This window comes from Lissotriton helveticus, chromosome 3_1 (assembly GCF_964261635.1).
Source record: "Lissotriton helveticus chromosome 3_1, aLisHel1.1, whole genome shotgun sequence".
NCBI lineage: Eukaryota > Metazoa > Chordata > Amphibia > Caudata > Salamandridae > Lissotriton > Lissotriton helveticus.
In genome coordinates, this window is record NC_136061.1 from 1,906,418,243 (window position 1) to 1,907,571,675 (window position 1,153,433).

The window sequence follows — 1,153,433 nt, forward strand, 5'->3', positions numbered from 1 at the left end:
CAACCTGTGCACGCACCTACTGTGAGTGAACACCGTGAACCATACTGTGAAAGTGCACAACCAGTGCACCGTTGGCAGATCGCACACACGCATAAAGTGGCCTGCGAACACCTTGCCATGCTGTGTATACACCGTGCCCTGCAGTACAATTGCAGGATGCACCCACTGTGACATTCAACAACCTGTGTCCTACTGTAAAGCTGCACAGCATGCGAGCTGCTGCCCTCGGCTCTGCAGCAAACTTGGAAACCTGTGCCCTTCCCATAGCCAGCACGAATAATGGCCAGCCGCTGTAACACACTGTCTGGACACTCTCTGCAGCAAAGGAATAACAAGTGGATAATACTAGTCCTCGATGATGAAAAACGATGCTTTCCCAATGGCACAAAATCGCGATAAGCCTGGCATCTGCCTTCAATTACCGGCACAAGCATTTGCAATGTAATATGAGATAAGATGTATTTTAGTATTTGCAAATCAGTGCCCATATTGCTTCTGTTGTTGGTCTGCACGTATGGCGCCAGCATGTCTTTGTGCACGGATACTAGTTATAAAGAGTTTTGATAAGCATCAATATGCCTGTCCGTATTTTACTGTTTGTCCAACTATTTTTCCTCGAGTGCCTAGCTGCACCCACCTCCAATGAGTTGTGAGATTTAACGGAAAGCAAACATGAGAGTACCCAGAGAAAAAGCATTGTGTGTGTGCGTCATGACGTGAATATTTGAGCTGTGTGTGCGGAGGGGTACTGTGTGAGAGTTGGCAAAGTAATTAAAGTGCTAGAGTGCCAGTCCAAGGAGTAGGGAAAGTATGTATGGTTTGCTAGATGAACAGTGGTAATTCTACCAAAGAAGTGCAAAACTATGTACTGTTAAAGTGCCGATTTGTAAAACATGACTGCTGTTTTAAGCAAATTTTGCCTTAGTATATTGGAAGGAGAAAACAGACAAGATCAATGCTGTATCAACATTTGACGTGATGTTGAGGACATTAAAGAGTTTCCGTGGCTTTAAGTGCAATTCATCAATCCATCTGTCTATTGTTTAGTACCCATTGTGAAGAATTCTAGCACTGCTAATGCTTTCAGGCGGTGGAATGGCAGTGATGCAAGGTTTGTGGGGTGCCCAAATAAAGCTTCCACGTTCTAAGTATCCCAGTCTGACTGGTGTTCAGGTGTTCAAGCCTTACTCTGTCAATTCTGTTGTTCATCCTGCATTGCTACACCCTTTGAGGTCATGGCGGAGTGGCCTCATTTCCATCCTTAAGCTTCATGGCTTGTTGTAGTAGAACATGGATCTGGCGTAGTATAACGTAGTGGCCTAGCAGTGCTGCATTCATGGTGATGGACTGCGGATCGGAAGTATGAGCTGCTCCATTCAACCTGTGAGTACTTCGGCTGTGCATTGCTGTGTATCTCAGTCTGGCCCAGTGTACAGTGTAGGTGTGTTTGTGCATTTTTTCAGAATTAAACAGTACGTGAAATGGGTTTTTAGACATTGCTGTGTTGTTCTGATATGATTTGGAGGTGTTTGGCATATTTTCCCTAAATCCCTACAATTTTGGGAACGCTTTACACCTGTTTGTGACTAGGGGTATTTTTAGCTGATATATTCCACTGGTTTTCAATGATCACTCATAGCATGTGTGGACTTGTAACCGGAGGGGATTGGCCAGGCATACAGTGAGACATGACTTGCAGATTAATATAAGATAGGAGACAGCAGCTGGGGGTGGGATGGGACCGAACCTGGCAGATGCGGGGGCTGAAAGTTCAGGCATTAAAAAAAGGTGAGCAGTTGAGGATGGTATCTATGATGTTTATTAACCTTCTTGCTTTCTAGAATTTGCTTGAAAATGCACCATATTCCCGCTGTCCTTTCAAAATTTTCTCGGACCCCCTTATGTTGTTTGGGCTCGCTCACTCGCTCCGCTCGCTCCCTGTTGTGCAGTCAAGCACACATTTTACGCCATACCACTTTCAAATGTCACCAGCCGCCACTGGACAATAGGCTGTGCACAGTGTAACATGATTAGGGAGTGGAGCTAGCAGTCAAGGGTGCAATAAACTAAAAAAAAAGAAAGGCCTCCCAGTAGTTCAGGTGCTTAAGATCAAGACAGACCAGAGTAGCCCCTCGGAGGTTCAGAACGAGGGTCCGCAAACAGAAACAAATTAAGAAATTACAACAAGAAAGGGTGTAGAGAGGACCAGAAAAAGAGAGCACGGGTAAAAAGAAATGTGGAAAAAATGCAGTATTATAAATTATATAAAATCTCACACTAGCTGTCCTGTTTTACGTTTGGCAGTGCATTGAATCTAGAGCTCAGAAGTAGTCTTCAGCAGTGCCCATCAGTAGAGCTGAAACAACTTTGAGTGGGGGTGATGGCCGTTGGTGTGGGCTTACTCCTATCAGAGTTGTTTAGAAACGGTCATTGTTCTAAGTATGGCTGAGCATCATTTTGACTGCAGCTATTTAAAAATATTTTAATAGAAGAGAGAAATAGGGGGGGGGGGGACAGAAGTTGGGAGGAAGAATTTGCTCTTATAATACGCTTGAGGTTCTCAGTCCAGTGAGCAGCCACGATTCACCCGTGACAAGGACATGGTCAAATTCCGTTTGGTATGGTGGGTGGAAAAGAAAAACGCACAACTTGGGTAGACCAGTCTGCAGTAAGTCTTGTCTCTAAATATTAGAAGCATGCAGAAAGGTGAGGTGTCAATGAACGAACAATAGTGGAGAAAAGAACTGTGATTACCACTGTAATCTCTCAAACATATCAAGCGATGTTGCATGCCACCAAGGTTATCATACTGTGCGTGCAATCTAAAGCTAGCCACTTTACCAAATGCAAGATGCACAGTGCGATACTGCCACATAAATGGAAGGCCGGGTACCAAATTTGGAAGAGAAAACCACTTCAAATGAGGGCTTTTCAAAGGGGTTTTACTACTATAAGTATCCAATCGCCTAAAGACCAGGGGATCAGCCTTCTCATTCGAAGGGCTTCAAAATCAGATTACTGAAAACTTAATCAATTAGCCAGTACGTGTGTAATCAAGATATTATTGGAAGCTCCTAGGCAAATGGGACAATTAGGCCCAGCATAGACAATGCAGGTGGCTGCCAGAGCCCAAACACCAACCTTAAGCATACCCGATGGCTACATATGGCAACCAGTCATGGTCAATGAATGTACAAAGAATGATGTCCAGGATAAAAGGCCAGGGACACGCAGAATCTTTGCAAACAACCAAAATGAAGAAATCAATAAGGAGCTACATAAAAAGGTATAAACAACCAAAATAAGAAATCAAAAAGGAGCTATATAAAAAGGCATAACATTGCTACTCCCGTCCAAAGTATTAGGGCGAAATCTTAGCCATCAGTGCTGTCAAGAGCACATAGGCTCTATATAGGCAAAGGAAGGGAGGAACTTGGGGTAAATCAAAAGGAGGACAATTCTAGCTGCCAACCTTGGAGCTGGGAGACCAGGTTTAAGTCTTGGCATCCACCCACACTCCTGTGAGTCTGAGCAAATCACCTGGGGGCATATGTAGGTAATTTACATTTTGCGATTCTCAAATTGCGATTTTTAAGGAATCGATATTTGAGAATTGCAAAATGGAATCGCAATCGCAATTTTTTTGCGAATCTCTAAAATTCCTTAATTGCGATTTAGCAAATTGCGAATCGCAATTAAGGAATGACTGTCCCATTCATTCCTATGTGCCAAGAGGCCCATAGGAATGAATGGGGATGCATTCTCAAATTGCGATTTTCTCATAGAAAATTGCAATTTAAGAATAGCAATTCCAAGGGTGCCAGGGTGTCCAAAGGACACCTGTTGCACCCCTGGAATGTGCCTGTAAGTACATGTGGCGCACATACATGCCCTGAGGGCATGTCTGTGCGCCACATGGCACTTTGAATAAAAAAAAAAAATGCATTTTGACAGGAAATCGCAAAATACCATCTACTTGGAGTAGGTGGTATTTTGCGATTCCTTAAGCTAAAATCGCAATTTAAAAGGCACCCCTACATAGCATTTAAGGAATCGCAAAATTGTGATTCCTTAAATGCTTGAGCAAAGTAAGGAATCACTATTTTTGCGATTCCACCTTTTGCAATGTGGCACCTACATACGAAAAGGCCGTTTGCGATTCGCAAACGCCTTCCGACATATACCCCTACATCTCTCCATGCCTACCAAAAATTATTGGGTTCTTGTGCAGTGCAACTGACGCTCATGTAAAGCGCTCCAATACCTTTGGGTCATGTTCACGTTATATAAAACTACAAAAAAGAAAAAGTATAAACACAAAAAAGGTGCGCCTATTAGGGCGACTACATGCCAAGGTATGGTACACAATGTAGAAGGTTGCTACATCGTACCGTGTCGAAAGCTACTACTGCACCATGGTAAAAATCAAAGGAGAAGAAAATAGAATCAATAAGTGGGGCCGATATAGTGCTGTATGAGACAATTACAAAGAAATGCTGCACCTGCACAATGTAAGCCAAAGGTATTGCATACAATTATTAATGTCGGTACTGCATATTATGTCCCAAACAATTACCTTGTCCTAGGAATGACAGGGGTAAATGAAGGTATGCCCTACACAAAACAAACAAGAGGGCTAGTGGCCATTCTTAAGGAACAGCCCACAGGACTATGTATGTAGTGGCTGGCAATAAAGCTTACGATTTGCACCATGCGGGAACTGGGTGAGCAAGCATTCAACCAATATGAGGGTACCATGAACATAGAGAGGTATGGAAATCGACGAGGGACGTAAATGGGAAGGTCCCCAAGGCTATCCCAGTAAGTGCAAATTTCAATGGGGAAACTATAAGCAGAAAGTCTAGTATCGTGTATCGTGGAATACATAATTGTGTGCTGCACGGGAGAGTTTTGCTCAGGCATTCTCTTTGGGCGGACACTGTTGTGTTGCACTGCTCGTGAGGTGAAAGGGTGTCAGACAGCTTGCTTGAAAACCGCTCACGACGCTGTATCGGCATCAGCTGAGCAGCACAGTGGGTGAGTGAGTCAGTGCAGATTACCTGAGTCTGATGCGCAGTGCCGGGGTCGAGTTAAGAGCCCCTTTCCAGCAGTTTCCCCCTGCGGCGTCTGGGTGTGCCTAATTACGAGCCTCGTTGTTCCATTAGTCGACACTGAAGGACTCTTCAATAATAATAAGGACAAATGCGTCTCACTCTCGGCGGGTGAGGGAAGTGCGGCCGAGAGCATGGACACGCAGTGTTTACCTTGAGGGAGCGAGCGCGATTATTGCTAAAAGATGGCGCCGCTCGCTTCCGCAAGGGAAACGCCAAACGTGCACGTGTTGCAATTGAAAGCAATGCACGTTTTTGGGCAAAAAAGCTGATCGTTTACAAGAGGTCCCCTCCTAAGCTGGCGCTGTGCAGGCGAGACCTAAAAAGGGGGGGGGTGCAGTTTGTCTATGCAATATCAACACAGCTTTACAGCTAAAATGGCTGAACAGAATTACACCTAATGTAGAAGAAAGCTAGACGTGTACAGTGTTCATTTTGTGATTTGGTGTAAATCTGTTCAATAGTTTTTGAGAAATTATGCTTCAAAATGTATAGGTATCTGGATGGTGGAGCTCACTTAAAGCTTGCAGTAGTCCCACGGGCACGCAGCTTGAGAAACAGACCAATTTGATCGGCAGACAGGGCTTTTTTTCGCATCAACTACCTCACTCTCACATGTTCAAGAGGCTCCTGCGAGTCCTGAGGGAGTTTGCGGTCTAATTGGCCGGCCACAACCTGGGCAAAAATGTTGCGGTCCCCATTACATGGCTTGGGGATTCGGTCCCAGTGTCCTGAAAATAAAAATAATATGAAGTGGAAAGGGGCATGGTAGGGGTACCCGGACACTCTGGACCTTGTAGGAATAGGTTAGGGTTACCTGGATGGGGTATGATTTGTGATTTATTCGTACTGGTTTGAGAAGAGGCACTTTAGGGACAAACCCTTTATGACTTTGCAGACCAGGATCATTGACAAACAGACCTATAGCTGATACTGACCTAGCCTAGTGATGATGGTTTGTGGTAGGAGTGTGTTTGGCAATATTATAAAGGTTCCTTGTGGTCAAGTGTAATAGTTTGTGTAATGGGGGTGTGGCCAACTGCTAGAGAAGATGGCGCACAATAACGCGGCTCCAGCTCCGAATCCCTAAACCTTGACAATCCAACAACAAATTTGTGCCTGTGAGTCACCATATGACCCAAAACAGTGCCGTAGACCTCGCCGGCCAAGATTGCCCAGAAGGAACGGGCCAAATACCTGCCCAGACCCCACCAGTGCCCACGGTCTGAGTGCAACGGCGAGCCGCGGACTTGCGTGAATGTGCAGCCAAAGCAAGCAGCGCAGCATGAGAGCGGAAACAGCAAAAGTTTGGCTGGTGGGGCATGCCTGTTGGTCATCGAGGGCCCGCGGCCGCTGCTGGGATCTTGCGGCTGGGACCCAAGCTGTGGTAGAGAGTGGCCCCTGTCTGACTACAATCTGCTGTGACGTCTGCCCTGGGCTGAAGGTGAAGCATGCGAAGGAAGGCGAAGTGGACCATCAGCTGCCACGTGGAGATGACAGCAGGGACCTAATGGTGACTGGCGGCACGGCTCAACATTGACTTTGTGGTGGGAGCAGCACATGAGGCTACACTGTATTGGCAGAGGGTGCCAGTGGGAGAGCTCCCTGGACCCAGTGGTGAGTGGCGGTTAACACGCCATGTCACCAGCCATAATGACATTTCACTATTAACAGCTCACAGCGACCTTGTGCTGAGCCTTGCAGAAATCGTCGCAGCATAAATGGTCAATATACCGGTGACAACCCAGAGGTGGAGGTGAGCCAAGAGGGAGTAAGCCAACAGGTCGGTGGGGACGCTTTCCTGGGCAGGCGGCAGTGATACCCTTAGGCCCCTCCCCTCGGATAGTAACACAGCGCGGCAACATCACTGCAAGCTGTGCCATGTCGGGAAGCAAAGGAGGACGTGGCTCGCACCAACCCAAACTGGACAAGTTCTCCTTGCTTAAGACCCAGGAGGTGCAAGTGCTCAACCTTACAGACTACAGGAAACACAGCGCGCGCCGGCAGAACAAGGCACCCCCACCGTACAAGACCTACTAGAAGCGGTCACCGCTGTGCATATGTTGCTCGAATCCTGCATAGACACGTTATCCAAAGAAATCTCCCTTATCCGTGCTGACCGTAGAAAAATGAATGATCGAGTGAAAGAGGTGGAGGAAGTAACCCAAGGCCTCAACACCAACACTGATGCCCTGGAAAAATAGGTTTGTGAGCTGCAAACCACTAGCAAGGCCCTGGCGGACCAATTGGATGACTACGAAGGTAGGGCCAGAAGGAACAATGTCAGAATTCTGGGGGTTCCTGAGAGAGGTTGATTGCTGCCTAAAAACCTCTCCCAACTACTACTCCATTGAAGGGGAATCACCGAGTCCGGGGTGGAAAACCTAAACCTTGACAACTACCCAGGCCAATACTAGCACGTGTCGTTAACTTTCGAGACCGGGATGTGATCATACAAATCGCACGTTGTGCCCCTCCTCTCAAAATGTAACATTATATTGTCACATTCGTCCCAGACTTCACTAAAAAAGTACAGAGACAGCGAAGAAGTTTTCTCGTAGTCAAAAAAGCCCTTCGAGACAATGTGCTGACTTACGCATTGCTGTTTCTTGCAAAAATCAGGGTGGGGGCTGAGGGTAAAATGTGGTTCTTCAGAGCCAGAGGCGGACGGGGAGTGGTTGGACAAATGTCTGCAGGTAGGAGACCCAAACAAACCCGAAAGGCGCAGGAGACAAATGGGGAGAAAACAAGAAGCAAAAGATCTCTGCGATAAAGATCCACTGTTGGGGTAGATAGTTTGCCCCACCATAAACTGCCTCACTCAGGCAGCTTTCTCAGAGACCCAACAGGATGCAAATTCGCACTTCCCAAGGACAAATCAATTAATCGAAGGGTCTGACAAAGCAGGTACAGGCTGCAACTGAAGTGATGAGACTGTACTGTGGTGAAGTGTGACGGGGCAGGAGGCCCTGCAGCAACAATGGCTGAGTATATGCACAACAAATTCATTTACATAGACTCCAGGCTACATGGTTAATTATTGACAATGGGGTTGTGAGGGTGGAACTAAGGGTCTACATCTCCCCTGAAACCGGGAAGGGAAGCCGATGGGCACTCTGCAGTGTTGGGGTGGCGGGTAGTTCAAAGTCTGTCTTGCAGGGTGGTGGGTTCAAGTTATTGGGGTTTTACTTTGGTTTTGTTACATTCTTATTGTGGGTATCAGCGAGCAGCTCACACTATTACACGGCTTCAGTACCTTCCATTGGGATTCTAGACAATACAGGTCACAAACATTGCAACTACTACAAATGCAGTTATGACACAACCACCCAGAGAAATTGTCCTTGACAATATTGCCCCAACACCTGTGAGACAAACAGCACCAGCATTGGTCTATACCACTGGGACGGAATGTCAGTGGGTTAGGGGATAAACTCAAAAGGGGGGTGGTGCTCTAATACATTAAACAGCAGGCACTAGATATCGTCTTGTTGCAAGAAACACATCTAGTCAGAAATACGTGTAAGGCGCTTGACAGATGGGGATTTAAATTAGTAGTGCACTCTGGCTTCACGACTGTGTCCCGAGAGGTGGGGATACTAATGCGGGAAACCTTCCATTCATTGTAACACACTCACGTACTAACAAGTATGGCCACTTCGCTGCCTTGTCGGGCAGGTGCATGTACATCATGTCGGTATATATACCTGCCGCACTACACAATATGGCCTTACCAGACATGAGCAAGAGGATACTGGACTTGTGAGAGGGTGACCTAGTGATCGGAGGGGACCTCAACATGACACTGCGCGAACAACTAGATAGATACCCACCCAGGAGCAATCTGCGATCTAAACACTATGGCCGAAATTCTTACATCTCTGGGCTTGGCAGATATATGGCGTGAGGCACACTCACAAACACAACAATACACCTTTTACTCAGCAGTACATAATAGCAGAACCCCATTCAACCATATCCTAACGCTGACAAACAAAACACATTATTTCATGGCGGTCAGGCATCTAGTGAGGGGCATTTCAGACCAAGCCCTCATATTGGCCCGGTATGCGATAGGTGCTGCCCCTACTCGCAGAACAATTTTTATCAATCCCCATGACCACATATAAAAACTACTCTTTTGAAACCCAAAGAGCTACTTTTCGGAGAATGTGGGATCGGTCCATTCATCTCGAGCCATTTGGGAGGCCTACAAGGCTGTGGTGAAGAGTCAGGCCCTCTTCCTTGCAGTGGAACACAAGAAAGAGACGTGTAAAAAACTGGAAGAGTTGGAGCGCAACATTCTAATCAGGAAGCAGGCAGCCATGCATACCCAAGACAAGACTGCTTACCATGTACTGAAACTTAAGAGGCAGGAATATAGAGTTAGCAACTGAGGCAGCCAGAGAAAAACACAGGGCACAACTACATAGAGTATATGAACAGGGAGATCGCGCAAGCAAACTGCTTGCATGGCTAGATAGGCGAGACAGGGCTGACCGTTGGGTCAAGGCGATATGCGGGCAGGATGGAGTTTGGAAGAGAGATCTGCAAGACATTGCAGAGGACTTTGCTGACTATTTTACACAACTATATTCCCCCGTGGCCTCAGCCACAATAGATGAGTCAAGGGAACTAATAGCCGACATACAGATGCCAATGTTAACCTCAGAAGACCAACAATCACTTGATGCAGATCTCACGACAGAGGAAATTGTAGCGGCGATACTCGGCATACAAGCTGGGAGAGCCGTGGGCCGAATGGCCTCCCAATAGAACTCCTCAAAATGACGGCCACAAAGGTGGCACCCCACCTGCTCATTAGGTACCTTGAGAGTAAACAAGAGGGAATATTGACCAGAGACCAACTATTGGCCTCTATAGCAGTGAGTCACAAGAAAGGAAAGCCTGCGGAGGACTTCACCTTATACCGCCCCATATCTTTACTCAATGTAGAGGTCGAAATTCTGGCCAAAATATTAGTGACAAGGCTTCTCCCAGTTGTAACAAAGCTTTTGCACCCGGATCAGTCCAGATTTATACCGGGCCGAAACACTGCATTAAATCTGGGGGACTGAACGGGGTGCTCGATAGGAAAGATACAATTCAGGAAAGCGCCACCATAATGTCCTTGGATGCTCCTATGGCCTTTGACACCTTAGAATGGCCCTATATGTTTGTTGTCTTGGAGCTTATGGGTCTGGGTCGAGTGGATCCAACTTTTATATGCAGAACCACTCGCGCAAGTGGTGGTGAATGGGCATACGTCAAAGACCTTTGCTTTGCACCTAGGGACAAGACAGAGTTGCCCTTTGTCCCCAATAATATTTGCACTAATTCTCGAGCCTTTGGAGAGCTGGATATGATGGGACCCTTTGATACATGGGTTAAAGTGGGCAAATTAGTGGAAAGATAAAAGCTCGCTTTACGCTGACATTTTGTTGTATGTGACGTCCCCTCCAGCCTCAATTAGCCAGATACTCCAGATCTGTTCCAACTTTGGGAGGTACTCGGGATACACCATCAATTGGTCTACATCAGTAATATATTTGCTCCTCAGACCAGCACCGGTCTTTCTGGTGGAATTCAGGGCAACTATAGTGACGGACAGGTTTCGATATTTAGGAATATTTGTGACGTCTAATCCCAAACTTTTCTATGAACAAAATCTTCAAGGCCCTCTAACTCATCTACAAGGCGATGTCTGGCATTGGTGTGCATTACTACTATCCCTGCTGGGGCGAGCGGCATTATACAAAATGATGGCCTTACCCCATTTCCTATATGCTCTGCAAAATATGCAGTACAGCGTCCCTGAAACTTACTACAAATCGATAGATGCAAAAGTCTAAACACTGCTCTGGGACGGGAAGCCACCATGAATTGCAGCCCTCCAGCTGGTTCGGCGATGGTATGTTGGGGGGGATAGCCTTACCAGATATGCGAGTCTTCTATTGGGCAGCACACCCGTCAATCATTAATAAATGGATATACGGTGCGCAGCAGGAACCAGCTTGCTGCATGAATAAGTGGCTGATGGGCAATTGGGGATTCAGAGAAGCCATACAAAGCCAAATAGGCAGCAACTCACCGGCCTCACAGTTGCCCTATAGCACACCACTACAAAAAAATTAGGTTTGTATAATAAAGTGACGCAAAAAACACCCCTATGGCCTTCAGAGATATTGGGCAATTTAAGCAGATATCAAGGGTTCTACAAATGGGATACCATTGGCCTATCACAAGTAGGTAGGAGACTTGGTTTAAAAAAGGGCAAATACTCGCATTTGCCGACTTACAACAAGAATACCAGTTGCCGCATGGGAAGCGTTCAGATACTTGCAAATACAACGCGCATTGCAGGCGGCGCTCCGAGAGGAAGGTGAAATACTGTAGACCTCACCATTTAGGGATAGGCTGCTCACGGAACACACAGACCACGAGATAATATCACTCACATATTGGAAATAACTAGCAATTCTCCTGACCCGTTTAGGTGCCCATATGAGCGCTGGCAGACGGATCTGGCGGACCTAGAGCAAGAGGACTGGCGCGACACGCTATCTTCCCAGCGAGAAGTTACTATTTCGTCACTGTTGAGGCTAATCCAACTAAAGGTTCTCCACAGAACATATATTGGATGTACATCACTGGTCAATATGGGTGGAAGTAGCGACGCAGAGTATAGAAGGAGATGTGGGGGGATTGGCACCTTTTTATAACACTCTGGTAATGCCCGGCTATCCAGACATACTGGAACACAGTAACTGCAGTAGTGAGCGGGCTGAGTGGCGATACGCTGCCTCTGTCACCCAAATTGTGTCTGCTCAATGTGTGGGAGGCCACTGACATGATCCGCATGGATCAACTCTGGATTGCTATTAGTTTTATAATCGCTAAGCGAAACTTTGCCCGTAAGTGGGTGTGCCTGAGCCGCCAACCCAAAAGGAGTGGGAGCGGAATATGGACTGGTGCATGTTTGAAGAAAAGGTGGTCTACATGAATACAGGATGCCCTAAGAAGTGGCACTGAGTATGGGGGGAAATGGAACACATATAGGGGCAACATGTGTACTTCCCCCCTCTGCTCCAGGAATGGCCCACCATGGTTAATACATTTTGCAGATGCCATCGCTGATGAATAGGGAGGGGGGTAAGACCGCCGGGTGGCCAATGGGTATGAGAAGCATAGCTGTTTTATCTGATGTGAGCTGTTGTGTCTAAATTGATATATGCTGTACTGACAACTTCAATAAAAAAGTTTACCAAAAAAAAAACAGGAACAGTCCAGCCCGAACTGCCAAGCGATGCCTTCCCTGGACCGGAAACAAGCTTCCGAGGACCGGTTTCTGCCATTCCAGCCGTCTTCAGCCCGGCTTGCTTGAATCCAGTGGCAAAGTGAGCAAGGGCCTCACGTCTGAGCATACCCTGCCACACTTATGGCGGCCAAAGCGGTACAAAAGGGGGTGGTGATGGACGGAGCATCTGAACCAATCAAACACTCACACCCAGTCAAAAGATCTGGGTTTGATTCATCACCGTTCTTTAGCCCACTCTGCCACACCAGATCTCATGACTGGGTGTGAGTCTTCTTAGTCAGTGTTTACTTCCGTTGAGGGCATTCCCAGTTGCCACTTTGATTTTACATCCTCACCTGGTCTATGGTGTTTTCAAATTGCAACAAACCATATTAATACGCTCTACACCAGGCCCCATAATTCCAATCAGCAGAGTTTCACTCAATGCCACACAGTTCATGCCACATAATTAAACTACACACATTTACATTTGACAACAAAATATGTAATTTGACTGGACACAATTACACAACACACCACATATATCCAACCCACACCACAGAATTCCATATCATGCCACAAAATGCAAATGTACATCACATAATTAAACTCCACTGCATACCACTTCACAACGCAAAATACCATTCCGTGTTATTACAATCCCATTAGGACACACAATCCCACTCCACATAATCCCAGTACACTCAACAACACATAATTACTATCCACTTAATTCCACTGCACACCATGCCACATAATTTCACTACACAAATCCACTCCACTCCACACCACACTATTCCATGCCACACAATTACACAGCTAACCGTTACAATACAACCCACATATGTCCACTCCACACACGTTCAATCCACTCCATAACACAAGGGTAAATGACATTTCCATTTACAACGCCAATAGCTCTAACACTTGCAAAAGCGAGACCTATTGGCTTTGCCAATACTTGTTAATCTAAGGCCCCAATTAGGAGTTGCATGCAACTGGGGTAAAGATAAAATCGCATGTGATTTTCCAATTACCATCAATAATTTGCAACAGCTCCATGCAGTTACTAGTAAAATTCCATGGAGTGGCGATTTACCATGTAAGGCAGTTTCATAAAACCATATGGAAGTTGCCATTCCATGGGGTTTTATCACATACATTTAAGTGTATGCCTGATCCTGGATCTGGGATGAGGGGAGAGGATGGGGCGAGTAGGGCAGGTAAGGCGTTAGTATTTTCTGGTGCATTGAATTCTCCCCCCTTGTCAGAAAAAAGAAATGAGACTTGGCTGCTACTACAACCACAGTTTCATGCGATTTTTCTCTCCTGTTTTACCAGCTAAAAAAACGGAGTCAGGTTCCCTCACATCCGGAAAAAAACGTAACTGACTCATAATCATATCCAAAACATCAGGGCAACTACTCATCTAGTATCCCTTGGACTGGCCCTCCTCTCTGGTCACTGCTTGAGTTTGATGGCTTAACAGCGCTTTCTTTCAATGTATCTCTGTTAGTCTTGCCCCATTTGTTGTGCTACTAACTCACCCTCTCCTTCTCTCTGCTTCTTTTCTGAAGTCCAACTGGCTCTCACCAGACTATGAACAGTTACAAGGGTACAAGTGAGAAAAGACAAACCAAATCACTGTAAACCTCTATCGCACATCATTGAAAATAACAAACCCTGCCGTAGAGGGAGTTGTTTTCAGAGCCCAAATACAGAGGTATTGTTTTTCTTAACATAGCACATTAAATCATATTTTGGGGCATTCTGTTAGATGACACACTTTGTATTAGATCGCCATCTAGTGTTGGGATCAGATGGTTGCACCTTGTTGTCTTGGAAGAAGTCTTGGTAGTCACGAGATAGGTGACTCCTCACTTGGACGACAGTGCGCATGGGCATCGACTCCATCCTCAGATTGTTTTTTTCCGCCATTGGGTTCGGATGCAACTTTTGCGCACCGGTTCGAAAACTTTATTTTAAAACTTTTTCAACACGCACAACTCCTATAACTCTTCAAATTCAAACTTTGACACTACCTTACTTGATCCGATTCCAGTCGCCGCCGCGGGGCCTATCGACGCCGCTGGGGCCTATGGCTCATGGAAAGGACGCCATTCAAAAAATTCCCCCAGTGTGGAGCAAAATTCCCACACAGTGACCATCATAAGGTTTGTAACCTGTGTCTCTCGCCAGAACACGACAAATCCAGCTGCCAAGCATGCACCTCTTTTCGATCGAAAAAGACTATCCGAGATCGTCGGGCTCGACGTCACATCATGGCGCAGAGATAAGCTCCGGAACCAGTGGACATCTTTGATGAAGTCCCAGATGTCCCAGAAGAAGATTCAGAAGATCTGGAAATCGTGTCGGAGGCAGAAGACTCAGATGACCCCATCTCTCCTGGTCAACGAATGAGTACTACTGCCCCGGCCCCAACTCCACCACCAAAGCAAAATACACTGGTCCAGACTTCGCCTGCTGGCCTCAGTCGCAACCGAAAGCACGCTTCAGAAGCCCCCGCCTTCGAGCCCAGCTCTGAAGAAAAAAATACAAGCATTCCGGTAGCTCGGGACCAAGCAAACCAAATAGTTCCACAGGCGCCTTCGATACTGAAGCCAAAAGAACACTCTGCTCCAAAATCTATTCCGATTCCTTCCGCGGCGAAATATAAACCGGCCCAAACACCTAAAAACGATAAAATGGCTTCGAACACTTCCAAGCCTAAATATCCGGCTCCGAAACCCAAGTCTTCAGGAACCGAAAATCAAGCCAAAGGATTCTACGACACCTCCTAAGGCCAAAGAGCACAAGACTCAACCACGCTCGGAACTAAAATAAACGGCCCCGAAAGCGGTTATCGAGGAAGAGGAACTGTTTCATCCGGATCCTGCCTATCCCAAATAGAAAAAAGATCCTCATTGATCCCGAAACAGGACATGTCATAGCTGTGCCATCCAACAGCAAGAACTCACATACTCCAGTGCCTGTTAAGGACTGTGCCACTTCACCTATGCCTCCTTTTTCTCCTGTTCTTCCTTCCAATCCCCTTCCTCTCCCTAAACCAGTTACACCACAACCTGTAACTTCTCCATCACATACACCACCACAAGATGATGATGATGATTTAGGGGGGGAGGGACACCCTATGGACCCGTTCACAGATCCACATCCTATACCAAAGGATGACTGAGATTTCGACGACCTAATAGATCCAATCAACCTCCCAAGCCCACAGCCAAACACAACAAAACCATCTCCCCCTGACAACAGTTTTGGTTTTGGTCAACTCATTAATAGGGCTGCTGTTTTTCATGGTGTGATTATGCACTCAGACACACCAGAGGAGTATTTCCTTTTAGATACATTTGAACAGTCTCAGAAATCGGTACAAATATTACCAATGATCAAAGGGGTCATTAAACATGCCCCTGATGTATTCAAAGATCCTGTAAGAGCCAGGATTTTAAATCCTAGAATTGATAAAAAAATATAGACCTGCCCCTGACAACCCTGCCTATATCAAAGGACAGCTACCTGTGGATTCACTAGTTGAGTCCAACGGTAGAGCTAGCGTGGGAAGCGCGCCAATTAACAAACCTCAGGGGATGCACCCCCTCCCCCCCTGATAGAGAGTCCAAATCACTATAGGCATCGGGCAAAAGGGTAGCTGAGCAGGCAACCAATCACTGGTGCATAACCAATACTCGAGCACTACTGGCTAGATATGATGGGTCCCACTATGACCAGTTGGCAACCCTATTACAGCATTTGCCTGAACAATACAAAACTCAAGCAAAAGACCTCATTCAAGAAGGAAAATGAATAACAAATGCCTCAATTAAATGTCCCCTTGATGCAGCAGACACCGCTTCAAGATCCATTAGATCCATTAATACTTGTGTACTGCTCAGATGACATGCCTGGCTATGCATTTCAGGCTTTAAGCAATAGGTCCAGACAACCATTCTAAATCAGCCGTTCAATCAAGAACACCTTTGTGGACCGGCTGCAAAGTCCATGGGAGCATTACAGTCTCCACAAACATGTGGCTCCTTTCGTCGCTCCTTTTAAAGAGGAGCCTCTAAAAAATATCAGTACTGATACCTCATCTTCATTCAAAACCACAACCCAAACATCTCCCAACAGAGGATATTTTAGAGGTTACAAGGGAATAACAACAAAGGAAGAGGACGAGGTAACAATAACACTCGTACCTCCCCTGCTTCTAAACAGTGATTTCCCTCCACTCCCCCCAGGCCATTCTACACCGGTCGGGGGAAGATTATCACAGTTCCTACCTGTCTGGAACTCCATCACAACAGACAAGTGGGTAAGACAAATGATCCAATATGGTTACTGCCTGGAACTTACAGCAACTTCCCCTAAACATACCACCCAAGCAGCGTCCAATGTCTACAGAACATCTTACACTTTTAAAACAAGAAGTTCTCTCACTGCTTCAAAAGCAAGCCATAGAGCCAGTCCCCTTACTACATCAGGGAACAGGAGTTTACTCCCTATATTTCCTAATCCCCAAAAAGGATGGTACCCTAAGGTCAATACTCGACCTCAGACCCCTCAATCGGTTTATACACTCGGATCACTTTCACATGATCACTCTCCAACAAGTGCTTTCACTGCTCCAACAAGGAGACTTCCTTGCCACACTAGATCTCAAGGACGCCTACTTCCACATTCCCATACATCCTTCCCACAGGAAGTACCTAAGGTTTGTGGTGGACGGACAACACTATCAGTTCAAAGTCCTTCCTTTCGGAGTCACCACCGCACCCAGGGTGTTTACCAAATGCCTAGCAGTGGTAGCAGCACACCTAAGAAGACAACAAATTCATGGCTTCCCATATCTGGCTAATAAAAGCCAAGTTATTCAACCAGTGTGTTCAACACACTCCTCAAACCGTACAAACATTGCACGACTTGGGATTCACAATCAACTACACTAAGTCCCACCTTCAGCCCTCTGATGTGCATCAATATCTAGGGGCCACCATAAACACTTTCACAGCTCTAGCGTATCACAGTCCAGCCAGGATAGCCAGCATACAAGCTCTCATTACCAAATTTCAAACACAACACTCTCTCCCAGCCAGAGTGTTCATGCAACTAATAGGCATGATGGCATCTTGCATTTTTATTGTACCCTATACAAGACTTCAAATGCGTCCCTTACAGGAATGCCTAGCACATCAGTGGAACCAGGCTCAAGGACAACTTACAGATCTGGTGGTGGTGGACAGCCGCGCACAATGCTCTCTGGAGTCGTGAAACACAACAAACTTATCCAAGGGGCGGCTGTTCCTCGAGCCCATTCCACATATAGTTCTAACAGACGCATCATTAACAGGATGGGGAGCCCATCTCCTCAATCACACCACTCAAGGCAAATGGACCACTCAACAGAAAGTGCTCAATATCAATCATCTGGAACTATTAACAATATTCCTAGCACTGAAATAATTCCAACTCCATGTACAAAACCAGGCTGTCCTAATCCGGACGGACAACATGACAGCCATATATTACATACAAAAACAAGGGGGCACGCATTCTATGCAACTGTCCCAGCTCGCACATAACATTTGGAGGTGGGCCATTCCACAAAACATATACCTCCTTGCAGAGCATCTTCCAGGAGTTCACAATCAGATTGCAGATCTGTTAAGTCGACAGACACAACAGATTCACGAATGGGAAATACATTCACAAGTTCTTCTACCATTTTTCCAAATGTTGGGCCAACCAGACATAGATCTGTTTGCCACACACGAGAACGCAAAATGCCCAGCCTTCGCCGCCAGGTTTCCACACCCGCTGTCCAAGGGCAATTCTATATGGATTAACTGGTCAGGCAGATTTGCGTACGCTTTTCCACCACTCCCACTGTTTCCACTAGTGGTACGCAAGCTCCGACAACAGTCTCTAAAATTGATCCTAGTTGCTCCCACATGAGCACGTCAACCGTGGTTCACCACACTGTTGGAACTCTCACTAGTCCCACACCAAAAACTGCACCTCTCCCCATCACTACTAATGCAGAATCATGGAGAGATAAGGCACCCCGATCCAACTCAGCTGAATCTTGCAATCTGAGTTCGGTTTCCTTAACCTTCACCTGACTGTATGAACATCATTAAAGAAGTCAGGCGACCTACCACCAGAGCTTGCTATGCAGCAAAATGGGAGAGATTTGCAATTTACTGCACTAACAATCACTTCAATCTACTGGAAGCGTCCATCCAGAATATCATTAGCTATTTACTCCATTTGCAAAGATGTCATTTAACATATTCATCCATACGTCTACATTTAGCAGCGCTTGCCGCATACTTACAAAACCGACAACTCTTGTCAGAGTCCCAGCAATTAAAGCCTTTATGGAGGGCCTTAAAAGAATCATCCCTACTAGATTTCCACCTTCTCCAGTGTGGAATCTCAACATTGTACTTACTAGGCTCATGGGACCCCCATTTGAACCCTTACATAAATGTGAACTTCAGTTCCTCACATGGAAAGTAGCTTTCCTTATCGCAATCACCTCTCTTAGAAGAGTAAGTGAGATCCAAGCTTTAACCACACAAGAACCTTTCTTACAAATACACCGTAACAAGGTAGTTCTCAGAACAAATCCAAAATTCCTTCCTAAAGTCATCACTACGTTTCATCTTAACCAATCGGTAGAGTTACCGGTGTTTTTTCAAAACCCAGATTCTGTAGCAGAGAGAGCTCTTCACACACTAGACGTCAAAATAGCTCTACTTCATTACATTGACTGGACTAAATCCTTTAGAAAAACAAAACAATTGTTTGTAGCCACCTCTAAAGCTGGAATTGCAAGGTGGATTGTTAAATGTACACAAATATGCTACCAATAAGTTAAACGCACATTGACAATTCCCCCTAGGGTGCATTCAACACACAAACTAGGGGCTTCTATGGCATTCTTAGGGAACATTCCCCTAGAAGACATTTGTAAGGCAGCAACAATGGTCTACAACACACACCTTCACTAAACACTATTGTGTTGACGTGCAGGCCAAGAAACAAGCTTCTGTGGGTCAAGCTATTCTTAAAACACTCTTTCAAACTACTGCAACCGATATAGGTGACCACCGCTAGGGGAGATACTGCAGTATATGCAAAGTGTGTGACAGCTCATATACTTCAAACGGAAAATGCTACTTACCAGTATGCATCTGTTCTTGGCATGTAGAGCTACAGATCCACACAAACCCACCCACCTCCCCGGGACCTGTATCTGTTCAAGTACTATCTTACCTAGATATACACACATGGACATCTTTTACTTTTCTACTAACTCTATCATTTCCCATCATGGCGAAAAACAATCTGAGGATGGAGTCGATGCCCATGCACAGTGTCCAAGGGAGGAGTCACCTATCTCGTGACTACAAAGACTTCTTCCAAGAGAACAACAAGGTGCAACCATCCGAGCCCAACACCAGATGGCGATCTAATGCAAAGTGTGTGGATCTGCAGCTCTACATGCCAAGAACAGATGCATACTGGTAAGTAGCATTTTCCTTACCACCTTTTGGTATTGAAAGCTTTCACAAGGTCGAGTGAAGGTACTGCATAGTCTAAACCTTGTGTGCGTTGATAATGCTCTACCTGCACCAACCTGTGGAGGTTGAAGATAGTGCTTCTGTTGCATATGAACCCTGTTTGAGCCTTGTGTATTAATGGTGACAGCCGATGGCCCTGGAGCTTGCTAATAATTTTAGTGTCTGTACTAATCATGGATCAAGGGTGATATGAACCTATCTCCACAGGGTCCCTCCCTGCTATGGGGATCACCACAATTCACTCCTCACTCATCCTTCCTGACAGGGCTTTTCGCCCACCTCTTGGAATTTGTGCATGTGGTGAGTGGGGGAATCCAGGTGCCGGCCGTTTTCTCATTTATCATGGGGCAAATGTAGATATATTCTCATCCAAAGGTGCCTGCCCCAGGACGGTAGTAAGAACAGAAATCAAAATCAACCTGTCATCCGATATACGTTGTAGGCCCTAAACTTTGCCGTGTCCTCTGCATAGCACTGTGAGGCACCTTTGAGTTAACAATAGGTCGCTCATACTTCTATGCCCATTCTTTGTTTGGTCCATAGTGGTGTCACTTTCTAGTACAGCACTGTTCACAAGTATTCCATTTTCATGCAGGTCTACTACCTCACTCGAGAGGTGAGGGAACTGGAGATGACCAGAGGTTCATTTGACAGTATGTACATACAGAATTGCATTGCATTGGCTAAATGGACACAATGAGAAATGCAATAAAAAACTTCACATTTTCAAACTAAAAATAAAGTTAAACATATACTCCGTGAATTGTATAGGAAGAATGTATTGAAAAATAATTGACAAAAACACTCATCAAACATAGTGAAAAATATAGTGCTCTTCTGTAAATCAATTTCACTGGTAAGCAATCAAGGTGTTACATATATGCTAATATAAAATGAACTGATTGCATAAATCTCTCACTTAACATGACTAAATGAATGGGAACATAGTAAGAGGCTATTCACAAATTGTATTTTGTAGTACATTTAGCAGTACTCGAATAGTACAGCTAAAGCACTACAAAATACTAGTCACAAACCTACCAGTGTAAATTCCACCCCTACTCCTATCTTTTTTATGGTGAGATGCTCACACATGCAAGTTTACTACTTTGTAGTAAATGTGGAAGGGACCAGGGGAGTGACTGGAATAAAGGGGCATGCCTACTACTGAATGGAAGGAGTTTGAGGAGGAATAAGGAGGGGTTTAAGGAGTGCTAGGGAGGGATTTAGGAAAGAACCTGCTCCTCCCACAAAAATGGAAGCCGATTGCTTTTTACAAACTACATGTCTAAGGTTACTACAGCCACAAAGGGGCCCAAAACAGTAGTAAATTGCTCCATCTCAGAAGTGGAGTAAGTCCAGCACCACACACTAGTACTACAACATCCTTGCTTAGAAAATAATGGAGGTTGCGTCTTAAAATAATGTTAAATTAATAATAATAAAATAATTAAAATATAAATACGTATAAGTTACTGTTACAAAAAATCTATAAACAAAACATGTATTACTTATTTATAAAATCTTTTTACAAACATTTTTGTAGTTTTTTTCTTTCTTTTTCACTTTTCCCTATACTTCTCCATAGGGTGACTCTACAGTCAAGATGGAGAGCCCCCTATGGTAAAGTATATGGAAAAATACATTTTTTTTATCAAACTTTGTGGTAAATTAGTACAAATATGTAAATGTTAAATATTATTGTCAAATCGTTTTAAATATTAAATGTAGTACAAAAGAAAAAATATTATAGAACTATTCAGTATGAATTAAATATTTAAATAATGTGAGTATATTAAATTAATATTATTTTTCATAAGTTTAAATTAAAAATTAAATTGTCAAAAAAGTAAACAACATAATTGTTTTTATTATGCATGGAAAATGATTAAAAGTAATGTATAGAAATAATTAAAAGTAGTTTTATTCTTTAATAAAAAAAAGTCCCTATCTCCATTATTTTGAAAGCAGCATGTTGCAATATCAATCAGTGGTTGACAACGTGCAGCGCTGGACTTACAATTTCATTTTGTCAGGAAGAAGTTACACTTTAGTAGGGGTGGTGTGTAAATCTACCCTTTTGAGTAACTTTACACTCAGAATTTGTGAATAGACAAAAGTAATAATGTTACTCAAAAGTGGAAGAGTAACATATATTTGTAAATTGCTCACAAGTGTAAGTTACCTTTGTGAATAGCCCTTTTAGTCTGTACTGTGAAAAAGCATGGTCATCAATTTTTCAAAATAGCAGGGGTGGCTGAAGTGACATCGCTCTCCCTTTGACTTTCAAATTGCATCTCGGGGAAACCCGTGTCCTAGATGTACCCCCTCAATAGCCACCTATTTGCACCTGCTGCCGGTTTACTTAAGGAAAGGAGATAACAGAAAGTAAATAGGGGTTTTGAACCCAGTTTACTTTTCCATTCTTTCCAACTCGCTATCTTTAGGACCCCTGAGAATAGGGGAAGAAAGGCAGTGGAAGGGGTAGCAGATGCTACACCTTAAAAACTAAAAATGCCGTCCATGTGTAAGAGAATCTGATGGAGCCATATTCACTTTTTTAAAACACGTTGTTCCTATAAATAATGCCCTGACTAGCATTCTGTATTACGTTTCACGTACAAAAAAGTGCTACAGCTGTTCTTCGTGAAATGTGTTGCACTGCTGTTTGAGGGATTGTCATACATGGCTGAAAAAACAACACTTTGTAGGGCGCAGAAATGACATATAAGCGCAATCGCAAACGATCCTTTTGTACATTATTGTTTTTTCAAGTGCTTCTTCTGGTCAGTGTCTTTGCTTCTTTCTTGAGAGCTCGTTTGGTTCCGGTCCTTATCCTTGAAACCTAACAGTAGAAGAGAAAAAAAATTAGAGAAAAATCACTGCCATTGTTATCAGGTTTGCATTGTATAGTATTTTACTGACCAGAGTAACACAAAGGTAAGTAGCATTTCTGGCAATGACTGACACACTCCATTGGGAATTATTTACCTGTCAAGAAACTACAGGAATACCTTATCCTCTGCAGCTTTGTGAATAAGCATTATTGCAGAATAGGCAAGGGAGGTGTGCGGAAGGAGGGGAAGTGGTGGTTACAGATACCATCTACCTTGTTATATTACAGTAGAATTGTTTACCTCATTAAAATGATGCAGCAGAACAAAACTAATATAAATGTGCAATCAAAACGAACTAGACCATATGGCATGAGCCGAGCAGAACGTCAATTGCTGTATCATATGAGCAGAACAGTAATAGTTTTAATATATAGCATTTCAGAAAGAACATGCGTTCATGGCCACTGACTGCCACATTATTTGTTTTTGCCGGTTAAAAGACATCACAATGAGGCAAACTGCAGCACGTGGCCCTCACCACTGCTGCCTGTCCTCCCCTACTTATCTCAGGCAGAGACCTAAGGAACATTCCACCAGGGCTTAGCCCTGTGTGACCCACTCATGAGTGACCAAGTGCTTGCCCTGTTCTTAGATTGCCCACCGCCTTGTAAGGTCCCACAGGCCTTTAGCTGGTTGTTTGTCAAAAACTAAGGACCAACATTTCGTGGGACCAAAATATCGGGGCCTAAATATAGAGGACCAGATTAATGTAAAGGTAAGTATAAGTAGGAAAGTATAGGTGTTCTACTCCTATCTTCTCATATCTTTTAAGATCTATATCACCAATGTGTTGAGTTATGTATAGTAAACCTATGCTTACATATATACTTACCTTCACAATATTTTGGTCCACATTATTTGGGTGCCACTCTATTCTGTAGTCTACATTCTATTGGAATACCCAATCACCTGTAGCATCGCGCAGCCCAACTGCCCTTACATTGAATTTAAGATTACAAACGAATGACAACTAAGAATTATTGAAATTGTGACCAGACACTAGGAATGACCTATTATAAAGTGGCCTTATGCATTACATGGTCATTAGCATTGTGTTTGCTCTATCAGTAGCAGCCAGTTCCATCGAATGATATCCTGCAAGGGAACAAGCTGCAGCACCCCTCATTGATGCCTGGTTAGAAGTGGCCAACAATGGCTTCAGACGAACGAGGGGTGGTACGTACCAGAGTCAAGTTAGATCTTCTTGTCGCTCCATTACACTGGAGGTGCAAAGCAGAATACTGGCTATGCTGTTTAATGGTGAAGTGATGCCAGTTACCATGTGGGCAACAACACAAGGAAGCACATCAAGATGGATACTGAAACTGGTAGATGTCGAAAGAGCACAGCTATGTCGGCACCAGCAATAGTTTTAGGGTACTTAAAGCTATGGTTCACATTTTTTCACAGGGGCTAACAGCCCTTGAACTAAAACAAAGCATAATAATCACAAAAGCATTATATGGAGTGTAAGGATCACCATCTGTCTCAGCAAAGATACACTCTTAGATCATTGAACTCTGGGCACTCTGCTAGAAGAAAAGGCACTGGCCATTCTAATCCTCTGGACACAAACCACCATACCCTCATTCCCACAGCCCACCGGTGGGTATGAATGGAAGATTTCTGCCTAAGCCCTGGGCTGATGTTCCATCACATTGGGTCATACCCTTACATTTCTTCAAAGGTCTTCTCAGACAGAAAACAAACCAGCAACATCCTCCTCTGCTGCATGCCAAAATGCTCTCAATGCAACAGAAAGGGGCTCTGAAGTTCATCCTCAAATCGCGGTAAAACCAGGTTTTCCATTCAATGTTGTTTATTGTCCGAAAAAGGGAGACTGGTGTTCACTTTCAAGTTAATGTCAGTTGAATTCGTCACCCCCCAGTTGGTCTTCCAATTGCTTCAAGAAGAATTCTTGATGTCATTGAACTTTTATAACATCTCATGTTCCTATAATGTGGGGAAGCTGGCTGCTTCAATTCAAAATTTCACCCTCCAGGCTAAAATCTGTGCTATGAATCTTCATAAAGAGTATGGCACCGATGACCGTCTTCCCGAGACAGGAGGGTGATTAAGTCTACCCTTACCTCAATGACTGGCTTCTCAAAGCAGTGGCCTCCAAAAATGCCACCCGTTGGCTCTGCAACAGGTTGGGTCTCACGCAGAATGAGGACGACTCATCGTTCACTGCAGCCAGTGCCTGGGTGGCATCCTAAATATGACAATGAGGGAACACCCTCTGTTAAGAAGGACGCATCCACTGAATTCAGTCCAAGGATCACCAGTTTCAAAAACTGCACTCTACAACAGTATATTGGACAAATTGCTTCTGAAGATTGTAATTCAGCATTCCGCTTTTCCCTTACTGATGCCTCCAGGTGCGACAAATGTAGGAGGAATTGGATACCCAATGAACACTGGTTCCTTCAATGACCAGATCGTGTCATGCCTCAAATGAAAAACCTTTTTGGTTGTCTATGATGCAACATTTGGGTGGGTCTGCGGTTCTGGCTGCAGGGCACTCCTTTGGTAATGAAAACACCCTGGTCAATGGAAGACTGGGAAACCCACCTGCAGGAGCTGTCTGCAAAAACGGCTGGTGGACATTTCAAGGAAAGCATCTGCACATCAAAGTTCTGGAGCTGAGAGCCATCCAAAGAGGACTACAGTCACTCTTCCTCCGGATTCAGTGTTCGTCGGTGCAAATCATCACTAACATGTACATCCTAAAATGAAACAAGGTAACCTGTTCTAATGGAGGAGGTCCAGCATCTCTGGAATTAGATCATTCAGCCCAAAATCACACTGAAGGTAGAGAACCTGTCAGGTAAAAAGGGTGATTGGGCTGAGGTACCCAGCATTTCAACAAGAGTGTCAAAAATAGGAACTGGACAAATGCAACTGGGGCAAGCCCGAACTAGATCTCTTTACCAGTGAAATTAACACACAATGTCAGTTTAATGCTAGCTGGCATTGGCAACCCTGGTGGAAGGGGGAACATTTCGAATGCATCAATCAATCGGGTTTATATAGAGCGCTACTCACCAATGAGGGTCTCTAGGTGCTGTGTGTGTGGGGGGGGGGGGGGATGAGAGCGGCTGCTCCGGGTCACTCGAAGAGCCAGGTCTTGAGGTCTCTCCTGAATGTGTGCAGGGTTGGTGAGCGTCTGATGTTCACAGGGAGCTCGTTCCAGGTTTTTGCTATTATGTAGGAGATAGCTCTCCCGCCAGTTTTGTTTCTACGGATGCGGGGAACATCTGCCAGGGCGAGGTCCGCGGAGCTGAGGTTCCTCTTGGGGATGTGGAAGGATAATCTCTCATTGATGTATTTGGGTCCGACGTTGTTGAGGGATTTGTAGGTGTGGAGTTGAAGGTGATCTTCTTTTTCGACGGGGAGCCAGTAGAGGCCTCGTAAGTGTTGGGTCATGTGCTTGTGGCGCGGTGTCCCGAGGACGAGTCAGGCTGCGGTGTTCTGGATGGTTTGGAGCTTGTGGTGAACAGTTTTGTTGATTCAGGCGTAGAGGGCGTTTCACAAGACCTTTGCACATGCCTTCCCACCACTTCCCTTCATCCCGAATAGCATTAGCAAGATCAAGCTGGAACCATGTTACCTCGTCCTTATACCATGAGTGTGTCTCAGCCACACAAATATTACCAAACTTACTGCATGTAGCCCAAATTTGGCTCAAGTACAGTTCAGTGTCGGTCCATGTGTCAGCTATTGACAGATATTGCAGTTCATGGAGACCTTTCTGCCAGTGAAACGGGAGCTAAAAATGGCCCTGTCCCAACCTGTCAAAAGCCCATGTGAATCCAGCCACTAGAAAATACTTTTCTGTGAAAGTATCACAACCTCCGTGAGGAGAGTCAGTGAATTAAAGGAGTTTACAACCAGAACCCGTCCACAGGATTTCTGAAGGAGAGAGTGGTTCTATGAACCAACCTATAAAAGCTTCACTTTTGATAAACAAGAATGAGCAGAAACATTTTATGGACGTCTACCTATTTATAGAAAAAGGAGAAACCATAAATTCTGCATACAATAAAACCAAACACTATAAGAGACGTATTAACTACCGGTTTTCACCCAAAACCTCTCCATTAACACATACCACAGATTCAGCTTTTGGAGGCTAAACAAATAGTACCTACCCTCAACGAGTACAAGGAGAAAGAACACATGATTCGCAATATATATAAAGAGAATACGCCAACGAAGCGCTAGAAAAAGCAAAACAGAGTAGCCACACATATAAGAGAAGTGTTTTAGGGACGAAGAAACCCAAACCTGAAAACCCAGGAGCGGCATCATCTAAATGAAGTAAACACTGTTGGGAAAGCAGTCCTAGGGCCCTGAAAATTTCATAACACTGTACCAGATTTCAAATGCATATTGGAACAACTTCCTTTATTTGCATACTAACGGCCTAAACATTTAAACACAGTGTGCTGCAATCCCAGAACTACCATTATGGAACAATAGAAAGTCAAGTCAAGTCAAGTCAAATAACTTTATTCGGTTGTTCGATTTGACAACCATAAAAGTATTTACATTACAAATAATAACATGACATACACATAATCTTAAAAAAAAACGTAATCAATTACAAATAAAAAACACAGAGTTAAAAATACAACACTATATCAAGATATTGAAGACCGTTTAAAGATAGTGTTCCTTTAACAACAGTTATAAATAACAGTAACAGTATTATTATCCTTCCATACTGTTTCTAAATTTGATCGCCATTCTTAAAAAACTACATATAAACAAAGTGTAATCACAATTTAGCAGCTGTAAAAAATGTTGTGCAGGACGGAATTGTTGGAAGTTCAATTTTTTCAAACAGGGTTTCAAGCATAGCTTCCTTGGTACAGCATAAAAGGGGCAAAAAAACAAAAAGTGTGCCAGATCTTGCGGAGACTTATCGTCGCAGCCGCAAGCCGGCAACACTTGACCTCGATGAGAACCCCTAGGTACCGCCAGCAAAAAATGAAACAGGTTGAACCTGAACCTTGTTAACAGGAAACGGTCGTAACTCGACATTTGCCATGTCAGGTAGGGTTCCATAAGCAAAGTGCTTTTAATTAGTATGTGATTGCGTACACTTTCTTTTTTTAGTTCACATGATTCCCTTTCCTGTTGTCTAGAGTCAATAAAAGCATTTTTGACCGTAATAAGATCCATTTTAGTGATGGATTCCGGACATAAAAAGAGTTCAGGACGGCCTAAATCAGTAAAACATTTAGATAAATATTTAAGCCAGGGAACCTCCAACCTGTTATCCCATGTAAGAGCTTCTCTTAAAATAAGCTTGGTCATGGGGATATTGTCATTTAACCAGCTGTTCATCCAGCATAAAATGGGATTCAATGCAATTTTATCGCTAACATACGGAACCCCCAGTTCTTCATGCACAGAATAGTTTGCTGTACCCCTTGGGACCCTTAAAATCTGTTTTAAAAAATTATTTTCAATTACCTGGAGTACGTCCGAGGGAACGTATCCCCATATTTCACTGCCGTAACAAGCTGTGGTTACACTTTTGGCCCTATATAGTTGGAGTAGAGCGGCAACTGGGCTATTTCCCAGCTTTTTTGAGAAATCCAATATAGCCGCGTTTACCCTTGAAACGTCTCCCTTCTTTTTCTGGATCACGGGTCCCCATTTAAGTTGACTGTCAAAGAGGACCCCGAGATAGGAGAATGTGTGTGTTACAGGTATTTCCACTCCAGCTACATTTAGGTGGTTTGGTTTTTTAAAACCATAACCTACCTTCATTATGTAGGATTTAGTGTTATTAATACTTAAATCTCTGGTCTTCATAAATGTGTAAAAGGAATCTAATAAAATTTGGAGTCCATTGGCCGTTCTAGATAAAAGGACTGCGTCGTCCGCATATAATAAAACCGGCAGACCTTTTCGACCAATGTATGGATAGTCTATGTTGGTACTTAAAAGGGTCTCTTCCAGGTCGTTAATATATAGATTGAAGAGGAACGGGGCCAGAATACATCCTTGCCGGACGCCCCGAAACACTCCAAAATCTTTGGTCACTTTTAGGTCCTCGGTGTATCTGACATTCGCTTTGGTATCTGAATGCATGTCTTCTAGAAAGTTTACTAGGTTTTTGTCCACGCCCATTTTTTCCATGGCGCCCCAGAGCTTCCCACGGTTCACACAATCGAAGGCCGAAGAGAGATCCATAAACGCCATATGAATCGTTCCTCTTCGAGCCTTGGTGTACTTCCCGACAATAAGATACAAATTCAGACATTGGGAAATGGTAGAATGTCCAGGCCTAAAACCATACTGGATTGGAGATAATATATTATTTTCCTCTGACCAACTAGTCAATCTATTTAAAATGACTCCACCTATCACTTTTGCCACAGAATTTATTAGCGATATCGGTCTGTAGCAGGCCGGGCTGCTACGGTCTCCTTTCTTGAATATAGGGACTATTGTAGATACCCCCCATGATTTTGGGCATCCACATAACACCGCTGCATTAAGTACTGCCGTGAGTACCGGCGCCCATAGTGCTTCGCGTGACTTAAAGAGGTCAGGCGGAAGTCCATCGGGACCCGGGGCCTTGTTATTTGACAAACCTTTAATTCCTTTAACTATTTCCTCATTTGTGAAACATAGAGAGATATCTCTACCTGTACCTGAGTTGTATTCTGCCTGTGATTCATTATTTATAAAAATAGAACTGAAATGGTCTATCCATTCGTCCTCTGATATGTTTGTGCCCACATTTGGGATGGTAGGACAATCAAATATTGGATTATTGATTATCTCCCAAAACTTCGAGCTATTTTTTAAAGTCTCGGGTTCTAGAAGTGACTCCCATACACTTTTTTTAACTGCTCGCTTGCGAGTAGCCAATGATTTCTTATAATCATTCCGCAAACCCCTAATGATCAATGGATCTCTCGGTTTTGTTTTTAAGGCTTTCTTCAGCTCGCGACTAGCCTTTGAACAATCACTGTCAAACCATTTTGGATTGCAATTTGAATTTATTCTCCCCTTATTGGGTACCATTAGAAAAGACTCCACCTTGTTAGCAATCTCCTTAAATGAAGTCAAGATTTGCAACGGAGCTGATGTAGGAGATGTACATATCATTAATTCTTTATTACAAACTGCACTAATAGAGGTATAAAATTGATCGCAATCCACCATTGCCCATTTTAAACGACGCTTCCCATTAATGCATTTTAAAAGGCCTCGGTCCTCTCGAGGATTGCATTTCTCAAGTAGGCTCATGCCCATAGTGATGCATAAAGGGTTGTGGTCGCTGTAAATACTCATGAGGATCCTAAAATCCTCGATGATATTAACAAAGTCAGCTGAAATGAGAATGTGGTCTATATATGTACCTGTGGCATGACCTTTAAAAGTAGGGATTGGGAATACAGTTTGATCAGGTACTGTCGACATTGCCGTGGATAGATTGTTTTCATTCATTAACTCATTTAACCCTGTACCCCTCCGCGAGTGTTCAAAGTGTATTCCTTCCATGCTGTTACAACCCAATTGTCCAACAGGTCCCACGCTAGGGTTCCCACATAAATGTGTGTTAAAATCACCTACTAGAATTTTAGAGCATGGCAGAGAACTATCAATTGCCCCTAGCAGATCACGTAAGATTTCTATATTGCAATCTCAGCCTGGTTCACAGAATTATAAAAATTAATCAGTGCAAAATTAGTTTTACCCCTTCTGAATTCCAAAATCTGTAAGTTATTGTTACCAGATTTGTGTTCAATTTTGTGACATATAAGCGACAAACTGACAAAGATGGCCAAACCCCCTTTAGCTCTTCCACTTGCAGATGGTATTGCCGGGATTATGAAGCTCTGATATCCCTCAATGTACAGGTTTTTCCCCACTACCCAGGTTTCTTGAAGACATATCATGGGATATTTTTTAACATAGTGCAGCCAGTCTTTATCTTGCATTTTATCAGAAAGTCCAGCTATATTCCATGATAACAATGAAAGTCCCTCCACACATTTTTGACGTTCACATTGTGTTCTATTCAAATTCTCTCTTGCAGGTGGATTAGTAGGGATTACAGTACTATAAGCATTCACATTCACTATGCCTACGTCTTCTGGTAGTCATTCTACCCCATCCAGCCCACCCTCCGCAGAGAAAATATCATACCTATTGGAAGTGGGGATATTAAAGTAATGGGGATCTGTATGATATGGTCGTGGAGGTTGGTCATATCCGTCCCTGCTATAACCCCAGTTATTTACTGGTACATCAAAGCCCCAACCATTTGTTTTTTCTGGCCATAATGGTCTAATGTAGGTATGATTAGGCTTAGGGTATGTCATACTCCTTTGTTTTTTACCAAAAAATTCCAGAGTGAGAGGGATGATAGTACCTCTCCTTCGTTGTGGTGGTAGAATGTTTGGAAGGATATTTGGTAAGACTGCAGAGTTTACAAAGGTAATAATTATGCAGTCGCCTTTAAATTTTTTGGGGTTTTGGCCTATCCAAGTGGCCCTTCTGGCTGATTTAATATCTCTGGCTAGCTGTTGCTTCCCCCATGGGGCCAACCGCATATTGCCCGATAGCCAGTGCAGGGCTTTACTTGTTAGCGCCGTGGGTGATTCAGTTTGGTCCGGTGTTAGAGGAGGAGCATTTGCTAAAACCAGCACTAAAGGGGCTGCGTCCTCAATGAAGTGTAGTGTGTCTTCTTCTGCTCTTGGAAGGGTTATTTCTGGTGGTTGTGGAGGGTGGATGTCCCTTGACGGTGACTGGTTGGATGCGGTATTTGGCGTCTGATCTGAGTAATTTAACCTTGCGATGTTAGGAATTGTGCCTGTATCCGGCTGGAGGCCAAATACCTCTTTTACAGGCATGGCCAGATTTTTAACTGTACCGGATATGTTAGACACTTCTTCCATTAACTTCTTTTGATCTACTCCCAACTTTTTCACATCTGCGGATAACTTATCCAGTTTGGCCACTACCGGTTTAATTAAGGCTCTAAATTTGGTGTCAATTAAATCTGCTATCCTGGATATAAGCTCTTCATCCGTATTTAATTTTTCGTCCTCTTCTAATTTCCTCCTACCTTTTTCCCTGCTTCTCAGTGGTGACGCGGCCCTCTTCCTCCCTGTACATACTCCACCACGAAGTAATTGGGTTTTCCTACACTTTCTAATCGCTCGAGGAGCTGGGGCTTGAACAGGAGGATCGGCTTCTATGGTTGTCTGCTCACTGTCTTGTACAGTATGGTTTTCTTCAGGGTCAACTATCTGCGAGTCTGAGACATTGATCGTAGCTATATCTTGATCCTGAGCTATACTGAAACTCAAGTTTGATGGGCCATTTTCGGGTGTCTCGGAGTCTAAAATTACACTTCCCTCAGCCTGAGATGGAATATCTAACCATGGTGAGTCTGGTGAAGGGCTTAAGGGAGATAAAATTGGGGAGTGACTAAGACCTAGGGATTGTCTCCTATCGTTATTGATCTTTGACACTACTTGTACCATATAGTTTTCAATGGAATTACCCCCCACCACAGCATTCTTCTTTGGCATTTTGAATGAGGTTGGTGTTAAGTCCTAATATTTAGCCAACTGCCAAGACAGACAAATTCACGGTAATACGGTACAAATTAACAAAGGTTGAACAAGTATTTCAGGGATTAATAGTCTTACTGTATGGTAAAAAAGTCAGGTTCGACAAAGGCAGAGTGACGTGCCCAGTCCAGTCTCAGCCTGTCTCGGACTGTCTAAGACTGTCCGCCCTTTGTCCGGGCTTCGTCCGGCGTCCCGCACACGCGTCCCGCTATGCGTCAGAGGCACGTTGTTATAGGAGGGGTAGGGGCGGGAAGAGACTCCAGGTGCGCTGCGTTGATCCTGCGCGGAACCCTGGGTCTCGCAGTCCCGGCCCCTGTTAAAGACGCCTCACACTCTCCTTGATGAAGGTAAAAGATCGAATACTCCACTCCACCGCTTCTGCAGGCAAACAGGCAGGGTTTCAAAGGCAAATACACAAACTCAGCAACCAGCTGCGAGCGGCACCCGCGAAGCGGGGGCCGCGAGCTGTTATGAAGGCACAGGTCAGGCTAGGCAAACGGGGAGGAGCAGGGGCGGGAAGAGACTCCAGGTGCGCTGCGTTGATCCTGCGCGGAACCCTGGGTCTCGCAGTCCCGGCCCCTGTTAAAGACGCCTCACACTCTCCTTGATGAAGGTAAAAGATCGAATACTCCACTCCACCGCTTCTGCAGGCAAACAGGCAGGGTTTCAAAGGCAAATACACGAACTCAGCAACCAGCTGCGAGCGGCTCCCGCGAAGCGGGGGCCGCGAGCTGTTATGAAGGCACAGGTCAGGCTAGGCAAACGGGGAGGAGCAGGGGCGGGAAGAGACTCCAGGTGCGCTGCGTTGATCCTGCGCGGAACCCTGGGTCTCGCAGTCCCGGCCCCTGTTAAAGACGCCTCACACTCTCCTTGATGAAGGTAAAAGATCGAATACTCCACTCCACCGCTTCTGCAGGCAAACAGGCAGGGTTTCAAAGGCAAATACACGAACTCAGCAACCAGCTGCGAGCGGCACCCACGAAGCGGGGGCCGCGAGCTGTTATGAAGGCACAGGTCAGGCTAGGCAAACGGGGAGGAGCAGGGGCGGGAAGAGACTCCAGGTGCGCTGCGTTGATCCTGCGCGGAACCCTGGGTCTCGCAGTCCCGGCCCCTGTTAAAGACGCCTCACACTCTCCTTGATGAAGGTAAAAGATCGAATACTCCACTCCACCGCTTCTGCAGGCAAACAGGCAGGGTTTCAAAGGCAAATACACGAACTCAGCAACCAGCTGCGAGCGGCACCCGCGAAGCGGGGGCCGCGAGCTGTTATGAAGGCACAGGTCAGGCTAGGCAAACGGGGAAGAGCAGGGGCGGGAAGAGACTCCAGGTGCGCTGCGTTGATCCTGCGCGGAACCCTGGGTCTCGCAGTCCCGGCCCCTGTTAAAGACGCCTCACACTCTCCTTGATGAAGGTAAAAGATCGAATACTCCACTCCACCGCTTCTGCAGGCAAACAGGCAGGGTTGCAAAGGCAAATACACGAACTCAGCAACCAGCTGCGAGCGGCTCCCGCGAAGCGGGGGCCGCGAGCTGTTATGAAGGCACAGGTCAGGCTAGGCAAACGGGGAGGAGCAGGGGCGGGAAGAGACTCCAGGTGCGCTGCGTTGATCCTGCGCGGAACCCTGGGTCTCGCAGTCCCGGCCCCTGTTAAAGACGCCTCACACTCTCCTTGATGAAGGTAAAAGATCGAATACTCCACTCCACCGCTTCTGCAGGCAAACAGGCAGGGTTTCAAAGGCAAATACACGAACTCAGCAACCAGCTGCGAGCGGCTCCCGCGAAGCGGGGGCCGTGAGCTGTTATGAAGGCACAGGTCAGGCTAGGCAAACGGGGAAGAGCAGGGGCGGGAAGAGACTCCAGGTGCGCTGCGTTGATCCTGCGCGGAACCCTGGGTCTCGCAGTCCCGGCCCCTGTTAAAGACGCCTCACACTCTCCTTGATGAAGGTAAAAGATCGAATACTCCACTCCACCGCTTCTGCAGGCAAACAGGCAGGGTTTCAAAGGCAAATACACGAACTCAGCAACCAGCTGCGAGCGGCTCCCGCGAAGCGGGGGCCGCGAGCTGTTATGAAGGCACAGGTCAGGCTAGGCAAACGGGGAGGAGCAGGGGCGGGAAGAGACTCCAGGTGCGCTGCGTTGATCCTGCGCGGAACCCTGGGTCTCGCAGTCCCGGCCCCTGTTAAAGACGCCTCACACTCTCCTTGATGAAGGTAAAAGATCGAATACTCCACTCCACCGCTTCTGCAGGCAAACAGGCAGGGTTTCAAAGGCAAATACACGAACTCAGCAACCAGCTGAAGTCAAAACGGAACGGTTCTGTTTTATAACTAGACGTTGAAATAACATAATTCTTGCAGAGGCCACATCACATGCATGTAGCAGAAAAACATAAAAGACATCAGCTATCTACATGAACCCACTACTTGTAATATAGGTTTAAATGCCCATGCGGACTGATTACTTTTTTTTTTTCCTTTTTTTTTTATTGATATTGCACGAGAGAGTTTGAGCACCAACATTACAGAGGTATAACGTAAATGACTGTAAATCGTTCCGCCATAACAATAACAGAGGAAAGCAATACATACTTAAAGAATAGAAGAGAGACAAAGCATTTAAAAAGAGAAAAAACAAATTGATATTGATCTGGTCTCGTAAATTCAGTAAATCAGGTCACATAAACGTTCCCCATATCTTTTCCCTTCTTATCAATGACCTACATCCTCTTAACCACTTGGACGCTAGCGGTTTTCCCGCTGTGCGCTGAGATTTCCAAATCAACATGTTGAGTGACGAGTTCACCTTGTCATCCGCACAGGGTAGGTAAAGCTGATGACGAGCTGAGCTTGTCATCAGCATGGAAGGGGACTAGCTAATGCAATTTCCATAGTGTGGATTTCCCTGACCAGTGCCCACCATTCCATAACGTGTGGAGGCTGGGTAGTAATCCAAGATCTAGCTATAACCAGCCTAGCACAGGCATATAGTATGGATATCAGATCTTTGTGTGTACTGTTAGTGTCCTGTATATCTAGTAAAATCAAATGAGCGGAAGGCGGCGGTGATGCGATTTGTTTCGTCCTTAAAGCCTTAGTTATTCCTTCCCAAAACGGGGTAAGTGCAGGACAAGAGAAAAGCATGTGTTCTATACCAGCCGCTTCCAGATTGCATTTAGGGCACTTAGTATGCTCATTAGGTTGATTGCCTAATGACCAGCTAAAGATTCTTTGGGGAGTATAGTATAGTTGGCAAATGGTTCTATATAGTTGTAACCTTAAGTTGGAAGATTGGACTACCTTATTAATTTGGCAGAGAGAAGCAGAGATCTGATTTGAGCTAATATTAATTCCCAATCTATCGGACTATTTAATTGCCATTTTCCCACAGTCCTCAATCTTACCTAGAATTAGATGTCGATAGCTCTCACTTATGAGTGACTTTGTACGATCTGAGTACAAGCATTTTAGTGATTCATTTCATTTTCTGAACTAAAAAGTCCCTAATTTGGATATATTTGAAGTACATACCATCATTTAGATTGTACAGAAGCTTCAGTGAGGTAAATCCTAGTAGACCATCAGACCCGTAGAGGTCGCCCAGAGTGTTAATGCCATGCCCTGCCCAAACAATCCCCACTCCGTCTGAAAAAATTCCAGGCAATCCGGGATTACCCCATATTTGTAATTCAGAGTTAAAAAAAGATATCTTATCCAATATCATAATTTGGTTCCAGATCTTTATAATGTGTTTTGCGGTCTTGAACTTTACTCGTTTGAAGTAGTTTGGGTCATGGACACGCAACAGAAATTGCTTGCAATCTGGTCCCAACATAAATTGATGAAAGAATAACGAGCTTTCACTTTTAATAAGGCTACGTATTCTACGGAAAAAAGTTGCGAATAAATACAACTTGAAATCTGGAAAATTTAAACCTCCTTTTTCAATAGGCAATTTCAAAAGCTTGATTGATCTACGTGCCTTTTTGTAACCCCATATAAAACGACAAATACCGTCTAATTTTAAAAAAAAGAGAATTTTAGGTTGCAATGGAATAGCTCTAAATAGATAGAGAAATTTAGGCCCAATTTTCATTTTAATCAGATTAATGCGCCCTTCCAGGCTAAGTGGTATCTTATGCCAGTTTTTTAGATAGAGCGTTACTTCCTTTAACAGCGAGTCATAATTCAGTGTTAGTATTTCCTCGATATTCGCTGTCATTTTTATTCCTAAATAAACCGCATTTAAGCATAAACCAGGAACCGGGCCCGCCGGTTTATAATTAACAATAACTTGAGTTTTATTTGTATTTAATTTATAGCCTGAAATGTCCCCGAATTTTGTTGCTTCCTCAATAATCCCAGGAATAGCCTTAGCTACATCAATGGTATAAATTGCGATATCATCCGCGAATGCGGTTATTTTTAGACTTTTCCCTCCATGTTGCATAGGGATGATGTAATCTTGAGCAACCAGTGATTTTAAAAAGGGCTCCATAGAAAAGGCGAATAGGAAGGGTGATAAGGGGCAGCCCTGCCTAGTTCCCCTTTCTGCCGGAAAATTAGAAGAATTGGTGCCTGCATAGCTAATCTTAGCCGTTGGTTGATCATAGAGCGAGCGAATCCATCCTAAATATTGTCCATGCAAGCCATAAGTCCTTAGTACTGCCCATAAATATTCCCACCCCACTCGGTCAAATGCTTTTTCAACATCGAGCATAATCATTCCGAGTGGGGTGGAATTAGTTGAAGCTACATCAAACGCTGTAATAGCCATGTTGATATGGGCAGTAGTGTCTCTCCCTGTTACAAAGCCATGCTGTTGATTACTAACCAATTCAGGCATAAGAGGAGCTAATCGATTAGCCAAGATTTTTTAGAAGACTTTTGCGTCTGAGTTTATCAGCGAAATTGGTCTGTATGACCCACATTCTTCCGGCGGTTTATTTTTTTTAAGAAAAAATACGATTTTCGCAGTTTTCCATGACAGAGGGGCCTTACCAGTTTCTCCAATAGAATATATTACTAGCTCAAGAAGAGTCAACAATTCCTGGGTAAATATCTTATATAGTTCTATGGGTAGTAGGTCGTCCCCAGCCGCCTTACCCGGGGGCAAAGAGAGAATAGCAGTCTTTTTTTCAGTAGGTGTTATCTTTAAGCTAAATTGTCTGATTGCTTCATTGTTCCGTTGATTAGGCTTATGTAAGTTAAGATATTGAGAGATATTCTCCTTGGTAGGGTTGTTTTCCGAAGTATATAAATTGCGATAATATTTAGCAAATTGGTCTAAAATTTGATCAGTCTGGTTATACATAAGGGAATCAGAGCCTTTAATTGTTTTTATGTTGGTTCTAGCTTTTTTATCTGCCACTTTGTAAGCTAGCACTTTGCCTATTCTGTCTCCACCTTCATATTATGACAGTTGATATTTATGGATTTTTGCACTATATCTCTCCCTTAACGTCTTCTTAACTTCCGATTGCAGCTTCACTAACTCAAATCTTAGTTCCTCAATTTGATTTCCTTGGGTGACAGCCTCTGCTAATTGTAGCTCCACCATTAAGATATTAGAGGTTATTAATTTAGTATCTTTCCTACTCTCAGTGTTCTTTTTTAAGACATATTGTTGGGCAAAACCTCTTATGCTGCATTTACAGGCATCCCAAACAGAAATAATTGCTGCGGAGTTCAGGTTAATTTCAATAAATTCCTTGATATGTTCTTTTAGTTGCAAAATGAACAATGGATCTGTGAACAAGTATCTAGGAAATGTAAATTGCCTGGCCATTTGTTTCTTGTCAGAGATGTTAAATTCTAACAAAATGGGGTTGTGGTCCGATGTTATTCTCGGGCAAAGTTCTATATTGCAGTTGCCCAGAATTCGATTTGATGCCCAGATCATATCTATCCTGGAACATACTTTGTGAGGCGCTGAGTAGTACGTGAAACCTGCTATATTAGGGTGTTTGGAACGCCAGACATCCTTCAAGCTATGGACTCGGCTTAGTTCTAATATGGCGGCTCTGACTTTACGCATCCTTAAAAATGTACCGTGCCTAGTTGAATCCAACTTGTAATTCATAATACAGTTGAAGTCCCCCATAATGAGCAATTCGCCATCCCATTCCAATAATTCTGTATTTAACTGGTAATACATCATGGGTTCATCGATATTAGGCCCATGCAATAGACAAAATACATAATTACTATATTCAAGTTGAACTTGAGTAATCACCCATCTCCCCCTGGGGTCTGCCGCAGTTCTAGTGATTGCCATCGCTAAATGTTTCTGTTTCAGTATTGCCACCCCCCAGATAGAAGCATTAAGTCGAACAAACAATAAGCTCATAGCCTAGTTGCCTCCAGAGTTTTCTGTCCTGGAACCCTATGTGAGTTTCTGAAATTAAAGCTAAATGGGGTTTATACATGTTTAATTCTTCCTGCACAAGTCTCCTTTTATGTTTGCTATTGAGACCAGCTATGTTCCAGACTAAACATCGAAACATAGACATATCTTATGATTCGTATACTTAGCTTTCCTCTGTATGCTAATACTAAAAAAACGCTTCATTTCGTTTCTATTGACAATATCTTCCTCTTGCAATACATTTTTCCCCCTTAACCCCTTCGACGCTCATGACGAGCTGGGCTCGTCATGCAGTAGCCTCCTCGCACGCTCATGACGAGCCCAGCTCGTCATGAATAATGGTGTTCATGATTTCCCAGCACAGGGGAAAAATCCCCATAGCATTCAAGGTGTTAAAGTCCCTCCCAGCTCCAACACACCCACCCCCCCCCCCCTTAAGTCCCTGTAGGGAGAACACCCCTCTAGACCCTGCTGCCGCTGAAGTGGCAGCGTCATGAAGTAACAGACAAGGAGGCTTCCACCGACTACCCCCAAAAAGAAAATCATTATTTAACCCTCATAAGGAGAAAGTGTACAGACAGCAATATCAAATCGTACGTCAAGCATTTCTTTTGGTATTCATTATTTACTGAAAAGTAAGCATATTCCCCCAAAGAAAATACGAAAAAAATAGCAGGTTATAGACCTCATTATCTCCAGCACCTATTTAGGAACTAAATTTAACTAGTGCCTGTTCAGCTTCTTTTATATCCGTAAAGAAATGTACTTGGCCATTTTTAATCACCTTAAGTCAAGCTGGCTCCTGCAAATATACAATACATCCTATGTCTTTAAAGGAGTTGATTATCTGGCGTAGCTGCCAACGCCTACCCATAGTTTTTTTACTCAAATCTGAGCACAAAAAGAAAGTTACATTATCAACTGTGACAGGCTTATTAGGTCTAGCTTTTAAAGACACAGCCTGCCTCAGCAAAAAGTTCCCAAAGTTTATCAATAGAGGCCGTGGAAATTTGCTTTCTTTGTTTCTCTGGTAAAGAGGCAGTCTATGTACTCGTTGCAATTGTGAGTCCCAGTCCCAGTCTGACAAATCCACACATGCTTTCTGGACAGTTTCACTACATAGGACCGGGGATCTGCACCTTCGGACCCCTCAGGTATTCCAAAAAGACAGAGATTGCATCTTCTTGCCCGATTTTCCATGTCCTCTACTTTAGCTTCTAGCTTAGTTATTCGTTCTGTGTGTGAATGGGTTAGAGATTCGGTTCAAATAGCCCCTTCTTCCACTTCCACTACTCTTTGCTTAAGTTCTTCGATTTCCTGGGTTACCCCCCCCCCCCCAATTTGCTAGATACTTCCAACATGAAAGACTGCAATTTAGAATTATCTTCCCGAAGCTGGAGCAAGTATTGTTGCCCCTCTTGCCGTTGAGCCATTAGAGTCCGCATGATTAAGTCAGTGGAGGAGGCGTTTGGATAATCTTTACCCCTAGCTTCTTCCTCATGTAGCGACTCGTTGGTATCTAAAACAGAAGAGATAGTGGCGGCATTGATAGTGTTGGCACTAATGACTGTAGCCGCAGTACCTGCTGCAAGAGTGTCCAACGGCCTGGTATCTAAGGTTGTATCTATATCCCCAGCTCTTTCCTCCACAGCCATTAATAATAGGAGATGGGCTGATCTGAGCGATGTTGGTAGCATCTGTAGTGGTAGCTGTGACTGTGGCTGTGGCTGTAGCTGGTAAATAGGGAATAGCCCGAGCAGGGGTGTTAGCTTTGTCTGTATCAATACTAGTCCCAGCAGTGGGAGTTATAGATATATCGGGGTGGGTCACATCGGGCATCAACACTAAGGAACATGAAGATCTTAGAGATGAATTTGTTTGGCCCTTTAGGTTAATATTTTCTTCCGGACTTGTACCTGATAGTCTCAGAGCCATATTCTTGACCCCTCATTTCACCTTTATCCATTTCCTTAAGGGGCTCTCATCCCCGTTTATTTTTTTTACCCAAGATGGATACATCCTTAGCCATAGAATTACTGATGACTTTCTTCAGTTTAGCTTTGGCTTTCATTTTACCTTTCTTCAAACCAGGCGACTTGGTAGTATTTGCCTTGTTGTTTATAGTTCCTATATCTTCTTCGTCAGAAATCTATTCGTATTCAATGTTTGGGCTCTCTTCTACAGCCTCTGTTTCTTCAGAGAAAGCTCCATTAATGTCTGAAGCCTCAGTTGTTACACTATCCCTAAGAGTGTCTAAGTTTAATGGCGTCATGGTGTCTTTCACTTGATCTAGACAGAGTTCTGTCCTGCCTGCAGCGCGTGGAGACACTTGCTCTGTCAGGGCGGGGCCCTCATTGCCTCTGTCCTCCTTATCCCCACTTTCGCTTGTTTTATCGTTATTCAAATCTCCAAGCGGTTCGTGGGCGATGAATGTATCTTTATCTCCTTCATTACTAAGAAGGCTCTCAGGCAGCATCAAAGTTTCTTTGGCTTGCAGAGTCGAGCTAGTATTCGCCGCATCTTATATACAATAGACCTCAGAAACATTGTTGCTATCATTTCTGTTGCTATTCTTAGGATCTGAAACAAACGTGGGAGGTCGTATCAGCAGTTTTGAGACAGCCTTAGATACTGCCTCGGCTGTGGGCTGGGCTGTTTCCACATTACCCCCCGGCTGAGCCAGAAGTCTCCCTGCTTGTTACCTTTGCTGATGCTACAGCCGTTGGGGAGTCTGCTTTGATGGTCTTCCCGGCCCGAGTTGAACGGGTGTTCAGTTTTGGAGCCATTGTCCCGCTCCTACGTTGCGCTTCCAGTCCCCCGTTATGCGCTGCCTTCTCCTGTGCACGGACGCCAGACTGTGCCGGGAGCAGAGCAAGGACCACCCACCGAGCCCAGCGACCTACGAGCGACCGAGTTAGTGAGAGCCTCCACACCGGCAGCGTCCGCAGCCCCCACCGGCTGGAAAATCGAAGCATCTACGTGAGTGTCAGCGTCGGTGTCTCAGCATGCAGTCTCGGCAACCTCCACAGTAAAAAACGACACTCGTGATTGCAAGTACTTCTATTCTCTTATTTTCACCGTTTTCTTTCGTTCAATATTCCTCTCTCCTCATTAACCGCATTGGAGAAGTCAAGAGCCTCCCTGCACTGCTTCCTTCGCTTGGCGGCGTTAATCCGCCATCTTGATTCTCACGCCGCCCATGCGGACTGATTACATAGAAAGGACTAAAATAAAACTGAAAATCCATATGTATGAACATGGAAGTAACATTACAAGAGAAGTACATTGGAAAAGAAACCTGGAAAGTCAATAGCCCAGGAAATTTCATGAAAAAAGTATGTAACTTGTTTCCTTTGACGAATGCCAGGGTGGGTATAATGTATGTTCTTTGTATTACAGTAAAACAACTCGTTGATACGCAATGGCTTACCAACACATGCAATGTATTAGTTGTAAGGATTATTTTGAGAAAAGTAATTAAGATTCTCCAAAACATGATTTTCTTATGGCTACAATGGGTCTGAATGCGCTATCTCCACCCAAAATACCGAAGCGATCAGGCATTATCTACTTTCTTCATATAGTAGTGGTTAACACTTTTGTTTACTCCTTCAATTTAAGTCTCACTGTAATCCCCAAGAGCATAAATATGGCTATTATGTTGCATTTCCCATGTGCCTAGCAGAAGCAGTTCCCTTTCCTATATTTCTCTTCTGTCCTCTAATATGCACATGCTTCAAATACACCAGCAATAGGTGTCTCCAATATGGTGCTCTTTGAGTTGTTAGCATCTCAACTCCGAGGCCATTCTGACTCGCACCACTGCCATGTCCTTTCATGGCTGCCTTGTTTACATCTAACTTTTCTCATAAACCAGATGTGCAGGTTATCCCTCTGACCTTGACAGAATGCAGATTTTCAGAATTACAAATAAAAAACGTTTTGTCACTACCATTGTGTTAAGTTTCATTTTAGGTCTCGATCACAATACTTGAGGATAATGTAAGGAACATGTTATCCTGTATGTGTGTAAGTCTGTGTTAGTAATAACTTAGTAGTGTGGCTGTAAAGTCAAATGCTCTGCATACTGCTACCATCTAGTGTTAGGCTAGGACATTACAACTCTTTTTTTCATTCTCAGAAGTTTTAATTCACTCCTCTCTTCGTCCACAATATGCATGGGCACCGACTTCATCCCAGGTTGTTTTTTGCTCAGTTGGTGATAGCTGGAAGTGGAATGTAGAGGAAGACTACTGTGTTGTACCGTGTGCAGTGCAAGTTATTAAAGAAGTAAAGTGTGAGAGAAAATATAAAACATGTTCCGTTATTTCCGTCTTCCACTGAGGAAGGTGGGCAAATATGGATCTACAACACTACATGCTACAAATATATGCTTACGTGCTCTGTATTGACTTATAGTACATGTTTAGACTTGAAGTAGCAAGTTTGGTTACATTTTACAATCCATTATCGACCTAGCAATGCCTGCTTTAGAAATGGGTTGAACATTGTGGGGTTTGGCAAAAGCTACATAGAGCTGTTTAGTTTTTCTGAACAACATAGTCCTGTCAGTAGAGTACATGTATGCTAGTTTCATGTATAGGGTGTTTAATGCTCTTTCCACTTGAGTCATGTTGTGGAAAGAATATAGCTAGCTTAATAATCTGGTTGATGTGGAAAGTTCTAAGGACTACACTGTCATTGTGAATCAGAATGAATATGTCTCGAATAGTGAGTGCTTTTAACTATCTGATGTACCTCAGTCAGGTTATGGCCACCGGAAAGGACATATCACAGGAAAGAAACTGAAGGTTGCAAGATTGGGGGTGTTCTACAGGCAGACCAATAATTCTTGTGAGAACTACATTATGTTTCTACACTGGGGTGGGAGTATTTATGGAAGTATTACCCTTTTAAGTTCCTCCATCAATGCCTTAACCACAAGAATCAATGTTACCTGTGCTGCATGTATGCTGCAACAGCAGACAAGTCAAGGTTTATAGAGGTATACACAAGACCTGCGTTTTAAAGTTATAGAAGGTAACATATGATGTCTTGAAATCTAAATTTTAAGGGGTCTAGTTACTTAGAGCTATAGTAGTGGGTAAATATCTTCCATGTGGATGCATAACGTGCATTTATGGGTCTAGGTGTCTCACACTATATGGCCATACACTAATCAGGGAAGTTTAGGTAGCCAAACTCTAAGAACTCAGTTGCTAGATAGCTAGGTTGAGCTGCCGGGATCGGTGTGCCTTATCTGGCCATGTTGTTGTATGAGAAGGTCATTCCTCATCAGGAGCTTCAAATGGGGACTGCTGGACATCTCAAGGAACACTGAGTACCAGAGCTGTCTGGCCAAAGTTTGGACCACCAGGGTCATTGACACCTGCCTCATCCTCTTCACCACATATGAGATGAATGAAAGAGGATGAAAAGTGTACACAAATATGCTGGACCAGTTCATCCAGTGCATTGCACATGGACTGTGGGTAACTAGAGGTGAGGATTAGGCATTTTGCAATTTTTTGGGTGGTGAAGAGGTCGATGTCTGGAGTTCCCCACTGGTGGAAGTACCTCTGCCAGGCATGTGGGTGGAGTTCTAATTCATGGACTTGTTAATGTGTTCTGTTTTACAGGTCCACAAAGTTGTTGTCCACCCCTGGTAGATTTTCTGCTAGAAAGTGGAACCTGTTGAATTGCAGAGTGCCAGATGTCCTGGCTGAGCAGCAGGGTGGCTGCTCCTGGTGGGGCATCACCTGGACTTTACATCTTCCAGTAACGTATCTGAAGCTGTTATCTTATCAATAAATCTACAACATACTTATATACCACTAGGCTACCAAAGATCTTTTATTTACAACACTGGCGATGATTTAAAAAAACTTGCGTGTTGCTGAAGGAATACCCTGCCTCTGGAACTAAGGATTTGACTATCCACAGGAACTCATGAACTGGAATCCCCAAGAAAAAGGATTACAATAATTACGCTCTGGTAAGCCCCACCAGTGTCCTTTGTGAACAGGACAGCCTGCAGACCAGGGCGTTTGACTTTCTTTTGACTTTCCTGGGACCTGTTTAACAGAAGTGTCTGCTCTGCCCGTGTGCAACCTAATAATCGGCCCTGTTTGTTATTGTCATACAGTGATTTAATTGAGAACTGTGCCGGGACTGTGTTTTGCCACATCCTGTTGTGTTTTGTCAGTGAGGATCTCCCACCTCAAGCTTTACAGAGACGCAGCTGGCATGATCACTCTGCTGTGTTTCTCTGCTCTGTTTGGACTCAGACGGCATGTTTTTCTAAATCCCCTGTGGGACAGGTGTGAACTTTCTACAGTGTGGGCTACTGTGTTTGTCATGACATTAACAAGAAATGGCTACAATTTGTGGCAGTTGGACTCTCTGGAAGTTTTGGGTGTCTGGGCCTGTGACCAGTATTTAATTGTTCAATGCTCTGTTATGAGTGAAAAAGTTGGACATTGAGACTTTGGACATTAGCCAACCCCTGTTTAAAAGACTGAGGCGGGAGTTACAAACAGCACACGCAGCTCTACCTGAACTTGATTGTCCTGCGATGTTTTCAAGGATTCCATCTGATGCTCCAAACTGCTCGCGGTGTCTACCTGCTTCTGGACGCCAGCATGCACAGGCGAGCTGTAAGATTTCCGGCCCAGCGTCACTTACGTGCCGCCATTTTAGGGATGGCTACCACTTCCACGCATTGTATAGCTGGTTCTTGTTCGCCTGCGGCCACCCATGTGTGGTAATGAACGTCGTGGGATCCTTGGACAACTGTCTGCGGCCAATGGTGTGTGAACTTTCTTCACGTCGTGGATCCTCGTGCAACCATTTTCTCAAGATCTAGTTTTTGTTTTTGCAGGCATGATTTGCGCTCCACGGGCAGTTGGAAGGATTTTAAGCAAGTTTTTTTCAGTGTATTTGCTTTAATACAGAGTGACGTTCGGGTCCAAGTTTGGTTTCACAACCAAAAGGATTTATGGGGGCATATTGTAACAACTCTACAGTAAGACTGTTCTTGTGCTTCTGTGCTCATATAGAAGTTGTGGATGCAACAGTCAATATCTTTTTGCTATTTTCCTGCATTACTCATTAACCAGGATGAATTCTCCGCATTAGATGTTAACAACTGAGTGGAGCTTTTGACCCTCGACACTGGACTTTGCTAGCTGATGGTGTGCCATTAACTAAGACTTCATGGCTGGGATATTTGGGTGGTGGTGTTTTGACCTGCTCTGTTATGCATATCAACTATTTATAGTTAAGTGTTTTTATAGTACTGTAATCGGGGCATGTTGCAGTTGTTGCAGTTTAGTGAAATTGGTAACTCCTTGGTTTTATTTATCTGCTTATTGAATCTACATGGAATGAGAGGAGGTGAGTATGTTATGGCCCTGTTTATATACACAGTATGGTGTTTATTTCCTCTAGGGGTTGTGATGTTACTTGTCATTATTTGGTTCTATCTATCTGCATATTGAATCTGCATGGAATGAGAGGAGGTGAGTGTGTAGTGTTGTGTCCCTGATCACTCTGGTCATCCTAGTGTGCGTTGATGTGTTTTGCACTCTTAGTTTAACGGTATAGTATTTACCCTTAGTGTTTCTCTTAGCCTTTGACTTACCACTTAATTGTGGATATTGGATAACATTAGTTTGTCGGTTTCCCTCACTGTTTGCATTGTGTTGGTGAATGGTTTTTCTTGTTTGGACTGCGATAGGAGAAGACACCTTATTACGTAGCTTCTCCATGTGTACCCTCACTGTTTGGATTGTGTGAGTGAAAGGTTTTCCCTGTTTGGACTGCGTAGGAGAAGACACCTTCTTATGAAGCTTCTCTGTGTTTACCTTGATATGAGTTTTATGAGGCTTCTCAGGTTTTAGCTTGATATGAGTCTTATGAGGCTTCTCTGGGTTTACTTTTGAAATGTTTGACTTGAATTTTAGTATTGGCTAAGCCTGATGCTTTTCATGAAACCTTTTGATTCTTGATGTGTGAATTCATTGGCTTAATGAATTGTCATGCATTTCATGTATTTGATATGTTCCTTGATTCATTTCCTCAATGACTTTTCATGCATCTTTTATAATCTAATGTATTTTCTAATTTGATTGCCTTCTGTACTTTCATTGTGTTTTGGTTTCCTTAGGAAGGGGGGGATGTGTTATGATCTACTGTTTGCCTTTCCCCTTTGCCTATGTATCTCTTCCCTACTGCTCAGCCAGAATGAGTGTTGGAGTGCTTGGAGATGTCTGGAATGTTGGATGATTGATGATGTTGTGGAATGCATGGGTGCCTGGTGAGGTTGGGAGTCAGTTGGTGTGAGCAGGCTGAGCAGCAGGGAGGCTGCTCCTGGTGGGGCATCAACTGGACTTTACATCTTCCAGTAACTTATCAATAAATCTACAACATACTTATATACCACTTGGGTACCAAAGATCTTTTATTTACAACATAATGCAGACAGCTGGGGGAAGTAAGTGCCCCTGTTTCTGTACCTAATACATGGCTGTCATGTTGTCCATCATTATGAGGATCACTTTGCCCTGAACACATCCGTAGAAGGCTTTGAGGGCTAGGTGGATGACCAAGAGCTCTAGGTTGTTGATGTGTCCACTCTGGTGGTAGGGTGTCCAAGTCCCTTGCACAGACATGTTGCTAAGATGTGCACCCCACCCAGTGAGCAATGAATAAGTGATGATGGTCACCTATGGGAGAGGGTACATGAAGGGCCTGCAGAACAAAAGGTGATTGCTGTTCCACCATTGCAAAGAGTGCTGGCCTTAACACTAGGTATTCCAAATGTACATACGCTTGTGTCCTCGCAAGTAACTGTTGGAGTGAGCACGTATGTATTCTAGCAAGCAGTGCAATTGCTATGCTGGTAGCCTTCCTACCCAAGATTTTCAGTAGAGTTCTTGCAGTAATTAGATTAGAGTAATGAAAAACAGGCAGCAACTCCTGTAATGCCATCACCCTTTGCTGTTTAGGGTATTCTTTCTCTGTGACATCATTCAACACTGAACCTAGGAAAGGCAGAATCGATTGGGGTTGGAGGTGGGACTTCTTTGCATTTATGGTGAACCCTAAACTTTGAAGCTGGGCTACAGTAGTTTGAGTGTGAGCTAGGCATTGTTGCCTGTTGTTGGTCTTGATCAGCAAGTCGTTGTGGTAAAGGAAGATGTGGATACCACCTCTGGAAGATAAGTGCCCCCACTGCCAAGCAAATGGTAAAAACACTGGGAGCTGTAGTGATTACCCAGAGTAGAACTTTGAATTGGTAGTGTTGTCCAGTTACCACAAACAAAACGTCCTGGTGATGGGTGGATATGGATGCAGAAGTTGGCACCCTTCAGGACTAGTGTCATCATGAAGTCCCATTGGTGGAGCAGAGAGATAACGTTGTTCAAGGTAGTCAAATGAAAGTGCCCAACAAGATATGCTGATTTAGTGGCCTCAGGTTTAATATGGGCCAGAGGGAGCCATGCTCTTCGGGATGAGGAGCCAGAAAGTAGAAGTCTATGCCTCGTTAGTGCAGGGTCATGAGCTGTTTTGTACCATTTTGAAGAAGCTTTTGAACTTCTTCCCTAAGAAGAGTGTGGTGGTCTCGACTGAGGATCTGGTGGTATGTTGGGTGGTTAGTGTGGAGAACTGAGCTCTGCTTAACCAGAGCAAAAACCCATTGATATGAGATGACTTTCTGCCAATAGGGGTGGACATTCTTACCAGGCAGTTGTTTGGGAGCAAGACTCTTTTGCTAAATTCGCCTCTACCCCTGCCTTGCTGTTTTTACTCCAGTAACCACTCTCGTGTGTATTCTCTGCCTGCCTGAAATTCGGGAAAGGCCTGCTGTTGCTACTGGTAGGTTTGTGCCTGGTCAGGGGTGTTTGGTCTTGGTCCTACAACTGGGTTATTGTTTATAAAAGGTGCCCCTCTGAGTGGCACACTGCAATACACCCATGGACTTGGTGACCTCAGTGACCTACTTTATCTTTTTAGCTTATGGCCCAAAATAGTGTTCCACATTGAATGGGATGTAGAGGAGGTGTTGTAGGAACTGCAGCTTGAACCTCTTGACACCTTCCCATGCTTGGCAGTGGAACTGGATGCTTGAGTTTACACTGTGGGAGGTGTTTACCATAGATCAAGTGTACGTCGCATATGCACATTGGAAATGATCTCCCCTTCAGCAACTAGTTCTTTCACCTGCTTTCTGTAGATCTCAATGAGCTGCTGTACCAGGGCCTCCAACTCCTCCCAGTGAAAGCTATCATGCTCTGACATCAAGCCTACAGAATAAGCAATACACCATTGGGTGGTTGCTCCAAACTCCATGCCCTTGCTAACTTCATCAAAGCGCTTACTATCCTTGTCTAGCGAGGGAGTGTCCTCAGTGGCTGAGGGCCAATTCCGTGCTGTGTATACCACCAGGGAGTCCAGGAGCACCAGACCAATGATGTAAAGTGAGCCATCAGAAGAAGCTGTGAACTTCTTCTCAACCTGTGGGGTGACCATAGTTGCCTTGACAGGTTCTCTGGGGCTGACTTCCACAAGCCTTTGATTATGGAGAAGAAATTAAAGATATGTTCAGTTTTGATGGTCTTGACTAAAAAGTTATTCTCCTCCTGTAAGACATGCATGTTGACTTTATGACTGTGGGCTGGGTGCTGAATCAGCGTGGATAGCTAAGCCGGTATGGTCCCAGATCAGGGGTCGCCTGCAGGGTCGACATTATAATCATACCAGGGAGGAGAAGTGTGGCTCACCGGTTAGATGCGGCAGACCCAGAAGCAGAGGTCGGCCCGGGACCAGGGTTCAATTCCCGACGCGGCAGGGTACGGAACCACTGTCAGCGGGCTCGATAAATCTCGCCTCGGTGCCTCTCTAACCATGGGTCCCACGCTGCAACTCTGGGCAATAGCTTGCTTAATCTCCACAACGGCCCCCTCGCTGCTGGGGATGCCTGGCTTCGCCTTGGGGATGCCCAACAGGGACCATCTCACAGGGAAAGCCAGGACGGGTTCCCCAGCGGCACACAGCGCCAAGAAACCATGCGGCGAACGTGCGCTCTACAAATTCGGACTAACATAACATAACTAACAGGGTTCAAACCCTGCCCCAAGGGGCTAGTCATAAAGATCTTCCTCCCTGCAAGGGCTACCAGGGTCTGACTATGAGAGAGAGCACTGACCAGTCAGGGTACTGTGGTGGTGGAGGTGAGTATGAGTATGAGTGTGGCGGAGGTGTCCTTTGGTTGAGTGATTCGACCACTTCTGTAGCCTCAAGCCCTTTGCTGTGAGCAAGCTCAGCTATAAAGCCTTTTCTCAGAGCAAATCAGAGCTCAAGGGAGGTGCTGGGTCAGAAGCTGAAAGTTTCTTTCTTTCCTGCTTGGGGCTCAACTTCCAACTCCCATTGCTAAGGAGCACTTAACGGAGCAGGATATAATCCTCTGACTTTACTGAGCTGGAGTCATACTCCTTTCCCTCTAGCTCTTCTTGGCCCTGCTCATTTAAACACTGAGGGCATGCTGCCTTGGTCTTCTCTCTCTGAAGCACTCAAGAACATTGTCTCGGGACTGGGTGTCAGTACTGTCTCTGGGATCCGAGAGGGACGAGCTTCATTATCCTCCTCCTCAAAACTTGAAGCATTTTGTTTGCTAAAAATGTTGGGGTCTCAGAAGATGACTGCTGCTGCAATTTGGAATGTGGTCAACACTGTACCCTTCAGTGCTTTAAGGTATTTTTGCACAGGAAGGCGAGGCACAAATCACAGGAGGGATGTGCTGTGGGTGGGGGGGAAATAAATATTGAAAGCACCATGCTAGTCAGCCTAGTGATATTTTGCATTGCACCTTGAACAAAATTGAAAAGGTGTGAGCTGCATCACCCCATTCCTATATACAGCGGTTGGTAGAGATACAGTGTTTTTCCCATCGGGAGAGCTTCAGACTAGACACCCACTGCTCTCTGATTGTTACCCGGTTGTTACCTGAATGGAGCAGTTTGAGCCGAAAAAACTACGAAGGTCGAATTCGTCTCAGTGATTGGTCTGCTGAGCAAGTTTGAAACTGATGGCAGAGAAAACAATCTAGGGTGGAGTCAGTATCCATGTGCATTGTGGACTAAGAGAGAAGTCACAGAACATCCCATGACTCAAAACTTCTTTGAAGAAAAACAAGTTATAATGCCCAAGCCCAACACAAGCTGGAGTAAGCAGAGCATGGGTATCTACAGCCATACGTGCTACAAGCATATTTCTGTGAACTGAAAAACGAGTGGAAACTTATACTGTAGGACACAGTGGAACACGAACTTGTCTGGTGAAGGAACATCACAAAAAACTCCAAAAGCCTACCCTACACAACAGGGTCGGACTGGGACAGAAAATAGTCCTGGGCATCAAGGTAAAAGTAGCCCCATAAGTGAATTAGAAAGCTAAAAAAGAGGACCATGATTACAAATTGGGGCATTTTTGAACTTGTAAAGATATGATGAACAAGTGCTTTGCATCGTTTTAAGCTTTTTACTGGTCTGTTTGTTTTATTATCAGGGAAATTAACAGTAAATAATGGCCAAGCAGACCATAATACAGGACCACAAACCGCCCCAAAAAAGTCCCTCAGACTACCGGCTGGACTGGTGGTTGCGGGTACTGGGTGTTTCTCCTGTGGGCCTCCAGGGAGGGGGCCAGTTTTGTTACCGGGGACAAGTTTTGCAGTGCCCAGCAACAAAAGTGGCACAACGCGTTCCTTCTGCTAGCACCCTCCTGTCCCCTGCCCCACCCTCTGATTCCCGCCCCCCCCCCCCCCACCACAAACTGGCCGAGCTCTTTGCCTGGCCCGGTTACAGTTTCCATACCGGTCCTGCTCAGACTGACCTATCAGACTAGCCCGTCGGGCACTGCCTGATTGCCCTTTCCAAGCGGTAGCACATAGTTAATGTACCTCTTCTGGGTGGTTTTTGAGATGGGACATGTACGGTCCATCGAACAGCATAATTATGATGATGAAGGGATTAAGATGGATAGCAGAGGTGGGGCGGTGCAGTTAGATGGTTGCGAAGCTAGGATTTGTGGGCAAAGGTGATAGCCATAGGTATCCTACCACAAAGGAAGATCTATGTTATCAGACCAGTACTGTAGTGGACAACATCATTTTCACTAGGAGCATAAATATGACTATGTAGTGAGCAACAAGAGAATTATGGGCTGTAATGGAGGGGTGGGATAAAAGATTCAGCAAGGAAGGCCAGCATGGCGTTGAGCGGCTGTGGGTCATATTGTGCAATGGTATGAAAAAGGACAAAAGCAGGTCAACAGGAATTTGTAGTCACCCATTCATGTTGATGATGAAGCATGATCGGTTTTAAAACATTTACTATGCTTCAGAAGAGAGAGCAATGCTAAACAGCCAAATCTATTGGCATTTTGGGGAGAGCAATGCTGCAGTTAATAAAGAGAATTGCTTTGCCAATGCTTCTTTTTCACAGATGGACACTGTACATGTGCACACAGAGGAAACCATCTTGAAACGGTGTTTCTTTTGATTTAAGAAAGTCATTTTAACACTGCTGTGTGAATATCTTTGAATGATTTCTCTTAAACCGAAAGAAAACTATTCCAAGATGGAAGTTGCGCATGCCTGCTGGATAGCATCATGGATGTACATTTTTTTTACGAAAAGCATTCCAAAATGGTTACCATCCCTGTATCTGCAAGCACAGAGGACGTCTAGGGATCTAACATGCATTGGTAAAGCCAGTAGGTGCACAGGTGAGACCCATTGTCTTTGCTAATTCTTGTTTCCTCTGGCACTGAGTTATAAACTTTGTATGCCTAGGACACAGGGTGGGGTAGCCAGGGGAGCTGCTGCTATTTCTGTCACCGGCAGAGGGGAGTCGGAAGAGGGATGAGGGTGATGCATGGTGTGCTTTCAAAATATTTGAGTCTCTGATGCAGATAAATCAATCAATGGAGTCGAAGTCTTCAACAGGTAAGTGTGGATTTATTGTAGAGCATAAGAAACAGCAACCATCTTACCCCTTTCAATTGAAAACAAAAAGAAAAGAAAACAATATAAAAAATAACACAAATGAACAATAAAAAAAAAAACAAGGAATATGCAAGAATTAGATTAGCGTAGATAATCATTCAAATACATAAGAGGTCTGCGAGACCTTACACTTCTAGTTTCAAAAGACGTGGAACTTCCTTGCAGGACTTCACCAGAACTACTTTGAAAAGCATCACCACCACCTTCTACCCCTCGAGAAATTGAAAACGAAGATGGAGTGACCTCAACAGAAGTGTGACAACATATACCCAGTGGTAGGAATAGGTTCTTGATTCTCTTGAGTAGGAGTAATGGAAGAAGGTTTTTGATACAAAGCAACCCTCCTAAAATTCCATTTCTCCCCATTATCAAGCACCACATAATTATGAAAACAGTCTCTCACAGTAGAAGGACCCCTGAACTTATTAAGTCCTTTGGTCACCCTGCCAGGTTTGACTTTTACTAAATCACCAGGAGAAATAGACTTGGAGGCAGAAGGAGAAGAACAAGAATCAAAACATGTGGTACAATGAAGATTATTTTTGATCCAAGAAGGAGTTAATTTGGTACCAGGGCGTCTGCCCGCATCAATTCAAATTGAGACTTACCATCTTGTACATGGGAAGTAGTGTGATAAGCCCATACCATGTCTTTCACCATCTCATTAACAAAACCACCAGAAGAACAGGACATTTGTATAATGCCTTTAACTACTCTATTAGCCCTCTCACAAACACCATTACCTTGAGGGTTGTAGAGAGTCGTACATTGGTGTGTGACCCCGCAACCAGACAAAAATGTGCGCATTTTGTGTGATGTGAGCTGAGTACCATTGTCTGTTATAATAATAGAAGGACAACTCTCATCTTGAAATAAATCTTTTAGAAATTGGATAGTACATTTGGTGGTAATATCCTTTACAAATCTAACAGTAAGCCATTTGGAAAACAAATCCAAGACCACAATGGCAAAACGTTGGTCTAAAGGTAATTCGGACATGGAACCAATGAAATCAAGGCATATACTGTGCCAAGGTTGTGGAGAAGAAATAATACTACTTCTAGTTTGAGTATCAGCTAACTTAAGTCTTTTCTCACTATGCTTGCAAACTGAGCAATTCTGAACAGAAGAAGAAACTCGAGCATCCAAAGCTGGCCACCAAAAATCTGCCTTAATTCTACGTTGCCCTAAATCTCCTTCTTGGGCTAATTTCAACAATTTAGGACTCGAAGAAGATGGAGGAATAAACCTGTCCCCTCTCATGAGAATATGTTCCCCAGAAATAAATAGTTCATCCAAAATCTTAATAAAAGGACGTACAGAAGGTTGAACACAGCTCTCAGGTTTAGCTCCTAATCTAACCGTATCCATGACACTCAATAAAACACTGTCTTTAGACATTGCAGAACACCACTCATCCTTGTAAAAAGTACCACATCTTGAATAAAGGCAATTGCCACATGGTCATGAACTTCAAATAGGTTGATCTTACAACTACCGTTCTTAATAGACAATCTTGACAAACACTCGACTTGTACATTACGCCAACCTTGGATGTGCAAAATATCATATGGTATTCTTGCAGTCTAGATGCAAATCTTGCAAGCCTAGGAGAACCTTTCCCAGCACCACCAGGACATAGAATACGAATCAAAGGTTTATAATCAGTCATAAGTTTGAACTTGGTACCCCAAAGGTATGTCCTGAAATATTGCACACCCCATGCAGCCGCCGAAGCTTCCTTCTCTATTACAGAACAGTTAAGTTCAGAAGTAGACAGAGTGCGGGATGCAAATGCAACAGTTTTGTTACCCTCATCGTGCTTCTGTAAAAGGACAGCCCCAAGATCAGTTGCGCTAGCATCAACCATAAGCACAGAGGAACATTTAATGTCAAAAGGTGCTAATACTTTAGCTTCGCATAATTCTGTTTTTATGGCATTAGAACAGTCAGTATGATTAAGCCCCCAAGAAAATTTCACACCCTTTTTTAACAGTAATCTTAATGTTAAAGTTTTGTCAGAATTTTTTTTCACAAACTTTGAATAAAATTCAATGAGCCCCAGGAAAGACCGGAGTTGATCCTTGTCTTCGGGACAAGGTGCAAACTGCATGGCTTCTAATAAGTTTCTTTTGGGTTTAACGCCTTGTGCCGAGATTTCATAACCAAGGTATTCAATCTGTTGCACTAAAAATGAACACTTTTTTTTACGTAGAGTTAGGCCAGTTTTTTCAATTCTATGTAAGACCTCCTTAAGATCATCAATGGTTTCCCAATAACTAAGATGTTGTCCTGAAAGAACATAGCCTTATCAATACCTTTAAACAATTCAGTAACCATCCGCTGAAAGACACTGGCAGCGAAGGTTAACCCAAATGGTAGCCTAGTGAATTGAAAGGTACCCTCTGTTGTGATCAATGCTGTGAGACTCTTAGATTCATCATGGAGATGAATCTGGTGGTATGCACTCTTAAGATCTAACTTGGAAAAATATTTTACACCTTTCAACGTGGAAACTAATTCTCCAATATTCGGGAGAGGAAAGGTATCAGCTACCACACTCTCATTGGCAGACCTGAAGTCAACACAGAATCGGATGTTTCCGTCAGATTTACGAGAAATCACGACCGGAGATATCCAGGTGGATGCTTCTACTGGTTCAATAATCCCTCCTTGTTGCATTTCATTAATTAAAGAACTCATCTCTAACCACTAGGGGAACTCTCCTGAGTTTGTGTTGCACTGGAACAGAATTATCCTTTAATAACATTTTATGAACATACCCATTCAACTCACCTAACTCATTTCTGAAAACACTACTTGCCTCTTGTAAAATGGTATTAAGTGAAGGCTCTTCCACTACCATCACTTGGCAAGGTGCTCTAGGATTAACAATTATGTGAAGATCGTACTGGTGAATCCAACCAAGGATTGGAGGACCATCTACAGCAACATTTACTTTACCTTTGGTAGACCTGCCAGAAAAGGAAATGTCCGCATCAAAGTACCCCAACATATCGATATGTTCCCCCTGGTAACCCGTAGGACTAATATCACTAGGAGAAAGTGGTTTATCAAACCATTCTTTTTTAAACATTGGTTCAGGAATATTAGTGTATCTCGAACCAGTGTCTACCATTAAAGTTATCCTATGACCTTTAATATCAAAATCCGCTTTAGGCGTTTCTCTCTCTTCTCATTAACAACATTCACATCAGTAAGAGATCCGACTACAATTAAGATTTTATCTCTCTCTCTTAATTTCAACATGATCATCATCTACAACAGCTACCCTTGGTTTCCCTTTTTATCCACACATTTTTTTTAAATGACCCATCTTGCAGCGTTTCAAACACTCCTTGTTATTAGCAAAGCAAAATTTTGCATCAGATGCCTGCATGTTACTCCCACATCTAGCTCAAACCTTTGAAGTAGTTTTTACAAAGGTTCTTTGTTTGTTGAAGAATTTTCCTTTAGATTTGAGCACAGCAATAGATTCCTGATCAGCGTAATCACCCTCTTGTGAACTTTTTTCAGAAACTTCAGTTATCTGCACTTGGGCACTTGACTTTTGTAACTCTTTCATACGTATTTCAGGATTGCTCTGTCATGTTTCGAGGCGCCGGACGATTACGGCCGCCTCGAACTACACTTCCCGAGGCGCCGGAAGATTACGGCCGCCTCGAACTACATTTCCCGGCATGCTGTGCGTACGCCACGCACGAACGTGAGTGGCGCGCGCATACCAGGAAATAAAGGGCTGAGTCGGACGGCGGTTAGACGCCGATAATTCCGTTTTCGTGTTGGCGTGTTCCTGGATTACAAGGCTGGTAGCGGTAAGGGTGGAGGACGTTCACTGAAGCGCCAGAACTGTGAGTAATCAAGAGCTGTGAGGTGTGGGGCGTTGGTAGTGTCGATCCCAACAACACACCCACAGTTTGCCTGGTTCCTGGGAGCATCACTCGGAGAGTGTTGCTAGGAAGTTCACGAACTTCAAGGATAGAGTTTGAACTAGGGGGAGTTTGGTGTGGTCGATCCGGAAACAAGTCCTGTGACTTGTGTAGCCCCACGGAAACCCCTAGTCACCTCTTGTACATATTGTATATAAGCGCCTTCAGGCATAGTAACGAAAGGACTCACGTGAACCCTATTGAGCCTCGTTACTGGTATCCCTCACATAAACTGTACTTCCTATAAATGTGGGGAGTGTTTACCAAGGAAGAGAGAGTCACAGAGTGAGTTAACACTGTGACCCAGTTACGAAGATTGTGCTGCCGGTGTGCAGAGTTCATACTTGTTTTCTTTATTCCCGAAATAACAGGAGACAGGAGGGGTAGAGGACGCAAATAAAGGGAACTGTGGTATCCTATGTAAAGTCTTTCAAGCATTGTTCTGGGTAGGTGTGTAATCTCTATAGCGCACTAATCACGAATCTGTACAAACACACTGAACCAGAGAGATTGATACTTGTGTATGTTTGTTTTCACAGTCAGGCACAGTTCTGCAATCCATACCCTACCCCTGTCTCCATTGGACTAAGGCATTGTGTATTTTCCTTTACAGGTAATGAGTAGGGGCAGTGGAAGGGTTGTGGGTGGAGAAAAGTAGAACACTGGTGTAGGTCAGGGAGGTAGGGTGTTCTAATAGCGTGTTCTTTGTCGTTACAGATCTCCCTCCCTGCTGTCCCCTTCCTTTCCCGCGCCCCGCTGTATCACCTTAGTCGTTCGTGTTTTATCTCGGAGCACTGGGGTTGTTCAGTGGGGCCGGGATTAGGACTCTCATCACAGCCCCGAGGAAGAAGAGAGCCGAGCCTGATAGAATTATCGGCCCAAGGATTTTACCTCCTCTTGGCTGTGTTGGGAATCAACCATGACCACCTTAGAGGACGTCATGGCTGCTTTGGCCTTAGTACAGGTAGAGCTGGCAGCTTCCAATAGAGAGGTAGCGGCTGCAAGGGCTGAAAACGCCCAGATGCGAGCCCGGTTTGACAGATTGCCATCTACTACCACCTCAACAGGGGCTTCTAGTAGCACTTCCCCTACCACGTCTGTGGTGGTTGAAATGCCCGCACAGATCCCTCTGGCACCACCAGAACGATATTACGGGGACATAAAAAAGATTCAAGTGTTTATGACACAAGTACAGATGCACTTTATGTGCAAACCCAAGATGTTTGCTACACACCAAGCGAGAGTAGCTTTCCTTATCTCGTATCTAGGGGGGGAAGCAGCTCAGTGGGCGGTGCCCATAGTAAAAAGGGATGACCCTCTTCTGTACCAATGGGACAATTTTAAAGAGGAGTTCGAAAAAACCTTCGACAGGAGGGCAGAAACCCTCACAGCAGACAGAGAGTTGTTGAAGCTAAGACAGGGAGATGCAGATCTGGTCACATATCTCAACAACTTCCGGAGACTCGTGGCCGAAACTGATTGGCCAGAAGCAAAAAGAACAGCCTTGTTCTATCAAGGACTGAACGAAGACATGAAAGACGTTTTAGCCCAAATAGATCCCCAGCCTCGCACATGTTCTGCTTTAATTGATCTTACCTTACGCTTAGACCATCGCATGAAGGAAAGAAAAGGAGAGTCTAAGAAAAAGGATAAAGCAGTGATGCCGTATGAGCAAGCCGGTAGCAGTGACAAACCGGCTCCTGCTTCCGAAGCAATGGAAATAGGGGCAGTGAGAGCCTCACTAACCAACAGCGAAAGAGAACACAGACGCAAACAAGGACTGTGTCTTTATTGTGGGAAAAAAGGCCATTTTCTACGCGAGTGCCCGGTGAAGCCAAAACTCAACCGGACTCGGGGAGGACAGAGTCTTGCTGGAGTGGCCGCAAAAGAGTCGGAAAACTACATGGCTTGAAGGTGAAGGAAGGGAAACCCTCAAGCGTCCACATTATCCCTTCCCTTACTCCGAGTACGATGGACGAGCGGAACCACCTTTTTTTGAATATGTTTTTGCACATAAACGACATACCTCAAGAAGTGCAAGTAATGGTTGATTCTGGGGCTACAGGCTGCTTTATGGACTGTGCTATGGCTCGTCGTTTGGGAGTGAAACTGGTCGCTAAAGACAGACCTGAAACAGTCTACGCCGTGGATGGCAACGTACTGCAAGCAGGCCCTATTATCTACCAAACGAGAGAGTATGAAGCCGTTTGTGCTCCGTCCCATCATGAACGTCTGGCATTCAACATCATAGAAGCCCCACAATATGGAATCATCCTGGGTCTCCCATGGTTGCAAAAACATGACCCTGACATACGGTGGAAAACAAAAACGATCCAGTTCCTTTCGAGTTATTGTCACGACCACTGTTTTCCAAGGATAAGCAATCCGACTCCAACAGCAAAGACTAATTACGCTATAGCTACGGCAGCAGAAAAAGAAGTCACGCTGCCTTCCTGTTATGATGAGTATAGGGCTGTGTTCAGTGATAAAGAGGCAGAGGTACTACCACCACACCGAACATATGATTGCCGCATTGACCTCATCCCTGGTTCGGAGATCCCCAACGGAAGAATTTATGCCCTAACACTCCCCGAAACAGCCACGTTACGTGAATATTTGGACAAATACCTGGCCTTAGGTTATATTCGCCCATCCAGATCTCCTGCAGCATCTCCTCTATTCTTTATTCCCAAGGCAAACGGGGAAAAAAGGTGTTGCATAGACTACAGGGCGTTAAACGCCATCACCGTGAAAAACCAGTATCCTTTGCCTCTAATCCCGGTGTTGCTGGAACAGGTCCGGGCAGCACGCATCTACACAAAGCTGGATTTACGCGGAGCCTATCACCTCGTCCGCATCAGACGAGGTGATGAGTGGAAAACCGCTTTTAAAACGCGGTACGGGCTCTATGAATACCTGGTGATGCCCTTTGGGCTCTGCAATGCCCCAGCAGCTTTTCAGTTTTTTTTGAATGAAGTCCTTCGGGAATACCTGGATCGACATGTGGTCGTATATATAGACGACATCCTCATTTATTCAAATTCAACGGAAGAACACATCACGCACGTAAAAAAGGTGTTAAGGGCACTACAAGACCATCACCTCTTTTGCAAAATCACCAAATGTGAATTTCACGTCACAACAGTGGAGTTCCTTGGAGTTATGCTTACTCCTTCAGGACAAGTGATGGCGGAAAGGAAGGTCCAAGCAATTGTAGAGTGGCCCCGCCCCTCTAACGTCAAAGACATTCAGAGCCTGTTGGGGTTCGCCAATTTCTACAGAAGATTTATATCGGGCTTCTCTGGAATGGTGTCACCACTCACGAAGCTTACAAGAAAGAACACCCCGTTTGTGTGGGACGAAAAAGCCCAACAAGCCTTGGACGCCCTCAAAACTGCTTTCTCCTCCGCTCCTGTACTGACGCATGCCGATCCGGACATCCCGTTCGTAGTAGAGGCAGATGCCTCTGAAATAGCCCTGGGGGCCGTGTTATCTCAAAAAGACGAAGCAACCGGCACCCTACACCCGATTGCATACATGTCCCGGAAACTCAGCCCTGCGGAAATCAATTACACCATCGCGGAGAAAGAGCTACTTGCCATTCGTGATGCTTTCATGGAATGGCGACACTGGTTGATGGGGGCTCGACACCAGATCACGGTTTATACAGACCATCGAAACCTTCAGTTTCTACGAGCCGCGAGACATTTGTCTCCCAGACAACTAAGATGGATGATGTTTTTTGAGGAGTTTCGTTTTGTGGTTACGTTCCGGCCTGGTACCAACAACAGGAAGGCGGATGCTCTAACACGGAGAGAGAATCTCTTGATACCATCGGAGAAACCCGTGCGGTCCATCATTGAACCTGCAAAAGTCATAGGAGTCACCCAGACTGATGACTTTTTGTTTCGTGTGAGGAGGGGAGTGCAGACATGTGTGTGGCGCACTTGGCTCAGGCATCACCCAGAGTGGAAACCAAGACACGGCGTGCCGATGAGAGGAACACAGATACTGGTACCCACGATCGTTCTACGAAAGACAGTGTTCTCTTGGTGTCATGAGGTGCCGTGTGCAGGTCACATGGGGTTCGTCAAAACGTTAGAAAAAACCCAGAGGCAATTCTGGTGGCCTTCCATGAGATTGGATTTGCGCAGATGGGTAACGGAGTGTGCCACTTGTAGTCAAATGAAATCAGACAGACAGAAACCGCAAGGATTGTTGCAACCTCTGCCCACTCCAGAGAATCCGTGGGAGAGGTTCTCTGTTGACTTCATTGTGGGGCTTCCGAAAGACCAGGGCAAGACGGCCATTATAGTGGTTGTGGATTTTTTAACAAAAATGGGCCATTTCATAGCCTGTGCCCAGGTACCCACAGCAGGACAATTGGCACATCTACTTCTGGTGAACATAGTACGAATACATGGTCTTCCTCGGGACATCGTGTCCGATCGCGGGGCACAGTTCACTGCGAGATTTTGGAAAACTTGGTGTACAGCATTACACATAACCTCGTCTGTGTCCACCAGTTTCCATCCACAAACGGACGGACAGACGGAGAGATTAAACCAATCTTTAAAACAGTACCTCAGATGTTATGTGCAAGAAAGCAGCGACTCCTGGGTTGATTGGTTGTGGGTGGCAGAAATAGCCTATAACAACACTCGACATGCATCCACTCAACACACCCCTTTCTTTTGTTCATATGGACACCATCCCAGGTTTACCCCTATGTTGTTGCCTTCTGATAACGTGAAGCTGCCGGAGGTGAGGGAACGGATGTTGCGGGTGCGCAGAATCCTTCTGAATGCACGCAAGAACCTTGTGAAGGCCAAAGCTGGTTACAAACGCCATGCCGATATGCACCGTCGACCAAATCCGGTGTATCAGAAGGGTGATCTAGTATGGTTATCCACCAAACACATTAGGTTTAAGAAGCATAGTGTGTTTAACCCGCGGTTCATTGGACCCTATCGGGTGGTTGAGCATGTGAATCCGGTGGCGGTGCGCCTGCGCTTGCCTGCACACATGCGCATCCATCCTGTGTTCCACGTCTCCCTCCTAAAACCCTCCAGGAGTCCGGTTCGTAGGTCCCCTTTGCCTCTCTGGGTGCAACAGGATCAGGAGTATGAGGTGAGGTGCATTCGGGACGCTAGGAGGGTGAGGGGTCGTTTGCAATACCTTCTCTCCTGGAAGGGGTTTGGTCCGGAGGAGGATTCTTGGGAACCGGCGTCGGCTGTTCGTGCCCCACGGTTGGTGGCCCGTTTTCATCGTTTGTTTCCTACCAAGCCGGGGGGGGTGAGGGCCCCTTTGTGAGGGGGGGTGTACTGTCATGTTTCGAGGCGCCGGACGATTACGGCCGCCTCGAACTACACTTCCCGAGGCGCCGGAAGATTACGGCCGCCTCGAACTACATTTCCCGGCATGCTGTGCGTACGCCACGCACGAACGTGAGTGGCGCGCGCATACCAGGAAATAAAGGGCTGAGTCGGACGGCGGTTAGACGCCGATAATTCCGTTTTCGTGTTGGCGTGTTCCTGGATTACAAGGCTGGTAGCGGTAAGGGTGGAGGACGTTCACTGAAGCGCCAGAACTGTGAGTAATCAAGAGCTGTGAGGTGTGGGGCGTTGGTAGTGTCGATCCCAACAACACACCCACAGTTTGCCTGGTTCCTGGGAGCATCACTCGGAGAGTGTTGCTAGGAAGTTCACGAACTTCAAGGATAGAGTTTGAACTAGGGGGAGTTTGGTGTGGTCGATCCGGAAACAAGTCCTGTGACTTGTGTAGCCCCACGGAAACCCCTAGTCACCTCTTGTACATATTGTATATAAGCGCCTTCAGGCATAGTAACGAAAGGACTCACGTGAACCCTATTGAGCCTCGTTACTGGTATCCCTCACATAAACTGTACTTCCTATAAATGTGGGGAGTGTTTACCAAGGAAGAGAGAGTCACAGAGTGAGTTAACACTGTGACCCAGTTACGAAGATTGTGCTGCCGGTGTGCAGAGTTCATACTTGTTTTCTTTATTCCCGAAATAACAGGAGACAGGAGGGGTAGAGGACGCAAATAAAGGGAACTGTGGTATCCTATGTAAAGTCTTTCAAGCATTGTTCTGGGTAGGTGTGTAATCTCTATAGCGCACTAATCACGAATCTGTACAAACACACTGAACCAGAGAGATTGATACTTGTGTATGTTTGTTTTCACAGTCAGGCACAGTTCTGCAATCCATACCCTACCCCTGTCTCCATTGGACTAAGGCATTGTGTATTTTCCTTTACAGGTAATGAGTAGGGGCAGTGGAAGGGTTGTGGGTGGAGAAAAGTAGAACACTGGTGTAGGTCAGGGAGGTAGGGTGTTCTAATAGCGTGTTCTTTGTCGTTACAGATCTCCCTCCCTGCTGTCCCCTTCCTTTCCCGCGCCCCGCTGTATCACCTTAGTCGTTCGTGTTTTATCTCGGAGCACTGGGGTTGTTCAGTGGGGCCGGGATTAGGACTCTCATCACAGCCCCGAGGAAGAAGAGAGCCGAGCCTGATATGCTCTACAACTTTAGCCAAGTCCACGGCAACATTCAATGATAGATTCTTGGCTGCCCAGAGTCTTTCCTGTATTTTCTTGTTATTACACTGTACAATCAATTGGTCACATAATAATTCATCAGCCGTAGAACCAAAATTGCACTTAACAGACAGCTCCCTTAAGCGTGCAACAAAATCATCTATAGACTCCTCAACACACTGTTTGTGCGTATAAAATTTGTATCGGTTCATGACCAAATTTTCTTCCTTCGCAAACCTTACTTCTAATCTAGACACAGCATCTTTATATTCATCAGGTGAAGACTGACCGCTAGATTGCAAAGCATGAGGGAGGTATTTAAAAATAAGTTGCGCTTCTTTTCCAAGGGCACTTAATAATAAAGCTTTCTTGCGTTTGGCGGAAAATTCTTGTCCGTCTAAAACATCTAGATAATTATCGAAGATAACTATCCAGTCTTCCCAAGGGATTTCAGGTGTGCTCGGTTCACATAAGAAGGGTGGGGGAAGAGCAACTGTGACTTGCTGTGCCATGTTGAAAACACTGGAATGACATACAGTGGAATTATCTATAGTAGAATTACCGCTAAATAATTTTAGAAATGCTAATAAATACAGTAATCGTTAATGAACAAATAGTCACCCAGTATCCAATGTGTGACAAAGGAAAATGCCACAGGACAAGTGCAGAAAAACGTTGGTCCAGGTCCGCTCGTACCGCAGCTAGCATCGGGGGGAAGTTAGCCGAGAATAATGATCCTACGGTAGGAGTCAGTTGAACTCCCAGGTATAGCAGAGAGGCAGACGCCCACGGCAACTCCGTGAGCAAGCGTACCCGCTCCACTTCCGCTGGAGGAAGAGTCAGGTTCAGTATGTATGATTTGTCAAAGTTAACCTTGAACCCAGCCACCGCCTCGAATTCGGAGAGCACCGTTTGAATATGCGGCAATGATTGAGCCGGTTCCCCCACTGACAACAGCACATCGTCTGCAAAGAGGGAAATTTTGTACTGTTCACCCGTGAACGGAAGACCCCTGATCTGCTCCCTCTCCCGTATCGCAAGTGCCAGAGGTTCGATACCCAAGGCAAAGAGGAGAGGGGAGAGAGGGCATCCCTGCCTCGTGCCTCGTGAGTGAGGGAAACAGGCAGACCGATGCCCGTTAATCACCACCCTCGAGCTGGGGCTGCTGTAATTTGGCCGAATCATTGTTATGAACTGGTGCGAAAAGCCAAAGGCGGCCAGGGTGCGAAACAGGAACTCCCAGTCGACTCGATCAAAAGCTTTCTCCGCATCCAGCCCCACCAGTATTGCCGGGATGCGGAACCTGGTAGCCTTCTCTATCAGGTGGATCACCCGCCTCAAGCTATCATGTGTCTGCCGCCCCTTAATGAACCCGGATTGGTCCGGGTGGATGATGGCCGGCATCAGGTCCTGGAGCCTGCGGGCAATGATAGAGGAGTACAATTTAGCATCCACATTAAGGAGTGCTATCGGGCGATATGACGAGCATTTGGAGAGATCCTTCCCTGGCTTGGGTATCACGGTTGTCATGGCCTCGGCCATAGTCCCAGAGGTCTTCCCAGTAACTGCCATTTCATTGAAAAGGGAGACCAGATGATCACTCAATTCCGTCGCAAACGATTTGTAAAAGAGAGCAGTATAACCGTCCGGGCCCGGCGCCTTGTGAAGCTTCAGGGCCTTAATAGCCTCCAATACCTCTGGTCTGGAAATGGGGGCTGCCAAAAGCTCATTCCACTCCCTAGAGACCTGTGGTATGGGAAGGTCTGCCAGGAACTCGTCCTGGGCGCCCTGATCTAAAGAGTCGCCCTTGTAAAGCGCAGCATAGAATCGGCCAAAGATGTCCGCCTTATCCTCGTCTCGATGCTGCAAGGATCCCCCAGAGTCCTGGATCCCTCCAATGTATTCCTTCTCCCTCTTTTCTCGGAGCTGACGGGCCAAGTGCCTTCCCACCTTGTTCCCTTGCGAGTATGATACTCGCCGCAGCTGCAGGAGGGTGAATTCAGCTCGATTGGTGTAGTGAGCCTTTAATTTCCCCCGGACAGCCGTCAGGGGTCGGAGGGTTACCCGCGATGGGTTCGACTTGTGCGCCTGCTCCAAGACGGCAAGTTCAGCCTCCAGATCCTCCCGTTCCCTCCTCCGCAATCTATTGAGGTTTGCATTGAGGCCTATGCAAGTGCCCCTCAGCGAGGCTTTGCAAGCATCCCACGTATTGAACACTGACGTGTCCGATGCCGGGTTAAGAGTCAGGAATTCCCTGATAGCCTTCCGCAGCTCCTTACAGGAGGTATCGTCCCTGATAAGCGCAGCTGGAAAGTACCATTTCCTCATGCCATCTCCCTTCACCGACCAGTGCAGCACGAGGACCAGTAAGCTATGGTCTGATACGGAGAGCGGAAAAACCCTGGAATCACGGACATCTCCCCTGAGGGCTTGGTTCAAAAAGATATGGTCTATGCGGGAATAGGACTGGTGGACGTGGGAAAAGTAAGTATAATCTCGAGCCTGAGGGTGCATGGAGCACCAGCCGTCAATCAATCCCAAATCGCTCATCTGGCATTTCGTTTCGGCGGAGAAGACACCGGAGTCCGCCCTCTGAGCGCGGGAGCTATCTAAGTCTTTGTCCCAGACCATGTTGAAATCACCCAATAAGAACAAATTCCCCTTGACAAATTGCCCCACTTTATCCAACAGGCCCTGGAGAAAGCCATTCTGCTGAGCATTGGGAACATACACCACCACAAACGTGCATTATTGACCGTATAACAACCCCTTCACCATCAACCATCGACCCTCCTTATCACAACACACCCCCACAGGTTGGAAGTGGAGGGACGCCCGAAAGAGAAGAGCCACCCCCCTGTGTTTGGTAGAGGCAGAAGACCTGTAGATGAGGGGAAAGTGTTTATGTCGGAGCCGGAGCTCATCCCTGCGCGCCAGATGGGTCTCCTGGAGACCCACCACATCTAAGTGGTGGTCCGACAGGTATTTCCAGAGCTTTTGGCGTTTCTGTGGGGAGTTGAGACCATTCACATTCCATGTGCCGATGCGAAGAGGCATGAGGAATCATCATCAGGCGCCACCGCTTTGCATTCACAATGTCAACACACCCTCGTCCCATATCCGCCAAACACATCCCTACCTCCCCTCTCGCCCCAGACCCTTTCGCCGCGGACCCCAGCCAACTCCTCCCCCTTCCACTCCCTCCTCCCGCCCCAGGCCCCATGAACCCCAAAGCTCCGACCCCACAGCAGTAAAAGGGAGTATCTAGTCAAAGTATAACACCTTAGGTTGCATCCGTTCAAGAACTCGGTATACAAATGCCCATGGAACGCTCCTCCACAGGAAATCAGACTCGCAGCAATCATCCATTGGTCACCACCACCACCCAACCCACCCCCTCCCATCCCCCAACTGCCCCCCCCCCGGTTCCCCCCCCAAGCCCCCCAACCCCCACCCCCCCACAACAAACAAACAAACCATATACTCAACAGTCCCAGAGGATAGTAGTCCGAAGAGACCTCCTCTGGATGGGGTCGGGAAACCACTGACGGGTCTCGGTCCGGGGTGTCTTCTCGAAAAGTACAAATATACCCACGGCACCTGAGTTCACATGCCCCTCCAGCGCCATCAGCCATCGGCCCAAGGATTAAGCTGCTCCGGAGCTCTGCTGAGAAGATGCCAACGTCACCGAGGCTACAGAGGCCACCGCCTCACCTCTCTCCTGCAAGCTAAGCGTGCAATCAGGCCTCCTGCGATCCGTCTCCGAACCCACTCTGTGCCACGAGGAGGACCGCCGCCGCCTCCGCGATGGTGAAGTGCCAGCCGACGGCGAGGGAGTCGAGTCATCAAGGCCCAGAAGCTCTTTCGCCACTTGGAGGGAACGGATTTGTGCCAGCCTGTTCTGCCACCGAAAGATGATGCGGTAGGGGTGCCCCAGGAATAGGAAATGTTGCGCTCGCGCAGAAAGGTGGTCACTGGGCGGAACTCTCATCTCTTCTGGAGTGTCGAAGCTGCTAAGTCCTGATATAGTTGAGGACGGTGCTCTCGGAATTGCAGGGACGGAATGTCCCGCGCCTTCCACAGGATTCGCTCCTTTAGCTGGAAGTCATGCACAGAGACCAAGATGTCAGGGGGCGGCCCTCCCCCCCGTCTGGGCAGACCTACTCTGTGGACTGGACTCTGTCCATCTTGACTTCATGCAAGTCCTCCTCGCCGAGTATCTGCAAGAAAAGTGCCTGCACATAGCCTCTTAAGTCACCCGCCTCTCCGTCCCACGGCGCAGCACGAATACGGATGTTGTTCCGGCGGGAACGGTTCTCCAGATCTTCCGCGTGGGCCTGGAGGTCTAAGTCCTGCTCCGTGAGTCGAATCACATCCTGTTGCAATTGGTGGACATCGTTTGCCATGCTTAGGTCATGGTCCTCCAGGGTGGCCACGCGTTCCCCGACACTGTCCACATCCCTGCGCACCTCGCGGAGGTCCGACGCCAGTTGGGCCCGGAGTTCAGAGATATCCTCCTTTATAGATGCCAACAGTTCCGACATAAAGGCCTTGGTAGCCGGGGCTTCACTGTCTCCCTGCCCGGAGGACGCGCTGGTACCAGGCGACGCCGGCTGCTGGGGACCCTTGGGCTGGCCATCCTTGCCGGGTTTCCCCTTGCGCAATGAAGAAGACATCGTCACACCTCTGTTCTGTCGGAAACCCAGATCAAAGCAGGGATTCACCTTTCAAAAGTAAGCAGCCTCTCCAAAGCACCAGTACTCCGTCCCAAACCAGGACACGTCCTCCTTGCTCACCGTCTCTTCCACGGAACCTACGGTGGTGTCGGCCGCCCAGGCCCTGTGTGAGCTACCGCGCCAGATCCCAGCTGAGACAGATCAAAGTCCTCACATGCCGACCCAGGCCTCAGCCGCACCGCCGCCCTCGTGCCCGCTGTGCCTCAGTGCAGGGATGGGTTCTATGGCCAGGCGTCCTCCACACCATGCAGCACTCCTAGTCAGATCCGTACTGCCGTGAGTCACGGAGCCAGCTCCGAAGCCTGTAGAGCGGACTCTCCCAGTGGAATGCAGCTCAACAGCGATCGTCTCCTCCGAAGTGCTGTGTCCCCTAGGGCGGGGCCGACCCACCTTGCTCAGCGAGAGGTAGGCACACTCCGTAACGGCCCATCAGCCCATCAACTGTCCGTCGCGTGGTGCAGGGGCGTCACAGCAGGGAGCAGACGTGGCCCCAGTCCATCCAGCCACGCTGTGCCCAGCTGCGCACTGTACCCAAGGACCGCTCCTAAATCTCTGTGTGCGCAGGGAGCTCAGCAGTCGGGGGGCCGCTGCGCCCGCCCCGTGCCTTCGTGGGGACCAGGCCGCAATCCGCGGACTCGCGTAGTTTGTATGGCCAGGAGGCCCGGACCGCACCGCTCCCGGTCCTGCCCCCCCTGCTCCGGCCAGGAGCCGTCGAGACGTCCGGGGCCAGTATCCGCCACCCCGGGCAGACAGTAGAGCCTCTTTTCGCCCCACAGCATGCTCCGGTCTGCCTCCGCTGCTAGGCCTCAAGCCCCGGGGTCGCGTACTCCGCAGGCCGGAAGGCGCGGTCCCACAGCAGTCCGGGCCCCGGCCCCCCTTCGCAGCCGGGATCCGCAGCTGTGGGCCGCCCGCAGGCGCGACCGGGGCTCCCGCTAGACGCTCCGGACGACCCCACTCAGCTCTCCAGGGCGGTCGCGGCCCTCAGCTCCCTCCTACCAGGCCGCGGACCCCCGGGGCTTTCAGCGCCGCTGCCGGACCTTGTGGTGCGCCCGCTACAGATCCAGCGCCGTTCCCAGGGCACCTCCGCTGCAGACTCGGATCCGGCGGTCGGACACGGCCCCCAGTGGCCTCAGGTGCGTCCAAAGAGCCGTGAATGAGCCCGGGGCCAGTTGTTATTCAAGGCTATAGAAGGCCCGGCGCCGGAGGGGACTCAAAGCACGTCCTACTCCGCCGCCATCTTGGCCACGCCCCCGTGAAATCAGTTTTTAATGAACATTTAGGAAAAAGTAACTTTTAAAAGCTCCAGATCGATAATTAGTATTGTGGGCCCTATTAGTGCTTTCCCAAATGAGGTGTGAAACTTCTCTCAGAGAAGATACAATGGCTTTGGCCTTTTGACAGGAAGATCTCTGTGCATTATATGTGACTGTTATCAGCTCAAGAAGGGCAACTGCAAAGGGTTCAGAAACTTCATTAAGTTGAAAGGGGTCAGGGTGAGGCCTACTCATTAATTGTTAAATGTGAAGGGAAACCTGGGGAGCCTTTGTTCACTGAGCCATCTGCAGCCAGCTTGTCACCAGCCCTGTGGGTGAGAGAGCTCGTCCCAGAACCAATGTGTGTAGTTGAGGAGAAGAGTACTGCGCATTTCCCTAAAAACGCACCTGGCTCACACATCAGCAAACTCAAAGGGCAGAAGGGTGCTACCATATTGCCTATTAGAGGGATAATCTGCAGTAAGGTCAAGCAAAAAGTGCTGCAAAAGTGCGATGGGTTGTCCATGGGAACTTTTTTCTCATTGGTTAGGGAGTGTTAAGGAGTCATCCCAACCACTGGCTAGGGAAACCAACAAAATTGGCACCTCATCCACAGCTCAGCAGAACATATTTTGACCTGCAGAAGATAAGAAGAGGACTGGACATGTTGTATGTAACCTATGTGGAGACCTGATGGGCAGGATCTGCACTAAGGGTGGGCATAACTGACGTAATGATCTCTAGCGTACGTACAGCAAAATTAATTGTAATTATGTGAGATGCGTAAATTAGCATTTAGCTCTATTTACTTAGTGAAAAATTTAACCTTGAATCCAAAATGGTCCCAGTGATGCATTTTGTGTCAACAGGACACGAACATTAGTAGTCAATAGTGAGAAACCTCTTGCTCACTCTTTGATTGTTGTTCCTTTGCTCCTGCAGTAGTATTCTTGCTCCAAATTTCTCATAATCAGTCAAGCTGGTGTAATCCCGTAATTGTGGAATTTCACTGTGCAAGAGTAATGTCTAATTACTGAAATGACTCCAAAGACTCTGGCATAATTAAAATTGCACCCAGGCCTTATCTCCACCCACTTGTACTCGTGAATTGAGAAGTGGACTCAAAAGGATCCATTGACTGACTTGTGGGCAAAAGTGTAAGAAGCATTTTTTCCAGAAGTGACCAATTGACCATTAACAACTGAACCGGGACTGTGCCCTGCTGGTGAACTCTGCTGTAGTGAACCATGGCCCATACAGGCTGCCCCTGAGGCCCTGAGTGCCTTAGAAGTGATCATGAGGAGCTGTTCTAGAAAGACTGACAGATTTAGACACTTTTTAGACATTCAAGACCTCAGAGGATCAACAGAACCTTGCAGCAAAAGTGTTCGATGTTGAGAGAATTTCGCTGGCTACAGCTTAAGGCTTGTCCTGTTGGAGGACTTTGAGCTCCATAAAAAAAGTCTGCGGTCTGATTTAGTGTTTGGCAGACAAGGTGCTCTGTTGCATGCTAAATTGAATACCCTGGTCGCCAAACTCTTGGTCTGCTCGCCTCATTTACAGACGGGCGTTCCATAGAAATGACCCTAGGCTGGTGGTCCTCTCTAAAACTAGCAGATGGTGGTCAGCCAGCGATGTAGAAGGAGTGTCCTCTGCCACCCTGATGGATTGATTATCGATAGATTGATTATCGTTCGCCAAAGCTTAAATCAAGCCCTAAGTTTAAAATTAGGAATCTTTGGCGAAGGAGCAAAAAGTATCTGCCCCAATGAGAGGACTTCAGCGACCATGAAATTAGAATTTTCCTGCTCCGGCTTTTTCCTGCCAGAACCAAGGGCTTCAGTGGGACCTCGTTGCTGGACCTGGCACTTTCTGGTTGGCTGGGGTAGTACTCCAGCCAGAGAGATCCTACTACTCCGGTCAGGGGTGGGTGATTGCCCACACAGTATAACCTGCGCTCACCCTTGGGTAGCTTGGCACTGAGAAGTCAGGCTTACCACAGAGGCAATGTGTTAAGCACTGGTACTGCACTCACTCACAATAAATACTTTGAGCATCACAAAAGAGACTTCACACGTGATGTATGTAAATAACGTTTATATTCAACACACATAATAATCAACACAACTTGCACATGCATTTCTGGGCATAAATCACATTTGGAATTAGCAGTACTAGGCCCATCCATGTTCAAATGACTCCAGCAATATGCACACTTGGGAAAGATCTTATTCTACACCCCCCCCCAACATCCTTATGCAATGCAACAAGTTGTCAAACCCAGGCCCACCCTAGCAATTCTTATAATTGAATACCAGACAGTTACAGGGTGCACCGTGGGTCACAATGATATCAGAAATATGTACATACACAGAATTATATCACTTTTTAGAAGCAAGGAGAGCCCAGGCTATGTAGGGAAAAACCAATGTCAAATGCGGTGCTCATTTGACAAGAAATCAACGTATCAGGCAAATCGCGTTGTGTCGTGAATTAAGGGCAGTTCCCCACTTTCACTCCCCCCCCTACACACACGCTTACTCTGCACCGCTATGCGGTGCTACGGTAATCAAACAAGTCCACATGGAAGCGCTCACACACACATATGCACTGAGCACCCTAAAGCTGTGCAACTGATACCCACCTGGTCAATTAGGCACACACTGCAGATCCCGTGGCCGCAAGCCTCCCTCCAGATCACTCGGACTATCTTTCACCCACGGATTGGAGACACAAGTCCTCACCCCCCGCCCCGGCACTAGGCAGCACAAGGCTGAAGTCCCTCTTAGTCAGGATTCCAGTAAAGCAGGTAGGGGTAGGCAGCAAGGGCAATTAGGAGGTACTAGTCAGCAAAAAAGATCTGGCAGCCACTTGATTTGATTTAAAAAATGTAAAGCACTCAAATGTCCTGGGGCGTCTTGGTGCTGCTTTCAGCACAGAGAGGTCATACATGTACATTGACTAGTTCATAAAGAGTCAAGTTTTTAGTGACTCCCTCAAAGAGGGCTGTCTCTGATTTTAATGGAAAGGGAGTTCCAGAGTCTCACTGTTCCTGTAATGAAACTTCGTCAACCCCACTGAGCTATTTTATTTTTGTTGAGAGGTTTACCCACAGGATGCAGAGTAAACAAGGGCTGAGGGCAATAGACGGTCACACCAACGGGGTCCCTAAGGGCCTTCTAGCACAAGCCCAGTTCTGCAAAGCACAGGGTGGTCACGCAGTCTCTTGACCTGCTTCTGGTAGCTCTCAGAAAAGCTCCTCCAGCCCAGTTAGTCACTCTCACCACGCAGCCCCGAGCCGGGCAATACTACCTTGCAACACGGTATCATCTTGGAGGGCCAGATGAGGAAAGGACAGTTGGTCCAAAGAGCTGAGGGCCAAGTAATTGTTGATGAATAGAGAATGAAGTGGGAGGGGGCTCTTGGAAGGAGGCACGCCTTCAGATACACGATGATCTGACTCGCACCCAGGCAATCCAGATGCAACGTCAGGTGCGTGATGATACAGATCGCGCCAGACCATTACTAAGAGTTGCACAAACTGTGTAACCTTGTAAATGAGGCACAACGTCTGGTGCATGTCAATTTTGGCTGCACCAGACAGCTCTGGTCACACACACAACTAAGAGTTACAAATTCTGTGGCTCCCTGGAAATGAGGCACAACGTCTGGTGCACATTGATATTGGTCGCACCAGACAGTTCTGGTCAAACACACAGGTGCAAGTTCAGCAATGCCTCTCGAAGTATAATGAGGCACTACTACGACTACGCTCCCACCTCTGAGGATCACAACCTGTGAATCGACACCGCTCACAATGAGCATGCAGTCAGAGTATAGCACGAGAGAGCTGTGGCACAATCGACGAAGCGGGCCACACTGGATCCAGCAACCAGTGATCTGCTCACCACTAACAAGATGCTTATGCATGCCAAAGTCCTCAAGATGCTGGTGCCACATGCCTTGGATGCGGGCCATCGTTCGGGGCAACACACAAGACAATCCGGTATTCAGGCACAATTCTTAGTTCCACGCCCAGGCTGCATTACCAGTTGGAATCCAGCAGATGATGTGGGCACTTGAGAAGGCACCGTGCTGCAGGTGTCAGAGGTAAATGGGGTGGGTCCTTCTTAAAAGATCTTTGAGATCCCTGAGACCGCCGAAAGAACAGGAGACAAGCTCAACAAGCCCTTAAAGAGCACACTTCAGGGTGCCACACTGCAGCAGGTAATCAACCCAAGCCAGCTCCTATTCAGGAAGGGCAAGCAGTCCCTTTCAATGGAAGTAATCTCCCACGTGCACAACAGAGTCCTCTGGCAATGTGCACAAAGTAGTTCCAGGTTCTCTGTTAAAGTTAGGAGTACTAACTTTACTACTCCTAAACTGAGAAAAATCCTAACTTTAAGACTTTCGGTATTCACAGAAGGCATTTAGGAGTCCTAAAGTTAGGAGTCCTAACTTTACTACTCCTAAACTGAGAAAAATCCTAACTTTAAGACTTTCGGTATTCACAGAAGGCATTTAGGAGTCCTAAAGTGAGGACTTCTAACTTTACTACTCCTAAACTGAGAAAAATCCTAACTTTAAGATTTCGGTATTCACAGAAGCCATTTAGGACTCCTAACTTCTGTGAATACCAAAATGAGTAAGTGCCTTCTGTAAGTACCAAAATTGTAGTAAGTTTAGGATTTTGTCTTAAGTTAGTTCTGTGAATCGGGCCCTAAGTGTCAATGTACCTTGCGATGCGTTACGCTTCCACAACAAAAGTGTTGCAGCGATGGAAATGCAGCAAAGTTCCGGTGCAAAGAACTAAAGACGTGAAGTTCCTCCAGATGCGGCACGCTTCTCTGACGATGCGAGAAGTCAGCTGCAGTGAGGACACCCTTGTTCCGTGATGCAACAACAACAGCTTTGGTGGCGACACTCTTCCCTGACGTTGCGAGACGCTTCCGCACAATGCGCCAACTGCAGCGGTGACACCCTTGTTCCGTGATGCGACGACAGCAGCTCCGACGGCGGTACGCTTCTCCGTGGACGCGAGGTGCTTTTCTTGATGAGGTGCAATACGACAGCTACAGCTACAGCAGTGACATCCAGGATGCAACGGCAGCAGCAGCGATGGGCGATACGCTCCTCCTTTGTTGCAAGACATTTCTCTCGAGGCGGTGCAATACGACGGCTACAGCGGCGACATCCAAGATGCGACGGCAGCGACGGCAACACGCTTCCTCTTCATTTCAAGATGCTTCTCTCGATGCAGTGCAATACGACAGCGGCGACATCCAAGATGCGATGGCAGCAGCAGCTACGGCAACACGCTTCTCCTCTTCTCTTGAGTCGCGCTTCCAGCTCCTTGCGACACGCATTCCCTCAGAAGGCCCAAAACAGCAGCAGGCACTTCCCAAGGAACTCTGGGAAGCTGGGGGGGTTAAAGTCTGTTGTCCATGAGACTTCAGCAGCAGGCAAACTCTTTTCTCAAGCCCTTGGAGATCCTTACAAGTCGATGAAAGTACACAAAGTCCCTTTCTCCTCCCTTTGGCTGTTAGGCAAACCACTGCAGGCCAATCCCCTATGCAGCACTTCAGCTTAGGGTTAGTCTCTCCTCAGTTTCTTCTGGTTCCGCTCCTCAGCAAAGGTTTCTTCTTCTTTGTCCAAAAGTGATCTAATTTCTTGGGATCAGGGTCCCAATATTTATACCCCAAAACACTTTGTCCTCTGAAGGCAGAGGTGCCTTTGCCTAGTCCAAACCAGTTCTGGAGCACTCTGTTTACATGACTCCTTCTTTCCTTTCACAGTGCAGGGCAGAAAAATCAGACACCCCACAGGAGGTGGAGCCAGCATTGTGGAGGGAAAGCACAGCCCTGGAGCACTTTGTTGACATGATTCCTTCTCTTCTTTCACAGTGCAGGGCAGAGATATCAGACGCACCACATGGTGTGGAGCCAGCACTGTGGGGGGGCAGGCACAGTCCTATTCAACTCCCCCCTCCTATCTAGATGCAGATCTCTCTATTCACCACTGGGCGGTCTCACCCTGTCTCCTGGAATCCCCCGGCCCTGTCACTCAAACTCCAGACAAGGAATACACAACCTAGCAGAGGCAGGCTTGGATAGTTAGACAAGAAAATACCTACTTTTACAAGTGGTATTTTCAAACACAGAATGTTAAAATCAACTTCACTGAAAGATGTATTTTATCATTCTGAGTTCAGGCATAGTAAACTAGAATTTCTACCATGTTCCCTGAGTCAGTTAGGATTATAAGATGTAATAATCTAACTGCCCATTCTGGCCTATGGAGAACAGATAGCCTTGCAATAGTGTAAAATGAAAATGGCTGTAATTCACTATTAGGACATGCCAAACACATCAGGGCTTGTCCTACCTTATACTTACAATGCACCCTGCCCTTGGGCCTACCATAGGGGTGTCTGATATGAAGAAAAGGGAAGGTTTAGGGACTGGCAAGTGGGTGCACGTGCTCGGTCAACATGGCAGTACCAGACCGCACACAGGCTCTGCAATGGCAGACCTTAGACACACTTTTATAGGCTTCTTGTGAGTGGCACAACCAGTGCTGCAAGCTCACCATCAGCATTTGGATTTACAAGCCCAGGGCACACTCAGTGCACTGTACTAGGGTCTGCCAAGTAAACTAAATCAGCCAATCATGAAGTCACTAATCCATACATCAATTTATAATAGGGAGAGCATATGCACTTTAGCACTGATCAGCAGTGGTAAAGTGCCCAGAGTCATAAAATAGCCAACAACAGGTCAGAAAAAAATATAGAAGGAAGGCAAAAAGTTCAGGGATGACCCTGCAAAAAGGACCAAGTCCAACAGAGCCCATCTAGCCCAGGCGCGCCACCCAACCTCATCGAACTTAATGCTACCAGTACCTCGTGGGGATCTAAAGATTTCATTAAATATTCCCTATCTTCATCAGTTAGCCAGGGAAATTGTAAATGCTCGAAATATTCCGAGATTGCTGTCGCTTCCAAACTCTCTCTTGTGCGGTATGACTCCGTGTAATATTGGCTAAATCTACCTGCAGTCTCCGTAGCAACAGTGAGGAGCTCCCCATTCGCAGCTCGCAGCTCCATCACGTTTCCCTTCTCTGTTTTATCTTGCAGTAAGGCAGCTAGCACCACCACCGGGCGCTCACCTTCTCCATACATCTTAGCTACAGCATACTTACCCAAGTACTTTATTTCACTGTCTACAGTTTCATGATTCTCTGTTAGCGTCTCTTTGAGGTTGTCGGCTACCTTAGGGTAGTTGCCTTCTAGGACTTCCTTCTCTAACATTGCCAGTCACCATTTCAATTGTACCAGGTGCTGTCCTATCGAGTGTAGGACCTCGGAGTGTTTGGACATGGCCACCCCCTGATGTATACTTTGAACGTTTCCCAGACTGTGGAAAACCTTTGAATTGAACCAATTTTGGTATCAAATAAACCTTCCACTGCTTCGGCTAATTCAGAGAGAAACACACTATCCATCAAAGAGTATGGGGGTAGCACCATGCGAATGGCGCCGCCTTTTTTCTCGAGCTTTCTATATCTAACATTATTGGGGAGTGGTCAGATAGAGATAGAGATCGGGGGAGTACCCTGCAGTCTTATACCTTGAGGACCTTGAGACAAACCAATATTCAATGCTGGTATGTAAGTTGTGTGGGGCTGAATAGTGTGTGAATCCCTCTGCTCCCGAGGAGCGCTCCTCCCAGGCATCCAGTAGCTCCAGCTGCATCACAATATCACATATAGCTCTGGCAGCACCCAACGGTCACCACGCCAATTCTCCAGAGCGATCTAACGAGGGCTCAAGTACGCAATTTAGATCCGCCCCCAAATACTCTGCAAGCCAACCTTTGTTTTCATGTGGTCTAGTAACCCTTGATAAAACTGTTGCCAATACTAGTTGGGTGTGTACATGTACTAATCAATGTCCTTCCCAGTACATCTAGAAATCCTATATCTACCTCCGCTGTCAGCTGTGAGCGCTTTTAACGTGATATCCGATTTGGGGTTGACCCAGGTGAGCACCCCTCTGGCATGGGACGTGATCCCTGCTGCATGGTATTGGCCACGTAGACGTCTATGTGTAAGCATGTTACAATTCATCGAGAGGTGGGACTCTTGTAGCAGCGCTATGTCTATCTCGTGTCTTACTAAGTATGCAACCGCCCTTCGCAGCTTCCTAAAATTGTTCAGGCCTCTAATAGTCCAAGTGTGCTGATGAATTCTGCTGCAGCTAAACTCCATCCTGGCTTTATATCTCTGTCATAGCTATGCCGACCAAATCTATCCTGCTCAACAATTTTTCTTTTAGGCGGTCGTCAACTCTTGAATGCCGATTACACACTGTGCACATATCACATAATCACAGAGAACAACAACATATCCCCCCACATCATGCTGACCCAAACTAGGCATGAGCCATAATATCCCTCCCTCTCAAACCCCCTTTGCATTCTAGCATCAATTACAAAATTCAAAGAACTATCACGGTCTAATATCATGTGGTGGGCAACACACAAGGACTGATGTTGCCAACCAAACCCTTAAGTGCGTTTGCAACAGAATGTATACCCTTAGCCATGTACCTCCATTATACACTCCCTAGAAAGTCAACATAATGGGTGCCTTTAATATAGGGCCGGATATCACCAGCGGTCCCATAAGTCCCACATCTGGTTCAGAGTATGTCTACTGCAATTATCAACAACAATTATGTCCCAGGAAATGTCCCAGCTTCTAGCAGTAACAACTGTAAATAGTCGCCGTTGGGACGCCAGTGCAAATACTCTCCGCTTGGCAACTACTCTCTCCTTTTAGGCAAACCAGTCAAAGCTTATTATATGACATACTTGCTTGTGGAAACTGTAAGCAGGCCATCTCACCAGACCAGTCTGTCTATTCCTTCAAGTCACCTCTTGATGCCTCCAGCTGCTCCTGCTTCCTTGTCCGCCTCTGGTTTTTTACAATCCTTGAGGGCCTTCTGTGGTGACATAGGATCCATGTAGATTCTTGAAGTTCGGTTCATCGTGACCCTAAGTCTGGCCGGGTACAACATGGCGTAGTCGAACCTAAGGTCTTGCAGCTGACATTGTAGGGGTGCAAACTGTCTCCTCGCTTCCTGAACTTTCCCAGTGAAATCGGGGAATAGTGAGAGTGAAGATCCCTCATATTACAGTTCCCGTAAATCCCTAGCTCACTTCAGTGCAGTATCTTGCTCTCCATAATTCAATAACTCAGCAATTACCGGTCGGGGAGGGGCACCAGGTGGGGGCATAGACCCCAAGGAACGATGAGCTCGTTCGGCAATTAACATGTCCGAGAAAGTGTTCCAGCCCAGTAGAGTTACTAGCAACTTTTCAATGAAGACCTCCATATTTCCCATCTTCGTTGTTTCAAGCAGCCCTGTAATGCGAATGTTGCTCCGCCCTCGACCTCGCCTCCAAAACCTCTGCTTTGTCCTGCAAGGTTGTGAGCAGTTTCCCCGTCTTTTTTTGTGCATTATCGGTCTCCATTTGGGTGTCTTTAAACTTAGATACTCGCTGTTCCGCCATGTCAAGACGCTCCACGTGCTTATTGATGTGCTCCGACATCCGATCCATCCTGTAGGCTAAAGAATAAATGTTTCCATCTATAGTTGATAGGCTCTTCTGATGAATGTCTTCCTGCGGCTCTTCAATGTAGTTGCGCTGGTCCGCAGCGGCCTAAGAGGCATCAGCATCTCTGTGTCACGTTTTCCGCTGTTCGAACTGCGTCTTAGACTGCAACTTGTCAACCTCACACCCATAATTGCAGTGGGTCCGGCCACCAGATTCCTCAGGGCACTGCGATAGAGCCTCATCATACCTGCCATTCAGGAAAGCCACACACCACAGTCAGTAGTGCCTAACACCTCTACGGTCGTATTCAGCAGGCCGTACACTGGGAGCACTTACATAATCTCAAACTGCTATTCTGACCTCCGCATCTGTCTGAGGAGAAATGCAGATGCCTCGCCGACCTTCCAGTGAAAGAAGCCATGTGATCACGTGTGTAGCCCCGCCACACCCGATCACTGAGAGGCCCAGCAGTCTCTCTGGTAACTTATGACCTGCAGAGCTCTCCACTGGTCGCTACTTGAATAGGTCGAGTGCATCCTCTGCGCCAGTCTCACTAAGGGCCCGGGACTCCCCTCTGCTTTCCAATCGTTCAATGACAATTGCAGAGTCCTCTTCGGGCCTTACCTTCAGCCAGTCTCACTCCCAAGCTGCGAGTGGGAACCAGCCCTTAAGATTTGCCAGGTCTCCAGTCTCAGTCCACCTGAGGCTTGCCTGTATGCACTGCGGTACTTCTACGACCTGGATTCGCTACAGCTCACCGCTCTTATCTAGCCGATCTGCCACATTTTCCACAACTGTACAGCTCTTTGTGTCAAGCCCCGGAGTCCGTCTGCTTTCCCCTAATGCTGGCCAGTTCTCCACAACAGAGGGCCTTACAGCAGTCCAGCTGTAGGCCACTGGTCTTTGCTATTCAGTGACTCGTGCAGCCCTCAGAGTGTGACCCAATGAAGGGCGCAGACGCAATTACCCCCCCCCCCCTGGATTCACCAGGCTCACCCGGGGAAGGGCAGGCAGTCAACCACACGTGCTGCTGTAGTGCCGTGCAGTCTTGGTAGACCCCTAAGTATCCGCCCTTCGCTCTGGGCTACAGAGACTCTCTGCTTTGGTAGGCCTCAGCACGCTTTCCTAGCAGGCCGCGATGTCCTCTGTGTCATTATGTCACTTTAAATCCTTAGTTCACTTCGATACTGGCCGCGTGTGAAAGCACACCCTCGCTCTCTGCACCTGCCAGAAAGGAGCAACTAGTGTAGTGCACGGAAGAGTCAGGATTCCTGCCGGATAGCCTGGATGGCTTGAGGAGCTTGCTGAGGCTGTGGCCATCTCGAAGCCAGGCAAGCTCCACCCTCCACCCCTCCCCCCCCCCCACACAACGAGTTTAGAGCATAGAACTGCCACATTTCTAGTAGTGGGTTTTAGGGGAGAGGTGTGGCGCCGCGGCCAGGGCGACTGACGCTGGAATCTGGGGAGCAGGGTTCGATCCCCGGCTCCGGCGGCAGGTTAGCCCAACACCATGTGACTCTGGGCAATAGCTTGCTTAATCTTCCCGACGGCCCCCAGCGCCTAGAGACCCTTACGGGTGATTGTGCGCTTTACAAATGTGGATTATTAAGGGAATTACGACAAAGCCGCCTTTACAACTGGGAAGGGGTTGGCACTGCAAATCCAGTGATAGGAAACATCATGAGGCTGCTCCACTGCAATCCACTATTTCAGCCGAAGTGATTTCAACCATTTCCCCATGTTAGCCTATGGGAAGAGCAAACCTCATAGGTAGTGGAAACACGCATGGGTATTCCTCACTACCTGCCCTGCCTTTCACCTATCACTCGCTTTGCCCCTTAAGACGTACCCACGGTATACTTGTGTGGAAGTGAAAGGGTTTTCTCAGGAAGGCTAGTGACTCAAATAGGCCAGTCCATTTAAGAGAAGCATCATCTCAAAGTGCAGCCCAGCCTGCAATGGCAGTTAGATACGTATTTACGAGCATCATCAGTGCACAGTGCATACCAGCCTGCAATGGCAGGCTGGGCAGTTATTTAAGAGCGCCATCTGTGCACAGTGCACACCAGCCTGCAATGGCAGGCTAGAAACATACTTAGCATATCCTGGGTGCTGAGCGCACACCAGCCTGCATTGGCAGGCTGGATACGTATTCAATGACACCATCGGTGCAGATGCACATACCAGCCTGCACTGGCAGGCTGGACACAGGTCTTAAAATATCATACTGGCCGCCCTGCCATGGAAGACCTGACCGACACTTTAGAACCCTCAGGTGAGCACAACTTCCTAAAGTATTTATGAAGGGTACCTGCACTTTCACACCACTTATATTGGGAAAGTATCCCAGGCCCTCAGGTCCTAACAAGAGAATCAGCCACACCCAGGAAGTGTTCATTAGGGTGAACCGAACCCCTAGGTAGCGAAAACCCACATAGGGGTTCATCCCTACCTGGGCAGTTCACACACAGATGTACCAACCCGGCAACTCACCTACCCCGGTTTGGTGGTAGTGAACGGCCCCCTCAGGGTTGGCTGTGGAGTGAGACTGGCCAACCCGAGTATGAGACAGTTTTGACAGGCTATTCAGAAGGGTGGCAGAATCAGTGTGGTGTCCCCCTATTAGCCAGTGTTGCATCCACCCTGGTATATGGTGTACTTCTTTGCAGGACACTCACAGGTATAACACCTAAACCAATCAAGTAAGTACCCTATCCTGACATATGAAGGAAGGGCGCACGCACTTTTCCACTGCAGTAAAGTGGGAAAGTGCCCGCAGTCCCAAGGTCAGGAAAAGAGAGTTGGCAAAAACCAGGAAGACAAATAAGCAAAACGTTTAAAGGAAATCCATCTAAGAAGGGCCATGTCCAACACTCGTCCAATGGCTAACTGACTCTGTGAGGACTTTGCCACACAGAACCTGCAGTCTTGCCTCATTAGAGGATTTCAACTCCCATTTTAGAGACTAAATCAGGAGGTAAAATCTTTGACTTGGTTGACCTGCTTGTGGTATCCGACCTTGGCTCCACCATGGTCAGGCTGGTCCCACTAAACTTCAAAGTGTGAATTCTGATAGATACTTTACTTTTTCTTGGTGCTTTTTGCCCTTAGACTTTTAAAAGAAATCATATCTTCTGTTCCCCTTATTGGATTTTAGTAATTTTGGTGTGATTTTTCTCATTAAATTATTCTGGTTTTATAAATTTACTTTAAGATATTTATTGTGCTGTGTTTTGATTGTAATTGTTTTGACCCAGCTAAATACTTTGCACACTGTTCAGTAGCCAGTGCCGTCTTAGCACATGAGTACACTGGGCAGTAGCCTGGGGGGTCCCGCGAGCAAAGAGGCACCATACAGAACAGAATTTACCACTAATTTTCCGCTTGTGTAGGTAGGTGCGGTGCACTGCTTTGCACAGGGGCCTAAAATGCTGTCAATATGTCCCTGATGGGAAGGACTCACATTCTCCCCAACTAAGAAGCCATTTATTAACACTGTATAATGAAGGTCCAGTGACAGATTTATAAAACTTTGAAGCAGCGCAACAAAGCAAGACAACTTGCTGAGTTGTGCTGTGTCAAATGGAGAGGGACAGGAATGTGCCATATCTGTAAAGATATGGCTCATTCTTGCTCTCTCCTTGTGCTGACACACTTGTGCCTGCCTAGCGTCAATGCAGGCCCCCCTGTGCCATGGTGCAAGGGTGCTTGCGTTTCAGGCAGGATTGGTTTTGTCAAAGAAGGTACTTGTTCCTGCACAAACACATTCCTTGGAGGCTTTTTCCTCTTTCTAAGTGTGCTGCATAATGCAGTACACCCTGAAAGAGGAAACGAGGAGGAGGAATAAAGATATTTCTCCTCGTTTCGCCTCTATAGTGAAGGCGTACAGTTTTGATGCATTCTCAGGTTTACCAGTCTTGATCAATCTGGAAATGTGCATGGGTTAATGCATGTGAACACTAACACTCAATTCATGTGATGCCTTTCCGATGCAGAAAAATGGAAGGCTGCAACTTGTGATGCTTTGCGTTACTCCAGATTTACCAAGCAACGCAGGCCTATGTAAGGTGGCCTTGCGTGGCTTGGTCTGTCTGACTTAAGGATTGAGTTGCCCTTGTGATGATTGCATGATGCAAGGGCAAGACAATCCAATGATAAATCTGGCACCCAGTTGTTAATGGTATCTATACAGCTTTCTAGGGGGCCCATAGATCAATACTATAACAGAACCGATTCAAACATACACCACTTCCTCTGAAGCTTAACAAATGGAGAGTTGACAAGGAAGATTATCAAGATGAAAACATAAATCTGGTGCACTGGCAAAGTTCAGTGTTTGCAGGAGCCATCCAGTGTAGAGCAATAGCAATTCTCTTTACCCAGCCTGGCCTGCTTCCAATCACCAGCAATAGACATTCTACAAAGATGCATTGTTTGACGATATCTGCTTGAATTCTGAGATGTGTTGGTAGGTTATTCACTGGATATACCTTTAAAAATGTATGTTTTTCCTGAGCTTCCATCAATGGCATCACAGAATCTAAACCTAAAATTCACCCCTTTGGACCATAAATAAAGGTTTGGTCCAGGGATCACTGCTATAATGGTATACTAGGAAGGCCCCAATAACTCATACCATCACAAAAGCTGATCTCTTGTTACCATATTAATAATGGACATTATTTCAGACATCTGTAGATAGGCATTTTGATACACTGTTTAAAGCTCAAGACATGACAGCGCAATTGGTTTGTTATATCTTAATTGTTTAATACTGATTTTTTAAAGTAAGGCCGTACACAGACATTTCCAACAGAATATTACTACTTACTTGAATATGTTGGTGCTGGTCTGTTGTGCAGGAGGTTGTTTTTTGTTAACATATCTGCCAACCAGGAAATAACTGCAGAGCAATAGTCAATCTGTAAAGAAACAATTGATACTTGCAATTACTTATGCCCTGTGATGAGCATTTAGAATATACTGTGAAACTGTATTTGTGAAAGTTCCAAATCAGGCATCATTCTCTCAACTTCACTTTTATAAACCGGGAAAGCTAATCTCAATATTTGCAGACAAGGAAAATCAGGTTTGGTGCTATATGAAAAGGACACGTACTAAAACAGATATTATAATGTGAGTGAGGCAGTGGTGCGGTGGTTTGTTTTTACCTTTGCAGTCAATGAGAGGTGAGTGGTATTTGTGTGTGATACACCCTTAAAATCTCACCAAAATATTGCACCTAGTGCCTCATTACATATGAAAACAGTCCGACTGACTGAATGTTGTATAATACCTCTAGACATTAAACCCTGTGAGCACGTAAATATCTCCTATAGCTTTAAGCATTACTAATGACAAAAGCTGCCAGGAGCTTCATACATAAAACTGTATTTATACAGTGGCACGCAGACATAGGTGCTGGAAAAAAAGAAATGAGAACATGAGGCCTTAGCTGACATATTGGTCAGATACTTTCAGTTTAATGAATAATGTAAAACCATGCACAATGAGTTCATGGTTGCCTTAAATGTGTTTAGTTTAGATTTGACCTCACTGTAGAATGCAGATTTAATTAGCAACACGGGTTTTGAACTCGCAAAGTAGCATGTATATTTGTACTGAATTAACATGCATTTTAAAGTATAGAAAAGCTGAAATATAGCTGTGATTTAGTTTGCTTGAAAGCCTCAGCACTGTCCTTGAGATAAGAATGGAATGTCACCTTTTCCTGCTCTCCTTGAAAGAAAGAAGCTTCCTATTACTTACAGCCTGTAGCTTGCTTTTATCAGTTTTCAGTGGTTTAAACAAAGCCCCATTCATATTATAACTAGACTGAAACTGGAAAGCACACTTTTTCTTCTTATTATTGTAAACTGTATTCACAGTTTCCGGCGTAATTGGAGTTGTTGGATAAATGTTTTCTGTTTAGTTGAAAAATGAATGCTTCTTTAGCAGGATGTTAGGAGGTGAAATCATTTAGAGCAAGATTCAAATGTATTACAAGAACTCGCCTGATTGATGACGTGAGCATTCAGCCCAGGGGTTTCGCTGTTTTCTGCACTTCAATTGGAAGACCAAAGTCACATGTTTTTGAAACAATTTTGCTTAAGTATATACGTGTTGCTAGCTGAAAGGTTTGGGCCTTTTTCTCTCTCTTTTTTTATAGAGGAAGGAGGGTGCAGTTGGCAGCCTCTGGGGGTGGGGGGGGGGGGGAGAAACAGAGAGGCTCAGACAGAGATGTAGCTCAGTGAGAGGAGAGGAAATCAGCTGTAAGAGAACGAGGGCAGATTTAGTTGTAGGCTTTTTGCTGAAAACCCCCAAGCTTTATGCATTAACTTACTGGCTTTACCAAGGCTTATTTGTTTTATGCTAATTTTCTCTTTATGGGAGATTTTGCAATTATTTATTATTGATTTAGCTTCATGCTGAGCTCACTTTTGCTTTGTATTTCTTGAACTCTTCATGAGTTCTGACTGACATCATGTATGCCTAATTTTTCCATAGAATAGGGATTTCTTCCTTTATGGAACGCTCTAAATTGCAATTTATGATATACCCTGTATTGATTCTACTTTTTCTATTTTCAATTCTGTAACCTGATTGAAATCTGACTAATGAATGATGAGTCAGAGAAACTTTACATTTTGATTGGAAAATTAATCCCTTTAAAACTACTCACAACTCTCATTATTGACTTAACATATATTTGCGTTTGACATGCTCATGTTTATGTAGGAGTCCTCTTGGTCATCACACGGTGGAAAAGGTCCATCGCCTTGAGAGGAAAATAAAGGTAGTGGTACTTTTGCAATGAGAGATCACCATGAGACTTTTCCGCTCCATCAGTTTGTGGCAGAGGATGGTTATACACCTTAACTAAAAGGAGCAGAGTTTAGGTTAATGCCCTGAATGGAGCTACAAAATAATTGCCAAAGTTAGATAAAAGTACAAATCCTCAAAATGTCCTGATTCCTGATTCCAATGCCCAGAACTTAAAGACTGGCAGAGTGGCACTGGAGGGTAATGCGAGAAGGTGATTGCTGGATGCAGTGTGAGTATCAATAGGGTTGTGAAATATTGTTAATGTGCAGAAAAAAGTTTAAGTGTTTTATGTAGACTAGGGTTGTTGTTGTATTGAAATTGAGTATTGAGTCAGTCGAGGCCTAATTGAGTACAGGTCCATCGTGGCCTAAGATCACAGGATAAGCCTACGGGCAGTCTTAGTGTGGCATACAAAAAGTGTGTTTGTCTGCTGTTATGTGGGTGCTGTACATGAGACTTTGTTGCCAGTGCCTAGGAAGGGAACTTTTAAAACTGGGATGAGTTACATTTATTGAGGTTTCTTCTAGCGCACCAGCAGGAATTCTAAAGTTTTTACTCAAAGGGTGAAATTGTGCTGGTCGAGTATTTACTGGGATTGATTGAAATTTTCTGATTGTGAAAGGAACTATAATTCTTTTGGTTGAGCAGACAAAGTTGTTTTGTGTTTTTTGTTGCTCTGTGTTAAGTCGTGTTGAGAAAGGGGAAGAAACTGAAATTGTAAGTGAGGGGCAGTTTTTGCAGGGAGTTGAATAACATCAGAGTGTGATGTACTGTAAAAGTTCTATTGTGTGTTACTGTATTGAGGTTGGTTGAAAGTTTTCCAGAATTTTAAAACTGTGACAGGATTGAAGGGAAGAAATGTTGGCAGTTAAAGATTGAATTGAAAAACATTGCATTTGAATTATTGCAGAAATGAAATTGTTTAAAGGCTTTAAGAAACTGTTGGGAGGTAATGTGAAAAATGTGACTTTGATTGGTGATGCTCCTGAGAGAACACCTGTGCATATTATATATACAAATTTGGGACAAATTTCATGTTTGTCGGTTCACCAATGGTGCACGGTTACTGAGAAAGAGCGTCCTTTGAGTTTTACAAAATATGGTACTTTTGAATTGCAAATTATTGCTAGATTAAGGGAAATGTTAAGTGAAATAAATAATTAAAACCTCTTAACTTGAGCTGGCCTCATCGCTTAGTTGGCGATACGGCACAAGATAAGTGGTTTTATTTATTTAATTAATTTCATTCCACTTTCCCGTCATATCTCGTACTCCACTAACCCCCACCCCACTCGGCCCGCCCGCCTCACCGCCCCACAGCTTTACCTGTGCGAGCCGCCACTGTTTTAGTTTTAGAGAAGGTTGCACCGAAAATAGGTTCATGTGAGAAATGTTACCAATTTGTTGTTTGTGACTCAAGCACTGTAGGCCTGACAGGAAAACATTTCTATTGCAAATTAAATAGCACAGTTTACTGTACACTGGATGATATTAAATGTCAGATTCCTGATGAGATGTACAGTTTAAAATTGCCCAACAAAAGAAAGCTATAGCAAAACATTTCTATTGCAAATTAAATAGCACAGTTTACTGTACACTGGATGATATTAAATGTCAGATTCCTGATGAGATGTACAGTTTAAAATTGCCCAACAAAAGAAAGCTATAGGATTGTTTTCAGAAATGACAGTTGAAAAAGTACCCTCTGATTTGAAAGAAATAGTAAACTCAGAAGAAAGATGACAGAATATTAAAATGTGCAGAACCAGTTTTAGTCAAATTAAAACCAGAGGACATGTATACAAGAACACCATCATACAATTTAATACAAGAGGCAGTTGCAGGAATTTCACACATAATTGAAAATAAACAGAGCAAAGGATTTTTGAGGCAAATGATTGGAATTCCATGTAACTTTCTGATTACAGGTTTACAGATATTAAATGAGAAGAACAGAATTGTGCAGGAGATTAACAGCATTATTGTTCCATGTTGCCCTATGATACCGAATCCAGGCACATATTTTTTCACTTTCCTTGTACTGAAGAATGGCTTACTGCTATGTATTTTTGTCAGGTTTATAGCACAGTGCCATTGCATGAGGATAGTCAGGACTACTGTCAAAAAGAAGATCAATATCTGGGACACATAATTGGAAAAGGTGCTAGAAAGATGTAACCAGAGAGAGTGGAAGCAATTCACAAGATGAATCCATCTCAAATTCAGAAAGAATTCAGGATGCTTTTAGGAATTGTTGGCTGCTGCAGAGGAAGGAGGGTGCCGTGGTAGAGACAGAGAGGCTCAGACAGAGATGTAGCTCAGCGAGAGGAGAGGGAATCCACTGTAAGAGAATGAGGGCAGATTTAGATGCAGACTTTTTGCTGAAAAACCTCGAGCTTTATCTAACTGGCTTTGCCAAGACTTATTTGTTTTATTCTAATTTTCTCTTTATGGGAGATTTTGCAATTTATTATTATTTATTTAGCTTCATGCTAAGCTTACTCCTGCTTTGTATTTCTTGAACTCTTCACAAGTTCTGACTGACATCATTTATGCCTCATTGTTCCATAGAATAGGGATTTCTTCCTTTATGGAATGCTCTAAATGGCAATTTATGATATGCTCTGTATTTGATTCTATTTTTTCTTTTTTCAATTCTGTGCGCTGATTGAAATCTGAATAATGAATGACGAGTAAGAGAAACTTTACATTTTGATTGGAAATAAATCCCTTTAAAACTACTCACTACTCATTATTGACTAAATATTTGTTTCCATTTGACATGCTCATTTTTATGTAGGTGTCCTCTTGGTCATCACACAGTGGAAAAGGTCCATCGCCTTGAGCGGAAAATAAAGGTAGTGGTGCTTTTGAAATGAGAGATTGCAGTGAGATTTTTCTGCCCCATTAACCCTGTGCAAACTAGATTAACAGAAAGTAATCAGTACTTAACTTGTAAAGAAAAAAATGCCAGGGCCCTCATTAGGAGGCCGCTACCGCTTGCACCACCCATTGCTCTTTACGTATCATTGTTAAAGTATATTGAATTAAGTAACAACTTTTGCTATGCTGATCTTTAAAGTAGACAAACAGCTCCACCATCTGGCAGACTGTCATCAGTGCTGGTATTGCCAATTAAGTGCCGGTGTTGAGCATCGGAAATCACAGCTCAAATTAAGCATTGAAAGAAATATGCAGGGTAATAGACTAGTCGGCCTTCTCTGTTGTTCCCACTGCACTCTGGTGATTCCTTCTTTGGAAATGTCTGTACTGGATGGACGGGGCTGTGCATCGTGGGCAGCGAGCCTATTCACAGAACGCGGTACACAGTACATACCTGCCAACTTGAAGAACAATCTCACAGTATGAGAAGAAGGTGGTGTGTTTGAGGTAGCAGGCCTCGTGCTGAGAAGTACTTATGAGGAACCTTTGAACCTCCCCACCACCAAAAAGCCTCCTCCCAAAAAAAAGAAAAAACCTTGCTAGTTCTGGTGTTGATGTCCTGGGGTGTTTTCACACCCCTTAATGGACATCAGCAATTCAAAGCCCCAGAAAATGAGCTGGAAACTCGCTATTTACAGTGTTTTTTAGCTCTTTTGCCAACCACGGTGTGATATCGGCTCATCACCACGAGACCCTGTGATGAGAGCTGATATTGTGTGTCACACTGTGGCACTGTGTGAGTTGCCAGGTATGTCAGTGAAACCCAGAGTTCTGCCAATGAACACTGATCAGAAAAATCTTGATCTAATTCTAGCTGATGTGCATCTTTCCACTGTGGGCTTTTAATGCAGATTAAGCAATCAACACTGATGTTCAGAGTAGGTACTCATCTGCAAGCAATTCCATTTGCCATTTCATGCAAATGCAACCTACTCTTTTCTCCAGAAAGTGGTGAATAGTTGCTAGTAGGGTCCTTGCTAGCTGCCTGTCATACTCGGTATACTGTAACAGGAGGTACACGTATCTATCATCTAGGTTACTCTCGTGGGTAAGTTGTTCATTTTGCCATGCCCTAAAAAATTCTCTGTCATCTGATGCCTTTCATTTTTAGTGTCATCACTGCCTATTCTTGACTCAGCGCAAGCAGAAGGGGCACTACTAGACCCTGTTTGAGTCCTGTTTGTGACAGGAAAATCAGACACTCAGAATGCAGTATTTCCAGTGACAGACCTGTAATAATGCTGGAGAAAGGCTATTCAGAGTAGACCAAGGGCCATTTCTGACATTGAACAATCTGGCTGCTTCCGTCCGTTAGCACAATTCTAATGCTAAAATGGAGCACCTGTGTTCTATTTCTCATTGTGTACCACTTTGATTCGAGGGAAGCTATCATGCTAAACATAAGAAACCTTTCACTTCCTTAGCACAGAGAGGGTTTTGGAGCACAGAGACAGTCAATCAATCAATCATATAATTTGTAAAGTGCACTACTCACCCGTGAGGGTCTCAAGGCGCTGGGGTGGGGAATGCTGCTACTGCTCGAAAAGCCAGGTCTTGAGGAGTTTTCTGAAGGTCAGCAGGTCTTCCGTCTGCTGTAGGTGGATGGGGAAGGTGTTCCAGGTCTTGGAGGCGAGGTGGGAGAATGATCTGCCACCGGAGGTCGCTCTTCGAAAGCGGGGGACTGTGGCGAGGGCGAGGTCGGTGGAGCAGAGCTAGAGGGTGTAGAGCGGTTCCCAGTGCGGTCAGCCACCAGCTGTCGTCCCAGGCCGAAGGAGTGGATCCCAGAATGAGGACTTCCGTCTTGTCAGAGTTCAGCTTCAATCGGCTGTTCCTCATCCATTCAGCGACTGCCTTCATTCCTTCATGAATGTTGGTTTTGGCAGTGTGGGGGTCCTTGGTGAGGGAGAGGATAAGCTGGGTGTCATCGGTGTAGGAGATGATGTTGAGGTCCTGCCAAGGGGCGACGTGAGCGAGCGGTGCCATGTAGATGTTAAACAGAGTTGGGCTGAGGAATGAGCCCTGGGGTACCTCGCAGATGATCTGGGTGGGTTCGGAGCGGAAGGGGGCAAGGCGTACACTCTGTGTACTGCCGGAGAGGAAGGAGGTGGTCCAGTCCAGGGCCTTCTCTTGGATCCCGGCGTTGTGGCTAAATCTGGGGCTAGTGGACAGAATGAGGTGTGTTTGACATATGGGCAAGGCAGTGTGAGGAGCTGCGGTATAGACAGAGTGAAGTGCTTCAGGCGCATGGCCAGTTAGAAAAGGAGGTGCTTTGTATCCATTAGCAATGTGAGTAGCGAAAGGTACATAGTTCGTGAGGACTTGGGGGTACATAGATGGCCAGTGCATGGAGTGTGATGCTTATGAACTGTGTTAAAAGATTAGGGCACATGGATCCACAGCCTAAATGGCAAGGGGCAGAATGAGGGACCTGGCCTCAATGGCAAGAAGCGTGATCCACTGCAAGAGCTCTTGGAACTCAAACTATAGAGGGAAAGGAGCTAGGGACATTAGCCGACTGTATGAATAGTTTAAACTTAGAACAGTCTGTATGAACAGCTGAGGGAACATACCTTGATGCTTGCAAACCTGCATAGTGTGTGGGGCATAAACACACAGTCACTGTGCCATACATGACTGACTTACAAGATGATTGCTAGGAGATGTGTGGTTGTTAAATAGGAGATCACCACTTTACACCTACTAAATAGTCCTATGCACATCCAGTACATGTGCAACCCACTTTATTATTTCCCATGTATCTCTTTTGTAGGTGATAGTGTGTATGCCATGTGACCATGGATCATGACCCCAAACCTGAGCCCACACACGCAGAGTGAACTGAGGAATAACACTGCAGACAAACAGACCAGATATGTGGTGGAGCAAGTGGTGGGCACAGTAAAATGCAGATTCCTCTGATTTGCACAAAAGGGGAGCACTAGTGTGTGACTCAGAGAAATGGTACAAATTCATACTTAAATGTGCAATGTTGTGTAACATTGCATCCAGGAAAAGTCTGATGATTCTGAAGATGAGGACCCCATCACACACCACACCTGGACTAAGATATAGAGTGATCAGCAGGGGGTATGGCATGAATGAAGGATGTGACCAACAACTATTTTTAATATTAGCAAACAAAAAGTGATTTAATAAAAAATGACATGTATCAAGTTTATGTTTGCAAATACATGTCCCTTATTAGTCACAGGGTTCTAAAAACATATTAAAAGGTGTCACTTCTGACCAGTACTCAGATGACAATAGGTGAGCTCACAAGACAGATGAAATACTGCAGCTGAGAAAACCCTTACACAGTCATCATATGACAAGAAGAGTATGTTTACCTCCTCTGTCCACATTTGACCCCCTTACCCTCAGCCAGTAGTAGCTCTGGTAATTGTGCCTGCACCGTCCCCACTACGGTTCTTAGTATGTTGTACAGTTTGACCCTCCTACACAGACATGCTGCTAACCCTTCAGTTGTCCTCATCTTCAGCAATGACAGTGTTGATATGTTCTGCATTAGTACCCGAGAGGCAACACCACGGTTTTGCACCCTTTTGATTTTACGTCTGGATAGTGATTGCTTTGAACAGCCAGTTCCTAGACCAAGCAATGCTCTCAAGTTGCAGATCGAGCAGCAGACACGTCTGTGCTCTGATTTCTGCCTTATCTTCTCGTAAGTCTTCCTCGCCACATCATTTAATCAGTGAGCTTCAGCTACCCAACAGAACCCGCCAAGCAATTTTACGCTCTAGTCCTCGCATCCCTCCCAAACATGGCCAACCTCCTTCACCCTTTACCCAGTACAAGAGATGGAACAACCCCCCACTTCCTTTTTTTTTTGTTCTGCGCTGCTGGCTCTCTGAGCACGATATTCATTTAAGTGAGGCGAGTTTGTGCTGTAGCCAGCCCTGATGCCAGAAATGGAGGCCCTGTGAAGCGTGCTCTTGCTTGCGCCTTTACCTTTTCTGATGGGGCTTTTTATGCGAGGCTCAGCAGAGCGAGCTGTTCATTGGTGGTGGAGGTCCTGCTTCAGTGGGCTCATTCTGGGGGGTGCAGCCGTTTATCGTTGCCACTGTTCCAGTGTGGCTCTGCCCCTACTCCCGCCACCATTTCGCAAAGGCACGTCTGAGAGTGTGCTGCTGGTCCGGCTCTACTGCAGGATGGAGCGTGCCTTCTGCTTTGGATGTATGACGTTACAACGCATACTTTTACAACGCCTACCTTTACATCGCAAGTTTTACAACACATACCATTACAACGCATAATGCTTTTGGGCGCTGGATAGTGAATAGTTTAATTTACTATTCCAACTCCAGTCCCCGTGGATAGTAGGGAAGGTGTTGGATAGTACATTAAACCTATTCCCTATCCTAGAGCGCCCCCCAGCGCTATGCGCTGTAATGGTTTGCGTTGTAAAAGTTGCATTGTAATGGTAGTTCGTTGTAAAAGTTTCGTTGTAAAGGCTGTATACCTTCTGCTTTTGTTTGCTGGGCTGTGGTAGGGTGGTTGGCTGTTTTACGACATGATGCGTCACGCTCTCCTGCCATACTGCCGATTAGTCTGGCAATGTGGACATGGCGTCCCGGTGTCACCAAGCCTGCTGCTGTTGGTGTGGGGTTGCTTGGCAACCGGCAGGATTTTGGGGTGTGTGTGTTTCGTTTTTTTTTTATGACATGATGTACTTCTTATTCCTGGTCAATGGGGGAGTTTTCTTTTCCTCTCAGGGTGTGGCAGGATGGGGCCTGGTGAGGGGCCTCACATGGAGACAGGTCCTAACATGCAGGATCCAGCAGATGATTCAGGCTGCTGTTGCTGCAGCATTTATGGTTTAAATATTTTTATTGATACAATGCAAGAGATAAGAGTGCATCAGAACGGGCCACGCAGAGCCCCACCGCGTATACTAGCAGTTGCATTGATACAACAAATAAACAGTAGATAACTGAAACATTCCCACCCCTCTCCCAGAGAAAATGAAAGAGAAGGAAAACCTCGAAGAGAGTCCCATCTCGACCCCCTCCTCCCGTGGTCCACTGCCCTCTGTGTGCTGCTGTGTGGTGCTAGGTGTTGTTCCTGAAACCAGTCCTACCTATGTGGAGGGGTCCGATGTGTTAAGCCGCAAGAGGCATAAATACCTGGGGCAAGTAATCTCCTGGAAAACCTGAGCAAATTGGGTTAGGAATGGCTGCCAAAGGTTGCTAAAAGCTGGGCCCTTCCCAGCCACAGTAAGGGAAATCTTTTCCATGCCCAGGACATGCCACAGCCGCTGAAGCCACCCTGTGTGTGCTGGAATTCGGGGGGATCTCCAGTGTATCAGTATGTTCTTGAGACCGTTGCCCAGTGCTATTGCAATCTGCGTCCCTCTCCTAGATTTCATAGGGTAAGTGAGCAGATTTGGTACCCCCAGGAGAACATATGCAGGGAGCCGGGGGAGCTCCGTGTCAAGATGCTTGTCGGCATCGTCATGTATTTGCATCCAGTAAGTCCGTAAGTGTTCACATTCCCATAAAAGGTTGACCAATGTGCCCCTCTTCCCACATCCCCTCCAGCAATCAGATGTTGTGTAGTGTCAGCTTGTCCAGAGTCTCTCTGGGTTATAGTACCAATAGTATACAAGCTTGGTAAGTGTTTCGGTAAGGCCTAGGTGATTCGCTGTGCGGCGTGCACTATAGCTGGCTGCAGCATTTAAGGAGCGTGACGGCCCCCCATCCCCTAAAAACCAGCGCCTTGAGCCTTCCACCAGTGAAGAGGTTGGGGAGGATGAGCTCTGAGGCAGACATGTGCAGGGAAAGGAGTTGAAGGAGGACCTGCAGCACATTAAGGATTACCTGGCTTTTTCAGTACCTCTGGCTCAGAAGGTTGCAGATGATTTTTCATGCAGTACCAGCAGCGTGAGCCTGAGTCTCTGCCTTTGCACTCATCTATCAGGAAGGCGATTGGCAATGAGTGGCAGGAGGTGGACAAAAAGTCTTTCCTGTGCTATCTCTCTGAACGCTATGCTATTCAGGGTTTCGCTAGGGACATTCCTGATGCTGTGAAGGTAGATTCTCTGATGGCTGAGTTTTCTCCTTATGGGTCCATAATTTCAGAGGATGCTTCTCCTTCAGACACAGTGGGCAAAAGGGCGAAGGCGGCAGTGAAGAGTTCTTATGCCACATCCACCTTCTCCATTAGGGCATCTGCTTACCTCTCCTACACTGTTCAGTCTCTTTTGATGGACAATCAGTCTCTCCCCAAACTTATGTAGCAGGTGGCTGATGTCATGCCTACCCTGGCAGTCATGGAGCAGCAGACAAGACTGTTGTCAGACATTTCTTTTGAAAACTTGGGGGCACTGCTGCTTTGAGGGGGCGCTGCTATTTAGGCATGGTGCCAGGTCTGGTTGCGCCATAAGTCCTTTCTGACGAAGATTCCTTTTTCTGGGGCTAAACTGTTTGGCACTTCCCTGGAGGAGATGGTAAAGATATCGGCGGAGGATAGGAAGCTGTTGGCTCACATCCTCTCTTCTAGGGGGAAATTCTTTGGCACCAACAGGACTTTCAGTCCTTCTTCTGCTCCTAGGTGGAGCTTGCCCTTTTGGGGGAGGGGTTGCAGCCGGGGCACCCCTTTCTTTCACAAATCCCAGTCTCAGCAGTTGGATGGTGGTTGCGTTCCTTGTTCGAAGTCCTGACTATTTGTGGGGCCCTGCTGGTGGGTTCCCGGTGGTGGGGGGGGGGGGTTGTCGATTGATTACTTTCATGGAGACTTGGGAAAGGTCGGTCTCCGACCAGTGGGTCCTGCAAATTGTCAGGGAGGGTTACTCAATGGACTTCCATTCTTCGGCTCCAGAATTTTTTGTTTTCACTCCCTTGCCATCATCTGCGCCAAACAGAGAGGTGCTTCTGGCATATGTGCAGGATCTTCTCGCAAAAGGGACCATTTGAACTATTTTGACCTGTCAAAGGGGTCATGAGGTATACTCCATTGTTTTCCTGGTAAGGAAGGTTTCAGGGGACTTCCGTCCTATGCTGGATTTGAAAAGGGTGAACTCGTTTGTCCCTCATATTAAGTTTAAGATGCTGTCTTTGCAGAAGATCATTCCCTAACTGGTTCAGGGAGATGTGGTGGCTTCCTTGGATCTGCTCGATGCCTAACTCCACTTGCCCATTCACACCTGCATCCCAGCAGTTCCTGAGGTTCTGGGTGTGGACTGAGCATTTCCATTTCCAGGTCTTGCCTTTTTGTTTGTTCTCTGTCAAAAAACACAGATATATCCTGAGCTTGCAGCAACAATAAGTAAAGTCCTTAATAAGTCACAGTCGAGACGGTCTTCTTATCTTCTTTTATTGTTTAGTAGTTCTTCATAAAAAATCCTAGCCGCCAACACGTGTTTTGTCTTTAGTGGCATAAGCCACAGACTTCCTCAGGGCTAGAATATCATAATACATATAATCAGAAAAAACAGAGGACAACAATGTCAAACAAAAGACATCACGTAAACAGATCCGTTTGTCTCATCAAGGTGAAATAAACCCAAAATGGCTGAAATCCTTCTTGAAGAAGATCAACACATTCAAACAGGCCAAGAGCAAACAATTTAAACCAGAAGCGAATCTGCTAACCAGTGCCAGATGTTAAGTTAAGGTTTGTTAACAGTGTGTGTATATTAATATTAAAAAAGATTGTGAATAAATCACGTTTCCATCACCAATCACCACGTTGTTTTGTGCTCCAAATAAGGAAAAATTGTGAACATAAAAAGATGCTCAATTAAGCAAAAAAGTGATACACCTTAAAAGCATGTGTGAGAGAAAGGAAAAACAGTAGGATGCCATAGCCAAACACTCACCTATTGCTAATGATATGTTTCTATATTGAAGCAGAAGTCTCTAAATATCAGTGTGATGAGATATCAATATCTAAAACCGGAAATACCAAACACAACATAAGTGTGGTATTGGAGATATGAATTCAAGAAAAACCATAAAGCGATTCCAAGATAACTCACTAGTAATTCGGGAGGCTCGTGGTACGGTAAATCAACCAAATGAAAAAGTATTCAAAGTGACGATAATGCCCCAACGAACCTAAAGTTAAATGACAAAGGGAAAGCCATCAGTCTGGATATGTATATCATGTGTACTTAATGAAACACTGTAGCAACTGAAAACTCAATGTATAGATTCCATTATCATTAAGATTACTCTGCTATCTACTCAAAACCTATTACGCATCCATGTTGCATAGCAAAATGAGAGCCGATCCCCAAGGTATTAGTGTATATGTAACATCGTACATTTAAAATTTAAGAAAGGAAATAAAGCTAATTCACAAAGGATGATTGTCAAACTCGTATTAAACCCCAAGTGTCGGATACATACGTTACTGGTAATCTTAAGCGACACGTTTGTTAATTAAAACTATATGGTATTGGAATGAACTCGTCTTTATCCGAACTTTTCAGAAAAAGTGAATGCCTATACATGAGCCATATAATAGGGATTATAAGGTACCATTGTTTATCCGGGATACCTTAAAAACATAACGAAAATCAGCGTACTTAACAGAGTCAACAATGAAGTACACGATTCCGATGATACTCACAAGTCAAAACAAAACTAAATATCGATATCAAAAACCGGAGGCTTGTCAGAAAGTTTACCTTTAAAATGTAAAATACAAAAAGGCTCACCTTGGACGCAGTGTAGTCCAGCACGAGTGTTTGGGAAGTAGCGTGTTGCGTCTACGCCATATTGGAGCGTGAATATGTAGCGTGAGAAGATGTGTAGCATTAAAAGTAGGACTAATTGGAGGAGCCGAGAATCGACCTCCATATTGAAGACTGTCGTTATCATCAAAATAAACAAATATTCTGTGTAAATAATGTCACAGAAAGGCAAACTACAAAAAAGAGTAATCCAAAGCCGAAATTGAAAATACAAAGTAGTTCCGCCCATAAGAAACACACTGTCGTTATATCCAGAGAAGGTGCAGGTCGACGGAGGAAACTACTCGCCATTTTAAAATGGGAGAAATATCACTTCAAAGTCCATTGATGACCGTATCTTTCATATGAGCATTGTATGTTGATCAGGGGGAACTCTGCAGCAAATTATTTAGAAAGAATACTTTGTGCAACTCTGTTTTACACTCTTAGAGTGCACACCCGAGGTCACAAGTTAATGCAATTTTGGTGAACTCTATAGAGCATGCTGCAACTGTAGTGAGGAAGCAGCCGGACTCTGTGTGAGAGACATAGAGAATAGATTTCTATCAAGAGGATATGGGCAAGAAGTTGTGACCAAAGCTAAAGCGAGAGTATTAAGACTAGACAGAAAAGACACTCTCCAATCTGAGAAGATTACTAGTCAAGATCATTACCACCCAGGAGTTGATGCTTATCGGGGGTCACCTGGAGCTCGTTCAATTTCCGGGAACTGAAGGCGGTTCAGATGCCTTGTCTGGAGTTTCCATCGGCCCTTCGGGGGCATTCTGTTCTGGATGGACAATCAGGTTGTGATAGGTTACCTCAATTACCAGGGGGCTGCAGGGTTCAGTCCTTGTAGCTCCTTGTTGGACCCGGTCCTTTGGGCAGGTTCATCCCGAGACTTTTTGCTTTTTCCTAGCCTGTTTCTGGAACCTGGATTGGTGATTTTAGGCCTCTGCGCACTTTTTCACTGTGGTACAGTGTAAAGTGCGTGCGCTCTCTGTGTATGTGTGGTGAGCGACCTGCCCTCCCATAGGAATGAATGGGGAATATGTATGCCCATGGTAGATTCCTGATGCGTGGGGAGTGCAGGGTCGAGTTTGATATGTGTGAACTCGTGAGAATGAGTGCTGCATAATGGTATATGCGGCATGGCTGTGTCTAGTCTAGAAGCGCCACTTTTAGAAGTTGGCATATTTGTGTAGTGAGTCTGCTGGCACGTGATTGGCTGTTGAGCCTGGCCCAGGAGTGCCTGGGCCTGCTGGTGGATGGACTGTCTGGTTTGAGTAGGACAGGGTCTGCAGGGCCCCAGAGGAGGGGGTCTGAGTCAGCCGTAGATGAAAGGCCCCCATCTGCTGTCAGGGATGGGAGGAAAAAGCGTCTGGTGGTGCCGGGCTGTGCCTGTCGACCCACCATGCTGGCTCTCCCTCCTGATGGCCCCCTGTCACCTCTGACCTGAGGCTGACAGGAGAGGGAAACCAGATACACCCCGGGATCAGGGCCTGCTTAAACAAAGACTTCAAAGGGCTTCAAAGGCTTTTCTGTGTATAAGAAGGGGCTGTGTCCCCTTCCAAAATGTTCTTGTCTTCTTCTTGTTTCTGACTTGAATCTACCAGGGGCGGGCGCTGCCCAGCCCCTGGATGCCTGGAGGACTCATGATGGACTCTCCTGGATCCCTGGACTCCTGGGGGACCCCTCTGCCCTGCCTGGGCTGATGGGGGGACTTGGCTTTGCCCCCCCCTGGGAAGCTCTGGGACCTTTGCAGCATGGAGGAGCTGCATTTTTCTGTGGAGAGCGCTGGAACTGTATTTCTAGCGCCTGGAGGCGCTGAGCTTCCCCCTGAGCGCCTGGGAGCACTCTATTTGCTAGCGCTTTGGAGCGCTTGATTTCCCCCTAGCGCGTAGGAGCGCTTTATCCTTGGCCATATCGCTTAGGAGCGCTTTATTGTGTTCTAGCGCTGGAGGGCGCTTTGTGGGCTTTGGCCGGTGCCCACCCGGCATCTTATTACCCCGTTTATTTGATTGATTGGGCCGATCGAGTGTCCACCTCGATTTATTCTTTTTTTAAAGAAGCCGGTGCCCACCCGGCATTTGCCTCCCATTCACTGCCGCCGCCCGGGCTGGGAATCGCCTGAAGAACCGAAGGCGCCGCGCTCTCATTGGCTGAGAGAGCCGAGCCCCCTCACCAACGCCGCGACGGGATAGGCCCGCGCGGCGCAGCGTCATGGCCCTTGTCGTGCCGTGATTGGAGGAAGAGAGGAGGCTCGTCATCGGAACCGCGACGGGATTGGCTGGTCGGCGCGGCCCCGGGAAGAGGAGAAGATGCGTGGCCTGCTGCTGGGGCTCCCGTGTGCGGAGGAAGCTCCGGCGGCGAGAGAGAGAGAAGGCCGGCGCGAGGCTCCCCGCATGGAGGGAGAGCCTCGAGTGAACAGAGACCTGCCGTTGCCCCGCCCGCGATGGGCTGCCGGTGAGTCTGGGCTGGGCCGGGCAGAAGAGAAGGGAGGGGCGCCGGGACACATTGTCGGTGTCCGCCCCCCCCAGTAGCGCGAGCACGCGCTAATTGGCAATAGGAAGCCATGAGGGCTTCAAGGGCGGCCCCGGTTGGCAGTGGGTCGCCCCAACTTGTTTCGCGAGCCCCGAGAGGCTCGTAGGGGCATATTTAACTTTGGTGCGTTTAAGGGCGGCCCCGGTTGGCAGCGGGTCGCCCCAACGTTGTCCACAGCCATGAGAAGGCTCGAGGGGCCATTGTTTGCAGAGCCTGAGGGCTCCCACGGCCATAGATAGTTTTTCAGAGCCTGGGTGGCTCCGTGTGGCGCAGTTGATGTTCAAGGGCTACTGAGAGCCCATGCCACAGTTTTGAAATTCTCCAGCTGCCCAGCAATTAGTGGGCAGCTGCACCGTTTAGGTTTTGTGTGATTCCCAGGTGCCCAGCAAGTAGTGGGCACCTGCTACGTTTAGGCTTATGCTGAGACTGACGCTGCATGGCAGCGCACCCTGACATTGAGACTCAGGGCACCTTTGCCCCTACAAGGCCAGTTGGCCTAGGGACTGCCACAGGTGGTGGCTTATGTGAGGTGTTGCGCAATTGTATGGTTATTTGCACCTCTGAATGTGATTTCTTGCATCATGTTTTATTCCAGCACCTCTGAATGTTATTAGACATCATGTGACTTTTGCGCTAATGTATTATTCTGGTACCTCTGAATGTATCTTTATTGCATCATGTGCTTTATTCTTAACACCGCTGAATGTGTAGGTTTATACATTAGGTGTTTCTCTTTACTACTCCTCTGAATGTATATTTATGCATCATGGGTAATGTGTTCTTTCTTAGACCCCTAAATGCTGTGTGATACTTAGGTGGTTTTCCTTTACTACTCCTCTGAATGTATATTTATGCATCATGGGTAATGTGTTCTTTCTTAGACCCCTAAATGCTGTGTGATACTTAGGTGGTTGTTCTTTTTAGTACAGGTGGTCCTAGTGAGGTCCTGGTCCCCTGCGTGACAGTCTCCTAAGGGGTTAGGGTTGCGTAGGTGGTACTTACCTGTTCCCATTAGTTACTGGATGTGATCTATAACTGTTACTTTGTGTTACAGTGAAGTTTATATACTTTTATTCTAATTTCTGACAATTATTTCTATATCTGCGAAGTGTTGATTCTGACAGTGGCCCATGTGGCCCTGTCTTGTAAATAATCCCTTGTGAATATTGCTGTGCCAGTTGGCACAATGTACATGTGTGATTTCTATCTGATATGTTTTGACAATACAAAAGTTATTTTAATATAACCTTGTGTGGAGTCTCTTTTGTGGTGTGCCTAGTATGTTGTGGCTGTTGTGCGCTGGCGCAAATGCTTTACACATCGCCTCCGAGTTTAGCCTAGACTGCTCGTGCCAAGCTACCTAGAGGGTGAGCAGGGGTTATCTTGGCGTGTGACTTCCTTGCCCTGACTAGAATGGTGGTTTCTGCCTGGCTTTGGCGTCAGCCTTAGCCTACCAGAAATAGCCGGTTCTAACATTGTTGGTCAGCGGTGCGGATTTGGACTTGTGTTTGCGCAGTGCCACAGCGACAGCTGGCTACATTACAAATACTCTGCGTTTTTCAGATAGTCACATATTTGGGATTATTGTTGTTGATTTTGTTTTTCCTCAAGAATGTCATTTTCAGATGGTGTTCCTGCGCTTTATGTTTAGTGGCAGATGAGAGAAAATGACAGGGCGGGACACCAGTAGAGAGGGGAGGTTCCCATAGATCAGGAATCCCTTGCTGGGTCCAGTGTCCAATTCCTGTTCCTGTCCCTGTGTGGGTAGATGGAAAAGAGGGAGGTTGGAGGAGAAATTGCTTGCTCAGGAGGGTGGTTATTCCATGAGTGTAGTGTGTGTGTCTGGATTCCCCAGAATGGTAGGATCCAGTGGTGGCAGCTTAAATGTGTCCAGTGCGTGAATTCCCATTCCCAGTTCCCAGAGTATGGTGCCTGGTGCTCAGTAAGAGGGTGACAGGTTGAGAGTCAGCGGCAGTGAGGAACTGTCTCACCAGTCTGGAGGGGGAGTGTGTGGATGAGTGGTGTCTTGAACTAGAGGAGTTGGTGTGAGTTTTTTTTAAGGAGCTTGCACGTGAGGTGTACCTCTGGTGGTGTGCAGGACGTCCTGCAGAGGCATTGGACAAGAAGGTGGATGTCTGGCGGTGTGCTAGATGTCTTACAGAGACATTAGGGAGTGATTCTAATAGTAGTGGCTTGTGTATCTGATGATCCTGTGTAGGTGAAGAGGTTCATGTGTAGCCCAGCTAGGTCCCATTAGTATGGTAGGGGTGTAGGGGCTCACGCCCTGTCTCAGTGGAGGCGGAGTGAGTGTGGGACGGTGTGTCCCACGGTGGCCCGAAACCCTGTCTCAGGGCCTGAAGGGTTCCTTAAGGGAGCGCCAGGTCAGGGGCCTAGGCTGTACTTACAGGTCATTTGAGGAGGATCTTCCTGTGTCTAGAGGACGGGGAGTGTCTGTAACCAGAACTCCGGCGGTCCTAGTGTTGGGCAGTACCGCTCCTAAGTGGAGGGTGGACAAGTCCTGGTTCGCTGGGCATTTGACCGTCTAGAGTGCTTGACCATTTTTTTTTTTTTTGGGCCTCTGGAGGTTGTTCCCCGAGGAGGGGGGAGGCCAGGTTCAGGTTCAGCCTGACCTGGAGGGAAGGGCATCTGTAATCAGTGTCCTGACAGGTTGTTGGCTTCCAGGGGTACCGCTCCAAGGTGGGAGGGTGCATAACTCTGGAGGGGGGTGCAAAGGGACGGTGTCCTTACTTCTGACCCCGGGGGGAGGAAAGTGTGTTGCTGATACGCCGCTGGCGTGTGCTCTGTCTAGCCTGGAACATACTGAGAATCACCCTGTGATAGGGAGTACTGGAGGAGAGTGTGTCGCTGATACGCCGCTGGCGTGTGCTCTATCTAGCCTGAGACATACTGGGCCTGTAATCATGGAACTGGAAGGGGGTGCAGAAGGACGGTGTACTTCTGACCCCGGTGCAACCTGAGGGTTTAGATCCTAGGTTGGGAGATTAGGAAACTTCTAGGTCAAGAGGAATCTCTACCAAATTGGATCAGCTGAAGAGACTGAGCGGGCTGCCCTTGCTGTGTGTTCTGGGGCCCACCTGCAGTTGTTGTTTCCACTAAGGTAGAGGAAAGGGGGCTTTGCTGTGTGCTGTGCCCCCCACCTGCTTGAAGAGGGACTGTGCTGTGTGCTTTGTACCTCAGAAGTGGAATAGTGTCCAGGTGGTAGACCAGTGACGGAGTGAGGTCCTGATCTGGTAGGAGAGTTGTGTTCTGGTGAGTGCTTCCCTGTGAGGGTTCCCTACTTGGTCTAAGGTACTTACCTCTGCCAACTAGAGACCCCCAGTTCTAACATTGGTGGAGTAGAGGTAGGATGGGGCATTCTTGCCGTGACCTCTGGTCAACCTGAGGGTGTGGTCCCAAGGTTGTTGGATCAGTGGTAGTTGTAGCTACCCTGAGAGAGAGAGTAGAGATTGGCTATTGTGTGCCAGGGGCTACTGCCCCCACTCTGTGGATTGGTTAGGACCTGTGATATTTGGATGGCCTAGGGCCTGGTCCTGGCTGTGGATGACTAGTGTGTACCCGTGGGGTATCCTAGTTGTGCCAGAGAGCTTTTGTTGAGGGAAATCAATGTGGGTTAAGAGTGGCGAAAAACTGGAAGGTGTCCCTGCCGTGCAGGCCCGTGTCTGTGGTTTTGTCGCCCAAAGCAGTGAAGTCCATCAGTGGTGTGATTGGTCTACCCTGCGTTTTGGCTGGAAGGGGGTCGTGTTGGACCCGGTCATTTGGGCAGGTTCACCCCGAGACTTTTTGCTTTTTCCTAGCCTGTTTCTGGAACCTGGATTGGTGATTTTAGGCCTCTGCGCACTTTTTCACTGTGGTACAGTGTAAAGTGCGTGTGCTCTCTTTGTATGTGTGGCGAGCGACCTGCCCTCCCATAGGAATGAATGGGGAATATGTATGCCCATGGTAGATTCCTGATGCGTGGGGAGTGCAGGGTCGAGTTTGATATGTGTGTACTCGTGAGAATGAGTGCTGCATAATGGTATATGCGGCATGGCTGTGTCTAGTCTAGAAGCGCCACTTTTAGAAGTTGGCATATTTGTGTAGTGAGTCTGCTGGCACGTGATTGGCTGATGAGCCTGGCCCAGGAGTGCCTGGGCCTGCTGGTGGATGGACTGTCTGGTTTGAGTAGGACAGGGTCTGCAGGGCCCCGGAGGAGGGGGTCTGAGTCAGCCGTAGATGAAAGGCCCCCATCTGCTGTCAGGGATGGGAGGAAAGAGCGTCTGGTGGTGCCGGGCTGTGCCTGTCGGCCCACCATGCTGGCTCTCCCTCCTGATGGCCCCCTGTCACCTCTGACCTGAGGCTGACAGGAGAGGGAAACCAGATACACCCCGGGATCAGGGCCTGCTTACACAAAGACTTCAAAGGGCTTCAAAGGCTTTTCTGTGTATAAGAAGGGGCTGTGTCCCCTTCCAAAATGTTCTTGTCTTCTTCTTGTTTCTGACTTGAATCTACCAGGGGCGGGTCTACCAGGGGCGGGCGCTGCCCAGCCCCTGGATGCCTGGAGGACTCCTGATGGACTCTCCTGGATCCCTGGACTCCTGGGGGACCCCTCTGCCCTGCCTGGGCTGATGGGGGGACTTGGCTTTGCCCCCCCTGGGAAGCTCTGGGACCTTTGCAGCATGGAGGAGCTGCATTTTCTGTGGAGAGCGCTGGAACTGTATTTCTAGCGCCTGGAGGCGCTGAGCTTCCCCCTGAGCGCCTGGGAGCACTCTGCCTGTTTGCTAGCGCTTTGGAGCGCTTGATTTCCCCCTAGCGCGTAGGAGCGCTTTATCCTTGGCCATAGCGCTTAGGAGCGCTTTATTGTGTTCTAGCGCTGGAGGGCGCTTTGTGGGCTTTGGCCGGTGCCCACCCGGCATCTTATTACCCCGTTTATTTGATTGATTGGTCCGATCGAGTGTCCACCTCGATTTATTCTTTTTTTGAAAGAAGCCGGTGCCCACCCGTCATTTGCCTCCCGTTCACCGCCACCGCCCGGGCTGGGAATCGCCTGAAGAACCGAAGGCGCCGTGCTCTCATTGGCTGAGAGAGCCGAGCCCCCTCACCAACGCCGCGACGGGATAGGCCCGTGCGGCGCAGCGTCATGGCCCTTGTCGTGCCGTGATTGGAGGAAGAGAGGAGGCTCGTCATCGGAGCCGCGACGGGATTGGCTGGTCGGCGCGGCCCCGGGAAGAGGAGAAGACGCGTGGCCTGCTGCTGGGGCTCCCGTGTGCGGAGGGAGCCCCGGCGAGAGAGAGAGAAGGCCGGCGCGAGGCTCCCCGCATGGAGGGAGAGCCTCGAGTGAACAGAGACCTGCCGTCGCCCCGCCCGCGATGGGCTGCCGGTGAGTCTGGGCTGGGCCGGGCAGAAGAGAAGGGAGGGGCGCCGGGACACATTGTCGGTGTCCGCCCCCCCCCCAGTAGCGAGAGCACGCGCTAATTGGCAATAGGAAGCCATGAGGGCTTCAAGGGCGGCCCCGGTTGGCAGTGGGTCGCCCCAACTTGTTTCGCGAGCCCCGAGAGGCTCGTAGGGGCATATTTAACTTTGGTGCGTTTAAGGGCGGCCCCGGTTGGCAGCAGGTCGCCCCAACGTTGTCCACAGCCATGAGAAGGCTCGAGGGGCCATTGTTTGCAGAGCCTGAGGGCTCCCACGGCCATAGATAGTTTTTCAGAGCCTGGGTGGCTCCGTGTGGCGCAGTTGATGTTCAAGGGCTACTGAGAGCCCATGCCACAGTTTTGAGATTCTCCAGCTGCCCAGCAATTAGTGGGCAGCTGCACCGTTTAGGTTTTGTGTGATTCCCAGGTGCCCAGCAAGTAGTGGGCACCTGCTACGTTTAGGCTTATGCTGAGACTGACGCTGCATGGCAGCGCACCCTGACATTGAGACTCAGGGCACCTTTGCCCCTACAGGGCCAGTTGGCCTAGGGACTGCCACAGGTGGTGGCTTATGTGAGGTCTTGCGCAATTGTATGGTTATTTGCACCTCTGAATGTGATTTCTTGCATCATGTTTTATTCCTGCACCTCTGAATGTTTTTAGACATCATGTGACTTTTGCGCTACTGTATTATTCTGGTACCTCTGAATGTATCTTTATTGCATCATGTGCTTTATTCTTAACACCGCTGAATGTGTAGGTTTATACATTAGGTGTTTCTCTTTACTACTCCTCTGAATGTATATTTATGCATCATGGGTAATGTGTTCTCTCTTAGACCCCTAAATGCTGTGTGATACTTAGGTGGTTTTCCTTTACTACTCATCTGAATGTATATTTATGCATCATGGGTAATGTGTTCTTTCTTAGACCCCTAAATGCTGTGTGATACTTAGGTGGTTTTCCTTTACTACTCATCTGAATGTATATTTATGCATCATGGGTAATGTGTTCTTTCTTAGACCCCTAAATGCTGTGTGATACTTAGGTGGTTGTTCTTTTTAGTACAGGTGGTCCTAGTGAGGTCCTGGTCCCTTGCGTGACAGTCTCCTAAGGGGTTAGGGTTGCGTAGGTGGTACTTACCTGTTCCCAGTAGTTACTGGATGTGATCTATAACTGTTACTTTGTGTTACAGTGAAGTTTATATACTTTTATTCTAATTTCTGACAAGTATTTCTATATCTGCGAAGTGTTGATTCTGACAGTGGCCCATGTGGCCCTGTCTTGTAAATAATCCCTTGTGAATATTGCCGTGCCAGTTGGCACAATGTACATGTGTGATTTCTATCTGATATGTTTTGACAATACAAAAGTTATTTTAATATAACCTTGTGTGGAGTCTCTTTTGTGGTGTGCCTAGTATGTTGTGGCTGTTGTGCGCTGGCGCAAATGCTTTACACATCGCCTCCGAGTTTAGCCTAGACTGCTCGTGCCAAGCTACCTAGAGGGTGAGCAGGGGTTATCTTGGCGTGCTATCAGCCTTCATCAGCCTAGATAGATTGACTCCAGTGGTGTGGAGAGCCTGGGACTCACGTCTGAGCATACCCAGCCCACTCGGGGTGAAAATTGCAAAAAACACAGTTGATGGACAGAATGTAGAACAATGTCATACATTCACCCCAGTACAAGGATCTGGGCCTAAATCCATCGTTTTTTTGCACTCCACACCACCCTGGGTTAGACACTGGCTATATGCAAATCAGTCTGACCCTGTGCCTCATGGGAACAGTCCAGTCCGAACTACCAAGCCATGTCTTTCCCAGACCAGAATCAAGCATCCAAGGACCGGTTTCTGGCTATCAGCCTTTATCAGCCTAGATAGATTGACTCCAGTGGTGTGGAGAGCCTGGCCTCACATCTGAGCATACCCAGCCCACTCGGGGTGAAAATTGCAAAAAACACAGTTGATGGACAGAATGTAGAACAATGTCATTGTTCTACATTCTGGACCGGTAGCTTGTTTCCGGTCCAGGGAAGGCATGGCTTGGCAGTTCGGGCTGGACTGTTCCCATGAGGCACAGGGTCAGACTGATTTGCATATAGCCATGTCTGAACTGGGGTGGCAGAGTGGGCTAAAGAACGGTGATGGATCAAACCCAGATCTTTTGACGGGGTGTGAGTGTTTGATTGGTTCTGATGCTCCGTCCATCACCACCCCCTTTCGTACCGCTTTTGGCCGCGATAAGTGTGACAGGGTATGCTCAGACGAGAGTCCCTTGCTCACTTTGCCACTGGATTCAAGCAAGCCGGGCTGAAGACGGCTGGAATGCCAGAAACCGGTCCTCGGAAGCTTGTTTTCGGTCCAGGGAAGGCATGGCTTGGCAGTTCGGGCTGGACTGTTCCCATGAGGCACAGGGTCAGACTGATTTGCATATAGCCATGTCTGAACTGGGGTGGCAGAGTGGGCTAAAGAACGGTGATGGATCAAACCCAGATCTTTTGACTGGGTGTGAGTGTTTGATTGGTTCTGATGCTCCGTCCATCACCACCCCCTTTTGTACCGCTTTTGGCCGCCATAAGTGTGGCAGGGTATGCTCAGACGTGAGTCCCTTGCTCACTTTGCCACTGGATTCAAGCAAGCCGGGCTGAAGACGGCTGGAATGCCAGAAACCGGTCCTCGGAAGCTTGTTTCCGGTCCAGGGAAGGCATGGCTTGGCAGTTCGGGCTGGACTGTTCCCATGAGGCACAGGGTCAGACTGATTTGCATATAGCCATGTCTGAACTGGGGTGGCAGAGTGGGCTAAAGAACGGTGATGGATCAAACCCAGATATTTTGACTGGGTGTGAGTGTTTGATTGGTTCTGATGCTCCGTCCATCACCACCCCCTTTTGTACCGCTTTTGGCCGCCATAAGTGTGGCAGGGTATGCTCAGACGTGAGTCCCTTGCTCACTTTGCCACTGGATTCAAGCAAGCCGGGCTGAAGACGGCTGGAATGCCAGAAACCGGTCCTCGGAAGCTTGTTTCCGGTCCAGGGAAGGCATGGTTTGGCAGTTCGGGCTGGACTGTTCCCATGAGGCACAGGGTCAGACTGATTTGCATATAGCCATGTCTGAACTGGGGTGGCAGAGTGGGCTAAAGAACGATGATGGATCAAACCCAGATCTTTTGACTGGGTGTGAGTGTTTGATTGGTTCTGATGCTCCGTCCATCACCACCCCCTTTTGTACCGCTGGGCTATGTAAAGCAGGAAAAGGTTTGCCAAGGCAGCTAAAGGATAGGCCAGTGAGGCTTCAAATTGGTTGGAAGAAAAACCTGGTGCCATTTTGTGCATGGCTTTGTGAGCAACTAAAAAGTGCTTTAAGTAACATCCTGGGGTGTATTGGTATTCAAGGGTGGGCATCAAGTTTTGACAAAACATGTTCATGTCTCTATGTTCCTCAGTGGTGTTGCCCGGCCTTTAACCACTGAAGCAATCTTTATGACATTGCTAGATATATGATACAGAAAAGGGGGTGGTGATGAACAGAGTGTCTGAATTAAGCAGACCACTCTTACCCAGTCCAAAGATCAGGGCTTGATCCATCACCGTTATTTATCTCACTGCCCCATCCCAGCTCAGAACCCTTTTCTGAATCATTTTGTCCACCATAAGCGTGGAAGGGTATACTCAGATGTGAGTCCCTTGCTCATTGCACCATCAGGATTCAAGCAAGCCGGGCCGAAGACGCCTGAAATGGCAGAAACCGGTCCCCGGAAGCTTGTTTCCTTCCCAGTACAAGAATTGGCTTGGTAGTTTGGTTTGCCCTGTTCCCATCATGCACTGGGACAGGAACAGACTAATTTGCATATAGCCAAGTTCTGAGCTGGGATGGTGCAGTGAGCTAAAAAACGGTGATGGATCAAGCCCTGATCTTTGGACTGGGTAAGAGTGGTCTGCTTAATTCAGGCACTCTGTTCATCACCACCCCCTTTTCTGAATCATTTTGTCCACCATAAGCGTGGAAGGGTATACTCAGATGTGAGTCCCTTGCTCATTGCACCATCAGGATTCAAGCAAGCCGGGCCGAAGACGCCTGAAATGGCAGAAACCGGTCCCCGGAAGCTTGTTTCCTTCCCAGTACAAGAATTGGCTTGGTAGTTTGGTTTGCCCTGTTCCCATCATGCACTGGGACAGGAACAGACTAATTTGCATATAGCCAAGTTCTGAGCTGGGATGGTGCAGTGAGCTAAAAAACGGTGATGGATCAAGCCCTGATCTTTGGACTGGGTAAGAGTGGTCTGCTTAATTCAGGCACTCTGTTCATCACCACCCCCTTTTCTGAATCATTTTGTCCACCATAAGCGTGGAAGGGTATACTCAGATGTGAGTCCCTTGCTCATTGCACCATCAGGATTCAAGCAAGCCGGGCCGAAGACGCCTGAAATGGCAGAAACCGGTCCCCGGAAGCTTGTTTCCTTCCCAGTACAAGAATTGGCTTGGTAGTTTGGTTTGCCCTGTTCCCATCATGCACTGGGACAGGAACAGACTAATTTGCATATAGCCAAGTTCTGAGCTGGGATGGTGCAGTGAGCTAAAAAACGGTGATGGATCAAGCCCTGATCTTTGGACTGGGTAAGAGTGGTCTGCTTAATTCAGGCACTCTGTTCATCACCACCCCCTTTTCTGAATCATTGCTAGATATATGGCATTAGTATGATCCAATTTGGATTGCATCAGAGTATCCATTACTGGCCCTTGAAGGGTAAATCATTGTATGGAAGGATTTTCCTCAGAGGTTCATAATTGGACTTAGCAGACATTCAAGTCATTCAACTTGCAAATTCAGAGAAAAGTCTGAGCCTATGAAGAATCCGATGTTGAAAAAATTCCCTTGCTGGGGATAGCTGCGGATCCATTACTGGAGGTACTTCGCATATCAGCCAAATGGTAGTGATGTCAGGAGGATCTCGGATTTGGCTGGAATTTAATTCAGATAGTCAATGGTCATTCATCAGCACACTGACGGAGACCCTTGTTCTGCTGTGATGACACTGTGTCACTGAAGTGTGAGGATCCAAAAACTGAGTTGTGCATCATCAGTGTGCATGTAAAACCAAGTGCCTATTTTCTGATGAGGCAACGAGGTGGAAATTAAGATTGGACAGGAATGGCAACAAGATGGAATCCTGTTAAACTCCACAAGTCAGGGCTGTCTCTTCAGAAGTCAACGATGGCATTGCCACGGATTCCAACCCTTCTTACATGGACAATTTGATCCACCTGTGGGCCATCCTGGATATTGCATCTCCTCTTTGGGTTTGGGGTAGAATATCATGATCGAGGATGTTGAAAACCACTGAAAGGTCTAACAAGATCATCGCCCTGACACCACCATCATCGATAAGCTTTCTCAGTTATCATAAGTTGGAGAGCACTACCAGTTCGGTCCTATGTACTGGCCAAAAGCTTGCAACTGTGATAGAAGAAGCAGTTTCTCAGAATAAAAATGTAGCCCAGAAGTGCTACGGAAAATGTGGGACGGAAAATGAAATCAGGAGGATTTAGCAAAGTTTTTGTTTTTGCAAAGGTTTGACTACTGTCCCCTTCCATATTTGTGGGAAGATCCCCTCCACTAGAAATGCCCAGAATGCACTCTGAGAGATCCACTTATACACGGTAATGGACCTGATGGTGCCAGTGCTGTGTCTGAGCATGCTGCCTGTGACATTCCTGTATTGGACATGTTTCCATCAGAGGTGTAAAGTGAATATTCTGACTTCTGTTCTCATTGCTTCTGACAAATGGGAGCACTTACTGCGACTCTGGGTTCCCCAGCAAAGCTCTCACTGAGCTCCTCCTAGGGGCAGAGAGTGATTGTGTGCTGGAGCCTGTACCTGTTTCTGAAGCTCCCCATCTTCTGGTGGTTACTTTTTCCTTGGTGAGTGACTGCAGGCTGTACCACCTCTTCCGCATCTGTACAACGCGAGCCTAGAATCTCATCCACAGCCCTGTCTGGAATTCCAGCGGCAACGACCAATCGCTGGATGTTGGCGCGATTTATTTGTTGTGGCCTCTGGCACAGCTTGAGGGGCTTTGCAAAGCACGTGTCATTTTCACTGACGCATTCCTCAACTAGTATTTCCAGTTTATTGTCAGTGAACCTTGTCTTTATTTTTTTTCCTCTCGTTATCTGGCTTGTCATCCATTGCCTGTGCTTTTTGCAGGACCTGTGCATGTCTCATGCACTGCAGTTTGCAGCTCTGTGTCTGCTTCCTGGGATTTGGTGACTGTGCCACAGCTGCAATGTGAAGTGTAATCCAATCTGCAAACAGCAGTTTCTTATTTTGCAATGGCGATTCATACTGAGTCAGTCACATATCATGACCAGGGCTAATACTTATATTTTATGAAGTTCACATTTGGTAGTCATTTAGATTCATAAATTGAGGGACATACAGTCTGCTTCCTCTTCCACAACGTACATACATATCTCTGCGCGCCCTCAAACCTGGACATATATGCGCTTTCCGTGAAAACGGCATTGATTATATTTTAGCAAGTCTAAAAAGTAGGGTCAGAGCTGTCTTAGCGTCTCGGCACGCTGGGCAGTTGCCCATTTCAGTTTGTAGTCAACCCTTCTTCAGGGGTATTCTGTGACAACAAGGTAGTGAAGATGTCTCAAAAAGCGTCAGCATTAATACATTTCAAAGTACTTACAATAGGATTTGCACTCAAAAAGGTGAAGGTACATTCACCTTTTTGAGTGCAAATCCTACGCTTTTTGAGACATCTTTATTTTTGTTGTAGTTCCATATGGAGGAATTCCTTAAAACTACATCATCTTCACTACCTTGTTGTTACAGAATACCCCTGAAGAAGGGTTGACTACAACCCGAAATGCATTGGGATTTATTTGCAAAGTTGCATTTTTCGTTGTGTAATAGTGACACATTGTGTTTACATGACATTGCATCATGGAGCTATGAGGATGTAATGTAATAATGTGTAATGCATATTGTATTATCAGAATGATGATGAATACATGGTTATGATGTTAAACCAGCATTTAACTTGTGTTTGAGTTTGTTAAATTTGATAATAATATCGGAAATTGAATGAGACCTTAGTGTCACAAGCAGTGCATCCCGCAGGTTTGGGGCATCCCAAGCCTTGTATTTACTCAGGGAGACAGGGCTGCCAGCACACTTCAGGGAGATGCAGGGAGGTGCGGAGGCCCCCCAGAAAGGGCAGAAGAGACTACGAGGGAATGCAGGGCCGGAGCTGGATGCAAACCTACAGGCCATGCTGGAGAAAGCCAATGCTTTGGTGGCCCTGTAAGGGAAGTCGTGGATGGAGCAGGACAGTTGGGGTGGACCCAACAGAAAGGGGAAGAAGCCAAGGCGGGTCTCCCCTCCCTCGCCACCCCCAAGCGACCAGGAGGCAAGGGGCATGCAGCCAAAACGGCAGCCCCCACGAAGCCGATCAAGACAGGAGCAAGGGGTACAGTGGGTGAAAAGGCAAAAAACACCAGGCACAGGAACAGAGCCCGGGTCAGAGACAGAGCAACATCATCCCCAGAGGTGCTATCCGGCTCGGACATGGACGGGAGCAGCAGCGATGAGGGATTTGTGGCCAGCATGGCGGCCCCTCCAGAACCACACAACAGGTAGTGCATAGAGATGGACAATTATAATGGTACGCGCCATGCAGAAAGCGCAAGAGGAAGGTGCAAGGGGAAGTAGCGCGCTAGTCCAGTATAGGAGGGTCTGTGAGCTTTGGGACACACCTAGGGGGAAACAATCTAGCAATGCGGGGACCATGGCCTCTCCAACCCCCCTGGTTAGCAGGCCAGGGAGGGGACCAACAGGAATTCCAGGGCATGTCTTGGGGTCAGAGACCAGGTCACCCAGCAGCATAGGTGGCATGGTGGCAATGGCTGGGGTCACGATCCCCATTTGGGGGGGCCCAGTGGAATGCGGAGTGCTGTGGGAAGAGCCAGGGGTCAGAGCAGAGATCAAAGAAAAAAGGGGACCCAAAGGGAGCACCGGTGGGGGCAGGAGAACTCCCTGCTGGAGAAATGGAATATAGAGATGGGGAATGAGGATACCACGCAGGGGTGGGCAGCTCCTGAGGGCAACAACGCAGGAAAAAGCGGAGCAGGGGAGGGCTCGGACCCAAGGGGAAAACTGGCCAGCGAATACATACTCCCCCCCCCCCCCCGGGGGACCCCCCCCTACCACCACGAAACTCTTAGGCCTGGCCAACCTCATCCCACTGACGGTAAAGGAAAATATTTGGAGAAAAGAGTTTATATATATGCGCAAGCTAGGCTTGGACCTGACAACGCAGGATAAAAAAGACGAGGACAGGAGGGACAGACACAAGCCCAGGGTGGAAAGGTCATTTGAGAATTGGCTAAGAGCGTTCAGGACCATAGCATGTGTGTTCATAGAGAAGTTCCCCCAGAGTGCAGCAGCACTGATTTTATAAGAGCAGACGCTGCACGATGCACAACTAAATACCAGGGTGACGCTTGTTTAAAGTATGGCAAAGGTTTTAAGGAAAAGATGCAGACATAGCAATTGATCGCATGGGACTACCAAGATATGGACGGGTTCACAACATACATGGTAGCAGCCAGAGAAGGGCTCAGCACGCGGGAGCCCAATTTTCGTCCCCATGGGGCCAAAGGAAAATACGAAGGTCAGGGACAGTCTTTCAAGGGAAACAACCAATACAGTAGCAAGTCAGGAAAGTCATGTTGGAAATACGATAAGGGTGAATGTAAGTGGGGGACCGCCTGCAGGTCTGTGGGACCTGCGGAGGAAACCATCCTGCTGTACGCTGCAGACAGGCCCCAGGGGTGGAGGCCAGCAAGGAAAAGGGCAGCGCGAAGAAATAATGGACAGGTTGCAACAGACAGGGGCAAAGGGGGGTGGGCGGGGGACATCTACTACCCACCCCCATAAAAACAAGCAGACTACTATATTTATTAAGCCATTATACCAAAACATCAGACAGACAAACATTACATGGGCTTCCCCATCCTATACAAAGGACCTGTGGGTGCACGAGAAAGCTGAAACCTGAAAACACGAGACAACCCGGGGGTGGCAACGCAGAAGGTGGACAAGGAAGTACAGCTGGGGAGAGTAGCTGGCCCATTCGCGTTCCCCCGCTAAAACATTTGATGGTATCTCCATTGGGCGTGGTACCCAAGAAGGAGGCAGGCAAGTTCAGGTTAATACACCATCCGTCACCCCCTTCCCCATCCCCACTCCCCAGGGGCACTCCATCAACGACTGGCTGGGGCAAGGAAGTTACTCAATAGCAAATGCATCAGTGGATGACACAGTTGAACTAATAAGACAAGCAGGGAAGGGGGCCCTGTTGGCTAAGACAGACATAGAATCGGCCTTCTGACTCTTGCCAGTACACCCAGATAGCTGCCACCTGCTATGTTTACAGCTAGAAGGCCAATACTACTACAACAAATGCCTGCCAATGGGCTGCTTTATATCCTGTGCATACTTTGAGGCCTTTAGTGGGTTCTTGGAATGGGAACTGGGGGTACGCTGTCCGGCAGCGGGGAGGGTCTACTTCTTGGATGACTTCCTCATCATTGGTAGGGTGGGCACAGGGGAAAGTGCAAACCTCCTCCGCCTTTTCATGGACTTAGTGCAGGAATTGGGGGTCCCTCTAGCTCAGGACAAAATGGAGGGCCCAACCACGAAACTATTCTTCCTCGGGATAGAGCTGGACTCTGTAGCCGAGACATGCAAACTGCCGCCGAGAAGGTGGCTGAGTTGCAGCAAATCATTGGAAGGCTAAGGCAACACTAGGTGAGGTACAGCAGCTGCTGGGAAAGTTGAAATTCGCTACTAGAGTAGACCCTGCAGGACGCCCTTTCGCCAGACATTTGGCCTGGCTAACTAGGGGCATGACACAGAAACACCACAGGGTTCGCCTGACGCAAGGAGTAAAAGAGGACCTGAGGCAGTGGGAGGCCTTCCTGACCAAGTTCAATGGCACCCTCATGTGGCAAGAGCCATGAGTACATGCTAACCAACTCAAGCTTTTCATGGACTCGGCAGGAGGCTATGGCTTCGGGCCATCCTAGGGACAGCATGGCCGGCAGGGGCATGGCCAGCATCTCCCTACTGGAGTTATTCCCCATTGGGGTGGCATTCCACATATGGGGACACAGGCTGGCCAACAAACAAATAATTCTCTGGTCCGACAACCACGAGCTAGTGCAGGCAATCAACACAGGAACAGCTAAATGCCCGGCATTGGTCAGCCTACTGCAGAGACTAGTCGACCGCCAGCTAAAATCAAATATTGCGCTTAGGGTACGGCACATCCCGGGAGTAGACAACTCAATTGCGGATGCCATTTGTCGTTTTCAGTGGGGCTCGCCACGGACACGGACCAAGTGATGACCCCGGCCCCAGAAGAAGCATGGGCATGGGTGGAACCGGGTTGAAAAAAGATGCTGGATAACGCTCTAGCCCCCACGATGGAGAACCACTACCGTAAGTGCTGGGCTATGTTTGCCAACATAATGGGTGTCGTGGGGCGCCGTTGTGGGGCGCCGGCTGGCAGGGCAGGAAGAGGTTTTAGGTTTCCTAGAATGGGCATTCCTGAAGGGAAAAACGAGATTGAGGGCCCACACACTTGAACGCTGTAGCATACTCCAAAAGATGGCAGCAGGGAGGGATCCAACAAGGTCCTTCTGGTGCAGGATGGCTTTAAAAGGCTGGGGTAGGTTGCAGCAAACTAAAGGGGATAGACGGCGGCCCATTGATTTTGCAGTACTATGGAAAATAATATGGACACTGGACGAGGTATGCAGGGATGAAATGGGACCCACTGCCCTCCGCAGTGCGGGAGGTGCTGGGGCGAGGTGGTAGGCCGGATGCAGTGCTGGTCCATCTGGGAGGGAATGACCTGGCAACGGTTGGGAGGAGGGGCCTATTGTAGAAAATGTACGCCGGACTCACAGCTATAGCAAAACTAGTCCGCCCAGCTGAAGTGATTTTTTTCAGAGGTCATAGTGTGCAAAGAGTGCGGGGGGTGTTGATTTGGGGGCTGTGGAAAAATCCAGACGCAAGGTAAATATCTCCATGGCAAAAATATGCAGGGCCAACGGCTGGGGTTTCGTGAGACACAGTTTCATCAACTTAAGGTCCCCGGGTTATCATTTGGATGACTGGGTAAACCTGACAGGGGTGGGGATGGACATGTTCTTGCTTGACATCGTAGGCCTTCTAGAGCAAATGGGTTTCTCGTGGGGAAGGAGGAGAAGGGAGAACAGGGGGAGCTCCCTCCGATCGTCAAACCGTAGGTAGAATGGCGAAAGAAACCTAGGAAAGATACACAAAAGAGAGAAAAATTACTAGAGGCAGATGGAAGGCTCACACAGTATCCCTGGGATGCCTCATGGCAGGGGCACTGAGGGAGCTAATGAAAGCACACAGGCACAGACAAAGTAGATGGGATGCTCCCACAGGACCCTTTGGATGCCTCACGGCAGGGGTACTGAGGGATCTAAATGACAGGACGCAGCCACAGGCAGAGTAGATGAAATGCTCACACAGGGTCCTTGGGATGCCGCACAGCAGGGGCCCTGAGGAGCAGGCGAGTGGCCAATGAAGGGTTCAGGGCAAATGGAATGGCACTTGCAGCCCGGGTAGGTCCTGATGGACTCCCACAGAATTCGATAGCAAGGTGAATCCTGGAACCGCAGACACAAAGGCCCAGCAAAAGGGCCAACCTTGCAAAATATACTCTCTGGGAGCAAACAATGGCAATGAATGTACAAAGACAATGAAGGTATACAATAACATGGATGTTTATGAATGACCATATAAATTGTGAAATGTACAACCATGTTATGTTTGAATAAACTACGAACTTTTAAGGCACCAGATCACGTTGTCAGTGGAGTAATTAAAAGGGACGCAGTTATGTAGGCAGGAGGAGTGAGGATGACTCGCTCCCGGGAGGGGTTTAAGAAAACCTCTGGCCTCTACGCACCAAAAAGTAGTGTCATCTAAAGTTTGATGTGACCTTTCACCCCTATCCTCGCCCCAGGCAAGCTCTGGAGAATATATACCCTGCAGGTCTTTTCAAAGACAGATGCAATATTTTGCTTTTCAAATCATCTTTAGACAGAAACACCCACAAATGAAACAAGCATTTGCAATGCAATAGGTCTCGCATTATTAAAGTTAGAGCTATTGGCATTGTAAAGGGCAATGCCTTTTATTTATGTTTTTGCTTTTAAAACATGAATAAAAGGCATTGTCATTCTATGCCAATAGCCTAAACTTTCGCAAAAGTGAGAGCTATTGCATTGCAAATGCTTGTTTAAAGGATGCCCCAGACACTTCTTCCCCAACCTACCAACCTTGAACTGCACAAAGCATCAGCAATGCATGCATCCGCATTCAAGCACACAATGTGGTACAGCACCAAGCATCAGGGCTGCATGAGTCTTCCCAGAGACATAATTGGTCCTGCAAGAGGCGTCGCATACGCATCTTGTGCTGCAAAGGACATCAGAACTCCAAACGTCCTCACACAGACACAAGTACAAGCACACGCGAAGCGCTAGCAAGATTCCCAAAAACATGTGGCATTGTGGTCACTTCTGGGAGATTAATGGAAACAAGATTAGCAGAGATTGGTAACATCATATTAGATTCCGTGCACATGCCATGGCGTAGAAAGAGTGACGCGGGCCGTCATACAATCAAGGGAAATGGATCACCTGGTCACAATTTAGTAATGAGAGTTAGCCTTAATGAAAGTTAGCCTTAATGAGAGTCCATACGGCCTTTAGCACCCCTGGGCCATGGTGACACGGTACCTGCTGCACTTCCTATAGCCAGGCCCCTAGCACGTACGCGCCCTGGTTACGTTTTTTTAAGTACGGCTCGGACTAAACCCCTAGGAGAGCCGACCCTGGCCCTGCCGGGGAGAGGGTGGTCTGTATCACAGACAGCGCGAGCAGTGCCAGCGACGGGCTGCATATCAAGGCCAGCAGGTGCAGTTGCACCTGACCAGCGGTAGTGAGGAACCCATTGCATAGCGCTTGATGCTGTCATTTGCTACCCAACCTGGACAAAGGGGTGCCATTTCCTTGTTGCCATTCGATGGCTCCACTGCCAGGCTGCTGCCCAGCGCCCATGACACTGAACATCGAAGGATGGCGGAAGGACACATTTGCTTAACTCGCATACAAAACATGTGCGGCGGGTGGAGCATGAGTGCAAGCTTAATTTACACAAACACAAGGAACAGTGTGCCCGCACGCGCACCACAGTAAGGTTGCACAGCCGAGAACAGCAGCAAAACGACTGCCCCATATAACTCCTCGTCAGGGGCAAGTAGCGCTATGTGAATGGAATCACAATGCAAGTCATACACAAGGGTGTATGTGTCCTCCATACACAACATCTACAGCACAGCTGCTTTGCAAGCCTCCTCACACGCGGGGCGCAGTACTACAGCACAGACAGCAGTGAGTGACGCAAGTTTCCCTTTAATAAGAAAAATAGGGGTACCCCCCCCCGAACGTACTCACACGCCCCTCCCTCTAGCTGTATTGAAATGCCCCTTTGTACTCACACACCCCTCTGGCTGTACTCATATGCCCCCTTGTACTCACAGGCACCCTGCGTGTACACTCACATGTACCTCTGGCTGTACTCACATGCAGTTCTCGGTGTACTCACAAGCTTCCTAGCTGTACTGGCATGGCATGCCCCTTTTACTCGCACGCCCCTCCGGCTGTAGTCATTTCAGCCCATGTACTCACACACACCTATGCCGGTTGTACTCACATGCACCCCTGGGATACTCACACACCTCTCCGGCTGTACACACATGCCCCTTATACTCACACGCCCGTATCCCCATTGTACTCACATGCCCCTCTGGCTGTACACACAAGTCCCTTATACTCATACGCCCCTTTGGTGGTACTCACACGCCCCTTTGATGGTACCCACACGCCCCCTTTTGTGGTACCCACACGCCCTTCTGGCTGTATTCATATCCCGTCTAGTTGCCCTGACACGCACCTTGTACTCACACGCACCTGGGATACTCACACACCTCTCCGGCTGTACTCACATGTCCCTTATACTCACACGCCCCTTTGGTTGTACCCATACGGCCTTCTGGCTGAATTCCTATGCCCGTCTAGCTGCACTGACACGCCCCTTGTACTCACAGGCACCACTGGCTTTACTCACATGCCCGCTGGGTGTATTCTTGCCACCTTGCACTCACACACCCATCGCAGGTACATGTCATGACCTTGGCCCCCTCGGCCTCGTACACATATGTCCTTGGCGGGCAGGTTCTTCCCCTCCACGATCCGGATGGTGAGGGAGCTTCTCTTTGCCATGCTCCGGCGGGTCGGCGCGGCGCGGCCCCCCGGCTGCTGTCTGGGGCGAGCTCGGCGTGTGCGGCCTGTGCCTGCCGATGACTGCTGACGCGTAAATGCCTGGTGAAACCCTGCTACTGACGAAGGGGGGCGTGTGAGCCTGCGGGGGGCGCCGTCTCCTGCTTGCTGTGCATCAGGGGCTAACCCTTCAGGTGTGCTTGTTGTCTCTCCTGTTCTTATGCACCTGCTACACACTTATAAACTGCTTGCTCTGGTGGATTCGGGTCCTTGTGTGCTCATGCTTTATCTGCAGGTGTCTTTCGTTTTTGTGTGTTTGTTGTGGACTCTGGGGCTAGTTGTTTCCGTGGCCGCCGGCGGCCAGCGTGTCCTCTTTCAGTACGTGTCTCCTCGGGCTCTTTCCCTGTTTGCTGTGCCTGTGGGTGCTTGTTATGTCCACGCCTGCTTAATTTGTGGTTGTCGTGCCTGCAGGTGTTTGTCGTTCTGTGCTTTCTATGCCCGTTAGCTGTTTCAGTGCTTTCTATGTCCGATAGCTGTTCAGTGATTGCTCTGCCTGTGTCTATTTGTCGGTTCTTGTGTGGCTACCATCTCAGGTGATTGGTTTGTCTATGCTTGTTGCTTCTGTGCTGGCGGTCATCTCAGAACCCTGTTGTTCCTGTACTTACTCTGGGCAGATAACATTTTCTTTTTTCTTTTTTTCAATTCATATAAATACCGTTATCAATCAGAGATCACAACAATAATATATCAGTTTGTATCAAAAAGTCAGAAGTAATACAGTTAAATCATGAATATAAGCAACAAAAATAATGTGTAAAAATTACCCCTTGGTAACAACCATATCCATCAACATACTCACGTGCTCACAATCATACCACAATCAAACCTCATACTAAGATGGAGAAAGGAACTGAATTTGTGATTAGCAGAATGACAATGCTAAAAGTGTGGGCCACACGGTGTAACTTTTGGCCCTCGCAGCAGGTCTACGCGCGTTTCGGCAGCTTTAGGCCACCTTCATCAGGACCTCTTTCATCGTAATTGTGCAGATACCAGGGGATCTGAAAAATATATATACAAAAAACCATTTTGTCACCACCATAATAATTCAAAGCAGATTCATTCACTGTATTGTTCAACAACAGGAGCTCATCAACGTGACCACAGTGCAAAGAAAACATAAATGCATAATACTGGCTGGACCCTTAAAGATAAGTAACAGTGCCAATAAATTAACAGGAGATCCTGGTTTCAATGGTAATGTCATGAATAAGCGATAAACAGCGGACATTATTATGTTTTACAACAGAAAAAAAGAAAGAAGGGGGGGGAGAATACTAATTAAGAGGGGTATGCAGTATCTAAGTCTCAGAAGACTCATAGTTTGACCTCAAGGGGTCACATAGAGTCAACGGAGGAACAGGAGAGACTCATAGTGACTGCATGGGCGGGTTAATAGTAGTTTTGGATTGACTAGATTAAAGAACAATTATAAAGATCACATGCATTCCAAAAGCCAAGTAGCTTACCAATGGCACCGAATGTGGTGCAGTCACAAAAAACGTCTTCAATAAGTATCAGAGGGCGGGACGTCCTATGTTTCCTAAAAATGACTGTAAGAGAGAATTTTTTCTTATTTTCTACCATATAGTCACTCAAGGTAAGGCTAATTAGGGATAATAGACTCAAGTCTATATCCAAAATAGATCTTCAATGGATATATACCTTTTGAAACGCTGATCAGCGTGCCAAGGTGATGATCAAATACTCAATTTCACAGCTAACTCCTTGGTGCTTGTAGTCAAGAGGAAGCTAAGACACGGACGGTCAGCGGGGAATCTGAATTAAATTATTCCATAATCTATCGTCATAAAGAGATAAAAAATCTAATTAGGTCAGCAAGATATATGAAAATAATTTTATCAAAACATAAACGATGTATACATCCTAAAATAAGACATGATCTTACTTAGATATGCGAGGAAGGTCCCGTATATAAATAAAATTGCTTCAAAGTCCAGTGACCCTGCAATATGAAAGAGGACATATTAATGCAGGCGGCAGCAAGGGACGAATCAAAAGCGCAAAATCACCCTAGAAAGGCAGAATTTGAAGCTGGGGATGGCGTCAACTTTTTTGTTAACATCAGCATGTATGTCTTTGGCTTCCCGGGTTTAAATCACCTTCATGAAACCGGAATAGATCCACCTTAAATTCCTATGGCATCTTCGTACTTTGTGACATAGGGGGATGGCTTCAAATTCTGCCTTTCTAGGGTGATTTCGCGCTTTTGATTCGTCCCTTGCTGCCGCCTGCATTAATATGTCCTCTTTCATATTGCAGGGTCACTGGACTTTGAAGCAATTTTATTTATATACGGGACCTTCCTCGCATATCTAAGTAAGATCATGTCCTATTTTAGGATGTATACATCGTTTATGTTTTGATAAAATTATTTTCATATATCTTGCTGACCTAATTAGATTTTTTATCTCTTTATGACGATAGATTATGGAATAATTTAATTCAGATTCCCCGCTGACCGTCCGTGTCTTAGCTTCCTCTTGACTACAAGCACCAAGGAGTTAGCTGTGAAATTGAGTATTTGATCATCACCTTGGCACGCTGATCAGCGTTTCAAAAGGTATATATCCATTGAAGATCTATTTTGGATATAGACTTGAGTCTATTATCCCTAATTAGCCTTACCTTGAGTGACTATATGGTAGAAAATAAGAAAAAATTCTCTCTTACAGTCATTTTTAGGAAACATAGGACGTCCCGCCCTCTGATACTTATTGAAGACGTTTTTTGTGACTGCACCACATTCGGTGCCATTGGTAAGCTACTTGGCTTTTGGAATGCATGTGATCTTTATAATTGTTCTTTAATCTAGTCAATCCAAAACTACTATTAACCCGCCCATGCAGTCACTATGAGTCTCTCCTGTTCCTCCGTTGACTCTATGTAACCCCTTGAGGTCAAACTATGAGTCTTCTGAGACTTAGATACTGCATACCCCTCTTAATTAGTATTCTCCCCCCCCTTCTTTCTTTTTTTCTGTTGTAAAACATAATAATGTCCGCTGTTTATCGCTTATTCATGACATTACCATTGAAACCAGGATCTCCTGTTAATTTATTGGCACTGTTACTTATCTTTAAGGGTCCAGCCAGTATTATGCATTTATGTTTTCTTTGCACTGTGGTCACGTTGATGAGCTCCTGTTGTTGAACAATACAGTGAATGAATCTGCTTTGAATTATTATGGTGGTGACAAAATGGTTTTTTGTATATATATTTTTCAGATCCCCTGGTATCTGCACAATTACGATGAAAGAGGTCCTGATGAAGGTGGCCTAAAGCTGCCGAAACGCGCGTAGACCTGATGCGAGGGCCAAAAGTTACACCGTGTGGCCCACACTTTTAGCATTGTCATTCTGCTAATCACAAATTCAGTTCCTTTCTCCATCTTAGTATGAGGTTTGATTGTGGTATGATTGTGAGCACGTGAGTATGTTGATGGATATGGTTGTTACCAAGGGGTAATTTTTACACATTATTTTTGTTGCTTATATTCATGATTTAACTGTATTACTTCTGACTTTTTGATACAAACTGATATATTCTTGTTGTGATCTCTGATTGATAACGGTATTTATATGAATTGAAAAAAAGAAAAAAAGAAAATTTTATATGTTTTTGAATAATTCCAGTGCATATCTCGTTTTTGTCACCTGTTTGGGAGATTTACAGATGTATTTACACAATTGAATTACAGGGCCATCGTAGGAACAACCCCATACATTTCAGGGTTTTTTGCTCCCCTCTGTTCCTTGGCCATAATTAGTTCTCTTGAGGGGGTCCCATTGTACATGTTGCTTACTCTGGGCAGATGCCTGTTGTTCCCTCGCCTGCTCTATGCCCAGGTGCTTGTTCTCCCCTATATCTATGCTTGATGTTCCTCTACTTACAGGTGCATGTTTTTTGTTGTTGGTCCGTATTTAAGTGCACGCCCTGCCCGTGTTTGCTAGTTACTTCTTAAGTGGCCACGTCCATGGGCGTTTGTTATTTCTATCTACCTCTGCCCCCACTGAGTTATTCAATTAAGTGATTTTTTTGTATTAATCTGTCTTTGCGCTAGCGGTACGTGTCGCTAGCTGTAGGTGTATACGCCGGGTATTCGAGCTTTTCTACCCATAACTGGAGATGGCCTGAACTTGAACTGGAGATGGACAGCCAAGGTTAAATCCCAAATTGGGAGATTATCGCGATCACACTGTAGTTTGAGGACTCCAAAGCTCAGCTTCAGCCACAGCTCGGCGCCCGGTGCAGACGATCGCTGCCCAGGCGGTGGGCTTCACTGCCTCAGTTCAAACTTCCACAGCTTCAGTTCTGGCATCACTACCTGGTCTGGATTCAGATCAACGAGTGCCTTGCTCAGAACTTCACAGCCTCCTATCAGTTTTTACTCTGCACGGCTAACGCAGCACGGTCGTGCTCTTCCTCGTCTGTTTGAACAGGACTTCCGCAGCTTTAGACTCCCGGGCGCAGGCTCCTCACAACTCCAGCACACAGACTAGGCTGGACCGGGGCACCCACCGCTGGAGGTAGCAGACAGATCACCACTCCAGGCACCCGCAGCCAGGGGAAAACAAAGAGCACTCAAACGATTGTCCAATCACAGCCCAGGGTTCTACAGAGGGTGTGACGGACGTCTCTGCTGGCGCTGTGGTTGGTCAGTGCCTGGATCCGTCAGCCGACAGTCACGTGCAGCCGTCCCCGGGCAGGGTTCACGGTTATCTCTCTGACTGAGCGCGCGCGCGAGAGCCCCGCGGAGGCTGCAAGTAATGGCGGTAAGTGGGGCTTGGGGGGTGGGGGGGGCGCTTGTATGTATGCGGGGGGGCGCTTGTATGTATGCGGCGGTGTCGTTGGCCGGGGGGGTCTCTGTATGTGTGTGTGCGTGCTTTCGCAAGAATGACACCTTCAATCGCGCACTGAAAAGAAGGAACGAAACACTTTAACGCCTTTAAGTAAAGTCCGCGCTATATAAAAATGCCTAAAGACGCATTCGTGCAAAGTCTGTGCTATATAAAAATGCCCATATAATAAAATGAGTACTTCATTAAAGCCTAAAAAGCGAAAGCAATGAACGAAAGCGATCGCGCTCTAAGAAACGAAACAGAAAGCACGCTCACACAGACAAAGAAACATGCTGAAGGAAAAGCGCGTGCACGCAGTGAAATCCAGCCGAAGAGAAGCGCGTGGCACTTTCTTGTCCTTCATTCCCCCGAGTCAGACAGCTATAAGTCTCCACCTGGACGCATCCTTCGGATGCTAATTCAAGGCTCGACCTAAAAACTGTCACACAGTGCTGAGGTGCGTTTTAAAGTGGGCAGGCATGGAACAAAAATGTCATGAGTTTTTAAAAGATTTCATCTACTTTTAGCTTTCCTGCAGCCGACATTGCTAGCTGTGAAGGAGAAGATAACACTTTTACCAGTGTTACATGTATGGAGCAGGTGTAACAAAGAAAGGTACTGCTCCACTGTGCAAAGGTAAGCATAACTTTGATCTGTTTTTGGGACACTTGTCCTTGAACTGCACTGCTGTGATCCTGACCCTTAGCCCTAATGGGAGTTCCACTTCTGGGGTTTGATCTACCCTAATCCAATGTGCTTTGGAGCTTGCATTTGAGCATGCATGTATGTTCATTTGTGTATGTTTATGGATTTCTTTATGTGCTTTCCTGTATGCTGGCTATATGGTGTGTGTGGGTGTGTGGACATGCATGCCTGCATGCTTCGTTTTTTGTGAATAAACTATACATGAGAAAGCCCTTGTAGCTTTGCCAGTACCCAGTGATAAACGGACCTGTGCAGGAACAGGTGGGATTTCCTCTTTTGCATCCAGAATTCCCCCTCTCGAATAGGGCCATTTCTTACCAAGAATACACGAGTAGAGGATCTATTTTGACATAGTCTCATTTTGCCTGCCACACAAAAGTGGCACAAATATAGGTTCACACTACTTTGTGTGCCAGCCATGTGTGTTATAATGCCACTAGAGATTTAAAACATAATTCAACTGCTCAATAAGACTCTTTGGGGACCGTTTATGCAGACACTAGGAACAAATGAGTTTATGCAATGACATTTATGCACACTATCCAAATGTCTCTTGACATGGATCATCAGAAGTCACCAAAATAAGTAGGTCATGAGGGGTTTCTTAAAGGAAGTTAAGCCATTTATAGTCTGACACGGATCATCGGAAGTCACCTAAATAAGCAGGTCTTGAGGGCTAACTTAAAGGAAGTCAGGTATACGTCTGACACGGATCATCAGAAGTCACCTAAATAAGCAATCATTGAGGAATGTCTTAAAGGACGTTAAGTCAGCTATACCTCGGAGTTTAAATGAAGAGTATCGGATTGAGGGTTGACTTTCCTGAGTACGTGAAGTCGTATAGAGGGAGCAGAAAAACAGGTGTGTGTGGGAAAGGCAGCCCGTGCACTTACCATTCACCTTTCTGAAAGTCCCCAAAGTATCAAACAGGTGTATGTATGACACTCGCGCTCTGTATTTCTGCAGATTCAGGATTCTTGCTGACTCGGCAACCCTTATCTTTCCCTAGTGGATCCGTGCGAGGCCCTCAGACATATACCTGATGTGTCAAAGAATCTCCAATGCCTAACTTTAATTTTACAAAGCAGTGTCAGTGGTTTGAGCCTGAGGGCAATGCCTAGTAAATGCCTACCTATGTGAGGAAAGGACGTTACCGCTCTGAAGCACCGGTTCCATCTCGGCGCAAACAGAAATGAATAACGCAGCAAATTAAAAAAAAATGGGAGTGGACAGGATTTTCTGTATTGACATAGAGAATGGCATTTCCAACTATTTTAATCGCTAGGTGGAGGAAAATGTTTGAGGAAAATCCTCGCCTTACTGTTGTATACTTTGGAGTAACAAACACCCATGCAGAGGTTTTATTTAATGAGGCGAAACTTCGAAATCGGAAAACTTGTCATAAGCTAACAGTAGCAGTAAAGCCGGATACAGGCATAAGCAAGCATGTACTTGAAGCCGAAGTGACTTACCTCAGTCAACTAACTACAGACACATGACGTGAAGCACAGGCTATAAAAAAATATTCATATTGAGAGGTAAATTTGCTGGACAATCCGGAATATTTGTTTTCTGAGTATAATAAACTTGATAACGCGTATTATTATGAATATGACTTGGTTAAAGATCACAAACAGAAGTGCCAGTGGTGAGAAAATCCCCAATTACTCTAGAGGCGAAAATTGAACTTCCTTCTCCACAGAATGTCAGAGGGCCCACAGCTTAAGACGCTGAAGCACTATAATATAACTTCACTAAATATAATTTCTCTTCATTCATACGTGGTGGGCGCAATCATTCCACTTTATTCTTGTTGTTTATTTCAAAGCCATTTACATTGGGTCCCCAAGACATCCTTTGAAAAAAGTTGTGAATCTAGAGAATCCCACCAAAGTTGCTGAGTTCTATCGAACTTCTGCACATAGATATTATTTCTAGGAAAATCCTAACTTTAATTGGCCTGATGCAGGGATGCGTCTTAGCATCCCTGCTTTTCTATCTGTACATCTATATTATAGTTAGTGCACATTAACCAAAACTAGGGAATAGACAGATAGCCAACCTATTAAACGCTGATGATCTGGGTATGTTTCACGAATACACTGTGCAAATATATTAGTGATTAACCCAGTGGCGGCTGACATCTAGGGGAGGGCAGGGGCAGGTGTAAATGCAATTCAAATATTAAACACCTTCAACACAACATCCTACGGCCGGATCTCTTCTTTCGGACACTGAACAGGAATTGGATGCTACAACTCCCTTGACCAATCCTGGCACTGTTCAAAGCATGATAGCAGCACCCTGATTGGAGTAAGCGGCATGTCCCGGCGCTCCACAGCCCACTGGAAGACCACACTTGCTCTCAACCCAGCTGTCTTAATACAGCTGGGTTGAGAGGTTCAAAGTGCACATGTCAGGGTAACCATCACAAGATGGCAGGCCAAAGAGAGATGTGCACTTTGAAAAGTGCCCAGGCAGCCCACCCCTCACCCTGCTGCTGTCATTCAGCAGGCCCCACCCCGTCCTGATGCTCTGCTCAGGACGGGTGTATGACAAATAACATAGTAATAAATTAACATTTTATTTTTCATCTCTGGGGCTTTGCTTGGGGGGCAATTAAGTAGGGTGACATTCCTCTGCTCCAATGGAGGAGCTGCCCCAGGATTAACCATTACAAAACCAAATTGTAATATTAGGTAAGAAAACCAAAAAATGTGGAACCTGGTCAATCAACGTTAAAGACAGAAATAAAACTACAAGAATATAAGTACCCTGGCATCTGGGATGACTCAATTGTCTTTTATGTTTCTCAAAAAGAAATATCAAAGGCATAGCCCATGCCTCAATCTCTGCATTCATAACATTGTCCAAAAATATTTTTTGACCCATTTTGGATCCATTGCTTACAGTAATGGGGTTGAAACTGTTTCCACCGATAACATATGGCAGTGAAATCCTGCTAGGAAGGCATTGCCAAGCATTTAGACACAATGGTGGCAAGAGCCTATGAGTTAACTTTCTTCCTACGAAAGATGGCCTCATTGGCCTAGACAAGGTTTGTTTCAGAAGCCGTGTCTTTGGCCTAGACATGGACTCCTAAAACGAACCGTACCAAGGCAGGGCACCCTTATCTAGACCTACCATACAATGAGAGCTTCAAATTAAGGCACGTTAGATAAACTGCTATGGCCCATGGCTCCTCCCCTTCGTGGCCAAAGTCACAGAGAAAATCGTCAATGCCCAGCTAACAATATTCATCGAAGAAAACTGCATCCTTGACCCCTCGCAATCTGAATTCCGAAGCAATCACAGCACCAAGACTGCTCTACTCGCCGCCACAGACGACATCCGCGCCCTCCTAGAACAAGGACACACCACAGCCCTAATACTACTCGACCTCTCGGCAGCGTTCAACATCGTCTCCCACCGCACACTCACCGCCAGACTTCCCAACGCCGGCATACAGGGAAGTGCCCTCTAATGGATCTTCTCCTTCCTCACCGGCACAACCCAAAGAATCAGACTGCCACCCTTCCCCACCGAACCCACGGAAATCAACTGCAGAGTGCCCCAAGGATCATCGCTCAGCCTCATGCTCTTCAACATCTACATGGCCCCCCTCGCCGCCATCGTCAGACAGCAAGGACTCAGGAAAGTATCCTACGCTGATGATACCCAGCTCATCCCCTCCCTCACCAAGGACCCCGTCACCACCAGACTCAACTTCCAGGAAAGAATGAAGGATGGCACATCCTGGATGAGCAGCAGCTGCTTGAAGCTCAACTCGGAGAAGACAGAGGTCCTCATCCACAGACCCTCCCGCTCTGCATGGGACAATAGCTGGTGGCCCACTGCCCTCGGCAGCCCTCCTACCCCCACGGACCACGCTTGATAACCATCAGACTGGACTACGGAAACGCCCTCTACACTGGGATCAACAAGTCTCTGCTCCACAAACTCCAGACCATACAGAACACCGCAGCCAGACTCATCCTCGGCACCCCTCGACACGAACACATCACCCAACACCTGCGCAACCTCCACTGGCTCCCCGTAGAGACGAGAGTCACTTTCAAGATACCCACCCACGCCTGCAAATGCCTCCACAACACCAGACCCCAATACCTCAACGAGAGGATCTCCTACCACGTACCCAAGAGAAACTTCCAATCCGCCAACCTCGCCCAACCTCGCCCTCGCTGAAACCCCACGCATCAGCAAAGCCAGGATAGGTGGAAGAGCCTTCTCCTACATCGCGGCCAAGACCTGGCTCTGAACATCTTCAGGAAGACAGACAAGACCTGGCTCTTTGACTGAACGGAGCTGCCTCCAGCGCCTTGAGACCCCCACGGGTAAATAGCGCGCTTACAATTCCCCTGATTGATGGCAAAACAGCCTCTCATTGACTTTACTTGGAAGAATCCAGTGTTTTAGCACACACATTGAAGTCTGCCTTTGATTTTGCCACAGAGGAAGTAAAGTAGCTTCAAGCTGAATACATATATAGGGCTCATGAAAATACTACAAATTCGATTTCTGAAATGGTTGATAAATAGATTTAAATAACTATAATGTCAGTAACAGACATAAATGACGAAGTCAAAAGCACCACATGGTTTAATCATAGTTAATGGGTCTCAAGAGACCAGGAGCAGTTGTAAAGAATGAATGAAAACATAGGCGTGGAAGGATTGATGGTACTGAAGAAAAGCGAAGAATATAAGTCAGACCTGCTCCCTGTACTTGGTGATGAAAAGACAGTGGCTACTTAGGCTTGGAATGGCTGAACCAGAGATATTCAACAACGCATTCTTTTCTTTTGTTCAGAGTACTGAATTTTTAGAAATAATTGCAATTGGCCATTTGGAATGTTGAACTTGGAAGAAATATAAATACAGTGTGCAAATGTCATCCTGAGACTGAAAAGGCCATAAACCTTACAATATGTATATTCCTCAATGCAGAAGCCTATTTGCTGTTGTAGAAGGAATGCTAGTTAAAGCGCTATTGCCTGCTCATCCACTTCCTCATTACAGCCATTACAGCTATGAGGTAAGTCCACCTCTCCATACAGGCACTTATGTGCCTTATTTTCCTTTCTACAAGAAAAATAGATCCACCCAAATCTTCTAGTAGGTGAAGGTAAGGAGCTCCACTCCAGAAGACATGCTGTATGATGGATGCAAAACAGTTGTTTGTCTTAGATTTCCTGGACTGAGTTGAGTGCTTCAGCTTGGCTGGCAGTTGCATTCAGCAGGTGTGCAGATATGCAGAAGATATTCACAGGCTCACCTATCTCCAAATGGCTATGTAGATTGTAGGTAGCGCGGTTTTTGAGATACTATTCTGTTTTCATTCTGGTTATTTGGGACACATTGACATCAACAGTAAAGCCATTAATACTTCTGGTGTATTGCAGTTCTGTGGGTTTTGTAGTTATTTACAGGTATGGGGATTTCAGTCTGAACGTTCTGGGAGGTTTCTGTCTCAGTTTCCTTTCATGTGCCACTTTTGGTAATGAATGGTGTGCCACCAACCACCAAAAGTAATTTCACCAGCCTCCTTTATGAGAGTCTCCTTTGAGACTTGGATTTCGGTTCAGTAGGGTCTTACATTTTGACAAAAGATTTAGCTGTCAATCCCAGCCCCCAGCCTTTTGTTCTCTGACCTGTATCCATATTTAGGGCCAGATTGCTATGTTAGCGGAGAGGGAACTCCATCGCTAACACAGTGGTCCTCCCGCCTGTTTTTGATGTGGGCAGACCTTGAGTTTAGCCACTGCGGTGATACCCTGTACCAAACAAAAACATTTATTGACAGGAAGCATAGTGACACAGATTCCCTCTAATGCTTTATAAATGACGCAAGCTTGGTATTCTTTTATAAATCTGGCATGCGGTCCCTCCACCAGTCGCCTTCTGTTGCCTGGTGGAGGAACAGGCCGTCCACCAGAAAATAAAACGCCCCCTTAATGTCAAAATAGAAACTTATGGATTGTGTAGTCCTGGTCCAGTTTGGGGCATTGCATCCTGCATCAAGGGACCCTGCAGTGGCTCTCCACTGACTCATCCAGGAAAGATTTTGAGCCCACTAGGTTTCCAGGTTGTTTTCCATCCTATCTCTGCACAGGGTCTTTCATGGCTTTTTGGGCAATTCTTGAGGTTTGTTTGTGCGCACGTTTTTACCTTTAGTAACTATTTTATCTTTGGGTTCCATTAGGCTCCTTGTGGTATGTTATGGATTAGGGCTTTTCTGAAGGCTGTATTTTATTGTCCCTTCTTGGACAAGAAACTGTTCGGTCGACTAGGCTTGAGTACAGGTTGTCTCCAGCTCAGGTAGGGGCCATTCTTGGAATTAGATTCTGCTCAGTCAACTCATCTTGAGCACGTGGGGGTATGACCACCAGTTCACATTTCACTTTCCTACTGCATTTGAGTTTTTCTTGCCCCTCCTAGTCAGACTTGTCAAGGTGATTTTTTCCATCCCTGCCTTGAGTATTGCTTACTACATTCAGCAGTTACTTCTTTGGTTCACATACGTTCCTTTACATGCTTCTCTGCTTCCTGGTTAGAAACTCATGGTATTTCTGTTTGGGTATTGGTGAGATGACTACTTGGATTGTTTTCTATGTTTGTTATCCTACTGCTTTCCAGTTACAGGGGATCTGATCTGGCCATATTGGAATGGTGGTTCTTTCTGGCGCATGCAGGTACATTCTCAGATGATGTGCTTTGCTGTAGATGGTGTACATGACTGCCATTAGATCGCTCTCTTTTGACATTGGTTTAGTCACATAGTGGGTCTAGTCAGCTAGTCTTAGGAATTGCTTTGGTAACCCTCTTGGCATAGCTGCAATGACCGTAAAGAGGACGTTGATGAAGAGGAAATGTTTCATTATTTACCAGTAATGTTATCACTCCATTCTTCTTCATTTCACTCTACACTCACATTAAGTCCCTCTCTTCCTCTCACTTGTTCGTTGATCTGGCAGTTCTGGGGGTTTGGGGAAAATTACAGGATGTCTTACATTTACCTATTGGAAGGTGAGGATGAAGCTATTTTTTCTTGTGGAAGGAGGAGTAGGGCAACAGAGTGCCTATCTACATCACAACTGTAATTACAGTACAAGAAAGAATGGACTCAGAATTCTGGAACTATCTGTAAAGTAATTGAGATGTATTTAGAAGTTTTGGACACTTTTTTAAATGCCTGGTAGAAGCAGAGGGCATCAGGTGGAGCACATTCCTCACTTACACTCACAGTGGAGATATTCCTGGTGAAAAATCTGCCAGGGATACCTAGTTGATACTTCCAACAGATAGTGTGGTGTAGAGGATTGTTGGCTATAGGTGTAGTTCATACTGAATTCTTTAACATACTGGGCATGGAGCAGTTCCTAAAGTCTGTCAAAAATGTGGTTCGATTGCTGGGATGCTCTTTGGCCAGAGTGGTGGAGATGGCATCACGCTGAACATGTGATAGTGGAGGCTGGGTTGAGCTGTGTCTGGAAGTGAATGGGGTGGTTGGTGCAATGCTGACAAGTGAGAGGAAGCTTTGTAAAGTCAAGCAGAGTGTTCTATGTTTATTTGAATCATCTTAATCCTAGATCCTAAATCTTGGATTTAGGATAAGTAGACATTTCTTTTGCCAAGATTAAAGCCTTTTGTCACAATGCCTTGTCTTTTCAAGATAGGTGAAGGCATGGTCTTCTTTAGAGTCGCAACTGATTATTTCAGTTTTAAGACATGCCCACTTCAGTTGTTTTAGGCTAGAGTGGGCCCATTTCAATTTGAATCTGAAGAAAAATATGAGTTCTCTCAAGGGAGGGATTCCTGTTACTACTGTAAAGTTGTTTTTAAATCCTATCTAATTGTGATCAATGTTATTGGTTTAGCATTTAGAATTCCTATGGAAGTGCACTATATGTCACCCCAGGTTCTAGAAACTTTTATTTAATACCTACACAGTTTTAACCAACAATATGCCTGAAATGCCCCTTTCACCAGGAGTTTTCCTAACACAGTTTTTGAGAGAACCCCTCATTTCGCCCGGAATACATAGCTGACAAGTAACTCCATGTCATGTGTGACTCTGCAAAGTTTTTAAACAACCACACTTTATATTCTGCCATCCTTAAGCACATACATTTAATGAAAAATAAACAAATCAAACAATATCATTGGTGCAATAGTTGACTGAAATGGCAGGACTGCCTGAAGGTGTCACACATGACACTGGGTCTGCAGGAATTGCAGCTCTGCGAAATGATGCTGGTAATTTCTGTCAGGCTAGAGAAAATGTCTGCCTTTGCTTCCTAACCAAATTCTGTCACAGCCCAATCAGTCATAAACTCCTTCCTAAGCCCCTGACAGCAGTGTAGAGGAGGCTCTGAACTCGGATAAAGTTCTTCAGGATGAATGTGGACTTCTGGTCCCGCATAAAGTAGAGGGTGCATATGCCTGTTTGTGCCACAGTGCAGACAGAAGCAGTGCACTCTAGTACAGATAATATGCTGTCCTAGGGAAGCCACAAACATGCAGCTGTTGTGGGGGCAGTGCATTCGTGAATGACAGAGCAGCTGGAGTGAACAACTGTAGAGTACATATACGCCAGCTCTGTGTGTTGGCTGCAAAGTTACAGGCGTCATAGTCAAGAGACCAGGGTTTTCAGAGAAGGTGGACGCTTGACTCTTCTGTCAGCAGAACCTTACAGGAGGCATGTTCCTGACTGGCAAGTAAGAGGCATGCAGACAGCAGGGACCAATGCTGGCTCCAAAGGGCCAGGAGTCACCACCAGGGGAACAGCATATGTTAAAATGACAGGAGACTGAAGGCCAACAGAGCATTTTATTGAACTCAAGCAGACACATCACAATACAATCCAACTGCCTCAAGTGTCAGAAAAAGAATATTTGTAATCAATATTGTACAGGTAAGCTTTCAGATTGACAATAAAATTAGGGGGTGTTGAAGTAATATATACTCATATGTATTAACACATCTTCTACTTTTAAATGACAAACAATTAGTAACAAAGTGGGTAGGGAAAGAGGGAAGGAAAAGGCAGAAGAGAAGCAAAAACAAAAAATAGTCTAGTACTGATTTATTCTCCAAGAAGTTGTCCTTACATTCACAGAGAATTTTACACATTCAGCCACAGATTCATCCCTTGAGGAGTTGTGCAATGAATTTTACCACTTACTGTAACTCGAGCGGAAGTACCTATGGCCAAACCTACGACTGCCCTTACCCCCTCGGATCTTTTAAGGTATATGGCAAAGACGTAATATCCTCCATCGCTGACATTCTGAAGTTCTGCCTGGCTCTAAACGAGGCAGGTGGAACTTCAATTTGGTGGAGAGCGTACTCTGTCAAATGTGCGACGGAGTCCCCTCTCCACCACACTCTAAATATGAGCCTTAGTCTTGTGTGCATTATCCTAGCATCATTTGGTCTTATCCTCTTGAGATTTCAACCTGCTACTGACTTCACCTACGTCAACCAGCCTGCTACTGACTGGAACTCTTCTTTTCAGAAGCAGAAAAGGGCTTACTCCAGTCACCAAGTTAGGGGAGATCATATATTACGCTAATCCTTCCTTGATGGTTAGGGCCACAGGCTTATAGTTTGATAGGGCAAGGTGGACGATGTTCTTAAGATAACAATTGAACCGCTTAACCTGGTCATTACACTGGGAGTCATAAAGTGCTGTGGTAATATGTTCAACACCACGTACCACCAGGAAATCGGAGATATCACTGGATGTGAATTGCATACAATTGATGGTGACAAGTAATACAGGAAAACTGTTCTTACTAGACACCTCCATAAGAAAATCTAGCACTTCAGAAGTAGTAGCACTTAATGCGAACTTGACTTCTAGCCATTTAGAAGGTTAGTCTATCAAAACCAGGGCAAAATAGGCAGACATATCATTGCTGACCATTTTGAAGCCGACCATGTGCATGGGGAAACCTGGGGGTATATTACCAACAACTAGCGATAATTTTTGTCTCTAACTTGTTTAGAGACAAAAATTATCGCCGCACATCGGCGATTTTTATCGCAGATAAACCTTGCTATTAGCAAGGTTTATCGCAAATGCGATAAAAAACGGCCGCAATGCATGAATATCGCTGAAAAGTCAGCGATATTCATGCATTATCGAGCAAATGCTCTTAGCCATGTTATCCACCTCCCATTGGATAACATGGTGAAGAACTGCTCAGGGCAGGTGTTAGCTTTTGGAGATATTCGCGCCTAGCGCGAATATCTCCAAAAGTTGGTAATAGGAGATAGCGATGTTAGCGACTGTTTCCAGTCGCTAACATCTTGGCACGCCCACTTTGCATGTCATTAGTGATAAATATCACTGACATGCAAAGCGGGGCCCAAGATGGTCGCTATCTCCTATTAGCTGTCACTAACTGGTGTTAGCGACAGCTTGGTAATAGGGAGATAATTTTATCTCCGCTTTCTTGGCTTTTAAAGCCAAAAAAGCGGAGATAAACCCCTTGATAATATACCCCCTTGTTTCTAAAATTCTTGTCACATTTAGCATTCACATCATATTCCGTAACAAAACGTTCAGCCTCTGCATCCAAAACCGGGGCACCATAAATGAGTTCTCAACAAATTCTTCAATGCAGGCATGTACAGTTGTCAATGATGGCACACCTTTAATATTCGGTCCTACACACCTTTTAAAGGGACACATTCATCCTTGTGGAAAACAATGTTATCAGCCACACTCAGTTATGAGAATACTTGGGAAAGTGAATGCAGGGCTACTACAAGAATCTTTTCTGGTTGCCAATTTTTCACAAACATGTTTCATATCCTGATTGAGTACTTCCTCTTTCATGTCTTCCGTTCACTAATGTACTACTTGGTAGAGTACAAACATACTCAACACAACCTCCAACTCATCTGAACAAAACCCATCCATGTCATCTTTCGAACAGGGAAATCGAGACAAACACTCTGCAGTATGGTTTTTATTTCCAGGAACACATAAGACATCAATGGAAGTCTCTAGGCAATTTGGATCACAATCTTGTTATGCAGGCAGTTGAAGGCAAACCTTCTCCAGGGGATAACGTATGGACAAGAGAATTGTCATCAGTTTGTAAAGTAAACGTATTGCCCTAAATGAATTGTCTAAAATAATTGATAATCTACACACAGACTAGAAGTTTTATTCTATTATGTCAATAAAAAAACGTCAAAAAGAGTTTATTGTTTCAGTTAATTAATCCCATAACAATACGTTTACTAAAAACAAATGCTGTGAATGAAAGAAGTTATTATTTTCCCCTTTTTTCTCTCTTGTTCTATTGTGGCATATTGTCTTTCTGTATCACTCAGTGTCAAAGAGAAATATGCTACTACCCACTCATCACTTACAGATCTTCGGGAAGGGACCAACCTCAACCCATAAGAACTCACATCTACTGAAATGAGACAAGTTTCTACTCTAGAATTTTTTTTTAAGGTGGGAGCAATACCAATCTGTTTCTTAATGTTGAGAAGTGCTTCATTTTGTTCCATGTCCAAATATATTCACCCTCTTGCATAAAAGTTTTCTTACGAGTTCTATTACAGTAGCAACGTCTCTCACAAAGTAAGACAAATACTCACACAGGCCTATAATGGACACACATTTATTTCTTACTGTCTGTGGATGGTGTGTCCCTTAGGGCATGGACCAAGGATTCTTTGGGAGCGAGCCCGTGCTTGGAGATGGTGTCCCCTAAATACTCGACTTGTGTTTTGAACAAGTTACAATTCTCGACCGTTCACCTGGAACGTACAACATCTAGCACATCAGAACCTTCCTTCATGTTTTTCTGAACACCAGAATATAATCTGGAAACAGTGGGTCTTGTCATGCAAGACTCTATGCAAATGGTCCATTGCCCATTGATAGAGGGATGTCGCCAATGTCAAGCCAAATGGCATTCTCTTGTACCTAAAGAACCCAAAAGGTGTTATGAAAGCAGTGCGTGGTCTGGGCTCTTCAGCTAATACAATCTGATGCTAAGCATGTATGCAATATATAACAGCATGGTCAAATGAGTTGAACGTTTTACCTTAGCAATATGGATTTCTTCAGGTAGATTATGACTCATATCACTGTGTACGGGGCACCACTTGGTCAGTTTGCAGGCATTAAGGAGATACACATGTATTCTAAAATATAATAAACTATGGCTTTTTCTACATTGATTGATTGCACAATACATTATATCAACCCCAACAGCATACTCTCCAATCTCACCTTATTAAAGATTGCTCAAAGGGTTAGACACTTCCTAATTGATATGTGGTGTGAAATGTTTGCTCTGTGTTCAAGTTCCACTAAAGGCCATTTTAGTCGTTTATCCTTTACATGCTTGATAAACTGAGTACCATCAAATTGGGTAATACAAATCATAATTATTCAGTACATTAATTCATCCATGCTTAGAAATTGGACTAAAATACAATTAATACATACATGAAATGCTGATACCAAAATACATTTCTCTTACCTGTGATTGCAAAGATACAAGCTGTTTTTCCTCCTCTTTTAGACCTTTGAAGTATTTTAGCAGGCAATCAACCCTATTTAAACATGAAATAGAGTTCAGTTTTGGTGCTTGATATACATCACTCGTTTCACTAAATAACTCTCAGGACTACATTACTAATTACTGTTTATCCTTGTTGTTCTAGATCTAGTCACTCTCTGCATTCTCGTAACGTAAGAATAACGTAAAGCCAGTACTCCTGCTAACCCCGGGTCCAAACAAAATTCCACTACCATGTATATTTCCTTTCTCCAACAGCTAGACAAGTGAGAACCCTGCTGTTGAACTGTTCACCAGAGTCTGTGTTTTTTGTTCCTGCCTACTCTTCCCCATTTTGCTATCCCCTCAAGCTATATACTGGCAGATGCATCAACGTAGCCTTTTGCTATTCCTAAATAGCGATTTTTAAGGAATCGCTATTTAGGAATAGCAAAAGCCTATGCATGTAGGAATCGCTATTAAAATAGAGATTCCTAAACATTCCTTAATTGCTACTCGCAAATTGCTAGTCGCAATTAAGGAATGCTGTCCCATTCATTCCTATCAGCCTACAGGTCCATAGGAATGTATTGGAGATTGCATGAGCAATTTGCGAGTACCAGCAGGTACTCGCAAATTGCTCATCCAATTTCAAGGGTGCAAGGGTGTCAAAATGACACCCTGTTGCACCCCTGAAATAGATCTATGCACATATGTTGCACACACACACATGCCCTAAGGGCATGTGTGTGCACAACATGAAACTTCGAAAAATGCACAAAAGTGCTTTTTTCAAAGTTTTAGCAAATTACCATGAAGTGCAACTTCATGGTAATTTGCTCCCCCTATTAGCGAATTCGCTATTTTTTTGACTTTCATGCATTGCATTTAAGGAATCTCAATTTGGGATTCCTTAAATGCAGTCACAATTTAAGGAATCTCAATTTAGAGATTCCTTAAATTGCGATTTTTGCATTTGGGATGATGCATCCCAAATGCAAAAATACCGGGAGCAAAGGGGCAGATTCTCAGAATCTGCCCATTTGCTCCCGGTATTTACTTTGATGCATATGCCTGATAGTTGTTTCTTTAAGGGGTTTTGGCATATAAAGTGAATCTTTTACAAAATGCACAAGTGACTCGCTTCATAAAAGTATATTTAATCCTAAATGTCGAATCATGACAGAATTGACCTTTTCATGTCTGCCAGGAATCGCCACAGGGAATTTCTGGCAGGTGTGAACCTATCTAAGTGTGTGGAGATCTCTGTGCACATGTAAATCCCACTCAAGGGATGGGAAAATGGGCTTTCGAAGGCATGTTTAGATTCCACGTATATGAACACAGACAATGATGCATGTTTGTGAGGATTCACAAACTTCTCTCATTGCTGTTTCCTTCTTGAAACGGTAGGATCTTTAATCCAGCTAGCAGTGGTGGCTGGTGACATTTGAAAGTGGTAGGGCGTAAAAGTTGGGTATGAGTGTTCCGTCTCGAGCTTACGAAGCGTGCAAGCAAAACCAACAGAAAGGGTGTTTGGGCATTCTCCTCCAAAGAAGGTTTTGAAGAAAACAGTGACAAATTGTGCATTTTAAAGGAATTTTGAAAAAAGGAAGGAGGTTTATAAAGCAATTGTGAACTATAGTGTGAAAATTGTACATTACACTGAAACTATGGAATTGTTTCACATAAGCAATCTGAATATCCACATTAGACAAATGTGTTTCAAATATGAATTTCACCATCCACCCTGGACATAACTACCAATTAACAAATAAAAAACCACAGACGGCCAATTCGGTTGATTGAAATGTGAATGTCACCATCAACAATTCTGACTAGCTTTCCCTTCTTCAAGACTGTGTGGCATTATTTATGTTTACTATCACTCTACACACTAAAGCAGGCAACAGTAAACACTCACTAGGAGAAAACATTTCAACTTAAATTGTATGTCTTCACAACTATAAAAACACTAATTTAGAGTGCTTTAGATCAGATTTGTTAGCGCTCCATACCTCAGGGGTGGAGGAGGAAGAGCCACCTCAGGGGTCCTATACTTAAAAGATACACTGACTGCCTCCATCTATCGCCCCTACCCCACATCTGTCAGTATGAAGGACCCCCAAGCACATTTACCAATGGAATAAACCGCCCTCCTATGCATGCCATTAACAGCAAACTCTGTCCATGCACATAATCTGTTATAATGGAGCCAATGCCCATTCACGCTTCATGCACACGATATGTTCACACCAGGGCAGTGGGCACACATGCACACTTCACGAGGACACAGGACAGAGGCCCACCCCCACACGCACACATATTTACAAGCACAGACTGTGTCAGAAACATGCATACATTAATTGTTTAAAAGACGCCTCGCAGATTGAGTTTTTTTTTTTTTACTGAGGAATGTGGTCATTCGTGGCTTCTTTTTGTTTAACTACATATTCTGCTTAGGAGGACAGATTTACCATACAGTTAAACTTCTACATCACGTCAAAAAACCTTTTGCAGTTACATTCATCCACAGTACCTTTATCCTGCTCTTGCCCAGTGGCTCACGGGGACTGCTCTCACTTACTACCACCTTCAAAGGTTGATCAGGGCTCCTTGGGTTTATCTCGCGTCGGAGCCAGTTCTTCAGCTTTGCTGCCGGTGCTGGTTTGGTGGCAGGTTTCCCCGAGGGTTTCCTGACTCGCAAGTTCATTCTTCTTCGTTGGTGCCTTGGTGCCGAACGTGAGCTGCGTCACAAACTAAAGTGAGGTGCACAGTGCTCTGCTGTCCTCCAGCTGTCTCTGAGTACCGCAGCCTTGGGTTCCAGCAGCGTCAATGCCAACTGCCTCGCACGGTCATGCTGCCATTGCCAGTCCCGGCAAAGATAGTGGGAAGCCACTGGCCAGTCACCGCACAAGGCCCAGGGGGAGGCCCTCGGGGCTTGCTCCATTTCTCAGGGGCACCCACTAACCACTATAGCGCTTCGGCAATGGGTCAGAGGAGATTCCTCGCACCAGGCAGGCACCAGCAGACTGTCCAGTTACGGTAACGCAGCAGCAGACAACAGCATTTTCTGACTCTACTGTAGTCAGTATTGGAGAGAACGTCACCTACTACACTACAGCCAGCCAGCGTGAGCGCGCGTCCCAAAATGGCCAATCACTGCATCGCTTCACATAAAGTCACACAGTGATTGGCCATATGAGGCTTTGTCAGAAACATGCATACATTAATTGTTTAAAAGACGCCTCGCAGATTGAGTTTTTTTTTACTGAGGAATGTGGTCATTCGTGGCTTCTTTTTGTTTAACTACATATTCTGCTTAGGAGGACAGATTTACCATACAGTGAAACTTCTACATCACGTCAAAAAACCTTTGCAGTTACATTCATCCACAGTACCTTTATCCTGCTCCTGCCCAGTGGCTCACGGGGACTGCTCTCACTTACTACCACCTTCAAAGGTTGATCAGGGCTCCTTGGGTTTATCTCGCGTCGGAGCCAGTTCTTCAGCTTTGCTGCCGGTGCTGGTTTGGTGGCAGGTTTCCCCGAGGGTTTCTTGACTCGCAAGTTCATTCTTCTTCGTTGGTGCCTTGGTGCCGAACGTGAGCTGCGTCACAAACTAAAGTGAGGTGCACAGTGCTCTGCTGTCCTCCAGCTGTCTCTGAGTACCGCAGCCTTGGGTTCCAGCAGCGTCAATGCCAACTGCCTCGCACGGTCATGCTGCCATTGCCAGTCCCGGCAAAGATAGTGGGAAGCCACTGGCCAGTCACTGCACAAGGCCCAGGGGGAGGCCCTCGGGGCTTGCTCCATTTCTCAGGGGCACCCACTAACCACTACAGCGCTTCGGCAATGGGTCAGAGGAGATTCCTCGCACCAGGCAGGCACCAGCAGACTGTCGAGTTACGGTAACGCAGCAGCAGACAACAGCACTCTCTGACTCTACTGTAGTCAGTATTGGAGAGAACGTCACCTACTACACTACAGCCAGCCAGCATGAGCGCGCGTCCCAAAATGGCCAATCACTGCATCGCTTCACATAAAGTCACACAGTGATTGGCCATATGAGGCTGAGGCAGTGTGACACCACCCACACGCGGCATCCAATAATGGATTGTCTGCCCATCTGCGTGGTGGACCAGCCAATCCTGGCGCTGCATGCAGCGCTAGGGTTGGCTAGGGGGGCACAGTTACTACTCGCCCTTTTCAATCCCAGGGGATATGGCCCGGCTGCTGTAGGAAGCAGCACCCCCTTGGTTCCTCTCTAAGGGAAGGAAGTGGAAGGTAGTACCGCGCATGTTCGGGCAGGTTAGAACCCAAAAATGCACATGTACAGTACAGCTGCGGCTGAGTATGGACTGTCACTCAAGCTGCAGCAGCCCAGCCCCACCCCCTTACGCGCGCACTCCGGATTGAGTCGGGTGTGTCCCAGATTCCCGGCCGGTAGCACTGCGGCGCTTCTAACATTCTTGAGGACGTTAGGATTGCCAAAAATATTTGTAGCGTGCTCACTGTGCTTGACGGTGCGTCCATGTGGCTTGGTGGGGCTACGCCCCTATCCCTATGCCCCAATGGGGGGAGTCGATGTAGTTCCTTCACTTTTGGGTTGATATGGTCAAAATGTTCAACCATTTGATGAGACATGCTGCAGCTTGTAGGGTGCCTTTCAGAGGTGCCAGTGTGGAACTGGTGAAGACATTGAGCAGTGTTGCCACTATCTTGGTGGCATCAAGGCTTACAGTGTTGTTTATATGTCATTTTCAGGAAGGGAACCGCCATATTGTAACTATTTATTATGGGTGAACAAACCTCGCAGGACAAATATGATCATCTCTTCATGCTTTCCACTTGAAAAAATGCCTTGTATTATCTTATGGGTATATTCACAAGGAGCTATCCCGAATTAGCTGCACTTTATCGCATCTAAAGTCATGATAAATTTACCCCACCATTCACAAGCTGGTGCTAACAGCCCACAGCACCAGTTTTCCCTCGATAGCAGCTGCCAAAAACATCGCCACAGAGGACCCCTCCAATTATCGCTAATGAGATGCAGAGTGGGCGTTCCCGAGCAAAAAGCCGCAACAACACCACACCTCAACATTCACAACGACCAGCCAGATCTGCGATGAGAACACAAAACACGCAATAAGGCGCGTTAGCAGCAGGAAATTAACACCTGCTCTGACCTGGTGTAAAGTCGGACGGCAGCCTGCACCACAAAAGGGAGCCCGGCCCAGGGCATCATCGGAAGGGCAACAGATGCCATGGAGCCACTCATCTTGCAGCCAGACACCCAAGAGGGCCACTACACCCACCTGGCACCCCCCTCCCTTTCCAGGGAAAGCCTTACTAAGAGCAAGGGCAAACGCTGAGCAAACTTTCTGCGCTGGAAGCGCATAGGTAAGTAATCCAAAAGTAACGTGGGTTGAGAATATACTTTTATTTGTATGTTACATCTTCCTTAAATCATTTAAAGGGTAGTTGCATTGTCTGTCATATTTCTTCATATGATAGTGATTAATCCGGGTAAAGTATACATTCATTGCAAAATGTTTGGCGAAATTCTAATATTCCATAGCTTGAAAAGCGTGAAATAATCCCCTATGCATTTCGTGCAAACGCACTTCATCAGGGGGAGTCTGTAAATGGAAATATAAAGAAGACATAGTGTGTCGCTGATAACAGGGGGTCAGAAAACTATGTAAAAAAACACGTAGAGAAAACTATGTTGTGAAAAGCTGAGTGTGACAGAGACAAGATAAAACTACCACAAGGTGCATGCTGGGTGAGTAAATGCGTGATATGGATAATTAAAAGGATAATTAAAAGAATAAGAGTGCCAGAAGCTGTATCAAAACGTGTCAAGAAAAGATGCAAAGATATTGGACCACCGCGAATCTCGTGAAGAAAACAAACGTGAAAAAACTAACCAAATTGCTTATAAGTGATTGGGAAAATGAAAGTTAAGACGAGGTGACTGAAAGTATAAAGTTTCGAAGTGACCCGTTATGAGTGAACTAGCGATATATGCCAAGCGGTTTCGGTTTCAAGTGAAATGAGATTAAAGATCCAAACCAAGCTGCCGTAATTAAATGTGTAAAAAAGATCTTACCCATGAAGACGGTATTACTCGCTCTGGTAGTCAAAATGCTGTTAATCCATTTGCGGGCAAACCCGGAAGACGCGAAAGGTTTAGCGCGTGCGTATTAGGTGAAGGTTTAAGTGAACAGTGAAAAAGGACCAGTGTTACCGAAGTATGTAGAGAGTAAACACAAAAATGGGACTGAGAGTGGTTTACGTGAATCATAGAAACGTGTATGAAATGTAAGGCAGCATCTTCATATAGTAAAAAAATGCATAGAACCACTATAACATTTAAGGCGTTATCAGTACCGAATGAAAAAATCCAAGTCGGTGACAAAATTAATAAACACCATCCTGCAGAACAATATGAAAAGGATCGGATTGAAAGTAGTAGTGAAAATGGTACAGTAAAAATAAAAAAGGTGGAATAGTAAAAAAAGCTAAAAGGCTGAAAAAAAGGAAGAAAAAGAAAAAGAAAAGATAGGAAAAAGAAAAAAGGAAAAAAGGAAAAGAAAAAATGGAAAAAAGAGGAAAAGGAGGAGGAAGAAAGCCAACAGATAGCTGACAGCTTTAAGAGAGATCATGATCATGAAGTGTTACAACATGGAACAAACGTTACAGATGACAACTAAATTCCAGTCTTTCATTAAGTCCTTTGGACTGTAAGGCATTCAAACGGTGTATCCAAACTAATTCCCTCTGGAGCAAGTACTTGTTGTTGTCCCTATGTGGCAATTTTTCAATAGTTTCAAGAATCTGGTACCAAATTTGACTAGGATTGTGAGCATGTTGGATGTAATGTGCAGCTATACATGATTTCAAATTTCTTGTCCGAATATTACTGCGATGTTCTGTTAGTCTTGTTTTGATATTGCGTTCAGTTTTTCCCACATATGGGAGTCCACATGGACACTTGAGAAGATACACAACAAAACTGGTATCACATGTAGCATTCACATGAAGTTGTATGGGAGTACCTTCAGAAGGATGAAGTTTCAGTGTTTCCTTTTATTATACTGTTGCAGTGACTACAGTTGTGACATGGCAAAGTGCCCTTCAAATTGGTACTACTTGGCGTCGAAGGTTTTTTTCAATAATGCTTGAATGTTTTTGGAACGCTGGTAAGCGAATATGGGAAAGTTGTCGAATATGTTGTTGAAATCCGTTTCAAGTTGCAAGAGGGGCCAGTGTTTGCGAATCGTCTCTTTGATTTTAGAGCTGTGCGTTGAATATTAGGACACAAAAACTAGACGAGAAACCTGAACTGTGGGTTTTTCTTTGGGTTTTAGTAATTTGTTCCTATTTTTCTTGGCTACCCGGTTTTCTGGCATTTGAGTTATGTGTCTAGGGTAACTACGCTGATGAAATTTGTCAATAATTTTCAAACTGTTTTCTTGGAAGAGTGCTTCCGTAGATGCAATCCTTTTTGCACGTAAAAGTTGTGAATATGCTAAATGGCGTTTGAGACTGGGTTGGTGGAAACTGTTGAAGTGTAAATAGTTGTTGCGGTCAGTAGCCTTAGTGAAAATGGATGTGACCAAACGGTTATTGATTAAGTTGATTTTGACATCCAGAAAAGAAATTTCGGATTTACTGTAAGAATGGGTAAATTGAATGCGATCATTTACTTGGTTGAGCTTGTCAATTGCTGAAAGTAGTTGGATTTCACTGCCTTTCAATAGTACAAAGATGTCATCGATGTAAAGATAATATGCGCACAAAAATGGTTGCCAATTCTGATTATCCAAAATGTGTTGTTTCTCATAATAATACATGAAAAGGTTAGCATATGCCGGGGCGGCACAGTTTCCCATTGCCACACCGGACAATTGTAGGTAGTAGTTGGTGTTGGGAGTTTTGAAGTAGCTATGGTGTAGCGTGAATTGCATAAGTTCTATGATGAAAATTTGTAAATCCAAAGGTTTATTGGTATGAACCAGAGATGACTCCAAGGCCTCAAGGCCCAAGTTGTGAGGTATCGATGTATATAGCGAGTTCACGTCGATGGTGCACTGAATGATGGGTTGGTTTGAGGGAATTTCAATACGATTAAGTTTGGTAAGAAAATCCGTAGTGTCCTGTAAAAATGTACACATCTCTTTCACAGGGACTGCAAGTGTTTGTCGATGTATAGACCTGTAGGTTCATGGATTGAATTTTGAGTACTCACAATCGGGTGAAAAGGAGGTTTGCTGGCATGTTTGTGGATTTTTGGCACCAAATATATGTAGGGCACCTGTGGGTGTTCTTTAATTAAGAATCTTCTGTCTTTTTCAGTGATGGTGTAGACTTAAATGTGATAGTGGAGTCAGTGTCCATTATCATGTATAGGTCTAGATTGTTTAAATGGGCTGTTAGGTTGTCTAAATAGTATGTGGTATCCAAAATAACTAAGGCACCTCCCTTGTCTGCTTTACAGATGGTTATGTCCTCTTTATCAGCCAGTTGACGCAAAGCTTGTAGTTCGTTTATTGTCAAATTAGGTTTAGAATTTCTTCTAGTCTGAAAGATCATATGCAAATCCTTTTGAACTAAAGTTTCAAACATATCCAGCACTTTATGGCTGGCTGGTGGTACAAAAGAGCTTTTAGGCCGTAAACCCATTAGAGTGCTTTCATCAGGTTTTGTCTGGGGTTCACAAATGTTATTGAAAAAATGTCTCAATCTGAGGGTTCTCATAAATTTGTAAAAAGATACTACTGTATCTAATTCGTTGGTATGATAGGTAGGCACAAAATTCATCCCCTTTTGAAGAACTTTTTCTTGTGCGTCAGGGAGAGGCGTTTTAGATATGTTCATGACTAGACTCTGTGGCTTCTGGTCGATTTGGCCGGTGGTAATAACGTCATTTTTTCGGAGGGACCTCCTGGTTCTACGACTGGTGTAGGGCCTGCCTCTAAAAAAGGCTCTGGAATCGCAGTAATTTCAGGTGAAGATCTTGAGTCACTAGGGGGTTGTCTGAGTGGTTGTTGATCAGTCGCCCTGGTACCAGATGTTGTAGGTTGTTGTCGAGGTCTACCCCTAGGAAGATCTTTACGAGTTGAGTCGTCCGAGGATGAAGTGTCGCCTTCCGTTGATCGATTGTTGTATGGGCGATTTTGTCTCCTTGCTGCGTATATTTCTGCCCAATTGTACACCTCTCCAAGTTTGTAATCGACCATGTCGCATTTGAATTTTCTGAGTTTTCTTTCGTTTATCTCTTTGACGTATTTATCTAGTTGATTGTTAATATCCTCTAGAGCTGTTTTTAGTTCCTCAGGGGTGAGCTTGACCCCTCCCTTGACCACCACAGAGGCTGCGCAGACAAAGACAGCAGCCCCCCAGGAAACGCACCTGCCTCACAGGCCCAACATCTGACAATGTCACTGTCCACTACAGGCTCAAAGGGACAACCATCCTATGCATCCTGGCCATCATCACTTAATAGGCCTACAGCACCAACACAGCGGACGACCAAAATCCCACCCCACACCAAGCTGCTGGCTGTGCTGCTTGTGTTGGCCCCTGGCACACCCCAAACAACACTGGCCAGAGTCGGCGGAGTCTCACCGCCAGCCACATCCAAGTCCCCCACACATGTCCATCACCCTGGCACCCCAGTCCCCATATGTCCAATACAATGGGCAGAAACCGATGGAGACCAAGCAAGGACCATACGCCATAGCCGGAAGCATGCACATGTTGTGGGCAATCCACTGCACACATGTCCCACCTGTGCCCCCTTGTTGTATGGCGTTTTAGATTCCGAATGAATTTTCTCGATTCATGCTCTTATATAGGTACAATCCACGTTGCCCTTATATAGGCATAGAAATCAAGCCCTTATTTAGGCATAGCCCATGCTACCCAAATACAGGCATGGCTACTTCCATCTGTTCATCAAACATCACAACGATTTCTTGGAAAAGCAGAAGGGACTTCCCCTAGCCTGGATATTGATTTCTCCAAGAAACTCATTATTATGCATGAACAACTATTCCTTAGGGGTTTATCCATGACGTTCATATGCCCGACTTTACGTCAAAGCTGGCATTCCTAAACACCTTCAAGGTATAAATATACCTTCAGTTGCTATAGCAAAGCACGGTGTAGTTCAGTGAAGTTTCGACGACCTACGTGCCCGACCCAGCTCGCTACAGCAAGTGCCGAAGGAAGCCGACTCTCCAGCTGACGCACTGACAAGAAGCTGTCCTCCTCTGCCAAGAATCCAACTCCAGTGTTTCTGACTCCCCTTGCGGGGTGTTGGGAAATCGAGTCCCGAGACAGAGATACCAACCTCCTTCATTCTAAGGTATGGAGCTGTTTAGAACCTAGAGAAACCTTTGGCAATTCTTGGCAGAACTAAAACCTATGCTAAACAATACTTACTTCTTCCCTCGTACTAGACCTATGTTAGGTACATTGGGGTAGGCATATTTTAGAAGCACCAGTTGAGTATTTTAGCCTGTGTTATTTATGTATGTATTCTTATATAGCTTAGAAACCATACAATGCTATTACAGTATTATTTTATAATACTATTCTCGCTGTATGCATTATACTTTGCATTCTGTCTAACAATTGTAGCAGTTCACCTCTCTTGCATGAGAAAGAAGACTGTTCAATAAACCTTTTATTGAAAACGCCCGTCGCACTATTTCTCTGCAACTCTGTAGAAACGAAGCATGCACGATTGACTGAGTAAAATAGTTATCTATTGTTTCCACAACTCTGAAGATATTTTCCAGTCCTATGGAAATAAAGTTGTCATGTTTATGCGGTTGTCAGAAACTAATCCCTTCTTGTGTATTCGAGAAAGTTTCTAGTGACCTCTGAGCTAGCTGGCACTCACAATTAAGTTTAGTATATTCGATAGAGATTTACTGACCTAAGTCCTACGTCATATCTATAGGATATATTACTCTAATGCGCAGAGCCTATTGGGAATATAGGAACTACACTACATGGCGCCCAACGTTTGGTAAGGCACTAATTTAACGCTAGATACTAAAGAAACTCAGTTTTGCTTTTCTCAGAGACCCCTTTTACGTAATACTCTAATAGACGTCTGGAGTGGGTAAGGGATAATATCTGCCATAGCTGAGTAGGACAAAAATCCTATGTATTAGATTTTTGGTTTGTTTAACGTTGAAGGATACAGTGTTCCAAAATATTTGTTTCCTTGAAGCTTGCTCTGCATACTTTCAGTCAACAAAATGGCCAACAAAGATAATCCCGGGGCCAGTGGAGCTGGAGGCGAAAACGCTGTACCAGCTCTTAACTTTTCAGGTTTCCAAGAAACCGACGAGGATGCTATAGCAATCCCTCTAAATTTAAGGAAAACCATCACTATAAAACTTATAGAAAATTGCCTTACATCGAGAAGTGGTAGGATAGTTTTTGTGATAGAGGATCGTGAATATCACGAGACAGAGGTATTCTATTCGTGGATAGTCTTCCCTGAAGCAAATTCAGTAACACATGTGTTTCACTTCTACAAAGAAGATAAACCACCGGAGGAATACATTCCTTTTGTGGATATTGAAATTCCACTAACTTACCAGGAGCATGCGCTCTGGTTTAAAGGCGCCCTAAAACATATAAATCACATTACCAGGCTCGGTCCACTAGGTAGACCAGGAACAACATGGCCGGTTTTAGCCAGCTATACACCACACCCTGGCATTAATGAAATGTCAGGTGCGGAATTACTAACTCAATTTAAAGAGTTAATCAAAATCTATAGACAATTGGTTCAATATGTCATGCGGACTCTTACAGTCAAACCTGCAATAATAATTCCACAACACTCCCCTCACCAGGGGAATACAAATAAAATTACACCACAGACTTTACACTCAGTCATTGGTAAGTTACCTGCAAAAAGGGAACAAATTCCATTCTGGATAGCTCAAAAAATTACTCAAATCGAAGCAGTATTTCCTAATACTGCCCCTCATGAGAAACACGGAATTTTAACAATCTGTTTACCAATGGGGATCGCACCACATCTGGAGGCCTGCAACACTTGGGGTATAGTCTTCGCTGCTATCTACACAAAAACACATGGTGTTCCATCTATGGCGGTAATACCTGATGTCCTGAAACAGATCCAAAATGAATAAGGGCCGAGCCTGCTTTAAATTTAGGTATGAAATTACTGAATGATTTCAAACAGGTCTCAGCAATAATATTAGCTAATATTAAAGGTGAAGCAGCATCGGTGGCGATCCACCAGAAACAAAGGAAATTTGATGTCACTGAGCAACCACAAGAACTGGCCAGAATAATCGAAAAATCCTATGAAGAATTAGGGAGAGACAGCCTGGGTGGAAAACCAGTTAAACCCCAGCTGTCTGAAAGTCCTGAAAAGGTCTTTTCTAAAAACACTCCTACTCCTTCTAAAAAGAATTGGGAAAACACTAAATAAACTTCTAAAGTGAAGCGTTCCCCATTCCGAGGTAGGTCTCCTCCAAAGGAGCCCTCTGACAGGAGGTATAACCTCAGGAATAGGGATAATTTGAGAAAACCTGATAGATATCAAGATACTGATACACGTTCCTCTCGTACCTTTCAGACTTCGTCACAGAAATCCGAAAGATGAGGATGGTCAGAAAACAAGGAAGAACGCGTGAAGTCCAAAGACGATCAACACGTTCACAAAAAAAGAAAACTCAATTCACCATAAAAGAAAGTAGCAGGTCTAAAAATCAGACATGCCGAGGATCTTGAGGACACAACTCAGGACCGGGGAATGGGCTCAGACAATGTTGGACAGCGCAGAAGAAGTCACCATAGCTCGCAAGAACTTGAAGGATCATCTGGAGACAGTGGACTTGAATAAATTCATTCAAGTTGAAACTGCATATAACTGGGTTAGTTCTCCACATAGGTTATATGAAATAACACACTGGATGGAGGGAGACATACCAAGTAAAGTGAGAGCACTCTTTTGGGAGCGACTCTCTAAGGAATATGACATTATTCTAGCTAAAAAAGACTGCCACCAGAATTTGTCAGGGAGTGCCTACATGGCGAAGACATCATACATGTTATTGGATTTTAATCCTACTAGAGAAATCAAGGATACTCTGTACAAGGTAGTACAGAACGCTATGGATAAAGGTATTGTAAATGAAAAAAATGAAGAAATACCTCATCACTAACTTCCCCAAAGGCCCACGATTCTACATGATACCTAAGATACATAAAAATCCATTGAGACCACCTTGTCGTCCAATAGTATCCACATGTGGAAGTCTCCATGAGCCAGTTGGTAAATTGCTGGACAGGTATCTCCAACCGTTTGTTCAAACCATGGGTTCATATGTAAAGGATACGACCGATTTTCTCAATAAACTCGCCGAAGCACAAGTGGAAGAAGGAGAGAAAATACTAATGTATAGCATTGATGTACAAGCGTTATGTACCTCTATACCACACCATCTAGGTATAGAGGCAGTGGAAAAGGCTTTATTGGAGATGGAATATAATGTAAGTACACTGCTCCAATAGTATTTGTGGAAGATAAGCTTTATTGGTCTTCAAACATCCAGTCCAGTCAGGTCACAACTGCCCCACTTGAACCACAACATCCCCCCAATGACCAACTCTGCATTCTAAACACAGAATGCTGCATTTAAAGGAGCAAATACAACACATCTCCCTTATTATAATAAAACAAATGAAATGACCAGAAAAAACCCAAAAACGACTGCATTAACTACCAAGAAAAGAAAAAGGAAAGAATAAAAACAAACGTACACAACAAAAATAAAAGCACAGATAAAAATGCTAAACAATGAATCATTTAGAACAATAATCTTGTAAATACACAGGAGATCTTCTGATTCTAGTGCTGCGAGAAGAAATGTTTGGAGGCAAGTTGTTAAAACATTCCCTTTTTAAATCTTCCTTACAACCCCCCTTACCGTCCCCCCTCGCACAATGCGATAAGCGAGACATGTTCCATACATCACCCCCTTCAAGCCTAACAACATTTTTCATCACTTCAACAATTATTCTTGGTCCAAAATATTTTGATTCATCCTTAGGTGACCATACCGCTTTATTTACAAAAACAGAATCACCAACCTTCCATGGAACTTTTATCACACCTTTTTTAAAATCAAATCTCCTTTTGTAATTATCTTGATAATTTTTAACTCTCCAATTATTCACTACACATCCTCTGTCTTTCACACTCAACCATAAAGGGTTCAATTTTGAACCAGCCACCCTCCCCTTTAAACTTTTAAAGGGTGAAATACCCGTAACGCCGTTAGGAGTATTCCTGTGTGCCCAAAGTTTTTCTCTAAGAATGGGTTTGAGGGCAACCTTTAATTCAAAAGCATTCTGAGCACAAGCTGTAATCAGTCAATTCGTGCTCTCAACCAAACCATTGGCCTGGGGAGCATAAAGGGCAGTTCTGTGATGAGTAATAGCCAAATCTTTCAAACAATTGACCATCTCTTGCGACGTAAATTGCACACCGTTGTCAGACACAAGAATATCGGGAACACCTTCACACGTAAAAGCATCTTTCAAAAACTCAATAACATTCTTGCTTAACACAGAACCCATACAACACGCAGATAACCATTTGGACGTATAATCCACCAAAACCACCACAAATCTCTCAGAAGGTGCCAAATTATCAAATGGGCTAACAATGTCCACCGCCAGTTTCGACCAAGGACGTTCTGGAATAGCAACAGGAAAAAGTGGAGTGACTCTCACCTTCTTTGACTTATCATTTCCAGCACAAATATTACAATCTTTAACAACAATCTCCACCTCACGATCTAATTCAGGCCACCAATAAGACTCTCTAGTTCTAGCTTTGGTAAGGCTGCGTCCCAAATGTCCCTCATGGGCCAAATTAATTATCTTCTCTCTCATTAATAAAGGAGGAATCAACCTATCCCCACAAAACAACTCTCCTTGAGTAATGTGCAATTCATCCCTGACATTCCAATAACCTCTCGCCAGATCACTAACATCTTTTAACATTGGCCAACCATGTATGGTGAAATCCATGACTTCCCCTCTAACTGGATCGTTAGAAAAACAATTCTTCCACTCTTCTTCATTTAACGCTGATTCTTTCACCCATGAAACATTAAGTTGTCCACAATCCGAATCATGGACCATAATATTATCTAAAGGTAACCTTGATAGAAAATCTGCAGGTATATTCTTGAGACCTGGTAAATGTTCCACACAAAAATTGCAATCCATAAGACCCTCAACCCACCTCTTGATCCTCGGGGTTGTGCACTCCACATTCCGACAAGAAAATAATTGTACAAGAGGCTTATGATCAGACCTTACAATAAATGGTAGGCCCCATAAATAAAACTTAAAGTGTTTAATGGCCCAAAAACAAGCAAGAGCCTCTCTCTCTACAACAGAATACCGCTCTTCAGCCCCCTTAAGCGATCTAGAAGCAAAACCTATGACTTTTTCATTGCCATCAACAGTCTGGGAAAGTACAGCACCTAAACCCCGTAAACTTGCATCCGTAGTCAAAATTGTCTTCTTATTCACATCAAAATGCCCTAAAGTTGGCATTTTTGAAATCTCTGATTTGACAAGCTCAAATGCCTTATCACATTCACTGTCCCATTTAAAGAGGACACCTTTCTTTAAAAGAAATCTAATAGGTTGCATGACACTTGCAAAATTACAAATACATTTTGAGTAATATTCTGCCAAACCATTAAAAGATTTTACCTGATCTTTATTACAAGGAGTTGGGGCTTGCAAAATAGCTTCAGCCAAATCAATTTTGGGACTAATACCCTCCCCCGAAATTGAATGACCAAGATAAGATACCGAGCTAAGTCTAAACTTGCATTTCTCACGACTCACAGTCAAACCACACTCATCTAATTTTGATAAAACTTTGAACAAAATGTCATCATGCTTGCTCATATCTTTACCGTATACCAAAATATCATCTTGAAAAAAGAGGACAGAATCAATGCCAGATAACACATTTTTCATAACTCTCTAGAAACAAGCAGCAGCACTCGCTAAAAGGGCATTCTGATGAATCTGTAAGCACCAATTGGAGTAACAAAAGATGTAAGGTGCCTACAGTCCTCGTGAAGCATTACCTGATGATATGCAGCAGATAAATCCATGACACTGAAAACATTTGCACCACCCAATTTTGAGAGAGTCTCATTAATATTGGGCAAAGGTTGTCTATCCACCCATATCAAGTTATTAAGACTCCTCAGGTCCACACACATCCTAATTTTGCTTCCTTTGTCCTTGGGTAACAAAACAATCGGGGCGAGCCATTCCGAAGATTCTATCTCTTCTATTACGCCCAATTTCAATAGTCTCTCTATTTCTACCTGAAGTGGTTGTAACATGAGATTAGGAACCTTCCTTATTTTGTGCACAACTGCTTTTGCATTATTCTTCAAAATTATTTTATGTTTGAAACCTTTTAAAAGTCCAAGTTTTCCACTGAAAACTTCTGGAAACTTTCCAAAAATATCATGTGCATCACAACCCTGAGAGATTAACATAAGCTGTTCACTTGCGTTTGGGTTCAAAGTGATACCAAGGTTCCTTTGATGGCGCCAACCCAGAAGATTATCCCCTCTTTTCGCAACATAGACTTTCCCAGTTGTTTCTCTATCTTAAAAAACAATGGTTTGAATGGAGTAGCCAACTAAATCAATCTTTTTGCGTCCATAACCAACTGGATTGATGTCAGGAGGCAAAAGTTCAATTGTGTCTATTCCAAAAGTTGAGAACCAAAATTCATCACTTATTAAGGTGAACAAGGAACCAGAATCAGCTAGAACTGGTACAACCTTGCCTGCCACATATATACTACATGTGGGCATAGACACAACATCAGAATCAACTGACTTAACATCATTAACTGTGGAAAAATCAGTGATACTATGAATAGCATTCTGAAAACAATTTTCTTCTTCATCTAAGAAATTCACTTTTGCATTCTTGCTCATCCTTGCGAAGTGCCCCTTTTTTCCACAGTTCCTGCATGTAGTGGACCTTGCAAAACAATTTGGGTAATTCGGGCCATGTCTCTCACTTCCACATCTGTTGCACCTGAATATACTGTCCTTGTTAAAATTAAAACCTTGCTTCGGTTTAAAAATATGATTCTCCTGTTTGAGAGGAACTTTACCTACAGCAGCCACATTTATTTCGGGTTGAAAAATATCCTTATTCTCATCATTAATACATGAAACTGGGTCAGTTTGATTGGGAACTTTCCTTATCTCTTTCACCCAAGTAGAAGTATGTTCCTCACTTTCAACAATAAGTATGGCTTCCTTCAAATTAGGATTTTTAGAAAGTAACTTCTTCTGGATGTTCTGATCATTTGTGCATCGTACCAGCTGATCACGGATAAGAGAATCAGTTAATTGTTTAAAATCACAAGTTTGTGCAAGAGACTTAAGTGCAGCTAAATAGCACGCATGAAAAAGTTATGTCTTTCCATGACCACATTAATGCGTGCATCAAAATGATTTTTTAAAAGCATGACACTCATTTCATAAACATCACTGGGTTCACCTGCTCCTCTCCCTATGGGTATAGGATCTAAACTATCATAAATCTTCCTTCCTTCAATACCCAGATTATTTAGTAAAACTGCCTGTTTTCTGACAGCCGAAAATTTACCCCCAATTGCTAGTAAATAAGAGTCGAAAATTGGTTTCCATTTTTTCCAGGGCAACATTGGTTCACCCTGTTCGCTCAAGAATTGCGGAGGTTGATTCATCCCTGTCGCTGTTGACATCCTGTAAGTAAATACAACTAAAACAAGCTAATATAACAATCTAAAATAAATAATTAAAATAGGAAGATAAATAAAATTATGAAAATTGAAAATAATAAAACAAACATTCCCAATAATGGCTTCCAAATTTAGGAATGTCTCTTCTTATTTCAAAAGAGCTCTAGTTTAAGCAATGTCAGTTTGAAGCACTGTCATTTACTGTAATGCTTCGGAATTCATAGAAAAGTATTCCCTCGAAATTCCAATTCCAGTCTTCTTTGGAAGGAGAAATAAAATAAAGAATAGTCAGACTTGCCTCTATACTTGAAATGCGCTTAAATGATGCTAGAAAATGACGGCTGAGCAACCGCAGACAGAAATATGCTAAAAACGCCTTTCCAAATAATCTCCTCCGTCAACCCTTAACGATTCAAAAACCTGCTCGGCTTCCGTGACCTTCGCGTAATGATGTCATACGCTCCACAAAGCGATGCTCCACTGTACGGCAGCAGGAAGAAACATTCCAGGAAAGAATAATGTTGCGCAGCACTCGAAGGATGTCGGTGACTCTCACGAGCGGGTGGTCTCACGAGCAGAAAGGTAACGTCACAAGCTTGTTTTCAAAAGATGCCGCAACATAATCCGAATGCAACTTTACAAGCTTTTAAAACAAAAATGCCACCAGACAATACAAGTGCAACTTCAGGATAAGTCTTAAAAAAAAAAATTGAAGTTTCCTCGCTTCTAACAACAATAACATCTTTTAAGTTCAATCCAAAATGGCAAATACCTTGTATTCCGCACAACGATAACAAAGTCCAAATTGGTCCGCACGCTGGGTCCAAAAAAGATTCCTGGTGGGTCAATCGATCGTCGCCAGTAATGTAAGTACACTGCTCCAATAGTATTTGTGGAAGATAAGCTTTATTGTTGTTCCCACCAGGGAGGCAAGTCTTCAAACATCCAGTCCAGTCAGGTCCCAGGTTACAACTGCCCCACTTGAACCACAACATTCCCCCAATGATCAACCCTGCATTCTAAACACAGAATGCTGCATTTAAAGGAGCAAAAACAACAGAATACGAAGAAGCTATGAAGATATTCCTGTTAGAACTTCTCAATTTCACCTTAATGCACAGCTACTTTAAATGGGAAGACCAGTGGTACCTCCAGAAGAGTGGGACATCAATGGGTAATTGTGCGGCACCCACATATGCAAATATCTTCATGCATGAATATGAGAATCAACATATATTGCAGTGCCAAAAGTGGAAGAACAACTTGCGTCTATATGTTCGATATATAGTAGACATTTTATCTTATGGAAAGGTACAGAGGATGATTTGAGAAACAATATACTGGATTTGAACAAAGTGGATGAGCGTATACAATTTACCTTTGAAATTCAACAAAACACGATTAACTACCTGGATGTCACTATTAAAAAGCTAGATAAAGGTTTCGAAACCACATTATTCATAAAAAAAACTGATCGTAACAACATGTTAACATACCAGAGTTTTCACCCACAGACGTTGAAACACCATTTACCTTTCTCGCAACTCTTGCGAGTTAAAAGAATAGTCTCGGACCCCGAGGAATATAAAAATCAATCACAGAACATGATCCAACGGTTTAAAGACAGAGGCTATCCTGAAGGTATTTTAAATCAATCTCTGGAGCGAGCCAACTTCTGTCAGTTCACAGTTCCCGGAAAGAACCTAAAATTACATGTGTAAGTAAATTTTCCACAGTAAGTGCCCAATATAAAAGCATCATCAAGAAGCATTGGATCCTTCTTCAAGTTGAACCAGATTTTAATAACATTTTCCATGAGACTCCGGTATTTGCATTCAGCAGAGGTAAAAACATTGGTGAAATCATTAAACAACCCCTAATTGAATTGAATAATGGAAACCGTGCTGGAACTGTAGTAATTGTAACAACATCCTACAGGGAAATAGCATTACACATCCCATGAGGGGCAATAAAATTGGGTTACGTGTGAACACAACATGTGACACTACTAACATCATCTACATGATAAAATGCCCATGTGGAAAAGTCTACATTGGCCAAACTGAAAGAAAACTCAAAGTGAGACTCAACGAGCATAAAAGTAACATCAGGACTAAAGCCCTTAAATCAGTAGTAGCCGCACATTTCATTGAAGCCAACCACCAAGTGATTCAAATAAAATCATGCATTCTAGAGGTTATAGAAAAATGCGAAGACAGAGATAATAAAAAAATGCTCCTAAAACGAGAGAATTACTGGATATACCATCTGCAGACATTGAAACCAAAAGGAATGAACGAAAGGACAGAATTTGGATGTTACCTGTGATTGATATTGACATTTTGTTTCAAACATCCAAATTGACTAACAGATACTTGATCTACGATAGACGTTGGGGTTGGCATTTCACTTGATTTATATTTTATTAGCAAACATTCATATGTCAGGTTCACCGTTTGTTTTATATATGAGCAGAAGTTTTAATGCTTTTAATTTTTGTGTAATTTTTATTACGGAACATGCATGGAAATAGACCTGCAAGTGTTATATAACCAGCGTTTTCAACGTCTTTTAGCTTTATTTAGACTAACACGATTTGCTTTAACTTGCGAAACGCGCGCTTGATAGAAGCACATTTAACCACACCCCGTGGCACACGTCACACGCTGGCGTTTTGGAGTTCACAGAGAGTGTAATGGCGACCCGCCCGCGAACTATTGAAGAGATCTAACTGAGCACATACGCTTTTCCTGTCTCAGTCACAGTGGAAATTGTTAAGTGAGGTATATATCATGCGTACCACTTGCATGAATCCACGCTGTTTGGCTAATACCAGACCGCGCACTAACTGAGCACGAACTCGAGAGCCACTAGCTGCACTGTCTATTGTTAAGAACAAAACTAACATTTTTTATGTTTAAGCGTTTGCACATACGTTTTACCGATTTTTGAAGTCACGAACTTCACTACTTTACTAGCATGCACCCGCCACTCACAAGTCGCCTTATACCTAATTGAATAAAAAGCGACCGCATTGTAGGATCTTAAATACCGTATTTTCAATACTACAGTACTGAGTGCATGGATCTATTCATTTTTTTCGTTCACTTTTGTTTTGATGTTTGCTGACACATTAACCTGATGCTGGATATGATTTAGTAATGGAAACAGATTAGTACAACCAGTTATTTGATTCTTTCTAACAGATTACCCCTGATGATGGCAAATGCCGAAATGCATTGGGAACGCGTAATTGATGTTACTTACGTTGGATAAACATTAAACATTGAAGTTATTTCACCTGAGAGTCAAGAAACACTGTAACTCTTATGGGATGAAAGTAATTCATATTAAAATTAACCAATACATTTGGAATTTTTGGTTTTGAATATTTTGGAAATCCTGCTGTTGTAGAACAGCCCACAATCATCAGTGCCCTTGGAGACACCCACACATCTGTGTTGGTGCTACTTTTATGAAGACATCATTAGGCCAGCCTTCTCCAACCACATTCCAATTCATTTAAAATATACCTATGCCAGGAAATGGGCAGTTGCCCAGGCTCCTGCTTATATAAAAATCATGTAGGATGGGATGAGGATTCGCCTCACCATAAAATACAGTTAACAAATCAACAAACTGCACAAAGGCAGAACCCAGTTAAGCAAAAAGCTAAAAAAAACAGGTCAGGGAGATATTTGATCAACTTGAATACCAGGGGGTGATTGAAACATGCACCTCGTCCATGTTGCAAAACTTTTGAAGTACAAAATACACACAGTGCAGCATTAATGAATAACATTGTGCGTAAAAAATATAAAACTACATTAGATATTTCTAACGGTTTCTTCTGTCAAAACATTGCACCAGAAAGTAGGTATTTGACCACTTTCTCAATTATGGGGACATAGCGTCACTTCTGTCGTCTCCCACAGGGATTCAAGAATAGTCCTTGGTTATTCTCAGCAAGGATAACAGAGTTACTACAAACCTATGATTATGAAGCATTGTCATATGCGGATGACATCTATCTGACAGATTATGACTTGGATAGGCACTTGAATAGAGTGAATACAATTATACTTGGATTGTCTCTGAAGGGTACAAATTCAATTTAAAAAACAACTAGAATTGCCTATTTAAACGTCCTCTTTCTAGGATATGAATTATCAAGTGAAGGCAAAAGCCTGGCAGCCAACTTTCTAGAGAAATGTGCGCTGCTCCAACCTCCAAAAACGATTCTAGGATTCTTACATTTCGGAAAAACTTACATTCTGAACTACACAGAAAGGGGTTAACCTCTCTACGAATTAATCAAACCAGGTTTCAAAACAGTTAATTGGACTCAAAAACACACAGAAATTTTGCGTTCATTGCAAACAGACACGTTGGCAACTAAACATTTGCAAACACGTGTAAACGTATGCAACTTAGTGATCCGAATCGTTCCAGGACAATGCGGATTCACGTACTTAAGTTTTAATGAAGGTGAAAAAGTACCAATAGCTTACAAATCACACTTGTACACACAAATTGAAATGAAATTCACTTCAACAGAAAAAATTCTGACAGCGGTTTAAACTGCAGTAGCAAAAGAGGAGCCCTCGCACAGGGCAAACGAAATATGGTCATTACACCTGTACCTGCCTTAAAAGCAGTGACAAAATCGAGTATTCCAAATGCTAAAGCTTTACATCCCAGATAGATACAATGGGTTAATTCTCTTGTTGCAACAAACGTTGAATACGTTTTTGACCCATATTTGAAGACACAAGCATTTCTACAATACGAACAAGAATGTCCTCTGCCTACTGTAATTCTGTCTCTAGAGCAGTATGAATGTATAATTTATACTGATGGATCAGCTCAATCCGCTACAGGGGGGAGGAAACAAGCCTATAGTGCGGCGAGCGCGAACGTCAAAGGTCGCTGGCGCGATGGCAAATTCCGACCAATGGTCACTAAAAGTCAATCTCTAGGAGATTGTACAGCTCAGCGAGCTGAACTACAAGCATTCAAGATGGCAACGAGTAGTCCTCTGCCTACTGTAATTCTGCCTCTAGAGCAGTATGAATGTATAACTTATACTGACGGATCAGCTCAATCCGCTACGGGGGGGAGGAAACAAGCCTATAGTGCGGCGAGCGCGATCGTCAAAGGTCGCTGGCGCGATGGCAAATTCCGACCAATGGTCACTAAAACTCAATCTCTAGGAGATTGTACAGCTCAGCGAGCTGAACTACAAGCATTCAAGATGGCACTTGAAAATACAGATTGCAAATTCCCCACACTCATAGTGTGCGATTCGTATTATTGTGTTAAATCTTACAATGAATACTTGCAAACCTGGATTCAGAACAGTTACAAAGATGCAAAAGGTGGCACAATCAAGCATAAACTGCTTTGGGAACAAGTAGTTCAGTTACGACAAGGACTACAAAACACTCATGTGATACACACGCTGAGTCATCAACGTGATGTCGTTCACGTTGAAGGGAATTCATTGGCTGATGAAGCCGCGAAGGCAGCTGTGCAAATTTAAAGAGTTAATCAAAATCTATAGACAATTGGTTCAATATGTCATGCGGACTCTTACAGTCAAACCTGCAATAATAATTCCACAACACTCCCCTCACCAGGGGAATACAAATAAAATTACACCACAGACTTTACACTCAGTCATTGGTAAGTTACCTGCAAAAAGGGAACAAATTCCATTCTGGATAGCTCAAAAAATTACTCAAATCGAAGCAGTATTTCCTAATACTGCCCCTCATGAGAAACACGGAATTTTAACAATCTGTTTACCAATGGGGATCGCACCACATCTGGAGGCCTGCAACACTTGGGGTATAGTCTTCGCTGCTATCTACACAAAAACACATGGTGTTCCATCTATGGCGGTAATACCTGATGTCCTGAAACAGATCCAAAATGAATAAGGGCCGAGCCTGCTTTAAATTTAGGTATGAAATTACTGAATGATTTCAAACAGGTCTCAGCAATAATATTAGCTAATATTAAAGGTGAAGCAGCATCGGTGGCGATCCACCAGAAACAAAGGAAATTTGATGTCACTGAGCAACCACAAGAACTGGCCAGAATAATCGAAAAATCCTATGAAGAATTAGGGAGAGACAGCCTGGGTGGAAAACCAGTTAAACCCCAGCTGTCTGAAAGTCCTGAAAAGGTCTTTTCTAAAAACACTCCTACTCCTTCTAAAAAGAATTGGGAAAACACTAAATAAACTTCTAAAGTGAAGCGTTCCCCATTCCGAGGTAGGTCTCCTCCAAAGGAGCCCTCTGACAGGAGGTATAACCTCAGGAATAGGGATAATTTGAGAAAACCTGATAGATATCAAGATACTGATACACGTTCCTCTCGTACCTTTCAGACTTCGTCACAGAAATCCGAAAGATGAGGATGGTCAGAAAACAAGGAAGAACGCGTGAAGTCCAAAGACGATCAACACGTTCACAAAAAAAGAAAACTCAATTCACCATAAAAGAAAGTAGCAGGTCTAAAAATCAGACATGCCGAGGATCTTGAGGACACAACTCAGGACCGGGGAATGGGCTCAGACAATGTTGGACAGCGCAGAAGAAGTCACCATAGCTCGCAAGAACTTGAAGGATCATCTGGAGACAGTGGACTTGAATAAATTCATTCAAGTTGAAACTGCATATAACTGGGTTAGTTCTCCACATAGGTTATATGAAATAACACACTGGATGGAGGGAGACATACCAAGTAAAGTGAGAGCACTCTTTTGGGAGCGACTCTCTAAGGAATATGACATTATTCTAGCTAAAAAAGACTGCCACCAGAATTTGTCAGGGAGTGCCTACATGGCGAAGACATCATACATGTTATTGGATTTTAATCCTACTAGAGAAATCAAGGATACTCTGTACAAGGTAGTACAGAACGCTATGGATAAAGGTATTGTAAATGAAAAAAATGAAGAAATACCTCATCACTAACTTCCCCAAAGGCCCACGATTCTACATGATACCTAAGATACATAAAAATCCATTGAGACCACCTTGTCGTCCAATAGTATCCACATGTGGAAGTCTCCATGAGCCAGTTGGTAAATTGCTGGACAGGTATCTCCAACCGTTTGTTCAAACCATGGGTTCATATGTAAAGGATACGACCGATTTTCTCAATAAACTCGCCGAAGCACAAGTGGAAGAAGGAGAGAAAATACTAATGTATAGCATTGATGTACAAGCGTTATGTACCTCTATACCACACCATCTAGGTATAGAGGCAGTGGAAAAGGCTTTATTGGAGATGGAATATAATGTAAGTACACTGCTCCAATAGTATTTGTGGAAGATAAGCTTTATTGGTCTTCAAACATCCAGTCCAGTCAGGTCACAACTGCCCCACTTGAACCACAACATCCCCCCAATGACCAACTCTGCATTCTAAACACAGAATGCTGCATTTAAAGGAGCAAATACAACACATCTCCCTTATTATAATAAAACAAATGAAATGACCAGAAAAAACCCAAAAACGACTGCATTAACTACCAAGAAAAGAAAAAGGAAAGAATAAAAACAAACGTACACAACAAAAATAAAAGCACAGATAAAAATGCTAAACAATGAATCATTTAGAACAATAATCTTGTAAATACACAGGAGATCTTCTGATTCTAGTGCTGCGAGAAGAAATGTTTGGAGGCAAGTTGTTAAAACATTCCCTTTTTAAATCTTCCTTACAACCCCCCTTACCGTCCCCCCTCGCACAATGCGATAAGCGAGACATGTTCCATACATCACCCCCTTCAAGCCTAACAACATTTTTCATCACTTCAACAATTATTCTTGGTCCAAAATATTTTGATTCATCCTTAGGTGACCATACCGCTTTATTTACAAAAACAGAATCACCAACCTTCCATGGAACTTTTATCACACCTTTTTTAAAATCAAATCTCCTTTTGTAATTATCTTGATAATTTTTAACTCTCCAATTATTCACTACACATCCTCTGTCTTTCACACTCAACCATAAAGGGTTCAATTTTGAACCAGCCACCCTCCCCTTTAAACTTTTAAAGGGTGAAATACCCGTAACGCCGTTAGGAGTATTCCTGTGTGCCCAAAGTTTTTCTCTAAGAATGGGTTTGAGGGCAACCTTTAATTCAAAAGCATTCTGAGCACAAGCTGTAATCAGTCAATTCGTGCTCTCAACCAAACCATTGGCCTGGGGAGCATAAAGGGCAGTTCTGTGATGAGTAATAGCCAAATCTTTCAAACAATTGACCATCTCTTGCGACGTAAATTGCACACCGTTGTCAGACACAAGAATATCGGGAACACCTTCACACGTAAAAGCATCTTTCAAAAACTCAATAACATTCTTGCTTAACACAGAACCCATACAACACGCAGATAACCATTTGGACGTATAATCCACCAAAACCACCACAAATCTCTCAGAAGGTGCCAAATTATCAAATGGGCTAACAATGTCCACCGCCAGTTTCGACCAAGGACGTTCTGGAATAGCAACAGGAAAAAGTGGAGTGACTCTCACCTTCTTTGACTTATCATTTCCAGCACAAATATTACAATCTTTAACAACAATCTCCACCTCACGATCTAATTCAGGCCACCAATAAGACTCTCTAGTTCTAGCTTTGGTAAGGCTGCGTCCCAAATGTCCCTCATGGGCCAAATTAATTATCTTCTCTCTCATTAATAAAGGAGGAATCAACCTATCCCCACAAAACAACTCTCCTTGAGTAATGTGCAATTCATCCCTGACATTCCAATAACCTCTCGCCAGATCACTAACATCTTTTAACATTGGCCAACCATGTATGGTGAAATCCATGACTTCCCCTCTAACTGGATCGTTAGAAAAACAATTCTTCCACTCTTCTTCATTTAACGCTGATTCTTTCACCCATGAAACATTAAGTTGTCCACAATCCGAATCATGGACCATAATATTATCTAAAGGTAACCTTGATAGAAAATCTGCAGGTATATTCTTGAGACCTGGTAAATGTTCCACACAAAAATTGCAATCCATAAGACCCTCAACCCACCTCTTGATCCTCGGGGTTGTGCACTCCACATTCCGACAAGAAAATAATTGTACAAGAGGCTTATGATCAGACCTTACAATAAATGGTAGGCCCCATAAATAAAACTTAAAGTGTTTAATGGCCCAAAAACAAGCAAGAGCCTCTCTCTCTACAACAGAATACCGCTCTTCAGCCCCCTTAAGCGATCTAGAAGCAAAACCTATGACTTTTTCATTGCCATCAACAGTCTGGGAAAGTACAGCACCTAAACCCCGTAAACTTGCATCCGTAGTCAAAATTGTCTTCTTATTCACATCAAAATGCCCTAAAGTTGGCATTTTTGAAATCTCTGATTTGACAAGCTCAAATGCCTTATCACATTCACTGTCCCATTTAAAGAGGACACCTTTCTTTAAAAGAAATCTAATAGGTTGCATGACACTTGCAAAATTACAAATACATTTTGAGTAATATTCTGCCAAACCATTAAAAGATTTTACCTGATCTTTATTACAAGGAGTTGGGGCTTGCAAAATAGCTTCAGCCAAATCAATTTTGGGACTAATACCCTCCCCCGAAATTGAATGACCAAGATAAGATACCGAGCTAAGTCTAAACTTGCATTTCTCACGACTCACAGTCAAACCACACTCATCTAATTTTGATAAAACTTTGAACAAAATGTCATCATGCTTGCTCATATCTTTACCGTATACCAAAATATCATCTTGAAAAAAGAGGACAGAATCAATGCCAGATAACACATTTTTCATAACTCTCTAGAAACAAGCAGCAGCACTCGCTAAAAGGGCATTCTGATGAATCTGTAAGCACCAATTGGAGTAACAAAAGATGTAAGGTGCCTACAGTCCTCGTGAAGCATTACCTGATGATATGCAGCAGATAAATCCATGACACTGAAAACATTTGCACCACCCAATTTTGAGAGAGTCTCATTAATATTGGGCAAAGGTTGTCTATCCACCCATATCAAGTTATTAAGACTCCTCAGGTCCACACACATCCTAATTTTGCTTCCTTTGTCCTTGGGTAACAAAACAATCGGGGCGAGCCATTCCGAAGATTCTATCTCTTCTATTACGCCCAATTTCAATAGTCTCTCTATTTCTACCTGAAGTGGTTGTAACATGAGATTAGGAACCTTCCTTATTTTGTGCACAACTGCTTTTGCATTATTCTTCAAAATTATTTTATGTTTGAAACCTTTTAAAAGTCCAAGTTTTCCACTGAAAACTTCTGGAAACTTTCCAAAAATATCATGTGCATCACAACCCTGAGAGATTAACATAAGCTGTTCACTTGCGTTTGGGTTCAAAGTGATACCAAGGTTCCTTTGATGGCGCCAACCCAGAAGATTATCCCCTCTTTTCGCAACATAGACTTTCCCAGTTGTTTCTCTATCTTAAAAAACAATGGTTTGAATGGAGTAGCCAACTAAATCAATCTTTTTGCGTCCATAACCAACTGGATTGATGTCAGGAGGCAAAAGTTCAATTGTGTCTATTCCAAAAGTTGAGAACCAAAATTCATCACTTATTAAGGTGAACAAGGAACCAGAATCAGCTAGAACTGGTACAACCTTGCCTGCCACATATATACTACATGTGGGCATAGACACAACATCAGAATCAACTGACTTAACATCATTAACTGTGGAAAAATCAGTGATACTATGAATAGCATTCTGAAAACAATTTTCTTCTTCATCTAAGAAATTCACTTTTGCATTCTTGCTCATCCTTGCGAAGTGCCCCTTTTTTCCACAGTTCCTGCATGTAGTGGACCTTGCAAAACAATTTGGGTAATTCGGGCCATGTCTCTCACTTCCACATCTGTTGCACCTGAATATACTGTCCTTGTTAAAATTAAAACCTTGCTTCGGTTTAAAAATATGATTCTCCTGTTTGAGAGGAACTTTACCTACAGCAGCCACATTTATTTCGGGTTGAAAAATATCCTTATTCTCATCATTAATACATGAAACTGGGTCAGTTTGATTGGGAACTTTCCTTATCTCTTTCACCCAAGTAGAAGTATGTTCCTCACTTTCAACAATAAGTATGGCTTCCTTCAAATTAGGATTTTTAGAAAGTAACTTCTTCTGGATGTTCTGATCATTTGTGCATCGTACCAGCTGATCACGGATAAGAGAATCAGTTAATTGTTTAAAATCACAAGTTTGTGCAAGAGACTTAAGTGCAGCTAAATAGCACGCATGAAAAAGTTATGTCTTTCCATGACCACATTAATGCGTGCATCAAAATGATTTTTTAAAAGCATGACACTCATTTCATAAACATCACTGGGTTCACCTGCTCCTCTCCCTATGGGTATAGGATCTAAACTATCATAAATCTTCCTTCCTTCAATACCCAGATTATTTAGTAAAACTGCCTGTTTTCTGACAGCCGAAAATTTACCCCCAATTGCTAGTAAATAAGAGTCGAAAATTGGTTTCCATTTTTTCCAGGGCAACATTGGTTCACCCTGTTCGCTCAAGAATTGCGGAGGTTGATTCATCCCTGTCGCTGTTGACATCCTGTAAGTAAATACAACTAAAACAAGCTAATATAACAATCTAAAATAAATAATTAAAATAGGAAGATAAATAAAATTATGAAAATTGAAAATAATAAAACAAACATTCCCAATAATGGCTTCCAAATTTAGGAATGTCTCTTCTTATTTCAAAAGAGCTCTAGTTTAAGCAATGTCAGTTTGAAGCACTGTCATTTACTGTAATGCTTCGGAATTCATAGAAAAGTATTCCCTCGAAATTCCAATTCCAGTCTTCTTTGGAAGGAGAAATAAAATAAAGAATAGTCAGACTTGCCTCTATACTTGAAATGCGCTTAAATGATGCTAGAAAATGACGGCTGAGCAACCGCAGACAGAAATATGCTAAAAACGCCTTTCCAAATAATCTCCTCCGTCAACCCTTAACGATTCAAAAACCTGCTCGGCTTCCGTGACCTTCGCGTAATGATGTCATACGCTCCACAAAGCGATGCTCCACTGTACGGCAGCAGGAAGAAACATTCCAGGAAAGAATAATGTTGCGCAGCACTCGAAGGATGTCGGTGACTCTCACGAGCGGGTGGTCTCACGAGCAGAAAGGTAACGTCACAAGCTTGTTTTCAAAAGATGCCGCAACATAATCCGAATGCAACTTTACAAGCTTTTAAAACAAAAATGCCACCAGACAATACAAGTGCAACTTCAGGATAAGTCTTAAAAAAAAAAATTGAAGTTTCCTCGCTTCTAACAACAATAACATCTTTTAAGTTCAATCCAAAATGGCAAATACCTTGTATTCCGCACAACGATAACAAAGTCCAAATTGGTCCGCACGCTGGGTCCAAAAAAGATTCCTGGTGGGTCAATCGATCGTCGCCAGTAATGTAAGTACACTGCTCCAATAGTATTTGTGGAAGATAAGCTTTATTGTTGTTCCCACCAGGGAGGCAAGTCTTCAAACATCCAGTCCAGTCAGGTCCCAGGTTACAACTGCCCCACTTGAACCACAACATTCCCCCAATGATCAACCCTGCATTCTAAACACAGAATGCTGCATTTAAAGGAGCAAAAACAACAGAATACGAAGAAGCTATGAAGATATTCCTGTTAGAACTTCTCAATTTCACCTTAATGCACAGCTACTTTAAATGGGAAGACCAGTGGTACCTCCAGAAGAGTGGGACATCAATGGGTAATTGTGCGGCACCCACATATGCAAATATCTTCATGCATGAATATGAGAATCAACATATATTGCAGTGCCAAAAGTGGAAGAACAACTTGCGTCTATATGTTCGATATATAGTAGACATTTTATCTTATGGAAAGGTACAGAGGATGATTTGAGAAACAATATACTGGATTTGAACAAAGTGGATGAGCGTATACAATTTACCTTTGAAATTCAACAAAACACGATTAACTACCTGGATGTCACTATTAAAAAGCTAGATAAAGGTTTCGAAACCACATTATTCATAAAAAAAACTGATCGTAACAACATGTTAACATACCAGAGTTTTCACCCACAGACGTTGAAACACCATTTACCTTTCTCGCAACTCTTGCGAGTTAAAAGAATAGTCTCGGACCCCGAGGAATATAAAAATCAATCACAGAACATGATCCAACGGTTTAAAGACAGAGGCTATCCTGAAGGTATTTTAAATCAATCTCTGGAGCGAGCCAACTTCTGTCAGTTCACAGTTCCCGGAAAGAACCTAAAATTACATGTGTAAGTAAATTTTCCACAGTAAGTGCCCAATATAAAAGCATCATCAAGAAGCATTGGATCCTTCTTCAAGTTGAACCAGATTTTAATAACATTTTCCATGAGACTCCGGTATTTGCATTCAGCAGAGGTAAAAACATTGGTGAAATCATTAAACAACCCCTAATTGAATTGAATAATGGAAACCGTGCTGGAACTGTAGTAATTGTAACAACATCCTACAGGGAAATAGCATTACACATCCCATGAGGGGCAATAAAATTGGGTTACGTGTGAACACAACATGTGACACTACTAACATCATCTACATGATAAAATGCCCATGTGGAAAAGTCTACATTGGCCAAACTGAAAGAAAACTCAAAGTGAGACTCAACGAGCATAAAAGTAACATCAGGACTAAAGCCCTTAAATCAGTAGTAGCCGCACATTTCATTGAAGCCAACCACCAAGTGATTCAAATAAAATCATGCATTCTAGAGGTTATAGAAAAATGCGAAGACAGAGATAATAAAAAAATGCTCCTAAAACGAGAGAATTACTGGATATACCATCTGCAGACATTGAAACCAAAAGGAATGAACGAAAGGACAGAATTTGGATGTTACCTGTGATTGATATTGACATTTTGTTTCAAACATCCAAATTGACTAACAGATACTTGATCTACGATAGACGTTGGGGTTGGCATTTCACTTGATTTATATTTTATTAGCAAACATTCATATGTCAGGTTCACCGTTTGTTTTATATATGAGCAGAAGTTTTAATGCTTTTAATTTTTGTGTAATTTTTATTACGGAACATGCATGGAAATAGACCTGCAAGTGTTATATAACCAGCGTTTTCAACGTCTTTTAGCTTTATTTAGACTAACACGATTTGCTTTAACTTGCGAAACGCGCGCTTGATAGAAGCACATTTAACCACACCCCGTGGCACACGTCACACGCTGGCGTTTTGGAGTTCACAGAGAGTGTAATGGCGACCCGCCCGCGAACTATTGAAGAGATCTAACTGAGCACATACGCTTTTCCTGTCTCAGTCACAGTGGAAATTGTTAAGTGAGGTATATATCATGCGTACCACTTGCATGAATCCACGCTGTTTGGCTAATACCAGACCGCGCACTAACTGAGCACGAACTCGAGAGCCACTAGCTGCACTGTCTATTGTTAAGAACAAAACTAACATTTTTTATGTTTAAGCGTTTGCACATACGTTTTACCGATTTTTGAAGTCACGAACTTCACTACTTTACTAGCATGCACCCGCCACTCACAAGTCGCCTTATACCTAATTGAATAAAAAGCGACCGCATTGTAGGATCTTAAATACCGTATTTTCAATACTACAGTACTGAGTGCATGGATCTATTCATTTTTTTCGTTCACTTTTGTTTTGATGTTTGCTGACACATTAACCTGATGCTGGATATGATTTAGTAATGGAAACAGATTAGTACAACCAGTTATTTGATTCTTTCTAACAGATTACCCCTGATGATGGCAAATGCCGAAATGCATTGGGAACGCGTAATTGATGTTACTTACGTTGGATAAACATTAAACATTGAAGTTATTTCACCTGAGAGTCAAGAAACACTGTAACTCTTATGGGATGAAAGTAATTCATATTAAAATTAACCAATACATTTGGAATTTTTGGTTTTGAATATTTTGGAAATCCTGCTGTTGTAGAACAGCCCACAATCATCAGTGCCCTTGGAGACACCCACACATCTGTGTTGGTGCTACTTTTATGAAGACATCATTAGGCCAGCCTTCTCCAACCACATTCCAATTCATTTAAAATATACCTATGCCAGGAAATGGGCAGTTGCCCAGGCTCCTGCTTATATAAAAATCATGTAGGATGGGATGAGGATTCGCCTCACCATAAAATACAGTTAACAAATCAACAAACTGCACAAAGGCAGAACCCAGTTAAGCAAAAAGCTAAAAAAAACAGGTCAGGGAGATATTTGATCAACTTGAATACCAGGGGGTGATTGAAACATGCACCTCGTCCATGTTGCAAAACTTTTGAAGTACAAAATACACACAGTGCAGCATTAATGAATAACATTGTGCGTAAAAAATATAAAACTACATTAGATATTTCTAACGGTTTCTTCTGTCAAAACATTGCACCAGAAAGTAGGTATTTGACCACTTTCTCAATTATGGGGACATAGCGTCACTTCTGTCGTCTCCCACAGGGATTCAAGAATAGTCCTTGGTTATTCTCAGCAAGGATAACAGAGTTACTACAAACCTATGATTATGAAGCATTGTCATATGCGGATGACATCTATCTGACAGATTATGACTTGGATAGGCACTTGAATAGAGTGAATACAATTATACTTGGATTGTCTCTGAAGGGTACAAATTCAATTTAAAAAACAACTAGAATTGCCTATTTAAACGTCCTCTTTCTAGGATATGAATTATCAAGTGAAGGCAAAAGCCTGGCAGCCAACTTTCTAGAGAAATGTGCGCTGCTCCAACCTCCAAAAACGATTCTAGGATTCTTACATTTCGGAAAAACTTACATTCTGAACTACACAGAAAGGGGTTAACCTCTCTACGAATTAATCAAACCAGGTTTCAAAACAGTTAATTGGACTCAAAAACACACAGAAATTTTGCGTTCATTGCAAACAGACACGTTGGCAACTAAACATTTGCAAACACGTGTAAACGTATGCAACTTAGTGATCCGAATCGTTCCAGGACAATGCGGATTCACGTACTTAAGTTTTAATGAAGGTGAAAAAGTACCAATAGCTTACAAATCACACTTGTACACACAAATTGAAATGAAATTCACTTCAACAGAAAAAATTCTGACAGCGGTTTAAACTGCAGTAGCAAAAGAGGAGCCCTCGCACAGGGCAAACGAAATATGGTCATTACACCTGTACCTGCCTTAAAAGCAGTGACAAAATCGAGTATTCCAAATGCTAAAGCTTTACATCCCAGATAGATACAATGGGTTAATTCTCTTGTTGCAACAAACGTTGAATACGTTTTTGACCCATATTTGAAGACACAAGCATTTCTACAATACGAACAAGAATGTCCTCTGCCTACTGTAATTCTGTCTCTAGAGCAGTATGAATGTATAATTTATACTGATGGATCAGCTCAATCCGCTACAGGGGGGAGGAAACAAGCCTATAGTGCGGCGAGCGCGAACGTCAAAGGTCGCTGGCGCGATGGCAAATTCCGACCAATGGTCACTAAAAGTCAATCTCTAGGAGATTGTACAGCTCAGCGAGCTGAACTACAAGCATTCAAGATGGCAACGAGTAGTCCTCTGCCTACTGTAATTCTGCCTCTAGAGCAGTATGAATGTATAACTTATACTGACGGATCAGCTCAATCCGCTACGGGGGGGAGGAAACAAGCCTATAGTGCGGCGAGCGCGATCGTCAAAGGTCGCTGGCGCGATGGCAAATTCCGACCAATGGTCACTAAAACTCAATCTCTAGGAGATTGTACAGCTCAGCGAGCTGAACTACAAGCATTCAAGATGGCACTTGAAAATACAGATTGCAAATTCCCCACACTCATAGTGTGCGATTCGTATTATTGTGTTAAATCTTACAATGAATACTTGCAAACCTGGATTCAGAACAGTTACAAAGATGCAAAAGGTGGCACAATCAAGCATAAACTGCTTTGGGAACAAGTAGTTCAGTTACGACAAGGACTACAAAACACTCATGTGATACACACGCTGAGTCATCAACGTGATGTCGTTCACGTTGAAGGGAATTCATTGGCTGATGAAGCCGCGAAGGCAGCTGTGCAAACGGCTTCTGTTGCTGCAATCACTCGTTCTAAAATGGAAATAGGCGGCAAAATAATGCAAGCTGTCAATGCCACAAGCAAAGACAGTGGTAAAACGTTACCTAAAGGGTTTCCACTCAAATACTCATATATAACTGATGCGAATAATGTTCTGTTTGCTCGAATCCCTAGAGAGGTGGATAGGGTAATTCCAAACATGGAACATCGATTAGAACTAATCTTAGCAGCACATGAAGGGCTTGCCTCTGCACATGCAGGTGTTTCCGCCACAGTATCATTATTAAAACAGAGAAACTGGTGGCCGCGCATGAGGAAACAAACCAGAAACTATGTTCTGGAATGTGAAATATGCCAAAGGATGAAAGTCTCTACAGTGAAACGTCCTGCGCAGACGCCCCTGTTAATTTCAGATAAACCATTAGCTTGCGTTTACCTAGATCACTGCGGTCCCTTACAGAGGGATGGTAACTATAAATATATCATGGTCGCAGTGGATTCATGCTCAAGGTTCATTTGGATGTGGCCTCAGCGCTCGGCTGCCGCTCAAACTGTTATAAAAGATTTGCGAGTCTTTATCAGCACATACGCAGTTGGCACTCTACATTCTGACCAGTGTCCTGCGTTTAGCTCTCAAGCTTACAAGGAGGCCATGGCCAAATTGGGCGTTCCATTGCGGTGCTCTAGTCCATTCCATCCTGAGGGAAATTTGGTTGTGGAGAGAAAAAAACAGGAGATAAAGCAATCTATAACAGCTAGGGTATTAGGTTCGGGTGATGAGTGGGTCAAACATCTAATAAGTGTCTAACATAGTCTTAATAGTCTGCCAAGTAGTTCTCTAGGGGGTATCCCTCCATATGAAGTCCTTTTTGGGACCAGAATGTTAGTATCGGACCTCGATTGTCAGACTTCAGTGGTAGACCAAAAACCCTTTGATATCAAAGACTGTTTGGCTGTTTTACTTAAATGAAAAAAGAACGAAACAAAGTAACGTGTTCCTGAAGCCAACCACCACTGATGAGAAACCGACCGTCTCAGCAAGGCCTGTCTAGATTCCTAAGCTTGAGGATCTAGTCAGAGAAAAGATCGGGGACAAGAAGGACTTTGGGCCTTTTTACAGACAACCAGTATCTGTCCTAGCAATCCATGGATCAAGAACAGTATTACTGCCGCCCCTTGCTGGTAAAAAGGAGAACAGGTTTGTGTCAATCGACCTGGTCAAACCTCATCATGTGGCAAATCTTAAGCAGTAGGCCAAGTGGACTCCAACCAAGTAGCAGACGCCCTAATCTGGCTACTATCCAAGAGGTTCAAACTGAGAGACTCATCACCTTTGAAGAATCTGCAGTGCGAAAAGAAGGACTATGAAACAAAGCTATGGAACTTGTACCTCTTGAAACCCAAATAACAGTTTGTCAAGAAACACCTGTCTACAATGAAGTAACAAGTGATCAAGTAGTTCCAGCAATTTCAATGAATCCTGATGCAATCCCTTCAATTGACAGAACTGCCTCTGGCTATTTCATTAACATTGATACGTTTTCTGAGAATCCCAGCAAACCTGAAATGATGCCAGCAAAAGAACTTCCAAAGAACAAGCAACAGACCTTTTTCATCACCTGGAAGACTTATCTGGTTTCACCATGGATTGAGCTTTGGTTCTTGTTAGGTGTGCTTTTTCTTCTACTTTGGTTGACTCTGGTGATAACTTTGGGAATGCTGATAAATGGAAGATATGTAAAAAAGGACACAGCAAGTAAAAACATCAACTTACTCCTTAAACCACACAAATCATCTCATTGTGAACAAAGAGACTTGGTAACAGTGAACATCACAGCCGTTCCTATACCTGGTGGTATAGCTTGGGACAGAACTGACTATGACATTTTTGGCCCGTCAGAGCTGTTGTAGATTCCACACCAGTTCAAGATTTCCTTGAATGATTTTATTTCATCTAGTATCTTTTCTGATGATAGGGACTTCGAGACTGTTAATAATATGATGTCAGACTTAGAAATGTCTGCAGTATTCACAAATCATGAATCATGGTCAACTAAAATGTCCACTAACAGACGCAAATCAGCTCCTTGGTTTAGTGAAGAGTTATGAACCACTAAATCTACCTGTAAACACCTAGAAACGCGCTGGAAAAAAGATTTCTCAGCCCACTTGGAAGTAGAATATAAAATTATCCTCAAGAACTACCATTCGCTCATTAGGAAGGCGAAGGCAGCTTATTTTAATGGAAGGATCCAAACAGCGGAGAACTCTACAAAAGAGCTGTTCAAGGTCTTTAAAGAAATTTCCTCCTTGGCATCCGTTGCACTGCCTATCGTTGACTCTGAGGAGTCATGCAATCGAGTTGCTGAGTACTTTGCAGATAAGGTCGAGAAGATCTATTCTTCTTTTCCTGATTCTGCTCACGATGGTAAGAGAGTGGAGAAGGAATCTGTGGGTGCTTCTGAAATGCAGGGTCTTTATGAATTTACTGTGCCCCCTCAGGACACTCTTGAAAAGATTGCCACTAGCATCAAGTCGGGTTCACCCAGGGACCCGGCTACCCACAGGGTGCTCAGAGGTAGTATTGACCCACTTGAGCCTTTTATGAGACATCTTTTAGAGTTGTCTTTTATCTCAAGAGTGGTCCTGGAAATGTGGAAGGAGGCTGTGGTACTTCCCTTACAGAAGAAACCTCATATTAGCGCTGACCAGCTTGACGACTTGCGCCCTATCTCCCTGCTTCCGTATTTTTCTAGGGTTCCGGAAAAGATTGTGAATACTCAACTTACTGCACATATTTGTAACAACAACCTTCTTCATCCCTCCCAGTCTGGCTTCCGGGCTTTTCATTCCACTGAATCTGCCCTGTTGTACTCCACCGAAACCATCCGGAAGTATGTGGACGAAGGACAGACACCGGCCTTAATTCTTTTAGACTTAAGTGCTGCTTTCGACACTGTTGCCTACCATACCCTGCTTCATGATCTAGAGAGAGGGGGTGTAGCTGGCGGAGCATTAAAGTGGATGGAATCCTTTTTATCTTAGCGTAGCTTTCAAGTCATGCTGGGCAGTTATTATTCTAGAAATATCAAGCTGACCCAGGGGGTGCCTCAGGGCTCTATCTTGAGCCCAACATTGTTCAATCTTTATGTCGCCCCCTTGGCTAAAATCTCGGATACATTTGGAATTAATGCCCTGTCCTATGCTGATGACACCCAGCTGGTGTTCTCTCTGACCCAAGCCCGGCAGGAGCTGCCCCCAACTTTGTATCCTGCCTTCAAGAACTGTCTGTATGGATGGCAAATAACTGCCTAAAGTTGAATGGCAGCAAGACCGAGGTGTTGGTGATAGGGAAGGCTCCATCAGTATGGTCTTCGGCATGGTGGCCGCAGTCATTGGGTCCTACTCCTACACCTTGCGAGCAAGCTAAGAACCTTGGGGTTCGGCTGGACAACAAGTTGTCTTTCGATTACCACACCAGGAGGGTGCCAGGCGCCTGTTTTGGCATCTTGAGGGAACAATGGAAAACCCTTGATGCCCTCCCCACTGCATCTAGAAAAATCCTTGTTCATGCTCTGGTAACCTCTCGCCTAGATTATGGCAATCTTCTGTATCTGGGGCAACTGTTAGATGCTTGCAGCATTTGCAGTGCATCCAGAATGCAGCAGCAAGACTAGTTCTCATGCTCCCGAAGAGTGCCTCAGCTACTGGTGCGCTGGCTTCTCTACACTGGCTTCCTATCAGGGAAAGAGTAAAGTTCAAGGTCTTGTGTGTGAGTCACCGGATTTTACAAAGAAATGGGCCCATATATCTGCATGATTTTCTAACTCCCTATGTACCGATTAGACTGTTAGGGTCCAGCGGGAAAGGTAAGGTGCATGTCCCCAAAATCAAGAGATCCAGGATGGGTGGGCGCTCGTTTCGTTACTTGGCTGCCCAGCTGTCGAACTCGCTCCCTCAGGCACTCCGGCTGGAGTGTTCTAAATCTATCTTCTGGAAAGGTCTGAAGACTCATCTATTTCCTGTTTCTTAAATTGTTTTGTTTAGTTGGTTGCTGCTGCTTCTTTACTGCTACCTTAGCGTGGGGGACACACTGGCCTCAGTGTAACCAGGTGCTTTACAAATGTAAATATTATTATTATTATTATTAGAAGGTTCATCAGACTATGAACAAATGTATTGTTTTAATCATTATGGTCACCATTTTTTGCACAAATCTGCAAATCCTAGAAATGTATTAATGTATGGGAACATTGTCCTACACCACCAAAGGGTAGTTAAAAAACATTTGCAAGAACATTTCCGTCCTTTCAGGGTTCAATGTATCCAATGCTGAAACATTTTACTATAAAAATGTAAACACAACAGGAATGAAAAGTATGTTGACAAATGCAAAACAGATTTAACTCCAGCCTTTTATGCCCAGCTGTCTAAACTAGGTTTCGACTTTTTGAAAGACAACACTGACACGAAAACTGTCTGGGGCACAAAAGATTGGCAGGTCCAGGGTGTGGAAGCTTTGTTGAGAGCCTGTATCATACCTGAGCAAATTATGTTTTTGAATGACACTGTACAACAGACGTCTTGTCTTGGGTTAGCCAAGGTCAAAGACATGAACAATACGTCCATACCTACACCTGATAGTAACACTTCACAGGGGGAGGTCGATGTACATACTATTTTGCATTACAACAGAACGGATCAGATTGAAAAAATGGTTAATCTGGCCCACAGACACAAACACTGTCAGGCTAGATTCCTGAACAAAACAAGGGGTTTCACATTCACTAGGCCAGACCCAAGCTATGTTCAAGATATGTTCAAAGACAGCATCCAGGAATAGTAACAGCATACAGTGTAGGGAAACTGTGCCTTGAATGGTTACATAGATCTACACTCAAGGATGTAAAGCAACACTTATCTTTACTTAAAGATGACGCTGATCTTAGGGAATTCTTGCCAGGACCAAGAACACCGCGTCATAAACATTTTATATATGCCGGTATCTATGCTGATTATAATGAAGCATGGACGATTACGCAAGCAGAGACTGCAGAAAGAATACGAGAAATGGGAAACATCCTTTACAACGCAACTTTTACCATGCAGTGCTATTACAACGCAGGTTTTACAACGAAAACCATTACAACGCATTGCGCTGGGGGGCGCTCTAGGATAGGGAATAGATTTAATTTACTATCCAACACCTTCCCTAGTGTCCACGGGGACTGGAGTTGGAATAGTAAATTAAACTATTCACTATCCAGCACCCCAAAGCGCTATGCGTTGTAATGGTATGCGTTGTAAAAACTGCGTTGTAACAGCATGCGTGGTAAAAGCATGCGTTGTAACATCATACATCCACGAGAAATTGATTGTATTAATTTAGAGAAAACTCTCTCTGTGGTTGACAATGGGTTAACGACTCTGTCATCCAGGATATATTCATTGGACAGCATAGTGTCTTCTGCCATAGACATCATGGAACAGGCCTTGGTCATGTTGCAATATGGTCAGTCGCAATTACGTTCTATCATGCTATTAGGCTGGACGTTACAAAACCTACGTTCAGGCTATGTGCCTTGGCGTTTAATCAATACCACGTCACTGTTTTCAGAATTCAATCTCACTGATAAACAGATCAAATTGGCACAAAGGGGAGCAGACTATACGGTGCTGAGCATTGAAAAACCGGAAAGATTGCCATATACATCCACTGAATGGATTATACATGGAACAATCACTCTGCCTGTTACAATTTTCCATTTTCAGTATTGCCTAAAACATATACCAGCAGGCACATATGAAAGGTTGGGTAAAGAATACATCAAGACATCCTGGGAATTACCGTACACACACAGATGTTGGAGTGGGGGAAGAGAAGTGTTTCGTAGTGGTAGAAAATTTGAAAACGCACTAAGCGGTTCTCTCCTTTTCAGGGTATTAATTTACACGGGGCCTGCGATGGTTCCTCTACCAACTTATCCTGCCACCTGCAAGGCTCACCAGCTGCAGTGATTGATCCAATTTTTGGACAACTTTCTAATGGAAGTTACCGCATGTTGAACAATCACAGCTGCTGTAGCATGTTGCCAGGTTTACCCTATCTAGTAACTGAGTCAGCCAGGGTCACTTGCTGTATGCAAGTATTGTTTCCAAAGACCAAGACAGACAGGGAGTCGCCTTTATGGCCTTCACTGAACATCTCTTCTATAAAAATTGATACTTTAAGCAGAATGAAAGCCATTCTTTTGCAAAAAACTGTGCCACTGACCTCGGCAAAAGAGACCTATGATCTGCAAGTCGCAAGGACTTCTGCCGAGATACATGCCCTATTAACTACAAACTGCCCTGTACATTTCTCAGAAATGTTAAATCGTATCTTAAACATGTCTGATACGAGCAGTATTGTACATGTATTTAAGACCGTATTTTCTGGACTGTTAGCACCTTTTGAAGCAGTCTTAGGAATATTTCCAAACTTCGTGCCCTCAGTGTTTGGCGGACTGCCTCTCATTTTGGGACTCGCTGCAGGGATACTATTTTTGCTCCTGCTACTGCAATATGGCAAACCAATTCACCAGCAACAACCAGTTCTCCATGGAGACAACTCTACTGGCGATGAAGTGTCGTGAGCGCATCGTCCAAATTTTGGGATTGACTCGCTTACGAGAATTAAATACCACATGGTTTCTGTCATTCAGACCAATCTGGCAAGATTGCATTTTACCTGTTCTACGCTGCCTACTATGCGGAGAAGAATGCGTGTTAGACTTATGTCTCACACTCCCATCTGTCATGCCAATTGCGGCTGCCAATTCTGATGACGGCATTCATTGAGATCTCACAGATGCAAAATGCTGACAGTGAGGTACGAGATGAAACAGGCGCACAGGTATCATCCACTACGAACATTGCTAATGAGACCAATGCTGACGGCGACGTTTCACATCTATGTGACGACTTTTTTACAGACTTAGAAGGCTTGATGTTTTCTCCAATCAATAACACTGACTTTTGATTTGAGCACACAGTGTTCTGAGAGACTTTGAATCTGACCTTCATTTTTCAAAAACAAAGTTCTAACTTTGGGACTCTTTTTTCCATGATTAACTTTTTTCTTTTTCCAAATTTTTATTTTTACCCTTTTTTGGCACAAAGTAATCTGCTTAAAGTAGAACTATTCATAGAAAACAAGAATTCTTTGAAAAACTTCCAGAAGACAATATTTGACCTTGTCCACATACACATACAGTTTATGTAGTCTGACATGAAATGGCTTCGGCCTTTTTTCTTCTGTATTTAGGAGCCATTTTATAAATGTATATTTTCATGATTCATTCAGATAGCATTTACTAATGTCAACATATATGCTTAGAATGAAACATTGCTTTAAATGCATACAGCACAAATGCATCTTTTATGTGTACAACCAGTTCAAATGCATTTTTATGTATTTTTGGGTGGGTTTTAACACATCATGTTTAGATATGGTTAACGTGTTTAGAACTTAGTAATGTCGTACATAAGAAAGTGGAGTGGGTGTTGTATGGCGTTTTAGATTCCGAATGAATTTTCCCGATTCATGCCCTTATATAGGTACAATCCACATTGCCCTTATATAGGCATATAAATCAAGCCCTTATTTAGGCATAGCCCATGCTACCCAAATACAGGCATGGCTACTTCCATCCGTTCATCAAACGTCACAACGATTTCTTGGAAAACCAGACTCTTAAGCAGAAGGGACTTCCCCTAGCCTGGATATTGATTTCTCTAGGAAACTCATTATTATGCATGAACAACTATTACTTAGGGGTTCATCCATGATGTTCATATGCCCGACTTTACGCCAAAGCTGGCAATCCTAAACACCTTCAAGGTATAAATATACCTTCACTTGCTATAGCAAAGCATGTTGTGGTTCGTTGCAGTTCAACGACCTACTTGCCCGACCCATCTCGCTACAGCAAGTGCAGAAGGAAGCTGACGCACTGACAAGAAGCTGTCCTCCTCTGCCGAGAATCCAACTCCAGTGTTTCTGACTCCCCTTGCGGGGTGTTGGGAAATCGAGTCCCGAGACAGAGATACCAACCTCCTTAATTATAAGGTATGGAGCTGATTAGAACCTAGAGAAACCTTTGGCAATTCTTGGCAGAACTAAAACTTATGCTAAACAACACTTACTTCTTCCCTCGTACTAGACCTAGGTTAGGTACATTGGGCTAGGCGTATTTTAGAAGCACCAGTTGAGTATTTTAGCCTGTGTTATTTATGTATGTATTCTTATATGGCTTAGAAACCAAACAGTGCTATTACAGTATTATTTTATAATACTATTCTCGCTGTACGCATTTGTGACGGGCGGCGGGTCACCCCTGTGAAGTTCAGGATAAGGAACCCGTGTATAGTGACTGGCGGTCAGCTGTCCCTATCTCGCCCTTTTCTCTTCCCCCCCTGCAGCCGTCATACATACCGGCAGAGGAGTGGCCCGACCCGGACTCTGTTTACCCTTGGGGATGCGAGGTAGAACCTGAGCAGTGCACCTTTAAGACTGGATGCTTCGAAGACGAGACTCCGCCCCTCGCGACGTCAAAAGAAGGAAGAACCCGGAAGACACCGGAAGACCTTCCCCTGGAGGACGAGAGCGCCGAGGAGTGGAGACCGAGTACGGAGCAGAGCACGAACAGCCCAGCTGAAGTCAACAAGCCAGGAGGCCCACGGTTCCGCGAAGCGCCCCGCCACGCTCCCACGGGAGGGGCGTGGCTTACAAAGGTACGGGGCAAAGTTGCGGGGTGGGCGGGTACCACTGTGTACATACCGCCTAGACGACCCCCTGTCCCCCTACCTCACGAGCACTACGTCACTACCGACTTGTGGATAATCACTGAGCACCAGGTTTCCCTCACTCCCGGTCCCTAAGCAGAATGTACTAGACGCTCCCCTGATACCTTGTTTTCTGTTCCTTTCCTTTTGGCCGGTGCTACCCGGACTTCGCCTGGAGGTCGCTGTGACGTCATCATTCTGGCTGCAACACCCCCGGGACAACGCCGCAACACCCTGGAACTGCCATGTTTCCCTAGAGGCGTCAGAACGGAGCCTGACGAGATAGCACGCATAAGACTGTCCAATCGCAGAAAGAAAGCATACTTAAAAATAAAACCCTCTCTAAAAGCACTTTTCCAGCCTACTGACTCCGTTCCTTCCCCTGCCGTCCCTGACCCGGTAACAGTGGTGTCAGAAGTGGGATCTCCATCCAAGTCCATCTGTGATACCGAGATGGACGCCCTAAATCAGCACTTAATCAAGGGGCAGGAAAAACTGGAGTGGGCCATTGAGAGGCAATTGTCGGCGGCTCAGGCAGACCGTGACCTCTTTAAGAATACCGTCACAGCCCAACTGGAATGTATGCAAAAGACAGTGCCAACCCCAACAGGCGTAGTGCATGTAGAGAGTAGAAGCCATATGTCTAACCCCTCAGGAATTGCACTCCAGAAATACGTGCGCGGCGAAGACCCAGACGCGTTCCTTATGAATTTTGAAAGAGCAGCGAGAGCCCTGGGTTGGCCAGAAGAGAAATGGCCCTTTTTCCTGGCACCTTTGTTAACAGGAGAGGCTCAGTTTGCGTACCAGGTAGCTAATCCTGCAGGCAACGCTCCCTACCCTCTTATTAAAAATGTGATCCTGGACCACTTGGGGTTGGACTCCGAAGCGTACCGTGTACGTTTCCGAAAGGAGAAGGGTGCCGTAGGAGAAAACCCCAAAACTCTATTTTTCAGACTTAAGATGATGGCAGACAAGTGGCTTAAGTCAGAAACCAGCTCCAAAGAGGAAATACTGGCAAAAATCTATTTGGAGCAAATCATGGAGGCCCTCCCATATGGGTCGCAGAGATGGTTGAGGCAACATTCGGGGCTCACCGTAGAGCAGGCCATAGAAATGGCTGCTAATTATGCCCGAGCACAACCCCGTGAATCCCCAAGCACGTCATACCATCTAGAAACGAGAAGAAAACAAAGATGGTAACGGAACCAGTGAGACCCAGACCATTGAGACTAGAATCCCCAATGACTCGTGGTCCTCAATGTTTTGATTGTGGGGAATGGGACCACATTGCCCGGATGTGTCCTCGGAAACATCAGGCGGATGAACCTATGGAAGTGGGCTATCTACCAAAGGCAGTCCTATACTCCGCCGAGATGGGGACTTCTTTCTACGTGAGTATTTCCATTAACAACAAGGAGGTGAGAGCATTATTAGATTCAGGCTGTAGACAATCAGTGGTGCAAGAACGCCTGGTTCTCCCCAAACAGTACGTCCCCAACACCCTAGTTCATATACGTTGTGTTCATGGAGACGTCAAGCCATACCCCTTAGCCCAGGTCACCATCCGACCAAAAGACAAACCGGCCTGTCTAGTGAAAGTGGGGGTAGTGGACTCTCTCCCCGAGGATGTGATTTTAGGGGTAGACAACCCCGAGTTTCTTGCCCTGTTTAAGAAGAAATTGAATGACCAGTCACCAAAAGTGGTGAGCCCTCAGCCGGCTCTCATACTCCCTGAACCTTGGATCATGGATCGCAATTTCAAGTTTGCTCAGGCTGAGGACAGAACCCTGTACAACGCATGGGAAGCCGCTCATGCTACCCAAGACAAACCTGATACTCCTTTTCCCAGGTTTGTAATAAGAAAAGATCTCCTATATCGGGAAGCAGACGCGGAAAGTACACCTCAACTCTTGGTACCTGCCTCCTTCAGGGAACAAGTGTTATTCTTTGCCCATGCACACTTGACAGCAGGTCACGCCGGTAAAGAAAAGACCACCGAAAGCATAGTTCGGCATTTTTTTTGGCCAGGTATCTACAAAGAAGTCCAGGAGTACTGCAAAAAGTGTGACATTTGTCAAAGAAGGAACACTCAGAGACCTCCGGCTGCGCCGTTACAGCCCATGCCCATCGTAGGAGTGCCCTTTGAGAGGGTAGGGATGGACATGATCGGGCCCCTGCCAAAGTCAACCCGGGGTCACCAGTACGCCCTAGTGCTTGTTGACTATGCCACCAGGTTCATAGAGGCCTTTCCCTTACGAGCCCCTACCACTGCCAATGTCTCAGAGAAGCTGGTAGAACTCTTTGCCAGGGTAGGATTTCCAAGAGAGGTCCTTACGGATCAAGGAACGCCATTTACATCCCGCATGATGAGGAAGGTGTGCAAGACCTTCAGTATACGTCATATAAAGACTTCGGTTTATCATCCCCAGACCGATGGCCTGGTGGAACGATATAACCAATCTTTGAAGTACACCTTGAAGAAAATGTTGTCCACAGAAGGACCCTCGTGGGACCGTTTGCTTCCCCAGGCTTTATATGTACTTAGAGCGTAAAAGCAGAGCAGTCTAGGATGTTCCGCTTTCGAACTACTCTATGGACGCCTCCCCAGATCGTTGTTGGAAATAACTAAAGAGGCATGGGAAACCCAAGAGGCCGAAGAACAGAAGTCGCTCCTGGAATACACGACGCAGTTGAGAGCAAAACTGGGGAAACTCCGAGGACTTGCCGAGGCGAATCTGGAACAACAAAGACAGAAACACAAACGATATTATGATCAAGGAACCAAATTGAGAAGTCTCAGAATCGGAGACTGGGCACTAGTGCTCCTTCCCACTCTTGCCAACAAAAAGGAATGGATGGGACCCTACGAAGTGGTGGAAACCATAGGGAACACCACTTATAAGTTAAGACTCTCGCCAGCAAAAACACAAAGCTACCACATCAACTTGTTGAAAAAGTGGATAGGCCCCGTTCCACGGGGCAACAACCTGGCGCACCGTATGACGGAAACGTCCACCTTAGAGCACCTAGTGATCAATCCTGATCTATCCGATGAGATGAGAAAAGGCCTCTTTGATGTCCTACGACCCATTTCCCCCGTTTTTTCGGATCTCCCTGGAAGAACCACGCTGGTGGAGCATTGTATCGAGACAGTCCCGGGTAAAACTGTGAAGCAACGGCCATACTGGATCCCAGCGGCCAGGCGTGAAGATGTGAGGAAGGAGGTCTTGGACATGCTGAACCTGGGTGTTATCCAGCCATCGAAAAGTGAGTGAGCCTCTCCTATCGTGATGGTTCCCAAACCTGATGGGTCCAAACGATTTTGCATGGATTTTAGGGCCCCAAACGCAATATCTACATTTGACGCATATCCCATTCCCCGGGTGGACGAACTGGTGGAAAAGCTTGGCGATGCTGTATACATCACCACGCTCGACCTCACCAAGGGATATTGGCAGGTGCCCCTCCGTGAACAGGACCGGAAGAAGACTGCCTTTTGCACAGATGAAGGTCTCTATGAGTTTACGGTCCTCCCGTTTGGGCTCCATGGCGCCCCTGCCACATTTCAGAGGCTCATGAATTGTGTGTTGAACCCCTATTCGTCATTTAGCTCAGCCTATCTAGACGACATTTTTATATACAGTAGGACGTGGGAGGAGCACCTGACACACATCCGCACCATATTGTCCGCTTTACAGCAGGCCGGATTACATGTAAACTCGAAGAAGTCCCGGGCAGGTTTTACTCGAGTCAACTATCTGGGATACGTCCTGGGAGAGGGCACCATCGCGCCACAAGCCGAGAAGATCAAAGCCATCAAAAACACTGGTTTCCCGAGCAACAAAAGAGATGTAAGGGCATTCCTCGGTTTGATCGGATATTATAGGCGTTTTATACCAAACTTTGCGGAAATCGCCTCCCCTCTCACGAACCTTCTACGGAAGGATGTAAGGCCGAAGGAAATACAACAACCTTCGCAGGAGGCTCAGGATGCCTTTGTACGATTGAAAACCATCATAACAAGCGCCCCTGTCTTGGAGTCACCCGACTTCAAGAAAACCTTCATCCTAGCCACTGATGCGTCTAATGTGGGCTTAGGAGCCGTACTGTCACAACGCGGAACGGACTGAGTAGAACATCCCATCCTGTATGCCAGTCGAAAGCTGTTTCCGAGGGAATGCAAATATTCCACAGTAGAACGAGAGTGTCTCGCCATTAAATGGGCCATCGAGAAATTACAATACTATCTAGAAGGTAAACCCTTCATTCTCCAAACGGACCATGCCCCCCTGAAATGGATGTACCAGAACCGGACAGTGAATACAAGGGTCCTTCGATGGTTCCTTTCCCTTCAACCGTATTCTTTTGAGGTTCAGCACAAACGGGGCACGGACAATGGCAATGCTGACTATCTCTCTCGTGCCTTTCCTCTCCCTGATCGGGAGATGCCAGGGGGGGAGGTGTGTGACGGGTCGGCGGGTCACCCCTGTGAAGTTCAGGATAAGGAACCCGTGTATAGTGACTTGTGGTCAGCTGTCCCTATCTCGCCCTTTTCTCTTCCCCCCCTGCAGCCGTCATACATACCGGCAGAGGAGTGGGACTCTGTTTACCCTTGGGGATGCGAGGTAGAACCTGAGCAGTGCACCTTTAAGACTGGATGCTTCGAAGACGAGACTCCGCCCCTCGTGACGTCAAAATAAGGAAGAACCCGGAAGACGCCGAAAGACCTTCCCCTGGAGGACGAGAGCGCCGAGGAGTGGAGACCGAGTACGGAGCAGAGCACGAACAGCCCAGCTGAAGTCAACAAGCCAGGAGGCACACGGTTCCGCGAAGCGCCCCGCCACGCTCCCACGGGAGGGGCGTGGCTTACAAAGGTACGGGGCAAAGTTGCGGGGTGGGCGGGTTGGAGTGGTTAAAACCACTGTGTACATACCGCCTAGACGACCCCCTGTCCCCCTACCTCAAGAGCACTACGTCACTACCGACTTGTGGATAATCACTGAGCACCAGCTTTTCCTCACTCCCGGCCCCTAAGCAGAATGTACTAGACGCTCCCCTGATACCTTGTTTTCTGTTCCTTTCCTTTTGGCCGGTGCTACCCGGACTTCGCCTGGAGGTCGCTGTGACGTCATCATTCTGGCTGCAACACCCCCGGGACAACGCCGCAACACCCTGGAACTACCGTGTTTCCCTAGAGGTGTCAGAACGGAGCCTGACGAGATAACACGCATAAGACTGTCCAATCGCAGAAAGAAAGCATACTTAAAAATAAAACCCTGTCTACAAGCACTTTTCCAGCCTACTGACTCCGTTCCTTCCCCTGCCGTCCCTGACCCGGTAACAGCATTATACTTTGCATTCTGTCTAACGATTGTAGCAGTTCACCTCTCTTGCATGAGAAAGAAAACTGTTCAATAAACCTTTTATTGAAAACGCCAGTCTCACTATTTCTCTGCAACTCTGTCGAAATGAAGCATGCACGATTGACTGAGTAAAATAGTTATCTATTGTTTCCACGACTCTGAAGATATTTTCCAGTCCTAGGGAAACAAAGTTGTTATGTTTATGCGGTTGTCAGAAACGAATCCATTCTTGTGTATTCGAGAAAGTTTCTAGTGACCTCTGAGCTAGCTGGCACTCACAATTAAGTTTAGTATATTCGATAGAGACCTACTGACCTAAGTCCTACGTCATATCTATAGGATATATTATTCCAATGCGCAGAACCTATTGGGAATATAGGAACTACACTACACCCTGGTGACACAGCACACAATCAGCGCAACAGGAAGCACACGTCACACATCAATGTGCAGGCAATATCCGAACACCGTGGGACCTTCACCAATGTCGCCTCCAAATACACATCCAGTGTGCATGATTCCTACATCCTCCGACAGTACATCAGCAACCAGCGTTCCTAGGATGGCACAAAGCAAATTGCACAGCCCCTTGGAAAGTTCCCAAGTAACACCCCACTCATCTCAACTCCACAACCATGCAATCCACAACTCAGGCAATGCACACCGTACAAATTGACAACCAACATGCACAACAACATGCTCACCCACCAGACAAGATAGAACAACTTACAATGGTAACTTGGGAAAGCCGTGAACAAGACCAATCAACTACAAGGCACCTCAGCCACCCCATATCCGAATGTGGGCAGAGGTGGCAACCAGGCATGTGTGAAGGATGCAGTAGAACCATGATGGGGAAAGTACACAATGCCAAGAGTGGCAGCGATGTGCTGGACAGACCGCAGTATGCAGAACACACCCATATCCACGGCGACATACACCTCTGGTGTATGGAGTGTAGTGGACATAGGACGCAACCATGTCACCTCAGCCAGTGGGGGTCCTCTCGGTAAATGTTGCCTGTTACACCCCCCGTAAGCATGAGTAGAGTTGGAAGGCTCGGCGTACGCCAGGCCAGCGTAAGGGTGTGAAAAAAAAGCACGTAGCCCTGGACGTGGTCCTCTTCCGGAAAGCCCAAAGTCTCTGCCAGGGTGGCGACTCCCACCCCACCACGAGGCTGACACAATCCTCGTTAGTGGAGTTGCCTGAAATCCTGTGTGCCTGCCATACCCCGGGCCACTGGACCACAAACCAGTCAGGCTCGACCCTGCACAACCAGGCCACACTGATCAGCAGCCAACACCAGCATGTGTCAAGGAGGGCCCACCACGTGCCTGTGTAAGCTCCAAGCCCGAGGCCCGCTAGCCTGCCAGCCTTTCAGACCATCGCTGGCCCCCCGATGCTGGCCTACATTACTCCTTCCTCGTTGACATATTCTACTGTGGTCCTGTGCGGCCCAGGGGGTCCCATATGTGAACCTGTGTCCTATCTCCTGAATGGCAGTGACACCAAATCTATGCCAGCAGCCACAGCACCAGACTCCCTTCCATCCGTGAGGCATAGTTCCATATGGGCATCTTGCGACATGTGATACCACAAACCCTGTTCAACGCCAGCTGGCGAAACGTGCTGCCACAAACCCTGTTTAACACCAGTCAGCGATACGTGCTGCCACACACCCTGTTCAATGCCAGTTGTCGACTCGTGCTGCCACAAACCCTATTCAATGCCAGCCAGCGATAAGTGGAAGAGGGGCCAGGACTACCCTGCGGACCAGTAGGTCTCACATCCAGCACCTAGTCGTGAATAACGAACGACACCAAATCTATGCCAGCAGCCACAGCACCAGACTCCCTTCCATCCGTGAGGCATAGTTCCATATGGGCATCTTGCGACATGTGGTACCACAAACCCTGTTCAACGCCAGCCGGCGAAACGTGCTGCCACAAACCCTGTTTAACGCCAGTCAGCGATACGTGCTGCCACAAACCCTGTTCAATGCCAGTTGGTGACTCGTGCTGCCACAAACCCTGTTCAATGCCAGCCAGCGATAAGTGGAAGAGGGGCCAGGACTACCCTGCGGACCAGTAGGTCTCACATCCAGCACCTAGTCGTGAATAAGGAATGGCAGAGTCCACACTAGTGGTCGCATGGAGAGGAGCAAGAGGAAGATGCGGCTCAGTCCGGATGAAAGCTGGGTCACAGTCATGGAGGTGACCGGACAAGTGGTGCCACTAAACCTGAACTACGCAGACCGGTGGGGTCCCCAACCTATGCCGGCGACACTTGGTGAATGGCCCTTGCTGACCACTGCCTCCGCCCTACCCTGCTCACAGCCTAGGTTGCGCTCGAGTAGGTCACAGATTTGGAACTGAACATTGAGTGTGCAAAGGCAGATTACATATTATTGCACGCAAGGAGAGGCATAAGAGGACGATGCCTTGCATCTTGGCAGAGAGAAAAGGATCATTGTTACGGAGGTGTTCGTACACTACCGACAACTGCCCTGGTGTCACTAGCACTGTGCATCATGAGCCAACGACATGTGGCTGTGGGCCACTGTTGACCGCTGCCTCAGGCCTACACTGTGGTCGAGTAGGTCACAGAGTCATGATTTTGCAATGGTGGCGTTCATATCAGTGTACCGGCATCATCGCAGACTGCATCCACACTCAACCCTGGTGCCACTAAGTTTGTTCCCCGACATTCATGGACACTCTCTACTTGGCCTTTGGTGGCTTCTGAGTCTATGGACTAGGAGGCAGTTTTCATGCTCATGTAGCTGATACCGAATCGGTGGTGGCAACGAGGCTGTCGCATTCCACTCCTCCATTTGCTTTTTCCGGATAAAATGAAACCTTTCGGCATCATGCCCTGGAGGACACCTTCCACTGTCCTGCGAATCCCTCCGCAACATACACCTCAGACATTGATGGTGACCTGCTCAGATTGCATGGCCCATTTGACTGCACCGCAAGTCACCGTCCTGTGGCTGGGTGCCTGTGCCGGCCGCAGTGCATCCTGGGCCACTAATTCTGTGCTGGTCAGGTCCGGGACCCCTTCTCCGAATAAATCGGATGGCCTCTGAAGCGTAGGCCTTGGGGTCATCAACGCCATTTCTCTGTGGTCTTGCGCTGTACGCAGCCTCCGGGCCCAAATGCGTCCCACCAGGGCTCACACACCAAAGCAAGTCCAGACCGGGCTGGACGTCGCATCACTGCAGGAGGCACACACCACCACCACAAGGACCACCTCCAACCGCCATCTGTCAAAGTTAAATCGGTGGTCCTGACAGACTTACGGAGTTGCTCAGACCTGTCCTAGATGCCATCATCGGCCTGATAGTTTGCTCTGCACTCCAGGTGCCAGTGACTCAGTGCACCGCAAGCCATTATCAGTTGCTGATTGTGTTTTGTGCTGTGGAGCGGTTGCGCAGCTATGTCACCTCAGACAGTGTTGGGGCCCTGAGGCATTGATGGTGAAGATGATGCAGGTCTAACACACCCCACTGCATCTGCACCAGGGTTATATCGAAGGGAAACAATCCAAGACTTTTTCTTCACATGAGCGCGCTCATCTCTAGTGTCCCAACACCAGTGCACTGCAACTCATGGACACTTTTTTTTTCCCAAGACCTTTATTACAGCAAATGAAATATACACAGCCAGTAGCCTACAACCCTGGGGCCGGCTGCAACATCAAACATATCACAGTATTGTGTCGTTATTACACAGCCCATTAGCCGACAACATGTGGTCCGGCGGCGTAAAACATACAATTGTGTCTCGTTTTTAGGTTTTGGCGGTGCACATAAGCGAACATAAAACAACCATATATAACTATTTAACTGAGACCATCTTACTCTGTTAGACAAATCAGTGAAGTTCGAATCATACAGATCACGACTGCAGAGCTAGAGTCATGAGGCGTAGAGCTCCTAGTAATTGTGTCTTACTCGTGCTGCCCATCGTCTGCAGGACATTCGTTGGACCCAACCAGCAAGGTGTTTAAATAGTCGGTTAGGTAACACCAGAAATCTTTGGGTCTGGATTTCGCCGGAAGTTCCTCTTCATACGTTAGGAGTCTATCCCTACAGCTGGCCATGTCTCTTAACCATCGTGATGTGGTCGGTCTTTTAGTACTATGCCATCATTGTGCAATTTGTCTCTTAGCCAGTAGTAATGCCACTACACAAAATTTGCGTTTGGCGGCTTTGAATTGTGGTGTTATGCCCAACAAACCCACCCGTATTGTGCATGCAATTTCCGTCTTTAGCATGGTAGACAGTTTGGTGAGTACCTCTATCCAATATGCATGAATACTAGAACAGAACCAGGCTAAATGCATAAAGTCCGCCCTTCCCTGCCACATCTTTTGCATCTGTCTTTTGCTTGTAGCCCATATTTACACATATGTGCAGGCGTATAGTATGCCTGATGAAGGAATTTGTAGTGTATTATTCTAAGATTTCCATTAGGCGTGAGGACTTGAATTAAAGCGCAAGTCTGCTGCCATTCTTGCTCCGATAATGGGATTTCTAGCGCCGAGTTCCATCTCTCCATGGCTTTCTCTGTTGTGTATGGTATTTCTGCCTGTGCCGTCGTGTACAGTCTAGAAACTAGGTGTGATGTGTTTTGCGAAGTAATGATCAGCTGTAGTGTGTCTAGACTTTCCGGTTCCTTAGTGAAGGTGGGGTAATGTTCCTTCATAGCACGTTTCAGTCTGTAATACGTGAAGTAAAACATAGGAGACTTGTTTTGTATGTAAGTTAATTCTTCAATGTCTATAAAGTTGCCCTCGTTAAATAAATTCCCCGAACGTTCCATGCCTATCTGCTGCAACAATGTCATACCCACTTTTTCTCCCGTGACCGACAACGCTTGATGGTGTGACAAAGGCAGTGCTGGAGCGTATATCGGTGTTTTATGAGCCAGGAGCCCCAATTTACGCCATGCCCTAACTGTAGTGTCTATCGGGTTTATGTCTTGAGCATGAAGAGGTTGTCGGTTATGTGTCAGAATGGAATTGAGAGGGATGGGATCCGCGTCACCTTCTTCTATTGCCGTGTGGGTAAGATAAGGCACTTCGTGGTACCAATAAGCAGCATATTGAGCTTGTGCGCACAGGTAGTATAAAAGAAAATCTGGTACACCGAATCCGCCCCTGCTATATGGTAGTGTCAAAGTCTGAAGCTCTATACGCGCTTGTTTACCCGCCCAAATGAGCTTTAGGAATAGTGACTTAATTCGTCGGAACACCTCACTCGGCGGGGTGATTAGAATATTATTAAAGAGGTATAATAGTTTGGGTAATATATTCATTTTGACTATCGCGATGCGATCCGCCAAAGATAGAGGCAGCTGTATCCATCGTCGTACTTTGTCTTCCAATTTTGAAATTGTAGTACCATAATTCGCTCTGATCACTATCTCCGGATCCCTGTGGAACATCACACCTAAATAACGTATTGGATCAGTCTGCCATTCTAGTGGGTAATCTGTGGTCAGGGGAGTGGCCAGGTCAGTCAGAGGAATGATGTAGGATTTGGACCAGTTTATTTCCAGACCAGAGTGTCCCTCGAATTTTACGTATTCTCTCATAAGTGGATTCAGGTGGACAGCCGGTTCACGTACATACACTAACATATCATCCGCATACAGAGATATATGAAGCGGTCTGGAAGGAAATTGCAGGGCAGATGACTTATACTTCTGTCTAATCCTGCAGGCCAGAGGTTCCAAAGCTAGGGCAAATAGGAGGGGCGATAATGGGCATCCTTGCCTAGTACCCCGATCAATAGCAAAGCTATTTGACATGTATCCGTTCACACGGACCCTAGCACGCGGATTTGTGTAAATCAGCGACACCCATTGTACGAATCTTTTGGGGAAACCCATTCTATGAAGGATAGTTATCAAATACCTCCACTCAATGGAGTCAAACGCTTTGGCGGCATCAAGCATGACCGCCACTGCCTTTGTTGAGGGCTGTGGGTAGTGCGAGAGGGCGAATAGCGTTCTGGTGTTATGCGCCGTTGAGCGTGTAGGGATAAAACCCGCTGGGTCGGGGAGAACCAAGTTGGTCATCAGGGGTGTTAACCTGACCGCCAGAAATTTTGCCAGTATCTTGGAATCAACATTAATAAGCGACAGTGGCCTGTAGGAGTCGCATAAGTCTGTGTCTTTGTGCGGTTTCAGCAGAGCGATTATTACCGCTTCTCTCAGAGTGGGGGGTAATTCTCCTTGATCGAAGGCTGTACCGTACATTGCGACCAGCCGGGGGGCCAATATATCTGCATATTGTTTGTAGAATTCATTCGTGAACCCATCAGGGCCAGGCGCTTTGTTATTAGGTAATGACTTAATCACATCCGTGATCTCTTCTACCGATATGGGTGCTGCCAAGTATTCCCTCTGCCCCTCTGACAACCACGCTATTATTACATCATCCAGATAGCTTAAAATCTCCTCGGTGGGTGCAATGGGGTGTGATTTATATAGTGTCCTGTATGTGTCAACAAAGCAATTAAGAATGTCTGATGCTTGTGTCATAAAATCGCTCTCCCCCGATTTGACCCGCAGAATGGATGTCTGTCTCCTACCATCACAAATTTTAGCCGCCAGGATTCTGCCTGTTCTACCACCCTCACCGTAAGCCCTGGCCGTGTGTTTTTTATCGAGATATTTTATCTCATCCTCTACAAAAGTCTGGTGTTCTGTGTGTGTTTGACGTAACTCCCCTAGTAGGGTGATGTCCTGTGTGACCTCAAAGGTTCTTTCTAGTTCGCTCATGCGTGTTTCGCAGCGCTTTATTTGTCGCCTTATGTCACGCAAAATGCCCACAGTAGTGCTCATGCATACACCCCGAAGCGTCGCTTTGAAAGCTTCCCATAGAAGACCAGGATCCTCCACTACCGGCTCGTTTATTTGAAAATATTCCTGGATCGCTGTATGAATAGTGTGGGCATAGATAGTGTCTGTGAGGGCGCAGGAGTTGAACCTCCAATGAAAGGGGGGCGGAAACTCATGAACACTTTGGTTTGCATGTTGGCTGTCCTCTGGACTTTCTATGGCTCACTCCATGTTGCTCAGCAGTTGACTCTGTAATGCATGTGTTTTCTTTTTCCGTTGCACTGGTGTCCAATGTTCAAGTAGTTGCCAGCACCAGACATTCTGTGTGGAATGGCTTTCACTCACCCCACACACATCCAGCACAGGTGTCACTGTACATGTGGCCGTACCAATAAAGGGGCCAGGCGCATGTGCCCGTAGCCATTTCATCATGATATCTGCATGTGTCCCTGTGGTCTTGTAGTATGCATGTGGGCCCTGGGCCCTACGACATTACATTGTGCTGTATACATCGGATGTAGACATGTCACCTTAGACAACGGGTTGGAGCTTGGACATGTAGCTTAGTCGTCACCCACTCAATTCGTAAGGGGAGTGGCCACGGCCATCATACGCAGAGCCACGTGGGTGAATGACTGCTATTTGAGCGCCCCTGGGTGTGGTTCTGTGCTGTGAATGGGCAACTGCGTGTGTCTCTATGGCAGTGTGGGTCTCTTTAGTGGGGTGTGGGTGGGCCTAAGGGGGTGATGGACCCCTAAGTATGTAACCTGGTTCGCATTCCATGGGTTCGGCCCCCAAACACACCTTTTGGGCCACCTACTGTCGCCGTTGCTGCCTTCCTGTTGGCAGCGTGTTGGTGACTGGTTTAGGTAGTCAGGTCATGCCGGTGCCTATTGGCCTCCTGGATTGCCCTCCTTGGCACTCCGACTGCAATCCAGGTGGTCTGCTAATGGGTCAGTTGCTGGTAGTGTTCTGTCACCTCCGTGACGCTGGTCTTGTTTTCCTGCGGTCTGCTCTCCGTCTTCCTCTCCCTCTTCTCCTTGGCCTTCCCAGACCCTGTTGTTCCTTGCCGGTGGTCTGTGGGGGTTGTGGGGTTTGAATTGGCTTTTACACTGGGTCAGGGTGCATCCATGTTGCTACGTGCTTTGGCTTGTTTCTGGTGTATTTTTTCTGTGGTTTTTATGGTGCATTGTCCCGCCAGACGTGAGGGATTTGCAGACCTGTAGCTGGTTTTTTCTGATGTTTGTCCTGTGATTTGCCTCATCACATGTTCTTTGCATTCGCATATCACATTTTTGCGGCATGTCGTTGATTTTCACATGGACATTTGCCGCGTTGTCTGGTGTCTATCGCATGCTATTGCTGCGTTGTGAATTCCAGGTTGACACTGGGCTATTTTCCCGCGATAAGCTGCAATGTTGAAAGTTGCGTTACGCTACTCTTGCGGTAGTTATCACACGTTCTTGCGAATATACCACTTAGTCTCTTGGGTGCATAGTTTTCTTGCTAAAAAGGTGAATGTTATTTCTTGATAGGATTGTAATTCAAAAACATGTACATGAAAAAATATTGCACTCATATTTACTACTAAAATATCAGAATTAAATATATAATTCTTATAAACATAACTATTACAAACATATAATAATTAACAACATATAATAATTACAAATATATTCTACAAAATGATATAGTATTTAAAAATAATAATACATGTACAAAAATGTCTACTATACAAATACAGTGTTGGAAAACCTAAAATAAATTCAACAAAAAATAGTCTATACAAATATAAAAACGAACTAGATTTACATTTTGTTAAAAAATATAACAAGTAAATATCTTTCATAAATAAAAAATATATTAAAAATTACATTTATTTAGCAAACATGTGCATTTATTTTAACACATTTGTTTGACTTTACAATATTAACAACATTACGTAAAAAGAAAATAACATGATCGTAACATTTCTAAAAATAAAACCAACATTAAATCATCTTAATGTTTTAAATATATCTTACAACACAAATTCAATGATCATTTAGAAATTAAAAAATTTAATAATTTATTAAATATCAAACGTTCTTTCATCAATAATATTGACATCCATAAAATAATTATAAAAGTCAAAGAACAACAACAATTGAACAAATCAAAGAGAAATATTCTGAAATATTTTTTATTCTTTACTATCCTTAAAATAATTAATGGGGGATGGTGAATGTTACTATTGTAACTCCAATCCAATTCACACTGGGGAATTTACATAAGTAAAAGAGTTGAAATTTGATCTTCTAACAAGGGCCTTGCGCGAACTGGAGGAAATGCCTACATTTATGGAGGTGAGATATACTATTTAGGTTCAGCCTCAAAAACTTTATGAATTGCATTAATCAATGGAGTTATATTTACTATTCTAACTCCAATCTAACCCAAATTGAGGACAAGTACATAATAAAAATTGATTAGATTCACTATTCTAAATCAATCCTATGAAATCAGGGAACGTGCATAAATCAAAGGGGTGAGCTTTGCCAATCTAACTCCAGTGCAACAATAACTTAAGAAGTTGTATAAATTAAAGGGAGACATTTACTATTCTAACTCCAAGCCAAATAGAACGTGGAATGTGCACAAAGGAAAAGGGTAAGATTTATATTCTAAATTCAGTCCTACAAATATGTGGTAAAGTGCATAGACTAGAGGGCATGGCAGGAGAGGATATTTACTATTCCAACTCCAATCAATGTAAAATAGGGGAAAGTGTACAAATAAAAGAGAGCCCAATTTACCATTCTAGCTCCACGCCAACATTAATTGGAGAAAGTGCATACATGAGAGTGGGTGAGATGTACTATTCTAGTTCTATTCTTCCAAACAATGGGGAATGCTCATTGATCAGAGGGCTGAGATTTCCTATTCTAATTGCAATCTAACTAACATTGAAGAAGACTGCATAAACAAAAGGGGTGTGATTTACTATTCTAAGGCAAATCCAACTATGTTTGGAGAAAGTTAAAACTCAAAAACAACTGTCACAAGCCATGTTTAGTACACAAGGTTGTGGCAAAGACCGTCACAATCAATCGGCCACCCTCTGCCTGAAGAGAAAACTGATGCTAAAATAGGGAGACTCTAGGAGCAGCCCTCATCCCAGGGGGAAATGTGGGTAAGGAGAGACAGCAAAAGAAGCCTGGCCCCACTGGTTTAGCCTTAACACAGTGTTCATCCATTAAAATCCTCTGTAAGTCAGGCTCATTTAGGTTATTGGCTCCAGGCAAGAGAGTAGCCAAAAAATGTAAATACCCACACCCTATGTACCAAACCTCTTCTGGCACAAATAAAGCAAAACAAGTTATAGCGACCCTCCCCAGAAGAGCACTCTTGTTGCTTCCACCCAAGAATATATCCATTCAGCCTTTCATCCTTCCATCCACTTGCTGATATCACCATTTCACCTTTACATTACATCATCCTTTCATTCTTTCATCCATCATTCAATCTTTCACCAAGTCATCCGTCTGCCCATCGCCCACACATCCATCTCTAAACCTATCATCCATCTCCAAACTTATCTAATCCATCCCTCCATTAACCATTCACCTTCTCACTCATACCTCCACCCTTCCACTCATCCATCCATCCATCATTTTTCTCACCCATCCACCCTTTCACTCCATTCATTCTACTTTTTTATTTAGTCCTCCCATCCACCCAGCCTTAACTCCATCCATCCACCCATCCAGCCACTGTGCCTTTCACTCATCTATCTAGTCTTTCACTCATCCAGCCTTACATCCATCTTTTCATCCATCCATCCTTTTGCTTATCCATCCATCCATCCACTCCATCCATCAATCAACCCTTTCAATCATCCATCAATCCATCCTCCACTCATCCATCTATCGACTCTTTTGCTCAGCCATCCATCATTGCACTCATCCATCCACCTTATCACCCATCCATCCATCTATTTATGCTTAACTCATCCACCCATCCATACAAATATACTTTCACTCACTCCTTCATCCATTCTTCCTCTCAATATGCATCCACCCTTTCAATTAACCATCTATCTGTTCACCTGTTCACTTATCTATCTATCTACTTCTTCATCCATTCATCCACCCTCTATTTCACTTATCCATCCATTCTTTTAGTCACCCCTCTGTACATCCACCCTTTCACACATTCATTCATCCATCTTTCCATCCACCCTTTCACGCACCCATCCATCCATGCTTTCACTCACACATTCATCCATCCTTCCTTTCACTCACTTCCCCACACTTCCCTCTTTCACGTTAATTATGAGAGTTTGTCTGCCGATTTGCAGACAGGAGAGACCTATCAAGAACTCCACCCTGTTGTAGCTGCTAAAGTGGGGGTTCACAACACCCTTGGCTCTAGGGAGCCCAGCCACCCTTCCCAGCATGTCTTCAGTCCCTGCCTTAGATCAGGTGAATTAATAACCAGTTTCTAATAGATCTGGAGTATCACCCCTTTTCCCCAGTCCAGAATTATTTTTTCCGCTGAGTGGCCTGTTTTCAGGGTATGTTAGCAAGAGGCTCCTATAACTAACACCTTTGTATTTAAAAGTTAAGAACTAAGAAAAATAAAAAAGGAAACACATTATTAAAGAAATATTAGTAAACATTACAAGTACAACATTATGGGGCCAGATGTACGACGGTTTTTAGCGTACTCAAATGGGTTTTAGACCCATTTGCGCACGCTAAAAACCTTGGGCCCATGTACAAAACCTATTTTGCATCTCGCTAATCAATTAGAGACTTTGCTAAATAGGTTTTGCGACTCACTATTAGGAAGGTGAGAGGAGTTGACCTAACGGCTAGGGCAGTCGACCTCGAATCTGAGGAACTGTGTTCAAGTCTCGGCAATGACACTGAACATCCTGTGATTCTGTGTAACCCTGGGGGTAGTTCGTGTAGTAGCAGTACACCTAGCAACGCGAAGTGCACTTTGCACTATGCAAGCTACGCGTAGCTACACAAACTACGTAGTGCGGTAGGGAAAATGCAGTTCGCACTGATTTCACAGTGCCGGATGCTTGTCCGCACTGTGCAGTCATTGCAAACCGCATATTGCACAGTGCAAGCGGTAGTTTTCTGTCGCTCGAGTAGATTTGTACTCGAGTGTCAACTTTCTCAACGCGGACTGGTAGTTTCTTATCGTGAGTGGTCGCAAGCATACGCGACCACTCGCAATGAGAAACCTGACCTCCCGGCATTGACAATCTCGCCGGAAGGTTTATTTTCCACGCTCGCGAACGGCAACTTGATGTTGCTGGCCGCTAACAAGGGAAAAGTCTTGCCGGGATGTTATATTGCTCGCTCGCGGTCATTAACTTGACGTTGAGGACCGCGAGCAAGGAAAAAATGCCCGCTATGGGTTTTTGCACTGTACTACGTGTAATTCGCATACCACGTAGTTGCGCAAACTGCGCAAACTATGCATGTCTGCGAGCGTAGCGTAGTCCTACGCCCATGGGTAATTCTGGGCAAATCACTTAATCTCCCCGTGCCTACCAAGAAATGAATGTGTCCTCATGTAATGCAACTGGTGCTATGTAAAGCGATCTGATACCCGATTCGGGTCAAGTTTGCGCTATATAAAACTCTGTAAAAAATAAAAGGGGGCGTACCCTTCCTAATAGCGACTCAAGAGGCATGTATGAATATTTTGCGATTGCAAATGCAGTCGTAAAACACTCGGGAAGGGATCCTAGGGGACCCCTTCCCCTTTGCAAATGCATGAGAAAATATTTTTTAGGGGCAAGCAGAGGTTGCCCTTAAAAAATGATACGAAAACATTTCATTCAGATTTTTTTAAATGCATCCCGTTTTCCTATAACGAAAACAGGCAGCATTTAAGAAAAAAACTGCTTTATTTAAAAGCAGTCCCAGACATGGTGGTCTGCTGAGCCCAGCAGGCCACCATCCCTGGGAGGGCCAACCATTCCAAATGAGGTCGCAAAATGTGAATGCCTCATTAATAATAATGAGCCTTGCATTTTGCGACCCCATTGGGAATCGCAATCAGTGTCTCTGACACAGTAGTACATAGTAAATTGCGACTCACAATCGAGCGCAAACTCCGAATCGCAATTTACTATGGTTGTACATCTGGTCCTATAAGTATACCATACGCAACAAATATATATATATACCTATCTTTAATACTTATCTTTAATAACATGTCCCTTTATATTGTCATAGTAATGATATTTTGAACACAACATCAATATTTTGTGGGTTGATATTCAGGTATCATAGTCCTGATAATCTGAAGGATGACACTAAAACACCAACTTTAAAAAAAAGTTCAACATGAACCCAGGAGACTGTAGCAATTATCATCCAGATGCTGGCCAGCAATGGCTGTGAAAAATGGTTGCAAAAACAGTCTACATTTAATTGTAGGCCTTCCTAAAGGAGCATGCAATCTTAGATCAGTTTTGATCCTGTTGAAGACCAACACTTGGTCCCCAAACAGCTCTTGTGGATGTTTCTGATAGCTTGACGGCTGCATCAGATGGGATGGGTCTGTCTGATAATGTTGGATCTCCCTGCTGCTTTAGACATCATCCACTTGCTACCCTTAGAGAGATCGAAGGCCCTTATGATAATCTTTGAACAGTCACTGCGTTTGTTTGCATATTTCCTCAGGGATACATCCGTCCATTAATGGTCATTGTTCGTCTTTATTTCTGAGTCCTCAGGTTAGGTGTTGTCACCCATTCTTTCCAATATTTCCCTAAGACCATTTCTCTATGAAATTTGGTGTGACGGCCAAAAAACAGCATTATTGGAGGATATCCATATTTTCCTTTGGTTTGCTGGGCTCTTGGATAACTTTCACACCACAAACTTAAGCCCCACAAATATTGCTAAAAGCTGAACTCCAATTATAAAAAGCTCAATGTGTCCAAATCAGAGCTGGTGTTAATGGGGCTAAAACATGTATGTGCATTTTAGCTGTTCTGACCTTAACTCCTAGGTGGGGATCTCCATCTGGATGGTATTCCTCAATTTAGGAGAGAAATCATCACCTAGTCGTAAGATGTACGAGCCCCATCCGCTCAATCAAGGTGTAGAGCCTTAAATGACAGAAATGACTACCTTAAAGTTAGTATTGCTAACTAAAATGAGATCCCAATTGGAAAGGCTCATGCCTTCCCTTAAATCCACATAAAACCCGACACCTGGTGCAGCTTTCCATGCAGATTCCTGACATTTTGTGAATGCCAGAAAGTAGTTAATCTACACTAAGATGTAAATGTAAATTTTCAAGTGTAAATATACCACTTTCTTTGTCAATTAGCTCCATGATATGGTGTGATGTTGCCTTCCTCAGCAGGTTTAGGTTGTGGTAAGGTAAAGCTATATATTAACAATGTACATTTATTATAAGGTCCAATTGTTACAGTACATTACATATACTTCGAGTGGGCTTTGGGTTAGTCCCTTCCAAATGATTGGATGACTTTGCAGTCTAGCTCAAGGGCTTGCGCTTGATTTGATAGCTTTCCTTGCTGTTCTTTTATATATCATGCCCAGGAGCTTCAGATTGATCGAATTGGATGAGTTTTTATCCTTCCACTGCTTCCCTCAGAGGACTAATTTTTGCTTTATTATTTAGCACTCCCTCAGAATGGATGTCACACATATTAGTCTTATCTTGTATGAGCCTTTAAACTGAGGCAAGATCACAATTCAGGAAGTCAAGAGTTATCCAATATCTATGCATTAAGAAAGGAAGCAGGTAAATAACATCTACTTAATACCTCCATTACGGTTTACTTTTAGCTAGTCAGTTTACTGATGGCTGTGTAATTCCTCTCACTGGCAGCATCTTCTGCTTCCTTGGCTCTGGAGGCAATGTTGCAGTAATGGGAGTGATCTGTCTGGAGTAGACATTTTCACGCAGTGTGCAGAGGACGCCATTTTGAGAACTAGGCCCTAGGTTACCAGAGAATGAGTTCTCTGTGACTCCGAATCCTTAAACCTTGTAAGTTCCAATACCTGTCTGGATACTTAGGGGCATATTATCAAGAATGGCGTTAAAATTATCGCCGCTTTAGCGGCAGGAAACTGGCGCTAAAGCAGCGATAATGGGCTTGTTAATATGCCCTTGTGAATTCCCATAGAAGCCCATGTTCTGGTGTGAACATGGGTTTCTATGGGAATTCACAAGGGCATATTATGAAGCCCATTATTGCGGCTTTAGCGGCAGTTTACTGCCGCTAAAGCGGCGATAATTTCAACGCCGTTCTTGATAATATGCCCCTTAGTTCTGAAATTGGATTGGGTATATTTTGTCTGTTTTATGTCAGTTCTTTCTACCAAGGTGTAATGGTGAAATAGCATTGCCTGTTGCATGTTACTACAAATTCCACTTCGATTATACCATCAGCATATATAAGCCGGCAGTATCATTAGTATGGACTGTCACAACGTTTATTTTTCCAGATTTTTCCTTGCTCCTGTAATTCAGGCAGCTTCTATTCTTCTGCTACTATTCCAGTTCCAGAATGTTTGTCACGGGGCTGTTCCAGCTCTTCTTGGTCTGCCTAATACTAATAGGCTTTTATCTGAGAATTCATTTTTTACCTCTACGTTCAGACCTTTTCAGCTGTCTGCTTTTTTAGTAACTCATTGGCCTATGACCAAAGTGGATGCTGGCATGGCTCCTGAAAGCACCAGGTCTTATCTGAATTTTAAGAAGAGCCATCCCGCTTCATTAAAGCGACCTGCACCTTTACAGGTTGCCCCTCTGCTGAATTTTACCCACAAATTAAATCAAGTTCAAGACCTTCTTACTGCAGTAACTAATCTAACTGTTCCTTGCATTAGTCATCAGCAATTATGCCTGAAAGAATTTGTGGATCCTCCTTTAGTCAATTTGATGGAACATAAATTTGATTGGAGTTCAAGAAAGCCAAAAGCATTCTTAGGGGCATATTTACGAGCCCCTTGCGCCACCGGGTTGTCACTTTTTCTGATGCTCCTGCGGCGCACACTACAAAATCATATTCATGAGGTCACACAAAGCCACTTTATGTGACTTTAAATAGCCCAATAGATATGTAGTGAGGCAAAGCAGCACAAATCCTTGCTTTGCCTTACTCTGCTCTAGGGAGGCATTCCACTGGCATTGTGGCGGGTGTTGCCAAGCAACACCCATGGATTTTGATGCTTCCCTAGATTTACAAACCATGTAAACTTGGGAATGCACCAAAACCTTGTGCCTCTGCAGAGGAGGCACAACTAGGAGAAATAACTTTATTTCTCCTCGTTGTTTACTCTTTCCATGTGTCCTACATTCTGCAGAACACATGGAAAGAGGAAAATGCCTCCCAGGATTGTTTTTGTGCAGGAAGGTGCTCCTTCCTGCACAAAATAAATCCTACAGACAACACAGGCACCCTTGCACCATGGTGCAAGAGTGCCTGCGTTGGCGCTAGGCTGCCAAAATGGCACGAGCATAGGGGGAAAGGACAGGAATACACTGTATTGAACAAATACGGTGCATTCCTGCCTGCTCACTTTGATGTAGTGCAGTGCAGCAAGGTGACATGCTGCTCAGTCCTATGCCAAATCCACATAAATGAAGAAGACGAGGTGACAGAACACTTTACATTGCTTAAAAATGAGTAATAGCTTTACATAGGTTATGCTCTTCAAATACTTCATCAAAGTAAAAGTAACCAAACAAAACATGACCAAATTCATGGCCAAAATAAACAGTAAGTTCAAATGTTTCAATTAACAGCTATATAAGTGGGCAGAATGGGTGGGCAACAGTCACCATTCTTGTGAGTCTTTCTTCATTCGAATTGTCAGAAGGTCCTTTTATGGAGAAGTTGTGTTGGGACGGTAGCAACTCTAGTTCCTTTTAGAAAGATTCAGGCTTGGGCAGCATTCTGACTTAGGGTAGTACGGAGGTCCAAATATTAGGCTAATTTCTTGAAAATTATTGTCTGATAGTTTTTAGTTTCTTAATGGCTGGTGTTTTGAGTAAAAGAGTACCCACACCTCTTATTGCCCTATTCAGATGTGCAATGGGCAAGCAAGATATCCTAGTATTCGCATGTGTAGAGTTTAGTAGATCACACAAGATAGTTTGAACTAGTTTTTGTTTTGATTGGCATCCATTTGTGGTTTATCACAAGGGAAGTAATGTGAGCAAAATTTCTCACCCCAAAGATTAGTCTAGTTGCTGCATGGATAGATCTCTCCTAGCAGGGAGTTGCCATAGCCAAATCATGAGTGAGAGTAAGCCATTTGTTTGAAACTTTCTGCAAATCTAAGATAGTTATTTCCACTTAGTAGTTTCTGTTGCACATGGACCCCGTAAGCTCGTGTACTTATGTGGGATTGTAGGTGAGGTATTTTCAGATGGAAGCCAAGCGATTTTGCGCAATTTACTATTTACACATTTTGGTGTATTTTTCTAAAGGTGTTGAGCTATTGTTGGGCCAGAATGGTGCTATTCCTGGGAGAAATCAGCAGAAATTCCACTCAGAGGTAGTTCAGATTAAGGTGATTTTGTGTTGTCCATGCTTGAATTTCCCTCAGTGTTTGCAATAGTGACAAGATGTTGTTCAATGATGATATTTTCATGCAGCTGGTTATCATGAGCATAGAAAAGGTATGAACATTTTGAGTTGGTGAGTATTTTAGCTAAGGTTCCATATATAGGTTACAACCTGTTGGTGACAGTATGGGGCCTTCGGGGTACTCCTTGATTTACCCAAGAGATGTTTGAAAGAGAGTTCAAGCTTTTAACTCTTTGCCCTCTGTTGTCTAGGTAATAAATGAACCAGTTTAGAACAGTGCCTTCTAAAGCTATTCTTTCTTGTTTACTGTGCTTAAAGCTTCTGACAGGTGCTTGGGTATAATACGGCATAACTCATCATATTCTAGCATGTGAAGTGAATCATCAAATATTTGGAAAACAACTGATTCTGTGCTGCAACCTTCTCTGAAGCCTGATAGACATTCATCCAGTAAGTGTTGTCTCCAATGAATTGTTTGCTACAGGTTGAAGATTTTCACAAAAAATGTCTTGCTAAATTTGCAAAGCTATATGCAAGACATCACCATCCTTTCAGTAGTTCATTGTGAATTTAAGGAAGGCTGCTCAACAATCGTTTATTCTAATTCTTTAGTGATCTTCTAACTGATTGAAGGCACATGGGCATGGAGTCTAAGTCCTGGAAAAGCAGCATACTAACCCGCATTTACAAAAGCAAAGGTATGAAACCCTACAAGCTACAACTCTGTTACCTTCTCACTCCTACCATTTTTAACGTGGGATAAATCAGAATTGCCACCTCGTTCCTACTTGAGGTGATGAAAATCCTTCCCTTTACTTTAATATTTCTCTGGTCTTAGCCAGAGCACCCAATGCTCTGAAGAAACCCCTCATCTCAGTTGCTACCTACTGCAAGGCCCGAACGAATGTGGTATAAGCAAATAGGAATTCTGTTATATGGTAAATGTTTGGTGCCCACATTGCCCCAAGAGCTGATTTTCAATCAAAGGAAGCTGCACATAGGCTGTATGGGGCCATAGTACATATACTCATGCTTGGCATTATAGAGCAACGCTTTTGGAAGAGTCCCTTGAGATTATCAAAGAACAGAAATAAATCCTAGAGGAGTGTGTGTATAACCCAATATCCATTCAAGGAAGAAAACTTCAATGTCACACATTCTGAAAAAAAAAAGCTGATCATTGGGTAAGAGTCTATGATTCATCTGCTGATGGAGATGCTGATGAAAAACATGGTTCTTCTTTCAACCAATCCTTCAACTGCTGGATGATGTAGGTTTGTGCTTCTGCAAATGTATTAATCAACCCTGAAGACCACCACCATCAAACCTGATAACACGCTCTGCTTCAAAATGTTGTTCGTTAGCTAAACAACTTTTATTCATACTTAGGGTCCAAGTTTGATGCCATGATCAGGATACCCTTGAAAAGTAACGTTCTCAAATAACCATAGTCATTACCTCTTGACTTAAAGATGTACGCTTGCATAAAACAGGGCTACAAATAATCTCTAGTGCTGGATCGTTCACTGTAATCTAGTTCCCACACTGCTTTCCTTTCAAAATTAGTCTACTCCCACCAACCTTGTATTATAGTATCAATCTTGTAATCATTCCAATCATTTTAATTATGTGAATGGCTCTACTACAAATAAAACAAAGTAAAAATACAATTAAACATTCAACTCCTGCAAATCCTAAATTGGCCTTTTCAAGTGTACTATGGAAATTGCATTGTAATAATGTGTTGCTGGTTTACTTAATTCTTTCCCTTATGCTTATCTACGTTGTGAGGCATGGTGTGTAAAATGCCTGCATTAGTTCTTTAAAATGACGTTGATGCTAAGAAATGAAATCCATGGCATTTGCAACCCCTTTATAAACTTACAATTACGCAAAACATCAGACTTACTTGTAAGATGTTTTCTTAAGTCTTTCTTCATTACTTTCATTTTTCTTTTTTTCCAGATTTGCAAGATATATTTCTTTCTGTACTGCTTCCCATGCAATGATCTTTTTATCAAGGTCCTCGGGCAAATCCCTTTCTGTGAAATTCAAAAAGGGCTAATTAGATGTGCAGAATTTTGAAGTGTGACCACATTTCCTATAAGAAGAACATTATTCTTCATAAATTAATCCAGTAGCGGTAATTCACGGTTGTTACTTTAGTTTGTCTCCTTCTCAAACTGTCTTTATTAGTTTCTTGGGCATACAAAGCAAGCATTACAACATGACATCTCAGAAAACCATAAAGAGCATTGCCATAATACAGATCTGCGTCATACATAGTGGTTACATACATCGGTAATAACTGTACGTTTCCTTCAAACAACGTTGTCTTGCTGTTCATTACAAAAGGACTATGATGGAGCCCAATATATAACCCCTCCCCCGACTTCCCTGAAACAGGGTGAGAACTTCAAGTACAAACAAAAAATCCTTGCATGTACAGAGCAATAAAGATATTGACTAATATGTGGTAGACAGGTGAGGGCCATGAACTGTCTTTGCTGGACAGCCCAAAAAGCTGGAGTTATGGGGCATCAGTGAGGGGGAGGACTCAAGTATGGAACAGGTGGAGTGCCCTTGTGCGTGTGGGGCAGGAGAATAGGGAGAGACCTTTGGACAGATACCTCACCAGAGGCTTCTATGTGTAGTGAAATCTATTTTGGGAGTCTGTGAGGTGGCTGGCGGCTTCCTCCAGGTGGCTGCCAGGGCCGTCTTGGCTGCCCCTAAACAGAGTCATATAATGGATCTATCCCCTACTTTTTGGTGTTTAAGCGAAGGGTCATGTAGCCCCAGCTGGGTGAAGTCAGGCATTTGAGTGGGGGTAACCCAGGATGTCCTTCATCTGAGTTCCAATCTCGTTCCAATAGGGTCTAATCGTGGCGCAATCCCACCATATGTGGCGAAAATTGCCCAGGAGATCACAACCCCTCCAGCATCTGTTAGATGTTTCCGGCTATGTATTTTGTGGAGCTTAGCAGGGTGCAGATACCAGTCATATAATATTTTATAGTGGGCTACTCTTAGGCCTAGCCATCAGTTAAACCTCAGGATGTCACTCCATAATTTCTGCGATTGTTCTACTGTAATGGGTATACCCTAGATCTGGCCCCAGAGGTCATTTGTGCTGTGGAGTAGGAACATCGGCCGATGAGGTCAGGAGAGAATATAGGAACGAGATACTCCGCCTGGAGTCCTCAAGTTTACTCACAAATTTCTCTATGGGGATCAAGTCTCTTGTGGCTGCCTGCCTTATCTCAGGTTGTGTGACCCAGTGTTTGAGTTGGGTTAAATGGAACATCTCTGTAGTAGGTGGATTGAAGTCATTATGGCAATTGTCAAATGTATGTCCCAGCCGTGAAACAAATCAGAGTTAGTGAGACAACCCCCCCTTCCACTAAAAGTCAACGGGGCCCAGGGCCAGTGCAGTTGGGAAAGCCTTGTGGAAGTGAATAGGGGTGTATGAGCAAGGAGACGTCCTCAGGCCATGCTGGCGGGTTGCCTTATCCCATGCTTTCAGTGTAGTGCTAGTTGGCATACTTAGATAGGCGTTGGTGGGGCAAGTAGCTTTGGGTTTCTGTAAGACAACCCAAATTGTTCTCCCATGATCGCTCAATCCATGTAGAACCATTTTTTCACCGACTCCCTCATGGACCCCTCCATGATTACTCGGAGTTGTGCCAATATATAATAGTGGGGCAAGTTTGGAAGAGCCAAACTTCATTCCGTTTTGGGAAGGATCAAGATTTTGTTTGGAAGGCGAGCTCTGTGGTTCTGCCATATGAAGGTGGTGAGGAAGGAGCACAGGGAAATGAAGAACTGCCTCTCAAATTTGAGAGGAAGTCCCTGAAAGAGATATCAAATTTGTGGCAGAACAGTCATCTTTATGGCATTTATATAACCTACCCAGGCCAAGTAGAGCGGGACCCATTTCTTGAGGTCTTGTTGCAGCTGGTGGAGAAGTGGGGGATCGTTAGCTTTGTATAAGTCATCCACCCTAGGTGTGATTTTGATGTCCATATATGTAATCTCCTTTCTTCACCAGCCAGCAGGGTGTAGTGGAAGCTAATCCCTCCCTCTCTCCAAACGGTACGGTCAGATTGAGTAGGAAAGATTTAGGAAGATTGACCTTAAATCCTAACATTGGTTTGAACTCCAGGAGTTCTGTCTGTAGGGCCGTCAGCGATGCTTGAAGGGAAAGTCAGGATTAAGGACATTGTCCGCAAATAATGAAATTTTGTGATTGACCGATCCAAAGGGAATTCCCTTGTTAAGGAGTGAGGTCTATATTCTGGCTGCCAGGGTTCGATACTTAGGGCTAATAAAAGGGGGACAGAGGGCACTTCTGACACGTACCCCACTCCAGCGACAATTAGTCAGAGGCCTTTCCATTATTCAGGACTCTCGAGCAAGGGTAGGCATAGTTGGCTTGAATCTATGTAATCAATTTATCCCCAAAACCAAACTGGAGCAGTGTGTGGTAAAGAAAGATCGAGTTCAACTGGTTGAGTGCCTTCTTGGCGCCTAATGCCAACAGCACTGAGGGTATCCTTTTCTTGGTGGCTTTTTTCTATTAAGTGGACCACACATCAAAGATTAATATGCATCTGTTGCCCTTTACTGAAGCCAGGCTGATCTGGGTGGATCAAATCTGGCATGACATCCTCCAGTTGACTAGCTCGTATTTGAGTGTACCGCTTTGCATCAAGATGTAACAGTCCAATCGTCCGGTATGACTGATATTTACTAGGGTCTTTCCCTGGCTTTGGGATTACCATGGTGAAGGCTTCTCCCATGAAAGGGGTTACAGCTCGTGTCTCATCAAAGGAATTAAAGTGAGTGGTCAGATGGGGAGTCAGGTTGGTGCCAAATGTTTTGTAGAACTGAACTGTGAGCCAGTCCGGGCCTGGGCATTTGTGTAGTTTTAGGGAGTCAATCACTTCATGGAGCTCTTCTGCTTGAATGGGCTCATATAGGAGAACATTTTGGGTTGGCAAAATTTGAGGGAGCATGGTATCCGCCAAATAATCCTGTTACATGTGGATGTGCACTGGGTCTTTTGTGTATACAGTTTTATAAAAAGCTCAGAAGGTGCACACATTCCCTTCCTTCGTATAGGTCAAAGCCCTATTTGATTCCTGAATTGGGCGTATATGGTCTTTTTCCTGTTTCACCTTTAACTGTCGGGCCAAATGAGTGCCCACCTTATTCCCCCTGTCATACGTGGTCTGTCTGAGGCACAAAATGGTGAGTTCTGCTCTGTTGGAATACATGGCTGCGAGTTTACACCTCAGCGCAGTCATTTTCCATTGGAGAATAAGTGTGGGTGATTCTTTGTGAGTTCTTTCCACTGGGAGAAGTTCTTTTTCCCATGCCAAGAGCTCCTTGGTCCTCTATCTCATGAGAGTTGGCATTAGCGATATGCATATTCTGTTAACACCACCTTGAAGATGTCCCAAGTTGTGGCATATCTAGTGCCAATGCGTTTGGAAAAAAACATCTACGTAAGGAGGAATTCAGAACCGGACAGTCTAAAGTAACCTCCACCATAGCACAGTCAGAAACCATTATGGGGTGAATACTAGCAGATACAATGGCCGGCTGTAGTGTTTGGCTCACAAAGACTGTGAATGTGAAAAAATGGTTAATCTTTGGTGGGGGGGGGGTGTGGAATGAATGCCATGCGTCTAGAGCCAAAGTTGTGTTAATTCTTGCTTCGTGAGTTAGGAAAAGGGGCCTGTGTTTGTGTAATCTCCCAAATGAGATTAAAATCTCCCAGTACCTTTATCTCGCCTTCTGCAAAACCCCCTAGATGGCTGAAAAAGGAGAGGAGAAATCTGTCAGATTCGAGTTCGGTGCATAGACCGTGGCTATTGTGCATTTGCGACCATGTAGGAAACCAGCATCCTCCCTTCCCTGTTGGTTTTAATGTTGGTTGTTTCAAATTAAAGAGAAGAGTGAAATAGCAGGGCCACCACATTATGTTTAGCACTTGCCGACTATCTGTAATCAGTGGATAGGATTTGTGTTTTAACCTGTGTTCCTCAGTGCGTTTTAGCTGGGTTTCCTGCAGCGCCACTATCCCAAACCTATGGTCTAAAATATATTTCTTGAATTTGCACCATTTGTGTGGGAAATTAAGGCCTTTAATATTCCAGGTGCCTAGGTTGACTGCCATGGGTTTACTTGGCTTTGCACTGCTCCATGCGGTCAATTAGTCTGTTATGTGTGCCGAAGCCTAAAGGTACCTCTGCGAGCCCCCCCATACCCACCCTACCCCTAGCACATCCTGTCCTCCCCTCCCACCTCATCTATTATCTCTGGACATGCAATAAAAAACAAAACATAGCTCATTAATACTATAGAACTTAGGAGCCGAAGATTATGTTGATACTTTACTGGAGAATTTGGTCCATTTTCGCAGATGCACTGTGCAGGGCCAGTTAGTGAGCTGAAGATCATAAGCTCTTGTTGAAAACAAGCATTAGCATAGCCAATAGGTCTCGCTTTTGGGCCCTTATAAGTATTTAGTTATGCAGCACAATATCCTTGGTGCAACAACAACTATTGCATGGCAAAACACTGATAAGGTCCCAAAGGCGAGACCTATTGGCTATGCCAATGCTTGTTTAAACATATGCTGATACAATTTTGTACAATATCAAGCATACACACATTCAAATACACTGGTGAAGGCTCGCAAACACACAGAAACAATATGTACATGCTCTCAGACATACACATCAGGTGAAACTTACCCGAGGCAGTCCTTGAAATGCACTTGTGTGTGAGGTTTTGTTGGTGTTTGGTTGCACCTAGCTCCGGGATGTAGTTGAAGGAGAACAGTGTACAGAATATGGGCGTTGGGGCAGAATGAAGAGGCAGGACAAAATCGACGGGGTGAAAGTGAAGAGAGGGCAAAGAAGGGGGAATGGATTGAGATGCAGATAGAGAACAGAATAAGGAGGGTGAAAAGAAGGAGAGAAGTAAATTCGAATAGGTAGAGGGGAAGAATAAGAGAAAGAGATACGTTGGGTGGAGGAGATTAAATAGAAAACCCGGGAGAACAAAGAGGGCAGAGTTAGGGGAGAAGGCAACAATGAAACAGAAGAGGACAGGAAGCGTAACCGAATGGGAGAAGAAATCTGAACAGAGAGCTAAGGCAGAATTTGAATTGGGGTCAGAAGCTAAAGAAAGAAATGGCAGAATGAAAGAGAGACAGAATACATGGTGAGTGGTGGAAACAGAATGGAGAACTGGGGAGACATCAGGCCTCGAGGCCACAGAAGACAAAAGGAGAGATGGCAGAATACGAGCTGGGGCAGGATGGAGAGGAAAGGCAGAATGAGAGGGGGAAGAAGGCTGGGTGGAGGGGTCAGATTGGAGAGAATGGGGGAGGGAGCACAGATAGGGGAGAGAGGCAGGAGGAAGAGAGAGGAGAGAGGCAGGAGGAAGAGAAGGGAGACTGAGGAACAAGAGGGGAGAGATGACAACGACGACATAGAAAATAGGGACAGCTGGTAGTATACTCGTTGAGGTTAGAATGGAGGAAGGGGATAATGCAGTGGAAAGGGAGAGACTGGGGAGTAAAGACAGAGAGGGGGGAGTAAAGACAGAGAGGGGAGAGAAAAGACAGAGAGGAGAGGGAAGAGCGAGAGAGGGAGAAAAGGGCCAGAGAAGACAAAGAGACATAGATGGGAGAGGTGGTAGAATACGAGCTAGGGTCAAAGGGCCGGATGAGAGGGAGAGAATTCAAGTTGGATGGAGGGAACAGAATGGGTAAATGACAGCAAGGAAGTAAAGCAGTGATTTAAATAGGCAGGCAGTGTCCGGAACTCAGTACCCGCACTTCTGTAACAGTGGTTAGCACATTGGTGCTCTCCTCTTTGGACTACTGCAACGGCTTATTCGCCAATGCACAGTCCAGGGTAATTTCCAAACTTCAAATGATCCAAAATGCGGCCGCCAGACTACTATCAAGGACTCCAAAATTCAAATCAGTTAGCCACATAATTAGGAGCTACCACTGGCTAACAATAAAAAACCGCATTAAATTCAAATCACTCTGTCTAACTTTTAAAGCTACTCATAATTTGGGCCCAAGATTCCTGCAAGAGCAGCTTTCCATCTACCGCCCGACCAGACAGCTGAGATCGATGCAGTTACAACAGCTGGTAGTACCCCGCACCAGAACAGTTACCTGGGGAGACAGGCGCTTCACAGTGTCTGCAGCCAGACTCTGGAATTCGCTCCCATTAACCATTCGAATGGTACACTCCCTGTTTCAGTTTAGGAAACTGGTGAAGACATGGTTGTTTAACCAGTAAGTACTTTCTCGCCTTATCGCTTTATCACCCAGAGACTCGTCATAGTAATCCTAGAGCCAAGACGCCCACGGGCAAACGTATGTGCTTTACAAGTCGTATTAATAAATAATAAATAAATAAATTTAATTTGAAAGAAGTTCGGGTACTGCCTTTCTCAGTACTGCTGCAATACATTTGACGGGAAAGTACCAGCCCTTCTCTGAAGCAAACAGGTATTTTAAATCATGAGTACCTGCAAGTCTGTATTTCCATTTTAAGCACTGGAGTAATGGAAGGCTGGAAAGAAAGCGGCAGGCAGATAAACAAGGGAGTGGCTGCAGATACTATGGTGAAGACTTGGTACATTGTGAGATTTAAAAGCATCACAAAATAGCAAGAGCATGATCATCTCTGAAAAGGCGTGGGGGAAGGACATGAGCGGTGGCGCCAAGAGCAACAGAGCAGACAACTGCACGCCGGGCTGTGTCCCGCAGCAACCCAGGCAGGAAGCGACAGCCCCGGAGTCGGAATCCGCACTAACTGGTTCCTGTTTATTTTACCAACACTACATTTGTGTCACACGGTGTGTGCGCCATCGGGTGAACGGTCACCTGAGGGGCCTCGATTGTGACGCACTACTTTGTAAGTTGGAAGGCAAAGGGCAGGAGGAGGGACGGATAGGGATGAAAAAGGAGCTGCTGTAGGGAGTCTAAGGGGAGATGGAAAGAGTTGGAGAGGGGGGAGAGTAGAGACACAAGGGAATGGACCAAGGAGCACGATGGGTAGCAAGGGAAGAGAAACAGCAAATCAACAAGTGAGAAGGGGCAGCGGGGCACCTAAAAGTGAGGATAGGGGAAGGGAGAGAGATTAAAGAAGATAAAAGGAGCAGGGGGATCTTGCCTGCGTGTGCAGATCTCTGCCCTCCGTCCATAGCATGCACCGGCCTCTGACCAGCACCGGCACACAATGGAGGGAGGAGGGGCTGACGGGGGTAGGGAGCGAGCGAGCGAGGGGCAGATGGGCGAGGGGCAGACGGGCTACGCATCTCAAAGAGAGGATTCTGTGTCAGTGTTTCTTCAGCAGCAACACAAAGAATCCGTGTCTCAAGGTGCCACAATCAATAACCGGCGGTACCACTGTCCCTGGCTGCGCTCCATGACAGCGGGCACCCAAGCATAAGGGCAGAGTGGCAAACAAGGGGCGCGAGACTCAGGATAGGAGAATACCACATAAAAAGAGGGTTTAAGAGGGTAACGAGAGAGGGAGCCAGAAGACGTTTATAGAAGTGTTCTAGAACACTGATTCTGACAAACGGAGTGTAAAGTAGAAGAAACGTTTGTACATGTTAGGGACAGTCATTATCGCGATGGGTTTGTGCATACAGAGAGTACAGTAAACGAGCACTGAGCGCCGCAAAAGTGAAAGTGATAGCGAGTGCGCCTGCAAGCAATGCGGCTGCGTGGCGGCGCAGGGGCGCCCCGAAAGTGAAAATGATCAAGAGGGTGCCCGCGAGCGATGCTCTTGAGCGATGCCCTTAATGAGGAAAAGATAGGAATGCCAGATGGCAGCTGAGCGCGTGCACGCGCGCATAACCGCAAGCTTGAGGCCAGCAAAAGCCTTCGGTAGCACTTTGAAAACGCACTTACTAAATGTCTCGCAGATCAGCGCATGCGCTGGTTCAGGCGAGACCTAAAAATGAATGTCCAGCATATCCCACGGGCGCCTGCCTCAGAGTGCAATGACTCAATCAATCCTCCATGCTGGAGTGGCCATTCAACCTGGATCGTGCTCCTGGAAAGACAGGGTACCCGGTCCGGATCAAGGCCAGTGAGTCTCTTACTACCAGGCACCCACACGGGGAGTAGGCAGCCAAGTTCTAAGTGGGGTTTGTCATTGTCTCCTCATTTGCTAGAGCGCTGTCCTCTGCGCTGCTGTTGCAAGTGTCCACCTGCCTTGGCGGGAGCCAGTCCGAGAAAGATTCTCTCTGTGCTCCATTCTTCTCCTGTGGGACAGAGATATCCAAAACTAGCAATGCCACAACTCCCTCCAACTCTTGAAGTGACGTGATTTATTTTTAAATTCAAAGGCTTTGACAAACATATATGTCCATATTTATTTGACATGTTGATTTCAGAGATGATCAGTGATCAGTTTAACTTGTATTCTTCTTGCCAGGGTGGCGTCGCCACATCCTGGAACAGGGAACAGGATGCTCCCTGAAACAGTACCGCATCTAGTTTGCGGGGCCTCCGGAAGAATCTTCTCCTTAGTCTTGAAGGTGTGTAGCTTGGCTAAAATGTCTCTGGGTGGTTACCATCTCAGGATGGTCATCATTCAGGATATTATAGAACGCGGTCACCATAAATGCTTCTAAATCAGGTGCCTCGCCCCCTCCTCCAGCCCTCGCCTGGCATATAAACTAACTTTAATAGCTGCTCAGTGCACCTGGGGCACCACTACTCTAAAATACAAAATGAGAAAGTTACAATTTAAATGAGCCTTTTTAAAATACCAAGTCAAACTTTCAACATCCCAGCAATAGAGGGTTTTTAAATGTTTGGTAGGACCAATTAACCAAAAGAAATAGTTTGTGCTACTTACATTTTAGTACAAAGATGTGTCATAAAGGACATTTGCAAAAAAAAATCAAAACAATTTCTTTCAACTGGACTAAAGAAATTCTTTATTTCAGGAGCTTAAACTGCAGCAATTAGTATACGAGGAATAATTACTATTTAAACATTTAGGCCCTCATTTAGGCCCTTATTTACAAGAAGTGATGCATCACTGACACAACGCAGCGATGCCTCAAAAAGAAACGCGCCACCATTCCACAACGCAAAAAGCCATGTTTGCGCCATATTTACAATTTGGCAGACCGTAGCGCAATGTGGTATCTTGCATCAAAAAAACAAAGGTACGACAAAATAGCCGCAAGTCAACATGATGCAATTGCCGGAAAAGTGACGGAAGGCAGAATTGCATCACGTAACGCAAGTACAAACACCCCGCGACTGTCTCCACTGTGTCAAGCAGCAAAAAATGCCAGAAAAAAACTACGCATCTCCCAAAAAAAAAACATTTGAGGGACCTTAGAGGAGTCTGCAGTGGAGCAGGAAACACGCTGCAGTAGTCAAGAGACCCAACCAACCAACCCCAACAACAGTCCAGATGCACACCCAGACAGCCAGAGAAAGAGGAAGTCAAACTTCAGTGATGAGGAAAACGAGATACTGGTCACTGAGGTGACCAATCATCAACATCAGCTGTTAGTGATCTCAAAGTTGACATAATGGAAAAAAGAGACAGTCCATTGTGCAGAAAATAAACTGTGTCCTCTAAGCAAAGAGGGCAGTTACCGACTGCAAAAAGCGCTGGCACGATTGTAAGTGTAGAACAAAGGCCAAATTAGCGTCAAACCTCAAGCAGCATTGCAGACTGGAGAAGGAAGCCGAGCAGACCAGGAGTTGTTGGATGCCCTGCAGGTGCGGGTATCAGTTGTCATCTAAGCAGAGTTGTTGACTCAATTCTCAGGACAGCACAGCACATAAGAAACAACAAGTGCAAATGTGTGTGTGATGGGGTTGAATACAGCCAGATATGTAATTGTGCCCCAGTGTGCTGTGTGAATCTTGATGTTTTGAGTTCAGGCACTTGTTCCATTTATCCACACATAATGTAAATGACACAGGCCAATTTCACATTGCACAGGCCAAATCAGCTCCGTCATGCCCCTACTGGCCAAGTCCAAAGTTCCTCCTGTCATTAAATGTACAACATGGAAACCATTTATACAAGTATCTGACTACAATAGACTGAATTTCAAAGAAAGCTACGCAGCGCCATGCTGCGTTACTGCAAAAGCAAGGCGATGCATCATCTTCCCAACAATATTACGTCCTCCTGACCTCTTCCCTGCACCTATACACAATTTAATGCTATGCGCCACAGCAGGCACACTTGCACCATGGTGCGAAGGTGCCTGCGTTGGCACTTGGCAGCCCATTGTGCCCCAGAGTAGGGGTAAAGGTCATGAATGCATAATATCAGAGAGATATGGGGCAGTCCTTCCCTTTTCTCATGCCGTAGGGCAGCACAGCCGGAAGGCGTGTGGTTGTAGCATCATGCTACAATAAACACAGACACTAGTGCTTATGGTTCCAGAGCTCTTTATTCTGCCTCTGATCTCTTCCCTGTCCCTACTCTATCTGCCCTCATCCTGTCCCTGCTCCTCCTCTTCCTTTCCCTGACCACCTAGCTCCTCCCACCCAGCTACTAGACTGCTAACACAACATCTCCCCCCTTTTTAACAAACTGAAACAATATGTGTGATTAAATCTCTTCTATGAGTCTCTTTGGTCGCTGAACGGTGCGGCGGGGCCTCGCGTCCGTTTCACCAAATCCTTCCTCCATCGAGTGTGCATCCGGTGGGTTTGTCTCATTCACAATGTCCCGTTCAGAGTCAACTGGGTTTGGTGCCACTTTGTGATCAGATACAAGTTCAGGGTTATCTCGTGAATACTTCTTAAAGTGAGACACGTTTCTTGTGATTTTGCGAGAGTCTGATTCTGCTGTCAGCATGGTGCCTTTCTGCCGAGTGATCAGTAACGGTTCATCTCGGAACCGACAGTCCGTCTTTCTCAGCTGGTCTTGTTTCACCAGTACATGGTCTCCTTCATGTACTGAGGGAGATCTAGCTCTTCGCTTGGCGTCTGCATACGCCTTCATCTTGTCTTTGTGACGTTGGTCCATCTCTGCCATCTCTAGATGAACGCGAGCAGGTGATATCGCCCGCAGGGCACCATCCCAAGTCGGGATCCGGTTTCTCATGGGGCGGCCCAACATTAGGGTGGCAGGGCACTTGCCAGTAGTCGAATGAGGAGTTGTCCTGTACGCACGGAGGACCTCATTCAGGGCGACTTGTAGGTCCTTTTTTTCTGCGCAGGCTTGTTGAAAGGTTTTCTTAATTGTGGCCATGAAGCGTTCCACCGTGCCATTTGCTTGTGGCCAAAGGGGTGTAACTTTTCTGTGATGAAAGTCAAAGTGGTGGGCATATTCATCAAATTCATGGCCGTTGAAAGGAGGGCCATTATCAGTCTTTACCACTCTCGGAACACCCCAAGTTGCAAATAGTTCATCCAGTATCTTGAGGGTGCTGGCAGCCCCAGTGGAGGGCACGAACTGGGCAAATGGGAAGCGAGAATACTCATCAATGATGGCAATCACATATTTGCTGGATGATAAGGGTCCGTAGAAATCCACAGCGATTTCTTGCCACACTCCGGCCGGCAAAGGGGTCATCTGCAGAGGGGCTGGTGGGTCGCCTTTGCTTGTCAATTGGCACGGGTGACAGTCTTTCAGGGTGGACTCAACCATCTGGTCGAGCAGAGGAAACCACACACGTTCCCTGAGAGCTCGTTTAGTGGACACAACTCCCCGGTGACCTTCATGAGCAAGGTCAATGACGCCTTGCTGGAGACTGCCGGGGATCACGATCCGCTGTCCACGCAAAATGAGTCCGTCCGATGTCACAGACAGTTCATCATGGACATGTCGGAATGCTTGTAGTTCCTGCTTGAGATTTAGTTCGCTGTCGTCATCCGAAGGATCATGTCTCCACCTGTTGGTTCTGATCTTGTGGAGAATCTTCTGGAGGACGGCATCCTGCACGGTGGTGTCGCGGATGGCATTCAGGGGGATGGCCGGAGGCAGCGCTTGTCCAACCACGAAGTGGATGTATTCCTCTGCAATGGAAGGGCGAGAATCCGTTGATGCAGGTGGATGTCGAGACATGTAGTCTGCCGGGTTTTCAGACTTTCCGGGCTTGTGGACGATTGTGAAGGTATATTCCTGGAGCCTTAAGCCCCACCTTTCGATCCTGGGGGGCATCTTTGACCGTGGGTTGCCATAGATGGTGACCAGCGCCTGGTGATCCGTGATTAGGGTAAAGTGTTTTCCGTAGAGGAAGACATGAAAGTGTTCACATGCCCAGACCACGGCAAGGCTTTCCTTCTCAGGCTGAGAGTATGCTTTTTCGGTATCGGATAGGCTCCGGCTGGCATAGGCAACTATCCTTCTCTGGTCTGAGTCGCGATCGTATTGCGCCAGAATGGCTCCCAACCCCACAGGGCTGGCATCAACAGTGACTTCAGTCATGCGCCGTGGGTTGAAGTAGGAAAGATTTTCGGCCGACTCCACGGCTCGCTTGATCTGATTGAATGCATGCTCACACTGAGGTGTCCATTCAAATGGTTGTCCTTGCTTTGTCAGAGTGCGGAGCGGGTGGCTGATGGTTGCATAGTCCCGAATGTACCGGGCACAATAGCTGGCCATTCCCAGAAATGAGCGCAGGTCGCTGACGTCCTGAGGACACTTCGCATTGTTCAGGGACGCTATCTTTTCTGGGTCAGGCTTCATTCCCGCCCCCGAAAATATGTGACCAAAGAACTTTAGCGTCGACTGGTGAAATTCGCATTTGTCTTTGTTCAGGGTCAGATTGGCATCAAGTAGGGCGTGACAGACACGGTTGAGAGCGATGTCGTGCTCACGGGTGTCAGAGCCGTAAACAAGGATGTCGTCGCTATAATTAAGTGTGTTGGGGATGTGGTGGATAGTCTGCCGGATGGCCTCCTGGAAAATTTCGGCAGCCGAGGACACACCGAAGCTCAGCCGCTTGTACCGGAAGAGTCCCAGGTGCGTAGCGAAGGTCGTGATGGGGCGAGATTGAGTGTCCAGCTCCAATTGGTGATAGCCCTTATTGAGGTCCAGCTTGGAGAAAACCGTGGCACCATTGAGAGCTGAGATCATGTCACACAGCAGTGGCCCGGGATGGCGTTCGCGTTCTATTGCGGTGTTGGGTACCCTCATGTCAACACAGAGTCTGACTTTGCCGGCAGTGCCCTTTTTGGGTACAACTACCACCGGTGAGACCCATGGAGTGGGGCCTTCAGTGCGTTCAATGATGTCCGCCGCCAGGAGGTCATTGATTTCCTCCTCAACAGCCTTTTGGAGGTGGAACGGGACTCGCCTTGGGTGTTGAGCAACGGGCTTGATCAGTTTGTTGATGTGCAGGTGAATCTGCCGGTCTTTCAACTTCCCCAGGCCGAGGAATAGGCGAGGGAAACGGTCGTCAATGTTCTGGTAGTCGCACACTTTGAAAAGGATCTCCACAAGGCGGAGACGCTCTGCAGTCGGCAAGCTCAGTAGACAGTCAGCTTCAGGGCCCTTGATCACGTGAATGACTGCGTCAATGGTAACATTGTCCTGCGCAAGAGTCGTCGAGAATTTGCCAAGACACTGCAGAGGTTTCCTCGACATCCAGGTGAAGACCCGCACAGGGGCGTGAGTGAGGGTTGGCTTGGGGCGCATCCTTTCATACTCAGTGACAGGGATGTAGTTCAGTGAGGCCCCACTGTCCATGACGAACTTCGTGTCGTGATTGCCCACTTTGATGTGTAGCCGAGGGTATTTTTTCAGCTGATCTGGGTCAGCGATCATATAAGCGCGATGAGTTGTATATTCAGATTCCGGAGAGGAGGACCTGGAGCCTCGGGATGGAGATCTGCGCTCCCAGTGTGATTTGTGTGACTCCCGGCTCGAATGAGTCGAGCTGGAGGATCCTGTGTCTTTGTCGTTGACAGCTCTGATGTGGTGTTTCTTGGTGCTTGATCGAGGTGACCTGCCAGTGCCGCCGTGCCTCTCTTTGTTGTACTCGCTGCACATGGCCTCGAAATGGTTCGTCCGGCCGCATTTCCGGCACCGCTGGCCCATGGCAGGACAGGCATCCACATGAGGGTAGTCATATCCGCATCTATAGCACCTTCTCGCTCTCTCTGGTCTCCTTTCTCTCCGGCCAGTGTCTCGCCGTCTGTGGTCCGTGCGCCTCGAGCGGGAGGACGGTCGCGATGTCCAGCGTGTGTCTCTTGAGGATTTACGCCAGCTACCTCGATCTTGAACACGGTGTGCTCGTTCATCGCTCACTTTGCACCCGGATTCAATTGTGGCAGCGTGTTCCTCCGCTTGATCATAGACGCGGGTGAGCTCCTCAATGTCGTCCAGTTCCTGCGGTTTCCTTAGCAGCCGTCGTCTGAGAGATTCAGAGTGGCACCCCTCGATGATCTGCGATTTGATGGCGGCGTCGGTGGAAAAGTTGTCGAAGTCGCAGTGTCTTGACAGTCGCCGCAGTCGAGTAATGAATGTGCACATGGTCTCATCTTTCCCTTGGCGTGCCTGATGGAAGGCATGGCGTTCGTAGTCCACATTCCTCTTGTGAAGGAATCTTTTGTTCAGCGCGTCGCGCACTTTGTCGTATGTCCCAGTATCCGCAGCCGGGAGGTCTTTGATGAGCTTACTAATCTCACGTCCTGCCAGATTTCGGAGGGCAATTAGCTTGTCTTTGTCGGTCGTCACCTTGGACCCTTCAAGGTAATCTTCAAAGTCCTCGAGCCACTCTTGCCACTTGGGGCCCATACTTCCTCCGGTGGACAGTGTGACTGGCTCCGGGGCCCTGAGGTGCGACCCTCCCGCAAGGAGGGGCTTGGCTTCAGCCCGTTGAGGTGATGTGGCCATCGTGGGCGTGATTCAGTGCCCACTCGGGGGCTGGCTGGTTTAGCGTGGTAGTGTGCCCTTGTCGAGATGTGTGCGTGTCCTCTCGACAGTGCTTAGTTGGTGTTGTTCGCCAAGCTCTTGTTTGGGTAGGTGCGCCAATGCTTGTTTGCTGGTTTAGGCACTGCTTGTTTCTTTCATAAGACCACTGTTCGTTTGGTTGTAGCAGTCAATGCTTGTTTGTTGCTGCTGCCAATGCTTGTTTAATTGTGAGATGCCTGACTTCAAAATGGCCGCCGTGAAAAAAAAAAAAACCTCAAGGTTCAGTCCTAAGGCTTGCCTGACTTCAAGATGGCCGCCGTCCCTGCACCACACGAGGCTTGCTCTCCAGGCTCAATCACTCCAGGCCACTCAGGACTCACCAGCGGCTGGCTCTGCGGGTGGCTACTCCAGACTTCGTCTCTCTTCGGCCACTGCGGTCATCAGGTGAGGTTGGGGTGGGCTCCCAGCTCACTTTCGCTCTTCCGCTTTTCCCGCGCCGATAGACTGCTAAACCTCACGCATCGGGCGTGAGGTTTTCCGATTCAGGACAGCGTCCTGATTGAAATCGGGGCGCACTTGGCAGCGCTTGAAGGCTGCACGTCGCGGACGACGTCCGCGGTCTTGGGGCACTTCTCTCTTGCTTTTTTTTTTGGGCATACAGCAGGGTCGGAGTGGGCTCCCGATCCCTGTGGGCAGGCAGCTCACCCAGGGCTCACGCTTCCGGCGTGAGACGCGTTCCGACGCGATTATCTTCCGGGTGGTCGGGCGATCCAGCGCTCGTTCCTGCGACACTTCTTGGCTCCCTCCCGATCTCCAGAGGGGCAGTTCTTGCAGCTGCTGGCCTCGTCTCTCAGGCGGCAGCGCGACCCCAGTCAGCAGCGTTTTCTTTTTCCCCGGTGCTGCGTGGGGTTTGGGACAGGGTGACTCAGGCAGTGGGTTTAGGATCCCACTCTCGTCGCCAGTTGTAGCATCGTGCTACAATAAACACAGACACTAGTGCTTATGGTTCCAGAGCTCTTTATTCTGCCTCTGATCTCTTCCCTGTCCCTACTCTATCTGCCCTCATCCTGTCCCTGCTCCTCCTCTTCCTTTCCCTGACCACCTAGCTCCTCCCACCCAGCTACTAGACTGCTAACACAACAGTGGTGATGACCACAACAAAGACTCATAAATGAGGCCCATACAAATTATAAGATAACAAAGTATCACTCCTCATTGCGCCTCCTTACACCTCCTTTGTGGAGGTTCATGTTTTGAATGCACTCCTATGTTCACGAAACGTTGAAAACAAGTGAATGCCGATGAATACATGTATGTTGCGTGTGAACATCCACAGCAACATCCATGAAACTTCCCTTTCATGCAAAGTGCTGAGTCAAAAGGCACTGTGGACTTCAATTAGGACCTTTTGCCATAGCGCAGGACAGCGCCACAAGTAATCCAGATGCACTGCCCTATGTCAAAGAAAAGGGTAGGAATGCGCCATATTTATGTGAAACAGGATATTCCGGTCCTTTGCGCCAGCACACTATGGGCTGCTGTGCACCAATGCATGCGTCCTTGCACTATGGTGTAAGGGTGCCTGGGAAGTGGACAGATTGATTTAGTGCAGAAAGGGACACCTTCCTGCACAAGAAAAATCACTAGAGGTGTTTCCCTCTTCCTATGTGTGGTGCAGAAGTCAGGATGCATAGAATGAGAAAACAACTAGGGGAAACACAAAAAAATCTCCTAGTTGTGCATCCATACGCCTCCCCTCAGGAGGCGCAGCCTACTGACACATTCCCAGCTTTCGATTTCTTGTAAATCTGCAAATGCTGCAGAACCCGTGGCTGTTGCGTGTTGTCTGTAGTGGGGTCATATTTTCAAGGACATAAAAAGCCACGCAGTGTGGCTTAACGTGTCCTTGAAAATATAGGGCACAACACTGCGCCACTGGTGCATCACAAAAAGTGACGCACTGCTGGCGCAAGGGGTTAGAAGTCTTGCCACTAGGTTTGCATCACAGTAATGATTTCTGGGTTGGCCCACAGCACTCACCATTGAAAATACACTTGTAAAGTAGTAGTGCAAATTCTAGCCTAAATTACTCTGCAAACAGCAGTACCACATCTCTGTCTCTTTGCAGAGGATGCACCTAAACCATCTGTCCAGGTGGATGATCCACTGGAATTTTCTGACATGGATGAGAGTCTGTCCACCATTGATTAGGATACCCTCCATACAGTCACCTTCTCCGGTTGCTGTGAGGGACACCAATGTAGTGGGTTCTCAAGATTATCCCCAACCAAGTGCACCCACTGCATCTGGCAGCACACATCCCCCCAGGACTCTGAGGATACAAACGTTTTTTCCAACAGAGTGCTGTTGGACTCCAGCATGAGCTTGTCCAAGAGGTGCATGTGGGGATGGATACCATGGTAGGTAGCCTATGGGCCATCCATGGATGCCTCAACTCTAATAATGATAACCTTGAGGATGCACGAGGTAACTACCCTCCACGCCCTGGCCTTGTTCAATCCCTGGCTACCATCGCTGGTGTCATAAGTAACCATGGGCGGAGTATGCGTAGTGCTGCTCCGCATAGTTCCACGGAGTAAAAAGAAACTATGAGGGACTGCGCGGAGCTCCGATCCTCCCCAGCACCACAAAGCAGGATACAAAACAGCACTTACCTTGCTTCTGCCTGCCCTGCTCCTCGCTGCAGTGTCCCCCTTCTTCCCGCGTCGTCCTCCTTGCATCCGTGTACGAATTACGTCTTCCATAAACAGCGCGCACTGCGCATGTGCAGTGTTCACGCATGATGTAATACCGACAGGGACGCAACGAGAATGGAGGTAAGAGGAAACTGCCTCTAAAACGGAGATAATGGGCTTGCTAATATGCGTTATAGAATTCCAATAGAAGCCCAAGTTAGATGTGCAGGATATCTAACCTGGGCTTCTATTGGAATTCTATAAACACAGCGCCGTGATATCCTTTGGGATGAGTGTCGCGCTTTATAAATACCGAAATAAATACCGAAATAAATAAAGCATATTAGCAAGCCCATGCCACTAAAACGGCAATAATTTTAACGAGCTTCTTGCTAATATCCCCCTCAGTGTTTTAAAAAAATATAATTATGGGGCTGGCCTCCTGCTCCGCTCCACCATGGAGGTGGAGTTTTGCCCAACTTCGCATACCCAGCGGAGCACGTAGTTGGTAAAACTCTGCAAGCTCCGCTGGCGCAGCTGAGTACGATGCCCGGGATTAGTCATGAGACAAATTTATGAACAAATGCCCTGCCAAAGTGGCACCCGTGAGGTGGGGAAACATTTTGTGGAAATATGTGACATCCATAGACCATGCAGGGGAAGCAGGATACCTACCTCGCCACAATGGCTGCATACCACAGGGATGTAGTAGCTGTCCTAAATGCACTGATGCCTCACCTGTTGTCACAGGGAAATGCTGCTGCAGCAACGGCTTCAACATCCTCAGTCCCTGCTGTTGGTGTAACTTGTCCAACCCAGTCACCTACTACAGCCCCCACAGAGTAGCCAACAGACACATGCATCTGAGGAGGAGGATTTGTCTGAGGCACAATTACAGCGTAAGACTGCCCACTAATATTTCCCTGTGCCACATGTGATGTGAAACATTTGAACTTTGTTCATAAATGTGCCTGTATGAAATCAGGAGATACTGTCCTCCTCTTGTTTTTTTCACATGTTACACTCCACTATTGTTGTCCCATTGTTGTGGAATAAAATCACATTGTGCTACTTCCATTCACATCCTCACTAGAACACTACTTGACCACATGGGTTTTCACATATCTCCACCCTGGAAACTTGACTGCACTACCAAAGTCTTGCTCCCAGATTCATGTATGATTGTTTTGAGTACTGTCACTTACCCTTTGGGTTCTGTGAGACATGTAAATAAAGATGAACACCTGTGCCAGTGTTTGGAAGAACTGATACACTATGCATGTAGCGACACTATGTACAAAAGCCATCAGAAGCAACGTTCTTACTATGTTCATTAAGCAACATAGCCACAGTGGGAGTAAGCAGTCATATCAGAACCCACGATGCATGCTAAGTAGTTCCGTTGAACACCAGGTTCCATTCCTGCTAGTCAACATGTTTTCTTTGCAGCTATTGTGATGAGCAGGTAATTGACCTTTTGTTGTGCACTATCATGTTGATCATGCAGCAAAAAAAGGTAAAACAAGACCTAACGTGCCAATGTGAAGTGTGTGTGTGGTTACCATCAGTGTATGAACCAACACAGGGGCGGCTCCTCCATGTGGGCGGAGAAGCGTTGCCCCACTGCTTTCTCACAGTGCGAGAAGCAGCCTACAGGGAGAAAATTGCCTCCTCATGGACGCCTGGCTGGTCGACGCCCCGGCCAATCAATGCTGCCATTGCAGCATTGTGAATGGCTTAGGGAGGGGAGGGAGGCTGCCTGCTTCTTGTTGAGGAGAGAAGCAGAGATGACGCGGGTCCGGGCCAGCAAAGGTAAGTTAACATTTCTTTTTAAATTACCCCCCTCGCAACCCCCTACCCCTGCGACCCTCCTACCCCCGCGACTGAACCAACACCTGATGATATGAATCTAATAGCTGCAAATTAATCTCCCAAAATATTTTGCTGCCACATGCCCATGCACTTAGAACTTCAAGGTGCCAAAAGATATGATCAGTTAGGACAACTCCCACCAGTGTATGTGTAAGACTGTTGTGTCACAAGTGTGGAAATCACATGTAATATGTCAGACAAGTGACGATGCTCCATAACAAATGTGCTATACACATTCACACATTCAAATGACATTGCATGGGCACAATCATCCAAAAGCATATATTTTAACTTTAATGCTGCCCAACAATGAACAAGAGTATATATAGTACAACTATTTTTTTATTAACTATAAAGTATAAAGATGAATTTCAAAAGAAATGCATAAAACGTACTTATCCTAATTAAATTGACCTGGACCTAAAATATCTATCAAAAACGAACCTATTCTAATTTGCTAAAAAACTACCTAACTAACTTTAACTTATTCTATGGTACACAAGTATCGCATAATACCACGATACCATCTGCCCCCACCCCCTTAACATATCAATGCACAATGGACATACATATAGTTAAGCTATAAACAAACTAACTAAACATTTAAGCCTACACAATCATTTATATATAATATATATGTTTTCTTTATACAAGAATGAAACATAAATCTGAGCTCACCCGCCACCCTCCCTAAATCTAATAACACAGAAAGGTAAGTTTTTTAAATGTATTATTAAACTACACCCCCCTTCCCGCGCGACTCCCCCTCACTGAGTGACCCCCTCCTCCTCCACCCTTGAGACATGCCGGCCGTGACTGTACATCAGTTTATGTAAAAATCAAGTATTTAATAAATCCTTTTCACAGGCAATTATTTTTGTTCAGCATTGTGTGAATGTAAGTATGTATGTATGTGGTATCTGTATATTGTAAACCTAGATGAAAGGCAGTGGGGCAGTGTGCAGAATATAGAAGGCAGAGATATAATGACAGAGAATCTGGGCATAGGGTGCGGGATTCTGAGAGGCAAAGTGGAGTGACTAATGTAAAGCGATGCAGTATTCTTTAAAGAGCTGTGTCTTCAGCTCTTTCCTAAATGAAAAGCCTAAATTAAACGATGAATCCCAGTGGATACAGGAAAGTCATTGCAGAACATGCATACGTGGGCAGAAACATTTTTAAAACAACTGGGTTCAATAAATCTACTGGTACGAACACATCTGTAAAGGAATTTTTGATCAGTGTTCTCTCGGGCTGCAGAAATTCAAGAAGTGCTTGAAATGTTTACTCTAGTGCATTTTTAGAAGCTATTGTCATGGATTGCAAAGACATTAAAGCCAAGGATGGAACGCCAGACTGAGGTTGAGATGCTTACTCCTAAGCAGGTGACAAAATATTGGGGAACAATATGTATCCATGTGCACCCATATACTCAGTTTGAATGTTCCTGATCTTGATTGCTGTGATTTCAAACCTCTATTCTAGCTAATTGCAGCTGTCTTTAACTGTGACACCCTCCTTCCTTTACTTTTCAGGCATAGCAGAGGGGAATGTTACAGGTTTAATCTTGACACTTTGGCTAGTTATATACCATTATTTGACAGGGTTTTCACAAAGAACGTATCTCCTTGGTGGTATATATATATATGTATATATATATATACATATATATGAGACAAGCTGGCATTTTAATGATTTGAACCTTATGAATCTAAATGTTAGGATTTGTATGGAGATAACCTAGACATAACACAACTGAGTGCTGGACAGCGACACGTGCAAAATACTGGATGGTAACTAAATATGGAGAACAGGAGTTGAATTCCCACAATTCTAACCAATCTATTTCCTAGAGATTACAAGCAGGGTTCAATGGGAATCGTAGGCTTACCTGTGATTCAAAGCAATAGACTTCCCTCCCACAAGATGCATGTAAAATATTTTGCCAGCACCAAAACATCATTAACGTTAAGAAATAAAACAGATACAATTCCCATACCAATTTAGTGAAATACAAACGAATATGAGGATTCAGATCACACCAAAACAACAGCAATGGAAGGGAGTCGATCAGGAATTATCAAACTTTAAAGAAAAAAGCACTCAGAGAAGTGAATTGGGATCTTAGAAGTTTACCATTGTCTATAATCTATTGAGCGCAGGCGACTACATTATAAGCACCCCTTTTTAAGACAATGACAATGACACATTTTTAACTTCAGATTTAGCTCATGAAACGGAAGCTGCAATACTCCACAGCCAAAATACAGGATCCTGTGGTAAGTAGGGTTCAATACAAGGACAGACCCGTGAATTCAGTACCTACTGAGGCCTTAAATTTAGGCAAAAAACATATCCGAGTGTGACAATATTGAAATCTGTTGCCACTTTAGCTGCTAAAGTCACTTTGCTGCTTTTTATCGTCTCTTTTTCTTAAAGAGGCTAGCTTCTCTGACCATTGAGAATCATTCTCAAGTTTGGGTTCAAGAGAAAGCACGATAGATGTTCTGAGTTCTTCCTCAGGCAGACAGGACTACTTTGGTTGTGGTCTTTTTGAACTTTTCTTCTCTTTATCCAGAGTATTCTGATTTCGAGGTGGGATCCCCAAGTTATGGGGTATCACAGTGGATGTTGATGGAAATCCCTGCCCCTATTCTTGGGAATTCCCATCCTGCACCTCACAAAGTTTTCTTCACTTCCTATTCCTAATTGCTAAAACCATCACAGAAAGCACTGTTCTTAGTTTTTCCAAGATGGCAGAAAGCTAACCCATCTGTATGAACTCCTCAACCCTGCTGGGATGTTTGCGTAATAAAATAGCACTCTACCCACTCCTCACCAGAGGAAAGCCTCACAAGCCGGTCCTCTCACTATTGTCACCACATGGGCGTGCCTATAGGAAGGCCTGCTTCGAAGGCATGTGAATGAATATACTATATGGCCCTGCTTATCTGTGTGTGGACTGTGGGCCACTTCTTTCAAATTCCTTTCTTCACCCCAAACCTGATAACATTAGGACAGTGCTTCCTAAGGTAGTACCCTCCATGCAGAGCATATTACTGACTTGTGATGCATGAGTAGATAAACATTTGCATCTAATTTTAAAGAGTGAGGAAGTGAGTAATGGTTCTGGTAACCCATAAGGGCAATCTCTCATTGCCAGTCTTCTTTAAACTGGACATTGTGTGGGTGGGCAGTCATATTTGGAAAACGATGTTCAGTTTAGAAAAACGTAATTTAATTATTTGCTGAGCAAGCCTCCTCTATAATATCTCGGATAACACTACCCCGGGGACAAATCATTGGTATCGGCAACAAAGAGGTACATTTTGAGGACAGTAAGAGAATGTGTTGGTGCACATTTTTTTCTGTTGGATCACAAGCAGCTTTTCAGCTTTGGCATATTCAGCACTTCGAGAGAAGTAATTGCTTGAATTGTTTTCTTTGGTCGGATTGTATTTGCTGGGTACATTACTGCTTTTAACTTAAGCCAAGGATGGAAAATGTATGAGTGTAGCAAGTTGAGAGAAACAGAAAGATTAGATTATGGACTCTCTCACATTAGAGTGAAAACAATGGAATCATTCACAGTGCCATCAGAAATCGCTTCTTATTTGTGACTGGTAAAAATAGTCAGAGATTAAACACAATACACACGTAGATATGGCATGGTTTGAGGAGGCACATGTGCCCAGTCCCATGTCCGATGTTGTTTGCTGTATATAAATACTCCAAGATCAGTGCTGAGACAAATCTTGACCTATTCTCCAAAGAGGCACCAATAAGAACCCACCAACCTCCAAGTGAAAGTGTGATATATGAAGCCAAAGTGATAGCACACGTTCTGATCACCTTGGGTTGGAAATAGGTTCAGACTAGTCCGCTCATGGTCTTCATGTGCTGTGGTGGGTGTGACTTCTATTTGTGGGTGGAAGTCATGCGGCAGAGTCCGAGAAATATCGTAGCCCCATGAAGGATTGCAGACGCAGTCCCAGATACAGCGGTTAGCCACTTCACACACGCAACTCATTTTTTGGGCAAAAGACCTACTGCTAAAATGTCACCAAGTGAAGCCAGGTCAGCGTGACATTCCAGTGTCGGAGGGTGATGGACAAGACACCACAATATAGCTTTCAAACACTTCCCAAATGAAACATAGGAAATAGGATATAGCCTTACTTTACTGCTGTATTTCAACGCATCTACATCAGTGCTTGATTTGTTAAAAATTAAGTGCCAGGGCCTTTGACCGAGTTTCAGGAACTACTTGCCACACTAGCAGTTAATAATTCCTCTGTGTTAGTTCTTGGCGATTTTAACTTCTGGCCATCTGACCCTGCGGAAGATGCAGCATCTAGGGACTTTACAGACCTCCTCCTTAGTCTAAATTTTACCTCCCACGTGTCCGCTCCCACTCACATCAAGGGTCACACCTTAGACCAAATCTGGTCATTGAACATCCCGGTCTCTCCCCCTACCATCACACCCTGCCTTTGGTCAGACCACTTTTTGATTTCGTTCACCTTAGACCTCCACCGGCCCAAGCGCCCTACCCTTCCCAGGAATGTCTGGGCCCGCAACTGGAACAAGGCTGACATTCCTGCCCTCTGCCTTTCTCTCCAAAGCTCCTACCCGGTCCTGGAGGAACTTTCCCCCTCTTCCCAGGCCACCGCTATCAATGTCTGGCTATCCAGGTCTTGCAGCCAGGTGGCTCCCTTGAAACGTGTTGCTGTGAAACGTGCCCATAATGTTAACAAATGGTTCACCGACGAACTCAAGGGAAAGAAGTTAGCTGCCCGCCAGGCAGAACGCGCATGGAGGCGTGCTTACTGCCCAATTCTAAAAGCTCACTATTCGTCTATGCTTAATACATATAAAAGCGCAATTCTTTTAGCCAAGACTAAATATTTCTCTGACAAAATACTTTCAGCTGGAAATCAGTCTAGAGAAATTTTCTCTACCGTCCATGAGTTGGCCTTGTCAGACAGAACTTCCCTAAAACCTTCCCCCTCCCAAGCCCTCTGTGACTCCCTAAACAATTTCTTTGTTGAGAAAATTGCAGCTATTAAGGCCAACATACCCCTTCCTTCCCCTCTCCCCCCGGCCCCCGAATCCCCACCTAACAGGTTTCATCTAGATCACATCCCTCCACTGACCAGAGATACGTTAGCTTCTCTGGCGGTGCGAGTTAAATCAGGTTCCCCCTCAGATGTTTGCCCAGCGCCTATCCTGAGAGAAATCTTTCAGGCCTGCCCCACTCCTCCCTTGGTATTCCTGAACGATTCCCTCAGGAACGGTACAGTCCCTGACCTTCATAAATCAGCCATAATCATCCCCTTACTGAAAAAACCCAGTGCCGACCCTGCTTCCCTCACTAATTACCACCCCATTTCCCTTCTCCCTTACCTGGGAAAAATTTTGGAATGTCACGTCGCCTCTGTCCTCAGCTCCTTTGGAGGACAGCGGATACTTGGCCTCCTGTCAGGCTGGATTTCGCCCCCGCCACTCTACCGAGAGGGTTGTGGTCTCTGTCTTAGACAGCCTCAGGGAGGGAATGGATATGGGCCGCTCCCAGGCTTTGGTCCTCTTAGATTTGTCCGCTGCCTTTGACACGGTTGATCATCCCATCCTTCTAACCCGTGTCAGGGCAGCGGGCAACAGTGGCCCCCCAGGCTTGGCTTACCTCCTTCCTGAGGGACCGCACCCAGGCTGTCCATCTAGAAGGGTTCTCTGCTCCCCCACGTAAGGTGCAGTGTGGTGTCCCCCAAGGTTCCTCCCTTTCTCCTCTTCTATTCAACCTCTACATTTTCCCTCTTATTTCTGCTCTACAACAACTGGAGGTCACTGTCTTCAATTACGCAGACGACCTCCAGTTGATCTTCAACCTTTTGCATTCTCCTGAATCTATCTATAATTTTCAATCAATTATGATTTTTATCAGGGACTGGATGAACTTCAACCACCTCAAACTCAACCCAGATAAAACTGAGCTGGTTTTGACGGGTGGTGCACCCAGTCCCTGGACCCCTATGTTTTGGCCCCCTTCACTTGGTCCCCCCCCTCACCTTCTTACTCAGTTAAAACACTTGGGATCACGTTAAACCAAAATCTTACCCTGCATTCTCAGATCTGTATGGTGGTATCTTCTTGCTTTTTCACTCTTCGTACCATCCGTTTTTCCCCTTCTGCCCTCAAACTCATCATGATGGCAATGGTATTATCACGGCTGGACTATGGTAATATCCTGTATAACGGCGTTCCGGCTTATGCCCTCCGACGCCTACAGCTGGTTCAGAATCAAGCTGCCCGTCTCATCTACGGTCTCCCTAAACTCCATCATGCTACCCCTGTATTGAAGAACTTACATTGGTTGCCCATTAGGGAGCGGGCCCTCTTCAAACTTGGCTGTACTGCGTTCCAGGCCCGAGCTGGAACCGCCCCAGCCTTTATAAACTCGGCAATCTCCAGCTACATCCCGGCAAGAGAGCTCCGCTCCTCCTCCCAGTCCCTTCTCTCAGTCCCTCGCTTTAGGAAGAAGAGGATGGGGGGGGGTGAAATTTGCTGTCCTTGGTCCCACTTTTTGGAACTCCCCCCCACCATCCGATCCATCTCGCTCTACCCTGACTTTCGTAAGGCCTTAACAACCCATCTCTTTCTGCAAGCTTTCTCAGCCTAGCCCCTCACAGTTCCCACCCAGGTTTTAAAGTCCGTCAGCGCCAAGAAACCGCCAGGTATATGCGCGCTTTATAAGTGCTTTTAAATTCAAATTTTAAATTCAAATTAAGGTAGTCCTCCGCAGCTGCTTCAATCCACGTCTCTTTTTAACTGCAGGTTTAAGTTCAAGTTTTATCTTTTTTTAAAGCAATATTTAAATAGTTTAATGCTCCACTAATGAAAGTTGCTTAAAAATACACACATAGCACCACCATGTGGTAGTTTCTCATAAATATGTACCGGTGCTTACAAATAAGTGTCAGTGCTGAGCACCAGAAAACACTGGAACAAAATAAGCACTAGTCTACATCTTCATTCAGTTCAACAAAATATGGCTTCACCCAACTGAGTTGAAAAGGTGAGTGTCAATTTCATATGATGTGCATGCCAATATCCCTGTTTCAATCTGTCAACAACTTACCCAAATGCTCTTTCTTGTGTTCCATCTTTTTAAAGATTTTCCTCAGGATCAGGTTCAAATGACTGATGATGATAAATGGTGGGGCTAATGCTGGGCGGCTATGATATTCGACAATCAGATTGTAACGCTGAAATTTCCAGAAGATATCCGCATTTCCCTGAACAACCTGAAATGTATAACTAAAATAACACAAGGTAACTTTGTAGCATGGCTCCTGACAAGAAGTCTTTCAATGACAGATAGTGTTTCACACATAACAATACATTTTAGAAATAATGAACAAAAGAGTTTTTAAAATAATAAATATTAAATTAAAATCATCTCCAAGTCCTAAACGCATCTCACAGAATGCATTTTTTTTTAAACAAGAGGTTTATTTTATTAAACACAACAGACCAAACAAATATCAAATGCTTCTCGTTAATAACAATACAGAAACAAGCACTGGAAATGCCAATATGTCTGGCTTTAAAGACATGTTGTATTGTGATGTGAAGCATTACAAGTAGAAGGCATAGGACTGGATATATATTTGTGTGGAAGAAAATAACTGCAGAATAATATTACTGCGGGTTAAAAGGTCAGGTGACAGTTGCACTGTTAAGCTAGAACTAAAAATCCATGTAGGTGAATGACTGCCCACCTCTTACCTTTCATGCTGCCAGAGAAAAACAAAATAAACTATCTAGTTATCTAAGACACATAGCATTACAATGTCATGTGTGTGCACCTAAAAGTTCAAGTTCAGGCAACTGGATAAATAAAATAAAAATGATCACAGCCAGGCCTGTAGCCAGAAGTATAAGCTTTGGGGGCCACATAATGACAAGAGGTGGTTCTGGCGGGATATAATGGTTTCTATCAGCAGACCCTGTTTCAAAAAAGTATTTAATTTTGGTGATATTTGAAAACAGTTTATGTTTATTTTTTATATTTAGCTACAGTATGGTCCCCGTAGGTGTTTGGACGAAATAAGTGACAAATTGTAAACAGTGGGCTCTGGATATTCCAAAATATTTTTTTTAAACTGTTTTTATTGTTTTTTGTCACAATGAGGTAATACAGTCACATTATCAAATATGTATACGCAGGCATGTGATTACCAAAATACAAATACACTACTTTCCTCACAGGCGTAATTCATGGCATAGGGAAAGAGCGTCCAAGTCCATAATGCGATTGTAACCTTCCCTCTATTGCCACAGTGCATTACAACATCTTTTACAGTGCTAGGTCACCTGGAAGTCATTCACATCTGCACGTTTGTTACAAGTGCCAGCTACGTTACACTTTCGGGCGACAGCACCTAGGTACTAATGCTTAGCCCTTAGTCACAATGTTGTAGCGTAATGGAGGATGGGGTGAGGCGGAGGCTCAAGATGTAAGGTGTGTGCATCGCTTGGGTTGCTGAAGGCTATGTAGCTATAGTGTCGATACCGACAGGGCGGTCTCAGCCGCATGTAGAGGATGTATGAGGAGGTCATTTTTTAGAGGGTCCCATATATCCCTGGGATGTGAGGCCCTGGGAAGTAATTCTGCATAATTAGTTAGTTGCTCCTGACAATATATTAAATAGGCGAGCCAATCTATGAATTTCGGTGCTCGCCCTCTGCCCCACCAACAGGCAACTTGGCGCTTGGCCATTAGTAAGGCAATGGCGAGGTATCTGTGATACGGTTTAGCAATAGGTTGTGTGTAACCAAGCAAGGCAACCAGGGGAGTACCCTACACTTGTTCCCGGTATGCGGACACTCCGGGGCATTCCCAGGCTAAGTGGAGGAAATCGGCCTTCAGGTGCCGCATCTTGAGCAACTATCAGTATCCCTAAACTTGTACTTGTACATTTTGACTGGAGTGTAATACAAGCAGTGCAAAAATTTAAAGTGTGTGATACGCAATCCATTGCTCGCTGAGATTTGCTCCATTTGCAAACAACAATACGTCCATTGTTCATCTGTGAGCTCGTAGCCCAACTCCAAGTCCCAGTGCGCTCGGGAGGGAATGGCATGGTGGTGCCTCTTGTGTTGTATATATGGTGTGGTAGAGTGTGGAGACCATATGCCCTAGGGAAAGCGTCTGTAGCACCAGCTGCGGAGGGGCCAGAGTAGGGGGTTTATGGGGAAATTCCGGAGTGATGGAGCGGAGGCCCTGTCGTAGTCGTAGTCGTACATAGAGGAATACGTCGAGAGGGGATGGCGGGGTCTCCTGGAATATTTGGTTTAGTGTCCAATACTGCCCGTTGTGGTAAAGATCACCCCACGTTGTGATTGTAGTCCATTATGGGAGCTTGTGGAATCCCTTTTCATGTAGAAGCTGCCGTCTGGGGATGATATGATAATGGGAGTAGTGGACAGCAGAGCATGGGGCATTGCAATAAGTAGGGAGAACTCACCAAGTAGAATATACTTGTGTTTCCCTATTAAAGAGAGGTCAACATGTTTCTGCCCGTGGTATGTGTGACTTTACAGGGCTTTCTTCAGGACCAGTTTGTGAGTGTCACCTTAACAGGTGTGGGCGCGCTAAGGCCCACCCTGCCAAAGGCGGTGAAAGTTAAAAATAGCACTATGTATAAAAAAGGTGCATTAAAAGAAACAAACTAATAAGTCTGGGGAATTACCTCTGTTATGAGGAACCTAGAAGTTTGTACAAGAAGTGAACCACGCCCCATAGAACTCAGGAGGGGGGTGGGAGCGACAATGGCACACCGCCCGCAACGCTCTGCACCCTCTCGGTACCTAGCTGTTCCCTCGCTGGATCTCGTGGATCAAACACCTGTTAAGGTGTCTGGCCCGTCCCCGTCCTTCTCGTGCCGCTGAGGGCCGCAGAGGGCCCGCCCTTGTCCCGGGCTTCTCCCGGTCGCTCCCGCGCGCGTCTCGCGGGGCGAGAGGGGTGTCAGGCTTTTTCTAGCGCCTCCGGGCGCTCCTGGCGCGTCACAGGCGCGCTGCCGCCCCAGAGGCTGCTGGGGAGTGTGGTTCCGTCCCTCCGTGTGCCTCCCGGCGTCTGGTGCAGAAGAGCGCTGCTGCCGTTTCCCTCACGGCTCGCCCGATGGCGAAATGGCAAAGGTATGTGACCTCCTGGTGTTCTCATAAAAGTGGGTTTATGTTTGTCTGCGGGTCACAGACATATAGGGTGATGTCATCTGCATAAAGAGATAGCAATAATTGATGCAGATTACAGCGCAGTGCTTTGTCCTGATGGTGTTGTCATAATTTGGCTGCCACTGGCTCTACCGCTAGAGAAAAGAGCAGGGGTGATAGTGGGCACCTCTGTCGGGTGCCCCTGGAGATGAGAAAGTCTGGCGATAAATGACCAATAATTAGGACTTTGGCTGTAGGAAGTCAAGAAACCAACCTGATCCAGGAGAGAAACAATGGAGGAAAGCCCAATTGTTGCAGAATTCCTATTAAGTAGTCCCATTCGACAGAATCGAACACCTTAGTGGCATCCAAGAATAAAGCAGCAAGCGGCAGGACAGGGTCAACATTATGGAGGATTGAAAAAAACGTGCGAAGATTATGTGTGGTCGCTCTGCCGGGGATGAAGCCCGCTTGGTCAGGGAGAGCCAGCTTGTTCATAAGCAAATTCAGTCTATTGGCTATAACTTTAGCCAGGATTTTAGTGTCGCAATTAATGAGAGAAAGCGGTCTCTAAGAGTCACAGTGGAGAGCGGGTTTACCATGTTTAAGCAGGGATGTGATGAGTGCCTTCCTCATGGACGGGGGAAGTGTGCCATTTACTAGATTGTCCTCATATACCTCTCTAAGGATATGGGCAAAGTAGTCTATGTATGTTTTATAGAATTCTATAGGGAGCCCGTCTAGACCTGGGGCCTTGCCTGATTTAGTGCTCATTATGGCTTCCCGTATATCGTCGAGCTCGAAGGGAGCACTTAGGAAGTCCCGTTGTGCGTCACCCAGCCATCCCAATGCTACGTCCTCCAGATAGTTGTCCAGATCGAGACTGTCATGTCTATGTGATGTCTATGTGATGTGTACAGTGAGAGGTAGTGTGCTGAGAAGATGCGGAGTATTTCAGTGGTATCCCTGTAAGTGACGTCTCCAGGCCCTATAATTTCCAGTCCGTGATTGGAAAGGCGGGGACTTCGTATTGTTTCAGCCAGCGCTTTCTCAGGACGTTCCTCTTTGCCATATCGTCTGGCAACCCAGTGTTTACCCCTGAATTTTGCTTCACGGTTAGCATTTGTGGTAGACTCAGTTAGTTTGTCACGGAGCTCATGTTGGGCTTGTTCATCAGTACTGGCAGGGAGCAGTGTCTGGAGTATCCTGAGCTCAGTTTCCAACTTTTTCAGTGTGCCCTGTATATGGATGTGTGTTTCCGATGTCAGGTGTCGCTGCGTCATAATGATGTCTTCAGCGTCTCGGCGGCCGGCCCTGCCCTGCCCCCAGTGCCCTGCCCTGCCCCCAGTGGCCGGGGATCTTGATCTAGGTGATGAGGTCAGCATGGCAGAGGGTTTGTGATGACGTTTGAGTTGTTTTAAAATGTCTTCCACTTGGTGCGGCTTAGTAAAGAATTTCCGTTTGCCTTGGTGGGTGACTCACAGACGCGCCGGGTAGTCAATTTGAGCCTCTCGAAATTTCTTTTTAGCAGGCATGAACTTGCGTTGTTCTTACTGAACAGTTGCTGTGAAGTACGGGTAGATGGTAAAGTGAGTTCCTTCAAAAGTCAGTTAGCGCTTTTTCCTAGCTGCCTTGAGAGAAGTGTCCCAGTCCCGGTAATTCAGTAGCTGGGCGATGAGGGGGTGAGGTGTACTTCCTGGGGAGGTCTGTGTCTGAGTGACCTGGGTGCCCTTTCAACAATAAACTGGGACGAGAAAGATTCAGTACCGATTGTGCCGCGCAGGAGCTTTTCTATATATTCTTCCATCTTCCCAGTGTTGGTACTCTCGGGAATACCAAGGACCCGTATGTTATTGCTTCTAAGTATTCATTTTTCGCTGCGATGATCTTCAGCAATTTGTCCATGTGTGCCACATTTGCCTGGAGATGGGTTGTGGTGTCATCGGTGTCAGAGATGGGCCGCTCCGCTTCTTTGATGCGTCCTTCATGGCTCTCCAGCTTATGCACGATAGCTTCCATATGGTTATTCATTGCATCCATTTTTTCGATGTAAGGCATCGGCGTACCTCCAGGAGTATGGTTTTCATTTCATCATCGGGTGCAGGAGATGACCCCGGTGCAGGTGCGTTGTCAGCCGCGTTGTCGGCCGCGTCAGGTTTATCATGCTGCGTGCGGCTGTTCTTCCTGGTCTCAAACACCAGTCGTGACTGTTTCATGTCTGCCTTCCCCATGCTTGGTGTGTTGTGGCTACAGGGGCGCTGTCAGTCAAGGGGTATTCAGTGCCCGGTCTCCTCCTCCACTCCACATAACAGCTAGGGGCAATGGCTAGAGCCCTCAACATCCTGATGTAGTGTGAGAAGCTGCGGCCTCTGCCGCCAACTCCAGCTAGGGTGTGCCGCAGGGTACTAAAGTGGAGGCAATGATGGATCCCTGGCCAGCCTTCGTGCAGAATGGCACCTTCCTATGCAGGGGCCTTGGTGGTGTAATGTTAACATCAGGTGGCAGGGCGCAGCAGTAGTCCCTGCTGTACTCTTCATAAGATCTGTAGGCCCCCACTCTGCCTGTCTCGATGTCGGCATGCCTGGGGTGGATGGACTAAGCAACCTCCAGCAGCGTCTCCGGCGGTTTACCGGGCGCACCTATTGTGGGGTACAGTAGTACGCTGTTTCTGGCTGTGTGCGCCCCTTCACTACGCTGAGGTATCACCACTGGGCAGGGAGCCAAGTGCCGGTAAGTTACGGCACTGGCAACGCCGAGGGCCGCCAGCGCTCTCTCCGTGCAGCCGCGTTTCACTCCCAGGTAGCTGCGCGAGGAAGAACATGGAAGGTTGTAGCAACAGCAGGATGTCTTAATCTTTGGGGGTTCTATCGTTGCAGGCTTATGTGGGGTTCAGCACAGTGGTATGCTCTAGGGATGAGTTGCTTGCAAACTCACCGCAGTCGTCAGTTGTGCCAGGGTTGCAGGCTGATGCCGATATGAAGCCCAGCCGCAATGTGGGCGCCGCTGTGCTTGCGTGGTGAATCCTGCCCGGCAGCAGCTCCAGGAGCTCAGGTCTCCAGAAGCGGGGGTTTCACAGCATCGCCGCGGCAGCAGTTGGGAGCGCGCCCCGTGCACCAAACTTTCAGGAGCAAGAAACAAGTGGACAGTCATTCCATCGCTTTGGTTAGTTACTGATGAGGACCATCTGGGCAGGACTTTTGATTAGATTATAGCGCCAAGCTGCAGGAGCCTCACTCCAGTGTGGCCATTCTGCTTGTGTGCCACCTAGCGCCCCCGCATATTCCAAAAGATTTCGGCAAATACTTGCACCCAATCTCACAACTTAAGCTCATTAGCTAACAACCGTACACAAAACTGAATAAGATTTAAAGCCAGTTTTACAGGAGAACTGAGGCTCCCTCACAAGGGATTTTTGTGATAGTTTGTGTGCATATTGCATAAAACATATTAGAAGGATCATATTAATCAAAATGGGATCTAATTTAAATATAGTTTCTCAGTAGATTTGGGTCATTTCCATTAATTTTTTTGTGAAATAATGGCAAATGACATGTGGTTCAATTATATATGATTTAAGTATTTTATTAAAGATAACTTTGTAGGGAGGTTTGCTTATGGATTACTAAGCAATGATAAGGGTTTTGCCAGATAATCTCTCTGAAGAGTGGAGGTAATACATTTAAAGCTATTCTGGCCAAAATCATCAGTGCACTGTAATTGGAGTTTAATGTTACACAATAAAACAATTAAACTTAATAAACATAAATGGTTTCAACTGAAACATATTGGTGTCATCACTGTAGGACCTAGTGGATATGATTATACTCAAAAGTTGTCCACCAATAATCCTCAGAAAATCCGGCCATGACAAATTACTTCAGTCCTCAATCAGCTCCATAAATCATTGCCAATATGTTCCAATTACCAGAATTTTAAGCCTGAAAAAGATGTATCTTAGCAATAAATAACAACCCTAAGTTTACAAAACACACACACACACACAGTAACACACCCGTCCCCCTGTACTGAAATGGGCACACATTGTAGACTGATTATTTATATGCTTCCAGAACACTGTGTCCTTAATTTTAGGTCACTGACGCTCTTACAGATTTGAAAGATCACAAAAAAAGTACTCCCTCCCAAACACATCCCCTTTGTGCTCCAGATATAATAAGCAGACATCAATGCAGAATGCGTGAGATAGACCAGAAGGCGGCAGTCTTTATGAAAGCAGGGAAAACAGCAAATGGTTAAACCCAGAGCAGTGGTGTCTGGTGATGTTTTAGGTGCCTGAGCATTGCACTAAGCAAGCAAAGTTTGCAAACCTCACTTCCTCCATAGCATTTGGAGAGTTGAGGGGTTATGCCAGATAATGTCTCTGAAGAGTGGGAATCTAAAAATGTCAGGCTTCTCGCAATTTCATGCATACATAACATACACAGCAGAGATATGTGTTTTACAGGCTCATACACAGTGCTACTAATTTACATAGCTCCTACAGGTTTGGAAAACACATTGTCAACAAAATACAAGACCAGCTGATGTCAGCTCTTGCTTCTGAAGAAACTGTTTCTTCTGGAATGTGACCTAATACTCTTGCACCTGGACAGTACTAATGCTCTGCTCCATTAATTCCAAGATCCCACACTGGCACTCCTTACGGACATTCTATATTCGTCAGCACATCTCATCCACAGCCTGAAGAAATATGATAGCATCACCTACAACATGATAGAACTCCATTCATTGGCTCCATTGGCAGGCCTGCGTCATCTTTATAACTAGTTGCATCATTTACAAAGTCATCACGACCAACACCCCCACTAATATTGCAGACCACCTCACCATCTCAGGTGGTTCTCACTCACTGGCAGCCCAGACATGGCCAGACAGCAGACAAAGAAGTGTAAAAAAGAATAGCAGCAGGGATTTTCCATCAATGCACCCAGGATCTGGAAAAAGGGTGTCTTATCCTCCCGAACCTCTGCAACACTGCTTCAATTTAGGAACGAGTTGAAGACTCACCTCTTAAAAGAACATTACATCAGAATGCATTACCCATCCCCAACCCACCGACGACTCCTATTACTCTTTGACTTTATACTTGTCTTTGGTCCCCAACAGTGCTTTGCTGCTATTGGCTAGGTTCACGCTACAGAAATATCATACACATACATATATAAAGGTTACATCAATCATTCAGCCTCTGTTCTTAGACTACAGTAGTGATTGTTATTTAAACAGTAGCGTTAAATAACTCATTGACAATGCTAACATTTTGTCCCCAAACCTCAATTTGACAGTTTATAAAAATATGCACACTTTTACTATTAAATACATGCTTTTCATTGTAGGAAAATATAGTGACTGAATGAAGAAAGAAAAGTAACTAAAAACATAAAGACAGAGAGAAAAAAGTAGATAATAGATGCGGTAGTGAGAGATGTATGAAAAGTTGCAAGGTAGAGAGAGCGGTGTGAAAAAGAGAGGGGCTAATGAGAAGATGCATATGGAAAGACAGGTCATGTAAAGAGAGCTGTGAGCCAGTGAAGAGAAGTAAGAAAAAGAGTGGAGGGCAGAAAGTAAGACGAGCTGTTGAGATAAAAGAGTTAAAGTAAGGAGACATAGGTGAGGCACAGAAAGAGAGGAGAGGTTGATACAGTGATAGGAAAAGAGACAGAGAAAAACAGAAGGGGAGGAATAGAGTTTATATATAGATACATAAGATGGTGAGAGGGATGTGGAAGAAAGAAATACAGTAGAGTAATAAGGGTGGGAAAGTAGGAGGGTTAGGAGTGAGGTCAAAAGAAGTTTCATATATAGTTTTGTATATAGAGACTGAGAAAGCGACAGAGGTGAGGTAAAGAGAATGATATGGTTGAGAGAGACTTCAAGTAAACTGAAGAGAGGCACAGGCTGTCAGATGGAAACAGCAAAGTATGTGCAGAGAGCAGGTTGTGATAGAAAGTTGAGTACGATAGAGGGGTAAGGCGGAAGAGAAATAGAGGTAGGAATAGAGATTGGTGGAGAGATAGAGGTGAGGTTATAAGTAAGAGTTAGACAGATGTGGGGGTGAGAGAGCTGTACTGATGATGAGGTTGGGTAAATCTAGGTGATGGGGAGAGTTCAAATAGGGTGAGAACTGCGAAACAGACATAAAGTTGTAGAGATTGACATAGAGTTAAAGAGAGAGTGATGAGACAGAAGGGGTGAAGTGATGATCAAATGAGACATAAAGTTCTTCCTTTTAATTCAATTATCATAAAATGCCTCAGAACATGAAGATTAAGGTTGGGCAGAACTGTTTGTCTGTTTGCCTGTGTGCAGGAATGTTTGTATGTTTGTTGCTCAACGGCAAGCATAATAAACCCCTCTCATTGACATCAAAGACTGCACTTCCCATCCATAACATTTGTTGGATTTTAACAGAGAAGACAATTTAGCTCTAGGTGTTTGTGAGATCTAAATCCATAGATTAGCAGAGGGATCTTTAACTGTAAACCAACATTTCCCTTCACCAGTAGGCTATTTTTTCAAAACAATGAATACTGTAAAAGTTTGAAAATACCACTTCCAGTCTAGGAAGTGCCCTAAAGGAAGACATCATACACCTGGTTTGCAAATGTCCTGCTCTAAAGGAACCCCACATTTTATTGCTCAAGTGCATTTGCATTTTTTATGAACGGGGGTCCGACCTGCCAGACGGACATAATGAAAAGTCTAGACTCCACCGACCACCAGAACAACTGTAAACTCTTGAAACTTTTGATGCTACACAGCCCACTCAAAACAGTTAGATCTCTTCGGGCACACCACAAACTGTGGGATATCCTGGTGAAATCCACGGCAAAGAGACATTTATGATCAATGAACTGGATGACCACGATTTTTCAGCATTTTAAGAACTTTTAAGTGGTTTTAGACTTGCTAGTTGATATTTGATATGTAGCATTTTGCATGATTTGAAGTAATGTATCAAATGCACAATGGCATTTCATTTACTTTTTAGTAGTCAGAGAGACAATATTTTAATTCCAAGCACCCAATATAAAAACTGAGGAATTTGTTCTTCATTTAAGTATTTGTATTTTAGATTGCTTAGGCCCACTGCAGTTCCAGGAGTGATTGCCAGATATTATTATTACCATAAATCAATGAACAGTAGTAGAAATTGAAAGTTTTAGGATAATTGGCAAAAACATATAATCAATTTAGTTTTAAACGTTTTATGAAATCATAAGCACTTGGAAATATTCTGTTGCTATTTATGAACTTAAAACAATCACATTGAATTCAATTCAATTCAATTGACTTCCAGGTCCAGAAAGAATTGACTTTGTATAGGGATTACAAACAGAGGCACACAACATAAGCAACCACACAGGCACACATTGATCATAGTGTAAGCAGGTGTGCATGGGTGCCTGTATATGTTAGTCCATCTGCACGAGTGGTAATGGTGACTATATATACTGCATGTCAGGTTAAGTGCATGGATGCCTTTATGTTCGACGTTCTGTCTGGATAGGTGTCTGTATGTCTGCGTGCATGGTTGTCCATATGTCCATTTTTCTGTGTGTGTGTGTGAGGGCTGTATTAACTTGTGTCGCTAGAGATGTAATTGTCTGTATGCAGTTTTGTGGGCTCTGTATGTGTATAGGTTCCCATATACTGTGTTTTACTATGCACATTTGTTATGCAAGCTGGGCCTCGTGGTTTTGTCACGCTTTTAATGTTATGGGAAGAGAACAGTTGCAACTGGTGCAACTGTCGTATTCTTCTTTCTTACACATTTAAAAAACAAATGCAAAAACAAAAAGCAGAAGCATTGTTCATGGTACGCTCACTTCCATGATTTCATCAAGGCCTGAATTCATCCTGAGATAACGGGCAGCAGACTGAAATAAAAGTGCTGTGGAAGAAGCATCAGGAAAGGCAACATGGAAAGGCCATCAGGATATGTTGGGAACGCAGAGAGATTATGAGAAAGAAGGCCAATTCACAGAATGAGATCTTCTTCTCTTCTTCCTCCATATAATTGTTTTAAATGATCACTTATCGACAGACATTGCGTCAAATGTTTACGGAGGCTCCATGCGAGATAAGGAGGTAGAATTAAGAGATGTTTGATGCGTCTCTTAGTCAAGCTGGCATAGCATGTTAAGCCGAGGCCTGGGCCCCTACCCACCAGCCTGACTGGGACCCTACTGATGCTCAACGATGCCCTGACTCACTATTTTATGGTAGGGCAGTCAGAATTATACTACTAGAAGGATAGTGCACATGCCCAGCCCAATCTGTTAACCCTTACAAAGCTCTTGCAACAAAGCAAGGCTGTGGGACTCAAGTGGCCTAGGAAGGAATGGGCTCCATTATGCCCATGCCTGAAAACCTCTCTGAAATACCTACCATTCGTGTCTTTGCAGTCGGTACTTCTGTCCTCAGATATTCTTGAGGAGAGCCCATAGCAGTGTGTTCACGCTTCATGTCATCTTGCTGCAGAGCCTTCATTAATGGTAGCAAGGTTCCAGCTTGCAGCTATCGATTCCGACCTCAGGTACCCTTGAGTCATATTAGTATCATTCAGTGAGCCCACATGTGCATGGCAACGTCAGCTCAGCACCCTTCCCCGGGCTCTCTCCCTGCCTCGTTCTCTTCTCTTACTTTGACGACGATCAAAGGTTCTTTCGGTTTCACAATTGGTAATGCAGGAAGGGCTGAGGCAGCAGATCACAGATTTTAGATATCTTGCTGTGGCTACGGCACTGATCACAGCTGGAGAAGGCAAGTCGTTTTTTGTGTGGAAGAACACAACTTCTTCTCAATAAAACCATGTACTACTCATAAAATCATGTACTCCATGCTCCTAACACATGGGCGGAGCCATAGCCCCTGTGTCAGATATGTAACATAAGAATCACTGGCAAGCCTAGATCAACATCTGGGATCTGCACTATTTTAGGTAGGATTCTGTCAATCGTCATGACCCACAAATCTCTTGAGGATTTGGTTCCAGTCCCTCTATCTTCCCTCAGAGTATCGTCAAAGCAACTCCATTCTGAGTTCCTCAGCTACTGCCCATTCACCTACATCTCCAAAACATTTTGCGAAGATGGGTCCATCTCATTGCAGCCAGTATATTGAGATCCTTATCTTGCAAAGACAGACATAGCACAGTACATTTATATTTCAACTCTGATTTCTAAAGCTTAGGATATAATCTTAGAAGACATTGTCTTATAGTGCTTTCAAACAGATTCCCAATACTTAATAATATTTTATCCACCACTACTCCCTAGACTGGTTATTTTGACAACTCCACACCATATGCAACAGGTGCACATGGTCGGTGTCTGAGCTGTGTGGGTAAATTTGAAGTTTTATCACAGGAGTGTAAGGTAGCTCCATTACATGAGGTCACAGCAGGTATTATACTATTATATTCAGCAGCTCATTTACTTGTTGAGACTCATTAGGAATTCAGACAGTAGAAAATCCAATTTTTTGCACTCGGGAGAAACCCAATGATTGTAGCTTCAGCGAAGTGTTTGGAATGTCTGGCACAGGTGACAAGAGCGAACGTGGATTGTAGCATCAAAAGACACCGGTGGTTCTTGACCGTGCAATGATCTTAGAACAACATCAAACTCAACTTCACTTAGACCCCGCAGAGTAAAACAAGGGCGTAGATGACCAGTGCTACAGTCAAAAGCCTTTAATAGGATTCAAAGTTATTACAGCCTGCCAGTCCAAAGTCCAAAACACACTGTAGGTCTGCCCCTTCTGCTGTAGCTCTGTAACATGAATTGGCAATCAGAGCTCTGGGGTGTGAGCATAAAACTGCCATCAACGGAAGGTGCTGTTTATATTTTTATAGCACTAAAATGGAGGATGATGAGGTGCAGTGATGCTTTATGCCACAATTTGTAGACGCTGGACAAATAAAGTCACTGCCTGCAGTTGATATACAAAATGCACATACCAGGTTGAATAAAATAACATATGAAATGAAATATCTGCCTATATTAGCATTCCATTATTGCAGGGTTTCACAACTTTTACACAAACTAAAATTAACCATCACAGCATTTTTTTCAGTATTATATCTCTGCTCAGTGACATAGCACACATTACTTGAGCGACTCCAGCACTGATCTCTCCTTCTGTGATACTCCTTTAAACTGGTCACTGTCATAACTCTGTTAACGTTCGAAGGTCGGTAAACAGTGACACGCTTTAGTAAAGGCTATTTAATGCTGGTCGCCCATTTGTGAGCTTTCATGCATGCACATGCACGTGCAGCTATCTTTGAATGGTTTTAAATCCCTTTCAAAGATGTGGCACACTGCAAGGACGGCGGAGTGCAGAACCATTTTTTGGTGAACCTCCGGGCCCAGGAGCTTTGTCTAGTGAGATGATATGCCCATTAAAAAATGATTTAATAAAATGGTGGCATTAGCACACGAGTAGCACTGCTGACTCAAGATACAGTGACCTCCACCGAGAAAAACCAAAGGGGATGATGAACGGAGCGTTGACAATACAAACACTCACCCCCAGTCAACTGATCTGGGTTTAATCCATCACCGTTCTTTAGCTCACTCCGCCACCCCAGTTCAGACATGGCCATATGCAAATCAGTTTGACCCTGTGCCTCATGGGAACAGTCCAGCCCGAACTGCCGAGCCATGTCTTCCCTGGACCGGAATCAAGCTTCCCAGGACCGGTTTCTGGCATTGCAGCCGTCTTCAGCCGGGCTTGCTTGACTCCAGTGGCAAAGTGAGCAAGGGACTCACGTCTGAGCATACCCTGCCAACTTAGGGCGAACAAAGAAAAACCAAAGGTGATGATGGATGGAGCGTTGACAATACAAACACTCTCCCCCAGTCAACTGATCTGGGTTTAATCCATCACCGTTCTTTAGCTCACTCCTCCACCCCCATGTACGTGAGGCACACAATGTAACACCAGTTTCTCCTGCGGAATTTTTTCAAACGTATGTACCTTGTTAGAGATCTCCCCACTGATTGGCTTTCTTCCTCAGGTTCAGTAGAAGATGGGGGGTGTCTATCCAATTGATACGGTACTGGCAGTCTGGTCAGGGTCGGACTGGGAACCCAAAGCAGCCCTGACAATTTTGTCTGGCCAGCCCCCTCCTCCTCTCCTCCCTCCCCCCCCCACCCTCGGGGCTGTTGGGGTGTAAGTGTGAAGCACTGCTGCTATTGTTACTGGAAGGCGATATTGATGCACTGCTGAAAAACTTGACCTCAATAACACAACCAGTCCCCACCACTGAAAACCGTCCCCCACCCTTCCAGCCTCCCAGGGAGACGCCCAATGCCTGCTACAGCCTGTCCAGCCTGAATCTGGTATACCTCACCCTGTGCACCCAAATGAAGCCCTTAAATGCACTTGCTATTGCTCGCTTGGGAGAGATATTGTACACAAAAAGGCTTCCAGACGGTCCACAGCTTAACATTTATTGGCTTCACTGTCACTATTTTTTGATGCTTTCTACTTGGCCAGCGCTTGCTGCCTTCACTTCCTCTTTTTTCGGCAACAGCATGGACCAAGTACTGTTTGTATTAGCTTGATTGCTGTCCTTCTGCTGATCACGCTGTGATTGAGGTACTACTTTTCTTTTTTCTTCTTTCCTGTCATCCTTGTTGAACCTCTTGCCATTTGTAGCCATGTTTTTCTATGCCACGACTACTTCAAAAGAAGCTCTTTTGTTCTTTGAAATGGATGTTTATTGGGACAACAGATGTTATCTGCTTTTACTCTAGCAACAGATATTTTCTGCTTTCAAATGTATTTTCACTAAGAGATAGAGGTACGCTCAATTGCCTTCTTTATGTGATAGGATTCTTTGTACAGTGTCATATTTTGTTTTCAAGTCTTGGGGCATAACTTGTTTGCTCAGAATCACATGGATGTTGTGCTGAGACCTGACAAGCATTGGCAAAGCTAGTATGTCTCATCTTTGAGACTACTGTCTCAGTCATTGCATTTTGGTCCTACTGTACAGCACGGGCATTGCTGACTTTAACAGTGATCTGTTGCCATGCTGTATAGCAGTATGGCTAAAAACAATCATAAAAAACTACTAAAGGACTATAATGCCTCAAGCATTAATGCACTTAAAAATACACACACATTAGTCCTGGCTGCATCATAGTGCTTAGTTAAATCACTGTTAGCCACACTGCAAAGCATTGTCGTTGCTGTACAACAGGGCTACAAAACATTGCCAAAGCCAATATTAAACGAGACCTATTGGCTCGGACAATGCCTTTTATTTCTGTTCTGGGACTTTTAATCACATTTATCACATTAAAAATTCAGAGCTACAAGACCTGGCATGCAAATACAACAGGATCTATGAAACTGTTCATGCATGGGCCTGGGAAACTTGGCAGCTGTGTACAAATAAGGGGCAGATCTTCAAGGCACTTGTATTATGGGAGCGTAGAGTTATGGGGCTCTTTTCTGGACTGTGGGAGCAGTGTCTCCAGACGACACTTGCTCAGCATATCACCCTTCCATTAAACTATCTCCACACACTTTCAGGCTGACTGCCACTTGTTATACCACATCACACTCAGCATTCAGTGACCTAAAACAAAAACTTAGGGCCCCCCGTAAGGTGAGGTGAGGGGGGCCGCAACTACCCATTCCCTAACTGCCTTGATGTTTCTTAGTGTTTTATATGTTTGCAGCTGCCCAGCTCAGCCTCCGTTATGCCTCTGCTAGCATTATACTCTCACGATCACTCTCTGCCATCACACCAACACCATGACTCTTATTGCAATCATACCACATTGTACTCACCATCATACTTTTAAAGCCCCACCATCACACTTACTGTCTTCACATTGACACATCACACACACTGCATTCATACGGACACCTGCTAAAAGAACAATTGATGTATGGAAAGCTGAAAAATGCCAAACATTTACTCCAAGACAGAGATCTTGACCTATATCCATCATTGTATTTGCTCACCATGCCATTCCAGTTTGGATCCAGCCATATGCAAATCAGTCTTGACCTTGCTCCCCTGGGAACTGTCCAGCTGGAGCTGCCAGGTCAGGTCCTCCCTGGACTGGAAACAAGCATTTTGGGACCAGTCTCGGGGTATCACCCCTCATTAGCCAGGCTAGCTTGACTCCAGTGGCATGGAGAGCACGGGACCCACGTCTGGGCATGCCCGTCCCATTTATGGTGACAAATGCAGAAGGAACAATTGATGGAGGGAATTTTGAACAATGTCAAACATTCACCCCAGTACAGAGATCTGGGCCTAAGTCTATTGTTTTGTTGCTCATCTTGCCATTCCAGTTTGGACCCAGCCATATGCAAATCAGTCTTGACCCTTCAGGGAGGATGCTACACTCCGTGAGGTTGTTGACAAGAAGGTGGAGGGAGCTCTAAAAACAACTTTTTACTGCATCCAACTAGTTAGTCTCTGTATTCCATTGCTTGTACATGTCTCAGGCCCTTTCAGGCACTGTTTGACTGTTTGCAAAGCGGTTCTCACCATGTTTCAGTATTGGCAATTCTGAAACATATTGGCTAGTCTCTATCAGATGTCTATTTTGATTCCCTTTGGTCAGCAGCCATAGCTGCAGGGGCAGCGATCCAAGGGAACAGACGTCTTTGGATGAGATTTTGGACGTTGAATGGCGCTTTAAAGACCTTTCATCCAAAAATTGCCTTTTCTGGGTTCTAAATTATTCAGAGAAGAGATTAACACTATGGTGCATAAATCGGCAGAAGAGAAGAAGATACTCAGACCATTTAAATTTCTCCTGGGTAAGAAATATTTTCGTGAAAAGTGAGTCCCACAGTCCCAAAGAGACACTAAGCCACCTTTGGTGGTAAATCCTGGCTCCTGCTCTCCAATCAGAAGCCCAGCAGAAAACCAAACGATGGTAGAAGGATGCCTCAAACATTTCTTTCTTCAATAGTCATAGATAGTGCAAGATCTTTGGGTCGTTTTAGTATTTAAAGAGGGGTATCAAATGCAGTTCGAAGAAGTTCCGCTGGCAGCCCATTTCAGATGTACTCCATTACCACGTGATATGTCAAAGAGGGACGCTATGCTGCAAGGAATACAACTTTTATGCAAAGGAGCAATAATGAGTGTTCCTCCAGCTTAAAGAACCCCTGGTTATTAAACATTCTTTTGCTGTTTAAACCGGATGATTCTTTTTGCCTGTTCCTTGACCTAAAAGATCTGAACAACTTCCTCAGAGAGGAGTAATTTCAAATGGTATCAGTCCAGTCTATTGTTCCTCTGCTCTCCAAGAAAGATTTTCTAGTGACTTGAAAGATGCTTACATCCATGTACCCATACATGTCAACAGCCTGAAGTACCTCAGGAACACTGTGAGAAGGGACCATTTGAGTTCCAAGCTCTACCTTTTGGCATTGCGACTTCCTCAAGGGTATTGGCACCTGTAGCAGCTGCAACGCACATATGTGATATTTTTGTGTTTCCACATCTTGATGAATGGTTTTTATGTGCTTCTTTTTCTTTTTTTCAAGAACATCATCAAGTGGAATCAGTGTACAATCTTCTCCAAAACATGGGGCTGATCATCAACCTGAAGAAGTCCAATCCGCTTCCTCAACAACAAGTGACTTTTATATGGGCAGTGTTCGATACACAAGAGTGTTGAGTGGTCCTACCTCACTGGAGAATTTCTACACAGCAGTCAAATCTCTGCAGCTTATTATGAGCCAATCAGTTCCATTCAATACATGGTTTAATGTCCGTGGGTCCATGGGCACGGCTCAATTTGAAACTCATTCTCAATCACCCTACGCACTCATAACAAACAGGCTGGACTACGGAAATACCTTCTACACTGGAATCAACAAATCCCTGCTACGCAAACTCCAGACCATCCAGAACAGTGCTGCCAGACTCGTCCCTGGTATCCCACAACATAATTATTATTAAACAATCTTTATTCGGTAGTAAACACAGACATAAAAGATCCCAAACATTAAAACGAAATAAAGTACATTAAAAAGCATATTTCATTATTCTGCACAACTCTACGATACCATCACAAAAGTCCACTAACTTATACACGACTAAAAGTGCTGTTATCCCCACCAATCTGTAAAGCAATGGGGTAACCCAGTATCCCTCAGAACCTGGGCATATTCGTTATCAAAAACAATTGGTTCTGTCGGGCAAAAAAATTCTTTGCAATATTTGAAATTTCTAAGTGCAAGTAACACATGAACACACCAAAGAGAACAAACAACATATGTTATTCACAAGAAAATGTGTATTATGCTTTATATTTAGACAAGGTTAAAAATTACCACAACAAAACACCAAAAGTCTGTCGGATAGTTTAATTAATAAAACAGGGCATGTGAATGTGATTAAAGTGACATAGTGAATGTGGTGACACAGTGACAAAGTCGGTGTGTTGGACACAGAGGTGACATAATACTGTACATATATTTAATATGAGAGTTTTTTTAGGAAAGCAGCTCCAATTTCAAAGAACAATGTTGCTAGCTTGATAATTGAATTATATAGGTTTGTGCGCTAGCTGGCTTGTTGGAGCATGGATGGAAAGAAAAAACGTAGATGTTTCGACCCTGACAATCAGTATGCGTTAAGGATGTCACAGGCGGTTCTTCATCAGGACAAGGTGATGTGTGGGGGCAGACCCAACGATGATAATACAAAAATAAAGTCAATGGTAGTAGCGCAGCCCCTTCCTTTATAGGTAGAGGGAGGAGACTATTAGGGGGCATTGCTTCGTTTTGCAAGGTAAACGTTGTCATAGGTGTTTAAGAGAGCATTCATTTTGCGGCCATCTACAGAGTGTTCCATATGCCAATCTTCTGCTGCCATGCACTTAGAAGTAGCCCTCGTACTTTGTCCAATTTCTGGGCATAGATGACAATTAAAATCACCTAACAGGATAAGATTACCCTATGGTAAATTGTCCCCTTGTATCTGATCTAAGAGACCGGCTAGCTCCTTTAAACTTTTTAGGCCATATTCCTATTTTTAGCATTATAAAAGTTGACTGTTGTTAACCGTAGCGTTCTAACTATCACCAACTTTAAAGCTTGTGCCACTGCAGAGTTCCAATTCAGTTGTTTCACGGACCTGCAGAGCTCAAGTGTGGTAAATGAATTCGATCCAATTATCATCTTTGAATTTTGAAGCTTATCCTGCCATGTTCCAGGAGATTAGGTTGACCTCTCTCCCTCCCTGAGAGCTAAGTAAAATAACTGATGTTATCTCGTCCCCCTGGTAACCTGACTGACTGTTCTGGCTGGATCGATTTGTGGGGTGGCCTGCATTCTCGCTCTGCTGATCCTCCCTAGGCCTAACCTCCTGTGTTTGAGGGCCTGTTGTTGCCGTATGTACTAAGCTGTATCTCACGACATGAGCACATCACCCAACACCTGCGAGACCTCCACCGGCTCCCGGTCGAGAAGAAACTAACCTTAAAGCTACTAACCCATGCCTACAAATCCCTCCACAACACCGGACCCAAATACCTCAGCGAAAGAGTCTCCTTTTACGTACCCAAAAGAAACCTCTGCTCCGCCGACCTAACCCTAGCAGAAACCCCGCACCCGCAGAACCAGAGCGGGTGGAAGAGCCTTCTCCTACATCACGGCCAAGACCTAGAACGAGCTCCCAGTCAACATCAGACACTCCCCTACTCTGCACACCATCAGGAAGAGTGTGCTTTAAAAATCCCTGATTGATGGATTGATTGAACCATCTTCTACAGCATAGGACAACAGGCATCCAAGGACTTTGATGTCTTAATCCCTGTCAGTCCTCAGATGTTTCAGGATCTCCAATGGTGGTTGTTGGAGGAGAACCTAATGAAGGACATTCCTTTTTACCTGCCCACTCCACTGCTTCTCACTACAGATGCAAGCTTTTGGGGATGGGGAGCAGTTTTCCAACGTCAGGAGGTGAGGGGTCAGTGAATCGAAGAGTAGAGGTCGCACTCTTCCAATTGGAGAGAACTGGTGGCGATTTGGAAGGCCTATCAAACTTTCCACACTCAGTTAGAAGGGACAAATCTATTGGTGATGACAGAGAATATCATGGCCAGATGTTAGCTAAACCAGCAAGGTGGGACAAAGAATTGAAAGCTAAACGAATTGTCAAAGGTAATTTTCTGCTGGGCAGAGAGACATCTCTCATTTTTTTTTTTTTGCAGAGTTTTATAGAGCGCGAACTAGACCCGAACTGAATCAGGTATAAGAGCGCTTTACATATTACCAGTTACGTTACATGAGGACACACATTCATTTTAGGCACGGGGAGATTACGTGATTTGCCCAGAATCACAGGAGGTTTTGGCGTCGTTACCGAGACTCGAACCCAGATCACCAGGTCCGAGGTCGAGCGCCCTAGCCGTTAGGCCAACTCCTCTCCCCTATCCTCTCATCTGTGAAAGCAGTGAAATTCGAGGAGAGCTCAATCATCAGGCGAATGCTCTCAGACGAGGTCTACCACCATCAGTCAAATATCACATTTCACAGTTTCACTTCAATCTAGTCTGTGCTCATTTCAGGAATCCTGAAATCTATCTCTTTGCATCATCATAGAATGCAAAGCATCCACGTTTTTGTTTGGCGATTCCAACCCCTCAGGCTCTGGCAGTAGAGGCATTTTCTTTTCCATGGCCCAAGGCCACTCTGTATTTATTTTCCTTACATTCCTCTTGTTAGAAATGGGGATTTTTGGTTGGCTAAGGCTTGCGCCAAAACCAGGCAGAAACCACCACTCTAGTCAGGGCAAGGAAGTCACCCGCCAAGATTACCCTTGCTCACCACTTTGGTAGCTTAGCACGAGCAGTCAGGCTTAACCCGGAGGCGATGTGTAAAGCGTTAGCGCACGCACCCACCAGCAACAACATCCCAGGCCTCCCCACAAAAGGAACTCCACACAAGGTTATATATAAAAATAGCCTTTGTATTATACCAAACACATTAGATAATAAACACACAATTTGCACTGTGCCACTGGCACGGGCGGATTTTACAGGGGATTATATACATGGGACAGGGCCACATGGACCACTGTCAGGAATAGCACTTGGTAGAAATTAGCAGTTTGTAGAAATAGCACTTTGTAGGAATAGCACTTAGAACATAGAATTTTTGTAGCACCAAATAACAAATGTAGCACCAAATAACAAATGTAGCGCGCAACCAGTAGCCACTGGTAAACGGTAAGTACACCAGGAGTCACGGGTGAGGCTCTCCTCCCCCTACCTCTCCTTCTAGGGTTCCGCCCTCTCCTCCTTCGAGGGGTACCCATAGAACACCACTCTCCCAACCTAGGGTTTAACCCCTCAGGTTGCACCGGGGTCAGAGGCGGGGACTCCCAGCCTCTGCACCCCCTTCCAGAGTTCTGCACCCTCCAGAACACAACTCTCCCACCAGTTCGGGACCTCACTCCCTCAGCAGCAGTGACCGCGGTCAGACCAGCACAAGATGGTGTAGCGAGGTGTTGCACGTCGCGGTGCCCTGCCAGTTGCGGTGCAGGCTACGGCTCGTTGACAGCGTCGAGACGGAGTCGGTGAGCGCAGAGGCTGCGTTGCTCGAGGCGGACGTTGCTCAGTGCGGTGCCTACAGGACACCAGGGTGGTCATGACGGATTCGTCACAGCTCCCTCAACTGGTCTACCACCTGGGATCCAAATTCACCGGACGCACAGGGGTCAGACTCCCTCTGACCCCCTTCCAGAGTTCTGCACCCTCCCAACTGGAGTGGTACCCCTAGAAGACAAACCGGCCAGGACACTGGCTACAGTCGCCCTGCCGTCCAGGACAGGCAAACACCTGAACCTGGCTCCCCAACCTAGGGACGCTACCCTTTGGTTAGATGCCTGGCGTACCAGGACTTCTACAAGTTGAAAACAAAGTCTAAGTCTTTCTCTTCTCCTTCAGCAGCAAGGCAACCACTGCAGGCCAATCCCCCAGGTCAGGGACAGTACTCCTCCATACAGCTTACCCAGTTCCTTCTCTTTAGGCAGAAGTTTCTTCTTGTAATTGCAGGACACTACTTACAGTGTCCCTTACGTCCAGATCTGGAACCACCGGCTACTGGCTCCCCAACCGAGGGACGTACCCTTTGGTCAGATGCCTGGCACACCAGGACTTCCTTGAGGGTGACACACAACTAATGTGTCGTGTAACAAGTCTGCCTGTCATCCAGGACAGAAGTGGCGTCACCATGGTCACTCCCCGGCGACACAACCCTTCTGGCTGTGTCGACCCACTGGTTTTTCCACTGGGGAGCCTATCCCCCTCACACCCCTCCATCTGGACTTCTGCACCCTCCCAACTGGAGTGGTACTGCCAGACACCAGAACTACTGGAACCCTGCTTACAGAGGTTCCACGTTCTCCAGACACTGGGAGATCCTCCTTAAATGGCCTATTAGTACAGCCTAGGCCCGACCTGATGTTCCCTAAAGAAACAATCCAGGCCCTAAGACTGGGTTTCGGGCACCTGGAGACACGCAGTCCCACCCACTCCTTCTCCTCTGAGACATCACGTGAGCCCCTACACCGGGACCTAGCTGAGCTACTCTGAACCTCTTCCATGAAGCTGGGCTGGAAGACACCTCAGCCACTCCTTTTAGAATCACTTCCTCCTCTATGTCTCTCTCTTCACAGAACCTTACCAACTCTAACATACTGTATCTTAGCGAACCACAGAAATCAAAAGCAGGCTCCACTTTTGCGGACGTTCTCGAGAAAAGTTTAACACAAGGAACCCAGGCGTCTGAGCTAAAACAGTAGTACACACCAAAGTACTCAGCAAGCTCCCTATCTCAGAGAACTCACACCCATTTGTTCAGTACAACACACCATTCATCCAAACACACACCCCCAGGCCGGTGAGACAGTATCTACTGTCCCTGAATCTCAACCTGCACCCATCTTACTGAGCACCAGGTACCATACTCTGGGAATGGGACGGGGAACACATGCACTGGACACACTTATGCTGCCACCACTGGCTCCCACCCATCCTGGGGAATCCAGAAAACTCACACTGCACTTAGGGGATGATCTACCCTCCCGAGCTAGTGACACCTAACTCACAGTGCACAAGAAACACATTTCCAAAGAAATGACATTTAGAACAAACTTTAAAAAAAATCCCTTTTCATGTGACTATCTAAAATGCAGAGGGGCAGATTTATGTTGGTAATGCCCCACGTTTGCGTCACGCAACTGCGGCGTAAACGTGGCGCATCCCTACGACCCATTTACAACGTGACGCATCTAGGCAGATGCGTCACGTTGTAAAGCCCTGCGCCACATGTGGGCGTTCCGGCGCAGGGTGGGCATTCCGGGGCAGGTGCGCCTCGCAAAAGTGGCTGAGTGAAATCTATAAGATTTCACTCAGTCACTTTCAGGCCAATGCTGCGTCAAAATGCTGTGCCTGCTTGAAGCAGGCGTAGGTCTTGACGCAGCATTGATCAGATAGGGCACCCCCGAGCCTTGCTGGAGCTGGGTCGCGCTTGCGACGCAACTCCAGCAATGCGCCACCTTTGCGGCACAGATGCGTCACGCATCTGTCCCGTTTTTGCCACATGGTGCGCCGCATTGTAAATGCGGCGCACCATGGGTGGCGGAGCAGCGGCGCAAAATAACTGGCGCATCCCTGGGGATGCGCCAGTTATCATAAACCTGCCCCAGAGTTTTGTAGTGAAGCCAGCCAGCAGAAACCACCACTCTAGTCAGGCCAAGGAAGTCACCTGCCAAGATAACTGCTGCTCACCCCTTTGGTAGCTTGGCACGAGCAGTCAGGCTTATCCCGAAGGCGATGTGTAAAGCGTTTGCGCACGCACCAACCAGCAACAACATCCCAGGCCCCCCCCACAAAAGGAACTCCACACAAGGTTATATATAAAAATTGCCTTTGTATTATACCAAACTCATTAGATAATAAACATACAATTTACACTGTGCCACTGGCACAGGCGGATTTTACAGGGGATTATATACATGGAACAGGGCCACATGGACCACTGTCAGGAATAACACTTGGTAGAAATTAGCACTTTGCAGAAATAGCACTTTGTAGGAATAGCACTTAGAACATAGAATATTTGTAGCACCAAATAACAAATGTAGCACCAAATAACAAATGTAACGCGCAACCAGTAACCACTGGTAAAAGGTAAGTACACCCTAGGCAATCCTAAACACCTTAGGCATATATCACGCAGGGAACCATGAACTCACTAGCATAACCTATACTAGGAAACACAACCTCCTAAGCATAAAAGTACATTTAGAGGTATAGGCAAAAGGCATTACACATGATGCATAAATCACATTAGGTAGGTCATCACATTTGCGCAGAAAATCACAGATCTGACCCCAGGCCAACCTGGCCTCTCAGGGGCTCACAGGCCCAATGTCCAGAATGTCTTGGCTGGCTGCGCAGGCAGCCAAAGAAGAATGCGTAACAGTTCTCAGGGCCCAAACGTAGCAGCTGCCCACTAGGTGCTAGGCAGCCTTGGAACTGAGCCTGGCACTAGCGTGCCTCCTGGCTCTCCTCTGGGCTCTCAAGCTAAACGACAGGGCCCAAGACCACGTGGGAGCCTCGTGGGCTCTGACTCCGAAAATGCCCCACAAGTTGGAGTCCCTTGGGCTCTGAATCCACAGTGCCTGTTGGAGCCTCGTGGGCTCGAGACCAAGTATGGGGCCACACTGGGGGAGCGGCCCTCTGCCAACCGGGGCCAGTCTACCCCTCCAGAAACTGCCTCCAAAAACGCAGCTAGCACCACTGAGGGAAAGGGGGGCGAGCAACGGCAATGTGCCCCGACGCCCCTCCTCTTCACACAGGGACACAGGGGCCACATTTAACTGCAGTCCAGACCCGGTGCCTTGATCACGCACCAACAGGACACACCCGGAGCCCCCCCCCAGCCCGCCTTCACTCACCGGGCGGCTGGTTCCTGGCGAGGGCTCCTCCTCTTTGGGCGGCAGTAGCGCTTGGTGGGGCTTTCTCTCCTCATGGGAGCCCCGCCTTCTCAATGCGCCCGCTTCGCCCGGTCTTCGCCCGGTCTTCGCCCGGTCCCCCATCTCGGGAACGGGACTTCGTGTGTGGAGCTTTCGTGGCTCCGGGGCAGCAGTCTCTTCTTCCGGCCGAGCGCTGGCCAATCCCTGCGCGGCGGCGGTTGGGACTTCCTTTGAAAACCGGAAGTCCCACCCATCGTCAGGCACTACGGTGCCTGACTTCCTGTTTGCGGTGCGAGGGCCGTGGCGGTGACTTCTCGGGGACAATAACGAGGGGTGGGCACCCTCGAAATTAAAAATAAATGTAGAGGCAGGGTGCGCACCTGCCAAATGAACATAAAACGAGGGCATAACGTAGGGTGAGCACCTGCTTGCAAATCTCAGAATAAGCGGGGTGGGCACCCGCAATTGCGGCAAATTCGGGGGGAATCCCTACACCGGGGATTCCCTCAGGGTGAAGGGCAGCTCAGCGCTGCCAGGCGACATTTTAAAAATAAGATACAGCGCCTACAGGCTGCCAGAGGTGCTGGAAAGAAAGATGAAGCCAAAAAGTGTTCCAGCAACAAAGTCCTCATAGGTGAGAGGGCAGGAGGGTCCCAGGAAGAAGTCCTCCAGCAATCCAGGAGCTGGGCAGGGCTCAGGGAGGCAAGCCTTCCCCTGGGCCCCAACAGCAGCACGCCCCTGGTAGATTCAAGTCAGGAAACAAGAACATTTTACATGTGGTCACAGCCTCTTTTTATACACACAAATCCTTTGTCTGAGGCTGCAGGGTTAAGGGAAAACCAGACACAGCTGGTTTTGGAGCACTCTGTTGTGCTCAGCCCCTCTCCCCATTCAGAGGACAGGCTAGGGTCATCAGTTGCACCACAGGGGGCGGAGCCAGCATTCTCAGTGGTTCTATATTTAATTATATTTTTAAATATCTTATGCTACTAACACTACAACTATACTGGCACCTGTTTTCATATATTATTACCCTACAGGATGTTGCAGTGAGTTGAACGCTTACCACTTACTACATCATGTCATGAGCTCGAATCTTAGCAAGGCTGACTCAACCTTCGATCCTCGTTGGTGCAATAACCTGTCTAACAGAATTGTGTGTTACTTACAGCACCCATTAGCGTCAGAAATGCTGTATGAATTTCTATAATATAGGTAATAATGATAGGTGCCGAACACAGGCGTCAAATACCACCTGTGGTACCGCTACAAAGGCCTCCATGCACAACATGCAGTGCTTATTAACACCAAGAGTTGCTTTGCCTCAGTGGTGGACCCTGGCAGCTGGCTAGTGCTAGGCTCCCTGGCGAGCATGCTGCTGGTTTGGGTAAGCTCCCCACTATAGGAACTATCGACCTTCATGGCTGATCGGGCCAAGCCTTACATGTTCATTACAGCAGAGTTTAGCAACAGATCTTGGAGGGTCTTTGTTTTTCACTTGGGTGGGTTGAAGCAGAAGTGTTCCTTTCATCCCCTCTGTTGTCACCATCTGCTTTGAGTTCTGCACAGTCTGTTATCACAAGGCAAATGTAACTAGTCCATGGGGTTTGTGTACAAGGTAACACTCCCTTTTCACAGCTCAGGAGTGTGCTGTATTTTCACCAGAACTGCCCTTACCTCTAGAAGGACCGTCTTTCACTGGCATCAGGTATCTCACTCCCAACTCACTCACACACCAATGCATTACTGTTAGACTTGTCATCTTTAGGGTGGTCTTTCCCCAGACTTTTTGCCTATTAGCTCCCATGTTTGCTGATTCTTTTTGTTGGCCTTAGGACTCTAAGCACTTTACCACTGCTAACCGGTGCTAAAGTTCATGTGCTTCTCTCTTAAAACATTATGACATTGGTGTATACCTGCTTAGCATATTTTTTGTACTGGCCCAGTATGGACAGGGATACACTTCGCTACCAACCATCCCAATGCAGACACATCCCTGATATCCTGGATGACCAATGGAGAATCCACCAAACCCGGACTTCCCCCCGACATCCCTCCCAGCCCACCTACAGTTGAGCTATCATGCAAAGCGCCCCATGACTGGCCATCTACCCAGATCCTTGACTGGCCTCTAACACTATCGATACTCTCCCCGCTCATCCAAGCTCACCACTCTTCAACCATACCCCGGTTACAAGCATCAGCCCCTATTATGCTATCACCCCCCAAGTCCATCCCCCACACTCATACTGACCCACCAACAATCCTCCCTGATCAACTAACCCCATTGGAACCTAATAACAATATCCACATGCAACCAAAGAACGTTAACCATCTGCCTTGCCCAACTCAAGGACGAAATGCAAAACCTATCAACCATCACCAAAGAACTCCTAAACTCACACAGAGCCACTAGTGCCACTGTGAACCGAAATAACTACCAAACTAGCAGATACATTACCAAGAATTCACATCCTGAGTACTCTAGACTGAGTAAGATACCTTCCCCCAATGACCCGTCTCGTCCTAGGAGGGTCATTGCTGAACTATCTGGCAATGACATATATGACCTCCTCATATCCTATGGCAGTCCTACAGACAACAGTAAGTCTCAATGTGGCATTATCCAAACCATTCAAACCAACCTTGACAAAGAACCTACTCACAACTACAGATCTATAAATAGAGAAATCTTCACAAATATCAACATAATGCAGACCGCTCGCACCCATTCAACTCGCAAGCTGAAGTGTGAACTCATCAACTGCAGATCTGCTGGCAAACATGCTCCTGACATTTACGATCTCATACTCTCGAATGATCTGGACATTATCTTCCTTACCGAAACATGGATAAATAGTTCCTCCTCACCCATCCTAGATCTACTGCTCCCTCCTAGTCATGATATAAACTGCATCGACAGAACCAACAATCTCAGTCACTCAAGCAGACTCCATCTCTTTATCCTCCTGTGAATACCTTTGTATCAACATCTCAGATGTCAAGTGCCTCACCAGCAAACTTCACATAATATACCATCCCCCGGGTGATAATATGTCGCTCATCGATAAGTTAATGGAAGTCATTGCATCCAATGACAACTCACAAGTGCTGCAGATTTTTCTGGGAGACTTCAATTTCCATTGGAACAACACAGGAGATCATGCTGTAAGCTTCCTTAAATCCTTTCTGTCAGATCAAGACCTGTCCCAATTCTGTGACAATCCAACCCACAACAAGGGAGAGACATTAGACCTCATCATAGCGAAAACAAACATTGTCTTACTAGAATCCATTATCACATGTGACTGGATTGACCAGTACAGCATCTTCTTCTCCATCAATATCGAGGTAATTCCAAAAAGATGCCAACCTACAAAAACAAAACGAAGGAAAAGGAATATCCAAAATATTAACCCTATCGCCCTGGTAAACCCTTGCATATCTGCCCTGATCCCCAGAACTGGCATGGTTGACGTCCATGACCTCACAGACATTTTACAATGCTACTATGCTTGAAATTATTGACTCTACAGGGCCCCTTCAAGAAAAAAACGTTAATGAGAACCTGAACTCTGATCGGCGCAAGCTAAGATCAGCTGAGCAATTATGGAAATCAGCACCCTCCACTGATCACCTATATCACCTTAGAGCGCTGGGGAATACATACAACAGTAAAATCCTAAAGGCTAAGGCAGACTTCTTTAAAACCCAGCTGAGCCAAGCCATTAACCGTCCCCTAAAACATTTTGAAATCGTCAAACGACACTCCAAATGGATCTCAACAACTACCGCCCTATAGCCAACATCCCCACTCTGGCGAAATGGCTGGAAAAATGTGTACAAATTAAATTATGCAGCCACATCGAGAACTACAACCTCCTAGACAAAAACCCTTCTGGTTTCCGTCAAGATCACAGCAGTGAATCAGCACTCATCCACATAATGGATGACATACTGAAAATGTTAGACCATAACAAATCATGTCTTTTGATACTTCTTGATCTATCCTCCGGTTTCAACCGGTTAAGCATGACAACCTACTGTCCCTACTCAACAAAGGATGGGCCTAACTGGCCCAGTGTTACAATGGTTCACCTCCTTCCTAAATAATAGAACCCAAAGAATCAAGATGAAGCAATCACTTACTCAACCCTCCATGGTCATCAGGGCTCAGCACTATCACCCATTTTTTAAAATCTACTCATGGAACCCCTGGCAAACGCGCTGAACTCTACTAACATTCTATATCACCCGTATGCGGATAACAAACAAGTGTATATGAAAATATCCTCTCCAGATGACTTCATCTCCATCAATGCTATTCTAAATAACACTCAAAGTTGGCTCACTGGCAACCACCTCATGCTGAACACAAAAAAACTGAATTCCTTCTCATCTCACCCCCCCAATCATACACCCAAGATAGACGTATGGCTGAAGCATCTAACTGCCTTTGACTGTGCTCACCTCATCATTGACTCTGCAAAATCCTTTGGAGTCACCCTAGACAAACACTTAAATACGCAGGCGCAAATCAATAATGCCACCAAGTTAGCTAACCATCAGATGAGTACTCTAAGGAAACTTAAATCCTTCATCCCACAGACTGACTTAAAAATGGCGGTACAAGCCCTAGTGTTACCAAGATTGGACTATGGAAGCACCACTCTATGCAGTCTTCCCAAATACAAGCTGGCCCCGTCGAGGGCATCACTTAACGCTGCAGCCAGACTGGTCTCTGGAACTAAAAGAAATAGCCACATTTCTCCGACCTTAAAAGTTCTGAACCGGCTACCATACGAAGCTAGAATTCAACTAAAGATCGCCTGCATGACCCATAAAGCCCCACATAGCAATACCCCCAGTTACTTAGCACGAAAGCTAGAGTGGTCGGGAGGATGCAGACAATCACGAAGTGCGAGTTCACTACTACTAAAACCACAATCTTTCCACAAAAGAGAACTGGTTGCAGAGCATTTTCAGATATCGCTCCGAAGATTTGGAAATCCTTACCTCCAGATGTATGCAGAATCTCTTCCTTTACCTCCTTCAGAAAAGAAGTAAAAACGGCTTCTAATGAACAAATTCGCATCCTAAGACTTTAATTCTTTGATGACTATTAGCCACCTATGCTATCCAAAATACCACTGTCTACCTCTTTTGTATTGAATGAAGATTTGCGAATGTATGTATATATTACCCCAATCATCTATTGTCTATAAACAGTGTATTGTAAAGCGCTCTGATACCCTCGTGGGTCATGTTCGAACTATATAAAACTTTATAAACAAAATAAGTTTACCATATACCCAGGGCCTATACTTCAAATGCTACTTACTAGTGGGCTGCAGCACTGATTGTGTCACCCGAAGAAGTAGCCTTTCAAACAAGTCTCAAACATGCCACTGCAGTGCCAGTGTGTGTAGTTTACAGCTACTTCGACATGGCATTTAAAACTACTTGCCAGGCCTTAAACTTTTTTACATATAAGGCCCCCCTAAGGCAGGCCCTAAGTAACCCTAAGGACATGTAAGTAAAAGGTAGGACATTTACTTTTTACAGCCTATTTCATTTTTCGCTACTGTGAGGACTACACCTCTTGTAGGCTAGGATTGGGAATTTCTTAATACACTTTTAAGCTATCATTCCTGATCAGAGAGGAGAGCATTTTCATGTTTCATAGCTTTGGAATGGCAATAATAAATTCTACTTATTTGTGAAGTTATTTTTAACATTACTGTTTTAGAAATGCAACATTTCACTGCTCTTACTGCTCTATGTGCCTGAAGCCTGTCTCCAATACGCGTCTGGGGTGGGTGACAGCTAGAAATTGTGCATTCCCTCTCCTCGAGACAGCCATAAATAAAACAAGGTGTGGCTCCTCTGCATTGGGTGAATTCATCTGCATTCGGATGGGTCTTCCTAGGCAGGAAGGAATGGGAGAGGCTGACACCTACACTTCCATATGTAGTGTCCTGTCCACATACAAAGCACTGATTTACACCCCACAGATAGCCTGGCAGACAGGACTGGGTTGAAAGGGATTCTTGTGCACTTCCGAAAGCTGCTTTGAAGTCACCCCCTACACCAAAGGCTCTTTTGGGTGTTAGTACTGGGTCATTGACCCCTGAGATCAGACATTTCTGGATCTTGAACTGAACCTCTGTCAGACGGACTTCTGTGTTGCTTAAAGGACTCAACTGGACTGCCTTGCTGGAAGGACTGCTTTTTGGCTTGTTTGCCCAGCTGCCTGCTATTCCCTGACCCTGCTGAAGAACAGCTGTACTCTGCTATCCCTCCAACTAATCTCCAAGGGCTTGCAGACTGTTTTCTGAAGTTTCAGGGACACAAATGACTTACTACAATTCTGCTGGTGATGCTGGACTCTGCCTTCTGGGAGTCCTACCCTTGCTTTGGGTACCCTCTCCATGACCTGGGCCTCAGAAGCCGGCTCTTGCAGCTTTTTCCACATTGCCGTAACAGTGACATTGAGCCGATCAGAACCGTCGCATCACCTTCAATGCTGAAGCAGCGGCCACCTGACAACAGCAATTCTACAGCTTGTGGGGCTCAATGCCAATGGACAGCGTGGCTCAACACCAACACAGCGCCAGCATTGCAAAGGGATTCAACACCAAATCTTCCATCAATGGCGCAGATTGGCACCAACTCACGCCTCCATCCCAGGATCCACGACGATGCAGCACCTCCTCGACTCGAGCTTTCCATGTTGACACTTTGCTCCATTAAAGGTACTTTGTTAGTGGGAACTTTGGATATACTCCGGTCTAGCGCAACCGCAAGTAACCATTTAGCTCTAGTGACTTCTAAGCACTGTTTTTGCATTTAATCTTCAAAAATTCATATATTGACTTCTACAAAATGGATTTTTGTTGTTTTGGTCTTACTTTGCTTGGATAAATATTCATCTTTTTTTTAAATCTGTGTAGAGTCTTTTTGTGGTGTATTTATTATGTTACTATGTGTTTGTGTGTGTGCATACCTCCACCAACCAGGAATCCCATTTCTAACAATTACCTACTGCCTGTGTGTGAAAGTCAACCTGCCCACATATGGTCCATGGCTGTATTTTTATTCCATGTGCAGACTATTTTTGCCTTTCTATGAAAATAGTTATGTGTAAATGCTACGTGTGCATGCTTCAGAGTTGTAGGTGGTTTTGTGTGTGTGTGTCTATGCATGGTTGCCTGTATTTTGTGTCTGTGTGTTTTTGCTGTATAGAAGGGCCAGCCTTATTGAATTTGACAGTGGCTGTTAGCTATAGTGCCAAGAGTCGTTTTTAGTTAATAAAATAAATACATTTAATAAATAAATGAATAAAAACAAAGAGGTCATATGTTTGTCTATGAAAGTACACAATTACACACAGGCGGGTTGCTTTTTATTTCACATACCTGAACATGGCAATCAGAAGGTTCATGAGGAGGACATTGGTGACCAATAGGAATATCACCAATAAAAGAATAACAAGCCAGTTGGCATATATGTTGGGACATGATGGGACGTCCTCCAGCAGAATCTTGAATGGGTTGGTCGTGCAGTTAGTATATTGCATACGAGACGCTAAAAGACACAATACAATTAAAAGAGGCTGAATTCTATGTGGATTTTCTTTTGCCAAACTAACCGAGATGTGAAAAGACAATTTCAGATATCCAACTGATTAGCTCAAGACCATCCTGTCTTCATACTAAACAGGCTGCACTCTTTAAGCTCAGACTGCAGTCAGAACCTGTTTTTCCTGACACAATTGTGCTTGCCCCATAAGGAGCAACTACTTTATTGATAGCACCAGCAGTGCTTAATTTGAGCAGGTGGTTGTAGGTGAGGCCGGTCCAGAGCAAGAGAGAGAACAACACAAATGTTTAATGGAAGAGGAAGAGAAACTGTGAAAAACAGTGACAAAGGAAGAAAGCAGGGATGAAAAAGAACCAGCAAGAGTGAAATAAAGGTGCAGAAAGTGTATGGTCTGTTACGAAACCGTCATGAGTGGATTCAAGACTACGCATCTTGTGTATACTGCAATCCCGACATTCGTCAGCATCTGCTTGAGGCTTCTGACAAAACAAGCACTGGTAAAACCAATCCGTTTTTGCTATGCAAGATCTATTGGCGTTGTCAATGTTCTTTAGGCATGCTGTGCAATAATGACTTAAAGTAAATAAAAACAAAGTGCTGTGGTGGGGCCAGCATTTACTGCATCATAGTGCCTTTTTTGTTTACTTGAAGCCATGTTGCATAGCAGCCTGCACTGCTGTGCAACATCTGTAAAAGACATCTAAAAAGTCAAATAGCTCTGCGAGAGCAGAAAGCGACAACTGACAGTACCGGGGAGTGGGGTTTATGTGGGAACACCAACAATGGACAGTGGGAGGAGGAAAGGTGGGGAAAGCTACACGGGGCAGCAGGGGAAGGGCAGTACATGCATTTCAGACACATGTAGTACTTTTCAAGAGTGCATGTCCAAAACTTTAAAAAAGTACCTGCAGGAGCCTGTGGCAGGTGGAAAGACACTTGCCACAGACAGGAAACTGTAGTTGGTCTATAATGCTTCAGAGCAGGGTCTAAATCTTGAAACCCAAAAGGAAGCAGCAAGCCCAGGAAGCCGCTGACCAATAAGAAGCAAGGAAACAAGATCAACGTGCATGCCAGCCAATGCTTAGTCATAAAAAGTACGAGGCAGGCTCTAAGCCCCTTTTAAGTTTTTTGTTTGTTTACAAGGGATTTCGCAACAACAGCGCATGTGCTGCATGCACTGTTCAGAAGAAACCTAAACACTGTACACCAACAGTTATCGTTTTTCATATTAAGCACTGAGCTTTAGTAAATGAAATGAGCTCCCGTTTCCACAACAACCGATGTAAATTTTCTAAATAAGTATTATACAAAACTTTGACACTTACAGTACTACACAGCAGGTGCTCCTATCTCTGAGCCACTGTAATTGTACTCGCCCCTTCTTGTTTCTTATGTTTGCCAACATTTATTCCTCTTGTCACATTTAAAGTTAAAAGCATGAAGATAACAGAATGACCCACAGAGATAGTTGGAGGTGCTCAAGGCTTCACCAATGGCACTGCCCACTTTCACTACTGGTGCCACTCTACCTGCAAGTCAACACCTAAGGACTTTGGTGGTGTCACTACGCACGCCCGGCAAGCTGTTCGGCTGGAGGAGGTGATACCAAGGGTGTGTGTCCAGAGGGAGGCTTTAATTGTTTTCTCAGACTTGAATTTTATGCTGCTAGGTTAAAGAACAGATCGTATCTTTACATAACTGACAAGCAGTACTGACTTATGAAAGTGGTCAGACGCAATACCTGGTCCACATTACATAAAGTGAGCGAAACCAACAAGCTCTACTTCCTCAAAGGACGTTCGGGTGGGCTGGCGGGTTTTCCCCAAATTGTTTTTGAATAAATTATATTCAGATAGTCTTTCTTCCAGCAAATGTTTTACATAAGTTTGCTAAAAAGGCTTTATGTCTGAAAGGGACAGCAAACCCCTGTTCAGGCACGATTCAGTGTTTTACCAAGAAAGAGGTTTACAACAATATTGTACCCCTGATGCAAAATGGAGCTCCGTGTGGCCTCCTCAAAGGTATGAAGCACTACACTAATGCTACAACATAATAGATTTTTAGGTAAGGTGCACTCTCAAAATGTAACCGATTTTTGATATACCCCAGGGGAATGAACATAATCTCTCCTGGAAAGGCGCCTGTTCAACTCTGATCAAAAGTGAAACTACAGTGACCACCTTAGGGTAGTTTTTTTATCCAAGCATATTTTATTCCATTTTACATACATAAGGATTGCATTTAGATACAGGATATATCTTACACTGTGGCTTATCCAGAAGAGCTGCATGTATTATAATGCCATTTAGAAGATGAGTGTAGTGTGTTCATCAACAAGTTGTATTCAGCATACAATGCAATGGAAAGTATAAACAGTAAAACAGTAACCATTTCCCAAACAGCTTCTTACCCACCCAACCCTGCCTCCAAGGTAGTCTAGCCTAAAACACACAGGCATGTAATTTATCGTTAGAGAAGTGTGAAGTGTCCTATTGCAGTATACACTTATGTAGTCAGTTGTTAACGAATTCTTCAAAGGTTGTCGGAATCGCAAACGCCAGAGCGTAAGGGTTGAGGAATCTGCTACTATATGTCGGTCATGAGTCAGAGTCATCTAATTGTGCCTTAAATCATTCCAGCAAAGTGACCAGTGCTTTTCTCTGGTAGGTTAAGGAACATTTAATTCTGCGAAGCTAGTGTGAAAAGGTGTAAATGTTGTGGCCTTTTACCTGTAATATTTCAGCTCTTATCACCCACCTCCCCAGCAGTAATCACCCCAGATTCAACCGACCAGCATATCTATAAATGAGGTATTAGTGTCCTTTATAACAAACAATTGTGGGTATTGAGTTCTCTTTACATCACTGTAAAGTTAATACAAGGAGAGAAATAGTGAACACATAAACAGTATATTAAAGTTTTCTGTACATCGTCTCGATTTACATTTATGTCCGGTAAGAACCACCAGCCGCAGCTCTGACCTGCCATGTTGTCATTAGTGACCTTGTGCTCTTTGCTTACCTGGCCTCAGTGCCATCATAGTAAACATGAGACATAGAGTAATGTAAGGAATTGGATTATTAATTGGGGTGGGTGACTATCCACCTGAAGGAATAATCACAACCCTTGTAGGATGAAGCCTTAATGTCACTAAATTAACCTCAGCTCAACTCCCTTGTAGCTGTAGCCAGAGCAGACAGGCTTAACTTAGAGCAATGTGTAAAATATTTATGGTCTACCAAACCAGTAATAAAGTCGAAATGCAAACCAATAAAAAAAAAACTAAATTAGAAAAATAAAGTGAAACTTAATAAACAAAATGACAACAAAGTGAACAAAATCCAAAAATGGGAACTAACGAGATTCATTTTGTAAGTTTTAAGTATGAATAGTGCAATGAAGCACAAAGTGCCAGTAAAAGTATATGGCTGCACTAGACCGGGACCTAGGCACAATTTGACACTGGCCACAATGGAGCAGTTTGGAAACACCAACCAGGTTCATCCTGGTCACAGATTTTACCTTCTGACTTTGGTCCTTTAAGTCCCAACCCACCAGAGGAATACACTTCTAAAGCCTCCTAGGACCTCAGCAAAGGCACTTAAAAACTCACAGGGTGTCAAGCAGAGCCCAACGGCAGGATCTAGTCGAGGTCCAAGTGCCACTGATCAGCTGGGCAGTTGCTGAAAACTGCCTTTTGTAGCTTGTTGTATCCCTGTAGCTTTAACAGGCGCCCACTTACTAGTCATAGGTTCAAAATGAAGCAGATCCAGTCCTTTAGGACTCCTCTCAGGTGACAGACAGCAGGTGCAGCCCTCTTCTGTTCTTCCACGGATCTGAGCGTGAACTTAAGTGGGTGCTTGGAGGTGCCACAGTTATGCCTAGCACTAGCGGATGTATGACGTTACAACGCATGCTTTTACCACGCATGCTGTTACAACGCGGTTTTTACATCGCATACCATTACAACGCATAGCGCTTTTGGGTGATGGATAGTGAATAGTTTAATTTACTATTCCAGCTCCAGTCCCCGTGGACACTAGGGAAGGTTATTGGATAGTAAATTAACCTATTCCCTATCCTAGAGCGCCCCCCAGCGCAATGCGTTGTAATAGTTTGCGTAGTAATGACCGCGTTGTAATGGTAGTGCGTTGTAAAAGTTTCGTTGTAAGTGATGTTTCCCGCACTAGCTAGTGGGTGGGAATGAGTCTGGGGCATGCCCTTACCAATGGGATAAATGTTACCGGATCAGTCCTACCCACTTTGGGCATTTTCAAGAAGGAGAAACTCTTCAGCCACAAGAAAGTTGGGTTCTGATTGCTGGTGGTGTTTGTGGACAGTATACTATGGCAGTGCTAGTGTCCCTTCACATCTTACAATAAAATCCATTTTGGGGAAGCCACAGTACACAGAATAAACCTTGAGACAGACATCTGATACAACAAAAGTAGAGCTTTCAATCAACCAGACTGTGGATACATAGGAATTGTTTAGGCATCTGGTGTGCCTTCCTTTGAAGTGCCCGCCAAACTATTATATGTAAAGCCTAGAGAAAGAAGTTTGGTAGAACAAACATGGGGTTTTCCGGCAACCAGATAGTAGATACACAAGACTTACTTTGGCATCCTGTTTCTGTTCCTTTCAAGTGCTCCCCAAAGCGTATACATAAACCCAGCAGACCTGTCAAGGAGGGTTTGACATTCAATCAGGACTTAATCCTGTAATGTCTAAAAGGATGCTCACAGCCCCCATTCAGGGAGGTTCTGAGAAGTTGTTTCTGACCATTCGGCCACACTTTTGTTTTTTCCTGATAGGCTCTTCACGTCTACTCAATCAGTGGCTGGGAGAAATTTCAGAGCCAATACAAATTAGCCTGCAGGAACTTCAGGCAGTGAAAAGATAACTTCCTAAAAGTTAGTTTTCCTCAATATTCAATCCAATCTGACTTCACCATTGAATTGGATTTTAAATAACTAGTAAAAATGCTTGCAAGTCGGTCCCATTCCCGAGATACAGAATTAGGATTTTTAATTTGTACTCTTGTTTTCTACATAGGACAACTAGGGATGCAGCAGTGAAAAATAGCTTTTGGGTGCTGTTTACTTTAAGGAAATGTTAACATTACATTTCTACATGTCATACTTTTAATTCATGCACCTTGCCTTGTAGGTGATAACGCCTGCATCGGGATGACTTACTAATACGACTTATTAATAATTGAAGGGAGGTTTTGTCCTGTCAAAAGGGTTTATTTTGAAATGCAGTTTTTACACTGCTACAGTTAGGTTACTCAGGGCAAACCTGAAGCCATGTTTTACACTGTCACTATAGTAGATGGCACAATAGGAGCTGCAGCCCACTTGTTACATTTAACTTATAAGTACTGGGTAAATGTTGAGCCACATACTAGGGGCTTGTAAGTTGGTTAAATATACCTATTAGGAATTTATCAATTTGACCATGTTAATAATAGGAGCGTTGGCATTTTTCAACTGATTAGTAAGGCTAAAGTGCAGAGAGGTCTAACAACAGCAAACATATGGGATCCAGCAACAGGTGAAAAATACAGAGTGACCATTCAGATAAGGATAATTAAAGCTGTGTCTCTGACTTGGTGTCTCTCGAACACAGAAGTCTTTATTATGTACTATTTCAGTGTTCTTGGGTGCATTAGTAATAAAGGATCAGGAAGTCTGGACATAGCTAATGACTCATGCTTTCTCCTAACTTAGTCATTGCGTTTTGGGAAAAGAGGTTTGTCTGTCCTTATGCAGAATCTTTATAAGACTGATGTGTTGAGAGATGGAATTGGAGGGCCAAGCCTAGTAAATATATGTCTGGGCTCTCTATACCTTGATATTGGAATACTCAACTTAATGGTACAGGCTGCATTCAAACTCAAATTTTCATAAGGGAATACAGGGCTAGTGATCCATGCATGTTCCATGCTCCTGCTGTCTTGATCTAAAATGGCTGGGCTTAATGGTTTAGATTCTGTGCTCACTAAACCTTCATATGACAGAACTCTGACTAGAATTCTGGGCTTATGCTCATTAAGCTTTGTGGCACCATTCAGAATAGTGGTATACTTGCCAAAGGTAAAAAGACAGGATTGTCATGTATCAATGACACAGGTTGTGTAAAAAGTTAACACCGCATCAAGTATCTTCGTTATTAAAGGTTACAAAATCATCATCGGATAATGTAAATGATGGACGGAAAGAAGTAATCTCTCACTGTTGTAATTCTTGTAATCATAGTCCACGGTCGCAGTCATCTCCAGAAACTGGGGATATAACATAGAAGCACTGGAAAATACCTTGCAGGGTGCAAGAGATGCAGTTTTGGGAGCAGGGTTTTACCACCTTACTTGAATTTACTGATCGGCTGCAAGAGTAGGAAATCTTGTAAGACAATCACATTACACCCGAAGATACCTCTGGGTAATGTGATTTAGATATAGCAGCATTGGGGATAAGCTGTTTGATGTCTTGCGAGTGAATGGACCCGGTAAGCCCCTGGTGGGCTGCACAAGCACCACAACCCCTGTGTGCCCCCGATCTATCCCTCCAATCCCAGTCTATATGTCAGAACTGTGAAACCATGCCAACATGGTCCTGTGAAGGCCCAATTTCACAACATATAAAAGTTACATCTCCTGATATTGTCAGAGTATTTTTGAGGTCCAAATTTTTTGTGTGACAAATAATATTGAGTATTGATGATTACTATGTTGGATCCAGGACGTAAATAATAAATTAGTATGTATACCGTTAAAACAAGTTTAATATGAGGTTTAGAAGTGTGTTTATCAACATGATTTAGTTATGCCACATTTTGGTGAAAACACCAAGTTAAATAAAATGGATGCTGTTTCTGTCTCTGTTTTTAACTCCTGCATAGCCGTAATGAAATTAAATGTTTTTCTAAGAGTTATGAAGACAAATGCTTATTATTGAAATATTTAGTGTACTTGATAGGTTGAAAAAATTCTAGTTTTATTCTGCTGTTTTTCCGTTTTGCACATTCATGAATTGCCTTTGTTTCATATTGAATATTTTGTTCAAAACCTCTCCAGATGACAGAATCAAAGAAAACAGGATGCTTTTTTAGAAACTGGGATAGTGTTAACGTATAATGTAATTGATGTGAATTACTCTGATTCACCAAAGAATTGTTACATGGGATCATGCCTTGCTAAATCAATGCTTTTAGCTAATTTTCTTTGCAAGAGTTGTATACAAGAGCCCTAGGCCCCAATTCACAAAGCAAAACTTAGAGGAAAGTCAAACTTTACGACTTTCGGTATTCACAAAGGGCACTTACAAGTAGTAAATGCCCTTTGTGAATACCGAAAGTTGTAAAATTAGACTTTAGTCTCACTTTAACTTTCTGAATCAGACCCCTTGATTCTGGGGATGAGACAGGTTTTCCATCCCAGTCTTTTAGGGATGCTGTCTGACCTATTCTTGATTTTTCTGCATATTTGGGACTTAGTTTGATTTATTATTTTTATGACTACTCTGTATTAAGTTTGCACTTTGAGCTTTCATGGCATTTAGTATATCACTTGATTTTGAGATTTCTGTAATAACGCCCTTTAACTTTCCTCTGTTCTAGAACTCAATTATTGAGTAGTCTGAGTTATTCATTATGATGCTCTCCTAAACTGATGTTAGGTGAGGTGCCTTTTCACACATTTATTTCCAGTGGGAGAACCGTATGAGGTAAAAGTTTGGGGTAAGGTTTTTGCTCCAACAATATAATCATGGGTGCAATCCGAGCAGTCTCCAAAGATGGTGAAAGTCTGCAGTGACACAAGGACAAGGTGCCCTTACATCAGAGGTGTTCAAACTTTTTTGCTCTGAGGCCCCTTAAGGAAAATATTTTGAAGTCGGGCCCCCCTCCAAAACTTCATGGCAAGACTTGGGCGAGCGGGAGTGGTACTGCTGAGCGCAGGGTGCTAGGGGTATGAGATAATTTCAAGGGTACTTTTCTGTAGCTCAGACTGATCGGCTTTGTCCATGCTTGTTTTCGAGGTTAAATAGATTTTATTAGAAGTGAAACTTCTGTACAATATATCCTAAGATCAGAGTGCAACAAAGGATTTGTTCACAAAAATTTCACAGCGTACACCAAAAACGCAATCACAGTCATCACACAAATTAAAGCAATCTACAACACTGCAAAGCACGGATGGCTTATTAATACTGAAAATTGAAAAATGTAATCATATGTGACCAGTAAGTTATTCAACACTTTTAACAACAATTTTTGAAGACTATGAAAAGTTGTTCCAGACTTGCCCGGACGAAATCTGTTTTATCATTCTATCACCCAATTATTCACGGAAATCTTCATTGTAAATTTCCAGTTTTTGAGAAGTATAAATATGGATATCATCACAGCTTTTACCAGCTACAATTTTTCAGAGCAATTTAATACTTTTGCATTGCTTCCTTCTGGAAAACCATGACAAGTTTCATCCTACCTTGCAGGACTACATTAACAGGTCGACGTTTGTCAAACATTATTGCAGGTGTATTTAAGACCTGTTAGCACCACTGCACTACAGAAGAGTGGAAGGCGAAGATACGTCATGTGCCACTCATCAAACATGTCCACAATTTAACCTATTAAAGGTTTGCGGTACTTACCATCTATTTCATCCAGTGGGATCTGTCCAAATATCTGAAGATAGGGACGGTAGAGAACTCTACGGAATATCCACTCCACTCGAGAGTCATGAGGATGAAGCAAGGCTTGAGTCGTCACACCGTAGGCAATGAGCCACACACTCAGGAAGAACAGGAAGAAGAACACATCCTTCATCTAGAAAAAAAAAGTTCCTAGTCATTGAAATCAGCTGCCCAGGAACACGACATCACTACTTAAGGAAGCAGAATGTTTAAGGATTTTTCTGCATTGATATTTGCATTTTTCCTTCTTTTTTGGATGTGACAAAATACTTTATCTTGACAAGGTCTACTGAGCTGGTGAGGTAAGAAGCATGTAAATTACCTGTGATGCAGATCATATAATACGAATGATTAAGACTCACAGTGCACCGACATGAGGTCTGTTTATTCTTAGCATTTGTTTCCAATCAGACCAATAAGTTCCTGTTTGATCACGTTTGTCAGAATGGGTAAAGGAAGTAAAAACTATGGCCCAAATGTAGGTATCTTTAGAATAACGACCCCAAATAGCAATTGTTTCAAAATTGCTATTTGGTAATCGGTATTATAAATGTATGACATGTTTATTTCTTAATTTGCGATTCCTAGTAGGTCACAAATTGACCGAGCTCATGCTTTTAATAATGTAGGTTGCAATTTGGGACCCATCCCAGGGATGGTGGGCTGCTGAGGTCAGCAGGCCACCATGTCAGTGGTTGCTCTTAATAAAGCAATCATTTTTTTTTTATAAATGCAGCCCTTAAATGAAAGCTGGATGCATTAAAAAAGAAATTGAACCTTGAAAGTTTCATTTTTCAAGAGCAGGCAGTGGCCCATAAGACCATTGCCTGCTCTTAAAAATATTTTTGTCAACATTCTCAAAGGGGAAGGGGTCTCAAGGGGATCCCTCTTCATTTGCGAATGGGTTACCACCACTTTTAAAATGGTGGTAAATTATAACTATTTTGCGACCAGAACTCAGTTGCAAAACATACAATAATAATTCGATATTTGGATTGGATGACCAAAACATGCAAATTCTAAATACCGGATCGTAAATGCAATTGCAATCCGGTAAGAAGTTACCAAATTGCATTTTGTATTTTGTACATTAGAAAAAGCAAACAGCCCGATTATGTCCTCACAGACATTGACTGCCCCACCAAACATTACTATTACTTTTTCACGTCTATCCTAAAAACCTTTTATGGCCTCACTAGCCTCATTAAATTCATGACTAAAAAATACGTACCTATATACAGAACTTTGGGTCAGCCTTCTTCATCCACTGATCTGCACAAATATCATTCTCATTTTGCTTCTGTCACTCTCACTACATGGCTTGTGGCAAGGTTCCTCGCTCAGCCCTACCCTCTTCAACATCTACATGAGCCCCCTCGTAGCCATCGCACGCCAACACAACCTAAACATCATTTCCTATGCTGACGACACCCAGCTGATCCTCTCCCTCACCAACGACCCCACCACCGCCAGAGCCAGCCTCCAGGAAGGAATGAAAGACGTCGCGGAATGGATGAAGCTCAGCCGTCTGAAACTGAACTCAGACAAGACGGAAGTCCTCATCCTGGGACCATCTCCCTCTGCCTGGGACGACTCCTGGTGGCCCCCTGCCCTGGGCACCGCCCCCAAGCCAATGGACCATGCACGCAACCTGGGCTTCATCCTGGACTCCTCCCTCGCGATGACCAAGCAAGTCAACGCCGTCTCGTCATCCTGTTTCAACACCCTGCGCATGCTCCGAAAGATCTTCCGATCTTCCGGTGGATCCCCACCAAAACCAGGAAGACGATCACCCAGGCCCTCGTCACCAGCCGACTGGACTACGGGAACACCCTCTGCGCTGGTACCACAGCCAAACTCCAGAAAAGACTACAACGGATACAGAAGGCTTCTGCACGACTCATCCTGGACATCCCCCATCACGGCCACATCTCTGCCCATCTGAGAGACCTGAACTGGCTCCCCGTCAGCAAGAGGATCACGTTCAGACTTCTCACCCACGCACACAAGGCTCTCCACGACATGGGGCCCAAATATCTCAACAGCCGCCTCACATTCTACACACCCATCCGCCAGTTCCGTTCCGCCAGCCTTGCCCTCGCCACCGTCCCACGAATTCGCAGAACCACCGCCGGAGGAAGATCCTTCTCCTACCTGGCGGCCAAGACATGGAACTCCCTCCCCACCCACCTACGGCGGACCCAGGACCATCTCTCCTTCAGGAAACAACTCAAGACCTGGCTGTTCGAGCAGTAGCAACTCCCCCTCCCCCCAGCGCCTTGAGACCCTAGCGGGTGAGTTGAGCGCTATACAAATTCACTGATTGATTGATTAATTGATTGATTGGGTCAGCCCACGTCTCTTGTTGCACTGTGAGTGACAACATTTTGCCTGATCACATTTGGGGGCATATGTATCAAGCCCATTCCCGTTCTCAGAATCGGCCCGTTTGCGAACGGGAAAAGGCCTTTTGAGATGTATCATCCCAAAGGGCCCTCGCAAAATTAGGGAATCGCAAAATTTGTGATTCCCTATTTTGCAAATGCATTTAGAAATCGCAAATTGCGATTGCTTAAATGCAATGTAGGAAGCACCTAAGTTGTGTCATTTTAGCTTAAGGAATCGCAAATTACCGCTAACTTTAGTTTGGTGGCAATTTGCGATTTCTTTGAAAAATTAACTTTTTTGCATTTTTCAAAGTGCCATGTGGCACACATACATGTCCTTGGGGCATGTATGTGCGCCACATGTGCACACATGCACATTTCAGGTGTGCAACAGGGTGTCCTTCAGGCACCCTCGCTCCCTTGAAATTGCATACACAATTTGCAAGTATCTATTGGGTACTCGCAGATTGCGCACGCATTTTTCATTCATTCCTATGGGCCTCTTGGCCCATAGAAATGAATGGGAAGTCATTCCTTAATTGCGACTCGCAATTTGCGACTCGCAATTAAGGAATGTCAGGAAATCACATAATATTTTCAATTTTTCATTACATCTTGTTTTGCGATTCCATTGTTTGATACATATGCCCTTTGGACACATTCCTATAAAGTAGTGCACTTCAGTGCTAGAGCTCGTGTGGTACATTTTTACCAATTTATTTATTTATGTTTCATTAAGTATCCCTTTTTTAGACATCCTTCTGGAAGTAAGCATTGTCCTGCCTTTATAGTAATTCAAAGCTGAATACACCTTTTCTTTGCACAAATAAAATTCATGGAGGGAGACTAATTTCTAATGCAATGCAGCACAACAACCAATGTTGCTGTTTTGTGTTGCCTGAAAGGGAGAGAACTAAACAGTGCCATATCTGCTAAGATATGGTGCTGTTTTTGTCTCTCGCCATCTGCTGGTGCACTTAAGGCAGCTTATTCACAATAACCTGGTCCTGATCTGAATAGGCAATGTATTCCTTAACCTCCTTTGTTGACTCGTCAGTGTGGTTATACTTAACCTTACACCCACTCTAGGAGTTACAACAAGGTGTGCCTACCTTTAAAATATCCTCGTACATTCTATGTGTGTCTCCTCATATGTGTCTATATTCCCTTCTCTCAGTCAAAACTCAAGCTGGTCCATGCAAGGTAAGAGAGAGAAATAAGTCAGGAAAAAATGTGTGGGTGGCGGGAAGGAACCTCACTGGAGCAACCACCAGGGAACTGCTGACAGGTTCTCGTCAGTGTGTTCCACTTCTCATCATTGGCTCGTTTCCATAAAAAATACAAGAACACCTCAGCACGCTGAGAGCCGGGCGACTGACGACCAAGCTGGTGAAACATCAACCGAAAGAGATACGATGGGTGATCCTAGAAAAAATCAAGGGGGACCCAAGGACCATAGAAACCAGGCTCATGACAAAGGAAGCAGGCTGGATTTATCAGGAGAGGGCGGATAAAAGTGGCCTCAATGACCTCATTGAATGGAATAAAATATCTGTGAGATGAATGAACACTGACAGGAGGGTCCTCTGAGTAACATCAGTCATACGAGGATGCGATATACTGAGGGAATCTAATATGTGTAATGTAATCATAATGAGCTGAGACTTATCTATATGACACAACCCCAGAAAACAACCGTCTATTGCGATTGTAAAAAAGAATAGGGTTTGTGAATTAACTTTCCACATAGATAAATGCAGCATAATGAGAAACCACCGTGTAAAATGAAAAATATAGCCTTCCTAAAAAGACAGCACACTGGGCAGCGCTCCTTCAATCATCCCAGGCAGTAATTGCATAAAAGTTGTTAAAATCCAGAAGATTACGCATATTTTCATACACGGGATGGGACCTTGATAGGGAAACATCGGGAGACTACCCATTCCAAGATGGCCGCCGCGTCCTACCGGGTCATGTGATGCGCCACGCCACACGCCAGCTTTTAACAAGCCGGTACGAAGTTTGATGGCGGGAGCGGGAGCGGGAGCCCGAGTAGGAACAGCGTCTGCAGACACGGACGGTAAGGAGTGGGACCTGGGTGATGATTGCACTTCAAGTATCCACATCTCGGGGGGTAGTATACGGGAGATGATGACACTCTAGTCAGCATCATGCCTCACGTATTTCAAACGGCCATGCATACATATGGTAGATACCGTGGGGACAAGGGCGGCAGTAACCCCCGTGGGGTCGGGTAATAGCTGTGTATAATCACGCCGTAAACCCAAATACAAGCTGGGAAAACTGGTCATAGCTAGAATGTGGATGGATGTATAAATTGTGCACATGATTGCAGGTCGACGAGAAGCGACCACCACACGTAAATAAAAGGTGGACCAGAGGAGCATACGAGGGTATGAAGAACTACAGGTATGCCGGTAGGCAACGTTGTGAAGGTAATACTGCAACACATGTCCCTGAAACAGTTGGATTTTAAGTACATTTAGAGGATGTGGGCACCAAACTAATGAGTGTCACTCTATGTTTTTATGTTTTTGTTTGTGTGGATGTACCTATGTGTCTACAGATTTGAACGCTGGCAGTGTCCAGGTTTGTGTGGCAAAGAAAATACCCCCAGCCCTGAAGAAGTTGCCGACCAACTTAGATAGGCAACGAAACATGTTGGCTTCATATAATACAAAACGAAGCACAACGGCCGAGTTTTGGTTTTAATGGGAGTAGATACCCAGCATGGAATAAAGTAGTTCAAGTAGCTAGGGTTATCTAACTCCATTTTTAAATAGGGGTCCACACTGAGTAGCGGTGTTGACTCCTTAGGGGTAGATGCACATGAGTGCGATAGGGATACACACCTTTGAGTTGATTAGGATTTACTTTTACAATTTTCCTACTTTACGATTTTGTTTATTTTTGGTGGAAAGGAGCCAATGATGAGAAGTGGAACAAACTGACGAGAACCTGTCAGCAGTTCCCTGGTGGATGCTCCCGTGAGGTTCCTTCCCGCCACCCACACATTTTTTCCTGACTTATTTCTCTCTCTTACCTTGCATGGACCAGCTTGAGTTTTGACTGAGAGAAGGGAATATAGACACATATGAGGAGACACACATAGAATGTACGAGGAGATTTTAAAGGTAGGCACACCTTGTTATAACTCCTAGAGTGGGTGTAAGGTTAAGTATAACCACACTGACAAGTCAACAAAGGATGTTAAGGAATACATTGCCTATTCAGATCAGGACCAGGTTATTGTGAATAAGATGATATGAGTGGAGGGTACCTGAGTTCGAAGTTTCCCTCTGAGCTTCAATTTTGAGAGAAGCACTTAAGGCAGCACCAAAGTCTCTTGCGCCAAAGTTCAGGGGTACCTGTGTGATGTCAAGTATAGGTTTTGTACTGAAAGAATGTGATTCCAATACAAAATACCTTGAAAACATTACTCCAAGTTAAGGTCAGCTCTGTCTATAAATGTTAGTAGATAGAGGTTTGTGCGAAAAGCCATATGTGATTGCATGGGAACAACCGTGTACCATTCATAGTATTCCTCCTTGATGCAAAGTAATGCAAAGCAGTTCTAACACTATTTTGCATTATTCTAAAGTTTTTTTCCATTTTTGGTCAGGAAAGTAAATCCCACATCAACAGTTTGTGAGGGTTTGCATGCTATGATTCTATTGCTGTGGAGCATTATACGTGGACCAACTACAGCCTGGAAATCACCACAAAAACTTCTCCAAAGTTCCTGTATGGTGTCTGCCCACTTTCCACATCAATCTTGCACAAGGTTATAAACTACTTTGCTACCATGTGCTACACGCTTTATGTTGAACTGCCAAATTGTCAATAGGATCCACATCCACTGCATATTTCTTTCAATGTGAGTAGTCCTGATGTTCCTCAGCACTGGATTCTTTCCTCCAGGACTTGTGAAAGCAGGGAATTGCACAAAGCTGTGACTAGTTTTGTGGTGCTCAATAATAACAATAATGTGACTCTCTCCTGGGCTTGCTTATATGCTCCCATTGCCTGAAGTTTGAGCCTCCATGTATGGGACTTCTCTGCCCAGTTCCTGCTTTGCTTTAACAAGAGCATTTGTCCTTTTCCTGTGCAGCTTGCCGCAGATTTCTCCCAGCCCTGCATTGCTTTCAGGGTGTCTATCTGTAAGAGTAAAGCTGCACAAAGACAGTGAGTTTTCTTGTTGCTTTGAGAAGTTCTGAGTCTTACTCCTCCGTAGGAACCTAGTGTATTTGTCCCTTCGTTGGTTTGTTTCACTGTTTGTTCACATTAAGGTTGCTTTGCGTTCTCTATCCTGTTCATTTGCTGTATGCTATTCATGTCTGTTGTTTTCTGGCATATACCTCTGCCTGCTCCTCTGCATCAGTACACCTTTTCCATAGGCATATATTCCTTGACTTTCAGTGGTGCTCCACCCGGAGTCCTTGACAGACTGCATAGTTCGAAGTTTCAAGCTCCACTGGACGGAAAAGCACACACAGACCCAAAATGTTTTCCTACTGTGTTAAGGCACCCCTCTCCAAAACTAAGCATCCTCTGAAAGCCTCTAAAGCAGAGGTCTTCAATCTGTGGGGCGCGACCCACAGGGGAGTCGTGGAGTCCTTGGAAGGGGGTCGCAGAATCTGTCAGAGCATGCAGTTCCTGGCGTCGGGCTGATCGAGGGTGCTCACGGCGGAGGCCTAATTCACACCGAGGTGTGAAAAACATCAAAGCCTCATTAACAAGTAAAAGGTCTTTTAAAGACCTGTCAAGTACTCTGGTGTGGCTGTGTGTGTGTCCCTGAAGCTGTTTCAGCCAGGCTCACATACACGAGCAGGGTGGGGGGGGCCTTGTGGGGGCCTGGGGGAGCAGGCTGTAGTGTAGCCCTTTGAGTTCAATGAATGTTGCAGGCCTGGAGCTGTGGGTCCCATGACACGTCCCCCCCTCCCGCCCCCAGCAAGGAGGCACATAGATGCCCTCCCATGAGCAGGAAAGAAGGAAGAAGACCAGAGAGATACTGACCCCCCCACCCCCATGAGAGAGGCACAGAAAAGGTGGGTGGATGAATGATGGGTGGATGGATGGATGTAAGGATGAAGGATGGATGAATGTGTGAAAAGGTGGGTGGATGAATGATGGGTGGATGGATGGAAGGGTGTATGGGTAAAGGATGGATGTATGGATGGAAGGATGAAAGGGTGGATGGATGAAGGATGGATGTATGGATGGAAGGATGGATGTGTGAAAGTGTGGGTGGATGAATGATGGATGGATGTGATGAGGTCTAACAGGCGCATTTATGGTTGTCAAAAGTTGATGATGAGGAGTACCAGTTTCTAGAAACTTTTGTCGGAAGGGGGTCCTTACGCCTAAAAAGGTTTTACAAGGGGGTCTCGGCATCAAAAAGTTTGAAGACCTCTGCTCTAAAGGAACCCTTAGTCTAATAAAATGGCTCTCTGACCCATCAATATTAAACTTTTATGAGATTTTTTATTTTAAGGATAACAGGTTTTTGCAGATTTTATTAGCTCAACCAAAGGAGGATTTCCAAGACTCTGGTAGTGCTTTTGCTAGCTCTGTATATTCTTATTTTTATTATATGGATTTGTAGAGTGCAAGCCGGCTACTCAAAAGGGTTTCCCAGCACCACGCTCCTCCTGACACCACACAATAGCCAAGTTTTTAACAATTTGTGGAAGACCGAGAGAGAATGACATGCTCTTATAGATGGGGGTAAAGAGATCCACAACGTAGGACCTAAATTGAAAAAAGCTCGGACTCCTTGACGGGATTTCCTTACTGTGGGCATAACTGCAGATCGAGATTACTTGAGCACAGAGAACGATTAGATTAATACAGTGACACCAAGGATATGGGATAGATGGGGCCAGAATTATATAAACATTTATGCATGTAGTATAGCGCTTTAAATTACATTTGTCCTTCAATTGGTAGCCAATGAAGTTTATGGAGAAGGCTAGCTTTGGACGTAAATTTGGGGAGCTGTATTAAAAGTCTTGCAGTGGCATTTTGCAATATCTGAAGCCATTTAAGCAGGATCTTCGAAATGCTTGGGTAGAGAATATTACCATAGTCCAGCTTGGAGATAATCGAGGCCGCATTACAGTTCTTTGGGCTTAGACAGAGAGACATCCAAAAATCTTCCTGAGCTATTTTAGAATGCCAAAACAGGTGGAAGCAACCTTAGTAATATAATGACTCATAGAAAACCTCTCATCAGGCCAAACACCAAGATTCTTAACACAGGTACTGAAGTAGGAGAATTTCCCATAGCCGCAGGCCACAGATGGAGCCCCCAGAGGTGGGGGAGGTTGCCCACCAGCAGAGCCTTAGTCTTATCCCCATTCAGCTGAAGGGAGTTAGCATTCATCCAAGATAAAACTTGAGTCAGGCAGATGTTCAAAGAGAAAACACAATCTGGGTGTTGTCATCGTATCAAATGAGTGTGAGACCACAGCTTTCCACAATATCTGCAAGTGGCCTTACATAAAGATTGAAAAGACTAGTCTAGGAAAAAGACAGCCGGGTTAAGGAGGATTGCACTATAAAGTCAAGTCACGTAGGTTCCATAACATTGTCCACCTCAGATGGCCAGCTGCCACATGACCACAACGTTAAACATTCATCCAAGGGGTATGAGAGACAATTTGTAAACAAAGTAAATCCACAAAATCTGTGTACAGAAAAAAATAATAAGTCGATGTTGCTGTTTATCGCCTTAATGAATCTTTAATATAGATGTGCCTGATTTTCATAGGTGAACAGACAATGCGTTTCGCCCAAACATGGGCTTCTTCAGGGCTGCAATATCATACACTATATAAACATATCAGAATCCAAATATTAACCAAATATTTAGTACAAGGTAAAAGTGACCTATTGTTTAAGGTACTCCGGGTGGAAGAAACACAGGAAAAATGAGGAAGAGTACTCCAAGTGAAAAAAATCCATTTAGTTAGTAAGTAGAGAAACCAATGCTGTTTCACAACCGGTATGCAAGTTCGAGTTTGAAAGAATATGAGGTAGGGGTGAATCAAACCCTAGGGTGAAGAGTGTCCGATAAGAACGGTGCACCTAAGCAAATGAGGAAGAGTGGAAAGTTAACCCAACTGGTGAGTCAGCCTGATTGTGTGTACAGAAAGGTGAGTTTTTTAAAAAACCGCGAGCGACCTCAGCATAAGAGGATATACACCACTATGACCCGATGAAAAGTTGAGAATATGCAGATAAAATGATTACTGTCGTGTCCTAGAATCGGCTTACCGATTTAGGAGTGCTATTATCTTGCCAGAGGAGCTTAGGTAGGTCTGCAAGGTGTGTGTGTCCGTGTTGGGATGTAGATAAGGAAGAGTTTACCTAGGCAATGGAAAATTATATAAATAAAGAAAAATCCCATTGCATTCACAAAGTGTGATTCATGAGAATAATTCATCCAACCAACCTCTAGTTGTGAATGGCTACCTATTGGTCCATTCGGGGGAGACGCCAGGTCTCTCCCTCCATCGTGTGGGTCCATGTCAGAGGTGAGAAGTATCTATGGAAAAAGGGACCTGCGATGAATCATTGTACTTAAGTTAAGCAAAAGAATAGAGGGGGCTACACAGTAGTATATCCATATGGGATCCCAAGTGAAAAATTAAATGTGTTGAAGAAATCCGTAACTGACTTAGGGTTATCCATTTGAAGAAAACCTAGCCTAAGTAGTGGCATGTAGTACGCAGTATTCCTGAACTGCAATGCGCTCCTGATTACGTGACTGGTGCGAAAGAACCAGCGGTAGTGAGCGTTCAGCCCTGTATCAGGTTACAGCAACCATAAAGCAATCTAGAAAATATGGCAGCGCCCGTAAACTACAAATGATGTGCGTTCAACCCTCAGTATAATGCGGGGCATCAATGATGCCAAGAAACCTTATTCCCAGCTCAGACTATGCGCCCACAAGATGTAATAAAACATAAAAATTAGCAGAAATAATGATCTTATAAGTCATAAAAACACTTCTTCATATCGGGATATCGGACCAGCCACTATATCTGCGGCTCATGATAAGCCCACGTGCTCACCGCTGCTAAATGCTTGATGACGCGTCATGAGCATGGCTCGCCCCCTGCTTACTTGGGTCAGGTAAATTGTGTGAGAGACGTGTCCGGTGGCGTCTGGTCCTCGCAGGAGGGAGTAATCTCTCCTAGTCATTCCGATTCACGTTTTAGTTAGGAACCCGTGTGGTACTTCCGGGTTAGTGTCACTTCCTGTGCACGTCTAGCCAGACAACCCGGCGTCAGGAGACGGCCATATTACCAGCAGGCAAGACCAATAGTAGAGGTTGAAAACATTGGTCTGAAGGTGAGCGGTATAAAAACCAACAATAAATGGGAAACGTTGCTAATTCAGAAAGAGCTTACAAGTAGGCAAGTAGTGAGACTGTCAGTTGTTATAGTCATACAGAGTAATAACACTGTTACAATATTACAGTGGCCTAAAGGAATCAGTGAGTAAAAGGTGCATGTGGATTTTGATGGAAAGTGAATCTGACAAGAGAGTAGTCGTCAGGTGTAAAGGGTAATTGACAGGAGAATCATGTTATAATTTGTACATCTAACCGTACGGCAGAAAGAGTCATGATTGGAGAAGTACATGAATGCAGTTTGACCATCTTGTGGTCCATCATATTCCAATACATTATTGGTGAGCAGTAACACGAGAACTAGGGAGGTTCGAAATTTGTACGGGTGCATATATATTTTAAAACGACCGTCATGTGGTCCATTCCTGGCTATTACAAAAAACGGAAAAGGATCATGCAAGTATCTCAAAGGGTATGCGATTCAGACAATAAAAATATTATGCAATTACTTTTTCAGGGGTAAAAGGCAAAACATTAAGAGGCAAGTTCGTCGGTTAACAGATTGTCCTGGAGACTTGTCAGAGAGTGGTGTTCATCAGCTCCTAGGCGGGGACATAGCCCAGGAACACAAAGATGGTATATAATCCATATGTAGAGTAATGTGTCACGCTGTTGCTAAGAAACATTGTTGGTAACCAGAAAGCCCAGTGCTAATACATCATGGTGAGCCAGACCCCTAGCAGTGACATCCGACTACACAATGGTTAATTTTCATCTGTGTGTCATTTATCCTTGGGTATCTGAACAGAGCACATTCATATAAGACTCCCAGTGTGGTACAATGGTGACAAATTATAGGAAGTAGTGCATTTCAATGTCACTGTTGAGACCCAATGTGGAAGAGCGTAGGGTGCAGATCCACCTGGCTTCCACTTATCTGAGAGTCAGTTCCCTGTCACCCCCTCTCCTGTTAGGCATCACAACATCAATGCCATGGAAGTGAAACTTCATCCTGTCAACCCTACTATTGCAATTGTGTGAGACTAATCCATATGACGTGTCCCCATTTAGGACTGCTCTGCTGTGTTCTTGGATGCGTGTTTTGAGCTGTCTTACAGTGCTTCCAAGTTATATCTTTCTGCAACCACAAATTAGTATGTAGATCACAAAACTGGTAAGGCAATTGATAAATTGACGTATTCTGTGTTGCGTGCCTGTGTTGTACCTAAAGGTGGTGGTGTTGTTACACCCCAGCCTGCAAATGTTGCACAAGCTGCAGGTATAGAATCCTAATGAGTTGTGCAGCCAGCTTTGTAGTTGTGGTGTTTTGCAGAGTGTATAGCTGGGGCACAGTGAGTCCCTGATAGTGCTACTCTTGCCGAACGTCATAGATGGTCTTCGGGTGATAATGTTGTTGACTACCCCTAGTGCTGTCTAGCATTGTCAATGAGCTAAACAGGGCGATTAGCGATCTAAATGCTAGTTTATTTATTTATTTATTTATTTATTTTTAGAATTTATATAGCGCGGCTGATACCTTGCAGGCTTCCTGGCGCTGTAGAATACTTCAACTGAGGATAACTGGTAACGGGTAACAGGCGGAGTGAAAATTAAGGAAACAACCAGGTCTTGATCCGTTTCCGAAAGGGGAGGAGTTGAGAGGTTTGGCGTATGTCAATAGGCAGACTGTTCCATAATTTGGCCGCTGCGACCCTGAATGATCTTCCCCCCGTTCTAGCTTTGTAACATCTGGGCACTATTACCAGATATGCTGAGGAAGAACGTAGCGTTCTGGTGGGAGTATACCATGAGAACATGTCTTGCATCGGTCTGGGTCCAAGTCCATGCAGCGCTTTAAAGACAATGCAGAGGGACTTGAACGCCACCCGCTGCTTCAAAGGTAGCCAGTGTAACTCGGCTAGTGCTGCCGAGGCCGATGATCTCCTCGTCCAGCCAAGAGCTAGCTTAGCGGCGGCAGACTGAATTCTTTGAAGCCGGTCTAACAGCGTAATTGGGGACTCAAGAAGCAGAGCGTTGCAATAGTCCAGGCGACTAAGTATAGTACACCTGACTATCATCGCCCGAGCTTGTGAGGGAAGGAGTGGCATGATTTTACGCAGAGAGCGTAAAAGAGCCGAGCATGTCCCCACTGTTTTGGCGACCTGGGTGTCCATATTCAGTTTGTTATTGAGCGTAGCTCCCAGGTTACGGACCGAGGTAACTGGCAGTGGTTTGTCCCTAAATTCCGGAGGCCAGAAATCACTCGGGAACTGACGAGAAATATATGTATCCAATTTGCCCAATTTGCCCGATCGCAAATTACCAACTACAATACATAATGATTTTTTGGGGCACTTGCGTATGCACTTTGTAACAAATAGTAAACCCAAAAGGTATTTACCCCTAAAGTACAGGAATGGTATAGTACCGACTGCAAAAGGAAAAGGAACAGGGAGAGCAAAAGGTGGGATGATTTGAAGGAGGCCTGTGATAATAGGAATCCAAAGCAAAATTGGAATATCTATAAATGGAACAGAGGGGGGAAGGCTGCTGAGCCCCATAACCATTTCTCACAATTAGTGTGGGTTAACCACTTTAAACCACAATATGCGGCTAGTGAGCTAGTGAGCATGATAGTGAAGTCAGTATTGCTAATCAGTTTTTTATTGAGGAAGCATTTAGTAGGGCGGATGTTGAGGTGGCCTTAAAATCTATCATGGCAGAAAAAGCCCCGGGTTTGGATGGAATACCGGGGGATGTATTTCTTGCCAATAAGGCAAGGTGGAGCTTATATATTTTCCTATTGTCAAATGCTATAGCTCAGGGGTCGCCGATTCCAGATTCCTGGAAAGGCGCGGAGATCATCCCCGTCTTTAAAAAAGGAGACAAAGCATGCCGAGTGAACTACAGGCCCATCAGCCTCATTGACTCACTCCAAAAAGTAATGGGCAGGTTGGTTTAAAATAAAGTGCAGGATTGGGTCGATGAAAACGGTATCTTATCCCCCCTCCAAGCAGGATTTCGTGCTTTTACTAGCAGTATAGATCAAGTATTCAGGTTCACTCTTTTGCATTGGAAAATAGAGACCCTGTTTAAGGGGAGTTTATATGCCATTTTTGTTGACCTTCGGGCAGCATTCAATCTCGTGCCACGTGGGAAACTCTGGTTGACACTAAAAGATATGGGGCTACCACTTGATTTGTTGTCTCTTATCATCAGACTGCACGAAAGCAATAAGGCCAGGATTCGTTGGGGCAAACAGGGAGAAGTAACAGATTTTTTTTCATTGGATAAAGGAGTACGCCAGGGATGTGTTCTGGCCCGACCCTATTTTCATTGTATATAAACGGGATAGTGAACAGCATGAAATTAACTAACACTGATGCACCGACTCTGGCAGGCAAAAAGGTCCCCATACTGATGTTTGCGGACGACACGTTGATCCTCTCTAAAACATCGAATGGGCTTCAGAGGGGCCTCTCAATCTTTGAAGAGTTTTGTTCTCGCCGGGTATTGGAGGTCAACGTATCCAAAACAAAACTGATGGCCTTTAACCCACCTCGGGCGTTTAAAGGAGGCATCAGACTAAATAACATCAAGCTTGATCAGGTCAAGGAGTTCACATCGAGGAGGGTTCATATCCAGGAGGGGCTACGATGGTCACATCAAGTTGATCTAGCATCATTGAAACATAGGCAAATGGTAGGGGTATTGTTAAAAGAATATAACACCTCTTTTACTAAGATAATCAGCCCTGCCATGGAGATATATAGTATGAAGGTAATCAGCTCTGCCTTATATGGTCTGAACTTTGGGGCGACGAGAACCTAGCAAAATTAACCATCTCAGAAAATAAGTTCCTTAGAAATATAGCGAGATTGCCCCAGAGCACCCCGATGCGCCCACTGCTGATTGACCTTGGGCAGAAGCCAATCGCAGAAATTGCTAAAATGCATCCTTTGTTGTCCTGCCGGAGACTATGGTCTACCCCAGAGCTAGCAGAGTATGCGGCTGGTTTCCTAGATGTAATCAGGGTGGATAGTTCACTTAAAATAAGATGGCTAGGACAGCTTAGAGCCACATTATTTTGTATGGGTATGAACTCCCTGTTGGATGACCCAGAGAACTCTATCTTCTCCCCAAAGCAGATCCTGAAAGCTAGATACTGGGAAATGGCCCACACGGATCTGGTGAGGAACTGTGAGTCAGCCTACCTTACTGACCGTTTCTTATGCGGCAAATCGGTACCTGAGTTAGATCGTTATTGGGACATTATCACAAAGCCCTTCGAGCGGAAATTATATTTCCAGTTCAGGGTTGGTACACTGCCCATAAGAACCTTCACTAGCAAATGGTCCGCATCTTTTGATGATTTGTGCTTGGTGTGCCAGTCTGGAAAGGAATCTTTATCCCATGTACAATTTGAATGCAACGGCTATAGAGCTCCGCAGCATATCTGGTTGTCCCCAATATGCAAACTTTTAGGAACAAGAAGGGCACAGGAGGCAGAAAGAATCCTAAGAAGCGACACATCTGAAGTGATAGTTGTTGCCATGGCAACATTCTTGGGGTGGGTATGGGCAATCAGAGCATGGTCCCTCAAGGAGAGAATAGCACACTAAATACATCTGTCTCGCTGTAGCACATGTTTGAGTAGCCATTCGCCTCCCACTTAACTGGATAGTTTGTTTTAAAGTAACTATGACATTTTAATTAACTCATTTTTATATAAATGTTTTTATTGTATATAGTGTTTCTTAAAAGATTTTATAATTCCATCCTAGAAAGTGTACATTGATTTTATAATGATTTTTTTATTAATTCAATCTGGAAATCATGTGTAATTGTTTTATATGTATATTGTGTGCTTTGATTACCTAATAAATCAAATGAAGCTTTTCTGATTGGATTGGATTGGATTGGATTGGATTGGATTGGATTGGATAATGTTGTTGATTCCTGGTGCCCCCTTCAATAGTGACCAGTGTTTGCCTAGTAATTTGAACACCTCATGGTTGAGTGTAGAGTGTGTTGTGATGAATGAGAGTCTGTCCTTTCCCTTTCTGGTATCCTTAGCCTTGCTCGTTAGTATGTCACTCCTCTTAAGGTTCCTTGCCCTGTCCTTAGCTATGTTCAACACACTTTGTTCGTAGCCTCTTCTACTGAATCTGACCGTAGCCAATTTAGCTTGTACCTCAAAGTTGGCATACTCACTACAGTTTCTACGGATACATACCAATTCCCCATATGGCATAGCCTTCTTAGTTGATGCTGGGTGAGAAATGGTGAAATGTAATATGCTGTTGACTGCAGGGTCTTTCCTGTACAATGTACTGTGTATTCTGTTGTTCCGGATATACAGCTTGAGATCTAGAAAATGTATTCTGGACTGGGACATCTCAAGGATGAAGGTGACATTGAGTGTGTTGGTGCTGAGGAAGTTAAAATATTCCGTCAGCTCATGTCCTGTGCCCGTCCATATGATGATGATATCAGAACTGGATGTGTCCAGTTCAGTCCGAGGCTGCTCTTGACCATGCATGCGTATGCTCCACCTACCTCATGAAGAGGTTCGCTTACAAGAGAGCAAATTTAGAACCCATCGTGGTCCCCTGTTCTTGGTTTTACCAGGTCTGATTGAACAAGAAACAGTTGTTGTCCAAGATAAGATCAATCATTGTCAACAGCATTTGATTGTGATCAAAAAGGGTCACCTGTCTTTTTGAAAGAAAGAGGTCAATAGCTATCCTCCCAAGGTCTCTCCTAATGCAGGTGTCTAGTGATTCCACGTCAAGCATAGCAAACCACATTTTGTCATTCCATTCAATGTCCTCCAATTTGTTAAGTATGTCATGCTCTCTCTGACAGATGACGGCAGGTTGATCACTAAGGGCTGTAAAGGCAGGACAGGTTGTAACTGACAACGTTTAGAGTCAAGAGTAGAGGAAGTAGAAGCATGAATGTTCACAACCCTTTTTTTAGACAAAGCTACCTAATTCGTCACACTGAGGTTGCGATGGGGGGCAACAATGTTTTCACATCTTGAAAAGTGTTTTAAGGCAATTTTGACCGAAAGTAATTTTTTCAGAATAAAACGTGTCTCTAGTTGAGCAGCACTTTTTATGATAGTTCTTTAAAGCTGATTTATGCTTCTGTTTGTCTTCTTCACTGTAGGACTTACAACAGAATCTTTCCATGAATTTACAGATATTTTTATTTTCGCGCAAGGCATCATGAAATTATGGTGCTACGGGAAGGGTTCTGCGATGATTCCTGTGCTTAATTTTAATATGAATTAAAGAGTCAAGTAAGATCTAAAGCCAATTATCAATGATGGGTGAGTCGGATTTCACTGAGTTGCTCATGGTTGAGCAATTTGACTCTAAGGTGGAATTCAAAGCAGAAACATTGAGTTTTGACCAGCCCCTACCAAAGGAGACTCCACTTTCTTCCACGTCTGGGGCTCCAAAGAGATATAGAGGGCAAAAGGTACAGCGCAATGATCGGATCAAGATAAAGGAATTGACTGATTTGCATGCAGGCTCTTCAAGTTGGAAAATATGGGGTCAAGCAGATGTCCAGCTTCATGAGTGGGAGTGTTGTAATGAGCTGGGCATCCGGGTCATAAACCCCTCTATCAAAAAGGAGGCAGTTTTAAAGGGCAGAATGTCAAAGTGAATGTTAAAACCACCAAGAATGGTAAAGGTGGCATATTTTAAGATAAACAGGGAGAAAACCTCTGAAATGAAGACACTCCAATTACCTGCAGGATGGCGATAAATCAGGGTCCCAGACATGGTGAAATTCTTACTTAAGGACAGGGAGAACAACAAGGCCTCACAATTTAGTATCATGAGTCCATTTTGCACACCTATTATTTAAAAAAAATTGCAATAAGTATGCGATATTTAAAGGACAGTGCAGCAACGATGTCTTGCACTTAGGCCTCATCAAGTCAGGTTTAAGTTAAGAAAATGGCGCCAGGACCGTGGTCAATTAAAAAATGTAAAATATTTAATGATGTTGTAGCGAGTGACAGCTGATATTAAAAAAGTGAAAGCAGTCAATGTAAAACTCCAGCCTTAGTATAAACCAGCAAATTCCTTGCCTCTAGCTAGTATACCCAGTGTTCAGTTCCAAGACTCAGGTACGACAACAAACACTCCACACATACAAGAATACACAGCCCAAGTTAACATAACAGGTATTCCTTGGTGTTCTGTTGTGTACTCTAGGCGTGCTTGATTAGCTGATAAGTACCCCCAGTCGATTCGATTCGATTAGCTTTATTCGATTTTAGTTAAAATCATAAAAGCAGCAACAATACAAAAAAAAATACATACCCTAACATTTCATTACAAAGTTAATATCAACTATTAAAAAACAGAATTAAATAGATATGACGGATCAGCTAATCAATAACAGCTCTAAAAGAAACAAGAAGGGTTATGCATAAAGAGCAACAAAATAACTAATGTACAGGGGAAAAACAACGGGCGAACCTAAGTCGGCACTTTACTTGTTATTTGCAATTTGGTTATCAGAAAATACAATTTGTAAGCCATGGTTCAAATTTGTAAAGGCTAGATGATTAGTGGCACTAGGTGCACGGGGTCCCCTACCCCAGGGGTGATATTTCTTATCCATTAATCTGGGTATCGGATTGTATGGGATACTTGGGTAAAAGTCATGCAAGTCACAAATACAAATGGGGCCATCTCCTTCGTTGGGCAGGCAGGATCGTAAGTATGGGGTGGTGTTCTGGTTCTTGAATTTGATTAACACCAGGTCCCCAGAGGTACTTTTGGGCAACATACCTAACCACCCCACCCTCCTGACGCTCAGGATACCACCGTCTAAATCAGGTGGCAAGGGTCTATTGTTCTGTAACCAAAAAATAGCCTTATTTAGCAGGTCCTGGTATGTTTCGTGTTTTCCCTGGCTAAGTGAGGGAACCCCAGAGAGGACAGTCACATATGGGGCGGCTTCAGGAGGTAAGCTAATATGTGGCAGTTTTACTGGAACGGCTCTGGCCACTGTGTAATTAATTAGCGGAGGTTTCGGTGCCACTTTTGCACCTGTTGCGGTTGGCAGATTAAGAGGCAATATGTTGGTTTGGGCATTCTTACGTGTAGTTGACTTAGACTTTACAGGGGTAATGGGAGGATTAGGATACGCGGGTATTGCCGACATAATGGTTGGTGAGGAATTCCTTTTGATTTGTTTCTCAATGGTAGTCAGCCTGTCCCCCAGGTCATTAAGTTTTGTTACCAAAGGTGATAAGACAGATAAAAACAGTTGCTCGAGCTGTGCCAGCAAAGTCAGTTGGAGGGGCGGTACTGGTTCAACAATTTTGGCCGGGTCCATATCCGCCATTGGTGTGGTTGGATTAGAGGGGGAAGAAGTGGGGCTGGTGCATAACTTTAGAGTTTTTGGTTGATTCTCGTAGACATTTGCCCCATCATGCTTCCTTTTAATATTGGGAGCCGGAGACAGTGCAAAAGAGTCAATTTTGTCTTTGTTTAGAGGTAAAGGTAGCTCCCGCGAAGTGCCATTTAAATAATCAGATTTATTGCTCATAGTTGGGTGGGGTGATGCAACCAGAACATAGTTGGTGCCGCACAGGGCATTGAGCTCCTCCCAAACGGACATATTTAGTATTCAAAACCCCCGGAAAAGCGACAATAAGCAGTACAGCGCAAGTCAGTACAAAAAGTGCGTCTCTATACCATGTCCAGCGGGAAGGTCAGGTGGAGTGGCCCGTCCCGGCCTCTGAGGGCCTTAAAGGGCCTGCCCTTTGCCCGGGCTTCGCCCGGCGCCGCCCGCGCACGTCCCGCATTGCGGTAAAAGGGCGATGGATAAATACACAAGGTGGGAGGGGCGGGATGTCAAGAGAGCTGCCCCCTCAGGCTTCTGGGCTCTGTAGTCTTTCCCAGCAAGGATGCGCTGCCCCAGCTGCCAGCACACAGCACCGGCGATGGGTCTCCCGCGAAGCGAGAGGCGCGAGAGGTAATTATCTTCCTGGTGGGAGGGCGGGATGTCAAGAGCTGCCCCCTCAGGCTTCTGGGCTCCGTAGTCTTTCCCAGCGAGGATGCGCTGCCCCAGCTGCCAGCACACAGCACCGGCGATGCGTCTCCCGCGAAGCGGGAGGCGCGAGAGGTAATTATCTTCCTGGTGGGAGGGCGGGATGTCAAGAGCTGCCCCCTCAGGCTTCTGGGCTCCGTAGTCTTTCCCAGCGAGGATGCGCTGCCCCAGCTGCCAGCACACAGCACCGGCGATGCGTCTCCCGCGAAGCGGGAGGCGCGAGAGGTAATTATCTTCCTGGTGGGAGGGCGGGATGTCAAGAGCTGCCCCCTCAGGCTTCTGGGCTCCGTAGTGTTTCCCAGCGAGGATGCGCTGCCCCAGCTGCCAGCACACAGCACCGGCGATGCGTACCCCCGGTCTGTTACTGCCTCTTCTAAAACCTTACAAGTCATTCAGAGCTCTCACTTCAGCATGATAGATTCTGTCTGAGGGATCAGTAAACTCTATGGGAATCATTAGCTTCACCATGACTGATGTCCCTATCGATCTGAAAAAGAGTACTCCAGTCTCAACACCTACGAGCCCTGTTAACCCAGTTTCTGATGTGTAGTTTTATAAACAATAATAAATACACACTTTAAATGAGCAATCCTGGCAACAAATTTTGCTCCTGCATGAGCCTCTAATAATGCCCCTCCAAAGACCACAAAAGATCAGCGTTTTCCTCCTAGTGATAATGGTCAAGAGGCTGCTCCACTTTCTAATATACTGGCCACTATTTCTGCCTCTATCACAGCTGTTAGTCCATAGAACTAGACCTTGACTCAGCTTGCAGATCCAGTCTCCTCGTAGAATTTGGCACAAATGCAAAAACTGATTTTGATTTCATTCTAGCTTCTACTGTGCTTCCTATTTCCATCTCTGATTTTGTTCAAAAACATTTCTGGACATGCCAGTCATTGATCCTGATTGGAAGCTGGCCTACCCTATGACACCTGCCTGTCTGAAATTTAGGACACTTTTGATAGACAGCAATCTAAGGCAGTACAGCTCCTTGACATACTAGTCTATGATTCTTAATTGAAACTGGCTACACCGATTGCAACTTCAGTTTAACTGAAACCAAATGCTTCATGAAATAAAAAATGGTGTGTCTTCTCCAACCAAAGCAGAAGACTCTAAATAATGTACCTTTTATTTGATTCAGACCTCAACTGAGGTCAACAAATAAAAAAACATAAATATAGACCAGTTATATTTGTACTTTTAAAATCGACTTTAAAAACTCATTGTAAGCTTAAACAGGTTATAGCAATTTGGGGTCGGCAAGTACAAAATACATGAGTTTGAGACTGCTAAATTTGTGCACTTTTAAAGCAGTTTTAAAAAAAAACTCTTAAAAAACTTAAACAAGTTATTGCAGACAAATTCATTTGGGGAAGACTTACACACCATAATTAAATCTTGAGTTAAAATAGCATTGTATCTTAAGCAAATAGGCTTTATAATTTATCACCAAGCCTCTACTAAAATCGGATTTGGACAACTTAGTAATACGTGAAAAAGAACTTGTGTTCCACCATTACACAAATCACAATTACCTGAGGGATTTTCAGTGGAGTTCCATATGTGTTATAAAGTTAGCACGCTAGTAGCTGGGAGTGGGAGGAGCTAGGGGGGCGAGAGGAAGAGGAGGAGTGAACACAGGAAAGGGTCAGTTAGAGTAGGGACGAGGTAGGAGTGAGATACATAGAATAAAGCTCCTGTGAATACCATAATTAATTGTTGTGTTTATTGTAGCTGGATGCTACAACTGGCGACGAGGGTGGGATTGAGCAAACCCCACTGTGCAGAGCCTCGAACGCCTTGTCCCTAGCAGCTGTCGCGCTGCAAACGCACTGCACACTGGAAGCGTGTGTCCAGAGTGCAAGCCTAAAAGAAAGCAGGAATCGGGAGCCCACTCCGACCCTGTGGAGTGCCCCAGAGGTGTGGACGACGCCCACGACGTGCCGCCAGTAAGCGCTGCTGCGAGCGCTAAGATCTGTGTCCAAGCGAGATTGGACGTCGGAAAACCTCACGCCCGATGCGTGAGGTTTAGGAGGCCATCGGCGGAAGAACGCGGGAACTGCGGAGGCAAGTCGGGAGCCCACCCCGATCTCACCTGATGTCCATGGTGTTGGTGGAGAAGTAAATCCTGGCGTGGACTGCCCCAAAAGCCGACCGCCGGTGAGTGCTGAGTGCCCCCGAGTGAATGAGCCTGGAGAGCCAGCCTCGTGTGTGCCTGCAAGGACGGCGGCCATCTTGAAGTCAGGCGCTGGAGTGAAGATAGTAAGGACAACCCTATACAAGGCAACGGCGGCCATTTTGAAGTCAGGCGCTGGAGCAAATAAGCATTGGCACAGTAAACAAGCATTGGCGTCTATGAGAAACAAGCATTGGCAAAATAAACAAGCATTGGCGACTGAAAGAAACAAGCATTGGTAAAGCAAACAAGCATTGGCGACTACAAGAAAACAAGCATTGGCAAAATAAACAAGCATTGGCGACTACAAGAAAACAAGCATTGGCAAACTAAAACAAGCATTGGCAACTGAAAGAAACAAGCGGTGGCATAGCAAATAAGCATTGGCAAAGACGAGTGAGATCGTTGCAGAATGTCCGAAGAAGATGCTCAACCTCCACCCAGTGGATCGCTGTTGCGAGCACCCGCTCCTATCAAGGTAACAACGGAAGGGAGCATGGGCCCCAAATGGCAAGAGTGGCTGGAAGAGTTTGAAGATTATGTTGAAGGTTCAGACATCACTGATGAGAAAAAGAAACTGATTGCTCTGCGCAACCTGGCGGGGCGAGAAATAGTCAAGATACTCAAAGACCTGCCCGCTGCTGACGTCGACACTTATGTTAAAGCGTGTGAGGTCCTGAACAAGAAGTTTCTTCACAAGAGAAATGTGGACTATGAACGACACACATTTCACTCTGCCAGGCAAGGGAAGGATGAGCCCATGAGTGCCTTCATGGTGCGTCTGCGGAGACTAGCCAAGTACTGTGAATTCGATTCTTTCTCTACTGACGCTGCCATCAAATCCCAGATAATAGACGGATGTCATTCGGATCAACTAAGGAGACGACTACTGAGGAAACCGCATGGATTGGATGAAATAGAGGAGATGACACGAGCGTATGATCAGGCGGAGAAGTACGCCGCCGTCATGGAAACGGAACATAAAGGGAGTCATGAACAGGCGCGACGCGTGCACGCCAGAAGTGACAGTCGAAGAAGCTCCAGAGATAAACAAGGGAGATCACACACATCCTCCCGTCAAGAGCAATCAGGCTATCAACGTCGAGAACCATGGAGGAAGGAGAGACGACAAGAAAGAGTGAGAAAGTGCTACCGATGCGGGTATGATTACCCTCATGTGGACAGCTGCCCGGCCATGGGCCAGAGATGTCGAAAGTGTGGTCGCACTAACCACTTTGAAGCGATGTGCGGGGACTACAACAAAGAGAAGCGAAGTGGCCCCTCAGGTACCACACGATATGACACACGAAGCAGAGCTACAAGAGTGTCGCGGTCCGACACTCGAAGACACCATGCGCGAGCTGTCCAAGATCAGACGGAGCGGTCCCCTGTATCGTCACATTCGAGCAGAGAGTCACGTCGGTCTCGGTGGGAAAGGAGGTCACCTTCCAGAGAATCCAGACCTTCGTCCCGTGACTCTGTTTACACCATTGAATATCTGAATTTGGCAGCAGACCCGGACCAGCTTAAGAGATACCCTCGGCTGGACATCAAAGTTGGAAATCACGAATCAAAGTTTGTATTAGACTCTGGTGCCTCCTTGAATTACATTCCAGTGACTGAATATGAAAGGATGAATCCACGACCTCCCCTGATATTCGCACCTGTAAGAGTCTTCACGTGGATGGCTAAGAAGCCTCTTCCCTGCCTAAGGAAATTCTCGACGACACTTACACACGACAACACAACCATTTCAGCAGTCATCCATGTTATCAAGGGCCCTGAAGCAGACTGTCTTTTGAGCCTACCAACTGCTGAACGACTCCACCTGGTGGAAATTCTCTTCAGAGTGAGCGACATCCGAGACGTGACTCGCCTGTTTCCCAAGTTGTTTCAAGGCCTGGGCAAATTGAAAAACTGTCAAGTGCGATTGCACATCAACGAACAAGTCAGGCCTGTCGCCCAACACCCTAGGCGAGTACCATTTCACCTACAGGCCGCTGTTGAGGAAGAGCTCCAAGATTTGTTGACTGCGGACATCATTGAACGCACTGATGGCCCGACCCCATGGGTTTCACCGGTCGTCATTGTTCCCAAAAAGGGCACGGCCAACAAAGTCAGACTCTGTGTGGACATGCACTTGCCCAACACTGCGATAGAACGAGAGCGGCACCCGGGGCCACACTTGAGCGACATGATCGCAGCACTCAACGGAGCCACTGTGTTTTCCAAATTGGATTTAAATAAAGGTTACCATCAATTGGAATTGGAAGCAGGGTCCAGATATATCACTACTTTTGCAACTCACCTGGGGTTGTTCAGATATAAAAGACTGAGTTTCGGTGTGTCCTCGGCGGCCGAGATATTTCAGGAAATGATCCGACAGGTCATTCAAAATATTCCAAACACGCTCAACTATAGCGATGACATCCTTGTCTATGGTTCTGATGTCAGAGAGCACGACATTGCGCTCAATCGTGTCTGCCATGCCCTATTGGCAGCCAATTTGACTTTGAACAAGGAGAAATGCGAGTTTCACCAGAACACGCTGAAGTTTTTCGGTCACATCTTTTCTGGTGCTGGCATGAAACCTGATCCCGACAAAATCATGACATTGAACAACACCAAGAGTCCCCGGGATGTTGGCGACCTCAGGTCGTTCCTGGGAATGGCCAGTTATTGTGCTCGCTACATTAAAGACTACGCTACAATCAGCCACCCCCTCCGCATGCTAACCAAGCAGGGTCAGCCGTTTGAATGGACTCCCCAATGTGAGCAGGCATTCAAAGAAATAAAGAAGGCGGTGGAATCAGCGAATCACTTGTCATATTTCAACCCAAAGCGAAAAACCGAAATAACTGTAGACGCAAGTCCAGTAGGTCTGGGAGCGATCCTGGCACAATATGAAAATGACACAGATCAACGCCGCATCATTGCCTACGCGAGTCGTAGTCTGACTGAGCCGGAACGAGCCTACTCCCAACCTGAAAAGGAAAGCTTGGCCGTGGTATGGGCCTGTGAACACTTTCATGTCTTTATTTACGGAAAGCATTTCACCCTGATCACAGATCATCAAGCCCTCATCACCATCTACGGAAATCCAAGATCCAAGATGCCACCGAGGATCGAAAGGTGGGGCCTACGATTACAAGAATATACCTTCACTATACTTCACAAACCTGGGAAATCTGAAAATCCTGCGGACTACATGTCCCGGCATCCTCTCCCGTCATCAGCTTCCCGAACTTCCATTGCGGAAGAGTACATTCATTTTGTAACGGATCAAGCTCTTCCCCCAGCTATCCCTCTGGAGACTATTCGGGAGATGACGGCACAGGATGTCATCTTGCAGAGAGTCCTTCACAAAATCCGCAACAATAGATGGAGGCATGATCCTCAAGACGATGAAGCTGATTCTTTGACTCAACGTGAACTACAAGCCTTCCGGCATGTGAGTGGTGAACTTTCTGTCACGACTGATGGCATATTGTTGCGTGATCAGAGGATTGTAATCCCTACACAACTGAGACAGGGAGTGGTTGCTCTTGCACATGAAGGACATCGAGGAATAGTGTCGACCAAACGAGCACTAAGGGAACGAGTGTGGTTTCCGTTCCTTGATCAACTAGTGGAAGTCACCTTAAAAGATTGCCATCTCTGCCAACTCACCAGCAAGGGTGACCCTCCAGCTCCTTTACATATGACCAGCCTGCCCAGTGGTGTGTGGCAAGAAATCGCCATAGACTTTTATGGACCCCTGTCATCGGGCAAATATGTGCTGGCCATCATTGATGAGTATTCCAGGTATCCCTTTGCCTGTTTTGTGTCATCTACGAACACTGCCAGTACCCTCAAGGTCCTCGATGAAGTCTTTGCAGCGTGGGGAGTTCCCAAGATCGTTAAATCAGACAACGGACCTCCTTTCAACGGAAATGACTTTGCTGCTTTTGCGAAACACCTTGACTTTCATCACCGCAGGATCACGCCTCTCTGGCCACAGGCGAATGGGACAATTGAGAGGTTCATGGCCACCCTCAAAAAGACCTTCCAGCATGCTACCGTGGAAGGGAAAGACTTACAAACAGCACTCAATGAAGTTCTTCGAGCTTATCGTACAACTCCTCATGCTACGACTGGCAAATGCCCGGCGACTCTCATGCTGGGACGTCCCATGAGGAATCGCATTCCCACGTGGGATGGAGCCCTGGAAGTATCATCATCTGAGAAGGACTCGCGGGAAATGAGAGCCACTGATGACCGCAACAAAAGAAAAATGAAGGCCTATGCCGACAACCGGAGGAGAGCACGGTCATTATCATTAAATGAAGGGGACAGTGTCATCGTCAAGCAAGATATGCAGAAAAAGACTGACTGTACATTCAAGGATGAACCACTGGTGGTCACCAGAAGGCAAGGGACTATGGTAACTGCGGAGTCCGAGCAGCGGCGAGTTACGAGAAACATCTCGCACTTCAAGAAATTGCCAACTGATACCTCAAGAACCATGGTGAGTGACACACATAATCCCCTAGTTGAAGAACCACAGTCAAATGGTTGTGAGAACATTGCTCCGATCCATGAGACATTGAATACTGATGGTCTGAGGGCCAGGTCGCCAAGACCTCAGCGTGACATACGTCCACCCAAGAGACTGATTGAGGAGATGGACTAAGAAGTCAGTATGCTCTGTTTGTTTTGTTACAAAGGGGGGAGATGTTATAAAGTTAGCACGCTAGTAGCTGGGAGTGGGAGGAGCTAGGGGGGCGAGAGGAAGAGGAGGAGTGAACACAGGAAAGGGTCAGTTAGAGTAGGGACGAGGTAGGAGTGAGATACATAGAATAAAGCTCCTGTGAATACCATAATTAATTGTTGTGTTTATTGTAGCTGGATGCTACAATATGCAGGAATATACTTTTAAAGGGAGAATTCCTAAACGGTGAAGAAGGATGCAGTGTATATTCAATGCTCTAACTGGAACTGTAGATAGTGCTGGGGTGTTTTATAACCTATGTTTTCCACAATTTTGTTAAAATATTGAATTGGATACAATATTCCTTATCTAATTCAAAACTTATTCATAGCTTCATATGTTTTAAAAAGAGCTTCAGATGCGCTGGAGACCAAGCCTACAAAAGTGCTACGGGCTATTTTAGGGTTCCTATTGAAAGTATGCTGTGCCGATTCAACTCTAAAAGTCTGCAATTTTAAAATGCATCTGGGGGTGCCAGGGACTGAGTGTAACATGTTAAAGGCACATCTTATAATGTTGGAGACGGCTCGAGCATATATGCACGTTAAAGAAAGCTTGAGAGGTAAGGCCTGTACAGGGACTGATTGGGTTACTTTTAGCAGTATCCGTAGAATAATCCCTTCTTTCATTTTTAAACAAGGATTTAAAATGTCTATTCCCAGTTCAGCAATGAAATCTCTGTAATGCCCCGGCATGGGAGTCTACCTTTCGCCCAAGATATTGAAGATGGGGAGCATTTTGTAAGTTGTACGAAAAGATTAATGTATTCTTTCACTATCTCGATAGGGTTACCTCCCAGTGACCATGTGAGAGGCAGAGATTTCCTTCTTCCTCTAAATGGTAAAACTTAGCTGTTAGATATCTTAGAAACCATGAAATTTTCTTTTGCGTATCGATTTAATTAGTTTAGGTTTCTTTGTAGGCCAATTGGGGTACGATCGAGTATAACAATGTCATCAGCATACATTAAGCTATGGATATCGCTTTGTGCTAATTTTGGTGGTAAATTATGAAATTGGGAAAAGTACCCCGGTAGGTCACTTATGTAAATGTAAAATAACATGGGGCAAGAAGGCAACCTTGTTTCAGTCCATTCATCGTGGGGATTGGACCGGTTAAGCCCTTTTCTCCTCCCATTTGAACTCTACACCATGTAGCTGTATGCAAATAAATGATTATTGTAAGGAGATCATGGGGAATCCCTAGACTCTCTAGTTTTTTCCATAATGTTGGTCTATCCACGCTGTCAAAAGCGGTCAAAAAATAAATAAAAGCGCAGGAAACTATTTGTGTTTTTAACATTACATACTTATCAAGGACAGTCTGGAGGATAGCAATATTGTCCGAAACTGAATGTTTCAACAGGAAGCCAGCCTGTGTCATAGGAATCACATAATTCAAGAATGCCCAATCTTTTAGATGGTCCAACACGCATGCTGCGAAGATCTTTCCAGTGGTATCTAGGAGGGCGATTTGTCTGTATTTGGTTGGATTCGATCTTGAGCCTTTTTTGAAAAGGGGGACCACTATGCTCCCGCACCAGGAATTTGTTATTTTCCCAGTTTCAAAACAATATTGGAAAAGAGGTGTTAAAATTTTACTCCAGGCTTCAGGGTTTGATTGTAGAACTTTGATTAGGGTGTTGTCTAGACCCATTGCTGCATATATCTGGCAGATGATTGGCCCTTTCGAAAGGGGCACTGGCTGGGAGAGACTTGATTTTGAATGTTAGAATTATATAATTTGAGGATGTGTTTTTCCCATTCGGATGATGAAACTGTTGACGCTTGAAATGATTTCCTTATCCCCATTTGCGCAGCTACAACGCTCCAGAATGCCTTCCTATTTCTGCGTTTTACTGCAGTTTTGCTATTGACCCAGTTTCTATCTTTTTGGTCTTGCTTTTCTTTCTCTTTTTTTCGTTGGCAACGTTTTTTAACTTTCTTATTTCTCTTTGTCTTGTGACACAGAAAGATTGAAATTGCATTCTGGTCAGATTATTTAAGTGTAGTGACAGATGATCTGTTCGCTTTCTGTTTTGATGGATTTTGCCTTTATCTTGGCTAGTTATATTTGCCTGAAGGTTAGCCACAACAGATTGTACTATATCTCCGTATCTGAATATGGGATCACCTTCTCCACTTAGAAGGACTGGCAAAAAGGAAGAATTTGCAGTATTTATTTTATTGATTGCTTTGGAATTCCAGTGGATCCTGCCTGATTTTTGGTTTACATCTGCCCGACCATTTAAGGAAAATAAAGACCATGGGGAAGTAGACTGTGTTAAAATGTCAATTCCCATAGTCAAATATTCATGATCACTTTCGTGTGTCTACTGAATGATTAATAATTGAACTTTCGCAAAAAGATCTATACTACAAATTACATAATCTAAAATAGAAGAACTACAAGTACCCATTCTAGTGAATGCGGCCAAGATATCTCCTTCTGCTCTTCTATTTAGAATAAAGCTATTATTTGCCGCAATATGAGACAGAAGCAGTTTCCCCCGTTTGTCTGCTCTTATCTTATGAAGGCATATAGGGGTTGGAATTGAACAGGCTGCCTCTTGTGCTGACTCCCCCGTTATTTAATAAGGCGCTCTAGATGTTTCCATTGAAGTCCCCAGCTATTATCATCGGAGAAAATCCCTTGGATTCTAGAGTTTGATTGTTTTCGTGAAGGATTTTTCCAAGAGGGGATCATTTGAAGAACAGGGTGGTATATATTTATTAAAGAGAAGTAGATCTAGGGAAGGCTCCGTACTTTCTTTCCGGCACTTGATGTTGGCACATTGCACGTTCGGGAGAGAGAGCTCTATTTCTTCAGGATCCCAACCGATTTTTTCCTTTAGTAGAACTGCGAGGCCTCCTTTTGCATGTCCTCTTCTTGTGGCCTCTGCTGCAGTAATAAACACAAAGTAATCTTTTTGAAAGAAAGGGGCCAGGGACCAAGTTTCTTGCAGCAACATAATGGAAGGCGAATTTTCCAAAATAAAAGATAACTTTTTCCAGCTATATTCCATGATACCATTTTTAAGTTACTCCTAAAAAGAGAGTTTTAAGTCTTTGCCTGTTTTATTGCTATTTAAAGATCCAGCAATCCACGTCCACGTATTTTCATCAGGATGGGGCGATTTTTTTGTATCAGAGTGATTCCAGTTCCAGTGCCCTCCGTCTTTAAGTGGGATCATCATCAGAGCGCCATCCTGAATGTTCTTCGATGTTTTGCGGGCCATGAGTTGCTGGCTATTATTATTGGGGGGTCCTCATCCCCTTCCGTCTCTTTTGGATATTTATAAAGAGCGTTGATTCCTTTAACTATGGATATATCAAATCTGTTTTTTTGAAGTGTGTCTCTTTCTTTAATAATTATAGAAGAAATTACATTGGACCAAAACTTGACAACTGCCACCGAAAAGAGGAGTTTATTTGGGAAAGAGACAAATTTGATGTAATAGGTCTACTATTCTCCAGCCGTTTAGTGTAATATTGTCGCTGGGAAATAAATCTGTTAATTCCAGGGCACTTGATACTGGTTGTTCCCCACTGACCTGCGTGTTCCGATTGGCCAAGTGTTTTACAGTATCAGGGTTAGCATGCTTTACAATTTTTGTCACAAAATTTGGTGCAAGAGACTTTATAGTTATCTTGGGTTTCAAGCGGAGCTGGCTACAGGACTATGATTTGAGTTGCATTTAGAGCTTTCATGTCCAAACTAATTTCTTTGTCTGCCTGCTCTGTGGAGCAGAATTTAGGAAACATTACTTTTCTCGAGGATCTTCTTGATATTCTTCACTTGGCTCTTTTCTTCTTGTCATTATTTTTGTTAATTTTCCCCTGATTGTTTTTTCCTTTTTTAATTAGCCGTGTTGTAAGCTCTGTTCGGTAAGACCTTTTCATCTTTTTGAGGAGGGATGTTAAAACTTCCTTGAAGATCTTTTTGAGCAAAAATTGGGAACAAAGGGGTGGTAATTTGGGGAGTACTCAGGGGAGTACTCTCTGGCAGGGGTTCCTTGAATAATTTTCGAGGGAATAGATTTTTTTGCAATTAAGACTGTTAGTTTTCTGTTTAAATTGAGAGCACCCTGTCTTTTGAATAGAAGAATTACTAGACGCTGGAGGAATATAGAGACACTGGTCTTCTCTGCCTTTGTCAGTGTCTGAGTTTGTGAGTAGGATTTGGACATCTTGAGTAGATAGTTTTTTCCTTTTTGTCCATGAGGTATTGCAATATTCCTGTTTGAGTTTCCAATATCTGGTCTATATTTTCATTGTGATAATATAGATTCCATGATTCTCTGCAGAGACAAGGTGGTGCTTGAAATGGGGTCTTGCCTATTCGAAGATTGTTGCATGATGAATGACTGGAATTAAGAAGATTGTGAGAGACTTTGCACGGCATCAATAAGATTACTCGGTGTGTTAGAGAGCAAGTGTAGAGGATCTTTTAAAGATTTTATAGAGTCAGGGTGGAGAGGCAGCAACTGGTCTATATCCAGGACAGTGAAGTCGGTACCTGGAATTTGTGGAGGCTCCTCCAGCGGTTCTGTTACGATGATTTGAGGGCACTGACATAAATTCCATGGACTCGAAGGGCGCCAAAGACTCTAAAACGTTTGTAAGGTCAAGCATCTGTTTACTTTCGTAAGCTACTTCCTCTTATAGGTCAGTGTAAGCCATTGAGTTCTCCATCCCTATGGCTGCTTTATCAATAGCGTAAATTGATTCTTGGAAGCCCCCCTACTTAATTGGAGCTGATAAATTCCCTAGTAATTGTGAAGAAAGTTGTAATTGCAATTTTCCCTGTTGTTCCAAAGTAAGCCACTTTACGAATGCTTTTATTGATGTTTGTGCCGTGCCCACCTTTTTCATATGTACTGTGCGGGACTGTAACATTTTGTAAACCATACTGTTTTGTGGGTGGATAGGTATCTGGTTTTGTTTCGTTTAGCAGCGCTAGTGTGGCAGCGTAACAGAACTTAGTTAGACCAAAGTTAGCCACAACACTGACTGTCTTAAACGTTTGTAGAGAATTACTTTGGTCCTACCATAGTAAATGATAAGGAGGTGGTAAACAGTGGTTATTTCTTTCTTCTTGAGGAGATTCCTGATTGTATCTTCTACTCCAGATTAAAAACAGTGCACCCTTCTGTTCATCAATTGCATGACCTATGTGTTTGAAGATATAATTAAAAACACTATATTCTGTGTTTTGTTGCAAGAGGTCTTCCTTGATTGGAAAACTAGAACTGAGATTTCAGTCAAGAAAGAAAGTACAGAGAGTGTGGCCTGATTTGCAATGGTGGAGGTTCCGCAGTTTTAAGCTCCGCAGCAGTGAGACCTACAGGTGCAGTAATCCTGTTGTGCTCCATTCCAGAGGGGGCTTGATAGAGTCCCTGGGGGCACTGGGAGGTACCGGCAGCAGGTAGGATCTGTCTGGAGGAGACCCCCTGAACATCGGAAAGGAGGAGTCCACGCCGCCAGTGGAGCATTAGATGGTGGCAACCAGCCTGTGGGGAATGTCAGCAACAGAGGAATTTGCAGCATGCTGGCCCGACTGGGCTTATTTGAGCCCCTGGGGTAGTTGAAGACTCCAGTGGCAACACCCTGGCCACCAGTAAGCCCAAGGTGGTGGCATACCAGCCCTAAAGACCATTGGTCAGCAGACAACAATTGGAAGGTAGGGGTGGTAGTGTAGTGGTAGAGACCAAAGACCACAGAGCAAGGGATGGCATGCCATCTAACTCCCATGGTAGGTGAAATGAGAGCTGCCACATAGAACAAGCCCAGGGGTTTGAGAGATCGAAACAGAGGAGTTTGCAGCTGGTGCTGGGACGGCACCTGGGTGAGCAGGCCCTTGTCAACACTCTGGGCAGAGGGTGGGGCCCCCAAAGACACCTCAGTACCACCCCCTGAGGAAACAACTGACTGGGGTTTCCAGAAGAGAGTACATCACAGCCTGCAAGGAAGTGCAAGGGGGAACCCCAAATAAGGATCAAAGAGCAACAGGGACACTTCGCCCTAAGACCCCACGGTTAGCCACTGAGTATGTGGAGAGGGAACACCTGGACAAGTGGGCAGCCCACATGGCACTCCCAAAAGCCATAAGGACTGAGAGCATAGAGCCCTGTGGCTTGCGCCCGGTCCGCACACAGGGCTCAGAGAGCTAAAGGCCTGCTGAAGCCTGGTGATGAAGAGTCCACAAGGGAGAAGTGAAAAATACATAGCTCATGGCCCACAACCCAGCGAGGCATGAGCGGGCAGCCACACCAATCTGTGGCCGAGGCCTCTTTTGGAGACTGAGATAGTTACTTAGGCCTTGGGAGAGTCAGGGGAGATGGGGCGGCTAAAGCAAGTCAAAATAGTCCAGGAAAGTGGGACACTTGGTCCACAAAGCAACTGCCGCACCACAGTATAATGGAGCAGAGTACTCATGGGGAAAAGCAACTGCTGCACCACAGTAAAATGGAGCAGAGAACTCATGGGGAGAAGCGCAGTAGATTTTTGTGAAAATCAGGGATACGAAAATGGTGTAGGAGCAAAGGATAGAGGCTGTAGCGCTCAACATAGGCATAATGCATTCCTGAAGGGTGTCGAAGAGGGAGAGAGCAATGACCCAGACCATGGCAGTAGTAACATCATTGCCACCAAACTGCAGCACCTGTGGTGGAAATGATGACCCAAAAAGGTTGGCCGGACGATGTGGAAGGCCACTTCAGGCATAGCAATGCACATCTGATCGGAGTCCCTCAGAAAGCTACGGCCCTAGTGCAGAGCTGTTTGTGGAAAATGGCTTCTAAATACTGTGCTGGAAGGACAGGCATCGAATCTCTACACTGTGAAGCATGCCCACAGGGTTCTAAAGAGGCTGCCGGGCTAGGGGTGCCACCACGCCTGATTACAGCCAGGTTGCTTACATTTAGGGACTGCAAACACATTTTACAAGTGGCAGGATCACCTGGGTCCTGGAAAATTGAAGGCAGTCTCTACCCAGACTATACAAATGCTGTACAGTGGCATTGACAGTCTTTTCTGCTGCTAAAACAGCACCTGCGCAGTTTGGATCCGAAAAATGCCCTGCTCTTTGCAGCCAAGCTAAGGGTGTATACTTGAGATGGATTTTTTGCTGAGGTGACTGAGGTTTGGGATTGGCGGGAGAATAAAGTCTACCCAATGTCAGACTCATGGGACTGATTTCAACTGACAGGATGGCAAGAGCAGAAGCCAAATCGCTGGACATGTCGGAGAATGCGAAAAACTCCTGAAAAAGACCAGGTACATTTGCAGAGGACAAGACTGGTGCTGGAGAAACAAAAGGGTCACCCATGGATGATGGACAACAGATGGTCTAAAGGAAGGCTTGGCCGAGTACGGCGATAGCACAGTTGCCTCAGTCATGAGACAGAAGACAATGCATTGCTAGTGCTCACTGCAATGACTGAGAACAAAGCAGTGTAAAAATTGAAGGCTGGGCTGAGAGAACGTTAGTGACAATGACTGCGGGGACCCGAGGGCGGAAGGTGTATCCCTGCAATAACGACTGCAAGAAATATGGCCTGCAGAGCCAGGGGCCCATGTCTCAATATGAAATCATTATTTTTGTTGGGTGATATATAACATGTTTATGTGTGGACTACAGGCATTTCGGACATTGGGGAGCCAAGAAGTTAGAAGCTCGGCACATAAGGTAACACTGAGGAGGGGTTATGGTTGACAGACCTTGCTCAGTCCACACATTTCATCGAAACAGAGCATAGTTGGAAAGACATGTTACTGACTGTTTTCTCCTGTAATGTGAACAGGCTGGGTAGTAAAATAAAGAAAAGGGTGGTACTGAAGTACCTAACCCTCCATGCCTCTGACCCCATTCGTTTACAAGAAACCAATGCGCTGGGTGATAACTTTGGGTTTTTAGGCATAGATAAATTTACAATGCATGTGCATGCAGTCTTTTTGAGAGGGCATGCATTCTGGCCTGTAAGTCCTTGCCATTCCAGGTGTCCAGGAAATGGGTGGACCCCCTGTGCAATAAGGGCACCTGGCACAGGGAAGAATTGAATGTGGCCTCCCAGCACTTTTCCACCCCAGGATTGCAGTCGGCTAAGCTGAAATCTATGAGGGAGTGGATCAAGAAAGTGCCCAAGGTGCTCCTAGTGGTGGGGGCTGCCTCAATTGGACCTCAACAGAGTGAGTAGGAGGGGGAGTCACACCAGGGAAGAACCACAGGTGTATACATTTCCGACTGGCCTGGGGCTTGTAGCCCACTGGGAGTCCGACTATCATGGAGAGTGAAGGTATTCCTATGCTGTCAATTTGATGGCCTCCCGTTCTTGGCTTGACTACTTCTTGATCCCGGCTTGCCTCCTAGGAAGGTGCTCAAATACACACTATTTTTTTAAGGTGATTTCAGGTCACTCCCCACTGTCTGACACAGCCCAATCCTTGCACTGCCCGGGTTGGAACCTAGACCCCTGGGTATTGACAAATTGCCCAAACAAACGGCTTACCCAGGAGGACATGAAGATTTACTTTCAGGTGAATGGGGGCTTGGTGTCATCAGAGGTGACCATCTGGGAGGCATTTCAAATTGTGGTGAGGGGTCAGCCGATAGCACTCATGTTTGGGGAAAAAAGGAGCGGGACAGAGAGCGCAGGAGCTGTAGGAGAGGTTGCTAGCCTGTGAGGCACAATATGTGGTGCACCTAGATGTGGCACTAGCTGCCTAAACAGAGAATATGAGAGAGGACTACCAAAGCCTAATGCTCCAGGAGGGCAAAGCACTCTATTGGTCCAAATAATGTAAACTATACGAGGAAAGCAACAAGACAAGAGACATGCTGACTGGCTTGCATGGAGAGATAAGAGTCAAAGGTGGATACAAAATGTTTACACAATGAAAAGGCTCGTGCAGGGGGGGTGAGACCTGGACAGAACTACCAGCCCCTATGCTGATTAGGTTAGGGAGTGGAGAGGGGCCCTCAAAATGGTTGGATGGCAGGCCGTCTGTACCTTGGAGACCCCGCTATGGGATGCATTTACAGATGCCAGAAAGAGACCTGTGTTGCCGCATGACAGCACAGATTTTTGAATGAGAGACAGTTAAACTGCCTTATGCTCGGTATGGTTTCTGCCTCTCAACAAGGAAATTGCTGAAAGTGATTTTCATCTGTATGATAATAGGTGCACAGCTGGGATCCACTGTGGGCCCTCCTGGTCTTTTTGGGAGATGCTAGACAATTTTTGGTGAAATCAAAGGATTGGGACACACCGCCCGCTTTGATGGTCTTAGGAAGAGAAATAGGGTCTTCAATTGTGGCATTCCTGAAGAAGGTGCTATGAGCCGAAACGCCCATTGAAAAGATTGAATGTAAGCTACAAGCCTAACAGATCAAAAAAAGAATATCATTTTAAAAAGGTTTGAATTACGACTGATAAAGTGAGGTTTTGCCATCACAATTCTTTATTCCAAAGGAGACCTAATGGATTCAAATAAGAATATAATTGCACACAGTATTGAATTATGATTGAAATGTTTGTAAAGATGTAAGAACGATGGTATTGTAGATAATAGAAAATGTTTTAGTATGTGGATATATGTATCTATGAACATGTGGATGTATGTGTGTATGAACAACTGTTGTGATACATGAGGTTTGGATGAGATTTGGTTTCAGTGAAATGTTTTAAAGTAAACAACGTGTGTTTCGAATGTTGACCTGTTTTTAAGTTTCTTATGAGATGCGTATATGTTGATGTAAATAGGATAATTTACAACTGGCTGTATGCAAATTAGTCTGTCCCTGGCCCAGTGCATCATGGGAACAGGGGTGACCAGACTACAAAAGCCAATTCTTACACTGGGAAGGAAACAAGCTTCCGGGGACCGGTTTCTGCCATTTCAGGCGTCTTCGGCCCGGCTTGCTTGAATCCTGATGGTGCAATGAGCAAGGGACTCACATCTGAGTATACCCTTCCACGCTTAGGGTGGACAAAATAATTTACAACAAGGGGTGGTGATGGACAGAGTCTCTGAATTAAGCAGAGTACTCTCACCCAGTCAAGAGATCAGGGCTAGATCCAACACCGTTTTTTAGCTCATTGCACCATCCCAGTTTCAGAACCTGGCTGTATGCAAATTAGTCTGTCCCTGGCCCAGTGCATCATGGGAACAGGGCAGACCAGACTACAAAAGCCAATTCTTACACTGGGAAGGAAACAAGCTCCCGGGGACCTAAATAGGATATGCATATTGCAAAATTATTGATGAGATTATGAAACAGTTGTTGTGTAGGAAAATGAAAAATACTAAATATAATACATAATTTTTTGGCCCGCGCATAGAGGTTTGAATGAGAGACTGAAGAGTGTGGCTTAGAGAAAAGAAAAAATGTGCTGGGAAAAATAGCTTCTATGATATTAGTGTAGCCCTAGCCCAGGAACCGATAATTATAAGCAAGTGGTCCTGTTTTCAATATTGACTCCGCTATGGGGTGCAGCAGCATTGGCCCCGCTACAGGGGATGGAAGGACATAGGAAATGGGGTGTGCTGGGTATTTGAAACTGGGGACATTTAGACGGATAAGAGAATTATGACATTTGCAGACTTCCAGGCACAATATGAGCTGACTGGGAGCCAATACTTACGCTATGTCCAGATTAGATACATACAGTGGGACTATGTAGACCCGGAGGTGGAGGTACCAAACGAGAGTCCAAAGGCATATAGAGTACCTTGGGCCCCATTACATTGTCACACTATCTCTGTGATTTATGACATACTGCTTGCCAATAGTGTCCCCACTGATAAATGGGAGGCATATTAGAAGATGTCGATTGGGGGGCAGCATTCTAATACCCGTTAGAGGTGGCGATCAAAGCTGGATTCAGACTCATCCAGCTCCAAATCCTACACTGGGCATACTATACCAGATCGAGGCTGTTTCCCACATGTAGGAGTAAGGGAATGCATGCAGCGAAGTACACTCATGCACAACTATGGGAATGCTGTCAGATACATCCATTCCGTAGAGGGGTCCAACGCAGGGTGTCTCAGGCACTAGGGGAATAGCTAGAACTAGACTTCCATGCAGTTATGCTTGAAATATGCGGGGCCAAATGCTGGATAAGTAAGCGCTCCTTTTATGCAACTAGGCCCTAATGGTAGCCAGAGTAGAGATTATACAGAGGTGGAGGAGTGCTAGCCCCACAACAGTGGGCCAATGGGAAGCCAACATGGATTTGAGCATGAGGGCAGAGAAACATATATATAAAACTCAAGCATGCCCCAGTAATTTTATGGGGTTTGTGGTAAGCAGTGGCAGCTGTTGAATTTTAAAAGTGGTGAGGCAGAAAGCTGCGAGTTGAATATAAAGTGTGAGCAAGCTGGAATCAAACATTGGTCAGGGCTTTGGAGGAGGGGGGAGGAGGTATCCCCTTGCAAGAAAATTCTGAATTTTTCAGAAGAAAATGCAAATGTATTCACAATCAAATCTTATCGCAATCCTTGCAATCACACAGACACATTACTCACCCTACACTCAAAGACACATCACCCTGCTCACCCTGCAGTAACAGACACATATTGCTTCGCTCATTTTACATTCATGCCTGCCTACTGGACACCCGACACCCACGCAGGCAAACCCTGCACTCATACAGCATCCCCAATAACACAGTGGATTCTCGTTACTCACCCTGCACTCATAGACATACCACTCGCCCTGCACTTATACGGGCATACTGCTCGCCCTGCACTCATACAGGCACACTTCTCACCCTGCACTTATAAAGGTACACCACTCACCCTGCACTCATACAGGGACACCGTTCCAACTGCAATGATACATGTACATCACTCACCCGGGACTCATTCAGGCACATCAGTAAACAAGTAGACTCTCATAACACCTTGCCATCATGCAGGCACACTGTTCATACTGCATTCATACATGCACACCGCTCACCCTGCACTCATAGAGACACACCACACGCATCCCTGACCTACCCCCACATCTGGTTGTGGAAGTTTCTTCACCATCCCTTGCCAAGACTCCAAACTGTCTGGGTGGAAAAATGGCAGGGCTGGCCATATGTTAGGTTCCTTTGTGTGCACAGGAGGCAAAGCCCTCTGAACTGTAAGTGAGGCCGGGTATAGCCCCTCCCCAATCACTTTGCCAGGGTGGCCACTTTCCAGATATTGTCTGAGAAAGCACCACTAGAGGAAATTCTCCTCTTCCACATATCACACCTTAGCGCATGTGTCACATATATGGTCTTTTAATAACTGGGTTTTAGACCACTCACTTTGCACTACACATAGGTCCTGAAGAAAGCCTTACTACTAAGAGAGCATGGCTGAAACATGTTGACTGACTAGGATATTGGAGTTACCTTAAGATCTTCTTAAATATCTGACTCTCGTTTTTATTAACTGCCAAGGCCCCACTCATTAAAATAGTCATTTTTTATCCCAGGGACCCATCAGGACAGCTTTTTTAACATTCACTCATTTCCTTTTACTGCACTCTCACGGCACAATATCAGCTCTGCTGTATCCAGCAGTCGTAGCACACCTGAGGTGCACTCAGTGTCTTGGGTGGGGCCAGATGATGAAGCATGTCACCAACTAGGTTGGTGAGTGAGGGCGTTACTATAAACATAATGTGTTTCCTTTCCAAACAAACATACGCTAGGAGCACCCACTCCAGAGCTAGTTCTCTTTGATAAAACATAAGATCTACACTAATCATTAACTCTAATAAAGTGGCCGCATCTGGGTCTGCGTGTGCCTCCAGATGGAAATTAAAGTCACCCAGTATAGTATAGGAGCTGGCACAGAGTCCCTTTTCCAACAAATTTCCCAACAATGTTACAAATGAGCTCCTAAGGCCAGGTGGCCTGTAAAGGAGAGTGCCCTTGAAGGTGACATGATGGGAGTAATAGAGGCTAAAGTCCAGTGCCTCACAATCCATATTTGATTCTGTACCAACGGTCACATTTATTGTAGTATGATAAATGACTGCTAGTCAGCCCCCTTTTCTATATGGCCTATTTAGAGTATGACTGAATAACTTGTGGGCGTAGCCTGGACTAAGTCTGCACCAGAAGCCTCATCTGTCCATGTTTCTGTAATAAAAGCAACTTTTATTTCCTCTTCCTCAATTAATCTAGCACACTCAACACTGTGCTTCACCAAGGATCTAGCATTCAGCAAAATACACTTCAACCCCTGTGATTGTGATGTGCCTTTTCTGTTCATACTAGGTTGTTCTCAAGGATTCATTGATTGATCCAATAGTTTCGGTAGCATAGAGTTACTCTTAGGGCATGATACCCGGCTGGAAGAAGGCCTAGGGCCAGGACTAATGCTTAGGCACCCATCTATTCTACCAGTTCCATTAAGACTATGTAGCAATTCACTGGTGTAACGTAGGGCTCTCTGGGCACTTGCACTTTAAATCCCACCTGGTCAACCCTGAGCAGCGGATTCTAGCGCTGCCGCGGGTGGGGATATTGATTCTTCGGCGCCATTACTCGATCAGCCCACAGGCCACGCCCACTAACACGAGGCCACGCCCCTTTTTACTTCTTAAGCCGCGCTGAGTACAAGCCTGCGCTTAGGATCTCGACACTCCTGAGGCGGAAGCCGGGAGACACTCTAATGATTTTAAAACTGTAAAATTTATATTGTTTTTACCTTGCTCCTTACGCTCGAAGCTCTCTGGGCACTTGCACTTTAAATCCCACCTGGTCAACCCCGCGCAGCGGATTCTAGCGCTGCCGCGGGTGGGGATATTGATTCTTCGGCGCCATTACTCGATCAGCCCACAGGCCACGCCCAGCGGACGAGCGCAGCGAGCGCGCGTAATGCAAGCCCGTCTACCCCCCTGCCGGTTTTACTCAATACACTTCGATAGACCTGATCCGACTATGTCCCCATGGGCCTACCCCCCCCCCCCGACTCAGTCAAGCTTTGAATCACTGGGGTTTCTCTGTGCCAGAGACACATTTCCCGAGTTAGTAACTTCTCCGCCCTCAACCCCTCCTTCTGCCATCAACCCTCCTTCCAACAAAAGGACTCCATACCCCAATCTCACAGTGACCTATCTTAATACACGCTCACTGGCAAAACATCAGCTAGAAATCTTTGCACTGTTAGACTCTGAGAAACCGGATATATTGCTGTTAACGGAGACATGGCTTAATGAGGAATCTGCCCCTGACATACTTGCTGCCATCCCCGCCGGCTACTACATCCTCCAGGCGAACAGAGCTTCTGGTAGGCCGGGAGGTGGGGTAGCAGCGATTATAAAAAATTCCACCCGATCCTCCGCCCTGACCTCAGTCGACATCCCCTCGGTTGACTATCTTGTGCTGAGACTGGAATCCTCAGTGACTCCCTTTATCTGTGTCCTAGTCTACCGTCCCCCCCAGTCCATGCCCAACTTTCCTACGATGTTTGGGGACATGCTTTCCCAACTTATCATTAATAATTCTAAAATCTTACTCTTAGGCGATTTTAATTACTGGCCCTCTGATGTAAAGGAGAGTGCTTGCTCTGTTACATTCACTGATCTTTTATCTAGTATGAATTGCCTGTCACACATAAAATCAGCAACCCACATCAAGGGCCACATCTTGGACCAGGTCTGGACATCCAACCTGGACATATCTGCCCCTCTCATCTCACCGTGCTTATGGTCAGACCATTTTATAATTTCATTTTCTCTTTAGGCTGCCCTGTGCTTTAGCAGACCCTTGGAAGGTAACCTTTCTGCCCGGAATTGGAATAGGGCCGATCTCAGTAAATTTGTCACCCTACTTAAAACCTTCACCCCCTCTAATCTTGGCTCCATCGATACCCAAGCCTCTGCCCTCACACACTGGTTGGCGTCAGCCAGTGACATCGTGGCTCCGCTCAGACAGATTAAGCTTCAGCGTCTGCACGACGCCCAAAGGTGGTTCACTGAGGACCTCAAAGTCCTGAAGCTGGGGCTTAGACAGGCCGACCGCCGGTGGCGTTGTGGCTACGCCCCCGACACGAAACTGCGGTTTACAACCCTACTTAAAGAATATAAAATAGCGGTCCTACAATCTAAGACCACCTATTTCTCAAAAAAGATTGCTGACTCCGCCACCAAAACCAAAGACATCTTTTCCATTGTGGAGGAGCTGTCAAACCCAGACAGGGTCACCGCTGAACCTCTCCCTTCCCGTGCACTCTGTGACTCCCTAAATCTCTTCTTCGTGGAGAAAATTGCTAATATTAAAAACTGTATTCTATCCTCAGCCCCGTTCACCCCCTTAGGCCCGACTTCTCCTTGCCCACTCCCAACTCCATACAGTTGACCCAGATCCCTCCAATCTCGGAGACAGAGCTCCCTGCCCTCTTAAAGAAGGCTGTCTCTGGATCCCCTACTGACTGTTGCCCTCCCTTGATTCTCCGTGAGGTTTTCACAGCCTGCCCTTCTCCACCTCTGGCACTATTGAATAATTCTCTCTCCTCTGGCACAGTCCCCGGGTCATTTAAATGCGCCGAGGTTGTGCCTATCCTTAAAAACCCACAGCAGACCCTACGGTCTGGAGTAACTTCCGCCCCATCTCCCTTCTCCCCTACCTCAGCAAAGTTCTCGAGTCCCATGTTACTAACATCTTGAGTACTTTTATTGAAGACTCCCTTTTTCTCGACTCCCAACAGGCCGGCTTCAGACCTAACCATTCTACGAAATCCGTTATACTCTCAGTTATGGAGGAACTGCGGAGAGGGGCGGACTCCAACATCAGTCAGGTTCTGGTGCTCCTGGATCTGTCGGCCGCCTTTGACACGGTCGACCATGATATCCTGGTCGGCCGTGTCGGGGAGGCTGGCATCCGGGGCACCGCCCTTGACTGGGTCCGCTCCTTTTTAAGCAACCGGTTCGGCTCTCTCAGTTTTCTGCTGACGAGGTCGAGCTAACCTGTGGCGTCCCGCAGGGCTCCTCCTTATCCCCTCTTCTTTTTAATTTATACCTGACCCCGCTTATCCGGTCCCTTCGAGGCAGCCGTGTCACCGCGTTTAATTACGCGGATGACATCCAGCTGGTCTTCGACATTAACTCTACGGACCAGTCCATCGATAACTTCCAATCTACTCTCTGTCACATTAGCTACTGGATGGGGGTGAATCACCTGAAACTCAACCCCGACAAGACAGAGCTGGTGCTTGTCGGGGGGGCTGCCAACCCCTGGAAATCCATCTTTTGGCCCACGAGGCTGGGTCCTCCCCCCAACCCTGTCAGCTCAGTAAAAAGCCTTGGGGTTATCATCAGTAATGACCTCACGATGAAACCCCAGATTAAAGCAGTAGTTTCCTCTAGCTTCTTTCAGTTAAGAAAAATTCGAAAGATTGCCCACTTCCTGACCACCGAGGCCCTTACCTTGGTCCTGCTGGCCTTAGTCATCTCTAGGATAGACTATGCCAACTCCCTTTATGTTGGTATACCGGCATACCAACTAAAGAGGTTACAACTTGTCCAGAACCAGGCCGCACGGCTGATCTATCATCAGCCCAAACACCAACACGTCCGCCCTTTGTTGAAATCTCTCCACTGGCTCCCTGTCTCTGAGCGTTGTAAGTGCAAACTGGGCTGCATCATTTTTAAGTCCCTTGCCGCTATAGGTCCTTCATTTATTTCTTCACTATTGCACTCATACGTCCCTTCCCGCAATCTCCGTTCCTCCCATTTGGCCTTACTTCAGGTCCCAACCTTTAAACGCAAAAAACAGGGAGGACTGAGGTTCTCATTTCTTGCCCCGTCTTTCTGGAACGCCCTCCCTTTAGGTCTAAGATTAGCTTCTCCTTTCACCCATTTTAGGTCCCTCCTTAAAACCCACCTGTTTTGTAATGCCTACAATTAACGCTTCTTGCCTCATGGACTGTCTGTCTTCCTTATGCTTTAGCGCCAAGAAACCGCTGGGTGTTAGTTGCGCTTTATAAGTTCCTTTTACATTACATTACAATATGCTTGGCTTACCTGCTCCAAAACGGGCAGGGGTGCTGGCGCTGAGCGTGGAACGAGCGCTGACGGGCGCAGACAGGCTTGCCTTCGGTGCGCTACCAGTAAATATACAGTCTGGGGCGAAAACACTAGCACGCTGACCGTACTTCTGAGGTTCTGTAAATTACGAATTCGTTCGTGCTCAGCCTCCATTTTATAATCGCCGCCATCTTGTGTTGCCCTCACTCAGGCAGCGCGGCGAACGCGATGTTTTTGTCGTTTTCCTGCACCTTCACGTGTCAGGTGGCTTCTTTGCTTATGTTTACTTATGAGTGTCAGGGTCTGGCCGAGTACACTAATTCCTGTCTGAGCTGATAAAATCCCCGTCCGGACTATTTGTTGGCTCACACCATTCTTTCCTCCAGGTTATTTTATCTGCTGTCCTTCGCTACATGTCTCATGTATTCTACTGTTTCACGACTGTTCTTCTAACACATACAGCTGTGTTTTCTCTGCTTGTAAATTGAATTGTGTGGATTCACTCGATAATTTACACAAGGGGTCGAGTAACAAACACAACCGGGAAATTTGAGTTACTTTGGGCTTAGGGCATTGTTTGTAACATTTGTTTATGTCTCCTGCTCTTGTGTGATCGTATTTTGCATTGTATTGTACCATATATAAACCAGTGCGCCACGGAGTTAAGTGGCAGTCTCTTTTGAACCTCGTTATACTGACGACTTCTAAGACCACTGTACTAGCTGCAGCTAATAAATACCATCTTCTACGCCAGACGAAGAGTCCGTGTCTCTGTATTTGACAAGGCAGGTGAATCCCGGGGATTTTAGGCGGACCCTGCGCCACCGGGCCTTAAGGCTGCGGTTCTCCAACTGGCGCCCACCGTGGGGCGACTTCAGAGGTAGCGGTTAAGCCCGAGGGTCGTGAGGAGCCCCGCAAGAAAATTCTGGAGGACGCGCACCACGTGATCGACCCCTGTATTTTGCAAGTAGACCGAAAGTCTTTGACAGCGCGGCTACTCCTTTCCGACGGCTACTGAAGACTGCTGCCCTGACTGTCGCACTGCCTTGGACCCTTCTGATGATGTTTGGTAAAGCTAGACGATAGACAGACCTTTGTTGGTGTGGGACGATCCTTAGTTAAGTATTTGGTGGGTCGCTCCCACAATCCTTTGTTTTGTTTTGTTTTTTGGGTTTTGATTCAGTTATTGCAATTACTGAAGCCAAGGGGTGAGTACGTTTGTACTGTTTTGTTGAATTATACCCCTTGTTGTTTGTGAATAGCCTAGAGAAGTAACAATGCCTGGGTTAAGTTAGTTCAGAAGAATTTGTTGTTTAGGTTGTATGAGGGATTCCCAGTAGGAAGATTCGTGTCCGATTCCTCCAGTTGGAACTCCCACTTATGAGCTCTATTCTAAACATGGTATTGGTCCCATTACTTTCAATGAGATGTGGGTCCGATACACGAAAAATAGTGGAGTTTTGAGATGGCCCCCAAATGGTAGTTTTGACTCCGCTATACTAGATAATTTGGAAACAATCCTGTTTATCCGAAAAGCCCGGCCGGCAATGTTTGACTCTTTTCGCCTCTGGCGTAAAGAAGCCAAACAGAAAGAAATTAAGCAAGCAAAAAAGGATAAGAAAGCACAGAATATGTCTAATATAGAGGCCGCTCAACAGTTCAAGAATAATGAAACAGATGGTGCGAATGAAATATCAGAGAGACAGCATCGTATGGCGATAGATAGATGCTATCCGGTGTTGCCTACTTCCCCTTCAGTTAAAGATAAGGAATTAGAAGAAGATTCTCTGATGTCTTGTTTAATGAATTCACCTCCGCCCTATGCTCAAAATCCTACAGCACCTTTGTTGCTCCCTCCTATTGCTCAACCAGTGGCTGCTCACTTGCCGATTATTCAGCAACAGGTTCAACCCGTTAATGCTTCCCTGCCTGTTTCTGCTCCGTCTTCCCAGCCTACGATTCAGTTCCCACCTCTACCGATTTCCACTTTTGTTACTCAGCCATCTACATTTCAGTCTCCATTACCTTCTGCATCTGTATTGCCTCCCATTCTCTCAAGGGATTCCCCTACGTCACGAAGGAGATTAGCTGATGCTGTCTCCAATTACTTTTCTCCTCTTCTCGGATCTTTGAATCTGTCTCCGGCTTTTTCTAGACGACAATCCCGTTGTCAACTTCCTCTTCTGGATGAGAAAGTAGTTTTGGGTTCCCTCGCTCGTACATGGATTGAGAGAGGATTAGATTATAGTGCAGACGATATTATGAGTTCTTTCCATCAGTGGGTAGAGCCCACACAGAGATATGTTTTTAATGTTATGTGTCAGACTCTTATTATAGGTTGGGAGGATATGGGGTTAGATACAGTCCCTTCGGAGCTATTGCAATTACAAGCCGACTTTGATAAAGGTTTTATCGTAGGGCCACAAGTCGCAGACGCGGTGAATGCACTCATTGAGTTTCGGACAATGTTTATGTCTTTGTCCCTTTCCGAGACCGATCCTACCAAAACCAAAGGCATTAAGAACAATCCGATGCGTGAAGTTCCCCCGGTATGGAGGGACACGGTGGTTGGTCCGCCTCCTGTCCCTGCTCATTTTCAGCGTATATGGGTCCACGAACCCTGGAAGAGGTCTGAGGTATTGGCGCTTAAACAAACTCTTCCAGATCCGCGTAAAAATCCAGCTGGATATTATAAGGAATTGTCCCAAACAGTTGACGCCTGTATTATGAATTTGGCCGATATTGATATGTTGTTCGGGAATATTGTTCCACAAGCATTATGGGCATGGATTCGTAAGGAAAATCATAATGCTGAATTAGGTGGTGATTGGGCTGCTATTAGAGCTGCTGATGCAGGTCAAGTGGGTGGTGCGAAACCCGACGATCTGATTACGGCCCTACCAGGCAGAATAATTGAATTGATGAAAACTATGATGCCCGCGGTGCGAGTTAATTGGGATAAGCTAGCCCCATGCAAGCAAAAGAAAGATGAGAGCGTTTCGGATTTCTTCACCCGTTTTGAAGAAACGTTTATCGACCATAGTGGTCAGGATTTGAGTACAGAGGGTGGCCAGCGGTTGTTTGTGGATACGTTTGTATACAACTTACTTCCTGAATTGTCCAATAAAGTAAAGAGTTCTGAAAGTGCATGGGCTGTCTCTTCCCCGCCTGAAATACTGGCTACCGCACAGTATTATGAGAATAGAGATAAGGAGAAGAAAGAAAAACATGAGAAGAAAAATAAAGATTTGAAAACGAAGGTTCTTTTATAGCAAGCTTATCCTCCGCGTTCTGCACAGCCTCAGTGTTCTCAACCTCCACAGTTTCAGAAAGTGTTTCAGAAACCTGAGTATTTCACGCCACGTCTTCCGTTGGGTCCTAATCAATGTGCGTACTGTAGGGAAGAGGGACATTTCAAGAATAGTTGTCCGGTTTTATTACAGCGTAATAATGGGATGTCTGCTCCACGAGGACGCGGGAATTCTCAGTCAGGATCTAGAGGTAGAGGACGAGGAGTGTCCTCTCAGGAACAGCGTTCTGCTGTTCCCTCTACTACGAATTATTTCGATCAACAGAGAGTTCAGTCCATGCAGTATTATAATGACGATTATTGCGATGATAGAACTGATGACTTTCAGACAGAATAGGACAGCCAGGGACGAAGTGAGGGAGTTGTGTCGATTCCAGTAGATCAAAATGGGCCATATGTCACGATCAATACTATGGGTGTTTCGGAACCGTTTCTTTTGGATACTGGTGCGATGAGAAGTTCTATTATGCATGCTAAACTCCCTGGGGCACCTTTGTCTGGCTTAATAAATACTTCTGTAGGATTTTCTGGCGCCCCAGTTCGTAATCCGGTTTCTTGTCCCTTGCCTGTTTCAATTGGTCCCTATGATTTGAATGCTCCAGTTATTCTGACAACTGGTTGCGGTGAGAATTTGCTAGGTTTGGATTTGTTAAAAAGGCTACATGCAACGTTGTATTGTTCTCCTTCTGGTGTACATTTAACGTTGGGTAAGAAATTGACGTCTTCCATGTATCTATCTCGAGATCAATTCCCACCCGAATTGCTTTCTCTTCCTGAAAGTCTTTGGGCTACAGGCCCCAATGACGTAGGTTGTCTTGCGATCCCACCGTACGTTGTTACAGTGAAGGAAAATGTAAAACTACCGCGCATTCCACAATATCGTATATCTAATGATGGAGAGAGAGCACTTTTGGCTATTGTTGATGATTTCATTCAGAAAGGTGTGGTTGAAGAAACAAGAGGAAATGTTTGTAATAGTCCTGTTCTTCCGATCCTTAAAAGAACTGATCCTTCACAGCCTCCTGTCTATCGATTTGTTATTGACCTTAGCGAAGTCAAAAAAATTGTGGTGCCACAGTTTCCTGTTGTTCCGGACATTACAGCTTTGTTGACAATGATTCCTGCTTCGGCAGCCTGGCTTTCGGTTATTGATCTCAAAAATGCTTTCTTTAGTATTCCTATTGCAGAAGAAAGAAGGGATATCTTTGGTTTCTCTCTCGGAGGCCGAAGTTTTAGATTTAAGAGAGCTCCCCAAGGCTATTGTGAAAGCCCCTCTATCTATAGCAAGGCTCTTAAATCACAACGTGATGCTCTTTCTTTGCCTCATGGCACTACACTTATTCAGTATGTGGATGATTTGCTGGTGGCTGCTGATACGGAAGATGTGTGTAAGGAAGTGACTGTTGCATTGCTGCATCATTTGTCTGCTCTACAACATAAGGTGTCTCCCTCTAAGTTGCAATATGCCCGCCAAGAGGTTACCTATCTCGGTCATCTCTTGTCGAAGAAGGGAAGGCGATTGACCCCCAGAACGCATTCAGGCTATTTCACAGATGTCTGTACCCACCACGCATAGAGAAGTGCGTGCCTTTTTGGGTATCACTTCCTACTGTAGACAATGGATTCCTAATTTTTCACTTTTGGCTAAACCATTGTTGGCATTAACATTGAAGGATACGCCACATCCACTCCCTTGGACGGATGAATGTCAGAAAAGCTTTGTTGACCTACGTACTGCTCTATGTTCTGCTCCTGTGTTGGGTACCCCAGATTATAGCAAGTCCTTTACATTGTATGTTCACGAGAGAGAGGGTTGCGCATTATCAGTTTTGACACAATTATTTGGAGATAAACAGAGGCCATGTGCCTATTTCTCTGCTACATTAGACCCAGTAGCTAAAGCTGTGCCTAGTTGTCTCAGAGCTACAGCAGCTGCAGCAATTTCTATCAGACAATCTGCCGGATTAGTGTTGGATAACACACTCATTGTTATGGTTCCACATACAATGGATACCTTGTTGAACAGAACCAGAACACAGCTTCTTACGAGTGCTCGTTTGTCTGGATATGAGCTGACACTCCTAGCGAGTCATGTGTACATCAAAAGATGTAACACGTTAAATCCAGCTACACTGTTGCCACTGCCAGATGAGAAAGATGTTCAAGAAAAACATGATTGTTTTCTCCGAACGGAAGAAGAGACGAAGGGTAGGATTGATTTGAAGGACACTCCGCTCAAGGATCCGGATGGGACCCTATGGGTGGACGGTTCTTGTTTTAAGCTCCCAAATGGTGAAACTACTTCGGCTTACGCTGTTACTACCTTGTGCACTATTGTTGAGACGGCACGCATTGGACATAATTCAGCCCAAGCAGCCGAATTGATAGCCTTGACTAGAGCATGTGTGTTGGCAAAGGGAAAGAGAGTGAATGTGTACACGGACAGCCAGTATGCTTTTGGCGTCGCTCATAGTTTTGGCAGGTTATGGAGGGAGAGAGGATTCTTTACCTCTCACGGGACAAAAATCCAGCATGGTCAATTAGTGACCGAACTTCTTGAGTCACTTACCTTACCTGCACAGATAACAATTGTAAAGTGCAGCGCACATAAGAAAATTACAGATGATGTGGGTCGTGGAAATGCGTTTGCAGATGAAGTAGCAAGAACTACAGCTAGAAATACAGCTAGTCGAATGTATGTGGCAGGTCCTGCAAATTGGATTAGGGAAGTTGGAATGTGTGAAGACACGATTGAGAGTGTGAAAACAATTCAGGGAGAAGCAACTGAGAAAGAATTAAGAACGTGGAAAGAGTGTACGGGAATGTTGGACTTGTTGGGTTGTTGGACGGAATTGTCAGAACATCAGCGATGGTTATTACCGGACGCTTATGTATTGCCAGTTGTAACTATGGCTCATGGTCCAGCCCACATTAGTGCAAAAGGCATTTGTAAACTTTTGGCTCCTGTGTGGTAGAATGAAGGAATTCCAAAATGTGCAGAGAACGTGGTTAAGCATTGTATTGTTTGTCTAATGCATAACCCAGGAAAGGGTACCCCAACTCCAGCAGGTCATTTTGCTCCCCCGTCATATCCTTTTGAAGTGTTGCAGATCGATTACATTCATATGGATCGATGCAACAACCTTAAGTATGTTCTGGTGGTGGTATGTGCCTATTCCCGCTGGATAGAGGCCTACCCCATGAAAGATAACACTGCTTTGTCAACTGCTAAAGTATTGATTAAACAGTTCTTCCCCAGATTTGGTTTGCCGCGAATTGTCTGGAGTGACAATGGAAGTGAATTTGCGGGTCAAATTATGCAGAAAGTATGCTCTGGTCTTGGAATCAGGCAAAAATTACACGCGGCAAACCATCCACAGTCAGCAGGTTTGGTTGAGTGTTATAATGGTACACTCAAGCTTAAACTAGCTAAGATTCAAGCCAGTACGGGTCTTGCTTAGCCAGATGCTTTGCTCCTAGCTCTTTTGTCAACCAGAACTACTGTACACTCTCGTATGGGACTTAGCCCATATGAAGTGGTATTTGAACGCCCAGCTAATGTTTGGGGTGTCCCTCGCCCCAAGAAATATTCTGACATACCATACCCTCTGTTAATCGATTATTTGCATGATTTGACTACTAAATTAAGTATCATTCGTCAACAGGTACAAAGTACTCTGCCAGAGGCCTCCACGGACCCAGGTCACACCATCTTGCCCGGTGACTGGGTTTGCATCAAGAATGTCCAACGGACAAGGAACTTGGAGCCTCGTTGGTCTACACCTACGCAAGTTTTGCTCGTCACCCGCACGGCTGTGAAAGTGGTCGGCAAACGAAACTGGGTGCATGGCGTGCACTGTACAAAAGTGCCGTTACCATTACCCTTTGATCAGTGGATTCGCAGTGGTAGGAGAGAATCGGATACTGCAGCCGTCCCTTGTTTTGTGCCCTTCAGTAATGCTCAAATCTATGGAACTCAATCTGAAAAAGCAGATGACGACATTCTTCAAGCTGCTGTGCCTGCGCACCTTCGAATAGACACTACAGATCCAAAGACATTGTTTAAGGATCAGACAGTGCCGAGCAAAACTCGCTACAACTTAAGGTCGAGAGCTGACAAGAAGAATTGAATATTTTGAACACTTTTTTTTATTCAAAGGACATTTTTATATGTATTGATCTCTTGCCTCCTTGTTTTTGTGCGATATTTTAGTATTAGATGTGCCATCCGTCTCCGTCACAGGGTCACGGTGGGAGACTCAGACTGTAACCTGGTTTTTGTTCTTTTAGTAAGTGGCTAGCACCTCAGGATATACAGAAGTACATAGCTGAGTGATTGAAGAAGATTGCCGTGAGCGACATTTTTTTTAGATAAAGATGGATGGTACAACAACCATAGGTAGGGAAAATAGAAAACAAGAAATGAGATTGAAATATTGCAAATCATTGCGTAGTCAATTTGGCGTAACTATATGTATTTTTATGTTTTTGTGTATTTTATTAGCCTGCATAGGTTGGATCGTTCATATTTTACACCCGAGAAATGCTGTTAATTCTACTACTTCTTTGCCCTCTCGTCTTTCTGTCTTTTCACATAAAATGCATACTCTACCCCCTCATGAACAGATAAGGAGAGCTGAATATATGAATAATACGTTTATCCAGTTATTGCACCAACACCAGTTGGCCATTAATATGACAGACTGTTGGGTGTGCGGTCTTATGCCACATAATACACAGAAGGGAATGCCTTATCTGGTCCTCCCTTTTTCATATGAAGGTTCAGCTTGGGCTTACCTGACTGTTTTCGGCTGCATACCACAACAGACTTAGAAATCCTGTAAAAACTTCCGGGACTGGATTGGATTTTAGCCACAGCTCTTTGATCAAAGGTATAGTGGTGATGGCTAAAATCGTAGAAAAGGGCAAAATTCCGCTGGATGAGAAGAGAGCCTATGAAGGATGGAATGTTACCCATTATGTCTCTGGTCTTGGTGACAAAACTAAAAAGGGTGAGTCCTCCCCAGTATGGACTGTAGCCCATCAAGGTAATCTTTGTCTCCAAGTCAACAGTAAGAAAACTGATAACAAGCAGAATTGTTTACACACCTACATTTTCTCGTCCCCTGATTTCCCTCCATTGGTTCCGTCTCAGGGAACATATTTTGTGTGTAAGGACAGAGCTTATACCTGGCTCCCTTCCAAATTTTCTGGAACTTGTTATGTAGCCTTCCTTCTTCCCCCTACGTATTCGGCTCCATCAGACCACCATAAAATTAGATAGAGCCGAGGGATATTTGATGCCAAGGACACTGCAGCCCAGGAAGGAGGGGATTTCCTCAAGGGATTTCTTCCCTTCTGGGGCCCGATTATAAACAGCAGACACATCAGGCAATTGGTTCGAGTGGTCGAGACCACTATTAATGTTACTACAGGCGCAATAGGTAACATTACAGCAGAGCTTCAGGCTGATCGTCTTATGACGTTGCAAAATCGAATTGCGTTAGATGTGATCCTGGCAGACCGAGGAGGTGTCTGTAGATTGATTGGATCTAGTTGCTGCATTTATATTCCAGATGATGCTCCGGCAGTATACCAAGCCATTTCCAAATTGCATACCATCTCCGAGTCGATTCATCAGGACGAAGGAGATTGGTCTTTTATGGGATGGTTTTGGAGAATACTGTCGACATGGGGATGGAAGATTTTGACATTCCTGGGAGCAATTATGGCCATCATATGTTCTTGCTGTCTCTGTGTTCAATGTGGTCCCGCAGTATGTGGCCTATTGGCTACTTTATGCGTCCCACATCTTGTAACTCAGAGAACAGAGAACATTAGGATGATGGTGCAGCAACAGCTTGAGGACTTTATGAACATCGATGCTGATTCCGACTCAGATTAGCGTGAGTTGGTTTGTTTTTGCCTGAGTAATGGCAAAAGGAGGGTCTGAGGTTCTGTAAATTACGAATTCGTTCGTGCTCAGCCTCCATTTTGTAATCGCCGCCATCTTGTGTTGCCCTCACTCAGGAAGCGCGGCGAACGCGATGTTTTTGTCGTTTTCCTGCACCTTCACGTGTCAGGTGGCTTCTTTGCTTATGTTTACTTATGAGTGTCAGGGTCTGGCCGAGTACACTAATTCCTGTCTGAGCTGATAAAATCCCCGTCCGGACTATTTGTTGGCTCACACCATTCTTTCCTCCAGGTTATCTTATCTGCTGTACTTCGCTACATGTCTCATGTATTCTCCTGTTTCACGACTGTTCTTCTAACACATACAGCTGTGTTTTCTCTGCTTGTAAATTGAATTGTGTGGATTCACTCGATAATTTACACAAGGGGTCGAGTAACAAACACAACCGGGAAATTTGAGTTACTTTGGGCTTAAGGCATTGTTTGTAACATTTGTTTATGTCTCCTGCTCTTGTGTGATCGTATTTTGCATTGTATTGTACCATATTTAAACCTGTGCCCCACGGAGTTAAGTGGCAGTCTCTTTTGAACCTTGTTATACTGACGACTTCTAAGACCACTGTACTAGCTGCAGCTAATAAATACCATCTTCTACGCCAGACGAAGAGTCCGTGTCTCTGTATTTGACAAGGCAGGTGAATCCCGGGGATTTTAGGCGTACCCTGCGCCGCCGGGCCTTAAGGCTGCGGTTCTCCACTTCCCCCAAAATGGCGGCCCCGCTATTCCCTGTGCGGGCCCCCACTCTTGGCGGGAATATAACTCCAGGTAGTGCAATTTTTAAAAAGATTAAAATGCAACAAGCAGCTCATGTGCAAAATGGGAGATTTAGCAGCATTCAGAAACGTCACTCCCGGCTCAAACCTCAGGAGGATGTAGAATTACGCGCTTGAGCCAGCCTCTCTAAATGTACAGTCAGGGGCGGAAACACTAGCACGCTGTACTTCCCCGAAATGGTGCCCCCCCTATGCCTGGTGCGGACCCCCAGTCATGGCGGGAATATAACTCTAGGTAGTACAAAGTGCACCTAGCTACACAATTTTAAAATCATATAACAAATTAAAAAAAGATTAAAACGCAACAAGCAGATGCCTGGCTTCAGGGCGAGAGTTTTGCTAAACTACTAATTCAAGTTAATGCACAATTATACAACATTGCAATTTATACACTTTTCCAATTGAATTAATGAATTTAAAATTTTAGTCATGCAACACGTTTGATATAAACACTAATATTTGGGTTTTGAACAATATCCAATTAATTTCAAAGGATGATATTCAATATTTCCTGATTGTGATCTTGTTACAACTTTCTTCTATAAGTCCTGCCCAATGCATTTCGGGATATAAAATCCCTTCTTGAGGGGCCTCTGTAATTATAAACAAATGTAAAATGCAATCAATAAATGATACTCCATGTAATACAGGGACAAGAACCATCACACAAAGGTGTATGGGAAAAACGAATGACAGACTATGAGATGAAAGATGAAACCATAAGTGAAAAGACATACCCTTAGAAAAAATGAGGGGAACTGAAGCTCCAAAAATGACCATGCATGTAACCTTGCGCTCGTGCTTATTAAAGACTGACTTGGAAGCTATGCGAATATTGTTAAAGAATGTGAATTGTGGTGAAAATGTGTGCTGAAACAGCGAGAGTCATGCATCGTGCTAGACGATAACAATGTTCTGCTTCCGTCACATATCATGCCAACTGCCCCATAAACACTCATGAATACCTGGATCTTCAATGTGTGCCACAATCAGGCAGCCGTTTCTACTACAGGAATCCAATGTTGTAACCCAATCAATTCTGTAAAGCATAAACATAAGATCCTCAAAGGTTCACAATGTCTCAATTAATCTCAATGTATTGTAAACAACACGCGTTCGCCAACCTACTGACGTTTCCGATGCTCTTGCTTGTCCAACAACGGTGTAATTGTGTGAACCAAACGGGTGGTTTGACCGACGTCTAAAAGAACGAGAATTGTAACAGAAAACAGGCTATTCATGTAACTGCCCCGCGGTCTCCATATTAGAGTGTAGTAGTGAGAGCAAAGTGGAAACTGAGCTCGGACGATCAGTGAACAACACTCCAGGTCAAGCCCCGAAACGCAAGACCCCAGAGAAGCTATTTGATGTGCACACATACCATTATCCTTCCTGTCCAACAAATCATGATTTTAATGGTGAAGGGGACAACTGACACAATGAAATTGAAAGCAATACAACCGAACACACAGTGCGAAAACCAAATTAACCTAGTTCCAACGTGAAACCTATGATCAGAATCATGAAAGCCAATAAGTAAGAAAAAAAATTAAAAATGTAAAAGCTACCCTCATTATCGTGTCAGGATGTTGCCAGTTGTAACCAACAGACACAAAAAAAACTCAGATTCGTAAAAAACTCACTCACTCTGTAAATAAGAATTAGATAGATGAAAAGTGACCCTTAAAACCAAGATAGAAATATCTCATACTGCCATTAAGTACAAGTGTAACATATGGTATGGGGCAAGAATATAAATAAACCAATACAAACAGTACTCTTATTCATCAAAGATGTCAGATACATAGTTCTGTTCCCTCCATGGTATGGATGAACCGGGATATCCTACTGTGTTCAAAGGCACCGAAAGTGAAACATCCATGTGGATTAGCCTGTGTTCCTTATGTTGTACGTGCTTGTTTTAGAAGAACACATACCAAGATGAAAGACAGGCTGTGCCTGGTGCCAAATTCAATGGATGTAAAACGTCAGCTCACATGAATACATAAAATGATTTCACAATGAATAGCTCATGTCAGGTAAATCTGTACCAATATAACTGTACATTCCTATTTGTGAAAGACATTGTAAGATGACAATCCAACACAGCATGTACACAATACTGTCACGGTCATGATCAAAATCACCCACTAAAGTAAACAAATCATCTCGATTTTATCATTTAACCCATTCGGGGTCATGGTGTTTAACTGTTTAATCCACCAGATCTCACGTTGGGATAACAGTCTTGAGTTATCTGTCTCAATGTTTCTATGTAGCATCTGTACAATAGTAAATCTAAGTTGTGCTATATTGTACTTTTGTTCCACCCAATGTACTGCTAGATTTGATTTGGGATTCTTGGTGCGAATCATGCTTTTATGTTCAATTATTCTCACTTTTATCTTACATTCTGTCTTGTCGTTATGAACATGGCCGCATGGGCATTTAATGCTGTAAATCACAAAAGATTAGTTACTATTTCCTGAAAAATTTTGTCTGATGACTTTGCCCAACAGCGGATGCCTGATTGTATTCCCAGTGATTACGTTGTTGCAATTATGCAATTTTGACATTTGCGCATGCCTGTTTCCATAATCCTTTATTTAGTTTTGGGTTGAGTTAACATTTCTTTGATGTTTAGACTTCGTATATGTGCGAATACTGGTGGTTCATCAAACAAATTCTTAAAATCAGATTCATTCTGTAGAAGTTCCCATCATTTCCTAATGATCTTTTCAATTGCCGCCGACTTCGTTGAATACTTAGAACGAAAACCGTGCGGCTTTTTGGTGGTTTAGCCATTGTCGTCAGCAAATCTTGTCTCTGAATGAGGGAAAGTCTTGTTTGTGCTTCAGTGAGTATAGATGCTGGGTACTCCTTCTCTTAAAAATTACTAACTTGAGTGTCTATAGCTGATTTATAAGCCTCTGGAGTAGATGAGATCCTCTTAATTCTTAGCATTTGAGAATATGGTAGAATGTGAATGAGGCCGGGGGGATGAAAACAGGAAAATGGTAACAAACTGTTTGTATCTGTTTCCTTCCTGTAAATGAAAGTATCCAAATTGGTGACAGCTTTAGTAATCAGCACGTCCAGGAAAGATACATTGGTAATATTGATAGAGTGCGTAAACTGAATACGTGCATTCTTTTGATTCAATTAATGTATTTTTAACTCCAATGCCCCTGAGAGCTATTCTAAATGATGAAGATATCGTCAATAAATCTCCCATAGTAAATGACATTGGAATTCCATTTTGTGCCCATAACAATTTGATCCTGTTCGAATGTAGACGTGAAAATATTCGCAAAGACAGGTGACACGGGAAAAACCATTGAGGTGCAGCTGACTTGTACTGTGTTGTAAGAAAAATTGCAGGATTTCTAAGAGGAAAACTTTGTTGGCTTCAATTGTTGGCAGCTGTAAAAGAGCCCATTCACATGCATCAATACCTTCCTCCAGCGGAAAAGATGTGTATAAAGCTCTTACATCAATGGAACACAGTAACCACTCTTCATGTGTGCTGACTTCCAGGTTATCCATTGGTTGTAAAAAATGTGTGGTGTCTTTGATGTATGTTTTCCAATTCTGAACAAAAGTTGGGAAAAAATTGTCAATATACTGTCCAAAGGGTTCGAAGACCGAACCACATCCAGAAACAATAGGTCTAAATGGGAGGATTGTGGATGCTTTTATGCACCTTCGGCAACATGTACAGACGTGGAAGTTTGGGATATTGCACTATCAAGGGGTGTGTGTTTGTCGAGATCCAATTCATATCCATTGCCATATCCAAGATGTTCACCAAGTTAGCCATGATGTCTTGAGTAGGATCATAATCAAGCTTCACATATGTTGTTACATCCACCAGATGTTCAGTAACCTTATTTTCATAAAAGCTTGTATCCATGACAACAAGTGCTCCGCCTTTGTCAGCCAGTTGAAAAGTAAGCTGATGATCATTGGCCAAATGGCTTAAAATCTGCTTTTTATTCCTGGATAAATTAGATCTAGTATTGGATTGTAGATTAAGTAATGACAATAGTTTCAAATGTGTTAATCAATTTGAGTGATATCGGTGCCACGTATGTGGTTTGAATTCCTTATATGGAATCTCACCTCAAACAGGTGCATTTGAACCATCTTGAGTTGAAGGCAACACATTCGTAAAGAAATGTCTTAATCATAGATGCCGCATGAATTTAAACACAGATATCTCTAGTTCCATGTTGTTCTCGTCATACGTAGGCACAAAGGATCTTCTCTTGTTTACTATTCGTTTTTGTTGTGCTGTTAAAGTCTTAGATGACATGTTGATAATCAAGTCATCTTAGTTTTCCTCCGTAGATTCCATCCATCTTGATCTTTTTCTTTGCCCCCTGCGTGTTTTTTAGAGCACTGTGGTCGGGAAGTCACCCTGACCCTTGGGCCCTCCCTAAAAAAATGTAGCTTCCCATGCCATGAGTGCACTTTAGGCACCATTTACAATGGTCTTTTAGGTAAGTTAAATAGGACAAATAGTAAGTTCCGAAGTACAGCACATTTTTTTGAGGCGCAGCACAGGTACTTTGCTACTGTTTAGCAGTGGTAAAAGGTACTGAGTTATAAAGCCAACACAAATAGGGCCCAGAAAATGGTGACAATCTGGAGTAACAATGCAGAAAAGGTGGATTTGCTAGAGGTACATGTATGATCATCACGTTGGCCTCCAGTTTAACCAATCCATATGGAGAATATTTCCTAGAAAATGCATTAACAGTGAGATCTAACCAGTGTTTGCTAATAGTAAAGAATAAACTCAATGTATATATGCTATGTGTTACACCTGATTGAGACCGGTATCCAAGTTATAGGAAGTTGGAATCACTGTAACTGGATCACAGTATTTGACGTAAATTTGAAATCTACACTGATTTAAAAATTGGGGGGACGTCTGACTACATCACAGAGACTGAACATGCTGTTGATTTGTAGATCAAACCTTTTTTACTGAGTAAAAGCAGCTATTCACCAATCGTAGGAAAAAACTCATATTTACCAGAAATTGGTGTGGGGATACCAGCCAGAATCTTAAAATCCAGAACCCTAGTACCCCCATATCAAATTCCGCAAAACTGATAATGAAGGCCTAAAATGAATATGCACAGTATGAATCATTTTTTTAAAGCATAGAGAATAATTTTGAAAGGAGCCCACTGATTTAAAATCAGGGATGCTTGTTTTAGTGTGATGCTTTAGGAGTCACTGTCCTTAAGGTGCTTTGCTTATATGGTTTCAGTCAACTCATTGCTATTGTGTTTACTATTCCTGTTTTGGGAGTATGCTCTATTTAACAGCATTTCAGAACTAATAAAACGAGTCTGAACAGTTCCACTTTTAGGATTTTCCTAAATATCAAGCTATTACATTTGGATCTGACTTTCGGGTTAGAGTTGTTAACTGGGCTGGGGCCCTAAAAACACCCAGAGATCTGCCTCCATGTTTCATACTCTTGAACGATAATTGGTTAATAAGATGTGCATCAAAAACCACAAAACCCTGTCCTGTGGACGTAAAATATATCAGTATTCCTTGCAACAGATAAGTCTCATATCAATAATTACTGTTGCACTCCCCTGTCCACTATTGTTTTCTCGGGGGAATATTATTGCAATACGTCCAATATCTTAAAAAATTCTTCAAAAATATATATTGGCTAACGTCTCTTGACAGTCACTTAGAACCACACAGGATGTCTGAAACATTAATATACACAGTGCATCCGTACTCAAAATGAAAGTGAGAATTTGCAAAGAATTGCAAAAAAATTGCAAAAAAAGTGTAACGAAACAGAATGGCGCCTCACAGGAACACCACCATCGGGGTAACTGGTAGGTACTCACCAGATTGGGCCCCTTTTCTCATCATTGGTCATCATTCAGTTCGAAAAAAGAAACAAGACTGTGTCCAAACCAAAACAACAGAAATGTGAAAAGTGCGCAATAGCAGAAACTTTCACTTTGCTCGTGACAAAAAGTGATTAAAATCAACAGGCACACCACTTTACAACTTTATTCCTAATTATCAGGCGTGATACGTTGAATTAAAAAGGCTGGTAGGTACCATCGCATACCATTACCTATCGCCAACATGTTTCTCTGCCTCAAAAGTATCGGCAAATTCGTCAGAGCTACACACCTTGTCACTGCACCACTGTTGGGCACTTCGTTCCATTTTGACTGCCAAGTAGAGGAAAGCACAGTAATTACGAGATTAAAAACACCCACTGCACCACTCTCCAAATACGTATTTGAGTTGCCATATTCATAATATCTACCCTCTAACAGCCCCCTTAACTGGTACCAGCTGCAGAAGGAAATAATCATATCGTAGGACTCCTGAAGTGAGTTTTCCTTTTGTTCAATGTTTGCCCATGCGACTGTGATCATCAATCTAAGGGACTCATATAAAACGATACAGCATAGTTAACAACATCTCTTAGTTTTTACTTGTAGACAAATGTTAACACACGTGCGTTCTTATTAAAACCTTAAGGAATTCCCCAGTCTCTCATAGTTCGCTAGTGTATCTCTTTCCCATACGTCCACATAAATGCAAACACATGGGACTCATAGGGCACCATAAAACTCCTTCATCACATTGAGTTAATAGATGTTCATACGCTGCTTTCACCATGTGTCTGTTTACCACCCGAGTATATACTGTCAGCGATCTTATCATCATGTCGTATTAAAAAGCGAGAGCCTGTTTTCTTATACAACTTAATTATGGGAGCCCATCTACCACTCTCACGTAGCCACTAGTGTACCACTATTTTCATATAAAACTCCAGGGTAACCAACGGCCACCATAAGCCCTTTAAACTGAAGAGGTAGGACGTAGTCTTTACGCTGCTTGCACCATGAGTTTAACAAAAGTGTGTTATCGGTGATTTTTATATCAAGTTTTCAATTCCAGACTCCCTTCTCACAATGGTCCCCCACTAGCATATCACCAACGTTGGAAAGTGACACCAAAGTCGGTGCCTCGTGAACTTCAAACAAACGCTCGAAATCAACATTAGCGTCTGTTCCTCATAGCCCGACTACCCTACTCCTCACCGTATGCGGCCTCGCGGAGCACGTCGTCTCCTCCTACTCAAGGGCGTGCTCCGCCCTACACAATAAAGCTTCCAGGACGCGGAGTCGCTCAGTCACAGCATTCACCTGACCCGCGTCAGCGTCGTCGGCCAGATTGTTGGAATGGTGTGCCATTTACATGTTTAAACTGCAATAGGCTTGTTATCGGAGCCATGCTCAGTTTTTTGTGTACAAATACTCAAAACGCCTACCTATAAGCCCGATGGGCTTAAAATAGATGATGTCTATTAATCAATTTGCCATGAAAAAATTTCAAAGTATATATATATAGAGCCAGGTTAGGTGGACGCACTTTCTCGGCCAATGTGGCGACATTATGGAACTCGCTGCTCTCCAACAGGCCCCATCCGAAGCATGTTTCAAGCGTTTGCTGAAAACCTGGCTGTTTGCCCAACCACGTTAGACACCACGTTAGACTCCAGCTTTCTACCTCACGGTCACAACACTGTTCCTATAGCGCCGGGACACCTCCTCGTGAGGTAGCTGATCGCGCTCTATAAAACGCTGTATTATTATTATTATTATATAATATAATTATGTGGTTAATTATATTATCTCAGCAGTGTGTAAAAAAACACACACAAAAGCAACTGGCATTTAGCAGGACAGTCCGCCGGAGCCCCGGCGAACACCAAAGAGCAATTGGCCAATGAATGAGGACCTATAACTTAATCCTGTTCCACTCTATAATTTCATTGAGCCCATGCTGGTCGCTTTTCTCTTTGTATATCCAGCGTGCTTCCTTTGATATCAACACGTTCTCAATGTTCGGTGTGGTACCCTTGACTCTTTCTAAAACCGTCCAGGTGAAACTATGCTTTTTGCTGAAACAGTGCTGCACTAATTTGGTTGTGAGCTTGCCTGCCCTTATGGTGCTCAAATGTCCTTGCACTCTGATCTTTATTTTACGCGAGGTAAGCCCAATGTATTGCAGGCCGCACTGACACAGCAATCGATACACCACGTGGGTGGTATTACAATTACTGAAATGGTTCAAGAACCATTCTTTGCCTGATGACAACATCACACTGGTGCTTTTCTTGGTTAACGGGCACACAAACATGAGCCACATGGATAGTGCCCATTAGGAATAGTGGTGGTACTCAAAGATCTATCCATTGGCTCACGTGTGTGTACGAGTTTATCCTTGAGATTGCTTGCTCTCCTGAATGACATTTGACCACATGGCGACCAAAATTAGACAGTCAATCCGTAAACATTGGTCCCTTCTTTCTAATAAGGATTTCTGTATGCCACCGCCCAGGTTTGCATTCAGGAGGAAACGGGGCCCAATCTGGTGAGTACCTACCAGTTACCCCAATGGTGGTGTTCCCGTGAGGCGTCATTCTGTTTCGTTACACTTTTTTGGAATTTATTTGCAATTTTTTACAAATTCTCACTTTCATTTTGAGTACGGATGCACTGTGTAGATTAATGTTTCAGACATCCTGTGTGGTTCTATGTGACTGTCAAGAGACGTTAGCCAATATATATTTTTTAAGAATTTTTTAAGATATGGACGTATTGCAGTAATATACCCCCGAAAAAACAATAGTGGACAGGGGAGTGCAACAGTAAGTATTGATATGAGACTTATCTGTTGCAAGGAATACTGACATATTTTACGTCCACAGGACAGGGTTTTGTGGTTTTTGATGACTATATGAGTGGAGGGCGACCCTGGTCTTTTTCTTCCCTCTTGGCTCCTCTTTGAGATATAATAAGATGTGCAGAAAATGAAAATGGCGATTGAGATTTCTAACTAGGGTGCTGTGTGCAACTCATATCTGCAGGTGTTGAGGGGTTTTACCCCAGTAGACTTTCTGGATGGTGCAGAGAACCTCGAATTTGATCCTGGCTTTTACTTGAAGCCAGTGACATATGGGCAATCAACCAATAAGAGAAGGTAATTTGTAGTAAGCCAAACTGTAAAATGCACTGTCATTCCTATGGGACATTTTCACTTGTTTGGTACACCATGGAGACATTTTCGTTGGTTTAGAAATACACTTTGTGGCCTGATTCATAATGAAATATAGAACATTTACATCTGCAGACATAATTCTAGGCGCAAGTGGAATCATACAACCTTTGGTAATCCACAAACATTCCCAAAAGTATGCCAGCCACAGCTTTCCAAGAGTACTACTGAGGTTTTCACATGACATCTACTATTTCCCCAGTGTGGAAGTATATGCATGGAGTAAGACAGGCCAATGTGAAGATGCACATTTCGCCTTTTCTTATTTCTCTACTGCATTCCCCATCTGAAATCTGGAGGTGTTCCATTTCACTTCTTTGTCCTGAATAAAATTTATTCCAGCTCTTTTCTGGTCTAAACTTCTGCCCATCACAGGGTCAGTAGGGGTTTGAGAAGATTTTGCCACAGCCAATAAACACACAAGTTATTCACGAACTCTTAAGACAATGTACTACTGTGTAATCATACACATTCATAGAAAATGATTACACAGCATTAACATCATGTTCACTGGACAGTAATTAAGAAATAGGTTAATCCACTCTTACCATTCTTTCAACAATGATAATTTTCGGTCCAAGTTGTTTGTGAATAGCAAAGATGTGTATGAGTCTAAGGGTAAACACCATGAAATCAACAGCGAGTATTGTACGGCCGGCTTCAAATGTGTAGTCAAACATTCTGAAAAGCAAATCAAAGATTAGGAAAAAAATCATGGCTTCGATTCAAAAGCTGGCAGGGCAAGTACTTCCAAGAAAACCAATAGCTCTCACTTGCTTTAAACAAGAATTGCTAAACCCAATATGTCTGGCTTAAAAAGTGAAAGTGCCTGGATTGTCTCACCCAGACAGCCATTCATCCTTCCATCCATGCATCAGTTCATCCACAAATTAACTCATTGTTGCATTTACCCCCTCGCCCATCCATTATCCCTTTAAGCATGGGAGTCTGTGTATTGTCCTCTCACTCATTACCCTCTCTGACATCTCATTACCTCTTAAACTTACCCTGTCATGTCTGTCTGGGTACAGACGTATTAGTAGATTATAGACCCAACCTATTGCCTTTGATGTAAGCTTGTGAACGATGCAAGAATGCTTCCCATAGTGCGACTGCAAGCATTTGATAGGTGGAAGTGCCTGTGGTAGTTTATGACTATCACTCTGATAGGAGTGGAAGTGGTGTAAGTAGTCAATTAGTCAAGAGTCTGTAATGGGTGTAAGAATGTTTCTAGTGGTGTGACTGGTACTCTCTAAAGGATATAAGAATGCTATCAGTAGTGTCAAACTGGTAGTTGGTGAAAGGAATGTTAGAAGTGCTCGACTGTTTCTTCGTGAGATGTGTGTGAGTGATGTAACATTATGATTTTGAAGTGGATAGAGTCACGATTTTACTAGGATAATGTGCTGTGTAGCTGTAGTTATGGAGGGTACAGAAGTGGAATTCCATCTGCTTGAAGTTCTATATAACTCTAAGTAGAGAGTAGAGAGAAGCACATTTGTAACTCTGAAACACTACATAGCTGGTGTAGGTGTGGTTTAAGTCTTGATACACCCTACATAGCATGCTTATTTGGTTTTGCTCAGAAGCAAAATTCACATATGTTGCATGAAAATGCATGGTTAAGTGACGTATTAGTAGGCTATCCTGTTTTAGGATTACACCTATAAATTAAACACTGATAAACTCCTGCACAACCACAAACTAAAATGGCGTTCAAAGAAAGGAAAGTGAAAGAGAACATGTCATATTTATTTCATTTTTAAGGGGTCAACACATAGTAACCCACTTTTCTAACAAGTCAGTATTCATAGCAGGTTACCTGCCAAACACCTCAAGATTTAAACATTCAACTCAAGGCATAGTGACAGGTATCTGTGAAAAGAGTGCTGTCGCCATATACATGGGCTAGTGGTGAAAACATGACACAAGTCTTTCCACAATCCAAAAGAAATCATAGTTGCAAGGTGTCCCTTTGTTATGTATGATACCTTCAGCTAATCCTCCCTTTTCAACTGGGAGGTTTGAACCTATCTTTCCAATGTTAAGAGCAAAATTTCAAGTTCGAGATTACAATGTAATTTCATTTAAAAGGTCAAGACTGGCTTAACGTTAGGAATTTTCCTAGGGTACATTTGGAAGTCATGAATATCCACTGCAAAACAGCACCATTTTAATGTAGGCCTGAAAGAGTGCAGAAAAGCACTGGTACTATGCTGTTGGCAGGGCAGGCCACCAATACAATATCTATTCAGTAGTGAGTAGGTGAATGACTTTCAACTATGTAAAGGAATGTGTTTATTAAAATATTTGAACATAGTTACTAACTTTACTCCATTATTAGTCCTGTAAACCAGACAGAGTCCTGACAGAGTGAGTGTAAGAGGTAATGGGCTGTGAGAGAGGTTAATGAGATGTGAGTGTGAGTGAGAGTGCAATACTTTCTATGCCTAAAAAAGTCTAATATAAGTCCATTGGGCATTATGCCAATGGAGGACACTACATACCTGCATTACTTGTAAGCCTGAAAAACACAGTTTTGACCTATTTTGAGTCTAAGGCAGCTGAATGAACACTGATAAGCACTGATTTCAAAATGTTTGGACAACACTGAGAAAACCCCACTGAAATCCACAAAAGATAAATACTGAAAACAGGATAGTCTAATTATTAGACTTGTTTTGATGACCACAATAAATGTTTACATATGTTTAGCTCTCAGAATCAGACATGGGCAAAATAATTATACCCAGACAACTATTAAAATTATCATTAACCGTGGAATCATGTTTATATTCTCGATGCAAGGTGTTCTGGGGAACAGTAGGGGATATCGGCTGATGGAGCTGGGCTCTGCAGATGATGTGAAAGGATGAAATATGACTGAAGTGGCCCAGGCTCCTGATTTCTTTGTGGGTAGTAGTGTACAGTTGAACTCCTCAGATTAGTGTGACTACTAGGGACTAATGACCATGAAGGTAAATCATATGGATCAAGAACCCATTCTTCCATTACTTCCTGATGCACCTGTACGTCTTATTCCTCGGAAGTGCGAGAACCAGTACTATTGGTCATGGGTTCACTTAGGGCTTCTCAGCAAACATTAAGACTAGCTTGCCATAAGTAACAAATAGCTGAAGCACACTGGATTGGATAACAGCTTTGAGCAACTCCACAGAAGAGGGTTTTCTGATTTACACCCAATGGGTGTCATAACTACTGTCAGGTTAGCGCTCTGATTGACGCACAATTGATCAAACTGGCACCTGTGAACTCTTCAAAGTGAAAAGTGCACTTTAGCAGCAGCAGCAAGAGAGCTTTGAGAACTGCCAGTCACTCTGAGTCGGGAGCAGCCTGATGAGAGTAACCCAGGAAGGGGAAGGATGAGGAGTGGGCAGGGGGCAGAAGGGAGGAAAGGGGGGCAACAGAGACATAAGCCATGACAGGGAGGGAGGTTGGAGTATGAGGGACAAAAGACAATGCACTTCGCTGGGGGCACGGCAGAGAAGCCACCAAGAGATTAAAAATGACTAATGCAGGAGAATGGCAGACAATGAAAATAAAAGGCAGTGAAGCAGACCTGCAATCCTAATGACAGCACCACTATCAAGTACCAGAGGATGACAGGGAGCCAGGTAGTAAAACACTCATTTTGAAGTCTTAGGACAATTTAAGTGTTGTAAATAACTATCCCATAACCCCAGGTTTTTGCCCTATTTCTCTTTGTTGGCTGTAGAACCAACCAGTAGTAAAGTGTTGGTACTCCCCCTTTTAACATGGTTGAAATGATATACTTCCATTTGCCATGTTTAACTTGCCTAAAACTGTCTAGTATATCGTACAAAGTATACTCAGTGCCTGGATGTTAAATGCCACTAGTGGACTGCAGCACCTATTGCACCAATTACTACAATGCCAGTACAAACATGGCTTCAGGCCGACAATTGAGGCTGACTGGGACAGTATAAAAACTGCAGTGGGACCACACAAAAATAAACCCTTGTGACAGATCTGAACCTTCCTTTTAAAAATTAATAAGTCATCCCTAAGTAGGCTTTGTTGTCCACATGGCAAGGAGAATGGTATTTTAAGGTAGGACATGTAAAGACTTTATGTGAACATGTTTTTACAGTGAGTAGCACCCATCTCAATGCTATTTTCACTGTAGGAAGGCTGGCTGGTCCATAGAGAAAAAACTGGGAAGCAATAGTAAATATGAATTCTGCAGTCTCAGTGTGGGGATCAGCTAGAAATGTGAGTCAGCAACTCTTTTTAATATTTATCAAAATCCCAATTTAATGGTGAATTTGTAAATATTAAAGAAACATATCTTTTAAAAATGTACCTTTTCATTGGATGAAACAGCCTTCCAACTGTCACCCAGCTGCTGAATGGCCCTCAATGAGGTGTGAAACCTGCTCTCACAGCAGAGACAAAGGCCTAGGTATTGGGAGGTTGTTTTGTTCCTCTGGCAGGATGACCATTTGAAAATTAATTTACTTCTAAGTGGCCTCCCTTATCACAGGGTGATGTCAGATGACACCTGAACAGGTCCCTTCCTTGGTTCCTCCAGTCCAGCATGCATTAGTCCCAGTGGGAGCAGAGCTGCATTCATAGCTAGTTTGGAGTGACAACAGAGGTTGTGCTGTGCAACCCTGGCACACCTCTGGGTGAGCACACAGGTTCTGCGAAAGGGGAGAAGGGTTCACCATTTTGGATTTTAGGAGTGAGGGGTACTGTGGGATTGTTTGCAGGAACTGCCTCAAAAGTGAATAGGGTTAACCCTAGAAACATTTACCTAATGGGTTAAGGAAAGGCAAGGAGATTCCCCCCCGCAAGCTAATGGCAGGCATAAAGTGCACCCTCTTCAGAACACTGCTAAAACTGAGGAAGATCGGAGGATGACTAAACATGCTTTCTGAGAACTGACAGGAGTGCTGAAGGACTAGACCTGCTCATTTCTGTACCCAAGACAGTGAAGTGGACTCCAGGGGTCATAAGGCTGACCTTCTGTTCAAGCTACAGGGAAACAGCAAGCTAGGTGGAAGGTCCTTTTCGGTAAGAATAGCAAAACTCTTAAATACTCTGCTGGTCCACCTACACCAGATTGAGAGAGAACTAGCATTCAGTAAGGCTTTAAAAACCTGGCTCTGTACTCAGGCATAGTCTTCTGGTTGATATTTTGTTAGTTTGCTGCTAGCACCAGGACAGCTCTTCTGAGGTAGCTGTGTGCTATATAAATGTCTATTAATATTACTATAAAAGAGGCCTTTTCCTTCAACTGTCCAGCTGACAAGTTCCAGCTGGGCATGCCCTAGATCCTGCTGTTGGCCTCTGCTGGAGTAAGCTCTGATCCCCAAGTGCTGTTCCTGAGGTTCTGGAACCCTTGGCTCTGTCTGGCTGGACTTCTCCTACCAGCCCTGAAAACCTCAGCCTAAAAAACATTTTCAGCTTCAAGACCACTGGAGGACTGGAATCATCCTGCCAATCAACCTGCCAAGCCAAACTGCCCAAGGAGCATTGTAACTGGACCAAAGATTCAGGCTTCTCCAACTCTGACCTTCTCTGCAGAAGCAAATTCGATTCAGCGGGACTTGCATATAAGGTATCTAGCCTTCTGGAGCCCTCAATGGCTACAGCCTTGCCCCGCTGAAGGACTCCGAGCTCCGAAAAAGTGACTATGTGTAAACATAGAAAGGTTGACCAGGCAAAGACACCAAAAGTATCCAAGTGGTGAGAGGGTTTCTCTGGGTTTAAAATTTGAATTTCTCGAGCTCAGAGCTTCTCCCGTCAAAACCTATGGCTTTACTCGGATCATTTCCAACAGTGATACAACATCGTGGAGCCCTCTTGGGCTACAGCATGCTTCTTTGCCCCACTGAAAGAATTATACTTCCATTTTTGAGAAAGGTCAGAAGGTAAAAACCTCCAACCGGATCGGATCTGGTTTCTGAATCCAAGCTGCGCTCCATTGGGATTGGTCCCAAATCATGTTTAGGTGCAGTTGACTGCAGTTGACACTTAACACTTTTTGTTCATATTTCTGGTTCCCCTTATTGGATTTTTGTCATTTTGGGGTTATGTTATTTATTAAAATGTTCTCAGTTTTCAAGATTTTTCTCGTTTTGTGTTTTGAGTTTATTACTGCTTTGGAACTAAGAAATGCTTCACACATTGCCCAACCTGAAATCTGACTGCTCTGTGCCAATGGCTCCAGAAGATTGTCTCAGGTTAATTTAGTGATCTTGAGGATCCACCATGACAAGGATTACAACTTGAGGTGAATAGTCACCCCCTCAATTTATAACCCAATTTCTTACAGTTACCCTCCACGAACTGCCATGACCTTTAAAGATAGCCCATCCAAGCAAAGACGAACCACTAAAAAACACTTGAAAGTCAATAGCTGACGAGGGCGGACTCAAAGCCCATTCTTCTTGTAATACTACTTACATGAATACTCTGTTTAAAGTATTGGTATGCGCTTTATGTTCAGGTTCTTACACAATCACTAGTTTGTATTTTTTAACTACGGACGCTTCAAGAGATGTGGCTAATATGACTTTTTCCTGACCCTCAGATAATTCAATTTCAACCTTTTTATCATGAAACATTTTAAGAAAGGGTCCAGATTTATGCTATTTAGTTGAATGTTTATTGATTTGTATATATTTATCCATGAATATTGGCTGGCAATGGGTTTCAAAGACTGCCTAGTAAATTGTTCAGAATGCCAAATTATACATTAAGATAAGTTTGAAGTGGGGGCGGTATTGGTGAAGTTGGAGAAGAGGGGATGTGTTGGGATGATATGTGCAAAAAAAGGATGAAGACCTAAAATAATCAGTCACAAAATAGTTCTATTTAAAAAATGTAAAAGATGATATTAATCGTTGAGCCTTCAGTCTCATGTTGCTAAAAAGATTGGAATTTTGGTTTCCGGATCTGGTGACTTAGTGAACTAATACGTCCACTGCAGGGGCCTGAGTTTGACCTCACGGTCACAGGTTCAAATCCTTGTGGGTCCACACAGTCTTTCATCCTTCTGAGGTCGATAAAATGAGTACCATTGAGTTGGGCAACAATAAATATCTGTCATTCAGCGCCAAGATACCCTTCATGGTGAACATGCACTTTACAAATACACATGTTATGTTATGGTTTTGGGCTGTCTTAATTAGTTCTGAATAAGCCATGGTTGCCTCTGAAATTTTGGATTTTGGTAAAACTGAATCTGAAAAACAAAACATAGTGCTTTTCATTAGAAATAATAGCTTTCCTAATGCATAATACACTCTGAACGCGTTCAACTGCAGATTACAATATTTGTTATTCTTAATTGTTGCCTGTCCATGGAAAATACCCTAGGGAAACAATCAATAATGTTGAAAGGTTCTAGAACAGGATTAACCTTGGCGTCCACTAACTGCCAGAAATGTGTTCAAACAAGAGGCTTTACTTATGAGGTGCAGTCAGCCAATTAACAGAGTCAGCAGTGGTAATTGGGGCATCTTATTGACAGATTATGGTTCAAAACTGTAGGTGCAGCACCTAAGCAAGGCTCCACACAAGAGGCTTTAGTAAAATGATAAAACATTTCATGTATGCTACAATAGTACAATTTTTCAGCTGTTCCTCTCTGCCCTACTGCAACAATGCCACAATGCACTTTACTCCTAAACTTCAAGATAAGGAAACCCTTTCTCCCTTGGGCACAGTGGCGGTTCCTCCGTTATGGTAGGAGAGCATCATCCGCCCAGCTGAAAACCAGCAGAGGCAAGGCCAAATAAAATGATAATTGAACGTTTTTATTATAATTTTATTTTGCGTCCTGCCAGCCAAGCGGAGGGAGGGTTGGACAGCCCAAGTGACGCTGCAGCTGCAGCACCAGGGAGGGGGAGAGAGTTGTGGGCACTGTTAAATGCGCATGATGGTTTGGCCGGCCCTTGCGGGCCCGCCAAACCGTCAAGAGCTCTTAGCCTTTCTTCACCTAGGGGCCGATTAGGATTGTGGTTTTCCCGCATCCTCCGGGCCGGCGGAAGCCACCGCCGGCCCGGAGGATGTGGGAAAACCGCTGGGGAGGCACAAAAGACCCACCGCCAAATTAGGATGGCGGTGGGTCTCAAAATCGGTCCGCCGCTTTTCCGCCGCAGTCGCCTTCTGACCGTGGCGGAAAAGCTCTAACATGGCTGGCGGTGTCTGTCAGACACCGCCAGCCATATTAGGATGGGGGTGAACAGATGCCTTTCCGCGGCGGATTCTCCGCCGTGGAAAGGCATACGGTGATTTCTTTGGGGGCCCGTTGCGGGCCACTAGGGTGAGTGGGGGTGCACATGGGGGGTACCTATGGTACCCCCCTGCATTTGCGTGCACGAAGGGGCAGGCACCGCGCGGTGCCTGCCGCTTTGCGCATGCAAATGCACTGTTGTCATTTTTTACATTGCGGCGGGTGCTGCTTCAAGCAGCACCCGCCGCAATGTAAAAAATACAGGATGTGACCGCCAGGGTGGCGGTCACATCCTAATTGCCATGGAGGGACCGCCGCTGCCCATGCGGACGGTCCCTCATACTCAGTGGTGGCGGACGGACGCAAGTCCGTCCGCCATCATAATCGACCCCCTAGTTGTGTTTCACAGCTGGGTGGAGAAACCAACACAGGCTCCCACTCTAAAAAAAAGAGTGCCGAACGGAGGCGCTCAGACTAATCCCAGGGCTGCAATCCTGCAATCTCAGGAATAGGATCCCCAGCATATTAGCATCGCTGAGATTGGGAGCTGGGAGCTTGCGCAGTGTGCACCAGGTTCCTGACGTGGGCGTGAGGATCGGGAGGAAGGCGGTGGACGTCAATGCAGGTAATTGCCATTTCATTTCTTTTTTTGCGTTTCCCCTCCCCCACTCCACCACTTCACAGTACCAGTGGCCGCTCCTGCTTGTGCAGTGTCTGTGTGCCCGCCTGGAGGTGTGCACACAGACTCTGCACATCTCCATCCTACTTACTCCTGACACAAGCAGTATTAAATCCCTATCAAGGGTGGAAAGGGAGTGGAAACATCACTACAATTTGCTAGTTTACAATACTGTTCCCGTGAAGTCATACAGTTTACCGAATATGTAATCTCTTTGAAACGCTATCAATCAGATTTCAGTCTTGATTGTGGTAATACTAATTCCAAATCTTACATCATTTTACAGAATCTTGCATTCCGATGCAAATTCCACAAAACTCTTCCCAATCTGAATCTAACAAACATCTGGCTACTATTCGTTCTGAGAATGAGCAAACACCAGACTTTTGCATCCAGAATTAATAGAGATCTTTTGAGTTGATAAACAATTTAGAAAAATGTAGACTACACTGACTTCGCTGGTCTAGAAATTAATTTGCTTCCTTCATCAGGACAAATATTGGAAACATAGGACCTCATTTATGAGAAGTGGCGCATCGCTGCGTGAAAGCAGCGATGCGCCACTTCTAAGTGCGCCCCCCATGCGACATTAATGATGCGTCATATTTACAGTATGACACATCATCTCGCAAGGAATGACAGAGACGTCAGTATTACTGGCGTATTTGTCAGCGCAAAAGTGGCGCATTGCTGGAGTTGTGTCAGAAGCATGACGCAACTCCAGCAATGCTCCTTTTACATAGGGCAAGCCGCATGTGAAAGGGCCTGCTTCACCCTTACGCCTACCATGAGGCAGGCGTAAGGTTTTGATGCATTGGCATCCTAGAAGTGGTGCAGCGACATCTCATAGATGTCGCTGCACCACTCCAACAACCCTTTCTTGTGGGGGAACGCCCAGCCTGCATACATTACACCTGACGCAGGTATAATGTAGCGCATGAGGTTTACGAAGTGACGCATCTGCCTAGATGCGTCACTTTGTAAATATGGCGCAACATGGCAAATTATTTACGCCGCCACAGCGTCACAAAAAGTGACGCAACAGCAGCGTAAATGTGACGCAAGTCTTCATAAATAAGGCCCATAATGTGTTTTATTTTTAGGTAACCGTTTTGGATAGCCCACTTGCCCAAGAGGGAGCATTAGGGTGTTTCACATAGAACCTACTTGAAAAACATTATAACGGACTGGGCTAAATATAGGGCCAGATAATTGTGCAAAAAGATTAGACGCGTTTCTTAGGGCAGGTAGACAGCCAGATGGTACTTGGGTGGGATCAGGAGAATAAAAGGAAACCCTTTCCCACGGATACCTCCTCTTATCAAGAGGGTAAGTGGGATCTAACAAGGGACCCCATCCACCAGCAACAATGTACTAATCTAACTAAAAGCAAGGTCATGCCACATCATCACTCCAACTCAATTGGTCATGTCATAAGAAGAACAATTTGAATAAAAATAATTTCATAGCAACAAAGGGGTTCTCATATTGTCACAGCAAAACCCATGGGTCAAGCAATGGAAGTCAAAATTAGGAGGAACCCCCCTATGGCCTTGTCATTTATTCATCATAAACCACTAGATCCAACTATTTGGTGCCTCAATATTTGCATAAGATTTTCAGCGGTGCGTCATTACTTTATCAAGGAATCAGCTGTATTGTTGTCTTGACAAACTGGTAATGCTTTATTTTCGTTATTTAATGGCTCACTGATTAAGTAAACTTTGTTGCATATTAAAGTTGGAGATTTTATCCTAAGCTATACACTGCCTGATAGGAAAGAAATGTTTGCTTAACAAAGATACAATTTCCCGGTGAAAATAGTATAGATATATCATTTTCTTTTTTAATGGGGTTGTCCTCCACCTCTTCACTTTACCATTTCTCCTAGTTGGTATACACCCGTTACGACGCAACTTTTACTCCGCACTACCATTACAACGCGGGCATTACAACGCATGACATTACAACGCATTGCGCTGGGGGGCGCTCTAGGATAAGAGGTAAGTTTAATTTACTATCCAACACCTTCCCTAGGGTCCACGGGGACTGGAGTTAGAATAGTAAATTATACTTACCACTATCCAGCACCCCAAAGCGCTATGCGTTGTAACGGTATTCGTTGTAAATACCGCGTTGTAATGGTATGCGGAGTAAAAGTATGCGTTGTAACGTCATACATCCCTCCTAGTTGCCTCCATTTTTTCTTCATCAGAATTTCCTTAAAGTCTTCCCTGTGCTGTTCTCCATTTTTATTGCTTATTCCCACCGGCCCCCTTACATATTTTGCAATTAAAACACACATTGCAGAAATGCATTATTTTAGTGCATTCAAAGAATCAAAATTATGATTTTTCTTTTTTTGTGTTTTGAATCCTTTTGATTTTTATTTTGTCTATCACGTGATCACAAACTGTCTTTTCTTTTGGAAACCACGACTAATATGAAGTTTTGGGAAATTGGACAACATATAAATTCTAGAGAAAGCAGAGCTACTGACCTGCAAGACAGCCCAAATGTAAATAGGAGGATGGCCACCAAATCACACTGATTCCAGGAATCCTCCATGTACAGTTTCAATTTTTTTATTAAATTGGTTCCTCCATCAGTGAAAAAACCCTAAGTAAGCAAATACAAATTAGTGTGGTTTGCACGATGAAACAGCTCCAATAACTGCGCATATACAAAACAACAACGTTTACTATTAATCTTCATATACAATACATTGAGTGGGCACCCAGGGGGTCCAGCTGGGGGCCCCCAAAGACAGTCTCCCAATGCCTTTCTGTGTCGAAAAGGGCGGCACAGATAGGCAGTGGGAAACCGTCATCGTAATCCCTCGGCCGAAAGAGAGATTGCTGAAGGCCTACTGAATGGCTCTTGGGCTCTCCCAGCCCTTTGTAAGCCATTCGGAACTCCTGTTTGGAGTAATTTCCAACTGAATCCACCTAAATGGGTCAGTCGGATGTCGGAAATCATTCCAAACAGGAGATTACGGTGTGGTAAGAATGGCTCTGACCGACGGTCTGAGCCATTTCTTACTGCATCGTAATTGGGCCCTTAGTTGGAATTCACAAGCTATTCGCTTTTTTTCTGGAGGTTGCCCGTTTCAGACATGATGTGATTAACTAAAGTATAATCACCATTAAGAAGAGTGCAGAGTTAACATCTCTGCATCCTAATTAGCTAGTATGACTTGATTTTAATTTACACAAATGTGTGCTTAACATTAGGAACATTTGTGCATTAACACTCCAGGCTCATACACTAAAATTGTAGGTTTACATAATGGTTATGCAGACTATGGTCAATCTCTGAGCATGCAAGCACTCACTGACACATGTTGATATATTTCCATTTGTTTAAATTACGTAATTATACAGAGAGAAAACATACTGGGTAACTGTGTAATATAAGTCTATATTGCCATTGATGTGTTCTGGGTACATTGGTTTATACATGCCACTGGAACCACAAGATGGAAATATAGGACCATATTACACGTAAGTCATTACGTAATTTTTTATGTGATATGCAGGCACATGCATCAACGGAAATTCCATTCGCAAATGGTGTGAATCGCAAAATTCGGCCGTTTGCGAATGCAATTTCCATTTTTGGGATGCATTATCTTTTTTGGTATTTTCGCAATTTAAGAAATCGCAAAATTGCGATTTGTTAAATTGCGATTGCATTTAAGGAATCTCAAATTGAGATTCCTTAAATGCAATGCATCAAACTTTAAAAATTTGCGAATTCGCAAATAAGCGGTGCAAATTACCATGAAGTTGACCCTCATGGTAATTTGAGAAAACTTTAAAAAATGCACAAAAGAGCATTTTTCAAAGTTTCATTTTGCACACACACATACCCTTGGGGCATGTGTGTGTGCAAAATTTACTTATGGGCAGATTTCAGGGGTGCAACAGGGTGTCCTTTGGACACCCCTGCACCCTTGAAATTGCATTCCTAATTTGCGAATTTGTAATGGTGAATTGCAAATTAAGAATGTCATTCCCATTCATTCCTATGGGCCTCTAGGCCCATAGGAATGAATGGGGTGGTATTCCTTAATTGCGATTCTCACTTAGAGAACGCAATTAAGGAATTGTAGGGAATCGCTATTTTTTTAGCGATTTTTTGATGCATTACATTTTGCAATTCCTTAATTGCGATTCCTTATTTTTCGCAATTAAGGAATCGCAAAATGCAATATTGATGCATGAGGCTGTAAATGTATTAACTGGTTTTATACTTTTTCTAAAGATTTGGACCATATGAGCTTCATAAGTTTAGCATTTATTGTTTGGGACTGCAGACAAGGCTGTCAACGTTTTGAGTAATTAATGTTTTTGTTTGGGATAATGTGGTAACATATAAAATGTGTTTTGTGCCACAATGTATCTAATTATGTCTGATTCTAAATGCCAGGCACATTGTAAGGAAATTAAAACATATTCTGAAAGGTATTTTTCTTTTGTAGTACATTGAAATTTTATAGCAGGCTTAACACGAAATATAAAGAAAGAAAATAAAGTGCAAGCGTAATATTCAGCAGATATGGTTCTGAGCTTTACAAAGTTTATTTTCATAGACTGATGAGGATGCTTGAATCAAGGATTTGCCTATAAAGGCGAGCTCCTCAGGTCTGCTGATAAGTACTCTAAGACAGGGTTTCCCAAACAGTGGGCCACAAGCTTATTTTTGGTGGGTCATGAAATTCCAACAAATAAATGAAGATGTCTTTAAATTATGTATTTATCTTGTCACATTTGCTAAACTTCAAAGACAGAAGTCAAATGCCAGGCTCTGTCTTCTGACAAATTGCTCCTTATATTTTTTAACATGAGGATTGGTGTTCATAAACTCCTCTCACTTTGCAGTCAGAAAAAGAATGCATTAAAATCCATAGGTATTGCGTGGCAACACCGAGGGAACACCTTTTTGATGCAGAGTAAGGCAAAGCAGCCACTTGCACTGCTTTGCCTTCTCCATATTTAAGAGGCCATGAAAAGCCACACAAAGAGGCATTGCGTAGCCTCGTAGATATGGGTCTGCATTCTGCGCCCGAATGCGTCAAAAAAAGGGACGCACCAGCGGTGCAATGGGGTTGTAAATAAGCATCCTAGTATCTACTAGGTAAAATCTTTGCCCTGTTGGATACTTTTTCTGCAGAACCAAAAGAAATGTTTGGAAAATACTGGACACAAGTCATCACCTGTATGGCCTCCCACCCTAGCCTATTCTGTCCCTAGGGGCCCCGGAGCCTACATTTCATGTAAGTGGATTCCCTGGTGCCCACCCAGGACACCCACCATGATCCTCGATGGGAGCCACAAGGGGAGCCCCAGGGCCCCTGTAGCTCCAGCGAGATTACAGCATGCTTTGGAACCGGCATTGCTCCCGCCTGGAGGGAGCAGCTATTTATACTGCTCTCTCTGGCAGGAGCAATTGCTTGATCTGGTTTCCTACCTGCATCAGTGTGGGCAGGTAAACAGATAAAAAGTCTGTTCCCAGCTTGAGACAGCATTTTCAAAGCTCCAGCCCGCTGGGAGCAGAGTCAGTGTTTGCTCCCGTTTGGCAGGAGTTTTGAAAATGCGACCACCAGTAGGGAGCAACACAAGTTTCCCTGCCACAAATTGCTGTGTCCCGGGTGTGGGTTTCCCGGGACACAGCAAGTGAGTTGGCCTTGAGGATGGGCTCCCCAGGGCCACAGAAAGCTCAGAGAGGGGGGCGGGTGGACTCCCTTCCTTAATTAACGTAATCGGTTCTGCGAATGTGGTCCTCGGGGCCTTTGAAGGCTCAGAGAGGGGGTCATGCGGCCATCACAACTTTTCAGCCCTGGGGGTAGGCAATCCTTGGCCTATAATTGCTCAGGAAGTGTCTTCGCGGGCCCACTCCCTATGGGAATCACGTCGGATCGTTGCAAAAAATGCAGATTTTTTTTATTTTGCCCCAGGGAGAGGGTCTTTCTGGGTCCCCCTGATGGGTAATAGGGGGGCAAGGTATCCCTACCCTTCCCCCTTATGTTATTTTTTTTAACATCAGGACAGTGGACTAAGTCCCTGAGTCCAGTAATAGCTGCCAGCAACATTTTTCTCATGTAGCTGGCAGTCAATCTGAGTACTAGCTCCAGCATGAGTCTGACTCCTGTGGGAGAAAATTGGTCTATGGGGAAAAAAAGGTCCCTGGGCCAATCAGAATGCTCTATTTTTTTTTTTTTGGTTTCAAGTGACTCTCGCATGAGTCCCTCAAACCCATCCATCCAGATATCTATATATCGTGCCCTAACGTAACTATAACTCACACCCTCTTCAAGCACAGTTTTCTCATTAATACGTTTACAGCAAATGTTGTACTGATATTGTCAGTTATGTCATAGAAGATGTAATGAGTGATGTAATATGTGGGGAATTAGCAGTGCATGGCTAGGGCACAAGTTATAGTTACCTTACAGCACTAAATATAACTACAACTGTTGAATTTCAATGGTTTTGAAGCTAACTATAACGTCCCAGAAACCTTTGTTTTTTTGTGAATTTCTAAGGTTTATTACATTTTATTACCAAACTATACCGTCCCTGTAACCTTCAGTTTTTTTGAGTGAATTTTTAAGTTTTTTTAACATAAAGTAGTATTGAATTACATACGTTAATCCAACCTCTGATGTGCACGGCCTTTGGCTGTGTACTTTGGAGGAACCGGCTGCAGGGCCTACCCTGCAGCTAGGACCTGCCGTTAACCACCTGCATGCATCCAACCACACGCCGTGCACGTTCTTTGGTTGGGCGCAGTGCTGGGTTGGCCACAGGGCTATGGCCAGGCCCTGTGGCCGTGTGGCGAAATCCACAAAGTTAGTCAACCTGGGTGGGGAGCATTGAGGCCCACTCCCCAGGCATATTTGGGCCCAGAGAAACCCATCCCCGTGCCCTGCCACCATTTCTTAGGGGGGGTAAGTGTCCCTCCTCCCCGGGCTGATTTTGTCCCCAGGGACCCCATTCCTTAGGGCCCATTAATTTAATTATGGGAGAGGGGGGCATGCAGCCCCCAATTTCAACCCTGAGGACACTATCTCCTGGGGCCTGGTCTTATTATAAAAGGGGGCACGTAGACCCAATTCCTGGGCCCTCTCTCTGTAGGCCTATAACAGCCCTGGGGACCAACTCTTCCCGGAGGCAAGGCTGATTGAACATAAAGGGCAGGGGGCCATGCACCACCCCAGGCCATTTATGGCCCCGGAGACCACAACCTCCCTGGGGTTGGCCATCATTTGAAATGGGAGGAGGACCATGTGGCCTCCCTCCCGGGCTGTTTTCCATTCCCGGGACCACACAAGGGCCCCTCTCCTGGAAGCATTAAAGGCCCTAGAGACAGCCACCCCCCTGGGCCAACTCCCTATGTGCTGGGGTGCCCCCCCCCAGGACATAGCTGTTTGCTTTACCTTGACAGCCCCTCCCAAGTGAGAGCAAACAGTAAGTCCACTCCCTGCAGGCGGGAGCAGAAAAATGGCTCCCCCCCAACAGAAGCAGACTGTTCATCTGTTTTCCTGTCCACTGTTAAGGGGGAGGAAAACAGATGAAAACATTGATTCCACATCCACGGAGCAGCATTTTAGGCTGGACCCTGCATGCAAGAGCAATGCTGGAGGCAGGGAGCCAGTAGGAACCACAGGGGCATTATGGCTCCCACTGCAGCCACCAACACTGCACACTGGGTGCTCTGGGTGGGGCCAGGGCACTCAGCATCAAGCAGCCTGGCCTGGGGGATGGTGTTCCCGGGGCCAAAATCAGCCTGGGAAGGGGGACGCATGGCCATCCTGCCGCATGCATGTAGCTTGATCCATTAGCTTGCAATCTTTAGTGACTGTGACGAGTGGGTTCTTTCCTGCCACCTCCTGGTGAGAGCAGAGTCCATGTTTTGTTAAATTATTATGAGTATGCAAATGTGCCAAATAACTTGAAAGCCTCGCCCGGTTGACCCCGCCCAATCCACCTTAATAGTATGCAAATGTCTTCACGCCTTTTGCCAGGATGATGGACAGCTTACCAAAAGGTCCCCAATTCAATAAATCCTTATATCAGGCTTAGATAGTATTGCTACTCTAAAACAAGAAATAAACCTAACTACCCCCTGGTTTACAAAGGAGATGAGACAGGAAAAATCCTCCTCAAAACCTTTATTAGGATCACTATACTGCATGCATGAGGAAGGGCGGCCATGCATCCCCCTTCCCAGGCCGATTTTGGCTCTGGGATCCCCAACCCCGAAGCTGGGTTGCTTGATTCTGGAACCCTGGCCTCACCCAGGACACCAAGTGTGCTGTGTTGGGAACCACAGGGGGTGCCCTGATGCTCTGTGGTACCTGATGGCTCATACACGAAACCACTCATGCACCCATACACACGCACATAACCACTCACACATCAACACAATGACTCACACACCCACAAAACCACTCACACAACCACTCACACACCCGCTCGCAAACCCATAAAACCCCTCGCACCCTCATGCAACCACTCACACAGCCACTCACATACCCACATAGCTACTCACCTATGCATACTTCCATACAACCTCTCACACACCAATACAGCTACTCACACACCGACTCCCACACCCATACATCCACTTACACATCCAATTACACACCCTTACAACCATTCACATAGCCACTCACACACCCAGAAAACCACTCCCAACCCCATTCACAGACCCATGCAACCACTCACACGCTCACTGACATATCCATAGAGCCACTCACACACACATGCACCCACTCACACACTGATACAGACAGTCACACAGCCGCACAGAATACATATATTAGAAAGAGTATCACTCATTAGTAGTACAGAAAGAATAGCAATGTAACATATGCAGTAGCTTAGTATCTATCTTTAAGTCTCAGAAATATTTACAAAACACTTACACTCACTGGATAATGTCATCAGTGATGTCATTTGAGATATCATCAGTGATATGTCATGAGTGATGTAATATGTAAGGTTATAAGCAGTGCATTGTGGAGGTGTAATTTATACTTATGTCAGGTAACCGTAACTGCTGAATTTCTATGGTTTTGTATGTGTGAAATCTGAGCCTAACTATAATGTCGCTGTAACCCTTGTTTTTTTCAGTGAATATAGATATAGATATAGTTATGGGTATATAAATGGTATTATGGAGGGTCCGGCAGCTACCATTTGTGCCAATCAGCTCTGTCTTGTTTATCACTCCAAGTGGCATCTCGGATTAGCAAGTGAAAAATAAAGAAAATGTTGCTCACAAAAAACAGTAGGCACATGCATGCCTGGTGACGCATGTGTGCGCATTAATCATCACACATGCATGTGCCTACTCAATGAAATGATGTTTATGCACGTGTCGCATCAGCACACATGTTTTGAAAAGCAATTGCTGAGCCTATAAGTCAAAAAGGCAAGAATTATTGGCTTTGCCAATACTTGTTTATGCATACTTTTTCTTTTTGTAACTAGTTCCATAGCTTTCGCTCCATTCTTTCGCCCATTTCTGCTTTTCCCTATATTTTATGGTTTAAAGTGTAATGATGTAAAATAAGTTCTAGTTCCAAAATTCGTGCTTGTGCCCACCAGCAACAACAATAGAAACATAAAGACAGGAGTAAACCCGTTAACCCAGTAGAGACCCGGGTACAGTATGTATACAAAAACAAAGTCTCAACTGGAAAATATTTCACATGGCAAATTCAGAAATAGATTTAATCATAAGGAGAAATGGAAATAAGGCATCCCCTAATTTCCATTTCTCCTTATGATTAAATCTGTTTCTGAATTTGCCATGTGAAATATTTTCCAGTTGAGACTTTGTTTTTTGTATACACCAGCAACGACCAAGCTCAAACTATGGAGTTCTACTATACAGAGAAAAAAAGGAATAAGATAGTATATTTATCAAATCTGAAATACCTTGTACATGTGTTCTGTTCCTCCATGAATTATTTTTTATGATTATTGTTACAAAGGCCATAATTAAAATTGCAGAAGAGTAAATATTAAAGTGAAATAATGTTTTTAATATAGATATTGTAGATGGTTACAGCAGAACTTTTTAAAGTGGGGCCTCAGAACACTGATGATACCGGTTTCTATGGACCCTGAGTACTGACAGAAACTAATCTGTATCTGAATTTCTTTTCGTATTTTAGAGTTTGCTTCGTGTTCGTTCTATCCATGCTCCTTGTTGATATTCAAAGAAAGAATAAACATATAATATGTGGAAATAACTCACCTGACGTATTTCTTCCAGGACTAATGTGAACACCCAAAAGTAAAGGATAACTTCCTTGACAGAAGGCCCCTCTGGTGGAGGTGGCTTGAAGTCCAGCAAAAGGACAAAAGCAAACAGGAATAAAAATGCAAAATACATTATAACGTTTCCTAAAAATACGGTCACTGGGGCGGTCCAAAACTTCTGCCATCTTGGAAGTATAAATTGTCCGCATAAGTTGTTTTCAGATGGTCTTTGCTTTCCTGTTTTATTTTCATCCCTTTAAAAATATAATGTGATTGGTAAAGTTATTATTTGCCTCATTTGGGCAACATCTTGTAATAGCTTTTAAGAAATTGCAGCATAATTTTAATTCTGTTGTGGGTGATGCAGTAGTTCATCAAATTGTGCTACTATCTTCCAGACTACGCATATTAAGTCATCTCATCTTTCTTCGGGCAATGGTGCAAAGATTATTAAAACCACATGCAAAAATTCATTAGGCTAAGGCACTTCCTTCTGTGGCAAAATAACCATATTTGCAAGTACCAGCTGCAATACAGTACTTTTTGCTTTCCCCAGCTGGTAATCTTGTAAAATGGCTCTCTAACCTCTCCTATGGATACTCAAGCCTTGGACACTTCCTAATTTTTCCACAGTCACCTTCACACACACACACACTCATACACGCACGCACTCATGCATGTGCGCACACACATACACGCATGCAAACACACACCCAATTTTTCCACAGTCACCTTCACACACACACACACACACACTCTCCTCTCTCCACCCTTCATCCTCTCCACTGTACCAACCTTCCCCAGTGGTGGTTGGTGATCTTTGGAAGTGGTGGAGCATAATATTGGCCAAATTCAAGTGACTAAAGATAGCAAGCCCAAATTACTCTAGAACGGTTAAGGGAGGGTTGGGGTTTTCCCTGAGGAAAATTTTAATTCATGTGGTCAAATAGGGCATTTAAAAACCCATTTTTATATAAATTCACTCATTAACATAATCTCTGAAAGAGCAGACATTAAATATTCAAGTCCTTTACTGGTGTGTTAAACCAGTAAACACATACAGGCACATGCATCAACGGAAATTCCATTGCGGAATTGCGGAATTTCGCAATTTAAGAAATCGCGAAATTGCGATTTCTTAAATTGCGATTGCATTTAAGGAATCTCAAATTGAGATTCCTTAAATGCAATGCATCAAACTTTAAAAATTTGCGAATTCCCAAATAAGGGGTGCAAATTACCATGAAGTTGACCATCATGGTAATTTGCGAAAACTTTAAAAAATGCACAAAAGTGCATTTTTCAAAGTTTCATTTTACACACACATATGCCCTTGGGGCATGTGTGTGTGCAAAATGTACTTATGGGCAGATTTCAGGGGTGCAACAGGGTGTCCTTTGGACACCCCTGCACCCTTGAAATTGCATTCTTAATTTGCGAATTTGTAATGGTGAATCGCAAATTAAGAATGTCATTTCTAGGCCCATAGGAATGAATGGGGTGGTATTCCTTAATTGCGATTCTCACTTAGAGAATCGCAATTAAGGAATTTTTGGGGATTCGCTATTTTTTTAGCGATTTTTTGATGCATTGCATTTTGCAATTCCTTAATTGCGATTCCTTATTTTTCGTAATTAAGGAATCACAAAATGCAATATTGATGCATGAGGCTGTAAGGCTCCCCAGGAATTTACCCCCATTTTTTGTATATGCTATGGGCACCCTCATATGTCAATAATTACCTTCATTGTGCCAGGGCCAGCATTTTGCAAGAGTGCCTAATATGCTATGGGTAGCCCCTTATGCCAAAAATATAAACAATATGCCAGTGCCAGAGGTTTTCCTTTGATGCTGTCCATCGACCATGACAAAAAGTACCTATGCTATATCAAGACCACCATTTAACATGACGGGCTCCATTCCAATTGTAATAGTTTCCTTCCATTTGCCAAGAATGGCCTCTAATTTGTTGGTACTAGCAATTTGCCACAAGTGCCCCATATACCATGAACTGTCTTCAGTATGTTAGCCTAAGCATTTTTTCACAGGTGTACCATATGCCAAGAATTACGTCTGGTGTGTCAGTATTTTGCCTGGGTTGGCTGTTGTTCCAAGAATTACTTTCAGAGATTACCTCTAGCATGGCAGGACCGCATATAAACTCTGCAAGTGCCAAGTATTGCCTCTACTATTCTAGTACCAAGTATTATTTCTAGTTCGTCAGTGCCAAGTATTACTTTTAGTATGTCAGTGCCAGTATGTGGTCAGTTGTGCGGTTATACAAGAAATTACTTACAGGATGCCAGCACCAGCATTTTGACATGGGTGTCCCATATACCAAGATTACCTTTAATATCTCATTGCCAAGAATTGCCATTACTATACTAGTACCAAGCATTACCTCTAGTATGGAAGTATCATCTACTACCTCAAATATGGCAGTGCCGATATTTGGTCAATTGTACTGTTCGGCTAAGAATTGCCTCCATTGGCATCAGCATTTTTCCCCTGGGGGCTAGGTATGTCAAGAATTACATTCAGGATGCCAGCAACAATTACAGACTTATAGGTACATCACATTCTCACTCATCTTTCATTCACTCACTAACACTCTGACTCACTCATTCTCATTCTCCTGACTTTTACTCTTCTTCCACTTATTCATTCACTGTCCCTTGATTGCACTGACTCACTCTCTCACTCATCTGCACTCATTTTTTCATTCCTGCTCATTCAGTTTTACTCACCTACACTCTTAATCACACTTTTTTACTCACACTCACTTGAACTCATTCTTACACTTACTCAGTCTCACTTGCACTCTCTTACACTCATTCTCACTCACTCTCACTTGCACTTCCTCTTCTTTACACTTATTCTCACTCTGACTCACTTGCACATGATCTTACTTGCCACCGAGCACAGCACATCCCATAACTTGGTTCAAACGCTATGCTTAAAACTCCAATTTGCAAAAGGTACCAAAACAAAAGAGCAAACAGGGGCACAACAGGGCTAGTCGCACAAGTTATGGAATATGTTGTGTGTGTAAGTAACCATAACTGGCAAATTCTAGTAGTTTGTCATGTTTGAGCAAGAACTATAACTCAGTTTTTAACTGTATTTATTTCAGTTTGTTAGCATATGTATTTGTTTGAAAAAAATATATGTAACCAAAACAAGGATGCAAAGTGCTAAGTTGGTGTTACAAGATAAATAGCATTGAAGAAGCCTTCTGTCTAGTAGGAGAGCTGTTTCCCTGTATAAAGTATTTCACTATTTATTACCATTGCTGGAAGGTGTCATGAGTAATGACTAATGTGACGCAATGCCTAGTAAAATCACGTTGAAGAGACCTGATGAGCATTAGAAGAGTTGTATCCACACGTTAAGTAATATTTCCATGCAGTCTGTCAGATAATATTTAGTGTTTTTTCCTGTCAATTGTGGGGTACTGTGGTGATAGATAGATAGATAGATAGATAGATAGATAGATAGATAGATAGATAGATAGATAGATAGATTGATTGATTGATTGATGTAAAAATGGAACCAGGGAACTCTGGGCAGTTCCCAAGAGTAGGTGGAGAGCAGCTCCCACACAAAGCAGCCTACAACATCAGTGACACTCTAAATCTGCTCATCTCGAATGTGTTTTCCTAGCAAAGCCTTTTGCATTTTTACAGCAACGCCTTTAAACATAGGATTAGCTCAGTGCTCTCAACACCGAGCTGAAAAATGACAAAGGCCTTTTACCACTCCAGGCACAGTATTACAGCTTTGGATATATATGCTTACTCACCTGCTTGTACTACTGAAAAGCAAATCTTTTTCTGTGTCCAGGCTGTCAAGTTCTTCAAACGTATTGGGTGCTCCTTTCGAGTGTTCTCCGCTAGAAGGAAGAATAAAGAAAAGTGTATTACTGCTCATTCTTAACAATTTTCTTTCAGTAGGTGAACTAAGATTACACACATATCATTTAAAAACGTACATTACATACAAAAACCTTGGTTACTTGCTGTTGCCATTGTATGTAATTGCATATCCATCTACTCCTCATATTACTATTCCTTTTTTGCTAATCTCCTGTATGCCTTAATTAGTTCCATAGGCAAGTCAGTTCATAAATCAATTAGTTCTCAAACGGGTTGCAACCATTTGCTCTTGCAACTGAAACCCTACTATTTTTATATGTATCTATTGCTATGAATGAAACAACAACCACAGGATACACAATTACATGAAAGCAATATCGGTTACCACTGAGGGACTTTGCACCACTTCTGTCACCAGTATTTCTCTTAGGAACAGAAGGATTTCATGATCAGGACCACCTGATCTAGGTGCGATTTGGAATTAGAGATGACAGATCAGCATGTATAATATGATGCTTCCAATTTTAAAAATCCATACCAAATCTTTAAAGAGAGGGCCCATGAATCGTTCGAGCGGCGAACAGAAGGCCTCTCACACAAACTTCTCTTATCAATGAAGTTTACTCTTTGGATAGACACATCAACCCCTGCATGCTCAAACCTTCATCTTCATCCTATGGAATACCACTGTTTGTAGATCCCATACACATTGCCGCACAAATGTTGGATCCAACCCTGGTTAATAGGTTAGAATTATGTTCTCATAGTTTTACCAAGCGCCTATCAGATAATTACCTACGATTTCATAACTCACATCAACACCTCACACAAAAGCTCCACTAGCAATGTTCAGTGTCGGGTCAGCAGAAGATTTCAGAACTGTTTAGGGATTAATCAACATCCATTACCTTCAGCCAAAGCCTATTTCCTACTCCAATACCAATAACATTGAGTAGGCACACACATAGTGATCAAGTCTCTGTCTTGTAGCAAAAAGCAACACAATAGTGTGCTCGAGAATTGAAGAACTTAGAAAATAAATACAGTGTGTTGGAAAACAAAATGTAAAAAAATCTGATACATCACAAGGTAAGCTGTGTATACGCAAATAGGATACAGAAAAGCTAGTTATAGAAAAAAAAGTACATTAAATAATGGGAACGTAATAATACTTGTAAAGACAACCTCCAAGACATGTCCAATATTGTTTTCTCATAACACCCATCAGATCGAATGAAGCTGTCAATGGCTATTTCAAATATTCTTTTCCCAAATGGACACTTCTCAGCTCAGGGGACCTTAAGGCTTAAGCTATATTTTCTTAGCCCAAAAAGGATAGTGCTAGACGTACTTATTGTACTTAACATTAATTCCTTGGGATATAAACATTGCACAATCAGAGCTTCTCAGTAGGGAATCCCTACCCCTGATACCATTGGGAAACTCATCATCAACAGATCAACCATATCAAAAATATCGGTTACTCATATTATAAATGAATAATTAGAACAAGAACTGCTCCAAAACCCCTGAGAACATGCCTTGTCAACCCATTGTATAAAGCACACCATGGTGGATGTTTTTCTTCCCACAACATTAAGGGGCTTTCAAATTCCACTTTCACTGAAAAAATTGCATGAAATACTGAAGTCAGAGAGGATAATTTTAGGGAAGGTTATAGCTGTAGGAATGGTGTGAGAGGACATAAAATCTATGATGAAGAAAAGAGAACTGCATTACTATCAAAACACTACTTCCTGTTCCTTTTCCTTTTCAAAGAAATCCATTTACAATGGTCTAAATCTCTAAGACATACCCCCAAGAATTGACTAACCTGAAAAAATGATCTGTTTATGAATTGGCAATCCACCTGGTATGTCTTAAAGAGCATGGAGATGGGCCTCTGTCCTTACTCGAGGTTGGAAGATAGAGCAGTCAAGGGACTGTCTATGTCCTACTCTATTTGTGTATGGAAACTTTGTTCATCTTATTGTCCATTATCATGACTACTGTATGGATTGGAGCGCTGGGCTACACAAAACTGACAGCCAAGACCACCACCAGAAGCTGCTTTCAAAATTGTTCAGCCTATAACATGTCATCAGTTTAATAATGGCACCGGAAGTATTGTTATCTTAGTAGGCCACCTTTCCCTACACCCCCATGTATATCAGAGGTGCTCTTTCAATATCCCCCATCTTGGAAACTGTCGTGGACTGCATATTAAGAAGGTCTATTTAGTCCCCTTCTTGAATGCCTAAGGAAAGCATAACTCCTCCAAGTAGCCACAATGCCACCCTGCACAGAATAGTGTATGCGAAAGGTTACACATGTCTATGATAATTTTCCTTCCTTACATTCACGGCTTTGGAAATATATTTGTTGTATGTGAGTGGAAGCAAGAGGGTATGAAATTATAATGGTGAGAATTGTGACTAGCAAACGTGTTCTAAAACAGTCTATACTCATTTGTACAGCATGATTACTATGTGATAAGTATACGTAGCAGGTACATGCATCAATAGCATTCAAATCAACAGTGTGCCCTGCTATCTGGAATGATATTAGTGATCAAATTCTCCCTATATAGCATGCATTGATACTATAACTTGCCAACCCAAAACAGATTATGTCAACTATATACACAGTAAAACATGTGTACATTACAAAAAAGTAGTTAGTACATACTGAAGGCACAACGAGAAAAGGGGATATTTATGAAAAGATGGGTGACAATCTAATAATGGATCAAGTAAAACAAAATATACATATCAAATACCAAATAAATTAAATATGATTCCAGCTCCAAAACTGTCCACTCTGTACCCATTTTAAATATCATAGCCTAAATTTAAGAGCACATTGAAGAATTTGAAGACTTTTCTGTAGGGGAAAAAAAGTGGCCACCACTGCCAGAAGCTTACAACTGAACATGCCCAGTTACTGGGGGAGTTAGACCAAAGCTATTCTACTTGAACTCAAATCTAGATACCACTGCATGCTGATTGCCAGGGCCGTTTCTGTTAGCTGTACAGCCAGCTGTGTTGACAGCTCCAGGAACAGGCCTTGACAAAAGAGTAGAAGGACAGAATAGGAACTTCTGTACAAGCATTGGCTTTCGATACCTTTTTCCTTCAATTGACTTCTAACTGCGAGTAACAGTGCAATTAGACAGTGTTTAATTGAACCGGTGATAGCCGGTGGGGGCCACCGGCACTCATATTTGGGGATTGGAACTTATGTTTTCTTATTAGACTTTCACCCAGAGCAAGAGAGAAAAACACAAAAGAAAGAATGTAAAAGGATGATAGAAGCAGAGAAACAGGGACAACGGGAGAAAGAAGAAATGAAACAGAACCAGCAAGAGGGAGGTAACGGCAGGGAGTGTCTGATGGTGAATAGAAGATGCAGGAGGCAGTATCAATACTTTGCAGCCAGGGGCGTGTCCAGGCAAGATGGCAGACTAAACGGTCTCCCGGTGCTCCCACTGACCCAGTCCTTATCCTTCCATATCCTGTGCTTTACTGCTATGGATTTGTTCCCGGATAGCCATCCGATATAATGGCCGTGCCCCAGGGTGAACTACGAAGCCTTATCCTGCCACCTGGAGTGGTTAGGCCACAGGACTATCAGCGCGGCCCTGAGGAAGTGGACAGGTGCCAATTTCCATGCAGAGGTTGGGGATGTCCGCAGACTGATTGAGATACCTACTGACAACCCTGGAGGTGTCCAGTAAGAGAGCTGGGGACCTAACCTGCTTGACTCACCTGAGAGGCATTCTACTGGAGGTGGAGGAGAAGCAGATCACCTTCCCAAGCTGTGCTGCAGGTCTGTGACTAGAGGGCCTACCGGCGAGGTACGGACGCCGTGACAAGTGTGCGCGCCTCCTTGTGCGGTGGAGAGGAGTTTGCCGCCAGCCTCTGGTCGGATTGGCGAAGGTCCTGGGAGGCCCTGCTGAATGGAGGCCGGGTGGGGCCATACAGAGAGGAGGCCTGAATTGGCGAAGGGTCCTGGGCCTGGGAGGCCTTGCTGCGTGGAGGCCGGGTGGAGCCATACAATGAGGAGGCCTAGTTGGGGCTGACCTCGGGGACGCGGTAGATGCCTAAGTGGATCCTGCTGAGTTTCGGTAGGAGATCGCTGGGACGTGGAGGCAGTGTTTCACTGGTTTTCTTGAGGTGAGGAGACTGCATTGGGTGGTGGGGACGGTGGAGGACTGTGGTGGAAGAGTCTGCCAAGGGAACTGGTGCCAACTCTGTGGACCTTAGTAGTGGGGACCCCTAAAGGATATGAAGGTGGAGGCTCATGGAGTCCCATGGTGGCTAGAACAGGAGACACTCATATGTGAGTAGACCTCCGACCTTGGTCTTCTGAGGGTGAGTCACAGAAATGACTTAAATAGGGAGGAACTGTTGCATTGGCTCTAAGGTTTTTGCGGGAGGAATCGTCTGGGCTTTTGAGCGATGTTACCTTATTGCAAGCTGATCTACGAATAGTATCAGAATATGTGACCACTATAAAACAAAATGTGAGTGTCTTAGAGAGGGAGGACAAAACCCTCTGCGATACTGCTATTTGTTTCCAAAAACAGGCCATTCACTAGGATGATAATATGGAGGACTCTGAGGGAAGGTCTTGCAGGAATAATGTACGCTTTGTGGGATTCCTTAAGAAGGTGGAGGGGCAATCTGCTGAACTCTTCTTGGAAGACTAGATAACTACCACTCTGGCACCCAAAAGGCTATCTAAATTCTTTACTACTGAACTAGCGTAGAGGGCTCTTGCATCTCTGCCCAAACCAGGTGCACCACCCCGAGCAATTATAGCACAACCGTTCAGCTTCCGAGATAGAGATGCAATACTATAAACCACTCGAATAAGGGGGCCTTTGTTGTTTGAGGGTCATTCCATATCCATCTAGCCTGACTACACATGAAGGGTGCAAGATCAAAGGAAAACCTTCCTATCTGTGAAAAGAGCATCTTCAGGACCTTAATCTTAAATACAGCCTCCTCTTCCTTGCCAAACTAAGGGTTGAACACCAAGGAAAAGGTTTTTTTTCAGCTGAAGTGGACATTGACTGGGTTAACCTTAGAGGAAACTCCTGCAACTTGAAGAAATCTGAACTCCTTCTCAGGGGTCTCACTGATACTTAGCCCATTCAAACCAATAATAAAGAATTTGGGCATGAAGCTGAAATATAAAAGAACATTTTTATTAACCTTAAATGAGGTGAGACTACGTCACACAGAAGCCTTAGCAACTGAATGAGGCAGTCTGCTAGAATGGTCTTACTTCACGTCTTATATACTCTTTATCCTGCCCCAGGCATGTAAGGGAGTTGTACCAATTACATTCCTAAACAAATGGAAAATCTGGAGGGTCAGCAGGTGAGTAGCCTTTGGAGTTTTAGCAGGATATGGGCAAAACATTATAATTACATAGTTCACAAAGGTTAATCTGATTTAGATGGCACTGCAGGGCATGGCATGATTACATGTACAGTATCCCAACCCAAAAGTTAATCATTAGGAATGTCCCAAATTCAATCTCCAAAAGCCGGACAAACCTATAATTGAAAGCATAACCCATGTAATGAAGAAACATAAAAAAGAAACAGTAACAGATGATGAACAAGATAAGGCATGTGTAGGGAAACTAAAAGTTAACGATATCCTGAACATTGATTGGCAATCTCAGACAAAGATCGATCAGGGAAATTGGCTTTGCGAGGTCAGTTTCAGGTGAAGAGGTCAGTTTCCTACAGTTCATTCCAAAGTCAGAAAGAAACCTAGTTAATGTATACATGGATTCAGAAGGCCAGGCCACTTGTTCGCCGGGCCTCTTTCACAGGCCTACGTGAGGGCAACACAAAATGGAGTCAAGCTCGAGAATTACAGAACCTCAGACCATCCTTTTGCCATTACGTAGGCAATAACCTAAGACTCATGTTAATCTGAATCTAGGTCTATATCGATATTTATTAGGTCGTCAAGGTGTTGATGTAACATTATCTTATAATTCTCTACTTCTCTCGGGGCAGGTCTCCGAACACACATAGTAGCACAAAGACTCACTTCTGGTGGAGCATTTTTGGATGCTAGAGCCACTTCCTCTTCCATGGCAATTCAGTCAAATGAGAACTTAATTAACATTTACTTTATACAATTGCACTGGAACCGCTTGTGCAACTGTGCCCAAAGTCCGTTCAAAGCCTCTCTGGCAGGCTTCTATCGTCCATCAAATCTGCTTCCATTGTCTTCTTCCGCATTGGGCCTCTCGATTCAGGCCTCTTCATGAAAATAGTACTGCTTAGTTGGAGTGCCCTCCTGGCAAACACCCACAGCTCACTCGAAAGTCTCAATGTCTCAAGGCAGTGCACCAGTGTCTCTCCTCTGCGGCAGACACTACAAATAATGTGCTCTTCATTGGTCATGGGCACAGATCATCTCGTGCAGACCCGGGTATACATTCTCAGGCTCAAACACTCATTATTCAGTGTCAGAGGACGCTCAGGCTGCTCTTTCATGGGCACCATAATGTAGTGCCTTTTGTCAATCTTGGATCCTCCGGTGCACTGCCTTTCCATTGGAGCAAAGGAAAGAAAGGGGAATGGACAAAACTCAGGCTAAGGGGCTCAAGGGACTGCACACTGTCAGAGGTTACCAGCACATGACAGGTAGAAAACTGAAGCCTCAAAACAACAGGGATCCTTCTCTTTCGCTCTTTTGCACTGAAACTCTGGTTCTGTGATATCCAATGCCGTCTGATGGAGCAAGTACGATGCTTTGGAGATACCATTGAAGGCGCGCTGGCGATCGCTGTCCAGCCTTGCTACTTTCTGGGTGCTGGGACTGTAGGGCCAAAACGTCTGCCATTCATCTGTTATTGTTATTGTTATTGTTATTTTTGATTTGTATCGCGCCCAATCACCTGCAGGTCTCTAGGCGCTCGGAAATCGATGGTAAGAACAATAGCTTGGCAGTCACAGAATAGAAGGCATCCACTAGCCTATGTAGCACTCATAGTTCTTCTAAACAGCAGTGTTTTTTGCACCTTTCTGAACCGTAGGAGATTCCCTTCCCTGCGCAGCGTCTCAGGTAGTGTGTTCCATAACTGAGGAACTAACACAGAGAAGGCTCTTCCTCCCTTGGTTACAAGTTTGTACCGGGGACAGACCAATAGCTGAGAATCTGAGGATCTAAGAGTTCTCATTGGACTGTACACCACCAAGCGATCTTTAATGTAGGCGGGTGCCAGACCGTAGATTGCCTTGTGAGCTGTGCACAGATTTTTAAATTCCACTCACTCTTTGATAGGGAGCCAGTGTAAGCTCTGTAACAGGGGAGATGCTTTAGTTCGTCTTGGGAGCCTGAAGATGAGACGTGTTGCATCGTTCATGACGACCTGTAGTCTGTTTGTCAGGGTTTTCGGCAGGCCGAGATAGAGGGCATTCCCATAATCAATCCTCGAGATGACAGTAGCTGCTACAATTGAGCGCATCATGGATTGGGAGAGGACGGGGGCTAGCTTCCGTAGCTGTCTGATGATATTAGTGCAGCTTCCTACCACAGAAGAGATCTGACTGGCCATTGATAGATCACAGTCCAGTTTGATCCCCAGGCTCTTTACATTCAAGCTAGGTTTTGGAGCCGGGCCTAACTCCGCCGGCCAATATAGGTCACACCATGGTGAGGTGGCAGATGGAATCACCAAAACCTCAGTCTTATCTGGGTTGATTTTCAAGAGATTTTCCGTCATCCATTGTACAGTATACCTCAAGATGTTCTGGGCTTGGAGTTGTGCGGGGCTTGTGTTATCGACACTCAGCAACAGCTGCGTGTCGTCCGCATAATTAAATGCTGTACAGCCCATGCACGCCAAGGAAGCAATCAGAGGTTGCAGGTAGAGATTAAATAGAAGTGGGGACAGGGCAGAGCCCTGAGGCACCCCACATTCTAGAATCCCCACCTCAGAGATTTCGTCCCCAAGTTGTATCCTTTGGGTCCTTCCCAAAAGGAAGGATTGCAAGGCCAGGCCTTTAATCCCGAAGTCACTCAATCTCTCCAGGAGCAGGGCATGGCTGACGGTATCGAACGCCGCTGAAAGATCTAACAAAATCAGGGCGCTCGGTTTCTTACCGTCAGCCATGCCTCTCAATTCATCCAGCACCGAGAGCATCACCAACTCGGTGCTGTGGTGAGCTCGAAACCCTGCCTGTCGTTCATGAAGCAGATGGTAAGACTCCAGGTACTTGGACAGGGATTTTAATACATGCTGTTCCAGTATTTTTGAAAGAAATGGCAACTGAGAGATAGGCCTGTAGTTCTTCAACACTGCGGGATCTGCGCCTGGTTTCTTTAATAGGGGTCTTACACGTGCTTCCTTAAGTTCAGCTGGTATATACCCTGTTTACAAGGATCTGTTAAGGAGAGAGATGATGCATTCCTCCAATAAGGGGCAAGCTATCTGAAAGACCCTAGGTGGACACGGGTCTGCTGGCGATCCGGATTTGATTCTGCCCATCAACTGCTCCAGACTCAGTGTATCAATCTCTGGAAACAGTGCGATAGTGCAGTCAACCGGTTTATGAGAGGCTGTAGGCATATCCATCCCATTTGCCAAGCCACTCTTTATTTCCTGGATAATAGTTCTCACTTTCTCCAAGAAGTATCCCTGGAAGGCATTACAATTTATGGGAGACTGAGAGCTTTCGGGTTTTTTACTCAGCTCCGACAAGATCTTAAAAGTCTCTTTCTGGACGTTAACTGCCTTACTTAGGCGGAACTCATAGTATTCAGCTTTAGCTAAAGCAATAGATTTTTTATATAGATTAAGGGAGTTTCGGTAGAGGTTCCTAGCTGTGTCCTGTTTGGTTTTCCTCCATCCTCTTTCCAGCGCTCTAAGCTTCCTTTTATGGTCCCTCAATGATGGCGTAAACCATGGAGCCCCTTTACCAGGTCCTTTTATTAGCTGTGTTCTTATGGGTGCTATCTGGTCAATAGCCTGAGTCAGGCTCCGCGTTAGATCAGCGTATTCCTGGTCCAGACTACGACCCGGACTCAAAGACTGATCCATTGACGAGAACCCCTTGGTCAAGGTTATCAAATCAACCTCTGCCCATTTACGGATTCTCCTAACTTCCGGTGGTAAGTTATTTATGTGGCCGTTAATGCGTACCTCGCAGGATACTAAATAATGGTCAGACCTTATGCATGGGGCAACGTCTTTAAGGGCCACATTTGGATCTGAGGTCCACACAAGGTCAAGAACATGACCTTTGATGTGTGTGGGAACCTCCACAAGTTGTTTGAAGCTTAGAGCTGACATCATGGTGTCCAATTGGCGCATAGGCAGGTCCCAGTGTGACTTGTCCCAATGTAGATTAAAATATCCTGTTACTAAGATTTTCGTATATCGGGTGCATAAGTCCGACATAATGGGACCAAAAAAATCATAGACCAGTGGGGTTGCATTGGGTGGGCGATAGACTGCTAGCACCACCCAACAGGAGTTATTCAGGGTGACTTTTACCCCAAGCAAATCAGCTAGATCGACTGTCTCTGACAGCAGTCTTTCCACTAACAGAGTCTTTTTAAAAAGGACCGCTACCCCTACCCCCCGTACACTTCCTGGGCGGTTATGCCATATAGCATCATAGCCGCTCGGAAGAGCGGCAAGGATGTCAGGCATCGAGTTATCGCCCATCCAGGTCTCTGAAAGGGTCAATATATCTATGTCCTTGTCCTGAAGCAGATTGTAGACTTCCACGTGGTGGCAGTGGAGCGATCGGGTATTTAAACTAGCTATTTTCAGTAAAGAGTGCAACCCTGGGGGGGTCACAATATGGGGGAGAGATATCGCGTGCTTCCTGAGTTTCATCAGGGTTACATGATCTAGGCGTAGCTCACCTTTATCCAAGTTACACAACTCCTCCGAGGAGTAAGTGCGCCATTGGCCAGAGGTCCCCGCCCCCGGGCCCGTCCGTGCGCGGACGGGCGCAGACGAGCTGGACTCTGGCGTGACTCCGACGATAATCTGGCGAGCCCGCAGCGCGTGACCGCTGCGCGTGCACATGGTCGGCTTAAGTACCGGTCTAGCGTCCTTGTGACGACTAGACCGTGCAGAGCCTCCCCCCCACCTGTAGCTGTCACTGATGGAAATTAGGCTCAAATAAATGTTCTGCAGGTTATTATGACTTGATACCGCAGAACCTAGTGATGTAGGAAATGTGACACAGTTGTTAGTTTTCTTCAATTTAGTACAAAAACAGTTCATTGTATTTAACAAGGGGACTGCAAGCAGGTGGCCTGCAATCTTCAAAGGAGTGGCCATACAACATGGGACTATTGTGATCTAAAATACACTGTCATTCTCATAGAATACAAAGACAAAGGCAGTAGGCAAAACAGTGCCTCTAGCCTCTTCAATTGGGTTCTCTTCATTATTCTCTGCCATCTAAGGGTACATAACTACATGGGAATTATATCTGAATGGATGTCCTCACACATAGTGGCATGGTCTAATGGGGTAAAAAAAAAAATTCCTCAATTATTACCTCTAGGTGTTCCTAAATTCCTTATCTAAAACACCTCAAAAGAGAAATCACATGATACAGATTATCAGGGACATGTAGATACCTCCCTTTAATAATTGTGCATCAAGTGGACTATGCAATACAAAGGCTAATGATCAAAATGTAGAAACAAAAGACAAGAACTAGAGAGTCCTAGTATTTCCATGATTAGAACACATCTGATCCCACCACAAATTAAAGCAGCAGGAACAAAAGGGAACTGAAAACCAAATTAAAATAGGCATTGAATTTGTCATGTTCAAAAAATAAACTTAAGGTATCTCCTATTGAGGTGGAAAACTTGTCTTACTATAGTATCAAGTCAGTTAACCAGTCCATCACTACCCTGACAGTCAGACTGGAAAACATCAAAGTAGGCCTGAAGAAAATTCTTGAAAACCAGTCTGGTCATACAAAAGGGAATTATACCTAATATGGGGGTCCCTGGTACATTACTGCAGTCTGGAAGTGTGAACCTGAACAATACACCAATAATAATAATAAATGGGCTGACTAGTGAAAGGAATATGGAAAAAGGGAAATGGGACTAGGACACAGCTAAAATCCCCAATAACTAGACACAATGCGACATTGATCAAGGGGAGAAGCGGCAAAATAAAAATCTATAGGAAGAACAAGAAATTACTCGGGTGATAGTCAAGTTTGTGACATAATACCAAGAGTATGGGTGATGCACAAAAGTCAAAATAGTACACAAATTTTAACTCTACCGCTGGCCGCTACACCATATACGGTAATCTCAGTTAATGTTCCAGTTCCTTTTTCAGGGGAAAAATGAAGCTTGGTTCCCTTTGAAGAACAAAGCCATACACTATTTAGGAAGCAGAACATGATTAACTAATGCAATATATAAATTAGGTCACCTTGTACAAGAGTCACAGATCTATAATTTCATCCTTAGGTCCAATCAAGGAAACATAAATCTAGGGCTGCCTGTTCCTTAAGGGAAGAGGCAGTATCGTGACTAATTGCAGGTGACACACTTTGATCCTGTATATCTCTTTTATTTTACTTCAATACTTATGGCCAAATTTGACATACACTGGTGAAGTGCTGTCTGTCTTGTTCACAGCATGAAAATATCATATCTGTGAAATTTAGTGTCATAGCAAATTCACCCAACTGCTGTGCAGCGATATACATCGTCATGTAGAACCCCTCACAACACAGGTGAACTTGTAATACTATCAAAAGCAGCAACATAAAACAAAAACATGCATAAAAATAAAAAACGCACATATCAAGCCATCAGATATACGTGCTGTATACCAAGCACAAAAAGCATAGACAAATTACAATAGCACATGTAAATGAGCGGTGACGCACGCACTTCATGCACTGTGAACCTGCAGCGCAAAACCCAATATTCGGGCCTGCTTAATTTGTCAGGCTTAAAATCAAAATTACACCAAAATTACACTTTCTTTTACTTTCCCTCCTTTTGACAGCAGATCACCAGTTAGTGGAGATCGGCTGTCAAATACAACTTACTGTGTCGCTTCTGACACACAGGACCAGCAGGAACTATTCAGAAAGGATAACATGCAAAAACATGAAAAACGCACAAACATTTCTTTTAAAAAAAGTGATAATAAAAACACATCTGTTTTCAACATACTGCTGACACTGCACATAACACACAAAATCTCAACTGTAACCAACCATCTTATGTAAACATGCTAAACCACCTTAATTTTAACTTTCCAAAAGTAAAACTCATTCACAGACACTCTGCGTGTCCCGTGGGCCAACCCCCATTGAGGCCATGCCTTTTTTTTTCTTGCAAGGCCGGTCAGGAATGCACTTCTCGGAGACAAAGCCCTAATTTATTAGGATGCAGATGTGGACGTGGAAGCCTCACACAGTCCTTCAAGAGCAAAGAATAACACCTCAGCAGAACATCTGTTTCCATTTACTCCTAAACCCCCACCGTACAGACCTTAAGGTCAAAATCTGCCTTGCGAGCTCCACGCTCCTCAACCCCCCTCTCTCTTCCTCACTCTGAAGTTGACAAAGACAAAAAGCCTTCCTAACGCTTTCTAACCTGGAATAATAAACCCTATTTAAAAACACATGTTATATGTATTACTTATTTTAGGGGCAACAATTTATTATTCTTAGATTATTAAAACATTTACTGTGAAGAATTCGCAGAGCACAACAACACAACAACACAACATACCAGCTTTAGAACATCTTGCTTGTTACCACCCTATGCAATGGTACTCATTTCAGCAACCTTAAATGGATGAACGTCTCAGTAGGTCCAGCTAGAGTTAGAACCTTCAACCCTGATATCAAACTCAAACCTCTGCACCGGGCACATTGGCTCACTGAGTCATTAAAAGCAACCCCAAATAAGAACAACCTGGAAACTTGTATTATACCTAAATGTATGCATTTACTGAAGCTTAAGGCACCTTAAAAGCTACTCTAAATGGCAAGAATGCTGTTTAAATAGTCTATTTTACCAATTTTCGACTTTGGTATTTGGGGCACTTAAAAAATAATATCCTATGATTGTGTTACATATTAATCATCCTCAGAATGTTCTTTACACATTGCAGAGATTGGACATTGGCTATCTCTCAAGTAAATCCTTAGAAAAATGAGTTTTTTACGCCTGCGCCAAGTGAAATTCCATGTGCAAATGTTCTCATTTTTGCTGTTCAACACAACTTAAATTAAATTTTAATGCTAGGAGGTCATAGTATGAGTAGTAAGCTTCATGAATATTAAAAAACGATTTTAGAAGCACTTATTATTTTTTTATTTTTTTTATTTTTTTTATAATTAATAATAATTCCTTCTTCTTCAATAAAACCAATCATTTTTGATAATTCCACATGAAAAGCAAGCTGCATCCCTTGCCTATCATTTTTAGACGCATTCATTCACAAGCCTAAGCACAGAAGTCTAACTTAAAACATGGCAAATGTTTGCGCCACTTTTTTTTTAAAGGACATTTATTTTAACATTAAAACCGAGAATATGCTTACAGAAAATGCTTAAAGAGAAGAAAACCGCACATGAAATGTCTTCCTGTGATACAAAATAATGAACCTTATTTTTGTAACCTTTTTCAAAACAGCATTCTGAAATGCAAAGGTTCACCCGTGTTTAACTGGGAAAGTCCTTACTGAGTAAACATTCCTGTCTATTCGTAATTGCTTCATGTTGCTTACTTAGCGGCAGCAACAGCTGTTTCTTAGTGTTGAAAACGTGGGCGCGTGGCAGTCTTATTTAAAACAGCTACAAAACACACAATTTTCCTATTGAGACCTTTCATTCCTAGTGAATGTGAATTCTAACTTATTATTTTTTTTTTTAAGCATTGAACAGTTTTGTACCTGTGCGCAATTTCTACTCTATAAATGAAATAACAACATATAGCTATTGTAGCATATAATATGGTTAATTTCTGAATTTTATTTCATTTCTAATTAATATTAATTAACTAACATTTTGCATAACAGACTGAAGACAACAAGAAAGACCACAAACACATATTGAGCACATATCAGACATATATAGAAAGGGGTGCAAACACTCAGGACGCACAATACAGCGCACTTAACAACAACATTTCATAAATAGCGCCATCGCTATTCACGTACAGAAGTTGCACTAATGGGAAAATCACATAAACATTTAAACACACATTTAACCCACAGATCAACACTCAGAACGGAAACAAAGGACAGCCCACAGACTGTAATTAAACCAAACCATTTGTAAATACTAGTTGTAAGTCATATTTACAAGAAACGCTTCTCAACAGTGTTCCAAAAGACTGCAAAAACAGTCCAACAGACTGCTGTATGTCCAAGAAGCCAAAATACACCCAATTCACTAGCTTTGGCTGGCAGAACACCAAAAATCGCTCTGCATATCTCCATTCATAAAATTGCACAGAACAGAGGATCCTTGCATGTATTATGTCCATATTTTAATTCCCTGGGGATACAGAATCACCAAGGAAGAAATATGTTTTTATACCTAAACCTATTTAGGTATTCCCTCTAGGGGAGCCGGCTAATTTACTTCACATCACACTATGGCACCTTCCAAAAAGCAACACATTCTCTGATGTGAGCTTGAAAACAGGTATGCCAAAAATACTGCAGAATATGCAAATATTATAATCAAAATAGTGCTTAAGGTACTCTCCGTACGTTGCACCGTTCAAATCTTATACAAAGTATTGAAAAGTCTCCTCATTACCTGCCTACACGAATTGCAATTCGCATATACAAACCTATACAAATCCAAAGTTGCCAACACAAATTCCAAAATTTCAAAGCTATACCAAACAAATAGTTGTCCAAATTTTAACTGCCAAGTTCTAAATGACCTAACGGTCTTTTTTTTAAAATACTCACGCCAAAAAGGTTCTCAGTCAGGAGTGACATCATGTGGAGGATCAAAATCAGGAAGATCAGAAATATACTGGGCTGCAGAAACAAAGAATCCCCAGAACCTCCGTGCACAGAGTACCTCCTTAGTAGAGTCCTGTCCTGTCCTCCTCAGTAGATTTCTGTCTTCTGACAAGATCACTCCCTCAGATAGCCACTTCTCTGATGAGGCCCGCGTTGGCCGCGCCATTTGAAGAAATCTGAACTCCTTCTCAGGGGTCTCACTGATACTTAGTCCATTCAAACCAATAAAAAAGAATTTGGGCATGAAGCTGAAATATAAAAGAATATTTTCATTAACCTTAAATGGGGTGAGACTACGTCACACAGAAGCCTTAGCAACTGAATGAGGCAGTCTGCTAGAATGGTCTTACTTCACGTCTTATATACTCTTTATCCTGCCCCAGGCATGTAAGGGAGTTGTACCAATTACATTCCTAAACAAATGGAAATCTGGAGGGTCAGCAGGTGAGTAGCCTTTGGGGTTTTAGCAGGATATGGGCAAAACATTATAATTACATAGTTCACAAAGGTTAATCTGATTTAGATGGCACCGCAGGGCATGGCATGATTACATGTACAGTATCCCAACCCAAAAGTTAATCATTAGGAATGTCTCAAATTCAATCTCCAAAAGCCGGACAAACCTATAATTGAAAGCATAACCCATGTAATGAAGAAACATAAAAAAGAAACAGTAACAGATGATGAACAAGATAAGGCATGTGCAAGGAAACTAAAAGTTAACGATGTCCTGAACATTGATTGGCAATCTCAGACAAAGATCGATCAGGGAAATTGGCTTTGCGAGGTCAGTTTCAGGTGAAGAGGTCAGTTTCTTACAGGTCATTCCAGAGTCAGAAAGAAACATAGTTAATGTATCCATGGACTCAGAAGGCCAGGCCACTTGTTCGCCGGGCCTCTTTCACAGGCCTACGTAAGGGCAACACAAAATGGAGTCAGGCTCTAGAATTACAGAACCTCAAACTGGCTGGTGTCCAAGACAGAGTCCGCTCAACAGTCAATATCGGGCTGGTCCGGACATGGCCAAAGACAACAGAGCTAGAGGATGAATCAAGAGGCTAATGCGGGATCAGAGATGATCTAGGTTTGTCCACATGGTACTTTTCAAGCCACTGATGTGGTCCTGTATTCAGATGTGGCCTCCCAAGAACGGCTGGAGGACCGGGAACAAACAGAACAAGTCGGTCCGAGGCTGTGGTCCAGCTTTGGTGAACTTTGGAGTGATTCGGCAGGCTCCATCGGACCCAGACTCGAGATGCTACGAAGAAGATGGCTGAGGAGACTAGGATGGTTTGAGGGTGAGGCAAAGTAAGCCTGTGTACATGACAAATAATGAGTTATGCTTTCCATAGTTTTGCAGATGCTAAAACAAAACTGTTTGCACACATGGGGGAAAGAAGGGGATACCCCCTCATAGATATGTGACCTATGTTGGTGGGAGGGCTTTACCCCCTAGAGGTGGATGGCCTCAAGAAGGGAGCTGGAGTTCGCAAGACTTGTGCCGTTTCTGGCTATCTAACCTCTTGCAAAGCACAAGTTTGCATAGTGGAGAGATGAGGGAATATTGTTTTGGTATTTTCTTTAACTGCTCTTTTTCTTATTGACACTGAGGTATGGGGCAGTATTTGCTGACTCCCTACTTGTCTGAGTGAGGAGCGGGTGGGATGGTGGTACTGCCCATGGGGATGGGGGAGTTGTGGGTGGGGTATGCTTTATAAGTTCTTGTTTGAAATGGGATATTAGTTCTGCTACTGTGCCAAATGGCCATGCCAGGAGCACTGACTGGTTTTCCGTGCTGGTGCTGTGTGAACGACAAAGTTACATGAGGAATGGCTGGCTCCATGAACAAATTGATCTCTTAGAATGTCTGAGGTATAACCACCTTTGTGAAATGTAGGAGCGTGTTTGCCTATCTGAAGCGCTATAGAGTGGCTGTGGAATTCCTGCAAGAATCGCACATCTGGGGCGACTGCATCCCATGCCTGAGGAAGCGATGGAAGGGACAAATTTATGCAACTTCCTATTCTGGGTTTGCCTGAGGAACACTTATTTAATTGGCTCCAGGGGTCCCTTTTAAGCATCTGAATCATGTTGTAGATCCGTAGGGATGGTATGTTGTTGCACATGGGACACTTGAGGGTTGGGAGATTTATGCTATTAATGTCTATGTCCCCCATGATGTTGATCTATATACACGGTGACAGAGTGGGAGGGACGAGGGAAGCTTATAGATGGGCTCCTTGTGCTATAAATATGCTCTACATTGTCAATGTGATATCCTTATGCCAATAAAGTTATTTTTTTAAAAATCAAGACTTTGCAGCGTTGGTATTTAGCACCCCCAATATTTGTAGTACCGGCTGCAAGACTTTGGGCACTGGGTCAAATTAAGCACTGCACATATTAAAGTCACTAACACATGTGACTTTGGCGTACTGCATCCTATCGGCTTGCACTGTGAAAACTACACACAAGAACGTGCCACGTGGGGATGTGCTAGCAGAAAACCATTTGCCATGGCTTCAACATAAGTGGTGTTCTTTCAGTTCATTCTCGAGTGTAGTGTGTAGCACTGGATTTCACTGTGAAAGAGGATTAAGTGCAATGAGTTCTACCATTATGTGAGCTGGAACAGAGGACAAAAAGGGCCTGATTTGGAGTTCACCAGATAGGTTTATTAGTCACAAACGTGACTGATATCTGTTTTATATATATACAACTGCATTATACTCAATTGCATTTGTAATATGGCAAATGTGATATCTGTCACTTTTGTGACGTAGTAACCTGTACTTCGGACTCTAAAGTAGGCCCAGGCCCAAAGTTTTCCCCAGACTGTGCCATGCTCTTTTCCAGTCATGCAGCATTACATTTAGAAGTTGCTTCACTGGGCATTCACTGGCACTTTATATTTGAATAAAGGCCCATTGACCAATCTATTTATAATTACATCTAAATCTAAAGACATATTTTTGTGGCTCTTTGTAGGCACCCACATAATAAACAACTTGGACAGGTAACTCTAGATTGCAGTCCCATGCATTTCAACAATTTCAATTTCTTTCACTCACCCATGCAACCCACCTCATACTATTCAGGTTTGGTTTGGTAGTTACAATACATAGATGCACACTTCCACCTTAAATCCCATCTTTAGCATTTCAAAAGGTTCATTTTTCCATAAAAATAGAAACGTGTTCATACCTGAATACTATTAAATTAGTGTAGATTAACAATGGACACCAGAATCCACAAATTAGCTTCAGTATGCGGGTATCTTTTGACATGTCTCCCCACCAAATCTTTGTCAGAAAGGCCTGGAAAGAATTCAGAAATCATTGTCTACAGCAGAAGAAACACACATTGTGACATTCTTAAGAAGTTCCATGCCATGCCCACTATGCCACTCTAGACAGAGATTAGCCAATTCAATGCAACTTTGGTCCAGCTCCAATAGGGAGACTTAAGCCCAAAGAGCCAGGCCAGGTCCCCTCTAAATGGGATCATAAGCAACCCATAAAATTATCGGCTTATTTAATATCAATATTAAAAACCAAGCCAAATAATGAACTTTAAAATGTTACTGTGATTCATCATAACCCCTCTTTGGAACAGATTAATTTTCTATTCCTACTTTGTTTGTCTTTCTCATCTGCCAAGAAATAAATGGCCTATCAGTAAAGATGGCAGTTCCTTTCAAGGTACAAAAGTATGGGTGAACGGCCCCCATTGGTTTTGACGGATGTCCACCAAAATATTTCAATGCATTTTTTTTCAAATTCAGACTTCTAAAGCGGGATTTTGTTTCTGAAAATCAAAAAATGAATGACCCCAACAACCTGGGTGTTTCCTCACAGCGTGTGGAGGGCATTAATGTTTTTTCTGTCCCTCACCGCCAGGTTTTTCATTACAATGAGGAAAAGAAAAAATACATTACACTGTCCATCCTAAATAGGACTGGCAGTATAATGTTCTTCCTCCAACTACCCCAACTCTGTTGAGCTTTCAGAATAAGCTTTTCATCAACAGATCTAATGGGGTCTCATTCGGTAGAAACCTTACAGTCCACCTGTTTCTAAATGAGGCAGGAAAACTGAGGGTTTGGCAAACAAGGTACTCTGCTGCATTTATGATGGAATACCCTAGCCCACCCTAGCCATTAGTCTTAGTTTATACCATTGTGAATCTCAATCGTTTGAAGCTTGACTTCTTGCAGCATTCCCAGATTTGAGTTGCCTTCATCCTGAGATGATGGCATGCCTAAAATTTAGAATATATCTTGAGCTTTAATAGGAAGCTTCCTTTGTATGCAACTACTTCTTATTATGAGAATGATATTGTCAATCATGTGTAAAACATTTTCCACAGGGTATTTTGTGGTACATCCAGAAGGGTAGTGATCTTCTATTCTAGGGAGATTAGATATGGGCACCTTATTTCTCTATTGAGGCTCTCGTCCTTCACTTTGACTGAACAAAAATGTTCCTGAAATTTTGACAATATCCTTTAAATCTCACCCAACAGTATGTCTGATTTGTTGGGTGCCTGCAGCAATGTATTATAAAAACGTTTCCTAAAATGGGGTTTCAGATATTGTACTCCAATGTTCTTGGGTATTCCTCTAATGGAGAAATTGCTCTTCTTGGACATGTTTTAGTGTTCTCTAACTTTTCAGACGAGTACCTCTGTTATGCTTTTAACTCCTCAGTATTGGACATCATTTCTTCCTGTACTTTTCCATATTCCAGCTACAGATGCGTCCCTATATCACCAAGACTGTATTAAGAACAAACACCAGTCCTTTGGAAAAGCCCGGCCTAAATTTTAACATCTTTTAAAAAAAATGTGTTTTCAATTACCACAACAGAGCCAACATACCCCGCCTTGTGTTGCTGACACTTGATTATTCAGTTCATCTTCTGCTGCCTTTGATTTTAGATCTCATTTTTCGATCACGGTGAGCAAGGTTTGTTTCATGGAACCCCCAGGAAATACATAGTTCCCTGGTGCTTTCTAAATTTGATTAATATTATTTAGCCTGAGGGGCATCAGGGATCTGGAGGGCATCTAGGATATGCTCCTACCAGGCACATTGCATAGCCACACCCCACCACAAAATACCCTTTTGTAGGTATGTTGCTTTTAGCCTCCTGAGATCTGACTGGTCAATATGTGCTGTCTCTGAGCACAAAAAATGACTCCTGCCTATTTTAGTAATGTCCTACAAATGTGTATACATTTATTGAGAAAACAAAAAGGACCATAGTCCCTTGTGATGTACCTTTGCTGGCCCTTAATGCAGAGATATGAAGCAGCATTTTAGTACCCCAAAGTGTTATGATTCATATAGGTACCCCAATATAGACTCATGTAGTAACTAAACCTTTCATCTATATTTACCCTGCCATTACACTACATAACAGTTCTTAGTACTGACCTTTTACCTAGTTATGGTTATGCTTAAAATGACATGTGGTTTTCTCTGAAAAACTACATGCATTCATTATGCATGAGGATTCTTGGAATCACAGCATGACTACCAACTCCTGCAACATAACTATGTATGAGGATAATTTCTTCCGTCATCCTAGTTCAACATGGCACAGCAAGGTATATCCCCTGGGAGTACCGCTTTGGATATATAAACACCATATCGTTGCTGAGGCGGGAGAGGAGAAAAGGACTTCCATGCTGACACAAGCTGTGGTTACCGCATGCGGACACTCCAGCTCGCAGTGGTCTGACATCCCTTGTGGGGTGTCCATCTCGAGACGAAGATGGGGTCCCACAGTCTATCACATCAGGTAATGGGGTTGACTTTATCCTAGAGGGATTCTTGGCTCTACACCTACATACATGCTAGGTACACTTTGATACATCTAGTTAGGGTTGCATCGTAGGAGTTCCCCTTTTCTTATTGCCATATATTTTATATACCTGTCTGTATTCATTGTTTTAGCACTATGGTAGGAATCTACCATCCTATTACTTTGTTGGCGCTTACAATCATTTATATCTGTTTCATGGTTGTTTCAGCACACCTAATTTACCTTAGAATGACGATGGATCAATAAATGCTTATTGAAAAACGTCCCCACTGTTTATTCTGAGTATTTCTCTAAGACAAAGTGAGCACGAGTGACTGAGTGAAAAGTACTGTTCTGTTTCCATGATCCCTGACGGGACAGAGTTGTCAAGTTCGATAGTTGCCAAGAACTATTCTCTCCTTGGTAAGAGGGGTTTACAGTGGTACAGTGAGCTAGCTGGTATACAGGCTAACATACTCGGTGGGGAGTGTCGCGAATCAGTCTGGATACCAATCCCGCAGTGTATGTTGTCTAAACGTTCAGATCCTATATAGGTTTATAGGCACTAAACGTAAAAATGCTCTTGATTAAGCATCATGCCTAGATGGCACCCAGCTACATTTCCTCCCTTCCTCTGTTCCCTGTGGCAGGATTTTAGTAGGGAGGCATCAACCATGGCTTCAACTGATGTGTCATCTAAGTGCTTGCTGGCGTAAGAGAATGTCAATGTTGTACAACTGTGGAGAGACAGTGTAGGACTTACCTATTGGGGCACAGATATTAATCGATATTTCCATGTTCAGGACATTTATCATAAGCACTGAACCACAGGTTGGGCATCACATGCCAAATCGATTTGGATTCTTGAGCATTCTGTATGGTTGTATTAGGAAAATGGATGGGTGGCGACCTTCGTGTTAGTGAGCTGGGTGCGACCAATAGTAGCATTTATTAGGAGCAGCCACTAATACATAAGTCTTTGGCTTGTCTGTCTTTATCTAGTGTTAAAGGAAAAGATACATAGTTCACCACACGTGTGTGACTGTGTCTACGGCTTGACAGATTAGCTGACTGATCTATCAATATGAAATGCTTAGGATGGAGTCTGTATCATCCCATCAGACTGCATCTACCAGCTCCCCTATGTGAAGAATTTTTCTCAGAAATATGTAGCGCCTGCCAACATGTATGCTACGTTCAAGGGTACTCAAGTAAAGACTGCAAAACATTGCTGTACTGCAAATGTGTCGTCGTTGGATTATTCACGTTTATTTTATGAACGTTGAAATCAAATAAAGGACAGGCTTAGGTTTTCATTTAGGGTTGGGCGGAGCAGAAGCTGTTAAATCTGTTTAATCACCTCAGTTAGAGGTGGAGGAACTACTATGTTTCCAAAAGTGATGTCACAGCTAAGTCCAACTTTGGAATCCTATGCCCTCACAGCACATCTGCCACAGACTGCCAGGGCAGTACGCTGAAAGGCGCATCCTATCTAGGGTGCATTTTCTAATGTACATTTTTCCAGCTCGGTACCGAGCTGGGCAAAAGGCCGCCAAGTGAGGAAGAATGCTCCCTGCACGTCGGGGGTAATTTTTTTGTTTATTATAGAAGCAACTCCCACTTTGAGTATTTGTTACTAATACAAAAAAGATACTAACCAGCCGCCATGACATGTCACTTTTGATGTAAACATTCCGTCGGAATGGTTGGCACACTGGCACAGCTTCACTAAAATGTATCCATTACTACTGATAATGGCATTACTCCTAGTCCTACTCCCTCGCCTTCCATCCATTCATCAAGCCATATTCCTCTCTCTGAGACGGTGGAGGAGGGCGGGGTTTTTATCAAGCTGGGTGGTTTACGTGGTCTCCATAGTCTTCAAGCCACAATAAAAAGTGTTCTAAATCCCGGATACTTTTTGCAGCAAAAGAGCAAAAGAATGATGGATTTAACCCAGATCTCTTGACTGGGGGTGAATGTTTTGATTTGTTCTGCATTCCGTCCATCAATTGTGCGTCTTTTGCTTTCTCACCCTAAGTGCGCCAGGTATGCTCAGATATGGGTCCTGGGCTCACTGTGCCACTGGAATCAAGCTATCCTGGCTGAAGAGGGGTGAATCCCCGAAACCGGCCCTAGGATGCTTGTTTCCGGTCCAGGGAGGACCTGTTCCCATGAGGCACAGGATCAAGACTGATTTGCATATGGCCAGGTCTAAACTGGGGTGGCATGGTGAGCAAAAGAACGATGGATTTAACCCAGATCTCCTGACTGGGGGGTGAATGTTTTGATTTGTTCTGCATTCCGTCCATCAATTGTGTGTCTTTTACTTTTTGCAGCAAAACATATTTTTACAAAGTTGGAACAATGGCACTTGGTATTTTTTTTAAGTAAAATCGTACACAGATAATAATTCAAGCTCTGAATTGAGGTAAACGTGTCATAATGCTTACCTGGACACCATCGTGTGCAAAGAATGATTTGGCATCTGCTTCGGTGGCCAGCTGCAGACATGTGGATTTGCCCCAGTACTTGGTCCTTCTAACGATCAAAGCAAAAGCTCTGTCCTCGCTGTTGCTATAGCACTCACTGAACAAATCTAACAACAAAACAGGTACCACAGTCAGGCGTCATTAAGAGGCATGCTTTCCTGTCCAGTACTTTACAATGCCTTAACAATTAGAGATCCATCATTGGAAACCTGTTGCTATAGACTAACTTCTGAATCAAGCAATGTCCCGAAACAGCACCTCCCACTACCATTGAGGTAAGGAAAGTGAAAATCTTGTATATTTGGCTCCATCATCATTTCTCTAGTTAGTCACTCAGTTTAGTGAGAAAGTGAATGAGGCTAGTTATGTCCTGTTACTAAAGTAATTTGGGGTGGTGCATTCTTTTAGTGTTATGCTCTTTCCTCATTTAAATTCCTTTTCACTCAGATCCTTTTTTCTTTTTCACTCCAACTGCTCAACTTGTGATGAACATCATATAAATCGTTCTAATTAGTACTGCTTACAAAAAAAAATCTCAACATAAGTATATTTATATTACTATTTATGAATCAGCCACACACTTACTTATATTCCAAGACTCCCTAAATGAAATTCCAAGAGGGAGCCCCACTTATCCCTCCCTAGCATCTTCAACCGAACCTGCCTGAAGCAGTCCAGTGTTGCTGCTCAGAAATGGAAGATTGAAATGGTTGCCCTCCTGGTACCGGAATGTGAGATTCATGAATCAATTTGTTTAACGAAACCAATGTCCGCAAAGCAAAAGCCCTTTATGGTGTTACCCTTTTTGATGTTTCGTCGACAGTAAGGGCTGCAACCAGATGGTAAAAGGAGAGCTTTCTCTTGAAAGATTCCTGGTTCCAGGTCCGAAGTCCAAGTTCAGAAATACTTATATAGCGCCTACACCAATGCTGGTTTCCAGGCACTATATAAGTATAGGCAGTATCCAGGTCACCAAAGGTAGGAGTCAGCAGTTTTATAGCATCTCTTCTGTTGCCATATGAGCTACCTTCCATGGCACTTAAGCTTCCCTAGGTGGTTTCTGTAGGTAGATATGTTGGTTGGAGCTAAATAACGCCCATGGTACGGCTCTGACTGCAAAATGGACCACTCCAGATGTTTGAGGGTACTAAATTTCATGCTTATTGCAACTCGTGGGAGCGCCAGTAATGCCTGGCAGTCTGCCATGCTCCCGCAAAGGACCTCATCCTCCAGTGAGTGGAACACATGGACAACTCTCCGGCAGGCGCTTCAGTCCCTTCGATGCTTCACTGATACAATAGTGAATGAATGAATGAAAAGGGGTTTATAAGGTGCTCTTAACCCACATGTATCAAGGTGCTGCACCTAAGGAATTCCAAAGGCCTGGGTCCTACTCAGCAGTGTAACAAACAAGCTCTTTACCTTTTTTATGTATTTTTAGGATTAACGTTGTTTTTTTTAAATTATTAATGAGGACTTAATGGGAATTTTTTAAGGAGAGTGCTTTGTGTGTGTACTGAATATGTCGTCCATGGCATCCATGTATGTGACAAAAAAAACTAATTTAATTTGTTATTGTTCTAAACACAGCTGATAAACAGAAATTATACCACTGGATGATATAGCAAGATATTTAGGCTCATGTAAAAGTTGACATTTAATGCACAGTATTCTATAGGTACTTTAAAACATTATTCAAACCTATAGATGTCAAATAACACATATCTTGCAAATGATTAGATCTGCAGCTGAAAATAAAAACATATTTGATCTCATTTTAAAAGATCAGCTAATCTTTGTAGGATTTCCGGCAGCGAAGGAAGATATCCTCACTTTGGTTAAGTGGGAAACAGAGTCCTAGGCCTTTAACAAGTGATATCACAACAATCTATTTTAAAGCTTGCTATTTGTCAGAAAACGTGTTTTAAAATTAGGACTGACACCAGTAATAACAAGGCGAGGTTGGTAGAGACATCAAATGTCAGTATGGTCCTGCATCTAAGTAGGCCTGGGCGTGAAATTGCGCATAGCTCACAGATTTTTAACAGTTCGCGTACTGCGTGGAATTCCGTGTACTCCGCCCAGGCGTACTGTTAAGGACGGACAATTAAGGCGCAGGCCGTGGTTTCACGGGATCGTGGCCTCATCCATACACAACCTCTGGTAAATTCAACTCTTGCGTTGGCAACTCTGTCATTCACCTCCCACCCTAATATCTCCTACTTCAGTCTTTATTTTCCTGGGGCATTCCTTTCCGTACGTATGGCTAATGTGGGTTTCTTGGCTCTGCGGGATGTGTCATGCAACGTCATCATTGTGTCCAGGGTGGCCCGATTTTGGTACTTGTTTTGCCTTATTCTTAGGTAGCTGAATTTCCTTGAACATATTTATTTTTAGGTCTCGCATAGGCAGCGCATGCGTTGCATCTACGAGGCATCAAGTAATCCGTATTACTACTGAAACTCCACTCATTGCATGTCACTTTGTTTTGTCGCTTGCCATTGGTGGATTCTGGCATTGCTGTTCTTATCTTGCTCATTATTGGCTGGTGGTCTGATACATCACTTCCTTTTTCTTCAGTTTTTGGAGGAAGCAGTATGGACCAACTACAGCTAACTTACGCTGCTGGCTGTTATCTTTTTGTTTAGGGACTACTTCATTTCTTTGCTGCTTGCAATTCCACATGTGGCAGCTTCCAGCCCTTACCCGAGGCTGTTTATTTATTTACATTTAATTTATTATTAAATCACACTTAAATGATGCAGCCCACACCAAGGATCGAACCCTGTTTTCCTGTTCCAAAGTCGGCAGCATTATCTGTTGAGCCACCTTGTCAACCAATCAGAGAGCCAACTGGCGCATGTCAACTCGCTGTCCCAAGGGCATGTCGATGTTCAGCCTTGTCCCTGATTGCGTGTCGACACCCAGCTGGTGCCTAGCGTAAGGTCTGTGTCTCCTAAAGTGTGAGCTGCCCCTGGAGGTCGTCCCTTTACCCTTGTGCGCAAGTCGGCGCCGCCGGAAATCTGTGGGGCACCTACACTTCCCCAGAACATTGCCTGCATTCAGCGATGCGGAGGAGGCATCTGCCCAGATCGTAGGAGAAGTCACGCTGCCACCGGACAAGCTGTGAGGCATTGTGTGGGTGGAGGCCACGCCACAACATGATCGGCTGGGAAGTGTTGCCTGGCAACGGAAGACTCCGCGAAGCCGTGGGGAGGGGCTGTCTCGCTCCTCACCCGGGCAGAGCCAGACAAGATCAACTCACCTTGCATTGATGGAGTAGTGCGAGCTGGAACAATTAGATGTGTTCACCATTGTTCGTGCCTGGAATGAGGTAAATTGTCAGAACTAGGGTGGCTCGCGATTAGCTCTTTGGCATTTTCATTACTGCCCTTGCGCCTTTTGGGCCGTCCCAAATGAAAATCCTGGTAATGCACTCCCCTCTCGCTATGATGAAACTTCTAAGGGCGTGTACACATTCTTGGCACAAGACATACGTGTCCGCACATGCTATCCTGCACGAAATGTGCATGGAATGACGTGCATTGAATGGCTAGTCCAGTGGCGCACTTTCTTTGGGGGGGAGGGGGAGGACATGCAGTCGCTCCAGCGGGAGATGTGCTTGAGACGCACGTGGCCGTGCATGATGTTCTGCATGATCACTGGATCACTACGTGCAGCGAGCGTATGAGAATCCAGTGACGTGCGTGGGAGCTGCATGGGCTGGTTGGGCGTAGGTGGCTTGGATGATGCAAGGAACTGGGACATCCTCCAAGCCTCTCCCTGCAGGGACCTGTGGCATTGGTAATGTAGGGACCGGCAGGAGGTTGCACCCGGCATGGGTTGGGGGCTGCACTCTCCTTTTGAGGGGTGCCATACATGCACAATGTACCAACCTGCACCCATTCCCTAGGAGGGCATGTGGAATGTACCAACCTGCACCCACTCCCTAGGATGCGAGTGAGTATATGAAGCTGCAATGAGTGTGTATGGCACGAGGTGCTGCCTCGCGCCCACAGGGCATGCATACCTAAGGAAGATGTGCTGATGTGTCCAGGCACCGTTCCCTGGCACTGTACAGGGGTGGCGGCCACCGTTCCCTGGCACTGTACGGGGGTGGCGGCGGCCTTGTGTAGTAGATACCCTATTGGGCTGTATATGTCTCGCCCGCCCCACTCCTTCCTGTGCATCCCCAGTGTGCTTGAATGAATGATTGATTAATTGTGTGAAATGAAGTTTGTGCGGTCTGTGGAGGCACAGGCGCTCTCCTCCTCCCCGGGAACACCTGATACCCGTTTGCATAGGATCACAGTGTTGCAAACTTCAAATTTAAACATAAGGATTGAAACTCCAGTCTGTTGGTTACACAGTGACAGTTATTAACAAAAACATTGCTTAGGAAAGGGTAACGTTAAGGTGCAGCGCATGCACTGCTCGCCTGCGAGAGTCCAGGCGTGTATTATACTGTCATTCAAAGCTTGGCTCATGACTGTCTGCCCAGGGCGAGTAAGGTGCCCCCCGCTACAGAAGTAAGCAAGTCTGTTATTAAGTTTAACTGCAGAAAGTAACACTTGGCTTTAACCGGGACCTATAAATCTGCGCCTGCAACTCGTTACGATATGTGCCCTTTGGTTTATGGATCTAATACTGCACGGAGGTGAGTATACATGGGCAGTCTATAAGAGGAATCTACCCTCACCACCTCCATCCTCCTCTCTGGAATGACCCGCCCCCTCCTAGGTGTGATTACTGTCGTCTGAAGCTGCTTACACTTCTGTTAATGGTACCGCTCTTACTTGTTTTGAATGCCAATAAAATGCATACTGTGAATATATATATAAGCAGGTGACATTAATCATCGCTTTGAGGGCGGAAACCAGTATAACTAGCCTTGTTGGGGCAGGACTTTCTGGCAGCACACTCACCTCCTGTTTCATTCTGGGCGCTGAAGAGGCTACTCAGCCGAAATGCATACGCCCATCTGCTAATGAGGAATAAAGAGACTCCATTGTGTTCCCCTACTTGTGGCCTCTGCCTTTCTTTTGGAGGGTGTTTCTTTGGATACAGTTCGCACTGCTTGCCAGCGGCGTGCTACAGGGGTCCCTGCACTCAAGCTGGCCTGGTCTTCACTGGCGCTGTTTTTTGCCTCGGCAGGAACATTTTTGTAGTCCGAGGTATCGGATAAAGACCAGGTCCACCACTGTGCTCAGGAGGACAGTAAGCGGTGTCAGAGTTATGGAACTCTGCGCTGGGCGAGGCGCACTGCCGCACAAGCCCCCGCTGATTACTCACCTGATTGCGGTGGTTGTGCAGTCAGGGGACCCAAGGAGCCACAATATTCCTGCAGGCATCACAGGACATTGGGAGAGAGCTGCTCGAATGACCCTGCAGTCCCCACAACGTTGTTGCCGTCCCTTCCTGGCAAACCATTGCATGCTGGGAGTTGCAGTCCCTTTGACCATCGGGAAACGGAAGCAGGTGACATTAATCATCTCTTTGAGGGCGGAAACCAGTATAACTAGCCTTGTTGGGGCAGGACTTTCTGGCAGCACACTCACCTCCTGTTTCATTCTGGGCGCTGAAGAGGCTACTCAGCCGAAATGCATACGCCCATCTGCTAATGAGGAATAAAGAGACTCCATTGTGTTCCCCTACTTGTGGCCTCTGCCTTTCTTTTGGAGGGTGTTTCTTTGGATATATATAGGAGAATGGAGTTGTGGATATTAATTGGGTTGTTTGAACCCCCGCTGAACCAGCGCTTGGTGTCGGAAGGCGCGGACTAGTCAAGCCTGGGGTGCTCCGTTCATAGGAGGGTCACCCACAAGCGTCTGCGTTTGGTGTCATCAGCGGGAAGCGAGGGGAACCTGCTCAAACCCGACAAGAAAGCAAAGGACTTCATTCGAGCAAAGCGACAGGAAAATGCTCAAATTATAAACAACAAGAACGAAAAACAATTACTGGTGCATCACGGAACATGGAGTTCACACCGTCTTCGTTCTTGTTTCCCATAGGAGGAACTGCCGCTTTGAACTGAGTGAAGCTCCGCCAATGAGGTGATTAGAAGTATTTAAATTTGGGGGCTGAGCAGAGGACTAACTAGAGGCTTGGCACTGAAGAAGGTACAAATAACCGAAATGCATTTGCCGAAATAAAGCCATCATGTTGACTTGTCCCGAAGTGCTCCGTGTGTTTACTGTGCTAGCGAGGCAAGAAGGTTTCACCCACCCGACGGAGGCACCCGCTGCTGTGTTCGAACGACCAGGTGAATGGAGTTGTGGATATTAATTGGGTTGTTTGAACCCCCGCTGAACCAGCGCTTGGTGTCGGAAGGCGCGGACTAGTCAAGCCTGGGGTGCTCCGTTCATAGGAGGGTCACCCACAAGCGTCTGCGTTTGGTGTCATCAGCGGGAAGCGAGGGGAACCTGCTCAAACCCGACAAGAAAGCAAAGGACTTCATTCGAGCAAAGCGACAGGAAAATGCTCAAATTATAAACAACAAGAACGAAAAACAATTACTGGTGCATCACGGAACATGGAGTTCACACCGTCTTCGTTCTTGTTTCCCATAGGAGGAACTGCCGCTTTGAACTGAGTGAAGCCCCGCCAATGAGGTGATTAGAAGTATGTTAAATTTGGGGGCTGAGCAGAGGACTAACTAGAGGCTTGGCACTGAAGAAGGTACAAATAACCGAAATGCATTTGCCGAAATAAAGCCATCATGTTGACTTGTCCCGAAGTGCTCCGTGTGTTTACTGTGCTAGCGAGGCAAGAAGGTTTCACCCACCCGACGGAGGCACCCGCTGCTGTGTTCGAACGACCAGGTGAATGGAGTTGTGGATATATATATATATATATATATGTATATATATCACAAGGAACACCTCCGCTTTGCTGGGGGCCACCGGTCCTGCAGGGCGGGCTCTGAACCAGGAACGGAGATCCTGGAGAACTGCGGGTTAGACCACGAACAACAAAAGAGCCCCACAGTGACTGATGATGCAGCTGACTTTATTCGTCATTTCATGTGCAACTTACGCTCCTACTCCTTACACGTTTCGACGTCACTGACGTCTTGTTCACAGGTGAGGGTGAAATAAAACCAAGTGGTATATGCCTGCGCAAATTACTTCAGGTCCCAGAATGCACCAACAATGTCTTTAGGAACGTGCATGTTGATTCAATTACTGCTTAATAGCGTGATTTACAAACATTTTGCAATATTGTCCCAAGTTGGTGCCTTCATTATGTTGCTGCTTAGTACTAGTTGTTGCCCCCTGATTTTGAAGTAATTGCCGCATCCGCACTGTTCCAAAGAGAGGAATCGCCCTCTCTCTTGACCCTTTCTCCTTCGTCCTTGCCAAATTACTGCGGTGCGTCCATTTGAGCTGGCAAGCGGCGAGGAGCGGTCCATGCCCCCTCACTAAACATCACAAGGAACACCTCCGCTTTGCTGGGGGCCACCGGTCCTGCAGGGCGGGCTCTGAACCAGGAACGGAGATCCTGGAGAACTGCGGGTTCGACCACGAACAACAAAAGAGCCCCACAGTGACTGATGATGCAGCAGACTTTATTCGTCATTTCATGTGCAACTTACGCTCCTACTCCTTACGCGTTTCGACGTCACTGACGTCTTGTTCACAGGTGAGCGTGAAATAAAACCAAGTGGTATATGCCTGCGCAAATTACTTCAGGTCCCAGAATGCACCAACAAAGTCTTTAGGAGCGTGCATGTTGATTCAATTACTGCTTAATAGCATGATTTACAAACATTTTGCAATATTGTCCCAAGTTGGTGCCTTCATTATGTTGCTGCTTAGTGCTAGTTGTTGCCCCCTGATTTTGAAGTAATTGCCGCACCCGCACTGTTCCAAAGAGAGGAATCGCCCTCTCTCTTCACCCTTTCTCCTTCGTCCTGTTCTCAGGACACCCCCGCGCCGCACATCCCCCCAGCTGTGTGTGTGCCCCTCGCTGCTGCTCACTGTCACGATAAGCCGTTTTTGCCTGTAATCCCTCGCTTGTTTTTCCTGGTACTGCCTGCTGTCTCATTGTAATATTTGTGCTTTAATATTTGTGCTTTGTATCCTGTATTACCTGTTTCCCCTGGTGTTAGCCCCGCTCCCCCGCTTCCCGCCCCCGCGATCTCGTGGCCCCGCCCCCTTTTCTCCGTGTCCTCCCCGCTCCCGCCTCCCAGCTGCTCCTCCCTCCCACTTGTCCTTTAATGGAGACCGCGCGTACGCGCAGCGGTCACGCGCAGCGGGCGCGCCGATTGTGTGCCGAAGTCGCGCCAAAGGCAAGCCCGTCTGCGCCCGTCCGTGCGTGGACCACACCCAGCGCCAGGACCCCTGGCCCCCGAAGATGCCAGCCCACACGACGGACTTACGACTCCACCACCCTCAACGCACTCAACGCCGGCCGAAACCCCGCCTGTTACCGAGCCACCCCGAAACGCACCCACGGACCCTTCACCTGCCATGTCTGCAAGTTCACCTGCCTCCGGACCTGCACCGCTCCTGCCAAACAGAGCCCCAGTAACAACCACCTGAAGTGCATAATGCTCAACACCCGCTCCGTCCACAGGCACGCCATCGAACTCTGGAACCTGCTCGACACAACAGCACCAGACGTCGCCTTCCTCACGGAAACCTGGATGAACGCCTCCTCAGCGCCCGACATCGCCATCGCAATCCCGGACGGATACAAGATCACCCGGAGGGACCGCGTCAACCAGACGGGAGGCGGCATCGCCATCGTACACAAGAACACCATCCGCATCTCGACCAACTCCGACAACACCTTCACCGCCGCCGAACACCTCCACTTCCAGATACACACCGACCCCAAGACGACCCTCAGAGGCACTCTCATCTACAGACCCCCGGGACCTCGCACGCAATTCAGCGAAGACCTCGCGGACTTTATCAGCCCGCACGCCCTCTCCTCCGCTGACTACATCCTCCTAGGGGACCTCAACTTACACCTGGAGAACAACAATGACAACAGCACCACCACCCTGCTGGACAACCTCGCCAACCTCGGACTCAAGCAACTGGTGAACACCCCGACCCACTACCCAGGCCACACGCTTGACCCCGTCTTCTCATCCAGCAAGCACATCTCCTTCAGCCGCTCCACCGGACTTCATTGGACTGACCACAGCTGCGTCCACTTCAGCTTTAGAAGAACCACGACCCACCACCACCCGCAACAGGTTCCTCGCCGGAGCTGGAGCAAGATCACCGCAGAGCAGCTCACCGCCTCCCTCGACCAGAACCCTCCCACCAGCACAACGGACCCCAACGAAGCAGCCAGCAACCTCACACAGTGGCTGACTGCCTGCGCCGATGACCTCGCACCACTCAAGAACCCTCCCAGCAGACTCGGCTGCAAGAAAACCCCCTGGTTCACCAACAAACTCAAGGACTCCCAAGAAGAACTGCCGCACCCTCGAGAAAGCCTGGCGCCAAGACCAGACCACAGACAACAGGACCGCCCTCAAGCACGCCACCCGCAAGCACCACCAGCTGATCCGCGCCACCAAGAAGAAAGCACTCAAAGAACGCCTGGACAACAACGCCCACGACAGCAAGGAACTCTTCAGCATCGTCAAAGAGTTCTCCAACCCCAGCGCCGGAAACAACGACATCACCCCCTCGCAAGACCTCTGCGACTCACTCGCCTCCTTCTTCCACCGCAAGATCGCCGACATACACAACAGCTTCGGCGCACTGACCACGCACCCGACCACCGAACCAACGCCCGCCACCACCACCCTCTGCAACTGGACCCCGGTCAGCACCGAAGACACCACCCGCACGATGAACTCCATCCACTCCAGATCCCCCACCGACCCCTGCCCCCACCACGTCTTCAACAAGGCCGACGCCATCATCGCACCCCATCTTCGGGACATCATCAACGCCTCCTTCCTCACCGCCACCTTCCCGGAGAGCTAGAAGCACGCCGAGCTCAGCGCCCTCCTAAAGAAACCCACAGCGGACCCCATCGACCTCAAGAACTTCCGCCCCATCTCGCTCCTCCCTTTTCCTGCCAAAGTCATCGAGAAGACCGTCAACAGACAGCTCGCCGCCTTCCTCGAGACGAACGGATCCCTCGACCCCTCACAGTCCGGTTTCCGAGCCAACCACAGCACCGAGACCGCCCTGATCGCAGCCACCAATGACATCAGATCCCTGCTCGACAACGGGGAAACAGCGGCCCTCATCCTCCTGGACCTCTCCGCAGCGTTCAACAATGTCTGCCACCGGACCCTAGTGCAGCACCTCAGAAACATCGGAATCCAAGAGAAAGCACTGGAGTGGATCATCTCGTTCCTCGCCGGAAGAACCCAGAGAGTCCGCCTCCCCCCGTTCAGATCCGAAGCCACCCAAGTCATCTGCGGCGTACCACAAGGATCATCACTCAGCCCAACCCTCTTCAACGTCTACATGAGCCCCCTCGCGGCCATCGCACGCCAACACAACCTCAACATCATCTCCTACGCCGACGATACCCAGCTGATCCTCTCCCTCACCAACGACCCCGCCACCGCCAGAGCTAGTCTACACGAGGGGATGAAAGACGTCGCCGAGTGGATGAAGAACAGCCGCCTGAAACTGAACTCAGACAAGACGGAAGTCCTCATCCTGGGATCATCGCCCTCCACCTGGGACGATTCCTGGTGGCCCCCTGCCCTGGGCACCACTCCCAAACCAACGGACCATGCACGCAACCTCGGCTTCATCCTGGACTCCTCCCTCTCGATGACCAGACAAGTCAACGCCGTCTCCTCATCATGCTTCAACACCCTGCGCATGCTCCGCAAGATCTTCCGATGGATCCCCACCGAAACCAGGAAGACCGTCACCCAGGCACTCGTCACCAGCCGACTGGACTACGGGAACACCCTCTACGCCGGAACCACAGCCAAACTTCAAAAAAGACTCCAACGCATCCAGAACGCCTCCGCACGACTCATCCTGGACATCCCATGACACAGCCACATCTACGGGCACCTGAAAGACCTTCACTGGCTCCCCATCAGCAAGAGAATCACGTTCAGGCTCCTCACCCACGCACACAAGGCTCTCCATGACCTGGGCCCAAAGTACCTCAACGACCGCCTGACCTTCTACACGCCCACCCGCCAGCTACGATCAACCAGCCACGCCCTCGCATCCGTACCACGCATCCGCCGAGCCACCGCTGGAGGAAGATCCTTCTCCTACCTTGCAGCCAAGACTTGGAACTCCCTCCCCATCCACCTTCGGCTGACCCAGGAACACCTCTCCTTCAGGAAGCAGCTCAAGACCTGGCTGTTCGAGCAGTGACGTAACCCTCTCTCCCAGCGCCTTGAGACCCTCCCGGGTGAGTAGCGTGCTATACAAATGCCGTGATTGATTGATTGATTGATTGGTCCATGCCAAATGACTGCGGTGCGTCCATTTGAGCTGGCAAGCGGCGAGGAGCGGTCCATGCCCCTTCACTAAACATCACAAGAAACACCCCCACTTTGCTGGCAGCCACCGGTCCTGCAGGGCGGGCTCTGAACCAGGAACGGAGATCCTGGAGAACTGCGGGTTAGACCACGAACAACAAAAGAGCCCCACAGTGACTGATGATGCAGCTGACTTTATTCGTCATTTCATGTGCAACTTACGCTCCTACTCCTTATGCGTTTCGACGTCACTGACGTCTTGTTCACAGGTGAGCGTGAAATAAAACCAAGTGGTATATGCCTGCGCAAATTACTTCAGGTCCCAGAATGCACCAACAATGTCTTTAGGAACGTGCATGTTGATTCAATTACTGCTTAATAGCGTGGTTTACAAACATTTTGCAATATTGTCCAAAGTTGGTGCCTTCATTATGTTGCTGCTTAGTGCTAGTTGTTGCCCCATGATTTTGAAGTAATTGCCGCATCCGCACTGTTCCAAAGAGAGGAATCGCCCTCTCTCTTCACTCTTTCTCCTTCGTCCTTGCCAAATATATATATATAGATATATATATATATATATATATATATGTGTGTGTATTTTCAGTACACGACTTTCCCTCGTTATGCGTTGCTGTCCTTGCTGGCAGCAGTGGCTTGTGGGGAGGGAGAAATCTGTGTGTGAGGTGTGTAGGTTGTGCATTCTGTTGAGATGGGGATAATTTCAGTTGTATTTGAATCAGTCACATTTTTCTTTTCGCCTCTTTCTTACTCTCTGTTCACTCCTCCCTTCCTATCTCCATCCTTTCCCTCTTTCTTGGACTTCTCGCTTCACATCACACCTACTAGATAACTTTTGTTACTTCAGTGTTTTCTTCTCTTTTTTTTTTGCCCTGCTTGTTCCTCCCTACTTTCTGTGTTTTGCCTTCTCTCTCCCATGCTCTCTTCCCTAGTTTCTTTTGTGCAGTCTTCCTATAACTGTCTCTCTTTCCTATCATTACTTTTAAGCTCCTTTCTCTTTCTTTCTCTTTTTTCCGCAGTTTTTTTTCATTTATTTTTTCTTTAATCCTACTTTCTTTTTCTACCCATCTTTTTAATAATTGAAACAAGCAAATTTCCTTTGATAACATAACATTTTGACGGTGTTTACAAATCTGCACCAGATCCGTGGAATATTAAGCACATTTTTCAAAAACGATGTGTGAATTGTGTCTTCTGTGATTTTTTTACTCTGCTCCACATATACTCAATTCAATAAAATGTGCGGTACTGGACAGATCACTACATTTCATTGTGCCTCGTGTGCACTACCTGTGAAAAATAGATGCAGTTCGAAGCCCTCCTACGCCACTGTTAAGCACCATATCAATTAACTGTCTGACAGGACTTGTTTATTTGGGTGTTTCTTTTTTAGTTTAAAAGTTACATGGGAATTACTTTACCTAATAAGCACTTCACGTTTAAATGATACTCTCCGAAGGCCGAAGTAGGGGTAGAGTTGCACCTATTAGGAGCAAGAGGTATGTTTTTTCTGCTCTGGTTTGTGTCTCTGTGTAGCAGAGTTATGTGTACAGCGTTGACAAGCTCAGTGGTAGGTTACATGAAAAGCGCATTAATCTGCAGAGCTGCCAGTGTTTTGTTCCAAGGTGTTCCTTCCCGCAGTGGCCTCAACTTAGATGCTGTGACCAGGTAATAATATATGACAGGGTAGCTTCAATAACGTAGTGTGACATCACCTATCCAAAAGTGAGGTTATAGCATGAAATAAATAACACAGCATCATACCACTACACGCAACATCATTCAACTGCACATAATTATACTCTACTCAATACCAAATAAAATACAGCCCACATAAAACCACTGTCACATAGCAAAAATCCACATAGATACTCCAGACTATGTCACATAATTCCAATCAGCATAATTCTACTCAACGCTACAGTTTCCCCCCACACAATTGAACTCCACACCTTTCCATTTCACACCACATAATTGGACACCAAACCACATCATTCAACTAACAACACAATTACACAACACACCACATATATCCAATCCATACCACAGAATTCCACATCATGCCACAAGATTCAACACACCAAATAATCAAACTCCACGACATACCACACCACAACACAAAATACCATTCAACATAATTACACTTCATAACGCACAATCCCATTCCATATTATTCCAGTACGCTCAATACCACATAATTAATATCCACACAATCCCACTGCAAACAATCCCACTGAATTCCACTACACAGATCCACTCCACACCACACAATTCCACAACTAACAATACCACTTCAACCCACATAATTCCACTTCACACGACATGTATTCAGCCACTCCAAACAAAAATAAATGGGTAAAAGACATTGTCATTTACAAAGCCAATAGCTCTAACTCTCACAAATGCGAGACCTATTGCAATGCAAATGCTTATTTATAAATATATATTCTTTAAACAGAGGGCTGCCAAGGGAGGGGAACAACCAGGGCCTGCTCTCTTCAGTGGCCCACACCGCCCCTGCTAAATGTGCTTTTTAAATATCAAAGCAGCTTGCTTTAATTATATATTCATGATGAGGCAGTTAATGCCAGGCACCACTAGATGGCGCTATATGCTGGTGCACACGGGCATTGCTTTCCTTTTGAGGGAGGGCCTTGTGCACCAGGGTCGGGCCCCACAAGGACCTAACACATGATGCTGGGGATCCGGGCCCCTCAAAACTGCTGGTATGTTTGAGCAACACTGTAAAATTAAGCCCTAATATTAATACATTACATATCTGAACCACAGCTCAGTCCCTAGAAGGCTTAATAATGTCTACTCCTATTCTGAAGTGCCCTATGGAGGGATATTCCAATTGCTTACCTAAAGCGAGGTGTTCATACTGAGCTTCCTTCATGCTCCGCGCAGTCTCCGTCTCGGTTTCAAGCCGCACCATCTCCTTGACAATTTTGCTGGCTGCCAGCGCGGCAGCGACGCCTTCCTGTCCCTGAAAACGTCGGAAGTTTTAGAGTTCACGAAACCGTATTCAGAGAAGCCCTGTCTCCAAAAAATGTACAGAAGAAAGTGCCCCAAAATCACAGTCAAGGTATCTCTTGCGCATGTCTGGACCAATATGTGCTACATTTTATACTACACATGCTTCAATTAGACTCAAAAAACGGGATTGAAGTGTGTAGACAGGTGTAAATACATTGTATATAGAATGTTATGCTTCTACTACATAACCTCTGAACCTTGGCACTGCAACCTTTCGACCTATAATGTGAAATCTGATATTATTTACTTTTCCTGTGGAAAACATGGTTAGTGAGAGTGCTCTGCCCCCTCCCTCACCCCTGCTAAGATCCATCACTAAGTGCTGCCCCCTGAGCCCCCTAAACTCTGTTGCAGGGTGTTCGAGGCCCTCCTTCACCCACAGGCTCCTGCCTGCGCCTCATCCCTGGTGGGCCAGTGGGAGAGCACGCTGCTCTTCTGCTGCTCTGCCTCTGCCTCTCTGGCCTCTTTCCTTTCGTGCCCCTTTTCTTCTTTCCTTTGTTCTGCCCTTCTGTAACCTTTCTTCTTTTCACTTCTCAGTCTTTCTCCTGCTGCCCCTACAGTCCCTCCCCCCTCCAGTGTGTCCTTCCTGCTAAGCCTCCCAGCTGACCCGCCCTCCCCCGATCCCTACTTAATGGCGGCCACTGAAGGCATGCCAAAGGCAAGCCAGTCTGCGCCCATCTACGACCCGACCGTGACCATCGCCAGGGACCCATGTCCCCTGACCTGCCTCCGATACATTTCCAGCACCCTCCATAATCTCAACCCCGGATGCAACAACAACTGCCAGCTCTCGCCACCGACCAACAACCATGGCTCTCTCTCCTGTCTACACTGCCGCTGCACCTTCACCCACCTCGGTACCCCAGCAGCATCGTCCAGCCTACCGGACATCACGCTCACAAACCACTCAACTGCATCCTCCTCAACGTAAGTTCCCTACACAAGCCCACCACAGAAATCTGAGACCTCTTCAGCACCTACTCGCCTGATGTCTCCTTCCTTACGGAAAGCTGGACCAATGCCAACTCTGCACCTGACATCGCCACCGCCATTCCCGACAGATAGAAGATCTTGCGCAAGGACCACCCAATCCATCTAGGAGGTGGCACCGCCGTTGTTCACAAAAGCACCCTCTGCATGACCACCCTCCCAGTCAATTCAACGACCCTCATAGAGCACCTTCACTTCCAGATCCAGACCAACCCCAAAACGACTCTCTGCGGAACCCTCATCTACAGGCCACCCGGCCACTGCACTCCCTTTACCAAAGCCCTAACCGACATCATCGCACCCCATGTCCTCGCATCCACAGACTACATCCTACTCGGAGACCTAAACTTCCACCTGGAAAACCACGACGACTCAAACACTGCTTCCCTCCTAGAGAACCTCGCCAACATAGGACTGAAACAACTAGTCACCACCCCCACACACACAGCGGGACACAAACTCAACCCTGTATTCACCGGAGGAAACAAAATTTCCTACACCCACACCACTGAACGCCTCTGGACAGATCACTACTACATCCACTTCTCCTTAAAGAAAAATACTGTGCACAAGCACGCCCACTGTCTCCCCTGCAGAAGCAGGAACAAAGTCACCGAAGACCATCTCACCTCCGCCGTTGTCAGCACCCCACCATCGAGTATGTCAGACACAAGCACTGCAGAACACAACCTCCACTGCTGGATCACAAACTGTGCTGACACACTCGCCCCCTCCAGAAAGCCACCAGAAGACACATCGTGAAAGCAAGCTGGTTCACCCCTGCCCTCCAAGAATCCAGACGACATGGATGAGCAACAAAACCCTGAAAACATGCGCCGCCTACAAAGCATCCACCACCACACACCACCAACTCATCAAATCCACAAGGAAGAAATCACTCAAGACAGAATCCTCACCAATGCACAAAACACCAATGAGCTCTTCTCCATTATGAAGGAATTTGCCAAACCCTGCAGTGAAACAAGAGACGTCCCACCCTCCCAAGAACTCTGCAACAGACTCAGCACCATCTTCCACCACAAGATAAAGATATTCTATGACAACTTCGACAACTAAGATCACCTCACCGCTCCATCTCCCCCCACTTGCGATGCCACCCAACCTACCCTGCTCAAACGGATCCCGCTCATAACAGAAAACACCTTGAAGACCATGAAAATCATCCACTCTGGAGAAACCTCCGACCCCAGCCCACACCACATCTTCCACAGAGCCGCCTCTGCCATTGCATCCAAACTACGTCGGATGATCAACTGCTCCTTTGAGACTGCCACCTTCCCTGACGACTGGAAAGATGCCAAAGACAACCCCCTCCTGAAGAAATCTTTAGTGGACCAAACGGACCTCAAGAACTTCAGACCCATCTCCCTGCTTCCATTCACAGACCAAGGTAATCTAAAAGGCCTTAAACACCCAGCTGGCAAACTTCATCAAAGCTAACAATGTCCTGGACATCTACCAATCCGGATTCCGAAGCAACCACAGCACTGAGACCACCCTATTTGCCGTCACCGATGACATCTGCTCCCTCCTCGATCAGGGCGAAATGGCAGCCCTAATCCTCCTGGACCTCTCAGCTGCATTTGACACCGATTCCCATGGCACCCTAGCCACCAGACTCCATGACACTGGCATCCGTGGCAAGGCCCTTGACTGGATATGCTTCTTCTTCACGGGCAGAACTCAGCAGGTCAGACTTCCTCCCTACCTCTCGGGACCGCCAGAGACCAACTGTGGAGTGCCCCTGGGCCCCTCCCTCAGTCCCACCCTCTTCAGCATCTACTTGCCCCCCTCGCAACCATTGACAGGAACCACGGGCACAACATCATCTCTTACGCCGACAAACCCAGCTGATCCTCTCCCTCACCAACGAACCCAACATCACCAAACACAACTTCCAAGAACGGATGAACGCTGTCACCACCTGGATGAAGAACAGCTGTCTGAAACTCAACTCAGAAAAGACAGAAGTCCTCATGCTTGGTTCCACCCTCTCCACATGGAATGACTCCTGGTGGTCCTACACCCTTGGAAATCCTCCCACCCTACGGACCATGCACAAAACCTCAGCATCATGCAAGACTCATTGCTCACAATGAACCACCAGATCAATGCCATATCCTCAACCTGCTTCAACACCCTCTGCATCTTTCAAAAGACTTTCAGATGGATCCTAACCGAATCCAGAAAAAGTGTCATCCACGCACTCAACAGCAGCAGACTGGACTACAGCAATGCTTTCTACACCGGAACCAAAAAGAAACTCCTTCACAAACTCCAGACTGTCCAGAACGCCGCAGCCAGATTAATCCCCGACATCCCTCGTCGCAGTCACTTCACCAAGCACCTTGGCAATCTCCACTGGCTTCCAGTCGAAAGAAGAAAAACCTTCAAACTCCTCACCCACAAATTCAAGGCCCTTCACAACACAGGACCCACACACCTGAAATGCACCCAACAGACACCTCTGATTAGCCCAGCTCTCTCCGGCCACCGTCCCACGTATCAACAAGACCAGAACGGGAGGAAAGTCCTTCTCCTACCTTGCAGCCAAAGCCTGGAACACCCTCCTCCTCCTCCTCCTCCTCCTACAATCTCCCACATTGCCCCAGTTCAGAAAGGACCTCAACACCTGCCTCTTCGGATGGCCCCAGCACTCAACAGAGCCACAACCCCCCCAGCACCTTGAGACCATCACGGGTGAGTTGTTGCTCTTTACCAACCCTGATTGATTGAAAAAACCTTTCACCCAGTAGAGGAGCATTTTAAGAATTAATGAATATTTTCTTCCTTGAGGTACCTTGTAGCCATTTCGAATAAGTGGTGATAGTGGGGACCTTTTGTGACAGTAATAAGCCTAGGGTAGAAAGAATTGCGCCTATTTTGATAGTTTGAGATTGGCTACCAAGGTCATTACTGAAGCGCTGTGAGGTGATCTCCTTGGCACGGGCAGCTTCTTTTAGGATCGGAGGAAGGACAGCATCAAAAGTTGTAAATAAGCTGAGAAGGACCAATATGTCTTCACGTCAATTACTAAATGTCCAATATATACAATTATAAATAAACAGCAGAGCCGACTCCGCCCCACTACTGCCCTAAATATAGGAAGACAAAACTGTGGTTTTGGAGCTCAAAAATGTGACCCTGGTAGGCAACAGGTTTGTCAGTACCTTTTGGTGGAACATGTGCACCACTATGCAATTAGGATTTCAATGACCAGTTCTTAAACAGGTGGATACGAGAGTTCCTTCTTAAGGCAGGTTCATACTAGTCCACCTCAAGTGATATAACAATGGGGGTTGTCATAAGTGGTGCAAAACCATCTTATTAGGATGTTGAAACAAGCTTGAACTGGAATACAGACAAGTAGTAAGAAATTTAGAAGGGCATGAGAACACATTGATATACAGGTAATGAAAGTAACAGGCAAGTATGCTAACAAACACACTGACTGACAGGCATAATGGCAGAAAGACAGGCACATTGACAGGCAGAGAGAGATAGGGAGCTGGAACAGCGTAACACTTACTAAAATTGCTTTGCAAAAAATGTAATTTATAATGCTCACCATAGTCCAAAAGTAAGTGGCCATTTTCTGTCGATTTTGAAGAACTGCCCATAAAAACAGGTCTCTCCAAGGATTATCGCTTCTCTGGTTCATATCCAAAATCCATTTCTGTCCACTTAATCTCTTTTTATTGATTTTATCCTGCCAAAAACGCACAACAATCACCTAAAGTCTAATTGGTTTTGAAAAGCTTTTCAATTAAATTGAAAGTGCAGAATTAGAAATCAACACTGACCAACAGTTTAAATCTGGTACCTCCAGATCCATAACAGTGTGTGTGTGTGAGAGAGAGAAAGAGAGACCGAAAGAGAAAGAGAGACAGTAGGTGTGTGTGTTGCACCACAGAGAGTGTTGAGTGAATGCACCCTCAGCACTGGCACAGTCCAATCCAACCCGCCTTCTCTCTTGATTATTGGAACTTTGTAGGCTTAGGGTCAGATATACAACCATCAGGTTTTGTGACTCACAAATTGGGATTTTTAGCAACTCACAATTTGCAAATCACAAAACCTGATTTACAACAGTGTCTGAGACACTGTTTGCAATTTCCAAATGGGTTGTGTTAGAAATGGGGATCTCTAGTTGGCAATGGTTTGCACCTTTTTCGAAGTAGGAACACTTCTTCATTGTCAGGGTAAGGCGGATACACTTGTGAAATAACCCCTGCTCACACCTTTGGTATATTGGCACGAGCAGACAGGCTTATCCCAGAGGCAGTGTGTAAAGCAATTGTGCACACATACAGTAATACAGCGAAAACACAAAAAATAGACAACACACCAGTTTAGACAAATAGGTAATCTTCATCTAAACCAAACAAGACCAAAATGACAAAAAAGTCAACAATACAGTAATCAAAATGTAATCCTTGGAAGGCAAAAACAGTTCTGTCCATAGCAAACTATAAATGCGACACTTTCAATACAAAGTATCTTGGATGTGTCACAATCATAAAGAAAAACAGTCACAGGGAAGGTGATGCATCGGTTCCTTATGCCCAGAGAAGGTGATGTTTTGGTTCCTTACTCCAGGGGAGGTGGTATGTCGATTCCTTACTGCCATGCAGGGGAGGTGATGCGTCGGTTTCTCACTGCAACCCTGGTGTTCTTGTAGATTTGGTCCCTGGTGCGATGCGTGAGGGTCAGGGATTCATTGGTTCTCAATGCTCCAGCGGCAGCAACTGCGCTTCGTTGGTCTCCCCAACCGTGGTCCCATGATGCATTGGTTCTTGCAGCCGCACACCAGGGCCTGCTTCAGAATCAGTGCAGTGATCTCAGACTTCTGAGATCAGGGCACAGGATTAGACGTGCAGCTATTTCTCCAGACGCTGGCAGGTGCTTCATTGGTTTCTTCATCAGCACAGCGGTGATGCGTCAGTAACGGGTGCTGATGCATCGCGCTTCTTCGTTGTGTCTCTTTTCCAGCTCACAACTGCAGGAAATACCTCCAGAGGCCCAACACAGCAACAGGCACCTCTTGGCAGGTCAGAACTCTCAGCAAGGAAGTTCAGGGGAGCTGGTGGTGAAGTCTTTGTTTCCCTGAGACTTCAGAACAGGAGGCAAGCTCTACTTCAGGCCCTTAAAGTTCTTCTTCAAGCAGGACACACAGCACACAGCAAAGTCTTTCTCCTTACCTTGGCAGAAACAGTCCAACCCCAGTCAGTAAACAGCAAAGGGGCAGTACTTCTCCTTCAGCTTTCCCAGCTCGTCTCCTTGGCAGAGGTTCCTCTTGAGTCCGGAAGTATTCTAAAGTTCTGGGGTCTGTGCCCCCATATTTAAGTTCCATTTCTCTTTGTTCGTCTTGTGGAAGAGAGGGTCTGAGCTCAGTCAAAACCAATTCTGTCCTCTCTGGTCGAACGTCCCGGCAGTGTGTCCTGACTGAGGCAGGAGAGGCAGGACACACCTCAATCCCCCCCAGTAGCTGTCTATAGTGAATTCACACTCCTAGCCCCTGTCGCTCCAAAGCCAGACAGTCAATCTACAAACCAACAGAGGCAGCTAGGATGGCTAAGCAATAAAATGGCAATTTTTTAAAAGTGTTTTTTTCAAACAGACAATATAAAAATCCTTATTAATAAAAGATGCATTTCTATATTCTGAGTTCAGGCATACAAAACTCCACCTTTCTATCTTGTCCCAATGGAAAGTTCTACTTATAAGATGTTCTAAATAAACTCCCATTCTCTCCTATGGGACAGATAGCCTTTCAATTGTGAAAAACAAAATTCACTGTAGTTCACTATCAGGACATGTTGCATACATCAGGACATGTCCTAACTTTCACATACACTGTACCCTGCCCCCAGGGGTACCTTGGGCCTACCTTAGGGGTGACTCAGGTAAGAAAAGGGAAGGTTGGGGGCTGGCAAGTGGGTGCACTTGTCAGATCGACATGGCAGTTCCAAACTGCACACAGACACTGCAGTGGCAGGTCTGAGAACCTTTTGCATAGCTGCTTGTGTGGGTGGCACAGTCAGTGCTGCAGGCTCAAAAGCAGCATTTGACTTACAGGCCCTGGGTTCACACAGTGCACTGAACTAGGGACTAAGTAGTAAGTCAAACAAGCCAATCATGGAAACACCAATCCATACTCACAATTTACAACACAGTTCATATGCACTTTAGCTAAGCCTGGGCGGTGAACTCCGCTCGCGGTGTTTGCAGGGTTTTCCCCACTCCACGCTACTCAGAGCTCGCAGAGTTAAAAAAAATGCAGAGCTGAGTTTTTTTCCTCACTCGCATTTGTCAATATCAAGTTGGCGAGCGCAAGTGAGGAAAATCCACCTCCCAGCGAGATTTCTCAACGCGGGTGGTCGGATTTCTCATTAAGAATGGTCGCGTATGATCGCGACTGCTCATGCACCATCCATTGGAAATCAGAAAGCAGCAACTCGAGTAAAAAATCAACTCGAGTGGCAGAAAGGAAGCAGCGCCCGCTTGCGCTGTGCGTGGTGCCATTCGTAATGATTGCACAGTGCGGAGAAACACCTGGTGCTGAAAATCACAGCGAACAGCATTTATCTAACGCACTCCGCCGCTCGCGGAGCTCCGCGTATCGGGTGGAGTTTTTTTCCATTTCATGGACTTCTGCGTAACTCCACAAACTCTGCCCAGGCTTAACTTTAGCACCGATCAGCAGTGGTAAAAAGCCAAAAGTCTGGGGATAAACCCGCTGAAAAAGCCAGATCTAACAGGTCGCAAGGAACCTGCCTCAATAATATTCACGAGGCCGGTCGCAAGTTGTAACCCATTGGGAATGGCCGGTGCTCACAGGGACCAACATGCATGTGACTGCTTTTTGAAATAAAGCAGTTTTTTTCCCGTTTTTTTAAATGCAGCCTGCTTTCCTTAAAGGAAAACTGGATGCTTTTCAAAAATAAAAATGAAAAGATTTCTTTTCCTTTTTTCAGGGCGGTGGTCGCGCTGAAAAAATTTTGGCACCCCCATTTACAAAGGGGTATGGGGCCTCCAGGACACCTTCACATTTCCGAATAGCTGACCACCAATTTGAAATTGGTGGTAAACTGCGAATGTTTTGCGGCCGCTTTCATGGTCATGAAACATTCCTACATACATTGTGACTCGCTATAAGGAAGGGACACCCTTGGCACGCCCCTCCCTAATAGCGACTCATAAACCCTATTTTGTGGGTCGGTAATAGATTACTGACTCACAAAATAGGGATGGTACATTGAAAAAAGTATTTTACAGGTGGGCTGTTTGTGACAGGTAAAATGCATCGTACATCTTGCCCTGAGCCACTGAAGAGATGAGGCAGTGACGAGGAGGTAGACGCAGTCATTCAGCTGGTGCCTCTCCCTTCTGCCTGTACCTCCTCACAGTCCTCGTGCTGAAGGTGGGTCTTGCTGCAAGTCCAGAAGTTGGAGAGCAGCATCCCATGATCGCAAAGCAATACCAGTGACAGGGCATATGTCTCTTAACATTACTAAAACGCAGTGGAAGAGAGGCAGATCCCCACCAACATTAGAGAGGAATGAAGTGCGCAATTGTGTTTGTGCACATGTGTATATGAGCCTGGGTGCATCTAGATGCGTGTGTGTGTGTAGAGGCGCATGTTAATGAGCATGTATGTCTATGTGTATCTGTACATGTGCACATATGTAATTAGGATTCCCTGCACTTGGTGGCATACATTGGATTGTTGACATGGAAAGCTAGGACCTGTACTGGTGTTTATAACATGTCCTGATATTGAAATATTGTGCATTTTGTTTTTCACTATTGCAAGGCTATCTGCGCTATAGGCTACATGGGAGTTGCTTTGCAACATCTTACAAGCATAACTTTCCACTGGGACAAGATGGAGAAATAGAGTTTAGGCTTCCTGAATTCAAAATTTAAAGATAGGTCTTTTAGTAAAGATGATTCTTATATTATGTGTTTGAAAATGCCAGTTTTAGAAAATTGGCATTTTCTTGCTTAACCATTATGTGTGCCTCTGCTTTCTGTGTATTCCCTGTCTGGGTTTAGAGTGACAAGAGCATGGCACTAGGCAGACAAAAGGGGCGTTCCTGCCTTTCCTGGGTGACTCATAGCCAGGCTGAATAGACCTGGCTGTATTTAGAGTAGTAAGAGGAGTTGTTGCTTGTACCTGAATAGACTGTGATTGCATTACACCAAGCTCTCTCCATCTCCTTCGGTGAGCCTGGCCTGAGACAGGCTATACTAGTTTATGTGCACCAGAGGAACTTTGTTTGTACCAACTTCAAAGGAAAATGTGGTATACATATTGGGGCCCTGACCCCAGAAGTTTACATTACTGCTGGACTAAGGAACCTGCCAGAGTTGGAAGAGCAGCCAGGAGGAATACTGTCCCTTTGTTGTTGTGCTTTGTTGTATTGGCCTGAAGTTGCTGCTTCTGTCTTGGGCAGGGAAAGGACTGGACTGTGCTTTTTTGCATACTAAGTATCTTCAAGGCCTTTATGTAGAGCTTGCCTCCTATTGGAAGTCTCAGGGAAATCAAAGACTTCAACATCTTCTTGGTACCAGCTTCTGGAACTGGATGTTTCACCTGGCACAGAGGAGAAAAGGTAACATGACACCATCAACGACGCCACTGCCGGCTCTGAGCCCTGAAGGCACTGCAGAGGGCATCGCCGCACTTTGCACTGCAACCCTGGTCTCACTAACAAGACTGTATGCCTCAGCCACCAAGCTGCTGCTTTGACCATGACCTGTGGGCAGCACACTCCGCACCGCTTCACACTGCTGCAGTGCCATCACCGAAGCCGCTGACTATACTGTGACCTGTGGACACTGCTCGTGGAGAACAGGGAGCATTGTCCCACTTCACACTGCAGCCCTGGTGTCACCGACGACGACGATCCAAGTTGACATCGATGCCGCTGCCTGCACCATAGTTGGGGGCACTACTCATAAGTTACACAATGCACTGCCCTATCCCACGCCGCAGCCTTGACCCACTGCCGCCAGCGCCATCGGCTCCAGTTTGTCAACTGACACTGCTACCTGCACCTCAGCCTGTGGGCCCCGCACACTGCATTGCCCCGTCTCACACTGCAGCCTTGGGTCTACTGCCAAGAGCACTTCAGCAACTATGCCACCGCTGCCTGCGCCGTGACCTCTCAGCACCGCAACGAGCACTTCCTGCTTTGCCCCACAGTCCTGGTCTCACCAACGTTGCAGGATGACCGCCACTGAGCCGCTGCTTGCTCCGAGACCTGATGGCACCGCACGTCACACCACTCTGCTTCACACCCCAGCCCCGATGCCTGCCTACGCGTTCGCTCCTGACTTAAAAATCACGGAGTACAACTTGCAACGTGTATGACTTCAAGTGCCCAGGGACTCCTGAAATTACTTTCGGTATCAACGACCTGCATCTCCAAAGCTATTGTTTTACGGGTCTCCTGACACTGTAGCTGGCCCGTGACTGGCCGGAACAGTTTTTTTTTTTTTGTTCACGATGGCGTGATAGCCCCAGATGGAGCTATCGACTTCAAGGAACTGTATATAAAACCTATTTTTGCATTATTCGTATTTTGATCACTGTATGTTGGATTTTTTTTTATTGTTTTGGGTCTTGTTTTACAAAGATAGATATTTTTCTAAAACTGGTGTGGTGTCCTTTTGTAGTGTTTTCACTGTATTACTCTTTGTTATGTGCAAATGTTTTACACATTGGCTCTGAGATTATCCTGACTGCTTGTGCCAAGCTAATAACGGGGTGAGCAGGGGTTATTTTAGACATGTAATCCCATTATCATGACTAGAGTGGTGGATTCTGCCTGGTTTAGGTGCATAACCTAGCCAACCCATTTCTAACAGGAGGTTACCTCGGGCACTACATGACAATGACAATACCTCGAGAATGCTAGGGGCAGATGATGGCAGCGAATGGTATATTTGGTACCCTTGAGTACATGGCAGCACAGACTGGTGTATTGGGGATATGTGCACTTAATGTCAGTAGCGTGCATATTATGAAAAGCACCTAGGTACATAGTGGCATTAACTGAAATAGGGGGTATACCTCGTTACATGTTGGTACTGTCTAGTGGATGGGAAGACCTAAGCACATTATGATTGTAACTGACATATGGAGGATACATGCTTTCGCAACATACTAATTGGCATTTGGCGGATACCTGGACATGTCAAGATATTTACCAGCGAACTATAGGGGACTCAATTTCTCATGATACTATTGAGTGGACTACAGTATGCGATACCTGGGCACATATTGGCAATTTATCCAAGAACATGTTGGTAATTTCTGGCATACATGTTTTATTATATATATATATATATATATATATATATATATATATATATATATATATATATATATATATATATATATATATATATATATATATATATATATATATATATATTACTTCAACTTGCCTTCTGCTTAAGGACGCCACTCCACGAGAAATAGGTTCACAAAACCATTTATTCTTGAAACCGCCTTTAAAGGGATATGGGTCTGCAAGGTTGGAACTGTGCTTAACCTGTCTGCATCACGAGAAATGCAATAAGGCGTACCGGCATGGCTTTCTGAGGCCCACTGGAGGGCTTGAACAGAAATCGAAAAATTAACACTGTTTTAAATTGTAACTGCAAGCAAAACGCGGACCCCACTGGTGGGGGAGAATTGGCACAGCACAAAGACTTCCAGTACCAGAAAGCATATGAATTTAATCACCTGAAAGTGCGAGGCCTCCTGAGAGGTTAATTGATGAAAAAATACTTTTAAGGCTGGAAAATGTGCTGCACAGATCTGTGGCTGACAGTTTGTGTTTTTCCCTTTGAAAAAGAAGCAAGATGCTTTGAAACGCGTCAGGGATATTAATTAATTATTGGAAAGCTGAGTCGGTTTCAAGAATAAATGGTTTTGTGAACTTATTTCTCGTGGAGTGGCGTCCTTAAGCAGAAGGCAAGTTGAAGTAATATATATATATATATATATATATATATATATATATATATATATATATATATATATAGAGAGAGAGATAGAGAGAGAGAGAGAGAGAGACATTTTGTGATAGTACATACAATGTTGTAATCAATTACAGTCAATGCCCTTTATGTGAAGTGCAAAAGTAAATTAGTAAGAAAAGGTACAAGCATCGGCATAGCCAATAGGTCTCGCCTTTGGGACTGAATGTGTTTAGCGAGAACTTTTGGCTATGCTGTGTAGAGCAATTGTGGCTGCTGTGCATTATGTTGAAAAGCTATATTAAAAAGTGTTAAGCATTTTTGTTATTACCTTTATACAAATGAAGTCGACATTATATACAACTGAAAAACCTGATAAAAAAATGTTTTAACATAAAAAATGTCTTTTAGTTTTTTTGTACTTGCACTGCTGGCAACTTCTTCCTGCCTGCTCTCATGCTTGTTTGTTATAATTGTTTTAGTTATGGGGGAGCGGGACATAAATAACGGGGGAGTGGAGGTTGGAAAACAGTAATTTAATTAGAACGCAAGCAGCGGACTGACACTAGGGGAGAATCAACAGATGCCAAATTCCAAGGGCAGACTGACGTGATGCTTAGGTGGTGCGCTGATGCAAAATGGTGGTTGTGAATGATGTTTGGTGGATTGTGGAGTTGAAATATGTTGTGTGGTGTTTAATTATGTGGTGTGTATTGGAAATGTGTGGAGTTGGATTGTGTGGCCTGGAACTGTGGTGTTGAGTGAAATTATGTTTAGTGAAATTGTGTCATGGTGTGGAGTGCATTTATGTTGATTGGTGGTATTATGGGGAGTGCATGTTGTATTCAGTAGAGTGTAATTATGTGGCGTGTAATTATGTGGCACTGAGTGGTATTATTTGGAGTTTATGTTGCATTGAGTGCAGTGTAATTATATAGCATATAATTATGTGGCCCTGAGTGGTAGCATGTGGAGTGTATGTTGCATTCAGTATAGTGTAATTATGTGGCATGTAATTATGTGGGACTGAGTGGTATTATGTTTAGTGTATGTTGCATTGAGTGCAGTGTAATTATGTTGCATCTAATTATGTGGCACTGAGTGGTATTGTGTGGAGTGTATGTTTCATTCAGTAGAGTGTTTTTATGTTTTTATGGCATTACCATTGTAATGCCAATGGTTGAACATCTGGCCCTGAACCCAAAAGCACCGGGGCACTCTACCTGAAGACCACATTACACAAGATCAGATTCTGATGCATCTGCCCAGAATGTCAGTGTGTCAAGCCGACTCCTAAACTCCCACCAGGTTCCCCAGATGGCAGCTCAGGCCGATAGACCACTCTACATTACAATCAAGCGAGCAGTGAGAATTCTTAAAAAGTGGCAGGCCACATCGTAGGTAAAATCCCAAGGACATTCTCTGTGTGTTATTTTTATTTTACATATGTGTGCTCCTCTCGGACTCTGCTTCACGTTCTTGGAGTGCCTGTAAATAAGCCCGGGCACCCCCAGCCCATTGAAGCTGTGTGTAAAAAGAACGCCTGAAGGGGTGACGTTGTGGAGGGAGGCATTTGAAGCTGTATTTTCCCCTCTTGGCCCTGCTCTTTGAAGAGTAGGAAGAAGAATGATAATGAGGGCCAGGGGCCTTGACCACAGCTGGCTGCACGAGGGCCTCAGGCGTGGGGTGATTGGAATGTCTGAACCCATAGCTCAGTGCATTAATTAGCTTTCCCGCTCTCTTTCAGTTGGCAGCTGGAGCTTTGTGCACCCACGTTTTGTGTTACTCATTTGCACAATAAGTCCACCCAATGGATTATGCTGAGTTGGCTTTGTAATGGCAAACCCAGTGCATGCGGCTTCATCAATACAATACAGTTGACACTTCAAATAAGTGTCCTCGAGTATATGTAAATGGCTGCTCGAGGGCCGGGTGCAATACGGCTGTAGTTGTGTTTAACAAACAGGGGAACCTAGGGACAGAAAACGTGCTAGCTATGTCATTAGTTTCCAACACAGAGAAATTGATCAGCTCCTACAACCACTTAGATACACTGGGTGATCATCGGCAAATCCCCCCAATTCAGTTGCAAAGTGAGGCTGGTTAGAAGCTTTGGTGAACTGTATTGAAATTAGCAAAGGGGAATGGCGGAAAGTTGCATATTGTCTGTTGACATATGATTTTATCATGTAATCAGGATTCTGTCATACTCGTCTGCTCTAAAAGAGAACTGCCGAATGATGGCGCGGGATAGGTTTGCCTTAAGAGTGGAATTTTTAAAATAAGGCGAGGCGCTTGTCATCGAAGATCTGCTATTGTATTGCTCTATTAAAATAAGCCTGGGAGTGGTGCTCCCGTGTGCCCGCCACTGTAGGTGAAAAACCAGTGTGACCAGCGCTGACCGACATCGCGCCATCTGTTTCCAATTAACGCGAACGCGATAATTGGAAACAGATGGCATTAATGCTCGCTCCGGAGCACCCTAGGCCAGGGAACGAAGAAGTCGGGACAATCACCCGCCTTGGACCAATTGCGTGCTGTTTATCTTAGAAAGACGTATGCAACAACCAATTGCGGGTGATTAAAAAAAAAGCGCATGCGCGCTACCTCAGGCGAGACCTAAAAAGGTAAGGTACACAAGTAAATGAGAAAGAAACACCGATGAGAAGATGCTTTGTTATGCATTAGACATGAGTCCTGGGTCACACAACCATCTTTGATAATATCACATTGGTTCATTGTAATGCACGCCAACTGAAATGCTGGCATAACGTTAATTACCAAAAAATTAAAAAAATTATTTGGGGGGTGTTAGAACTGGGATTTCTGGTTGGCTAAGGCTTACGCCAAAGCCAGGCAGAAACCACCATTCTAGTCAGGGCAAGGGGGTCACACGCCAAGATAACCCCTGCTCACCCCCTTGGTAGCTTGGCACGAGCAGGCAGGCTTATCCCGGAGGCAATGTGTAAAGCATTTGCGCACGCACACAACAACAACAACATCCTAGGCACACCACAAAAGGAACTCCACACAAGGTTATATAAAAATGACTTTTGTATTGTCAAAACACATCAGATAGTAATCACACAATATACATTGTGCCAACTGGCACGGCAATATTCACAAGGGAATATTTACACCAGGACAGGGCCACGTGGGCCACTGTCAGAATCAGCACTTAGCAGAAATAGCACTTCTAGAACTTATATAAGTGTAGCACAAAATAACAATTATAGGTCACAACCAGTAACTACTGGTAAAGGTAGGTACATACTACGCAATACTAATAACCATAGGCCTAGATCACGCATGGACACATAACCTCTCTAGTATAACATACTAGGCAAAGTAAACTCCTAAGCATTAACACATTTAGAAGTAACACAAGCATAAAGGCAAAGCACATTACGCAGTAATCATAATTAGGCCTAAACAGTATAACTACAGTAGGCAATCTCTCACTAGTCTAAACACATTAGACCCTCCCCCTAAGCAGAACTCACATTTAGGGGTGTAACTCACAGTGAAGTAAAACTATCACTACATAAACCTACATAGGTAAAATAACCTCACAATCATATTAACTTCACATTGCGCAAAAATCACATTAGGCAATTACCATTATAAACATAGTAAAACCACATTGCGCCGAAATCACATTAGGGCCTTGCGCCCTACCCACATACCAGCCCCCTGGCCGACTGGCCATCCAAGAAGGACTCAAATGCCCTGTGTCCAAAATGTCAGGGCGCGCTGCCATGCAGCAACAGTCAGGGGTGCGCCACCGGCGCAAACCTAAACGTGGCAGCTGCCCACTAATTGCTGGGCAGCTGGGAACACCAACAGGGCCTAAACATTGCAGCTGGCACTAAGTGCTGCACAGCTGTAGAAGGCCTGGCACCTCTGTGCCATCTCTGTCCCACACAGGGACTCTCTCTCTCTTGGCGCCTAAACGGTGCAGCTGCCCACTAATTGCTGGGCAGCTGGAGACAAAACTGCGACAGGGGCTCTCACTAGCCCCTAGGAGCAAACTGCACCCATGTTAGAGCCACACGGGCTCGGACAAAGCTGAGGGGCGTTGGAGCAATCTGGGCTCGGAAAACACCTGGCTCACGGGAGCACTCTGACCCCCTCAAACACTGGAGCCCTCTGCACTCTGAAAGTGCTCATGAGGCCTCGGGACCCCCACGGGGTCCTTTTAAAACTACGCCCACGTTGGAGCAGCCCACTGGCACACGGGGCCGCTCTGACACAGTGCCTCAAACCGGCACCAACAGCAGCCTCACGGAGCCCCCCCCCAGCCCTTTCTACTCACCGGGCTGTTCCTCGGCGGGGCTCCTCTGCTATGGGAGGCGGCAGCGTTGCTCCTGCGGGGCTTCCCGGGACTCCTGGGAGCCCCGCACTGCCGTCGGCGGCCTCAGCCGCCATCTTCACCTCACCCGGGCCCCCTCCTGGGGTCCAGGGCTCTCTCTCTCCACCGGCCGCGACCGAGGGAGTCAGCCAATCCTAGCGCGGCTCCCGGACGAGCCCCTCTCGACTCAGCAGCTTCTTCTTGGGAATCCACCAATCGGGGCGCGGCTCCACGAGACAAGCCTCCACCAACGGCCCAATCGGAGTGCGGCCCCTACGGTTCTTTGTCCGCGGCCCTAGGCGGAGAACGGCAACTTTTTGGTCGATTTCAGCCCCCTGGGCAGCGGCGGTGATCTCCCGGCAAACGAGGGGTAGGCTCCCTTTCAAATTTAAATTTAACGCGAGGTGGCACTCGCTACGATCGGCAATCCTAGGCAATTGCCGGGTGGGCACCGGCTTTTCCCCACGCAAAATGCAGGGCGAAGAAACGCTCCAAATAAAGCAAAAAGTGCTCCCAAGCACTATCAGGCAAAAGAAGGTCTCTGTCAAAAATAAAGTGCTCCCAGGCGCTAGGGTGAATCAGAAAAAGTCCAGCAACAAAGTCCTTCAGGATTCCAGGACCTCAGCAGTCCAGGACATAAGGTGGAGCACTGCAGCTTCCAGAAAAGGAAAGTCCATCAGGTATCCAGGGGCTGGGCAGGGCCCAGGGAGGCAAGCCTTCCCCTGGGCCCAAGCAGCAGCACGCCCCTGGTAGGATTCAAGTCAGAAACAAGAACATTTTGTAAGGGGACACCGCCCCTTTTTATACAGCAAAAACCTTTGTCTAAAGGTGCAGGGTGGGGGAGAAACCAGTCGCAGCTGGTTTTGGAGTACTTTGTTTTCCCCAGCCACCCTTTCCATTCACTAGTCAGGACAGGGTCCTCAGTCGCACCACAGGGGTTGGAGCCAGCATTGTGTGGGGAAAGCCCAGCCCTATTCAGGACCCAGGTGCACCCCTCCCCTCACATCAGCATGCAAATCTCAACACTCACCACTGGGCAGACCCATCCAGACTTCCTGGAGCCAGGCTCCAGCCAATCACGTGCCAGCAGACTCACTACACATGCACACCCATGTCTAGAAGTGTCACTTCCACACTAGACACATTCATGCCACATACATCATTACGCAGCATTCAATCTCACGAGTTCGCACATACCAAACTCGACCCTGCACTCCCCACACATCAGGAACTACCATGGTCACACATATTCCCCATGCATTCCTATGGGAGGGCAGGTCACTCACCACACATACACAGAGAGCTCACGCACTTTACACTGTACCACAGTGAAAAAGTGCACAAAGGCCTAAAATCACCAACACCAGGTCACAGAAACAGGCTAGGAAAAAGCAAAAAGTTTCGGGGTGAACCTGCCAGAAAAGGGCCAGGTCCAACAGGGGGCAGTAAGGCTTTATTTACTTAAAATGTCTGTCTAATATTTGGTGATTACATGAATATATATGTCCTGATATTGACAAGAATTACAATTAATGTATTTACAAGTAATAACAAGCTGATGTTTGGACTATGGATAAATCAGCATATTTCCAGAAAATACAAAGTTCATAGTTTGTGACAGATCGATAGCATTTACAAAATGTTTCAAATTAAAAGTGAAACTATGATTTTGGCCGCAGAGAGCAATTTCTTTCTTTTGCAACTAATTTCACACCTGTGTATCAGCATTTCATGTTTCATATTAATAGTTTTTATATCTTATTTCGTCTGTCTGTGCCTGTAACTAGTGAATTTTGACAAATAAGTCTGCCGTCTAAAAACATAAAATGGCAAGATCTATGCAAATTAAATGTTTTCATTCCTCACAGTTAAAGGACATTCTTATTCATATTAAATAAACTAGAGCGGATTGGTGCTTTACAGGAAATGGAAGTTAGAAGACAAGAGAGAAGACATAATGTGTTGGTCTGCATGACAAAAGTGTTTAAACTGTCTGCAAAACCTATACATCTTAATCACGTTTTATTGGAAATTCTGGTGTAAAATGAATGCAATAGTTTAAGTTTAAGTTTAAAATTATTTATAGAGCGCACGTCTACCAACGGTTTCTTGGCGCTAATGCTAACATGGTCCAGGGCTAGAAAGCAAGGGGGGGTGATGGCGTGTTACTCAAGGAACTTCTTGAACAAGAAGGTCTTGAGATGTTTTCGAAATTGGGGGTACAGAGTGATGGAGCGGAGTTCGAGGGGAAGGGAATTCCAGAGGATCGGGGCAAGAGTGGCAAATTTTGAGCCTCCCCACTTCTTTCTCCGGTAGCGTGGGACAGTGAGGAGGGACTGGGAGGACGAGCGGAGTTCCCTGGTGGGAACGTAGGGAGTGATCTCAGAAGAGATAAATGCAGGTGCCACGTCCTGGCGTGCCAAAAAGGTGATAGAGGCGAGCTTAAATTGGACCCTGGCCAGCACAGGGAGCCAATGTAGCGTTTTTAGAAGAGGGGTAGAGTGGTGAAATTTTGGAAGTTTGAAGGCCAGGCGGGCCGCCTGGTTCTGTATCAGTTGTAGGCGGCGCAAGCTATATGCGGGGATGCCAGCATATAGGGCGTTGCCGTAGTCCAGGCGGGATACTACCATGGCCAAAATAATAAGTTTGAGAGCGGAAAAAGTAAAGAAACGGGACACCCTGCGTATAGTGCGCAGTGCAAGAAAAGAAGAAGACACCACAGAGCTAACCTGGGAGTGAAGGGTGAGTTGAGAGTTGAGTTTTATGCCCAGGGTTTTAACAGAGGAAGAGGGTACAGGAGAAGGGCCAAGGGAGGGGGGCCAGAAGAGGGGAGACCAGGGGCTGGATGAACCACCCGTCAACACCAGTTCGGTCTTGTCGGGGTTGAGTTTGAGGTGATTGTGGTTCATCCAGTCCCTGATGTGGAGCATAACAGATTGAAAGTTTAAGATAGAGGAGGGAGAAGAGGATAGATTGAAAACCAGCTGGAGGTCGTCCGCGTAATTAAAAACGGCGACCTCCATCTGTTGAAGAGAAAAGATAAGCGGGGCAACGTACAGATTGAATAAGAGGGGGGAAAGGGAAGAACCTTGGGGGACCCCGCATTGAACTTTCCGGACGTCCGCTGTAAAGTCGCCCAGGCGGACGGCCTGGGTGCGGTCCCTCAGGAAGGAGGAAAGCCAGACCAGAGCGGTACCCCCGATCCCCGCCGCCTTGATACGGGACAGCAGAATGGTATGATCCACAGTATCAAAGGCGGCAGAGAGGTCGAGGAGCACTAGGGCCTGGCGCTGGTTGGTATCCATACCCTCCCTGAGGTTGTCCAGGACCGAGATGACAACGGACTCCGTAGAGTGTGCGGGGCGGAAGCCGGCCTGGCGGGGGGCAAGAGCCCAATGTTTTGGCCCATTTGTCTCAGGTGTGTTCTGAGATATCCCCCACCTCCCACCACGCAAACATATCTGGGAAGGCCTTGGCTTGCTTTGCAGATTGTGAAGAACACAAATAATTCATGAGTATCCCTACCGAACTTCATGTACAACCAATCACTTTTTAGCAATTTTGTTGGGAAACTGTGTTGGAAAGTGATGCATTCTTTGGCTTCATATTCCAAATATTTCTCAGGGGAAGAATATCTCCAGATTCTGGTGGGATAGGACTGCTTGCTGCCATTACTGTTGCACTGCATGGAGTTTGGGCTTTGAGTTAATTTTCTCAATGTGTTACCGATCCCCTACTGCCTCAGTGTCCATCACTCTGAGTCCCCCTTTTCTGAATCGTTTTGGCCACTATAGGAGTGGCAGGGTATGCTCAGATGTGAGTCCCTTGCTCACTGCACCATCAGGATTCAAGCAAGCCGGGCCGAAGACGGCTGTAATGCCAGAAACCGGTCCCCGGAAGCTTGTTTCCTTTCCAGTAAAGAATTGGCTTGGTAGTTTGGTCTGCCCTGTTCCCATGATGCACTGGGCCAGGGTCAGACTAATTTGCATATAGCCAGGTTCTGAGCTGGGATGGTGCAGTGAGCTAAAAAACGGTGATGGATCAAGCCCTGATCTTTTGACTGGGTATGAGTGTTCTGTTTAACTCAGATGCTCTGTCCATCACCACCCCCTTTTCTGAATAGTTTTGGCCACTATAGGAGTGGCAGGGTATGCTCAGATGTGAGTCCCTTGCTCACTGCACCATCAGGATTCAAGCAAGCCGGGCCGAAGACGGCTGTAATGCCAGAAACCGGTCCCCGGAAGCTTGTTTCCTTTCCAGTAAAGAATTGGCTTGGTAGTTTGGTCTGCCCTGTTCCCATGATGCACTGGGCCAGGGTCAGACTAATTTGCATATAGCCAGGTTCTAAGCTGGGATGGTGCAGTGAGCTAAAAAAAGGTGATGGATCAAGCCCTGATCTTTTGACTGGGTATGAGTGTTCTGTTTAATTCAGATGCTCTGTCCATCACCACCCCCTTTTCTGAATCGTTTTGGCCACTATAGGAGTGGCAGGGTATGCTCAGATGTGAGTCCCTTGCTCAGTGCACCATCAGGATTCAAGCAAGCCGGGCCGAAGACGGCTGTAATGGCAGAAACCGGTCCCCGGAAGCTTGTTTCCTTTCCAGTAAAGAATTGGCTTGGTAGTTTGGTCTGCCCTGTTCCCATGATGCACTGGGCCAGGGTCAGACTAATTTGCATATAGCCAGGTTCTGAGCTGGGATGGTGCAGTGAGCTAAAAAACAGTGATGGATCAAGCCCTGATCTTTTGACTGGGTATGAGTGTTCTGTTTAACTCAGATGCTCTGTCCATCACCACCCCCTTTTCTGAATCCTTTTCCTTCCAGCAGCATCTTTCCCCTTATCCTGTGAGGCCATGGTGCAGTTTCTCTGTTTCACCTGGGTGGTGGCTGTGCAGCTCCTCTGCTCTTGGTCCTGCTCCCTGTCTCTCCAACAGCTACAGATTCAGTGCACCTGCATGGGTGTGGCCACTTCCTGGGTGGGAGGTCATGTGGATGCTCAGGATTGGCTGATTCGACAATTACAGATTTTTTAAATTACTTATTCGTTAATTGCCGAATCGGTATTACAGAATCGATAATGGATAATCAGTACATTTTTTACCGATTTATAGGCAATGGCTAATTTTTAGCGAATATTACCGAATCTGTACTTTTTACCTACATCGGAAATACCGAGTCCTAAATAGCGATTTGGTAAAAACTGCTGTTAAGGACTCGGTATTTCGAACTTGCCTACATCTGGCCCTTAATTAGTTCTTCATTTTCATTTTGCAAGTTCATATCTTCATGTAGTACGTACCACTACTTTCAAAATTTTGTGTTTCTAGTTTAAATGTTATTGATATAGTACAGTTAAACAATTTCAAATTTCAAGACAGTCACTTTTTATTCATATCAAGTGCAATAATTGGTTTCTTTGATGTTGTACCACCAACATGCATTTCGTGGCTTAAAGTGAACTGCTGCTTATTCAGGGATTAATCTCCTTAATCTCCTCATGGATTAACTCATTAGGAATAGCCTTAAAACAACCTGCACATTTTCTCTTTTAGTTCCAACATCACATTAATCTTCCAAAAAGTACTGATTATAAAAAGACTCTATATACCACTTTTCACAGAATCTGATGCTATGTCAAAGCTTTATTCACCAATCATCTTAAAGATCCAAAATTCACTAATTCATGATCCTGAATTTCAATATCGGCTCACGAGCGGCTGGCGGGATAATGAACATATGGAGGCAATCAGGAAGATGAAAATAATGAATTATTTGTCATTGAAGAGATGCGAGGCATTTCATCTGATATGGAAATTCAGGATCAGGAATTGGGGAATTTTGTGTGTGAGTAGCTGTATCAGTGAGTGTGTGGCTGTACGGGTGGGTGACTGATTGTATAAGTGGCTCTATGGGTGAGTGAATGGTTGTATGAATGGCTGTAAGAGTGAGTGAGTGGGTGTGTGAAAGCCTCTATGGAGGAGTGAGTGGGTATATGAGTACTGGTATGGGTTTGTGAATAGGTATGAGTGGTTGTGTGGGTATGTGAGTGGGCGTACGCGTGGTTGTATGGGGTATGAGTGGGTGTGTGAGTGGTTCTGTGGATGATGTCATCAGTGATGTCATTTGAGATGACCTCAGTGACGTCACTGACCATGTCATGACTGATGTAATATGTGAGTTCATAAGCAGTGCATTACAGGGTAAGTTATAGTTAGCTCAGGTAACTATAACTGCTGAATTTCACTTGTTATGTACGAGGGAAACCCAAGCCTAACTATAATGTCCCTGTAACCTTTGTTCTTTTCAGTGTTTTTTTTTTAACTAGTAGTCGCATTTGCAGAGTGGGGGAACAAGGGGGCAGGGACTCCGACCAGCTCTCAGGATTCATGCTGTATGTGACTTACTGGAGGTAACAGGAGGGCTTCTTGGCTCCCAAGGTCCCTTATCATCCAAGTGGACTTCATCACACAACCAGTAGTGTGCCAGAAGGCATGTTTGCAGAGTGGTAGAGAAAGGGGGAGTAGACTATGAATACCTCTCAGTAATCCCACTGTGTGGGACTTACTGGATGTAACAGGAGGGATAGTTGACCCCCAAGGACCCTTAAGAGCCACGGGGACCTCATCCCCCAACAAGCAGTGCACCAGGAGGAACATTTGCAGAGTGGCGGGCAAAGAGGTGTGGCCCCTAACAACCTCTCAACAATCCGGCTGGACTTACTGGAGGTAACAGGAGGGGTAGTTGGCTCCCAAGGCCCTTCAGGAGTAAAGTAGACTTCGGGCAATAGTTGTAACTCACTCACTAACCTTGTTGTCGATGTTAGAGGGGTGGCCCGTCCCGTCCTTGACCGTGCTATAACGGGCTAAAACGGGCCCGCCCTTGGCCCGGGCTTAGCCCGGCTTGGCCTGTGCGCGGTCCCGCGACGTGGGGGGTGAGCGATATTTAAAGCGCCTCCAGGCACGCAGGTGACGGTGGCGGCTTCGCCGCAAGGAATCCTGGGGGATAGAGTTCTCCGCTCAGTGACTGCAAGAGTGTAGGGCTGCGGCGGCGGGAGGACAAGCTGCGGTGGGACAGGCACCAGAGGTCAGCAGGTAGGTCCAAAATGCCCCCAGAAGTGTGGCATTATTATTTTTAAAGGACCACCATACTCCAAAAAAGAATCCACTGTCTCACAGGACTTTTGGGGACCCCTGATTTTCTAGGCCCCTCCACTTGACAAATCAGCCCAAAACATGCCAAGCAGGACTCAATGTAGTTGTTTTTTATTTTGGAAAGAGGATTTGTTGTGCACAGCCAAAGTTAGCAGGAAAACAAAACTTGCCATTCCTGTGTTAACTCTGACCTAACCACAGACACAAGTTTGGGGTGATTAATGATTGTGTAACTGAATTTGAGCTTCAACTCGGGCACCTGCTTTACTATCTATTAGTGCTTCCTGTTGAAGCTGACTTTTGTAACTATTTTAGAATGGCTCTGGCAGCTTGCTGGCAGCTTGCCGGCGCCATTCTAAAATAGTTACAAACGTCAGATTCAACTTTTGACCCAATCCGTTCCGCTTGCGGATTTTGCGGGAAATTCGCGAATCTCGCGGATTGCGAATTTGCCGAAAATCCGCAAAATCCGCGAGCGGAACGGATTTTCCGCCCATGCTTATGTGAGAGTCCTCATGCTCCTACTGTGTCTCCTTAAATATGTTTGATCAGGCCTGCACCTGTGGCTAGTTTGAAAATTTTTTTTTTTTCCTTCATGGTTACCACCTGGTTTTGGTTCTCCTTATATTGCGCCTCGCAAATTGCGATTTTCTGCTTTTTCGCAATTTGCGAGTTTTCATGAATTGCGTTACCGAATATTTTGCTATTTCCGATTCGCTATAGGGGTTCCTCCTAGATTCTGCGATTTATTTTGCGAATTTGCTAATTTATTTTTGCGATTTCGCAATTTCTGTGTTTTTAACATCATGAATTGCTTTTCTGTTAATTGCGATCGCAATAGCTAATTCGCAGCTATTGCGATCGCAATTTTGCTTGATGAATCTGGCTGAAAAACTCGTGCCCTAAGGTAACTATTACTTGCACCCCCGTTATGCACAATCAATTTTCTCATCAAGAATTGAATTTCAAATGTTGCAGTGATATTATCAGTGATGCCATAGAAGATGTTATGAGTGATGAAATATGTGAGGTAATTAGCAGTGCATGGCCAGGCCCTGCCACCAACCCAATGCTTGTAGCCAACCCCACACTGCTCACACCCTTTGACTGTGCATGGGGTGGGGTTGGCTTGTGGCCAACCTCTCAAAGGCAATCAACCCCACCCTGTGCAGGACCTTTCGGTTGTGCATGGAGGGGGTTGGCCACCGGGCCTAACCCCAGCCAAACATCGCATGCAGCCAACCCAACGCTGCCCACAGACTTTGGCCATGCACCTGGGTTTGGCCAAAGGACCGTGGCCAACCCCCCGCAGACATCCATCTCCACGCTGCGCATGGCCTCCTTCCATCCGCAGCGGGGGTTGATAGAATTGGCCTTGGTCCCCAGGGACCCCATCCCTGGGACCAAATACAATTAAACAGGGTAAGGAGTATTAGCCCCCCTCCCCGTCCCTTCTTGGGCCTGAGGACCCCATCCCCCCAGTGGCCCCATGCATTTTACAGGGGAGGGGGGATACATGATCCCCTCCCCTAGCCGTATTAGGCCCAAGAGACACCATCCTTAGGGTGTTTTTTTTAAAGGGGAGGAGGCACGTGGCCCCCCTTCCCGAGCCTCTAGGCTCCGTGGACTCCATCACCCATGTCCATATATATTGGCCCCCCTCCCGAGCCTTTTTGGGCCCTGGGGGCCACATAGCACAAGGAACTATTTTTGTTAAATGGGCTCAGTGGTTCCCTCATGAGCCTCTTTAGGCTCTGGGGACTCTATCCCCAGGGGCATGATTTTATTTTAAAGGGGAGGGAGGCCATGTGGCACATCCCCAGCGCCATACATATATATAGGGGAGGGGGGCAGTGTCAACCACCACCCTGAGCCTATTATGGCCCTGGAGACCCCATCCCCCAGTGCCTTTTTATTTTAAAGGGGAGGGGGAGCAGTTGGCCCCCTTCCCATAGCCTTATTGGGCCTTGAGGACCCCATCCCACAGCACCATTTTTATTAAAGGAGGGGGGCATGTGGCCCCCCGCCTCCTCAAGCCTTTTTAGGCCTCGAGGGACCCCCTCCCCCAGGGCTACTACTAAAAATAGAGAGGAAGGAGACATGTGACACCCCCTCCTCAAGTTGTTCTCAGCCCCAAAGACCCCGTCCCCCAGGGCCTACATTAATTTGAGGTGGGTTCCCTGCTGCTCACCCAGGGCACCCACCATTGATACCCTTGTTGGGGTCCAAGGGCAGAGTCTGAGGTACCCCACAGCCCCAGCGCCCCCCCCCCCCCCGGAGCATGCTGTGGGAGCCGTCCTTGCCTCAGCATGCAGGGAGCAGCTACTTATGATGCTCCCTCTGGTTGGGAGCAATATTTAGATTTACTTCCCTGCCTGCATCAGTGCGGAGGATCCACAAATCTGGGGAAACATTTTTTTTTTTTAAAGAAAGAAAAGAAGCACAGTGTTGGAAAATGGCTCTCTTTGAAGGATCACCCCAAACTTTATGCCTTCCTCCTCTTTTTCTGACCTTTTTGTTGGCTTTCGGATTCTGCGCACTTTACCACTGCTGACCAGTGCTAAACTGTATGTTCTCTCTCCTCTAAACATGGCATAATTGGTTTACACCTGTTTGGCATATTTGATTTACTTTACTGATTGTTCCAACCACACAAGTAGCCTTTCAAACCTGTCTCACTCCTGCCATGGCAGGGACTGTGTGTGCAGTTTAATGCCACGTTGACTTGGCATTTATTACTAATTGCCAAGCTTGAAACTCACCTTTCACTACATATAAGTCACCACTAAGCTAGGCCCTAGGTAGACCTAAGGGAAGGGGGTCTTTTAAATAAAAGGTATGACGTACTTTTATGTTTTGCCTGTCCTGGTAGTGACAAACAGCCTATTCAGTTTTTCATTATTCTGAAGCCTACTTCTCTCCTAGGCTAGCATTGTGAATTTCTTAATACGCTTTTACACTCTCATTCCTGATCAGGGAAGTGTAGCTTTTTCATGTTTCATAAGTTTGAAAGGGTAATGACAAATCCTCCTTAATAGTGATGTTGGATTTAACATTACTGTTTTAGAAAGTGGAAATTTCTCTGTGCTTATAACACTGTGTGCTTGACAGACTCTCTCCAAACCTGTCTCCAACACACTTGAATAGGCTGTGTCCATGTTCCCACTCAAAGGACTGATAACACCCCACAGATAGCCTGGCAGACAGGACTGGGTGGAATGGAATTCTTGTGAACTTCAGAGAGCTGCTTTATAGTACCCCTCCCCCCCCACATCAAAGGCACTTTTGGGTATAAGTACCGGATCTCTGACGCCATAAAATCAGAAACTTCTGGATCTTGAACTGAACTTTTGTCAGATAGACTGCTGTGCTACTTGAAGGACTCAACTGGACTGCTGATTTGGAGAGCATAAATTTCAGTTTGTTGCCCTGCTCTCTGCTGCTCTCTGACTCTGCCGAAAGAGAACTGGACTCTGCATTCACTCCAGGTGATCTTCAAGGGCTTGTTTGCTTGCCTTCTGTTACTTGAGACTCAAAGACATCAAAGGCACTACCCATGCTCCTGTGCCTGGCCAACTGTGCAAGTGGCCCAGATTCTTGCAACATGGATTTTGACGCTTCTCCTGTCTGCATGTAGCAGAACAGGTACATCAGTATCTAAATCATTGTTTACCTTGCAAAATATCCTGGAATCAGTTCTCATCCATCTAGGCAACATATTAGAGAACTCTGACCAAATGCTGGACACACAACTAGGAATTTTACAATTCCTAGTTGAGAAAAAAAAAGAAAAAAGACCAAATACAATCATCAAAAATATGAGGAGTTTGTGGTAAATGTCAAGGGGAAAACTGTGACAGCTCAAAAGCTGAAACAAAAAAAGAAATTGCAACACAAACCGGGAAGAAACCAACTGTTGAAAATAAGGGCAAGCAGGAAGACATCAAAACATATTCACTTAGAAACCTTTTTAAGGATGAAACCAAATCAGTATCGCATCATCATCCTGTGGCCTACTATCCAATATTCACAAAAAGCAAAATCAATTCCAATTTGAATAGTCCTGTAATATCTCACCCCAAAGTAAATGCCGATATTGGCCTAACTAACGATGACGTACAGGACCCAGAAAATTTAAATAAGAAGCAAAATCAAAGGAAGATCAAACTGAAAAAGAGAAAGGCGATAAGAAGATTCAAGAAGAAGAAGGCCAACAAAATTAAATTTCAGAACAATACTCTGCCACCAAGTGGTGTGTCAGGTAACGAAGGAAGAGCAGATCTGCCCCAGATCCCGAAGATAAAGGACCAGAAGTCGCCGGCAAAAACCCAAAGCAAAAACCCTAATCAACAGAGTATATTAAATCCAATGGCAACAAATTTCATACACGGCCCTGTAACTCCGGCACTAAGTGGGATCCCCAAAAGATTTTTAAATACCCAGAAAAAAGAACCACAAGCAGCCGAGATTAGATCTAATTTCTTACAATTCACAGAATTATTCCCTACTAACGAAGCTCCACTCAACCGCGACCGAATCATCAGTCTACTCCAAAAGATTCAGCCGCTGCAATTACTAGCGCGAAATGAAATTAAATTAGTTGTGTTCCCGGATATTGCAAAAACAAAGACTGCAATTGTAGAATTCTGGTCTCCAGTCTTACCAGGAATTATATTGATGGAGAGTGAGACTCTCCACAAACATGGCTATGATTTGATCCCAGTACTACACCATGAAGTTCAAGATGTGAGATATACAACAAAAGGATCTCAAAAAACGCATCAACTGACAAACACAAAGATCCATTCCTTAGACCGTGCTACAGATAATATATTTATCTCCATAAAGAATGGCGAAAGAGAAATTTGGAGTAAAAACACCCTCAACAAGGAAATAGCAAAGAGGGATCAGTCATGGGATTGGATTTCTGAGACTTTGAATAGTAACAAACAAATTAAGGATACCAAATCTCCTATTTAGCACAGGCTTAACGATCTCCTCCTGGAACATAGCGGGAAAAACGAAAGAAAAAATGGAGGAACTAGTAAAAGACAATCCAGCTATAGTGGCCCTACAAGAAACATGGACTACACAAAATTTTAACCAAGAGAATTATTTTGTATATGATATCTCTGCAGCACGGGTCGAACGGGGTCATGCGAAAGGTGGGATAGCGATTTTATTAAATGAAGAATTCAACTGGGCCCAAGAAATAATACCAACTAAATCAAATAATTACCAATGTATTAAGATCAAGTGTGGGTCAAATTTTTCAGAATCCTTAGAAAACCTATTAATTTATAATGTTTATATCCGACCTGGAGTAAAAATGGATGCACTTGCAATAGAAATACTTGAGGACATTGAACAAATAATTGAAAATCAAGGCTATCCATCGTTTCTCATTATGGGTGACTTTAATGGGAAACTATCCAACGAGGAATTACAAAAATGGGCAAATTTTTACAAAGAAGAGGAGCTGGAACTTTCTGTACCACTATTTCCTAAAAGAAATAAGGTGGATAAAAGAGTAAAAATCCTAATAGCTTCGCTCCCAATGTTAAATGGAATCATATTAAATGGCAATGTGGAAGGAGACATTCCTGCCTCAAATACGAGACAGGGAAATAGTAGCTCCTCATTGCTGGACTATATGATTTGCAGCCTTGACTTGTTTGGGTCCGTCTCACAACTCAAAATTAATTTTGTCCATGGTAGCGACTATGCTATTCTTCAACTACGCACAGAATGGAAAACACATCTATGCTCGTCTAGTCAAATTATGTACAGGTATAGCACGGTTACGGTAAACCCAAAACAAAGGCGGATCCATTGGAATTCAGTTATGCTTAATAAGATAACTTCCATAATCGATTCAACGCAACTTCTTCAAGTAATGCACTCCACAAACCCAATAATACATTTTGAATTGGTTATAAAAAAATTAACACAAACACTGCAGGAAAAATTGATGCAAACGAGATCATCAAATATCCAAAACAAAAATCCAAAGTTAGCTTTCAATACTAAATTACTAAATAAACTGATAAGAGCACAGTTCCTAGAAAATTCACCGTCCAAACAGGTAGAAATTAATAAATTGAAGAACCAACGCAGGAGAGAAAAAGAAAAACAAAAGAGAATAACCCAAGACAAAAACTGGGTGGACCTGCAGATAGCAGCGCAACAAAACAATCAACGTGCATATTGGAGTATAATTGCCAAAGAATCTGGCACGAAAAAAGCATTACAAGCTACTCCGGTGCCTCCAAAAGAATGGGAACTCTACCTTGCAAATTTATATAAAATAAATACCAACTCAAAAATGGACCATAATTACGATAGGAACTCAGAAATAAAATCATCAAACAACGTAACATCTACCCCTTTTTCTATCGAGATACATATAAGGAAGGCAAGAACAACAGGAGCAACTGGTCCTGACCAAATTCCAATCATGGTCCTCCAGTCCAACCCCAAAGAATGGAGCAAGATTCTATCCCCCCTCTTTAACTACATTTTTAAAACTGGGGAAATCCCCAAATCTTGGAAAGGGAGCATCATCATACCTATACACAAAAAGGGATCAAGGCTGCAACCTGGTAATTATAGACAGTTAGCCCTTCTGGACGCCACAGGAAAGATCTTTACGGCAGCGGTATTAAATCATCTTAAAAACTGGGCCTTTTCATCTGGACTAATCCCTCTATACCAGGCCGGATTTAAACCAAAGCATTCGGTCACTGATAATATTGAAGTGTTGCATACCATACCAGACAAATACGTGACAATGAAATCCCAGCCAGTATATGTTGCTTTCATCGATTTTTTCACCGCGTTCGATAGAGTGGATAGAGGAACACTCTGGAAAAACTTAACAAAATGGGCATCCTGGATCAGCTATTACGTATATTAATCTCACTGCATTCAGATACCTGGTGCCAGGTCCAAATGGGAAGAGAAAATGGATTAACTAGCCCCATCCCGACCCCAAACGGCCTTAGACAAGGATGCCTTCTTGCTCCCCTATTGTTTTCCCTTTACCTCAGTGATATGTCTCAATGTCTTCAGCAGGTACCCAACTTTCCACCAAAAATAGCCTTCGACAATATACATACTATGTTATATGCAGATGATATAATTATACTAGATCTAACTCCATTCGGTTTACAAAGAAGCCTTCATGCACTGCATAACTACACGGAGGAAAATTATCTAATACCTAACATCACAAAAACAAAAATAGTTTCATTTTCAGGAAGGAAAAAGAGCACAAAATACAGCTGGACCCTAGGGGGGGAAAAGGTGGAAGAGGTAAACGAATATACCTATTTGGGCAGAATTTTTACTAAGTCTCTTCAAAATCGGTCACACACTCTGAATCTGACCCGGAAATCTGATGTACACGTGGGAGCTCTTTCCAGGTTATATGCAGCATCAGGACAAAAGCATTTCTCTTCTCTGCTTACGGTATATAGCGCCAAGATCCCGCCAGTATTGTCCTATGCTCTGGAATATATTCCAATAAACCAATAAAGTGGAGCTTCTTGGATTTAAAAGAAGGAAAAATCCTACGGAAGTTAACGAAGGTGTCTCAGGCTGTACCAGTACAAGCTCTCCGCCTTGAGTATTCACTAACCAGTTCCTACTCCCGAGGAATCGCCAATATCATCAGGTGGGTGTATAATCTCCTTCACGCGGAAGAAGGAACGCTCCGATCTCTGCTTAAAAAAGAAACATTTGACTGCGACTCCTCCAAACATTTATTCTCAAAAAATGTGTTAGCTGCTTTTAAGTTATCAGAGACTAACATCAACTTGTTATTAGCTTGGACACCAGCCCAGTTGAAACTCTTTTTAAAGCACTTCACTCCAAGACTTAGTTTCGACCTCGACTCTCTGTATTACTCTAAACTGTCTTTATATAAGAATCTTACTGAAACTATAGTTTTCAAGAAACCTCAGCAATATATCACTTTTAATCTAAATCATGGGGTCAGGAGATCGATTGTTCTGCTTCGGTTTGGGATACTACCTATAAAAACCGTAACATCCAAATGGCACTTAAAAGAAAGCTCTATGTGTAATTTGCGTGAAGGCGGGGAGCAGGATTTGGAGCACTTGATATTTATTTGCCCAAACACGAAAGTGGTAATGGCAAGAAAGAGGTTTTTACAACCAATTTATACCAAATGTGGAATTAACTCAGCAAAGGAACTAATTATTTTATGTAAAGCTCCGCCTAACGAATTTGTTTGTTACAATTTTTATAAATTTTTTAAATCATTTTTAACTTTGTATTAGAATGACAATTTTAACAAAATGGTGTAAATAATGGATTATTGTGTATGAAATATTTGTGGTTCTCAGTGGAGAACCAAATCAAATAAATAAATAAACTTCAAACTTCAAGCAGAATGGTTGGCTTCAATAAAATCTATGGTTTTGCTAGGTACATCAACCCATTTGCGGGAGTAAAATCAGCACATTGCTTGGAACCAGCACTTTGTCTCCAGTGATCGACACATCAGACAGCGTATCGCTGGAGCTTGGTGAAATCGACACATCCCCGCGGCTGCATGGCAGAATCCAGTGCTCGACACCTTCGGAACTCATCATCTTCGACTGCGTGGAGAAGAATAATGCATCCTGTGACTGCGGGTCTCAACATCGAAGCAACTCCCTGTTTGCAATCAGGAAAGGTACTTTGTTCACCGGGGCCTGCGTGGATCCTGTAGCTGGCTGGTACTCCATCGATGTGGGCCCAAACTTTGACTTCGGCCAGGTCCAGCGTGACATAAAGTAACCTTTTAGCGCTATTTGCTTCTAAGCGCTTTACTGCATTTATTCCCTTAAAATTCAATACCTCAACTTATATACATTCGATTTTTGCAGTTTCCGTCTTGTTTTGTTTATAATATAATAATCTATATTTATAAATCGTGTGGAGTCTTTTGTGGTGTATTCATTGTGTTACTGTGTGTGCACAAATACTTTACACATTACTTCTTTAGATAAGCCTGACTGCTCTGTGCCAAGCTACCAGAGGGTGAGCACAAGTTATTTTTTAGTGAATATCTAGCTTACCCTGACCGTAGTGGTGGTTCCTGCCTGGCCTGGGTGCATACCTCAGTCAACCAGGAATCCCATTTGTAACTCTTGCACTTCGTTTTTTTTTCTTAAACCCGGGCTTGGCCAGGGCACAGGGTGGGCGATTCATGTTTTTCAGGGGACGGGATGGGGTAGGTGGGTGCTTGGCTGCTCTCCCCAAGCTGTTTTTGGCCCCCGGGGACCCCATCCCATGGAGCTCAAAGTATTTTAAAGGGGAGGAGGGCACACAGCCCCTTTCTCCCAGCCATTTTTGGACCCTGGGACCTCATCCCCTAGGACCCGATTATATTTAAAGGGGGACTCCATCCCCAGGATACAGCAGTTTTCCTGCCCGCACCGACACGGGCAGGGAAACTTGTGTTTCCCACCAAAAGGAAGCAAACACAAGGTCTGCTCCCACCGGGCAGAAGCTTTAATAATGCTTCCACCAGCTGGGAGCACACTTGTATTCTATTTTCCTTCCCACATTGATGCGGGCAGGGAAACAGAAAAAGTATATTGCTCACACCTGGAGGAAGCAGCAAAATAGCCAGGAACAATATGTTGGGAGCTGCTGGGGCCACATGGGCCCTGGGACTGCCCCTGTGGCCCCTGTGGCCCCCAATAAGTGTATGGTAGGTGTAGATCCGTCAAGGTTTTCCCAAAGAAACTAACTGTTGAAATAAAGCAATACTGAAAATGAGTAGGAAAAACGGTCATTTGTGATACATTTTTCATCTGTAACTTTTTGTCACAATGGCTTATTTTCAAGAGCACTATACCATTAAGTCCACTAGACTCTTCTATTTGCGAGGATTTATAAGGTTTGTAGATGTTCCAAGTACATAAGGTTCCCAGAGCCAAAAACGGAACTGCACCTTACAATGTTTTTTCATTGTGTACCGAGTATAGACCAAATCATAAGGTGAAATATGTAGAGTGAAAAATGGGTATCAAGGATGCCTACGTATTTCTGAAATTCGCACAAAATATGGAGTTCAGGAGCAGTTGTTATTTGTACATCTCTGAATATGTGGGTACCCGAATTAGAGAGTATTTTTCAAAAGGTCTTCTTTCTTACACAATGGCTTACATTTGGGAGGCACAAATGCAGCGAAATCCGATTGATAATAACAAATGTTCCAGTATTCTATGCTCCCACATCTTCCAATAAAAATAATACCTAACTTGTGTGGGTAGGCCTAGTGCCCGTGAAGGGGAACAAACTAAAATGCAACATGGATGCATCACATTTTTCCACTCAAAATGAACCCTTTTTGTGCGAAGTGGGTGCTGTGGATTTTTGGACCTAGCTCACCCGGCACCTAGAGGAACCTAGCAAACTTGTACATTTTTTAAACTAGACACTGAGGGGGAATCAAGGATAGGGAGAATTGCATGACTCTCACAAGGTTTTGCTAGCCAGAATTGTATTTATCTCACATTTCTGTGATGGGAAGTTCTGGAATGGGTGGGGAGTTGGCCCGATTAGGATAACCCGGGTCACTAATGACCACCTCTCAGCCATCCATACCAAATGAAGAGTCGGTCAGACAGTAGAGAAGACAAACCCATAACTGTTTATTCAAAGTACACTCAGAGCGAAGCCCTGTCTACCCAGTCGCTAGGAGTGCTGCAGAGGGACTGACATCAGCAAGCATAGAGATACATTATGTACATTTCAGAACCAATGAAGGCACGCCCACAATGGAATTTTCCAAGCAGATGCAGCTAAACAATGAGGTACAGAGAATATGTTTCGATTCTGATGCCAGGTACACAGTTTCTACTACACAAGGTCGTTCTGCCCGTGCCCGCCACTAGACTAGTCAGAGAAGTCCTCTATCTAGTGAGAAAGCTATGTGCTAATAAGGACAGTGTATTCATTAGTGAAGCAAAACTCAACCTTGGAGAAACGCAACTCCGCAAAGGCCTTTTCTCAGAAATGTCAAAGGATTAGTTTCGATCATGATTCAAAAATGGTGCCCAAATATAAAATGGTGCCCCGAATGCTAACTTACATTTAATAATACATAAACAAAGTAATTTCTATTTTAACAGAGTCACAAATTTCCTTCTACCCAGCATTCCCCCAAGTTTTCTGATAAAAATGGTACCTCACTTTTGTTGGTAGGCCAAGTGCTCATGACAAGTAACGGCCCAAAAAACAATATGGATAAATCAAATTTTCCACTCAAAATTGACCCTATTTTGCAAAGTGGGTAGCTGTGGATTTTGGGCCCTTGCTCAGCCGGCACCTGAGGAATCCTAGCAAGCCTGTGCATTTTTGAAAACTAGACACCTAGTAGAATCTAGGGAGGGGTGACTTATATGGCTCTCTCCAGGTTTTGTTACCCAGTATTCCTTGCAAACTTCAAACTTTGACTAAAATATATATTTTCCTCACATTTCTGTGAACTAAAGTTCTGGAATCTGTGGGGATCCACAAATGTCCTTCCACCCAGCATTCCCCCAAGTCACCAAATGAAAAATGGTGCCCCACTTGCGTGGGTAGGCCTAGTGCCCGCGACAAGAAATGGCCCAAAACGCAGCATGGACACGTCACATTTTTTCACTAAAAACTAATCCTTTTTTTTTTCAAGGTGGGTAGCTGTGGATTTTAGGCCCTAGCTCAGCCAGCACCTAAGAAAGCCTAGCACACCTGATTATTTTTTAAAACAAGACAGCAAGCAAAGTCCTGCATAGTGAGCCTTGCATGAATCCTAAGAGGCTTTATTACCCACAATGCCATGTAAACCTCAAACTTTGCTTGAAATCATGTTTTCCTTACATTTGTGTGATTGAAACTTCTGGAATCCACAATATTCCTACCACCAGGCCTTTCCCCACTTGTGCTGGAAAAAATGCTGAGCCACTTGTGTGGCTGGGCCTAGTGCCTGCGGCAGGAACGGATAAAATCAAGGTCAATGGATGCCCTTTGAAGGGCCGCTCGCCCTCTCCCTGGTGTCTAATGGGTAAATCCCTGCTTGGGGATCACTCTCCTACAGTGATTCCCAAGCAGGGAATCACTGGGCAAAATTGCCATTGGAAAAGTGAGATTCTCCACTTTCTAGTGATACTTCTCTCATTAGAACCGAGTCACAAGAAAAAAGGTCAAGAAACATTACAAATCAAGAAAAGGGGTTAGGGTAGAACACCCTGAACCCCTAGGCCTGCTCAGCAGTCCCACAGGGACCCCAGGGTCCAAAAAAGCATTTTTTTAAAAATTTCTGTCTGGATTTGCACTGGATCCACGTATGCGGCTGAATTTCTTTTTTTAAACAAAACAAGGGCTCCCTGGGGCTTATACATCCAATACAGGGTGGGCTACGAGGCCCCTGGCAACCCTGGCCCGCCACCTCCCCGAGGGTCCCTGGGGGCCAACTAGCCTTACTGTTACCTCTAGTTAGCCCCACATAGCTGTATTGCTTAGAGGTGCTTAGAGGCCACGCCCCTTTTCCCACCACTCTGCAAACGAACCGTCAGCACAATGCTGGTAGGGCTATGAGGTCCTTTTACATCCTGAGGGTCTTAGGACTAAAGTGGATTTCATCCTCCAAGCAGGAGTGCACCACGAGGCGTGTTTTCAGAGTAGTGGAGAAAGGGGGTGTGGCCTCTGACCACCTCTCAGCAATACAGCTATTTGGGGCTAACTAGAGGCAGCAGTAGAGCTATTTGACCCCCAGGGACCCTCAAGAGGCAAGGGGACTTCCTGCCCCAACCAAGAGTGTGCCACAAGGTGCGTTTGCAGAGTGGTGAAAATAGGGGGCGTGGCTTGTGACCACCTCTCAGCAATCCCACTGTGTGGTGCTTAATGGAGGTAACAGGTAGGGTAGTTGGCCCCTAAGGACCCCCAGCAGCGAACGTGACTTCATCCCCCAACCAAGAGCGTGAATGGAGGTGCGTTTGCAGACTGGTGGAGAAAGGGGTGTGGCTTGCTATCAAAACCCAGCAATCCCATGCACACCAGAAAAGCCCTATTGCATTGTGGGGCATGCAGTCTGACCACAATTGCCATCTAGCACCATACAGCCAGACATGTCAAGTGAGAGTCAATCTTACAGCCAGTCAGGGAATGGTAGCCTGCATGCATGTAGCAACCTTCCATGTGCAAGATACATGTCATTAATCAACGTCCACTTTACATCACAGGTGGCGCTGAAGTACCCAGCACGGATAGCGATGCCCTGCAAATTGATGAAATTCCTGAGGACACAGAGGGAGACGTCCATCCATCCCCTCAACCAGGACCATCAGGGCAACCTGCAGCACCAGCGGTAGTACCACTACCTGCCCCTGTGGACAGTGCCACCTCAGCGCCAACAGGCGCCCAACAACCGCGTGTGACTCACATGCCAGTGGGGCTGACAACAACAGCTGCAGCACGTAAACAAACCCGGCGCACTGCCGCTGTGAGACGCCAGTCCAGTGGACAGGGGAGGGAGCCGCACAACTCAACACCACGCGCTGGCAGGGGGGTGAATGTGCGTGCACCTGGGCTCTCTATTGAGCGCCGTATGCTCCGCATACACCAGACACAAGCCCGTCAACTCGCAGCAATACACCTACAGCTGCACAAGACCGCTATGAATGTGGGACAGCTGTCAGACAGGATGGAGAGGATGACCACTGCAGTGGCGGACAACACCCAGGCCATGTTGAGCCAGCGGGACGTCAACCGGCACCGCCACCGCCAGTAGCTGAGCCGCCTGTCTGCGTACACGCGGTCAAATTACATCATAGGGAATTCCACCTCCCAACTCTCACGACGCTCGTTGGCCATGCAAGTGCAAATGGTCCAGTGCTGCCAGGATGTCGCAAGGGCACTGGAACAAGTTTGAGATAATCAAAGGAGAGAGTAAGGGTTTGTCCACAGAACCGGTTCTGGACCAGGGTTACTCCTATTCCCCTAGGGCAAGTATTTTAGAAACAAAACAAGGAGTATCCCCTGCAGATTATAAAGTCAATAGTCTGGAGGGTAGACTGAATGGCATAAAAGGAAAAAATCTCCTTTTATTTAAAACCCCTCACTCACCAACCTGGTGGTGACATGCTTCATCATCGGGGTCCACCCTGGTGGCCTAGCGTCACCAGGGTGTGCTTCGACACCTGAACTACAGTGGAGCGGGTTGTGTCTGTAGGTGCAAAAAATGAATTATGTTAAAAATTGTCCTGGTTTAACTCAAAGAATAACTTTATTGTAGAGTAACTGAACAATGTTAAAAAATAATAATTGCGAGATGATAGTGGGCAAGTTACGACCGACTCATCTCTATATGTGTTGGTATGTGTTGGTCGACATGTTTCTACCAATGGGACAGTGCCCGGTTTCTTCAGGACCAAAAAACAGGTGGACGGGAGGTGTGGGCCCCCTAAAAGGCTCACCCTACCCTGATCCCCTGTTTGACCCACCAGCAAAATTGCTAGGGGTATGAACGCTCATCTGAATAAGTGAGCATGCAAAAGAAAAAAGAAAAAGAGACCTGTGGAGAAAAAGGATAAAAGCAAGTATCAATTGTGAACATTTTTACTCTCCTGTTACGTCGTGGAGTGTCTCTATTTAAGTGGAATATTATGCCAATTAGATATCAAGTTAACCCTCCGGGTGAGAAAGTGTGGCATCCAGAGATGCTGGGCATAAACGATTGATCAATATGGACGTGCATTGTTGCATGTGTTATGCTAGTCGTGGTTATAAGTCACCTGGGTGGCGCCCTTATCGTTTGTGAGTAACACAGCAGTTTGGGGTGATGGGGCTGTGCTGTTGTAAGGCAAATCACTTAGGTGCGTGAAGTAAACGTGACTATTTAGGGAATTAATGCTTTGCCAATGTGCGCATAATTCTTAATTCGTCGTTTTACTTCGTGAAAATGACTGTAGTACATTAACATACAAGACTAACATACAATTAACATATAAAAGAGTACACATGGGCTTGGTGGCGTGAGTTTGGGCTTACTTAATTGAGAGCTCTATTCCGCTTCATCGGACAGGGCGTAGGCTCTTCGCATTAGGCGAACATATTCTGCATTTGCGCAATATATGGGGAGAAAGAATAGGCGCGTTTTAGTCAAAGAGGCGGAGAGTAGGGCGCAAGGAAGAACCCAATCCGAAATGGGGTTACGGATGGTTCAGCGCCTCCGCTTGTGGGGTCGTTACTTACAGTTTGCAGGCGAAGCGATTAGCCAGTGACCTACTGCCTTGGTTCCCTGTGCGGCTAGTGGAGTCGCTTGCTGAGAGCCGAGTATGTAGGCGTCGGCCGCTTCCGGGATGCGGTCGAGGGCTCGTCTGGAGGCGTGGTCACGTTAGCAAGCGTGGTGACGCTGCTAGGACCTGGCACGCCCCGTCTAAAAGTAAACACACGTTCGTGTGCGCTAAGCTTCAGGGCACCTACCCGTTGTAAGGCAGTGGGGATCAAATTAATTAAAAGCAAGGTGTGCTGGCCCTGCTTGTGCTGGAAAATATTGCGAGGGACGAAATGAGGGCTAATTATGTCGGCGCTCGCCGCATGTACACAATATAAGACGGGGAGGAAAGCCCCTGAGGGTGGTGGACTCAGTGGGATGGGGCAGTGCATGGGCACAGACTCCCAGGGGTTATCTCAGGTTGGTTAGGTGAGCTCAAACCCAAAAATGGGATTAGGAGCCAAATAGAGATAGTTTCCCAGGCAGTAGGGGTAAATGGAATGGGAGTACAAAAAGGGTAGGGTGAGCCTTTTAGGGGGCCCACACCTCCCGTCCACCTGTTTTTTGGTCCTGAAGAAACCGGGCACTGTCCCATTGGTAGAAACATGTCGACCAACACATACCAACACATATAGAGATGAGTCGGTCGTAACTTGCCCACTATCATCTCGCAATTATTATTTTTTAACATTGTTCAGTTACTCTACAATAAAGTTATTCTTTGAGTTAAACCAGGACAATTTTTAACATAATTCATTTTTTGCACCTACAGACACAACCCGCTCCACTGTAGTTCAGGTGTCGAAGCACACCCTGGTGACGCTAGGCCACCAGGGTGGACCCCGATGATGAAGCATGTCACCACCAGGTTGGTGAGTGAGGGGTTTTAAATAAAAGGAGATTTTTTCCTTTTATGCCATTCAGTCTACCCTCCAGACTATTGACTTTATAATCTGCAGGGGATACTCCTTGTTTTGTTTCTAAAATACTTGCCCTAGGGGAATAGGAGTAACCCTGGTCCAGAACCGGTTCTGTGGACAAACCCTTACTCTCTCCTTTGATTATCTCATTTCCTGGCAGCGCACAGCTGCGAGAGCATATCTTTTTACCAGTTGAACTTACCAAGTACACATCACAGCCACCATGGCTGAGAATCCGGGCCTAACTTATTCCACGGAGGAAATAGACGCAATCATGGGTGACCTCAGTGTTTTTGCTGATGCCAACATCAGCAACACCATCTCCCAAACATCTGACTGGGAGAAACTAACGGAGATGAAGCGGAACCGAATTAGAACCATCCTACATGGCACGATATTGAAGGAGTACTTCACAAACAGCATAGCCCCTAAGGGCTTACTAGTCACTAACGCCCCACGCATTTTCCTGGATGATGCTGAATTTAGAAAAGACTGGGCCCACATTGCGTGGCACTGCACGCATGATTGGATTGTATTGATCCTAAAAACAGCTGTACGATTATCCGAGAAAATTCAGATAGAGATCCAACTAACAGAAAGCCAAATAAAGACCACCATCACAGGCTACAAGAAAAAACTGGATGATCTGAATAAAGAAATAAACGAGTATCGGGAAAATCTCACACAACAGAAGGTACAAAAATTTCAAAAAGACCTCAAGAAATTCTCGTTTGTGAAGGTCTACCCCTATTCTGACCCGGAGTACAAAACCACAGGAACCCCGGATCAGGGCTCGGATGCATCAAGCAACAACTCCAATAGCTCCGGCAGCAGCGTTGGATCCAACAATGGAACTCCACGACAAAGACAGCAAGGTACATACAGAGGGCACTACCAGTGGCCACAGTATAACCATCCTATGCAGCATCCTTTTCAACATCCCCAAATGAACCCATTCCAACAACCACCACAATTCCCCATGTACGGATGGCAACCACCCTTCCAACAATTCCCGTTTCCACAAAACCAATTCCGTCCTCCTTTTCAGAACAGAGGCAGGCGCGGAAGAGGACGCAACAAACGAGGGAACAATGTACATTGGGAGGAGGAAGACACAACAGGAAGCACCACCAGGAGCAAGTCGGCAGCGAACAAAGCAGGCCCCAGCAATGCGAGGAGTTAGTGACCAACTTATCCTCACGCACACTAACTGCCATAGAAACGGAGGTCCTCAACAAAGGACTAGGTTTTGTACCTACAGCAGCTCTTGACAAGTTCAAGCTACATTGCGAACTAGCAGGCTTCTTTCGCAAAATCAAACTCAAAGCATTCTTTGAGAAAAATACCCCGGGGGAACCCAGTGAAACCATCAATGAAACTGGTCTCAGACCGAGATCAACCTTCACTCCACCCCCACACAGCATCCCGGTGGAAATCAGTACCTTCGAACAGGCTGTGTTCAACGATATTGAAGCTCTTACACAAACTACTCAGTATAAGAACAACAGTAGGGCCCAGAACCAAGCACTATCCGATCTGAAGAAAGATACCAGCATAGCCCTTCCTGTCTAAAGTACTCGAACAGCATGTACTTAAATCTCTGTCAAGCTATCTGGAGTCTAACCATCTACTCCATGAGAGGCAGGCAGGCTTTCGTGCACACCACAGCACCGAGTTGGTCATGCTCTCGGTGCTGGATGAGCTCAGAAGGATGGCTGACAGTAAAAGACCGAGCGCCCTGATTTTGTTAGACCTATCGGCGGCGTTCGATACTGTCAGCCATCCCATCCTGCTGAACAGGCTGGCTGGGTTCGGGATCCAGGGTCTAGCCCTTCGGTGGCTGGAATCATTTCTATCTGGGAGAACGCAGAGAATTCAGATGGGAGATAGTGTATCAGGAGTGGGAAGCCTGACTTGTGGCGTCCCCCAGGGCTCAGCACTATCCCCACTCCTGTTTAACATATATCTACAGCCCCTGATTAACACACTAGCGGGAATGGGCTGTCGAGTATTCAATTATGCTGATGACACACAGCTGCTGCTGGGCATAGATGATACAACACATGCCCAGTTGCACGCGCAAGATATACTCAGATACACGGTCCACTGGATGTCCATCAACCAGCTCAAAATCAACCCGGAAAAGACAGAGGTGCTGATAATACCATCTAAGTGCTCCTCCTGGAGCGATATGTACTGGCCCCAGGAGCTGGGCCCAACCCCACAGCCAGCAGCCACGGTCAAAAGTCTGGGCATTAAATTGGACAGTGGCCTCTCAATGACCAACCAGGTTTCCACCGTGGTTGGCACTTGTACAGGTCTTCTAAGACAGCTGCGTAAACTAGTCCCTCTTCTCTCCCAGTCGATGCTACGCACAGTGGTCTCGGCCACTATAGTGTCAAGACTCGATTACGGCAATGCGCTCTACCTAGGCCTGCCAAAAATATTAACAAACAGACTTCAGGTAGTCTTAAATGACGCCGCGAGACTTATCTTCAATCTCCCGCGGAGAACGCATGCCTCTCCACTATTAAAAAATCTACATTGGCTACCAACTGGACAGAGGTCTGTTTTCAAGGGCCTCTGCATAGCCCACAAAGCCATTTACGGGAAGGCCCCGACCTACATCAAGGAACGGATCGAGATATATAGACCGGAAAGAAATCTCAGGTCCTCTGATGCCAAACTCCTTGTATGTCCTCGTTTTAAGCTGGCCACAATGGGAGGGAGATCTTTTTCGGTTTTATTACCGAAGCTTTGGAATGCCCTGCCTGAAACACTCCGAAAGGAGGAGAATCTACTCCGCTTCAGGAAAGCCTTGAAGACCAACTTGTTCCGAACAGCACTCAGTCCAGCTTAGGCACTCCACCCTTTCTTTTTCTCGGATGTTATGTTCTGTGGTCAAAGCGCCCTGAGACCTGTAGGTGACCCGGCGCTATATAAACCCATAATAACAATAACAATAACAATAGTTATCAAACCAGCCGAAAAAGGCAGAGGCCTAGTGGTCATGAATGCAAATGACTACGATACAGAGTGCAAACGTCTACTGAGTGATACCAACAATTATCAGGTCCTACAAAAGGACCCAACGGAAGATCTACGCATCGTAATTACCAATATGGTAGAAACAGCAGAGACCGCTGGTGACATCTCTAAACAAGAAGCTGACTACCTGAGTACGACTGAGGGCAAAATCCCTTATTTCTATGTGGTGCCTAAGATGCACAAAGGAAAACTCCCACCACCTGGAAGGCCTATTGTTTCAGGAATAGGGTCATTACTAGAACCACTGTCCAGATTTTGCGACTTCTTTTTGAAAACTATTGTACAGGGCACAAGTACATACCTAAGGGACACCAAAAGCTTACTGACCCTTCTGGATAACATCAAAATGGAAGAAGACTATGTTCTGGTAAGCTTTGACATAGAAAGCCTGTACACTAACATTCCACAAGATGCGACAATTGAGGTACTGAGACAAACACTTGACAATTGTGAGTGGAACTATCGCACTCCCAGGGAGTTCATTGTCAATTGCGCCATTCTGGCCCTAAAAAGGAACTTTTTCGAATATCAGGGTACCCTGTACCTCCAAACAGGGGGGACTTCCATGGGCAGTGTTTTTGCCCCCTGCGTAGCGGGGCTCTACGTCTACGACTTCGAGCAGAAATTCGTCCTGTCAGTGAACAATCCTTTTGGCTCTCACATCAAATTCTGGCGGCGCTACATAGACGACGTCTTCACCATATGGCAAGGGTCACGAGAAACACTCATGTCATTCATCTCCTGGCTGAACACCTGTGATCCGAACTTACGATTCACACACAGCATAGACACTAACAAGATGGTCTTTCTGGACATTGTCATCCAAAAAGAAAATGAGAGCTTGATCACCAAAACGCATTTTAAGCCTACCGCGAAAAACGACCTCTTGAGATTTGACAGTTTCCATCCCCGTCCCCTCAGGGAAAACTTGCCCTATGGACAGTACTTACGATTGAGAAGGAACTGCAGCAAAACATCTGATTACAAGGAACAGGCGCAAGATCTCACCATCAAACTCACCAATCGAGGATACCCCCAGACAATCATCAACAGATGTCAGAAACGAGCAAGGAACCAACCGCGAGAAGCTCTACTCGAGGACACACCCAAAAACACTGAAAATATTCCACTCACATGTGTCACAACGTACAACGCAGTATCAAACCAAGTGAGCAAAAGTATATGAAAACACTGGTCTATACTCTGCACAGGCAAATACAACTGGGAAAAACCCCTTTTTTCGTACAAAAAAGCGCGCAGCCTAAAAGACAGCTTGGTCAACACTCGGCCAAAGACCAACAACGACATGAACCCCACTATCACTGCAATTTGGGGTCTCCCACCAGTGACTGGACACTCGAGATGTGGAGATTGCAGCGTCTGCCACCTCACTGCCAACACAAAAACCCTGGATCTGGAACCCGGGAGAACATGGGAACAGAGATCACACACAAACTGCAACAGCTCCAATGTGATCTACATGATCAGATGCACCTGCGGAATTCCTTACATAGGAATGACGACCCGGAAAGTGAAGCTGCGTATATCAGAACACCGCAGTACAGTGAGATGCAAGAAGAACAACACCAAACTCACTGACCACTTCTTGACAGTACATCACACCCCTAACGACATGCGATGGACTGTGATAGAACAAATCCAACAAGGTCCCAATGTCCAAGCACGACTGTTTGAGAAGGAACAGCGTTGGATTTACAGACTTTCCAGCCATAAGACGGGCCTGAATGATAATATTCCATGGGCCTCCGTCCTAAGATAATTCCTGACCTCTCATAGGCCCTCAGCGCCCTTTTTGTACTCCCATTCCATTTACCCCTACTGCCTGGGAAACTATCCCTATTTGGCTCCTAATCCCATTTTTGGGTTTGAGCTCACCTAACCAACCTGAGATAACCCCTGGGAGTCTGTGCCCATGCACTGTCCCATCCCACTGAGTCCACCACCCTCAGGGGCTTTCCTCCCCGTCTTATATTGTGTACATGCGGCGAGCGCCGCCATAATTAGCCCTCATTTCGTCCCTCGCAATATTTTCCAGCACAAGCAGGGCCAGCACACCTTGCTTTTAATTAATTTGATCCCCACTGCCTTACAACGGGTAGGTGCCCTCAAGCTTAGCGCACACGAACGTGTGTTTACTTTTAGACGGGGCGTGCCAGGTCCTAGCAGCGTCACCACGCTTGCTAACGTGACCACGCCTCCAGACGAGCCCTCGACCGCATCCCGGAAGCGGCCGACGCCTAGATACTTGGCTCTCAGCAAGCGACTCCACTAGCCGCACAGGGAACCAAGGCAGTAGGTCACTGGCTAATCGCTTCGCCTGCAAACTGTAAGTAACGACCCCACAAGCGGAGGCGCTGAACCATCCGTAACCCCATTTCGGATTGGGTTCTTCCTTGCGCCCTACTCTCCGCCTCTTTGACTAAAACGCGCCTATTCTTTCTCCCCATATATTGCGCAAATGCAGAATATGTTCGCCTAATGCGAAGAGCCTACGCCCTGTCCGATGAAGCGGAATAGAGCTCTCAATTAAGTAAGCCCAAAATCACGCCACCAAGCCCATGTGTACTCTTTTATATGTTAATTGTATGTTAGTCTTGTATGTTAAGGTACTACAGTCATTTTCACGAAGTAAAACGACGAATTAAGAATTATGCGCACATTGGCAAAGCATTAATTCCCTAAATAGTCACGTTTACTTCACGCACCTAAGTGATTTGCCTTACAACAGCACAGCCCCATCACCCCAAACTGCTGTGTTACTCACAAACGATAAGGGCGCCACCCAGGTGACTTATAACCACGACTAGCATAACGCATGCAACAATGCACGTCCATATTGATCAATCGTTTATGCCCAGCATCTCTGGATGCCACACTTTCTCACCCGGAGGGTTAACTTGATATCTAATTGGCATAATATTCCACTTAAATAGAGACACTCCACGACGTAACAGGAGAGTAAAAATGTTCACAATTGATACTTGCTTTTATCCTTTTTCTCCACAGGTCTCTTTTTCTTTTTTCTTTTGCATGCTCACTTATTCAGATGAGCGTTCATACCCCTAGCAATTTTGCTGGTGGGTCAAACAGGGGATCAGGGTAGGGTGAGCCTTTTAGGGGGCCCACACCTCCCGTCCACCTGTTTTTTGGTCCTGAAGAAACCGGGCACTGTCCCATTGGTAGAAACATGTCGACCAACACATACCAACACATATAGAGATGAGTCGGTCGTAACTTGCCCACTATCATCTCGCAATTATTATTTTTTGACATTGTTCAGTTACTCTACAATAAAGTTATTCTTTGAGTTAAACCAGGACAATTTTTAACATAATTCATTTTTTGCACCTACAGACACAACCCGCTCCACTGTAGTTCAGGTGTCGAAGCACACCCTGGTGACGCTAGGCCACCAGGGTGGACCCCGATGATGAAACATGTCACCACCAGGTTGGTGAGTGAGGGGTTTTAAATAAAAGGAGATTTTTTCCTTTTATGCCATTCAGTCTACCCTCCAGACTATTGACTTTATAATCTGCAGGGGATACTCCTTGTTTTGTTTCTAAAATACTTGCCCTAGGGGAATAGGAGTAACCCTGGTCCAGAACCGGTTCTGTGGACAAACCCTTACTCTCTCCTTTGATTATCTCATTTCCTGGCAGCGCACAGCTGCGAGAGCATATCTTTTTACCAGTTGAACTTACCAAGTACACATCACAGCCACCATGGCTGAGAATCCGGGCCTAACTTATTCCACGGAGGAAATAGACGCAATCATGGGTGACCTCAGTGTTTTTGCTGATGCCAACATCAGCAACACCATCTCCCAAACATCTGACTGGGAGAAACTAACGGAGATGAAGCGGAACCGAATTAGAACCATCCTACATGGCACGATATTGAAGGAGTACTTCACAAACAGCATAGCCCCTAAGGGCTTACTAGTCACTAACGCCCCACGCATTTTCCTGGATGATGCTGAATTTAGAAAAGACTGGGCCCACATTGCGTGGCACTGCACGCATGATTGGATTGTATTGATCCTAAAAACAGCTGTACGATTATCCGAGAAAATTCAGATAGAGATCCAACTAACAGAAAGCCAAATAAAGACCACCATCACAGGCTACAAGAAAAAACTGGATGATCTGAATAAAGAAATAAACGAGTATCGGGAAAATCTCACACAACAGAAGGTACAAAAATTTCAAAAAGACCTCAAGAAATTCTCGTTTGTGAAGGTCTACCCCTATTCTGACCCGGAGTACAAAACCACAGGAACCCCGGATCAGGACTCGGATACATCAAGCAACAACTCCAATAGCTCCGGCAGCAGCGTTGGATCCAACAATGGAACTCCACGACAAAGACAGCAAGGTACATACAGAGGGCACTACCAGTGGCCACAGTATAACCATCCTATGCAGCATCCTTTTCAACATCCCCAAATGAACCCATTCCAACAACCACCACAATTCCCCATGTACGGATGGCAACCACCCTTCCAACAATTCCCGTTTCCACAAAACCAATTCCATCCTCCTTTTCAGAACAGAGGCAGGCGCGGAAGAGGACGCAACAAACGAGGGAACAATGTACATTGGGAGGAGGAAGACACAACCGGAAGCACCACCAGGAGCAAGTCGGCAGCGAACAAAGCAGGCCCCAGCAATGCGAGGAGTTAGTGACCAACTTATCCTCACGCACACTAACTGCCATAGAAACGGAGGTCCTCAACAAAGGACTAGGTTTTGTACCTACAGCAGCTCTTGACAAGTTCAAGCTACATTGCGAACTAGCAGGCTTCTTTCGCAAAATCAAACTCAAAGCATTCTTTGAGAAAAATACCCCGGGGGAACCCAGTGAAACCATCAATGAAACTGGTCTCAGACCGAGATCAACCTTCACTCCACCCCCACACAGCATCCCGGTGGAAATCAGTACCTTCGAACAGGCTGTGTTCAACGATATTGAAGCTCTTACACAAACTACTCAGTATAAGAACAACAGTAGGGCCCAGAACCAAGCACTATCAGATCTGAAGAAAGATACCAGCATAGTTATCAAACCAGCCGACAAAGGCGGAGGCCTAGTGGTCATGAATGCAAATGACTACGATACAGAGTGCAAACGTCTACTGAGTGATACCAACAATTATCAGGTCCTACAAAAGGACCCAACGGAAGATCTACGCATCGTAATTACCAATATGGTAGAAACAGCAGAGACCGCTGGTGACATCTCTAAACAAGAAGCTGACTACCTGAGTACGACTGAGGGCAAAATCCCTTATTTCTATGTGGTGCCTAAGATGCACAAAGGAAAACTCCCACCACCTGGAAGGCCTATTGTTTCAGGAATAGGGTCATTACTAGAACCACTGTCCAGATTTTGCGACTTCTTTTTGAAAACTATTGTACAGGGCACAAGTACATACCTAAGGGACACCAAAAGCTTACTGACCCTTCTGGATAACATCAAAATGGAAGAAGACTATGTTCTGGTAAGCTTTGACATAGAAAGCCTGTACACTAACATTCCACAAGATGCGACAATTGAGGTACTGAGACAAACACTTGACAATTGTGAGTGGAACTATCGCACTCCCAGGGAGTTCATTGTCAATTGCGCCATTCTGGCCCTAAAAAGGAACTTTTTCGAATAGCAGGGTACCCTGTACCTCCAAACAGGGGGGACTTCCATGGGCAGTGTTTTTGCCCCCAGCGTAGCGGGACTCTACGTCTACGACTTCGAGCAGAAATTCGTCCTGTCAGTGAACAATCCTTTTGGCTCTCACATCAAATTCTGGCGGCGCTACATAGACGACGTCTTCACCATATGGCAAGGGTCACGAGAAACACTCATGTCATTCATCTCCTGGCTGAACACCTGTGATCCGAACTTACGATTCACACACAGCATAGACACTAACAAGATGGTCTTTCTGGACATTGTCATCCAAAAAGAAAATGAGAGCTTGATCACCAAAACGCATTTTAAGCCTACCGCGAAAAACGACCTCCTGAGATTTGACAGTTTCCATCCCCGTCCCCTCAGGGAAAACTTGCCCTATGGACAGTACTTACGATTGAGAAGGAACTGCAGCAAAACATCTGATTACAAGGAACAGGCGCAAGATCTCACCATCAAACTCACCAATCGAGGATACCCCCAGACAATCATCAACAGATGTCAGAAACGAGCAAGGAACCAACCGCGAGATGCTCTACTCGAGGACACACCCAAAAACACGGAAAATATTCCACTCACATGTGTCACAACGTACAACGCAGTATCAAACCAAGTGAGCAAAAGTATACGAAAACACTGGTCTATACTCTGCACAGGCAAATACAACTGGGAAAAACCCCTTTTTTCGTACAAAAAAACGCGCAGCCTAAAAGACAGCTTGGTCAACACTCGGCCAAAGACCAACAACGACATGAACCCCACTATCACTGCAATTTGGGGTCTCCCACCAGTGACTGGACACTCGAGATGTGGAGATTGCAGCGTCTGCCACCTCACTGCCAACACAAAAACCCTGGATCTGGAACCCGGGAGAACATGGGAACAGAGATCACACACAAACTGCAACAGCTCCAATGTGATCTACATGATCAGATGCACCTGCGGAATTCCTTACATAGGAATGATGACCCGGAAAGTGAAGCTGCGTATATCAGAACACCGCAGTACAGTGAGATGCAAGAAGAACAACACCAAACTCACTGACCACTTCTTGACAGTACATCACACCCCCAACGACATGCGATGGACTGTGATAGAACAAATCCAACAAGGTCCCAATGTCCAAGCACGACTGTTTGAGAAGGAACAGCGTTGGATTTACAGACTTTCCAGCCATAAGACGGGCCTGAATGATAATATTCCATGGGCCTCCGTCCTAAGATAATTCCTGACCTCTCATAGGCCCTCAGCGCCCTTTTTGTACTCCCATTCCATTTACCCCGACTGCCTGGGAAACTATCCCTATTTGGCTCCTAATCCCATTTTTGGGTTTGAGCTCACCTAACCAACCTGAGATAACCCCTGGGAGTCTGTGCCCATGCACTGCCCCATCCCACTGAGTCCACCACCCTCAGGGGCTTTCCTCCCCGTCTTATATTGTGTACATGCGGCGAGCGCCGACATAATTAGCCCTCATTTCGTCCCTCGCAATATTTTCCAGCACAAGCAGGGCCAGCACACCTTGCTTTTTATTAATTTGATCCCCACTGCCTTACAACGGGTAGGTGCCCTCAAGCTTAGCGCACACGAACGTGTGTTTACTTTTAGACGGGGCGTGCCAGGTCCTAGCAGCGTCACCACGCTTGCTAACGTGACCACACCTCCAGACGAGCCCTCGACCGCATCCCGGAAGCGGCCGACGCCTACATACTCGGCTCTCAGCAAGCGACTCCACTAGCCGCACAGGGAACCAAGGCAGTAGGTCACTGGCTAATCGCTTCGCCTGCAAACTGTAAGTAACGACCCCACAAGCGGAGGCGCTGAACCATCCGTAACCCCATTTCGGATTGGGTTCTTCCTTGCGCCCTACTCTCCGCCTCTTTGACTAAAACGCGCCTATTCTTTCTCCCCATATATTGCGCAAATGCAGAATATGTTCGCCTAATGCGAAGAGCCTACGCCCTGTCCGATGAAGCGGAATAGAGCTCTCAATTAGGTAAGCCCAAACTCACGCCATCAAGCCCATGTGTACTCTTTTATATGTTAATTGTATGTTAGTCTTGTATGTTAATGTACTACAGTCATTTTCACGAAGTAAAACGACGAATTAAGAATTATGCGCACATTGGCAAAGCATTAATTCCCTAAATAGTCACGTTTACTTCACGCACCTAAGTGATTTGCCTTACAACAGCACAGCCCCATCACCCCAAACTGCTGTGTTACTCACAAACGATAAGGGCGCCACCCAGGTGACTTATAACCACGACTAGCATAACGCATGCAACAATGCACGTCCATATTGATCAATCGTTTATGCCCAGCATCTCTGGATGCCACACTTTCTCACCCGGAGGGTTAACTTGATATCTAATTGGCATAATATTCCACTTAAATAGAGACACTCCACGACGTAACAGGAGAGTAAAAATGTTCACAATTGATACTTGCTTTTATCCTTTTTCTCCACAGGTCTCTTTTTCTTTTTTCTTTTGCATGCTCACTTATTCAGATGAGCGTTCATACCCCTAGCAATTTTGCTGGTGGGTCAAACAGGGGATCAGGGTAGGGTGAGCCTTTTAGGGGGCCCACACCTCCCATCCACCTGTTTTTTGGTCCTGAAGAAACCGGGCACTGTCCCATTGGTAGAAACATGTCGACCAACACATACCAACACATATAGAGATGAGTCGGTCGTAACTTGCCCACTATCATCTCGCAATTATTATTTTTTAACATTGTTCAGTTACTCTACAATAAAGTTATTCTTTGAGTTAAACCAGGACAATTTTTAACATAATTCATTTTTTGCACCTACAGACACAACCCGCTCCACTGTAGTTCAGGTGTCGAAGCACACCCTGGTGACGCTAGGCCACCAGGGTGGACCCCGATGATGAAGCATGTCACCACCAGGTTGGTGAGTGAGGGGTTTTAAATAAAAGGAGATTTTTTCCTTTTATGCCATTCAGTCTACCCTCCAGACTATTGACTTTATAATCTGCAGGGGATACTCCTTGTTTTGTTTCTAAAACACTGGAACAAGTTACCACTGCAGTGCAGGGTCTGCAGGCAACTGGCTATGGCGAGGAGGGTCGGGGGGATGACACTAGTGAGGCAAATTCAAGCCACAGCAGCCAATCGGTGCCACTGGTGATAGTACCCCGCCGCAGCACCAGGCCCACTGCTGCCTCAGGGGCAAATCCTGAGGAAGAGCTGGAAAGACGACTGGGAGCGTCCGCCCGGAGGCGCCATTGACCTTTTCTTCAGTACCATGAAGGGCCATGCTGCTGACACAAGCATGCCCTCCTCAAATACATGGGACATATGACTTACAATAGCTCTCATGTAACTGTGTGAGAAATTCCCAATTTATTGTGAACAAAACAATGACAAATATTCAGTTCCAGTTAATCTGACTCATGTCATTATTTCAATTGTCATGCATGAGTGAGGTGTTGGGTGAGGGGAGTGGGTGCACTAGAAACAGTTAATAGTTATTTGGTTGCGGCGCCTGTGTCCTTCTGCAGGATTCTCCCCGCCTGCATGACGCACGTGTGCAGGTGGGCGGTTGTCCCCTTCCGACTCACTGCCAGAGATCTCTACAGGTATCCCGCGCTTGGTAGCAATGTTGTGGAGTATTGCACACACGGCCACGATGCGGCAGTAGACCTCAGGCTCGTATTTGAGGGCACCACCAGTCTTGTGGAGTATGTGGAATCGGCTCTTCAAAAGGCCAAATGTCCTCTCAATGCAATTTCTTGTGCGTATGTGTGCGGCATTTTAATGCGGTTGCTGTGGTGTTGCAGGGTTGAGGTATGGGGTGAGGAGGTACTCACGGAGACCGTAGGCGCTGTCACATGAATGAAAGGAGCAGAGGGTGAGTGTCTGTTATGCGCAGCTACATGGTCACAGTGTACTGTTTGTTGGACCACCAGCAGCGAACGTGACTTCATCCCCCAACCAAGAGCGTAACTGGGGGTGCGTTTGAAGACTGGTGGAGAAAGGGGTGTGGCTTGCTATCAAAACTCAGCAATCCTGCTCTGTGGGACTTACTGGAGGTAAAACGAGGGGTAATTGGCCCACAAGGACGTCCTCAGGGCCAACTACCCCTCTTTTTACCTCCAGCAAGTCCCACACAGTGGCATTGCTAAGAAGTCTTCAGAGGCCACACACCCACACCCCCCCTTTCTCCACCACTCTGCAATTGCCCATCCTGCGCACTACTGGTTGGGCGATAACGTCCACTTTACTCCAGAGGGACCTTGGGGGCCAAGAAGCCCTCCTGGTAGCTTCTGTAAATACAACGCAGCAGAATTTCTGAGAGCTGGTTGGAGGCCCAGACCCTTCTCTCCACCACTCTGCAAACATGAGTGCTAGTTAAAAAACTTTGAAGTTCACTAAAAATACCAAAGGTTACAGGGACGTTTTAGTTAGGAATTATCATCTAAAAAACCTTAGAAATGCAATGAAAACAACACAGGTTTCAGGGACCATTAGTTAGGAATTAGCCTTTAAAAAACCTTAGAAATTCACGAAAACCACAGGTGACAGGAACGTTAAAGATAGGCTGACATTTCACTTGTACAAATCCAGTGAAATTCAGCCGTTATAGTTAGCTGACCTAACTATAACTCGTGCCCCGCAATGCACTGCTGATGATGTCACATATGACATCACCCATGACATGGTTAGTGACATCACTGATGACATTACTGATGACATCTCAAATACCAGTTTGTACATAGCCACTCACTGATTCATAGGTCTACACACACATTCACTCACTCACCCATACAGCCACTCACACACCAAGTCACTCTCCAAACAGCCACTTATTTATCCACTCAAACACCCGTACAGACACTCACACACCGCCACTCACCCATAGAGCGACTTACACACATAGCTAAGACACAAGTTTGAATTCAACAGAACTGTGGTCATATTGTGGCTTGACTAGTGAACCATAATCAGCTCCTCTGCAGCACACACAAAGAAAAACGTCAAACTCCAGAGGATACACAACTAAGCAGCTGGTTCATATCTGAACCGAAGTAAACCTGACTACATCACTCCAACTGTAATAAAAAATTCACTGGCAGCCCAATGCCCTGAGCATTTAATTGTAACTTCCCTGTACTGTTGTCAATGCGGCTGGTTCTGAACTAACTTCAAATGCTAATTCCACTCTACTTTGCCAGCCACAATCAGAAGATCAAGAGGATCTGATTGCTCAAATTCGATTGCTTATAAAACAGAGCTATGGAACTCGCTGAGTGGGAACATGAGTAGCCGTCCAGGTTTGGGATTATTTAATAAAAACAACTCAATGCAGGCCTTTTCAATGAAGTTCCCCGCCTTCTGGATGCATCAGGAAACACATCCACCCCTCATTATAGAGGATAGGGTACCACAAAGGACAATATGTTCTCTCCTGCAGCCCGGTAATTAGATTGCACAGGCGAAACATCCGGAACTTGTCGATGCTTTGCTTGGCAACTGCTGAGGCAGTGAAAGAAGTCATAAAAATGTGAAACTATGACTTTGGAAAGCTCTAACCCCAGATTCATCAATCCCAAAATCTGTGATTCCTAAATTGCGAGAAATACCGAATCGCAATTTAGAAATCGCAGAATGGGATTCATGAAAATTTGCGGTAAAAAAAAGCGATTCGCAATCGGCCGCAATTGCCGATCGCGAGTTACAAAAAATCGCTAAAAAAATCGCAGAATCGGCCGTTTTCCTTGTTGAAATTGCGATCTCGCAATTACCGAAATCGCAAATTGCGATCTAGCTAATTGCGAGATCGCAAAAACGGGAAGTCGCATTTTGAGCACAGTGATGACATCACAACCAGGAAGTAGGCAGTCTCCACCCTCATTCTGCATACTGAGCCTGAAGTGGAAGCAGCATTGTTCTGAGCACCACTCCAGACTACCTCCAGCTCAAAACCAGGAGACACCCCACTGCAGAAAATGTCCCAGGAAGCAGCAGGGGACAGTTCCTCTGGAAGGAAACAGAAAATTAAATTTTCCGAACAAGAACTGGAATACCTCATAGAGGGAGTGTGCAGGGACCACGACCGGCTCTCCGGGAGGACTCAAGGAGGGTGCCTGATGCCGACAAAAGGAGGATTTGGGTGCGCATCCGCGCCAAAGTAAATTCTGTGGGAGTGAGCCAGTGCTCCATAGATGAAATTAAGAAGAGGTGGTACGACCTCAGAGGGCGTGCCAAGGAGAGGATCGCAGAGAGGCTGGGGGAGCGTGTCGCAACAGGAGGAGGAGAGCCGACTGTCCCACCCAACACCGCACTTGAGGACCTTGTAGAGGACACCCTGAATCCCCAGGCATGTGTGGGGGTAACCCAGCTGGACTCCTCCCGACCCACCCAAGATTTACAAGGTAAGTGTCATGCGACTGCGACCCTGTTCCCTAACAATGGCCATGACCCCAGATCAACCCATTAGAAACCCCAGTCATGCAGCCCATGCACACCAGAAAAGCCCTATTGCATTGTGGGACATGTAGTCTGACCACAATTGCCATCTAGCACCATACAGCCAGACCTGTCCAGTGAGAGTCGATCTTACAGCCAGTCAGGGAATGGTAGCCTGCATGCATGTAGCAACCTTCCATGTGCAAGATACATGTCATTAATCAACGTCCACTTTACATCACAGGTGGCGCTGAAGTACCCAGCACGGATAGCGATGCCCTGCAAATTGATGAAATTCCTGAGGACACCGAGGGAGACGTCCATTCATCCCCTCAACCAGTACCATCAGGGCAAGCTGCAGCACCAGCGGTAGTACCACTACCTGCCCCTGTGGACAGTGCCACCTAAGCGCCAACAGGCGCGCAACAACCGCGTGTGACTCACATGCCAGTGGGGCTGACAACAACAGCTGCAGCACGTAAACAAACCCGGCGCACTGCCACTGTGAGAAGCCAGTCCAGCGGACGGGGGAGGGAGCCGCACAACTCAACTCCACGCGCTGGCAGGGGGGTGAATGTGCGTGCACCTGGGCTCTCTATTGAGCGCCGTATGCTCCGCATACACCAGACACAAGCCCGTCATCTCGCAGCAATACACCTACAGCTGCACAAGACCGCTATGAATGTGGGACAGCTGTCAGACAGGATGGAGAGGATGACCACTGCAGTGGAGGACAACACCCAGGCCATGTTGAGCCAGCGGGACGTCAACCGGCACCGCCACCGCCAGTTGCTGACCCGCCTGTCTGCGTACACGCGGTCAAATTACATTATAGGGAATGCCACCTCCCAACTCTCACGACGCTCGTTGGCCATGCAAGTGCAAATGGTCCAGTGCTGTCAGGATGTCGCAAGGGCACTGGAACAAGTTACCACTGCAGTGCAGGGTCTGCAGGCAACTGGCCATGGCGAGGCGGGTGGGGGGGATGACACTAGTGAGGCAAATTCAAGCCACAGCAGCCAATCGGTGCCACTGGTGATAGTACCCCGCCCCAGCACCAGGCCCACTGCTGCCTCAGGGGCAAATCCTGAGGAAGAGCTGGAAAGACGACTGGAAGCGTCCGCCCGGAGGCGCCATTGACCTTTTCTTCAGTACCACGAAGGGCCATGCTGCTGACACAAGCATGCCCTCCTCAAATACATGGGACATATGACTTACAATAGCTCTCTTGTAACTGTGTGAGAAATTCCCAATTTATTGTGAACAAAACAATGACAAATATTCAGTTCCAGTTAATCTGACTCATGTCATTATTTCAATTGTCATGCATGAGTGAGGTGTTGGGTGAGGGGAGTGGGTGCACTAGAAACAGTTAATAGTTATTTGGTTGCGGCGCCTGTGTCCTTCTGCAGGATTCTCCCCGCCTGCATGACGCACGTGTGTAGGTGGGCGGTTGTCCCCTTCCGACTCACTGCCAGAGATCTCTACAGGTATCCTGCGCTTGGTAGCAATGTTGTGGAGTATTGCACACACGGCCACGATGCGGCAGCAGACCTCAGGCTCGTATTTGAGGGCACCACCAGTCTTGTGGAGTATGTGGAATCGGCTCTTCAAAAGGCCAAATGCCCTCTGAATGCAATTTCTTGTGCGTATGTGTGCAGCATTGTAATGCCGTTGCTGTGGTGTTGCAGGGTTGCGGTATGGGGTGAGGAGGTACTCACGGAGACCGTAGGCGCTGTCACATGAATGAAAGGAGCAGAGGGTGAGTGTCTGTTATGCGCAGCTACATGGTCACAGTGTACTATTTGTTGGCATGTGTACTTACCGAGTAGGTGTCCTTCGCCAAAGTCTCCCCTGGCTATTCGTGTGTGCATGCCGCTGTGCCGGAATATGAAGGAGTCATGTGTGCTCCCCGGGTATTGTGCCACTATGTCCGTGATGAATGTCTTAGCGTTGCACACCATCTGGCTATTCAGGGAGTGGTAGGACTTGCGGTTCCGGTACATGTACTCTGTTTGTGCAGGTGGGCAGATGTGGATGTGGGTACAGTAAATGCATCCTATTACATGTGGAAATTGCGCAATGTTGTAGAAATGAAGCTTGGTTTCCTTTAAGTCCTCTTGGGTTGTCGGGAATGAGATATAATTGTGTAGCCGGGTCAGCATTGCCTCCAGGAAACTCCTTAGGCAGCGGGACATGGTGCTCTGGGATATCCCACCAGCAACAGCAACTAGCTTCCGGAGGCCAGTAGGTGCAGGCTGCACAGGACCTGGACATGGGTGGGCACCGCTTTGGTCCTCCTTGTTGAGTGCTGCATCAGGGGGTCTAGGTCCCGGACCAGCTTAATAATCATTGCCCCATTCAGGCGGCACTTTGAGTAAATTTGCTCTGCAGTTTGGCCCAGAAGGGTGATCCGCTGGCGGAATATTCGCTCCTGGATCCTGCGTCTGTTCCGTGCTGCAGCCTGGAGCCTTCCAGCCTAACCACCATGTAGAGTCCTGGCATTGTGAGAGTCCTCATGCTCCTACTGTGTCTCCTTAAATATGTTTGATCAGGCCTGCACCTGTGGCTAGTTTGAATTTTCTTTTTTTTCCTTCATGGTTACCACCTGGTTTTGGTTCTCCTTATATTGCGCCTCGCAAATTGCGATTTTCTGCTTTTTTGCAATTTGCGAGTTTTCATGAGTTGTGTTACCAAATATTTTGCGAGTTCGCAAGATAATTAGCAGAATCCATGGATTCTCGCTATTCCCGATTCGCTATAGGGGTTCCTCCTAGATTCTGCAATTTATTTTGTGAATTCGCAAATTTATTTTTGCGATTTCACAATTTCTGTGTTTTTAACATCATGAATTGCTTTTCTGTTAACTGCGATCGCAATAGCTAATTCGCAGCTATTGCGATTGCAATTTTGCTTGATGAATCTGGCCGTATCAACCTAGTGCTATTGAAAAACAATAAAATAAATACAATTGCAAATATTACCATCAACGTATCTCCCACCTCAATGCACTCACTTAACCTTAACGTACACCCGTCCCTTGCCTTTGGTGAAGGTAGGAACGAAATGTGAATAAACGGAATGCACTGTTAAGTCGGCTCTACTGGCTCCGTGAACTAATGCTTTTATTTCTGGAAACTTTTAACTCATGGTCGCTGGTTCACGTTCTGGTGGGTCTGCTCAGGCTTTCATAGTTCTGAAGTTGTTAAAATGTATTTACAAAAGGGCATGTTATATTATGTTGATGTCTGTGAAGGGGTTTGTCTGATTCGATCATTAAGTAGATATAGCAGCACTGAATTTAATGGTAATTGCTTAATATTATTCTTTGTATGGGAATGAATTGCCTTTTGGTGAAGCCTTCGGCACTGAGTAAAAGGCTCATTTGCTTGTTGCTATGGACACATGGGGCCTCATTTATGAGAAGTGACGCATCGCTGCGTGAAAGCAGTGATGTGTCACTTTTCAGTGCGCCCTCCTTGTGACACCAATGATGCGTCTTATTTACTGTATGACGCATCATGTCGTCAATATTTCTGACGTATCTGTAGGTGCAAAAGTGACGCATTGCTGGAGTGTGTCACAAAAGTGACGCAACTCCATAAATAGGTCATTTCACAAGGGGCAATCTCCATGTGAAAGGGCCTGCTTCAGTCTTATGCCTGCTGTGAAGCAGGCGTAAGATTTTGACGCATTCGCACTTAAGAAGTGGCGCAGTGAAATCTCGTAGATTTCACTGCGTCACTTCTGCAAGGCATACTTACGTGGGAACGCCCACCCTGCATACATTAAAGCTGACGCAGGTATAATGTAGCGCAGGGGTTTACAAAGTGAAGCATCTGCTTAGATGCGTCACTTTGTAAATAGGGTGCACCAGGAGGCATGTTTTACGCCGCCGATGCATCCCAAAAATTGACGCAACGGAATTGCAAAACTGTCGCAAGTCCTCATAAATAAGGCCCAAGGTGTTATCATATATCATAACATGTTCCTTCTAATTATGTCAGTTTTCGATACTACTTTGAGAGGTGCATTGTGTTGCTATGCATTTTTACCCCATAAAATATGAATTCCGTCTATGTGTTATTATTGCGTGTGTAATTCCTGACATTGTACAAGCACTCTCTGGATGCAACATTTGCGCACTTTGGTACAGGGCGTTTTGAGCTTTTCCCACAGAAAGTACCCTGTGCCAATTTTGCTGTTTCATAGAAAAGCCCATTTTTTGAGGGCTCTTATGATGTTTGAACTCTTTGACCAACCTGCCCGAAACTTAACACCCTAAAATAAATTCAGAGGACAACAGAGCATTTTCCAATTTTCACCCAACTCAAAACTGCCCCCTTAAGGTTCAACGCAACGCTAACGTATTAACTTATAACACGTTTTTCTACATATTTCGGATATTAGAACATTTTCGTATTACAATATCAATATATTCAAACTTTTCCTTTCATTGTGTCCAATCTTTTCATTCTCTCTGTGTACAAGCATGGGTTTGTATTATATACTATTTAACTGTAAAATTAAGAATATTTTAGCTTAGTATTTTGGTCATAGCATGCACGTTTATAAAGAGACGAACTTCTGGATTGGAATAAACAGTTGTTAATGCAAACACAATATACAATTCAATTGATCTAAAAAACTATATACATTAAAGGCACTCGCTCTAACCTTACAGAGGAAAATATAAACACAATAATTTCAAATAAATCAAATTTCGGTCATAAGTGTGACAGAGAAGAGATAAAATAATCTTCATATCTTACATGCTTGCCTCCTGGCTTAATTTCATGATAAAAGCCTTTGCAGGCATCGTGTAGAAAATCCTTGAGAACTCTTGATACCTCATAAAGAGTGAAGATTGGCTGAACCCCCGTGGAGTCCTTGTGCTGGTTACAGAGACCTCCTATGGTTGGTTTATGTTCTTCGTGTTTCTTTAATAAGAGCTCATAGAGGAGCGACTTCTGGGACACAGAGCAGTAGAGATCTTGCAGTCGGCCATACGTTAGAAAGTCGTACATGTTTGCACCATTATCGATGAATAGCTTGACAAATTCAGGTTTATCATTCACCAGAGCATCCATCAGAACTTCCTCTAGATCGCAGGGCTGTAGTCACAGAGGATAACAATTAGCATTCATTTCCTTTACAAATTGCAAAAATACAATGTAATGGGTTCCCCTTTCCAGCCTACATATGATTCCAAATATAGAGTAATCCTCGACAGCACATATGAAAAATACAATACCACAACGTTTTAATTAGCTGCTTATCAATTGCTTTTATGATTGAGAGATTTGTGGTCAATTGATATTATATTATTATTAGGACCAAGTTTATCCTGTCCCATCTGGAACCCTTATGCAGGCAGAACTAGATCCCAAGTACCTCTCCTCTGGGTGGCCATCAAGCCAGTGTATGTCCTCAGACAAGTCGCAAAAGGCCTAAGGGGTTAAAAAGATACTTATCTTTAATCTGCACTCTCAAATGAAGCAAATAGCAATGACATCAATCTATTGCTGTTCATTCAAAAGAATTCTCCTGCTTCTGCAAACTGATCACTCTGTGGATTCGAAAGGAGCTGTGTGTATGAGTGTCTTATTTTTCTGAACTGTGATTCATTGTTGATGGAGAGGAGGAGATTGGAAAAATTATTAGTGCAGTCAGAGACAGAGGAATTGTAGGACGCAGTAGAGGGAGATTGCTGTCCCACATTGTAGATTCTAACATTTTGAGAGGTGCGTTGGGATCTGCAAACTCCTCGAAAGTGCCCTGTCTTTTTACATTTCGTGCATTTTCTTCCAAAGGCACGGCAAGAAGGAAAATTACCAGTGTGGTTTCTAAATCCACAGCTATAGCAAATGCATTTAGTTCCTTCTTTGTTAACACCTTCCTTGTTAACTCTGATGGCAGAAATAGGAGTAGAAAAATCGGAATTTTCCGAAACATAGGATATAGGAGAATGGCCTTCTTGACCTGATAATTCTTGGGAAGAAATGATAGAACGTTCGATACTCTTTCCAATATTAACGACTTCTGAAAGAGAAGGGTTATGACAAGTAAGAAGACGTTCTTACATTTTTTAAGAAGAGCAGTTAAAGACGAATTGGTCTCTGATGCAAATTTCTGTAGAATTCATGAAATCGCAGGTAGAAGCAAGAACACGTAGAGCAGCAACATATTTTTCGACTGATTCGTTGCTGCCCTGTTTCCGTTTGAAGAAACTGTGTCTTTCCAAAAGGACTTTTGGTTTTTCAGAGAATTGTTTTTTAAGTCTTTATTTGGCTTCAAGATAAACATTCCCAGTGCCATCACCAGCGGGTCATGGAAAAGTAGGTAAGTTATCAAAGATCTTTTGTGCAGCAACACCCAGATGATTGTAGAGAAGAGCATTCTTTCTTGCTGGAGAATATTCTAAACCATCAATACCTATAAGGTAGTTTTCGAAAAGATGGATCCATTGTTTCCAAAGAATCTCAGGCTTGCCTGGTTTTGGCAGGAATGATGGAGGATGCTGAGCATTGTCGGTAGACGACATGACGAAAAAGTAGAGAAGCTCTCACAAAGAGGATGTCAAATGAAGCAGGAGGAAGCAAAGGTGTAGTTGGAGCGAAGCTTCCACAACCACCTAGATACAAAGTTCACTGTTGTACAGGGGATGTACAAGTAGATAAAGTAGTTGGAGTGGAACTCACACAAGTACTTTGAAATGCAAACACTTTGTAAGAAGCGGTAAAACACAGCTGGAGCAAAGCTCCCACAGCCCAAAGATAATGGCAGAATGCAGCAAAGAGGAATGTCTCTTTAGAGCTTTAGTGATAATCAGCATAGAATAGCTGACGGAGACAATAGGAATCCACTTTGCTAGACTGACTGTTATTGACTTTATGACTAATAAAGTAGATTTATGAGCAGCATGGGCTCCAGGAAGAGTGAAGGCAACAATAAATGTGTCACAGTGAGGAGAGTTCAAGAGAGATTCCTTAGGATACAAGGAATGTGGGCAGCGTCACAATGAAAGAAACGTCACAATGAAGAGTGGGAAGTAGTGCCTGTCAGAAGGTTGCCATGGAAGCAGGGCCACGCTGGTTGCCGTGGAGACGCCGGGCCGCGCTGGTTGCCTTGGAGACGCTGACACAGGCAAGGCTGAAGCGTCATAATACAAGTCACGAGCAGAGATTGAAAAAATGCACTGGCTCGAGCAAGTAGGCAAAGATGGTTGAGGCTTGCGGAGAAGGCTATAAGAATGACAGTTGAAATAAAGTAAACACACCTGAACTCTTGTGGATTCTTATGAAGAAAGATGCGGCAGAGTCCAGAAAACCGGTTTGGGAGGAAAGTCACTGGCATTGCAGGAGGTTGGCGGTTAGGAGGCGAAACAGAGGGATTTTCTTCTTTTCTTAACCCCACTTCTGGTACCAAAATATGTAGCAATGAAGGAGAGGCTGGGCAGACTGGGTGGATGTCCCGTTGTTTCTTTATTCAGGCAGGACACAAACAGGTTACAAAGTAACAGGACCCACAGCGAAGTCAGCTGCTCAGGGCGAAGCGCAGGAATAGAATGAATCAGAGCGGAGCAAGATTCTAGAAGATAGAATGACAGAGGTAGAGTAGAAATAAACAAAGGGCAAAGGAAAGCTAGAGAAAGAGGAAGAAGAGGAAAACGAATATTACAGCAGCATGTTCCAAAGTTTGGGGATGAGATATGAAAAGGACATACCGCCCTATCTCACTGTGAGAATTATAGGTACCTTCAAGAATTGATCTGTGGAGGATCTTAAAGCCTTACTGTGGGAGTAGGGGGTCAAGAGTGCTCTTATCATAGTGGGTCCTTGGTGTTAAGCCCGCTATGTGCCAGAAAGAGTATTATAAATGTTATCCTTGTCTCAATGGGAAGCCAGTTCAGAGTAGCTAAAGCACGGTTTGCTGAAGCAAATTTTGGGACCTTGTATAGGATCCTTGCTGCTGCATTTTGTACTGCCTGGAGCCTACTGATGATATATACAGAGAGTTCCAGTAGTCCAACCAGGAGAGAACAAGGGATTAGACCACAATTCTTCTGGCCCTCCTGGGATAATGTATAGGATTTTACGGAGTGCCCTGAGGTTTCCAAAACAATCTGATGCATGTTTTTTTGGCCTGTGTATCCATGGAAAGGCATTTGTCCTGCCACATCCCAAGGCTTTTGATAAGGGAGGAGGGAATGGGTGCATTGCCCAAACTATCTGGCCAGTCAATCTGTGTCTGTTCCCCAGACTCATCAGCTTAGCTTTCTCCCTGTTCAGTGTTAAGCAGCAGTTCACCATCCACTTAGATAGTTTTTCCAAGCAGGGAGACAGCTGAAGGGACTGTGAGCATAATCCAGGGACGAGGGAGATGATCAACCGTGTGTCGTCAGCATGTGATACTATTGACAGCACAAACTCCTGAACAATATCTGCCAATGGGCAAAAGTACAGATTAAAAGGTGTGGGGCTGAGGGTCGAACCCTGTGGGGTTCAAGGGAAGGATGGCAGAATTCAACTCACACAACAGAGAAGGGATACAAATTACGCTCTCATCTGTACAAATGTCAGGCAACAGACTGGGACTATAGATCCTATAATGATCTATACAGGAACAGTAAGTAGCATATCTACTTGAACCTAGGACAACAGATGGGAAGACAACAGCAACTTAATACTTCCCTCACACACTTTGCAGTGTCATGCTTCATCATTGGGCCGCATCATACATCCAAAGAAAAGAAAAGAAAAAGGAAGAAGGGATGTCTAATCCACCAATATGGGGGCCTAATATTGGCAGAAACATGTTGGTAATTGCAGTGGGGCTATAGGGATCGTTATCTTCCCTTGAGACCCCGATACATATACATTTTCAACCCTTCCAGGGTCTACAGACAGGATAAAAGTAACTATGTTGACTCCTAGGTTGTTTTAATATTCAAGTACTGCACAGTTTTGATGCCGTTGCAGAAGGGATTAGACCTCCCTTCTTCTTTTTTCTTTTCTTTTGTTCTGTCACATTGCTTTACGTGTTATATGTGCACTATCACATTTTCCTTTCTCTCTCTACCCTCACCACTGTTCTTCATCTAAAAAAGATTGCGCTCCATCCAGTGTGTTGGTCTGCACCTGGATGTATGATGCGGACCAATGATGAAGCATGACACTGCAAAGTGTGTGAGGGCAGTATTAAGACATGTGTTGTCTTCCTGTATGTTGTCCTAGGTTCAAGTAGATATGCTATTTTGTATCACTTCTCTGTTGTGTGAGTTGAATTTGACAGTTAGGGAGCAAGGGAAGTCTAAGTCTCTTGTCTCTCCTGGTGTGTTTTTCAAGGATGGCAGAATAGCATGAATTCTCATGAATTTGGAAAGCAAAACTCTTTATTCGAACTTCACCCATTCTGTACGTAAGTCTCTCATAGTCAACTGTGTCAAACGCTGCACTGAGTTCCATGAGGATGAAAGCAGCTGTTCCTCCTTGGTTTACTAGCATCTTAAATTCATCTGTTACTGCGAGGAGGGCAGTTTCCATACTGTGTTGTGTATGGAATCCCATTTCGAAGAGTGCAGTAGATGATTTTCTTCATGGTATGTAGACAGTGCTGGGTTGACATGTTTCTCTCGCACCTTGCCTATGACTGGAAGCAGGGAGATTGGCCTATAGTTCCCCGGATCTATTGGTTCAAGATTGTGCTTTTTTTAGCAAGGGTTTGACCACCGCAAGTTTTCACTTTGATGGCACTCTTTTAGTGAATAGGGACAAGTTAAGGAGTTCTAATACAATGGAGAAGGTGGGTGGTGATTCTTCTGACAGTGTGTGTGTGGGTACGGGGTCAAGTGGGATCCTTATTTATCCTTGCAGAGAAGAGCGGGACGTTCAGTGATGGGGGGAGAGAAGCTGTTCAATATGGGATGTGTTGGGCATACAATTCTATGACGTGAGGATATTTAAAAATTCTGTTCTTTTGTAGAGACAGGTAAATATTGGGGGGCAGATTTACAAGTCCCTTGTGACAACTTTACGCCGCAGTTGCCTCACATCTGTGATGCAGCGGCATTGTAAACAATGCACCACGTTGCAACATATTTATAACGTGACGCATCTAGGGAGATGCGTTGTGTTGTAAAGCCCTGCGCTATGTTATACCTGCATCAGGTATAATGTTTGCAGGGTGGGTGTCCCGACGTGAGAAAGCAACGTAAAAGTGACACCGTGAAATCTACAAGATTTCACGGAGTCACTTTTACAACGCCACTTCGTCAAAACCTTACACCTGCTTAAAGCAGGCATAAGGAGTGACGCAGCATGATAGGAATACGCATTCCTGACCATTGCTGGAGGTGCATCATGCTTGCACCATGACTCCAGCAATGCGCTGCCTTTTCGCCAGAAGATGCATCACCCATCTGTCTATCCTTGCGCTACATTGTAAATGTGACGCATCCATGGTGGCGCAAGGGTGTGTCTCCATGACGCAAATGTACTGGCTCATCTCTGCTAATATGCAGAGATGCGCCAGTTCTTGTAAATCTGCTCCTGGCTATTTTGTTCTGAAAGAACGGTGTCAATTTGTTCCAGCATGCTATTGAGTGGGTGGGGAGAATGATTCCGGTTTTTGGAGTGGTCAAGGATTTCACAGCTTTAAAAAGCTCCCTTGGGTCATTCGATGCCTAGCTTATTTTGGATTCTTAGTAGGACGCTTGGGCCTTTTCTAATTTCTGTATGATAGTCCTAATTGCAGTTCAATGGGCTGTGATAAGGTGATCCTCATGGTTTTGTCTCAATTTCCTTTCAAGTTTTTTTACATTATTTTTCAAGGAAACAAGATGGGAGGTAAACCAGGGTGCATTTTGTTTCCTTTTGACCTCTTTTGATCTTTGTTACTGAGATATTTCCATCAGGGACATTGTGATCCATTCTTCGAATTTTGTGTTGGCGGAATTAGTGTTTTCTCTTAGTATAGATGTGGTCAAGTCTAGGGACAAAGTCCATTCCACTGTATTCAGCTTAGACCATCTACAGTCGATCCTTGAAGTCTATTTAATCCCAGTCGTGGGTGCATACTTACCAAGCATGAAAGGCATTTAATAATAGTCTTAATAATAGTGTGTCCAGGGCATAGGACAGGGACCTTTTTCTTTTTTTTTTTAAATTTTTTTTTATTGAGCAATCATATAAAATACAAGGATGGGCCCACAACCACACGGGCTGGCCGCTAAGTCACATAGCAGTACACATGAATGAAACAATCATTTCCGAGGCCAGGCCAAATCATAGAATGAATTTGCTCCAGACAGAGAACCGGATACAACAATTTTCTATATAAAACATAAAATGAACGAACACAAAAGACAAGGCGAGTGCAATAATCAAGTCAGCCCAAAAAGCAGCGGGGAAGGTCACTAAACAGGAGAACAGACGTAAATCAATGAGATTCGGGAAGGCCGTGAGGGGGGGGGGAAGCAGGGAGGACAGGAAGATCCTAGAACAGAGTGAAAGATTACGGGAATGTCGGCCTAAGGAGACAGGGTAACATCGGAGGTGGCAACCAAGGGAGGGGTACAAATTTCTCCACGGTATGCATTCCATTGACCCCAAATTTTCGTCCACGCCCCTGGCCTGCCCCTAGCCACGTAGACTGTCTTCTCTCGGAACATGGACCAGTCCATGTTGTCCTCCCACACCGAAACGTCAGGAGGTCGGGATGCGCCCCAGAGTTGCGCAATGTCGCTCTTCGCGACCATGTAACCCAGGGTCGCCCATCTAGTCTGGGCCACAGAATAATCGGAGGGTTCCCACACATTCAGCAGGCATCGTCGGGCCTCAGGTCGCAAGGCAACACCCGTCACTACAGTCATTATCGCAAGCACATCCACCCAATAGGCCGCCACCACAGGACACTCCCAAAGTATGTGCAAAAAAGTAGCGCTCATCCCACAGCCACGCTTACACAAACCATCTGGGGAAAAACCCATCACGACTAGACGCGGACCGGTCACATACACCCGGTGGAGGATCTTAAGTTGCACCAAACGAAGACGGGCGGGAATGGCAACCTCCTTTGGGGAGGAGAGTGCCGACTGCCAGTCCTCGTCATCCAGTTCCAATCCATCACCGACCCACATCTCCCGGAGTCGGACCAACAAATCTGCGCGATTATGAATCAGTTTCTTGTAGATGAGCGAGATAGTGCTGTCGGGCAAGTGTCCATCTAGTACACGATCTTCAAGGGGGGAAGACCCGGGTAGGGTCACATCAGGAGTCAAAACCGAGGCCAAGGCATGCCGGACTTGCAGATACCGGAAAAACTCTCTATCACTCAAGTCGTATTCCGCCTTAAGGGCCTGGAATGACTTCACGCGACCATTCACACAAACGTCACCCACCTTACAAATCCCAATCACATCCCAGCGTTCAAAACCCTTAGTAGACCAGAGACATCCCAAACGTTCAGAAGCATAAAGCGGAGTCGCCAGCGTCAGTCGATTCTCCCACCCCAAACTCACATTCGCAGCACGCCACGCTTTGACCGCAGCCCTGGACGGGCCCACAAGATGGCTCCCGGCTGATCTAGAGTATAGCGCTCTATTAAAGTCCCCACCCGGCAACTGGAGCCTATCCATCTCAAAAGCCGGATCGCGACCCGGCAAGTACATCGCGTGATTAATGGCCGATAGCTGGGCAGCCCAGTAGTATCTCTTGATGTCGGGGAGCGCCATGCCCCCGTCATACCAAGGGATAGTAAGTTTCGCAAGGGCTATACGTGGGCGCCCGTCCCAAATCAATTGTCTTTGCAGACTCTCGATTTCTCTGAAATAAGTAGCGGGAATGTCGTCGAAGGAGTTCTGAAGGGCGTAGAGGAACCGCGGCAAGGACATCATTTTAAATAGAGCCGCCCGACCCAGAGGAGACAGGGGTAGCTTACGCCAACGGGCCACATCCAGTCGTAATCGAAGAAGCGGGGGGAGGAGATTACGCTCAAACCGGAGGGAGGGATCCAGGGTAATAAAAATCCCTAAATACTTGAAGCCAGACTGGACCACCTGGATAGGGAACCTGTCCGGCAAAGGGGGCAAAACACCCGAGAGAACATACACGCAGGACTTAGCCCAATTAATAATAAGGCCCGAATTAGCACCGAACGAAGTAAGAACATCAAATAAGACGTTCAAGGATTTACGCGGGGATGTAAGATATAGAAGAATGTCGTCCGCGTAAAGAGAGACACGGTCTTCAAAGTCCGGTGACCAACGGATCCCTTTGAGTGAAGGCTCCCATCGAAGCCACGCAGCCAACGGTTCCAGGGCCAGCGCGAAAAGCAATGTAGATAAGGGACAACCCTGACGGGTCCCTCTACCAAGGCCGAAGGGGACAGAAACTCTACCGTTCACCACAACTTGCGCTAAGGGTTCAACATACAACAACTTCACCCATCCGATAAATTCAGGTCCAAAACCAAATTTTTCGAGAGCTGCCCAACGATAGGGCCACTCGACCGTGTCAAAAGCCATCGAGGCATCCAACGAGGCCAAAATGGCCGGCTCCGTCAGATGCCCCGCCCTCGCAACAGCACCGTGGAGACGACGTAGGTTAAGAGCCGTGTTGCGATGCGGGATAAATCTGGACTGATCCGGATGAACCAAGTCGCTAATGACCGTCAGTAGTCGAGTCGCAAGGAGCTTAGCCAGGACCTTAGGCTCAACATTTAACAGGGAAATGGGCCTATAAGACGAACAAAGGTCTCGCGGTTTCCCGTCCTTGGGAATTACCACTATCGTAGCAAGACGCTGGTCATACGGGAGAATACCCCGTTCCCGGGACTCCAAAAACATAGCACGAAGATGGGGCGCTACCTTGTCAGGGCGTAGCTTGTACAACTCAATTGGCAACCCGTTCGGGCCCAAGGCCTTGCCCGAACGGAGCGAACGAATGGCAGTCGCTATTTCATCCGTAGTAAAAGGGGACTCTAACGAGGCACGGTCCAAATCGGAAACACTGGGCAAAGCTATATCGCGCAACAAAAGGCGAGAGTCAGCCACATCCCGTCCAGACACAGGGGTATAAACCACATGAAAATATTCTGCAAAACATTCCACTATTCCAACCGGGTCCGTCACTTCGACACTATTAGACGACTGAATCACAGGCACCACACGATTCGCTCTTTCTTTCTTATCCAACCACGCCAGCAATTTACCCGCTTTGTCCCCCACATCATACAGACGACCCTGCTGTTCACGAAACATCAGTCTAGCCGCATCCGTGACCAAGGATTTATAAGCAAATTGTTTCAGACCCAGGGCGTGGAGTTTATCAGAGGTGACTTCAGACTCTAAGTCGGCCTCCCTCTTCGCAATCTCTGTCTCAAGGTCCACAACCTCCCGATTCCTAGCCTTCTTGGATTTAGCAATAAGGGAAAGGGCCTGCCCACGTAGCACTGTTTTAAAGGCCTCCCACAGGGACACAGCCGAGGAAACCGACCCCTCGTTGTCCAAAAAATAGGCATCTAAAGACTTAGTCAAAAGGTTCCGGGTCTCAGGGGAGGCAATATACCAGGGGTTAATAGGAGCCACTCGGCCCGCCGCCTCAACCCCAAACTCAAAACAAAGCCAGAGCGGAGAATGATCGGAGATGCCCTGGGGGAGGTGTTTGATCTCACGCACCGCCGGCGTCTGCGCCGCGGGCATCAGGAAATAATCCAGTCTAGACAGACTCCCATGGGCCCCCGAATGGAAGGTGTATTGGAGCTGGGCAGGATGCATGAGCCTCCAGCAATCCACCAGACCAAATGTGTCCAAAAACCCACCTAGCCATTGTTGGGCCGAAGGAGTATCTCTAGGGGGGTAGCGATCCTGCAGACCGGATATAACAGAATTAAAATCGCCTGCAAGAAAAAGAGTACAGTCAGGAAGGTTCAGCAACACACGGCCCAAATCGGAAAAGGTGGAAGTCTGTAGGCCGGGGGGCACATAAACAGTAAACAAGGAGAGGGTACGACCCTCATAGCGACCCACGAGGACAGCATAACGCCCCCGATCATCAAGGATCACATCATCAATGGATAGGGGGAGGGAAGCCCGAACAAGGATACCCACCCCCCTGGAACCAGTGGTAAACCCCGAATGTGCAGCAAGGCGATATCCCCACCTATTCATCGCACGACAAGAATTGCCCACCAAATGAGTTTCCTGCAAAAAAACAATATCTGGAGATAAACGGCGTAGACATTTTAACACCACGCTCCCCTTAATGCGGTCTCCCAGACCATTAACATTCCACGAAACCAGCCTCAACCCGCTACCCCCCATCCCACACAGTAACGTCGAAACCCCCCCGCAATGAGCATGACATAAAAAATATCAGAAACAAGATGGATTCGCCTTGAAAACATAACACTAAAACCTCAAACAACCCAATCACCCACCCCCAACAATGAAGAAAACACCCCCCACCCTGCACCCCTGCAAAATGCTAAATAGCCACCCCAACATGCAGTGTGCCTGTCGCCCAAGAATCCCTATTCTACAAAAAGAACCCCGGAGGAGGAAAGGCTCTGGCCCACCCGCCACCCCGAGTAGGACAGATAATGAGGAGAACACACAAACAGTAGAGGCACTGAGGCATTAAATCCCCAAAGAGTTTACTCTATTCGAGGGCCCTGGTGTAGGCGGATTGTTCAGCTCTCCACGCCACCCTCAGCACCACCCGGGTGGGCAGCGGACTCAGTCCCAGGAGGTCGGTCAGGCAGAGAGTCCATCCAGTCATTTACAGAATCAGGCCGATCAAAGAAGTAGGTTCGGTCGTTGTACTCGACGCGCAGCCTGGTCGGAAAAAGCATGGCGTAGCGAAGCCCCATGTCTCGGAGACGTTTCTTGACATCACGGAAGCCCATACGCTGTCTCTGGACCTGTTGAGAAAAGTCCGGATAGAAGTTCACCGTGGCGTTCTCAAAGGCCACCGGGCCCTTCACACGCGATGCTTGCAGGATAGCGTCTCGATCCCTATAATGGAAGAGTTTCGCAACAATAGGCCTCGGCGGGGCACCCGGCTTACCCTTGCCCCCCGGAACACGATGGGCACGCTCCACTGCGAAAAACTTAGTCAAACCAGATGGAGAGAGGTGGTTCTGGATCAAGTCCTCAACAAGGAGATCAACAGAGTGAGGTTCTGGATTTTCCGGAACTCCGACCACGCGCACGTTACAGCGACGGGCCCTGTTCTCAAAGTCCTCCAGGCGCCGGGTCACGACGTCGTTCACCTTACGAAGGTTGCCGATCTCCGTCTGTATCTCCGAAACGTCCTCCATGAGAGTGGACGACTTGAGATCCAATGATTTCACCTTCTCATTGGTTTTCGACAGGTCAGCGCGAATCAAGTTCACGTCAATGGCCACGGTGTCAATTTTGTGGGCCAAAGCTTCATATTGTTGGCCTATTGTCTCCTTCATGGCAGAAATGGCGCCCATGACGTCCTGTAAGGATGGCTCCGTTGACGCATCCACAGTGTGATCACCGGTACTCGATCCGGGCAGGGCGGCTCCGGGAGACCCTTTGGAATGGGTGTAGCGGTCCATAACGTTGGACTGGACCGGTCCCCCACGCAGGGGCGTCTTGGTCTTCCGAGTCTCTCGGTCCCCTCTCCCAGCCATAATAGAACTGCGTCACCAGGAGATCAACCAGGCTCGATGGAATGGCCACCGGAAAGCAGTGCCTCGGGACCAAAGAACCGCAGCCAGGGTACCACTATTAGGAGGGCCAACAGATAGGAGAAGAAACCAGCCAAAGGCCCGACAGCCGTTCCGTGCCCCGACTTCAGCCCAGGCCAGGCTCCTCTGCCAGATGTATCAGTCTGAGGCAGAAACGAAACCGAAACCTAAGAGGGGGGCCCACAAGTCGAATCCCCCTGCCGTTGTTGTTCAACTGCAAGACGGCCACTGAGACTCACCCAGTCCCGGGCGGACTTCGGGGGCGGAGCCCGAAAGTTCGAATCGATGTAACTCCGGCACCCCGGGTCCAAATCAAATGCCAAAAAGTCCAGGGCAATCAGCCCAGTGTCCTCTACACAAATCCTCGTAAAAAGTCAGGATTAATTCAGGATATCATGCCGGGAGTGGCGGGGGTCCGGGGAGCGCTGTGCTCACGCGGCCATCTCGGATGCCCGCCAAGCTCCTCCTCCTACAGGGACCTTTTTCAATGATTTTGTCGTCAATACTAAAAACCGAATCAAGGAGGTGTTCTTTGATGTGTGTATGGCTTTCAACTCTTTGAGAGAGTTGAATAGCATCATTTCTAAAACAAGGGTACCACTGCATGCCAACCAAGAATCTACTGCTAGATAGTATACATTCAATGTTTTTAAGTGACAAAAACTTGGGAGGAACCCTTTGGGTATTTCAGCTTCTGGAATACCCCTAATCATACTTTGAAAGTTAAGTAAAAGTCTGAGCTGCAGGAAACGCATAGTAGCCAATCAGGAATTCTCCCAGGAGGTTAGGGATGGAGAAGATCCTAATCTCTTGATCAAGGCCATGTTCGATCTCATTTTATCAGAGATTAAAGAGCTATGGTTAACACAATCACAAAAGATTGCCTTGTTGCAGATAAGACTATCACAAATAGAAGATGAAATGGGAAAAGTCCCAAAACGACTAGCTGAAGCTGAGCAAAGAGTCTCCAGTCTAGAGGATACGGTGATCATTTGTGAGCAGGAAGTAGTACAAATCAGACAAAAGATGGAGACATTATAATCAAAGCTGCAGGACATGGAAAACTATAATAGACTGCCAAATCTACGCCTTGTAAGGATCCCCGAAGCAGTAGAGGGATCTCAGGTCCGGGACTGGGTTGAACCTCTATTAAAAAAAAGTCATTCTAGGAACTATCAGGAGATCTAACGATCACAAGAGCTCACCGGGTACCTTTCCATCAGTCCAACAAGGCGAAAAATCCTCGTACTATTCTAGAAAATTTGACTGACTTTATTAAGGGAAAAATTCTCTCCAAGGCTATTGCAAATAGAAATTTATCAACACAAGAAATTCCACAATTCAAGATTTTTTCAGACATGTTAGCAATAGCAGCTAAAAGGTGGAAAGAATTTATCTGGATGATTGATTTGTTCAAATCAAAGGGGGTGCAGCTAACTATTGTCCAGTTATCAAAGTTGAAGGGTCTCAAAAATGGCAAATCCATCTACTGGACAATGTTGCAAAGGTGCAATAACTGCTTCAGCTAATTTCAAAGTGATTATGTTTTTCTCTTTCTTCTTTTTCTCTATTATTCTTTTTTCCTTTCATGGAGGGGTGGCCGGGCACCAGGCAACATGATCGCCTGCTGGAAGGGAGGTGCACCAAGGGGTGCAACACTATGGCACCCAGCACACCAGGCCATTTACCACATTTTCCACAGGGGAGTCTCACCGGGGATTCTAGGGTAGGGGGTATTGGGATTGTGTGGGGAAGGGGGGTTTGCAAGATAAAAAAAGGGAATAGTTCTTCTGAACATCAATATGTTGTTATGTCTTCTTATCCTTGAACTCTTTTTTGAGAACACTCTCTATGTAATATGTGATGCTGCATGGAATATTCATCATGTAATGCATGATGTGGTTAGTGTTCTACTTCTGTTGGGTTGGCATTTTATGAACTACCACTCCGGCAGTTTGAAGCTGGATTGCACTTGTGAGGGTTGTATTTTACCTTACTGAAATAAATCTACTTATTTCAACTCAAGATTCTTGAAACTTCTTTAAAACATTGGCGATGAGGTAAAGAGGCGATCAGAGTGAAGATTAAACAACCCTACACGGAAATTTTTAAAGAAGAACCCACGCGCATATCAAGACGTTTCCTTTCTATTTCCTCACCGCGAGCAAGCTGAGGCGACGAAGGGAGGTGATCTTCACAGAGTTGAAAAGCGAACTGAGACTCGGTACCACTTGCAGGTATTTGTTTTCGTGGTGTATCGCCACTGTCCAGACTTCGTGCGAGGCATGTGGACAGTTCGCTTTCTTTCAAAGGAATGATGAAGTATCCTTGACTCAACAGTCACGCACGTCTTGAGCATCAACAAACAACTAGACTGTCAACCTTGTTTTCCGAAGGGGTCAAGAACGTCAGTAGCGTCATGACGTATTGACGCGACCAACGTAGCGGCCATTTTAACTATTCTGTGTATTTTCTTCACTGTTACCGATCGAGTGGGACAATGAGGTAACAGTTTTGATTTTTATTTATATTCTCAACTAGATCTGATTCATGCGCAAACTAATTGGTATGCACTCATCTTGTGAAACGTGTCAGTGACTCTGCTGTGCAAAAAAAATTCTTTTTTTTACGAGTCGTTCCGGAAATCGAAACTTTTAAATACATTTTTTTTTTCAACGAACAGTTCTTAACTTTTTACAAACAATTGACTGATTTTTTTTTTGTTCTAACTTCGAAAGGATTGTTGACATGTCACAAGCTATAAAGTTATAAAGGAAATCGACTTTTGTATATACAATGTGATACATACACAATCTAAGGTGTTCTTCTTAGAGCATATGTTAACTCATATTAACTCATATTTACCAACATATTATTTTTTCATGTATTTGCACTTATAGGGTTTATTTTTGATTTTGTTAACCTTTAAGTAATAACAATGTCGACATCTTCTGAACCCCCACATTTTTTATCTGAGAAGGGTGAGCCTGTGTTACCGTGGAAGAGATTTAGTATAGTACTTTCCCCTGAGGCGGAAGCCGGGGGCTAGGCTGCTTGTAAAATTTTAAAAAACTTACGATCTTTACTTGTGACTGCAACATTTTTACTTTTTACTTTTTTTGAAAGTAACCGCTGTCCCTCGCCGCAATTCGAACCCCGCTCCCCGATCAGACGAGTAGGCTCTGACGCGGGCAGAGATAGGGCTGGACGCCATCTTAGGGGTGAAACCAGGCTAGTGCACCAGTGGTTGGCTGCCTCCCGCCCTCCCTAAGTACTTAAGTCGCGCTGACACGCGCGTGCTTAGAATTAGTATAGTACTTTCCCCTGAGGCGGAAGCCGGCGGCTAGGCTGCTTGTAAAATTTTAAAAAACTTACGATCTTTATTTGTGATTGCAACATTTTTACTTTTTTTTAAAGTAACCGCTGTCCCTCGACGCAATTCGAAACCCGCTCCCCGATCAGACGAGTAGGCTCTGACGCGGGCGGAGATAGGGCTGGACGCCATCTTAGGGGTGAAACCAGGCTAGCGCACCAGCGGTTGGCTGCCTCCCACCCTCCTCTGCCCTTATAAAATGAATCCCGATCTCCGTCCGTGCAGTGGGCGGGCGCAGGGGGCGCGCCAAAGGCAAGCCCGTCTGCGCCCGTCCGCGGCAGACCGAGGCCAGGGGCCATGACCCCTGCCCCTTTATTGGTATCAAGGAAGCACTACAGCATAGGGTCTCTCTATAAACTACGGACCCCTGTTACAACAAGCTGCTGTCACTCCTTCCACCCCCTGGAGGTCCCCCATTCCTGCCCTTACTGTAATATAGAGCTCGTTACCCCGCCGAGCAAGGATGAATCGCTGGATTATAAAATGCTTCTTTTAAACTGCAGGTTCTTGCCCAAACATAGTCTGGAAATGTCATTGCTGTTGGATGAATATATGCCTGACGCAGTCTTCTTGACTGAAACATGGTTGACTCAAGACTCTGAGCCTGACCTGGTGCAAGCCCTCACACCAGGCTACCAGATAGCTGGCACTGACCGCGCTTAGGGAAAAGGCGGGGGGCTCGCAATCATCTATAAGGACTTATATACGTGTTGTTGTTCCTTGGAGACCATTGCTGACTGCGAAAGCATGCCTTTTGTTATTGAATTCTCCCCTAATGACAGTTTCACTTGCCTCCTTATTTATCGCCCCCCCGGCCCAGTTAAACAATTCCTCACAGCTCTACCCTCTGCTGTGGCCGAACTGGTCACCTCCCCGTCAAACTTCACGCTACTTGGCGACCTTAATATACATTTTGACAATACTATGGACAATCTCGCCGTAGAGATGACGGCGAGCTTAGCCGCAGTCCAGCTGGAACAACTTGTCCCTTCTCCTACTCATGTCAAAGGCCACCTTCTAGATCCTGTATTCAGCAACTGCACGCACCTCAAAGTGGGCACCATCACTCGCCTTTCCTGGACTGATCACTTTCTGATTCCTCTCACTTGGACCACACACAATTTCCTTTCCACTACCCCTACCCTGCGAAGAATGAGAAACTGGTACAGACTACGTCTGGACCAGTGGACCAGCATTCTTACAACCTCTAGACCTTCACTCACCGGTGATCCCCTTTTAGATAATAATGAATACGACAACTGGATCATGAAATCACTTGACCCTATACTTCCCTTTCGTACCACCAGCTTAAAAAGGCAGCGGAAAACAGCGCCCTGGTACTCGGAGGAACTTAGAGGCAAAAAGCGCCTATGTCAGAGGCTGGAAAGGAAATGGCGCTTGGGCTATGCTGCTACGGACAAAGCTACTTATAGGGAGGCTATTAGAGCCTATAAATCTGAAATAAAACTAACACAATCAGCTTATTACAGTGAGAAAATTATGTCGGCCAGATCCAAGCCCAAAGAGATGTATCAAATATTAAAAGGTCTGACTACGCTTCCACCACCCTTGGCCGCTGACTACAACCCACTCTCCCGATGCAATGACCTGGCAGAATTATTTTTTCATAAAGTAAATAAAATTTACTCATCTTTTCCAGATATGGATTCAGATACCCCCATCCAAGGACCACATCCCGCTACAGAGGCCGGGGAATTCAATCAAAATACTTTAGATCATTTTCCCTAGTTAGATTTAGAAATACTTGAGCCTCTGATGAATCAAATAAAGTCTGTCTCCCCATGTGACCCCCCCCCCCCGAGCACGCTGGTTTCAGTCGGCCATGTCATTTTTCCCATGGTACGAGCACTCCTTAAGAAACCCACCTTTGACCCCGGCAACCTCAACAACTACCGCCCGATTTCCTTGCTCCCCTGGGTAAGCAAAATCCTCGAAAAACATATTAATATCTATCTAACTAGGTTTTTCGAGAGTAACCATCTGCTTGACGTTACCCAGACGGGCTTCCGCCCCAAACATGGGACGGAGACTGCTCTGATGGCGGTCATAGAGGAAGCCATGCGAATCTTGGGTCAGTGACAGTGATCCTCCTTGATCTGAACGCAGCTTTTGATACGGTGAACCACAAAATCCTCTTGCGCCGTCTCTATAGTGTGGGAGTATCAGGAGAAGCTTTGTCCTGGTTTAAGTCCTTTCTAAGTGACAGGACTTTTCAAGTCTTTGAAGGAGCCTCTGTCTCCGCAAGCAAGCCTCTTGGCTGTGATCATCCTTGAGCCCCACGCTATTTAATGCGTACATGAGACCGCTGGCTGAGATCGTTTGTCCATATGGTATCAAGATCATTACATATGCGGACGATACTCAGCTAGTGGTCTCCCTTGTGCAAAAGAACTGCCACCAACCACAGACCAGTCTGACAACTTGCTTGAAACAGGTCAAGTGTTGGATGACGAAGTCGTGCCTCAAGCTTAACGGTGATAAAACCGAGCTTATGCTTCTTGGTCCATCAGCTCCCTCCACCTTGGAGCTGTTATGGCCCGTTAGCTTGGGCGCACCCCCCACACCCAGAGACAAAATAAAAAGTCTTGGGGTGTGGTTGGACAAATCCCTGACCTTCAACACCCAAGCAACCAAGCTGTCTGCGACTTGCTTCGGTCTCATCAGGATGATGAAAAAAATCCTTCCGCTTCTACCTTTTGAAGCCAAGCAGGTAGTCATGCAGGGTCTAATCCAGTCCCACCTTGATTTCAGTAACGCCCTGTATATAGGGGCGCCTGAATACTGTCTGTAAAAACTTCAGCGGACTCAGAATTGTGCAGCACGCACATTGCTTGGTCTGCGACGCAGAATCTCGGTGAAGCCTGGGCTGAAAGCCCTGCACTGGCTCCCTGTCAGGGAGAGAATTGAGTTCAAGTCCATGTGCATCTCTCATCAAGCATACTGGAAATCTGGTCCAGCAATCAATCACTCTCTGATTACCCCTTATCGGCCCAACAAACAGCTTCGCTCCTCCCACGCCTTTTTGGCGGCAGTTCCCCGGATCCGGAGATCCAGAGCTGGAGGTCGGTCATTTTCCCACAACGCAGCCAAGTTATGGAACTCACTCCCTCTTCAGTTAAGATCTAATCCTAACTTGATGACCTTCCGCAAACAGCTCAAAACTTTTCTCTTCAATAAATCAGACTAACCCCTGGGCCAATCACACTGGAGGGTACTAACCTAGTTCTCTAGCGCCGGGACGCCTCAGGGCAGCAATTTCGCTTAACAAAACCCCATTTCATTTCATTTCATTTCATTTCAGAGATGGAAGCAGATCTTTGACTCTTATCTTATTTCAATTGGTGGTGAGAAATTCTCTGCATGTCGCAAACAGGCATTCCTTTTGCATAACTTAGGCATTGAAGGGAGGTGCATCTATGAGAGTCTTGACTTGATTGAGATCGGAAATGAAGCTGGTGAACCTGGGAATTTATATGACATGTCAGTTTTAATGCTCGAAAAACACTTTGGATCACATATTAATGTGGTTTTAGAATGACATAAATTCTTTTCAAGAGTCCAGGGAAAGTCTGAAAAAATTTCCAGTTATGTGGCTGCCCTTAAGACTTTAGCTAGAACTTGTGAGTTTGAACATTTAACGGATTCTCTTATCAGAGATCAAATTGTTAGATGTACAAATAATAAAAAGGTACAAGAGAAACTGCTAAGCAAAAATCCTAATTTAAAAGATGCAGTTGCCATTATTGAGGGGATGGAAAACACTAATATGTGGGTACAAGAAATTCGTAATGACAAAGGTAAAGATGATTCAGGTAAAGAGAATTTCACTTCTCGTGAAGCATCAATTAATGAAGTTTCCAGAGCTGACAAACTTGGTAAAAAAGAAAGTGACAAAAATTCCAATACTGTAAATAATGAAATGGAGAAAGGGAATGAAAAAAAAAGTATCCTCAAAATGATAGTAGGAGTAGCAAACCTAAATGCTTCAGATGTGGTAGTGAAGGACATTGGACAAACAGTCCGGGATGCTTTGCAAGATATGCTATCTGCAAGAATTGTGGTAAAAAGGGTCATTATGCCTGGGTTTGTCGTGCACCAAAACAGCAAAATGTAAATTGTTTATCTGAGGAAACAAGGATTGTTTCCAGTATACGTAAGGATGGAAGTGTGGATACTGATCCTTTAGAAATGCCAGAATGTGAGATAACTGTGGGTGGAAAGAGAATATCTGTTCTAGCAGATTCGGGATCACCTTACATTATGATCGGTGATAAAAATTGGGAAGCAACATTTGGAGGAGAGAACATTAACTTATTACCTCCAGACATTAATCCTGTGGGGTATGGAGGAGTGAAAATTGATGTACTAGGTTACTGTGTCAAAAAGATTCAATTTGATGACCGTGAAACTGTGGGCAAAATGTATGTGGCTAGGAGAGGAGACAATCTCCTTGGGTGGAGACACCAGAGAGATATGGGAATTACACTTAATCCAAGTGGCACACAAAAAGTTTTGATAATGAACATGGAAAAATTACCTGTGGATATTTGTGAGAATTGTCCTAATGTATTTAGAGATGATCTGGGTTTACTAAAAATTTTTGAATATAAAATCATCCTAAAGCATGGAGCCACACCTTGTGTAGCGAAAGTCAGGAAAGTTCCAATTATGATGATGGAGCCTTTGGAACGTGAAATTAAGAAACTCATAGATAGAGGTGTTATTGAGGAGATTGAAAGCTCGGAGTAAATGGCTCCAATAGTTTTGGCACCAAAGGATGGCGGAACGGAGATTCGTCTTTGTGCTGATTTGAGAGGGCTAAATACGTTTATTTGGGTTGACAGGCAGCCTTTACCCAATATAAATGAGACCTTAGCTCTTATCAAGGATGCTTAAATTTTTAGTGTAATGGATTTGTCCTCCGCTTACCACCAGGTTAAGTTGCATCCGGAGTCAAAGCATTTGATCTTGTTTGTTACACCTATTGGGGCATTTCAATTTGTGAGAATGCCGTTTGGGCTTGCATCGGCAGCTGCATGTTTCCAAAGGGTAATGAAACAAGTGTTGAATGGTCTAAATAAAGTTCTGTTTTTTAGGGTGATATATTGGTGCATGGAAAGGATATGGATGAACATGACGAAATCTTTTGGAAAGTTTTGAGTAGATTAGAATCTTCTGGTCTTGTGATAAAGAAGTAAAAGTGTAAATTCAGGGTCACGTCAGTAACGTATCTTGGTCATACTATATCCGGAGAAGGTATCAGCCCTAAGTTGGAATTAGCAAATATGAAGCCCCCAAACTGTGTAATAAGGATCAGATTCGTTCTTTTCTTGGATTAGCAGAATTCTGTTCAAAATTTTTACAAAATTTTGCTTCTATTACTCTGGCCTTGAGATCCTTGTTAAAAAAAGGCACTGAATTTGATTGGTCAGATGATTGTGACAAATCTTTCAGGCATGTTAAGGATTGAATTGCAAGGCTGCCAACTTTAGGAAACTTTGATGTCAATAAAAAAAACATTTTATATACAGATGCCAGTATTTCTGGATTAGGTGCTGTCCTTTCTCAATTTGACAATCATGAATTGAAAGTTGTTGCATTTGCCTCACGAGCTTTAAGAGGTGCAGAGGAAAGATACTCCGTAATTGAAAGGGAAGCGTTGGCTGTGTTTTGGGGGATTCTCCATTTAAACTTTTTCTTATGGGGTATACCTTTCACAGTGAGATCTGACCATAAGCCTCTCTCTAAGATTTTTACTACTAGGGAAATGGATAATCTTTCTCCTAGGATCTTTCGTTGGGTTGATGGGTTTTCTAATTACAATTTTGTTGTGGAATACATACCTGGTCCTAAGAATTGGTTAGCGGATTGTATGTCAAGATTGTCCATACAGACAGATGTGATAAATACTGATTCGTCAACAGTAAATTGGATTTGTGAATCAGCATTAGATGACAAAGAGTGGACTGAATCTAATGAGAGTGATCAGGATTTTCAAATCTTGAGGGATTTCATAGTTAAGGGGTGGCCTGACAAGAAGATGTTGTCTTCCTCTATGTCCTGTTATTATGGAGTGAAGGATGAACTGAGTATCTTGAATGGGAAAATACTTAGGGCCAAAGGTTTAATTGCTCCTTCAAGTTTAAGAGAAAAATTGATTAATTTGGCACATGAAGGCCATTTGGGTCGTAACAAGACAAAATCTCGCCTCCGTGAATGGTACTGGTGGCCAAGCATGGATCATGAGGTGGAGAATGTAGTGAAAGATTGTTGGCAGTGTGCAAACAATGATAAATCTAAAAAACCTTCACTGCACCAATTTCTCCCATAGAAGTACCTCTTGAGCCATGGACAAAATTAGGATTAGACATTGCAGGACCATTTGAATTACTTTCTCATGAGGAACGTTTTGTGATTTTGCTTGTGGACCACACTTCTAAATGGGTGGTGACAAGGTGTGTTCCAGTGGCCAATACTAAGAATGTTATTGAATTTCTTAGTGAAGAATTCTCGAGTGAAGGCATACCAAAAATTATTATAACGGATAATGGTACACAATTTGTGTCCTCAGAAACGGAACAATTCTTCTCTAGTTTGGCTATCAACCATTACAAAACTGCACTTTATTCTCCTCAAGCAAATGGTCTTGCGGAGAGTATGAACAAAATTGTCAAAAGTTGTGTACAAAGAGCAATTCAGAATAAATTATCTCTGAAGGTAACTCTTAGAGAAACATGGTGGGCACATAGGGTAACGCCAAATTCTGTGACATCTATGACTCCGTTTTCTGTTCTCAGAGGTAGAAAACATCATTGTAAGTTAAATCCTGTTTGGGTGGGATTGGATACATCCATTCTTGGTCAACCTTCTTCTTCTGATTTGGATGTACGGAGAAAGTCTTATCAAGATAAATATAAGATTAATTTTGATAATAGACATAACACAAAACACACAGTGTGGTGTGTAGGTTATACTGTACTAGTAAGAAAACCTGGTTTTATAAGAAAAGGTTTATCTAAATTTATGGGTCCTTTTGTAATTTCTGCTGTCAAGAAAAATGTGGTTGAACTAGACTCTGGTGATGTTTGGAGCATGTCATGTCTTGTGAAAACTTCTAGCAATTTTTCACGGTTATCTAATCGTGTTGGATTGTCCCATTCTTCTCAAAGTTTGAGAAGTGACTCAGTAAGATCCAGATTTAAACCTGCATGGCACAAAGATTATGTAATGCATTTCCATTAATTACAATTATTGTTGGGTGTATTTGACATTAATATGTTAATACAAGATATGTATGTTTCATGTTTCATATATTAATATGTAGCTTAGTTTTCTTTTTACTTGTTTTTTTTAGGAGGGAAGATGTGTTATGTCTTCTTATCCTTGAACTCTTTTTTGAGAACACTCTCTATGTAATATGTGATGCTGCATGGAATATTCACCATGTAATGCATGATGTGGTTAGTGTCCTACTTCTGTTGGGTTGGCATTTTATGAACTACCACTCCGGCAGTTTGAAGCTGGATTGCACTTGTGAGGGTTGTATTTTACCTTACTGAAATAAATCTACTTATTTCAACTCACGATGCTTGAAACTTCTTTAAAAAATATGTCCACATGATATTGGGAACCAATACAATACAAATAAGATCTATGAATGAAAAGATCGTGTTAGGGCTCTATGCATTACTGTTACATCATTGTGCACTTTATATGCCAATTGTACCATACTGTCACTTTAGCTGGCTTATACGCAAAGACACTTTAACAAGCTATGTAATTTATAGGGGTTAATCGTACTGTATTGTCACTTTATTGGGTCTATATGCACAGAAAACTGACCTTTGAATTAGGACCCACAATAAAAAGGGCAATGACTATTACCCGTTAGGTCCCTCTACAATACATCCGGTTAATTAACTACCCTCAACATACTTGTCTGTACTTTTTTTTAACTTTCCAGCACTCTTTTTGTAATATTGTTTTATGTGCTATAGTGATGTGTTTATGCAAGTGTTTAATTGCCTTTCCTGTATAGAATGGGGAAAAACGACTTCTTACTCTAGTCCATCTAAATCTTTTAAATATTAAAAAACGTTTTTTCTAGAGACCTTAACATACTGAAACCTCTCCTCAGTAAGGCAAACGGAACGATTTGTATTTGTGAAAAACAGCAGCAGCTGGAAAAGAATACAGATATGTTCTCCATTCTCCTTGAGCTCCAATCACTCAATGTAGGGAAACAATCCATAGGCCACTTCTGGGTCTAATAGGAAACTGAAGAGTTCCTTGCAAATAAAATCCAAACTGTCAGAGAAACAATTTGCTATAACAAAATATTGTTGCTTAAATCTGTTTTGCAATGAAGATCTGCCACTCCCATGCCTTATAACTGGGACTCTGAATAGGTATCCCCCAATGTTCATCTCTGTCCTATCAATGAAGATGATAATTTGTAAATCTGTAAATTCCTCATAATAATTACTGAGCCCCTGCCTAACCACCATTGTTAAAGAATTGGGTGGTGACATGCAGGAGGGGAGTGTTGAGCACTGCCTTCACTGCCCATGTGGGTGTGGCCAGCTGTCACCGGCCAGCCAAACCCACATGTGCAGTGAAGCTCTCCCCAACCGCAGATGCATTGCTGGATTGGAGAGATGAGACACAAGCTCTCAGTCTGCGTGGGAGAACAAAACATCGACACTCAGGCCAATCCTGACGCTGCTTTCAGCAGCATGGAAGCAGCATCATGATTGGCTGCAGTGCACTTTGGAGCCTGTGCTTGGAGAAGTGAGGAGCTCCCCTGTCCCTGTTCCCCACCTCCCCGTCCCCATCTCCATTCCCCACCTCCCCACCTCCCCCCTACCCCGCCACTATGTCAACCTGCCGGCCACTACTGCCCATATATATGATTTGTAATCGCTGATTTTAGAGAACATCAGATATCTTTCCAAAGATTGTCATTTCTTGGGATCAGCATTTCATGTCAGAGTCTGCAAGGTACTGTATTAGGGTACAAGGATGATACACTAAGATGGCCACTTAGTATATTGCAGACAGGCCCACAAACTGGGCATGAAGGCTGTGCCTCTGCCACGCTGCAGCATCACACCTGTCATATGTCTTGCTTACCACTTCCGCAGGCGGAGCAGGCCAGAGCATTTAAGATGAAAGTGGTTTCACCAACATGGCAGGAGCAGTTTAATAAAAGATGAATTTCCAGGTAGGTGCCAGAGTCGAGGTGGCCCACTCAGCATTTCTTTTTTGTTTCACAGAAGCAACCCACCTCCCCCCAAGCAGGGTGTTTGTTTCTTAGGACAAATAACAAGGGACCTGACACTCTAGAGTTTTCTCACAACATGTGATGTCTATTTCACTGTTGTGCTTTCTATACCCACGCTCAAAACAATAAACATCAGAAGGCTTGGCCTAAATACAGAAGGTCTTCCAACACTCACTAGCTCGTGGACCGCCGGCTCAACGTTGGGTGCAGCCTGATGAGTGTCTGCCTTCCTAAAACGGGCAGTGACCCCACCTCTGGGGGGCCACGTTCTTTGCTTCTCCTGCTCCACCAACCTCAGATGATGCCCTAATACCTTTATTGCCAGTGCTTTTCAGGGTAAGTTAACTCATTTGCATCCAACCTTGAATTGTTTCGAAGGCATCCAATCATGATGTTTGATTAGTAGTGGGAAACCCTTCCCACTCCATTGTTTCTAGAGACACACAGACCTGCATATCAAGAGATATGACTGCACCCTATAAAGCTGAATAGCTGCAGCTATATGGTGCATGTAAATACTCATTTTATTAATATGGACCCTTGCCGCCTAGTTTGTGCACATCTGAAATCCCCATGTGTGGCCCGTGGATACATAGGCTGCCAGCCTTTATTTCCCTATAACTGGCTAGGAGATGAGGTGTCCGTAATGAGCAAGACTTTAAATCAAATATTGACGTTTACATCATATTAATGTCCATAAGAGTGTAACTGAAGGCTATACTTTAAAGAATGTTGTTTTTTGCTACTTGACAAGGATTGTAATAAATTGATGTATGCATAAAGAAATGTACTTTACTTACTTTCCACTCTACATCTCCATTGAAAATTTCACTTTTTGCAATGTCCACTCTGTTCCAAGCCACTGCAAGTTTAAGTTCATCAAGATATTCCTGAGCTTCCTGGCTTTGACTCCTGCAAGCTATTGAAAATAAAAGTCCAATATATTTAATAAGCAAATAGTGTATTGATCAAGTGAAATTACACTATTGAAATCTATTAAATAAAGGTAGTAATCTCAGTATCTTGGAGAAAGGTATGTTGTAGAAATTGTAATCACGAGTATGCTCAGTTTATGCACTTTTTAATTTGCTAACGGGTTGTGTGTATTGAAGGTGCCAACGGTGTAGTCCATGTGCTAAACTAAGAGCCCCGTCAGCTACACCATCAGTCTTTCAGACATACAAAAGTATACCCGAGATGTTCCCTTGTTATCGAAGAAGGATGCACACACAACCTCGTAGGAATTAGACATGTGCACGTGCCAAAGATTGCTCCCATCAACAGTCGTATCCTTGGCCAGTTCACAAAATGTTTTTGCCTTTTCATACCTTCGCGTAATAAAAACATTTCTTCCCCACTACAGGGTATAATGTCACACCCATATTCTGTTTTATTCTTATTATTATTGTAACCCTTCATATGGCACAAAATATATGTTGAACACATGGAGGGGCTGAGGGTCAAATTTACAAAACCACATAACGGTCCCAAAGCCTGCGAGCCACTAAATGACAGGCGTTGTACGAATGTACTTTACTCATATTGTGATTCGGCAACTGGTTACTAAATTGCAAAATGGGTTTAGAAATGCATTGCGAATTGCAATTTGGAAGGGTGTGTTTAGGACGTTCCTTCCCAATTCTTAGTCCTAATGTTATGTATCAATGCTTTGCGACTCAATTTCGATCACAAAACCAGTAGGTTTTATGAAAGGTTACTGACTCCTCTATGGAGGTTGTAACTAATTTGCAAAGGGGAAGTGGTCCCTCTGAGATTCTTTCCCATTTGTCAAAGAAAAAAAGTTTGGAGGGATTAAATAGGGAGTGATATATATTCTTATTTTTACACAATTTATATATGTATTTATTTAAATCCATCGAAATTAAAACTCCATTGAAATTATATATGTATGGTGTTTTAATAAAGACAAACTTTCAGCTATTTGTAGTTTCAATCACATGATTTCACAATGTGGCATTTCACATGTAGCAGAAAACATGAAAGTACACTCATACACATTGTGCAGAAATGCTAATCCTCAGAGGTGTCAACAGGACAGAAATCGTTGGATGAGAGAAAGAACATTGAGCTAAAAGGGTAAAATAGAGATATCATAAAACTGAGAACACCGCCTCCTTCCTGCATTCCCTTTTGCTGGCCCAGAAGCAATTTTGTAAGCTCCACTGATTTTGCTACAGTGAAATATTGAATGGTCTGTTGAGATAACAAATCACATAAGTGAGTAAAAGCTGCAATTTGCAGCTTAGATGGTCCAACATAATTCTTCTATAAATGCACTTGCAAATAGTAGACATCAAACAGGTAGTTTGTTAAACCCTGCTAACCATGTATTGGGCCACACTCTAGAATGCTAAGCTGCAAAAGATCCAATGGTATCAGGATCACTTGAGCCTCTGAAGGATGCTGAAAACTGAGCTCCTTAACAGTGCATTTTAGATACCTACTACAAAGATATAATTTCTACTCCATCTTTTTGTTAGGCATTAATTTACATGCCCCTTAAATTAACCATTAGAGTGCCGACTGTGTGATATACACATTGACTATAGCATTATCTGGGGCAAAATGCTTCTGAGCTTCTTGATAATTTAGAAATAGGGTAGTAGCACATGCATTAAATAGGTTCAGTAGTACATCATGGAAGTAGAATTGTGTCGTTTGGGTCTGAGAATGTTATTGACACGTGTCAGGATCCATTTGAACGTTAAAAAAGTCTCTGAAAGTGAGCAACAATGAAAGGAAACATCCATATTAGACCTGAAAGCCTTATGGTGGTCTTCCTCAAACATTTTGCCTGCTTACCTCCACCTTTTTGCTGTATTCATTTTGTTGGCCTTAGAAACTGAACATTTTACCAATGCTAACCAGTGCTAAAGTGCATGTGTTTCTACCCTAAACATGGTTTCATTGACTTACCACAATTAGTATGTTTGATTTATCTCTATGTCCCTGGTAGAGTGCACTACCTGTGCCCAGGGCCTGTAAATTAAATGCTACTAGTGAGCCTGTAGCACTGATTGCGCCACCCACATAAGTAGCCTTTTAAACATGTCTCAGGCCTGCCACTGCAAAGCCTGTGAGGGCAGTTTACACCGCCATGTCGTTGTTGCATTTAAAACCCCTTACCAAGACTTAAACTCCACATTTATTATATATGTCACCCCTAAGATAGGCCCTAGGTAGCCCATATGGCCGGGTGCTGTATGACTAAAAGGTAGGACATGTGCTTTTAAGTTTCACATGTTCTGGTAGGGAAAAACACCTACATTTATTTTTCAGTAGTGTGTGATCCAGCGGTAATTCCAGTCATTTAAAAACAAAATACATATATACATATATATATATATTTTTTAAATTTGTATTACTCAGGTCGAAAAAATTGATTACAAATATGTTTCAGGAATTTACAAATATCTTAAGGCAAAAAGTTTTACATATATTCAGCAGAAATACACACAAAAAAGATACCTTCCCATTAAAGGTTAATTATCAAAAAATTATACGCTGGATTTATACACCTGCACAGCTAAGATCACAGTTAAATGCATGTTGTTGTGGCTCAGCCAGAATGTTGCACCATATCGCCCGAAATGTTTTAACAGCACCTTTTCTTTGCGCTTGCAGATCTTCAAATTGTTTAACCCGCTTCATAGGTTAAAGAGGATCTACATTTTTTCAAAAGTAGAGATTTGCCAATCAGCGTGGCAATAAAATGAAATTGTTGCTGTCGTAGAGTAATTAGCCTATGTGTAACACACATGCCAAATATGGCCCCAAAGGGAATCCGGACTGATGTGAACCTGCAACTTCTTGTTCATAAACTGAAATATCTTTTCCCAAAAGCAGTGAAGAGCTGGGCATGCAAAATAAATATGTGACCAGTCACCCTTAACGCGACCACTACTAAAACACGCTACTGAATTGGTGGAATGCATTTTCTGTATTCGATAGGAGACTAATGCAGCATTTATTTGGAACAAAAAGCCATTGATTTGTAATTTGCTCAACGAATTGCTTTATGGACCATTTGATTATACAAAGCCCATGAGCGTGGGTCAGTCTTACATTCTGTGGAGGCCATAACTTTAATAATAAATGAGTAAACCAGTACCTAATGTAATGGCTGATGTCATAGACGATGCCAATTGCCTATTCCTATGAGATAAGTCACGAGGTAAGCTTTGCTAATAATACCCATGGTAAATGTCGTAAATGCTTGTTGATGGCTTCTTTAAAAAATTACTAATTTGCAAATAGGAGAATGGCAATTCAGAGGTTGGGGGTATTGGCAGTCAGTTGTTCCCAAAACTTCACTGCCCCAGTCAGCAAAAAATCACATAGCCTGTGAAATACCGCCCTTCCCCATCCAGTGCTAGCTGCGGTTTCTAATTGTAGTCCTAACCGAAAGCACTCTTCTGTAGATACGGGGATGCAAATGGGGAATCAGAAATTCATCTTTTAGTTTCGCATAACTAAAAGTCAATATGTGAGGTATCTTGTATCTGGTACGTTTAGGCAGTTTTGGTACTTTTAAAGAACATAGAAAGATGGATGTCTGCCTCTCGCAACATCTGCTGAAGATAAAAACAACCCGAATGATTGTTCATTGTTGACGCACAGACAAGCCAACCAAGGAAGGCTGTTTAACGGTTGTACGACGGTAGAACTCAGGCAATTACTTGGCATGCCTTTGCCACGTATTTTTTTAGCGCGCATGTTTTTACCACGAATATGCATTTAAAATGCATGCCAATTCCACGCTTTGTTTTTAGATATAAAAACAATGTATTTGCGGGCGGAGACCCCCCACCAACTTACCTTAAATGCGTGGTATTGGCATGCAACATAAATGCATATTCGTGGTAAAAATATGTGTGCTAAAAAATGCGTAGTAATGGCACAACGAGGTAAAAACCTTGTAAGGCTGTTTTCCCCATTTGACAGTACATTTTAATGTACAGTAGGGCTAACCCGCTGTCTTCGGCATTTAACTGTGGTATCAACGAATGAGTGCAAGCCTTCTTCCCTTGCCATAAAAAAAATGACGTAGCATTTGGTCTATTTCATTAAAGAAAGATTGATGAACTTTGATCAGGATAGTTGAACAAATAAATACAAATAGTGGAAGAATAGCCGTCTTAACTAATGCTCTATGTTCTATATTTGTAAGAGGCAAGGAATGCCATTGAGTAGTAACACACACCTTGTTATGAGGGGTGGTGTAGTTTAATCTAAATAGGTCTGTGAAATGTTGTGAGAAGTAAATCCCAAGGTATCTAACGGGACAGGTATTGGAGTAATGTAGTCTCATTTATATCCATGTGTTTCACCTGCACCGTTCACTGTTCCTTCACAAGCACTCTATGTTCACCATGCACATAATATACAGTCTTGAATTAGTTATGATGCTGCATATAAGCTCTTGTGAAATATTTTAAAAATATATTTGGATAAGCAATTTCCAGTGCCAAATTGTCTTTTTTCATTATAAGTAAGTTGTTCCTAATGAATTAATTGTGTTAATGTTACCACGTGAGACAGTGTTGTATGATATCGCAGGCATATTAGTGGCATTTAATTTACAGTTCCTGGGTAAATGTAGTACCCCTTTAATGGGGACTTACAAGTAAATTAAATATGCTAATTGGGTACAAGCCAATCCTACCACGTTTAAAACACTTAAGCACTAGTTAGCAGTCGAAAAGTGTGCTGAGTCTGAAAGTCAGAAAAACAGTACAGTTGAAGGCAAAATGTTAGATGAGAACACACCAAGGATTCCAGGTCTAACAACTGCTATGTGCTTCTTTGTAATACTTCCTATTAACTTGTCTATTATCAATAGCAGACTGCATCTTGTGCCAAAAAATTACCTTTTTGAGAGTTGCGTTATCTTGGGAAATGCTTTTATTTCTCCAAACTTTTCAAACTTTGCAAGTGTTCTGCACTATACAGCCTAACTACAAAATGATAATGTTTGTCCAGGCATGATATTGTGTACTGGAAGGGTGCCATTCCATTACAAAACCTATACTAGACATCCAGTACACATCATTGTACAGTTGTGTGTGCATGCCAGTAGGCAGCCTAGTTGTGCATCAGTGTAATTGAGAGAACAAGAGTGTCATATTTTAGTAGATATGGCACTTTTCCTGCTCTCTCCTTCTTACGCAAAGCAGCACAGCAAATAAGCTGAAGCCACTTCCTGTCAGCACCACTCTATCACTCACTGTAACACTTTTCATTCCTGAATTCCAGCCCTGCCCACACCTGCTCTATTAGAGAACTTCCCTGATTTACATCTAGGCTTCCTTATCGGGGCCGGACTGGCCGTTGCGGGCACCGGGCAATCCCCCGGTGCGCCGCAAGGGTGGGGGCCGGTTTCGGGCCCCTGGGGGCCGTTTTTGTTACAGGGCCGTTTATGCAGCATAGCTGCAAAATCGGCCCTGCAACAAAATCAGCCGAAAACCGGTCCCAGCAAAGAGCTCGGTCGCACCCCCAACCTCACCCAGGGGGGGCAGCCGAGCACTTTGCCGGGACCGGTTTTGGTTCCAAGTCCGGCCCTGTTCCTTATCCCCTTGGCAGGGACCCACAGGTTAAACCATATTAGTTCTCCATCTTCACCATGAATCATCCTTTGTTACCAGGAAACCTATTTCTCCCTTGAGGAGCTTCATCAGCAGCAGCCACCTTATGGTCAGGCAATGTGGAATGAACTCAAATCAGCGCGTTGTCCGTCCCTACTGCACCCTCACCTCTTTCAGAAGAAGGGAAGAGGCAAAGAGGCTAGGAGACGTGGCGAGGGAGCTTGGTGGTTAACAAAGGCTTAATCCTTTTTCAACCAGTTGTTTTCTTTATCTCATGCACCCCAAGTCGGCAATATGTTAATCATCGGGTTTTGCTTCATTCTTAACCTAAAACACCATATTCACCCCTCTACTCCTAAACATAACGATTCAGACTCCGTTCTCCACTTTCCAGATAGAAAATATAACACAAAATAATTGTACGTGAAATAATAGGCATATTATCAACATTTATTCTCCTAACATGTTCCTATAACAAATGTTTTTGAGGGTGATGTACAAATAAACACACATACAATTCTTTCCACCACAGCTCGTAAAGAATAATATTATTATTTTAACAGTGTGTAACACTTTTAAGTCACAATTAGGATTTTGACATAAAAAGTGAATATATTCATTTTTATAAACTAAGCTAAATCCTACCTTTGACAAGAGCTTTCAGAATAACTGTGCTTAATTCCTCCGAACTTTCTTGCTCAAAATCATGTAACGTTAGCAAGTGCTGTTGAGAAATTATGCTATGAATCTAGAAAACACAAACATGCAATTGATTATATCGTACGTTTTTATTAATATCTCTAAAATATGACAATAAATTTTGGATAAATATTAACATCTTTATAAAATGGAATAACAATATGCATCAAAACATTTTTCAAAAAAAGAAGGTGTGCTTAAGTGTGTTTTTTATGATTTTGTTACTGCCGTTGCCAGGGGTTTCATGTTAAGAATGCTAAAAATATTTGCTGTCTCGTATTAATGAGGAGCTGTAATATTGTACGATAAGTTTTATTCTAATTAAAATACTGCTGCACTACCTTTAGATTTGTATCCACATATTTCTGCTTTAAAATCGACTTTTTTATAAGCTTTGTTATGTACTTCACATTTGATGGTCACACTCTCCCCTCGTCGTTCTTATGGCTTAAATGACCTAGCAGAACACGGATGCTAAGTCTGAGGACTCTTTCAAGCCCTTTACATTGACCAGAAAGGTTGAATGTTAGCGAACAGGTAGGTCGAAAAACAGAGAAGTCATGGGTTCAGAATTTTAGAGGAATAACTGATGTCAGGATTAACTTGAAAGTTATTTGAAATTAAGGGGGGGGGGGATCTAAAGCATAGTAGGCGGCCAACTGGCCTGCCAGATCAGCAGAGTCTATGGCCTGTGCTTGTTGGGCAGTGCACTGACCTCCCGCTTTAGAGACCTCTACCTCCCGAGCTGGGATATCTGAAACCTTCAATACAACTGCTGGTGAGGCAGCTGCACTTAAGAGCTTGACCGAGCGGATGCCATGTTTGCTTCGCTCACTCTGGAAAACTGTTTGTTTTACTATAATAATCACCCAAAGTGGGAGCTTAATAATGATAAAACATAATTGTCCCTGACACTCAGGGAGTTTTCTCTTGCATTGTGAGGCTATTACTTGAGTTCCCTACTTGAGGCTGTGTTTCAGACCAGGAAATTCTGGGATAGTCACACCACCAGCACTATTAACTTTTAGCAGGGGGGCAGATAGTCTGCCAGGTCAAGAGTTTATGATAGTAATGCCAGCTGATGCTCAACCTTCTGAAAACACATTGTATCACCGACTTTAAATGGGGTGTCAGAACTGGATGATTGGCAGGATTCCCTTTTTCAACCAAAATATAAATGACCCCCAAGACATAAATTGTGGGATGTGAATAGTATAATGGAATTGGTGCATCTCAGTACTGTGGAGTGTAGCACATCTGTTATTATACTCTTTGCTTCTTTTTCGTCTTCTGATATTTTTATACATACATACATAAAGTCCAGCCGTGGAGTCGACGCATCGCCCAGAAAGAAAGGGTCCGTGTTTTTGGACTTTTGACAAATTAACTAAGGAGAAGCAGGTATTTCAAATCGGATGGAAGCAGGACTTTCAGTCTGGAAACCCACTGGAGGGCTGGTTCCTCTTGAATAAATTGTGAAAACCACAGAAACCCACTTGAGCGTAAAAAGCAATTGAAATACAAGTACCTTAATGCCTTGCAAGAAGAGAGTGGAGTACCAATTAATTATGCACAGCAGTATGCCTTGCAAGAGCACACCGGAAGGTGAAATCATTGAAATAGAGCAAAAGCGACAACGGTGTAGCGAGAATGCTGGGTTTTCAAGCGTCTTTGAAAAAGGAGATATGGATCTCGGAAATGCGTCAGACAGTTACAGGAACAAGACCTGAACAAAATTGCTTGCTACATCCGCGTAAATACATGTTGTTGAGTAACTTACCTGGTTGTGAGCGCAGACACATTTGTATGGCAAAACTTGGGATATATATTCTAGTTGGGCTCAGATTTCACTTGTATAAAACCATCCTATTCATGATCTAACTATAACTTACACCCCCACAATGCCCTGCTTAGCTTATGACCTCACATATTACATCACTCATTACATGGTCAGTGAAATCACTGATTCCATCACTGATGACATCTCAAATGACATCACTGATGACATCATCCGGTGAGTGTTTCTAAAAAGTTACAGAGACGTTATAGTTAGGATGAGACTTACCGTGTACAAAACCATTGAAATTCAGCAGTAATAGTTACCTGAGCTAACCAAAACTTACACCTCCACAATGCACTACTTATGACCTCACATATTACATCACTCATGACATGCTCAATGACATCACTGATGCCATCTCAAATGACATCACTCACTACATCATCAAGTGACTGCAGGTGTTTTTAAGAGTTTATGGGTTCTAAACATATGTACTAACCTACCACAAAAGTAAGATTAATATACTTAAAAAAGAGTGGGCGTGTGAGTGATTAGGTTGCAGAGTGATTGGGTGTGTCAGTGACTGTGTGAGTGCATGGCTGTGTGAGTTAATGTATGGGTGAGTGTGTGTCTGAATGGCTGTATGAGTGAGTGACTGGGTGTATATGTGGCTGTAAGGGTGAGTTAGTGGCTGTTTGAATGAGTGTTTGGTTAAGTTAGTTGGTGTGTGAATGGTTGCATTGGAGAGGGAGTGTCTGTATGAATGCCTCTATGGGTGAGTGAGCAGATATGGAAGTGCTTGTATGGATGTGTGAATGGGTATGTAAATGGTGGTGTGAGTGAGTGTATGAGTCCCTATATGGATGAGAGGATGGCTGTGTTAAGAGGATGTAGACTGTGTGAGTGGGTGTGTGAGCGGCTGTATAGGTGAATATGGCTGTGTGTAAGTAGATGTATGGGTGAGTGCATGGCTGTGTGGGTGGGTGACTAGTTATAGAGTGGCTGTATGGGTAAGTAAATGGTGTGTGAGTGGCTGTGTGAGTGAATGAGCGGGTGTGTGAGTGGTTCTATGGATGAGTAAGTAGATGTATGAGCAGTTTTGATTGGTTCTGTGAATGGGTATGTGACTGGGTGGCTGGGGGACTAAGTGAAGGTAAGAGAGGCTGTATGGCGTTGTGAGTGGGTATATGAGTGGGTCTGTGGATGATGTCATCATAAATGTCATTTGAGATGTCATCGAATGTCACCAGTGATGTCATGATCATGTCATGAATGATGTAATATGTAAGGTCATAAGCAATGCATTGTAGTGACCAAAGTTATAGTTAGCTCAGGTAACTATAAATGCTGAATTTCACTGGTTTTGTACAAGTGAAACCTCATCCTAACTATAATGTCCCCGTAACTGTTGTTTTTTAGTGAAAGGGCCCTCAGCAGCCAAAAGGATATCATCCCCCAACCAGTTCTACACTAGGAGGCACATTTACAGAGTGGTGGAGAAATTGGTAAGTGCCTCCCTCGACTTCTCCCACGTCAGCCTTTTCAAAAAGAAATATGCTTTATTAGGGAAGTGGGGCCATGTGGTCCCCCTTCCCTGGGCCAATTTCGGCATCAGGGACCCATTCCCCCTGAGCCAGGCCTTTTATGGGAGGAGCCTGAAGGCCTCCAGAGTCGCTACCAGCTCCCCACCTCTTGCAGGAGCCAGCATTTTTTGTAGACATAGGGAGCTGCTGAATATGCATCTCCCTCTGCCTGAAAGTAATAGTAGAGCATTCGCTGTGACTTGGCAGAAGCCATTAAACTCCTGCCAAGCCACAGCAAACAGCTATATCCTTGAGGTGAGCACCCTGGGACTAAAGCCCTGGCAGTGAACTCCGCTCAGTTAACAGAGTTTGAAGGGTTTACCGCACTCCATGCTCCGTGGAGCACAAATAGCTCCAGAAAACTCTGTGCGTAGCCGAGTTTTTTTCCCTGCTCGCGTACCCCAATGTCAAGTTGGTGAGCGCGAGCTAGGAAATTCCACCTCCCGCCAAGATTTTTCCTCACTTGTGCTCCCCAATGTCAATTTGGCGAGCACGAGTGTGTAAAATCCACCTCCCGGCAAGATTTCTCAATGCTGGCGGTTGGATTTCTCAATGCGGGCGGGTGCAGGTGGTCATGACCGTTGCCATTGAGAAACAATCTGTTTGCGTTGTTAAAGTTGCTGCTCAAGTAGAACATCTAATCAAGCAGCAGAAAAGAATCAGTGCCCTCTTGGAATGGGCATGGTGCCATTCGCGTTGATTTTCCAGCGCAGAACAAACACCCAGCTCTGAAAATCAATGCGAACATGTATGACAAAGTGCACTCCACTGCTTGAGGACCTCTGCGTAGCGTGCCAGAGTTTTGGTAGTCCCCGGAGCCAGGGGGGACCGACAGTAGATTTGGAGTTAGTAATGTAAAAAGATTAATAGATATCTAGAAACATGGAGGGTCCGTGTATCCCCGAGATCTCAAAATGAGATCTGACTGGCTGTCACCACTTCAACCATGAAGTTTACCAGTGAAATGCAACCGCAACACCACTTTGCTGATGGCTTTCATATTCTTCAGCACATGCCATTTCTTTTTCTCAATCCCACATCAATAGGTTAGCATAGCTGGGTGAAAATGAAAATCTCAGTGCTCTTCTATGTTTTGGTCTGAATATTTTCCTGTTGACTAAGCGGACGTAATTGTATCGACACATTTCTATCAATTCCATCAGCTTATTGTTATGTTGACAAAAAAGGATGATTTTTGTATCCCCAAAATATTTCTATGCTTTTATATTAATTTCAAGCCCTATGCTGGCATACCATGGAACTATGTCTAGTGTTATCAGTTTGTAACTTTGATTCCCTGGAGTATTTTAGAGGTGTTTGTGGAGATTCCCTGAGTGTAACAAACATCAGCAAGGTCTAATGGAGCTAGCATATGGTCAACATAAGAAGACTTTAGTTCAAATATAGATCCTTTGGCTGAAATAATTGATTTTGCTGGTGGTTTATGAATATATTTAAGTACCTTTGGCATGAATCACACAGTGGGCTTCATAAGGTGATTTACAGTGAGGAAATTGTGTTATTCATTGTCTATTAGATCTAAGTCTTCCCGATTCATCAGTGTTGTTTCATGGTTTTTCATGATTTCCTTCACTGGGTTCACTGTTCATTTTTGATAATATTTTGTGTCTAGTAGTTGCCTTTGCGCCTCTGATATACAGTCCACTTTTTCCATAAGGACAATGTTACCTCCTTTGGCAGATGTTTGTATGTCTATGACGTTGTCATCTTGTGGCAATTTCATAGCAATTTTTTCTTTACCCTCTTTTGCCACATGTATGTGTTCTTTTCCTTTTTCTCAGATCTCTTATCACCAGTTGAAGGTACATGTTTATTTTGTTAACCAGTCGAAGAACAGGGCAGTACTGTGATTTGTTTCTTTTCCCACTAAGTCTTGCACTCACATTTGTTATCTATGAATAATAAAATAGTAGTTGGCCCTGTAGTTCTACTGCAACAGATGTGCTGTCTTTCAAACTTTTTATTGTGGCTAGGGTGAATATGTCATCTACTGATATGTTCAGTTTTGATACCAGTATGACTTTTGTCCTCATTTTTTTTTGTCTATTGCTGAAAAAACTTGCTTGGAATGAGGCTGATAAAATGTACACATAGAATCTGAGGCTGTCATTCTTTTTATATGGAATTTTGATTAAAATATATCTACTTCACATTGGACAGTTTAACAAGTTCAACCAGTATACCAAGTAGTAATGTACCTAGGAAAATTTCAAATTTCCAACCCCAAGGGACAACAAACCCAGTATGTCATGTGTGGATGCTGAAGATTTTGTGCTGTAGCTATCTTAATATGGAATTCAGTTCCACTTTTCTAAGTATTTAGAGAATTCATTTAGTGTTTCGAAAGACACAAAGGCATTTTTGTTTTGTTGATTCAGAGCAAGTTTCACATCTGGTAGAAGCACAAGAAACAATCTTTTTGACAATGTATACTTGATAACACCTACTAAATAGATCATTCAATTTGAACTCAGATTCATGTTTTTATTTGGCATCAGGTTTTTAAAGCCAAAATTGATTACCAGGTATTTTAAATGATGTGATGTTGTTAGAGATAATCTGAACTGTTCTATTCTACCTAGGACTCTGCTATTTAATAGGCACCAGATGCAAACTGGATAGATTACAGCACAGAAGAGCTGGGCATGTTTGGCAGGTAAGCCTTTGAATCAACGTTATTGGCATCTCCTTTCGAGTTGTATTCTGTTTAAGACCAAGTCTAAGTCAAAAGAAGGGGCTCTGATGCATAGCACTCTACTTCATTTCCGTAAAGTTATTCACTTTAAAGGCTGGTTGTTAGCTACAGAGCAGCCAATAGCTATAGTGAGATAATCTGTGAAAAAGACAACATACAAAAGGTGTTGGTCCCCACACAGATAAGGGCTTCAGCTCCATTTATGTTTCTTGCAGATTGGCAGATTGACGGTGTAGCAAGAAAACTTTATTTGTGAATGTAAGGTCCATTCATTTAACAAATAACAATAGATCATGGTGGTGTTCTGTCAATTTAAATACAAGCATAGATGACACAAATCATGTCTAAATCAGCATACCTTTTGCTTTGGAGAAGAGGGAATAACATATGTCCGCACACATACATTTCCCATGTCCAAGCACTTCATTCAGCTTGTAAATATCTCTTCAAAGGTACCCAGCTGCTTTCAAATTAAGTTGTGGTGTTCTATATCCTCACAGAGCTGCACTACTCTTACTTTTCACGTATTTGGGTCATTAATAAAAAAAAAAAGATTTGCCTACTTCTCTAAGATGTGGTGTATCTGATAATAGTGCCATCATGCAACGGTAGGTGCTTTGTCATCTATTATAAAACATTTCCTATTAGTCTATCCTTCCCCAGTTTCACTTCCTTTTCTATCTCACTGCTTCTTTTGGTGAATTGCTGAGATCAGATCAGGGTAATCCTTTGCAGGGAGCATGTTATATATCTGCCTAGGTAATTCAGCATCTAGTGTCATTGCTCTGGTGTTAGGATTTTTTCAGATATGATCATTGTAATCTATTACATGTTTTCCCCCACAAACTAGCCCATATCAGGTTGACTATGGTTCCTACTGCACCAAAATCCAAATGTTTATGTGTTTTCAAGGAAATTTCCCTCAGCAGGTATACTTGTCTTTGATCAGCAGCAATTTGTCTCAAGGATGCAGATTTTATTGCACCTGGTATTTACTGCGCCATGCATTGACTATCTTTAGAGACATTTGGTCATTGACTTCGCCGCACAGATGACTGGCTGCCCTTTTTTACCAGGAACATGTAATTCATGTAATCTTCTCTTTCTTCTTCTCCCCTGTTTCACCTTTGATCTGTCACTGTGACAAATTGGGTGATCACCCTTTGTGTACTTCATCTCCTTACTAGTCGAGTTGCTGTACTTTGAAGCTTTTATCTGTTCCGCCATTGGCATATGTGCTATGACTTAGAATTTGTAAAAAAATATTTTGAATTTCTTGTTTTTGTATTGTAAATCTTGACACCTTTGAAGAAGTCACTTGTGTGACAAAACTCGTATTGGCTGTGCATCATGAGGTCACTTATCTGATGCTGTTGAAGACTGTATTTTGTAGACAATAAACCAAATTGGATTGAATTTACTGGAATCGTTACTTAATGGATTAATAGACTGCTCATGGGACTGCATTCTGATTGCTGTGATATCTTTTGAGTAACTTTACTGTGTCTTTGATCCAGTGTCATTCACACCGTTGGTAGTAGGGTGTTTTGATATTGAGATATAGCACCAACTACGCTACTTTCCTACAGCAGTGACTCAACCACTAAATTGTGTTTTAATAGAAGTTGTGATTTCATATTCCACTACTACCGTCTTATACTTATACAATGTGTGATCGAATGCTCGCAACTCACAATTCCAATATGTGAGGTACCAGGAGTTACCACACATATCAGAACTATACAGAGCACTCGCAATGAGGTCGGAAATGTCTATTTTGTAATTTTGCTCCTAGTGCAGTTTGATCAAATGTAAAGTCACTGCAAAATTGGTTCACATTTGAATGTTTTAAAACTTTGATTTGAACTACTCTGACTTCAAGGGAGAAAATTTATGTGTCAATTGATAGTATTTAGTTCTGCTATTTGCGTCTGTAGGCGAATGTAAATATATATATATATATTTAATTATGAATGGAATTTACGGATCAGTGTACCAAAGATAAATGCTAAATTAAAATCAGCAGAACATTTGGCTTGACCAGCTTGTAATTAATACGATCCCAGAAATATCTTACTATTGCAGTCCACCTGAGAATGTCGTCCCAGAAAAAGCTTTCCTTTGGGAACTTTTCCTTCAACTGTTTTTCAACGACGTCTGGGAGAGCGAGGTGAGATTCATTCATCAGGGCTGCTAGAATGTCCGCTGTGCCGCCTGACCCTTCCACGATCAGCAACGGAGCTGAGTTTTCCAAGCCCTTATAGATGCGCTGTAAGAATAAGGAAAAGGAGCAAAGCTAATGAATGTTAATCATACCTAAAAGGTAAATCAAGCTTTTCCCCTTGTTTAGTCATGTTGGCTTCTCCTGTATGTACTTGTTGAACCTTACACATTTTAAAAGTGTACAAATTAATAGTTAACATGTTTTTTCATCATCACAGACATGTACAATAAAAAGCGAAGGTACAACACACAGCAATTCTTAGCACACTGCAAACATTTGTGAAAGGGTTTGCAAAGACAACTTGATATTTAATTAATTAAATAATCAATTGTTTATACATTCATTTAACATAAAGATGCATGCCAGATGGGTATAAAGTGCTCAGACATGTGATAAAACACATATTCTGATTCTCAAATTTCAGTCAGTCAGTCAGTAACTTTATTTCGGCCAACTAGGACCATAAAAGTGCATCGTTACAATCATCATAGCCAAATGAAGAAAAATAAATAACAAATTAACTGTACAGTCATATATCTACAATCATTACAGTATAAAAATAATGGTGGACCATTATCATAAAATCAGATAAAAACAGTTGATTTTCAAATTTATTATAATTATTTTGAGATTCGTAGCTTAATTCACAAAGAATAACTCCAAACTTGTATCAGAGAACATTAAGGTTAGGTCACATGAAGCACACCTAATGTCTATGAATACTCACCAGTTATGGTTATCTTCAACACTGAAAATATAAAGCTTTGCAGTCAAAATCTATTGAAAAGAAGTTTGAATTTATTTAACCCTTTCCCTCCTAGGCATTCCTCCCCTTGTGCTAAACCTTTTTTTGCTATTTGGGGTAGTTCACGCTTAGGCCCCCGTAGATTTTTGACCACATAAGGTATCCATGCCACATTTGCATCCTTTTCTTCCAACATCATGGGGATTTTAAAGGTTCCCAGGGCTTATTGATTCCCCTGAACCCAGAAATAAGCCAAAATACAGCAACATTTTGTTTTTGGGGGGAAAAAAGTGCTGCAGATAAAAGCATCTGTTTTTTCCCTGCAAATGTTATCAACAAAGGGTTTGTGGTGCTGAAATCACCACCTTCTCAGCTTTCAGAGTCTGATATATTTTTACACAGTTTTGGCATTTTACTGGGACATAGCCAATTTTTGCTAATTTTTGTGCTTTCAGCCTCCTTCCAGTTAATGGTACAAATGAGTATGAAAGCGGGACGCGCCATTAACCCACCGTTGTTTTTGACCCTCGTTGCTGCCACTTGCCTTGCCCTTTACACTACCAAAGCCCCAGGACATTGCCAGCTTGATCGAGGGGGACTGCTGCTCTCTGAGCGCGCTGGGACTACAATATCCAGAGTCCACGGGGCGCGCTCGGACTGGATCATCAGCAGCAGCGCCAGGAGGCCGGGAGGCACATAAATTCACAGCGGCCCTCCCGCAGCACCAGGAAAAGGCAGGGCAGGGCGACATCCCCTTCATTTGGACATCAGTCTCCTTGCCATCGATCAGTGACATTGGAAAGTGGTTGGTGACTGTCATTTGTAGCCCAGGCGGTGCATATACACCGACCATTGTGTCTTATCCTTTGCTATTTATTTGTTGGCAGCTACCGGTGACTATGAGTAAAAGCAGTGATAAAGGGGCGGGGAGCTTACGGGTAGTGGGGACTCTTGATTCCTTCCTGATAAGAGCAGAGTCTGTTTTATGCCGGGAAATCGAGTTAACTCAAAGACGCCTTTCTCTGGAACATCGCCGTTCCTCCATCGGTGTTCCTGCTATTGGCCCAGTGGCGTTGTTAGAGCCAGATGTATCCGTGGCCAATAGAGAGGCCCAGGTGGTTGTATTATCACCTCAGGGCCCAGCAATGCCCTCACTGGAGCCACCTGAAGTAGACCTTTCTGAAGAAGGGGACACACCCCTTACTCCCCCCCCCCTAAAATATGGACTCTCCAACAACGCATGAGTAAAGCGAATATAGGAGAAACCATGGTAAACGTAACCTCAGTTAAGAGGAAAGCGGGCAGTATCCCGACCACTTTACAACAGGCTAGTAAAGTGTCTAAAAAGGGGGGTGGTTCACGGGGAAAGAAGGGGCGTGCACGTGATGCAGATGGCTCAAACGCACACAGTTTGTTGGACATTAGCTCTCAGGTAGAAACAGAGCAGATGTTGTTTAACCTAGAGGAACGAATTGTCTTAAAAATCGAGGAGAAGTTATTAGAATTATTGAGACCCATCTCCTGTAAACTCTCCAAAATAAACTCCAGGCTGGACAAGATTGAACATCAGTTGTTTTCCCCTGCAGGTAACCGCCAGAGTGGAGGCCCTGGCAAACCTATTGCCCCGTCTGGGCCTATGGGGGCTGAGCCCACGCAGATCCCTACAGTGACTGACGCGGGGGCGTTGTAACATCGGTGGCTCCCACGCTGAACCTAGTCGGTAAGCTGAATCCACCTCCTAATGTAAGATCAAGGGAGGGTTCCCGGGTTGATATAACTGAGGTACCGGGTCGGGAGATTCATGTACATCAGTCTACAACAGATAGGATAAATCTTCCCCCCCGAGGCAACTCCATATACTGTCATTTTGACAAACGTCCCCCCTCTACAGAGTGGTGTGGAAGAACATTGGCCGTCACTGCGCAATATGGCGCTACATCACGTAAATAATTTGACTGGTTTGGGAGGCTGTTTATTCAAAGAATTCAAAATGGCACGTACGATCCCTTGGGCACTGTTTTGTTTATTAATTTTTATAACTCATTTGACAGAGCCACTACTATAGAACATCTTGTTAATTTAAAACATTTCCTCAAAAACTATAGAGAAGCCCACACAGACTCCTGTGCGGTCATTGTTTTAGGAGATTTTAATATTCACGACTGCCCTGAGAATGTCAGGTTATGGATTGTTTAGGCCCCATGGATCGGGGAGATATCCATTTTGAGCATTCTGCTCAAGGAGAATTTCTGGAAGCTTTAATGGCCGATAATGGATTAATACTCCCCTGTATGTGGAAGGAGGCTGTACCTACTTTCAAAGGGAACGGAACACCATCAAACATTGATTACATTTTTATTAGTTCTATGCTGGGTGCAAAGGTTTGTGGCTATTCAGCTATCTGGTCTGTATTTAGCGACCATAACCCAGTGGTCTTGATCATGGCGGACCTGGTCGATAACGGGAGGACGGATAAATTAGATATCCGGCCGGTAGATCAGGCCCGTAGAATCAGATGGTGTGGAGTAGTACCTGGAGATTTAAAAACCAACCTATTAACTAAGATTGGAACAGAGATGCACATCTGCATGAACATGCAAGCTGGGTACAAGGAGGTCCTAGAGGCATACATTAAAATTTGTTCCCAGGTTGCGGATGATCTCAAACGGCCTGGCAAGGTGAACGATTTTGCCGGGGCGGGTTGGTTTGATCATAATTGCTCGCTAGCACATCGAAGACTGATGGAGGCCCTGAAATATAATCCAGTGGATAAGCCCATTGTGGAGGCTTTAAGGAAAGCCTACAAAGTTGCCCTGGAAAATAGAAGGCGAGAAATCAGAGGCGAGGCATGGGAAGAGCTAACATCTATTGATGTTCTCAAAAATAGCTCCAAATTCTGGGCAGTGGTCAATAAACCTTTTTTTGATGACACCTGTAATGGCCAACTAGATTGTGGCATACAGGAACAGGTGTGGTGTTCCCATTTTAAAACAGTCTACAAAGGGTATGACTTTGGAGGGGTGGTTATATCCCTACCCTTGCAGGATCCCATATCGGTATCTGAGACAGAGGTGGCAGAGGCCATCGGTAAGATGACAAGTAACAAGGCTCTCGGACCTGATGGCGTCCCAGCCGACCTCTTTAAATCGGATGTCAAGACATGGTCAAAGGTTTTATGTAATGTTTTTAATAGGGTGTGCAAATCAGGTTTGCCGGGAACCTGGTCTGAATCTGTTATAGTGCCCATTTTTAAAAAGGGAAATAGAGGGGAACCCAGCTGCTACCGCCCCATTTCCCTTATTGATTCTGCTGTCAAATTCCTTGGTCGGGTGGTTTTAGGTAAACTTACAGGGTGGCTGGCAGACACAAATACCCTTTTGGGTCTGCAATTCGGGTTCAGGAAAGGGCGAGGCACAATCGATCAAAGTCTCAACCTCCAATTATTAATTGGAAAGTACACAATCGCCAAAATGGGTACCCTATATTTAGCCTTTATGGACCTTTCCTCTGCCTTTGACCGTGTGAATAGGTCCAAATTATGGATGATGCTTCTCCATTTAGGCGTGGATAAAAATATTGTGTACTTCCTTGCTGACCTCTATAGGGACCTATCTGCCACAGTAAGATACGACCGCAAGGGTAATTGTACAGGGAAGATTTGTATTGCCAATGGTGTCAGGCAGGGGTGCATTTTGCCCCCCCTGCTCTTCACCTTATACATTAATGACTTAGGCACTGTTTTAACAGAGGCCTGCAAGGACATACCAAGGGTAGGCAAGCGATCCATCCCGGCATTGTTTTATGCGGATGATGCCGCTCTTCTAGCACGCACAGCAGTAGGGTTGCAAAGCCTTTTAAATTCATGTTCTGTTTTTATGAAAGCGTTAGATCTCAGTGTCAATTTTTCGAAATCTCATGTTATGATGGTGGGCACTAAAGTGAAAGGGGTAAAAACCTTGCATTGTGAAGGGAATGTCCTGTCCAGGGTATCCACTTTTCCATACTTAGGCGTCATCTTTGATGATAAGTGCACATGGTTACCCCAGATAGTAGCTAAACGTAATGTTTTTGCTAGATCCATCTTGGCTGTTCTGGGCTTTGCCCGAAAACTGGGTGTTAAACTGTTGCAAGTTTTGTTAAAAATATGCGACGCCAAATGCATCTCGCTTGCTATGTATGGGGCGAAGCTCTGGGGTTTTAAGAATGTAAAGGCCATTCAAGTTGCGGAGGACAAGTTTCTGAAAACTATTCTGTCTGTCCCCCAATCCACATCTGGCTACATAGTTCACCAGGAGTGTGGGGTAGGTTTCCTGGAAGACCAAATAGCCATAGCTCCTCTCTTAAAATGGATTTCCACCTGGCTGAACCCCGAGCTGGAGCTGAACCAAGAAATACTCATAGATTGCCTAGCACTCGATTATGGCCATCGTATCCCTTGGCTGAGTTATGTCCACAAATTAGCTGTCAAACTGGGCCGACCTGAACTGTTTAACTCGCCTGATAAGCTAGTGAAGGGGGATATTAAGTGGGTCAAGGACTCCTATAAGTTTGTGGCGTGTTCGGCCAGAGAGGATAAAGAGCTGGGTAAACTGACAGTAAGGGCTCAACAGCTATTAAAAACTTCAGGAACAATTGAGCCATACCTTAAAATCATAAATAATGTGAATCATCGTTTTTTACTGACGAGATTCAGGTTGAATAAATTTCATCTCCTTTTTACTGATTCTCCTGGGTGGACAAGGGAGGAAGATTTGGGGATCTGTTCATGCAATGGCTTTTCCATAAAGGACACTGCGCAATTTATTTTCTTCTGTGACCATTTTTACCCCATTCGTAAACGCTTCATCATCCCACTTATTAAAGATAAGGGTTTTACGCAGGTTAAACCGGCCCTCCTTTACTTGCAGCTACTTTCTAATGTGTGGGAGATTTTCAATATAGCCAATTTCCTTACCGTGGCTGTAAGATTAAAGAAAAAAATTGAATGGAATTAGTTATTATAACGATATTTGATGAAATGAACTGTGACTGAGTATTCTCTTTTTTATTTAAATGGTTTTAAAGGTTTTAAAGGATGTTTTTATTTGAAATGACAATCTGTACTGTATATATTACTAGTTTGCAGTTTCTCAATTGTATTTTTAAATTTTTAGCTAATTCTGGTCTTGACATAAAATGTTTAGTATACTTTTATGGTTTTTGTTATGAACCGAATAAAGTATTTTGACTGACTGGGTATGAAAGCAATAATGGATCCTGGACAGCTTTACATTTCAGAAAAGTAGGCAGAATTCTGAATTCAGCAGCGGATCAGTTGTGTAGATCCTTTAAGGGTTTGTTATAGAAACTAACAGTTGAAAATAGGAAAAATTGAAAATTAGTTGGAAAAAACACCCATTTGTGCCAACGTTTTCACCTGTAACTTCTTCTAAGTATGACAGATTTTTTAAAGCAATATACTGTTACATTTGCTGGACCCGTCTGATTGTGGGGATATATAGGACTTGTAGATGCACCAAGAACCCGTCAAACCCAGAGCCATAAAAGAGCAGTGTCTTGCAATGGTTTTTTATTGTGTACCGGGTATATAGCAATTCATTTGGGAAATATAAACAGGTATGAAAGACGCCCATATATTTCTAAAATGGGAACAAAATATAGGGGCATATTATCAAGAAAGAGAGTTACATTATCGCCGCTTTTATCGGCAGGAAACTGCCGATAAAGCGGCGATAATGGGCTTGATAATATGCTCTATGAATTCCAATCAAAGCCCATGTCAGATGTTTTCACATCTAACATGGGCTTCAATTGGAACTCATAGAGCATATTATCAAGCCCATTATCGCCGCTTTATCGGCAGTTTCCTGCCGACAAAAGCGGCGATAATGTAACTCCCTTTCTTGATAATATGCCCCATAGAGTTTATAAACAGTAGCTATTTGCACATCCCTGAAACTGTAGGTACCCACACTAGGGTGTGAATTTAAGGACTTTTTTTCAAAGTGACTTCTTTTTTACACATTGTCTTACATTTGGAAGGCAGAAATGCATCAAAAATCAATAGGTAATAACAGTTGCTCTACAATTCTGTATTTCCTTACGTCTCCCGATAAAAATGGTACCTCACTTGTGTGGGTAGGCCTAGTGCCCACAAAAGGAAATGGCCCAAAACACAACGTGGACACTTCATATTTTTAAAGTGAAAACTGACCCTTTTTTGCAACGTGCCTAGCTGTAGATTTTGAACCCTAGCTCTGCCGGCACCTAAGGAAACCTAGCAAACCTATACATTTCTCTCACCAGGTTGTTACCCAAAATCCATAGCAAACCTCAAACTTTGTAAAAAAAAAAATTTCCTCACATTTCTGTGATGGAAAGTTCTGGAATCTGCATGGATCCACAAAACTCCACCCACCCCACATCGCCCAAAGTCTTCAGATAAAAATGGCACCTCACTTGTGTGGATAGACATAGTGTCCACGACAGGAAACGGCTCAAAACGCAACGTGGACACACCCAGTTTTTACAGTGAAAACTGACACTTTTTTTTGCAAAGTGCCTAGCTGTAGGTTTTGAACCCTAGCTCTGTCGGCACCTAAAAAACCTAGTAAACATTTTTTTAAACTAGACACCCAGGGGAATCTAGGATGGGGTCACTTGTCTAGCTTGCACCACGTTATGTTACCCAGAATCCCTTGCATACCTCAAACTTTGTCAAACAAAATACATGTTTTCCTCACATTTCTGTGGTGGAAAGTTCTGGAACCTGCGTGGATCCATAACATTCCACCCATCCATATTACTGTCCCCATTTGCCTCCTGGGGGGTGGCAGAAAGATTGTGGCATTTTTTGGGAGGGGAACTTAAAAATCCCTGGTGCCTAGTGGGCTTTCTTCCCTATTGCCCCATCTGCCTCTGGGAGGGCTAAAAGTCTTTTGTCTTCTTTTGGAGGGTAGGGGGGGAATCATTGGCATGCCCATTTTGGGCAGCCAAACCCATGGACAATAAAAAAAATTCTTGGCATCTAGGGAGCTTTCTGCCCCCACCCAGGTGGCAGATTTGGGGCTACTGCCCAAATCGTTCCATCATAAGCACACTTGCACTTGGGCTCATGACGGAACCATTTCATCATGAGCACAGAAGGGGTTAAATTACGTAACCATAACATTGCTTAATGTATGTTTGTGCCACTGGGTAGTTATAGTTAGGTCAGTTCCGTAGGAAAAGTGTTTTTTGTGTTGCTAATAACTTTGGCCCCATTTGACAAATCTCCACAAAACTTTCATAAAAGGTGCTACTTTTTGTGCATGGAAAGTTTCAGGATAATCGATCAAGCAAGGGCAGATATTGAAGGGGTCCCAAAACGCTCAATCCCCATGCATTTTCCATAGACTTCTTTAGGCAGGGCTGCAGCAAAGACTGCTGAACAGAAATTGGGAATGAAGTCAGATCTTAGTCAGCAGACTATGCTTTTTGTGATTTGGTATAAATCGTTTAGTCGTTTTTTTAGAAACTAAAGGTTAACAATATTTGTATATCTGGACGTTTGGGTCTGCAAGAGCCTACATTGACTCTCGCGGGAGAACAACTTTGAAAATAGAGTGCTCTGATTGGCCAATGGATCTTTATTTGCTTCCACGGGAGTCAAACTCCTGTGCAAGCGAGTGCTTGGATGGGCTGACAGCAACAACAGACAAATGTTGATTGCAGCCATTACAGGACTCGAGGACTTATTCCCCTGTCCTGATGTTTGATAAAAATAAAAATATAAGGTGGTGGGGTAGGGGTACCCTGATCCCACTAGGTCCCATGGGTGGGACGCCGTTCCCCCGGGATCAAATTGAAAACAAAATGTCAATATTTGCCACAATGTCATCAATGATGTCATTTGAGATGTCATCAGTGATTTCACTAATTATGTCATAGAACATGTCATGAGCGATGTAATATGTGAGGTCATAAGCAGTGCATGGCAGGGTTGTAAGTTATAGTTAGCTCTGCTAACTTTAACTGGTGAATTTCTGTAGTTCAAAACATTAATGTTGTCACTGACATTCACCTAACTGTTTTAACCTTTGGATTTCTCAGGGTACATTCAGTAAAAAGACAAGGGATAATTCACCAGTTATAGTTATAGCAAGTAACATAGGGCCAGATGTAGGTGGCTAAATACCGGTTGGTAAAGCCAAAATAAGTTACATTTCAGCGTTATCGACCAGTATTTACCCATGTGCGATGTAGGTATTACCGAACGCCATCGGTAATAAGGAATCAGTAAAAATAAGAGAAACCAGTTACCGATTCCTTATTTACCGATTGGAATAAGAAATCGGTAATTAATCGCAAATGCGATGTACCAGAATTCGGTACTATCGAATTTGCCAAAAATTGGTATTTAAGAATCGGTAATTACCACTGACTCAAAGCAGGTGGTAATCAGGTGCACTGCATATAAACTGCCCCAAAATGCAACATTGTGAACACAATGGCGGCCCTCTACGTCATAGCAAGGAGGCTATGTTTGCGAGCAGCAGGACTGAGGGTCTGGAGACGGCAGGAGTGTGTGTACAGACTGCGTGTCACACTGTTCCAAATGACTGAGGCAGAAATACATGAGAGGTCACACTACACCCACAAACTCTCCTAGACCTGATATGATCATGCACCCATTCCTGGAGCATCAGACACCAAGGGCGCACGCCATACCAACACAAGTGCAGATGCTCTGTAGCCTGCACCTACTTGCATCAGGAAGTTACCAGGGTGTGATAGCTGTGGCAGGTGGGGTGTCACAGAGTTGCCTGTCCCGTTTCTTCCACTCCTTCTTGGATGCCATGATGCAGAGAATGTGTCACTACATACACTTTCCCAGCACACAGGCGGAACTGCAGAAGACAAATCTGGATTTCTACCAAAAGGCACAGTTCCCACATGTAATAGGGTGCATAGATGGGACCCACATACCAATCTGCCCACCTGCTGCTACAGAATACATATACCGCAACCGCAAATCCATGCATTCCATCAATGTGCAGGTGATATGTGAAGCAGACAACATCATCACTGAAATCGTGGCCAAATTTCCAGGGAGTACCCATGACTCCTACATATTCAGGAACAGTGGGATCTACACACGTCTGGCAGGTAGTGAATTTAGAGAAAGATACCTGCTAGGTAAATCAATGTGACACACCCTGATGTATACATTGGATGAACGTATTGGTGACTACAATTAATGGCACTTCCTTTCCCATTTAGGTGACCGCACTTACCTCAACCCCTCAACCCCAAGTGAGAAAAGATACAATGTGGTAAATAAAAGCATGCGCAACATTGTGGAGCGCACCTTTGGACTACTGAAAAGCAGGTTCTGTTGCCTCCACAAAAGTGGAGGTGCACATCAGTACCGCCCCATTATCTGATGCAAAATAATAGCAACATGTGCAATGTTGCATAACCTTGACACAAAGAAAGGAACAGCAGTGGCAATAACTGACTTTGAGGACGAGGGTGAGGACTGTACACAACCAGAGCACAGTGCAGCAGGTGTGGCAGAAGCACCAGATGGAAGACACAGACGGGCTGAGATCACAAGCAACTATTTCTGAGTAAGTAAGGAGACATAGCCAGTTACTGTATGTGAGTGATGGAGTTTAATGATCATAGCACAGCACCACAAATTGAAGTGCGTCACATGTTAAGCCTAAATCAAATGCAGTGTCCATACAAAAAATGCGTTACATCACCCACTTGAGTAAAACCATGATATGGCTGGCTCTACTTCCTGTGCCCACCTGCTGCCCTGCTGTACTCCTTGGCCCCACTATCCTCACTGCCAGCCTGTCCTGTGGCAGCGCTGTGGCGTTCACTGTGCCTCCTTGACTCTGTGGGAGGGAGCGTGATGATACTATGGCTAGTAGCCTCTTCACTGTCACCCACATCACCTGCAGTGGCTACCTTGTCAGTTTGTATCACTTCTAGTGCAATGGTCACTGTGACCAGCCCCCTTGCCACATCACGGCTGCAGTGGACCATCTCCTCCTGCATGGCCACCGAGCGCCTGCAGAGCAGAGAGGTGGCAGTGGAGAGGCGGTTCACCGCCTTGGTGTAATTGTCAAGTTTCTGCCTCTCCCTGTGCCTTGACAAACGGTCCTCATCTAATTCGCTGCACAGCAGCCTCACTGCCTCGGACACGTCCCTCCTGCCCTCAGCCACAGTAGTGTTCTTGGAACAGATGCCCCTCTCTATACGCTGCATGTAGCCATTCATCTGTCCCAACTGCCGCTGCACTGACCTAATGGCCTTTCCTTGCAGGTGCTGGACCTTCAACTTCAACATATTCCCCTCAAGGCCAGCAAACACACTCTCATCTTCACCCTGAGAAGGAGGACTGGCTTCCCTTGCCCTGTGGCATCTGGAACGTGTGTGGGCATGCTCTGTGGGGGACTGTGAGCCTGCCCCGTTGGCATCCTCAGCCACCGTGGACTGTTGTCCTCCTGTGCTGTCCTCCTCAGACACCTCCATCTGCTGGAGGGTGGCCACTGCATGCCTCCTGCCTCTCGGTGCTGGTGGCGTTAATGGTGGTGGTGGTGATGGTGATGGTGATGGTGGTTGTGGTGGTGATGGTGATGGTGGCAGTGGTGGTGGTGGGGTGGTGTGCCCTGCAGGCGACTGGACCTCCTCCTGTTGAGTCCTCTCTGTCCTGGGTACCTTTCCTTTGCTCCCCTCTGCTGCCCTGCGAGATGGCTCGCCAGTGAAGACATAATGTACATTTGCTCACTTATCTGGCAGCATTTGCATTGTAATAAATGTCATGCCTGCCAATCACACTGACTATCCTCTGCTTGCTAATTGGTGTCACATGGCTTTGGGTTCAGTGGACTGGCTGTTCTGACATGTGTTACTTCTGACTACATCTCCCATAATGCATTGCAGGTTTTAAGTAAAACATGTACTGGAGTGGGAGTCCCTATTCCTCTTTAGGTAATGGGGGTAGGGAGTGGGGTGCAAAACATGCTGTGAATGCATCTTATTGGCAGCTCTGGCTGAGGTGTCTGCATTCCCAATCCCACTCACACTCTCCGGCTGGAGGGTGGACTCGACCAGGAGATCCAGGGCAGTGGTGCAGGTGCTGTGTTTCTCCCTCCACCTGTGTGGTTGGCTTGCTTCTGCCTCTCAGCCAGCCTCACCTTAGCAGACTTCCTCAGATCATACCATCTTTTTTTAAGGTCCCCAATGGAGCGCTGGGTGACTCCAATGGCATTTATTTTTTCTTGAATTGTAAGCCAAATATGCCTTTTCTGTGACTCAGGCAGGGACTGTTTGCCAAACAATTTGTCGTGGTCCTTGGTAACATCCTCAATTAGGACCTCCAGCTCCCTCTCACTGAATTTGTGCTTCCTTTTTCATTCATTTCCCTCCTTCTCCCTCTCCTGGTTGTCCATTTTGCACAGTTTTCTCTCAAAAATTCATTTCAGTTGTCCCTGGCTTATCTGCTCAGCTGCCTGCCTCACAATCAGCTCCAGGTTCAGTGCACCTGCATGGGTGTGGCCACTTCCTGTTTGGGAGGTAATGAGGATGCACACGATTGGGTGATATGACAATTATCGATTTTTTAAATTACCGAATCGCTAATTACCGAATCAGTATTAAGGATTCGGTGATAACCATTCGGTATTGGGGAATCGGTATTTTTTTTACCGATTCATTCCGAATCGCTATTTTTTAACGATTATTACCGAATTGGTAAATTTTACCGATTCATTACATACATCTGAAATACCGAGTTCTTAATAACGAATTGGTAAAATTCGCTATTAAGGACTCGGTATTTCGGGATTACCTACATCTGGCCCTAGATTTGTTAAGGGCCGAACTATGATGAGATGTGGGGCTGTGTGCTACCAACCCCCATTCTGTTTAAAAGGTTCTCTTGAATCAGCAAGCTGACTAGCTTTGGAGATACACCTGTGTGCCTGTGAGTGGTACTATGACCTGAGAGAAACTTGGCAGCATTTCCAGCAACCGCAGATGATTCTTTGCTCTCTAATACTGCAGCTCCCTATTAATGATAGGCTTAACCCAGAACACGTGTCTAGAGATATACAGCAATGTCAGCACCAACTTTGGTGAAAATCTCCAGCTAATATTGAAGTAAGCATGAACTGTGTACTGCATTGTAAAGGGGCGAACTCTGCTGGGATGTGAGGCAGTGTGCTCCTATATATATAAAACCTATTGGCGGTTGCCAGTGGGTAGTTATAGGTGGGACCTAGTTTCCATAGAAAAGCGTTTTTGTGTTGCCAATAACTTTAGTGCCATTTGATGAATCTTCACAAATTTTTCAAAATTAGTATGACAGTCGGGTCAGCTGCTGTGTTGAAAGTTTCGGGGTGATTTTTCAAGTGGGGACCTGGAAAAAGTGGGGGTTTCCCCAATGCAAATTTTCATAGGGATTTTGGACCCACCAGCAGCCCAAACCGCTTAACGGAATTACACCAAATTTGGTCCAAAAGTAGCTCTTAGTCCAGAAAATGATCTTTCTGTGTGTAAATTCACAGTAAGAACAAGGGGCCCCCTGAAAGAACAAATATGGGGCAGGGTGGCAGGGGAGAGGAGAACAATTCAATACAGAAGAATAACCTGCCCCAACTGATATGGCGATGGGCTTAGTTAGAGTCAGATATCAGTTGGGGCAGGTTATTCTTCTGTATTGAAAGTGACGTGTAAAGAGGCCACGCCCCTTTTTACACCTCTCTGCAACGCAGCCCCCTGTCGCATACTGGAGGTTCCTGGTGGACTAGTTGTCCCCCAGGGACCCCCAGTATTCAAGGGGAATTACTTCCCCCTCTGCAAACACGCCAGGGGGCTGCCTTGCATAGACGTGTAAAGAGGCCACGCCCATTTTACACCTCTCTGCAAGGCAGCCCCCTGGCGCATACTGGAGGTTCCTGATCCCCTAGGCCTGCTCAGGGAGTTCCACAAGGACCCCCAAGGCCCCAAAAAATTCTTTTTTTAAAAAAAATCCTGGGATACCTTAGGGTACGCGCACCCTGCCGATCCCCCCCAAAACAATTAAGGCACCACTCTGCAAACGCGCCCCCTGCCACGTTTGCAGAGGGGGAACTAATTCCCCTTGAATACTGGGGTCCCTGGGGGCTAAGTAGCTCACCAGGAACCTCCAGTATGTGCCGGGGGGCTGCCTTGTAGAGACGTGTAAAGAGGCCACGCCCCTTTTTACACCTCTCTGCAACGCAGCCCCCTGGCACATACTGGAGGTTCCTGGTTGGCTAGTTGGCCCCGGGGACCCCCAATATTCAAGGGGAATTAGTTACCCCTCTACAAACCCGCCAGGGGACTGCCTTGAGGAGACGTGTAAAGAGGCCACTCCCCTTTTTACACCTCTCTGCAAGGCAGCCCCCCGGCGCATACTGGAGGTTCCTGGTGGGCTAGTTGGCCCCCGGGGACCCCCAGTATTCAAGGGGAATAACTTCCCCCTCTGCAAACGCGCCAGGGGGCGCCTTTGTAGAGTGGTGCAATTCGTCACCTCAAGCCCCACCCCCTCCCTGCACCACTCTGCACACGCGCCCCCTGGCGCGTTTGCAGAGGGGGAAGTAATTCTGCTTGAATACTGGGGGTTCCTGGGGGCCAACTAGCCCACCAGGTACCTCCAGTAAGCGCCACAGAGCTGCGTTGCAGAGTGTTGTAAAAGGGGGCGTGGCATCATTACACCTCTCTGCAATGCAGCCCCCTGGCACATGCTGGAGGTTGCTGGTGGGCTAGTTGGCCGCCAGGGACCCCCAATATGCAAGGAGAATTAGTCCCCCCTCTGCAAACGCGCCTGGGGGCTGCGTTGCAGAGAGGTGTAAAAAGGGGCGTGGCCTCAGAACACCTTTCTGCAACACAGCCCCCTGGTGCATCCTGGAGGTTCCTGGTGGGCAAGTTGGCCCCCAGGTACCCCCAGTATGCAAGGGTAAGTAGTTCCCCCTCTGCAAACGCGCCAGGGGGCTGCCTTGCAGAGAGGTGTAAAAAGGACCGTGGCCTCATTACACCTCTCTGCAACGCAGCCCCCGGCGCATAATGGAAGTTCCTGGCGGGATAGTTGGCCACCAGGGACCACCAGTATGCAAGGGGAATTAGTTTCCCTTTGCAAATGTGCCAGGGGGCTGCCTCGCAGAGATGTGTAAAGAGGCCACGCCCCTTTTTACACCTCTCTGCAACGCAGCCCCCGGGCGCATACTGGAGGTTCCTGGTGGGCTAGTTGGCGCCCAGGGACCCCAGTATTCAAGGGTAATTAGTTCTCCCTCTGCAAATGTGCCAGGGGGCTGCCTTGCAGAGACGTGTAAAGAGGCCACACCCCTGTTTACACCTCTCTGCAACGCAGCTCCCTGGCGAATACTGGAGGTTCCTGGTGGGCTAGTTGGCCCCCAGGGACCCCAGTATTCAAGGGGAATTAGTTCCCCCTCTGCAAACGCGCCAGGGGGCTGCATTGCAGAGACGTGTAAAGAGGCCATGCCCCTTTTTACACCTCTCTGCAACGCAGCCCCCTGTCGCATACTGGAAGTTCCTGGTGGACTAGTTGGCCCCCAGGGACCCCCAGTATTCAAGGGGAATTAGTTCCCCCTCTGCAAACGTGCCAGGGGGCTGCGTTGCAGAGAGGTGTAATGAGGCCACGCCTCTTTTTACACCTCTCTGCAACGCAGCCCCCTGGCGCATACTGGAGGTTCCTGGTGGGCTAGTTGGCTCCCAGGGACCCCCAGTATGCAAGGGGACTTAATCCCCCAACTTAGAACGCGCTACAGGGCGTGTTTGCACAGTTTTGAAGGTAGGGGCGGGGCTTGAGGTGGTATGTGTGCAAACATGCCCTGTGGCGCGTTTAAAGTTGGGGAATTAATTCCTCTTCAATCCATAGGTCCCCTTGGGGCCAACTAGTCCAACAGGTACCTCCAGTAAGCACCACGGAGCTGCATTGCAGAGTGTTGTAAAAAGGGAGCGGGCCCTCTGAACACCTCTCTGCAACGCAGCTCCCTGGCGCATACTGGAGGTACCTGGTGGGCTAGTTTGCTCACAGGGGACCTCAAGATTGAAGAGGAATTAATTCCCCAACCTAAAACGCACCACAGGGCGTGTTTGCACACATGTCACCTCAGGTCCCGTCCCCTTCCTTCACTATTGGGCACAATATTCCTCTAAAATCAGCGGAACTACGAATTCCGATTTACTCACCTGTTATCACGAGAGACTTCAGTGCTGCATCTTTGAGCCCAGTACAGACCCTGAAAAGTAAATCTAAACGTACTTACCAGTAACTTGTATTTCCTTCTATAGGAATCTATTGTGTGGTTTTCACCAGAAAAGTTTCTAGGTGTCTATTTTTGAAACGTACAAATATTCCTGTAAAATCAGCCGAACTATGAATTCTGATTTACTCACCTGTTATCAGGAGAGACCTCAGTGCTGCATCTTTCAGCCCACTACTGATCCTGAAAAGTAATTCTAACCATTCTTACAGTAACTTGAATTTCCTTCCATAGGCTAACATTGACTGGTTTGACTTGGAACTTTTTCTAAGTGTGGAGTTTTGGAACTTTAAAAAATCCCTTTAAAATCAGCCGAACGATGAATTCCGATTTACTCACCTGTTATCAGGAGAGACCTCAGTGCTGCATCTTTCAGCCCACTACTGTTCTTGAAAAGTAATTCTAATCTTAGTTACAGTAACTTGAATTTCCTTACATAGGCTAACATTGACGGGTTTCACTTGGAAATTTTTCTAAGTGTGGAGTTTTGGAACTTAAAAAATTCCTCAAAAATCAACCGAACTATGAATTCCGATTTACTCACCTGTTATCAGGAGAGACCTCAGTGCTGCATCTTTCAGCTCACTACTATTCCTGAAAAGTAAATTTAACTGTACTTACCAGTAACTTGAATTTCCTTCCATAGGATATCAATGCCTGCTTTATAAAATATATATAAATAAAAAAAAAGATATATATATATTACAATTTCAATATTTTTAAAAACATTTTTTTTCAATTCATATCAAAAATATGTAATGCAATTTAAAAAATAAAATATCTAAAAATAAATACTTTAAAACAATGTGGTAAATTAGTATTAAAAAAAATAACAATTTATAAATTTAAAAATTATCATTTACAACACCTTTGAAATTCACTGAAAAAACCATAGGTTTCAGCCACGTTATAGTTAGGAATTATCATTTAAAAAACCTTGGAAATTCACTGAAAAAACCATAGGTTTCACCCACATTATAGTTAGGAATTAGCATTTAAAAAACCTTAGAAATTCACTGAAAAAAAACATAGGTTTCACACATGTTATAGTTAGCTGGACATTTCACTCATACAAAACCATTGAAATTCCCCCGTTATAGTTAGTTCAGCTAACTACAACTCACGCGCCCGCAGTGCACTGCTGATGACGTCACATATTACATCACTCATGATATGGTCAGTGACATCACTCATGACATCACTAATGACATCTCAAATGACATCACTGATGACATCATCCTTGTGAAAGAGTGGCAGACCTCCTCTCAGCGTAATATAACCTTTGATACACACATTGAAAAATAGAAACTAAAAAATTCAAAACAATGGAGATACCAACACCAGTTACAACAACCTATTCAGTCATTCCAAAATCTACATACACATCCGCTCATTCACCAACAGTTCTATATAGTCACTCATACATGTACTCACTCATCATATGTACTCATACACCTATACATCCTGTTACACACCGACACTCATCCATAAAGTTACTCACACACATACTCACACATTCAAATAAACTATAAAACATCCATTTACTTGCATATACAGCTATACACACACTACTACTCTTACTTCTACAGAAACGTACACATACTTACTCTCTTAAACAATCACTTATAGAAACACATACTTATTTATAAAGGAACTCTTCCAATCTCTCACTCTCACATATACTCACTTATATACATCAATACTCACATATACTAGTTTAAAACATATGTAGTTACTCATAAATAGATGATTGAGACAATTATTCACTCACTAACACACCCATACACACACTCATCCACCCATACAGTCCTGCACACATGCTGTCTTCAAAACACATACAAACAGTAAGTCACTCATTCATGCATCCAGCAAAAGCAGCGTGCAGATCAGCCAATCCCTGGCATGTGATAATGGCTCAAAATGGAGGCGGGACGACATGGTGTCTCATGGACTGTATGCCGCCGAGGAAGGGAGATGCCCGAAACGCGTCCGGATGAAACAGCCCACTACTGGAAAAAGCAAGTGTTTGAACCTGAATAAAGCTTGTTGGGGAAAGCATTTGTGGTGCTCGAGTGCTTCTTACCTGTTTTGACACTCCCCAAAGAGCGTGAATATATATATATATATATATATATATATATATATATATATATATATATACATATATATATATATATATATAATTTAGGACTCTGTGAACTTTACTTTTGCTAACTAAGGTAAAGTGCCTGTATTCTCCCTTCTACACATGGGAAAATTGGCATACACCGCGCATATCTTCGACCTAATTACAGAAAAAAAGCTAGATTGTCTTTTTATGACGGAAACTTGGTTGACACTCAATAGCAACCCCGATATAACTAACTCCCTCCCCCAAGGATACCTAATCACTAGAGAGGACAGACCTACTCAGAGGGGTGGAGGCATTGCCATTGCCTACCGTGACACCCTGGACTGCCAAACTTTCCATATACCAGGCCTTAAGGGAGCAGAAAATGTTGGCTTCGCGCTAAAAAATCATGACTCCTTCACCTTCTCAGGGGCTCTGATTTACCGACCACCTGGCACACATACTGACTTCACGAACAGCATCGGTGAGCTATAGGCAACTTAGCCCTTAAATCAGCCAATTGTACCATCCTGGGAGATATCAACATACATCTTGATGTTCACTTAGACCAGGCCACAATCTGCTTCACTGACACTATGAATGTACTTGGCCTAAAAACCCTTACCACCTCTGCCACTCACAAGGCGGGACATACACTTGACTGTATATGCTCCAATATCGAAGGACTCAAGGTAGACACTCCGCAAATACTAACCTGGACAGACCATAGCTATATCCCGTTCGATTTCCCTGTAATATTCCACTCTTTGACTAAAAAAGCCAATTTCTCATCAGGGCCTGCCATGGTAGTACCCTGCTGGAAAGATCTGATTGGGCAATCAGACTTCCTAACAAGAGCAGACAAATCCAGACCGACTCCGTCAGGAGCTCCAGACAAGGACAGCCAGGCCTTTAGGGAATGGATCAACACTTTCATAAAGGGCCAGGAGTCTATCCCTCCCTGTCTAAGGGCCAGGAGAAAACAAAGACCCACTGCCCCGTGGTTCTCTCCCACCCTAAAACAGGAACAAAGAAAGGTTAGGGCGCTCGAACGAAAGTGGAGACTTAACTACACAGACACTGACCAAGATATGTATAAAATCGCCCGTCGTCAATATCACGGCTTGATCAACACGGCCCAAAAAGATTACTATGCGGAAGCCATTAATAAAAGCAATAACAAGCAAAAGGAAATTTTTAACATTGTAAATACATTCACCAATCCTAAAACCATGCAGAAAGACATCCCCCCCTCACAGACCCTCTGCAACACCATTGCAGACTTCTTTGAGGGTAAAATCTTAACGCTGATCATAGATTTCTCGCAATCGCATAACCATGAGGAGAGCAAGGCAATCAATTCCAGCTTAATAACTCATACCCTGACCTCCTTTCAACCTATAAGCCTAGAAGAATCTCAAATAGAGATCCTCAAAACTAAATCGGGTTCCCCCTACGACCCCTGTCCCCCGCTGGTGCTCCACTCACTAATAGAGATTGCCAACCCACTCATCAACAGCATCATAAATTCCTCACTCAATCACGGTTTGGTCCCCGAAGAATGGAAACTCGCCGCAGTCAAACCCTTGCAAAAAAAACCACTACCGGACCCTTCTACCCTCACAAATCTTCGCCCCATTTCCTTACTGCCAGCTTTTTGCAAACTTACTGAGAAAGCTGTCAATAAACAACTTACTGCATTCTTGGAAGCCAATAACATCTGGCATCCCAACCAAGCTGGTTTCAGAGCTCAGCATTCTACAGAATCAGCCCTAATCTTCTCTTCTGAAACCCTCCGTGCAGCACTAGATCAGGGAAAGAAAGCAGTCCTGGTTCTGCTAGACCTGTTCGCAGCTTTTGATACGGTGTCCCATACCATTCTCTTGGACCGTATAGCCGCGGCAGGAATTACTGGAACGGCACTGTGCTGGATAAAAAGTTTCCTTGCAAATAGAAGACAAGTGGTGGTCCTAGGAAAGTATAGGTCAGAAGAAAAGTTAGTAGGCTCTGGAGTCCCCCAAGGCTCATGTCTGAGCCCTACACTTTTCAATCTATATATGGCTCCACTTATCACCCTCATCTCTTCCTTTGGCATAGATACCATCGCATACGCTGATGACACGCAGCTCATTCTGGTGCTAGAGAATGACACCCGTGAAGCCGAGACAAAGCTCCAAAATTGCCTTACTGCCACGTTTAAATGGATGCATCTAAATCATCTTAAGTGCAATACTGAGAAAACCGAAATTCTATCCTTCGGCAAAGGAAACCCTTTTAACCCTACATCCTGGTGGCCTGAGGATGCCATTGCCCCCCACAGTACTGCTTCCTCAGTCCGTAATCTAGGGATCAGATTTGACCCCTCGCTGAGCTTCAAACAACAAGCCATTGCCGTAGCAGGGACCTGCTTCGGAATTATTAAAGGGCTCATGAAATTCTTCGACCTCATTCCCATCTCAGCAAGGAAAACAGTCGCTGTAGCCCTCATTACCTCCCGCATCGACTACTGTAATAGTCTTTATGCAGGGACAAACAAAGAAGTCTGCCAAAAATTACAAATTGTACAACATGCTGCAGCTAGACTAGTGCTAGGATGGAAAAAGAGAACCTCAGCCACAGCAGCAATGAACATTCTGCACTGGCTGCCCATCCATAAAAGGGTGCTCTTTAAAATATTATTGATCACTTTCAGGGCTTTCAATGGAAATGGACCAATCTACATAATGAAAATATTCAAGCACTACAGCCCCACACGATACCTCAGGTCCCAAGGGGCTAATTTTCTCACTATCCCCAAATTTAGACTTAAAACGAAAGGAGGAAAATCCCTGGCGGTACTAGGCTCGAAAGCCTGGGACCTTCTCCCCTCTCATCTCCGTCAGATCCCCATAGAAACAACTTTCAGAAAGGCTCTCAAAACCTGGATTTTCACTCTCTCTGAACAGCAATGTAAAAGCCTAGTCTAGATACCCCTCTATCTCCCCAACTACCAGGGTCACTAAATCTCTTCTATAGCGCAAAGATGCTCCTTGGAGTGCAATCTGCGCTTTATAAAAAACCCATCACATCACATACACCTGATTTGTATAGTCTGTTTACTTATAAGTTGCTAGTTGGTACTACAGGTACACAGGGCCTGTAAATTAAATGCTACGAGTGATTTGCATATAGCCATGTCGGAACTGGGGTGGCAGAGTGGGCTAAAGAACGGTGATGGATCAAACCCAGATCTTTTGACTGGGTGTGAGTGTTGATTGGTTCAGTTGCTCTGTCCATCACCACCCCCTTTTGTACCGCTTTGGCCGCCATAAGTGTGGCAGGGTATGCTCAGACGTGAATCCCTTGCTCACTTTGCCACTGGATTCAAGCAAGCCGGGCTGAAGACGCTGTAATGCCAGAAACCGGTCCTCGGAAGCTTTTTTCCGGTCCAGGGAAGGCATGGCTTGGCAGTTCGGGCTGGACTGTTCCCATGAGGCACAGGGTCAGACTGATTTGCATATAGCCATGTCTGAACTGGGGTGGCAGAGTGGGCTAAAGAACGGTGATGGATCAAACCCAGATCTTTTGACTGGGTGTGAGTGTTTGATTGATTCAGATGCTCCGTCCATCACCACCCCCTTTTGTACCGCTTTGGCCGCCATAAGTGTGGCAGGGTATGCTCAGACGTGAGTTCCTTGCTCACTTTGCCACTGGATTCAAGCAAGCCGGGCTGAAGACGGCTGTAATGCCAGAAACCGGTCCTCAGAAGCTTGTTTCCGGTCAAGGGAAGGCATGGCTTGGCAGTTCGGGCTGGACTGTTCCCATGAGGGTCAGACTGATTTGCATATAGCCATGTCTGAACTGGGGTGGCAGAGTGGGCTAAAGAACGGTGATGGATCAAACCCAGATCTTTTGACTGGGTGTGAGTGTTTGATTGGTTCAGATGCTCCGTCCATCACCACCCCCTTTTGTACCACTAGTGGTCTGCATCACTTATTGTGACACCCACTAAAGTAGCACTGTAACACATCTCTCAGGCCTGCCACTGTGCTTGTTGTGCAGTTTTAAACTGCCATTTAGACCTGGCAAAATAAACCTTTTGCCTGGCCTAAATATTCATTTTTTATACTTATAAGTCACCTCTAATGTCGGAAAAAAAAGAGTGCATAGTAGTTAAAAAGTATGACACGTTTGCTTAAGTTTTACATATCCTCGTGGTGAAAAACGTCCAAAGTCATTTTTCACTATAGCAGTGAAAACTTCATTTTGGGAGCTGATAGAGAAATACCTCTTCCATTCAATTGAATTGTGCTTTAAAATCACCATTACTGGTAAAGGTGGATTTTAGATTACTATTCTGAAAATGCCACTTTTAGAAAGTTGGCATTTTCCTGCTTCAACCAAATGTACCTTTCTGTCAGTGTCTAAAGTCACATGACTTTTAATAGCTCTCCAATGATGGGCTGTGTAATCCTTTCAGACAGCTGACAAAATGGCCCTTAGTCTGGGGAAGGGTGTTCCTCTCCTGAGTAGGATGGCCTGGGGAGGTTGTACTCAGCCCTTCCTGAGCTTCAAAGGCTAGCTTGAGGGCTAAGCACACCTCCTTTCTGGCTTCTGAAGCTGCCCTGCCACGGGCAAATACAGCCCACACATGGGCCTGCCTGCCCTCTCGTACGCTAGAAGGATTGGAGTCAGACCACTGGGTATGGGAGAAACTGACTAGAACCAGTTAGAGTTAGACAAACAGGGTAACCCCCACATATAGGTTAGCACTGGGTATACATGTTTAACCCTTAGATCCTCTCATCAAGAAGATTTAGAAGGAAGACTGGCCTAAAGTCTGAAGAAGGAAGACTGGACCTGCTTGTCTTGAACCCATGATCTCAGAAGTGACTCTAAGGGTCCATTGCCTGACCTCCTGTTTGAGCTACAGGGACGAATCAAGCTTCCAGAGGCATCCCCTATAACTGTCCAGCTGACCAGCACCAACTGGACCTGCTTAGACCCTGCTTCTGGCCCGTGCTTGAGTGAGTCCTGACCCAAAACAGGTGTATCTCCATGTTCTGGACTTTTGACTCATTTCAGAATGTACTCCTCCAACCTACAAACTGCATGAACAGGACTCAGGTGACAATCTAGAGGTTCTGGGCTCTTTGCATTGAAAAAGAACCACCCACGTCTCTTCATGGGCAAACTACACTGAGTCAAACGTGGGACCTGCACCTGGCTTCTGATGCAACCTTCCTTGCCACATACTATGGACTTCACCCACATGGTGCTCTTTGCATTAATAATGACTGTCTTGTGTTTCCTACCAATGTGAAGCTCTGACCAGCAACCATCTCTTTGTGCTAACAATAATCTCCTTGTAGTTTCTTACCAACACAAAGCTCTGACAGAGTCTCCTAGCATGGAACTGGACTGAGTTTGAAAGTAAACATTTTACCTGGATCCCTCTGGTACCTGTATGCAACCGGCACTCTATCACGGTTGGTCGCCCTGAACTTTTTTTTAAAACATATTTTATTGAGTTTTGTGTACCACATAAGTGAGGGCCCAACACCTTTTCATATATATAAACCAATTAGCAGAGGATTACAATAGGCAGAGTTGTCCATGTGCACACTTTGCATATATAACAAAAGAAAACACATTGAAAACTGTATGACGACTTCCCCACCCCATCCATATTGGCAAGCATATGTTAACACTTTTATGAACCCATGAAGATACAGTAATGCATTGTGGATAACAAACCGTGCACACCCCATTGAGTCACCACTATGGGGATTGCACCCTGAACTTTTGACTTTGACTCAATCCAGTGCACAAAAATAACTGCGATTGGAACTTTGTGCTTCTTTGCGCTAAGTTTAACTAAAACTTCGAAAATTCATGACTCAATTTCTACATAATGGAATCATTAAATTTTGGTGTCATTGTATTTTTTAAAAAGTTGCTCTTTTGTTTTACGTTGGTTTAAGATTTTTCATGATTTGGGTTTTCACTTTATTGTGGTTTGAGTTCTGCATAATTACTTTACACATTGCCTCTATGTTAGGCCTGACTGCTTTGTGCCAAGCTACTGGAGTGTAATTACTGGCTTGATTAGTGGTGACTTTTGTGGTTCACCCGGGAGACCCATTTTCTATATATATATATATCCTCACAGTGAAATCAATGTCAGAAACTATTTCACTGTACAGGCCTAGCTAGGCTTTTTGCTAAGTAAGTTTAGATTAAAATCTAAACTCCCTTTTTCCATTTATGAAACTGCTCTGAAAATGCTTTACCATTATTTCCTGCTTGGATTTTAAAATCTGATTTAATTCTGAAATCATATTATTGATAACTTAATCAGAAAAGATACTTAAAAAAATGTACTTTAGGCTGCCTGAGCCAGAACTGGGAGTGAGGCTTAGGAGCTGAAGAAAGGCATGCTTAGTGACAGCTGGGGTTTGCCATCTGGAAACAAGGACTCCTGGGTAATTTTATAGTAAGGCAAAGAGGAAGTGATAGAAAAGGTGATGGTAAACTGCAAGTAAATAGTGAGGATTAGGTGGAAGAATTTCTCCAGTCACCTTGTTAGCGCACAGGATAATTCTGACAAATCCACCACCATCTCTACAAAACATTTCTGGACCTGGAAACCTTTCACCTGAAGAAGAAGGCACTGCTGGAATAAGACTCCTGAATTCTGAATCTTACTGAAACAATGAGACTCACAAGGACACAAGGATTCCTTACTCCTGCTGGCACCCACGGACTGAAAATGCTCTACAATGGTCAAGTAGTTAGCCTCCTGTTTTCCCGCTTCAGGGGCAAAAATAATATTCAGAAGAACTCCTAATCCTAAAAAGTTCCAGATGGCTCTGCTGAGGACCAGACCCTAAAGGAGAACTGGCTTAAGAAAGACCTGGTACCTAGAAGTCTGTCATGAGCAACTGAGGGTACTAGGATTCAGTAGGTAGAATATTCCAAGAACTTTATAAAAGTTGGGAGATAGTAATTTTTTGACCTCTGGAGGACTGGGACAAGGTGCTAAAGTGTTCCCATGGAGGTCACACTAAAGCAGTCAAGAAAATCAGGTTTGTCATTCTGAAAACTGGTTCAGTGAGGCATCAATTCAAAGGTATCTGGCCTAGTGGAACCCTGACCGGCCTTACAGCCTAGCAAAAACAGTCACTAAGTCCGAAGATAAAGCTTTGGCCCTGGGTGAGCTGGCATTACTTTCTGACCCCTGAAGAATCCTCGCCCTTGACAAAACTGAAGTCCCACTTGGAACTTTTGGCACAAATGCCTTTAGCATGAACTCAATGATGACATATCAGAGATCCTTGCTGGCCACAACCTTGCACCATGCCCTGCTGGAAGATTTCAACTTCCATTAAAAAAACTATGGGCCTGATTAGATTATGACCGATGGGTGCTCCAAGAAAAGCATGACGGATATTCCGTCCACCTTATAATAAGTGCATTAATACTAATGCACTTGTAATGAGGCAAACAAGCTATCCGTCTCTCCGGTGACAGACTACCCTTCCGCTATACTCAACATGATTTTGACCACCACATCCATGAACCTACATCATCAAGGTATATATATTTAAGTTGTCAGAGTCTACAAATCTTGACCATATCCCTGCTTGGCTTGTCTGACCTCTGCTTGGCCTGAACTTGCACCTAGGTTCCACTCAACTGTGAACAGTAACTGGAGCTTCACTTTTTCTTTCCGTTCTTTGCCCTAAAACGTTAAAAATTCTTATCTCTTGTTCCTCTTTACACATTATGATGACTGTAGTATGATGTTGCTAATTAAATCTTTCTCTGTTTGTCTACATTGGTTTGGGAATTTTATTTTTAAATTATTGGGAAGGCTTAAACTTAGCACCCACTTCTCTGTGAATTGACTGCTGCATGTGCCATAGATACGGGGTTAAGCAGAGACTATCTCAGAACTTTGTTTTGACCTAAGTAGAGTGAGGTTGGTACGTTCGTAGGGGTACCCTCTCCCAAATTAATACCAACATTTCTGGTGTGTTTTATAGGGTGTTGTTCCAGCCAGCAAATCCTGTTTTAATATTACACTGTGGAGCCAGCTCATCTCTCATCCACATACAAGGGCACAATTAACAAATTCAATTAGATGGATCCAAGAAAATAACCATTAATGTGTGCAGAATCCTCAGGGCTTTTATGTACAATACAGAAGCCTCTTGATATGCAGGGTTTACATTAAACGGTTATGCATATGCATCACTGGAGCAGGTGAGGAATTTTTAAGAAAGAGCAGAGAGAGGGAAAGAGAGATGAATGTAGGCTGATGCCCTTTGGGCTACCCTGTGAAAGGCTGATTGGTCTAGGGCAGCGTTAGCTGTGCTGTATGCTTACCTCTGTGTTTGCCACATACCTAGCACGTCTGTATTTATAAAGCATAAAGTATAGGGGTAGAACCAGTGGTGTCAGTTTTACCCCCTACTGGCCAGCAGGGATGGTACAATGTCTGTCATTAGACTTACTGGTGTATCTGGATGGCTGCGAATGCTGTCAGAGCTAATTAAATGATGCACTGATGTTTCAGAAAGGCCACAAGGGCAGAGGGTTGGTCATAACAACACCTCTAAAATTATATTAAAATTGTAAATCTAGATCAGTCAGTGTGCCTCAAAATTACTAAAAGATATAGGAAGTGGATTTAATGTAGTGTAACACATGTGACACTTAGGGGTCGTGAAAGAAGGCAGTTCTGTATGTAAACAGTGCTTCACGAATGTTGGTGAGGGGGCTAGGGCAGTAATTCACATGTCAGACCAATGTATGTGTGGGCCAGCACGGCCATTCCCATGTTGGACTGGTGCCTCTGGAAGGTTGGAAAGCTTGGACTTGAATGAGTTACATGCCCAATCTGTGTCTCTGCAAGGCTAGCCAACCTGAACCGTAGCCTATGATAGGTTATGTTGACATCACAAGAAGGTTAAAAGGGCAAGAGAAGACTAAATATAATGTAGCACAATTCTTTCATAATGGTGCTCAGGGTGAATACAGATAGGCACACATCAAGCCTCTGATTCCCGACAGCACTTGGGGTAAGAATTGAACTGGTTACTAGTCTAGCCCTTGTCTCTGTAAGCATATGAAAAAAGGGGACGTGGGCACAGTTAATTACATGTTAGGACTCTGACTCTGGTTGGTTGAAAACCTGTCGTCCAACCAGTTGCATGCTGTGCAAATTGTCTCTGGAAGATCAGTAAACTTAAAGCCTAGTGGAGCCATTCACAGTGGTGTAGGAAATGGGATCCCCGGCCGACCAGAGCTTGCGCCAGTCAGTCAGAGACCACCACTCCCCCGTCAGGGCCAGGGGGTCACCCACCAAGAAAACCCCTACTCGCCCTCTAGGTAACGTGGCGCGAGCAGCCAGGCCTATCTCGGAGGTCATGTGTAAAGCATTTGCGCACGCACCCCCAGCAACAACCTTCCGGGGCCCCCACAAAAGGACTCCACACCAGATATATATGAAAATAGCTTTTGTATTGAAGAACACACTCAGACAGGAATACGCAACTTACAAGGTGCCAGGGGCACGGGCAGGGTTTACAAGGGACTATATACAGGGCAGCGCCATGGGGCCACTGCCAGGAATATGCACATGATGGAACTGGCATTTGAACACATAACCCCTGGGAGCTTCCTCGAACTAGCACTAGAACGCATTACACCCAGGAGCTTCATGGAACTAGCGGTAGAACTCACTCTAACCAGGATTAGCATACAGGGGACATCGGATATTCAGGAGGGAAGGAAGGACAAGATACATAGCACAACAGAGGCATCATCAGAAGGGCAACATGTAATAACTCTCAAAATCACATTACTATTAACCAATAGCGTTCACGGGCCAGCTGGCCTTCCTGGGGCTAGGACGCCCAATGTCACGATGTTCAGGGCAGGCTGCAGGGAGCCAGGGACCAACCTACACGTGGCAGCTGCCCACGAAGTGCTGGGCAGCTGAGGGGCATTGTGGGAGCCTCGCAGGCTCAGGTGAATAATAGCGCCATGATGGAGCCTCTGGGGCTCTAGAAGACAGATGCTGGGCGGAGCCTCTCAAGGCTCGAAGAGGACAAGGGACCAAGGCGGAGCCTCTCGGGGCTCAGGACACGTGGGAGCCTTCTCGGGGCTCGTGGGGCAAAGAGGGCCCCTGGTGGAGCCTCTCGGGGCTCATGGGACGATGGGGCCACTGGAGGAGCCTCACGGGGCTCATGGGACGATGGGGCCACTGGAGGAGCCTCACGGGGCTCATGAAGCAAGATGAGGGGAGGTGGAGCCTCTCAGGGCTCGAAGAGGTAGGGCCTCGTCGGAGTCCTTCCCGGACTCGTGGATACAAGGGGAGGGGGCCCTGGAGGGCCTCGCAGGCACCCGGCACTCAGCCAGGCCGAGGAGCGCCCCGGAGCCCGCCCGCACTCACCGATTGCAATGGCGGCGGCTCCTCGTGGCGTCCACTCCTTCCGGCTGCTACTCGGCATGTCGGTGGTGGGGCTCTCTCCTCGGGGGGAGTCCCGCCGCAGGACAGCGCTCCCCTCTCGGCAAAACAGGCGGCAGAGCTCCCCGGACCTCCGAGGGCGCGTGGGGAAGCCCAGCGAGACGGGCCAATCCCTGCGCGGCCCAGCTGTGACGTCACAGGGGTCCCGGCAGTCAGGACCAATGAGCGCACGGCAATGCTCTCTCCGGGGCCGCCAATGGCAGCGCGGCCCTGGGGAGGAAGGCGGGTGCAGCGCCTCACAAGCTAACTCCGGGCTGCGGCGGTGACGATCTCAGGCAATGCCGGGTGGGCACCGGTTAGTTGAAAAAGGGGTCCATAAGTCGAGGTGGCCACTCGATGGGACAGGGCAGAATCCCTGGGCAAGATATGCCCCGGTCCGGGGGTGTTCATGATCGGCAAGCAGCGGTGAGGACAGCTGCGAGGGGGGAAATAAAGCGCTTCCCAAGCGCTAGGCAGCAAGTAGCAGGAAATACAGCGCTTCCAGGCGCTAGGGTATTAGAAAGCAGCAGAGTCTTGGTAGGGTCCAGGACAGCAGTAGTTCAGGAGCAGGGCAGGGCTCAGGGAGGCAAGCCTTTCCCCTGAGCCCTAGCAGCAGCACGCCCCTGGCAGGAGTCAGTCAGGACAAAACAGGCAAGAAAGAGAGAAGAGGGCACACCCTCCTTTTATACAGGAGACCCCTTTGTCTAAAAAGGGGCAGGCAGGATGAGAACCAGCTAGAACTGGTTATAAGGAATTTCTTGTTACTGGCCAGGCTAGGACACCAGACGCACCCCAGGTGGGTGGAGCCAGCATTGTGGGGGACAGCCCAGACCCATACAGGACACAGGCACAGCCCCTCCCTCACATCAGCATGTTAACCTCTCCATTCACAACCGGGGCAGACCCACACAGACTCCTGGAGTCAGGCTCCCCAGCTGGCTTCAGCCAATCACGCGCCAGCATACTTACTGCACACACACACCGATGTCTAGAAGTGCACTTCCCTTCTAGACACACACACGCCACTTACATCATCTTGCAGCATTCAATCACACGAGTCCACACATACCAGACTCGAGCCTGTACCCCCCACGCACCAGGAACAATCAGGGACACACCCATTCCCCATGCAGTCCTATGGCAGGGCAGGCTTCTCTCATCTACACGCACTCAGAGTGGGAATCACCATCCCCAGGTCACATATAACAAGCACAACTTCAGGGGTGGACCTGCCAGAAGGGCCCAGTCCAACACGGCCCCCTTCCAGCCAAAACGCAGGGTAGGCCAATCACCACCGTGATGGACTTCCCTGCTTTGGGCGAAAAAACATGGACGCAGGCCCGCACTGCAGGGCCCCCCTCCAGTTCTACGCCACCTTGATCTTTTCGACACACACAGACTTAAAAATAAAAAAAAATACAGAAAAAAAATAAAAAAACATAGGCCCAACTAGGCTACCCCACTGGTACTCCTTAGATGACCACGGCTGGGACCAGGCCCTAGGCCACCCAGATACCACTGGTCCATGCCAACCCGGAGTGGGGGGTGGTAACCCCTGGCCCACGACAGCCACTCTCCACTCCCCTTCTTCGTGTAGTTCCACTTTACCACTTTCTCTCCCACCTAGGGTCCGCACCCTCAGGCTGGCCAGAGGTCACGGGCAAGGATGCCCCACCCTACCTCTACTTCTGAGGTTCCGCGCTCTCCCAGGAGAAGCACCCTCAGAACACGCTCTCCTACCAGTTTCGGAACTCCCTCCTTCCACTGGTCTACCACCTGGGAACTAAGTTCACCGGATGCCCAGGGGTCAGACTCCCTCTGACCCCCATCCAGTTTCGCACCTAACATTCATTCAGCAAGATGAGCCGCGGCAGCGCCAGCAGGTCTTCCTTGTCCGGGATACAACTTAACATATTCCACAAGATGAGCCGCGGCAGCGCCAGCAGGTCTCAGTGTTCAGCTCTCCCCAAGGCAAGCCGCGGCAGCGCCAGCAGGTCTTCCTTGTCCGGGATACAACTTAACAGTCACTCAATAATAATAATAATAATAATAATAATAAAGGGGTTTATAAAGCGCCTGGTGATGCCATCCCGGCGTATCCCCGCGCTGTGGAGAGAGTAGCAGAAAAAGCAAAAGCAGAAGACCTAGAGGGTAAACAGATGTGTTTTTAAAAGCTTCCTGAACGTTGTTTCAGTCTTAGCTAGTCTAATCTCAATTGGCAGGATGTTCCATTGGGTGGCTGCCAACACACGGAAGGAGCGCCCTCCCATCCTGGCCCTTCTTACACGAGGAACTGTAAGAAGACCCATACCCATAGAGCGAAGTGCTCTTTGGGGCAGATAGGGGATAGCTAGATCCTTCAAGTATTCCGGGGCTTTTGCAGATGTTATCCTATAACAGAATAAGAGAGCTTTAAACAAAATCCTTTTCTTTATAGGAAGCCAGTGAAGGGCAGCCAAAGTGGGCTTAGATGCCGTTCTTTTGGGGAGTCTGAGAACTAGTCGGGCTGCCGTATTTTGCAGCACCTGCAACCTTCTTAAGTTCTTCTCAGTAGTCCCTAGCAACAACACATTAGCGTAGTCAATGCGGGACGTGACCAGCGCTTGGGTCATAATGCGTCTGGCCTCTAGAGGCAATAGGTCCAGAGTGCGATTTAGGGTCTTCATAACCCCAAAGCATTTCCCCACGAGTTTGTCAACATGACTCTCAAAAGAGAGTTTGGGATCAACCCAGACCCCCAAGTTCTTAGCCTCCTTGCAAGGGATGGGCAGAGAGCCAAGACAAGGAGGCCACCATTCCTGAGTCCAGCTCGCCCCATTACCCCCTATCACTAAAACCTCCGTTTTAGAGCCATTGAGCTTCAGGCAGTGTTGGTTCATCCAGCCAGCAAGCTCCTGCATGCAGGTTTTAAAATTGGCCGCTGCTAACGTGGGTGTCTGTGACAGGGAGATGAGCAGCTGCGTGTCATCGGCATAAGATACTAAATCTATGCCGTATGACTGGACCACCGCTGCCAACGGAGCCATATACAGGTTGAACAGGGTGGGACTCAGGGCCGAGCCCTGAGGCACCCCCTGTTCTAAGACTATACTGTTGGAGAGAAACATACCTCTCTGAACCTGAAAACTCCGGTCCGAGAGGAAGGCTTTAAGCCATCCCAATGCCGCCTTGGTAACCCCAGCACTGCTCAGACACTGTAGCAAGGTGGAATGTGCCACAGTGTCAAATGCAGCGCTGAGGTCCAGCATAATGAGTGCCATTATGTTACCTTCATCAGCTCCGATCCGCAGAGTTTCGGTCGCTCTCAGCAGGGCAGTCTCAGTCGAATAGTTCTTACGAAAGCCAACAAGGCAGCGCCAGCAGGTCTCAGTGTTCAGCTCTCCCCAAGGCAAGCCGCGGCAGCGCCAGCAGGTCTTCCTTGTCCGGGATACAACTTAACATTCATTCAACAAGATGAGCCGCGGCAGCGCCAGCAGGTCTCAGTGTTCAGCTCTCCCCAAGGCAAGCCGCGGCAGCGCCAGCAGGTCTTCCTTGTCCGGGATACAACTTAACATTCATTCAACAAGATGAGCCGCGGCAGCGCCAGCAGGTCTCAGTGTTCAGCTCTCCCCAAGGCAAGCCGCGGCCGAGCCAGCAGGTCTTCCTTGTCCGGGATACAACTCAACATATATTCAACAAGGGGGACACCTGACGTATAAAACACATTCAGCGGTGTACGGAACACATGATGCATCAAACACATTCAGCGGGGTAGGTAGGACACCTGACGCATAAAACACATTCAGCGGTGTACGGAACACATGATGCATCAAACACATTCAGCGGGGTAGGTAGGATACAATTATCGTTGCTTCAGCAAGCTCCCCATCCCAGAGAACTTACACTTCATTATTCAGCAAGCTCCTCCTCTCAGAGAACTTACACTCCATTATTCAGCAAGCTCCCCGTCTCAGAGAACCTACACTCCATTAATCAGCACACCTCAACATTCATCCACACACCCTCCCCTGGACTGGTAAGACAGTTTCCACCGCCCCTGATTCCTCAACCTGACCCATGTGGCACAGGTACCATTACTCATGGGAAGGGACAAGGACCGCACATATTGGACACAATTTCGCTGCCACCACTGGATCCCACCCTTCTGGTGAATCCAGAAAACACATTGCACTTAGGGGGATGATCTACTCTCCCGAGCTAGGGACACCTAACTCACAGTGCACCAGAACCACCTTTTCCACAAGAACAGACATTTTTAGCAAAGTGCACCAGAACCACATTTTTCACAAAAACAAATATTTTTAGCAACGTGCACCAGAACCACATTTTCCACAAGAACAGACATTTTTAGCACAGTGCACCAGAACTACATTTTCCACCAGAACAGATATTTTTAGCAACGCGCACCAATAGTTTCTTTTCTTTGCGACCATCTAAACTGCAGAGTGTTGTAGTGGGGCCGGTTATCACTGTGGTACTGCGCAAACACAAGTCCGGATCCCACCGCTAGCCGCCAATGTAGGAAATGGGATCCCCGGCCGACCAGAGCTTGCGCCAGTCAGTCAGAAACCACCACTCCCCCGTCAGGGCCAGGGGGTCACCCACCAAGAAAACCCCTACTCGCCCTCTAGGTAACGTGGCGCGAGCAGCCAGGCCTATCTCGGAGGTCATGTGTAAAGCATTTGCGCACGCACCCCCAGCAACAACCTTCCGGGGCCCCCACAAAAGGACTCCACACCAGATATATATGAAAATAGCTTTTGTATTGAAGAACACACTCAGACAGGAATACGCAACTTACAAGGTGCCAGGGGCACGGGCAGGGTTTACAAGGGACTATATACAGGGCAGCGCCATGGGGCCACTGCCAGGAATATGCACATGATGGAACTGGCATTTGAACACATAACCCCTGGGAGCTTCCTCGAACTAGCACTAGAACGCATTACACCCAGGAGCTTCATGGAACTAGCGGTAGAACTCACTCTAACCAGGATTAGCATACAGGGGACATCGGATATTCAGGAGGGAAGGAAGGACAAGGTACATAGCACAACAGAGGCATCATCATAAGGGCAACATGTAATAACTCTCAAAATCACATTAATATTAACCAATAGCGTTCACGGGCCAGCTGGCCTTCCTGGGGCTAGGACGCCCAATGTCACGATGTTCAGGGCAGGCTGCAGGGAGCCAGGGACCAACCTACACGTGGCAGCTGCCCACCAAGTGCTGGGCAGCTGAGGGGCATTGTGGGAGCCTCGCAGGCTCAGTTGAATAATAGCGCCATGATGGAGCCTCTGGGGCTCAAGAAGACAGATGCTGGGCGGAGCCTCTCAAGGCTCGAAGAGGACAAGGGACCAAGGCGGAGCCTCTCGGGGCTCGGGACACGTGGGAGCCTTCTCGGGGCTCGTGGGGCAAAGAGGGCCTCTGGTGGAGCCTCTGGGGGCTCATGGGACGATGGGGCCACTGGAGGAGCCTCACGGGGCTCATGAAGCAAGATGAGGGGTGGTGGATCCTCTCAGGGCTCGAAGAGGTAGGGCCTCGTTGGAGTCCTTCCCGGACTCGTGGATACAAGGGGAGGGGGCCCTGGAGGGCCTCGCAGGCACCCGGCACTCAGCCGGGCCGAGGAGCGCCCCGGAGCCCGCCCGCACTCACCGATTGCAATGGCGGCGGCTCCTCGTGGCGTCCACTCCTTCCGGCTGCTACTCGGCATGTCGGTGGTGGGGCTCTCTCCTCGGGGGGAGTCCTGCCGCAGGACAGCGCTCCCCTCTCGGCAAAACAGGCGGCAGAGCTCCCCGGACCTCTGAGGGCGCGTGGGGAAGCCCAGCGAGACGGGCCAATCCCTGCGCGGCCCAGCTGTGACGTCACAGGGGTCCCGGCGGCCAGGACCAATGAGCGCACGGCAATGCTCTCTCCGGGGCCGCCAATGGCAGCGCGGCCCTGGGGAGGAAGGCGGGTGCAGCACCTCACAAGCTAACTCCGGGCTGCGGCGGTGACGATCTCAGGCAATGCCGGGTGGGCACCGGTTAGTTGAAAAAGGGGTCCATAAGTCGAGGTGGCCACTCGATGGGACAGGGCAGAATCCCTGGGCAAGATATGCCCCGGTCCGGGGTTGTTCACGATCGGCAAGCAGCGGTGAGGACAGCTGCGAGGGGGGAAATAAAGCGCTTCCCAAGCGCTAGGCAGAAAGTAGCAGGAAATACAGCGCTTCCAGGCGCTAGGGTATTAGAAAGCAGCAGAATCTTGGTAGGGTCCAGGACAGCAGTAGTTCAGGAGCAGGGCAGGGCTCAGGGAGGCAAGCCTTTCCCCTGAGCCCTAGCAGCAGCACGCCCCTGGCAGGAGTCAGTCAGGACAAAACAGGCAAGAGAGAGAGAAGAGGGCACACCCTCCTTTTATACAGGAGACCCCTTTGTCTAAAAAGGGGCAGGCAGGATGAGAACCAGCTAGAACTGGTTATAAGGAATTTCTTGTTACTGGCCAGGCTAGGACACCAGACGCACCCCAGGTGGGTGGAGCCAGCATTGTGGGGGACAGCCCAGACCCATACAGGACACAGGCACAGCCCCTCCCTCACATCAGCATGTTAACCTCTCCATTCACAACCGGGGCAGACCCACACAGACTCCTGGAGTCAGGCTCCCCAGCTGGCTTCAGCCAATCACGCGCCAGCATACTTACTGCACACACACACCGATGTCTAGAAGTGGCACTTCCCTTCTAGACACACACACGCCACTTACATCATCTTGCAGCATTCAATCACACAAGTCCACACATACCAGACTCGAGCCTGTACCCCCCACGCACCAGGAACTATCAGGGACACACCCATTTCCCATGCAGTCCTATGGGAGGGCAGGCTTCTCTCATCTACACGCACTCAGAGTGGGAATCACCATCCCCAGGTCACATATAACAAGCACAACTTCAGGGGTGGACCTGCCAGAAGGGCCCAGTCCAACAAGTGGTATGAACAGGCAATGTGCTTCTGATAATAAACCCATTCAGATTGAATGGCTGGTTTAATGCAGGGGGTGTCTATTTCTTTAAGTATTTCTTTCTGTTGCAGAAGAGGTTGCAAATTCTTAGCAATGTTCCCTATGCATGAGTGTGTTTGCGTGCCTATGCATGTATTCTGGATGATGTCTTGCAATGTTTCATCCTGATGCAGAATAGGTTGCAAATCCTTGGCCATCTTACACATGCCATTCGATTGAATGTGTCAGTCAGTGGGATATGGAGCCTGTTTTGCTCTGTATTACAAGAGCTTGCTTCTGGGATTCTGGTAGCCCAGTAGTCCCTTTTGTCCACAATTCTTTGGTTGCATTCATTATTTACAATTTGTGCTATTACGGCCTTCATCTTTCCATGTCTTATGCGAAGGCCATATGTAGTTGAATTGTATAACCTGGCGGAGCACTGTGACCTGCTACTTTTAGACTGGGTGCAAACTACTTTTCCTTAGATAGCCAGTTCATCTCGCATTGCATATTGACTACTTTGATAAAATAATAAATTCATGTCAGCTAACCAGATTACGTTTGTGAGCCTGTGTAGACGATTTGTGAAGCCCACTGATCAGATTTCAAGTCAATAAAAATCTGAGGTTATGGGGTTGGGGGGTGATAAATGGAATGGCAATACCCATGCTTTGTGCCTAGTACTAGCTGGACACAGGCACATGTTGCGCCCTGTGGTCATCTGGCATTGTGGGCCAATGGCCTGCACTGTCTCGAGTGTCTATTTGCACAGCAACAGAAATTTGGAACAATAAAAGAGCCCGTCTGCCTCATGTACTGAGCTAATCAGCAATTATTACTGAAACAGACATGGCTATCACTTTTTATCTGAAAAAAATGTTTACATTAGTTTATCATTTAAAGCATTCATTCTATAATTACGTAATATCCTCGTGTATATATAAAGGGCATATTCGTATTCCTAACCTAGCCACTATTCTAAACATTAATTGTCTCGGCTATGTACCTGAAAGAAACATCACTCAGTTGAAAAATCATTTTTCTGTGAGACATTCAAGGTTGCATCACATCTTTTCTAACGCTAAGCGTAAAGTAAGCCATGTCATCAGCCCAGCTCCATTGTGATGGTGTCTGTCTATTAGCACAGCAGCAGACAATGTCATGCGTGTATAATTATTGTTTTCTGAAACTCCTCTAAAAAGGCCAAATGGCAACCATTTTTATTTATCCTACATTTGCTTGCAACCTTCAGAGATTTCAGGAAACTAATGAGTTACACAGGAACACATATTTAGAAAATGCTGCTTAAGTTGAAAATGGGACAAAAGTGTTACATGGGAGGTTTACAAAAAGTAATCCCTCAAGTTAAAAAAATGACCATGCATCCAGAGTTGTAGAACATTGGGAACTATGATAAATGAGGCTGCCGTGAGATAATGCAACAGTAGAAAGCCCATCAATATTGGACATGCCCCTTCAATCCACTAGACTACTAAGGCCCTCATTACAAGCGGCATCTTAATTCTGATGAAGTAGGTAACAACAGTTACTGACCCCATAGAAACTATGAGATCTGCAGGAATACTGTGGATCACTTAACTTTCAAATAGAGATTTTGAATACTAATGAGTGAAAGTACTGGGGAAAATGAGAAAATCAATGGATTTACTGATTGTAAGGAATTGGGTTATTGATTGAGGAGGGTGGAAATCCCACTAAGGCAACAGCCACAATTCTTGCCAGTGTGAACCATTAATGTCATTGAACTAACCTGTGCATAACCCTCTCGTAGCTTGGCACAAAAGCAGTCAAGCTTAACTTAGAAACAAAGGGGGTCCTTAGTATGGCGGGCGGATCGCCACCGCCCGTATGGCGGTGCGCACGCCATAAACCACCGCCCGCTCTCCATTTACCCCCACCACATTACCACGGTGGGGGGACCCCGGCGGACGGAAAGACCACTGTGGTGGGCGCATCCTAATGTCCCCCATGGGACCCCCCCTTATGGTGGGTGGTCCCTTTTTGCGATGGGATGGCGGGCGGACTAAGTCCGCCCGTCATCCTAATGACCACCAAAGTGTCAAGTATTTATGCAGAACTCAAACAGTAATAAAGCGGAAACAATAGCAATGAAAATCCCGAAACAATCTAGAAAAATAATGTAAATTTTAATAAATAAAATGATACCAGAATGACAACAACCCAATCAGTATGACTGGAGATATCCAATTGTAATGTTTTTAGTAGAAATAGCTCATAAAAGTACAAATCACCACTTGAGTTATGGTAGATTGGGGAAAATCACAAGTTCAGGCCAACCACAATGGGGCACAGATCGGATACATTTACAAGGTTAGTACTCAGTCGCATGCAGTTGTGTAGCTTTGCCCTGGTTGTTGTCGTGGGCTGTCGCTGCTGTACCATGAAGTGCAGGTCTCAGCAGAATTTGCATTGCCAGTCGTCATGGGTGGCAGAGTCTAGGTGTGAACGGGCCCATTTGGGGACTTGGGGAGCCCAAACATCCGGATTTTCACCTTTTCTTCTTTGAAGAAGCTCTTACTGATACTAACGGAGGGTCCAGGACCTGGGGTCACCTCTTGGGGATCAAGACTCACTTCAGCAGAGGCCAGACGCAGGGCTCAGGCTGGTCCAGTTGCAGAACTAGGCAGGTTCAGTAGCAGCAGGTCAGCTGGGTAGTTGCAGGGAGACCTCTGAAGCTTGTTGTATACCTTTAGCTCACTCAGGAGGTCATCCAACAGACCATTGGAGCCACTCTCGGCACCTTGGGATGAAGGTAAGCAGGTCCAATCATCCTTATCAGACAGCAAGGCAGCCCTTCAGGAGCAGGGCAGTTCTTCTGTATCCTGAAAAGGTCCAAGACAGTTTTGATGAGGGGTTCTGGAGATCCAATATTTATACCTGGTGCTAGCCATCGTGTGGACACCCCCAAAACTGGTTCTGGTCAGTTCTTCCCCTTGTTAAGGTTCCAAACTGTCTGGGGTGACAAAAAACACGTCATGTCTGGTATCAAGTTCCTTTGTGCGAGCTGTAGGTAAAGCTCTTTGAATATAAGTGAGGCTGAGACAAGCTTCTCCCCAGCCATCCTGCCAGAATTTTCTATCCTAGTTCCCTTTGTCAGCTAGTCTGGTACCACTACAGAGGAGCCATTCACAGTCATGTAACCCAAAGCATTGGCAGAAAGGCACTTTAGGTTTAGGCGGGAAAATGCCAACTTCTAAACGTGTCAAATGTAACGGGGAGTGATCCTGTTAAGTGAGTAGGGGGCAGGATCCGTAAACAGTTGATATACAAAAGGGACCCCCATAGCATGAATTTATTCAAATGTCACTCAGGCTGTGGTACCATTCCGTGCCTCCTCTTACACACACGTTACCTATTATTCAAAAGGTTATTTCGCTGTCCTCACACATCTGTGCCTGCACTAAAATATTTACAGAATATATTTAGGTCAAGATATATGAGATAAAACACGATCAAAACAAAAAAAGCATTGTAGACAAGAGGTGTTCTATTGGGAAACAGTCTTTATAACACAGATTTTTCCACGTAGTGCCTTTACCGCACAAGTTTTACCATGTTTATTCATTTACCACGCAATTAAAGTAAGTATAAATGGTTGTGTGCATGTGTGTGTATACGTTTATATATATATAAATATATATATATGTCAATATATATAATTCACTGAAAAAACCATAGGTTTCAGGCACGTTATAGTTAGCATTTAAAAAACCTTACAAATTCACTGAAAAAAATATTCACGGATTATGCCTTGTGGGACCCCCTAAGCATGTCTAGGGGGTCAGGGTGTTTCTACCCTTCCCCCTTTTCGCGTTTTGTGCATTTCTTTTACTGATTTCTTGTGCCTCGGTCCTACCGAGGCACAAGATGTCTGCCAACACTTCCTGATTTGGAGTGTTGACAGCCAATTAGCATGAAGCTCGTGATCAGGAGGGTGCCACGGCCATAGATATAGAAACTTTTTTGCTTTTGATTTTCCCAGCAACTACTGAATGGATTTACACCATTTAACAAAAAGGGATCTTTCTGAACCAAGGGCTACCTTTTTGCCAAATTTGGTGTAATCCCGTTCAGCAGTTCGGGCTGTAACCGTGTCTACAAGTTCATATGGGAAATTGCATGGGGAAAACACATTTTGGGACCCCCTTTTTTCTCGGTCCCCCACTTGACAAATCACCCTGAAACTTTCACGATAGGAAGGGACCGAAGCGCCCCGCAAGTTTTGAAAATTTCACGAAGATTCGTCATCAGGTGCCAAAGTTATTGGGAATAGAATGTTGCAAATTTCCTATGGAAAATAGGCAATAACTATAACTATCTGCTGGCGACCGGCAGTAGATAATGTTAATATACATTTATACACATACACACACAAAACATTTTTTTTATTTATACTTACTTTAATTGTGTAAAGTTCTGAGAGGAGGGATTCCCCTCCTCCTCTAACCTATCCCATACCTGTTCTCTTTCCATCCCTTTTAAAGTCTTTATAAACTTGGATCATTGTGGTGAATACTGTTACACCTAGGAACTGCGTACCTATTTGTGTTTCACTGTGTAAGAGCAAGCACACAATGGTAACTATTGAATACATTCATGGTATAGGGAGTCCCTTTTGTATATTAACTTCCTAAAAGTGGCATTTTCAGAATAGGAACTTTACTATCTGACTTTACTATTTAAGAGGATTTTAAATTGCAATTCCTTTGAGTGCAAACAGCATATATCTACCTGCTCCCAATCTGAAGATAGCACTTATTAAAATGTAGTAATTTATCCCAGTGTTAGCCTTTGGGAGAAATAGATAGCCTTATAACAGTGAAAAACGACAGCAAGTGCTTTTCACTGCCATTACATGCAAAAATTAAACCTACATGTCCTACTCTTTAAATACCATTTAACCTGTCCTATGAACTACTAGGGCCTACCTTAGGGGTGACTTTTACATATTGCAAAGGAAGGTTTAAGGCCTAGGAAAAGATTTATTTTGCCATGTTGACATAGCAGTTTAAAACTGCACACACAGGTCGTAGTGGTAGGCCTGTAGGCATGTTTTACAAGGCTTTTCTAGTGGGTGGCACAATGAGCAGAGGCGTAGCTAGAGCTTGTGGCGCCCGGGGCTATCCCTCAGATTGCCGCCCCCTAGGGGGAAGGACGGCGAGCACTTGAAAGAGGTCCGAGAGACATGTAGTATCGCCGCTAATAGTTACCTTGATCATGCAAGTTACATGAACATACATGACATGGTCCAAGGCTACACAGTTGAATACACCGGTGACTGGCAGTACAAAGGAGAATACACAGACTGCATGATCTATCTGGGGACTCAGAAAAAACGCATGTGACATCCATCAGAGAGCTGCGTGAACAATTACCTGGTAATCCCCTCAGCACAATGCAAACATGCACATACATGACACTGTTCAGGGATCCATCATCTACAGCTGAAATTAAATGACCATTCATCATGGTCCCCCCATTAAAGCAATGCACTTTGTGATCTGCATGGTACATGTTCTTTACAGCAGGCACATCAACCCTCTGGGCTACCTTTCAAGGAGTCAACCCTTCCACTATACAAAACTCCGATCTCTCTCTAGGAAGAACATTAATCACCATTAATCACCGAAGTTATCATGACATTTTTATTGTTTCTGAATTTGCTGGAGGCCAGGAAGGAGGCAGCAAGTTTTTTTAAACCATAATAAACTTGCAAACACCACGCACCCACCCGAAATAGCTATCTAGTGCGGTCAGACCGTTCGCACCGCCCTAACCTGCTTAAGGTTCATGTGACCTCAGTGACAGAGTCACAGTGACTGGATCACTGTTGCTCTAGGGTGTGCTGCTTCGTAGGCCCGCCCGCAAGACTGGAGATGAACTTCAGTATGGATTGTGGTGGACAGGCCTTCAAGGTTAACCCACAATTGACACCACTAGGGTACACCTGCTTGTACTACGACATCAAGCCTTCTAAGGTCTAGTGGGGCCTTCTAAGGTTTAGCATGGGAATATGCTCCCTCAGTAGAGTGGTCTGTTGGTCCGGTCATGAAGGCTGAACCCGGTTCCCCAGTTCCAAATTCGACAGCTCTGGCCATAGGTACACAGCTATGCTCTCGCAACTACAATAAGGTATCACATAAACAGTACAATGACTGATGAGTATCAAAGAAACAGAAGCAGATTCTTTAGTGTGTTCTTAGTCACAGCAAGAAGATGGTTTATTCTCTCCAGACTTGAGGAATGTCATACAAAGCCGACACGTGTTTCGTCGTGTACAGTTGAGTCAACACGACTCTTCAGGGCTTAGGGCTCAGCACAATCGTATAAATCGAAATTAAGTCTGGACTTTATGTTCATGTTCTATATAGGTAGATAGGAGAGAGACACTAGTTTCTCCGTTAGTGACTAATTAGGAAGGGTGTATTCAAAAGAGTCACGTCAAAAACACTTTTTTCTTTGTGTTCTGCCTTATTGGTTTGGAGAAAATCTTCGAGTGTAAGCACTCTGAATACTGGTGTGTATCAGGTGGTAGCCGGGAGGGGATCCATCCCTAGAAAGGCTCGCAAGAAACGGGTGCGTTTCCTATGTAGCGGTGCGCCGTGGTAAGGTATCCCTCCTCCTGTAGTTCCCGGTCGTCGTCTCTCGGGTAAAGTGTTTTTGACGTGACTCTTTTGAATACACCCTTCCTAATTAGTCACTAACGGAGAAACTAGTGTCTCTCTCCTATCTACCTATATAGAACATGAACATAAAGTCCAGACTTAATTTCGATTTATACGATTGTGCTGAGCCCTAAGCCCTAAGCCCTGAAGAGTCGTGTTGACTCAACTGTACACGACGAAACACGTGTCGGCTTTGTATGACATTCCTCAAGTCTGGAGAGAATAAACCATCTTCTTGCTGTGACTAAGAACACACTAAAGAATCTGCTTCTGTTTCTTTGATACTCATCAGTCATTGTACTGTTTATGTGATACCTTATTGTAGTTGCGAGAGCATAGCTGTGTACATATGTTTAGTCTTCTGACTATTTCAGACGGTTAAGGGTGTTTTTCCGCCTGCTCTTCACGCACTACACACAAACCATTCACATCACACACTGTAACGTAAAAACTGAGGCAGTGCGCCCTAGAGATCTGAATTTCCTAAAAACCCCTTTCCAGTGTAGCTCTGGCCATAGTGCCATATTCTCTCCCCCACTGAACACCATACTACCCCACTGAAACTCGCACTGCCTTCAGCTAGAACCTAATTGTGCCGGCTATAAACACTTGGATGTGGCTGAATTTAGATTATGCACTTGATAAGAGTAATATGCTGCTTAAAAAAAGAAGTAAAAGCAAACACTGATAGGGAATGCAGGATTAAGTAAAGCATGTGAAATGTGAGCAGAAACAACATGGTTACCTTAACGATCTCTCACTCACTATTCAAAAATCAGCGAGTGGTTTTACCTAAAAAGTTAAGGACATGACTACAGGGCCATGAAGGGAACCGTTTCAATGTCCATTACTTATATGCTAAGCAGTATGGTTTTAAAAAAAAAACACATCCATAAACACAGAGCCATGGTACACATTTTGTTTTTCAATCCACCCATCAACCAGGTATTGCAGTACCACCAGGAATGGTACACTTCCCCTCCTGGGGACAACAATGCTGTTCAAAGAAAGATGAGAAACCAAAGGTAGCGCTTCACTGGCAAACTCTGTGAAGTGAAGCTGATGCGTTTGGATGTGAATAAAACCAATCTGGCCACTTTACAACCACTCTGTCTTGCTTCATTTAGTTATGCATTTATTTTTCATATTTAAAACCTTCTATTTCTCTCCATTCCACTGCACTTTGCAATAGAAAAAAGTCAGAAAAAGGGCAATTCCCGCAAGTGTTTTCCTTTTTTGGATCCATTTCACAGGGAAGAAACTAAATGAAAGAAGGAAAGAGAGGTTGTGAACCGTTTCTTCAAGTCACGGTTTTCAGTAAGGGAGGAGCAAGACAGAAAGAGAGGGAATAATAAGAAGAGAGTGGGGCATCTGCCAGCACAGAAAAGAAGAGGATATTGTCCGAGTCCTATTCCTTCTCTGCCCGTCCCGAAACGTCCACAAAAGCAAGACAAGCTTGTTGCACTTTTCAAACGGGGCCGCGCGGCACTGGTGGCCCGTTGCGGCGGCCTTTATCATTTATTTAGGGACACTGACACACTACTGTGACTAACAGTAATGTCAGTGAGTGTCCCCCCAAAAATTATAAAGGCCCCCGCAACAGGCCACCAGTGCCTTGCGGGAGCCCCCAAAAGAGTGCCGCCTGGGGCGGACCACCCCCACCGCCTCCCCCTAGCCACGCCACTGACAATGAGTAAGTTGAATCCCCACTAGTACCATTTAATTTACATGCCCTGGGTACATGTACTATAATATACTAGGGATGTACAAATACATTAAATGCACCAATCAGGGCTTACCTATTTATACCATGTTTAAAACAGAGAGCACTTTATAACTGGTTAGCAAGGAAAAAGTGCCAACAGCTAACACAAGTGAGTTCAGCAAAGGAAAGCAATTATTTTGGGCTGACCCTGCAAAAAGGGCCATGTCCAACACTGATTCCCCTGATAATTCATCATTTCTTACTGGGTCCTTACAGCCCAAATGGCAATGGGTTGGATTTTCCCCATCCCCGGATTTACAGCTAACCCCAGTTTCAGTAACTCCGGAGGTGGCATATTTACCATGTCACTAGCAATGAGGGCTTTAGTGTTCCTAAGTCTGGCCTTGTGATATATATAAGCATTATAGAAGGACCCCCCACCCCTCCATATTTGTGGTCAGATCGCCCAAATTCCAACAGCACACAGGCATGCATATGCATGACACATGAACACACATATTGACACATAGGCATAGACATTGCTTGAACCTATGTTTGCCATGATGAACTTTAGATGTTTTCATACCTCAAGAGTTTTCGGTCCTCCATTCATCAGTAAGCAAAGAACAGGAATTTCAATACTGCCTGTACCTGTAGAAAAACGATGTACAAATCATGAACTACATTTATCTACTTCATTAAATCAGGAATTACTAGATGCTGCATTAAAGTGTACTAGGTATTACATTGAAATTGGCCAAGGGTGAGGGTATATTTTTGCCTATGGCTTGGCAAGACATGGGGGGGGGGATTTCCAATGCTGATGGTGCCCAAAGGTGGGGATGAAGAGCAGTTGCAGCATTTTTTACACACCCTTGTTCAAAGGTGTTCCAAAAGTGGTGAGTCATTTTCTTGCACACACATGCCTTTACACACACGTGGAGTGTTGTGCAGTCCTCCACTTTGCCAAATAGTGATTGATATATTTATCTCCCTTTTCTGCTCAAGGGCTGGGGGTATATTTTCCACCCTTCGACTTTTGCCATATTTTGCCTCCAACCCTGTCCAAGAGTATGGGATAGTTTACAAACATTCAACTCTTCCAACAGTAGAAGGTCGTGGGTAGTCCTTCCTTGCCGAAAGTACATTACTAAGGGTATGGGGCTTTGTTAAATTACCCGACCCCAGTTTGCCACTCTGGGTGGGGACGGAGAGGAGCAAAATATTCAACCCAATCTATAGGCAAGAAGGGGGATAAACAAAATACTCTGACGATTACAGAAACGATAGTGGTTATTCAGGGGACAAATATTCCCCCTGTCCTTTCACAATATTGGAGTTGTAATGAAATATCTCCAGTACCTGGGAAATTGTGAGTTGCCTCGTGAATTGTGCTTCTTAATCCCTCTAATCCTTGAGTAAGGCATGGGTGAGAGTATACACGTTGCCCATTCTTACTTAAGGGCTCCAGAATGGTATTCTAAAGGCTCTATTATCGTTTTACTGTTCTAAGATGCCCGCCATATTTGTAATTGGTTGTCGCATGATAGCACCAGGAAGCAAGTGTTGAGATGTGCATCTGAAAAACGGATGCTCCAGAAAAGAGCTCAAATGTTCTGTATCATTCTTTTGTCTGCGCTAGATCCCAGTGCACAAACACAGGCTCAAGCAAGCAGCTCAAATGCCAAACATATTGGCTTTGCCAATGTCTGTTTAACATAGGTTGCATGGTACTTGAATCAGTTTATTTACTAATCCATAAAGGAGCTGGGAGAATAGCTTGTCACACCTCAATTTCAACCAAGTTTGCAAAATGTATAGCACCGGAAGCCGATTTATGTGTGGTTTCGCCCTTTCTTGCGGTTAGCGATACAGCAGCTGACTCTGAAATGTAAATTATGAGTAGTCAGGTTACTACTTTCTTTGCTAAAGTAAAAGATACGACAAAACAGCACCTCAACTCTGTTTCTACAGAGAATGTGTTCAAATGTTTCTGCTGAACATTGCCAGGAAACATTCAGCCTATCCATACCTTTACCAGTGAGAGGTTGCAAAAACAGCAGTGAGAGGTGTACTTTAAAATGTGATCTATTAATAAGAAGACAGAATAATGTTATCTGGCAATGTACTTAAATGTGTCCTAGACCTTCATTGAGGTTGTCATTTCTCTGTGTTGCTATGGTCTGGGGATATGGAGATGAGTGAGTCTAGGGATATGAAGGTGAGTGAGTCTGGGGATATGAAGGCGAGGGAGTCTGGGGATATGAAGGTGAGTGAGTCTGGGGCTATGGAGATGAGTGGGTCTGAGGATTTGAAGGTGAGTGAGTCTGGGGATATGAAGGCGAGGGAGTCTGGGGATATGAAGGTGAGTGAGTCTGGGGATATGAAGGCGAGGGAGTCTGGGGATATGAAGGTGAGTGAGTCTGGGGATATGAAGGCGAGGGAGTCTGGGGATATGAAGGTGAGTGAGTCTGGGGCTATGGAGATGAGTGGGTCTGAGGATTTGAAGGTGAGTGAGTCTGGGGATATGAAGGCGAGGGAGTCTGGGGATATGAAGGTGAGTGAGTCTGGGGATATGAAGGCGAGGGAGTCTGGGGATATGAAGGTGAGTGAGTCTGGGGCTATGGAGATGAGTGGGTCTGAGGATTTGAAGGTGAGTGAGTCTGGGGATATGAAGGCGAGGGAGTCTGGGGATATGAAGGTGAGTGAGTCTGGGGATATGAAGGCGAGGGAGTCTGGGGATTTGAAGGTGAGTGAGTCTGGGGATATGAAGGCGAGGGAGTCTGGGGATATGAAGGTGAGTGAGTCTGGGGCTATGGAGATGAGTGGGTCTGAGGATTTGAAGGTGAGTGAGTCTGGGGATATGAAGGCGAGGGAGTCTGGGGATATGAAGGTGAGTGAGTCTGGGGCTATGGAGATGAGTGGGTCTGAGGATTTGAAGGTGAGTGAGTCTGGGGATATGAAGGCGAGGGAGTCTGGGGATATGAAGGTGAGTGAGTCTGGGGCTATGGAGATGAGTGGGTCTGAGGATTTGAAGGTGAGTGAGTCTGGGGATATGAAGGCGAGGGAGTCTGGGGATATGAAGGTGAGTGAGTCTGGGGCTATGGAGATGAGTGGGTCTGAGGATTTGAAGGTGAGTGAGTCTGGGGATATGAAGGCGAGGGAGTCTGGGGATATGAAGGTGAGTGAGTCTGGGGATATGAAGGCGAGGGAGTCTGGGGATATGAAGGTGAGTGAGTCTGGGGCTATGGAGATGAGTGGGTCTGAGGATTTGAAGGTGAGTGAGTCTGGGGATATGAAGGCGAGGGAGTCTGGGGATATGAAGGTGAGTGAGTCTGGGGCTATGGAGATGAGTGGGTCTGAGGATTTGAAGGTGAGTGAGTCTGGGGATATGAAGGCGAGGGAGTCTGGGGATATGAAGGTGAGTGAGTCTGGGGCTATGGAGATGAGTGGGTCTGAGGATTTGAAGGTGAGTGAGTCTGGGGACATGAAGGCGAGGGAGTCTGGGGATATGAAGGTGAGTGAGTCTGGGGCTATGGAGATGAGTGGGTCTGAGGATTTGAAGGTGAGTGAGTCTGGGGATATGAAGGCGAGGGAGTCTGGGGATATGAAGGTGAGTGAGTCTGGGGCTATGGAGATGAGTGGGTCTGAGGATTTGAAGGTGAGTGAGTCTGGGGATATGAAGGCGAGGGAGTCTGGGGATATGAAGGTGAGTGAGTCTGGGGCTATGGAGATGAGTGGGTCTGAGGATTTGAAGGTGAGTGAGTCTGGGGATATGAAGGCGAGGGAGTCTGGGGATATGAAGGTGAGTGAGGCTGGGGCTATGGAGATGAGTGGGTCTGAGGATTTGAAGGTGAGTGAGCCTGGGGATATGAAGGCGAGGGAGTCTGGGGATATGAAGGTGAGTGAGTCTGCGGCTATGGAGATGAGTGGGTCTGAGGATTTGAAGGTGAGTGAGTCTGGGGATATGAAGGCAAGGGAGTCTGGGGATATGAAGGTGAGTGAGTCTGGGGCTATGGAGATGAGTGGGTCTGGGGATTTGAAGGTGAGTGAGTCTGTGGATATGAAGGTGAGGGAGTCTGGGGATATGAAGGTGAGTGAGTCTGGGGATATGAAAGTGAGTGAATATAGGGACATGAAGGTGAGTGAGCATGTGGAACTTGAAAAATCTGGTTCTTTTAAGGGGCACCGATTGTACAATCTGGCAAAGTATACTGTCACAAACAGCAGAGAACTACTCATACATGCAAAGCATTTCTACTTTCTTAAGTGCCTACCTCCATAACCAGTACGTTGTTCTGATATGTGCTTTTCTAAGGTCAACCTCAGCCTGGTGGTTTCATTTGATTTATCGTCATTAGAATGATCCACCAAAATAAAGTGAGTGTGATTATTGTCCAAGGCAGGTAGAGGACACAGTGAAGGCTCTTCGTTTCTGTAGTAGACAAGATCGTCATTCTAGGGGAAAAGACATTAAAACGTAAGCAACATTGGCACATTAAACATTCCTAATTAAAAAAAACACTGAAAGGTGCATGTTAAAAGATCCCTCATATAAAGAAAACGTTGTCATGAATTCGAGTCGATTTAAAAGGCATTATTAAATATTGCTGGAGATTAGGGCTTTGGCGTATAGATGTGGAAGACTTGCTTACTGATCTCCTCGATTTTGCAATTCTTGATTAGGATCTAAACTATGTTGTTGCTACTGTATTATAATGACCACCTCTTGAGTAGGGGTGGGCGATAAATTCTGCTCTGACAGCGGATTTGGCAGAGTTTTGGCCACTCCGCATTATACATGTCAGAAGGAGTTCCTGTCAAATTCTGCCAACCGTGTGGTGGAGTTATTTCTCAAGCGTGCCTCACCAATGGTAAATTTGTGAGGGAGAGCGAGATTTGGTGTCCTATAACATGATTTTCGGTCGCTAGGAGGGCACCAAGTAAGATTTCCTTAACACGAGCAGTCACTGGATGTCCTGACCGTTCTTGGTCAGAAAGTTGCTGCTCGAGTGGAGAAATCTGCTTGAGCTGCAGCAAAATCAATTAGAGAAGCAGAGCTCTCTGGCACGCAACCTGGTGCCATTCGTGCTTATTTTTCAGCACTGAACGAGCTCCCAGCGCTAAACATCAGCATGAGCAGCGTGCTGTGTCTAATTCCACCTGCTTCCGGAACTCCGTAGAACTCCGTGGATTCTCGCTGAGTTTTCATGTAAGTCTGCGGAATTCTACTGAGTGAAACTCTGCGAGTTCCACCCACGCCTGCTCTTAAGCGGCCTAGTCAGGTATATAAGAGCTTTGGTCCAAATTAGATATAGTCCAGGCCATCCCCAGGTCAGTAGAATGAGGTCAGAATGTAAAAATGGTATCTCTCAAAACAAGGGATACCTAAACCTCAAAACTGACTGAAAAAGTATTGTTTACATAAATTGGGGCCCATTCACAAACTAGTTTGTAGTACCACAACACTACTGCTTGCGTACTCACAATGCTGTTCAAAAACCTACATGCAGAGGTCTCCACCTCCGTATCTTTTATGTGCGGACGTCTCTGCCCAGACTGTAGGGATATTTATGGATATATTTTTACAGTAAATACGTGAGAGGCAGGAAAGGAGTGGCAGTAAAATGGTGAATACTTATTACTAAAGAGGTGAGGTTTAGTAAGGACTAAGGAGGGGTTAATAGAGGGCCAGTGGGAAGTTTAGATAGGGGGTTGCACCCATGTAGTAGTAAATATAATTCAGCTCTGACCTGGAGTCATTGCAACACCAAGCATAGCCAATCAGTGAAACTGCAAAATCATCACCTAGAAAACAATGGAGGCAGCCCACAGAAACGAATTGTTGAAAACAAATCATTTATTTCATTTTTTTTATGAATAGAAGAATGTAATTTAAAGCAAAAAATATATGAATACAAATTAATATTGTTTTATTTTAAACTGTTTTAATATTTAATAATTAAAACATTAATCTACCTTTTTTAGTAAAAAATAAAATGTATTTCAATTAATTCGCTATGTAACCTTCAGGTATTTCAGTACATAATACTTAAATATGAACATTTTATTTAGGTAGGATTTCTTTTTCTAAATACATCTTTAAAAATCATTTTAATTTAATGTAATTCTTTCATTCAATTTATCAAGGTCTAATATTATTTCTTTTTTCTACGTTTAAACTAAATATAAAATTAATTTACATTACTATTTAACCTAAAAATATGATTAGTTCTATTTTTTAAAGTTTAATCTACTTATTAAAAGGTTCCTATATTTCAACATAGGGATAACTCCACCCCGGTGGAAAGTTACTAAGAGCAACAATAACAAATATTGCCTCCATCCTCAGGTTTCACTGGGTGGGGACATGCAACTCTGCAATTTGGAGTAAAGGTATACTGGGAAATAGTGAATAGTCAAAATGAGTACATTTACTACAAAAGAGTAAGAGTACATTTACATGTGTGTAGATTTACGTGGGCATACATTTATCTTTGTGAAGAAGCCCCATTGTGTTTTGGATAAGGTCAGTCTTATGCAAGAAGAAATGGTGAAAGTCTGTGCATGAAATTATCACAAGGAGGAAATTTGACAAGTGTGGAGTCTGCAGAAATTTGGGTTTCAACCATATTGAATAGATTAAAAGATCAGTTTCTTACACTGTCATTCTTTATGCAAACGAAAGCTTCCTTTGCCACAAATGTTGCCTACATCTACTCCCAGTCAGGAGAAAACAGTTCACCAGAAAATATGTATCTATGTATTCATATGAAAATGAGATACCTTTAGATTTTCAAAAATGTCCCCTTGTTGAATCATGCCAAGCGATGCAATGCCTATGGCTACCACTCTTACTTTGGAGGATGTGCTAGCCAAAGAGTGATCTCGCACCGCTTCACCAACATGTCTTGTAATTCCATCACGAAGACCACTGGTAAAGATCCAAGCACCTATTAAAAAAAAGATTGTACATTATCCATAATAACAAAACTGCTTTATCTAATAAAACTGTGCTTTATCTCATCTGTAGAAGCAGCTTCAGCAAAATTAACTCTTATTTATTATCATTATCTTACTCATCATATTACATCATTTTTATGAAATGCCATTGATACATTTGCCAATAATTTCTTCTTAGGGTATAATCATCACCATATTAAGGTTTTTTGAAAGCAGATAACCACTGCTGGCTTTATAGCGTTTGTTTTTTGGAAAGAGAATGTATACAACAGGACATTGGTTGTCAAAAGATTTAGGACTTTGAGTAGATTCTACAGTGACAGGTAAAAGATGCAGCCTCAATTGCGATGTAAAGAGAAAAACATTCTATATAATACTTTGCTACTCTTATGTGACACTTCACTGAAATATTTTATCATAGTATTGCAAGCAAATCCTTGTCTCATGCACATTGAGTTTCCAAAACACTTCTAACAAGAAAGGCCACCTAGACTAGCTAATATTTTATGCAGTAGAGGAGCTAAGATAGATAAGGGAGACTCGCATTGTGAATATGCTATTATTCAACTAAATTTTATATTTTTTTCAGACGGAAAGCCGTAAAAACCTTGAAACATATTTAAACACTACAACGCATTTATAATTCAAATTTACTGATAAAGTTCTAATGCAATGTCTCAGGGCAAAGCAATTATGATAATCCTCTGAAATTCTGTTCCGTTTGGGATAAAACAGAGCATCTTCCTTAGTGCTGTCTAGGCTCCCCATCTTGTCAATCCTACCTACAAATAGGGGATGTACAGAGAGATGAGGAAGTGATACCCTTCCAGGAACTTCAGAAACAATATGATATGGGGGTAGCCAAGTCTTTCATTTCATCCAATGAACCTTATATTGAGGGCCCGCATAGAAAACATGTTCGATATAGTGGGGCACCCCTACACAAACACGCTGTGTCACAGATCTATGCCTCACTGCTTAGCAACTGTCTGCCTCCGTTCATGGTGCTCAAGGACAAATGGGAATGGGACCTTGGAAAACTTGAAGATGATGCCTAGGAGGAGGAATGTGGATACCCAAGGGAAGTGGCCATAAGGGCGGGGTTAGGATGGTAAAGATAAAGATATTCCATAGAGCGTATTATACTAGAACAGATTTGTTGGCAATGGGCAGGATTGACAATGATAGATTCTTCAGGGTTGAGGGCAGCGAGGCACATTAGTACCTACTTTGTGGGAATGCTCATGTCTACTAGGTCATTGGTACACGGTTGACGAGACATTGTCGAGAGGGCTGAGAATTCCCGTGAACCTTTCTCCCGCTCTAGTAATGCTGAGTATATGTAGAGAACAGTCACTAGACAAATATGCATATCTGTGTTGCAATGTGACACTTGCAGTGGCCAAGAGGTAAAAAGGTACCTGGACAAGTATTAATATTCATGAAAGTTCAATCATCTTCATTCCAAGACTAGTAAAAATGAAGTTAAAAACTCGTAGTTTCTCCATATTTATTTGGGGTCATTTGTGATTACTACAGGGAAATGTTGTAAGGCACCGCAAACGTGTTTCTCTCCTTGTGGCCCATAGGCAGGGGCTTTCACAAGGCTGAGGTGCAAAAAACACAGTAGGCAATACAAAACACCCCCATTCCCAAAATGTCATATATGCAACATAACATTTGTCGAGCAGCACAAAGAAAATCATGAAAGTGTTAAAAAAATGATACAGAGCAAAGGTAAACAAAGGAAACAATTAAGAAAGAAAGAGGATGCAGAAAAAAAAATGAAGAGGGAAAAAGCAGCACAAGAATTGGGGAAAGGGTAAAAGTGAAAAAAAGATACAATGTAGAGAGTACGAAAAGGGTGAAAGGGCAAGGGCAGGAAGTCATTTGTAATAAATGAATATATATTAAACTCAAGCAAAAGAAATGTGAGAAATCACCATTGGATAACAGACATTTGTAAAAATTATCCGATTCAATACAGTGGTTATAATATTGTCTAAATTCTCAGCATTATAATTCAAATAAGGCATAGCAACACGAGTTTCCAACAATATAATGGCCACAGTGACAGTTTTTGATTAAGGTGCAGCTATTATAGTTCATTCATACAGCAAATCAGGTACAGTGATAATGTACATATGTTCAGTGATGCGGTTCAGGTATCACCAGCCATCCGCGATTCAGGAGAAGTTAATAGTAAGGAATAGTAAGAAATAGGGCAAGAGCAGAAAGACAAGTATGGACAGAGTACTTTAGTGAATCCTTAGAAAAATTAATTAGAATTAACTTTCCCATCACTGTCAACACCCTTCTGCGGTGTGAATGGGATACGGTATCTAATGTAGAGGGTTTGGTGGTGAAATCGTAACATGCGATTACTTCTTACAGTCAGGTAGGTTTTGCAGGGAGTTTATTACTGAAAATTATATCTAGGTCCGTTAAATCAGCCACCACGTATCTAAATAAAGGGTTCTGTGTGGGTAATATGAGTCTAGGGGGTCCCCTATTCCATATTCCACGTAATACGGTCTTACCGTTGGATCAAAGAACTGTAGGCAAGTGTTCATACTGTGTCATACATCTAATATAAATCTGTAGATACAGGAAGGCAAAAAAGGGCATAAGAACACCAATAGTCCTGTATATAGGAATTGCTCCTAAGATGGAATACAACTCAATACTTGGTACAGAAATCATTGAGTATAGTGTCATACCTGTAGACAAGATGGTAACCATACAGCAAAATCCGCTTGTAAAAATAACTAAAAGATAAAGAATCTCAGAAAGAGAAAAATCTTTGGGAGAGAGAGAAAAGTAATTACTATCACATACATCATGAGAGAGAAGCGTCTAGAACCCTGGAAAATGTGTATCTTACCATAAGCTTCAAAGCGTCCTCGTCTGTTGACCTTGGCAAATCCTCCCTGTTCCCGGTTGGATTTGACAGTGGCCAAGCAAGATAAAACCTGAAATTGAGATAAGGGAGCACCCCTCGAGGCGAAGGACCGGCGATCAAACATAGACTGGTGCAGGCAGCAGGAACAACTGGTGTATCGGTCTTGCAGGCCCCCCAGAAATTTGAGGGGTGAGGCCAATGGATACAATTCACAGCCGCAGCGGAAGGGCAGGGGTTGGGCCTGCTGGGCAGTAGCTGTTCCTCCGCTTTGGCGGAGTAGCGTTGCCCCACTGCTTTTAAGCAGGGTGAGAAACAAAAACATAAACTGATAATGACTTTGAGTTATTATCATTTTCTGTTTGTGCTGCTTTGCGGGCGGGTGGGTGTGCATTGCTGCTCTGCTCTCGGGGCAGGGCAGAGAAGAAGTGCTTTGCCCACTCCTAAGTGCACAATGACTGTATGGTCGCCCCTTTCATGCCGCCCAAAACAGTCATGCGCACTTTCCCCTTCTCCATGCAGGCTACATTAAAGCCTGCATGGGAGACATGCCCACCCATCCAGCCACTGGCTGAATGCCATGTCACGGCACTCAGACCAAATACAAAGCTGCATTGCCTGCTTCCTGTTCCTGAAGTCAGAGGCCAGAGAGCAGAAGCAGAAACGCGCGACCCAGCCCCCTACGTGTGACTCCCGGTGCCCGCCTCCCAACTGCAAGCTATGCCAGCCGCCACTGCTGCGGGGCCAAGGTTGGTCTCAGGAGGAAGCACGCTATATCAACTGCCGAGACTCAAAACATATGGAAGTCTGGAACGTGGTGGGGCCAAACGGTATATTGTACATGGGGTCAGACTATATGTGTTGGTGTCTTTATGTCTGGTATTGGGGTTGCAGATTTGTTCCAAACACTGTGGACCGTTGGGGGGGGGTCATTCTTTTTGTTTAATGGTTATAAAACTTAGCCAACAGTTCTTTAAAAAAGTATCAAAAGGAAACGAAAAAAATCCACTAAAGGGAAACAGAGACATATAATGTTAAAGTTTTAAGTAGAAATAGTTCCAAAATGCATAAATTGCCAATGATAGTCAGTGTTCGCAGGCAAGCAAGATCAAGGCGCAATCTGACACTGACCGAGTTTAGGTTGGATACACCAACGGGATTTGTCTTAATCAAGGATTTCCCTTTTTGAATCTATTCCTTTAAGTCCCAATCCACCATAGGAGTACACTTCTAAAGCCTCCCAGGACCTTAGAGACTCACCTGGTGTCAGGCAGAGACCAGCAGCAAGATCCAGTCTAGATCCAGTGGCTACTGGTCAACTGGGCTATTGAAAGAATGGCCTCTGGTAAATTGTTGTATCTCTGTAGCTTACATAGGAGTTCCGCCTTATGACCCTTGCACTCACCTTCTTTGACCTGAGCACAAATGATGGAACAGGTCCAATGCTTCAGTACTCTTCTCAATACACAGACACCAGGTTCAGTCCTGTTTTCATTCTTCCACAGGACCAGTAGTGTTCTAAAATTGGTGCCACATTTATGTCTGCTACCAGCTAGTGTCTGGTAATGACTCCAGGCCGTGCTGTAACTAATGGGGTAAAAGTTTCTGGGGTCAGCCCTACCCATTTTAGGCATTTTCAAGATAGCGAACGTTTTTGGCCACATTCAGCTTGGGCTCTGAGGGCTAGCTGTGTGTGCACGAAGTGTACTTAGGTAATCCTAGTGTCCTCACACATCTAACACTACCCTCTAGTCTGGGCAGCCAAAGTACCCATGATGAACCTGGAAGCAGAAGTCTGGTAGGAAAAAGTGGGATTCAACAGCAACCAGAAAGTGAATAAACAAGTATTATTTTGGCATCCTGCTTTCCGCCTGTCAAGTGAGCCCAATGTGTTATATATAAACCCAGCAGACCTTTCAGGCAGCGTTTGATGCAGTAGATGGCAAATATGGTGCTCCCCCCTCACCTTGCATATTGCGTGATGTTCAGAGGAGTCACTTCTGCACATTCAGGTTAGTCTTTTGTTTGCTCCTGGGCAGCATTTCACAACTGTTTCACATCTATTCAAATGCTAATTACTGGCCGGCAGAAGTGGGACACTAAATACATATTTATCCTCCAGGAACTTCAGGCACGGTAAAGGTAACTTTTTAAAAGTTACTTTTCCGTAATATGTATTAAGAATATCACTTAATCATTTATAAGTGTTTAAAGAACTATTTGAAATAGTTGTTTAATTATTTGTTCTGTCTCACCCCATTCTGAGGTACAGTGTTAAGATTTTTAATCTTCTACATGTACTACTTTTAAATGCCATGTATCCTGTCACAAGGGTTCCAAAGCCTACATTTAAAACGGAGGTGCTGACCAATTAAAGGGGCTGATTTTGACTCAAATTGCAGTTTTCACTCTGCTACTGTCAGGTTACATTTGTAGACCTGAAGCCATGTTTGCACTGCCACTGTAGTGGATAGCACAATATGCGCTGCAGTCCATCAGTGGCATTAACTTCCAAGCCCTTGTTTCTTCTTGAGCCATATACTAGGGTCTTATAAGTAAGTTAAATATACCAATGAAGAATATGCCAATATGCTATGATTAATGGAGGAACACAGGTACTGCTTAGTAGGGATGAATTGGTACACAGAAATCTAAAGCCAGCAAAAATATAAGGTACAGCAAACGGTGAAAAAATACAGGTTGACTACACAAAAGTCAGATTTCCTACAGTTACACTATTTACATACTTTTGAAAAGAAACTCCCTTCAAATTAAAACCATGATTTTGTCAAAGAGATTGGAACAAGATGTTTATAGCTGGAAAAATAGGAAATGAAGAATTGCAAAAGGTTACACAATATATTTATCTTGATAGAGTAATTTCCCAAAATCTCTCCCACTTACCACATATTGAGTACCTAAGTATAAGGGCTTTGGCGTACAGTGTGGCGGGGGCTGCAATAATGTTATCATTTTATACCAAAGGACATCTCTAAGAAGCTTATTTAAAAGCACCTATGGCAACCACAACGTCACTCTCAGTGCCAGGGGGGAACACAGGGCTACCCCCTATTCTAGTAAGTATGGTGCAGACCTGCATTTCTGAAAAGTGATGAAGCGTGCCATTTACCTTCTTGGCTTAACGACACGCTTCGTCACTTTATTGTAAATATGCTCCTAATTGTAGAACACAAATATTCTATTAATCCGGCTATATATATATTGCTCATGTAGATATATGGTGCCTAATAGCCTTCAACAGGATCAAAATATTTAAAAGCATGTGTAATATGAATAATGAACTATGGTAGAGGCACTTTGTCTGAAATCTGGTTTAAATGGCATTTATTATAAGGCATATTATATGCGTAAAATGCAAAGGATTGTTATTGCCTTTTTAATTCTTTTAGTTTTCCAAAACTGATATTAAAAGGTTGTTTCTGTAATTGTAATGAATTTGTTTTTTGGTTTTCCTTATACTTATGAATGCTAAGTCATTGGAAGGGTTTTCTCTTATGTTCAAGATGTAGGGATGTCCTTCCCTGTATGTTTTTTCAGATGCAGGAATAAAATATCTGATGTTCTGTATGCTTCTGAGATTAAAATTGTATCCCTTTGTAATTTCTTTTATGTACATGAAGAAGTTGAGTTTTGATTTTAGAAAGAAATCCAGGAACATTTCTAAAGAGATGGATGTTAGAGCATTGCCCATTTTTGCTCAAATATTCAGTCCACTCAGTATGGCAAATATAGGGAGAGTGGGAGGGGCATGTGGGTACACCCACTGTGATCAGATGTTTCAGTTTGAGCAGGTTAGCACCTGTCAGACACAGGTGTGCTGAATTCCTCCACCCATTCTTGGACAGCAGGAGTGGAGATGAAGCAGTGAATAGGGAATTCTAGGTAATGGAGTGTTTAGCATGAGTAGACTGGCTTCTACAAAACCCGCCTTTGATCGGAACTTTGGGAATTTCCTAATAGTGTCGAAGAGTCTGGATATCATTATATTCATACAGTGGAAGGTCTGTAAGCTTATTAGAACACTGAGCAGTCCCACAGGCAGTCCCCGTGGTGCTGCACACAAGAGTGTATGGAGTCAAATGTGACAGCGACTTTATTTCTCATGGCTCATCTGCACAGAAATGGACTACTGGATTTCCCATTATCCATCTGCACAGTAAGCACATCACTGAATCTCCTATCAACAATCTTCACAGGAAGTGACATCACTGGATTTCCCATCAACCAGCTTCATAGGAATAGACATGACTGTTTTCCCGCCTTCGGTACCCTGTGCTCCTTTGTCCTCCCAGGACCTTTTTATCCCGGCTACAGTGCTAAAGGCAAGCCTGTCTGCACCCGTCCACACCTGAACCATGCCCAGTGCCAGGAACCCTGGTTCTCGCCTACTCACTAATATTCGGCTTTGCTCCTTCATGCTCTTAAGCCCAGCCACTGCACACAATGCTTCAGCCACAATGCACCACATGACACGGAAGGAGCATACACATGCACTTCCCACAGGTTCTCATGCTCTCTCCCACAACTTATACCCACCACTGCTGTGCCAGTAGTTAGGTACGACGCTCAGCTCAAACCAGGTGGTGGAGTTTCCATCATATTCAAAACATCATCAGCTGACCCACCTACATATACACTCACACCAGCTACATGAAACACCTCACATTCAAGATATGCATCACAGACAACTTCTCTTTGGGCAGAACCCTTGTATACAGACCACCAGGACCCTGCACTAATTTTGCAGAGTGACATTATGGACTTTATAGCGAAACTTATCATCAACACAAACACCTTCATCCTCCTTGGAGAGCATACCTTTCACCTAGAAGACCGCACAGACCCAAACTCTGTAGCCCTTCAAGAAAACCTTGGAAATCTTGTCCTCACTCAGCACGTTACTGAACCAACCTACACCACCAGACAGCTATTGGAGCTGATTTGTTCCTCTATCAGCAACATTTAAGTCAACAAGCCAGGAACTATGTATTGGACAGACCTTGCCCTCATTAGTTTCAGCATACCCATCCTGCACCATCCCAGACCTACAACCACTGCACCAGCCCGTTGCAACTGGAAAAGCATCTTAGAAGAAGAATGGGCTTCCGGTCTCTCCGAGCAGGGAATTCGTCTGGAACAAAATCACCATCAAGTACAGAAACTGCAACCCTCAACTAGACCCTGTAACTGTCACAATTCAACTTCACATCACAAATGATGAACAAGCCCTGAACTTGTGGTACCTGCTGTCACCACCATCAAAATCACTGCTACCATGAAAACCATCCACTCTGGAGCTCCATCTGACCCTTGACACACCAACCCTTTACCAAAGGACTCTTAGCGATTGGCAAAGCACTAACACTCATCCTCAATGCCTCCACAATCCTGGACACCTGCAGACATTCCACCGTTGTGCCTCTGCTCATGAAACCATCTGCTGACCCAGCTACACTTTCCAACTACAGACCTGTCTGCCTAGCATCATGACCAGCAAAGGTCTTAGAGAAGCTAATCAACTGACACTTCATGATCACCTCAGCAACCACTAGCTCCTCTACTCCATGCAGTCCCGACTCATGACCAACCACAGTAGAGTAACAGCACTCATTGCCACCGCAGTTGGCAGCTGCATGATCCTTGACAGAGGAGACACAGCAGCCCTCATTCTCCTGAATCTCTCTGCAGCATTTGACATGTTCTTACACCCCATACTCATTGAATACCTGCACAAGATTGGCATGAAGGACCCACTCTCCATTGGATTTACTAATTCCTAACCAATAGAACACAAGATGTCAGCCTGCCAACTTACTTCTCGGAAGATTGCAAACTGATCTGCAGAGTACCTGAGGGCTCATCGCTCAGCCCTACTCTCTTCAATACATACATGAGCCCTCTGACCAACGGCATCCATACACACAACATTAACATCCTCTACTATGCAGACAAAATGCAACTCATACTCTCACAATTAGGAAAGAGTCCCAACACAAAAAAACAAGTTCACCACCTGTATGACCAAAGTCGTCAATTGGATGAAAGCCATCTGCTCAAAAATGGTCACCCTCGCCCTAGTCACCAGCAAGTTGGACTATGGGAACACCTTTTACGAAGGGATCACCATGCAACTTTGTCTGAGTCTTTTATTGCGCCTTGATGTTCTTTCCACAGAAACTATGCCTACAAGTATTTGATTTTTTTAAATGCCTAATAAAGAGAGCCATAGATGATTCATAGAACATCAGGTTCTTTTGCTCTTGTTCTGTGTGGCAGAGCTCTTGGTTGCATGATTCTTGTCAGATGGTGAGAATGGAGTTTCTAAAAACTTGTTCTAGCGACCATCACCCTCTATTCCTAACTGTTAAATTAAATGAGACTCCCCAGAAAGGGCCTTGTTGAGCACCTTTCATATCAACGCAAGGAGGAAATGGTATTACCATTAAGTGGTCTGGAGTGAGTCCTAATGATTTTTGTAGATAAATTAAAGTATGAATGTAAAAACTAAATGGAGATTTGAATCAAGGGAGACTACTCTGACCACCAGATTATTGGGGCTTCCTGCAATAATCCTGTGCTAAAGAGCTGAAACTGACAACAGCACATCTGTGTTACATGTCCTCTGTACTAAAGCCACCTGACATGTTGTGTACAAAAGCCTCCACCACCACCAATATTAATACCATCACCACCAATACCACCACCACCAAACAACGCCCCCACCAATACCACCACTTTCACACATACCAACACCACCAATACCACCACCACCACCAATACCACCACCACCAATACCACCACCACCAATACCACTACCACCACCAATACCACCACCACCACCATCAATACCACGACAAATACCACCACCCCCAATATTACCACCAACACCACCATTACCACCACAAATGTCAACACCACCCCAATACCACCACCACCAATACCACCAATACCACCACCACCACCAATACCACCAAGACCAATACTAACACCAATACCACCACCACTAATACCACTGCCAATACTAACACCACAAATACACCACCACCAATACTACCACCACCAATACTACCACCACCACCAATACCACTACCACCACCACCACCAATACAATCACCAACACAAATACCACCACCACCAATACCAGACAAACAATACCAAAATCACCACCACCAATACCACTATCACCAATACTACTACTACCACCACTAGCATCAATGCCACCACCACCACCAATATCACCACCACCACTAATACCACCACCACCAACACCACTATCACCACCAATACCACCACCAATACCACCACCACCAATACCAATACCACCACCACTAATACCACCAATACCACCACCAATATAACTACCAACAGCAACACCAAAACCAACAACACTAATACCGCCACAACCACCAATACCACCAACACCAATACCACCACCACCAGTACCACCACCCTCAATACCACCGCCACCTTCCCCACCACCAATACCCCCAAAAATACCACCACCACCACCACTACCATTACTATCACCAATACCACCCAAACCAATACCAAAACCACCACAACCAATACCACCACCAAAACCACCACCACCAATACAAAAACCACCACGACCAATATCACCACCACCAATACCACCACCATCAATGCCTCCAATACCACCACCACCAAAAACCACCACCAGCAATACCACCATCACCACCAATACCACCATCAACAATACTACCAAAACCAATATCAGTACCAACACGACCAATACCACCACCACAAATACCATCACCAGTACCACCACCAACAATACTAACACCCATACCACTACCACCACCAATACCACCACCACCAGTCCAATACCACCACCAATACCAAAACCACCACCAAACCATCACCTCCAATACCACTACCATCAATACCAATACAACCACCAATACCACCACCACCACTAATACCATCACCACCAAAACCACTACCAATATCACCACCAATACCACTACCGAAACCGAAACCCCCAACACGAACACCAATCCCACCACCAATGCCACCACCAATACCACCATCAATACCACCACCACCAATACCACCACCACAACCAATACCACCACCACCACCAATACCACCACGAGTACCACCAATACCTCCACCAACAGTACCACCACCACCACTACAACCACCACCAGTACCACTACCAATGCCACTATCACCACCAATACTACCACCACCAATATCACCACCAATAACACCACCACCAGTACCATCACCACCAATACTACCACCACCAATACCACCACCACCAATACCACTGTCAATACCAATACCACCACCAATTCCACCACCATCAACACTGATACCACCAATGCCAATACCTATCCACCACCACTAATACCACCACCACTACTACCAATACCACCACCTCCACCACATTCTCCACCACCACCAATACTACCACCACCACTAATACAACCACCACCAATACCACCACCGCTACCAATAACACCACCACCAATACCACCACCACCAATACCACCGCCACCAATCTAATACCACCATTATCAATACCACCGCCAATACCAATACTACCACCGCCAATACCACCACCACCAATACGACTACTAATACCACCACCACCAATACTACCACCAATATCACCACCAATACCACCACCACCAGTCCAATACCACCACCACCAATACCACTGTCACTACCAATACCACCACAAATACCACCAATACCAATACCTCCACCAATACTACCACCACCACTAATACCACCACCACCAATGCCACCACCAATGCCACCACCACCAATACCACCACAACCACCAATAACACCACCACTAACAATACTACCAATACTACCACCACCACCAATACAACCATCACCAATACCACCACCACTACCAATACCACCACCAATACCACCACATCCACCAATAACACCAATACCACCACCACCAATGCCACCACCAAAACCCCCACCACCAATGTAATACCACCACCATCAATACCAATACCACCACCAATACCAATACTACTACCACCAATAACACCACCTCCAATACCACCACCACCAATACCACCCCCACCAATACCCCACCACCACTAATACCACCACTTCCAATAGCATCACCACCACCAATTTCACCAATAACACCAATACCACCACCACCAATACCACCAGGAGAAGTGTGGCTCAGGGGTTAGAGGCGGCAGACCCGGAATCTGAGATCGGTCCTGGACCAGGGTTCAATTCCCCGCCCCGGCGGGTCTTGGGCTAAAAAATTCCACGGACTCGATAATTCTCACCCCGGTGCCTCCTTGACTCACGGGTTCACACTCTGCGACTCTGGGCAACAGCTTGCTTAATCTCCACAACGGCCCCTCGCGGCGGGATGCCTGACTTTCACCTTGTGGATACCCTGCTATCTCACAGGGGAATATCAGGAAGGGTTCCCTAAGCAAGCGCCGGGACACCTGCTTTGCGGGTAGCTGTGCGCTATATAAGCTCAACTACATTTACATTACATTTACACCACAAATACCACAACCAATACCACTGCTAGTACCACCACCACCAACACCACCACCAATACCACCACCAAAACACGACCATCAATACCACTACCACCAATACCAATACCACCACCAATACCACATCCCCCACTAATACCACCATCACCAAAACCACTACCAATACCACCACCAATTCACCACCACCAACACCGATTCCACCACCACCACCAACACCGATACCACCACCACCACCAATACCATCACCACCACCAACACCACCAATGCCAATGCCAATCCACCACCACTAATCGCATCACCACCACCACCAATACCACCTCCAATACCGCCATCAATACCACCACCTCCACCACATTCTCCACCACCACCAATACTACCACCACTAATACCACCACCAATACCACCACCACTACCAATAACACCACCACCAGTAAAACCACCACCAATACCACCACTACCAATATAATACCACCATCATCAATACCACCACCAATACTACAACCACCAATACCACCACCGCTGCTAATACCATCACCACCAATAGCACCACCACCACCAATACCACAATCACCGCCAATACCACGATCACCAATACCACTACTAATACCACCACCTCCAACATTTCCACCAATACCACCACCACCACCAGTCCAATACCACCACCACCAATACCACTAACACTACCAATACCACCACCAATACCACCACCACCAATACCAATACCACTACCAATACTACCACCACCAATAATACCACCACCAATGCCACCACAACCAATACCACCACAACCACCAATATCACCACCACCATCAATACTACCAACAATACCACCACCAACACTGATACCACCACCACCATACTATCACCACAACCAATACTACCAACACCAATACCAATCCACAACCTCCACCACATTCTCCACCACCACCAATACCACCACATCCACCAATAACACCAATACCACCACCACCAATTCCACCAGCAAAAGCCCCACCACCAATGTAATACCACCACCATCAATACCAATTCCACCACCAATACCAATACTACTAAAACCACCAATACCACCACCACCAATACCAATACCACCACTACCAACACCCCACCACCACTAATACCACCACCACCAATAGCATCACCATCACCAATTCCAATACCACCACAAATACCACAACCAATACCACGGCTAGTACCACCACCACCAATACCACTGCCAAAACATGACCATCAATACCTCTACCACCAATACCAATACCACCACCAATACCACATCCACCACTTATACCACCATCAACAAAACCACTACCAATACCACCAACACCACCACCACCAATACCACCACCAATTCCACCACCACCAACACCAGTACCACCATCACCACCACCACCACCAATACCATCACCACCACCAACACCAACACCACCACCAATACCACCAACGCCAATACCAATCCACCACCACTAATAGCACCACCAATACCACCACCAATACCACCATCAATACCACCCCCTCCACCACATTCTTCACCACCAACAATACTACCACCACCACTAATACCACCACCGCCACCAATACCACCACCACTACCAATAACACCACCACCAATACCACCACTACCAATGTATTACGACCATCATCAATACCACCGCCAATACCAATACTACCACCACCAATACCACCACCGCCACTAATACCATCACCGCTAATAGCACCACCACCACCAATACCACCGACACCAATACCACAATCACCGCCAATACCACCACCACCAATACCACTACTAATACCACCAGTCCAATACCACCACCACCAATACCACTATCACTACCAATACCACCACCAATTCCACCACCACTAATACCAACACCACCAATGCCACCACCACCAATACCACCACAACCACCAATAGCGCCACCACCAATACTACCAACAATACCACCACCAATACTGATACCACCACCACCACTAATACCACCAACACTACCACCAATACCACCATCAATACCATCACCTCCACCACATTCTCCACCACCACCAATACTACCACCACCACCAATACCACCATCACCAATACCACCACCAATACCACCAATAACACCAATACCACCACCACCAATACCTATACCACCACCACCAATACCACCACCAAAACACTCACCACCAATGTAATACCACCACCATCAATACCAATACCACCACTAATACCAATACTACTACCAATACCACCACCACCAATACCAGTACCACCACCACCAATACCCCACCACGACGAATATCACCACCACCAATACCATCACTAACACCAATTCCAATACCACCACCAACAATACCACCACAAATACCACCAATACCACTGCTAGTGCCATCACCACCAATACTACCACCAATACCACCGCCAATTGCACCGCCAATACCATCACCAAAACACGACCATCAATACCACTACCACCAATACCACCACCAATACCACATCCACCACTGATACCACCATCACCAAAACCACTACCAATACCACCACCATCAATACCACTACCACCACAACCAATACCACCACCACCAATACCACACACTAATACCACCAATACCTCCACCAATACCACCACCAATACCTCCACCAATACCACCACCAATATAACCACCACCAATACCACCACCACCAATACGACCTCCACCTTTGCCACCACCCCCAAAACCACCACCACCAAAACCAATACCACCACCACTACCAATACCACCACCCACCAATACCACCACCACCAATACCAATGCCACCAACACCACTGCCACCAATACCACCACCACCAATACCACCACTAATACCACTACAAATGCCACCACCACCAATATCACCACCAACAGCAATACTACCACCACCAATACCACCACCAATACCACAACCACAACCACTGCCACCACCAATACTGCCACCACCAATACCACCACCACCAATACCACCAGCAATACCACCACCAATACTATCACCAATACCACCACCACCTATACCACTCCCAATACCGATACCACTGCCAATACCACCACCAATACTACCACCAATACCACCAAGACTACCAATACCACACCACCACCAATACAAATAGCACCACCATACCACCACCACCATCACCACCAATACCACTACCACCACCAATACCCCCACCACCAACACCACCACCACCACCAATACCACCACTACTACCACCTATACCTCCACCAATGCCACCACCAATACAACTACCACCAATACCACTACCACCACCACCAATACCACCACCACCAATACCACCACCACCACCAATACCACCACTAATACCACCAATACCTCCACCAATACCACCACCACCAATACATCAACCACCAATACCACCACCACCAATACCACCACCAACACCACTATCACCACCAATACCACCACCAATATCACCACCGCTGATTCCACCACCAATACCACCACCACCAGTCCAATACCACCACCACCAATGCTACTGTCAATACCAATACCACCACCAATATCATCACCACCACCAACACCACCAACACCAATACAAATCCACTACCACAAATACCATCACCACTACCACCACCACATTCTCCACCACCACCAATACTACCACCAATACCACACCCACCAATACCACCAAACTCATCACCACCAATACCACCACCAATACCTCCACCACACCAATATCACCACCAATACCACCACCACCGTTACCACATCATCAATACCACCACCTCCTCCACCACCATCATCAATACCACCACCACTAATACCACCACCACCAATACCACCACCATCACCAATACCACCACCACCAATACCACCAAAACCAATACCACCAACACCAATACCACCTCCACCATCAATACTACAACCAATATGACCACAGCCAATACCACTACCACCAATACCATCACCACCACAAATACCACCACCAATACCAACACCACCAATACCAACACCACCAAGACCATTACCAATACCATCACCACCCCCAATACCACCACCAGTACCTCCACCAGAACCAATATCACCACCAATACCACCAATTCCTCCACCACCAATATCACCACCATTAATACCACCACCACTGCCAATACCAACATCACCACTAATACAAATACCACCACCATCAATACCACAACTTACACCAATTGCACCAACACCACCACCAATACCACCACTAATACTAGCACCACCAATACCACCACCATCATCAACATCACCACCTCCAATACCACCACCACCAATATCACCACCACCACCAATACCACCACTACCATCACCAATAATACCACCAATGACACTAATAAGAACAAGTGCCATTTTGCATGTGTACCCTTTCCATCACAATCACAGAGAGCATTACCCCAACCTAACTCGTTACCAAGAGCAAGGGTAAGTGATGGGCCCTCTCAAGATTTCACCACCACATAAGCACTTAAATATTCTCTACAAATCTTGGTAAGAATAAGCAAATGCTCCACTAGTGAAAAGTCAAAAACAGGTAACCAGAGTACATTTGTCTATTAGGGGCTCACGGAGGGGAGGACGTTCCTTCTACATATTAAAGGGTTGCTTAAGGCATATGTTTCTGACATCATTGATTGTATAATCAGTATTATTTGCATCTTTCTCTGTGTGAAGGAGATATTATTATTTTTGGGATTATACTATTTAACCGTTTCAAAGACCTTGAACCAAGCAATGTACATTAAATAACGTGGGGAACGTAAAAGGTTTGATAGACCTACACAAATAGAATTAAAAATAGACCTAGACACACAGAATTAAAATGATCTTTAAAGTCCTCTTGCAATACTACCTCCACATTTACATACATACTCATGTGGCTAGCAGATTTTGCTGCACAAAGTCGTCACAATTATTAATGCTGTATATTTTGCTTGTTGGTACATGTATGCTGTATGTACTGTGTATCAAATTGATCATTTTGAACTTTCCACATTGGTAAATGAACAACTCCAGCTAAAAATCATTCATAAACACATGTGATCTCACTTCATCACAAGGAGAATATGGTGAATGCTTATGATCATATATATACAACTACCCAAATCTGTAATGCATTTGAAAGCGGCACATCCATTCATCTCTATGACATCATATAATGTTGCTGTTCAAGTTCCTTAATAGTCCCAGCTATGCTGGTATACCCTTAGGCCTAGAGGCCTTATTTTAGCCATTTATCCTCTTCCTGGGTTGAAAAAGGATTTATTTAAAAGAAATTATTTTAAACATGAAAACCCAACAGAAGTATGCAACACAGACAAAAAGAGCTGTTGAAGACACAATTTATTTATTAATTTACTTAGGTCTTTTTATAAATGTCGACATGCCATTCTGTCATTCACTTTTGAATACTGACAGCCTTATCACAAAGCATCTGCATCAGTCAAATATGTGGTTAGTTAGAGTGTTATAGATGAGGTGGATCCTTGCCTGATGTTCTTCAGTCATGACCCCTTTTTAGGTTGTGCCTGAGACAGGACATGCACTGTCAGCAAACCATTTTGTAAGCTTAAAGGCTTAGAGCTCACCTACTACGTAGCATTACTTATCAGCTTCAATGTTGCTCTCATTCCCTTGCTTCTTATTGCTCAGCACCTCCTGCTGGCTTCCCGATTCCTCCTGGGGTTTGAGAGTTTGTCCCTATCTGGGAGCATGGACAAGTAAAGATGCCTGTCTGCGGCCAAAGTCCTTCTACTGGCGGTGTCTTAATAATAATAATCTTTATTTGGATATGAAACAATATCCTTAAAAGAAGCACCGACAGCAAAATACATTGTAAAAGCAAAACTGGCATCAATTATCAACTTTAAATGGATGCAGGGTTAGCACATTGCAATTTTCGACTCCCTATTAAACAGTCCGGGTTGCGTTAAAAATAACTTTAAAAGTACGGAGGTTGTTGTACAGCAATTTACAGTATTAAACTTATTGGCCAACCCACCATTAATAAATAGTTATAAAAGTTAAAAAAAATATCAGATAAAATAGCAACAGCAGATCAATAGCAGCAAATCATGATAGTGCAGTAATGGATGAGGGACTTTTTTTTTTTATCAAGTTACAAATAATACGATTAGATTTAAGCCGTTCCCAACACGAGGGGAGCATGCAGAAAGTTCCGATATGCAAGGCGTATAAACAATGTAAGGGCAATATTTAAAGCTGTGTTTTCTGGACATAGGGCTGCAATGATTGCCTGTCTGCAGGACTGGATTCCCAACCTATTCCACTCCACTTTCAGTTTGCGTCTGCGCTGTGCCATGAGTGCTGGGCAAAGACAACCCACATGCTCCAGGGTTTCAGCCGTCCTGCCGCACCCTCTGCACCATATTTCATCTGTCGTGCGACGCCAGCCTGGCAGATCTTTAAAAATTGCCAGTCACCAAGTCTGATGGCCATAAAACTAAGTTTTAGGTACGAGGGGTAGGTGCAGGACAGATAGGTTGCGGGAGCTAGTCGCCCGTACGAATTCATAACGGCCCATGCGTGTCTACGTTTGGCAAGATGGTTTTTATCCATAATAAGGGAACTTATTCGGACACTTTTCTTAATGAGGGATTTGAATACTGTCACACTGGGGTTAAGATCCCATAGGTCGCCTGGCGGTGTGCTTCTGCAGGTATCTTTTTTTTACTTTTCATCATGCACTCTACATGACATGACATGTGTCTGCAGTCCGACCTCCCTCCCCCACTGCCCGTGATTTTGCTAGCTCCTTTCCTTCTCCCTGTCCTCCTACCATCCATGTTCTTGCCCTAACCTCCCTCTCCTGCCCATCCATCATGTTTCTTGCTACTCCCACTGTCTGTTACATTGCTAACCCCCTGAACCTGGTTCCCTTTGCCCCCTCCAACATTCCTATCCACCACATAATAAATACCAAAGCCAAATAGCACTCACATCTTCAAGAGCTATTTGGCTTTTTCAATGTCTTTGTAGACATATTGCACAGCAGCGTGGGCTGCTATGCAACATGCTTTAAAGTGAAGAAAACACTACTGTCCGCATCATAGTGCTTTTTTCTTTACATTATGCCATGTTGTGCAGAAGCCCACGCTGCTGTGTAACATTTCTAACAAAAATTGGCAAAGTCAATACATCTTGCATAGGCAAAACCGATTGTCTTTTCTAATGCTTTTTTTAAATTAATGTTTACTTTTAGGCAACTATGATGAGTTCAGTATCACATTGTTTTCTGGATTGCAAGTAGTTTCATTTCGCTCTCGGGTTTTGGATTTTGTACATTCAAAGTTAGGACACTGAGGCCAACATGAAAACTGCTACATTTTGCAGTTCCTAATTGTGGCTTTCTGTGATTCGCAATTAGGAAACCACAAATTGCGATGTGCTAATGTGTCCACATTTAGCGATTCCTAAAGGGGTCACAATTGACCTCTCGCATCAATATTCATGAGGCAGGTCGCAATTTGCGATCCATTGGGAATCACTAAAATCACTGAGATAATGGCCTGCTGGTACAGCAGGCCACCATGTCTATGTTTGCTTTTAAATAAAGCAACTTATATTTAAATACAGCCCGTTTACCTTAAAGGAAAATGGGATATGTCTCAAAAAGAGTCCCTCCTCTTAAAAAAACATTTTTGCAACCGAACACAAAAGGGAAGTGGTCCCCTGGGGACCCCTTCCTGTTTGCGACTGGCTAACCACTGACTTCAAGTAAGTGGTAAACTGCGAATGTTTTGCGACTGCATTCCATTTGCAAAATATTCATACACCCCCTTCTTACTCGCTATTAGGAAGGGACACTCTTGACACGCCTCTTCCTAATACCGACTAGCAAACTCTATTTTAAGAGTCAGTAATGGGTTACCGACACACAAAATAGGGTTAGTACATGTCAAAAGGCTATTTAGTGGTTGCTAACAGCCAGATTCTCCATTTGCAACCGCTAAAGCCTTTTGTACATGTGGCCCTGAATTCCCTAAGGATCAACCACTCTGCCTTTTAAGTATTAAAGGTTCGTTCGGAATACAGTGTACATTGAAGGTCTGTGTAGATTTACTATTATTAACTTTACTGTGATGCTATATTGGAAGCATATATTATTGTTGCATTTTATCTGCAGGTCAATATTTCGACTGTGATATTGTGGTACAACAAGCAAATTGCCTAATAGTAAGATTGTGTTCGGGTGTACAGATACTAGAATAGGAGGCAGGAGACATTTTATTATGTTTTCCATTCCGGCATAATTGCCTCAACTGATGACAGTGGGACATGGTTGTGGTAACCAGACATTATGATAAAGGACATTCATATGTATTTAGTGACCCCTTTCTTCAGCCAGTACCAATATATGAGGTAAAAAAAATGGAATGGGCTCATTTTCTCCTTACAGATGTGCATCACAAATAAATAGGCATGTTTTTACAGATAGGATTTCAAAGCAAGCACAAGAGTGTTAGTGTGCTCTTGTGGTTAAGGTTCAATCTACTTCTTCTTAGCTTGCATACTGTGCAATTGTAACAAAACACATATTGGGAATCAACGCAAACAAATACAATTCTGAAGATATTTGTTGCAGTCATTATTGTGCATGCTCACCCTACCGTACATATGTAAAAATTATCAGTAAAGTGCCAGGTTTGTGTTGTACCATAGCATTTGTATTTCAAGATTGATTGGGAGTTTCAACCACAGTATACCTGGAATTTAATATTTCTTTTGTGGATATAGACATGTCACTGCGAGCAATTTTACAGCGCTGCACCGCATCATTTAAGGTGGCCCAGCTGGAACATTGCAAGCTATGATTTGTACAACATTGCCCATGGGTGCTGTGGCTTCATAACATCACATTCTCAAACCACATGTGAGGCTAAGAAGAATGGTGTGAGCTGTTTTCAAACAAACCTGTGCTTTGCGCTGCTTTTACAAGCCCCTTCCTCATGATGTCTCTCAGCCATGATTTCATGTGAAAGTTTTCGTCACCGCCAACAAGAGATACAACTAGATTTGGAGCAGGCAGGTTCCATTCGTTGATCATAAGATCGAACAAGACTTCAGGGTTGATGGTCGATGGCACCTTAACAAACTATATGCAAACAACAGAATGTCAATTGAGCATTTGTGCACATTATCAAATATAAAATATTAACATATACCCAAAATTATAAGGCAATACATTGAAATAACTATGAGTGGCCAACAATATCATAAATTGATTTTTTGATTCTCTCAAAATGCACAATTTCTCTAGTCTACAACAGTGTTCTATAAATGCCAACATTGTTCAGAGTGTCCTAATGTCCATCCATTTTTATCTATTTCAACTTTCAAATGCTACCTTTATTACTCTCCAGATTACTGATTCTTCTGCATTTTGCAACGACTTCGCTATTTTCTTTCATGTGAAAGTATATAACATAAAATAGCTCTATTACTTGAACGGGCTTCCACTCCTAACTTCTTTTCAATGTGCACTTTTAAGCGAACCCTGCCCCAGACCTTTCATTGTTTTATATTCTAAACATTTGGGACTTGACAATTTGTTATGCTCCTAAAACCTTTGGAGGCTTGACCACCTTCTGATTTAGATTTTGAGCTCCTCGGATTTGGTACTTTGTAAGGCAACTGTTAAACCTTTGCTAAAAAAGCATCTACTTTAAATCCTACTTGGAGGGTTCTGTGCTGCTGTTTTCACTTAAACTATTAGAAAGACCTACCACAGAGCAATCGCAGTAATAGTTTGAGACAATAACCAACTTACACCCATACCACACCGGTTCTAGCCTTTGATGAGCACCTAATCTCTGGCTTTATAGATATTGGAAGAGTTAAGTGTGGAACTGAATGAGGGCAGTGCAAGCGCGTCGATGTTATTGCTTCTCTTGCCGAGTCAGAAATGTTCGACTCGAGGCTTAGTGCCAATATGTCACCCTGTCTCAACTTAAATAGCCCTTGAAAACGGTGGCTCTTTTAACTATTATTTTAACTCTGTATCTTCGATTCTAGCATATTTACTCTACCCCATGGCAGCGCAGTTTCTCATGAATTAGGGTGACACACAATTGTCTCTAAGTTTAAAGTACCATGGTGACAGATCTAGCTAATATTCTATTGCAATGAGTTGCTGGATGACCATTAAACATCTAAATTTACAACCATTGAAATCAGAGATTTTCCTGATCCAGAGGTGTCTTCCACCTAGGGAGACTGTGGACAGAGCTCGTATAATCCTGGATTCTCTGCTGATGAGGGGTACTTGGTTGTAACCTGGTCCTGATGATGACCTGAAGTAATTACAGGTCAAAGCGCCGTTGACCATTCAGTGTATCTCTTGGCGTGTCTATGGTTCCATAAAAAAGTGGATTAATTCTTGTATTCCATATGATACTGTTCTGTAACAATTTTTCGTACAAATGTTTGCGCCATTTTCATAGCTGTTTTTCACATTATTTCACATCACTTGCGCTGATCACTTCTTGCACAAGCACATATGTGCACACGTTTGTTTGGGTGATACCCACATACATTGACAATAGTGCTGTAACTATTTATGTATATTGAATTTGACTTTCTAAATACAGATCACTGTTTATAATTCAGACAAGTCTTAAGTGTCTCCCTTTGTCCTGCGCAATTGTAATTTACGTCTTTTACTTTGTGAATTTTTCCCTTTTCTTAAAATTCCCTATTGAGACATTGTTGAAACTAACATTGATGGCAGCACCCCTACTCTGAAAAATGTTCTAGCACCTATGCATGGTAGTAATCTGGAAGCCAGTGGAAAGGTTTGCTGGCTGAGGTTAGAGGATCTCCTAACCACATCGCTGCTTGAGAGTTTCCCCTGCTGTGCTGGACAGCAACGAAAACGGGTGTGGTCATGACGAGCTCAGCTCAACATGAGCACCTGAGAGGTACATGCCATGACGAGCTGAGCTCGTCATGAGCATGGAAGGGGTTAAGGATGCCGATAGCCCAAATAGAAGCATTCTGGCTCATTATTGACTGATCTGTAGATTCTCAGGCAGGCCGATATACAGGGCTCTGCAATAGTTGAGGCATGCATTAACAGTGGGATCCAGTTCAAGAACAAGGGGGCATATTATCAACAAGTAGCGATATATATCGCTAAATAGGCTTAGCGTCATTTTATTTATCGCCGCGCATCGCCGGATTTTATAGCAGAGATAACATGCTATTCGGAACGTTGATCTCCAAAGCGATAAAATATCCGGCGATAGCGGCGAAATGCGTGAATATCTCTGGAAATTCAGCGATATTCAGGCATTATCGCTAATAGGGACTTAACCTGAATATCCACCTCCCATTGGATATACAGGCTAAGAAGTGGTCTGAGCAGGCGTTAGGATTTGGCGATATTCACGCTTAGCGCGAATAGTTTAATCGCTATGCCTGCGTTAATAATCGGCGATAGCGATGTTAGCGACTGCTTTCAGTCGTTAACAGGATGGGTACGCCCACTTTGCATGTCATTAGCGATAAATATCGCTGACATGCAAAGCGGGCCCCAACCCGCTCGCTATCACCTAAAAGCTGTTGCTAACTGATGTTAGCGACAGCTTGCTCATAGGGCGATGAAATTATCGCCACTTTGCGGCCGCAAAAGCGGCGATAATTTCATTTCGCCTGCCTTGGTAATATGCTACCAAGTTATTTAGAGACGGAAGTGGAAGAGAAAGTTGAGCCTGTTGATGTCAGACAACAGTTTGACCAAACCATTCACTTGGGCCTTGAATGAGGCTTTAAAAACAAATAGGAACCCTAGGTTTTTTACCTTCCCAACAGCACTTAATTGAAGGTCAAATATCCTAAGGATATCTAGGGTGGCCTGGGTGGGCACTCTCATTATGCTAAAAACAATAAATTCATTCTCCACCTGATATAGCTGAAGAAAGTAATATATATCCATTCCTGACAGCCCAAGCAACATTTGCAAATACATTGCATGTTTGTCATTGAGAGGAAACCTAACATACATCTACATAACACTGAGAGAGATCTGATGTTTCATAGTCAGGTCAAGCTTGGGGTGCAGCACGTTGCAGTTGAGGAGGAGATTTCTGGTGCACACCATATTCAGTAGCATAGGAATTGGAAAAAAACGCATCCTTTTTAGCTTGTTGGAATAAGCCTGGGAGAAGAGATTCTAATACAAGTTTTTTGCTATATCCCTAACCATGGTGACCAGGTGTAATTAGATTGCTATGAAAGGTCAAGCAACACCAAAAGAGATACTACTTCCTCATCAATGAAGCCAAAGGTTCATCTTAGAAAACTAATAGAGCTGACTTAGTTCTACTAAATAGTTTAAATCCAGATTGTACAGTAGTCTAGGAAGAATTAGAATTGAAGAGCACCACTTTTTCCAAGATTGCCAAAGCTAGCACGGTTGTTATTGGAAGGAGATTATCAAGTTCAGGGAAGACACATGGGATATTAAATTGGAGTCTCCTTCCATGAGTCATGGACATGTGATGCTGTTATAGACAAGTTAATTAAAATTTCAAGAATTGATCAGAAAATAATTGACTAGTCGATAGAAGCTGTGCTAATGCTTATCTCTGAGAGAATTTATACATTTAAGTTTATTCAGAAACAGTGTATCATCTTGAGGCTTGGTGGGACAAAATTGAAAAACAGCAGAATCCAGAATAGAAATGAGTAATTCATCAACTCAGGTATCCTTGCTGGTTATCAGCCACCCAAAGGTTTGGCAAATGTAATGTTTTTTATTGCGAGAACAATTATTGAGCCAGTCACGCAGCTCCAATTTTGGTTTAACATTTGAAAATATAGAATAGTTATCTATGGCTGAAGCAACAAATCAAAATAAGGACTTTGAATGGTTGGCAGTTTTATAGATTTCTTCATCTCAATAGGTTTTCTTGGCTGAATGTGTTGCTCCTTTATTTGATAGTGTTTCTATTTTTCTATTTTACTTTGGACTTGATTATAAGTGCCCATAACTCAGTATACAATGTATCCCTCCTGTTCTTAGTACCAATTACTCGTTGAGCCCTTAAAAACTGGTGATAACCTGCAAAATGTTGGTGCTTTCTACACCAAAACCTGCATGTCCTGGTGTTAGTCATCATTTCCCCATTTTATATTTCAGCATGTTTGACCAGCCAACATTTATAGAGGGAAAATGCAAAGCTGTGGTTTAAATCACCAGGGTGAGCTGCCTGTGCCTTTGTGAAAACGTCCATGAAGAAGGGGCGTGTCTGCCCCGAAACGCGTCGGACTTCTTTTTAAACATTGTGGAGGGAGGCTGTGAGTTCTTCGGAAGCTATAGAGACTGGAGGGTCCGGATGCGCCGTGGTGAGCCTTCCTGAAGCGCTTGGCGCATTGCTCTTGAAAAAAAATAAATATATATATATATATATATATAAGAAGGAGCGGACAGCTCTGAAACGCGTCGGTGAAAGGCTGTTAATCACGGATGAAATGCTACCTTCAACATAAAGCAATAAAGGTTGCGTGCATACCTGCTGTTGTGGAGTGCTTCTTTGCTGCAGAGCACCTTGGAATACAATATATATATATATATATACATACTATAGCACATTTTAGCATTTTCAGATGCCAGTGGTTTAAAAAGGTTGTCTCTTCCAGTCCTCAATATACCCAGTCTGTAATTTTATCCTTCCAATCACTTTGCTACAGAATGCTTTGGGTCTTTGCCGGCTGTCATGTATTTGTAATGCTTTAATAAAAGAAGAAAGTAGTTCGTACCCCGTAAGTAAGGTAGTTGTAGAAGTAACCTACATAACCTTTTGGCATTGCCCCTCCCCCAGGGTGCTTGGTCATGAAAATATGTGGCATGATGATTGAACCCCAAAAACAACAAGCCTAAAAGAATCTGCTCTCCAGCACAACTTTCTACTAAACCATTCAGGAGAGTTACCAATTTTATTTTGTATTAAAGAAAATATTGAATATGAACCCTAGTTAAAGCACTTCTTAACAACACAAAGTCAGTTTACATGGGGCGCTTCAGTGGATTCACAACATAATCTGACAGCTATTTTTAACTTTGGAAATGGGATTGCATTTCAAAATTAGATCGCATTTTAGACAGATAGCATAACCTAGAATGCCTTTTTCTCTAATAAATGTAAAATCTTGTACTTTGTGCATGAATGCCTCCATCAGCCTCGAAGTCTCCATCTATCCATAACTCATAGATATACTCCTTCCAGTTCTTTGACAACTATTCCAATATTCATGCTTTAGATCTACAGAGCCAAATATAGGCAACCCCCATAACACGCTTTTACACCAAACATTTAAAATAAATAACTTGTGAGAAAATGCCCCGTTTTCTGATGAATTTTATTGCTAGGTTTTTACTTTGCCCACTGGGGCGCTGCCATTCAGTGACCAGTGTATGTGCTCTGACCCCTAATAAACAAATTCATTCCTGAATTATATATGTAACTAAACACATAGCATGGAAAGTTAAATACTTCCTGTGGACTGCAGCAATTATTGTGTCATCCACTAGTGTGACAAGGAAAACATTGCTTCAGGCCTACCAATGTAGCTTGACAGCTGCAGTTTAAACTAAGAGTTGAGCCTGTCAAAGTAAACCTTTTGATAGGAGAATAAACCTTCCTTTCAAATATCAGTAAGACACCCCTAGATAGGAATTGTAGCCCACAAGTTAAAGTGCTGAGTGTTTAAAAGTGGGACATGCAGAAATGCAATGTTGGTGTGCCCCTACTGTGGAAGGCTCTGGCAGTCCTATGAGGAGAAATAGCATATAGATTAATCTATTAATTATGCTATCTCGGGTTTTGGACAAGCTGGAGAAATGGTTCCACCATTATTTTTATTATTTGTTAAAAATACAATACAATGGTGAAGTTAGATTATATTTAGGAAAAGTAACTATTAGAAAATTACCTTTTCCATCGCTTTACTCCTAGAACCTAATTTGCATTAGCAGAGACAATGGCTTAGGCCAAGTGACAGGATAGGCTGGGGTGTGGTACGGGACACCTGTCAGACCAGGAAAAACAGCTAGAAGGATTCAGGATTTTAATTTACTTTAAAGGGCGAGGCCTGCCCATGCAGAGATAAATGTAAGGGGAACCCTAAGGAAGAAAGGCATTTTTTTTCTCGCCCTCTGTAGCCAGTGGGAACCATCCCAGTGAGAGGGGGAGTTGGTACCAGAACCAGTTTCCTGTAGCTTAAAAGATGGGAATTGCTTATTTACCTAAACACACTCTGGCTGACCCACAGGATCCCTTCAGAGGCAGAAGGCCTGTGCCATCTTTGATTTCCCCCTTGAATAGTGCACACTGGTATAGTTAGGAGTAGGTCAAATGGGATGTAATGTAAAAGTGTTTAGGTTTACCCATGGGGACTTTTTTCTCATTAGCTAGGGAGTGTCCAGGAGTCACCTGCACCCACTGGCTACTGAACTGTGGAAAAATGGACCTCATCACCTACTACTCAGAACACTTACTGGACCTGTTGAAGAACAGTGGAGGATTGAACCTGTTGTCTGAAACCCCTAAGGAGACCTGATTGGCTGGACCTGCTTCCACACGTACCCGGGAATAAGAAGTGGACTCCAATGGTCAGTTGGCTCATTTCCTGTGTGGCTATTGCCACATCAACAGTGACAAGAGGTCTTTTTCTTCTGGAGTGATCAGTAATGAGTTGCAAGTGGAAGAGGACTGGACCTTACTGGAAGCCCCTTCTGCTGGATTCCTGACCGTTAAATGCTGTCTCTGGGGTATTGAGAGCTGGTATCTAGAGATTTATTCTGAAATTCCTGAAAAAATCTAGACTTAGAAAAGTTTCGGACTTACACACCAATGGAGGACCAGGACATCAGGATGGTCAATGATAATCAACCCAAGGTGCAGTCTTGAGTTTTTTCCTGACAGAAAAGCCAGTTCAGTGGATTGAGACGGCAAGCCTATCCATCTTCAGTGCAATCTTCCCAACACAGCTTACTGCCTTGGTCACTTTTGTAATCTTACGGCCAGATTCATCATACTGAAATCGGTTTGCAAAGTGCCAGATTCTGAGAATCTGGCCCTTTGCGAGTGCTATTTTTGCATTTGGGATTCATCATCCCAAATGCAAAAATCGCTATACTAGAAATCGCTATATTGCAAAGAATCGCATTTAAGGAATCTCAATTAGAGATTCTCTAAATGCTATTCATGAACCTTTTTAAAATTGCGAATTTGCAATATGGGCCCGCTATTTACAGCGAAGAGTAACTTTGTGGTAAATAGCGAAAACTTAGAAAAATGCACTTTAGTGCATTTTTCTAAGTTGTATGTTACACACACACATGTCCTTTGGACATGTATGTGCGCAACACTAGTGTACATTTGCATTTCAGGGGTGCTACAGTGTGTCCTGTGGACACCCTGGCACCCTTGAAATCGCTTCCTTATTTGCGATTCGCTAATTGCTAATCGCAAATAAGGAATGACTCCCCATTCATTCCTATGGGCCTTGAGGCCCATAGGAATGAATGGGAAAGCCATTCCTTATTTGCGATTAGCAATTAGCGAATCGCAAATAAGGAAGCAGTAGAAATCGCAAAATAAATTGCGATTTCTACATGCATCCCGTTTTGCTAGTCTTTAATAGCGATTCCTTAATAATCGCTATTAAGGACTCGCAAAAGAGGACAATGATGAATCTGGGGGTTAGCTCCAAAAAAGACTAGGGGCCTGATTATGAGTTTAGCAGGCCACGGTGGTGGTGTGGTAAGTGCCGCACCAGTAGTCCGACCGCTGTATTATCACTTTGGCGGTCGGACCACCAGAGGACTGCTGCTAATGCCAGAGATCTGCAATGCTGCTGTCAGAGGCCACAAAATGCTGGTGGTGCAGTTTCTGCACTGCCAAGCATATGAGGTTTTCTTCACTGCCCTCCTTTTCATGGCAGTGAGCCCGCCATGATAAGGGTGGTGATAAGGAAACTAAGGGGGCCCCAAACGGCTCCCTGGTGGCTCGGTGAATGGGGTTGCATCAGCAGGGCACATAGTGTGCCACCCTTACTTGCTGCACCCCCAGTTCCAGCACAGCATGGACTTTACAGTCCATGCTGTCCTGGAACACCCTATGGTGGTCCCAAGGTGTTGCCTTTCTAAGGCTCTCCTATGAGCATTTGAAAGGCAGCACCGTGAGCCAGCCCAGCCACCGCAGGACCACCCACTCGTATTACAGCTTGTAATCCAGCACTTTATACTTCCAGAAAGCTGGGGAGCACGAAAGAAAGAATACTTTCCGAGCATAATAAGAGAGTCCTTTACAGTCCAACGCTTAAAAACCTGGTATGTAGTCTCAAGTCAGAGATTTTGCATTGGTCCTTTGTGCAATTTTTAATGGAGAAAAAATATGGGGATTCATATACAAAACTTTATTGTTGTGTCGTTTACATCATGCAGATAAAAAAGAAAATAAGGCCCTGATGAGATTTCAGGAACTGGTTTCCTGCAATCGAAACGCGTCGTCATATTTGGAGGCACAGGCATATTTGGAGGCACATTTGGAGGAATAATTGGCTCACAAGAGTTATTTGTTAGCTTAAACATCATGAAATAAGCATCATTAATTTGACTTTATTCCTCACGCCTTCCTTCCTTCTTGCCTTTATCTCCTCCTTTTCATTTGGTCTCTCATTCATTGTGATCAATTGCACATCAATTTAATGTGTGTTTTGTTGTGATGATGTATGTTGTTTTTTCGAGTTTGTGTAGATACATTGTGCATTTTTTGTTTATAAATTGTTGTGTATAGTATTGTAAATATATGTACAGTTTGTCCTATTTTTGCTCATGAATGTATATATAACAATTTTTTTTTTTAAAGAAAAACGAAGTCGAAAGGTATAAAATAAAAGTACCTGATCAGAATTCAATAAAGAGTATTCTTGACCCTGATTAATTTTTCTTGTAGTTTAAGATAAGAGTGGTCTAGGCACTTTGTGTATTTTGTATTAATAAAGGGTCCAGCCTATTCCACTTCTAAAAAGGACCTAACTCCTTTGGGTTACAAACTCTAAATCAGGGCATTCATGAGAAGGTGAAATCTATGATCGTAATGAATCTGCTTTGCCAATGTGACTCATGTTCCAAAGTGACTGACCTGAAAGCGCCCCTAGGTCTCAGTGAACCATAAACAGTGATTACTGACTGACACTTTACTTTTTCTTGACGCTTTTTGCCTTAAATATTTACTAATGCACATCTCTGGTTCCACTTACTGCATTTTGCTGTTTTGGTATCAATTTGTTTGTTATGTTTACTTTATTTGGATAAACGGGAGTGGAACTTTTATTGCGCTCTGTTGACTTTTCAACTGCTTTGGTACTTCTAAATGCTTGAGACATTTTCTTTAAGTTAATTCTGTCTGCAGTGTGCCATAGCTGTAAGTGGTTGAGCCCAGGTTTAAATTATTAGAACCTATTGTCTGGACCTAGCAGGTTAGTGTCTTTACTACTTTGGATTGACTACCATCCACCACAATTTATAAGCCACATTATTACAACAATTACCAACAAACTGCATTGCCTCATGTACACCACAAGAGCAGCCACAGGTCTGTTACCTTACAAGGCTATAAGCAAATGCTCCTTTCTTCAAGGAGCTCTTCTGGGGGACCAAGGCCACAGATTCCAGTAGGAATCAGACTACTTTACCTCAGTGCTGCAGCTGAACGTTCATCCCTGACTTTACTGGTTGCTCAAGATATTCCTCCTAGTCACTCCTAAAGCTCCAGAACTTCAAATAACATATTCTATTTTACCAGGTTACAGCTGTGAGAGTCAGGTTCAAGTAGTCACTCCCACCAGGTCTCAAATACAGACCCCACTTGTCTGCTGGTTCTGTTCTTTAAGCCCATGGGACCAGAGGAATCAGATGTTTGACACCTGGGAATCAATTTCTAAAGCTTAGGCACACGAGGGAGCAGCCTCAGGCTTCAATTCTCTTCCAGGTAAACACATCGGCAGGTTTTTCCTTTTCTGTTGTTCTTCAAGTCCAAATGTGTTTTTAGGTCTGTGGAGTGAGAACCAACGGCTGCTAATAAGATACAGAGCACCAAACCAAACTGAACTGGAACGGGAAGAGAGAGCACAGAAATCTCAAAATAGCCTCTCTATGTCCAAGAGTGCTGAGTTAGTCCGAGTGGTGACCTGGGCTCCCCTACTCAACCAACACTCATGGTATGCCCCACGATGATATATATATGTTATAAATAAAGCAAGCATGCCTGCCCACAAGCAGTACGTTTGCAACAATTATCTGAGGCTACGTGTCTTTGCAAGCTCACCAAGCAGACCTGTGCTTTCTACACCCACACACAGCGTAATAACAGGTGACAAGGATCAGGACATACGCCCAGTGTCTTGCCCCTGACTTTACAGTGACCACCTTCTGCCCCGTGCAACTCACCAATGCTGTAATTTCCTGAGCATCTCGCTGCTCACAGAGCACCAGCACTGCAGAGGGAATTTGTCATGGGTGTAACTGCTGTCTTTTACGCCAAGGCAAGTGTGTAAAATGAATGTGCACGATTAAAGTTTGGCGGTTTCATCTGGGTGACTGAGTTTCACCAGCCTAGTAGCCACTACAGTTAAGAGCCTCATCCGGGGTGCCCAGCATGACTTAAAAATATACCTGGTGTGTGTTCACAAAGTTTCTGGAGCTGAATAGGCGGAACTACAGTTTTCAGTTTAATCGAGCACACACCCTGAATGTTTTGTGGTGCTACTTGGATTCACTGTGAGTACGTGGGTTGTGTCGACATGCTGTCTGCTCCATCGTCAGTGGCAGCCACTTTGAAGGTAATGGTCCTCAGATTTGAAAATTACTTATCAGCTACAAATGAGATTGACCCCCAAAACGAAATGCCCATCCTGTGCCACTTAGTGGGAGAGATGCACACAATTTTTCTCACCATCTCAGGTTTGGGCTACGACAATGACTATGCTGTGACAGTGACCACCATGAAACTACCATTTAACACACAGACAAACCCACAGCATCCTGAGACAAGGTTCAACTAATTTATTGATGCCTTGAATGCTCATGTCCGTGTTTATAAATGTCAACGAAGAACTACGAGTCCAACTCATTCAGGATTGCCACACATCTGATATATTAAAGGTAACCCTAAGAATGGTGAGGAGGCCTTGGTCCACCATGCTAGCTAGACCAACTCTGTGAAAACTGTGGCAGTCTCCAACACTGAGGGTTCCATTGCCCAGCCAAAGACAAAGCCTGATCCATCTGCGGGAAAGTAAATCACTTTGCAAAGGGCTGTAGGTCAGTGAATCCACCACAACCAATTATGGAAAGACTGTCAGGGAAGACTAAGTCTACAGTGAGACAACCTGACACCAAGGAGAGTGGCATGCAATCGCCAAAGGATTTGAATGAGACAGATTAACAGATACCTGACATTGGCCACTGACAATCTGGCACTGCTGAGAAAGAGATCACAGTTACATGTAATCTGTAAATTCATGGACACACCATGGCTAGTCTCAGAGCAACTGGAGCCACTGTCTGTGTCATGTCAAAGATGGACTATCATAAACTGTGAATGACACTGTCCTTACCAGTGGTGGATCCTCCATGGGGGCGTTTGGGCACTGCCCCACTGCTTTCTCGCTGTGCGAGAAGGCAGAAACAAATAGTAGAGAACTACCATTTGTTTCTACCTTCTCGCACGGTGAGAAAGCAGAAGTTCCTGCTTGAGAGAGTGGGAGGGGTTACTCGAGGGCAGGGGGGAGTGGCTTTCCCCACTGTTGTTAATACTGTCTGTTTGGACAGCCTGTGAGGCTGTCCAAACAGACAGTATTAACTGTATTAAGAACAGTGGGCAAGCCGCTCCCCCCTGCCCTCGAGTAACCCCTCCCACTCTCCCTGCTCTCTGTATGCTGCAGCATTCAGAGAAATTACGTGGTGTTGGGGCAGCCCGTCGAACCAATCACAGCGCTGTGCTGTGGTGGAGGGGAGGGAGGCTGCCTGCAGCCTTCCTCCGTGACGACGAGCACGACTCGGAAGTCGGAATTCAAAAGAACAGGACGGCGTCAGCGGGAGTCGGGAGTCTGGTGGAGTCTCGGAGTCGGAACTTGAAGGCGGGAAGAAGGTAAGTTTGACTCTTATTTATTTTATTTATCCCGCTTCCCCCCACCGAATTCAAAAGCTTTATGTTTGTATTTTGAAAATGTTTGTATGACTTGTGAGACATGTAACAAATCTAAAATGTTGAACATACTAGTTAAAAATCTTTTCATGCTTCTCTGCTCCAATGCTGTTATAGTTTATGGTTCTTATTATTTGAGTTAAGACACAATCTGTTAGTATGGATTTGCGCTAGTATTCCGGTCCGGTGGTGACTTATCCAAAATGGTTTGGTTGATACCACGACAGACTGAGTCTAGCTCGGTTTGTGGAGATGTCCGGTTGGTAGAGTGAGTGGAATTAGATTTCTGTTGGATAGATTTGTTAAAATTGATTTGTGAGTTTGATGGGCAAGGCCAAAGGGCAATACTAAATGGATACGAATTTTCTTGCTTGGTATGCATTCATTTTTCTGGCCGAGGCAGATGTAAATCTGTAGTAGTGATGCAGCCCTGTCGGGAAACACGTTTGTTTATTCACTACACAAAGGGTTAGCGAAGAATGACATCTTGTGTGTGCAAGTACAACATTTGGGTTAATGTCATCTTTCAGAGGATTTCCTACTCTTGTCGCATTTGGTTGCCGAGTACAGTTAGAGCAGGTGTATGCAGTCACTGACCATATGTCCACTCGAGTTTACATTTTTTCAGGGGGGGGGGTTCGGGCACGCGCGCTATGTCACACCACTTTCAAATTTCACCAGCCGCCACTGGTCCCTACTCGATGAGAATATAAGCATATGGCAGCTGCATCACCTTAGTTGGAGTGTTCACCACAAACATAGGACACTACTCTGCTCACTTCTTTGTAACTAATTATAAAGGGACCATGTTTTTGCAGTGTGGTTGATTTGCTGGAACTCCTCTCATTTACTTTTTGGGGTGCAACAACAGAGCATTGCACTGAAGTTAGGAGAGTTCAAAGACATATTCTGTGGCATTTGATGTTAAAGGGGACATTAGTGAAGCTCCACATAGATCGCACAATTCAGTCAGTGTCTCTTCATCATACACAAATCCTGTTCCATGTACACATGCATGTTGAGTAACAATTAAAGAAATTGGAGAGAGCAGGAATCACATAGAAATCAGAAGCACCCACTAGATGAGTGTCACATATCGTAGTAGCAAAGAAGGCAAAACAGCTAGGAGCATTCCGTATTTGCATGGACATGAAAATGCTGAAGAAAGCCATGCTTTGAGAGTGCCACCTAATAACCATTGTAAATGGCATAATCACAGAAATATACAGCACAAGGTGGTTCTTGAAAATAGATCTAATGTGTGGATGCCATCACATATGCTTGAATAAGGAACCACAATATATATCACAACATTTTCTACACAGCCAACTTTAACTTCCCATATCTTGGGATACACAATCGTACAGTAAAAATATTATGTTACAGCAGAGAGAATATAGATGGCTAGAACGATGTCACCACAAACCCATATTAAAATTGAAAGTTGACATACCTTGGCACATTTATTTCCAAAATTCATAAAGTCTATTTCGCCAGTGATATACTGGAAGTCTCTCATATCTGTTTGGACTTTATTCAAGTTATGATACGCCATCTCTGCATCCTCTTTCTCTGAAACCATCTGAATACTGGAACAGGCATCTTCACCACTATAAAAATACATAATTTTGTCGTTTGGCAAGAAAATATTTAACAAACCAATACCTTTCCAGCTTTGGGTGGCACCAAGTTTCTCCACAAACCCTGGGCTGAAATATTTGATGGATGTTCCTTTAGATGGCCTGATGCCTACCATTGTTGGGCTTATTTGACTAGTTTGTTTAAATAAAAATAAAATCTAAATTTAACACATGGTTTATATAATCATTCAGTTGTCTTAAAATTGATTCTACAAATTTCATTTAAAATAATGTCGGTTTTCAATATGACAAAAGTCAACATTTTTCTTAAAAGTTTCAAAGTAAATAAGATTAAAAAACAAATCGAAGCAAGATCTCTCGTCTAGATACATATTAAAAAATCCCAGTATCTCTGGTTTAAAGTGTTACACACATATACGATACGTTCTATTTACTTTGCATACATTCAGCATAATCTTACATTTCAGGTATATAGTTTCAAAGAAAGGAAATTAATTAATTGTGAACATCTAAAAATGTGTGGGTCTTCCAGAAGTGATTTGCTACTATTTAAACCCTTTTAGTAGTGCTGCACATATGTGCTATATGAGGATAGCCCTCCTAAATGTTCTATATCAGACTTCTCGCCCACTTGTGTCAATATCTGCTTTATTGCTTTTTTTTTTTTTTTTTTTTTAATTACAATTTTTGGGCACACATATAACACAGAATACACCAAATATACATACATATATTAAACAAATGCTACAGACAAAGAAAAAAATTCTGAGTAGCATTAGACATCTCTTTTACTCCTATATAATCTAACATAACAAAAATTGTTAAATCAGTTATGGCTTACATTTAGCCTTTCTTTCCATCGATGAACTGGTTCCCATATTTTCCTTCCCAGTCTCCTTGCCCTTTTACCTTTCCTAACATAAATGCCCTTTTCAAGATTGAACGTCCCCAATAACAGAGCAATCCATTGTTGTGTTACTGGAGGTACTGTATCCAGCCAGGCTCTGGCAATCAGTAATCTATACACCGCCATTGCTACAAATAAAAATTCACAAAATTCACCATCAAATCCCCTGACGCCTAACATAATTACAGTTGGTGACAGAATCACATTCAAACCAAGTGTACAGTCCATAAATTCTTCAATACCTTTCAACAATGTTCTTAATTGAGGACATAGTGCAAAAATATAGATACTATCCGCTGCCGGAGTATTGCAGCGGGGACAAGTAGTCCCTGTAGTACCACCCCACTGTGCAATGCGATCCGGTGTATGGTAAAGTTGGTATAGAGTTTTGTAGTGTTGGGATTGGAGCGAGGCAGAACAGAAAACAGAACATCTTAGTTCCAATGAGTCTAAGAAATATTGGCTCTGTATCCCCAATTTCCCAGCCCATTTATTTCCATATTTTTCAATATCGTCCTGCTTCAATTCTACTAAGTTAGCATAGAAATGGCGAATAGAACACATCCCACCTTGCTCTATGGCTTCCATAATATTATTTTTTGCAAATCCTGCCTCGCCTCCTTTTTTCCTATTGAGGAAGCTCCTGATCTGTAGATACTTAAAAAAGCTCTGTCTAGTGATATTAAATTTTGCCATCAGATCAGAGAATTGCAATATTTTTTCATCTGGGCCGAGCATATCTCCTATTTTTATAATTCCATTCCTAGCCCACTCTGCCATAGTAGCATCAGCAAAGATTAAGGGTGGGAGAGTCTTATTCCTGTATAGTCTGGTGTATCTGTTGTATCTTCCCAACCCACATTTTTTTGCTACAACTGACCAGATGCTATGTGCAGCTAGAACTGTCTTAAAACGAGTACGTTTATAGTAAGAAAAGTCAGCGCAGTTTAAAAAAGCGTTCGCAGTATCAGAGCCCAATACAATAGAATATATCATAGTCGAAAAGGCATTAACATTCAGGTCCGCACCATTAGCTCCAATCAGACCCTGAGTATATTGAAGAGCCGAAGCCCAATAATATAATCTAAAATCTGGAACCCCCCACCCTCCCTTAACCCTTGGTAAAGTCATAAATTTGTAAGCCCGCCTGGTCTTCCCATATGACCAAATAAATTTATTCAAGATTGCCTCAAGCTTATTAAACCAAGAGGACTCAAATATTAGGGGTATTGTTTGGAAAAAATAAAGAAACTTGGGGAGTATAAGCATTTTGATGACATTGGTTCGGCCCACCAGTGTGAGTCTAAGGTTATTTATCCTGACCAAATCTAAGCTTACTTTCCTCATTAAGGGGGAGATGTTCCGTTCCACCACTGTCTCTAGGTTGGGCGAAATTTCAACACCTAAATAGACTGCTGCAGAAACCACACGTGAGTCGTTGCAACATACCATAGCATTCTTAATTATCTGTGTTTTTGCACTATTAAGCTTATAGCCAGAGATTATGCCAAATTTAAGGGCCTCTTGCTCAATTTCTTCAATTGCCCTAGATGGATCCGGCGTAATTATAGCGACATCATCTGCATACGCCAGCACATTGACTTCTATCTCATTCGAGCAAAAAGGGGGAATACCAGGATTAAAATTAAGATAACGTATGTAGGGGTCCATATAGAGTGCAAAGAGGAGGGGAGAGCTTGGACAACCTTGCCTTGTCCCTCTTTTTATCTGTACCGCAGCCGTTAGTTCCCGATTAATTTTAATTCTAGCCGTTGGAGCCTTATACAGTACCTGAATTGCCCTAATATATCTTTCGCCAAAACCATAATGTCTCATTAACTCCCACAAATACTCCCATGCAACCCTATCGAAAGCCTTTTCGGCATCAAGAAATAAAGCTGCGACAGGGCCGCCCACAGCCTCCATAGCATCGAAGCAGGTAATCACCGTCCTAACATGTTCCGTAGTACCCTTCCCTGGGATAAAGCCATGTTGGGCTGGGGAAACTAATTTCTCTATAACAGTAGTCAACCTTGTTGCCAAGATTTTTTAATACAACTTCACATCCGCATTCATTAGAGCAATAGGTCTATACGACCCAGGGGCTGTGGGAGGCTTACCTTTTTTCAAAATAACTATGATTTCAGTGCCACCCCATGAGTTTGGAATTGAAGCTTCACTCTGAGCTTGAATGAGCGTATCAAGTAACTCCGACCTGAGGGCCGCAAAAAATGTTTTATAGAATTCCACTGGAATCATATCTGGTCCTGCTGCCTTGGATGACGGAAGATCTGATAGGGCTAATGTCAATTCTCCTATAGTTATAGTAGAATCTAATTTCCCCTTTTCCTCTTCCTCCAACTCATTAAATTCGATATTACCTAAATAATCTTTGATTTTATCCCTGCCCACCTCCGGTTCCCCATCATATAATTCTGAGTAATACCTCCAAAACTCATTTCTTATATCTGCAGGGTCAGAAATCAGATTGCCTGAGCCATCTATCATATTCTTAATATCACCTGCAGTAATTTTCTGTCTCGTTCTGATGGCAAGAATATGCCCCACTCTCTCACTAAACTCACAAGCTTGTTCTTTCTTTGCCAAGTAATTTGCTGCTGTTTTGTTAGCAATACTTTCAGCTATTTCGGCCTTTTGCACCATAATTTCCAGAATTTGTTGATCCAAGGGGCTGCTAGTCGCAATTAACCTAGCCAGCTCCGCCTCTGCAGACAGGAGAGAGTTAACTTGTTGTTCTACTCTTTCTCTTTCCGTTTGTAAAGCTAATCGTCTCACCCCTTATTCCTGCTTTAAAAGCATCCCAAGCAATACCACTGCTAGTACTCCCCTTATTAATATACCAAAACTCTCTAACCCACCTTTCCATATGTTTACAGTATCCCTCATCTTTTAACAAGACCCTCTCAAATGTCCACTTGTATACCTTTCTTACTATCCCATTTAAACTAACTGTCAAGATTAGGGGATTATGATCTGACACCAAGCGGGGTAGCTTCCTAATCTGTGTATTAGAGAGCAAGGAGTTGGAAATAAAAAAATAATCCAACCTTGCCATTACTCTATGGGGGGCAGAGAAAAAGGTATCACCATCTGTCTGTGGAAGAAGATTGGCCCAGACATCTGATAGAGCGTTGTGTGCGGCCATGTCTACTATTGCCCTATGCACTCTTTTCTTACGCCCAATATACCGATGCCCCAGTTGTAGCTCAATACTAGAGGGACGATTAATGTTAAAGTCCCCACAGCAAATAATGGGTTCCACCCAGGTTGACAACTCTTGATCCAGAAAACGAAATATATCAGGATCATCACCCGTTGAACCATACACAGAAACCAGTGTGAACCTAGCTCCTCTAAAGCCTACTTCTACAATAACCCACCTTCCCCATATGTCCTCTTTACTCCTGTAAACTATACAATCGGTACCTTTCCCTAAAATACCCCGCGTGTTTTGGAGCCTTGTTTTGTAAGTGCTAATACTTTAAAACCCAATTGTTCTAACAAATATCCCTTACCTCCCTCCACGTGAGTTTCCTGCAGGCAGATCAAATCTGGATACATTGATTTACAAATCGCTGAGACTCTTAATCTTTTCTGAAGATCGTTAAGGCCACAGACATTCATTGACATAATGCGGCAAGCCATTAAAAAACATCCAAAATTGGTACCAACTCCCTATTCCGTTTCGCAAACTTTCCCCTTATTTCCCCCTTCCACCATATGTGTAAGATCTGTAACTGTCTCAGCATGCATCTCTGTGTGTGCAATGTGTGCCAATTTCTTCCCCTCTGCTCCACCCCACCCCCTCCCCAGACCCCCCCCACACTACCCCACCCCCACCCTCCCCTACAGGCAAATAGGTCAAACATGACCTATATGTGAACGCCAGGGAAGCAGCAGCCGCCACTCCTCCCCACCCCCGTTCCAACCTCGAAGAGGCCCTTTGTTTATTTCTCCTTGTACCCCAAAACTTCCATCATATATGCCTTCGCTTTGATTTAAAAAAAAAAACAACTTAAACTGGCCTTTGGTCACTATTTTCAATTTAGCAGGGTACAACAAATAAGCCTCTGAACCCAAGGCCTGAATATGCGGTATCAACTGCCTCATCCTCCATCTGCGCTCCACTGTGGCATGGAGGAAGTCTGGCCTTGCGAAAAAAGTGACATTATTAAATGTACGCCTAGACTCAGGCTTAGCCTTATCCAATATCAGCTGTCGTAGAAGAAAATTCCCCACATAAATTAACAGTGCCCTCGGGCGCCCTTCCTGCGTTCCCGCTCCCGCTTGACCCCTTTTGAGTGAGAACGGAAAACGGTGGGCTCTTTGAATTTCAGTTTCCCACTGCCAAGTTGTTAATTCGGGAGAAAGCCCCCTTAAGAAGGTTCACAACAAACACTCTGGGATCCTCCCCTTCAAGACCTTCTTCTACGCCTAACAGTCTGATATTATTGCGACACTGTCTATTTTCATAGTCCTCCAGCTTCCAATTAACGTCTTCTGCCACCTTTTGATGCTCTTGTTTATACGTTTTTAAATCTCTCAGCTCATCCTCTACTTTGCCAGTTCTTTCCTCCACGTGGGTAACTCTCTCCGCCATCTCGTCCTGCCTTTTACTTATATTTCTTAGTTTATTCTGAATCTTCCTTGACTCTTGTCTTGCCCTCCTACTTTCGCCCCTAGCCTCGGATTGCATTAATTTCAATGTATTAAATAGTAGATCCAATGTAACCGGAGGCTGAGGTGGCTGTACGGAACCTTGATCGCCAACCAACGTAGCAGGACTGTCTTGCTCCAAAAAAGAAAAGGTGGTAGTAGAGTAGTCCCAAGCTAGCTTTTTAGTAGGGTCGGTGGTGCTACTTGCTGTAGAGGGCTTTCTTTTAGAAAGACGTTTCTTCTGCGTGTTTCTATGAGCAGGAGAACTACTGCCAGTATCCATACCAGTAGACTCATCCGTGTTGATTTCATCTGAAGGCAGGGACTGCGATTGAGATTGAGAATCTTCATCGACGGAATAGAATTTATCTGTAGAGGCAGTTCCATTACCAATGCCCACTTCAGCAGAGGCAGAGGACTCGCCTCCTATTTTAACAAATCCACTTCCCATTTCTAAGTCCATGACTTCTGCCCAATCTAGTGCACTAGGTTCAGCACGCAACAGACCAACACCTTCATTATTAGACATTTGTAAATGAGGTTGCTGCACTACCTCTGACCCAAACACCGGGATAGCAATGCTCCCATTCTCGTCCGGCAACTGAGTACACATGGCACGACTGTCTATTTGATTCACCATCTCATTACACACTTTTAAATTATCTGAGATTTTTTTGTCAGACTTGTGCCTTTCATCTGACCCAGCCCGAGGTTCCCCCGAGCCTACCTCCAGGACTTGGTCTCCTCTCCCTACTGCGACCCCAGCCGTAGCAGTCGCGGCAGGCAATGGCTCAGCCGGCTCCCTTGTTGCAGGTCTTTCAGGTTGCCTAGCAACCGCAGCTCCGGCTCCTGCTCCAACATCGGCTCTGAAGTCGGCTCCTGCTCTGGCGTCCAAGGCGGCAATGCCATCACCGCCGCCATGCATACTCCCCGGCGTCCCGCTGCCTGCAGGTACATTGGCAAAGCTCTCCGTAACGGTGGGTTGGCGCAGGGTACTTTCTTTGACCTTTGCTTTGGCCCCCGGCTCTTTCATAGGAACTGTGAGGTCCGGGCCGTTTCTTTTTGTTGTTGTCTTCTTGAGGCTAGCGGTGCCTCTCTGTGCAGTGCTTACGGCAATAGTTTTTGAGTCTGCTTTAGTTTTCTCTTTGGGGGCCGAGCCTCTCGCAGAATCTAAGTCTATAGCCTTGCCCTTGCCATCTTTCACATCGTTTCCTCGCTGTACACGGGGAGGCATCCTAGACCAGGTTCTTAGAATCCAGCTGACAGCTTCTGATATTCCCCTTTTAAAACGCAAGACTGCTCGTTTTATAAAGCTACCATGACGCTCCACAGAAGTTGAAGTATCAACAGTGTAGCTCCCGAGGAGTTCAAAATATCCAGAGGCAAATCCGTTCAGGCAGGGCTCCACCATTAGACCATTGAAATCCGGCTGTGGGGAGGAGGTGGAAGTGCGACTCACTCACTGCATCCCTCAGCGGCCATCTTGCCTTCTGGCAACATAGTCAATATCTGCTTTATTGCTGGTTTAAATTTTGATTTAGTAATTTTAGCATGTGCACCTAAGGAATTACAGCCAAATGTCAGCCATCTGCTTTTTTCCCCAAGCATTTTTCTATTTTTAACTCTCTATTTGGGCTATTAGAATCAATTAAATTCCTGGCACAGATACCTTTAAATCACAACTGTTCATCAAGTGGGATTAAATGGGCACCATATTAGTCTATATAATACCTCTTCCAAGTGGAACAGCCTAGATTGGGATGGAAGCTGGAAAACTAACAGCTTTCTTTAAACTGACCCCCTCAAGCAAATCAAAATTATATTTCTTTAGTTCTCCATATTGATTCGCCAGACATCATTAAACCAAGCAGATTTGCTATATAGGCCCTTCATGTGTCCTCAACGTGAATCCACCATCCACTATTGGATCGAAGTACATCTTTAAGGCTGATCCCAAACCTTTTCACATCATTGCAGTCTTGCTTTCAATTAAGAGCATTACCTATGGTCAGCCTGGGTATTTGTGGTTAGACACCACTACTACATGAATTCCAGCCAAAAACACCTCTTATGTTCTTAGCGTTTTTGCAAATACCATACATTTGAGCCCACTTCATAATCCTGCTTCTATTTTAACTGGTCTGTGCCACATATGGCCTTACATTCACACCTATAATATATCCTCATGCTTACAGGAGTTTTTACAGGGACAACATTTTTAGGTCGAGCCTGAGCCAGCTCGCAAGCGCTGCTCTATGAAGAATTGCGGTAGTTCAGTACAGGAGAGAAGCCCCAATCACTCCACTGCCCATATTTTTCATTGGCATGTGTCGTTGTCCTTTGTAAATGCTGCCGTTGATTCTTTCATAGGCTTCTTAGTCCCTCCTTAGTATAGCCATGTTGTCATTTGTAACATCCCATGGCTAGTGGCCCCTTTACTTGGTTGTTACACCATATTTGTTCTTATTTTTTAGTTTCCTGTTCCTGCCCCCCTTCCGTTATCCGTGTTCTTTTTGTTCTCGCCCCCCTCCCGCTGTCCCATGTCTCGCAGTGGCCATGGACGCGCGCTTGGTGACAGTGAAGTCTCTGTGGCGGCTGGACGATATGGCAGACGATGGATGACGTTTCTCCCAGTTCTGTGTTAACTGACAGTTTAGCTCTACATGCGCGGGATTTCAGAAGTAAAACTTGCACTCAGGGAAGTTAAACATTCTGCTTTTTAGTCAACTACACATAAACCATGAGATGACGGTGGCGGCGCTCCGGTGAGTTAGAGACAACAGCAGTGAGTAATTGAGTTTATGCTATCATGGGTGGCCCAGAGAGGGCTGCACTGAGAATTCGCTCAGGGTAGCCTAGTGAACAACAGCGGGAGCGAAGAGAGCCGGTAGAAGCTGCACCCGCAATTAAAGGTGAGGAAGGGGCAGGCGCACGAGCGATACTTCACATCTAGCACAGCCACACTGCATTGGGAGCACACCCGCAGGATGTGACCTGAGACGGCCATCGGGCCGCACTATTCCATCACTGCCCTAGGCTCTGCACTAACTAAAGCTGCTAACGGGTGCTACTGGGGTACTACAACAGCCTGAAATGCTTTCTGGGGCTGGGGCTGGGGTGCACCAACTCTCACGGGTTGCGTCCCCTCACACTATCAAAGCCTGGTTGTACCCTACCAGCTTGCATTCACCCTGGGCCTGCAACCACTGAGACATGATGAGGCAGCATACAGGCCTGTAGGGCTGAGACCGAATTGCAAATTACTGAGTGGAAATGCACCGAAATAGGTATAACCGCCTCATGAGCATGCTAGAGCTGCGAAGGGGTTTGGGAGCACTGAAGCCGAAGCGCCCTGAGGGTGTCCATGCAAGGCATTCCTATTAATTCCCTGCAATTTCCTGACAGCACCGTTTGTGTATGTTACTTATTGTCTGTGTGTTTCTATGCTACTATTAATATTATTACATACAATGTGTATTAATATATAGCATAAAAATACTTTTTATATTTATGTTCGAGTTAAAACAACTTTTTATTATTCCCTCTAATTTACTAGATGAAGATCTCAACCCCATCTGTGGAGTCTCCCTACAGCAGTACTTAATTTGTAATACAATAAGCTCTGGCGTCCAAACTTTTGTTTAGAAGCCTACAGCAGGCGCTATTGAAGGTCAGGATGCCAAATATTAAGGCTGCATAGCCTTGATTCGACCCCATGCCTCCTTAATCCACCACCAGGCGCTCCCTCATTCTTTCTCTCACTGTTTCAAGGTTCCTTTTCATCCCTTTATCACGGTTTTCCTATATTTTTCTTTGTCCTTCTATTCCCCTTGTGTGTTTTTCTCTCTACTGTCTGGGTAAAAGTGTGATGATGAAAAATAAGTGCCAGTTCCCAAAATAAGTGCAGTTGGGCCTCACCTGCTAGCACAGGCTCACATTAAGCACTGCATGGTATAGGAAAAAGTAAAAATTGTATATTTATTTGAAATGTAGACAAAAAATCTGCAGCACTATTAATTTTTGGGGGGCTTACTCAAAATCACCAAGAGAATGCTCAGGTGTCCAGTTGTACAGTTGGCCTCCACACAGCTGCTTTTTTAGGGCTAAGGGAAATATGCATTTTACAACTTGTTTCCCCATTTTAATTATTTTTCTTTACTTGCATTCCTTTTCTCTTGTAGAAAAATTCCTTCTCCTGTACCTTAAAAACACATAGGATGGTTTGGGCACATTTTCAGGCTAAACACACAATTACTCTGATTATAAATGTAACTGCATATTTAGCGCGGGAGGTAGCATTGAGAATATTTATGAATACTCGCAAAATTGTAAAATTGCTCTGAGCCAACTATTCACATCAAGCAGTTGCAATGCAATAGATCTCACATCTATGCACGTTTAACCTATTGTCATTGTAAATGACAATACGTTTTATTTATGTTTCAAAAACCCAAACATATATAAAAGACATTGTCATTTACAATGTCAATAGCGCACAACCGCGTAAATGCGAGACCTGTTGCATTGCAAATGCTTGCTAAGTTGTGTGATATTTATCACACCTTTATAATTTCTTTCTCGCTAGATTTTGGCAATGAAACCCCACTGAAATTTATTGTATGAAAAGGCTCGTAAAAAAGGCAAAACATGAGGAATTCAGTTTGGGAATGGTATGCCAGATTTGCAAATTGAAAACTCTGAATTGGAGGTATTTACTATGCCTGAAAAATACCGCCCCCAGGATGAAGGTATTTAAACGGTGTGGTAAAAACCATACCCTCTCGAGCCTGACTTGTAATCGGAGCCTTAGTACATGAGCTGCAGACAACAAAGCTGGTAAACTCAGAGGGCCCGATTCACAGAATGAATTTAAGACTAAATCCTAAACTTACTACTATTTGGTATTCGCAGAATGCACTTACTACTTTCGGGATTCACAGAGTGAACTTACTACTTTCGAGATTCACAGATTGAATTTACTACTTTCGGTATTCACAGAATAGATTTAAGACTACTAACTTTACGTCCGCATTCGGGCCGGAAAATCCGGCCCGGAGGCGGCGCTTCCGGCTTGGAGGAGGAGCTTGTGGCCCGGAGGCGGAGCTTGCAGCCCAGAGGCGGAGCTTGCGGCTTGGAGGCAGAGCTTCTGGCTCGGAGGTGGGGATTTAGCCATGGCTGAAATCTCCACCTCTGGGCCGCAAGCTCCGCCTCTGGGCTGCAAGCTCTGCCCCCAAGCCGGAAGCTCCGCCTCCATGCCGGAAACTCTGCCTCCGGGCCGGAATTTACGGCCCGAGTGCGGACGTTAAGTTAGTAGTCTTAAATCAATTCTGTGAATACCGAAAGTAGTAAGTTTATTCTGTGAATCCCGAAAGTAGTAAGTTCACACTGTGAATCCCGAAAGTAGTAAGTGCATTGGTGGTGGTGGTGGTAGTATTGGTGGTGGTGGTATTGGTGGAGGTGGTGGCATTGATGGTGGTGGTGTTGATGGTGGTATTGCTGTTATTAAAACAGGCATTTGAAAACAACTCGTCAGGTGGCTTTAGTACAGATGACATGTAACACAGATGTGCTGTTGTCAGCTTCAGCCCATTAGCACAGGATTATGTGCTACCTGGAATTCACATGACTTAATTCACTAATCGTTTGTAAATCCATTTTACTTGGGGGAGGGGGTTGAAACAGGCATGAGATAATGCCGGGTTAAAGTGATTGAAAGCAGGGGCCCGTGGAACGGGGGCAGCTGTGCTGCTTAAAAAAACACCAGCGGTTTCAGCTGAAGCAGCGCATGTCTGGCCTGCAGTAAGAGAAACTCAATAAAGTAAATAGTGCTTACAGGACAGGTCCTGTGTAACAACTGAAGCAAAAGGGCCAGTCACCATGGGAGGGTAAAAATGAAGACAAGACCGTACTAAGGAGGGACTAACACGCCTATTAACGAATCCGAAGGCAGCATTTACGAAAGACAATGATATAAGCCAATGAACATTATTGGTGGAGAATGGGCATGCTTCTCTCCCAAACTCTACTCCAGCAGTCTTGCAGAGCGAGCAACGCATTAGCGCTGCCACTAGGCTCGAACCAAAAATAAACTGCAGTGTAGAATGACATTTCATTGTGTACTAACCATGCATCAATGCATATAGTAAATTCTAATTAATGAAAAATTTGTGGATTTTTGTCCAACTCTGAATTTGGGGATCACCCTTACTATCCTGTGAATCAGAAGAAATTTTGCACATTTTGTTAATGCATGCTGGTTTATATTTGAAAGCCAAAACTATAGATAGAGAACTTCAACTGGTAATAACAAATTGTCTACTATTTTGTGTTCTACACTTTTTCTGATATAAACAGTACCCCACTTGTGTCACTGGACATATCGCCAACAGCAGGAAAGACCCTAAAACACAACAGGAAACATCAAGATTTTGACTTAAAAATTGACCCAAAGTGGGTAGTTGTTGTATGATCTCAGATACCACCCATGAAAACCAAACCCAGACATTTCTGAAACCATACGCCTTCTGGTTCCCATTCTAGGGATACATGAATGGATCCCACTGAGTTTTCTTATCCAGAATTGACCCGTTTTGGTGAGTTAAAAAGTTGCATTTTTTCACCCTGGCTCATACACGACCTGGAAAACCCTAGTAAACACAGACATTTCTGAAATTTAGATCCTAAAAGGGTCCAGGATGATATGACTTGTGTGGATCGTATTAGGTCTTCCTAGCAAGAATGCCGTACAAACCTCAATACATTTTCCTCACATTTCTGTAATACTAAACACTAAGAGGTGTCCAGGGTTGTGTGAATTGCCAATAGATATTATTACCTTGAATGGCCTGGAAACGTGGGTCTTTTGCTAAAATCGCACATTTTGCTCCTATTAAGGAGGAAACGTTCTGGAATCTATGGGGATTCATACATTTCCTTCCACTCAGAGTTCCCACTCTTCTCCCAGTAAAAACTGTACCCCTCTTGTGTGGTAGTGCCTAAAACCCACGGAAGGAACAAATAAAAACCGTGACTATATGAAGTTAATCTACTTTCATTGTGGTCTTCAACTAGTTCATGGGTTAGTTTGTTCTTGTCACAGGGGACCGTTCCCACCCAATGTTATTTTTCTTAAAAAGATTATAATAATCTTTGGTGTCTAGTGGGCTTTTTAACCCCCTGGGGGAAAGATGGCAGGGGCCTTTAGGGAAGAGGGCAAGCCCTGATGCCTGAGTTCGCTAGCTCTATCCATTCTTTTTTAAACAATTAATCTCTGGCATATAGTGGTCTTTCTTTCCCCAAGGAGGAGGCGTGCCAGGGTTTACTCCCTCCAAGATGCCCCTAGGAGACAAAAAGATGGCTGATTTTTGTATGGGATTGGGGTACAGCCTGATGCCTGGGTAAGCTACCTGGTCTGTTTTTTTATTGTGTTTCCCTGTTGTCTAATGAGCTATGTGCTTTCCAGGGACAGATTGAGGGTAACCTTGCCTGAAAGACTGTTGGGAACGTTATGCAGTAGGGTGTCACAGCTTGTTGCCTGGGTGGACAGCCCACCCTGCCCTTTGGCTAGACAACCTAAGGTTGGGCCATATTTTGTATATGAACATATCAGTTGATCCCAACGTGGTACCGATCCTTGAGTAATCTTGAATGACACACACAACATTACCAATATTACTAACTGTGGAGATGGCTGTTCTAAAATTGTTTTCCTGCCTTAGTTCAGAAAGGAACTCCCTCTCTGCAGTGAGTTTGTCAAATGCTTGACTAGTAAAAGTATTCCCATTTCAATTTGAATCTCATTTTGAATCTGTTATTTTACAAAGGTGACACAACATGTTGCAATTAGTTATAACTGCAGGGCACCATTAACACTATACCTGATGGGAAGAGGTTTCTTTGAGGCAGGGGGTGAAATAAGGTTTGTCATAAAGGCACATGCTGCACAGCGTTTTGAAATATTTTACTTATGGGTGGAGGTTGATCCTGTAGGTCCTAATAGTAGGCACTTTCATACATATGAAGCTGCCCCTACACCTACAGAATACATTTTTTATAATTACCTATAAATCTTGTTACAATACCAAGAACACCAACCTTAGTCTGGTGGACAATTAGCACATGAAATGCAGAATGTCAGATTTGGTCCCTTAATAATCCAGGGGTTACCTGACCCGTGTTGGCTGGTTATACTCTGTATCCAGGTATGACTAATCTGAACACTCCCGAATAAAGACAGTTTCTAAATCTATCAGTGCATTTATATAGACAACTTCATCAATGCATTCTACAGACTACCGTCACTGATGCACTAGTTCGAGGACTCCATCCTGCAATGCAGAAAATTAGTCAGCAGACTACTAATGCGACTATTGGTAAAGTGCCCACAAAGTTAATTCGAATATTTTTGATTATTCACAAAAACAAAACAAAAAAAAATTCAATTGGAAGCAGACCATCCTCACGCATAACTCCAAGCCAAACATAGAATGCTAACTATGGGCCTTATTGTGATGGCGGACGGACTTGCGTCCGTCCGCCACCCCTGAGGAAGAGGGACCGTCTGCATGGGCAGCGGCGGTCCCTCCATGGCAATTAGGATGTGACCGCCTCCCTGGCGGTCACATCTCCTACCTTTAACATTGCGGCGGATGCTGCTTCAAGCAGCACCCGCCGCAAGGTTAAAAAATGCATGTTGACCTTTGCATGCACGAAGCAGCAGGCACCGCGTGGTGCCTGCCGCTTCGTGCACGCAAATGTGCAACCGCCACCCCCCTTCACCCCTGGGGGCCCGCAACGGGCCCCCAAACAAAGGACCGTATGCCTTTCCATGGCGGAAATGCCGCAGGGGAAAGGCATAGTACCGCAGACATCCTAATATGCCTGGCGGGTCTGATAGACACCGCCAGACATGTTAGAGCTTTTCCCCCGCGGTCAGAAGGCGACCGTGGCAGAAAAGCTGCGGACTGAAAAAATATCCCCCCGCCATCCTAATCTGACGGGGGGTATTTCTTCAGTCAGCAGCGGATAATCTGCATCCTCCGGCCCGGGGTTGGATTCCGCCGGCCCGGAGGATGCGGATTATCCGCAATCATAATGGGCCCCTATGTGTCCTGCATTTGGTATGGCAACATTGATGAAGAGTTTACTATATTAGGAAAAATCTTTGCGAGTATTTATAGTACTCCGTTGGTCAGACCCTCATTGGTGGTGTTACCATAGGTGCTAAAACAAATATATAACAAGCATGGAGCCTCACTTGACTTGATTTTGGGATCAAATTAATAAGTACTTTTGAAACTGCTGCATTGAAAATTCTAAGTTACGTTTGAGAGGAATCAGGGGTTGGGGGTATGCCTGCTTCTGTTCACTCTTCCTGTTCAAGATCATGCATAGGAGCTTCTCAAAACTATTTTGAAGAACACTCCTTCATGAACTGGGATACTGTAGGTTTTCAAGCCACAAAAAACAAGTTTGAGGAGTCTGGTAAATAAAAAGGATGCACCAGAATGTATGAAAAAGCAGAAAACTAAAAAGAAAACTAGGATTAGATCTCTGTCACAGCAGTCCAGCAATGATGGATATAATTTTAGGGGCCGTGATAAAACTAAAAAGTCAGATCGTTACCAATATTTTGATAGCCATTCTTCCTGTTGTTTGCAGGACTCTGGGGAGAGTAAAAGGACAGAAGGAAGCAGACGGACGGAGTATCTCAGAAAGGACGATTAACATCTAGTAAAAAAAGTGAAAGAGAACAGGCATGCAAATTTGAGGTTAGTGTGAAGAAAGAAGAGAAAGGTTCAGACCCAAAAGCTAATTTTTAAAAAAGAAAGTAGCTGGATTAACAAAGAAGAAAGGTGCCCCACACAATGAGCATACTTCTGTGCAGCGGCCTAGCCACCCACCTCAACAACAACACCTCCTTGGCTCCACTAAATCCAGATTCAGGCCGAATTACAGTACAGAGACAATCCTCAGTCCTACCATGAAAGTCATCATGGATAGGGGTGTCAATGCGGCCTGCAGCCTTCAACCCAGTCTCCCACCCCATCCTTATTCAAGGACTGCATGAAGCTGGCATCCAAGGATCCACACTTCGTTAGACTTGATCCTTCCTGACAGGCTGCACTCAGTGGGTTAGCCTGGCCCTCTTCACCTCAGATGTCATTAATCTCTGTGGAATTCTACAAGGATCCTCATTCAGACCCACTATGTTCAATGCCTACATGATCCCACTTGCCAGCATCATCTGTACCCATGGAATTAACATCATATCCTTTGTTGAGGACACCCAGCTTTTACGCTCACTCTCTTACAAGGCGGCAAAGACCCAGATAAATGTTTCCACCTGCATGACCAAAGTCACCAAATGTATGAAACACAACTGCCTCAAGCTCCACACAGACAAAATGGATGCAGTAATCTTCAGAAAATACACCTTACTCTGAGACTCCAACTGGTGGCCTGCTTAAATTGGACACATATCCCTCCTACTACCGAGGAAAGAACCTCAGAATAATGATAGGCAATCAACTCACCATGACTGTTCAAGTAAATGCAGTCTCTGTTTCTTGCTTCCACACAGTTCACATGCTCAAGAGATCTGTAAATGGTCTCCCCACCAACGCTGGCAGACCTATCACCCAAGCCCTCATCACCTGCGAGCTGGGCTATGGCAAAACACTCTTTGCCTGAATAAATGCTAAACTGACTGGATACTTCAGATCATACAAAATGCATTAAGACAAGCTGATCCTCAACCTCCCACCCCACACTCATGTCAACCTGCACATCGAAGAGCTCCACTGGCTCTTAATCCACTAATGAGCACTCTTCAAAATCGCCATGTGCACACACAAAGTCTTACACAACATTAGCTCTATGTACCTCAACAACTGCATAAACTTCCCGAACCTACCAGACAGACACCTCCCATGAGCCAGACTCTTACTAACATACACTCCCTGATTATGCAGAACAAGATGTGGCGGTCCTGCCCTTTCCTACCTTGCTCCTGAAGCCTGAAACAGCCTGTTCCATCACATCAGAACCCCCTCTTCAGTTCTTGAATTCCACAAGAAACTGAAAACCTGGCTGTTCACCTAGCCCCGGCCCTGGCTCAGCCAATACAGCTCCTGCTTCAGCAGCTTCAGCTCCAGGATACCCTACCAGGTGAGTCGTGCCCTATACACATAAACATGACAGTAGTGCTTCTGGACAGAGTGAAGTAATTAACCATAGCTTCTCAGACTCTCAGGACCTGCTTCGCAAAGGTAAACTTACACTTTAGTGTAAGTTTACTATTAATTTAGTATTCACAAACTACAAGTTTAATTTTATAATAGTAATTTACTAATCGTAGTGGAGTCCTGTCCTATCTTGATATGCAGAGTTTGTCACAGCAGTCGTACAATTTTATTAGTTAAACTCATATTTTATAAATACCCAAAAAATAGTAAACTTATACAAAAGTATACATTTACCTTGGTGAATGAGACCCTCAAGGAGTATTTACTGGTGACTTCAACTGAAGAATACATACATGTTGAAGCACTGGACGGACACTTAAACTCTCGATAGAGTTTATGATGTAGAAACACAAATTGAAGGGGATGCATTAACAAAGTATTTTTCTGATCATTCTAACAAAGGATGATTGGCCTCCATCATTTGAAAGAGACGCACCTGGAGATGGGGAGGCAATAATGTAAGCCATTTCCCATTTAATACCTGAAAGTCTAAGGTACAAATATACACTTGAAGGTGTTCACTGAAGCAGGCTGTGGTACTGTATAGATATCAATCAGGGTGGGACAAGATTCTGTCCCACATGTGATTCTCTTACATAGTGAGCTCCAAGTTCACGCTCAATGTCCATTAAAACCAGAAGCGATGCAAGATATAAGGGCCATCCTCAATAAGCTACATTATAAAGGTATATTAGTGCCTTATCAGTCACCCATGAACATTCCCCTTTTCCAGTGTTTAAGCCAGAACATTAATCTCTCTGACTGACAGAAACTTCCATCAGGAAGGGTCTTGTTAGTGCATTGAAAGGGTGCTGTTCTACTCCATCAACACAACACTGCAGCACGGCACACTTTCAATATCTTTTAATATTTTGTTTTTGTGAATAAAAAAGCAATTACCCCCTTGTCATGGGAATTTTCTCCCATGGCGTGGGGATCATTAAAATGTTTTTTTTTCCATTTACTGCCACGTTTTGGTTGACGGTATGTCAACCCACTCTAAGTAGGGCCATCATATTAGTTTGTCAGCAGCAGAGATACTTTAGTCTCTGCCACTAACATACTTAAGCTCTGCCCAACTCTAAATTAAATGGGCAGAACGTTAGTGTACCCTCTCCACCAGACACTTAAATCAGGATCTATGACAGAGTCGACAGAATAGTAACATTCTTAGCCAAGCATCGGTAAAAATAAAATTTTGAAAATCTAATCAGATATCTTAAAGCGATTTTATTCGAATATGAATTCTCCAGTTAGGGTGCAGGATTGGACCCTAACTTCCTACAGAAGTGTGCTATTTTACAACGTTCAAACACATTGTAAAAGTTGCATGCCCTGATGGGGTTTCTAAACATTGGAAGAGCTTATTTGCACACATTATGCTGAATGAGTTTAGATCTCATATGAATTACTTACATCCATGTTATCTGAATAGAATTGGACGAAAACACACAGCTATCTTACGTGGACTACAACAGGCATTTTAGAGACAAAGCACATACAACGGCAAGACAAACCTCTTAAATAGGGTTGTTCCTAGCCCATCATGTCAGACATATGTAGTTTACAATGAGAAACAGACAACCACCATCGCTTATTGACCACAACTATACATTACCGCAGAGGAATTATTTATTCCTAGTGAGAAAATTCTCATGGTAGTATAGATGACCATTTTATTGGAGCATCCTCTTGCCCATGGAAAGCAAACAGTCATAGGGTTCCCCATACACAGTCTTAAAGCAGCTATTTAAACTAGTGTTGCCAATGCACAATCTATACACCTTTCTTGGGTGCAGTGGGCCGAGATGCAAAATGTGACGAATATAATGCCTCAGTACAATCAGACTCAAGAATTGCTACAGCATATACAGAACAATCCACAAAGTCCAAATAATTTACCCATACATAAGCGTAACTGTGCAGTTTACATGGACAGCTCTGTGCTGCTTGCAATTGGTGCTCAGCAGAAATATTCTGCAAGTTCTGCTGCAGTGATTGGCATTTTTTTGTAAAGTGACTTCTTGGCGCTATGTACACCCACCAAAGATTTGGGTGTTCCACTACACAGAGAGCAGAAATATATGCCTTATAACTCACTCTTCAGAAAGCTAATACTCCCATTCCCACACTTATTGTGTTGGATTTGGCATCTTTGTATAGGTATAGGATTATAATGTGGACTTAAAACATTGGCACCTCACTGGGTTCAGGGATTCAAAAGATAAATTGATAAAAGCAAGGTAGCTTTGCGGAAAGGTGTCTGTTCTACAGTGCAATCATCCTTTTGTCCATTAAAGTATAGGAATTCACGATAAAGGCAACAGTACAGCTGAATTGGCTTCAATGACAGCTGTGCAAACCTTTAAGGTAGCTGCTGTAACTCAATCTCAAACTACGAGGGATGCAAACATTATGATGGCAATACAGGCAATATTGAAAGGTGAAAAACCTTTAGAGGGTTTCCCCTTTCAAATCTTTTTAAAGCCTCACTGAAGACAACGTTCATATTCTTTTTAAACATGGAATCAGGTATAGGCATACACCTTATGAACAAGCAAGATTTGATTTCATTAGGGCAACTCATCAATGGATAATGTTTTCTCATGCAGGCATTAGTACCACTGTGTCAATGCTAGAGCCTGTGTCCATATTAACTAAAAGTTGCAAAAACCGTACATACAGCACTGTAACTCTCAACAAATAAGGCAGTCAGCTGCAGAAAGACCAACACCTCCTCCACTCAAAATATGTAACAAACCATTTGACATTTTTTTCCTTGATCATATTGGTCCGCTACTAATAGTCAATCAATATAAGTACATATTGGTTGTGGTTTGTTCCTGCATTAGTTTCACTTCCTTTAGGGGTTGTATGACAGAACATCGAAGAAAACAATCTCGAAACACACATATTTCGGAAAAAATCTTGATTACATTAATATCTCTATCTTATACTAAAAATATTATTGACTTGAAAAATATTGTCAACAAAAATCATAAACACTAAATGTCACCACCACAATAAAAACGCTATATATAAAACGTAAATATTGATTACTAAAATGATGATAACAAGAAGATTATCATATTAATAAAAGAATAAAACTAGCCACCTAAAAACATTAAATACATACAATTATCACAAATTTTTAACGCACTAAAAGAAGAATACTAACAATGTAATACAATAAAAATTATATACATATCATGTTAACATAATATTGTATAATAAAATATAATAAACAAACCATTAAATACATTAAACATACAATGATTTTAAAAATAATGTATGTACAATACATTTTAATTAAAACAAAACAATATGTAGAGTTGACACATTGATAACTTTAACATAAAACATTTATGAAATGCAACAACACAATACTAATCAGCCTTCACCAAATAAGTTAAAACATTCAGATAGCAAAGAAACTAACCCATAACATTAAACTGTAAAACAATGAACCAAATAAAATGCATTAGTAATTTAAAAAGGATATTAAAAGCCACACAAACATTCAGGAAATTGGTATACAAACACCCTGCACTTCAAGAAGCTGAAATACTGATCAATACCCCCTTTTAGATACAAGGGTTGGGGAAAAAAGGTGGCCTTGTATGCAGATGATCTCATGGTATATACCTCAGATTTGCATGCAGCGGTCCCTTCAATTAATAGCCTAACTCTGAAATTTGGACTGATTATAGGCTACTCAGTCAATAATGCAAAAAAACAGAGGTCATGGCCTGGAATCTGGTTTATGTAAAAAAAGAGATGAGATATTTAGGAATAAAATTCACACAGAATATTAAGGTTCTTCTGGAGGTAAACTTATTTAAATAAATTAAGGAAGCTTGTAACCTGATGTTAAATTGGTCCCATTTACCGCTAACTATTTTAGGGATAATAAATCTGGTAAAATGTCCATCCTCCCCAAACTCACTTTTTTATCTTAGCAATACCCCTAACATTTAATAATGAGTGGCTGGCAAAAATGCAGGGTAAGAACAGTAGCTTGATTTAGGCCTCAAAAGGTCCATGGATTGCCTAGAAGAAATTACAAAGGAAGAAAGTCAAGAAGGTTTATCCCTGGCGGACCTGCATTATTATGTCTGTGCCTTTCTATTGAAGAATCGAAAGATGCTATTATGGGAGCCAGGTAGCTCAGACATTGACATAAAGTTTAGAGTCAAGTTATTGGATATATGAGGAGGAGAGCAGGGATATATATATATGTTTAGTGATCCAAAATATTACAACAAGGTGCGTCTTAAGGTTCGACAGAGCGTGGCTGAAATATGGTTCTGGATTAGAAAGGAAACTAAACTCACTTATTACAGCAGGTTAGCACCTATACCAGGCTCTCCCAATTGGACTAAGGATGCCCTGAAGGTCCCTCTAAAGGAGGTAGGGCTAGTGAGATGGGAACATTTGGCGGAAGAGGGAGAGCTGGGCTCCTGGGATGAGCTGATGGAGGCCTCTAATAACAAAGTCTTGAGGTTCAAATATCTTCAAGTCAAAAGTTGGTTTCAGACAGAAGGGGTGGATATAGCGACAATGAACAATTTAGAGGCCAGTCTAATCCGACGGGCACCAAGAAAAAAGGAATTGTCAGGGCGTGGCTAGCAGCCGAGGAGAATGGCCACTGCCTTAGTGAGCTCCCGTCCCTCGCTTCGAAATCCTGCCCTGTCCTACACCATCCATGGCTGTATAGAAGTTAGTGGTTTGCCCCTACCCCCGGTGGGAAAATTGGCAGGCTCTGCGGCTGAGAAGTGAGCCTAAGTGACCTTTTCAGAGGCATCAAAGGAGCTGTAATGGCGGCTTTCTGGTGCCCTGCGGCAGAGTCCGTGACCGAAGGTAGAGACACTCCAATCCCGTGGTGCCCAGCTGGAGTCTGGAGGTGACGCGCGCACGAAGGAGAACTCGGCAGCTGCGGTGGAAGCGATCGGGTAGGACCACGCTCTGCATTGGTACCTGCGAGGTGAGAGCCCGGTGACGGCTCCTGTAAATTTAGGTCCCTGCTTAGCAGCCTAGGAGATGCAGCACGATACAACGGAAGACGGAGGCCTAGCAGAAGAGAAGGGTGCGGAGGCCTTAGAAGCAAGAGGCGGGTGCTAACGGACGGATGGCACCGTAGTGGACAGAGATGAGGAGCGGGGCTTGGCGCCCCAGTGCGGAAGACGACGTATGTACAGCTGAAACTGCCGTCCGGTGATTTGGTGAGGAGGCAGCGGCGAGTTCTACTACCCGAGCCCCGGGTTTGAGCAGTTGGCTAGGCCCCGTGTGGCCGAGCACGGTGGCCGGGAGATACTGGTGGTGCCCTAGGTGGAAGAGGGGCCCGTCCTCACTGAAAGTTCTATGGTGTGGGGAACAGCAGACCTGATGTGTGCCTCGTGCCCTTGCGTTTTAGTACAGCAGTATTTGCGGGAGTTGGGAACCGGTGCAGCTTAGAGACCTGGATAGACGACACCCCATTGCCTGCCAGACCTGACACAAGACTGGTCTGAGAGACAGTTAGTGTGGCCTTCACATCTTGGCACTGGCGCCCCTAAAATAACACTACTGCGGGAAAGCTACGGATTTCAGTACCTAGACGGTCAGTAAGAGGTTATATACTGGCCCTCATGACCTGCTCTGTGGCTTAGGAACAGCAGAGAACTCTGGACCCGGCTAGGGTGCCAACTGCAGGGGGTCAGCATTGGAGCAGCGGGTGCGGCGATAGCAGCAAGATGCCTGGCTTGCCCATGTGGGGCCAGAAGTGGGCCACATCCAAGTGATCCTCAGGTCCCACGATGACGGAGAGACACTGTTGGTGTAGGGGTCTCGCCTGGAGTATTTGGACTCACGCGGGCGGCAGAGAGGCGGCAATCCCTGTGAGACATTTGCTAGCAGACGCTGACATTGTCATACTCGCTCAAACAGACTGTGGCTAACCTCCAGTGTTGTCCCAGACTTTCACCTGCTACGCTTGTCGTCGCCTTGCATACATGGCGACAGGAGGAAGGGTTCCTAAGGCTAACGCTCATAAGCAACTGGCTACATTTGCCTGCTCCAAGGCCAGAAAAAAAAGTGAGCCACCACAGATGGAGAAGGATGGGGTACATACTGCCCCTAAACAGGGGACAGAGCCAACCGTGCAAGATGTCATGGCGGCGATTAATTGTGTGTGTATCTCACTGGATTCGGTCACAGTGGAGGTTTCTCTCATAAGGGCAGACGAGACAGTCAAGGAGCTCAAGATAGTCACAAGTGCTTTGCAAACAAATACGTCAGAGCTTCAAACGCAGATGGTCAAATTGCAAAGGAAACAGGAGCGGATTGCATAACAGCTTGATGACTACAAGGGTCGCGCATGCCGTAATAATATCCGCATTTTGGGAGTTCCAGAAAGGGCGCCTATACCTGGAGGAATTCATCACAAAGCACCTCAAACCCCGGACCCTGTCCAGCTACTTCTCGATTGCGAGGGCTCATAGAGTGCCAGGAGGCAGACCAAAACCTGGAGCACCCCCGAGGCCCCTAATAGCCAGAGTATTCAACTACCGGGAAAGAGACATTATCCTGCAGACTGCGAGATCCAGTCCCCCACTGAAAATAGACAGTAATGAGGTGACCTTCTTTCCCGACTTCACAGCCAAGGTTCAGGCTCAACGTCGCAGCTTTTAGGCAGTTAAGAAGGAACTTCGTGATCGCGAAATAAAATATGCAATGCTATTTCCAGCAAAGCTGAGAGTAGAGTCGGACGGTAAAACGTGTTTCTTCGAGTCGCCTGAGGAAGTATGGGACTGGATGGCAGGGTGAAGCAGAGTGGGAAGCCAGAGAAGAGATCGCGCTGGCAGATCGGGTCAGCAGAGAGGTGGCCGTTCTGGTGATTTGGTAAAGACATGCGGGCCTAACTGATGAGGGTCTTGAGGAATCACAAATAGTGGATGGCAGCACTTATCAAAATGTGATATATATAGGCGGGGATGGGGACTGACTAACCCCGTGCAGTTTCAGCATTTCAGGGAGGGAGAGAGGCACTCTGCCATGTTTGAGAGTGGGTAGTTCTAAATTCACAGGCAGGGGGGCAGGGAGGGGGGGACCAGGAGGAGGGGGGCGTTTTTGCGATGACATAAATTGTAGATGTATTATCTTGTTATGTGACAATTTTCTTGCTGGTTATGGAGGCGACGGGCACACGTATAGAAGGTTTGCTCTCGATCTATTGGTACGCCATGACATTTCTTCCTTATTACTGACCTACAGTATTGTAGATATTACCATGTTATGGGATGGAGGTTGACAGGTAACTAGTGCTCTCTGTTCTGTCCTGGAACATTAACGGGATGGGGGACAAGATAAAAAGTGGAATTGTCCAACATTGTCTGAAGAGGCGCTCCCCGGACCTTGTGCTGCTGCAAGAAACCCACCTGGTGGGGAATAAAAGCAAGGCCCTCAATAGGTGGGGATACAAGCTTCTAGTTCACGCAGATTACACCACTGGTTCCAGAGGTACGGGTATCCCGGTGAAGAAGAGCACATCCCTCATGGTACACAAGACGTGGGCAGATCCCATGGGACGATTCGCTGTGGCAGAAGCCCAGTGGGAGAAAAGGGCACTCAATGTCATGTCTCTCTACCTGCCACCAGTATTGGGTAAGGTGGCCTTGGTGGACCTGGGCAAGTTACTGACCGGACTCCCTGATGTTACCGTGATTATGGGTGGAGTTTACAATATGACTATGGATGATAGGATTGATAGGCACCCACAGAGGCCAGGGGCTAGACCGAATGACCTTATGGCAGAATTTACCACAGCAATGGGGCTCTCAGATGTGCGTCAGGAACTACAAACGGCAGACTCACAATACACATACTTCTCTAGCGTACATGGCAGTCTTTCCCATATTGACTATTTCCTTACATACACAGCCTTGATAGGTAGTTTCAGACACCCTCAGACATTGCCCAGGGGTATCTCAGACCACTCCCCCATTGAGATTGAATTTACCCACGGGGATCGACAGGCGCGTACCACTATTGTTCTTAACCCATGGCTATTGAAAATACCTGACATAAAGGAAGAACTGTGTGTGCAAACAGGGAATTACTTTACAGAAAACTTGGGCTCGGTGGACTCAGCACAAACTATATGGGAGGCATGTAAGGTGGTTTTGAAGGGGCAAGCCCTGTCCCTGAAAACGAGATATATCACAAAACGGTTCCAAATATTGGTCCAGATAGAGGAGGAGCTCCGGGGGCTCGAGGCAGATCACACAAACAATCCCTCCAGCCCTACACAACATAGATTGATTTTGAAACAAGATGAGTATAGACTTAAGGCTCACGAACACATGATGGCTAAATATCGTGCCACCCAACACAGGCTGTATGAATTGTGGGACAGGGCAGGAAAAATCCTAGCGTGGTTAGAGAGGCGGGAACAAGGTACAAGGTGGGTGCCTCGACTGATGCTACCTAATGGGGAAGTACTCAATCATCCCAAAGATATCACAGAGGCATTCGCAGATCACCTTGAAAGAATATATTCTCCTTCCACCACATACACGGCGGAACTGGATAGAGAAGTGGGGGATATTAGGAATAGAGGCCGTCCGTCTATTTTCATGATTGGCATGACAGGGATGATGCTAGGTACTCTGTAGCTACCCGCGTACTCATGACCTTGTCTTCCAGGTTATGGGATCAGGTTTGTTTCATGACTTGCATGAACTTACACATGCATGGTGCATGGCAGTTGGTTATACTATTGGTTGTCCCTGATAGACTTCAATCCACAGGATTTCTGTGCACATAACGTTTTTAAGACATGTGCAAAGTGGACTGTGGCCCAGGGTCCCCAACTTTTCAAGGTTCCCCGTGGTAGAAGCATACCTATTCTGCAGAGTGTTTACATTATGCCATTTGAATGCTTCTCACACTGATTATTTGTGATCCCATTTACTGACATTATCTTTCAATGTGTGTAATGTGTGAGAGTCCAATACTGAGATGTAGCAGAGAAGGTGTGTTTCAGTTTCATGATACATCCATACAGATATACCTTTGATATCACAAAAGGACTTAGGATGTGGGAAATGTGAGGGTGTCACAGAGATTCATTCATGTGATACTGATGAGGCGGTGCTGTTGTGTGACACAATTTAATTTACACATCTCTATCTATCACATACCTCTAACGTCTCCATCTTATAGGGACATGGTATCTCTGCACTCCAGAGCTGCCAAATTAACCCAGAGCATTCATATTTCCATCTCTGGACTTATGAAACTCCTCCACCTCGCTCTGTCAGGATTCACGTTCTGTGGTGCCTACCTAGCGCCTAAAGACTACAACTCCCATGAGCCTCCTGTAGTGGGAGGTACTTAATGACATCACGCGCTGTAGCGAGTGCGCGTTATTCTGTTTGTTTCCTGTTCCTTGCCGGCATCTCGGGGAGCTGGCCTCTCTGTTCTCTGTACTCCCAGATAGGATTTCAGCGATTCCTGTGGTCGGGCGCTGCTTCCAGAGGCGTGGTGAGTTACCGGGGCGGCTGCGCAATCCTCGTTGCACAGAACGCTGTGTGTCGGCTTACCACGCGTTACCGTGTAGATTCTGAATTTCCTGTTGTTCTTCCCCTTGGCTATCTTGCTTTCAGCGCGGCGGCGCTTGTATTTGAAAGAACGGAACGCGGTGTGTCGGCGGACCACGCGTTACCGTTTATTACTCTTGGGGCATCGCGGATTAGTTGCGGAGCCTAGTGGTGGGAGCCACATGCTGCCGTGACACCTTTCTCTTCCTACTGTTTGAACGGAACGCGGTGAGTACGGTTACCACGCGTTGCCGTTCCTGAAAATCCTCTTTCAAATGTGTGTTTGGTTAACCACTTGCTGCCCTGTGGCTTGGATGTCCTTATATTGTTTGTTACAACGGAGAACTGTGGTGGCCACTACGTTCTACCGGATGTAACCTGATATTTCTTGTGTTGGGAATCCAAGTACTTTGCTATTAAGGTGTGGAAATTTAGTTCGTGTACTGAACATTATCTACGCCATCTTGCAGACTCACGTATGAGAATACACGACAGCCATTTTAGGTACCATGGTCTCCCTGTTCACGATCGCCCGTCAGCACATCTCCCTGGCCATGCAAGCCTTCCCCGCGCACCCTGGCTGCCCCCGCGCTCACATGCACAAGCCATGAAACCCCCCATGACTCTGTCTCAGGGAATCACACCCCGCGCCTGACCAACACCTCCTTCCCGTCCATGAATACCCCTCTGTGGATAAACCCTTCCACCACGCTCGATTGTCCACACCAGTCCTTTCCGTCCATGAATACCCCTCCTTTGATGTCCCCTTCCTCTGAGCCTGAACGTCAGCACTGACTGCTGGTCATCCTTTAGCCCGAAGATACAGTTTATTGCCCATTACCATACGCCCTCGCCTCTCCTGAAAGAGGCCACTATTGATCATGACATCCCCGCCCCCGGAGATTCGATCAGGCGCACACATTCCAAAGAGATCGGCAGAACACTCAGCTGCGTGATAGCCCCTCCCAATCATATGAGGGGAAAGGGTCTCTACTGTTGTCATGTGTTGGAAGGGGTTGGAACTGGGGGGTGTCGGAGATATCGTTCTGATGTCATTCTCATGCTCTACAATGTCCCTGTTGTAATAAAGGACGTTCACATGTCTTAAACCAGTGTATAAAAGACCAGGTCTCAGAGAGGTTGAGAGAGCACCTCGAGACGATACCTTGTTGTCCGATCTGACGTGTTCTACTCCGACGGAATAAAACTTGTTTCCTGTCTTCCAGTCTCCAGCGCCTGCCTCTTTATTTAGTAACTTCGTATGGTATTAGAGGCGTTCCACGCCGGGCAAATTTAACTTAGGAAACAACTTCTGAAATCGCCTGACCATTGTAAATTGATCTTTATCAATTGGCGTCCCAAACGCGGGGCCCATCAGCGACACGTGGATCCAGTGGGAGAGGTCCCGACGACAGAGTGAACGACTGCAACGATCGGAAGAGCTCCTGTCCGATAGACCCTCGTCTGACAGCCGATCATCTGAACTTCACTGATTCCGAGCAGACCTCTCCCGAGTGATCTACGGTCCTGACTGGGAACCACCAGGAGTGCCGCGATAGCAACAGAGAATAGAGGACGATCGGGCGCTGGAAGCGGAAGACGAGAAACTGTCCATGCGGTCCGGGTAAGGTCGTGACACACGACAAATTGCGAAATTGATTGATTGATTGTTTGAAAATACTAGTATTACTTATTGACCGTTTCTGAGAAATTCTCTATTTGCAAACAAACACAGAATCGCCATACTCTGTTTAGTCTTTGCAGATAGTGAAGGGTAGGCAACGCAAAACTTTAACACGTCGTGCCTATTCTTTTTTTCTCCCCATTGATTGATTGATTGAATCGAGCATTGAATTGTTCGAAGTTGGTTCTCTTAAGGATCTTCTCTGTCTACAAACGGGGAAGAATAGGAATATTCTCTCTCCCTTTGCCGATAGTGAAGGGTAGGTAACGCAAAACTTTAACACGTCGTACCTATTCCACTCCTTCATTGATTGATTGTTTGCCCAAACATTGACTGTTTTGGGAATTGGTTCTTTCTGGAGGTATTCCCTGTTTGCAAATAGCGTAGAATAGAATATTCTGTCCAGTCTTTGCAAATAGTGAAAAGATAGGTAGTGCAGGCTTTTGCCCCCCATTGTAATCCGTCATGCCTATCTTCTCCCCATTGGCTCATAGTTGGGTCAACCCGGACCGCTTATTAGAGATGAACCATCCAGCTCCACTGGAGGGCACCCCTAATAAGGACATGTTTACTAAACAAGGACTAGTCGCTATAGCTTATAGTAAGTTATGGCATAAATATACAAAAAGGGATCCTAAAAACCAGTGGCCACTGATAGGTTCTTTTGATGAAAATAAAATAAAAACACTAGAAGCAGCTGTAAAAATAAATAAGGTAACGCCCACTATGCTTGTTAGTATTGGCATGTGGCGCAAAGAAGTAGACCATCGCAAAAAAAAAGGAAGAAGCAAAAACAGTGAAAGAATTACGCAAAGCAGCCCATCTGGCTGCAAAAGAACTAGATGAAGAAATAAGAAGAAGAGAGGAAGTTAAACAAACGCAAGAACCAGGACTGACAGGTCAATGCCCTGTCAGGACCACCTCTGCGCTCTACCCGGAGATTCCCTCCAAACAGCGGGCAAATGATGAGTTACTGCTCGGTCCTCCAATTATCTACATGCCTCCTCCATATGCTCCCTGCCAACCTCTAGCACAACACTCACCAGTTCAAAGTGCAGGCATGGGTGACCATAGCGCTAGTGCCCCGGCTCTTACGGCCTTCGCACCAGCCGCGTTGGTAACAACAGCAGATGAGCATGAGACCAACAGGCATCTAACAGCTAGACCAAACAGGTTGAGCAAAGATGAGCGGGATGGAATCGACCAAATAGCAAAAACCCTGGTAGAACGAAAAGAGAGCGAAGAATATACGATGAATATGCACAACTCGCATGCCGGTAGTCACAGACGGCATTTTATTTTACGGTTCAGCTACCACACCCTGAACACGTATGAGGATAGGTACCAGACTAAGGGTCCTGCTAAAGTGACGGCTCTATATAGAAGGGTCGATGTCGGAGATGGGGCTGAAAGCGATGTGACGGACCTCTTCATGCAAACGCTTGAGGTCTTCCGCCACCTCGCGGAACAGAAACCAGAAGTCAAGATCACAGTCCCTGAGACGATTGGGCCCTCATTAGAAGCAGCCAACACCATGATGCCTATCAGAGAAGCCGCCCCCTATTGGGTTCCCCCAAGAGGTCAGGGAACGAACGATGATATCAACCATGTAGATGCCAAAGGGAGGGTTGTGTACAACTGGGTTTACCTACCATGGGATCGGCAAGATATTTTAACTTTTAGACAAACCCTGCCCGATTTAAGAAAGAACCCTAACGCATTTTATACTGAATTAGGCACAGCCTTGGGCTCAACCATAATGACTCTAGCGGACATGGATTTGTTTTTCGGGTTGTGTCTGCCGGCTGATGTGTGGAAGCAAATCCGGAGAGCCGACCACACAGATCTGTTCGGACACACCTGGACAAAACTCGATGAACTAGATAGGCAGCGAGAGCCCGGAAAGAAACCTGTAAAAGACATGTTGGAACTCCCCGACAAAATAGTGCAGAAGCTAAAAACGTTGATCCCAGAAAAGAAGGTAGACTGGTCGATAGTCACAGCCTGCCGCCAGAAACCTCAAGAGGACGTATCAGAATACTTCTCACGATTTGAAACAGTGTTCTCCGACTACAGTGGCCAAGACATGACCACCACAACCGGACAACACCTATTCGTGCAGAACTACGTAAAGGGGCTATCGCAAGAGGTCTCCCAAAAGTTACAGACTAGCGAAAGTAGTTGGGGAGCCTCTAAACCTACAGCTATCCTTCAGATGGCTCAGTATTACGAACACCAAAAGAACGAGAACGAAAGGGCAACTGAGAAAAAGAATTCCAAGGGCGCCCTTGTCTGGCTCGCACATTACCTCGATAGGTTTCGATGGGACGCCCTCCACTAATCCCCTGTCGGTACCTATCTCCTTTGACCTAGGAAACAATCCCACTGACACGACGTTTCTGCTCTCCTCCAACTCCCCTGACGCTATTATGGGTATTGATTTACTGAAACATTTCCGAGCTACTATTAGGTGTTCCCCGGAAGGAGTCCGAGTCATCCTGTACGACAACCCGAACTTGACCGGACCCTACCCCGCACGACATATGTGCACTTTAACAGATGTTGACCTATCCTTGCTCGATTCGCTACCCCTGCACCTATGGGCCAGAAACGACTCGGATGTGGGACGAATGATGATCGATCCTGTACACATAACTGTTCGACCAGATGCAATACTCCCGAAACTCCCACAGTATCGGATATCGCCCGAAGGCGAGAAGGCGTTGGTAGCGATTATTCAGTCCTTGGTAGATGCAGGAGTGGTAGAGGACGTGGTTAGTAATGTCTGCAATAGTCCAATCCTACCCATTGTTAAGAAGCAAGGTGAGGGGGATGAGAAAGCGTACCGCTTCATCATCGACCTGCGAGAAGTCAACAAAGTGGTGGTGCCACAGTACCCCGTAGTCTCAGACATCACCACCATTCTGACTCTCGTCCCGTCCACTGCCACCACCTTCACCGTTATAGATCTTAAAAATGCATTTTTCTCTATCCCCATCCATCCAGACAGCCGTTATCTCTTCGGTTTCACTTTAAAAAACCGTTCATACCGATTTTGTAGAGCTCCCCAGGGCTACACTGAAAGTCCCAGCATTTACAGCCAGGCCCTCAAAAGACAGCTGGACGCCGTCCAGCTACCAGATGGAGTGGTGCTGATCCAATATGTCGATGATATCCTTTTGGCGGCCGACACCACTCCACTTGCAATCACAGCCACTATCCAACTCTTGCACTTTCTCGCGGAGAATGGCCACAAAGTCTCCAAAAAGAAACTGCAGTTCTGTCAGTCCCAAGTAACATACCTGGGTCATCTCCTGTCCAAAGAAGGGAGAAAACGTACACCCGACCGAATCCAAACCATCCTAGACACCCCTATTCCAAAAACACAGAAGCAAGTCCGTTCCTTAGTAGGCCTTACTTCTTTCTGCCGACAATGGCTATCAAATTTCAGTCTCATTATAAAACCCCTACTTTCCCTGTTGACCAAAGATGTTCCGTTCCCACTCCCGTGGACCCCTGAATGCCAAGCATCTTTTAAGGAGTTGCGGGATGCCCTGTGCTCGGCACCCGTTCTAGGAACACCAGATTACTCCAAGCCCTTCTCCCTCTACACTCACGAAAGGGAGGGATGCGCATTGTCTGTTCTGACTCAGCCCATCGGCGCCAAACAGCGCCCTTGTGCCTACTTTTCTGCCACGCTTGATCCAGTCGTCAGAGCTCTACCAGCCTGCCTTCGAGCAGTAGCCGCTGCTGCTGTCTCTATCCGACAGAGTGAGGGAATTGTACTTTCGAACTCCCTCACAGTATTAGTACCCCATGCAGTTGACACGCTTTTGAACCAGACAAAGACTCAACACCTGACTAGTGCACGACTGACAGGATACGAATTGACTTTGCTTGCGCCCCACATCACCCTGAAGAGATGCACGACATTGAATCCTGCTACACTGTTACCCTTGCCTGAAAATGACCCCGATGTGCCCCCTATACACGACTGTGTGACCCTCACGGATGAACAGACTAGGAGTAGAGTTGACCTCCGAGACATTGCTTTCACAGACCCTGACGGAGAACTATGGGTAGATGGCTCTTGCATCAAACTCCCAGACGGCACCACTTCTGCTGCCTATGCGGTAACGACTGCTCGAACAGTAGTTGAAACAGCTTGCATCACACAACGATCCGCACAGGCAGCAGAACTAATTGCCCTCACACGAGCATGTATCATAGCAACAGGAACCACGGCAAACATTTACACGGACAGCCAGTACGCCTTCGGGGTAGTTCATCATTTTGGGATCCTGTGGAGGGAAAGGGGATTCCTGACGTCCCATGGTACACCCATCCTTCACGGAGATTTAGTCTCCGCCCTGATTGAAGCAGTCCTTCTCCCCACACGATTAGCAGTGATCAAATGTCAGGCACACAAGAAGGTGACAGATTTAGTTGGACAGGGAAACGCACTAGCCGACATCACTGCCCGAACCACAGCTGAGAATAGGGCCACGACACGCATGTATGTGACCAGGTCACAAGCAGAAAAATGGACCAACGCTAGGGAAACGATCAGGGATATCCAATCGGCCAACACACCACACAAACTGACTGAGTGGGCACGGGTGGGTCTAAGGGATGACGAAGGCTGCTGGCGGACAAAGGACACAAACAAATGGTTACTGCCTGATGCATACTTGATCCCCATACTGACAATGGCACATTCCCCTGCACACATAGGATCGAACTCATTTCCAAAGTCTGGCACAACGACAAGATCCCCGACTCAGCCAAACGCCTAGTCCAACAGTGCCTTATCTGCTTACAACACAACCCCGGGAAAGGAACTGTGGTACCCCGGGGAGGGTTTGGGATCCCCGACCACCCCTTTGAGGTCCTCCAGATGGATTACATCCAATTAGAGAGGTGCCAAGGCTTGAAGTACGTATTAGTCATTGTATGTGCCTTCAGCAAATGGGTGGAAGCCTATCCGACCCGTGATAACACTGCCATGACTACTGCCAAAGTACTATTAAAGGAGTTTTTTCCTCGCTACGGCCTTTGTCGAATTTTATGGAGCGACAATGGCTCCCACTTCATATGTGGAAAAGTAAATTTTGTCATGTTCTGTGTCCCTACGCCTCATCCATCATATGTTATGTGTGCATGACCAATATGCATATGTACTCCCCATGTCCGATTCAAGACGCAATTACAGTTGTGTCCACCTCTAGTATGCCAGTTTCCAGTTCTCGTGAATACTACGAATACCAGGCCTATGTAAAGCTACGTTGCCACGTTTCCTAGTGTGCACATTATTCCATTATAAAGTCCCCGTTTCTAGGCCTCAAAAGGGCCTGGACATCAGATTCAGCTCCTGTCTCCTGAAGCCTCGCTAAGGAGCGATACAGCCCCCACCTGTATCCTCGACCTTTCACTTACTTCCTGCCTCGCAGTGCCCGGTGCAGCTTGGCTCTGCCTCTGAGTCTACCAAAAGTATGTTATAGTTCCAGTTATCAGTTCAGTCCTCCTTCTCTGCATTCCTAAGCTACTGAACTGCATCAATAGTTTCCGTCATTGTCTAGCCTATTCGGCTCCATGTTAGAGAAATACTGCATTTACTGGTCGTTTAATATTCTTCATCACGCACTACATGTAGAATAATGCATGGTCCAGTCTTAAAGTCAAGTTAGCCTTTCCCCTCCTGACTTCTAGTTTATATCAACATGTTCTCTAAACATCAGATATTAGATAAGGTTTAGGTGCATGTCGCTCCGACCCTCCAGACTTTAGTCTCTGCTCCTAGCACAGAGTTCATAGCCCCCAGCTTCTCCTAGTAACACGTCATTACCAGTTTGCGCGCACCACCAGGTTAGAGGTCCCGGCTCCTTAGGTAGCCCCCTCCAATGTTTCCGCCCCATTCATGACATATTCTGTTACGTCTGCACCACATGTCTATGTATACGCCTAGTTACACCTACTTTTACTGTTATCTTTCGCGACTGCTACGCGTCACGCCTTCTGCTCCACCTACTGCTACGCCTACTGCAATGTAATGCTATGTGTTTGCGCTATGTATATATGCTCGTGTATTGTTATCAAAAGTTAGCGCGCTCATCCCAGACCCAGCCCCAGCAGCTGCTGGGCCCCAGTTGTCCTGCTGGGCCCTGTCATCCTATTCCCGTGCAGGTCGTCCTGTTCCTGTCCTTATGCTGTATTAAACCTGCAAACTCCTACTACCTCGAATCTTGACTCTTATTTATTGAGCTATCTGTTATGATATATGCCTAGTCAAAAATAGGGTATTATTTATTTATTTACCACATAATGGCGCCCGAATAGGGACTTGCCCTTTCCCCATGCGTCGGTGAAGCCACGCCGACCCCCTGACCCTCTGCAGTCGTGACGGAACCATACCGTGCACCGGCAGATATTTCTGCTTCAAGTATCCCTCAGGCCCACGGAGGAGACGGAGGAGGCGGTCCAGCATCCAAACGAGACGGTGGAGGAACGCGGCGAGTCCCGACCAGAGCCCAAGCCAAGAGTCCAAGGTCCGAGGTATCCGGAGGCCCACCCGTAACTGAAGTCCGAAGTTCGTCGTCCGTCGTCGTAGCAGTCCAGTCCAGTCCGAAGCTTCCGTTCTTGCTGCCCGGTGAGTACCATTACTGGGGTAGTATCTAGACAGGGTCAGTCTAAATTGACTCCTGGTCCGTGGGTTGGTGGTACCCAGACCCACAAACGAAGTGTTCACCTAGGTGGATACGGGTCTTGATGCGTCCCTTTATGGGACCGGTATGTTCCGTACTGTTACAGCAGTGCATCCAGTAACTCTAGTCTGTTCTGTTCTCGAGAAATTCTTGTGTTTCTGTTCTCAGTATTCCAGGTAATATTCTGTCCAAACTGTAATGTTATGATGTTGTTCAATGTATAGTCCAATGTCGTGGTATGCCTGAATTGTTCTCCCAATTGTTATTGTTCCTCGTTTATTGTATTGTGTTCCGATTCAAGTTTACAATGTCTCTCTTTTCGAGATTACGTCAGTTAAAAACTAGAAAGGGTTTGTTAGAGGAAGCAGTTCCTGTCCCGCCCAGGGACAGTCCAGGTCATTTTATGTATCAAAAGCATGGCATAAGCGCCATATTATATCTAGATTTATGGGTAGATTATACCAAACAGTTAGAAGAAAAGTATAGATGGCCCGTATCGGGTACATGGGATGCCGAGTGCATCATGCGAGTAGAAGAAGCATTATGGAAAAAGAAAGCTAGACAGTCACAGAAAGATGCCATCGAGTTATGGCGCAAAGAAGCTCATAAAAGAACCGAAAAAGAAAATCAGAAAGTCAGAACTAAGTAGAGAATCCCAAGAACGAGCCCAAGAAAGAGAATTAATCGAGATAGGTGAACGAGTCAAAGCCGAACAGTCAGACAGACAGAGGCATGCCCTCATTAAGGGTATGTATCCTCTTCTTGCTGAGGGCTTGCCAAAAGCGACCCCGGAGGCATCCAGTAATTTTCCGCCACCGTTAGTCCCGACCAAGCTACGTCACAAACCGACCGCAGCTGATATTTTTATTTCGTCCTATCTGGACGACACAGTCCCCGAATATGCAAATCCTGTTCACGCTCCGCCAGTCCCTGTAAATCAGGTAATTCCTGCTCCTCCAGACACCGGGGTGCCCTTAACAGCCCCCCCGGGTCAGCCCGCCATACAAGTCCAGCCCACGTTACAATTACCGACCCTGCCAGGACGAAAAGCATCAGTTGATGATTCCAGTCTAGGGGCCGCAGGAGGAGGTCTTCCTCAAACCCCGCCGCCACACAAGCGTTTATCAGCCCTCGAATTACATGCTCAAGCATCACAGCGTACTCCTAAAAGTAATAAGTCTGTTACAGAAATCAGGCAAGCCCTTGGCGAATGTGTCTATGACCCAGTTCCAGGCGAGTTTAATATGGTTTTATATTCCGTACGCGTAAGGAGAGTGACCGAGTATCTAGTCACCTTGCCGAATATGAAAGAAGATCTAGACAGAATATATCGTTTCATCCGTACAGGGGATGATCCAGAAAGCATTAGTGATGCCATGTCTCAAAGGAAAGCCGAGATTCAGCGCATGATATTAAAGTTTTTAATTAATTGTCTAATAAGAGAACAAGATTACCCGTCTAAAGATCCAGCCGAAATGAAACTCCTGACAAAGTGGAGTGATAATATAGCCGAAGGAAAGCACAATACCATTGGTGCCATGGAAAGTATGTACAAGAAAATCCGTAGAGAGATAATAAAGATACACGAACAGCGTAAAGCAGCACAAGTAAGCGAGAAAGAAAGTATCTCTGATCCTGAAGAGGAAGACGACGAGAATCCCGCCAGAATAGCGTATGTAGGAAAATCTAGATTTCCAGACCGCCATTTACGCCTAGAACACAAGTCTATTTTTCATCATCCAGCACCAGAACAAGGTTCTCTAGAACAAGTATTCCAAGCTACCGATCACATTCTGAAATCACGAATCGGTTATAGTGAGTTAAGTACTATGCATGAGCAGGAACTAGCCCGATCAGCAGTCCGATGGATTACTGATTCTACCACTTTTCCAGACGAAATAGTGGCACAAATGTTTCTGAAAATGCCCCCAGCCGAGCAGCGACTGGCGGGTATGTATATGATTCAGCACCTCATTACTCTGTATGAGGGTCAACATTCTGATCCAGGCCCGTTACATGATATCCTGAACGAGTTACTCCAGTATAGATGGAGAGGTCTAGGTACCGATTTAATTAGTATCATTCTAGAACAGCGTCACAAATATAGAACATTCTTGAACCCGCATTTTGTTCATGTCTCACCCCCAGAAAGTAAATCATTCTACATAGACAGACAGAATCCGTTACGAGAAGTCCACCCAGTTAAAGGAACGGGTGGCGAAATGCAGCGAGTGTTTGTTTACACCCCAATAACAGAGATGGAACTTCTCGAGATGAAGAAATTAATTCCCTGTCATGACAAAGATCCAGCAGGGTTCCATAGAGAATTAAAAGACATGCTCCGTATGGGAGAATATACTTACCCAGATATCATTAAAATGTTAAAAGTTCTGCTACCCGCAGGGGTGTATGAAAAGCTAAAGGAAAAAGAATGGGAGGTGGGAGAGAAAAAGATCGATTGGGCAGTTCTAGAAGCTGAAGACAAGGCACGAGTACCAGGTACCGGTCTTGGAGATAAATGTAAAGAATTACCGGAATTATTGATTCAAGTTTTACCCAGATTATTGACAACTAGAAAAGAAGACTGGGATGCAATCTCAGCCTGTAAACAGAAGCAAGATGAAGATATTAGTGATTTTTATTCTAGGTTTGAAAAATGTTTTAGTATCAACAGTGGTCTCAAGACAAGTAGTGAGTCATACCCTCACCTTTTCGTTACTAAATTAGTCGAGAATTCAAGTCCATCAATTAAAAACCGAGTTCTGAAAGTCGAAAGCACCTGGCAAGCTAATACTCCGTCCCAGATGCTCCAGATGCTCCAGTATCACCAGAATAGAATCAGGGAAGAGCAAGAACACGAAAGAAAACGTATGAAAGACACGAAAATGAAAGTACTAGTTGCACAATCTGTTCCTCAAGACAGTCAGAAGAGGGGTCCGAATCAAGCCAGTCATCCTGCAGCTCCCGTTAAAGGGAACTGCAATTATTGTAAACAGCCAGGTCATTTTATAAATGAGTGTGCAGTTCTGAAACATAACATAGCTACTGGTAAGACTAAAGAAAGACCACGTCCGCTTAGACAAGAACAAGTTTCACAGACTCCTCAGTCACAGAATGCACCACAGACAGTTACAGCACCGCAGCCTATTGCTGCAACGCAGCATGTTACATCGCAGATGTACCAGTATGCACAGTCTGAGTATCCAGAGTACCAGCCATATTCATGAAACAGCCTAGAGAGGGAGGTAGGTTTGCCTCTCATCGAGATACCTGTAGATCAAGAAGGTCCCTATGTTCACAGTCAAGTATTAGGGAAAGACAGAAAGTTTTTGATTGATACAGGGGCAAGTAGGACCACAATTAGTCATGCCGAGGTTCCAGGGGCTCCGCTCTCAGGCTCAAGAAATGTTTCCCTTGGATTTTCAGGAAAACCTATCGTTAACGAGATATCAAAGCCAGTTACCCTAGAAGTAGGTCCATTGTCCCGTACTACTGATCTGTTACTTACTAAGTCATGTCCAGAAAACCTATTAGGCATTAAAACACTGAAAGAGTTGGGTGCAGTCATATGCTGTTCCCCAGAGGGAATACGTCTGTTCCTACGTGACTTTAAGGGTCACTATGTATTACGAGATTTTGATTCAAGACTGTCTAATGTTCCGCAGCATTTATGGGCGCAAGGTCCAACTGATGTAGGTTATATGCAAATCACACCCTATCGTGTGACTCTCAAACCAGGTGTAGTGTTACCACGAATCAGACAGTACAGATTGCCACCTGAGGCTGTAGCAGCCTTATCCAAAATTATTGACGAGCTCATGGCTCAAGGAGTAGTTGTAGAAACTGACTCCAATGTATGTAATTCTCCGATCATTCCAGTCATGAAACGTACTGATCCAAATGCACCCCCAGTATATCGATTAGTGATTGACTTACGAGAGCTTAATAAATGTATTATTCCGCAGTACCCAGTTGTCCCAGACATCTCTTCCCTATTGACAGCCATTGATTCCGAAGCCATGTTCTTTACTGTCATCGACCTCAAGAATGCATTTTTTAGTGTTCCCATCCATCCAGACAGTCAGTTTCTTTTCGGATTTTGTTTAAATGGAAGGAGCTATATGTTCACACGAGCTCCTCAAGGTTTCACTGAAAGTCCTAGTATTTACAGTCAAGCACTTAAGAGACAACTAGACAACATCCACATGCCAACTGACACTGCCCTGCTCCAGTATGTCGATGATCTACTGATCACAGCCCGTTCTGAACGTGACTGCGAGCGAGCGTCACTCACGGTTCTGTATTTCCTAGCCGAGATGGGGCACAAGGTGTCCCCTTCGAAGCTTCAATTCTGTGTCCAGCAAGTGGTCTACTTAGGACACTTGCTGTCCAAGAGGGGTAGGCAGTTGACACCAGACCGTATCCAGTTGATAGTGAGTCTTCCCCAGCCCAGAACCCAGAAGGAGGTACGTGCTTTTATCGGCCTTACTTCTTATTGTAGACAATGGATTCCCCAGTATGCATTTTTAGCCAAGCCACTGATACAGTTAACGACACAGGAGGCAGCCGTATCGACTGTTCTCCCTTGGACATCTGAACATACACTTAGTTTCAACGAGTTAAAGAAAGCCCTATGCCAAGCTCCAGTTCTAGCTACACCGAACTACAGTAAGCCTTTTACACTTTTCGTTACTGAACGTGAAGGTACAGCATTATCTGTTCTTACACAAGATCAAGCAGGACAACACAAGCCCTGTGCTTATTTTTCAAGCACATTAGATCCAGTCGCCCAGGCATTGCCTGCGTGCCTCAAGTCAGTTGCAGCCACAGCACTCGCTATCAGACAAAGTGATTCCATAGTTTTAGGACATTCCCTGACAGTACAAGTCCCACACTCCGTGGAAGTTCTTTTAAACCGAACACAAACACAGCACTTGACAATTGCACGTTTAACAGGTTATGAATTGACACTGTTTCAGCCACACATAGAAATTAGACGCTGCAACATCCTGAATCCTGCTACACTGTTACCATCAGTTAGTTCAGATTCTGCCACACACGACTGTGTGGAAGTAGTCAACATTACGACAAAGCCAAGACAGGACCTGACAGACATTCCGTTACTAGATCCTGACCTGACACTTTATGTGGATGGTTCATGTATGAGAACTAGTACAGGAGAACTAGTCGCCGCGTATGCAGTGACTACTGACACTGAAGTTATTGAAACACACCGTATTGATACCCTGTCTGCTCAAGCAGCAGAGCTAGTTGCTCTGACACAAGCCTGTATACACGCCAAGAACCTGAAAGTTAATGTTTACACGGATTCACGTTACGCATTTGGAGTCGTACACGACTTTGGAGTGCTCTGGCAGGAGAGAGGTTTCATGACTTCTCATGGAACCAAGATTCAGCATGGTCTCCTTATTCAAGCTCTGTTAGATGCCATACATTTACCGACATCTATTGCTATCATGAAGTGCAAAGCACATACGAAAGTTACTGACATTATTTCTCAAGGTAATGATCTAGCAGATCGCACAGCCAAGCTTACAGCCCAGACTCCAGACATTCCAGTTAACAAGACACATACTCCAGATCCGATTACATGTATGACAGTTAAGGACCCTACTCAAGATGTCATAGATATCCAGTTACATGCTACTCCCGATGAAATCAAGAAATGGTCTGAACAAGGAGGGGTCCAGACAGATCAAGGATGGTTAACAAAGGGTAGAACCACATGGTTTCTCCCCGACTCTATGGTTCAAGTCATTATTAATACCGCACATAGTCCAGCACATTTAGGAGAAAAAGCCATGTTAGACAGTATCCAGAACATTTGGTTCAACAAGCATTTACGAGCTGCAGCCAAGCAGAAAGTCCGTACCTGTATGATATGTTGTCAGTTTAATCCAGGTAAAAGTGTCCCGGTGGAACAAGGTGGTTTCCAGCCTCCTGACCACCCTTTTGAGGTCCTCCAGATGGATTATATTCAGATGGAGCGATGTCGAGGTTTCAAGTATGTTCTTGTAGTTGTATGCGCTTTGTCCAGGTGGACAGAAGCATATCCAGTCTCAGATTACACAGCCGCGACCACTGCTAAGCAGTTGGTTCGTGAATTCTTCCCTCGATATGGACTCCCTAGAGTCGTATATTCTGATAACGGCCAGCCATTCTCATCCGAGTTGATGAAGCACGTTTCCCTGTTGTTAGGGTACCAGTGGAAGTTTCATTGTGTACGCCATCCTGAAGCAGCCGGTCTAGTCGAGAGACATAATCAGACTCTGAAAATCCGCATTGCCAAAGTTTGTAAAGAAAAAGGTGTGGACTGGCTAGTAGCTCTGCCAGTCGCTTTGTTTTATATGCGCATGGTCGCACATTCCAGATCAGGTCTGTCCCCGTATGAGGTCGTATTCGGCCGCCCCCCTAACATGTGGGGTACCCCTAGACCCCGAAGTATTACTGATGTTTCATGTAATATGCTGACAGATTACCTAGCTTCCTTGATGTCTGCCCTCAACTCATGTCGTTCACAGGTTGCCGCCGCATTTCCAGACAATACCGAGGTGGCACCGCATGAAATCGTTCCAGGTTCCATGGTGATGGTCCGAAACTTTGACAGATCAAGTCCGCTGGAGCCCCGTTGGAAGGAGCCGAAGCTTGTCCTCTTGACCACCCGTACTGCCGTCAAGCTGGAAGGCAGGAAGGGGTGGGTCCACCTGTCTCATGTTAAAACATTTCACGGACTAAAACCTAAAAACATTTCCAAGAACATTTCCCAGGATTCGAAGGATTGCCAAAATATTGTTTTAAAGGACTGTCCCGCAAAAGACATTGCTACAACCCCTCCCTTGTTAGAGAAAACTCCGCAGCAGGAGTATAAGTTAAAACTACGGTCTAGTAAAATAAGTCAGCCAGTTTGATTGTCTAAGTCCTCCCCTAGGTGAAACGGTTAGACTGTTTCTGACATGTATAAAATAGACCCCCATAGTGAGAGAGTCAGTCAAAACTCAATTCAATGTATCGTTTTTCTAAGTTTCATATTATTCATCAGCATTATGATTTCCTGCACTAGTTACGCATTTTTCCTGTATTTTCCAGTTCCTCATGTAAATAAGTCTGCTAATGCTACAGTAGAGCACACGTTTAGTGATCTGCCTCCTCACGAATATTCATACCGCCTCGCTATGCGTAACAATTCATTTATCCGTATGTTACATTACTCACACCAGACCAGCAATGCCACAAATTGTTGGGTGTGTGGTCGACTCCCCCCTTTCCAGACACCAAAGGGAGTTCTGCCACTTTTTCCTTATCCATTTTCACATAATGGTTCGTGTGGAGCATGGTCCACGTTAACGTCATCCTCAACAGATATGTCTTTTCTTAACAGCACATGTTTCCCAGACAAGCAAGGTTTCCCCCACAGAACAGGTTTAGATCTAGAAAATGAAGTATATAATTTAGGTAATTATTCGTCGAATTTTATGGTCCTGAATGTTCAGTCTGATACTACTCCAGACTCACCTGCTATTTCAGTACTACCAGTCAAAGGCGAATTATGTGTCCGTAATCATGGTTCTGTACACGTAGGACATAGTGATTGTACTACTATTGTCAAGTATAGTGACAGTGGGAAATCTATTTTCAAAGCTTCACGTCATTCTTATTTTGTTTGTGGTCAAACTGCATATGTTCGTCTGCCCCTCAATTGGGAGGGAACCTGTTACATTGCCTTCCTACTGCCACCTGTTTTCCTAGCCCCACCTGACTACCATAGGAATTCCTTCCTAGTACATACTAGACACAAGAGAAACCTCCCGATTGTCGATTATACTGAAACCGCTGCAGAACAATTCATTGATATTGATAAAGGTGTTTTCCCTTATTTAGGTACAGTTGTAAACAGTAAGCTAATTCGTAGGTTAACAAGAACTCTTGAAGCAGTAGTAGATGAGACTGCCTCCGCTCTAGGTAACTCAACCGAAGAGCAATCCTTTATGAGAATTGTTGTGCTCCAGAATCGTCTCGTCCTTGACGTCATACTGGCCGATAGGGGCGGGGCCTGTAGAGTCCTCGGATCTAGTTGCTGCATTTTCATTCCAAATAACGCGCCGTCTGTTTATTCAGCTATAACCAGACTCCATAAAATTGCCCATCTGTTACACCAAGATCCAGGCACCTGGACATGGTCCGGTTGGTTCTGGAATATAATTTCCGCATGGGGATGGAAAGTCCTGTCCTTTCTAAGTATTGCAGTAGCGATCATATTCAGCTGCTGCCTCTGTATACAATGTGGCCCTGCGATTTGCGGCATTTGTGCTACCTCTTGTATTCCTAGTCCCAAGCCCCGTTCTAAATCCCGTTCCAAGATAATTCGAGACGAGCAAATGATACTGTATGAAATGATAGATGGTATCATGAATATTGATGTTCCCTGATGGAAACGTAGTGACAAGGAGGGAATGTGGAAAAGTAAATTTTGTCATGTTCTGTGTCCCTACGCCTCATCCATCATATGTTATGTGTGCATGACCAATATGCATATGTACTCCCCATGTCCGATTCAAGACGCAATTACAGTTGTGTCCACCTCTAGTATGCCAGTTTCCAGTTCTCGTGAATACTACGAATACCAGGCCTATGTAAAGCTACGTTGCCACGTTTCCTAGTGTGCACATTATTCCATTATAAAGTCCCCGTTTCTAGGCCTCAAAAGGGCCTGGACATCAGATTCAGCTCCTGTCTCCTGAAGCCTCGCTAAGGAGCGATACAGCCCCCACCTGTATCCTCGACCTTTCACTTACTTCCTGCCTCGCAGTGCCCGGTGCAGCTTGGCTCTGCCTCTGAGTCTACCAAAAGTATGTTATAGTTCCAGTTATCAGTTCAGTCCTCCTTCTCTGCATTCCTAAGCTACTGAACTGCATCAATAGTTTCCGTCATTGTCTAGCCTATTCGGCTCCATGTTAGAGAAATACTGCATTTACTGGTCGTTTAATATTCTTCATCACGCACTACATGTAGAATAATGCATGGTCCAGTCTTAAAGTCAAGTTAGCCTTTCCCCTCCTGACTTCTAGTTTATATCAACATGTTCTCTAAACATCAGATATTAGATAAGGTTTAGGTGCATGTCGCTCCGACCCTCCAGACTTTAGTCTCTGCTCCTAGCACAGAGTTCATAGCCCCCAGCTTCTCCTAGTAACACGTCATTGCCAGTTTGCGCGCACCACCAGGTTAGAGGTCCCGGCTCCTTAGGTAGCCCCCTCCAATGTTTCCGCCCCATTCATGACATATTCTGTTACGTCTGCACCACATGTCTATGTATACGCCTAGTTACACCTACTTTTACTGTTATCTTTCGCGACTGCTACGCGTCACGCCTTCTGCTCCACCTACTGCTACGCCTACTGCAATGTAATGCTATGTGTTTGCGCTATGTATATATGCTCGTGTATTGTTATCAAAAGTTAGCGCGCTCATCCCAGACCCAGCCCCAGCAGCTGCTGGGCCCCAGTTGTCCTGCTGGGCCCTGTCATCCTATTCCCGTGCAGGTCGTCCTGTTCCTGTCCTTATGCTGTATTAAACCTGCAAACTCCTACTACCTCGAATCTTGACTCTTATTTATTGAGCTATCTGTTATGATATATGCCTAGTCAAAAATAGGGTATTATTTATTTATTTACCACACATAGATGAAGTTATCCAACTCATCCTGAAGGGGTTGGGGGTCAAACAAAGGTTCCATGCGGTCTTCCACCCCCAATCCGCTGGCCTGGTTGAACGACACAACGCTACACTGAAACTGAAACTGTCAAAAATAGTGGCCACCACAGGACTTAAGTGGCCAGATGCCCTTCCACTGGCATTGCTATCGATGCGCTCCACCCCCACTAAGCATCACTTGACCCCCTACGAGGTTGTGTTTCGACGGCCTATGAACCTCTGGACTGCCCCCAAACCAACCTCCATTCATGACGTCCCCGACGTCCTGCTGTCAGATTATTTGTACAAGTTAACTAAGACATTGTCTGTCATTCATCAACAGGTGCAGCAGGCCATCCCCGATACTTCCAGGGGTCCCGGTCACGATATCCAACCGGGTGACTATATCTTGATCCGGAACTTTCAACGAGCGAAGAGTCTGGAACCCCGGTGGACGGGCCCCTGGCAAGTACTGATCACCACTCGGACGGCTCTTCGAGTGGAGGGGAAAAAGAATTGGCTGCATGCGCACCACTGCAAGAAGATTTCCTCGACCCTGGCCACGACAGACAACGTCAACACCCAGGAAGAGCTCCTGAACAAAGACCGACCGTCACTGAACTGCTATCCTGATACGGAGGCACTTGAACTTGCAAAACACTCTGATCCCACTGTGCCATCTCGAGAAGGGTATTTCCTGCGTCGAAAGGAGGGAGCTTCGGCTAAGTAGGCCACTGACTAAGTTAAAAATCTCAGAACGGTGACCCAAAGCAACCAAGGGTTACCTGGAGAGAAGCTAAACTAAGTCTGTGGTTCTGCCCACTACCGAGCACCTTGAAGATGAAGATGATGGAAGCGCCAGATAAGAAGATGATGGAAGCGCCAGATAAGAAGACGTCGAAAGCAACAGGAAATACCCACTATAGGAATCCAAAAACTGACAATTTGCACAAATCAAAGACAATTGCTTTCTTCATTATCTCCCTGTTCTGCCTCCTCCTCATGACTTCCTTCTGGATCCTGGAGGAAAGCACGCCCGCTCACCAGATGTTGCCAACAACTGTCCAGCCAACAACCTTGAAAGAGCACCACCTGATCACCCTTTCACCTCAGCTTCGAGAAAGGCGTAGGGAATTCTGGAACAATTCCTTTGTACAACTGTTGCACCAGCACAACCTTGCTGCAAATGCCACAAACTGCTGGATCTGTGGGTTGCTCCCACATGCTACCGGACACTCCATCCCCTTTATTCCTTCACCTTTCTCAGTTCACGGCTCTTGCCTCGCCTGGTTGATCCTCATGCAAGAAAGCCACAAGGACAATGCTGCTTCTGGTCAGACAGTGTCGCACTTCTACTATGGGTTCTGGCCGAACAACACAGGAAAGCCCTTTTGTCCCGCAATTTCAGGTTCAACCTTCCTTACGAACATCCCTGCCAACGAAAGGGTCGAAATGCAGGTGCTCCACAATCCAGCCAGATCCACCTTCTCCCACTTGCGGAAACAAACGGCTGCCACCCTGACTGCAGCCCTGTCTGTCATCAATGTCACAGGGCTCGTATGCCTCGAAGGACAAGGAACGCAGCTGGTGGGTCACAGCTCTTGCCGCATCACCAAAACATTGGCCTCAGCTAACACCCCCTCCTTTGTTGCTTCCCCAAATATGTACTTTGTTTGTGGCACCAAAGCTTACACGTGGCTCCCAAAAGGCTGGAAGGGTACGTGCTACATCGCCTTCATTCTTCCTCCCACGTATGTGGCTCCAGCCAACCACCACCGGCAAAAGCGCGCTGGAGATGTTGAACAAGCCGACTCCACCGGAGCACAGTTCCTAGATGCAGCAAAGGGACTTGTTCCTCTGTGGGGACCAATGGCAAATAGCCGCGCTATCCGACACCTGACTCAGGCATTAGAAACAACCATTAACATCACCGCTGGCGTCCTCGCCAACAACACGGCTGAGCTTCAGGCAGTCCGCCTGGTGGCTCTTCAAAACCGTCTTGTTCTAGATGTGGTTCTGGCCGACCGTGGAGGTGCATGCCGCATCATCGGCTCCAGCTGTTGCACCTACGTGCCAGATAACTCACCTTCAGTCTACAAAGCAATCGAACACCTCCACAGACTGTCCTCGGAGGTTCACCAGGAACAGGAAGGATGGTCGCTTGGAGGCTGGTTCTGGGACACTTTAAAGAACTGGGGATGGAGAGTGTTAACGTTTTTATTGATACCAATCATGATACTATGTGGGTGTTGTTTAGGTATTCAATGTTTACCATCTTTATGTGCACTCGTTTCCAACTGTATGTGCCCGAAGACTTTGAACTTTAAACCAGAGCACATGAGTCCCCTATACGAAATAGAAGTGCGTGGTCTCATGGGGATTGATCCGAACTGACAAGCTGGCGAGACATGTTAAAGGGAGGACTGTGGAAATTTAGTTCGTGTACTGAACATTATCTACGCCATCTTGCAGACTCACGTATGAGAATACACGACAGCCATTTTAGGTACCATGGTTTCCCTGTTCACGATCGCCCGTCAGCACATTTCCCTGGCCATGCAAGCCTTCCCTGCGCACCCTGGCTGCCCCCGCGCTCACATGCACAAGCCATGAAACCCCCCATGACTCTGTCTCAGGGAATCACACCCCGCGCCTGACCAACACCTCCTTCCCGTCCATGAATACCCCTCTGTGGATAAACCCTTCCACCACGCTCGATTGTCCACACCAGTCCTTTCCGTCCATGAATACCCCTCCTTTGATGTCCCCTTCCTCTGAGCCTGAACGTCAGCACTGACTGCTGGTCATCCTTTAGCCCGAAGATACAGTTTATTGCCCATTACCGTACGCCCTCGCCTCTCCTGAAAGAGGCCACTATTGATCATGACATCCCCGCCCCCGGAGATTCGATCAGGCGCACACATTCCAAAGAGATCGGCAGAACACTCAGCTGCGTGATAGCCCCTCCCAATCATATGAGGGGAAAGGGTCTCTACTGTTGTCATGTGTTGGAAGGGGTTGGAACTGGGGGGTGTCGGAGATATCGTTCTGATGTCATTCTCATGCTCTACAATGTCCCTGTTGTAATAAAGGACGTTCACATGTCTTAAACCAGTGTATAAAAGACCAGGTCTCAGAGAGGTTGAGAAAGCACCTCGAGACGATACCTTGTTGTCCGATCTGACGTGTTCTACTCCGACGGAATAAAACTTGTTTCCTGTCTTCCAGTCTCCAGCGCCTGCCTCTTTATTTAGTAACTTCGTATGGTATTAGAGGCGTTCCACGCCGGGCAAATTTAACTTAGGAAACAACTTCTGAAATCGCCTGACCATTGTAAATTGATCTTTATCAAAGGAATATGATAAAACAATATTCCATGAACAATATCTTGGAGTCTGGAGGTATATGGAGATGATCTGTGCTCTTGCCAAATCTCTATTGCTCTATGGATTATTAGGAGCCTTTATCCTTATATGAAAACTGAGTTTTACCTTCTCCGGATAAAAGGGGAGAACTGGCTCATGTGTTATTTGATGTATTCCTGAACTACTGACTGAGTGCTGGTTCTACGGTTGGAGGTGTGTTAATGGTCATTCTGTACACTATATATAGCGAGAATTCATGAGAGTAGTTGTTGTTACAGGCATTCCATAACTGTGTCTTTATGTTTATGTCATTTCAGAGCCTTTTGTCCCAGCAGTTCCTTCCCCTTCCCTTTTTCCCCTCGCTTAATGGTTCGAACTCCCTGTATTCTAAAATCAGGGAGTTGGTAACATTAGGAGGTGGACCCCTATGTGCATCAACCGGATCCTGTGGAGCGTATTCCTGACACGCTCAACTCTCCCTCGCCAACCTCATGCCCCTGCTAAACTCCACAGAGCTCCCTAAACAACCTCTTCCACTATCCTTGAGACATCTTCACTCCCGCAAGCAACAATGCCACTTTTCAGGGGAAGAAACACATGCTCTTGTCCTCGCCTACAACTCTACCCCTGCCACTCCAAGTCCATTAGACGTCACTGAAATGGAAATCCTTGCCATCCTCCAAAATTACAACTCTACCCTAGCTACCCCTTATCCTGTCTACGTGAATACCGAACATGCCATCCGCATGGTCACTATCAACCCCAATAGGCCAGCTACCCTCCGCAACGCAACAGATCTGTGGTCAAGAGTAAGCTAGCACCTGTTCACCTGTCCGTCCAGACTCCAGAAACTCTGTCCAAATCTTCTCTGTCTGGTCTTTTAATCAATTGCCGATCAGCAGCTAAGCACGCCGCAGATATTGCTGATCTCATCCTTTACAAAAACTTCGACTCAGCAATCCTAACAGAATCTTGGCTCAATGAATCCTCATCTCCATGCCTGGACCTCCTAGTCCCTCCTAACTACAACATTGCAAGGCTGGACAGACAATCTAACAAAAAAGGAGGAGGTATCGCTTGCATCTACCGCTCTACCCTTCTTATCAGTGAACTTTTGGCGGACACCACCGAATCCTGCAAATGCCTCACCCTCGCTATTTGCAGCAACTCCACCCAACTGTGCAACCTGCACATCTTTTACCACCCCCAGGCATAAACTACTCCTTCACCAACCACCTCATGGAAATCACAGCTAAGATTTCCACCAATGCCAAAGATATTTTCCTAAGTGATTTTAACTTACACTGGAACGATCCCAAGGCTTCACATGTTAACGCCATCAAAGACCTCCTGGCTGATCAAGCCCTGTCACAAGCCTGCTCACTACCAACTCATTCAAAAGGGGCCACTCTTGACTGGATCATCTCCAAAGATTCAACAGTCAAGCTTATCTCTATTGACCCATGCGACTGGTCTGGCCATCATGCCATCACCTTCCTTCTACCTGGCACCCACAAGACAAGGGCTCCGCAACCGGTGATTCCTAAATGCAGGATCAGAGACACCAAGATCCTGGACCGCAGTGAACTTGAGGCTCACTGCAAATCCGACCTCCCCCCCTTCGCACATCACAACAGTCAGTGGCCTCAACGATCACTACTCTGTGACTATCTTGAACATTCTGGATGATCTAGCCCCTCTAAAACTGAAAAGAACCCAGATCAAAGACAGAAACCCCTGGTTCACAGGATCCCTTAACAATGAGAGGAGAGCCCTCCGGCAAGCTGAAAGATCCTGGAGGCAGCACCCCTCTGCTGCACATCTAAAACTCCTCCGCCAGGCCAGAAATGTCTACAACAGGAACATACTCAATTCTAAAAAATACTTCTTCAGAACTGAACTAGAAAAGGCCAAGAATAGACACCACAAACTCTTCAAACTGGTCAAACACCAATCTAATAAACATCAAAAGAAACCCCCAAGTCTCTTATATCCTCAGAGAAATTCTCCTCTTTCTTCACTGACAACAAAACGGAAACGAACTCAGCTACATCACGCACCCTCAACCCTCAACCCCTTCCTGACCCGCCTCCTCCCGACGCTTCGCACCCACAGACTCTACCCAAAAATCATGCTCACTGGACTGTCTTCAAAGACTATGATGAAGACTCTATCTCTAAAATCCTATCTATCTTAAACCGGAACAACCATTTTAATGACCAGCTCCCTTCCGACTGCCTAGCTGTCGTCGCCCAATCCATTATTCCTAGCTGGACTACAATAATAAACGCCTCCCTCAAGCAGGGAACGATGACTGACTCTCTAAATGCCGGCCAAGTCCTCCCCATTCTGAAAAAGCTGTCGCTGGATCCAGCCTCCCTGACAACTCCAGACCCATCACCAACATCCCCCTCTTAGCTAAAGTGCTGGAGAAATGTGTGCAACAGCAACTAAGTCAACACATCAACAACTTCCACCTGCTCGATAACTTCCAATCCAAATTTAGACCAGGGCACAGCACCGAAAACCCCATGCTCCACATCGTGGATGATGCCCTCCAAGTCCTTGACCAAGGCAAAATGTGTCTCCTAATCCTCCTGGACCTATCCTTGGCCTTCGACATGGTCAACCATGAAAAACTACTCGCTCGCCTCAAACTCAGGATGGGATTGGATGGCACTGTTCTAGAATGGTTTAGGTCCTTCCTCCAAAACCGATCACAGAGATTCCTAATCTACAGCAATCTATCGTCACCAACCCCTGTTATGGTTGGAGTCCCTCAAGGATCAACCCTGTCCCCCACCCTTTTCAACCTTTACCTAGAACCACTTACCAAAGTATTACACACTGCTAATATCTCCTACCATATGTACGCTGATGATACTCAGATCTACATCAAAACCTCCTCTCTGGAAGAGATTCTCTCCCTGAACGAAGCCCTGAAACTCACCGTCCAATGGCTCACATCCAATCAACGCAAACTGAATGCAAAGAAAACAGAATTTCCCCTGGTCTCACCTCCCAATACCAACCTTGAGATCCAATCATGGATCACGTCTATCACAGCCTTAAATTGCCCACCGCCCATCGTGGCCAAATCCCTGGGAATTACCCTCAACAGCAACCTGAACATGCAGGACCACATTAATTCGATGGCCAAAACAACCAGCTTCCACCTGAGCTACCCTAGGAAATTGAAACCCTTCCTAGATGCTCCTGACCTTAAAATGGCAGTCCAAGCACTTGTCATCTCCAGACTGGAATATGGCTGCTCTACCATCTCAGGTTTACCCAAGATCTCCCTGGCACCTCTTAAAGCCTGCCTCAATGCGGCCGCCAGACTACTTACCGGCACAAGGAAATACGATCATATTTCCCCACACCTGAAAGCTTTTAACTGGCTTCCCCTGGAGGCAAGAATGCAGCTCAAACTAGCATGCATCACGCACTAAGCTTTATACGCTAACTCCCCTGCATACCTGGCACAGAAACTTGTGATCTCCGGAGGAATCAGAAACTCCCGATCGGCCAGAGACCTCTTCCTCCAACCTGCATGCTTTCTGGAGAAAAAAAACTTACAATCGGGCCTTCACTGGGGCTGCTCCAAGAATATGGAACTCTCTCCCACCTGACATCAGAAGAATTCCCGCTCTGACTCGCTTCAAAAAGGATGCCAAAACCTTCCTTATGGGTAAATTTCTCGTTCAAACTTTGCCTCAACCACCACCATGGCCCGGATCTATGGCCGTCCATTGCCTCCCCTCGGACTACCTAGTCACCCCTTCTGAAACTTGGGGCCTTATCTTGAACATTTGTAAACGTAATCTGTAAATATGTTATCTCGTCTTGGGTACTTAGTTATGTAAACTGTAAATACGTGCCCTTCTTTCCCTTATGTATCCTGCTCCCCGCCCCCTTACTACTCGATCTGTTACTGGTTGATTCAAAGCCTGTCTGTATATTGCTACGTTCCCCTGTAAAGCGCTCTGATACCCTAATGGATCAAGTTAGTGCTCTATAAAACACATGACTAAATAAATAAACTATCATTGATTATGAGATGTAAACACTTGTCTATTTGTGTAGTGTGCCTGTGCAGTGCAAGTGACCTGGTCAAAGAGGGCATCATAGAGATGTAATTGGGTCATACATTGAAAACCATTCCGAACATGGGCCTGCAAAATATATTTGGCCCAGTGACCCCAAGCCCCTTTCTAGGTCCATAGCAGGACATTAATTTGCTGAGAAGTCGGTGGAAATAGGTAAGAATATAGCTTACTATCGGTTGGGTCCGCGACAGTGTCAACTTTGGACTTCATCAAGCAGGTACATAAGAGGCATGAAGTCGGCTCCACGTCAGCACATGATGTGTGGAGGTCCGTACAGGTGAGTTTAGGCCCTATATACCTCTCTCTCCGCCATCTCAGATGTGGTGGTTGGACCACCACATTCACGACAGCTGAAAGGCTCCACATAATTAGGCAGTCAGTTACACTGGCAGTCTATCCTTTGACAGACGCATTGGTCAATCCCGCTGCCTCCAAGGTAGAGATTTCCTGGTGGCGACTGTGGGACTACTGCATTCTTTCGTCAATGTAACCAATAGCATTGCAACATACAGGTCTGACAACTATCACATTACCAAGACGGCCAGACTCGTAATCTGGCCCAAAAGCACTAACAAACAAAACCAACCTGTAACTCCAATAGATTGAAGCCTATATCAAACTTCACTACCAAGTCATTTCTAACACTAAACAAAATGCTAACAAACACAAACATGCATTAACTAAACTAATCATTAACTCATCCTCCCCTATAAGAGAGTGGATTATTATTTGGGGTGGATGGTCAACCACCTCAAGGAATAATGATACTAACTTGTCAAGGTGGACCCTAAATCACTAAATTAACCTGAGCTCAACCTCCTGACAGCTATGGTACAGAGGCTACAAGCTTAACTTAATGCATTGTGTAAAGTGTTATGTAGTAGCAAAACAGTAATAAAGTCAAAATACCAAACAATAAAAATCTCAACGTAAAAAAAAGTATATTTTACTGACCAAAATGTCAAAAATCCAATCAGGTGAACTAGAGATCTGAAATTGTAAAGTTTTAAGTAAACATCGTGTACAAAAGCACCAAACATCTATGAATATAGTAGACAGGGAACTAGGCATGATTTCAGGCAGACCATGATACAGTGTGGGTTGGATACTCCAAGAGGGTTCAACAAGGTTAAAGATTTTACCTTCTGTCTCAGTCTATTTTATGGAGCTAAAAACCCTCCAGTGGGGCAAGTCTGAAGCTGTATCTATTTAAGTTGCATCGAAATTGGATACCTTTGCTGCCAGATTTTCCTGATGGCTTCAGAGGTCTTGGAAGTTCTAAAAGTTACTTATCCTAAATATTTATAAAACATCTGACTTCACCAATGAATTGGGCATTTATGAAATATTACTGTAAAGACGTTTTACCGGTTATTCACCAAGCGATTGAGGCTGGAGAACTCAAGGAAGCCTGTTTGCTCCTGAGACACCTGAATCCATTTAACCAAAATTCACTCAAGATAAGAAAGCCCTGTGTGGCTTCCGTTTTGTATCTTCAGATCTCGAGGAAGGAGGATTTGCCCTGTCACCTCTCCATCCATTAAACCTATATTTACGATTGTACATTAACAGCCTCGTTTATTCTGACATCTGGGTATAACGTATCCATGAGATGCACAACGGATTAATCCAGAGGTCGTGTGATTTTCTTTGTCACCCAAATGAGTTTTATTTTCTACAAGGCTGTACAATATTGATTCGCAGTCCTGAAGAAGGCCCTATGAAGATGTCTATGAGATACACACAATTAGATAAGGGGTTGAAACGTCGACGTTCACCATACAAGAATTGTTTCCCAAAAAGACCAATTAAATGTTGATAATGATATATCATAGGTCTCTTTAGGGTTTTCTCTGTCTAAACCAACACTGCACAATCAATTCATGTTTATGTGTTATATATGTGATATATTTTTGTGAATTTTGCATTGTTGATATATGTATCACTATCAGTTTTTTTAGTCACTGTTTATGTCACCAGTGTTGTACATATTGTTTGATATATGTGCACATTGTGTATCATTCTTATTGTTCATCATTTAATTTCACTAGATATATGCCTTTTATAATATATCTAAAACACTTTTCAACTCAGTTGTGTCTTAGTGTGTTCAGTGATGTGTTTTATGAATCATTGATTGATTGTCCTACCCCTGTGAGGAGTTAGTAAGGCATAAAGACATTTCTTTACTGTGGCAGAACCACTATTCAGATAAGGTGTCTATCCCCAAGTTCTGCATGTTACTGGGTTACCCCATTGATGGTTTATTCAATATTAAACATAGTCCATGCAAATTGGATTCTGTTCATGTCAAAAGTTACAGGTTAAAGTTTATAATCTGGACTTTGACATTTTCTATGAATCAGCTACAGCCCTGTCAGTGAAAATAGCTTTAGGGCCTAGTCACAGGAAGAACATGCCTCTTTTAATTTTGCACATGCTCCACTTTTAAATATCAGATATAGGCAGCATTACATTCATCCATCAGGCAGCCTGAGGGAAATATATAATTAAACAAAGTGGGAAGACAGCAATACTCCTGTGATTAACAGTCCCAAAAGGTTTCAGAAAATGCTTTCTTATTTTAACAGAGATGATCAATCTGACCCCTCAATATTGTGTTGGTTTTAAGAGCCTGAAAAGTAGAATAATCTTTGAATTACCAGTCACAAATGTATTTGTCACAGTTCATTGACTTCTTTTTAGGTCAAGGTTTAGATCAGGTACATGTATATTTGAAGAAGAATATTACTGAAAAAAGTGTTTGAGGGACTGAATTTGGCAAATTCGGAGAACTAATACCTTGAGCATGCACAATTCCTTTTCTTTAACAAGACTATGCAGCAAACAAATTGCATGAGCTTTTCGCCTCTTAAAGATTTAAAATCACCATCAATTACTAAAATTAATTCAACATGCTTTACAGGATAGAAATGGAGAGAAAACATCGCTGATAATGATTTAAATTAAATTGTGCAGAATGGAACAATTTAACATTATTTGGTTCAGATGGTAGAACCTATGGCCAACAGATACTAATATGTCCTGCTGCAGCTCTCTCTCTGGCGTCGTGCCCATCTAATACAGAATCCTGTAAAGAATCCAACGCAGATAATTTGGGCGCTGGTGGTTTTTTGCGTGGCAGTGAGGGTCAACTTGACACAGAGTTTCAAAACAACACTTACCAGGTGACTACCCTCCCACTATTACAGGATGTTTTCCTGGCCGCCTACTCCCTGAAGGTGGATCTCCCTGATCTGAACCATTCAGCATTTCAAGCCAGCGTTGCTACTTTCTGATACTTCACCTCAGAGATCCACAATCGGTGCCTTTAGGGAAGAGTTTGTGGATTACCAGCCAAAATGGCCTAATACCAGCAATCACAAAGGGAATGTTCTCTAAATAATATGGTGGACAAGAAATTGTGGGATTGCCTCTTTTTTTCCTTCCCAATAAAAGAGGGAGCCTTTCTGTTCTAACCCTACTTTGCAATGCTTCGGGATATTGTTTCATCATATTCCTCATTGCCTGACAGCTACCTCAACTCCACTCTAGTTCCTGGCATTCCACCTAGTCGTGCACTCCACACAATCTGTTACAGAAGTACCATCAGCCTACTGTTGCCGCCTGGGTTGAAGTCCCTCTACTTCTGAAGTTCCACCCATCTACTGCTGCCTCCTAGGTTGTTGTCCATCTTCCTCCGTGGTTCCATTCACTTTCTGCTGCCTCCTGTTCTCAAGTTCTTGCTGTGGAATTCCTCTGGAGGTTTTTACCCACTGGCTTTTTGCTCTCTGTGGATCCTACTGAAGATGTTACATGCTGGGCGCTGTCCAGTGTCGGTGCCATTGTGGTTACTAGAATGGGTACTCCTTACCTCTGGTAGAGGAAGTCTCTGAAGTCTACCAGAGGTAAGGAGTACCCATTCTAGTAGTCTACCTGAAGCCAAAAGTTCTTTCCTTGACATACTTGTATGTGCAGGTTTCAGTTTAAAGCTACTGGTCCATTAGCAAGTAGACCTAATCCTAGTTGCAACACATATTTCTCAATCAATGTAACTATTTTGTAGGGAAGTTATACCAAAGATGGCTTACCCAATCTGCGTTGAGTACTGTAAAGAAGCTCAGTGAACACATGGATTTAAGTGATTTTCTTTTGGGACCGCACCCTTTAAAGAGTAGGTGGTTTGTAGTTACTATGACTTATGCTGCTATTAAAGAAAAACAGGCATACTTTGAAAGAGAAGTTGCAGAAAGAATTAGGGAAGCTGATAGGAATATAATAGGCGGTGGGTGTAGCTCGGGTAATTCAGTGTAGCGTAATCATGCGGCATTACCCAAAAGGTCCATAAGAATTACCTGAGAAGAGTAATTCTGCATTTATTGATATTTTCTCAGAGCAAAAATGCCCCTTCACGGTGGCATTTTTGGTCCAACATGGCGGATGCGGCTTAGATGAGCTCCGGTAGCCCAACAAATTATCCTATAGAATCCTACCTCATCAGTCCAGCATTATGATCATCAGCCTTCCCAATCGTAGCATAGAGCTAGAAGACATCAGGGACAGGAATGGAGACCGCCGCTGCGGGGCTCAGGCGGCAAGTCCTAGACCCACGAGAAGGCGAAACGGTCCCTGTCCAGCCTTGGCGTGTGAACTGCTGACATCCTACACAGGTGAGCCCGAGCTGCGGGATAGGAGCCTGGGCTGGAGTGCGCCGGACGAATGCTGGGGCCGGCGGCCGGAAGGAGCGGAATTCAGTGAGTGCCATGGCTGACGCTGATTGCGGCGAGGGGCCGCTCGTGGATCGGAGGCACACGGACTGGATGTCTGGAGAGGAGTGGCGCTAATTTGCCATATAGTGGGGACTGGAAACATATCTCCTCGTCCCTGCTGGCCACTCGGCTGTCTGTTTTCTCCCCCCAGGAAGTCCTTGCATGCTCGGATTGAGGCCTGCATCAGGTGTGGCCTACATGCTTCAGGAAGCGGTTGGGGCCTCCGTGCTGTGGATCAGGGCAGAGAGGGCGGCCCTTGTCGCTGAGCGATTGCGGTGCTCTGCAGAATCGGCTGAGGGGTTTGGTCTTGACTTGGATTGCCCCAAGGGTATTGACAGGCTTCTGTCTGCAACCCCCCCGGATCTGCAGGAGTGACCGGGGGACCCGAGGCTGAGGCACCCAGTAGGTGGGGGCAGGGCGGGTGCCCATACACAGAGTGCGGCCAAGCCAGTACCTGGTGCGGCTTGTGTGTGGATTGCCTTCTCTCCAGCCTTCCAACAGGGTTTGGGTGCCAGATACTGTAGACGGAGCCTCCTCTGGACATTGCGGTATCTGCTGGCCCAGCTTGGATTCCACTGCCTGAGGATCTGGGAAACTCTCCCGCTAGTGCTAACCGAGGAGAGCGTTCATACTGGGAGGTCCCTGTAGAGACACTAAAAATACTCAGGATAAGCCTCGGGGACCCAAGCACAGCACAATGGATCGCTACAAGGGCACTGTGACCCCGGTGGCGGAACAAGCCGACTAGGGCCACGCCATCCCAGGTAATGCTGCTTTGATGGCTGCCATCACGCAATCCAGAGACACCCTGGAGGCCAAGATTGGTGCTGTGGGGTCGGACGTCATGCTGATCCGTCAAGACATACACAAAGCAGTAGACAAAATAACGGAGGCCGAGACTAGAATATCGACCGTGGAGGACACTGTTACATCCCTGCAAAAACGTACAGTCCTTAGAGTCCATTACAAGGGACCTTAAGACCAGAGTAGAGGATGTGAAGGGAAGGGCCCGGAGAAATAAGCTTTGTGGGCTTCCCTTAGGGCTGCGAGGGCAGCAATACAGAATAGTTCCTCACAACATGGCTAAAAGAATGCCTACAGTCAAACTCCCTATCTCAATATTTTATAATCAAACCTGCTCATCGGGCCCTGCTACAATCACCCCCGTCCGGGGCTAGACCGCGACCAATAATCGCCAAGATCCTCAATTTTCATGACAGGGGTGTTATCCTAAAACAGGTCAGATTAAAGGACCAGCTCCACTATGCCTTACATCACATCTTAATCTTTCCGGACTATACCAAAATGGTAAAGCAACTCCGGCAGTCCTTTCAAGTGACTAAGGACTGACTACACAACCTGAAAATCCAATACGCTCTGCTGTTCCCGGCCCGGCTGCAGGTCACGTATCAGTTGCATTCGCTCTTCTTTGAAATACCTGCGGATATGAACTGACAAAACAGTGAGGATGAAGCCACATACCCCTCCGCCCCACGACTCTGGGTCGTCGTCCGGGGACTTAACGTCTAAGGCAAACAAACCTAAAGGAAAACAGAGCCGCAGATTGAGATCAAGGTGCTGATCCCAGACCCATGGTGAGTCCAGCTCATGAACAACTGGATACCAACATGATTCGCCTGCATCACAGCATGGGGAATGAGGAACAAGATCGACATTTGATATAAACTGCTGATGAACAATTATGTGGGCTACTACCCTCCAAGAACACTTCTCTGCAACCGAGAGACTACCTAATATTGGGGACAGTTTTATGGTGATCCATTGGAGAGGGTATGTGTCCTGGTCCCGTTGGAGTGAGAGCAAACGCCTTCACCGCAACAGATGCTTCAACTATTTTGAGGTATTGGGTGGGGAGGGTGGGGGAGAGGATTTATCTGTTTCCTTTTGCAGGTTGTGCTATGCCTCGCGATTGTGCATACGACACCCCCATAGATGATGCCAAACCTGAGCACACACTGGGAATCCAGACCTCCTAGGATGACAGGGATGGATAGCAGACTTAGGATAGTTAGTTGGAATGTGCGAGGTATCCTTGATAAGATAAAAAGAGGGGCTATACTTCAGCAGACTAAACGCTATAAGGCAGATGTCTTATTATTTCAGGAAACCCATCACCTCAGCACCAGGGTGCTTTGTCTCTCCAACTTTGGGTATACACAAGTCCATCATTCAGGATTTACCAGAGGTTTCATTGGGGGTGGCAATCCTGATACACTGCAGGGTCCCCTTTGCACATATTAAATCCGGGTCAGACCCTCAGGGGAGGTATATTGTTATTGTGTGTATGATATTCGGGGAACAAATTGTAATGGGTAGCGTCTATGTGCACCCCCACTGGCCTCGTCCCTTGTGGAGTGCCTGACCGGACTCCTGCTGGAGAAGTCGGGAGGCCTGACCATTATCGGTGGTGACTGGAACGATGTTCTACCCCCACCCCAGGACAGATGGAGACCGGATGGGAGATCCTGGGGGATCAGGAGTTGTGGCTACAAACTATTGTAGAGGGGTTCTGGTGGATAGCTAACTGGAGACAACTACACCCAACAGACCACAAGTACACATACTATTCTAGTGTCCATGACTCGTTCTCCCGCCTAGATTACATGTTTGTGCCTGCCAGCTATTTTCATAGAATTGTGCTAACTGAAATACTGCTCTGCGGTCTCTCTGACCAATCCCCAGTGGTTCTTGTGCTCCGGATGGGCGCTGAATGTAAATGTAAATGTAGTAGTACTTGTATAGCGCCCGAATCGACCCCCGAAGGGGTGTCTCAGGCGCTTGTATGCATATCGCTGTGGAACCCTTCCTGGCTTTCCATGTGAAGTGCCCACTCCTGGGCACCCCCAAGGTGAAGCCAGGCATCCTAGCATTGTTGGGGCCGTCGTGGAGATTAAGTAAGCTATTACCCAGAGTTGCAGAGTGGGACCCATGATTAGAATAGGCACCGAGGCGAGAAATATCAGGTCCGAGGAAATTGAGCCCAAGACCCTGCCGAGGCGGGAATTGAACCCAGGTCCCGGGCTAGACCTCTGCATCAGGGTCTGCTGCTCTAACCATTGAGCCACACTTCCCCACTGAACGCCCCGCTTTCCCCTGGTGCCAGTCGACTTAGTATTTGCATGACCATCATTATAGGGCCGATATGCACCAAGCTATAATCGAATAAGCTATAATCGAATATCTTACTAACAACACTGGGACAGTGGAATCGGTGAGGACATGGTGGGAGGCCATGAGGCCGATTCACAGGGGTATAGATATATCCTTCTGTACTGCCCAGCAACAGAAGCGTTGGGAATCATTCATTCAGACGGAGGCACAGATTCCGGATTTAGAGCGACGAAGTAGAAGGGAGGACAAGAAACAGATACGCCGACAATTGCCCCATAACCAACTATTATATCTGGACGAGGCCAGTCTGGCTTGGCTGGCCTTCCGAAGCAGGATATACCAATGAGGGGACAAATCCAGCGCACTATTGCATAGACTGTGTCAGCACGCGATCCACCCACCTAACATACCTGGTATTCATGACTTAGAAGGACAAGTGGTCACTGACCCATCCCACATTGCCTCCAGTTTCGCACTATACCACATGAACCTTTACGCCCCTAAAGATAGCTTACCCCAATCCACTATTCAACAATTCCTGGATGACCTACCTCTGAGGGAGCTGAATGACTCGGTGCGCGAAGAACTAGATAATCCCCTTACGTTGAAGGAACTGGTCTTGGCTCTAGTAGATCTCCACACAGGTAAAGCACCGGGCCCAATGGATTCCTGTGCAAATTTTTAGAAACATATCAGACTCTGCTCTTAGCTCACTATCTCGCAGTGGTTACCGAAGCACTCGAAGTGGGAGACACGCTGAGATTGCGGTGTTCCCAAAGCTAGGCAGACCCCCCCCCAACCAGCATGCATCGTATCACTCTATATCATTGTTGAATGTTCAGGGCAAACTACTGGCAAAAGCTCTTGCAAATCGCATTCTAGCGTACATGGTGTATCTAGTCCATTCAGATCAGGTAGGATTCATGCCCCATCGCGCCACTAGCCACAATATCAGATGCGCCCACAACGCCATAGCAGCGATCGATCGTCTAGAGGGACCGTGGCAATGCTGTTGGCAGACATCGACTGGGCATTCGACTTGCTGAGCTGGACATACCTGTTTGCACTTCTGTAACGTCTAAATTTAGGGCCGGCTTAATCTTGTATGTTAAACGGCAGTACACAGACCTCACAGCCTTGGTTCGGTTAGCTGGTGCTGTCTCTCACGCGTTTCCCATTGGGCAGGGTACCCGTCAAGGATGCCCCTGTCCCCATACCTTTGTGCATTGGCCATTCAACCACTGGCATTGTGGGTTTGAATTGATGCGCAGGTCAGGGGGTTTGAGTTATACAAAAGGATTTCAGTCCGAATTGCTTTGTATGCGGAAGATGTCCTTTTCTTTCTCACCGACCCGCCCAACATGGGACAGAGAATGCTTCGTATAATGCAGATCTTTGGAAAGACCTAGGGACTCTATATGAATACTCGCAAGTCAAACCTCTGGCCACTGTGCGGTATCACAAAATTAGGTACCTGGTCTAAGGAGGTAACAATAGTTACAACAGGGATTAAATACAGAGGAGTGTTTCTGTCGACATCTCAGCTTACATCATGGGAGAGGACTGTGACCTCTTCATGAACACAAGCTCAGGCCGAGATGAAGGCATGTTTGCGCCTACCGCTCTCTATCCTTGGGAGATAGGCCATCTTCAAGATGGTCTCTCTTCTCCGTCTCTTGTACCAGCTACAGAACCACCCCTTCTCGATCTCGCCCGCTTGGTTTTATCAGATCAACGTGATGCCGAGTCACTTCCTTAGGGCTGAAGAAGCAACCAGAGTTGCTCTTAGAGGAGCATGCTTTCAATCTACATATTGCGGGGAGGAGCAACCCCGACATCCAATCATACTATGCCGTCTCCGACTTCTTAGTCCTGAACGGTGGTATGGAGATAGACATGACCCAGCATTTCTCCTAGAACACTGGCTGATGGGCAAGACGCTACCGCATCTCTATCTTCATTAACCACAGGAACTTCGACGATTGCCGCTGGCTACGAGGGTGGTGTTCAGGGTATGGAAACAATCATTACGCAGAACAGGATGGTGGAGTTGGTTGACGGGCGAGACCCCCTTATGGCAAGGTGGCCTCTTACCCGAGCTGTCCACACTGTCAGAGGCTGGGACGATATTGGCATCTCTACACTGGGGGTTGTCATGCGTGGCAGCATCCTGAAATCCTTCCAAGACCTCCAGAGGGAATTTGACATGCCGCACTCACAATTCTATAAATATTTGTAATTTCGCCATGCCCTGACCCCATATATTGCACATATAGAAACCCTACCAGAATTTAACCCAATAGAGGCGAAAGTTTTCATGGGGAGCACAAAATAACTCAAATATACCTAACCCTAGTGACAAATACTCCCACTACACTGGCTACTCTTCGGGAGACGTGGCAGACAGACCTGAGTTACCTAGACAATGACGACTGGGCAGAGGCACTGGAATCCCTGCGGGGAGCAGCAATAGCTTCACGGCTGAGATTAATCCAATTCAAATATTCACATAAAGTCTGGCAATGCACGGCACTTACTTGGTTTTGGAGCAGGGTCATGGCATGTCTATCTGAGATCTTGGGGTGGGACATTCCTATGTCACCGAGGATTATACTACTTCATATCACAGAAGGGATTGGTGGCAACCAATATAAGCGCCATTTGTTGTTCCTGGGCCTTACCCTAGCCAAAAGAGATGTTGCTAAAGCATGGAAGGCCCAACTTCCTCCCAAGTTGGGATCCTGGAAAACAGGTCTGGATTTCTGTATGGGCCAGGAGCTACCCATATTCAAAGCTAGGGGTTGCCCGCAGAAACACCCTACAAAATAGAGCAGATGGGCAGAATACAGGGGCCTAAATCTGGCATCCCCCACCCCAATGGCAATAGATTCAGAGGTATGGGAACACGTAGAAATTGGAAGACCATAATTGTGCATTGGGCAGGACTGAAAAAGATGTGGTGTCTAGGGGGTACTTTGAATGGAATGATGTTGTCGACATAGCACAATATGTTATATCATTGAGAGCTAATGTTTGTAAGCTCATTATTTTTCTGTTTGTTTCTCATAAACTCTGTACAGAAACGATAGCTGTCGCTAGAACAAATGTCACTAAGCTGTGTTTATGTCATAAAAGATATCCTATATGCAATGAAGTGACTCTACTTGCTGACAAAATTAAATTTGTTTTGAAAAAGAAAATGTCCCATCACATTCAAAATGAACACAAGGACACATTTTGTACTAAGAAAGTAGTGCTAAATGCAACAGAACATAAACAGCAGTGCAAGCAGTCACTTGCTAAATGTACCTTCGCTGTTGATTTTTTTCTCCCAAATTACTCTTTAATTAAGCAAGCGGACGTAATCACGTTATCAGTTACTCCACATGGAAGAATGATGTGGAATTACAAAAAATACTCAGATTACTCCAGTGTAATTGACATTCCTCCGGGGGCTAGAAATAATGTAAACCACTTTCAAAGTCACTGAAGAGGGTTTCAGACTAAATTCATATATACAATCACCTCCTCCACTTTACCTTTTTTACAGGAAGATTTAAATTATTTTCAGCATGGGCAAGCACCACTCAAATGGATCCAACAAACACTTAAATCGTATATCGCTCTTAAACAAGTCTGATAACAATATCTAAAAAAAAAACGCATTATACAATCTTCTCACATTTGAACAAATATAGAGAACTCATTTTTGCGTTGATAATGATCCATATAATATGTGGCTACTACATGGACTAATTTATTTGCCAATAACAGTGTTTTTCTTCTATGAATGAAATTTCCTGAGTAGCATGAAAGCATGCCTAATACCTTTCTAGAAGTTGTATTGAAATTTCCTTTCAAGCTCCATTGCTTGACAACGAAAAACGTTTCAGTTTTTTTCAAGTAATAATCCTCGAGAACACTCACTTCTTTGAGATTTTATCTATATACGCAGCACTTGCAAACCTTTGAAGCATCACCGTATTGTAAACTCCTTGCAACACATTGCTTCTTTTATTCCTCCTTATCAAACGCTTCTAGGAACTGGTTTCCAAATAGTTCGAACAAATGAATCCTGTTGTAGGTTGGTCTAGGGCTTCACTTATTGTGAACTGTTCTTCTGTTCAAATAGGAGTAACATTTTATGTAGCACATTTTTATCCTCCCCAATCAAGGTTATTGAAAGTTCTTCATGGGCAAAAATAAACATGATAAATATGATGTGCTTTGATAAATTAAACAAGCTTATTGTAGTTATAAGTCAAAAAGATTTACCTTTGTCTTCTGTGGCTCAAAAAAACATTTGCCCTTGAAACCGCCCAGCCTGCATCTAAGACCCAGCAACTTTTGCCAATTTCCAACTCATTAAACTGATCTGCTGCACACTATGTTCAATGTCTCGAACACAACTGGCATCACTCATGTTTTTAAAGCAATAAGCTAGCTCACTGAATGAGTTCAAAGCTATTTTTGGATTTATCCTTTCTTTTTTAGTTCTTTGTTTTCAAATCTGTTTGTTGGAATATTATTAGACATGGCATCCTGGCTTCCCCTAACTTTTTGACTTCAGATCTCCTGTTTTTGCTGGCCATAAGAATATGCACACTTTACCACTGCTAACCAATGCTGAAGTTATTGTGTTCTTTTCCTAAAACATGATAACATTGGCTTATCCACAACTGGCATATTTAATTCACTTATAAGTCCATAGTAATGTGCGCTACCTGTGTAAATTAAATGCTACTAGTGGCCCTGCAGTTCTGATTTTGCCACCCATTAAGAAGCCCTTTAAACACGTCTCAGGCCCACCATTGTAGAGCTTGTGTATGCAATTTGTAAACTGCAATGTCGACCTGGGCTTCTCCCCAAACTGGAGAATCGTTTAAGCGACATAGTACCATGGTATTAAAATTGGTAATTAAGTGTCACATAGAATTACCAAATTACTCCTTTACTCAGGAGTAATTAACATTATACCCAGTCCTAGTTGTTTTAAAGCAAAGAATTGAAAAGCAGCAATTGTTTCATGTAAAGAACATTAAGATTTTGTATTTTGGCAGTAAAGGTCACACATTAAAGTAGCTCTAGAAGAGCACCTTCTTACAGCTAAAACATATACAAAACTAATTCTAGCAAGATTAATGCCCCACCAAGTAAGAATTTGCTATTGCTGTTAATTTCTGAATTAGTTTATGCTAACAGTCCAAAATGCTACTATTTAAACTAAATGCTGCCTTTACTCCTGTCAAAAGCTCATTTCTGCACCCATACATCTGCCTCATCCAAGCATTCTACAGCAGCAATGCAAGATGCTGTTTCATTGTCAGTCAGCTGTTGACCTTCTCATAGCAGAGTATTTTCTTCTCTTCTTTTTACTATTTGGCGTGCTATACATTACTCTCTCTTTATGCGTCTGTTTGTCGTGCTGTCTTCTCCTTCCTTGACATGAATCATGGGGTTTATATACACTAGCTTAAGAAGCTAGAAAACTGTTCATTCAACAATGTCAGATCCAGTCAGCTTCTGGTTACAAATGCCACGGAGACAGCACTCCCCTTAAGTTCATTTACTTGGCAAGCAACAGTGAGTCTGAATCAGCTGTTCTTTGTGGTTTGCTTAAGGTCATTTACTTGGCAAGCAATGAAAAACGAAAAACTGTATTTTAAAAGCGTACTGCATCTTATATAAAATAATAATGATGTTTAATATGTGAATAGAAATCTACATTGAATTACGAAATTGTAAACGTATTAATAGTTTTATCATCTTAAATACTGAATCTAGTTTAAGAGTATATTAAAGCAACTTATAACTTGAAATCATCCTAAATCATGCATAATAAATGGCAAAGCATCGATGGTCAATGGTCAAAAGGTCAGGGGTCATAACAATCTGCGATGAAGGGATTCCCCTCACAATTCAATCAAGGTTTGACGGCCAGAGGAAGGAAGTTCGCACGGCAAAGTTCAACAGTAGGTTACGATGAAGGCAGCCACAGTCAGGGGAGAATGCTCCAGTGTTGGGTGGAGGATACCCCCAGGGAGCAAAGATGCCCCGGCCCCTCCGCCCTGCAGCCGCTGAGAGCTAGCTGCGTGTGCTGTGGTGTTACATACAGCTAGATTCATGAAGCCAAATTGCGTTCGCAATAGCTGCGAATTCGCAATTGCGCTCGCAATTTGAAGGGAAGGAATTCAAGAAACCCAAACAACATAAAATTGCGAATTCGCAATTTAAAAATTGCGAATTCGCTATTAAATTCGCAGAATCCTGGAGGATGGGCATTTGCGAATCGGAAATAGCGAGAAGCCATGGATTCAGCGAATTCAATAGTGAAGTCGCAAAAAAGTCGCAATTGACATTCATGAAAAATCGCTAAAAGCGAAAAATGAGAAAATCGCTATTTGCGACGCGCAAATTAAGAAGAACTCAAATCAGGTGGTAACCAGTACTGAATTTTTTTTTTTACAAAACACAGTTAGGTCACTCCCAACAGGTGCAGGGCTGATCAAACACATTTAAGGACATGCAGCTGGAGCCTGGTGATTCCCACAATGCCTGGACTTTACATGCTGGTGAGGTGGCGTAGGCTGCAGCGAGCTGCACGCAACAGACGGAGGATACAGGAGCGGATATTCCGCCAGCGGGTCACCCTTCTGGGCCAAACCAGGGAGCAAATCTATGCCAAGTACCGCCTGAGTGGGGCCATGATAATCAAGCTCATCCGGGACCTAGACCCCCTGATGCAGCACCCTACAAGGAGGACCAATGGCGTGCCCACACATGTGCAGGTATTGTGCTGCCTGCACCTCCTGGCCTCCGGAAGCTTCCAGGGGATGGTCGCAGTTGCAGGGGGGGTATCCCAGCCCACCATGTCCCGCTGCCTAAGGAGTTTCCTGGAGGCAATGCTGACCCGGCTACACCACTATATATCATTCCCCACCAGCCAACAGGACCTCAATGATACTAAGCTGTAATTTTACAATGTAGCTCAATTCCCACACGTCATTGGATGTATTGACTGTACGCACGTCCATATTTGCCCACCTGCTGAGACGGAGTACATGTACCGCAACCGGAAAAGCTACCACTCCCTCAACATCCAGATGGTGTGCAATGCCAAAACAATATTCACGGACATTGTGGCACAGTACCCGGGGAGCACACATGACTCCTTCATCTTCAGGCACAGCGGCATCCACACACGACTGGCCAGGGGAGACTTTGGGGAAGGACACCTACTAGGTAAGTACACATGCCCCAAATTTGTACGTTGTGATCATGTAGCTGCGCAGAACATGCACTCACCCTCTGCTCCTTACATACAGGTGACAGCGGCTATGCTCCCCGTGAGTACCTCCTCACCCCATACCTCAACCCTGCAACTCCACAGCAACGGCGATTTAATGCATCACACATTCGCACAAGGAACTGTATTGAGAGGACATTTGGCCTGTTGAAAAGCAGGTTCCGCATACTGCACAAGACAGGTGGGGCCATGAAATACGATCCTGAGGTCTGCTGCCGCATCATGGCCGTGTGTGCGATCCTTCACAACATTGCTACCAAGCGCAGGGTCCCTGTTGACATCTCTGGCAGTGAGTCGGAAGGGGACAACCGCCCACCTCCACATGTGCGTCATGCACGTGGGGAAAATCCTGCTGAAGGACACAGGCGCCGCAACCACATCACTATTAACTGTTTCTAGTGCACCCACTCCCCACACCCATTACTTGACTCATGCATGTGGACATTAAGAATGACATGAGTCAGATTAAGGTAGTCAAACCAATTGTATTTGTTAAATCACAATAAACTTGCCATTCAGGTAACTTGTACATCACTGACATATTGCGCCATATGCCTGTTCTTCAGGAGGGCATGCTTGTACCAGCAGCATGGCCCCTCAAATCAATGTCAATGTTCAATGGCAGATGCTCCCAGCCTCCTTTCCCCATCGTCCTCCTGATTAGGACGTGAGTCAGCATAGGGCCTGCTTCTGCGGCGGGGTGCTACCACCGGAGGGATGGACTGGCCGCTATGGCTGGATGTAGCCTCACTTGTGTCGTCCTCCCCACCCCCCCAGCCATGGTTGGCAGCCTGCATGGCCTGGACTGCAGTAGCCACATGCTCTAGAGCTGTCGCGACGTCCTGGCAGCACTGGACCATTTGGACCTGCATTGCCAAGGAGCGTCGCGAGAGCTGTGAGGTAGCGTTGCCGATGATGTAATTCGAGCACGTGTACGTTGACAGGCGGGTCAGCAGTTGGCGGTGTCTGCGGCGATTGAGTTCCCGCTGCCTGTTAATGGCCTGTGTGTTGGCCTCCATGGCAGCTGTCATCCGCTCAGACATCAAAGCAACATTTCGGGCAGTCTTGTCCAGTTGCAGGTGGATGGCCCCAAGATGACGTGCCTGTGTCTGGTGCACATGCAGCATCCTGCGCTCGATGCTTGCAGATTTAGCCCCCTACCAGCACGGGAAATGTTGGAGTGCTGACCCCTCACCAGTCCGCTGGACTGGCTCCTCACAGCTGCAGGGCGGTGGGTTGGTTGGCGAACTGGAGCTGGTGTAGGTTGTCCCACTGGAGACTGTGTGACAGGCAGTGCTACTGCAGCGCGTGCTGGCACAGGGGTGGCACTGGCAACAGGGGCAGGTGGTGTGATGAGCACCGGTGCGGGAGCTTGCACAGATGGTCCGGGCTGTGGGGAGAGATTTGCGTCTCCCTCTGTGTCCTCCGTGATGTCCATGACCAGGCCATCGCTGTCAGTGCTTGGGACATCTGCGCCACCTGTGATGTAAAGTGGACGTTGATTAGTGACATGTTTCGTACCCATTTGGACTTCCTACATGCATGCAGACTACCATTCCCTGACTGGCTGCAGGATTGACTCTCACTAAACATGTGTGGCTTAATGGGGCAAGATGGTAAATGTGGTCAGACTACATGTCCCACAATGCATTAGGGCTTTAGTGGTGTGCTTTGGCTGCATGACTGGGCTTTGATATGGGAGGCTCTGGAGTATAGGACATTGTTAGGGGAGAGGGGGTCGCAGTCGCATGGCACTTACCTGGTGTGTCCTGTGTGGGTCGGGAGGAGTCAAGCTGTGTCACACCCACGGATGCCTGTGGATTAATTGTGTCCTCCACTCGGTCCTCCAGTGGTGTATTCGGTGGGACAGTGGGCTCCCCTCCACCTGTCGCCACACGCTCACCCAGCCTCTCCGCTATCCTCTCCTTTGACCTCCCTCTGAGGTCATACCACCGTTTTTTGAGTTTGTCCACGGAGCGCTGGGTCACCCCCACAGAGTTAACTTTTGCGAGGATGCGCAACCATAGCCGCCTTTTGTCCGCCTCGGCCACCCTCCTCGAATCTTTGCCAAACAGGTGATTGTAGTCCTTGCAGACTCCTTCTATCAGGAACTCAAGCTCCTGCTCTGAAAATGTTATCTTTCTTTTGCGCCCACTAGCAGATCCAGCTGCAGCTTCCTCAGTCATGCTTGACACTGGGGTGTATCCTGCACAAATCCTGTAGGCACACTGGAGGGGACCTGTGAATGTGATGCTCCCTGTACAGGCTCTCACTGCTGAATGAGGGTGGAACCTGCCTACTTCCTGGTTGTGATGTCATCACTGGGCTCAAGATGCGACTTCCCGTTTTTGCGATCTCGCACTTAGCGAGATCGCAATTTGCGATCTCGCTATTTGCGATATCGCAATTTCAGAACGGATTTCGGCCGGTTATGCGATTATTTAGCGTTTTTCGGCAAATCGCAATCGGCGATTGCGGCCGATTGCGATTCGCTTTTTTTTCTCGCATTTTTTCATGAATGCCAATCTGCGATTCCTTATTTGCGATTCGTTTTTTCTCGCAATTAAGGAATCGCAGATTGGGACATTGATGAATCTAGCTGATAGGCCCCCGCAGCCCCCAAGCGCCAAGGGCCCCTCAACACAGTACCCTGACTGGGGAGCTCCTGATTGTGTCCGGAGGGAAGCCCTCAATGTACCTTGCAAGGGGGGAGCTCCTGATTGTGTCCGGAGGGGGCCCCTCAATGTACCTTGCAAGGGGGACCTCTCAAGTTTCGTTACGCCATTGCAGGTTTGTTTATGAGTGCGGCAGGCCGCACCAGTGCCATTCGTCCTTGCCTGTCATCAGAGGCGCAACTAGAGCAACATTTCGGGGGTGTGAGGGGGAGGCCAGGGCGCGAGTCGGGGGTACAGCGTCCACTCACTCTTTTCTCAGGGTGGACGCCATCCACCCTGCCAAGAGGTTGAGCCCCACTCTAAAATATGCTGAACTCGTCCTGGTGTAAGTTTGAGATTCTGGGATTCATTCAGCAGCGCCTGCTCGTTATCTGCTTTCCTTCTGCGCAGCAACAGGGGTTTTGTTATATGAGACCCCAGCTGGGCCAAAATAAAGGATGAACTTAAGGGCCCATGTGGCCTTCTTTATCCGAGTATCCAGGCTGGGGGCTGCCTGTAGCCTCACACCTAGATGTAAATACAGAGGAAGTGAAACAAAAGCAGCAGCTTCTTAACACTTCAAAGGTGCATAAGAGAGGCACGATTTTGACTTAGTTTGGACCCCGTATATAATAGATATTCATGCACTGTAAGAATGTCAAATGTGTTACTCTGTCCCAGTGCAAAATAACAATTTAAATACCAGAACTTTTTATTTGTTTTACAGCACTATTCATCCCAATGTAGGGTGCCAGATCGCTTTACAGCAAACATACATATTATAATGTCAATAAATCACACAAGTTTGTAAACCATTGTACAGGATGTGTTACAGAAGACAGTGAGGGTTACTGGGTGTAGGAGTCACATATCATCCTTCATAGCTTACTGTGCTTTACTAGACGGACTACAATGCAACTGCATGTACCAAAAGGATCTCTGTGTTCAAAGCAGTAACCTACTTATCTATCTACATAAAATAAGATCTGCCATCTACATGTTACAAGATGTGCTTTGCAGGAGGCGCATTAACCCTGTATTCTACTTTAAGGCAAAACTAGGACTAGACAAAAACAGATCTTCCCATCAAATGTGTTAACCACCAGGCAGCTAAACCAATCACATCTACATGGAAATTTGCTGCACATGGAAAATTACGCCTGGAGGGGTAGGCTGGCAGCAGAGTTAGTTTGTCAATCCTTGGATAAAGGAACCTGTCACGCTCCGTGATGTCTCTTATTATGATGTCACTTCCTATGATGTCACTTACTGCAATGCCATGCACCGTGATGTCACTTCCTGTGATACTAACTAACTTGGAGAGTCCCCCCACTTCTTTTTTAGGACTTGTGCCCTGGGGGAGGCTAATAAAAAATTCAGGGGGGTAGGGATAATTCTTCCAGCAATAGGCAGAGTGGAGATGCAAGGGCTCTAAGAAGGGGTGAAAAACAACAAAGCATCGTTAACAAGTAAATGGTCTTTTAAAGACCTGTAAAGCACTCTGGTGCGGCTTGAATAAGACAGACACCAGACCAGCCAGCCTACTACAGCAGCTCAAAAACTGTGTGTGTGCCCGGAAAGCTGTCTCAGCCCGGGCTGACACACAAGACCGGGGTTGGGGTAGGAGGGAGGCCTGAAGGCCTTTGAGCCCTATTGTCGTTGCGTGCCTGCCTGTCATCAATGCAAGATGTAAACCTGCACAATATACCTCTGGGCTGTTACCCACTTCAAACAAGCAATGTCTGAAGGGGACTGACCCGAAGCAACCAATATCTGAAGGGGGTAAGCAAAGCCTGTGTTCCTTTTACTTTCTGTTGCGTAAGAAAGAGCACCTGCACAAACTATTGTTTGATCAGGTGCTCTTAGCTGTCTGTAGCCAGGTTTGAATAATAACCACTAGATGGCAGTCAAACCTCAAAGGTCTGTTTCTCACATTTCGACATCCTGGCTACATCTCACACATAGGTATTGAAGCCAGTACAATACACAAGAATTTAGGTTAATTCATGCCGACTAGCTGATGTTAATGTTAATGTTAAAGCTATTTATAAAGCGCATCTGTTACCAAAAAGGTGTCCTGGCGCTAGGAGATGCTCTGAAAAGGAATCAAGCCAGATGGAGAGTTGGGTGAATTGTTTTTTTTTTGGTTCAGTTTATAAAAAGCCAAGTTTTTAATGTCTTTCTGAAAGCAAAAAGATTGGTCATGCTTCTCAGAGAGAGGGGAAGTGCATTCCAGGCCTTTGCTGCATTAACTGTGAAACTTCTGCCTCTCCAGTTAGCCTTCTTCACCCTTGGTATTGTTACCACCTTGGCATCAGAGGAGCGTAACGTTCTAGTCGGGGTGTACCAGTGGGTGAGTTGTTTAAGGAATTATGGCCCTATTCCATGAAGGGCCTTGAAAACCAAGCATAAGGCTTTGAATTGGGTGCGTTTCCTTACTGGAAGCCAGTGTAGGGCTTTGATTTGGGCGGAGATGGATTCAGCTCTAGGTATGCGGGTAAGAAGTCTGGCCGCTGCGTTCTGCAGAACCTGTAGTTTGTTCAGAGATCCCTCATGTATCTTTAGGTACAGGCTATTGCAGTAATCCAGCCTAGGCATAATTAAAGCAGTAACAATAGTTTATTGTGCTGCTTTAGGGAGGGATGGCAATATTTTTTTACAAGATTTTAGAACATAGGTGGTAGTGGAAACCACTTTATTGATCTGGTCCCTGCAGCTCAGTTTCTCATCAATCCAGAAGCCCAGATTTTTCACTTCTCTAACTGGCGTGGGAAGCTGGACCAGGTCTGCTGGCCAGCAGTCTGGCGTCCAGAGATTAGGATTATTTCCAAACAAGACCCCCTCTGTTTTGTTGGAGTTCAGTTTCAAACAGTTTCGGGCCATCCAACCCCCCACGGCACTCATACAGTTCTGTAGCCTCCGGGAGGCAGTCTGAGAACCGCCAGGAAGAAGGTTCACCACTATCTGGGTGTCGTCAGCATATGATGTTAGTGTGAATCCAAATGATTCAATGAGGGGTGCCAGTGAGGAGACATAAATATTAAAAAGGGTTGGGCTCAAAGATGAGCCCTGTGGAACACCACATGGCAGTGAGAAAGGCTCAGCTTTGAATTCCTCAAGAACTACGGTTTGTAATCTGTCAGTTAAGAAGGATTTAAGAAGTTTCCATGCCGAGCCCTTCACTCCTATCTCCTGATGTGTCTCAGGCAATGCACTACTGTATAGCACTTACTGCCTTTCGCCCTCTCTGTGGTGTCATTTCACTACCACTGACACGGGACCCTGGGATTGTGAAAGGGTATGTCTGGCAGCAAAACTGGGGACTTCTAAAAGCCCTACCAGGCATGCAAGTTCGCCCCCTCCTTGTTGGCCTTCCTTATCATGCAGTATCCTTCCCACTTGAATATCTCAGGGACAACGTATCATGGTGCATCAAAGGCCACAGTTTATTTTCAACAATCATGGATCATACATTTCTCAACTTCTTGTTGGTCATTTGAAAACCCATGTTTATTCCACATCACATTTATCATTGCAAACATTGATACTTTGTGGGCGACCGTCAGACGATGCCCGGGCTGCATATGCCGTTCCGCTTACTCTGGTGCTGACCACTTCCCTGCTCCGAGTGCCTCTGCCGAGTTGCATCCCAAGGACACTGTCTGAGCAGCTCTTCTACTCTGTTCATCCTTGTGTGCTGTCATCTGCCCCACTCCCCCGTGTCCCTGCCGTGAGGCATCCCAAGGTCACTGTCTGAGAAGCTCTTGTACCTAGGTTACTCTTTCCTCTGGGTTTCTTTCTGTGCTACCTCAGCCCCACCTGTCCCTCGTCTTTGCGGCTGCGACGAACAACTTTGTTCTGTGTGGGTACAAAGGCGAAGGTGAGATTCTTTGTGGTCAAAGGAGGGCCCATGCCCGCCTTTTGATCACTTAGGCTGCTCCGCCCTTCTTCTGTTATTGGCAGTTTCAAAGGACATGCCCAATCCAAGCGCGTCCTATTCACCGGCTTCTTTTGTTTATCTCTGGTGCTCCCACCACCATCTGGCGTTCCATGCGGGCCTCTATTGGGCCAGACTTCGCCTTCCTGGCCCACGCCATTTCATCCTGCATTAATGCTGCATTAATGCCTCACTTATCTGGATGTTTCTACAGCATAAATTAGGGCATTTTACGCAGCACTCAAAAAACCCTACTCTCACTGTTCAGTTGGATTTTATCCCAGTAGAGGTAACAGCATTTCATCGGAGCCACAGCTCGCACATGGCAAGCAAGGAGCTGTGCCACCTGTCATTCGCTCGAGGACATTTCTAATATTCTGATCCCTCTTAATGGGAGACAGAGCCATGTTCTTGAGCAACACTTTAGTTTCAGGGTCATGTTTGAATACAGACTTTAAAGCAAAGTAGTGACAGGTCTTGCTTTATGTGCTGTGTGGGCTAAGAAATACCAAGGCCCGTGTATGTTTGGTTATGGCAACCAGTTATACAAAGAATGTCTACTAAATGTAATTCCCACAGATAACTGTGCGCGACAAGACAGTGAGTCATACTCCTTTTCAGTGAAGCAGGTGTTAATCTCACAGAGACGTGGAATGGGCGATTGCCCAGGGCCCCCAACTTCCAAGGGCCCCTCCTAGGAAAAAGTACTTTCTCTCTTGTTGACTTTCTCTCTATTTCTCTACATAAACCTCTCCCCCTTTCTGCCTACATCTTCATCCACCTCTAACTCTGTCTCATGACTCAGTGTCATCTTATTGATTTTTGGGTCCCTGGCAGGACGCATTTCAATTGGTTTTTGTGACCTTCTTGAAGTTAAACATACAACTTAGCATTGTTTGGCATCAAACAGGCTTGAATTATCAGTAAAGAGGTAAAACGTTTTTCGTTTTTCCGTACACGGGCCCCCAAAATATGTGTTATATGATACCCCCAACATCTTTCAGATACCGTACATCTTCGTAGTTCTCTGTCCAAGCACGCTCTCTTCAGATATATACCATCTTAAACAGATAAACTGTAGAAAGGCTAACCCCATGAACAGTAGCACTTTGCTGAACCATAGAGGCATGTAACAGGCTATTTTTGCCAGTAGTATTAACATAAAGTGTTTAAATACATAATATCTCTGTACAGAAGTAAATGATGTGTATAGCCAAGCATTGGCAAAACCAGGAGATCTGGTTTCAACGTGCTAGCCAATGCAAACAACATCTGCATTGCCTGCTTTTAAACTAATTAGTACATTAAAGCCTGACCTTTTGGCTTTGCCAATGCTGGTTAAGGCTTCAATACAGCGAAAGTTCTGCATTGCACATTGAACCCCGCCAGTACCGATGACAGATGTGCATACTTTGTTCATCCTCTTTGTTTTCTTCATTGGAGATCTTTGCTTTATGTGTAACGTGCAGTTCTTTGCTTTGAACTTGGAACAATGATTTGAGAGAAAAGCAGTTTTTCCAGTGGTTGCTGAGACTTTAGGCAACACTTTCAGATGCCTCCATTCACGATGCAGCCTTAGGCCAGTCTCTTCACTAAAACGTGTCACTTGCTCAGTCTTTGCTCAGTGCTTCCGTCTTGGACGGTCCAGCCTCGTGTGGGTAGGAATGGAAGGGGGAGATGGCTACTCCTTTGTAGTATGTCTCTTCTATTACAGATTGCTTTTGTGTCTTTATCTCATGATTACATTAGAGGAAAGGGAGTCCCAGTGAAAGAGAGGGAGGTGGAGGAGGAAGAATGAGCAAGGGTTGAAGGCGGGAGGATCAAGAGAGAAGACAAGAAAAGAAGAGGAAGAGATGGGAAAAGAAAAGTAGGGCTGTGAAAGACAAAATACAGAGATGTAAAGAGGGATGTGTAGGCATAGGTGAATGGCTGGATAACGCAGACAAGAAAGTGGCAGAGAATGAGGAGAACAGCATAAAAGAAGACTGGAAGGCAAGCGTAGACAAGCCGCAGAGGAGAGGGTCACCCAATCAGGTGGACTTCGGCTCTGCTGCTTTTGTCTGGGGCTCTGCGGTGGCTGAGGATCTACACTCAATGTGCCACTGGAGATGTCTTCTTGATGCTCAAGATAGACAGGAAGAAAATCCCACTCACCTGCTGATGAACACAGGTAGATGGGCAAGAATCTCATTGGATAGCGATCATATTGGGCGAGAAGGAGGAGACGAGCTGAAGCGAAAGCATAGCAGTAGCGCCAGCCCAGAGGAGGCTCCTCAGCTACTGGGAATGGGGAACTGGTGAAGCTGTGGAGGAAGGGGGGACGTTTCCCAGGCTGCACTGTGGGGAGCTGCAGCATTTACATGCTGTCAGCAGTTTGGCACTGGGCAACCACTACTACTGTCTATCCTTCATAATAACAAGTTGCTAGGGTTGGTCCGAGGGGCACAAATTGAAAGATGGCAAAGAATAGCCAATCCTGGGCCACAGCTACCATCAGTGCGCATCAGCGTGCTCCATGCTGGGCTACAGTAACCTGCAGTCTCTGTTTTAGTGGTGTCCAGATGGCCTCTACTTGCCAAAGTGTTCTTTGTCCTGGGCTATCTCTGCAGTTTGGGGTCTCCTGGGTTTCCTCAGTTTCAGTCTACAAACATTCCCATGTGCCTCTCTCTTTTTTTTTTTATATCCTCATATTGCGATTTTTATGTTTTTTTTGGTAATACCAAGGTTCAGCCTCTGCATTTACTGTACCAGCACTGCCCCTTGATGCGAGAGTATGGGGGGAGTTTCCCAGCCATCGGATTTTGCAGAGGGGTCTCCTTTGAAGCCAACACATAAATAACTTTCTGTTTTTTCGTTAGCGGAAGGGAGATAGCCACCTTGACTACTCGATGAAAATTATATTCATCCACAGAAGTTTCCATCGCTTAATCATAGGATCGTTGTTCCATCTCGGCCATTAGATAATAGGGTTAAAGTGATTTTCCCATATTTCCCAGAAGTTATTTCTATTGGTTTGCTTTCCCCTTCTGTCTAGTTTATTTATTTTCATGACTGAATTCAGCCATTCACCAACCGTGGGAGGTGATGGGCCTACCCACTTAATACATATCTCCCTTCTTGCAAGGAGTATCAAAACAAAAACCAGATTTTCTTGCGCTTTTGTTAGCTTACCCGCTCCTATATTATTGTCAATCCCAAACAAAACAAGAATGGTACTTACAGTTAATTGCTGATGTAGGATCGAGCTTAAAATCTTACCCACTTCAGACCAGAACACATCGAGCGATGGGCAGTCTTTAAAGATGTGAATATCATCTGCCCTCTCCTCTCCACATTTCGGGCATTTCCTCATTTGTGCGCCTTTAAATTTGGACAGTTTTTGGGGGGTCCAATAGGCCCTATGAATTGTAAAGAGATGATTTCTCTTTAAAGCTGCTGATTTTAGTGTGTCCCAGCATTTCTCGATTGACTTTAGCCACACTTCCTCAAGAACTGGAGTTTGTAGGTCTCTCCCCCAGATTGATTCTGCAATCTGAGCATCTTCATCTCCTGAGGTTGTTAGGACCCAGTACCATCTGGCTATCTCTGTCTTTATGGGTAGAACTTTCTTCATTTCTCTCTCCAGTTCTTCGGTATCCTTTTCATGTTTTGTGAGAGTTTTTGCCCAGCTGGCTAGCTGGTAATATTTAAATTTGGAAACTGTGAAATTAGTGATTGTTTGGAGATCTTCCCAAGATATCAATGTTGATCCCCTCAGAATTTGGCCCCAATGTTCTATGTTGGCTGTTTTCAGGGGATTTGCCAGGCTATCTTTGAGGCATTCTGGGGTGCCTGGGGAGTCCCATATAGGAGCCAGGGGGCTATAATACGAAATGTTTAGAGTTCCTCTGATCTGGACCCATAGTCTGGACGCATCTTTTAGGATCTTCAGTTTTATTTTTTTTAAATATTTTGGGTGTCCAAATTTATATAGAAAATGGTCAGCTTTCCTGGTCATTGCTTGGAATTATTCGGGATAGTAGTGATGAACCCCCATCATTGGTCTCATGTTTTTGAAGAAAAAAGCTCTGTAGTATTCCCACAGGTCAGGGCTCGCTATCCCTCCTTGTATTTTCCTTCTCCTGATTTTTTTCCACGATATTCTGGTTCCTTTGGAAGCCCTAATAAAACTTGAGATTTCTCCCTGTAATTTCTTCTGTGACTTTTTTTTTTATTCTAGAGGTATTGTGTTGAACAGGTATGTATATTTCGGAAGAATAGACATTTTTATGATGTTTGATTTGCCTATGAGGCTTAAGGGGAGTGTAGTCCAAATCTTTAAGAGCTTTCTTACTTCGCCTGCCACTCTGTTTAGGTTTATCTGCGGGATTTGTTCCAAGTCATGGACTACTGTGATTCCTAAGTATTTAATTTCCTTCTTGATGTTTGGGTTGGTGAGGTTTGTGTTCCAGGTCATAATCTCTGTTTTTGAGTGGTTAACCATATAGCCTGAAATTTTCCCAAAATTCTCAAGAATGTTTTTGATTTCGGGTATGGAGGACTTGTAATCGTTGGTAAAAATCATTAAATCATCCGCATATAGGGCCACTTTTTTGGACCACCCCTGGTGTTTGAATGGAAGTATTTTTTCGTTTTCCCTTAGCAAACTTGCTAATGGCTCGATATACAAGTTGAATAGTAATGGCGAGAGGGGGCAACCTTGCCTTGTGCCTCTTTCGATTCTTATGTTGTTGGTTAAATCTCCATTCACCAAAATTTGGGATCTTGGGGTCCTATAGATCTCTTTCACCATATGCCGAAAGGAATCCCCCAGGTTATTTCTTATCATTACCTCATTTAGGAAGACCCAGTTCACCCGGTCAAAAGCCTTTGCGGCGTCGAAGGTGAGAATTGTAAGTGGAGTTTTTTCTGAGGAAGCAATGTCTATTGCCCCAAATAATTCATGAGTTAGGTCATGAATCTGCCTTCCTTTGATGAAGCCTTTCTGGTCAGAGTGAACTAGCTGGGTCATCACATTCCCCAGCCTTTTTGCCATGATTTTTGTGCAGATCTTGTAATCACAGTTGAGTAGTGATATCGGCCGGTATGATTCACATAGTGTCAGCTTTTTTCCGGGTTTTAGAATTATAGTTATAATGGCATCATTCCAAGAGTCTGGGATCTTTTCGTGTTGTTTATACACCCGATTGAGTAGGTCTGGTATTTGTGGAGATAGAGTTTCTCTGAGTGCCATATATAGCTCGTTTGGAAGAGCATCCGGGCTCGCAGCCTTCCCTCTTTTCAACCCCTTTATTGCATCTTCTACCTCCTCTCTAGAAATGTCTTCATTTAGGGCTTTTTTCTCTTCCTCTGTTAGGGATAGGGTGGGTAGAGTATTCAGATAGCATTCTATTTGCTCTTCTGACGAATTTATATCTTCAGAGTATAACTCAGCAAAGAATTTCGTGAATTCCTGCCTTATAACCGTATCTTCGGATGATGGTGGTGACTGGCTATCTTGTTGAATACTTACTACCTTATTCCTGGATAGGTCTGACTTTAGTTTCCAGGCCAGTAGTTTCCCACAACCTTCCCCATACTTGTGGTTTGCTAGTTTGCTTGCTTCCCATTTCGTCCTCACTCTTTCTTCTAGAATGTCAGCAAGGCATTCTTTTTGTCTTTGCCTTTCCTTCTCCATCTCCTCCCTTATGACTATGCTTTGTTAAACCAGTATTTGTCCATCCATAAGAGTTATAGAATTCTCCAACTCCTTTATTTTGTGTTTTATTGTCTTTGATCGAAATGCTCCTAGGCTTAATAGTTTCCCTCTAATTGCTGCCTTATAGGTATCCCATGAAATTTGTCTTGTTGTGCCTATCCTATTATTTTCAAAGAAAGATTCTGTTTCCAATTTGAGCTCTTGTATGCAGTGCTGGTCTAATAGGATAGCCCTTTCGATTGTCAGTCTATTTTGCGTTTTAATTTCCGTCCTTTGCATCGTAAGCCGGACTGCAGAATGGTCTGACAGATGAGCAGGGAGATGTTTTAGTGTGGTTATATCTTTTGTGAGGCTTCTATCAATTAGAAAGTAATCAATTCTGGACCTATGTCCAAGTTTCTTGTTATGTAGTGTAAAAGGTTGTCTTTTATCCCCTTTTATTTTCCATATATCTACTAGGTCTAAATCTCTCCTGTAGTTTCCGAGCCACTCTCTCATATTTGGAAGATTTTTGTGTCTTCTCGGGGGCGATCTGTCAACTTTAGGGTCCATAATTATGTTGAAGTCGCCACCTAATATTATTGGGGAGGTAGCTGACAGCAAGTGAGTATATAGATGCTGTAGTGGCCCTGAGTCATCTATGTTCGGACCGTAGTATCCTACTATAGTATAAGGGTTATTTCCAATTCTTGCTCTAGCGATTGCCCATCTGCCTTTATTGTCTACTTCAGAATATTCAAGTTTGATTTTAAGTGTTTTCTTGAACATAATAGCTATTCCTTTTATATTACATTCCTGATTTGTGCACACATTGAAGTCCACCCACCCTAAATTTTTCATTATCTGGGTCCATTCTTCTTTTAGGAGGTGGGTTTCTTGTAATATGATCACTTCACTGTCTGAAGCCCTTAAGAACTCTAAAATCCTGTTTCTTCTGTTTTTCACCCTTAACCCGTTTACATTCCACGAAAGTATACTAAACTTTCTACTAAATGACCCCATCTTTTACTTGAGTTGTGTATTGCGTGCTGGCGATCATTATGATTAGATTGGCTGAAACCTTGATTTCCCTGTTTTTCTGAGACATTGAGGATTTTTTTTTTATTTTTTCCCTCGTTTGCTCCCCACCCGTGTTCTGTTTCATATATTTTGTTTTTATTTTGTGTACATCCTGTTTACCCTCCCTGGGGAAGCCTCCTTCTTCTTCTTTTATTAGGGCTATTCTCTTTGCCCCTTTCAGGCTCCTTGACTCCTCTATTTTTGCTTGCGCCTAGATTTTGTTCCGTCTACCTTATCCGCGAAACATTTTTCGAAAGCTTCTAGTGGTTCGCGAGATTTTCGAGCCTGATGCTGTCTCGGGCCATCTCAAGAAATTCTTTAACCTCCTCAGGATCTCGTATATTTCGCATTTTATTCCTCCACATGAGTCTGAGTGATGGGGGGAACTTCATTTGCACTGTGGCTCCTAGGGACTTTATTTCAGTCATGAATTGGCCCAGTTCCCACTGCCTTCTTGTGAGGCTTTAGACATATCTGACCTTATTCTAAAAGACCAGTTGTCCTTACTGAAAATTCCTTTTTTCAACGCGTCGCCAAGAATTCTCTCCTTTAATGTGTATGTTTTGAAGTTGACAAGGATTTTCCTGGGTGTTTTCCCCTCTTTGGCTCTTCCGAATGGGTCTCGATGAACCCTTTGTATGTCGTCTTTTAAACATTCTTTACTTGCCCATGGGAAGTGCTCTGCAATGAGTGTAATTACAAAACTTTTAATATCAGATCTTTCTTGATTTTCCGGGACATTCAGAATCCTTATATTGTTTTTCCTGGCATGATTTTCGAATGATTCGAGTTTCTCACTCATGTTTTTTCCATCTTGCCTTAGGGTTCTAATCTCTCTTTGATTGATGTTTACCCTCTTACTGAGGGCTCCCACCTCTTCTTCCACTGCTGTTACGCTGTCCCCAAGTGCATTTAGTTTGCAGTCTAATGCTTCACATGCATCCTGTATTTTTCCTTGATTGGCCTCTGAAAATCGCGAATTTGTCGCTCATTTCATTTAACATTCTCTCCATGAACTTCTCCATAGGGTTAACCTGAGACTTAGGGCCGGTTAAGGATATTTCTGCTTCATCTTCCAGTACTTCCCTTTCACTGTTCAATGGTTGTGCTTTCTCTATTCCTGCTTGATCTGCCCGATCCGCTTCCTCCATATCTGCCGATTCTATATCCTTATGATTCGCCAGATCTTTCACGGAGTCTTTCACAAGGTTTTTCCTTTTGTCTTGCGCCTCTGGACTTGGATCTAGTATTCCTGAGGTCGTGAAGGGGGTACCCTTTGATTCTAGCAGTGCAGGTTGCTCTTTCTGAATCTTGCTGGGCGGGTTGGTAACTTGCTGAACGAGGTGTTGAACTTTAAAGAAAGTTTTCAGGGACGGTGTAATTTTTGTCTTTGGGACCCCCTGAACCTTGTCCTCTGTGTTTGTTCTTTCCGCTCTGGATTTAGGAGTAGGTTGTACCTTTTTGGGCTTCTTACCAGACTTTTTTGGGGTTACGCCCTTATTTGTTGGGGGAACGAAATCTTGTTTGAGATACTGTCTGCCCCTTAGGTTATAACAAGATTTTGCAAAGCTGTTCTGTTCTCTTTGCGAATCCACTGTTCGATCTATTTGGGGTTCTATACATTTTCTCGGTTCCTGCTGGTTGTACAGGCTTAGAGGTATGGTTACTATGTCACAGACCTTTTCCTCCCTACCATCAACCTCCCCTCTGGGTGTATCTGAGACAGGGTCAGCGAAGGCACTAAATCCTCTAAGAGCCCCCTTTCTACCCCCCCACTCAATTCTTTGTTCATGGGCCGATAATTGTTATAACTTTGAGGGGCCTCTCGTTTGCTTAGGTCTCTTTCTTCTATGGGCTCTTTCTCTTGTTCAGGGACACCATAATAAATTACTTCTTTAGCGTTTTGCAGAAGGTGTATGTCATTGACTGCTGGGTTGCTTACCTCCACAGTCTTGAGTTTCTTCTTGTAGGTGCGTTGACGCTTGTGCCAGCTATCGTCGTCCTCCTCCTGGTTTTCGTGGATCACCGAGCAATCCAGTGAGCACCCCGCTTGCTCGGGCTTCCCCCAGCGAGCTCCGCCACTTTAGCCCCGGAAGTGAAAGCCGAGTCTCCCGGCAACACTCCGGAGGCTCTTCCTCGCTTGAACTGCGGCTGCCCAGGTTCCGCAGCACAGTCTAGCCGCGTCTCGCGTCTTCACTGCTTCCCGGTTCTGAAGCAACCAGTAGTCCTCGTTGTCCTCCGCAAGGTAATCTTTCATTTCTTTTCGTTCTTTTTACTTCATTTCCCCAGAGAAGCTGTTGTTAGATGTAGCAGTAGTTTTTTGCGATGCTGTAAATTACGTTTTAAGGCGCTTTTCCGAGCATGTTATGCCTGTGAGTCAGGAGCCTCCGACCGGACGTGTTATCCGGCCGCCATCTTCCCCCGACTCCCATGTGTCTCTCATGCTGCAGCTGTGGGTGGAGCAGGCATGCTTCTCCCCGGCTTGGAGTGGGTCTCATGGACTAGGACATGGAGAACCTGGAAAGGTCGGGCCAGTTTCAAAAGACGCATTTTCCACAAGTAACTTAGAACCCTTTCCCATTGACCATAACAAAATTTATCACTGTGTAATGCTTCGATGGGCTGATGCAAATGTGACAAGACAATTTAATCACAGACAAAGGAGACTGACACTGAGCATCTCTCTGTGTATTTGATGAAATAAGCTCTGGGGGACAACAATTTTAATTAAGCCAGTCTTAAAAGTGTACTGTTGCGTAAACCACTTATATAGCAAGCTTTATATTGAGATTTGAGACTTATTATATCAATGCCATCCTCAAAACCTATCAGTATCAGTACACCAGACTGACACCGCAGAGATGATACCAATATAGTCGCTAGGATGGGTCAGTGATTTGCGTGATCGGCAGATCATCAATTTGAATCATAGCAAGGCCACCACAGACTTCCATCCTTCTGAGAGCAGGTGCTTGAATTCAAATAAATTATTTGGTAATAGTAATACCTGTTATTTACAGTACATAAAAGTGACAGAAATGTGGTATAAAAGCAATTCTTAGGGCCCAATTAGGATTGTGGTTGGTCAGACCACTGACCGCTATCCCACCTGTCAAGAGACCGCCCAACAAGCAGTTGGCAATCAGGCTGCCGCATTTCGATGCGACCACTGGGCTGGCGGTCGGAAAGTGCTCTTTTACAGGGTGGCTTGTTACTGCGGCTCACAAAAAGGGCCACAGCACAAGCTGAAGGGTAAAGGAGCACTTTGTGCACATACATGCACAGTGTGCCATGCACCATGGGGTGCATGACATACGGTGCAAGGGGGCACTAAATGTACCCCCTTGGCCCCTCTATAGTGGCTTACAATGAATGGGTCCCTGTTTGGGGCCCACAAAGTCCCTTTCTGACAGCCTTTCATGGCGGTTTATCCAACATGAAAGGGCTATTGGAAAGGGGTATCGTAATCCTGACGGCTGTGCCTGCCTTGGCACCACTGCCATGCAAGGGCTACTATTCCAACTGCCACCCGACAGGATCTCAGATCTTGTCGGTGGCAGCGGCCTTCCCCCCAACCGCTGAGGGTCCAACCGCCTGCATCATAATGCGGCAGCCAGACCGAAGAGCTGTCAGTCGGTTGGACTGCCACCGACTGCCTGTCGGTGGCAGTCCGACTTACATCATCATTAGGCCCATCGTTCTCTTCTGAAAGTCCGACAGCCATTGGAGTGAGGAATAGTTGTGGTGAGCTCTGGATGTCAAGTGTGGCTTTGGTCATGCCCCTAAAGATATTCTGGTGGGTTTCTAGCCCTAGTGGTGATGGATAGCAGGTTTCAATATATTTCAGAGGTCAAACTCCAATTGGCAGATCAGGATGCCTGTGAAAATCTGTAACGTAATCATACTTTATGCTACATTTTACTTCACTTTCTTATCTTGTATTAGCAGTTTAGGCTAGTCCACAGCATTCAATGAATACGTACGTACATTTTCAATGCCAGGTCCATCTTGATATCTCTTCTTTTGCTTCAAGTCTTGAAGAAAAGAATCTCTGCAAAAAATGGAAATTTTGATTATACTACTTTATAATAAGTTTAATTTATTCAAACCGATACATTGTGTGTTCCTAATTGTTTTGCAATGACTATCAAATGTCATTACTACCAAGACTTATTAGTTATTTTTTTTTTATTTCAACAGATTTTATTAGCAAATTTTTCATATATACATACAGTACAGTGGTAGCGTAGCCTCGCTGGCTCCGTAGGGGTTACAACGGGCTTGGCGGGCTATATTGTATATGCACGCTGTGAGTCGTTGCACCCTTGTACATGGAAATGAAGAGATGAAAAGAAAAAAGTTTTTTTTTAACTAAGGCTTTTGTTCCACGTACATTTGGTTTACTTTGAGTAGCCCAAATACCTTTAAATGGGCAAACACAGATGTGTTATAAACCGTAGCGACTCTAATTATCATTGCAATTTTAATCCGTTGTAACGTTTAGTTTTTGTGATTGCTAACAACTTTTGCCCTATTTAAAGAACCTGCACCATGCAGTATGCCTTCCCAAAAACGTATATTTGCCTGTAAATTTGTTCCTGGAATTTTTATTGCAGATTGGTAAAGTGAGTTTAAGCAGATTTGATCGGAATATTTGCTCACATCTGCTCTCATTACGAGTGGCTTATTAATTCTGATGAACCAGGTAGCAGGAGTTACTGGGCCCATTGAAATGGTGAGTTTTGGTGGAATACCGCTGGTCAGTGGTATTCCACCTGGACATTGCACCTCTTGCAAGCAAGTGACATCTCTTTGTGGAATACCGGAAAAACCCAGCGGAAATCAGCACAGAAAGTCTAATTTCCATATGTAATTACCTAAAACTCATAATCCCCATTATTTCCTCACCTCCAAAACTACTAGGATCCCTATTCATGGTAAATGTGAGGAGGGAACTAACAGTGATTTTTCTACAGGCCGTTTGTAATGAGGGCCATCAACTTCTAGCACACTGGACAGACAGAAAAAAGGGCCTGATTACGATGGTGGTAGTACCTCCACCCTCAGGCCATCGCTGGCGTTCCCACCGCCATCATATCCTGCAGGACCACCCGTGGCATTAGGATGGTGGGCGGATGGGGGCATAGAGACCGTCTGCTACGCATCCGACGGGCTGAAGAAGCCCGTCGGATGGTCGGAAGAACTGCAACCCCTACAATAGTGGCAGTGCCTGCCCAGGCACCGCAGTAGGGATTACAATGTCCCTTTCTGTCGGCCATTTCATGGCGGTATGCCCACCATGAAAAGGCAGGTGGAAAGGGACTTTTGGGCTCCTAGCAGGCCCCCTTTCCTCCCTAGCCCTCACATACATCCCTGGACCGTGTGGCAGACACTAGGAACAGGGATGTTTGCAAACAAGCCTCTTAGCAGCGAGGCTTGTGCTGCAGCCCTTTTGTGGGCCGCAGCACAAGCCTCACTGCTAAGAGGCATGTTTCCGACCGCCTCTACGGTGGTCAGATCATAATCTGTCTTGCGGACCCCTGACTCCCTGTCAGCCGGTCCCATTCCAGACAGGATGGCGGTCAGACGCTCGTCCGACTGCCTTCATAATCAGGCCCTAAGTTGTACCTTACGTTTGCACTTGTCCAACTTTCGGTTTTGCATAAATGCAACTAGTGTTTTTTAGAAAGTGCAAGTAATTAATACATTCATAGATACAGCAGAATAACTTAAAGTCAAATCTTTACCTAAGATCCAGCAAATCAACCAAAATTGGGATTGCACTGCTCATAAGTAAGTCACATAGAAAATATACACAGAAAAGACACTGAAAGTACCTGTAACAGGGGTTCTTGGCACAGTATTCCAGACTTCAACCTGGGTACAGTTTTCCAGCCTTTTGTCAAGAATCAATCTTACCGAGTTGCTAGGAGAGCTTGGTATCCAGTAAAAAAAAGGCTACAGACCCAAAAACAAGAACATGGTGTTTGTGGTGTTCAGTTTTTCTGTGTGGTATGGATAAGGTGATTGTCACAGATCAAGATGGTCAATTTCCTGAGTGCCCAGACATTAGCTTCCCAAAATATAGATGGTGGCCCAAGGAACTTCTGGGTCAAACTTAGAAGCAGTGGTAGATTCCGATGAGTCATCTGCCTTCGAGTGCGTCCTCATTTTCAGGGCAAGTAATGTCACGTGAGGCCACAGGGGCTTAGAATAATTATGGTAAGCCTGCATGCAGGATGGCAGATTCATAATTAACAAGCATTTACAATGCAACGGTCTCGGCATTGCAAAAGTTAGAGCTATTAGCATTGTAAATGAACGCGAGTTTAAGGTCTTGACATTGTAAATGACAAGGTCTTTTATTTATGTTTTAAAAACCAAAACATCAATAAAAGTCATTGTCATTTACAATGCCAATAGCTCAAAGTCGCGTAATGTGTATGCCAAACTACAGTAGCCTCCTGACGAGTGCCCTTTCACTTAATTGTTTACAAATGAAAGCCCTGGCATTTCTTTTTTTACAAATTAAGCACGGGTGGTGTCCGTGTCTGCATGGCAGTGGTGGTGTCCGTGTGTGCATGGGAGTGGTGGTGTCCGTGTGTGCATGGGAGTGGTGGTGTGCGTGTGTGCACGGCAGTGGTGGTGTGCGTGTGTGCACGGCAGTGGTGGTGTCCGTGTGTGCACGGCAGTGGTGGTATCCGTGTGTGTATGCCAGTGGTGGTGTCCGTGTGTGCATGGCAGTGGTGGTGTGCGTGTGTGCACGGCAGTGGTGGTGTGCGTGTGTGCACGGCAGTGGTGGTGTCCGTGTGTGCATGGCAGTGGTGGTATCCGTGTGTGTATGCCAGTGGTGGTATCCGTGTGTGTATGGCAGTGGTGGTGTCCGTGTGTGCATAGCAGTGGTGGTGTCCGTGTGTGCATGGCAGTGGTGGTATCTGTGTGTGCATGGCAGTGGTGATGTCCGTGTGTGTATGGCAGAGGTGGTGTCTGTGTGTGCATGGCAGTGGTGGTGTCCGTGTGTGCATGGCAGTGGTGGTGTCCGTGTGTGCATGGAAGTGGTGGTGTCCGTGTGTGCATGGAAGTGGTGGTGTCCTTGTGTGCATGGAAGTGGTGGTGTCCGTGTGTGCATGGCAGTGGTGGTGTCCGTGTGTGCATGGCAGTGGTGGTATCCGTGTGTGCACGGCAGTGGTGGTGTGCGTGTGTGCACGGCAGTGGTGGTGTCCGTGTGCACGGCAGTGGTGGTGTGCGTGTGTGCACGGCAGTGGTGGTGTCTGCAGATCAAGCCTATCATTCAGGTTCAGGGACTTTAATTACTGTTATGGCCCTCAGCAGCAGATTGGCATGCTATTAGATAGCCTGGAATTGTGGGCTTTCCAAAACAATAGGTATTGAAGGGAATACAGAGGGGTTCACTTGTATGTCTTATTTTTCCAGTAAAGTCTTGAAATGTACTGGATATTAGCATATGTGTTAATGACCGACGCTGCAAACCGCACTAGAACATGGCTACTGCATACCCACAATCCATTGCCCGCGTCATAGTTTGCACACGGTAGACAATTCATGCACGTGTTTAACGTGACGCAGGAGCAGAGTCCCGGGATGGCCTGTTTTGCAACACATCGCAGTTTTTCAGACTCATTGCTGAGGCGTTATATACACTATGCGGGGAGTGACGCCGAGTAGGATGTTTGTGTACCGTGAGAGTGGGAAAACCGGCTATAGATTCAGATCCGTTCTGAAGTTATGCGAAAGGACCTGCATCACCGCGATGAGGCTGCTGCGCGCCTCGTGAAGAGCGCCGCGCGCCCCTCTGCAGACTCCTCTGCATTCCAGAGAGGCGCGCGACGCGATCCGGTCTGGAATGCAATTCTGTGGAGACAAGACCTGGCCGCGCCCACAACGTTATCCTATGGGGAAACGCTGCGCGCGGCCAGGTCTTGTCTCCCTTCGGCGTCTCAGACTGCTGAGACGCCGACAATAGTTCTCGGCGAGAACGCGCTTTCAGCGCGTTATAGCCGAGCCCTAAAAACCGGATTGCAATACTGAGGCCCACTGAAGTGTTAAATTAAATATATATATATACATATAATATTTAAATTCACTTACAGAAAACAAAGGTTACAGGGACATTATAGTTAGGAAATAATGTTAAAAAAGGCGTGGAAATTTACTGAAAAAAGAAAGGACGTTATAATTAAAAAATAGAATTTTTAAAAACTTAGAAATTCACTGAATAAAACAAAGGAGACAGGAACGTTAACTTTCCTGTAACCATTTTTTTACAGTGAAAACAATAAGGTTAAAGCTTAGTTATAGTTAGGAAAACGTATTTGCATTGCAGAGCGGTGAGTTATAGTTGTATTGTATTGTATTGTATGTCGTTTTTGTAGAGCGCATGGTTACCAGAAGGCATCCCAGCGCTAAAAATGAAAGATACTCTGAGGGAGGGGGGGAGTCGGATAGAGGAATTAATTGGGGAAAAGGAGAGTCTTTAGTGTTTTCCGAAAGCGGAGAAGGGCAGGTTCAGCGCGTAATTGTAGGGGAAGGGAGTTCCAGTGAGAGTCTGCCTTCACCGAGAAGCGATGACCTCCGGTGCGAGTTTTCTTGATTCTAGGAACCGAGGTCAGGTACCCTTTATCTGATCGTAAGGGTCTGTTTGGTTTATAGGGGGTAACTAAGTTTCTCAGAATCGGGGGACCCTTGCCTTGCATGATTTTGTGGGTGATACAAAGGGATTTAAAAATAATCCTCTCACGCACAGGAAGCCAATGAAGCGCTTTGAGAGCGGGTTTGGCAGATGCTCTGAGTGGGATCCCCATTAGTAGCCTGGCAGTGGCATTTTGGATTTGCTGCAGTTTATTGATTGTGGCTTCAGGGGCTCCTAGGAAGATTGCGTTACTGAAATCTAGTCTTGAGAGAACTAGGCCTTGTATCAGTAACCTTCTGGAATGAAGGGGGAGGAGAGGGAGAACTTTACGGGCAGAGCGAAGTAGCTCGAAACAGGTGCCTGCTGTTTTGTTCGCCTGTGTTTTGAGCGAAAGGTCCTGATCGAACCATACCCCTAGGCTTTTGATTTCTGTTTTTGGGGGGGAGGGTCCCCTAAACAGGCCGGCCAGATAGAGGAGGGCAAGGTTGCTGTTTTTTGGCCTAACATCATGACTTCTGTTTTGGAGCCGTTTAGCTTGAGTGCAGAGTCGCACATCCAAGCATGGATTTTAGTCAGACATTGATGGAAATTATCAGGGCATTGGTGGAGTTGTGACAGAGAGACGACCAGTTGGGTGTCGTCGGCGTAGCTAACTATTTTTATGCCGAACGGGGCGACCACGTCCTCCAGGGGGGCCATGTACACATTAAATAATGTGGGGCTCAGGGAAGAGCCCTGCGGCACTCCACACTGGAGGGGTATTGGGGCAGAATGTGAGTTGCCTTCCCAGACTGGAAATGTTCGGTTTGAGAGGTAGGATGTTAGCCACGATAGGGCAGACCCGCCTATTCCTGCTTCGGCCAGGCGTTTAATCAAGATACGATGATTCACCGTGTCAAAGGCCACACTAAGGTCCAGGAGGATCACTGCCACTGATCCTCCTGAGTCCAGAATGCGCCTAGCTTCCTCCATGACAAAGAGGAGGGCGGTGTCAGTGCCTTGGCCTGGACGGAATCCGGTTTGGGATTTGCGCAACCGGTCGTTGGACTCTAGAAAGTGGGAAAGTTGGTGGTTCACCACTTTTTCAGCAATCTTGCTGAGGCCGGGGAGAAGGGATATGGGTCTGAAGTTGGCAAGCTCTAGAGGTTCGAGATGGGGTTTCTTCAGCAGGGCCTTCACAATGGCCCTTTTCCAACTTGGGGGCACAGTGCCCTGTGAGAGGGAGAGGTTGATAAGGTCAGTTGCCGGCGTGGAGATGGTGGCAGCTACCTGTTTTAGAAAGCGCATCGGACCGGGGTCGCAGGGGGAGCCACTCTTAATACTAGTTAGGGTTTTGATGAAATCCTCCTCGGAGATTAGGCGGAAAGTGTTAAACTGGGGGCCTGTGTCCCTGGACAAGTTCTCATTCTCGTTATCTTGTAGTGAGGGGCTTTCAGTTTGGGGGAGAGAAGAAAGAATGTTTTTTATTTTCTGTTCAAAGTAGGTAGCTAAGTTATTGCATTTAGACCCCGAGGAGTCGAGGGGCACCGGAGGATCGGGAATCTTCAGCAGTTCTTTCATGATTTTATAGGTCTCTCTCGTAGAGTTTGAGGCATTTTAATTCTGTTGTCATAGAAAATGGTTTTAGCGTTTCTGAGGGTGACTTTGTAAGTTCTGATCACGTCGCGATAGGTGTTTTTATTGGCGGTGTCCCAATTTCTTCTCCAGATACGCTCATGCCTTTTACAGCCCTGCCTTAATATTCTGAGCTCAGGGGTGAACCAGGGGACAGAGCCCGTTCTGGTCTGTTTTTTACGCATAGTTTTTTTGGTAGGACCAAGTCCAGTGCGTTAGAGAGCCAGTTTTTCAAATTATTGTCGGCTACCAAAGGGTCCGAGGCAGGGGGTGGGGTAGAGTGTTCTAAGGTGTCAGACAACTTCTCCGCAGAGAGTTTCGACCACATTCTATTGTGAGTGGAGGTAAAAGGCATTTGAACCGATTTAAGGGCGACCTGCCAGGTAAAAATCAGAAGGAAGTGGTCTGTCCAGGGAAGGGGGGACGGAGGGCTGGTTTAGAGTGACCTGATATTGGAGAGTATTGGGTCTAGAAGGTGACCTTTGTGGTGTGTGGCTCCTGTATTCAGGAGGTGAATCTCATAGGACGAGAGATCAAGAAGCAAATCAGTGGCTGCTTTGTCGGAGGAATCGTCGAAATGAAGGTTCAGGTCACCTATAATGGTGAAGTTGGGGGCAGATGAGGCTAGGACAGTGACCGTCTCTAGTAGGGAACTAGAAAACAGACCTACAGTCCCTGGGGGGCGATATATAAGGAGGCCTGTGAAGGACGAAATGGGGGAGAGTTGGAAGTGGAAATAGCAGTTTTCGGCATCCGGGATTCCGCCATCCTTCATTCTGCCTGTTAAGTGATTTTTGTACAGGATGGCTAGTCCGCCTCCTTTACCAGAGGGTCTGGGCTGTGAGTGGATGAGGTATCCTGGGGGAAGGGCACGGACAATATCAGCGTCAGAGTCAGTGGAAAGCCATGTTTCTGTAAGAAACAGGATGTCCAGGTTGTAATCTTGAAGCAGGAGATTAATCTCGAGAGAATGTTTCGGGAGGGACCTACAATTCAGTGAGGCCAGACGTAAGTCAACGGTGGCTGGGTGATGGTACTGCGATAGGGGAGAGTCTGTACTACAAAGATGGCGGTGCGTAAGCGTGTGTTCATACTTAGGCGTCTGGTGACAGTGTGTAATCTTGCGTGGTCTCAAGGAAAGGAGCTTACTTCGGGAGTAGCAGATGGGGCTAACGGGAAAAGAGGGCATAGATTCTCGCCCTGAGCCCGGCAGTGCCCAGACGGGCCCAGACGGGCTTGCCTCTGGCGCGCCTCCGGCGCGCCATCGGCACGCCCGCTGCGCCCGCCCGCTGCACGGACCGGAAGTGTGGTCCATTTTGTAGTCCTCTGGCCCCAACTCGGCCGAAGCAACTAGCGCACTGTCCTCACCCCTCACCCAAGATGGCGGCCGCTGATTGTGCCTGGGGAGGAGGTGAGTGTGATCCTGCTGGGCCCGTAAATCGGCCCGGGAAGGACGTCAGGAATCCTACACAGGGATGGTTCAGATACTGAGGGGGAGAGAACGTGAGGAAATTTACAAGCGGCGATTTTAAAAGTTGCACAGTGAATACAGTTAAAAAGCAACAATTTTAAAATGTGTATATTAAATACAATTTAAAGCTCTATCTCCCGGCTTCCGCCTCAGGAGAGTAATCTGTCAATGGTCAGGTGGCTTTTTGCGCGTGCTTTGTAGTCCTCTGGCCCCAACTCGGCCGAAGCAACTAGCACGCTGTCCTCACCCCTCACCCAAGATGGCGGCCGCTGATTGTGCCTGGGGAGGAGGTGAGTGTGATCCTGCTGGGCCCGTAAATCGGCCCGGGAAGGACGTCAGGAATCCTACACAGGGATGGTTCAGATACTGAGGGGGAGAGAACGTGAGGAAATTTACAAGCGGCGATTTTAAAAGTTGCACAGTGAATACAGTTAAAAAGCAACAATTTTAAAATGTGTATATTAAATACAATTTAAAGCTCTATCTCCCGGCTTCCGTCTCAGGAGAGTAATCTATCAATCATTCATAGTTAACATTGTCTGGTTAGCGAGCTCAAAAGAGTGTGTAACTAGGTCTGGTACTTATAATAATTTGAAGGTGGTGGACAAATTGTAAATGAAAGTTAAACTATAACTTTCTAATGTGGTGTTTTCATTGAATTTCAAAGCTTTGTAAAGATTTTTAGTACAAATGGGTTTCAAATCGTAGGGTCCAGTGTCGCAACTGGAGAGTTGTTATGTGGAATATGGTATGGTCCAGCGGAGGTGAATATTGTAATGTCTATTGTCATAAGATGGAGTGTAGTAGATTGGAATAAAGTAGAGTAGAGTGTAGTAGCATAATGTACAGTGTAGTAAAGTGTTATACAACGTAGCAGCATGGTGCCTCATATGGTGACTAGTGATGTCAATGACCGTGTCATGAATGGTGTAATATGGGATGTCAAAAGTACTGCATGGTGGGGGAGGGGGAGTAAGTTATAGTTAGCTCAGGTAACTAGAACTGCTGAATTTTACTGGTGTGTACTAGTGAAATGTGAGCCTCACTCTATCTATCACCCTCACTCTATATATCTGTCTATCTATCGCCCTCACTCTATCTAGCTATCGCCCTCACTCTATCTATCTATCCATCTCCCTCTATCTATAGCCCTCGCTCTATCTATCTTTCACCCTCAGTATATCTATCGCCCTCACTCTATTCATCTATCTATCTATCGCCCTCACTCTATCTATCTATCGCCCTGACTCTATCTATCTATCGCCCTGACTCTATCTATCTATCGCCCTTCACTCTATCTATCTATCTATCTATCGCCATCACTCTATATATCTATCTATCGCCCTCACTCTATCTATCTGTCTATCTATCTATCACCCTCACTCTATCTATCGCCCTCACTCTATCTATCTGTCTATCTATCTATCGCCCTCACTCTATCTATCTATCGCCTCACTCTATCTATCTATCTATCGATCACCCTCTCTATCAATCTATCGCCCTCCCTCTATCTATCGCCCTCCCTCTATCTATCTGTCACCCTCCCTCTATCTATCACCCTCACTCTATCTATCTATCACACTCACTCTATCTATCTATCGTATCACTACAGCATCACACAGTACCACCACAGCATCACTCAGGGGCACCACAACATCACTATGCGCTACCATAGCATCACTGAACGCCACAGCATCACTCGTCGCCACCACAACATCACTCAGCGCCACCACAGCATCAATCTGTGCAACCATTCAACAACAACTTGTTCAAATATGTTCTCTCAATCTTTCAAGCTTTATTACAAATGTCACAAAAAGATGTTAATATTTCACTTCTGTTCTTGGATTTTCGTCACAATAAAATACACCTAACATAATCTTCACAAAAGTTAGTTACAAAAGTTTAAGCTATTGCCATTATAAATTACAATAGCTTTTTTTAAGTACTAGCAGCCCGTCCCGACATTGTCCGGGTATGAAATAGAATGTGTGTAATGTGTGTATTTGGCAAGGGCAATTTATTTTAAAATCTCGCGGTAGACAACATTTTTTGTTTGAGCCCGGCTACAGCCCTGGTTGATGTTAGCAGGCGCATGTAATGTCGTTGAATGAGAGAGTTATCAGCCGCGGGTAAATCAGTTTAATGAGAGAGTTGAGTGACAGCGAGTATGAGAGACTGCAGTAATTGTCCCCGCAGACACGCTCATTTGCGTGTTCCCCCGCTTGAAGCCCAGTTGCAGGCCTGTTTGATGTTAGCAGGCGCGTGTTCCCCCGCTTGAGGCCCGGCTGCAGTCTTGGTTGATGTTATCAGGTGCGTGTAATTAGTGTACTGATCTGCCGCCTGAGACCGCTAGAGCCCTGGTTGATGGTAGCAGGCGCGTGTAATTTCGTTGAATGAGAGAGTTCAGTAACAGCACGCAGGAGAGGCTGCAGTAATGTTACTTACCACGCCTCCAGCTGAACGCGTTTGTCACGCCCCCAGCATACGGCCACAGCAGACGATCTTCTGATTAATGTACGACCCACATGACATGAAGGGCGGAACGTAGCACACGCCCCCAGTGTTACTCACGCACCCAGTGTGCCCCTTGATGCGGCGCAATTCCGTTCACATGGCATGAAGGCCGGACACACGCCCCCAGCATTTCTCACGCCCCCAGCATACCCCTTGATGCTGCGCAGCAACGTAATTGGCACTTGTATGTACGACTCACATGGCATGAAGGGCGGACACACGCCCCCAGCGTTTGTCACGCCCCCAGTGTTTGTCACGCCCCAGCACATGCCCACAGCCCACGATATGATGGCCGTACCACACGCCCCCAGCGTTAGTCATGCCCCCAGCCCACGCCCACAGCACAACGCAGACACGCCCACAAGGGACTACTTTGCTGGCACGGTTCTTTTACCTTTTAAATGTATATGGTGGCCGTCTGCATAGTCTATGTCCTTCTGCTGCAACTGCCCTTTCCAATGCTGTATTGGGTGTTGTGATGGATGTATGACGTTACAACTCATACTTTTACAACGCATGCCATTACAACGAATTTTTTACAACGCAAAAACTTTTACAACGCATGTATTTACAACGCATGTTTTTACAACGCAGGTACCTTTACAACGCATACCATTACAACGTAAGTATTGGTAAGTATATATTATTTTTTTTAATTTAAAATAATTGAAAATAATATAATTTAATTTAATTTAATTTAATTTAATTTAATTTTATTTAATTGATTTAATTTAAATTTAATTTTATTTTATTTTTACCTTATACCCCTGTACCCCAAAAACCCAAAACTGACCCTGAACCCTAAAAATACCCCTGTACCCCAAAAACCCCAAACTGACCCTGAACCCTAAAAATACCCTTGTACCCCAAAAACCCAAAACTGACCCTGAACCCTAAAAATACCCCTTTACTCAAAAACCCCAAACTGACCCTGAACCCTAAAAATACCCCTTTACGCAAAAACTAAAAACTGACCCTGAACCCTAAAAATGCCCCTTTACCCAAAAACTGAAAACTGACCCTGAACCCTAAAAATGCCCCTTTACCCAAAAACCCAAAACTGACCCTGAACCCTAAAAATACCCCTGTACCCCAAAAACCCCAAACTGACCCTGAACCCTAAAAATACCCTTGTACCCCAAAAACCCAAAACTGACCCTGAACCCTAAAAATACCCCTTTACTCAAAAACCCCAAACTGACCCTGAACCCTAAAAATACCCCTTTACCAAAAAACTGAAAACTGACCCTGAACCCTAAAAATACCCCTTTACGCAAAAACTAAAAACTGACCCTGAACCCTAAAAATGCCCCTTTACCCAAAAACTGAAAACTGACCCTGAACCCTAAAAATGCCCCTTTACCCAAAAACTGAAAACTGACCCTGAACCCTAAAAATGCCCCTTTACCCAAAAACTGAAAACTGACCCTGAACCCTAAAAATGCCCCTTTACCCAAAAACTGAAAATTGACCCTGAAGCCTAAAAATACCCCTTTACCCAAAAACTGAAAACTGACCCTGAACCCTAAAAATGCCCCTTTACCCAAAAACTGAAAACTGACCCTGAACCCTAAAAATGCCCCTTTACCCAAAAACTGAAAACTGACCCTGAACCCTAAAAATACCCCTTTACCCAAAAACTGAAAACTGACCCTGAACCCTAAAAATACCCCTTTACCCAAAAACTGAAAACTGACCCTGAACCCTAAAAATGCCCCTTTACCCAAAAACTGAAAACTGACCCTGAACCCTAAAAATGCCCCTTTACCCAAAAACTGAAAACTGACCCTGAACCCTAAAAATACCCTTTAAAAAAACTCAAACATATAAAATTTAAAATATAATTATATACTTACCAATACTTACGTTGTAATGGTATGCGTTGTAAAGGTACCTGCGTTGTAAAAACATGCGTTGTAAATACATGCGTTGTAATGTTTTTTGCGTTGTAAAAGTTTCGTTGTAATGGTAGTGCGTTGTAAAAGTTGCGTTGTAATGGTTGTTTCCCGTTGTGATTGGTGCTGTGGTTACTGAGATTACCCGCCTCAAAGGTTTGGACTCTCTCTTTATAATATTAGTATGGATTAATTATTTAAAAAAATTAAAAGCCATTGTTATTTGTAATATAAATACATCTAAGTTATGTAAATACAACACATATTGCATTCCAAATGCTATAGGTGTCACATTTGCGAAAGTTAAAACTATTGGCATTGTAAATGACAAAGCTATTAATTTCGCTATTTTTTAAAACCAACACATAAATAAAAAAATTGTCATTTACAATACCAATAGCTCAAACTTTCCTAATGCGAGACCTATTGCATTGCAAACGCTTGTTTTTCTTGGCCTTGGCATAAAATTCTTCCCTGCTTGCGGAGTTTGCAGTATTTGGCAACTCTGCATTCCATGGAGAATGCAGAGTTACCAAAAAACTCCACACTCTCCAACGGAGCATAATTCTTTTTACGTTGGCACGCTTGTCACGTCGTGCTCGTCTGGGAATCACGATAAGACTTTGTGGGCGCTCACCAGCAGCCAGACAAACCTTAGCAGACAAGGGGAATTCATCCCCCAACCAGTAGTGCGCCAAGAGGCCCCTTTGCAGAGTGGTTGAGAAAGGGTGCGGGTTCTCTGACGAGGTCTCAGTATTCCATCTGTGAGGACTTACTTATCACAACAATGGGGGTTCTAGGCCCCCAACAACCCTCAGCAGCCAATGGGAGTTCACCCTTCAACCAGTAGTACGTCCGGAGGCCCCTGTGCAGAGTGGTTGAGAAAGTGGGCAGGCCTCTGAAGACATCTCAGCAATTCAGCTGTGGGGGACTTACTTATCACAACAATAGGGGTTCTTGGCCCCCAATGACCTTCAACAGCCAAGGGGGCCCTGTGCTGAGTGGTTGAGAAGGGGGGCAGGTCCTCCACGACGCAATTCTCAGCAAGCTAATTTCTGACCTTTATTTTGCCTCTTTCAGCTCATTTCTGAATTTTATTATGCCTCTTTCTGCTTGTTTTAACCTCTGTTCCACCTCTTTTTGCTCATTTCTTACCTTTATTCTGTCTTTTTCTGCTCATATCTGACCTTGCCTCCTGCTGCTTGTTTCTTTCCTTTATTTTGAATATCTCTGCTAGTTTCTGACCTTTATTTTGCCTCTTGCTACTATTTTCTGACCTTTATTTTGCCTCTTTCTGCTCATCTCTGATCTCTATTTTGCCTTTTCTGCTGGTTTCCGACCTTTATTCTGCCTCTTTCTGCTTGTTTCTGACCTCTATTCTGCCTCTTTCTGCTTGTTTCTGACCTCTATTCTGCTTCTTGCTGCTTGTTTCTGACCTTTATTCTGCCATTTTTCTGCTCTTTTCTGACCTGTATTCTGCTTCTTGCTACTCGTTTCTGACCTCTATTCTGCCTCTTGTTGCTTGTTTCTCACCTTTAGCCTTTTTCTGCTCATTGCTGAACTTTATTCTCCCGATTTCTACTAATGAATGACCTTTAATCTGCCTCTTTCTGCTGGTTTTCCATCTTTATTCTGCCTCTTGCTGCCCATTTCTGACCTTTATTCTCCCTCTTTCTGCTCATTTCTCACCTTTATCTTATCTCTTTCTGACCTTTATTCTGCTTCTTTCTGCTCATTTCTCACCTTTATTGAGCCTCTTTGTGTTCTTCCCCAGGACATCGTGGGGAGCCTTAACGCCCCCACTGTCCAAGCCGTCTCCCCACCTCCTGTGGGAGCCGGCATTGCTTCACACACAGTGGGCTGTTAAACATCTAGCTCCCTGTCTGTGAAAGCAATTTCTCTGTTTCCCTGCTTGCTTGTTAATGGGCAGGGAAACAGACAAATGCTCCGTTTCCGGCAAGCAAGAGCATTTCTCTTCACTTGCTTGGTGGAAGAGCGGTTACAGCTCTCGCCAAGCCACAGCAAAAAAAGCTATGTCCCAGGCATGGGCACACGGGGTTGTCGGTCCACAACGTCATCTATGGCACTAGCAACATGGTCCCCTCCTTTCTTCAGAATGGGCTGCCCCGAGAAGGTGGTGCGTCCTGGGGCCAAGAACCTTCTTCTTAAAGTACAGAAAGCCCTAGGGAGGTGGTGGTCCCTGGGGCACAGGGGGTCCGCAAGGTCCCCCTGATAAATTTAACAAATATTCCTGGGGAGGTGGCGATTTGTATGGCTGAGGGGGTCTGCCTGGCTCCCCCACCTCATATTTAAAAAAGCCCCGGGGAGGTGGTGGTCCTAGGGCCCAGGGCGGTCCGCGTAGACTCTGACAACATTTATGGTATGGTGGTGGTCCCCAGGCCATAATTAAGCCCAAGTGGGTGACCCTGTGTGCCTCCCTATTTTTACTTCCAACATGCCCCTGGGACCTTACCCGGGGAATAAACAGGCGCCTTTGAGTCCCTATATATACAAATTTGAATTTATTTGAATAACTCCACAACTACTGACTGGATTTACTCCAAATCAGAAAAGGGCACTTCTCTGGACCACCAGCTACCTTTTTGCCAAATGTGGTGTAATTCCGTTGAGCGGTTCGGGTTACAGCTGTGTCTAAAGTTCCTATGGGAATTAACATGGGTAAAAAGTGTTTTGGGACCTCCCACTTTTTCTCGGCCCCTACTTGATGAATCAAGATGAAACGTTCAAGACAGTAGCTGAAGTGAGCATCATATTAGTTTTGAAAATTTTGCGAGGATTTGGCAAACGACACCAAAGATATTGGCAAATGAAAAAATGCTCTTCCTTTTGAAACCAGGTCCTAACTAAAACTACCTATTGGTGCAATCCAGTTACTCAGGAAAGATGAAGTGCGGACCCAAAGTTCTTTGTGCCGGGTATTTTTTATTTTTCAATCACCCTGCATCGCCTGGTATATATACCTTCCTTCCAATCGGGTCATTTAGGATACCGAGCCCGTAGTCAGTTGGCGCAAAATGACGATAATGCCCGAAGTCGGCACAGAATGTCCATAAACCCAATTTCCTCAATAATGCGCACTCAGAATTCCAGGTATGCACAATCGCTGTATTTTATTAAATGCTTGTTACGCGTTTCGGCCGTAGACTTGTTCACGCCTCCTGAGTTAAAGTTCAATCTCCCAGGCCGCAGGTGGAGAGGGATGGAGTTCAAGAGGGAAGAGCTTTTCCAGTGGAGTACGATCTCACTGAACAGCAAACATTTGATTGGTTAAATAGTAAGATTGTTCATGGAAGCTAAAATACTTTTCTAGCATTCACAACACACACATTTAAGGAACGCAACAAATTAAGATCCTCGGAACCACTATTCATGCTTTTTTTAAACGGCCACTCTCAGAAGCAGTATTGCCAACCTGAACTTCAAGAAATAAAGGGACAAACTCTTAAAAATTGAAAGATCGGGAATTGGTATTCTGCACAGTTGAAATGAAGATAGAAGGCTTCAAGAATATTTACTCTCTAGAATTGTCACTTTTCTCTGTACACCCCTACCGTATGTATCCCTTTAAAAAAATCAGTCTACTAAATTACTTTTACCAAGTGTATAGTGCTTAGGAAGAAGCTGAGAAGAATAGGTCGATAAGATGCTCTCGTCCACCCATTGTGTCATCTATGAGGTCAGCAGACTTTACTCCAATGTGGAGTTATAATCTCACCTGTTTCATGTACAAAATTACCCTCCTTCAACCTTTAAACTGAAATATTATGCACCAGAGGGCTTTTCTGTCCTTTCAGTAGCCCACTGCTTCTGGTTGACTGCTAGGGCTGGAACAGAGTTGAGCACATGTCAAAAAGGCCTGGTGAGATTCCCTGGTCTACTGGGCAAATGTCCCTGTATCCTACTCAGCTGCCGGGATGCTAAAGTTACTTTGACAGCCAAATGTTTCTCAGAAAAAGTACAGAATATTACATGATATTTATAAGTTTCTGCAAATGTACGTTTCCTAAACATTAAGGTAAACTTCTTTACTTAACGAGTAGATAGGTGACTTGCCTGACATAGGTCAACTTGAAAACTTTCATTTGTTTTGCCTGGGTTTCCATATCTGGTCGTTTGGCTGCCAGACCAGTCTGTTGGACGCACACCGCTGAAAGGTTCAGCAGGAGGTGCACTGGAAATATAGTGCCGCGTTTGCCCTCGCTGATCGATCCAATTCAGTCAATGAGAGATGATTTAAGTGCCCTCTGTGCTTAAGGGTGTGGTAGGACCTGGCAGAGGCTTTATTTGCCACTGGTGTCACTGCTTGTTTCCTGTGGTAGCAGTAGTTCTTTCAAACAAAAATTAACTATAAGCTACTGCACGAGGAGTGCAAGCATGGACACATTTTGTTAATGATTTTTAACTTATGTAATGATTTTAAATAATCAAACATAAATACATTTTACAAATTCAAATGTCATGGATACAATCATTTTAAGCAAAACACAGGTAAGGGGTTGCTATTATTCATTCCAGGTTGGCTTGGACGGTATCTTACCAATCTAAAGCTGTAATACTGTGCCTGGAGTGGTAAAGGGCTTTTGTCATTTTTCGGGTTCGCCTGCACAGCGCTTGTGCTCTGCATGTGAAATTGTTAGAAGGTGGTTCTGACCATCTGGCCGCCCGGATTTTTCGCCTTTTGAACACCTAATTGTTCAGCTTTTGCTGTGGGAGAGCCTCATAAGTTGGGACTCACGCCCAGTGAACTCATGATGAAAGAGACTGCATGTGGATTCTACTGGTGTCCCCCCTGGTGAGAATAGGCCGCTGGGCCGCAGCCAGAGTAAGGGGCAGATACGTGTGTACATGCATGTGCACAAGTGTAAGGGCTGCGCAGAGGAGATTCCTGGCGTGCACAGTCCAGGAGCAGCTACAAATTGAATGGTGTGGCAGGACTTAAGCAGAGCTGGGGGGTGAGGAATAGGCTTTCTACAATGGGAAGAAACATTTGAGGGAAAGTCAGTGTGCCTTACTGTTTTCAATCCATTACTCTCCTAGGAGGATGGGGTGCACATGGGCTAGTTTCACTTTCCTAGGGCCTACGAATTCCAGACATGCACTAAAGTCCTCTGTAACTTATGTGAGAAGAAGTATTCTGCAGAGTCCAAAGTCATATTTGTATTGCTTTTGGGTCTTCCAGAAATGTAATATTTCTCTGAGTTAGCTCATAACCAGAGCCTGGGGGCTGACCCTGCCAGGCTTGATTAATGACCTTCCTCCCCAAGCTGTAGCATCAGAGGCCTAGCCCTCACGACAAGCATTCCAAGGTCTAAGGTCTGCTCTCCAAGAAGAGAAGATGGGTGGAGCTGCAGGTTAATCCATCAGCAGCTGTCACCTGGTGCCAGGCACCAAGCTGCTCAGGAGAGAAGGCAGCGAGGGGGGAAGGGTATCTCAGAGACCATGTGGCATGAGACCCCTGGGCAATGCCATTTTTAACAAACCCAGAGGCCTGGGCAGGGAGGAGGGAGGGAGCAGGGGCAGAGAAGTGATGTGTTGCTTTTTGATAGGGCAAACAGAGACATCCTGCCAGCCACCTCCCCATTCTTTAAAAGAGTTTGCACAGGAAGAGAAGCTCTCTCTGGGATGTAGTCTACTGAGGAAGACTGGTGCTGCAGCCTGGCACCTGGAAGGAAGAACCTCCAGACTGGCCCAGGACCCTAACTTGTGCAACAAGGGGATACAAGGACAAGTGGGCCTCTGTGCAAGGAGAAGAGAGGCCCAGAAAGAAAGCCAGGTGAAAGGCTGGTGCAGGGAGCCAGTGAAGACCGCTCCGTGCTGAACTCACCCTCCTGGAGATCAAGAGGGCGAAAGAAAGTGCTCCTAGTTTCTGGGGAGCACCACCAGGAGCAAGAAGAGGCCAAAATCAGGAAGATCGGTCCCCTGGGGGGTGAGATATGCCCCCCAGAAGGTAGGCGACCTTTGGCTGACCAACGACAATGATTGTGGGGCTCTGCTGCCGGTCCAGAAAATGCCCCCGGGTGGGTCAGGTTCTGGGGGATGCCCCCAGCATAAGTTAAGTTGGGGAGTGCATGAAAACTTCCCCCGTGGGGTGCCAGGAGCCCACTCTGGCCCCCGCCGAAACTGGAGACAGGGGAGTGCCATCGTGCCCCACTGGAAATGGTGCGAAGGGGCCCGGGATCCCAACTCCAGGCCCGCCCCACTGAAGGCGGGGAGCGCCTTTGCACCCTTCCCTATGAAGACGAAAGTCGGGGAGGGCCACTGCACTCCCCGTGAAGGGACCCAACCGGGTTCCCAGGAGCCCACCCTGGCCCCCGGCATCAACAGAAGGAGGGGAGTGCCGTTGTACCCCCCGCAACGATGTCTCTGGGGCCCTGGATCCCAACTCCGGCCTTCAAAGCCAAGAAGTAAAGCCGGGGAGCGCAATCACGCTCCCGGTGAAGATGGCCCTGTGGGGCCCCGGAACCCCATCCCTGGGCCCTGAAGTGAAGGTGAGGTCAGGGGAGTGCCGTCGCACTCCCCCGCGGTAGCGGGAAGGTGGGGGGAGTGCCATCACACTCCCCTGAAGACCCGCAGGAGCGAGGAAGCGGCCTCCCATCTGCCAGCCGGAGCGGGCAGACCAGAACAGGGAAGCCGGTTCCTGCGGCCGCACACAAGGTTGCTGAGCCGACGGGGAGCCAGCGGGAGCCACCCGAGATGGGCTCCCTGAGTGGCTCTCCAGCGATCCTGGCGATGCGGGGTGCCCGAGTGGGACCAGGCCCCCGTGGAAGAAAAGAAGAAGGAGCGGCCGGGGGTGGGCTCCCCGAGCCGCGGATCAACTCACCTGAAAAGAAGGAGGTCCAGGTGGGACCGGGCCCCCAGGAAGGATCCAAGGCACAGCAACCCGTTGCGGCTCTCCCCGGAGCAGCGTGAGAGTCGCTGCTGTAATATGTGCGGGTCAGGGAAAATGCTCCCCATAATGCCTTGCAGGCCTGGACTGGCCTGCGAGGAAAAACGGTTGGATCTCTGCTTGTGGTGGCCCCCGGAGGACAGGATCACCACTCAATGCATTCAAAGGTGCAGGGGAGCTGTAGAAACTACGCAGTCTCCCCCCAGCACAAAAATGGAAAGTCACCCAATAAGTCTCATGGGGATTTAAAAGAAACAACCCTTCAAGGGCTCAGCCAGCAATCAACTTTCCCCTGGGCCTGAACTTTAGTTCTACAGCTGTAGCATGCCTTAACAATTGCCTCATTGTGTGGAAGGCTGTGCTGGGGATGTCTGGAGAAGGGCATCCCGTGGAGGTGTAAAGGTGCAACTGCACGAGAAGTGCATTTAGCAATGTTATTTATTATAGAGGGACTGAAAGTCACACATGTAATGTGAAGTACCTGTGTATGGTAGAGTCATAAGCAAAGTGGGGTTATGTTGCTGGACATTCCTGCTAGGGTGTCTGGCAATATCTGCTTAATCCTGTGATTTTAATTGTGATGCCTTTTAGGAGCTTTAATTGCAATGCATTATACGTGTTATCAGCTATGAGAAGGACCTCATTTAAAGTGATGCCCAAGCATGTATTCTTGCTACTGTGTTGGGGGAAGAACAACCCAGACTGTTAGCCACTAAGATGTAGAGGTGTATATTGTATGGTCAGTATGAAATGCTCAGTCAGGGTTATGTGTCCCCAGGGCAGGATCACCTATTTTTAATGCTTGTTGAGATGATGGGGTGAGTCGCCACTGGGATGGTGCCAGTTGGCAAGGCCCTCGCTCCAGGTTGTGTCAACCCACTGCATTAGGAGGCAAGATGTTGTGCATACATGGTAGTGGTGGTACTAGACCCAATCCCCGCGGGAGGGGTGGAGATGTTATGCAATGTCACAAAGTAATTCCAACAGCTTATATATATTTGTAAATAGGTGCATAGTATTAAGTAGTGTGTGTGTTTAATAAATGTACTCTTACTTTTATATAGCAAAGTACAGACTGGACAATCAATTATTGAGTGTTATTTCTGCACACCTGTAAAGCTACCCTCTGAGAGTCAAGCACTACACTAGGGTGTTTGGTTCCCAGTGAAGGACAAATGTGACAAGTTATTTGTGCAGGCCTCACAGAGACTGCCTCGTTTTCCAACAGAAATCTATTGTATTAAATATATCTTAAAATGGGCTTACATCCCGTCCCTTTGCTTTCCTTGCTTTTTATGCCTCCTGTGCTTGCCACTTACAGTCTATCCGCTTCTACTGGCTGAAGTATACTATTTCCTTTTGTTCCTTGTGATGTTGGCTTTTATCAGTTTCCCGAAGCCTAAGTACTCCTTTTCACCTGCAGAACTTCTTTCATTTATGAGTGAGCCTTCCCTCTGCACTCTCGCCCTTCTCCCACTCTCGCTTATTTACTTCTTAGCATGCACTCTTAATAGAGTGCATGCTTCTGAAGTCCCTCTACCCCACTCTCTTTGGTATCAGCAGTGCGGTGAGTAGTAGTAGCCGGTACCTTCTTATGAGGGACTGCACCCAGGTCCTTCCCCGCCATCTCCAAACGTTGCTGCTTAGTATACTTGAATCTAGAGATGCCATCTTAAGGTTAGCGCTCTAGCTGCATGCCTGACAGAAGACAGGAATAAGTACTGTTCAGTTGCTACCGTTTTTGGGGGGAATTTGTAGTCCTTTGCTGCCCCTGCTTACAGACAGGGGGATCTAGCCAAGTGTGAGTGCTGCTGGCCACAGAGATGCGGGGGCTGTCCGGCCCATGGGCTCGGCTGCTGCCCCGCAGCCCAGGCGTCCTTCTGCTTCTCTGCTTCTACCTCTGCATGGGCTCTGGCAGCACCACCACTATACTGCCCACATCACAGCGTAAGGACAATGGTGGGAAGGGCATTGGGTAAACAAAGGGCTGGGTTCATCTCTAGTGCATTGAAGTAGAGCATGTGGATTATTCAGGCACTTGTCATCTTATTCCTGCACACCATCAGTGTTACAGCGGCTTTCATTGTGGTGCATGTGGTTTGGCTTTAGAAACTGACCTACGGGCATTGCAGTGCAGCCTGGGCTGCCAGTGGCTTCATCACTGTATAACTTATAAAAAGCTTTACCCTTCCGTCGAAGTCATGAAGAGCCCCTTTGCATTGGTGGTAGCAAGTATATAGTTAAGGGTGATATAGTACTTCCTATGACTATCGCTGGGAATAGCATTGATGAGCGGAAGAGCCAGCTGGCTGTTTGAGTTTTTTACAAAACCTCTGAAATAAACTGCATAATTCAGTGACTTTCTTCTTAGGGAAAGGCGACTTCTGCTACTTTTAGAAGGTAATCTGTCACTAACAATGCTGTAGGTCTGTGGTCTTTAAGTCAAAAGGTCTAACTGGCATACTATCTTGAAGAAGAGATTTGTCAGGGGTAGTAAACACTATAAATGTAATTACAATAAAAGACCTTCTTCTATGACGTCACACATTTCCATATTCTTAAATGCCCCACAACCATTGAGTTTGTCCTGAGATGACCAGGCTACAGAGCCCTGTATAGCACTCTTTCACGTTACATGTGGCTCTTTCACAACACTTTCTGTGCCCATTGTTAAACTGATATTGACATAAATTTGAAATTATACTTCCATGATGTAATGATGCATTAAACACACAGATTACTGTGTAGCAAGGAACAACAAGCCAGCTTCACAGTCCTTCTAATTTTTCAGCCACGCATCCCTTTGTCCAAGTTATACTAACATATTATGAAACCTTTCTCCTCCAGGTACTTTATGTAAATAGGTCCTCAGTTAGATGCAAATATTTATGTCACCCCCTGTCCATTGACTTTACAGTGTATGGCGGACACCTCCCCTTTATTTATTCTTCATTCATGCGCAACTACAGTGCACAATACATTTTATCCTTCTCCCTTTAATAGGAGCTGCTAACATATCTTTTCTTTACTAAACTACTGATAACGCGGGATTTCTGGTCTATTGTTATCTTACCAGATCCCAGCTCAGGTCGACTGAATCGTTGGTACCTGTCATTGAGTAAAAGGCAATCCACTACTAGGTTAATCAAGAAAGAACTTACACCACTCTAAAGAACCACTTACCACTGGAAAAGGTTAAAAAGTTTAATTTAAAGCCAAAAGTATCTGGAGATACAAACATCTCAGAATAAGGTTCAAAAGATATACAGGTATCAATATAAAAAGGAACTCTCTGAATGCTCTCAATCGTCAAAAGGAAATTATCAAAAATATCTCAAATACCATTAGAGTTGCAAGAATCGCTGTGAGTTGCAACTTGAGAGTCATTTACAGAAAAGAAAAATACAGGTTAGTCTGTCCCTACACTAGACTAAGTGACATCCCTACTTAACAAGATCTTTACCTAAAAAGGTGTCAGCAGTGGTGACTTCCAAAGAAGATCACACACTTCCCTTAGTCTTTGTCTCAAAGTCGAAGTCTTTCAGTTCTCTATCTGCCTACCCATCCGCTCTCTTAGGCTCCTCAAATCATCTGCTCTAACTCCACCCCGGGGTGCTATCCCTAATACAAAATCACATTTCCAATAGGAACGCCCCTTAAGACGCCTCTCACGTGGTGCAGTTTCGAGCGGCAAATTCCGTGCTGGTGCTCCTCGGGACTCTTCATTAAAGTTGACCTTGCTTCCCAGGCTTCTCTTCGACCAGGCGGTACCCCCTAAAATTCCTGAAGACTCCTACAGGCCTGTGCCTGGCGCCTCTGAACAAGGGCCTATTCATTATTTCTGATTTAAGTTCCCCTTGCACCTGCAAACAGACACTCTCTCGGTAGGCCCCAAATTCCAGCATCTACCATCTCTAGAAGTCATAAAACATCTTGGACAGACCTATCGTTCGTGCTCTGTGCGACCTCTCCTTAATGAGCTCATGCAGATCAAAGAAGCGACTTTATCTATTCAGGCCTACTAGAATTACATGAAACGGGCCTCTGCAATATGCACATTAAATTTCTTTGTTTAAACAGTATTTTAACTAACACACATTACTAAAATATAACACATCTATTTAAAACATACTTCAATTCCATGGTTAATAATACTTTGCAGTAAAATGACATTAGAATCCAAGTCACTAAAAGTGTAGCAGCATCTTTCGTTTCTTGTGAAATGCCATGTGGCCTACACATTTTCATGGTTTGCAGAATTACATTTCGTTTCACTTAATCATCTAACGTGTGACTCCAACATCATTTTAACATTTCTACAACCTCTACATTAGTTTTTCACACTTATATATGCATCTATTCTAATTAAACACTCATATATTTTCTCTATATAAGTTGACACTCTTGTATATTCCACACTAAACTAATACTACGTGCTTGTAAATATGGTGCACTTCTACATTTTCAGATTTGTGCTCTCTCAATCCCCCCTTTGTTGACTTACAGTAGTCATCATCATCACAACACCCTCTCTAAGGTACAAAGTATCAAACTGAAGTCGTTGCAATCTTCCCTCGTTTCATCTCCTCTAGAGCCCTCAGACTCCGGTACTGATTCTCCTGCATCGCAGATAATCTCCTCCCCTGCTCTCGCATAGATCTTTGCAACCTGTTTGCTCTATACCATTTGTACAGTTTCACCAATCCCCACAAAGAGATTATACAAATCACTATTATGATGATAGGTTTCAATATGTACCAAATGATATTCTTTCCCAGGTTGGCAAACCAACCTCCAACTTTACCCATTCCTTGACCTACCTTTTCCCACACTGTTACCTTAGTCAAATCTTCTATCTCATTATGTATTTCAGTAATGTTTCGAATGTACTTTTCAAGCGGGTTTGAATTGTCTGGAATGTAAGTGCAACATTCCTGGACCTTCAAAGCCTTACAGACTCCGCCCTCTTTGGCCAACAGAACGTCTAGAGCAAGTCGGTTCTGAAGAACCATTGCCCTTATCGATTGCATCTCTCCCTCCACCAGCATTAAAGATCTAGCAGTACTGGCGGACAACCTATCTACAACTGTTGCCAATCTTCTTATCTTAACATCATTTAGTGCTATCCCTAAAATAGGAAACATAGCACCAAACACATCTCCAATTACCTCCTCAGCGCTTACATCCCTTCTTCCTCTAGCTGATGTTTCTCTCTTTTTGGTTTCTAAGTCCTCAGCATGGTATATTTTGGGGAAGACAATTGCCAAATAACATGATCCATACCAATTATCTGGTAGTTTCACGTATGCATTTCTTCCACAGACAAAATACACATTCGGGATCACCTGCCTTTCCTTCAGGAAATCCTTAGAATAGTACTCTAATTGGAAAGCATGTTCACAATGAACTTCTCCTACAAACACATTCTCATAATATGTTTGACTTCTGTGTATACATAGCTCTCCCCGTTTCTCCCGGTCTAAAGCTATTGGACCACTGCTACCCTTTCTTTGGTGTTCTCTTTCTTCCCGGGTCCAATCTGTTTTCCATTGTCCTGAAGCTTTTAGGATCTTTTGTCTCCTATATCGATCATCCACCTGCCCTATAAACTTTTTCTCAATTTCTGACACTTTACAAGTCAAATTATTTCTTCGGGCATGTGAAGTATCTAATGTTTTCCATGGAATGAAAAATTTCTGTAACCTGTCCTCACTCTTATAATAATCCCACTTGTTTAGATGTTTATAATTCGGCACCTCTGGCAGTACCGAATCAAAGTTCGAAAAATAATACTCAAACCCCTCTCGTTCATAAAATATGCTCAGCAACAAACTACATGAGATTCCATAGGTCAATGGAAGATGATGGTATCTGATGCCTTCATCTACAGAAGCTGGCAACTGCATACAGACGTAGCAGTTCTTCGCCTCCATGACATCAATATATTCATAAAGCAATTTGGCATAAGCATTCGTTTTAAAATTCCCCTGTGACTCATCTGCATGTAATCTTTTTATTTCAGCATCTAATAAAATTTTCTCTTTCGCTGTATTTTCCCCCTGTTTACCAATCATAGGAGGCTTCTGTGTTGGTACACTTTGTGCTTCTTTTTCTATTTTCACATCATTTTCATGTCCCACTATATATGATACAGTAACTACTAAAACTATAAGAGAAATCACTACCCCTAAAAGTGTGCCTATTATGCATTTTGCCCTGCGGTTCGGGTTGCCAGCCTCCATGGTCTCAAAACAGTGTAGTTCTGGTTTTCTTTCACGGCACAAGTCTCTTTGCTTTGCTTCTCCAATCTTTCGAACCACACCTCCTGGAAACTGAAAAATCCCCTCCGCAGAAACAATCTCTGAGTTCTGTAGCAATAGGCAACCCTAGCCCTTCTCCATCCACTAAAAGGGAAGTCCCTAATTCTTTCTTCGTCCACTCGGCCCTAGGTTGTCTTTTCAATCAATATTTACAAAGTTCTTTACAAAGTCTTTAATAGTCTGAAACTATGCGTGTTCCCAGAGCTTCCACCACTAGCTCAAATATTTCCATACGAAGAAGGACTCCCTCCAGTATTGGACACCTTGAACAGCAACACGGAAATTCAACAGTCTCAAAGATCAATTTTCTTATTCCGCTCAGGAGAGGAGGATAGACGATGTTGAGTGTCAGCAGTCTTTCGACCTCCAATCCTGGTAACAGGAACCTTACTTCCACTGTGATGATCGGGTCAGTTCTGGTCAGGGTCACTTCCCTCACCCTCCCAGTTCTGCGTCCCGCTGAGGACATCTGTAGAGAGGTAGGTCCACTCAGGAGTAGCGTATCTTCTGCAAGGCACTCGCACCCTCCTTGATCTTCTCGGACCTTCCTGCTCTTGTCCTGGTGCACTTTCTTCTGGATCTGAGTCTTCGGATATAGGAGCAAGAGTTTCCTCTCGAGCTGGCTTCAAGCTTGGCCTCATTTTTCTTTCAGGCCAGGTAGCCGCTCCACGCCTTGTTCTCCTATTTCTTGTCCGTTCACTCAGTTCTTGATCACTCTGAACTTGCTCTGTCTCTGAGTTGGTTTCACAACAGCTTTCTCCTTCAGTGGCAATTTCAGTTTCACTGCCGTCCTGTTTTCCTTCCTCTTCTGGATCTGTGACACTCCCAACTTCTTCAGACACCCCCACAGCTTGACTGATCCCCTCTTGTGCTTCTTCCTCCACCACTGGATTTTCGTCTGCGAGAGGAGCTGTTTCTTCCAGGGGTGCTGGAACTCTTCGAGTATGGGAAGCGTGGATCCAATTTGGCAGTCCTCCGCACTTCACGGCGGTGTTAGTGATTAGGACTATCTGGAAAGGCCCCTTCCAGCGCACGTCCAAGCAGTTCTTCCGGACGTGCTTCTTCACCAGCACCCAGTCCCCTGGGCACAGGTCGTGGCACTGATTTCTTGAAGCTGGAACTTCTGCGGCCTGTACCTGAAGGGACACAGAATGAATGGCGTCAGATAACCCCTTGCAGTAATCCAGGATCAGGTCATCTGTAATATTCAGTAATGCAGCTGTGGGGATAGTTGGAAGTCTCATTGCCCTCCCCATCAACACCTCATGTGGAGAGAGACCTGTCCTCCTGTCGGGTGTGCTACGCATGCTCATAAGGACCAAAGGAAGAGCATCAGGCCAACTTAGGGAAGTTGATGAACACACTTTAGCAATTCGACATTTCAACGTCCCATTTATCTGTTCCACGATACCTGAGGCCTCTGGTCGATAGCTACAATGCAATTTCTGATCAATGTTCAATGCAGAGCAAAGCATCTTCACAACTTCGCTGTTAAAATGTGTCCCTCTGTCCGATTCCAGAGAGGCAGGCACCCCGAAGCGCGGTATCAACTCTCTAAGCAACAATTTTGCTACTGTGAGTGTATCGCACCTGCGTGTAGGGTACGCTTCAACCCATCTGGAAAATATGCATACTACCACCAGAACATACCTAAGGCGGTTGACCCTTGGCATTTCAATAAAATCTAATTGCATTCTGTTGAAAGGCCCCCCAGACCTCCCAATGTGACTCAGTGTAACTGGTGTTCTTTTCCCTATGTTCAACTGCTGACAAGTGACACATCGCTTACACACTGCTTCTGCTGCAATCCTAAACTTTGGGCAATACCAAGTCTGCCTGAACACCCTCAGCATGGCATCCCTTCCCAAATGCACTGGACCATGTATCTGTCGTGCCATTGGGCTTGCTAGCTCCTCAGGTAACACAGCCCTTCCATCTGCTGAAATCCAAAAATCCATTTCGCTTCTCACACACCCTGCTGTTTCCCATGCCTGCTTCTCAGATTCAGGTGCATTGTCTTGCATTTGTTTCAAATCTTCCCAAGTATCAACTGTTTCTAACATCATGCTCAATTCTGTCCTTTCCTGAGCCCCACTTACTTCCACCTCCGTGAAAGAGTAATCATGCTCCGCACAATAGCGGGCAACTTCATCTGCATATCTGTTTCCCTGTGACACAAAATCCGAATTTTTCGTATGAGCTACACACTTTACAACTGCTATTGCAGCTGGACCCTGTAATGCTTCTAACAACAGCCACACAAATTCTCCATTTCTGATTGGCGAACCAGAGGAGGTCATGTAACCCCTCTGAGACCACAATTGCCCGAAATCATGAACTACACCGAAACCATATTGGCTATCAGTATAGATGGTGACTCTAATTTTGCTACCTGCTATACAGGCACGGGTCAATGCAACAATTTCTGCTACCTGAGCGGAGAGTACTCCTTCCAGGCAAGCGGCTTCCACAACTCCAGTAATGGTGCAAACAGCATAAGCTGCTCTCAACCGACCAGTATCGTCTCTTAAACATGAACCATCGACAAAGTAAATTTGATCGGGGTCGATCAATGGTTCATCCACAATATCTGGTCTGGGCTTCGTGCATAGTTCAGTCACATCAAGGCAATCGTGATCTTCACAGTCTTCGCTTTCTATGTCATTAGGAAGTAGCATCAGAGTAGCAGGATTTAAGACAGAGCACTTCTTAAGGGTCACGTTCTCTGCAGCAAGAATAACTTGCTCATAGCGCGTGAGCCTACTGTTGGTCAAGTGCTGGGTCTTGGTCCTGGTCATTAACAGTTCCACAGAATGAGGTACATACACCACTAACTGGTGTCCCATCACTATGCTTTCACAACGCTCAATGCTGACACCTGTTGCAGCAACGGATTTGAGACATCCGGGCAACGCTGCGGCTACTGGATCTAAAGTAGCCGAAAAGTATGCAACTGGTCTACGGGCATTCCCATGTACTTGCACTAAGACTGACAAAGCACAGCCCTCCCTTTCGCAGCAATAGAGGGAAAATGGCTTTCCATAATCCGGCATCCCCAGAGCCGGAGCACGACACAAGTCATCTCTCAGCTGTAGGAACGCCATCAAGCACTCGTTGTCCCATGGTACCGGATCACTCACCTCCTTGTGCGTCAGTTTCTGTAAGGGTTTTGCTTTCAGTGAAAAGTTAGCTATCCACTGTCGGCAATAACCAACCATTCCTAGAAACATCCTGACTTCTCTCTGTGTTGTAGGCGAGTTCATCTTCATGATTGCCTCTATTCTATCTGGTGACACCTTACGCTTTCCCTTTTCTATCCGATGACCCAAGTACTGTACTTCTGTCAGACAGTACTGCAATTTACTCGGAGATACCTTGTGTCCATTTTCAGCTAAATGGTTCAGCAAGGCGATGGTGTCTTCCTTGCAAGCCTCTTCTATTCCTGACGCAACAAGTAGGTCGTCTATGTACTGGACCAGAACCGAATTCTGGGGCAGTACCAGACTTTCAAGATTCTTTTTCAGTAACTGATTAAAGATTGATGGGCTATCTGTGAACTCTTGTGGGATACTACACCATGTTAAGGCGCGATTCTCCATTTTAAACGCGAAAAGATACTGGCTCTCTTCGTCTAATGGGATTGAAAAGAAAGCGTGACAAAGATCTATCACTGTGAACCACTCAGCTTGGAATGGTATCTGAAACAGTATTACTGATGGATTCGGTACCACTGGACAACATGAAACAACAATGTTATTAATCTTTCGTAGGTCCTGTACTATTCTAAATTTCCCACTAGGTTTCTGCAAACCCATAATCGGGGAGTTGCATGGACTTCCCACGATTTCTTTCAGTATTCCCTGTTTAATCATGGAGTCGATCACGGGCTTTATTCCTGCAATCGTCTCTTGGGACAGCTTGTATTGTGGCGTTCTTGGATAATCAACATTTGGTTTCACTATGATCTTCACTGGCTCTACCCCTTTGACCAATCCTATCTCTTCTCCTGTAAAATCCCATGCTTCTGATGATACTGCCTCGCGTAAGTCCCAAGGAAGATCCTCCACAGTTAGAGTAGGATACAGTTCTATGCATGTTCTGGAGTTCACAATTTTGAAGGTAGCATCATCATCTGTCGTTTCTACCTCTACTCCCTGAGGCGTGCAGTATATGGTACAATTTAGTTTGCACAATAAGTCCCTTCCTAACAAACACACAGGACTTGAATCACATACTACAAATTGATGTTCATTCATATAATTTCCGATCTTTACTGACACTGGTTCCGTCAAAGGGCTAGTCATTCTCTTGTTTGCGACTCCTACCACCTGAATTGTTTCCCCCGACATTGGTAGATCCGGAACCACTGCTGACCTCAAAGTTGATCGAGTAGCTCCAGTATCCACCAAGAATGTCATAGGACACCCTGCCACTTCAGCCTCAACAAACGGTCCTCTTTGATCCACTTCCAGAACTGCCCTGAGGGTACAGTCCTCTTCTTTGCTTACACGTTGGCCAGTCAATGGATCAATGTAATAACTTTTTTCCTCGTCTATGAAAAGAGGCATTTGTCTAAAAACCTTTCCCCCGGTCGAAATCTTTGGTGGCTGCGGAAACTGAGCTCGTGGAGCCGAAGTCCCCCCTTTGGCCACCTTGATTCTTGGCACTGGTACCCCTTGAACTGGAACCTCTGGAACCTCTTCCTCTTGCTCTAGTTCCCCATTCTCAGGGTTATAGGGACACTCGCGTCTCCAATGCCCCACCTGCTGACACTGGTGGCACTTTGTCGTTTTCTTTAACGTAGCAATGTCAACTCTAGGTCCCACGCTTTCCTCACTGTTCTTATTCTGATTGCTTGATTTCCGTCTCATTGTCCCTGTACCCTGCTGCTGCTGTCCGCCCTTTCCAGCTGACTGCATCTGTACTACCATCAGCTTCTCTTTTAGCTTCTTTGCTTTGGAATCTATTTCATCACTGCAGTACCTGGCATACCTCAAAATCTCATCTAATGGTCTGTTTTGCCAACAAATCAAATGTTGCTGAATCATCAAACAAATATCAGGTCTCAACCCCAAATCAAACTTTGACACAAACTGTCCTATATCCTTGGGGTCCATTACATCGAGTCCACTGTATTGTTTGAATGTTTTCAGCAATCTCTCATAAAACTCATAAACTGTCTCCTTGGGTTCCTGTCTTGTTCGGTCTATTTTTACCCAATCTATGTCTTGTGGTGGGACCTTTTCCTTCAACCAAGTTATTACTCTTTCATATTTCAACATTACAATTTCAGACGGTCCATTTGTGGCAGCATTCCTTTCTGGTTCTACCGTTGGCCACTCGACACTAGTCTTGCATGCTGTCCACAAATCTCCTGGCACCACAATGTCAAACAAGGTGTTTAAATCAATCCACAATACCTTCGATATTTTCACAAACCTTTCTACCTGCTTATACCACTCAACGGGATTGTCCCTTAACTTTGGAAATGAGTTGGTAAATGCAGCCAAATCTCCTCTACTCCAGGGCACATGTACATAGTTCCCATTCGATATTTCCCTCAAAGGAAATGCCTCCATCTGCATTACCCTTCCCTCCGGAGACATCACACTCGTGCTCCTCCTGACAGTACCCCGTTTGGACCATCTCTCTTCCCACTTGTCCAGATCTCTCCACACTCTTATCCCCGCTATCAGTTCTCTTATGTGTGTCTTTAACCCTGTAGTTCTCTTCTCATCTAAGTCTTGATCTGAATACTGCAACCTATGGTTACTCTGTAATGTCCTCGTTCTGGACAAGTCTACCATATACTTGTCTGCCAGTCCAGACAGTTTCTCATGAATTGCTCTTGCCTTTCGGGTAACATCTTTTGCTATGAACAGTAACTCATCTTGTTCATACAGGTCAATCCTTTCTAAAGGCAACGTTCCATCTATTATCTCATCCAGGTCAGATTTTAAGCTAGTGACATCGAGTCTTTTGGCCTTTACTGCAGCTCTCAGTATGCTAGTTCTAGGGGGTCCATTCACATCTCTCCCATCCCAGCTCCGAGTCCTACGTCTAGGCTCAGGCGAGTTATGGGGAGTCCTCCCTTGTTCCCACCTCTCCAGGTCCCATGCAGTTCCATCCTCTCTGGGTGTATGGTGAAACACTTTCCCATTTCTCGTAATCCCACCAGTCCCATCCTGCATGATTTCCCTAGATTCATGGTATGACATTCCATTACTCCCCCTTTCTTCACAATTGGTCTGTGACCTCTGATCACCCGATGTATGGCAAGATCTTTCATTGTTCCCCCTATTCCAGTGTTGCACATTCTCCCCTGGCGCGTGATGAGTGCACCTAAACCTATCTCTGTATGCTAGTACCATTTGGTCTCCACCCTTTTCAAAGAGCCGAAACATCTCTTCACACTCCATGCTTCTACCATCTCGCTCCTGCTGGTCTCTCCCATCATTAGGACGTATTACTCCTCTGTTCTCTGGCCTGTTACCATCCCACTCCTGACTACTTGCACTAGCCCCGCAGTGAGACAATGTTCCGTTGCCTCGGCTTCCCCATTCTGCTTCTGTTCTTGGCCTGCTGGTTGGTGCTTCTGTGGACCCCTCCCATTCTCTCAAATCGGCCCTCAACTCCTTAAAGGATTTCGGCCGTGGTCCCCTCAGGTCCATCGGTCCTCTCTGACCCCCCTGTTCTGCTGCGGGACCCACTGCTGGATCAGATGGGGTGCTCCACGTCACTGGTCCTGGCAATTGTCTCCAGGCATTTGTCGTGTTATTTCTCCTTTCCATTTCTGCTCTCTCTCTATCTAACCTCATCTGTTCTTCCTCTCTGTCTCTCTCGGGGTTGTAAATCAATACTATAGGACCTATGGTAACGGGTACTTGTAGAGCGTCTGGCAACCCACAGGACTCAACTCTCTCTGTTTCCGGTACCTTCTGCACCACAAACCTTCCGACTACTGTCGGTACTGTACTAGGCTGAGGTGTCTCCTCTCTTTTTGGGCGGTGTCCACTCTGATATAGGGAGTGGTACATATCCCTCTATGGCAGGCCCATCATCCCTTGCGAGTCCCCTATCCTCCATTCTCCCAACGTTCGGAGGCGGTCTATCTATTAGCAATCTATTTATCAAGTTGTCCTCCGACTCGCTCTCCTCATCCTCTTCCATGAGCCTCTGTTCTCCTGTCACCTCTCTCACTGGGTATAACTTATCCACCTCAATAGCCTGTACCCTCCATCTCTTGGCGTCCGCATCCCATTTGGCATCTCGCACTGCCCTTACTGATCGCTTCAACCTGTCTTGGCGCCTGTTCATATTTCTGTCGTGTGCCGCCCTAAGCCACGCATTAAGGGCCTCGAACTGGGTTGGTCTAGGCTGAGGATTCAATGAGGACATAATTGATTTCAGCCGATGTAACGCCTCTAACTTGAACGTTCCATACTTAGGAAACGTCAGTTCTTCATTCCCTTCCGAAATCTTATTCCATTCACTAATCCATAGTATCGTATGCAAGCCAACATTCGCTGCCATATAGTAAGCTGGTGTACCCTCTGGCGGTGCCTCTTCCCCGTAATAAGAGTTCCTTCTTTTTCTCTTAAAAATCTCTCTCAAACATTTAAAACACTTCATGTTCAAAACCTACAATATTTCTATTTTCTCCGCGTTTGTTTACTTCCCGATGACAATCCACCAATCTCAGCTCGGTTCTTGCTAACTGGCCTATCAGAACGCGACTTCTCCCTGACGTCACACCAGCCGCCCAATCCCGTCGCTGCTCTTGCCGACGTCACACCAACCGTCCTATCGCGTCGCGGCTCCTCACTAACCGCCCTATCTCAGCGCGACTCTCGCTGACGTCACTCGTCCCTCTTCGCAGCGTTACCCCTCCTTTCTCAGCTCGTCTCCGCGTTTATGCATGCGTCCCATTCATATTTCGAAAAATGATTACTTCCGTCCAAGCGATCACTTTTCTTTGACTGTACGCCCACAGTCAATCTGTAATTGTCACCTTAACTGGCGAAATGTCTTTCCGTTTACGTCCAGACAATCGCCTTCTCTGATAGGTTACTTACACACAGTAACTTTCGACCCGCGTCCGTTACTCACACACTCACTCTTGCACTCCCCCTATCTCGGTTCTGCGGCGGTCAATGGTACCTCATGACCCCCTTACTCTGGTCGACAATTACTCTGGATGTTCGATACACCCGAACCACTTAAGCTCTCCCCCGAACTTAAGATTTTACCAGGTTGCGCGCGCTCACAACCTTCTCACAATCACGCTACAGGCATTCAACTCCGCAAGACATTACAATACAAATACAACACAAAACACCGCAATCTGTCCACGCATGACCCTTGTTATACTCACTCTCGTCCGATACTGCTGCTTTTCTCTCTCCGTCAGCGCCTTCTTCGGCAGGCCACCTCTCGAACTCTAGGGACCTTGGGGTAAACTAACCTAGTCTAGATTACCTTCCTCAAGAAGATAACCATCCTCACTCTGCTACCAACTGATAACGCGGGATTTCTGGTCTATTGTTATCTTACCAGATCCCAGCTCAGGTCGACTGAATCGTTGGTACCTGTCATTGAGTAAAAGGCAATCCACTACTAGGTTAATCAAGAAAGAACTTACACCACTCTAAAGAACCACTTACCACTGGAAAAGGTTAAAAAGTTTAATTTAAAGCCAAAAGTATCTGGAGATACAAACATCTCAGAATAAGGTTCAAAAGATATACAGGTATCAATATAAAAAGGAACTCTCTGAATGCTCTCAATCGACAAAAGGAAATTATCAAAAATATCTCAAATACCATTAGAGTTGCAAGAATCGCTGTGAGTTGCAACTTGAGAGTCATTTACAGAAAAGAAAAATACAGGGTAGTCTGTCCCTACACTAGACTAAGTGACATCCCTACTTAACAAGATCTTTACCTTAAAAAGGTGTCAGCAGTGGTGACTTCCAAAGAAGATCACACACTTCCCTTAGTCTTTGTCTCAAAGTCGAAGTCTTTCAGTTCTCTATCTGCCTACCCATCCGCTCTCTTAGGCTCCTCAAATCATCTGCTCTAACTCCACCCCGGGGTGCTATCCCTAATACAAAATCACATTTCCAATAGAAACGCCCCTTAAGACGCCTCTCACGTGGTGCAGTTTCGAGCGGCAAATTCCGTGCTGGTGCTCCTCGGGACTCTTCATTAAAGTTGACCTTGCTTCCCAGGCTTCTCTTCGACCAGGCGGTACCCCCTAAAATTCCTGAAGACTCCTACAGGCCTGTGCCTGGCGCCTCTGAACAAGGGCCTATTCATTATTTCTGATTTAAGTTCCCCTTGCACCTGCAAACAGACACTCTCTCGGTAGGCCCCAAATTCCAGCATCTACCATCTCTAGAAGTCATAAAACATCTTGGACAGACCTATCGTTCGTGCTCTGTGCGACCTCTCCTTAACGAGCTCATGCAGATCAAAGAAGCGACTTTATCTATTCAGGCCTACTAGAATTACATGAAACGGGCCTCTGCAATATGCACATTAAATTTCTTTGTTTAAACAGTATTTTAACTAACACACATTACTAAAATATAACACATCTATTTAAAACATACTTCAATTCCATGGTTAATAATACTTTGCAGTAAAATGACATTAGAATCCAAGTCACTAAAAGTGTAGCAGCATCTTTCGTTTCTTGTGAAATGCCATGTGGCCTACACATTTTCATGGTTTGCAGAATTACATTTAGTTTCACTTAGTCATCTAACGTGTGACTCCAACATCATTTTAACATTTCTACAACCTCTACATTAGTTTTTCACACTTATATATGCATCTATTCTAATTAAACACTCATATATTTTCTCTATATAAGTTGACACTCTTGTATATTCCACACTAAACTAATACTACGTGCTTGTAAATATGGTGCACTTCTACATTTTCAGATTTGTGCTCTCTCACTACAAAACCTTCTGGGTGCAAAAGGTATATTTGAACATTCATTGTATATTGTTGCTTCCTGCCCTCATTTCTGTTTTTTTGGAAGTCGTGTGAATCGTGCTGCTGCACAGAGAGCACTCGTACCATTATCCATGTACTCATACACTGCGCCTACACTTCTTAACTTACTATTAATCCCATTGGCGAAACCTAAAGCATTTACCAATGTTTGTTCAGCTTGGCATGGATGGCACTAGCTAATCCCATGCTTAAATATGTTGTTCTAAGAAAGGAAAACGACTTTGTCACTTTCTAGTTCAGTGAGGATAGCACCGCATTAATCCTATGTCTAAAAACCTTTCTATAAAAACAGACATTTGAAGGTAGCAGAACTCATGGTGGTATAAAATGAGTTCCAGTTCCGAGTTCTAGCAAACCTTCTCATTTTGAGCACTCTGTGACCCTGTTCATAGTATCAGATAAACTTTCACCACCTCACATTTAAAAGTTGGCACACCAGTCACAAGAATATTAGATAATGCTAAAATACTGACTCAACTTGATAACATGGCTGACTACATCTGCACAAAAGTAATGGAACAAAATAGAAACAGGAAAAAAAGAACCGCATGTGTGGGCTCTGTTAGAAACCATTCTACAGACTTCATTTTGGTAGAAATATCTGGAGAAACTGGCTGCTCTATGGCTGGAGGCCATCACACAAGCACACCTGTAGAAAATATTGTTTGTAGAACAACAGACACGGGAAACACTTGCTAAATTAATGTGTGTATGCATGTATATATGTATGTATGTATGTATGTATGTATGTATGTATGTGGCATTTGTTTAGAGTAAACCTACCCTAAAGCCAACAGAGTCTGCATGGCACAAGGGAGAGCGTGTACTCTAAGGCATACCATTGATGCTCCCTGTTACTCTCATTGACTAGATTGTGAAACTGACATTAACTGGAAGTCAGGCACAATAAAAACCAAAGTTTGAATAATGGAGAGTTTGGCTTTCTAGCGATCAAAGACAGTCTGCCATGTGCCAGACTTAAGGGCAATGAAGAGCCCGGTGTCCAAAGGCTCTTAGACTCTTAGGCTTTCAGTCAGAAACCATTGGCACAGTAAGCACAAACTCTGCACTGTCCATGACGGCCATCATGTCCTGGTCATGGCAGATATGAAACCATAGTACTCGGCCACTGGATTAGTGGAAACCTCCAAATCAAAGGTTTGTCGTTCTAAAAATAGAGACAAACAAACTCCGCACATGGGATCCCAATGAAAATAAAAACATCAGGCTTCTTTTCCAAGACCAAGAACTCAAAGAATACCTCGATGAGAGGGGATTCACCCAAGTCTTTAAGTGGGATGAAACCCTGGGGGGGGGTCTCAAAGGGGCGTGACCAATGTAATTATAGGCGTGCCTTAAAGACACGTAAGCTAAAAATCTGTGCTTAGCATAGTGTGCCGCCCGACTTGTATTTTGCTGTTTCTGTCATTGCATCCAGATATGTGATACTAAAATTAACATCATACCTACAACAACTCAGGACTATTGGCATTGTCAATGGTTGTTAGTTGTGTAGAATTGTGTGAGGTAGTCTAGTGGTTGGGGGCGGAGTTATGGGAGGAGCAGGAACAGGAGGAGCCGGGGACAGGAACCGGACAGTTAGAGTAGGGACAGGGTTGAGACAGGTTGCAGATAATAAAGCTCCTTAATATAAGAACCTGTGTCTGTGGTTCTTTGTAGCACAATGCTACAACTGGCGACGAGGATGGGATTGAGCAAGACTGCAGCCCACAGAATCGTGTGAGAGCACCCTGTCCCCTGCAGCGTCGAGAAGGGAAAATCCACTGCCGTGTGATGCTGCCAGTCAAAGAAGAGATCAGCAGTAAGTGACCCTACCCCTCCCGTGATTGTGGGAGCCCAGAGGGAGCCGCTACCACGAGCGCTGAAACGCTCGAAAAAGAAGAAGCCTTAGCGCCGAAAGCGCGAGCTCCGCCCGATAAGTGAGCTTTGGCACGCTATCGGCACCGAAGGGCGGGAAACCCAGAAAGTGAGTTGGGAGCCTACCCCAACCTCACCTGACGACTGCTGTGGCCGGAGAAGAGTGAATCCTGGGGTGGACTGCCCCCACGAAGGTCTGCTGTCAAGCGCTGCTGAGCGCGATAAAATTGGAGCCCGAGTGAGCTCCGACGTCGGAGAACCTCACGCTGGTTGCGTGAGTCTTGGCACGCCGCCGCCGAGGACCCTGCAAAGTAAGGCGGGAGCCCACCCAACCTCACCTGACTGTAGCAGTGACCAGAGGGAGCTGAATCTGGATGGTGCTGCTCCCAAAAACGACTGCCGGTGAGTCCTGGGTGAAGAAAAGGGTCGAATGAAGAGAGAGAAAGTAGTGCCTGCAGATAACCACGGCGGCCATCTTTGAGTCAGGCAACTTTCGGGACACCTTCCCTGTGCAAACTATAGGCGGCCATTTTGAAGTCAGGCATTGGCAAGGAAACAAGCATTGGCAAGAAAAGATAAACAAGCATTGGCGAATGGAGATAAGCACTGGCAAGAGTAAATAAACAAACATTGGTACATGCAAATAAACAAGCATCGGCGAAGACCAAACAAACATTGGCAAAGACAAGCAAGCAAGCATTGGTATATGCAAATAAACAAGCATTGGTGCATGCAAATAAACAAGCATTGGTACAGCAAACATTGGTACATGCAAATAAACAAACATTGGTATATGCAAATAAAACAAGCATTGGCGAAGACCAAACAAACATTGGCAAAGACAAGCAAGCAAGCATTGGTACATGCAAATAAACAAGCATTGGTACATGCAAGTCAACAAGCCTTGGTATGTGCAAATAAACAAGCACTGGTAAATGCCAAGAAATAGGCATTGGTAAAGCAAATAAATAAGCGTGGATAACGGCGCGTGAACAACAATGAACAAGTCTTGGCAACCAAAACAGAAACACATGCAAACACAAGAGTGAATCAACTAACAAGCACGAGCAACCACAAGAGTGACTTAACAAACATGCATTGACAAAAACAAATGTCAGCACGGGTGGAAACGCGAACATTGAGAAACGCAAGCGAATGCGCAGTGGCGAATGTAATGAAGTAACACGTGTCTGTGAAATAAAAGAAACACAAGAGTCGACACAAAACAAACACGAGCGAGTGCAAGAGGTGCAACAAGGAAACAAGCACGAGTGAATGCGAGAGACTGACACCGAGCAAGCACGAACACCTGCATGAGGTGCAGTGAGCAAACAAGCGTAGGCAAATACGAGCAATAGGTAACGGTGATCGTGAACACATACCGAAGAGCGCAAAAAGGGAGAAGAGCTGCAGGACAAAATCGCATGAGATTCAGAAGAAGGCAAGACTGTGAAGGACGGTCTCAGAAACAAGCTCAACATACATGGAGGTGACTGAAGGACTTGCACTAGGGTAAAGGGAACGCCCGAACGAACAAAGATGTCAAACACGCCCAGCCTCACCGCGGAAGAGTCAGTAACCACCTGCCACTAGCATGCGATTCGAAAGAGAAGGAGCCCTGTGACTAGCACAGTGCGGCTGGATAGTGGACATTTCGGAACGCAGGAAATCCAAGTTCTAGTCACTGGCGCAGAAGGTGGTGGTTGCAAAGATTAGTAACGTCCCAACAGATGACCAGACCGAAGGCCTCGACTAAAGAGGATCAACTAAAACAATGAGAAGCCGAGTGAACAGCTCGCCCGAATACAATCAATCAGAATCCTCCTCACATGGCGAGGGAAGAAGTAGCACAACGACGCAACCCTTGCATCAAAGCACCACCCCCAGGAGTGCAGTATGATACTTGGAGTCTGTGTCTCGAACACAACCAATGGCTGGCGACATTGGGTGACTTCCTGGACGCCAATGGTGAACAAAGAGAGAGAAAATGTCTGATGCTACTCCTCCATCTGGTGGGTCCTGAAGGCCGATGCCCAATCAGAATACTCTCCAAAGAAGACACAGAAATCTATGAAAGACTCCAATAGAAGCTATGTGCCCGTCTCTCCGCACAAGCAGAGGTGGATCATGACCGCATCGTTTTCAACACAGCTCGGCAGGAACCAGGCGAACCATTGCCAACTTTCATCATTCGGTTGCAAAACCTGGTACAAGGCTGCCATTTCAACACCTTTACGAATGAGGACGCAGTTCGACTCCGGATAATTGAAGGCTGCGCAAACCCCGACACAAAGCTCAAGATCTTGCGAGGGAATTGGTCGTTAGAAGAAATCATCAGGAAGGCTGAAATTGGAACGCACGTCAAGACAAGAGACAAATCAAAGGACCTGTCTCTGAAGGCAAAATATCAAGATGCCTGGACTGATGAAACTCGGAAAATACACAAAACAAAAAGGAGAGAGAGGGAAGGCAGACCAGTGAAAAGACAATGGGAGAGACACAGTAACAAGGAGCACTCCGAATCAATCAGTCAAAGGGCAACCTCAAGGAGTTCTTCACCCTCAAGGTGTCATTCAACGTCCGACGAGGAGGGAGCGTCAAGTGGGACAGATCGCACCCCTGGACAAGATGGCAAACTACACAACAAGAGAGTAAGGAAGACAAACTATAGAAGGAGAGATCAAAATGGTCAAAACTGGAAGTCGGCGCAGGAACACTCTTCGTCAAGTTGTGGAAAAGTAAATTTTGCCATGTTCTGTGTCCCTACGCCCCATCCATCATATGTTATGTATGCATGACCAATATGCATATGTTATTCCCCACTTCTGATTAAAGACGCAATTACAGTTGTGTCCACCTCTAATATGTTAGTTTCCAGTCCTCGTGAATACTACGAATATCAGGCCTATGTAAAATAATGTTGCCACGTTTCTCAGTGTGCACGTTATTCCATTATAAAGTCCCCGTTTCTAGGCCTCAAAAGGGCCCGGACCCTGGATTCAGCTCCTGTCTCCTGAAAGCCTCGCTGAGGAGCGATACAGCCCCCACCTGTATCCTCGACCTTTCACTTACTTCCCGCCTTGCAGTGCCCGGTGCACCCCGGCTCTGCCTCTAAGTCTGCCAAAAGTATGTTATAGTTCCAGCTATCAGTTCAGTCCTCCTCCTTTGCATTCCTAAGCTACTGAACTGCATCAATAGTTTCCGTCGTTGTCTAGCCTTCTCGTCTCCCTGTTAGAGAAATACTGTATTTAATGGTCATTTAGTATTCTTCATCACGCATTTCATGTAGAATAATGCATGGTCCAGTCTTAGAATCAAGTTAGCCTCTCCCCTCATGACTTCTAGTTTATATCAACATGTTCCCTAAACATTAGATACCAGATAGGGTTTAGGTACATGTCGCTCCGACCCTCCAGACTCTAGTCTCTGCTCCTAGCACAGAGTTCGTAGCCCCCAGCTTCTCCTAGTAACACGTCATTGCCAGTTTTCGCGCACCATTAGGTTAGAGGTCCCGGCTCCTTAGGTAGCCCCCTCCTATGTGTCCGCCCATTCATGACATATTCTGTTACGTTTTACTTCACATGTCTAAGTAAACTCCCAGTTACACCACTTATTACTGTTATCTCTCGCGACTGTTACACGTCACGCCTTCTACTCCACCCACTGTTACGCCTACTGCAATGTAATGCTATGTGTTTGCGTTATGTATATAAATGAATGTCTTGTTATTGAATGTTAGCGCGCTCATCCCAGACCAAGCCCCGGCAGCTGCCGGGCCTCTTTTCCCCTGTCATCCTGTTCCTATGCAGGTTGTCCTGATCCTGTCCTTATGCTGTAATAAACCTGCAGAAACTCCTACTACCTCGAATCTTGACTCTTATTTATTGAGCTATCTGTTATTCATTCATTCATCCAAAAATAGGGTATTATTTATTTATTTACCACATAATGGCGCCCGAATAGGGACTTGCCCTTTCCCCACGCGTCGGTGAAGCCACGCCGACCCCCTGACCCTCTGCAGTCGTGACGGAACCATACCGTGCACCTGGCAGATATTTCTGCTTCAAGTATCCCTCAGGCCCACGGAGGAGACGGAGGAGGCGGTCCAGCATCCGAACGAGACGGTGGAGGAACGCGGCGAGTCCCGACCAGAGCCCAAGCCGAGAGTCCAAGGTCCGAGGTATCCGGAGGTCCACCCGTAACTGAAGTCCGAAGTCCGAAGTTCGTCGTCGTAGTCCAGTCCCGTCCGAGGCCTTCCGTTCCGTGCTGCCCGGTGAGTACCATTGCTGGGGTAGTGTCTAGACAGGGTCAGTCTAAATTGACTCTGGTCCGTGGGTTGGTGGTACCCAAGCTCACAAACGAAGTGTTCACCTAGGTGGATACGGGTCTTGATGTGTTCCTTTATGGGACCGGTATGTTCCGTACTGTTTCAGCAGTGCATCCAGTAACTCTAGTCTGTTCCGTTCTCGAGAATTCTGTTCTGTTTTCAGTATTTTCAGGTAGTATTCTGTTCGAACTGTTATTTATAATGTTGTTTAATGTATTTCCAATGTCGTGGTATGCCTGAATTGTTTCCCCAATTGTTATTGTTTTTCGTGTATTGTATTGTGTTCCGATTCAAGTTTAGAATGCCGCTCTTTTCCAAGTTACGTCAGTTAAAAACTAGAAAGGGTCTGCTGGAAGCAGCAGTTCCTGTTCCGCCTAGGGACAGTCCAGGTCACTTTATGTATCAGAAACATGGCATAAGCGCCATATTGTATCTAGATTTATGGGTAGAGTATACCAAACAGTTAGAAGAAAAGTATAGATGGCCCGTATCGGGTACATGGGATGCCGAATGTATCATGCGAGTAGAAGAAGCATTATGGAAAAAGAAAGCCAGACAGTCACAGAAAGATGCCATCGAGTTATGGCGTAAGGAAGCGCATAGAAGAACGGAAAAGGAAGTCAGAAAGTCAGAGTTAAGTAGAGAATCCCACGAACGAGCCCAAGAAAGAGAATTAATCGAGATAGGTGAACAAGTCAAAACCGAACAGTCAGACAGACAGAGGCATGCCCTTATTAGGGGTATGTATCCTCTCCTTGCCGAAGGCTCGCCAAAAGCGACCCCAGAGGCACCCAGTAATTTCCCGCCACCATTAGTTCCGACCAAGCTACGTCACAAACCGACCGCAGCTGATATTTTTATTTCGTCCTATTTGGACGACACAGTTCCAGAATATGCAAATCCTGTTCGCGCTCCGCTAGTCCCTGTAAATCAGGCACTTCCCGTTCCTCCAGACACCGGAGTACCTGTTACGGTACCCCCGGGTCAGCCTGCCATACAAGTTCAGCCCACGTTACAATTACCGACCCTGCAAGCACGAAGAATGTCAGTCGACGATTCTAGTCTAGGGGCCGCAGGAGGAGGTCCTCCTCAAACCCCGCCGCCACACAAACGTTTATCAGCACTCGAATTACATGCTCAAGCATCACAGCGTACTCCTAAAAGTAATAAGTCTGTTACAGAAATCAGACAAGCCCTTGCCGAATGTGTTTATGATCCAGTTCCAGGCGAATATAATATGGTTTTATATTCCGTACGCGTAAGAAGGGTGACCGAGTATCTAGTCACCTTACCAAATATGAAAGAAGATCTAGACAGAATATATCGTTTCATCCGTACAGGGGATGATCCAGAAAGTATTGGCGAGATCATGTCTCAAAGGAAAGCCGAGATTCAGCTCATGATATTAAAGTTCCTGATCAATTGTCTAATAAGAGAACAAGATTACCCGTCTAAAGATCCCGCCGAAATGAGAATCCTGACAAGGTGGAGTGATAATATAGCCGAGGGTAAGCACAAGACCATTAGTGCCATGGAAAGTATGTACAAGAAAATTCGTAAAGAAATAGTAAGGTTACACGAACAGCGTAAAGCAGCACAAGTAAGTGAGAAAGAAAGTATCTCTGATCCTGAAGAGGAAGACGAGAATCCCGCCAGAATAGCGTATGTAGGGAAATCCAGATTTCCAGATCGCCATTTACGTCTAGAACCCAAGTCTATTTTTCATCATCCAGCACCAGAACGAGAGCCTTGTTCTCTAGAACAAGTATTTCAAGCTACCGATCACATTCTGAAATCACGAGTCGGTTGTAGCGAGTTAAGCACCATGCATGAACAAGAATTAGCCCGATCAGCAGTCCGATGGATTACTGATTCTACCACTTTTCCAGACGAAATAGTGGCACAAATGTTTCTGAAACTGCCCCCAGCCGAGCAACGACTGGTGGGTATGTATATGATCCAGCACCTCATTACTCAGTATGAGGGTCAACACTCTGATCCAGGCCCGTTACACGATATCCTGAACGAGTTACTCCAGTACAGATGGAGAGGTCTAGGTACCGATTTAATTAGTGTCGTTCTAGAACAGCGCCACAAGTATAGAACGTTCCTGAACCCGCATTTTGTTCATGTCTCACCCCCAGAAAGTAAACCATTCTACATAGACAGACAGAATCCGTTACGAGAAGTCCACCCAGTCCAAGGGACGGGTGGCGAAATGCAACGAGTGTTTGTATACACTCCGATTTCAAAGATGGAACTCCTCGAAATGAAAAAGCTAATTCCCTGTCATGACAAAGATCCAGCAGGGTTCCATAGAGAATTAAAAGACATGCTCCGTATGGGAGAATACACGTACCCAGATGTCATTAAAATGTTAAAGGTTCTGCTACCCGCAGGGGTGTATGAAAAGTTAAAGGAAAAAGAATGGGAGGTGGGAGAGAAAAAGATCGATTGGACAGCTCTAGAAGCTGAAGACAAGGCACGAGTACCAGGTACCGGTCTTGGAGATAAATGTAAAGAATTACCAGAATTATTGATTCAAGTTTTACCCAGATTATTGACAACTAGAAAAGAAGACTGGGATGCCATCTCAGCCTGTAAACAGAAACAAGATGAAGACATTAGTGATTTTTATTCTAGATTTGAGAAATGTTTCAGTATTAATAGTGGTCTCAAGACAAGTAGTGAGTCATACCCTCATCTTTTCGTTACCAAATTAGTCGAGAATTCAAGTCCACAAATTAAAAACCGAGTTTTGAAAGTCGAAAGCACCTGGCAAGCAAATACTCCGTCCCAGATGCTCCAGATGCTTCAGTATCACCAGAATAGAATCAGAGAAGAGCAAGAACACGAAAGAAAACGTATGAAAGACACGAAAATGAAAGTGCTAGTTGCACAATCTATTCCTCAAGACAGTCAGAAGAGGGGTCCGATTCAAGCCAGTCATCCTGCAGCTCCCGTTAAAGGGAACTGCAATTATTGTAAACAGCCAGGTCATTTTATAAACGAGTGTGCAGTTCTGAAACACAACATAGCTACTGGTAAGACTAAAGAAAGACCACGTCCGCCGAGACAAGAACAAGTTTCACAGATTCCTCAGTCACAGAATGCACAACAGACAGTTACAGTACCGCAGCCTATTGCTGCAACACAGCACGTTACATCGCAGATGTACCAGTATGCACAGTCTGAGTATCCAGAGTACCAGTCATATTCATGAAACAGCCTAGAGAGGGAGGTAGGCTTGCCTCTCATCGAGATACCTGTAGACCAAGAAGGTCCCTATGTACACAGCCAAGTATTAGGGAAAGACAGAAAGTTTCTGATCGATACAGGGGCAAGTAGGACCACAATTAGTCACGCCGAAGTTCCAGGGGCTCCGCTCTCAGGCTCAAGAAATGTTTCCCTTGGATTTTCAGGAAAACCCATAGTTAATGAGATTTCAAAGCCAGTTACTCTAGAAGTAGGTCCATTGTCCCGTACTACTGATCTGTTACTTACTAAGGCATGTCCAGAAAATCTGTTAGGTATTAAGACACTGAAAGAGTTAGGTGCAGTTATTTGCTGTTCCCCAGAGGGAATACGTCTGTTCCTACGTGACTTTAAGGGTCACTATGTATTACGAGATTTTGATTCCAGATTGTCTAATGTTCCGCAGCATTTATGGGCGCAAGGTCCAACTGATGTAGGTTACATGCAAATCACACCCTATCGTGTGACTCTCAAACCAGGTGTAGTGTTACCCCGAATCAGACAGTACAGATTGCCACCTGAGGCTGTAGCAGCCTTATCCAAAATTATTGACGAGCTCATGGCTCAGGGAGTAGTTGTAGAAACTGACTCCAATGTATGCAATTCTCCAATCATTCCAGTCATGAAACGTACTGATCCAAATGCACCCCCAGTATATCGATTAGTGATTGATTTACGAGAGCTTAATAAATGTATTATTCCTCAGTATCCAGTTGTTCCAGACATTTCTTCCCTGTTAACTGCCATTGATTCCGAAGCCATGTTTTTCACTGTTATTGACCTCAAGAATGCATTTTTTAGTGTTCCAATTCATCCAGACAGCCAGTTTCTTTTCGGATTTTGTTTAAATGGAAGGAGCTATATGTTTACACGCGCTCCTCAAGGTTTCACAGAAAGCCCTAGTATTTACAGTCAAGCACTCAAGAGACAACTAGACAATATTCACATGCCAACTGACACTGCCCTGCTCCAGTATGTCGATGATCTACTGATCACAGCCCGTTCTGAACGTGCTTGCGAGCGAGCATCACTTACAGTTCTGTATTTTCTAGCCGAGATGGGGCACAAGGTGTCACCTTCAAAGCTTCAATTCTGTGTCCAGCAAGTGGTATACTTAGGACACTTGCTGTCCAAGAGGGGTAGGCAGTTGACACCCGACCGTATCCAGTTAATAGCGAATCTTCTCCAGCCCAGAACCCAGAAGGAGGTACGTGCTTTTATCGGCCTTACTTCTTATTGTAGACAATGGATTCCCCAGTATGCATTTCTAGCCAAGCCACTGATACAGTTAACGACACAGGAGGCAGCCGTATCGACTGTCCTCCCTTGGACATCTGAACATACACTTAGTTTCAACGAGTTAAAGAAAGCCCTATGCCAAGCTCCAGTTCTAGCTACACCGAACTACAGTAAGCCTTTTACACTTTTCGTTACAGAACGCGAAGGTACAGCATTATCTGTTCTTACACAAGATCAAGCAGGTCAATACAAGCCCTGTGCTTATTTTTCAAGCACATTAGATCCAGTCGCCCAGGCGTTGCCTGCGTGCCTCAAGTCAGTTGCAGCCACAGCACTAGCTATCAGACAAAGTGATTCCATAGTTTTAGGACATTCCCTGACAGTACAAGTTCCACATTCAGTAGAAGTTCTTTTAAACCGAACACAAACTCAGCACTTGACAATTGCACGTTTAACAGGTTATGAATTGACACTGTTCCAGCCACACATAGAAATTAGACGCTGCAATGTCCTGAATCCTGCTACACTGTTACCATCAGTTAATTCAAATCCAGACACACATGACTGTGTGGAAGTAGTTAACGTTACGACAAAGTCAAGACAAGACCTGACAGACATTCCGTTACCAGATCCTGACCTGACACTTTATGTGGATGGTTCATGTATGAGAACTAGTACAGGAGAACTAGTCGCCGCATATGCAGTGACTACTGACACTGAAGTTATTGAAACACACCGTATTGATACCCTGTCCGCTCAAGCAGCAGAGCTAGTTGCTCTGACACAAGCCTGTATACACGCCAAGAACCTGAAGGTTAATGTTTACACAGATTCACGTTACGCATTCGGAGTTGTACACGACTTCGGAGTGCTCTGGCAGGAGAGAGGTTTTATGACTTCTCATGGAACCAAGATTCAGCATGGTCTCCTTATTCAAGCTCTGTTAGATGCCATACATTTACCGACATCTATTGCTATCATGAAGTGCAAAGCACATACGAAAGTTACTGACATTATTTCCCAAGGTAATGATCTAGCAGACCGCACAGCCAAGCTTACAGCACAGACACCAGACATTCCAGTAAACATGACACATACTCCAGATCTGATTACATGCATGACAGTTAAGGACCCTACACAAGATGTCATAGATATTCAGTTACATGCTACTCCCGATGAAATCAAGAAATGGTCTGTACAAGGAGGGGTCCAGACAGATCAAGGATGGTTAACGAAGGGTAGAGCCACATGGTTTCTCCCCGATTCTATGGTTCAAGTTATTATCAATACCGCACATAGTCCAGCACATTTAGGAGAAAAAGCTATGTTAGACAGTATCCAGAACATTTGGTTCAACAAGCATTTACGAGCTGCAGTCAAGCAGAAAGTCCGTACCTGTATGATATGTTGCCAGTTTAATCCAGGTAAAAGTGTCCCGGTGGAACAAGGTGGTTTCCAGCCCCCTGACCACCCTTTTGAGGTCCTCCAGATGGATTATATTCAGATGGAGCGATGTCGAGGTTTCAAGTATGTCCTTGTAGTTGTATGCGCTTTGTCCAGGTGGACAGAAGCATATCCAGTCCCAGATTACACAGCCGCGACCACTGCCAAGCAGCTGGTTCGTGAATTCTTCCCTAGATACGGACTCCCTAGAGTCGTATATTCTGATAACGGTCAGCCATTCTCATCCGAACTCATGAAACACGTTTCCCTGTTGTTAGGGTACCAGTGGAAGTTCCATTGTGTACGCCATCCAGAAGCAGCTGGACTAGTCGAAAGACATAATCAGACTCTGAAAATCCGTATAGCAAAAGTCTGTAAAGACAAGGGTGTGGACTGGTTAGTAGCTTTGCCAGTCGCTCTGTTTTACATGCGTATGGTCGCACATTCCAGATCAGGTCTGTCCCCGTATGAGGTCGTATTCGGCCGCCCCCCTAACATGTGGGGTACTCCTAGACCCCGAAGTATTACCGATGTTTCATGTAATATGCTGACAGATTACCTAGCTTCCTTGATGTCTGCCCTCAACTCATGTCGTTCACAGGTTGCCGCCGCATTTCCAGACAATACAGAGGTGGCACCGCACGAGATCGTTCCAGGATCCTTGGTGATGGTCCGCAATTTTGACAGATCAAGTCCGCTGGAACCACGTTGGAAGGAGCCACGTCAGGTCCTCTTGACCACCCGAACTGCCGTCAAGTTAGAAGGCAGGAAGGGGTGGGTCCACCTCTCTCATGTAAAACTTTTCAAAGGACCAAAGCCAGACTTCAAAGACATTGCCAAGAACATTTCCCAGGATTCGAAGGATTGCCAGAACATTGTTTTAAAGGACTGTCCCGCACCAGACTTTATTACAACCCCTCCCTTGGTAGAGAAAACTCCGCAGCAGGAGTATAAGTTAAAGCTCAGGTCTAATAAGTCAGCCAGTTTGATTGTATAAGTCCTCCCCTAGGTGAAACGGTTAGACTGTTTCTGACATGTATAAAATAGACCCCCATAGTGAGAGAGTCAGTCGAAGTTCACTGCAATGCATCGTTTTTCTAAGTTTCATATTATTTCTTAGCATAATGATTTCCTGCACCAGTTATGCTTTCTATCTGTGTTTTCCAGTTCCTCATGTAAATATGTCTGCTCATATTACAGTAGAGCACACGTTTAGTGATCTGCCTCCTCACGAATATTCATACCGCCTCGCCATGCGTAATAACACATTCATCCGTATGTTACATTATTCACACCAGACCAGCAATGCCACTAATTGTTGGGTGTGTGGTCGACTCCCCCCTTTCCAGACATCGAAGGGAGTTCTGCCACTGTTTCCTTATCCATTTTCACACAATGGTTCGTGTGGAGCATGGTCCACGTTAACGTCATCCTCAACAGATATGTTTTTTCTTAACAGTACATGTTTCCCAGACAAGCAAGGTTTCCCCCATAGAACAGGTTTAGATCTAGAAAATGAAGTATATAATTTAGGAAATTATTCGTCGAATTTCATGGTTCTGAATGTTCAGTCTGATACTACTCCAGACTCACCCGCTATTTCAGTACTACCAGTCAAAGGCGAATTATGTGTCCGTAGTTATGGTTCTGTACATATAGGTCATAGTGAATGTACTACTGTTATCCAGTATAGTGACAGTGGGAAATCTATTTTTATAGCTTCACGTCATTCTTATTTTGTTTGTGGTCAAACTGCATATGTCCGTCTGCCCCTCGATTGGGAGGGAACCTGTTACATTGCTTTCCTACTGCCACCTGTTTTTCTAGCCCCACCTGATTATCATAGGAATTCTTTCTTAGTACACACTAGACACAAGAGAAATCTCCCGATTGTCGATTATACTGAAACCGCCGCAGAGCAATTCATTGATATAGATAAAGGTGTTTTCCCTTATTTAGGTACAGTTGTAAATAGTAAGTTAATTCGTAGGTTAACAAGAACCCTTGAAGCTGTAGTAGATGAGACTGCCTCTGCTCTAGGTAACTTAACTGAAGAACAATCCTTTATGAGAATTGTCGTTTTACAGAATCGTCTCGTCCTTGACGTCATACTGGCCGATAGGGGCGGGGCCTGTAGAATTCTCGGATCCAGTTGTTGCATTTTCATTCCAAATAACGCGCCGTCTGTTTATTCAGCTATAACCAGACTCCATAAAATTGCCCATCTGTTACATCAAGATCCAGGCACCTGGACATGGTCCGGTTGGTTCTGGAATGTAATTTCCGCATGGGGATGGAAAGTCCTGTCCTTTCTAGGTATTGCAGTAGCGATCATATTTAGCTGCTGCCTCTGTATACAATGTGGCCCTGCGATTTGCAGCATGTGTGCTACCTCTTGTATTCCTAGTCCCAAGCCCCGTTCTAAATCCCGTTCCAAGACAATTAGAGACGAGCAAATGGTACTGTATGAAATGATAGACGGTATCATGAATATTGATGTTTCCTGATGGAAGCGTAGTGACAAGGAGGGAATGTGGAAAAGTAAATTTTGCCATGTTCTGTGTCCCTACGCCCCATCCATCATATGTTATGTATGCATGACCAATATGCATATGTTATTCCCCACTTCTGATTAAAGACGCAATTACAGTTGTGTCCACCTCTAATATGTTAGTTTCCAGTCCTCGTGAATACTACGAATATCAGGCCTATGTAAAATAATGTTGCCACGTTTCTCAGTGTGCACGTTATTCCATTATAAAGTCCCCGTTTCTAGGCCTCAAAAGGGCCCGGACCCTGGATTCAGCTCCTGTCTCCTGAAAGCCTCGCTGAGGAGCGATACAGCCCCCACCTGTATCCTCGACCTTTCACTTACTTCCCGCCTTGCAGTGCCCGGTGCACCCCGGCTCTGCCTCTAAGTCTGCCAAAAGTATGTTATAGTTCCAGCTATCAGTTCAGTCCTCCTCCTTTGCATTCCTAAGCTACTGAACTGCATCAATAGTTTCCGTCGTTGTCTAGCCTTCTCGTCTCCCTGTTAGAGAAATACTGTATTTAATGGTCATTTAGTATTCTTCATCACGCATTTCATGTAGAATAATGCATGGTCCAGTCTTAGAATCAAGTTAGCCTCTCCCCTCATGACTTCTAGTTTATATCAACATGTTCCCTAAACATTAGATACCAGATAGGGTTTAGGTACATGTCGCTCCGACCCTCCAGACTCTAGTCTCTGCTCCTAGCACAGAGTTCGTAGCCCCCAGCTTCTCCTAGTAACACGTCATTGCCAGTTTTCGCGCACCATTAGGTTAGAGGTCCCGGCTCCTTAGGTAGCCCCCTCCTATGTGTCCGCCCATTCATGACATATTCTGTTACGTTTTACTTCACATGTCTAAGTAAACTCCCAGTTACACCACTTATTACTGTTATCTCTCGCGACTGTTACACGTCACGCCTTCTACTCCACCCACTGTTACGCCTACTGCAATGTAATGCTATGTGTTTGCGTTATGTATATAAATGAATGTCTTGTTATTGAATGTTAGCGCGCTCATCCCAGACCAAGCCCCGGCAGCTGCCGGGCCTCTTTTCCCCTGTCATCCTGTTCCTATGCAGGTTGTCCTGATCCTGTCCTTATGCTGTAATAAACCTGCAGAAACTCCTACTACCTCGAATCTTGACTCTTATTTATTGAGCTATCTGTTATTCATTCATTCATCCAAAAATAGGGTATTATTTATTTATTTACCACAAAGTCGTGAAGATGAGTCTGAGGGAACATCCAGCAGGAGAACACATCACACCCGTATCATGGGTGTCCGAGCACCAAACAAAGGGGAAGAAGAAATAGGTTGCATAAGACGAACTGGTCCTCCCCAACAACGAACAGGAAAAGACCAACGCATCAATGGCACCCAGGACAATGAAGAAACTGAGAAGAAGTCGTTGATATGTGAGAAAGGCAAAGATGGAAAACCTCAAGACCAAACACAAAGAACAAGCACGTGGTTATTGAACAACTTCTCAAATGAAACAACGTCAAAGACAAGTCGACGAAGGCGCCCGGAGAAGCGTCTTAAAGACAACCCTGAGTCAAAGAACAACGTGTCACGGCCTACTCATTGCAGAAATCCATTACCTGATACCCTCTCTAAGGAACGCTTTAAAAGGGACATGGCCAGGAACTCCTCTGGTTCAGAGAGCGCGTCTGTCCGATCCTTTAAAAGGGATATGGCCAGAAACTCCTCTGGTTCAGAGAGCGCGTCTGTCCGATCCTTTAAAAGGGATATGGCCAGGAACTCCTCTGATTCAGAGAGCGCCTCTGTCCGATCCTGGAAGTCGACAGGAGACTTCTCTGAACCAGAAAGCACGCCTGTTCAATCCCGTGAGTCGACCGAGTCATGGTCCCGACAACAGACATGGTGTCAACCACCCGAACGCACCATGGAACCAAAGGACATCTTTCCCGTCAAGAGCAACATGTCACACACTAAGGTCTCTGAACACGCAATCACTCCACAGGACAACCTGTCATGTCGGTCACAAGTATATCCAGACACAGATCAGATACCGTCACCCCTGAAGGGGTCCGCGAGGCTGACTCAAAGGACCTACAAAAGGAAAACAGAGACAGTGGACCTTAGTCCCCAGATGGGAAGGGACCAGTCAATCGCTCCGCAAGGAAAGCCGGACGTGTCAGTAGAGAGAGATTATCAGATGAGAGAAAAACATGCCTATGCACAGATAGCTCATGAGTTTGCCAGACAACTCGAGGCCGTAAATGAGTTATCGAACCAAACCAAGACAGTATCATCAGATAGCACCGTACTGTCTGGCATACATGACCCTGAATTGGAGGGCAGTGTTGCTCTCGACCGGACTAGACAAAAGGAAGTAAAAGTAGATGCGGCAAATGAGTTACCGAACCAAACCAAGACAGTCTCATCAGATAGCACCGTAATGTCTGGTATACATGACCCTGAATTGGAGGGCAGTGTTGCCCTCGGCCGGACAGGACAAAAGGACGTAAGAGTAGCTGCGGGTGCTCGGAAGAGGACCAGAACATTATCCACTCATGAAAGAGATCGAGCATCTGAACCATCTGTAGTTACACCACCGGAAAGAAACATGAGGACTGCGGGCCGTGAGGGTAGACGGTTTACACGCAACGTGGTCAAGAATGCTCTGATCAAGACAACGGAAAGATTGACCAAAGCCAAGCCCACCACTGATTCGACACTACTGAGGCTTGAACAACAGGCTGTCCGCCAACCCGTGTGGTGGATTGAAGAACTACGAACACTGAGGACATTAAGCTCACTTTGTTAAGAAAGGGGGAGATGTAGAATTGTGTGAGGTAGTCTAGTGGTTGGGGGCGGAGTTATGGGAGGAGCAGGAACAGGAGGAGCCGGGGACAGGAACCGGACAGTTAGAGTAGGGACAGGGTTGAGACAGGTTGCAGATAATAAAGCTCCTTAATATAAGAACCTGTGTCTGTGGTTCTTTGTAGCACGATGCTACAAGTTGCATAGGATAAATAAGCAGCAACTATGGCTTGTATATAATATTGAAAAAGCGTCCACTTAAAGCCCTGGTGACACTACAACAATGTCGCTGCTCCGGAGATTCAAAAAGAGAAGGGAAACCCAGAGAGAAAATGACTCTCTTTAAAGGATTTCCCTTCCCCTACAAAGCTCACCTGGCATGACGTCATGCTGTAACTTCTCATGCTGTAACTTCTCCACTAGTGAGCAGTGTGAGCAGCTCTCATGATGTCCCTGCTGTCACTGCAGTCTGGGAAAAACAGACCACGTGTGTCAGGGCTCAAAACAGAGCCCGATAGAGACCCTTTTCGAGAAGGGGCGTAACACAGGTCCCTGCATCCCCCGCGGTGCTGGGGCCCCCCAGCTGCAGGGGGCCCCCTCAGCACAGTACTCAGGGGTGAGCGCTCCGGATAAAATCTGGAGCGGGGGCCTCCTCCTTCTACATTGCAGGGGGGGCCCTTAAACTTTCCTTACGCCACTGGTTTCAAGGCCTGCTTACAAAAACTGCCGGTGCTCAGCACCGGTGAGACCCGGCCCATTTAAACCCCTAGATTCACCTACTGGGACTTTATGCCAAATGACCACACCAAAATGTAAAAGGACAACAATTGATGAGAACCCTCGGCAAAATGCTGTGCCTTGCTGACAAGCAAGGACCGCTCTCTGAATTTGGCAGTGAACCACTTACTGAGTAATGTTTCACACTTCACTCCTCCACCGGAGGGTTACCAATAAGTACACTGGCTGGACAGTCCTAAAGTAGCACTGTTTGGGAGCACTGTAGTTAAAGAATCCTGTGGGCAGGTTGAGAGTCAATGCATGTAGCTTATAGTAAAGATTTTTCTGAGTTTCAAATAATAAGATGGAAAAATATAACCAGAGGTAGCAATTTCTCCCACATCAACTGTAAGAACTTCAATGAGTTGAAGATGTATTTTCTCTGTATTCTGGCATTTCTGTTCCTGCATTTGCAACATTAAGTGCAAAACGATGAGTACAGCACAGATTCAGATACGACTAGTTCACTTAAAAGAAACCAGGAATAGGACGACTGACATGCGCAAGATGTAATTGTTAAGGCCCCGCAAAGATATCCCCCGTAATTTTATGCCAATGAGAGTTAAAGCTGATCAGTCTCCAAATTCTCCTGGGCCTTTGGCCTCGGTCTAGGACCCAATGTGGTCCCGAAAAGGAAACTCATTTGACAATGACGGGCTGCCTTTCCACACCTGAGCTCAACGTTGCGCAAAATGTTCTTTCAAACTATTTCAAAGACAAAAGAAAGTAAATTCTGTAACAAGAGACTGCCTGTGTCCACAGGCGTTCCCCAGGGAGCTGAGCCTTTCGAACAGCAGATCTACACGTGCCCTGTGGACGACGATGAGAAAGTGTCATGTCAAGATGATCTATTGTGTACAAAATGCGAATGCAAATATACAAGGCCGGCTCTGCCATCTTTAGCGCCAGCCCCAGAGTAGGGCAAACAAAACACCCTCCTATTTGAATCCGGTGCACATTTTCATTCAGCCACTCTGGGTGAAATTTGCTTAACCCCCTGCTCTGGCAACCTCGTTTTCTCCTTCAGCCAGGGCTTAGAAGAATTTGTTTGCAAGTCTAACAAGCTCATTTACAAAAGAAATGAGGAATTCTGAAAAATACCCTTGTTTGCAAATATTCACCTACACCCACTCATTTACAGTTCCCTCAATCTCAATGGCTCACATATTATTTTCTGGCACACTATCGATTAGGTGTACAATTCATTTTTATGGTCACAAACACTCTGACAGTGGCGGCTCCTCCACTGAGGCGGAGGAGCCACACCCCACTGCTTTCAGAAGAAGAAATAAAAGAAAAATAAATGATAATAACTCGTTGGTATTATCATTCTATTTGTTCCTGCTGCTGCAACTTTGCGCGGGCGGGCTGCTCTGCTCTCAGAGCAGGCGGAGGAGTGGTGGACGCTGTAAAGTGGCCATCTCGGGTCTGTGTGGAGAACATGCACAGGCACCTATTCTCTGACCAGAACAATCACAACACTGGATTGCAGGATTATGATTGGTTTAGGGGAGCCTGGGTGCTTCCTTCTCCGGTCAGAGCGGAGGGACCACGATGAGAGACAATGTGGAGAGAGGCAGCTTAGCCCCTTCCCCCCACGCTCTGCCCGCAATCCCCGATCTGTGCTAGCCGCCACTGCCCTCTGATTCTGAATGTGCAACAGCAAAAACATTTTTTTATGTTTACTAATACCACTTAGGAGTTGGTAAGATTTATTGACTCCTAAAATAGGAGAGGAACCTCGAAATACCAAATCTTTATTTCAAAGATGCCTGGTGGGGGGGTCACTTCAAAAAATGTTGGTATGCAATGTATCAATATTTGCATTTGTTACCTGATTACAAAATATTCAAAGGTTACTGTCTCCCGAGCTGGGCTGGTAACCCATTCGCAAAAGGGAAGGAGTTCACAGTGGAATGAAAAAAAAAGTTTGGCAGGTAATAGGCAGCAGTCCCGTGGACCATTTCCAACTCGTAAACAAACTTTCAAACAAAAAGTTTAACTTTTTTTCTAACATACAGCCCCATTTTCTTTAAAGAAAACGGACTGTATTTAAAAAAAATCTTCATTTAATGGAGATCACAGACATGGTGGTCTGCTGATACCAGTGGATGGCGCTAATCGGATTTTGTCACAATTTGTAACCTATCTCATTAATATTCAGGTGGTAGATTAGATTGTTACCTATTCAGATTCCTTATTTTGTGAACTGACCTAGTCATACATAGGTCGGGTCTCAAAAATTTGGAACTCAAATCGCAACACATTTGTAAACCAGATTATTATTTCATCTGGTGCAATGTTTCCATACCTCCTCCCAAATAATCCACCACTCAAAGCTGCCTAGACTAGAGCATCAATGCCATTTATCACAATAAGACCTTATAGCCTTTTGCCTCATCACCACTGACCATATCCTCAAAACTACTTATCATTTGAGTGAAAAAGAGGTGCCATCCAAATATTGACAGAGCAGAGGTGTGGCTTGAGTGAGTTGACTGGGAAGGTTGGAGCTGGTGATTATAGTGCACTTAGAAGACTTGGAATGGAAGGGATAACGTATTTGAAATCTGCTGACATTTTCCACAAACAGTTATTGAATCATCCTGGAGTAGTTAAACTTTATCCTAAGGTTATATTGGAATAATCAATGAGTAATCCTCACTTATCCTGATGTAACAGAATCATCATGGAGTAATACTCCTACATACTGAAGTTGCTATCGAATCATCATAGAATAATCGATACACATTCTGAAGTTGTCACAGAATCATGTCAGAGTAATTTGTGCTTATCCCTAGGTGGCTCTAGAATCATCTGAGAGCAACTCACCCTCATTCTGCAGTCGTCACAGAATCATCCAAGAGTAATCTGCACCCATCTTGATGTTGTCCTGAAATCATCCTATTGTAATTCACACTCATTGTGAAGATGGCACAGAATTCTCTCCGAGTAATCTGTGCTCATAGTGAAGTTGTCACATAATCATACAAGAGTAATCTGCACTCATCCTGAAGTTGTCTTGGGGTCATCCTCTGGTAATTTATACTCATTCTGAAGTTGGCATGGGGTCATCCTCTGGTAATTCACACTCATTCTGAATCTGTCACAGAATAATCTGGAGTAATCTTTACTTATCCTGAAGTTGTCCGGTAGTATTCCTAGGGTAGTAAGCAGTCATCACCCATATTCAAATAAAGTAATCAGAAAACCATCCTGGAGTAATCATAGTGATGACTCTGAAGTCATCTCATTTAAATACGGAGCCCTATACACATAATTCAGGAGGAAAACGGCCTTTATAATGCAGGCTGAACAATGCATGCTGTTATCACGCAAGCGGAACAACGCTTGTCTGAACCATGCATCTGCCTTAAACATCCATAAGTCTGGTTAAGGCAGATAGTGGTCTAGATGTCCGGATGGGTGGAGAAAGGAACAGGAAGCGTCGGAACAGGAACTGGACAGTTAAGTAGGACTGGGGCCAGCTTTGGGGGGGGGGGTGGTTTTTCGGGGTTGGGGTTGGATTTAAGTCTCAGGGTGGGGGGGGGGTCAGGGTATTTTGGAAGGGGCAGGGTTTTAGATCTCAGGCAGGGGTTCACAATAGTTTTAAGGGCTGGGATCAGGTTTTAGTTCTCAGGGTGGGGAGGGGCATTTTTGAGGGATGGGGTAAGTTTTAGGGCTCAGGGTGGGGATACTGGGGCCAGGGTAGTTTTTGGCAAGGGGCAGGGTTTTAGGCCTCAGGACGGAGGGAGGGGAAGGGGTAGTTTTAGGGACAGGGTGGGGGTCCGTCTTAGGGTTCAGGGAGGGCTGCTGGGGTCAGGGTCGTTTTTGGTAGGAGGCAGGGTTTCTAGATCTCAGAGCGGGGGAGGGGAAAGGGTAGTTTTACGGGCAGGGCGGTCGGGTTTAGGGCTCAGGGTGCCGGGGACAGAGGTAGCCGGCAGGATATTATGTCTGAGGGCATGGAGGGGGTTGGGTAAGTGGTAATTTACCACACATATCCCTTTAGCAATCATGCCTTTAAAATGAAATTCTTTGTAAAATCATGCGTGGGAAAGGAATGCGTGGTTAAGACGCATTCGTTGTTGAGGCACGTATGGCTTAGCCATGTGTGCTTCTGTTATACAACCACTTCAAGATGGTTTCAAATTACTTCAGTATATCATTAATGAAATAGCCCTGCTGAAGTCATCTGATGACTTCTGTATGACTCTAGGAAGGTCTTCCTTTTTGACCTGGGTAGTTTTTCCCAAACCAACATACCCCTACCAACCCCTATACAGGCATAGAGGGGTGCAAGAACAAACCGCAGCTTCAGACCCCGATGTGTGTCATGAACCTTAACTTCACCCTTACCCAAATGGCAAGTCACACAGTAGGAAGTTTGTGCCAGAGGGACAACTTGAGGTCATTCTCATAATTGCTGAGGTTCTTGTCAAGCGAAATTCTGTGACAGGAGGAGCTTTTTCACATTCACACTGCACCTAAACTTCTTTGTTCTGCCACTAGTGAATATACAGATACATGCCTGGCTTCTTCACAATGTGACTGAACAGTAACATATTGCAAAACCTTCACTAGCCACTGCAAGCACATTCTGGCTGTTTTGTTTTAAAGGGCTTATCTTGCAGAATGCTAGTACTCAGTAACCTAGAAACTTTATGGGTTACCTACATAACATTATTAAAAGTAACAAAAATAAATTTGAATTACACTTCCTTTTTAATGTCAACAGTTGACATTTAATTATGACCATGCATTGGTTAATTACAAATAAGACAATATGCTACAGATAAAACTGTATTCCCTGTAAAACATACATAATTTCAACAGGCACCTCAACCGTGCATGGTTCAATAGAAAAAACTTACAATGATAATTCGAAATTAAATATAAAATTCATGCAATGTTAGCTAAAATTCTTAATGTTTCTTACCAGTCCAGCATTATTGATCGCAAATGCTATTGTTGCAAGAAATAAAGTGCTTGGGTCTCAAAGGCGACCTATTGAGGACATAGAAGATAAAAATGCTTTTTGTGCTGTGCAAAACATAAGACCGACCAAGCAAAGAAAGGAGGTCATTTTGATGGTATTCCGGAGTCACTAAGGTCGTCACTGATGACAACAGAAACATATTTACTATGCTGCTATTATTATGCGTGGCAGCCTGTGGGTTTCAGCATTGCATGAGTGAACAAAAGGCAAATACTAGCTTAGTATACGAGGCAACATATCTCAAAAAATATGATGTGTCGTCTAATCAATTTCTGCAGATATGTGTATGAAACCTGCAGCTCAGGCCCCAGGGTTAATAGCATGTGCCTTCCCTGGGAGACATCCTGCTGGATGAGACAGTGTTACATGTTTCTGGTCACTTCCTCTGCAACAGGCTGAATATATAGTAATTGTTCTCGTCTCACCTGTTGTTTAGAACTAAAGAAAGCCCTTAAAACCTACTCAATCTTTCAATGTCTCTTGAAAGTGTTTCCAGGAAGTAACAAGCATTTGCAATGCAATAGGTCTCGCATTTTTAAGCTATATGCTTTGTAAATGACAATGCATTTTTTTATGTTTTAAAAACCAGAAAAGAAATAAATAAAAGGCATTGTGATTTAAAATCCCAATAGCTCAAACTTGCGTAAATGTGAGACCTATTGCATTGCAAATGGTAGGCATCACAGACAACGGGAGGGAGGGGACGGGTGTGGGGTAAAGAAGGCACGGATAATAGGAGGGGGAATAAAGAAGGCACAGAGGGGGGTAAAGAAGGCATGAAGGGGGGTAAAGAAGCAACCAACAACTTGTTGTAAAGTGCTGCACACATAGTGTACCAGGAGGAAGTGCTGCACACACAGGGTACCGGGAGGAAGTGCTGCACACACAGGGTACCGGGCGGAAGTGCTGCACTCACAGAGTACCAGGAGGAAGTGCTGCATATACAGGGTGCCGGGAGGAAGAGCTGTAGGCAGGGTAACAGCCAAAGGGAGATTCATACAGAGCAGAGGCAAAGAGAGAGCTGCACAGAGTACCGGAAGTGCACACACACAGGCGGAGAAGTGAACAAGTGACTGCACCTACAATGCACAGAAAGAAAGAGTTGCAGACATAGTGCACAGGCTGGAACCATGAGAGCCGCACACACAGCACGAGGAGGAAGAGGTGCAGAGTGGGCAACAAAGAACACAGGCAAAGAGCGAGAGCTGCACACGCAGGGTAAGCCAGACAGCACTGCACACAGATGCCGACAGCTCTGCACACAGATGTCGACAGCGATGCAGACAAATGGTTACAGCGCTGCACACAGATGCCGGCAGCACTGCACAAAGATGCCGACAGCCCCGCACAAAATGCCGACAGCGCTGCACACATACCGCACAGGCCATTGCTGTGACATCTACACAGAGAACAGGCAGGAGGAGCATCAGCAACAAGCACCAATGCAGAGCATGGGAGCTGTAAAAAGGCACAGGAAAAGACAGCTGCACACAAGCAGCAGAGGGTTGAACAGCTGAACAAGCAAGGTGCATAAAAACCACGGAGAAGCAGCATGAAAGGGGCACAAGCCGACATGGGTAGCGCCTATATACACAGACAGGAAGTTGCATTTACTTGGTGCTATCAGAGACCGGCGATGTGATGCACACACACATAACACGGGCGTGGAGGGAGTGGCAGTGCTACCTTTCAAGAATCGTTTAAAAAACAAGCCAGTTAACTAATATAAATACAAAAAAAAATACAAGGGAAAAAGCTATTAAAACAAGCAGGGGGAAGGAGCATTCAGGTGGAGCCTGAGGAGAGGGTGTGAAAGGCAATACCTGGGGAGCCAGACGAGCAGGGGTAGGAAACCCGGCTTCCGTGAAACGTCGGGGGCTGCGCTGAGCCAGGGAAACTCTCGTACTAACGCTGAAGCGAGAGATAAGTGTGCGGCCACAATGAATTCAAAGCTTGGCGTGCCGCACTTTATAAATACATATACATTTGAAAAGTAAAGCATTAAAGACCAGCTCCGGGAATGAGAACTGATCTGAGCTTCTCATTCCATGCCCTAGAACACGGGCTCACACCGGCGCCGCCGCAGCTGAACGGGTCGCTCCCCGTTGCCCAGCGAGGACGCACTATGTCTGCTCCTCGCCTTCTCCGCCTTCCATGTGTGCTGGAGGCAGGGCGCTTGTTCACAGGTCAAGAAATCAAAACACCACCTCAGCTAAGGCGGGAAAGGGGTGTAGATCTGAAAGGAAGGATGTTTAGAAGCGGACAGAGATGGTGAGCGAGGAGCAAAGATAAGGACATGCAGAGGGAACAGAGAATGAGGAATATATGTTTGACGAGATTGAGAGAAAACACGGCAAACGGTCAGAGTGGAGAAGTAAGAGGAAAAGAAGAGGGTTAGTGCACCACCATTGTCCCCATCGGTGTCCATTTTAAAAATAGTGCTCACCCACCAGATAAAGCCCGCTGTATAACGCCGCAATTAAAAGATCCAGTCCGGATGGGCGGGACCAAAAAGAGACAGGGCGGTAACAAGGAGGGACTAAGAAGCCTCAGTTACAATCGAAAACCAGGGTTTAGCATTCACAATGACGCAAGCCAATGGAAAGAAGGGGCGGAGCCTAGACTCCACTTCTGAAATTGGCTTGAAAACAAGAATCCTCGCAGAGCGAGCAGGCCATGCACGCTGCAACACTAGGCGAGACCTAAAAACTGCAAAATCCATTGAAATTCACATAGACGCACATGGAAGAAGAGATGATTTTTGTTTATTTTGCAGCTCCATTTGATGGTATACATGTGTCTCACACCGGGAAAGTAGCACTATGTAAACTTAAATGTGCATAGGTCTGCTGCCTTAACACCTACCTGGAAAACCTCTGAGGCTTCAGTGATAGTTCTGCTGTCTTTACACTCTACCAGCAAGTCCTCAGTGACCAGAACTATAGCTCTATAGCTCTACTGCCTTAACAACTATTTGCAAAACCTCCTTGGCATGAGTGATAGCTCTGCTGTCCTTACACATCACAGTAAATAACTGTGTGACCTGATCAATAGCTCTACTATCTTTACACTTTACTTGCAAGATTTCTGTGATCTGAAAGATGTCTCTAGTGTATTTATCCTCTGCCTACAAGACCTCTGTGACCTGAGTGAAAGCTCTGCTGTCCGTACACTTTACACACAACACGTGTATGACCTGAGTGATAGCTCTGCTGTCTTTACATTATACCTGAAAGACTAGTATGGCCTAAACATTAGCTTTGCTGTCTTTACACTATACCTGCAAAACTGGTAAGACTTGAGAGATATCTCTGCTGTCTTTAACTTTACACCCAACCTGCAAGACCTGTGTAAGCTGAGAGAAAGCTCTACTGTCAGTACACTATACATGCAAGACCTGTGTGACCTGAATGATAGCTCTGCTGAATGTACACTCTACCTGAAAGACTAATATGACTTGAGCTATAACTTTGCTGTTTTAATCCCCAACCTGCAGGACAAGTGCGACTTCACTGATAGCATTGCAGTCTTTACATCATACCGGTAATATCTAAGTGGGCTGAGCAATGGGTCTGTTGTCTTAACACTTTACCTGCAAGTTCGTTGTGACCTGAACGATAGCTATGCTCTCTGTACACCCTATTTGCAAAACCTCCAGGACCCGAGTTGTAGCTCTACTGTTTTAACACCCTATCTGAAAGATATCTGTGACCCGAGTGATAGCTCTGCTGTCTGTACTCATTATCTGCAAGACCAGTATGACCTGAATGATAGCACTGTGTTGTCTTTCCATGCTACCTGAAGGATTGGTGTGGCCTGAGTGGGAGCTCTGCTGTCTTTAAACCATACCTGCAAGGCTAGTGCAATCTGTATGATAGCTCTTCTGTATTTTCACTCTACCTGCGTGAATGCTCTGCTATCGGAACATTTAACATGCAAGACCTGTGTGACCAGAGCAATAGCTCTGCAGTCTGTACACTCTACCTGAAAGAAAGGTATGACCTGAGTGATAGCTGTGCTGTCCTTACACTCTACCTGAAAGAGTGGTATGAGCTTAGCAATAGCTCTTTTTTACACCCCTCCTGAAAGACTGATGCGACCTGAGAGAGAGCGTTGTTACCTTTACCCCCTACCTGCAAAACCTGTGTGATCTGAGCAATAGCGTTGTTATCTTCACACTCTACCTGCAAGACTTCTGCAACCTGAGAAATGGCTCTGCTGCCTTAACACCCCATCCAAAAATCCTCTATAGCCTGAGCCGTATCTCTGATGTCTCTATATTTCGCCTGCAATGCCGGTGTTACGTGAGCAATAGCGCTCCTGTTTTTACACTCTAACAGCATGATGAGCAATAGCTTTGTTGTCTTTGCACACTACCTGCAAGACCTGTGTGACCTCACAGATAGCTCTGCTGTCTATACACCACATAGGATCACAACAAATACAACCCTCTGGCAACTTCCCCTGGCGTAGCATGCTATCTACGTAAGTGCTACAATACAGTACAGAGCAAAAACAAGGTGATGATGGATGGAGTGCTGAATGGCTTGGCAGTTCAGGCTGGACAGTTCCCATGAGGAACAGGATTAAGGCTGATTTGCATAAGAACAATGATGGATTTAACCCAGATCTGTGACTGGGGGTGAGTGTCTGAAAAGTTTCAGCGCCAAGTCCATCATCTCCTTGTGTTTGCTTTGTTCGCCCTAAGTTGTCAGGGTATGCCCAGACGTGGGTCCCTTGCTCACTTTGCCACTGGATTTAAGCTAGCCTGGCTGATGTGGGGTGTTACCCTGAAACCGGTCCCAGGGTGCTTGTTTCCGGTCCAAGGAAGACATGGCTTGGCTTTTCGGGGTGGACTGTTCACATGAGGAAGAATGTCAAGACTGATTATTATATTGTGTGTCTGAACTGGGGTGCTGAATTGAGCCAAATAATGATGATGGATTCAACCCAGATCTGTGACTGGGGGTGAGTGTCTGAAAAGTTTCAGCGCTAAATCCATTATTTCCTTGTGCTTGGTTTGTTCGCCCTAAGTTAGCAAGGTGACTTAGAGGGGTGTTATCCTGAAATCAGTCTCAGGAAGCTTATTTCTGCTCTAGTAATGACATTGCTTTCTAGTCCTGTCTTCTATAGATTATCATAACGGACTATTTGTAAATTCACAAAACAAGGTCATGCAAAAGTTACAATCTGTTCAGAACGCCGCGGGCAGGATGCTATCCAGAACCCCCAAGTTTAAGCCAATCTCTCATGCTCACGCTTTCGGTGAAGAACTGAATCAAGTTTAAGGCACTGTGCATTGCCTTCAAGGCCACGCGCAATTCTGGGCCTCAATTTCTATTAAACGATCTAGCTATTTACACTCCCAACAGAGCACTTCGCTCTGCCACTGCATTGTTGATGAAGGTCCCTCGCGTCAAGATTGCTACATGGGGTGACAAGCGCTTTATTGTTTCAGCTACTAAACTTTGGAATTCTCTCCCACTACACATAAGATCTTGTCAGTCTTTGCTAATCTTCAGAAAAATGTCCAAAACCTGGTTATACAATCAATAACTTCGTTCATCAGCAGATGCCGCCGTCCACAGTGCCGAAACACCCTCGGGTATACTTGAGCGCTTTATAAATCTAAAAAATAAATAAAAATAAATAAATAAATAAATTGCTCTGCAGTTCGGGCTGGACTGTTCCCATGAGAAACAGGGTCAAGACTGATCTGCATATGGCTGGGTCTGAACTGGGGTGTGAAGTGAGCTAAAGAACGATGATGAATTCAACCAAGATCTGTGACTGGGGATGAGTAGCGGAAAGTTTCAGCGCTCTGTCCATCATCTCCTTGTGTTTGCTTTGCTTACCCTAAGTTGGCAGGGTATGCCCAGACCTGGGTCCCTTGCTCACTTTGCCACTGTATTCAAGCTAGCCTGGCTGAGGAGGGGTGTTACCCCGAAACCGGTCTCAGGATGCTTGTTTCCATTCCAGGGAAGACATGGCTAGAAAGTTCGGGCTGGACTGTTCCCATGAGGAAGAGGGCCAAGACTGATTTGTATATGGCTGGGTCTGAACTTGGGTGGCAAAGTGAGCTAAATAACAATGATGGACTAAACCCGGATTTGTGACTGGGGGTGAGTGTCTGAAAAGTTTCAGCACTCCATCCATCATCTCCTTGTATGTGGCAGTTCAGGCTGAACTGTTCCCATGAGGAACAGGGTCAAGACTGATCTGCATATGGCTGGGTCATAACTTGGGTGGCGAAGAGAGATAAAGAACGATAACGGATTCAACCCAGATCTGTGGCTGGGGGTGAGTGTCTGAACGTTTTATCACTCTGTACATCATCTCCTTGTGTTTGCTTTCTTCGCCCTAATTTGGCAGGGAATGCCCAGACGTGGGTCCCTTGCTCACTTTGCCACTGGATTCAAGCTAGCCTGGGTTATGAGGGTGTTACCTCAAAACCTATCCCAGGGTGCTTGTTACAGGTACGGGGAAGACATGGCTTGGCTTTTGGGCTGGACTGTTCCCATGAGGCAGAGGGTCAAGGCTGATTAGCATTTGGCAGGTCTGACCTGGGGTGCTGAAGTGAGGCACATAACGATGATGGATTCAACCCAGGTCTGTGACTGGGGGTGAGTGTTTGAAAAGTTTCAGCACTCCATCCATCATCTCCTTGTGTTTTCTTTGTTCGCCCTAAGTTAAAAGGGCATGCTCAAGCATGGGCCCTTTGCTCATTCTGCCACTGGATTCAAGCTAGCCTGTCTGATATGGGATGTTATCTGAAACTGGTCCCAGGATGCTTGGTTCCGGTCGAGGGATGAAATGGCTTGACACTTCTGGCTGGACTGTTCCCATGAGGAACAGTGTCAAGACTGGTTTGCATATGGCTGGGTTTGAACTGGGGTGATGAAGTGAGCTAAAGAACGATGATGGATTCACCCCAGATCTATGACTGGGGATGAGTGTCTGAAATGTTTCAGAGCTCTGTCCATCATCTCCTTGTGTTTGCTTTGTTCGCCCTAAATTGACAGGGTATGCCGAGACGTGGGTCCCTTGCTCACTTTGCCACTGGATTCAAGCTAGCCTGGCTGATGAGGGGTGTTAACCTGACGTAGGTCCCAGGATGCTTGTTTCCGGTTCAGGGAAGACATGGCTTGGCAGTTCGGCCTGGACTGTTCACATGAAGGACAGGGCCAGGACTGGTTTGCATATGGTTGGTTCTGAACTTGGGTGGCGAAATGAGATAAAGAACAATAACGGATTCAACCCAGATCTGTGACTGGGGGTCAGTGTCTGAAAAGTTTTAGCACTCCTTCCATGATCTCCTTGTGTTGACAATACAGTACAGCACAATACTACAGGGGGGGCGCTAGGTGGCACCGGACCAAGATGGCCGCGCTTATGTGAGGCTCCGGCCCTTCTGAGCAGATTCCTATCCTTCATACCATCCTGCTGCATATTTACCGTTCATCCTTCTCACCGATGTAATCGTGAGATTGTGAGGAGGCCGCCGATACCGCACAAACCGTGCTACCTGCTGTGGGGGTCAAGTTACAAGTGCCGGAATCTGTCTGCGTGTTGCTTCTCGTTCCTATCGACCCCCGGCTCGGCTGCTGCCTCCACGCTAGGCCGGGGATTGAAGGCCTGCGGAGGCGGAGGGGCCGAGCTGTGGAGGAGCGCTGAAGGGTAGCTGCCCTGAACATCCGCACTGCTGGCGGTGAGTGCCTTAAGGGTGCTGCGGGGAGGTGCGGGAAGGCGCAACCGGACTTTACATGTAACTGTGGTGCTACTAGACCCCGTACTGGCACCAAACCGCAAGCTGTCCCCCGCTCGACTGGCGCTACCACTAGAGGCTGAGGACTGCAGCCCTGGTTTTTGTGGGCGGCCGTTTCCGGACACATCGCCACCAGGGAGGGGCGTACTGATCTGGCCATAGGGCGGCCCCCACAACTGTGGACTCATAACGGAGTGGTGCCCCGACAGCTACCTGGGCTGCGTGCTACGCTGAACTCTCCGCGGGCGCTGCTTGTGGCGCGGACGCGGCGTCGCTTACAGTCTCCTCCCTATCCTCTCCCCAACAAAGAGACAGGCCTCTTGGGTCTCGTTACCGTGGTACCACTTTGCAATTCCCGGACCCGTGGGACTGCCTCTACGACACGGGCGCTGCCCATACACCCGCCAGGGGTGGTCTGGGAGAGAGATTCTGGCTGCCGCCCTGAGGAGGTGCTGTGCTCCTTGATTTTGGTACCACGTTGGGAAAGCCGGGGCCACATTACAGTAATTCCAGGTACGGCGGACGAGGGGGCAGCGGGCTCCGACGCCACCATTTTCACTCGCCTGCCATTTTGGGAATTTCCCCCCTGGCTCTCCCACTGGGCCGAGCTGATCACAGACGGATGCCCGGTGGAGGACACACCATATGTGCTACAAACACGCTGCGCAGACCCTGGGACTCCACAGGTCCATTGCCCCATTGCTCCTCTAGCCCTGCCCTGCTGACAGCAGTGACTGCTTTACTTCTTTACAGGGCGGCGTAGCCGACGGCCACCTCCGACCTTCTGAGTGCAGCTAGGCCCATTATAGACTTGCAGTAAATCAAGTTGAGACCTCGGGGGAAACCCCCCCGCACCCTCCACACATACTCTGCAGCAGTGGGGTTGCTTATTCATAGATGCTCACCCAGTGACACCTGGCTACCCGGTTGCTCGATCAAGCAGTCCGCGCAGAGCGCTCCCTGTAGCGAGGGCGATCTCGGTCCGCATTCCACCACATGTGCCGATAGATTGCCCCGGTCTGCGCAACTGGAGGTCTCTTAGAGCTCGATTTGACGCCCAGTATCGCAAGACTAAATCACCCACCTGTCGCGACTTGAGGGCCCACACTGAGGCATCTACAATCATTGCTGCACAATGGGGCGGAGTGATGACAGGCAATCCAAGCTTCCATTTGAGTCCCGCAAAAACACAAGGTCCCAATCTGCAGACCATTCAGAAACAGGAGCTGAAGCCCCGCCAGAAGAAGACTGGAAGTTGCTCTTACTAGGGATGAAGAACAGCCTAACGTCAATAGACTCTAAAATCGAAGCGCTCAATACAAGGGTGGACACTGTAGTTGCCAAACTGAGCCAACATGACACTCGCTTGAAAGAGGCGGAGAGCAGAATTTCTGACCTGAAAGACAACGCAACAGCTAGTGGCCGCCAAGTCACGCAAATGGACAAGCTGCTCAAGATAATTGCGGCTAAGAACGAGGACTTGGAGGCTCGTTCCCGCAGAAATAACATGCGCATCTTAGGCCTTGGGGAATCTACCAATACGGGCCGCATGGAGGACTTCATAGAAAAGCTGGTGGCCGACCTTTTCGGCAGGGCACCGATCCTTGGCGGCCCGTCCTCCTCCCGGTGCGACACCCAGGCCCATCATGCTCATTTCTTGAATTACCGAAACCGAGACACGGTCCTCCGTCTGGCCCGGGAAAAACGCCAGGTGACATACGAGAACACGTCGCTGCCGTTTTATCCCGACTTTACACCAGCGGTGCAGGAAGCAAGACGTAAATTTGCTGGAGTGAAAAAGAAATTGCAAACTCTGGAAATCCCCTACGCCATGCTTTATCCGGCCAAACTGAAGATCACACATCGTGGGAAGCAGCATTTTTTCAACACCCCACAACAAGTTGAGGAATACTTAAAGCGACACAAAAAAGCATCTTCCGGAGAGGCTGAATCCAGCGGCCGCTCCAGATCGCACTCTCCGCTCTCACAGCAGGACTGACACGTGCTGAGACAGAAGCCCTCGGCGGAGCACCTTACCACCTCTCTATGATACGACGTAATGAACTACTTTGGTGATGTCTATGAATGACTTACCTTGTTTCAATATGCACTTACTACCCTGCTCAGACGTTCATTTCCGTCCCATGTTCGAGTACCCGGCTCCTAGCTGTGGTATCAATGGGTGAAAGTAGGGAGAAGAATGGGCAGGTCGGGTGCCCCTAGCGGTCCTCTCCCCCTACAGGGCGAATCCCCGATCCCCCCCCCATTCTTGCTTGGTTAGGGGAAGTTTTGTTCCAAGATGTGGTTTGTTTCAAGGGGTGGGTAGTTAATGCCCGGCAAGTTGGGGATGCCGGTGTCGGAGTTGGGATGTATTGTTGGGCAAATTGCATTAGTGTATGCCGATGGGAAACCAGTATTTGATTCGCACACGAAGTTCAGCATAACACACATGTTGTTACATTTGGATGGAGGAATGGCACACATTCATCAAATGATATGTGACAGGCACTGGTATGGGTCCCCCGGTGTGAGACGAGGGCACTGCAGACCATAAAGTTGACCTCATGGAACATTCAGGGCCTTAACGACCCCAGAAAGCGCAGGCAGATATTAGGCTACCTGGACAGGCACGGAATAGCCATTGCCCTTTTACAGGAGACGCATCTTGCACCCAGCAACACTACCCATTTTGCATCTAGATGGGCTACATGTCGAACATTTTCCTCATACTCTAGCTACTCTAGGGGAGTTAACATTTTGATTAAACGTGGAATAGCTTTCACTCCTAAAGGTATGGACACCGATGCTGAGGGTAGATTCTGTTTGTTATGGGGGTGCCTGCACTCTTATGATGTTCTATTTGCCAACTACTATGGCCCTAATGTTGATAATCCTACTGCTCTGCTTCTATTGTGGGGGAAAATCCAGACGCTGGGAATCACGTACGTCATCTTAGGGGGTGACTTCAACACTGCTTTGCGACCTCAGATGGACAGGTCAAGGCCACTATCAGCACACTACAGTCACGCAGAGAACACTGTGCGATATAGTGGATAACAATGGGCTGATAGACGCTTGGAGACATGACCACCCCACTTTCAGGGAAGGCACACACTACTCGGCCATACATTCTACCTGGGCTCGACTAGATTACGTCTTCATATCGGCCGGGATGGTACACTGGCTGACACATGCGACCCATCTAGCCCTCACATTCTCTGACCACTCCCCAGTCATTACAGAACTCCGCGTCCCCCTAGATTGCTCCCCTTATTTGAATTGGCGGCTCAACCCCGCTCACCTTCGGGATGCCGTGTTTAAAGCAGAGATGGAGCAGGACATCAAGGACTTTTTAGACCACAACTTGTCGTCCGTATCTTGTCTCACGACAGCATGGGAGGCTTTCAAAGTTACTGTGAGGGGTTGGTGTATAGCCAGAGGTGGTGGAATTCTGAAGTCCCTGCGAAATGACCTGCACACATTAGAAACTGAATTGCGCAAGTTAGAGGGCTCACTTGCTCGTAATCCGGGCGACGGGGCAGTCCAGGCCCGTATGCGCGACAAGATGACTGAATATGAAACAGCGGCGGATAAGGAATGCAACTTTCGAGGGAAACCACACGCTGCGCGAGTTTATGGGGAGGGGGTTAGGCCGGGAATGGCGCTAGCAAACTCGATTAAGCCCCCCAGATTTGCCAACTATTTCACCGAGATACAAGATGCCCAAGGCAATATTTATAGGAACCTCCCAGACCAGCTTCGTATTTTTCAGGAACACTATAGTTCACTCTACTCGTCACATAGAGGGGAGCCTTTGGACCTTCCTACCTATTTCGAGGACGTTGCACTGGCTTGGCTGGGAGACACCCAGCAGAAATTCCTCAATTTGGAATTAGAATTAGATGAGATCACGGACGCTATTATGTCGATGCGCTCCGGCAAGGCCCCTGGGTCAGACAGGCTTCCAATCGACTTCGATAAAACCTTTGCTCCCCTCTTAGCTCCCATTTTTAAAAGAGTATTTTACGCAGCACTTGAAGAGGGTAGCCTCCCCAGCACTATGCGTGAGGCGCTCATAACTTCACTGATCAATCCCGGCAAATCCCCCAATCAGTGCGACTCCTACCGCCCTTTGTCGTTATTAAACTGCGACACCAAGATTTTAGAAAAAGTTTTGGCAACGCGCCTTAATCTCCTTATGGAGCGCCTGGTCCTGCTGGATCAGGCTGGATTTGTCCCTAATCGGGCAACCTCGCACAATCTTCGCACCCTACATGTGGTACTACAGGACATCGATCCAAATTGCGAGGCAGTGGCGGTATTCTTGGATGCCACCAAGGCCTTCGACTCGCTAGAATGGGACTATCTGCTGGGCACACTAGAGTACATGGGGATGCCCTTCAGTCTCATAAACTGGTGCGGCTACTGTATCATCAACCAACGGCTACGATACTACTAAATGGAGCTAGGTCCACCCCATTTAACATCCATAGGGGCACACGCCAGGGATGCCCACTATCCCCCATTCTTTTTGCGATAGCTATTGAGCCTCAGGCTGCGAAACTCTGGCAAAAGCACAATCAGCGTGCTCTCATTTACCCTGCGCGTCAGCTGCTCATCTCGCTATACGCTGATGACATGAAGCTGTACATTAAGAAGCCCCAGGACAACCTTAATCCAGTGTTGCGGGAAATCACGAAATTTGGAGGCATTGCAGGGGTGCAAATTAACTGGGCTAAGTCGGCAGTATTCCCGCTAACGGAAAGCACACAACCACATCAGCTTGACTACCCTCTTGTCTGGGAACTAGAGGAATTGAAATATCTGGGCATACAAATCACTAGACAAAAAGATACCATGATGCGCGCTAACTACGGAACGGCAATTGATAAAATAACGGACAGTATCACCAAATGGATACGTCTCCCACTCTCAATGGCCGGTCAGATTGCCCTCACCAAGATGGTGATACTGCCGAAACTATTGTACCTTTTTGTTAATATCCCGTACAACCCAGAGAAATTCTTCTTCCGCACACTGTGGACTCAACTAACAAGACTAATATGGGGTGGAACACAGGCGCGCTTAGCCTCGGCACACTTATGCTGCCATACCATCAGGGCGGTTTCGAAGTTCCCAACTTCGAGAGATACTATGACTGCGCCCAGGCACACTTTGCCGCGTATTGGTTTCATCCGCCGCCATATATGGCACACTTGGCGGTGGAGGATGGCCACATAGCCCCACGAGTAAAGACCGAATATATATATACGCAAGTAGGACCCAGGGAACGTGACCCATCCACGGTGGATTGTACAGCTGCTGCTTGGCACTGCATAGCTCATGCCATGGACAGCCCGTTTTTATACTCGCCCAGAATGCCACTTGAAAAAGATCCCCGACTGCTAGTCACCAGTGAAACGATTTGTCGTAAAATGCTTGTAGAGCTGAAGCTTCATCTGTGGGGAGACCTATATGTGCAGGGTCGATTTCGCACCATAGAACAATTGTTTGATGAACGAATACCCTCCATGATGGATACTTTCCTATATACCCGCCTCAGGCAGAGCGTCAGAGCGACTACCCCCTCATTCCCTGAGGAGCCTGAAATCTTTGTGCCTCTACATGCCATGCTGCAAGCTGACACACCGCGTCACGTCATCTCACTACTTTATAAACATGTACAGAACACACCAAGGACAACCCCACTGCGGGCTCGATTAGAATGGGACAGAGACCTAGACACACCGTTGACAGATGAACAATGGGAAAATAGCTGCACACAAACTAATGCAATTACGGGTAACAATAGGCCAAGTCTTATACATTACAAATTTCTGCACCGTCTATATCACACCCCTGTTAGATTACATAAGTTTCACTTGCGTGAGACGGGACTGTTGCCTGTGCTGCGGGGAGGCCGGGGCTGACTTTCTTCACCTAGCTTGGACTTGCCCTAAGGTAGCCGAATACTGGTCGCTGGTTTTTGCAGGCATTTCTGATATGCTAGGCGTAGCTATAACTCCCGGCCCACTGAAAGCGCTGCTAGGATTGACACATTCCGTAGTAACTGTGCATAAAAAGTTCTTAGCGATGGGTTTGCTACTGGCTAAGTGAATTGTTGCATGCCAATGGGGACGGGGGCGTGCCCCCAAGTTTAAATGCTATATTTTGACCATGTCCATGTGGCAAGAACAACTGCACACATACGCGGAGCTACTGCCTCTGAGGTCACGACTGAAAGTCATTTGGGGGCCATTGACGACCTACCTCCTTAGGCAGCAGCAGGGCCGGACTGGGAACCAAAACTGGCCCTGGCAAAGAGCTCGGCCGCCCCCCCTGGGAGAGGCCGAGCTGTTTGCCAGAGACGGTTTCTGATGATTTTGTTACAGGGCTGATTTTGCAGCTATGATGCAAAAACGGCCCTGTAACAAAAACGGCCCCCGCCCTAGCGGCCCACCAAGGAAACGCCCGGTGCCTGCGACGGCCAGTCCGGCCCTGGGCAGCAGGTGAATGAGGAGGCAGGGCCAGAGGAGCTGGACAGTGTTGACGGAGGAGACTCCCGGCCCGCTGCCTAATGCTGCACCTTGGGTCGAATTAATGCATCATCATTCAACGTCAGATGCTGAGTTGAGCAATTGCATTTGGAGCTGCTACCACACTCTTAGAAGAAATAGGGTTTGTAATAACATGTTTGCTAATGTACGATGCGGAGTAAGGTCTCATGGATAACACGGGCGATGCCTGTAAAATTACCAGGTTTGGGAAACGTGCCTTAGAAACTCTGTCACAAGCATCACTTACCTGGGCATAATGTGTGTACTGTTTGGAGGGAGGGAGGATAAGGGGACTGTTTATGTTTTGTATTTGAACCACTATTACACAATGTAAGATGCCATGCACGAGAAGATGCCAACATTCTGTATGACTATTTGTTCAGAAGATGCCCGATTTCATTGCATTGATGTACCGTGCTTTTATACAATAAAGATTTTTTGAAACTCAAAAAAAAAAAAAACAGTACAATACTACAGGTGATTAAAAAGCTCTTCTACTCAGGCCAAACATGAGCTGCAGTGTCCAGCAGACTCAATTAACATACTACGCTGACTGAAGCCAGCATTTAAAGAGGCTGAATTAGCAGTTGTCAATAACAAGGTATGACACCTGTTTTGCATACTATTATTGTGGATCAAAAACCTCTGATAGCAGAGGTAATAAGGGGATGAGGCTGAATGGAAAGCAACGAAGCAGAGGAGATTGGTATGAAAGTAAACTTGTGGATACATTTTTTTTAAAGCTGTATTTTCACCAGCCTCACAGAACAGAGAGCTGGGCTACAATTAAACAAAAGGCAAACTACCCAATGTATGCTATGCTGCTGTCCTCTCTGAGACAATGGAAGCATGGTACGTCTCCATTTACCACATGGTCTCCTTCTACCACATTATCTGTTTTTACACTAAAATGTCCTTCCTTTCTAATAATGAAAGTGGAAGTTTCTTAGGAGGAAAATTTAAAAAGGCAAAAGGATGCCCACTCATGTCAGCTAAATAAAGCAAAAGTCTCAGAGATCTAATAAGAAGCACAGAAAGACAAGAGCAGAAGGATAACCCAGGGTGGGCGGATTCAGTCTTGGGCTGTCAAGGCACCAACCTACCAAGCACTTTGTTTTGCATCCTAAAATGTACATGGTGGCAGACTCGCTAGGTTTTGCGGCATTCCAGTGCCATGGAAATGCTTGAGAGGTGCTCAGGGCACAAACTGCTCACAATTCTGGCATTCTTTGACCTAGAAGAAGTAGGTGAAATCTGGGCCAGCTTGAATAGCCTCCATCTTCTTTCTGAACTTACAAGGTGTACTTGTACAGTAGTAGGTAGTGTAGCTGCTGTTAAAAAGGTTCATGGCTACTGCTTGTGTTTCCAACTTCCATGTTTGCACATTTGGCAGCATTTTACTCATGTGGCCGCATCTTAGCCTTACACATGTTGGCACTTGTAATACTGGGCCTTCTCTGATTGCCCCCTTTTTAGGTCTCGCCTAACGTTGCAGCGCGAATGCGCTGTCATCGCTTTGCGAAGCATGCAGTATACACTATAGTGTGGAAGATTCGTTGAAGCTCCGCCCACTCTCTGGCCCATCTTCTTCATTGGCTTAGGTTATACATGCAGCCTTCTGATTGGTTTTAAGCTTGTTAGGCCCTCCCCATGACAGCCATGTCAGTCATTTGTATCCTTCCATGGCTATAGGCCACTTTACTGCACAGACTACTTTCTTCCCGTCCCTTGTTGCCCCACTCCCGCAGTCTGTGACTTCTTGGGGCCCCATGACCCCCTCCCATGCACTCCTGGTCATGCTAGTGCCTTCTCGCGCCCGCCCGCACTCCCGTTTTCAATGCAATAGGTCTCGCGTAAATGCGAGTCCTATTGCATTGCCAATGTTTGTTTTCATTCCCTTTTCATTTACTTCATGGGTTTCGTCTTCCCTTTCCCTAAAGGCACGTGCATTTCATACCAAGCATCCCGATCACACAGTCCTCCCAGATTTCACTCCCATAAATGGAAAACCTTTGCACGTTCAAAACAAGCCCACTATAAACAAAGCCGCCACCTTGGAACGTGGACTTGCTATACTAGTTGTGCCAGCATTTCGATAGAAGTAATTAAACGGAAATTAGAAATAATTTATTTCAGTTTTTCCTTAAATAGAACAGCAGGAAATTCAGTTCTAATAGCAGCTACTATAACTGCAGTGGTACGTGAATTGTGTTTCGAAATAAATAGTACCTCCAAATTTGGCAGCAGCAAGCGTGGCGCTGTCTCTGCTCAATAAGACGGTCAAGTCGCGACCATCTTGGAATTGTTGTGTGTGTTGTTCACTTATAAGAGTAGATACTGTTTCTAATTGTGAATTTTTCAATAAATACATTAGCTGTTAATTTCTTAATGATTAAATCCAACAATTTGAGGGAAAGCTATCCGTTAAAAAAGTTATAGTTAATTTATGCATATTTTCCTCGATTTGTCAACTATATTTTACATAATAGTAAACAAAAATTGTCTATATCACACAGCAAAGAAATTAATCTGGTATTGCCTCTGTGCTTCACAATAAGTGGAATAACTGTCATAGGTTACCTTTGCTATCATCGTCTCCATTCTGCACAAATCATTTTGACTGTGTGGCTTGATTGCTTTAGTCTGTTCCATTCTTGCCTCTGCAATGCCGAAGTTTTCAATGCTGTCGTGCAAGGTTTTGGGCTAGTCTGGGCTCTCTCCGAGCACTGGTGGGTGTGGAGTGCGAGTCCTGCAGCTGGAGCGGGTTACCATACGCTGCCCAGCCGTGGAGATTGTCTATCGAAGCTAGTCTGGTGCAGAGTGCAGGATTCCCATAGTCATTCTTGGGTACAGACAGGGTATCTTGGGGCTGGAGTGACCGTTCTTTTACTGCACCGAGACACCTGGACAGTCAGGGCTAACAGAGTTGTGTTACTGCTGCACAGGCAGTGGTACAGTTGGGCTGCTGGAGGATAGTAAGGGTTCTTCAAATACACACAGGTGGGGGCTCCTTAGTCGCATGAAGAGGTATTCATTCAATAAAAAATAAAGGTTTGCCGCAGGCACAGAGAGCAGCAATTATGATTTAGACTGCTAGAGCAAAGGGGAAGACTTTTTTTTAGTTACAGAGCTACGGAAGGAAAGGGGAGCAGATATGTTGGACTTTGTCATTTTGGCAATCACGATCCAATTGATCTTGGTGGCAGCTGTGCTGTATCTCTTCCCTGTAAGTATGAAAAGAGTACCAGAGTGTTGAAACTGGGCTAAAGGCGGACCAATAATGTATTTGGTGATCAGCATGTATGTCTGTATTTGCTTATTAGTTTATTACTTGATGTACTGTTGTGTTACTTCAGCAGGTTTGTGCTCGAGACTGTTCATCTAAATTGAAAGCTGCTTCTTTAAATCCAGATACTTGACGCTCTCAGTACTTGACGTCTAAAAGTAGTTAACAGGGCGAGGCAGCGCACCCCAAGACATGCATTCCATCAGTGTAAGTTTCAAACATTGCTTTCATAAGGCAGGTGCGCATCACAGCAGGATTGATCAAACTCTGCCAAATGCATTACAGACTAGCATTACACCTCCCTAAACAGATTTCATCCTAAACAACTCATTCCCATCCCTTAAGGACCAGCCTTGTACTTTCCAAACAGCTCCCCAACAATTATCACGCAAATATTTATTCAAATCTTCTCCAGTTGCTCCAACAAAACTCCATTGGTTGCATACCTCAATTCATAGCAAACTTCCAGCCTTCTCCCCACCCCCAGCTATGCTGATCCGCCTACCCAGCAGCATACCCAGCCTTATTGTGGCTTATGAACCATCACCATACCTGCCATATCAACCATACCTGCGCATCAGTAACAACATGCAGAAAAACTCGTAGCAAGCCTAACTCACCTGTTCAACTCTTAACCACACACACCTGATAGAGCGTAATGCTATTTTGAAATTTGTAGGGGTGCATCATAATCACCGATAGTCTGCACCCATATATATTCTGGGTTGAACTAAGCATTTAATCATTAGAAAATGTGACTGTAATAACAAATCATGTGTATAATGTTAGAAAATTAGTTTGTGTTAGTAGGAAAATGTAAAATGACATTTAAATGCAAATGCTTATTGCAAGAGTTTTGTGAATCACTTGTGTGTAATGTAATGCATTAGATTTAAATGTGCACTATGAAGTCTGTAGGTGGGGACATAATTAATTGTGCCTTAAAGTAGAGAAATTTAATGTTTATAATTGCAGCATCTTAAATGGCAGGTTTGATGTGTAAAGGCCTGAGGTGAATATTCAATTTAAGTAATTTAAAAGGCCTGTTTGTGGTTTTATTATGTTAGCAAAATCGAGTAGGCCTGAAATGTATTTTCCGTGGGAAGGCTCTCAGTTGAATGTAGTCAGCAGATTTGTAGGTGTAAGTTTGATTTGTTCACATGCTTTCCGTTGCAGGTGCAAGGACATTTTCCTCGTTAGCTAGACTGATGCTCTTTGTTTTAGGAGTTAGGTATGGAGGAGACCTGCTACAATGTAGCAGTGGAATTCGATAATTGGAAGCTCGCTGGAGAAGTTTGAGACCCAAGAACAACTCAACCGTTCTTGGATGAAGCAAAAGTTGTGGAAAATTACCTGCCGAAGATGACCGTCCCGAGGAGGTGTTTCGGGGTGAGTTGACTTTTTCGTATTAGTGACAGTGCCCTGAGGGAGGAGAGGCAGATGAGGGAGGAGAGGCAGACGAGGCAAAGAGGGTTGATGAGAGCAGAGAGCCATTAGGAGCGTAAGAGAAGGGATTGACTCTAGGATGAAGACTTACATAGTTTCTAACCCATTCCAAAGTGAATGTACCTCTTAGGAAGCCTTCACAAGCTGACACCTTTTTTGCTTGACTTTGCCTGAAGGATGTTATATAGGGATGTCACCTTAGTGTTAGAGTAGGGATAGAATTAACCAATTATTTTTCTTTTTCTGTAAAACTTATAAAGACTTATTTGGATATTGGATCAATTGTTGCTTGTTTAATCTTTTTAGAATTGCTTATTCTTTTCACGTTGCACCGAATTAGGTTAATCCGTAGAATGAATTTCGTACTAGTGCCTATGTATTTTTTCAACCTCATTATGAGGTGCTTGTATGTTCAGTTATTTTTGGCTTTGTAATAAACCCCTTAAATTTTAAGTTGTAATCAAGTGTTTCTTTCTGAGTCTGAGTTAATGAGTCACATTGTTAGAGGTGATTGTATTGGTTTTCTCCCCTTTACACTTCTCAGCAGATAAAAAGGTCCAGTTGACCAAAGATCCTTTTGAATGGTAAAATCTGATAAAGCGAGATAAGGATTAGGCGTAATCACACCAAAAACCCATGTTCTAGGGGTGGGGTGGGAAGCCTGCCCATTAACGCCTACTCCCCTTAAGCAATATATGTGTCCTGAAGAGCCGCGGCCCGTGGAGGGAGTTACGGTGGGGTAGGAAGGCGGGGAGGGGGAGGGGCAGGTTGGGGGGTGCTTTAAACCGGCATATGGATAATTGCAGGTAAGTAAACAATTTAATTAATAAAACGAATTTCGTAGCGCGCCTTGCATCGCAGAATGCAATGCAGTGCGTGCTACGAAATTCGTTTTATTAATTAAATTGTTTACTTACCTGCAATTATCCATATGCCGGTTTTTAGCAACCCCCACCCTGCCCCTCCCCACCTTCTTGCCCCACCGTAACTCCCTCTACGAGCCGCGGCTGGTCCTGAAGCCTGCAAAAAGCCCCTTACACCCCTACCAGTTAACTGCTGATCGTACTACCCGTTCCTATCCCTAAACCAATTACCTATTTACAGTACCTGGACTGCACCACTGTGCCTGAAAGGCCTGGGGAGAAAGACTATTTTGTCCCATGACCCCTACCCCCCAATTTTGGATTCAGAGAGTAGATGATTGCCTTAATCCAGTGGAACGTACATAGCTGAACTGCCCTATACACATGCTAATAATGCCCCTACTTTAGTCATCCTGAATGACTGTTTTGTTTTTGTTGCCAGTTAGCTCCGGTGTTTGATGCCAGTTAACTCTAATAAATATTTGCTGGTTGTTGCCAGCCACCTAGTATCTTTCAGTATGGCATAATGAAACTTTGGTCCACTTCATTTGCTTGCCATCCCTTAATCTCCTTGTGCCTCCTCCCTCACCCCTCCAACAACACTGCTCACAAGCCTCCACCACCACTCTGAGGCCACTGCTCAATTTTTCGATTGGTTAATTTACACATGATTTGCAGTGCAGTGCCCTCATTTAATCTCCCTGTGCAGTCTTCCCCCACCCACGTCGCACAACAGTTCTTGCCCACCCCCACCTCCGAGATCGCTGAATTGATTTCTTGTCATTATTTCAAACTAGTAGCTTTCATTTATATAGCGCAGCGTTCCAGGTGCTCTGGGGAAATTTAAGGATCATCCCATAATCACAGAATGTTGAGCCAACACCAGGCTCGAACACGGATCCCCAGCTACTCAGTCTGCAGCTCTCACTACTGCGCCATATCCTTTCCCTATCCATGTAGGGTGCAGTACCTTATATGGCAAAAACAGGTCCCAAGGAATGACTAGTAACAGTCAGTAGTACTGCACCCTTTCACTGCTTCATGCAGAGTAGAACAGTAAATGTTGCTGTACCCACAATAATGCCTGGCTAAATACATATAAGGTCCCTATGGCGAGACCGATTGCATTGCAAATGCTTGTTTGGTGTACAATCAAACAGCACCCTGTGGCCCCTGTCACTTGGTGCTGAGTAGCTGTCTAGATGCTTTAGTTGTTCTGACCCCAAACTGGACTACCCATCATGTAGACCATCTGGTTATAGAGCCGCCCCTTTTAGCTGTCTCTTTCCCATACCTCCTCCCTTTTCGCGCCCACCTTTCACAACCCCATCTCAATTCCACAGCTACATGCTGCACCCAAGAGAAGATAAGAACACCTCTGTGACTCACAAATGTCACTAAAATGCTTCAAACATAGAATCACAGCAAACAGAACACTGCCAAACATCCACTCCCGCCACACTGTATTGTGCTACCTGTCTGATAATACACTTCGGTGCCTCATTAGAGGTTATGAGGCACTATATAAATGATACAATATAATGGAATTACAAGGTGTGCATTATTTTACAGGTACAAATATATATTTAAAGTGCTACTGTAATTCCTTAAGAGTTACTTATGATAAAAACAATTTTGGTGCTAGTACACTTTAATGCACAATAAAGTTTTGGCTAAAGCCAATAGAGGATTCAAAAAGAAAAAGAAAGTGCCAAACACAACAGAGTACCCTGTCCACACAACCCTCGGTGCACCTGCCTCATTTAGAGAGGGGCAGAATACAAGTATTGTGTCGATGGAGTCCTAAATGGGTCTATCAATGGAATACTTTACCTGATGGCCTGAGGAATTAGGGGGCTATTACAGGAAGGACATTACACCATCCACCCTATTTAGGGTCAAAGATGTAATGCTTTTATTTTCCTGTCTGTCACTACCAGGAAAAGCCTGGTAGTGAGGGACAGGAAAAAAACAATAATAACCTCCACACTCTAGAGAGATCTCCCAGGTAAAGGCAAATATTTGGTTTTTTTTCAAAACTGTTTTTGAAAAACAAAAAAATGTCAGTAGTTTGGTGTATGGCTGTCCAAACCCATGGCGGGCGACCATAGAGCAAACTTTTAGCACATTGAAAGGAACCCCCATGATGGAGGTTTCTTTGAATATAATGGCATGACTGCAGGGCCGGCAGTCATTTCTAAATCAGGCAGTTGAAGGGCCCTCAAGAAGGTGGAGTTAATGTCCTCCATCATCCCAAAGGACATTCTCTGCCCGCCAAACTTTAACCCCTTCCGTGCGAAGGCCGACGGGAGCACTCCCTCCCTGGTGCTGCGAATTACCGTTGGCCGTCGCAGCCCTGCCCACCCTTTAGAACGTCTGCACCGCGATGGAATTGCCGTCGCGGTTAACTCCTTACATGCTGATGACTAGCTGAGCTCGTCATGCAGCACGGTGGCCATGTGCTGGTGACGAGCTAAGCTCGTCATGGCCTCCGCGGAACGCCCACGCAGGGATAATTACCCCGCTGTGCTGGGCGTGCCATTAAGTGGACGTGGCCATGACGAGCTCAGCTCGTCATCAGCACACTGCCACCATGCTGCATGACGAGCCGAGCTTGTCATCAGCACCGCGGCGCCGCGCACAGCCCCCTATCTCTCCCTCGCTGCGGGGTAATTAGCCCCGCGGCGATGGGGTTAAGACATTAAATCACTACATGTAAGGAACAAGAGCAACCCAATAGGTACTCATTTTTTTTTTTTTTTTTAGATTTTCCATAATTTATTTTATTTATTTATTTAAACTTATAAAGCGCACAGCTACCCGCAGTGAGTTTCCCGGCGCTAAGGGACAGACTAAAGTAGAAAAACATAAGAAGCCAGAACTGGCTGAATGTATTATAGACGATGTGGGCAAGTTGGAAACTATACACATCTGATTTTTTTTTTTTAAATATATCTTTTATTGATTTCACAGGAGAAAAGAAAATATGATTAGCACTTCATACATGAATTCACATCTCGAGGATGCGTGCGACGGTCATGGAGTGGGTCACATAATACAGTGTTACATCACATTTCGTATTATTGCAGGATCATATCACAATCATTCCAGCCGTATTTTTATTGAAAAAAAGGGAAGGGGTGGGGTTTTTAAACTTGGAGGTGTGGAATATGCGTTGTGGTGGGTGCGTGTCGATTTGATGGGGGTTCGGAGGTGTCATCGTGTTTTACCTATGGTTGCTCTTCTAGGTCGGGGGGTGATGTGTCAGCAGCGGGAGGTGCATGGTGTGGGCGGGGTGGGGGGGAATGCCGTCCTGTCGGTCAGGTGGAAGTGTCGTCAGTTGGTCTAGTAATGACACTATCTGGTGTTTCGTGTACACCCCTATCGAGGGCGTCGGGGCTGCGGTCCGCAGCATCTATTCCGTACATTACAGTGTGGTCTCTTCTGGGGGAGGTGTCGTTCGGGAGAGCTCCCGGCGTCTGGCATTCTCTATGGAAGGAGCTTAGCGTTTCGTCCCATATCGTCGCAATTGGGAACCGTCTCAGTCCTGCTGTCTCTTCATTATGGAGGGAGATGCTTTCCGCTCTTGCCCAGTTGTCTAGGGAGGTGCGCCAGTGTTCTGTCAGGGGCGGGTCTGCGCGCTTCCAATGTTTGGTGATTAGTCTTTTGGCTGTAAGGAGGCCAAGGTCCCAGAAACGGGAAGGGACCTTATTGTGTTTGGTCCTCTGGTAGAGACCCAATAGGCATGCCTCCCACGTGCGCGGTATTGGCATGGCCGTGCTCCGCTCGAGTAGCGGCAACACCGACCGCCAGTATGTTTGGATCCGTGGGCACTGCCATAGCATGTGTAGTATGTCCGCCCCTCCAGAGTGCATCTCGGGCAACCCGCCGCGGCTCCCGGGAAGTACTGGTTAATTCTATCTGGTGAGAGGTATGCTCTATGTAGTATGTAAAACTGAATCTGTTTAAAGCGTGCATTGCGGGGGATGTTTTTGGGGCTCGCTAGTACCACCGCCCATTCCTTGTCCGTCCAGGCTTTCCCTCTGTCAGCCGCCCACTTGTCGCGTAGTGGTTGTAAGGTATGCTGTGTGTGTGTTAACAGCGCTGGGTCAACCAGTGTACCACGTGCGAGCCATTTCCCATGACGTGCAGGCATTGTAGTAGCTGGTGTGTGGGAGGTTCCTAAGTGATGTTTCCCCATTGTTGTGTAAATGCCCTGATTATGGAAGCGTGCTGTAAGAACTGTCCCTCCGGCATACCCGTGTCGCTGACGAGCGTCGCGAAAGGTATTAAGGCGCCATCGGCATATAGATCCGCCATGGTGTCTACACCCGAGCATGTCCAGTGTTCCAGTGCCGCTTCTGTGACCACGGTCGTGGTCTTGGGGGTGCCTAGGAGTGAGAGCGCTGGGGCATATGGCTTAATAGTTTTAGTGCGTCGTAGACTCCGGGTGTAGCATGTAATGGCCACTGCTACATGCAGTTGGGTCTGTGTCCTTAGTTTTGTCAGTGGGTGGAATAATGAGTGTATCTGTAAGGGGGACAGCATGTCCACAGCCGTGGCCGTGTCCTCCTGATTCCTGCCAGAGAGCCAGGCCGCTACCCATTGTAGTTGTGCCGCCAGGTAATAAAGCTCTAGGTTTGGTACTGCAAGGCCACCTTCACTGACGGGTGTATATAGTTTTCTCAGTGCTACTCTGGGTCTGCCAGTGTTCCAGATTAGATCTCTGATCATGGTTTCTAGTTCCTTGAAGGTGCGGACCGGGACGTAGACTGGAATGTTGGCATAGTAATATAGGAGTCTGGGTAGGACGATCATTTTCGTCAACGTCACTCTGCTTGGGACGTTGAGTGGGAGAGTCTTCCAAAAGGCGACTTGGGATCTTATGGATGTGATGGCGCGCGTCAGGTTGCCATCCAGGATATCCGGGGGCGTCCTATATATATAAATTCCTAGATATTTGAACGTGGTACGGTGCCACGGTAGCCTCTCGCCATTGATTCTGATGTCAGGTTCTGGGACGTCAGGAGCAAACGAGTACGCCCCCGATTTGGCCCAGTTTACCTTTAGGCCCGAGATGGTCTCAAAGGATCGGAAGATGTCCGATAACTCCGGCGGTAAATGGGTAAGGTTTCTAATGTACAGGAGCAGATCATCTGCGTATAGCGACACAGTGTGTGTGCCGTCCGCTAGTGGAATGCCCCAGTGTGTGCCTCTGCTACGCAATATCTCGGCTAGGGGTTCTATCGCTAATGAGAAGAGCAGGGGGGACAACGGGCAGCCCTGCCTGGTGCCCCGTCGGACTCTAATGGCATCGGACAACAACCTACCCGTGCGTACACGTACCTCTGGGTTCTTGTACAGCAATCCGACTAGTTCGATGTAGTCGTCTCCCAGGTCGAATTTACGCAGCACTGCCAGCAAATAGGACCATTCGACCGAGTCGAACGCCTTTTCGATGTCTAAAATCAAGCAGCCCGACCTCGGCCAATCCTGCACCGCATATTCCTGCACCCGAAACAATCTCCTTATGTTCTGGGAGGTGCACCTAGTTGGCACAAAGCCGTTCCGGTCACTGTGTACCAGGGCAGGCACCAAGGTCGCCAGTCGTCGGGCTAGGGTCGATGCAAGGATCTTATAGTCTGTGTTCAAGAGCGCCAGGGGTCTGTATGAACCGAGGAGTGTGTCATCTCTACCCGGTTTAAGAAGAGACACCAGAGTCGCCTCATTCATCGACTGGGGCAAAGACGAGTCCTCTAGTGCCGCTGAGTATAGCCTGAGGAGCTCCGGGATCAGGATATCATAGCAGGCTTTGTAGTATTCGGCCGGCAGCCCATCTGGGCCAGGGGCCTTGCCATTTGAGAGGGCGAAGATGGTGTCGCGCAGCTCGTCCGCCACTATCGGTGACCCAAGGTCGTCCCGTTGGTCATCAGTCAGGGTAGGCAGCACAACCTCGGCCAGGTATGTGGCGATGTCTGGTCGTGGATTCTGCAGTTTCGACCTATACAGTATACTGTAGTGTGTCACAAAGGCTTCGTGAATTTTTGCCTGTGTATATACCACTGGGCCGTCGGCTGGGTGTATCGCCGTCACAGGTGACATTCGATCCTCGCGCTGTATCAGCCAGGCTAGCAGTTTGCCGGGTTTATCTCCAGTGTGATGTGTGCGAGCCGAGTGAGCAGTATAATTAACGTGTTTTAATCTATCAACCAGTTTGTCATGATTCTTCTGCGCCTTTACTAGTCTGGTGTTCGCGCCCTCAGTCGCTTCCTGTTCCGCCTGCATCAGGTCTAGTTCCAGGCGTCTCAGATCTGTCTCTATCTGCCGTCGGGAATGAGCCTGTGTGCCCAGACATTGCCCCCTGAGGACTACTTTGAATGTGTCCCATTCAAGCTGAGGCGTCGATGCTGTTTCAGTGTTTTCCTCAAAATATTGCGCTGTTTGTGTGCATATGGAGCTCCTAAATGGGCCATCTGATAGCAAATCAGGTTGTAGCCTCCAAGTAGGTACCGGGGGTCGCGGTTGCTCCCACGCCAGATCTATATGGTGTGGGTTATGGTCAGAATGCGTGTGGCCCATGTAGTAAGTGTTCGTGACGTATGGCAGAATCTCGCTGGTGACCATGTACCTGTCGAGGCGTACGTGCAGGGTATGCGCCCCTGAATAGTATGAGTAGACTCTGGTGTTGGGATTACGGCTGTGCCACGCATCTTGTAAGTCCCATTGCGCGGACCAAGCTTGTAGGGCGTCCGCGGCATGCAGCGCCTGTGAGCTAGGTGGCGGGGGTGGGAGCGGTCTAAGGTCAAATCTAGCGTACAGTTGTAATCTCCACCCAGCAACCACGGGATACCATGCCAGGGCGCCAATGTGTTCGATAATTGTACAAGGAAATCCGTTAGTCCTGTGTTGGGCGCATACACCGAGGCCAGCACCAATGTGTTCCCATCCAATCTGCCTTTGACCACAACATATCTCCCTCCGGGGTCCACATAAGTGTCTAGCGTTATCCATGGAGTGCCCGGCCTCACCCACACCAATGTCCCCCTAGCATAAGACGAGTAGTGCGTGGCATATAGTTGTCCCCGCCATCTGCGTCGTAAGGTGTGTGTTTCCGATTCGTTGAGGTGTGTCTCCTGCAAGAGGGCAATGTGTATGTGGTGGCGTTTAAGGTATGAATAGATTTGGTAGCGTTGTGGCTGTGTGTGCATGCCCCTCACATTCCATGTACATATTTTAATAGTAGCCATTACAGTTCTTCAACAATTCCCCTCCTCCAGCTCCACCACCATCTTCCCGCGAGCCCCATAGTCCCCCTCGAGCAATCGTTCCCTTTAATTCCCATCAGAAGTGCATCCATTTCATCACACCCTTGCATCAAAGTGGGGAGGGGGTAAAAAACATGGCTAATGGAACAATGTGCCATTGAACGTGATAAACATGTAGAATACCAAAAGGTCGGAGGCCAAACGTGCTCCCGTCCATACTCTCGAGGAGAGCAACAAAGTCAAAATCTAAGGGGACTGCTGTGCAATGCGTACTACAACGGTGGCCCTAAGTCAACAAAGTCATTATATGAAGGCCCCCCGCCTTCCCGGGAGGTAAGTGCCAGCCTAAACCACAAATGCAATACAGAGGACCATTTGTACATGCATTAACTACCATACTTTACGTGTCCCAGATGGCCGGATGCTAGGTAGGTCGTCTCAGGACTCGTGTGCCGGTCGCTCACGAAGTACCGAGCCGACCCCGGGTCGTGCACCCACTGGAGAGGTATCGGGTGTGCGCCGGCTCTTCAGATTGCAGCCAGGGTCATGCTTGCTACCTGTTGCTATGAACGTCACTTGCATCCGTAGCGCCGTGGCTCAGTCAGTCCATCTCTCTGCGGCCGCTGTGGCACTCCTTAGTGAGTGTCACTGGGATGCTGTATCTTATGGTGCGATCAGCTGATGTAGTCCGCCGTCTGAGGTGTGACGTCTGGTCTTTCCTCCGAGGCCTGAGAGTCTGGCACGCCATAGATGGCTTCATCGTCGCTGTGGAGGTCCTGTGGGCTGCCACCTGCCGTTTCACTCTGCATAGGGGATCGGCTGAGTTCCATCACCAGGCGGAGAGCGTCCTGTTTCTCTTGCTGTGTGGCGTCTGCCGGGGGGGGGCGTCCCCGCCGCTCCTCGCGTGCTGGTTTGCGCTCTTTGACGGGGTCTGCGTCTCCTCCGACTGCCTCCAGGTGGTCGTCGAGTAGCGGTGCCCGCGGCTGCTCTGGGGTCTGTGTCCGTGCCACTGTCCAGCCATGCCTCCACCTCGGTTGGGTCAGTGAAGAAGTGTGTTCGCTCGCCAGCTACCACTCTCAATTTTGCGGGAAACAACAGAGAATATTGCAGACCCAGCTGCCTCAGGCATTTTTTCACCGTCAAGAAGGAGTGTCTTTGCCTCTGCACCTGTACAGTGTAGTCCGGAAAGAACATTACTGACGTGTTCTCAATCCGTATCTCATGAAGTTTGCGTGTTTCGCGTAGGATGGAGTCCCTGTCTCTGTAGTTCAGTATGCGGAGCAGCATGGGTCTCGGGTTGGAGCCCGTCGCCAAGGGTCTTGTAGGAACTCTGTGAGCATGTTCTACTACGAAATGCGGCGAGAGTGACCCCCCAGCAGTATATCCTTCAGCCACCGTTCCATGTGCTCCTCAGGGCACTCCCCTTCCTATTTCTCCGGAACTCCAACCAGTCGCACGTTGTTCCTTCGCGCCCTACCTTCCGCGTCCTCGGCTCTGTCCTCTAGAAATTCCACCCTGTTCAGCAGGTCTTGTATTTGCTTATTCGATTGGCTGACTTGGGGCTGAAGTTCCTTCACGTCGCTTTCCAGGGACGTGGTGCGGTCCGGTAATTTTTTATGGTCCGCTCTCAAGTGTGTGAGGTCTATGACCACGCTGTCGATTTTGGTGGCTAGGGAGGTGCGGGTGAGCTGGATGGACTCTTCCAGCCTTTCCATGGCTGCCAGCATAGTGTCCAGTTTGGTCCGGGTCGGCGTTCTTACCGGACTTGTCCATCTTGCCCTTAGAGCTTGCGCTTCCAGTCCCGGTCTGAGTCCTGGGTCCGTTAGACATCAGTGCCCTGGCTGGCGCTCAGTCGCTGTAGCGAGATCTGCGACGGCGCGGCCGCCGGAGGGTGGGGGAAGCTGGGTCGGCCACTCAAAGTTAGTGGCCGGCGGGTGGTCAGCCGGCTGCCCCTCTGCCCCTGCGGCGGTGATCGTCAGTGTTCAGCACCAGGCAGGCAGTTGCTCCCTGGTGTGTATGCTGCGCAGCCCTAGAGGTCTCTCCCCAGGGGGGGTGCGTTAGTATTGTCTGGTCGTGCAAGCCGGCGTTTGCTCCTCAGGTGGCGCCGTGCCACGTGGCGCTGCCAGCTATATGTGCGGTACGCTCCTCGAACCTGTTCCTCTGTCTCGCCTGGTCATCCCCCAGCCGCGGGTGTCCCCGCACATTCGCCTCACGCCGGTGGTGGGTGGGTGGTTTGTCCCTCGCTGTGCTCGTTGGTGTCCGCCTGCAGTTCGCGCCCCTTGCCGCTGTCGCCTTTGTCTCCCGGGCCGCCTCCGCTCACCTCCGCCTGCTCAGTGGTGCTGGCTCCGTGTTGTCCGTTGTCGGGAGCCTGGCCTCGGGTGTCCACGAAGTCGGGTTCAGGACGCTGGCCTCAGTGGGTCGCTCCTCCGTTCCTCACCCCCGGTCCGCAGCGTTCCGGCGGGTACGTCACGCCCCTCTGTCGCCACCTCGCCGGGTCAGTCCCAAGTCCTGCAGTACGGAGGTAATTGTGCCCTCAGATGGTTAGGGTCGGGTCCCGGGTGTATTGCCAGTGAGGCCGTGCGCTCCGCCAGCGCCGGCTGCAGGCCGCACTTTTTGGGCCTACCGCTTCCGCCGGAGCCTCGAGCTGTCCTGTGCACTCGCCGGGCCTGGAGGCGACGTGTGGCTCCGGGAAAACCACGGTGCGGTGCGGTGTCACCGATTGCTGCCAAAATCGGTGGGGCACTTGGTCAAGGTGTCTCGCAGCAGCGCCTGTGGTTTCTGGCCGGCTGCGAGGGTTAGGTCTCCGGATAATTACCCCGGGAAGGGGAGCTCGGTGCGGAGCTCTACCCGAAGGCGTCCATTGCAGTCGCGTGCATAGCCACGCCCCAACCCAACAGGTACTCATGAACGTGGGTACTAATATAGCAACTGCGAGCAGGTGTTCACCTGGAACTCATTTTAAATGCAGATGCAAATGCACAGACTTCTGTGCAGGGTAAATCTGTGAAAAGCAAACTACAGTAAAGCATTCATGTATTTTGCAAGAACATAATCCTATCAAAAGCTAGAATAGTATCACAACCATTATTCCAATATTTCTTAATACAAATTGGTTCAGCCAAACCGAACTTTTTATTATAATGAAACACATGAAAAAGTATGTCCCATTGTATTTATGATAAAGTGAAAAGATTGAGAAAAAACACCCAAAGTGAAAACCAGAGCCAGAGAAAAAGAAGGTGCTCTTTTAGGTGAATAAACAAAGGTAAAAGTATATTGCTTTCTTTAAGGAGACAGCCAGTCCTGCATTAGATTATGCAGCACACAAGGAAAATACAGTGTGTTCATTCTACACAAATATGGTCTATCTCCTATTGATGTTGCCGACGTTTCGACCCTAATGAAGAGGTAGCAATAATTAGTGCTGAGGCTGAAGACAAAATTAGTAGAGTAAGAGAAAGAGATAACAGATACATAATGGTTGTATCACTAAAGAAGTCTATCTCAATACTATATACAGGATATGTGAGGCACGGTTGCAAAGCGTGCTGACCTGTATATGTCACACAGCCAATGGAATATGAAGAAAGTTTTAATGACGAACCATCATGGTGAAAATCAAACTTCTACAAAAGAAAACAAGGGCATTTAAGAGTGCCTCTAAAGTCATATATTAAGTGTGTTATAAATGTTACAGCCCTTACCAGTAAGAGGAAAACGCCTCTTATGATTATTTTTGTTTGCAGGAAGGGACCTCTTCCTGCACAAAAACAATCCTGCCTGCAACAGAGGCACCCTTGCACCATGGTGCAAGCGTTTCCACCATGGATGTCATTTAGAGGTCGCAGCTGTGGACCTTGGCTTGCTCGATGCTACCCCTAGCACTGCCTTTGTGACCCCTGACCTCAGAGGTAGCAAAAATCAGTGCTAGGAGCACGGGCAGCTGGGGCTCTGCTCTCTTTATTTTCTGTTAATTATTTATTACATTAATAGTGAATAGATAAAATATATTATTCACTAATCGCGTATCAACAATGGAGTACAATAAACTGGAATAAGCCCTTCCATAGCAGCTGAGGTAAGTAAAAAATGCTTTTAAATTTATGTTGTGTAATCTGTATGCTTCCTAACCCAGGCGAAGACAGTCAGGACCCGGCGGTGTATCGTCTGCTCACAATGATAAACACTGACATAAAAATACTCTGCAAGGTGCTGGCCGAACGATTGAGCCCGTATATGTGGTTTTTGGCTCATCAGGACAAGTGCGGATTTATCCCAGGCTGTAGCACGTCTATGACACAGGCAACCAACGAAGAGATGGCACTGGCAGTAATCAATTTAGAAAAGCTGTTTGATACAGTAGACTGGGGATACCTGCTGGAGGTGCTCAGGGTGTCAGGGTTCAGACCCTGTTTTCATAAGTGGGTTAGGATATTGTACACAGAACCAAGTGTCACGGTCCGATTGGGTCAGACTAGATCCGTTCAGTGGTTGTTGGGGGGAGGCACAGGGCAGGGATGCCCTCGGTCCCCTTGCTATTTTCCCTAGCCATAGAACCCATGGTGGTATGGTTTGGCGAGATCTCGACCGCTGGGGAATACAAATATGAGCTAGCACCTACCTTGTCTCGATATATGCGGATGATGCAGTGAGGCAGTTCCCAAACTCCTGCAGCTATTAGATCATTTTGCAATAATTTCAGGATTTTGCCGTAATAGGCAAAAGTCTTTGGTGTTCCCACTTGCGGGGATGAAGGATCATAAAACAGAGGATTTGCCCAGTTTGGGATTGAGATGGGAGATGGACCACTTCTGGTACCTGGGAATACAGGTAGCATATGGGGAACCAAAATTGCTCCCTGAAGCGTTCAGTAGTATTTTGGAACACGTTGCCACTGTCGTTAATGGGCAGAATAGGTGTGGCAAAAATGGTGATCCTGCCCCGATGCTTTTATGCCCTGCAAAATTTGCTGTGCAATATTCCCATGTCGGTATTTAGACAATTGAGATCAATTTTGGTATCCCTTTATTGGGCAGGGAAACGTAGCAGAGTGGTACTGCAGGTCCTCTCAAAGCGTTATGAGGAGGGGGGGCTGGAGGCCCCAGGTTAGATCTATACTATTATGCAGCTCATCTTCAACACGCTGCGCTGTGGTTGGATGAGGAAGATAATTTGGAGAAGCATCTACTTAGCGGCCAAGTGCAGCCAGAGAACCTGCCTATTATACTGATGGAGGGGGCAGATGCAAGTACAGAGTTGTCATATGTCATTAAATAAAAGGCAGTCATATAGCAAAAAGTTGTGGAATGGGTACTTGGGTGCGCAACATTTCACCGGGAGTTAAACATCTGGCGATTGGCCCCAGTGCGAAGAAAGGCCGAGAATATGTCCTTCCAGGCTTGGAGGGAGGGCAGATGTCTGATCTTGGCTGATCTGTTCGTAAATGGCACCTTTCTCACATTTGAACAGGTGTGAGAGGGGTTCGACCTGGGGTAGGGGCAGTATATACAATATGCAGGCTTGATGGAGCTGGTCAGGTTTACATGGCCTACGTATCCAGGTATACCTCAGGTGTCTGAGACTCTGGACATGATGCAGAATTGCGGTAGTGGGGGCAGGATGGTTTCAATGTTATATAAAGCCATGAAGGCGGACTCAGGGTCTCTAGCCATTAAGGCACGGGACGCTTGGAATGAGGATTTACAGTCACCATTGGCAGAGAAAAGCTGGGTGAGGGCATGTACATTAACACGTAAAGTATCCAGTAATGCCAGCCTAAAACTGTTGCATTATAACTTACTGCAGCGGGTGTACTTAACCCCGTGAGACTACATCAAATGGACATGACTCGTCCCCAGGAATGCTCTAGATGTAACAGGGCCCAAACAGTGTTTTTGCATTTAGCATGGGATTGTGCAGCAGTATTGGATTAAAGTGGTAGCAAAGATCCGAGAGGGGGTGGGTATCCGAGTGGAGGCTACATCAGAGCATTGCCTCTTGGGGCTGACACCAAAACTGAAGAAACAAAAAATGGCTTATAAATTGCTACAGTTAGCATTGGTGCTGGCCAAACGTAAGGTAGCTATGTGCTGGATGAGCGCTTGAGCCCCGACCTTAGAGATTTGGACAAGAGATGTGGGTGAATGGTCTCTTGCAGAGCAGGTGCATATGAAAACCTGTAGAAATGATGAAAAGTTAGCAGAGAGAATTATGCAGGGAGCTTCTTAACCCAGTGGGAATGGTCAGACTGGGGTTTCTGATGTTAATAGTGAACCATAAAGATAAGAACTGTGTTATACTCTAATGCTGTGTAATGGATATTACATATGTGTCCAATGTAAAGCATGCGTTTCAGGCCATATTTTCTTGTAGACCTACAAGTTTGATTGATATGTCGCTGGACTCTTCACCATATGGAAATTATTGAGTGATATATGTCTATACTATGCGCAACTGCTCAGTTACAGTTGTTCAAAAACTGAATAAATAAAGTAATTAAAAAAAAATATGGTGTGTGTGTGCTTGCAGGTGAGAGTGTGTTTGTGTGTGAGAGAGTGTATATGTGTGAATTTGGGTGCATGTTTAAGTATATGCGTGTGACTGAAAGTGGAGGTCAGAGGGCGTGTGATGTCACTCCTGCTACCCCTGGCCTTTCAGTGAATTGAGGTCCATGGTGCCTACGTTGGGGCTAGGCCGTCAAAACAGCACCAGCGCAGGCAGAAAGGACAGGCATGCACCCTATTGCTTAAGTATGGTGCGTTCCTGCCCTTTCACTTTGACATAGGGCATTGTACCTTGTTGCAGTGCCCTATGCCAAAATCCCTTAAATTAAGCCGACAGTTTATCGTGAGCAGGTAGATGCTCTGGAGCAGATCAGAGCTCGGCGCCTGTTTTTGAAGCCATTGCACTGTCTGGAGCTCATACTCTTAACTTCTTCCGGTTAGTGCATGAGGTTAGTGCATGAGCCGCAGACAGCAGAGCTCTGAAATGGGGGGCAGATTCTGCCTCTTCTTGCGCAGTGCACACAGTAACGATCCCTAGCATTGATCGCATGTGGGGCTCTTTAGCGCTTGGCGCCACCCCAAGCTTCTTCAGGTCGCCCTTTAGATGAGAACGCAGTCCATACCATTTTTTGTTTCTTTGGAGAATTACTTTCACAAATAGTGACGAACGACGTCACCCCGTCTTTACCAGGGCAGATCCCAAAAAGCTTGGAATGTTGGTCGGTATTAAATGATAAATATGGACGTTTATTGTATTCCTTTTATAAGAGTAGCGCTGGTGTTTCCGGTTTTGACCCCAAAGATGGAGCAAGAGAACCAGAGATTTTTTTTTACATCTGCTGCAGGCTATTTGGAGTTTGAATAATAATAGGCAGTGTCGAAAAAGGCTGATTCTCCTGTAACACAGGGATAATTTGCTAAGGGTTGTTGCCGATGTGCTGTGGAATTATGTGCTGCGCGTTCAGGCGTTAACAATGTGAAGTAAAACAACGCAGAGCTTTGCATCCCTTTGCGCCACACCTGCACAACTCTCAATAAATCTGGGTATTAATGGCCCAACAAGATGTGTCCATTTTATACAATGAGCCTTTTAAGCCAGGCCTTCTCCTGCCGTATTGCTGTCAATGTTGGCGCCCAAAGGTATCTAGTCGCATCTCCACCACACAAAGGCAGACTTTACCTGACACAAAAGTGTTGTATAGATTGGGTCATTCAGTGCTCCAGCAGCCCTCGGGGGAAAAAGTTATAAATAAAAAATAATGCCAGAATCATGTTTGCGCTAAAGCGCTAAAAAAGCGGTGGATGTGGCTATCGCTGCTGACAGTGACACAAATGAGGGACATTCATTCACCTTAGTAACAGCACATCTCCACAAACCTTTTCAAGCTCCAGACGGTGATTGTAACCTCGGGACTAGCTGTAGAGGCATTACCGCTCTAAGCAAAGTGTCCAGATCTCATTTAAAAGGGCCACTACGCGCTATACTAACCTCAAATAATAATTATATTATAACTAAGGCTCCCTGTTTTCAGTTTTTTCTGATTTTTACAGATAATTACAGACAGAAAACCATTTATTTTCCTGTCTGTATTTATTTTTAAATGTGGATGAAAACAGGAATTGGGTTGTTTTTGAGTGCTTCTAAAGGATGTGAGTCATAACTGTCAGGCCAATAGTTGTGCGGATTGACAGGCAAGGGGATTACAAAAATAAAGGAAATGTAATAAAGCGCCTTAAGCTGCAGTAGATTTGCACAACCTTGATACTAAAATTTGCATGATTTCTTGTAAGTGCATATTTTATCATCCAAGTGTGTATATGTCACTGGAACCTGTCAGGTGGTCAGTCACAAGTGTACTTTAACTGGTTAAATAAATGCAGAAATATACACATTTCAGCTTCATTTTTTCACAAACCCTAAAATAAATATGGATAAATACTGGTAAAATTAGCAAAAAATAAATATGGATAAATACAGACAGAAATGACAAAAATATAAATACCATAAAACCGGTAGCCCTAATTATAACACAACTTAAGCGCATCCAATTGTGCTCAGTGAGATAAAGTTTCCATCCTTGGGCCTCACATTAGTAGCTGCCCTCTGCCAGCAGTTCTTACCTCTCGGAGATCTTTATAACTATTCTTCCTGGAGGGGGTTCTGGTGACGCTGCAGAGCATTAGACCGCCATCTTCTTGTCAACATGGAAGGACCAGAGCTTGCTGTGCGACCTTACCACCAGCAACCCCCGAACTAATCGTCTGCATCTGTCAAGTGTCTCTGGAGGGACGGCCATAAGCAAATGTCTATGGAAACCAGGTGTGTGCTTTGAATACGAGCGTCTCGAGCCGGTGTTCGAGCCCGGGTATAGAGCGAAGATTAGGGGAAGTGAGAAGTAAATAGTGGATTCATTAAATGACTGATTGGAAACGTATATAGAGCATTCCGTGTGTATGATGATACTGCAAATAATATGGCAAGAACAAAAAGCTCAGTAGCACCCCACTCCGGGCCCCATCCATTTTACAAATAAAGTTCTGCGTCACTCAAAGTGAGCACTCCAACAGCTGCTTTGAAACACGACTCTGCCTCAATTTCCGTCTGGCAGGAGTCATAAATAGTTGAAGTCCTGGAGCTTCCGTATTTTATCACCTAAGTCGAAATTGTTTGCTTGCCAAGGGATTTTTTTTTCTTTTTTAGCAGCTTTAGATAGCGCTAACTTGACTGAAGGTATTGGAGCGCTTAATATGAGCACCAGCTCCATTGCACAAGGACACATTCATTTTTTAAAGCTAGTAGAGATTAAGGGATTTGCCCAGCATCACAGGTGGCTGAAATGTGAATGCATGTGTTTCTTGTGCTGCAAATGTAACAGGTTTGTTTGACATAAATAAAGCAAACAACAAAACATAACACAATAACATACACAAAGCAGCATAACAGCGTCATCAAATCACAACAGGGCACAACACAAGAAAACAGTCAAAGCCCAATGCAACAAAAGCATAATACAACACAACCTCATAAAATTTCAATAATGCAGCGCAAAATTACAGTGGCACGAAAACAACACCTGCACCACAACAAATATGCAGAAACATCACCACCTTCAGGAAACTGCTTTCATAAGAGAGTGATAAAAGGTGGTCGCAACAAGCACTGCCTTAGCTCACCACCAAGGATATGAAATAGCACCAGTGAAAAGTATTTTGTGATCTCCCCAAATGCTACAATCTACCAAACATATGAAGGCTCCTGAAAAAAAGATTTGGAGTAGCAAATACCAGGAGAAGGAAGAACACAGAAGAACAGAGTTTGTCAACGCCACAAGTTTCATACAGATATAACTCTAGTTATTTCATTCAATAATATATATTCATGAATCAGACATTCTCAAAATTCATTTATTGTTAGCAAAGTTTTCTTTTTATATAACATTTCATTTCTATATATTATAAAGCAAAGAAAATTGTCATAATTCATATCACAGTAGTATGAATCATAGATTCAATTTGCCAAAGACACACTTAAGAGTATTTCAAAAGAAGATAGATCTATAACAGGACACTCAACAATGATGGTAACATTTCAAATCCATACTGTGATCTATTTTAATTCATTCACTCTACCTTATACACACCAGGGCACTTTAAAACCTTGACATTTTACCAACCAAATCATGTCCTAAAGTGAATTGTCTAATGATTTGCTAAATACAATCTAATTGCCCTAATGAACATGAAAAAAGTTGCATTTAATATATACAGCACACTTTAAACTTTTTTTTTAAATCATTTTAACACATTAGTAATCTTTTACATATTCTGTAGTCATTTGCTCTGGGTTATATCCAGGTTGCAGTTGCGTTGACGCACGTTTCGGTGAAACACCAAAATACGGACCACCTTCTTCAGGACCCTGTGAGAAGGGCAAGTCAAGGTAAAATACCATGCAAACCAGAGAAGGAGGTGAGGTCTGTCCGAAGTATCTGGGGAATGTTTATATCAATGAACTCAGGGGGCGAAGATAGTCACCCCAGGATGGCAGTCGAAACAGTGCACGCTCCCCAAGTATACACACAAGTAGTCCACTAGGCTAACGTTTTCTGAGGGAGCCTGGGGGGAGGGGGGTTAACCACAGGAGGCAGTCATGCAGATCAAATGTCTCCAAGTTCCCAGTCCTGGAGGCTGATGATCTTCAACACAGAGATAAGGCAGATGAAACTAAGTTTGGCTGAAAGGTGCCGAATCTCATATCAACTACCAGCATGGTGTCACCCCAATTACCGAAGAAAGAACAGTGTGCTGCAAAATACGGGAGAATATTTTGTATGATAAGCTGTGCCCAGGCAATCGGACAATTTGCATTGCAGATATATCACTTACGGAACCAATGATTCTTTGAATGGTTTTAGAGGATTTTGTATGCTTCCAAAAGTACTCCATTCTCTGGTCTGTCTGCACCAATTGTTATTTCCCCTTCTTCAAAAACGAACTGGAACTAAACCTTCCTAAACTCTCTCAAGTTCCTTCGTTGTAACCATTTCTGAAGTTGTTTTCGGATGCGTCCTAGGTAACCCTCCATGTAGACGGGTGGACTGATTTCCCACGTTATACAATCTGGTTTACAGAATCTGCAGATATCACAAATTCTATTGGACATTCTTACTTAGGGTCAGTTGAGGTCACTTGACAGTGTTTGATATGTTAAGACTTATTATGTATATGCCTTGACTAGTATTGTGTATAAATGGTTCTTCTTTTTTTTTTTTAGGGGAGTCCTATTATAGCGTTTATTATATGTGACTCGACAAAGATGTTCCTGATCTGCTGTATTTATTTGTTTCCATCTCATCTCCCTATTCTTTTGCATAGATGTTTATTTATGTGTGCACAACATTTGTAGAATTAGGATTGCTCTTTCTGACTTGTGAAATATGGCCTATCTGCATAAAATGCTTTGATGCTCTTGGAACGTGTATGAACTATAAAAAAATAAGTGAAATAAAAAAATAAATTACCTAAAAAAGAAAAGAGTGCTTGGCATTGAGTGACTGTCAACATGATATCAATATACAACGATCTAATACATTTAACTATATCTAAGTAAGGGAATGCGGTTGTTTTAATTCTTTGTGTATTTTTGCAAAGGTGTACACAGTGTTTTGGAAGCCCTGGGGTGGTACTAAACAATAAAGAAAGACAATTAAACATGTCAGAAAGTGATATAAATAAAAAGTATTTGTAACCACTTTGGTATTTGCTCACATATGCAGTTTAATGTGCACTGCACTGGGTTCTATAGAGGCAGTGAAAAAGCTGCCATTGGAAAATAGTGAAGGCAATGGGCACTGAAGCAGGCAAACCCAATGGAGAACATGGGCTCACCTATTCATCGTTATTGCTCATTTTCTCTGAATGAATGCTACACCTGCTGCCTCAAGATACCTCTGTTTGCACCGTCTAAAGTGCAACCTGAAGGACAGTCACTCTCATTGCCTGGGATATTACCCAGGATTTCTGTATTATGGGTTAGGAACAGAATAGAGATTTCATTCTTGTAACATTTTACCCGCTTTTAAAAACCCAGTTTAGTGTTGAACCTGGATGCATAGTACAAACATTTCTAGAAAGTTTGCTATATTTTACCTCTTGTCGACAGGTGTGAAACCCAATCAGGCAGCACAATGACTTCCTACAGTGACTCTAATCGACTTCTCCCCAGCCATGAGTTCTGCTCAGGTAAGTGTGTAATTCTTGTAATTAAGGGCCTGGTGTAGAGTTGTAATATAGCAAACGTAATATCCGTCATGTTTGTGATTGAGTAACCCCTCCGACAAACTCTAAACCAGGCCCTAAGTGCTCTTCTGGGAAAACAATTGATATTTTGACTCTGCAGTCCCTGCTGTTCTGCCACTAATAGAAGGACAATTAAATACGATTACAGAAGTTAACAGCCACTTGGAGAAGGGGCAGTTTGGGCAGCTGTTTCACACAAAGGAAGGAAGGAAGGCCCATGGGTCTCATTCAAATTCCAAAGACAGTACAGAATGGCAAACAGCCTCTGAAGCAGCCCCTTTCATGGACCCCTGGCACCTTACTCTGAAGGGGTGGACACTATATAAATGACCAGTCTGAGTGGGTTAATTTTTAATAGGGAGATGGTTGTAGCTGCATTAAATGGGCATGCCCAGAGTCCAGCTTAATGAGACCAGCAGGTGAACAGACCTAAGCATCCCCTCTGCCATCCTTGAAATTGTGCTTTGCCGGATAGGTTTTGTCATGAAGCAAAAGATGCATAGCAACAGCAGCTTAAATACAGTGTCAGAACCTCTTAGTAATAGGTTTAAAGTTTGCCTTAAATCACCGATTGGTACAAAAATCCCTATCTCCACCACCAGAAATATATAAGGGCCGTAAGTTACTACTTCCTCTCAATTTTCAGAGATTAAAGCCATTCTCACTAGGGCAGGAGAAGTGATATGAAGTCCAGAGAGAGGCAAATCTTGAAAGAAGAATCAGCAGGCCAGTGCCACTGGATTTTGGATGGAGACCTTGCTGAGGAGTGTGGTTTAGAAGTCTGTATAACAATGCAATCTGTGGCCTGGTACTCTGGCAACGCTTAGCGAAGGTTTGTGAATAGTAGGAGTGACAAGAAAGAAGATAATATGCCTTTTGTAAAGTAGAGGTTTCAAAATTTTCTAGCTCCTGGGCACAAGGTGTTGCGGCTACCTGCCCAAGGTGCTCCCTTGGTGGGTAACATTTTATGGATCTTCCTACTTGGACCTTTCTCCATCAAAGTCTGAGGTTCTTGCCCGACTGCGGAAACTAGGCATCTGACCAAGTGGAGCACTTCCTGGAAGTGGCGGGCCCTCTTTATCCACTGAAGAACTCCAAAATTTGAAAAAGTAAATAAGGCCCTGATATAGAGTTTGGTGGTTCTGGGATATTCACCAAACTTAGCTGGATGTCTTGTTCACCCTATTTAGAGTGTATTCCGATGTATTAACCCTAAATAAAGCAGAAGGGACAGCTGCCTATTTTCAGCGACTGCCTCTCATCCAGGAAACTCTGTAACAGGACCTAATTTCCCAACATGATGCACAAGAGCAGGAAAAGGCAACAAAGTGACCCTGGTCTTGAAGGCACCTTGATGGATACAATTTTAAGTATGTTCCATTTGGATCTTTTGGCCTCAAACTAAAATGGTTTAGCAAGGTTGCAAGTTTGACACGCACAACCTCGTGAAGCCTATGTTGACCACAAATCCTGCCTTGCCCTGCTAGAGGTTCTTGGATGCTGAAAAAAAATCTGTAGGCCATATTAAGTTCTATGTGGCTGGTGTGCTAGCCTGCCGGGGTGAAAGAGGCCTTTGCCTCCTCTTTCCTAATGGAAGTCCCCTTGCCAAATTTAATGAAAGCAGCCTGCCTGGCGGGCTCTCAATGGCAAACGTTTATTTGTTAGAGTGATTGCTGGACCTTCAGCAAAACTGAATATGGGGCATATCATGATAATTGTTGCAGCCTTCTCAACATTCTTCTTTGTTCTGAAGAAAGAAATCCAAAATGCATGAAGTTCTTTGTGCAGAACAAAATAAATATGTCCCTGTCAAGGACATTTTTCTGCCAGGGATAGCCACACATTTCTTGAAGATCCCAGGCATCAAAAAAAGCCAGAAGCCCCATCTTTAAAAGGGGTAAGACATCTTTTTCTATGAGCCAGATCTTCTGTGAAAAATTGGTCACTGGGTCAAACATTTCTAACAGTTGAGGCGCCACTGTTAGAAACCAGGTAAGTGAACTGCTAGTTTGGAAGGGCAGGACCCTGTCTCTTTCTAAAGGGGCTCTTTCTCCACCAAATGCTAAATAAGACCAACATTCAAAAGATAATCCTGTTGACTTTCGACCCGCCTTCCATCGCTGTTGGCAAGAAAAGGCACCTATGACCTGTTTCCCCATGTCCTCTAGACTACCTTATGAGCTCCTCCTTGTTTTCCATGGACTAGAATTATTTTATCTTTAAATATGTATACTTCCTGATAGCCTTAGTTGAGTGTAGCCATTTTGGTGTCGATTTAATTATCAAATATTTCCTTTAAAATGGCATGGGTATCTTATTTAATGTATTTCTTGACTTTCTAGTTGTTTTGGTGCTGCTAAATACACCTTACTTATGTAATATTTAGGAAAATCCTGTTGCTTAAGACACAGGTAGACCCAGGATTCCTCACAGAAACCCATTTTATTTTCTAGGCTTTAAATGATTTAATTTTCAGAAAACACTAACCTTGTAGTCCAGATCCAAGGGGAGTGATGAATGCTTCTGCCCTTCTGTATATCCCAAGTCCACCCTTCACAATAGCAATATTCTGGTTATCTGTAGACACAGGGAAGAGGACTGCGATAAGAGAGAAAACACAGACACTGGATACCATCACTCAAACTCCTCACTGTGCTGAGGCTGGTGATATCTGTGAGTACCTTTGAATACCTGCTCACTATAATCGTGCATCACTTTAAATGGAAATAATATACCTTTAGAATATCTCTATGTCTCAGACTCTCTGTGGTGAAGTGGAACATTGGTTTTCCTGAATACTGGAACATAAATTATATCTATGTAATCAGTGCTATTCACCCTTTGACATAATCATGCTTTCTCCTCTTCCAAGACAGCTACCTTCTAATTTTGTGAGCACGCACTCTCTAGTGCTGGTGTACATTAATGGTTGTCATTCTTAAAACGGAACTATAACAAACTTCCATCATAATCATACAGCTTTCCCTGACACCAGTTAATGTCTCCCATACCACCTACCACTATCTTAAATCCAATATGTGTCTCATGGATAATTCAGCAGTCTTCCATGGTGAAGAGGGTCCTTTCCATTTCCTCATGTTAGGTAGGATGCCATAACATGCCCTCAAAGAAAAACAAAAGCTATGCAAACTTTCCATAGGTTATGGGAAAAAGATCTTAGCTGCTGCAAAAAAAGGGGATTACTAACAAGGACTCTGTGACTAATACCAACAACTTCTAAATGGCCTTTGCAATTTTCAAACAAAGTAACAGTTCAGTGGACAGATGGGAAATGAAATTTACATTCAGGCACATACAGTGCTTAATTTGAGCCGGTGGTTTCCAGTGCTCGGCACCAGCACTTAATTGGTTTCCGAGGCTCGGCACTTAATTGTCATCACCACTCTTATAACACTCTGCTATATTGTGGCACTGCTCATCTAATTTAAAGATGAGGAGAACAAAGGGTGTTTATGAATGCAACGTACATTAAAAAAAATACTAACACCTGCCTCCCCAGCCATTCCGTCAGCTTTGGAGACCTGGAATAATCGCAACTGTGCACTTGCAGGCAGTAGCCTCCCAGTCAAGGCCCTGGCACTTGCTATTTTACAAATGAAGCAGTGGACACATACCAGTACGTAGTGCGTCCTCCAGTGATGCAAAGCAACACCAACTCTCCGAGACCACTTGGAGCCTTTTTATTTCCCTGAATAAACATTGCGCTTGTGAGTGTATGGTATTGCACTTAGGCACCCACCGAGCGCTGGAAGGTAAGCCACAGATCATGACATCTTCTTTGTGAGAACTCAACCGCATCCCATGCTAAGTTTGATGCTGCTCTTCTGCTAAGGTGTTAATCCACTTTCCGAAAGTGCCTCTTTCAGGATAAAGCCATAACCACACTGTGAAAGACTTCAGGTACTAGCCTAAATCTACTGTAAGCCTTCCTCCCAAGTTGAGCGGTGGTTCAGCTGTTCCTTTGCATATTAACTCCACACTAAGCCAGGCATGTAACAGACTTTGTCCTAGCTTTATATTTCTGTCAGAGTTGCTGGTCTGTGCTAATCTGTCAAGAATGCTCTTAAACTCTCCTCCTCTACGTTAATCATTTTATCTACTGAAAAAATTGAAGTATCCTAGTTAGCTTCAAACTGATAGATAGTAATTTTCCTGTTGCAGAATGTTCTAATGATGTTATGAATATGTTAGCCTAATGTGTCTAACCAATATGCAGTTACAGTTTATTATTCATGTGCTGCAACCCACTGAGCTATTTTTGTAATATGCAAGCTTCAACTTCTCTCATAAGAGAGAGAGGCTTGTCTATGGCAGAGAGACTTCTGATGCTGACATTTGCTCTGCAGCTCCAATGTCTCATGGTACAGTTTTCCCCCTTCCTTTATGAGCAGAAAATCCCTGGTTTCAGCATCTCTCGCCTTGGGTATTTTTCTTGCAGAAATGTTTCCATGCTCTGGAGAAGCCGAGTCTCGGCTCCGTGGCCTTGAGAGAAAATGTTGCTTTTGCAGGTGCAGATGCTTCTTGTGTGAAGCTATTGTTTGCCCTCTGCTGAACCCAGTACTTTTCCAGTCTGGGTGTGTCCTTACCCTGCCATGCTATGTTATAATGTATTGTCATGATGGCATGGGTCAGTCCTCTCGGCGCACTCCCTGGGGTGTAGACCTGACGGGGCCCATCTGCAGATGAATCTTATGTCCTAATAAATATATTTCTAAGTCTTCTCCACTGTCCGGCTGGCTTATTATATGAGAATGATAGATGAGTGAGGTAAGTCGCTCAGATGGATTTGAGCCACGCTTATCAGATGGCGCCCGAACAGGGACTCCGCGATAAGGATCTTTCTCACCCGTAAGTGGGTAGCAGAAGGCCAGGGACCCTCTTGTCGGCACGGTGGGTCTGGGTACCCACTTTGATGCCGAGCTTGGTTCTCGCAGCGCTGCCCCACCCTGCTGATCGGGAGAGGTCCCGGTTCATGATCCTGCGCCGGGGTCCGGAAGGCGGGACTTTGGAGCTGACCGTGTTGGTCCCAGCAGCCGGCGGTGGAGAACGGTGGATGTCGGTTCTGCGAGCGGGAGGTGAGTGGTCCGACTGGTGATTGAAGGAGCTAGGGTGCTCCGGGACTAGTGTGTCCCCAGTGGTTAAAGGAGCTAGTGTGCTCCTAGGGCTAGTGTGCTCCGGGAACTCAGAGTGCAAGTGGCGCTCTGACAGACTATTGGTGATGAGAGTTTCGGGTGGATGTCTGTTTTAGAGCATCCGACCGGGTGGTACTGAGACTGGAGTGTGGCTCATCATGGTTGAATACTGGGAAAGGACCCAAACCCCTAGTGTGAGTGGTTTGATGGAAGAGTCCCAGATCCTCTGGGGTAAAGTGCGCAACGGTCTGTAGTGCCGCCCGGGAGGCGGATGTGTCCTCCAACCTCAGAACAGTTAGTGTACTGTACGGTCTGCGGTAGGGTCCAGGTTCCCCAGGACTTGGTCGACGGGCCTTGTCCCATTATGGTAACACGTGTTTGGCAGGGACTCAATGCATAGGACGTGCGTGTCTGTTTGCGGTTGTAAGTGGTTGTGTGTGGAGATAGTTGCTTGGTTCTTTTGTGTCTGGGTATGTGTGGGTTCTTTGGCGGTGTCTGATTGAGTGAGTTTGGTGGTGTTTGATTGAGTGTGCAAGATGCCGCGTTTCAGTAAGTTGCGATGTTTTGGGTGTTGCTGCAGTTCAACTGATGTCAGATTGGCCGAGAGCCAACCCGCTCCTGTAGAAGACTCTTTTAATTTTGAGATGTATGTGAATATGGATTTATCCCGATTTTGTTTAATATTTTTGGTGCAGCTAAGATTGTCAGGCGCTGACCGGAACCTGCAGGGTCCAAAGCACCTACATTGCCTAGTTTATCGCCCCTGAAGGACATCTCCCAGAATGCCTGATGGGAGGAGCAACGTCTATATTGCCCAGTCAGGTATAGGGAGAGGTGCGCGTAATCTGCCGATTTATGCAGTTGTCTTCCGTGCTTTGAGTCTCACGCTGGCTGCGTGGAGGCTCTCTCTCTCTACAGTGTGGTATCCTGCTGCGAGGTGTGCTTCTTCGGACTTCTTTTGCATGGAAGAAGCGTTCAGCACATCGCCGTTTCCAGCCTGTTTCTTTCCTTCGGGCGCTGAAGTATGCACCTGGATTGTTCTGTAGTTCCTGGTCAGGAAGAAGGGTGGAGCTGAAAGACTACAGTGGTGCTGGTATCGTTCGCGCTGCAGGAAGCGCTGCTCCTCTCATCGATCTTTCCCCTATCGAGAATCCCAAAGGAAACCTCCTGTTTTGTGCGATCATCGGAGAGGAGTTTTGTTTATGTTCGTAGCGCTGTGGAAGCGCTTATCCCCATGGGAGCCAAACTGATGCCTACAGCGAGCCTAACATTTGTCCTTTGAAATTACTCGGACCAATTAGGTGGTAACTGTGTCTGTGGCTCGGATCTCTTCCCTCATAACTGCTGCGCTGAAGGAAGCGTGGTTGGATTGTACAGTCCTGTGGAATTTCTTTCACTTTAATGGACCCTGAGTTTATTATTTTTTTGTTCTCTGAACTTGGCCCCGAACGGGCGGAGCACTTTTGTTTAGGGGCTCGTTCTAATCTCATTCCTGATTGAGAAGAAAGCCTCAATTCTGGGAGCAGTGTTTATGTTGAATCCGGATACTTGAAAGTTGGTATGTATGATTCAGTACTGCAGTTTGGGTGTAAGTGGTGGTAGTGGAATAGATGTTTTATCTTTGTGGTTTCTTGTTGTAGGTACTTTAAGTTGAAGCTGAAGTCCCTGCCTGTGAGAAGTTCACCACAGGAATTCAATGCCAGTGGAAAGGTATTAGCGAGTTCTAGTGAGAATAATATGAGAGTAGTAAGCTTTGCTTGCCTATGTAGTAAGTCTGTGTTTTATGTTGCAGGTTCTCCCGCCTTCCCCTGGTCCCGGCCTTCTCCATTATTTCCCTCACCTGACTACCTCACTACTCTGAGTTGTTTCTTTCCAGAGTTGGGGAAGTCTGGAGGTGGACCCCTTTTTGGCATCACACAGAAACCCGAGGAGTGGCTAGACGCTGACAGTATTACGCGCCCAAGATACATCGCTCCTTTGGTTTCTGGTGATGCGCAAACATGGCTTCCTTAGACGATGTCTTACAAGCGCTTGTGCTGGTGCAGCAAGAGTTGGCGGCCTCCAAAGCGGAAACCGCCGCTCTTAGAGAGAAAGTCGATAGACAGGCAAGAAAACCTTTTGATGCCAATCAAGGATCATCACAAATACAGGTGAACGTACCCCCGCCCATTCCATTGGCTAGTCGCGAAAGGTTTACAGGTGATCCAGCCAAGATTCAGACCTTTCTCACACAAATTCTGCTGCACTTTTCGTGTAAACCTGCTTCTTTTCCGACTAATCATTCCCGAGTTGCCTTTGCCATCTCGTATATGACTGGGGATGCAGCCAATTAGGCGGTGCCCTTGGTTAAATACGATGATCCACTCTTGTCTGATTGGGACTCTTTTCGTCGAGAACTGGAAAGAGTGTTTGATAGGCGTGCTACCACAATGTCAGCTGACAGGGAATTACTAGAACTAAAGCAAGGGAAACAGGACTTGGTCACTTATCTGACTAAGTTCAACAGGTTGATAGCAGAGACTGCGTGGCCAGAGGAGAAGCGTATGTCGTTATATTATCAGGGACTTAGAAACGACATGAAAGATGTGTTAGCACAAATAGACCCACAGCCCAGAACATACACGGATTTGATGAATCTGACACTGCGTCTAGATCATAGACTAGCAGAAAGGAGAGGTGAAAGGGTTTACGGTCAGGGGGAGAAAACAGAGAAAAGTCCTAGACCCGCTTCCTCCACCTCTGAAAGCTGAGCCTATGGAAATCGGAGCAGTTAGAGCCCCTTTAACCCGAGCTGAGAGAGAGAATCGCAGATCTTTGGGGTTGTGCATGTATCGCGGCAGGAAAGGTAATTTTGTGAGAGACTGCCCCACGAAACCGAAAAAGTCAGGTACATACTCCAGCAACAAGAAAGTGGCAGTCACTACCATGTCTCCTCAAAGACCGGTCAGTGTAGAATCTTTACCAGAGAAGGAAACAGAACTTTCAACCGCGTTGAGAGTCCCATCTTTGGCAGGAGCTGAGGTCATTCCTTCTGTGTCTCACATTGTTCTACAGATGAGTCTTACAGATAACAAGGGCTCGCATAACGTAGAGGTGATGGTAGATTCAGGAGCTACCGGAAACTTCATTGATAGTGGACTAGTTCAGCGTCTGGAGTTGCTTCGAGTACCTAGGAGCACTCCGGAAAGGGTTTTAGCAGTGGATGGGAAGCCGCTGAAGTCAGGGCCCATTACGGAAGTAACAGAAGAGCTAGAATTGGTCAGGAAAGGAGAAGAGAACATGCATGTGGAAAAGATAACCTTAAACATTATCGAAGCGCCTTAATACGAGGTGATATTGGGAATGCCCTGGTTATGAAAGCATAACTCCAAAATTGATTGGACACAGAAGTCTTTAAGTTTCGAGTCGGAAGAGTGCCTATCATCCTGTGTCCACCCATTAAGCAATCATGTACTAGCCCTCACACAAGTCTATCAGGTTGCTACCACTGCTGAAAAAGAAACTGTACTACCCCCGGCCTATGCAGAGTTTAGAGAGGTGTTTAGTGAAACTAAGGCGGAGATACTACCACCACACAGAGAGTACGATTGTCAAATTGATCTGATTACTGGAGCGGTACTGCCTTCTTGTAGGGTGTATGCGCTATCAGACCCCAAGACACAACACCTGAGGGAGTACCTGGACCATTATGTTGACATAGGGTTTATACGTCCATCCCGCTCTCCTGCTGCTTCGCCTCTGTTTTTTATTAAAAAAGCAAATGGTGAATTGCGAACATGTATGGACTACAGGTTTTTGAGTAAGAACACTGTAAGAAATCGCTACCCTCTTCCACTCATCCCCGTCTTGTTAGATCAGGTTGGTGAAGCAGTCATTTACACCCGACTAGACTTGAGAGGGGCTTATCACCTGGTAGGGATACGTGAAGGAGATGAGTGGAAGACGGCTTTTAAAACTCGCTATGGCCTTTTCGAATATCTAGTGATGCCGTTCGGGCTTTGCAACGCCCCAGCGGCTTTTCAGTTCTTCCTGAACGATGTGTTAAAGAGTTATGTGGACAAGTTTGTAGTCGTCTACATCGACGATATTTTGATCTACTCTCAAGACGCAAACAATCATGGCACTCATGTGAAGCAGGTTTTGCGGAAATTGCAGGAGAATGGGTTGTTCTGTAAATTGAACAAGTGTGAATTCCATGTGCAACAGGTGGAGTTTTTGGGTGTGATTCTGAGCCCCTCTGGGTTGTGTATGGCTGAAAGGAAGGTTTTGGCGGTGCAAGAATGGCCTATCCCAAAGAATATACGAGATGTACAGTGCTTCCTTGGATTTTCGAATTATTACCGGAGGTTCATTGCACACTTCTCACAGCTGGTTTCCCCTTTAACTCGTCTGCTAAGAAAGGGACATCCTTTCTGTTGGACTCAAGAAGCCAAGAGCGCTTTTGAGTATCTCAAAAAGGCATTTACATCGGCCCCCATTCTACAACATCCGCAGATTGAGGTGCCTTTCGTGGTGGAAGCAGACGCCTCCGACATTGCTATTGGGGCAGTGCTCTCACAACGAGATCGCCTCTCGGGACAATTACATCCAGTAGCCTTTTTGTCCAAAAAGTTGAGTCCAGCCGAACTGAACTACATGGTGGCCGAAAAAGAGTTATTGGCCATCAAGAAAGCCTTTGAAGAATGGCGGCACTACCTATGGGGGGCCAAACATCCCGTCACGGTTTACACTGACCACCGTAATTTACAATACATGAAGACCGCCAGACATCTTATACAACATCAAATGCGATGGATGCTCTTCTTCGCAGAGTTCGACTTCGTAATTACATTCAGGCCAGGGTCAGAAAACAGAAAAGCGGATGCTCTATCCAGACAAGAGGATGTGCTAGAAAAACAAGTCATCCCACCGGAAGCCATCATTTCACCCGAGAAGGTGCTGTGTTCTCTTACCACAGAGAACTTCTTAGATGAGGTAAAGAACCAGAGAAATCAAGAAGAATGGAAACGGTGGGCCAACGATAGTCCGTCCTGAACTCTCAAACATGGTTTGCCATTTGTGAACAACAAGTTAAACCTTCCCTCCAAGCAAATCAGATTGAAGGCTTTCAACTGGTGCCACGATGCTGTAGTAGCAGGTCATTCTGGTGTTAAAAAGACATTACAGCTCGTTCAGAGACAGTTTTGGTGGGAACACATGAAAAACGACGTAAACCTATGGATTAAACAGTGTGATGTGTATGCTCGAGCCAAAGGCGAACATTGTAGAGCGAAAGGCAAACTGGTTCCTATGCCTACACCGACACAACCATGGCATACCATCAGTCTGGATTTTGTAGTAGGCCTGCCTAAAGACCAAGGGTGCGAGGCCATCATGGTGGTGGTAGACAGCCTTACTAAAATGGGACACTTCATCCCTTGCAGAAACCTGCCCACAGCCGGACAAACCGCCCAGTTGTTGCTTTCACAGGTGGTGAGGTTGCATGGACTCCCAAGGGTTATTGTTTCGGATCGTGGGCCGCAATTCATAGCCCGGTTCTGGAAAATGTGGTGTAAGGTTCTCCGAATCGAGGTGGCTACTTCGACGAGTTTCCATCCGCAGACAGACGGCCAGACGGAAAGACTAAACCAGACACTCAAGACATATCTGCGCTGTTATGCTAAAGAGGCTAGTGAATCATGGGTCGCTATGTTGTGGTTAGCAGAGTTGTCGTATAACAATTCCTGGCACAGTTCTATCAAAGATTCCCCCTTCCTGGCCAATCATGGTTTCCATGCTAAGGTGCTTCCTCTTTCGGTTCCCGGTGACATTACCAACCAACACACCGTGGCTATGCTGATCAAACATCTGCAGGCTGTCCATATCAAGATACGCCGCAACCTGGATGGTGCAAAAAGACTGTATAAGTCATGGGCCGATAGCAGACGACAGGAAGGTCCTACCTACAAGGCCGGGGATAGAGTGTGGTTGTCAACCAGGAACATCCGCTTTCGTTACAGGAGTATATTTCATCCCCGATTCATTGGGCCTTATCCGGTGGTGCGCCCTGTGGGCCCTGTGGCGTACAAACTTAAGCTGCCTGCTTCTTTGCGCATACATCCGGTATTTCACTGCAGTCTGTTGAAACCGGCTTTGGGAGCGACCAGACGAGCTGTGTCGCCGGTGGTTCGGGATGGACAGCTGGAGTACGAAGTTCGTAAGGTGCTGGATTCGAAGATCAGGAGCGGTCGATTGTGGTATCTCATCTCCTGGAGAGGATACGGTCCGGAGGACGATTCGTGGGAACCTTCATCCAATGTCCATGCTCCCCGGGCGGTGCGAGAGTTCCATACCCGTTGTCCTGATAAGCCTGGATCTAGGAGGCGCATGGGAGGGGGGAATTCTGTCAAACCAGACACTCAAGACATATCTGCGCTGTTATGCTAAAGAGGCTAGTGAATCATGGGTCGCTATGTTGTGGTTAGCAGAGTTGTCGTATAACAATTCCTGGCACAGTTCTATCAAAGATTCCCCCTTCCTGGCCAATCATGGTTTCCATGCTAAGGTGCTTCCTCTTTCGGTTCCCGGTGACATTACCAACCACCACACCGTGGCTATGCTGATCAAACATCTGCAGGCTGTCCATATCAAGATACGCCGCAACCTGGATGGTGCAAAAAGACTGTATAAGTCATGGGCCGATAGCAGACGACAGGAAGGTCCTACCTACAAGGCCGGGGATAGAGTGTGGTTGTCAACCAGGAACATCCGCTTTCGTTACAGGAGTATATTTCATCCCCGATTCATTGGGCCTTATCCGGTGGTGCGCCCTGTGGGCCCTGTGGCGTACAAACTTAAGCTGCCTGCTTCTTTGCGCATACATCCGGTATTTCACTGCAGTCTGTTGAAACCGGCTTTGGGAGCGGCCAGACGAGCTGTGTCGCCGGTGGTTCGGGATGGACAGCTGGAGTACGAAGTTCGTAAGGTGCTGGATTCGAAGATCAGGAGCGGTCGATTGTGGTATCTCATCTCCTGGAGAGGATACGGTCCGGAGGACGATTCGTGGGAACCTTCATCCAATGTCCATGCTCCCCGGGCGGTGCGAGAGTTCCATACCCGTTGTCCTGATAAGCCTGGATCTAGGAGGCGCATGGGAGGGGGGAATTCTGTCAGGCGCTGACCGGAACCTGCAGGGTCCAAAGCACCTACATTGCCTAGTTTATCGCCCCTGAACTACATCTCCCAGAATGCCTGATGGGGAGGAGCAACGTCTATATTGCCCAGTCAGGTATGGGGAGAGGTGCGCGTAATCTGCCGATTTATGCAGTTGTCTTCCGTGCTTCGAGTCTCACGCTGGCTGCGTGGAGGCTCTCTCTCTCTACAGTGTGGTATCCTGCTGCGAGGTGTGCTTCTTCTGACTTCTTTTGCGTGGAAGAAGCGTTCAGCACATCGCCGTTTCCAGCCTGTTTCTTTCCTTCGGGCGCTGAAGTATGCACCTGGATTGTTCTGTAGTTCCTAGTCAGGGAGAAGGGTGGAGCTGAAAGACTACAGTGGTGCTGGTATCGTTCGCGCTGCAGGAAGTGCTGCTCTTCTCATTGATCTTTCCCCTGTCGGGAATCCCAAAGGAAACCTCCTGTTTGGTGCGATCATCGGAGAGGAGTTTTGTTTATGTTCGTAGCGCTGTGGAAGCGCTTATCCCCATGGGAGCCAAACCAATGCCTACAGCGAGCCTAACATTTGTCCTTTGAAATTACTCGGACCAATTAGGAGGTAACTGTGTGTGTGGCTCGGATCTCTTCCCTCATAACTGCTGCGCTGAAGGAAGCGTGGTTGGATTGTACAGTCCTGTGGAATTTCTTTCACTTTAATGGACCCTGAGTTTATTATTTTTTTGTTCTCTGAACTTGGCTCCGAACGGGCGGAGCACTTTTGTTTAGGGGCTCGTTCTAATCTCATTCCTGATTGAGAAGAAAGCCTCAATTCTGGGAGCAGTGTTTATGTTGAATCCGGATACTTGAAAGTTGGTATGTATGATCGAATACTGCAGTTTGGGTGTAAGTGGTGGTAGTGGAATAGATGTTTTATCTTTGTGGTTTCTTGTTGTAGGTACTTTAAGTTGAAGCTGAAGTCCCTGCCTGTGAAAAGTTCACCACAGGAATTCAATGCCAGTGGAAAGATATTAGCGAGTTCTAGTGAGAATAATATGAGAGTAGTAAGCTTTGCTTGCCTATGTATTAAGTCTGTGTTTTATGTTGCAGGTTCTCCCGCCTTCCCCTGGTCCCGGCCTTTTCCATTATTTCCCTCACCTGACTACCTCACTACTCTGAGTTGTTTCTTTCCAGAGTTGGGGAAGTCTGGAGGTGGACCCCTTTTTGGCATCACACAGAAACCCGAGGAGTGGCTAGACGCTGACAAAGATAGATTACTTGCAGGAGAGATTGTTTGCTAGGCACAGCTGTCAGAGCATGTTTGATTCCCTAACGTTGTGGCAGAAAGAGGTTCAGCAAAGACAGATGAGAGGATAGCCCAGAATATGGACAGATCAAAAGTTTAGTTTTAAAAGAAGACAAAATGTGTACATTTGGAATTTGCAGGTTGTTCCCATTTAAAGTTGCTTTTATTGGCTCAGTGAGCCAATGTGAGCAGTGATTAAGAGGATGGGGTATGTATTTCATGTAATATGTTTGATTTGGTTATAATTGGTTTGGTTTGAGAGCAGTCTGTGGGCTGCCTTTTGTTTGTGTAAATGTTTGTTTGAATGAAGTGAGTGCGTCTTGTTGCATGAGTTAGATTGTCTGGTCCTTGTGAGCTACCTGAGATGGTTGTGCCTGGCTCTCAGAAAAGAAAAGAATGAGAAGAAAAAAAAACCAAAAAAAAAAAAACCACTGTGGCCTTTTAAAAAATAAAATGTGTTTGGAACTTATTTAATTTGGTTTCTTTCATCCCCTTAATTTGTGAACAGTAGAAGATGAAGAAAACAAAAACGATTTCATTACCAGTCTTAGAATGTATATTAATAGAATGTGGAAAGAGTGTAAAGTTAGAAAGAAGTGAAAAAAAAGAGAAATGTATTTGTTAAAATAGGGTTAATTATTGCATGTTAGAAAGAGTTAGGAAGGCTTATTTGCTTTGACCACTCCAGAACGAGGAGCGCAGAGCGTGAGGCAGATTTTGGCCTTGAGGTCTGTAAGGTGGTGGGGCCAGGAAGGCTGGAAGGCTGGCTAGCAGCCCAGAATTCTTAGCTCTTGGAAGACTGTGAGAGTGAAATGCATTTCTGAACGGCAAAAGCGGGCCTCAAAAGGGGGTGGAGAGCAGGAGTTGTTTAGTTAGTTTTAAACATGACCTGTTGAGTGGATGTGTTTCAGTCCACAATAAAAAAAGGTTGTAGAGCTCTGGGCTGGTAAGGTTTAGAATAACAGTGTGTGAATTTTTATTCCGTTCTGGGAGGGGTAATTAGAAAAGGGAAAATAGATGCAGAGCAGAGCAGATGTGACCTTGGTGTGATAAGAGCATTCCAATGGGTTCGCAGAGCACAGGCAGCAGATTGTGGGGGGGGCTAGGAGGCTCAGCTCTTGGCACAGACAGGCAGAGATACACAGTCGGAGCCATGTGAATTGTGAATTTGGAGCGAGTCTGCATAATTATGAGTGCAAACTGCTGCTGGTTTAGACGAAAGTATAATGCAGTTGGTCAGAACACATGTGATTTAGTATTAAGAACAAAAATTATGAATAACTTTCAACAGATTATTGTATTTGGACATAGAGAATTAAACTTTAAAATGGCCTAGTCTGAATTGTATTCAGAATCAGTGATTGATTTGTGTGCAGTTTAAAGGCAAAAAGAAAAAGAGATTTATTGGTTGTCTGTTGTGTCCATTTTTGTTGTTGATTTTTTTTGTTTTACTGTTGGTCCATGTCATAGTATACAAGTTTTCTATTTAAGTAATTATTGAGTTGGGGGGTCTCTGATTGGCATACTGATTAGTGACTTTGCTAGTGGATCCCTAGTGGAGAGTACTGATCATGTGAGGCTAGGTAAATGCATAGCGCCTAGTAGGTAAAGAATATTGATTGTGCTGCTCATAGGAGCGGCCTGGTGGGAATGTATATATGTGTGTAACAGTATTTGTATGCAGTTTGTCCATGAGACACCATTGCAGTGGGCCCAGTGCCCCACCCGCTGAGTGGAGGTGCAGAGTGCGTGTTTTGTGCAAATGTCTGCTAGTGTGCACTGGAGTATTTAGTTTGTTCTGGGGGTAAGAATATACCTTTTGCAACAGGATTAAATGTAGTGAGATGGCGCCCTTTTTGTTTAAAGATGAGAAATTGCATTGGTTATAAAATGGCCCATTTAGACAGCGAAAGATGTCGGTGCATCTCGGTGGAGAAGTGTGGCTCAATGGTTAGAGCGGTAGAACCCTGATGCAGAGGTCTGGCCCGGGACGAGGGTTCAATTCCTGCCTTGGCTTGGCTCGGCTCGGCGGATCTTGGGCTCATAATTCCTCGGACCTGATTTCTCGCCTCGGTGCCTACTCTAAGCATGGGTCCCACGCTGCAACTCTGGGCAATAGCTTGCTTAGTCAACGGCCCCCTACAGCGCTAGGGATGCCTGGTTGCACCCTGGGGATGCCCAGGAGTGGACATTTCACGGGGAAAAACCAGGAAGGGTTCCCTAGCGGTATGAGCACTGCGCCAGGACACTCAGGAGTATCAGTGCGCTTTACAAGTACGTCTACATTTACATTTACATTTACATATATTTGGTACCTTTAATAACAAGAATACAATCTTTACGCAAATATGGAAATTCCTGGTTCATGACAAGTGAAAGCTGTGAAAGTAAATGTATATCTTTTTCCCTTTTTGATGCTGCCTTAAATGTCATTACAAGATTGTCATGTGATTTTCAATGCTGCTAAATGTTTTGTCTTTTTGGCTGACGGTTAAAAGAGGTTAGGTCTGTTTCTTGTCCAAGACAGCAGACAGGGTTTTCAGAACGGAAAGTGAACAGTTAGTATATATAGGGTGATGATAGATGAACTGGTGTGAATGAGCTCCAAGCATAGGTTTTAAAGTAAGTATTTGTAGAAGGTATTTTTACTAAGTGGTTGCCTTTTTGTCCAATATTTTGTGTGTTGTTTTTTTTTTGTGGTTTGATTTGTTTTGTTTCAGTGCAATGGGAAATATTTTTATCTGTGTGTTACGGTGAGTATTGATGCAGCTTTGTGCTGGACAGATTAAGTGTGCACTGACACCGCATGATGCATGACATGCATGAGAAAAATATAGTCCTTTGAGTAACTAATATTGTGTTTTCCTTTTGTGGCCTTTGTGTTTGGTATATGTATCATTGCATATTATTTTATGTTATACGCATGTACCTATATTGTGTGTTTTATGTTTTCTTTGGCTTATTGTGCATTGCTTGTTCTGTTCTGCGTGGTAGGTATGCTGATCGATCTTAAGCCTGACAAATTAAGCAGGCCAGCATGCTGGATTTTGGGCCGCAGGCTCACTGTGCATGAAATTCATGGCATCGTGTTGTGTGTCACAGCTCATTTGCATGTGTTACTGTGATTTGTCTATGCTTTCTGTGCTTAGCACGGCAAGTATACCTGCTGCCTTGGTATGATTGTTTTTATTTTATGTATGTTTCTGTTTTGTATTGTTTTGACAATTTTATTTTTGATACTAGTACAAGCTCCTCTGTGGGGAATTTGTTCTGGTCCCTAAATTTCACAGATAACACTTCAGCAGTGTATGTCTATTTGGTCAAATGGTATAGAAGGAAAATACAAGAGTTCTACGGTGTACTCATGGTGTTGTGTCACAAGCCTGACCATCACCTAAGTCATTTTTGTTCTTTTATAGATTTTCCTTTAACCGCCATTTCCCTAATGAATGTCACATAGTGCCTACTTATGGAGGACTTTAGCTGTGTCCCAGTCCCATTTCCTTTTCCTTACTCCTTCATGGGAATAAAAGGCCTCAAAAAGAAATAGTGTGTTTTGTAATAGATAAATAATTATAATGAATTTTCCTTAGTTACATTGTATTAGATATTAATAGGCACACACATCATTTTGTGGCAATGACATTTGTACATGTGCTAAAAGGCTTTCTAGCCCTCTCAAAAGTGCTATGTATCTCCTATAATTTTGTTTATGCTCAGTGATACACCCAGGGGTTGATGGTGTTGACTGAAGTGAAATATGTTTCAGATTTCCTCCTGTCAAACTGGGGGAGGAGGCTAGCTCCCCGCTGGAAGCCAGCTCTCTTATAAATTAAAACTAGGTAACATGTATATTGCTCCCTCCTCTTCTCAAATTTTTATTAGCCTGTCCTGCTTTGATCTGAAAGGGGAATTAGATGTGGGTAGTTTTGTTCTACAAATGTTGGGTGATAATACCATTATTGTAGTTTTGCAAGTACATTGCTAGTTCTTTATTAGAGGAATATTTTAATTGGATAGGGATTAAAGGGATGAAAGGACTGGTAGCCCCAGACTAGTGTTTCCTTATTTGACCTTTGAAGGGAACAGCCCAGACTAGTGTTTCCTTATTTGACCTTTGAAGGGAACAATAGGTCGGTACTTTTTTGTTGTTGTTTTGCTTCACATTCCTAGGTAACAACATCATTATTGTGCAGCACTAAGTAAAGGTGTACAAGTCTCTTATCAGTTAGCCTGTATAGTTGAGCTGACAATCTCTATTAGAGCTGGTGAACAGATTTTTCCCTAAACAAAATGTTACATGGTCTAAATAGTGAGAAAGGTGAAAGATGCTTGTGTGATCCTCAGCAAAATATTTTTTAGAAATTACAGCTTTGTAGAAGTTAGTTTCCTGCTGCATCTATAATATGTGAGCATGGTCATGAGCAAAAATATAGTTGTCTTGAGTAAGAAAAAGAATATTAGAAGTGTTTGAAGTTTTGCACAACAGTGAAGGTTCACAAAGTAGACGCTGTGTGCTCGCTATAGGAATAGCGGTTTGAACTACCCTTTTTGCTGTTTCTCAAGTGCAAATGCGGGAATACAACATGTCTGTTTTGTTTTATTTTTTCTCTTCCTCTTAGAATTCAGTAAATGTATACGTCCGTCCACAGGTAATACAGCGAAAAAGTCAGATATGTAATGTATTACCTATTGTCAGTGCACAAATTTATTGATAGGCCTGAGATGTGTTCACCTTCAAATTGACATTGGTAGAGCGATATGGAAGCACAGAATAGACCTCATTTGGTTTCTTTGAAATTGAATTTTATTCATATGCTTTGACTAAAGATCTCCGTTCTGTTCATCAGCAGGTAGCAGACACCCTGAAGCCGCTGCCGGAGGGGAAAGGACACACTATACAACCCGGGGACTGGGTTGTCGTCAAGAAGTACCAGCGGAAGTCCTGCTTGGATCCAAGGTGGTCGGAGCCGAGGCAAGTACTCCTCACCACCCGCACCGCACTCCGGATCCAGGGCCGCAAGGCGTGGACACATGCGTCCCACGTGAAGCGCGTCCCACTGCCAATGCCATATGACGAATGGGTGAGAAACGCCGTCGCTGACGACGAATGTGAAGCAGTTCCTCGGTACATACCCTTCTTGGATGCTTTGTTGAGGGGTGAGGAGCCGGATCAAAGAGAGGAGAGGCCGGCTCTGATTGCAGGTGGTGAGGCATCTCCTGATCACAGTGAGCAAACGTCAGCGGATAAGTCCCCTGCCATTGAGCCCCCCATTCTGTTCACAGATCCAGAGGTGCGAGGGAGCACTCGTTATAATCTGCGGCCCAGGAAAGGAAGGAAGGAGAACTGAGCACTGGAAGAAGGGCTGAGTTAGGGACTTAGAAGAGAACTGTGCTGAAGAATAGTTAAGTGTTAGGGACGGACTGCTGGTAAGAGCCCTGGTACACTGGCGAGACATTGTCAGATGGGACACTAGGATTGCGCCTGGGCCCGGATTAAGTGCTCCTGAGTTGCAAAAGCTGTGAGACTCCGTCGTGGGATTAGGGAACGAACAATAGAAGCCTGCCTGTGAGGCTTTAACGGACCCCCTGGCCGGCTTCGGTGTGCCTGTGACTGTTTGATTACATTTTTAGTTTAGTTGTGGACATTTAGCTAGGAAAATGAGTCCCTTTGAATGTTCCTATTCCCCAGGAGGAGCAGCCTCTGCGGCTCCTTGTCCAGATGTCCCTGATCTCATTTGGTTCTCATGGTCTACAAATTTAATATTGTGTTTGTTTGTATCCTAACTATTGCTTTCATATTTCTCTTTAGAGAATTAGTTTCTTGTTGCTTGGCGCACACCCTCAACGCCACCTGAGAATGTCATTGGTACCCTAGCTCCTCACGAAGAGGAGCACTGGGAAGTTCATTAGGATGATGTAGTATTCAAATGTTACACCAGACACGTTATTTATAGTACTGCAAATTATTGGGTGTGTGGGTCATTGCCTTCATACACACACAGGGGTGGAAAACTGTTGCTTGTATTCTTGCCCTATGGAAATAGCTGTGAGGGTTAGTATACTTTGAGTAGTTTAGTAAAAAACATTTCTCAGCCCGATAAAGATCTACTTCATGGATGTTAGATATAGGTCCTCACTGATAACGCAAGTGAGCCCTCAGTATAGAATTCAATAGGGTGTTTTCCCTGATAATGACCGTTTGATCTTATTTGCATTAATTCCTGCTCATGACTTAAACCGTGATGTATTTTTAAGTAGTCCGATCATGACATAGTGTTATAGAGAAATGGTACCCCGAGAACATATGCTTAGATTAGTCAAAAAGGAGGGTGCCTCACACCCAGAGAATAATTATTGTCTTAGTAGGTATTGCAGGGGTTGTTCTTTTACTTGTTGCCTCTGCATTTCCTGCCCTATAGTATGCTGCACTACCTCTGTGATCATGCTCATCCTAGTATTTCATTTCCCGATACCAGATATCTTTTATGATGATATACTATTGGTTATTCTTGTGTTTTTTTTTGTTTCCCTTTGATTGATGAGTGATGCCTTTAGAATTGTATAGTCCTTACCTTTAAGCAATAAAGGCTGCACTTATGTTAGCCACAATAGGCTAAAAGGAGGGTCTGATAGATAGTAATTTTCCTGTTGCAGAATGTTCTAATGATGTTATGAATATGTTAGCCTAATGTGTCTAACCCATATGCAGTTACAGCTTAATATTCATGTGCTGCAACCCACTGAGCTATTTTTGTAATATGAAGCTTCAACTTCTCTCATAAGAGAGAGAGGCTTGTCTATGGCAGAGAGACTTCTGATGCTGACATTTGCTCTGCAGCTCCAATGTCTCATGGTACAGTTTTCCCCCCTCCCTTACGAGCAGAAAATCCCTGGTTTCAGCATCTCTCGCCTTGGGTATTTTTCTTGCAGCAATGTTTCCATGCTCTGAAGAAGCCGAGTCTCGGCTCCGTGGCCTTGAGAGAAAATGTTGCTTTTGCAGGTGCAGATGCTTCTTGTGTGAGGCTATTGTTCGCCCTCTGCTGAGCCCAGTGCTTTTCCAGTCTGGGCGTGTCCTTACCCTGCCATGCTATGTTATAATGTATTGTCATGATGGGATGGGTCAGTCCTCTCGGCGCACTCCCTGGGGTGTAGACCTGACGGGGCCCATCTGCAGATGAATCTTATGTCCTAATAAATATATTTCTAATTCTTCTCCACTGTCCGGCTGGCTTATTATATGAGAATGATAGATGAGTGAGGTAAGTCGCTCAGGTGGATTTGAGCCACGCTTATCAAAACTTTATATCTTTAAAGCAGAGACATTCCCAACAGATCTAACTTAACATAACATAGGTGTAAGTCATGCTACCATTAATATAGAATGCACTCTATGGGTATGCTAAATCTTTTAGTTGCCTGAGGTTGGGTGCAGGGAGAGCTCCTGTTCGAAAATCCGGACAATTGCAAGCATTTCTGTTGAATCACTTGCAAGCAACAAGTAAGCCATGTATGTATTTGAACATAAAAAGCTAATGACATACAATTAAGTTGATAAATAAGAAAATGCGTGGTTCCAGAGCGCCCACACGGGGCTGAGGGCGGAACAGAGGCGCTGAGAGCGCGTCCGAGGCCGCGAGGAGCATTGCAGTGAGCAGTAGCAGCAGACTCACGAGAGGCCAATGACAGTCCCCATTCGAAGGCCTGGTGACGGGGTGCCACACTGCCAAGCGAGGGTGCTATCCCTAGAGTGAGGGGCTGGAAGGCAGCGTGAATGTGAGGCCACTGAGAAGAGTGCCGTACAGGTTGTGGGCCTGGCATCATGGCGTGGAGGCCCGTGAGGTACTGGCTCTCCTCTGCTATGGCGGAGGAGCATCGCCACGCTGCTCTGCGAGCAGTACCTAAAGGAAAACTAAAATGTTAATAACCAGCGTTATTACCATTTTCGTTTTCTTTTTCCTGGTGCGAGGCGGGCTGGACCGCCTGAGCTGGGGCCAGGAGGAGGAGTGGTCACTCCACTTTAACTCCTTCCATGCTCATGACGAGCTCAGCTCGTCACGAGGCACACTGGAGCTGTGCTAATGACGAGCTGACCTTGTCATGAACAATGGGAAATCAGGGAATGCAGCACAGGAGGAAAATATCTCTAGCAGCCAAGGAGTTAAAGTGAGTGTAAATGTAAATAACTTTATGACCACTCCCCCATTGTCCCTATTCCCCTATGTTCATAACTATCATATTAAGGTATAACCATGTCAACTGCAAGGCCTACTGCCATTCAGAAAAGGCCTATTCCCCAACTTTTTCCGACCCCCCTTTTCTATCAACTGTCTCTATCCCCGCTACCTGTAAGTACCTTATCCAGAGCCTCTCTTAGGTGAATCAAATACAACTGTAACCCGTACTGAAAAAAAGTTCAACTCCGGATGCTCTACCCTTCCGAACCTCTCTTACCTACAAAAACCCTCATAGCCATGTTAATCTTCCGCCTGGCCTTGTCAATGGCAGCTGGCCTGCTCACCCATCTCAAGTGCTGCTGTGGATCAAATTCCGTCCACATAATGTATGACCCTAACCACTGCCTCCTAATTCCCAACATATCTTTTTTCTTCTCTTTCAACAATCACAGGCCCTTACGTATAACCAAATAATTTTCTCCCAAATGTAAAACCAAAATGTCAGGGCATCAGTGTCTCCGCAATAGCCGTTTCGGACAAGGTACCTTTTCATGCCAAAGCATACCACTTTCTCCATGGCATCGCACTGTAAAAAGCTGTCTCTCCAATCCAAGATTACCACCTCCGGTTTTTGACGTTCATGTCATTCCACCCATTTAACAAATGAATGTCCAAAGAACCATATGGATAAATCACTAGCATGTGGCCCAGTTACAGCACCTGAAAAGAACACAAATGTAAGATACAGAAATGCAGCATCACAAACCGAGCCTTCCCCATGTTACCATGTGCGACTCATCCTTCTCTATTTGTCACCTCAGCAGCCCCGCTTCTCTTGAGGAGCACGCGGCATGCTTCTCTTTCTCCAGTCAGGCCCTGACCTCTCTCTCTTTTCCCCGCTATATAAGTAAGTGCATGCCAATGCACTAGACCTTTCCCAGTGCATGAGCCATGCGCTACATTCAGGCTGCTCTCCTAAGTAGCCCCACCCACTTACCGGCGCACTTCCTCCTCCACGCAGGCTAAGATAACGCGCGCCCAGCGTTAGCAAGTCCATGCGGCCAACAGAGGCCTGGCCACCTGCACTTGGCGATCCTCCATTGCACCATAGCTAAGTACGCTAGGACTATTACAGCTCTCACGGAACGATGCTGCTGACAGCTGGATGCTATCTAAAGCACTAGCTCCCAACGGCTCAAAAATTGCCTTACACAGTTAATGACGGCCACCGTTTCACAACAAAACGGTGACAGTGCATATGAAATTGCTGTTATACTGAGCCATATAGCTCAACAGACAGGCCCAAGCAAAGCCCAAATGAATCCCAATGCAGCCCAGGCTGCCCCATGTCCCAAACCTCCCTGTGGGCAGCTGCCCCCCCAAAGCCCAATACGACGGCCACTTATGGCATCCAACATTAACGATAACTTCTGTGAAAGTTTGGCAACAGCACTGAGCTCCGCACCACCTTGGACACGCTGTGCCAAAGTTCCAGCGCGTTGCCCAGTTTGCTCAACGCTCAGGTAAACTTAATGATCTCCATGGGGGTGGCATGAGACATGAGGGCACGGCTGGTAAAGGGACTCCAGTACATAGGGAGACCAACCGTCCGTAAATTTCACGGACCGTCCGTAATTTGGACCTCACGTCCGTTGTGCATGAGGATCCCTTTTACGGATGCCTTTTGTCCGTAATATTGGGCATTCCAGGGAACAGCACTGTTCCGTGCATGAAGTTTCAGCACCCTAATGGGGCTGCCTCACACTCCTCTGTGCTCAAGAGCAGCCCCACCCCACCCATTATCATTCTGTCCACGGCTGATAGCCACATACCGAATGACAATGGGCCGGTCTAGGATGTTGCAGCATGTGGGGCCTCCTACAGCCTCGGTCTAGGGCAGCACATTCTGTCAGATGGAAGAAATGTGCTAAAACGCCAGTGCTGCAACCTGAGAATCCAGTTCATTCAAAGAAGACGGTTGAAACAAGTTAAAAAGAAGGGACTAGAGTTCTTTCAGTCTCATCATTTTCGAACTGTTGCATTTTCAATATTATATTCAACGACGCCATGATTGCTGCTTTAATACGTTATGCAACTAACAACCATTGACAAAGCCAATAGTTCTGTAGATGGTAGATGTAACATTAATTGTTATGTTATATATCTAGATACACTGAGAGAAGAGGCAAAATACCAATCGGGCAGCACACTATGCTAAGCACAGATTTTTAGCTTAGGTGTTTTAAGCCACGCCCTTAATTACATCATCGAACACTCCCTTTGGAGAGATCCGCCAGGTTTTTCATCCTACTTAAAGCCCTGGAAACAACACCATGTCAAAGTCACCTCATGGCCTGGCACTGTGCATCATGCATGAGTCATGACTTCTACTTTTTCAGACTGCGTTTGTGCAGGGCATAGTGAACTCTACCCCCACCCCATCCCTTGCTTTAGGAACGACCAAAGCAAAGGTGAAATTCATGAAGGGACTCTTCTGTCTGCAACTCTGCCGACAAAGGCTCAGCTGAAAATTAATGTGAAACGGTGGGTGAGTGTGTAAGTGAAGGGATGGGTGGGTGGATGACTGGATAGATTAGTCAAAGGGTCAATGGTTGGATAATGAGAGAAAGGATGGATGAATTGATGAGTGAGAGGAAAGATGGATGTGAGAAAAGGTAAATAGATGGATGTATGGATGGAAGGGTAGATGAATGCGTAAAAGAGTGGATGGGTGAGTGAAAAGACGGATGATGGGCGAGTGAATGGGTGGATGGATGAATGAAATGATGGGTGCATTGATAAGTGAAAGGCTGAATGGATGGACAGATGAGTGAAATGGAAGATGTAAGGATGGATGAGTGGATGAAAGGGAAGGTAGATGGATACAAAATTTATAGCTGAGTGAAGCAGTGAAAGGGTGGATGGATGAGAGAAAGGATGGATGAATGAGAGAAAGGATGGATGAGTGATAGGGTCTATGCATGGATTCATGAGTGGATGATTAGATGGGTGGGTGGGTGGCTGGGTAGGTGGATGGATGGAAGGAAGGATGGTTAAGAGAAAGGGTCAATGAAGAGGGAAAGGGCGGATGGATGGATGACTGAAAAGGCGAATGGGTGGAAGGATGAGTGACTGGGGGGATGGATGAGTAAGTGAAAGGATGGCTGGGTGGGTGAAAGGGTAAATGGCTGGAGGGATGAGTGAATGGATGGCCGGAAGAGTGGATGGATGAGTGTACTGATGGATAGGGTGAAAAGGTAGATTGATGGATGAGTGAAAGGGTGGATGGAGGGATGCATGAGTGAAATGATGGATGGAAGGATACATGATGGATAGGTTTGCAAATGGTTGCATATGTTTGGATATAGATGGGCTTACTTATATACTATTGCGCAACCTCCTCTCATGTCGGTAAAACGTACCTTTTGTACCGAAGTTTTGTCCTGAATTTTGACCTCCTGTCCTGAATTTTTGTCCTGAATTTTGACCCTTTATCCTACATTTTTACACTCACTGTCCTGAATTTACACCCATGCCAGTTGGTCACCCTACCAGTACGGAGTAATTAGAACAGCCCTGTGTGCGGTATTAGCGGGTTCGGTGTGGCAATGAGGATGTCCTTGTCTAGCACTGTCAACAGCAACCCATCCCGGCCTGCACTGCATCTGGGATGGGTGACACACAGGGATCCCCGGGAGTAGCACACATGCTCAACTACAATCCACCAATTCGTCGACGTGCTCTTACTGTCTCCTGATCTAACAGGCACAAGAAAAAACTAGGTAAGCGCAGGAAAAGCAGAAAACTCCACAAGCTAGAGATAGGTAAATAATGGTATCTCCTCAAGACTACGCTCGTGTAATGAAAACGTTACACAGCACTAACACAATGCACACCACAACCTGACAAGCTTATTGCTGTTTAAATATGTAATATGTTAATATTGTACTTAAGAGTTTTTCCGACTACGTGTAGGCGGGCACACAAGAGGTGCAGCCTTGTTAATGTCAGGACACCTGTTGAACTGAGGAAGAATACCCACACCTCAGGAGACTCAAACAGAAAAGCAGCTAGTAGTGAAGAGGCGGTCTGTCTTTCTATCCCATACCAGTTTTCCCCCCACTCCCTCTGTTGTTAGTGACCATTTCTGTAGTGGTGACTGAGTCAAACGAAGGACAGACAGGGTTACTTCAAGAGTGCAGAAGCCATGTGTAAGGCCTTTTAGCAGTCGGAAGCCGGAAGTCAGTGCGAAGCAGAGCAGTAGCAACGTCAACAGCTGCAGCTGCCCGAGTCATTCACTGCAGCTCGCGCTCCTCATTACACGCATCAGGCGGTAAGCAGAGGCGACCAGTCTAGGAGGTGGTGAGGCTTGCATCCACAGTATCCCCTGCCCCACTACACAATTACTGCTTGCTCCATGAAACCGCAAACACACTGCTGGACCGGCACTCTCCCGCATCAAAAATAGGCGAAGCCCAGACCGTCCATCCCTGCCTACCTGTCCAGTCTTGTAACTTTGGAGAAGCAGAAGTGCAAGACCCTGCGTGTGAGCAGGAGCCGGACAGTGCAGGACGAGCAGGATGAGCAACACACCTGGTGTTGCCCGGGTGCCTGCTGTACCCCTTCCCCCCGGTGTCAACCAGCTTCTCAGTCATTGGCATCTAGCACCTGGAAACTGCATACCACTGTTGTAACTTTCACATCATAGATAGAGCAGGCAGTTGGAAACATAAGAGCACAGCCAAGGAGGGAGAAGGGGCCTGCTGCTAGGAGAAGGTGGCACAAATGTGGCCTGTGACAGATTTGGATACTCGATGGAAACTATCCTGAATACACCCATGCCATACTTCCTACAGACACAGCTCTCCCTGGTCAAAAACACAGTGCCGCCACCCATCACAAGTCGGTTCAGCAGCAGAAAAAGATCATTTAACCTAAGAAATAAGTGTACAAAAATCATTGTACAGCAGAGGGTGCATCATAACAGACAGTCAGCCACAGGCTAATCACTGCTGTAAGCCTCAAGTTGTGAAAAAGAAGCCGCAAAAGATATTTAAGAAAAAGTATACTGTAAAGAAACAAATGAGATCACAGAAAACAAAGGTGCTCCCTCAGATAAACCATTGGTGGCGAGAGAATCAACAAGTGGTTGGTCCTCTCATGTATAAAACAAAATAAACGAAGGATGGGGCAATGGCCACCCCAGCAATTGGGTGTATGTTTAAAAAAAACATTGCAGCCCACTGAACTTCAATTTCTTTACAGACTCCAGGCTGCTTCAACCGAAACAGACAAATGAAGATATTGGGCTGTGACCTCTGACGTGATGTCCCTTCTGAAAAGTGACAATGTCCCTCGAGACAATGAGACCAGTACAAATTATTCACTAGGAAGTAATAAGAGCTTAAGTCCATCAACACCCATAATCTGGTCATCATCAGCAAGCCCACCTAATGCACAGAACTCCTGAACCCTGAATCAAACAATGCAGAACTCTCTAATCGTCAATGAACTTGCACTTATTAACATTGAGAAGGAGGGCACGACAGAAGACCTCTGACCTGCAGTAACAAACAAGTGCTGCACCGATAAAAGTACTTCACCAAATAACATGTTGGTTTACAATGGGGAGGATCCGATGACTGTCTGTTAACTCGCACCCTGCTACTCCCTTGAGAGCCAATAGGAACCCACCGCCAATTGACGCCAAAAGCAAGCAACATTTTATTGGATGAACAAAAGCAAATGAACACTGTCATTTTACAACAGTTACTGACACCCCCTCCATCACGAGTGACCCAACCCCTCTGGCATCTTCCAACTTCCACTAACCTCAAAAGGTTAAAATGTCATCAAATCATCTGGTCAAATTTAGTAGGGTATCGACATTCATGCTACTACTACAGATTAAGAGAGCGATAGCAGATCACTTGGATGTGTAACAGTCTGAGGTACGATGCTGTATAAATGATACCTACCTGGACAGAATGCATGAAAATGCAAATGAGGAGGTACAGACAAATATGATCAGTAAGCTTTCGCCAGATTCCTTCTCTCATTTTCAAAAAGAGCAGAGGTCAGCCAAACACAGTGACATAAATAACAGCATCATATTGATAGAAAAAGAAACCACCGGTCCCCAGTTAGACACTTGGGTTGTACTATTAAGAAGTTTCCAGGCAATAGTCGATTAATGAGTTGTCAATCTAAGAAATTTTACATTCAGGTATCATTTTTAATAATCCGGCATTATTCGTCTCTTTTATAGACATGAAATTAGCAGACCTTGACAGCCTTATAAAGCGAGGACAGCAAGAGACTGCAATCCACACAATGTAATACTTAGGCTCTCTCTTGATAAGCAAGTTAAGCACCCTTCCAATCATCTTTAATTCACTAATCATTTAAGCAAGGAATCCTGATCACAACCTTCCTTAGATCGCCATTATAAATATTACAAATATTAGCCATGCTAACTAACTAATACGAGCTGCTAAAGGAGTAAATAAAACACAGTGCATACGTCATCAAAATATAATCCGAAAGAGCACAAACATCATTAAATGGTATAACAAAGAGGGCAATTTCAACTTAGAAATCACAAAAAACGAAAATAATGAAATTAGGGTTACTGTCATCAATTCTTTACCACAGAAAAATATAAAACCCTCTTATTATTATGAAGATTTCTAAATACATCATGAACAGTAAGTAACAAAAAAGGTCTCCTTATATCAAAAGAGCAAATCAGATGACAAAGGCAAAAGAAAACTTGAAATACATCATGACAGGAGGTAACAAAAAAGGCCTCCTTATATCAGCTGACAAAGGCAAAAAAAACTTCCTCATACCAGACTATGGATTAAAAGGATAGCATAATATACTAAACTATGAAACTTATTGAGGCTGCTCCAATCTACACCAGTGTCATAAAATAATATATCAAGTGACAATGTGTACATAGAATTTCTCCCATCCACTACGATTTGATGCAGTGAAAGTGTGATAACAAATATTTCTTTTTGCTTACTCTCATTTACTCGGCTTTACGATTAGACAAAAAAGTCAAATTAATTTACCTCAGAAGTAATGATCCTCTGATTAGTCTTTTTCAACCGACAGGATTCATGGAAATTAGAATGTCCAAACTCCGTGTTTGCTGTCCAATGAAGACCATTAATATAAATTAATGGTCCTCTCACAGGTTAGAAATCAGATTTATATCCGCCACTCTCAAGACCACACTGTAGAAATAAAGAATAGCAACAGGAAGTCCCAACCTCCTAAAAAAGTTAAGATGAGTAAGGATTATACAAACCAATAACACTGCAACTACTATACTTGGTGTTTCTTCAGAGCTTGCGGACTCTCCCTACAACACATTTAAATCATTAAATCATTAATCACAGTCAAATGGGAGAATCAACAGGACCCAATAATTGACACAGACAGAAGTTGAATAATTTGGTTATTGTATTAGAGGCACAACATTCATTATAACTAGCATCTGCTTAAAAAGTTCAGTAAAAATATAACAGATTTCATAACAGTGCCAAGCATTTAAGCAGGAATTCAAATCAGCAATAGCCACAGAGTTAGAGTCCTACCATCAATCAGGCAGGAAGATAGTTTGTTTTCTACCAGCTTAGTTTCTTAGAGGATGGGAAGTGTTCAATTAGAGTAGATTAAGGGTGATTCCATTAGCATTACCAGAAATAAAGAAATGGGAAAGGGTTCAGCAAAGAAGGTTCAGTCCATCTGCTACTGACTGTAGTATAGACCAGGCATTCCAAAGTTAGCAAAGAGTTCAAAAATTGGGAGGGGCGGAGCTAGCCAGCGTCGATGGTGGACGCGTGAGCGTTGGGCTCCTCGCCGATACCCACATAATCCTGAATGAATATCCTTCCATTGCGGTGAATTGCGTACCCAGCGGCTGCATTTGACTGGGAGAGGCGTCCGGTACCTCCGGTCAGAGACCCGGGCTCCGGGGGAGAGCCGCGCCGACGGGCACTTACAGGACGCGCGAGCTGGCGGACTGGGCCCAGTCCCCGGTCTTGCGCTGAGGAGGATCCGATCAGCGTAGCTGTGCGTGCGGCGCGGCGACTGACCGCTTCCCGCGACGGTGCAGAATAGCCGTGTTGGCGGCTCCCAGCGCACTTCCAGCCCTTAATGACCAGCCTTACAACTTCGCAAGCCTACGGGAATGTCCCCGACCTGCCACTGACATTTAAGACGGCGAACGGGAGCAGCGGCCTGTGTTAGCTGCTGATAGCGGAGTGCCCCTGAAACGAGCGCGGGGCCCCGGGCCCCGCTGGGGAAACGCCGGATCCTGCGGAGCCATTGACCACGGGGCCCTGAGCTGGAGCCCATATTGCGCCTATGTCCTGGCTGGGGCGGGAACCATACAAGTCTGGCACGGTGATGCAGATGGACTACAGGTGCTGAGGACTCGAGCGCTTGCACCATGCCCTGATCCCCGGCCTCCCCCTGCGAAAGTGAGCGCGGACAAGCGCTCCGGACTGCGTCTGCGCCCTCGCTGAGACGAGGAGACCCTCCTGGAGACCTGGCGTCAGGGGGCACCATCATGAGGAGAGCCCTGCAGTGAGGTGGGGGCTTCATCCCAGTGGTCTGGCGTAGTGGAATCCCTCCATCGCAGGCTCGTGGGGTTCGGCTGGCCTACACTCCAGGCACCACGTGGCATCGAAACGAGAGGTGAGAGGCATGCGGGGGCGACGAGGTGCGACTGCCCACACAGCATCCACTGCGCGACGGACACTGGCCCCCCTCCGCCCCCCTGCCTCACTTCGACCAGCATACAGAGTGAAGAGCGCGACGGGGGCTCCAATCCAGGATAATCGTTGACACGGGGATCCTGCGAGCTAAACACCGCGGTGCATAGAGACACACTTGACGCTCTCCGACATTGGCGCAGACTGTGGCTCGCGTCTGATAGCCTTACGAGGTGTGCATAGGTTTGGGCGCGACGAGGAGTAGACGCACTCTGAGGTTTCCCCTGCATAGAGAGAAGCCGCAACTGGACGTTTGGCAGACAACCATGGGGAAGGGCGACAGAACTCAGCCCAAGCTATCATTCGATCAAAGACGGGCGAAGGACCCGGATACTCAGGCCGCAGGGCCGCCAACACAAACCACAGCTCCTGAGGGCGGGATGTGCTCAGAAATCAGGGAAATGCTGACACACATGGAGAAAGGACTACACGATAGCATAACAGCGATCGGCACCAAAATAGACGCCCTTTCCTACCGAATGGACCGCATGTCGGAGAGGGTTGACAAAAACGCGGAACGCCTTGACATGTCGGAAAGGAGGATCACGGAGGTCGAAGAAGCGCAAATGGAGTGGGACAAGGATCGCAGACAGTTCAGTAAGCTACTACAAGTCATCCAGGACAAGTCGGAGGATTTGGAGGCGCGCTCCAGGCGCTCGAATATACGCATAACGGGAGTGGCGGAAACGACGAATACTGGAAAAATGGAGCTATTTGTTGAGAAACTCTTGACCACTCTCCTGGGCGCAGAAACCTTCTCACCGATGTTTGTTGTTGAGAGGGCGCACCGCACCCTGGGACCCAGGCCTAAAACAAGGACAACACCGAGACCCATCATAGCCAAACTCCTGAATTACAGGGACAGAGACGCGGCGTTGCGAGTGGCCAGGGAAAAGGGGTCACTGCAGTATGAGGGTATGGACATATCTTTGTACCCGGACTTCACGGCTAAGGTACAAGAGGAGAGGCGCCACTTTGCCCCGTACAAGAAACAGCTGCGAGAACTGGGTCTAGACTACGTGATGTTGTACCCCGCCAGACTTCGCATTAATAAGCAGGGCCGATCCCACTTCTTCACAGACCCGAGGGAGCTGCAGAAATCTCTGAAGGTGTGGACGAAGGAACAGCGAAATAGCCCGCGCAGCCAAAACGAGTAACATGAAGATACAGCGCTGCTGGATGAGCAGGACTGAGCGAGAGGCTTGCCTCTCACAACATGGGTGGGGGGGGGTTTGTTGCCGCGCTGCTCCAGAACACTGTGGGCGATTGGACTAACCTGCGGACCAGCAGCCCATATGCGAGAGCAGCGGCGACTACTGGGTGAGATCTTACCATTGTTGGACTACTGGTCATTGCTTGCTACACTGTTTGTATGTATTGTTGGAGGTTCTGCTGCGCTCTGTGGGGGGGCCTCCTTGGTTGTGCTCCTTCTGGGTACATGAGTAGCATCATCTGCGGGGGAGTGTATGAGATCACAATGATTGATGGGATGTATGGTGGACACTTGTGCACTTAGTAATCCATTTCAAGGGCGGGCTGTCTGGCGGGTGGTTGAGCAACTCGAATAGTGGGATATACCCACGTTCTGCGGGAATGGGGTGCATGGAGTTTACCCCCTTCTACTTGAGAATTGCTGAGATTCATCACACAATGGTAGACAATAAGGGTATGCGGGTGTTGGGGTCAGAGTACATGGAGAACTGTTGGTCTTACGACGGCTGACTATTTTGGCGACCTCTGCCCCAGCGCCTTTGGCTACCGTGGCCAGGATGTGGGCTACTTGGAGTAAAGTTAAGATTGGGGGGGGAGACGTTGGGGGTCGGGAGGGTGTGTTATACTGTCGGGCCGAGTTGGGGGAGGTCTGCTGTGGGAGGGAGGTTGGGGGTTGGGTATTGTTTTCCGAGATGCTGCTGCAGGTTGAAACTTTCAGGAATGCCTTGAATGATGGTGACGACAATGACTTGTTGACGATGTACAATCAATGTGTGTTTGATAATGCAGGCTCGCACTTGTCAGCCGGATACTGTAGTGTTACCTTTGGTGCATTAGATAGATGGCACCGGCCTTGCTATTTGACCCTCCCTGTGTGCTACAACAGTCCTGCTTTTGTGCCCTATATCGTGCCGATTAGATTGTAATGTCTATGACTGCAGAGATTAACCCTTGCTTGAATGGAGACACGATATGCCTCAGGGCCCTGACATGGAACGTGAGGGGCCTTAACGATTATCGTAAGCTCAGGAAGGTATTGAACTACCTGCAGAGACAGCATATTGACCTGGCCCTCTTACAAGAAACGCACTTAGTTCCGACTAGTCCGATGCTAAATGCTAGAGGGTTGGCGGGATGTACTGTGCAGGCAGGTTTCACTTCACACTCTAGGGGGGTGCTCACATGGGTCAACCCCAAAACCCGGCTACAGCTCACGCTATTGAGAGCTGACCCGGAAGGCAGATTTGTTATATCGAGGTGTGTGGGGAAAGGGCAAGACTTTATCGTAGTCAATGTATACGGCCCGAACTATGACACTCCCGCATTCTACACTGCATTGGCTGGTTTGTGTACCCCGTATGCAGATTCCAAGATGTTATGGGGGGGCGATCTCAACTTAGTGTTTGACCCGGAGGTAGACAGATCGACTGGGCCCTCACGACGCCCGGCGGCAGCGGCACTACAGTTACAGGCGGAAATGCTTGCACTTGACTTGGTTGATGTTTGGAGGGACAAATATCCGAACACAGGGGGCTACACACACTACTCGTCTTTTCACAATATATATACAAGAATAGACTATTGGCTGGCATCGTGTGTCATGATGAAACATGTACGGAGATGTGAGGTATTGCCTCGTACGTTATCTGACCACTCCCCAGTGTTGATGGTGATAGACACACCAGAGAAGAGAATACCCCCCTTCACCTGGCGGTTCCCTCCTTACTCACTGCTCGATGAGACTTTCCGAGCAGAGCTGGCCGAAGAGATAGACTCATTCTTTGACATTAATATTGGGTCGGTAGACACTTTTTCCACGGTCTGGGAGATTTTCAAGGTGGAAACTAGTATGTAGAGGAAATCGCACAGCCCCAATGGTAATGCTGAAGTATTTTACAGGTAAAGTTCTGTAGTGTGCTCAGAGAAGGTCGCTGCCTGGCCTGACAGCGAAAAATCCACAGGAACTAATACAGTGCCCACCCCTGACTGGGGGAGAGCGTCCCCAAGCACAACGTAGGGTGACCAAATAGGTCTTATTCCATAAATGAGGTTGATCAAAACACCATCGTGTTGTTCAAAGTTGTCCGGTTTATTAAACACATTCAAAGTTCATGGTTTAATCCTCAGTGACTAAGTAGTCAATGTATTATCCAAATCATAGTAACAAAGTTATGACAACTCCCGATGCATTTCGGGCTCTGCCCTTCTTCAGGGGATAACTGTTGAAATAACTACATGTGGACTCCAAAGAGTTCCAACCGGTAACTGTTACTGTTATGAAATCGGGAAGTGCCCCTGGGGCGGATGGACTGACGGTGGGCTTCTATAAAGCCTTCAAAGACCTGCTGATCCCGCATCTCTCCACTCTCTTTGACGAAATATGTGAGACGGGGATGATGCCCCCATCCATGCGAGAGGCTCTCATAGTTACGATTCTGAAACCAGGGAAGCCCCCTGAACATTGCGGGTCGTATAGGCCATTATTGATGATCAACGTCGACGCTAAGATCTTCGCGAAAGTGTTAGCGACACGCCTGGCGTTGGTGGCTCCCGGATTGGTGGCGCCGGAGCAGGCGGGTTTTATCCCCGAACGCAACCTGAACTATAACATTCGCACGGCACTGGGCGCGATTCAACACACCCGCCAAGACACGCAAGCTGTGGCGGTCTTCTTGGACATGGAGAAGGCCTTTGACTCTGTCGAGTGGCCCTTTCTGCTTAGAGTGTTGAGGAAGCTGGGGTTGGGCGAACCCTTTGTCCAAATGCTAGGAGCACTCTATCATAATCCCACTGCCAGGGTACGGATAGGAGACGCAGTTTCGGATCCTTTCCCGATTAGTAGAGGCACCAGACAGGGCTGCCCCCTTTCTCCGCTACTGTATGCGCTGATTGCGGAACCTTTGGCGTGTGCACTTAGAGAATACCACAGACACAGAGCTATCAGCTTTCCGACATATAAGATAGGGATATCCACGTATGCTGATGACACACTGCTATATATCAGGGACCCTGTCAGCAACTTGTCGGCGGTCCTGCGGGAGGTGGTGCGATTTGGGGCACTTTCCGGACTTCGCGTGAATTGGACGAAGTCGGTGGCGTTCCCGTTAACGAGCGGTACAGACTGTTTTGACATGGAGTACCCACTAGTGTGGTCTACGGACCCAGTCAGATACCTTGGCATTCAGATACACACTGACCCGGACGTCTTAGCCTGCGAAAACTATGGCGTGGCCTCTGGTAAGCTGGCTACCGATGTGGACAGGTGGTGTAAACTTCCGCTTTCCCTCATGGGTAGGATAGCTATCATTAAAATGGTGATACTCCCCCGTTTCCTCTTTTTATTCTTTAACCTCCCCATAGTAATGCCGAAATCATTCTTTCGTACTCTCACGCAACTCCTTAATCGATTGGCATGGGGAGGTGGACAGCCTAGGGTGAAATGGGAGGTCCTGATGCTCCCTTATGAGCAGGGTGGATTGGGAGTGCCCAATTTTGAAAGATACTACCACGTTGCGCAAGCTACGCACTTACATACCTGGATTCATGGACGTCGAGACATCCCACACGTGATAATGGAGCGGCTCTGTGCAGCCCCTGTCCCGTTACCGGCTACGGTATGTGACCCAATGGACCGCAGAGTGGGAACACTCGACTCTGTTAGGGCCACTAATCACGCTTGGCACTCAATACTGCGATCGCAGGCCTGCGAGCTGCTATATTCCCCGTTGATGCTGATTGAATGGGCAAGATGGCTCCCCACGATTGTGGAAACTGGGGTAGTCAGGGCTTTGCAAACTCTTGGTATTAAAACTATGGGAGATTTATTCGAGGCCGGGATAGTCAAGACCTGGGAGCAAGTCTCACAGGGCGGAGAGCACCATACGATCCTAGTAAAATTTCAATATCATAGAGTACGTGGGGCTTTTCTGGAACTGCTAGGCCCGGACCTCGCGGAGCCCCCTGAGATACCGGAGTTCACATATGTGATAAAAACATCATCCCAGCATAAACTGATTACCAATTTGTACAAAATCGGACACCAACACTCCCAAGTAACCTACACCAGGGCGCGATTGGCATGGCAGATGGATCTTGGCGTACAGATAGACGACGCTATGTGGACATACTGCTGTACGAGTACTAGGAGGGTATCCCTGAATGCCAGGCATCGGCTGATACATTTTAAATATTTGCAGCGGGTATACTACACCCCGGAAAGACTTCACAAATATGGTCTTAGGCAATCAGCGGAATGTGAGAGGTGTCACGCGCCGATAGCCGGTTTTATGCATATGGCATGGGAGTGTCCGGGGGTACATAAGTTCTGGAAGGCGGTTTTTGGCGAAATGAGCAATATGACTGAGGTAGAGCTACCGCCAGATCCGGCTTTGGCATTACTGGGCTACTCCAAGCCGGTCCCTGCTCCACTGCGCAGGCTTGTTGACATGGGCCTCTTGGTGGCGCGTAAAGTTGTAGCGACCTGCTGGATGCGAGGGCCTCTGCCAGTCCTGAAAAGATGGTCCCGTGAGATGCTATATTGTAATACGCAATCTGAGGCCTTTGGAGAGCTGCTCCCCCCTAGGAGCCGGCCTAAGAACTTCTGGGGATTGTACCAGGCTTACCTGACAGCTAAGGATGCGGAGAGTGACACACTGACACCTTCACAGGAGGGACGAGAGGCGCTGAGGGCTGACACACGACATTAGATGATGGCGACGGGGGAGAGACCTCACACCACCCCCCCTCTACCCCGGTATTGGTGGGACACGGGCGGGAGACACGTTACTAGGCACGAATAGCAGCACACACTCTGTAGAGAATGGGAGCATGGTAAGGCGAATATGCACACACGTTACTACAGGTCGACTAGCACATACACAGAGTTCAGGGCGCACAACACAGTAGGACTTGGGATCTGATGAGCGCATCTAGTTTGGGTCAGTTGGGGGGTGGGAAGAGTGGTAGGGGAGGGAAGTACAGTCTAACGGGAGGGGAACATAAAGATGGGCGCATTTCTCTTTGTCTTGTTTGTAAGAAATATGCTATGTAGTACAGGCATGCATTGGTACAGCTAATGATCCTTTACCTTACTTTGAATGGAAGTTACTATTTTGACACTGTTACCAATGGACATGATTTTTGTTTTGACGATGACAGATGATGTGGCCGGCCCGAGAAGGGATGTAGGCGAGAGACTCTGTACTACTCCCTGTTTTCACTGGTTTAAATAAAATATAAATAAATTTTAAAAAAAAGAGTTCAAAAATTGAACAGGATAGCATCTGGGTCTCAAATAGGGAAATCAGTATAGCGGTAATCAAATGGCAAACATCAATGGAGTTTGCATCTGAATCTTCGTCTTTTATACGTTCTTTGTTGAAACCAGTGGCATGGCATCACACCTCCATTTAAAGACCATCACATGGCTATGCTCACATCATGTCACCTGAGACAGTTGAAACATAGAGCCAGGTTATCATGCTAGTCTTGGGAAACAAGACTTTGTGAGTCCACACAGGTCTAACATTGGTAGAGTGGAAATACAAAGTTGCAACTTATCGCCATAGCTATAATTCGATAACCACAGGAATATTTTGCTGTGAATGTCGGAAAAATAATTGAAAATATGGATTCGTACAGGACAAACAAGTTACATTACTCTTGTAAAGAAAGATCCTTTGTATTAAATCAAGGATAAGGTCAACACTAGAGAAAAGGCATCTCTAAAGGTATTTAAGTTAGCATTGCATATTTAGATATAATAAGCTTCAATTTTACTTCAAATATAATGAAATTAAATCAATTCAAATAAAGCATGGAGAAACTTTCACAAAATATTATTACATAGAAATAACTAATGTTAGATATACCCTTCTACCACAAATTTTCACTTCATTCATACAAACGCACGTTTTTAAAACACATATTTTTAACATAATTTGAAGGTTTTCATAAACTATAATGTCTCTAATATCATTTCTATAAAATATCAAGGTTGTACTTCATTGCTTACACATTTTTGCACCGACCTTTCTAACTGATGCATATTAGCAAAGAGCATCAAAACACTAGGCCACTTTACTTAGCATGAAAACTTCATTAATATAGATAAATAAGCCAAACTTGTTTAAGTAAACCATTAGAGCAGCTACATTGGGACAAACTTTAAGTCGCTTTTGTCCTAGACATTTTTCGATGCCGGGCCGTGACTCGGCTTTGCCATGGGGTTGGGAAGCTTACACATTGTTTTTAAGTGGCTGTTGGTAAATGCCTGGACTCGGATACATTCGACTTACAGGTTCTACCGTCAGAAACAGCTGTTTTCTGACAGTAATCACTACATGTATTTGATTCCCACTTTTTGTATCGACTTTTCTACAGAGCAGGGCCTCTCAGACACACGCTGGTGCCCAGTGAGGTGAGGTATTATCCTCATGGCGCATTGGTAAGTTCACCATTGCGGTTTATAAGAACTTCTCAAACTAAGATAATTGAAGTAATCTTAAAAGATTTAACAAAACTTATGATATGTTTTGTGCTTTTGTATGATAGGAGATGCAGTTTATTATCATTTTTCCCTTGTCTTTTCCTTTCTCTAATTCTTTTTCAAATGTCAGATACATCATGTCCATATGGAGGAATTGAAAAAGGATTATCCATTTTGTGAATTTAACAAAAACGTATGCATTTATGTACTGAATTGGTGACAGTAATTAAGCTTCTTTTTGAAGCGTTAAGGTCCTGAAGAAAGCTAGGGAGTTACACCCCACAAGCTGAAACATGTCGACCATAAGAGCAGTGCAGGATAAAGAGCAGGATAAATCAAGAGCAGTTGAAGAACTGCTGTTGATTTATCATTTTCACTGTTTTTAGACAGGAAGACATCCTTGAGACAACCGATTCCGACTTAGTACCTTTGGTGTCTCCAATGTGTATCCTTTTTAAATCACTTCTTTTCTTTTTTCACACTGCACTTATCTTTCAAGAAAGTCTTGTTCTCGGGGGGGCGGGGGCGCTAGAGGGCGCACTGCGGGATGGTTGGCTTGTAAGTCAGCTCCGCCGGACGGGTGCCGAAAACGCGGCCTTTCAACCCCTGAAACCACTGCTAACGAGGCGACAAAGGAATAATCACGAATCAGAAGATGCGTCCAGTATACCTCTGGTGATGTAACTTAACAACGAGGGTCACTGTGAACAAAAACGGCAAAAAACGGTGCGGAAACGAGTGGCGATCCAAGATGGCCGCGCCTGACACTCGGAGCTGCCGGTGATTCAAACGGCTACCAGCCCAGGTATGGCCCACAAACAGCATGTAGAACGTCCTAACACTGCGGTGACCGACTTTCACCGAGGCGAGAACAACGTGGTCTAATGTGGGCTATTTGAGCGCCCCTGACGAGATTGCGTTCCACCGGAGACAAAATGGCGACGGCGGTGGAACGCACGACCTATACACCGGCGGAGAGGAACAACGGGACCGTGCAGAGACCTGGCGGGCTCTGAGCGGTCGGAGGGAACGACAACTGAAGAAGCTGCAAAGTAGGGACAATAGCGGGCTAGGAGGGGTCCTCCGCTTGTCCCCGTGCTGCGATCGAGACTGGCAGCACTGCGCGTCTCTACTGACTGAATAGCTGCGCGGAAAGAGTGGCGTATACACTTCGGTTGTGGTGCCCGGTGTACGGTACTGACTCTGGAAGCATATTTTAGCCACAAAAATGCTTGCCGCTGTGACTCGCGAGGATGAAGGTGCACAGATAACAACGTGGGCACACATTGCGCGCTAACGATATAAGTCGGGAAAGTAGTCCCCATGTGTACACTGCATGGGACAGCGCAAACAGCAGAGCGAGAAGGAGCTGCTGATGTGGTAACCTGTCTTCACGTGGATATCATCAACGCGGCGGCCGAGGCAAACGACCTGACAGTGAGTGCTGTGGTGTGGAGTGGGGAGACATCACGATACCATTGGCGCCTCGAACAAGCTATAACACGGCAGCTAGGTGACCATGCAAACTGGCTGGATATCAGATGCCTAACACTGCACCACGGTGGGCGACAAGAACACCCCAACGTCGAAACCAGTCTCTTGTGAATACCTCGTCAACGCTAAGCCCGGGGACGCTACGACGTAGCCCTATATCGTGCACTGACAATATGGGGAAACCGGATAAACAACAGACCAAATTACCCTTTGAGGCTAGGAAACAGACCAAAAGCAACGCGGCGACCTCGGACGCGGAAGGAGACCAAGAGTCGAACGACGGGACCGGCATGGAGACAGTCCTGCGGGCGATTCAGCAAAGTCTGCAAGACATGAACAACAAATTGGACAGTGTAATGCAACGTGTAGACAACATGGCGGCGAAAATTGAAAAACACGACGAGAGGATTGTGTAGGCGGAAAGACGGATTTCTACAGTAGAGGATGAGTCCAGGACCACAACGAAAGCATGCGGTGGCATGGAGAAGACGCTGGAGGTCCTGCGTGCCAAGGTGGAGGACCAAGAAGCGAGATCCAGACGGAACAACGTCCGCATATCAGGTCTGCCGGAGTCTACGAACACGGGTAAAATGGAAAACTACATTGAGACAATGCTGAAAGAACTGTTTGGCGTGGAGAGCCTGTCGGCGGTTTTCCTAGTCGAACGTGCTCACCGCTCCCTGGCACCTACCCCAAAACCGGGTGCTACCCCGCGCATGATAATTGCTCGCATGCTTACCTACAGGGACAGGGACACGGTCCTCAGACTTGCTGGAGAAATGGGTACAGTTACGTATCAAGGAAATAACCTGGAATTCTACCCGGACTACACCATGGCTGTGCAGTTGGCGAGGAAAGAATTTGCGCAAGTGAAGAAGAAGCTACGAGAGCTAGGTCTCGAATACGCAATGCTATATCCCGCAAAACTCAAAATCACGAATGCGGGTAAACCCATGATTCTACCGACGGTACAAGCAGCGCAGGATTATATCAAGAAACTGGGAAAACGGCGAAAGACTCAAGACCGAGAGGACCGGACGAGTGATAATGACTGAGGCGCTGAGGGATCGAGGACCTCAAGTTTCGACATATCATCCTACAGGTGGCGATGCCGTGAGGTCTCTACTGCTTCAATTCTTGGAGGGTCACTACTGCGGCGACTAGAAAACTCACAGAAGTCTTCTAATGACATGAGTGCCTGCAGGTGGGGGCATGAACGAACCATGCAAGTAACCGATATTGGCAAACAGGGCACGCGCTGTTGTCCTGCACAGTGAGTAATATTGCACCCACATGTGGACAAAGGGTGGGGATGGGACCTCGGGGCTATCGCATGTTTGTGCTGCGCCACATAGGTTAATTCGCTAAAGTACTACTGGGCATGGGAGCGGACTGGCGCTGGGCCTCACATGCTCGACTAAGAAAGTGTACCCTGCAGCACTGACCCAGGGGTGGTAAAACAGGGGTGGTTTGACATGAAGGATCAAGTTGCGGCCGCACTGCTGCAAACTGTGACTAGAAACGAATGTGGCAGTGATGCACAAGACTAACCTAAGACTGTGGCGGGGAGTGGGAGGGGAAGAAAGGATATTGTGGCTATTAGAAACGACACGCGCGCCCGTCCACATCCACCATGTGGATGGAGATGTGCGTACCTGGCGACACCCCCAAGCGGGTGTACCCCAGCTCAAGTTCTACATTTGGTTTGGTTATTACGAAGGGATGGCTTTGGCACAGTTTGGGCGCTGAAGTGGGTGGGGGGTGGGAAGGGATACTGGGGGTTGTTCAAATAGAATCACTGTGTCTGAGAAGCATTGCGACCTCTTTATTTCACAACTGCACTGTTATTGCGATTTTACTCATTGCTAGGAAATGTGTTCATATATATGTGATGGAGCACACTGTTGCTGTGATGTATGGAGGGAAAAATCGCACCATGGCATGGCAGAACCCATACTCAATGTTATGACACGAACCAACACTCTAAAATTCATAACGTGGAATGTCAGAGGCTTTGGAAATCCGAAGAAAATAAGACAAATGTTTGCCTATTTCGATAGATTGCACGTAGACGTAGCTTTCCTGCAGGAAACGCACATTGCGACGATTAACACATCCACATTGGGAAATCGATGGGCGGAATCAGTCACTAGCTCAAATTACTTGTCGTACTCTCGAGGGGTTAGCATACTCATACGAAAGGGAGTACACTTTACGATTTCGGACATACACAGAGATACCGAAGGCAGAAGGGTAATAGTTGTAGGTACGGTGAGACAGCACAAAGTGGCGTTGGTAAACACGTATGGGCCTAATATAGACGACCCGGGGTTCTTTGAGACAATTTGGCACAACTTAGCTGATATCCAGGTTGACAATATAATATGGGGTGGCGACTTCAATATAGCACTGACAGAGGGGCTTGATAGATCGCTGAACACACTGGAACCGCATGTAAAAGCGAGAGCGACGCTCCATGATGCTATGGAAGGTTTACGACTGGTTGACATGTGGAGGGTCCAACACCCAGGGGAACTAGTTGCAACTTACATTAACGCAGCACACAAAAGTTGGTCTAGGCTAGACTACTGGCTGGGCACGCAGAATGTGCTATCGTGGATTCTCAATATCGAACATCTCCCATGAACGCTTTCAGACCACAGCCCAGTACTAATGGAGGTAGGAATTCCACACTACGAGCCTCCGCCGTTCACATGGCGATTCAATGCAGTCGCACTACGTGACCCATTGTACGTAGACACCATCCATAAAGCAATCATAGACTACTTTGATCTAAACTGCCCCACGGCAGAGGACCCTTGCTTAATATGGGAAGCTTTCAAGGCGACAATAAGAGGGGTATGCATAAGCACAACCACGGGCATCTTGAGGGACATCAGGCAACAGTTAAAAACCCGTGAATGCGCCATACGCACTTTAGAACAGAGTTATACCACTACAGGGGACACTACACTGTTGGTAAACATACATGAACTACTAACGGAACATCGACAGTTTGCAGCTGACGAGCTCAAATATATCTTTAAACGTAAAACTGCTAGAATATATGGAGAAAGCGGCAGGCCGGGCAGAGCCTTAGCGGAAAAAATATGTACGGGACGAGCACCACCGCACATTTCTGCAATCAAAACCCAAGCGGGAACGATGACTCATGACATTAAGGGCATAATGGGCAAATTCATGGACACATACGGTAATTTGTATGAGGCACGTCCGTCGATACCACAGCAGGAACTAATGACCTACATGGCGGATGTGGAAATAGCATGGTTATCTGAGGGCCACAGTGCATACCTAGCCCGCCCCATAACGATAGAGGAGGTTGTAGACACTATTAAGCGACTACCAAATGGCAAGGCTCCAGGGCCAGACGGCTTTGTGATAGAATTCTATAAAACATTTGCAGACTTGCTCGCACCACACCTAGTGAGATTATACGGCGCAGCGCACGAGGCCCACACTCTGCCACCGTCCATGAGGGAAGCCTTGCTCATTGCGTTATTAAAACCAGGCAAAGATGAGGAACACTGTGACTCACACCGCCCCCTATCGCTTATAAATGTGGACACAAAAATAATCGCCAGCTTACTGGCGGACAGACTCAAACCACTAATGCCATTACTGATACGGCCCGACCAATCCGGCTTCATCCCGGACAGATCAACTACGCATAACACGCGCACGCTATTTGCCCTAGCTCATTATCTGGCGCCGGACGTAAAGGCAGTGGCTGTGTTACTAGACACGGCCAAAGCGTTTGATACGTTAGATGGGCCCTTTCTCCACGCAGTGCTACTATGCATGGGGTTTCCGCCAATCTTCATTGGGTGGATCACAATGCTTTACACGAATCTAACAGCGCGCATTAGGATAAACAAACATGTTTCAAGACCGATTAACATATGTCGAGGCACAAGGCAGGGATGTCCACTCTCCCCGATGCTTTTTGCCCTAATACTGGAACCCTTGGCTTGCAAAATCAGACAACATCATCATTACTCGGCCATACAGCTCCCGTCGCGCCCCATCCATATATCGCTATATGCAGATGATATGGTACTATACGTAAAAAATCCAGAGCAACACCTTAACCCATTACTGCGCGAATATCTAAAATTTGGCCAACACTCGGGGCTGCAGATAAACTGGGCTAAGTCCCTTATTCTGACACTGACGGATGGCACAAGCCCGACGGCCCTGGACTATCCCCTAGAATGGCAGGACAAACCAACGCGGTACCTGGGGGTATGGTTTCACAGGGATCCAGAATTAGTCATCCGTACTAATTACGGAAGAGTGATATCGACTCTAGAAGAGAAAGTCAAAAGATGGAATAAACTGCCACTATCGCTGGCGGACAGAGCTGCAATCGTGAAGATGGTACTTCTGCCCAAGTTCCTCTACTTGTTCAATAATATACCGATCAAACCTCCTGCGGAGGTGTTCCGCAATATCAATAAATTAGTGCTAAATCTGTTATGGGCGGGAAAACAAGCCAGGTTGGAGTTACAAACGATGACACTCCCATATGCTAAGGGGGGTTTCAAGGTCCCAGATCTATATCTTTACTACTTATGCGCTCAGGCGCAATTTGCGCATTACTGGTTCCACGAGATACCCTTTCTGACACACGTGGCGGTGGAAGCGGGAGACGCAGACCCGATCCCGTTGACAAGCATATTACCACACAAACAAGTAAAATTGCATGAACATGACATTAACCCGGTTAACACCACCGCAGAAGCGTGGAGATTAATGGGCAAGTTAGCTGATAGCCTACCACTCTACGCACCTGCCCTCCCACTAGCTCATCATCCGGCGCTATCAGTTACGCAGGAACAGGTCGGAATGGATCTACTGAGACACGCTGGTGTTGACAGGATGGGTGACCTATACAAAGATGGGATCTTTCAAACTCTAGACAAATTAGATTATATTAGCATCCCACACTGCTATTTAGCTTCACCTACTATAGATTACAGAGGGCAGTGAAAGAGCACTTTCCTACTTTCCCGGAGGAACCCCGAACCCTGACTCCATTACAGCTGACACTCACGACACCCAAGGCCTCCCATTTAGTGTCTAGGTTATACACAAGCACACAAAAAGACATTGGAAGAAACTCTGATATGATGAGAGATAAGTGGGGTGAAGTGCTAGATGATACATTGTCGGAGGAGGAATGGGAAACCACTTGCCTGCTTACTGGCATGCTAACACCTAATGGAAACCTGAGGATCATACACTATAAATACCTACATCAAATGTACTATACGCCTAAGCGGCTCCACAGGTTCGGACTGAGGGACGACTCCAACTGTGTCCGATGCAGACAAGAGAACGCAGACTTCATGCATTTGGCGTGGCATTGTCGCCCTGTGGCGAGATTCTGGGAACAAGTGGTTCAAGCCTTGAATGACATGCTTGGGGCATCAATTGATTGTATGGCCAAGGTATGTTTGTTGGGTATTGTGCCGCACTTAAGAGCGCAAAGGCGTAAATTCTGTGTGATAGTGCTATTAATGGCGAAACGGAGAGTGTCCCTACACTGGAATAGTAAACTGGGGCCGAAGCTGAAAAACTGGCTGGAAGATTTAACGTATTGCTGAGACACATTGGCCACTTATGAGGAAGAATTGCCGATTGGCTCACGCCCTAGGGACTATTGGATGTATTTACGGCAATATCTACTAGCACATGCAAGAGTGCAAGGTGAATCACATTAGCGAGAAGGATTGCGACATAACAAATGGTGATGAGTACTGGTAGACGATTTCAAATGGGGGGAGAATGCTGTGACACAGTGACCTAAGTTAATAGAGGTTTTCTTCTTTGGTTTAGTTGTTTTCCGATATAAGCACAAAATGTAAGAGCATGAACGTGTTTAAAAGCGACAATGGCACTGTTCTGTATCACACATGCTTCTTCATGAAACGCCGCCGGTCTTAATGATGTCGGCTGATGGGCTGTGTACAATACTCTTACACTTAAAAAAAAAAATAAAGTCTTGTTCTCTCATTCTACTCTCTTGTAAAAAACTCTACAAAGAGGGCTAAACTATATCTTTTATCCACCCTCCTCTTGGAGGTATGGTGAAGTATAGTTATTTGGTAGCCCAGATGATGACACTGGACACGCAAAGTGTAATGATGGGACACCAATGATCCCGACAGAGTTTTTTCCTGTTTTTCTCTGGTTGTTTCTTTCGTTTCCCTCTTTGAGGCCATCCACTTGTTGGCCGTTGTTTTTCTGCATCTCTAACCAATCCAAAAGACCTCTCCCTGTCGTTCATTTGTACTACAGTTGAGTACCTGAGATTTGGTTTGCTCATACATTGATGAACATTCCTTTGTGGATAGACTCTAGGGCCTTTTTGTGTATTGATTAATTGAAATTGGGGATTGAGTCCGCGAGTCTTTAAATGTATCCCTTCAGGCCCTCCTTGTGTGGTTTTTTTTTTGCAAAGTGTATTTTCAACATTTCATGTTCTCTATCTATAAATGTGTTGTGTATTATGATTTTCAAAATCTCACTGAACCAAAACCAATTGAGCAAACCCTCTTTAGTAACCTTAGCCTAAAAAAAAAAGATAGCTAGTAAGATCTTGACTCAGATATCATTATTTCAAACCTGGGGTATACGGGTTGCCCCTAATGGTTGTCTCTCTAATCCCCACCTATTTGCAGAAAAAAATATTGATAGCAAGTAATAAGAACATAAGAAAAGAAAATGGATTTATAACTAAGCTAGAAATATCTATCTCAGCCTTGCATTGCTACCAAGGTTTCAGATTTCTATGTGTGACATTTTCATAATTTTCCTGTAAGTGTGTGAAGTTTTAACAGCTATGAGTGATACTTTCTCATGAGCAAATTCAAACATTGAAGACGAGGGAAACAAACAAACATCAAAAATTACACCCTAAACAAATAATCCTGTCAGCTTTAACCTGCCTAGTACGCTAACTCACTGGGTGGTCCTTCGACTGCTCCCTGACAATCAATAATAAACGCAGCAGACGAGCATCAGGACTACAGGACGCTCTCTCTGACCCACATGGAGACCCGGACGAGTCTCTAACATGTTTGAGAGGCCACAACAACAATCTCAGCTGCCTCAGCACAGCCTATCTCATAATCATTATCGAGTCAGCTGACTCGTGGACTCCAGCCACCGCAGTCAGGATGGCATGACTGGTCAAGCCTTTGGAGAGGCTGTGGCACACACAGTGGTCACATCCAGGCAGGCTGTATTGCTTAAAAAGACAGTGTCACAGATTACTACAAAACAAATAGATTTAAGCAAGCGGCAGGCACGCTGCCAACTACATGTGAGTTGCATTAATGTCTCAAATTTCAAAAATACTTAGGTCAGTGAGTTATGTATAAAATGATCATTAAGGCTGATGCTGCGGAAAGGGGCTTTGCTCAATTCTGCCATCAGTAACCAATTTAACAATCTTTCTGTCCCTTTCACGCTTCGTGAGTTTAAAACATCTACCAATTTCTATTATCTATGTGGTCCTCTCTTTATCTGATGAATCTTGTAGAGTTGACAGGGATTGGCAATGATTGACAGAATCTTAACCTTATGAGGACCTAATCAGGAAAATATTCGAACACTAAGATCAAATTTACATTAATAATTATAGACTGATTTCTTATCAACATGCTTTTATCCAATGTTAAAGTGATTATGAATGCTTAAAATGTGAAATTACAGCTCGAATCATAGATCACCACACAGAAGAATCAATAAGCAGAAACTCATAATACATCTCAAACAATGCATGAGTGAGTGGATAGGTAAAGAGACAAAAGAATATTTGCAATAAGATAAATGCAAATTTGAAATATCATACGAACCCTAAATAACTATAGCACGGAATGCTGATAGTTCGGAAAGCCCCTCTCTGGTCAGAAGAGTAGGCTGGCCACCCTCACAAAGATATAAGGACCAAAATTAAAGAGTCAGGACCAGCAGAATAACAGCCAGCCAGTTAAGTAAGGAAATCAGCAACACAGCCCTTTCCTCTCATAAAGTCAAAATCTCGAGCCCCTTCTGAAATTCCAACACTAGTAATTATACCCTTATTCACTAAAAATCCAGCACCGCATGTATCGAAACACAAAAAAAACAGAGTTCTGATCGGACTAGAGCAGGGGGTGTCGAATCGCTTCCTTCCAAAGCACCCGACTTTCAACAGTTCCTTTATCTTTAAGAAACTTTCGTCATTGTCCTTCAGAAGAGGAAAATCCAACAATCTCTTCCGCAGCTTGCACATAACACTTAGCAAAATTGCTGTTAGTCACTTCAGCGTGATTGTCCACAAGAACACTTTCTCCGGTTGGCAAGGATATTCCATTAATAACATTCATTACTTCCTCCGCACAACCATGGTCATTTTAAGGAACTCTCGATAGACAAAATAAATTTCTTTGCAGTCTGTTTTAGAACACAAATGAAATCTAAAAAGACTTTTGAGGCCTTCTCTGCAGAACAGTAAAAACGTGCTTTTTCTCTGGGAAAACCAAACACATGTGTAAATATCATAACACAACAACACTCCATTATTAATGCTATGTATTTCTCTACCCGTTATGTACACAGTTTAGATAGTTAATGCAAAGAGAAAATGTCTCTTTTAAAACTCATTGCTTCAATTCTAATGTTCTTTTGGCTGTAATTTCAGCATTAATCATTCACATTTGCGGGCTACTAAAATAGTAATATTTTTCCAGCACACATTTGTGCAATTCCATGTCCTTCCTGTCATTTTTGTTCTTTACTATTAATTTTCACACGACTTGTGTTAATACTCCACAATGAGAAGTTTGACCCGAGCAGGTTTTATTTTGCAAAGACCCTGCTCCATCAATCCCCCCTTTGATGGCGACTTAAGCCATCATAAAAACCCAAAAATCCGATTATCATCATATGATACTACTTAGAAAGCAGTAGTTTTCTTCTGTTTAAACCTTACTCCATCTATGTCTTTTACTATCTAATAATAATTTCCTCTTCTATCTTCTAATTCAATTTCTTCTCACTTTCTCTTTCTTGCTCTTCACTTAGTCTCCACTGTTTGACTCTTGCACTTACAACACTTATATATTTGTACCAGCGTCAATATTCCGGTAGCAATAGCAACCATTGGTGTTAATATTTTCCCTAGCAAGCTATTACCAAAAGCAGTAAACCAGCTACCCACTGAAGAGAAACCCTTACCAAGGTTCTCCCAAGTAGCATCAACCTTCAGTTCGGTTACATCTTCCTTTAAATCCGTAATAACAGTAATATATCCCTCTAGGTTCATACTTTTGTCAGGAATGTAGGTGCAACATTGTTGGATTTTCAACATGCTACAGACTCCGCCCTCTTTTGCCAATAATTCATCAAGAGCAAATCAATTTTGTAAAACCATTGTTCTCATAGCCACCATTTCAGTATCAATCACCACTGTGAACAATTTTGAAATTTTATGCAAATTCCATATTACTCCAACTGAATGCTCCAAAAATGTCACCCACGATTTCTGCAGCACCTTTTCCCCTTTTATGTCATGTTAGTCCACTCTTCATTTCACTGGTTCCATGACTTTTGTTTACATGGTCGATCTTAGGGAAAACAATTGCCATATAACAACACCTATACCAACGTGCGGCAACCTATAATAGGCATTATTACATCACACATAATATATTCCAGGGAAAACAGGATAAGTACCACCTTTTATTCAACAACCGCCTGTAATCAGGAAAGTATGATCACATTCACTAGAACCAATGAAATCATTATTATAGTCAGTTTTCGGTCTAAGTAAGCAAAGCTTTCTCCTATGATGCCAATCCAGAGCCACTGCAGCATATTTCTCACCCTTTTTGTAATTTCCTTCTCTAAAAGCCCAAGGAGGTAAATAGGACTTTTGCTCAACAGCCTTTTTCCTGAAACTTTGTCTCCTGTCTTTCACTATATTTATGAATTCAATCTCTTCCAGGCGCAAACTACTGGTTAAGTTATTACACAGTATCTATTGGTGTAGTGGTATGAAAAATATTCCCCAAAATATTCAGCGTTTCTCGCACTACTTATCATATTCATATTCTTTCTGGTGGGCATTTTAGAAAAGACTAAATCAAAATTGGAATAAAAATACTGTAACCTACCTTTTCCGTAGAACAGACTTATTAGTACACTAAGCAAAATTCTATACATCAAGGGTAGGTGATGAAAGGTTAGCCCCTCAGACACAGACTATGGTAATTGCATGCACACGAAACAATCTCTTGCTTCCATAGTGTCTACATACTCATACAATACCTTGGTAAAAACATTCAACGAGAAATCATTGATAGAGTTATCTTGGTGAAAATTATCACCAGTTAATTTCCTAATGTTAGTCTGTGGATCTTCATTTTTAAGATCTTTTATATCAAATTTTTGAGACTCCAGATCATTAGTGATATTATTCTTCAAAGGATACATAAAATAAAGCACAACCACAATTAATGTTAACCAAACAAATATCATCAGTAAAACACCTATAAAGCAATCATTAATACCCTGATTTTGATATCCAGTCTATTGGTATTTTGCTCTCGTGATTTTCTTGAAGAATTAAAGAAAAACTCAAAACTAAAACTAAAAAAACTATATAAAACCTACAAACTCTAAAAACTACATATAAAAAGTATGTGTAAAAATATGTGTATCCAAACACCTCTTAAAGCCTTCTTGTGTCTCCCTTCTTTTTTCTCTTCTCTACAGCCTGTAACTGAGTTCCAGTTTAATTCTCTGCAGCTTTTTCAATTTCTTCTTCACCCTAATTTAAACACAGTTCATTTAAAGTGGCTCGTAACTGTTTCTGTAGCTCGTTTCTGCATCAGTCTTTTCCTCACAATGATCTGGAGGTTCAACTTCTTTAGTCACCACATATGTCCATATAGGTGCTGTGTACTTCCTGTTTGGAACTCTCGCTCTTTTTGTTCTTCGAACTGTATCTTCATCTGCGTCTCTTTGTTCAGATTGGCTTAATGCTTCTATTATTGTATTTGAAACCCCTTTATTCAGAGTGTATCTCAGTCTTTTCACTCTGTTTGGCCAAATATCTTCCTTTCTTGCTTTTTTCACTTGCACAAAGTCACCAGATTCAAGACTTGATTCAAAACTCCTTTAGTTTGATTCTTCTCATCAGATAGTATCTCACACCAACCCTCATTAAGGCGATGGTGGGGGTTCGGAGCTGTGTTAGAGAGGATGTGGGGGAAGAAGAGACATGATAAACATGCCATGGAATTGCCTGAAGATTTGCAACTGCTGGGTAGAGCTGATCCAGTTAGTGGAGGTGTTAACAGGAACAAACCTCCTCTTGGACCCCTCAATCCTCTTATTTGTGGCCTCTGGTGAGAACTCAATGTACCCACTCACTACCACATCAGGCAAAGTCATTACTCATTTGTTGCTAGCTGCCCGGCTATCTATGGCACACTTCTGGAAACAAGAACTACCCTCCCGCTTCATGTCTGGTGGAAGAACGTTTGGTCTTTTTATGCCAATGAGAGATTGACTGCGCTAGTGCACGATACATTGACCAAGTCTGAGAAAACCTGCCTACCATTACAGACCTACACCAAAACTGGAAAGTTTTACAGGGAGACCCAACGGGTAGACACCTGCCCTCCAGTGCCCTGTGGTGGACAGTGTGTCCTGAACCCCAGAATCCTCCTCAATAGAAAGCCAGCCTTTTTGGAGAAAGGGCCATACAATAGTGGTACAGGTTAATAATAGTCTCTTTCTATCCTATACAACTACTTCTCCCATGCAATGCGGTACAGTTAAGGAATCTATGGGTAATGTGCTGTGACTGTTTCCTATCCACACTGATATATAGTCTCTTGAATTGTGTATTGTAAGAGGCTTGGTAAACGTCACTCATGGACATAGTTAAAGGTGTGGCAAAAAAGAAAAATTCTGTGTACTCTGTACCGAAATGCAGTGGGCCGAGCCACATCAGTAAAAAAGAAGAAGCGGTACAAACCAGTACAAATAAACTGCATGAGCCCCAAGAGTCGGGCTTAAAACGTATAGCCCTGGCGCCCTTCAAGCAAAAACTAAAGCCTTACCACTTACAGACACAGATCCTGATGGTACAATTGAACAGCTGATTACCAGGAAATCATTCATCTTTGGTATTAATTAACATCTAAGTGTATCCTAATCCAAAAAGCAAACACAAGCTAGCAGAGAAGCTGCTCTCAGTCATTATTGAACTTACAAATCGTACAGTTGAAGCTGAAATCCTGATATTCAACCTAAATTTGATGTACACACCCGAAGCATGCGAGCAATGGCTAATGCAGGGATAATTATGGAACATTCCCAAGAAAAGGGCAGAGGCTTCCAAAGCGGCAGGACATAAAAGGAGAACAATTCATAGCCTTCCTGTCCGGACAAAAGACTCAAGAACATCACACTCCATACTCAACTACACAATATAAAATCTGCCAAAGTAGAATAGAGGCAATAAATGTGATCGCCTCCAACATAAAAATATGATAACTTGCCACCCCCAGACATCTCCCTTGGGTCTACTGACACTGTGTTTTATAAAAAACAAAAACGGACGGACAACTCCATAAAATCAATTGAACTAGCTGCAGAGGCTTTAATAGAGGCGTGTCAAAGTACTAATCGTTCTCCATTACAGACCTTGAAAAGGTTCAGAGACCCTCATATTGATGTTTTCAACATCAATATGTTGGAATCTAGTTTTTTTTTAATGAGTTACAATGCTGTCTTCTACTTCCATGTCAGCAAAAAGAGGGATAAGTAAAGCCTGTAGATTCATACAGAAATTCCAGACCAGCCACAACTTGATCGACAACTACTGGGTCCAGAGGGTTGTATATAAAATAGTCCTCTGGGAGGGAAAAAGGTAAAACGAGAACGACGTTTGGGCACATTTATTATAGGCAAGTAGAGACCTTAACCCAAAGAACTTTTGGTATACAGTTAACAGTATTTAAAGGTAATCTCACTGCGTAAACAACTTATATATATTCCATAACCTCTTTGGTAATCATTTCTTGAAGCCCATTATAGCCTTCCTCCAGGTATGGTAAAACCAACATAAGCAGATGAAAAAGTTCAACCCCAGAGGAAGTTCAATCCATAGATCTGACCCGCTGATACCACATGCTGTTGACACCCTCTTGTAAGTATAAGGGTCAGTTAATAAAGAAGCTATGTCATATACTACAACCCGAATCATGAAGGTTATAAAGGAAGGACTCCACAATTGGGGTGCCTGGCCTGAATGGGATCCCACAGGCTATCTACCAGACAAACCCTACTTTTCAGGCTCTGAACATAGCACATGGTTTTAATGATGCCCTACAACAAGAGTAAATCCCAGATTCTTGGAGGGATTCCATTGTATACCCAATTTTTTAAGGTGGGGATAGATCGGCCCAAGTGAATTACAGATTAATAGTGCTCTTGGACAATGAGGTTAAATATGTTGTCTCCATGATGCTAAAATATCTAACAACCTAGCCAAATGAAATTGAAATAATTCCTATAAACCATACAGGATTCCGCCATGATACAGGCACCTCAACAAACATTTTGGCACTCTCACTGATGATTGATTTACAACCAAAAAAAGCATTCACCACTTTATACATGCTTCGAGTACATTAAAGCCACCCCCACAGACCACGCTCGGAACCTCTGCATCATCCTGGACTCCTCCCTCTCCATGAACCGCCAGATCAACGCCGTTGCCTCTGCTAGTTTTAACTGCCTGCGCATCCTCTGTAAGACTTTCAAGTGGACCCCCCTGACTGCAGAAGGACCGTCACCCACGCACTCATCACCAGCAGACTAGACAACAGCAACGCCCTCTATGCCAGAGTCAACAAAACTCTCTTGCAAAGACTCCAGACCATCCAGAACGCCGCAGCCAGACTCGTCCTGTAAACACCGCGCCAGGAGCACATGACCCAACACCTACGAGGCCTACCCTGGCTCACCGTTCAGAAGAGGGTCACTTTCAAACTCCTCACCCCCGCCTACAAATCCCTCCACAACATCGGACCCACATACCTCAACGAGAGAGTATCCTTCCGCATACCCAAGAGGGACCTCCGCTCCTCAGTCCTTGCCCTGGCAGAGGTCCCCCGCATCTGCAGAAATAGGACCGGTGGGAGAGCCTTCTCCCACATCGCAGCCAAAACTTGGAACACGATCCCTCTCTACATCAGATGCTCCCGACCCTGCACACAGGCAGGAAGGTCCTCAAGACCTGGCTCTTCAAATGATCCGGAGCCGCCGCCCCCTCCTCCCCCAGCACCTTGGGACCTTTGTACCCTCACGGGTGAGTAGTGCGCTGTATAAACCCCTGATTGATTGATAGATGAGCTGGAACCCAGGTGTCTCAGAAGATTGACACAGAACAGGTTTGAAAAAGGGATGTCGCCTGGCACCCCTCCCCTTTAACCTGTTCCTAGCTGACTTGCCTGTGGAGCTGGACTTGTTAACTCTCACGCTCCGAAACTCAGTGGATGTGGGCTTTCTAACCTGTTAAACGCAGACAATGTTTCCTGGCAAACAAATCTAAAGTGGGTCTGCAAAGACCTATTGATAGCTTAGCCAAGTACTCATCAAAAAACGCCATGGAAATTAACCTAATAAAAACCAAAGTAATGGTGATCAATTATAAAATAAATAAACCCTGTAAGGGGTGGTCCAATTGGTAATGTAAAGGAGTATTAGTACTGTGGGGTGATCATCGACACAAGAGGCTCTTTTCTTCCACAGAAACAACAGCTAAGAGCCATAGGCTGCTCCCTACCACTAGCTTTTCAAATAGTCCTCCAAAAACTAATGGTACCCACATAATTCTCAATTATCAAAGTAATATCTGCAAAACTGCAACCAAATCTAACAGACAGCAGTGAAGCTCTGTGTGGATGAGATGCATTAATGTTAGATATAATCTCCAACACATATCAGAACCTTCTTCATAATAGAGAAAGGAATCTCCTGCTCAAATACACCTGGTGTTTGGAATAGCAAGCAAGCTATAACCAGGCAGAGTATCATTATAAAATGCAGCCACAAACTGCAAGCAACAACACAAAAATCACTAAACCAGGTCCTGTGGACTGAAATAGAAAACGGATTGAAAAATAACCAGCAAAGAGGTACCTGGAAAATTTCCTGGACATCTTTGACATAAGAACTCAATGGGATATGTATGCCATGCATACCTCTTTTACCAAGATTCTGAATATAGTAAATAAAACTCACTAACTAACAGAAGATAAATGTTAGAACTGGCATCCTAGGGGTGTTTTTCCCCCTAACTTTTTGCCTTCACCCCTCCTATTTTGCTTACTTCGTTTTTGCTGGCTTTAGGACTCTGCATACTTTACCACTCTTGTTCAGCACCAACATGCTTGTGCTTTCTCCTTAAAACAAGGCAGAATAGGCTTGTACCCAACTGGCATATCCAATTTACTTGTAACTGAAATGAAAAGGCCATTTGTAGAGCGCGATAGCTACCCTCGGGCGTAGCTATCGTGCTCTACAAATGGTCTTTTCATTTCATTCATTTCAACTCCCTAATAAAGTGGCACTACCTATGTCTAGGCCATGTTACATAAATGCTACTAGTGGGCCTGCAGCACTGATTGTACCACCCACTTAAATAGCCCTTTAAACAAGCCTCAGGGCTGCCATTGCAGCCTGTGCATGCAGTTTAAACTGCCATGTTGAACTGGAAAAATAAACCTTTGGCGAGGCCCAAACCTTTCTTTTTAATACATCTAAGTCACCTCTAGGGTAAGTTTGGGACAGTGCAGAGAGTAGGATATAGTGTATTTAAAAGGTACTGCAAGGCCTGCCTCTTCTATAGGATAACATTGGAGTTACCTTATTACATTTAATAAGTTGTAACTTCCAAATGGGAACAGGTGCCCATTTCATGTTTGGTGTCTTTGGAATTGTTATGGAAAATCCTCTCTCATGGCAAATACTGATTTTAAATTACTTTTTTGAAAATGTGACTTTTAGAAAGTTACATTTTCCTGTCTTAGCCAATTAGTGCCTGTAGCCTGGCACTGGGTCACATGACTGGGTGTAGCTGGCAGTTGGGTGCTGTGTATTCCTCCTAGACAGCAACACACAATAGTAACCTTAGTTTTGCCTGATTGGCCATTCCTGACAGGATGAGAGGGAGAAGCTGTACACACTGAGCTTCAAAAGGAAACCTCTAGAAGCTTCTCCCACTTCAAAGGAAGGCCCAGGTGTGAGAAGTTGGCCTGGTATATGGTGTTCACTATTCTAGTGATCACCTTGCACCCGTCCAAACAACCCTTATGGTGAAGGTTGTAAGTCAATCTTATAGACCAGCTATCCTAGTAGTAGCGTGGACAGAACAGTCTTAGGCTAAAAGACTCTTGAAGGCGTGTAAAGCCAGCTGTTTCACCATATGTAACCCCTTGAATATCAAATGAAAGGACACCACACAGGATATATATAAAATATATATGTATTTATTTACCAACACACTCCTCTGAACTCTTTATGAGAACAGAGGCAAAAGCACATAACAAGATACTTAGTCAGAATACGTTAAGTTGCACAATTTACGGTTAGGCCCTAGGGGCGAAGCAAACCATATATTAAGAAAGTGGTATAAGTACCACGTCACGAGAAAAGGAAAGGTCTAAGGCCTAGGGAATCGCTGGGGCTACACTATCTGAACAATAGTTTAGGAGTAGGAGGCCCACAGGCGGCGCGTGCAGTGTCTTTACACACAAGCGTGAGTCAATGTAAAGTCAATGGGAACTTGGAAGTTAGATTTAGAAGGATTTAGGACACTTCCGGTTTAGCTAGGAGGAAACAACTAAAGACTTAGACACTTGGATAGTCAATACCCTTGGGAGCACCGAAGTACTCGCGTTACCTCACCCATGGACGGTGGGTGCATAGGTGTGAAGATGTGTCGGGTTTCGTCGTTGAGTCATATGGAGCCTCGAAGAAAGATGCGGCAGGCGACCAGGAGGAAGATGTCCGGGTGGATCCAAGGGAGGATCGAGGATGAAGAGGACCTGAAAGCAGAGGGAACAGAGTCTGGGTCACTAGCCAGTAACCGGGTGGAACCAGGAAGGAACCAGACGACGTTGAGGAGCAATCAGGTGCTGTCTTGAAGCTTGTCTTGGCAGCCACGTGGACAAGGAGGCGTCGACGAAGACCAGGTGCTGGAGACTGACTGTCCCACGAAGGATCTCGCAGATGGAGGGGTCGACTTCCGTATTGGAGTCAATGAGCCTTGGCAAAGGCAACCCACGCAGGATACAACAAAGGCTTCTGGTGAGGACCAGCAAGGTCTGAGGGGCTTCACCTTTGCAGGGAAGCAAGGGCCAGTCTGGAGCAACCAGACCAGTGATGTGATTCAAAAGGATTGTCGTCACAGAGGCTACTAGCCAACGGGCCAGCAACCGGACAACGCGTCGAGCAGAACACAAGCAGAAGGGCCCCACGCAGAACTCGTGGAGTGTGGAGGGCTGATCTTCAGTGCAGGTGGAGCTCGGGTTCGGGGTTTCTCAATCCCCAGTGCACAGCTTCGAGGATGCCTCAGGAGATGCACAGTTAGCAAGTTGCAGGCTTTCCAAGATGTCCGGTCCCACGTGTCTCGTCGCCTCCACGGATCTCAGCTATGCTGCAGTCGTGAAGAGAGGGTCAGAGAGGTCTGGAAGTCTGGGTCTTGTCAGGCTCTGTGCTCGGGTTCCGGTGGGAACGTCGACAAAGCAAGCCGTTGATTTGCTGGATGGTGCCTGCTTGCCCAGGGTGGTCATTCCTTGGCCACAAGGGAGATACTTCAGTCTTCAGCTTCAGCAGAATGTCGAAGGTCCAGAGTTTCGTGTCAAGTTTCGATTCAGGATTAATCTAAAGTCTCAGGACTCAGCTCCTACCTTTATACAACTAAAAGGGGCTGGATTACTTTCTAGGTCCCTCCTATGGGTGGGACCAGGAAGAGGGGTGGTTACACCCCCCTCTCCTTTGTCCAGTTTCACGCCAGAGCTGGGGCTGGAGTGCCCCAGCAACCGGTTTGAGCTGGGGTATGCATGGAGCACCTAGTGTGCTCCAGGCAGTGTCACATTCTATTCAGCCCTCCCTGTCCCAATACACAAAGTCCTGTCTGGGGTGGTGCTCGCACCTCCCCAGGCAGGAAACCTATTGTCTAAGCCTCCCTGACTGGAAGGACTCCCAGCAGCAGGAGGTCAGACTTGTGTCTGTGGCAGCAGCATCCATTTGTGATGCTGGGGCTATGGTTAACTTTAACCGGGTACAGTAGTTTCAACATGTCTTCTCCCTCTAGAAGGGTGGAATGCTACCCCGTCACGAGAATTGGTGAGGGGGTAGTATTCCAAAGCGTATGACACCTTACACGACATGTTTGGATAAAGCCAAACCAAAGTTAGCATTTAACCGCGAGGTTCATAATGCACTTAAGAGTATATGGTATGGCAATATCATAGAACAGCTATAAGGACATGGTTCCGAAAGCTGCAGACAGGCTCAGCTCATGCTAGAGCACCATATCACACATAACCAAGCACTCTGCCTCCAGGATTGTTAAGGCCTGCCATAGGAGTGACTTATAGGTTACTATGTGTCTATATATATATACGGTAGGTATAGGGATACTATCCCTAAGCAAGGGGTGATTACACAACCTTGCCCCAGCTGAGTGATCAGCCAGTTGTGTCAATTTAGGTGGCCAGCCAGGGGTGGCATAATATATGCTGCAGCCCCTGGTAGGCCTTGGGTGCACCTACGCCGTGGGTACCTATGGTACACTATACAGGGACTCACAAAGGTGACCAAATATCCAATTTGATATGTACCTACAGTACATAGAGTCCATTTTACAGAGAGCAGATAGCCTGGGGTCCTGAATAGCAGGATCCCAGACCAACTAAGTCGAAAACCAGCTAAACACCAGGCAAAAAGTTGGGGGTAACCATAGTCAGGTATCCACCTTCCTACACCAGGTATAAATATTGGACCTTAGACTCTAACTCTTTAGTACACTTCTGGACCTGAGGATACCTTGCCAAGAAGAATGACTGCAGTGCGGCTAACATTCTGCTGGACTACTGACATGCTAGACTACTGCCTGAGTTAGAGGGATTGTGACCTGCACCAGAACCCTGGACTCCCAGAGTGACTCCAAGGGATAGTCTGCTGTCTTCCTGTTTAGAGCCACGGGGACATAACAGGCTCCCAACCACCTGCACCACCACCAAGATCGAGCTGGTGGAGCAAGTCCCTGAACCCCAGGTGGTGCCTCTCAGGTCCTGGCCCCATGTTGTGGCCTCACAGGAGCTGAACTGAAGTTGTTGGGCTCTTCCTTACTGCAAACAGGCCCATTGATACTGAAACCTTGTCACTCACCAACGCGAAGTTCCGTCAGTCTGACCCTTAGCACTACAGCATCGACCACTTGCAAAGAGCACCACCGTGAAGCACAGGCCAGCCCGTTTGTGACAACAACAGGATCTTCGCACTACAGCAACAACCATCTGCAACGCTAGGCCTGCTCTTCAGGTTACATTGACAACCATCAGCAACGCTTCTCTTCTCCTCGCTGCCCCCTCTCTCGCGAACGGGAATCTTTGCAATGGGCTTAGAAGATAATTTTTCAGCTCGACTAACTTCGCCCCCAAATCTGACCTGAGCTCCATCACGGTCGGCCTGAACTTGTGACTTTCTACCGGGCTCGCACAACCAGATAGCCGAGAGTCACGCTTTGGGCTTTTGCTTCCCGAATTTAACTGCCCCCATTGTCTGTTGATACAAATCTGTGTTGATCTCCCCCAGTTTGTCTCAGGGTCCCATGCTAGTCTGGCTCAGAACTCCTCATCGTAATGTGACCACGCATAACTCCTGTACATCAGTTGCGCCTTCCTAACTACATCTACGTATTTGAACAAGGCCACAGACCTATCTGGATATTTCTTGCAGTACAAACTTGTGAAAATCAAAAAGGCGGCTGTCCAGTTCGCTACGGTCATGGGCAACCGGGTCCGTCGAGATAATTCTATCTCCTCCTCTTTCGATCGCAATTCCCTATGTAGGATCTTCAACATGTGTAAATACTCCCCCTTCCAGATTTTTTCTTTCCTAGCTAACATGAGGTGTGCCTCCAATGGTTTTGTCATGTCCATGTATGGCATTTCGGCAATTACACCTCCTTACTTTTTTTGCCCTCTGTCGATTGACCAGTCCCCCATCGCTCTTGTCCTCCCCTGAGCCCTTTGTCGCTGCTGAGTCCTTCTGCGCCTTGTCACCCGTCGCCCCCGTCCTTGCCCTTTACTACCTCCTGTCCCGCCAGCAGCCCTTCTGTGCCCAGCCCTGTGTCCCAAATGTATCGTCCTTTGCATAACTTGATCGCCTGTCACCTTCGTCACCTCTGGCGGATGTACGTTGTTACAACGCATACTTTTACCACGCATGCTGTAACAACGCAAGTTTTAAAACGCATTCCATTACAACACATTACACTGGGGGGCGCTGGATAGTGAATAGTTTAATTTACTATTCCAACACCAGTCCCCGTGGACACTAGGGAAGGTGTTGGATAGTAAATTAAAACTATTCCCTATCCTAGAGCGCACCCCAGTGTAATGCGTTGTAGTGGTTTTCGTTTTAAAGTCTGCGTGCTAAAAGTTACGTAGTAAAGGTTGTTCCCCCCTCTGGCATCAGTCCCTGTGGACACCCTCCGCCTTGCGCTACTCGCCCTACCCCGCCCCCTTTCTTACCTGGCATCAAGGTAGGTGTCCTTACTGGGTCCAACCACCTAACCAGTTGTGCAGAGGGCTCAGTCGCCCGAGGCTGAACCGGGAACTCAGCCTCCTGTCCCGCAACCTGTAACACACTAAGCACAAAATGACTTACCCTCCCCGTTCCTCGTCGACTATTTCCCCCTCCTTCAAACTACCCTTGTCATAGTCTAGTGGGATGTCCACCCATTCCTCTTCTTCTTGCACCCTTTATTCCCCCCTGTGCCTTGCCTCTTGTATGAATTTCTCTAGAGTGATCCCTGTAATCAGTGGGGACTCAAGCTGCCCCTCCGCCTCCACTCTCCTTTTTGGCCCAAACTCTGTCACCACCGCCCTAGTTGCCACCTCTGCCCAACTGGGCTGTCGCCCAGACGTGACCCTCTCAGACCTCCACTTATCCTTGTCACCATAGACCCTCACCGTGTTCCAGCTGGCTGCCCTGGACCCTGCTTTCACTTCATCGCGGTATCGAGGAACCACATGTGACTGTGACTCGTCGATCCTGCAAAGAAAATGGAAGGTCTGGCAGGCCATGGTTAGTGTACCTATCTGTCCCTGCCTGCCCCGGTCCGAGCACCACTGCCAATATTTCCCCCATACTTAGAATGTAGTGTAGTTCCTATATTTCCAATAGGCTCTGCGCATTGGAATAATATAAACAGCAGTGTAGACGTAGGACTGAGGTCGACTAGGTCTCTACTGACTATATTAGACTTAATTAGTTTTGCCAGCTAGCTCAGAGGTCACTAGAAACTTTCTCGAATAAACAAGGAGGAGTTTAACTTCCCTGGATAGACAAGAAGGGATTAGCTTCTGACAACCATAAAACATGACAACTTTGCTCCCTCAGAATAAGAGTGTATCTCTAGAGTCGTGTAAAAACAATAGACAATTATTTTACTCAGTCAATCGTGCACACTTAGTTTCACCAGAGTGCAGAGAATAGAGAGACGGGCGTTTTCAATAAAAGGTGTTATTTATTGAGCAGTCTTCTTTCTCATGCAAGAGAAATGAATTGCCACAATTGCAATACTTAGCATAAAGTAAAGTGCGTACAGTAAAAGGAGTATTATGAAATAATACTGTAAAAGCATTGATATGGTTTCTTAGCCATATGATACTTTAAAATAGATAAAATATATACATACAAATATACATTGACTAAAGTACTCAACTGGTGCTTCTAAATACGCCTACCCGGTGTACCTGACCTAAGCCTAATACGTGGGAAGGAGTAAATAAGTAGCAGTTTAAGTTAAGTTGGTTTTGCCAAGAATCTGAATCAAGAATTCTCTTTAAGGGTTTAGTCAGCTCCGTACCTGGGTAATAGAAAGCAGGAGGTCTGGTATCTCTTTCTCGGGACTCGATATCCCAGCAACCCGCAAGGGCGGCTGAAAAAACACCGGAGCTGGATTTCTCGGCAGGAGAAAAGACAGCGTCTCTCTCAGTGCGTCAAAAGGGAGGGGCAGCGTCCGTGGGCTCTCCGCATCAGCTGGGCTCTCGGGCAAGTAGATAGCCGCTCTGCTCCAAACCACCGTGTGTTTGCTTAAGGCAACGTTGGTATATTTATACCTGAAAGGTGCCGGGTTTGACGTAAGGTTGGACATAAGACGTCAATAAAGATGTCACTAAGAACTGGCCGTTCTTACAGTGCTCACAGGAGTTCTAGGACAAATCAAAACAAAAGCCATGGGTAATTCCCAGGTTGCTGGAGGTTTGGTTTGTTTAGAGAACTCGTTGTACTCTCTAGGAGCCTAGGGGAGTAGCCTTGCTGTATTTGGACTGCATGTGCTATTGCTAAATATGGATATGATTCTTATACCTCTATAAGGATATTATCTATTATAACCACATAAGGGCATAAATCAGGAATATCGAATTAGGGTCCTAGATAGAACTACAACACCCACGCCACAATCTAATGTCCCTCATTACTTAAAACTAAGCAGTAGTAAACATATAATGGTGCATGTGTTTTACAACCCACCCCAAAATACATAATTCGCATTTGAAATGGTAATGGTAAATACACGAAAATGAGTATTGGTACTGTACGTTTTTCAAGCAGAGGTATCATTCAGATAAAATAAAAAAATTCATATATATATCAGCTGAATGATTTGCGAAAATTACACATGAAATGGCTCTGAATACAGAAGAGAAGGTCGAGACCATTCCATCACATAATAAGGTAAAATATTGTCTCTAGAGTCCCTAAAATAGAAGCTCTATTCCCTAAGAATAGTTCTACTTTAAGCAGAGTACATGTGCCTGAAAAAGGTAAATATTTTGGAAGTGGAAAAAAAATAATTTCGCTTTCAGGGGAAAAAAATAGTTCCAAATGTTTATAGTATCTTTTGTTTATCAAAGCTGAAGGCCGAATTCAGAGTTCAGGGAACGCTGTGTGCTTGTTGCTTAAAAAGTTATTCTTTCTGTTCAGGGGAGAACATCATTTCAGACAGACTCGCAACAAATTGGTCTACGACATCAGGTGAAAGTTCGACCAGGTTTGAAAATGCTGCAACAGTGCAGTCGTGAGTGTTAGGGTTCGAGGGAGAAGGAGACCTTGAGCTGTGGTTAGAGTCAGGAGCACAGAAACAAGCATACTTTCCACCCGCTCCCCTAGAGTCAGGCTCACAAGACAAGAAGTACACACTTTGCACACGCTCCCTTATTCCTCTAAAGGGACGCCGAGCACGTAGGTTGACGCTTGGCTTACTGATCGTGACCACGCCCCCTTCCACTTCCGTGTTGATCCCTGTCCCGGCGAAGCAAGTTTCTGTGGCGTCCTCGTGAAGCTTCGTTGCTGCTTTGGTTCCTGACCCCTCGTTTCTTGGTGTTGGCGGTAATTATTTGTGGCAGCCCTCCCCCTTTCCCTGTTTGGCTGCATGCTCCCTTTCCGCCACTTCTTACGTGTAGCCGGGCATTACTCTGTTGTCCGCTTGCCTCTCTTTAAAGGGTAGCTGTTCGGCTCACTGCAATTGTTTTTCCTTTTCCTTTTTCGTGTGCCCCTTGGAGGGAGTCGCTGTTCCGCCCTGATTCAATAGCAGAGCCGGACGGCACACCTCGACGAGTGTGTCTCTGCTCCGTCCTGTTATTACAATCAGGGCCGGGCGGAACACCTCGGATTCCATTTTTGTTAGAAAGGAAGTTGCTGTTCCGTTCCACATATCCCCGTGGAGCCGGACGGTACACCTTCGTGAGTGTGTATCTGCTCCGCCACGCCTCCCCTAGCTGGCCGGTCGGAACACCTCATCCCCTTCTATTTTTGTTATTCCTATTTCTTCTCTTAGTGTCTACTGCTAGAATGGTGACTGAGTGAGTGTGTAGGTCTCTTCCTTCTGACCCCTGGATGTTCTATCTCCTACCCTCATTACAGCCATTAACCAGGAAGTTCTTGAATGTACTAAAGGACCTCCACTTTAAGGAATACGTGACAACACACACTGGTGAGTGTGGGGTGACTTTAATCACAGCTCAATGTTTAGAGAGTTTATATACGTGCATGAGAATTAAGGGTGCTTATTGTTCTTTCCTTCTAGCATCTGTGTTTTCTGGCAGCCATTCTACAAGACCTCAATCCTCATCCTATGGGGAGAGTGGTGGACACTCCTTGGTTTTATTCCCCCATACTTTTGGAGAGCAGCATCTTTGAGCGAGTTTCTAAGTTCTCCTTTGGGTGCTGCTTTTTGGAAGTTGAGGGACTCATCTTCGCTCCTGGGGATTTGGCCTTGTTCCTGACAGAAATCCAAGCCCACGCTTTTACAATCCCCCTGAGTGAAGATGACAAGTGAGGGCGGTATTATGGAACAAGACTTCCATGGTGGCGCTCAGGCACCTAGAGTCGAAGAGTTATCCACGTTGATATTGGAGTTACAAGCAGAAGTAGGGATATTAAGGCATGATAACCGAAGACTGCAGGAAAAAGTACTACTTCTACGCGCCCAGGAGAGCACGCAGGGTAGAGAGACAGGTACTATTCCCAAAACCAGAAAGAATTACATTCAACCTGCCAGGTTTTCCATGCCTTCATCCTCTGCTCACTCACTACTTAGAGACAATCCTGACACTTCCCTTCCACTACAAGTGACAGTCCACACACCTAGTCCAGTCCCGCTAGCTATGCCCGAAAGGTTCACGGGAGACAGTACCAAATACGGTATTTTTAAGAATCAATGCCAACTTCAGTTCTTGTGTAAAGCCTCTGCCTTTCCAGATGATGCTGCTAAAGTGGCATTTATCATATCATACCTAGCAGGCAATGCAGCGGAATGGGCGGTCCCTTTAGTAGAGAACAAAGATCCTTTATTGTATAATTTCACCCTGTTTCAGGAGAAAATGCTGAGCTTATTCGCAAGACACACATATATGCAGGCCAGCGATAATGCCCTTCTGAACCTAAAACAAGGGTCCAAAGACCTGTTAACCTACATTACTAGTTTCAATAGATTAGTGGCTGAGACCCACTGGCCTGAAGACAAAAGGACATCCTTGTTTTACCGCGGGTTATGTGATGAACTCAAAGACCTATTATCTCAAATCGTGAATCCTCCGGATGACTGTTCATCCTTTATTGAGTTAGTTGTCAAACTGGATCACAGACTGCATGAACAAAAAGGAGAAAAAACTCGTTCAAACCCTCCCGAATACCTTGTGATACGAACGGAGAAGAAAGATAACAAGGATACATCAGAGCCCATGCAAATAGGTGGATTAAGAGGGCCTCTCTCTGTGGAAGAGAAAGAAAAACGCAGGAAAAATAACTTGTGTTTATACTGCGGGAAAGGAGGGCATTATGCCAAAGAGTGTCCTGTGCGTCCTAAAGAATCCAGGAGAACAATCGCAAGTGGGTCTGTCCTGTCGGGAAACTAGAAATCTTGAAGATAGGGGAGATCGAATCTTCAAGGGTACAGTCCTCTCAGATCTCCAAAACCAGACTCTCTGTACCAAAAGTGATCAAGCACTTCACCTTAACCATTACTTTGATTTGTTCGGCTACAGGGCGACACACCATGTCTCTTCTTCTGGATTCCGGGGCCACTGGGAATTTCTTTGATATTTGTCTGGCTAAAAGGTTGGGATTACCTGTTATTGCCAAAGAACATCCTGAAGTGATCAGAGCGGTCGACGGATCGGAATTAACTTCAGGACTCATTTCGTACCATACCAACCCGTTGACTTTAGTGTTTGATAACGGGCACTCAGAACAGATTGTCTTTGATTTAATCGATGCCCCGACCTTTGGAGCCATTCTTGGAGTGCCCTGGCTCCAGCTTCATAATCCTCTAATCGATTGGAGTGCCAGAACTGTGACCCTGAGATCCGCTTATTGCATGAGACAATGTTATCAGGAAGCAAGAGAAGACATTCACCCATTGTATTGTGCTGCCACTGACATACTACCGGCCTATTATACTGCGTTTCAGTCGGTGTTCAATGAAACCGAGGCCACTAAACTGCCTCCTCACCGCAGTTACGACTGCAGAATCGACTTAGTTCCAGGGGCTGAACTCCCCTGTAGCAGAATCTATGCTCTTACCCCTCCAGAAACGGAATACCTAAAGACATATCTGGATGATATGTTGGCTAAAGGATTCATTAGACATTCCACCTCTCCAGTTTCTTCCCCTTTATTTTTCATCGATAAAAGGGAAGGTGGCCTAAGAGCATGCCTAGATTATAGAGCCTTGAACAAAGCGACTGTTAAGAACAAATACCCCCTTCCTCTCATATCAGTTTTGTTAGATCAAGTAAGAGGGGCAAAGATTTTCACGAAGATTGATTTGAGAGGGGCTTACCATCTGATCCGTGTAAAACAAGGGGATGAATGGAAGACGGCTTTTAGAACTAAATTTAGCCTATACGAATATTGTGTTATGCCATTCGGCTTATGCAATGCGCCCGCGGCCTTCCAGTATTTCATTAATGACATCTTCAGAGAATACTTGGACATTTTCGTCATTGTCTATATCGATGACATTTTGATTTATTCCTAAACAGAACAAGAACACATTGGCCATGTCAAGAAAATTCTCAATAAACTGCAAGAACATCAGCTGATTGCCAAACTCGACAAAAGCACGTTTCACACCACTCATATTGATTTCCTAGGGTTCATCATTACACTGGAAGGCATCCAAATGGATCCTAAGAAAATTGACGCTCTGGTAAAGTGGCCTAGTCTTAGCTCCATCAAAGAAGTACAGTCCTTCCTTGGTTTTGCGAACTTTTATCGCAGATTTATCAGTAGTTTCTCAGAAACCATCACACCCATCACAAAATTGCTGAAGAAAGGAGTTGTCTTCAGATGGACCCCAGAGGCAGAACAAGCCTTCTGTGCATTGAAGACCAAATTCACATCAGCCCCCTTTGTCAAACACGCTGATAACGCCTTGCCCTATTTCGTGGAAGCAGATGCCTCACAATATGCAGTGGGTGGGGTGCTATCACAAAGGGATAGTGAATCCGGGCAACTACACCCTATAGCATACTTTTCAAAGACCCTACTACCAGCAGAGAGGAATTACACAGTAGGGGAACGCGAATTATTAGCTATAAAGTTAGCCTTCCAAGAGTGGAGACATTACTTATTGGGGTCTCTTCATGTGATTACCATATACTCTGATCACAAGAACCTTCAGTTTTTTAGATCTGCACGAACACTCACTCCCAGACAAATGAGATGGGTGTCCTTTTTCAGAGAATATGACTTTGTCATCACATATCGACCTGGCCCTCAACATGGGAAAGCTGATGCACTATCCAGACTGGGTCATTCCACAACATCAGAAAAAGAAGAACCACAACGGATGATCCCTGCCCATAAGATCATAGGAGCAGAAGACCATTCCACTCCTGATTTCCTTCGAGAGTTACAGTCCCAATACAAAGAGATCCCCGAAAACCAATGGACAGCACATTCTGAAAAAAGTATCAAAGATGGGTTGTTATATAATAACAACAAGTTATATATACCCCAAGGGCAGTTGCAAGAAAAAGTAATGGGATGGTGTCACAACAGTGCTTTAGCAGGTCATCCAGGGATGAATAAGACGATAGACACATGCCAACGTTGGTTTTGGTGGGAGACACTGACTCAGGACATAAGAAAGTATGTTCAAGCTTGTACCACCTGTGCCAGACAGAAAGCGCTCCATTGTGCTCCAACTGGGCTACTTAAGACCATAGCCATTCCCCCAGAACCATGGCATTCCCTTAGCATGGATTTTATCACGGAGTTACCTCCTAGCCAAGGGTATACTACAATTTTTGTTGTGGTTGACATGTTATCTAAGATGGCTCACTTTATTCCCCTCAAGAAAATCCCCTCGGCTAAGGAATTAGTACATGTATTCTTAGAACAGATTGTGAGACTACATGGTTTGCCCTCTGTTATCATTTCTGACAGAGTCCCCCAGTTTGTTTCAAAGTTTTGGCAAGGCATGTGTAAAGTTTTAGGTATTGATCATCGGTTGTCTACAGCCTACCATCCCCAGACCGATGGTCAAACTGAGAGAACCAATCAAACCCTAGAACAATACCTAAGATGTCTGTTAACGGGGGTTCCAACAGAATGGGTAAGGTCATACCCTTAGCAGAATTTGCATACAACAATAGCACACATTCCTCCATCAAGGTCTCTCCCTTCTTTTTCAATTACGCACATCATCCACGTATGTTGCCTATCTCTCTTCATTCATCAATCCAGAACATTCCTGCCCTAGAAGAACATCATAATCATATCAAGAGAGTATGGGAGGAAGCCAAAACAGAACTAACCAAAGCTAAGGAAGCCATGAAAGAACAGGAAAACAGAACCCACATATGCAATGGGCGACAAAGTGTGGTTGTCCACTCGATTCTTAAGATTAGAGGGTCCCAAAAAGCTGCATCCCAGGTTTATAAGTCCTTTTCAAATCCAAAAGATTGTTTCCCCCGTTACCTTGAAACTAGAACTCCCTCCTCAGATGAAAATCCACCCTGTATTTCACTGTTCATTGCTAAAGAAATACATACCCCCACTGGGCCTAGAAAATCCTCCTCCCCCACTCATGATAAATGGCGACGAAGAATATGAGGTTCATAGAGTGTTGGATTCAAGAAGACACCGAGGTAGAATCCAATATCTCATTGATTGGGTGGGTTATTCCCCAGAGGACAGAACCTGGGAACCTATTGAAAACGTGCATGCCCCTCGATTGATCAGGAGGTTTCATGCTCTCCATCCTAACAAACCACGCCCTGGGAGGAGGCCTTTGCGGGGAGATACTGTTAGGGTTCGAGGAAGAAGGAGACCTTGAGCTGTGGTTAGAGTCAGGAGCACAGAAACTAGCATACTTTCCACCCGCTCCCCTAGAGTCAGGCTCACAAGACAAGAAGTACACACTTTGCACATGCTCCCTTATTCCTCTAAAGGGACGCCGAGCACGTAGCTTGACGCTTGGCTTACTGATCGTGACCACGCCCCCCTTCCACTTCCGTGTTGATCCCTGTCCCGGCGAAGCAAGTTTCTGTGGCGTCCTCGTGAAGCTTCGTTGCTGCTTTGGTTCCTGACCCCTCGTTTCTTGGTGTTGGCGGTAATTATTTGTGGCAGCCATCCCCCTTTCCCTGTTTGGCTGCATGCTCCCTTTCCGCCACTTCTTATGTGTAGCCGGGCATTACTCTGTTGTCCGCTTGCCTCTCTTTAAAGGGTAGCTGTTCGGCTCACGGCAATTGTTTTTCCTTTTCCTTTTTCGTGTGCCCCTTGGAGGGAGTCGCTGTTCCGCCCTGCTTCAATAGCAGAGCCGAACGGCACACCTCGACGAGTGTGTCTCTGCTCCGTCCTGTTATTACAATCAGGGCCGGGCGGAACACCGCGGATTCCGTTTTTGTTAGGAAGGGAGTTGCTGTTCCGTTCCACATATCCCCGTGGAGCCGGACGGTACACCTACGTGAGTGTGTATCTGCTCCGCCACGCCTCCCCTAGCTGGCCGGTCGGAACACCTCATCCCCTTCTATTTTTGTTATTCCTATTTCTTCTCTTAGTGTCTACTGCTAGAATGGTGACTGAGTGAGTGTGTAGGTCTCTTCCTTCAGACCCCTGGATGTTCTATCTCCTACCCTCATTACAGCCATTAACCAGGAAGTTCTTGAATGTACTAAAGGACCTCCACTTCAAGGAATACGTGACAACACACACTGGTGAGTGTGGGGTGACTTTAATCACAGCTCAATGTTTAGAGAGTTTATATACGTGCATGAGAATTAAGGCTGCTTATTGTTCTTTCCTTCTAGCATCTGTGTTTTCTGGCAGCCATTCTACAATACCTAAATCCTCATCCTATGGGGAGAGTGGTGGACACTCCTTGGTTTTATTCCCCCATACTTTTGGAGAGCAGCATCTTTGAGCGAGTTTCTAAGTTCTCCTTTGGGTGCTGCTTTTTGGAAGTTGAGGGACTCATCTTCGCTCCTGGGGATTTGGCCTTGTTCCTGACAGTGAGAATGATTGCTATCATCGATGTCAGGATCAGCAATGCTCACTGAAGGTTGTACCTGGGTGATGCTGCTCTCATCTCGTACTCCACTGCCACATACTCGTAGTGGTGAAGTCTCAACGAATGCCGTCATCAGAATAGGTAGCCGCTGGGGACAACACGATGCATGAGCCGTTACAGGACCTAGCAAGGTATCTGTATCCATTGGTACTGTTGATGGTAGTGCGAGACAGATGTCCAACACGCATTCTTCTCCGCATAGCATACATCGAAGCACAGGTAAGATGCAATTTTGCCAGATAGGTCTGAATGAAAGAAACCAGGTCATATTCAGATCTCTTAGCCGGGCTAATCCAAGGACTTTAGTTATGCGGTCCCGATAGCGTATAGCTAGGATCGTTTCTTCCATCGTTGCTGGAGTCTTGTTTGCGACTTGGCTTGCCATATCGGAGCAGAAGAATCAAAAATAAAATTCCTGCTACGAGTCCCAAAAGTAGAGGTAGGCCGCCAAAGACAGAATGGGCAAAATTGGGAAAAATGCCCCCCGAAAAAATTGTCTTAAATACATGTGCGATGCCACTGGTATCTGACATGTTTAGGATTTGGCTTAGCATTTCTACGAAATGCGCGGGGCAATTTGTTGATAAAAGGGTATGTATCTCTGCCGTTGTCCTTGCGACTTGCAGATCATACGTTTCTTTGTACGAGGTCAAAGGCACAGTTGTCTGTAAAAGAATATACTTCATTCTGCTTAAAGTATCAATTCGAATAGAAGAGATATTCAAACGAGGCCATATTCCCGCCTCCATATCTGGATTGCTGTTTGGATACAATACTTGCATACAGCAAGTGACCATGGAACTCATGCTCACGAGATAGGCTTTCCCTGGCACCATGCCACAACAGCTGTGGTCATTTATTAGAATGTAACTTCCGTTAGAAAGTTGTCTAAAGAATGGCTCTATCTGTGTTGCAGGAGTGCCGTGCAGGTGACATGAAAGGTTATTTGAAGACCCTTCGCAGGCCCCATGCAAGTTAATACCTTGACACAGAAGTGTACCGCTTAGCGATCGTTTACAATTTTTACCACTAAGAAATACATTCTTTTTCTTTACACTGTAACATGTGTGTGTATAAGGTAGTTTCCATGTTGACTTGATGTACCCTTTACCCAACCTTTCATACTGGCCCGCTGGTATATATTCTTGGCAGTATTTAAATTGGAAAGTTGTTATTGGAATTGTTATTATTCCGTGTATTATCCATTCAATGACCGGTCTTTCTGACATTGTCAATGGTAATCTCTCAAGTTTTTCAATGCTCAGAATCGTATAGTCTGCTCCTTTTTGTGCCAAACTGATTTGTTTATCAGTAAGGTTAAAGATAGAGAATAATGACGTTGTGTTGATTAAACGCCATGGCACGTAGACTGAACGCAGATTTTGCAACATCCAGCCAAGCTGTACAATAGAACGTATTTGGAACTGACCATGTTGTAACATCAGTAAGTCTTGCTCTAATATATCAATAGCAGATGATACAATACTGTCCAGTGAATATATTCTGGAGGACAGAGTCATTAACCCATTGTCCGCAACAGAAATGGATTTTTCCAAATTAATACGATCAATTTCTCGTATTTTTTCTGCTGTTTGAATTTGCATTACTTTCCAAGCTTCGTTGTACGCAGCGTATATACCGGCCGCTATGAAACGTTTTTGACGCTGTTTGCGTGGTCCCAGAATGAAATCACGCAAGTCAGCACCGTCTTTAATTAAAGTCAAGTGTTGCTTAATTTCAGCCAGTGTGGATTTCTGTAACCATTCGAGGCAGAGTTTCCCTACATTGTATGTTGTAACTATCCCTGTATATTGTCTCTGGGAGTATCTTGGGTCTGGCCTGTTCAGTTTTAATCCCTGTAATTTGTTCAGGAATCTATCTTGACAATTATTTGTGTCTGTGTGCCAGATCAACCTTTTATAGCCGCTATACCTAATTGGGTGTAGCTGTCCCCCTGGGCACCGATTTGTGCTGTGTTCCAGCTCTGAGTTTCAATCAAATTTCAACTTCAAGTGATTAAAACATGATGCTTTTTCCAAAATAAATTGATTACTCCGTTATTTCATTTATATCTCATGAATGTTTCATTTATTCCTCATGAACTCCAATGCATTTCGGCAGTGCTTACTGCCTTCATCAGGGAAATAATTAATCTACAAATAATCAAAGAAAACATGCATCACATTAACCTTCGTTATATCTATAAATTCATATCACATATACTTGTGTTACTTCTTAGCATGGTTATCTTACACTTCATAACATTGCTTTAATATATTCACATAAACGTTGCTATGAATTCTAATGGAATAATCCTATAGCGTTATTGTAACGGTTTCTACACTAAGGTGGGGCTCGGCATGGCTATCAACAGCAGTAGTTGGTTGTGGCGTCTTCCGTTTAAAAGGCGGCGTGGCATAATTAGTAAAACTCGCCAGAAGCGCTGACTAAATTCTGTGGAGCTTAGTTCCTTCTAAAAAGGAACGGATTTGAAATTATTGTTACGCGCTTATGGAGCTTTACTTCGGTCGCTTAACTGCTCACCTCGGCGTTTCTTACATTCCGCTCCGCTGCTCAACTCTCTGTTTCTGCTCTCTTCCGGTATTCCGGAATTCGCGCGTGCGCACTATTAACGCTTTCACGGCCATTTTTTATTGCCTCTCTAACTTTATTGAGATCACTATGTTAAGTGGATCTGCCCCAGTGCTCGCTGCCACTATGTTTTAGAACTGCTACGAAGTTGGTTGGGTCAATTTGGATTGTGTTTTTACGCTATCTACTATGAATCTAAACACGAATCATAATATTTACAGATAACAAAGAAATTCTGTGCGTTCATTCAGACCGCCTGGCTTCAGGCTACCCAGATTATAAATCCAGTAATTCTCCTGCTTAAGTAACCTCGTTTTGTTCATGGAACCTTCTATTCTAGGGAGTGTTTCTAAGACACACACTCTCAGTTGGCTGACGTTGTGTTGCATTTGGGTAAAATGTTCTGCTATACTGGTTTTCACGGTTTTTAGTCTTATGGTGCTCTTATGTTCATTTATTCGTATTTTCAATTTTCGTTCAGTATGTCCTACATAAACATCTCCACATGGGCATTTGATCATATAGATTAGGTTACTTGAATCACACGTTGCATTCACTTTCAACGGTATGGGATACCCCTTTTGTGGGTGTGTTATGGTAGAGCCTTTGATGATGTTATTGCATGTGCTACAATTGTAACAAGGTACGGTTCCTCGAAAAGGCGTCTTAGTGGTTACTTCATTAATTGGTTTTAGAAAGTCTGCTATGTTCTTGGCTCGTGTATGTGCAAAGATTGGTTCCTGAGTAAAAATGCCTCTGAAATCTGGTTCCATTTTTAACATTGACCAATGTTTTTTGATAATCTGCTTGAATTGTGTGCTGACGGTGGAGAATTTACTCACGCATGTGATGCGGTTACTGGATGTGGTTACTTTTCGGCGCAGAAGTTCTTGTCTCGTTTTTTTTGGGCTCGTGTTAGTGCTTGTTGTGTGCCAGATCAACCATTTTTTCCAATCAGGATGTGTTCTGTTTTGGTATAAAATATGGGATACGTCTATTTCCATATCAGAAGTGCTATTACTATCAGGTATGGGCTTTGAAATAGACAGTTTGTTTAAGTCTTTAATTTTGGCTAGGCCAAGAAAGGTTGTCTGTTGAATGGTGTCATTCAAGAATATTATTTGTTCTGGGATCATGCAGGCTCTAAATAATGCTTCTAAACCTTGGACCTGCCATTCTTTTGTACCCCAGATGGTTTTTGTTTCAATGTTGTTCTTCCAGAATTCAAAACCAAATGTAATCATTTTTTCATAAAATGTTTCAGAATAGATCAATTTAGTATTTGTCAGCATCATTTTCATTCCTGTCTTATTTAACATTTTAAAATAAAACGTTTCTGCATCACTTGTGTTAAACCCTGAGAAGTATGGGAATTTTTCATTAAATGTTTTTGAGCTGCTTTTAGGTGGTGTTGCACAATGTTCCCATTGATTATAATTAAAAACCTTTCTAGGCTGTGCAGATTTATGCAAATAGCGATGACCAAAATGATTGTAGCAATACATTTCTTCATAATTTGATGAACCCTGTAAGTAATCATGTTCTGTAAATTTTGCTGACATTACTAAATCTGACATCATATTATTTATATTTTCAAAGTCCCAATCATCAGAAAAAGTACTTGGTGTTACAAAGTCACTTAATGAAACCTTGAACTGATGTGGATATTTCAAGAGCTCAATCGGGCCGAAAATGTCAAAGTCAGTTCTGTCCCATGCTAGCCCACCGGGTATTAGATTGGCTGTCACGTTCACTGATGATAGTTCTCTTTTCTCGATGTGAGATGACTTGTGAGGCTTTAGGACCAAGTTGATGTTCTGACTTGCTGTGTCCATTGTACTGTATTTTCCTTCAATAAATTGTCCCAAACAAAGAACCATGATGAGCCAAAGCAGGAGGAAAAGTACACCTAACACAATCCAAAATTCAATCCATGGAGAAATCCGATATATTTCTTTGAGTTGATGAATGAGTTTAGTTACTTTGTCTTTGAATGTTTTTGTTGCTGGCGTTTCTTCAGGTTTGTTTGGATCTTCAGAAAAGTCATTGAAATTGATGAAGTAGCCAGATGCAGGTCTGTCAATTGTTGGAATTGCTTCCGATTTTTCATTTGCTTTTGGATTTTTCTTTGTTTCACTAGCATAGTCTGAAGCTACATCGTTGTAGACTGGTGTTTCTTGACGAACTGTTGCAATTTGGGTTTCAAGAGGCACAAGTTCCATGGCATTGTTGCATAGTCCTTTTTTATTCACTGCAGGTTTATCAAATGTGATTAGTCTCTCAGTTTGAACCTCTTGTATTGTAGCACATTTGGGTGTTCTGTTATTTCTTGGGAGTCCACTGGGCCTACTACTTATTATTGGCCACATGATTGTGGTTTCACCAGGTCGATGGATACAACTCGGTTCTCCTTTTTACCAGCAAGGGGCGGTAGTACAACTGATCTCGTTCCGCTGAAGCGAAGACAGGTACTGCTTTTCTGTAAGAAGGCCCAAATTCCTTCTTCACCGCGATCTTCTCTCTGACCAGATCCCCAATTTTTGGAATCCAGACAGGTCTTGCTGGGACAGGTGGTTTTTCTTCAGTGGCTGTTGACTGTTGCTTTAACTTTACGTTGCTCAGGTTTCGTCTTGTTTCATTTAAGTCTTGTAAAACAGCCAAACGGTCTTTGATATCAAAGCATTTTTCTTCTACCACTGAAGTCTGACTATCAAGGTCCTGAATATGCATTCTAGTACCGAACAATAGTTCGTACGGACTGAGACCTTTTAGAGAATTTCTTGGCAGATTATTAAGACTACGTTGGACACTTGTTAAATGTTGGACCCACCCATCACCCGAACCTAATACCCTCGCCGTTATAGATTGCTTTATGTCCCAGTTTTTTCTTTCCACTACCGCATTTCCCTCAGGATGGAATGGACAAGAGTACCGCAATGCAATGCCAATGCTGGTCATGGCCTCCTTATAAGCTCGAGAGCTAATAGCAGGACCATGATCAGAATGTAGCATGCCAATTGCGTATGTGCCGATAAAGACTCGCAAATCTTTTGTAACAGTTCTGGCGTCAGCCGAGCGCTGGTGTCTACATTTTTAAGTGAATATAGTCTTGAACATAAATGGGACGCATTTCTCCTATTGGATTTCTGCGTATAGATAGCCTTATGCTTTCTAAAAGAAGGGTCCTGGCAATACTCCGGTCGGTTCGCCACTGCGATCTCTGTTGCAGTTTGGACAGCGCATTGCAAATTTGTGAAATTGCAGGCTCATCCCCGGCCACCAGTATTCTGATTGTAATTCTTTCAGAGATTTCATGATCTCTTGGTGCATTAGACCCAATCCCATATGTGCGTCTGCTATTAAAAAGACTCTCCTGTTCGTGTTTGGAATTACTCTATCCCCCACTCCAGAGATTCGAGCAAAAGGAACGGAGTTTGCATCAATTATGTATGTATAAGTGAGCAGATAGTACAGAGGTAATGCTGCATGGTCGCCTTTCAAAGACGCTTTTACCGCGAGCATAGTTTCTCCGTCTATATATTTTTCTGAGCGCTTTTTTGTGGCTATGGAAGCCGGTTGAGCTGCTTCCGCTGTGGCTCTGTGAGCCAATGAATTCCCTGCAACGTGAACGCCATCACGTTGATGACTCAGTGTATGTATCACGTGAGTCTTTTGTAGTTCTTTCTGCAAAAGAACTACCTGTTCCCAAAGCTTTTTATGCTTTATTGTGGCACCTGTGTCACCTTTGTAATCATTTTGAACCCAGTTCTGCATGTCATTATTGTAAGATTTGACGCAGTAATGCGAATCGCACACTATTAGTGTGGGGAATTCGCGATCCGCAATATCGAGCGCCATCTTTAAAGCTAGTAGTTCAGTTTGTAGAGACAAACTATCTTTTACAGATTGAGTCATAGTTACCAGTGGTCTCAATTTTCCTTCGTGCCACCGGCATTTAATAACCGCGCACGCAGCACTGTAAGCTTGCTTACCCCCAACTGCAGGTTGTGCTGATCCGTCTGTATATATAATACAGGCGTACTGTTCTAGAGGCAGAATGTCGATTGGCAGAGGCTATTCTTCTTCATATTTTAGATTTTTTCGTTTTTTCATTTTCGGGTCAAAATAGTACTTCACGTCTTCATGATTTTGTGAGGAGGAGAGTCCTCATCCCATCCTACATGATTTTTATATAATGCAGGAGCTTGAGCTACTGCCCATTTTCTTGCATATGTATATTTTTTATGAATTGAAATATGATTTGAGAAGGCAGGCATAATCATTTCTTCGCCATGAGGGCACTCCCTGACAAACTCTGGTGGCCAGTCTTTTTCAGCTAAAAGGATGTCATAGCCTTTTGAAAGGTTATCCCAAAAGAGACCCCTTACTTTCCTAGTCTTGTCCCCCTCTATACGTAATGTTATTTTGTATATTTTATGAGGTTTATTAACTCTGGTATCTGCAGTTTCCACCTGAATGTATTCATTCGCGTCCACTGTCTCCAGAAGATTCATCAGGATCTTGCGAGCTATGGTCACTTCTGCTGCGCTGTCTAGCATTGTCTGGGCCCACTCTCCGTTTTTCAGTTGTGTCCTCAGTATCCTCGGCATGTTTTATTATCTTAATACTGGCTACCTTCTTTCTTGGAAATTGTAATTTTTTACTTTGATGAGCAGTTTCCTTGTCTTTGGACTTGACGTGCTCTTCTTTGTGTTCTGACCGTCCTCTTCTTTCCGATTTCTGTGAGGAAGTCTGAAAAGATCGAGAGGGACGTGTATCAATATCTTGATATCTATCAGGCTTTCTTAATTTATCCCTATCTCTAAGGTTGTATCTTTTCTCAGAGGGCTCCCTCTGGGGAGACTTGTCACCTCGTTCTGAAGATCTATCTCTTCGTTGAGGAGTCCTTCCTCTGAACTGAAATCGTTTCTCTCTGGGAGTGGATTGTTTATTTCCATCCCAACTCTTTTTTGGAGTGTTTAGATTATTTTTAATAAATGTTTTTTCAGGATTTTCAAGTAGTTGGGGTTTTACTGGTTTCTCACCCAAACTATCTCTACCTAGTTCCTCATAGGATCTTTCTATGATTCTGGCAAGTTCAAATGGTTGTTCTGCTATATCTCTTTCCTTCAATTTCTGGTGGATCGCCACAGATTCTGCTTATCCTTTTATGTTGGCTAACAATAGAGCCGAGACCTGCTTGAAGTCTTTTAGTAATTTCATACCCAGAGTTAAAGCAGGTTCTGGACCGTATTCATTTTGAATCTGTCTTAGTACATCTGGTATAACCGCCATAGACGGAACACCATGTGTTTTTGTGTATATGGAGGCAAAGACTGTGCCCCAAGTGTCACAGTCCTCCACATGTGGTGCGATCCCCATTGGAAGACAGATAGTCAGAATTCTGTGTTTCTCAGTAGGTGTAGTACCAGGAAATACTGCCTCTATTTGAGTGATTTTTTGTGCTAACCAGAATGGAATTTGTTCCCGTTTTGCGGGTGTTTTACCAAGACATGATTGTATGTTCTGTGGTGTAATTTTGTTTGTGTTCCCCTGATGAGGGGTCAGCTGTGGAATGTTGATTGCTGGTTGGACCGTTGAAGTCTGCTTTACATATTGGACTAATTGTCTATGTATTTTAATTAGTTGTTTTAGCTGAGCTAAAAGTTCCTGGTTTGACATTTTATCAATGTCTGGGTGTGGTGTGAAGCTGGCTAGAACCGGCCACGTTGCTCCTGGTCTACCTAGTGGACCGAGCCTGGTGATGTGATTTTGATGTTTTAGGGCGCCTTTAAACCACAGCAGGTGCTCTTGGTAATTTAGTGGGATTTCAACATCCTCGAAAGGAGTGTATTCATCCGGAGGTTCGTCTATTTTATAATAGTGGAATTCGTGTGTTACAGCGTTTGCTGCTGGAAAGTTTATCCATGAGTAGAATACCTCTGTCTGCCGATATTCATGGGTCTCTACCACGAATATGACTTTACCACCTTGTGATGTCAGTCCATTTTCTATAAGTTTAATAGTTATAGTTTTATTTACATTTACGGGAATGATTATAGCATTCGGGTCATTTTCTTGGAGACTTGTGTCATCCGCTAGGAGTTGAGCTGCTATTCTAGCTGTCTCCCTTTCGTCTTCACTTTCCGTCATTTTTCTAACAGAAGGTTTTTTGTTGCAGATCAAGTTTCAAGGAAAACAAAGACTAGGTGCACAATATTTTGGAACACTGTATCCTTCAATGTTGACTAAACCAAAAACTATACATAGGATTCTCATCCTACTAAGTTCCGGCGGATTTTAACCTTTTACCCACTCCAGACGTCTTTTGGAGTATTTACGGGAAAAAGGGTCTGTGTGAAAAAGCACGACTGAGTTACTCTAATGTCTTGCGTTAGATTATCGCCTTACTAAACGTTGGGCGCCATGTAGTGTAGTTCCTATATTCCCAATAGGCTCTGCGCATTGGAATAATATAAACAGCAGTGTAGACGTAGGACTGAGGTCGACTAGGTCTCTACTGACTATATTAGACTTAATTAGTTTTGCCAGCTAGCTCAGAGGTCACTAGAAACTTTCTTGAATAAACAAGGAGGAGTTTAACTTACCTGGATAGACAAGAAGGGATTAGCTTCTGACAACCATAAAACATGACAACTTTGCTCCCTCAGAATAAGAGTGTATCTCTAGAGTCGTGTGAAAACAATAGACAATTATTTTACTCAGTCAATCGTGCATACTTAGTTTCACCAGAGTGCAGAGAATGGAGAGACAGGCGTTTTCAATAAAAGTTGTTATTTATTGAGCAGTCTTCTTTCTCATGCAAGAGAAATGAATTGCCACAAATGCAATACTTAGCATAAAGTAAAGTGCGTACAGTAAAAGGAGTATTATGAAATAATACTGTAAAAGCATTGATATGGTTTCTTAGCCATATGATACTTTAAAATAGATAAAATATATACATACAAATATACATTGACTAACATACTCAACAGGTGCTTCTAAATACGCCTACCCCGGTGTACCTGACCTAAGCCTAATACGTGGGAAGGAGTAAATAAGTAGCAGTTTAAGTTAAGTTGGTTTTGCCAAGAATCTGAATCAAGAATTATCTGTAAGGGTTTAGTCAGCTCCGTACCTGGGTAATAGAAAGCAGGAGGTCTGGTATCTGTTTCTCAGGACTCGATATCCCAGCAACCCGCAAGGGAGGCTGAGAACACCGGAGCTGGATTTCTCAGCAGGAGAAAAGACAGCGTCTCTCTCAGTGCGTCAAAAGGGAGGGGCGTCGTCCGTGGGCTCTCCGCATCAGCTGGGCTCTCGGGCAAGTAGATAGCCGCTCTGCTCCAAACCACTGTGTGTTTGCTTAAGGCAACGTTGGTATATTTATACCTGAAAGTTGCCGGGTTTGACGTAAGGTTGGATATAAGACGTCAATAAAGATGTCACTAAGAACTGGCCGTTCTTACAGTGCTCACAGGAGTTCTAGGAGAAATCAAAACAAAAGCCATGGGGAATTCCCAGGTTGCTGGAGGTTTGGTTTGTTTAGAGAACTCGTTGTACTCTCTAGGAGCCATGGGGAGTAGCCTTGCCGTATTTGGACTGCATGGGCTATTACTAAATATGGATATGATTCTTATGCCTTTATAAGGATATTATCTATTATAACCACATAAGGGCATAAATCAGGAATATCGAATTAGGGTCCTAGGGGCCTTGCGGCCGGCCTCCACCTGGAGCCTCATAGCTTCCTGGACTGGAGCGTCATTGTCCACCATTCCGAAGGTGCGGAACTGCCTCTCTACTCCTGGCTACACTAAGCCTGACAAAAACATTTCCCTGCGCTGACAAAAACGGTCGCTGTGTCACGACAGTGACACGGCTCCCGTAATGGCCACTTAAATATCCCCCGCCCAGAGCCCAAATGGAGCCCAAAAAGAGCCCCCAAATAGGGCTCAGAATGCACCACCCGACCCAAAATCCCCCGGTGTGCGAGCCTCCCTCACAGTTGGCCGCCCCCCCCCCAAAGCCCCAATATAGTGAGTGCTTAATATTATCTTTTTCCTTTCTGAGCACCCTGAATAATAAGGGGTTATTTTACCAACTGAATGGTGCTCTGTTTGACGATCTATAAATCATGAACGGCTAAATTATGTTCTTTTAGCCTTACCACATATTATTAGTTCCTCACATATTTAAATCTTCAGACATATTTTGAAGTCACCACCCTATCGGATGGGGATCGAGGGACACTTTGCAGTTGCCCCCAAGGCATCAGGCAGTGGCAGCAGGTCAGAACAGCTGTCAGCGTTAGTTGGAGGTGGCACACACAGGGGTGAGCATTTGCCAGTTGCTACTAACCTCGGGTGCCCTTCGTTCATTCGGGAGAGGATGTGACACAGTGGCGGTGCGTCCATTGGGGGCGTTGGGGCGTTGCCCCACTACCCATGGACGACCGTCACGCCAGTAATTAGGCAGGATTCATAATAATAAAACATTAATCTCTCGAGGATCTTCTAATCTGTGAGCTCACTGTCTGCAGCAACTCAGAGACGAGTCAGAGAGCTTCGGCCCGGCCCAGGACAAGCCTGACATCGCGGAAGGTGTGGGGGCGGGGCTGCGGCAGTGATTGATGACAGGCCAGGCACAAACAACGCAGCCAGCTTCAATGTGCGCATGCCGATTTTTGGGCTAGGTATTTTTAGTACTGGCCCGCGCATGCGCACACGGTACAGTACCTGCCCCCCTCCCTCCCCTATTGTGACTGAGTGCAGGGACCCGGGCTCCCGGGTCTGATTAAGGGCAGGCAGTAACCCTGCTCTTAGCCAATCCTGGCGCACTGGCGCTGCTAATGCAGCGCCAGGATTGGCTGAGAGCAGTCACTGCTCCCCAGGCAGCCTGCTGGATGGTGCCACGCGTGGGGGTGGCATTCACGCACTTGTATGGCCAATCACAATGTGGCTTATGCGAGCCATGCAGTGGTGATTGGCCATTTCTATGCTCTGTCGGCACGTCACCGCGCCTGGCGCGCTGTGCCACCCACACACAGACTAGTCAGTCACGAGACTAGAGTCGAGGTCTCGAGAGCTCGAGTCGTGCCACCCGCGTGTGTGTGTCAGAGAGAGTCTTCTTCAATCTCTCTCTCACTCTGTGTTGCACTTGTTGAGTCAGGAGTCAGGGTCAGGACGTTAGTGACTGCACAGCAGTATATAACGTAAGTTTTTTATTTTTAAGTTGTTGTTAACTACTACACAGTCTCAGTCAGGTCTCAGTTGTTCTGTTATTTTATAATTGTTTCGAACATGCAATGGCGGCGGCGCTGGCGCATGAATAATGATGATCGTTTCTTAATACATACAGTGGTATTACGTAGTAGGCGGCAGTCACTGGCAGCGCAGTGGCTCTTATATCTTGAAACTGCATTTGCTGCTGCTTTGCAAATACAGTCCGAAAGTCTCCAGGACTCCCGACCTAATCACTGGTGCTACATCATGATGCGTGTCTGACTTTACACTCTCACTCACAGTGCACACTGGCACTGCTGCTTGTCTCCCCCTGGTCCGCGACCGAGAGTGCGAGATATTGTACACCGTGGCTGTGCTTACTTTACTTCTCTTCTGTGACGCTGCAAACAAATATGGTGCCTGCGGCCGCCGTACCAGAGTAGTACACCGTGGTCTTATTTTGTCAGATTGAATAGCCAAAACGTGAGATGCGTGTGCTTGCTGCAAATAGTTGAAAAAACAGCTAAGTTGGACTGCCCTTTAAGAAAAAAAAAAACAGTGTGTGAAACTGCTCCCATGAGAAATTTCTTCGCAACATGTTCACATTTTTTCACCAATTACTTCATGTATGGAAAATGAAACTATCGTATGGCAATCTGAATTAAAATTCGACGTTATGGAGTGAGTGACCGAAAGGAAACAAAAATAATGTGCAAAAACAATAACAAAAAGTTTATGGCTGACCGAGTTTCAGGATTTCGTTCTTTACCAGAGATGTTTGGTGCCAAGAGAAAGATTTAAAAAAATGAACCAATGTTGAAGGAAATTAGATGAGATGAAGAGTTCATTTCAATTTAGGGACCTGGAAAGCCTTTCTGCATTTCAATCTAGGGTTGTATGCACTCTTAACTGGCTAAATTATGACAAATACGATCCATCATTTACTTATGTTGTTTAACATCGTGATTACATTTGCTGGCTTACCCCTTCAGAATCATGTTTTGGAATTATGTTATTGTAAAGCCCATCTGCATACATGTGCCTGCCTGCTGAATGTGGAGACAGTGTCCTTTAGTCTGAAACCCACTTCGGTCCGTTGGTGTCACCCGCTTTGCTCACTCGGTAACAGTCAAAGGTGACCTTTACGCCCCACCCCTTTCAAAAGCCACCATCCGCTACTGATGTGACATAAGGGCAAGAGCGGGCGACTTTGGAACCAGGTTCAAATCTTGGCGTAGGTTTAAAATCCTGTGATTATGGGCAAATCACTTAATCTCCCCTTGCCTAAAAAATAGACTGAACGTGCCCTTGTGTAATGTAACTCATGCTCCAATGCCTTCGGGTCGAGTTCGCACTACATAAAACTGCAATAAAAATAACCACACACAGTTGGCATCGGAACCCCTATCATTACGTTACGCAATGGTTTGAAGCCTATACTCTTCCTTGGAGCGCAGCAGATCGTTTGTTTTGAGTACATAACGGGAAATCGATCATTTTTGGCGGTTATTAAACCTGTTATAGGAATAACAAAGGTGGCACAACGGTTTTAGAAGGTTGGCGGCAAAGGGTCGGTGGCAACGGGAAAGTATGAAAGGGCACACGAAAGCAGCATGAGGATGGCCTCAGACTGTCCTGCTAGAATGACAAGGACATTATTAAACCGAATATCCGAAAGCAGAGAGACCTGCAGCTGAGACTGTCACCGAGCCAGGACTGAACATCTTGACATGTTCTGCCCCCTTGTGGGAAATGATGTCAGGTGCAGCTTTGCAAAACTGAAAATAAATTAACTATTGGGAGATAGCGATGGCTTTGCAAATAGAAATACCGCTAAATGTGTTGACGGTTATTTTTCAATCGGAACAAGTTTGTGTGATGACGTTAGACATCATTTTCTTTTGAATGAACAGAGAGCTGTGTGGAGCTGTGTAGTAATGATGCTCCCGCTGAAGAATTCCCCACATTCTGTCATTGTATTCATGGCATTCTTCCCCCGTGACTCATTTTCACTGTCACTCACTTATTACTTTATTTTTATTGTCTATACTTTAGTACTTTCTCTGCGGTCACCCTTCTTTCTCCGGGATTATATCACTCTCGCTGTCTCCCTATCATTACCTCCCTGCCTCGCTCCTACTTCACATTCTGTTTTTTTGTTGTAGTTTTATATAGCGCGAACTTGACCCGAATCGGTTATCAGAGCGCTTTACATAGCACCAGTTGCCTTACATGAGGACGCATTCACTTATTTTTTTTGTCAGGCACTTTTTTTATGGTCTCACCCGTTCCCTTTCACTCCCTGGCCTCTTAGACTCTCTCTGACTCTGTATCACCCAGTAGAGGAACCCAATGGTGCCCCCCTAACCCACTAGCAACTGTAGCATAAATATATTTATTGGCCTGGGGTCGATTGGGGGTCCCTTGAAGTGTTGGGAACCCCTGGCTCCGCAGGGCTGCAGGGTCCTGAGTGACACCCTAGCTCTCAGTAGATTCCCCTCTCCACTTTCCTGATATGATCGAATTTCAATTACTTGTCAGTGTAAAAATCTAAAATCGTTCTTATCTTTTGATGACCCTCTCTGGGTCATCCATAGCGTGGTCCAGGGTGAAAGCTGAATATGTTACAGCTGCCCACACCTGACTGAGAATGTAGAATCTGATATCTTGAACTTCGATTCCTGGACCCAGCAGCCTTTGACACTATCGCCATATTCAGAAGTGTTAAATCCCTTCTGCTCCTTGGTTTTTAGAGGTTGTAAGAGAGCAAAAAAGGAAATGCAAAGTTTTGGAGCGGAAGTGGAGACCCACTTACAATCAAGAATGCAAGGAAAGTGACAGAATAGCACTCAAGGCCATGTATCATATATTATGCAGATAAATTGCCTTCATCGTCTAACTCTTCTAAAGAGATTGTCATATTGTTAATTTCTCGCTATAGTGTCTTATGCGGATGTATGACGTTACAACGCAGGCTATTACAACGCCTGCCTTTACAACGCGGTTTTTACATCGCATACCATTACAACGCATAGCGCTTTTGGGTGCTGGATAGTGAATAGTTTAATTTACTATTCCAACTCCAGTCCCCGTGGACACTAGGGAAGGTTATTGGATAGTAAATTAACCTATTCCCTATCCTAGAGCGCCCCCCAGAGCAATGCGTTGTAATAGTTTGCGTTGTAATGACCGCGTTGTAATGGTAGTGCGTTGTAAAAGTTTTGTTGTAAGTGATGTTTACCGTCTTATGCCAATTACACACAGTTGGTTGTGTCTATTTCTGATTCAATTTCTCACACTCACAAACAGAAACACATTTTATTGATTTAGATCTCATCCGAGATCAACAATATTTACAGATATAAATATTTACAATTAAAAAGAGAAGATAAAAAAGGCCTAGCAGTCTCAGTGCAAACTTTCTCACACCTATATCTAAAGTGATAGTGATCTCACACCTATATCTGCAGTGACGGTGATATCACACCTATATCTGAAGTAATGGTGATCTCACACCTATAGCTGTAGTGATGGTGATCTCACACTTCTATCTAAAGTGATGATAATCTCATACCTATATCTGCACTGATGGTGATCTAACACCTATATCTGCACTGATGGTGATCTAACACCTATATCTGCAGTGATGGTGATCTCGCACCTATATCTGCAGCGATGGTGATCTCACACCTATATCGGCAGTGATAGTTATCTCACACCTATGTCTGCATGGTTAGTGATCTCACACCAATATCTGCAGTGAGGGTAATCTCACACCAATATCTGCAATGATAGTCATCTCACACCTATATCTGCAGTAATAGTAATCTCACAGTTATATTTGCAGTGATAGTGATCTCAGACCTATTTCTAGAGTGATAGTGATCTCAAACCTATAGCTGCAGTGATGGTGATCTCACACCTTTATCTGCAGTGATGGTGATCTCACACCTATCTCTGAAGTAATGGTAATCTCACACCTATAGCTACAGTGATAGAGATATCACACCTACATCTGCAGTGATAGTGATCTCATACCTATATCTGCAGTGATAGTGATCTCACACCAATATCGGCAGTGATGGTAATCTCACACCAATATCTACAATGATAGCAATCTCACACCTATATCTGCAGTGATAGTGATCTCACACCTATACCTGCATTGATGGTGATCTCACACCAGTATCTACAGTGATAGAGATCTCCCATCTATATCTGCAGTGATAGTGATCTCACACCTATATCTACTGTGCTAGTGATCTCACACCTATATCTGCAGTGATGGTGATCTCACACCTATATCTGCAGTGATAGTGATCTCACACCAATATCTGCAGTGACAGTGATCTCAAACCTATATCTGCAGTGACAGTGATCTCACACCTATACCTGCTGTAATAGTGATCTCACACCTACATCTGCAGTGATAATAATCTCACACCTATATCTGCAGTGAGGCGAACACCCATTAAACGATGGACTCACATTGCGGTGGCATCACAACGCAACGTTTACATCGCAGGAACCTTTACATGGTATTGCTCTACAACGCATGCTCTTACATCGCAGTGTCTTTCACATTGCATGCTATTACAACGCAAGTCTGGGTAAGTAATAGTTTTTTCAGTATTGACTTTATAGTCATTTATAGTATTATAGTAATAATTAATTAATTAGCAGAAAGAGTAGGAAGTCTGTTTATTGTAATATAGGTACTATAATAAGATAGTAATATTTAATAATTAATTAATCAATGTGTATGCAGATAATTATTACTATATTGTAGGACAGTCCTTTTTTATTGTCGTTTATGGGCACTGCGTTTATAGTAGTTTATAGTAATAATTAATTAAGCAATGTGTATACAGGTAACAGACCAAACCGCAAACTGTCCTTTTTTTATTGTCGTTTATGGGCATTGCGTTTGTTAGTTAATTAAATAATAAATAATGAATAATGAATTAATCAATGTGTATGCAGGTAATTATTACTATATTGTTGTACAGTACTTTGGATTTTCCCACGCTTTTACATTAGATGCAATGCGTGGGGTAGTCCTTTTTTAATTTTTACACATAGCGGTGACGTTCATATTACAGTACTTTGGATTTTACCACGCTTTATCATTGAAATCCCTGCGCTATGTGTGCCTGCTTGTTTTAGAATGCACCACCTGCAAAATAATGTTTGGGAACATCCATGAGTGATAAAGTGAACTGCCTGGCCTGTATTCTTTTATATTTTGTGTTCAGTTTCAAGGTTAGCATTAGTGCGATGTATTTAGTTTCAGCTTTTGTGTTTGCAGATTTGTATCTACTTAGATTTTGTTTGAGTTATCTTTTTTGTATTACAGAAACCCTGAATTTGATGGCAGTGTGTGTAGACTGGTGCTTGGCTGCAGTGTGCGTGGACTGGCGCTTTGCTGGTGGTGTGTGTGGACTGGCACTTGACTGGTGGTGTGTGTGGACTGGTGCTTGGCCGGCGGTGTGCGTGGACTGGCGCTTGGCTAGGAGTGTGAGTGGACTGGCTTTTGGATGGCGGTTTGTGTGGACTGGTGCTTGACTGGCAGGATGCATGGACTGGCCATAGGCTGGCACTGTGTGCGGACTGGCAATTGGCTGGTGGTATGCGTGGATTGGCTCTTGGCTGGTGGTGTGCGTGAACTGGTGCTTGGCTGGCAGAGTGTGTGGACTAGCAATTGGCTGGCGGTGTGTGAATAGGGACTTCCTGCTGGTCACTATATGCAATGGTAGCCAAACGCCAGTCCACACAATCCGCCAGCAGGTGTGATTGTTGTGTCAGGCATGTGGGCGTGTGAAAGTGATGGGCAGCGGAGTCACCTACGTTTTTGGTCCTGGCCTCTGCGGCCATCTAGAGATACCTACCTAAACTGACAACTAGATAGCTTGGGAAGTGCAGGGAGGTATGGTTTGTATGGATCCCCATCGTTTTCCTACCCAGAATCCCCTGGAAACCTCTGTGGGATCACCTTGCTGGAACAAATGTCCTACACCCAGCATTCCTCTCGGTCTCCCGAGTAAAAATGTGGGTTTTTTAAAGCTAAATTTGAGGTTTCCAGGGGATATTGGGTAGGAAAACATTGGGGGATCAACATAAGCCATATCTCCCTTGACTGCCCCGGCTGTCTAGTTTTCTGAAATGTCTGAGTTAGGTAGGTTTCCCTAGATGGCCGCTTTGCCCAGAATAAAAACCTAGGTAACCCCCTTGCAAATGTTATTTTGTAATAGGTAATTTTGATGTCTCCAATACGTTTTGGGCCCTTCACTGCCGAGGATACTTGACTCACCAACATGAGTGAGGCACCATTGTTATCGGGAGACCTGGGGAAATGCTGGGTGATAGGAAATTTTTGTCAGCCCAGTGATTCCAAAACTTTTTACCTTACAGAAAAGTGAGAAAAATTAGATTTTTTTCAGCTAAATTTGCGGTTTGCAGGGGATTCTGGGTAGGAATCCGTTGGGGGATCCATGCAAGCCATGTCTCCCTGGACTCCCCGGCTGTCTAGTTATTAGAAATGTCTGAGTTGGGTAGGTTTCCCTAGCTGGACACCGAGCACTGGACCAAAAACAGAGGTGACCCCCTTGCTAACCAAGTTGTTTTGTGATATGTAATTTTGAAGTCTCCATAATATGTTTTGGGCCTTACTCTGCTGCGGGCGCTAGGCCTACCCACACAAGTTAGGTACCACTTTTATTGGAGGACTTTGGGAAAATGCTGGATGGGTGGAAGTTTGTGGATCCACGCAGATTCCAGGACTTTCCATCACAGAAAGATGAGGAAAATGTGTTTTTCTTTTTAACAAAGTTTGAGTTTTGCAATGGATTCTGGGTAACAGAACCTGGTGAGAGCCACACAACTCACCACATCCTGGAGTCTCCCGGGTGTCTAGTTTAAAAAAATGTATAGGTTTGCTAGGATTCCCTAGGTGCTGGCAGAGCTAGGGTTCGAAATCCACAGCTAGGCACATTGCAAAAAAAGAGTCAGTTTTCACTGGAAAAATGTCATGGGTCCATGTTGCGTGTTGGGTCATTTCCTGTTGCAGGCACTAGGCCTTTTTGGGCCGTTTCCTGTCGCGAGTCCTAGACCTACTCACACAAGTGAGGTACCATGTTTATCGGATGACTTTGGGGAATTCTGTGTGACTGGAATGTTGTGGATCCACACAGATTCCAGAACTGTGCATCAAAGAAATGTGAGGAAAATGTTTTTGTTTTTTTTACAAAGTTTGCAAGGGATTCTGTGTAACAGAACCTGGTGAGAGCCACGCAAGTCACCCCATCCTGGATTTTCCTGGGTGTCTAGTTTTAAAAAAAATGTATAGATTTGCTAGGTTACCCTAGGTGCCGGCAGAGTTAGGGTTCAAAATCCACAGCTGGCACTTTGCAAAAAAGGCTTAGTTTTCACTGAAAAAATGTGATGGGTCCATGTTGCATGTTGGGCCATTTCCTGTTGGAGGCACTAGGCCTAACTACACAAGTGAGGTAGCATTTTTATTGGAAGAATTAGGGAACACAGAATAGTAAAAGAAGTGTTATTACCAATTGACTTTCTTTGCATTTCTGCTTTTCAAATGTAAGACGACAATTTGTAAAAAAGAAGTCAGTATAAAAAGGACCTCTAATTCACATGCTTGTATGGGTACCCACAATTTTGGAGATGTGCAAATAACCACTGCTTCTAAACTCTAAATACCCGGTACACAATGAAAAACCATTGCAAGAGGCAGCTCACTTATTGGCTCTGGGTTCCTCAGGTTCTTGGTGAACCTACAAGTCCTATATATCCCCGCATTCAAAAGGTACAGCACATGTAATGGTATATTGCTTTAAAAAATCTGTCACATTTAGAAGAAGTTACAGGTGAAAATGTTGGCACAAAAGATTGTTTTTTTCAACTCAAGTTCACTATTTTCTATCTTCAACTGTTAGTTACTATAAAAAAAATCTTGAAGGATCTACACAAATGACTCCTTGCTGAATTCAAAATTAGGTCTACTTTTATAACTATATAGCTTTCAAGGATCCATTATTTCTTTCACACACATTTCTACCACTAACTGGAAGTAGGTTGAAAGCACAAAAAAAGAGCAAAAATAGGCTATGTCCCAGTAAAATGCCAAGACTGTGTAAAATGTTTTCGTTTTCTGATAAAAGTCTTCCTGTCCCTGAAAGCTGAGGAGATGGTGATTTCAGCACCATAAAGTCTTGGTTGAGGCCTGTTGCAGGGAAAAAAACAGACACTTTCTTCTGCAGAACGTTTTCCTCATAAAAAAAAAAAATCAATGTGCTATATTTTGGCAAATTTCTGGGTCCCTTCCAGTGGAATCCACAAACCTTGGGCACCTTTATAATCCTCAAGATGGTGGAAGAAAAGGACGCAAACTTACGTGGACCTAAGCTTAGACTACCTTAGTGTTAAATAGGACATCAAGATTTCGCTGAAGACCAATAGAAGTAATACCAAAAATTACCACAAATCAGCGTACAAAAAAAAATGCACGTTTTGAAGTGCAATTCCGAGAGGAAAATAAGTAACATTACAAAGCAAGTTAGTAAATCACTAAGATAAATTGAAAAGTGTGGGTCTATCAAATGCTGTAGATAAATCAACAAATGCAGAGTATATAACTTGCGATTTAAAAACCATATATTTCTCAATGATAGTTTGGACTATTGCAATATTATCAATCACTGAGAGTTTGGGTCTTAAATCCAGCTAAACTCACAGAATCACACCCGTTGAATATACCCATTCCTTAAGATAGTCCAGAACACGGGTAGCGAAGATCTTCCCTTTAGCATCTAATATGGCAATTTGACAATAATTACAGGGAGAGAAATGAGAACCTTCTTTGTGCAAGGGAAAAAATATACTTCCTGTCCATTAGTTTGGAATATGCCCCATAGCAAAATAATAGAAGAAAAGGGGATGCGACGTTTACTCCAGCCTTCTGGATCATTCTTCATTACTTTTATGTGGATCTTATTAGAGCCATCGCTGCAGAAGATATTGCTTTTCTTATGTACATCTCAATTTGTTTTCTCATTAGAGATATTATTTGCTATTCAAGTGCATCAGATGAAATTAAGGAATCCTCACAGTTATTTGGAACTGAATTGTCCTCATAGAGCTCAGAGAGATAGTCAATCCATTCCTACGGGCTGGGTATCGCTGAATAATTTTTTCATTTGCCTGAGAATTTTGCATTGAGTTGCCAAGGGAGTTAATGTTTTTTAATGTAAGTCTGCTTGTTGCAGATCCACCCAATTTTTTGTTGATTGCTGAATGAATATTTCTCCTTTTCCTATAAAGAGCTTGAAATTCTTCCTCCTAGTGACAGAAGATTTAAACTAGTGCTGAATTAGCTTTTTTAGCTTGTGTGAAATGTCAGTATCCTTAGGACATTAGGTAGAAACTACCTTCTTTTGCACATCCTCTGAACCTGTTGCACAGCATCTGAAACTATACCTTCAAATATTTGGATGGGGTTCCTTTTCTTTAGTGTGTGTTGAAACCGCAGAGACATAACTACTATATTCATCCTAATTTTGTTGGTACAGTTCCAGATGATTCAAACTTGATTCTAGGGCAGAGTTCTTCAATCTGTGGGGCGTGACACCGCCTCAGGGGGGGCGCGCACTCCACACTAAAATCTCACCTTTGTCCTCTACTGATTCGAACAAACGGCAGAGTGGAGCTGCAGGGGCCCTAAGAAGGGGTGAAAGCCATCAAAGCCTCATTAACAAGAAAAAGGTCTTTTAAAGACCTGTGAAATACTTGGGTGGGCTGTGTGCGCACAGGGAAGCTGTCTCATCAGGCTGCCACACACAGGGTTTGGGGGGGTGCTTCTCTTGACACTAAATATGAGTTATAAAGAAGTATGTATTCATTGATGATGTTACTTTTCTGTCTTCATTCCCTTTTATTATCAGTCATATCATTCAAGCAGCCCTAAAACACAATTTAAAGTGCTTGCTATTTATATTTGCTGTTCAGAGTATGCACAGGTAAGTGCTGAAAATACAGCGTCAGGTGACTGCTTTTTTTTGTACCATGTGGGACATCAAATTAATTAGCTGGCAACCCTAATCATAAAACTGGAATTTTGTTGCAAGATCAGCCCAGTATTTATTTCCTCCACCCTTGATCCCTGGTTAATGCCATAATTGCAATAGCAATAGTTTAACATATCTGAAACCCTGTGCTGCCTTCAATAGCGTGCTGAGTTACTGCAAGTGTCTGGGAATGCACCCTGCATTCAGACAATTTGCTCCTCATTCTCACCCTTCACTTTCATGCTCACCCTGCACTCACAGCGATCACAATTCCCTCACAATGACCCCCATGCACTCACACCATTCACCCTGCACTCGGTGATCACTTTGCTCTCACAATGCACTTGCGCGTTTTTCCCTGAACCTCAACCTGCAGCCACACAAACACACTACCAACCCTGAACTCATGTGACACTTCACTCACCTGTCCCCCTCACTGCTCAATCTGTAATCTCTCTTAAACATGCCCATCACTAACCATGCATTCATTAGTCCCACTCTGCACGAACATGCACACCCAAATTCATATGATCACCTCACCCTGCAGTCACTCCACTTACCCTACTCTCACACTGTCGCATACCTTATTGTGCACTCACATGAGCACTCCTGCCACCCTCACAGCACAAAGGGTTAATGTGCCTGCTACAAAGAAGGTGTACCATGCAGATCAAAGAACTGAGGGGCATATGTTCAAGGAAGTTGTGGAGTGAGGCGTTAGCAGTCATGGGTTAAGGCCTCTCTCCGCCACTTCAGAAAAAGAAGGCTGCACCATATTTACAACAATATGGTGCAGCCTTGCATTTCCCCTGGACTGGCGCTACACTTAGCAGTGTAGCGCCAATGCAGACACCATTGCACCATAGTGCAAGGGTGTCTTGGTGCAGGGAAAAGATTGTTTATGTACAGGAGGGGGACCTTCCTGTACATAAACAATCTTTGAATGCCATTTGTCCCACTTCCATGTGTACTGCTTAATGCAGCACACACAGAAATCACAAAATGACCAGGTTTTCCCTGTTCTTAATTTTAACGCTGCCTCACTTTTACGCTGCCCTTGTAAATAGGGCGCAACATCAAAATCAGTGCCTGTTGCAGTGAAACGCCCACCGCAACACCCACTGCCCACCCTTTCACGCTAAGCATAGCATGAAAGGGGGGCTTATTTAAAAGGCAGTGTTAAGCCAAGTTAAGTGGCTTAACTCTGCCTTGTAAATACGGCAATGCCCCTATCGCCACCACAATGTCGTAAAAAGTGACGGTGTGTTGTCTATAGGGGCTTGTACATATGCCCCTGAGTATGATGAAACTACGAGTAGCACTATAAAAAAAATTATATGTTTGCCAGAAAGGTGCTATAGAGAGATGAGGTGCATTGTTGGTGAGTGGTAGTGAGGGAATTCATGGAGGAGGAAACACTCATTGCTTTGAACATTATTTGCCGGATATGGCCCGGGATATGTGGGTGGCGGTCGATTATGTAGTGTACCAGATTCCAGAAATGTCTGTCAGGTGGTGGGGGGGGCCGACATTTAAAACAATCAGCTGGGGGGGCTCAACCTTCAAAAGTTTGAAGACCTCTGTTCTAGGGTATAGTAGCTATGCCATTTCCTTTTGTTAAAGTCCAAGAAGGCCTTTGTTGTTGTTGCAATTCAAACTGTATATTTAATATTGCACGATCACTGCCTTGGATAAATCCAGAACGAAAAAATGGGAATTTATGGAATAAATCATAATTGTTATAATATAATTCATAATAGAGGAACCAGTAACCCCCATTCTTGTGAAAGCTGCCCCGACATATCCATCAGTTCTTTCATTTAACATCACACCATTTATTTCATGCAGTAAATCCAATAGTATTCTTCGTCGCTTGCTTACCTTCACCTTATGCAGAAAGACTGGGTCAGGGATGTTACGAGCTTCATCCAGATCCTTATTTTTGTAAGCTTTTAATTAGGCGTTTGACTATTTGCATTGAAATCACCCATTATTATCATTTGAGAATGTTCTCCTGACTTAAGGATAACTCTATTAAATCAAATATCTCATTTAACAGTGAATTATACTGCAGTTCAGGTCGAACATAAATATTAAATAGAAATAAAATATCTGCAGAGTAGATATTTGTTTTGGGTAGTTTAATCTTAAAGCCCCTAATAGTACTGACTGGGGGGTGTATTATTTTAATCTCCCACTGAATCTCAACTGAGAGGAGGATAGAGAGGCCAGCCCTGGCATGGCTAGTCCCACCCCCTGGAGCCGGAACATTGATTTTTAGAATAACTTTCCCAGTCACATTTTGCTGTAATTACCTGGGCTGAATCTCAGCAATCTATTCCATGTATCTATTTCCCGACCAGCCAAACTCCAAGACATAAGCTCAAAATTGTCACTAAAAGGGGATTTTAGAAATACTGTTGAATTTATTTTCATACAAAGTCCTCGTAAAGCCAGGACCAGTAGACATCAACGTGTTTATTATCCTCTGTGAACTGGCTTTGTTTCTTATTCGTCTTCTTCCTTGGTCAATATATTCTGTGAGTGTAGCTGTAAAACCTTTACTGTAAAGCACCTAATATTACTGAATGTGGGGTGTATTACTTCAAACTCCCACTGAGAGGAGGATAGAGAAGCCAAGCCCTGGTATGGCTATTCCCAACCCTTAGAGCCTGAACATTGATTTCAGAATAACTTTCCCAGTTTTGCTGTGGACCAAGTCTCTTGGAGACAAATAGTTGCTGGGTTGAATCAGCAATCTATACAGTTTATCTATTTCCCGACCAGCCAAATTCCAAGAGATAAGCTCCAAATTGTCAATAAAAGGGAGTTTAGAAATACTATAAAATTAATTTTCATACAAATTCCTCGGAAGCCAGGACCAGGAGACATCAACGTTTTTATTATCCTCTGTGAACTGGCTTTGGTTCTTATTCGTCTTGCTATTTGGTCTATATATTCTGTGAGTGTAGCTGTAGAACCTCTACTGTACACGTGGTCATTTGGATGAGAAGGGGATGTCAAGGGGAGAACTATCTTTCTTGTCCATGTCTTAGATCCTGAGAGGAGGAAGATTTATGGTGTATTTTTAGAAAATCAAAATCATTTATATTAAGCCTTTCACAATTCTGTAGCACCTGTGTGGTAAATACATTTTAACACAATTCTACTTGCACTGTAAAGGGACTATGTTTATTTGGATATCATACCAGCCTTATTTCTGATGAAGAAAGAGAATGAAGTTGTAGATAGTTATGTAATAACCTTAGAACGTTTTTCTAATGGATCATGTCCATTGGCAAAAGATCCTTAATTTGGAGAACTCGAAAGGTATTGGGAGTAGACTCTACCTTTCTTAACTGGTTGTATGTCAATACATCGCATACTAATACCACACGTGCCATTACAACGAGGGTATTATTACGCGATGTCAATGACAAGGTCATGCCATTACATCGCAGACTTTTACCACGAGAATGCCTTTACCACACATGCCATTACAATGCAAAGACATGCGTGGTAAAGCTATACTCGTGGTTAAAGTTTGTAAGGTAAGTGACTACCCTACCCCTACATAACACTCCCTCAACCCCCAGTCCTCTCCCTACAATAAGACTACGCTACCCTGCACGACCCTGACACTACCCTAAAACACTACCCTAAACCCTAATGCACTGCACTACACAAACTCTACAACAGTACCCTAAACCCTAAAACACTACAACACTACCCTAAACCCTAAAACACTACACTACACAAACACTACACCATTACCCTAAACCCCAAAACACTACACTACACAAACACTACACACTACCCTAAATCCTAAAACACTACACAAACACTGCAATACTACCATAAACTCTAAAACACTACACTACACAAACACTACAACACTACCCTAAACCCTAAAACACTACACTAGACAAACACTACAACACCACCCTTAACCCTCAAACACTACACTACACAAACACTACAACACTACCCTGAACCCCAAAACACTACACAAACACTACAACACTACCCTAAACCCTAATGCACTACACTACGCAAACACTGCAACACTACCCTAAACCCTAAAACACTAATCTAAACAAACTCTAAAACAGTACCCTAAACCCTAAAACACTACAACACTAACCTAAACCCTAAAACACTACACTACACAAACACTACAACACCAACCTAAACCCTAAAACACTACACTACCCTAAACCCTAGAACACTACACTACACAAACACTACAACACTACCCTAAACTCTAAAACACTACACCAAACAAACTCAACACTACCCTAAACCCTAAAACACTACAACACTTCCCTAAACCCTAATACACTACACTAAACAAACACTACAACACTAGTCTAAACCCAAAAACACTAACACAACCCTAAAACACGACACTACAAAATAACACCCTAAATCGTAAAAAAAAAACACAACACAAACATTACAACACTACTTTTACACTACCCTAAACCCAACAAAAGTAACCCGCACCCCAAGCGCAAACCCCCTTACCGCTCTCCTCTCCAGCGTCGCCGCCTCTGCTCCCGGTTCCTGCTTCCTCCTTCCTGCTTCGAGGGGCGGTGCATGTCAATGTGAAGAAACAGCCTGTTTCCTCACAATGACTTGGATAGCCGCCATTACTCATTACATCGCATGCATTGTAAAAGCGCATGCGATGTAATGGTATGCGTGGTTTTTACCACGCGATGTAACATTGCATGCGTTGTAACGCAATCGATGTAATGGCTACGTGTGGTAAAAACCGCATTGTAATGGCTGTTCCCCTTGTTAACTCAATGTTGGCATTTACTGGCAACACAACATGAGCAGATAACCTACTTTCCATAGAGAGTTTAGGTCTAGTGGACTCAGGAGCAAGCGGATTTAATGGAGCTTGTATTTCCTTTACAGATAAGAGGAAAAATTGGAAATCCATGTGCATCCTGATTAATTGACTTTTACCTTTATTCCTGAAATAGATTGGTCACCTATCTGTGAGAACTTTATTCTTCAAGACCCTATTTTAGTGGTTCTGTGGTTTGCCTTTTTCTTTTTCCTCACGGTGCTCTTTTCCTTTACCTTAATGAAATGAAATAAAAATGAAATGAAAAACATTTATATAGCACATGGCTACCCAAAGGAATCCTAGCACTAGAAACAGCTAACAAAAGAGAAAACAGCCAGACTAAGGAAATAGCCAAGTCTTTAAAAGTTTATGGAAAGCAAAATGATTGGGTTCCTTCCGAAGATACAATGGAAGGGTATTACAAAGCCTGGCGGCATTAAGTGCAAAACCGCCGGCCACCAATATGGGCTTTCCTGATCTTGGGTACAATGTCAAGATTCATATCATCTGAATGGAGGCATCTTTTAGCCCGATAGGGCTGGATGATGGAATAATTGATGGTGGGGCCCTTTCCTGCTAAAGACTTGTGGACAATACACATCGCTTTGAATTTGACTCTCTCCCTGATTGGAAGCCAGTGCAGAGAGTTCAATGTGAATTTTGCTGACTGGAATTTAGGGATACCCAAAAGCATTTTGGCTGCCCAATTTTGGATGGTCTGGAGTTTGGATAAGGTCGAGGTGGGAGCACCCAAGTAAAGGGCATTCCCATAGTCCAGACAAGACAAAAGCAACGCCTGAACCATGTATTTTTTGCTTGAAAAGGAAGGAAAGGAAGTATCTTTCCCAACAATTTCAGGATACCATAGCACGCAGTGGCTAAGTTACGTGCCTGTGTCCTGAAAGTAAAGTCTTGGTCCAGCCAAACACCCAGGCTTTTTAACTGAGTCTTGGGGGTGGGAACAGGGCCCAAGGAGGTTGGCCATATTAGGTTAAGATCAAGAGGAGATCGATTACCTAATATAATCAACTCACTTTGATCCCCATTCAATTTCAGAAAGGAGTCGTTCATCCATTTGGCTGTTTCCTCCAGACAGCAATGAAGGCTGGATGGGGAGTTGTCGGCTTCATTGAGCCCCATCACAAGTTGTTTGTCATCAGCATAGGTCACTATGTGTACGCCAAAGGGTGGCACTGACTCTGCTAACGAACACATGTAAACATCAAACAAGGTGGGGCTCAAGGATGATCCTTGAGGGACTCCACAACATAGGTGCAACTGTTTAGAGATCCCCTCATTGTCAAAAACCTGGAAGGATCTATTACTCAGGAAGGATTGTAACCAGTCAAGAGCGATTCCAGTTATTCCCAGTTTCCTGAGTCTGTGTACCAAGGTAAGGTGGTTGACTGTGTCGGAGGCAGCGCTGAGGTCCAATAGAATGACCACAGCGGTGCCTCCGGAGTCCACAATCCTTTTAGACTCTTCCACAACAGGGCTATTTCTATTCCCTGACAAGGTTGGAAACCTGTCTGAGATGTATGGAGAAGGTTGTGGGTCTCCAAGAATGTTGACAGCACTGAGTTAGTGTGTTTTTCTGCGGTTTTGCTAATACCGGGAAGAAGTGATATAGGACAATAGTTCCCCAGGGCAATTTGATCAAGGCTAGGTGTTTCCTTCCATAAAGGAGGAACCACTCCAGAGGAGAAAGAGGTGGTAATCAGGTCTAAGATAACGGGGGCGACGACTCCTACTGCCTGTTTCAGTATCTTTATGGGGACAGGGTCTTTTGGTGAGCCACATTTTACCTGAGCCAGGATGCGCTCTAGAGCAGAGTGATCCATCAGAGGGATGGTGTCCAGGAACGGTTGAATTCTATGGGTATTTGAAATCAATGTACAGCCCTTGGTTGGGGAAAAGGAGGTAAAGATAGATTTAACTTTGTCTAGAAAGAACTCCGCTAGATCATCACAGCGTGAGCCTAAGGTGTTGGGGGTTACTGAGAAGGGAGGGACCATGCCTGTCTGTAGCTTCCTGTTTTGTTTGGATCAGCCAATCTAGGGAATCTCGAATCCACTTATTGAAGTTATCATTAGCGGTAACAACATCAGAGGTCAGGGCTGGCTCAGTTTTTTCTAGCTCAACAATCCATTGTTTCAAGGACAATTTGGACCAAGGACGAGAGCTTGTACAAATTATCTTCGTATATGAACCTATCACCGGAGGAGACCGAAGGAGAGGGATAAGAAAGTGATCCGACCATGGCACAGGGATAGGTTTCCCTCCTGTTAGATCCTCAAGGTTGTAAAAGATGTGTTGTAAAAGATGGGGTCCAAACAAGTCCAATAAGAGCCCTTTTGCATGGGTGGGTTCAATGATTTTTTGTTGGAGCTGATAGGCTGCAAGATCCTTCGTAATCTCTGATGCCTCCAACTGTGAAGGATCATCAAAATGGAGAGTATAATCTCCCAATAAAGTGAAATTGGCCAAAGAGCTAGCCATATCAGCGGCCAGATCAGGTAATGAGTTGCAAAATTGTGCTGGGGAACCGGGGCCAGTATATCAAAATACCTGAGAGGGTAAGCAAAGGGAAAAATCCTATAGAAAAGAAGGCGTTCTCGCAGTCTGGGATTGAACTTCCAGACATTCGGTAAGGTTTTTTTTATAGATGATAGCAATCCTGCCCCCTCTCCCTGTTGGCCGGTCAAGCCTCTGGATTAGGTAATACTGACAGCCATTCTTGATGAAACTTCATTTGTAGTGTTGTTGTAGTGGCTGGAGATAAAATGGGGGAATTTCCTTTGTCATTAGAGCTTTAGTAAATGTTAAAAATTGGATAGCAGGGATGGAAGCTGAGTCAAAATGCAGCTCTTGATTTGGAGATGGTTCAGAGAATAACTTATGAAGTGAGCAAACTGCTCCTTTCTCATTCTCCTTCCCTTCTTTTAATTTGTCTTGCCTGTTTGAGTTGCACTTCACTTTTTTAAAGAGTTTCAATCTGATGAAAGTTATGTGCCAATGGGCTCCATACTTATTTGGTATCTAGCTTCCTTATTTAATTTTGCAGTTGATAGAGAAACATTTGGATTAGTTAAAGATTTCAATATTGCAGTTTGAATTTCTAGTGAGTGATCAGAATTGGAAGCTGCCTTTTCCATTAGTGTTAACATGGATTAAAGTATCCTCTGTAATACCAGCAAGGACTCAGAAATGTGAACGTAATCATTTGTAAAATGGAATTATGATGAAAGGGGAACGTCTGGCGAGCGGGATAAATCTACCTCAATCTCAGAGGCGTTACTCTGTGAACTATTGAAAAGTTCTATAGTCTCTTTCAATGGTTTATAACCATAATAGGTGAATGGAGTACACCAACTTCAGGGGCTATCTGCTGTATGACTTTTTCAGTACTGTTTGCAGTGTTCTTTTTATCATCATAGTAAAAAGAAGGCCTTTTCTCCCCAGATGACAATGATCCGTGCCTCCACCCACAGACAATGCATGCTCAAAACATTTGAAGTACACAGTCTTTCAGAAGCCTTGCGGCTAAAGCTACCTTTTCCTGTGGAATCAGTCAACTGGGCAAAAAATGGATAGGAGTTATGACTAGAGTGTAATACGAGAATCACCCAGAGCCAACAGGTGAAAGACGGTCACCCACGCCCTGGTCACCAGCCGTCTGGATTACGGAAACACCCTTTACGCCGGAACCACAGCCAAACTACAGAAAAAACTCCAACGCATCCAAAACGCCTCAGCCAGACTCATACTGGACATCCCTCGCCAAGCTCACATTTCCGGTCACCTGAAAGACCTCCACTGGCTCCCCGTCAACAAGAGAATAACGTTTCGTCTCCGCACCCACGCACACAAAGCCCTCTACGACCTCGGACCCGAATGCCTCAACACACGACTGACCTTCTACACCCCCACCCGCCAACTACGATCATCCAATCAAGCCCTCGCCGCAATCCCACGCATCCATAGAACCACCATGGGGGGCAGATCCTTCTCCTACCTAGCGGCCAAGTCCTGGAATTCCCTCCCCACCCACCTCCGCCTTACTCAGAACCACCTCTCCTTCAGAAAACAACTAAAAACTTGGATATTCGATAAGTAAATGCACCCCCCCCCCCCCCCCCCAAGCGCCTTGAGACCCTCTGGGTGAGTAGTGCGCTATACAAATTTCCGAACTTGAACTTGAACAGTAACCACAAAGTGCAATGCGACACACCTAGCTTCTCAGGTGTTGGGTAAAACTAGTCATAGTAACATCCGGCCCTCACCTTACTACGGCAATCAGCACAGCAGAGCCTCCACAATGTCCATAAGAGCAGCTTGAGTCCGCGGATGGATGGAACTATCTTCTCCACTGTGGGAGCTATGATGCCCCTAAAGAATGCTCTCCTTCACCCACCCTAGAATCGCAGGTGGGTGAATAGATACAGCACATTGCTTGGTTCTCCTTCCCTGCACACTTCATCCTCTGCCATCATCGTTGTGGCATTTACCTAACATGTGGCATCTCTAAGCATGCTCCCAGTCTTATAGCGCAGAACAATCTTTTTTCCGCGGGGCTCATATAGAGACCGAAATAGAATTATCTACTTTTAATGGTGTCGAGGGTGATGGAGCTGGGTTTTCACGAAATAAAACCTGTCGGAATTGAACCCTCAGTAACAAATATTAACAGTTTGCAGTGAAAAACGAATGTGGAAAAGTGCTTAACATGAGGGAACACGCTACTGCACAAGCGCGTACTAAAGCACTGGACTAGGTCACAAATGCTTTTGGACAAAACAAAAATAAAAAGGCCAATGCTGCTTTTGTGCACTCGATTAACGTTTGCTGGGAAAATAATATTAACTTGGGATGCGCATATATAAATGCAGCATTGGGAGGGTGCGTAATGGAAAACATTATAAGTGATTAATAATGTCTGTGTTTGTTTTCCGTAGAAGCATGGTTTTCTGCTCAGCAGAGAACATGTGGGGATAATGAAATTGAGAAATAAATCCAAAGAAAAAGAAATTAAATGAATTGTGAAAGTAGAAGACTAGTGTCCTTCATGGGTCCTGTGTGCCTGCCAGGAGTCAACAGCAAGAAACTGTTTCTTCATCGAGTAAAAGAACATTTCCTTAGAATGCCGCACGGAAGGACAAATGTTATACAAAGTTTGCTACAAAACTGGCATGAAGGAAGTGAACATTTTTGATAGTGGCTCGGATATGTATTTCCTAGGGTGGAAGCTGACGTGATGAATAAATAAACGATAGAACATTGAATAAGATGGTCATAATGAATGTGGTGTGACAATACACCCCTTTCCTTAACCAATCAAATGTAGAAAAACCTTTTGTTCTGACACAGGTGTGGGATGGACATCTGGGTTTAGGGTATAATTGAGGTTCCTGGTGGGAGGGGTTTGGGTTAGTCTGTCCGAGTTAGATGGGGACTTGCTTTCCTACCTGTGTGAGGAGAGGCCTTGTTTGCGGTCTCCTATTCTTGAGCTAGCTGTTTCCTGTCTGCCGATTCCTGACATAGGGGCCCATTAGGATGGCGGGCGGACTTCCGTCCGCCCGCCACCCTAGCGGTGCTGGGACCGGCCACCTGTGGTGCGGCGGTCCCGCTCCGGTGATTAGGATGCCACCGCCACTATGGTGGTGGCCTCCTCCATTCCCAGCATTGTGGCCACAATGCTGGAAATGCACTGCGTGCATTGTCATGCAGAAGGTACCTGCCACCATGTCCATGACAATGCAGGGATAAGTAACCCCCATTTTCACCCCCCCATACCCTGGGGGCCCGCAACGGGTCCCCAAAAGCAGAATCAGCATGCCTTTCAGTGGCAGCAACGGTGCCATGGATAGGCATGTGTCCGCCCCCATACTAATATGGATGGCGGTCTCTAGCAGACACCACCACCATATTAAACCTTTTTCCGCCCGGTCGACTGGTCGACCGGGCGGAAAGCGGCAGACGGTCTTCCCGTCGCAGCGGTACCCCCGTCATACTAAAATGGCGGGGGATAAATGAGTGGCGGGTGTGAAAGGATGTAGGGCGGATCACCACTGCCATGCGGGCGGTGGCGATCCGCCCTCCATCCTAATGACCCCCTTAGGCTTTGCCTCTTCAACTCTTCTTGAGGGGCCTTACTGCTCTCATGGCCAGGGAGTAGATTTCCTATTTCAACTGGGTTAGTATAGACAGAAAGCTGAATTTGCATAATCATTTGCAAATGTATTTATCTCTGAACCTTTTGTCTCTTCGTCTTTCCATTCCTTTATACTCCATCTGATGAGATATGTTTTTGTCATTCTCTCTTTGATATTGTTACTGTGTGATGATCTATGATTTGTACTGTATGTTGCTATTGATGAGCATTTATTCACGTTATTTTAGATAACATTTATAAATATATAACTGAGTCTGTCTTTATTGGTGGTGTTTATTTAGGTTTATGAGTATTCTTAGAACCAAGTATTAGTTTGCCAAACCCTGTCAACTATATAAAGATCGCATCACCATAATTGGTATATTAGAAATGAAGATACAAATTGTAGTTTGGTAAGTTGGGTATCTAGCTTGGTAATTCACTAACCCAGCATGAAGGGACTTGTTGGGTAACGAAATTGGGCCTTGTCTGTGGAAATTTTTTTGTCCCTGATCGCTGGATCAGTTTTGGTGCAGACTGATAGTTTATATTGATTATTTTGGCAAATTCATGGTTGAAATATTGATTTTGGTTACTAATATGAAAAGTTTGCGTCTTTGTTTTATGTAGTTTTACAGTACGAGTACGGAGTTGCCTAAGATCCCGGGATGTTGATTTAGCCTCAGGGGCAGAGGAAGGGTGTGGAAAAGTATCGCCCTGAAAAGTACTTTGTCTGTTGTTGTAATATCAAACAGTGAAAGGCTGTTGATAATATTCTAAGGAACCTATTACAAAGTGAGTAAGTGAGCTGGATGTAATAGTGAAGTCCTCTTCTGAAACTTTAGAAAGTACACCTTAAGGGGTACCAAGACCTCTTTTCACTTGACTGAAATCGTGAGAGTCCTCTTCCGAAACTTTGGGAAACACGCCCAGAGGTGTACCAAGACCCTCTTTCATGTGCTTGAGAAGTAGCGTGACACTGGTCGTTGTTTTACTGGATACGAAAGGATCTCTGGAAAGATCGACTCTCTTTTTATTTAGTGGAGCAGACAAAGTAGCAGCGTTTTGTTTAATTTCTAATAAGAATTTAATTAGAAAGACTTTGTAGTACATTGCCATATTATTTTGTAAAGGGGGGTCAGTCGGAGGAGTTATAATGACATCACAAAAGCCGTTCTGGCATTGGTCATAAGAGCGGGTGTGTATTGTGCTGTGATTGGTTGGTTAGTGTGAGTCGTACTGGTATTGGATGAGTGTGAACAAATAGAGTTAGGGGAATTACAGAAGAATTTTCCTTCATTTCTGATTTTTTTTTTTTAAATCTTTTTATTAGAATAACCAGCTCCATAACATTGCACATCAGTTAGCAACGGAAGTTCATTGACAGTTACAAATAGAATCAGTCATAAAATCGCTGGAAATGATTAGACCTACATACAAAGACAAAGACCCTCAACAGACATTGACGTAACCCCCAGGGTCCCCCAATTGTCATCACATCAAGTCAGACAAACTGTAATCATCGTCCACAATTCGCTCCATTTCTGAAATATTTAGCGAAAAGAGAGAGTTGAAAATTAAGCTAGTAAAAATGATACAAGATTTATTTAAAAAGGATAAACCTATAGTTACTAGAGAGGGAACTCCTGTACCTCCTGCAAGATTGCCTGCTTCTTTTATGATGGTAGCGTGTGGATATCATATGTGTACATGGTTAGAGAATTGGGTGAGATATACAGAGGACAATGGAGTTTTAGCTTTCCCAGAGCATGGTACCTTTAATGTAAAAACTTTGGAAAATTTGAGGAGGCGAATGAATTTGTTAAAACCAAATCCTAGACGCATGCAGTATGAGGTGCTTGAGGAATGGGAACATGAGGCGTACAGAAGGGAGAGAGATAGGAATGGGATGAAATATAGAAACACAATGAGATGGTATTCAGAAGCTAATTGAGATGCTCAGAGGAAAAGGTGGAGAAGAGATGTAATAATAGATGGATTATATCCAGTAATGGTTGCTGAGGATCAAGATAGTGGAAAGTGCAAGAAGAAAAATAATAATGTAGGGACTTCAGAACTAGATATGGATCCAAATGAAATTTATAATGAGTTACTAGATTAGATGTTATTGAAAAGACCTCCACCATATCAGGAGAGTCCGGATGGGATTGCTCCAAGTGCACCATTAATTGAAATAGAAGTTCCACAGGTTCCATAGGTTCCACAGGCATCACAAGCTTCACAAGTTCTGTTGGCCTTACTGTCAGAAAAATACGAGAGTTTCACAGGAAAGGGAGATTGAGATACTAAATAGAACAAAAGAAGAATTGACTCAGAGAATTAATCAGATGAGATTAAATGCAGAAGCGTGGTGATTTCCAGTGACAATTGGTCCTATAGTCCCGTTTATAGTGAGGGTCAAAATATTTCAAAAGTGCATGCATTGACAGTTCCAGTGAATGGTGTTAGAAATATTAGTGGATCAGAATCGAATGAAATCAAATGAAATCACTGATTGACATCCCAGTAAATGGAAATGTGATTGAAACACCAAAAAGGAGTTTACAGATCGATCCTAGAAAATAAATGCCAAATGTGAGAGAAACAACTTCAGTATCAGGGGGTGAGGTGGAACCTTCGCCAGAAGAGTTGGATGATTGGATTAGAGGAATGGCACTTAGTAAATCTAAACTGAGTTTAGATATAAAAAGAGAGTAGACTTGTAAGAAATGATTATTGGTGCAATAAGTCCAGAGATATTGAGTAAATGCCAGGATGATGAGTTATTATTCTTGTGTAAGAATATTACATTTAAAGTGAAAAATTTGCATGAGAGGTTGGCATAAGCAGCACAGGAATATGGAGTGGATATTGAAAAATCAAAACCTTCACAGAAGACATATAGGTTGTTTTTTTATTTATAAGGACTTAGAAAGTTTGATTGCATGTGGTAAACAGTTACAAATAAAAGAGTTGATTAATACTCTGATAATATGGATTGAATTGGAACGATGGAAAGGTGGATGGGCGAAAAAGAAAGAAGAAATGCTTGCATGTAGGGGCGTGACTGAATCTCTTTTGCTTCCGTTAAGAGAAACGGAACCTGCTGGAATGATATATCCAGTAAGAGAAGTTACGGGTGGTGGATATGTTCACATTCATTGGTCAAGACAAGAAATATTGTCTTTTACGAATGAATTTCCCAGATTGAGAGAAAAGCCTGTTGAGTGGTACAAACAGGTAGAGAGGTCAAAAGAAACAGTATATGCTTATTACGAAAGGCTTTTACAGGTTTTCAAACAGTATAGTGGTGTTGAAAGTATAACTCACAATGATTTGGGAAACTTTGTGTATAAGTTTGTGTTTGGGTTGAAACCTGAGATGAGATTAGTAATATGATTTAGCAGCATTTGATGTGTTGGCAAAATAAAACAGTGGATGAAATACTGAGATATGCAAAGTACTGCAGGTATGATATTCAGTCAAGACATAAAAAATTGAAAGAAAACAATACGTGGGCACAAGTGAAAGCGGAAAAGCAGAAAAATTTGAATTTTGTGGATTATTCTCAAACAGGTTTTCAGATGAAGGAAAAAATCCGAATTTTCAAAATGGTCAGGTACCTAGTATGAATGTCGCACCAAATGATGGTATTCAAGTGCAATTACCTGAAAAAGGTAGAGGTAAAGGTAATAAAGAGGAGATGAAAAAGAAATATCCTTGTCATGCGTGCAGAATGTTAGGGCATTGGAACAACAAGTGTAAATTTTTGTTTGGAAATAATGGAATGGTACAAGATGTTAATCCACAGATGCAGAACGAGGTGGTTGTGAATCAACAACAGATGAAACAGCAACAGGTAGTTACACCACAGGTACAGCAGGTACAAGTACCCCAAGCTCCTATGCCAAATAATGTGAATGAAGCAAACACAAAGAGATGATGGACGAAGCGCTGAAACTTTTCAGACACTCACCCCCAGTCACAGATCTGGGTTGAATCCATCATCGTTCTTTAGCTCACTTTGCCACCCCAGTTCAGACACAGCTTTATGCAAGTCAGTCAGCACCCTGTACCTCATGGGAACAGTCCAGCCCAACTGCAAAACAATATCTTCCGTGGACCGGAAACAAGCACCCTAGGACCGGTTTCAGGCTGACAGCACTCATCAGCAAGGCTAGCTTGAATCCAGTGGCAAAGTGAATAAGGGACCCACGTCTGGGCACACCCTGCCAACTTAGGGCGAACAAAGCAAACACAAGGAGATGATGGACGGAGCACTGAAACTTTTCAGGCACTCACTCCCAGTCACAGATCTGGGTTGAATCCATCATCGTTCTTTAGCCCAGATCTCTGTACTGGGGTGAATGTATGACGTTGTTCTAAATTCTGTTCATCAATTGTTCTTTTTACATTTGTCACCCTGAGTGGGGTGGGTATGCCCAGATGCGGGTCCCATGCTCTCCATGCCCATGGAGTCATACTATCCTGGCTGATGATAGCTGGTCCTAGGATGCTTGTTCCAGCCCAGGGAGAACCAGGACTGTTCCCATTGGGCGCAGGGTCAAGGCTGATTTGCATATGGCTGGGCTCAAACTGTAATAGCCTGGGGAGCAAAAAACAATGGATTTAGGCGTAGATCTCTGTACTGGGGTGAATGTATGACATTGTTCTATATTCTGTCCAACAAATATTCTTTTTCCATTTGTCACCTCGAGTGGGACGGTTATGACCGGACGTGGGTCCCCTGCTCTCCATTCCCCAGGAGTCATGCTACCCTGGCTGATGAGAGGTGAAACCCCAAAACCGGCCCTAGAATGCTTGTTTCCAGTCCAGGGAGCACCTTGTCTGGCAGTTAGGGCTGGACTGTTCCCATTGGGCGCATGGTCAAGACTGATTTGCATAAGGCTAGGCTTAAACTGGAGTGGCTTGGGTAGCAAAGAAAGATGGATTAAGGCCCAGATCTCTGTACTGGGGTGAATGTATGACATTGTTCTACATTCTGTCCATCAATTGTTCTTTTTGGAAATAATGTAAGTGCTCAGGTACAAAATACAGTGCGAATGCTAGATTTCACAAGGGTGAACAAGTTGGTAAGAATCAAAATGTACAAATGGTTTCGCAATATTGGTTGCAGTGTCAGACTCATCTCAATGACGGTGCCTGAGGGTGGAGGAAGAGTGCGTGCTTGGCGCATCTCTAGAGGTAGATCAATCAGGTCCTTCCGTGGATGGGAAAGTGGAAGGTGATGATATTACATTCCTTGTGGACACTGGTGCTACCCATTCTACTGTGAGAGCAGCAGAAATTCTAAACCTACCCCTCTCGGGAGAAATTATCCAAGTTGTAGGAGTTTCAAACAAGTATATTAAAACTCCAGTGACTAAACCAATGGAGGTCCATATATATATCTTTTTTTGTCCTCATTTTCCACCATGGTTTCCAGTGTACGGGTCAAAGGAAAACGACATACTGTCACAGTTAAAACTGGCAGGGGTATGTATGACGGTACAACGCGTACCTTTACGATGCAGGTTTAACAACGCAAGTCGTTACAACGACTTGCGTTGTGGGGTGCTGGATAGTGAATAGTTTAATTTACTATTCCAACTCCAGTGCCCGTGGATAGTAGGGAAGGTGTTGGATAGTAAATTAAACTATTACCTATCCTAGAGCGCCCTCCAGTGAAAGTCGTTGTAATGACTTTCGTTGTTAAACCTGCGTCGTAACGGTACTTCGTTGTAAAACTTCTGTTGTAAAGGACGTTCCCCCTGGCAGGGATTAGTTGCATATACGGATACCAACACCCATCAGCAATGTAATTTCCTCAATAGACCAACACTAAAAAAAAAACAAATAGGGTCAACGTTGCTACCACTGCACTGGAGGTCCCAACTGGAATACAGGCAGAGCAAAGGATTAAAAGCCACAGTAGCATAATCATTGGACCAAGGGGAAAAAAAAAAACCCCGGTCAAATCATTGGTCCCATTTCAACAGGTACCAAAAGGCTATTTTATCTCGATTCCCAGCCCTAACCAGATCCAGCTTTGAAACTTGTAAAACAGAAGCACGCCAGTCCATAAGGGAAGGTGGTATAGAATCTTTCCATTTTTTGCAGATTTCTCTTCTGGCCAGTAAGATCGAATAAAAAAGAAGGTTTTTGGCCGGGGACCGGGCTTCATCTATAACTCCAAAGATTGCAAGAGGGAGATTGATCAAAATTTGGAAGCCCAATGAGGACGTCAGTTGATTACTAATCGCAGCCCAAAACAAGGTCAAAAAGGGACACTCAAAGAACAAATGGGCGTCTGAGGCAGCTACTAGGCCACATCTGCCGCATACCACTGGGGAGTCTTGAGAGAATTTTGACAACCTCTGTGGAGAATAGTAGGCTCTATGTAGGGTAAAAATATGGTTCCTCCAAAGCCAGGCGGGCTTAACGATGTCCCACAGTACCTTAAATGATGTAAGCCTCAGAACTTGCACATTATGGGTGACAAGGGAGGGGCCCCACAGCCCATCTGGGAGCTGAAATTCACCGTCCACTTCTTCTTGGATCAGATTGTACCATAAGGTGATCTCCTTTTTGGACGGAGGTTTGTCAAGCAAAAGGGACACCAGGTGACTGCCCCCACCTACCGGATATCTACTCCCCAAAGAAGATTGTGAGGTGTAGGAATGGGCCCAACTAACAATCTGAATGTATTTAAATCTAGAGAAGTTTGGCTTTATCTTTAAGGAGTTCCCATGGTAGCAGGCACCCATCTACAAACAAGTCTCCCCAGACCTCCAACCCTGCCTCCTTCAAAGGTGATGCTAAGCTTTCTCCCAGCCACCCAGGACTCCCAGGTGCTCCCCACAAAGGTGACCTACTCGAAAAGTATCCTAACTTTATTGAGTTCCTCATTTTAGCCCACGTTTTTGCCATACCCTGCAAAACCTTCAGTTTAACCTTTTTAAAGAATTTGGGATCTCCAAATTTAAACAGGAAACCAGATTGGGCTACTCCTTCCCCTTTGAGCAGGGCTGAAAACATGCTTCCAATACCAAAATCTGTGGCTATCTTCAGTAACATGCTGGCGTGGGAAAGTTGAAATGCCCATGCATAGAATTGCAGATCTGGGGCTGCTAAACCTCCTTTCTCCCTGCGTCGCCTGAGTTTTTTCCATACGATCCTTGGGATGTGTTTATCCCAGATAAAAGAGGTGATCTCTCCCTATAATTTTGATAAAGATGATGGGTCGAAAAAAAGAGGAATGGTGTTAAATAAAAAAGAAATTTTGGGTAAGATAGTCATCTTCATCAGATTGATTCTTCCCAGCAAAGATAACGGAAGTTGCGACCACGATCGCATGAGTTTACGGCAATCCTTAGCAATAGCAGCAAAGTTAATTATAGCGATGTTATTGATATCTTTGACTATATTAAGACCTAAGTAGTGCAAACATGGGCTAGGCTGGATATCTGTACCACACCCCTCGTCATTCCAAACCATCATTTCAGTTTTGGAGGCGTTAACCTCATATCCGGAGATTTCCCCGAATTCCGACGCCAACTTGAAAACTGCTGGAAGGGCTGTGCGTATGTCAGAAGAGAAGATCAGAATATCATCCGCATACATCTACTCACTCATCCATCCAGCAATTTAACCTTTCCTCCATCCAGCCATCCTTTCACCTACTCATCCATCCACCCAGTCACTTATCCTTCCACCCTTTCAGTCATTCATCCTCCCTTTCTCTCTCCATCCCCCTTTCACTTATTCATCCATCCTTCCACCCATCTACCCATCCATTCATGAATCCATCCATTGACCCTATTACTCATCCATCCTTTCACTCATCCATCCATCCATTTTCTCATCCATCCACCCGTTCACTTCTTCACTCATCTATCCATCCTTTTGTCCATCTACCTCCCTTTCACTCACTCATCAATCCCTACATCCACCCTTTCACTCATCCATCCATACATTCACCCTTTCACTTGCAATTCATCAATGCATCTATCCTTTCTCTCATCCATCCACCCATTCACTCGCCCATCATCTACACTTTTACTCATCCATCCATCCTTTCACTCACCCATCCACCCTTTTACCCATCCTTCTACCCTTCCACCCATACATCCATCTATTTACCTTTTCTCTCATCCATCTTTCCACTCACTCACCCATCCCTTCTTTCATTATCTATCTATTCACCCTTTCATTCATCCATTCATCATTTCACTAATCCATCCAGCCATTCACACATCCCTTCACTTATTTACTCACCCACCTTTTCACATTATGAACTGAGCCTTTATCTGTAGATTGGCAGACATAAGAGGCCCATCAAGAACTTCACCTTACTCTAGTTCCTGAAGCAAGGGGTGGGGTAGGGGAGGGTTCACTATGCTCCTGCACATCGGTACTCTGAAAACTTAGAAGTCAAAAGTCATGCATGATGTACAGTGCCAGGATGTGAGGTGACTGTGACATGGTGTTCTTTCCAGGTGCTTTAAGTGCGGTAAAAAAAAACTCGGGGATCTCTTTAAAGGGGGTGTTCGATGTAATTAAGGGCGTGGCTTAACACACCTAGGCTAAAAATCAGTGCTTCGGTTAGTGTCCTGCCTGACTGATATTATTTTGTTTCTGTCATTGCATACAGATATATAATACAGCAAGTATCATTACACCAACAACAAGCCAGGACTATCAGCTTTGTCAATGGTACGGTTGTTAGTTGCTAAAAGTAAAAAAAACAGCAACCATAGCTTTGTTTAATATAATATTGAAGATGTGTCAGTTCTAAAATGATGAGACAGTGAATGAACTATAACCCGTTTTTTTAACTTGTTTCACAGGCTTTTTATATAAACTTTATATAAACTTTATTCTCACCTTGCAGCATGGGCGTTAAACCTTTTATCCATCAAAGAGAACGCCCTGCTGTACACTGAGGCAGGAGGAGGCCGCCCCATGCTTTACCAGCCTAGACTGCCCCATTGTCATTCTGTATGTGGCGATTAGCCCCATACACAGTGGTTCCCAAACTTTTTTGACCCGTGGCTCCCTTGACCTAATAGGCAGTTGGCCGTGGCTCCCCACCATTTTTTTACCGGCGCACCGGGGTGCCGCGGCGCACACTTTGGGAACCACCGTAGTAGACCTTTGTACTCTCTACCATTCCTATGTGACTCTTAGAATTGATCCATTTGTATCTCTTCCTTGAGTGACTTTACAACCTGTACATTTGCAATGTTTTCTATTTGTCTCTTCCCTGTGTGACTTTACTACTTGTACATTTGCAATTTATTTCTGTTTATATCTCTTCCCTGTGTGACTTTATAACTTGTACATTTGCAATTTTTTTCTGCTTGTATCTTTTATGTAACGCATGTAATCCTAAGTCCTTATGTATCGCAACTGGCTCTTATGTAAAGCGCTCTGACACCTTCGGGTAATGTTCGCGCTATATAAAAAGAAAAGGTGATGTCAGAAGTCATTAATAGGCAAAAAGCTTTTCATCCATTAAATTTATGACTACAAATAGAGGACATGATGACCTAAAAAGAATTTCTGATCCATCTTCATGCATGAATACTAAAGGTTATTCTTAAAATATGACACTCCTTGACTGGATTAGGCATTCACTATAACAAATAGGTGCTCATATGTATGTTACTCTAGTAACACTTGTAGTTATTTGCTTGCTGTGTTTATGTCCTGCCTGACACACAGCGCCATCTAGCGCTAGTCCATCTGTAAACCATGTCTGGGGTCGGCTCACTGCTGCTGAGGAGGGGAGCCTGCAGAATCTGCGCCGATAATGGCCTAGTGACAGATTCTGCAGGCTGTGTGAGTAAGGGCTTTCATGTTCCCAGCGGCTCTGATCACTTATACTATTAAGTGTTTGTTTGTTTTAATCGCGCATAATTATCTGGTGATCTGGCACTCTGGACTTCTGCCATCGCTGCACAGGGGGGCCTAACGAGGCCACATACTATCTTTCCCAAATAGTGCGGCGGCGCCCCTGGCTACTGATAACGGCGCACCAGGGCGCCGCGGCGCCCAGTTTGGGAACCACAGCCCATACAGAATGACAAAGGGCAGGGTGGGCTGCTCTTTTGCTCTGTGGAGGAGTGTGAGGCGGCTCCATCAGCGGGCTGAGGCTTCTCGCAGGTAGCAGTGCTGCTCCCTGCAAAGGCCATAATTACAGACAAAAGGCGTCCGTAAAAGGGATCCTCACGGACAACGGACATGAGGTCCAAATTACGGACGGTCCATGAAACTTACGGACGGTTGGTCACCCTAACTCTCTTCCCCTATCATTACCTCCTTGCCTCTCTCCTGCTTCACATTATGTTGGTTTGACCCGTTCCCTTTCACTCTCTGGCCTCTTAGACTAACTCTGACTCTGTGTATCACCCAGTAGAGGAACCCCTAATGGTGCCCCCGCAGAATGTGATGAGGGCCCCCACGTCTCCCATATCCTGTAGCTATCCATTGGCCTGGGGCTGATTGGGGGCCCCTTGAAGGCTCGGGCCCCTAAAGTTTTGGGAGCCCCTGGCTCCGCAGGGGCTGCATGGGCCTGAGTTACTGCCCTGTTCTCAGTAGATTCACCTCTTCTACTTTCCTGATATGATCAATTTCCAATTATTTGTCAGTGTAAAAATCTAAAATCGTTCTTGCCTTTGGTTACCTTCTCTGAATCATCCATAGCGTGGTCCAGGGTGAAAGTAAATATTTTACAGCTGCTCACACCTTACTGAGAATGTGAAATCTGATAGATTGAACTTCGATTCTTGGACATCGACAGCCTTGGACACTATTGTCACATTCAGAAGTGGGAAATCCCTTCTGCTTCTATGATAAGGAACGAAAAGAGTGTTCTACGCCGTGGCAAAAGGCCAGCCATTTTAAAAATGTGGAATATTATTTATATACATAGAGACTCAAAATAACCACAGTTATAGGAGTAATGTATTAATCTACATTGCAACTATGCAGACCAGGATAAATTGGAAAAGCATAGGCCATGATACCGTTGAATCCTGGCATGTAGGAGGTCGAGAACATGTGAGTATAGTCGACACATATAAAATAAGAGAGTCACAGGGATGGAATGGAGAAAAGGAAGAAAATAGCAGCTATTTAAGATGGAAAGGAGGGTACTCCCATGGCGATGGTTATAGCCCTTATTTGTTTACAGCAAAAGCTATTTATAGGTGCAAGCACAGGTAGGAGTAATTCCGGCCATATACAGATGGTCTGAAATATATGGTCTGGCAACTTCTTATAGAAAGTAATGTAACTCATCATCAGTATTGTGACCCCTCTCTAAACTACGTAAGCGACATATCCATGCAGCCTCCTTACGTCTTAAGGCAATTCCCGATTCCCACCCCTCGGTTCAGATGGGATGTGATCAATCCCGAGCAACCATATTCTGCTATTATTCCTATGCTGTTCTCCCATATGGTAAGTTATTGGACACCTCATATCGTATCTTCTTATTGCACGTTTATGTTCCTGTATGCGCAGCTTGAGGGGCCTAACCGTGCTTCCCACATAAATCTTATTGCATCCACATACAATATTGTAGACAACAAACTTGCTTTTACAATTGATATGTCTGACGTCATATTCCTACCTCGCGTCATAGTTGAAACATTTCGTTATGTTCTTGCCAAATTGGCAAACATTGCACGTATAAAACCCATGTACTGTTGGAGGTAACAATGTTTTCTTTTTGGTAGTCGTTATGTAACTTGGACAAAGCCAGTTTCATATGGTTTTACCTCTCCGGTAGGTGACCATGGGGGGTTTTGTTATATTTTCTTTAAGTCCAGGAATCTCTGTAAATACGCCCCAATGTCTTCTTAACATTCTATACAATTTGTCACTATGTGTAGTAAACTGTGTGACAAAAGAGAGATGATTATACATGTCTTTTCTCATTTTCCCACTGGGTCTCGTAGCTAATGTGTCCTGTCTGGTGATCCATCCAATTCTTTTCTCTGCCTTGTTTAGGGTGCCTTCATCGTATCCTTTATTCCTGAATATTTGCTTCATGTTAGAGATGTTGGTTGAGAAGGTATCATTTGTACAATTGCTTCTGATACGCAGCATCTCACCAAATGGTATATTCTTAAGAACAGACACCGGATGAGAGCTAGTTGCATGTAAAACACTGTTGTATGCAGTGGGTTTCTTGTACATGGTGCTCTGTATGGTATTATTCTCCACAAAGAAAAGGAGATCAAGGCACTCAATTTGCTCCCTGCTATGATGTAGTGTCAATCTGACGTTATAGGGGTTGTCATTTAAAAGGATTGAGTTGGTCCACAGTGTCTTTCCAGAGTATGATAATATCATCTATATAGCTCCCCCAGAAAACTATGGAGTCCGTCCAAGGCAAGGTATATCAGCCCCAAGCATGCTCGCACTCCTACCATCCCATGAAGAGGCCGGCATAGGAGGGAGCAAATCTGGAACCCATAGCCTTGGCCAGTATCTGGTGGTACCAGATGCCATCATGTAGGAAAACCTATTTGAAAGAATGATTTCGATCATTTCCATCACCATTTCTGTATGGTGAAGATGATCTGCAGTCCTGGTACGGAGAAAAGATTAAACGGTCATCAGGCCAAAATGTTTTTGGATGCTGGTATATAGACCTGTCAAATCCATAGTCATGAACATCAGGTTTTCAGACCATGATACATCCTCAAATGTGTGCGGTATATCCTTGCTAACTTGTATGTAAGCAGGTAAAGCACAGAAGAAAAAAAGATGTCAACATACCCGGAAATACGTTCAGTGGGTGGGTGGGGGGGCAATGCCAGAAATTATGGGTTGTCCCAGGGTGAAGTTATCCCTTATGGATTTTGGGTAGAACATAGATGCATGGGTGACTGAGATCCCTCACGGACTTTCTAGGATGCTGTCGAACATAAAACATAGTCTGTCAGGTTCAGAGTGAACTACGAAGGGAAGTTAGTCATGTTCACACAGGTGGATTCAGTCAGGAAATTCATCAATGTCTACGACTGATGGATTTGCACTGCAGCGTTACCTCTCTACAAAAAGAGGTTCAAGAAGGTGACTGTACTATAGTATCTCCTTCAGGAGGGAATATTCTGGTGGGAATGAGTCTTTCTCTGGGGGAGATAGGTTCTTTATTCTGTGTGTTCTGTCTCGGTGTCCATTACACCCCTGTCTCTGCCCGTAGGCCTATTTTGATAAGTTGGGGAGAAGAGTAGCAGTGAATGGCTTATGTTGAAACTGCCTAGTTACAGTAGGATGTTGTTGTTAATTATTTTTGACGTCGGTGTAACTCGTATGTAAGCGCTGAATGCCATCCCACACGGATGTCATTTAGGGGTCACCAAAGGTCGCTGCTGTGACCCCTGGCATGCTCCTTCTGACCCCAAGCACTGTCTCTGCGACCCCTAGCATCAGCAGTGGAAAAATCAATGGCAGGAACAGAAGCAGCTGTCCTTATGAGCGTCGGTGGAAGCTTCACTCACCTCGTTTATTGTCAATTTGGTTTTATAATAATATTACATTATTCACTATTCATTTAAATTAAAATGGGGTTCAAATTCCTGGATTATGACCTTCCCTGGCAGCGATGGTAAGTAAAAAAAGAAAATGCTTTTATATGTAGGAACGTTATGTGCGTGCTTGCAGTTTTGAGTGTTTATGTAAGAGAGAGTGTATGTGTGAATGTGTGTGCATGTGGAGGCAGCATGTGTGTGTAGTGTGAGTGTGTGTGCATGTGTGAATGCGGGTGAATGTATAAGCATATGTATGTGTGAGTGAAAGTGAAGGTCAAGGGGCACGTGAAGTCAGTTCCGCAACCCCAGGCATTGTGGTGAATTGACGGCGATGCCGTCTCATAATTTATTTGGCACTCTGCTGTAATGACAAAATTGCACGAGGAAAGAACAAACATCACTAACTATTCCGGTATAGTATCACAGGATCTCCTGGGAATCCCAGCATTGTCTGTATGCACTCAAATGAAGACTTCGATGAAAATGCTTGTTGAGCTCTCAAATGTATTCACATCAATGCCAGAAATTGTGTTTATTCGGTGGGTAATCGAAATTGGTCCATACAACATTTTGCTACAGAGATATCTCGGGGTTCCTTATTCTTAACAACCTCTATGGAAAATATACTGGAACTAAGGGTAGTGCTGCTGTGGTCCTAAAAGAAAGTGATCATTTACTATATGTTTGCCTTGACTTTTCGAATGACAAATCCAGTAAAGAAAATCTATTCCAAGATGGCTCATCATGTGTTATGATGCTTGCTTTACACGCGCATCGTGACGCATGCATCATGATGCAGGCAGGCATTTTTTATTTAGTGGTGTAACATGTCTTACAGCTATGTAAGACTGATAAATCAAAATATTGTGCAGTGCAAAAAAGGACCACGTGGATGAACAGCATGTTGCAACTGCGGGTCCACAGTAAAAAAATGTTTTTTTTTTTAAAAACATGCGCACAAATAAATACTTTTAACAAAGAGGAGTTGAGAAGCAGAGTGGGGAGCAGGGCAAACAGCAAAAAGGAGAGGGATCATGAAAACAGAGCACACTGGGAAAGTGGGATAGAGAAGGGAAGAAAGCACGCACTCCAATGTTAAATACAAAAGAAAAACAAGACCCCTCGGGTATGCAGAGGAAAAATCCAAACCCATCGAATTAGAACACGGAGAGTGAAATGCTCCTGGACAGGACAAATATAAGAAGAGCGAGAAAAGACATCATATCAGAAGCAGGGAAGGCAGACAACAAAGCCATCCAGTCATATGCATGTGCAAGGTCCCCTGGGTGTATATAACGTGTTAGAGACATTGGATTCTGCCACGAGACCTCTAAAGAGCTATAAAACCCATAGTGAAGCTAGCCCTGCACATCATGTGACAGGCTCCATAAAGATGATGGTGCCTAACCATGAGTCATGGCAGTGACGAGCTCACAGATGACCAGGAGAGCGGTGGACAGCAGGCTCAATGCCTGAACTTCTGCACAGGGCACATATTTACATACATAGCACATGCCAGAAGAGCAATCATTTTACTGTAGTTCTTCTCTCAGGACTCGCGTTGGTGCCATGTGATGTTAAAGTACACATGCAAGCAAAGTGCGATAAATCTACCGTGGCTTACATTTTAGTGAATTTAAAGTTCTCCTTTATTAGGTTCTTAATATAAGCTCATAACGGACTGTATCTTCATAGCTGAAACAGCCAGCACAAAGCCTCAAATAAAGAAGAAAATAACAGTAATAGACCCTTGAATGGGAGGTACAACTCTCCTTTTGCTAACGTGTTTGCAAGAAATATATTTTGCCGCATACGTGTACTTGTGTGCCTGTGCAATAATTTGTGTTTACAGCATAGCAGTGGAAAATGTACGCCTTGCTCTCTGATAAAAGTCTGTTTATATTAGTATGAGTTGAATCACTAATAATGTGGTACTTTCATGTATATATTGTTGTACATGAGTTATAATTGCTACTGTTGTTAGGTGAGTATAGAAAGAGGTTTTTCCCAGTTCAGGGATCTACTGTCTGAGAGGATTAGTTGGTGCATCACCCGAGAATGTGTCTAAGGTGATTTGGAATCTGACATTTTGTTACGTCACAGACTACCCCTTTAACCAGGATTACCTGAGGGCTGGTGGGTTGGCGCTGGTCTGGTGTTCCATATAATGTCATAGAGTGATATATTGTTATGAAGAGTAGAGTGCTATTGTTAGCTTAGTGAGTGCCAGCTATATGTTGGCTCTTGCATCCATAAAAAGGATAAGGAGATACCTTGCGGCAAAAGGAACATCAGTACCTCACACATATTCAGAAGGCAATTTAATGATAATTTCTTGCCAAATTAGTACTGAAAATGAGTTGGTGCTCAATCCAATAAATCAGGGCCTCATTGAACAGCAGCTATTTACAGGCACTAAGAATCTCACCGGGGGTGATTGCGGATATTTTATAAAATTTCTTTGTAGCCATGCCGAGTCTGAACATGGACGGAGTGCTGAAACTTTTCAGACACTCACCCCCAGTCACAGATCTGGGTTGAATCCATCATCATTCTTTAGCTCACTTTGCGATTCACTCAGCAGCCCTCAACGCTGGGGCGGTTGAAGGTCTGTCTAACAGCTAAGAGTACAAGCTGAGTACACCCCCGGGAGCGTTGCACAGGGCTTCTACAATGGCTAATAGTACCTGCATATACTCCATATGCTAAGCGTCAGAAATATGGTGGAGGGGTTTCTTATATGGTGTCACCCTTCAACCTTTACAGGAAAACATAGCAGCCCTCATCTGAGATTGTGAGGATTGTGGCCAAGATGGGATTTAGCTTTCTCTATAAGAATGGGTACTGGCTTCTAATGTGCAGCCAGCAAAACACGAAATGAAGCCGTAATAAAACCTCAATCTGTTTGCAGCCACACATACCCCAGTCACAATTTATTGGATGAAGGGAGCAAGGCACAGTCGCCACAGGGCAGTGGCCATAGCAATAGTCCTTTGCAAACACTGGGCTAACATTTACTTAGCATGCCTTGGTATCAAAGGACATGGCTTTGTAGCGAGTTAGCACCCTTCATTAAGTGTCCAATAATAACAGTATGGGGAGGGGATCCTCATAGTTTGTCACTAGACACCATGTGATCAGGTATCCCAGTGGCAGGGCTTCATTTGTGAAACAGTGAGGGCAATGTTCTTCTGCTCCAATGCCTACTATTCAAGCATATGTGCAGGTCCATGCAAATAACTTAGTGCACAGTACAGGCTTTCTCTGACTCCCAATAAGAACTGCTCAGTTGGCCAATGTGGTATGCAGTGCCTGTAGTTGGTGCAGTGGTCGGAATCATTTTTTAGCAAACTTACTGCGGGATCGGACTGGTATGCCTCGGGTGGAACCCGGGGAAAGGCTGTTGCAAGGCAGGGCCTGCAGGGCACAGCGGACGTCTCAAGAAGTATGTTCTCCACTGATGGTGGATGAGATGGGCATGTGGCGAAGTAATCCCGCATATTTACCAGTGTATGCCCTTTATCAACGGGTATGGTCTCCACTGATGGTGGACGAGATTGTATTTATTTAATTACATTTGTAGAGCGCTAATCACCAAAGGTCTCTAAGCGCTGTGTCATAGAGCGGCCGTCCACATTCCATAGTGCCACTGAAGCCTAACAAAAAAACCTAATAGACCTAATCAAATGCCTCTAAAAACAGCATTGTCTTGAGCCTTTTCCTAAATGGAAAGTCTGTCTTCCTTGCGCATGTCATTAGGTAGCTTATTCCACATCTGGAGGACACAAACTGAAAAGGCTCTGCCACCAAAAGTTGCCATGCTGACACGAGGACAGGCAAGGAGACTAGCCTGTGATGAATGGAGCGGGGGGGCCGGTACATAAGGCTTCAGACGGTCCTTGATGTATTTAGGGGCCACACCAAACAGGGATTTGTGTGCGATACACAAACCCTTGAAACTGATCCTTTGTTTAATAGGCAACCAATGCAGTTGACGCAGCAAGGGAGTGGCATGTGCTCTACGAGGCAGTTTGAATATGAACCTGGCAGCGTCATTCATCACCACCTGGAGCTTCCTCAGGAGAGTGCCAGGCAGACCGATGTAAACTGATTGCCGTAATCCAAACGCGATAGTATTAGAGCAGTTACCACCGACTGCATAGTGGTGGAGGACAACAAAATCGATAGTTTTCGGAGTTGGCGCAACAGCCCGATGCAGCTTCCCACAACAGCGGACACCTGAGTCTTCATAGTCAAGCCGGAGTCAAGTTTAATGCCCAGGCTTTTCACCACTGGCACTGGCATTGGAGTAGTGCCAAATTCTTGGGGCCAGAAAAGACTGGACCAGGGAGAGGAGGCTGGGGAAAGTACCAGAACTTCTGTCTTATCAGGGTTCACCTTTAAGGAATTGGAGGTCATCCAATTCAAGGTGAACCGAAGAATATTCTGGATATTCCTCTGCGAGTCACCGTAATTGTCGACACGGACAATTAGCTGGGTGTCATCGGCGTAGGTAAACACCTGGCAGCCTGCCTTTGCCAGGGTCTCAATCAAGGGTTGGAGATAGATGTTAAAGAGCAGAGGTGACAGTGCCGAGTCCTGCGGAACTCCCCAGCGAAGGCATGTGGTGAAGTTATCCCGCATATTTTCCAGTGTATGCCACTTATAAATGGGCAGGGATGTACAAATAGGAACTAGGAAAGGTTGTTTCAAAGCGGGACATAATGACACGTTAGGAGCTGCGGATGTCACATTAATATGTGTTGGATGTTCTGAGAAGGGGAACAGTATTCAGCTTCTTGCTTGGGAGTTAATTATACCAGCGGTATAAGCTGGGAGGGCTCCAGTTCAAGCGGAACCATTAACAACTTGATCAAAATGAATTTAGCAGGTCCAACAATAGGCACAATTGGCTCAACTCATTCTAATCAGGAATTTGGTGTTGTTCTGTAAGACTGAGGTACGTCTGGGAACAAAACAAAAAAAAGCAGGTGGTCCGGAGCGTGGTCAGCTTCTGGGGAGGGGTGGGTCGAGGTAGGGCGAGTGCGCCGGGGAGCTTCTCACCCTGTGGCGGAGCGCTGACAGTTAACAACAAAGAGGGATGCACAACAATGGAAGTGCAGCCATTCGATGGGCCCCAGGAATGGGTAGATTCCACATGTGCAGTGGGTCGGCTGGGAGGAGGGACTGACCTGCCGGTAGTCCTGGACTCTACTGCCCTAACCCACAATGTATGGACTGAGTAAAATCTTGGGGAGGCTGCCTGTGTTCAGGTACCCCGGTGGGCTGGTGCGGTATGCGGAGCCCTGGATGTCAAATAGTGCAACTGTTGGCTGTAGCGCGTTGGGGTCTGCCGGCACAATGTGCACAGCAGTGTGGGACATTGCTGGCAGAGAGGGCCAAGTTCAAATGTACGGCCAAGTTCCAGTGTACGGCCGAGTTAAAAAAGTTAAAGTGTAATGCTCAATTGTACGGCCAAGTTGTTCTAGTGTACGGCCGAGTTAAAGTGTAATGTCGTACCTAATTTCCTTAATGCCGTTGATGCAGCTAAAGTATGATGCTGTGAATAATTCTTATGTATCCAAGAAGGATACTTTTCTTGGGTAATGGTCACTGGTAAATTATTTGGATTGTTGTGAATAAAAGGCTACGCCGTGGACAACATACCCTGATTCTGAGAGTTTTTGGGCGTAGTGGGCGGTAAGGTGACAGAATTTGGGGAGGAGGGAAAGTCACGTTGTGCACATACTCAGCCTTGACCCTGTGCCTCATGGGAACAGTCCAGCCCGAACTGCCAAGCGGGTGTTCCCTGAACCGGAAACAAGCATCCTGGGACCGGTTTCGGGGTCCACCCCTCATCAGTCAGGCTAGCTTGATTCCAGTGGCAAAGTGAACAAGGAACCCACGTCTGGGCATATCCTGCCAACTTAGGGCGGACAAAGCAAACACAAGGAGATGATCGACGGAGAGCTGAAACTTTTCAGACACTCACCCCCAGTCACAGACCTGGGTTAAATCCATCATCGTTCTTTAGCTCACTTTGCCACATCAGTTCAGACACAGACTATATGCACATCAGTCTTACCCCTGTGCCTCATGGGAACAGTCCAGCCGGAACTGCTAACTTATGCTGCCAGCTGCTGAGGACATGTTGCTGCTGATCTGCTCTCCCAGGGTTTCTCCCCAAACCCAGGATGACCGAAGAGACCACATTGCCTCTGGTTCTGGGTGGGGCAGCCATTTTGTATGTACCACTTTAATAGATGCAACAGAGGTCAGAGTTCACTTCCTGATGGCAGCCCTTTGAAGAAATCCGTTTCAAAAGGTGACAGCTATCACTTCTTTGTAGACAGGGCTTTTCTAGCCTCATTGAGGCAGATAAAGTGAGGAAACTCTTGGGACGTCCATTGCCATTGTCACTAGGAACTTATAATGCATACAGTTTTCTTTGGAGACTCTAACAGGGGTCATACATTTCAGTAAGGAGCAGAGCCTTCATGTGAGTAACTTAGCAAGTTGGAAACACAACAAAATATGAAGATCCTCCAAAAATCAGGTACTAAATAAAGTAGGCGCCGAGAAGGCAATAATGACTGTCAATTTACAGTACATGCAAGCATTGATCCAAATGTCACAGCCAATAGGAGAGATCAGACTTTGATCAGTTTTAACTGCATTTAACCAAGGGATTATTATAGTTTGTCAAAACAGTGAATGGGGGTGTGAAGAGTGGGCGACATCAGAGGCATAACGCAAAATGAATAGGATAGGGCCCTCCATCTCCCCTCCCCGCGAGTCTTGCAAATCTCACAGACATTCATTAGCCTTGAGCTGAATGGGACCCCCTGAAGAGTTGGGGGACCTGCATGCGTGCTAGGTGCTGCACAGGCCTGCGTTACGCCGCTGGGTGACACACTGCCTATTAGGACAAATGGGTGGCAGCTGGGTTGTGTTCCCCCAATGAAGTCACTGACCAAGGGTAGAGAGGATCACTATGTATTAACTTAATCTTAACTTAAGTTTTATTGATATAGACTTCGTCAGAGATCCACAATACTAAAAACACCATATATACAGGAAATATTATTGTTCATAAATTAAACATCTCTAAAAAGGATTTAAAAAATGCAAATACTTTAATACATAAAGATTCATCAGGGGAGCACTTATTAACTCAATCAGATCCACAATTCAAGAAATATTATATTTTATACATATACGTTTTATGAAAAGGCTGCATGCTTCAAACAGAAGTTTGTTGGGACAGACGAATAGGACATGTACCAAGTCTTGGATATCACCACTACATAGATTGCAGCAGACAGATTTATCTAAACTGCCAGCCCAGTTTTTAGTTACATCTTTTAGTGGTAATGTCCTCAGTCTTAACAAAATGCAACGCCTAATATTATGATCGAATACAAATCTCAAATACTTTGGACTCACTTTATATTCTACTCTGGTTAAAAATGGCTTATAATGATATAGCTGCAGACAATGAGACTTACAAATTTCAAAGCTCAATCTTAGTGTAGAATGTTTCAGGAAAAGCTTCAGGAGTACTGGAGACCAAGCTTGCAGGAGTTTAGTAAAACATTGGAAATACTCCAAGGCAGTCTCCATGTTTTCTTTGGAGGTATTTTTCCTTAAGTCAGCCATAAAAGTTTTCTGATGTAAGAACGCTCTCAGTGAGCCTACGGAGGCATGTAATAGGTTACAGGCCCATCTGATAAAGTTTGCCAGGACTAACTACTTCTAATTCTAGCCGAAGTGCATGTACCGCTGTGGCTTGGCTAGTAGAGGTTCTCATACGCAAGAGTTTCCATTCTTTGGAATTTAAAAAGCACCACCTGTTTATAGAAATGTATTCCAATCCAAAAATTAATAAAGAAAATATTGGGAAATGTCGGAATTCAGAATGTTAAAAATTATAAACATCTAGGTATAAACATTGATAACAGCTGTCAATTTATTAACCAACTCAAATCAATCAGAAGAAAAGGCTTGGGTTTAGCAACAACTGGAAACGAAGCTGACAGGTCCTAGACACTCTTCCTTTCTTCAGGTTGTTCAAGCAAAAATCTTATCAGCCATCTCATAAGGAAGCATTGCTCTGAGTGAGAGATTTTAAACCTCTAGACGGCACCATTATAATACCTTAAAGGATGCTTTTAAACATACCAACTTACACATCGCCGGCCCAGATCAGACTTGAATCCGGACTCACCAATCAACAGCTAGAAAGACAGGGTGCTTACCTAACTAGCTCGCACAAAATATGGCATGTCCCTGAGAACTCCTTAAACTAAAGGAATTGCAGTTTAGCTCACAAAGGCTAGCAAGGAACTATTTAAAAAGCAGTCTCGTAACTACAGGGCTCTCTGAGCTCTGGGCCATTCCAACCTCGCACGCACTCTTCAAAAAAAGTAGTACGCAGAACAATCAAGACCCTCTCGCTAATAGACAATAAAGCCACCTTAGCAAAACAGAGCCATGCATGGATGACCATCAGTAGCTACAAAACACTTGGGGTACTCTCGGTGCATGAAAGCAAATTCCTCAAACACAGATTAGGAAAGCTGCCAATCCTCCTGCACTTCCCTCCATGAAACAGGAGGCAAACCACATCTAATTGTCATTTGAGTAGAAAGGGCGCGGCTACTTAAACCTGAATTTAGTGCTCGGGGATTCGCAAACTATGGCAAGCTGTGATAGTGTGCTTCAACTCTGTTGACCCTCAGTTGAACTGCAAATTTGTGACGCTTGCAATTAAATGTGAACTTCACCAATGTTAGAGGTAAGGAGGAACATAAAAAAAATGCCATGGCCAATGTAGAGGATGATTCTCTTACCCATTAAAGCCCTACAATAGCTAACAAAAGCAACAACCCTGTGCTAGTAACTAATGAAGACTTATTGCAAGACAAATTGAGACCGATTGCAACCAGCATTGATAGGGATCATGTAAATGCAAATTAAAAGGCTTTAGTGATGATGAGCAAAATCTGAATGAAAAAACATTCCGCTACTGCAAATATGTCAGAGAAACTGAAAGACCATAGAGAAAAAATGAGGATCTAGAAGAGAAGTCCTGTTGCAACAATAAAATAATTAGAAACACCTATGAATCACCAAAGGGTGAGAGTTTGGAGGCTTCTGTGTAGTTCTATTCCATCATGGGTAGGAAAGGGAGTATTACTTGGTAGGCATAGTCAGATTCTATAGAAAGGGTGCACCAAGAAATTCCCCAGGTGCCCAACAAAGGGACATTTTAGATCCACTGCCCACTATCTACAACTTGGGCATTGTGCACTTTCTTCTGCAAACAGGCTGGCTGGATCAAAAGAACGGAATTTTTTGATAAGATGTTTACATCTTAAGATTCTATTAAAGGGCTTATATCCAAAATCTGTGCAACAATATTTGCCATTCAAAACTCTCCAACATGGCCTTTTTCGACACATGGGACAAGACAATGGGAGTCATAGTAAAACAAGATCAATGCAGAAATTATGGCATGATATCCTGCAGTCCACTTGCAGTGTGCAGAAAGGATAGACCTGGTATAAAATAATATATAATTGGTGTTTAAACCCACGTAGGCTGAAAAAGATGAACCCTTACATGGATGGTAACTGTTAAAGGCAATGTGGAATTGGGAGAGACAACATGTATTTTTGCAGTCTTATAGGTGTTCTGGGAAGAATCGCTGAGTCAGATCAGGGGATCCTTAGATTATTCAATCCTTACGACCTTTCTGTAGTTATACTAAAATTATCACTTGTTAAAACAGGGTGCATGTCCTACAGTGATTGGAACCTTACTTTTCATTTGAATTTAGCAGTTAACTATGTAATAGAAGCTAACTGGAAGAAGAAACTTCCAACTACAGAAATAGAGTGGTGGAGTAAACTTTGGTCAGTAATGACAATGAAAATGTTGGCCCATGATTTGTGAAATGAACAACAAAAATGTAGCACTGGTTATTTTTTTATTAGATTTTTTATTTGCAAAGTTTTATATACCGCTGGCTAGACCCAGAGGTATCTGAGCGCTTCACATGAGGATCAGTAAGTTACAGGTTTCATAATTACATAGACCAGTTTAGACATAGGAGAAAAGATTGGAGAATATATAGGAGAAAATATATTGTACAAAGTTTAACATGGATTAGGCCGTTCAAAACTAATTCAAATCATTTTATATATCTAGAAGTAGTCAACTATGTACCCCATCTACTGAGCTGCAGTTAATCTTGGTGAGAAGACTGTGCTGGAATATTCTCATCATGAAAAGTACACTAGTAGGCCCCAGATTCCATCAACACTTATATGTTCCTCCCTCACATTGCTCAGCAACTATATCCCACAGACAGCCATACCAATGAAAGATGCAGGTTGGATCCTTTGTTTTCCACCATAGGGTCCCCAGGCAATTACACTGTATAGTATTGTTGGTTTTGGTAATGTATTTAAGGCCTGGTTGCTGTAATCCCAACAGGAGCACGTCCAGTGTATGCTGGAGGGGGTACCCCAAATTCTCCTTAAGTGCCCCTGCTATCTCCTTCCAGATTTTCTGTAAACCTGAGCATTCTCACCAAACATGAATCGGTGAGCTCCTGCACCTGTATTGTTGACAGCACACAAGGTTAGCAGTTGGAAACATTCTGCGCACTTTAGTGGGGTCGTAATGCCATACATAAAGTAACTTGTAGCAAATTTCTTGATTGTGTGTGATTTCTCTACCAATCGCCTTATCCCTCTTATTTTGTCAAATCTATTTAGGATTAGTTTTAGTTATTAATAGTATTACGTCATGTCAAAGATATTTTTATTATGATCGTAATCTTTAAACAAGAGCAAGAGGCAGTACCAGTACCGGTGGGAGAGGTGTGGCGCCGCGGCCAGGGCGACTGACGCTGGAATCTGGGGATCAGGGTTCGATCCCCGGCTCCAGCGGCAGGTTAGCCCAGCACCATGCGACTCTGGGCAATAGCTTGCTTAATCTTCCCGACGGCCCCCAGCGCCTAGAGACCCTAACGGGTGATTGTGCGCTATACAAATGTGGATTATTATTACCACAAGTTTAAAATATTCTCATAAAAGGTGATAAAACATGTACAAAATATTCCATTATAGGTTAAAAATTCTTACACACCTTATACATTACAAACCAACACGAATAAAATGGCACTTATAATAGAACCTATTATCACGTTAAACCACGTTTCCTTTTCTTTAGATCAGTTCTAAAATTCATTGGTTTAAAATTCATAAAATCCTAAAAATTACTCCTGGCTTCTTATAAGGCTCTGGACCGCCTTTATATATTTTCCTAGGGCAATAGCAATCTCGATAGTGGGCATTTCAGTTAAGAGGTTGGCCGCCTGTGCCCTTGTTCTTATATCATATTTTAAAAATATTGGGCGCAGCCACAGTTTCCGCTGTTCTAATAGTATTAGGCAGTCCAGTAGCATATGCACAAGGTCTCCTTTTGTGCCCAGGTTACACCTACAGCACCCTTTATGATCTAACATTTTTGATTTAAGATCTATATTTATCAGCCATGGATTGATTCCAATCCGCAATCCTAATATCTCCTGCCTATAACAGCGATTTGGGAGGATATCCAAGTAGGGAAACCAGTTTTCGTTTGACCAAGAGTTCATCATAAATTTTACTGATTTTTTCGTTGTCAGATAGCCCATATCAGACTTTCTGGATACTTCCTTCCCAATCAATTTCAGCTCACTCTTTGTACAGACGATTTGTTGCTTTTCCTGGCTCACCTCCACCTTTAGCCTTTCACAAACCTGCACCATCCTTTCCCTAGAAGCATTTGCCCATTTCAGGTCACTGTTTTGGATTTCTTTCCTACACCATTGTGCAACTTTTTGACCTTCTGTATCTTCCAATCGTTTCAAGAGTCTAATTACCGCAGTTTGTGCTTGTACCTCCCAAGACTTTGTTCCTATTTCTATTCTTATTGCTTGGGCCATGGATGATTGTAGGAGAGATAAGAGGCTTTTCAGGCATTTCCCTTCCACCAAGTCCCAGACTCCATTACCGCTCAAATAAAGGATTTCAGCTCCGTAAAGGACTTGTGGGGGTATCGTTGCGTTAAAAGCTTTTAATAATGGGCGGTGAACCTGATCCCCATAATCGCGATTAAACATTTTTAGTCCACAGATTGAAGTATGGGCTTTTGCTTTTTGGGCTTCCATATGTGTACGCCAGGTTAGTGTCTTATCGAACCATATCCCTAGGTAACGGTATTCTTTGACCGTTTCCAGTTTAAGATCACCTAGATACCAATTAAACTTACTTGGCTTTTTACCAAAGCATAAAATCTTTGTTTTGTCTAGGTTTACTGTTAAAAAATTTATTAGCACAGTATACATTAAATGAGTTCAACTTTCTTTGGAGGCCTATCTCTGTCTGGTCTACTATTACCAGATCGTCTGCGTAAAGTAGACAAGGCACCTTTTTTCCATCCATTCTGGGACTTGCGCTACCCTCAACCTCTAAGTGGGCCGGTAGGTCTGACAGGAATATGGAGAATAACTGTGGGGCCAGAACACAACCCTGTCTCAGGCCGTTTGCAATGGGAATTTTTTGTGTCAATGACCCCACAGTATCCCCGATTACTTGGGCCCAGTTTCCTCGGTGTAGTTCTTTTATTATAGTCAGTAGGTCTTTGGGAATTTTTTCCTTCATTAATGTTTCCCATAGGAAGTCCCGGTCTACTGAGTCGAAAGCTGCTCGGAAGTCAACGAAACAACAGCATAACTTGCCGTTTTGTTCCGTTGACTTCTTTGCCATTGCCCATAATGCGAAGCGGTGGTCTATCATGGAGTGCCCCTCCCTAAATTCTCCTTGTTCTATGGGTACGATTTGAAAATCCTTAACCCATTCGTTAAGTCGATTTAGCACGATTTTTGAAAATACCTTCTCTCCTATATCTAATAGATTAATCAGTCTGTAGTTTTGTTGTGCATCCATACTCCCTTTCTTATGGATTGGCCTGATTATTGCGCCCTTCCAATTTGATGGCATTGTGCCTTCTGATAGTATTATATGGAACATCCGGGCGAAGAATGTTGCCCACCACATTACCTCTGACTTTAATAGTATTGCGGGAAGGTTGTCTGGGCCTGCCGCATGAGTTAGCTTCAGTTCTCTTATTATAAGCTCTACTTGCTTTTCATTGAACTCTGATTTAAAATCTTCCGATATTTCCTGCTACTTTAGGGGCTCTACCTGTCCTCGGGGGCTCTTGCCCCATACAATTCCCTTATGTACTCCTCCCAGGCTGCCTCACTGACGACGCATTTCATTTCTCCGTCTGTTGGACCAGACGCTGCCTTTACCATTTTCCAGAATTGTCTTAGATTTTTATCTTCAATTGCTTCTAACAGGTTTGACCAGCATTTCTCTTTATATGACCTTTTTGCATCACTTACTATTTTTTTAAATTCTACTTTTAGTTTGTTTATACGTTTATTTCTCTCTTGGGTGAAATCCTTTTTTTGTCTTCTTTGTGCTGCCCGTATCTCCCTTTTTTTTGATTGGCACTCAACAGAGAACCATTTTACTCGACTGACCTGGGGTTTTGTGTTATTCTTTTTATTCTATTCTTAGGCACTGAACCACTTGGGCTATCTTCTCTATAAACCATTTCAAGTTCCTTCTCTCTAAATCTTCTGTTTCAACTTTAATTTGTAGTGCCTTCAGTTTTTCCTGGTATTCCTCAGTGAGTCGTGTCGTTACACGCTTATGGTACTCGACATCCTGTGGGATCACTTTGTTTCTAGGCAACTTTCTTCCCCCAAATATCATTAAGTGAAGTGGATTGTGGTCACTAAATTCTTTTTGGTCTATCTTGAATTCCCGTACTAGAGGGAAATTCCAAGCTGGCATAAACATATAGTCAATTGGACAATTCTGTATACGTATTTTAAAGGTCTTCTCTGCTGGGTAATCTGTCTTCATTCTGCCATTCAGACATAGGTGTCCTCTGCCTCCTAGAAAGTTTACTAATTCCATCTCCTGTTTCAAGGGCTCACATGGAAAGCTAGCGTGGTTTATTCCATATACATCTAATAATTCTCTATTCCAGAGGTTAGCCTTTTTTGGGTTTAGCTTATGATTAAAATCCCCCATAATTATCAGTATGTCTGATGCATATTTTCCTAATAGGTCGACATCCTCTTTAAAATATCCCATCTCACTCTCATATTCTGCTGCATTATCCCACTGCATATAAACATTTATCACAGTCAACATTTTATTTCTCGTTTCCGAGGTCAATAATTCTAGTCTACAAGCCTGTAACCATTTTCATTACTTTTTAACGATGTCACTTCTCTCAATATAATAGTATTACATATATCTTAGAGATGAGGCCCTTCTGAGATGATAAGCTGGCAAGACATTCTCAAACGTTTTGTGCTCGCGTGACAACAAATTTAAATGGCTAACCTTCCAAATAAAACTACTGACTGCATTTTATCAAGATGCAAAGATCCTTCCTTTATCTGGGTTGGTATCACCTGGAAATGGTAGAGAACTCTAGTAAGGACATTTATCTTCATTACATCAATGTGCCCTATCCAGGATAGGAATAGGGGGCCTATCTATTTAGGTTTCGGTGTATCTCGTTCAGGCAGGAGAAAGGGGTAGTTTGCTTTATACAAGTTCTGTATGTGCAATGTGGTTCTAACACCCAGATAATTAACATACATGTTGCACAAAATGTTTACCTCGTTCTGGGATAACCACCGATTTAGAATCTCTGATTTTGCCTCATTTATTTTATACCCTGCCAGCCGTTCCAATCTTACCAGTTGTTTTAGTAGGCCTTCTAAGGATCAAGCTGGGTCTCCAAATGTAAGGATGACATCATTAGTGAAGAGAGCTAATTTATGTGTTTCTACTCCAAAAGGAATTCTCTGTATATATTCTTATCTCCTGATATGGGAGACCAGTAAGGAATGATGTAGTAATTGAGTCCACGCAGGTAGATAGTTCTTATGTAGGTATATTGAGATGTTGAGATAAAGTCAATAACAAGCTCAATAGGAGACCCCACCAGGAGCAACCAGCATGGTGCTCAGCCCAGCCAACTGTAACTCCTCAGGCAGATCACCAACATTCTGATAGCTACATCACATGAACATTCCATTGGTGGTGGACAAGCATTGCATTGAGGATAACAGGATACAACATATCCCCTTTTCTTATACAGAAAAACAAAAAGCTAAAAACAGAGAAGGAGAACCAGAGAAAATGAAAGTAAGTAAATTGAGCAAAAACACAAAAGGAATAGCAAAGAGAGAACACCCAGACAAAACGAATAAACCATCCTCCCTTCTTACAAAACATTGAAAAGGAAGGAACATTGCAAGGCACTAAGAAAGGAGAAAACACCAAAGATACCTTCAAGCACAGAACTATCAATTCGATGAACAGAGAAAACGTAAACGCCATGGAACACCTGAATCCAGAAAAGAAAACTAGAGCGGAAAACTTACAGCACAAAAATTAGACAAGTTGAAAGATAGAAGCAATAAGACAAAAGAACAAGGAAGATGAGGAACAATAAAGAAGAAACCTCAATTTAACACTATTATCTCTGAACAAAATACAAATACGTAATGCAAAGATAACAGTGCAAAGGTAGCAATAAAAATACAATAAAATGGAACATATTTAGCAAAGAAGGCATAAAAGCACTTAAATAGAGAAAAAGCGTAAGCTAAATATGTGAATGTAAATCTTAATCTCTTGAGAAAGAGATGCGTTGTCCACTAAACTGGAAACAGCACCTACAGACGTTGTAAGTGTTGGGACAAGAATTGTGTGAAAAAAACACTGTGCACACTAGATAAGGAACTGGGTAAAGAGCACATGACATGTTCCAAACAATAAACAGAATGATTGAGTAAGGACAAATGCAAATGCAAAAGGACTATAACCTATGCATAAAATCCCTGTAAAAAGGGTTGAAAAGACAGAGTATGGGTGGGAACCCAAATTGATAATGCAAAGGGACTGTAACCCTAGCATAGCTCCTCAGAAGGAGACAAAATGTGCACACCCTAGAGGGCAAAAAAACAAAAATTGTCGAGGTCCCTGTGAACAACTGACGTGGTGCTACCACATTGTGCGCTATTGAAAGCAAATGGGACTAGAAACCCATCGCAAAAACTGTGAAATAGGGCAGGTGGGACTAAAACCCACTGCAAGCAAATGGGACTGGGAACCCATAGCAAAAACTGTGAAGTAGAGCAGGTGGGACTAAAACCCACTGCAAGCAAATGGGACTGGGACCCATCACAAAACATTGAAAATAAGCAGGTGGGACTAAAACCCACTGCAAGCAAATGGGACTGGAACCCATTGCAAAACACTGAAAATAAGCAGGTGGGACTAAAACCCACTGCGGGCAAAAGAGACAAAGGAGCCATTGCAAAAACCGTGACATAGAGCAGGTGGGACTAAAACCCACTGCTCGCGAATGGGACTGGGACTGGGACCCATCGCAAAAAAAAACGTGGCCTCTCAAATAGATATGTAAAAGAATGTGCACTATGAATGAACACTACAAGGCAAAGTGTATGTTCATGAGAGTGGGCAAAATAAAGCATATAACAGAGCAGACAGTGAATGACATTTACCACTGAATAATGCAATAAAATTAAACCTCAAATATGGCAAAACAAAACATAACAATGTGCATTAAACATGAACAATGCAGGTACAGAATTGCCAAAAACTAAGTCGATGTATATGTAACATAAACAGCAGTAGGAATAAATCCTATTCAATTAAGCAGCAGGTCACTAGATGGCAGTACAGTACTAAAATAGAGAATTGAAAACCAATCAGCCAAAACAAATGCATGAAAGAACTGTTACTTGTAAACGCCGACTCGAAAAAAAAAACGAGTCACTGAGGGTTCGATTCCCATTTTCCAGAACGGAGAAAAAACCAAAAAGACTCCGGCATTTTCATGAAGGAAGTGGACAGTACCTTGAAAAGATTTATGACAGCGCTCCGTTGAAGGTAAATTTCACATGTCTCGCTGTCCACTGCATCGCATTGACTTAACAACTGGAAAGGAAAAAGCTGAGATCACATGAGCAATACTCCAAATGACGTTGAAGCAGACAAAAGCTCTGGAAACAACAGAAGTAATGTAAAGACTGCCAAAGAAAACATGGCAGCACGCAAAACGTCACAGGGCAGGATGGCTCTCCGCATAAATATGCACCAAAACTCAAGAGAGATATAGTGACGCAGAATCAAGACGTCACACACGAAGAAGAGGAGGCTTCGAGGGAACAACAAGCATGAGGTGAGAATGCAAATGCTGTGAGCGTGCACGCAGTATGAGGCTCGAGAATGTTTGAATATGGCAGGCCAGTTAAACTGCCATTGCGCTAAGACACAGTGAAAAGAGTAGGAAAGTAAAAATAAAAATTCCCCACTGACCGGATATTATGGTAACACAGTCCTGTTCTTTAAGAAACAAATGTCAGCTCACAGGGGTATAACTGCGCACACAATAAATGACTGTGAGGTAAATAAACCAAAGCGGTTGGCAGAACACGGTATGACGGCAGCAGCAAAACCAGTCTAGGTACAGATGCACTGGTGCTGACGCAGGACTCGTCATGCAGGCAGGAAATGACCCAAACGTAGAGTGGCAGACGTTCTCCAGATCTTGCTGCGCATGTAGAAACTGTCAAGAACCAAGACAGACACACTACTTCACCAGGCAGTGTGTAAACGAACTCATCACAGCAGATGTGGTTGTAAGGAGGCTTGACAAAACGAATAGCTTGCTCTCACAGGGCACAGCACAGGATGAGCCAAGGCTTGTTGCTAGAAAGGCTTACCCTCACAGGGGCACAGCTACAGTCACACAATAGACTCTCCAGACGCTCGAACAACTGGCGGACTGCTGTGGGCGACCGGTGGCAGGTCACTGGTGGGGTCAAAACGCCAGTTGGGGTGCCTTGATATAAGTTGCAGTAGTTCTTTTACCATAAACTTTCTTGAAATCCTTGTAGAGGTGAAACAAGTAGGTTCTTTTAGAAGATCGTCGCCAAAAATAATGTAGTAATTGAGTCCACGCAGGTAGATAGTTCTTATGTAGGTTTATTGAGATGTTGAGATAAAGTCAATAACAAGCTCAATAGGAGACCCCACCAGGAGCAACCAGCATGGTGCTCAGCCCAGCCAACTGTAACTCCTCAGGTAGATCACCAACATTCCGATAGCTACATCACATGAACATTCCATTTGTGGTGGACAAGCATTGGATTGAGGATAACAGGATACAACAAATGAGCAGGCAGATACTGTATCCACCAGAAAAAGTGTTACCAAAGGTGTTGGAAGGTAGGATCCTTCTAGCATGGTTACCCCCACTTTTTGCCTGGAGTCAGTGTGTTTTAAACTAGTCTGACTGGGATCCTGCTAATCTGAAGCCTAGTTACTGTGCTTTCTCCCTAAATTGGACTGTGGTAAGTGCTACAGAAAGCTTGAAAGCCTCCAGTTAGACTACAGCATGCATGGATCACCATCCTTGCCATGGCTTATAATGTTATGTGCATCAGTTACTCACTGTTACCCTTAGAGTCCTACTCTTTGAATAGTGTGACTCTCAATGTGAGTAGAAATACTTTAAATCATTTTTCCATTGTTACTTAGGTGGGAGGCTGTGAATCTGGCACATAATGAAATTGTACCAAGTCAAGGAGGAGACCATAAATGATGTAAATAACAGATTCCTTTTTTATTCATTTTCATTATTACATTATCTTCCATTGTGTTTAAAATAGTTTACCTATAAACTTGACAGAAAGGGAAAACATCAACGATACAGTAAGGGCATAATTGTTGAATCACCTTTGGTAAACTTGGTCCATAATAGTGACCGAAACACAGGGGATTTTAAGTCCAAATAAAAGCCTATAATACTTTAAAAGTAGCAACATTATTTTCAAGAAGTTACACACAAAAATAAAATGTTTCAGATGGTACAACTTAAAAAAAATATACAGTTTTGCAAAAACGAAAAATAAGCTTGTGGCACTATTATCTACATGAGGGGCTTTTAAAGAAAGTAAACACAGAGAAAATCCAGTTTCAGGAGTTCATTGCTGACCCAGACTTTCAGACCCATCAAGCACTGTTTATGACCTATTCTGGCCAACATGTACTTTGCTAATTTGGCCAGCTACACCTTCTGAGAAAGTGGCCAACTGAGTATTTGAAAATATGTAATAAATATCGCATTCTAATGCTCTTGCTGCACAGGTGGTAAGTACAATAAGGGTACCCTTATCGAAACAGCCACCTCCGGTCTAGACACAAACTTTCATAATCTATCAGTTGGGATAGTTGTTTACAAGTAAATACTGAGCTTGTCATCAGCTGAGCAATATGTCCACAACAAAACTATTATTGACCACTCAGTTGTATTACTGTTCTACAGACAAAAATGAGTCAATCCTCAGCTAAACTAAATGTTTAAATGTTTTTTTTACCAAATCGGAGTACGATACAGGAGAGACTAAATGTCTACAGACAAAAACACAGACAGTCATAGGTGAAAGAACTATGTACAAAGAATAAATATTATTGCTGAATATCTGAGAAACATGCTCCCAGAAATACATTAATAAAAACCTATATGTGGTATTAATTAGAGTTTAGCAATATACAAGCTTCTCTGTAACAAGGAATAAAATACCTTTGTCACATAAAAATGTAAAAATAAAAAAAGTAAAATAGACTCAACAAAGCATTAAACTACAGTCTCAAAATTCATAGATCGGTTATAAACAGAATGAAACGGAAATTCCCAACTTAACAAAATAGGGCTAACTATGTGCCAAATATTCTTAAATAAACTATATGTAATTAAGTAAGGCAAAATGTAATATCAAGCGATTTTAACGTGAATACAATTTTAATGCATTGAGTCTAGTATAGCACCCTTGACTTGAAAATACTGGCTATGATGGAGCAAGGTTTCGTACGTAAAGAAACTTGCTCGAATTCAACCCTCTCGAAATAATATATCGTAATGTAACAAAAATGTTTTGTAAGTACTAATAATTGCATTACACAGCATTTACTTTATCTAGGGAAAGCTTATAAATTTGCTTTACTAACAAGTAACCCGAGTGACTAAAAATGGCTGCTGAAAACGCAGGAACTCTTCGGCGCATGTGTCTACTGCATCTACGTAGTATGACGTCTTTCGCTTTGCTGGGAAAACTTTGCAGCTGCGCAATAGTATTATAGATGGCCACTGTGAAACTCACATGAAAACACACATGCTACGCGGAAACTAAACCTCGCTTGTCTTACTAAACTGCTGATGCAATAGCTACATTCAATTAAGGGAATTAGAGTAGAAATAAGTGGTATACAGTGCATTAATTTATTTTTGTATTCTAACATGTTTTTCTTTGACTTTATTATTAGTTTGCATTTGGGCCTGGAGGGTGACTGAAAGCGCCATCTTGTCGTGGGGGACGCAGGCGCATTGGACTTTATAAACTTCACGAGATTACATTGAATTTCTGCCAAAAGTACATGTAACCAGAAGATAGGCCTGAGAACAGCATCTCTTGACCCGAAGAGGGGGAAGCAGAAAACTAAATTTTGCATACCATGTTGTAAACCCAATGTGAAATGCAGGTGGGAAAATAAAGTATGGGAAATGAAGTAAGGGGAGGGAACATAGAACAATGAACGTAAGAAAATTAACATTACATAGCATGGTGTGATAACTTCTCCCCATCCCATTGTCCAATCACCAGTAGGGAATACACGAACATTGAAACATTTGGGGGGGAACATACACAGAGAAAAGTAAAACTAAGGTAGGCTCAGCCAGTTAGATTGTCATCGACTTGTCAGACTTGTCACTGACCTGTCACCGACCCATCATTGCTGCAGAAGATGCCGGAGGCCACGGAGTTCAGAAACGCTGTCCGAGTACTCTGACAGAAGAATCGAGAAAGGAGAGACAGAGAGAAAGACTGAGCTGGAGAGATCGCTGAGGGAGAAGAATCTGTCCATCGAGAAGGGGGAGGAATCGAAGAGAGTAGCACCAGAGAGGGGTGCAACGCAGGTGTCGCACTTAGAAGAGGTTACCTGTCCTGTCCTGCGCCTGTCCTGAACTTTTGGCTCCCAACTACTCAGGAGTGTCCATTTCCCAGCCCTTGGCCAGGGGTTGGTCCTCACACCATTCTAGGTAAATATAAATCTATGTGGTATGTCCTGGTACAGTTTTCCTTTTCAACCCATCCCTGGTACCAACGTCATGAGATTTTACTAAGTTTGTTTACGAATTCTCTTTGATCATTCTCTTCATAGGTTGGTGTTTGACATGTATTGGTATGTGACTCACAAAATTATTGCATAGATAATGTTTTTAAAACTCTCTTGAGTCTGTGGTCATTCAAATAAAGGTAAATGTTACTTATATCTATTGCGCTAAAAACCTGATCTATTGACCAAAGGAAAATTGAGAACTAAGGTGTTAAGGTATTGGTAAGCAATGGTGTACAGGTAAAAGTCACAATAAGGTAAAAATAAGTCCTGATCACCAGCGTATAATTGCTAGCTTATTGTATGAATGTTTTATGAGCCCAGGTGAGTATGGTATTTTAGAATAAACCCAAGCTGGTAAACACGATGCATCAGTATTTCTTGGAAGCAGAGCTATGGTTAGGTTTTAGTTAAAGATAGATAGTTAGTTGTGTATTGGAATATTGATTTATGTATTAGCCAAAACCTGTATGTATTGTTTTATGTAGTCCAGAATTCCCCAGGGATATTGAATAGCGGGTGGTAAATGGAAGCCACACTGCAGTGAGGTTACTGGCCTAGATGAAGAAAGTGTGGAAAGTTAGGTAGAACTTGAAGCACTGTTTAGGGATTATTTTCTTGTATAAAAGTGAGAGTGATTGATAGCAAAAGAGTTTCTCTAGTGAAACTTTGGTCTTATATCACCTATAAGGGTAATACTGAAGGAGTAGCAGGTTTGTTGATGCTTGGTGAAGAGTAAGGGGAAGAGGTTTTACTCGTAGTGTGTGAAGGGTAAACAGAAAGTTTTACTCACAGAAGAAATTGACTTTTCTTTGAAATTTAGACAACCAGGCACAGAATCGAATGTTTCTACATTGTTAGTTAATGAAATGTGTTAGTAAAATTGAAAGAAAGTGAATTTCATCTTACCTGGCAAAGGAGGGGTCAGTTGCTGGTGCTGCACTGACGTCACTGAGAGCCGCGCTAGGATTGGTAGAAACAGCAGGCATTTAGCCGAGATAAAGTTGTAAAGGAGGGGTGAATCAGAAGGAGCGAAATTGATGTAACAGAAGAGCCACGCAAGCATTGTTTAAATAAAATAGTAAACCAAACGTTGATTGGTCACCAGACTAGAAGACGTGCTGGTATTGGAGATAGCGTTAAAATAGAAGTAAACAAATAAGTATTGCGAAAATAGAAGTTTCTCTGTTAATAGACAGTGGGTTTTATATGTGGAGACACGATCCAACTATAATAGGGACTTGTCCAGACAGAAGATTTTTAGAATTTGCCCACGAGCAATATATTAGAGGGAATCCATGAAACATGTACGGAGAGAAAAGGAAGATGTCATTTATGCAGAAAATTAAGAATTATTTTAGAAAGGATAAACCCATTAAAACTACAGAAGGAATTATTATTCCTCCACCGAAAACACCTGCATCATATATGATGAAAGAAAGAGGTTACCACCCTTGTGTATGGTTAGAAAAATGGATAGAATACACAAAAGATGATGGAGTATTAGCATTCCCTCAGTATGGAACTTTTAATGGGAGAATTTTACACAATTTGCGAACTTGCATGAATGAATTAGAACCAAGACCTACATTAACCCAGTAAGAAGCCTTTCAAAGAATGGGAAACTGAGGCCTTTGGGTGAGACAGATCATAAAGTAACAATAACATGAGTAAATATTATCCTAGGTTTCCTCGAGAAACTCGAGATATTCAGATGAAACAATGGAGACAGGCCATGGTAGTGGAATGATTATATCCTGTACTGACTACTGAAGAGACAACAGGAAGTAAATGTAGAGAGAAGACAAAGCATTTAATGACTGCTGGTGGAGATTCAAAAGATGATTATTTTGAGGATATTTTTTATTGAAAAATCATCCACCTTATCAGTTAGAATTAAATAGAACTACCCCTAGTGCCCCGCTTCTGAAAACACCCTTGGTTCCGCAGGTTGTACACGAGACAACAATGGAAAGGATACTTCAAGAAATGAAAAAAAAGCAATAAATAAAAATAAAAGTGAGTTAATTCAGAAAATAACTCCGTAAAATGCTAATCCTGAAGCACTAATGATACCAGGACCTATCCCATAGTCCCCCTATATGGAGATAAGAAAAATTGTCCTAAGTCTCCCGTCTTGACTACACCGTTCACACAACCAAGAAAAGAGAAAATAATAATTGATGATCAGGCAAGTGAGTGTGAGTGAATAATTTCATTAATTGATTTGCCAATTTGAGAGCCAATAAATGATTCATTCAGAAAGATCACACTTGGAGGGTCAAAAGAAATACAAATGGAAACACCCACAGGGATGAAAAAGGCTACTGTTGTAATCCCAGAAGAAATAGAAAGGTGGACCCGAAAGATAGAAAAGCCAAAAACACAACCAAAATTATTAGATATATTTAAATTAAGAGTAGAACTGGAAGAAATGATTGCTTGAAATGTAGGGATAGAAAGATTAAATACTTTCAGTGAAGAAGAGTTATTATTCATATGCAGAAGTATCACTCAAAACTAAGCATGGGCGGATTTTGCGGATTTTGCGGATCCACGATCCGCGGATTTGCGGATCGTGGATCTGCAAAAATCGGCGGATTTTGCGGATTTGCGGATCCACGGATTTGGGCAGATGAATGAGTCACTGATTTTGAGCTTCAACTAGTTCCAGCGACCATGTATGTGTTATGCAATCGCCCCGAGGGGCGCAGGGGTCCCTTGGGTGAGCTGTCCATCATAGTGGGTCAATGGCGGGAAGACGGTGCACACCGCGAGTGTGTTGGCAGGACTTCCATGCGAGTGCACATGCCTCTTGTGTGTTTAAAAGGTCTGAGACCGATCAGAGCAGTAGACGAAGAGACAGAAGCTCCTGGTCACAGGAACAGTAAAGGGATTGCGCTCGTGAAAGTCAAGGATGCAAAGGCCTCTATCCAGCATCACAGCTGATTTCCGACGGTAGATTTGGGAAGAAGGCACACCTGCCCAGCCTCGATGACGCGCACAACTGTTTTTGGGCTGATGATTGAGTCACTGAATTTGAGCTTCAACTAGTTCCAGCGACCATGTGTGTGTTACTATGCAATCGCCCCGAAGGGCGCAGGGGTCCCTTGGGTGAGCTGTCCATCATAGTATATATCAAGCGTTTACCTCGGAACCCAATACTACTGTTGTCCCATTCCAAGCGTTTACCTCGGAACCCAATACTACTGTTGCCCCATTCTCGCAGATAGTTCTGAGTAACACTATGACGAGTTTTAAACCTCTAACGACCGATCAAACTAAAACCATACTGAGGTCCATTAAATCAGGCTCTGCACTGGACCCCTGCCCCACTTCGGTGTTAGCCATGGTTTCAGACACAGTTAATCCCATGATCACTCACGTTTGCAATGTAATACTGAGTTCTGGGACCTATCCGGACTCTTTAAAAAACACATTGATTAAGCCTTTGCTTAAAAAACCAAATCTTGACAGGAATGATTTGAAAAATTACCGGCCCATAGCAAATCTTCCATTTCTGGCCAAACTGACAGAGAAAGCCATGAACCAGCAGCTGTCGGAATATATAGAGAAAAATAACCTGCTTGATGATACCCAGTTTGGGTTCCGTAAATGTCACGGAACCGAAACTGCCCTCATCAAGGCAGCGGATGATATTAGACTCATCCGGGACCAAGGAGGGACAGCCTTGCTGGTGCTCTTGGACCTCTCGGCAGCATTCGACACGGTTGACCATAAGACCTTGGTCAACCGTGTCGACAAAATGGGAATCCACTCCGCAGCGAGAAACCTGCTCGCCTCCTTCCTGGCTAATAGAACGCAGACGGTCACTCTTGGACCATTTCGATCTGCCAAACTGTCGCTGCCGTGTGGGGTTCCTCAAGGCTCATCCCTTAGTCCGACACTTTTTAACATCTATGTGTCGGACCTTGCCAGTGTCATCAAGGCACATGGGATGAGCCTAACCTCGTACGCAGACGACACACAGTTGGTGTTGGCCATTAAGGGGGACGGACAGGAGGTGGCAGAAAGGTTCCAAAGAGGCATGATAGCTATCGGTGAGTGGATGGCAGGAAACTGCTTGAAGCTCAACTCCGAGAAAACGGAGGTCGTAATCTTTGGCAATCTCTTGCCACCGTGGCCCAACATTTGGTGGCCATCAACATCTGGCACCCCACCTTGCCCAACCCCCAAGGTGAGAAATCTGGGAGTTGTCTTTGACAACCAGCTGAACTTCATGGCTCATGCCAATAAAGTAGCGTCCACGGCCCACTTTAAACTTAGAATAATCAGGAAAATTTTGCCTTTTCTGCCTGACACAGCCGCCAAGACCCTGGTCACGTCATTGGTATTAAGTTCACTGGATTACTGCAACGGACTCTTTTTGAATGCACAATCCAGAGTCATAAAGAAGTTGCAGATGGTACAAAATGCGGCAGCACGCTTGCTGTCCAAAAAACCAAAATTCGCACCCATCTCAGATACTCTAAGGTCCTACCATTGGTTGTCCATTCAAAACAGGATAAAGTTTAAAGCGATGTGCATAGTTTACAAAGTAATGCAGGATCAGGGGCCTCGCTTCCTTAAAGATCACCTAATATCTTACAGCCCGGCTAGAAAGCTACGATCTTCAGCACTTAACCAATTAGTGGTCCCACGTAGCAGAACCGTGACATGGGGTGACCGCCGCTTCCTAGTCGCGGCCCCCAAGATCTGGAATACTTTACCATACCACATTAAAACCAGTCCATCACTCCTACAGTTTAGGAAAAATCTGAAGACGTGGTTATTCAATCAATAAATATAGTACACCTTCTGCATCCTCACCTCTAGGGATTGACATAACTGCAGTCTAGCGCCGAGACACCCAAGGGTAATTGTTCGCGCTCTAAAAATGTCAGAAAATAAATAAATAAATAAATAAATAGTGGGTCAATGGCGGGAAGACGGTGCACACCGCGAGTGTGTGAGCGGAGCTTCCATGCGAGTGCACATGCCTCTTGTGTGTTTAAAAGGTCTGAGACCGATCAGAGAGCAGTAGATGAAGAGACAGACCCTCCTGGTCACAGGAACAGCAAAGGGATTGCGCTCGTGAAAGTCAAGGATGCAAAGGCCTCTATCCAGCATCACAGCTGATTTTCGACGGTAGATTTGGGAAGAAAAGAAAGCACACCAGCCTGGCCTGTTGTAACTATTTTACGATGGCGCCGGCAAGCTGCCAGCGCCATCCTAAAATAGTTACTAAATTAGCTTCAACAGGAAGCTCTAATAGATAAAATCGAGCACCTGCTTTATTTTATCTATTAGAGCTTCCTGTTGAAGCTAACTTAGTAACTATTTTAGGATGGCGCTGGCAGCTTGCCGGCGCCATCGTAAAATAGTTACAACAGGCCAGGCTTCAACTTTTGCCCCCGGATCCGCCGCTCGCGGATTTGCGAATTCTCAGTAAATTCGCGGGAGTTCGCGGATTGCGAATTTACCGAAAATTCACAAAATTAGCGAGCGGAACGGATTTTGCGCTCATACTTACTCAAAACACGAAAATATTTCATGAAAAATAATTCATTTGGCTTCAGAAATGGGAATCAACATAGGTAAGTCTAAAGTATTGCAGAAACCATACAGAGCAGAATTCTCTGACAAAGATTTAGAAAACATGAATGTGTCAGGGAGGAGGTTACAGATAAAAGAATTATTGACTCTATTACAAAAATGGGGAGACTTGGATAGATGGAAAGCTAGGTGGCCAAAGAAAAAGGAAGAAGCACTGGCAAATCGAACGTCATCTGAGTATTTAATGAAAGAAGCAGAAAAGGTTGAAAGGTTGTGTCCAATGAGAAAAGTTCCAGGAGAAGGTTATGCACATGTCCCATGGACCCGACAAGATATTTTATTATTCACAAATGATTTCCCAGGTAGAAGCACCCTGGACCAGTGCCTTAATTTGGATCTATTAATAAACTATATCATACCATAGCCTCCAAGGGGTCTATTTATTTGGGCTTTATGGATTTATCCACAGCCTTTGATCTGGTGAACAGATCGAGGCTGTGGACCATTTTGCTTGACTTAGGGATTGACCCCTATTTGGTATATTTTTTAGCGGACCTGCACCGGGATCTGTTTGCGTCCGTTAGGGTGACCCAGGAGGGCAACTGAACAAGACACTTTAAATCTGGCAGAGGGGTTCGACAAGGGTGTATCCTGGCCCCTTTACTTTTTACACTTTATATAAATGCTATCGCTAAAACCCTGGGCAATGCTAGTTTGGACGTTCCGTGTGTAGGGAACAGTACCATCCCGGTTCTCCTATACGCGGACGATGCCGTCCTACTAGCCCGTACCTCGTTAGGTTTACAGAGACTACTGAACTCCTTTGGGGAGTTTATGAACTCTCTGGATCTGGTAGATAATATTGCTAAAGCGCATGTTCTGACTATGGGATTACGCAAGAACAAAGTCAGAACCTTTTATTGTAAAGGGGCAGAGGTTACAAGGGTGAAGGTCTTTACATATCTGGGGGTCTTGTTCGATGATAGATGTTCCTGGCCCCCCCAGCTTTTAGCAAAAGAAAATGCTGTAGGTAGATCTTCATCAGCCCTATTAAGTTTTCCCCGGCGATTAGGAGGAAAGCCCTGCGAGGCTGTTCTTTCTATCTACAAGGCGAAATGTTTGGCGATAGTAATATATGGTGCAGCAATATGGGGGTATAAGCAAGCGGAGGGTGTACAGAAGGTTGAAAATAAATTTCTTCGCTTACTTTTGTCTATCCCCCAAACGACTCCAAATTTTGCAATCCATCAGGAGCTGGGGATGGGATATGTTTCTGATTTGATGTGCATGGCTCCCCTAATCTGTTGGATAAAAACATGGTTGAATCCAAAACTTACGTTAAATCGCCAGATTTTAAAAGATTGTGTCATTTTAGAAAGAGCTAATGATATACAGTGGCTTTCTTACATTAAGGCAATGTTTATAAAACTTGGGCGCCCAGAAATTTATGAAACACCGGAAGGAATTGTTAAAGGTGATATCAGATGGGTTAAAGAACACTTCCTGAGTTTAAGGGTCCAGGAACGGGAGGGTGAGGAATTAAACTAACCTCTGGTTAGGGCCCATTTCCTATTAATTACTTCACCATCTATTGAGCCCTACCGAAGGTTAGTAACAAAACCTTTCCATCGCTGGTTACTGATAAGATTCCGTTTCAATCTGATTCACCTTTCATTGGGGAATTTCCAAGGCTGGAGCAAACCAGAGGATGCAACACTTTGTAATTGTGACTGCAGCTCAATTCAGGATACTACCCAATTTACATTATTTTGCGATTTTTATTCTATCAGAAAGAAGTTCATAATTCCACGTTTAAGAGGCAAGGGGTTTCTACAGGTCAAACCAGCTCTATTGTACCTGCAATTATTGGATAACCCTTGGAATATTTTTAATATCGCACATTTTTTTGTAGCTGCCGTTCGGATGAGAAAGTTAAGATGCCCAGCAATGATTGTAACATGAATTTTATTGGATTTTTTAAAAGACAATGAAATTGTTTTAATTGAGATTGTCCTTTGCTTTTTAATATTGTTGTATCACCCTTATATATTTTATATGTGATTTTTATGTGAACTTTTATGATTTTAATTAATCGAATAAAGTAGTTTTGACTGGACTTGATTTCCCAAAGCTTAGAGAAAAAACAGTAAAATGGTATAGGCAAGTTGAAAGGTTTGTGAAAGTTTTGCTGAAGGATTTAGATGGTTTGTTTAATATTGTTGTGCCTGCTGATTTATGGGCAGAATGTAAAATCACTGTAGATTGGCCTATTAAGTACCCGAGAGATGCAAAAAGAGGAACCCCGTCAGACGATGTGATGAAAAAATATCATCAGGTAATTACTTTTCTGAAAGGGAAAATTGTACTAAAAGAAACTGATTGGATAAAAATATACAGAACCACTCAAGAAAAAGATGAGTCAGTACATGCATATTATGAATGTCTCTTACAGGTGTTCAAACAGTACAGTGGGTTTGAAAACATTGAAAATAAGGACATGACTCATTTTGTGTATCGATTTGTGTCTGGGTTGAGGTTGGATATATCGCAAATGATTGAACAGCACATGTTATGCTGGCAAGCGAAGTCAATAGATGAGATCCTTAAGTATGCAAAGTATTGTGGGGATAGGATCGACTATAGACAAAAGAAAATAGAAGAAAAAGTCATTTGGGCCCAAGTTAAATTAGCAGAGCAGCAAGAACTGTAGCTAAGTAATCAGGCAGAAAACTCCGGAAAGGGGCAAGGTCAAGGTGAAAATAGTGGGGGCAAACCAAGAGAGAGAATGAGCAAAGAAGAGGCAAAGAAAGAATGTCCCTGTCACGGGTGCGGAAAATTGGGGCATTGGAAAAATGAGTGTAAACTTTTACAGAATAATAATGTCCAAACTCAAACTTTAAATCCACAGACGCAGAACGAGGTGTTAATGAGACCACAGCAGCAGTTTGTACAGAGTCAATAGCCACCTCCCCTATGCCAGAGTTTGTGAGTCAAGCCAAGTACAGTGTGGACACCGTATTCCGGGAGGGAAGTGGTAAGAAAATTTCTGTAACACCACAGTTTCTTTTACAGGTTTCACTTTTTGAGGCAGAATTACAATGACGGTGCCTGAGAGGGGAGGAAAAGGAATGCGTACTTGGTGCATCCTTGCCGGTAGATCAGTCAGGTCCATTTATAGATGGTAAGGTTGAAGGAAATGACATCACCTTCTTATTGGATACGGTGCTACCCATTCTACTGTGAGAACAGCAGACATCCCAAACCAATGGAGGTATGTATTGGCAACTTCAGAGAAATGCACAAGTTTGTTGTGTGTGACTTGAGTCCCGTAAACTTGCTGGGAAGAGATTTATTGTGCAAAATGAACTGCACAATATTTTGCACACCCGGATAGTGGCGCAATTCAGACTCCTGATGAAGACGGAGTATACAAGATTATGTTAGCCAAACTGGGAACTGAAGTAAATGGCATGTTTTCTATGATGACACCAGATGAATTACCAGACGAGGTCCAAAATACCGTAAATCCTGATGTGTGGGATTTTACTGGCCAAGAAGTAGGGTTAATGGCAAATGTAGACCGAGTAAAAGTAACTGTAAAAGAAGGTGCAGTTTACCCAAATACACGACAATACAAAATGAGTCCGGAAATTAAAGCTGATGTTGCAGCAGAGATTGAACTATTAGTTGAGCAAGGCATACTAAAAGAAATAATGAGTAGTTCCTATAATTTGACTATAATTGGTATAAAGAAGCCTAATGGTAAATATAATGTGGTCCAAGATTTAAGGAAAATTAACAAAATTGTCGTACCATGATGTCCGATAGTGCCAAATCCAGCGATAATATTATATCAGATACTGTGGAACGCAAGATGGTTCACTGTAATTGAATTATGTCATGCCTTTTTCTCCATTCCATTGCACCCTGATAGTCAATTTTGATTTTCTTTCGAATTTGATGAGCATGTTTACGTTTGGAATCGGGTTCCACAAGGGTACACTGAAAGTCCTTCAATTTTTTTATCAGATTTTGTATCTTTGGTGTTGCCCAGACAATCAGTTTTGGTGTAATACATTGACGACTTACTAGTCGCATCCAAAACTCTAAATGATTGTATCATTGATTCCATTACATTATTGAATCACCTGGCTGAAGGTGGACATAAAGTGTCACCAGAGAAAATACAATTTTGCACAACTTCGATCAAATATTTGGGACACCAAATAGAAAGAGGAGTCAGAAGAATGACTTCAGCAAGAATAAAAATAATAAGAAATATGCAGTTACCACAGACCCAGAAAGAAATAAGGATGGTTCCTGGAGTCGTAGGTTATTGCCCGCAATGGATTAAGGGATTTGAAGTTCTGGCCAAACCTTTGATACAAATGACCAAGAATCGAGCAAAGGATCCAGTAGAGTGGAATGATGAAAGTATGATAGCTTTTGTAAAACTATAAAGCGGTCTGTGTGAAGCATCTGCTCTATGTATGCCAGATTATTCAAAGGATTTTGCATTATTCTATGATGAGAGAGATAATTGTGCACTCTCCGTCCTAACACAGAGACATGGCCTAATGCGACGTTCGTGACATTTTTCCGTTACATTGGACCCAGTGGCATCTGCATTTCAAGGGTGTCTGTAAGCTGTAGCTGCAATATGCATAAGTCTAGAACTAAGTGAATCCATTGTAATTGGACACCCTGTAACGGTGTACGTTCCAAATGCATTTGTAATTCTGTTAACAAGAACCCGTACTCAGTACCTTACTCCTAGTCGGCTGAGTCATATTAGGGGCTGAGAATGTAACAATAGTCAGATGTACTGTCTTGAACCCTGCAACTCTGTTGCCAGATCCATATTTTGAAGAGGTAGAATATAAAGAGGATCATGCATGCCTCAATGTCACTCAACTAAGTACCAAGCCTCGTCCAGACATACAGGAAGAACCCTTAAAGATTGCAGAACATGAGTTGTTTGTAGATGTCTCATGTATGCGCCATGAGGAAGGAGGATTGATTGCTGCTTATGCTGTGTGCACATTGGCTGGAATAGTTGGAGCATCTTATTTACCAGGAGTCAAGTCTGCACAAATAGCTGAATTGGTAGCTTTAATTAAAGCTTGCAAAATTGGGAAAAATTGGAGAGTAACCAATTACACTAACAGTCAGTATGGTTACAGGGTTGTGCATGAATTTGGCCAGCTCTGGATGCAAAGGGATTTCATGACTTCTTCAGGAACCCCTATTAAAAATAGACATTTGGTGAGGGAATGAATTAAAGCAATTCAATTGTCATAAGAAGTGGCCGTGGTCAAGTGTGCTGCTCACCAATCAGGAAATGATAAGGTAACAGCTAGTAATCGATATGCTGACCAAGTTGCCCAACATTGTGCTAAGTACAAAATAGCAGTGAACAAGAAAATTGGTGCATGTGGAATCAGCTGCCAACTTATGCTACTTGGGGGTGTAGGAACATGGGAAGAAGTGAGAGATTTACAAGATGAAGCTGGCACAAAAGAAAAGGAAGAGTGGGAAAAAATAGGTTGTCAGAGAAGAGCTGATGATCGGGTGTGGATTTACCTAGACGGAAGACCTGTGTTACCTGACTGTATGCCTGCACCAATGGCTAGAATGTATCCTGGAGACACACACATAGGCAGAGATGCTCTGATTAGACTTTTTCAACATGATTGGTTTAATAAAAGGTTCAGGAATGTCTTTGCCAGAGATGCTTAACTTGTCAACAAATGAACACAGGCAGAAAAACTGTAGTCTGCACAGGAAAGATTGGGAAAGTGGAGGGTACTTTTATAAGACTTTAGATTGATTTCATCCAGTTACCTGCCTATTGAGGATTAAAATATGTACTGGTCATTGTTTGTTTACTTTCAAAGTGGGTGGCAGCATAACCAACTAGATGGAATGACAGCTTGACAGTGGCCAAACTTTTACTGAGGGAACTCATTCCTCGGTTCGGTTTTCCAGTAACTATTGCAACAGGCAGAGGATCTCATTTTAATAATGAAATAATTTGATTAATTTGTGAAGCATTCAAAATTGAACACAAACTGCACTGTGCATACCATCCAGAGGCTTCTGGAGTGGTAGAACAACTCAATGGAACAATTAAGTCAAGACTAGGAAAGGTGAGTGCATCCACCCCACTGGAGTGGCCTAATGCGTTATCTCTTGTCCTGATGAGACTCAGAAGCATCCCAGATAAAAATACAGGCTTGAGTCCCCATGAGACACTCATGGGAAGGGCAAGGAGGCAAGCATGTATACCACAACACAAGCTGTTGAATATATCTGATGATTTGGTACTGGAGTATTGCAAAGAGTTGGCTGACCAAGTGCGTTCTATCTCTCACTAGGTTGGGGAAGACGCTGTAGTCAGGCAGCCGAACCAAGTGCATGATCTGAATCCTCGTGACTGGGTAGTAGTGAAAAATCACACTCGAGAATCGTGCCTAGCACCAAGGTGGGAAAAGCCACATCAGGTTATATTGGTTACAGCAACAGCTGTAAAATCTGCAGGCTTGCCTAATTGGATTCATGCAAGCCATACAAAGAGTACCAGCACCTGAGGAAGTAGATTCACAACAAGCTCAAGCAATTGAAAAAGCTGATGGTTGTACATCTGAAGGATCACAAGTAACATATCCTGATTCTGAAGTAGCTGATCAAGAACAACCTAGCATTATTCAGGATGACTGGATCCCAGTGGTGGACATACCTGAAATTATTGTGAGAACAAGAAGTCAAACTCGATTAGAACGACAGCACAAGATTGAGGACAAGACAGGAATAGGAGAATGCACTCAGATTACAGAAACAAAGCTAATACATAATCTGAGCAGGACCAGATAAGGAAAGAGCAATGTACTCACACAGAAGATAATGAAAGCAACATCTGTGAATCTGAGGAGGGACAGATTGGCATTAGAGAAAACGCCCAGGCAGAAGACAATCATGAAATTAAAAGACCTGAGCAGGACCAGTTAGGTGTAGAAAACAAAGTTCAGGAAGAAGAAGGAAAACAAAGTCAAATCAAACAAACTCCTGAACAGGGTCGGAGTAGAGCGAAACAACACATCCAGGCAGAAACGGCTAAGGTAATAAGCCCTGGACAAGGTCAGTTATAGAGAAATTCAGAAGACAGAAATAATAAAGTAGTGTCACAAATCAATAAAAACAAAAGACCACTTGAAGAAACTGGCACAGTTCATGCTAACAGACTAAGAAAAGGTGATACTTGGCCTTGTATTATCAAGAGACTGAAATATCACCTTAAGACAATAAATGAAGAACCTGACCAAGTAAATGAAGTAACAAGCCAATCTGGACCATCCACTGAAAAGCCAAGAAGGAGAAGTCCACGATTGCAAAGACTGAATAATAAATTCAAGGGTCCTGAATGGACATATGTAATTCTTGAAGATTTCGAGAATCTGGAAATAAGTGGAGAAAGTGATGAAGAATTGAACGCTGATCAAATTTTCTTCAAGTTCAAGACCAACTTGAAGAAAAGAAAGTCCTTAGGTTGGAGTCTGTATAGAATTTATTTTTTAAAAATGGGGAAAATTCTTCTTGGTCTAAAAATGGCTGAAAATAGAGCTGCTGGAAAACCGAAACGGAATTGTGTAAAAAGATGTTGTAGAATATATGTAGTATATTTTTAGTACTCATGGTATAGTTGGGACTGGCAATAGCCATTCCTAACCTAATGGCAGAATAACACTAGTGCACATGGAAAGGTAGCTAACATTAAGCAAGACAGAGTAGGATTAGAAGCATCAGATGAGACAGATTTGCATCACAGTGTATATAAAAACGATACAGATTTAAATGTTTTTGCTAACCTGTAAGTACACTATGTAGAAACCATGGAAGTTAGTGATTTTTTTGTATGTTTGAAATTACCGTCATCAGTAGCAGGAGTAACATATCATTTACCACTGACATATGGTATTTCATGTAGTATTTTAGCTAGTCTATTTTATAGAACAGGAAAGTTACAATATTATTATTCTAACTTAGATGTGATTTTTTCCAAAATTCCCCTGCGTAGAAATATGAATCCTGTCCTTAGCAGTAGAGATTCACAATTCATGGGGGAATATTTTCTATCAATGAAAACAATAGATATAGCTGAAGCACATAAGTACAACCTAACTTGTAAGTTACACGAAGAAGAAAAGATATTTTTGAATTTAGTAGAGAAAAGGAGACCGGATTTCCATAGAAGGGCTTCTGAACGGAAAGCTCAGATACCTAAGTGGGCTGAGAGAGAAGACTTTGTTGCAATTGGCAAGACTCATGCTGCTATGTCCCTGGACCTTAAAAAGAAAGGGAAAATCTATCTCCATAGGTTAAAAACAGAATATAACAATATAATTATTGGTTCCAGTGAATGTGAGCACAATTTTCTGATAATAGGGGGATGGGGACTCAAAGGTGGAACAGATCCTGTATTTCCTGGAGTCTATTATTTCTGTGCGAACAAAGCTTATTTTAAGCTGCCTGACCACTGGTATGAGAGTTGCTATTTCGGAATAGTATTCCCAAAAGTGTACGATGTAAAAAGAATCACTGGAAGCAATGAAGAAAATAATGGACTAACATGCTAGAAAAGAGATAGTTTTTCAAAAATTGCAGGAGATATATTCAGTGCATTGATATCTACAGTGGGAGTAATTCTGAATACACAAAGAATTTGTCAATTATCGGTGGCGGATCGCTTATCGACTGGCACTGCTGGAGGATTTTTATTGATCAATACCGAATTGGTTGTGGTAAGATCTATGGTTTTGCAAAATCGACTTGCCCTTGATATATTATTTGCAAAAAAGGGCGGAGTCTGTAAAATGTTGAAGACGCAATATTGTTGCACCTACAAACCTGATAAAAGTGTTAAAATTGGGAGATATGTGAAAAATATTACAAAAGTGGAAGAAGACTTGAAACCACTGGAAGTTGACAGTCTATGGAAAAAATTAACAAATAGTTTTTCTTCAATAGGTAGTTAGTTTTCTAATGTAGGGAAAAGTGTTATAGGTTGAATACTGATGACAATAATGGGAATAACACTATTCACTTTGATAATAATGGTTTGGTGCAAATGTTGCAGGAAGAGAAAATGGTATGGAGTGGATGAAAAGGGAAGGAAAAGAAAATATGATGAAATTCTGCTTGAAGAAATAAAACGAGATATTTACAAAAGAATGAAGGGTTTTCAAAAGAAAAAGGGAAAGAGAAATTCCAAAGTGATAGAAGAAATAGAAATGGGAAATTGCTAAAGTTGGCCTCTGGTTTGAGAAATTGGTGAGAGCATAAAATGCCATCAAAGAGGGGATTGATGGAGCAAGGTTTCGTACGTAAAGAAACTTGCTCGGATTCAACCCTCTCGAAATAATATATATTAATGTAACCAACATGTTTTGTAAGTACTAATAATTGAATTACACAACATTTACTTTATCTAGGGTAAGCTCATAAATGTGCTTTACTAACAAGTAACGCGAGTGACTAAAAATGGCTGCTGAAAACGCGGGAACTCTTCAGCGCATGGTCTGCTGCATCTACGTAATATGACGTCTTTCGCTTTGGTGGGAGAACTTTGCAGCTGCGCAGTAGTATTAAAGAGAGCCGCTTTGAAACTCACATGATAATGTACATGCTACGCGGAAACTAAGCCTTGCTTGTCTTACTAAACTGCTAATGCAATAGCTAAAATCAATTAAGGGAATTAGAGTAGGAATAAGTGGTATACAGTGCATTCATTTATTTTCGTATTCTAACATGTTTTTCTTTGACTTTATTATGAGTTCATATTTGGGCATGGAGCGTGACTGAAAGCGCCCTCTTGTCATGGGGGATGCAGGCGCATTGGACATTGAATTTCTGCCAAAAGTACAAGTGACCAGAAGATGCCCCTGGGCACAGCACCTCTTGACCCGAAGAGGGGAAGCAGAAAACTAAATTTTGCATTCAATGTTGTAAACCCAATGTGAAATGCAGGTGGGAAAATAAAGCATGGGAAATCAAGTAAGGGGAGGGAACATAGAACAGGGAACCAAAGAAAATTAACATTACATAGCATGGTGTGCTGACTTCTCCCAATCCCATTGTCTAATCACCAGTGGGGAATACATGAATATTGAAACATTTGGGGGTGGTACATACACCGAGAATAGTATAACTAAGGTAGGCTTAGCCAGTTAGATTGTCACCGACTTGTCAGACTTACCTTCGACCTGTCACCAACCCATCATTGCTGCAGAAGACGCTGGAGGCCACAGAGGTCAGAGACGCTATCCGAGTACTCTGACAGAAGAATTGAGGAAGGAGAGACTGAGAGAAAGAAGAGCCGTAGAGATCGCGGAGGGAGAAGTATCTGTCCATCTAGAAGGGGAAAGAATCAAAGAAAATAGCACCAGAGAGGGATACAACGCAGGCGTTGCACTTAGAAGAGGTTACCTGTCCTGTCCTGCACCTGTCCTGAACTGTTGGCTCCTGACTACTCGGGAGCCCCCATTTCCCAGCCCTTGGCCGGGGGTTGGTCCTCACACCATTCTAGGTAAGTATAAATCTATGTGGGATGTCCTTGTACCGTTTTCCTTTTCAACCTATCCAAGGTACCAACGTCATGAGATTTTACTAAGTTTTTTTACGAATTCTCTTTGATCATTCTCTTTCTAAGTTGGTGTTTGACATGTATTGGTATTTGACTCCCAAAATTATTGCATAGATAACGTTTTTAAAACTCTCTCGAGTCTGTGGTTATTCAATAAAGGTGAATGTTACTTATAGCTATTATTGGTAAGTAATGGTGTACAGGTATAATTCACAAAGGTAAAAATAAGTCCTTATCACCAGATTATGATTGCCAGCTTAGTGTATGAATGTTTTATGGGCCCAGGTGAGTATGGTATTTTAGAATAAAACTAAGCTGGTAAACACTCTGCGTCAGCTATAACAACGTTTTCCTTTCAAACATAAAGTATTTGCAGATCAGGAGAAAGTGAACTATATTACATTTCACATTTAAATGGCAAAAACAGTACCTAATGTTCGCATCAACCCTTTGTCAAATCCTTTGATCTGACACAATAGATCGGTGCCAATCCCAACTCTCAGGATTATTTCCCTTAAATATTTATTTGGAACCCTGTCTAGGTAATGGAATATTCCGTTGACTCTGATCCAATTTCCAAAACAACTTGATGGACTACAGATTGTATTGCCTTTTAGAATGATTCTAAACTGCCAAATAAGGCTCAGCCAGGAAATACGGAGAGCACATAGATGAGTTGTTTAACGAATGGAAAATCTAAGTTCCACGACAAGAGATAGCTTTAGCAAGCAAGTTCCAAGACAGGAGATAGGTTACCAATCAAATAGTGTGAGTCATGAAACACTGAGGAACAAAGAGTTGTTTTTTGAGACAAATACTTCCTATATGTTTCCAGTCTACCTTTAAGTCTAATGAAACCAATGCAGCACTTTTTAAAGCTTGGAGTATCAATTTACCTAACAGTATATTTCTCAATAGGTCGAAAGACTAGCCCCATACTTGTAATTAAATATCTTTAAAATGTTGGTTGTTGCCAGAAGTGAAGATTTCGAAATAGAAAGGAATAATGCAACGCAGCATATGAGGAACTGGAAATCGGGGAGTGGGTGGGAAGTGGACATGGACTATGACATGAGTTGAGGGACACCTACAACAGTAGTATCTCTTAACAAATTGTATCTGGCATCAATGAGAGGCACCTTATTGTTTGAGTGAAGGTATTGTTATAATTGTCAAAAGAGCATCCAGGAAAGAAAATAGAACAATTCTCTTTAGCCAGTATTGCATTGCTAACAATCACCGGCAATAAGCATTCTAGAATGTTCCTTTGTTTGATTATATCAGCATGGGTTCAGACGTTTTATGACATCAATCACAGGATGCCCCCTTCAAGAGTAACATTTAGCCACAATGTACACAGTGTTACCTCTTATAGATACTACTAGGTAGAGAAAATGTACCCTTATCAGTGATGGACAACTCTGATCTGACTACATATGTTCTTATCAACTAGACAGCCGCGGCCCGTGGAGGGAGTTACGGTGGGGCAGGGAGGCGGGGAGGGGGAGGGGCAGGGTGGAGGGTACTAAAAACCGGCATATGGATAATTGCAGGCAAGTACACAATTTAATTAATAAAACGAAATTCGTAGCGCACCCTGCATCACATTTTACGATGCAGTGTGCGCTACGAAATTTGTTTCATTAATTAAATTGTGTACTTCCTGCAATTATCCATATGCCGGTTTTTAGCACCCTCCACCCTGGCCCTCCCCGCTTCCCTGCCCCACCGTAACTCCCTCCACGGGCCGCGGCTGCAACTAAAGCCACATCTCATCCAAGAGTGTAGGTTGTCGTCATTGCAGAGGAACCTCTTCTTAGAGTGTAACCAATCTTATAATTAGTGAAGGACATGTCTCATCTCACATTGTGTGTTTTCATCAGTGAAGGGCAACTCTCATCAAGCAGTGTATGTGCTCATCGATAAGGGGCATCTATCATGGGACGTTGTATGTTCTCATCAGTAAACAGCAGCTCTCATCAGACTATTCACATTGTCCTCAGTGAAGGGTATCTGTCCTCAAATAGTGATATTCTCATCAGTGAAGGGCATCTCTCATCAGACGTTGTCTGTTTTCATCAATGACCAGTAGCCCTCATCAGGCGGTGTGTGTTCTCAGCAATGAATAGCTGCTCTCACACAGTGTATGTTATCTCATCAGTGAACGGCACCTCTCATAAGTGAGTATACATGCAAGCAGTACATTCCTAATGTCATTGATTGGCACCTCTTGTCAGAGTGCAGTGGTGTATTTATTAATGGAGGGTAATTGATATATCAGTTTCTACAGTTTGTGTTTTTTCAAAAACCTCAAGCAGAAGAAGTTGTGTTTTTCTCCCAATAAGAAAAAGGCATATATATTTGCCTTACACATCTTACATTAATCTCTTAGTCTATTAATTGTTTCACCATTGTCTTTTTAATGGATTGAGTGTTGACAGTCAATCACTGTGTGCTGCTTGACTGCGCATGTGAATTCCATGGTGCACTCTCATGGTGAGTTACCCTCCCCCTGACCTTGGAGTGGAGTGCCTCTCCATCACCTACGGGGGTTGCCACAGATGGCGTGGTAACTGAGCAGCACCCACATTCAGCAGGGATTGTTCCAGCCCGATGAGGCCACTGCGAGGGATCGACCTCAGATACAGCCACGCCTCACTTAAGTGAGACCCATTCCTGTGGCTCCATTTGGCCACTGCGACAGGGACTGCTGGGGCTTGCCTTAGGGGGACCCAACTGCCATGCCCGGTGTAGTGACCGAGTGGCCCACGCCCAGATGGAGGATTCCTGTGGCCTGTTGCGGCCTCTGTGCTTGCCTCGCAGAGACCGGCTACACCGACCGAGACCGCTTCAAGGCCTCCTGCTGGTGGGGGCCTGTTCAGGGCTGTTGACCACCCTGGCTCCCCTCTCTCATATTCAACAAGAACCCGGGGCGGCACCCACACTCAGTGGAGAGATCTTTGTGGCCCACTGTGGTCCCAGCAGCTAGCTACTTTGGACCAGGCCACAATATTTCAGGGCCCATTCCAGGACCGTGTGTGGCTACCTGGGGAGGGGGAACTGTGCAGGACTGTTCGGGTCCCATGGAGGGGTCGCCCCTTTCAAGGCCTTCCTCCCATCGCTGACGCAGGAAACCATTAAAGATAATGGGGTAACCCTCAGAACCTGGGTAAATACACTAAACGAAAAAGTGGTTCTGTCGGGTAGCTCAACTGGTTTGCACAGGTATTAGAAACATTAAAGAAAATATGTCTCAGTCACATAACCAAGTAACACACCAAGAAAAACAACTTGTTTATGTAAAAAAATGAATTTCTTTTCTTTATATTTATATATATATATATATATGCAAATTAATGAAATGGCTGTCTTTGACATGAAACACATACGGTGAAGAAACAAATGACTAAGGTGTACAATTAGTGACTGGTAGTGATATGTGACATAGTCTGGACCACTGGGGCTCCCACGTCTGTGCTACGCTCCCCATTTTCTTCCTCCGTGGTGAGTGTAGGCATCCAGCCACAGGGATTAGGGCCTGTCCTAAGGTGACTGCATGCGCGTCAGGGTCCCACTCTCCCATTTTGGGGGCACTATCTGGATTAAGTGAGCAACGGAGGCGCTTGTGATCTCTTGGTGGACCAGCACTACTTTCTCAACACATACTTGCCCCTCCTCTTGTCCTACAGGTCTGTGCCTGGCCTGTCCTGGCCCCATCTGTCTAGCCACCCACCCAGATGTATTATCTGGTCTGGACAACCGACTAGGCCGGGTGTACCCCTTCTCCTGCTGCCCATGGGGGCTGCATACTGACTGATTGTGCCTGCTTGGCCGGACCTCTGGCTCACTCCATCCGGCTGGTGATTTCTGGAGTCCCTCCTTTGGCCTCTGCTGACTCTTTTATCTCCCTTTGGGCACCCCTCCTGCTGATAAGCAGTGTGTGTGCGTCTTGTTCTCGGATTCGGCCTTCTCATGGACCACTGCTCCTGGAGTAGGTTCCGTCCATACCAGGCTCTTTTCTCTAGAGCTACCACCTGCTGCTGCCCATGGCCACCGGGAGGCATCTCGTCTGATGTTCTTGCCAAGGCTGTTGCACTGCACAAAGACCTGTGGTGTCTTGCGTAATGCATCTTTCTAGTTGCCAGGTTCCATGGTAACGGGATGCTGCTAGATTCTAGAATGGGTGGTTGTAAGTTAGTTGAAGGGAGAGACTGACATGTAGAAGATGTACCTGCTTGTTATCCAATAAACACTACTTTAATTGCCACACCTGGATGATCATTCTTTACATTTTGGGAACTGAGGATGGGGTCAGAAGATAACAAGCAGAAGAATTAAGAACCCGCGTGGGCAGGAAATTTTAAATCATTTCTTTTCCTCATTTGGGATTATTTTACATGGACTCAATTTCCTTCATTCGTCTTCTCTAGTCAAGGAATTAAAGAAACGTTCTCCTCAATTTTAAACTTCTTCATGATGTCAAAACTCCTTACATGGATTTCCTCGTGTGAGTAGGAACGTTTAAATGATGCTTAGGAGTGCTTAAAACTTTACAGACAAGCGAAGTTGTTTTTTAAAACCTCTTCTTGAACTTGAAATTACCTCTGCATCGATTTCCTTCTCATGTAAGTAGGAACATTTATATTATGCTCTGGTTTATTTAAAAGAAAAGACTGACAAGCTGAGATTAATTGAATTTCCTCAAGTAAGTAAGTAGGAACGTTTAAATTGTGCGTGGGAGTGCTTAAAACAAAACAGACTTACAAGCGAAGCTGTTTATTATTTAATGTAAGGATTTACAATATTGATGAATATTACCGACAAGGTACTATCACCTAACTGTGGTGTCTTGCGTAATGCATCTTTCTAGTTGCCAGGTTCCATGGTAACGGGATGATGCATTGCTGCTAGATTCTAGAATGGGTGGTTGTAAGTTAGTTGAAGGGAGAGACTGACATGGAGAAGATGTACCTGCTTGTTATCCAATAAAGACTACTTTAATTGTCACACCTTGATGATCATTCTTTACATTTTGGCGACGAGGATGGGATCAGAAGATAACAAGCAGAAGAATTAAGAACCCGCGTGGGCAGGAAATTTTAAATCATTTCTTTTCCTCATTTGGGATTATTTTACATGGACTCAATTTCCTTCATTCGTCTTCTCTAGTCAAGGAATTAAAGAAACCTTCTCCTCAATTTTAAACAGCTGTGTGGAGGCGGTAAGATTTATATTGAAAAGCCTGTTCATGTGTGGTTAGTGTTTTATCGTTTTACTTGCCGCGTCATACAGTTTATTTTATGCTTTGATCGCCTTTGACCATTTCCCTCATCACAGCAGTTGAACCGCCACTGCCCATTTTTAAATTATCGCTCGAGCTGCCTACAACGCATTCGTTCTGTGTAGACCCACCTCATTGTCCAAAGGAACTTCGTGGCGTTGTTCCTTCAGTGGCTATGACGAATCTTGATGGAGCGTGGATGGAGTGGAGTGTTCTGTGCTCTTTGAGCCACCCGGCGTTACGTGTCTAACGTGCCACCATCTTAAATTGAGGTAATCAGATTAGCTTACACATTCCTGTTTATTCAAGCGCATTGTGCCTCATCACAGCAATGCGCTCGCTTATCTTTAATTAATTGAAAATAGTGCACCTTACTTCAGCGATGCGCACGCTTACAGTTTTAATTATAGACAACGCGTATCATATCAGCGACTCGCATGTTTTTTGAGCAGTTATTTCAGCCAGTCTCTACATAATTCACCTTCTGTCAGGAATTTTCACTGATTTAAGACGAGTTTCAGGATCAACTCCAGGTACTTTTACTATTTGAAAATAAGGAAATATTAACATAAGTCTACCACTTATTTTTACATGGATATTTCTTCAACGGTGATGTGCACACCTTAATTGTTCAGCACTTTGTTTTGATGCCACTTTTGAGAACTTTTCTTGACACAGTGATGTGCACACCTTATCTATTGCGGCACATTTATAACTTTACTTTGCATTCTTAAGATTATTATATTCTGAGTATTTTAAAACGGTTATTTTAACACGGTGATGTGTACATTTAAAAAAATGCAGCTTGTCAAGTACTATGAATATTGATTGTTCATCTTATAGTGCACGAGTGTACTGGTATATTATTTTAGATAAGTTTAATACGGTGATGCAGTTGAAATGTATTCATTTTAACGCATACTTTAAAAATTACAGGTTGTTATTACTTTAGATAAGCTTAACACAGTGATGCGGATTTATTCATTTTAATGAATTTTGACACACTGATATGCAATACGCACACTTTACTATTATATTTTATAATAGTTTAACACGTTGGATAAATATTTTCCATTTTAACGCATTTTAACACAGTGTACACTTTAAAATTGCAAGTCGTTTTCATGCTTTCTACACATCACCTTTACTGCATACTTAGGATTTTATTATATTTATATTTGATAACACAGTGATGTTCATACCTCAACCGTAGCTCTTCAAGCTTGGTGAATATATATATATATTTTTTTTAGAGTGTTAGAGTAAAGCTGTGATATTTATCAGAACATTTTTGCTGGTGTTCTCTATAAATATGTCTGATAAGATTCCTATCTGTAATAGTTGTGGGCACTGTGGGAATTATAAGAATTATCCATCCTTAAAATCTAAACGTAATTACTGCAATAAAGTTTGCCATTTTACCAAGGCTTGTAAGGTTAAGTCTAATAATGGGGTAGAGTCTGTTCAATGTATTGAAGGATCTAATGATGCTAACGTCGATAACTCTGATTCTTCTAGTGATGATTATTTTGACACGGATAATTTGGTGTCGAGTGTAAATCCTAGAACAAAGTTGGTGCCCATTTGTAACATTGTTATAGGGGGAGTTAAGCTTAACTTTATACTCGATTCAGGCACACCCTACACAATTACCAATATTAAGGTTTGGAAGGAGCTATTTGCTGATACTTTAAGAAAAGAGTTGCTGCCTCCTGATATTCAACTTGTTAGCTTTACTGGGGAAAGGATTCCAATAGTTGGGTTCATAGAGATAATTTTTTAATTTGCTGGTAAGAAGTGTATTGGGAAACTCTATGTTGCCTTGGTTGGCCACTCAATCTTGGGTTGGGTTGATCAAATCAATTTAGATATTGTTAAAAATGGAAAAATGAGTTTAAATTACGACTTTGGACACGTGTTACGAGTTTGGACGTAGTCATCGTACATGAGAATATTGAGAATAGTCATGTGTTACATCTAATAAGGAATAGGATGTGGGACGATTTAAATGCTAAGTTTTTGATATTGCTTCCAAACTTGTCACCCGTTGGCCTATTATTCTGAGTTGTGCGTATGTTAATGATTTTGGGAACATACAGTCTAGAATTATAAAATTGCAAATTGTCTGCCCCTGCACTGTCTACACAGTTGTCTACTTCATCCTCTAGTCTTAATCCAAACACCACACGCACTGGTTAACAGATGAAATTCCTGCTCGTCTCAGGAGTTAGGTAGTGTAAAATTGAGTATGTTTCCAAAAATTATTTTTGCTGTTGTTGCTAATCATTTTTTTTTGTTTTTTGTTGTTGATTTGAGGGGGTAGATGTGGGTTTACCATTGTGTAGTTCAATAACTGAATTGTTTTGAATTGTTAATAAATTAACAATTCAAAACAATTCATGTAAAGTGTATTGCTTTAATTTTGTTGTTAAAGTAAAGAGGGAAGATGTGGTGTCTTGCGTAATGCATCTTTCTAGTTGCCAGATTCCATGGTAACGGGATGATGCATTGCTGCTAGATTCTAGAATGGGTGGTTGTAAGTTAGTTGAAGGGAGAGACTGACATGGAGAAGATGTACCTGCTTGTTATCCAATTAACACTACATTAATTGGCACACCTTGATGATCATTCTTTACAAGACCCATGCGGGCCCCGCCTGGCAACTGAGACGACCCGATGGATTATAGCCTGCAGAGAATCATGGCAGTGGACCACAAGCCTGAACTGATGGATGCCAAGATCACGGATCTTACCACTGATATGAAGTCGATATGGATTAAGATCAGGGTGTTCCAAGACCGCCTGGAGACCATGGGGCCCTACCTCACTACATTTGAGGTGCAGGTTGCAAGCACCACGTACCTGGAGGCTGAACTTCAGTGCCTCTACCAGAAGATCACGGACCTGTAAAATAGGAGCCAGCAAGAGAAAGTACACTTTTTTGGATTTCTGCAGAAAGTGGAGCAGGATGACGCTGGGCACTTCCTTTGTGACCTTCACCAGAAACTTATGGGGCTCTCCTTCACACCTTCCCTGGAGGCTGAGCGGGCACATCGGATCCGTGCCCGCCACCTGGTGACTGCTGGAAAGCCTCATACGCTCATAACATGTTTTATGCACCTCGCCCAAGTCCAGCAGATACTGGCCATGGCCCGCTCCCGTGGCCCCTACGATTAGGAGGGCCATGAGATATGCATCACAGGGAACTTCCACTAGGGACACAAACAACAAGTGCTGTGCTTTCCTGGCCATATCCCCCAGCCCTGCACAAATGCTACATCAAATAAAGACTGCTCGAGCTGGCGCATATGTGGATCTCCATGGGGGGCTGGCCCAAGGACTTCCTGGACCCAGACAATCTCATGGCCTGTCTTCACACTCTGCAAGACTCTGACATGAAGACAGCACCGCCTTCATGCTCTGAAGGGGATCAGCCCTACCGCACGACCCCGGTCCAGCAGCACAGGTCAGACCGGTTACAGGAGCAGTTTTTCATCCTCCACTCCCTCAGTGGAAAGGACAGAGCTATGAGGGCAGTTATAGAACTTACCCAGGAGAGACAGACAGAGATACCGGATGCCTTATTGGAAGCAGATTCTCTGGTCTCATCTCATAACATATCTTGATGAGAATAAGGGTTTAGTGGCATCCGCAAAAACACTATGGGTGGTGGCGAAGGCCACCATCAGGGGACAGCTCATGTAGGATGCGGCCCTTCACAACAGGAGCTAAACTGGACCTCTACTACTTCTTTTACGCTCAGGTGGAACATGCCCTCCACAAACTCCAAATATACATTATGAGCAGGGTGAGAAGGCAGGACGGTGGCTGGCGCCCTGCTACTTCAACACAAGGCGCCCTCCGCAGTCGGAGACATTGACCGACGTCCCTCGGCTGAATAAGGATGTCAGGGCACTGCTTTCGAGGCCGATCACCAAAAAGGAGATCAGGCGGGTCATCTCTGCTGCTCCTTACAGTAACGATACAGAAAAGGGGGTGGTGATGAACAGAGTGTCTGAATTAAGCAGACCACTCTTACCCAGTCCAAAGATCAGGGCTTGATCCATCACCGTTATTTATCTCACTGCCCCATCCCAGCTCAGAACCTGGCTATATGCAAATTAGTCTGTCCCTGGCCCAGTGCATCATGGGAACAGGGCAGACCAAACTACCAAGCCAATTCTTCACCAGAAAGGAGACAAGCTACCGGGGACCGGTTTCTGGCATTTCAGCCTCTTCGGCCCGGCTTGCTTGAATCCTGATGGAGCAGTGAGAAAGGGACTCATGTCTGAGTATACCCTGCCACACCTATAGTGGCCAAAAACGATACAGAAAAGGGGGTGGTGATGAACAGAGTGTCTGAATTAAGCAGACCACTCTTACCCAGTCCAAAGATCAGGGCTTGATCCATCACCGTTATTTATCTCACTGCCCCGGCCCAGCTCAGAACCTGGCTATATGCAAATTAGTCTGTCCCTGGCCCAGTGCATCATGGGAACAGGGCAGACCAAACTACCAAGCCAATTCTTCACCAGAAAGGAGACAAGCTACCGGGGACCGGTTTCTGGCATTTCAGCCTCTTCGGCCCGGCTTGCTTGAATCCTGATGGAGCAGTGAGAAAGGGACTCATGTCTGAGTATACCCTGCCACACCTATAGTGGCCAAAAACGATACAGAAAAGGGGGTGGTGATGAACAGAGTGTCTGAATTAAGCAGACCACTCTTACCCAGTCCAAAGATCAGGGCTTGATCCATCACCGTTATTTATCTCACTGCCCCATCCCAGCTCAGAACCTGGCTATATGCAAATTAGTCTGTCCCTGGCCCAGTGCATCATGGGAACAGGGCAGACCAAACTACCAAGCCAATTCTTCACCAGAAAGGAGACAAGCTACCGGGGACCGGTTTCTGGCATTTCAGCCTCTTCGGCCCGGCTTGCTTGAATCCTGATGGAGCAGTGAGAAACGGACTCATGTCTGAGTATACCCTGCCACACCTATAGTGGCCAAAAACGATACAGAAAAGGGGGTGGTGATGAACAGAGTGTCTGAATTAAGCAGACCACTCTTACCCAGTCCAAAGATCAGGGCTTGATCCATCACCGTTATTTATCTCACTGCCCCATCCCAGCTCAGAACCTGGCTATATGCAAATTAGTCTGTCCCTGGCCCAGTGCATCATGGGAACAGGGCAGACCAAACTACCAAGCCAATTCTTCACCAGAAAGGAGACAAGCTACCGGGGACCGGTTTCTGGCATTTCAGCCTCTTCGGCCCGGCTTGCTTGAATCCTGATGGAGCAGTGAGAAAGGGACTCATGTCTGAGTATACCCTGCCACACCTATAGTGGCCAAAAACGATACAGAAAAGGGGGTGGTGATGAACAGAGTGTCTGAATTAAGCAGACCACTCTTACCCAGTCCAAAGATCAGGGCTTGATCCATCACCGTTATTTATCTCACTGCCCCATCCCAGCTCAGAACCTGGCTATATGCAAATTAGTCTGTCCCTGGCCCAGTGCATCATGGGAACAGGGCAGACCAAACTACCAAGCCAATTCTTCACCAGAAAGGAGACAAGCTACCGGGGACCGGTTTCTGGCATTTCAGCCTCTTCGGCCCGGCTTGCTTGAATCCTGATGGAGCAGTGAGAAAGGGACTCATGTCTGAGTATACCCTGCCACACCTATAGTGGCCAAAAACGATACAGAAAAGGGGGTGGTGATGAACAGAGTGTCTGAATTAAGCAGACCACTCTTACCCAGTCCAAAGATCAGGGCTTGATCCATCACCGTTATTTATCTCACTGCCCCATCCCAGCTCAGAACCTGGCTATATGCAAATTAGTCTGTCCCTGGCCCAGTGCATCATGGGAACAGGGCAGACCAAACTACCAAGCCAATTCTTCACCAGAAAGGAGACAAGCTACCGGGGTCTGCCCTGTTCCCATGATGCACTGGGCCAGGGACAGACTAATTTGCATACAGCCAGGTTCTGAAACTGGGATGGTGCAATGAGCTAAAAAACGGTGTTGGATCTAGCCCTGATCTCTTGACTGGGTGAGAGTATTCTGCTTAATTCAGAGACTCTGTCCATCACCACCCCTTGTTGTAAATATTTTTGTCCACCCTAAGCGTGGAAGGGTATACTCAGATGTGAGTCCCTTGCTCATTGCACCATCAGGATTCAAGCAAGCCGGGCCGAAGACGGCTGAAATGCCAGAAACCGGTCCCCGGAAGCTTGTTTCCTTCCCAGTGTAAGAATTGGCTTTTGTAGTCTGGTCTGCCCTGTTCCCATGATGCACTGGGCCAGGGACAGACTAATTTGCATACAGCCAGGTTCTGAAACTGGGATGGTGCAATGAGCTAAAAAACGGTGTTGGATCTAGCCCTGATCTCTTGACTGGGTGAGAGTATTCTGCTTAATTCAGAGACTCTGTCCATCACCACCCCTTGTTGTAAATATTTTTGTCCACCCTAAGCGTGGAAGGGTATACTCAGATGTGAGTCCCTTGCTCATTGCACCATCAGGATTCAAGCAAGCCGGGCCGAAGACGGCTGAAATGCCAGAAACCGGTCCCCGGAAGCTTGTTTCCTTCCCAGTGTAAGAATTGGCTTTTGTAGTCTGGTCTGCCCTGTTCCCATGATGCACTGGGCCAGGGACAGACTAATTTGCATACAGCCAGGTTCTGAAACTGGGATGGTGCAATGAGCTAAAAAACGGTGTTGGATCTAGCCCTGATCTCTTGACTGGGTGAGAGTATTCTGCTTAATTCAGAGACTCTGTCCATCACCACCCCTTGTTGTAAATATTTTTGTCCACCCTAAGCGTGGAAGGGTATACTCAGATGTGAGTCCCTTGCTCATTGCACCATCAGGATTCAAGCAAGCCGGGCCGAAGACGGCTGAAATGCCAGAAACCGGTCCCCGGAAGCTTGTTTCCTTCCCAGTGTAAGAATTGGCTTTTGTAGTCTGGTCTGCCCTGTTCCCATGATGCACTGGGCCAGGGACAGACTAATTTGCATACAGCCAGGTTCTGAAACTGGGATGGTGCAATGAGCTAAAAAACGGTGTTGGATCTAGCCCTGATCTCTTGACTGGGTGAGAGTATTCTGCTTAATTCAGAGACTCTGTCCATCACCACCCCTTGTTGTAAATATTTTTGTCCACCCTAAGCGTGGAAGGGTATACTCAGATGTGAGTCCCTTGCTCATTGCACCATCAGGATTCAAGCAAGCCGGGCCGAAGACGGCTGAAATGCCAGAAACCGGTCCCCGGAAGCTTGTTTCCTTCCCAGTGTAAGAATTGGCTTTTGTAGTCTGGTCTGCCCTGTTCCCATGATGCACTGGGCCAGGGACAGACTAATTTGCATACAGCCAGGTTCTGAAACTGGGATGGTGCAATGAGCTAAAAAACGGTGTTGGATCTAGCCCTGATCTCTTGACTGGGTGAGAGTATTCTGCTTAATTCAGAGACTCTGTCCATCACCACCCCTTGTTGTAAATATTTTTGTCCACCCTAAGCGTGGAAGGGTATACTCAGATGTGAGTCCCTTGCTCATTGCACCATCAGGATTCAAGCAAGCCGGGCCGAAGACGGCTGAAATGCCAGAAACCGGTCCCCGGAAGCTTGTTTCCTTCCCAGTGTAAGAATTGGCTTTTGTAGTCTGGTCTGCCCTGTTCCCATGATGCACTGGGCCAGGGACAGACTAATTTGCATACAGCCAGGTTCTGAAACTGGGATGGTGCAATGAGCTAAAAAACGGTGTTGGATCTAGCCCTGATCTCTTGACTGGGTGAGAGTATTCTGCTTAATTCAGAGACTCTGTCCATCACCACCCCTTGTTGTAAATATTTTTGTCCACCCTAAGCGTGGAAGGGTATACTCAGATGTGAGTCCCTTGCTCATTGCACCATCAGGATTCAAGCAAGCCGGGCCGAAGACGGCTGAAATGCCAGAAACCGGTCCCCGGAAGCTTGTTTCCTTCCCAGTGTAAGAATTGGCTTTTGTAGTCTGGTCTGCCCTGTTCCCATGATGCACTGGGCCAGGGACAGACTAATTTGCATACAGCCAGGTTCTGAAACTGGGATGGTGCAATGAGCTAAAAAACGGTGTTGGATCTAGCCCTGATCTCTTGACTGGGTGAGAGTATTCTGCTTAATTCAGAGACTCTGTCCATCACCACCCCTTGTTGTAAATATTTTTGTCCACCCTAAGCGTGGAAGGGTATACTCAGATGTGAGTCCCTTGCTCATTGCACGATCAGGATTCAAGCAAGCCGGGCCGAAGACGGCTGAAATGCCAGAAACCGGTCCCCGGAAGCTTGTTTCCTTCCCAGTGTAAGAATTGGCTTTTGTAGTCTGGTCTGCCCTGTTCCCATGATGCACTGGGCCAGGGACAGACTAATTTGCATACAGCCAGGTTCTGAAACTGGGATGGTGCAATGAGCTAAAAAACGGTGTTGGATCTAGCCCTGATCTCTTGACTGGGTGAGAGTATTCTGCTTAATTCAGAGACTCTGTCCATCACCACCCCTTGTTGTAAATATTTTTGTCCACCCTAAGCGTGGAAGGGTATACTCAGATGTGAGTCCCTTGCTCATTGCACCATCAGGATTCAAGCAAGCCGGGCCGAAGACGGCTGAAATGCCAGAAACCGGTCCCCGGAAGCTTGTTTCCTTCCCAGTGTAAGAATTGGCTTTTGTAGTCTGGTCTGCCCTGTTCCCATGATGCACTGGGCCAGGGACAGACTAATTTGCATACAGCCAGGTTCTGAAACTGGGATGGTGCAATGAGCTAAAAAACGGTGTTGGATCTAACCCTGATCTCTTGACTGGGTGAGAGTATTCTGCTTAATTCAGAGACTCTGTCCATCACCACCCCTTGTTATAAATATTTTTGTCCACCCTAAGCGTGGAAGGGTATACTCAGATGTGAGTCCCTTGCTCATTGCACCATCAGGATTCAAGCAAGCCGGGCCGAAGACGGCTGAAATGCCAGAAACCGGTCCCCGGAAGCTTGTTTCCTTCCCAGTGTAAGAATTGGCTTTTGTAGTCTGGTCTGCCCTGTTCCCATGATGCACTGGGCCAGGGACAGACTAATTTGCATACAGCCAGGTTCTGAAACTGGGATGGTGCAATGAGCTAAAAAACGGTGTTGGATCTAACCCTGATCTCTTGACTGGGTGAGAGTATTCTGCTTAATTCAGAGACTCTGTCCATCACCACCCCTTGTTATAAATATTTTTGTCCACCCTAAGCGTGGAAGGGTATACTCAGATGTGAGTCCCTTGCTCATTGCACCATCAGGATTCAAGCAAGCCGGGCCGAAGACGGCTGAAATGCCAGAAACCGGTCCCCGGAAGCTTGTTTCCTTCCCAGTGTAAGAATTGGCTTTTGTAGTCTGGTCTGCCCTGTTCCCATGATGCACTGGGCCAGGGACAGACTAATTTGCACACAGCCAGGTTCTGAAACTGGGATGGTGCAATGAGCTAAAAAACGGTGTTGGATCTAGCCCTGATCTCTTGACTGGGTGAGAGTATTCTGCTTAATTCAGAGACTCTGTCCATCACCACCCCTTGTTGTAAATATGCTCCTTACAGTAAGGCTCCCAGGGAAAATGGCTTCCACAAGGAGCTTACAAGCGGTCTTCTGGAGCAGCAGTCGATGCAAGGTAGCGGAGATGGGTAGACTCAGCCTGATTTCTAAAAAGGCCCTCATCACAGTGCTCCCCAAGGAAGGCAAAGCCCCACTATCCTGTGGCACCTACCGTCACATCACACTCCTAAATCAGGATAGCAAGATCCTAGCCAGTGTCCTGCCCACTCAGCTCAAGAAGGTCATAACCACTCTGATACATTCCTCAAAGGCCGGCTTTGTTGTGGACCCGGCTGCCTGTAACCATTTTGGCGTCCATGCTTCATGTACTCTGACTGGCAAAGGACCTACTGGATGAGGCGAGGGTGTTGGCTTTATTTCCAGGGCCCAGTTGTTGTATGACGACCCCTCAGTAAAGGTGAATTACGGGGGTTCCCATCTGCTCTCTTCTACATCAATTGCAGGAAACGCCAGGGTTGCCCTCTCTCGTAACTCCTCTCTCTGTCAATCGCCAGGGATCATGGTGGTCCCTCCCCCATCCTCCTTTATACAGATGATATATGGTCAGGGACTGTCGGAGGACACCCACCCTTCCGTTACCAACATTTAATAACAGTACATGAGAGGGCTTTCTTTGGAAGGCAGGGGATCTTTCGACCCCCCGGCCATATTTATTAAAAGATACAAAATAAATCAAAAATTGAAATAAACAATATTTACACAATTACGCAGAAAATGTTTACAATTGATATATACAGATATCAGATGGCTAACCTTAACATACTTCTAGAACAAGGTATTTCCTATCCGAGACTAACATATCAATCACATACAATATTGATTTTCTGCGTACCTATTTGGGTCTACCGCAAGGTCAATAACTGGTGTCAGATCCTTACTAAATCACGCCCTTCTGAAGGAGTGCGCATGCGCAGAGGGCCTGTCTACCGGGAGGGTATTTCACCCCCCCAGTTACCCCCGTACGCCCAACTAACCACGCCCTTCAGTTGAAGTGCGCATGCGCAGGGGGCCCGTTTACCGGGAGGGTACTTCTCCCCCCGGTTACCCCCGTACGCCCGACTAACCACGCCGTTCCTTCGAAGTGCTCCTGCGCAGAGGGCCCGCTTACCGTGAGGGTCCTTCCGCCCCCCGGTTACCCCCGTACGCCCCATTAACTCCATTTAAAGGGGGCCCTTGCATATCTGCGCAGTTTACTGGTGTCATTGTGCACGTGCGGGGTGGCCAACCATCCTAGAGAAAGCGTGACTCTCACCCCTGCACCCATGTACCCAACAGGCTGTACCTGCTCCTGGAGTTCTATGAGAGACCACTTGTCTCTCCCTTTGGGCGACCGCATTAGAGAATGGCACCGCCCCCTAAGGTCCATAAATTAACTGCTCACCAATCATGACCTTACCCGGAGGAGATGGGTAGACTCAGCCTGATTTCTAAAAAGGCCCTCATCCCTGTGCTCCCCAAGGAAGGCAAGGCCCCACTATCCTGTGGCACCTACCGTCACATCACACTCATAAATCAGGATGGCAAGATCCTAGCCTGTGTCCTGGCCACTCAGCTCAAGAAGGTCATACCCACTCTGATACATTCCTCAAAGGCCAGCTTTGTTCTGGACCCGGCTGCCTGTAACCATTTTGGCATCCATGCTTCATGTACTCTGACTGGCAAAGGACCTACTGGATGAGGTGAGGGTGTTGGCTTTATTTCCAGGGCCCAGTTGTTGTATGACGACCCCTCAGTAAAGGTGAGTTCCCATCTGCTCACTTCTACATCAATTGCAGGAAACGCCAGGGTTGCCCTCTCTCGCAACTCCTCTCTCTGTCTATCACCAGGGATCATGGAGGTCCCTTCCCCATCCTCCTTTATACAGATGATATTCTGCTCACACTTACGGATCTCCCTGATTCCCTTCCAGCTCTTTTTGCACTCATTGATGATTTTGCATAGATAACAGGCTACAGGATCAACTGGGGGGAGGAGTGAGGCCCTCCCCCTTTCTTCCTCTTCAATGGCGGCCTCGGTCCTGGGCTCCTAACTCCGCTAAACGCAGACTTGCCGCAAGGATCTGGGGATTATTGTCAATAGGGGGTTGGAAAGCATGACATCAGACAATCTGGAGTCCCTGATAGAGCGGACTTCGGCAGACTTCGCTAAATAGATGCACCTCAATCTTTCCCTTTGAAGGTGCGTCGAGGTGGTTAAGATGGTTATCCACCCAAGGTTTACATATGTTCTGATATTTTGCCCTTTCAGGTCCCAATCTTGCTCCTTCACTCCTTGGATAGCTTCATCGAGGGCTTTATATGGGGTGATGCACGGCTGGTGATCTCCAAATATGTTGCCCATAGGAATCAAGGAGGGCTGGGTTTTCCCCGTAGTGGAACATTATGCTTTTGTGCAATACCTGTTGCAATTTGCCGATATGCAGTGGGGAGTAGCAGATACCCCCCTGGGTTTTGATAAAACAGAGCCTCTCCAATAGTCAGTCCGGATTTACCCCACTTCACGTATACCGCCCCCTCAAGGCATACTCCACTAACCCAATGCTATGGACAATGGTTATAGCCTGGAAAAGGGTGCATGCCCTCATTTCAGTACACCGATGTTTGCGCTGAGGCCCCCTTGTGGCGGAACACTGGCATTCGCATAGGGGTTTCCCACCCGACTGGCCTGAATTAAGGTGGGTGGGCATCGGAACGCTCTCCCAGTTGATTAATGATGGTTCCCTCAATATCTTTATGGCACTCCGGAATGAGATTGAACTGCCTAAGTGCCAGTACTGGTGAAATTTACAACTCCACAATTGTCTTTGTAGCCATGTGGTGGTGTCTCAGTGGGGCCTGGGGTCCTCCCCTGTTGTTGCTTACTTCGGTGAGTGGAGCCATTACCACTGAGTGATATTGGGCCTGTACAATTTGATCATTCATTAGAAACACTCCCCACCACAATTACACTGGATACAGGTGTCGTGGCAGGTACTGTTACAGGTGGAATATGATGAGAAGGACTGGACTGAGATCCTAGAGGTTCTAGATGGTGGCATGCGGGAGGCAAGAATGAAGTATTGCCTCTTTAAATCAGTGTAAGATTGGTACTGGACTCCCTCCAAGTTGGAGTGCCATGGCCTTCTCTGTCACTTGTGCTGTGGGCCCCGTTCCTCACTGATGATGCATGATTGGGCAGGGGACTGTCGCCTAAGCGTGTCTAGGGACTTGGGTGTGTCCAGGGCAGGTGTCATTGTTACTGTTCCATGGAGGGGTACTGGGGCCATTAGTTCCACCCCAACCCCTCAGTGACCCGCCAACCCCTCATACTTTCCTGGACATTTCCTTCCTTTTCTTGTCACTCTTTCCATTGGCTCCCTGGATTAGGAATGCTGGCATCTCAGAAGGCATGTTTTCCAATTGTGGCATCTGCTGTTAACCCCTCAAGAGATTTCTGTGACAAAGTAGCAATCTACTTTCAAAACAAAGTCCTTAAGATCTTGCACGAGTTTACCCCTACTGAAGATGATGATTCTGTCAGTGGGGAAGCCATGGAGGATGGTTTTGAACCGATTACAGGGAAACTCCTACAGGTCACAGGAAGAATTTCCTTTCCTCTTTTCCACAAATCTAGGTTCAACATACTAAAGCACTTCTACTTGGCCTAAAATCCAGGGTTCCCTCGGACCCCTGTATGCCCTCTAAACTTAAACTGGCGCCTGAACTAGTAGCCAACTTTCTGTGCAAGTTATTTAATTGAATATTTTCATCCGGTAGCTACCTTGCTAGTTGGAGGGTCGCCATTGTTTCTCCGCACCTCAAGAAACCCAACGCCGACCGCTCAGAACTGAAAAATTTCCATCCTATTTCCCTTCCCCCCGCAAAAATCTTGAGGAAATTCATCAACATCGAACTGATGAAATACACTGAATCCCAGGAGATCTTAGATCACTCCCAGAATGGGTTCCGCGCCGGCCACAGCACCGAGTCTGCCCTTATCGAGGCTACTGATTGTATCTGGTTGCAGGTGGATCAAGGTGGTTCGGGGGTGTTGATCATGCTTGACCTGTCAGCAGCATTCGACACAGTCGCCCCAGTGCGCATGGTTCAGTGCCTGCAGGAAGTGGGGGTTATGTAGAAGGCCCTGCAGCTTCTTCAATCTTTTATGACAGACAGAACACATATCGTTAGCTGCTTAGGCTTCAGAACTATGGCTTGTGGCCTTCCTTGTGGGGTCCCTCAGGGTTCCTCACTAAGACGACCTTTTTTAACCTCTATACGACCCCTCAGGTCGAGCTGGTGAGATCTTTCGGATTCCAAGTGCTCTCCTATGCGGATGACACAAAAATCATTGTCTCCATCTTGAATGATTTGCAATCAGTCGCAGAGAAGTTTAATCAGTGTATGTCAAGCATTATTTGCTGGAAGAAGGGCAACTCATTAAAGATCAATCCAGACAAGACCGATGTACTAGTATTAGGCTCAAATAATTCTATATAATGCCTGGTGGCCTGCATACTGTGGGCCCCTTCCTGTCTGGGGGTAATTTTTTGACGAGAGTTTAACCTTTGATGCCCAAGTAAGCCGCAAAGTCAGTTCCTGTTTCTATAGTCTAAAAACTCTTAGAAAGGTGCTGCCATATATTCCATCTGATTTGCACCGGTCCACCATCATTGCACTGATCACCTTCTGTCTTGACTACTGCAATGCCCTGTACCTTAACATCAATGCGGTATAACTGAATAAGCTCCAGGTGGTACAGAACGCAGCAGCAAGACAGATCCTTAACATTCATAAACATCAGTCCGCCAAGGTGGAGATTTGAACCTTGAACTGGCTCCCTATCAGGAAGTGTACTCCCTTCAAGGTCCTGAGCACAGTATACAAGGCTCTGCATAGTAAAGGTTCGCCCCAGCTAAAAACCATGCTTCAACGGTACACTCCTAGGAGGACCTCGAGGTCATCCACACAGAAAAAAATGGTCTCGTCCAGATGGGGCGGCCGCTCCTTCTCTGTAGCCGCCACCAAGTTTTGGAATTCGTTGTCCCCCTTCCTTGCCAATGCAGACTCTCTCTCAGTCTTCAGAAAACTTCTGTAAACATGGCTTTTCTCTTCTCAATCGGCTGATAGCGCTTCTCTCTTTGCTTCTGTTTGCTAAGCTCCTTGACGCCTTCGGGTATAGTGCACTTTACCATCCTATCCTATCTTATCCTTATTGACACCTTCTCAGACTACTGTATTGTATTGCTTGGGTGAGCCTATGTTATGTACTGCTCGTGTTACAAATCTCAAATAAAGACTGCAAGTGAAACATGAGTCAGTAGCCCTGCCAGTGCACTCCCAGTGCGGTCCATCTTTGCAAAGTGCAGTGCTTTCAATGGTGCCAAGCTTGATAACTTCTTTCAAATATTTTTTTTTTCCCCAACCCCCAACCACAAGTTTTACTCTACATGAGATCTTTAGCGTAGAATAAGAAATGCTGAGTGCCAAACTTGTTTGTTGCATAACATTTAAAGATCAGGGTCTTCTCAACTGTCCAACAAACAATTCATGACAGCAAGGGTCATCCCACTCTGGTGCAAGTCATTGATCCTGGGAACACATTTAGGCAAAACAACCTCCATGTGGCCATGCTCAAAGCAGGACTGGGACTCAGAAAATCAGACGCAATGGCCCTCTCAGTGCACTCTGGTCAATGTGGTTCTTCTTTGAAAAGTTGAAGTTGTTCCAAGGAAGCAAAGCTTGACAATTGTTAATTTCTTTGAAATATTTACTCTTTCTAACGCCAAACACAGCGTTGCCAGTAGAGGTAGTTATAGTTAGGACATAGTTTCCATAGGGAAAGTGTTTTTTGATTTGCTAATAACCATGGTACCATTTAAAGAATATGGACAACATTTTCAAAAACAATATGCACCCGAGATCAGCTGCTGTGTGGAAAGTTTTGGGGTGATTTGTCAAGCGGGGGCTGAGAAAAAGGGGGTTCCCAAAACACGTTTCCCCATATAATTTCCCATAGGGATTTTGAAAACAACTAAAGCCCGAACCACTGAAAATGTTGGCAGAAAGCTAGGTCTTGATCCAGGGATAGTCCTGTTTTAATCTGGTGTAAATCCCTTCAGTAGTTTTAAAGTTATTTAATAAAAAAGAAATATAGATATCTTGGAAGTGAATCCTCAGAGGATCCGGCAGATCTCATGCTGAGATCTGATTGACTGCCAGCACCCTGACCCTCTAGGCCAGGGTCAAAACGCATTTTTTTATTAATCCTTGCCCTGAAAAAGTTAAAGGACCTGCAAAACTCCGCAAAAAAAAAACAGGTTAGCTCCCGCCCCAGGGGGCAGATCTATATAAGTATATTGGGGAGGAGGGGCAAGCGGCCCCCCTCACCATGGCTAATTTTGGCCACCTCCCTGGGGCCAGGTCCACTGGGGGCAGACTTTTCATCTGTTTTCCTGCCCGCTGTCAAACAGGCAGGAAAACAAATGAAAATATTGCTCCCACATGCAGGGAGAAGCATTTTTTGAGTGCCTGCAGGGTGTTGGCCGCAAGGCCAGCCCTAGGCCAGGTCCTGTGGCCAACCTCCACCACACATGGCTGAAGGTCTAGCACAGGGTTGGGTACCTACAGGGGGTTGGTCACAGGGCCCTTGTGCAAACCCCTGCCATGCATGGCCAAAGGCCATGCGTGACGGGTGTTGGATTAACACACGGTACCTAAATATTATTTAACAGTGAAAAACATTAGAAGGACGCTATTATTAGGTTGAGATTGTACATGCACAAAATTCAACAGTTTTATTTATCTTAAGAAACTATAACTTGTGCCCTAAGGGAACTATAACTCGCACCCTCGCCATGCACTACTACTTACCCCACATATTACATCAGTAATGACATCTTCTATGACATCATTCATAATACAAGTGCAACATTTGCAAGAAAATTATTGATGATGAAACTGTGCATGGCAGGGGCACGAGTGATAGTTATCTTAGGGCACTTGTTATGGTTTCTTGACATAAGTGAAGTTAAAACTGTTGAATTTCTATGGTTTTGTGCTTACAAAATCTGAATCTAACTATAACGTCCCTGTAAATATTTGAAACAGCACACTGTGAATGAAACATTACTGTGGTCTGTGGAATTGGTAGTGATCTTCGCTTTAGAGTATGTCAATCACTACCATTCTCCTCTATACACCACTTTCTTCGGCAGTCCCTCAGTTAGATACTTAACATCCTTTTTCTCCTGATATTTTCTTGAACCCCCCCAACTGTGTATCTCACAATTCATCTCTTTGTTCGTCACCAGTAGTGAGGCAATCTGGAGGGCACGCCAGAATACCCTTTGGCGCAACCCCAAAGCTTTCACTTGTGGTCCATTATAAACAGTGTTTATAACGGGCCACGATTAGGAGCTCTGGAGTGAAGGTTGAAGGCAGCACAAGTGTCTCACACTGCCTCGCAGTGTGTAAAAATAAATTAAACATTACAATAAATTAAAAGAAAAAAAACATACTTACTGAATTCAGTCCTCTCCATCCCGCAGTTTGGCAGCAAGGCATCTCTAAAAGCATCTGCCCTGTTAATAAGTATGAGCGTAGCTCCAGGACTGGCTGAAGCAAGCTGTCTCAGTGCTCCTACATGCACTGGAGGCCTGTGCCTGGTCTCCACCCAGCTGTCTAAGACAGCTTGGGTGGAGCAGTTTAAAGTGTGCATGTCGGCTGGCTGTTGCAAGACAGCAGGCCAAAGTGACATGCGCACTTTAAACTTTACGTGTGCACTATTACTCTTCCCCTGCTGCTAGTCAGCAGTGTTGGCCGTGCCCTAACACTTGGCTCAAGCTGGCCGGCTGCACTGAAAAAACGGTAATAAAACCAAATTATTGCAGTTTTATTTTTCATGTTGGCTGAACTGGCAGCAGAGAGGGCAATGCTACAGAGCCCTAGTGGGTGCAACCCCAATAGCCACCACCCTCTTTTCACTGTCCCCTGCATGTATTGCTTTGCATCTCCTTCTCTATACCCACACACAAACCCAACACACCCACTCACCTGTAAGCACTGCATTTTCTTTAACCCTGTCAATATTTCAAACACTGTGTACCTCTTTCACACACTTTCACATACAATCACAATTGGAAATGGCACACCTGACTATTGCTCTGCAGAGAAGCAAAGGATTGATTAGCATGTATTCTGAACCTCTTTATGACCTATTGATAAGCACTGCGAGAAATGTAAACTTCCTTTGGCCTGAACTTAGCTCTCAATCATAGCCTGTTATAAACACCCACCCACAACCTGAACTCACACAGATATATTGAAGTGACTGTCAACAGTATGCACTACGCAAGAGTAATGTGTTGAATGACAAAAGTCTTCAGAAATGCACCATCCTTGAAAATGTAAATACTGTTAGGTAATGCAAAAGTAAATAAAACGTGAAATGTAAACAGGAGCAACATTACTGTTCCCAGGCTGAGAGGGAAGTATCTGTTTTTGCTGGCTGCGACTGTTGTCTGGTGCTGGTGGTGGGACACTCCCCCCACACCTCACCTCAAACCTCTTTACACACCTCAAGATGCCACTATTGAAGATCTTTTGATTAACAATACTGAGAAACTGTTATTGAATGTTCTTGCATCTGCTTATGTTTGCATCACTTTTGCACTCACACATAACCCAAATGTTGTCTTGGAGAGGTAGGAGGAACAAGGGAGTTGAGTAACTAATTAAACTAGCATTGGCAAAGCCAATAGGTCTAGTCTATGCAAGGGGTATTGTCTTTGCCAATATTTAATATTTTTTTTAGCAATGTTCTTCACCAGAGTGGCCACTGTTCAGCATGGCTAAAAGTTAGAGGGGTAAAGGAGAGTGGCGTGGAGTATTGCGTCTTAAAGTGGAGTAGCTTGGATTAGCATGGAGTGGTGTGCCATAGGGTTGAGTGGTGTGGAGAGGAGAGGAGTGAAGTGAAGTGGAGAATTATAGAATAGCATACAGTGTTGTGTAGAGTGTCAGAGTGGAAGGGCATAGTGTTGAGTGGTGTAGTGTGGAGTACAGTGTCAGAGTTGAGTGGGTTGTTGTGGAGTGGTATAGAGTGTCATGGAGTGGTGTAGAGCAGAGTGGAGTGGCATAGAGAGTATTGCATAGAGTGGAGCAGAGTGTTGTGGAGTGGTGTAGAGTGTAGTAGTTTGCCACAGAGTGGAGTGGCATAGAATGGAGTAGAGTGCTGTACAGTTGAGTGGAGTGGCATAGAGTGTCATATAGCTGAATGGCATAGAGATTCAGAGTGAAGTGGCATAGAGTGGAGTATCAATGGAGCAGAGTTTAACGGAGTAGAGCATCATAGAATGGAGTACTGTAAAGTGGAGTAGAGAAGCCCAGAGTGAAGTGGCATGATGTACAGTGGTGCAGAGTAGATTGGCATAGAGTGCAGCGATGTAGAGTGCAGTAACAGAGCACAGCTGTGCAGAGCAGATTACAGTGGGATAGAGCGCAATGGTGTAAAGTGGAGTCGCGCAGAGTGAAGTAGAGTGGCATTGAGTGAAGTGTGCAGGGTAGAGTGGAGTAGTGCAGGGTAGAGTGAAGAGGTGTGGAGCGCAGTGGTGTACAGTGCACTGGCATGGAGTATAGTCATGTAGAGTACAGTGGTGCAGAGTGTAGTGGTGTAGAGTGCAGTGGCATAGAGCGCATTGGTACAGAGTAGATGCAGTGAAGGAGTGCAGACATGAAGAGTGTAGTTTTGTAGAGTGCAGGCTCATGGAGAGCAGGCTCAGAGTGCAGTGGTCATATAGTATGCCACATAAGCATGCTTTTCTCCCCTTGTTGGCGAGGAATCCAGCATTCATTCTCCAGGGCTACTGGGACCTCTCCTTGAGTGACCACAGCGGCAAGGGAGACACACCCAGTAGAGGATTGGGAGTGGTCCCCCTACCACTGGGATCCTGCACAAATGCCCAACACTCACTTTTACTGCTGGGAATGGAGTTGATCTGCAGAATTTAGAACTGTCCCTTCCACCTCCCCTCTCACCACTCTTGACCTGGGGGCGTGCTGGTGGATGAGGCAGACAGCACCTCCAAGTAACACCATGACCGGTGCTCTTGATAGAACTCTTGACGATGCCCCCTGGGCGGAAACCTTAACTGTCTGTACTTACTGCGGTGTCTGAGCAACCTTGGCCGATACCCAGTGGAGCTGTCCTATGCAGCTACAGAGGAGTTTGGCTCTGGTTCACACCTCAGCCGTCACCTACCCAGATGGACATTATTTTCCCTTGTCTCCCCGTTGTATTTCGTTTCCCTCTCCCACCTCCTCCTTTCGTGATTGTTTGACTGCCTCCCCTTTTCCAGCCGGATTTTTCTGTACCCCCTGAAGTACTTTCTCCCTTGCCGTTTTTTTCTGTTATTCTATGCTGTAGTAGCTCACGTAACTATGTTATACTGTCTCCCTTTCTATGTTATGCGATGCTCCAGTAACTGATGTAACTATGTAACAATGTTCTGAAACAATGTCCTGCCTCATGTAAAGCGTTCTGATACCTCTGGGTTGAGCCAGCGCTATATAAAACTTTTCAAATAAATAAATAAAATAGTGCAGTTGTCATAGAGTGTAGGGGCACTGTGTGCAGTGGCGTAGAGTTGCATGTTGTAGATTATACTGACGTAAAGTGCAGTGATGCAAAGTAGTTGGTGTAGGTGCAGTGCTGTAGGGTGTGTTGGTTTTGAGTGTAGTGGTGTAGAGTGCAGTGGTTTATAGTACAGTGGCATTGCGTAGAATGCAGAGGCATAGAGTGATGCAGTGTAGAGTGCAGTGACAGAGTAGAGTGGCATATAATGCATTAGTGTAGAGTAGATTGATTCAGAGTAGAGTGTGGTAGAGTAGAGTGTGGTAGAGTAGAGTGGTGCAGGGTAGAATACAGTGGCATAGACAGTGGCGTAGAGAGTAGCGGCGCAGAATGGTTTGGTGGTGAATGCAGTGGCATAGAGTGGAGGGGAGTAGAGTGGCCTAAATGCAATGGCATAGAGTGCAGTGTCTTAGAGTATAATGTTTCAGAGTAGAGTGAAGTTGCTTAGAGTGGAGTAGTGCAGGGCAGATTGGAGTGGTATAGAGTAGTGGGATAGAGTACATTGGCAAAGAGTGCAATGTTGCCGAGTGGAGTGGCGCAGAGTGCAGTGGCACAGAGTGGAGTGGCCTAGACTGGAGTGGTGTAGAGTTTAGTTGTGAAGAGTGCACTGGTGCATAGTAGAGTGGGGTAGAGACCACTGGCATAGAGTAGAAAGGAGCAAAGTAGAGCAGAGAGGCTTAGAGTGAAGTGGTGTAGAGAGCAGTGCACAGTAGGTTTGAGTGACATGAAGTGTAGTGGCATTGAATGCATTGGCTTAAAGTGTAGTAAATGGCATAGAGTGGTGCAGAGTAGAGCGCAGTGGCACAGAGTAAAACAGCTCAGAGTAGAGTGGTATAGAATATAGTGGCATATAGTTCAGTGGAATAGAGTCCAGTGCTTCAGAGTAAAGTGTTGTAGAGTGCAGTAGAGTAGAGTGGTGTAGAGTGCAGTGGCATAGAGTGGGGCAGAGTAAAGTGACAGAGTGCGGTGATGTCGAGCAGAGTATTGTGGCCTTCAGTGCAGTGGCACAGAGAAGATTGGCATAGAGTGCAGTGGTGTAGAGTGTATTGGTTTTAAGTGGTACAGAGAGCATGGGTGCAGAGTGCAGGGACATAGAGTGCAGCAATGTAGAATAATATGGAGTGGCATAGAGTGGTGTGACGCAGATTGGAATAGAGAGCCATAGACTGCAGTGGCAGAGTAGATTGTTTCAGAGTAGAGTCAAGTGGCGTATAGTGCAGTGGCATACAGTACAGTGTCAGAGTGCAGTGGTGCAGAGTAGATTAGGACTGCTCACAGAGGACTGGTGTAGTGTATAGTGACATAGAGTGGATCAATGCAGAGTAGAGTAGTGGTGTGAACAGTGTTGTAGAGTAGATTGATGTAGAGTGAAGTGCCGTAGAGTGGTGAGGGTGGAGTGCAGGGGCATAGAGTGGACTGATGTAGTGCAGTCGCGTTGAGTGCAGTGGCATGGAGTGCAGTGGCATGGCATAAAGTTGAGTGGTGTAGAGTAGTAGTGTGCAGTGGCATAGAGTGCACTGGTGTATAGTGGTGCACAGTAGAGTCATGCAGAGAGTGGTGATGGAGTACAGTGGTGCAGAGTAGTCTAGTGTGGCATAGAGTGCAGTGGCAGAGTGTAATGGTGTAGAGTGACGTAACATGCAGTGGTGTAGAGTGCAGTGGCATAGAGTAGAATGATGTAAAGTATAGTGGCATAAAGTGCAGTGGTGCAAAGTAGCTGGTGTGGGTGCAGTGGCATAGGGATCATTTGTTTTGAGTAAAGTGGAATAGAGTGAATTGGCATAGAGTGAAGTGGCTTAGAGGAGAGTGGTGTAGCAGAGAGTGACCAAATAAGGAGATGATGGACAGAGCACTGAAACATTTCAGAGACTCACCCAAAGTTACTGATCTGAGTTGAATCCATGATCATTCTTTAGCTCACTTCGCCACCCCAGTTCCAACCCACCAATATGCAAGTCAGTCTGGACCCTGATCCTCATGGGAACAGTCCAGGACAGGCCAAGACAGGTTTTGCCTGGACCAAAAACAAACATCCTGAGACTGGTATCAGGGTAACACCCCCCCATCAGCCAGGCTTATGGGCCTGTGGTTGGATGAGTAACCTTTAATGGACTGTACTCTGTTGGCCCATCGGATGAGTAGGTCTATGGCCAGAGTAGGCTCCGTCAGAAGCATATTTTTGATTCACCCCCCACTATATCAGGTGTGCAGACTACGAGTTTGGCAGAGAGGGTACTCCAGCACCGCTGTGATGGACTACCATCTTTGCAAAACTCTAAACCAGTCCATTTTTGTAAGCCCACTTCAGCCATTTGCCTAGATGACCAGCCACTTTCAGCTACATCTTAGATCTGCCTAGACGAGTATATCTCTCTAACTTTCATCCTATTGGCTGTTCACTGTATCATTGCACCTCCTACGGAATACTTCCATTGAAAAACTAAAGGGACTACCTGAGATCTAGAAAGTCCACTCAACCATCACAATTTATGTCACATTCAGTTCTTTGTCTCGTACATGCGTTGTATACAGAAAGCAGACTCTTTTTACGTCTCATCCCCACTATTCCATAGCTCCTCCTTTGTCCCATTTTTCTTTCTATTTTTTTTTTCTATTACGGATTAGGATGGCCTGGCAGCTATAACTTGCAACAGGACAATTCCTTTCTGAAAATGAGCATTTGCGCCTATTTTGTTTTTTTTAAAAAACTTTTTTGAATGTATCACCCCAATATGGGTGTTTGTCATCTTGGAATGGTGATGTATGTGCACATAAATATCATCATGATGGGGTGTCATGACGCATGTGTGATGGCGCATGCATGCCTATTCATCTTCACAATTTGTTTTGAAGGGGATTTTTAGCATCAGCAATAACCATTGTTTTTCTTTTGCCAATGCTGAAAAGCAACAGTTTCAAATTCTTCAGGACCAAGGAAGGCGTTCTCTCCATCTTTAATACTACCAAAAATGCTAAGAACATCAATACCACACAACCACATACTATCAATACCAGGTTATATGTCATTACAAAGCATGTCTGTACAACACGTGCTTTTACTACTCATACACATAGGATACCATTGAAACTGCCTTTACGATGTATGCCTTTACAACTCATTTTTAAAATAAAATTATAGTTTTTAAATTAAAAAAAAGTAACACATTAAAATGAAAACATTTATTTATTTAACTATTTCTCTATTGTGGCTAATACTGTAAATGTTAAAGGAATTTTACAAATGAACTTATGTAGCATAACCACAAACAAATTACAAAGGCATCACGCAACATAACGTAGAAGTATGCAAAGAAAAACAAATGGTACAATAAATATCAGGAAATGCAAAAGCCGAAATGCAGAGCCTTGCATGACTTTATAAATAAACCTTAATAAACATGTAACTCTGTACCCAACCAAAATGGCAGACATCCTTACGTCCCCAACCAAAATTGCAGACATCCTTACGTAGGTCAACAACACTACAGAAGTCACTTTCATAACAAATTAGTTTAGTCATACATTTCTTATCATTACAACAATAATTGCATCAGTTATTGAATTGAAAATTGTGGTAAAACCTTAAAAAAGAGTTTTGTTAATGGATTTTCTCAGTACTACCAGTCTGTGTAGGACTTTGAAAAAAATATTGTCAGTGCTACACTGACTTGTGATGTGAACACGTGCACTGACATTGCTGAAGCTCTACTCGCTGAAAAAATTGACATCACTTTCCTCGCAGAATCCTAGCTTAATGTCCACTCCACCCCCATTCTGGGTATTCTCATCCCTCCAGGGTACAACATCATCAGACAAGACAGGCCGATCACAACTGGGGGAGAGGGGGACTAGTCATCATTCACAAAGCTGAAATACATATTACCAAACTTAAAGCTGCAGAATACCTATCGTTTGAATACCTGGGTGTCGAACTCACTTTCAGGGCACCTCACCCATCAATTTCCACACCACCTACCATCCTCCTGGAGAGTGTACCCTTTTCTGCGAAGAACTAACAGACCTAATAACACGTTTCTCCATGACGGACACAAAAGACCTCAATATCCGCCGGAATGACCCAGAAGACTCCACCTATCCAACCTACTTGAAATATACAACCTCAAACAGCTCTACAATAAACCAACTCACATCAAAGGTGCAGCACTGGATGCGATCATTACCAACAATGAACTGGTCTCTCTGAGAGCGATTTCTCCCATTGACTGGTCAGACCACCACCTCATTCTGTATAAGATGGACACACTTGTCAGCCACCAACCTATTTGTGATGACAAACCTAAGCACTGTACCAGAAACATCAAAGAAGTCCCGTTACCCGAACTTGAATCCAGGATTCATGCCCATCTACAACTCCAACCCTCATCATAGACAGCCGATTACCTCACTACAAACTTTAATTAAAAATGACAGAGGTTTTAGACCAAGTAGCTCCACTCAAACTCAAACAAATGAGACGAACCAAATCTAAACCCTCGTTCAACGTGGATCTGAATAACGAAAGGCGTCAACTCAGACAAACAGAAAGGTCTTGGAGTCTAAACCCCTCGACCTTGCACCTAGCACAACTTAGATCTGCTCAGCAGGCATACAAAAAACTAATTTTCAGTGAAGAGGCGTCTTTCTTCCGCAGCAAATTAGATCTGGCGAATAACAGACTGAGAGAACTCTTCAACATTGTCAAAAGCCAAACAAACTGCACTCCCTCTCCCGAAATCAAAGCCACCAAAGAGCGATGTGAAGAAATTGCCACCTTCTTCACTAATAAAGTCTCAAAAATTGATCAATCCTTCATCCAAACCACAAAACCTACTTCCCTCTTAACCTGCCCCCTTTTAACCACCCTTGACCAATCAGAGCGAGTTCTTACCAACGACAATCAGGTCTGCCTCCAGCTAAAAAACAATGCGCATTGGTCCAACTTTGAGCTAATGTCGGAAAACGAGGTCTTCAGTATAATTTCTAACTTAAAACCTTCCTCCCACACTATGGACCCCCTCCCATCCACAATTATAAAAGAACTAAACCACACCATTTCCCCTTTCTGGACAAAAATCATCAAGGCCTCACTCATCTCAGGCTGTGTCCCAGACTCCCTTCAACTAGGAAAAATCACACCCATTCTCAAGAAACCAGGGGCCGACCCTAATGATCTTAACAACCTTAGACCTATCTCCAACCTCCCGTTCCTTGTAAAAACATTGGAGTAATGCGTTCACCACCAACTCAACAAACACATTGATGAGTTAACCTCCTTAACACCTTTCAATCAGTATTCAGGAAAGGCTGTAGCACTGAAACAGCTATGCTCATCTCTGACGTTATTCACAAGCCTTTAAATTAAGGTGATGCCTGCCTACTCATCCTTATTGGCCTATCTGCGGCATTTGACACAGTAAATCATCCAGCTCTTCTGGAGACCTTGACGAAGCGCTCCAGCATTAATGGCACAGTACTAACATGGTTAACCTCCTTCCTTCAACACCGCTTGCAACAAATTAAAATCAACTCCTGTCTCTGGAGGCCAACAAAAGTCACACTTGGGATACCGCAAGGCTCAATCCTCTCCCTGTTCCTCTTCAACCTCTTCATGGAGCCCCTCACAATCATCTTAAAAAAAGCTGGAGTGCATTACCACCTTTACGCTGATGACACCCAAATCTATTCCAAAATCAAGTCTACCAGTGACATCCGACACCTCAATGTCACTCTAACTGAGATCCAAACTTGGTTCAACGCTAACCATTTAAAGCTCAACCCAGATAAAACGGAACTAATCCTATTGCCTCCAAAAAGCAACCATCGACCAATCCAAGAGTGGCTCAAGAATCTGGTTGCCCTAAACGGCCCCCTCGTCCTATCCGACTCAGTTAAGTCTCTAGGCATCACCTTTGACAAGAACTTATCAATGGAGGCCCACATCAAAAACTCTGCTAAATGTGCTCTTTTCTCACTAAAACACCTCACGAGATTGAAACCTTTTCTTCCCCTTGATGACCTCAAGACAGTAGTTTAATCCCTAGTTCTCTCTAGAATCGACTACGGGAATGCCATCCTAACAGGGACTCCAAAAGCTCACCAAGCCCCACTAAGGGCAGTGCTGAACATGGCCGCTCGACTCATATCTGGAGTAAAAAGATTTGAACTCATCACTCCAGCTCTCAACTCTCTCAACTGGCTTCCCATGGAAGGGGGGTGTATTTACATACTGGCCTGCATCACACACAAAACCCTTCACTCTCTTGCCCCCAACTACCTGAACAACAAACTGGTAAGAGCAGGTCAATCCAGAACGCTGAGAAGCTTCAACTCCCTAGAGTCCTCAGATGCAACCCCTCCTTCTCCTGTTTCAAAAGTGACCTGAAACTCCCTCTCCTTAACAAATACTTTCCTGACCAATGTCAATTAACCTAGACTTCAAAATCCGAGTTGACTCCTCTCTCTCTTGTCATTCAAGGATAGTTGGTGACCGGACTGTAATAACCACCTTCGTTTTGTTTTCTCTCCCTCTCCTGCACTGTTTACCTATTTTTCATGTTGTATTTTTTATCTCTGTTTTGCTTCCTTACTGCCTTCCTACTATGTAATGCAATGTCCTTCCGTTTTTACAGTGTGTATGTAAAGCGCTATATAAAACTTTTAAAATAAAGTAAATAAATAAAAAACTGATGAGGAGGGGAGTGTGACTCAGACTGCTCCTGAAATACTGCCCTCTATCTGTCAATGTAAGTATTACTATGAGCAAATGGGAGTTAATTAAAGTAACAACCATTTAAAAAACAAGCATTTACAATGCAACGGTTTCGCCTTTGTTCGAGTATCCTCCTTGCTGAGAGCTATCTGAAGCCTAACATCAAGATGCCAAAACAAAGGAGGAAAACAAAGGCCCACAGCTTTGTTCATCCCATGTATGAGAGAGTTAAGAACACACTGTATAAACGTAAGATGTATCTATCTGCATGAGTAATTGCACTAAAGACGATTTAAATGGCACTTTTTTTCTACTCAATTTCTTTTACAGTGCTAATCATCCTAAATTTAGGTTGTTACAGCACTTTACATCGAACACAATATGCAGAGGCAATAACTCACAAAAGTGAGTAAAACAATGCACTGAAAATGTTCCATGAGACAATGAGGGTTATAAGATGCAGTAGTCGCAAATCGTCCATGCAGGTGGGCATGACAGGTTAAGAACGAATAGCCTGGAGAAACACAAACTCGGGATTTTAAAAGTAACTCTGTGGTTTGGGTTTACATTTACTAATAAGACTTTATTAGAACCCAAAGGAATCATTTTTAGCAAAGCATAGACTAATAAAACAAGAACTACAACACCACAGCTTTCCAAGGTCCATATATAGTTCACCTTTCTCAAGCAGAACAATCTACATGAAACCCTGACGCTCTCATGCTCACAACACGTGAATGCACAACACTGCACCATAGGCATACATTTGGAAAACACAGCCTACTTAACAGCACTTCCATCACCATACCAACATTCATCTTAGAACTTTTCAGGAAAAGTTGCTTTAAACATTCTAGCCCTTTACAAGAGCAACTAAGCACAACAGCTATATGCTTGGCTAGCAATGTATATTTACCAACTAAACTGCACATGCAGATCGACCACAACAGTCCATGAAAAATAACTGTAGATCTACAAATATACTAATATTTCATTCATATTTTCAACATGAACTATTAGTAAACAAGGCGTATAACAATGAAACTATATAAATACTGATCACATTACTTTTATCGCTGCAATGTATTTTTTATAATACTTGTATATTGTTTGCTGCGTATTCCTTATGTTCAGCACCCTAAGGTAGCTGTTGTACTTCTGGTCAAGAAAGAAGAAAACAATTGGGACAACCCTGCCCACACCATGCCCCAGAATAGTTTCCTTATTTAATGCTCCTTAAAGACACTGTCAATCTTGTTCCTTGTATGGGAAGGTATAAGGGGCCTTTCTAAGAAACTGATGCGATAACGCTGCCTGCACTGAAATTAATCAGTACCCTTTGTGGATGTGCAGCCTCACACCCTCTGGGGTCTTGCTCCTTCTCCTGTCTTAGGATGACTAAGTAAACCCTAACCAGGTCACTGGGGTACGAGTGGTGAGTAATACCGAATGCATAGCTGCCAAAGTTTCAGATTCCTCTGTGTGAAAGTTTCATAATTTAAGTGTAATTATGAGTGGCATTCAACGACTAGGAGTGGCATTCAACGACAATGAGTGGCATTCAACGACTATGAGTGACACTTTCTTGCAAGCAAATATCGAGCAATGAAGACAAAGGAAATATATAAATATCAGAAATAACACCCATTTGAGCAACGAGAAACTCCAAGAAAATCTTAAAATTTCTGCAAAGCAACAGAAATGAAAGGGTGCTAACCTAGTGCCCTTGTAAGCTGATAGTACTGTTAAATAAATGTGTAGGCAATAACAACTAAACAGATCTGGAGATGAACAGGGCAGTGGCAGGATCCCTCAAGGGAAAGGGGGGCGGTGCAGATGTAGTCTGGTGAGGGCTCCTTCTCGAAGGTAAACAGAATGCGATATTGAGGGGTGCAGCCACCCCCTAGGTAGGATGAATGTATGGATCGCCTTTTCTACGGGCTCACCAGGAAACAACAGCTCAAGAAAGCCCTCTGCCCAGGGGCACAACCGCCATAGCTGCCCGTTACCCCAGTGACAACACTGACCCCTAAACCAGGGGGTGCCTCCCACAAGGGCCCTCTGGCACTACACCCTGCGGCAGAAGCCGCGCACCCCCAGGCAGTACCCCGCAGCCGTTACCTGCTCCGCCGCCCGCCGGTGACACCTCCCTCCTCCCGCCGCTGCTCCCTGACAGCCGCTCTGCCTAGACGTGGCTCTTGGTTGGCGAACGCTGTGTCCTTTCTCCTCCCCTGGAAACAACACCCCGGAACTAACCTTCACAGTCCGTGCATGGGGCAGTGTAGGGAAGGTGTGCTCCGGAACTATTAGCTAGCAAGAGTGTTTCTTACCGGAGCCCATAGAGCGTAGGACCAAACTTCCGGGTCCAGCAAGACATGGGGAGCAGGCCAAACAGAGCGAGATGACAGACATGGAAACAAACAGAGGACGCGAGTTTTAACCGAGCGACCCGCACTAACATGGCCGCCATCTTTCCACAATATACGTTATATTGTACTTTATCCTATCATCATCTAAAACTCATACAGAACCTTACAATGTTAATTTTCTTCCTAATAAATCTACCAAGAAGCAACACTAATACTTTTTGCTGTTGTGAAATTCATTATAAGTACACGTATTTAAACCTATTAAACAATATCCCGGAAAGGTTCGTAAAACATAATTTCGCCACTATGTAGAAATGTTGACTTATTTAACTAGAGCCATAGATATAACAAGTCAGGTCCCGGGACGCGCTGTGATTGGCTGACGTCACGGGGGTGTCCCGGGCGGCAGCCAATCACAGCGCGGCCCGGGAATGACGTCACGGGGGTGTCCCGGGCCGGCAGCCAATCACAGCGCGGCCCGGGACAAAGGGGCGGGGCTTAAAAAAGCACCAGAAACGCCCCCGAATCGCGTTTTCGAGAGAAAGCGCGATTGACAGCCTCTGTCTCCCAATGGCTAGCCTCCATTTATGGAGCTAGCCAATGAGAGGCAGAGGCGGTGCCGACATCCCTACTGTAGACAATAGTTTTCGATCTGGGAGTGGCACTGCGTGCCCCTCGCCAGGTCGAAACCTAACAATGGAAGTATGAAATAATTTATTATTCAATTAACATTTTCAAACTATATACCTTCAAAGGAGCACGATTCACACCAGACATTAAAACAAAAGGTGCTTTATTACCGCTTACCTGCAAAGACAGCTTGTTTTCAGTACTTTCAATCCTGACGGATTTCGTCCTCCATTCAGCCTTGATCACAGGTGAGTTGTCATGGGACTGCGGTGTTACTTCCTGCTTTTGTACACCCATTGAGACTACTGAATCTCCAGGTGTTCTCACTAGTACTACAATCCCCAGAATGCACCTTGACAGTCTCTTTGTTTTCTTGCCATCAGTATACAATTCGTTTTCCAAGTATTTTATTTTCAATGGGACATTGCATGCAAGGCTATTTTCTTTATGAACTTCACAAAGCGCTGCTGTTCAAGCCCTTTAAAAAAGACTTGCTGCTTCGTTAAAAAGTCTTTCTTGCTACATCTTCCGATCAAAAGTCCAATTGAAGGACACAGTCTCTTCACTCTCCCATGCCACGCCTCCACCTCCAATTCTGTGGTTGGGACAATCTGGTTCCAGTTCTTGGTGCAGTGTGGGCGGGTCAGGCTCTCCCAACAAACCATCCAAAATTAAGGACTCTGTATAGAGAGCATAGACCTCTTCAGGGCGGCCTCGCCGTGTGGGGACAGAGCACCCACTCAAATCAAACACAACCTTCCTTGCAAGCCTTCAAAGGAGCAAGCCGCACACCAGACCTTCAAACAAAAGGTGCTTTATTACTGCATACCGGCGAAGACAGCTTGTTTTCAGTCCTTTCAGTCCTGACACGTTTATATATATATCAGATAGAATGGACATCTTAAAGCCATTGAAAACGTGCTGCAAAAGTAGTTTAAATCATTAATGAATTTATTAACCTATTATGATTTCAGAGATGGGGCTGGACAGTGAAGGGGAAGTTTATTACTCCTAATTACATTCAGGGACAACTTGGGGTAGGTGTTGGACAGTATGGGGACAAATTTACTACTCCTAACTCCGGTCGGGGCCAAATCAGGGTAGGAATTTGACAATGATAGGGGGCAAATTTACTTTTTCTTACTCCAGTGAGGGCCATCTCAGGGAACATGCTGGATAGTGAGGTGGCCAGAGTTACTACACCTAACTCCAGTCAGAGCTCACTCGGAGTATGTGCGGGACAGTGAAGGGGGCAGATTTACTATTTCTTACTCCAGTAAGGGCAAATCGGGGCAAGTACTGGACAGTGAAGGGGGAGATTAACAACTCTTACCTCTAGTTAGGGCCAGCTTGGGGAAGGTGCCTAACCAAATACAACTGGACATACTTGATAAATCAAGCATCTATTTCAATGCTAAATTGAGAAAACTATTTTAATTACCAATTTACATTTACAATTTTAACTTTCAAGTAGCTTAAATTACTTTTTTTAAATATACAACACCTATTTTCCAACCAAGTATACACTAACTAATTTATATAAAAAGTAAATAATCTAACTTTAGCTACCACAGCAACAAAAATGTGTTACTTTATTGAAATATAAAAGCTTTTTTTTCAATTTGGGACACCGAAAAACAAAGCAAGTCCTAGGAAACAAAAGTAAGCAACTCCCAAAATAGACAAAATGGCAACTGTTCATTCCTAAATAAAGGTCAAAAAAGTACATTTGGAAATAAATACTTCAATAACCAAAAGTTAAAATCCAATCTGGAATTGAATGAAAAATAATTTTCAATTTTCTTTCTTAGATAAATACAACAAAGAAACCACAAACACCAGAACTGATATCTCCAAAAACTTCCAGAATCAAAACAGAGAGAACAAGTCTTCCAAAACTCAAAGAAACAATTACAAGGCAAAATCTTTCACAATAAATATGTGTTTAATAAATAATCACATTCTGCTTTTAAAAGAGGAAATTAACATGGCCTTTTTCCCAGATTGAACAACTTTAAATAACTTGTTTTTCACTAGGTTTTACTTTCTCTGTTTTTTTTGATCGGCAAACTATGGAAAATCCATGTCAGGTTCAGTATGTTACTAAAAAGGCGTAATAGGCTTGTGAAATATGGTGGGTACATTTAGTGTAAGGGAAGATTAATTGAGCGCAGGTGACATTGTAAGTGTGCTGAACAATTCTCAAACCATTGCAAAGGCAGAGTGCTTCCCCTTGAAGAAAAAGTGGGGAGAGGCACTGAGCATAACCACTCTGTATCTGCAACGGAGTTAGGATTTAAAGAGAATGTTTAACATAAAATCAGTTGCGGCCACCTCCAATGAACCATATGGCCCAGTTTTGAGAGAGGTAGCCCAGAAAATCCCCATTCTTGTTCCTGGTAGTTTACACACAATTCCAAATTTATAAAGAATGGTGGAATGACAAAAAAAGATAAGTAACCCCCAAAGAGTTACTTCTCAATCTTTTCCTGGTATTAACATCCCCCCTGAGCTAACACAGCCCTTCAACCATGTACCTTTCCTTCTCTGTGATAACAACAACCCTCAAAATACATACTAATCTTTGCTACACTTCATACCACTTTTACTCTAGAAAATAGTGAAATTTGGATGATGGATGGCACATTTAAATCTATCCCTCATAAATTCATCCAAATGTAAACTATACATGTTAGCATAAATAACACAACTGTTGCACTGCCTGACGAACATTCCTCAGAATATGCAAATTTTGATTTTATCAGTAGTAAAACTGTAAATAAAAGTCCCAGGAAAATCATAATTGACTTTGAATTACAATTGATTAACATTATTACTAAGATGTACCCAACAGTTCAAGGATTTTTTTTCACTTTTTCTAGGCATATTGGAAAGAAACTAAAAAAAAACATCCTTAGTTGAGAATTAAATATCAAATAGTAAACTTCAATTTGAACCAAGAAAACTAACAGATCTCTGTTTTATACCTCCCGAATGTGTGGATGATTTCTAAAATGAAACAATCAGAATATTTTGCACAAAGTGAAGAAAATTTGACATCACTTCTAAACTACTTCGAAGACCCATGGATTGGACATCAGGTCAGGTCACAGAAGAAAGCAGGTTTTCCTACTGAATGGTGTAACCAATACTTGACATGCTCCCAGGGAGGTGCAAAAGCAAACAAAGCCATTGAGGGTTGTCATAATTCTTTTAACAGTTCTATTGGTAAAATTCATCCTAACGGCTATCATTTCCTGGAAATTTTGAAAAAGAAGGAAAGTTTCCAGAAAATGAGAATGCCTAAGTCATTGACAGGTAGTCTGAATGTATAAATTTCCAAAAAAATGGAAGAGATTTTAACACTCCTAAATCCTACTAAGTTTTATAAACATTATTCTTGTGTTTTGACAATTTTTCTAAATTCAATTGGCATTTTTGATAATATTTTTTAATAATTTATTTTTTACCCTACCTGTAGTTATTTTCTTTCTTCAGCTCTTAGTGATTTATTAACACATATCTCACCAAGAGTCACTGATAATCCAACAATTCATTTATATCAACATTCAAAACCCAAAAAATAGATTATTAAAAAAACACAAATCATTTACCACTTAGCCTTCTTTAATTTCCCCAAAAATATCTCAGCCCAATAGGCAGGTATCCCAAAAAGTTCCAAGTAGAAATAAGTAATCCTGTTTTAAATTTTTAAAAAAGTCATTTAAATCCACCCTACTAAAGCTGTCTTCTATCTTCTCAATTGACAGGAACTTCTTTCAATTTTAAACACCAAATAAAAACCGAACTTATAAAAAAGTTATTTTTGCCAACTAGATTTAGAAATTAAAAAAATATATATTTTCACCCTATTTATAAAACAAAAGTAAATAACCATCCCGATATACGAATATGAAAACAACCTGTTTGGACATGTAAAACTGGTTAAAAGTAACGTATTACTCTCCTTACTGAACCTCCCTCCACCAGGTTTGGCTCAGCATCGTCGGGCATGCTCATGAGTGACTGTAACTCTGCAAAAGTGCTGCATTGATTCCTTTATCCATGGAAGCGGTCTGGTAGGGGATGGTCTCTTCTTGTAATCTTTTGCAACAAAGCATGCATACTTGGTAATAGTGAAAACAATAAAAAAAAGTTATGTTCAAAAGTATCAATAAGAGTTCAAACCAACATGTTGCTACTAGCTGACTCACTCTCTCTCTCCTGACAATAAAGTACTTAAAATATAACTTTTAAAACATTAAGTCAATCTCAATCTAACCTGGCTGCAGTTCCTCTGTGCATCTAATATTGAACGCTACAGCCCACCGACGGTAGAAAGAAATGCACAAGCAAGAACATAACTGGGCATAGAGCTCTCGTCATGCTCCGTGGTTGAGCTAATTTCGGGGGAGTTAGCAACATGGCCGGTGGATACTTTAGAGAGCCTTGCTGTCCTGGAAAAGGGCACTAGAGTACACCTTGGATGATGGGTAATCAGTGAGGAGAGGCTATAAATGGAGTCGGCAATGGGGGAAGAGCGCTTGTGCTTGATGCAGCACACTGCAGTGCCTTCATGACAAAGGCTGCCCCAGGTGGCCCCCGCCCAGTGGGTTATATCTCTTAGTAGGCGTTTTTCCCCACCTGCGGAGTGCGCTTCCCAGACTCCCTGCGGTGCAAGGATTGAGGTGTGTGATCCTGTGAAGGCCAGAAACAGAGGTGGCGATGGGGCGGTGCGTCACAGCACCTTTGAGATGGCACAACTCTAGGTGGCCCTCGCCCGGTGAGTCAAGTCCGCTAGAGATCCTTTTTCCCCACCCATAGAGTGCGCTTCTTGGACTCTCCACCAGGTGTGTTGGGTGAGCTTGGGAGGCAAGATCCTGCGAGCTCTAGGGAAAAGAGAAGGAAAAAAACCACAAAAAATTCCCAAAGGCAGCAGTAAGCATTCAATTGATGCAGAGGTGAGACAGCTTTGTTTGGAAAGCCACACTTGTATGAAAATCTTCCCCACCACCCAGCATAATCTAACACAACCAATCTGAATTCTTTAAGTGTTTTTTGCAATCTGCCCTATAACTTTCCTGCACTGCATTTCGATATGAAAGAGGCAGACAGCAACTGGGAGGAGGTGGCCTTATTCTAATAGAAAAGTGCAGTCGTGTCCAAGTCAGCTACAACCTTTTGCGGAAAACCTGCCCCAAACCAAATAAGGATAATCACTGCAGACTGCCATCAAATCTGCAACCGAATAAAGGAGGGGTAGAAGCAGCTTGTTGTGGGACTCTAAGTCCTGTCTCAGGTGGAGGGACAGCGGGGTGGTTGCAGAAGTGGTCTGTGTAGCACAGATGCAGCTTGCGGCTACCCTTGATAACTTTGGCGTCCCCAAGTCGATCAGTGGACCTCAGGTATTCAACTGCATATGGTGTATTTCATCTGACGCTTCAATGAAACCTATTTTAAGAGTTCCTTCAATGAAAACTTGTACAGCCATTGAAAACCTCAAAGAGGATAGGGGCATTGCCAACATGCAAACAATTAAAAGTCCTGCTAAATCACTCTTAGGCATCAAGTCAGTAGACTTTTTGCCCCAAAGATTTCGGCACGATCTTTCACAGGAAGTGGGTCACAGGATGGAGCCCACCCCAAGCTCTGAAGTAATTTCACCTTCCCCCTCATCTCTATTGGACCTCCCAATTGCCTGGGCAAATACTATACTTGAGGGGCTAACTAAAAAGAAAGAAAAGCAGGCATATCTACTGTTTAAGCTGGGGGTTCCCAAGGGATGTCAAGGAGAAAGTGCATCAGGAGCTGAGCAGTGCAAGGACGGATGTACAAACTACAACTGAAGTATCCACAGCTTTGGATAAAGAATCCTGTTAGATTTGGGGGGTCTCCAGTTGGCAGAGGTAGGTACCTTTGACAAATAGGGACCCTTGCATCTAGTCAGGGTAAGGGGGTACACTCCTAAAATACACCCTGCTCACCCCCTTGGTAGCTTGGCACAAGCAGACAGGCTTATCTCAGAGGCAGTGTGTAAAGCATTTGTGAACACATACAGTAACCCAGTGACAACACTACAGATGGACACCACACATGTTGTATATTAAAAATAAGTATTCTTTATAGAGATTTAACACAAGACCACAAACGACAAAAATCCACAATACTGTACTAAACATGGTAGAAGTAGCTTAGTTCTCTTCAGATGTTTTAATGCGACACTTTAAGTCAATGTACCTTAGGATGCGTAACGCTATACAACAAAAGTGTTGCAGAGAAGGGGATTCGTCTGTTTCTCAGACGCAAGAACGGTGATGCGTCGGTTCTTCTCTGCGAGGGGAGGTGATGCGTTGGTTTCTTACTGCGCTTCCGTGGCAATGCGGCCTGCAGCGCCGTGATGTGGTGAAGATCCAGTGCAACAAAACAACAAGCATTGGCATAGCCAATTGGTCTCGCTTTTGGGACCTCATAAGTATTTAGTTATGCAGCACAAAATCCTTGGTGCAACAACATTAACTGTTGCATGGCTAAACACTTATAAGGTCCCAAAGGAGAGACCTATTGGCTATGCCAATGCTTGTTTTTAACTTTTAGCCACGCTTCTGTACACCAAGCACTTTTATGGAGTGCTGCAACTTAAGACCTCTGAAAAGTAGGACGTTTAAAAGTGATAAAACTGACACTTACCTCTCAAACAAGAACGTGACTGTGTGACCAAATGCAGGGCCTAGCAGGATACAAACTGGCATTTTCCTACTATATCAGTACAACGTATAAATATAACCCTGGGGCATACTTGCATCTTCAGTCTTGTGCTCCCCCTGGGGTAGGAGCGCTTTGCGTGCTCAAACTAGGCTGGCTTGAACTATTACAAAGAAGGTGAAAAATATGTACTGGGCGAACGAGATGATTGGAAAATTGACGTAAGCAAGATTTTTGTGCTTGCAATAGCTGTGGAACGTTAGCATCTGGTACTGTGCACAATACTGTATTTTCACTTAAATGTGTTTACACAAGTAACATTGGTCAGTTCAATATATTCCGTGGCTTAGACTGTAAAGGCGGTGTGGTGGTGAAGAGGTCGATTAAGGTTAGAGCCAACCACAACACAATTTGTTGTTTAATGTAAACAAGCAATCATGAGAAACGAAGACCAAAACAAAGACAAATTGAAAGAGCAAGGCCTTTTTTTTTTTCGAGTGAATCAAAAGGTATGCATTTTTTTGTTTTAATGTTCCTGGTCACAACGAAAAATAGACTCCCATTACAATGGACTTTGCTCAAAACCCAAGTTCAACTAATTGGCATAATGAATAACGCACCAAGACTGTTTTGGGGGTATCATGTTACATTTTTTTATAGTGAGCACAAACACAGGTTCAAATAGGCCAGTTTCTTTCTCAAATGTAACTGAAAATGTGGGGTCTTGTGCTCCAGTGTTACCCTTCACAAAGCTGGACTTGTCATCTGCCAGTTGCTTATTACTGTATTTGGCTGTTAATCTGGTACTCATGAGGTGAAATCTTTGATTAGATAGTGTAAAACCACTGGAGGTGCATGGTTTCTGGAAAAGCGATTAATTGGCAAATGAGAACATCAGCAAGACTTTATTACAAGGGTAAAAGGAGCGCCCTAAAGACAAATGTAATTTTTCCTGTGGTTCTGAAATCATTGCATAATATGGAAAGCCGTAAAAATGCAGTGGCTTCTTCTGGAAGAAATATAGCTTGTATTTACAGTCTGGCTGCAAAATTACGAATCACCTGTAGTGCAGACAATAAGGAACATAACTGGAATGCGGATACCCTCTAATGTCAGGAGAGGAATACCATGCAATGACGGATGTGTGGGGGAGAAGGCCTATTTAAAGGGAAGCAAAAATAAAGAAATTGAAACCAAGAGCCAAAGTAGCAACTGCCTGAGCCCAGCTCCCACTGCGACCTGGCCAATTCTTGGCTGCATGCCCAACCCCCACAGCAGCCTGTCTTGACAAACATGCCTCATGAAAGAAGCCCTTTTGCCATCGGTTTGGTCTCCCCCTACTCAGAGGGGAGCTTACAAATACAGCTGCAATCTAACTAGATGCTCTCCCCCGTCGGTTTGGTCTCCCCCTACAGGGCTTATGCAAAGGGGGAGATCATCCCGATGGGGAGATTAAAAGGACGGAATACCTTCCATGTTAGGCATATAACAAATCAAAATCATGCTGACAGAGTAACATTACAAATTAGACAGGGACAGCAAATATTGAGTGAGAGAGGCCATCAAGCAGACGAGAAGGGAGTGGGAGGGGGTAGGGTAGGGGAGGGGATTCATGTGCTGTAGAAATTGCATATTGTGCATGCTTGTGCGCATAACAGCAAGCTGGTGGCCGGCAAAGGTAGCACTTTGAAAAGCCCCTTACTAAAAGTCGAGCCGAGCAAACAGCACATGCGCTGCTCTAGGCTCAACCTAAAAATGGCGTCTTCTCTTGGATGCAACACAATGCGTGCATGCCCGATGGCGGTGCGGCGGCTCAACGATTCTTTTGAGCCGCGACAGGCCCTGCAACACGCTTCCCGGTAATGCGGCACCATCTGATGCGACGTCGATCCTCTTCTCCGGCGATGCGAGGCGCTACGGCAACAATATGACAGCTTGCAGCGGCGACACGCTTTCCCAGTGATGCAACAACAGCGGCTGCGACACACTTCTCTGATGATGTGGTGGCGTGCGGTGGGACGTCGATCCTCTACTCCAGTGATGCGAGGCGCTTTCACGTTGTGAAGTGACTGCAGCAGTTCAGCAACACGCCTCTCCTTCGTGAGTCGCCCTTCCAGCTTCGTGCGACACGCAGTCCCTCAAAAAGCCCCAACACAACTGCAGGCACTTCCAAAAAAGTCTTGGGGAGCTGGTGGGCGAAGTCTGTTGTCCCTTAGACTTCCGCAGTGGGCAAGCTCTTTCTCAAGCCCCTGGAGATCCTTCACAAGTTGATGAAAGTACACACAAAGTTCCTCTCTCCTTTCTTTGGCAGTCAGGCAACCACTGTAGGCCAATCCCCCAAGCAGCAATTCAGCTTAGGGATAGTCTCTCCTCAGTCTCTCTGGTTCCTCTCCTCAGCAAAAGTTTCTTCTTGTTTCCCAAAAGTTGCCTAAAATTCTGGGGTCTGGGTCCCCCTTTTTATACACAGTTTATCTTTGTTCTCTGAAGGCAGCAAGCCATTGCCTAGTCCAAATTGGTCAGTCCTGGAGCACTCTGTATACATGACTCTTTCTTTCCTTTCACAGTGCAGGGACATCAGAGGCACCACAGTAGGCGGAGCCAGCATTGTGGAGGGAAGGCACAGCCCTATTCAGGTCCCAGGTGCAACTCCACCCACCCCAATGTGAGATAGTGCCATCTTTCTTGCATGGTATGACCCCACTTTTTGCTGAATTGCTGATGTGCTTTTACTCAGTGTGCCCTGGGCTCCTGCCAATCAGGTGCCCAGGGCCTGTGTTCCTTCCCTAAAACTGTGTTGAAACTAAAACCCAATTGGCATCCCTGGCCACATGTCAGCCCCTGGTAAAAAGGTACCCTTGGTACTCAGGGCATTGTGACCAGAGAAGACCCCTAAGGGTTGCAGCACTTATTGTGCCACCCTTAGGGGCCCTGCATCCTGACACACACACACTGCCTTTGCAGGCTGAGTGTCCTGGTGCAGAACTAAACAAAGAGTCGACATGGTACACTGTGTGCCATGCCCACAAACCCACTGCCCTGACATACATCAGTCACTCCCCTAGATGGGTGCCCTATGCCAGTGGTGTGGGCACAGGTGCATGAGCCCTGTGCCCCTACAGTACCCACGGCCATTCCTGGGCACTATTAGTGCAGTGATGCCATTGAGAGTATATGGTGCTGGGATGTTGTCATTACAAACTCCACAGCACCATTATGGCTACACTGAGACTGACAAGTTTGATATCAAACTTCTCAGCACATTGAACCCACACTGATGCCAGTGTGGGATTTAATGTAAAATGCACTACAGAGGGCATCTTAGAGATGCCCCCTGAAACCTAACCTACAATCAACGTCTTGTCTGAGAGGCTGCCTAGGCTGTCACACAGCAGACATGTTGCTGGACCCCTGGGTAGAGAGTCATTCGCTCTCCTGTGCCTGCAACAATGCACATCCTGGGCGAGGTGCTAGGTCTCTTCCACCAGGATGGGCAGGGGAAGCTTCAAAGGCATGCTGCCTTTGTGAGCTTCTCCAGGCCACTTGCTGTACCCAGCGACTGGCCCCCACCAGTTCTGACCCCCACTCTGGTGGGAAGACTGGCAGGAAACCCTCAGTGAGGAAAGGGGGTGTGCCAACCTGTGCCAACTCCACCCCTCAGGTGGGAGAGGCGAGGTGAAGCACAACTCCGGGCTCCAGCCATCTTGAGGATGGGGAGCCCTGCCCAATCAGAGATAGTCTCCTGTCCCCCTTCCACAGGAGAGGAGCAGGATAGGGCTATACTCACCCCAGGACAGGGACCTACTGGTCCCTGCCCTTGCCCTACCTGTAACGCCCCTAAATTTAGTATTTAGGGGCACCCTGAACCTTCCTTCCTGAGAACCCGATTTTGAAACAAGAAGAAGAACAAGAAGGACGACCTGCCATGCAGCTGCTAACATAAGGACAACACCAACTGACTTGGCCCCTGCCCTACCGGCCTGTTGATCCTTGAACCTGCTCCTGCTGAATCCCGGCATCTCCTGCGGACAGCAACCTTGGAAACCCCGGAGTACCTGCCTGCCTTGAACCTCTTAGAGACTGGGACTCCCACGAGCAGTGGTTCTGCTCAAAAAGCACCACCCCTGGTGCCAGAAAGGAACCGCAAATCCAGCCTACTCTGCACCCGCCAAGCCCGTCCTGTGCCCGAGTGGACAAAGACCCTAAAGACGTCCCCCCGGCGATTGTGACCTGAAATCCAGTGCCCAAGGACCCTCCTCGATGAACCAGACGATGCCTGCAACCTCACAACCAGAGACCCCTCCAACCCCGACCAGCTGAGGGTAAGATTTCCCGAAGTCAAAAGACACCCCGGCATTTGGCGCGCCCCTCGCAGTGCAACCTTGGTCCTAAGCTACTTCTCCATTTGCCCTGAGCAAGTGACCCGGGGCCCAGCTCCCACAGCCACGTGGCCTGCTTGTCAGCAGCCACCAACCGAAGGCCCCCTGCATCTCATTGGATAACATTGGGCCTAACTACCTCTGCACCTGGCTGCTGCTGTGCTGCTGAGGGTGTACCAACTGTACCTGCCTGACCCAGGGAGACCCCTGAGTCTATGCCCAGAACCTTAACTCTGCCAGTCGAGTACTTACCCAAAAGCTGATAACTCACTTTTCTTCCATAGGCTAACATTGACTGGTTTCACTTGGAAATTCTTCTAAGTGTGGAGTTTTGAAACTTAAAAATATTCACCTAAAATCAGCTGAACAATGAATTCCGATTTACTCAACTGTTATCAGGAGAGAACCCAGTGCTGCATCTTTTAGCCCAGCACCGTCCCTGAAAAGTAATTCTAACAGTACTTACCAGTGACTTGAATTTTCTTCCATAGAAATTCATTGTACGATTTTCACCAGAAGTTTCTGCTGATTTTCAAAAACTACAAATATTCCTTATAAATCGCCTGTACAACTTAAACGCATTATTTCAACTGTTTAGAGGAGATGCACCAGGGCTGGATCCAGGATCCAACCCTGAGTTAGAAAAAGTAACTATAACACTATTTACCTGCGAAGTGAATTTCCTCCCATAGTATAACATTGGTGATTCTATGAGAAATTGTCAACTTTTAAAATACCATAATATTCCTTAAAAATCACTACTGTAACCAAAACGCTTTTACTCAACCGTTTACAGGAGATGTCCCAGGACTGAATCTAGGATCCAGTCCTGTGGTTAGAAAAGTAATCTATAAAGTAACTAATTGCATTTATCTAGAAATTCCCATTGAGCTGAATGTTGCATTGTGTTTGAAATTGTGTTGCCTATTGCAACAACTGTAACTATTGTAATCAGTCTATTGCCTATTTGAAAAGTACTTAACTAAAGTAACTCATTCTGAGAAAGTATATTTTTGCTACCTTGTTGGTTCTAAAATAAAACAACTATATCTTTTGATACAAAACAATTGGCCTAGAGTTCAGTTCTTTAGTGTGTGAGACCATTTGCTGACTGAGTGTGTATAACAAATGCTTTACACTGTCCTTTGATACTGCCTTACTGCTCGACCAAGCTACTACTTTAGAGAGTAAGGGTATATCTAACTTTAGCCTCTGCCAAACCTCTGGGGAAGTGGTTCCCAAACTCTTTCGACCTGTGGCTACCTTGACCTATTAGCTGTTAGCCGCGGCTCCCCATTATGTTACTTTTTTTGGCGGGAGGGGGGAATGTAAGCCTGGCCTCTGGAGTACTTTCATTTTTTCCCCTGAAAATAATTGACAAAAGGTATTATAATCACAGATGCAACAAAACAATAGTCTAACAGTTGTTTAATAACAAAGAACCTGTTTTCGCTTCACCTTAAATGCAGCTTGAGAGGCAGGTACCACTTCAACAACCTCCATGAATCTCCACTGGAGTGCATCTTTCCATGTCTATTTAATTCTATGTACAAGCCAGGTAATTGGGACATGTGTAACTGAGGGATCTTCATACGGAAGCAAAAGTGGGACTAGTAGGAAGCCCCACTACATATGGCCTGAGCTGCTCGTTACAGGTCACACTCTCTTCAAAAAGTGTGGGTTACTATATGCAAGAATAATTTGAAATTTGTGTGTCCCTAAAATGCAGAAATGTCAGGAACTCTGACAAAGCAAAAGGCAAATAATTTCTAGTTGCTGCAATTTTTGAAGGTTGTCAGGAAGCACTGGGAGGCCAAGCATCAAGTGAATTCCTGGTGAGGATATTGTCACGCTTGAATCACTTTTAACCATAGACCAGGATGCAATCCAACCTTGTAAATTAATGCTCAAAACAATGGAGTTCCCAAATACACACATAGTTTTCTTATAGCTAATGATTCTCATGACTCATTCATGAAAAGGAGACGACTAAGAATAACAGATCTTTTCTCATCAATTGCATACACTTGTAACTTCAATGAACTCAGTTAATGGGTCAGTTACTTTTTCTATTATTTAAATAGCCTTCCCTTCGTGTGTGTGTTTATATTTCCTCATTGCTCATATTTTGGGTTAACTGTGGCAATATCTGACATACAGGTGCGATTCATGTGCTATTCTGCATGTCGCACTGCCATCTAGCGGTACTAGAGGGAATTGCATCTAACTTTAGCAAAACATATTTTAGAAAGCAAGTTTACAAAATGCAATTAAGAGCAGAAGGGATATTGACGCATTGTGTTGCGGCACACCTGGCTACTTCTAGGGGCTCACCATGGCGCCGCGATGCACATATTGGGAACCACTACTCTGGGGGACTGTGGACTCTATACCTTACTTTGGTCCAGTATATGTAGAGACACTTTCTTACACAATCTACATGCAGATCTCTCTATTCAGCCCTGTGCGGACTCACCCTGTCTCCTCGAATCCTCCAGCCCCTGTCACTGAAACTTTAGACAAGGAATACACAACCTAGCAGAGGCAGGCTTGGATGGTTGACAAGAAAATACCTACTTTCTAAAAGTGGTATTTTCAAACACAGAATGCTAAAACTTCACTAAAAGATGTATTTTATCATTCTGAGTTCAGGCATACTAAACTCAATTTTCTACCTGGTTCCCTGAATCAGTTAGGATTATAAGATGTAATAATGAAACTGCCCATCCTGGCCTATGGGGAACAGGCAGCCTTGTAATAGTTGAAAACGAAAATGGCTGTCATTCACTATTAGGACATGCCACACACATCAGAGCTTGTCCTACCTTTTACATGCAATGCACCCTGCCCTTGGGCCTACCATATTAGTGTCTGATATGAAGAGAAGGGAAGGTTTAGGGACTGGCAAGTGGGTGCAGTTGCCTAGTCAGCATGGCAGTACCAGACTACACACAGACTCTGCCTTACAGACTTTTACAGGCTGCTTCTGTGGGTGGCACAACCAGTACTGCAAGCCCACCAGCAGCATTTGGATTTAGCAGCCCTGGGCTCCCTGGTGCACTGTACTAGGGTCTGACAGTTAAACCAAATCAGCCAATTATGGAATCATTAATCCATACATCAATTTACCATAGGGAGAGCTTGCACTGTGGCATTGAATAGCAGTGACACAGTGCGCAAAGCATCTAACACCAGCAAAATCATTTGAATCATATCCCCTTCTCATTACCATCCCAATCTCATCACAAGTGGGGGGAGTGCGGCCGAGAGCAGGGAGGCGCAGGGATTCCCTTTCCGGAGCGAGGCGATAATTGCTACCAGATGGTGCTGTTCGCTCCCGCAGGGGAATAGCCAAACGTGCACGTGTTGCCATTCAAAGCAATGCAACGCGTGTATGTTTTTGCCTGAAAAAGGGAATCGATGGCTAGAGGTTTTTTTTCCTAGGCAGCGCATGCGTGCTGCTAGGCAAGACGTAAAAAGGGGCAATGAACAGGGTCTTATGCTTGGCGGGCTCGACTCTGGAGGACACGTACTTGCTCCTCTAGGCGGGCAACTGAGTGGTAACAAGAGCGGCAGTTGCATCCACAGTGGGGGGGAGCAGTGATGTTAAAGGAGGGGCGACGGCGGGCGGCTGCCAGACGGTGATGCCATAACACTGGAGGGCTGCAGCCCGGGCCCCGGACTGCAGCTGCTGCCGCCTCCTCCTTCTCCTCTTCCGACGGTATTCCCGCTGTATGGCTTCCAGCTTCCCGTGCTGGGCCTTGGCTGCCAACTCCTTCATGTCAGGTTTCCCCTTGAAAGGAGTAGCTATATATCAAGAAGAAAAAACAAGACTATTGTAAAATATACTCTTAGCAAAGCAGTAAGCCAAATTAATTCTACACATAGTGGCACGGTAGCACTAGCTAGCACAGTACATAACATTTGTGGTATGTATCTATCCTCCCACTTCCTTGGCCTTTAATATTTGTAGGAGTTTCAAGCATTTAATCAACCATGCATCTGATTCCTATCAGCCACCTATGCATGCATGCATCCCATGTATCCTTCTCTGTCAGTCATAAATATTAAATTGTGCCCGTCCTTCTCCCTTCCACCCGTCTTTCCCTTTTCGTTCAACCTATCCATCAAGGTCACCTAATCTGACTCCATAAAATGTTCACAGCTGAGTTTAAATCAGATAGAAGAGGCCATTGGTTACTCAACGCTCCTGCCGCTAATGCTTTTACTAATGCTAAGTAAAGGGTGTCTTCAACCGTTCACAACAACTTCTTACTTAGTAAGTCTCAACAGTACAGTATACAGTACACCCTTGCAGTGAGTGTAATGTCAATAAGTAAGGATTAGGAATCTAACTTAACACCGCCTGCTACTGCTGCTGGCTCACCTCCTGCAGTGCCTCCTGCAACTGCTTCATCCTCTCCTCCATAACCAGCTGCATTGCCTTCGCCGCTGGCCCCGGCACTGGTGGTCAGTAGTGCACCTAGAAAAAACATTACACATTTTTTAGGTGTCATATACACCTCCCCCTATTTTTCACTAGCAAGATTGAAAAATGAGTTAATAGTAATACATACATACATATACGACATACATCACTAGTACACATAAGGTAGTAGTAGAGTAGACACTAGTAGTTATATGGTCCCTAGGGTCATTCTAGTCTTTGCTTAGTTAGCCAGATCCATGCAATCATTTCACCTTTGTGTCTTTTATTTTTGTACACGTTACCTCGCAGCTTGTTGTATAAGATGCCTTTGAGCCCACATGAGCTCATACTGCTACTGTCTAAGCGCTGCGTACAATGTCAACCAAAACAAGCCATTTTGTTATGGAATTCTGGTGTCACTCCATTTTGCTTATCCATAAAAATGCTACACTTTTTGGCACGCATGAGAAATACTTGAAATATACTAACGCACACCATTTTTCTATATAACAGACGGGAGATTCTCTTCTACGAATCAGAGCTTTCCAGAGCTTATGATGTAACCAGTACTAGGTTTTTCTAAGGTGAGGGGTCCCCAGAATTCGCTCAGAGATCTTCATTTATAATTTTATATAAACTATATTCCTACCAAGGCGATGGTGGTGCTTCCACCACTGTTCAATTAGTATCATGATTTTGCATTTTTTGTAGTTGTTGTAAGTGTAACTAAGTGTAACAATGTTTATTGTTTTAATCCTATGCATTTTACTTTTGGTGCTGCATTATAGAACAACATACAGAGCTTGTCAGTTGCAAACAAAACTTTTGAACTTACATAGACTCGGTGGTATTTATTGTGGATGGACTTACAAGAGTGAGCGAGCGAAAGGAAGGGTGTGCATGGCTTCCACGACTGAGAGGTCGGGAGTGTTATGTTCTGGGTTGTCTAGTCTACTCATTGGGTATCTTGGGGAGGGGGTTTGGAGAGCTAATAGTTATGAGACACTACTATATAACTAGTCGGGCAAGGGATTGTGGTGGGTTCTGATTGAGGTGTGAGGAAGGTCCAACCTCCCATCACCAACATCCTATTTTCTTGTGCAAAGTTCTGTATGTGCAAATCCCTACAACAGTAGTAGTATGTCCTATGCTATCAAAATAGTAAAATCTGGTTGGGCATTTTGTTGGTGGGAATTGTCAAAAAGCATCAAGATTAATAAAGCCTTAAGATAAAGAAGACTAGAAGGAGTACAAGAGGACAACCCAAAGGACTGGACTCAATGGCTAAAGCTATAGGTGAATCTGAGTTTTATTTCAAACCTTTTAAATAAAGAGTGGCCAACTGGGCAAGCTTAGCTACAGACAGACTAATAGTAGTAGTACAGAATATCATAGCAGAGCCAGTTAGAGGCAGGGATAACAAGAATTTAGAAACAGTCTAGATCGAAGGATAATTGTTGGCTAAAAATAGCATTAGGCAACTGAAACAATAGCTCGGAAAAAATACGGTGCAGTAAAAGTTAGTAAATAAGAATTATTAATATTAAAAACAGGAAGACTTACTGGGGCCAGCTGTCCCTGGTGTTCATCTGCTCCCGCCGATTTGTGTGAAACAAATAAAATATTTTTAAAAGACGGTTAAAAAAACATTTATGTAAACAACAATTGCAATAAAATTGACCTATCTAATCTGGTCGACAAGTAGTATCGGGGGATTCGCAGACCGACTAGTTATTTATCAACACTAATCCAGTGTTCTATTCTGATTCCAGAATACTAACTAAGCATAAGTAGTACGTACCACCTGAACTAGCCCACCTATTCCAGGCATGCCAATTGTACATTAAGTAAGCATTTCCACTTCTTTTAGTCCTCAAAAATGCATAAATGGAGGACACATGCCTACATTTTTGCATACACCAAATTGTTGGGTGGTTGATGCTGATGTTCTGCTTGTGCGAAGCCTATTACCACTCACTGAACAAACTACAAAAGGTTCTACTAAGGACTGGGGTAAGCACTAGCAGCACTCAGCAGCATGTAACAGAGGGGGTGTCACGCAGACCACTAAAACATTACAAACTCATAAGTAACTAAACCTAAGTATCAATCTACCCCATCTCTTAGTGAGAGGACAAAGGAAGGACTAGTGTCACTCTAGCATTACCTAACTTAAGTTCTCTAAAATAAACTCTTACATAATCACGCAAAACGAGCGCAAACACAAATTTGCAAATAAGTAAAATTAGTAGCGCAGAGCACCTGTGTCATAACAATCACAGAAGACTTTTAAACGTAATTTACCTGTAATGTAAGCAGCAGCATTCTAGCTGGTCGGAAAAAAAATATATTCGCAATATATAAACACAGAGCAGAACAACAAACACAAAGCAGTAATAATTAAATAGCTACTCACCAAGACCCGGGACCTCCACTCCTAGCAGGTCCAGCAGATCCTGCTCCCGGTCCAGGATATCGGACCACCGGTGCGTCAACTGGTTCTGGGTTGCCCGGACACCAGAGTAGCGAAACACTGCCCGGCGTACCTTTCCCCACTGCTCCCGATGCTCCCGGAGCCCGTACCCGGACCCAGGCCTGCCGCCTGATGCCAGTGTTAAGGGTAGGTGGCGCGGCACAAAACAAACCAGTTAGGCCAACTCCACCTCCCCAAATAAGGCCCGGGCCTGCACCCCTTGTGGGCACCGCCTTCCGCAAGGAAGGGGGTCGCGGCTCTGGCTGCCATGATCCTTGTGGCCCTTTGCCATGGTTCTGGGGTAGGCGGGGGCGGAAAAGAAACTGTAAAAATTAAAAAAAAGTAAGTAAAAGACATGAAAAAAGCAGGTAATAGAAAAAGTAGTTAAAACATACAATAAATAGACAAAAACAAAAAATATAGAATCAGGAAAATAAAGAGAGAGATAATAAATAAAAAAGATCCCAAAAAAGTTTCCAGAAACAAAGGATTGAAAAGATAGGAGGGAGTATTGAAAAGCAGGCCCCAGAACCATAGCAATAGAGTGAAAAACAAGATGGCCAAGCCCATTGCGACCGCATGGGCAAGTTTGCGCAATATTTCCCCCCGAGCATGCAGAAATCATCGCAAACACGTAAAACACGTTCCCGAACAGTAAATACTTATCACGAACGGGCGCTAGCATGCATTGCGCGACCTGGAACAGGAAATAGCATAGCGAGCAGGCGGGACAAGTGAAAACAAGATGGTCGCGCCCATTAGCGACCGCATGGGTAAGTTGGCGACACATTTCTAACGCGATCACGCAAAAAATATTGCAAACAGGCGGGACAAGAACTTCCATGTCTTCGCGATCTTTCTGCGTGCTCGCTGAGATTTTTTACGCTTTTTTGCAAAGATTTGCATAACGTGATTACGCAAATTCCACCCACGCCTAGTTCTGTACCAGGGCGGTGTTCCACCATGAAATCCATCCCCTACAGGGAAATGGACCACCTCAACAACTTTGGATTCTCACCCCTCATCTGCATCAACCATTTGAGGGGCCAGTGGTCTGTCTGAACCCGGAATTGAGTCCCAAACAGATCTGGTCTCAGCTTCTTCAGTGCCCAGACCACAGCAAATGCCTCACGCTCAATCGCACGCCACCTCTGTTACTGTGGAAGTAACCTCCTACTGACGAATGCTACGGGTTGATCTAGGCCCTCCTCATGTATCTATGACAAAACAGTCCCCACACCATGCTCTGAAGCATCTGTCTGAACGATAAACTCTCTGGAGAAGTTGGGCGTCGTGCACATGACAGTTTTCAGGGCCTCAAAAGCTTTCTGACCGGTGTCAGTCCAAATCACTTTCTTGGGCTGCTTCCTGGAAGGCAGCTCTGTCAAGGGTGCAACAATGCTGCCATACCCCTTGACAAACCTCCTGTAATACCCAGTGAGTCCTAACCTCTGTCTGGGTCTTGGGAGCTCCCAAGCCAGGATGGTTTCAATCTTGGGCTGTAGGGGCGCCACCTGGCCACTCCCAACCTGGTGTCCCAAGTACACCACAGAACCCTGCCCGATCTGGCACTTACTCGCCTTGATCGTGAGGCCTGCCCTCCGCAGCGCCATCAACACTTCCCAGAGGTGGCGCAGATGTTCTTCCCAACTGACGCTGAACACTGCAATGTCATCCAGGTAGGCGGCCCTGAACTCTTCCACTCCAGCCAACACCTGGTTGACCAACCTCTGAAAGGTGGCAGGGGCAGTCTTCATCCCAAAGGCCATAACCCAGAACTGGTAGTGCCCATCTGGTGTGGAGAATGCTGACCTCTCTCTTGTCCCATCAGTCAAGGCGATATGCCAGTCCCCAGACATTAAGTCAAATGTGCTGAGGTACCGGGCAGCCCCTTACCGATCGATGAGCTTATCAACTCTGGGGATGGGGTGCGCGTCAGTCCTCGTGACTGAATTGAGCTCTTGGTAGTCCACATAGAACAGGAGTTCTGGCGTGGCACCCGGTGCGGTTGCCTTTGGGACCAGGACCACTGGGCTGACCCAAGGACTGTTAGAGGACTCAATCAACCCTAACGCAAGCATCTTGGAGACCTCCTCCTTGATGCAAGCTCTCACCCTGTCAGTCACCCTGTAATTTTTATGCTTCACAAGACGACTATCTCCAGTGTCCACATCATGGATGCACCAATCAGTGACACTGTCCCAGCAACTGGCAGCAGTCATTCTGTTGTTCAGGGTGGAAGAGAGGTTCACACCATCCACTGACCCATCTTGCTCTGTCGCCGACAGGGGGTCAGGAAGAGGCTCGGTCTCCTCCTCCATTCCAGCATCTATCACCAAGAGCATGCCCACTTGGGACCTCTCCAAGTGGGGCTTCAGGCGGTTGACATGCAGGACCCGCAAGGGGTTCCTGGGAGACCGCAAGTCCGCCAAGTAGGTAACAGGACTTTTGTGCTCCACCACCTCAAAAGGTCCGGTCCACTTATCCTGGAGCGCGCAGGGCTCCACTGGGGCCATGACTCACACTTTCTGACCAGGCTGAAGCTCTACCAGAGTGGCATTCTGGTCGTACCACCGCTTCATCTCCTCCTGGCTGGCTTCCAGATTCGCCTCAGCGAGTTGTGTGAAATGCCTAGTCTGGTTCCTGAAGGCCAGCATGTAGCTATATACTTCCTGGGGAGGTTTCCTGGGAGATTGCTCCCAGACTTCCTTGACCAGACTCAGAGGTCCTCTCACAGAGTGACCATAGAGAAGCTCAAAGGGACTGAACCCTAGAGATTTCTGTGGCACCTCACGGCATGCAAACAGAAGGCATGGTAAGAGGACGTGCCACTTACGCCTCATAGGTTCCTCAAGACCCATACTCATGCCTTTTAGGGTTCGGTTGAATCTCTCAACCAACCCATTTCATTGGAGGTGGTAAGGAGTGGTGAACTTGTACATTACACCGCACTCCTGCCACAGGGACTTCATATACTTGGAAATAAAGTCTGTACCTCGGTCAGACACTACCTCTCTAGGGAATCCCCCTCGGGAAAATATTCCCATCAGTGCCAGTCCTACCACGGGGCCGTCACTTTCCTCAGAGGTATGGCTTCCGGGTGGCATGGTCCACAAGACCGGGATAAACCTGTTGCCCATGGCTGTCTTGGGGTCCAGTTGCCCACACAATGTCAATTCCCACCTGTTCATAGGGGGGTGCTGATCACAGGGAATGGCTGGAAAGGAGCCTTTTGCTTCCTCCCACTCTTTCCACTTGCCTGGCAAGTCTGACATGTCCTGCAATGAATGTCTGAACTCTTGCGCATTTGGGGCCAATGAAAGTGGGTGACAAGCCTCTCAAAGGTCTTGTCCTGCCCCAAATGTCCTGCCAATGGCACATCATGAGCCAGCCCCAGTAGGAAGGCTCTGAAGTGCTGGGGTACCTCCAGCAAATGGGCTGACCTGGGCTCAGAAACCTGCTCACTATACAGGAGACCATTCTCCCAGTAGATCCAATGTGATCCAGACTGATCACCTGCTGCCTGGCTTGCAGCCTGCTGCCGCAAACCCACAAGAGAAGGGCATTCTTTCTGCTCCTTGCAGACCTCTTCCCTGGAGGGTTCTCCTTCCTGCTGCCAATGGGTCAGCTCAGGCAGATCCCCCAGTTCAGCTACCTGGAGAAGTGTGGCTCACTGGTTAGAGGAGGCAGACCTGGAAGCAGAGGTCAGCCCGGGACCAGGGTTCAATTCCCAGCTCGGCGGGGTCTTGAGTCCTAAAATGTCCATGGACTCGACAATTCTCACTCCGTTGCCTACTCGATTCATGGGTTCACACTCTGCGACTCTGGGCAATAGCTTGCTTAATCTCCACAACGGCCCCTCGCGGCGGGATGCCTGGCTTTCACCTTGCGGATACCCTGCCGGGGTTATCTCACAAGGGAATACCAGGACGGGTTCCCTAAGCAAGCGCTTAGAAACCGCTCGGTGATTTGCGCTATATAAATTCCTGTACATTTACCTGTTCCCCTGTAGGCTCCAGGGCATCCCCCTCAGGGTCTACCTCCTCCTGGACAGTGGGAACTTCGGGGGCCGGTTTCCCGCACCCTCTGCCCCCTCTCAGGCTTCCATCCTTACTGGCTGCCATGGATCGTGTGGTGACACATGCCCAGTCAAGCAGACCCAACATCTCCAAATGAGCACTTTGCTTCACCTTCGCCCGAGCTGAGCTCTCCAAATCGTTCCCTAACAAACAGTCAATAGGCATGGCGGGCTTCACAGCTACCTGAAGAGTACCAGAGACCCCTCCACTCAAAGGGAACTTGAGCCACCATGCAATCGCTCTCTGTGTTGTCAGCGGCACAACTGGGTAAAATGCATTGGGGACAACCTGCTCTTCAGACGCCAGGTGACTCTTGACAGCTGTCACACTGGCTCCTGTGTCTCGAAGAGCCTCCACTCTATGGCCATTGATGGTCACCCACTGCCTGTACTTTTTAGTGTTATCAGGCAGTTTGGTCCTGGGGACCACCTCACAGTCTCCTAAAAAGACAAGGGACATCTCTGCGGGACCCCATCCACCTTGGACACTCATCTCCTCCCCCAGGGCTACACTCGCCACCTTCCGGGGTGGAGCACCAGTGGGTGCTGTCTTTCCAAACTGTGGGCACCGGGGATCATTTGCCTTATGACCCAGTTCCCCACACTTGTAGCACCTCAGGGGTCCCCTAGGAACAGGGTTACCTGTCGGGCCCCGGGTTTTCTCTCAAGGGGAGGCTGGGAATCTTTCCCTTGGGAATTACTTTGGGGCCCTTTCTGGAACTCCCTCTGTTTACCCTTGTCCCACCCACTCCTCTGCTGGGGACCCTGCCCACTCTTGGCTGAGTTTCCCACGTGACCATTGTGGAAACGGGTGCTCACCCAGCGGTCCACATCCTCAGCAAGCTTCCTAGGGTTAGTCAGCCTGCTATCAATCAGGTGCTGGCATAGCTCTGGAAAACAATTACTTGATAAGTGCTCCCATGCAATTAAATCAAAGAGTCCCTCAAAATCATTAACTTTGCTACCCTTCACCCAACCATCCAATGCTCTGCAAAAGGAAGTTATATTCTATCTATGTGCTTGACTCCACCTTCTTGCAATTTCTAAACCTCTGTCTATACAATTCAGGAGTCAACCCATACCTGGTCATCAATGCATCTTTCATGTGGCTATAAGAATTATGGACTTCGGCGGGCAAGTCTAACAGTGTATCCCACCCCTCACTAAAGAACCGCCCCCACAACCCCGCTCCCCAATCCTTCTCAGGGACCCGGTGGGAGCACATGGCTACCTCATAGGCCTTGAACCACTGCCCAATGTCATCATTCTTATACAACTCTCTAACCACATCCTTGGGAATATACACCCTAGCTTCCACAAGCATGGATGGTGTGCTGTCACCGGAGGCTGTAATTTCCAAGCTCTTAGCTTTCAACTCCAACTCCCTCAAACTTCTCTCATGCGTCTTATTTCTTTCCCTGTCCTCCAGCTCCTCTGGGGACAGGCCTTTCTCAGAAACACGGCTACCTGCTGGGGAGGTGGCTCTCCTCCCCCCTGGACCCAATGGCCCCTCCAGCTGCTCATCCGCATTCTCAGGCCCCTCCTGATTCTCAGGGGTATTCCTTGCTTAGACCCAGGCCCTCAGCGCCTTTTGGTACTCATCCTTCTAGGAGAGACTGGTCATTGAAACTTTAAATTTCCTGCAGAAGTGCTTTAGGTGTTTCACATTATAGCATTCCAGTTTCTCCTCTTCCCAATCAAAATCAACAGATGCTATGGATGCTGCTTTACTCATGGTGGTGTAACTTGGCAGTTCTTTGCAAAAATAGAAAATCCCAGGGAAACAATCTACCAAAAAGTATGTGGTCGCGTTTTGGTCTGCACTCACTAGTAGTGTTCACCAATTACTGTATGAGTCACAAATGCAAGTCCAAAATCCTCACTGCTGCCACCAATGTTAGATTTGGGGGTCTCTAGTTGGCAGAGGTAGGTACCTTTGGCAAATAAGGTCCCTTTGCAGTCAGGGTAAGTGGGTACACTCCTAAATTAACCCCTGCTCACCCCCTTGGTAATTTGGCACGAGCAGACAAGCTTACCAAAGGCAGTGTATAAAGCATTTGTGAACACATACAGTAACCCAGTGACCACACTACAAATGGGCACCACGCAAGCTGCATATTAAAAACAAGTATCCTTTATAAAGATTTAACACAAGACCACAAACGACAAAAATCCACAATACTGTACTTAAAATGGTATTATTAGTTTAGTTCTCTACAGATGTTAAAATGCGACACTTTGAGTCAATGTACCTTAGGATGCGTAACGCTATACAACAAAAGTGTTGCAGGGAAGGTGATGTGTCAGTTCCTTACACACAAGAACAGTGATGCGTCTGGTTCCTACTAATGCGTAGGGGATGCGTTGGTTCTTCTCTGCGAGAGGAGGTTATGCTCCGTGGCAATGTGACCCGCAACGCCGTGATGCAATAAAGAACCGGTGCAATGAAAAAAAAATGGCGTCTTCTCTTGGATGCAACACGATGCGTGCACGCCCGACAGCCGTGCGGCGCCTCAACGATTCTTCTGAGCCGCATCAGGTCCTGCGACACGCTTCCCGGTGATGCGGCGGCGTCTGGTGCGATGTCGATCCTCTTCTCCGGCAATGCAAGGCACTTGAGCAACGATGTGACAGCTTGCAGCGGAGACACACTTTCCCAGCGATACGACAACAGCCGCTGCGACACACTTCTCCAATTATGCGGCGGCATCTGGTGCAACACGATCCTCTTCTCCGGCAATGCGAGGCGCTTTCTCGCTGTGAAGCGGCTGCGGCAGTTCGGCGACACGCTTCTCCTTCGTGAGTCGCACTTCCAGCTCCTTGCGGCATGCAGTCCCTCAGAAAGCACCAACACAACTGCAGGCACTTCCAAAGAACTCTTGGGGAGCAGGTGGGTGAAGAATGTTATCCCCGAGACTTCCGCCAGAGGCAAGCTTTTTCTCAAGCCCTTGGAGATCCTTCACAAGTTGATGTACACACAAAGTTCCTCTCTCCTTTCTTTGGCAGTCAGGCAACCACTGTAGGAAAATCCCCCAAGCAGCACTTCAGCTTAGGGATAGTCTCCCCTCAGCCTCTCTGGTTCCTCTTCTCAGCAAAGGTTTCTTCTTGATTCCCAAAAGTGATCTAAAATTCTGGGGTCTGGGTCCCCCTTTTTATACACAGTTTGTCTTTGTTCTCTGAAGGCAGACAGGCCTTTGCCTAGTCCAAACCAGTTGTGGTCAGTCCTTGAGCACTCTGTTTACGTGACTCCTTCTTTCCTTTCACAGTGCAGGGCAGGGACATCAGACGCACCACAGGAGGTGCAGCCAGCATTGTGGAGGGAAGGCACGGCCCAATTCAGGTCCCAGGTACAACTTCTTCCACCCATCTACATGCAGATCTCTCTATTCAGCCCTGTGCAGACTCACCCTGTCTCCTGGAATCCCCCAGCCCCTGTCACTCAAACTCCAGACAAGGAATACACAACCTAGCAGAGGCAGGCTTGGATGGTTAGACAAGAAAATACCTACTTTCTTTTAAAGTGGTATTTTAAAACACAATGTTAAAACCACCTTCACTAAAAGATGTATTTTATCATTCTGAGTTTAGGCATACTAAACTCGAATTTCTACCTTATTCCCTGAGTAGGTTAGGATTATAAGATGTATTAATCAAACTGGCCATCCTGGCCTATGGGTAACAGGTAGCCTTGCAATAGTGAAATACGAAAATGGCTGTAATTCACTATTAGGACATGCCACACACATCAGAGCTTGTCCTACTTTTTACCTACAATGCACCCTGCCCATGGGCCTACCATAGGGGTGTCTGCTATGAAGAAAAGGGAAGATTTAGGGACTGGCAAGTGGGTGCCCTTGCCCAGTCAGCATGGCAGTGCCAGACTGCACACAGGCTCTGCAATGGCAAGCCTTAGACACACTTTTACAGGCTGCTTCTTTGGGTGGCACAACCAGTGCTGCAAGTACACCAGCAGCATTTGGAATTACCAGCCTTGGGCACCCCTGGTGCACTGTACGAGGGTCTGACAGGTAAACCAAACCAGCCAATTATGGAATCACTAATCCATACATCAATTTACCATAGGGAGCACTTGCGCTGTGGAACTAAATAGCAGTGGCACAGTGCCCAAAGCATCTAACACCAGCAAAAACACATGAGGCAACAGCAACAAAATGGACGGGAGACCCACGCTAAGGTGCCAGGTCTAACACATCCCCAGTGACTTTAGATTTGAATCAACTAGGGTTCTCTTTAACTAAGCCTTTCCAACCTCCTTCTATTGAGACAACGTTAAATCAAACTTTAAGCGAGCTTTGCAAAATTAAACGTTCACAAAAAACATACATCGCAAAACTAATGAACAGCTTTTACAGATCAACAAAAATATTCAACATCTCACCTCCCTCACGACTCCGGTGGAATTGAAGGTATCCACTCTGGAAGATACCTCCAATAACCAAGAAGGAATCTACGTAAAAATGCAAACAGAGCTGGAAGATCTTCGATTAAAGAAAGATGATGTTGAAGACCGAGCTTGGCACACTACTTTAAGATTTGTTGGTATACACAAGGTCCGGGAAGCACACCAATTGGCCATAAAATGGATATCTGATCCGATCCACAAACATGTGCTTCCATAAAAGTTAGCTGAGGGCAGAGATCTAAACATTGTTTGAGCACATCTGGTTCCGGCGGTCCGGCCCACAAACGCTAAGCACCCAGTAACAATTCTGACCAACTTCGGTGATGTCCGGATTAAAGAACAGGTATTAGCACAGGCAATTAAAAATAAATCCTTCTCCACCTCGGACAATTTCTCATTCCAAATATATTCAAACGTGTCAATTTTAGCAGCATGAAGACGCTGAGAATTTGTTGGATTGATTGATGAACTTAAAAATGTTGGTGCTACAGCTGGCATTATACAGCAATCCAAACTGAAAGTTTTTTTAAGGGCCAGGCCCATATATTTTTGACAGTTGACCGGGCTAAAGAGTTTCCGCTTAGAGACACAGGGAAGGAGTAGCAAAGAGGCAGCGATCTTGTGAGATAAGCCCTTCAGGCATATGATGATACTTGTTGTATCAAGCAAAGATGACTTAATGCAGCTCTGTAGATTTCAAAGGGTACAGTTACATATACTAGATTAATCAGGTTTTGTAAGATTGAAATGCTGTCTTGCTGCATCTCCCAGGAAAGAGTCCAGAGAGTACCATACCAAGGTACTCATCAAGGGGTTAGGGAGACAGCGTGGGCAGAGGGATGGGGTGTTGGTGGGGTGTGAGCCTGTAAATAGTAGAACTCAGGTGAGGGGAGAAGGTAGGGCTGGGGGGGCATGGGATGCAGATGGGATAAAGGGGGGGCAAATCACAGGTAAAAGGGATGGGAGGAATTAAACATTTTTCGAGCTACAAGTTTGCATATCCCTTGAGACTTAGCCGGAAATCATGTGTTTTAAGGCGGACAGGCCAGCAAAGTTAGAAAAAAGGGCAGTTATGGAGAAGGAGCAATTCCAATTCAAATGACAGGTAACTAAATTGCTCAGATAGCTTCTTGCAGTATTAATGGGGCTAATAATCAAACTAAGCTGAAATTCACAATCCAGTGTCTCATGTCTGCACAAGCACAAATAACCTTGCTTCAGGAAACACACCTTAAAACACATTCCACTCCCCCTAGATTTCCAATTTTTTTAATTTCCTAAGCCTTCTTTGCATCCACGGGAGCAGCAGTCAGGGGGTTGTGGTTCTACTTATGTGCCATTGCCAGGGGGAAGTTTTGCAGACCCCTAGGAATCCTCAAGCTCAATATATAGCAGTAAGCCTGAAATTGGTAATCAGATCCTTCAGATAGTTAGTTTCTACGGCCCAATTGAAGACAATATAACTGCCCTAGACGAGCTTGAAAACATGCTGCATCTACTGCCTGGCTACATAGTCATAGGAAAGGATTTCAATATTTTACAGAATTTAAGTTTAGATTCCTATTGTAAGACCAAAGCTCAAAATAAACCCCAAATATCCAGGCATCTGGCCAGAATGAGTTAGGTGTAAACACAGCGAGTTCTTCAGAAAAAAAATCAGGGTGAAGACATTTTTTGAGGGTAAAGAGGAACAACAGAAGGACACCAGCCACACACCCCTCTGGCCCAAATTGTTATAATTATTCTTCTGGCTCTATCTTAAACAGGGGTTGGTATGAGTGGTAGGAGCCTACGCTCTATCCCTGTGAAGTGCGGTGGAGTCTAGATAGGTTATAACGTGCCAAATCCATTTCCATTGAAGGCTTCTGTTCTGTCCCAAAACAACAGCCAGTATAAAGATGTTTTCATTTTCTTTCAGGTATTAACAGGTGTACTCTCCCGGAGTAGGGACTTGATGCATATACAGATTTCTGTTGATATAATATATGTGTAGAAGGAGAATTCGTAGGAGCCAGCATCGGGTGTGCATGCACCCAGATTGGTTGCTTCTTTCCACCGTGCCTATCCGTTGAAACCGGGACCATTGGTGAGTTCTAGATGGAGGGGGGGATGTACTGTCATGATCATAGCTCTTGTGCGCACTACTTGGAGCGATCCGTTCCGTGAATACGTGCAGTGCCTGGGTATGGAACTACAGTTCCCATGAGATTCGTGCGTTACGTCATAACGTCGCGAGAACTTGGCATAAAGGGCAATGGAGGACTGGGACTCACATCGGAAATTCTACGTCCCGGGTACGCTTCTGGTTGCGGTTCTTTTTGGTTCTTTCAAGTTGCGGTAAGGGTGCCTAGCACCATTCAGATATTCCTTTGCTTGTAGACCAACCTCCGTTGGAGAGCGGCTGCTCATGCGGAGGCTGGTACTTTGTACATTCAAATCCTCGGCTAACGCGCTCGGTTAGCGGCGAGGCTCTTGGTTCCCTGGTTGTTCGTTCGCATAGTGTTTCCTCGGCTAGCAGCGAGGAGTATCAGTATTATTTGGATTTGTTCGGCCTGCATTGTCGGCTGGCGGGGGGTATTAGAACTTCAGTCCTTACTGTTTGGCATTGCAAAAGAGTACAGCTTTCCTTTGTTTTGATTCATCATTTCTTTTGGAGCAAATACTATAGAAATACTGTGGGTTCATTCCTGATTTCCCTCGAGATTCATTGGTGTAAGAGTCATTGCATCAAGGGTACTGTGATTTAAACGTACTAGGACTCTTCCTGAAACTAAGGTCTACAGAGTCATTGCATCTGCAGTATGAAAGATTACATATTGCTGTTGGTTTTATGAATATAGGAGGAGGTCATGTTATAATTATTCTTCTGGCTCTAACTTTAACAGGGGTTGGTATGAGTAGTAGGAGCCTACGTTCTATCCCTGTGAAGTGCGGTGGCGTCTAGAAAGGTTATAACGTGCCAAATCCATTTTCATTGAAGGCTTCTGTTCTGTCCCAAAACAACAGCCAGTAAAAATATGTTTTCATTTTCTTTCAGGTATTAACAGGTGTACTCTCCCGGAGTAGGGACTTGATTCATATACAGATTTCTGTCGATATAATATATGTGTAGAAGGAGATCTCACTCAGGTGTTCTTGTTTGTCTCATTTCAGATCTCCTTCCCTGCTGTTCCCTCCCTTTCCTTCCCCCCGCTTGATCCTTCTGCTGACCTTTGCCATTATGGCTTGTAGGCTTGGCTAGATCAAGAGGTGTACCATTCCTAGCAATAAACCGATCCGGAGGACGGACCATGTTACACAAATCCACGTTCTGTCCCCCCTCTTCTATAGTGCCTCCAGATGTGATGGCATTTGCAGAAGCAGTCACTAAGGAGCTAGAGCAACTTTAACCCAGAAGGGATATGTTTAACAACTGGAGCAAAAAATAACGAGGGGCATTGAAATCTCCAAGTGCCAGGAACAACATTGTGATCAAGGCGGATGATAAAGGTGGGGCCACTGTCATTCAAGATACCAATATCTACAGGGAAGCCTGCCTTACCCTTCTTGCAGACGAGAGACACTACAAGAAGAGACAGAGAGACCCCACTACATGTCTCCAAAAAACCATTACAGCGCTGACTCAGGAAGCCGTGGAGGACTACTGGACCACTAAAAATGAGAGAGACTTCCTTGTTACTGAGGAACCCAGGATTCCCCTGTTTTATACCATTCCAAAAAATCCATAAGGGCAGGATCCCTCCCCGGGAAGACCGATCGGGTCAGTACTAGAGCCTTTGTCCAAGTACACTGATTGGTTCCTGAGACCCCTGGTTGTGAAGATAAAATCCTATGTCAGGGACACAAAACACCTGTTGAACCTACTGACCGATTTGGAATATGACACCGGAGAGAATACCATGATAGGCCTGGATGTGGAGGCACTGTATACCAGTATTCCTCAAGAGGAGAGCCTCCGATTAATTGAAGACATACTACAGACTCAAGAGTGGCCTTGGGGGGTGCGCGTAAGCGAAATACAGGGGTGCGGGGTGCGGGGTGGGGGTAAAAGGGCTGCATTTTTTCTTGCATTATTGTGTGCTATAATATTGGACTTAGGTTTAATTCTTTTAATGTATTTTGTTATTGATGGCATCAGTTTATCGATTATGACGATGAGGGTAGTGAACTAAAGGTTATAAGTTGGAATGTGAATGGGTTAGGGGACAAAATCAAGCGTAGTGTAGTCCTTCAATATCTAAGGCGTTATGCACCAGATGTGGTCTTGCTCCGAGAAACGCATTGCTATGCATGGCTATGCAAAGAATGGGATATGGGTTGATTGCTTATGCAGGGTTTACATCTGGATCTAGGGGGGCAGGTAACCTGGTTCGAAAGATGCTCCCGTTGGTGATAGATTCCACGTGGGTGGATGACAGGGGACAATACGTTGGGATCTCGGGTAGATGGGAGGGGCATATTTTGACCCTCTTATCGGTCTATGTCCCCCCGGGTTTGCAATCTACCACCTTCTTTGATCTGGGGAAACTATGACTTGAATTACCAGGGGGATTGTTGATTATAGGCAGAGATTTCAATGCGGTGGTCTCTGGAATGTTGGATAGGTACCCCCCGCGAAATATAAAGAGTGCCCAGAGATGATTGCCTGACTTTATGGAGGCGATGGGCTTGGTTGATAGTTGGGGACTATTTCACCCAGATAAAATGCAATGCACTTTCCACTCGGGTGTACACAGTAACCTCTCCCGGTTAGATTATTGTTTGGTCCCTGCGGCTCAGGCATCTTATATCAAAGAGGCGGTTCATCTGCGAGGGGCATCTCAGATCATTCCCCACTTTGGCTTCGGTTTTGCATCACAACACCCTCAGCGGGTAGAATTGCCCCTATTAACCCATGGTATATCCGAAACCCCAAGATTCGCAGAGACCTCATAAAAGCTCTAGACGAATACTTTGTAAATAATGAAGGATCTGTGTCATCTGCGGTGTTACTTTGGGAGGCTTTCAAAACGGTTATTAGGGGTCAAGCTTTATCATTAATAGCCGGAACCAAAAAGGAAAAGAATAAAGAAATTGTTGAGGCGGAAACTGAGATAGGAAGACTGGAGGAGGAATTGGAGCGAGGGGTGACACAGGCTGGCCTACAGGGTTTGAGCCTAAAACAGCACGATTATAACTCACTGGTAACTGATAGGGCTAGAATACTCGAACAGAAGGGAAGACTCTACGATCTCGGAGACAAGGCTGGAAAACTAATCGCGTGGCTGGAGAAGAAAGAAAATGCCAGGTGAGTTGTCCCAGAATTACTTACAGACGAAGGTGAGTCGCTCACAGACCCTTAAAAGATAGTAGATAGTTTTGTGAAATATTTTCAAACTGTTTATGCCTCGGTCTCGGATCGACCGGAGGAGGACTCCCATTTATTACTTCGTGATATACAGCTTCCTCGTTTGTCTAAGGAGGATGTTGATTTTATGGAAAGTCCTCTACCTGCTGATGAAATAGCTTTAGCTGTCCGTTCATTGAACTCAGGTAAGGCGCTGGGCCCTAATGGACTCCCCATCGAACTTTATACACTTAGACCAGAAAAATTAGCCCATTACCTTAAGAGCATGTTTGTGGAGGCCCGGGAGAGGGGAATCCTGCCTAAGGACCAGAGAGTGGCATCGGTGGTGGTCATCCATAAGGAGGGTAAGCCTAAAACTAAGTGTGCCTCATATAGGCCTATTTCTTTATTAAATGCCGAACCTAAAATATTGGCCAAGACCCTTTCAAATAGATGGATAAAAGTGATTAGTGAGTTGATTCACCCGGACCAGTCAGGATTTATCCCCCATAGAAATACTGCTCTGAATTTGAGAAGGTTGCATGGCGTGATAGCTAGAGCTCATACATTACAGGAACCAGCTGTCATAGCTTCTCTTGGTGCAACCATGGCCTTTGACACCGTTGAATGGTCCTATTTATGGGCGGTCCTGGCTAAATTTGGATTCGGGTCTGGGTTTATTGACTGGGTGCGTTTGTTATACACTGAACCGCTCGCACAGGTAGTGGTTAATGGACGAGTCTCAGCACCCTTTCAATTGGGGTGGGGCACGAGATAGGGTTGCCCCCTCTCTCCTCTCCTTTTCTCCCAAGCATTGGAACCCCTGGCGGCTTGGATCAGCTGGGAACCATCAATTCGGGGAATAAGATGGTCTCCTGAGTGGGAAGATCAAATTTCCCTGTATGCAGATGATATTCTTCTCTATTTGACTGCCCCTCGGAAATCCCTCATGGTGGTATATGATGTCCTAGCTTCCTTCTGTAGAAATTCCGGACTTTCCATTAATTGGGAGAAGTCTTTGCTGTATGTTCTCAGTGGAGAGACCCCGGTCCCCCCACGGAATTGTCCCATCCAGGTCAATACGAGTGGATTTAAATATCTAGGTATTTTTATCTCTTTGAATCCGACCACTAGATATGCTGAAAATCTTCTTCCCCCTCTGCAGAGGCTTAAGAGTGACTGCGCTCATTGGCAAAGGCTTCCGATCTCTTTGCTGGGACGGGCAGCCCTCTTCAAGATGATGTCCCTGCCTCGCTTCCTTTATGCCCTTCAAAACACTTTAGACGCAGTGCCCGTGAGTTATTTCCGCGAAATAGAGCAGCTGCAGCGCAGATTGCTATGGGAGGGGAGGCCCCGTGTAGCCTTGGCCAAGCTAACGCTCCCGTGGTATGACGGTGGTATCGCCCTCCCAGATATCAGGCGATATTACTGGGCCTCCCAGCTGGCCGCTATTAATCATGGCACATATGGGCCCATTGAGAATCCCGGATATGCTATGGATAAATGGATTCTCCCGGGTGGCAATTATAGTAGAGCATTGTACTCTAAAACGGCGAGGCTCGATCTCACGGGACCAACGAAGCATGCAGTAAAAATCTGGCATGATGCCATGAGCTCATTGGGGTGGAAAGACAAATTAACATTGGCTACCCCACTTTTTAATTCAGAGAGATTGGGTAAGCTATGGAACACTAAGGGATTCGATAAGTGGGAGCTGATAGGGATCTCGACTGTTAAGGACATATGGGACAAGGGACGGGTAAAAACATTTAAGGAAATGCAAGTCGAGTTTGAGCTCTCAGACTCTGAATATTTCCGCTATTTGCAAATTCGACACTCATTAACAACCGCTCTTCCTAGAGGGGAGGAGCTGCCGGAGTCCTCCCCTCTTGAGGATAGAATTTTGGATGGTCATCTCCCTGACAAAACGATCTCCCTGATATATAAGAAACTTATCAATAATAGGGCGGACTTACTTGAGGAACTGAGGGTTAAATAGACGCAGGATGGCTTAGAATTGGATGATGAAGATTGGCAATTAGCGATGTCCTCTCCAAAAGTAGTCACTATTCCTGCAAGACTACGACCGGTACAGTTTAAAATACTGCATAGGGTCTATGTTACGGGCCCCGCCTTGTACAGATGCGGTTGTCGGAAGATGGTTTGTGTAGACATGGATGTGGTTCGATGGGTACCTTTTTACATATTTTTTGGGAGTGCCGCTATATGACCGAGTATTGGAGTGGGATTCATAATATTATTCAGGGGGTCACTGGTGTCTCCCTGCTACCGGAGGCACGAAGGTGCCTCCTTAATAAATGGGAACCTACTGTTCTTAATAATGCGCAGACACAATGGACCACACTGAGTTACATGATTGCGAAAAGGAATATCGCCCAACTATGGGGGGGCGAGGCTTCCTCCTACCCTTGAGAACTGGAAGAAGGACTTGGATTGGAGTATGTTCCGAGAAAAAAACTGTGTATATTGCAAGAGGGCGACCCCGGAAATGGGCTTCAATTTGGAACCAATGGAATGGGTATAGAAGAGAGATTTGTGTAGCACCTGGAAATTCTGTATTTGATGTTCCCCCATCCCCGTGATATCTTTGATAAGTATGTATTTCGGTTTTTGCTCCCCTCACTTCTCACTATTGTGTTACGGAGTATAAGGTGATTCGTCTGTAATGGGTCTTTTTCTGTTGGATGCCTTGATTTAAATAAAAAGAATTATATTAAAAAAAAAGAGTGGCCTTGGGAAGCACCTATTGAGTGGATTATGACCTTGACGCATCTGGCCCTCACAGAGAATTTTTTCAAAGTTGAAGGTCACCATTTCGACAGGTCCATGGGACTTCCATGGGCAGCACGTTTGCTCAGAGTATAGCTTGTCTATACATGAGCACCTTTGAGGATGAACACATCTGGTCCAACAATCAATATTCGGACAAGATATGTAGATGGTTCAGGTACATAGATGACATTCTCATCATCTGGAGAGGTAATGAGGGAAGCACAGAAGAATTCACAAGATGGATTAACCTGTTGAACTCTTTTCTACGGTTTACAAAGTTAGCTCACAACGAAACAGTGTCTTTCTTAGATGTCAACATCGTAGCACTAGGTGGAAGATTGGAAAGTACACTGTAAACCAAACAGACGGATAGGAACAGTCTACTGCATTTGAAGTAACCATCCTCGGTCACCACGTGAAAATCTACCCATTGGACAATATTTAAGGATCCAGAGAAACTGCTCCAATCTAGACAGCTATAACAAGGAGGCTGACAAACTGATCCAGAAACTACAACAGAAAGCTTATCCCTAGAAGGTCATAGACCAGGCTTGTGAAAGATACCGCGACACCCCGAGATCTGCCCTTCTAGAGACAAATACAAGAACTGAAATAAAATCACTCATATGTGTCACCACATACAACTCATCTTCCAATGCCATAAAAAAGATCGTAAATAACAAATGGTCTATTTTGACCTCTAATCAACTCACATTTGCAAAACCAATGTTCTATTTTAAACGGAATAAGAGCTTGAGAAACACATTGGTTCACACAGACGTTTACAAACCCAAGCAAAACAATCAACTGACTTTGTGTAACCAACCCCCAGTCAAAGGTAATTTCCCCTGTGGTTCGTATGTAGAATGTCCTTTCACCGCACATACAAAACAGATAGAACTAGGTCTTGGATACCCCTCGGAGCAAAGTGAGCACACAAATTGCAATACAGACAACGTAGTATAGTTTATGACGTGCCCATGCAAACTTCGGTACATTGGTATGACTACCAGAAAGGCCCAGGTGCGCATAAGTGAGCATCGGAGCACTATCAGACGCTCCATCACAGCCACCAAATTGACGGCCCATTATCTTGAGAAGGGACAAACAGACGAAAATTCCGTCATTTCCCTTACATTCACAATTTACATTGTACAAATTCCGGCAAAGTAAATGGGTATCTCTTAGTACTCACACCAAATAAAGTTTCCATGAGGTCGGCATTTAACATTTATACATGCATGTTCATAGGGCTTCCAACATTGCCCTTATGGTTACAATTTATATTGTACATTAACCGGAGACTAAAATTAAATACTTCTTAGTCCTCACGGAAATAGTGCTGTAACGGCTTTATTCACTTTGGAGAATCACCATAGTAATATCAGTTATATTGACCTAAAATAGGCTCATAAAATACCTATCCCAAGTTTCCTCCAACACGTTGTAGTTCACATAGCATGAACACCATATGTCATCACGACAGGCAGCAGGGGGCGGGGTTTTGGCTCCTTGCAGTGTTGCCAGATTGGGCTATTTCCCGCACAATTGGGTGACATTTTTTCTAATTGTGCGGGAAAAACCAATGCCTGGCGGGGGGCTAATTTTTGGGCTGCTATGAAGTGCATGTGCGCTTTTTTCTGGCTTGGGCGTGAGCCTATCACAGTGGCCAGAAGTTCCGGTGACAAATGAGCGCGCAGCACGCGCTGACATCAGAGCAGCACAATGCTAATGATTGGCGGAGGACCCAAGACCACACCCACACTCGCGTGAATTGTGAAGTGCTGTGCAGCCAAGACACACCTTGTCTCGTATCAATGTGAGTCCCCAGGGCTGTCAATCTTGTAGCACGCGAAACGCTACCAATGATTGACACCCCTGCACGCGGCGCTGCCTGTTCCTTAAAATGCTGGCTGGGGGTCACACACGCGCTCTCTCTTTCGGCGGATGTTCAGGTGGAGCGTGTACCAGGGGTGCGAGGCTTCAGTCTGGAAGAGCGCAGGTAAGCGCTCACCATCACATTTTTTATTTTATGCGTTTTTGTATAGCGCGGACTTTACCCGAAGGTGTCAGAATGCTTCACAATAGGAACAGTACTGATACATGAGGAGAAAATTACATGAGAACAAGGTACAAACGCAAATGTTAGGTTACATGAGGCAATAGTGACAATTGTGAGCAAACAAAATACAAGAGGTAGCAAACGGTACATTACAGGAGGAAAAAGTGACATGTGTGCAGGTTACACAAGCGTACAAAGTACAAGTAGAGGTATAGTACTGCAATAAATGGCAGACACTTAAAACAAAAGAACAAACGTTACGTATGCAATGGTGGCACTTGTGCAAGTATCTAAAGCAAACAAAATGTAAGAGGTAGCAAACAGTGTGTTACAAGAGAAATGACCGGCGGTGTTCTGCACGGAACGTCCTTGCTGCACATCTAGTTGTCACAGGACAACTGGTTCTCAGGATCCAAACACAGACTTCTTGGGTGCCTCCTCACTGTTTTGAAACTCGCTAACAGCAGACCTGAGAGCAAAACCCACTTCAGTATCCTTCCAAAAATACAGAAAATCCCATCTATGTTTGTCTAAGGATATCAGCCGTTCACTGCCAAATTCTAATACTTGGGGCTCTACACTTCTCCAATAAATCCCTTTTGATTATTACTTTCAGATTCAGAAGTTAACCTTTTCATTGTGCTTAATGATAAAAACTGGTCACCATGTTAATCTATCCTAGGATGATGATATTGTTCACTGTATACTTAATTGTTCCATATATAACTGTTGGTGGTTTGCTATATAAAAATGGACAAATACATTGCTAATTCTTTTAAGCATTAGAGTATCTATGCAAGATGACTGAAAAACACACAGTTAAAAGTTCAGTTATGGTTCTGGCTCCAATGCGTTAAACCCATCAGGGGTAACAAGTGCTATATGAATGCAAACCTTTCTTCCCCTTTTTTCCCTCCGCTATCCTTCTCACTCCAGATAACTGACTAATATCCACCTTTGAAATTACTTTCACATTTCACCATATTAATTCACCACTAATCCTTTATGGGCTTCCGGAGTAGCGTGCTTCAACACCACATCAGGGGTAACAAGCGCTATATAAAATACAAACCTTTTTTCATCCTCTATCCTTCTGCTATCCTTTTGAATCCAAAAAACTGACTAACCTACCCACCACTTAAAATGTACTTGCATGTTTAGCTATACTAATTCAACACTAATCCTCTATGGGTACCGGAGTAGCGTGCTACTCACCGAAAAAGCACTTTGACGACCCGTCAGGGGTAGTAAGCGCTATATAAATGCAATTACAATCCCTTACCATAGATACCCTGTCGGATGCCTCTCATATCCATGCCAAAGAGACCCTTACTTAAGTGTCTCTCTTCCTCGCACTTGCTAGATTCCCTTCTCCAAGAGTCATCCTCCTCTTCCAACATCCCCTACTGCTTGTTAGTTCTAGTGTTGCTCCATGCTTGAAATGGTCCACAAAGTGATGCATGAAATGCTTGAATAAATCCAGTCACTCGTGTTTTTTGCTCACTGTGCCACCTTAGTTTTAACCCGGCCATATGCAAATCCATGTTTCACACTGATCCTCATGGGAACAGTCCAGCCCAAACTGTCTGGCCAGTTCCTCCCTGAACCGGAACCCAAGCAACCTAGGAGGAGTCTCGGCTCAGTTAGGGCTCTTCAGCCAGGTATTGCGTGGTTCAAGTGAGCCTGGGATGAGTATCACACCTTTTAGTTAGCAAATATTGGAAGTCTTGTGATGTACTGTTGATTTATTGTTCCATACACATAAGTGGCAGGTTTATGTATGCCTATCTCTGGCACTGCGGTGCTTACAGTATGCCAAGGTGTGGTATTTTCATTTTTCTTGTTTTTACGGTTTCTGTCCACTTGCAAGGGGCAATATGATGGTGGACGGTCTATTTGTTGTTTGCTCTAGGCATACAGTTTTTTGTAATGTAATTACAAGATCAAAATAGCAACTTAAAAATACAGTACTAATAGAATCTGCTGTCTGAATCACTCACACCAGCAGTTGGACAAACTGAACACATTAAGCTCTTTGATATTATTCAATGTCAGTTAGCCCCCAGATTTTGGTAGAGATGCATATTTTTCTGGAACAGTGTCAAAATATGTTTAAAAAGATTATCAGTTTCTTCTTACATATCCAGAGTATGTATGTTATATGTTTTGGTAAACATACAACACTGTCTGTAGGGGCACAAACACTTCATAAATAATATTGTAAAGTGTAAGAAATTGGGTTATTAGTTGAGAGCAGTGAAAGCCCCACTCAAATAATAAACACAATCCTTGTCAGGGTGAGCCACAAAAGGCAAAAAATACAATTGTGATTATCTCACTGGTAGATTGGCATAAAAGCCATCCGGCTTAACTTGAAAGCAATGTGTAAAATAAATATGCAGCACTCCAGCAGTAATAAAGTGAAACACAATTCCAATTCCAAATTAATTTACAAAATGGAGCGAATTTGAATTAATAAAATGACAAAATCCAATTAGTAGAACCTGAGATGGGTCTACGGTTCACATGACAAAGTCACAGTGAGGGCTGGTCTTAAAAATGAGTAGCTTTAAGGCAGGTGCCCAGTTAACTCTCTCCCACTTTCTGTATATTGAATAGAATGTATATTTGTCCTTAAAATTGTTTCTGATGACAGTTTGTGCATAATTTGAGACTTGCTAATATGGGCTGGTTTTTGGGCTGAAACTGGTCTGATTGGGCTTATTTTGGGCCTATATTTGAGCGGCTTTGGGCTTGGGACAGGTCTAAAAATCTGGCAACACTGACTCCTTGTCCACCCGGCACGGCTTTTAGAACAAGTAGATAAATACCGGGCTCTGACAATTTACCATGCGAGAGCCCAGAGACACAGACCAAATAGGTGTAACAGCGGGGCAGGACCCTTGATGTACTAAGTACATGGCACAATCGATCATAGAATAGCTACTACAAAGGTATATCTGCGCTCAGCTAAAATGAATCCACATCTAAAATCACAAGTGGTCTCTTGCTTCTGTTCCCCTTTTCGTCTTCTTCCCTTCTCCTTTGTCGGGCCCTTTTTTCAGAGTCTTACTACAGGGCTTCCACCAGCAGTGCTGCGATCTCTTGTGAAGATCAAATTCCTCCAAATTGGGGTAGCGGGTGATTACAAAGACGGAAGATTAATTTACAAGGCAGTATGGATGTAGTGAATGGTATGGATGCTTGTGGGTGTGGTGCTAAGGCACAGTATGAGTAAACACACTACTACCTACTTGGAATTTGTGGCAGTATGCGAGTAACCGCCATTTCATATGATAAATATTATACAATGTCATGAGTCACAGTTGCATATCCAAAAGGAATGGAAATTGACAGTTCCCACACACCCCTCTTGAATGACAAGCATGGGAGCTCAGAGCATGTCACGGATGGGCAATTTGAAATTTAAATATCGATTTCATTTAATGTTTTTCTCACAGCTGGATTAAAACACTTATTCAACAGAAAAAAAGATAAGGTATCTGTTTACCTTTTTTTCGCATAGGAGAAGCTATCTGCCCTTTGCAAACATAAATATAGGACAATTCCTGTGAAATTGTAACCAGGGAGGACAAAATTTTTTGCTCTGAAGAAAGTTCGGGACCCGATTGGGCCACGATTTTTACGGACTGAAACATGTTGGCACTACGGTCAACCCACATTTACTTTTTTTTAATATCCCCTGCAGTTCCACTAATAAAGGGATTCCTGGATCTGCAAGAGGAGTTTTAATCTTTAAACTCCCTGGCCATATTCTTCTAAGCGCTCCCTGAAATACGGTCGAGCCCACCCTGACCTTTAGGAGTCAGGGTGAACCCGATGATGAATCATGATACTACTAGAGTGTGTAAAGGTGATATATACTAAAAAGGATTTGCCTCCTTCCCCATGACTAAGTGGTTGATACCCGGCAGGCTTCTTTTTTCTTTCTGTTTTCCCACCCATTTTGTTTAATTTACGTGGGGTACTTACAGTGACATACAGAATGAGTTGAGACCTGACATTAATTAATCCCTGGAGAGCTCACCACCCGTTATCACGGGAGTATACATGTTTTCCCAAGAGATTTAATTCTGCCTCAAGGATAGATTTTGTTTAACCTCTTATCAATGGGACAAAGGGAAGTCCTTCATTCTTTCAAATCCATTATTGGACTATTCCGTACCGGTGACCAAAATTAGGATTAAGATTAATCTGATTTAGCTTCCTCTGTGGGTATTAGACAGGACTCGCCTAACCGAGGGTGGATGGGTCACGGCTATGCAAGCCAGTCTCACTGAATTTCTCAAGATGAATATTGGATCAGCTTCAATTGTATCTGTTTGGGAATCATGTAAGTCTTTTATCAGAGAGGAGGCAATATTTTACAAAGCAAATGTGCTTACGTTTAGGAAGGAGACTACAATGTTACTACAGCTGGAATTAGATCAAGCAACCCAGATGGATTTAAAACATTACTCGAAAGTGACCAAATCCAGACTGAAAGAAGCTAGACAGGATTTAAAGAAACATTGTGATTCTCAGACAACAGTTAATCAGAATAAATGCTTCCAACCACTCTACGAGCAATGTGAGAATGCTGGGAGATTCTTGGCCTGGTCATTTAAAAAACAACGCAAGAATGCTGCAATTAAATTTATGTATGATGAGGACAGAGGCCAAACAGTAGGTCAAATAGCGGAAATTGATAGGGTATTCCTTAAACATTATGAAAAGGCTATATACTTCACCATCTTCAGCCTCTCCAGATGCTATTCATGAATATCATAGAACTATGAATCTATCCATACTTAGTAGTGTATTACAGACTCAGGTAGTGGCAATGTTTACGATTAGTAGCCATTAAGAGCTCCCCTAATGGAAAGGCTTGTGGTTTCGATGGATTGCCAATAGAGCTGTATAAAACATTTATGCCTCAATTAGCAAGATTATTACTGCTACTAGTCAATGAAATTCTGGGGGGGTTGTCAGATCCCCAAATCCTTTTCAAATTAAATGTAATAATAAATAACATTAAATAAGCATGAAACCCAAAATGTTATTTATAAGCTAATTGAAATTAATGACCCATATTTACCAATACACATGATGAAGGCAGGAGTGGTAAAGACACATGTGCTAAGACCATGTGTGGTAAAGATCTATATGTGGTAAAGACTACGTGGTAAAACTAATTTGTGGTAAAAACTGCTTGGTAATAATGGCCGTTTCCCTTAACACTACCACCATAAACAGCACAACCACTAATACAACACCACCAATACCACTACCACCATCAATACTACACTACTAATAATAACAATACATAGGAAAGGAGCTTCTTTGACCACAGCAATTTTCAAAGTTCATGCTTCAGGGGACATATACACCATAAGATCTGTATCCATTTTGAGCAGGATGAGACTCCATTTTCTCTATGTTTTGCAGAACCATCAAAATGTTTTCTTTGATGCAGGTGTTGGCTCTCCTTATCATCCCAAGAACCTGTGACAGTCTCAAATTACTCAGAAAATGACATTGATTAGACACCTAATGCAACAACAGTCTGGAACAATTGTCTTGTTAGCTCTATTTCAAGGTCAAACAAGGACAATAGCCAAAACAATGTAGTCTAAACTGCCGTATTTGTACCTTATTTGTGTAGAAAACTATGTCTTAGACTACCATCTTGTTGTCCATTGGTTATGCCTGACATTCCCAAGCTGATGTCGGAAATTCCCCTCTTAGATAAGATGCAGTATAAAAGGCCCAGCACTTTACCACGTGTGAGGAGAGGTCCTTAACCCCGGATCATCATCATGCAAGATACTGCCAGAAAATATCTAGACTGCCAGAGAATCTACTGCCGTATCACACTTTCGACAGAGAGCAGATATCGAGCCCAAGTCCGGGAGGAGAGGAGCTGATGCCATGTGTGTTTCTTTTGCAGGGTTCATGGTCTCCCCGGACTTTTGACAACTACAGTGTCTTGCTGTAAACATGTATGCAATGTGCTGATTCTCCCTAAGAAACTCTACATGCATGTTATACTACTCAATACTATTCTGGTGTAGTGCAAGGAAGTAGGTTTTAGGATGTTAGGTTTATTAGATGACATTTTAACCATGGTATAAATGTTCTTTTTATTTTCGTTGTTCGTAACATAATTTTGTACTGTTTATTTATATTCTGTTTGAGATATTCTAAGCAACAGGGTGAGCCTTTTCAAATTAACGTGCTTTTCAGCTTAAGTTTCTTTTTCCTAGTACAGTCTTGGTGTGTGGTATTGAGAAGAATGAAATAGGTTTGTTTCCATTCACCATGTGGTCTCTGGATCCCTGTTTAGGGACTGTTAGTAACCCAAAAAAACATTGACACCATTCAACTGTGTATCAAGTGGAGTTCAGCGGGCTACAAAAAGCGCTCTCACATTTCAGCATTGGTGCAATGAACTAGGTTCACTCTGTCACCAATGGGTGTGAAAACAACCTTGTAGAGCTGAGCCAAAGACTCATGTGCTAAGATACAAACCCAGTCTACCTCTTAAGCCTGACTTTCTAGTTAATAGTCTAACAAAGGTGACTGATGGAAACATCCAGTTATGCATTAAATTGTTTCCATGATTTTAGATGAAAACACCACAATACCATATCATCCGTACCAATACAACCACTAAATCAACACTGCCAATACTACCATGGTAGCAATACCATCACATATACTATCCCCAACCAAACCAACCCACTACATATATAACACACCAACAATACTACACACCACAAATATCACCTGCACCAGTACCACAACTCAGGCCCCAGTTACTTCCTGGTCTGATGCCCACCAGGGCGTCCAATCGCAGAGGAGGGGGTGGAGCCAAGGCTGCTACCGACCATTTAATGCCAGTTGCAGCGCAGGGGAGTGGGCACTCTGAGATAGTGCCGCTGCCTTATGGGACGATTTAAAAGAACTTTTAAAGCTTTTCAACCCTTTTTAAGCATTAATCTTACACTGTATTGAATTTGTTGTATTTCTCACCGCTAAACACTGAATCCGCCTGTGGATCGGCTCAGGCACCGGTTACTTCCTGGTCTGATGCCTACCAGGGCGCCCAATCACAGAGGAGGGGGGTGGAGCCAAGCCTGCTACCGGCCATTTAATGCCGGTTGCAGCACTGGAGCGCAGCGGGCGCCCCAAAGGCAAGCCCGTCTTCGCCCTTCTGCAGAGGGCCAGGGGCCAGTTATTATGCCCAAATCACAGCCTACTCCTCAGCTGATCTTAAACAGCTTCACTCAGACAAGCTCATACCCAATCCCTTCACTTGCACCAGCCTGGTCAATCATGGGATCATGGTAACCAGAACCTCCTTCCCTGAACTGTTACGCCCCATCAACAGTGTAGGACATTCCCAGGTACAGGATAGAAATGGACCACAGAGGTTATCGGTCTCATATCTAAATAAACGCTCCATGTTAAATCATCAATTAGATGCCTCTCTGTATTCTTGGAACAGTCTGAATATCTCGACCCCCATCAAGCAGGGTTCCGCCCAGCAGATTCCACAGAGGCCGTCATACTAACGGTATTGGGCACTCTCCTGAAGGAGGCAGACAGGGGCTCCCTGCAGGCCCTGGTGCTGCTTGATCTCTCTGCGGCTTTTGACACAGTTGACCATGGTATATTCGTCGATCATGTCGGAGACGCAGGGATCCAGTGATCAACCCTCAGCTGGATCAGTTCCTTCCTGGAAAACCGATCCCAGTGAGTTTGCATAGCTCAGTTTACAGCTCCTAAGATGAGGACTACATGTGGAGTCCCGCAGGGCTCCTCACTATCCCCACTTCTGTTTAACCTCTATCTCCTCCCACTGATTTGAGCCTTAAAAGAGAGGAAAATCTCCATATTCAACTATGCTGATGATTTCCAACTAATATTCTCCATCAGCAACTCCCCAGATACATTCTGTGATTTTCAGACCACCATGCTATTCGTTAGCAGGTGGATGAACAGCAATCATTTGAAAGTCAATCCGGACAAGACTGAACTAGCCCTAACAGGGGGTACCCATAACCCTTGGAGCCCCCCACACTTTTGGTCAAGGGAACTGGGCCAATCCCCCACCCCATCCATCTCAGCTAAAAGTCTTGGGGTAACAATAAACTGCGATCTTACCATGAAGTCCAGATTGGGTCAGTGATATCAACTTGCTTCTACCAGGTGAGGAAAAAAGGGAAAGATCAGAAGATTCCTCAACCAGGAAGCCCTGACCCAGGTGGCTCTTGCCATGGTTATGTCCCATATTGATTACGATAATTCCCTATACTTTGGCATTCCACTATACTTAACCAAACGTCTGTAACTGGTAGAGAACCAGGCAGCAAGATTGATTTTTCAGCAACCTAGGCAACAACATGTCACCCCCCTCATGAGGAAGCTGCACTGGCTCCCTATCACACAGCGATGTGCCTTTAAGGTATGCTGTCTCATCTTTAAATCCCTGAATGGAAGGAGCCCTAAATTTGTGGACAGCCTTATTCAAAGGCATTCGCCCAACCGCAACCTGCGCTCGGCCCACAAGGACCTTCTGTCAACTCCCTCCTTTAAACTGAAGCGTCCCCGGGGCTCCGGTACCTCTTAGAGGAGCGCCATGAAACCAATCTGGTGTATGTGCGCTTTATAAAAAAAATCAACATAACATAACACAACAATAGCACTGTCACCAGCAATACCATATCACCACCAATATCACTTCAAAAGTTACTGCAAACACAACACCCACTAAAGCCAAACGACTAGCATGAACACCACCAGTACCAAGTGCTGGCAAAGCCAATAGTTCTACCTTTAATACTCTACCACATATAAACTTATTTTCTGCTTACCCGTGTTTGCATACGTTGCATCAAACATATAAGAGGTGATGGGAGGAATGCTTGTAATAAGTCTAACTATTGATGCCTTCAAAAAGTCTAATCACTAGCAATTACTCAGGGTAGCATTCCAACCCATCATTCTTTTGCCCACTACACCACCTCAGACTAGACCCAGCCATATCCAAATCAGTTTTGGCGCTGCCCCAATAGCAACACTTCATCCCAAAAGGCCATGCCAGATTTTCCCTGCACTGGAAGACAAGCAAACCAAAACTGGTTTTGCCTTGATTGGTGTTTACCTATTGGATGTAGCTTGGCTCCAGTGGCACTTTATATGCTATGTCAGGAAGCAGTAAACGTGCTGCATTTCTTTAAAAAGGTTTCCTGCCTTCTATCTTTCTGCCTGACTGGTTCTACTTATCTCTGCTACTACCAAGTTCATCGATCTTGCATGCCAGTGAAAAACAATGTTGTCTACGAGCTTGTTTATTTTGGTAGTGCTCTTTTATTAGGAGCAGAATGTAAACAGTCCTCTTTCAGCACATATGGAATGAGTGTGAAATTGATGATGTAGGGTAGTGGGGAGTGCTAAACCACCCCCAAAATGCCCATGCTGGAGCAAAGAAGAGAATGAGCAATAAACAGGCCTTTAAATTTTGTTTTTATCTTGTCATAGTTGCTGTGCTAAGACAGAGGTCAAATGTTAGGCTCTGTTTTTGAGGAAAGTTGGTGATTTTAATGAGACCTTAACTTTGTTTGGCACCAACTCCCCCTGTGCAAAATACAGGCCCTCTACCAAGCTTGGAATACTCCATACTATGTTTAACAGTGCTGTCCTGGGCTTGTCACACATCAGGGTAGGACTCTTAGGGCATAATTATGATGTTAGGTGGACTTACGTCTGCCCAACTCTCATGCAGTCTAGGGACCAACCGACCTCTGGTCAGTGGTCCAGATACCACAGTTACAATGAGACAGCACATGGTGCAGTTGCAAACTCCCATTTGTCTATGGGAGCTTGTGCTAGGGCCGTAAACCGCCCCTAGCATAAGCTCCCATAGACAATTGGGAGAATCTGTTCATCCCTGAATTGCGTAGCAGACACCTCAAAGTGCCTGCCATACTGTGCGGGGATTAACATGTGGGCACTATAGGTGCCCCCTCAACCCCCAACCGGTGGGCACAAGTGGCGGGGCCCTGCTAGGGGCCCCCAATGTCGGTTTCCGACATGCTTTCCATGTCGGAAAGCCCGACATGGAAAGCCTGTCGGAAACCGACATTGTAATCCCTACCGCAGAAAAGCCGTCCATAGGGATTACGTGCTGGTCTCTGACTGGCATACAGGCTGGAATGACTGTCCGGTTTCAGTTTCGACCGCCTGCATTGTAATGCGGCGGTTGAAACTGAAACCGTAATGATGCTCGTAAAGCCTTTGACCTTTGGTCGGAGGCTTTCCGACACTCATCGCAATGAGGGCCTGAATGGTTAAATGGTGTGTACACTTTGGAATCACATGTTTAAGCTGTCTGCTTAGGGTACGGAGCATTATGTACAATGTTGTTTTTGTTCAATTTATATCCTCCTATTGCTTGCTATCTCAGAAAGCCGTCTTTCACTATACTCCTAAAACCATGCAGGAAAAAATTACCCGAATATACTTCCACTTGATTCCACTCTTTTTTCAGAGTGCCCATCTTCTTACCTTCCATCCCCTACATGCCTTCCGTTTCTGAGTATTCTTAGTCTTAATCCTTCTTATTGTAATTCTGCAACTGGCTGACACCTCATTTCATAAATCCTAACTCTGCTCTTTAAAACCCAATCACTGTAATTTAACAATACTTAATCTCCGCCAGCATATTTTACCAACCATCCACCTGAAACCACATAGCCCCCCACCAATGATCAAGCCTAGCTGAAATTAATATAACCTACCAGTACGTAACTGGAGTATATGATGCAACTGTATATTGAAAGCATGTGACTAATTGCAAAAAACACTGGATTAACCTCTAACCTTGGATTCTGGAGTAGCATTCTACTCACCGTAAAGCACTTCAGTGCCTCATCAAGGGTAGTAAGCGATATATAAATACTATTACAATTCATATTGAGCAAGGGACCTACATCTGGGCATGCCATGGGCATTACATCAAACACACAAAGGGTGATGGAAGGAATGCTTGCAGTAAGACAAACCACTGGCAATCGCTCAGGGTAACATTCCAACCCATCGTTCTTTTGCCCACCATGCCACCTTAAATAAGACTCTCCCAAATGCAAGTCACTCTTGGTTTCCCCTCCAAAAGGAACAGTCCATCCCAAGTAACTGGTCGAGGCCTGTCTTCCTCTTTGCATTTGGGAACTTGTATGCACTGCAAGTCCCAGAGTTCAAAGAATAATAATTCCTGGAGTGAGGAGCTAGTCATATTTGTTTCTGGAAAGTGTAGCCGGCTAAGACAGTGCCCATCTTTAAGAAGCTGGCATTTTGTGTTTCCCTCATTTCAGTAATTAACATGATTTTCAGCATACTTACTGATTTACAAAAATGAAACAGTGGTAAAAATGAACCGGACCAGGTGTGATGTTTAGCCAAAGGGAAAACATAAATCCCCAAAACTGCAAAACTCCCATTACATTTATTACCAGGCGTGGAAGTGGGAAGCAACACACTGAGGTAAGTTTTTTTACTCCGGTCTATTTACGTTACTTCCAAACACCCCAACCTGCTTGGTGCAGCCTGACTTAACAGAGTCAGATTTCCAACTAACACCAATTCCAACACCTGCATTCCAAGAACCCTTCGCCTACCTAGCAACATGCCAAGCACCTGCATGCACGTTCTAACCCTACATGCCACACACCTTCCATTCTTACTAAATAACACAACAACTACATTTCATTATGTACATTATTCTATAAAGCATTTTAAATATGATGGCTCGATGAAAGATCTTGAACTTTTTCTTTGACCTTCACATCTCTCTCCACTCTTGTCATTTTCAAGTTTGGTAGTTCCTTTCCCTCTAAATCCATCATGTTGAACTTAGCCACTCAAGGTCCATATTATGTGATCATCAGTTTTTACAGCATTAGTAAATAATGTGAAAACCTTCATAGGCTCGCTAAACTTTAAATACGATTTACTTTTTTACCCTTTCACATGGCATCATAAACCACATCATTCACACCAATCCCCCTTCTCTTGTTTATCCAACTGGGGAACATCACACCATCTAGCACCAAGACACCTCAGGGTATTTGTACACTCATCAAGTTTAAATAACATTACATAACATTGGGATTTCTTCCTCTGAAAAGTTAAAACCCAGCCATACCTGTAGTTGAATGTGGTGTAATCCTATATATACACTCACATTATCCTGAATCTCTTTCATCCACTGCCTGTCAGACATCCTTGAATGCTGTATGGTCTATTTCAAGATCTTGTTGAACCTTTCAATTATGTTGTTGCATTCGGGGTGATAAATGGCAGACTTGTGAATCACACCCTTATCTCTGAGAAATTGTTCCATTTCCCTTAATGTCAACTGTAACCCATTATCAGTCAACAGCACAAAAGGACACCTCTCTGATCAAATAATTTCTCTAGGAATGTTATCACAACGTTCATCTCCACTGAATTTACAACTGCCACCTCTGGCCAAAGCAAGTACCAATCAATACAACTCACAATATATTGATCAGCACTTCCTGATCTGATATGACCAACAATATTTAGAAGAATCCCCCCCCCCAAAGCGCAGAAGGCATCTTCCTCACCACTAAATGCTTTCTCCTGGTCTTCAAAATCCTATCACTAGCCAGGCACCCAACACAATCCCTTACTTTCCTTTCTGCCATCACATCCATTCCACACCCTTAATAATCAATTCTGATCCTCATTTTTGTCTTTGATATCCCCAAGTGACTCTCATGTCCTAAGGAAATAATTCTATTCACCAATGCCATAGGAGGATTTAACTTATTACCTCTCAAAAGCAAATCACCACACACCTTCAACTCTTCTCTTACCTCCCAATATCCTTGCATATCATCACCACAAACCTCTCTTCTTGGTCAACCTGTCAATATCCATTGCTCCACCATTTGTAAAGATTGGTCACTATTAACCTCACTAACCCACTCTTCTTCGAGAATTGAACCACTAGTTACCTCACAAATCTTTATTTTGTCCTCATACCACTCTCCTTCCAAAATGTCATTGTCCATCTCAGCTTCAAGTTCATCATTACACGTGTGACACAGAGTCCACTAATACATTTCTAAGAGCAGGCACATATTCAACACCAAAATCGAATTCTTGCAGTGGGGTTACTAATTTACAAATCCTAGAGAATACCACATCAAGCCCTTTAGACATAAAACTCTCTCTCAAAGGTTTGTGGTCCATTTTGATTAAAAAAAACGTATTCCCGCATAAAAATCTCTGTAGTTTCCTCACTGCCCAAAACACACCCAGTACCACCTCCTCAAAAGCGGAGTAGTTTTTCTCTGTCCCTCTCAAACTTCTAGATTCAAACAATATGGTACTTCCCTCGCTATCCACTACCTGCAACAGTACAGCACCATAACCCTTTGAACTGGCATCCGTCATCAGCACAGTCTCCTGTCCTTGTTCAAAACTTGACAAACTTGGTGCATTCTTCAACATAGACTTTATTGTCTTGATTTCTCTTTTGCAATTATCACTCCATTTGAACTCTACCTCTTTTCGCAGCAGCTCTCTCATGTTGATTTTTCGCTCGCCAAATCCAACCACAAATTTTCCATAATATTCCACCATCCTGAGGAATTTCATCAACTCCTCTTTGTTTTCAGGAGTGGGCATACCACTAATCGCAGTCACAAGTTCCTCCCTGCGGGAAATTCCATTGGAGGATATCCTATGTCCTAAGTACTCTATGCTTGCAACATTAAACTTACATTTCTTCACTTTGAGTGTAAGCCCACAAGCATCCAACTTGGCAAGAACAGTACATAATCTTTCATTGTGCTCCACTCTTGAGCTCCCAAACATGTACAAATCATCCTGGTAAATCTGGACTCCAGTTACACCCCTCAAAACCTCTTCCATCACCCTCGGGAATTAAAAACTAAGCCAAAAGGCATCCTCACATACTGAATGTACCAAACAGGGTAACAAAAGTTATCAATTTCTGAGACAATGGATGTAATTGTATCTGGTGATAAGCAGACATCAGTTCAAGATTAAAAAAAAATACTTGGCATTCCCTATCGAACTCAGCATTTCTGTCATGTTTGGCAAAAGATACTAGTGCACTATGACACACCGATTAAGCTCACACAAATCCATGCATAATCTTATCACCCCATTTAATTTCTTTGCCATTGCCACTGGAGACAACCATTCGCATCCCTCCACTTTCTCGATTATGCCACCCCCTCTAATCTCTCCAATTCCTTCTTCATGTCCTCCTACACTTTTAAGGGAACATTACACACCTTACATAATTTGGCAATAGATCCTGGTTTAATTATTATGAAATGTTGATACTTTTTCTAACAACCCAAACCGTTTTAGTAAACATTGGAATAAAATTGCTCATACTCCTTGCCACACTGCACAACATTCACTCTCTCTCTCAATCTCACGGCCGGAGGCTCTTTAGGATGCAACACACACAACTCTCACCCTACCATGACTCTACCAGCATACGCAATGTCAATTAGAAAATAACCAAGAAGTTTAAATTGGTTCTCCATCATACCCTCTAGGTCGATTATCATCCTTAAATAATTTGACAATCCCCATCAACTTATCATAAAAGTCTTTAGGCGCTAGCCTGATCTTTGCTCCTGAAACAAACAACATACCCACCTTGGCACCACCCACAGACACCACATGCACAGATCCTTTCTTTTCCTGGTCACCCACTTGGATCACAATCAGATTGCACTTCTCATCCGACTCATACTCCGCTTTTCTCACCTTGTCTCTTACTCCATTAGATCTACAATTGGATATGAAATGGCCCTTGCGGCCACATTTTTTTACAAATGGCCTTCCAACCTGGACAATCCTTGCTGTATGCCAGGTGGGACACGCTATTACAATGGAAGCACTGGGTTTGGGTTTTCCTAACATCTTTAAAACTTTTGTTGGTGCCCTTACATTTTTCTTTGTTTTCTTGAAGATAGTCTTTTTTATAGGATTTAGCCCCCACCCCCTCTTTCACATGCCCCCTTTTCATACAGGTTTGATTCTTTCTTAATAGTATCAACACATGCTGTAGAATGTTCCAGCATTTTCGCTATCAATTGTACCTCACTCAGGGTAGGGCTATCTTTCTACTAAAAAGCTTCCCTTGCTTTCTCAATGACATACACTAGCATAAATTGATCTTGTAAGTGCTCCTCACATGAAGCACCAAAATTACATGAAGAGGCTAATTTGCGCAATGAATTAATATTTTCCTCCACTGATTCATCCAACCTCTGCATTCATTTCCCAAAATGATGCAGCTCTAGGACGGTACTCATCTTTGGTAAAAAATGCAAATCCAATTTCTTTATGATGATTTCAAATTAATTTAAATCAGTTGCCTCAAGATAACTCAAAATCAGGAAGATGTTCATACACCTCCTGACCTTCTGAGCCCAAATAGTGCATTAGCAGTGAATTATTTTGTTCAACACTTAAATTTGTTCCACGCACTTTACTATAATGGAGAAAAACTTTTTTCGATTTGGGCCAATGCAGGATTGGCTCCCCAAGAAAAGATAATAAGAATGGAGAAGGACTTACGTTTTGCATATTAACACAGGACAGATCAGCCAATAGCAAATGTGAATGAAAAGGAATAAATAAACCCACTTTACACTGTATTAAATAGGCCAGAAACAACTGTACATGAAAGCAGAAAAAAAAAACACTGGTATACGATTTATACCCAAGGTTCCCCCATTAGGAATAAACATTGGTTAATGATCCCTATTCATTAGATCGCTTGTACCATGTATGACACGTTATTTCTAACAGCGGTGTGCGAACTACCGACACAATTTACTGAATCAACAAATCAGAATGTCCACCCCAAATGAGCGAATCACTGAAAAGAGCACTTACAATTTAATAATAATATTTATTCGGCATACAAATAAAAGAGACAGTTTAAAAAGACACATATATTCTGTATAAAGCAGCTAGATGTACAAAATAGACAACACGAAAATCATAATATCTTATTATCCCAACAGATGCCTTCAAGTAATGCCGCTCCCATTAACCGTTTCTTCAATTAAAAATGTGATCAATAAAATCGTGATAACACATTAAGATAAGACAACTAGACATGATCCTTACAGTAACCCACATTTCAAGACATTTATGACAGCCTAACAAGGTGGACAATTTTCAAACATTCTTGTGCTCTTCCTTCACCTCTGCTGGTTCTTAGCCTAAAAGCAGATCTTAAAAAATTAGAAACACAAAAGAGTGTATAAACATAATTTAAGAGCTGTAAGAACAGTAGGACAACAGGTGCCTGCCACTTACAATTTGACAATCCAAAGAAGATAATGATGATGCAAATCACAAAAACCTTTTAAACCTGAATGTGATCGCTATGACTTCTGCCAACAGTCATAAATGCTCACAATGGATTTTTACTATATTTTTTAATTGATGTGCAAGTCACTGATGCCTCAAAGAGCCTGTCAGTGCTCGCACTGAATCTGCTGAAACGTTTTTTTTAATTGGGGTGCAAATTACTGATGCTTCAAAGAGCTTGTTAGAGTTTCAGGGCTTGATGTCATGTTGTTAGGTTGATTAATGAGAGAGAGAGATAGAGGGTGGGGGTAGGGGAGTCGAATAGGGGGGCACTGGACAAAGCCCTTCTACATCGCAGAGGACATGGTCCTTAAGCCTCATAATGGGTGGTGGGTGTCTGGGGGGGAGGTGAAGAGGGGCATTGAGGAGGGTGTGGGTTGGGGGGGAATGGGGGGGGGAAAGAAAATAATACACGAGTACAGTATGGAAATGAGTTTATCTTGGGCAGTCAGTGTCTTTTTCTGGCAGTTTGTGAAGCTAGTAGAGCGAATCTTCACACAGCTAAATGGCGGGTAGGGGAATTAGGATAGGTATGTTGAATGTGAGGGGGCTGAATTTAGTGGATAAAAGACGGCGGGTGGCGCAGGAACTACGAGCTCTCTTTTGTGAAATAATCTGTCTCCGGGAGACCCATATAGTATGGTCAAAGCGGCAATTGCTTGAAGAGCTGGGATTCAATCTTATAGCTTGTACTAAATATTCTGGCACGGCTAGAGGAGTTGCGATTTTGGGTAAAAAACATAGAGGCAACACAGGTACAATTCTAACTGACGGGTTAGGTAGGTGGGCAATTGCAGAATGTGTTGTTGGTCCTACAATATTCACGATTTGTGCAGTTTATGGGGCTATTTTAGATGAAGCAACCACTCTAGAGTTCTTAAATGTTGAGTTAGCGACCTGGCCCACACCACTGATCCTGTGCGGGGATTTAAATATAAATGTAGTACCTAATATTCTATGCAATGAAAAGTCGAGATATAGTGGTAGGAAACCGCGAGTCTTTAAAGCGCTGCAGGCGCTAATGATTGCACATGGGTTGGTGGATGTTTGGGCCTTTTTAAGGGGGCTAGCTCCTGGATATACTTTTTTTTTCTTTTCCCCATCGGAAGTTAGTCCGGCTGAAATATTTTTTTACTCCTCAATTGTTATTAAACCAGGCGCTTATTCAGGTATACCCAAGAATTACATCTGATCACGGGCCGGTAGTTCTTTCAATAACAGGCATAGTAGCAGTCACAAGGCCAAGGGGATTCTCTTTTGATCGTAAATTATTACTAGAGCAGCAATTCATTGAATATATGAAACAATGGATTACCACTTTCTTCAATATTAATCATGGGAGCAGTAGTGTAGGCTGCGTTTGGGATAGCTTTAAGGCCGCTTTTAGAGGGGAAGCTATGAGTTTTGGTTTATATAATCAAAAAAAACAGGCAGCAAAATTCCAAGAGCTATATCAAGAATTGATAAAGGCTGAGGAGTCACTCATTCAGGGCATCCAGGCTGGTAGGGATATAACTGACTTGATTACGGCTGTGGTATGGCTTAAAGCAAGGCTAAATCTTAATTGGTCTCAGGAAACTGCAAAACATTTTTTTATTAAACAGCAATTGCACTACGAGTATGGCGAGGCAAGTGGCAGATGCCTCGCCCAAAAATTAAGATTGAGGGAGGCAGCCCAACGCATAGACAGTATCCTAGACTCGAATGGTGATTTTGTTGAAAATGAAAGTGGTATCTTGGAGGTCTTTAGACAATTTTATGAGGCGTTATATCGAAGAGATGAGTACGCCGAGGAGGGTGCGGCTACTCTTGTCAGCCAGCATTGAACGGCAGATCTTTCTGCAGAGGAGATAGAAGGGCTAGAAGCTCCTATTTCGCTAGAGGAATTAGAACTAGCAGTAAATGGGCTGGCAAGGGGTAAGGCGGCAGGGCCAGACAAGCTACCCTTGGAAATCTATAAAACTTTTTTTCTGTCTTAAAGGTAGATCTTCTGGCAACAATGCGAATGGCCCAGAAAGGCGCTCCTCCTATGACTTGGAATGAAGCATGTATAGTTGTGTTCCATAAAAAAGATAAACCCGCAAATCTGCCCGGCTCTTACCGTCCCATCTCACTTCTAAATGCGGATGGGAAGATTTACTCGAAGATCTTGGCCAATAGGTTATCTTCTGTTATTTCCACATTAGTTTCTACTACACAACACGGGTTCATTCCGCATCGAGGAACGGCGAATCATGTCGGCCGTGTGATAACTTTTTTTGATTATGTTAATGTAACCCGGGAACCACTTTGTTTAATTTTATTAGATGCCGAGAAGGCCTTCAACCGGGTCTCATGGTGCTTTTTATGGGATGTCATGAGGCGACGGGGCTTTGGGCCAGAGTTTATTACTTCATTACAGACATTGTATCGTCAACCTGTAGCTCGTATTAGCACCATGAGACTCGAGTCGGAGGTGGTTCAAATACAGAGGGGTACCAGACAAGGCAGCCCCTGCTCTCCCCTCTTATTTTCATTATATATCGAACCGATTTTAAGAATGTTGGAATCTAGCACTAGGATTCAACCAGTGGCCATACAAACCCATCAGTACAAGGTCCTCGCCTATGCGGATGACGTTGCTGTCGTCACGCCGAGTCCAACTATAGCGATGCAGGAGATCAAAATACTTAGCTACAGAGTTTGGCGTGGCCTCTGGCTATAAGCTGAACACAGCCAAAACTCAGTTGCTATGCGCCAGTATCTCGAAATATTCCGACCCAAGGGTATGTCAAGAGGTTACATATTTGGGTGTCAAGCTTAGGGTTTCTACAGCTGCTCTGGTTAAATCAAATTGGGAAGTTCTTCTATCGGGGGTAAGGAAACAGTTAGACCAGGCAGAATGTTTACATCTCTCCCAAGTGGGGCAATGCAGTTTACTAAAACTGATGATACTCCTGAAAATGCTGTACTTTTCCAGATGTGTCCCCCTAAAAATCCCTAAAGCGAGTTTGGCACAGCTCCAAGCTATGTGTATGCGTTTTATGTGGTCAGGGGGCAAGGCTCGGCGTGCTGGGCGATACATGATATTACCAAGAAAGCTAGGTGGTTGGTCGGTACCAGATTTTTCGTTGTATTACTATGCTTGCCTGATTCAGGGTAGGAACATTTTGTTAACAGGGGCCGGTCCCCGTGATATTGCTGAATGCCCATCCATATACCAGATGTTACTGGGGGTGAAAGCCCAAAAATTTCTGTTTTTGCACTCTGAGTGGAGCTACTACAAGCGCACGAGATTTAAGGTCTTAGAGGCTGCATACAAGGTATGGAGAACATTAAGGGGTATGTTTGGCTTTGAGAAAATCTCTTGGTATACACCACTGGTATCCTCAATATTTTTGCCAGTCGATTTGTGGGATCGGGTGGTGTATAATTGGAGGCTGAAGGGAATAAGGGTGGTGGGTGACTTGTACTCTGAAGGTTGTCTTAAATCCTTTGAACAATTGCGACAACAATACCAGCTCCCCAAGGGAGAACTTTGCTAAGTACTTACAGATTAGGATTTACTTGGTGATGACATACATTAATATATGTACAATGAATGTGGGGGGATTAAATGATTGGAGGAAAAGGCAGAAATTAGTATATTTAGTTAAACATAACAGAATAGATCTTCTCTGCTTACAAGAGACCCACCTCCCTTGGTCTAAGAGAAATTTGCTTTGTATAAATGGATTTGAACTATTAGCCTGCACAACTCAAACATCAACGATCAGAGGGGTTGCCATTCTAGGAAGAAAAAGTTTAGGGAAAGCGAAAAAGGTGAAAGCAGATAGTAATGGAAGATGGGTGATTATTGAGATGGAGTTCGGCCTAACTATCTGTACGGTGTATGGTTCTAATGAGGACGATACCGAAATTTATGACTTCCTAGAAATAGAGCTTGCAAATTGGCCCTCTCCTCTAGTGTTTACGGGAGATTTAAATATCTCATCTGAATGGGGGATGGGTACATCGTATCAGGGAAGAAAACCTAGAGTCTTTAAGGCGGTTCAATCTATGTTAGCTTCTCATGGGCTTCAGGACCTATGGAGAGCTAAAGAACCTTCAAATCTAGGTTATACTTACTTTTCAAATCCAGCCCAGAGATATTCAAGATTGGATTACTTTTTTGTTTCGGCTTTGGAATCTGAGAAAGTTAAGATAAGTAGACTCCCAAGGGTTATTTCAGATCACAACCCTTTGCTGCTGAACTACGATATGGGAGGGCTAGTACGGTCTAAAACAAACTGGACCTTTGAAAGAAGGCTGTTAGCAGATAGCAGATTTGTGGATCATTTGAATAAATGGGCTGGCGAATTTTTTGCGGCAAATAGATATAGCACATCGCGAAATGGGGTCTGGGAGGCTTTCAAAGCCGCTCTAAGAGGAGAAACAATCAGTTGTGCTGCCAGGCTTAGAAAGGAAGATAGAAGCGAAGTAGAGAGACTAATGGTCAAACTAGTCGAGGTGGAAGAACAACATATAAAGGATATCGCTTCTGGCAGTAATACCGAGGCTAGTCAGGGAGTTCTGTTGGCAGTAAAAGCGGCACTGCAGAAGGAGGTTACACAGAAAGCAATAGGGGAGTACCAAGCATCAAGGGCAAAGAGGTATGAAACGGGTGAGCAAGCTGGTAGAGCACTTGCACTCCGGATTAGACAGGAAAAAACAAAGAATGTGATTCCATGTATAGAAGAGGAAGGGATAATATATACAGAGATAAAAGATATCCTAGTGGTATTTAAAAAATACTATCAGAAATTATATGAGAAGGATCCTTTTAATAATGATCAGGAGGATAGATGTATTGACAGAGGACCGTGTTTGGATGATACAAAAAGAAAAGCACTTGATAAAGATATTACGTCTGAGGAAGTCTTATCTGCCCTGCGAGAATTAGCGCCAGGGAAAGCATCTGGTCCTGATGGTCTCCCCTCGGAGGTTTACAAAGCTATTGAAAAAGAGATCGCTCCTCTTTTAGTAGATCTTTTTAATGGGATAATTCACTCTGGGGTGGTCCCCGATTCATGGAAGGAAACTAACATTATAGTCTTTCATAAGAAAGGCAAGCCAGCAGAGAATCCGGGGTCATATCGACCTATATCCTTAATAAATGCCAATACCAAGCTTTATTCAAGGATCTGGGCGAAGAGGTTGGGCAGGATCATAGGCGGTCTTGTCTCTCCATGGCAACACGGTTTTGTTCCTGGGCGTGGTACGACAGGTCATACATCTAGAGCAATAACTCTGTTTGATGCCCAGGAAGCCGTGGGGGGAGGGATGGCCATGATCCTGCTCGACGCAGAAAAAGCTTTTGATCGGGTGGAGTGGAGATTCCTCTGGAGCATTTTGGCCGGGAGGGGTTTTGGTCCAAATATTGTTAGGGCTATCAAAGCTATGTATGTAGACCCAGAAGCGACAATTACGGCGATGTGAGAGAAATCAGATAAGTTTAAGATAAGTAGAGGGACACGGCAGGGTTGTCCCTGCTCCCCCATACTATTCGCTCTATACATCGATCCGCTCATTCAGAAGATTCTAGAGTGCCCTAGAATATCTCCAGTGATTTATAATAGCTACGAAAACAAGATCTTAGCTTACGCTGATGACCTGGCGGTTATTACAACAGACCCGCAGCAGGCACTCCCAGAACTGGTACAGATGGCTAAACTTGTTGGTCAAGGTTCTGGATATCTTCTGAATGAATCTAAAACCCAGATAATCTGCTCTAGAAACAAACCAAGACCCGACCCAAGGTAAGTTGATTCTGCTTTATATTTAGGGGTTAAGATAAATGCTACAGTGGGTAAGATAGTGGAAGAGAATTACCCCCCCTCATTAAATCCATAGAGTTAGAACTGAAAAGGATGGATGCCCTTCATCTTTCGCTGGTCGGGAGAGTAAATGTTGTAAAAAAGGCAATGTTCCCAAGGGTGCTATATCTATTTAGAGCCATTCCCCTATATATTGAGGAGAAAATTCTGAAGCAATTAGAGTCTGTCTTTATCAGGTTCATATGGCAGTACGGTAAGGTTAGACGTTCAACGACCCTTATGTCCCTTCCGTGGGGAAGGGGTGGAATGGCACTTCTGAACCTGAGATTGTATCACTGGACCTGTCTCCTAATCCAGATGTCAATCCTGTTTCAATGCGACACTGATGCGACTATTACAGACAACCAGGGTCCCCCTCCCATCGTCAAATTATTGATGGGGGAGAAAGCTACTGGACTACTGTTGATGGAACTGGAATATAGGTTCTATAGAAAGGCACGATTTAAGATCCTGTTAGGGGCATGGCAAGTATGGAAATCAATCCTAAATTTTTTTTCATATCCCTAAAATCAACCCTTCTCTCCTCTTGGTAAATTCTAGCCTTTTTCCTCACTTAAGCAATGACGGGATCCTACAAGTCTGGAAGGGCTTAGGGGTTAAGACTATTGGAGACCTAATGGTAGGAGATAGGATAAGCGGGTTTGAGGACATGCAAAGGAGATATGGCCTCCCTTCAAATCAATGGCTTATATATGGTCAAATCTCCGGTATCTTACAGGCTTGTAGGCCAAAGCTCAAACCCCTCGTAGACTTTCCTGTGGTTGAGGGTATGAGAAGAAGGTGTAGCAAGATAAAAGATATTTACAACATGCTGGTCTCCAGATTAAAGGACGATGTAGGAAAAGTAGAAAGTGATTGGGCAATTAAATTGGGAAACCCGGATGTAGATTTGGACCTAGCATTAAGTTTGAATAAAAAGATTTCTCGGGCGTCCAACTTACGAGCACAACATTTTAAAACAGTTTTTAATCTGTACCATACACCGGTTAAATTATTTGCTTGGGGTGTTAGGAATGATGATTGCTGCCCGAGATGAAATAAGGGGCAAGCCGACCTATTACATATGTTCTTTACTTGTGAACGACTGACCCCCGCCTTGGATGGAATAATAAAATTCTGGGAGGGGCTGCTAGGTCATAAGATCGATCTATCCCCAACACTAATGTAATTTGGCTCAGATTCTAAATTGGTTTTAACAGATGACGAGGCCACTTTGGTTTTTATGTCGGTCGCCGTGCTCAGAATCATTATCTCGGCCGGATGGAAGGATGTTACAGCCCCATCTTTTCAGATGTGGATCTCCAGATTCTTGGCCATCTATAATATTGAGTCTGGCCTCTAAGAATTTAAAGGTGTTAAAAAACGAGAAATGGGAAGACGATTATGGGCCCCGGTCAAGAAATGGGTGGACGATAGAGTAAGAATTTGAAATGTACTGTATTGCTATATTTATTGATAGATCTTCTATATAATTTTTTTATCCCCACATAAAATATTGTGTTCTTTAACTGCTCATATATGTATCAGATGTTCTCATACCTTGCTTATGGCTATTTATTTATGTATTTCCTTATTGCACCATGAACTCCAATATAAAAAAAAAAAAAAAAAAAAAAAAAAAAAAAAAAAAAAAAGGATTTACTTGGTGAATAGCGGAGGCATTTTTCAAGTTAATCCCTCGATAGAAGATAATATGAAAGCAGCAAGGATAGGTACGCTATACGGTCATATGTTAAGTACTAAGGTTAACGATATCTAACAACAAAATTCTAAATGGAGGATTAAATTGGGTAAGCAGGATATACAAATAGAAACTTCTTTGGAAATGGCTAAAAATCTATTCCTCTCTGAAAAGCTATCTGCGCAGCACTTCAAATCACTTTTTAATTTATATTATACACCAGACAAGGTCTCAAATGGCCTTGGGATTCAATAGGGAAATGCTTCCGCTGCGGATTCCCATCTGCAGATGATGTTCACATTTTTTTTGGGTGTCCATCGTTAGCATGTTTATTGACGCAGGTAGAGAAATGTTTATCAGAGATTATTGGTACTCCAACGCAATTATCCGCCACGCAGATTCTTCTAGGTGTAGAAATGGGACTGGCGGAGACAGGAACACAAAGCAACATGCTAACTTAATATTTTTAGTCACAGAGGTATATAGACTTACTATAGCCTCTTTCTGGCTACAACAGGAACCTCCCTCTTTTGAAGCATGGAGGGCACGGTTCTTTGCGGTATATAATATGGAGTATAGTTTATATGCCCTCAAAGGCCATCGAAAAAAGAAGCTTGGTGAGCAAATATGGAGTATAGTTGCGCATTACCTTGGGTCTAAAATCTGAAACCCGGCCCTCCTTGGGTCACCTGATTCTTGTAATTTAAGTGTTTCACTCTCATTGCTCCACATTGTAATCTAGAATTTATGACTGCTTATACTGTTTCTTTAGCTATTTTCTTGTATTATGGATGTTTAAGTGTTTTCAATTGTGTTTGGACTGTATTTATTTTCCTTGTTGGTTTGAATGCCAGCAATCAAATATTTTATTTTATGTGCTAGAGTGACTCATTCCTACTGACTCACGTATTTTGCAAAAATAAAAAAAAATTAAAAAAGACCTTGTTAGAGATCCCAAAGAATCAGCTGACGCTACAATGAATGAGGGAATGAGAAAAAAACATTTAAAAAATCACTTACCTGTCTGCCAGCAGTCGCCTCTCATCCTCTGCGCCTGCTTAAAGGACTACAGGGGCAGGAACAGTAAGCACCCAGGCTTTCAGACTCCCTGAGCAAATCATGACGCTGCTGATAGAGCTGTGATTGGTCTAAGTGCCATGGTTCAGCGCTCAGATAGGGACTGGTAGCCTGGGCATGTTCTCTACCCAGGCTGTGCAACACAGCCCGGTGGAGAACATGCAAGGTGTGCATGACTGCTTGGCATGCCCAAGACGTCCGGCCAAACCAGCATGCGTACTTAGGAAGTGCCTGCCACTCCTCCCCCTGCTCTGGGGCAGTCCAGCCCACCCTGCCCCGACCGAAAAGTAGTGAAAAATAAAATGATAATTACATGATATTGTCATCATTTTATTTTTCCTGTGGGGCGCCGGCCCTGCCTAAAGTCACTCATAGATTTGTACATAAAGCCCAAACATGCCATATCAGAGTGATTGTGTGGTGTTGAGTCAAAGCCTGTGTGTAATCCATGCAGACACTTGCAAGTTGGTTTCTCCTTTGCTTATATTCAAAGTAGGTGGCTGGTCCCCTATTGCTCTCCAGCAACACTGGGCAAAGTTACATAGGTACTGCATTTGTTTCAAGACCGTAGCCAGAACATTTCACAAAACAAGTGACTTTAGAAATAAAACAAATGTGATGGAGTTAACTACTTTGTTCTCCACGCAAAAGTATCACTTGAAATGTCATACATAATAGACTAAAAGATGTAATGCCCAGCACAAGTCAGCATTCTAGTGCTGAGCCTGTAACTACACTGAACACCCACCCACCACTGATGTCACAGGTCATGTGACACAGTACCAATAAAAGAGGCCGAGCGCACGTGCTCTGGGCCAGTTGCACCGAGCAAGCAGTGTGTCCTGCGTCCCAGTCATTTTCCAGCATGAGGGCCTTAGGCCCGACCCTACAATGGCGACGAGGGCGGAGCTGTGCCCACGCGTGCCACAGCTCTAAACATCAGCGAGGACAAGGGGAAGAGAATGCTGCTCGCCTGAGAGCACCCCCTGCGAAGACTCGAGCCGGCCGCCGAGAGGCCCGTGGGGCGTGTGTCGAGCCCCGGGCCTAAAGAAAAGGAAAGAGGTGACCGGAGCTCACCCCGCACCTCTCCAGCCCGCCGTGGTCCGCCCTGCCGTGGCGGAGCCCCGAAAAGACAAGTGGAGCCATCACGGTGCACACCCGCGGAAGAACAGGCCCGTCGGCCGAAGGTGAGCCCATACATAAGCGGAAATCAAAAGCGGAGCCCACCCGCAACGATCACAACACTCATAATGGCGGCCGCCTGCTAGCGCGCCGCCCGGGACGTGTGCAAAGCGGAGCCCACCCGCTATAGACATAAGCCTTCCCCGATAATATAGCGAGGCCAGCGGAGCCCACCCGCGGCCTGCCTGCAGCGTCCCCCGCCGCGCAGCGTGTGTGAAGTGAGGCTGCGGCGGCGGGGTGAATGAATTTCAAAGTGGAGCGCCCGCAGCGTGAGCAGAGCTGCCGGGCGCCGAGAATTGAAAGCGGACCCCACCCGCGAAGACTGTGAACACTGCCCACCCCGCTTCAGAGGAACCACCAACTGCACCCTTCGCAGCGCGTGAAATGAAAGACCTGCTGCGAAGGGCGGAAAGACTCCAACAGCACCGACTCCCCCCTCCCCGCCGCGCAGCATGAGGAAAGTGAAGCTGGGGCAGCGGGGTGCACAGAAACGGCATCTAGACACCGGAACCTCTGGTCGTGCTCAGCCAATGCCCAGACAAGAAGAAATTAATGGGACTCACCGGCATTCAAGAGGAGTACCCAGTGGTGCCCATATGCACGTGCCCCAAAGCAGCAGGCATCCATGAGAAGTAGTGCCCGGAGCCCACCGGTGGAGTCTTGCGTCCCAGCCTCGAGGAGGGTGCTGGGTGCCCAGCGCAGGCGAAGGTGTGGAACACCTTGCCGAGAAGAAAAGGACTGCCGTCTGTAGCTGGAAGCGCTCCCCTGCCACCCAGTGGCTGTTTGGGAGTACTGCATGCCGCCGAATGGAGACACATCTTCAGGTTTGCTCAAGCGAAGGGCAGATTAGGTGCAAGACACGCCCGTCTGAAGGGCAAAATAAAGTTGGACTGAGTCTACAGCCAGGTGTGGGAGAAAGAACCTCCTCCACGTGGGGCACCAGCATCTGAAAGCCCATGTGAGGGAAAACACAAAGGGAGAACAGTCAGTGGCATCACCGCTTTACTGAAGGAGGTCAACCTCAGGAGACCCATCGCTACAATAAGCACAACCTGAGTAAGCAGCCCCAGGGACACATGCTCACACTTATCTAAGACTAGTGCCACGGCTGGCTAGGAAAAGCAGCTGAGCCTTACCCTCAGGGCAGAAGCAAAACAATATTTAGACAGTGAGTACTGCCAAGCACAGCAAAGCAAGCATGCGTAACCTGCCATGCTAGGGTGGCACCAAATCTCCGCAAAGGTGACAACCCCAGGAACGCGCCAGAAGCGCAAGAACGCGCAAGAACGCCACCAAGCAAACACCCAGCCAAGACTACGTGGTGCCCACAAGCGATGCCTAGAGACGGATAGAGAAACCACCTGCTGGCAGGTGGCTACTCCCAAGAAGAGAGGAACGCGCCACAAAGAACAAGGAAGGTGTGCAGCAAAAGACTACGAAGTACAGCAACCTACCCGCCGTCACGTCCAAAGAAGTCTACAAGCCATCACACCGCCGAGGAAAAAAAAAAAAAGGTAAATGCGCAGCAGAGCGCCAGAAGCACAGAAGAGCGTGAAGACAACCCCAAGAAAGCGCCAGAAACCCCAGAAGGGCACCAGGAGTGCAGCGACTCCTCAGAAGACACTCGAAAGCACGCCACAAGTGCGCCCAGAGAAAGTCCACAAGAATCGCGACCAACACCAAACAGAAGAAGCAAGACCAGAAGAACGTCAACGGAGTGGTGACGCAACCCTCCAGAAGCATCTACGCCACGCCAGAAGAGGAGACAGCGATGCCTAGTGGCCACAGGCCATCGCTGCAGCAGAATGGCGAAAGCAGGAACACCCCCACACGAACCGACAATGGTTCTGGAACCCAGCAACCAGAAGTGCGAAAGCGCATGACGCAAATGCGCAGCAGTGCGGACAGCACTAGCCCAAAGTAGCAAGTCACAAGTGAAGACATGAAGAGCCCCCCCAGATGCGCACCAAAGCAACTCAACTGCGATGAAAAGAAAATGGTTGCGCTGACAACCCGCAGCATTGAAGATTCAACACAGAAGCTACCTGACCACTCAGCCTGGTCACAAAGCACGAAGTCGACCAGCCAGATAGTCGCACCAAGAAGCCTACCTGCCGGACATCGGCAGAAGGGACCAGCACGAGGTCCAACAAGCTCAGCACCACAAATCCTACCTGCCAGACATCGGCAGAAGGGACCAGCACGAGGTCCAACAAGCTCAGCACCACAAATCCTACCTGCCAGACCTCGGCAGAAGGGACCAGCACGACGTCCAAGAAGTTCAGACAAGGCACGGTCCGAGGACCTAGACCCACGAACTTCAACCACACAAATTAACGAAAGCAACAGGAAGAAGATGTGAAGGTCGCAACGCTAACCCTGGGAAGCGAGTAATAAGAAGATAGTGTCCTAGGACTAGGACAAGACCAGGAAGACACGTGCAGAGTGCGCGCGCTGCATGGGGAAGCCTGGCCAGAGAAGATGAAGAAAAGGGGAACAGGGTACGTTGCGAAAAGAGGAGAAGAGAAGAAGAAAGATCGGAGCGGCACACTGCCACCGAAGAAAGGAAGGAAAGAGAAGTCAGAGTGACACCCAGTCACTGCAAGGAGAATGAAGAAAGAACAGAGTGGCCACTGCCACTAAGAAGAAAAGGAGGAAGACGCAATCAGAGTGGCACGACTGTCAAGCTAAGAAGAATGAAGAAAGAACAGAGTGGCCACCGCCACTAAGAAAAGAAGAAAGGTGACAGGCACTGGAACACGTAAGAAAAGAAGAAAGGTGACAGGCACTGGAACACCGGAGTGCAATGGAGAACAAGCCTGGTAAGAGCACCGGCAGAGCAGACCAAAGACAACCACCCACGAGTCATCCATCCACATGGCGAACGCAGAAGGGAGCAAGATAGACTGTCGAAGACATCTACCTCTGGGGTTGGCGGAAGATCGAATGGCGAGAGTGCTCACACATCCAGCTGATGAACTGACCACTCCACACCGACCCGTGGCAACCCAAGAAGAGGCCTCAAGGAACTCTGGTGGCAGCAAGTCCCAAACGGGAGACAGATCTACAGAAGCACGTCTGCAGGACTCAAGAGGATGAAAGCTTCGAGAGCAATGAAGAGTCGACAACCCAACCTTCAGGTGGAACTAGGACACGACGGTGAGGTTCGTGGAGCGCCCTGCTCACGGCCCGAAGGCTATGGTAGAGCAACGCGACCAAAAACACCAGTCCAGTGGAAACCTGGCAAAGAGGTCCTCCCGGACATCTTGTGGCAGAAGAAAACCGGCGAGAGGGGCATCCTAGTGAGAGGGATGTTCGCACCTACTCTATTCACCTGCTAAGAAACACACTGAAGCCTGCCTGGAAACAACACGCAACCAGCTTGGAGAAAAGAAGCCGGAAGGCAAACAACAACCACGTCATCCATCTCTCTTGAATCATTCGTCACCAAGAGAGCAAAGCAAAAGGCAGGGCTGAGAACAGCCGACAGAGAAAGAATGAACCCGCCGAACAACTAAGAACCGTGCCACCAAGAACTGCTAATTCAAAACGCAAGAGCTATACTGCCTGCGGCTTGCAAGCAGCCAAAGAGACTCTTTTTGAAAGCGCAAGTCCAATGTTATTTTCTGTGTTTTCTTTCCCCCACAGGTGTTTGGACTTTTCATGTTTGGTTTAATTTTTAACCAATTTGGGGAGGGATGTAATGCCCAGCACAAGTCAGCATTCTAGTGCTGAGCCTGTAACTACACTGAACACCCACCCACCACTGATGTCACAGGTCATGTGACACAGTACCAAAAAAAGAGGCCGAGCGCACGTGCTCTGGGCCAGTTGCACCGAGCAAGCAGTGTGTCCTGCGTCCCAGTCATTTTCCAGCATGAGGGCCTTAGGCCCGACCCTACACAAGTCACACAAATGCACACTGAAAACATTGAAATGTAACACGTAAACACACTTAAAACCTGGTAGCTATTAGAGCGTGCTGCTGTGCTGCCTTTCACGGGGAGCTGCGAATTGCAAGTGCTGGACTGTGAACGGTAACTGCCCTGCTGGGACACGGAATAGCTCCCGCGCAGAACAGGGGCTGTCGTCCTTTTACAGCTCGTCAGGTCTACAGCCCGGCAGCTTCCACGAGGGGTTGGAGGGGATAACTTTATAAATCATACGGGTTTTAGGACCGCGGAGAAGCACTTCTCACTCACGCCTTGGTTGTTCCTTGTTAATCTACAAAGGAAGATTGGGCTGTTTTGTTTACTTTCAGGAACTTTGAGGAGTTTCCCCCTTGACATTAAAAAAAACTGCAATGTGCTACAGAGACCGGGGACACTTCGTATCAGTTTGGGAAGGCTGACAAGGGAAGGCGGGAATGTAAACAGGGGGCATGCGGATGTAAATGTACCGGGATCGTTGGTGTGAGTAGCGGAGGCGAGGAGCGCCTGGACCCGCACGCGGAAGCCCCGGCAGCCGAGCCCCGTCTCGTGCGTTCCTGCAGGGAGTGAACAACCTGGGTCGTTAGTCTCAGCAGGGGAGGGTGGAGTGAGGGAGGGGGCAGTGGTTTGACTCTCAGCAGGGGAGCGAGGGACCCCTAGGTGTAGTCTGTAAATGGGAGGCAGAGAGGGGACCTGCGGCTGAAGTGGGGCAGTGCGTGTGGAAAGGTCCCTCCCAGCCGGTGTGCGCAGGAGGAGGAGCAGGGATCTTCCTCCTCGGGACTCCCTCAGTGCCATGCCCGACTTTGAAAGCAAGTTCTGAGGGGTGCTCGATTCGGGTGGGTGTTTGGTGCCCTTCTGCTGCGGCACGGAGTGCCCGGAGCGCACCGCGAGCTCCGCCACTGAAGGGCAGACCGGAGCTGCCAGGGACGGACTACGAACTTCCAAGGAGGGGGGCACCCTGGGGCAGGCACTGAGGGACCCCGGCACCGAGGAACGCGGGCACCCCTGCCTTCCGCTCCAGAGGTCCGAGCGGGAGCACCTCTGGAAGGAACCCGGACCCCGAGCCCCCCATGTCCCTCTCTCCGGAGCGGCGGCGGTGGAGCCTGTCCCGGACACTGTCCTCCAGACGGGGCAGCCACAAGAAGCAGTCGGCTATGGAGATGGCCGAGAACGCGGCCAATGCCCAGTACGAGCCCATGCCCCCGCACAAAGCGGCGGGAGGCAACGGACAGCCCCCCGCCCCGGACCCCAAGGACGAGACGGTGCTGGTGACCACCAACATCCCCCGCGTCAGCATGGACCCCCGCATGTCCATCTACAGCGCGCGCCGGCCCCTGCTCTCCAGGACCAACGTGCAGGGCCGCGTCTACAACTTCCTGGAGCGGCCCACGGGCTGGAAGTGCTTCGTCTACCACTTCACGGTGTAAGTGCTGCGTCTGTGCTGGGGTGGACCTCTGCCCCCGTGCGTGCGAGTGGTGGGTGTGCATAAGTGCTCAGAGTTAACTGTCCCATTCTTTTTTGTAATCACACATGACTATCACTAGCGGCCACACAGGGTCTTAAGCAGCAGCTCCTCGCCCCCTCTCCCCCGCTGTGATTTCCTTACTTCACGTTCTCCTAATTTAAAATGTAATTTCTCCAATGCATACAATATTACACAGGACGCCCTTAAGTTCACCGAAGCAGGAGAGAAGTTACTTCCTTTTCGCTGTGACAGGATATCCAGAAGAAGCTAGCGTGGGTCTAAAAACAGGATCTGTGTTATGGAATCGTAATGAATAGTAGATCACCTTTCCCCTTCCAGCGTGACCTTACGTCCCTAGCGTCGAATCTGATACGTTAGTCTCCCAAATGACGTTCAAAATGATTATGACCTCCTTGGGGCACAGCTTGAAGTAAAGCAAACTTTTCTCTTTCTGAGTGGAGCACAAGATGGAGCGAGTTAAGATTGTTTTTTGCACTTCAACGGAGTGAATAGCTGAATAAGAGGAACGGTTATAAAAAATAAAGAAACGGGACTGCTGAAAGAAACTGAGTTAGCAGGTATAAAGGAATGGTTGGCATAGAGGCAAGACTTGGGTGTCAATAGGTGTGAGTTGCCAATGTTGGCCTTGTTCAGTGCTGGCAGGAAGTAGGAACTACGTAGGTTCAGCTACCGGCTGTATCCCTCTGCCAGAAGCGTGCACCTATGTGGGTCCTGGCCCCACATAGGTGCACCAGAGACATACAGCAGCGCCTGTGCACATTCAACGTGTCGTGTGCAGTGCAATGCCGAGGGCAGGTATGCCCTTCACTCCCGATAGCAGACCCAGCTCCAAATGTTTCACTTCAAGGGCAAACACTGATTCGTTTGTCCTGGCTGGCAGTCGGTGCCCGAAGCCAGAGGTAGCACAGCTGGACACCCACACACGTGCACGACCTAGGATTCGTGCAAAGAAATAAAACGACACTGTGTGTTGATACTTTTACGTGCTGGCAGAAAGGAAACCGAAGCACGCGGTTTACTCTCAGCCTCCTTCTATATGTAAGTCTGGCTGTCTGTGTTCACGCCGCATACAGCACAAACTCTATTTTGACTCATGAATAAGGATTTTTGTCTCAGAAAACTAAATGGAGCCTTTTTTTACCAACACGTGTTGGAGTTGAAATCTGTAATGATTACAGTCCATGCCCTACAGCGCACGTGCAGGTGTCTTCAGCAGGTGCATCGCCCCCACAAACACGTTTTTACCAGGGTTAGAGCTTGTGCCTGTGGGTTCCACAAGGATCTCGGCTATAGAGCGAGCAGACTGTTTTGCTAGGATAGAGAACAGTGACCGAATAATAATGGAATGCTCACCAGCTGTCACATTCCCTCCTTAGGATTTTTATGAAGATTCAAATCACGTAACCCACATGCATTTCTATTGCAGGCGCATGAACCATACGAGCTACCGTACCAGATGTGCACAATCAGGTTGGCTGAATACATTTATATCTCTGTAGCAAGGTCCTTGACCCATGGAGTGACCCTAAAGTCTGAGTCCTCCCACACCGCTCATTCTGTCATAGTCACAGGACGTTGATGATTGCATTTCTGAAGAAAGGGTCATTAAGGAAAGGAAGAGTTAAAGAAACTGTGTCAATAATTTAGTCAGTATAAGGTGAAACGATCACAGGACATGACATCAAGATACCCTGCTCTCATGTGGATAAAGGGGGCACCGGCCTACGCGTGCTAGGAGACAACGAGGAGCAGGCTTGTCACTATGGCTCGTGATAGATGGAGCATGGCATTTGCATTTGTGTTTTCTAAGGCACCCTGAGTTCCTCAGATGGAACAAGCCTGACAGCACTTGCACCCACCAGGCTAGGCAAAGAAACAGATCAAAGAGTAGGCAACTAATGGAAGTTTATATGACCCAGTTAGAACTACTGTTGGGTAAATCCCGTCAAGCATAACTGAGTGGTGCATTACCCAACTAACGAGTAGCACCGTTTAGAGATGAGTGACAGCGTGTGGAATCCAGCACTCCCAAGTATATGAGCTGGCAAGCAGGATTGTTCAAAAAGGCTCCTGCATGATTTTGTAAACGGAATTTTGATGGGGTGAGGAGACCATCCAAATACTGGGAAAAGTAGTGTAAGGATTTAAAAGATAATAGTGTGAAGGCAAAGTCGTTGCAGACTTCAGAGAGGGTAGCTCCACTTCTCACGTGAAAACCATGTGGAGCCTCTCCGTAGATCTCGATAAATCGTCTGCTCATTGCAGGATTAGCTGAGCCAATAGGCATGCCCTGCCCAGCAAGAGCTGGAGGTGTTCCATTCTGGGTAATCTTGAAACATTGATATCAAGGGACCTAGCATAAAGTACTGCTTCATTCTTTCTCCTCTCTCCCTGCATCCTTCATCACATCTGAAGGAAGAGCCGCAGAATGCCATTTGAACTGGCATTAGCTTATGTTTATGAATATAATAAGTTACCTTAAGAATGCACTGATGTCTTTTAGGATGACTATCTTATTGCAGAGTAGCAATAGGCAAAAAAAACGATTGAATCAAGAAGTTGACCTGTTGAAAAAGAGGCAATCGACCAGATGGAAATACCTATTCAAGTTTTGTTCGGCTTCCTGTGTAGGGTCCTGGAAACGGAATTCACAGGTCAAACAGAAGATGGATTTGGTGATAATGCAGCAAGTCACTTAAATACTGAGCCTATTGCAAACATTTATTAACTCTGCAGAACACTGTGCAGTATATGTGGTTCATTTTGCTCTTTTACAATGGTGAGAAAGCCATTGATTGGGGAGTTTGGGGGTGGGGTAGCCGGCTTGGAGTGGTCCGTCATGTGTGAATAAAGACCCCACTAACTTAAATGGACTAAATTAGAAGCCCCTACAATGTTTCGGTCTGATAAGGAAAAATAAAGATTATCCTTATTGATCCTTCCTTGTGTGGCATTGTTGGATAGTTGGCAAGTCACCTGAAGTTACAAAATAATGTATTGCTTGCAACCAGCACACTGCGACATTCCGAAATCATTTTCCTGTTATAGGGTATTCTCACAATTTCAAGAATCAACCACAAACCAGTGCTGTTCATCATCTCTCTAAGCTGGCCTTCTCACTAACATTTTTCCTGAAGGAACCAATGGCTTCAAACACCAAATTATTCACACAAACATTTCTGATGACTAGGAACAAGGAAAAAAAGTATCCTTATTTTTACAATAGCATTTTGCTTAGGGCTCCCGGTTTTAAGGTATTTATTTTTTTAACATTTAAATATTTATCCATATTTATTTTTTGGCCATCTTATTGGTATTTATCTATAGTCATTTTGGTTTTGAGAATAAATGTCGTAAAATTGTATATTTATATTTCCACATTTGTTTAACTGATGAACATGCCCTCATACGTTGCCTGTAGCGTTTTAACAAATTAAGCAGCCACATATAACTAAACACTACACACATAGGTAAATATTTCCATTAATACAGGCATATGTTAAAGTCTTTATGAAGAATAAAAGAAATCTCTTCCTGTTTTTTAACTCCCCATGCTGCCTATCTGCTCAGTTGTAGGCCAGCAATTCACGAAAGAATGGCGAGGGACTCCCAAGAAGCACACTTTTCAATATTTTTCCACTTTTAAAAATAAATACAGCCGGGAAACACATTGTTTTTTGTTTGTATTTATCTGCAAAAATGAGTAAAGACAGAAAACTGGAAGCCTTAGTTGTATTTTATGTATTATTTAGTTTAAGTTTGACACCAGGTGATCAGTGCTTATATTACGAAACTCAAATGTCAGGAAATACAGCCATTCAAGTAGCCTCTACCCCACCACCAACAGTGTAAAGTAGAAAGCACATGGCATTAAACATTGAGTGAGCATGTAGTTCAAGATGAGATTTTTAATTGTTTAGTAGTTAAGGTGTTTCAAGTCAAGATTATACTTGCACTATTGTATTGTTCTGGGCATGTTTCTTTTCAACAGGAGGCATGGCTACACAGCATTCTGACAAAGTGTCAGTACTATCGGAGTTAAAATTAACACATAGGATGTGTCACTGTGGTTAGTGTATTAGATGCTGGTGTTTTTTATTTTGTCTTTTTTTGAAGGATGATCATCAGTAATGTAATTTGTTATTATATGTCAGAAATAATGTGTGAGGCTATAAAGAAGGCATGGTGGTGAAAGTTATGGTTTACATACTACTTCAACTGTTTTCGAGCTTTTGTGTTATAGACCGTATCCATCCTAGTTCAGCTAAAGTATTTTACATATGAGTTTTTTTTCTTTTTTTTTTGTTTTGCGTGTCTTGGGCCAACCTTTTGTCATTTCAATGGATTTTGGCTTTATAGAGGGTCAGTAGTCCTGGTAGGAATTATCTTTGCTTGCCTCTATTGAGTGTGCAGTCCTGTTTATAAATACATGTATAATCCTTCTGTTTACACTTAACTTTGTCTGCCACATGAAAGATCCACTAGTAATTGACCCAATTTGGTATCTAGGGTGCTACATAAAAATGTGTGTAGCATCTCTGGCATGCCTGTGAGCAATGCATCAATCAAATCTTTGCTTTTGTCCACAAAATACATATTTGACTTAATTTTGATTCTTCTTTTCTAAATTGCTTGTTCTCATGTAACAAACACCACCCTGATCATGTTCACTAATAAACATTTCTGTGCCATTATAATGTAATATAGATAATTTGTAAACTCCACCTCAATGCATTTGGTGTAGATTGCCCTTCACCATGACGCAATAGTACTCTGATTGTCTAATTTGTTTTTCACATGTTGCTTGAACATGAAATACCTTGATAAACCAAGAGGCATTTCGCAAAAGAGGAATAATTTGTTTAGTTAAACATTGTGGCCGGGAGAATAGTTACAGGCGTAGGATCTGAGGATTGTCTCAATTTACAATCGATCTCTGAGATGGGTTTCAGTAGGATTCATTGAATGCCATAAACGGTTCCGGCAATCCTTGTTTGGTAGGGAATGTGCACCACTGCCTTTGAAGTCACAAATTAATGTTATTCTATGGGCAATCCAGGTGGGCCTTGACCTTGCGTGGCCATAGTGCAGCCAGTGGGTAACCTATCAAGATGTCCGGCATGGGCAATGCGTGATCACTGCGTGTGCTGTGTCCTGATTGTTTATATGTTCTTAATTTATGTGACATCTGACTTTATGGTGTTTTGGGAGCACGCCTACCTCTTAGGCCATATGTGCTTTATTGGAGCCAATCTGCCAGGACCATTGTGGTGCCGCTGGATCTATCTGTGGGATTGATCCGGGATTTCCTGTTTGTGCGTTTGTCTGCCAGCTACGTGGTGCCCCACCTGTGACCTATTCTCAGGTCTCAGGCCTAGGTCTCAGTCTGCCTGTCTACGTATTTCTGAGTCGGGGTTGAAGTGGAGTTCACAACGGGCGAATTATTTAATGAAAATGTGATTTTTGTTTTCATTCATAAATGTATATTTATTCACATTGACATCAACTTTCTCAATATTAACTCACACATTGTGTACCAATGCCTTTAACCTTGCACTGTGCACCTCTGGTAAACTTCCATGGATATACTGCATGGAATGACCGCACAGTTAATTATTCAACAATGCTCACATAAATGTCATAATAGTTTCTCTGTAAATAAACAGGCAGGAAGGTAATTTGACCCATGTCTCCTGAAGATCTGTAATCCTTTATAATCCGTACAAATCTTTTAATTGTCAGTTCAATAATAGAACTGATGAAATTTGATTCGGATGGATTGTTGCCATGGCCATTAACATACAATATGCATTGACCGTACACGTTGAAGGGGCATTGTTCCTTTGACTGAATGCACAAGTTTGTGGCTATGCTATTCCAGTAGCAGCTGCTGTGCCGTTGGAGTGGCGGGGTGGGGAGCAAGGGGATGAAGATAGATGTAGAATACAATAAAATAAAGAGTAAAAAAAGAATTGCGACCGCTGAAATTCTGCTCTTCTGTTTCTTCCTCATAGTAGCACAGGCTCCCAGCCTCCCCTGCGGTCAATCCTGGAAGGGCGAGATTTTGATCGATACCTTATCACTATTGACCTAAACCTCGATCTGGTCGACTGAACCTTTGTTGCCTGTCTTTGAGGAAGAAAGTGCATCCATTACCAAGCCAGTTCACCCAATAAAGGACTTCGCTCCCAAAGATCACAAACAACTTCTAGCTTTCAAAAGTTTATTGTAAGGATAGGATAAGCTGCAAATACAGGCATCTCAGAATGAGATTCACGAGATACACAGGTCCAACTACATACATGTGCTCTCTGAAAGCCCTCAGTCGAGCAACGGAAATTACTAACACAAGTTCTAAGAATAATAAAGCTATCAGCATTGACGCATATCTCTCCTTCATTTAAGTTGGAGGAAAACGCACAGGTTAGGCTGTCCCTACCCTGCTCTAGATGGTATCCCTACTTAACCAAATCCCAACCTAACAAAGGTGTCAGCAGTGAATGACCCCCAAGGGAAGTCACTCACTCTTAGTCTCTTGGTGAAAACCTATAGTTCTCCAGTCATGACCCCTCTCTGCCTACCCATCCGCTCTCTAAAGGGTCCTCAGGTATCTGCTCTAACTCCACCCAGGGGTGCTGTCCCTAATACAAAACAGTCAACAACATTTGAGACGCCCCTTGTGAGACGCCCCTCACGTGGTGTAGCTTCTGGCTTTTTCCATGCTGCTTTGTATTGGGCCTCATACGTTGGAGTTGACCTTGCTTCTCAGACTCTTCTCCGGCCCGCTGATACCCCTTAAACATTCCGGAACCCTCCTCCATGTCTGGGCCGTCTACTGAACAGACCTCTATTCATATTATTTATAATTGGATTCCCCCTTCTCTCTTGCAGACAGACATCTGCAGCCAAGATCCCAACTCTCATAGACTTCCAAAAAGGTTCGCAACATTTCTTGGCCCAGACATGTACGTGTAAACCAACGTTAAAACATTTCAGGCCTACAGCATTTCTCATAATAATTATAGCATTCAACTTCTTCATTAATTAAAGCATGTTAATACTCTTATTCTATTATTCAGTAAACACATCTATAAATCATGGCCCATTAATACAATGACCAAAACATTAGTACAATCTATGTCGTGAAAAGAAACACCTTCCCTTCTAGCTCTGGCCCTGAGGCCTACCACATTCTGCGTTTAACCACATGCCATCTTACATTTAACAGCTACACGACATGGATTCAGGAATAATCACATCTAATAAAATCATATAGTGTCACACATTTCTGTATTAGTTCCACTTCTACTTAAATCTCTACATTAGCTATACATTCAGAATATAATTGCAGATACTATTAGCACTCATGGCATTTCTCCTCATGATTTGTGCTTACTACAGGTAAGTGTGATGCACTCATACATTTAGGTCAGTTTGCGCTCTCTCAGTTCCCCCCTTTGATGACCTCTCGGGGTCATCACTAACATTTAAACTGCAGTTATTGGTAGCATAACTTGTCTCTGCGCTTCCAGAGCCCTCAGACTCCTGTACTGATTATCTTGTATGGCAACCAATCTCTGCAGCTGCTCTCTTTGGGCCCTTTCTGACCTTCTTGTTCTGTACCATTTGAATACCCTCACCAATCCCCACAATATGATCCCACAGATCAATATTATGATGACAGGTTTTAGTATATACCACACAAAGCTTTTGCCTAGGGTGGAGATCCACCCTCCAACTTCCCTCATTCCGTGGCCCACCTTTTCCCAGACATTTTCTCTACTCAAGTCTTCGATCTCCTTGTGAATATCAGTTATGTTCCTAATAACTTTCTCAAGGGGCTTTGAATTGTCTAGAATGTAAGTACAACATTCCTGGACCTTCAAAGCCTTACAGACTCCGCCCTCTTTTGCTAGTAGGACATCTAACGCAAGACGGTTCTGAAGAACCATAGCCCTTATCGATTGCATCTCTCCTTCTACCAGCATTAAGGACTGAGCAGTGCTGGCAGACAACCTGTCGACGACTGTTGCCAGTCGTCTAATTTTAACATCATTAAGGATTAGACCCAAAAGAGGGAACATAGCTCCAAAAACATCTCCAACCATTTCTGCATCTCCTATATCTCTCCTTCCCCTCGATGATGTCTTGCCCTCAATGATCTCTAAGTCTTGTGCATGATATATTTTGGGGAAGACAATTGCTAGGTAACATGATCCATACCAGTTGTCAGGTAGTCTCACGTAGGCATTTCTTCCACATACAAAATACACATTTGGAATCACTTGCATTCCCTTCAGGAAATCTTTAGTATAGTACTCTATATTGAAAGCATGTTCACAGTCGACTTCTCCCACGTATACATTTTCATAATACGTTTTGGCTCGGTGAAGACATAGCTTTCCTCTCTGCGTCTTATCTAAAGCTATTGGACCACTACTACCCTTTCTCTTGTGTGCCTTCTCTTCCTCGGTCCAATCTGTTTTCCATTGTCCTGATTTTTTCAAAATCTTTTGTCTCCTGTAACGATCATCCACCTGCCCTATGAACTTCTTCTCGACTTCTGACACCTTGCATGTCAGGTTATTTCTACGGGCATGTGAAGTATCTAAGGTAATCCAAGGAATGAAGAACTTGGCCAATCTGTCTTCACTCTTCCAGTAGTCCCATTTGTTCATCTGCTTATAATTTGGGACTTCTGGCAACACTGAATCATAGTTGGAGAAATAGTATTCAAAACTATCTCTCTCATAAAATATACTAAGCAATAAGCTACATGTAATGCCATATGTCAGCGGGAGGTGATGATATCTAATGCCTTCATCTACAGACGCCGGCAACTGCATGCAGACGTAACAGTCCTTAACCTCCATGGCATCCACGTATTCATATAAGAGTTTAGCATAAGCATTTGACCTAAAGTCTCCTTGGGACTCATCTACGTGTAACCTGCGGGCTTCTGCAGCTAATAACGCTTTCTCTTGAGTGTTTTCCCTTTTCTCACCAGCAACAGTGGGTGTAAGCGTTTCTACAGATTTCACATCAGTTACCTTCGCCTCTTCCTCATGTCCCTTTACATAAGAAATTGTTACCACTAAAGCTATCAATATTATCACTCCTACTATTAGTGTACCTATTATACATTTAGCTCTGCGGTTCTGGGTGCCGGCTTCCATTTCGTCAGACAATATGGCTCTCTCTTATCTTAGCAAAAAGTTCTTTTCTTCTCGTTCCTTTACAGTCTCTTTTTAATCCTTTTGTCTTTAGAATCCACACAACTGGAAGCTGACAACCTTCTTCGCAAAAGTCCTTTAACAGTTCAATAAAGACAACCCTAGCCCTTCTCCATCAACTCAAGGGAAGTTCCCTAAAATTCTCTGCTTCCTGGGCGCTAGGTAATCTTCTTTTTCTGCTCGCTTTATTTACAAAGTCCTTTAACAGTCTACTATCAGGTTTGTGCCTGCAGCTTCGATAGCAAAGTTCAGTATTTCCAAACGAAGATTGTGCTCTTCATGTGCTGTTATCGTTGTACCAAAGTCGGGGAATTGCAATTCTGAGAGAAACATGTGTTTTAACTTGCTGAGGCGGGGAGGTCTGGGGAGCATGAATGTTAGTGACCCTTCTTGTTCGACTCCGGGTACCAACAGTCGTATTTCCACGGTGACGATGGGCTCAGAACTGGACACCACCACCGCTCGGATCCTCCCTGTCTCCTGTTTCACAGACATTTGTCGCCAGATATGTCCACTCAGGTGTGGAGTATCTTCTGTTAGGCACACGCACTCTTCTTGACCTTCTTCGGTCCGGTGCTTCAGCGCCCTGAGCACCTTCTTCCGGGTCTGAGTCTTCTGATATCGGAGGAAGGGTTACCTCTGGAGTTGACCTCAGGCTAGAGCTCCTTCTTTGCGGCCAATTAGCTTCTCCACGTGCCCTTCTACTCCTTCTCCTTCTTGTCTGTTCTCGCTCTCTGTCAGACCTGTCAGTGTCTGACTCGTACTCCCAGCTACTTTCTCCTTCTGTAGCGTCGTCTGTTTCGCTGTTGTACTGACCGTCCTCAGCTTGGTCAGACTCGTTCCCTGCTTCCGCTGGCACCTCTTCAGCTTGGCTAGCCCCCTCTATGGCTTCTCGGTCCTCTGCTGGACGTCTATCCGAGAGAGGAGCTGTTTCTTCCCGAGGTGCTGGAACCCTTCGCGTATGTGACGTGTGGATCCAATTGGGCAGGCCTCCCACCTTCACAGCCGTGTTCGTGATTAGGATGATCTGGAAGGGCCCACGCCAACGAACATCCAGGCAGCTTCTTCTCACATGTTTTTTCACCAGGACCCAGTCCCCAGGATACAGGTCATGACACGGGCCCTGGCACGATGGAACCTCGGCAGCCTACACCTGAAGGGACACAGAACGAATGGCGTCAGACAGCCCCTTACAATAGTCCAGGATCATATCATCTGTGATATTTAACAGTGCAGCAGTTGGGACAGATGGCAGCCTCATTGCTCTCCCCATTAACACCTCATGTGGTGACAACCCCGTTCTTCTGTCTGGGGTACTACGAAGGCTCATGAGAACCAATGGCAGGGCGTCAGGCCAACTCAGGGTCGTTGAGGAACAAACTTTTGCTATTCTGGCCTTGATCGTGCCATTGATCTGCTCCACAATTCCTGAGGCTTCTGGTCGGTAACTGCAATGCAACTTCTGATCGATATTCAGAGCTGCACAAATCATCTTCACAAGCTCGCTGTTGAAATGCGTTCCCCTATCTGATTCCAAAAAGGCCGGCACCCCGAAGCGCGGAATGAGTTCCCTAAGCAGTAACTTGGCCACTGTGAGGGTGTCGCACCTACGTGTAGGGTATGCCTCAACCCATCTGGAGAATACACAAACAACCACCAGGACATAGCGGAGGCGGTTGCACCTCGGCATTTCAATGAAATCTATCTGCATTCGATTGAATGGACCTCCAGACCTTCCTATGTGACTCAGTGCAACTGGTGTTCTTTTTCCTACGTTCAGCTGCTGACAGGTCACACAACGCTGGCACACTGCTTCTGCTGCTATTCTAAACTTAGGATTGTACCAGGTCTGTCTAAACACTCTCAGCATAGCATCTCTCCCTAAGTGTACGGGACCATGTATGAGTCTGGCCATTGGACTCACCATCTCATTGGGCAACACTGCTCTGCCGTCTGCTGAGACCCAAAAATGGGACTCACCCATTACACATCCTGCCTTTTCCCATGTTTCTTTTTCAAAATCAGGAGCATTTTCTTGCATGTTTGACAGTTCATCCCAAGTATCAACAGTTTCCAATATCATGGCTAATTCAGTCCTTACATTTATTCCACCCACTTCCACCTCTGTGAAAGAGTACCCTTGCTCCGCGCAATACCGCGCAACTTCATCAGCATATCTATTGCCTTTCGAAACGAAGTCCTCATTTCTGGTATGTGCGGTGCACTTTACAACTGCTATACCTGCTGGGCATTGCAACGCCTCTAACAACAGGCGCACAAACTCTCCATTGCGAATGGGAGAGCCTGAAGAGGTCATGAACCCTCTTTGAGACCATAACTGCCCGTAATCATGAACCACCCCATAACCATATTGGCTGTCGGTGTATATGGTGACTCGAATTTGATTGCTTGCCAAGCAAGCACGTGTCAAGGCAATAATCTCGGCTACCTGAGCGGAGTGTACTCCTTCCAGGCACCCAGCTTCCACAACTCCAGTAATTGTACAAACAGCATAAGCTGCTCTCAACTGCCCAACTTCGTCTCTTACACATGAGCCATCGACAAAGAAAATTTCGTCTGGGTCGGTCAGTGGCTCATCTACGATGTCGGGTCTGGGTTTGGTGCATAGTTCAGTCACATCGAGGCAGTCATGGTCTGTACATTCATCATCATCCTCGATATCATTTGGGAGTGGCATCAAGGTGGCAGGGTTCAAAACAGAGCATCTCTTGAGGGTCACATTCTCTGCAGCAAGAATAACTTGCTCATAGCGCGTGAGCCTGCTGTTGGTCAGATGCTGTGTTTTGGTCCTGGTCATCAACAGTTCAACAGAATGGGGCACGCACACCTCTAACGGGTGCCCCATGACGATATTTTCACATCTCTCAATGCTGACACCCGTTGCAGCAACGGATTTGAGACATCCGGGCAACGCTGCGGCTACTGGGTCTAAAGTAGCCGAGAAATAAGCAACTGGTCTACGGGCATTCCCATGGATTTGGACTAACACAGACAACGCGCAACCTTCTCTCTCACAACAGTAAAGCAAAAATGGTTTATTGTAATCAGGCATTCCCAATGCCGGAGCACGACACAGGTCCTCTCGCAGCTGTAAGAATGCCATCAAACAGTCTTTGTCCCATGGTACCGGATCGCTCACCTCCTTGTGCGTCAGTTTTTGCAAGGGCTTTGCTTTCAGTGAAAAGTTCGCGATCCACTGTCGGCAATAACCCACCATCCCTAGGAACATCCTGACCTCTCTCTGTGTCTTAGGCGCATTCATTTTCATGATCGCCTCTATCCTGTCTGGTGACACCTTTCGTTTGCCTTTCTCTATTCTGTGTCCCAAGTACTGCACTTCTGTCAGGCAGTACTGCAATTTTCCCGGGGACACCTTGTGCCCATTGGCAGCTAGGTGATTTAACAAAGCAATGGAGTCCTCCCTGCAAGCTTCTTCTGTTTCTGACGCCACGAGGAGGTCGTCTATGTACTGGACCAGAACTGACTTCTGGGGCAGCACTAGACTTTCAAGATTTTTCTTCAAAAGCTGGTTAAAGATCGATGGGCTCTCTGTATACCCCTGAGGAATGCGACACCATGTTAGGACGCGACCTTCCAGTTTAAATGCGAAAAGAAAATGGCTTTCTTCGTCCAGAGGGATCGAAAAGAAAGCCTGACAAAGATCGATCACAGTGAACCACTCAGCTTGGAATGGAATCTGAAACAGTATCACTGATGGATTCGGTACCACTGGACAACACGAAACGACTATGTTATTAATCTTTCGAAGGTCCTGTACTATCCGGAATTTCCCATTTGGTTTCTGCAGACCCATAATCGGGGAGTTGCATGGACTACCCACGATTTCTTTCAGTATTCCCTGTTTAATCATAGACTCGATCACGGGTTTTATGCCTGCAATCGTTTCTGGAGTCAATTTATATTGGGGTGTTCTTGGGAACTCAGCATGCGGTTTCACTACAATTTTCACTGGGTCCACCCCTTTGACCAATCCTATCTCTTCCCCAGTGAAATCCCATACTTCTGGTGCCACTGTCTCTCTCAAGTCCCAGGGGAGCTCATCTACTGTCAAAGTAGGGTACAGCTCCACGCATATTCTTGAGTTTGCAACTTTGAAGTCTGCGTCATCATCATTGGTCAATACCTCCACTCCCTGAGGTGTACAGTATATAGTACAATTCAATTTACACAACAGGTCTCTCCCTAGCAGACACACAGGACTTGAATCACAAACCACAAACTGGTGCTCATCGCTGTACTTCCCTATTTTCACCTGTACCGGTTCTGTCAATTGGCTGGTTATTCTCCTGTTTGCGACCCCTACCACTTGTATGCTCTCTCCAGACATAGGCAGGTCTGGAACTGCAGCTGATCTGATCGTGGACCTAGTGGCTCCTGTGTCCACCAGAAATGTCGTAGGGCACCCTGCTACTTCTGCTTCGACATAGGGTCCCCTCTGGTCCACCTCCAAGGCTGCCCCGAGGGTGCAGTCTTCTCTTTCCACTCTCTGTCCGGTTAATGGGTCCACATAATAGCACTCTTCTCCTTCTACAAACAGGGGCATCTGTCTATAGGTCTTACCCATAGTCCCTACTCGAGGAGGTTGCGGGAACTGGGCTCGGGGAGGAGCCCCCCCCCCTTTGAGCACCTTTCCCTGGTATGGCGTCACCCCTCTTGTAGGCGCGCTCTGGACCTCTTCCTCCTCTATCTCTTGTTCTCCTATCTCTACATTGTAGGGACACTCGCGTTTCCAATGCCCCACCTCGTTACACTGGTGGCACCTAGTCGTTTTCTTCAAGGCAGCTATGTCTATTCTGGGTCTAAAGGTGGAACTCTCCTCATTGCCCTTGTTCTGAGTGTACTGCTTCTTTCCTCCTGTACCTGTTCCTTGCTGCTGTTGCTGCTGTCCCCCCTTCCCTGCTGCCTGCATCTGTACCACCATCAACTTTTCTTTTAGTTTCTTAGCCTTGGAGTCTATCTCATCACAGCAGTACCTGGCATATCTCAGTATTTCGTCTAGGGGTTTACTTTGCCAACAAATCGAGTGTTGCTGAATCATTAAACTAATATCCGGTCTCAGTCCCAGGACGAACTTGGACACGAATTGCCCTATGTCTTTTGGATCCATTACATCCAAGCCGCTATACTGTTTAAACGCCTTCAGCAATCTCTCATAATATTCGTGGACTGTCTCTTTGGGTTCCTGTCTGGTTCGGTCTATTCTGACCCAATCTATGTCTTGCATTGGCACTTTCTCTTTCAGCCAAGTCATCACTCTCTCGAATTTTGCCATCACAATCTCGGACGGCCCATTAGTCTTAGCATCTCTCTCTGGCTCCGTTGTGGGCCACTCAGCGCTAACCTTGCATGCTGTCCACAGATCTCCTGGTACTACAATGTCAAACAGCGTGTTCAGATCTATCCATAGGACCTTTGAGATTTTTACAAATCTCTCGACTTGCTTGTACCACTCCACTGGGTTTTCCCGCAATTTGGGGAAGGAGGTGGTAAAAGCAGCTAAATCTCCCCTACTCCAAGGGACATGCACATAGTTCCCATTTGCGACTTCACGCAAAGGGTAAGCTTCTATTCCCTGCAGTCCTGGTGTCATACCAAGCGTGCTTCTCCTGCCGGTCCCTTTCTTGGACCACCTCTCTTCCCACTTATCTAGTGCCCTCCATGTCCTTATTCCAGTGATCAGTTCCCTTATGTGCGTTTTCAGCCCAATCGTTCTCCTCTCATCTAGGTCTCGATCTGTGTAATGTAGCCTGTGGTTACCCTGTAATGCTTTGGTTCTTGACAGGTCCACCATATATTTGCCTGCTAGTTCGACTAACTTCTCATGGATTGCTCTCGCCTTTCGAGTAATGTCCTTTGCCATATACAGTATTTCATCTTGCTCATACATTTCCATTCTTTCTAAAGGCAGGGTACCATCTATCATGTCATCCAGGTCTGACCTTAAGCTGGCGACATCGAGTCTCTTAGCTTTTATCTCAGCTCGCAATATGTCTTTCGAAGGGGGCTCACTAGTCTCCCTACCATCCCAACTTCGAGCTCTACGTTTGGGCTCGGGAGAGTTAATGAGTGCCTTCCCTTGCTCCCATCTCTCCAGGTCCCATGCTCGGCCATCCGATCTTGGAAGGTGATGGAACACGGGCCTGTTACCCCCACTCTTGCTCTGCCCACTCTCTTCTTCTTCTCTCCTTTCACCGTACACCTCTCTGTTATTTTCCCTCTGGTCGCTACTCTCCCTTTGCCTAGCATCACTCAGTATCCGATACGATCCTTCCTGGTTCCCCATATTCCCTGGGCTGCGCTCGTGTCCGTTATCACAGGGACTATGGTGCGACCTCTCACAACTCCCATTCAGTTCTCTGGTGCCGGGCACACAGTGTGGACACTTAAAGCTGTTTCTGTACTCTTGCGCTTTCCTCTCCCCTTCACTGAGTATTGGGCGCGCCACCCCTCCACTCCCGGGGCCCCCGTTTTCCAGGTCTGTTCTACCTCCACTCCGGGCCCAATGGGTGACTCCCCTACTATCTCTCTCTCTACAGTCCCACTCCGGGCTACTCTCCCCAGCCCCGCAGTGAGTCCGAGCTCTGCTGTCCTGACTTTCCCTTTCAGCTTCTGCAGCTATGATGCTCTTGTGAGCCTCCACTGCCTCATCCCACTTCTTCATGTACTCATTTAGCTCTTGAAAGGATTTTCGTCCAGATCCCCTCAGATCCACTGGCCATCTAGGGCCCCCAGGATCCCCTCCTGGATCCCCTGCTGTGTGCATCGGGGTGCTCCACTCTCTAGGTATCGGCATCTGACTTGGGGAATTAATCGTATCGTTCCTCCTTGCCGTCCCTGCTCTTTCTCTGTCCTTCCGTACCCGTTCTTCCCCTCTTGCTCTCTCTTGGTCATATATCGATATTATAGGACCTATAGTAACAGGTACCTGTAGTGCATCTGGTAATGCGTAGGATGTGGCGCTCTCCGTTTCCGGCGCTCTTTGTACCACAAACCTCCCGACTACCTGTTGCACCTGACTAGGCTGGGACAGCTCTTTCTTTGCCTCAGGATCCCACTCTGAACTGGGAAGCGGTCCATGCTCTCCTGCATTGCCCCCCTTTTCTCCTTCACTATGCTCGACCTCCCCCCCTGCTCTATTATACGGGGGTGGCCTGTCTGTCAATAATCTGTTTATCAGGCTGTCCTCTGTTTCGCTCTCATCATCTTCTTCTAGGGGGCTTTTATTTTCGGGCACCTCTAACACTGGGTACAGTTTATTTACTTCCATGTTATGCACTCTCCATCTTTTAGCATCCGCATCCCACCTGGCATCCTGCACTGCCCTTACCGATCGTTTCACCCTTTCCTGTCGTCTGTTCATATTCTTTTCATGCGCTGCCCTAATCCATGCATCAAGGGCTTCAAACTGGGTCGGTCTAGGCAAGGGTCTCATTGAAGTCATGACTGATTTTAATCGATGTAACACCTCTAATCTGAACGTCCCGTACTTCGGGAACGTCAGTTCCTCATTTCCTTCCGTAATCTTACTCCACTCTGATATCCAAAGGATCGTATGCAACCCAACATTCACTGCCATGTAACGAGCCGGCGTACCCTCCGGCGGGGCTTCTTCCCCTTCATACGATCCCCGCTTCTCTTTTTTAAACACCGCTCTCAGCCATTTAAAACACTTCATAATTATGCGCACAATATCCAGCCTCGCTACTCTGTTTACTTCCTGATGACAATCCACCAATCCTGTCGCGGCTTTGCTAACTTGGCCTATCGCAGCGCGGTCTTTCTCCGGTCGGCCAATCACAGCTCGACACTTTCTGACGTCTTTGCTAGCTGGCCTATCACGGCGCGGTCTTTCTCCGGTCAGCCAATCACTGCGCGACACTTCCTGACGTCACTTTTCTCCGCTTCGCAGCAGCACCCCTCCTTTCTCAACTCGTCTCCCGGTCATGCATGCGTCCCATTCATACACCGAAAAATGACTACTTCCGACCAAGCGGTCACTTCCCTCGACTGTACGTCCACAGTCTATATGTAATTGTCAACACAACTGACGAAATGTCTATCGTCTCTCTGATAGGTTGCTTACACACACAGTAACCTCCGACCAGCGGCCGTTACTCACGCACTCACTCTTACGTTCCCCCTATCTCGGTCTTTCGGGTGATCAATGGTACCTCATGACCCCCTTCACACTAGTTAACAATTACTCTGGGTGTCCGATACACCCGAACCACTTAAGCTCTCCTTGAACTTAAGATTTCCACCGGTTGCGCGCGCTCACAACCTGTTCCACAGTCACTCTACAGACATTCAACTCCGCCAGACATTACAACATAGATACAATACAAAACACCGCAATCTACACGCATGACCCTTTATACTCACTCTCGACCGATACTGCTGCTTTTTCTGTCTCACGTCATCCGGATCTTCTTCAGCGGGCGGTTCTTCCGATCATCGATTTCTAGGGGCCTTGGGGTAAGCTAACCTGGCCTAGGTCACCGTCCTCAAGAAGGCAACCATCCTCTACAGCTACCAACTGGAAGGGCGAGATTTTGATCGATACCTTATCACTATTGACCTAAACCTCGATCTGGTCGACTGAACCTTTGTTGCCTGTCTTTGAGGAAGAAAGTGCATCCATTACCAAGCCAGTTCACCCAATAAAGGACTTCGCTCCCAAAGATCACAAACAACTTCTAGCTTTCAAAAGTTTATTGTAAGGATAGGATAAGCTGCAAATACAGGCATCTCAGAATGAGATTCACGAGATACACAGGTCCAACTACATACATGTGCTCTCTGAAAGCCCTCAGTCGAGCAACGGAAATTACTAACACAAGTTCTAAGAATAATAAAGCTATCAGCATTGACGCATATCTCTCCTTCATTTAAGTTGGAGGAAAACGCACAGGTTAGGCTGTCCCTACCCTGCTCTAGATGGTATCCCTACTTAACCAAATCCCAACCTAACAAAGGTGTCAGCAGTGAATGACCCCCAAGGGAAGTCACTCACTCTTAGTCTCTTGGTGAAAACCTATAGTTCTCCAGTCATGACCCCTCTCTGCCTACCCATCCGCTCTCTAAAGGGTCCTCAGGTATCTGCTCTAACTCCACCCAGGGGTGCTGTCCCTAATACAAAACAGTCAACAACATTTGAGACGCCCCTTGTGAGACGCCCCTCACGTGGTGTAGCTTCTGGCTTTTTCCATGCTGCTTTGTATTGGGCCTCATACGTTGGAGTTGACCTTGCTTCTCAGACTCTTCTCCGGCCCGCTGATACCCCTTAAACATTCCGGAACCCTCCTCCATGTCTGGGCCGTCTACTGAACAGACCTCTATTCATATTATTTATAATTGGATTCCCCCTTCTCTCTTGCAGACAGACATCTGCAGCCAAGATCCCAACTCTCATAGACTTCCAAAAAGGTTCGCAACATTTCTTGGCCCAGACATGTACGTGTAAACCAACGTTAAAACATTTCAGGCCTACAGCATTTCTCATAATAATTATAGCATTCAACTTCTTCATTAATTAAAGCATGTTAATACTCTTATTCTATTATTCAGTAAACACATCTATAAATCATGGCCCATTAATACAATGACCAAAACATTAGTACAATCTATGTCGTGAAAAGAAACACCTTCCCTTCTAGCTCTGGCCCTGAGGCCTACCACATTCTGCGTTTAACCACATGCCATCTTACATTTAACAGCTACACGACATGGATTCAGGAATAATCACATCTAATAAAATCATATAGTGTCACACATTTCTGTATTAGTTCCACTTCTACTTAAATCTCTACATTAGCTATACATTCAGAATATAATTGCAGATACTATTAGCACTCATGGCATTTCTCCTCATGATTTGTGCTTACTACAGGTAAGTGTGATGCACTCATACATTTAGGTCAGTTTGCGCTCTCTCAATCCTGATGCTGCTCTCATGCATGAGAGCCATATCAGGATTGTCCTGAGCACCCTCGACTTGCATTCCCAGGGAGGCTGTGAGCCTTTGACTACTGTCTCCAACCCAGCAATGCAGCTGGGGTTGGAGAGCGCTTCACTGCGCATGACGCTTTAGCCGGCCTGAGACGGCAGGCCAAACCGCCATGCACACTGAATCACAGTGCTCACTACTCTCCCTTATGCCTTGCCCGCGATGACCTCTCCCCCAAGCCTCATTCAATGGAAGGAAAATAAAACTATAATAAACACGTTTTATTATTCTTTTATTTTTTGAATGTTGAAACTTGTAGTGGGTGCCACGCTCCTCCGCCATAGCAGAGGATCCACCCCATGACCATTTCCTAAAAAGCACGCAACATTTTTGTTCCATTCTTGTCAAACCTCTAAGATGGCAGCCACTTTTTAATCACAGAACACTTATCAGCTCACACTACCTTCTGGTATACTCGTTTTATGAAACACATTTCCTCGCAGATGGGCTCAAACTCTGCCTTTGCTTGTTATATACTTCTATTTCTTGTTATGAGTGCACTTCTCAAGGAGTGGAAGTAAACCATGGGCCGCTTGGCACAGCCTGAAATCTTCACAGATTTTTCGGCCTCTCATGAAATTCAATGTTGGGAGGTGACCACTCTGCAGGGCTGGAGGGCCTACAGGGCAATCGGGCGTTGCTCAACAGGCTGGTCCAACAGATCAAGGTGTGGACCTGTATTGTGGCGGTGTGTGGACTTGTTTTAGGTCTGCAGGACTGATTTTTACTGTTGATTATCCAAATATTAAAACAATAATTGGCTGCAGCAAGCTTAGATCCGTGCAGTTTTCTGTACCTTGCAAACACTTATACAGTATGTCTTTACAAGTTCAAAACTGCCCCAATTTGCTAACATGGGCCACGATTTTTAGCTATTTAATTCACTGATGGGAGCCACTTTTATTTTGCTGACATGGACTATTTTCTGTTCTAGTTCAACCCTGCCGCTCTGACCCATTAAGTACCATACTTTTCTTTAAGACTGGGCACATTCAAGAAATTTAGGAGCTACATTGTCATCTTGAAATCTTTCCACATTGCAGTCTGCTAGGCTGCCTTATTTTTAGGTCGAGCTGGTAACAGCTAGAGACCTAATGTTGCCTGTCACGAGGGAAGGAGGACAAGAGGGTGTTACCCGCTTTTCCCCTGGATTTGTGTGCGCGAACGCGCACGTTCCGTCCTGCGCCGCGCCGTGCACTTCCCTCCCATACTCCCAGCAAGTCAGCTGCACACAGACACACACGCGCGCGCACACGCACTTACACAGACACGCAGGCACCCAGACAGGCAACCCCCCCCACCCCCACAGTCACACACACACACACGCATACACAGAGACTCCAAGACACATACACACACGCACGCTCACACACATACACAGCCCGCCGCCGCGCGCGCGCGCACACACATGTCCCCCGCCCTCGCAGCCCAACCTAACAAGGCAAAGCCCCACTCACCGGCTTCCTTGGTGCAGCGGCTCTCACCAGCAGCAGGACTCTTCCTTCCTTCTTCGGCACCGGGGCGCAGGGTAGGCTCCTGCCTGCTCCGGTGCTCTAAACAATCGCGGCTCTTCCGTGGGAGGCAGGGTAGGCTCCCGCCCTCCTACTTCCTTTTTCCGGTTGTCCCGGCCGGCCTGCCTGACTTCCTGGTCGCAGGCCGGCGGCGCGATCTTTCGACGGACTGCAGCTCTCGCGTTAGACCCGATTGCGCTTTGGCCCCGATTGCGAATTGCTTGGTGCAGAGGTACCAAATTTACAGCGTCTGCGGTCACTAATGCAGTTGCTAATTACGCCTCTGCCCTGTGCAACTATGAGTTTCTGTCCCTGGAATTTCAGGTTACAAATTCCAATCCCGGGGACAAATCTGCTCCCATTATTTGTAATATCAATACATCTAAGTCATGTAAATACAAAACATATTGCATTACAAATGCTATAGGTATCACATTTGCGAAAGTTATAACTATTAGCATTGTAAATGACAAAGCTATTAATTTAGCTATTTAAAAAAAACCATAAATAAAAACTTAGGCATTTACAATACCAATAGCTCAAACTTTCCTAATGCGAGACCTATTGCATTGCAAATGCTTGTTTTATAAGCCTTCATTATTTGCTGAATTCTTGCCATTGCATCCAATTGGGCTTCTCCGGAAGACCTATTTAAAACATGCGTCATTTGTGTTTATTTGGGTGACGTGAATGAGAACAAGTTGCAACATTATGGAAAGGGATGCTTGCAGTGTGTAACTAACTATTCAGCATGTCTGAAACTAACCACTGCTGAGAGCATAGAGGTTCAAACAATGCACAGAATTGAGAAGCTAGTCTCCAAAATATCATGAACAGGCTTGGAGCTGAAGGAAATGTTCTAGTAATCACTCATCCATTTTATTAATTGTTCCATGCTGAAATAAACAGGTACCACTCTGTGGAGAGATAAGTCATCTTAAAATAAGAGCCATCTGATGAATAATAAGTGTCGTAATAGTACAGGTGGGATTAGTACACACATTAACCAATAGTAAACTCAACAATATCAAAGTGCCATCCTTCTGATTTCATAGTGTGTGCATTTGCCTTTCTCTACCAAAGTTGCACTCCCTTGGTTTCCGCCATAATATAATAGTGACGCTGGCTGAGTTACCTCAGTTCATTAAGGTTTCCCAGTAGTTTCTCACTGCTGGGCATTTCCATAACGTGATAGAAAGGAATTTGAGATATTTTAATAGTTCCTGTGCCTGTACCAGTCCTGAAATCTTTCCATGATTTCACTAGAAATCGATTCGCGATCATACTCCACTTAAGAGCACGTGCTAGACCAAAAACCAAAGATCTTCATGCAGGAGTGCCTTTCGGCCTTTTAACAACACCACCCTGAAACTAATGAAGAGTGTTTAAAACTTGGCGCAATTGTTTAGTCTGGGATACGAGCACCCACGTGTGTCACTTCTACCTGCCTGCGGTGTACATGAGGGGCCTTTAAACTCATATTGAAAGCGTGCTATGTTGTCCCCTTCTAGTTCCACAGATGTCAGACTGTTTCTCAGAGGGAACTCTTGCTTATACCCTGCCCATTGCATGTTTGAGTGGAATAATGGAATTGGATTATACTTTTGTTACTGTAATGACAAAATGATGTACCTGTATTGCTATCTCATATTATAAACGGCTGTGTGATGTTGGTGTGTGGGTATTTTCAGAAATATATTTGCTTTCACTCTGAGAGGCCTGAGCACACAAGTTTTCCTAGTACTTGTGTTGAGTACTAGATTAGTTTTTATAAGATCCACAGACTTCTGCTTGCTAAGTGTCTACCTACTGTATGCTGTTTTACCAACATTATTAAGCTTGGTCAGTCATTTTGTGTGGCTTTTTAGTTTTTTTAAATTTTGCATTTGAAATGCGTACTCCGATATTCCCACACTGTTTTCCTTTACTTCAGCAGTAATTAAATAAGAAGTGGTGGGTCCATGCTTATCTTCAGCCCATGTGGTACTTCTATAAGTGCTGGAGCACATGTATGTGTGGTAGTGGCAGTATTCAAATGCGAAGGTGGCACACATATACAATTACCCGTGGCAGTGCCACTTCTCGGTCCATTTGCCATACTTCTCAGTCCATTTGCCATACTTCATGGCATATCTGTCAGGGTGCTAAAGATATCCAAAATTGTTGGACAGTGGCATCCTAGTGTATTAAATTTGTGGAATACTCCAGCTATTGCTTAAGCTGCTCAGCCTTTTATCTGTTGAAGCAACAAATTGGCTGTAAGTTTGTAGCAAATCAATTTGCAGTTCCAATTAGTGAACATCAAATGGAGCGGTTTAACAGTGTCTTGCAGTGTAGTGCGCGTATTCAGCATGCCACCTAAGAATAATACTTGATCCATGTTGCCTTTTCCACGCTTCTTACCATCTTGATTAATTTCCTTATTATTTCCAGGACTACCTTTATGAGCAATTGTGAGGATGGAGCGTTACCATGTTTGCAATCATGGATTGCCTTCAACTTGGCTTTTAATGACTTCACTCTGTGTTATTCCCAGTCTGCTGGGCATGAGTGCTGGCTTTGTGCCCCTACAGCGTACACTGGAAATTTAAAATGAATGCCCTCTCAGAAGAGCACAGCATGAATGAGATGGCCTTTATTCGTTTCTCACCACCCTGCTTCTCTGTCACTAAGCTTTGTCCAACTTGTGTAGGGGTCATCGGTCATTTGAGCTGGACCCTGCTCGAACTTCCAAATGACAGCGTGTACATTAACGTGCTGGGGTGCTGTTCCGACCCTATTTAATCCATGCTACAACATTTTAGTTATTTGTGTGCAAAGGCCATTTACGAATGTACTTCAAGCACAAGTTTCGTTTGCCACTACTCGGTAACAGGAAAAAATGTTTTGAGATACTTTATTAAATTCTGCTACCTTGCAGGTGTGAGGAAAAGAAACCTCAATGACAGACTAGTTTGAAATATTTTAAGAAGTAGGTTTTGTTCGTGTAGTGGGAAACTGTTTGTTTTCTTCATCTGGGAGTGGTGCAAAAACATAAAATATGAAATAACCCTTCCATGTTCTTCCATAGCAAAGAATGTCATGCAACACACCCCCTATGCATTTTCTTTCCTCTATAAAACAGTCACAGTTGTTAAGAATTTGGAATAAAGAATCAAGAATTGGTGCCCACTTCTAATTTTGTTAAGCATTGGGTAAGGCTAGAGCTGCTGATCCTAATATAATGAAAGCCTCGCGTTGGGGAGTAATAGCCATGAAGTCCAAGGTAGATGGGGTGGCAACCCATTGGTAGTTTATTTGTAGCCCCCGGCACACAACTTAGAGCTGTTAGATCATTGGGAGGATACCCGCTTTATTAAGAAATTCGAAAACACTATGAAAATTAAATTACATTCAGACTCACACCATTTAGATATGGAAGATTTGATCCAAGGGAAAGTTAAATTAACGCTTCTTGACATCTACAACCGCAGCACCATGTTGCTCTCCGGAGGCGCATTTGTCAGAATTTGTTTACATGTTAGTGTTTTTTTGCTTTAATTATTTTTGAATTTAGGCGATGTTGGGCCAGCTTCACAGCAATATCCAGAGTATGTCATCCGACGACCCATCATTCAGTGTCTCTGCTACACCGTCTTAAAGTAGACACACGCGTTTTAAAAACTACTTTGTAACCTTGCAGTTATTAGAACTTGCACTGTTTACTTTTAGATGGAAACCGCATGCTCAAGTTAATTTTGAATATAAGAAAATACATAGGGGCTGGTATTGGTCACTGACTAATTTGCAAGCCCTGTATATATCATTATTATTCAGGACTCATTGTTTTTTAATTGTATTTTTTACCCTGGTTTAATTTCTGTATTAGAGATGCCTCCATTATTTTTGTAATATTGTTATGAGTTTAAACTTATCTATAACTGGCAACCATATTTCATTAAGCTATCATGCTAGAAATAAGGCCTGAACGAAAAGCCAATCAGTTAACATTAGATCTTTCCCCAAAACAACTGACCGTACTTTGAGCTTACAATGTTTAGTCAGGGAGGACATGTGCTGAGTTGATCTGTATCATGCTGGATGTGAGACTACTCTGGCCAGCACTCTCTGAATTTCAGTGACACCAGTTCGTTTTGAAGTCCCTATTTTTCCTTTGTGTCCTGTTCAGTTCTCTAATACTGTGTTGTTTATATTCCAGCAATATGTGTATGTGAAAGTGTTTAATTCATAACTGTCGTTGTACTGTCAAGCCATTAACTGGACTTAAATACAACTGTTATGTGAATGTGTTAAGATGACTCATGTGACGTGCAAGGAAGTGCAAGGCATCCACACAAAAGGTTTTTAAGCGACCATCAAGATCAGATTAGATAATAAAGCAAATAACTACTTGAATAAAAGCAACATTCTTTCATATTAGCAGAAACCATAATCTATTGATTTGAGTGCATTCCTCTGCAGTCTGACTAGCTGAATTTTGGGAACCGTAACTCGCTGATAACCCCCTACTCTCAGCATCTTCTTTCACCCTCTCGTCAGTGATCAAATGTCTCTCCTCCCCAGCCACTCTTTAACTTCCATCCCAGTCTCACTCCATCCTCTTCTTCACTCCAAAAAAAACCTAATTCTTTTTCTCTGGTTGCATAATTTCCTTCCCTTTTTGGAGATCTAAACACTGCACTAGTTATACATTTTTTTATTCAGTGTAGGGAATTCAGTCCTATTGATTGAAATAAAAAAAAATCTAAATAGTTGTCCCTATTGCTAGCACACTGTTGGTGTTCAGAAGAACTCTAATATGTATGGGACAGACGAACATTTTACCTACTGGAGCTATACAACAGTTTGCAATTGGCACACCTCAAAAAGGCCATACAGCTACATTTAGTTAAAAAAGAAATTGTTAGATGTTGCTTGTCTAAATTACTGCGTATTTTTTTTTGCTCTCACTGCTACTACTGTGCGTGGATGTACTACCATGGATTAAGGCCATTTAGAAAAGTGGGAGCGGACTGCTGCCCAGCCGAGATTAACAGTGTCCTGTTGTTAAAGCTGCCATTTTTAGGTCTACAGCTCTGTCTGCCTGTCTTTTTCTGACTGTTTGTGTCTTGTTATCCTGCCCAGGTGTGCACATTCCCCTTCGCTGTTGGTTGGTCCTCCACACCTCGTGCTCTTCCCATGCTCCACTGTGTCACACACCATGCTCCCACTCCCTGCCCTTGCCTCCGCTTCTCACTGCCAGTGTGGGCTCTTCTTTAGCTCCTGGCCACTCGCTGAGAGAACATGCATTTGTGCATCTGCAGAGGTCAAACCATTTGGAAACCTAAGAGCAGACTGCTACTCAGGTTAGATTAACTCTTTTGTTGCTAAAGCACCTAGAAGTCTATTTTTCTAGGGGTTGGAGTACGAGTTATCTCTCCTTCGCTTCCTATATTATTATTCTCCCACTGTCTGCCACCCCAGGTGGGCCCTTTACTGCATTTTGTTCAACCTCCACTTTTAGATCCCCCAGGCTCCACTGAGTCCACCATCCCTTGATACTTCTCCCTGCCTCGGGGTTTGCCTATCACCTCCCGTGCAGGGCTTGATTAGATTCTGTCACATACGGAGAGAACTTGTGTTGGATGCTCATACTGCTGTCCTAGCACAAACCGGGCAAGCCTCCTTTCACCCACTGTCTCTTTTTTACCCTGAAATGCCATTCCCTACTAATATGGAAAGAGGACGTTTTCTGGGAGGAAATTGTAGATGGGTGGGAGGATACTTCCTCATGCAAACTAAAAGAAAAACAACGGTCTTTGTGGGTCTAGGAAAATATATTGGTCCGCCATGGAGGATTAAGATGGAGGGCTACCATAAGGTGGGCCAATTCATTCTTGTGCTACCATGGCAGGATCTGCCAGGAGCTTCATCTCTCCCCCTCATGTGTGCAGGGTGCCAGTCTGGGAAGGGTCTGAGCCATGGCCCTACTAGGGCTCACCCCAGTGGTGTTCATCTAAAATTGTGGGCCTTTGGAAGCATGAGGGGCGCTGGTCATGTATCCGTGCTCAAAATATTGGCTTCCTTTGTTTTAGAAAATGTAAGCGAAATCTAGACTTTTAAAGATTGTGTAGTTTCTGCTCCGGTTACCAACTTCGATTTCGCTTCCACCTTTTTTCCGTACATGGGGTGTGTGTGTACAGCAGAGGCCCCCCTTTAAATAAAAGTGCATAGCTACTGCTTATGTCACCAACTCGCATGTTTGTCCATTCGGCATCATTTTACTCATGTTGACAGCATCCCTTCCTTGCTGATGTTTCCATTTGGATTAGTAGGCCTCTGCATTTATATAGAAACTCCCTGACTTTCTGGTTAGGTTGGTGCTTTGTAGCTGCCTCTATTGTGTTGTCCTATTTATAATTTTAATCTGTGTGCCTATCTCTCACACCTCCTCCTCCATCAGTCTTCTATTTCTCTCTTTGTTCACAAGATGCATTTGTAAAATGGTAAGCAGAATCCTTGCCTTTCAAAAGTGCATAGTTACTGCTCATGTCACCAGGTTCTTTTCTTATCATTTGGCATCGTTTTATGTATTTGAAAGCTTCTCTTTTTTTGAACATGTTGCAGTATGCCTTCATGGTTTCTCTGATTACCCTCCTGTTTAGGCCTAGCTTGACAGCGCAGCTGTCTCAAAGAAATACTGTTACTAGTTCATCAAATTATACACAAAGTGGGTTTTGAATCTGCCCAGAAGAGTAATTTTGTTTCACCTCATGCTATTTGCACCTAAGATGCAGTGCTTGCATAAGGCACTATTTTTCATTTCAAACGTACACGGAGTCATCAGACATTAAATCAGGGCTTTAAGTGGGCCGGGTCTCAAGGGGTCTGAGCACCGGCAGTTTTTAGGTCTCGCCTGTCGATGCGCATGCGCATCGAGCAAGGCGAGACTATTGGCACTTATCCGCTCTTTATCCACACTGCAAGGAATCGTGGCGATTCCTTGCAGTGCACGAGAAATTTAAGCTCAATGCGCATGCGCATTGAGCTTAAATGCGCGTGCACATGCCCCCAGCCGCCTACTCTCTCTCACAGCCTCCCCCAGCTCCGCCCCTCACTACTTGATTGCACGGCCGCTAGGCCGTGCCTCCCCTACTCTCCTCCCCCCTCCTCCTTTCCTCCCCTGCCTGCCTGCCGCTAGGCCGTGCCTCCCCTACTCTCCTCCCCCCTCCTCCTCCTACTCTCCTCCCCTGCCTGCCTGCCGTGTCGCACCTCTCCCCTCTCCGCCCCCTCCCCTGCCCGCCCCCTCCCCTGCCCGCCGTGTTACGGTGAAAGGCTTGTTGCTTGTTTGCCTTCGTCTCGTTCCTCCCCCCCTTCTTTTAATTCTGTCCTTCGTTCCTTCCTTCTATCCATCTTTCACTAACTTCCATAACACTCTCCTCCTGCCCTGGATTTCCTTCCCTTCGTCCATAGCTGTTTGCTCCATTTCTCCATCGTTGACTCCCTCCTTCATTGCTATTCCAGACCTGTTCTCAGGCACGGGTTTCTTTCTTTCTGCCCTCCATCTCCTCTAATCACCCAGCTCTTCCCGTGACCTCTGCTCCTTTCAATCACGGAGAAAGCCTGCGTTACCATAACAACCTAATGCGATCACTGAGAAACAGCGGCCTCCTCTGCAGTCGCCGCCAGTTGCAGCGGCCGCCTGGGGCCTTGAGCCCTCGGAAGCGATGGCTGCCCACCCCCCTCCTCCCGCGTAGAGCCTACAACGGGAGGAAGAATAGTGAGGTAAAAAGTGCATCCGAAAATGTTTAAGACATTCTGATCCTCTCAAGGGAGGCTAGGGGGTTCTTTACCTATTGTTTATTTTTAAATTACGCCAAAACATTCTTTTTAAAGAAAGATTTTCGGTTTGGCATGCAGTTCTGAGACATGGCTGTGCCAGTGACATTTTACTTCGTGGCTGCTTTCACGATTGGCGGGCCCGAGGGCTGCCCTCCAGCCCTCAACACAGCCCCCTGACCTAAAGCCTCCTGGCGAGTGCCCCATGTCCCGTATGCTCACTCCAGCACCGACGACAGTGTCAGGAATAATAATAATAATAATAATTCCTGGCTGCTCACTTCCAGCCCTCTATAATCTTGGATCAGTAGAGCAAAGAAAATATTAACTCAAAAAATCGCCGATGGGTTTGGCACAACACCTGACTCTGAAAGATTGTTCTTCAAGCAAGGTTTTACTGCATGCACTGGCAGGGCAGCCATGTAGCGGAAGAAATCATTGACAAAGCCAATGGCTTTCATGGCTGTTGGGGCGTGAATGTTCCCTGTATGATAAACATGTTCCCCTGCCCGAGTGCCCGACTCAGTGAAAAGGCCCGGACCTTTATTTTGCCCCTGGAGTCACATTATTCTAGTCTGTGCACAGAGGCAGAGGCCTGTCCCTGACAGAGAAAGACCCAGGAACCTGTCCTGTGACCAGCAGGGTTATACCAAGCATAGCATGTTTCATGCTTTTTTCTCAGACAGGATTCCCTGGTTTTAAAAGCAATCCTGAGTTACAGGACAGTGATAATTTGAATGGGCAATCAACCTGACATTAACCTAATTGCACTCACCCTCAACCCCTCACCCTCACTCACCCTCACCCACCCTCACTCACCCTCACCCACCCTCACTCACCCTCAACCCATCACCCTCACTCACCCTCACCCTCACTCACCCTCAACCCCTCACCCTCACTCACCCTCAACCCCTCACCCTCACCCCCTCACTCACCCTCAACCCCTCACCCTCACTCACCCTCACCCTCACTCACCCTCAACCCCTCACTCACCCTCAACCCCTCACCCTCAACATCAACCCCTCACCCTCACTCACCCTCACCCTCACTCACCCTCACTCACACTCACCCTCACTCACCCTCACCCTCACCCTTACTCACCCTCACTCACCCTCACCCTCACCCTTACTCACCCTCACTCACCCTCACCCTCACTCTCACTCACCCTCAACCCCTCACCCTCACTCACCCTCACCCACCCTCACTCACCCTCACTCACCCTCAACCCCTCACCCTCACACAGTGGAATAGGTCTCGGAGCATTTGAGTTAGAGCTTTTAGAAATGTTTATGGTTTTTTTTTTTTAATTCTTTAGCATTGGCTACAGGAAACAAAAATGCTAAAGATTTACAAAAAAACCCATAAACAATTCTAAAAGCACTAACTCTAATGCTGCGAGACCTATTGCATTTCCAATGCTTGTTTAAATGGGGCCTCAAAACGGGTCTCTATCGGGCTCTGTTTTGAGCCCTGGCACAGGCGGTCTGTTTTTTTCCGGGTTGCAGTGACAGTAGTTTGCTGTCACTGTAGTCTGGAAAAAAGTGCCAGGGCGAACAGAGCCTGATAGAGACCCGTTTTGAGGCAGCAGGCACGTCGATGTGCGCTGCCCACACTGCTCACTCCTCACTAGTGGAGAAGTTACGGCATGACGTCATGCCAGGTGAGCGTTGTGGGGGAAGGGAAATCCTTTAAAGAATAATTTTCTTTCTGGATTTCCCTTCTCTTTCTGAAATGCAAGAGCAGCAACATTGTGGTGGGGTCACCAGGGCTTTAATTGGAATATTTTTCAATATTATATGTAACAAGCCATAGTTGCAGTTTATTTAGCTTTTGCAACTAATAACCATTGACAAAGCCAAAAGTCCTTACTTGTTGTAGGTATGATGTTACTTGTATCACATATCTGGATGCAATGACAGAAACAGCAAAATACAAGTGGGGTGGCACACTATGCTAAACACAGATTTTTAGCATCCGTGTTTTAAAGCCATGCCCCTAATTACACTGGCCACGCCCCTTTGAGAGACCCCCCAGTTTTTTCATCCCACTTAAAGCCCTGCATTAAATACTTAAGCTGAAAGACTCATCCTATATAGAAATCATTCAATTTTCGGTTTATTTTTCACTGCAGTAGGCCATTTGAAATATTTTAGCCTGGGGTTAAAATGCAAACCAGACCTATAGCCTTACCAGTGCTTATTTTAACAGTGGCGGCTCCTCTGCCATGGCGAAGGAGCACCTTCCCAGTGGCTCAGAACCATCAGCTGAAAAATAGAACTATATTTTTTATGGTTTTATTTTTCAGCTGCTGGCTGAGCCAGCATTTGTAGGTAGGGGCAGGCCGGGCCATTAGAGGGAGGAGTGGAGTGCACTTCTAAGTGTGCATGGCTGGCCAAACAAACATGCACAGTTATGTTTCTCCAACACAGCTGTATTGCACAGGCAAGTTGGAGTAACAGCACAAACTCCCTCTGCCTGAGCAGCGTTAGACCAGCCCGCTCGGCCAATCCCGGCTCGGAGATTGCACAGGGAGTCTCTGATTCTGTCCCTGTGTCTGCTGGGACCAGGAAGCAGAGAAACACCGAGACGGAAAGCAACTTAAGGTAAGTCTTATTTTTTAAAATGATTATTAACCCTCCCTCGCTCCCCCTCATACTCCCTCCATCACATTTTGTTTGTTGGCTGCCACTGTGTTTTAACATACCACCACAACTACCTTCTTTCTCCTAATCCTCCTCCTATTCCTCCTTTTCTTTCCCTTTCAGCTTCTGTTCCTCTTTCCCTCTCCTCCTTCTTTCTCCCCTTCTTTCCCTTCCTTCTTTCTTTTTCTTCTTTTTGCTTCTTCTTTCTTCCTCCAACTGGACTTGCTAAAACACTGATCTTGGTAAATCCCTGCCGCTTTCCCTTGCTTGAATCATAACGCAGTCCCTACAGTGTAAATTCTGACTGGTTTGATTCACCCCGTCTCTCACACCTCCTCTTTTCATACTCTAGGCGCTGCACCTTAAGACATGAAAAGAACACCTCTCTAGTCACTCATTCGTGCCACAAAATGACTATGCTCGTAGGATCACAAAACTGAGGCACCTGCACTCCCCATGCTAATGCATGCTACCCACCGGAAAACGCACTTCAGTGCCCCACAACTCTGCAGGAAGAGTATACAAAAGCAACAATACAAGCTTTGTTCGGTAGAGCGATAATTTTCCATACTGTTCACCTTTTTGCAGCATTACATACGGGTGATTATTTTGTCCACTGTTGTATTGGTTAACCTTTCCACTACTAAAATGGGGGTTCTCCTGTGTAATATGATCCAATGAACTATAGACTTACCATCCATACAGTAAGAAAGAGAAAAGCAATTTAAGCATTCTTCCGCCTAGCATGTCTTTTTTCACGAAAGATGACTTTGCTCTAACCTGCTTAAAACCAGATCGCATGGCACGTGCAAGCTAGGTAAATCTATTGAGGGCTTACAAGTATGTTCCAATACTAACTAGTTAAGGGTTGAACATTAGTACCTACTTTCCCTCTCATAAGTTACTGTAGTAGATGCGTACGCAGTGCTTTACCAAAGTCACATAATCCGTTTCCCAGATCAGCTGGGAACTGGTACACAAGTTTAACCTAAGTTTCTCTCACCCAATATTTGCAAGCTCAAGGCCAAGCCCAAGACCTAAGATCCGTTGCCACCAGTACATCTCGGTCTCATTGACCTCTTTTCTCCAAGAAAGTTCTGTCTGGACATGGACCGTCATGTATTTGTTTTTCACTAACTTCATCAATATATTAACGTCACATAATTAGTTCAGCTACGAGGTAGACCTCTTTGATTCCCAAAGGAAGTTGAATAGTTTTGAGAAATTATACATAAGACTTTAACTGCTAGATTCATCAAAGACCCGTTTTGCGAGTCTTTAATAGCGATTCATAAGGAATCGCTATTAAGGACTTGCAAAACGGGATTCATGTAGGAATTGCTAAATAAATTGCGATTCCTACACATTCCTTATTTGCGATTAGCAAATTGCAAATAAGGATGCGATTTCAAGGGTGCAGGGGTGTCCAAAGGACACCCTGTAGCACCCCTGAAATGTGAATTTACACTGATGTTGCGCACACACATGTCCAAAGGACGTGTGTGTGTAACATGCAACTTAGAAAAATGCATTAAAATGCATTTTTCTAAGTTTTCGCTATTTACCACGAGGTTTGACTTCGTGGTAAATAGCGGTCCTAAATTGCGAATTCGCAATTTTTAAATGTTTCATGAATGGCATTTAAGGAATCTCTAATAGAGATTCCTTAAATGCTAATCCTCGCAAATTTGCGAATTCTTTATTAGCGATTTTTGCATTTGGGATGATGAATCCCAAATGCAAAAATTCCACTCGCAAAGGGCCAGATTCTCAGAATCTGGCCTTTTTGCGAGCGCATTTCGCTTGATGAATCTGGCTGTAAACTACTTATAAACTCCGCAAAAGGAGAAAGTAAGCAATTTTCTTTAAAAAAAATCTCACTTGAGTAGGTGAGTTGTACTGTTTTTTACTTAAATTTAAATACCAACCTGTTCTGGGTGACTCATTAAAAAAAAATATATAAAAGCAGTATTGGTAATGAGGGTAATACATCTTCACAACAGCACGAGCGAACAAAGGGTAGACGCTGTAAATGTAGTATACAATTCAAAAATTCCACCTTAACTTTTATATTTAATTTTTTTATACTTTAAGTTTAGATGGTATAGAATGCTCCTCTCCAAGATTGATAAAGTAACTTAATACAGCTGTGAAAACTTGCTGCAAAGACACTCAGGTTTTCTGTGGAGCACGTTCGGTTAGAGCTGACGGTGCATGGAATTACTTATAAATTGTATGGACGGATGATAAAGGCCTACTACTGTTTACTACACCCGGAGGATGGCTCCCTAAGACTATATATTATACCAGAATTACTTTCAGATAAGAGTAATAACTTAGATTCCATCATAAGAGTACTGATATTGTTAAACTTCTGAAGACAAATTTAGTTTGAGGACTTCAAAAGGAATCATGAAATCATATCTGTATATTTTATCAAGAAAAACAGATTTTCAGCTCAATAGAAGCTATTGTGAGAGAAATAAGAGACATAAACTATTGGCAAAGCATATCCTGAGAGGGAACTTACATTATTTAATGCAAAAACAACAATTGATGGACAGAATACAGAGCAATGTCATACATTTACCCCAGTACAGAAATCTGGGCCTAAATCCATTGTTTTTTGCTCGCCATACCATTTCAATTTGAACCCAGCCATATGGAAATCAGTCTTGTCCCTGTGCCCAATGGGAACAGTCCAGCCTGATCTGCCAGGCCAGGTCCTCCCTGAACTGGGAACAAGCATCCTAGAACCAGTTTCGGGGTTTCACCCCTCATCAGCCAGAATAGCTTGACTCCAGTGGCATGGAGACCACAGGACCCACGTCTGGGCATACTCGTCCCACTCGGGGTGACAAATGCAAAAAAAAGCAAAACTGGGGTGGCATGGTGAGCAAAAGAACGATGGATTTAACCCAGATCTATTGACTGTTGATCAATGTTTGATTTGCTCAGCATTCTGTCCATCATCTGTGTGTCTTTTGCTTTCTCTCCTTAAGTGCACTGGGTATGCCAAGACGTGGGGCCCGGGCTCACTATGCCACTGGATTCAAGCAAGCCTGGCTGATGAGGGGTGATGCCCCGAAACTGGTCCCAGGATGCTTGTTTCCAGTCCAGGGAGGACCTGACTTGGCAGTTCAGTCTGGACTGTTCCCATGAGGCACAGGGTCAAGACTGCTTTGCATATGGCTGTGTCTAAACTGAGGTGGCATGGTGAGCAAAAGAACGCTGGATTTAACCCAGATCTATAGACTAGGGCTGAATGTTTGCTTTGCTCTGCATTCGGTCCATCATCTGTGTGTCTTTTGCTTATATTATTTAATGGCAGATACAGAACCAACTACATGGAGGTTACAACAGGTGCCTGAATGTTGTTGTTAGAATATAGACCTGATGTGGGATACAGTATATTATACACGTGTTGTTGGTGTGTCCTCCATTAAAATAATGGAGGAAACAATATCTTAAACATGAACATATTTTGGTAAATCATGTATGTACAGTGAAAACAACATTGAATATTTTGTATGATTAACCATTTGTGAAAGGTTCTGTCTTTTTAAAAATATTTACGTGTTTTTGCAACTGTTACTTAGGAACACTTGGTTTATTTTGTAAGCATATACTATAATAACAGTGCGTTTGTCATCTGATAAGTGAACACGTCTATGGAAGTGTGTGGTATAATATTCCAAATAATTAGACACAATTTGGAACAAGTATTCATCAGTGTATCTAAGCATAGACGTAGACACCAGAAACTGCATGCATTTGATGGATTTACCATCATAATTCCCAGGACCATGGTAGGGCATCCAGGACTACACTCCTCACGCCTTATAGAGCCCTGCTGCTCTAAACCGCTTCCAAGCAAAGGTTGAATGCTAAATTGAAACTGGCAGTGGCAAATCAATAGGACTGGGTTTAAAGTTCAATGAAAGGCAGTATTAGCACTTTTGTGGAGAGACACAGGAAGGCGCTAATAGGAGCTGATAGCAAGGAATAAGTTGTAAAGTAGTCCCTCATGCATTTCGATGCAAACACTTGTTTGGAGGAAGGATACAGCCAAAAGCATTAGACAGGACATGACTATGCCTCTGGGTAAGCCATAATCTGATTGACAACGTCTCAAGCCAATGACTGAAAGAAAGTGATGTATGAAAACCAAGGGGCAGACCAACAGTCCAATCTGTGTTGTGTTAACAATAGGTCTTATTGACAGCTGCAATATTAAAACCCAGACCCAAAAGGGAATTACAAGACCTTCAAGTGACCTTGTTATTTCAGCTTCAAGTGGAAAGTAGTTCATAGAAGTATTTTATTGGCATGAGCCAGGTTAAGTTGGCAATTCACGTGTTATAGTATTACATTGAAATAAAAAATGTTAACTTCTGATTGAAAAAATATGTTCCTATGGCATGGGTAGTTGGTTCCCGAACAAGTAGCGTGCAAGGACCGTATTTGCCATTTTCTAAGCAGCTCCAAGGCTGGTGAGAAAGATAAAAAAAACTGTGGGATTGTATACAAAACATACCTAAGGCAAAGTAAATTTTCATAGTTCACAAACTAGAATGTTCACTGAAGTCCAGGATTATGATATAGTTGTATATTATAAATCTCTTCCCTGTTGCACTGCATTCACAAAGCTGTATGTAGATCCCTGTTCTTGAGTGTCACAGGTCAAGGCTCAGGCGTGGCAACCTATCTATGCATGATATCAGTATTGAAATGGCAGTGGTGCTGCAAGCTATGATAGAGATGCATACTTTCCCCAAGTAAGTCCAGTCCTGACCTCACCTTCCTGATCAAAATCATAGTTTTCAGATGTAATAGTACAAATGGGATCAATTAAACTAAATCAAAGCTACAAGTCCCCCAATGCACTAAGGTGGTGTATGTAGCCCAGGGCAGGGACACAATTCACTTACAACTAGAGGTCATACTATGATCTTAGAGTTGCAGTGAGTGCTCAGTGCCTGAAAATCTGGAGTGTTGCAGTCGGAGATTGAAATGTACTGGCAAAGCTGTGTGGACAAGACAGGATTTCGATGCTTTGACAGAACTACCTGGGGGATTTAACATGGGTGCTGTGTTACCAGCTGGTACTGTAGGTAACTGTTAACATGCATTGACAAGACTGTGTGTGTAGGTCCCAATATTAGAGCAGAATTTCTGCAGGGCACAGTTGAGTTCCATAACTGTAGCTTCCTTTGTGATTCAAAACAGATAGAACGGGTGTTTCTCCGAGTCCGGGTTGAGGTGCATTGACAGATCAGAGTGTTAGCTATGCTGGAATAGCTGCATGTGGCAATTTAAATTTCGGTGCACTCGACAGCTATAGGGGAATCAAAGTACTGGAATAGCAGGGGATGATTGTGGTGCAACAATAGGGTGGTTTCATCTGTTCACTACTACGTTGGTTTGGGGGCATGAAAGAGGGAATTTGGAAAAGCTGTATATAACTCTGAATAGTGGAAGAGCAGGTTCTGTAGTTGAGAAAGATTTGAGGTGTGTCGGTGGAGTTATTGTGTCTCTGTCCACTACTGGATTGGAACAGGATACTGTGGGGGCATGCTGGGGGTGTTTCCCAAGAGCAGCATGCATATTACTGTAATAGAATAGCAAGGGTTACTGCAGGAGAGGGATAGCAATGTTAATAGATCTATGTCTTATTAGAATACATTTGGAAATGTGTATGTGCATCCAGTTTTGGGATCATATCCTGCACTCTATGTATGATTGAGGTGCATTGGCCCAGCTGCGGTCTCTGATCTGGTACTGCAGGGTTAGTGCTTTTTACAACAGGCAATTTCGCAGAGCCGTGTAATGCTCAAAATGCTAAGATATTAAGGGTTGAGCTGTTGTGGTATAGTTGTGTGATACCAGTGTTAGGATTGTGGTTTGTCAGTGTGAATCACGATGCAGATCTGCCATTTTCATGGGACCACCACCTGTCATAATGGGTTGAAAGAGAAGGCCAACTGCAGACAGTAAATTTGTCGCACTCTAAAGACTGCTGTGAAATTAGTATTCCCTGCAAATCAGGGGTAGTTTAAGTATAGGTTTTCTGATTGGCAGCTATCGTCAGCCAATCAGAATAGACCAAGACACGATTCTAATCTGGTTAGGTGAAAGGGTGACCAGTCTGATTCCTAAAATAATAGCAATGTGATTGGCCACCCTTCCAACCAATCAGAATAGTTCTCTGTCTTGAAGACCTTTCTGACTGGCAGATAACAGAATTACTTTAGGCACTTTATACCTTCCTTGACAGATTTTACTATCAAGGGAAGCACAAGCGTTCAGAACACAGGGGGTTTTCTGTGTTTGTGTAAGAATACTACGAATCTCTTTAGTTTACATGCTTGGCAGTTTTTAGTGTGTTAACTCAATTTTGCTCTGCAGATGACGTAAAGCAAAAAGCTGATTTTGCATTTTGGCCATTTTGTGCGCCGACCCCTTATTATGCCGTATGGTACTCAAGATTGTGAGAACCCTGATAATTCCATCTGCAATATTACTAATTTTCTCTAACAGCGCAGAATCTTACAAATAGGCCCAGTGAAGTATCTTAACCTGTCTCAGAAAGACCCAGGCATTTCTGGTCATGGTCTTATGGTATCCCAGCATCCTGTCCCACTCAGGGTCAGTGAGAGGAGTTCCCATGTCGCGCTGCCACCTAGCCTACACAGCCAGGGGGCAGTGCACTCTAGCCTGGACTAACGCCCTATAAACTTGAGATACCATGCTAATGCTCGCCTGCAAATCCACTATATTATTTAATGTGTACGATTCGAGTGGTCACCCTGGGAAACCAGCCCAACCCCGGCGCACCGCTGCAGTTATTCTGGCATTGGTCAGGAATTGTCCCCGTCTGTTTGAAAATGTTTGTTGTACTGTCTCGAAGATGAGAAAGGTTCCCCCTCATACAGGTCCCCCAAGTTCTCGAAGCCCCTCCCCCAGTGAGCGGTCCAATATTCCTAAATGCAGGGTAGGTCCAGAATTCTATGTATGATCTCTGAAAGGTTCACCACGTGCAACGGAGGCGTATCTTGGTAAGTACGGTATAAGTTGGAGATTTCCTAACAAACAAGGTCATGTACTCAACTAAGACGAACAAGGACTCGGTAATGGAAAAGTTTACAGATATATGTTCGATTTTGAAAACCGATAAACATAGAGTCCTAAGCTACTGGTTAACACAGATGTTATTAAAGTGGACCATGTACACCCTTTCCGCTGTAACAGCAGCCTTAAAATCATGAAGATGTCCATGTCCAGAAAGTGCAAAATCAAAACTTTCGACAGGCTAGAATACTGCCTCTTGCGGTCGGCTGTGGCGTAGCAAGTGGGGGGTGAGGGGCGGTCTCCCCCAAGCGGCATGAGTTTTGGGGGTAGCGGCGGCTTCCCTCTTTTCCCTAACTTTTACCTGCGCCCTCTAGGGGCGGCAAACGCAGGAATCCATCGCCAGCACACCCCCCGTCCGCTTTTACGGCCGACACGGGGTGGCAAAGGCTGGGACCACCATGGGCGACAAAAGGCATAGTTACGCCACTGGTGGTCAGGGTGTGGGATTTGTTGCCATATCCTCATTCTGCATTTTACAGAATATGTTTTGAAGAGTTTGAAAAGGGGCAATTGTCTTCCGTCCAGCTTCTGATGAGACCCCCTGCCTCCCGGCATGTGGCTGGCCTGATGCGCTCTGCAATCTCTCATAATAAATATCTGTTTCTCAGTTCTTTAGGCTTCACATAACAATCTGAACTTCACAAACTCTAAACCATCTACAACACTCACAGAAACTAATGACGGAAGTGCAGTGAAGTACATGAATGTTCATATTGGGGGTGATGCAACACCTTAAATAACAGCATGATGTATACCAGACAAACAGACCTAGACAATTCATGTCTAAATACGTGTGATCTAGTGCCACAGAAAGGAAAGAGTCACTGCTGATAACAAGAAAGGCAATAACAAACCATTGAGCACATATCCCAAAATCCCTTCCAACTTTTAAAACCAAGTTTTGACCGATGAGGTTAACGGGGTCTTAGCCTCTCTGCCATTCCTGCAGCTGAGATTTTGCCACCATGTAGTCCTTCAGGGACTTTTGAGAAGGAAGTGCATGAATCTATTAATCTGGCTCGTGCATTCCTACTTTTGGTGCTCCTTCTTAATTTGTGCATAGTGACCACAGGGAAGCACTCGACATGGAACACTGACCCATTGCATTTATAATGCTGGTAGAGCCATTAACATTACTGCGAAATCGGTCAGGTGGTGTATTCAAAATTCTCGACCGGTGTGCTTTGCCCTCACCTGCCTCGTCCGTGCTGTATGTCCAACAGTATCCAAACAAAAAGAGGGGCATAGCTTCAATTCGTGTATCTCGTAATTTCTCTTTATTCATTCCAAATATACAAAAAAAAAAGCTGACCAACAGTAGTACATGAAAACCTGCCTGCTCTAGGGTCCTGTGACTGCTGAGCGGCACCATGCCTAATCACTCTTTGAGAACTGTGTCTTGAATTTTATTATTTTAGCCCTGAAGAAGTTATCTATTCATTGCCAAACGCATGTTGGCCATCTGGTTCTTTTCTTTGTAAATACATTTGAATTAATGAATAAAGTGAAGATATGCGGTATTCGAATTGAAGTTGTCTATAGCTGCCAAAACACCCTGTTGTGTATGATAAGTTCATCAAGTGACAGCTATTTAGCAACAGTAGGTTGCATTCTGAAACATGTCGTTTCAGTTTCAACATTGTATGTATGGCTTCAAAAATCCCAACATCCATAGTCAGGGCCGACTTTGGCGCCAGCAGCGCCCTGTGCGGCAGTGTCCGTAGTAGAGGTGGTGACCACCTCCACCATGGATTCCCTCACTACCACCTTTTATTCGTGCCCCTCAAGTCTCCATAACCACTCTTCTTCCGATGCCTTTAGTTATATAGCTCCACTCATACCAGTACAGGGTGTCAGAGCATTTACATCACACACATTACACCAAGACAATCAATCATACATGTGTAAATCAGTGTATAGGAAATGTTACATAAAACAGAGGACTACACGGTGTAGCAGTGACGTCATCTGTACTGGTAGGCAGTATAATTTAAGAGTGCTTGGTCTGGAGAAGCACAAACTCAGAATTGAAAACGGAACACCATAGTTGGGGGTTCTCTTTAATAATAAGAATTGATTTTTATAAAAAAGAACCCTTTTTGCAACATTAATCTGTACTCTAATCTATACTTTGCAGTGTTCTTGCAGTTCTTTGATCACCCTTAAGAATTCACTGCTCTATATTAGGATTTTAATTTATAAACTGCAAGTAACAAAAGGATATCGCTTAGAAAAGCAGTAACCCATTGACCTATTTACATTACATGCATTGCAGCAGGCATATCCATTCCATTCCAAAAAGCTTTATTCAACGTCTTGTCATAAAAGCACACAAAAGTACATCTAAAACAATTCACAAAACACCTTATCAAATATGATACACGTCCATATGGATGAATAAATACAAATTCCCTAAAAACAACATGTACAAGTAATAAAATACAATAAAAAATTGTTATGATAAAAACGTTGTAGTTGTTCCATAATACGAGCTACAAATTTCAGCGCAAAGTGGTTATAGAAATGGGCAAATGTTTCCACTAAAGCAAATTACAGCATACCATAATCTCATTTAATCTACTGCTTAATTGAGGAAATGTGCTCTTATTGCCCACACCCACCCCAGGTATTTTGCCATTGCTATGACAAGCACCTCTGCTGTGTCGGTTCTTAGGATTCTTGTTCCTATATCAATCCTCTGCTATTTTATGATGAGTCAAAACCTCAACTAGACAAAACTCCAATCTCTCTCCAGGAAGAACATTAATCATCAGAGTTATCTTGATATTTTTATTGTGGCCTGGAAATTGCTGGAGGGAAGAAATGTTGCAGCAGGTGCTTTTAAAACCAAAATAAACTTGCAAACTCGGCGCACCCTGAAGTCCACAACCGGTGTGGTGGTACCGGTTGCACCACCCTATAGCAGGCTCTGTGCATAGTGCTGTTGTCTAAAAGGGATTGGTATAAGGTATCATATTTGACGCACGGCTACTGGCGGCTATACTAGTTAAAGCTGTAGTTATGAACCTTTATTTAGACTTATACCTGTAATTTGGAACACAGGCGGTCAGTGGAAAGTCTACTCAGTTAAATAAAATATAAGCAGAAAAGAGCCGTAAGTTGCATATAGTAGAATGCCAGCAGCAGCAAATACACAGCATTATAATATTACATAATGGTGTCCTAGGCTGCATTTTATAACTACAGCAGCAGAGTTTTTTTTACAGCCCCTACCGTCTTAGCTGTTGGTTCAGTCATGTCACTGATTGTGATTACAAACTTAAAACAGTTGGGGAGGCTCTGTGAGCCAGTAATAACTTTATAGCACACCTAAGAAGATCATGAGGAGGAACAGGAAGGAGTAACTGGGCCAGGAAGAACATAAGAAGCAGGAGAATAACTAGGGAGAGAGAATAAGAACTACAATTAGGATTAGGCACCATGCACCAGGGCCACCTAGAAGACCAGGAGGAGAACGAGCATGGAAATCAAGAGGGAAGCTAGGAGGGAGGAGCAGGGCCCGAAAAAACTGGAGGAGAAGCAGCCGTCAGAGGATGAAACAATAGGAATACCAACACCAGGAACAGCGAGTGGCCTAGTCTAAGAGGTAAAGGAGCAGGAGGATGACCACAAATATCAAGAAGGGGGGATTACCAGTAGGTAGAAGATCAGGACCAGCATTGCCAGCAGGAGGAGCGGGGCCATCAATACAAGAAAATCATGGTCACCAAGAACTGACTGACCAGAACATGGACAACCAGGATGAGTAGGTGACTGAGGATCATCTGGGCGAGGCTGGGCTCCATGACCCTAAACAGAGTGAGGAGTGGTTTGCACTCCTCTAAGTGCACATGACTGGTTGGTTGGCCATTAGGGCCTGGCAAAACGTTGTGCACTTGGCATGTTCACCATTGGGCTGTGTTGTACAGCCCCGTGGAGAACATGTACAGCCTGACCATCCAAACAGGATGGTCAGACCAATCACAACGCTGCTTATGCAGCATCATGATTGGCTGTTAGAGCCCGGAACCCTGGGTGCTTCCGGTAGATCGTGAGGAAGAAGATGGAGGAGAGACATGTTTTTTTTTGTAATCCACCCTCCCTTGCCTCTCCCCACCTCACCACTCCCGTTCTGAGGCAGCCACCACTGGGTGGGGATTGGGCAAAGCAAGGCTTATTTTGAGCATTTCAGAACATCCACAAACGTGCAGCTTAGTACCAATTAGAAACTCCTCTCCATCTTTTTCCACCCTGGAAATGGGCAGAGCATTGCTTGAGCAAACGGTTGTAGTAAGTCTCCTTCCTGGATACGAAAGGAGCCGAATACCCCAAAATATCATGGGTGTATAAAAGAAGGTGTGTCTCTTTGTGGAAAAAATGTTTTGAAGGAAAAAAATGCTTAGAAAATGAAAAAAAAATGTATTTCCACTGAGGACTGGCTTTCTGCAATGAGAAGTTGTACATTTGGGGAACTAGTAAATCTATATGACATTCCCATTAATTTGCCTTTGAAGTTGTTGGTAACGCACTTTCCAGGTGTACTGCTGTGAGATGTGGGGGTCTCTAGTTGGCAATTGCATTCACCTTTGTCCAAATAGGGACCCCTACTTCTAAGTCAGGATGAGGGGATTACACTCCTTCATAACCCCTGCTCACCCCCTTGGTAGCTTGGCACAAGCAGACAGGCTTATCTCAGAGGTAGTGTGTTAAGCATTTGTGAATATACACAAACACTACAGATGGACACAACTCAGGTTTTATAAAAATAAGTATTCTTTATATAGACTTAACTCAAGACCACAAACGACAAACATCCACAATACTACACTTAAAGATTGCTTAAAGATGATAAAATGTTGCTTAGTTCAAGTTGATGATAAATGCAACAAAGTTCTCAATAAAGTACCTGGATGCGTAACGCAAAATAAACAAAAGGCTCGCAAAAGGGAAGATGCGTTGGTTCTGTGATCCGTGGGAGATGATGCGTCATGCCGCAATACTTGCGCAGAGTAGGGGATGCGTCGTAATCCTTACCGGTGCGGAGGTGATGCGTAGATTCTCGGCCTGCGGGCCCATTGCGGTGCGCAAGATGGCGCCTTGATGCGATGCGATGATCCGGTTGCGATGCGAGAAGATGACGCCCTTGAAGCGGCGATGCGATGACGATGCGTAGACGCCCTGGCAGCCTTGTGACGACTGTGTACTTTGGAGCTGCGGCAGGCCCTGCGACACGCTTCTCCGGTGATGCGATGGTGACTCTCTCGATGGCGTCACGCTTCTCCGGTGATGCGACAGCAGGTAGCTTCGATGAGCACATGCTTCCAGGGAGATGCGGCGAAGGCTCGCTTCTCTGGCGTTGCGACGATCTCCGCTGTGGTGGCGACACGCTTCTTGTCGAAGTGTCGCGCTTCCAGCTCCCAGCGACACGCAAATGTCTGGAGTTGAGAATTCTCAGCAAGGAAATTCAGGGGGGAGCTGGAGATGCAGTCTTTTGTCCCTGAGACTTCAGCAGGAGGCAAGCACAGTTCAAGCCCTTGGAGAATATTCTGTAAATGATTAAAGTCCTTAAAGTTCCTTCTCCTTTCCTTGGCAATGAAGCAACCACTGCAGGCCAACCCAGAAAACAGCACACTGGCAGAGGGGCAGTCAAACTCCTGCAGCTTTCTTGGTTCTTCTCCTTGGCAAAAGGTTTCTGGTTCCAGAAGTGATCTAATTTCTTTGGATCAGGGTCCCAATATTTACATCCCAAAATCCTTTGTTCTCTGAAGGCAGAGAGGCTTCTGCCTAGTCAAAACCAGTTCCTGAGCACTTTGTTTACATGACTCTCTTCTTCCTTTCACTGTGCAGGCAGAGACATCAGCCGCCCCACAGGAGGTGGAGCCTGCACAGGGGAGGGAAGATACAGCTCTGGAGCACTTTGTTGACATGATTCCTTCTCTCCTTTCACAGTGCAGGGTGGAGACATCAGACAAGCCACAGGAGGTGGAGCCAGCATTGTAGAGGGAAGGCCCAGCCTTATTCTGGTCCCAGGTGCAACTCCTCCCTCCCATGTAGAGGCAGGTCTCTCTATTCACCACTGGGCTGCCCCTGCCTGTCTCATGGAATCCCCCAGCCATGTCACTCACAAACCCAGACAAGGATTACACAACCTAGCAGAGGCAGGCCTGGACAGTTAGGCAAGAAAATACCTACTTTCTAAAAGTTGTATTTTCAAACACAGAATATTAAAACCAACTTTACTAAAATATGTATTTTATTTTTCTGAGTTCAGGTATACTACATTCGAATTTCTACCATGTTTCCTGTGTCAGTTAGAATTATAAGAATGTAATAATCTAACTGCCCATTCTAGCCTATGGAAAACAGGTAGCCTTCAATAGTGAAAAACGAAAATGGCTGTAATTCACAATTAGGACATGCTACACACATCAGAGCATGTCCTACCTTATACTTACAATGCACCCTGCTCTTGGGCCTACCATAGGGGTGTCTAACATGAAGGAAAGGGAAGGTTTAAGGGCTGGCAAGTGGGTGCACTTGGCCAAGTCGACATGGCAGTGCTAGACTGCACATAGGCCTTGCAATAGCAGGCCTGAGACAAACTTTACAATCTGCTTCTGTGGGTGGCACAACCAGTGCTGCAAGCCCACCAGCAGCATTTGATTTACAAGCCCTGGACACACATGGTGCACTGTACTTGGGTATGACAAGTAAATCAAATAACCAAATCATGGAATCACCAATTAGTACATCAATTTAACATAGGGAGCACTTGCACTGTGGCACTGATTAGCAGTGGCACAGGGCCCAAAGCATAAAACCAGCAAAAACATATCAAAGCAGAGGAGGCAATCCATCAAAAATGGAAGGGAGACTCACGCCAATGATGCCAGGTCTAACAACTACTCTGTATTACCAACAGCCATACATGTACATCCATGCATAAGAATTAATGCATGTTTGGATGTAAATGTATATGAGGCCCGAAGTATCTTGAAAATGGTTCATATTTATTCTTATGCCATGCACCTATCCAAGACCCCCACCATTTTCAGACCTTGTATAGCACTGTCACAGCTTGCACGTGGATCTCCACAATAAAAGCATGTATTTGAGAAAATATGAATCCGTTATCAAACGTGACAAAAAGTGCCCTGGAGTAGGCCAATTACACTCCAAACAATTTTCAGACACAGACCTTTGGCTGCACTATGCACTTCACAAGGTGTAGGAACCACATGTCATCAATATTAGAAGTTAGGGGTGGGCTTAACTCGCATAATTCAGTGTAGTAATATCACAAGGAATTACCTAGGAATTCAGCGAGATTACATGGATCTTTGAAAGAAGAGTAATTCTGAGATTAGCATTATTTCTTAGCGTAAAAATGCCTCCTTGTGTCCAAAAGGAACGCGAAGATGCATATTGGGCTAAAAAATAATGGCAAATGCAATAGAACATGAATAGCGAGTTTGAGTAGCCGCTCATGTTCCTTATTATGCTCTTGGTGTAAGATTTTTCCCCAACTTACTCCCGGCATTTAGCACTATTTTCTTAATGCAAAATGCACCTCACGATCATTTAAATTTTGCTAAATGCAGCGAAAATAAATTGTGAGCGGCCGCTCACGTTCACTAAATGTGCTCCTGTGGGAGGATTTTACCCCTAAATTACCAAGCAGGAGTAAATGCATAATTATTAGTAATTCTGCATCAAAGAGTAATGCAGAATTACCGAAATTACTCCAATTACCAAGGCTTAATTGAAATTCTGCCCAGGCCTACTAGTTGGCAGTATATTTTAAGAGTCTTTTGTCTGTAGAAGGACAAACTCCGGATTTAAAACATACTACAGTGGTTGGGGTTGGCTTTACTAATAAGAATGTATTTCTCCTCAAACAAACCATCTTGTGATACAGTCAGATAAGGGGAAAGACTGGGGGGAAAAACATAACGTTCTAACCTATATCATGCAGTTTGGATGTAGCTCTTTGAGGACAGTTTATAGGTTACTGTGCTATATTAGGATTGTAACAAAGTGATCTCTGTGACAAAAGCAGTAACCCACTGAGCTATCCAGATAAAATATACAGTTCTATGATCTGCATTGTACACGTTTTAGCAGGAGGTATATTAAGCCACTGTGGTACTTTATGAGGAGTCAAAACTGCATTAGACAACAAGCTGATCGCGTGCCAGCAGCAACATTAATCACCAGCGTTATTTTGACATTTTTGTTGTTGCCTGAAAACTGCTCTGCAGCAGATGCTTATCAACTTATTTCTAAAAACAGTGCTGAAGGCCCCCACCTCCTGTCTGAGTGCGGTGTGGTTGCACTGGTTGCACAGTCCCAAAGTCAGTCCACACTCCTCTTCTCACCACTGGTTGTGACTAGGGTCAGGAGGCACGTTGCTCGGTAGGGGACCATCTCATTCCCATTTTGGGGGTGTGGTCATGGCTCGTTTTTATGCATCCTATTTTGCGATTGAGGGAGGGGAAAACAGCCATGAATGTCTCTACATTTCTCTCATACGTCTACACCATAATTTTCCAATTGTTGTAGCTACTGAACAAGGTCCTAAAGGGTGAATTTTGTGACCTGAAAGTGGTACGTTTTTGTCCTTGAGGAATCTTGGTAATGCATAGTGGTTTTAGTGACTTGTCTAGGATGCTTAGTAATGTATGGTGGTTTGGTTGCCTAATCATGTGTTTTGGACTTCTTTTGTATACTGTGGTAGCAATTAGTCGCCTTAGCTAATGGTTACCTGTCAGTGTGGCATGCAGAATATGTTTCATGGCATTCCTATATGTGAAAGATAGCTTGTATTACCACACTTACAAGTTAACCAATAAAATGGCTGCATGTTAGTTGGAAATGTAATGTTCGTCCCTTGCTCACTTTGCCATTTGATTCAAGCTAGCTAGGCTGATGAGGGCTGTTAGCCCGAAACCGGTCCCAGGATGCTTGTTTCGGGTCCAGGGAAGACATGGCTTGGTAGTTCGGGCTGGACTGTTCCCATGAGGCACAGGGTCAAGACTTATTTGCATATAGCTGTGTCTGAACTGGAGTGGCAAAGTGCGCTAAAGAACGATGATGGATTCAACCCATATCTGTGACTGGGGGTGAGTGTCTGAAAAGTTTCAGTGCTCTGTCCATCATCTCCTTGTGTTTGGAAATGTAATGTGCATCAAAATATTAGTAAACCAATATTACCTTTGATTTAACATTGTACTCTGGATAGATAATATAAGAGCCTAAATTACATGGATATGCATGATTTCGCGAACCTCCTAACTTGGTGGGGTGTGTGCATCAGGTTAGATCTCCTTAGGCCCAAGGGTATATTGTACATTACGCCCCCTTCTTCAAAATGGAGAACAGACTTCAAGTGTTAGGAGTTGGAGAAAACCTGCCAAAGAAATGTATCTCTGCAGGGGTTGTGTGCAATCAGCACATAAACCTTGTGTATCAGAATGATGGAAATTACTATGGTAATTTCACTAGTCATTATACGTAAGATGATCGTTGGAAAAACCCAAAGGATTATACACGCACACACACCTACCCCAGCCACTACCCCTCTAGCGATTGTATGCCATGTCATATAACTATTAGAGGTGGGTGAAAAAGTCTGCTTCTTCGGCTGAGTTTTGTCCACTCTGCGCTCCACTTGGAGCATGGAGTTCTTGCAAAACTCCAGCAACCGCATTTTTCCTTTCACGTGGCTCAATTTGCGTCTCCTAGCACTGTTTTAGAATGCTAGAATGCCTACCAGCGAGATTTCTCAATGCTGGTGGTTTGTGGCAGGTCTCTACTGTTCGCGTTGGGAAAGCTGCCACTCCGGTAGAAATTCTACTCGACTGGCAGCAAAGAAGTAGCACCCTCTGGCACGCCGCATCGTTCTGTTCACGCTGAACTCAGTGGAATCTCACTGAGTTTTTAGGTAACTCCACGGAATTCCGCAGAGTGAAATTATGTGAGTTCCTGCCCCCCTAGTAATTATTCCCCCTTGTTTCAGAAAGCTGTTGGGACTACAGTCAAAAAAGCTGCTTGGGCCTCAGTCAATAAGTTATACACATAGACATTATTAAATCAAAGTCAGTCACAGCTTTAGTCTTTTCATTGGCAATTGATGCAGGCACCTTAGACACTTTCCACTGCAGGTCTCCTGTCCTCAGTCTGTGTGCAATTTTGTGTGGAAATAAAGAAGAAGTATATGCAAGTTGAATGTAAGGGGTAGGCATAACTCTCATAATTTGCTGTAGCATAATTATGGGAATTGACAGCAAAACTCTTCAAGATTGCGCGGAATATGGCAAGAAGTAGAGCCCAGCATTTGGGGACCAGAGGATGCATTATACTCTAAAAACACCGCTAAATGCTATAGAACACTTACAGAAGCAGCCAGTAGTGGCTCACACTCGCCAAGTTCGTTGTTCCTGAACTCTTGCAGTAGGATTTTTGTACTAAATTACTCCTAATTACTTGAATGTGTGTAATCTCGTATTTTTCGGTAATGTTGCTACTAAAGAGTAACATGAAATTACCGAAAATACTTTTGCCCAGACTTGGTTGTATAGTGGATTTAGATTCTGATCAGCTTCCAGGACGGCATGTTCACACTTTCTCTGATGAGACAATTTCTTCCTGCTACAGTGTATCGCAGGCAAGCAATATAGTTACTCTGAAGTTTTCCTAACTGTTTGGTAACTTAGGTACATGCAACATTTTGGCAGGCAAAGAACCTGGGTTTTGTAATTGAAGATTCCCTTTCATTACAAGAACAAGTCAATACTGTGTGTGGGAGCTGCTTTGATCTCTTACGCCCTCTTGACAGTGTATTTTGGTGGATCCCAGTGACGTGGCGAAGGAACATTCAAGCTTTGATCATGAATAGGTTAGATTATGGAAACAAGTTATATGTGGGCATGTCGGATTATTTGTTCATGCGTCTTCAGACCATTCAGAATGCGGTGGCAAGATCAATCTGTTGCAGTCCTAGCAGTAGCTCCGCCTCAGCCTGTCTTAATTATCTTCACTGACTTCCAGTCTGGAAGAGAGCAATCTTTAAGCTTATGTGGCACGCGCACCAAGCACTTTATGATAAGGGTCCAGCAATTCTTCAGATTAGTCACTTTTCATAAGCCAATGCGAGAGCTTCGTTCAGCTAATCAGGCTCTGATATGGTGTAGACAAATGAAGAAATCCAGAATGGGTGACTGCTCTTTTAGTTTTTTGCCAGCTGCCCACTGGAATAATCTTTCCCTGAATCTATGTGTCACTCTGGATTTGTTAGTCTTTCAGAGAATGTTGAGGAATTGGTGGTTTCCGCTCTAAGATCTTGGTTGGAACTGGGCAAGTATAAGGTCTAGCACTGGGATATCCATTTGGGGGTGAGAGTGTGAATTATAAATACATTAAATAAAAAATCTGCCTTCAAATCGAGAACATCTGTGTATTTTGAATAGAAGTTTTGCCACAAAGTTCATGAAGCCTTGCTTACTTTCATTATGGACTTTTTTGGTCCTCTTTGGTTCCATTGCACTGAATGAAGATCATTCCAAATTATAGTGCAAAACTTTACTTAATTAAATCTCTTACCACTTTGTTCCTGGTGGACACAATTTTAAAATAGTAACTGTCCAGACTTGCACATAATGTCTTGTAATAATGCAAAGGGACGTTCCATCAATGGTTAAATAGAATACAACTATGTCCCTACTCAAAACTGAGTTTCACTGCTCTGAAGAGGCCAGATGACCACTTAAAATGACTATAAATCTATTCAAACTTCATACTGGTTGTTGGAAATGGCCTTTTTGTAGGGTGCTTTTCCCCAACGTTTTGCTTTTGTCCCTCCTGGCTTTCCACTGATGTACAAACTAGCCTAAGGACATTTAGTGCTTTGACACTGCCATTCAGTGCCAAGCGCTGCACTTGTCATATACATACTGGTGATTGTTGTATAGATGATTGGATGATTTGAGTAAGTCCTTTGTCCAGTGGTAAGACATATACTTAAGGAATATAACTCAAATGCTACTAAGTAGGCCTGCAGCACTTGCTGTGCACCCCATGGAGATAGCTCTTTAAATGTACCACAGGTTTGCCATGGCGGGTCTGTGTGTGGAGGTTACTGTTACTCATCTTGGCATTTAAAAAGCAACTTTCCAAGCTCTGCATGTCTCTTGCTACATCTGAGTACTCCCTCGGGGCAAGACGCGGTGTAGGGAATAAGGTAGGGCAAGTGAACTTGTGAGCCACATGCACTAGTAGTGAATAACATTGGATGGTGTGTTCAGTACTGGGGGGGCTGCTTCTCGTATTGATTAACATGAGGGATCTGTGGAAAGGCTATTGAGCTGTATTTCCTAATTGCAGAAGAGTAGCACTTTAATGTTTACTATTGATGGATTAGTAATGGCAAATTCTGTCTGATAGTGGGATTTGACATTACTAATCTGGTAATGCCACTTTTGGAAAGTGGGCATTTCTATGTCAGCCTGTCTCCAATCCACATCTGGATGCTTGGGGGGGAGGGGCAGCTACATCTGTGCATTCCTGAAAGAAGGCCATAACGAGTAGTACTTAAGGGAAACAACTGACCTCTGACTCTGAGGGGCATTCCAGGGACTGATAAGAGGGGGGTGGAACTGGCACCTGCATTGTAAGGTGTAGGGTCCTGGCACAAGTGAATATATTGATCAAGCCTTCTAGGGTAGAATGGCAGACAGGACTTAATTTAGAGTGGTCTTGCGCATTTCAAAAGTGGCCTTTTGAATTGATCTCATTTTCAAAGGTCATTGTGGGTATAACTACTGAGGCTCTGTCCTCAGGAGTTTAGAGACACTTTTGGGATTGGAACCATTCTACACTGGTTCGACGCTGGGACATCGACAACAGAAACCATTGTAGAATGAGAGACTGCAACGGGATTATCAGCAGACTTGTGGCTGCCTATGGCAGCAGAAAGGGGACTATCACTGGTGGATTTTTGCCTGAATGTTGCTGGCCTGCAGCCAATCCCTCCTGTCGTGGCCTGGGGCCCTAAGTACTCTAAAACGGCCGGTTGGCTGGCCTCCTGTCCATAAGATCCCAGGGACAGTAATGATCTCCCCATTTCCACGAGATCACAAGGACCGCGCAGGGTGCGGCGGAAACCAGTGGAAATTATTGTCGGTTGAGACATGGACTACCCTAACGTATGCAGCAATCAAACTGTGCAGAGGAGTGTGCTCTTAAAGATCTGCGGCCCACCTGGGGTGCCGTAATGTGAGGAGTTCGAGGATTGCTGGGGAAGTTTGCTGAGTCTGAGGGACTCAAGCTTGCAACTGGAAACCTGTGCTAGCTCGCACTTTGTAGCGTGTGGTGTCTGAGGGTGTTTGGGTACGCTTGCTGAGTCTGCGGGACTCGAGCTGGAAGCCTGGACTGTCTCCGTCCAGATTGAGGGGACAACAGTGCCTGACATCGTGGTCTTAGTCTGAGGCCGCTAGCTCCCTCCCTCCCAGAACCACGCCACAAGGTACTCTGTTGTTGGTAACATTGTGACTAGACCTGAGTGGTCTGATTGTGCCTTGTGTGTACCCATGGCGGGCTGCCTGGAGCAACTGCAGATAGCCCCTCCACCTGGAGGGAAACCTTTCTCCAAATTCGAAGTGCACCAGCTTCCGGCGTCAGTCTTTTTCCTATTGGAGGGATATTGATCCCACACTTGTGAAGGTACCGCGGGGTGCCTTGACAGCCTGATCTGGGCGGATGAAACCAAGTAACCATTTCCTTCCGCTAAGGTGATCCGACAATCTAATCAAAGGGTCGCCAACTGGTACAAGTTTATTGCTGGCTGGGTTAGTTTGAGTGACTGCTGGGCTGGACTTCTTGACCGTTACAAACTGTGAGGGTTATGCGATATTGGGATGTTGTGTTAAATGCTGATGTGTTAGTGGGAAAGTGCAATACCTCTGAACAAGCCTGTATATATGTTCTGTTGTTTTGGTGTGGGAGGCATAGCTTGGATAGTGACTACCTCCAGAAAGTATGCACATGGGTTTATGTCGCTTTTGAGGCTGAGGGGATAACTGAGCTAATGAATACCTATGCCATTCCGCAGCTAATGGGAGAGTTTGACAATTGCATATAACTGTAAAGCATATATAAGATGTGGATGTCGTTTTTATTTCAGTGTATGTGTACATCGTGGCCTTAGTCTGAGGTTGCTAGCTCCCTCCCTCCCAGAACCACACCACAAGGTACTCTGTTGTTGGTAACATTGTGACTAGACCTGAGTGATCTCATTGTGCCTTGTGTGCACCCACGGCTGGCTGCCTGGAGCAACTGCAGATAGCCTCTCCACCTGGGGGGAAACATTTCTCCAAATTCGAAGTGCGCCATCTTCCGGCGTCAGTCTTTTTCCTATTAGAGGGATATTGATCCCACACTTGTGAAGGTACCGCGGGGTGCCTTGACAGCCTGATCTGGACGGATGAAACCAAGTAACCATTTCCTTCCGCTTAGGTTGTCCGACAATCTAATCAAAGGGTCGCCAGCTGGTACAAGTTTATTGTTGGCTGGCTTAGTTTGCGTGACTGTTGGGCTGGACTTCATGACCATTACATATGGTGTGGAATCTTTTTGTAGTGTACTGAGTGTGTTGCGAGGGTGATGCTGTGCCAATACTTTACACTTTGACCCTTAGGATAAGCCTGACTGCACTGTGCAAAGCTACCAAAGTGTGTGTTCTGGTTATCCTTTAAGTGTATCTTACTCCTTTCTGGACAGTGGATTCTGTCTGGCTTTGAGGCATCCCAGCCCGCTGGTTCTAACACTGAATATATGTAACCTTTAGTATATATTTAAATAAGTCCTAGAATATTTTGAGTAAACTGAGGACATTTTTAATGCATATAACTGTCTTGATCTTCAATGCTGTTCGTGATCTTGAAATACCCCCAAAATATATTTGCTCAACATTGCCAGATTTGTAATATTGTTTTTTACATTTTTAAGGCAAGACTCAATTACCACACTCCTTTGTCATAAGTTTTAGCTCTGTGTCCTCGAATTGTTCTATTTTTCTCTTCAACAAATCTGTCTGGGTAGAACTCAACTTTTCCTTCAAGAGACCCAGTCTACTCTACTTCTTATTCATTCCACATCAATCACTAATACTTCATCAATCCAGCCATCCTATTCATCTGAGATTCACGAAGTAACCCAACCTGCCCTACCCAGACCAGCCTGTGCAGCTAAAGATTTCTTGAGCTCCCTATTGTATTTGTGCTATCTGCACATTCCCAGTAGATAGCAAAGGCTTGCCATTCTCACCTAGGCTTCCCATGCTGTTATAATAGCTGGCACCCACCACATTTCTACAAATGCAAATAGATGTAGTCTTGAATTTAACTCACAGTCTGCACTTGCACAGCCCACAGGATCTCTTAGCACTTGGGAAAAATCTCAGAACCTAAGAAAATGATTTAGGAACATTCAATATCAATGGTGTATTTATAAACCTAAAACTCTATCTCACATACACTCAGAGCTTGCTAGGCCTGTAATGTTGCTTCTATTCTATTGGTGAAAAGGCTTTTCTCATCATTTCACTGTGGTCTCTATTGGAGGCTGTGGGAGCAGTAGTTTGGTGGGTCCTCATATTACCTGCTAGGTCGCAATTAAGCATGGCTCCATAACAAGATGGTGGACTGGGAGATACTTTTATAGTCATGCCGCGTCTCTCAAATGAATAAAGAGCACTGGGTCAATCAATAGATTTGAAAAGATCGGCAAACCCCCCAGTTGGCTTCATATTGGGGTGGGGGGGATCACCCGGGGTGGTTATTTAAAAAAACAAACCTGGCTGCAGTCCCCCCACCAACACTAGTTGACATGCTTCTATATCTGCGTTACTCTCACATACAGTGACCCTTGCTGCTTGGTTGGCTCACCAAGGTCTCTTTTTGTAAGTGGTTATGTAAGCACAAGCACTTTGTTTTTTGTTCATGGGGTCTTTATGGGCTACAATTGTGTTAGCTGGGTTTATTCTTATCCCACTCATTCAAGGATGAAGACCTAGTTTGGAGGGGTAGGGGTTGTCTTAGGAAAAGTCTTTCCTTTCTAAAGTGTTGGTGATCATGTTTCTGCTCTTTTTCTTCTGGGGCATTCTTCAGAACTAATCCATGCCTACTTCTTGTGCCCCAATCTATGTGTGACGTATCTTTGAAGAAATAAGAAGTGGAAAACCTGTACAGCTTGGGTATGCAGGACCCTCTTTTCCTGCAGAATCAAATCAGAGCATAATTTGTCATGGTGACCCAAACAGGTTGCTCATGTCTGCACTTGTCTCTCCGTATTCCCTAACAGTTCGGTGGCGTGAATTTACTCTGCTTCTGTCTCCAAGTGTTTGTGGCAGGGGTGCAGGATATGCTACTTTTTCCCTGTGTGTTGTGGTATTAATGCTTATTGGTGGAGAGGGGTAGACCGTCAATAACTCTGTTAGGCAGAGATTTAGAGAGAAGAGCGTTTTTCATCACACCTGCTTGCATACTAGCATGTTCAGTTTCCCCGACACCGCTACTGGCCACCTGGCAACAAGTTCGTTATAGCTGAGGAGAGACCCTAATGATAAACCATTCCACTTAGTGTGAGTGAGGGATCAGCCCCCTATTTAGTGAATAATCCGTACTGGGGATGTTTTCCTTACAGGAAGGCTTCTGGTGCACTGCAGAAAGTTCCCCAGGTCCTTTGAGCACACCGAGCCATATGTATTCTTCCAAAAGGAACCCTGGCGGTAGCAGTTAGACGAATCCCTTTTGGTTGTGGTGTCCGTACTCCGCGCTTTACTTCTGCCTCTGGACTATCTGAGGATCTTGGCAGTGCCCATGTGCCCCACAGCTCCAGTATTGTTGGCAGTATGACAGCTTTCAACAGCAGGGCCATCTGCTGCCCGGGTTCAGCCTGCTCTACTAATTAGCTTCTTACTGCCGCCATGTTCTTTCCTTTACGGCCTACTTAGCGTCAAAATGATTGGGATGGTTGGTTCGGGGTTTTTTCTAATTCCTTTGGCATAACTTATTTTGTTTGATTCGTTTTTCAACAATGTTTATAGTGTTGCTGTGACTCAATCTTGTGTGTGAGAGAGACCGAGCGAGAGAGAGAGCTTGGCGTTTGGGAATTCCTGATAACATTAGTTATTTTTAGGTTTGCTTTTAATAATGTTACCTCACATTCATGAATTGCAGGCTGAAGGAGGGGGTAGTGCAAGCAGTGTGCATCAGGATGAAGTTTAGCCTCTACACTCTTCACCTTCATATTTTGCATCTGTAGTTTCTATTGGTGGCAGTGGTTGGAAGAAACACTAGAACGAGACAATGAAGAGGTTAAGATACAAACCAGTGTGTGTGTTGGATTTCTGGTGTTGGAGCACAAACTGACAGAACAAACAAACCCGTTCAACATTCAGTTGCTTTTAATTGCCCTTTAGCTCATGTACTGCAAGGAACTATTCAGGTCTCTGTTGAAATGTAAACATAAGCTTTGACTGACTAGATGTTTAAAGAAAAACAAATCATTTATATTGTATGCTGCAAGGCACAAAAATCCAGGCTAATATTTAAACATGTTCAAATTAATCAAACCCGTAACTACCAAATGTATGCTTAATGTGCAAGTTCAACATGGCATAGTTGCATACATGCAAACTGTAGAGGGCAATCTGGCTTGCCATTTCTCTGCGTACACTGCTAATATGTTATATTTACAACACAGTTTCTTAATCAATTAGGAATGCCTCTACGTGGTAATACATAACACCCATAGCTGTAATGTCACTGGCACTAAAGGTATATGTCTCCCCAATGCCACATGATTACTCAAATATATATTTCTTTTGGAAATCCAAACATTTTAATACAAACATCAGCTTAGAAATTCTAATAAATGAACACATTTTTATTTCGAATACATGCTTTTCAGATATTGTAACCTAAATTATTTTAATCAAGTAAAAGTTTCTAATTTAGTAAGCTGGTCTACACACAGGAGAGCACTACTCACGAGACTAGTAGCTCATGACTTTCTCATTGGCGAAGCCAGGTATTTATTATATACTTAAATATATATCTTTTGATCTGTACCAGCTTCACACTCCATTCAGAGACTTATTTTTGTATGTAATAAAAATCCAATGTAATGTCCAAGTCAGATTTTTGTTAAATATAATGGAAATGTAGCTTTTAGAAAGGTGCCTTTACTCTGCTGCTGTAGGATAATTTGCATTAACTCTCCAGCAACTGGCCAGCCTGTATCTGGCCTGAATTAGGTGTGAAAACTGATTTCAGAGCAGAGACCATGACCTGGGAGTGGGAAGATATTTTTTTCTACAGACCGGAAGACTGGTTGGGTCGGGCCCATAAACTTAATTTACTTCAGGTGGGCCTTTCCTTTCAAAAGTGTGCTGGTGTGTGTATGAGTATATGTAGGTCCTGTGGTGAGTGCCAAGGGTGTCTTTAGATTTGCTGACATGTGCATGCATAAGTATCTGTAGTTGTTTTGATCTTTATGATATGTGCATACATGTGGGAAAGCGCATTGGTGCTATACTAATGCTAACAGATATGCAAGCTGATACAATTTGCCAGTTTGTGCACAGTTGCTTTCCGTTCTTATGCACATGCACCATACAAAAGTCAAACCTATTTGTGTTTCTGTGCTCATGTATTGTGCTTTGCATATTTGAGAACAGTGAACCTATCCTCGAGAGGCACTTTGTTGCTGCATATAAAGACGGTGTACAAAAGAAGTTGTTTTCTAGGATTTGCATGTTTGGGCTTCCAATTAAGAAATGAGAGACACAAAGGTTTCCCCATTGGTCATGAGAACATGGAAATCTTGAATATCTCCGTTTTATTCAGGAGGGTGAGCTCTAATTAGATAATAACAAGAATGCTGTCAACTGAACATGCCCCCTTCATAAGAATGTTTTAATGCATCATACTTTAAATATGTTCCACTTTTGTACCTTGTAGATGCTAACACTAAACTGTTCTTAGTTCCGCACATTTTGCAGGTGCCCTCAAACTTGTGAGAACCAACACTATCAATAGACATGGTAAAAAGTAAATATAGAGGTTTTTGAATAAACTGAGAAAGAGCGTTTTGGTTATCCTTAAAGGGAATGTAGAAGAATGCTTACATTTATCATCGCTACTTGTATGTACCATGGGCCACATCTAAGTCCATATTTTATTTTCCAAACTGTGACACTGCAGAAGAAGTCAAACCAAATGCAAATTAGTCTTGACTCCACCCCAAAAAGGCCAATGCAACCGGAAGTGGTAGGCCAGGTACCCTGTGCCGAGGAACACAAGCAAGCCCAGACATGTTTCAGCTTTGTGAAGTGAAGATTGGGCCCTGTATTACAGATGGCTACTAGACCCATTGTTGGGCACACTCATTGGACAACAGCAAAGATGCTGAGGTCAGGCACAACATGTCGATTGGTTCTAGAAACTGTACAGGGGCTCTGTTCTCCTGGTGTTACTGGGTAGAAGAGCCATTGCTATTTGTGGTTCCACCTGAGAGCGAGCGGGTCACAGATGTCCAGTGCCACAGTATGCAACAAAATTGAGGAAAGGTCTCTATGTCTCACCTTGGTGTTGGGAATCCCCATCTAGTGCTACAATTATTTGATCACCCAGTGAATGAGGTTCTGTGCATACAGCATAGCGTATATAAAGATCAAAAGAAGCCCCTTGGTTATGGGAGTCTGAATAGCATTCAGTGAAAGGGTAAAAGGGACCTCATCCAAGCATACATGCTGTGCTCTCTGCTACATTAAACTATTGTCTTCTGCCCTATAACCCGGCAAGGAGGCCGTTGGCACCATCTGCTAGGGTGTTAGGTGCACTTTTGGTTAACTCCCAGTCGAAGTCTATTGGTGTGCTGGCTGAGCAATAAAAAGCCTCCAGCGACCCTGAAGATTCTGGAGCAAAAGAGGATGAACTTGCTTGGTCGGCCAGAAATTCAAAAAATTTGGCCATGGCTGACTGTGCAACCCTCATGCATGCATACACATCTGGGGGAACTCAACTACAGTATCATGAGAGTACTAGGACTCTTAATGAGGAGTTTTATGTAAGCTGATTTGCTCTTCAGCAGTGTATGGGGGACTGCCATGCTATCACAAAAGAATAAAATACGTTTTACAACAGAAACTAGAGGCAGGAGAGCCAACAAAATCTTGGACGCCATTTAGGGGTGGCAGCTGCGACCTCGGAGAACAGTCACTAACTTGGAAAAGAATCCTTTATTGTTGCAAGTGTATGGATCATCCGTGCCTCCTGTTGCCCCTTAGCTTGTGGATGGACGGAGGAAATGAGTGAGGGAAAGAGGGAGGGAGAGAGAAATAGAAAAGAGGATAAAGCTTTGGGGTGAAATGAAGGTAGAATACTGAAAGGAAGAAGGCACTACAGAAGAGATGGGTGAGAGAGGAGGATGTGTGTTTAAGAGAGACAAAGAGTAATGGAAAAGACACAAAAAATACTGTGACAGACAGGTGAGAATGGACAGATAAGGGAGTGGAACAGGTGGGAGAAAGGTAACAAAGAGACAGAACAGGTGAGAAAGTCAGGTAAGAGAGGGGAAGACATGTATTATAAGATCTGTGAGAGAGACACCATTAAGATCAAAAGGAGGGGGAGAAAAAGTCAGCAAAAAAAGACATGTGACAGATTATAAACAAGCATTTGCAATGCAATAGGTCTCGCATTTACGCAAGTTTGAGCTATTGCCATTGCAAATAACAATGCCTTTTGTATTTGTTTTCGTTTTTAAAACATAAATAAAAGGCATTGTCATTTACAATGCCAATAGGTTTAGCTCGTGTAACTGTGAGACCTATTGCATTGCAGTAGGTCTAATGTGTAGAGAGAGCATAAGACCGTGTTAGATCTTTAGTCAGACAGTGAGAGTAAAACTGTCTGACACATGTACGATTGTACAACTGTGTGAGAATGTCTTCTGACTCTCAGGTTCTCTGTGTGACAGAGTATGGGAGGGTGACAGAATATAAAACAGTTGACAAGTAATAAACCGAGCATGAGTTGGTTTACAGAACAGAATATGTGATGGTCTAAGTTCCTGAGAAGTGTATGAGGTTGGTGATCGAAGCAAAAGTGATTTGTCAGATGGGAGGAGACTGGTGTGTAGTACAGTATGAGATTAGCGGTGTGAAACTGACATTTGGTGTATGAGATTCCTTGAAGGAGAAAGCATGTGAGTGGGTGTATGAGAGAGGATACGACTGGGTGTGACAAAGTATGAGATTGGTTGAGAGAAATAGGCAGAGTCTGGGTATGTAAAAGAAATTGACTGTAAATGTGCAAGTGTATTATATTGCGAACCTATAACCCAGAGATTGGGTATGTGAAAGCGTATGAGATAATGTGTGGGAGGTAGAAAATCGGATAGGGTGTGCAAAAGAGTAAGACTGGGTGTGTGATTGGGTGTGAGAGACAGAGATTGGTTGTGAGTAAGTGAAAATTTGTGAGAGCATTTTAGATTGGGAGACTGAGGGGTGTGGCACCAAGTCTGTAATTGAGTGTGACTTTGAAAGAGTATTAAAGTGGGTGTGTGATCGTATGAGGGACATAAGAAACTGAGTGCCTGATGGCTGTTACGCTGAATGAGACTGGGTGTGCGAGAGTGTGACTCAGTGAGACGTCAGTTTAGATTGCAAAACGGAGGCTGTATGAGATGATGTCGGTAACATGGTTTGTAAGGCGCATGAGACACAAAAATAGGATATTGTGTGGTGAGGAAAGCACATTATGCGGCTGTGACTATGAGGGGAGAAAGGGGGCTATGAGACTGCACGTTTGTGAGGCTGAGAGAGGTAGCAACACTTGGCACACTCACCGAGAGGCACTTCATAACCAGCATTGTCCGCGCGGCCGTGAAATTAACGAGGCAGTAAAAGCAAAAGTGATCGAGGGGACACGCTCTGTGATGGGGTAGGGGCGGAGCGAGGTGCTTGGGAGAGCAAGTAAAAGGAAAGGGTGTTTCGAGGAATGAGCCATGACAAAAACACAGATGGCAGCTGTGCGCATAACCGCAAGCTTGAGGCCAGGAAAAGCATGTGGTAGGACTTTTAAAAACCCACTTACAAAATATCTTGCCAGTTTAGCGTATGCGCCGGCTCAGGCGAGACTTAAAAAGTTAGTTCACAAACAGCTGAGGGGAGGGTGACAGCATGTCAAAAGTCATATGACATCACTTCCGGTGATGTCATTGGGTTCAAAACATGTAATCTCACTTCCTCTACCCCAGGCATTTTGGTGAATCGACACCCATGAACAAATTAACAGGGAAACCGAACCAGAGGCGAGCCAAGTGTCTGACTGGGCCCGAAGAGCCTGTGTACGAGCCCAGCTCTGAAAAATAGCTGGCATTTAAATCATGCAACAAACGTCGTGTGAAAATATGATACTCTCTTTAAAATTAAAATAGCTATTTATTTAACTTGCAGAAACGTTGTTGGTGCAGTGGGGAAGCCAGGACGTGTGCCAGGTTTTTTGATTTGACAATATGCTGCTCGCCAACTAGCTACCTCTTCTTTTTAACACCAACGTTTTATACTGTGTTTTTAATTCTTGGCATGCGATGATAGAGTGTGAGTGGTGGGCAGAAGGCTCATTAAAGCTTGGCTTGTTTTGAGCACAAGGGACCAAGAGGACCTCGCGCTGAGCCGGAGCCGGTTCTCTGGCTCGAACCTTAATTGTCTAGCCCACTTCTCATGGCATAAGAAAGGAACACATTGATGCAACCGTCTGTGGCATTGATTGGGACTACTAACATCCAGTGACGCTGGGCAAATCACTTAATCTCCATGTGCCTAAAAAAAATAAACCTGAATCTGACCTTGCATAATGTAACCTGGTGCTCTAATGATATCGGGCCAAGTTTGCGCCATGTATTATCGCTCCACTTCCGCTTGACTCATGGACAGGGGCACCGACGGACAGAGCGGGGCCTCATACTCCCGAGCGGTTGCCGGGTGAGGTGAGGTCTTCACCCACACAAGGCTGGGAAGAAGACAAGCTTCTTTCCGGCCAGTGGACGTCTAAACATCTCAGTTCCTGGTAGATATGTACCTGTCTATTAGTAAACTTATTAATATTTTTTCATTCTACACATCGCTTGTAGTTATGGTTGCAGTAGCTGCTTTACCCTTAAGGTCCTGAAGAAAGCCGGGGAAATGCCCCAGTTGGCTGAAACATGTCGACCTCCTGCACAGCGCCACGGGTAGTTTGTCTGCCTGGCGTTTTTAACCTTTGACACACAGATTTCTTTATGTATTCACTTTAGAATCAGTGTAGTCAATTTTAAGTATCACTTTTCACTTGAGCACTGTACAATTTAGTCCACTTTATGGTAAACATCATGGCTAGTTTTCTGACATCCATTTTCCAGACCGGCACTATTTGGTCGGATTTGGTATGGATTGATCAGTAATTCCCACGTGACGATAACTCCACCATGAGGGTGGTCTGATGGGAACTATCCTAGCTTTGCGTTACCAATCACTTTCGTCAGCATTGGCTTACTTACACAACCCGCTGTTTCTGAGATACAGGTATAGGTGCACACCATTTTTGAGACCTGTTCTGCTCTGTTATGTGTTTTACATTGATGACAGGGGAGTGGGCAGACAGGTCGTTAAATATTCCCCTTGACCCCCCACACATCATTTGTATTTATTAACCTAAAAAAAATAAACCTGAATCTGACCTTGCATAATGTAACCTGGTGCTCTAATGATATCGGGCCAAGTTTGCGCCATGTATTATCGCTACCAAAAAAGAAAACACAAAAAAAAGCTCTCAGTGAGGGGAGTCAGTGGTAGAAGTGGCCTGACTCATTGCCGTCTTCCATATGCTGTGGTGAGTGTTAGCAAAATGTGAACAGCACTACAACGGGACAATGGATGAAGAGGCTTACTGAAGCCCCTTAATGTACGTATACATGTGCATGTATTGTAAGTGGAAACCAGCCCATGTTTAATACTTGATTGTGCCCCCACCTTGTTCCCAGAAGCCCTCACATGACTTTTGGGAGTTTTTTTTTTCTGCCCCCTGCAACTTAGTTTGAAACGTAGCACTTAGATATACTTGATTAGGGGCAACAGATGTTCCATTGCATTTACAGCTGCATATAGCTTACTTTTTTTTAGTTGTTATGAATACATTTACAATGCCTCATGGTAAAGATTGAACAGTTGTACCGAACTCATGGAGATTTCCTCAAGCTACAAGCCTGGAATCAGCACCTTGTCCATAGGAGTCTTTGAGGAAACTGCTGTCTGGCCTCTTGCGGTGCCCACTGTTATCCTGCTGTGCCCTGGCAGCGACTCATGGTTCAGTCAAAGGAGGCGTTCATTCAGTACCCACTTCACAAGCCCATATGCACACCTCATTTGAATCCAAGTGCACCGCAGCTTCATTGACGAGTATACATTCATCTTTGGCAACATGGGAATTTACACTGAAATGCATCTGCCCACATATAAAGTTACACCACTGTAGTTTAATTTATGTGTAACCAGTTTGATACCAGAGGCAGACTGTAGACGTTACAGTGTGAGGTCTACCTACTTAGTTGAACACCCACAGACTTGGGAAGTATGTGGTATTCCCAAACCTTTAGCAGGCACATTAACACCCTAGATAATTACATGTGATCAGCAAATTAGATACCTATTGTGTCCTACTGACATACACATGAGAGTATATGCATTACATTTATTTAATCCACATTCCTGGAAAGCTGCGACAGCCGCAGCTTTCCAGGGGTTCTCCTGGAATTCTCTGTATAGTGAAACAAATCAGAAACTTGCTCGAAGCATAGGCCTATAGGAGTGCATTTTTATAAAACCTGTTATCAATCGAGCACTTGGTGCTATACTTTGCCCCAAGGTGGGAAGATGGCATCCTGGCGCATCTCACTGGTTAATCACTGTGTAATTGGTTTGGTATTACACATTTGTCGGTGACTGCACCTGCTGCAGAGTTCTGCAGGAAGTTTGATGGTATGTTTACTCTCCCTTTCCTTCCAAGGTCAACAAAAGGAGTGTCCTTGAACGAACTAACATGAAAACGTATCAGCACCCAGAGGCAATTTTGTTTGCCTTGTGTGCCACTGAAATCTGTTCTTTAGTATTATGGTTTGGTTGTTCACTTCCACGGTTCAAAGTGACGCAGCTTGATTAAAGTGAAGCCCCAAATTTGCTTTAGGTATATGCACATTCAGTAGCAAATTAATCTTTCAAGGGAACACTTTTCTATCGAGTTTAATGTGCGTAGGCCCTAGGGGATCAACCTTATGATAGAATGTCCTTCCTTTTAGAAGAAGAGGTCGCTGTTGCGATGCAGAGTGCATACCTAGACGTACACTCAAAATTGGTGCACCACAGTCCTAGTCGAGCCATGAGATATTTTAGCCAAAGCAGTCACATTATCTCGCGTAGGCAGTCGCAGAAACTGAGCACCAGTGCAAGGGAAAGTGTAGCATACTTTGACACAGAGCCGCTCTGCAATATTTGGCAATATGCAGTCTGATGCTTCCCTCGTTCCTAGATACTAACCCCTTAATGGTGGCCCGGGAGTCAACCTCAGTTGTATATCTGCAGATTCAGATAAGGGGGCTCCAGATGTGCTGCCATTTTCTGCTTTTATCTATTCCAGGCTCAATTTTGAATGGTGCTTACCCCGAAGGGGCAGTCCATGATTGGACACACTTCACTCTAGTGGAGGGGGGTGCTTTCTCTGTACCACTTCCTATAGCAGGTAGCACATACACGAACTGTTAAGGTGTGTAACCCAGTGACATCCACCCTGCTGACTGACTCGGGCAGGATTTCAGATGGGCAATGATAATTGCTTTTTTGACAGTCCAGGGCAACTGTCCCATATACATTCTGCTTAAACAGATGCTATTGTTTGAGGAATTGTTGGTATATATCTGAGTGATATATGTACTAATGAATGGAGCAGTCGATCTCGAAACTGGGGAACCTTTTTTCTAATCTCGGCACGGACGCTCGACATCCTGTGATTTTGGGCAAATCACTTAATCTCTCCCTGCTTAACAAAATGAACGTGTCCATCTGTAACACAACTGGTGCTAATGTAAAGTGCTCCGATACCTTTGGGTCAAGTTTTCACTAAATCAAACAAAAAAAAAATACATATATATATATATATATAAACTTCGAGGAAGGTTCCGACCGAAACGCGTCAGTGTGCTGTGTAAAAATAAATAATTGGATATACACCCCTGAGAGTGCTTCCTTCTTCCTGCGGGTGATTGCCGCTTTGGGAGGCAGAGCAGTACTGGTTTTGCGAGTGCACCCTCGCAACGGGAGCACCCGCCTGAGAGTGCGACGCCTTGGTGCTTTTTGAGCTTCAATATATATATATATATATATATATATATATATATATATATATATATATATATATATATATATATATATATATATAATGTGTATGTATATGTAATATCTAACTGTGTAACATTACTAAACAGCCTGATCCACTTACCAGAAACATTATATCAAAACTAGCCTTTCTGATGTGGTACAAGAGCCGGTATCGATCTATCAACTCAAATTTATGTAGTGGAGCTTCTGGGTATCTATTTGCTAGGTTCTTTGAGATCAGTCAAAGAGCCTAGTTTTGAGTCCTTTTCTGAATTCTGGTAGAGAGAGGATGATGTTGGAGGTGAAGGGGAAGGTCGTTCCAGGAGTTAGCGGCAAGGTAGGAGAAGGATTGTCTTCCACTGTAGCTTCGGTGGATGTGGAGAATGTGTGTGAGGGAGGCAGATCGCAGTTGTCTGGCGGGTTGGAGGAAGTTTAGGCAGTGGTGGATGTATGCTAGTCCTTGGTCTTGGAGGGTCTTGTAGGCGTGTCTCGGAAGCTTGAATTGGTGTCTTTTCTGGCCGGGGAACAGGAGGACCAGTGTCAGCCCAGACCAAGCAAACTCACAGTGATACTTCCTAGGCGAGAGCCTAATCTGTAAAAAGTCAAGTTTTGAGTTGCTTACGAAATGCTAGGTGTTAACTGAGGCTCCTGATCTGTTCAGGAAGGGAATTCTGCAGCCTGGTCGCTGCCACTGTGAAGGGATGTTCCTCCCCATCTAGCTTTCTTATAAAGTGGAACAACTGCTTTATGGCCCCTGCTGATCTCGTAGGTCTCCTGGGAGCATATCAATTCAGAGCAGTTCGAAGAAAGCATGGTCCCTGCGAGCAATAGGGGAAGAGAGGGAGTACTGGGATGGGTGCTGAGGTAACAAGGGAGAGGGATGTTGTTTCAAGAAAGTGTGAAAGAACAAAGGGGAGATGCGAAAGATGAATGGGGGGACTGGAACGGTGTAAGATACAAATAAACAGAAATTTGAAGGGAGAGACTTGAGATGAATGAGAAGTGCTGAGGGGTGAGAGAGGTGATGGGGCCAGAGAGGCCATGAGATAAATGCAAGAGACTGTTGGGGATGATGGGAGTGAAAAGACAGAATGGCAAGAGGTGATTAAACGTGATGTGAGAGGTTGAATAGGGAGAGTTCAGAAGTTGTAAACAGGGGTGAAAGACAAAGTGAGAGCGGGATCCAGGGTTGGGGGAGGAGAGAGGGATGAAAGGGAGGGGGCCGGAGGAAAGAGTGGTGGGTTAACTGCTTAACTCTGCACAAGACCACCAGGGTTTTAATGGACCCTTGCTGCTCCTGGCTAGGACCAGGTGAACTTTTAATGTGGCAACTTGTATTCCTGCGGAGTGAATATCCTTCACAAAGGTTGACTAGACATCTTTCTGTTTATTGCGGTATTTTGGTTGTAAACTGATACTGACCAGGTGAAATCTTTCCTCAGTGTTACTGTGTGTAAAAAATGTCAAAATAATGAAGCAATACTATGCCAAAATATGCGGCATCACAAGCATTATTTACATTTTGTTACCACACAATTTAGTTGAACCTGCCATATAATTAGGTCCTCATAATGGCAGTAACCCCATCTATAGGTTTAGAATTTTTGCTAGGAGGGGGGCCTTACTCCTGAAAATTTTGACGGGGGCTTGGCATCCAAAAGTGTGAATACCTCTGCTTTATGCTGTAGTGGCAGAAAAAATGTGAATGACACAACAGCAAACAACTGGATGAAGAGAGCTGGCTGAAATACTCTGTAAGTAAATGATTCAATATAATTTTAGTAAAATCAAACTGCCTTGTCTAACACCATACCTAAAAGAAAGAAACGTGCATTTGTTGTACACTTTACATAATTGTTTTAAGTTAGTCTTGTTTATTTTAGTCTAGAAATCCGTTGTCAGTTTCACTATCGCCAAGGATCAGCTCTCTGCTCTTTGAAGTGAGTCAAAGGCAGTGTGTATTTCTTAAAGAACTGTTCTGATGTTAATGGCGGTTTTCTTTGCTCTTCCCAGACTGATTAACAAAACAGCTAAATTGTGCAGATGTTAACATCACTGCTGTATCACATAAAATGAGCACTGGAAGTGCTAATTTGGTCTTTCGGGTCTTAAATGATTGAACAGTTGGAGCAGTTATATTTTACCACCTTAGAAAGTGGTAAAAGTTTGTAATTAGAACTTTAAAGGAAAGTGCTGCCTTTGAATAGAAATGTAGCAGCATTTGTTGGCACTGCTAAAGTAATTACAGAACACAATGGAATCACATAGCACTAAGCAAAATGACACCACATAAACCTAACGCACTACTTAAAACAGAATATAAAATAGATGCAACACATCTACATTCTAAGACATCAAAACAATGCAATAGTGCATCACAAAAACATAGGAGCATAAAAAAACACATTACCGCAACACATATGCGTAGATATTCTTGCCACATAATACAAAATACACGGCACACATCTGCTTTCATGATGCGGTAATAAAAGGTATTTGCACAAAGCACTGCCTTACTTACCACCCTGTAATAGAGCGAGTCAGAAATGTGTGTGATCCGGTCCCACGTCCTAATACGTTTAGTTAATTCTCAATTACCCATGTGTGCAGGTTTGCGACCTGTTACTGAATTTCACAAATGAAAGCTTTTTCGTGAAATGCTGCGAAGGCAAAATACGAATTAAAAAAATAAATGTACCCTTGCACTTGGGCTTACTCTGAGGACTTGTGTGGCTAATTGAAGGCCCCGAGGTCAAAGGTGATTGTGACAGCTGAACAATAAAACCGTTGCGTGCAATGGACCAGGGGTGTAAAATAAACTCCTCAAGGAACTTGGCTTTTGAGGCACTGGAGCTAACCTTTGTATTTTCTGCTTCGTGCCATCTTGCAGTGATTTCTGAACCTTTGTTTCCAAGTACTTTATTATCCTTCCTCGATCTAAAATTTCAGTGAACCTTTTGTCATGTAATGACTGCACGCACACCTGTGTTTTTCATTTTCAATGCCAGCTCCATATTTTAGGAGATACATTTACACTTATCAGTATTGACATGGAGGTCTAACTGTCTCACTTTTCCTCTTATTGTATTCTATCGTATTGCACTTACGTCTGAATTAAGCGTATGTAATTACATTTCAGCTGTATTTTGAACTTGTCGTGACCTGACCACAGAATGCTTCTCTATCCAACGTCCTGGGTCTTGTGTCTTGATTGGACAATGGCAGGGTGGGTACAAGGTGGTTGGCATGACTCCTGTTACTAAAGTAACCATATACCCCCTGTACCTAACCATTGTTCTTTTTAGCAGTTTTTAGGTTCCAGTTACTTCACCACACATTAATATCCCATTAGGTAGGTGAGAGAGAGTTCATTTCTAATTGTTTTCATTTTTTTTCAAAACCGCAACAGTTCAGCGTGCTGCTGTTGTACACAAAGCATGATTTCTTTCAGTGAGCAAATGTTTATAAGCGGCTTATATTTTGAAAATCCCTATCCTGTCTCCAGACACTTGCGTCAACGAGATCTGATTCTTAGTTCCTGTTGTTGGATTTATGCTTGCTGGGACCAGGCCACAGGCAGCTGGCTTCTCCGGTTTCTTGTTCTGCTTTCGTTTCCATTTTTAAGTTAGACTATTTATTGATATAGCACCTCAAGTGATTCAGTCTTTTCTTGAGAGGAGGCCTAAATAATAGTTCTGCATATATGATACGTTTATTATTGATCCATCAAGTTGAGTGAATACTATATGTGTGATTACTTGCAACTGGCACCCATTAACCATGTATCTGCAGATGTGCACCTTATCGATATGGAAACACCGTTTCCTTCTGAGGAATTTGAACACATTATCAATAAGTAAAGACCAGTGAGCAAATCAACTAAGATCACACATATCACGCTAAAAAATGAAAGTTGAAATTACTACACTGACAATATGGAACTCAAAAGTAGAATCTGTATACATTCAGTTTCACACTTCTAAGGAACTACCATCAATCATACATGATACAAATATGCACACAAAATTGAGTTTTGGCTGTTTCAACACCATATAGAAGAGAAATAGCACCACAAATTATTAATTTACTCACACTGATTTTTATAAAATTACAAAGAATCAGTCCAAACCTATATTAAGTCGACGTTTTGATCCCAATAATTTTTTTTAATGGGGTATTCATCAGGACAAGTAATGAACATAGCATCATATGCCAATTGGGGCACGACAAAATGATCTTCATTAAAGTAAATGACCAGAGTGAATTACAGAACACAGGGCAGATACAGTGCAGGTAGTCACTGTCGGAGAGAATGCAGAGACAAATCAACAAGGTGCTGGTGTACACTTTACTCCGTTTAACTTATTATTTAATCATACTTTCATTTTATTTTCATGTTGTCACTCTCATGAACTTCCGAACACTGTGCTGCCTCTGTAAATCAATGCAATCAGGTAGCAGGTAAGGGTTCAGTAACTCCTTTATTCTATGTCTCATCAACACTGTTCTCATTACGGTCTTAATTACAAAGAAACAAATACTTCAGAATCTTGGAGCACCCTGATGGAACCGTCAAAGACTCTCCAACTGCAGAACCCTGACAAGATTCCATTGAGTCTGTCCAAGCTGGATACTTCACCTCTACCCAGTAACAGCGTAAAAAGATCTAACAACAATGAAAATAAAAAAGATCTAACCTAAATCAAGGTTAGTATGAGGGGCAAGAAATATTTCTCAGTAAGCAGTAGTTACAAAGTAGTTACAAAGTTAGCCGAAAGATATTGTTTTAGCATCAGCTGGGCCCAACTTATCATAGACTCTAGTTTATTTCTATCTTTTAACCTCTTGCTACCTATTACACTCACTTGGTCATCTAATTGACCTTGTTCTGTGCTAAAAGTGACTGGATATTCGGAGGATGGGCAATTCTCCAATGAGGACCAGGAATTGGATAATTGTTATCTTCAAATCTAACCTCTTACAGTCAGAAAAACTCCTGAGTAACCATAAATGACTCAAAACCAAATGATTTACCCACAAGGAAAGATGAGACCAAATCAGCAGAATTCTGTATAAATTTCAAATTTAGTTATTCAAAAGAATATTAGTATTAGATAACATGCAACCCTAATATCAAATTAGTAAAGGATTTAGTTAATAATACCAAGCCTCTGGGATTCAAGGAGAGTATAAAGAATGATTAGGAAATTTGGTCTCATACAGCGTCTGTGTCAATAGGAGATAGGAAATCAGGTGAGCCTTACATAGACCCTCAAGAAATTTCAGCAAAGAACCCAGTGACCAGCTCCAGTTCGTCAAGAGAGCAAACTGTCTCAACCTGTCGCTGGAACAGCAAAGTCACAGCAGCATGACATGAACCCCTCTGCCGAAAGGGTTCGATCTACGTTAGCACACCAGTCGGCAGCAAATTGCAGTGTTGCTTCCCAAGTAGCTCCTGTCCTCTGATGTCTAACCTCCAGCTGTTCTGTCCTCTCCAGTTATTCCAAAACGTGAACAGTTATACTCCACAAGTTTCCGGGGTGACACCACCTGGCATCACCAAAAAATGTCAGACCACTCAGTTCAATTGGTAAGTCCAAAATGAGATGAGGGTGATGTAGCAGGAAAGAAGATACAATCTGGACAAATAAAATAAACCAATTATGTAGCTTCCTTAAGTCATGTAGCCATAGGATACGTCAAACAGTGGCACATTTTAGAAAGAATACGTTAAAGTTCAGCATGGCATTTTCTTAAGCAGCGGTTCTAGAATGTTGCAATAATTGTTACAACCCCACTGTTCAGTCCAAAGGATGTCAAAAGAAACAGTTATCATTTCCAATACGATTTGCAAGTTTCATCAGTTTTTCCATTTGCTTTGAAAAATGCAATCTATGACTTCACTAGCAAAGAAAGAGTAGAAGTGAGGCCTACATGAAATATGGGTAATATACGACAAGATTGTTAAATTGTGATTCACACATTAAAAGGGAGTCTGACATATTAACCTCAAAGAAAACACATTAATAAACATTTTAATCGGATCATAATTAATGAATATAGGGTAGTTATAAAACATTTGTGTCATCTTACACATATAAGAAAATGCATATCAGTCTCCTCGTTCGGGTCTTATTCAATAATTACATATATAAAACGTACATTAGACAAAGTCTCACAAAGACGCCTTTAAACAAACTTATGTAGCACTTACTATTCATTTGTCATTTTCGATGCACACATTACAACATGAAATAATGATTTCAAACTTATTATATGAAAATCAGTTTATTACACATTTATTCCTTTTAGTCTAATTAATTTCACGATCACAATCATAAAAATCATACCCACAAGTACTTACTTAATAACCACATCTATTGAAATCAAGCACAAAATATATCTTAAACGATCTTCCCATCTCCATGCTTTTATGATGCAGTGTCTTAATCGGAGTTGTATGTCATTTTCAAAAATGTAGAACTTAACACACGTTGGGCATCATTAGTGTAAATGTTGTTATAATAATTTCTTTTGCCATTGAAGTCATTAGATGAAATCTCTGCTCTATCACTATTCATGTAAGATCTGCACCGGTCCTCAGTCTTTACAGCACGTTGGAGTAATTTATCCCCTGTCATGGAAGCAGAGAATTTAGATTATTCTTTTACATTTGGAAGTTTGACAGCTACCATATCGCCCATTAAAACATGTGGATCATGCACAGCCTTGTGCTAGTCACAGTGAAATTTTCTGTTCCCTATCTTAAGCGCTTCTCAAGTTCTCACCATATCGCCATCCCTCAGCACAATTTTGTCTTGTTCTCCCTTCCACCTCTCTGAGAATAGGCTGATGCTTGCTTTCTTCTTTTAAGCAATAAGCAATTCAAAATGAACTTTCCTAGTAGTGACACTAACCACTTCCAGTCTTCTTCTCAGAATATCTAGCTAACGGAGTGGCCTCTTTAACAGTTTTATTAAGGTGCTATACAAAACCATTACACTGTGAGTGATATACTGAGCACTCTTATGCAAAAGTCCCTTCTTGCTCAGTACATCTTCCATTTTGCATGACATAAATTGAGACTCTTTATCTGTTAGAGGACAAACAGATAATGGGACTAATCTGTAAAAATTAAGAAATCATATTATAGATTTGGTTTCAATATTTTTTACCAGTTTTATCTCAGACCTCCGGGAGAATACGTCCACTAGTAACAAATTTAAACAGGTACCTTCCTCGATACCTATGTTCGTCTTCCTCATAGTCACGATACAAGCCATACCCTTCCTGTCTTTATCACTCGCGCTACATTCTGTGCAACCTCTGACTAGCCTCTCAACTTAGATGTGGATACTATGCCACAAATAATCGCATGTTCCTTGCTTTGGTTTTGGACATACCTTGATGCCACCATGCTAACTTTCTGCAAATCAATGTTGGGGGAACCAGTCTTGTCCCACAGACTAGCGTTATAAACTCATTTAATCTTTGACCATGTAGTATCCCCTCAAATAGTGATCATTATGAAATGTATTGTTCCATCCGGTGACAATGATATATCTGACCTAACATAAAATGGTATCCTCATTCTTTACTTTCAGCCAGTCTCCATGAGAAACATTTGCAACATTAATGAAACACACGCTCACAAAATGTTCCTTCTCGTCCTGAACAAAATCACTATTCACCTCTTTGATTAAATAAGATAAACAGTCTGCTATTTTTATTATAAATGATGGGAACATACTTTATTTTATAGGAATACTCCTGCAAGGCTACCACCCATCTGGCGATGCACACAGAAGTATTTTTCATGCTCCTGTTTCCCCTCAAAGACATCAGTCAAAGGTTTATGACCAGACCATATTTCGAAAATGTCTTCCCCCATAAAAAATTCTAAACATCCTAATACTCCAGTACACTTCAACTCCTCCTGTTCCAATACAGAATATTGTTTTCAGAACCTTTCAAGATTCTGGAGGCAAATGAAATTGTTCTCAAAATGGAGTCCGGATTAACCTGAACAAACACTGGACCAAGACCCCCCCCCCCCGTCTCACCCTTGTCGTCAGTGTGAAAACTAAGGCAATACACCGGTAAGTGTTCAGTAACTCCATTCTTCTGCACTTTGTCCTCAGTCCTCTTACAACTGTCACACTTTCAAAAGAAGTAACTCCTTCAGAACCTTGAAACACCCATATGGAACCGTCAAAGAGTGTCTAGCTATAGAACCCTGACAAGGTTCCATTAAGGCTGTCCAAGCTGTGACGATTTGTGTAGCATCTTACAATCATAATTTTTGCGTGCATTTTAAAATGTGAAACTGTAAAACATAAAATGCATAAAAGTTCCTGTTTTGGCCTTTATATTTCCTTTATGGTTATTTAACTTTCATATGTCTCAAACATGATTTATATTTGTGATCTTTTGTACTCTTTCATTGGTTTCCATATTCTTTACATTTCTTCAAATGACTCTGAAGGAACCACTGTTTCCATATAAACATTAGTACCCTGGTTCCTATGAATTCAAGGTTGACCCTTGTTTCATATATGGGATGTGCATCTCAAACCAACTTTGTTATCCAGGAAAACTGCTCTCATATTTGCTTTGCTTGTGACTTGTACCTCTAATTCCAAAGTATTCCTTGCTAGGATCTAGAAAGTTATTCATAGAATGTGCAAAGAGTGCTGGATAAACGCTTTCTTTGTTTTTTCTGTATCAGAGTTTAATATTTGGCATGTTGTGGCAGCAAATAAATATTTACACATAAATAGTGTAGATTACAGTTTGGGGGAATAAAAAAATCTGGGAGCCACAAAGAAATGTATGATGGTATAGAAGAGTGATATATGATCTTCACCAAATTCTCACAGCTGCTGGCTGCAAAACGGGACACGGACACCAGTTGAGTGCTCTATTTCGTTTATTTGCTTGTGCTGTACATGGCTTGATTTTTTTTTTTTTTAGATTTTTTATTTTTATTTGTTTTTATAGTTTAATTAAAATTTGAGAAACAAAACAGTTTATAAACAGTCCATATACATTTTTGGTAATCTGATACAGGTGTCCAATACAGTGTATAATATGGTTATGTACAATATACAATCATATATAAAAGAAAAAGGTTATAGCTCAGCCATCAGTGAGAATAATACACAGTCCAATATACTGCGAAGTTGAGGAAACAAATGTAAATGGGGGATGGGGGGAGGGGGGAAGCAATCAAAAGGATATATTAGGGAATGGGGTCTCAATCAGTACATATATATATATATATATGGAATCATGTTTAACAGTAATAAAGCCTCTCAGGCTAAATCACATGAGGTTAAAAGGAAAGGGTATAACTCCAGTCCATTAAAGTACTGCTGGCTTAGTGACAGACCCTAGAGTAGGTATATACATTGCCTTCTGTGTGATCACTGTTCGAGGTAAGATTTCAATGAGCGCTAACAACCAAGTATGTTGCAGCCATGTATTAATGTATCTGGGAGGGTAACCGGTGAGACAATGTCGTCATTGGTATGTACTGCTGTTGGACTTGGCCATTTTTGGCAGGTTCACCCCTAAACTTTTTGCCTTAAGCTCTGACATGGTGGTACTGATTTTAGGCCTCTGCACACTTTAGCACTGTGGCACAGTGTAAAGTGTGTGTGCTCTCCGAGTGCGTGTGGTGAGAGGGGCCTGCCCTCCCTTAGGAATGCATGGGGGATATGTGTGTCCATGGTAATTCCTGGTATGTGGGGAGTGCAGGGTCAAGTTTGGTATGTGCAAACTCGTATGAATAAATGCTGCGCAATAGTGTGCACAGATTTATTGTGGTTATTTTAGAAATGCCACTTTTAGAATTTGGCATTTCTGTGTGTTGTGTGTCTGCCTGCATAATGTGGATTGCATGTCTGGCTTGTGAGTGACCGGTGCTGGAGGATGTGGGTGGCTCCAGGAGCCACAATGGGTCTGCCCAGTGGTGAATAGGGAGATCTGCATGTAGATGGGAGAGAGGAGTTGCACCTGGGACCTGAATAGGACTGTGCCTTCCCTCCACAATGCTGACTCCACCTCCTGTGGTGCGTCTGATGTCCCTGGCCTGTCCTGTGAAAAGAAGAGAGGAGCTGAGCAAATCAAAGTGCTCCGAAGCTCCCCTGAACCAGTTGTATCTGGTTCTCCTATTGCCTACACTTTTAGACAAAGGAAATGTGTGTATAAAAGAAGGGGCTGTGACCCCATGAAGTTGTTCTGCTTTTGGATCCTGACAGGAGGGGGATTGCTGCTGGTGGGGCCCAGGAGGGACTGCCATGGGGGCTGCCTCCCTGCTGGAGGGCCCTTTGTGCTGGCCCCTGGGCCCTACATTGCCCCCTTGATGCCTCCAGGACTTCTTGGAGCTTTTGCTTTCCTTTGACTTTGCCAGGACCTGATGCTGCCTCTTTGCGCCCTGGGAGTGCTGAGGTTTGGCTCCAAAAGGAGCCCTGAAGCTTGGCAGTGCTGGGCTGCGCGCCGCTGCTGAGAGGGAATCCCCCAGCCTAGGAATTCCCCCGAAATTGCCGAGCTTTTCCAATTCATACCCGCTAATTTTTATTTACAGTGCGCAGGTGCCCACCATGCGTCTTCATTTTAATTAGTGCGCGGGTGCCCACCCCACGACTTTGCCTATTTTCATAGCAGGAGCCCACCCTGCTTCATATTTTAAAACTAGGAGGGAACCCCTCATTTGCACGAAAGAGGAACGAATTCACCGCCGCAGGCCCGTCCGGCCCACAGAAAGTCAGGCGGTGTGATGCCTGACGTATGGCGGGACTTCCGCTTCCCGAGGGAAGCCCTGAACCGACGACATCCCCAGAAGTGTTCGGGGCTCCCGTGGTGAAGAGGGAGCTCCGTGAGCAGCCACCATGCCGCCGGGCAGAGTAGCGGCTGGAGGAAGCCGCGCGTTGGCCCAGGAGAAAAGAAGCAGGAAGCAGACGGGAGCCTACCCCGTGCTCCTGTGACCCCCACACGAGAAGAGGCCACCGACCAGGTGAGGAGGGGCCCGGGGGTGGGAAACAGCTGAAGTGCCTGCCCCCACCCACGGGGGCCCAGAGAAATCCGCCGGTGCAACCCCCCCACGTGAGTGAAGGAGGGGGCTGAATGCACCGCAGTGTGGGGGCCGCCAGAGGACAAGAGCGGAGCCCAGTAAGAGGGCTCAATCTTATTCCCTTTGCTGACTTCATGAGCAGACCTGCCATTGCGGGGTGCTCCAACAAGGGGGCACATCATTGTTTAAAGGGCCAGGGGGGCCCCCGCTCTTTCCCCGTGTGGTGCCCAGTTGTGATTATTTCAGAGCCCTGGGTGGCTGCATCATGGGCAAATTGATTTAAAGCGCCAGTGCGATACATGTTTTGGGGGTCATAGTTGTTTAGTGTGTCCACAGAGCCCCGGGTGGCTCCATTGTTTTGGCCCACTATTTCCAGAGCCTGTGTGGCTCCAATGTTTGGCTATTTGTTTCAGAGCCCCATGTGGCTCCAGCAAAGGGGGCACCTTTGTTCTAAGGGCCATTGAGGGCCCATGCCTCATTTCTATATTTCCAGTAAGTAGTGGGCAGCTGCACCGTTTAGGTCTTTCTTTGTTTTAGGGGAGATGCTTAAGTCAGGAGTGAGACGCAAGGTAACAAGCCCCAAAACCATCTGAAATAAATACAGGTACGAGTTTAAACACTAACAAAAATTCTCCATTACTATGCCGGACCAGTGTGGTAAATGCTTGAAATAACAAAAAATAGCAATAAGAAATTTCCATCACAATAATAAATCTGAAATCAAGATTTTTGACAGTGCTACCATGTATAATATAATATTAAATAACATAAATCGTAACATAAATAAAAATACTTATGTTTGTAATCGTGATCATTCATACATTCAAGTCCATCGCCTACTGAACGGGGGTCAAAAGTCCAAAGGTAGCAGTCCAATATTGATCCTTCTGAGCTAAATATGCAATAGTGCCTCGTAATTCATACCATGTGCAAAAGCAAGTCATGCTCTGTTCAGTATGAGGGAAGGAGTCTATGCAGCATCATGAAGGTAGATATATAATGATACATGACTCGTGTATAATGATACAGGGCTAACGTGTGTGCATGAACAAAATAAAAAAAGTTAAAAATTAAAGGATTAATACTTCCTTACGAAATACTTAGATTTTCATGCTAAAGACATTTTAGTTGTAAAAGTTTGTATGGTAATGGCATACATGGTAAAAGATGTATGCGATGTACAGCCCGCGTTGTTATGGCATGCATGGTAATGGTATGCATGGTTTCGTCATACAACCACTGTCAAGTCTTTGCAATTACTACACATTCTATGGAGACCCTTATTTAAGCTTGCTATGGACATATTCGGTCCATTTCATACTTATTTAAGGCTGTGCAATATTTGATTACCTTAGAGCTGCATATGTTGATAATTGGTGAAAGCTGAAAAATAGGCCAGATGTACGATTTTTATGTTTGCAAACAGTCCGAATTGCTCTTGCAGCCGGAAAACCTTTTCTAGCCATGTACTTAGCCCGTTTTAGGCGTTGATAAAGTAAGTTGCGACTCCATATTGATTCAGTATTTGGAAGGGGCATTCCTTCCAAATACCGAATCAGTCTGTGATGTTTTTCAACTGAAATCTGCACGCAAAAAATTGCAAAATGATAGGCTTCTGAGTTGGGGTGGTAAGCAATTCGCAAAAGGAAAGGAGTTCCCAGGGGATCCCTTCACCTCACCCCTTTGTGAATGTAAAAAATGTTAGTGCTAGATCTCTGCCAACTCTCCAACAAACTTTCATCTCTGTGAATCGCAAATGATGATCAGCTTTTTGCAACCAGCAATTCATATATTAGGCACAAAATGTGTGGAACTCGATGGTTTCCGAAGACTATTGACACACAAGACATGAATGCGATTTTGCTCAGATAGCATTAAATAATTCCTTTTGAAGGCAACATTAGATGGAAAACCCATGTATTCGCCCTTTGTGGGAATGGTCTCGTTTTAAGCTTAGTTAGTGAATGTGTTCACTTGGAAATGTGTAATTACTTATGCTACTCCGGCTACACTGTATGCAGTGAGGGGATCAGACCACTTTTAAGATGATTCATTTTCAAGTTTCAGTGTCTAAACTTAATCGTCTGTGGTTGACAAGAAGGGGGATGTGTATGCTCAACTTCTGGCACTCGAGGCAGTCTGGAAAGTATAGGAAGGTTGCAGCAACAGAGGTATATTGAGTGGAGTAAGAATAAATGCAGGTTGGGTTGTTAGGGCTTAAGACGAAAGTGCAAAGTTCTAGATTTATTTATTGGAAGCTTTCGGATGATGCTTTCCCCAAAATTAAGATGGTGTTGTTGTGATTTTTGTATTCGTAAATAGCAGATGAAATTTGGAGTGAACTAAAAAAGATGAGTGTTAATGTAAGAAGGTGACAATTAACAGGATTAATTGCTGTGGAGAAACATGGAATACATCATCCTTTTTTGTAAGCCACACACTCAAATATGCTTCCCTCTTTCGGTATGAAATACTGAACTCCGTCTCTGTTTTGCAACAGAGCCCTCTTTTTTAGGTCTTGCTGCGAAAAGCGCGTGAAAGCGCGCTCTCGCAGAGAGAACTATAGTTGTCGTCTCAGCCGCCAACGAGTAGGAATGTGGAGACAAGACCTGGCCGCACGCGCCGCGTTGTCCCATAGGATAACGTTGGGCGCGTGCGCTTTTGCATGGCAGACAGGCGGATCGTGACGCGCGCCTCTTGAGCAGTTCCTTTGGAATGCAGGGGGAGTGTGCTGTTCACGAGGCATGCGGCGCTGATGGTGCTGGCTGCAGTTAGCATAGTGTGCCGCCTGACGTGTTTGTCCTTCTAACCTCCTGTGGCAAAACGAAATAAAGGGGAGAGGACGGTAACTTTGAAATAATCCGACCGGCGATATTAGCGAGACCAGCATCCGTCTGGGGACGCGCCGACCTACGCCACCCATCGGGAAAACAATTTACGTAACCAATAAATTTTGGGCCATACTTGCTAAATTGCATTCAGTTATTGTATAGTCAACTCCGGGTGCGGGACAAAACTGGCCTAGTGATATCAGCGAAACAGGAACTGGGGCGTGCTCCAACACTGCTCACCCCCATCCCTATGCACACCCGCACCCAGTTCGCACCCACCGCCTCATCCCTGTGTGAAGCCTGCCCGCATGCCCTGCCATTCGGAGCTCCCCCGCCCTTTCCACTACTGCCAATTCGCCCGCTCCAATGGCAGCTGTTCCGAACGCGCCCCCCCTTTCCTCCTGCGCTGTCCTCCTCCTGTACCAGCATAGGCTTCCCCCCCTCTAGTTATGCCACAACCTCTGCCCCTGCGCTCCCCCTCCCGTATCCGCAACTCTCCACGAGCGTCTAGCCATTCGTCAGCTCACCCCCCCACCCCTCTCCTTGCCCCCCGCCACAGGATGCGCACCTCTCCACCCATCTCCTGCCCGCACTCCGGCATATTGCCGCGCATCTAGTGGTGTAGCATGCAACACATCACCAGCCATCCCACGCAATGAAGCACTTCATACTATTCCCTATGACGCTCAGCCATGTGCAGAAGCATTACCTAAGGCAGCTCAGGCTTGGTGGCTCATTGTCGTTCTCATTTGACGGATAGTAGGGAGGGAGGGAAGGGTAGGATGAGCGGGAGTGAAGATCTTTGCCCAAACGCACAAGAAAAGAGGGGGGGGGGGCTCGACACTCTGCTTTCTCCTGACTTTTCCTAATGTTGTCTTCCTTGGCGCACTTCTGCAGAGATGTTCTCATCCAAAAACGCCACAAGCCACACTATTAACCTTATTTGTGAAGCACTCACACCTTCGGGTAAAGTCTGCGCTATATAAAACGCGCCAATTACATAAACAAAATTGCGCGTCCCTTCGCCCTGAAACTACGCCCCTCCTTTTTTTTTTTCACACACCTCGTGCTCCTGACCCCCTCCCCCCATCCCCTTTTGCCTCCAGTGAGACTCCCGCTGTCTTGGAAAAGTCTCCTTTAATGGCCTCCTCTTGAGCTTAACCCTCCTGCGCCTCCCCCCCATGCGGCCCTTGCCTAGGCAACCTTTGTACTTATTTTTTAGTGTCTGCATAGCTACTCCTGTCACCCTGCCCCCCTTCAAATCTGGCTATTACCGAATGACACCGATGAGAGGGAGTTATGCATACTGCAGAGGACGTAAATAACAGGAGTACCAAGGGGAGGACAACGGACTACTGACGGATGATGGGGAGTGATGCATACTTCTCCATGTTCACTCCTCCCATGCTGATCTCTAGAGGGCGCCCCCCACCACCCCTTGAGCCTCACTCTCCTGCCTCCCAGCAGCCTCCCCCCCACTGCTGCCCTGTACCCTTCACCCGCCCGTTCTCTCCTATAACCACTACAATGCAGCTCCCACCCAGCCCACCCCTACCCCCCACCTCACCTCGCACTCTGTCGCCGCTGCACCTCTTCTCCTGACAAAATTCCCCGGAGAAAGAGGTATGCTTAAAAAACAGAAGTAGCATATTTTAAAAGTAACTTTTATTGCCCTTTTAATATTATATACCTTTTTTAGGCTCCTTTTCCAATTTAATTATTCCAACTATCCCCATGGATAAGTTATTAGACATTATATTAGCAATTGCCTTCAATCTGATCAGTTTAAACTGGAAATCTTCCAATAAGCTATCGTACAAATTGTGATGAGACTCTGTGATCTCTCATCATAAGTTAGATACTATGTATGCCACACAAAGCTCATCTATTTATAAAGTGCAATTATTATGGTTACCACTTAGTACAATCTTAGCAAAATTGGTAGTGATAAACTAAATATTTTATCTATATCTTCTGAGAACGTTTGTCCTCCATAAAATGTATCTACAGCAACAGCTAACCATTCACAAACAATGTTTATATACCAATTGCAAATTTAAAAAAAATTAATGCAAAGCATTGTCATTTACAATGCCAGTAACTCAAACTTTAATGCTGCGAGACCTATTGCATTGCAAATGCTTGTTAACTTGAGCCTGTCACTACCATAGCAGCCAAGGTTTCAGATTGCCATGTGTGACATTTTCATAATTTCAGTGTAATTATGAGTGGCATGCAATTACTACGAGTGACACTTTCTCGCAAGCAATGAAGACCAGGTAAATGTATAAATATAATAAATTACACCCATTTGCGCAACGAGAAACTCTAAGATGTTAAACCTGCTGCTACAAAGCTCCAGAAATGGAAGGGCACTGTGGGACCTGACTGTACCACACATAATGTGAGAGGCTATACTGCCTGCAAATGAGCCACATGTTCTATAATGCCCCGCCCACCCCATCCTCCGCCATGCCATATATAAGCATATTGGATTTCACCGTATTATAAAACACACAGGAACAAGTGTTTTTTTAGAAGACTCCAGCCTGGAGTTAATACAAATAATTCCTTTTGCATGGATAATGAGGAATGCAGCACAGGAGGGAAATCCTCTGCAGTTGGGAGAAAAGTTATCCGGACCCTGTACCCCTGCATGGGAACGTTTTGTTCTGTGCATTTGCCATGCTGTAGATCACCCTGGCACCGTTACCTCCCCACCCTGCTCCCTGGCAGGTGACCCTCCTCTGCAGAAAGAACGCAAAAGTAAGATCTACCGTCGCTGAAGGACGGGGCAGTGGAGTTTACACTAAGCGGCCTGAAACAGATCAGATGGGTAAGGGCACAAATGTGCTTGAGTGACCACAGCCAGTGCCCAGTCTGCCTCCTAAGGGGATACTTACTGATACGCTCAGGGGAGGCCACCCGTTGTTTCTGCAGGCAGGCGCAACATATTTAGCGGAAGTGATGTGTAGGGCCCCGGCGGGGACAAGACTGCCATCACATCAGTTCGGGTCACATTCTTTGCACATTGGGGCAGTGACCAAAGCAGCACAAAAGGGAGTGGATGATGGTGCTGGGCAGATTGCAATCCAAGCCTTCTGGCCTACAAGGTGTGCACAAGGTATCAGTTAGCATAAAAGGTGCAAGTCGTTACTATTCACAATTTATGCTCTTTAACATTTGGCAGCTTTAACGTTAAGTCATATTATAGGTTCATTGAACGGTAATAAAGAAAAGGGGGATTGGTTAAACAAAATATTTGCCTAGGATCACAGTGTAGTTATGAGGGAAACCAGTGTTAATCCCATGGTTTCACTTTGTACAAATCAGGTACTGTATGGGTATCTATTTCTCTCCCTTTTTTACCTCAAATGTTAATGTTTTGTTTACCAGGGTAGAGCGAGGTTTGCAGGCAGAAGCCACATGAAAGTTCTGCTTATTTTTGGGTCGAGATTTCTGGAGGGCCCCGAGCTGAGCCATAACCTGGCATCTGGATCTAGCCTGGCTCGAGCTTTATGTTGCTCGACCACCTCTACTAAATGTCTCAGTGGTGGTGAAATGTGCTCCTTTTGGAAACACATGCTCTTCGACAAACAGAAGATTCACTGTTTCCTTTGGGTCGGACTCACATGTTTGCCTCTTCCATGGCCACAAGCAACTCTTTGCTTCACAGTATTTTATCATTCCAACATATGCACTATAATGATTATTTACACGCAAGAGCTGCTCTCACAGAGTTTTTGATAAACAGTAGTTAACTTTAATCATTCCTTCACAGGTCTCTTGGTCGAGCTCTATCTTGGAAGGGGGGTTGGTCTGTTTTGTAAACCCTGTGGTTTGAAAAGAATCCCAAAGTCCAAAGACTGTTTCCCATCGCTCATCAATGCTGAAGGCATTTCAAGTCCTGGGATAGCATCTGCACCTCTCCACACTTGGATGGGCCCTCTACTTACAGGGGGGTCTCCTGGGTTCTGTGGGATTCTTTCCCTCGGTGCAGACTGGCTCACTTCCCGCCATGTTGGAATCTGCACCGGCCCCTTCACACTCAGATCGGCTGGTCCTGTAGTTATCCTTGACTCCTGAGCTCTTTGTCTCTCTGGGGACGAGCATATACTTGATGGGTAAAATGCTTAACTTAATCTCAGCCACTGGTATTTATTCAGGGCTACATGCATTGTTTTGCTATCTCTGCTACTCTAGACTGGGAGCAATTGTATCCAAATCAGCTAGTGGCGCCTTGTGCAACAATCTTTTTTAGTGCACCCCCCTGACCTTATCCTCGGATTCTCTCACTACCATCTGACAAAAGTGACCCACATCTCTCCATAACCCCTCTCACATAGATTTCATTTATTTTAGAGCGCTGGTAAAGACTGGTTTTACTAATCCACACAGCTAATAACATAACATACAGATTTGTTCTTTGCAGCAGGCATATTAACCCTTTGTGCTACTTTATGACAAATCAAAACTGCCGCTAAATAAAACTCCAATCTCTCTTTCTAGCAGGAACATTAATCACAAGATTTATCATGACACTTTTATTGCTGCCTGAAAGCTGGATGTACAAGGAACTCTGCAGCAGGTGCTTTTAAACTATAAGTTATTGCTAAACACAGTCCCCCCCTGAGGTCAGTGCTCCCCCCCTTTGGGTCAGCGCCCACTGTGGCCACACGCCCCTAAAGCCATCCCTGCAAATCAGCTCAGCATAACCGGTCGAGCCCAAATCTCTGGGCTGTGCCCCCATATGAAAAGGAAAAGCAGCAACCCTAGTTCAGTTTTAGCTTTGTCAGGTCTCGTCAGTGAAGTGTAGCTTTGTTCCTATAAACATGTAAGCAACAGCCCACACACAGTCACACATGCACCCAAACCACAAAGTCTGGTAACTGGAATTGCAACAAAAATGGAGGTTGGCACTTGTGACTTCACTACAGTTTGACCAACATAATGCTCCTCCCCAACAGTAGAATAACTATTACCCACGTGTCCTACTGAATCTGACTGCATGCTGCTCTTGAAACATTCGCACCATCATTAGAAAATGTCCTTTCACATTTCCCCTCCACAGAACACAAATGCTTAGCTATCACAAGGAGAAATGCCATTCCTTTCAAGCCAAGTATCTTGCCTCACCTATCGGCACTGCTTCTTCTTTGGCAGCGAGCCACTGTGCACAAAGCTGCAAAGACTCGGGGATATAGGAGATTCCTTCAGCACCATACCAACATCAGATAGGCCATATCAAAGGAGCCTCAAACAATCTTGCAACTGAGCAAGACCTTAGTTCTCAGACACCCCTTACGCCTAGCTCTGATGCCTCACCTCACCTCTTCTTCTTCTTTTTTTTTTTTTTAAGAGTTCCCATGGAGGCTTGTATTAAAAGGTTTATGATTATTTGCTCAACATTCCTTTGATACTGGCACTCCCAGTTACCTTGGGGTTTTGCTTCTCCATTTTAAGTACAAAACTCTTCTGCTCTGGAAAAGGCCTCACCAATATAGACTCCCACTTCATATCAGTGTTCCCAAAGCACTTTCCTGAAGACTTCAGCGATGCAAAATATAAACCGGTCTGGTTACCAATACTCTCAATATCAACCATGGAAGAAAATGTCCAACTCCTGGTTAAATTGATAATTTCTTAGAATACTCTTGTTCACATAGACATGCAAAGAAATAACCTCCTCACACCTAAAGTAGACTGCAAACACGTTGATTAGAAATCTGAACTTGTTTTCCAGTTATTCAGCTTCTAATTACTTCTTAGCAGCCACGTGCACATTTGAAAATGCTTCAATGTTCCATTGCAGATGACCATGCCTGCTTAGCTGGGTATCAGTCCTCTGGATTGCCCTCTACCCATGCACCCCTATATTTCATGAGCTCAAGAATAATATGCGGTATACCCCTTCAGGGGAAGCCCTTTAATATAATACTTGGGTACAGGATGGAAGCAACTTGATGAAATAAAATGATAGACTGAGTGTTGAAACTTTTCAAAAACTCACCCCCAGTCACAGATCTGGGTTTAATCCATTGTTATTTTGCTTGCCACGTCACCCCAGGTTGGACCCGGTCATATGCAAATCAGTCTTGACCCTGCTTCCCATGGAAACAATCCAGCCCAAACTGCAAACGCAGGTCCTTCATGGACCGGAAGCAAGCCTCCTGGGAGCGCTTTCGGGGTATCGCTCCTCATCAGTCTGGCTAGCTTGAATCCAGTGGTATTTTGTGATGTTGCTATGCGCGCCGTAAGTGGCTAAGGGTATGCCCAGATGTGGGTGCCTTGCTCGCTGTGCTACTGGATTCAAGCAAGCCTGGCTGATGAGGGGTGAAACCCTGAAACTGGCCCCTGGATGACTGTTTCCAGTCCTCGGTGGACCTGGCCTGGGAGTTCGGGCTGGACTGTTCCAATGGGGAGCAGGGTCAAGGCTGATTTGCATATGGCCGGGTCCATACTGAGGTTGACGTAGCAAGCAAAATAAGGATGGATTAAACTCAGATCACTCACTTGATGCTGTGAGGAGGGGAGAGATGGTTTGCTGCTGGACACTGCTTTGCAGAGGGAATGAATAGGAGCAAAATGAACAGAACACCAAAAACTTCATCTATATAAAAAAATAATGGCATCTCATATGAAAAATGTGGCATAACTACTTGATGGTAGTAATTTAATTTCAAAGTGAATCAATAAACTCATTCCAAATGCAATATCATTAATTCATCAATAAAGACTATTTGCATCATTAGAACCTAAACATTTTCATAATTTCTTTTCATGTCATAAGTCAAATGCTTTTGTATAGCGCACAACTCACCAAAAAGGTCTCACCCGAGATTACACGATTACACATTTTGAAAATGCTACCACAATCCTTAAAAATGTACAGCGTGGTCTTTGGCTGCTCGCAGAGTAGCATATCGGTTTAACCTTTGCTATTGTATTTTTGGTATGTCGTTTGCCCTCCAATGGAGTTCATGAAAGCAGTACATGAAAGATTACTTCACATCTCAAAAGTACATTTAATGATCACAAATTATTATTGTTTTCTTTTTATCTCTGGTGCTTTGCAGCTAGAGCACAATCGTTTTTTTGATTTGTTCTTTCACTGAAGGAGGCTTTTAAAATGCCTTACTCACAATTCAAAATACAAGCCAAACCTATTTGCTTTTCCAATGCTTGTCTTGTTCTAATTTATACATGTGCCTGATTTGATTCCACTGATTCCACTAATTGTGTACCTTCCAATAATAGAGAATTACACATCAGAATGAATAAACACCAACAGCGCTTTCAATCATGGTGACATATTTGTGAAATACGAATACTAAAAAAATTAAATCCCAGGCACCTATTTGTTGGGTCACTTAAATAGTTTTTGACTTAACTAGCTGAATGTACTGGAATATTAAAGGGTTTCAAATAAGCACCTTCTAAACAGATTTTAGTATGAAAGAACAAATCTGTGGGAGAATTAGAGGTGACCAAGTATTTGCATCTGAGAGATGATGATTGATTAATTAACAAGTTCACCATCAGATGCGCCACCATCATTGACATGGTAAGGTTATATTCATTAGAGAAGTCTTTCGGGAGGTATGTGAATCTCATCCTGTAAAAATGGTAAGGCTCCTAAATCTGTGAACTTTTCTATTGCCAATCTCCTTCTCTTATTCAATTCCTATTATTCATTTATTTTTTATTTTATTGTTTTAACTTAACATATTCTCCTAACCAATATCGTTCTCTGTTTAATGTGATCCTGTAGCTTTCTCTTTTCGTTGTAATCTTTTTCACATAATTTTCCCAAAATTATTCTCGTATTAGATTTTGTACATTCCTCTGTGTTTCTTTTCCGGGTCATCTCGTTACATTATCATGTAATAATGTTTACCCTAGCTACAGGCTAATGACACACTCGATTTGTTATTCATAAGCTATTTGTATTCATTTTTTTAAATAATTGATATGAGATCGCATCTCTACCTATACTTTCTTTAAATTGTTTGCTAATCTTGAGGTTTAGTTGTTAATATCTTAATTTATGCTATTTTTTATGTTCTCATTTTAAAAATGTAAATGAAAACTGTCAAATTTTAAAAAGTTACATTCACTATCACCGGGGAAAGTTTGCACCAATTACTGTTTTCTTTAACACATATTGATAATGTCTATCACACCTACTGAAACAGACCACGGTTTAAAATACATCTCAGTCAACATACAAACGTGCTTTGAAAGGGTCTTTTGTGGCGCTTTTCCCTACTTCTTTGCCACTGTTTGAACATTAAATCCTTCCATTGTCGGAAAATGAGAAACTGCGGTTTGATGATGTCAGAATTGGGTATGTTTGTTTGACTAATATAAACATTGGATTTCACAGGCAAAGGAGAGTATATAGTTTCATGAAAGTAAGTCCTCTGATCGGGTTCAGTTAAAAGTGATATGGTGTTTGTTACAATGAACGTGCTTAGCTTTAATATAAAGAAAACGTGGTGACATCAAATGAGGGTTCAGGGCTATATGTACCTTTGCAATTCTGCTCGTGTTTGGTGGGAAGATTAGCAGCATTGAAAGTTTTGCATTTCCCTTCATGGGCACAAATGCCATTTGTTTTGAATAGGAGAAATTATCTTACACCACGCTGGCATTACTGCATATACATTCTGGCCCTGTTACTTTTTAAAACGTACATAGCAATGCATACTTGATGGACCATAGACTTGTTGTGACATCAGTGGGCCATCATAATGTTTTAGCTATGACAGGTGATGTTTACATTTAGGAGCTACACGTTGGTGGGCGTGGGAAAAGGGCTGTGTCTGTTTCATGCTCCAGTATTGTGAAAAGCTGGTTCTGGCTCTTTGTTTATTGATCACAAGTCTAATTACCCTGTAAACAGGCATCGTTTTACTGTACATCCTGTCAAGAAAGTAGAAGCCTAGGGCCAGTCATCAGACTCGTGCGTCAGAGCTCTTCTGATAATTAGTGCACTTAGAGGTAATTGTGATGTGCTGCAGACACAAACCGCTGCATAGGAATTTGGGGTCCGGCCTGTTAGGCGACAGAGCCGAATTCATCTGAAGAAATGGTGGGACTCGAGCACTAAAAAGGATTCTGTCCTAATATCAACATTTTTCTGAGTGAGCCAGAAATGGATTGTAAAGAATAGTGTGCGCTATGGATACGTATAGAGAGGACAAATCTAATGTAGACATAGCATAAAGCAGAAATAGCTGCACAGGGTCTAAGCTGCACTGTCTGGTAGGCTGTGACCTAAAAAACCACAACTTGAACGAAATGTAGTTTCTTTAATTCAAGTAAACATTGAGGTGAGGTTAGGCTACTGCCCCAGTATTCCAACAGTTTTTCTGTGCCCACATTCATAATCTTTGCATTATTTCATTTACCATAAATGTCACAAACTGTGAGAAAGAGATAATGATTTCAAGTGTTAGTAGAAGAGAGGGGGACTGAAAGGAAAGCTAGGAGTGGGAATAGACGCTTGACAAGATGCAACGTTTCATTCCTAGACACAAAATATAAATATATAAGAACGAAGAGGAGCATTTAACAAAGGGCAGCATCCCTAAGTAAATTAAATACACTGGGAAAGGGCTAGGCCGAGGTTGGGGAGTGGCAAAAGGGTAGCTTCATGGGCCTTAGTCTGGGAATGTCGATGTGCTGCGCTTTGTCAACTGCAACGACCTCCAATTTTATGGCCTCTTCATTGTACAGTGTACACAATAATAACATCACAATGGTATTTGTATTTAGCAGCTTCGTAGGTACGTACAGTGAGTTGGTCCCATTGGCAGGTTGATGTATTTTTTGTTTAAAAATTCACTTTTCTGATCCTGCTTTGAGCATTGATTTTGTAGGAAGTGACCTAATGACAAAGTGAGTATTTAGAAACAACGTAAAAAGTTTTTTCGTTATACTTCTATTTTGCTAGATGTTTGGCTGGATTGTTTTGAGATTAGGGCGGGCGAAATGTTTCATTTTGACCGCGGAATTGGCCGATTTTGCATTAATCTTGTAGCGCAGGGTTCTAGCCAAATTCTGCCAATCACCGCGTAGTGGATTTTTTTCCGTGAGGCTCCGGAAATGCGAATGAGATGTGTTGTCTCCTAGCGCCATTTTGTAATGCGGGTGGTTACGAGTGGTCACGGTCAGTGGGGTGCTTCTAGAGTACATTTGCTGCAGCTTGATTGGATTTCTTTGACATACATATTTTCTGCCTGGTGCCAGAACTCTGCAGAATTTTACTGAGTTCGTACGGAATTCCGAACAGTGAAACTCCGCGTGCTCTCGTCACACCTATTTGAAATGTATTTGTTTATTATTGGTTTTATAAAAACATTTTGATGGTTTTATAAAACTGAAGTCAAAGTTAGAATATTTCTACTGTTTCTTATGTTTGTATAAAGGGCTCGAGTCGGGGTACCACGCGGGTGGACGGCGTCCCCCCTGCCAAACAGCTGGACTTCATTCTTTGGCCTCTCTGGGGCGAGATCGAACCTCTCAGCATGCTGGTCACGCACTGGCTTCTCAGATGCAATCTCATCAAAGGGGTGAGCGAGGGGAGGCAATGATCCCGATGGTGTAAGCCACCTTTCGTGACGTCACTTCCTATCGTGACGTCACTTCCGGTGACAGCGTCCCCCCACTTCTTTTTTTTAGGACTTGTGCCCATTTTTTTAAGCACGTACCCTGAGAACTACCTAGGGTGCAGACCGTCATGAGAAAGCTCAGAGTATCTAAAGCAAAGGCCAAACCCCATATGTAACTTACACATAACTGAAATCCGTACATCTCAGACATCTGGAGAGATCAATATATCTTGGACCACCTGCCCTAGTATCATGTGCATGCTTGTGGAGGGATTTCGTAAGGATTTTTCTTTAATTTCCTGCAGAAATACAGGAACAGCAGCATTTTTAGGAATGAATTATCCTCATTTAGCAAACTTCGTACAAAACAAATATGTGATTTTGCAGAATGTCTTCTAGTCAATCAGGCCAAACTTCGGTCACCCACCATCACTTTCTTTTAGGTATAATCAGAAAAGGCCTCTTTTTGTGTTTACCTTTGGTCCTAACGTAAATGTTGGTTACCAAATGGTGCAACATTTACAGCTGTAGCATTTTTGACGGATAACTGTACTTCCTTTGGTGCAAGACAGAAACAATATGAAAAAATACGTTACGTACCAGGAATTCAGTGGGCACCATTAGCCTATTTGGTTTTCCGGGTTTTTTCTGCCATTGAGCCATTTTGTTAAATAAAACGAATCCAGTTATATTTCTTCATATCTCGATGTTAGAAATAAAATATCCTTGCGGAGATTTCAGGAAAAAAATAATTCTACCAGCAATTGCATTTCGATTAAAAAAAAAATACTTAGAACGACCATAACCGTAAACAGTATATAGGTCAGTGATTGATGGTATAGGGTGATTTACATCATCCAAGGTTGTAGACTTTTGATATGAATTATTGGTGCCATAATATGTCCAAATAATGGCGAGTACAGGCAATTCATCCCCCAAGAACATATCTATGGCTAGTTACATGCATATACAACAAGCATTAGAAATGCAATCGGGCTCGGATTTATTTGAGTTTGAGCTAATGCCATTGTAAATGCCAATGTATTGTTGCTATGTGTTATGGAGTGTGTTCATGTGGTGTGTACTGCCAGTGATCTCCTTGTGAGTGTGAGAATATTGCACCGTTACTGCCTGTGATGTCCTTCTTGTGAGTGTGAGAAGCTTGCACCTCTGCTGCCTGTGGTCTCCTTGTGAGTGTAAGAAGCTTGCACTGCTGCTGCCTGTGATGTCGTTCTTGTGAGTGGGAGAAGATTGCACCTCAGCTGCCTGTGGTTTCCTTGTGAGTGTAAGAAGCTTGCACAGCTGCTGCCTGTGATGTCCTACTCACTACTCTACTCTACTCACTACTCTACTCACTACTCTACTCACTACTCTGCACTCACTACTCTGCACTCACTACTCTGCACTCACTACTCACTACTCTACTCACTACTCTACTCACTACTCTACTCACTACTCTATTCACTACTCACTACTCACTACTCACTACTCTCCACTCACTACTCTACTCACTACTCACTACTCTACTCACTACTTTCTACTCACTACTCTACTCACTACTCTCTACTCTACTCACTACTCTACTCACTACTCACTTCTCTACTCACTACTCTGCACTCACTACTTTACTCACTACTCTACTCTACTCACCTCACTACTCTACTCACTGTCCATAAAAATGTGTCATAACCGACCCCAGAATGACTAAGGCGAGTCCTGTGTTTAGGTTGATAATGCGTTGTACGTTAATGCACGTTAAAGACTTTGAAGGGTTCTCTTGTAACAGGTCATCATGTTCCTTTAGAACCACATAATCTATACTGGTGTATGCAGGACGGAGCACGTCAAATACAGAAATAATGCCCACTGTTCGATGAGTAGACTTGCTCCACATATGGTCACTGCATATCTGACATGGTTTCCGATGTCTTTCGTTTAAGTGAGGTCGGAGTCTGTACAAAGAAGGGGTGTGATAGTAGCACTTTATCCACTGTGCACGATGGTCTGCATATAATAGGTGCGATTTGGGAGAGGGAAACGACAGGTGGTTGTGAAGAGGGACAGAATTTTTTTTACCATTTAAACAATATGTGGGGGGGTGGTGGAGTGCATAGTCTGCGTACCTTACTCTCGAAGGCTCCCCTTGCAGCTAAACATTTTACACGTTTGACGCTGCGTACGTTATTGAGTAAAAACCTGTTCTGTCAACATTAAAAGATTAGTATGCGGAGCCGTTTGTTCTTTGAGTAAAGTGTTTTTGTAAGGCAGTGTGGTAAATGCGTTTGTGTGTATTGTATGCATGTTGTTTATCTTTAAACTCGTATATATTCAAACGCATGTGAGCCTTGTAGTTGAAGGTGTTTTGTTTTTAGCCATACACTATTTCATGATCTCCTTGTAGTTGGGAAATATCGTGTTGCCTCTTCGCCGTAGGCACTTGTTTTGGCCCCAGCACAGGAAGCTCATCCGCCGCTTGTCTAGTGCATTGTAAGCACGGTTGCGGAGTGAGGCGAGCGAGGAGTGTTGTGGCATATTTCATCTCCGCATTCAGCTTTTCCAGTGCGGTTAAATTCCCATCTTTCCCTCCCCATGTGCTCCGATCCCCTCCCCCACCTCTTCTGCCCGTGATTGCCGCTCCGTCTCGCTCGGTAGTGGCAGGGAGATGTACTCTCTGTTAGGTTCCCGCCTCTACATACTGTAGATTTCCTCGACGAGCATGATGGTGATTTCCGCTCTATTGTAGAGGGGTGATCGGATTACGTATTTACTTGGCGTTAGAAGTCGCCTTGACCCGAGATAGTGTCAATTCTGCATTTCAGGGCAGAAAGTGAATCTCTCTTCGTGCTTATTAAATCTGAAGCCTGTGTGCACGTGAGGAGGACGCGCGCCCGACAAACGCACTGCTCGATGGTGAACGCGCGCACACCATCTGGAATGCATTACACGGCCACCCTGACAGCTCCTAATTGATATTTATGGACGGCCGTGCGCGAAACCGCCGAGAAAATGCCAACATGGACGCCTAATGCCCTATGGCATCAAGACTACTACAAAAACACCACCGCGACGACCAATCAACATTCAGATAAGACAAAACTAAGGAATGTGTCTTTCCCGAGCCCTTAAGAAACTTTTTTTTTCTTTTTTCTTTTACATTAGGATCTCGGAGCTCCGCCCCGAGCCCTAAAAACAACAGTTGATGGACAGAATGCAGAACAATGTCATACATTCACCCCAGTACAGAGATCTGGGCCTAAACCCATCGTTTTTTTGCTCACCATGCCGTTCCAGTTTGAACCCAGCCATATGCAAATCAGTCTTGACCCTGTGCCCCATGGGAACAGTCCAGCCGAACTGCCAAGCCAGGTCCTCCCTGGACTGGAAACAAGCATCCTGGGACCTGTTTCGGGCTTTCAGCCCTCATCAGCCAGGATAGCTTTGTTGTTTTTGCATTTGTCACCCCGAGTGGGATGGGTAAGTTCAGACGTGAGTCCTGTGCTCTTCATGCCACTGGAATCAAGCTATCCTGGCTGATGAGGGCTGAAAGCCCAAAACCGGTCCTTGGATGCTTGTCTCCAGTCCAGGGAGGACCTGGCTTGGCAGTTTGGGCTGGACTGTTCCCATGGGGCACAGGGTCAAGACTGATTTGCATAAGGCTGGGTTTAAACTGGAATGACATGACGAGCAAAAAAACGATGGATTTAGGCCCAGATCTCTGTACTGGGGTGAATGTATGACATTGTTCTGCATACTGTCCATCAACTGTTGTTTTTGCATTAGTTACATGCATAAGCATAAATGTACTTATGTGCTATGTTGGGGGTAAGAATTGCTCTTGGCTTGGAACAAGTGCATGAAGATGTCCTTAAATGCAGTGTTGAACTCCTGGGTTGAGAGGCTGATAATGAGTTACAGCTAAAAGTACCTAGGAGGTAGCTAAACAGGAATTTCATCTCCGTGCAGCACAGGGAGGATTAGATGGGACCAGCTGGGTTACACTTGCATGCCATATGTTCCAGATGGAAGTGTAGTGAAACAGGATGTCAAAGGATGAGTCTATGGATTTCCATTGACAGATTAATTCATGTGTCAAACATTCTTATATGGCTCTGTCATTGGGAGCAGCCAGATTGTGTCAGTGGTTAGAGGATCTGAAAAGAACGTCTAGAAAGGTTGGAAAGATTCTAGTGAGAACATTTAGGACTGTTGACAGGATTATTGGGGTGGCCCTCTAATAGATTGCTCTACTGGGCCAGATTGTAAAGCATCAGAGAGTTGTTTAATGATGTGGCTATGTTAAATAGAATAAGTAAATAGATCTTACATATGACTGATAGCTGTTACCATGCTGCAGCAGCTGTGGTGGTTATAAATGATTCCATGTGCGTGGAGGGAAAGGTTGGAAAGCAGAGTTTTTGGGTGGAAGTGGAGAAATCAAGAGGGTCTGATTTGGGGGATTGGATCGAAATAGGGAAGTGCGTGAAGATGAGGAGGACAAATACAGGACCTCCGTCAGGGAAAAAGTCAACGAGGCAATTCAGTAATGAACAGAAGGGAAACAGCTAGATATGTAGAGCGGAGATGGGTATGAACTAAGGAAAAGAAAATGGTGTTATCTGCATAGAGATTGAACAATAAACCAAATTAGATGATACCTCCAAGGGAGGAGGTTAATAGAGACCGAGGGAAAAAGAGGAGTCAGAAATGAGCCTTTAGGGACACCAACAGAAAGTGAGGTGGTTGTAGTTGAGTCCTATGCAACTGGAGCAAAGCAGTCGAAGAGGGAGGCAGATAACTTTTCATGTGCTAGTCCTTTGATGCGTAGTGTGTTGAGTGATTAAAGTAGGATAAATTGATTAATCCGTATCAAGTGAAGCATACAGGTCAAGAGTTATAACTAGGATTAGGAGTATGGATGAAATGTTGTGATGTGCTGAGGTCATGAAGTGTTACATGTGTGAGTGTGGGTCCGCAGAGTGGAGAGCAGCCAGCTAGATGTATAGAGTTAATTAGGTTGACTCAATAGAGATCAATGGTAAGGTGATTGAATACTAGTAGTTCCAGCATTTTGGAAATTAAAGGAAGCTGAGAGACAAGTCAGAGAGAACATGGATCTTTTTTTTTTAGATATTTCTTAGTAAAGATAGGAATACTGCATATTTGAAGCAAGAGGGGCTAGGCTCAGTCTGCTTTGGAGGTGAAGTAGAGAAGATTGTGTGCCCAGGGGGTCAGAAGGAGCACATGATGGAATCTAATAAATTAATATAGGGACGAACTCAGGAGATCACATGACAGTCAAATATGAAAGGCTAGCGGAGCAAGGTTGGGATTATGGCCATGTAAGAGGACATCGGTGGTATTGTAGTAGGGTGGTTAGAATATTTCTAACAGCAGAAGAATTTGAGGAAATGTAGGGTGCAGGATTGTTCACTGCTAGTGAACCGCACGTTATTGAAGAGCAGGGTGGGGAAAGGAAGTGACTGTGCCTGTGTGTCATTGTGGGTGAGAATCTTTGAGGTGATCATATTTTGGAAGTAGGTTGATTTGGCATTATAGAGGATCGTACACCCAGCACTTCTTTTAAACCCCAGGATTTGGAATAGGCTTCTTTTTGCACCATTCGTGAAGTAGCACTTACATCTTGGGTTTTATTGTGAGGACGTCAGGTGAAATCCAGGAAGCTGGCCGTTAATGGGTTTGCAGAGGGTAGTGTCAACAGAAGACCTGCGTCAGGCATTGTTTAGTTGGTCTAAAAATTGAGTGCGCTGCAAAAGCATGAGATCCGGAGATCCTAGGGTATCTGATTCAGGAGTGCTGCTCTGAGCTGAAGGAAGGTTCAGAGGGTGATGAGATGACGATGTGTGTGGAGTGAGACCGTGTGTTTGATATCAGAATGGGTTCCAGAGATTTTCTGTGGTTATCTCATTTTGTGGAGTATGTGTAATGCAGAAAGGTGTCTGGGAAGAGTTGTTGAAATACGCGATGTGCTGCAGTTGATTGATAAATGCAGGTTGAATTCTCCAAGAAGGATCAGTGGGGAATTGGATTTAAATGATTTGATGCCCATGTCGAGTTCTTTCGGAAGATGATTGAAATATGTAACTGATTATTAACTGTTGCACTGCCATATCCAAAAGGGGAGGGGTTGGTAGTCAGCCACTAAATTGTCTAATATTTTGGCACATTTGTGCAATTTCTCTTACTTGCAGCTGAAGGCCGATGGAACTAGTGATTTTCTTTATTATTTGACAAGGATTGCTCCTAGCCTACGTTTTGTAATTAGCCAGAGCTTTTGGCTGACGTAATTTCTTGCACTTTGTGATTTTCATGTTCTTAAACAGCAGTTTGTGCACAGAAATAATATCGTTTTATTGCGCTTGTACGCCATTCTTTGGAACCATTTGCATCACTGTTCAATAAAAAAAAAACTGACATCCCTCTTTAGGATATGGCTGGTGATGTGCTCCAGTGACATCAGAGTGATGTTGGCCCACTCATCAACAACGCAACACAGCTGTTTGCCGCCTTAATTATATGGGTATAATCCTGGAGTCCTCAAAGCTAGAATTATGGTAATTCCTCATCCTACCTAGTATTTTATATTTTGGATAATTATGTCATTAAATCTAATTTAAGGTATACATTGTGTTATAAAGTTAATTGTGGGCGTGGGTTGAGACAGTCATTGTGGTGACTAAGGTATCCCGCCTCACCATCCTTGTTCAATTTGTATTCCAGCATAAACTCTAAAATTGAATGTACCTTTTTCTAATGCTGAATACTGTCCCTACTCCACTCAGAAACAAATTCCCTCAGCTCTGTAAAAGGCTCTCTGATATTAGCAGTGTAAATGCGTATCTGCCTTATGTCACAGAGAGTGGTAACAGCAAATTACATGCTTGTAGGTGTGTGTATGTGCCTGTTTGCGAGGATATGTGAGTGTGATATGCCATTTATTTGGTTTGGAACTGATACGAAGAAGGGATCATATACCTTTTGTCCTAAATTGCAGATCACTAACGATTAGCAATCAATAAGGTTGATGATGAGGATGTGGCCTAACGGCCAAGGCTGCTGACTTTGAAGCTGGGGAACCAGGTTCAAGTCTCAGCGTTGGCTCAACGTCCTGTGATCCAGGGCAAATCACACAATGTCTCCGTGCCCACCAAAATGAATGTGTCCTTGTTTAATGTAACTGGTGCATGATCATGTAAAGCACTCCAATACGTTTGGGTCGAATTGGCGCTATATAAAACTGCCCGAAAAAACAAACAAGCATTTGCAATGTAATCGGTCTTACCTATGGAACCTTATCAGTATTTAGTGATGAAGCACATTGATGCACATTACTGCAACGTGGCTGGTTTTGTTTGTGCTTGCCACCTGCTAATAAGGACTATTAATGACGGCATCACCAGCTCTGACAACTCTACGTGTTGGCCTGGTGATGACATATTAATAATCTATAAAGTCAGGTCTGTTCATGTGATATCAATTTTGGGGATGTCATAACTAATTTGCTAGCCTGCATAAACAAACCTCTTTTGGGGCACAAATGTTGCAACTATACGTATTTCAGCAACAAACCATTAGGACTACCATTATGATAAAAATTGCATTTGAACCCTAATGGTCATTTTGACTTTCGGAATAATTATTTTTCCTGCATGGTTGAGAAGACACCACGTGTCCGGGTTCTCATTACTCTTTGCATCCTATGTAGAAAGTATTGCTGTTAACCAAGCAAACCACTAACATTCAGGTTACTTGGCCAAGGAGGATGCAACAGTGGAAACCTGGAGGAACCCGTGCCTTCCAAGGGAACTGCAGAACAGCAGTACTTCTGGGATGCACGGCCCTTGGCAGACATATTGGAATGAGATCTCTTCCAGGCCGCTCCATCTCTTCAGAAGATGTTTGTGAAAGGAGAGATGCAAGCATGTGGCCTTCGTGGAATGGTAACTGCTTTTTCAGCACCAATAGAGGTGGACATCTTGCATCCTAATTGGAATCATCTGAGATTGGCCACGCCCCACACACTATTATATACGTTTTACAGCAGCAGTCTTGCGTATTTTATTTAATCTTGGTAGAAGTTCATCAAGAAAGAGAATGGAAACTCATAACCTTGGTGAGTGGATGGTTCCTGAATATTTTCTTTAGGAAGCGCTTTGGTTGGCTTTTGAAAGATTGTGACAGACACTGACAGTTGGACTTACAATGTGTGCGCCAAAGCACTGTGCACACGCACATGAAACATCAGTATTGTATTATTCTCATGAGCAAAAATCGCCTATGTTGCGGTTGAACAAAAACGTTTTTTAAATTCACTATGTCGGGCGCGCTGCTAGTCTGACTGTGGGGATGTCAGCATAGGGAAAGGGGTGCGGGCAGGAACACACCCAGTGCTTCATATAATATCAGCCAACTCTGAACCACAATCTGTAACTCACCCACCCCCCCCCTGGATCAACTGCACTGAAATACACCCACATCTTTCCTGGCATCCACACCCAATCCCGAACAAATGGTTACCTCAGTTCAGATGTGCCACAGGGTGTCTGTGGTTACATGGGGGGGAGGGTGGGGGCAGCAGCAGTGGACTTCACAAGGCTACAGTACAGTGTGATCATTATGGGAGCTGCCATAGTCAAATGCGCCTGGGTGCAGCCGCGTCTAGTGGGCAGCTGCTGGTGCTCGATCGACGCTGCCGATGCAAATAACCAGTCACCCCCCTCACAGCCGCGACGATCTCAACAATTTTAGTGAGCACAAAGCCCCACTTCTGGTTGTTTAGGTTGGGCAGGGTTGGGATGCGTGCGGATGGGGCAGCAGCTCACGTTTCCGCTTGTGGCGGCCGCCCTGCTACTTCCTAAGCAGAAAGGCTCACCTCCTTGCCGGTTCCTCCCTAGGTTACCTGCGTGCACATGTATGGGGCAACCTGCTTGGTTTTCCATTTATGGCGGCAGCATTAAGGTCGATGCCATATTCCAGAGCGCCAAACCCTACCTATGGGTGTCGGAGGAGGGTCAGGATCGGCATGGCTGACATGCGGACGCATGGGGGAACCGCTTGTAGCAGCGGCCAGTAGTAAAAAAGAAAATAGTGCTTACAGTCTAATAAACACGTACCGTGTAACAACAGAAGTAAAGGGGCCAGTAGCCATGGGAGGTTACAAATGAAGAAAAGGCGGTACTAAGAAGGGGCTAACAAACTTATTACTGATTAGAAGCCTGCATTTGCGAAGGACAAAGACCGAAGCGAAGGACAAATGTGGGTGGGGCTTCTCTTCCGTACTCCCCTACAGCAGAGCCCCAGCACATGAGCGCTGACTCAGGCACGACCAAAAAATTAGCTAGGAAAGACAACAGTTGCTCCAGCGTTCAGACAGGGCAAGGCGTTAGACATGCAGGGCATGGATTCAGTCCCAGCCCAACCCCTCAAGCAAAGGTATAAGGCAAAATAAAGGCCTCATCTTGTAAAAACATGTTGAGGATCCCGAAAAGTTTAGTTTAGTTTAGACTGGCTGCCTGCCATGTACAAGAGCCGTGGGAAGGGGCTCCTGACTTCGCCGCAGGAGGTGCAAGGTCCTGCATTATACTTCTGTTGGTTTGTAACTACTTAACATCTTACATCTGCCATACAAAGAGGTTTCTAGGCATGAAGTATCAGTGACGTGAATGGTGAGACATTAACACATATACAAGCATAGCACCAATAGTTGTAGTTGTCACTGTTTTTAGTTCTCAATTACAGACCGCTTTGAGCACCCCTTTGCGATAGTCCTCTTATGGACCAAAAACTTACAATGTGCTTAGAGGCCACCAATTACTTACCAATTACTTAAAATTGGTTAGCTCTCTTTGCTTGTTGTTTTTCAATGGCTTTCCTTCCTTTCCATTGGTTTGCCCCTTCTCTGTGGTATAGCTTTTTGCTATCCCTTTTATTGGCGAACTTGTGTCCTTCATTTATGGAATTATTTTTTTTCTTTTTCATTAAGCACTCCAAAGGTTAACGTGTTTTGTTGCTCTAGATCATGTGATGTTCCTTTGCAAATACTCCACCACTGTGTACAGTTTTGCTTCCTGCTCCCATCACTTGTTCTATCTCTTTAGTCCTGCTTCTATGCTCAGAGCCCACCCACCCCACATGCTCCGTGTTCTTACTGCCTCTCCCCACCAAGCCTTATTCTATTCCTTATTACCCCTAGCATAAACCTCTCTGTTGCTCCCCCACCTTCTCTGTCATTTCCCACACACCCTCAATCGTATTTTAAATACATTTTCTTTTCTTTTTACTTATTTTTAGTCGGCCTGGCAGCCGCAATTTGCTGCTGGGCCAATCTGCATAAAACAAAAAAATGCTTTTGTGCAAGTAAGATATAATTTTGGGGTTATTACCACTCCACTTAGAATCTGCTATCTTGGATCAGTAAATTAAAAAATGCCCCTCCCAGAAGTGCAAGTGGATTTGTCCCTCCCCATGGGCCAACCTGTGCATCTTTCACTTTATTAAGCACACTTAAAACCTCTTATGGTGTAAAGAGGCCGCAGTTTATTATATATTGTGTAACACATGGTTTCTCAAACCATATTACTTAGTTATTGTAATCACAACGCATAAATGGACAGTATTTACAGTCGTTGTGTTTACTAATACTTTTATAGCATGATTTGTCCCATTCCTGTGTGATGGCTCCTTAGCAGGTGCCTAGTGTTTGCGACTTCTAGGCTTCCCTTGTTGTCATGATCTGTGTGGGTGGCCGTCTGGCCCAGCCGGTCTGCAAGTGTTATGTCCGCTTAAACCTGACCCTTGCTGACCAATTGCCTGCTCACAGTGCCCCTTCAGTAAGGCATCCCAAGGACACTGTTTGAGACACTCTTTCTACTGGGCTACTGATCTTTTGTGTTTGTCTTTGCGTGCTGTCTCCTTTGCCCCTTCTCCCCAATTCCATTGCAGCTGCAATGCCTGCATTCTGGTGTGGGTGGGTGGACATTTGTGTGGTGAGGTCAAATTGTGCAGAGGGTCCCCATTCCCTCGCTTATGACCTCTCCTTCCTCCACTCCCTCGCACCGGCATTGGACAATTCAAAACACGCCAGCCAAGCACTGACTCGCATTTTTGTAGACTTTAATCTCCCGCTCCTGCAAACCCGTGCCCATTGTAGGCGTTCATCCCGGGCAACCTATGTGGCCCGTCTTCACCTTGCCCCTGAGCACCTTTCACTTTATTAAGCACATTTAAAATCACTTATTTTGCAAACAGGTCGCAGTTTATTATATCTTGGATAACACATTGTTTCTCAAAACACATTACTTTGTTATTGTAATCACAAAGCATTAACAGACAATATTTCCACATTCATTGTCCGTACTAATACTTTGACAGCACGACTTGTCCCAGCCCTGTGCGATGGCCTCTTGGCAGGTGTCTAGTGTTTGTAGCTTATAAGCTTCCTAACTACCACGATATGTGTGGGTGGCCGTCTGGTTCAGCATGGACTGCTAGTGCCGTGTCCACTTGAACCTGACCCTTGCTGACCAATCACCTGCTTTTGTGCCCCTGCCCTGATGAATCCCAAGGAGCTTGTTTGAGATATTCTTTCTACTGGGCTACTGATCATTTGTGTTTCTTAGTGTACTGTCGCCACCAGGTTGCGTGTGGATTCCCGATTGCCAGCAGCTCCTCCTTTGCCTCTCTGCCTATGATAACCTCAGCTGCTCTAGAACCCCTACTATATTGAGAAGGAACATGTCCTTCTCTGGTCAAGTGTACCCCATCTGCCATGTAGAAGCCCGGCATCCTAATGTTGATCAGGCTGTGTCTCACGAATCCCCAGCTGTTTGCCCTGCAAACCTTTGACATGGAGATGTTAAGCTTCTGCCTGGACTTCTTCACAGCCATGTGATCCAGCACCCCCCCCGCCCCCTCCATTCGCAACACGCTATAATTTCTAACCGTATAAGTTCCACTGGGCGAATTAACCTGCCAGTTTCTGAGACGCCAACAGATCTTTCCTCCTCAAGTCGGTTAAGTCATTAGTCCCTAGGTGTACCACTACAGAGTCTAGTGTTACTTGCTGGTGCATTTCCTCCCGGACGGCTGGCATCGGCTGCCCCCACCTCATGTCTGGACACCCCAGCCAGGTCACCTCTGCGTGGTGCATCCATATTACTTTGTACTCCAGACGCGATCAAGCTCATTGCTTGCCTCTCACAACGTAAGAATGCCACACAATCCAGACTGTTTGTAAGCCACCCAGTGGCTTCACTGCAAGGGAAAACCCCAACCAGATACCTGTGGGCCATATGTAACCTTTAAGGGTACCCAAAGCCCAACTCCTGATGTATCCGTTCCTCGCTCAACCCCCTCCCTGCTTCAGTTGTTGCCGCGCCTATCTGGAATGAATGTGACCCAAAGTCTTTGGGATCCAAGCCCACCTTGGCCAGAGTCAGACGGAGCACAGCCATAAACTGGTACAGGCTAAGGAGCAATCCAACCTCATTTATGAACAGCGGATGCCTGCTACTTACTCCTAGCTGCATGTAATCTTGTAGGAGGCAGACTGGGCACCAGTTGTGCTCATCGCGGCATTCTAGCTGGTTGGTTTTCCCTTCGACTTCCTGGTCAGTCTTGGACTGGCAGAGAATGTTTACCATGTGCTGTTCGCCAAGCTCATATCTTCCGCAAGCATGCATGCTGAACCTGGGTTTAGCAGAGGCTACCAGCTCACCGACTCTGTATGCCCCAAAGAAGGCAAGAGCGAAGTTTGCCCTGAACAGCATTACCTCATGATCAGACCTGCAAATTTGACGCAGGGTACCCATCACTTTCCGTAACAAAGTGAAGTCAGTGGGTCGCCTCTGATCCCTACGCCTGGGTTGCAACCGACTCCGCCCTTTCATTGTTGCCTTACAATAGAATGAAGCGGTTGGGTCTTTTTCCATTGCCAATTTCATATAATGTGACACTGCACTGAGGTGTGCCTGCGCCCAAAACCTGCTTTTCCCTTCCGAAACAACCTATTGGATGAACTCCGTCACATCCCTGGTTCTAACATTCACATAGCTCCCACACCTGTCACAATCTTAAAAACGTCCCAGCACTTACGATACTTCTGTGCTGCCTTGGGTGCCAGTGTGTTTTCCACCAGCATATTTAAGGCTGGTCCACGAGGCTCCAAAGCTGCTTGTGCACTGGTGTCTTGTTCTGCTCTGCGTTCGGCGCCAGCTTTCTGAATGTTCTCCACTGAAAACGAGAGATCGCGTCAGCTCTTGAGGTCACGCAACCTAAAATGTGTCTGGCCCTTGCTGCAATTTTGGCTGGCAGCTGGCAACTTACTAAGTGCCGCAAGAGATGGACCACTGCTGGGCAGCACGCTGTCCTTACGTTCATAGCCTGCATGACCTCGTGGTTATCGACCCAGAGGGTGATTTGCCTGTTGCTAAGCCTGTGCTCCCATATGCCAAAGGCCACCATGATGGGAAACAGTTCCAGCAGTTTAAGGTTTTTTGTGATGCCTTTCTCATGTCACAGGTCGGGCCAGCCGGCGGCTGTCCATACAGACCCTAAAATGGCTCCAAAGCTGTGGCCCGCTGCATCTGTGAATAATTCACGCTGCCCTGCATTCACCCAGGGCTCCCGCCATATCGTGCTGTTGAAGGTAGACAGGAATTCGGCCCATTGTTCCAGGTCCTCCCGCACCCCTTGTTTGAGCTGAGCCCTGTGGTGTTTCTTCGTAAGCCATTAAGTGTAGGGTGACCAACCGTCCGTAAATTTCACGGACAGTCCGTAATTTTGGCCGTCTGTCCGTTGTCCGTGAAGGATTCTTTAACGGACGCCATTTGTCCGTAATTTTAACAGGTCGCCCAACCTGCACAGCTGGCCCCCACCTCTCTTCTTGCTAATGCTGTTGAGGTCGGGTGTAACTGACTCCGATTCTGTAGGAAAGCTCAGATACCCACCAGCAGCATTGGAAAGGCACAGCGGGATTGCTACCCTCACACCTTCAGCCCTTGATGAGCTGTTAAGGGGTGCTTGAAGGTGACTCAGAGGCGGGGGGGGGCAGCTTTAGGAGCAGGGGCATCTATTCAGATGCAAACAGCCCTGAATGCATCCTGTATCTGCAATTGGTGTGAGACATTCCCCCTTTCGGCCCAGGGCCCCAAACATCCTAGAACCGGCCGAGGCAGCACGTGGTTCTCTTCACAGAGCTTAATTACTGTCACTAAATTGTAAACAAACCTCGATTCTTCAAACATGCAGTCTATATTGTAATGAAATAAAGAAATGGCACAATCACACCCACACTGATTAACAAAATATGGAGGACAATCAGTGAAACCGTTCTCTTGGAGTATCTCCTTAGTACTGTACATCAGTGTGGGGGGGGGTGAGGGGGGCAAAACTAACATTTTGGAAACTGAGCCTGTCTTCTCGTTGTCTTGTCCAGGAGGGGTGAGGAGCCCTCCCCCACCCTGGAAGAGACCAAGATGATACTAGAATACTGCATACCCACCCCTATGCCCACCCTGGTGGATCCTGTTCCCCCCCATGTGGTGGCTCCTGCCCCCCCACCCCCCACCTGTGATGGCTCCTGTCCCCCAATGTGGTGGATCCTGTCTCTGCCCTGGGTGGCTTCTGTCCGAGTCCTGGAATGCCCCCTGCAGCGAGGGTGAAGTTCTTGATAGGCCTCTTCTCAAAAAGGCTCAGCTCAAAATTAATACGAAAAGGTGGGCGAGTGAGTAAGTGAAGGGATGGCTGGATGAATTAGTGAAAGGGTGAATGGATGAATGAAAGATTGAATAGATGGATAATGGGGGAGGATGGATGGATTGATGAGTGAGTGGAAGGATGGAAGAGAGAAAAGGGAAATAGCTGGATGTATGGGTGGAAGGGTAGCTGGATGGGTAAAAGGGTGGATGGATGAGTGAAAGGATGATGAGTGAAAAGGTGAATGATGAGTGAGTGGGTGGATGGATGAGTGAAAGGGTGGATGTAAGGATTGATGAGTGAGTGAAAGGGATGGTAGATGGACACAATGATGAAAAGATGAGTGAAGGAGTGAAAGGATAAATGGATAAGAGAAAGGATGGATGAGTGATAGGGTCAATGGATGGATTCATGAGTGGATGAGTAGATGGATGGATGGTTGGGTGGATGGATGGAAGGAAGGATTGCTAAGTGAAAGAGTCGATGGAGAGAGAAAGGGAGGATGATGGATGACTGAAAGGGTGGATGGGTGGAAGGATGAGTGACTGGGTGGATGGATGAGTAAGTGAAAGGATGGCTGGATGGGTGAAAAGGTAAATGGCTAGATGGATGGATGAGTGAATGGATGGATGGGTAGAAGAGTGGATGGATGAGTGTACAGATGGATAGGGTGAAAGGAAAGATGGATGGATAATGGATAAATGAGTGAAAGGATGGATGAAGGGATGGATGAGTGAAATGATAGATGGAAGGATACATGATGGATAGGTTTGCAAATGGCTGAATATGTCTAGATATGGCTGGGCTTACTTATATACTATTGCGCGACCTCTGATGTGTCTGTAAAACGTATCCAATTGTCCTGAAGTTTTGTCCTGAATTTTGACCTCCTGTCCTGAATTTGTGTCCTGAATTTTGACCCTTTGCCCTGAATTTTTACCCTCACCGTCCTGAATTTGCACCAATGCCAGTTGGTCACCCTAATTAAGTGGGCGATGGCAGGCACCTGGAGAATGGTCTGAAAGCCGATATGCCAAATTGTTTCCCTAGCAGTTGTTGCATCTCACCTTATTCTTGGTGAGTAGCTGGCCTATTATCTGTTGTAACCCTGCCACCTTGGCCTGGGGCAGTCTGTAAACCCTTTCCACCATGTCGCGTTCGATCCCGAAGGAAGGGAAGAACAGACATGTGGTTGGGCTTTCTGTCTTCTTTTCTGCTAACGGAACCCCTTACTCCTCTGCCGTTTCCACGAACTGCTGGAGGAGGCCTGCACATTCAGAGGGCCCTGGCCTGCCAATGAGCAGGACATCTAGAAAGTGTATGCATCCTCCTGCTGGCTGCCGTGCGCCTAGCTCCCATTCCAGAAAACTCGGTTTCAAAATAGGTGCAAGAGATTGCGCAGCCCATTGGGAGACAACTGTCATATTAAAAAGCATCCTCCAGTTGAAAGCCCAGCAAGTGGAGTCAACTGGCAATTGCCTAAAGGCAGATTCGATATCTGTCTTAGTGAGCAGAGCCCCGTTCCTGCCAACTTGGTCCACTGATTCATCTAGTGTCGCTTAAGCTACCGTGCAGCCTTTCTTGTCCAACCATTCATTCATGCATTCGGCCTGTGGATATGATAGGTGTGCATGTGGCTATACTTCCCTTCCTCCTTATTTGGCACTACTCCTAACTGGGAAACCACAACCTTCTCGAATGGGGGGGTGCGGGAGGGGCAATGAATGGGCCTGCCTGCCTCCCTAGCTGGAGTTCCTGGTCCACTTTCATTTCAGCCACCATGGGATTCTCCTTAACTGACTTCAAATTCTGGCACTGGTGGTGAAGCTGAGGACCCTGGCAAGTTATCAGTAAACCTTTGGTAAAGCTGTTTGCTAAGAGTTGCCTGTCTTTGACTCGTGGGGGTGGAGGGCTACACACTTAATAAACACAGGAGAGCCCTGCCTTTAACTGGCATTGGTAGGAGGCCCCCTGAGTCTATGGTCCCCCCCCCTCTGCACTGCTTTACTTTCTATTAGCACTATCCTTGTGCTTTCCTGCCCCTTTTTGTCTTCTGCAGTCATCCGCTGGGTGTGTTCCACTGCAGTTGCAGCAGGGATGCCTGAATTTGCAGGACTGACCCCATTGCACTCATCTTGGTCATACTTCCAAGAGGTGCTGACCCGGTTTTTCCCTGGCTTGCCCCCTGAATATGCTTTGGCTTTGTTACACTGCAGGGCACCTTCTTGCGTCCCTTTTCCGTGACGCTGAAAAGTTTGATCCTGCATGCTCACCCCTCCCTGTCTGCCACCGTATGATTGGTGAATCCTTCAACATCCTGATGATCCCATTCAATGACCACCCAAATCAGCATCTTCTCCCTAGAGCCCTCATCATAGTGGAACCACCCATCCCCTAGATATTTTTGCTATGTATTCTCTGTTTGTGCAGAAAGAGAGCTACCACACTCTGCAGGAATTTTTCTATGAAGACACATGCTAGTATTCTAAAGGCCGTCAGCCAGTTCTCTATAGAACGATCCACCCTGGGTTTGTGCCTTTCCCTTTTGTCTTCCTCATTTTTGTCCTTTGTAGTGAGATCCAATCTCCCCTGCCGTACCTCCAATAGGGAGAAGATGTCAATGTACTCCTTACTCAAATTGTCTCTTTTAGTGGAATGAGACTTACTAGCCCTGTCTCTCTGGCCATGCTGGGGTTATCCCCTGGGGATGGAAGGGCATACACGCTGGCAGGATTTTCCTGCCCCAATCCTGTGCCCCTGCCCCTCTATTGTCTCCCCTGGGCCACACCTTGGTTGGATTAGCCTCCCTTGCTACTGCCATGGCACTCGGAGCTGACAATGGAGCCCCTTAATTTACTATGCCACCAGACGCCTCATTGGGCAACTCCGGCCCACCTATTCACAATCCTTGTCCTACCACTGCTTGTACAGGTCCCCCTCTCAACACCTCTCCAGATGTTCCGGCGCACTGCCGGGGTGAAGTCTGCCCCCGGATTCCGCACCACTTTGCCATGGGTGTAATCCTGGCCAGCCCATAGGTGGGCCGCCAGCAGTGAGTGAGTGCCCTGCTCCTTTCCATTTCCAACAGTGCACCAAAGGCAATGTTGTTTGCTTTGGCTACCCTAAGCTAGTCTGTCTCCATGTGCCTGCCCCCCCATGATATGGTGCCACCCTCCCACAGCCCAGTTGCAGTTATGTAGGGAGGTTGCGGTGGGCCTAGCTGGCCCTTTTTTTTTATTTCAACACCCTCACTTGCTTGCCATAATTAGCGATTCCCCCAGGGCCCAGTAGCTGCACAAGCAGCACTAACCCCCCCTGCCCCTTCTCATCTCATTTGTCTCTAACCAGTTGTTGATGCCGTGTCTTCCACCCTCTTCGGCCTGACCCCTTGGGTGCCACTGTGTTGGCTCCAGGCTCCTCCAAGTGGTCTTCGTGGCTGGTGCTTCTTCCCTTTCCTGAATCCTCACTTTTGACCATAAGAGGGGGGTAGCAAGGACTGATGCCCCTTGGGCTTTCCTTCCTTGGCTGGTGTTTCCCCGGGCCATACGCTCTTCTGACCCCTGGCCCCTTCCTGGGCAAGCCTACTTTGTGGGCCCAGCGACATATCTTGCTGAGCGAGCCACCATTCTGGCTGTATGCCCCCTTCTTTCTTGAACCTTGTGCCTCCATGCACCTTTTGTGCCACCGTCTGGACTTGCATCCTTTGTCCACTGCACTTTGCTGCTAGTTGGTCCCTTAAACAATGCTGCACCTGGTCACTCACCGAATGTTTGCCCTTGCTGGCTACCAAGACCCGTGCTTTATCCAGCAGGGCCTGTAATTCCTCATCCAGCTCCAGTTCCCTTGTGTTCTCCTTTGCCTTTGGCAGTGCCTCGCTGCCCTTGCACCAGGCCCGCCTTCTTCTTATCTTGGAAGTTGGTGAGCTTCCTCGCTGCCCGCAAGAGCTTGGGCCACTCCTTTGCATTTCACAAGGCCCCCATTACTGCCGTGCTTCCCCTCTTGGTGCAGACCTCTCTGATTCACCCAGGCTCCTTAAGTTCGCCCACCAGCTACTCTGGCCAGGGGGCAATGCATCCTCTGCACTGTGCTTCAGGTTGAGCGGGACAAATTGGTTTCAGCGCTGTGCAGTTCTTCTCTGACATGGCCACAAGCTGCTGCTGTTGTTTCGGGTCGCACAGCTTGCTCCTCAATTGGCGGACCTGTGGCGGCAATCATGGAGGGTCCCTTCCTCACTCAACCCTCTTTGCTCCCGACTTTGTAAATCCACAGTCCAGGTCCCGCCGTAAACCTCTCGTTGTTCCGAGTCGCTGAGCTTGCTCCTCGACTGATGGTCCTGTGGCAGTCACGGGGCTTTTGTGTGCAGAGGTCAAATTGTGCAGGCGATCCCCGTTCCTCCGCTTATGACCTCTCCTTCCTCTAAGCCAGAGGTCTTCAAACTTTTGTAGGTTGAGCCCCCCATCCCAATTTTTTTAGATGTCGGGCCCCCCCATCACCTGACAGAAATTTCTGGAATCTGGTACACTACAAATTCGACCGTCACCCGCATATCCCGGGCCATATCTGACAAATAATGTTCAACACAATAAGAGTGTTTAGTAAACTGCAGGTTTGTGAGTGGGTGTGGTTAAATGACAGAGGCTTTTTACACAGCTCAAAAACAATTTTCCAAGATAAAAATGTGCGCAAATTGTTTTCTCTAGGTTGCTTTATTTTACATAAGACATAGATTGATCATAACACCACCAACATTAATGTGACAGGTGTGCCTATTTTTCGCCATAGAGTCTGTTAATCTGTGGATGGATTTTTGCTACGGACATCCTCCGGCTCCGCTCCACATCCACTAATTTTACAGCAAATATTATCTGTGAAATCCTCCAATTTCTCATTTGCGAGGGCCCGTTTTGATCTAAAAAAAACTTTTTTTTATGGTTGTTGCATGAAACAAACACATTTCTCTGCAAATAGTAAGACTCTCCCACATCAATCACATTCAAAATAAATGGAGAAAAAACGGTATTCACAAGAATCTGTTTGGGAATTATTCCAGCCCATCAGGGCAAAAACAACAGAACTGTCTCGATCAAGGGGCCCCCTAAAGGCTGAATTGCAGTGGATGTAAATGTGTACTTTTGTACTTTAGGATGAAAACTTGATGAGGCACGACATGTCCATACTTGTGTATAGGGGCGCAACTAGACCCAAACTTCGGTTAGGGGGAGGGCTACCACTCTCAGCCAGGGATGGCCATAACACGGGTCGCATACGGTGTAATAGTATTTTCGGCACCCCTCCCTCATTTCCTCCTCCATGAATTCTCTCACTACCACTCACCAACAGTGCACCTCATTCTCTGTAGCACCTTTCTGACAAACAATTCATGTTTTATAGCACTACTCATAGTTTACTCAGACTCCGTTCTTTGATCTGCATGGTACACGTTCTTTGTAGCAAGCACATTATCCCTCTGCGCTGGGTGGGTGACAGGAGTCCCAAGTGAGTGCAGAGTGAGCGACGCATCAGTGTGAGGGTGAGCTGAGGTGAGAGGAGTGGCTGCAGGTTGCGTGAGGTGATCATATGAATTTGGGTGCGGATGTAAGTTCAGAGTGGGACAAATGAATGCATGGTTAGTGATGGGCTTGCTTGAGTGACATTGCAGATTGAGCAGTGAGGGGGACAGGTGAGTGAAGTGTCACATGAGTGCAGGTTGAGTAGTGTGGACGTGTGACTTCAGGATGAGGTACAGGATGAACAGCGCAAGTGCATTGTGAGTGCAGAGTGATCACTGTGAGTGCAGGGTGAGCGAGTAAATGGTGTGAGTGCATGGGGATCAGTGTGAACGCAGGTTGTGCTTGTGAATGCTGTGAGTGCCTGGGGATCAATGTAAGTGCAGAGTGATCACTGTGAGTGCAGGTTGAGCTGGTGAATTCTTTGAGAGCATGGGGATCAATGTGAGGACATTGTGATCGTTGTGAGCACAGGGTGACCGTGAAAGTGAAGGGCGAGAATGAGGAGATAGTTGTCTGAATGCAGGGTGCATTCCCAGACACTTGAGGTAACTCAGCATGTTATTGATAGTGGCGTAGATTTTCAGATACACATTAAACTGTTGCTATTATGGCATTAACTACGGGGGTTTGGGTGGAAATTTTTGAAAAAGAGTGGGCAAATGATGCATTTTCAAGCAAACCAGAAGGTGCTAGAGGAGGGAAGGAGGCCACCGGCTGAGGCAGAAGCAGGGGTGCAGGTAAAGTTGGGGGCCAGCGGTGGTTAAATGCAGGACAGGGATACTTTTGATAAATGGATCTGCATCAAACATCAGCTGAAATCCAAAATAAAGAGGCCTGCAAGCTCTGACTGCCATCAGACACTCAGTAGGGAAACTCCTGGGGCTTCCTGGCTTTTCAGCCACTCTGTACATTTTAGTTTAGAAAAATCATACAACATAAAAAGAACCACATTTGAGACTTCCTGTTAGGCTTGGTTAGCATATTAGTCATAAACATGCACCAATGCAAGACAAACAGTACAATGTATTCCCACAAGAAGTTTGGCAGCAATACAGTTTAAAAAATGTATATGCTGGCACAAGGAACAGTGCATTGTTCGTCGAACTGATATAGTTTTTTATGGTGAATATATTGACTTTCGGTATACAGAAACTTAAAGAACTTTATGAAAGCATCAACATTGGAATTGCATATACTGAAATGCCGAAGGTAAAAACCGTAGCAAATTCTACCTGAATCACAGGGCTATATCTGCTGATTTACAAGACAGCCTCATTCACGAATTCAAAAGAACTGATGCACTAGCCAAGCGTGCTGCATTGGTTCCACCCGCTGCCCAGCTCTTCAATATTGGCAGAAAACCACAGCAAGTAGACCCCGAGCTCAAAGCCTTTGATAAAAACAACTAAGCAACCCATTCCAAAATGTTTTCAAGTGTACAGTTCTCATGTGTGAAAGCAGGGGGTGCACCGCACGGGACTATGGACACCATGTATAAGTACACATTCAACCTTCTCAAGTGGGTGCTTTACCATTCACTGCTTGGCCTCTCTGCTGAAGCTACCAACTAACCTGGCATGCTTGTGGCATCTGGTATTGTGTGCGTGAAGCAAGCATCTACATTACCAGATAACCGGGCCGGACCAACAGCTTTTGAATCTGATCTAGAGGTCACATGCTCTACAAATCTAGTGTAAAATAACCCCAGATTGCAGTGCACACGTTGAAATTCAAACAGTTAAATGACGTAGCTCTTTTCACATCGCTAAGTAGGTGAGAAGCAGCTTTTCATTACAAGTAACACGTATTTTGTGGTTTTAGTTGTACGTAAGATTTGCAGCATTTTACATGCGGAGTAGGCTCAGCTAACCACTTAAAATGAACAAAACCCACTAGAAGCCAGCAAGTGATCTGTGGGCGCTACAGTTGAAATCGCCACTGTGATAAGCACACATGTACCTCGGTCCCCCAAACCACGGGCACCTCCAAGTTGGGGATCGGTTTTCAGGGAAGGGGGTCGGAGTTGCTGTCTGCCGGAAGTCCGGTGAAAGGGGGTCAGCAGTGCAGAAGCCTCTTAGGCGGCGCGAAGAAGCGATCTAAGCGGCATAGGTCATGCCAGGCAGCAACAGTAGGGTTTAGTACATGCAAAGCCAAACTTTAGATTAAAAAATGTGGATGTATGCCCTTTCACAAAAAACTACCCACTGTCTTCAGGGAACTATGCTTGCAAGCAGTGGAATGCAGGAACTTTATGCACGCGAATGTCGAGGCACTTCCTGCACTCTCTGTTGCTGTCCCTTCATTGGTGACTCTCCGACCTGCTGTTTAGCTGCTGCTGCTCCGGAGTTCTCCTATTCAAAAATCCCCATTTGAAATGGGTCACGACTTGTGATCTTGGCACAGTACAAGATAAACAAAGATAAGATTCTACAGTGCAGTGCGCGCCCCCCCTGGGATGGTGTCGCGCCCCCCCAGATTGAAGAACTCTGCTCTAAGCCCTCGCTCCAGCATTGGGCGATTCAATGCATGCCAGCCAATCGCTGGTTCGCATTTTCAGGGGCTTTACTCTCCCACTCCTGCAGACCCCCACCCTCGGTAGGTATTCATCCCGGCCCCTATGTGGTCCATCTTGGCCCTCCTGGCCCGTGAACAGGCATCAGCAACAGCTGTGTCATCATGCTTTTCTCCTTTTTTTTGCTTTTTTATTTGTCGATGCAGCACTGCATTGGCAAGAAGCATTTACAAATCCAATGAGTCAAAAAGGCGTGGCCTATTGGTTTTGCCAACAATGCCTGTGTCTTCTAGTCATTAACAAATGTCTACAAATTAATTTAGACTGTATTTGTACTGTCATTCATAACATTCCATTCTCTGCCACCATTCTCAGATCTTCCTCCTGATAGGATGAATACTTCATATGTCGGTTAGGTCAGTCATTAGGTTGCACTGTTGCTTCCTTTTTAGGTCGAGCCTGAGCAGCGCATGCGTTGCTCTGCAGCATGCTGTATTGGAGTATGGAATAAAAGCCCCGTCCTCTGTCCGCCCAGATTTGTTATTGGCTTGTGTCATTGTCCTTCGTAAATGCAGGATTCTGATTCGTTAATTGGCTTGTTAGTCCCTCCTTAGTACGGCTTTGTCTTCATTTGTAACGTCCCATGAGGACTAGCCTTTTTACTTCGGTTGTTACACAATACGTCTTTTTTAGTCTGTAAGCACTATTTTCTTGCCCACTTTTACTTTCAGGGCAGCTCGGGACAGTGGCGGCAGCTTCTTTGAATATGTCATGCATTTACAAGAGTTTGAGCTATTGGCATTGTAAATCACAGTGCGTTCTATTTGTGTTAATTAACAAAACCAGTAATTAAAAGGCATTGTCATTTACACTGCCAATAGCTTAAACTCGCAAATGGGAGACCCATTGCTTTGCAAATGCTTGTCATTGTAATACTCCTAATTGTATGTTTTTTTACACTTCCGTTATGCCCTGGATTTCTTTAATACTAGTGGCGGTGAACTCGAGCTGTGAGATGCCATCGACCAGGTCTGTATCGTGTTGTTGAGAATGCTCCCACTCGGAAACGGTGGCACACTTGCAAGGACAAAGGGTCGTGGAGCCACGGAGCTTGGATTAAAAGATCACGCCTCTTTGAAGTGCTTCCGTAAGTGTTTGCTTTTTAAAAAATCTGGCTTTGGTCCACATTACACTGATAGTTTATGTGACTTTCAGTAAATTTAGATAAGCTAAAACCACCGTGCCGAGCTGCAAACCGGCACACTTTCACAAATAATGGAGTGTAATCGCAAAGTTCGTCCTGATACAAAACCCCAGCGCTTTCATCTGTCACAAGTGGTTTCTTTCGTTTAGTTTAACGATTAGTTAGTTCTCCCTTTATAGCCTGTCAGCAGAATGCTATGTAGGGAAGCATGTATTTCAGATAAGATAACAAGATATTGATGTGGAGGGCAAGTTAAGCGCTGATATTATTTTACATTAAACTGAAACTTAGTTTTTTATTAGGTCGGACATTAGCAAAAGACCTTTTGATTTTAATACAATGTATGGTCTTTTATTGAGTCATTCACAGCTTTTCGTTTTTCGTCAGCCCACTTCAGTTATTAGCTAAATAACTGAGTGATGGCATTCTTCTCTTCCGCAAGTAGCATATCCACTCTCAAAGTAGTTCCCTTAAGTGTCAGGGACTACTGTGGAATATATGTGCTTTTTTGCTTTTTAGCCAATATCTATTTTTTTAGATTGATGAGGACCTGGCAGTTTACCCAGCAATAAAGCTTTGCAGAGACATGGAAAAAAAGCAACGACAAACCCAAAAGACTGGCTGCCAACACCAGGATCATTGGTTTTGCTTATGTTTGTTTATTTCGATTTTTCCGACAGATGGGTGTTTCACCGTCATTTTTCAATGTTTGGAATCATGCCTGTACGAATCTACATACAAATTATCAGCAGCGCGGGTATAAGGCTGAACAGTTGCAAGTGATGCAACTTTTCGACTTCAACAAATTATACCTTGTCCTCCCTTTGAACAATCTGTATTATACTTAAAATGTAAACATTAGATTGACATATTTTGCTTTTCAGGATGTTTTGTGCATTATTTTAATCCAGTACCAAGATTTGAGGTACTGGATTCAAGGGATAGCCTTTAGTCACGATCTGTACCAAGACATACTCTTGCTTTGGAGATAAAGGCTTCATCGCCTTAGGTCGGGAGGTACAAAATGTGCATATCTGTTTAGAGGCTCAAACATTGGCCTTAGGAATCTATGGACAAATGTAGCATCGTTTTCGAAGTAAATGGTATTTTCAACTGGTCTACTGCTATCTCATCTCTCATCCAGGGTGGGCTATCCAACCCATGCAAAAATCTCTTACCCCAGAGAATTGCCTCAAAGGATGGTAAAATAATCGCAAATTCTTGATTTAACCAAACACTGCATTAATTCGTTTATACTTTAAAAAAATCACTGTAATGATTTAAACCAAATGAAATTAATCAGTAGTAGATGGTGTTCAATAAATGGAACTTTATTTAGGCCAATTTGACCATAAAATAACATACATTTCATTTGATTCATAAATAAAACAATAAAAGAAAATCCATTCTTCATGTAGCAATGCATGTATAACATATGAATGTAACATACAGACAGTCTATAGTACAGTCAGCCCAATCTCACTAGCATCTTTAAAGTGCATTTGAAATATATATATACAATTTACAGTGCCAGAAATAATAAGCACATGCTCTAGCCCACAGGTCAACCATTATAGTAACTTTTTGTAAAGTGCTTGTATCTGTCGATTAAAAACTGTAAGCATGATTATACGCCCAAGCCCGAGGACCACAATTCAACTTGTTGACAGTCCTGCGCACTGGTGCACTATTCATCAAGCAAACAAAAGTCAATAATATAATTAAAAAGAGCTTCTAAAATCCATAAATATTACATACAAATAAAAAGACATCCAAAGTCAGTTAAAAAATATATAACCGAGATCAACCAGTGTCTGTGGGGGTCAGCTTCAGTAATGCTCTGCGTGTGCACCACTTTGAACATAAAAAGCCTGCTACTGAAAATGCTACAGGGAGGCATGCATAATATTTCAATATCCTAAAAGCCTATGAGCAATGCCTGGTTTCCAGGTTTCTGCATATCTGAATCAGCCATCGTTTTCTCACCTTCTTATACCCTGGGCAGAAATAAACACATGGTATTCTGTCTCTGCTGCATTATTACAGGCCGGGAAACCCAATGTTTGTGAGCCCGCACATTTGTTTGTAAAAGCACGCAGTGGCAGTACCCCGTGCCTGAATTGCAGATATAGCTTCCTTGTGGTAGCTGGCTTAATGTTGTCCAGTACATACTCTAATCTACACTGTTCTTTCATTTCTAAAAACACTGTGGTAAGCTTGCCTATTAAGGGGCTCCCCTGGGGGTGGGCCAATTTGTTCTTCCAATAACGATCCTTTAATTCCTTCCTTGTCACCGTGGGACAAGGTATTTCTGGACTATCCCACATATTACCCCTTCCCGTGGTCAGAAAAGTGTCCAGGATAAAAGCCAGCCATGGTAGTCTCCCCACCCCGGGTATACTCAGCACCGCTCTCAGTTCTTCCCTGTACTCAACCAATTGTGGAGTAACTTATAAACCTCGCCAGAATAGAAGAGTTCTAAGGGCAGCTTCTCCTGTAATTGATCTGACCAACAGATCTAATCAAAGCGGTATGAGGGGGTAGCTACAAGGGATGCCAAATAATTGCCTGGCAAAGGTGCTCTCAGCTTTTGTTAGACTGTCAAGGTGAAAATGTCCCTAAATTTTAGCCTCATATAAGGCAGCACCTCGAGGTTGTGCCTTTTATATTTCTACTACCAGGCCCACAGGTTTGTGAGTAGAGTTTCGGATGATCTTTGTCAGGCCCACCGTTGTCTGGGCTAACTTCCAGCTGTCTTTTTTAGTTGGTGCCCCCAAGTCCATTTTTTCTGTGATCGTGATGCCAAGATACTCCAAGACAGACACCCTCTCCAGGGGTCTTCCGTCCAGGCATGGATTTGGTCGGGTACTATTGCCTGAGTTAAACACCGTCAATTTTATTTTCTGTAAGTTGATCTCAAGCCCCCTTTCCTTGCAGAAGACATCAAACTTATTAAGAACCCTCTGTATGCCCATGGGTGTTTTTGAAAGTAACAAGGTATCGTCAGCAAACATTATGGCCAGGATTTTACGATTCGCCAACCTTGGGTGCATCTATGTCCTTCTCTGCATTTAAGACTTCAACTAACCCATATATAAATGGACAAAAGAGAGTTGGGGCAAGGACACATCACTGGCAGACACCTCTATCTACAGAGATGGGTGTAGTAAGTTCCTCGTGTTTACTAAACCTTATTTGTGCGAAATTTCCTTTGTGTAATTGCCTCAGAAGTAGGCACAGGCATACTGGAACCCCCAAATCCAGTAGGGTTGCCCACAGCTTATCTCTCAGCACCAAGTCGAATACAGATTTTAGGTCCACAAATATTAAGTAGAGACTGTCACCCTCAATACACACAGTCTTCCAGTGTAATAATTGGAGTCTAAAAATCTGGTCTAGTGTGGACATTTTTTCTCTAAACCCAGCTTGGAACGTGCTGAGCACATTATGCTCCTCCATCCAGCTCTGTAAGCGACCCAGCAGCACTTGTGCAAATGTTTTTTGACTGATGTCAATGAGGGTTATGGGCCTATAATTTGTGGGGAGCAAAGGTGAACCCATTTGTAGACTGGTACGATTTCCGCACCTGACCAAGTAGCGGGGATTGCCATACCTAACAGGATGGCATTAAATAGAGTTAAAAAATAGGGAACCCAGATGGTAGGTTCACTGCGGAACAGGTTCCCGGGAGTCTTGTCAAGTCCTGGGCTTTTGCTGGTGCTATTTTACTCAGTGCTGCAGTTACCTCTTTAAGTGTTATCATCGGGGTATCTTGTTTCTCCTTAAAGGTGATTGTGTGTGCCTCAGGACAGGTGGGGGAGAAGGTTCATTTTCCACTGTACTGTTCCCTGCCTCTACCCTTGAATAGAGGGACTCAAAATGGTCCTTCCACATATCTGCCCCTAAATTTGGTTCTATCACTGGTTTGCCTTCAGAACTGCCCGTATTTACCACATTCTAAAAAGTCCTCATATCATGGGTACCCAAGGAACTTCTCAGAGTATCCCACTTGTCATGCTCCCACCCTTTTTTGCCTCATCCATATTATTTCTATAGGCTGATCTATTAGCTTTAATTAATGGCCTATCCTTGGCCTTAATGGCAGAGATCAGAGCTAATTCGGCATTGCAACAGCTTTCGTTGTACCAGGGATGCTGGAGTTTTCTATTATTTCTAGATCTTTTAATCGGATGGAAAAAGTTGAACATAGTAGTTGTCAGTCTAATATGGTTTAAGGCAACTTTCGGAAGTACAATTGAGGTACTTTCAGCTAAAACAGATTGCATCACATTCGTGAGAATCGGGATGACTGTTTGATATAGAGAGGACAGCTTTTCTTGGGATTGGCATATATCCGCCCATCGGACTCTCTTCCTGAAGTTGGTGAGGGTTAATCTATCATCAGCTGGCACTTCCAGACCATTTACACTCCCAGGGCATGGCATGGCCATCTCTCGAATCAGGCCAGACCCCTCCGTTCATCCACAGCATGTCTGGTACAGGTCCCAAGGACAAAGAAAGTCTCATGGGGTGACAGGTCCTTTATAGTGACTGCCACCAAACTTTAGAATAGCCTTCAGTGCCAAATTAAAACCTGCACCTCTCTTCTCTCCAGATCAAAACATGGCTTTTTAAACAGTAATCATTTTATGGACAGCATAGTGGACCTACAGCGCCGAGACAAACCGCAGCCTTGGTGGGTCCAACTGGCTATCTGTGATTGCAGAAATGGGGGGTGGTGGGTGTAAGATCTCAACAGTACCCAAATCGGGCGAATGGGGAATCACATTTGATAAATTGAAAGGTGGTCTAGTTGTTGTGGCCATATTGCGCCTATCCATTTCTTCCCTTTTTTCCATACAACTTCCTGCAAGTCTCACCCCACCTTGATGGAATACTCTACTGCATCTTTGTAAGGAAATTGCCTCTGTTTGCCTAACCAGAACATACATTTATTTTTTAGTTCCTGGTGTGATTCACTATGCCCACTCACAAGCTCTGGTACACCTGTCAAAACAACAACATATGCGTTTGAGGCGGATTGTAGATTAATGCATGGCAGGACTAGTCTTTCTTTATTGACTTCTATACGTCTAGCAGATACTTGCCCCTCCCGTTGTTTATGCTCTTGCCACTGTCCATTTTCATGTACTTGTGGGGGGATTAAGTTGCCCTGTTTACACTTGTGGTACACTGGTTAGCTTGATTTGGGTCAATAACAGTGGTTCAATTCCATGCAAGTGGGGAGGCAACCTTACTAGTGCTGGATGCAACCTGTGCTTCTTGAACACTAACATTCTCATTCCCCCCAGTCTGTACCCCTCGATTGCCTACCCGAGTCTCGAGCAGCACTGCCAACTTATCAACCCATTCTATCAGTAATTTAAGCTCATACTTCACAATAGCCCTTACTTGGGTTTGTAAATCCGCCACTAAATTTGTAACCCATGTTGGTTGTTCACTGTCCATCATTAGGCAACTGGATGTTCCTCCCTCCCCAGTGTCATTGGTGACCATTATTTCTTAGGCACCTTTCTTCTGTTTTATCCCTTATCTCGCATGTGCCTTAGGTTTTCCTTTTTTCATGAGGCGTGTTGGAGCAACCCCCGTATGCAAATCAGCATTGGATAGGTCATCTGTAGTTGTCTGAGCCATTGGGGGATCACTAACCATAGCGTGTGTAGCATCCAGATCTATCCGGGGGAAGTCTAAATTCGGGGTAGGTCAGCCAATTCAATTTCGGTAGCCACTACGCCTATTGCTCTCCTGTCATTAGAAGTGGGTTGGGCTTTGGGCGTTGGTTGCAGGAGTGTCATTTGTTTCTTATTAACGCAGGTTCGCTTCCCCATTGTTCTACTTGTTTGGGGTATCCTACTTGCTTTATCTGCGTAGGTAATATAGGGTCACCACTTATATTCCAAAATGACAGCAGGAGAGAAACAATTGGTTAGGTCATATATTAAATCACACCGGTCAGAAATGGAAGGAATGAAAGGGCTCAATGGCAAAGGTATATGTGGTGCACAACGTTAAAAGACACTGACCTCAAACCAAACGATGTCCAGTGACCAGGTCCGTTGGTTCCCAGGGCAAAAACTAAGAAGGGTGGCCCAGCCTCATCCAGCCGCAGACGGGCACAGATGGGCCCGCCCTTGGCTCGGGCTTGGCCCAAAACGCGTCCTGCGCAGCGGGAGCTCCGATATTTGATTTATGCGCCTCCAGGCATAAGAAGCAGTGACGGCAGCAGCGTTGCGGGGGAACCTGGGGAATGGAGTCTCTACCCGTGGCTCTCTACCCTGATATCCTTTCCTACATGAAAGAGCATCCCGTGCAGCAGGAGTTCCAAGATTTAATTTATGCACCTCTGGACACGGGAAGCAGTGACGGCAGCAGCGTTGCGGGGGAGCCTGGGGACTCTACACCAATGTCCTTTCCTTCACGAAAGAGCGTCCCTCTCAAGACACAAGTGGACTTCATCCCCCAGGCAGCAGTGCGCCAGGAGCCGCGTTTGCAGAGTGGCATAAAAAGGGGGCGTGACCTCGGACCACTCTCAGCAATCCAGGTGTGTGGCGCTTACTGGAGGTACCTGGAGGGCTAATTGGCCCAGAGGGACCCTCAGGTATGAAGGGGACTTAATACCCCAACTAAGAAAGCACCAAACGGCACGTTTGCAGAGTGGTGGGGAAAGGGGGTGTGGCCTTTGTACCTCTCAGCAATCCCACTGTGTGGGGCTTACTGGAGGTAAGAGGTAGGCTAGTTGGCCCCAAAGGACCCCAGAATCAAAGGGGACTTCAATCGCCGTCCAAGAGAGCACCAGGGAGCACGTTTGCAGAGTGGTGGGCAAAGGGGCTGTGGCCTGCTATGAGAATTTAGCAATCCTGCTTTGTGGTATTTAATGGAGGTAATAGGAGGGGTAGTTGGACCCCAAGGTTGTCCTTGGGGGCCAACTACCCCTCTTGTCATATCAATCCCACTGTGTGGGACTTACTGCAGGTAACGTCTAGCGAGGACATGCCCCCCTTTCTCCACCACTCTGCAAACGTGCCTCCGGGCAGACTACGGGATAGAGGATGAAGTCCAATTTACTCCTGAGGGACTTTGAGGGCTAAGAAGCCCTCTTAGTACTTCCCGTAAGTCCTATGCAGCGGAATGCCCGAGCGCTGGTCGGAGGCCCAGCGCCCTTTCTCCACCACTCTGCAAACATGACTACTACTTAAAGAAGCGTCTTTCAGCACCTCTTTCTTACCGGCAGTTTTAATCTCCCTTCCCTATTATGTACTAGGGCCTTACAGAGGAAGTCATGCCAATCACAAGGGTACTCCAACACATAGTTTTCCCTAGTGTATGTAGGTGTTTTCACTATATTCTAAGTGGCTCTAGGCCACGTTAGTCAGTCAGTTACCACCAGTATCCATCAGCAAAACGTTGGGGGCATAGGTTGACTTTACAACAAGGCCTCTTTCTGCTCCTCTGTTGGTTCTTTGTGCACATCTCTTGCTTCTTTCAACACCTTTCTGCACCTTTCTGGACTTCTGCTGCCTCTTTCTGCATTTCTCTTGCTTCTTTCTGAGCTTTGCTTCCTCTTTCTGCACATGTCCTACCTCTGTAGGCATAGTTAGAAATTAGCATTGAAAAAACATTTGAAATTTACTGAAAAAGCCATAGGTTTCAGGGACGTTATAGTTAGAAATTAGCATTTAAAAAACCTTTGAAATTCACTGAAAAAACCATAGGTTTCAGGGACGTTATAGTTAGAAATTAGCATTTAAAAAACCTTGGAAATTCAATGAAAAAACCACAGGTTTCAGGGATGTTCTACTTAGTTGGACATTTCACTGGTACAAAACCTGAGCAAATCGGCCGTTATAGCTAAGCTAACTATAACTCGCGCCCCCGCAATGCACTGCTGATGACGTCACATATTACATCATTCATGACATGGTCAGTGACATCACTGATGACATCATCCACGTGATAATATGATGCACCTCCTCACATCCTAATATAACCTTTGATACATCCACTCTGAAATACAGACTACCATTTTCAAAACCATAGACACACCAATACCAGTTACTACATACCCACTCACTGATTCCTAGGTCTAGACACACATCTACTCATTCATCCATACAGCCACACATACATTCAGGCACTCATCAAAACAGCGCTATCATATGCACTCATACACCTATACAGGCACTCACACACTGTCACTCTCCCACAGTTACTCACACACCTAGTCAGTCATGCAAAGAATCAATCACACTCACATTTACTCACCTATACAGTTATACACACACCACCTCACTTATTCATACAGATAGTAACACATACTTACTCTCTTATACAATCACTTATACAAGCACACACTCATCCATACAGGCACCCTCACAATCACTCACTCTCTCACATATACTGCCTTTCACATATGGAGTTACTCACACATGTACCACTGAGACATCCAGTCACTCACCAATACACCCATACACACATTCACCCACCCATACAGCTCTTCACAGATGCACTCTTGAACCCATACACTCGGTGAATCACCTACACACACATCTATGCAGAATCACACAACCCCCACCCACCCACACAGACACTAAGGCACCCATACAGATCCTCAGACAACCAATCAATAACCCATATAGATACTCATGTAGCTACTCACCAACCCATGCAGCCGCTTACACACCAACTGACAGACTAATACAGACATTCACACAATTTAGTCACTAATCCATGCATTCAGTAAGACAATCAGTCACGCGCCTACTAAATCATCCATTCAGACACTTATACACCCACTCATTCTTCAATACACCTTGGCATATATATATGTGAAAAAGACCACGGACATGGTCGAAACGCGTCGTCCTTGTCTGTCATGATCGAATAAACTGCCTTGACCGACCGAGTGGGCTCGTCTGGATTCTTTTAATGAAGATCCTCTTCTGTGCGATATATATATCTATATCTATATATCTATATTACCTACTGGCGGTCGCCAGTAGGTAGTTATAGTTAGGACCTACTTTCCATAGGAAATCCTCAACATTCTATTTGGATTAACTTTGGCCCTGGTGGATGAATCTTTGCGAATTTCTCAAAGAAGATGGCTCGGTCCGCTGCGCTCCTTCCCTGAAAGTTTGGGGGGGATTGGTGAAGTGGGGGCTGAGATAAAAGGGGGGTCCCAAAACGTGTTTTCTCCATGTTATTTTCCATAGGACGTTTAGACACGGCTACAGGTCGAACGGCTGAATGGATTTATAAGAAATTTGACAAAACTGTAGAGTCCGGCTCGCAGATTACGCTTTTTTTGGAATGGTGTAAATCCGTTCAGTAGTTGCTGAGAAAATTAAAGTTAAAGTCAATTATATATCTATACGTGCGCACGGGTGCGCGCACTCAAGCGGCTGCGCGCGAGCGGAATTTTTTTTTTTGCTGCGTGACGTCTGTTAACGTTTGATTAGAAGGAAATCAGGAAGTGTTGACCGCCATTTTGTCACTGCGAGTAAATATATTGTTCATTTCAAAGCGTTGGAACATGGAAAGGGGAGAAGGTAGAGATTGTTTTGCTGCGTAGGTTTTCTCAGGGTGTGCAGTAAGGTCCTTAAAGGCGAAAATATATATATATTTTTTTTTAAAAGTTGCGGGGTGCGCGTACTCGGGCGCGCACACCTATTTACAAGAGTGTGAAAATGGAGATAAATCAGAAGTTTCAGTGCTTTGATATAAGGTGGCTCTGAAAAGAGCCCTTGTGTTAATTGAGTTTTTTCTGCATTTATAAGTAAGTAGCGATGCAGAGCCGGATGTTGCAGAGGAAGATTCTGTTTCTGCCTTCCTTCTTACTTAGTTATGGTTTTTTCACTCCCACTCCAGGCTTTTAGTCTGTGGATGGAAATCCATGAACCTAGACTCACCTATGAAAATCATACTATTGATGCTTGACTGAGGCCAAGGAGATCAGAGTGGATGTGTGTGTAAGGTGATGTAACTCTGGGGAGATGATGTTACGTTTAAACGTAGCCCCTGAGTGCTTAGTTCGGTTCTGTTCTCTGTCACTGTTGTTGATTTAGAGCCCCAAATACAAAGGCTTGTTGTTGCTTGTGAATCCCCAAGTGTATATTTGCTCATACTGATCCATAACGCCCCGGCGTATCCATGTCGTAGGCCGCAAGAGTGGGCGAAACTCAGCTGGCCGAGCAAGACTTGGGGAGGGGGCAGGAGCCAAGAGGAAACAAGGAGGGGTTTTCATCATTTGGGACAAAAAATATTTCTAAACCAATGAAAAGTTTTATTAACAAGTCACATGACCTGTTATGCTTACGTTACGCGCTCCGCGCCGCGCCCCGGATTGCTTCCGGGAAGCTGCGCTTCGCGCCTCGCGCACCGGAGCACTTCCGGGTGCGCTAACGCGGCGTGTCATATGACGCATTATGCAACAACGCGATACGTCGTTGGGGCTCCACCGGAACTGATTGAATTGGTAGTCTACAGTGTTTCTGGAAGTTTCAGACTGAAGCTGGCGTCAGCATGAGAGCACCCCGTGGCTACGTCGTGGCCATTCCGCGAGCAATCATGGCAGTCGCTCCCCATCGGAGGTCTGCGGGAGTCGGGGGCCCCGGTGACTCTTGTAGAATCTTCAAGGCTGAGGGGACGCTTTTGGGAATGGGGCCCATGCCGTAGCAGTCAAGCGTCCGAGTTCCAGGGTTGTCCAGAGCCATCCTTGCAGGCCAGGCCCAAGTCTGTGGAGGCGACCGCCATTTCCTGAGCTCCGTGGCAGCCGCCTGTCGCTGTACCGCAAGAGTGGGTGCAATTCAGCCGGATGGCGGGTGAGACGCTGTAATAGCAAGAGCAGGCGTAATTCAGCTGGCCGAGCGAGGCAATGTGCCGCAGGAGCGGGTGCAACTCATCTTGTCGAGTGAAGCGCTGGGGTGCAGCTGAGAAACCTCCACCTGGGGAGGTGGGGAGGCTTGTTCGCGCCGCCTCTCCCTTCCAGTGCACCCCACGCCGTCTCCTGGCGCAGGTATATGTGATGGTTGGACCAGGGCACCGCAGGACGTGTCTTCAGGTCAAACGGATTGTGGGACAAGGTCCAGAATGGAAGAGTCACCAAAAGGCTAAAAGTTCCGCCGGACCCCGGGAGTCGGCCGCCTATGTCGAGTGAAGTGCTGGGGTGCAGCTGAAAAACCTCCACCTGGGGAGGTGGGGGAGGCTCGTTCGCGCCGCCTCTCCCTTCCAGTGCACCCCACGCCGTCTCCTGGCGCAGGTATATGAGATGGTTGGACCAGGGCACCGCAGGACGTGTCTTCAGGTCAAACGGATTGTGGGACAAGGTCCAGAATGGAAGAGTCACCAAAAGGCTAAAAGTTCCGCCGGACCCCGAGAGCCGGCCGCCTATGTCGAGTGAAGTGCTGGGGTGCAGCTGAGAAACCTCCTCCTGGGGAGGTGGGGGAGGCTCGTTCGCGCCGCCTCTCCCTTCCAGTGCACCCCACGCCGTCTCCTGGCGCAGGTATATGTTATGGTTGGACCAGGGCACCGCAGGACGTGTCTTTAGGTCAAACCCTCAACTATGGCACCCAACATCCAGGACTTATGCCATTTGTGGAAGGTAGTGACATCAAAGCATCTCAGGGACCAAGCATATCCAGAGTCCTTCCTACAGCCTCTGCGTTCCTTCTTACCTAGTTATGGTTTTTTCACTCCCACTCCAGGCTTTTAGTCTGTGGATGGCAAACTATGAACCTACACTCACCTATGAAAATCTTACTATTGATGCTTGACTGAGGACAAGGAGATCAGTGAAGCACTGGGGTGTAGCTGAGAAACCTCCACCTGGGGAGGTGGGGGAGGCTCGTTCGCGCCGCCTCTCCCTTCCAGTGCACCCCACGCCGTCTCCTGGTGCGTGTATATGTGATGGTTGGACCAGGGCACCGCAGGACGTGTCTTTAGGGGTGTAGCTGAGAAACCTCCACCTGGGGAGGTGGGGGAGGCTCGTTCCCGCCGCCTCTCCCTTCCAGTGCACCCCACGCCGTCTCCTGGCGCAGGTATATGTGATGGTTGGACCAGGGCACCGCAGGACGTGTCTTTAGGTCAAACCCTCAACTATGGCACCCAACATCCACGACTCTGGATATGCTTGGTCCCTGAAATTCTTCGATGTCACTGCCTTCCACAAATGGCATAAGTCGTGGATGTTGCCGTCTCCTGGCGCAGGTATATGTGATGGTTGGACCAGGGCACCGCAGGACGTGTCTTTAGGGGTGTAGCTGAGAAACCTCCACCTGGGGAGGTGGGGGAGGCTCGTTCGCGCCGCCTCTCCCTTCCAGTGCACCCCACGCCGTCTCCTGGTGCAGGTATATGTGATGGTTGGACCAGGGCACCGCAGGACGTGTCTTTAGGTCAAACCCTCAAGTATGGCACCGAACATCCAGGACTTATGCCATTTGTGGAAGGCAGTGACATCGAAGAATCTCAGGGACCAAGCATATCCAGAGTCCTCCCCGGGGTATTTGCACAACGGTCCTCTACCCCTAGGCCGCCAGCTATGCTACCTTGACAGGAACAGTGTCATGCATTTGGATCGATGTTGCAGCAGGCTGCCATGTAAATAGTTATTTAATGAAACGTTTTATCCTGTTACTTTGTTGGTGTGTTGTATATATTTATAATATTTGCATAGGGTTTGTCATTATTTTGGGCGGGGTGGGCGGCGGAGCAAATTCACTGAAAAAACCATAGGTTATAGACCATATATAGTTAGGAATTAGCATTTACAAAACATTGAAAATTCACTGAAAAAACCATAGGTTATAGACCATATATAGTTAAATTTCTCAAGTCCATCTGTGCACTCGATGGAGATACAGGTCGTCGATCATAAAATGTGCTGGCCACCCCTAATGGTAATAGCCTGGCCAGGACTTTTGTCGATGCCTCTGCAAATTGCACAGGGTGCACTTGTTTGACATGCCGCACCATGGTATGTATGGAAAAGGAATATTTTTTTGGTGGATTTCCTCTTGAGAGAAACGAGTCACATATCGTGCAGGTTACTTTTGGTGCATTTACTTTCTTTTGATCTTCAGGATAAGTGAAAAATTGCCAGATGAAAGATTATTTTTTTCTTCTTAAAGGTAGTCGATCATTTTGATCAGATTCGGAAGATGAATGAGATACGGTAGCCATTTCACCAAAATCTTCCGAAAAATGTAGGACGTTGTTCTCTCTTGAGAGTAGAAAAGATAGTGAGAGAAGTGGGTGGAGTGCTGCGTGTAAATTCCAGAATAGAAACTAGTAAGAACCAATTGGAAGTGTTGTTTTCATGTTGCAGCAGGCTGCCATGTAAATAGTTATTTAATAAAACGTTTTACCCTGTTACTTTGCTGGTGTGTTGTATTTATTTATAATATTTGCATAGGGTTTGTCGTTATTTTGGGCGGGGTGGGCGGCGGAGCCGAGCTATGTTGCAGCCATCATGGCGTCGAGCTCGGTTTCTCTTACTAGTTTCATATTTCTCATGAGGGGTTGTTCCTAATGTTTCTATTTTAGCGAGGTCAAAAAGAGATCCTATCAGTGGCCTACTGATTTTGCTCGATTCCTTTTGTTTTTTCTAACGATTTTTAAGTTAAAGTTTGCTAGCACGATACAGCGGCTAGTCCGCATTTTATATATATGTCTTTTTTATTAGGGGTGTCCTCCGGTGGAGTCGGACGATCTACCTCTAATAAACGGTAAGTGTTCCTCTGAAGGAATGCGTCTTGAAAGTGGCTGACTGTAATGTATGATATTTCACTCAGTGACTTTCAGGCCCATGCTGTTTCAAAACTGTGCATGTGCTTGAAGCAGGCGTAGGTATTGACGCAGGATTGTGAATATAGTGCGTTGGTGAGCCTTGCTGGAGCTGCATCACAGTTGCGATGCAACTCTAGCAATGTATTACTTTTTCAGCACAGATGTGTTACGCATGTAGGGTGTTTTTGTACCATGGTGCGCCACATTTCAAATGTGGCACACCATGGGTAACGAAGCACTAGCATACTGTGGTGCACATTAACTGGTGCATATCTGGGTATGAAGTAGTTAACATAAATCTGCCCCATAGGTTACAAATCCGCGTTTAGTAGACTGTTTGGCCTTTGTAGTTTTATGTTTTTTCTGTTATTCTATGTAGGTATGTAATATTGCAATATTTTTGTCACGAAAAAGAAGCCATGAGTATTGGGTTTGTGAAAGATTGCAAGATTTTTAAAATTAAAAAGCAACAACCATGGCATTGTTTAATATAGTATTGTAAATACTTATCTTTAACAATGATGAGAGAGTAAAAAAAGGTTAACCTGATGTTTTAAAGTTATTCACAGGCTTCTTTAGAGGAAGTATTCTATATGATTGTAGCGTGGGTGTTTCACTTTTTTATAGGTACTACAATGCATTCTGTATGCTGTAGCAGGAGGAGTACTACATGCTTGAATATTCTTCAGTGCTTATTTTCATTTCGTAAGTGGTATTGAGACCGGCACAGAACTTCAATGGATCGGAGGGGCTGTTCCTGTGCATCTGGAGGACTGCCAAGCCGTTGCAGCAGTGGGAGTGAGGCCTCTCACGACAGAGAACTTCAATGGATCGGAGGGGCTGTTCCTGTGCATCTGGAGGACTTCCAAGCCGTTGCAGCAGTGGGAGTGAGGCCTCTCACAGGGGCGTAGCGCAGCTCCTTTTGATGCTCACAATTGCAGATAACAGGGTAGAGATGTCTGTGGAATTTATAGATGGTTAGTCACACTAGAGTGTGGGCGGCGCCCCTAGCACTTCATTACGGCACACAGGGGAGCCGCGTTGCACAGTTTGAGAATCAGAGACTTAGGAGATAAACCTTCATAATAGGAAGGCTTCTAAGTGATAAAAATCGCCGGTGCTCGGCGTTAAAAATATCACTGCTATCGGTGGAATTTTCCACGGTGTTAATGCTTCAACAGAAATGGGAACAGATATCTGATAGAAAATCCTGTAACAATCTCAGTATTTCACATTATCGCGTGAAAAGAAAGTCTTTCGAAAGATGTTGAACGT

General features: G+C 44.9%; 2 protein-coding genes across 2 annotated transcripts in view; one reads left to right on the plus strand and one right to left on the minus strand.

The window, feature by feature from the left end:
- Window positions 1–21,757: 21,757 nt before the first annotated feature.
- On the minus strand, window positions 21,758–571,645 carry TRPM5 (transient receptor potential cation channel subfamily M member 5). Its single transcript, XM_078683456.1, has 24 exons — window positions 571,640–571,645; window positions 570,784–570,964; window positions 549,261–549,427; window positions 546,752–546,932; window positions 543,061–543,125; window positions 498,281–498,472; window positions 490,071–490,173; window positions 483,621–483,739; window positions 458,201–458,538; window positions 403,105–403,225; window positions 398,352–398,475; window positions 383,996–384,141; window positions 378,940–379,052; window positions 360,630–360,719; window positions 356,823–357,081; window positions 349,051–349,169; window positions 338,193–338,325; window positions 274,625–274,799; window positions 265,784–265,952; window positions 233,286–233,464; window positions 206,597–206,729; window positions 138,049–138,121; window positions 83,905–83,995; window positions 21,758–22,863 (listed from the first exon to the last, which is right to left on the minus strand). The coding sequence occupies exons 1-24, from the start codon at window positions 571,643–571,645 to the stop codon at window positions 22,778–22,780; spliced, it is 3,363 nt and encodes a 1,120-aa protein (XP_078539582.1). The 3' UTR covers window positions 21,758–22,777.
- Window positions 571,646–1,023,714: 452,069 nt separating this feature from the next.
- KCNQ1 (potassium voltage-gated channel subfamily Q member 1) overlaps window positions 1,023,715–1,153,433 on the plus strand; it is a 1,107,170-nt gene continuing 977,451 nt past the window's right edge. The window contains exon 1 of the mRNA XM_078682891.1: window positions 1,023,715–1,024,980. Coding sequence (XP_078539017.1) covers window positions 1,024,628–1,024,980 — 353 coding nt within the window. The 5' untranslated portion in view covers window positions 1,023,715–1,024,627. The remainder of the gene's footprint in view (window positions 1,024,981–1,153,433) is intronic.

Coding starts and splice junctions, on each gene's coding strand:
- TRPM5 (XM_078683456.1), bottom strand. Junction 549,428..570,783: donor AAAAGCAGCGCAAAGCACAG/GTTTGTTTGAAA, acceptor TTTTTTTAATAG/GTGCTTGGATCTTTACCAGT. Junction 543,126..546,751: donor ACAACGTACTGGTTATGGAG/GTAGGCACTTAA, acceptor GTTTTTCTACAG/GTACAGGCAGTATTGAAATT.